The following is a 1,153,433-nucleotide window of genomic DNA, read 5'->3' on the forward strand; positions in this document are numbered from 1 at the left end:
GGGGTGGATTCTGTGGTGGATAGGTTGCAGCAGATCTGGAATCATGTGGTGGACAACTTGAAGTTGTCACAGGAGAAGGCTCAGCGCTTTGCCAACCGCCGCCGCGGTGTGGGTCCCCGACTACGCGTTGGGGATTTGGTGTGGCTTTCTTCCCGCTTTGTTCCTATGAAGGTCTCCTCTCCCAAATTTAAACCTCGTTTTATTGGGCCTTACAAGATATTGGAAATCCTTAATCCTGTATCTTTTCGTCTGGATCTTCCTGTGTCGTTTGCTATTCACAATGTATTTCATAGGTCCTTGTTGCGGCGGTACATTGTGCCTGTAGTTCCTTCTGCTGAGCCTCCTGCTCCGGTGTTGGTTGAGGGCGAGTTGGAGTACGTGGTGGAGAAGATCTTGGATTCTCGCCTCTCCAGGCGGAGGCTTCAGTACCTGGTCAAGTGGAAGGGCTATGGTCAGGAGGATAATTCCTGGGTGGTCGCCTCTGATGTTCATGCGGCCGATTTAGTTCGTGCCTTTCATGCCGCTCATCCTGATCGCCCTGGTGGTCGTGGTGAGGGTTCGGTGACCCCTCACTAAGGGGGGGGTACTGTTGTGAATTTGCTTTTTGCTCCCTCTAGTGGTTACTAGTTTTTTGACTCTGGTTTTTCTGTCATTCCTTTTATCCGCACCTGGGTCGTTAGTTAGGGGTGTTGCTATATAAGCTCCCTGGACCTTCAGTTCAATGCCTGGCAACGTAGTTATCAGAGCTAGTCTGCTGTGCTCTTGTCTACTGATCCTGGTTCCAGTTATATCAGCTAAGTCTGCCTTTTGCTTTTTGCTATTTGTTTTGGTTTTGTATTTTTGTCCAGCTTGTTGCTAATCTATATCCTGACCTTTGCTGGAAGCTCTAGGGGGCTGGTGTTCTCCCCCCGGACCGTTAGACGGTTCGGGGGTTCTTGAATTTCCAGTGTGGATTTTGATAGGGTTTTTGTTGACCATATAAGTTACCTTTCTTTATTCTGCTATCAGTAAGCGGGCCTCTCTGTGCTAAACCTGGTTCATTTCTGTGTTTGTCATTTTCTCTTACCTCACCGTCATTATTTGTGGGGGGCTTCTATCCAGCTTTGGGGTCCCCTTCTCTGGAGGCAAGAAAGGTCTTTGTTTTCCTCTACTAGGGGTAGCTAGATTCTCCGGCTGGCGCGTGTCATCTAGAATCAACGTAGGAATGATCCCCGGCTACTTCTAGTGTTGGCGTTAGGAGTAGATATATGGTCAACCTAGTTACCACTGCCCTATGAGCTGGATTTTTGTATTCTGCAGACTTCCACGTTCCTCTGAGACCCTCGCCATTGGGGTCATAACAAACCTGGGCTGATCGCTGCCCTACGCCTGACAAACGCAACTAGAGATAGCCAGGGAGCGTGCCTACGTTGGTTCTAGACGCCACGCACCAGCCTAAGAGCTAACTAGTACTGCAGAGAAAATAAAGACCTCACTTGCCTCCAGAGGAACGAACCCCAAAAGGTATAGTTGCCCCCCACATGTATTGACGGCGAAATGAGAGGAAGGCACACACATAGAGATGATATATATAGGTTTAGCAAATTGAGGCCCGCTGTAAACTAGAAAGCAGAAAGATACAAAAGGGGTCTGAGCGGTCAGCAAAAAACCCTAATCAAAAAACCATCCTGAGATTACAAGAACCCATGTGCCAACTCATGGCACATGGGGAGAACCTCAGTCCACTAGAGCTACCAGCTAGCATAGAGACATAATAAGCAAGCTGGACAAAAAACCAAACAACTGAAAATCAGCACTTAGCTTATCCTGAAAGATCTGGGAGCAGGTAGGCAGGAACAAAACAGAGCACATCTGAATACATTGATAGCCGGCAAGGAAATGACAGAAAGGCCAGGTAAAATAGGAAACACCCAGCCTCTGATGGACAGGTGGAAACCAAAGGCCGCAACCCACCAAAGTCACCCAGTACCAACAGTAACCACCAGAGGGAGCCCACAAACAGAATCCACAACACTGTCCTCAGGACCATAACCCTTCCAGTCCGCCAAATAAAATTTTTTGCCACGTACCACCTTGCACCCCAAAATAGCATTCACCTCATAATCGTCCGTAGACGAACCCGATGTCCCAGGAGATGACTCGGAAAACCGGGACATGTATACGGGCTTCAAGAGGGACACATGAAAGGTGTCGGTGATACCCAGACGTTGCGGAAGGGCCAGACGGTAGACCACTGGGCTAACCTGTTCGAGGACCTTGAAAGGACCCAGGTAGCGAGGAGCAAACTTAGTTGACTCAACTCGCAGCCTGATGTTACGGGCGGAGAGCCACACTAAGTCACCAGGAGCAAAGGTCGGAGCGGGGCGCCGATGTGCATCGGCTGAGGACCTCATTCTCTCCTTGGAGGCCCGAATGGTATCCTGCGCAGGCCCAAATGTCCCGTGCCTCCACAGCCTTGTCTGCCACCCTGGAGTCGGCGGAAGACACGGGCATAGGCACGGGTACCCGCGGATGCTGACCATAGTTTAGGAGGAATGGGGTCTGTCCGGTGGAGTCGGCTACAGCATTATTCAGCGCAAACTCCGCCCACGGTAGATGCCCAGTCATCCTGCCTGGCTGAGACAAAATGTCAAAGATATGTGACCAAGGTCTGGTTGGCCCTCTTTACCAACCCATTCATCTCGGGATGATAAGCTGAAGAGAGATTCAACTCAATGCTGAGTAGACGACAAAGCTCTCTGAAGAAACGAGACGCAAACTGGGGACCCCGGTCACTGACAATTTTGTCTGGCATACCATGTAGGCGAAATATGTGTTTGATAAACAACACTGCCAGAGCCCGTGCAGAAGGTAGCCGTGGAAGAGGCACCAAGTGCACCATTTTGGAAAAATGGTCGGTGATAACCCAAATAATGGTGCAGCTACGAGACTTAGGTAAGCCCACCACAAAATCCATCATGACCATCTCCCAGGGTCTGTCTGCCACCGGCAGGGGATGAAGCAACCCAGCTGGCCGTTGACGAGGAGACTTGTTCCTGGCGCAGGAGACACATGCCCGAACATAGTCTGTGACATCACGGGCCATATGCGGCCACCAATATGTCCTCGCCAGGAACTCAGATGTCCTTTTGGTCCCAAAATGTCCACCCACCCTAGACGAGTGAGCCCAAGAGAGAACCTCCAGACGCAAACTGAATGGTACAAAAGTCTTGCCCAGGGGCACAGACTCTAGCGAAACCGGGGCCACAGTTCTCAGGCTCTCGGAAGGGACAATAAGCCGAGGCTCCTCTTCCTCCTCCTCAGATGATACAACGGAGCGAGAGAGAGCATCGGCACGAATGTTCTTCTCCCCGGAAAGAAAATGGAGGGTGAAATGGAACCGAGAGAAGAACAAGGACCATCTGGCCTGGCGAGAATTTAGCCGCTGGGCGGTCTGTAAATAAACCAAATTCTTGTGGTCTGTGAATACTTGGAAGGGAAAACGAGCCCCCTCCAGGAGATGTCTCCACTGTGAGAAGGCTAACTTCATTGCTAGCAACTCCCTGTCCCCGATGGAATAATTCCTCTCCGCTGGTGTGAAGGTTTTGGAAAAGAAGAAGCAAGGATGCTTCCGGCCTTGAGCATCCTTTTGGAAGAGGACTGCTCCAGCACCAATGGAAGAGGCATCCACCTCCATTATAAACGGCTTATCTACATCGGGGTGATGTAGAATGGGAGCGCTAGAAAAATGAGATTTAATAGAAGTGAAAGCCTTGGAGACCTCCAGAGACCACAATTTGGGATTTGCTCCCTTCTTGGTGAGGGCTACCAAGGGAGCTACCAAGGTTGAGAAATGAGGAATGAACTGGCGATAATAGTTAATGAACCCCATGAAGCGCTGCACCGCTTTAAGGGAATGGGGTTCTTGCCAGTCCATCACAGCCTGTAATTTGGCAGGATCAAATAGCCAATCCTTGGGCGGAGATGATATAGCCCAGGAAAAGTAAGGACTCCTGCTCAAACACACATTTCTCCAACTTGGCGTAGAGGGAGTTAGTTCATAAGAGGTCGAAGACTCTGCAATCATCTCTCCGGTGGGAGTCAATATCTGGAGAGTAGATGAGAATATCATCCAGATAGACTATGACCGAGGTGAAGAGCATATCCCGGAAGATATCATTTACAAAGTCTTGGAAAACGGCTGGGGTATTACAGAGCCCAAAGGGCATCACTAGATATTCAAAGTGCCCATCCCTGGTGTTAAAAGCCGTCTTCCATTCGTCCCCCTCACAGATGCGAATCAGGTTATAAGCACCCCGCAGATCTAGTTAAGTAAACACCCTTGCTCCCCAAAGCCTATCAAAAAGCTCAGATATCAGGGGCAGAGGATATTTATTCTTAAAGGGAACCTATCACCCCGTTTTTTAAAAATTAGATAAAAATAGTGTGAAATAGGGGCAGAGCTGGGCTTTACATTACTGCCTTTTTGGTGCCTTTACACCCCCGTTAGGCTGCCGAAATACCTTTGTGAAGTGGCCATTTTGTCCTGTCACTCAAGTTGGTCAGGTCGGATGGGCGTGGTCACAGCGCTGTTTCTCCCCCAGATCAGGCTCATCATTACATTGGTGGCGTAGTGGTGTGCGCATGTCCAAAGAGAAGATCCACTGCCCAGGAGATTCAAAACAGCGCGGTCTTCGCTATTCGCCGTTTACCGGTGGGCGCGGCCATCTTTCCTGTGGCCGCGCGTGCGCAGATGGAGCGCTCTGCTGCCCGGGGCTTCAGGAAAATGGCCGCGGGATTCTGCGCGTGCGCAGATGGAGATCGCGGCGGCCATTTTCCTGAAGCCCCGGGCAGCAGAGCGCTCCATCTGCGCACGCGCGGCCACAGGAAAGATGGCCGCGCCCACCGGTAAACGGCGAATAGCGAAGACCGCGCTGTTTTGAATCTCCTGGGCAGTGGATCTTCTCTTTGGACATGCGCACACCACTACGCCACCAACGTAATGATGAGCCTGATCTGGGGGAGAAACAGCGCTGTGACCACGCCCATCCGACCTGACCAACTTGGGTGACAGCAGAAAACGGCCACTTCACAAAGGTATTTCGGCAGCCTAACGGGGGTGTAAAGGCACCAAAAAGGCAGTAATGTAAAGCCCAGCTCTGCCCCTATTTCACACTATTTTTATCTAATCTTTAAAAAACGGGGTGATAGGTTCCCTTTAACAGTGATGGCGTTAAGACCCCTGTAGTCTATGCATGGATGTAGTTCTCCACTCTTCTTCTGCACAAAGAAGAACCCAGCCCCTGCGGGTGACACTGACTTTCTAATGAATCCTCTTGCCAGATTTTCCTGGATGTACTGAGACATTGCCTCTGTTTCTGGGAGAGATAACGGATAAACTCGACCCCGGGGAGGCTCAGCACCAGGCAAGAGGTCAATAGGACAGTCATAGGGGTGGTGAGGCGGAAGGGTCTCCGCAGCCCTTTTGGAGAACACATCAGCATAGGACCAATACTGCTTGGGCAGAGAGGAAAGATCTGCGGGTACCTCTGTTGTAGCAACCTGAACGCTCTCCCTCTGACATCTACCCCAACAAGATTCACCCCACCCCAAAATTCTGCCTGTGGACCACTCGATATGAGGAGAGTGGTACCGTAGCCAAGGCATCCCTAACAGGACCTCATCAGTTCCTTCAGGAATGACGAGCAGAGAAATAATCTCCTGATGAGACGGCGGCAAGGACAGAGTGAAAGGGATGGTCTGGTGTGTAATCTGTGAGGGCAGTGTCGACCCATTTACCAGACGTACTGTTACTGGTTGAGCTAACATTACCAGGGGAATTGCATGATGTTGGGGGCAGGCAGAAGACATAAAATTGCCCTCCACCCCAGAATCCACGCAGAGCTCTACCGAGTGGGTAAATGAGCCTATAGTAAAAAGAAAAAAAAGGGAAAAAAGAGCATGAACCGCACATCCCAAAATCATACGTTGATCTAAAGCCGCTAGGCAAAAATTTAAATACTGAACATGAGGTTTTCAGTTTAACATTCTGATCAGACTGTATGAAGCCCACTGCCCCTTCACGGCAAACCTCGTAGTGGGTCCTAACGCCCTAACGGGGCGGAGCCGTGCGGCGACCACCGCCGCAGCGGCCATGCACCAGCAGGGCGGACGGCCTGTTGCCCCACAGCACCCATGCTGCGAGACTGAGTCCCCAAGACTCCAGACCGCGCCGCCCCACCAGCACAAAGCCACAGCAACAATGGCCGCCACACAGCACCAGCACCAAAATGAAGGGAGCATTTCAACTCACCTTCCTCCAGCTCTTCAGTGAGAGCCAAAATGGGCTAGACCCCTTACTTTGCAGTCTCCTGCTAATTAAAATCACCTGAGCCAAATGGGAGGAGTGCTGGTCCAAAAAAAGAGACACGTACATGCTATGTGCAAAAAGAAAAAAAAGAGCATGAACCGCACATCCCAAAATCATACGTTGATCTAAAGCCGCTAGGCAAAAATTTAAATACTGAACATGAGGTTTTCAGTTTAACATTCTGATCAGACTGTATGAAGCCCACTGCCCCTTCACGGCAAACCTCGTAGTGGGTCCTAACGCCCTAACGGGGCGGAGCCGTGCGGCGACCACCGCCGCAGCGGCCATGCACCAGCAGGGCGGACGGCCTGTTGCCCCACAGCACCCATGCTGCGAGACTGAGTCCCCAAGACTCCAGACCGCGCCGCCCCACCAGCACAAAGCCACAGCAACAATGGCCGCCACACAGCACCAGCACCAAAATGAAGGGAGCATTTCAACTCACCTTCCTCCAGCTCTTCAGTGAGAGCCAAAATGGGCTAGACCCCTTACTTTGCAGTCTCCTGCTAATTAAAATCACCTGAGCCAAATGGGAGGAGTGCTGGTCCAAAAAAAGAGACACGTACATGCTATGTGCAAAAAGAAAAAAAAGAGCATGAACCGCACATCCCAAAATCATACGTTGATCTAAAGCCGCTAGGCAAAAATTTAAATACTGAACATGAGGTTTTCAGTTTAACATTCTGATCAGACTGTATGAAGCCCACTGCCCCTTCACGGCAAACCTCGTAGTGGGTCCTAACGCCCTAACGGGGCGGAGCCGTGCGGCGACCACCGCCGCAGCGGCCATGCACCAGCAGGGCGGACGGCCTGTTGCCCCACAGCACCCATGCTGCGAGACTGAGTCCCCAAGACTCCAGACCGCGCCGCCCCACCAGCACAAAGCCACAGCAACAATGGCCGCCACACAGCACCAGCACCAAAATGAAGGGAGCATTTCAACTCACCTTCCTCCAGCTCTTCAGTGAGAGCCAAAATGGGCTAGACCCCTTACTTTGCAGTCTCCTGCTAATTAAAATCACCTGAGCCAAATGGGAGGAGTGCTGGTCCAAAAAAAGAGACACGTACATGCTATGTGCAAAAAGAAAAAAAAGAGCATGAACCGCACATCCCAAAATCATACGTTGATCTAAAGCCGCTAGGCAAAAATTTAAATACTGAACATGAGGTTTTCAGTTTAACATTCTGATCAGACTGTATGAAGCCCACTGCCCCTTCACGGCAAACCTCGTAGTGGGTCCTAACGCCCTAACGGGGCGGAGCCGTGCGGCGACCACCGCCGCAGCGGCCATGCACCAGCAGGGCGGACGGCCTGTTGCCCCACAGCACCCATGCTGCGAGACTGAGTCCCCAAGACTCCAGACCGCGCCGCCCCACCAGCACAAAGCCACAGCAACAATGGCCGCCACACAGCACCAGCACCAAAATGAAGGGAGCATTTCAACTCACCTTCCTCAGGTGATTTTAATTAGCAGGAGACTGCAAAGTAAGGGGTCTAGCCCATTTTGGCTCTCACTGAAGAGCTGGAGGAAGGTGAGTTTAAATGCTCCCTTCATTTTGGTGCTGGTGCTGTGTGGCGGCCATTGTTGCTGTGGCTTTGTGCTGGTGGGGCGGCGCGGTCTGGAGTCTTGGGGACTCAGTCTCGCAGCATGGGTGCTGTGGGGCAACAGGCCGTCCGCCTTGCTGGTGCATGGCCGCTGCGGCGGTGGTCGCCGCACGGCTCCGCTCCGTTAGGGCGTTAGGACCCACTACGAGGTTTGCCGTGAAGGGGCAGTGGGCTTCATACAGTCTGATCAGAATGTTAAACTGAAAACCTCATGTTCAGTATTTAAATTTTTGCCTAGCGGCTTTAGATCAACGTATGATTTTGGGATGTGCGGTTCATGCTCTTTTTTTTCTTTTTGCACATAGCATGTACTTGTCTCTTTTTTTGGACCAGCACTCCTCCCATTTGGCTCAGGTGATTTTAATTAGCAGGAGACTGCAAAGTAAGGGGTCTAGCCCATTTTGGCTCTCACTGAAGAGCTGGAGGAAGGTGAGTTTAAATGCTCCCTTCATTTTGGTGCTGGTGCTGTGTGGCGGCCATTGTTGCTGTGGCTTTGTGCTGGTGGGGCGGCGCGGTCTGGAGTCTTGGGGACTCAGTCTCGCAGCATGGGTGCTGTGGGGCAACAGGCCGTCCGCCCTGCTGGTGCATGGCCGCTGCGGCGGTGGTCGCCGCACGGCTCCGCTCCGTTAGGGCGTTAGGACCCACTACGAGGTTTGCCGTGAAGGGGCAGTGGGCTTCATACAGTCTGATCAGAATGTTAAACTGAAAACCTCATGTTCAGTATTTAAATTTTTGCCTAGCGGCTTTAGATCAACGTATGATTTTGGGATGTGCGGTTCATGCTCTTTTTTTCTTTTTGCACATAGCATGTACTTGTCTCTTTTTTTGGACCAGCACTCCTCCCATTTGGCTCAGGTGATTTTAATTAGCAGGAGACTGCAAAGTAAGGGGTCTAGCCCATTTTGGCTCTCACTGAAGAGCTGGAGGAAGGTGAGTTTAAATGCTCCCTTCATTTTGGTGCTGGTGCTGTGTGGCGGCCATTGTTGCTGTGGCTTTGTGCTGGTGGGGCGGCGCGGTCTGGAGTCTTGGGGACTCAGTCTCGCAGCATGGGTGCTGTGGGGCAACAGGCCGTCCGCCCTGCTGGTGCATGGCCGCTGCGGCGGTGGTCGCCGCACGGCTCTGCTCCGTTAGGGCGTTAGGACCCACTACGAGGTTTGCCGTGAAGGGGCAGTGGGCTTCATACAGTCTGATCAGAATGTTAAACTGAAAACCTCATGTTCAGTATTTAAATTTTTGCCTAGCGGCTTTAGATCAACGTATGATTTTGGGATGTGCGGTTCATGCTCTTTTTTTTCTTTTTGCACATAGCATGTACTTGTCTCTTTTTTTGGACCAGCACTCCTCCCATTTGGCTCAGGTGATTTTAATTAGCAGGAGACTGCAAAGTAAGGGGTCTAGCCCATTTTGGCTCTCACTGAAGAGCTGGAGGAAGGTGAGTTTAAATGCTCCCTTCATTTTGGTACTGGTGCTGTGTGGCGGCCATTGTTGCTGTGGCTTTGTGCTGGTGGGGCGGCGCGGTCTGGAGTCTTGGGGACTCAGTCTCGCAGCATGGGTGCTGTGGGGCAACAGGCCGTCCGCCCTGCTGGTGCATGGCCGCTGCGGCGGTGGTCGCCGCACGGCTCCGCTCCGTTAGGGCGTTAGGACCCACTACGAGGTTTGCCGTGAAGGGGCAGTGGGCTTCATACAGTCTGATCAGAATGTTAAACTGAAAACCTCATGTTCAGTATTTAAATTTTTGCCTAGCGGCTTTAGATCAACGTATGATTTTGGGATGTGCGGTTCATGCTCTTTTTTTTCTTTTTGCACATAGCATGTACTTGTCTCTTTTTTTGGACCAGCACTCCTCCCATTTGGCTCAGGTGATTTTAATTAGCAGGAGACTGCAAAGTAAGGGGTCTAGCCCATTTTGGCTCTCACTGAAGAGCTGGAGGAAGGTGAGTTTAAATGCTCCCTTCATTTTGGTGCTGGTGCTGTGTGGCGGCCATTGTTGCTGTGGCTTTGTGCTGGTGGGGCGGCGCGGTCTGGAGTCTTGGGGACTCAGTCTCGCAGCATGGGTGCTGTGGGGCAACAGGCCGTCCGCCCTGCTGGTGCATGGCCGCTGCGGCAGTGGTCGCCGCACGGCTCCGCTCCGTTAGGGCGTTAGGACCCACTACGAGGTTTGCCGTGAAGGGGCAGTGGGCTTCATACAGTCTGATCAGAATGTTAAACTGAAAACCTCATGTTCAGTATTTAAATTTTTGCCTAGCGGCTTTAGATCAACGTATGATTTTGGGATGTGCGGTTCATGCTCTTTTTTTTCTTTTTGCACAGAGCCTATAGTAATTGTCCCCTTAAAGGACAATTTGGAGGCAAACGTCGCCATGTCTAGTGTACCTCGACCTACTACCACTAGACGCTGACGTTCTCTCGACCGCTGAGGACATCTGGTGGCAAGATGTCTTGACTGCTGGCAAACATGACAAGCCTGGAATGCACGAGCAGTCCGGGACTTAGATCCTGCTCGTGACCCTACCATGGCCTCATGTGACTCAGGGACCAGGACCAGAGATTCCAGAGGTTTGGCAAAGGTGGGAGCCAGCCGAAACCTCTGCCTACACTGGGCTCGCTCTAACCTCCGCTCGTGACAACGGAGTTCAATACAAGTGGATACAGTTATTAACTCCTCAAGTGTGGCGGGAATCTCCCTAGTGGCCAGAGCGTCCTTCACGTGGTCAGCCAGCCCCCTCCAAAATATTGGAATAAGGACCTTATCCGCCCAGTCCAGCTCAGATGCTAGGGTGCGAAAGTGGATGGCAAAATGGCTGACCAAGGACGAGCCCTGAGTCTATGCCAACAGCTGGAGCGCAGTATCATGGGTGACACGAGGTCCTAAAAAGACCTGTTTCAGAGTGCTCAGGAACAACGGAGCACTCTGCACCACATGATCGCCACTCTCCCACAGCGGCGTAGCCCACTCCAACGCCCTGTCTGACAGGAGAGACACAATAAATCCCACCTTAGCCCGCTCTGTGGGGAAACATGCGGCCAGAAGCTCGAGATGTATAGAGCACTGGCTCACGAAACCCCTACAAGATTTACTATCACCAGAAAAATTTTCTGGCAGCGGGAGGCGAGAGAGTCGGAACAGGGGTGGCAGTGGACATGGTTGCTGTAGCCACGCTAGCAGCCTGTACAGCAACTGCGGTTACGTCCACAGCTGAGGTTATGCGCTCGAGAACCGCCAACCTACCCTCCAGCTGCTGGATGTACCGCATGGATTGCTGTGTGTCCGCCATAACTAGCCAGATCCTGGCGCTAGTGTACTGTTAGGGTAGGCGGAACGCACCGAATATATATATTTATTAGAAGAAGTTGGTGCGTTCGCAACCCGGGATCCACCGTGCAGGAAAGCACCTGCAGCTAGATATGGTGGTACAATTTAGTAATATAAACAGACTCTGTTACTTCACAGAGTCTGTTAGCAAGGATAACGCTGTGCCCTTTTTGGCTCACAGAGGAACACAGCTACTTAGTAGAGCAGATGGTGGTCATGCAGTCAAATGCAAACACGCAGCTCCTAACCAGAGGTGCCAGCATTCTAGGGGCTTATTTCAGCCGGGTCCCTGAATACACACACAAACATAACCACACTGGCGCTGAGCTCGTACATAAATTGACACTAGCGCATGGCCGTGCAGTCATGCGCACCTCTTATAGCTGCAGCAAGTACAGGACCTTCCTAGAAGGACCAATGAGAGACTGCCACAGACGTTGAACACCTTCAGGACCTTCCTAGAGGACCAATAGGATTTGCTGCAGTACCTGAGCATGTGACCCTTGATCTCCAATGAGAGATCTTACTCTGGGCATGCTCAGAAGAGGAAAAGTAGGACTTAGTCCCAAAGACGTCTGCTCGCTGCTGACCAGTACTGGCCACAATGGCACAAGCTGGAAGAACAGCAGTAACCCTTCGCACAGTGTCAGACTGAGCATGACGCTGGGACCGACGCCTCCGCTGAGCAGGCTCCACTGCGGCAGGAGAAGAATGGGAGACCGCCTCGGAGATGGCTCGAGATTCCCCCTGTGCAGAGGCAGGAACTCGACCCCTAACAGTATGTGTGTTAAATTTGGGGGCTCTAGCTGTTTAAATAAAGGGTTAAATCACAGAAAAAATTGGCAGGGGCTCCCGTGCAAATTTTCTCAGCCAGAGTGGGAAAGCCAGTGACTGAGGGCAGATATTTCTAGCCTAGAGAGGGACCATGGTTATTGCCCCCTCCAGTTAAAAACATCTGCCCCCAGCCACCCCAGAAAAGGCACATCTGGAAGATGCGCCTATTCTGGCACTTAGCCTCTCTCTTCCCACTCCGCTGTAGAGGTGGGATATTGGGTAATGAAGGGTTAATAACGGAGAGGCGTCAATTATGATACCTATCCATTATTAATGCAATAGTACGAAATGGTTAATAAAACACACACACATTAGGAAAAAGTGTTTTAATGAAATAGACACATGGTGTTTTAATATTTTATTATACTCTCAATCCATCTGAAGACCCTTGTCACCTGTAACAAAGTTAAAATAAAAAAACAACAATATCCCATACCTTCCGTCGTTCAGTCTTGTCCCACAATGTAAATCCATCTGAAGGGGTTAAATTAATTTACAAGCAGGAGCCTGCTAATGCAGCTATGCTCCTGCCTGTAAACGTTGGGGAATGAATGGAAGCAGGGGAACATAGTTACCTAGACTCGCGGTGATGCGCCCCTGCTGGCATAAACTCATATGAACTCGAGCGTGGGAAAATATTCAGAAAAGGTCCCACGCTCAAGTTCATATGAGGTTATACCAGCAGGGGGCGCAGAACCGCAAGTCTAGGTAGCTACGTTCCCCTGCTTCCATTCATTCCCCAGATTTTACAGTCAGGAGCACAGCTGCATTAGCAGAGCTCCTGGCTGTAAAATTATTTAACCCCATCAGATGGATTTACTGCGTGGGACAAGACTGACCGATGGAAGGTATGGGATATTGTTGCTTTTTTATTTTAATTTTTGTTTCAGGTGACAAGGGTCTTCAATTGGATTGAGAATATAATAAAATATTACAACACCATGTGTCTTTATTTTATTAAAATACTTTTTCCTAATGTGTGTGTGTTTTATTAACCATTTACTTATTGACACCTCTCCATTATTAACCTGGCTTAATGTCACCTTATAATAGCACGTATTGCAAAACAATGGGGAGACAAAGAGCGCAATAGGGTCTTATCCACGTTACACAGAGGAGAATATATACCAAATTTGCTCACCTGGTTAGGATGAGATTAGAGCATGTAGATAGTGGCTGCTGCAGATCCACAGGACTTCACCGTCTAGAGAAATTAATGTCTTCAAAGGGAGATTTGTAGTTAAAATTCTGCGCTGCCGCTAAGATGAATTTCAGGAGAGTATAGTTGATTCACAGTGGTTTTATTCAACGCGTTTCAGGGGTCTCATGCCCCCTTCATCAAGAAATACCACATTTTGTCATGTGCTCCCATCCTGCGCCCCCATCCTGTCATATGCTGCTCCATCCTACACCCCCATCCTGTCATGTGTGTGCCCCATTCTGTCATGTGCTGCTCCCATCCTGTGCCCCCATTCTGTCATGTGCTGCTCCCATCCTGTCATGTGCTCCCATCCTGCGCCCCATCCTGTCATGTGCTCCCATCCTGCACCCCCATCCTGTGGGGGTCAGGTGCCGGAGTCGCCACTAGCTCAGGCCCCCGGCATTTGCTATATTTACCTGTCCCCCGTTCCATCGATGCGCGCTGCTCCATCCTCCACATCCTCTGGCTGTGACTGTTCAGTCAGAGGGCGGCGCGCATTAAGCGCGTCATCGTGCCCTCTGAACTGAACTAAATATTGCATACTCACCCTCCTGGCTCGTCCCTTCGGACAGAGTGACGCTCCCAGCATTATATTATATATATATATATATATATATATATATATATATATATATATATATATATATATTTATATATATATATATATAGACTGTATATATGTTTTCATGAATATTTCAGCCCAATGGATCCATTGTATGTCCGTTTTGCAAGCCGGTGAGAAAATCTCGCCGTACGGATGCCATACGGATTACATACGGAGTTTTACATGCACAAAATACGCTGCCACACCCTGCCTACGGATGACATATGGATCACTATTTTGGGAACATTTCTGCGTATTACGGCCATAAAAAACAGACCTTATTTTCATACGCCTAGTGTGACGCCGGAATTATGCTATAAACATAAGGATGAATGACCTCGGGGAGATCAAAACATCCAACACCGCGGAGACACCATCACGGGGTATTTGCCCCTCATCAGTGTGGAGTAGGAAACGAGGGGCAAATACCCTGAAACAGCTGTCTGTGGATGGATACCATGTTTTGGCATAGGTGGTTTTCCTTTATTGGATGCTGCCCTTCCCGTGGTTGTTCCTTCCCGGTGAAAGACCTGGCTATTCATTGCTTGCGTTGAGAAACACGTGATGGTGTCTCCGCGGCTTTTCTACATGCATTTGCATATTTCCCATAAGGGATGGGGGCAGTGTTCTGGATCACTGCGTTGAGAAACACGTGATGGTGTTTCCGCGGTGTTGGATGTTTTGATCTCCCCGAGGTCATTCATCCTTATGTTTATAGCCTTTTCACTAGGCGCTGCTCCTAATAGCCAGTTTCCTACTCCACACTGATGAGGGGCAAATACCCCGAAACAGCTGTCTGTGGATGGATACCATGTTTTGGCATAGGTGGTTTTCCTTTATTGGATGCTGCCCTTCCCGTGGTTGTTCCTTCCCGGTGAAAGACCTGGCTATTCATTGCTTGCGTTAAGAAACACGTGATGGCGTCTCTGTGGCTTTTCTACATGCATTTGCATATTTCCCATAGGGGATGGGGGCAGTGTTCTGGATCACTGCGTTGAGAAACACGTGATGGTGTCTCCGCGGTGTTGGATGTTTTGATCTCCCCGAGGTCATTCATCATGGTATGTGCTGCTCCCATCTTGCTCTCCCATCCTGTCATGTGCTGCTCCATCCTGCGCCCCCATCCAGTCATGTGCTGCTCCATCCTGCGCCCCCATCCTATCATGTGCTGCTCCATCCTGCGTCCCCATCCTGTCATGTGCTCCCATCCTGCGCCCCCATCCTGTCATATGCTGCTCCATCCTACACCCCCATCCTGTAATGTGTGCGCCCCCATTCTGTCATGTGCTGCTCCCATCGTGCGCAATCATTCTGTCATGTGCTGCTCCCATCCCGCGCCCCCATTCTGTCATGTGCTGCTCCCATTCCGTGCCCCCATTCTATCATGTGCTGCTCCCATCCTGTGCCCCCATTCTGTTGTAATGTGCTGCACCCATTCTGCCTGTTCCTGTTTCCATTCTGCCATATGTTGCTCCTATCTTTCTCTCTCCGGCTCTACTGCCCGAGTACGGCTGTCCTGAGTGCGGGCGGCCGTGCTGAGTGCGGGCTTCTGTGCTGAGTGCGGGCAGCTGTGTTGAGTGCGGGCGGCTGTGCGTGGGTGTGCTGAGTGCAGGCAGCTGTGCTGAGTGTGGGCAGCTGTGCGGGCGGCTGTGCTGAGTGCGGGCGGCTGTGCGGGCGGCTGTGCTGAGTGCGGGCGGCTGTGCTGAGTGCGGGCGGCTGTGCTGAGTGCGGGCGGTTGTGCTGAGTGCGGGCGGTTGTGCTGAGTGCGGGCAGCTGTGCATGGCGGTGCTGAGTGCGGGCGGCTGTGCGTGGCGGTGCTGAGTGCGGGCGGCTGTGGGTGGCGGTGCTGAGTGCGGGCGGCTGTGGGTGGCAGTGCTCAGTGCGGGCGGCTGTGCGTGGCTGTGGTGAGTGCGGGCGGCTGTGCGTGGTGGTGCTGAGTGCGGGCGGCTGTGCGTGGCGGTCCTGAGTGCAGGCGGCTGTGGGTGGCGGTGCTGAGTGCGGGCGGCTGTGCGTGGCGGTGCTGAGTGCGGGCGGCTGTGCGTGGCTGTGCTGAGTGCGGGCGGCTGTGCGTGGCGGTGCTGAGTGCGGGCGGCTGTGCGTGGCGGTGCTGAGTGCGGGCGGCTGTGCGTGGCGGTGCTGAGTGCGTGCGGCTGTGCGTGGCAGTGCTGAGTGCGGGCGGCTGTGCGTGGTGGTGCTGAGTGGGGGCGGCTGTGTGTGGCTGTGCTGAGTGCGGGCGGCTGTGCGTGGCGGTGCTGAGTGCGGGTGGCTGTGCGTGGCGGTGATGAGTGCGGGCGGCTGTGCGTGGCTGTGGTGAGTGCGGGCAGCTGTGCGTGGCTGTGCTGAGTGCAGGCGGCTGTGCGTGGCTGTGCTGAGTGCGGGCGGCTGTGCGTGGCGGTGCTGAGTGCGGGCGGCTGTGCGTGGCTGTGCTGAGTGCGGGCAGCTGTGCATGGCTGTGCTGAGTGCAGGCGGCTGTGCGTGGCGGTGCTGAGTGCGGGCGGCTGTGCGTGGCTGTGCTGAGTGCGGGCGGCTGTGCGTGGCGGCGCTGAGTGCAGGCGGCTGTGCGTGGCTGTGCTGAGTGCGGGCAGCTGTGCGTGGCTGTGCTGAGTGCAGGCGGCTGTGCGTGGCGGTGCTGAGTGCGGGCGGCTGTGCGTGGCTGTGCTGAGTGCGGGCAGCTGTGCGTGGCTGTGCTGAGTGCAGGCGGCTGTGCGTGGCGGTGCTGAGTGCGGGCGGCTGTGCGTGGCTGTGCTGAGTGCGGGCGGCTGTGCGTGGCGGTGCTGAGTGCGGGCGGCTGTGCGTGGCGGTGCTGAATGCGGGCGGCTGTGCGTGGCTGTGCTGAGTGCGGGTGGCTGTGCGTGGCAGTGCTGTTGTGAATTCCGCTCTTGGGCTCCCTCCGGTGGTTGTAAGTGGCACTTTTGTGAGTTCTGCTCTTGGGCTCCCTCCGGTGGATTTAAGTGGAACTGCTGCTCCTTGGATTTAGCAGTCAGCAGCTGCTTTCACTGATCGTCTATTCTGGCTCGGCTATTTATCCTGGCTCTATCCTTCACCTAGTGCCAGTTGTCAATGGCTCCTGCTTGGATTCACATCTCTCTTGGATTTCCCTGATATTCTGACCAGTTCAGCAAAGATAAGTCCTTGCTTTGTTCTTTTGCTTTCCACTTGTTGTGGACTTAATCGTTCAGCACATTCTATGTTTTTTTTTCTAGTCCAGCTTGTCAGTATGGATTTATTCAGTTAAGATGGAAGCTCTGGGAAGCAGATTTACCCTCCGCACCTTTACTCAGGTGTGGAGATTTTTGTAAACTCTGTGGTGGATTTTACTAGTTTTTAATACTGACCGCACAGCATTCTGTCCTGTTCTATCTATCTAGCTAGATTGGCATCCTTTGCTACATCCTAGTTTCATTCTGTGTATGTCATTTCCCTCTCCACTCACAGTCAATATTTGTGGGGTGCTGTCTGTCCTTTGGGAATTTTCTCTGAGGCAAGATAGCTTTCCTGTTTCTATCTTTAGGGGTAGATAGTCCTCCGGCTGTGACGAGGTGTCTAGGGAGTGACAGGAATATCCCACGGCTACTTCTAGTGTTGTGTTAAGCTCAGGAACTGCGGTCAGTACAGGTACCACCTCCTCCAGATCACGTCCCATGTTGCTCCTAAACCACCAGTTCATAACAGTGGTGAGTGCGGGCAGCTGTGCATGGCTGTGCTGAGTGCCGGCGGCTGTGCGTGGCTGTGCTGAGTGCGGGCGGCTGTGCATGGCTGTGCTGAGTGCGGGCGGCTGTGCGTGGCTGTACTGAGTGTGGGCGGCTGTGCATGGCTGTGCTGAGTGCGGGCGGCTGTGCGTGGCTGTGCTGAGTGCGGGCGGCTGTGCGTGGCTGTGCTGAGTGCGGGCGGCTGTGCATGGCTGTGCTGAGTGCCGGCGGCTGTGCGTGGCTGTGGTGGGTGCGGACGGCTGTGCGTGGCTGTGCTGAGTGCGGGCGGCTGTGCGTGGCTGTACTGAGTGCGGGCGGCTGTGCTGAGTGTGGGCGGCTGTGCATGGCAGTACTGAGTGCGGGCGGCTGTGCGTGGCTGTGCTGAGTGCGGGCGGCTGTGCATGGCTGTGCTGAGTGCCGGCGGCTGTGCGTGGCTGTGGTGGGTGCAGACAGCTGTGCGTGGCTGTGCTGAGTGCGGGCGGCTGTGCGTGGCTGTGCTGAGTGCGGGCGGCTGTGCATGGCTGTGGTGAGTGCGGGCGGCTGTGCGTGGCTGTGCTGGGCGCCGAGTGCTGGGGGCCTGAGCAGGCGGGGACACCGGCGCGCTGTGGGGGTCAGGTGCCGGAGTCGCCGCTAGCTCAGGCCCCCGGCACTTGCTATATTTACCTGTCCCCCGTTCCATCGATGCACGCTGCTCCATCCTCCACATCCTCTGGCTGTGACTGTTCAGTCAGAGGGCGACGCGCATTAAGCGCGTCATCGTGCCCTCTGAACTGAACTAAATATTGCATACTCACCCTCCTGGCTCGTCCCTTTGGACAGAGTGACGCTCCCAGCGTTATATTATATATATATATATATATATATATATATACACTCAACGGCCACTTTATTAGGTACACCATGCTAGTAACGGGTTGGACCCCCTTTTGCCTTCCGAACTGCCTCAATTCTTCGTGGCATAGATTCAACAAGGTGCTGGAAGCATTCCTCAGAGATTTTGGTCCATATTGACATGATGGCATCACACAGTTGCCGCAGATTTGTCGGCTGCACATCCCAAAGATGCTCCATACAAGGCAGGATGGATCCATGCTTTCATGTTGTTTACGCCAAATTCTGACCCTACCATCCGAATGTCGCAGCAGAAATCGAGACTCATCAGACCAAGCAACGTTTTTCCAATCTTCTACTGTCCAATTTCGATGAGCTTGTACAAATTGTAGCCTCAGTTTCCTGTTCTTAGCTTAAAGGAGTGGTACCCGGTGTGGCCTTCTGCTGCTGTAGCCCATCTGCCTCAAAGTTCGACGCACTGTGCGTTCAGAGATGCTCTTAGGCCTACCTTGGTTGTAACGGGTGGCGATTTGAGTCACTGTTGCCTTTCTATCAGCTCGAACCAGTCTGCCCATTCTCCTCTGACCTCTGGCATCAGCAAGGCATTTCCGCCCACAGAACTGCCGCTCACTGGATTTTTTTTCTTTTTCGGACCATTCTCTGTAAACCCTAGAGATGGTTGTGCGTGAAAATCCCAGTAGATCAGCAGTTTCTGAAATACTCAGACCAGCCCTTCTGGCACCAACAACCATGCCACGTTCAAAGGCGCTCAAATCACCTTTCTTCCCCATACTGATGCTCGGTTTGAACTGCAGGAGATTGTCTTGACCATGTCTACATGCCTAAATGCACTGAGTTGCCGCCATGTGATTGGCTGATTAGAAATTAAGTGTTAACAAGAAGTTGGACAGGTGTACCTAATAAAGTGGCCGGTGAGTGTATATAGACTGAATATATGTTTTCATGAATATTTCAGCCCATGGATCCATTGTATGTCCGTTTTGCAAGCCGGTGAGAAAATCTCGCCGTACGGATGCCATACGGATTACATACGGAGGTTTACATGCACAAAATACGCTGCCACACCCTGCCTACGGATGACATACGGATCACTATTTTGGGAACATTTCTGCGTATTACGGCTGTAAAAAACAGACCTTATTTTCATACGCCTAGTGTGACGCCGGAATTATGCTATAAACATAAGAATGAATGACCTCGGGGAGATCAAAACATCCAACACCGCGGAGACACCATCACGGGGTATTTGCCCCTCATCAGTGTGGAGTAGGAAACGAGGGGCAAATACCCTGAAACAGCTGTCTGTGGATGGATACCATGTTTTGGCATAGGTGGTTTTCCTTTATTGGATGCTGCCCTTCCCATGGTTGTTCCTCATGGTGAAATACCTGGCTATTCATTGCTTGCGTTGAGAAACACGTGATGGTGTCTCCGCGGCTTTTCTACATGCCGGCCTTATGCTGTCAGTTCCGGCAGAGCCGCTGAGCTGATTTATTGGATGGGACTCAGTGCTAGACCTGGGATGGGTGAGTAAAGCTCAGTTTTGTTTTGTTTGTTTTTTAAACAAACTACAGTCTAGGGACAAGATTTTTCCAAAACCAGAAAATCCCTTTAATTTAGTTTTCTATTACTGAACCCGTAATAGGGAACAAGTAAATGGGGAATAAGATCATAGAGGGAGAACTGAGCAAGTTCTCCCTCTATCATCTTATTCCCTATTACGTGCTCTCACTGAAGTTTATTCCCTTTTCTTCTTTGTGGCATGTACAAATTCTATTCATTCACTGTAAACACATATGATTGTATCCCAATTCTATTGGAAACATATATCACAATTCTTTATAACATTTGCCATGTTTTCACATTATGAAAACTTTTTTACATTTCCTCATTATGAATGCTAAAAATGTCTGGGTTAGAAATCACAATATTTACTAGAAATGTACAAAGGGCCATTATGTCCCAAACTTACCATCTGGCTTTAATTATGGATGTATTTACTTAGTAGTGAATGCAGCCTGAAAAGGTTAAGAAAACACTCAAGACTGTAATCTGAAACCACATGTACAACTTTGTGTAGGCACATGAAACGCCCACCACTGCCGGGAAGAAAGTACAGTACAAAAATGAACAGGCATCATAAGATTATGAAATAGACAGAAATGTCGCCTCTTCTTACTTATTAGTCACAATCTATAGCAGCTAATTACTTTTTTCAAACAAAGGAAACCTGACGATGCACAAAACAGAAAGTTGTATCTCATTTAATAGTAAATATTGCAGAGAAACACTGTATAGACTAATATATGATGCATTCTATTTATATTAATTCAAAACCTAGGATGAAAGTGCAGCGCCCCAGAGTCCTGGTCGTTGCAGTACTGTGGCTCCGCCACTATGGGGAGCCATGGTGCGTCCGATGGCACTGAAGGAGTTCATCTGATCAGGTATCACAGACACCAATACATTTCACAGCCGGGCCTCCGGGGGGAGCTAAGGGTTCTATTCATTAGGCCACTCCCCACCATAGTGGGTAAACTGGGGGTCAGGCAGGAAGTTAGATCAGAAAGCTGACTGGATTGGACGAAGCAACACTCAGTGGCAGAGGGTGTTGTGGAGGAAGAGACAGTAGGGTCTCTGTCAGGGGTGGGATCCTGACAGAGGCTTGGCATTGGAAAGAACGTAACGGGTCCGCGCCAGCTCCGGGAAGCGGCGGGATTCAAGAAAGGACTAGAAGCGAGATAGATTGTGCTGAGTGAGAAACGAGATCAAGCGATAGGAGAATTCCAGCAGGGGTCGTGCTGTAAGACCGAAGCAACACCCTACTGAGGCGCACTACCGGTGGCTGGAACGCCGAGGGAGTATTATAACATTCAGCTTCAAGCAATACTCTAAACAGCGGCAGGACAGTCAGTTTAAGGCGGGCTGTCTAACACATATCACCTATGAAGTCTTGGGAGGCAATTGCGGGAGAGGGGCGTCTCTAGGGTCCCGGAAGAACTCCAGGCCTACCCGACAAACGGGTGCCGTTCTAACCGTAACATCAGGGAGGGACGGACGATTAGAAGAACATCATTTAATCGAGTTGTGAGGGAACTTAAGAAACAGACACAACAGTTGTGGGGTACTTTCCGTAAGCACAGCAGGGGAGGACTACAACACATAGCGCTAAGAAGGAAGGCACCGATTTCCACCTGTGAAGAGGACTCTGGAGGTGCCATTGGACCGGCCGGACTTGCGCAGCCTGGTGAGCCGTACTCTGGACTGAGGACTCAGAGATCTCCAGTAAAGAGGTAAAGAGACTGCAACCTGGTGTCCTCATTATTTACCGCGACCTGCACCCCACAACTGCACCGTTACAACACCACTTATTGCACCGGACGTCCCTCACTGACAGACAGGGCCACGGACCGGGTCTAGCCACCGTGACAACCCCAGAGCAGAGACCCAGAGGCCCGGCTCCGGGTACCCCTCGGCCCTGCGGCGGTGTGGGGGCGCTTCAAACTTGGCGTCACGAACAGGATCTACTTAAGCCTGAAGAATCAGGTCATGTGTGCCTTGGAACTGTGATTTACTGTGCTTGGACTGTACTTTATTGCAAAGACTGTGGATTGCCACTTGCCACCAAAAGTTCCCGCCAAAACCGCCGCCATTACAGCGCTAAGGAGAGCGCAGGAGAAGAAGAAGGGCGTGGAAGTGGGCGTGAACAAGCTGAAGAGCGCGAAAGACAATGGTCGCCCAGTCTAAACATTCCGGCCCCTTGAGGACGTGTCCGTCAGCAGCCGAGATCCGCCTCCTGATCCTCAATGGTGGGCAGAGACAGAGAAAACGAAACCGCCCACGAAGGAGAGAGCGGGAAAAGGACCAGGAAGAAGAATTCAGCGACATGGAGGACGCCATGGCCAGCCGCCCGGAGCCGGAGCGTGGGGTCGGAGCAGAGGACTCCCCCAGCCACCCGGAGGGGCACCGCCACCAGGCCTCCACCGCTGATGCTCAATTCCTGCAGGCCGGAGTGGACGAGCTCAGCGACCGACCCCGGCGGACGCAGCTGAGCACTGAGGCCGGGTGGAAGAAGGCCATCATCAGGAGCCTCACCAGACATCCGTCGGCAGCCTCATCTGGTCCGGAGCAGGGAAGAAGTTCCAGCGCTTTGAAGCCGGAAAGCGGGACACTGCAAGCAGAGATGACAACGCCGCAGCGCGAGGCCCTGCAGCCAGCGTTCCAGACCCCAGCGGAGGCAGAGCAGACCAGCACCGGAGGAACCGCATCTGAAGCAGGTATGAAGGAAGACCCTGCCCTGACAACTGACACCCCTCCCGCGACTGCTAGTGCCACAGCTGCTGACCCCGTTCCAGTGACTGATCTTGCAGCAGCCTCTACCTCTGCTGCAACAAATGCCCCTACTCAAGCTGCGCAGACCTCCATCGCTGCGCATGATTTAACCATACATGAAAGACGGATTAACGGCGTTTGTCCAGCACTGGGTGTAACCCTGGACCTCACTATTCCCAGGCCGAGAAGGGTTAAGTGCCAGGTGCAGCCCTGGAAGCCGTCCAACTAAGCCTCGGAAACCTGAAACTGTAAATAGTTAACTGTTTATTTCCTTGCTGTTTTGCTGCTAAAACCCGTCCTGGGTTAACTCTTAAAGGGATCCCTTTGTTTACCAGGGATCCCTATTGCTTTTTATTTTTGCTTTCACTTTCATTTTTGCTTTTTGTTCCACAATGTTATAAAAACTGCTGAATCATGAACAGTGCATGATACAAACTGCTTGTAAATAGTTTGCACCTTCTTAAAGGAGCTCCCTGCTGGTAATACTTAAAGAAGGACTCTTTGCGAAGATACCGCACTGGAACCTTTGCTGAGCATGGACTGGTAGTCTGAAAAGACGAACTACCTCAGAAAGACTTGGTCCTCTCTTAAAGGGGATGTTCATTTGTCACGCTTCGATAGTAATATTGCTTAAGATGAGTAGCAATAATGTCTTGACCAAAGGAAATGGTGATAATGTTTATATGAGAAAAGTTATATGTGTTTAATTGGTTAAATGTGAAGAAATATTGATAATGTGCTCTGAGAAGAAGGATGCAGTGGACCCGTAGAGATAGACGTGGTGTCCAGCATGCATAGTAGACAGAAAGATAATGAGAAGGCTAATGTTCGATAGAAAATGTTTTTGATAATGCTGATGGATAGTTAATGGGGATAGAAGGTAAACCCTGAGTTCTCATAGGAGTCAAGAAGAGATGGCTCAGTGCTCTAAAACTGAAAGTAATGTTATGTTCTATACCGTGTATAGTAGTTGAAAAGGCAGTAGGCCCTGGCTGAACGGGGCGGTCCTGTAACTGAAAGGAGAGGCAGTAGGTCTGGTGCCGATAGGACAGGCGGTCCTGCAGATTTAAAGAAGGAGAATGAAAAAAGTTGAAGTACCTTATAATGTGACTATAGGAAGGTCTTTAATGGACTAAGAGTGTATATCCTTAAAGGCAAAGTTAAATTATTGTTCAATAATGTTTGCACTTAGTAGAATACCCGGTTGGGTAACAGGAGTTATTTATAGCCTGTAATTTATAATGTTAACCATGTTTGTAACGTTCAAGTGTCCTTACCTCCCATAAAGGGAAGCCTGTTTAAATATGCTTATTGTTATTACACTCAACAAAAATTGTATGTCTTTTTGCTAACTTGTATTGTTGTTTTCTTCCCAGTCCCGGAGTACTGTGTTTAACCAGGGGGGAGTGCAGCGCCCCAGAGTCCTGGTCGTTGCAGTACTGTGGCTCCGCCACTATGGGGAGCCATGGTGCGTCCGATGGCACTGAAGGAGTTCATCTGATCAGGTATCACAGACACCAATACATTTCACAGCCGGGCCTCCGGGGGGAGCTAAGGGTTCTATTCATTAGGCCACTCCCCACCATAGTGGGTAAACTGGGGGTCAGGCAGGAAGTTAGATCAGAAAGCTGACTGGATTGGACGAAGCAACACTCAGTGGCAGAGGGTGTTGTGGAGAAAGAGACAGTAGGGTCTCTGTCAGGGGTGGGATCCTGACAGAGGCTTGGCATTGGAAAGAACGTAACGGGTCCGCGCCAGCTTCGGGAAGCGGCGGGATTCAAGAAAGGACTAGAAGCAAGATAGATTGTGCTGAGTGAGAAACGAGATCAAGCGATAGGAGAATTCCAGCAGGGGTCGTGCTGTAAGACCGAAGCAACACCCTACTGAGGCGCACTACCGGTGGCCGGAACGCCGAGGGAGTATTATAACATTCAGCTTCAAGCAATACTCTAAACAGCGGCAGGACAGTCAGTTTAAGGCGGGCTGTCTAACACATATCACCTATGAAGTCTTGGGAGGCAATTGCGGGAGAGGGGCGTCTCTAGGGTCCCGGAAGAACTCCAGGCCTACCCGACAAACGGGTGCCGTTCTAACCGTAACATCAGGGAGGGACGGACGATTAGAAGAACATCATTTAATCGAGTTGTGAGGGAACTTAAGAAACAGACACAACAGTTGTGGGGTACTTTCCGTAAGCACAGCAGGGGAGGACTACAACACATAGCGCTAAGAAGGAAGGCACCGATTTCCACCTGTGAAGAGGACTCTGGAGGTGCCATTGGACCGCCTGGACTTGCGCAGCCTGGTGAGTCGTACTCTGGACTGAGGACTCAGAGATCTCCAGTAAAGAGGTAAAGAGACTGCAACCTGGTGTCCTCATTATTTACCGCGACCTGCACCCCACAACTGCACCGTTACAACACCACTTATTGCACCGGACGTCCCCCACTGACAGACAGGGCCACGGACCGGGTCTAGCCACCGTGACAACCCCAGAGCAGAGACCCAGAGGCCCGGCTCCGGGTACCCCTCGGCCCTGTGGCGGTGTGGGGGCGCTTCAAAAGCAAAAAAAGCAAATCTCCTGTAAGGAAATAGACTGGTGTCTAAGGGGTAAGGTCTTTCCACACTGTAAGGAAATAGACTGGGGTCAAAGGAAAAAGGTCTCTCCGCACTGAAAGGAAATAGACTGGGGTCTAAGGGGTAAGGTCTCTCCACACTGTAAGGAAATAGACTGGGGCCTAAGGGGTAAGGTCCCTCCACACTGTAAGGAAATAGACTGGGGTCAAAGGAAAAAGGTCTCTCCACACTGTAAGGAAATAGACTGGGGTCTAAGGGGTAAGGTCCCTCCACACTGTAAGGAAATAGACTGGGGTCAAAGGAAAAAGGTCTCTCCACACTGTAAGGAAATAGACTGGGGTCTAAGGGGTAAGGTCTCTCCACACTGTAAGGAAATAGACTGGGGTCTAAGGGGTAAGGCCTCTCCACACTGTAAGGAAATAGACTGGGGTCAAAGGAAAAAGGTCTCTCCGCACTGAAAGGAAATAGACTGGGGTCTAAGGGGTAAGGTCTCTCCACACTGTAAGGAAATAGACTGATGTCTAAGGGGTAAGTTCTCTCCACACTGTAAGGAAATAGACTGGGGTCTAAGGGGTGAGGCCTCTCCACACTGTAAGGAAGTAGACTGGGGTCTAAGGGGTAAGGTCTCTCCACACTGTAAGGAAATAGACTGGTGTCTAAGGGGTGAGGCCTCTCCACACTGTAAGGAAGTAGACTGGGGTCTAAGGGGTAAGGTCTCTCCACACTGTAAGGAAATAGACTGGGGTCTAAGGGGTGAGGCCTCTCCACACTGTAAGGAAGTAGACTGGGGTCTAAGGGGTAAGGTCTCTCCACACTGTAAGGAAGTAGACTGGGGTCTAAGGGGTAAGGTCTCTCCACACTGTAAGGAAATAGACTGGGGTCTAAGGGGTGAGGCCTCTCCACACTGTAAGGAAATAGACTGGGGTCTAAGGAATAAGGTCTCTCCACACTGTAAGGAAGTAGACTGGGGCCTAAGGGGTAAGGTCTCTCCGCTGTAAGGAAATAGACTGGGGTCTAAGGGGTAAGGTCTCTACCCACTGTAAGGAAATAGACTGGGGTCTAAGGGGTAAGGTCTATCCACACTGTAAGGAAATAGACTGGGGTCTAAGGGATAAGGTCTCTCCACACTGTAAGGAAATAGACTGGTGTCTAAGGGGTAAGGTCTCTCCACACTGTAAGGAAATAGACTGGGGTCTAAGGGGTAAGGTCTCTCCCCACTGTAAGGAAATAGACTGGGGCCTAAGGGGTAAGGTCTCTCCGCTGTAAGGAAATAGACTGGGGTCTAAGGGGTAAGGTCTCTCCCCACTGTAAGGAAATAGACTGGGGTCTAAGGGGTAAGGTCTCTCCCCACTGTAAGGAAGTAGACTGGGGTCTAAGGGGTAAGGTCTCTCCCCACTGTAAGGAAGTAGACTGGGGCCTAAGGGGTAAGGTCTCTCCGCTGTAAGGAAATAGACTGGGGTCTAAGGGGTAAGGTCTCTCCCCACTGTAAGGAAATAGACTGGGGTCGATGGGGTAAGGTCTTTCCACACTGTAAGGAAATAGACTGGGGTCTAAAGGCCCCGTCTCACTAAGCGATTTACCAACGATCACGACCAGCGATATGACCTGGCCGTGATCGTTGGTAAGTCGCTGTGTGGTCGCTGGGGAGCTGTCACACAGACCGCTCTCTCCAGCGACCAACGATCAGGGGAACGACTTCGGCATCGTTGAAACTGTCTTCAACGATGCCGAAGTCCCCCTGCAGCACCCGGGTAACCAGGGTAAACATCGGGTTACTAAGCGCAGGGCCGCGCTTAGTAACCCGATGTTTACCCTGGTTACCAAAAAAAACAAACAGTACATACTCGCCTTTCGGTGTCCAGGTCCCTTGCCGTCTGCTTCCTGCTCTGACTGAGCCGCCGTACACTGAGAGCAGAGCGCAGCGGTGACGTCACTGCTGTGCTCTCACTTCTCACTGTACGGCCGGGAGTCAGAGCAGGAAGCAGACGGCAAGGGACCTGGACACCGAAAGGCGAGTATGTACTGTTTGTTTTTTTTGGTAACCAGGGTAAACATCGGGTTACTAAGCGCGGCCCTGCGCTTAGTAACCCGATGTTTACCCTGGTTACCAGTGAAGACATCGCTGGATCGGTGTCACACACACCGATTCAGCGATGTCAGCGGGGCCTCAACGACCAAAAAAAGGTCCAGGCCATTCTGACACGACCAGCGATCTCGCAGCAGGGGCCTGATCGCTGGTACGTGTCACACATAGCGACATCGCTATGGAGGTCGCTGTTGCGTCACAAAACTTGTGACTCAGCAGCGATCTCGCTAGCGATCTCGCTATGTGAGACGGGGCCTTTAGGGATAAGGTCTCTCCACACTGTAAGGAAATAGACTGGTGTCTAAGGGGTAAGGTCTCTCCACACTGTAAGGAAATAGACTGGGGTCTAAGGGGTAAGGTCTCTCCCCACTGTAAGGAAATAGACAGGGGTCTAAGGGGTAAGGTCTCTCCACACTGTAAGGAAATAGACTGGGTCTAAGGGGTAAGATCTCTCCACACTGTAAGGAAATAGACTGGGGTCTAAAGGTACCTTCACACGAAGCGACGCTGCAGCGATAGCGACAACGATGCCGATCGCTGCAGCGTCGCTGTTTGATCGCTGGAGAGCTGTCACACAGACAGCTCTCCAGCGACCAACGATGCCGAGGTCCCCAGGTAACCAGGGTAAACATCGGGTTGCTAAGCGCAGGGCCGCGCTTAGTAACCCGATGTTTACCCTGGTTACCAGCGTAAAAGTAAAAAAAACAAACATTACATGCTCACCTGCGCGTCCCCCAGCGTCCGCTTCCTGACACTGACTGAGCTCCGGCCCTAACAGCAGAGCGGTGACGTCACCGCTGTGCTTTCACTTTCACTTTAGGGCCGGAGCTCAGTCAGTGTCAGGAAGTAGAGGCTGGGGGACGCGCAGGTGAGCATGTACTGTTTGTTTTTTTTACTTTTACGCTGGTAACCAGGGTAAACATCGGGTTACTAAGCGCGGCCCTGCGCTTAGCAACCCGATGTTTACCCTGGTTACCAGTGTAAAATATCGCTGGTATCGTTGCGTTTGCTTTCAAACACAACGATACACGGCGATCGGACGACCAAATAAAGTTCTGGACTTTATTCAGCGACCAGCGACATCACAGCAGGATCCTGATCGCTGCTGCGTGTCAAACGAAACGATATCGCTAGCCAGGACGCTGCAACGTCACGGATCGCTAGTGATATCGTTTCGTGTGAAGGTACCTTAAGGGGTAAGGTCTCTCCACACTGTAAGGAAGTAGACTGGGGTCTAAGGAATAAGGTCTCTCCACACTGTAAGGAGATAGACTGGGGCCTAAGGGATAAGGTCTCTCCGCACTGTAAGGAAATAGACTGGGGTCTAAGGGGTAAGATCTCTCCACACTGTAAGGAAATAGACTGGGGCCTAAGGGGTAAGGTCTCTCCACACTGTAAGGAAATAGACTGGGGTCTAAGGGGTAAGGTCTCTCCACACTGTAAGGAAATAGACTGGGGCCTAAAGGATAACGTCTCTCCACACTTTAAGGAAGTAGACTGGGGCCAAGGGATAACATCTCTACACACTGTAAGGAAATAGACTGGGTCTAAGGTGTAAGATCTCTTTTTTGGACTTGACACTGTGCAGTACTGTGGGCCATGTTATTACCACCTCCACATTTCATAAACCCCTCTCTGGCAATAGCATTTTACATGCGTCCAGCAGCCATCCTGGACATACAATAAAGTCCATACCAGTGGGCGAGCTTACCAGAATAACCAGGAATTGTAATGATGCCAGTATTTTAAAGCAAGAGACCGATCTGTGTTGTAAAAAATTAGAAAAAAGAGGCTATTCTAAGTGGGCTCTTGATAGAGCTAAAAATATAGTACAACAAAAAAAACGCAGCGATATGCTGGTATCAAAAAATAAGGAGAAAAAAGTGTATCAAAATCAAAAAACCTTTTGCTCTATCAAATATAGTCCTCAATACAACGATATTAAATCTCTTATCTTGAAAAACATTCCTATTTTATATGAGGACGAGATTCTTTCTGAAATTCTATCTTCAGGCTGTCAGGTGATTGCAAAAAAGGCTACCACTTTGTCTGACATTCTCTCACCCAGCCTATTTAAATCTAGTAAAGTCTCCCATACATGGTTACACCATATAGGTTTTTATCACTGTGGTGCTTCTAAATGTCGCACATGTGCCCATTCTGTTGTCACGCATTCTTTTACTGATAGCAGTGATAAACAAGAACATAAAATCCAGCAATTTATTAACTGCAATAGTAAGAATGTGGTTTATATGATAACATGCATGAAATGCAAATTAAGTTACATAGGTTGTACCACTCGCATGTTAAAGACGCGTATCTCTGAACATATCACTGATATTGTTGTGTCCACTAATAATAATCGTTCTGTGTCTCATGCGTCTAAGCATTTTATCACCAGTCATCAAAGAAATACTGCATTCCTTCGGGTTGTCGGCATTGAGAGGCTTGGAGTGACAGCCAGAGGAGGAGACTTGAAGAGACGTCTTATGACGCGTGAAGCTTATTGGATGTTTTACCTTAACACTTGCCATCCCATGGGCTTAAATGCTCGCAAGGAAATCATGTTTCATTACTGAGAGATTCACATTGTCTAGTTGTACTATATATTTCACATATGTATATTATATATTTCTTTGTTTTTTTGTGATGTTTCTTGTGATATTTTTGCGTTTTTATTGTATATAATCACTGCTGCATCAGGTGGTGGAGTGATTTTCTGTGATTTTCACAGCTGCTATTTAAACCTCACTCTGGTGCATGGTGAGCAGCTTTGAAAAAGAACTTATTGTTCGAAACATGTAGCTTGCTGCTATTTCTTCTCCTGTGAACCATGTTTTTGGACTTTGGATTTTATCTTTAATAAATTTTGATATTTTTGGAAGCTGGATTTTCTCCTCTATTTGTTCTAAGATCTCTACACACTGTAAGGAAATAGACTGGGGCCTAAGGGTTAAGGTCTCTCCACACTGTAAGGAAATAGACTGGTGTCTAAGGGGTAAGGTCTCTCCACACTGTAAGAAAATAGACTGGGGTCTAAGGGGTAAGGTCTCTCCACACTGTAAGGAAGTAGACTGGGGTCTAAGGGGTGAGGCCTCTCCACACTGTAAGGAAATAGACTGAGGTCTAAGGAATAAGGTCTCTCCACACTGTAAGGAGATAGACTGGGGCCTAAGGGATAAGGTCTCTCCACACTATAAGGAAATAGACTGGGGCCTAAGGGGTAAGGTCTCTCCACACTGTAAGGAAATAGACTGGGGTCTAAGGGGTAAGGCCTCTCCACACTGTAAGGAAATAGACTGGGGTCTAAGGGATAAGGTCTCTCCACACTGTAAGGAAATAGACTGGGGCCTAAGGGGTAAGGTCTCTCCACACTGTAAGGAAATAGACTGGGGTCTAAGGGGCAAGATCTCTCCACACTGTAAGGAAATAAACTGGGGTCTAAGAGGTAAGATCTCTCCACACTGTAAGGAAATATACTGGTGTCTAAGGGGCAAGGTCTCTCCACACTGTAAGGAAATAGACTGGGGTCTAAGGGGTAAGGTCTCTCCACACTGTAAGGAAATAGACTGGGGCCTAAGGGATAAGGTCTCTCCACACTGTAAGGAAATAGACTGGGGTCTAAGGGGTCAGGTCTCTCCACACTGTAAGGAGATAGACTGGGGCCTAAGGGATAAGGTCTCTCCGCACTGTAAGGAAATAGACTGGGGTCTAAGGGGTAAGATCTCTCCACACTGTATGGAAGTAGACTGGGGCCTAAGGAATAAGGTCTCTCCACATTGTAAGGAAATAGACTGGGGTCTAAGGGAAAAGGTCTCTCCACACTGTAAGGAAATAGACTGGGGTCTAAGGGGTAAGATCTCTCCACACTGTAAGGAAATAGACTGGGGTCTAAGGGGTAAGATCTCTCCACACTGTAAGGAAATATACTGGTGTCTAAGGGGCAAGGTCTCTCCACACTGTAAGGAAATAGACTGGGGTCTAAGGGGTAAGGTCTCTCCACATTGTAAGGAAATAGACTGGGGTCTAAGGGATAAGGTCCCTCTACACTGTAAGGAAATAGACTGGGGCCTAAGGGGTAAGGTCTCTCGACACGGTAAGGATATAGACTGGGGTCTTAGGCGTAAGGTCTCTCCACACTGTTAGGAAATAGACTGGTGTCTAAGGGGTAAGGTCTCTCCACACTGTAAGGAGATAGACTGGGGCCTAAGGGATAAGGTCTCTCCGCACTGTAAGGAAATAGACTGGGGTCTAAGGGGTAAGATCTCTCCACACTGTAAGAAAGTAGACTTAGGCCTAAGGGATAAGGTCTCTCCACACTGTAAGGAATTAGTCTGGGGTCTAAGGGATAAGGTCTCTCCACACTGTAAGGAAATAGACTGGGGTCTAAGGGGTAGGGTCTCTCCACACTGTAAGGAAATAGACTGGGGTCTAAGGGATAAGGTCTCTCCACACTGTAAGGAAATACACTGGGGTCTAAGGGGTAAGGCCTCTCCACACTGTAAGGAAATAGACTGGGGTCTAAGGGATAAGGTCTCTCCACACTGTAAGGAAATAGACTGGGGTCTAAGGGGTAATGCCTCTCCACACTGTAAGGAAATAGACTGGGGTCTAAGGGATAAGGTCTCTCCACACTGTAAGGAAATAGACTGGGGCCTAAGGGGTAAGGTCTCTCCACACTGTAAGGAAATAGACTGGGGTCTAAGGGGTAGGGTCTCTCCACACTGTAAGGAAATAGACTGGGGTCTAAGGGGTAAGGTCTCTCCACACTGTAAGGAAATAGACTGGGGTCTATGGGATAAGGTCTCTCCACACTGTAAGGAAATAGACTGGGGTCTAAGGGATAAGGTCTCTTCACACTGTAAGGAAAAAAACTGGGGTCTAAGGGATAAGGTCTCTCCACACTGTAAGGAGATAGACTGGGGCCTAAGGGATAAGGTCTCTCTGCAATGTAAGGAAATGGACTGGGGTCTAAGGGGTAAGATCTCTCCACACTGTAAGGAAATAGACTGGGGTCTAAGGGATAATGTCTCTCCACACTGTAAGGAAACAGACTGGGGTCTAAGGGGTAAGATCTCTCCACACTGTAAGGAAATAGACTTGTGTCTAAGGGGCAAGGTCTCTCCACACTGTAAGGAAATAGACTGGGGTCTAAGGGGTAAGGTCTCTCCACACTGTAAGGAAATAGACTGGGGCCTAAGGGATAAGGTCTCTCCACACTGTAAGGAAATAGACTGGGGTCTAAGGGGTAAGATCTCTCCACACTGTAAGGAAATAGACTGGGGTCTAAGGGGTAAGGTCTCTCCACACTGTAAGGAAATAGACTGGGGCCTAAGGGATAAGGTCTCTCCACACTGTAAGGAAATAGACTGGGGTCTAAGGGATAAGGTCCCTCCACACTGTAAGGAAATAGACTGGGGCCTAAGGGGTAAGGTCTCTCCACACGGTAAGGATATAGACTGGGGTCTTAGGCGTAAGGTCTCTCCACACTGTTAGGAAATAGACTGGTGTCTAAGGGGTAAGGTCTCTCCACACTGTAAGGAGATAGACTGGGAACTAAGGGATAAGGTCTCTCCGCACTGTAAGGAAATAGACTGGGGTCTAAGGGGTAAGATCTCTCCACACTGTAAGGAAATAGACTGGGGTCTAAGGGGTAAGGTCTCTCCACACTGTAAGGAAATAGACTGGGGCCTAAGGGATAAGGTCTCTCCACACTGTAAGGAAATAGACTGGGGTCTAAGGGATAAGGTCCCTCCACACTGTAAGGAAATAGACTGGGGCCTAAGGGGTAAGGTCTCTCCACACGGTAAGGATATAGACTGGGGTCTTAGGCGTAAGGTCTCTCCACACTGTTAGGAAATAGACTGGTGTCTAAGGGGTAAGGTCTCTCCACACTGTAAGGAGATAGACTGGGAACTAAGGGATAAGGTCTCTCCGCACTGTACGGAAATAGACTGGGGTCTAAGGGGTAAGATCTCTCCACACTGTAAGGAAGTAGACTGGGGCCTAAGGGATAAGGTCTCTCCACACTGTAAGGAATTAGTCTGGGGTCTAAGGGATAAGGTCTCTCCACACTGTAAGGAAATAGACTGGGGTCTAAGGGGTAGGGTCTCTCCACACTGTAAGGAAATAGACTGGGGTCTAAGGGATAAGGTCTCTCCACACTGTAAGGAAATAAACTGAGGTCTAAGGGGTAAGTCTCTCCACACTGTAAGGAAATAGACTGGGGTCTAAGGGATAAGGTCTCTCCACACTGTAAGGAAATAGACTGGGGCCTAAGGGGTAAGGTCTCTCCACACTGTAAGGAAATAGACTGGGGTCTAAGGGGTAAGGTCTCTCCACACTGTAAGGAAATAGACTGGGGTCTAAGGGGTAAGATCTCTCCACACTGTAAGGAAGTAGACTGGGGCCTAAGGGATAAGGTCTCTCCACACTGTAAGGAATTAGTCTGGGGTCTAAGGGATAAGGTCTCTCCACACTGTAAGGAAATAGACTGGGGTCTAAGGGGTAGGGTCTCTCCACACTGTAAGGAAATAGACTGGGGTCTAAGGGATAAGGTCTCTCCACACTGTAAGGAAATAAACTGAGGTCTAAGGGGTAAGTCTCTCCACACTGTAAGGAAATAGACTGGGGTCTAAGGGATAAGGTCTCTCCACACTGTAAGGAAATAGACTGGGGCCTAAGGGGTAAGGTCTCTCCACACTGTAAGGAAATAGACTGGGGTCTAAGGGGTAAGGTCTCTCCACACTGTAATGAAATAGACTGGGGTCTATGGGATAAGGTCTCTCCACACTGTACGGAAATAGACTGGGGTCTAAGGGATAAGGTCTCTCCACACTGTAAGGAAATAGACTGGGGTCTAAGGGATAAGGTCTCTCCACACTGTAAGGAAATAAATTGGGGTCTAAGGGGTAAGCCCTCTCCACACTGTAAGGAAACAGACTGGGGTCTAAGGGATAAGGTCTCTCCGCACTGTAAGGAAATAGACTGGGGCCTAAGGGGTAAGGTCTCTCCACACTGTAAGGAAATAGACTGGGGTCTAAGGGGTAAGGTCTCTCCACACTGTAAGGAAATAGACTGGGGTCTATGGGATAAGGTCTCTCCACACTGTAAGGAAATAGACTGGGGCCTAAGGGATAAGGTCTCTCCACACTGTAAGGAAATAGACTGGGGTCTAACGGATAAGGTCTCTCCACACTTTAAGGAAGTAGACTGGGGCCTAAGGGGTAAGGTCTCTCCACACTGTAAGGAAATAGACTGGGGTCTAAGGGATAAGGTCTCTCCACACTGTAAGGAAATAGACTGGGGTCTAAGGGGTAAGGTCTCTCCACACTGTAAGGAAATAGACTGGGGCCTAAGGGGTAAGGTCTCTCCACACTGTAAGGAAATAGACTGGGGCCTAAGGGATAAGGTCTCTCCATACTGTAAGGAAATAGACTGGGGCCTAAGGGGGTAAGGTCTCTCCACACTTTAAGGAAATAGTAATTGAACATGTAAATAAAAGGATACTTAGCAGACACTATTTTGACCAAAGCAGCATAAAAGCCATCCCACCCCGACAAGGTGTACCCAATATGGATGGTCTCTAACTATTGTAGTTCACATTGTTACGTGCCAGCAGGCCTCAAAATAGACAGGGACAGAGCAGGACCCAGACCTAGCCTTTTCAGCACCTGCCTGTGGAAAGCTATAAGGACAAGATGGCCAACTTTGCAATTTGTGACATGTGCCGTTCTAGTCTGCTGATGTGTGGATCTCAAGAGCTGAGCCCGCTCCATGCCGCGTGGCTGCTGGCACCTGAATCTAACAGCTGCAGTAAAAGCTATCTCAGATAGCAGCATTTAAAAGGCTGGAAATGGGGGAAGCTGTCCTTTTCAGGGTGAATGTGTGTGCTGATAGCTTTGTTGTGGACTGTTGAAGGTCCCCGTATCTGCCATGTTTGTACACCCATGAAATTTAGGCTCTTGCTGGGCTGAGTAGGAGATATGTAATTATATAATACACTATAAGTTTGTTGTATTGTATGCCTGATCAAGTGACCACAGTTAGAAGTCCGCTAGGGAGACCTAAAAAGATATAAATATTTAAAAAATAAAAATCTCTTTCCATCATATCCATCTATTCATATCATATGATTTTTGGTCACTTTGCCTCCCAGAAAAATGGAACAAAGATAGCACAAAATGTTGTGATAAAAACTATAGCTTGTACCACAAAGAACAAGTCTTCTTACAAGTGTGTAAGAGGGTGGTGCTGTTATGGACAGTAAGGAACACGCTGTCTCTTTAAGAGGCTGCACCCCCTTGTCTGGCGTGATGGAATGTTCTGCTTCTCCCCTGCAAGAGTCGGTGTGATGAACTAGTCTGGCAGAGTGCAGGTGTGGAGCTGGAGCAGCGTGTGTGAGCTGTGGCTGCTGCAGAGAGGACTTTTTGTGCTGATAGCTAAAAAAGAGAAGAAATGTGTCCTGATATAGCTGCAAGAGAGCCACGAAGATACAGAGGAAGGGATTTACAGTTTCCAGGAGCATCCCTAGGATCCAGAAGCAAGGAGAAGACCACGCTTCACAGAGCTGACAGAAAGCCGTGTGTACCACCATATTAGACTGATGGGGGCCCCCTTGGAACTGGAGCTGATTCTCCAACATCACTGTGAGTTTGTTCCTGTTTGGTGCACCTGTTAGGGCCTAGTGTAGGCTTCAATAGTCAGTACACTGGAGCCGTGTGGCCTATTTAGTAAAGGCCAGGTAGGTTATACGTAGAGTAGCATCATCATCACCTGTTTATTGTTTATATTTGCTGGTTAGACATATTTTGAGTCTGTAATAGTTGGAGCACCGTGCTATTTTACGGAAAAGATAAAGTTTATAACTCTTGTAAATTATCTTTTGCCATTGTATACCCCTGTTTGCATCTTCCTCATTCACTTCATTCCTTGCCTCCCAATAAATCTACCCTTTGTTGTTTGCAACTCATCTTGTGTACAGTAGTCTTCCTGCACCGTGGTGGTCCCCCGGCCATCGCTTCAAGTGTACCAACTGATAAAAAAATTACAGCTCTTGGAAGGTGACGAGAAAAAGTAGAAAACAATAAGTGTTGCGCAAACGCCTATATGAACCTGCAGCCGGCCTTGTTTATATGTGCTGTCAGTGGCATACCGCTAATGGCGGCAGACCATGTGGCCGCTAAGTGGCCTGTGAGTTGGGGGTAGGTGCCAGCACTGGCATCGAGCCCCCCCATAACATCATACTTTACAATGTTTCGGCATACTCGATGCCAGTACAATTTAAAACAATAATGGAAGAGGGAGCCATCACTTGACACTCTGCATCTGAGCTCTGTGACATCTCAGCACAGAGGGTACAATGATGTCACAACAGCACTCCCTCTGTGCTTAGCAGTGCAAAGAGCCAGAAGATGCTGAGGAGACCGGAGCAGTGGGGAAATGGGGAGACGTGACTATTTTATTATTTATTTTTTCAGTATGGAGCATTATATGTAGTAATATATGGGGCCCATTATACTGTTTGGAGCATTATATGGTGCCCATTACACTGTATATGGACCCCTTTATACTGTATGGAGTAATATATGAGGCCCATTACACTGTATGTAGTAATATATTGGGCACATTATACTGTAAAGATCAATATATACTGTATGGAGTAACATAGGGGGCCCATTATACTGTATGAAGCACTATGTTGGGCCCCATTATACACAGTGCAATATATGGGAACCATGGTATTGTATGGAGTAATATAGGGGTCACATGACACTGTATGGAGCAATATAGGGGACCCCTTATACTGTATGGAGCAACATAGTGTGCCCATCTTACTATATGGAGCAATAGAGTGTGCCCATTATACTGTATGGAGAAATATAGGGGGCCCGTTATACTGTATGGAGCAATATAAGCGGCCCATCTTACTGTATGGAGCAATATAGTGGGTCCATTATACTGTATGGAGCAACATAGGGGGTCCATTATACTGTTTGGAGCAATATAGGAGCCCCATTATACTGTATGGAGAAATATAGGGGGCCCATTATACTGTATGGAACAATATAGGGGGTCATTATACTGTATGGAGCAATATAGGGGGTCATTATACTGTATGGAGCAATATAGGGGGCCCAGTACACAGTATGGAGTATTAAATGGGGCCCATTATGCTATATGTAGTAATGTGTGGGGCCCATTATACTGTTTGCCGCAATATAGGGTGCATATGATACTGTATGGAGCCATATAGGAGGCCAATTATACTGTATGAAGCAATATAAGGGGTCCATTATACTGTATGGAGCAATATAAGGGGCCCATCATATTGTATTGATAAATATAGGTGCCCATTATACTGTATGGAGAAAAATAGGGAGGCCTTACATTGTATGGAGAGTTCATTGGGGCCCATTACACTATATGTAATATATTTTGAGGCTAGTAAACTGTATGGAGTAACATAGGGGGCCGATTATACTGTATGGATCAATATATTGGACCCATTAGATTGTATATTGCAACATGTGAGGCCCACTATACTGTATGGAGCCATATATGGGGCCTATTATACTGTATGGAGAAATACAGGTGGCCAGTTAGACTGCATGGAGCAATATGTGGGGCCCATTATACTGTATGAAGCAATATACAGGCCCATTATACTGTATGGAACAATATAGTAGGCCCATCATACTATATGGAGCAATATAGGGAGCCCATTATGGTGTATAGAGCAAAAATGGGGGGCATCATACTGTATGGAGCATTATATGGGGCCCAATACACTGTATAAAGTAATATATGGGGCGCATTACACTGTATGGAGTAATATAAGGAGCCCCTTATACTGTATGGAGCATTATATGAGGCCCATTACTCTGTATGAAGCAATATATGGGGCCCATTACACTATATGAAGCATTATTTAGGGCCTATTCCACTGTATATGGACCCCATTATACTGTATAGATCAATATATGGAGTGTGGTATGCTGTGTCGAGTTATATAGGGGGGACAACTTTTCTATATGGAGCAGTATATATGGCAGTGTTCAGCATGCCAAGCAGATATAGCAGAGCTATGGACAAAATGGATTATCTTCTCATTGGAGAGTTGAGGAATACGGTTGTTTATTTTGTTTAACTCTTTTACAGAGGACATGGGCATCCTAGGATTATCTTCACATTGGGTCAGGTGCGGGATATAGTTGTTTATTATTGTAATTCTTTTCCAGGGGACACTGGCTTCAGTAGATTGGATGTAAAGGTGAGTATAAGTTTATTTTTTTTATTTTAAATAAACAAACAAACAATTGTCAGTGTCTTTATTTCAAACTAAGGACTTTATTCAGGATGTTTTTTGTTTACAATTTGACTATGGGGTTAGTAATAGAGACGTCTAATAAAGCTTGATGTTAGCTGCCAATACAAAACTGACATCAACCCCAATACTGCTACTCCACTTGCCAATGCACCAGGGCAAATGGGAAGAGCAAGACTAATTGCCAGAATTGGGGCATCTTATGGATGTGCCTTTTCTGGGGCTGCTGAGAGCTGATATTTTTAGTCGGGGAGGGGGCTAATATCCAGCTTTCTGTCTAACCTTTGCTGATTATTATTTTATAGGGGTCACTAAGCCAGTCTTTAGGGAGGGATCCCCCATTTTAATAACCAGTTAAAGCTTAGCAGACAGCTGTGAGCAGATATTAATAGCCTGGAAAGCTCCATGTGTTTAACCCCCTTCCCTGGCTATAAATATCAGCCCCAGCTGTCCGCTTTCCCTCTGCTGGTTAATAAAATTTAGGGGGAATGGCCCGATTTTTTTTCCATAAAATAATTTGTTTAGTAATATCATACGTGTACAGTAAGCACTGATTATACATTGTGTTCAAAAGTTTACATACCCCGGCAGAATTTTTGCTTTCTTTTCCTTTTTTCAGAGAATATAAATGAAAACACCAAAACTTTTTCTCCACTTATGGTTAGTAGTTGGGTAAAGCCATTTATTGTCAAACTACTGTGTTTTCTCTTTTTAAATCATAATGACAACCCAAAATATCCAAATGACCCTGATCAAAAGTTCACAAACCCCAGTTCTTAATGTTGTGTATTGCCCCCTCTAACATCAATGACAGCTTAAAGTCTTTGTGGTAGTTGTGGAAGAGGTTCTTTATATTCTCAGATGGTAAAGCTGCCTACTCTTCTTGGCAAAAAGCCTCAGTTCCTGTAAATTCCTGGTCTGTCTAGCATGAACTGCGAACTTGAGATCTCCCCAGAGGGACTCAATGATATTGAGGTTAGGAGACTGAGATGGTCACTCCAGAACCTTCTCTTTGTTCTGCTGTAGCCAATGACAGGTCGATTTGGCACTTCCGGGTTGATGAGTACAAATTTGCCTCCAGAATAACGTGCTGCATTTATCTTTCCTTCAATTTTGACCAAGATTCCTGTGCCTTTGTAGCTCACGCATCCCCAAAACATCAGCGATCCACCTCTGTGCTTTACTGTAGGAATGGTGTTCCTTTCATCATAGACCTTGTTGACCTCTCACAAAATGTAAGATTTATGTTTGTGGCCAAAAAATTATCTTGTTCCAGACGTTTTGAGTCTTGTCTCTGTGCTGTTTTACATATTGTAGGCAAGATACTTTATGGCATTTGTGCAGTAATGGCTTTCTTCTGGCAACTCAACCAAGCAGTCAATTTTTCTTCAAGTGCCTCCTTATCATGCATCTTGAAACAGCCACACCGCTAGTTTTCAGAGAGTCCTGTATTTCAGCTGATGCTATTTGTGGATTTTTTTTTGCATCCTGAACTATTTTCATGGCAGTTGTGGAAGACATTTTTGTTGGTCTACCTGACCGTGGTTTTGTTTGTACAGAGTCCCTGATTTTCCATTTGTTAATCACAGTTTGAACGCTGTTGACTGGCATGATCAATTCCTTGGATATTTTTTTGTATCTCTTTCCTGTTTTATACAGTTCAACTACATTTCCCATAGTTCTGTTGACAATTCTTTTGCTTTCCCCAGTGCTGACAATCCAGAAAAGTCAGTGGCTGGATGAAAGATGCAAGAGTCTGTCTGGATCCCAGGAACTCACTCAGCTTTTATCCACACACACTGATTACAAGCAAACAGGTCACAGGTGATGATGTTACCTTTTGTAGCCATTCAAACCCATTTATGTCAACTTTTGTGCTTGTTATCAGGCCCAATTCAACAGGGTATATGCACTTTTGATCAGGGTCATTTGGATGCTTTGGGTTGTCATTATGATTTAAAAAGAGAAAACAAGAGAAAATACATTAGTTTGACAATAAATGGCTTCACCCAACCACTAACCATGAGTGGAGAAAATGTTTTGGTGTTATTCATATTCTATGAAAAAAGGCCAAGAAAGCAAAAATTCTGCCGGGATATGTAAACTTTTTTTTTTGTATATCTATCTAAAAGTGCTTCTCACTAAATTAGAATATCATAAAAAAAGTTAATTTATTTCAGTTCTTCAATGCAAAAAGTGAAACTCATATATTATATAGAGTCGTCACAGAGTGATCTATTTCAAGTGTTTATTTCTGTTAATGTTGATGATTATGGCTTACAGCCAATGAAAATCCAAAACTCATTATCTCACTAAATTAGAACAACTAACAAAAAACACCTGCAAAGGTTTCCTAAGCATTTAAAAAGGTCCCATAGTCTCTTTCAGTAGGCTCCAAAATCATGGGGAAGACTGCTGACTTGACAGATGTCCAGAAGGCAGTCATTGACACACTTCATAAGGAGGGTAAGCCACAAAAGGTCACTGCTACAGAAGCAGGCTGGACACAGAGTTCTCTATCTAAGTATATTAATGGAAAGTTGAGTGGAAGGAATACGTGTGATAGAAAAGGGTGTAAAGGGAGGAAAATCTGAAAAACTTTTTTATAAAATGGTGGTGCTTCTTATAGTGTACTTTTACGGTACCTTACCACAGGGGCAGCTGTGGTGGAGGCAGGGTCACTGCTGCAGGAACCATGCAGCAGCGGGAGTGGGGAAATGCTGTGCACCCCGTGTGCGGAGGAGGGGGTGTTCGGCGGTGCTAGACTGTGGAGGACTTTGAGCTTTCAGAAAATGTCGAGAGTCCCTACACTTCCCATCCTTTTCACTACTGTGGACTTCGGGAAAATAGCCATTGGAGGCATCACTTGCACAGATTGAGATCTCGGGAACTGCCACACTTCTGCCATCGCCAGTTTCCTGCAGCAGTGACCCCTCTCCACTACAGCCGCCTCCCTCCCGGTAGGCTACATTCAGATTATAAGATGCACCCCAATTTTCCTCTCAAATTTAGGGAAAAAAAGTGTGTCTTACAATCCAAAAAAATACGGTATTTAGTATTGCCGTGTTCAGAAAAGTCCAATCTATCAAAATACAAAAACAATTAACCCAATCAGTAAACACAGCAAGCAAAAAAAAATTAAGAACGACAATGTTAAGTCATCTCGCCCGCAAAAAATAAGCCATCACACATCTCTATCGGCCAACAAATAAAAATGTTACGGGTCTTGGAAAATGGTGACACAAACACCCAAATTTTGGGGGATAAACTTCAGATTTTTTTTTCACTACTAAAATAGTTAAAAAAAACAAAATGTGTTTGGTATCACCGTAATTGCATTGATGAGGAGCATCATATTCCATGGTCATTTTTACCACAAAATATACACCGTATAAACAACTGCCAAAAAACAATGTCAGAATTGGGTTTTTTTTCTCAGTTTCACCGCACTTGGAATTTTTTTCCCATTTTCCAGTACACTATGTGGTAAAATGAATGGTGTCATTCAAAACTACAACTTGTCCCACATAAAACAAGCCCTTATATGACTATGTGGACAGAAAAATAAAAGAGTTATGGCTCTGGGATATAGGGGAGGAAAAAACGGAAATTGGCTACAGCTGTATTCACACATGGAAAATTGGGCACAGGCCGGTACAGCTGTGCTCACAATATGCACAGGTTCTGGAGCTTCATAATATATTACGGGTCTTGGAGGGTAGGGGGTGAGAAATGTTGTTACTTTGTCCATGTTGGCAATTTTCTGTGTGTGTAGTTTTCTGTGTGGGTAATTTTCTATGTGGGCAACCCTCCTTGTGGGCAATTCTCCTTTGGGCATTCATGGCTTTTTTCTATGGGCATTTTTCCTGTTGGTATTATTCTTTTGGGCATTTTTCTGGTCACCTGTATTCTGTAGAGGAAGCTTTCCATGGCGTATATGCAAAAGTGAAGGTTATTAACACATGACTGTACGAATAGCAACACTATTCTTGCTGTTAAAATAGCTGTAGAACTCACGGGAACACAGCAGCAGTGTGAACATGCCTTCGCTTCACATATAATACACAAGGGAGCAATAAAAAATTTTTTCTCTTTTCTTATTTAAAAAAAAAACAACTTTTCTATCAGTTTATGGCGCTCTGAAACATACCCTGAGGGTTAGTTGTTTGCAAAGCTTTGTTATGGTTTTCTCACATTAAAAATGCAGAACAAAGTTGGATAACTGTGAAAAATGCAGAACAAAGCAAAATGCTAAGTAAGTTCACACACATTCCCACATTCGGTTTGTGTTTCTCACTGCTGTCCATGCGAATGAATAGCACAGCACTGGTGGTGAAAGCTATCTGTATCCAGAATTTGTCAGCATACTCATCTTAACATTGGCCCCTTGTATACTAATGTAAATTTATGTTTTTGCAGTTTTGTTTTTTCCTATTTTGTCTTACAAGAGCCATGACTTTTTTATTTTTCCAAGAAAAAATATAGCTACACTCTGAAAAACTAAGAATAATACATTTAGAAAATTGGAACTGCATTACTGCCATAGAAAATAGGTAAACGCTACATTATGTACAAATGCAATATTGGAAAAATGGAAGTGCAAAATTGCTGTAGGAAAATTACAGGAAAAAGAAGGTACTTAGTGGATAGATTGCCCAATATATGTGAGCCCAACAGCCTTTGTCAATGTGTCAGGTTAGAGACCCATCAAAAAGGTACGCCTTGACGATGGCTGTATTTCCTATGCCAGTAATGCAGTTTCAATTTTCTGCATTTATTATTCTTAGTATTTCAGAATACAGGTACATTTTTTCTTAGAATTATTGTTCTAGCTGGCACTCATACACACTAGCTTGGATTTGTTGGTCAGTTTTGATGTTTTTTATTTTTCTGTCGATATAGCTGTTTGATGGCTTGTTTTTTGCTGTAGCTTTGAATGACACCATTCATTTTACCAATCAGTGTACTGGAAAAAACTAAAAATATTACAAGTGGGAAGAAATGATAAAAAAACACAATTCCACTGATGGTTTTTAGTTTTAGTTTGTATGGCATTAAAGAAGAATTGGAAGCATTTAAAGAGACCAGGGTGCATGAACACAGAATTTAATCACTTGTAAAAAAGGAAAAAAGAAATGTATATCAAATGGAAAGAGGAGGCATATATAAAGACAAATATAATGCTGTTTGCAGGGAATGTTGGGCAAGAGTTAAGGCCCCGTCTCACTTAGCGACGCTAAAGCGATCCCGACAACGATACGACCTGTCAGGGATCGTTGCTGCGTCGCTATGTGGTCGCTGGTGAGATGTCAAACAGTGAGATCTTCCCAACGATCGCTGCTGTGATCTCACTGTTTGACATCACACCAGCGACCTGTAGCGACCTGTACAACGATGTAACATGGGAGCTATTATGACGATTCAGTGTCTGAGTCGTCAACGAGGTCGTTGGTAAGGTGTCAAACACAGCGATGTGTGCTACCCAGCGGGACCTCAACGACCAAAAAAAGGTCCAGGCCATTCCGACACGACCAGCGATCTCACAGCAGGGGCCTGGTCGCTGCTACGTGTCACACATAGCGAGATCGCTACTGAGGTCGCTGTTGCGTCACAAAACTTGTGACTCAGCAGCGATCTCGCTAGCGATCTCGCTTAGTGAGACGGGGGCTTTAGCTAAAGCCAGTAATGAAGTAAGGCTTGCAAGGGAGACCAAAAGCAGCAAAAAAACGATTTTGGGGGTATGTTAAAAGCAAAAGAATCATCAAAGATAGGATTTTTACAGGATGAAAAGGGTGAAGTAGTCAAAAATGATGTTGAGAATGACGAACTTTTAGGGTATGTTTCCACGGTCAGGAATAGCTCAATATTTGCTCATGATTTGACGCAGGTAAAATCTGCACCAAATCTGCATCTGAGGTCACTGGCAGGTCACCTGCATTTTTGATGCGTTTTTTACATGCGTTTTTGATGCGTTTTTTTCATTCCATGCGTCTTTTTTGTCACTTGAAATAAAGGTAATTGAAAGTTGGCTTCTGGAAAGGAAAAAAAAGTGATTTCCTGTTTGCGGATATATTGGGATATGTTCCCACGGTTAGTAAACGCTGCAGATTGGTCGCTGTGTATATCTGCAACGTTCAACCTGCAGCATCCAGCTGTTACAGCATAGTGGATGGGAGTTCAAGAAGTCCCATGCCCACTATGCGTGCACGTATGTCCATGGCTCACCCTCAGAGACGAACATGCGGCGCTTCTTTCCAGACTGCAGCATGTTAATATATGTAGTGGAGACGCTCCGTCACTGCTGCGTAACTTACACATACACTTTCATTAGATGCAGTAAAACTGCATTATCTTCCTAGTCACATGCGTATTAAGTGCCGTGTACTAATTACATAACGGTGAATCTTGTGACACAGCTGGACATACATGAAACATAAAGTGGAGGAAAGCACAGGAAGAGGTCCCCTCCTTTTTAATAAATAAATAAATAATATTTTTTAAAAAATAGCATCGGGTCCCCCTATATATGTTAACCAGTCAGAGTAAATCAGACTACCGGTACTGGTATTTCAGGCTGGTAAGGATCCAATATCCTTTGAATCTTACTAGCTGGATAATACCAGGCTGCAGCAATCTGCTTAACTTGGATGGTTAGCAAAAATAGTGGGATCCCATTAAAAAAAAACCCGGCATGGGGTCCCCCTATTTTTGTTAACCAGCCAAGGAAAAAGTAGACAGCTGTGGCCTGGTATTTCAGGCTGGTGAGGCCCATGGATTTTGGCACTCACAAGCCTAAAAATAACAGCCCGCATCCAAAGATGCGCCAATTGTGGCACTCTACCCAGCTCTTCCCACTTGCCCTGTATCGGTGGCAAGTGGGGTAATATTTGTGGGGTTGATGTCACCTTTGTATTGTCTGGTGACATCAAGCCCACGGCTTAGTAATGGAGAGGCGTCTATAAGACACCTATCCATTACTAATCCTATAGTTCTATGGTCAATAAAGATACAGCCAGAATAAAGTCTTTTAATAATCTTAATTTACCATACTTACTGCATCTCGATCTCCGGCAACAAAAATAAAATAATAACCCAACACAAATACTCCCTGTCCACCGTAGTCCAATTACCAAGGGTCCCACAACGAGTCCAGCTCTGCTACATCTGGATGCTTTTGGCTGAACAGTGGCATTATGCCACCATCCAGCCTGACATACAGACACAGCAGAGTTTGCAGATGACCATCGGAGATAACGCGATCTCTGGCGGTCACCTGCACTGCAGTTCTCATGATCAGCTGATCAGCTAACCATGAGAACTTTGCTAGTGACCAGACAAAACCCCAGCCGTCTCATGCATGGCAGTTCTCGCGGTCAGCTGATCTCATCACGAGAACTGCATTGTACGTGAACTTCTGGCTGAAACAAGATAAGATATTATTTAAATTAGTTTACATGCGTAGTAAACTGCGTTTCTGCACTTACTACACATGTGACTATAATGATAATGCGGTTTTACAGCATCTAATGATAGTGTATGGGAAATTTATGCTGCGGAGACTGTACACAGTGTCAAACTCACAGCGTTTACTGACTGTGGAACCATACGCTGAAATTCCTATTTTGCATCTCTGTTCTCTAAGAAAGCAAATGTAACATCAACTGGTCTTCTTGGTGCCATTGAAGGAATAAATAAAATCCACTGTTTCCATAAGCAGATAGATACTACGGGAACACTTAGCTAATTTAAATTAATTTAAATCTCCTGGTCCAGATGAATTACATTCTAGGGTACTGAAAGTGTTAGCAGACAAAATTGCAGAACAACAAGCCAGGATCTTTGAAAAATCCTGGAAAACAGGAGAAGTCCTTGAATATTGGAGAAGGGCAAATGTTATCCCTATCGTCGAAACAGGGAAGAAGAAATTACAGATCAGTGAGCCTTACTTTTATACGAGGAAAGATATTTGAACAATGTATTAAACAGCATGTATGTAAGTACTTGGATAAGAATTCAGTAATTAACCAGAGCAAGCATGGGTTTGTAGCAAACAAGTCATGCCAGACTAATCAAATTTCTTTCTATGATGGATTCACTGACTGGTTGGATAAGGGAAATGCGGTTCATATAGTATATCTTGACTTCAGCAAAGCATTTGATAAAGCATCTTATACTATCCTTATTGAAAAAATATCAGGATTGACAATGCTACAGTTAGGTGGATTCAAAACTGGCTCAGTGATCATATTCAAAGAGTGGTAATAAATGGTTGCACATGCAATTGGAAAAGTGTTTCAAGTGGGGTACCACAAGGCTCTGTCCTGACCCCATTGCTGTTCAACATTTTTATAAATGATCTAGATAAGGGAACTGAAGGTAAACTAATCAAATTTGCAGATGATGGATAGCTAACACTAGGGAAGACAGAAAGGATTCAGAAGGATCTAGATAATCTTGAACATTGGGCAGCGACTAATAGCATGGTATTTAATAGGGAGACATGCAAGATTCTACATCTGGGCAAGGAAAAAGAAAATAAAAAAAATCTATGGAATTGGAGGGTTAGAACTAAGCAACAGCACGTGTGAAAAAGACTTGGGTATTCTAATAGATCACAGACCAGCCATGAGTCAACAGTGTGATGCAGCAGCAAAAAAGTTAAACACAGTTCTAGGATGCATTAAGCGAACCATAGAGTCTAGATTGCATGAAGTAAATTAGCTACCTCCACTCCTAATCGATCCAGCCTCATCTGGAACACTCTGTTCAGTTCTGGGCATCACATTTAAAAAAATACATTGAAAAACAGGAGCAAGTTCAGAAAAGAGCTATCAGGAATGCAAAGTATGTCCTATGACAGACCTCCGGCCTGCGGACTGAGACAGCCGTGGGGCTGAAAACCTGAGGTTCGCAGGCTGCACCATGCCCACATGCCCACTCACTGTGTCCCGCAGTCAGCATTGGTGGAGGAGGGGACACCGGCTACTTCCTCCACCAATCAGCGTGTGAAACAGCTGACGCGATAACGTCATGTCATCGTGTCAGCTGTGTACTGCCGGAGAGTCAGCACATCACAGACAGAAGCAGGGCGCCTCGGAACGGGACCGAGGTGAGTATGTGGTGTTTTTTTTTTTCATGTGTATGAACATGGGGATTCTATGGGGTGAACATGGGGATTCTATAGGTGTGAACATGGGGATTCTATGGGGTGAACATGGGGATTCTATGGGGTGAACATGGGGATTCTATGGGGTGAACATGGGGATTCTATAGGGGTGACATGCATCACATAGGGAGGCTATGGGTGTGACATGCTGCACAAGGGGAGGCTATGGGGGTGTCATGCTGCACACGGGGAGGCTATGGGGGTGTCATACTGCACATGGGGAGGCTATGGGGGTGTCATGCTGCACACCACACGGGTAGGCTATGGGGTGTCATGCTGCACATGAGGAGGCTATGGGGGTATCATGCTGTACATGGGGAGGCAGTGTGGGGCTCATGTTGTACATGGCCAGGCTGTGAAGGACTCATGCTGTACATGAAGAGGCTGTGTGGGGCTCATGCTATCCATGAGGAGGCTGTGTGGGGCTCATGCTGTACATGGGAGGCTGTGTGGGGCTCATGCTGTACATGAGGAGGCTGTGTGGGGCTCATGCTGTACATGGGAGGCTGTGTGGGGCTCATGCTGTACATGGGGAGACTGTGTGGGGCTCATGCTGTACATGGGGAGGCTATGTAGGGCTCATGCAATTCATGAGGAGACTATGTGGGGCTCATACTGTACATGGGAGACTGTGTGGGGTTCATGCTGTACATGGGGAGGCTGTTTGGGGCTCATGCTGTATATAGGGAGGCTGTGTGGGGCTCATGCTGTACATGGGGAGGCTGTGTGGGGCTCATGCTGTTCATGGGGAGGCTGTGTGGGGCTCATGCTGTACATGAGAGGCTGAGTGGGGCTTATGCTGTACATAGGGAGGCTGTGTGGGACTCATGCTGTATATAGGAGGCTGTGTGGGGCTCATGCTGTAATAGGAGGCTGTGTGGGGGTCATGCTGTATATAGGGAGGTTGCGTGGGGCTCATGCTGTACATGGGGAGGCTGTGTGGGGCTCATGCTGTACATAAGGAGGCTGTGTGGGGCTCATGCTGTACATTGGGAGGCTGTGTGGGGCTCATGCTGTACATGTGAGGCTGTGTGGGGCTCATGCTGTACATGGGGAGGCTGTGTGGGGCTCATGCTGTACATGGGGTGGCTGTGTGGGGCTCATGCTGTACATGGGGTGGCTGTGTGGGGCTCATGCTACACATGGGGAGGCTGTGTGGGGCTCATGCTACACATGAGGAGGCTGTGTGGGGCTTATGCTGTATATAGGGAGGCTGTGTGGGGCTCATGCTGTACATGGGGAGGCTGTGTGGGGCTCATGCTACACATAGGGAGGCTGTGTGGGGCGCATGCCGTATATAGGGAGGCTGTGTGGGGTTCATGCCGCATATGTAGTAGGCTGTGTGAGGCTCATGCTGTATATAAGGGACTGTGGGGGGGTTCAAAGATATATAGTGGGGTGTCAGCATACTTAATTATGCTAAATATTAAGGGATACAATTAATATTAATAAATTAATATTGAGTAGAATTAATTTCAAGCTATTAGTTCGGCCCTCCACAACAGTCATGGTCTCTCATGTGGCCCCTCGGGAAAATTAATTGCCCAACCCTGTCCTACAAGGAACAGTTAAAGGATCTGGGAAAGCTTAGCTTGCAAAAAAGAATGCTAAGAGGAGACTTAATAGCTGTCTACAAATATCTGAAAGGATGTCACAGTGTAGAGGGATCATCATTATTCTTATTTGCACATGGAAATATGAGAAGCAATGGAATTAAACTGAAACGGAGAAGATACAAAATTAGATATTAGTAAAAAAACTTTTTGAAAGTGAGGGTGAGTGGAACAAGAGGTGCTGAGTTCTCCTTCAACAGAAGTCTTCAAACAGAGGCTGGACAGACATCTGTCTGAGATGGTTTAGTGACTCCTGCACTGAGCAGGTGGTTGGACACGATGACCCTTGAGGTCCATTCCAACTCTAACATTCTATGATGCTGTGATTCTATATTTACACTATGTTCCAAATTATTATGCAAATTACATTTTTCTCGCATTTTCCTAAATGTTCAGTGCAAATGAGATATCGCTGTAATCGTACTGACCTGAAGAATAAAACTGCTTTATCAATTTTACCAAACGTGGAACGGTATAAATGCCTCCCCCAAAAGAAATTCATGAATAGCTGGTTTTTGGTCATTTTGCCTCACAAAAATCAGAATAAAAAGCGATCAAAAACTGTCACGTGTCCGAAAATGATACCAATAAAAACGTCAACTCGTCCCGCAAAAAACACGACCTCACATGACTCTGTGGACCAAAATATAGAAAAATTATAGGTCTCAAAATGTGGAGACGCAAAAACTTTTTTGCTATAAAAAGCATCTTTTAGTGTGTGACAGCTGCCAATCATAAAAATCCGCTATAAAAAATGCTATAAAAGTAAATCAAACCCCCCTTCATCACCCCCTTGGTTAGGGAAAAATAATAAAATTAAAAAAATGTATTTATTTCCATTTTCCTATTAGGGTTAGGGCTAGGGTTAGGGTTAGGGCTAGGGTTAGGGCTAGGGTTAGGGCTAGGGTTAGGGTTGGGGCTACGGTTGGAGCTAAAGTTAGGTTTAGGGTTGGGGCTAAAGTTAGGGTTAGGGTTGGGGCTAAAGTTAGGGTTAGGTTTGGGGCTAAAGTTAGGGTTAGGGTTTGGATTACATTTACGGTTGGGATTAGGGTTGGGATTAGAGTTAGGGGTGTGTCAGGGTTAGGGGTGTGGTTAGGGTTACTGCAGCGCCCCCACTGCCGCAGGGCCGAGGGGTACCCGGTACCGGGCCTGTGAGTCTCTGCTCTGGGGTTGTCACGGTGGCTAGGCCCGGTCCGTGACCCTGCTGAGGGGCGCCCAAATAATAGGGTGTGGATGATGGTGGTGGTGCGGTGCAGTAAATAACGAGGACACCAGGTTGCAGTCTCTTTACCTCTTTACTGAAGGTCTCTGGGTCCTCAGTCCGGAATACGGTTCACCAGGCTGCGCAAGTCCGGCCGGTCCGATGGCACCTCCAGAGTTCTCCTTGCAGGTGGAAATCTGTGCCTTCCTGCTAGCGCTATGTGTTGTGGTCCTCCCCTGCTGTGCTTACGGGATAGTCCCCACAACTGTTGTGTCTGTTTCTCGTGTTCCCTCACAACAACTCGATGAGATGATCTTCTGCTAATCCTCCGTCCCTCCCGGTGTTATGGTTGGGACGCAACCGTATGACGGGTAGGCTCGGAGCTCTTCCGGGACCCTAGAGTCGCCCCTCTCCACAGGTTGCCCCCCAAGTCTGCATAGGTGATTTAGGTGAGACAGCCCGCCTGTGACTGACTGTCCTGCCGTTGGTTTGAAGTATTGCTTGGAGCTAGATATATGAATACTTCCTCGGCGTTCCGGCCGCCGGTTGTGCGCCTCAGTAGGATGTTGCCTCGGTCTTACAGCACGACTCCTACTGGTATTCTCCTTCTTGCTTTGATCTTCTTTCTCACTCAGCACAATATATCTCGCTTCTGATCCTTTCTTAGGGCACCGCCGCTATGCTGAGCAGGCACGGTCCCGTGACATTCTCTCTCGTTGCCAGGCCTCTGTCAGGGTCCCAAACCTGACAGGGACCCTACCGAATCTTCCCTACAACACCCCCTGCCACAAGGTGTTGCTTGGTTCCAACCCGGTCAGCTTTCTGAACTAACTTCCTGCCTGACCCCCAGTTTACCCACACGGTGAGGAGTGACCTAATAAATAGCACCCTTAGCTCCCCTTGGAGGCCCGACTGTGAAATGTATTGGTGTATGTGATACCTGGTCAGATGAACTCCTTCAGTGCCATCAGACGTACCATAGCCCCCCTTAGCGGCGGAGCCACAGTACTGGAAAGACCAGGACTCTGGGGCGCTGCATTACCTTTGGGATAAGGGTTAGGGGTGTGTTTGGATTAGGGTTTCAGGTAGAATTGGGGAGTTTCCACTGGTCAGGCACATAATGGGGCTCTCCAAATGCGACATGGCGTCGGATCTCAATTCCAGCCAATTCTGCGTTGAAAAAGTACAACAGTGCTCCTTCCCTTCCGAGCTCTCCCGTGCACCCAAACAGGGGTTTACCCCAACATATGGGGTATCAGCATACTCGGAACAAATTGGACAACAACTTTTGGGGTCCAAGTTCTCTTGTTATCCTTGGGAAAATAAAAATTTGGGGGGCTAAAAATCATTTTTGTGGGAAAAAAAAGGATTTTTTATTTTCACGGCTCTGCGTTGTAAACTGTAGTGAAACACTTGGGGGTTTAAAGTTCTCACAACACATCTAGATAAGTTCCTTGGGAGGTCTAGTTTTCAATATGGGGTCACTTGTGGGGGGTTTCTACTGTTTGGGTACATCAGGGGCTCTGCAAATGCTACGTGACGCCTGCAGAGCAATCCATCTAAGTCTGCATTCCAAATGGCGCTCCTTCCCTTCCGAGCTCTGCCATGCGCCCAAACAGTGGTTCCCCCCCACATATGGGGTATCAGCGTACTCGGGACAAATTGGACAACAACTATTGGGGTCCAATTTATCCTGTTACCCTTGGTAAAATACAAAATTGGGGGCTAAAAAATCATTTTTGTGAAAAAAAAAATTATTTTCACGGCTCTGCGTTATAAACTATAGTGAAACACTTGGGGGTTCAAAGCTCTCAAAACACATCTAGATAAGTTCCTTAGGGGGTCTACTTTCCAACATGGTGTCACGTGGGGGGTTTTAATGTTTAGAAAGAACGGAATGCACTCACCAATCTTCCAAAAATAGCAGCTTTATTTAAATCTTCATGAGTAAAACTTCATAGGTAAAACTTCAGGGCCGGGGGTGAAGGAGTGGAGCTCGAGGGAGCAGGAGGAGACGACGGTCGTTTCGCACAGTGTTTGTGCTTCAACGGGTCTGCATGAGTGAGGGTTGGGTGGTGGATGGGATATGCCAACCAGTGGACACACCCCCCACGAAAAAAACACCCACACCCTCCGACTTGCCAGAAAATACAGCCATTAAAACTATATATAAAAACAACATTATCCACAAAATACGAAAAAGAAAGAAAAAGAAGAACAAACGAAGAGAAAAAAACAAAACAAATAAAAAGAACAATGCATCATGGAACCCCTTATTTATCTATGCAAATATAAGGAAATTGTTAGCATTAGTAATATTCATTAGTACAAACACCTAGCTACCCAACAATAACAAACAATAGAACAAAGGGACAAATATAAGAAAACACAAGAGAGCAATTATACGAAAACCAAATCTGAGAAAAACATTTACAAAAATATTGACATGTCCACTCTGTCATTAAAGCCGAGTGGACCCATAGCGCCAGTGCGCATAATCCATTTTGCCTCTTGCCTCCGGAGGAGATTGTCCCAATTACCTCCCCGTACGGGGGAATTAACCCTTTCAATACCTGCAAAAGTCAATACTGCAGGATTGCCCTCATGTATGTCCTTAATGTGTGCAATTAACCTAGGGACACCTTTGCCAGTAGCCACCGACTTGCAATGCTCACGAAATCTGACATATAGTGGGCGAATAGTTTTCCCTATATAGAAGTACCTGCAGGGACAAAAAATAACATATACAACATGGTCAGTTTTACACGTTATGAACTCATTAACATAATGGTCCGTATCTCCCATGTGTAGCCGCCGCTCCGTAATATGTTGATTGCAAAATGTGCAGTGTCCACATTTAAAATTTCCTTTAGGAATACTGGAACTTAGCCAATTGTTATTATTATGCTTCACTATCCGGTTCCTAACTAATTTGTCTCTCAAACGCATGCTACGTTTATTGGCTATCAAAAGACCTCTGGCTACGATATCAGCTAAGTCCCTATCGCGTTCTAATAAATGCCAATTTTTTCTAATCGATGAACGTATATGTTTATCCATAGCACTGAAACGAAAACAGAAAGCGAACCTTCTGTCTTTATTTCTGTTCATATTTTTATGTGGTGCACTTTTAACATTTATTAGGTCCTCGTCTTCACCTGTCACTACCCTGTACAGGGCTGATTGAACCAAATTTTCAGGGTACCCCCTCTGTTTAAATCTATTTTTCATCTCAGTCGACTGCCTAAGAAAACCCTCATTTGTATTATTTGCTCTCTTAACCCTGAGAAATTGACTATAGGGTAGCGCACTCTTTACATGTCTAGGGTGATAACTGTCAAAATGTAACAACGCATTGGTAGCCACTGGTTTCCGATACAAAGAGGTGCAAACAGTCCCCTCATTAATTTCTACTAATATATCCAAAAAAAACAAAGATTGTCCCCCAAAAACAGATGTAAAAGACATGTTCATATCATTGTTCTTATTCAAAAAAGCCACAAAATCATTAAACAATTCTGCTGTACCGTCCCAGACAATAACTATGTCGTCGACATACCTAAAAAACAATTTGATATGTTTCAGATAGACATTATTGTCAGAGTAAATATATCTTTCTTCAAAAAGTCCTAAATACAAATTAGCAAAAGTACATGCTACTGGCGTACCCATAGCAGTGCCCACTTCTTGTATGTACCACCTATCCAAAAAAGTGAAGGCATTATGGGTTAAAATAAAATTTAAACTACCGCATACAAAATCCATAAAGTTTGAACTATTGCCGGTGGATCCCAATATTTGTTTAATAGCATCAACACCCATTTCATGTGGAATATTAGTATAAAGACTTTCAACGTCTATTGACGCCAAAGAAAAACCCTGTTGCCACTCAAAATTACGTATAGTATTCAGAAAAGCATTAGTATCCTTTAAATAGGACGGTACATCTTTAAGTAAGGGGTACAGTAACGAATCCATATACTGGGATAAGGGCTCAGTTAATGAGCCCGTCCCAGAAACGATGGGTCGCCCTGGTGGATGATCTATAGATTTGTGGACCTTTGGAATACAGTACCAATGCGGTTTAATGGGGTAATCGGGTAGTAACTTTTCGGCTTTTTTCTGGGAAATTACACCACACTCTACCTGTCTCCTTAAAAAAGACCTTAGTTCAATTTTATGTTTATGTGTGGGGTCAACCGACAAAGCTTTATATGTCTTAACATCTGAAAGTTGTTTCAAAGCTTCAGTTATGTACATTGACCTAGGGAGCAAAACAATTTTGCCCCCTTTGTCGGCTGGTCTTATTATTGCATCGTCCCATGCTTTTATTTCTTGCATAGCTGTAATCTCTCTGGGTGCCAAGTTAGAAGGGGCCCCATCATATATCAAAGCTTCGACATCTCTAATTACCTGAGCTTCAAATAGATCGATCAAATTCCCAGGTGAAGTGGGGGGCATGTATTTGGATGTAACTCCCCCAATAAAAGGCTCTGTTAGTGGGGTATTGCTATTATCATGCCTACTTGAACTGTCTGATATACTCAATAGCAACTCTGCATCTTCTTTTACATCTGCCAATGCCCCCGTACCAGCCATAAAGCCCAATGAACCAATCCGACAAGGATTTTCACCTTCTGGGACCATAGTGGATTGGGGTTGGTGCATAAATGCTTTATGTAAATGAATTTTTCTAATAGATTTAAACAAGTCAATCTTAAATTCTGTGATCTCACAGAATTAAAAATTGACTTGTTTAAATCTATTAGAAAAATTCATTTACATAAAGCATTTATGCACCAACCCCAATCCACTATGGTCCCAGAAGGTGAAAATCCTTGTCGGATTGGTTCATTGGGCTTTATGGCTGGTACGGGGGCATTGGCAGATGTAAAAGAAGATGCAGAGTTGCTATTGAGTATATCAGACAGTTCAAGTAGGCATGATAATAGCAATACCCCACTAACAGAGCCTTTTATTGGGGGAGTTACATCCAAATACATGCCCCCCACTTCACCTGGGAATTTGATCGATCTATTTGAAGCTCAGGTAATTAGAGATGTCGAAGCTTTGATATATGATGGGGCCCCTTCTAACTTGGCACCCAGAGAGATTACAGCTATGCAAGAAATAAAAGCATGGGACGATGCAATAATAAGACCAGCCGACAAAGGGGGCAAAATTGTTTTGCTCCCTAGGTCAATGTACATAACTGAAGCTTTGAAACAACTTTCAGATGTTAAGACATATAAATCTTTGTCGGTTGACCCCACACATAAACATAAAATTGAACTAAGGTCTTTTTTAAGGAGACAGGTAGAGTGTGGTGTGATTTCCCTGAAAAAAGCCGAAAAGTTACTACCTGATTACCCCATTAAACCGCATTGGTACTGTATTCCAAAGGTCCACAAATCTATAGATCATCCACCAGGGCGACCCATCATTTCTGGGATGGGCTCATTAACTGAGCCCTTATCCCAGTATATGGATTGATTACTGTACCCCTTACTTAAAGATGTACCGTCCTATTTAAAGGATACTAATGCTTTTCTGAATAATATACGTAATTTTGAGTGGCAACAGGGTTTTTCTTTGGCGTCAATAGACGTTGAAAGTCTTTATACTAATATTCCACATGAAATGGGTGTTGATGCTATTAAACAAATATTGGGATCCACCGGCAATAGTTCAAACTTTATTGATTTTGTATGCGGTAGTTTAAATTTTATTTTAACCCATAATGCCTTCACTTTTTTGGATAGGTGGTACATACAAGAAGTGGGCACTGCTATGGGTACGCCAGTAGCATGTACTTTTGCTAATTTGTATTTAGGACTTTTTGAAGAAAGATATATTTACTCTGACAATAATGTCTATCTGAAACATATCAAATTGTTTTTTAGGTATGTCGACGACATAGTTATTGTCTGGGACGGTACAGGAGAATTGTTTAATGATTTTGTGGCTTTTTTGAATAAGAACAATGATATGAACATGTCTTTTACATCTGTTTTTGGGGGACAATCTTTGTTTTTTTTTTTATATATTAGTAGAAATTAATGAGGGGACTGTTTGCACCTCTTTGTATCGGAAACCAGTGGCTACCAATGCGTTGTTACATTTTGACAGTTATCACCCTAGACATGTAAAGAGTGCGCTACCCTGTAGTCAATTTCTCAGGGTTAAGAGAGCAAATAATACAAATGAGGGTTTTCTTAGGCAGTCGACTGAGATGAAAAATAGATTTAAACAGAGGGGGTACCCTGAAAATTTGGTTCAATCAGCCCTGGACAGGGTAGAGACAGGTGAAGACGAGGACCTATTAAATGTTAAAAGTGCACCACATAAAAATATGAACAGAAATAAAGACAGAAGGTTGGCTTTCTGTTTTCGTTTCAGTGCTATGGATAAACATATACGTTCATCGATTAGAAAAAATTGGCATTTATTAGAACGCGATAGGGACTTAGCTGATATCGTAGCCAGAGGTCTTTTGATAGCCAATAAACGTAGCATGCGTTTGAGAGACAAATTAGTTAGGAACCGGATAGTGAAGCATAATAATAACAATTGGCTAAGTTCCAGTATTCCTAAAGGAAATTTTAAATGTGGACACTGCACATTTTGCAATCAACATATTACGGAGCGGCGGCTACACATGGGAGATACGGACCATTATGTTAATGAGTTCATAACGTGTAAAACTGACCATGTTGTATATGTTATTTTTTTGTCCCTGCAGGTACTTCTATATAGGGAAAACTATTCGCCCACTATATGTCAGATTTCGTGAGCATTGCAAGTCGGTGGCTACTGGCAAAGGTGTCCCTAGGTTAATTGCACACATTAAGGACATACATGAGGGCAATCCTGCAGTATTGACTTTTGCAGGTATTGAACGGGTTAATTCCCCCGTACGGGGAGGTAATAGGGACAATCTCCTCCTGAGGCAAGAGGCAAAATGGATTATGCGCACTGGCGCTATGGGTCCACTCGGCTTTAATGACAGAGTGGACATGTCAATATTTTTGTAAATGTTTTTCTCAGATTTGGTTTTCGTATAATTGCTCTCTTGTGTTTTCTTATATTTGTCCCTTTGTTCTATTGTTTGTTATTGTTGGGTAGCTAGGTGTTTGTACTAATGAATATTACTAATGCTAACAATTTCCTTATATTTGCATAGATAAATAAATGGTTCCATGATGCATTGTTCTTTTTATTTGTTGTTTTTTTTTCTCTTCGTTTGTTCTTCTTTTTCTTTTTCGTATTTTGTGGATAATGTTGTTTTTATATATGGTTTTAATTGCTGTATTTTCTGGCAAGTGGGAGGGTGTGGGTGTTTATTTTGTGGGGGGGGGTGTCCACTGGTTGGCATATCCCGTCCACCACCCAACCCTCACTCATGCAGACCCGTTGAAGCACAAACACTGTGCGAAACAACCGTCGTCTCCTCCTGCTCGCTCGAGCTCCACTCCTTCACCCCCGGCCCTGAAGTTTTGCTTATGTAGTTTTACTCATGAAGATTTAAATAAAGCTGCTATTTTTGAAAGATTGGTGAGTGCATTCCGTTCTTTCTCCCATCCTCATGGAATACTACTGTTTTTTCATGGAGTTGCACCCGTAATCTCCGTTGATATGGCTGTTCTTGGACTTACAGGCATTATCTAGACCGGCTTTTCTTAATGATTAATTGTGTTGGGCAGTGCCGTTTATCTTTTTCCTCATATTTGTTGGTTTTAATGTTTAGGCACATCAGGGGCTCTCCAAACACGACATGGTGTCCCATCTCAATTCCAGTCAATTTTGTATTGAAAAGTCAAACAGCACTCCTTCCCTTCCGAGCTCTGCCATGCGCCCAAACAGTCGTTTACCCCCACATATGGGGTATCAGCGTACTCAGGACAAATTGCACAACAACTTTTGGGGTCCAATTTCTTCTCTTACTCTTGGGAAAATAAAAAATTGGGGGCGAAAAAACCATTTTTGTGAAAAAATATGATTTTTTATTTTTACGGCTCTGCATTATAAACTTCTGTGAAGCATTTGTTGGGTCAAAGTGCTCACCACACATCTAGATAAGTTCCTTGAGGGGTCTACTTTCCAAAATGGTGTCTCTTGTGGCGGGTTTCAATGTTTAGGCACATCAGGGGCTCTCTAAATGCAACATTTTTTGCATTGAAAAGTAAAATGGCGCTCCTTTTTTCCGAGCTCTGCCATGCGCCAAAACAGTGGTTTACCCCCACATATGGGGTATCAGCGTACTCAGGACAAATTGTACAAGAACTTTTGTGGTCCATTTTCTCCTGTTACCCTTGGTAAAATAAAACAAATTGGAGCTGAAATAAATTGTGTGTGAAAAAAAGTTAAATGTTAATTTTTATTTAAACATTCCAAAAATTCCTGTGAAACACCTGAAGGGTTAATAAACTTCTTGAATGTGGTTTTGAGCACTTTGAGGGGTGCCGTTTTTAGAATGGTTTCACACTTGGGTATTGTCTATCATATAGATGCCTCAAAATGACTTCAAATGAGATGTGGTCCCTAAAAAAATAATGGTGTTGTAAAAATGAGAAATTTCTGGTCAACTTTTAACCCTTATAACTCCCTAACAAAAAAAAATGTTGGTTCCAGAATTGTGCTGATGTAAAGTAGACATGTGGGAAATGTTACTTATTAAGTATTTTACGTGACATATCTCTGTGATTTAAGGGCATAAAAATTCAAAGTTGGAAAATTGTGAAATTTTCTAAATTTTCGCCAAATTTCCATTTTTTTCACAAATAAACGCAAGTTATATCGAAGAAATTTTACCACTATCATGAAGTACAATATGTCATGAGAAAATAATGTCAGAATCGCTAAGATCTGTTGAAGCGTTCCAGAGTTATAACCTCATGAAGGGACAGTGGTCAGAATTGTAAAAATTGGCCCGGTCATTAACGTGCAAACCACCCTCGGGGCTGGTTTAATGTTAATGTTATACACTGTTAAATGTGCTGTGTCTGCCATGTATGATTTTTATGCTGTGCTTGTTATGCACATGCTAGTGGCAGGGACAGAAGGGGTTAATTTAGGGGGCTGGACTTGCAGCCTCAAGGGAACGGGAAGCTTCTTCTTTCTGGTCAGAGCCTAAGCAGGACAGCGTGAGGCAGGGTGTATGTCCCCATCTGGGGCACAGGGGTGTCCCCATCTGGGACAGAAGGGACCCCCGGCTGGTGGGAATACTGGCTGTCAGGACTGTCAGGCACAAGGACTGTGTTGGTGCCCCACCAGAGACTTTGGCTCTGGAGAGCTTGCTGAGAGTCATGGACTTTGCTGCTGCAGCCATTGCTGTGTATAGGGACAGAATAGGAATCATTTCACTCTTGTTCATTTCTACACCTTTATTATTTAAATACAAGTCGCCACTGTTGGGCCCTATACAGTGTGAAGCGTGGTTCATCCGAAAGACATCATCTCATGGTGGAGAACAGCTGCAGGACTGAGGTAACCCATTGTGACCAAGGGCGGGGGGGCAGAACTGTCATTTTTTTTGCAAGGGCCTGGGGTGCTTCTAGACTGTGGCTTTGAGAGACTCGGTCATGACTACCACTCTGTGACACCTTGTTACATTTGGCATAGTCGACAGGATTGAACCCAGCAGCCCTGAAACCCTAAGACTCTCAGAGAAGGATCTGGGGTCTACGACTAAGGTGGGAGCAGCTGAGATGGCATTCCTGGCACCTTTCCCCATTGGAACCTATTAGTGACACGCCACTGGCTTGGGGCTCCTGGGGCAGCAGGGGCCCTAGGCAGCTGCTGGCACTGTATGCCAGCAGTTGTCAATGCCTGGGCCCACCAGAGAATCCTCTAATTCTCTGGTGGCCCAGTCTGACCCTGTCAGGGGCTCTGCAAACGCAACATGACGCCCACAGACCATTCCATCAAAGTCTGCATTCCAAATCAGCGCTCCTTCCCTCCCAAGCTCTGCCATGCACTCCACATATGGGTATCAGCGTACTCAGGACATATTGCACAACAACATTTGGGGTCCAATTTCTTTGGATACCCTTGTGAAAATAAAAAAAATGTGGGCTAAAAGATAATTTTTGTGGAATATAATGATTTTTTATTTTCACGGCTCTACATTATAAATTTTAGTGAAACAATGGGGGGTTCAAAGTGCTCACCACACATCTAGATATGTTCCTTGGATGGTCCGGTTTCCAACATGGGGTCACTTGTGGGGGGGTTTCCACTGTTTAGGCACATCAGGGGCTCTCCAAACGCGACATGGCGTCCGATCTCAATTCCAGCCAATTCTACATTGAAAAAGTCAAACAGCGCTCCTTCCCTTCCGAGCTCTGCCATGCACTCAAACAGTGGTTTACCCCTACATATAGGGTATTTGCGTATTCAGTACAAATTGCACACCAATTTTTGGGGTCTAATTTCTCCTGTTACCCTTGGGAAAATACAAATTTGGGGGCAAAAATACAATTTTTGTGGAAAAAATATGATTTATTATTTTCACGGCTATGCGTTATAAACTTCTGTGAAGCACTTGGTGGTTCAAAGTTCTCACCACACATCTAGATAAGTTCCTTGGGGGGTCTAGTTTCCAAAATAGTGTCACTTTTGGGGGTTTCCAGTGTTTAGGTACATAAGGGGCTCTCCAAACGCGACATGGCGTTCGATCTCATTTGCAGCCAATTCTGTATTGAAAAAGTCAAACGGCGCTCCTTCTTTTTCAAGCTCTGCCGTGCGCCCAAACAGTGGTTTACCCCCACATATGGGGTACTGACGTATTCAAGACAATTTGCACAACAACGTTGGGGGTCTAATTTCTCCTGTTACCCTTGAGAAAATAAAAATTTGGGGGCGAAAATATAATTTTTGTGGAAAAAAATATGATTTTTTATTTTCACGGCTTTACGTTATAAACTTCTGTGAGTCACTTGAGGGGTTCAAAGTGCTCTCCACACAATTAGATACATTTCTGGGGGGGTCTAGTTTCCAAAATGGTGTCACTTGTGGGAGGTTTCTACTGTTTAGGTACATCAGGGGCTCTCCAAACGCGACATGGTGTCCGATCTTAATTCCAGCCAATTCTGCATTGAAAAAGTCAAATGATGCTCCTTCCCTTCCGAGCTCTGCCGTGCACCCAAACAGTAGTTTACCCCCACATATGGGGTATGGGCATATTCAGGAGAAATTGCACAACAAATTTTGTGTTTCATTTTCTCTTTTTACATTTGTGAAATTTTTTAAAAAAAGGTTCTGATATAAAATGTTTTTGAAAAAAGTAAAATGTTCATTTTTTCCTTCTACATTGCTTTAGTACCTGTGAAGCACGTAAAGGGTTAATAAACTTCTTGAATGTGGTTTTGAGCACCTTGATGGGTGCAGTTTTTGGTGTCACTTTGGGGTATTTACTGTCATGTACACCCCTCAATGTGACTTCAAATGTGATGTGGTCTCTAAAAAAATGGTTTGTAAATTTTGTTGTAAAAATGAGAAATCGCTGGTCAACGTTTAACCCTTTTAACTTCCTAAAAAAAAAAAATGTTGTTTCAAAAATTGTGCTGATGTAAAGTAGACATGTACAAAATGTTATTTGTTAACTATTTTGTGTGATATATTTCTCTTTTTTAAGGGCATACAAATTAAAATTTTGAAAATTGTGAAATTGTAAAAAATTTTGCCATATTTCTGTTTTTTTCATAAATAAATGCAAGTCATATCAAATAAATTTTACCACTAACATGAAGTAAAATATGTCACCAAAAAGCATTCTCAGAATTAGCAGGATCCGCTGAAGCATTTGAGAGTTATAACTTCATAAAGTGACAGGGGTCAGAATTGTAAAAATTGGCCTGGTCATTAAGCTGCAAATTGGCTCCGTCACTAAGGGGTTAAAAACGGAAAAAAACACTTATTGAGAAAAAAAGATCAACAACGTGACTCAATATGGTCCTGGAATGAGTATGAACAGTGGTAATTGGCTCTGTCACTGTGCTGTCCCACAAAGAACTCCAGCTCAGCTACGTGCCAATTGCTTGTTGAGCACGTGGCATGTTGTGACTTCTCAGCAAGCCAGACTTTTTTTTCACGCAATAAAATAAAAATGAACATGCTGTATTTTTCAGACTATAAGAAGCAAATTTTTCCTCCAAAATTTTGGAGCAAAGTGGCGGGTGCATCTTATAGTCCAGATGTACCTGTGTCTTATAGTTCAGCTGTGGCTGTGGATAGGGGAAGGGGATGACGGCAGCGGCAGAGGAGTGGGTCACAGGAGGCAGGAGCTGACTGCTGCACCTAACACTTGTGCCTGCTGTTAAAGAAAATGAATTTTCACTGTTCTCCACATCCATAGTCCATCCCTTCTCTATGCACTGAAGCCAGCTCTGAGAGGAGGGAGGAACTATGGGAGTGGAGAGCAGTGAATGTTCATTTTCTTTCATAGGTGGCACATTGTTAGTCGCAGCCACCAGCTTACTGAAGCGGCTGGGCTATTAAATGTTCCCTCTATTAAAGAGAATGAATATTCACTGCTCCCCACGCCCTTGGGAGAGGAGAGCAGTGAATATTCATTCTCTTTAACAGCGGGCACATGTTATCGGCCAGCCGCTGCAGCAGCCGGTGGCTGCAGCTAACAACGTGATTGCTATTAAAGAAGATTAATATTCACTGCTCTTCACTCCCATAGTCCCAGGCCATGGAATACTGAATGTTCCAGCACCTGCCCTCGGAATGTGAGGGTGCATGGCAGTGACATGATGTTTTGCTTGCACGCTAAAATCAGCTGCTGGTATCAGAACAGGACGCCACGCTGTGAGGGAGTGGAGGAAAGGTAAGTAGAATAGTTTATTTTTATGCGTACAGCGTGATGGGGGCCATATATATGCCATGCTGGGGGTCCATGTATACAGGCATGGTGATAGGGGGGACATATATATCTGGATGGAGATGGAGGAGTCATGTATACCTGGATGGGGAAGGGGGGCCATGTATACCAGGATGATAATGGGGAACCATGTATACCAGGAAGGGAATAGGGGCCATGTATACCAGGATGGGAATGGGGGCCATGTATACCAGGATGGGGATGGGGATTGAGGGGCCATCTATACCAGGAAGGAGATAGGGGGCCATGTATACCTGGATGGGGAAGGGGGCCATGTATAAAAAGGACGGTGAAGGGGGGCCATGTATACCAGGAAGGGGATGGAGGCCATGTGTACCAGGATGGTGGTGGGGGCATGTATTACAGGATGGGGATGGGGCCATGTATACCAGGATGGGGATGGAGGCTATATATACCAGGATATGGATGGGGGCCATTTATACAAGGATTGGGATGGGGGCCATGTATACCAGGAAGGGGGCCATGTATGCCTGGATGGGGGCCCATGTATATATCTGGATTGGGAGCCATATATACCTGGATGGTGACTTATATATCAGGGTGAGGGGGCACATATACAAGGATGGGGCATATTAGTACAGAATTGGGAGACATTACCTCTATAACAGTGTCAGCAGCAGATCCCATCCTCCTCCATAACACTGCATCATGACCAAATTTTTTCCTGCAATTTTTTTCTATTTTCCTCCTCTAAAACTTAGGTATGTCTTATGGCTCAGTGCGTCTTATAGTCCGGAAAATATGGTATACATGTTGGTATCTGCTTATTCATGCTGACCTGGAGAATCATATTACCAGATCAGTTTTACCATACGAATTGCGCTATAAATACCTCATTTCAAGAATGCCAATGACAAATGGTCCCAATGTATAAGATGAGTATGGATATAGAGCTGGTGTACCTCAAATGTAGGCAACCGGCACTGAGGCCTTTGGCACTGAGCACTGTAATGGATATTGTGCAGTATTCACTGCTCTGGAAGATTTTTTCGTCCAGCTGCCACAAGTTACTACTGGATGAGGAGCACCCACTGAGGAGCCTCGATCCTTAATGCCCTACAAACAGACTGATATCACAAACTCACTAGTAGAAGGTAAAACTGATTAACATATTTCACGTAGTAGAGCTACGATAATCTAGGTATTTTTATTATAGGAAAACCTGGGGAATTTGTCTATTACCAAATAACTCACTGGTGGTCTCTAACTTATACTGCACGATATCCATTCCAGTGCTCAGTGCCAAGGGCCTCAGTGCCAGTTGCCTACCTTTGAGGTACACCAGCTCTATATCCTTACTCATCTTGTACATTGGGACCATTTGTCATTGGCATTCTTGAAAGGAGGTATTTATAGATCAAATCACTAGGTTTATTTGCATTTCTCATGTTCTATCAACTGTGTGGTGTTGTGGTATTTGCAGCTTATACCCTCCTTAACACACCAGCGCCCCCAGTATTGATTATTTTTACCATATAGTGAACATGGTAAATAAAATTTTAAATAAGCCATTGTGCAATTGCACTCTTTTTGCAATATCACTGCACAGAATTTTTTCCTGCTTTCCAGTGCATCACATGATAAAATAAATGGTGTCCTTCAAAAGTACAACTCATTCCATAAAAAATCAAGCCCTCGGAAGAAAATCCTTCAGATGCTGAGGGCAAATTGCCTAACAGATGTCTGGAGAGAACTAAATGGCCCCCAGAGAGGTTACTCATATTTCTCCCCTGCACAAAAATCCTACTCCAGAATAGACCTACAATTAACCTCGGCGGTCTCACTCCCCTCAGCCCTATATTCACGACATATAGTGTCATCCTGGTCGGATCACGACGCTGTTCTATCAGTATTCAAATTTTATACCACCTCCTCCAGACTATTTAAATGGCGATTAAATGAATCCCTTCTAACTGACCCCTCAAATTTATCTGTCATTGAGGATGACCTCAAACTATTTTTCCAAACCAATAGCACAGATTAAGTGGCACCTGGTATTGTGTGGATGGCACACAAAAAATTCATAACTGGCACTTTAATTAAAATCGCCTCAAAAAAAAAAAGACAAAGGACAGAGCTCCAGTCCCGCTTAGAAAAAAAGCTCTCTAAATTAGAACAGGCCAACCAAGCTACTTCAACACTCTACTTGATCAAACAGATTCGGGATGTTAAATTACAATTAAACACTATTCTAACAAATAGATCTGAAAGAGCGCTAACATGGACTAAATCAACTTTTTACAAACATGCTAACAAACCAGGTAGTATGCTTGCACGTAAACTTAGAAGAAGAGAGCTTCTAAACAATATCCCCTCTATCAGAGACTCTACAGAGCAAATTACTGCTAATCCAGATAATATTTATAGTACATTTCAAAAATACTATCAGGAATTATACTCCTCCCCCCAGCCTCCACCCCCCAGAATCTTAAAGCCTTCCTACAAGATTTAGTACTCCCTAGGGTCCCTGCCTCAGAAATTGATCAACTCCAGTTACCGGTTAGCATAGAAGAAATAAAAACAATCATAAAAAACCTAAAAACAAACAAAGCTCCCGACCTGATGGGATTACGGCGCTATATTACAAAAAATTTGAGAGCATACTTATACCTCACATCTTACACTATTGTAACGCCCTTCTAAACGGGACCCAAATGCCATCTGAATTCTACACCGCCCAAGTTACAGTAATCCCAAAACCACAGAGAGATCAACTCTATCCTAAGAATTACAGACCCATCTCCCTACTGAACGTAGACTTAAAAATTTTTACTTCCATCATTACGGCTAGACTGAACAAGATCCTACCTATACTGGTCCATCGTGATCAAGTAGGCTTTATACCTAAAAGACAAGGCCCTGACAATATTAGGAGGAACCTTAATCTAATACACTTAGCGAACTACCGCAAACAACCCCTTCTGCTGCTAGCACTTGACATAGAGAAGGCTTTTGACTCGGTCTCTTGGGCCTACTTGTTTGAAGTACTTTCCAAATTTGGCCTTCCTCATAATGTTATCTCTAGCCTTCAACTACTATACGACAGCCCTACAGCTTTTTTAAAACTTCCATCGAATCATCCCATCCCCATTAACATCCAGCGAGGCACAAGGCAGGGCTGCCCACTGTCGCCGGCTTTGTTCGCCCTAGCCATGGAGCCTTTAGCAGAAGCTATTAGAACCAACCCTGACATCAGTGGACTTACAAATAATGGGGAACATTTTAAGTCCAGCCTCTTTGCAGATGACCTACTACTCACTTTAACGAACCCTGTCATTACGCTCCCAAACTTATTTAAAGTCCTCCATGAGTTTGAGTCGATTTCGGGTCTGAAGATCAATGTTGACAAATCTGAGGCCTTATTTATTAACACCCCTAAAGAAACACAACACAACTTAGTCTCGCAATTCATAGTAACATAGTAACATAATTAGTAAGGCCAAAAAAAGACATTTGTCCATCCAGTTCAGCCTATATTCCATCATAATAAATCCCCAGATCTACGTCCTTCTACAGAACCTAATAATTGTATGATACAATATTGTTCTGCTCCAGGAAGACATCCAGGCCTCTCTTGAACCCCTCGACTGAGTTCGCCATCACCACCTCCTCAGGCAAGCAATTCCAGATTCTCACTGCCCTAACAGTAAAGAATCCTCTTCTATGTTGGTGGAAAAACCTTCTCTCCTCCAGACGCAAAGAATGCCCCCTTGTGCCCGTCACCTTCCTTGGTATAAACAGATCCTCAGCGAGATATTTGTATTCAAATTCACCAAAAAGGAACATTTTCTAACCTATCTCGGTGTTAACTTAACTTCTCATAGGTCGACATTATATAAATGGAACTACATCCTCCTTATACAAAATTTTAGGTCTGATCTCACAAAGTGGTCTGCCGTGAACCTATCCTGGCTGGGTAGACTGCACGCCATTAAAATGATCTCACTACCAAGATTCCTGTACATATTTCGCTCCTTACCCATCCCACTACCTTCCAAAGTACTGCAGGAGATCCACGGTATGATCTCAAAATTCCTATGGCAGGAGAAAAAACACAGAATTAGGCTAAAAACTTTATTTATCAATAGAAATATGGGAGGCTTATCACTGCCCAACTTTATGTTATATTACAGATCAGCCCACTTGGCTCAGCTAATTCAAGCTTGTGCAAATAAGAATAATGTGCCCAGATGGGTTTCACTTGAATCCTCTCTCTTGGCCTCATTCTCATTACCCGGTCTTATGTGGTCTCTACAAAAACCTCCTAAGGACCTACATGTCATAGCTCCGTTCACGGCCCACTCGCTCTTGCTCTGGAGGAAGGAGAGGTTCAAGCATGGGTTACAATCTAGGTCGTCCCTGCTGACCCGCATTTTTCACAACCCTTCATTCCCACCGGGGTTAGACCCTCGTCCTTTCTCCTGGTGGCTAACCAACGGTATAACCATCCTGAAACATCTTTGCACACCCCTCAATATACTATTCACCAAACAAGAATTTATACAAAAATATTCCCCTCCAACTAGGGAAGTTCTACGTTTAAACCAAATTTTTCATTTTGCTGAGTCTATCTTGCAGAATAGGACTTCATTACGTCCCACCAGTTACGAACAGAAATGCCTAGATGAGCCTTTGGGTAGGGGTTCCATCTCTCTCATATATTCGTCCTTAAATAGCATACAGGGAGAACAAAAATGTAAATTTATGACACAATGGGAAAAGGACCTAGGTATGACGATGTCCATTGAAAAATGGCGCAAATGTTGTTATTCATTGTCTAGGGGAAGCCATCAGGCCTCTATGGCAGAGACATCCATCAAACTCCTGCACAGGGCATATCTAGTTCCGAGCACGCTCCATGCAGCCTACCCAAACCTGTCAGATCAATGTTTTAGAGGTTGCGGAGCGGTAGGGGACATAAAACACATATGGTGGGAATGCCCAGTTGTCTCTGCTCTATGGCGAGGGGTTGGATCTATCATGGAGGAACTGTTTGCTACAAAGATCCAGCTCGATCCAACTGTGTTCCTCTTGGGGGCCAAATATCCTGGCCATACCAATAAATCCCATAACCTGTCTATGCAACTTTGTATGGCTACAAAATTACACATCGCCATGAGATGGAAAACGCCCACCCTCTCTATATCAATGGTCATCGAAAAGATGGACACCATTATGCTTTATGAACGAATTCAGGCAACGAGAAATGACTCTTGGGACGCTTTTTATCAGGTCTGGAGACCTTGGATTGAAAGAAACTCCAATATCAATCTTAACCAAGTTTTGACCATATCCATTTGAAATTTTAGCGAGCTTACAAATTATCAATCACCCTCAAGCTCGCCTCCAAACTCTGTTCATTATAATTGTAATGACAAACTGTTGGATCTCTCTGTTTCCCCCCCCTTCTCCCTTGTTCTTCTCACCGATTGTCTACGTCTTTGTATACTTGTGTATAAACTGTTACAGTTTTATTAGAATATTATTACCCATGTATAATCTCCCCTGCGTGGGAGTAAGTTATGAGAAAATGTTTTGAATTCTTTTGAGTTTCTGAAAATAAAAATTTATTGAAACTAAAAAATCAAGCCCTCATACAGCTTTATTGATGGAAAAATATGGCTCTTGGAAGAAGAGGAGCAGAAAATGAAAAAGGATATGTGCCCAGGTACAGATTTGCCTGCGGATTTTTCTGTACTGAATCTGCATGTCTTGGCAGAAAACGCAGGAGCGTTTTTGATGCGTTTTTTGCGCGTTTTTGTATGCGTTTTTGAAAGCTAAATAAAGATGTATTATTGAACAAAAAAAAAGATTTGTGATGTAATTTCTTGTCCAACCTCCTCTTTTACATTTGTCCAACCCACACTCCATTACACACATAGATAGACAGATATAGATAGATAGATAGATAGATAGATAGATAGATAGATAGATAGATAGATAGATGATAGATAATAGCTAGATAATAGTAGATGTAAATATAGATACAAAATAGATAGAAGGAATGAGATACTGTAGATAGACAGATAGATACTGAAGATGATAGATAGATAGATAGATAGATAGGTAGGTAGATAGATAGATAGATAGATAGATAGATAGATAGATAGATAGAAGGAATGAGATAGACAGACAGATAGATAGAAAGATAGATAGATAGATAGATAGATAGATAGATAATAAATAGATACAAATATAGATAGAAAATAGATAGAAGGAATGAGATAGATAGATAGATAGATAGATAGATAGATAGATAGATAGATAGATAATAGATAGATAGATAGAAGGAATGAGATAGATAGATAGATAGATAGATAGATGACAGATAGATCTATAGATAGATAGATCTGTACATAGATCGATAGATATTATCTACCTATAGATCTATCTGTCATCTATCTATCTCATTCCTTCTATCTATTCTATCTGTCATCTATCTATCTATCTATCTATCTATCTATCTCTCATTCCTTCTATCTATCTATTGTATCTCTTATCTATCTATCTCATTCCTTCTATAGATAGATAGATAGATAGATAGATAGATAGATAGATAGATAGAATGAATTAGATAGATAGATGATAGATAGATGACAGATAGATAGATAGATAGAATGAATTAGATAGATAGATGATAGATAGATGACAGATAGATCTATAGATGGATAGATCTATACATAGATCAATAGATATTATCTATCTATAGATCTGTCATCTATCCATCTAGCTCATTCCTTCTATCTATCTGTCTATTCTATCTATCTCATTCCTTCTATCTATCTATTCTATCTATCATCTATCTATCTCTCATTCATTCCTTCTATCCATCTATCTATCTCTCTCATTCCTTCTATCAATAGATAAATAGATAGATGGAAGGAATGGGATAGATAAATAGATAGATAGATGGAAGGAATGGGATAGATAGATATATCTATTCATATATCTATATATATAATTGTCTAAGGGGTACTTCCGTCTGTTTGTCTGTAACTTCCGTAACGGAAATCCCGGGTCGCTGATTGGTCGCGGCCAGCCTTCCGGTGTCTGCGGCACCCTTTTCCGCTCCTCGCGACGCTCTGGTCCCAATAATGCATTGTGGCAATGACTCGAGATCACATAGCGGTCTCGCGAGATGATGATGTAGCGGTCTCGTGAGACCGCTACATGATCACAGGTTATTGCCACAAAGCATTACCGGGAACGGAGCGTCACGAAGAGCATCGCTAAACGCCTGTGCTGGATCCCGGGGCCGCTGGAAGGTGAGTATATAACTATTTTTTATTTTAATTGTTTTTTTAACAGGGATATGGTGCCCACTCTGCTATATACTACGTGGGCTATGTTATATACTACGTGGCCTGTGTTATATACTGCGTGGGCTGTGTTATATACTGCATGGGCTGTGTTCAGGGCCGGACTGGCCATCAGGCAGTTCTGGCAAATGCCAGAAGAGCCGGTGGCAGTCGTGGGCCGCTCGCCAGCACCAACTCCCCCCCGACTCACCCGCCCCACTGCCGCCGCCGTCGACTCACCCCCCCCCCCCCGCCAGCGCCGCGTCTATGACGCCGGTACAGTTTAATGCAATGATGGAGGAGAGAGCATCTGCTGACGCTCCCTCTCCCATCATTCCCTGCTGTGCCTGGCGCTGACACTGCGGGTGCGCGATGACGTCATATCATCGCGCACCTGCTGTGTGACCGGGCAGACTGCATCTGCTGAGGCCGGAGCCAGGAGCAGCGCTGGGCACAAGGAGAGGTGAGTGTTTTTTGTTTTTTTTCATATATAACTGAGTGATAACTGGATTGTGGGGCTATTGGGGGGGCTTTATTACATTCTATGGGGGCTGTGCTGCATTACATTCTATGGGGGCTGAGCTGCATTACATTCTGTGGGGGCTGTGCTATATTACATTCTATGGGGCTGTGTTGTATTACATTCTATGGGGGCTGTGCTGTATTAAATTCTATGGGGGCTGTGCTGCATTACATTGTATGAGGGCTGTGCTGCATTACATTCTATGGGGGCTGTGCTGTATTAAATTCTATGGGGGCTGTGCTGCATTACATTGTATGAGGGCTGTGCTGCATTACATTCTATGGGGGCTGTGCTGTATTACATTCTATGGGGGCTGTGCTGTATTACATTCTATGGGGGCTGTGCTGCATTACATTCTATGGAGGCTGTGCTGTATTACATTCTATGGGGGCAGGCTGTATTGCATTCTATGGGGGCTGTGCTGCATTAGATTCTATGGGGGCTGGCTGCATTACATTCTATAGGGGCTGGCTGCATTACATTCTGTGGGTGGTTGGCTGCATTGCATTCTAAGGGGGCTGTGCTGTATTACATTCTATGGGGCTGTGCTGTATTACATTCTATGGGGCTGTGCTATATTACATTCTGTGGGGCTGTGCTGTTTTACATTCTATGGGGGCTGTGCTGCATTAGATTCTATGGGGGCTGTGCTGCATTACATTCTATGGGGGCTGTGCTGTATTACATTCTATAGGGGCTGGCTGCATTACATTCTGTGGGTGGCTGGCTGCATTACATTCTATGGGGGCTGTGCTGTATTACATTCTATGGGGCTGTGCTGTATTAGAATCTATGGGGGCTGTGCTGTATTACATTCTATGGGGCTGTGAGATATTACATTCTGTGGGGCTGTGCTGTATTACATTCTATGGGGGCTGTGCTGTATTACATTCTATGGGGGCTGTGCTGCATTACATTCTATGTGGGCTGTGCTGTATTACATTCTATGGAAGCTGGCTGTATTACATTCTATGGGGGCTGTGCTGCATTACATTCTATGGGGGCTGGCTGCATTACATTCTATGGGGGCTGTGCTGTATAACATTCTATGGGGGCTGGCTGTATTACATTCTATTGGGGGCTGGCTGCATTACATTCTATGGGGGGCTGGGCTGTATTACATTCTATGGGGGCTGTGCTGCATTACAATCTATGGGGGTTGTGCTGCATTACATTCTATGGGGGCAGTGCTGCATTACATTCTATGGGGGCTGTGCTGCATTACATTCTATGGGGGCTGTGCTGTATTACATTCTATGGGGGCTGTGCTGTATTACATTCTATGGGGCTGTGCTGTATTACATTCTATGGGGACTGTGCTGTATTACATTTTATAGGGGCTATGCTGCATTACATTTTATGGGGCTGTGCTGCATAAGATTCTATGGGGGCTGTGCTGCATTAGATTCTATGGGGGCTGGCTGCATTACATTCTATGGGGGCTGTGCTGTATTACATTCTATAGGGGCTGGCTACATTACATTCTGTGGGTGGCTGGCTGCATTACATTCTATGGGGGCTGTCCTGTATTACATTCTATGGGGCTGTGCTGTATTACATTCTATGGGGGCTGTGCTGTATTACATTCTATGGGGCTGTGCTATATTACATTCTGTGGGGCTGTGCTGTATTACATTCTATGGGGGCTGTGCTGTATTACATTCTATGGGGCTGTGCTGCATTACACTCTATGGGGGCTGTGCTGCATTACATTCTATGGGGGCTGGCTGTATTACATTCTATGGGGGCTGTGCTGCATTACATTCTATGGGGGATGGCTGCATTACATTCTATGGGGGCTGTTCTGCATTACATTCTATGGGGGCTGTGCTGCATTACATTCTATGGGGGCTGTGCTGCATTACACTCTATGGTGGCTGTGCTGTATTACATTCTATGGGGGCTGGCTGTATTACATTCTATGGGGGCTGTGCTGTATTACATTCTATGGGGGCTGTGCTGCATTACACTCTATGGGGGCTGTGCTGTATTACATTCTATGGGGGATGGCTGTATTACATTCTATGGGGGCTGTGCTGCATTACATTCTATGAGGGCTGGCTGCATTACATTCTATGGGGGCTGTGCTGTATTACACTCTATGGGGGCTGTGCTGTATTACATTCTATGGGGGCTGGCTGTATTACATTCTATGGGGGCTGTGCTGCATTACATTCTATGGGGGCTGGCTGCATTACATTCTATGGGGCTGTGCTGCATTACATTCTATGGGGGCTGTGCTGCATTACATTCTATGGGGGCTGTGTTGCATTACATTCTGTGGGGGCTATGCTGTATTACATTCTATGGGGGCTGTGCTGCATTGCATTCTATGGGGGCTGTGCTGTATTATATTCTATGGGGGCTGTGCTGCATTACATTCTATGGGGGCTGTGGTGCATTACATTCTATGGGGCTGTGCTGTATTACATTCTATGGGGGCTGGCTGCATTATATTCTATGGGGGCTGACTGCATTACAGTCTATAGGGGCTGGCTGCATTACATTATATGGGGGCTGGCTGCATTACATTCTATGGGGGCTGGCTGCATTACATTCTATGTGTGGCTGGCTGCATTACATTCTATGGGGGCTGTCTGCATTGCATTCTATGGGTGGCTGGCTGCATTACATTCTATGGGGACTGGCTGCATTACGTTCTATGGGAGAGGGCTGTATTACATTCTATGGGGTGCTGTATTATATTCTATGGAGGGGCTACATTATATTCTATGGGGGGCTGCATTATGCTCTATGAGGGGGCTACCATATATTATATATGCAGGGGCTGCATTATACTATATAACGGGGCTGCATTATATTCTCTTTGGGGTTACATTATACTCAGGGGGCTACAATATATTCTGTGGGGTGGCTGCATTATACTCTGGGGTGGCATCATTATACTATTTGTGGGCTGCATTATACTGTATCGAGGACTATGGGGAATACATTATACTATATGAAGAACTATGTGGTGCATTATACAATGGGAAGTGAATTGTACTACATGGATGACAATGGCGGGGCATTATATTATATTGAGCACTATGAGGAATGTATTATACTATTTGGAGGACTGAGGAATGTATTATACTATTTGGAAGACTGAGGAGTGTATTATACTATATGGAGGAATTGCAGTGTATTTTAATATATGGAGGTCTATGAGGAGTGTATTATACTATATGGAGGTATGGAGGACTATGTGGAGTGTATAATACTATATGGAGCACTGAGGAGTGTATTATACTATATGGAGGACTGATGAGTGTATTCTACTATATGGAGGACTGAGGAGTGTATTATACTATATGGAGGACTGAGGAGAGTATTATACTATATGGAGGACTGAGGTGCACATTATAATATATGGAGGACTATGGGATGCATTATACTAAACAAGCAAAATGCTGCCTATTCATCGAGTGATTGGATTGTTTATGTGGGAACAGAAATCCTTGTTCTCAGCAGCATATCGCCGGTGTAAACTGTAGATGTGCTGCTGATAACATGATACTGTATGGGGACAGATTGATCTAATTGTGATTGTTCTGTTCCCTTCCTTCTTTCTCAGTTGATGTAAAGAGGCCGGGAAACAAGCGAATGACTTCACTATTGTCGATCACACTCGTTTAGTGGCCTGAGATCAACGCATCTAAATACAGCAGAAATGCTTCGCAAGGAGACCAGGCAAGGATGATGACAGTTGTAGTTAGCACCCAGCACCTGGGAATAGCACTAACTGTAATGCTTTTCCCAGCCGCCAGAGCATTTAATTCTGGTATGTGTAATGATTTTTAGGATTGATGTCAGCTGCGTAATGTCAGCTGCTATCAATCCCTGGTGTAAGTAATGGAGAGGTGTCTATCAGACACCCCCAGTACTAGCCCAGACCCAGGGCCGGACTGGCCATCGGGTAGTTCTGGCAAATGCCAGAGGGGATGGTGCCAGTAGTGGGCCACTGCACTCCGACTCACCCTTCCCCCCCAGCGCCGCCGCTGCCGCATTCAACTATACCGGCGTCAATGACGCCGGTACAGTTGAATGCAATGATGGAGGAGAGAGCGTCACCTGACGCTCCCTCTCCCACCATTCCCTGCTCTGCCTCTGACACTGTGGGTGCATGCGCACTCACTGTGGCCCAGGTAGTGCAGTGGCAGCCGCCGAGACAGGAGCGGGGAGGACCGCAGACATGTGGGGAGGTGAGGAGTGTTTTTTTTTACTTGACTGTGGGGCCATTCTAGGGGGAGGAGAGACGTGGGCTCTGCTGTATACTACTATGTGGGCTGTGCTATATACTACTGTGTGGGCTCTGCTGCATACTACTGTGTGGGCTGTGCTGTATACTGCTATGTGGGCTGTGCTATACACCACTATGTGGGCTGTGCTGTATACTACTGTGTGGGCTCTGCTGTATACTACTGTGTGGGCTGTGCTGTATACTACTGTGTGGGCTCTGCTATATACCATTGTGTGGGCTGTGCTGTATTCTACTGTGTGGGCTGTGCTGTATACTACTATGTGGTCTCTGCTGTATACTATGTGGGCTGTGCTATACACTACTATGTGGGCTCTGCTGTATACTACTGTGCTGGCTGTGCTGTATACTACTGTGTGGGCTGTGCTGTATACTACTATGTGGGCAGTGCTGTATACTACTGTGTGGGCAGTGATGTATACTACTATGTGGGCAGTGCTGTATACTACTATGTGGGAAGTGTTGTATACTACTACCTGGGCTGTGCTATATACTACTATGTGGGCAGTGCTATACACTACTATGTGGGCTCTGCTGTTGTGTATCCGCTTTTTGGGCTCCCCTGGTGGTTGCTGGTGGTACTGGTGACTTGTTTGCACTTTGCTTCTTCTGTTCACCTGCTTCCATCAATGTTTGGGAGTTTCCTATTTAGCCTTGCTCTCCAGTCATTTCCTTGCCGGTCATCATTGTAACCAGAGCCTTCGGTTGCATGTTCCTACTACTAGTCTGCTGATCAGCTAAGTGGACTTTGTCCTTTTGTTTTGTACCTTTTGTCCAGTTTGCAGTTTTTGTGATTCTCTGTAGCCTTCCTCATCTGAGTTGGTCCCTCTGTTTTTTCAAAATGTGGTTCGCTTGCATGGTATTCCGGAAAACATCGTTTCTGACAGGGGTACCCAGTTCGTGTCTAGATTTTGGCGGGCAGTCTGTGCCAGGTTGGGCATTGATTTGTCCTTTTCGTCTGCATTCCATCCTCAGACCAATGGCCAGACGGAGCGAACTAATCAAACTTTGGAGACTTATTTGAGGTGTTTTGTGTCTGCGGATCAGGATGATTGGGTTGCCTTTCTGCCGTTGGCAGAGTTTGCTCTTAATAATCGGGCTAGTTCTGCCACTTTGGTTTCTCCTTTCTTTTGCAATTCAGGGTTTCATCCGCGTTTTTCATCTGGTCAGGTTGAATCTTCGGATTGTCCTGGAGTGGATGCGGTGGTGGATCGGTTGCATCGGATTTGGGGACAAGTGGTGGATAATTTGGAATTGTCCCAGGAGAGGACTCAGCAGTTTGCTAACCGTCGTCGTCGTGTTGGTCCCCACCTTCACGTTGGGGACTTGGTGTGGTTGTCTTCCCGTTTTGTCCCTATGAGGGTTTCTTCTCCCAAATTTAAGCCTCGGTTCATCGGTCCTTATAGGATTTTGGAGATTCTTAACCCTGTTTCCTTTCGTTTGGACCTCCCGGCATCTTTCGCTATCCATAATGTGTTCCATCGGTCGTTGTTGCGGAGATATGAGGTACCGGTGGTTCCTTCTACTGAACCTCCTGCTCCTGTGCTGGTGGAGGGTGAATTGGAGTACGTCGTGGAGAAGATCTTGGACTCCTGTATTTCCAGATGGAGACTTCAATATCTGGATAAATGGAAAGGCTATGGTCAGGAAGATAATTCTTGGGTAACTGCCTCTGATGTTCATGCCTCGGATTTGGTTCGTGCCTTTCATAGGGCTCATCCAGATCGCCCTGGCGGTTCTTGTGAGGGTTCGGTGCCCCCTCCTTAAGGGGAGGGTACTGTTGTGTATCCGCTTTTTGGGCTCCCCTGGTGGTTGCTGGTGGTACTGGTGACTTGTTTGCACTTTGCTTCTTCTGTTCACCTGCTTCCATCAGTGTTTGGGAGTTTCCTATTTAGCCTTGCTCTCCAGTCATTTCCTTGCCGGTCATCATTGTAACCAGAGCCTTCGGTTGCATGTTCCTGCTACTAGTCTGCTGATCAGCTAAGTGGACTTTGTCCTTTTGTTTTGTACCTTTTGTCCAGTTTGCAGTTTTTGTGATTCTCTGTAGCTGGAAGCTCTTGCGGGCTGAAATTGCCACTCCTGTGTCATGAGTTGACACAGGAGTCTTAAAGTAATTTCAGGATGGTTTTTTGAAAGGGTTTTCAGTTGACCGTGAAGTCCTCTTTTGTATCCTTCTGCTATCTAGAAAGTGGACCTCTCTTTGCTAAATCTACTTTCATACTGTGTATGTCTTTTCCTCTTAATTCACCGTTATTACATGTGGGGGGCTGCTATCATCTATTGGGGTATTTCCCTAGAGGTAAGCCAGGTCTGTTTCTTCCTCTACCAGGCGTAGTTAGTCCTCCGGCTGGCGCGTGGCATATAGGAAGCCGTAGGTATGCTCCCTGGCTACTGTTAGTTGTGTGGTAGATTTAGCTCACGGTCAACTCGAGTTTCCATCACCCGAGAGCTCGTTCGTTACTTATGTGTTTTTTATGTTCCCTTGCCATTGGGAACCATGACACTCTGCTGTATACTACTATGTGGGCTGTGCTATACACTACTATGTGGGCTCTGCTGTATACTACTATGTAGGCAGTGCTGTATACTACTATGTGGGCTGTGCTGTATTCTACTATATTGTTATGGACCTGGTGGTTAGGTGCACCAGGAATGACCTGATAGTTAAACACGGAATCGGGACGAGCTCTGGGGAAATGGGAACTCTGCTGACCGCAAACCCTACTCCTATCAACACAACTAGAGATAGCCGTGGAGTGTGCCTGACACTGCCTAGACGCCTCTTCACAGCCTAAGAGCTAACTACCCCTAAAGAAAGGAAACAAAGCCTCACTTGTCTCAGAGAAATTTCCCCAAAGGTAAAAGCAGCCCTCCACAAGTATTGACTGTGAGTTAAGAGGAAATCACAAACACAGGATGAAATAGGCTTTAGCAAAGAGAGGCCAGTCTAACTAAACAGATTGAGGATAGAAAAGGGATCTTTGCGGTCAACACAACAAACTACAAAAACCACGCAGAGTGTGCAAAAAATACCCCCGCACCGACTCACGGTGCGGTGGTGCCACTATGCACCCCCAGAGCTTCCAGCTAGCCAGGCAGTTTCATGATAGCAAGCTGGACTAGAACTTAGCAAGAAAAACCATAAGTAACAAATGAACAAGCCGGAACTTAGCTTTTGCTGGAGTAGACAGGTCCTCAGAAAGATCCAGGAGAGATCTGAACCAGTACTAGAACATTGACAGCTGGCATGGAGTAACGATCTGAGTGGAGTTAAATAGAGAATCCTAGCCTAGCCCTAAACGAGGGCAGCTGGGGAAAGAATCTCAGAACCAGCAGCTCCCCTCACAGCCACCAGAGGGAGTCCAAGGACAGAACTCACCGAAGTACCATTCATGACCACAGGAGGGAGTTCGAGAACGGAATTCACAACATATATGGGCTGTGCTATATACTACTGTGTGGCCTCTGCTGTATACTACTGTGTGGGTTGTGCTGTATATTACTATGTGGGCTGTGCTATATACTACTGTGTGGGCTCTGCTGTATACTACTATGTGGGCTGTGCTATACACTGCTATGTGGGCTCTGTTGTATACTACTATGAGGGCAGTGCTGTATTCTACTATGTGGGCAGTGCTGTATTCTACTATGTGGGCTGTGCTGTATACTACTATGTGCGCTGTGCTATATACTACTGTGTGGGCTCTTCTGTATACTACTATGTGGGCAGTGCTATATACTACTATGTGGGCAGTGCTGTTTACTACTGTGTGGGCTCTGCTGTATACTACTATGTGGGCTGTGCTATATACTTCTATGTGGGCTCTGCTGTATACTACTATGTAGGCTGTGCTATACACTACTATGTGGGCTCTGCTGTATACTACTATGTGGATAGTGCTGTATACTACTATGTGGGCTGTGCTGTATACTACTATGTGGGCTGTGCTATATACTACTGTGTGGCCTCTGCTGTATACTACTATGTGGGCTGTGCTATACACTACTATGTGGGCTCTGCTGTATACTACTATGTGGGCAGTGCTGTATACTACTATGTGGGCTGTGCTGTATACTACTATGTGGGCAGTGCTGTATACTACTGTGTGGGCTCTGCTGTATACTACTGTGTGGGCTGTGCTGTATACTACTGTGTGGGCAGTGCTGTATACTACTATGTGGGCAGTACTGTATACTGCTATGTGGGCAGTGCTATATACTACTACCTGGGCTTTGCTATATACTACTATGTGGGCTCTGCTGTATACTACTGTGAGGGCAGTGCTGTATACTACTATGTGGGCAGTGCTGTATTCTACTATGTGGGCTGTGCTGTATACTACTATGTGCGCTGTGCTATATACTACTGTGTGGGCTCTGCTGTATACTACTATGTGGGCTGTGCTATATACTACTATGTGGGCAGTGCTATTTACTACTCTGTGGGCTCTGCTGTATACTACTATGTGGGCTGTGCTATATACTACTATGTGGGCTCTGCTGTATACTAGTATGTGGGCTGTGCTATATACTACTATGTGGGCTCTGCTGTATACTACTATGTGGACAGTGCTGTATACTACTATGTGGGCTGTGCTGTATACTACTATGTGGGCTGTGCTATATACTACTGTGTGGCCTCTGCTGTATACTACTGTGTGGGCTGTGTGTTCTATATACTACTGTGTGGGCTCTGCTGTATACTACTATGTGGGCTGTGCTATACACTACTATGTGGGCTCTGCTGTATACTACTATGTGGGCAGTGCTGTATACTACTCTGTGGGCTGTGCTGTATACTACTATGTGGGCAGTGCTGTATACTACTATGTGGGCAGTACTGTATTGTTATGACCCCAATGGCAGAGGGTCTCAGGAATAAATACCAAGTCTGCAAACACAAAAAACCAGCTCATAGGGCAGTGGTAACTGGGCTGACCATATATCTAATCCTAGCACCACAAATAGAAGTAGCCGGGGAACGTGCCTACGTTGGTTCTAGACGTCTCGCGCCAGCCGGAGAACTAACTAACCCTAGAAGGGAAAAGAAAGACCTTTCTTGCCTCCAGAGAAAAGACCCCAAAAGTTGGATACAAGCCCCCAACAAATAGTAACGGTGAGGTAAGAGGAAAAGACAAACATAAGAATGAGCTAGGTATTTAGCAAAGAGAGGCCCACTAGCTAATAGCAGAATATAGTAAGATGACTTATATGGTCAGCAAAAACCCTATTAAAATATCCACGCTGGATATTCAAGAACCCCCGAACCGTCTAACGGCCGGGGGGAGAACACCAGCCCCCTAGAGCTTCCAGCAAGGTCAGAAATCACATTTAGTACAAGCTGGACAAAAATAGTAGCAAAGCAAGTAACTCAAAAAACAAAGAAGCAAGACTTAGCTTAATTTTGCAAGAGCCAGGACCAGCAGACAGGAGCAACAGAAGGATCTGATTACAACGATGCCAGGCACTGGACTAAGGATCCAGGAAGTTAATATAGCGACACCCCTGGACTAACGACCCAGGTGAGTGCCAAACAGAAAAAAGACAATCCCAGAGTCATACCACTAGTGACCACAAGAGGGAGCCAAAAAGTCTAATTCACAACAGTACCCCCCCCTTAAGCGCGTGTCCAGCCTCCCGGCTTGTGATTGGTTGACCGCGCCGCAACCAATCACAAGCCGGGACGTCACGGGAGGCTGGACACGCGCCCATTTTAAAATGCGCGCGTGTCCAGCCTCCCGGCTTGTGATTGGTTGACCGCGCCGCAACCAATCACAAGCCGGGACGTCACGGGAGGCTGGACACGCGCCCATTTTAAAATGCGCGCGTGTCCAGCCTCCCGTGACGTCACGGCTTGTGATTGGTTGCGGCGCCCATGTGACTGCGACGCAACCAATCACAAAGCCGGGACGTAATTTTAAAATCCTTAAGGACCTGAAATTACGTCACGGCTTGCTGTGATTGGTTGCGTCGCCCATGTGACTGCGACGCAACCAATCACAAAGCCGGAGCGTAATTTTAAAATACTGAATGACCTGAAATTACGTCACGGCTTGCTGTGATTGGTTGCATCGCCGCCACATGGGCGGCATGCGACCAATCACAAGCCGGGACTTCACGTAAGGAAAGAAGAGCGCGAATTTTAAACAAAGAACGCTGCCGCTTCCCTCGGTAAGGTGCAGGCTGCGTCGGAGAGGTGAGTATAGCAATATTTTTTATTTTAATTCTTTCTTTTACACATTAATATGGATCCCAGGGCCTGAAGGAGAGTTTCCTCTCCTTCAGACCCTGAGAACCATCAGGAATACCGTCCGATACTTGAGTCCCATTGACTTGTATTGGTATCGGGTATCGGTATCGGATTGGATCCGATACTTTGCCGGTATCGGCCGATACTTTCCGATACCCATCGGAATCGGACGGTATCGCTCAACACTACTCAATGCCCATCCTAGCACAAAAGGATCGCCAGAACCTGGAAACAAACTGGGATCCTCTGTCAGACACAATATTCTCAGGAATGCCGTGCAAACAAACCACATTCTGAAAGAACACAGGAACCAGATCGGAAGAGGAAGGCAGCTTAGGCAAAGGTACCAAATGGACCATCTTAGAAAAGCGATCACATACCACCCAGATGACAGACATGCCCTGAGACACCGGGAGATCTGAAATGAAATCCATGGAAATGTGTGTCCAAGGCCTCTTCGGGACAGGCAAGGGCAAGAGCAACCCGCTGGCACGCGAACAGCAAGGCTTAGCTCGAGCACAAGTCCCACAGGACTGCACAAACGACTGCACATCCCGTGACAAGGAAGGCCACCAAAAGGACCTAGCCACCAGATCTCTGGTGCCAAAAATTCCCGGATGCCCTGCCAACACCGAGGAATGAACCTCGGAAATGACTCTGCTGGTCCACTTATCAGGAACAAACAGTCTGTCAGGTGGACAAGAGTCAGGTCTACCAGCCTGAAATCTCTGCAACACACGTCGCAAATCCGGAGAAATGGCTGACAAGATAACTCCCTCTTTAAGAATACCAACTGGTTCTGCGACTCCCGGAGAGTCAGGCACAAAGCTCCTTGAAAGAGCATCAGCCTTCACATTCTTTGAACCTGGTAAATACGAGACCACAAAGTCAAAACGGGAGAAAAACAATGACCAGCGGGCCTGTCTAGGATTCAGGCGTTTAGCAGACTCGAGATACATCAAATTTTTGTGATCAGTCAAGACCACCACACGATGCTTAGCACATTCGAGCCAATGACGCCACTCCTCAAATGCCCACTTCATGGCCAACAACTCCCGATTGCCAACATCATAATTCCGCTCAGCAGGCGAAAACTTCCTCGAGAAAAAGGCACAAGGTCTCATCACAGAGCAACCAGGGCCTCTCTGCGACAAAACGGCCCCTGCCCCAATCTCAGAAGCATCCACTTCAACCTGAAAGGGAAGTGAGACATCAGGCTGGCACAAAACAGGCGCCGAAGTAAACCAGCGCTTCAACTCCTGGAAAGCCTCCACGGCTGCAGGAGCCCAGTTAGCAACATCAGAACCTTTCTTGGTCATATCCGTCAAAGGTTTAGCAATGCTAGAAAAATTAGCAATAAAACGACGGTAGAAGTTAGCAAAACCCAAGAACTTCTGAAGACTCTTAACTGACGTGGGTTGAGTCCAATCATGAATAGCACGGACCTTGACTGGGTCCATCTCCACCGCAGAAGGGGAAAAAATAAACCCCAAAAAGGGAACCTTCTGTACTCCAAAGAGACACTTTGAGCCCTTAACAAATAAAGCATTCTCACGCAAAACCTGAAACACCATCCTGACCTGCTCTACATGCGAGTCCCAGTCATCAGAAAAAAACAGAATATCATCCAGATAAACGATCATAAATTTATCCAGATACTTCCGGAAAATATCATGCATAAAGGACTGAAACACTGAAGGAGCATTAGAGAGCCCAAAAGGCATCACCAAGTAGTCAAAATGACCTTCGGGCGTATTAAACGCGGTTTTCCATTCATCTCCTCGCTTAATGCGCACAAGGTTGTACGCACCACGAAGATCTATCTTGGTGAACCACTTGGCACCTTTAATTCGGGCAAACAAGTCTGACAACAGAGGCAAAGGATACTGAAATTTAACAGTGATTTTATTCAAAAGCCGATAGTCAATACAAGGTCTCAAAGATCCGTCCTTCTTGGACACAAAAAAGAATCCCGCACCAAGAGGGGAAGAGGAAGGACGGATATGCCCCTTCTCCAGAGATTCCTTGATATACGAACGCATTGCGGTATGCTCAGGTACAGACAGATTAAATAGTCTTCCCTTAGGAAATTTGCTACCTGGAATCAAATCTATGGCACAGTCACAGTCCCTATGAGGAGGCAGAACACTGGACCTGGACTCGCGGAACACATCCTGATAATCAGACAAATACTCAGGAACTTCCGAAGGAGTAGAGGAAGCAATAGACACAGGCGGGGAATCACCATGAATACCCTGACAGCCCCAACTTGACACAGACATTGCCTTCCAATCCAAGACTGGATTATGAGTCTGTAACCATGGCAAACCCAAAACGACCAAATCATGCATTTTATGCAGAACAAGAAAATGAATAACCTCCCGATGTTCAGGAGTCATGCACATGGTTACCTGTGTCCAAAACTGCGGTTTATTTTCCGCCAATGGCGTAGCATCAATACCCCTCAGAGGGATAGGATTAACCAACGGCTCAAGAACAAAACCACAGCGCTTGGCAAATGACAGATCCATAAGACTCAGGGCAGCACCTGAATCCACAAACGCCATAACAGGGTAAGAGGACAATGAGCAAATTAAAGTCACAGACAAAATAAATTTAGGTTGCAAATTACCAATGGCGACAGGACTAACAACCCTTGTTAGGCGTTTAGAGCATGCTGATATAACATGTGTAGAATCACCACAGTAAAAACACAACCCATTCTGACGTCTATGATTTTTCCGCTCATTTCTGGTCTGAATTCTATCACATTGCATCAAATCAGGTGTTTGTTTAGACAACACCACCAGAGGATTAGCGGTTTTGCGCTCCCACAAACGCCGGTCAATTTGAATAGCCAGCGCCATGGAATCATTCAGACTTGTAGGAATGGAGAAACCCACCATCACATTCTTAATGGCTTCAGAAAGGCCATTTCTGAAGTTTGCGGCCAGAGCACACTCATTCCACTGAGTAAGCACGGACCATTTCCGAAATTTTTGGCAATACACTTCAGCTTCATCCTGGCCCTGAGAAATAGCCAGCAAGGCTTTTTCTGCCTGAACCTCAAGATTGGGTTCCTCGTAAAGCAATCCGAGCGCCAGAAAAAACGCATCAATATTTGCCAATGCCGGATCTCCTGGTGCTAGCGAGAAAGCCCAATCCTGAGGGTTGCCCCGTAAAAAAGAGATAACAATTTTAACTTGCTGAACTGAGTCTCCAGATGAACGGGGTCTCAGAGATAGAAACAATTTACAATTATCCCTGAAATTCCTAAACTTAAATCGGTCTCCAGAAAACAGTTCAGGAATAGGTATTTTAGGTTCAGACATAGGACTACTGGTAACAAAATCTTGTATGCTTTGCACACGAGCAGCAAGCTGGTCCACACTTGTAATCAAGGTCTGGACATTCATGTCTGCAGCAAGCTCAAGCCACTCAGAGGTAAAGGGGAGGAAGAGAGGGAAAAAAAACATTCAGAATTTCCTTTCTTATATCCCACTTCTGCAATGCATTAAACATTCAATGTTGGCCTGGCATACTGTTATGACCCCAATGGCAGAGGGTCTCAGGAATAAATACCAAGTCTGCAAACACAAAAAACCAGCTCATAGGGCAGTGGTAACTGGGCTGACCATATATCTAATCCTAGCACCACAAATAGAAGTAGCCGGGGAACGTGCCTACGTTGGTTCTAGACGTCTCGCGCCAGCCGGAGAACTAACTAACCCTAGAAGGGAAAAGAAAGACCTTTCTTGCCTCCAGAGAAAAGACCCCAAAAGTTGGATACAAGCCCCCAACAAATAATAACGGTGAGGTCAGAGAAGAAGACAAACATAAGAATGAGCTAGGTATTTAGCAAAGAGAGGCCCACTAGCTAATAGCAGAATATAGTAAGATGACTTATATGGTCAGCAAAAACCCTATTAAAATATCCACGCTGGATATTCAAGAACCCCCGAACCGTCTAACGGCCGGGGGGAGAACACCAGCCCCCTAGAGCTTCCAGCAAGGTCAGAAATCACATTTAGTACAAGCTGGACAAATATAGTAGCAAAGCAAGTAACTCAAAAAACAAAGAAGCAAGACTTAGCTTAATTTTGCAAGAGCCAGGACCAGCAGACAGGAGCAACAGAAGGATCTGATTACAACGATGCCAGGCACTGGACTAAGGATCCAGGAAGTTAATATAGCGACACCCCTGGACTAACGACCCAGGTGAGTGCCAAACAGAAAAAAGACAATCCCAGAGTCATACCACTAGTGACCACAAGAGGGAGCCAAAAAGTCTAATTCACAACACTGTATACTGCTATGTGGGCAGTGCTATATACTACTACCTGGGCTGTGCTATACACTGCTATGTGGGCTCTGATGTATACTACTATGTGGGCTGTGCTATACACTACTATGTGGGCTCTGCTGTATACTACTATGTGGGCAGTGCTGTATACTACTGTGTGGCCTCTGCTGTATACTACTGTGTGGACAGTGCTGTATACTACTATGTGGGCTGTGCTATATGCTACTATGTGGGCAGTGCTGTTTACTACTGTGTGGGCTCTGCTGTATACTACTATGTGGGCTGTGCTATATACTACTATGTGGGCTCTGCTGTATACTAGTATGTGGGCTGTGCTATACACTACTATGTGGGCTCTGCTGTATACTACTATGTGGACAGTTCTGTATACTACTATGTGGGCTTTGCTGTATACTACTATGTGGGCTGTGCTATATACTACTGTGTGGCCTCTGCTGTATACTACTATGTGGGCAGTGCTATATACTACTGTGTGGGCTCTGCTGCATACTACTATGTGGGCTGTGCTATACACTACTATGTGGGCTCTGCTGTATACTACTATGTGGGCAGTGCTGTATACTACTATGTGGGCAGTGCTGTATACTACTGTGTGGGCTGTACTGTATACTTCTCTGTGGGCTGTGCTGTATACTACTGTTTGGGCAGTGCTGTATACTACTATGTGGGCAGTACTGTATACTGCTATGTGGGCAGTGCTATATACTACTACCTGGGCTTTGCTCTACACTACTATGTGGGCTCTGCTGTATACTACTGTGAGGGCAGTGCTGTATACTACTATGTGGACAGTGCTGTATTCTACTATGTGGGCTGTGCTGTATACTACTATGTGGGCTGTGCTATACACTACTATGTGGGCTCCGCTGTATACTACTATGTGGACAGTGCTGTATACTACTATGTGGGTTTTGCTGTATACTACTATGTGGGCTGTGCTATATACTACTGTGTGGCCTCTGCTGTATACTACTGTGTGGGCTGTGTGTTCTATATACTACTGTGTGGGCTCTGCTGTATACTACTATGTGGGCTGTGCTATACACTACTATGTGGGCTCTGCTGTATACTACTATGTGGGCAGTGCTGTATACTACTATGTGGGCAGTACTGTATACTGCTATGTGGGCAGTGCTATATACTACTACCTGGGCTTTGCTCTACACTACTATGTGGGCTCTGCTGTATACTACTGTGAGGGCAGTGCTGTATACTACTATGTGGACAGTGCTGTATTCTACTATGTGGGCTGTGCTGTATTCTACTATGTGGGCTGTGCTGTATACTACTATGTGGGCTGTGCTATACACTACTATGTGGGCTCCGCTGTATACTACTATGTGGACAGTGCTGTATACTACTATGTGGGTTTTGCTGTATACTACTATGTGGGCTGTGCTATATACTACTGTGTGGCCTCTGCTGTATACTACTGTGTGGGCTGTGTGTTCTATATACTACTGTGTGGGCTCTGCTGTATACTACTATGTGGGCTGTGCTATACACTACTATGTGGGCTCTGCTGTATACTACTATGTGGGCAGTGCTGTATACTACTATGTTAGCAGTGCTGTATACTACTCTGTGGGCTGTGCTATATACTACTGTGTGGGCTGTGCTGTATACTACTATGTGGGCAGTGCTGTATACTACTATGTGGGCAGTACTGTATACTGCTATGTGGGCAGTGCTATATACTACTACCTGGGCTGTGCTATACACTGCTATGTGGGCTCTGCTGTATACTACTATGTGGGCTGTGCTATACACTACTATGTGGGCTCTGCTGTATACTACTATGTGGGCAGTGCTGTATACTACTTTGTGGGCTGTGCTGTATTCTACTATGTGGGCTGTGCTATATACTACTGTGTGGCCTCTGCTGTATACTACTGTGTGGACAGTGCTGTATATTACTATGTGGGCTGTGCTATATACTACTGTGTGGGCTCTGCTGTATACTACTATGTGGGCTGTGCTATATACTACTGTGTGGGCTCTGCTGTATACTACTACATGGGCTGTGCTGTATACTACTTTTAGTCCCAGTCCGGCCCTGCCCAGACCTGGCGAGACCCAACAACTCTGAAGAGCGGTGACGGTAGTAACAATACTGCTCTTCACAGTCGCCGAGCTCAGCACAAGACCCAGAATATCTGAAGAGCGGTGACGTTACTGAGATACTGATGTCACCGTTCTTCAGAGTCACCGGGTCTCGTGCTGTGCAGCGGAACCAAAAGTGGCTGTAGGCAAAGTTTATGGAGCATCAGAATGAGGTTCCATAGCCTTTGTTCGTCTCATACCTTCATTATCTACGAGATCCAGTTATGTAGGTAAAGTAGCCGCTTTTCTTGGTACTGCAACTAAAAGCAATAAATAGGACCGAGCTGTAATGCTGGATACAGCTGTGATTATATGTTATATAGTCGTGTTACACTCCCCTCACTTCTTGTAGCCTACAAGTGTACAAAGATATTATACAGTCACCATGTGACAAGTGGGCCTGTGTACCTTCAAATGCCAGGGCTGAATTTTAGTCCCAGTCCGGCCCTGGCTGTGTTATATACTACGTCACTGTGTTATATACTATGTGGGCTGTGTTATATACTGCGTGGCTGTGCAATATACTATGTGGGCTGTGTTATATACTGTGTGGGCTGTGTAATATACTGCGTGGGCTGTGTTATATGCTGCGTGGGCTGTGTTATATACTGCGTGGGCTGTGCTATTTACTACTTGGGGTGTGTTACATACTATGTGGCTGTGCAATATACTATGTGGCTGTTATATACTACGTGGGCTGTGTTATATACTGCGTTGAACAGTAAAAAAGTTATGTTTCAGCTCACCCCCATCAGCAAATCCATGAGAGTCCACAGGAACATCCGAGCAAGGAAAACGCCACCGCCCAACGTCCTCTGCTGAGTAAGTAAGAAAAAAAAATCCAGCTCCGGAGTAAAAGTCATCAATTTTATTTCCACATATTTAAAACTTGGAAAAAGCTGCTTGCAAGTAACTGCACAACTATTTCAGAAAAGAAGCCATAAGTTAGCTGAACGCGTTTCGAGCACACATGGTGCTCTTTGTCCACAGCATCATACATATTCTAAAATACCCGATGCGTTAGAATCGGGCCACCATCTAGTATATATGTATCTATGGATAGATGTAGATAGATACATCTATGTATCTATCCATATATCTTTCTAACTATCCATATATCTATCTAAATCTATTGTAAGATTGTAGTAGCATCGTACGTAGTGAAGAAGCAGTGACCCACAAATTCAAACACAAAAGTCACTTTTAATGTGTTTCTTCACAGCATTAAAGTCCAGTTCACATAAATGCATATAACTTCACCGTGTCTGCGAATTGAGATACTGATTTGGCTTTAATCCTAAGTCATATTGCACGACTCGTGAAATGGTGATTGTGACTTGTAGGATCGCTACTTCAAACAGGTGGCGCTATAGAGTTTAAGTCCTCTTTTTCTCAGAACAGGCAATTTGCATATGTAATTTCCCAGAGGAGCATTGCACGGCAAATAAGCCTCCTTACCTTGACAAGCCAGCTGGTATGTCACTCTCCATAAGGAGAAATGTTACCCCTTAGACCCCAGTCCAGAGCCTCTCACCTAGCCAAATCAGTTCTCATGCTTCGCACTGACGAGGGCCAACAGCCCGAAACACCGTGTCTGCGAATTGAGATACTGATTTGGCTTTAATCCTAAGTCATATTGCACGACTCGTTAAAGGGTTGATTGTGACTTGTAGGATCGCTACTTCCAACAGGTGGCGCTACAGAGTTTAAGTCCTCTTTTTCTCAGAAGAGGCAATTTACATATAACTTCAGTGGATATTATCAGTGACCAGTTTACACCAGTTCAAAGCAATGCACATCACATGGCTTTAGATTTGCGGTCCCTAAACAGGCCAGACTTCCCTTGTCCAGTTTCCCTGGGCGACCGCACGCCATCTCACAGTCTCTATACATCTCCATACACACAGCCTCATATGTTGCAGACACTACACACGCCAGCCCTCCTCTGACTAGTTCTCGTGGGTGTCCTGCATCGCTGTATCACAGTCTCTTTACAGACTCATTACTCACACAGTTGTACACAGTTCAGGTAATCCTCCGGATAGCAGCCGGGCACCATATCCACCTGTTTGCAATCGTTGCACATGCTAGTCCTCTTTCGGGCACAGGACATCCACCTCCAGGCACAGGACTGTCCACATCAGAGACCAGTACTATGGACGACTTGCATGTCTGTGTACGCTACATGTGCCAGGCTATTCAGCTGCCCTGGGTGCTGGCTCTGCTGGCCTGTGCCTCCATGCACTCTGCAGACCAGCACACACCAGACTGACACTGACGTGCACCTCGCACACCTGACACAACCCGACACACCCATACCCCTTACTGCAGGGTTTTTAAACACACACAAACGGCCTTCAGCCACATGGAAAACCTGGAGCAGAAATCCGTAACTCCCATGCACACCTATGGACTTCATCCGTCTGCATGCACATTCTGGGGAGAACAAACAGCGCCCCCTAGCTGTATCAGAGGCCACAGCCTCACACTATCCATAGATATATCTATAGATAGATTTATGAATAGATATATCTATATCATTCCTTCTATCTATCCCATATCTATCTATCCCATTCCTTCTATCTATCTATCTATCTATCTATAATTAGATAGATAGATCTACAAATAGATAGATCTATAGATACATAGATCTATCTATTCATATATATATATCTATAGATATATGTATGGATAGATATATCTATGGATAGATGTAGATAGATATATGGATAGTTAGATAGATATATGGATAGATATATCTATGTATCTATAGATATATCTATCTATAAATGTATCTATAGATAGATATATCCATAGTTATATCTATAGATATATCTATCGATATATCCATAGATATCCATCTATAGATATATAGATACATCTATAGATATATCCATAGATATCTCCATAGATATATAAGAGCAAGGCTGATGTTGATTAATGAACATGTTTAATTTAAAAAAAATAAAAAATAAATGGCGTGGGCTCCCACGCAATTTTCTGCTTCAGAGGGGGAAAGCTGATGGCCGAGTGCCAATATTTGTAGCCTGGGAAGGGGGTAATACCCATGGCCCCTTCCCAGGCTACAAATATCAGCCCGTAGCTGTCTGCGTAGCCTTTACTGGCTATTAAAATAGGGGGACCCCCGAAAAAAATGACATGGGGTCCCCCTATATTTTATAGCCAGAAAGGCTACACAGACAGCTGATATTCATAGCATAGAGAGGGGCCATGGATATTTGCCCCCCTGGCTACAAATACCAGCCTTCAGTTGCCCCAGAAATGGCAATTCCGGCACTTAGCCCCTCTCTTCCCACTCCCCTGTAGCGGTGGGATATGGGGTAATAAGGGGTTAATGTCACCTTGCTATTGTAAGGTGACATTAAGCCCGGTTAATAATGGAGAGGCGTCAATAAGACGCCTATCCATTACTAATCCAATAGTAGTGAACGAATAAAAAATAAAATAAATAAAGACACAGCCAGAAAAAAGTATTTTAATATTCTTAATTTCACCATACTTACCATACTCGATTGCCTGCAAAAAATAAAAAATAATAAACCAACCATATACTCACTTTCCGCCATAGTTCAATTAATAACGAGTTTCCCACGACGATCTCCCCTATAGAACAGTGAAATCGGGTGATGTCACTGCTCTATAGGCCTCCAGTGACACACTAACAGGAGACAATGGCTCCTGCAGTGCATCACTGAAGAGGTTACCTGAGTTCATTGGTCTCACTTTATGGCAAAGCTGAGTGGGAATTTTCCCACACAGCAGTGCCACAAGTGAGAGTAGGAACTAATTCTCACAGCGGCGGAGGGATGCAGGCTGAAGGATACCTTTCATCATTGTATCCTGGAGCCTCTGGAGAGTGGTCGCATCAGCTGTTGTAGCAGCTCTCCACGGGAGATAGTCGTGGGACACTCGTTTTAATTGGATATCTGCGGACACAGCAATGGCTTCGGGCATCAAGGTGATGGTGGGTATGTACTCTATGTTGTATGTACTGTATGTGTTGTGTATTTGCACTGTATGTCTATATGTATGTGTTGTATGTACCGTTGTATGTAGTATGTTGTATGTACTGTATGTTGTATGTTGTATGTACTGTATGTCATATGTTATATGTACTGTTGTATGTCATATGTACTGTATGTTGTATGTACTGTTGTATGTTGTATGTACTGTGTGTCATATGTTGTATGTACTGTTGTGTGTCATATGTACTGTATGTCATATGTTGTATGTACTGTTGTTTGTTGTATGTACAGTATGTCATACAGTACAGACCAAAAGTTTGGACACACCTTCTTATGTATTTTCATGACTATGAAAATTGTACATTCACACTGAAGGCATCAAAACTATGAATTAACACATGTGGAATTATATACTTAACAAAAAAGTGTGAAACAACTGAAATTATGTCTTATATTCAAGGTTCTTCAAAGTAGCCACCTTTTGCTTTGATGACTGCTTTGCATACTCTTGGCATTCTCTTGATGAGCTTCAAGAGGTAGTGACCGGGAATGGTCTTCCAACAGTCTTGAAGGAGTTCCCAGAGATGCTTAGCACTTGTTGGCTCGTTTGCCTTCACTCTGCGGTCCAGCTCACCCCAAACCATCTCGATTGGGTTCAGGTATGGTGACTGTGGAGGCCAGGTCATCTGGCGTAGCACCCCATCTCTCTCCTTCTTGGTCAAATAACCCTTACACAGCCTGGAGGTGTTTTTGGGGTCATTGTCCTTTTGAAAAATAAATGATAGTCCAACTAAACGCAAACCGGATGGAATAGCATGCCGCTGCAAGATGCTGTGGTAGCCATGCTGGTTCAGTATGCCTTCAATTTTGAATAAATCCCCAACAGTGTCACCAGCAAAGCACCCCCCACACCATCACACCTCCTCCTCCATGCTTCACGGTGGGAACCAGGCATGTAGAGTCCATCCGTTCACCTTTTCTGCGTCGCACAAAGACATGGTGGTTGGATCCAAAAATCTCAAATTTGGACTCATCAGACCAAAGCACAGTTTTCCACTGGTCTAATGTCCATTCCTTGTGTTCTTTAGCCCAAAAAAGTCTCTTCTGCTTGTTGCCTGTCCTTAGCAGTGGTTTCCTAGCAGCTATTTTACCATGAAGGCCTGCTGCACAAAGTCTCCTCTTAACAGATGTTGTAGAGATGTGTCTGCTGCTAGAACTCTGTGTGGCATTGACCTGGTCTCTAATCTGAGCTGCTGTTAACCTGCGATTTCTGAGTCTGGTGACTCGGATAAACTTTTCCTCAGAAGCAGAGGTGACTCTTGGTCTTCCTTTCCTGGGGCGGTCCTCATGTGAGCCAGTTTCTTTGTAGCGCTTGATGGTTTTTGCCACTGCACTTGGGGACACTTTCAAAGTTTTCCCAATTTTTCGGTCTGACTGACCTTCATTTCTTAAAGTAATGATGGCCACTCGTTTTTCTTTACTTAGCTGCTTTTTTTTGCCATAATACAAATTCTAACAGTCTATTCAGTATGACTATCAGCTGTGTATCCACCAGACTTCTGCACAACACAACTAATGGTCCCAACCCCATTTTTAAGGCAAGACATCCCACTTATTAAACCTGACAGGGCACACCAGTGAAGTGAAAACCATTCCCGGTGACTACCTCTTGAAGCTCATCAAGAGAATGCCAAGAGTGTGCAAAGCAGTCATCAAAGCAAAAGGTGGCTACTTTGAAGAACCTAGAATATAAGACATAATTTCAGTTGTTTCACACTTTTTTGTTTAGTATATAATTCCACATGTGTTAATTCATAGTTTTGATGCCTTCAGTGTGAATGTACAATTTTCATAGTCATTAAAATACAGAAAAATCTTTAAATGAGAAGGTGTGTCCAAACTTTTGGTCTGTACTGTATGTTGTATGCACTGTTGTATGTTGTATGTACTGTTGTATGCCATATGTTGTATGTACTGTATGTTATATTTTGTATGTACTGTTGTATGTCATGTTGTATGTACTGTATGTCATATGTTTGTATGTACTGTTGTATGTTGTATGTTATATGTTGTATGTACTGTATGTCATATGTTGTATGTACTGTTGTATGTTGTATGTACTGTTGTATGTCATATGTTGTATGTACTGTATGTTATATATTGTATGTACTGTTGTATGTTGCATGTACTGTTGTATGTCATATTGTAGGTATTGTATGTCATATGTTGTATGTTGTATGTACTGTTGTATGTCATATGTTGTATGTACTGTATGTTATATTTCGTATGTACTGTTTAATGTTGTATGTACTGTTGTTTGTCATGTTGTATGTACTGTATGTCATGTTGTATGTTGTATGTACTGTTGTATATTGTATGTTGTATGTACTGTTGTATGTCATATGTTGTATGTACTGTATGTCATATGTTGTATGTACTGTTGTATTTTGTATGTACCATTGTATGTCATATGTTGTATGTACTGTATGCCATATGTTGTATGTACTGTTGTATGTTGTATGTATTGTTGTTTGTCATATGTTGTCTGCTCTGTATGTCATATGTATGTTGTATATAATGTATATTGTATGTAGTATGTTCTGTATGTCATATGTTGCATGTACTGTTGTATGTAGTATGATCTGTATGTCATATGTTGTATGTTGTATGTACTGTATGTTGTATGTAGTATGTTCTGTATGTCATATGTTGTATGTACTGTATGTTGTATGTACTGTTGTATGTACTGTATGTTATATGTTGTATGTTCTGTTGTATGTTGTATGTACTGTATATTATATGTTGTATGTTCTGTATGTTGTATGTATGGTTTTTACATTCAACACATGAGCTGGATGATGGGACTACTACCGTCCAATGATTGGCTAATTTGCAATCACTATCACTGTAGCAGGCATAGCCCGATGGGACTTGTAGTCCCATCGGATGATACCTACACACACACACCCGGACAGCCCAGCACACACCCGGACAGCGCCGCACACACCCGGACAACCCACAGACCCCCTCGGACAGCCCACAGACACCGCGGCAGAGTCCCAAACAGCGCCGCACACCCCGGGACAGCCCACAGACCCCCCGGACAGCCCGCAGATGCCCCGGCAGACCCACGGACAGCCCACAGACCCCGCACACACATACACGCAGACAGTCATCGCCCACACTCCGCTCACACACTTCCTTCCTCCCGATCTGCAGCGTTTCCACCACAGCTAAACCGCAGATCTTTTCTACATCTGCGGTTTTGCTGCGGATGTGTCTGACTCAATGCAAGTCTTTGGGTGCAGTAACGCTGCAGATCCACACAAAGAATTGACATGCTGCGGAAAAAACAAGGCTGCGTTCCCACGCAGTTTTTTTCCGCAACATGTGCACAGCGGATTTGGTTTTCCATAGGTTAACATGCTACTGTTAAATGCATGGAAAACTGCTGCAGATCCGCGGGAAAATCCGCAACGTGTACACATAGCCAAACAGAAAATTGAAGAGGTTAAAGAAACCCAAATGAAAAAATTATGTTTTACCGAAAATACATGCATTTTTGTAAAAAAAAAAGTTTGCTATTCTGCTATTGTGTCCATATCCTTGATACACCATATGAGAAAATAATTATAATTTTTTTATTTGTCCCTAGTTAGAGTCACATGACATGTTTACCCTGTGTCAGGTGCATATAGAACATTTATAGACTCTATTAAGATAAAGCTTGCAGTTCATCATATGATTACCTCAAACACAGGAATAACAAGTATGATAATATCACACCCTACGACTGTACATATCCTTGTTCTTTATTTCAACTCTAACCACTCATGTCTTTTGATGTAATGAACATAATGTTAGAAAAACAGTTCATGCCTAGAGAACATACAGTATATAACCATTTTAATGAAACAAGTTACATACAGGTGCTTCTCACAAAAATAGAATATCATGAAAAAGTTAATTTATTTCAGTTCTTCAATACAAAAAGTGAAACATATATTATATAGAGTCATTGCAAACAGAGTGATCTATTTCATGTGTTTATTTTTGTTAATGTTGATGATTATGGCTTACAGTCAATGAAAACCCAAAAGTCATTATCTCAGTAAACTAGAATACTTTATAACACCAGCTTGAAAAATGATTTTACAATCCGAAATGTTGGCTTACTGAAATCTATCTTAAGTAAATGCACTCAATACTTGGTCGGAGCTCCTTTTGCATCAATTACTGCATCAATGCGGCGTGGCATGGAGGCGATCAGCCCATGGCAGTGCTGAGGCTTACGGAAGCCTACGTTGCTTTGAAAGCAGCCTTCAGCTTCAGCATTTTTGAGTCTGGTATCTCTCGTCTTCCTCTTGACAATACGCTATAGATTCTCTATGGGGTTAAGGTAAGTTCAGTTTGCTGGCCAATCAAGAACAGTGATACTGTTGTTTTTAAACCAGGTATTGGTACTTTTGGCAGTGTGGACAGGTGTCAAGTCCTGCTGGAGAATGAAATTTCCATCTCCAAAAAGCATGAAGTGCTCTAACATTTCCTTGTAGACTGCTGCGTTGACTTTAGTGTTGATAAAACACAGTAGACCTACACCAGCAGATGACATGGCTCCCCAAACCATCACTGATTGTGGAAACTTCACACTAGACCTCAAGCAGCTTGGATTGTGTGTCTCTCTACTCTTCTTCCAGACTCTAGGACCTTGATTTCCAAATAAAATGCAAAATTTACTTTTATCTGAAAACAACACCTTGGACCACTGAGCAAGTCCAGTTCTTTTTCTCCTTGGCCCAGGTAAGACACTTCTGGCTTTGTCTATTGGTCATGAGTGGCTTGACACAAGGAATGCAACACTTGTAGCCTGTGTCCTGGATATGTCTGTGTGTGGTGGCTCTTGAAGCAATAACTCCAGCAGCAGTCCACTTCTTGTTAATCTCCCCCAAATTTTTGAATGGCATTTTCTTAACAATCCTTTCAAGGCTGCATTTATCCCGCTTGCTTGTGCACCTTTTTCTACCACACTCTTTCTTTCCACTCAACTGTCCATTAATATGCTTGGATACAGCACTCTGAGAAGAGCCAGATTCTTTAGCATTGACCTTTCGTGGCTTACCCTTCTTGTGCAGTATGTCAATTATTGCCTTCTGGACATCTGTCAAGTCAGCAGTCTTCCCTATGATTGTGGAGCCTGCTGAAACAGACTAAGGGACCTTTTAATGCACTTAGGAAGCTTTTACAGTTGTTTTTTGTTAATAATTCTAATTTACTGAGATAAAGACTTTTGGGTTATTATTGGCTGTAAGTAGTGATGAGCGAGTATTCTCATTACTCGAGTTTCTCCGAGCATGCTCTGGTGGTCTCCGAGTATTTTGGCGTGCTCGGAGATTTAGTTGTTGTCAACGCAGCTGCATGATTTGCAGCTGCTAGAGAGCCTGAATACGTGCAGGGATTGCATGTTTGTTAGGAAATCCCCACATGTATTCAAGCTGTCTAGCAGCTGCAAATCATGGAGCTGTGTCGACAAAAAGTAAATCTAATAGCACGCCGAAATACTCGGAGACCACCTGAGCAACGAGTATACTCGCTCATCACTATCTGTTAGCTATAATCATCAACATTAACAGAAATAAACACTTGAAATAGATAATTCTGTTTGTAATGAATCTATATAATGGGTTTCACTTTTTGTATTGAAGAAGTGACATAAATTAACTTTTTGATGATATTCTAATTTTGTGAGAAGCATGTTCAGTGAGTCTAAATATTTACATAATAAATTCAAATGGTGTTCTGACCCAGTAGTAATTATCCAAATTGTGGTGCAGGTACAGTATTCTCAATCATTTATGCAGTGGTAAGATTATGTTTTTCTTTAAAATGATTGAAACAATAATTGGAAATTGATAAAATTAAGAAAGACAGACAAAGATTCCTGACTAACAAAAGTAAAAAAATAGAAAATATTTATTTTTATGAAATATAATCTCTGCTGCTGGGTTCCATATTCATGATGCTCTTGTAGATTCAATGGTGGGTGTGTGGCACCCCAGGAGTCCGGTTGCCACAGTGACATTGCCTCCCTAACAGGGGGTGATGTCATGCCTGGAAGCAAGAAGGGATTCCCTTAGCAGGTATGCTGGCATACAACACTTTTCCTGACTCCAGACAAGTAGGGGGATCTTTAAATCCGGTTTCAGGGTAGCTTCCCTATAAGTTCTGGCCTGGAGGCGGGGTTATTGAGTTCACTGTGAGACAGTGAAGGGAGGGGAAGCATGTGAGGAGAGCCTGGGAGTGGAGCTGCAACTGAGCTCACCCCAGGATTGAGCGCAACAGAGCGGACAACGGAGTCTGTGGTTGTGTGGGAACTACAGGCCCCGCAGCCAAATCCGGAGGACAGGAGATCACAGGTCTCCTGGCCACAACAGACACCTGAAGGCACAGTTGCATATCAGAGCCCGGAGTCACCACAAGGGAGTGACACCTGGAAAAGACTCAAGCTGCCTGCCATACGGGTAGCATTTCACTAAGTGGACAGACTGAGAGAGGGACTTGAGGAGAACTACAAGCACCAGGAACTCAGAGAGCAGCGCAGTAGGGAGGCTTCAAACCCCACCTGGCTAGGGGAATTCTAAACTGCTTCCAGGCTCCCTAGATCTCTAATACCACCAGTTACCTGTGCTCTGGACTGCACCTACAATTAAAGGTAAAAAAACTACAGTCCCTGTGGCCTCCAATTATTCTTGCACCCCAACATCCACAACAACTTATAGACTGTTCTGGTAGCCCTGGGTCCCCGCTCAACCTGTGGGGAGTCAAACCATCTCAGCTGCAACACCTCTGGCCCCAGCGATCCCCTTAAGCAGCGTCGGTCATCTCTAGCCAAACACCACAGGAAAGGTCTTTAAAGGGGTGTGTAAAATAATAAAAGTTTGTGATGCCACCTGTGGTGTTCGGTCAGGGGTGACCAACGCTGCTTAAAGGGGTCCACTGGGGTGATGTTATGGTAGTAGGGATGGTATGGCTTCCCACAGGTGAAGCTGGGTCCCCAGGGCTCCCGGTGTAGTAGGGACAGGTGGTAGGTGGTGTAGAAAGAAATGGAGGATGCAGGGTTGCAGTCTGCTGTCTGTTTACCTCTTTACTGTATGATTCAAGCAGCCACAGTCCAGGGTACCCGATCACAGGTACTGGAGGTGGTACAGCCAGCTTGGAAGCGTCTCAGGAATCCCCTGAACCAGGTGGGGTTGGAAGCCTTCCCTCTAGCGCTGTGTTGTAGTCCCTTGCTACCTTTGACCTCACACAAGGTCCTCACATTCTCTCTCTGTCCCCCTTTAGGTAGGACACTATCCCGTATGACAGGAAACTCGAGCCTTTTTACAGGATCTCTATCACGACCCAGGCTCTATCTGCTACTGTGTCTTCGGGTGTTAATGGTGGACAGGTAACTTGCAATCTGTTGTCCGCCGGCTTCTGCTGTGAGACATAAAGTACTGCAGAACCTCGGTCTTGCGGCTACCGTTATCCGTGCTCAGCGTGGAGGAAGCTCACTAGCAGCTTCTCTCTCTCCAGCTCTTCACTTTGCCTTTCCTCCTTCCTCCTTTCAGTCTCTTTATGAGTTGCTCTGCTCTCTTTTTCCTTCCCAGGAGCTTCAGAATCACTCGTCTGCACGGCCCCAGCTTTCCTTCCTCTCTCCTCGCTCTCCTCTCACCAACTGCCTAGCAACTGCCTAGCAGCTGACTCCTCCTCCTGACTAGAGAGAGCAGCTCCTCTGAAGTTGGTGTAGAGCTCCCCCTTCTGGCTTGGAGTCAGAACGGTGTTGTATGTGCTGAATACCTTTTAAAGGGATCCTTCCTCGCTTCCAAGCATGACTTCACTCTCCTCATGAGGAAAGCAATGCCACTGTAAAAACAGGTTACCTGGGGTGTTACACTTTCATGACACTATCAATGAACTATAGCTCCCCAACACAAGAAGGACTCATGCAGCTCCACATAAGGATACCACCACCACCATCTTTCACTGTAGGAACCATCACTCTTGTCACCTCTGGTGCCAACACTGCTCCAGTGGTGTCTTTCCCAGTACTCGTGTGACATTGTTAACTCATGCTATCCCTGAGGCTAATTACCCTCCTCTCCTATGGACATAGTTGACATCTGGGAGATGTGAGAGAGCAACAGCAGCTCTCACTTCCTTCAGATGTTTTGATTTGTCCAAATGAGATAAAAGTGAAGCTTGTGCTGATTGGCTGCATTTCTATATCATGCAGTTCCTGGGAGAGCCAGTGTCATCACTGCTAGAACGGCGCCGGCACCGAAGGTAAGTATAAGTGTTGTTATTTTAATGGGGGAAAACATAGAGATATTGAAGAGGATGTCCAAGTAGCGAAAAACCCCTTTAAAGATATCTCTGTATATACTCAGGCAAGACGTGTTGATCAATTAGTTTAGCAATGTGATTGTTCACATAATAATTTGAGAGCTGTGGACATGCCTGCTCAGGCACTTTACTCACAGTTTGCTGGAGAGTTATCCTTTGTTAACAGCAGTGAACTGAAACAAACTGTTTACTTGCATAGGATGTCCAGCATGGTGGTACAGCTGAGAAGATATCTTAAGGGTAAGTAATAGGAGACTACATCATCAACTGCCAAAAGGATGATGGAGTCTGATTCAGCCAAGAACCTGTCCTCAGCAGCTTTGCAAAGAAGGACAAATGAAAGTAAAAATGATGTCAAATCAATTATTATGCATGTACAATGCAGAATTAATTTAAAACTGCTTTTAAATGGATTTTTTTCACCAGGGTTTTACAATCTGAGAGCAGCATGATGTGGAGCCAAAGCAATATTCCAGCAATGTATCGCTAAAGATTAGTGTTGAGCATTCCGATACCGCAAGTATCGGGTATCGGCCGATACTTGCGGTATCGGAATTCCGATACCGGGATTCCGATACTTGCCGCGTATCGGATACCGGAATCAGAAGTTCCAAGATTCAAAATGCAGAAATTCAGCCAATGAGAATGATTCCTAGTGTGGGCACATCCTGTTTAGCATGGAGGGCATGAAACTACTGGCAAGGCTGTGATTGGCTGCTGAAATGATGTCATGATGCAGTTTAAAAGTCGCTGGCGCCATTTTGCGATCACTCTGCTGTGAATTCAGTTAGTGACAGGACGCTGTTTGCTGACTGAGGGACAGTTTAGAGATAGCGATTTGCTTCTTTGTGCTTTCCAAAGGCTAATTTAGCAACCGCTGTGTTCACCTATTATTCACCTTGCTTTTGCCTTGTAGCGCTGTTTTCACAGCGATCTGCAAGGTCTGTGTGTGTGTGTGTGTGTGAGTGCAGCCCACTCTCTAGTCTGAGTGCAGCCACATAGGCCATCCATAGCTGGTTGTATTCAGTTCAGGGAGGGTGGTTCATTGCCTCATACTGTTCTTTTTTTTTTTTTTTTCAAGTAGTGTAGTCTGCTGCTAATTTATTCAAAAAAATCCTATTAGTGTCTTTCCACCCGTCTCCAGCTAATTTGTGGAAAAACACTACATAGGATAACGTAGAGGAGGGTTTTTGGGCCTTGCAGCGCCGTTTACGGCTGTCTGCACGGTCTCCGTGTGATTGCAGCTCGCCCTGTAGTCTGTGAGCAGCCATAGCCTGGTTGTCTCCAGCTCAGGGTTCTTCACTGCGTCATACCGCCAAATCAATTTTCATTTTGTTTTAAGTAGTGCAGGCTGCTGCACATTTTTTCAAAAAATTCCTATTAGTGTCTTTCCACCCGTCTCCAGCTAATTTGTGGAAAAACACTACATAGGATAACGTAGAGGAGGGTTTTTGGGCCTTGCAGCGCCGTTTACGGCTGTCTGCACGGTCTCCGTGTGACTGCAGCTCGCCCTGTAGTCTGTGAGCAGCCATAGCCTGGTTGTCTCCAGCTCAGGGTTGTTCACTGCGTCATACCGCCAAATCAATTTTCATTTTGTTTTAAGTAGTGCAGGCTGCTGCACATTTTTTCAAAAAATTCCTATTAGTGTCTTTCCACCCGTCTCCAGCTAACTTGTGGAAAAACACTACATAGGATAACGTAGAGGAGGGTTTTTGGGCCTTGCAGCGCCGTTTACGTCTGTCTGCACGGTCTCTGTGTGACTGCAGCTCTATCTGTTGTCAGTTCAGCCCCCAAAAAAGAAATAAATAATAAAGTTGACCAAACACACCAGTTACACCACTTTACATTTGTGTAGGCCACATTAGCTCATATTAAAGTCTAGTCCACACTTTAGAAAATTAGTGTTTCTTATACCTGTTAGGAGGAGTTGCTCAGGAATAAGCACACAAAGCCGTTAGTACTTTTCTGCTTATCTTTATCAGTCAACCAAGATGAAGAAGGCAGTGAGTAAGGCACGTGGGCGTGGGCGTGGGCGCGGAGCAGGGAGGGGACGTGGGGATTCTGTGCCTGCTGCGGGCACCGGTGACTCATCAGCACCCACATTCACCAGGCAACAGTCGTTCATGCGTAGCTTTGTGTCAGAGCGCCGTACACCGCTGCTGCGTGAAGAACAAATTGAAGCCGTTGTCGGATGGATGGCAGCTAATGCATCAACTTCAATTAGTGCCACATCCTCTCAGACACAGAGCACTGGAGAGCAGCCATCTGTCTCTTCACCACCTGCCAAATTGCCCAGGCAGACAGAGAGCCCAGGACAGGAGCCGTCTCTACTTCTGTTCTCTGAATCTCTTGGCTTGGAAACAGGGGGCCAGCCAAGCAGCATTGGAGAAATGGAAGAAGAGGCAGGGTGCAGTGATGCCCAACAGCTTTTTCTCTCTTCCTCTGAAGAGGCGGGTGGGCCAGTGGCTCCGGTCACCACATCGCAGGCCGCATCAGCTGATGATGACACTCAGGTGCCACTTACTGGTGCGTGCTCTGCTGCTGAGACTACCCAGGAGGAGCAGTTGGGGGCAGAGGGTAGTGTAGATGATGAGGTCCTTGACCCATCTTGGCGTGAGGGACAGGAAGGTGGTGGGAGCAGCTCTGAGGAAGAGATTCCCCGTACGGCCCAAAGAGGGAGAGGGAGAGGGAAGACTGCGGATCCTGCAGCCTCCGCTTTGGCACCCGTTAGGAGCACGTCTCTTCCAAAAGCCAAAAAGGGCGCTCCCAAGACTTGCAGTGCCTGGTCCTTTTTTGACACAGTTGCAGATGACATTTGCTATGTCAGATGCAAGGTGTGTCATCAAAAAGTCAAAAGAGGTCGAAATGTCAGCAACCTCAATACCTCCAACATGTGGAAACATGTGCGCAACAGGCACCCGGCGGAGTTAGAAAAACACACTGAAGAGCTAGGCCAACCAACAGCGGCAGCTACCACCTCTTCAGCTCGTGTTGCCTCTTAATCTAGCTCACACGCAGCTGGTTCGGCTTCCTCCCAGGATCGCCGTGGAAGAACCTCTGGCCCTGTTGTCCAGAGACCCGCTGTAATTCCACCCGCAGCACCACTTTCCCAGTCATCCACACACTCCCAGCCCAGTCTACAGCCATCGGTAGTACAGGCATGGGAGAAAAGGCGGCCTTTCTCGTCAAACCACCCACGAGCACAGGCTCTGACTGCAGGCATTGCCAAACTTCTGTCACTGGAAATGCTGTCATTCAGGCTGGTGGAGACTGACAGCTTCCGTGACTTGATGTCATTGGCAGTCCCACAGTACAATGTGCCCAGCCGCTTTTACTTCAGCAGGCAAGTCGTCCCTGCCCTGCACAAGCATGTGGAGGGACACGTAAAACATGCGCTACTGAACGCCGTCAGTAGCAAGGTCCACCTCACCACCGATGCGTGGACCAGTCAACATGGACAGGGGCGATACCTTTCCCTCACTGCCCATTGGGTTCATGTCGTTGAGCCGGGTACAGACCGTGCGAGTGGCGCAGGACGTGTCCTGCCCACTCCAAGGATTGCAGGAATCCATTCTGTACGCATTGACTCCTCCTCTTACACCAGTTCCTCAGAATCATCGCTGCAGGAGCCGTCACAGTCCACCTCCACATGGACCCGTGATGAACGTGTACCTGTTACGACCGACATGAGCACAGCCGTGGCCAAACGTCAACAGGCCGTCTTGAAATTAATTTTTTTGTGGAATCGTAGCCACACAGCGCAGGAGCTCTGGAATGCCATCAAGCAGGAGAGCGATGTGTGGTTTGTGCCAGCGAATCTCCAGCCAGGCATGGTAGTGTGTGATAATGGACGAAATCTGGTGGCAGCTCTGGGCCTCGGCAACCTCACTCACATCCCATGTCTGGCACATGTGCTCAATTTGGTCGTGCAGAGCTTTTTGAGGGACTATCCGGATCTTGATGCACTGCTGGACAAGGTCCGCCTAGAATGTGCTCACTTGCGGCGTTCCAGCACGGCAAAAGCGCGCATTGCGGCTCTGCAGCGCCGACACCGCCTGCCGGAACATCGCATCATATGTGACCTACCTACCAGGTGGAATTCCACGTTACATATGTTGGAGCGGTTGTGTGAGCAGCAGCAAGCTGTAATGGAGTACCAGCTGCTTCAGGCGCAAAGAAGTCGCAGTCAGCGCCGTACAGACTTCACAACCACAGAGTGGGCCACTATGAATGACGTCTGCCAGGTTTTGCGTCCCTTTGATTATTCCACGCGGATGGCGAGTGCAGATGATGCACTAGTCAGCATGACTGTCCCCCTTATCTGCCTGCTTGAAAAATCACTGCAAGCGCTAAGGGATGATGTTATGGAAGAGGTGGAGGATGAGGATTCACCATTTCCATCATCTTCTGGACAGTCAGCGCCACGTGGTTCCTCACAAACGCGTAGGCAGGGGACGGTTTGTGAGGAGGATGAGGAGGAGTCAATGGAGGAGGAAGACATCCGTCCAGAGGAGGGAGTTACCGAATTGTCCAGTACTCAGTGTGTACAGCGAGGGTGGGGTGATGACGAGAGACCACGCCTCCAGCAGGGGACAGCGTTTCTTGGGCAGTTGGCAGTCTGCAGCACATGGTGGATTACATGCTGCAGTGCCTGAGAAACGACCGCTGCATCGCCCACATTCTCAACATGTCTGATTATTGGGTGTTCACCCTCCTCGATCCTCGCTACCGGGACAACGTAGAAAGCCTCATCACACCGTTGAACCGGGAGCGAAAAATGCGGGAGTACCAAGACACACTGGTCAATTCCATCATCTTCTCCATTCCAACTGAGAGAAGTGCTGCTAGTGCATTCCAAAGCAGCTCAGTGCGTCCAGGCAGTGGTGGAGGCTCTGCACAAAGAGGGAGCAGAAGCAGTGCCTCTGCCCAAGGCAAGACCAGTATGGCCCAACTGTGGCACAGTTTTCTGTGCCCCCCACAAAAGTCTACACCATCACAGACGGCTCCAGTCAGCAGGAGGCAACAGTTCCGTCAGATGGTGACAGACTACATGTCTTGCCCTCTTGCTGTACTCCCAGACGGCTCTTCCCCTTTCAAGTTTTGGGTCTCAAAGCTGGATACATGGCCAGAGCTAAGCCAGTATGCATTGGAGTTGCTGTCTTGCCCTGTGGCCAGTGTATTATCGGAACGTGTCTTTAGTGCTGCAGGTGGTGTACTAACTGACCGTCGCATGCGACTATCCTCCGATAACGTTGACCGGCTTACTTTCCTGAAAATGAACAAGGCCTGGATCTCGCAGGAATTTGCCACTCCTCCTCCTGATTAAATAATTAGGTCACTGTATACGTTATCCAGGTCTCCTGTTGTGTTCATCTTTCTACCACCTGAACTTAAATTCCTGGGCTCCAACACCGCCAGTTGAGGCTCAGAAGTGCCGTCTGCACAGTCAAAACATACGACCCAGTGTTATTGGGTTTCAGTAACGTCAGCTGATCCCCAGCTGTGTAGCCAGCAATGTGTCATGCGACCGCCACGCTGACACAACAACTGAAATGTAAGGGAATCTGTCCCCCCCCCCCCAAGGCGTTTGTTACTGAAAGAGCCACCTTGTGCAGCAGTAATGCTGCACAAGGAAAAGGTAGCTATTTTGGTTTAGCTCCTTGCACACGCAGAACTTAACACTTATAAAATGTGTCCACTGATACCGTAAAACCGTCCCGGTGGTGGGACTTTCCTTCGTAATATGACGCAGCACAGCCGTCATTCTTAACCCCCCGGCGCTGCGCCCCGGCTCCTCAGCGTTGTTTGATTCCGTCCCGGAGCCTGCGCTGTTATGTTATCCCGTGGCCAGGCACACTTAGCGCTGCCCGTCTTCTGGCATCATTTGGTGTCAGGATGGCTGCGCCTGTGCGGCCGCGCTGGCCGAGAGCACGCCTCGCAGTGTCTTCTGATTTAATCCCACTGGGGGCCTGGGATCCATGGACATGCGCATTGCATATCTGAACCTCCACCTCTCACTCATCTCCCTATGGCTTCTTCAGACTGTTCGGTGTCAGCTGGTCCCTAATAGCATGCCACGGTCGTGACACCGCACAGTCTTAAGAAGCCGTAGGGAGGGGAGTGAGAGGCGAGGATATGCACTGCGCATGGCCATGGATCCCAGGCCCCCAGTGGGATAAAATCAGAAGACACTGCGAGGCGGGATCTCGTCCAGCGCGGCCGCACAGGCGCAGCCAGCCTGACACCAAATGATGTCAGAAGATGGGCAGCGCTAACTGTGCCTGGCCAAGGGATAACTTAACAGCGCAGGGTCCGGGACGGAATCAAACAACGCTGAGGAGCCGGGGCGCGGCGCCGGGGGGGGTAGGAATGACGGCTGTGCTGCGTCATATTACGAAGGAAAGTCCCACCTCCGGGACGGTTTCACGGTTTCAGGGGACACATTTTATAAGTGTTTAGTTCTGTGTTTGCAAGGAGCGTGATGAAAAGAGCCACCTTTTCCTTTTGCATCTTTTGTGCTGCACAAGCTGGCTCTTTCAGCTACAAACGCCTTGGGGGGGGGTTAAAGGTTCCCTTTCGACTTTCTCAGGCTTTGGCCTACATTGTGTTCCTCTGCTTTTCCACCTGTCCCTGGGCTCCAACCCCAGCCAGTTGCCGTCCAGAAGTGCTGTCCGCACAGTCCCAACAGTCGCTCCTCTGTTATTGGGGTTCAGTAACGTCAGCTGTTCCCCAGCTGTGTGTGTGGCAATCCCTCCTACCTCCTCCACCTCCCCCTCCTGTCCCTGGGCTCCAACACCGCTAGTTGCCGTCCAGAAGTGCTGTACGCACAGTCAACAGTCCCTCCTCTGTTATTGGGGTTCAGTAACGTCAGCTGTTCCCCTGCTGTGTGTGTGGCAATCCCTCCTACCTCCTCCACCTCCCCCTCCTGTCCCTGGGCTCCAACACCGCCAGTTGCCGTCCAGAAGTGCTGTACGCACAGTCAACAGTCCCTCCTCTGTTATTGGGGTTCAGTAATGTCAGCTGTTCCCCTGCTGTGTGTGTGGCAATCCCTCCTACCTCCTCCTACCTCCTCCTCCTCCACCTGTCCCTGGGCTCCAACACCGCCAGTTGCCGTCCAGAAGTGCTGTACGCACAGTCAACAGTCCCTCCTCTGTTATTGGGGTTCAGTAACGTCAGCTGTTCCCCTGCTGTGTGTGTGGCAATCCCTCCTACCTCCTCCACCTCCCCCTCCTGTCCCTGGGCTCCAACACCGCCAGTTGCCGTCCAGAAGTGCTGTACGCACAGTCAACAGTCCCTCCTCTGTTATTGGGGTTCAGTAACGTCAGCTGTTCCCCTGTTGTGTGTGTGGCAATCCCTCCTACCTCCTCCTACCTCCTCCTCCTCCACCTGTCCCTGGGCTCCAACACCGCCAGTTGCCATCCAGAAGTGCTGTACGCACAGTCAACAGTCCCTCCTCTGTTATTGGGGTTCAGTAACGTCAGCTGTTCCCCTGCTGTGTGTGTGGCAATCCCAAATACCTCCTCCACCTCCTCCACCTGTCCCTGGGCTCCAACACCGCCAGTTGCCATCCAGAAGTGCTGTACGCACAGTCAACAGTCCCTCCTCTGTTATTGGGGTTCAGTAACGTCAGCTGTTCCCCTGCTGTGTGTGTGGCAATCCCTCCTACCTCCTCCTACCTCCTCCTCCTCCACCTGTCCCTGGGCTCCAACACCGCCAGTTGCCATCCAGAAGTGCTGTACGCACAGTCAACAGTCCCTCCTCTGTTATTGGGGTTCAGTAACGTCAGCTGTTCCCCTGCTGTGTGTGTGGCAATCCCTCCTACCTCCTCCTACCTCCTCCTCCTCCACCTGTCCCTGGGCTCCAACACCGCCAGTTGCCGTCCAGAAGTGCTGTACGCACAGTCAACAGTCCCTCCTCTGTTATTGGGGTTCAGTAACGTCAGCTGTTCCCCTGCTGTGTGTGTGGCAATCCCTCCTACCTCCTCCTACCTCCTCCTCCTCCACCTGTCCCTGGGCTCCAACACCGCCAGTTGCCGTCCAGAAGTGCTGTACGCACAGTCAACAGTCCCTCCTCTGTTATTGGGGTTCAGTAACGTCAGCTGTTCCCCTGCTGTGTGTGTGGCAATCCCTCCTACCTCCTCCTACCTCCTCCTCCTCCACCTGTCCCTGGGCTCCAACACCGCCAGTTGCCGTCCAGAAGTGCTGTACGCACAGTCAACAGTCCCTCCTCTGTTATTGGGGTTCAGTAACGTCAGCTGTTCCCCTGCTGTGTGTGTGGCAATCCCTCCTACCTCCTCCACCTCCCCCTCCTGTCCCTGGGCTCCAACACCGCCAGTTGCCGTCCAGAAGTGCTGTACGCACAGTCAACAGTCCCTCCTCTGTTATTGGGGTTCAGTAACGTCAGCTGTTCCCCTGCTGTGTGTGTGGCAATCCCTCCTACCTCCTCCTACCTCCTCCTCCTCCACCTGTCCCTGGGCTCCAACACCGCCAGTTGCCGTCCAGAAGTGCTGTACGCACAGTCAACAGTCCCTCCTCTGTTATTGGGGTTCAGTAACGTCAGCTGTTCCCCTGCTGTGTGTGTGGCAATCCCTCCTACCTCCTCCTACCTCCTCCTCCTCCACCTGTCCCTGGGCTCCAACAACGCTAGTTGCCGTCCAGAAGTGCTGTCCGCACAGAGCAAAACACCTCGCCAATGTGTTAGTGGGGTTCAGCACCGCCAGCTGTTCCCCTGCTGTGCAGCCGGCAACGTGTACTGCGACCGCCATGCAGGCACAACAAGTTAAATTTAAGGGAACCTGTCCCCCCCCCCCAGGCGTTTGTTACTGAAGGAGCCACCTTGTGCAGCAGTAATGATGCAAAGGGAAAAAGTGCCTCTTTTCGTGGTGCTCCTTGCACATGCTGATCCTAACACTTATGAAAAGTGTCCCCTCCTACCGTGATACCGTCCGGTTGGTGGAACTTTCCTTTGTGATGTGACGCAGCACAGCCGTCATTCTTACCCCCTTGGCGCCGTGCGCCGCCTCCTCAGCGTTGTTTGAATCAGTCCCGGAGCCTGCGCTGTTAGGTTAGCCCTTGGCCATGCACACATTTTGCGCTGCCCGTCTTCTGACATCATTTGGTGTCAGGCTGGCTGCGCCTGTGCGGCCGCGCTGGCAGAGAGCCCGCCTCGTACTGTCTTCTGATTTAATCCCACTGGGGGCCTGAGATCCATGGACATGCGCAGTGCATATCTGAACCTCCACCTCTCACTCATCTCCCTACGGCTTATTCAAACTGTGCGGTGTCAGCTGGTCCCTAATAGCATGCCACGGCCGTGACACCGCACAGTCAGAAGAAGCCGTAGGGAGATGAGTGAGAGGTGGAGGTTCAGATATGCACTGCGCATGTCCATGGATCTCAGGCCCCCAGTGGGATTAAATCAGAAGACAGTACGAGGCGGGCTCTCTGCCAGCGCGGCCGCACAGGCGCAGCCAGCCTGACACCAAATGATGTCAGAAGACGGGCAGCGCAAAATGTGTGCATGGCCAAGGGCTAACCTAACAGCGCAGGCTCCGGGACTGATTCAAACAACGCTGAGGAGGCGGCGCACGGCGCCAAGGGGGTAAGAATGACGGCTGTGCTGCGTCACATCACAAAGGAAAGTTCCACCTACCGGACGGTATCACGGTAGGAGGGGACACTTTTTATAAGTGTTAGGTTCAGCATGTGCAAGGACCATAATTAAAAGAGCTAAGTTTACCTTTTCCAGCATTAGTGCTGTACACGATGGCTCTTTCAGCTACAAACGCCTGGGGGGGGGTTAAAGTTTCCCTTTCAACTTGCTCCAGTGCAGGCTTCGGCCTACACTCTGCTCCCTCTCCTCCTCCTGCTGACCCTGGGCTCTAACACCGCCAGTTGGGGCCCAGATGTGCTAGCTGCACAGAGCCAAACACCAGCCAATGTGTCAGTGGGGTTCAGCACCGCCAGCTGTTCCCCTGCTGTGCAGCCGGCATCGTGTCCTGCAAAAGCCACGCAGACACAAGAACTGAAATTGAAGGGAACCTGTCCCCCCTCCCCCAGGCGTTTGTACGTTTTTAAGGCCACCTTGTACAGCGGTAATGCTGCATGTGTGCAAGGTGGCTCATAAACGTATTCTCCTCGCACATGTGGAACTGAAAACACGTCTGAAATGTGTCCTCTGTGTGACCATTTAACCGTCCCGGGGGTGTGACTTTCCTTTGTAATGACACGCTGCAACCCCCTTGGTAGCGCTGCCCGTCTTCTGGCATCATTGTTTGGCTGCCTGCGCCTCTGCGGCCGCCCTGACCCACACAACGCCCCTCGGTGTCTTATTTCTTGGGACTGCGAGGGTGTGATTGATGGGCATGAGCAGTGCATCAGTTCGCCTGTCCCTTATCTCCTTCCGCCTTCTTCAGACTGTGCGGCTTCATGGCCGTGGCATGCGATAAGGGATCAGCTGACGCCGCACAGTCTGCAGCGGGTGTAAGGACCCGAGTGCGAGAGGCGAACATATGTGCTGCGCCAGGCCATGAATCACAGCCCCGCAGTGTTTTAACAATGTTAAGACACCGCGGGGCTGGGATTCATGGTCATCGCGAACCGCAGCGGCCGACATTAAATGAGGTCAGAAGATGGGCAGCGCTAACAGCGCTAGGCCAGGGGATAACACGACAGCGCAGACTCCTGTACAGCAAATAACAACGCTCAGGAGGCTGCACCCAGCACCAAGATGGGATTCTTGACATCTGTGCTGCGTCTCATTACAAAGGGAACTCGCGCCTCCAACACAGTTTGACTGTATAAAGGGCTAAATGTTATACGTGTTTCATTCAGCGTGTGCAAGGAGCAAAATTAAAAGAGCAACCTTTGACTTGTGCAGCACTACTGCTGCATAAGCTGTGGCTCTTCTACTTTGTAACCCCTGAGGGGGGGTTAAAGGTTACCTTTGAAATTGGTTCAAGTAGGCTTCGGCCTACACTCTGCTCCCCCTGCAGAGCCCGGGCTCCAACACCGCCAGTTGGGGCCCGGTACTGCTAGCTGCACAGAGCCAAACACCAGCCAATGTGTCAGTGGGGTTCAGCACCGCCAGCTGTTCCCCTGCTGTGCAGCCGGCAACGTGTCCTGCAACAGCCACGCAGGCACAACAGACCCAAAGCTGCCGCCAGTGCAGGCTTCGGCCTACACTCTGCTCCATCTCCTCCTCCTGCTGACCCCGGGCTCTAACACCGCCAGTTGGGGCCTGGTACTGCTAGCTGCACAGAGAAAAACACCAGCCAATGTGTCAGTGGGGTTCAGCACCGCCACCTGTTCCCCTGCTGTGCAGCCGGCATCGTGTCCTGCAAAAGCCACGCAGACACAAGAACTGAAATTGAAGGGAACCTGTCCCCCCTCCCCCAGGCGTTTGTACGTTTTTAAGGCCACCTTGTACAGCGGTAATGCTGCATGTGTGCAAGGTGGCTCATAAACGTATTCTCCTCGCACATGTGGAACTGAAAACACGTCTGAAATGTGTCCTCTGTGTGACCATTTAACCATCCCGGGGGTGTGACTTTCCTTTGTAATGACACACTGCAACCCCCTTGGTAGCGCTGCCCGTCTTCTGGCATCATTGTTTGGCTGCCTGCGCCTCTGCGGCCGCCCTGACCCACACAACGCCCCTCGGTGTCTTATTTCTTGGGACTGCGAGGGTGTGATTGATGGGCATGAGCAGTGCATCAGTTCGCCTGTCCCTCATCTCCTTCCGCCTTCTTCAGAATGTGCGGCTTCATGGCCGTGGCATGCGATAAGGGATCAGCTGACGCCGCACAGTCTGCAGCGGGTGTAAGGACCCGAGTGCGAGAGGCGAACATATGTGCTGCGCCAGGCCATGAATCACAGCCCCGCAGTGTTTTAACAATGTTAAGACACCGCGGGGCTGGGATTCATGGTCATCGCGAACCGCAGCGGCCGACATTAAATGAGGTCAGAAGATGGGCAGCGCTAACAGCGCTAGGCCAGGGGATAACACGACAGCGCAGACTCCTGTACAGCAAATAACAACGCTCAGGAGGCTGCACCCAGCACCAAGGTGGGATTCTTGACATCTGTGCTGCGTCTCATTACAAAGGGAACTCGCGCCTCCAACACAGTTTGACTGTATAAAGGGCTAAATGTTATACGTGTTTCATTCAGCGTGTGCAAGGAGCAAAATTAAAAGAGCAACCTTTGACTTGTGCAGCACTACTGCTGCATAAGCTGTGGCTCTTCTACTTTGTAACCCCTGAGGGGGGGTTAAAGGTTACCTTTGAAATTGGTTCAAGTAGGCTTCAGACTACACTCTGCTCCCCCTGCAGAGCCCGGGCTCCAACACCGCCAGTTGGGGCCCGGTACTGCTAGCTGCACAGAGCCAAACACCAGCCAATGTGTCAGTGGGGTTCAGCACCGCCAGCTGTTCCCCTGCTGTGCAGCCGGCAACGTGTCCTGCAACAGCCACGCAGGCACAACAGACCCAAAGCTGCCGCCAGTGCAGGCTTCGGCCTACACTCTGCTCCATCTCCTCCTCCTGCTGACCCCGGGCTCTAACACCGCCAGTTGGGGCCCGATACTGCTAGCTGCACAGAGAAAAACACCAGCCAATGTGTCAGTGGAGTTCAGCACCGCCAGCTGTTCCCCTGCTGTGCAGCCGGCATCGTGTCCTGCAAAAGCCATGCAGACACTTGCTCTTGTACCTTCTACTCCCCATCCTGGTTCCAGTACCGTCAGCTGGTTCCAGGCAGAGCCTTTGGCTTAGGTGCCTCCCTCTAGGTATCCGAGTTCCACCAACGTCAGGTGGTCCTTGGTAGTGCTTTCAGGCACGGGTACCTCCTGCTTAGTAACCGGGTTCCAGTAACGTCAGCTGGTCTTCGGTAGTTCCATTGGCTCTTGGACCTTCTGCTACCCATCCGGGTTCCAGCACCGTCAGCTGGTTCTCGGCAGTGTCTTTTGCTCTTGTACCTTCTGCTCCCCATCCTGGTTCCAGTACCGTCAGCTGGTTCCGGGCAGAGCCTTTGGCTTAGGTGCCTCCCTCTGGGTATCCGAGTTCCACCAACGTCAGGTGGTCCTTGGTAGTGATTTCAGGCACGGGTACCTCCTGCTTAGTAACCGGGTTCCAGTAACGTCAGCTGGTCCTCGGTAGTTCCATTGGCTCTTGGACCTTCGGGTAGCCATCCGAGTTCCAGTTCCATCAGCTGGTTCTCGGCATTTTCTCAGCCTTCTTGTACCTTCTGCTACATTTCCAAGTTCAAGAGACTAATCACGATGACCCGGAAGACCACCCCTAAGATGACGACGACACCAGAGACGACAACCACCGTGATGACGACGACCCTGGAGACGATGACCCCGAAGACCACCCCGATGACGACGACCCCGGAGACGACGACCCTGAAGACCACCCCGATGACGACGACCCCGGAGACGATGACCCTGGAGACGACGACGACCTGGAAGACCGAGAAGCAGAAGAACAAGAGGCTGCAGAACAAAGAGCAGAAGAACAGTAAGCATAACACTAAATATCAGAGCAAAAAATATTATCTAAATTATAAGCAGAAGAAGACTAAGCAGTGTATGGGGGTGAGTCCGTTCCTCCTCGTGGTGCCCCTGGATAAAGACTGATGCTGCAGGCCAAACTGAACGCGGACAAATGTAACTCTTTTGTGACAGGCAGAACGGAAGATGTAATCTTCAAACTTTTATAGATAACAACTGCGGGAATGCCTGTCACAAATAAGAATATGATGAAGAAGTAGAATATGATGAAGATAATAGTAAAATAAAAAGAATATGAACAATGTAAGAAAAAAAATAATAGGTAGAAGATGAAGAAGAAGATGAATAAGGTGAAGAAGTTGATGTCAAAGAAGCTGATGATGAGGATAATGAAGAAGAAAGTGTGGGAGAAGTAAAAAAGAAGGTGAAGGGCGTGGAAGTAGTGAAACATCAATATCTGACAAAATAAAAAAAAATTAACATAGTCAAAATCTTTCTACCGCCGAACGTCATAAAAAAAAAAAAAAACTGCTATTCTATTACATTGGGCTAAACCTCTGTGCCTTTAATGTCTCCGCCAAGTCCCCCAATACATCCTACATTATTCTTAGTTGTTTTCCTTCATGTAGAATGAACCTACAAGTTTATAAAGGGTTTATTTTAATTCCGATATTTTCGTCCCATTGACTTGCATTGGGATCGGGTATCGGATTAGATCCGATATTTTGACGGTATCGGCCGATACTTTCCGATACCGATACTTTCCGATATCGGAAAGTATCGCTCAACACTACTAAAGATATGTTCACACTTGTGTACCAGGGCTTTGTGGACGGCTGCGTACTTCCTCCCTGAAGCTCCACCCACTTCCGCACTTCTTCCGTTTAAGTCCGCCTACTTCTGCATGCGTCCTGCGTACCTATCTTTAACATTGGGTATGCAGGACATGCAGAGGTGTCGTTTTGATGCGACCACACGTCCGCATAACCACACAGAGCTGCTTGCAATAGTGGTATTTGATACAATTACAGTTTAATCAGCAGAAGATTATCACTAGAGAACTAGCAAACCTGCTGCCAGGTAGGCAAGTGTAATGAGCTGGCCGGCTGTGACTGTTCTGTTATCATTGACATAGAATCTGTGACAGACACTGCCCCCGTGTGGCCAGAAGTTATACCTATGCCGAATGTGATTACAGAGAAACAAACTGTATTGGCTAGACTCCCCCCTGTTATGTCATGTGACCAGGAAGGAGGGAGAGAAGAAGAAGAGCCCGGGAAACCAGTCGGTGCAGAGAGAGGTCTGTGTGTACTGGTGTCCTCCTGCTGAGGCGATATAGAGGATTTCCTGGATAACCCCTCTCTCTTGGAAGCTGACATGCAGATTGTTCCCAGCTCCCACACTGCGGAGCACTCAGCGGTGACATCTTCACAGATCCTGGAGCCCATGAACTGTAAGCGGGTCCTCTGTTGAGAGGCCGAACACTCCACCTTTACCTGCTGAACCATAAGGATTACAGTCTGGACCTGAGAGACAGAGTTTTGTTTACTCCCTGTTGTTTTCTCCTCGGCTGGAGCGTCTCCCTGCAGCGTTGACAGACAGGCCTGCGACGTGGGAAGATAACCTCCTGGAGCAAAGGAACTGGTAACATGTGGATAGGGACAGTGAGGGAAAGTTTGTTAATACACGTTATTTCTGTGAATAAGCATATTTTGTACTGTCTATTATTGTGTTCCGCTGTGTTAATGAAAATGTATAACAGTAAAGATACGTTTGTTAAGATGGAATCTGAGTGTGGAGGTTTTGCTGGGCCAGATCATGGATATGCATGGGCGGCCTCGCCCTCGTCCACTTCATCTGGCGTAGTCGGCAGGATCTGTGCCCAGCAGGATTCCCACCCAGGCCCAGTATACAGTCAGAAACCGCCGCCGGTGTCCATTGTAAACCAGGTCAGGAAATTTGGCGGGCGAAATTACCCCGTACCAGAGTGGGCGGAACAAGTGCGGATACTGGGAGAAATGTATAATATTGACCCTAAGACCTTGGCAGAAATGGCGGTACTGACGCTAGAGGGGGAGGAATGGACGACAGTCAGACTGGAGACGGTCAGGGGACAGCGTGTGTTGGAGGATTTGGTGCGGGTGCTGGAAAAGACCTATGGACCTACTACGTACCAGGGAACACTGCGATACCTGTTCTTTAGACGGACACAGCTTGAATGGGAAGACATTCCCCAATATGCAAATGCCCTTCAGGTACTCCTTGAACAAGTCTGTGCAAAAGGGGAACAACTGGCTACTATGGCTCCTCGTGACCTGGTACTGAGAGACCAATTCGTTATAGGGCTGAGAGACCAGTATCTTAACCGTACGCTACAGGACTTGATTCGGATGACGCCGACTCTCACCTTCGCTGAAGTCAAGCAGGAAGCCATAGAACGTTCTAGGGGACCCGTCATGGATGTGGGGACTCAGAGCGCTGTGTGCAGATCCATATTAAACAGTAAACAGCCCAACAGTGACACCGAGGAGCTGAAACAGATGGTAGCAGATTTACAGCAACAGGTGTCACAGTTAACACTAGAACGACAGAGAGACCAGCGGATACGACCTAGCCGTCCCGTGGGACCGTGTTGGTCATGTGGTGACCCTCGCCACAGGGCAAATCGTTGTCCTCAACAAACAAACCATCAGTTACCACGACGAACAGAATATCGGCTACATCCACAAGCAGAGCCACCACGCCAGGTCTCACCACAATGGCCGCCGTTAAACTAGACACCCCTGCAGCTGAGGTTCGAGCAGCAGGGGGGGGACAGAGAACGGGGTGTAGAAAAACAGAACCAGCAACGGAGTACTCTTGCCTCGAGTAGTCCTATACTTTAAGTTATTCTGGAGGGAGTTGCGGTGCAAGGATTGATGGACACTGGGTCACAAGTGACCACGATCTCTGAACAGTTTTATGAAAAGTACCTCAAACCAAGAACTGCTTGTGATCCAGATACCACCATTAAGATAATTGCGGCTAATAACCTACCCATTCCAGTAACCGGAGTCGCCTGGATGGATATGAAGGCCTGTGGACAAGACCTAGGGAAACGAGGAATCGTCATTGTCAAGGAAGGCTTCGGCTCCGAGACCCCAGTAATAATCGGAATGAATATCTTGAAAGACCTAGATCTTATGCTGTTGACAAGAAAAGGGCCCAAGTACTGGCAGAAAGTTACCAAACATAAACCGACTCGTCTGGCGTTCCAGCGTGTAATCCGGACCGTTGGACTTCAACAAATGGCAAAGGAACAATTACCCCTAGCAGCCATTAAAGTGCCCCGCTGTACCCGGATTACTTTGCCCGCTGAAAAAGAGACAGTCATTACCCTGCCTCTTAACACCAACCGACAGCTTGAAGGAGTTGAAGTGTTAATCGAGCCGAGGGCTCCAAGTGGGAGTAAGCTAAACCCACTAGTCGCCCGGACCCTAGCCGTCGTGAGGAACGGAAGAGTCCCTGTCAGGCTAAACAACACCGCAGACGTAGGTGTAGCTCTTGAGGCTGGCATGCAACTTGCCAGAGTATATGCTCTACCCACAGAAGTGAACCCCATGGGACCCTTACAATTCACCCCGTCTACAGAAGATGGCTGGACGGTAACTGTCTCAGCCATAAATGCTCAAGCAGATGATGAAGACATTGGGCGAAAACTACTGGAAAAAGTGAAACTGGACCCGTCCCAGTACACAAAACAGGAAGTGTCTCAAATGGAGAAACTACTGCGAGAACACCAAGACTCCTTTGCAAAGCATGACACTGACTTCGGGTACACCACCAGTATCCAACACGAGATTCCCACGGGCGATGCTGCCCCTATTCGCGAGAGGTACCGACAAATACCACCTCAACAATACCAGGAGGTGAAAAGCCTCTTAGAATCTATGCTACACGCCGGAGTGGTGCGGGAAAGCCAGAGCCCATGGGCTGCACCCGTGGTGATAGTCAAAAAGAAAGATGGATCCCTGAGATTTTGCGTAGACTACCGTCGGCTGAACGCTTGCACGATCCGGGACTCCTATCCACTCCCCCGGATCGAAGAGTCACTGACCGCCCTGAAAAAGGCCAAATATTTTTCGTCTCCAGACTTGGCCAGTGGATATTGGCAGGTCCCCATGAGTGAGAAGGACAGAGAAAAGACCACCTTCATCCTTCCCATGGGTCTGTACGAGTTTGACCGGATGCCATTCGGCTTGAATAACGCACCAGGGACCTTTCAGAGACTGATGGAAAGCTGTCTGGGAGATTTCAACTTCGAATTCACGATGATATACCTTGATGACATCGTGGTATACTCCGCCACCTTTGAGGATCATCTTCACAAGCTTGGCAAAGTGTTCCAGCGCTTGAAGAGACACGGCTTGAAGTTGAAGCCCAGCAAGTGCCGTCTATTCCAGCAGGAGATCGATTACCTGGGACACTGGATCTCGGCCGAAGGTGTCCAACCCTCTCCAGAGAAGATAGCAGCTGTCCGAGAGTGGCCACAACCAACTACCATCAAAGAAGTCCAGGCTTTCCTGGGGCTAGCGGGCTATTACCGCCGATTTGTCAAGGACTTTGCCCGGCTTGCGGAACCACTGCATGAGACCCTCCGAGGGACCGCGAACAGTCCCAGAGGACGACGCATCAGCTGGGGGCCCGACCAAGAAAGATCCTTCCGGGCGCTTCAAGCTGCTCTGACATCACCCCCTATTCTGGCATTTGCAGACTACACCTTGCCGTTCCAGTTATACACCGACGCCAGCCTTCAAGGTCTCGGGGCGGTCCTCTCCCAAGTCCAAGATAACAAGGAACGCGTAATAGCCTATGCCAGTAGATCCCTCCGTGACACCGAAAAGAACCCCGTCAACTACAGCACTTTCCGCCTGGAACTCCTGGCCCTGACCTGGGCTATGACAGAGAAATTTGCTGGCTACCTGACAGGGGCGGAGGTGCTGGTCGTGACAGACAACAATCCTCTTGCCCACCTAGAAAATGCCAAGCTAGGGGCAATGGAACAGCGCTGGATGGCAAGGCTCTCTAGATTTCAATACAAAATTAAATACAGAGCGGGGATGGAGAATCAGAATGCTGACAGCCTTTCCAGAGTGATATCATCCCCGCCAGTGGGGGACCGGGATGAAGAGTTGGAGGAAGATGAATTGCCCGACTTTGCCCGGCTAGCTAAGCAAATAGAAGATAGCCGCCAGTATGCTGTAGGCGGGATCGAAGCCGTAGTGGGGTCCCCCCTGTCCCAACAAGAATGGGCCAAGCTTCAAGATCGAGACCCTGAACACGTCTTACTGAAACAGTACGTGAAGACACAAGAGAAACCACCCTCCGAAGTAAGAGCCCGACTATCAACCAGGGCCTCTGCCCTACTTGCCCAATGGGATCAGCTGATCGTGAAGGATGGAGTCTTGTATCGCAGGGCCCTTTTATCCCATATGCTGGAAGAATGTTTGCAGATTGTCGTCCCGGTGCAGCTAGCCCATGAGATGGTGGCTGAAGCCCACAGAAGGAACGGCCACTTCGGCATAGACAAGACCCTCCGGTGGACCCAGCAATTAATTTTTTGCCCAGGACTCCGTAAGCTGGTTGAAAATGTCTGCCTAAGCTGTCGTACATGTGAACTCCACAAGTCTACTGAGCAGCGTGCACCCGTCCAGACCATTAGCACATCCAGGCCCCTCGAGTTGTTGATGGTGGACTATCTGTTGATCGGAACGGCGAATAGTGGCTACCAGTACTGTCTGGTGATGGTGGACCACTTCACGAAATTCGCCGTCGCTGTTGCTACCAAAGATCAGACTGCCGAATCAGCTGCACAGGCCATCTGTCAACACTTCGTTCGGGTCTATGGGTGTCCGGAGCGGCTGCACTCTGATCAGGGGGCGTGTTTCGAAGGGCGAGTCATTGAAGAACTTCAGCAGATGTATGGAATCAAGAAGTCCAGGACCACCCCGTATCATCCACAAGGGAATGGTGCCTGTGAGCGTTTCAACCGGACCCTCTTACAACTGATCCGAACCTTAGCAGAAGACAAAAAGCCCGACTGGCCTCAATTCCTCCCAGAACTGCTGTGGGCCTATAACAATCAAGTCCATTCTGTCACCGGATACACGCCTTACACCCTCCTTTTTGGCCGCCCAGGCAAAAGCATCCATGAGCTACACCTGTCTAACCCTGATGAAGACACCTGTGGTACCTATCCTTCCTGGCTACAAGCACACCGTCAAAGGATGGAAACTGTCTACCGGCTGGTGGAACAGCAGATTCAGGACCAGGTCCACGCTGATCCACTTCCAATACAAGAAGACCTACTGAGTGTGGGTCAACTAGTCCTAGTTCGTATAAAGAAACCGCAAGGAAAACTCCGGCCCAAGTGGGAGACCGAAGTCTATCGAATAATTGGACACCCGTACCCTGGTGGCCCCGTCTACCAAGTACAAGGCGAAGACAGCGGCAGCCTCCACACCCTGCACCGTAACATGTTGCGCCCCTGTCGTTCTCAGCCTGACTCCCCTCCTATAATGCCTAGAGAGATGGATGTCACTAATACTGTGGGAGACACCGATACCGGGGATGTAGAAGTGGAAAACATCCCTACCCCTGCTCGCCTGACTGACACGTCTGCACCCCTTACCTCCTCGACTGACTTACCGACTGGGGCGGAGAGTGGAGTGACTGATCGGGGAGAGAGACTAGCACCCGTTAGGCGGACAGCGAGGACCACCGCAGGAGTGCCCCCGGGACAGTCCTACAGAGACCAATATGTGTGGCCCTTTTCACAGCCGGGTCCTACAACCTCCACAGCCATCGCCGCCCTGGAGACAGTCGTTGACAGGGACTGCCAACCTTCAAGTGGGAGGGCGTGTAATGAGCTGGCCGGCTGTGACTGTTCTGTTATCATTGACATAGAATCTGTGACAGACACTGCCCCCGTGTGGCCAGAAGTTATACCTATGCCGAATGTGATTACAGAGAAACAAACTGTATTGGCTAGACTCCCCCCTGTTATGTCATGTGACCAGGAAGGAGGGAGAGAAGAAGAAGAGCCTGGGAAACCAGTCGGTGCAGAGAGAGGTCTGTGTGTACTGGTGTCCTCCTGCTGAGGCGATATAGAGGATTTCCTGGATAACCCCTCTCTCTTGGAAGCTGACATCCAGATTGTTCCCAGCTCCCACACTGCGGAGCACTCAGCGGTGACATTTTCACAGATCCTGGAGCCCATGAACTGTAAGCGGGTCCTCTGTTGAGAGGCCGAACACCCCACCTTTACCTGCTGAACCACAAGGATTACAGTCTGGACCTGAGAGACAGAGTTTTGTTTACTCCCTGTTTTCTCCTCGGCTGGAGCGTCTCCCTGCAGCGTTGACAGACAGGCCTGCGACGTGGGAAGATAACCTCCTGGAGCAAAGGAACTGGTAACGTGTGGATAGGGACAGTGAGGGAAAGTTTGTTAATACACGTTATTTCTGTGAATAAGCATATTTTTGTACTGTCTATTATTGTGTTCCGCTGTGTTAATGAAAATGTATAACAGTAAAGATACGTTTGTTAAGATGGAATCTGAGTGTGGAGGTTTTGCTGGGCCAGATCATGGATATGCATGGGCGGCCTTGCCCTCGTCCACTTCACAAGCATATTCATTAGCTCTGCATAGCCCCACCAGTGACTGATAGTTTTCTGTCTATACACAGTGTACACAGAAAGCTGTTAATCAGTGGTGTGATGGGGTTATTCAGAGCTAAGCATTAAAAGAAGTGCTACAGTGGCATGTAAAAGTTAAGGCACCCCTGGTAAAAATTACTTCTATTGTGAACTGTTAATTTTGGTCTCTGTTCTGTTTTGCGTATTGTAGGCGAGATACTTTGTGGCATTTGCTCAGTAAAGGCTTTCTTTTGGCAACTCGTCTATGCAGTCCATTTTTCTTCAAGTGCCACCTTATTGTGCATCTTGAAACAGCAACACCGCTAGTTTTCAGAGAGTCCTGTATTTCAGCTGTTATTTCTGGGTTTTTCTTTGCATCCTGAACAATTTTCCAGGCAGTTGTGGATGACATTTTTGTTAGTCTACCTGACCGTGGTTGTGTTTTTACAGAGCCCCTGATTTTCCATGGCCATACAAGACGCATGAAATAAAGGACACAACTCATGGTATAGTGGAAGAAAAATGGCCTTGAGTTTTATTTTGGGTTACATAAATTAAATAAATAACCAATATTCAATAAATAATCCAATAAATATTAATTAAAACTGAACCAAACGACCAATCCGCCCAGGATATGGGCGATTTTCCCTCAAATAAAAACTCACGACAAAAAAAAAGAAAATCATTCAAAGTGGGAGGGCGGGGAAAAATTTCTTATCTTCACAGGAAAACCGTTAAATATGAAATTAATCCCACAGAGGAGCTTTATATAATGTAAAAAAGACCGCCAAAATACAACCACCAATCACAGCTGGTTAAAACGGCGTCAATAAAAACTAGTAATAACCGGTCCAAACTGCTGCAGAGGCTTCATGGAAAAAGGTTTTACCTTTCAGTGACCCTTCTGTGAGGGAAGAAAAACAAATCAAGTAGTGATGAATAAAATGGAGGTTAACATTACGGCCTGTATGGCCACGAGACCCCCCATTTATCTCATTTCATGTATGAGGGAGGGCTTCCATTTGTTAATCACAGGTTGAACGCTGCTGACTGGCATTATCAATTCCTTGGATATCTTTTTGTATCCCTTTCCTGTTTTATACAGTTCAATTACCTTTTCCCATTGATACGTTGACAATTTTTTTTGCTTTCCCCATGTTTCACAATCCAGAAACATTAGTGGCTGGATGAAAGATAAAAGAGTCTGTCTAGATCCCAGAATCTCACTCAGCTTTTATCCACACACACTGATTACAAGAAAACAGGTCACAGGTGAGGATGTTACCTTTAGTAGCCATTCAAACACATTTGTGTCAACTTCTGTGCATGTTATCAGGCCAAAATCACCATTGTATGTGAACTTTTGATGAGGGTCATTTGGATGCTTTGGGTTGTCATTATGATTTAAAAAGAGAAAACACAGTAGTTTGACAATAAATGGCTTCACCCAACCACTAACCATGAGTGGAGAAAAAGTATTGGTGTTATCATTCTTATTCTTTAAAAAAGGCCAAAGCAGCAAAAAGTTTGCCAGGGTATGTAAACTTTTGAGCACAACTGTATATATACTTAATGATTGGCAAGATATTCTTTTCCTGAAATTCTGTACCCTTTTATCTCCACACATACCTTAGATCATTGTGGCCAAAGAGTTCTATTTTAACCTCATCGGTACACAGGACTTGTTGCCAAAATGCATCAGGTATGTTTAGATGTTCTTCTTTTGCATATTTCTGACTCTGAATTTTATGGTGAAGACGCAGAATAGTTTTTTTTTCTGATATCTCTTCCTTGAATGCCATATTTGTGCAGGTGTTCCTGAACAGTAGAACAATGTATCGCATCTCCAGAGTCGAACAAATTTTTCTGAAAGTGTTATGCAGTTACCCCTGAAGATGAGGATGCCTGGGTCTCGTACCTCTCTGTGCTCCTACAAAATCCTAAGCTGCTCCCCAAAGGGAGGAAAGTAGTAGCAGTGGAAGGGTAAACATAGGCTGGACAGACAGGGGGAAACCAAGACACAGTCAAAGGCAGACACACAGGATTAAATATGGGGGGAAATGGGTGCCCAGTAAAGGGGCAGAAAAGCAACACAAAAAAGCACCAAAAGGGAGGATAGAAGGTATTCACAACAAAGTGCATGCAACAATTTTAAAATAATTAAGCATGACTCTCCAAGCCACTTTCTCCAATGAAGCCAGGAACAAAATGAAGATTCTATTGCTCGCATGGAGTGATGCTCGGCACAGGATTATATAATGGAAGGGTGTGGTTCCAATAAGCAGCACAGCCAATAGACAACGAGGAACTCTAAATCCTTTCCATGCCTCAAAAACCTGTTAACTCATGAAGATATAAAAAGGACTTGTGCTCAGCTAATAGCTATGATCTTCTAATCGCAGATGTACAACAGGTCCCAGCGAGATTGCCGCACATTCATTACAATACCCCCCTTCGTTGAGCGGTATCAGGACCCTCAGGACCAGGTTTATCCAGAGGTGCTATATGGAAGGCATGAATTAATCTACCGGCATTAAATTCAGACCCAGGCACCTATTTTTTCTCCTCCAGACCATAGCCTTTCCAGTGCACCAGGTACTGGAGGGAGTGACAGACATGACATTAGGGTATCTCTGAGTCAAAGTAGCTTAGGTGTTATTTAACCTTTTCCCCATCTATCCCCCATACCCAAATCCTTTTTCCGGATTCTTCCCCAGGTACCTGTTGCGGTGCCCCTTGACGAATAAAAACTTTACACTGAAAATTGGATTAAATGGCCACAGCAGCCTTTTATTAACATTTAACAAAACAATTTAACAATAAAGTCCAAAAGAGGGGGTGTGGTCCTCGAAGCCCCAAAAAACACCTAATCCTAAGTGTCCACAGCCCACCGTGGCCCAGGTCAAGTCTTACCCCCAGCCGCTATGCACCAGCTCGGGGGCAGATGATAACCAACCTGTCCGAACCACTAAGCAATTGACGGGTCCCTTAATTAACCCTTCCATAGGATTGCACAGACCCCGTCCAACCGAAATTCCTTAGGGGAGTCCAGGACCTCGTGAGATCCCACCCCTACCAATCCACCATTTCCATTTCCACCAACTTCGAGGACCTTCCCCCCCACACCACCAACATGAATGTTCTGACCACTCAAACATTCATGTCCCCCACAATTTCAAAGCTGTCTCTATGCCTTCCTGTATGGCCAAGCACCACAATTCCGTGCCCACTGCGTTTAAATGAACGCCGTCCGCTCTCCAATAACTTCCTTCACCGGATTCCAAATCCACATGCCTAACTACCACCGCTGTCATGTTCTCAATGGCAAGAGAACATAGCATCAGCATATATAGGAACTAGCTCTTGGAAGATGGGAACTGAGCTGACCATGAACTAAACCTAACGCACAACTAGCAGTGGCCGGGTAGCATGCCTACGTTGATTCTAGATGCCCAGCACCAGCCGGAGGACTAAATAATGCTAGCAGAGGAAAATATTAGTCCTAGCTCACCTCTAGAGAAATACCCCGAAAGGAGACAGAGGCCCCCCACATGTATTGGCGGTGAATTAAGATGAAATAACAAAACGTAGTATGAAAATAGGTTTAGCAAATTTGAGGTCCACTTACTACATAGCAGAAGACAGAAAGGACACTTTCATGGTCAGCTGAAAACCCTATCAAAACACCATCCAGAAATTACTTTAAAACTCTGGCATTAACTCATAACACCAGAGTGGCAATTCCTGTTCACAAGAGCTTTCCAGACACAGTAACGAAACTACAGCTGTGAACTGGAACAAAAATGCAAAAACAAACATGGACAAGAGTCCAACTTATCTAGTAGTTGTCTAGGAGCAGGAACAAGCACAGAGAGGCTTCTGATAACATTGTTGACCGGCAAGCAACTAACAGAGCAGCAAGGTTATATAGCGACTCCCACATCTTGATGGGAACAGGTGAACAGAGAAGATGAAGACACCAGTTCAATTCCACCAGTAGCCACCGGGGGAGCCCAGAATCCAAATTCACAACAGTACCCCCCCCTCAAGGAGGGGGCACCGAACCCTCACCAGAACCACCAGGGCGATCAGGATGGGCCCTATGAAAGGCACGAACCAGATCAGAGGCATGAACATCAGATGCATTCACCCAAGAATTATCCTCCTGGCCGTATCCCTTCCACTTGACCAGATACTGGAGTCTCCGTCTGGAAACACGAGAGTCTAAGATTTTCTCCACAACGTACTCCAACTCACCCTCAACCAACACCGGAGCAGGAGGCTCAACGGAAGGCACAACCGGTACCTCATACCTGCGCAATAATGACCGATGAAAAACGTTATGAATAGAAAAGGATGCAGGGAGGTCCAAACGGAAGGAAACAGGGTTAAGAATCTCCAATATCTTATACGGGCCGATGAACCGAGGCTTAAACTTAGGAGAAGAGACCCTCATAGGGACAAAACGAGAAGACAACCACACCAAATCCCCAACACAAAGCCGAGGACCAACACGACGGTGGCGGTTGGCAAAAAGCTGAGTCTTCTCCTGGGACAACCTCAAATTGTCCACCACCTGCCCCCAGATCTGATGCAATCTCTCCACCACAGCATCCACTCCAGGACAATCCGAAGATTCCACCTGACCAGAGGAAAATCGAGGATGAAACCCCGAATTACAGAAAAACGGGGACACCAAAGTGGCAGAGCTGGCCCGATTATTGAGAGCGAACTCCGCCAATGGCAAAAAAGCAACCCAATCATCCTGGTCAGCAGACACAAAACACCTCAGATATGTCTCCAGGGTCTGATTAATCCGCTCGGTCTGGCCATTCGTCTGAGGATGGAAAGCGGACGAAAAAGATAAATCTATGCCCATCCTAGCACAGAATGCCCGCCAAAATCTAGACACGAATTGAGTCCCTCTGTCAGAAACGATATTCTCAGGAATACCATGCAAACGAACAACATTTTGAAAAAACAGAGGAACCAACTCGGAAGAAGAAGGCAACTTGGGCAGAGGAACCAAATGGACCATCTTAGAGAAACGGTCACACACCACCCAGATGACAGACATCTTCTGAGAAACAGGCAGATCTGAAATAAAATCCATCGAGATGTGCGTCCAAGGCCTCTTAGGAATAGGCAAGGGCAACAATAATCCACTAGCCCGAGAACAACAAGGCTTGGCCCGAGCACAAACGTCACAAGACTGCACAAAGCCTCGCACATCTCGTGACAGGGAAGGCCACCAGAAGGACCTTGCCACCAAATCCCTGGTACCAAAAATGCCAGGATGACCTGCCAACGCAGAAGAATGAACCTCAGAGATTACTCTACTGGTCCAATCATCAGGAACAAACAGTTTATCAGGTGGGCAACGATCAGGTCTATCCGCCTGAAACTCCTGCAAGGCCCGCCGCAGGTCTGGAGAAACGGCTGACAATACCACTCCATCCTTAAGGATACCTGTGGGCTCAGAGTTACCAGGCGAGTCAGGCTCAAAACTCCTAGAAAGGGCATCCGCCTTAACATTCTTAGAACCTGGTAGGTATGACACCACAAAATTAAACCGAGAGAAAAATAATGACCAGCGCGCCTGTCTAGGATTCAGGCGCCTGGCGGTCTCAAGATAAATCAAATTTTTGTGGTCAGTCAATACCACCACCTGATGTCTGGCCCCCTCAAGCCAATGGCGCCACTCCTCAAAAGCCCACTTCATGGCCAAAAGCTCCCGATTCCCAACATCATAATTCCGCTCAGCGGGCGAAAATTTACGGGAAAAGAAGGCACAAGGCCTCATCACGGAGCAGTCAGAACTTTTCTGCGACAACACTGCCCCAGCTCCGATCTCAGAAGCGTCGACCTCAACCTGAAAAGGTAGAGCAACATCAGGCTGACGCAACACAGGGGCAGAGGAAAAACGGCGCTTAAGCTCCCGAAAGGCCTCCACAGCATCAGGGGACCAATCAGCAACATCAGCACCCTTCTTAGTCAAATCGGTCAATGGCTTAGCAATATCCGAAAAACCAGCAATAAATCGACGATAAAAGTTAGCAAAGCCCAAAAATTTCTGAAGACTCTTAAGAGAAGAGGGCTGCGTCCAATCACAAATAGCTTGAACCTTGACAGGATCCATTTCAATGGAAGAGGGGGAAAAAATATATCCCAAAAAGGAAATCCTCTGTACCCCAAAAACACACTTAGAACCCTTCACACACAAAGAATTAGACCGCAAAACCTGAAAAACCCTCCTGACTTGCTGGACATGAGAGTCCCAGTCATCCGAAAAAATCAGAATATCATCCAGATACACAATCATAAATTTATCCAAATAATCGCGAAAAATATCATGCATAAAGGACTGGAAAACTGACGGAGCATTTGAAAGACCAAAAGGCATCACTAAATACTCAAAGTGGCCCTCGGGCGTATTAAATGCGGTTTTCCACTCATCCCCCTGCCTGATTCGCACCAAATTATACGCCCCACGAAGGTCAATCTTAGAGAACCACTTGGCCCCCTTTATGCGAGCAAACAAATCAGTCAGCAACGGCAATGGGTATTGATATTTAACAGTGATTTTATTCAAAAGCCGATAATCAATACATGGTCTCAAAGAGCCGTCTTTTTTTGACACAAAGAAAAAACCGGCTCCTAAGGGAGATGACGATGGACGAATATGTCCCTTTTCCAAGGACTCCTTTATATATTCTCGCATAGCAGCATGTTCAGGCACAGACAGATTAAATAAACGACCCTTTGGGTATTTACTACCCGGGATTAAATCTATGGCACAATCGCACTCTCGGTGCGGAGGTAACGAACCAAGCTTGGATTCTTCAAAGACGTCACGATAGTCAGACAGGAACTCAGGAATTTCAGAGGGAATAGATGATGAAATGGAAACCACAGGTACATCCCCATGAGCCCCCCTACATCCCCAGCTCAACACAGACATAGCTCTCCAGTCGAGGACTGGGTTGTGAGATTGCAGCCAAGGCAATCCTAGCACCAAATCATCATGTAGATTATACAGCACCAGAAAGCGAATAATCTCCTGGTGATCCGGATTAATACGCATAGTTACTTGTGTCCAGTATTGTGGTTTATTATTAGCCAATGGGGTGGAGTCAATCCCCTTCAGAGGAATAGGAGTCTCCAAAGGCTCTAAATCATACCCACAGCGTTTGGCAAAGGACCAATCCATAAGACTCAAAGCGGCGCCAGAGTCGACATAGGCGTCCGTGGTAATAGATGACAAAGAGCAAATCAGGGTCACAGATAGAATAAACTTAGACGGTGAGGTGCAAATGGAAACAGATTTACCAAGCTTTTTAGTGCGTTTAGAGCATGCTGATATAACATGAGTAGAATCACCACAATAGAAACACAACCCATTTTTCCGTCTAAAATTCTGCCGCTCGCTTCGGGACAGAATTCTATCACACTGCATACTCTCTGGCGACTTCTCAGTGGACACCGCCAGATGGTGCACTGGTTTGCGCTCCCGCAAATGCCTATCGATCTGAATAGCCATTGTCATGGACTCATTCAGACCCGCAGGCACAGGGAACCCCACCATAACATCCTTAATGGCATCAGAGAGACCCTCTCTGAAAGTCGCCGCCAGGGCGCACTCATTCCACTGAGTAAGCACAGACCATTTACGGAATCTTTGGCAGTAAATTTCCGCTTCATCTTGCCCCTGAGATAGGGACATCAAAGTTTTTTCTGCCTGAAGCTCCAAATGAGGTTCGTCATAAAGCAACCCCAAGGCCAGAAAAAACGCATCCACATTGAGCAACGCAGGATCCCCTGGTGTCAATGAAAAAGCCCAGTCTTGAGGGTCGCCCCGGAGCAAGGAAATCACAATCCTGACCTGCTGTGCAGGGTCTCCGGCAGAGCGAGATTTCAGGGACAAAAATAATTTGCAATTATTTCGAAAATTCTGAAACCCAGATCTATTCCCCGAGAAAAATTCCGGCAAAGGAATTCTCGGCTCAGATACAGGTGCATGACAAACAAATGCGCCAATCCTGAACGAATTACCATTATACTCCACAGCTGGTAATCCCCCGTTTTCCAAACAACGTCTGAAAACCGCTATAAATTGGAACCTGGACAAAAAGGATCCGTCAGCGTGAACCAACAGCAGTTCACTTTATGACCCCCCGTGTTGCATAAAATTCCTCAAAAAACACACCGGACACAAAGGAGAACCACGAACTTCGAACAGTACCACTTTACAACCTCTCCTGTTCACGTCTGTTTTTGAAGAGCGAAGGAATACCACTACCCTATCGTCACAGACGTCCACGTCCTCCCTCAATAAGCCTCCCCTTTGAAACCTGGATGGACTAATGAGCTCCCCTAAACGGAAAGCGCCAAAAAACGCCAATGAAAACGCGGCCTTAAACAAATCAATTTCCCATGCAGAAGAGCAAATGACCGATAGGTTACCTCCAATCACCAGTAATACTTCATATGAAACAGGCCGCCTGCCGTCTACTGACTTCCTCCCTCTTTTCATACCTCTTACCACTTGCTGCACCAAAAATGATTTAGTTTCATCTGTCACTCCTCTAACTTTAAAGCCGAATGATAACCCCGCCAAAAACTTACTCAGTTTCGACATTGACCAACCCGACTCCCAACCATGACCCAACAACGACAACAATTTACTCTCATCCTCAATATCAGTGCTTATTGATGCCCTCCAGGCCTCCCAGATATTCCAAGCTTGGCTGTACTGCCTCCAAGACCTGTCTGTAAGTGACCTAGAAAAAAGATGCCTCACGGCCCGCAGGGCAGGTTCCATAATTCCGCTGGACACTCCGTGCCCAGGGAGTTCGACTCCAAATGCCGCTCCCACTGTGATCAAAAAAGAGAATCAGCAATCGAGTTAGAAAAGCCAAAACCCACTTCCGCTACAATCCATAAGTTAAATTTGAGACCCACGAACACCAAGTGCTGTAACACTCTCACGACTGCAGGTGATGCCGCCGAGAGAGTATTTATTGCCAACACTGCACCAGCATGTTCGCAAAGAAAACGGATTTTTCTGTTTTGGACCATTTTCACTTACCGCGCCAGCGCAACAACTCTGGGGAATAACTCAAGCAGAATGCGGTTCGACAACGAACCTGAATCACTCCATGACTGAGGCCACCTTGTCACCAACAAGTCGCTGTCAAAATACAAACCGAAGCCAAGGCTTTCATCAAGCTTAATGAACAAACCCAAAACGTCAGCATCCACGATTGGGCGGATCCAAATGGAACGGCCATTATAATTCTCCAAAAACCGCTCCCACACTTTCAAATCATCTCTCATCTCTTTCTGCAATCTGATGAAATGCAAAGGGGATTTAACCCCCGCTGTCGCCAATGATAATCGCCGACAAAAAACACGGCCCATCGGCAAAATCCTGCACGCAAAATTTAGCTTGCCTAACAATGACTGTACCTCCCTCAGAGTTAATTTACGTGCCCTCGCTGCTCTCCCTACCTCCGTCTTCAAAGCCGTCACTTTGTCTTCTGGCAATCTGCACTCCATAGCCATTGTGTCAATCTTGATCCCTAAAAAACTGAGTGAAACAACCGGCCCAACTGTCTTGTCGGCCGCTAACGGAATCCCGAATTTCTCAGACATTCTTTCCATGGTATGCAGTAAATTTGAACAATCAGCTGCCTGTGCTGGACCAATAAATAAAAAGTCGTCGAGATAATGGATACAGGAGTTCAAACAGGAAACATCTTTAACCACCCATTCTAAAAACGTACTAAAAGTTTCAAAATAGGCACAGGAAATCGAACACCCCATAGGAAGACAACTGTCCACAAAAAATCCCTTATCCCAAAAACAACCTAACAAATGCATGCTCTTTGGGTGAACTGGAAACAAACGAAATGCTGATTCAATATCTGTTTTAGCTAGTAGTGCACCTTTACCGCATATTCTAACCCAGTCTACAGCTGCATCGAATGACGTATATAAAACCGAACACAACTGAGGATCAATCCCGTCATTTACTGATGAGCCTTTTGGGAATGATAAATGATGAATAAGTCTAAATTTATTGGGCTCTTTTTTGGGAACCACCCCAAGTGGAGAAACCCTCAGGTTGCTGAAGGGGACCGATTCAAAAGGGCCTGCAATCCTGCCCAAGGTAACCTCCTTTTTTAACTTTTCCGAGACCACATCCGGAAATTGTAAAGCCGATTTTAAATTCTTTTTTGATAACTTAGCTTCTTGTTCAACAAATGGGATCCTAAAGCCTTCCTTAAAACCATCTCTCAACAACAACGCCGCCAGCACATCAGGGTACCTATTTAGATAAGCTTCCATCCTTTCCAGACGAACCGGGGTCACCCCTTTTTTCAATTGTGTCACTTCCCTTCTGCCTGCCTCCCCGGGAACATTTTGAGGCCCCATGCGGTCCCTCACAAGATGAGCATTCGTGCCTAAACTTACATTTTCCCCCGAATCTACAATTCCCCTCATTAAATGAGAAACACAGTCCTTTTTGCATAGCCACTGAGTGTCCTGACTGTCCTGAACCACCAGTGCCCCCTTGAAAAGGCTGACCTGACCTGGAAGGAATCATCACCTTCATCCACAATGCAATATCCTTGTGGTCCCATCTAATACTAGGTCACACCGCTTTACGCTGACGAAACTGTTCGTCGTATCTTAGCCAGCCTTGTCCGCCATACACCCTATACGCCTCACCTATTGCGTCCATATAACAAGACAGGCCTGAACAATTTTCTGGCGCCTTCTCCCCTATTACACTTGCCAAAATGGCAAACGCTTGCAACCAATTTGAGAAAGTTCTAGGGATTAACCGGTACCTCCTCCTTTCCTCATCTTCTTTTTTAGTATCCTCCCTCCTAACCCTATCCAAATTGAAACGCTCCAACGGCAAAAGAGAAAAAATCTCTATATAGTCTCCTTTCCATATTTTTTCTCTCACCTCGCTTTTTAAGTGAGACCCCAATGGGCCTTCAAAACATACGTACGCTTCACCTTTTGCCGCGTCATCCAAGCGTACCGTATCATCCTTCTCCTTTTCGACACCCTCCCTTGTAGTAAGACTAGTACTAGCCAAGTCATCCATAACTGGGCTGCCTCCAGATGCCCCGCTGTTGTGAACTCTATTTTTAGGCTCCCTCTAGTGGTCACAAGCGGTACTGTGTAGTGTTGTCTTCTGCAGGTTGGCTGCATCAGCTGGTTCGTTATCCTTGGTTCATTTTCTATTTAACTCACCTGGATACTCAGTTCCTTGCCTGCTATCAATGTATTCAGTGCTCTTCAGATTCCTTGTGATTACCTTGCTCCCAGCCTCTCCAAGACAAGCTAAGTTTTTGTCCGTTCATTTTTTGATTATCAGCATTCATCATGTTTCTTGTCCAGCTTGCTAAGATGTGATCTCCTCGCTTGCTGGTTGCTCTAGGGGACTGAGTTTCTCCCCCCACACCGTTAGTTGGTGCGGGGGTTCTTGAAATCTCAGTGTGGATATTTTGTTAGGGTTTTTTACTGACCGCAAAGACCCCTTACTATTTTCTGCTATCTAGTATTAGTGGGCCTCATTTGCTGAATCTGTTTTCACCCCTGTGTATGTGCCTTCCTCTTACCTCACCGTTATTATTTGTTGGGGGCTTCTATATTTTTGGGGATTATTTCTCTGGAGGCAAGAGAGGTCTTTCTTTCTCTCTAGGGGTAGTTAGTTCCTCAGGCTGGCTCGAGACGTCTAGGATTTTTTAGGCACGTTCACCGGCTACTTCTAGTGTGTTTGGATAGGTTCAGATTTGCGGTCAGTCCAGTTTGCCACCTCCCTAGAGCTTGTCCTATGTTTGTTACTTGCTGGAGTAATTCGTGATCCTCAACCACTAAGGATCATAACACCCCGCCCCCCCATCACCGACTGATTACTACTAGCATCAGCAACCTCAGTACCAGAAATTCCCCCATTGTCAGCGGAACTTCTAGCGCCTAACACAGAGTTTCCAATCCCTAACCACGCAGCTGCTGGAGATGTTCCTCTCACACCTCCCCCAGACCCCAATAAAAAAGCTAAATCCCTAAGTCCATGCAACAATACCCCCAAACCCCCGCTCACCCCCGCAGCCAACAACTCCCGCCCGTACCCTCAAAAACCGGTAAGCAGGGATTAAAAGGAAAAAGATGCTCATTCTCACCTGGCTGCCTGGGTGCTGTGACCCCACCAGCCGTAGGTCCTGTATCCGGTTGGGAACAACCTGGATCAATCGTGGAGAGATATTCTGCTCCTACTGTAGCTACTGGGTCGACCTGTAAGCCCGACTGCCGGAAACTGTCAGCTGGTGCTGTAGCTGCCGGGCCAGGGACCCATGAGGCTGATGCTGCACTGGTTGTGACTCCTGCCATGCTGTGACCTGCCACACTTGAGCTTAGCTGCGCTAGTGCAGTATGTCCGGAGTCGATGCCTGAGGCTGCCGAACGCTGCCCACCTTCAGGGGAGTTCAAGGGAACCGACCCCCACCTCGTCCTGCGTTGCTTATCTGCCTGCCACGTGGCGCCATCACTGACTGCGCGCTGCTGCCTGGGCCAGCCGACTGCCGCCCGCTCTGTCTCCCACGCTGAGGGGTTGCAAGGTAAGGCCCCCACCTCATATTCTCCCGCTCTCGTCCATGATGAGCAGGCCTCGCTGCCGCGCCAGCGCCCGCCGGCCTTGGTCCCGACTCCTGCTGAGACGCACTCACCGCCATGAGGGAAGCGGATGCTTCCCCCTGCTGCAGGTCCCGCCGACTGGTCGGATTCCTCCCGATTATCTGACGAGGCGCGGGCTGCCTGCGGCCAGCGTCAGATACCGGAGGGTACCTGGAGGGGCTCCTTACACGGCGCCGGACCCTGGGGGTGGCTTCTGGGCTAAGGCGCGCCAGAGGCCTGGATCTCCGTGGCCGTCTGCCCTCAGATGGAGCTTGCGAGCCTCCTGCCGTCGCCCCCTGCAATAAGCTGCTGATGGAAGTCTGCAGCCACGCCGTTCCCTGGGTGCCCGCAGCCTCTCTCAAGCTTTGCAACAGGGCTTCTACCTCCATATCTGCCATCAAACACCCGGAGCTTTCTCTAACTGGTGGGTACCCGACTGTTTGACCCACTAATATGGCTACCCCCTATTTAACATCCCGCCTTTTTTGAATCCCTCTAACCCCTCCCAATCAGTGACCTCATTGCCCCAGCATTCCCCATTAACCCTTTATTCACTTTTTAAACGGAACGCTCCATATTATCCCACATTTCCCTGTCATGCCGGCCTCTCCTTAAAGGGCCGTTGGCCCCAGTACGGCCTCACTAGACAAGAGTCGCCAATTCTAGAAACCTGAAATTCCAAATTGCCATTTACTATAACCAGATGCAGCGGTAAAGGTACTTGCTCAGATGACGCTATATATTTCTTGAAGGAACAGATGAATGACCTCGGGGAGACCAAAACATCCAACACTGCGGAGACACCATCACGTGTTTCTCAACGCAGTGATCCAGAACACTGCCCCCATCCCTTATGGGAAATATGCAAATGCATGTAAAGTAAGCTGCGGAGACACCATCACGTGTTTCTCAACGCAAGCAATGAATAGCCAGGCCTTTCTCCGGGAAGGAACAACCACGGGAAGGGCAGCATCCAATAAAGGAGAATATCCAATAAAGGAAGACCACCTATGCCAAGCATGGTATCCATCCACAAACAGCTGTTTCGGGGTTTTTGCCCCTCATCAGTGTGGAGTAGGAAACTGGCTATTAGGAGCAGTGCCTGGTGAATGGTGAATTCCCCATTAACCCTTTATTCACTTTTTAAACGGAACGCTCCATATTATCCCACGTTTCCCTGTCATGCCGGCCTCTCCTAAAAGGGCCGTTGGCCCCAGTACGGCCTCACTAGACAAGAGTCGACAATTCTAGAAACCTGAAATTCCAAATTGCCATTTACTATAACCAGAGGCAGCGGTAAAGGTACTTGCTCAGATGACGCTATATATTTCTTGAGCAATTACTTTTGCAAAAGATTGTGGATCTTAAGCGTTAGTGGCAACTCAAAACGAAAAGCCACCATATTAATGACAGCAATTATCTTATACGGATCAATGAACCTGGAACAAGGTTTCCAGGAAGGAACCTTTAACTTAATTTTTCTGGTGGAGAACCACACATAGTCAATCACAAAAAGGTGAGGACCTGGCATACATTTTTTTATCAGCCATGCTTTAGTATCTATCCTCCATCACCTTCAAGTTTTTCTGTACACCTTGCCACACGGAAGAGAGCAACAAAGAGAAACATTACTCCGCAGGAACTCCCAAAGCTTCATCTCTATTGAAAGTATGGAACTGCGGGTGAAACACATATGCATCAAGGAACGGTGAATTACCAGTAGACTCATGGTGACGATTGTTAAACACAAACTCAGCCAAGGGTAGGTATGATGACCAATCCTCCTGGTTCTCAGAAATGAAATACCTATAGTAATTCTGTAGGCTTTGGTTCATATGCCCACCATCGAAACCTTCAAAAAGAATCTGAAGACCCACCTCTTCCGACAAGCCTACAACCTGCAGTAACCACCGATCGACCAAACCGCTGCATGACCAGCTCTACCCTCACCTACTGTATTCTCACCCATCCCTTGTAGATTGTGAGCCTTCGCGGGCAGGGTCCTCTCTCCTACTGTACCAGTTATGACTTGTATTGTTCAAGATTATTGTACTTGTTATTATGTATACCCCTCCTCACTTGTAAAGCGCCATGGAATAAATGGCGCTATAACAATAAATAATAATAATAATAATAATAATAATATGTTCAGTCTGACTATTCGATTGAGGATGAAACATCATTGAAAAAGGTAGATGCATTCCTAGGGGAGAACAAAAAGTATCCAAAATTTAGACACAAACCGATCTGACATCACATCGGAGGGAACCCCGTGAAGCCTCAAAATCTCACTGCTAAATAACTGATACAACATATTAGCATTCGGTGGAGCCGGTAAAGGAACAAAATGTGTCATTTTGTTAAACCTATCAACCACCACTAGAATGACTGGTTTACCTGCGAATGGCAGAAGGCTGATAATGAAATCCATGGATAGATGAGCCCATGGTCTGTTAGGTATAGATAAAAGTAGTAGAGACCTGGACGGACGAGTTTGTGAGGTCTTTGAGAGCGCACAAGTATTGCAGGTCGACACAAAATCAACAACATCTTGACCCAGCCAAGCCACCAGAGATGAGAGACAAGATCCATAGTAGCCTTGCTACTGGGTGACCTGCGAGAACCAAATGATGATGTTCTACTAAAATTTTTAAATTTAAATGTAATGGCACAAATAATTTCCTTAAAGGACAGGAAGCAGGAGCGTGCCCCTGAGCATTCAATACCTCACCCTAAGATCTGAACATATGGCAGAAATAACCACTCCCTCCTGAAGGATAGGAACAGAGTCCTCAGTACTACCTCCCTCAGGGAAACTCCGGGACAAGGCATCAGCTTCCATATTTTTAACCTCAGGATGATAAGTGACATAGAAATTAAACTTGGTAAAAAATAAAGACCTCCTAGCTTGTCTCGGAGTGAGACATTTCGCAGATTCTAAATACAACAAATTTTTATGGTCAGTAATCACCACGGCATGGTGAATTTCCCCCTTCAGAAAATGATGCCACTCCCTAAAGGCCAACTTAATGGCCAAAAGTTCTCTATTGCCTATGTCGTAATTTCTTTTGACAGTTTCTTTGAGAAGGATATGCACTGGTGCCACTTCCCAGGAGATGATCCCTTTGATAAAATGGCCCAATCCCCGACCTCAGACACGTCCATCTCCACAATTAACTGCTTTGAAATATCAGGCCGAATGAGTACTTATGCTGAGGGAATCGTTCTTTTACAGAATAAAATGCTTGACGCGCAGGGTTAGACCAATCAGAGAAATCTATACCCTTTTTGGTCATGTCTGTGAGTGATTTGACAATGGAGGAGAAATGCAGGATAAACTTACAATAATAATTAAATAACCCTATTAGCTTTAAGATTTTCTGTAATGTCTCCCTTCCCAGGGTCCATTCGGAAACACAAAGCCAACATCAGGTAAGGCTAGTTTCACATTTGCGTTTAAAAAGGCAGCGTTTAAAACGCAAACGCAGGTGGTGAAAAAAACGCATGTAAACGCGTGCAAACGCTGCGTTTTTTTAGACGCATGCGTTTTCTCATGCGGTAAAAAAAACGAGGCGTTTTGACGCGTTTACATGCGTTTTTTCCTGCGTTTGCATTTTTGAAACGCATGCTGAGAAGTGTTGACAGCTGTCAATCATCAAAATCATCTAGAAAACCCACTATAAATAGAAATAGCTAGGGTTAGGGTTAGGGTTAGGGTTAGGGGTAGGGTTAGGGTTAGGGTTAGGGTTAGGGTTTGGATCCCTTTATCACCTGGATGGTGGGGGGTGGCTTATCAGTGTGTATTCTTGTTTTTTTCTATCGAAACGCATACGTTTAAAGTGCAACCAAACGCATGTGCTTTAAAACGCATGCGTTTACATAGCCAGCAATACGTTTTTTTGCCTCAAAAAAACGAATGCGTTTTTTTGCGGCAAAAAAAAGCCTCTAGAAATTACTACATGTTGCATTTCTGCAACCAAACGCAAGCATAGGAACGACGCATGTGCAGCGCCCCAGAGTCCTGGTCGTTGCAGTACTGTTGCTCCGCCGCTAAGGGGGGCTATGGTACGTCTGATGGCACTGTAGGAGTTCATCTGACCAGGTATCACATACACCAATACATTTCACAGTCGGGCCTCCAGGGGGAGCTAAGGGTACTATTCATTAGGCCACTCCTCACATACTGGTAAAACTGGGGGTCAGGCAGGAAGTTAGAGAGAACGCTGACTGGGTTGGAACCAGGCAACACCTTGTGGCAGAGGGTGTTGCAGGGGAAGATTCGGTAGGGTCCCTGTCAGGGGTGGGATCCTGACAGAGGCCTGGCAAACAGAGAGAAAGCTACGAGACCGCGCCTGCACTTCATAGCGGCGGTGCCCTAAGAAAGGACAAGAAGCGAGATTTATTGTGCTGAGTGAGAAACGAGATCAAAGCAAGAAGGAGAATACCAGTAGGAGTCGTGCTGTAAGATCGAGGCAACATCCTACTGAGGCGTAAACAACCGGCGGCCGGAACGCCGAGGAGGTACAGAGCTCTAAGCCATACTTCGAACCAACGGCAGGACAGTCAGTCACAGGCTGGCTGTCTCACCTACATCACCTACGCAGACATAGGGGGCAACCTGTGGAGAGGGGCGACTCTAGGGTCCCGGAAGAGCTCCGAGCCTACCCGTCATACGGGTGCGTCCCAACCATAACAACTGGGAGGGACGGAAGATTAGCAGAAGATCATCTAATCGAGTTGTGAGGGAACACGAGAAACAGACACAACAGTTGTGGGGACTATCCCGTAAGCTCAGCAGGGGAGGACCACAACACATAGCGCTAGAAGGAAGGCACAGATTTCCACCTGCAAAGGGAACTCTGGAGGTGCCATCGGACCGGCCGGACTTGCGCAGCCTGGTTAACCGTATTCCGGATTGAGGACTTTGAGACCTTCAGTAAAGAGGTAAAGAGACTGCAACCTGGTGTCCTCGTTATTGACTGCGACCGGCACTACACTACCCCCATCATCCACATCTATTACTGTACGCCCCTCAGCAGGGTCACGGACCGGGTCTAGCCACCGTGACAACCCCAGAGCAGAGACTCAGAGGCCCGGTACCGGGTACCCCTCGGCCCTGCGGCAGTGGGGGCGCTACAACTTGGCGTCACGAACAGGATCTACTTAAGCCTGAAGAATCGGGTCATGTGTGCCTTGGAATTGTACTTTATTATACTTGGACTGTGATTTATTGCAAAGAATGTGCCGCGCCATTTACCGCCAAAATTCGCCGCCATTACAGCGCTGAGGAGAGCGCAGGAGAAGAAGAGGGGCGTGGAGTAGGCGTAGACAAGCTGGAGAGCGCGAACGACGATGGCCGCCCAGTCTAAATATTTCTGTACCGTGAGGACGTGTCCGTCAGCCGCCGAGATCCGCCTCATGATTCTCAATGGAGGGCGGAGACAACAAAAACGAAACCGCCCACGAAGGAGAGAGCGGGAAAAGGATCAGGAAGTGACTCACGTGGAGGACGCCATGGCCAGCAGCTCAGAACCCGAATGTGGGGTGGAAGCAGAAGTCTCCCCCAACTACCCGGACGAGTACCGCAGCCAATTCTCCACGGACAACGCTGATCTTTTGCAGGCTGAGATGGGAGACTTGATCCACCAGCTCCTTCAGCTGAACGCGAGGGCCCAGGCTCCACACCAGGTAGCGCCGGAAGGAAGGCCTTTGACATCGGACCCTGTACCACTACCGGAGTTGCTGCTGAGGCCCTCGCCGACACCGCCAGTGGAACCCGCCACGGAGGAGGAACCTGCATTGGCTGGTGAGTCCGTCGACCCTGTCCCGCCGGCGGAGGACTTGTTAATAGGCCCCGTTGCAGCACCCCCTCTCCCTGGGACCCGTAGACTCCAACGCCTGTTACCATGGGAGGAGGCAACGGGCATGGAACACCGCCTGAAGGCCCCGATCGCGCCAACCACCCTGTTGTGTGAGACCCGTGCGGAGCGCACGGTATGCCGCTGGGTGAACCCCGGATCCGACCTCATGGGGTTCCCTGGGGTGAAGACATGGGAAGGGGAGATGGTGCAGGCTCTGAGCTGGGAGGAATACCAGGCCCAGCTGGAACAGCAGTGGAAGGAGAAGGAAAAGGAGTACCAGGCCGGGCTGGAGGCCTACCATCAGAAAGACCTGGCGGTCAAGGACCTGGCCCGCAAGGACCCCACCGCTCACCAGGCCCCGCGCAGGCAGGGCATCATCACCACCTTCAAGCTCCGCGGAGGCTGGGGCTTCATTAAAGAGCCGGGTCTGTATGCGGAGGTGTTTGTAAACTGAAGGGATGTTGAGTTGCATCTCAGAGAGGGCCACCCAGACCGGGATCTCTACCCGGGGAATGAAGTCTCGTACACCAGGCACTTTGGGGAAAAGGGGTGGTTTGCCCTGAATGTCTGCAAGAGGCAGACCCCTGTGAAACCCCCGATTAAGGTGCCAGTGAAGCTAACCCCTGTAGCCAAGGTGCCCCCTTGTGGTCAGCCCATGGTCATTACCAGGACCACCGAGGTCACCCCCACGTGCACTATGGTCAAGACCACGACATGCAGCATTGTCACCTCCACCACCCTCGTGGCCAAGGAGACACCTCTTCCGGTGGGTGGTGCCTGTGCTGCTCCAGAACTGAAGACAGTGGGTACGCAGACCCCCAGATGGGACAACACGTCCCCTTATGCAGGACCAGGTGGTGCGCAATACCCTAGGGGGCTGCCTCCGGCGGTGCTACCTCCTGAGTGGTTCAAGTAACTTATACACTGCAGAAATGCTTTAATGACTGTAAATAGTTCCTTGTTTTCCTTTGCTATTTTGCTGCTAAACCCGTCCAGGGTTACTCTTAAAGGGATCCCTTTGTTGACCCGATATCCCTATTGTTTTTGTTTGTGTTCTACATTTGCACAAGTTATCAAAGAACTGCTGAATCATGAACAATGCATGATACAAACTCCTTGTATATAGTTTGCACCTTCTTAAAGGTGCTCTCTACTGGTTTTACATAAAGACGGACTCTTTGCGAAGATACGGTTCTTGGAACCTGCACTGGAGTCCTTGCTGCATGCGGATTTGCAGCTTGAGAAGTTGCACTACCTCATAGAGACTTGGTCCCCTCTTAAAGGGGATGTTCGCATCCTGCACTTATGAACAGTGTTGCCTTAAGATGGTTGAATGGCAATAATGTCCTGAAAAGAAAGTATTGATGATGTTGATATGTGAAAGTTAAATGTAACCAATTAGTTGATTGTAAGAATTGTTTAATGATGTGTTAGGGAATGAGGACAGGAAGTGAACCCGTAGGGGTTAGTGGTGAGTCCTCTTAGGAGCCATATAGAGATGGCTCAGTGATCTCAAACTGAAAGAAAAACATGTTCTATACTGTGTATAGTAGTGGAAGGACAGTAGGCTCAGGCAGAAAGGAGCGGTCCTGTAACAGAAAGCAGAGGCAGTAGGTCTGGAGCAGTTAGGACAGGCGGTCCTGCAGACGTAAAGTAGGAGAATGTAGCACAGTTGCTTAAGCCTTATAATGTGTTATAAGAAGGTCTTTAGTGGATTCAGAGTGTACATCCTTAAAGGCAATGTTAAATTAATGTTTAAAAATTTTGCACTTAGTAGAATACCCGGTTGGGTAAGAAAAGTTATTTATAGTAGGTTATTTAAAAGTATTTAACCATGTTTGTAACGTTCAAGTGTCCTCACCTCCCATAAAGGGAAGCTCTGTTCAAATATGCTTATTGTAATTGCACTCACAAAAATTGTATGTCTTTTTGCTGACATGTATTGTTGTTTTCTTCCCAGTCCAGGAGTACTGGATTTAACCGGGGGGGAGTGCAGCGCCCCAGAGTCCTGGTCGTTGCAGTACTGTTGCTCCGCCGCTAAGGGGGGCTATGGTACGTCTGATGGCACTGAAGGAGTTCATCTGACCAGGTATCACATACACCAATACATTTCACAGTCGGGCCTCCAGGGGGAGCTAAGGGTACTATTCATTAGGCCACTCCTCACATACTGGTAAAACTGGGGGTCAGGCAGGAAGTTAGAGAGAACGCTGACTGGGTTGGAACCAGGCAACACCTTGTGGCAGAGGGTGTTGCAGGGGAAGATTCGGTAGGGTCCCTGTCAGGGGTGGAATCCTGACAGAGGCCTGGCAAACAGAGAGAAAGCTACGGGACCGCGCCTGCATTTCATAGCGGCGGTGCCCTAAGAAAGGACAAGAAGCGAGATTTATTGTGCTGAGTGAGAAACGAGATCAAAGCAAGAAGGAGAATACCAGTAGGAGTCGTGCTGTAAGATCGAGGCAACATCCTACTGAGGCGTAAACAACTGGCGGCCGGAACGCCGAGGAGGTACAGAGCTCTAAGCCATACTTCGAACCAACGGCAGGACAGTCAGTCACAGGCGGGCTGTCTCACTTAAATCACCTACGCAGACATAGGGGGCAACCTGTGGAGAGGGGCGACTCTAGGGTCCCGGAAGAGCTCCGAGCCTACCCGTCATACGGGTGCGTCCCAACCATAACACCTGGGAGGGACGGAAGATTAGCAGAAGATCATCTAATCGAGTTGTGAGGGAACACGAGAAACAGACACAACAGTTGTGGGGACTATCCTGTAAGCTCTAAAAAAAACAGGGAAATGTGAAATATGTGAAATATGAATAGCATACTGGCTTATGAACTTTATGAACAAACACATGAGATTTTTAGCACAAGATTTGCAAACGTTGTGAGCCCATTCACCAAAACGTCAAGGTAATCTCAGATCGAATGGGTAACTACACTGACTGTCTGGTGTGAACACTTACCTATGGTATCTGAGCTGAATGCCTAATGTGAACACTTGCTTATGGCTAATGACAGGGTAAAGCCTACTTATATAGGATGCTCAGAACCAATTGTGTTGAGATGTAATTAAAACATGGAGAAGGGCAGGGCGTTCAAGTCAGAAAATAATATATAGTAAATAGATCCACTGACCGAACAATATATACACTCACCGGCCACTTTATTAGGTACACCATGCTAGTAACGGGTTGGACCCCCTTTTGCCTTCAGAACTGCCTCAATTCTTCGTGGCATAGATTCAACAAGGTGCTGGAAGCATTCCTCAGAGATTTTGGTCCATATTGACATGATGGCATCACACAGTTGCCGCAGATTTGTCGGCTGCACATCCCAAAGATGCTCCATACAAGGCAGGATGGATCCATGCTTTCATGTTGTTTACGCCAAATTCTGACCCTACCATCCGAATGTCGCAGCAGAAATCGAGACTCATCAGACCAAGCAACGTTTTTCCAATCTTCTACTGTCCAATTTCGATGAGCTTGTACAAATTGTAGCCTCAGTTTCCTGTTCTTAGCTGAAAGGAGTGGTACCCGGTGTGGTCTTCTGCTGCTGTAGCCCATCTGCCTCAAAGTTCGACGCACTGTGCGTTCAGAGATGCTCTTAGGCCTACCTTGGTTGTAACGGGTGGCGATTTGAGTCACTGTTGCCTTTCTATCAGCTCGAACCAGTCTGCCCATTCTCCTCTGACCTCTGGCATCAACAAGGCATTTCCGCCCACAGAACTGCCGCTCACTGGATTTTTTTTCTTTTTCGGACCATTCTCTGTAAACCCTAGAGATGGTTGTGCGTGAAAATCCCAGTAGATCAGCAGTTTCTGAAATACTCAGACCAGCCCTTCTGGCACCAACAACCATGCCACATTCAAAGGCACTCAAATCACCTTTCTTCCCCATACTGATGCTCGGTTTGAACTGCAGGAGATTGTCTTGACCATGTCTACATGCCTAAATGCACTGAGTTGCCGCCATGTGATTGGCTGATTAGAAATTAAGTGTTAACAAGAAGTTGGACAGGTGTACCTAATAAAGTGGCCGGTGAGTGTATATATATATATAAATAGTTTGTAGCAAAAAAAAAGTCAAATATACAATAGATCAATGGCCAAACTTATATGTGCTAAAAAAACAGGGAAATGTGAAATATGAATAGCATACTGGCTTATGAACTTTATGAACAAACACATGAGATTTTTAGCACAAGATTTGCCAACGTTGTGAGCCCATTCACCAAAACGTCAAGGTAATCTCAGATCGAATGGGTAACTACACTGACTGTCTGGTGTGAACACTTACCTATGGTATCTGAGCTGAATGCCTAATGTGAACACTTGCTTATGGCTAATGACAGGGTAAAGCCTACTTATATAGGACGCTCAGAACCAATTGTGTTGAGATGTAATTAAAACATGGAGAAGGGCAGGGCGTTCAAGTCAGAAAATAATATATAGTAAATAGATCAACTGACCGAACAATATATATATATATATATATATATATATAAATAGTTTGTAGCCAAAAAAAAGTCAAATATACAATAGATCAATGGCCAAACTTATATGTGCTAAAAAAACAGGGAAATGTGAAATATGTGAAATATGAATAGCATACTGGCTTATGAACTTTATGAACAAACACATGAGATTTTTAGCACAAGATTTGCAAACGTTGTGAGCCCATTCACCAAAACGTCAAGGTAATCTCAGATCGAATGGGTAACTACACTGACTGTCTGGTGTGAACACTTACCTATGGTATCTGAGCTGAATGCCTAATGTGAACACTTGCTTATGGCTAATGACAGGGTAAAGCCTACTTATATAGGACGCTCGGAACCAATTGTGTTGAGATGTAATTAAAACATGGAGAAGGGCAGGGCGTTCAAGTCAGAAAATAATATATAGTAAGTGTTCACACCAGACAGTCAGTGTAGTTACCCATTCGATCTGAGATTACCTTGACGTTTTGGTGAATGGGCTCACAACGTTTGCAAATCTTGTGCTAAAAATCTCATGTGTTTGTTCATAAAGTTCATAAGCCAGTATGCTATTCATATTTCACATATTTCACATTTCCCTGTTTTTTTAGCACATATAAGTTTGGCCATTGATCTATTGTATATTTGACTTTTTTTTGGCTACAAACTATTTATATATATATATATATTGTTCGGTCAGTTGATCTATTTATCCTGTAAGCTCAGCAGGGGAGGACCACAACACATAGCGCTAGAAGGAAGGCACAGATTTCCACCTGCAAAGGGAACTCTGGAGGTGCCATCGGACCGGCCGGACTTGCGCAGCCTGGTTAACCGTATTCCGGATTGAGGACTTCGAGACCTTCAGTAAAGAGGTAAAGAGACTGCAACCTGGTGTCCTCGTTATTGACTGCGACCGGCACTACACTACCCCCATCATCCACATCTATAACTGTACGCCCCTCAGCAGGGTCACGGACCGGGTCTAGCCACCGTCACAACCCCAGAGCAGAGACTCAGAGGCCTGGTACCGGGTACCCCTCGGCCCTGCGGCAGTGGGGGCGCTACACATGTGTCATCAAACGCGGCAAAACGCATACAAAAAAAAACCGCATGCGTTTTTAATGTTAAACATAGGGAAAAAAACGCATGCGTTTTTTTGCGCTAAAACGCAGCGGCAAAAAACGCAAATGTGAAACCAGCCTAATCCAGGAATTGCACATCCTGAATGGCAAACACACATTTCTCAGGCTTAGCATAGTTTATTATCTTTCAATATTGGTAGTATCTGCCTGATGTGTCCTTGATGTGTCCCAAAATCAGGTGAGTAAACTAAAATGTCATCGAGGTATTGAGGTATATCACCACAAAATTGCCAACCAAATGACAGAAGATATCATTGATAAAATATTGAAAAACGGCAGGGGCATTAGTCAGACCAAATGACATGACAAGGTTGTTGAAATGCCCTTCAGGTTTTGTTAAACGCTGTTTTCCACTCATCACCTTTTCTGATTCCAATCAAATTACAGGCCTCCCTAAAGTCCAACTTCAAGATCCATTTTGCTCCAATAATCTGATTAAACAAATCCAGTATGAATAGAAGGAAATAAGGATCTTGAATGGCAATCCAGTTTAACTTCTGAAATTCCAGAGAAGGACGCAGGCCTCCAATTTTATTTTTTGATGAAAAAGAAATCTGCAGCAATGGAAGAGGAAGGTCTGATGTGTCCCTTGGCAAGACTTTCTGCAATATTCTTCATCACCTTTTGGGGTCCAAATCATTGTATATCCTGGTTCCCGTTCTTGTTGCAGAGAAGCAATACGAAAAAACTTCAAAAGGAGGAGGATAGAGGTATTTACAACAAACCCATGCAACAATCTCAAAATGACTAAGAGTGACTCTCCAGACCACTTTCTCCAATGAAGCCAGAAACAGAATGAAGATTCTATTGCTCGCATGGAGGGAAGCGAGATACAGGTTTATATAATCGAAGAGTGTGGTTCCAATAAGCAGCACAGCCAATAGACAACAAGGAACTCTAAACCCTTTTCATGTCAGAAGAAACCTGCGCTCATCTAATCGCTGTGAACTTCTAATCTCAGATGTACCAGAGACCCCAGCAGAGTGCGGAACAATCATGAAAGTGACATATTGCTGGAAACAATGTCTCTGCCCCTATATTATGTTGCTCTCAGATATGGTAATAAGAAGCTGATGAAAGATTCCCTTTAACAACATTTCAACACTTTTACTATGGAAACGATTAATGGGATAACCCCTTAAGTCATAATTTAAAGTGGATCTGAACTGATACCAGATTGTCCTATACAAACAACTGAATATACATTATTTAATAGATCTCATAGGCCTGGTAAGGCTGGTGTATTTATTATTAATTGTATAAATTTTATATTAAGATGGGAATTTTATGTGAGTCCAACTACAAAATATGACCAAATACATTTAATCTCTGTCCAACCATTCAGACAGACAGCTGCAGCTTCTATTGAGCAGTGTGAGATCTCAGCAGCAGGAGGACAATGGGGAGCTGTCAGTCAGTCTAGGTGCATGAAGAATGGGTTAAACTTTCACAAAGGATTATACAGCCATTCTGACATGGATACAGTATTGTCAGCAGACAACATCCTTATCAGACCTAAGGCCACGGTCACACTATCAGTATTTGGTCAGTATTTCACATCAGTATTTGTTAGCCAAAACCAGGAGTGCGTCACAAATGCAGACTTGGTAACGTGTTTCTATTATAGCTTTCCCTTCTGTTTGTTCCAGTCCTGGTTTTGGCTTACAAATACTGATGTAAAATACTGACCACATACTGATAGTGTGACGGTAGCCTGAGGGATTTCTATCGTAATTTGGTGAAATCTGGAGACACTTATGCGTTAAGTATAAGGTAAGATACATGGCGTTAAGCATTAGCTTAGCTAGACTGTTGAGCTCACAGGTATGAACAAGACAAAGGGGTCATTTTATGACTATAAACAAATGTCCTACTTTTTCTGGACTTGTTAGATGCTGATTTGTATGACGCTAACATGATAAGATTTCCAAGTATGAGGTGCAGAAACAGAACTTTTCGCGGCAGCGATAGGGCTCTCCAGTGCTCTTGCTCCCAGGATGGGTGTTCATCTATGTGTTGGAAACTCATGTTGACATCTGAAATGCCAAGTTGAGTCTCCTGGGTGAGGGAGCCAGCCAATCCCTGGGCAGAGGATTAGAGGGCTGGAGGGTGTGGAGCAGTAGGGGTGTGGGTTGACATCACTTTGTGAGCTTGCATTAGGAGAACACTTCTGCAGCCCTGGTGCTCAGAATGGAGAGGAGCATTTCACCACACGTTGGATTGCGCAGCCTTGTGTAAGCCCTGTATAGTGTTATTATTCTGGTGTTTCGTGGGGAAACATGAGAGGAGTCTATTTTTCCTGCTGCCGCAAGAAGAGTAACAAAAAGCAAACTGAGTGTGATCTGCCTCTACTGGAACCAATTCTGCAAAAGGTAATGCAAACCTCTTACTCTCTAGTAGTAAGGTGATGCCTGCACTGTATATAGGGGGCTGCACTGTATATAGGGGGCCCACTTGTGTCAGGTAATGTTACCGCCCTCACAGGACTAGTCCGAAAACCAAAAGGAATCTGATCTGAACTTTTCCACAACTTGGAATAATCAGATGCGAGCTTGCTCTGCCCTGTCTGTGTACCTGCTCATGCATTGTGGTACTTAGGGAATGCTCCCAGGACTGATTTCTCCTGTGTTTGCTGTAGAATATACAGTTGCCCTCCGATTCTGCGGATTCTTGCTTTGGGTCTGGGATTAGCCCCACAGTGTGGCTACCTGTTGCGGTTTCTGGGCATATCACTTACTGAGGCAGTTTTCAAATTTACTGAAAAATTATATATTCATCCATATGAACGGCCATACGGATTACCTATTGAGCACTATTGGAATTTGTTATTAAGCGGATTTCACATGAAGTTTATGTTGGAATTATAGTCCAAAAAACTCACCATGTGAACGTATAGCTAAAGAATAGCCTGCAGGGAAAGTAAGCTGGAGGCCAGCACTGTCTGCGCCACGGAAAAGTGTAATATTGGAAACACAGACTCGTGTTCTGTCTAAATTATTAGCGCAATGAGTTGACATTTCTAGTAGCTGCTTTGCGTAATTATCCACATTTATCGTTATAAATACGGTAATTCTATAATGTTTTGGAGTTTGATACAAATACTTTGTGCCTATAGGAGCCAGACTGCCCGGCCGCCTTTATGGACCATTTCCAATAGATGGATTTAGCGTATTGCCACACACTGTATTCTGCACCTGGAGGGGAATACATTGAAGGTGGATTTTCCTTTGGATATTAGCAGGAGTCCCCAGCTCTCAGCTTTGTTTCTTTGCTTAGTTCTTTCCTTGTAAATAGCAAGGTTTGATCCCCCCCCTCAATTTTCACTATATTTTCTCCAGGGGGACATTAGCAGAAAGTGATAACTGAGCATTATTGTCTGTGACTGCAGCGTTTCTGCACACTTCACTCCATACATTATTTGTGTCTGAAAACAAGGAGAAAAAAAAAATCGCGTTTTCCAAATCACCTTTTAAAGTAATGAAAACATAGAATCAGGTTGGCGTTGGCTTCTCATAAAAGGCACAATATTAATAAATTTATTATTACACATTTTTATAGCAGCATTTATTCAATGGCGCTTTACACGCCAATCACTAATCACTATAATCAGTGGACAAGTGCGATCCAGAGATTATTTAGGAGACACAATATCAGAGCTTCTTCACATCCATTGGATTCACACAGATTTGCCTGATTTTTTACATATTCTGTAAATATAGAGATGACTGATTACTTAGCACACACATTTAGGGATTTTTAGGGTATGTGCACACGTCCGGAATGCATGCAGAATTTTCCTGAGATAAACCTGAGGTTTTCCGCAGGAATTCTGCATGTGTATTTTTCGCGTTTTTTGCGTGTTTTTTGTGGATTTTATGTGGATTTGTTTTTTTCCGGACACTCCAAATGCCATAATATAATGGGAAATCCGCATAAAATCTGCAAAAATAATGAACGTGATGCTTCTTTTGCCGCAATGCGTTTTTTTGGCGGAAAAAAACGCATCATGTGCACAAAAAATGCGGAATGCATTCTGAATGATAGGATGCATATGTATGCGTTTTTTATGCATTTTTATAGCGTTTTTATAGCGAAAAAGCGCACAAAAAACGTGAAAATTCCTGAACGTGTGCACATACCCTAAGGGCTGTCCCACACGTCCAGATAATTCCGGTACCGGAATAAATCGGTACCGGAGTTATCCGTGTCCGTGTGCCTGGGAACTCACGGAGGCCATACCTGCGGCACACGTGTGCCGCCCGTATGGCGAGTGGGTACCACACGGAGCGTGTGGTACCCACTCTGCATGGTGCTGAAGCTGCGATTCATATCATCCCTGCAGCAACGTTTGCTGCAGGGAAAATATGAAGAATAGTGTTTAAAATAAAGATCCATGTGTCCGCCGCCCCCCCACCCCCTGTGCGCCCCCCCCGCTGGTCAGAAAATACTCACCCGGATCCCCCGTCGGCAGTCGCTCCTTCCTGGTCTGGCCGCGGCTTACTGTATGCGGTCACGTGGGGCCGCTCATTTACACTCATGAATAGGCGGCTCCGCCCCTATTGGAGGTGGAGCCACATATTCATGAGTGTAATCGGCCGCATACAGTAGGAGGCGCGGCCAGACCAGGAAGGAGCGACAGCCGACGGGGGACCCGGATAAGTATTTTCTGACCAGCGGGGGGGGCGCACAGGGGGTGGGGGGGCGGCGGACACATGGATCTTTAGTTTAAACACTATCATTCATATTTTCTCTGTAGCAAACGGTGCTACAGGGAACATATGAATGGCGGCTTCAGCACCATGTGGGGGGGACAGCGCTTACTGTAGCGCTGTCTCCGGCACGCCACACGGACCCCAGACGGAGAATGTCCGTGTGAGGTGCGTGTTTTACACGGACCCATTGACTCTATTGGGTCCGTGTAATCCGTGCGCTCCCACGAACACTGACATGTCTCCGTGTTTGGCACACGGAGACACGGTCCGCACACGGTCCGCACAAAATCAATGACATCTGAACAGATGCATTGATTTTTATGGGTCTACGTGTGTCAGTGTCTCCGGTACGGGAGGAAACTGTCACCTCACGTACCGGAGCCACTGACGTGTGAAACCGGCCTTACATAGAGTTTCACATTTCTGTAGCCCTACAGTAAAGAAAGGAAATCTAAGGCTATGTGCACACGTAGGAAAAAAGGTGCAGAATTTTCTGCACAAAATCCGCATCTCCTGGCAGAATCCACAGCCGTGGATTTGCCGCTGTTTTTATGTGGATTTTGTGCTGTTTTTATGCGGGATTGATGCGGATTTTGTGCGGATTTTCTGTGTTTTTTGCCACTGCTGATTTTTATCATGGAGGGGTGCAGAAACGCTGCAGATCCACATGCACTTCTTTGAAATCCGCAGCAATTCCGCATTGATTTTTCCGCACCATCTGCACAGGTTTTTTTTTATCCCATTGAATAATATTGTACTGTATATCACAGTGTGGATCTGCAGCGTTTCTGCCCGGAAAAATCCGCTGCGGATCCACAGCAAATCCGCATCGTGTGCACATAGCCTAAATAATTTTTTTGTCTTCCTTATACATGTTTTGGGTGCTGTGCAGTGTAAGGCTACGTTCACATTTGCGGTCCTCGCCGCAGCGTCGGGCGCCGCAGCGGCGCCGCATGCGTCATGCGCCCCTATATTTAACATGGGGGCGCATGGACATGCGGCGCACTTGCGTTTTGCGCCGCATGCGTCGCTGCGGCGCCCGCGTCCGGGCGCAGAGGACGCAGCAAGTTGCATTTTTGCTGCGTCCAAATTCAATGAAAAAAACGACGCATGCGGCGCAAAACGCAGCGTTGTGCATGCGTTTTGCTGCGTTTTTATTTGCGTTGTGCGTTGCGGCGCCGACGCTGCGGCGCACAACGCAAATGTGAACGTAGCCTAAGGCGGCATTCACATGTCTGTGTTTCACCTCAACAGCCTGAAAGGCACATAATATACTGTTTAGTGTGGGTTCGGGGGCCCATGGCCAGTAAAGACATCAGAGTCCACACATGGACCTAAAACACAGACATATGCTTGTGGCTGTATGTCGGAATGCCTTTTTACATCCACAGATGTACTGCCACGTTTTTAACCAAATGTGATAAAAATTGAGTTTTAAGAGGTTGGACAGACACTTTTCTATTGAAATACTTAGAATAGTACAATATAAAAAAAAGTAGAAATACTCATCTTATTGATCCCCTGGTAGCCCCATTCCCACATCCCCGGATTCCCCTGCTGGTCTCTGAACTCCCTGCTAAATCTGGAAAGAAAGATGCAGAAGAGCCGGGGGCCCCCAAATAAACTGACTTTCTGCACATCATGGTCACTTACAAGTATATCGCTCATTAGTTGTTACTTACTGGGTTTGACAACGATAGCCACCTAGGATTCGGAGTCAGAGATCCCGGACTGCGCACTAACCTCAAGAATACTGTGTATCACATGTACTGTTACTGCAGATTTCCACTGGAGAATATTCCAGAGCTCGCCTTACTAATAACAATTTTACTTCATAACATATGGAATTTTGCTTTAAAAATATCCAAAGCTAGATTTACACTTTTGTCAGAGTCTCCACATCAAGGTCTGTCACCATTACTGGAAAATGAGAGGAGCACACTGCATTATTGGATGCAATAGGAAAAAACAGTAAGCCAAGCGAAAACCAAAGGGGTCCCCGTCATAGTTAGGGTCCGCATGGCACTTATTGGTCACCTCACAGAAGCAAAATGTCATCCTAGCCTAAGAGAGTTCTTGCTGTTGTGTCCTTTGGGTGTTGTAAAATGAAAGGAAACTAAAACCAAGCATTACTTGTATGAATATGATACCCATGCTCTAATCACATCCACATATATGGCATCCGCAATATATTAAAGGGGAAGTGCCTGCAATTAGGGGAAATCTGTTGCCAAGTCTTTGCTACCCCATTTGAGAACTGCATGACATAGGGGCAGAGACACTAATTCCAGTGAAGTATCACTCAGTGGTCTGCTTAGTGTCATTTTGATAAAGTTCCTGATTTATCTGCTACAGATCTACCATTTCTCTGAATGCTGAACTCAGTATAACCTTGACTACGCCACTGATTGGCAGATTTCTGTAATAATATCCCAGTATATCAAAACTACAGCAAGCAGCCCAGCAAGTGATACATGGCTGGAATCAGAGTCTCTGTTTCTACATTATTCTCTAAAGTTAGATGGCAAAAAGCTGATTCACTTAAAAGGCTTTAAAAAAAAGCAGTTTACCCATATGTCTGACAGGGGTCTCTAGTTTCCATATGTCCTTACACACTTCAACACCCCAGTCTCCAAGATTTTGGGGTTTCAGTGGTTGAACGTCTACACTAATCAGTTCTTCACATCAGAAATTAGTTGTGAACCTCTGTACTCTAGATGTCTGCTGTTCTGAGGCTGCCATACTAGGGTGTCTAATTCTTCACCAGGTCTCGTGACCACTTGGAAAGGCTTAACCTGAAGTAACTAGGCCCCGATACAAAATCTGTAATAGGACCTCCACATGCCATGTGCCACTTCTAATACCTATCTAATATGGCAGAAATGCCTTGGGTCCACTCAGGCAGAAGGGTATATTACTGTGCCTGCTCTTGCACCCCTCTAGCTTTGCCCCTAACCAATAATAAATAATAATAATACACAAATGTACTTTGTGAGTAAATGCAATATATCACATATTACTATGGAAAGAGGACAAAATATCCTTAAATATCTCTATTTGTAGTTCAGATCCTTCAACCATGTAGTCCAAATCTGCACATTTTCCTGCCAATAAATGTGCCAGCTGAAGCTTGTATTAGGGTTTACATTGTGTTCATATATTGGCAGGAAAGTTTGAAATCTGTAAATGTTGCACCAGAAATCTTTGGACATAACTAAAAATATTCTAAATTGTTCATTGAGTATATCTGAGAGTTGTTTGGGTGTATTTGGAATAGGCAAAATCAGTCTTGACTTTCCAAATAGGAATGTTGGCCAACAAGCATCGAACAAGCCATGATCTTGGGGAACAATAGCCAGACACGTGAGACGACGACAGGGCTTGCAGAAGGGTCCGACTTGTATTTCAGATTGAATTAATCATATATGTTCCAGAATAAAATACAATCCAGATTATGCCTGCCTATTGTAAATGATCTCAAGTAACGCTTTATTTGCCATCTGAAATAATCCTCATTTTACTTTATTGCATTTATCTTTCCAAAAAATAGTCTAGTAATTAATATATAACCAAAGGTAGAAAATAATTGCCAAAAACTGACCTAAATTGTTTCGACAAACCATCCCATTCAGAAAGTAAATGAAATCCCAGCTGGCATCTCAGGGGGTTCTGCCAGCACTCGGTGTGCCGCCTGAGAGATAGAACAAAGCTGTACTGCAGCATCTCACATTCATGTCAGCTCTCCAGCCACATCAGGGAGCACAGAGCTGCATTCTGTCTGTTTGCGTCTGCTAAGGTTTCAGCAAGGATCATTTAGGACTTTCATTCAAAGCAAGTCTTTGGCAACTACTCTCCTGGGGGATTCTTACTGCGTGCCATAAAGGAGGACACAATGGCTGGATTCCTTTACAGAAGGCGCTGAGTAATCACAAATGTGTTACTTACTCAAGGTATAGGTTTTCAAGATAAACAGTGTAGGTGCTTAAAAGCAAATAACATAACTCAATACTTCATTAACGACTATCTTTCCTTAGGTGTATTTATCATAATATTATAATGCTCTATTATTTTTTTTTCTAATAATGGAGTTTTTGGAATTAAAAAATAAATAAATATGACTAATTCTGCCATACATACTTTATATTCTAACTTTCAGCCAATGCATTTATAAATCTGGGTTCACATCTGTGTTTTCAGGGTTTTTTATGCCTGAGCAGATCACATGTGACATTTTTCTGCACATTGTGCACTGATCCAGAATCCAGAGACATGTCCAGTGTGACAGCTGATGCCACAGTATGAGACTGTACAGAAAGTTATATTATCAGCACTTATTACTATGCTGGAAGGAATTAGAAGTATGAAACATATGAACATGGGGCTTAAATAGAACTGTTACATTTCTAGTTGCTGGGAGAAGCCATTTCTGTCCATTTGGGCCACTGATTGACTGCAGCAGTCACGTGCTAATCGCGGGTCAACAAAGCGAAGGAGCGCTGCTGAAGGGTCCGGCCTTGTTTCAGGGAATGAATAGAAGAATACTGTTTACATTGGACAGCACGGTGGCCCAGTGGTTGGCACTGTTGCTTTGCGTCCTGGGTCCAAATCCCACCAAGGAGTTTGTATGTTCTCCCATGATTTGTGTGAGTTTCATCCCACACTCCAAAGACACATTGTGAGCCCCAATGGGGACAGTGATGATGATGATGATGTTTGTTGCACAATATGGTGGTGCTATATAAGCAAAGTATAATTAATACATTATTTTAGTTCGCAGCTGTCTATACATAATACTGAAAGTGTAGCTCAGTCCAGCACCACTGTCTAATAGGAAACGTCTATATCAGATGATCTCATAAGTAGATATTTTACTCATAATGTAAAGATTTACTGTTTAGTCTGATGATAACTGAAAGAATGATTCCCAGTAATATAGCTAAATTACAAAACAAGTGCAGACTTGTAATAAACGCACAATACAGCGCACCACGGTTCTAGAGATGACACCTTATCATCCGCTGTATCACTAGCTGTAAGATATGTCATACTTCAGCAGGCTAAAAAGTGATAGACAAATAGATAAGGGAAGGATTTTAGGTGACGCTGCAGTCAAACACGTTTTATTACAACTGTCCCAGATATACTGTAAAGAATTCCGCTGACATATAACAACTGACTAAATCCCCCATAACTACTGAATAAACCCCCCGTAACTACTGACTTAACCCCCTGTAACTACTGACTAAACCCCCTCCATAACTGCTGACTAAACCCCCCCTTAATTACTGACTAAACCCCAGTCTCTTGATGTACAAAACTGATAGAGACATACCCCAAGCGACTTGGAGCTGTAATCGCAGCAAAAGGTGGCGCAACAAAGTATTAAGTTAAAGGGGCCGAATAATATTGCACGCCCCACTTCTCAGTTTTTGAATTTCCACAAAAATTAAAAATAACCAATAAATTTCGTTAAACTTCACAATTGTGTTCCACTTGTTGATTCTTCACTAATTATTTACATTTGGTATCTTTATGTTTGAAGCATGATATGTGGGAAAAGGTTGAAAAGTTCCAGGGGGCCGAATACTTTCACAAGGCACTGTAACAACTAACTAAACCCCCTTCATAAATACTGACTAAACCCCCCATAACTACTGACTAACCCTCCGTAACTACTGACTAACCTCCCATAACTACTGACTAACCCCCCCATAACTACTTGCTAAACCCCCATAACTACTGAATAACCCCCCCATAACTACTGACTAACCCCCCATAACTACTGACTAAACCCCCCAATAACTACTGACTAAACCCCATAACTACTCACTAACCCCCGTAACTACTGACTAAACCCCCAATAACTACTGACTAAACCCCCCAATAACTACTGACTAAACCCCATAACTACTCACTAACCCCCGTAACTACTGACTAAACCCCCAATAACTACTGACTAAACCCCCCAATAACTACTGACTAAATCCCTCATAACTACTTACTAAACCCCCCAATAACTACTGACTAACCCCCATAACTACTATCTAACCCCCCTGTAACTACTGACTAAACCACCCGTAACTACTGACTAAACCCACTCCATAACTACTGAGTAACCCCCCATAACTGCTGACTAAACCCCCCATAACTACTGACTAACCCCCCCGTAACTACTGACTAAACCACCGTAACTACTGACTAAACCCCCCAATAACTACTGACTAAACCCCCCCCATAGCTCCCAAGTGAAAACTGAAGTGAAAACTGTAGCTACATCACGTGTTGGCATATTACATTTTGCAGCGGCCATGATGACACAAAGTCACAGGTTTCAGGTTCAGTCATTTCCCATTGATGTAAAATTGAAACAAAATCTCCAGGATGATTTGAAGCTATAATTTGGGCTTCATGCGCACTGCAGCGTGGCACTTGGGAACCATGGACTGGTGCTGCTGGGTGATGGGCCATGCAATGCACCATTGTCTCTTTAATATGGAACTACAATGTCATCTTTATTCTTGTTATTATTCCGCATGTTATTCAATAGGGAAAAAAGAGACCACATCAGAGAGAAGTTCTTCACCTTTTTCCGATCTCTATAATTGTACACTGTGTATAGTTCTTTCACACTGCAAAGGATTATAAGAAGGGATGAAATGGAGGAACAAAGAACTATGCGGTGCATTCATCCGCTAGGCCTGAGACCTTTTGTAACAGGTGGTGGAGCTGTTAGGGCAGATCATTCTTTTGTGTGGATGTTGTTACTATCTATCCTGTTTCATTTTTCCCAGGGGCTGAGAAGATTTCCCTGTAATAGTCTTTACAAAGTGTGATGCTGCCCTTTACAAGATGAGACGATTCCCATAATGCGATGGGAAATGAGTCCATGGCCTGCTTATAACGTCACAAATACAAATATTAAGAAGCACTTTCACACAAAAATATAAATATACTTGTGTGTGGACTCAATATGTATTACTGTACCTACCGGACTCTTAGGCTATGTGTACACGTAGGAAGGGTCCTCTGCGGGTTCTCCCGCAGCGGATTTGATAAATCTGCAGGGCAAAACCGCTGCGGTTATCCCTGCAGATTTATCGCGGTTTGTCTTGCGTTTTCCGCTGCAGGTTTACTCCTGCACTTGTTTTACTATTGATGCTGCATATGCAGCATCAATAGTAATGTTAAAAATAATTTAAAAAATGGTTATACTCACCCTCCGATGTCCCGATCTCCTCGGCGCTGCACGCGGCGGTCCGGTTCCAAAGATGCTATGCGAGAAGGACCTTTGTGACGTCATCGAGGGTCATGACCGTGACGTCATCGCAGGTCCTGCTCGCATAGCAACCCTGCGACCGGACGGCGCGTGCAGCGCTGAGAGGTGAGTATATCATTATTTTTTATTTTAAGTCTTTTTTACACAAATATGGTTCCCAGGGCCTGGAGGAGAGTCTCCTCTCCTCCACCCCGGGTACCATCCGCACATGATCCGCTTACTTCCCGCATCGTGGGCATAGCCCCATGCGGGAAGTAAGCGGATCAATGCATTCCTATGTGTGCAGAATCGCCGCAATTCCGCACAAAGAAGTGACGTGCTGCGGATTGTAAACCGCTGCGTTCCCACGCGTTTTTTTCCGCAGCATGTGCACAGCGTTTTTGGTTTCCCATAGGTTTGCATTGTACTGTAAACTCATGGGAAACTGCTGCGGACCCGCAGTTGCAGAAACGCTGCGGATCCGCAGCAAAATCCGCGACGTGTGCACATACCCTTACACTAAGCTAGAACACAGGTCATGAACACTGATAATGTTAGAGGTAAGAAGTTGTGAAATGTCTCCAAATAAATAGAGAAAACTTTAAGGACGGGTGCACACAATTCGGAACTAGCAGAAATTTGGACACATCCTATGTTCACTGCACTAAAGGGCTGCCGTCTATTGAACGCAGGTAAATCCACAAGTGTTCACTGAATCGTGCAGATTTACAGCATCCAATGCATTCTAATGGTGAAATTTCTCTTGCGAAGACAAGTGCCTCTGCAAGACAACTTGACATGCTGCGGTCAGGAAAGAGGCGTCGCATGTCAGTCTCAGTGGGTGATCCGCAGGCGACTATGGATGCAGCATCAAACCCACAGCAATTACTGATCATGGGCACATACCTTAAAGGGCATATGGACATCACTAAGGGAGGGTCTCCACTCAGGCTAATTTGGAGAGCCATTAATAAAAGAATCAATTCCAATTTTAGAGCACTCAAGTCCTCATCATTGCACATACAGTTATGACCAAAAGTGATCCCACCATTGAAATTGTTCCAGAAAATGAAGTATTTCTCCAAGAAAATTATTGCAATTACACATGTTTTGTTATACACATATGTATGTCCTTTGCCGGTAATGGAACAGCACAAAAAAACTGAGAAAAAAGACAAATTTGACATAATTTCACACAAAACCCCCAAAAGGGCCAGACAAAATTATTGGCACCTTTCCAAAATCGTAGGTAAACAACTTTGTTTCAAGCTTGTGATGCTCCTTCAAAGTCACCTGTGGCAAGTAACAGGTGTGGGTAATATGAAAAACCTTCCTGAAACCAGGTATAAAAGGGAGAAGTCGACTCATTCTTTACATTTTGTGTGTGTGTGCTGCACTAAGCATGGAGAACTGAAAGCGTAAAAGAGAACTGTCTGAGGACTTGAGAACCAAAATTGTGGTAAAATATCAAAACATTCAAGGTTACAAGTCCATCTGAAGAGATCTTGATGTTTTTTGTCCACAGTGCGAAACATAATCAAGAAGTTTACAACTCATGGCACTGTAGCTAATCTCCCTGGACGTGGACAGAAGAGAAAAATTGCTGAAAGTTTGGAACGCAGGATGGTGGATAAGTAGCTCCAATCAGTTCCAAAGAAATTAAGTTGTGCTACAGGGCTCAAGGTGCATCAGTTTTAGCGCCCACTATCCATCGACATTTGAATTAAATGAAATACTATGGCAGGAGACCCAGGAGGACCCCACTGGTGAAACAGAGACATAAAAAAAAGCTATTCTGCAGTTTGCCAAAATGTGCGTGAGTAAGTCAAAATCCTTCTGGGGAAGGGTCTTGAGGATGGATGAAACCAAGATAGAGGACATCATTCTACTGCTTACCAAAAAGGAAATGAGGCCTACAAGGAAAAGAGCACAATACCTACAGTCAAAGCTGCTAGAGGTTCAATTATGTTTTGGGGTTGTTTTGCTGCATCTGGCACTTAGCGCCTGGACTGTGTGCAAGGTATCATGAAATCTTAAGATTAACAACGGATTTTAGGTTGCAATGTACTGCCCAGTGTCAAAAAGTTTAGCTTGGATCCTAAGTCTTCCAGCAGGACAATAACCTCAAACATACTTCAAGAAGCACCCAGAAATAGATGGAAACAAAGTTCTGGAGAGTTATGAAGTGGCCAAGAATGAGTCTGAATCTAAATCCTATTGATCACCTGTGGAGAGGTCTTAAAATTGCTGTTGGGGAAGGCACCAACAAATATGCGAGACCTGGAGCTGTTGCAAACGAAGAGTGGTCCAAAATTCCATTTGAGAGGTGTAAGAAGCTTGTTGATGGCTATAGGAAGCGACTGATTGCAGTTCTTTATTCCAAAGGGTATGCAACCAAATGTTAACACGAGGGTGCCAACAATTTTGTCTGGCCCATTTTTGTGTTTTTTTGTAAAACGATGTCCAATTTGAATTTTTTTCCTCTGTATTTTTGTGGTGTTCCAATAATCACAAAGCAAATAAACAAGAATAACAAAACATGTGTAATTGCAATAATTTTCTGGGAGAAATATTTCATTTTCTGAAACAATTTCAAGGGTGCCAAGTTCCAACACTTTTCGCCTTGACTGTAGGGAGGCTTTTCTAAATGGCCGCCATGTAACACAGCATGAATGGCCATCTACATCTTTCCACAGTAAAGTCCACTGCTGGGCTGGGAGCTAGGCCGGCAGCAATCAACTGATCACTGTAGCAGCAATGTAGACAATCTATGTAAAGAAACAGTTTGAGTTTGAAATAAAAAAAATCTTGTATCGCAGTCTCGCAGCAGCTATGTTACTTCATGCCAAATATTTTTTAAACATTTATTTTGTTTTGTTTTACTGTTTTACTTCCATGATACTGTGAATATTCTGCAGTAATGCACACTATGAATCTAGCCTGTCATTTGTAACATTTGTGTGCAGTAGTAGTGCGTTAACCACCCACACTACAATGTGATAATAAAAATGTACTAAACCTACACACCGAGTATTATTATTATTATTATTATTACATGTGAGGAGGAGTATACATAATAAAAATAGGTACAATAATCTTAAACAATACAAGTCACAACTGGTACAGGAGGAGAGAGGACCCTGCCCGCAAGGGCTCACAATCTACAAGAGTATAAGAATGTTGCTGGGTACAAGAAAGCAGAGAAAATGTGGAAATGATATACCACGGTGGCTCATTGATTAGCACGGTTGTCTTTGGGATTTTGGGTTTAAATCCAACCAGGAACACCATCTGCATGAAGAGATTTGCTTACTCTCTCCTTTTGTTCCTTGAATTATGGGTTTATTGACTTTTTATTCATTTTACCTTTGTGTATATCTGAGATAGATGATATAAAATTAAGAAATATTTTCCTATAATGTTTACAATGTTGGATGCATTCTTATTTATTTAACCAGGGAATATTAATATACTGTATGCTTCCAATATCAGATCTACTCAATTTGCTGGAAGATGGCAATTGTTCATCCATACAGCATGCAATAATAAGAATAACTGGCATAATGCGTCCATCAGAGGAAATGGAGAGGCAGCTGGTAATAAAGAAGGATTTTACTTTCATTGAAGATCATTTTTTCTGACAGAGCAAATTTAGCTTTTTCGCAGCACTTTAACCCACTGACATTCCTGTAGTGACGCCCCTTACCAAGAAGGATCAAGGGACAAATGTAATCATCTTATTGTTCAGCTCAAATCACGCAGAATGGACATAAAGTGCACTACACATGTATAAATGAAGGATGGCAGAGAACATGGAGAAATAATAGCATAACATGCAAAGCCAAAAATTCTGAGGAATTATTAACACACAAGATGACTGATCTTTATTCTGACCTCTTTGACATTCTTTGTAGCTGAAAGGATTTCATGCAGAACATGAGGAAAGGTCATCAATCTCTATGAGCAGCCAGAGGACTATAAACATGGACATCTGGGCCAGCCTAGAGATGATGCAGGTTGTACAATAAGCCTGATGGTGCAATAACCTGAGCCTTCTTCTAAGCCTCCAAACATCCACATTTGTAACTCAGTTTATGCTTTATAGCTTTGAAAGGAATGGGTCAACATGAAAGTGCAGTCCAATCTGTTATAGACCAGGGGGAGATCAGCAGAATGATGTATAATTTTGTGAGGAAAGATTCAATGTAAGGGTACAGTCAGATGGCCATATAACATGGACGACGATCGCATCGCAGTGCACGGACTGGACGGCTGCTCTCTTGACCAGAGCATGTAAATTTGGAGAGCCGCCAGCCTTTTTGAGCATTGCGATGCGATCATTTGTGTTATTCCGCTGTCTGATTGCGCCATAACCTGTGTTTTATTAAATTTAACTTCTGTTCTTTCTGGGATTTTCAGTTCAGTGGCCAGTATTATCAGTGACTGACAGATTTCTTTGTATATGTGTGCATAGAGAAATAGCTGTTAGTCATCAATAGGAACAAGTAGAAATTTTTGTCAGTTTCTTAAATATGTGCCATCAATGAATTTCAACACTAGCCGATGGCGACACATCTTCTTCTATACCAGACTTTAAGGCTATGTGCACACATTCAGGATTTTTCGCATTTTTTTTTTGCGGTTTTTCGGCCGTTTTCCATGGAAAAAACGCTTAAAAAACGCATACATAAGTATCCCATCATTTTTAATGCATTCCGCAATTTTTGTGCACATAATGCGTTTTTTTCCGCGAAAAAAACGCATTGCGGTAAAAAAAACACAGCATGTTCATTAATTTTGCAGATTTTTTTGCGTTTTTGCTGCTATTTAATGCATTGGGAAGCTCTGGAAAAAAAAGCACAAAAACGTGCAAAAAACGTGAGAAAAACGTGGAAAAAAAACGCAAAAAAAACTGCATGCGGATTTCTTGCAGAAATGTCCGGTTTCGTTCAGGAAATTTCTGCAAGAAATCCTGACATGTGCACATAGCTTAAATGACAGCCTGAAAACTTAATTTGGTTTAGCAAAAAAGTACATACAACACACAACATGGAAATGATAAAGTCATGACAAGTGAGAAAAAATTGTACTACTTTTCTGGATGAGAATGGGAGTGATTTTTTTATACACCCATTTTTATACACCCATAGGCTACTTTCACACTTCCGTCTTTTGTCCTCCATCGCAATCCGTCGTTATGGGCAAAAAACGGATCCTGCAAATGTGCTTGCAGGATGCGTTTTTTGCCCATAGACTTGTATTAGCAAAGGATCGCGACGGATCCGTCGTGTTTTCGCGGACGCGACGCACAAAAAAACGTTCAATGTAACTTTTTTTTGTGCGACCTCCGCCCCCTCCTCCCCGCGCATCATAATGGGCAGTGAATGCGTTGTAAAACTGCATCCGCTGCCCACGTTGTGCTAAATTTAGCACAACATCTGTCGGTACGTCGGGCCGACGGTTTGCGACTGCCCCGTACCGGCGGAAGTGTGAAAGTAGCCTTAGTTTGAAAACAGTGATCAAATCTGCTTTATGTTATAGTCCATGATATATAAAAAATATATAAAACATTGTCTTCTCTCCGCACAACACATCCCTTGCAAGTCAGAATCAGAAGGGAACTAGCGACACAATAGAGCGGATAGTCTGCTGCTCAGTTATCCCTGTGGGATAAATACAATTGTAGTTTGGTCCGTAAAGGATAAATAAATATGAATTATGTGTAGTTTTTATATATATATATTGATTCCAACGCATTGGGTATTCTAGAATATGTATAGCAGTATATAGCACAGCCCATGCAGTATATAACACAGCCCACACAGTATACAACACAGCCCACATATATAACACATCCCACGTAGTATATAAGATAGCCCAAGTAGTATATAACACAGCCACGTAGTATATAGCACAGCCACATAGTATATTTCCCAGCCACGTAGTATATTGCACAGCCCACGTAGTATAAAGCACAGAGACGTAATATACAACACAGCCCATGCAGTATATACACAGGCCATGTAGTATATAACACAGCCCATGCAGTATCTAACACAGGCCAAGCAGTATATAACACAGCCCATGCAGTATATAACACAGCCCATGCAGTATATAACACAGCCCATGTAGTATATAACACAGCCCAAGTAGTATATAACACAGCCACGTAGTATATAGCACAGCCACATAGTATATTTCCCAGCCACGTAGTATATTGCACAGCCCACGTAGTATAAAGCACAGAGACGTAGTATACAACACAGCCCATGCAGTATATACACAGGCCAGGTAGTATATAACAGCCCACGCAGTATCTAACACAGGCCAAGCAGTATATAACACAGCCCATGCAGTATATAACACAGCCCATGCAGTATATAACACAGCCCATGTAGTATATAACACAGCCCATGTAGTATATAACACAGCCCATGTAGTATATAACACAGCCCATGTAGTATATAACACAGGCCACGTAGTATATGGCACAGAGACGTAGTATATAGCACCGCCCATGTAGTATATAACACAGCCACGTAGTATATTGCACAGCCACGTGCAATGGGTGCGGGTGGCTGCGTGGCTGTGCTGGGTGCGGGCGGCTGTGCGTGGCGGTGCTGAGTGCGGGCGGCTGTGCGTGGCGGTACTGAGTGCGGGCAGCTGTGCGTGGCTGCAGGCGGCTGTGCTGGGTGCGGCGGCTCTGCGTGGCTGTGCTAGGTGCGGTGGCTTGCTGGGTGCGGCGGCTGTGCGTGGCTGTGCTGGGTGCGGTGGCTGTGCTGGGTGCGGTGGCTGTGCTGCTTCATCCTGCGCCCCCACCCTGTCATGTGCTGCTCCATCCTGCGCCCCCATCCTGTCATGTGCTGCTCCACCCTATCATGTGCTGCTCTATCCTGCGCCCCCATCAGTGCGGGCGGCTGTGCTGAGTGCGGGCGGATGTATGTGGCTGTGCTGTGCGTGGGCGGCTGTGCGTGGCGGTGCTGAATGCGGGCAGCTGTGTGTGGTGGTGCTGAGTGCAGGCGGCTGTGCGTGGCTGTGGGCGGCTGTGCTGGGTGTGGGCGGCTGTGCGTGGCTGTGCTGAGTGCAGGCGGCTGTGCGTGGCTGTGCTGGGTGTGGGCGGCTGTGCGTGGCTGTGCTGGGTGCAGCGGCTGTGCTGGGTGCGGCAGCTGTGCGTGGCGGTGCTGGGTGTGGGCGGCTGTGCTGAGTGCAGGCGGCTGTGCGTGGCTGTGGGTGGCTGTGCGTGGCTGTGCTGGGTGCGGTGGCTGTGCGTGGCTGTGCTGGGTGCGGCGGCTGTGCGTGGCTGTGCTGGGTGCGGTGGCTGTGCTGGGTGCGGCGGCTGTGCGTGGCTGTGCTGGGTGCGGTGGCTCGGGCTGTGCTGGGTGCGGGCGGCTGTGCTGGGTGCGGTGGCTGTGCTGGGTGCGGTGACTGTGCTGGTTGCGGTGGCTGTGCTGCTCCATCCTGCGCCCCCATCCTGTCATGTGCTGCTCCACCCTGTCATGTGCTGCTCCATCCTGCGCCCCCATCCTGTCATGTGCTGCTCCACCCTATCATGTGCTGCTCCATCCTGCGCCCCATCAGTGCGGGCGGCTGTGCTGAGTGCGGGCGGCTGTGCGTGGCGGTGCTGAGTGCGGGCAGCTGTGCGTGGCGGTGCTGAGTGCAGGCGGCTGTGCGTGGCGGTGCTGAGTGCAGGCGGCTGTGCATGGCTGTGGGCGGCTGTGCTGGGTGTGGGCGGCTGTGCGTGGCTGTGCTGAGTGCAGGCGGCTGTGCGTGGCTGTGCTGGGTGCGGCGGCTGTGCTGGGTGCGGCATCTGTGCGTGGCGGTGCTGGGTGTGCGGTGGCTGTGCGTGGCTATGCTGGGTGCAGCGGCTGTATATGGCTGTGCTGTGCGTGGGCGGCTGTATATGGCTGTGCTGTGCGTGGGCGGCTGTGCGTGGCGGTGCTGAGTGCGGGCGGCTGTGCGTGGCGGTGCTGAGTGCGGGTGGCTGTGCGTGGCTGTGGGCAGCTGTGCTGGGTGTGGGCGGCTGTGCTGAGTGCAGGCGGCTGTGCGTGGCTGTGGGTGGGTGTGCGTGGCTGTGCTGGGTGCAGTGGCTGTGCGTGGCTGTGCTGGGTCCGGCGGCTGTGCGTGGCTGTGCTGGGTGCGGTGGCTGTGCTGGGTGCGGCGGCTGTGCGTGGCTGTGCTGGGTGCGATGGCTCAGGCTGTGCTGGGTGCGGGCGGCTGTGCTGGGTGCGGTGGCTGTGCTGGGTGCGGTGGCTGTGCTGCTCCATCCTGCACCCCCATCCTGTCATGTGCTGCTCCACCCTGTCATGTGCTGCTCCATCCTGCGCCCCCATCCTGTCATGTGCTGCTCCTCCCTATCATGTGCTGCTCCATCCATGTATGTGGCTGTGCTGTGCGTGGGCGGCTGTGCGTGGCGGTGCTAAGTGCAGGCGGCTGTGCGTGGCTGTGGGCGGCTGTGCGTGGCTGTGCTGAGTGTAGGCGGCTGTGCTGGGTGCGGGCGGCTGTGCGTGGCTGTGCTGGGTGTGGGCGGCTGTGCGTGGCTGTGCTGGGTGCGGCGGCTGTGCGTGGCGGTGCTGGGTGCGGTGGCTGTGCGTGGCTATGCTGGGTGCTGCGGCTGTATGTGGCTGTGCTGTGCGTGGGCGGCTGTGCGTGGCGGTGCTGAGTGCGGGCGGCTGTGCGTGGCGGTGCTGAGTGCGGGCGGCTGTGCGTGGCGGTGCTGAGTGCAGGCGGCTGTGCGTGGCTGTGCTGGGTGCGGGCGGCTGTGCGTGGCTGTGCTGGGTGGGCGTGGCTGTGCTGGGTGGGCGTGGCTGTGCGTGGCTGTGCTGGGTGCGGTGGCTGTGCTGGGTGCGGCAGCTGTGCTTGGCTGTGCTGGGTGCGGTGGCTGTGCTGGGTGCGGCGGCTGTGCGTGGCTGTGCTGGGTGCGGTGGCTGTGTGTGGCTGTGCTGGGTGTGGGCGGCTGTGCTGGGTGCGGCGGCTGTGCGTGGCGGTGCTGGGTGCGGTGGCTGTGCGTGGCTATGCTGGGTGCGGCGGCTGTATGTGGCTGTGCTGTGCGTGGGCGGCTGTGCGTGGCGGTGCTGAGTGCGGGCGGCTGTGCGTGGCGGTGCTGAGTGCGGGCGGCTGTGCGTGGCTGTGCTGAGTGCAGGCGGCTGTGCGTGGCTGTGCTGGGTGCAGGCGGCTATGCGTGGGTGGGCGTGGCTGTGCGTGGCTGTGCTGGGTGCGGTGGCTGTGCTGGGTGCGGCAGCTGTGCGTGGCTGTGCTGGGTGCGGTGGCTCAGGCTGTGCTGGGTGCGGGCGGCGGCTGTGCTTGGTGCGGTGGCTGTGCTGGGTGCGGTGGCTGTGCTGGGTGCGGTGGCTGTGCTGGGTGCGGTGGCTGTGCTGCTCCATCCTGCGCCCCCATCCTGTCATGTGCTGCTCCACCCTATCATGTGCTGCTCCATCCTGCGCCCCCATCAGTGCGGGCGGCTGTGCTAAGTGCAGGCGGCTGTGCTGAGTGCGGGCGGCTGTATGTGGCTGTGCGTGGGTGGCTGTGCATGGGTGGCTGTGCGTGGCGGTGCTGAGTGCGGGCAGCTGTGCGTGGCGGTGCTGAGTGCAGGCGGCTGTGCGTGGCTGTGCTGGGTGTGGGCGGCTGTGCGTGGCTGTGCTGAGTGCAGGTGGCTGTGCGTGGCTGTGCTGGGTGCGGGTGGCTGTGCGTGGCTGTGCTGGGTGCGGCGGCTGTGCTGGGTGCGGCGGCTGTGGGCGGCTGTGCGTGGCGGTGCTGGGTGCGGTGGCTGTGCGTGGCTAACCTGGGTGCGGCGGCTGTATGTGGCTGTGCTGTGCGTGGGCGGCTGTGCGTGGCTGTGCTGAGTGCAGGCGGCTGTGCTGGGTGCGGGCGGCTTGCGTGGTTGTGCTAGGTGTGCGTGGCTGTGCTGGGTGCGGTGGCTGTGCGTGGCTGTGCTGGGTGCGGCGGCTGTGCGTGGCTGTGCTGGGTGTGGTGGCTGTGCTGGGTGCGGCGGCTGTGCGTGGCTGTGCTGGGTGCGGTGGCTCAGGCTGTGCTGGGTGCGGGTGGCTGTGCTGGGTGCGGTGGCTGTGCTTGGTGCGGTGGCTCATGCTGTGCTGGGTGCGGGTGGCTGTGCGTGGCTGTGCTGAGTGCAGGTGGCTGTGCGTGGCTGTGCTGGGTGCGGGTGGCTGTGCGTGGCTGTGCTTGGTGCGGTGGCTCAGGCTGTGCTGGGTGCGGCGGCTGTGCGTGGCTGTGGGCGGCTGTGCTGGGTGCGGTGGCTGTGGGCGGCTGTGCTGGGTGCGGTGGCTCAGGCTGTGCTGGGTGCGGTGGCTGTGGGCGGCTGTGCTGGGTGCGGTGGCTGTGGGCGGCTGTGCTGGGTGCGGTGGCTGTGGACGGCTGTGCTGGGTGCGGTGGCTCAGGCTGTGCTGGGTGCGGTGGCTCAGGCTGTGCTGGGTGCGGTGGCTGTGGGCGGCTGTGCTGGGTGCGGTGGCTGTGGGCAGCTGTGCTGGGTGCGGTGGCTCAGGCTGTGCTGGGTGCGGTGGCTCAGGCTGTGCTGGGTGCGGTGGCTCAGGCTGTGCTGGGTGCGGTGGCTGTGCGCGGCGGTGCTGGGGGCCTGAGCAGGCGGGGACACCGGCGCGCTGTGGGGGTCAGGTGCCGGAGTCGCCGCTAGCTCAGGCCCCCGGCACTTGCTATAGTTACCTGGGCCTGATCCAGCGCTGCGCGCTGGTCTGTCTTCCGGGTCCTCTGGCTGTGACTGTTCAGTCAGAGGGCGGCGCGCATTAAGCGCGTCATCGCGCCCTCTGAACTGTGAACGTCACAGGCAGAGGATGTGGACCGGAGGACGGAGGAGCAGCGCGCAACGGAGGAACGGGACAGGTAAATATATCATACTTACCCTCCTGGCGGTCCCTGCTTCTCCGTTGGAGATCGCGGTGTGCGTTCAGTGTTTACGCATACCGCGATCTCCTGGGAGCGTCGCTCTGTGGGGTCTAGACTGCGCCGGCGCGTGCGCTTGCGCAGTCTATAGAGGCTTCGGACAGAGTGACACTCCCAGCATTATATTATAGATATATATATAAATAAAGATCTTCGTAAATGAACAAAACATTTTTGAGCCACTTTTCCATAAACCACTTAGGTACAATGACGGTATTTAACAGTATAAAAAAGTATAAAACCAGCCCGGGGGTTGCACTTTATTTTATTTTTGCTATTATTTTGCTACAAAAATTCTGCAGCCAATGTTGTCTGCAGGGCAAGAGGAAAATAGAAACTGCACTTCAAGTGCTGTATTTTTTTCTTTTCCAGTATTTTTTCCCTATAGTGTTTTTTCCCTTTTTTGGGTGATTTTCTGGGTCCCTGGGAATGGGTTATTATTATTATTTATTATTATAGCGCCATTTATTCCATGGCGGTTTACATGTGAGGAGGGGTATACATAATAAAAACAAGTACAATAATCTTGAACAATACAGGTCACAATTGGTACAGGAGGAGAGAGGACCCTGCCTGAGAGGGCTCACAATCTACAAGGGATAGGTGAGGATACGGTAGGTGAGGATAGAGCTGGTCGTGCAGTGGTTTGGTCGATCGGTGGGTTTCGTTGCAGGTTTTCCAAATACTGCATGCTTTAGATTTTGTTTTTCTTTCATTGGCTTTTCTTCAGCATCTCTAAAAGAAAAAAATGTAGGATTTCTAAGGGTTTTAACTAGATGCAGCCTGCTCTGGGAGATTTTCAATTGTTTTTCACAAAGGCTTCTCTATGGAACATAAAATAAATTATGAATGTACTTACGATTAGAGAAAGACAAACAAAAATGCCAGTAAAAAATCGCTGAAAAATCAGGTTACAATTTAGAAAGCTGAAAAAACCTATGTGAAGGAGGGTTTACGAAAGTTCCATCATATACTCATGCCAACTAACTGTTCTATTGCATTACCTTGCCAATGAGAGGAAAATCCGAATGTTCATTCTTTGTAGGACTGTGTTATATAATCTCACAGCTAGAAGATTACTGAAGGGGCCCCACTGTTATAGAAGCTCCAGCAGGTTTCAATTAGGGAAATAGTCAAGAATGTAAATGTTAGTTTGAGGGCAGAAAATATACTTTTACAAACATATATTTTCCTTTTAATGCTTTGCATTATCAGTTTAAAAGAAAGTCTGTGGCATCTGCATGACAGGTAAATAAAACACTAAAAATAATAAATATTCATAAAGTTTATTGGAATGAAAAATGGAAAATATTTTGCTGCCTCCACTATTTTTCTTCTTTTATGTGCCAGTAAAGATTCTGTGGTTTTTATTCATAAAACGCTTGATCAATGAAAAGTGCACGAGGTAAGGACAAATAATCTATTTTTCAGCAGTTGTTATGCCAGGATTGTTTCATAACCATTAAGCAACTTGGCCAGTGAACCTTTGAATGATTTTTTGGAACGACTGCCAAATCTGGAAAAACAGACTTAAAAAGCTTTAGCTCCCTGGCTCTTCAGGCGTCTCCTTATATGGAGATCACAACCTGCGAGATGAGAAATAAAGGGATCTGCCTGACAGTCTTACTAATCAGCGACTGATCAGCAGTGCGCCAGACAGGACAGCCAGGAAACTATGCACTTACACTTCCAAAGCTAATTACGTCTACAAATAACATCAACATTCTAAATTGTGGGCGTGGATGATAGATATTCTACAGAAATAGCACAAACACAACATAATAGACTATAAAGTGCAGTATATTTTGCTGTAAGCTTTTCAAAAATGAATCATGATAAATCCTAGTCATTCTTAGGGGTTTACATAGTTCATCAGTTTGTATAAGTCTTCAAGTGCAATCATATTTTTTTTATTTTTAGAATTCTTCAATCAGCTGCAGAATATAAAGACATATTTCCAGATGGTGTACTTCTGTTCCCAAAGGCCTCTGAAACCATAAGGCCGGGATCACACCTAACATATAAAAATACGATGTGTTTTTTACCGTCGTAATACGCAGAAATGTTCCCTGAACGGTGATCCGTATGTCAAGGTGTGGCTGCGTATTTTGCGCATGTAATCCTTCGCATGTCATCCATATAGCATCCGTATTGCGTTTTTTTTATAGCAACCCTTCCAAAATGGACATTTAACGGTTTTGAGGCCTGAAAATAATCTAAATCATCATCAGCAACCCTATTTATTGCCTCTACAACATTTGGCAGCCTAAAATCTGGTCATTTTTTTGCTGTGCTTGTATTGGTGTATTGGTGCTTTGTTGGCAACTTGTCAGACAGACTTAGGTTCACCGCAACTGAGCGTGTTCTATACAACTGGTTTTTGTCACGCCTCTTTGGCAAGCCATACCCAGTGATAGTGGATCCGAGGAGGAGACGAATGTGGGTCCATCCGCTTTTGAGGCAACCTCACTAAAGGCCTTTTCCACCTGCTCTATGCATCTCTGTGGACACATCCCGACAAGTTTTATCAATATTGTCACATGAGCCTTGCCACCTTTGATCTTTTCTTGGAGACAGTGTGCCCTGGGATCACCTTTCAGGACACCAGGATGCGTAAATGTATATCTGCTGAGGAGTGTCTTCTCCTTACGTTACGGTATGTATTCCTCCTCTATGTTGATGATGTGTCTCTAATAAATGTCTTATCTAGTTCTGCTTACCAGCTTCTGTTATTTTATTCTTAATATATCTCAAATCTCTACTCTTAGTAATAAGAATGTTATTAATGTGAAAATCACATAGCCAGTGTCAATTTTTATAAGGTAGTGATAGCTTGGCTTGTTAGGTGCTCTATATGAATTGTTTAAAACCTTGAAACAGTTTTAATGTTTTTTTGTTTTTTTTCTTTTAGCTTCCTGACAACTGGTCTACCCTATGCAGCACTCCATCATGAATTTTTGATTGGGAGGTCTACAATCTCAGGCATAATTCGGTCTAACTGTTCAGTAATCTGGTCCCGACTTCATCAAGTGGTCATGCCTGAGCCCAAGATGGAAGACTGGTGTGGATTGCTTGTGGATTTGAGGAGCATTGCCAATTTCCCAATTGTATTGGAGCCCTTGATGGGAAGCACATCCGTGTGCGTAAGCCGCCAAACTCAGGGTACCAATTCTATAATTATAAACAATATTTTTTTGTAGTATTGTTGGCTCTGGTTGACAGTCACTACAGGTTTATAATTGTAGACATTGGGGCCTTTGGGAGAACTGGAGACTCTAGAGTCTTCAATTCTTCCATTATGGGTCGGCGGCTGCGCAATAACCAGTTGGACCTACCACCACCTCGTCAGCTTCCAGGCTCCAATCAAGATTTTGTGCCTTATGTCCTTGTTGCAGATGAGGCCTTTCAATTAACCAGGCATGTAATGAGGCAATATCCCCGTTGAAACCTAGACCACTGGCGTAGGATCTTTAACTTGCGCCTATCACGCACACGGCGTCTGGTGTGCGCCATTGGCATTCTTTGTGCCAAATGGCGGGTCCTCCAGTCAGCCATTCAGCTGAGTGAAGCCAACATAAATGAGGTCATCAAAGCATGTGTGGTCCTACATAACTTCACCCGACTTCATGAATGCTCATCATCTGATGGTGCTGAAGGTGTTTTGGGCAATGTGGGTAGGCCTAGACCAAACGTGATCCCTCAGCATCGTTCCCTTTCCAGACTGAAAGTACCTGATGTTTTCACTAATTATTTTGTGACACCTCAGGGTGCTACTCTCTAGCAAGAGCATGCTGTATCTATGTTGTAAGTTTAAAATGTTTGTGTATATAAACCTACTTTTTTCATTTAAGTTGTTGTGTGTGTTCATTTGATTTATGTACTAGATGTTTTTGTTTCTCATTTGGTATCTTGCATTAATTATTGTAAGAAGGGAAAAAAATTGGCATTTCAAATTTCAAGCCAAAACATAATTCTTTTAGCGAAACCATATTTAAGTCATATGGCTTTTGTGGCCATAGAACTTTGGCCATACCCTTTTTTCAAATGTTGTAAAACATAACAATAAAACTTACACATTAACTTGCAAGAGTAAAATCTCAAAACAAAATACATTATAGATTTTGGAACGTTGGTGGAGGTGATGGCGGGAGTCCAGCCTCTCATTCTTGCTGGCTTTGGTGTACAACTTGGCCTTCACCCTGTGTGGGTGCATAATCTTGGCCATGATGTACATTGTGGCCAGGGTCAGATTGGTGGCGGAAAAGTGACCATAGGGAAAATGAAGATGAGACTCCTGGGGATTCTGGAACCCACATGACTCATACCCCCCACTATGGCCATGTCGTCCAAAGCCAGGCTGTGACCAGCCTCCAACACTGGGTCTGTACATGTGGCCACATTGGGCAGGTTGGTTATAGGATGCCATTTGGGCCTGTTGTGGCCAAGGTTGGTTTTTGGGGGGAATGGGTCGAGATGTAGGCACCTGTGGAGGAGGTGCATCAGATCCATGTTGCCCATGCACTTCTGGGTTTGGGTTAACTCTGAGCAGGTTATGGGGTGACAGCTGCCACCTCTACAAGAACTAAAAGACCTCATATGGGGTATTGGGGGGTGTACATGCATCAGTGAGGATCTGTATTGATCCTCGCACATGTAGCCTCACCTCACAGGGTAGGGGATGTAGGTACTGGGTCAGACTGTGGGAATACACCTCCTCACCCTCATCCTGGGCAGCCTTGGACAGGTAATTGAGAACTCAGTGTCAACATGCCTCCTGCTATCAGAGGCAGGGATCTCTCGCCTTTGTCATCCAAGGTGGGATATGACAGCTGGCTGGGGGGAGGCCTCCAGAGGAACAGTAGGGCTGCTGCTGTTGCCTGGTTCTTCAATGCTGACGGGTGCTGGTGCAGCTGCTGGTCCAGGTTCTGTTGCAGCTGCTGGTGCTGGTTCAGGTGGAGCTTGGGTGATGCAGCTGGAAGGCTGAGAAGATGGGCCAGCCAACTCTTCACCTTTCCCGACAGAATAATGGCCTCAGAATCCGACCCCGTCTCCCTCTCAGTGAGGTTGGACTGAGTTCTGTTAGGAAATGTACAATACAATAAAAAATTTAGACATGTGACCCTAAAAAGCATATGTGTAATGTGGTGAAATGTATGTACTTATGGTCTGAGATCCATAATGGGAGCCAGAAATGCCAGGCAGTCAAAATATATTTCCGCTTGGTCGGTGCTGCATCCCCACTCCTGGCCCGCTGCTGACGTTCCCACCTGTATTGGTCACGGATATTGCGCCAGCGTCTCATAACATCTTCCACTGCAATGACAGACAATAATAATGTATTAGGACATTGCGCACATTGGATACACAAGTTTATTGAGATTGTAGATACTCATGTGGCCCGCTAAGCTGTAATTTCTAAACATAATCTATATTACTCATAATGGGATAAAAAAACACATAATAGGATTTAAGGGGATAGTGTGAAAACGTGTTATTTAGTGCAGTTAATATTATTTCTAAAACATGAGTGAACTTATTTGTTTCTATCCCTCACGTGGACAGTCTGCAAAATCTGCAAAAAGTAGCCCACAGATCCTCCTCCATGCTGCCTCTTTTCTGGCCCAGTCGGAGTAACGTGCATCCCTCTGGTTCTAAATCTCAGGCCTTTCTTGGACCAGAACGATTAGCATCTCTACATTTATGAATGCAGACATGCTGCAGGACTCCATGGAGGCGTTCTTCTGGGATGTCTGGAGCGGTTTTTTAGCTAATCAGCATGTCTAAGCTTCCTGATAATGGCTTGGCCCATTTCCTGTCACTTGGAAAAGTCTTGCGTATTTCTTGTAAGTCACACACATGGTCCGTGTGTAATCCTAATTTCTCTTGCCCCCATAGACTTGCATTGGCGTATTTTTGTAGGAATACGCTGACAATCGTAGCATGCTGCAATTTTCTCAGCCCGTAAAATACGGCCGAGAAATATACGACTGATGAAAACTGCCCCATAGAGAAACATTGGTCCAAGTGCAATGCGTTGTTTTTGCGCCTCTCACTCATCCGGATTTCTCTCTAGTGTGACCCCAGCCTAAGATTATAGAGGTGTACCAGTTAGCTCTGCTTCTCCTAAGTGTATGTGCACACAGAGGTTTTGTTAGAGGGGTTTTGAAGCAGAAACTTAGCGGAATCAAATGGAAAACTATCAAAATCCTCCACAAAAACGAAAAACTTCTTCAAAACTTGGAGGTTGTTCTCAGTTTCTTTTCTGAAAATGCTGAAAAAAACCTCTGTGTACACATGACCTGTTTTTAAAAGGCATGTTAGGCTACGTTCCCACAATGAACTTTGGTGAGATTTTGATTTTGCAGACTTTCTGCACCCATTAATAAAACAGGTTACTTTAATTTTTTTTTAAATGCAGCATAAAAAACTCACCAAAAGCTCATTGTGGGAACTTAGCCTTTAGACCAGGGTCACACTAGCTTAGAATACGGACGAGTGCTATGCAAGAAAACATCGCATAGCACTCGGACCAGTGTTAATTTATGGGGAAGATCACATCTGCGATTATTTTCTCATGCCAAATTGGCATGCTGCGATTGGCACCGAGATTCAGTCGAGTCTTGGCCCACTCGTACCCATATAAGTCTATGGGTGTGAGTGACACAGCACACATCACTCGGATATCATCCAAGTGCGGTGCGATATACGCCGATGCCAGCAGTCTAGGAGATAGAGAAATTAATTTCTCCGCCTCCTCCGCAGCTGTGTTCCAATTCTCTCCGTATGAGAGGCTCAGAGCACAGACGCATGACACTCCGCTCCAGCTTGCAGCAGAGCAGGAGCCGAGGGTCATTAGCATATCGCATCCTATGCTCTCGCATCACATGCCATACGCTAGTGTGACCCCGGCCTTAGATATAAAAACCTGAAACCTGAAAACCCCTAAAATGTGCACATGGAGTTTTTCGAGGAGTTTTTGGATCAGAAACTGAGAGGAAATTTTGCAAATTCACATCAAAATGTCAAAACTCCTCAAAAACTTTGAGTTTCTGCTCTGTGTGAATTTAACCAAATACAGGAAAATATATATTTGTACCATGTTAGCCAGTAGACATTTTGTGATATACTATGTCTGATGAAGAGACCTGAGTAGTTAACATCTTTTCAGTTAGCCATTGAAAGTAGCAATGACCGAACACAGATGCTCGGGTGCTTGGTGCCCGACTCGAGCAGGTTGGACACTTGGACGGGCTCAACTCGAGTATCTAGCATAATGGAAATCAATGGGAAACTAGGGCATTTTTCCAAAAGACGCTACCCCTGGGAGGCAGGAAAATCGCTAAGATGGATAAAAACAGCTCTCAGATGGAGTGGGAAGACATGGGGAAGACACCTGGATGCATCCCTGACTCCCATGTCGCTGCTGAAAACGGTGTTGTCAGATTACTAGCACACTTTTACGGACTGACAATAAAACATACAAAACAGAAGATAAAATGGATTTTACAGGAAAAAATGTTAGGAAACATTCTTTCATAACGACTTGTATATAAGGCAATATTAAAAAGAGAAAAAAACCCGCATCCTCCCACCCCTTAATAGCTGGTCCATTTCTCACCACATTTCCACTATGACTACAGTAGATGATATAGTGGAGGGGGAAATAAAACTACACCCACTGGTAATCTCCAGTAAATATAATTTTTACATTTTACTATCTTATCTGGGCATGTGGTATGTGTGACATGGTCAGACACATCCTGTTTAATTTATGAAGATGGGACTCTGAAATTCACAAAGCCTATGCAGACAAAGGTGTACCTAGGTTTTCTGGCACCTGGGGCAAGAATTCAGTTTGTGCCCCCACCCTCTCAAGCACATACTGTATGCAACTTGCACACTTATTCAGGTGCCGACGATGTGCTCTTCCTAATTCTCTCAATATTCAAAAACTGAGAAAAGCAGTCAGAGAAGTTAGTTGTCACGTGACCGTAAGTATGAAAATTGCATATGGGTGAAGTGTTCATTTGATGACTGCTGGAACCAGCATGCAGAGCTGAATCCTGACAGTTAGTATATTACACACTGTTAGGATTGGCATGCTACAGGGCTTAATTTTATAATTAAAGGGTGTGTTCAGGTTTGAGATTAAAGTCTGCAGTCACCATAGGTGGCTTCAGGCTTCAGAATTCTCACAATGCATGCACTGCACACTTTTAGGATTCTCCCTCGCACAAGTATGTGATTTGTATACTTTTGGCCACAATCCAACTAGACATGTCCGGCCTCGCTCAATTGATTTTTACTCAGTGAGGCCATGCATTTCCAGTCGGCATGTGACCACATGTATGCAAATTGCCGGCACCAGAGAATCTTGACAGTATGCAGTGTACACTGTGAGAATTCAGCAGTCTGCAGTCACATAGAATGACTGCAGACTCATCACATTCTTGGACAACCCTTTTAATTCTCCTAACATAAATAAAAATATGAGAATTAGTCAGTATAAAAAAAACATTTGCATTCAGGTACCTGATAGATGACATTGTCTCTGGAGTTGTTCTCTTTCTTTTCTCCTTCATGTTGTCCATAAGCCATGATAGCTTTTCTCATCCACAGCCTGTCTCTGCAGACTTCCATCTTCTGTCTTGTGTAGCACATCCCCGCGCAATGCCCTTAAACCCTTAATGACTGGCGATACACCTTTTAACAGTGGCAGTTAAGGGTACTTAAACCACAGCGCCGCTTTTTAATAGCGCTGAGGGATAAGGGTATAGCGCCCCCCCCCCCCCCCCAGAATCTGAATTTCTCTGGGGTCCCGGCTACCGGGGGTAGCCTAGACCCCAGAGAACATGATTGGGGTCGGTTTTTACCGACCCCGGTATTGCGATCGGCGTTATTAAAATGGAATAACAGTGACCACAAAAAAAGTCTGATTTTTTATTTAATTTCTCTCTCCTCTCCTCTCTCGGCTGAGATCTGCCAACCAGCACCTGGCAACAATAGGAAATTTTTCCTATTGGTTCATTTTGATCACGGTGATAGACCCTATCACAATGATCAAAATAAAAAAAATAGTAAATCAAACCCCCCTTTATCACCCCCTTGATTAGGGAAAAATACTAAAATAAAAAATTTATTTATTTCCATTTTTCCATTAGGGTTAGAGTTGGGCTGAAGTGAGTTGGGCTAAAGTTAGGGTTAAGGTTGGGCTAAAGTTAGGGTTGGGCTAGGGTTAGGGTTGGGCTAGGGTTAGGGTTGTGGTTATGGTTGGGATTACGGTTAGGGTCGGGATTAGGGGTGTGTCAGGGTTAGGTTTGTGGTTAGGGTTATGGTTAGGGCTGGGATTAGGGTTAGGAGTGTGTTTGGGTTAGGTTTGTGGTTAGGGTTATGGTTAGGGTTGGGATTAGCGTTAGGGGTGTGTTGGAGTTAGGGTTAGAATTGGGGATTTTCACTGTTTAGGGGTCTCCAAACGTGACATGGCACCACCATTCCAGACAATTTTGCATTCAAAAAGTCAAACATTGCTCCCTCCCTTCTGAGCCCTGCCATGCGCCCAAACAGTGGCTTTCCCCCACATACGGGGTGCAGTTTTTAGAATGGTGTCACTTTTGTGTATTTTCTTTTATATTGACCCCTCAAACTCACTTCAATTGTGAAGTGGTCCCTAAAAAATGGTTTTGTAAATTTTGTTGGAAAAATGAGAAATCGATGGTTAACTTTTAACCATTATAACTTCCTAAGAAAAAAATGTGTTTCCAAAATTGTGCTGATGTAAAGTAGACATATGGGAAATGTTATTTATTAAGTAGTTTTTGTGACATATCTCTCTGATTTAAGGGCATAAAAATTCAAAGTTTGAAAATTGCTAAATTTTCAAAATTTTCACCATATTTCCATTTTTTTTCATAAACGCAAGTCATATCGAAGAAATTTTACCACTAACATGAAGTACAATGTGTCAACAAAAACTTTCTCGCAATCAGTGGGATCCGTTAAAGTTTTCCAGAGTTATAACCACATAAAATGACAGTAGTCATAATTTAAAAAAATTGGCTTGGTCATTAAGTACCAAATTGGCTCTGTCACTAAGGAGTTAAAGATAGCAGTTTCATTGTAATGTTGATGTCATAAAGGTTGCCTTGGCCAATCAGTGACGGGCACAGTCTGCCGCGAATTCTGGAATCATCATTGTCCATATACTACGGGGACATGCATATTCTAGAATACCGCGTCTCTGATTGGTCGAGGCCACAAGGCCTCGACCAATCAGCGATGGGCACAGTATCGACGTAGATGTCATAATGGTTGCCATGGTGACGATGATGTCATAAAGGTTGCCTTGACCAATCAGCAACGGGCACAGTCTGCCGCGAATTCTGGAATCATCATTGTCCATATACTACGGGGACATGCATATTCTAGAATACCCGATGCGTTAGAATCGGGCCACAATCTAGTGTAGTATATAACAGCCCATGTAGTGTATAGCACAGCCACAGAGCATATAACACAGCCACGTAGTATATAACACAGCCCACGTAGTATATATCACAGCCACGTAGTATAAAACACAGCAGATGCAGTATATAGCACAGCCACGTAGTATATAGCACAGCCACGTAGTATATAGCACAGCCCACGTAGTATATAGCACAGCCCACATAGTATATAGCACAGCCACGTAGTATATAACACAGCCCACGTTGTATATAACATAGCCCACGTAGTATATAACAGCCCATGTAGTATATAGCACAGCCACATAGCATACAGGTCCTTCTCAAAAAATTAGCATATAGTGTTAAATTTCATTATTTACCATAATGTAATGATTACAATTAAACTTTCATATATTATAGATTAATTATCCACCAACTGAAATTTGTCAGGTCTTTTATTGTTTTAATACTGATGATTTTGGCATACAACTCCTGATAACCCAAAAAACCTGTCTCAATAAATTAGCATATTTCACCCGTCCAATCAAATAAAAGTGTTTTTTAATAACAAACAAAAAAACCATCAAATAATAATGTTCAGTTATGCACTCAATACTTGGTCGGGAATCCTTTGGCAGAAATGACTGCTTCAATGCGGCGTGGCATGGAGGCAATCAGCCTGTGACACTGCTGAGATGTTATGGAGGCCCAGGATGCTTCAATAGCGGCCTTAAGCTCATCCAGAGTGTTGGGTCTTGCGTCTCTCAACTTTCTCTTCACAATATCCCACAGATTCTCTATGGGGTTCAGGTCAGGAGAGTTGGCAGGCCAATTGGTCACAGTAATACCATGGTCAGTAAACCATTTACCAGTGGTTTTGGCACTGTGAGCAGGTGCCAGGAAGCATGAAGTGCTCCAAAATCTCCTGATAGCTAGCTGCATTGACCCTGCCCTTGATGAAACACAGTGGACCAACACCAGCAGCTGACATGGCACCCCACACCACTGACTGTGGGTACTTGACACTGGACTTCAGGCATTTTGGCATTTCCTTCTCCCCAGTCTTCCTCCAGACTCTGGTACCTTGATTTCCGAATGACATGCAAAATTTGCTTTCATCAGAAAAAAGTACTTGGGACCACTTAGCAACAGTCCAGTGCTGCTTCTCTGTAGCCCAGGTCAGGCGCTTCTGCCGCTGTTTATGGTTCAAAAGTGGCTTTACCTGGGGAATGCGGCACCTGTAGCCCATTTCCTGCACACGCCTGTGCACGGTGGCTCTGGATGTTTCCACACCAGACTCAGTCCACTGCTTCCTCAGGTTCCCCAAGGTCTGGAATCGGTCCTTCTCCACAATCTTCCTCAGGGTCCGGTCACCTCTTCTCGTTGTACAGCGTTTTCTGCCACATTGTTTCCTTCCAACAGACTTACCATTGAGGTGCCTTGATACAGCACTCTGGGAACAGCCTATTTGTTGAGAAATTTCTTTCTGGGTCTTACCCTCTTGCTTGAGGGTGTCAAAGATGGCCTTCTTGACATCTGTCAGGTCGCTAGTCTTACCCATGATGGGGGTTTTGAGTAATGAACCAGGCAGGGAGTTTTTAAAAGCCTCATGTATCTTTTGCATGTGTTTAGAGTTAATTAGTTGATTCAGAAGATTAGGGTAATAGGTCGTTTAGAGAACCTTTTCTTGATATGCTAATTTATTGAGACAGGGTTTTTGGGTTATCAGGAGTTGTAGGCCAAAATCATCAGTATTAAAACAATAAAAGACCTGACAAATTTCAGTTGGTGGATAATGAATCTATAATATATGAAAGTTTAATTGTAATCATTACATTATGGTAAATAATGAAATTTAACACTATATGCTAATTTTTTGAGAAGGACCTGTATAACACAGCCACATAGTATATAACATAGCCCACGTAGCATATAACACAGCTCACATAGTATATAGCACAGCCACGTAGTATATAGCACAGCCCACGTAGTATATAGCACAGCCACGTAGTTTATTTAATAAAAAAATACTTTATTCATAATATGTGTTTTTATTTAACCCTTTATTACTATTGGATTAATAATGAATAGGTGTCTTATTGACATCTCTCCATTATTAACCTGGCTTAATGTCACCTTACAGTAGCAAGGTGACATTAACCCCTTATTACCCCATATCCCACCGCTTCTCGGGAGTGGGAAGAGAGTGGCTAAATGCCAGAATAGGCACATCTTACAGATGTGCCTTTTCTGGGGTGGCTGGGGGCAGATCTTTTTAGCCAGGGGGGCAATAACCATGGTCCCTCTCTAGGCTATTAATATCTGCCCTCAGTCACTGGCTTTCTCACTCTGGTGGAGAAAATTGCGCGGGAGCCCACGATAGTTTTTTCCATGATTTAACCCTTTATTTTAACACCTAGAGCTCCCAAATTTTGCACACAGACACTACTAACATTATTAGTGAGGAATATGTAAAAATATAACGGATATGAAATGGTTTACTGTATGTAAACCATGTCTCATATCCTGTCGGGTTTAATAAGGAGATAGCTAAAGCCTGCAACTGAATGACAGGCTTTTAAGTTATCTAGCTCTGTATTAAATATAAATATATATATATACTAGATGGTGGCCTGATTCCGGTATTCTAGAATATGTATGTAGTATATAGCACAGTCCACGTAGTATATAACACAGCCCACGTAGTATATTGCATAGCCACGCAGTATATAACACAGCCACGTAGCATATAGCACAGCAATGTAGTATATGACACAGCCCACGCAGTATATAACACAGCCCACGTAGTATATAACACAGCCCACATAGTATATTGCACAGCCACGTAGTATATAACACACCCCACATAGTATATAGCACAGCAACGTAGTATATAACACAGCCCACGCAGTGTATAACACAGCCCACGCAGTATATAACACAGCCCACGCAATATATAACACAGCCCACATAGTATATAGCACTGCGACATAGTGTATAACACAGCCCACGTAGTATATAGCAGTGTGGGCACCGTATCCCTATTAAAAAAACAATTAAAAAATAGTTATATACTCACCTTCCGGCAGCCCCCGGATCCAGCCCAGGCCTTTAGCGATGCTCCTCACGACGCTCCGTTCCCAGTAATGCCTTTCGGCAATAACCCGTGATCATGTAGCAGTCTCTGGAGACCGCTATGTGATCTCGAGTCATTGCCATAATGCATTCATGGGACCGGAGCGTCACGAGGAGCGGGAAAGGGTGCCGCAGACGTCGGAAGGTGAGAATATAATGGTTTTTTGTATTATTATTTGTAACATTATCTGTTTTTACTATTGATGCTGCATAGGCAGCATCAATAGTAAAAAGTGAAGCGGTGTTTAACTCCCGCCCCAATATCGCTGATTGGTTGCGGCCTTTTATTTAAAACGCTCTGGATGAAGCCTTATCTTCCAGGCAACATCCTTCCCATAGCCTGGAAGAGGTCATTTACATATAAGAACAAATGTGGATTTCTCTGGAATAAAACATCAGATTTCAGATATCAAGATATCATTTTATTCAGCTTCCTATGACCTACATACCCATATACATGGATTAGGAGGATTAATCCTACTGACAGATTCCCTTTAAAGGCCTGTGATAGTTGGAGATTTTGCATTGGGGCCTACAAGCTTCAAGTTACACCACTTCCCAAAGTCTTCATACATATACAAATTATTTCATTCTGGAGCCTTGGAGCATATAACTGTACGGAGATTTTCAGTATACAGCTAGTAGTGAACACGATGAGTCCTGTATTAATCTGTATGCTGTGAGCTTCCCCTAGTAGCAGCTGCAGGTAACTATTATTACAGAGGACAAGCAAGGGAATATAGTTCAGTGATGTGCCTTCTCCCATCTTGGTCCCATAGCTATAACATGTCTTATATTGTATGTACACCAGTAATAAATAAGTGACTTGATTATTTATTGGTGCAGTGTGAACCATTCCATAAATGCTTTGCATTCCCTGCATTTATCTAGTAACATACACAGTAGGATGAATATTTAAAATCTCCTGTCCGCGCTCCTTTGAAATGTACCAGTTTGGGTGGCCTAGTCGAATTTTCGGAAGTGATGGCATACCCCATTTAGCTGTGAGCATATTTAGTCCCCTAATATGTCCTCATTAAGTTCTTAGATGTCTCTCAACACGCCAGATGCTGCATTAGGAGGTCTGTTGTGACTGTGAAAGTGAAATGCCTCCCTGCATGCTACTGTTTCACCAAGCACAAGTGATGGTGTACGACCAACGAGACGCCCCATGAAATAGGAATGTTTTTCAGCAAGAACAGACAATTTAATCAACCAGGAGTCTATTCATCAAAATCTCGTATGAAGGATTTCATCATTAATACCTTTACTTTGAGAACATAATTTGCCTGTTTGAATGAAAGCACATGGCTGGAAAGCTAAGAATGTCGTTCCGAACATAAACCAATTCATGGAGTTTGCGGCAGCCGTGGAGAATGTCTAATATACAGTAAACATTTCCATTATACAACGAACAACCTTTATTTACTGAAACTGGAATAACCCTGTAATCTGTAGCTAAACCAATTTGATCTAGTAATGTCAGGATCATCTCTTTGTAAAAGTATATAGAGAAAATGAATTTATCAATGGAAGTCACCCATTGTATTCTGTAAGACTGGGAAACTCAGTGAGTGGCCTGCACTGTACAGTCATCTGTGCTCAGTTTACAAGGGTTGCATGGCTGGAAAGTCAATCTCAGTGTTTATAGCCCATGAAGAGGATCTGTTACCTGCCAGAAATATATATTTTTTAACCTTTTGTAAATGCCGCTGTTCTGCTGAACTTTGTGTCTTTTGTGTTCCTGCCCTCTCCATTCCTGATATATGGACCCCTCTTTCCTGTATGTAAGTGTTGTCTTTTTAACCAAAGGGGAATGATATGCCCCTCTTCACCTCCTGCTTCCTGAAACTCAATGTAGACAAAACCAAACTCATCATCTTTCCCCAATCTCAAGTATCCCCCCTACCTGATCTATCTGTTATGGTAAATGGCATGACGCTCTCTCTCGCACCTGAACTCCGCTTCCTCGGGGTAACTCTCGACTCTGCCCTGTCCTTCAAACTGCACGTCCAAACTCTTGCCATCTCCTGTCGCCTCCAATTCAAAAATATTGCCAAAATCCGTCCCTTCCTAAGCCCACAATCTACTAAAACTCTTGTGTATGCCCTCATCATCTCCCACCTCGATTACTGCAACACCCTCCTCTGTGGCCTCCCCGCTAACTCTCTTGCACCGCTCCAGTCTGTCCTCAACTCTGCTGCCCGGGTAATCCACCTCTCTCCTCGTCACGCCCCTGTTTCTCCCCTTTGCAAATCCCCCCACTGGCTCCCAATTCCCCAACGAATCCATTCAAACTACCAGCACTGAGCTACAAAGCCATCCACAACCTGTCCCCTCCCTATATCTCTGAACTAATCTCCCAATATCTTCCCTCACGTAATCTTCAATCCTCCCAAAAACTCCTACTCTCCTCCACACTTATTCATTCCTCCCACAACCGCCTCCAAGATTTCTCCCGAATATCCCCTATCCTCTGGAATTCCATGCCTCAACACGTTGGATTATCCACCACCCTCAGATCCTTCAGATGGAACCTGAAAACCCATCTCTTCAGGAAAGCCTACAGCCTGCAATAATGGAGCGCCCCCAAGGGTAAGGGGAACTCGGTACCGGGCCCGTCAGTTCTCAGCGGGGATGTCACGGTGGCTGACCCGGTCCGTGGCCCTAGGGACGTCCGTTGAGAATGGGGGAAAGGTCTTTAAGGGGATAATGTTCATGATGCCACCTGTGGTATTCGGTCAGGGTGACCGACGCTGCTTAGGGGTCCGCTGGGGTGATGTAATGGCAGCTAGATGGTATACCTTCCCACAGGTGAAGTGTATCCCCAGGGCTTCCCAGAGTGTAGATGGTGGATGGTGTGAGGCGCAGTGAAGAACAAGGACACAAGGTTGCAGTCTCTTTATCTTTACTGAAGGCTTCAGCATCCACAGTCCAGGGTACAGACCACAGGGTAGGCAGAGTCCGGCCGGTCTGAAGGCAAATCCAGAGTCCCTATATCCAGGTGGAAATCAGTAGCCTTCCTCTAGCGCCTGGGTGTTGTAGTTCCTCCCTGCTGAGCTTCTCGGTAAGGTCCTCACAACTGATGTTGGTGTTTCTTTCTCTCTGTCCCCTTGATGGATAGGATAGGACAAACCCATATGACTGATGGCCTGAGGCTTTTTACAGGGACCCTTTCATGCCTCAGCCCCCACAAGTTGCCACCGTGCCTCCTGGGTATAAGGTCGGGCAGCTAACGTGGAATTAACTGTCCTGCCAGTCTCTGAAGTAAAGCGTAGAGATCCTTACTCCCTCGGTGTTCTGGCTACCAGATTCCTGCGTCTCAGAAAGGAGGCAGCCTGTTGCAGGGCAGAACTCCTTCTGGTTTTCTTTCCTTTTGCTATGACTTCGTTTCTCACTCGCTACAACACAATTCCCTTCTAATGTCTCTTCCTTAGGATGCTGCCGCACGTGGGGCAGGCGCAGCTCCGTGGCCTTCTGTCTAGGCCTCTGGCAGGATCCCACCCCTGTCAGGGACCCACTACCTGAGAGGAGCTCAGATAGCAGCTTACTAGGTGAAGCCCAGCTCGCTTCTGCCTCACTTCCTGTCCAGACTACCAGTTTTACCTAATTGTGAGGAGTGCCCTAATAGATAGGAGCATAGCTCCCCCTGGCAGCCTGGAGTGTGAAGTGTGTTGTGTGGATTGTGATACCTGGTAAAGAGATCTCCTTTATTGCCTTCAGACGTAATATCACTCCCCCTGGTGGAAGAATGACATTACTGCAACGACCAGGACTCTGGGGTGCTGCAATAACCATTCTGCCGCCTCAGCACCACCCGAGCTGCCGCCTCACAACCACCCGAGCTGCCACACACCCGACCTTCTGTCTCTTTCCCATTATCCCGTTTAATGGAAGTCCGCAGGGACAGGGTCCTCTCCCCTCTGTACCAGTCTGTCATTGTAAATTTGTTTACTGTAAACGATATCTATAACTCTGTATGTAACCCCTTTCTCATGTACATCACCGTGGAATTAATGGTGCTATATAAATGAATAATAATAATAATAATAATATGCAGAAAGACACCCCTAGAATAGACTTAAGGATCATGTTCCTTTGGCTAATAAGACTAGATTTACATACAGGGAAAATGTTACAATCATTTATATTTTTATGTCATAAATCAATAGTACACATGAAAATAGGTAACTTTGGGATATATCTTATCAGAAAAATCTGCTTCTTTCTCTGCCAAAATTGATCAGTCACTATCAAAATTCTCAATTCTGAGTTGAAATCTGTATTCATTGCAGACATTTCCCATTACTGAGACAGGAGATGGCGGCTACTTTGAAAACAATTCTGGTACTTCTCTCCCTCTGTTCTAACTGGTACATCTGAACTGTCTCCTAATCTGGAATAACCACTGCACCCCAGAATCCCATGTACTTCTCTCCCTCTGTTTTAACTGGTACGTCTGAACTGTCTCCTAATCTGGAATACCCACTGCACCCCAGAATCCCATGTACTTCTCTCCCTCTGTTCTAACTGGTACGTCTGAACTGTCTCCTAATCTGGAATACCCAGTGCACCCCAGAATCCCATGTACTTCTCTCCCTCTGTTCTAACTGGTACATCTGAACTGTCTCCTAATCTGGAATACCCACTGTACCCCAGAATCTCATGTACTGCTCTCCCTCTGTTCTAACTAGTATGTCTGAACTGTCTCCTAATCTGGAATACCCACTGCACCCCAGAATCCCATGTACTTCTCTCCCTCTGTTCTAACTGGTACGTCTGAACTGTCTCCTAATCTGGAATACCCAGTGCACCCCAGAATCCCATGTACTTCTCTCCCTCTGTTCTAACTGGTACATCTGAACTGTCTCCTAATCTGGAATACCCACTGTACCCCAGAATCTCATGTACTGCTCTCCCTCTGTTCTAACTAGTATGTCTGAACTGTCTCCTAATCTGGAATACCCACTGCACCCCAGAATCCCATGTACTTCTCTCCCTCTTTTCTAACTGGTAACCTCACCACCACCAGAGCTGACACCTCACCACAACCAGAGCTGCCACCTCACCACCACCAGACCTGCCGCTTCACCACCAACAGAGCTGCCGCCTCACCACCAACAGAGCTGCCGCCTCACCACCACCAGACCTGCCGCTTCACCACCAACAGAGCTGCCGCCTCACCACCACCAGACCTGCCGCTTCACCACCAACAGAGCTGCCGCCTCACCACCACCAGAGCTGCCACTTCACCACCACCAGAGCTGCCGCACCCCCGACCTTCTGTCTCTTCCCCATTATCCCGTAGAATGTAAGTCCGCAAGGACAGGGTCCTCTCCCGTCTGTACCAGTCTGTCATTGTAAATTTGCTTATGGAATTAATGGTGCTATATAAATAAATAATAATAATAATACAATTCTATGTATATGGATGGAGGGAGAAGCTAGAGACAGAGCTACTTCCTCCACCTCTCTTTCCTATCTGCTTAGAGTCTCATCAATATCACCTGTCATTTCTTACCTCTTTAAAGGGGTATTACCATTCCATAAAATGAAGACAAATTGCTAGAAAATGCCATTATTTTCTGATTGCTGTGGGGCCAACCTCGGGTGAGACTCCAATCAATGTTGTGAAAGAAGCTCTGACTCATCATTGCAGCCGCTCCACAGTTTTTCCCTCACATCGTGAGCCAACCACCCTCTGTGCAGACAAAGTTCTCCACAATTTAAAGGTACCGTCACATTAAGCGACGCTGCAGCGATATAGACAACGATGCCGATCGCTGCAGCGTTGCTGTTTCGTCGTTGTGTGGTCGCTGGAGAGCTGTCACACAGACAGCTCTCCAGCGACCAACGATGCCGAAATCCCCTGGTAACCAGGGTAAACATCGGGTTACTAAGCGCAGGGCCGCACGATGTTTACCCTGGTTACCAGTGTAAATGTAAAAAAAACCAAACACTACATACTTACATTCCGGTGTCTGTCGGGTCCCCCGGTGTCCGCTTCCCTGCACTGTGTAAGCGCCGGCCCTAAAGCAGAGCGGTGACGTCACCGCTGTGCTCTGCTTTACAGCGGCCGGCGCTGACACAGTGCAGGGAAGCGGACGCCGGGGGACCCGACAGACACCGGAATGTAAGTATGTAGTGTTTGGTTTTTTTTACATTTACAATGGTAACCAGGGTAAATATCGGGTTACTAAGCGCGGCCCTGCGCTTAGTAACCCGATGTTTACCCTGGTTACCAGTGAAGACATCGCTGAATCAGCGTCACACACGCCGACTCAGCGATGTCAGCGGGAGATCCAGCGACGAAATAAGGTGCTGGCCTTCTAGCTCCGACCAACGATATCACAGCGGGATCCAGATCGCTGCTGCGTGTCAAACACAACGATATCGCTATCCAGGACGCTGCAACGTCACGGATCGCTATCGTTATCGTTGTTAAGTTGTTCAGTGTGAAGGTACCTTAACTCTTGTGAAAAGGGTCAACTTCAGTTACCTGCACACCTGGAGTGCTGCTCTGCTGGGAAAGTCAGTAATGAGCAGCCGTGCCAAATCAGTGCTGTAGTTCCTTCATTCTGAGGATCATTGGAGGTCCCAGATTTAGCATCTCACCAATTATAATGTGATATTACTGTATATTCCAGTGACGTGAACACTTTATTACGTAGCTATAAATCTTTGAATAAAAAATATGAGCTCACCATGCAGGTTCTCTGCTAAAAAACACATGAAGGACTCCCAGTATATGAGAAATAAGATAATCTGGTCTGATGAGACGAAGATAGACCTTTTTGGTGATAATGCTAAGCAGTATGTGTGGAGAAAACCAGGCACTGTTCATCACCTGCCCAATACAATCCCAACAGTGAAACATGGTGGTGGCAGCATCATGCTACGGGGGTGTTTTTCAGCTGCAGGGACAGGACTGGTTGTCATTGAAGGAAAAATGAATGCTGTTAAGTACAGAGATATTCTGGGTGAAAACCTCTTCCAGAGTGCTCTGGACCTCAGACTTGTCCGAAGGTTCACCTTCCAACAAGACAATGACCCTAAGCACACAGCTAAAATAACAAAGTAATGGCTTCAGAACAACTCTGTGACCATTCTTGACTGGTCCAGCCAGAGCCCTGACCTAAGCCTAATTGAGCATATCTGGAGAGACCTGAAAAAGGTTGTCCACCAACGTTCACCATCCAACCTGATGGAACTAGAGAAGATCTGCAAGGAAGAATGGCAGAGGATCCCCAAAATCAGGTGTGAAAAACTTGTTACATCATTCCCAAAAAGATTCATGGCGGTACTGGCTCGAAGGGGTGCTTCTACTCAATACTGAGCAAAGGGTCTGAATACCTATGACCATGTGATATTTCAGTTTTTCTTTTTTAATAAATTTGCAAAAATAACATTTCTGGGTTTTTTTTCAGTCAAGATGGGGTGCAGAGTGTATATTAATGAGAAAAAAAATGAACTTTTTTGAATTTACCAAATGGCTGCAATGAAATAAAGAGTGAAAAATTTAAAGGGGTCCAAATACTTTCCGTACCCACTGCTGTTCGTTTTCATACTGTATACAGATTAAACATCACCAAAACTCATAAATGTATAATCAATGTCCTCAATACAAATGCAATATAAACACACACAGACCTGGACTGGAAATCTGCAAAGTCGGGCAAATGCCTGCAGGGCTGGAGGACTAAACTACAAAGTGGGCCAGTGACCTTTTTAAAATTTTCCTTGCCTCACACTGCGTGTGGGTCTGAATGCATACTCGCTCACACTCATAGCCTTACTGTGGCCGCACATTTCTCTTACCATGTTCGATGCTGGCCAGTACCAGAGTGGGAATGTCTTCTTGTGGGCAGTGTTTGAACTCTCCAGTCCCTGCTAACTAGTGAGGAAATGGATTTTGGTCCTCTGCGCACTCAGCATTGACACTGAAGCCCTTCTTCTTCCCCATGATCTTAAGTCTCTGGTTGAGTCGCAATATGGAACCTATTTTATGTATACAGCAGCTGCACTGTGTCCCAAGTAATTTATATGCAGCAGCTGTGTCGTGTCCATACCTCCCAACTTTTGATGAACAGAGAGAGGGACAGATGACGTGGAGTGGAGTGCCCGCCAGGGTCATGGGTTACTCGGTACCAGACCAGACACAGTTCTGAAAGGGGGAGGTCATGGCAGCGGTGACCCGGGCATCCAATTAAAGGGGGAATATAAAGTCTATGGAGAAATATTCGTGATCGTGACGCCACCTGTGGTACTCGGCCAGGGGTGGACCACTGGGGCTGATGGTGTTGCAACAGAGTTGGTATAGCTCCCCACAGGTAGAGCATAGTCCCCAGGGCTACCAGTGTGGTTGGATGGTAAGGGATGATAGCTGGTGGGGTGCAGGACTTAGAGTGCAAGAAATAATTGGAGGACACAGGGTTTGCAGTCTCTTTACCTTTTAATTGCCAGTGCAGTCCGAGGCACAGGTTACAGGTGATCTTTGAAATCCGGGCAGCCGGGAAGCGGTTCGGAATCCACCTAGCCAGGTGGGGTTGGAAACATTCCTATCTGTGCTGAATTCTAGGTTCTTGATGCATTAGCTTTCCTCAAGTCTCTCTCTCAATCTGTCCCTCAGAAGGAACATTCCCCACATGGCAGGCAGCTCGAGCCTTTTTACAGGTGTCCCTCTCTCGTGGTGACTCCAGGCTCAAATCTGCTGCTGTGACTTCGGGTGTAGTTGTGGCCCGGAGGTCTGCAATCTCATGCCCTCTTGTTTCAGTTGTGGGGCATACTGTTCCCACACAACATCAACCCCGGTGTTCGGTTTCTTGCACTCAATCCTGGAGGTGAGCTCAATCGCAGCTCCACTCCCAGTTTCTCTCTCCTCATGTGCTTCTTCTCCCTTCACTGTCTCACAAAGACTGACTTTTAACTCCTCCACAAAAGCCAGAACTTATAAGGAAGCTCCCCTGAAATTGGGTTTAGAGCTCCCCCTTCTGGCCTGGAGTCAGGAAAGTGTTGTATGCAAGTGTTACCTGCCAAGGGGATCCCTTCTCGCTGCCAAGCATGGCATCACCATCCCCGAGAGGCAGGCGATACCACTGTGACAACCGGACTACTGGGGTGCCACACAGCACACATAGCAAATTTTGATCCTGCCCACACCTCAATCCACTCCCATTTACCATTTCTTCCTACCCTGGTGGAAGGAGGTGTCTCAGGGGCGGTGGCAGTGAGGGAAATTCAGTTGACACCGAAAACTGCAGGGCGTAGACCCAAATCTGGGACCATCTGCTGTATGTGGGGCAGTTGAGACTAGAGATGAGCAGATAGATTCACGGGTCTCTGGTCCAGCATGTAAATCAGTGTTACCTGGCAGCTGGACAGGAGGCTGCGAATCTGTAACCTTCCAGCGTCCCCCAACGCAGCTTTTGATTAGCCAGGGCTGGCACAACGTCATCTGTGCATCCTGCTCATCTCTAGTTGGAACCTTTTGAATTTATTTTTTATTCATTCATTCACAATCAGTGCCACCAGAACTTTCTCATCTTTATGTAGTTCCACTTTTCTTTTTTCGTATTTTTGTTTTCTGCATGTGTCTGCGCCAATCAACACAATAACAATTTTCTCCCCCCTATTTGATGCATTTCTGTTGTAGATGTCAAGCTGAGTTTTTAAATGTGATTTTTATAGTACAGAAAAACTTTTATTCTTTACTTATAAAAGTAGCTGCAGTTTCTTATGTGTGTTTTTTTAGACTTCACATAGAAGACAAGAGAGAAAAAAAACATCCAAACCACAAAGTTCATCAGTGTGTTTAGACACACAGTGGACACAGTTTTCATTAAATCATATCCACTTTGCTTGGACAGTTAAACACAGCAAAAGTTCTGTACAAAAAAATGCAGCAGAAAATACACTACATGTGAACACGGTCTAAATTTCCAAGTAAAGTGGATGTGATTCCACAAAATCTCAGACCCCTGTTGTCTAAAGACGCTGCTGAACTCAGCAATTTTAATGCATTTTTTCTCTATAGGTTTCTTCTGAAAAAAAAAAACCTTAAAAAAATGCTGTTGCATTTTTAATTGCAGAATCAAAGCTTTCCTGTACTATTAAAAACGGTTACAAACTCTGCTTTATATTTTAATTGTATCAAATAATCTGGTAAACGCATAAAAGAAATGCCGTAATCAGAGAAGATTCTTATTGCGTCGTGTGGTGCAGACACCTGCAGAAAATATGCAGAAAGAAAGCGGCATTTATGCTATGTGTGAACACGGCCACAGCATTACAGTTTTATTACATTTTTTATGGGTTTAATAGAGAAAAAATATCAATCACACCATTTTTTTATGTCATTTACCGATCGGCGTAAATAATCTGATCGCTGTGCTGTGAGGGTCATTACGATTACAACGACACCAAATATGTCTGTGTTATGTGCTGATTTGTGATGTTTATTATTTTTTTTAAAAAGTGCATTAACCCCTTTACCCCCAAGGGTGGTTTGCACGTTAATGACCAGGCCAATTTTTACATTTCTGACCACTGTCTTTTTATGAGGTTATAACTCCGAAACGCTTCAACGGATCTTAGCGATTCTGAGAATGTTTTCTTGTAACATATTGTACTTCATGACAGTGGTAACATTTCTTCGATATAACTTGCGTTTATTTGTGAAAAAAACTGAAATTTGGCGAAAATTTTGAACATTTCGCAATTTTCCAAATTTGAATTTTTATTCTGTTAAACCAGAGAGTTAGGTGACACAAAATAGTTAATAAATAACATTTCCCATATGTCTAATTTACATCAGCACAAGTTTGGAAACAATTTTTTTTTTTTCTAGGAAGTTATAAGGGTTAAAATTTGACCAGCAATTTCTCATTTTTACAACAAAATTTACAAAACCATTTTTTTAGGGACCACCTCACATTTGAAGTCATTTTGAGGGGTCTATGTGGCAGAAAATACCCAAAAGTGACACCATTCTGAAAACTGCACCCCTCAAGGTGCTCAAAACCACATTCAAGAAGTTTATTAACCCTTCAGGTGCTTCACAGCAGCAGAAGCAACATGGAAGGAAAAAATTAACATTTTACTTTTTAGTCACAAAAATGATATTTCAGCAATAATTTTTTTAATTTCCCAAGGGTAAAAAGAGAAAATAGATGTCAAAAGTTGTTGTCCAATTTGTCCTGAGTACGCTGTTACCCCATATGTGGGGAGGAACCACTGTTTGGGCGCATGGCAGGGCTCAGAAGGAAAGGAGCGCCATTTGACATTTTCAAGCTAAAATTGGCTGGAATTGAGATCGGACGCCATGTCGCGTTTGGCGAGCCCCTGATGTGCCTAAACAGTAGAAACCCCCCACAAGTGACCCCATTTTGGAAACTAGACCCCCTAAGGAACTTATCTAGATGTGTCGTGAGCACTTTTGTCCCCCAAGTGCTTCACGAAAGTTTATAACGCCCGGGTGTGAAAATAAAAAATCCTATTTTTTCCACAAACATGATCGTTTAGTCCCCAATTTTTTATTTTCTCAAGGGTAAAAGGAGAAATTGGACCCCAAAAGTTGTTGCACAATTTGTCCTGAGTACGCTGATACCCCATATGTGGGGGGAAACCACTGTTTGGGCGCATGGAAGGGCTCAGAAGGAAAGGAGCGCCGTTTGACATTTTCAAGCTAAAATTGGCTGGAATTGAGATCGGACGCCATGTCGTGTTTGGCGAGCCCCTGATGTGCCTAAACAGTGGAAACCCCACACAAGTGACCCTACTTTGGAAACTAGACCCCCTAAGGAACTTATATAGATGTGTCATGAGCACTTTTATCCCCCAAGTGCTTCACAAAAGTTTATAACGCTCTGGTGTGAAAATAAAAAATCCTATTTTTTCCACAAACATGATCGCTTAGTCCCCAATTTTTTATTTTCTCAAGGGTAACAGGAGAAATTGGACCTCAAAAGTTGTTGTCCAATTTCTCCTGAGTATGCTGATACCCCATATGTGGGGGGGAACCACTGTTTGGGCGCATGGCAGGGCTCAGAAGGAAAGGAGTGCCGTTTGACATTTTCAAGCTAAAATTGGCTGGAATTGAGATCGGACGCCATGTCGCGTTTGGTGAGCTCCTGATGTGCCTAAACAGTGGAAACCCCCCACAAGTGAGCCCATTTTGGAAATTTGACCCCCTAAGGAACTTATCTAGGTGTGTGGTGAGAATTTTGAACCTCCAAGTGCTTCACTAAAGTCTATGATGCCCGGCGTGAAAATAAAAAATTCTATTTTTTTCCCTCAAAAATGATCTTTCAGTAATTTTTTATTTTCCCAAGGGTAACAGGAGAAATTGGACCCCAAAAGTTGCTGTCCAATTTGTTCTTAGTACGCTGGTATCCCATATGTGGGAGAAAACTACTGTTTGGGAACACTTCGGGGCTCGGAAGGGAAGTAGTGACTTTTGGGAATCCAGACTTTGATGGAATTGTCTGCGGGCATCATGTTCCATTTGGTGAGCCCCTGATGTGCCTAAACAGTGGAAACCCCCCACAAGTGACCCCATTTTGGAAACTTGACCCCCTAAGGAACTTATCTAGGTGTGTGGTGAGAATTTTGAACCTCCAAGTGCTTCACTAAAGTTTATGACGCCCGGCATGAAAATAAAAAATGCTATTTTTTCCCCACAAAAATGATCTTTCAGTCCCCAATTTTTTATTTTCCCAAGGGTATCAGGAGAAATTGGACCCCAAAAGTTGCTGTCCAATTTGTTCTGAGTACGCTGGTACCCCATTTGTGGGAAAAAACTGTTTGGGCACTTCAGGACTCAGAAGGGAAGCAGTGACGATTTGGAATGCAGACTTTGATGGACTGGTTCTGAGGGCGTCATGATCCGTTTGCAGAGCCCCTGATGTGCCTAACCAGTAAAAAAAACCCACAAGTGACATCATTTTGGAACCTAGACCCCCAAGGAACTTACTTAGATGTGCCCCCTCTTTGAAACTAATCTACTGGTTCCTGTTAAGTAAATTAGTAGTGCATGGAGGTGTGGTACAATTTGAAGCAGTCCTTCATACACAGACCAGGTTTGTCGGGGCAGGTGTAACATTGATAGATGGTGTCCTTGCGTACTCCTATTTTGTAGCACACTCGGCACCTTTTTTGCGGCTTACCTTTTCTATCAGTTGGCGGGACCACCCCCGGAAAATGCTGACCTGGTACAATACGAGCACCCTCAGTTCCGGAAGTACTGGGGCCCGCTCCTTCCCTCGTGCCAAACATCAGGGCCTTAACCACTACCTCCTGGAACTGAAGGTACGACGTATCAGTGTGTCGTGCACATCGTGACAGCAGGAAAGCGTTGAGCATTGCCATTTGTACGATGTACACCGACAGCTTTTTGTACCACACCTTGGCCTTCCTCAAAGCACTGTACGGTTGGAGGAGTTGATCGGAGAGATCAACGCCCCCCATGTTTTTGTTGTACCCCAGTACACAGTCCGGTTTGCAGACCTGTGTAGAGGTACCCCGTACACTGCTGAGGGCACTGCCATCACCGTGTATGGTGGTCAAGAGAAGGACATCCCTGTTGTCCTTGTACTTGACCACCAGCAGGTGGTCGCTACATTGGGCTTTGCTCTCACCTTTTCTGAGCATCTGCCCAAGTAGAGTCTTCGGGAGGCCTCTCTGATTTTTGCGGACAGTACCGCAGGCTGCGGTACCTCGCACAGAGAGGGATTTGTAGAGTGGGATGCTGGAATAAAAGTTATCGGTGTAGAGGTGATAACCTTTATCTAGCAGTGGGTGCACCAAATCCCACACAATTTTCCCACTCACTCCCAGGATAGAAGGACACTCAGGTGGTTCAATCCTGCTGTTCTTCCCTTCATACACTAGTGGTAGAGCATAGGGACCTTTCGTCAAACTCAATTTGACAGGTGGACACGCCCCTATCAAAGTGTATCAAAGTGTGTAACCCCTCCCTGTCAGCCAGCTGTCCTCCTTGTCTGGCCCTCCCTTTTTGATACAGTTTAATTTGTTAATACAGTGAATATTATCCCCGTAATTGTTTTATATTAGTTGTTTATATGATATATTAAGATTAGTCTTATTTGATAATCCACTGATAGGGAGAGTGAGGCTGTGTTTCTACAGTATTATTCTGCTGTGAGCTTGAATGATTCTAGTACTATAATTGCTAACAGCTGCTAAGAGTTTCTGTGATGGAGATACAAACATTCCACTTGCTAGCAGCTGTTAAAATGTATCTGTACTGACCACTAACTAGACAGCCAGACTTTCTGTGTTGGAGATACAAACATTCCACACAAGCACTCCTTAAACCACACAGAAATAATTTGATGTTGTGATTATTATCATAGTGTTGGTTTGTTTTATATTCTATTAGATTTTTTATATTAAATGCAACGGCTATGAGTTGAATGAGTCTGATACTACAATTGCTAGATTATCGAAATTGTTATCAAAGTGACAGCAAAAGAGTTTCTGTGATGGAGATACAAACATTCCACTTGCTAGCAGCTGTTAAAATGTATCTGTACTGACCACTAACTAGACAGCCAGGCTTTCTGTGTTGGAGATACAAACATGCTAGCAGCTGTTAAAATGTATCTGTACTGATCACTAACTAGACAGCCAGGCTTTCTGTGTTGGAGATACAAACATTCCACACAAGCAGTGTTAAATAGGCATCATACGGATACCATAGTGAGTATAAAATGTATTAAATTGATTACTGATACGATTCCAACAAATTGATAATAAATTGTTATCAAAGTGACAGCAAAGTATATTAAATAGATAACACACCAAAATCATAGTGTATCAAAGTGTATTATTTTATTTATAGTCCCAATAATATTTATTCTTTTTTATTGACATTTTCATAAACCTATAGTCCCAATAATATTTATTTGACCAGCAGATAATTAATTAAAATCGCATAAAGTGTGTTAAATAGCCATCATACGGATACCGTAGTGAGTATAAAATGTATTAAATTGATTACTGATACGATTCCAACAAATTGATAATAAATTGTTATCAAAGTGACAGCAAAGTATATTAAATAGATAACACACCAAAATCATAGTGTATCAAAGTGTATTATTTTATTTATAGTCCCAATAATATTTATTCTCTTTTATTGACATTTTCATAAACCTATAGTCCCAATAATATTTATTTGACCATCAGATAATTAATTAAAATCGCATAAAGTGTGTTAAATAGCCATCATACGGATACCGTAGTGAGTATAAAATGTATTAAATTGATTACTGATACGATTCCAACAAATTGATAATAAATTGTTATCAAAGTGACAGCAAAGTATATTAAATAGATAACACACCAAAATCATAGTGTATCAAAGTGTATTATTTTATTTATAGTCCCAATAATATTTATTCTCTTTTATTGACATTTTCATAAACCTATAGTCCCAATAATATTTATTTGACCAGCAGATAATTAATTAAAATCGCATAAAGTGTGTTAAATAGCCATCATACGGATACCGTAGTGAGATAAAATGTATTAAATTGATTACTGATACGATTCCAACAAATTGATAATAAATTGTTATCAAAGTGACAGCAATGTATATTAAATAGATAGCACACCAAAATCATAGTGTATCAAAGTGTATTATTTTATTTATAGTCCCAATAATATTTATTCTCTTTTATTGACATTTTCATAAACCTATAGTCCCAATAATATTTATTTGACCAGCAGATAATTAATTAAAATCGCATAAAGTGTGTTAAATAGGCATCATACGGATACCATAGTGAGTATAAAATGTATTAAATTGATTACTGATACGATTCCAACAAATTGATAATAAATTGATATCAAAGTGGCAGCAAAGCATATTAAATAGATAACACACCAAAATCATAGTGTATCAAAGTGTATTATTTTATTTACAGTCCCAATAATATTTATTCTCTTTTATTGATATTTTCATACACCTATAGTCCCAATAATAGGGCATATTATGTATATTCTGTGTTTATGCATCATTATTTCATACTGTGATTCTCATTTTATGAGCTTTATAACACAGCAGACTGATTTACGGACATATTATGTATAATTATTAGTTAATTGGCCAGTCATTTATCAGTTTTTCATACGTACCACAGAAAGATTTTAGTTCGATCTGATTTAAAATCATATACTTCAGCGATAATGTCAGGTGTTGGATAGGCATTTATCAGTTTTTCATACGTATCACAGAAAGATTTTAGCTTGAGCTGTGCGAGTTTGCGGGCAAATTATGTATATTCTGTGTTTATGCATCATTATTTCATACTGTGATTCTCATTTTATGAGTTTTATAACACATCAAACTGATTTACAGCCATATTATGTATAATTATTTTAGAATGAAGCAGGCCCAGAGACGCCCCAACCTGTACAGATAATGTTCAGTGTTAGTGTGATACAGCATTGTGCTATTATTCCAGGCTGTAACATTTCTATTCCCACAATTTCAATGATCTCTTGATTTTTATCAGAGTCAGTATTCACATATAATAACAATAATAATAATAATAACCATCGGTGATATTATGTATATCATGTGTTTTTGACAGGTATAAAACGGTTATTTTATACATGACTGGTATATGAATATAAAAAGGAAAAATCATCACATGTACAATTAATATACATCATTACACTTCTTACAAAATAGATAATATACAGTATATAGTTAAGTGATAATTGTTACAGTATTTTATTTTCCCGGTGTTACTTTTGTTCATGTATTACCGGATTCTTCTGCAGTTGTGATTCTCACCTTTCTATATAAATAGTGCAATAATTCACAGTCACGGCCAGTTTTCCGTTAAAAATATGAATATTATTGAATATAATGTTTTACTTATGTTACAGTTTTATTATTTTTTTTTTATTTTTTATTTTTTTTTATTTTCCTGATGCTACTTTTGTTCGTGTATTATCGGCGTCTTCTTCAGTTGTGATTCTTACCTTTTCTATATAAATATGGGCAAATGAATTGTCCAGTGCCAGCATAATTTTTCAGCGTGGCCAGGGGTTGTGTTTAACTATCCTTTTAGAGTGTCTAGTAGTTTTATATTCTTTGTCTGATATATTTCTACACAAAGCTTCAAAACTAATTTGTAATTTATAATGTATAACAGTAGTTTCATATGAAGTTACATCTTAGGCTCTGTTCAGACTATTGTAATATCTGTAGCTTAAAATAGAGCCAAATAGCTACTTTCAAATCCGGACATACACCATTGATTTTAATGGGGTCTAAGGGGATTCTATCAAGCTTTTCCACATAATAGTTATGGAAAGAATAATGCTACAGAATTGGCCGCTCCAGTTATAAAACAAAAATGATGAAAATTATCCTTGATGATAATGTGAAAAAGGCTTATGCAGTGGGTTTATGGATCTCTACAATAAACACCATGTGTAGAAATTTGGTTCTAGAACTTGCTGGATTAGTGAATATAATAACGTTTGGCATATTTTATAACATACAGCTAATGATTCATGCTTCTAACTTGTATGTAACTGGTTAATGTTACTAATACCCTCTAACATGGGGTCATGGTTCTGCATTTTCTGAAGAGTTGAGCTTCATATCCATCTTTCTTTAATTCTACATTATTTTATCACATATTAATTTCACAGTTGTCTGTGCGGGCTATTTGCACACAGCCTTCTTGAATTCAATGTTTGTAGATTTTTCTGTCATGGAAAAAAAAAAAAAAAACGTGTACAAAGTTAAAACATAATTAAAATAAAGAATAATGACCTAGCTGGTTGTTTGGGTGATATTGTAAAATCATTTACTGTTTCTACTACTTGGCAATTGTTACACTCAGTTATTTTTATTTATTTATTTATTTATTTTTATTTATTTTTTCTATTTTTTTATTTTTTTATTTTTTTTTCCCCTGGATTTTGTTAGTCATTACAATTATTTCTGCTCCCAAGATAGGGTTTTAGAGTCACCAAGTAACATAAATGTGCAGACTCCTGAATATTACAATTACAAAACATTCAAAGTTTGTTTCTCCACTTTTTGCAGATAATAAATCTTAATTTCTTTATAATTTGACTTTTAGTTATAGTTTGTTTCAGCTCTTTGTCGTTCTATGTATACCGTAAATTTTGCTTCCTTTCAGTGAATAATATAAGACAAATTATTTTTATTCAAAGAAGCCTAACTTATGTATACTTTTAAAGCTTTGTTACATTTCTATCCAGTCTACACCATGCTGTGTAACATAAATACATGCGGTCTTGTAGTATGGTTTTTGGTTTCTCTGAACTGCCGCAAACAAAACATATAAGGTAGTACGGCACAAGATGTGAGCGTACCCGCAGCTCACTGAGCACTACCGCTGCACTCATGGCCACTTCTCTTTGCAGCTTCTGAATGTACACTATTCTCACCCATGGAGAGTTTTCCTTTAAAAATATGAATATTATTGAATATAATGTTTTACATATGTTACAGTATTTTATTTTCCATGCAAAAATCCATCTTTGTGCTGATGGAGGCAGTCACACACAACACACAGAACACATGCACAACAAACACACATAACATACAGAACACACACAACACATACAACACACACAACAAACATACACACACAACATACAGAACACACACAACACATACAACACACACAACAAACATACACACACAACATACAGAACACACACACAACACATACAACACACACAACAAACATACACACACAACATACAGAACACACACAACACACACAACAAACATACACACACAACATACAGAACACACACCACACATACAACACACACAACAAACATACACACACAACATACAGAACACACACAACACACACAACAAACATACACACACAACATACATACACACACACAACATACAGAACACACAACACATGCAACACACACAACAAACATACACAACATACATAACACACACACAACACATACAACACACACAACAAACATACACACACAACATACAGAACACACACAACACATGCAACACACACAACAAACATACACACACAACAAACATACACACACAACATACAGAACACACACACAACACATACAACACACACAACAAACATACACACACAACAAACATACACACAACATACAGAACACACACACAACACATACAACACACACAACAAACATACACACACAACAAACATACACACACAACATACAGAACCATAAACTTATAATGGGTGAGAATAGTGTACATTCAGAAGCTGCAAAGAGAAGTGGCCATGAGTGCAGCGGTAGTGCTCAGTGAGCTGCGGGTACGCTCACATCTTGTGCCGTACTACCTTATATGTTTTGTTTGCGGCAGTTCAGAGAAACCAAAAACCATACTACAAGATCGCATGTATTTATGTTACACAGCATGGTGTAGACTGGATAGAAATGTAACAAAGCTTTAAAAGTATACATAAGTTAGGCTTCTTTGAATAAAAATAATTTGTCTTATATTATTCACTGAAAGGAAGCAAAATTTACGGTATACATAGAATGACAAAGAGCTGAAACAAACTATAACTAAAAGTCAAATTATAAAGAAATTAAGATTTATTATCTGCAAAAAGTGGAGAAACAAACTTTGAATGTTTTGTAATTGTAATATTCAGGAGTCTGCACATTTATGTTACTTGGTGACTCTAAAACCCTATCTTGGGAGCAGAAATAATTGTAATGACTAACAAAATCCAGGGGAAAAAAAACAAAACATAAATCAATAAATAAATAAAAATAACTGAGTGTAACAATTGCCAAGTAGTAGAAACAGTAAATGATTTTACAATATCACCCAAACAACCAGCTAGGTCATTATTCTTTATTTTAATTATGTTTTAACTTTGTACACGTTTTTTTTTTTTTTCCATGACAGAAAAATCTACAAACATTGAATTCAAGAAGGCTGTGTGCAAATAGCCCGCACAGACAACTGTGAAATTAATATGTGATAAAATAATGTAGAATTAAAGAAAGATGGATATGAAGCTCAACTCTTCAGAAAATGCAGAACCATGACCCCATGTTAGAGGGTATTAGTAACATTAACCAGTTACATACAAGTTAGAAGCATGAATCATTAGCTGTATGCTATAAAATATGCCAAACGTTATTATATTCACTAATCCAGCAAGTTCTAGAACCAAATTTCTACACATTGTGTTTATTGTAGAGATCCATAAACCCACTGCATAAGCCTTTTTCACATTATCATCAAGGATAATTTTCATCATTTTTGTTTTATAACTGGAGCGGCCAATTCTGTAGCATTATTCTTTCCATAACTATTATGTGGAAAAGCTTGATAGAATCCCCTTAGACCCCATTAAAATCAATGGTGTATGTCCGGATTTGAAAGTAGCTATTTGGCTCTATTTTAAGCTACAGATATTACAATAGTCTGAACAGAGCCTAAGATGTAACTTCATATGAAACTACTGTGATACATTATAAATTACAAATTAGTTTTGAAGCTTTGTGTAGAAATATATCAGACAAAGAATATAAAACTACTAGACACTCTAAAAGGATAGTTAAACACAACCCCTGGCCACGCTGAAAAATTATGCTGGCACTGGACAATTCATTTGCCCATATTTATATAGAAAAGGTAAGAATCACAACTGAAGGAGACGCCGATAATACACGAACAAAAGTAGCATCAGGAAAATAAAAAAAAATAAAAAATTAAAAAAAAAAAATAAAACTGTAACATAAGTAAAACATTATATTCAATAATATTCATATTTTTAACGGAAAACTGGCCGTGACTGTGAATTATTGCACTATTTATATAGAAAGGTGAGAATCACAACTGCAGAAGAATCCGGTAATACATGAACAAAAGTAACACCGGGAAAATAAAATACTGTAACAATTATCACTGAACTATATACTGTATATTATCTATTTTGTAAGAAGTGTAATGATGTATATTAATTGTACATGTGATGATTTTTCCTTTTTATATTCATATACCAGTCATGTATAAAATAACCGTTTTATACCTGTCAAAAACACATGATATACATAATATCACCGATGGTTATTATTATTATTATTGTTATTATATGTGAATACCGACTCTGATAAAAATCAAGAGATCGTTGAAATTGTGGGAATAGAAATGTTACAGCCTGGAATAATAACACAATGCTGTATCACACTAACACTGAACATTATCTGTACAGGTTGGGGCGTTTCTGGGCCTGCTTCATTCTAAAATAATTATACATAATATGGCTGTAAATCAGTTTGATGTGTTATAAAACTCATAAAATGAGAATCACAGTATGAAATAATGATGCATAAACACAGAATATACATAATTTGCCCGCAAGCTCGCACAGCTCAAGCTAAAATCTTTCTGTGATACGTATGAAAAACTGATAAATGCCTATCCAACACCTGACATTATCGCTGAAGTATATGATTTTAAATCAGATCGAACTAAAATCTTTCCGTGGTACGTATGAAAAACTGATAAATGACTGGCCAATTAACTAATAATTATACATAATATGTCCGTAAATCAGTCTGCTGTGTTATAAAGCTCATAAAATGAGAATCACAGTATGAAATAATGATGCATAAACACAGAATATACATAATATGCCCTATTATTGGGACTATAGGTGTATGAAAATGTCAATAAAAGAGAATAAATATTATTGGGACTGTAAATAAAATAATACACTTTGATACACTATGATTTTGGTGTGCTATCTATTTAATATACATTGCTGTCACTTTGATAACAATTTATTATCAATTTGTTGGAATCGTATCAGTAATCAATTTAATACATTTTATACTCACTACGGTATCCGTATGATGGCTATTTAACACACTTTATGCGATTTTAATTAATTATCTGCTGGTCAAATAAATATTATTGGGACTATAGGTTTATGAAAATGTCAATAAAAGAGAATAAATATTATTGGGACTATAAATAAAATAATACACTTTGATACACTATGATTTTGGTGTGTTATCTATTTAATATACTTTGCTGTCACTTTGATAACAATTTATTATCAATTTGTTGGAATCGTATCAGTAATCAATTTAATACATTTTATACTCACTACGGTATCCGTATGATGGCTATTTAACACACGTTATGCGATTTTAATTAATTATCTGCTGGTCAAATAAATATTATTGGGACTATAGGTTTATGAAAATGTCAATAAAAGAGAATAAATATTATTGGGACTATAAATAAAATAATACACTTTGATACACTATGATTTTGGTGTGTTATCTATTTAATATACTTTGCTGTCACTTTGATAACAATTTATTATCAATTTGTTGGAATCGTATCAGTAATCAATTTAATACATTTTATACTCACTACGGTATCCGTATGATGGCTATTTAACACACGTTATGCGATTTTAATTAATTATCTGCTGGTCAAATAAATATTATTGGGACTATAGGTTTATGAAAATGTCAATAAAAGAGAATAAATATTATTGGGACTATAAATAAAATAATACACTTTGATACACTATGATTTTGGTGTGTTATCTATTTAATATACTTTGCTGTCACTTTGATAACAATTTATTATCAATTTGTTGGAATCGTATCAGTAATCAATTTAATACATTTTATACTCACTACAGTATCCGTATGATGCCTATTTAACACTGCTTGTGTGGAATGTTTGTATCTCCAACACAGAAAGCCTGGCTGTCTAGTTAGTGGTCAGTACAGATACATTTTAACAGCTGCTAGCAAGTGGAATGTTTGTATCTCTATCACAGAAACTCTTTTGCTGTCACTTTGATAACAATTTCGATAATCTAGCAATTGTAGTATCAGACTCATTCAACTCATAGCCGTTGCATTTAATATAAAAAATCTAATAGAATATAAAACAAACCAACACTATGATAATAATCACAACATCAAATTATTTCTGTGTGGTTTAAGGAGTGCTTGTGTGGAATGTTTGTATCTCCAACACAGAAAGTCTGGCTGTCTAGTTAGTGGTCAGTACAGATACATTTTAACAGCTGCTAGCAAGTGGAATGTTTGTGTCTCCATCACAGAAACTCTTAGCAGCTGTTAGCAATTATAGTACTAGAATCATTCAAGCTCACAGCAGAATAATACTGTAGAAACACAGCCTCACTCTCCCTATCAGTGGATTATCAAATAAGACTAATCTTAATATATCATATAAACAACTAATATAAAACAATTACGGGGATAATATTCACTGTATTAACAAATTAAACTATATCAAAAAGGGAGGGCCAGACAAGGAGGACAGCTGGCTGACAGGGAGGGGTTACACACTTTGATACACTTTGATAGGGGCGTGTCCACCTGTCAATTTGAGTTTGACGAAAGGTCCCTATGCTCTACTACTTACACTCTAAAGCTGTAGGTGTACCCTGAGGTACTCTCACACAGCTTGTAGAGTTTGATTCGGTACCTGGCCCTCTTGTTGGGCAGGTATTGACGGAATCTGAGCCACCCCTTAAAATGAACCAAGGACTCATCCACGCAGATGTCCCTTTTGGGCACGTACACTTCAGCAAACTTTTTGCTGAAGTGTTCGATGACCGGACGAAGTTTGAACAGACGGTCAAAATTGAGGTCATCTCGTGCGGGACACCGTGCATTATCATTGTAATGCAGGAATTTATGGATGGCCTCAAAACGCATCCGAACCATGACCATTCGGAACACTGGAGTGTTATATAAAATATCTACACTCCAATATTGCCGAATTTATGGCTTCTTCACGATCCCCATGTGGAGGACCAGGCCCCAAAACTGCATCATTTCAACTGCGTCTACAGGAGACCAGTTAGAAAATGATGAACCGGGGTTTTACTCCAAAAATTTCCGAGCATACAAATTAGTTTGCTCCACCATGAGGTTAATAAAATCCTCAGAGAAAAAGACTTTAAAAAAGTCTATTTCTGTGAGGCCGGTTGTGTCAAACTTGATTCCTGATTCTGCCACAAAATCAGGAATCAGTGGCTCGTAATTTTCGGGGGGCGAGGTCCATATGGGGTCCAAAGAGGGGCGCGCTGGTTCATCTTCAGGAGTGGGCGCTGCCTCATCTTCTCTCCTGGGGCGTCTGCATGGCGGTTCCGCAGGACCCGAGGAGGAAGATGAGGAAGATGAGGAGGAGGAGGAGGAAGAGGATGAAGAATCTGAAGAGTAAAGGAATGTGGGATCCTCTCCCTCGCTATCCGTGTCGGAGGCAAGGAAAGAATATGCCTCCTCCGCTGAATTGCGCTGCTGGGACGAACGGGACATTTTTTTGTGAGTATGGTGCTTGGGTGTAATTTATTGGTAACTATGTGTACATGTGGGGGGGGATAGTGTTTGGCGCAAACTATTCTGAAAAGAAAAAGCTAAAGGAAAAAAAAGCAAATAGGGAAAAAAAAATACCTGTGAAAGGAAAAGTCTAAAACAGCAGGCCCTAGCTCTGATAAGTGAACTGCGTCACTTATTAAAGTTCGGCGGCTGCTGGGTGTGTGAACGGGGATGTGAAAAAAAAACGGCAGGCACGAGAGCTCTGATAAGTGAACCGCGTCACTTACAAAGTTCGGCGGCCGCGGCTGGGTGCGCGGACGGGGATGTGGAAAAAAAAACAAAAGAAACGAAAGGCACGGGTTTAGACGTAGCGGCTGGGTGCGCGGACGGGGATGTGAAAAAAAAACAAAAATGAAAGGCACGGGTTTAGACGCAGTGGCTGGGTGCGCGGACGGGGATGTGGAAAAAAAAAAAAGAAACGAAAGGCACGGGTTTAGACGCAGCGGCTAGGTGCGTGGACGGGGTTGTGAAAAAAAAGAAACGAAAGGCACGGGTTTAGACGCAGCGGCTGGGTGCGCGGACGGGGATGTGAAAAAAAACAAATAACGAAAGGCACGGGTTTAGACGCAGCGGCTGGGTGCGCGGACGGGGATGTGGAAAAAAACAGAAACGAAAGGCACGGGTTTAGATGCAGCGGCTGGGTGCGCGGACGGGGATGTGGAAAAAAAAAAAACGAAAGGCACGGGTTTAGACGCAGCGGCTGGGTGCGCGGACGGGGATGTGGAAAAAAAACAAAAAACGAAAGGCACGGGTTTAGACTCAGCGGCTGGGTGCACGGACGGGGATGTGGAAGGAAAAAAAAAAAGCGAAAGGCACGGGTTTAGACGCAGCGGCTGGGTGCGCGGATGGGGATGTGGAAAAAAAAAAGAAACGAAAGGCATGGGTTTAGACGCAGCGGCTGGGTGCGCGGACGGGGATGTGGAGAAAAAAAAAACAAAAGGCACTGGTTTAGACGCAGCGGCTGGGTGCGTGGACGGGGATATGGAAAAAAAAAAAAGAAATGAAAGGCACGGGTTGAGACGCAGCGGCTGGGTGCGCGGACGGGGATGTAGAAAAAAAGAAAAGAAAGGCATGGGTTTAGATGCGGCGGCTGGGTGCCCGGATGGGGATGTGGAAAAGAAAAGTGAGCACGAGTGTTGATCGGTGAACTGCATCACCAATCAACGCTCGGCGGCGCTAAGGGGGGTGAAAAAGAAAAGCGAGCACGAGTGTTGATCGTTGAACTGCGTCACCAATCAACGCTCGGCGGCTGCTAAATTTGGGCACGGACGGACGCGGCGCAAAGTGGGGGTGGAGGGGGAAGGGGGGATGGGGGGGATGGAGGGGGGAGGAAGAAAGATCGGGCCGGGATCGGGGATGAACACTTACGTTTGTAGTCTCTCTTCTTTCTTCCTTCTTCTCTCTTCTGTCTTTTCTTTTTTTAGCAAGAATTATGGTGTCACAGGGTACTGTGGCACCACAAGTCTCAGCACAGGAGGGGAATCTGTCAGCGTGACCGCTCTGCAGGAACCCTCAACAAGTGTGAGGATTCCTGCAGAGCAGTCAGACAGGTCAGTGGCAGGTGAGACAGGTCACAGAGCGGTCACACCGCTGCTGTGACCTGTGATTGGTGGGATCGATGATCACATCGATCCCACCAATCAGGGGAGGCCCTGGTGACGCTGGTGTTGCTAGGCACCAGCCTATGATCTGAGCTTACAGCTCCAATCATAGGCTGGTCACCGGCAGGTCATCAGCAAGTGACCGGCAGGGGACCGGCAGGTCACCATCAGGGCACAGCGCGGTCATACCGCTGCTGTGCCCTCTGATTGGCGCGATCGACGATGACATCGATCGCGCCAATCAGAGCTGCAGATTCCAGAGCAGGGCACAGACACAGGGCATGGGAGGCAGGCACCGGAGCAGGTAGTTACCAGCAGGGCACAGCGCGGTAACACCGCCGCTGTGCCCTGCGATTGGCGCGATCGATGTGATTGTTGATCGCGCCAATCCGGGGGGTTTTGGCCGGAGCCTGGAGCTGCCAGGCACCGGCCCCAGGATCGAGTACATCGGTACTCGATCCTAGCCTGGGACCTCACTGTTTCAGCCAATCTGATTGGCTGAAACAATGAGAAAGGCTGTGATTGGCTGTTCAGAATTGAACAGCCAATCACAGCGATCGGGAGGCCGGGGGGGCGGCGCCATACCCCAAGATGCCGAGGCTATCTTCCGTAAAATTTCCCCAATGACATCATCAGAGCTTGTTAATGTTAATGTAGTGGGTTCAAGACATGTGGAGACTCACAGGAAGAAAATAAATAACATTTTTGCAATTGCTTCTTATTTTACTACTTTTATAGTAGCAAAACAAATGTATCCAACTCTTGTCAGTCAGACCTGATACCGCGTCCAGGACTCTCTACTTCTTATCTTTGAAAGTACAGTTTTCACAGGGATAAGGATATCCCATGATGGTCTCCTATATCATATAGTACACTGACGAAGGTTGCGATAGACCGAAACATTTGTGACTACTGTATGTACTTTGGATTAAAAATTTTCTTCACTTCTACCACGATTGTGTGCCAAGTTATATTTACTATACTCCAGGGTTTGGGAACCTACTTGTGCACCTTTTCCAAACGGCTCTGCTGACGGTTGCTTTTTGATTCTGTAGTGTTATGCATCCCCATAGCCACCCTCTGTAGTGTAATGCACCCCCATAGCCACCATCTGTAGTGTAATGCACCCCCATAGCCACCCTCTGTAGTGTAATGCACCCCCATAGGCACCCTCTGTAGTGTAATGCACCCCCATAGCAACACTCTGTAGTATAATGCACCCCCATAGCCACTCTATGAAGTATAATGCACCCCCATAGCAACCCTCTGTAGTATAATGCACCCCCATAAAGTAATTACTCACCTCTCTTCTTCCTGGTTCCTGCGCTAGTCCCTGCTCCTACTCATCTCCGACTGCAGGTGCCGAGTACTGACGTCATCACGCCCGCTGTCAGTGTTGGCGTCGGAGATGTCAGACACTGACAGGGAGATGATGTTAGAGGGAGTGTAACGCTCCTTCTCTCATCAATGCAGTCAGCTGTACTGGCTTCCAGCCAATACAGCTGAACCTGCAATGATGGGCGGCCACTGCTGGCATCAGGCCCCCCGCCTGCTCAGGGGCCCCATAGCAGCCAGGCAGCAGAGCAGGGATATCAATTCTCCCGCTCTGCTGCAGAATGTAACTGTATCAGCGTGCTGTGCATATAATAATGTATATGCAGTAGCTGCATATATAATGTATATGCAGTAGCTGCAGCATGTGCCATATAATGTATATGCAGCAGCTGTACTTTGTCACATATAATGTATATGTAGCAGCTGCAGCGTGTCCCATATAAAGTATATGCAGCAGTTGTAGTTTGTCCCATATAATGTATATGTAGCAGCTGCAGCGTGTCCCATATAATGTATATGTGCGGCGCCCCAGGGTCCTGGTTGTCGCAGTGGTACTGCTTTCCTCTCGGGGAGAGTGATGCTACGTTTGGAGGCAAGGAAGGATAACTGCATCCAGGTATCACAAACATGCAATAAATTCACACTCCAGGCCACCAGGGGGAGCGTCTGCTCCTATTTATTAGGTCACTCCCCATATAGATATATAACTGGTAGTCTGTAGGGAAAGTTAGTTCAGTTCCAGACCAGAGTCTGAGGAGGGCAGAAGGTCAACGGAGCTGTGCATACCCTCAGAGCTGCAGCTCCCAGAAAGAGACATTGAAAGGCAGAATTGTATTGCAGCTAGCGTGAAGGAAAGCAAAGCAAAGGAGAGGATACCAGAAGGGGACCAGTCCCACTCAGGCTGCCTTCTGAGGCGCAAAATCCCGGTAGCCAGAACACCGAGGGAGTAAGGACCTCTACACCTTATTTCAGAGACCGGCAGGACAGCTAATTGCAGGTTACCTATCCGTACCTACACCTAGGAGGCACGGTGACACCTACAGAGCCGGGTTATCTAAGAGACCCTATAAACAGGCTCAAGTCACCAGTCATATGGGTTTTGTCCTATCCTATATGGGGGACAGAGAGAACGAAACACCACATCTGTGAGACCCTTATGTGAAGCCATACGCAGTAAGGGACTACACCACCGCAGCGCAAGGGAAGGCTACAGATTTCCACTTGGACAAGCGAACTCTGGACTTGCCTTCATACCGGCCAGACTCTGCCTGCCCTGTGATCTGGTGCTCTGGACAGTGGACGCTGAAGCCTACAGTAAAGGTAAAGAGACTGCAACCTTGTGTCATCATTCTTCTCTGCGCCTCTCACCATACCACCATCTACACACCAGGAAGCCCTGGGGACATACTCCACCTATGGGAAGGTATACCATCTAGCTGCCATAACATCACCCCAGCGGACCCCTTAAAGCAGCGTCGGTCACCCTGACCGAATACCACAGGTGGCGTCACGAATATAAACTTTATCCCTTTAAAGACCTTTCCCTTTTACATGGGCGCCCAGGGCCATGGTCCGGGTTACAACCACCGTGACATCCCCCTGTGAAACAGCAGGACCTGGTACCGAGTACCCCTTGCCCGCGGGGCGACTCATATGCAACAGCTGCAGCATGTGCCATATAATGTATATACAAATACAAAATTACATAGTGCAAAAAATTGCAAAAAAAATATATTAATTAAATGCGCAAAAGGCAAAAAATTGCAAAAATCAAGGTGCAATGTGCTAAATAAAGTGCTAAAATGTCCCAAATAGGCCTATATTGCACAAGCCCATAAAATAAAAATAATAATAATAAATGCACAACCGATTGCAATAGATCAAAGTGCAATGTGCTCATTACAGTGCCCAAAAAATATGTGCCCAAAAAAATCCAAACAGGCCTATATTGCACAACTAATTGCACATAAGCCCATAGAGATATAATGCCACTAGGGCTGTTATAAAAAATGCTGAGTGAAGCATTAAAGTGCAGGAAGTGCTGGACAACTAAAATCCATATAACATATAAACATACCAGGGAGGATATAATCAATAGATTCAATAAATAAGGTGGCTCATAACACCTACATGTGCGCGATACCCAATATAATATATATTATGCAGCTGCAGCATGTCCCATATAATGTATATGCAGCAGTTGTAGTGTGTCCCATATAATGTATATGCAGCAGCTGCAGCATGTCCCATATAATGTATATGCAGCAGTTGTAGCGTGTCCCATATAATGTATATGCAGCAGCTGCAGCGTGTCCCATATAATGTATATGCAGCAGCTGCAGCATGTCCCATGTAATGTATATGCAGCAGTTGTAGTGTGTCCCATATAATGTATATGCAGCAGTTGTAGTGTGTCCCATATAATGTATATGCAGCAGTTGTAGTGTGTCCCATATAATGTATATGCAGCAGCTGCAGCATGTCCCATATAATGTATATGCAGCAGTTGTAGCGTGTCCCATATAATGTATATGCAGCAGCTGCAGCGTGTCCCATATAATGTATATGCAGCAGCTGCAGCGTGTCCCATATAATGTATATGCAGCAGCTGCAGCATGTCCCATGTAATGTATATGCAGCAGTTGTAGTGTGTCCCATATAATGTATATGCAGCAGTTGTAGCGTGTCCCATATAATGTATATGCAGCAGCTGCAGCGTGTCCCATATAATGTATATGCAGCAGTTGTAGTGTGTCCCATATAATGTATATGCAGCAGTTGTAGTGTGTGCCATATAATGTATATGCAGCAGTTGTAGTGTGTCCCATATAATGTATATGCAGCAGTTGTAGTGTGTCCCATATAATGTATATGCAGCAGCTGTAGTTTGTCGCATATAATGTATATGCAGCAGCTGCAGCATGTCCCATATAATGTATATGCAGCAGCTGCAGCGTGTCCCATATAATGTATATGCAGCAGCTGCAGCGTGTCCCATATAATGTATATGCAGCAGTTGTAGTGTGTCCCATATAATGTATATGCTGCAGTTGTAGTGTGTCCCATATAATGTACAGTATATGCAGCAGCTGTAGTTTGTCGCATATAATGTATATGCAGCAGTTGTAGTGTGTCCCATATAATGTATATGCAGCAGCTGTAGTTTGTCCCATATAATGTATATGCAGCAGCTGTAGTGTGTCCCATATAATGTATATGCAGCAGTTGTAGTGTGTCCCATATAATGTATATGCAGCAGTTGTAGTGTGTCCCATATAATGTATATGCAGCAGTTGTAGTGTGTCCCATGTAATGTATATGCAGCAGTTGTAGTGTGTCCCATATAATGTATATGCAGCAGTTGTAGCGTGTCCCATATAATGTATATGCAGCAGCTGCAGCGTGTCCCATATAATGTATATGCAGCAGTTGTAGTGTGTCCCATATAATGTATATGCAGCAGTTGTAGTGTGTGCCATATAATGTATATGCAGCAGTTGTAGTGTGTCCCATATAATGTATATGCAGCAGTTGTAGTGTGTCCCATATAATGTATATGCAGCAGCTGTAGTTTGTCGCATATAATGTATATGCAGCAGCTGCAGCATGTCCCATATAATGTATATGCAGCAGCTGCAGCGTGTCCCATATAATGTATATGCAGCAGCTGCAGCGTGTCCCATATAATGTATATGCAGCAGTTGTAGTGTGTCCCATATAATGTATATGCTGCAGTTGTAGTGTGTCCCATATAATGTACAGTATATGCAGCAGCTGTAGTTTGTCGCATATAATGTATATGCAGCAGTTGTAGTGTGTCCCATATAATGTATATGCAGCAGCTGTAGTTTGTCCCATATAATGTATATGCAGCAGCTGTAGTGTGTCCCATATAATGTATATGCAGCAGTTGTAGTGTGTCCCATATAATGTATATGCAGCAGTTGTAGTGTGTCCCATATAATGTATATGCAGCAGTCACAGTCTCCTATAAAATGTACATGTGCATACTTCTCCTGTCCTTTTTACACAGTGATTCTCAATATCTGCTCTTATGTATAGATAAACAGATAGATATTAAGAAAAAAAGAAACAGCACCAGCAATTAGATAGGGTGCCAAGCCTCCTAGGTAAAGACCATACCTTCAATATATATCCGGCCTGCACGACAAGAAAAAGAGCTTTTATTATACTCACCTGCAAGGCCGGCCGGTCTGATGGCTGTCACTGTCTTGGTCCAGTGCCTCCTCTATTCTTGCGATGCCATCATCCTTCTGCGCACAAATTGTCATTACTTTCTCTCAATAACAACCAATGGTCATGGTGGTGCATTTAGAACTAGGATAGATGTGATTAATTTGGATTATTTGGCTCACAGACACTTAATTTTAATACTGAGTGTGAGGCCGGGGTCACACTTGCGAGTCTGATGTGAGAAACTCGCACGAGTCTATCGCATCAATACCAGGCACTGCCGCCGGCACTCGGGACCGGAGCGTTCAGCTGCATAGAGATACATTCAGCCGCATGCTCCGGTCCCGAGTGCCGGGTATTGATGCAAGAGACCCGTGCGAGTTTCTCACATCAGACTCACAAGTGAGACCCCAGCCTAAGTGTAATTTATAAATAGTGTAAGGACATAGCTGTTGTGTTGTTTTTTATATCTTATGTGATATCTTATGTGAATGGTTAAATCTCTCGTCACATTATTATCTCGACTGTATGCCTTAGAACAAAGGATTCTGGAATATTACAGACCCCGAATGATTTAATAATTTGTGACAAGTTGAAAAGTCTGCTTTCTTCTAGTGACAAATCGTGTTTCTGTCTCTCGGTATAGAGCGGCTTTATTCATTAGATGTTTCCATAAGTTCATTAAATATGACATTACAAGAATGTCAGAAGTTCATCCTAACAATTGCTATGCACACATGTTGCTTTTCCAGAATGTCAATATAATGGTGGGATGATGGATAACATAAAGCCTAAGGGGAAACTGTACCGTTTCCTTTAGACAGGCTGTAACATTTGGCAGTAAGCATGCATACAATAATTTTAAAACAAATATATACAATGCATTAAATAATCATTCTAAAGATATAATAATATTGTGTACCTTGTTTCTGAGAGTGTACACTGCAGCTGGGACCAGGTCCTGATCTGTGATGTATATTTTCCTCCCTATATTCTCACAAATGCTCTCAATTCTCCCTCAGGATTAGCAGCAGAGTTAGGGCAGCAATACACAGCCCTGCTCCAAATAGATGGGAGATAACAGCAATTACAGCAATTTACCCCATTGATGTAGTGGTCAATTGCTACGCAGCATCTAAGGTGTTGGGCAAAAGGAGGTGGGCCTTTCTGCTACCAAATCGGTCCCCCTGTAATGTGATCGGAGGGAGCCAGTAGGTTGCAGTGGCACCCGGGGCCAAGCAATGGTCACTAGGTCTGCCATCCCCAGAATATGCCTAAGGCCGGGGGTCACACTTGCGAGTGTGATGCGAGAAACTCGCACGAGTCTCTCACATTAATACCTGGTGCTGTCGCCAGCACTCGGGACTGGAGCATGCAGCCGCATGTATTTCTATGAAGCTGAACGCTCTGGTACTGATGAGACTCGTGCGAGATTCTCGCATTGCACTCCCATGAGTGACCCCCGGCATAAGACTGTAAATGATTACTCTAGCAATTTTTTTTGCATTTTTTATATTGTTCTCCATGTTAACAATCATGAGCGTGTGTGTAGAAAGTGTATTCAAGTACTGACTGATCACCATCGTCTGCTGCTCCAGCTTCTGTGTGAACTAGAAGTCACTTTCTGAAACTAAGTCCATGAAACTCAGAATGAGTCCCCTCTAGCCTTGTTCTTTGTCTCATAGATTTGCATTCAGAAAGTGACTTCTGGTCTACACAGAAATTGCTGAGTCAGAAGGCAGGTTACAAATGAGGTCACATAATGCCAAAGCGAATCGGAGCAGCATAGAAAATAGCAGAAGACAGCAACCAAATGCACGTTCTACACACATACTCATGATTGTTAACCACTTTACACCCACAAACCTGTCTTCACCTTCATGACCAGGACAAATTCTACAATTCTGACCAGTGTCACTTTGTGTGATTATAACTGGAAAGTTTCAAAGGATGCCACTGATTCTACAACTGTTATTACATGACATACTGTACTTCATGATAATGGCAAAATTTGTTCAATATAACTTGCGTTTATGTGTAAAAAAAAAAAAAAAAAATCTGAAGTTTGAACAAAATATTGAAAATTTAGCCCTTAAACTAGAGAATAACATTTACCACATGTCTAATTTACATCATTACAATTTTTGAAGAAAGAAGGATTAAAAGTTTACCATCGAATTCTATTTTTTTCCACTAAATTTACAAAACCATTTTTTTAGAGACCACATCACATTTGAAGTGACTCCAAGGGGCCCATATGACAGAAAATACTGAAAAGCGACACCATTCTAAAAACTGCAGACCTCAAGATGCTCAAAACCACATTCAAGAAGTTTATTAGCATTTTCTTTTCACAAGGGGAACAGGAGAAAATGAACCCCAAAAATTGTTGTGCAATTTCTCCTAAGTACATTGATACTCCATATGGGGGAAAACTACTGTTTCAATGCATGGCATGTCTCAGAAGGGAAGGAGTACCATTTGACTTTATTAAAATTGGCTGGAGTCGAGAGCGGACGCCATGTCGGGTTTGGAGAGCCCCTGATGTGCCTAAACAGTAGAAACCCCCCACAAGTTACCCCATTTAGAAAACTATACCTCTCAAGGAACTTATCTAGATGTGTGGTGAGCACCTTGAACCCGAAATTGCTTCATAGAAATGTATAATGTTGAGCCATGAAAACAATAAATCACATTTTTCCATAAAGATGTTCTTTTAGCCACAAATTTTCTATTTTCACAATGGTAACAGCAGAAAATGGAATGCAAAATGTGTTGTGCAATTTCCCCTGAGTACACTGATGCCCCATATGTGGAGGAAAACAACTGTTTGAGTGCACAGCAGGGCTCGGAAGGGAAGGATTGACATTTTGGAATGCAGACTTTGATGGAATGGTCTATGGGCGTCATGTCTTGGTTGGAGAGCCCCTGATGTGCCTAAACAGTGAAAACTCCTCACAAGTGACCCTATATATTTAAATATTCTAGTGTTTACTGGTATGTGAATTTTATAATGTAGGCATCCGCAAGTTATGTAGAGTGCATCTGGTTGGCATACGTGAGTAGTGTAGAGTGCATCAGGTTGGCATACGTCAGTTCTGTAGGGTGAAGAGTGGTATGCTGGTGTAAAAGTTATCTACGTAGAGGTAATTGCCTTGATCCAGCAGTGGATGCACCAAATCCTATGCAATTTTCCCACTCACTCCCAAGACAAGGGGACATTCAGGGGTTTAAACCTCTGCATCCTTCCTTTCAAAAACTAAACCTGTGGATGTACCATGAGGTACTCTTGCACAGCTTCTATAGTTTAATTCCCTACCTGGCCCTTTAACTGGGCAGGTATTGCTGGAATTTGACCCTACCCTTGAAATGTATTAGGGAATCATCCACATTCCCTTTGGGGAACGTACACCTCAGCCAACCTTTTGATGAAGTTATCAATGACCGGCCAAACTTTGAAACGTTGGTCAAAGTTGGGGTGATCTCGGGGAGATCAATGTGCGTTATCATTGTAATGCAAAACTTTGTGGATGGCCTCAGATTGCTTATGGGTCGTAGCCATGCAGAACAGTGGAGTGTTGTATAAAACATCAACACTCCAATACTGCATAAGTTCTGGCTTCTTCACTAACCCCATGTGAAGTACAAGCCCAAAAACATCATAATATCTACTGCGTCTACAGGGGTACAGATAGAAAAGGAAGAAGGGCGATTTTGGGCTAAAAATTGCTGGGTGTACAAATCTGAGCCACCATGAGGTTTACAAAATCCTCAGAGAAAAATACTTTGAAAAAGTCATTTTATGTAAGGCTAGGTTAACACTGCGTTAACAGCAGCCCGTTCAGCACATACGTTAACGGGCTGCTGTTAACACAAGTGCCGGTATGGCAGCCCGCTAGCGCAGATAGAGCATCTGCTAGCTCTATCTGCGCTAGCGGTGATGGACCCGGAAACGCTGCAGCCCGCGTCTCGGGGTCCGTCACTCAATGACGGCACATCCCTAGCGCACGCCCATTGTGGGCGTGCGCTAGCGATGCGTACGACATTGCATTCAATGGCGGCGTTAACGGACTGCGTTTCACCGCGTTATGCCGCGGTGTAATGTAGTCCTTCTAACGGACGCCAGGAACGCAATGTGAACCTAGCCTAAGGCTGGTAGCATCAAATTTGATTCCTGTTTGCACCACAAAATCAGAAATCTTTAGCTCATAATCTTTGGGGGGTGAGGTTCATACGAGGTCAGAAACTGTGGATGCCAATTCATTTTCTGTCCTATGGCGTCTGCCTGGCGGTTCGGTATCAATTGAGGAAGTGAACGAGAATGAAAAAGAAACCAAGATGGCATCCTCTCCCTCACTATCAGTGTCGGAGTCAATGACAATAAAAAAAATGCAGGAGTGGTTTTTAAAGGGACTCTGTCACCTGAACTTGGAGGGAACAATTTTCAGTCATATGGGCGGGGTTTTCGGGTGTTTGATTCACCCTTTCCTTACCCGCTGGCTGCATGCTGGCTGCAATATTGGATTGAAGTTCATTCTCTGTCCTCCATAGTACACGCCTGCGTAAGGCAAGATTGCGGTGATCGGGTGTGGGTGTCAGCTATATATGACAGCTGACACCCCGCAGCAATGCCCACGATCGGCGCTAGCGCCGATCGCGGGCATTTAACCCCTCTGATGCCGCTGTCAGTAGTGACAGCGGCATAGAGGGGGATCACGCTGGGACGGGGGCTCCCTGCGCTCTCCCACCGGAGCAACGCGATGAGATCGCTTTGCTCCGGTGATCCGGAAGGAGTCCCCGGATCCAAGATGGCCGCGGGACTTCTTCCGGGTCATGAAATGACCTGGCTAGCCGGCGCCCGCTGAGAGCAGGCGCCGGAACGCCTCCTGAAGTTGCCTGTCAGATCGCTGATCTGACAGAGTGCTATGCACACTGTCAGATCAACGATCTGATCTAATACAGTGATGTCCCACCCTGGGACAATGTTAGAAAGTAAAAAAAAAAAATAGAATGTATAAAAAAAAATAACAAAAAATCCCTAAATGAAGAAAAAAAAAAACATTTCCCAGTAAATCCATTTATTTATGTAAGTTAAAAAAAAACAAAAAAAGTACACATATTTGGTATCGCCGCGTCCGTAACGACCCGCTCTATAAAACTATCCCACTAGTTAACCCCTTCAGTGAACACCGCAAAAAAATAAAGAAAAAACAAGGCAAAAAACAACGCTTTATTATCATACAGGCGAACAAAAAGTGGAATAACAAGTGATCAAAAAGACGGATATAAATAACCATGGTACCGCTGAAAACGTCATCTTGTCCCGCAAAAAAAAAAAGCCACAATACAGAATCATGAGCAGAAAAATTAAAAAGTTATAGCTCTCAGAATAAAGCGATGCAAAAACAATTATTTTTTTATATAAAATAGTTTTTATTGTGTAAAAGCGCCACAACATAAAAAAATGATATAAATGAGGTATCGCTGTAATCATACTGACCTGAAGAATAAAGCTGCTTTATCAATTTTACCACACGTGGAATGGTATAAACGCCCCCCCTAAAAGAATTTCAGGAATTGCTGGTCTTTGTTCATTCCGCCTCCCAAAAATCGGAATAAAAAGCGATCAAAAAATGTCATGTGCCCGAAAATGGTACCAATAAAAACAACAACTCGTCCCGCAAAAAACAAGATCTCACATGACTCTGTGGGCCAAAATATGGATAAATTATAGCTCTCAAAATGTGGTGATGCAAAAACTACTTTTTACAATAAAAAGTATCTTTTAGTGTGTGATGGCTGCCAACCCTAAAAATCCGACAAAAAAACGCTATAAAAGTAAATCAAACCCCCCTTCATCACCCCCTTAGTTAGGGAAATATAATAAAATTTTAAAAAATGTATTTATTTCCATTTTGCCATTAGGGTTAGGGTTAGGGCTAGGGTTAGGACTAGGGTTAGGGCTAGGGTTAGGGTTGGGGTTGGGGTTAGGGCTAGGGTTAGGGCTGGGGTTAGGGTTTCAGTTAGAATTGGGGAGTTTCCACTGTTTAGGCACATCAGGGGCTCTCCAAACGCGATATGCGTCCGATCTCAATTCCAGCCAATTCTGCTTTGAAAAACTAAAACAGTGCTCCTTCCCTTCTGAGTTCTCCTGTGCGCCCAAACAGTGGTTCCCCCCAACATATGGGGTATCAGCATTCTCAGGACAAGTTGGACAACAACTTTTGGGGTCCAATTTTCCTGTTACCCTTGGAAAAAAAAAACTGGGGGCTAAAATATCATTTTCGTGGAAAAAAAAAATAATATTTATTTTCACGGCTCTGCGTTATAAACTGTAGTGAAACACTTGTTGGTTCAAAGTTCTCACAACACATCTAGGTAAGTTCTTTGGGGGGTCTAGTTTCCAATATGGGGTCACTTGTGGGGGGTTTCTACTGTTTAGGTACATCAGGGGCTCTGCAAATGCAACATGACACCTGCAGACCAATCCATCTAAGTCTGCATTTCAAACGACGCTCCTTCCCTTCCGAGCTCTGCCGTGTGCCCAAACAGTGGTTTCCCCCCATGTATGGGGTATCAGCGTACTCAGGACAAATTGGACAATAACTTTTGTGGTCCAATTTCTCCTGTTACCCTTGGGAAAAAAAATTGCGGGCTAAAACATCATTTTGTGGAAAGAAAAAAAGATTTTTTAATTTTCACAGCGCTTCATTCTAAACTTTAGTGAAACAACTAGGGGTTAAAAGTGCTCACCACACATCTAGATAAGTTCCTTAGGGGGTCTTCTTTCCAAAATGGGGTCACTTATGGGGGGTTTCCACTGTTTAGGCACGTCAGGGGCTCTCCAAACGCGACATGGGTTCCGATCTCAATTCCAGCCAATTTTGCATTGTCAAACGGCGCTCCTTCCCTTCCGAGCTCTGCCATGCGCTCAAACAGTGGTTTATCCCCATATATGAAGTATCAGCGTACTCAGGACAAATTGCACAACAACTTTTGGGGTCCAATTTATCCTGTTACCCTTGGGAAAATAAAAAATTTGGGGCAAAAAGATCATTTTTTGTGAAAATTAATATGAATTTTATTTTTACGGCTCTACATTATAAACTTCTGTGAAGCACTTGGAGGTTCAAAGTGCTCACCACACATCTAGATTAGTTCCTTAGAGGGTCTACTTTCCAAAATGGTGTCACTTGCGGGGGTTTCCACTGTTTAAGCACGTCAGGGGCTCTCCAATCGCGACATTGGTTCCGATCTCAATTCCAGCAAATCTTGCATTGAAAAGTCAAATGGCGCTCCTTCCCTTCCGAGCTCTGCCATGTGCCCAATCAATGGTTTGGTCACTCCTGCTCACCTCCTCTCTCCTGCACTCCCCAGAGCCGTGAAGACGCGGCTATGAATATGCTTCAATAAAAGAGTGGACCACACTTCCTGGTGAGTGCTGCCGCATTTTTTTTCTTGGTTTCAATCAATGGTTTTCCCCAACATGTGGGGTATCGGCGTACTCAGGACAAATTGTACAACGACTTTTGTGGTCCAATTTCTCCTGTTACCCTTGGTAAAATAAAACAAATTGGATCTGAATTAAAAATTTTGTGAAAAAAAAGTTAAATGTTCAATTTTTTTTAAACATTCCAAAAATTCCTGTGAAGCACCTGAAGGGTTAATAAACTTTTTGAATGTAGTTTTGAGTACCTTGAGGGGTGCAGTTTTTAGAATGGTGTCACTTTTGGGCATTTTCTGTCATATAGACCCCTCAAAATCACTTCAAGTGTGAGGTGGTCCGTAAAAAAATGGTTTTGCAAATTTTGTTGCAAAAATTAGAAATCGCTGGTCAACTTTTAACCCTTATAACTCCCTAACAAAAAAAAATTACGTTTCCAAAATTGTGCTGATGTAAAGCAGACATGTAGGAAATGTTGTTTATTAACTATATAATGTGATATAACTCTCTAATTTAAGGGCATAAAAACAAAAATTTTGAAAATTGCTAAATTTTCATAATTTTCGACAAATTTTTGTTTTTTTCACAAATAAATGCAAGTCATATCGAAGAAGTTTTACCACTATCATGAAGTACAATATGTCACAAGAAACAATGTCAGAATCACCAGGATCTGTTGAAGCGTTTCAGAGTTATGACCTCATAAAGTGACAGTGGTCAGAATTGTAAAAATTGGCCCTGTCACTTAGGTGAAAACAGGCTTCGGGGTGAAGGGATTAAGCATCCTATTTATTAATTAATAGAATGCAAGCTGCAATTTTTGTGCACATGTTGTGTTTTTTTCCTTGGAAAAAAAACGTATTGCGGTAAAAAACGCAGCATGTTCATTAATTTTGCGGATTTTTCGTGGATTTCCCGCTATTTAATGCATTGGGAAGCTCCGGGAAAAAATGCTAAAAATCCGCACAAAAAATGCAAGAAAAACGCGAAAAATATGCATTTGGATTTTCTGCTGAAAAAGTCCTGTTTTGCTCAGGAAATTTCTGCAAAGAATCCTGACGTGTGCACATAGCCTTAAAGTGAACCTGTCAGTAGCATTGTGACAGTAACCTACAGACAGTATCAGGTTGGTGCTGTTAAACTGATTAAAATTATACCTTAGTTGATGAAATCTGTCTTGTAGTTGGTGTGTAATCTTTATTTGCAGTTTTGTGTTAATGATATGCTCGAGCCACCAGTGGGCGGGGCTTTATGTGTGATCTGCTTACATATTCATCTGTATGGGCTTATGACAGGTCACTGATCCCTCAATGACCTGCCCCCTATTTTACATGCTGAATATAATATGGTTTGAAAAAAAATTAACATTCATCAGGCAGGCGTCGGAGCCTGCACTGTATCATGATAAGGTGGATGATATGCATGTTTTCGTTTTCTTTAGACATATAGTTTTGTTTAAGAAAACGTTTTGGTTTTTTTCAGACAAAATGGCGCCAGCAGCTGCACTTGCGCAGTAGCATTTATCGCGTTCTGAGAAGTGCTGCTATGCCTGCACATTAGCATTTATCGCTTTCTCAGAAATGCTACTGCACAGCCGCCGCCATTGACATTTTGGCAGGGAAAAAAGCATTAGGCGCCATCAAGATGGTGGCGGCGCCTGCGCAGTAGCATCTATCGGAATGCATCTTGATAAAGCCTAATTTTCTTTTTTCTTGGTCAAAATGGTACTGGCGGTGGCGCTTGCGCAGTAGCATCTATCACGCTCCGATAGATGCTACTGCATAGGCGCTGCTGGTGCCATCTTGATAAAGCCTAATTTTTTTTCTCTGCCAAAATGGCGCCTCCGCTATTTTTTTGAAAAAAAAATCTTAAACAAAACTACATGTCTAAAGAAAACACAAATATGCATATTATCCACCTTATCATGCTACAGCACAGGTGCCCCCAACGCCTGCCTGATAAATGTTAATTTTTTTCAAACCATATTATATTCAATATGTAAATTAGGGGGCAGGTCACTGAGGGATCATTAACTGAAAACTGCAATTAAAGATTACACAACAACCACAAGATGGATTTCATTAACCAAGGTATCATTTTAATCAGTAGAACAGTGCCAACCTGACACTGTCTGTAGTTTACGGAGCACAATCATGCTGACTGGTTCACTTCAAATGCGTCAACATGGGGGCACATCATTCCAAGTGCCCAACAGAGCGACCGTTATGTGATCGCGGGTTGCCAATTTGTTGCTATGACAACTGGGGGTCTATTGAAGACATCCGTGATTGTCATTGTGGAGTTCCCGTGAAAACTTGACTGTGGCTGGGCTTCAAAGGAGAGTGTGATTTCTACTATATAGCGATGCTTTGGTATTGCAGCATCAAGTCCCCTAAGGGGACTATTATAAATAGTGAAAAGTTTTCAAAAAAAGTGTTAAAAAATATGAAATACCTTCTGAAAAGTTCTAACCACTCCCATGTTCCACTATTAAAAATGTACTGTATAAAAATAAAAAAATACATATATGCAGCATCACTACATCCATAAAAGTCCAATCTATCAAAATGTAAAAATAATTAACCCGATCAGTGAAATGAAAAAAATTCAAGAACGTGAAAATTACTTTTTTGGGGTTTCTGCAACTCCACAAAATGCTGTAACAAGCGATTAAAATGTTATATCTAGCCCAAACTTTTATTAATAAAACATTGCCTTGCCCCCAAAAATTAAGCCATCAAACATCTCCATCATCTGAAAAGTGAAGACGTTACAGGTCTCAGAAAATGGCGACACAACTCAAAAAAAATATTTTTTGCAATCTTCTGATTGTTTTTCACCACTAAAATAATTTAAAAAAACCTGGACATGTTTGGTGTTGCCGAAACCATACTGATGAACAGAATCACATTTTTACCATAAAATGTACACCATAAAAACAATCATCAAAAAACAATGTCAGAATTGCGTTTTTTTCACAATTTCTCCCTACTGGGAATTACTTTCCTGTTTTCCAGTATACTTTGTGATAAAAAGAATGGTGACATTAAAAATACAACTCGTCCCGTTATAAACAAGAGTTATGTCTGTTAAAGAAGGGAAGGATAAAGCAGAAATTGGCCCTGTCGTGACCTGTCAGTGTTATGCGGAAAAAATAATTATAGGATTATAGAATTGATCTAAAGTTTGTCTGTTCATGCAGCCAAGTGAGCTAAACAAAGGTAAAAAAAATCTATGCAATACTAAAAAAAATGCATATAAAAAATACAATAAAACTTTTCACAAAAACAACATTCTTTCTTTGACTACTGTATACCTGTTCAGTTAGGCTGCACTCTGATGGCAATGTTCTGGCCGCAATATCTGGATGTTCCCCTGCACCCGACTTCTGTATCCATAGGGTTCTATTGTCTACGTCTGGTTCAGGAGCTCCATAAGAGCACTGGAATTGCAGACATAATGCAATAATCAGTGCTGTCTGATAGCGGTCATATGTGGAATTGAGTCGCCTGCCAGGGCCGTGGGATACTCGGTATCGGGTCCAGTACTTGAAGGAGATGTCACGGTGGCTGCGACCTGGTCAGTGGCCCTGGGCGCCACAACATTAACAACTGTTTCTTTAATGGTTCTTTTTAAAACTAGTAGGAAGCACCTAAATAGGTGCCAACTATATACAAGAGAGTTTGTGGACATTCACTGTCCATGGCCTCAGTGTCTTTTCAAACAAAGGAACTGTTAACGGAAACCTGGCAAGGTTAAATGAAACTTTTAAACTTGAACAACTTTAACGTTCAGCAGTCATTTTGTCTTGCGGATTCAATTTTTCTTTTTCCAGGGTAGCACCTGCACATTACAATCTCCTAACCGGGAGTTCAAGTGTATGCCAGGCAAAATGTATAGCTCATCAGTACCCATGATGGGAGTTTGTGTGTGCAGCGCCCCAGAGTCCTGATCGTTGCAGTACTGTTGCTCCGCCACTAAGGGGAATGATGGTATGTCCGATGGCACTTAAGGAGTTCACCTGACCAGGTATCACAGGCACCAATATACTTCACAGTCTGGCCTCCAGGGGGAGCAAAGGGTACTATGTATTAGGCCACTCCTCACAATCTGGTAAAATTGGGGGTTGGATAGGAAGTTAGACAGAAGCTGACTGGGTTGGAACCAGGCAACATCCTGTGGCAGAGGGTGTTGCGGGGAAAGATTCAGGGGGGTCCCTGTCAGGGGTGGGATCCTGACAGAGGCCTAGCGAACAAGGCAGGACGTTAAGGAACCGCGCCTGCACTACATTGCGGCGGTATCTCAAGAAAGGACAAGAAGCGAGGTTTATTGTGGAGAAGTGAGAAACGAGATCACAGCAAAAAGGAGATAACACCAGTAGGAGTCGTGCCGTAAGATCGAGGCAACATCCTACTGAGGCGCGTAGCCGGTGGCCGGAACACCGAGGAAGTATTGGGCTCCAAGCATTACTTGAAACAGTGGCAGGACAGTTAATTATAGGTTGGTTGTCTCACCTAAATCACCTAAGCAGACATAGGAGGCAATTGTGGGAGAGGGGCGACACTAGGGTCCCGGAAGAACTCCAGGCCTACCCATCATACGGGTGCGTCCTAGCCATATCATCTGGGGGACGGAGAGAACGAACATCAGAATAGAAACGAGAGTTGTGAGAAAGAACATCAGAAATAGACACAACAGTTGTGAGGACTATCCCGTGGTGCTCAGCAGGGAAGTACTACAACACACAGGCGCTAGAAGGTAGGCACTGATTTCCACCTGCTAAGGGAACTCTGGATGTGCCTTCGGACCGGCCGGTCTCAGCCAGCCCTGTTAGCAGTACTCTGGATTGAGGATCCTGAAGCCTTCAGTAAAGAGGTAAAGAGACTGCAACCCTGTGTCCTCGTTATTCCTCGTGACCTGCACCACGCACCATCATCTCATCTTTCATTGGACGCCCCTTAGCAGGGTCACGGACCGGGTCTAGCCACCGTGACAACCCCAAGACCGAGACAGAGAGGCCCGGTACCGAGTATCCCGCGGCCCTGCGTCGGGGGGCGCTCCAAACTTGGCATCACGAACAGAATCTACTCAAGCCTGAAGAATCAGGTCATGTGTGCCTTGGAACTGTGTCTGAATTTTGCCTGAACTGTGTTTTGTTGCAAAGACTGTGTATTGCTGATTCCCGCCAAAACCGCCACCATTACAGCGCCAGGAGGAGAAGAAGGGCGTGGAAGTGGGCGTACGCAGGCTGAAGAGCGCGAAAGACAATGGCCGCCCAGTCTAAGTATTGCTGTATCCTGAGGACGTGTCCGTCAGCAGCTGAGGTCCGCCTTCTCATCCTCTTTGGAGGGTGGAGACCATGGAGACGGGGCCGCCCATGAAAGAGAACACAGGAAGACCATCTAGAAGAAGGAACAGACATGGCGGCCTCCAAGCAGCCATGTGGGGACGACCCGACCCGGCGCCAGCCCGCATCGGTGGGAGCAAGCCAGGACCCATCGTTACAGCGGGCGCTGACCGCTGCAGAGTTGCTTGCGAGAGGAGGACCCGGTGGCTGCGGCCGAAGCCCGGCAGGAAAAGCGGTGCCGAGAAGCCCACGCCCAGGTGATCTCCTGGCTGGTCCACTCTGCAGAGAGATTTGCCTGTCCCCTGCGTTCCCTTCTTAACCTGACCCGACCGCGGAGGACTCACGGACCCCGTCACCGGGCCGTGAACCACGGGAGCGGGATCTGAAGCTGATGCCATGGATGGAGCACCGGCGGCGCCTGGTGGCCGCCTGGCGGAAGGAGAAGGAGAGAGAAGCCCAACCTGTGGCCGTGATCGACCTGAGAGCCAAAGTGCAGGATCCTCCGCCGAAGTGGGGTGTCGTGGTCACCTTTAACTCCCAGGAAGGACGAGGAGTTATTCAGGAGATCGGGGAGCCTCTGAAGTTACATGTCGCCCGGGGCGAGGTGGTACCCTGCCATGGAGAGATTGATGCGCACCATGACCTGCAGCCTGGAGATGCTGTAGTCTATACCCGGTGGCAGTGAGGGACTGGTTGGAGTGCTCATGATGTCCAGCGTGCGCAGCTCTTCCGGCCACCCCTGAGGCCCAGGAGACCGGACCCCTTGTTGAGGGGCCGACTACCGCCTGCGCCATGGATCATCCGGCGGTCTCAACCCCACGTGTGACTGTGAGTTCCACCCGTCCTCGGCTGAGGGGGATGGATTTGGGGCCAAGCCTCCCTAAACCCCAGAGGGCTACCTGTGAGGTAAAGCCCTGGTGGAAACCACCCCCTGATTTATAAGCCTAAGCTGCTGAAATTGTATATAGTTCGTTAACTGTTTGTCTTCCATGTCCTCTGCTGCTAATACCCAACCTGGGTTGTTCTTAAAGGGATCCCTTCGTTTACCCGGGATCCCTATTGCTTTTTATTTTTGCTTTTGTTTTCCCTTTGCTTCTTGTTCACCCATGCTAAAAAGACTGCCGAATCATGGACGGTGAATGGTTCACAAACTGTGATGTAAGTAGTTCGCACCTTCTTAAAGGTGCCCCCTACTGGTTTTACAAGAAAAGGAACTCTTTTCGAAGAAACTGTTCCTGGAAACAGCACAGGAGTTCCTGCTGTAAACGGACTTGCGAATTGAGAAGTTGCGCTACCTCAAAGAGACTTGGTTCCCTCTTAAAGGGGTTGTTCATTAGTTGCACTTAATGTATAATGTTGCCTTAAAAGAAAGTGAATAGTAATAATGTTTTACATAGCAAGTTATATGTAGCCAGCTAGTTGGTTATAGAAAATGTTTGATAATGTTGCTACAGATTGAGGACAGGGAGTAGACCCGTAGGGGTTAGTGAGAGAGTCCTCCTAGGAGCCATAGAGAGATGGCTCAGTGATCTTGTACTAAGAAAAGAGGCAGTAGGCCTGGGCAGATAGACAGGCGGTCCTGCATATGAACAATCAGAGAGTAAAAAGAAGAGTATTGCACTTAGAAGAGAAAAATAAAGAAAAAGGTTAATTTATATTTTAGAAGTTTTATAGTAAGCCTTTAGTGGGTTCAGCTTATACGCCCTTAGAGGAAAAGTTAAATTATTGTTCAGAATTTGCACTTAGTAGAATACCCGGCTGAGTAATAGAAGTTATTTATAGTATGTTATTTAAAATATTTAACTATGTTTTGTTTGTAACGTTCAAGAGTCCTCACCTCCCATAAAGAGAAGCACTGTTATTATTACTTATTACTTGTTCATTGCATTTCAAAATTTGTATGTCTTTTGCTGACATGTATTGTTGTTTTCTTCCCAGTCCGGGAGTACTGGATTTAACCGGGGGGAGTGCAGCGCCCCAGAGTCCTGGTCGTTGCAGTACTGTTGCTTCGCCACTAAGGGGAGTGATGGTATGTCCGATGGCACTTAAGGAGTTCACCTGACCAGGTATCACAGGCACCAATATACTTCACAGTCTGGCCTCCAGGGGGAGCAAAGGGTACTATGTATTAGGCCACTCCTCACAATCTGGTAAAACTGGGGGTTGGATAGGAAGTTAGACAGAAGCTGACTGGGTTGGAACCAGGCAACATCCTGTGGCAGAGGGTGTTGCGGGGAAAGATTCAGGGGGGTCCCTGTCAGGGGTGGGATCCTGACAGAGGCCTAGCGAACAAGGCAGAATGTTAAGGAACCGCGCCTGCACTACATTGCGGCGGTATTTCAAGAAAGGACAAGAAGCGAGGTTTATTGTGGAGAAGTGAGAAACGAGATCACAGCAAAAAGGAGATAACACCAGTAGGAGTCGTGCCGTAAGATCGAGGCAACATCCTACTGAGGCACGTAGCCGGTGGCCGGAACGCCGAGGAAGTATTGGGCTCCAAGCATTACTTCAAACAGCGGCAGGACAGTTAATTATAGGTTGGCTGTCTCACCTAAATCACCTAAGCAGACATATGAGGCAATTGTGGGAGAGGGGCGACACTAGGGTCCCGGAAGAACTCCAGGCCTACCCGTCATACGGGTGCGTCCTAGCCATATCATCTGGGGGACGGAGAGAACGAACATCAGAATAGAAACGAGAGTTGTGAGAAAGAACATCAGAAATAGACACAACAGTTGTGAGCACTATCCCGTGGTGCTCAGCAGGGAAGTACTACAACACACAGGCGCTAGAAGGTAGGCACTGATTTCCACCTGCTAAGGGAACTCTGGATGTGCCTTCGAACCGGCCGGTCTCAGCCAGCCCTGTTAGCAGTACTCTGGATTGAGGATCCTGAAGCCTTCAGTAAAGAGGTAAAGAGACAGGGTCACGGACCGGGTCTAGCCACCGTGACAACCCCAAGACCGAGAGGCCCGGTACCGAGTATCCCGCGGCCCTGCGTCTGGGGGCGCTCCATGTGCATTTTGAATTTTGTTCTACTGCAGTTTGGGTAGCTTTAGAACACATGACGATTTGTGCTTTGCTGGGGGCAGGTGCAGGGTTTACCTTGCCAGGTAAGGCTGCCATCACATCAGTATTTGGTCAGTATTTTACATCAGTGTTTGCAAGCCAAACCAGGCGTGGGTGATAAATACAGAAGTGGTGCTTATGTTTCTATTATACTTTTCCTCTAATTGTTCCACTCCTGGTTTTGGCTTACAAATACTGATGTAAATTACTGACCAAATACTGCTAGTGTGACGGCAGTCTAATAGTGCTGGTGATTTAGGCGAGGTTACTGGCTGTGGCACTGGGTCACTTGCAGGTGACCTGGGTCCTTTTAGGACACATTTGTGCACGTGCAGGGCATACCACCCCTTATCTCCCCAGTGCCAGTATAAGTAACGCGGTCTCCTGGGTAGAGGTCCCTGTCTGGGTGTCCCTGTAATAGGTGGGGTTCTACATCACGCCTGGTGACGAATACCTCTTGTTGTACGCCAAGTTCTTTAATGAATCCCCAGCTGGTTTTGGTGCGGAATGCCACTACTGTCCCATGTCTCCGTGGGCCCCTGTCCTCATGGCTTGCCCTCCTGGCCTGAAATTTAGCCTGCAGATCTTTTTCCTTTGTAGCCCTGCATTGGAGGTCCCGCTCCCTGTCCTCCTGCTCCTGTTTGAGCGCCTGCTGCCGACAGTACTCCTTCTGGATGATTACTTCCAGGTGTTCTCCCTCAGCCTGGGCCTCCCCAGGGAACCCCATCAGATTGGTGCCGGAGTGCTTCCACCGGAAGATCATACATTCTCCATGCACTTCCTGGGCCTCTTTCGTCAGCAGCAACAGGGCTTCGGAGGTATGTACTATCTCCCAGGGTCGCGCCCACTCCCACCCAATCAGTCTGCACACCCGGCCAGGTGGTAGGGGTGGTGGTGTATCTACAGGCCCTATCAGGGTGTCCTTGGCTACTGGGGCAGAGTCAGTGTTCTTACCTGCTGCTGTGGTGTCTCCGGTGCCGGACTCCTCCACTGCAGGCTGGGATCTCGGAAACTGGCTGCGCTGCTACTCCCATGCTTTTGCGGCTGCGTGGAACCAGGACTGCTGGAGCTGACAGCACAGCTCCTCCACTTCTGCGTTGAGAACCGGTATTTCACAATTCACAGTTTCTCAATAAATCACAGTTAGTCACGTCTCTTACGTGCACATGACCCGATTCTCAGGGTCGGTCCATCCTATTCGCGATGCCAAAATTGAGTTGCCCACCAGGGTCGTGGGGTACTTGGTGCCAGGTCCGGTACTTGAAGGGGATGTCACGTTGGCTGCGACCCGATAAATAGAGAAGATGGCTGACAGCACTCACTGTGTTGGGGCGCCCGTTCAAGGTCCAAAGAACCCTCCTGGATATTCCAAACAGTAAAGTAGCAAATGAACAGCGCTCCATCCAGGTGTAGAGATTAAAAAGTTTATTTTATTCTGCCATAGTGAAGCAATGTTTCGACCACCAATAGGTCTTTGTCAAGCAGGGTCCGTGGCCCTGAGCGCACAAATAAAGGGGAAAGGTCTTTAAAAGGTTTGATAAAGTTTGTATTCGCGACCCCACCTGTGGTATTCGGTCAGTGGGGATAGACGCTGCTTAAAGGGGTCCTCTGGGGTGATGTTATGGCAGCTAGGATAGTACAACTTTCCACAGGTGAAGTAGGTCCCCAGGGCTCCCGGTGTATAGATGATGATGGTGAGTGGTGCAGTAAAAAATGGAGGACACAGGTTTGCAGTCTCTTTACCTGGTTTACTGAAGGCTTCAGGTAACCGCAGTTCAGGGCACCAGATTACAGGTACAGGCAGGGTCCGGCCAGCTTGGAAGCGAATTCAGAGTCCTCTTTACCAGGTGGAGTTAGAAAACTTCCTATTAGCGCTGTGATGTTGTAGTCCCTTACTGCCTATGGCTTCTGGCAAGGTCCTCACAGTTCTCTCTGTCCTCCATGAAGGATAGGACACAAACCCATATGACAGGTGGCTCGAGCCTTTTTATAGGGTCTCTATCACAACCCGGGCTCTATGTGCCACTGTGCCTCCTGGGTATTAAGGCAGACAGGTGATGTGTAATCCAGCTGTCCTGCCGGTTTCTGCTGTGCCTCCTAGAGTCCAACACAACCTTGGTCTTCCGGCTACTGGAATCTGCGCTCGGCCAGGGAGGTAGCCCAACACTGCTATGCTCCCCTGGTGTCTCTCTCCTGTGCATCGTTCTCTGTCATACTCACTAAACACTGTTCTTCTTTCCTGCTCTCTCAATCCTGGAGCTGCGGCACCTCCGGCTGCACTGCCCCAAACACGTCTCTCTGCCTTAGACTGCTCCAGTCTGCTGTCTGGCACTAACTAACTGAAAACTCACTTTCCCTCCAGACCAGAATGTATTTATAGGGAAGTTCCCCCTAAACCAGGTTTAGATCTCCTCCTTCTGGCCTGGAGTGTGAACGTGTTGGGTGCTTTGTGGTTAACTGATAAAAGGAATCCTTCATCGCTTCCAAGCATGACATCACTCTCCCCATGAGGAAAGCAATGCCACTGTGACAACCAGGACCCTGGGGCGTCACAGAATATTTCGGAAGATCCAGTATTGTATGTAAATATTTGCTAATATCCAAGTTGGCTAATATTATTTACTAGATGGTGGCCCGATTCTAACTCATCGGGTATTCTAGAATATGAATGTACTGTATGTGCAGTATGTACGTCGCTCTGTGAGTGGGGGTAAAATTCCTAGCCAATATCGCTAATTGGTCGCGGCCAGCGGGCCGCAACCAATCAGCGAAGTGTGGTTGAAATCCCGCACCATTTCGCGGCCGGACTGTGTTTCGCTGATTTGTCACAGTTGGCCGGGTACAAATAATCACCAAAACGGTGTTAAAATCCCGCGGCAATATCGCTGATTGATCGCGGCCGGCCACGTAGTATAAAGCACAGCCACGTAGTATATAGCACAGCGATGTTGTATATAACTCAGCCCACGCAGTATACAGCACAGCCACGTAGTATATTGCACAGCCACGTAGTAGATAGCACAGGCACATAGTATATAGCAGTCACGTAGTATATAGCAGCCACGTAATATATAGCAGCCACGTAGTATATAGCACAGCCACGAAGTATATAGCACAGCGATGTAGTACAGTTGTGGACAAAAGTATTGACACCCCTGCAATTCTGTCAGATAATACTCGGTTTCTTCAGAAAATGATTGCAAACACAAATACTTTGTTATTATTATCTTCATTTAATTTGTCTTAAATGAAAAAACACAAAAAGAATTGTCCTAAAGCCAAATTGGATATAATTCCACACCAAACATAAAAAAGGGGGTGGACAAAAGTATTGGCACTGTTCGAAAAATCATGTGATGCTTCTCTAATTTGTGCAATTAACAGCACCTGTAACTTACCTGTGGCACCTAACAGGTGTTGGCAATAACTAAATCACACTTGCAGCCAGTTGACATGGATTAAAGTTGACTCAACCTCTGTCCTGTGTCCTTGTGTGTACCACATTGAGCATGGAGAAAAGAAAGAAGGCCAAAGAACTGTCTGAGGACTTGAGAAACCAAATTGTGAGGAAGCATGAGCAATCTCAAGGCTACAAGTCCATCTCCAAAGACCTGAATGTTCCTGTGTCTACCGTGCACAGTGTCATCAAGAAGTTTAAAGCCCATGGCACTGTGGCTAACCTCCCTAGATGTGGACGGAAAAGAAAAATTGACAAGAGATTTCAACGCAAGATTGTGCGGATGTTGGATAAAGAACCTCGACTAACATCCAAACAAGTTCAAGCTGCCCTGCAGTCCAAGGGTACAACAGTGTTAACCCGCACTATCCGTCGGCGTCTGAATGAAAAGAGACTGTATGGTAGGAGACCCAGGAAGACCCCACTTCTTACCCCGAGACATAAAAAAGCCAGGCTGGAGTTTGCCAAAACTTACCTGAAAAAGCCTAAAACGTTTTGGAAGAATGTTTTCTGGTCAGATGAGACAAAAGTAGAGCTTTTTGGGCAAATGCATCAGCATAGAGTTTACAGGAGAAAAAAGAGGCATTCAAAGAAAAGAACACGGTCCTTACAGTCAAAGATGGCGGAGGTTCCCTGATGTTTTGGGGTTGCTTTGCTGCCTCTGGCACTGGACTGCTTGACAATGTGCATGGCATTATGAAGTCTGAAGACTACCAACAAATTTTGCAGCATAATGTAGGGCCCAGTGTGAGAAAGCTGGGTCTCCCTCAGAGGTCATGGGTCTTCCAGCAGGACAATGACCCAAAACACACTTCAAAAAGCACTAGAAAATGGTTTGAGAGAAAGCACTGGAGACTTCTAAGGTGGCCGGCAATGAGTCCAGACCTGAATCCCATAGAACACCTGTGGAGAGATCTAAAAATGGCAGTTTGGAGAAGGCACCCTTCAAATATCAGGGACCTTGAGCAGTTTGCCAAAGAAGAATGGTCTAAAATTCCAGCAGAGCATTGTAAGAAACTCATTGATGGTTACCGGAAGCGGTTGGTTGCAGTTATTTTGGCTAAAGGTTGTGCAACCAAGTATTAGGCTGAGGGTGCTAATACTTTTGTCTTGCCCATTTTTGGAGTTTTGTGTAAAATGATCAATGTTTTTGCTTTTTGCTTCATTCTCGTTTGTGTTTTTTCATTTAAGACAAATTAAATGAAGATAATAATACCAAAGAATTTGTGATTGCAATCATTTTCAGGAAGAAACTGAGTATTATCTGACAGAATTGCAGGGGTGTCAATACTTTTGGCCACAACTGTATATAGCAGCCACATAGTATATAACACAGACAGCCACGTAGTATATAGCACAGCCACGTAGTATATAGCAGTCACGTAGTATATAGCAATATATAGCAGCCACGTAGTATATAGCACAGCCATGTAGTATACAGTATAGCACAGCAATGTAGTATACAGTATAGCAGCCACCTGGTATATAACACAGCCCACGTAGTACATAGCACAGCCACGTAGTATATAACACAGACAGCCACGTAGTATATAACACAGACAGCCACGTAGTATATAGCACAGCCCACATAGTATATAGCAGTCACGTAGTATATAGCAGCCACGTAATATATAGCAGCCACGTAGTATATAACACAGCCCACGTAGTATATAACACAGCCCATGTACTATATAACACAGGCCACGTATTATATAGCACAGCCCATGTAGTATATAACACAGCCCACATAGTATACAGCAGTGTGGGCACCATATTCCTATGAAAAAAAATAATTAAAATTAAAAAAAGTTATATACTCACCTTCTGTCGTCCACCGCATCTGTCCCGCTCCTTGCTATGCGGCCGGCAGCTTCCAATCCCAGTGATGCATTGCGAAATTACCCTGATGACGTAGTGGTCTCGCGAGACCGCTAAGTCATCTGAGTAATTTCGCAATGCATCTCTGGGAACAGAAGCTGCCGATAGCATCGGGAAGAGCAGGAAAGCTGATTTTTATTTTTAACATTTTATTTTTTTACTATTGATGCTGCATAGGCAGCATCATTAGTAAAAAGTTGGTCTGGGATGGAGCGACACACTGGCGCTGACTGGAGGGGTGTAGGGAGGGGACACTGACTGGAGGAGAGTAGGGAGGGGCCAATTCGCGGCCGGACTAAGCCTGTCGCCTGCCGGCCGTGACCAATCAGCGACGCGGGATTTCCATTACAGACAGACAAACAGACATACAGATGGAAGTACCCCTTAGACAATTCTATATAGATATATTGTAGGGAAGAAATACAGAAAAAAAACCTGAAACATGTCACAGCACGTTTTTCTACCTTGGACGGACCGGGAAAGGGAGCAGGGAAATGTCTTGCAGGCATGATTAATGTTTCCTGCTTTAATGAGACAGATGACCATAAGAGGGAAACAATTAGGTCTGGCAGCATTAATTAACAACTGCTTCGAGCAACCCAACCAGTGCAGATGTCTCTGTGACTTTAAATGTAACATGACTAAGACATTAAACTACACACACGTGCAAGGAGTCAGCGGGTATAAAATGCTGACAGTAGAGTCAATGGGGTATATGACATGGCGGAGGAGACTCTCACTGTTTAATAGCAGGTAAGTTAAAACTAAAACTGTTTTATGTCAAAATAAGCCCGAGGTCCCATCATTTCTAAGGCACATCAAATGTAAGAGCGATTATCCTTTGAACTGTCTACTCTCAGGGTCTATGTTTAACCCTTTCATGTTACCACGCTCTTACACTGTTACCAATACAGTAGTTATTATTATTATTATTATTATTATTATTATTATTTATAGCGCCATTTATTCCATGGCGCTTTAAATGTGAAAAAAGGGGCATACATAGACAAGTACAGTAAACATGAGCAATACAAAGGCACACAAGTACAGAAGGAGAGAGGACCCTGCCCGCGAGAACTCACAGTCTACAGGGGATGGGTGAGGATACACTAGGAGAGGGTAGAGCTGGTTGTGCGGCGGTTCAGTAGACTGAGGATCACTGTAGGTTGTAGGCTTGTCAGAAGAGGTGGGTTTTCAGGTTCCTTTTGAAGGTTTCTGTGGTAGGCGAAAATCTGATGTGGGGTCATTCCATATCAAGTGATCCAACTATGAATATTATTTTTACCTGACGTCTTTAGATTTTTTTTATTTTTTGTTTTTATGAAGTACAACTTTAGTTAATTACAAATTAAAAGTTTTGAATTTTTTTCTTCATCAGTTAACTTTTTACAGATTTCTAAAGTTTTGAAAAAGCGCGAATTTTGGCCTGGTATGGCTTTACATTTTTTATCATATCTCGGGCTAGAATTAAGATAAAGAGGTGGGAGAGGCATCATTTTTCTCAGAATGGTACAGGCTTTCATTTGATATGTCACAAGTCTGTTTCTTTATATTTTGTTTTGGAGAAATCAAATTAAAAATTTTGATGCGCAATTGTGAAAAAAAACATATGTTTTAAAATTGTGAAAAAATGCATGTGCGTTACTTGTGTTCTTGTTTATATTTGTACAGGGATTCAACTTGGGACCAATCACATTTGTATTTTTTTTTTAAGCCTTGAATCATCTGATTTTATGTTTGTGTGAGTTTCTTCCTTTTTTCTTTTCAAATTACAACTTATTGCATTCAACATTTATATGCAACAATAAAGAAACACAAAAAACAAATACCGAAGTGCCAGAATAAATACATCTTAAGCATCATAACTTGCTCATCATTTTCTTTTTAAATATTTTTATTAATTTTTGAATAAAAAGCAGGAATTGGGAATAGGGGAGGGAAAATATAACAGTGAAGAATAGGGAGAGGGAAAGGAAAGGGATACAATTAAAGAAAACAAAAAAAAAAAACTAGAGAACCAAATGTAATACAATAGTTCAACAGTAACAAAACGCATAAATACATTTAAATGAGTGCGAAATTTTGGAAGGACAAGTAAATTACAATTATTTCTTGTATTTGAAAATCTATTAGGAGGTTAAGGAGTATAGAATTTATCAATCCAAATCTTCCATTTTTTCAAGAAATTTTTAATACCACTATTATTTACAGCGAATCTCCACTCCAAAAAATTGTGTTGGTGAATTTGATCTATAATGTCTTCAAATTTAGGGAGATCTGGCTTATTCCATAAGCCATATATTTGACAACAAGAAATATATGAATGATAATGAATTTAACCTGAGGGTCAACTATTTCCATGTCCAGGGAAAAAAGAGCTCTTTGTGGTGTAAGCACAAAATTATCCGTGAGTGAATTAATATAATTAGAAACTTTTGACCATAGAAGTTTTACCTTCGGGCAACTCCATAAAAGATGATATAAATTACCTTGGTGGCCACATTTCCTCCAGCAAGTTGGTGAATAATCTGGAATTATGTGTGCTAATCTAATTGGGGTATAATACCACCTAGTAATTACCTTAAAGTAGGACTCATGTAAGGCTAACGAAATGGTGGATTTGTAAGTGGTCTTAATAGCATTGTCCCAGCTTTCAGCCTGAAAGGATTTATTGAGGTCAGATTCCCACCTCTTCAAGTAAACATTTTTGAAACCAACACCATCTTTATTGAAAATTCTATAGATGTTGTTTAGGCTCCATATATTTTTATTTTTAATATTGCACTGTAGTAAAACGAGAATATCTAGGTTAAGAGGTTTGCTACCTAGTAGTTTCTGAACACCTTCTTTTAAAATTATATAAGGGATTAATTCAGAAGAGGGAAGATAAAATTTTATTTTTAACTCACTAAAAGTGAGGAATTTAATTCCATCATATATATTACCAATCTTTTTAATTCCTGACTTACTCCAGGAATCGGATAATGAAAAATTATAAATCGTGGATAATAGTTGAATAGGAAACTTCAAGATTTGTTCGGTTCTGTTAAAGTTCTTCCTTGAAGGCTTGAGCAATAACCTCCAAGCCTGAATCAGGCTATAAATATAGGATGAGAGGATTCCCTCTGCTGTCTGTGAAATAAGAAGCTAAAAAAGATATGTTGAATAGACTGGGGGCTTTTCATTTCATTTTCAATTTGAAACCAGGCTGGATAAGATCTGCCTTCAAACCAATACCATGTTTGTTTAACTAATGAGGCTAAATAATAAGTATAGACATTTGGTAACCCAGCCCCACCATTGCGTTTATGTTTACATAGAATATCTAAGGAGAACCTAGCCTTTTTCCTGCCCCATAAAAATGAATGTACCAAGTTTTGGAATTTATAAATAGATTGATATGAAAAGGTAAGAGGGAGGGAACTTGCTCATCATTTTCAACCTGAATGCATTGAACAAGCCAAAAGAAAAAAGGTGATCACATCCTCAAGTGTGATTTTCAAAAATACAGTCTCATCCTAATTATATGTTAAAAATCAGATTAAAATAACCAATATATTTACCACCTATTTATACATGTAACAATTTTTTTCTATTATATTATTAAACATGTCATTTATGAAGTTTTTACGAAGAATAGTCCAGTAGTTAAATCCTTGTTCTATAAAATATGAACTAATCAAACAATTAATAGTAGGTTTTTGCACTGGCCTTTTATCATCAATGTATCCCTTCTAGTGGGTGAGATGTAATCTTGTCCATAAGCCCTTACTAGCTATGGCCGTTTCCTTTTGTGTCAGAGTGTGTGCGGCTGTCATGGCGTTCAGCTGCACCTGAGTTAATATCTGATTTTTGTAACTTTTACAATGTCTGGTTTTCTTGGATACACAAAGGACGGCGCTGGACCAGAAGGTGCAAAAAGGTCACTTCAACGTCTTCATTTTCACAATTTTTGGAGAGAACATTAGCCGCCACCAGTGCCAATCATATTCACAGGTCACATAACCTGTTATGTCATCCATTGCCAATCTTGTGCCGCCTTCTACCACTTCATGGACTTCACTGTCTTTGTTTTTATTTCTGTTTCCCTACATGGGATGAAAGTCCGGTATTGCTGAGTCCCTTTGATGGATTCTGCTTCCTGTAACCGATGTTTTAACAAACTCTTCTCCGCTTTGTAGTCCTGGTTCGTACAATACACGAACTGGATGTTAAGAATATTTTTCTCCCTCCATTTGAGGAGTTGCCTGGGTGTTAAGATTTGGTGTGAATACAGCCTCTGTAGGCGCGAGCTGCCGGCCGGTCATCTGCTCTGCATTCACTGTCTACCCCTGGTCATTCTCAGCCCTAACAAAGCTTTCTCCTCTGTCCTCTCCTGCTTCTAAGACTCTGTAACATAATAATATAATACAGTAATATCTAACAATCATGGATTATTTGGTAAATATAGACCCCACACTTTTAGACCACAGGCTGAACAGATCTGAATTTGAGATTTTTGAATTTACACTGTAATAGTTTTATTTTTTAAAATATGATCTCATCATGATCCCAACTTTTATTTTGGTACAGATGTGGCTAGGAGCATAGCAGGCACATGTGCAGTTTTTGAAATTTTGAAATTAAACGTTTTTCTCGGAAATGCGTTTTAAAATTTTGCATTTGCATGGATACAGTATTATCAAATATACTCTTGTGACCTATCTGGTGAAAGCCTGTACAGTTCTGAGTAGAATGGTGTTTATTTTGTTTCTCTATCTTTTTTCTAGCCTGAGTTATGAGGAGAAATGTAAAGGCAGGCAACACCGAAATTCACACTTTTTCCGAACTTTGAAAATCAATTAAAAAAAAAATATCTAGAATTTTTTTTCTTCACATTTTGCATTCTCTGACACACTATTACCAAATAACATAATCTCAAAAGAATTAAAAATATAGAGGTAAAAATCATTGGTTCACTTGACATGGAATGACCCTGTGTTGGGGTAGAGAGTTCCAGAGTATAGGAGAAGCACGGGAGAAGTCTTGTATGCGGTTGTGGGAAGAAGAGATAAGAGGGGAGTAGAGAAGGAGATCTTGAGAGGATCGAAGGTTGCATGTGGGTAAGTACTGGGAGACCATGTCACAGATGTATGGAGGAGACAGGTTGTCGATGGCTTTGTATGTCATAGTTAGGGTTTTAAACTGCAGCCTCTGGGCAATAGGAAGCCAGTGAAGGGCTTGGCAGTAAGGAGAGGCTGGGGAGAAAGGTGGATTATTTGAGCAGCAAAGTTTAGGATAGATTGGAGTGGTGCAAGAGTTTTAGAGGGGAGGCCACAGAGCAGGAGGTTGCAATAGTCAAGGCGGAAGATGATGAGGGTGTGCACAAGTGTTTTTGCAGTTTCTTGGTCAAGGAATGTACGGATCCGGGAAATGTTTTTGAGTTGGAGTTGGCAGGAGGAGGCAAGGGCATGGATTTGTGGCTTGAAAGAGAGGGTAGAGTCGAGTATCACCCTGAGGCACCAAGCATGCGGGACTGGCGAAAGTGAGCAGCCATTTACATTGATGGATAGGTCTGGTAGAGGAGTAGAGTGAGATGGGGGAAAGATGATGAATTCTGTTTTGTCCATGTTCAGTTTTAGAAAGAAGAAAAGAAAGATGAAATAGCAGACAGACATTGTGGGATTTGGGTCAGTAAGGAAGTGATGTCAGGTCCAGATAGGTAGATATGCGTGTCATCGGCGTAGATACTGCAAACCGTGGGATTCTATGAGCTGTCCCAGGCCGAAGGTGTAGATGGAGAAGAGTAGGGGTTCTAGGACTGAGCCTTGGGGAACATCGACATTCGGGGCGAGGTGAAGAGGTGGCGTAGGAGGACACTGAATGCCCGGTCTGTTAGATATGATGAGATACAGGATAAAGCCAAATCTGTGATGCCAAGAGATGAGAGAATTTGTAACAAGAGGGAATGGTCCACAGTGTCAAAGGCAGAAGACAGTTCCAGGAGAAGGAGGACAGAGCAATGTCGCTTGCTCCTGGCAGTTAGTAGGTCATTGGTGACTTTAGTTAGGGCAGTTTCAGTTAAGTGATGCGGTCGGAAGCCGGATTGTAACCAGTCAAAGAGGGAGCAGGAGGAGAGGTGGGAGGATAGTTCAAGATGTACATGGTTGGTTCTCAATCCTACATTACCCCTCACCTATCCATAGTTCAGCGCTCATTGTTTCCTTAAGACTAAGTTCACACAGCAGCATTTTGATCAGTATTTTCCTACATTATTTATTAGCCAAAACCAGGAATGGGTAAAAAATGTAATAGAAAGTTCAGTTCAAGTGTTTCCATTACACATTTTTCATTGTCCCATTTCTGGCATTGACTTCCAATCACTGATGGAAACTTCGGAAACAATACTGACAATGTAGCTGCACTGTGGATAGGGAATGTAATGGAGGATTGAGAACCCACTATTAGTTACATAAGAGCCATTTAATTCAGTGCTAGGGTGAATGCTCAACATTTGCTCTACTGAAATGCCCTATTCTCACCACAGTCATGTGGCATAGCGGAATGGGGATTAGAGCTCCATTCCTTGTGGTCAGTGACACCGCCAGCAATCAGACATGTATCACTTGTCTTTTGGATAGATGAAAAATGGCAATTGATAAAAAATCATCTAATTGAATTATTCTGCCTAATCTGAGATCACACGTGGAAAGGGACAGGGTATACGATAGGAAGCTTCGGTTCTGAGGCCTTCATACAATCACTTACAGTGTATTCATTTGCATGGATCCTTATTGTAATGAATAGGCTCTGTGCATGAGACAATACGGGCAATGTAAGGTTTTATTGGTAATTGCTCTGCCTGATGTGCATGCTCTTCTTCTCCATATGTGATGCCAGATCCAGCAGGAGAACTGATTTATAGGCTTGGCTATACCATAAGAATCTGAAGAGATACACAGATCTATGTGATCTATGGGGTTATCCGCTGATAATCCCTTCTCCATTAGAGGGGAGCATTGCTCATGTCTTTACAACCCCCCACACCTGATGAGAGGCGTGCATGATCGGTGCAGATCATACATATGCTCAACTAATGGACATGTACACAATACCTGCTGATTGGCTGGTGTGTGGATCATAATGTCATTGTAACAATTAGCTAAGAGGTCAGTTATCAGCAGTTGCAGAAATGTAAACTCAGCTCTCTATGTCACAAATATGCACGTTGACAAAAAATGAATAAATATAAACTGTATATATTTATATTTTCCATTGCACACTTCTTAGTTGTAATAGTCCAATATTACACTCATACATGCCACCGGACTGTAGCGTGTTGGAGAAGCTGGCTTTTATGACGTGAAACTACCTAGCTTTTCTTGTCCAATCACATTTGTAGTGCTGCGGAAAGGGTTATTTATTTATTTACTTCAAAGAAAGGACATCGTTTTATATTTCAATACCTGTTTTACTGTTTTGACTTTAGTAACTGTACACCCCATGACCATACAGAATGCTGTTGCCGCATGTTCCTTTCCAGGAGTGCACATATGTGTAGTTACTTTGCTATGTAGCATTTTAGGGTAGCAGAACAATTTTGGTCTAGAATGTGAGCATTTAAACAAAGGAGAATCTATATATTAAAAATACACAAAGAACTAAAGGTTTTGCAGCCGTTTTTCAAATCCAATTTAACAACCATAGGGACCAGAACAACTCTGCTGGCCATTGCTGCCACCTCCTTTCGGTGTGTTCACTTATGTAACAACATAGTTTTATAGAGAACTTATGTCAAGGGAGGGGAGTATATAAACCAAAAAAAAATATACATATATATATATATATATATCCATGTGCAAGAGAAAAAAGAGAGAAGGCACTCACCGATGTCATATGTATCCACTTTATTCCATCTTCAAAACATGTTTCATGGCCGGGGGAGTAGGAATGCTTGTGAGCAGGGGAGGACGACGGCCGTTTCGTGCTGTGCTTGCGCTTCCACGGGTGCTCCACAGACAGCTGCTGGCTGATATTAATATCCTAGGAAGAGGCCATGGATACAGTCCCCCCAGGCTAAAAACATCAGCTCTCAGCCGCCCCAGAAGAGGCACACCTCTAAGATGCGCCAATTCCGGCACATAACCTCACTCTTCTCACTTGCCCTGTAGCGGGGGCAAGTGTGGTGATAATTGGGAGATTGATGTCACCTTTGTATTGTCAGGTGACATCAAGCCAAGAGGTTTGTAATGGAGAGGCATCAATAACACACCCCATTACTAACCCCATAGGGATTGTTGTACTCTGAGAATGCCTTTTCCCCCTCCTTTGCACCTGCAGATTTCCATCCCTGATTATGTGTTTCTTTTACCATACATAGTAAGGAAAAATGGCAAAAAAAAATTCCAAGTGCAGTGAAATAGTAAAATAAAATTCCAACATTGTTATTTGGATCCATTTTAATATTGTTAATTGTGCTTTAACTTTGACCTAAACACATGATTCTCTTGGCCAGTATGAACATGGAGATAGCAAACATACATAGATATATTTTTTACTGAACTACATAAAAAAATAAATAAACTTGTGACCCATAACTATTTTTATGTTTCCATCATTTGAGCTGCTGTTTTTATTTACACCATATTTGGGGTACAGACTATGTTTTGATCCATTTGCACTTCAACAAAAAAGCAGCTCTGGTGTTATGATTTTTTTCCTATTTACAGCATTTACCAATTCATTGCAGGTTTTTGATTGATAAGACTTTTATGGACACTGATAATAAACAGATATAATTTGTGTTTCTTTTTTTTAATCTTTAACTAGGGAAAAGGGGGAGAGTGTAATTCTAAACTTTTTTCAAAATATATAACAAACTATTTTTTCTTCTTTTCACTTTCTTTGTAAAATGAATCATTTGATCGCTTGTACAATATTCAGCAATACTGTAATATTCACACCGTGGGAATGTAGTCCTATGGAGCTTGTTTTTCTTAGTCTGTGATGTAAAAGTTGTAACCTTATTTATATGCAGTTTTCAGCGTCCTACATACACCCACATTACAAGTTCTTCTGTTGGAGGCAATCCAGATTTTGTGAAGTCAGATTCTTGCATAAAGTTAAAAGCTTTAGCTAAACGATGCATAAAGTGAATTAAGAGTAGACGCTTCCAATGGCAGCTCCTATTGACAAACCACTTCACATATTGAGGTCAGTTTTTTTCATTCACTGAAAACTATATCCTATTTAAAACCCAGTGAACCAACTTAGGTGATCACTAGGGTTGAGCGAAACGGATCGGTCAATTTCATAAGTCGCCGACTTTCGGCAAAGTCAGGTTTCGTGAAACCCGAGCCGATCCCAGCGTGGGATCGGCCATGTGGTCGGGGATCTTGGCGCCAAAGTCGCGTTTCGTATGATGCTGTTACCGCCATTTTTTCAGCCAATGAAGGAGTGTGGGCAGTGTGATGACATAAACGCCATCTTACCGTTTTGGATGTAGCGATGTGTACTGATTTACACTCTGTCCGAAGAGAGAGAGAGAGAGAAAAAATATCCCCATTGACTTGCATTGGGTTTCGTGTTGGGTTTCGGGTTTCGGTCGGCCCCCCGACTTTTCACAATAATCGGCCAAATTCACACGATCCGACTTTCGAGCCAGTCGGGTTTCACGAAACCCGACTCGATCCTAAAAAAGCAAAAGTCGCTCAACCCTAGTGATCACTAGACTTTCAGACAAGTTGATCTCCCTTGTGTTAAAGAAGTCCTCCTCCCATCAAACTATACTGTATATGGTCTTAATATATTGCAATCATCATATTATATTGCACTGTGTACTTACAATTGCTCATTTTGCCTTTCTACCCAGTTAATTCTTCTGCTTTCTAATGGGTCTATAACATCACAGGATTAAAAACTGACTAGCTGAATCCTTCATGAATCCTCTATATAGAAACTGGACGTCTTTTTTCACTGCATGAGTGATCAGTAGAACTACAATTCTACATCACTGCAAAGTCTTTTGCAGGGGAAGAAACAGAACAACTGGTTCAGGAGTTGAAGAAGAGGATGACTTATGCAGGGAACATTGACCTCCTATTTCTTCATGGAACTTAGAAGGATTCAGCTAGCCTGTTTTTAATGAGGTGAAGTCATAGACCTAATGGAAAAGAGGCAAATTAGCTGGGTAGAAGAGAACAATGAGCAATTGTAAGTACAGTGTTATATAATTTGATGAGTACAAGAAGAGAGGGGACAAAATCTTTCATTTCCTCTCAGTTATGCCATGTCTACACGGTAGTTTTGTGGTCAGTTTCCTACATTAGTTTTTATAAGCTGAAACCAGGAGTGGGTGACAAATACAAAAGCAGTGCACGTGTTTCTATTATATTTTCCTCTGATTGTTGCACTTCTGATCCTGGCTTCCATATACTGCATATAGGCATAACAACCAGGCAGATTTTCAGCTTCAGACAGGCAAGCCCTTGAACAATGGCAGGTACAATACATGTTGGTAAGTGAAAGTTTCAGATCCTTTAGTACTTGCAGAATGCTGATGAAGAGAAATTAATATTTAGCGGATAGTAACTTTCAGTGCATGACAATTGGGACACTTCTGCTAAATATTAGACTGGAATATGTGACAAAAGCTCCCTCTGGTATTCTGCTTTGTTTTTTAATGAGGGTTGAGAGATTTTTTGTTTAATTTTTGGCAGATCTGTTCTATATGACTGTCCTTCTAAACATGAATTATAATATAATGCAGTTTTTATATTGTCCACTAGATGTCAGTAAAAGAAGTTATACTCCGTCTAAAGCCCTCAAAATAAAGCACTTCATTCTGCATTGAAATATTATCACCAGGGCCGGTTTTAGGCAAAGTGGGGCCCTAGGCAAAGTTTAAAATGGGGCCCCAAATGCTAACATATTGCACATCATACAGAAGCATTTTGGTTGTATTTACATGCGCTGATCTCAGGCCGCTAAACATGTGTGATCGACAATACTGAAGTTGTTGGTCGTTTGTTTCCTGGCCTCTTTCCACCATCTGAGAAAGAATGAAGGTGACAGAACGATCACTAATAGATCACTAACAGATCACCATACAGTATCATGTTATCAGCAGCACATCTACAGTTTACACTGGCGGCGTCCTGCTGAGAACAAGGATTTTTATTCCGGCATAAACAATCCAATCACCCAATGAATATGCAGCATTTTGCTTGTTTAGTATAATACACCCCATAGTCCTCCATATATTATAATGTGCACCACAGTCCCCCATATTGTAAAATGCACACCCCATAGTCTTCCATATAATATAATGTGCCCCATAGTCCTCCATATAGTATAATACACTCCTCATAGTCCTCCATATAGTATTATACACTTCCCATAGTCCTCCATATAGTATAATACACTCCTCATAGTCCTCCATATATTAAAATATACTCCTCAGTCCTCCATGTAGCATAATACACTCCTCACAGTGCTCCATATAGTATAATGCACCGCCATAGTCATCCATGTAGTACAATTCACTTCTCATAGTATAATGCACCCTATAGTTCTTCATATAGTATAATGTATTGCCCATAGTCCTCGATACAGAATAATTCAGCCCACATATAGTATAATGCAGCCACCACCCCACAGAGTATAATGCAGCCACCCCACAGAGTATAATGCAGCCACCCCAGAGTATAATGTAACCCCCCACAGAGTATAATGTAACCTCCCCATAGAATATAATGCAGCCCCCATATAGTATAATGTAGTCCCCTCATAGAGTATGATGCAATCACCCCTCATAGAATATAAATATAATACAGCCCCCATAGAATATAATGTAAGCCCCAAACAGGATATAATACTGCCCACCTCCCCATAGAATATAATGTAGCCCCATCAAAGGGTATGATGCAATCATCCCTCATAAAATCTAATAAAGACCCCCACAGAATATAATGCAGCCCCCTCCATAGAATATAATGTATAATGTACCCCCCAAATACATAACACAGCCACATAGTATATAACAGCCTCCCCCATAGAATATAATATACCCCCATAGTATATAGCACAGCCCACATAGTAGTATATAGCACAGCCACGTAGTATATAGCACAGCCCACACAGTAGTATATAGCACAGCACACACAGTAGTATATAGCACTGCCCACAGTAGTATACAGCACTGCCCACAGTAGTATACAGCACAGCCCACAGTAGTATACAGCACTGCACACAGTAGTATACAGCACTGCTGCCCATACAGTAGTATACAGCACAGCCCACAGTAGTATACAGCACAGCCCACAGTAGTATACAGCACTGCCCACAGTAGTATACAGCACTGCCCACAGTAGTATACAGCACAGCCCACAGTAGTATACAGCACAGCCCACAGTAGTATACAGCACAGCCCACAGTAGTATACAGCACTGCCCACAGTAGTATACATCACAGCCCACAGTAGTATACAGCACAGCCCACAGAAGTATACAGCACTGCCCACAGTAGTATACAGCACTGCCCACAGTAGTATACAGCACAGCCCACAGTAGTATACAGCACTGCCCACAGTAGTATACAGCACAGCCCACAGTAGTATACAGCACTGCACACAGTAGTATACAGCACTGCTGCCCACACAGTAGTATACAGCACAGCCCACATCCCCCCTTCCCTCCCCTCCCTGCCTCTCTCCTCCCGAGAATGGCCGCACAGTCCAGTAAAAAAAATAAACACAAGCTCCTCACCTCTTCCCGAGCCTGCGCTGCTCCCTGCTCCTGTGTCGGCGGCTGCCGCCGCACTGCCTGGCACACAGTGAGTGCGTGATTACGCACACCCGCTGTGTCAGAGGCAGAGTGGGGAATGATGGGAGAGGGAGCGTCAGGTGACGCTCTCTCCAACATTGCATTGAACTGTACCGGCAGACGCCGGTATAGTTCAATACGGCGGGGGAGTCGGCGCTGGCGGCAGGCGGGCCCCCCTGCCTCACAGGGGCCCCATAGCGGCTGCGTGACTTGCCGCTAGCTGGGGGCCCCTGGGGGAGCGGGGGCCCCAGGCAGCTGCCTGGTCTGCCTGCCCCTAACGCCGGCCCTGATTATCACCCCACCGGTATCACTAGTAAGTTAGGAGATAATGACAAAATGAAAGAGAAATAGCAAAAGATTACATGGTATTGGGAAAAGCAGCACATGTGCATGTGTCTATACAGAGAATGATTATGGTTCCTCTATAACAGTATGTAATAATTCCACATAGTAACAACATGATTAGATCCAAATATGGGATTTTATCCATTAACTAGAACATTCTCTAAATATGTTTTATGTTTTCCCCATATGGTAGACTATTAAAACATGGATGCAATCATTCAGAGAGCAATGACAGTCGAGGATATGACTAATGCACAGATGAGTATAGCTTTCTGGGTGACTTTTTACTGTTAAAAAATGGACATTCCTGTTAAAAAGGTACAAAAATCATAGGAAATTAAATAGTACACGGTCTGGGTGAAAATGTGTGTACATGGTTAAGTAACTGGCTTAGTGATAGAAAGCAGAGGGTGGTTATAAATGGTATATTCTCTAACTGGGTCACTGTGACCAGTGGGGTACCACAGGGGTCGGTGTTGCGACCTATTCTCTTCATCATATTTATTAATGATCTGGTAGAAGGTTTACCCAGTAAAATATCGATATTTGCAGATGATACAAAACTATGTAAAGCAGTCAATACAAGAGAAGATAGTATTCTGCTACAGATGGATCTAGATAAGTTGGAAACTTAGGCCGAGAGGTGGCAGATGCGGTTTAACAATGATAAATGTAAGGTTATACACATGGGAAGAAGGAATCAGTATCACCATTACACACTGAACGGGAAACCACTGGGTAAATCTCTGATTAGATCGCACCTGGAGTACTGTGTACAGATTTGGTGCTCAGGAAGGATATAATGGAACTAGAGTAAGTACAAAGGAGGGCAACAAAGTTAATAAAGGGGATGGGGGAACTACAATACCCAGAGAATTTAGCAAAATTAGGATTATTTAGTCTAGAAAAAGCACGACTGATCGGCGATCTAATAACCATGTGTAAGTATATAAGGGGACAATACAAATATCTCGCTGAGGATCTGTTTATACCAAGGAAGGTGATGGGCACCAGGGGGCATTCTCTGCATCTGGAGGAGAGAAGGTTTTTCCACCAACATAGAAGAGGATTCTTTACTGTTAGGGCAGTGAGAATCTGAAATTCCTTGCCTGAGGAGGTGGTGATGGCGAACTCAGTCCAGGGGTTCAAGAGAGGCCTGGATGTCTTCCTGGAGCAGAACAATATTGTATCTTACAGTTATTAGGTTCTTTAGAAGGACATAGATCTGGGGATTTATTCTAACGGAATATAGGCTAAACTGGATGGACAAATGTCTTTTTTCTGCCTTGCTAACTATGTTACTTTGTTACTATGTTACACCCTGTGCAAATTTAGTATTTACAATGTAAAATGAGGCAGGAAAGGAGTAAGTCAGGAAAATCCATTTACTCATTGAGGAATCAATATTTTTTCTATTAGGAATGCACCACTAATTTATTCCATAACTATTAGTGCGTAAAGGGGTGTTTTCCAATGTACAGGGTGGGCCATTCATATGGATACACCTAAATAAAATGGGAATGGTTGGTGATATCAACTTCCTGTTTCTGGCACATTAGTATATGGGAAGGGGGGAACTTTTCAAGATGAGTGGTGACCATGGTGGCCATTTTGAAGCTGGCCTTTTTAGATCCAACTTTATTTTGATGGTATGGTGTAGTATATGAGGTACAAAGATAGTGGGGCCATTCTTCATCAAGGGAAACCTCAATGCCACTGGATATCTGAAATTGCTACATGATGATGTGTTGCCCTCTTTATGCACTGAAGATGGCACATTCCCTGAGTTTTTCGAGCAAGATGGTGCACCACCACATTATGCGTGTCAGGTCCGAGCACTCCTACAAGGAATCTGACCCCCTTAGACTAACATTTCTTCTGTGGTGTTGCTATCAGTGTGTCAAGAGTGGGAGAAGAGGGTTGCATTGACAATCCAACACAATGGGCAGCACTTTGAACACATTTTATAAGTGGTCATAAACTTGTAAATAACTCATGAAAGAATAAAGTTACGTTAAAACCAAGCACACCGTTGTTTTTCTTGTGAAATTCTCACAATGTCACATGACCCTCTTCCCATTGGAAAAAATAAAGCTGGATCCAAAAATGGCCAACTTCAAAATGGCCTCCATGGTCAACTCCCATCTTGAAAATTTTCCCCCCTCCCATATACTAATGTGCCACAAACAGGAAGTTGATATCACCAACCATTCCCATTTTATTTAGGTGTATCCATATAAATGGCCCACCCTGTACATTTTAATCACTAGATCTTGGAATAATAATAATTTCCACAATTGGATGTTAAAAAGCAGTACCTGTGCTGAGATAATCTTAGAAATGTGGCACTGTTATTTGCAGACCATGTCCCTGTACGGCCAGACACGGCTATTACACAGCAGAGGCACATTTATAAGATTATCTCAGCACAGGAACATTTTATTTAAACACATCCAATTGTGGAAATTATTATTATTCCAAGATCTATTGACTAAAATGTACTTTATTCATGGGAAACCCCTTTAACCCCTGCACCACCTTTTTGCTCCCCTTCTTCCCACAGCCATAACTTTTTTATTTTTCTGTCAATATGGCCATGTGAGGGCTTGTTTTTTGCAGGACGAGTTTTACTTTTGAATGACACCATTGGTTTTGCCAATTTAGTGTACTGGAAAACGGGAAAAAATTCAAAGTGCGGGGAAATTGCTAGAAAAAAGTGCAATCTCACAGTTGTTTTTTTACCATGTTCACTACATGCTAAAATTGACCTGCCAATATGATTATCCAGGTCATATGAGTTCGTAGACACCAAACAAGTATAGATCCTTTTTAATTTAAGTGATGAAAAAAAAATACAAAGTTTCAAAAAAATAAAAAAAAAGTCGCCATATTCCAAGACCCGTTGTGCCTCCATTTTTTGTGGTCTGGGGCTGGATGAGAGTACATTTTTTTTGCGTACTGAGCTGACGTTTTTTTTTTTATGACATTTTGGTGTAGATACAGTCTTTGATCACCCATTATTGCATTTTATTGCAATGTAAGTGGCTACCAAAAATGTAATTTTGGCATTTTAATTTTTTTTCCTTGTTACGCCGTTTACCGTTCAATTAATTAATTTTATAGATTGATAGACCAGGTGATTCTGAACTTGGCAATACCAAATATGTTTTTTTTAGTGTTTAATTTTGATTGGGGGTGACTTAAACTTATATTTTTTTATTTTTTTTATTGTTTTAATATTTTTAAAAACATTTTTTTTACTTCAGCCCTGCTCTGTGTAGCAGAAATGCTCTCTTACAAATTGTCTCTTCAGAAAGGAGGACTAGAACTCTAGTGCCACCTATAGGAAGTAGCAATCCTAAAAGTTAATGTCAACCCGTGCGAACTCCGGTTCAGGGTGGCTTGGGGCAGGTTCCTCCAGGTTGGGGTCCTCCGGGTCTAGCTCCTCTGGGACAGGCTCCTCCAGGTCGAGCCTGAGGTCCTCTAACTTCCGGGCTCGCACCTTCCGGACTGAGCTCGGGCTTTTCTGGATCACCCTTGGTTTCCGGGTCTGGCATCCCGCTCCACGATAGTCTGCGGGAGCCAGTCAAGTCGACATTCATCCATGCTGTCGGTAATTCCCCACAGCTTTCCAGGCTGGGTCCTTTCCTCTGCCTGCTGCCACTTCCACTTAATACGGGCTACACCGCAGCAGCTTCAGGTGTACGAGTGAGCCATCACCGCCAGTGCCATTTCTCAAAATGCACAGCTCCACATGTAGTCTTCTTCTTCTGGGCCCCACACGGGCCATGGTGGAGCCATCTCCGGTCACTCCACCCATTCAGCATCGGACTCCTCCCGCTCTTCAGGGATCTGCTGCAATGGGACAGGTGTCTTCTTTTTTCACCGCTCTCACCATGGGTGGGCACCGTTCACCAAGGGATGTGGCCCAAGCTCAGGCCACTGTCTCTGCCAGATGGATTTTTGCACCATTTTCAGTCCAGGAAGCCGACAATGAACAGAGCTAATGCAAGCCTCCGCGCCATCATTCGCCATTTTAAAGTCTCTCATGGCCACCATCTTGCCATGCTGGGGGTTCCTCCATTATCTATATGCGAGGAATCTTGATCCTACTGACTATGCCAAGCTGTATCGGGGCCGCGGAGGTAGTCATGGCGAGGGGCTACTGTTCCGGGAAACACCCTGGTGCGCCGCTGCATTAACAAAGTGTTCCTTCTGGTGTGTGCTGTGTGTGCAATGCGTTTCACTCACTTGTGGGTTAGAGTCCTCCTCAGGTTGCAGGATCCTGGTCTTGTGCAGCAACACACAATAACCATCAAAGTCCAAGTTCAATTCAAACATAACAACTTTACTGAGCTCATCCAGTTTAGATACAGACACCGCACAGCCATCTTCATACAGGATGGACATTCTTTCCCCTGAACTGTCCCTAGTTCTTCTTGTCACCATTTGTTTCCGTACCGTATCCTTTGGTACCGCAGCTCCCTGAGTATCCAGACTATCTTGTTCCTGGTGTTCCCCGTCCATTTTCCCCATCCTTGGTGAAAGTAAAGGATTCCGCTGCCAATCCTAGTCAGACCGTAGGTCCTGGATGTCACAGAAGTGTCCCATAAGCCTAGCCGCTGTTTCTCTCATGCTGCCCAATTCTGCTTGTGCCCGTGTGACTGTCCACCCGTAGGGTCTGGATTCGTGAGCCTCTGTCATAACACAGCTCTGGTCAGTCACCTCACTGTTCTTCTTTCTCCTCCCTTACTAACTACCTCAGGAACAAATTCTCCTCACCCTTTCTCTAGCTCCTCCCACTAGCTAACATCCTATTGGTTTAACTATTTCTTATCTTAACTCAATCTAATCTCCTAATCTAGAGTGTCCCCCACTGCTCTTCCTATATTAATGCTTACTAACACTGAACCTTAGTATATCTCCCTATCTCTATCCCTAACCCATAATGATATATTATGTGCACCATACATGAACATTTTGCACAATAAAACAATATCACATTACATGACACTTTACAAGCAACATGTACCCAATTTTATTGAAAAACATAGACTAGCAGTCATAGACTCCCATAAAACATATGTAAACTTTATTAGATATAAATAAAGCAATATTAAAACACACAGGCACAGAAGCAAAAGGATGGAGAACAATGCGCACACTCAATAGACACACATATGAAAAGAAAGGGGGCTGAGCGGTACCACCACTACATTACCATAGTCACAGCCTATAATGAAACCCAGCGATCACAATTGTATCAAGGCCAATGCCTACATGATACACAGGCCATTGCCAAACATGCGATCCAAGTGAACATATCGCACTGCCCGCCTCCCATGCTAGGCACAGCGCACCCGCCATGTGCACCGGAAACACGTAGGGCCCCACGTGATCCGGCGCCGGGCAACAGGAAGAGAAACGCCGCGCCCAGCAGAAGGCGTCCACTGCGCATGCGCGGCGCACACACTATACGGCGGTCATACCAAAAGAATGGCCACTTGAATGCATATATATATCTCTCCTGCAAATCATTACCCAGACCGCATAATATATAATTAACACACCACAAGTAATTTTATCTAGACCAAACATACAGCCAAAAGTTAAATACTAAGCTATATAATGATAATTATACACTACAAAGCAAAAAAGTAATCAAGTGTGTAGCACAAATATATCTCATTAATACCCCATATACATAGATAATTATGCACACATATATACAGAATTATCATGATATAATAACATATCAACTTATATTGCAAAGTACGCAGAAAACCATATTAGACCCACTAGGTATACAGTCCCAAACAGAACAGTTACATTTACATATGAATACATTATGTGCTCATAAAGTATAAAGCATAAAACAATCACAAAATTAACTGGTCAACTAATATAGAATGATGAAAATAACAAGATTGAAGACTCTCTCCACACGAAGCTTTGGTATTCATGTACGTTCTTGATATCCAACCAATTCCGCAAGTACCGAAACTAAACATAAAAAAAACAATCAATATACAATTAAAAAATAAAAACATATGTGGAGCCCATGTGACGCACACTGGTGCCCAGCACATGGGGATCACAAGAAGGGGGCAAACAACATGTTCTCATTTAATCCTTTCGGGTGAATAGTCTGCAACATCCAGATCCACCTGGTCTCCAATTGGGTCAAGCATTTCGTTAGATTCCCTCCCCTAATATTAATATTCAACAGATCGATACCACACACCCTTAACAGCGCCCCATTGCATTGATGGAAATCCCTAAAATGTCGTGGTAGGGTATGGCCGCCGTATAGTGTGTGCGCCGCGCATGTGCAGTGGATGCCTTCTGCTGGGCGCGGCATTTCTCTTCTTGTTGCCCGGCGCCAGATCACGTGGGCCCCACGTGTTTCCGGTGCCGGCGCATGGCGGGTGCGCTGTGCCTAGCATGGGAGGCGGTCAGTGCGATATGCTAGGGATGTTCCTACTTCCTGTTAGTGCTATTTAAAAATGTGCTTTGGACACTCTTCTCCACGCCCTCTGAGGAAGGAGTTTGGTGCTTCGAAATGCGCGTTGGGGTGGGAGCTGGCGGTCATCCGCCACTGCATATACCAGGTAATATTCCTCTACTTCATATGGATCGCATGTTTGGCAATGGCCTGTGTGTCATGTAGGCATTGGCCTTGATACAATTGTGATAGCTGGGTTTCATTATAGGCTGTGACTATGGTAATGTAGTGGTGGTACCGCTCAGCCCCCTTTCTTTTCATATGTGTGGCTATTGAGTGTGCGCATTGTTCTCCACCCTTTTGCTACTGTACCTGTATGATTTAATATTGCTATATTTATATCTAATAAAGTTTACATATGTTTTATGGGATTCTATGACTTCTAGTCTATGTTTTTGGATATCTGTTGTGCAGTTGTCCTTAATATGGTCTTCTAGACACATATTTTGCATGTGACAATGGTCTTGATAAATTTACTTCCTTACATGTAAGATGTGTGCTACAACTGTATTATTTTATCCAATTTTATTAAGAAGATGCACACAGGGATGCAGTGCGTAAATTAGCCCCCAGCACACCCCCTACAGGTGGATCGTGATTCCACCTGCAGCTGTTAGAAGCACATCAGCTGATGAAATCAGCTGAGATGTGCCAGAAAAGTTGCGGCTCATTACCGGAGCCCGCAGCTAACAGGGGAAAGCCACCTTAGATGTAACTATATGCCTAAGGTTGGTAAGAGGTTAAAGAATAAAAATCATTTTATTCATTTTTAGTTCATAAATAAATAGCACTTTTGAAAATAAAAAACTTTGTAATATATATTATCAGATAAATCTGCTTCTTTCTTCTCCTAGACTGATCATTCACGGACAAAATCTATCTTGAGTTTATACAAATTTCTCCAATACGGAGATAGCAGATGACAGTGAACTTGTAGCAGAATGTCTCTGCCATAGCACCAAATTCTGTCTCCTATCTCATTAATGGGAGTCTGTCTTCGATGAATACAGGTTTTACCCATGCATTGAATGAATGTTCAATCAAGATGTGAAAGAAGCAGATTTCTCTGATAAGGTATTTTTCAAAGTTTCTTATTTTCAAGTGGACTATACAAATGATGGTTTACAGATGACCCATCATGACAGATTTCATTATGTAAGTAATGATACAATGATATATTGTGGATCGTTTATACAGTTGTGTGAAAAAGTGTTTGCCTCCTTCCTGATTTCCTAGTCTTTTGCCCTAGTCTTTTGCATGTTTGTCACACTTACATGTTTCAGATCACCAAACAAATTTAAATATTAGACAAAGATAACACAAATAAATACAAAATACAGTTATTAAATGAAGGTCTTTATTATTAAGGGAAAAATAAATCCAAACCTACAGGGCCCTGTGTGATTGCCCCCTAAACCTAGTAACTGGTTGGGCCACCCTTAGCAGCAACAACTGTAATCAAGCGTTTGCTATAACTGGCAATGAGTCTTTTTACAATGTTCTGGATGAATTTTGGCCTATTCATATTTGAAGAATTGTTGTAATTCAGCCACATTAGAGGGTTTCCGAGCATGAACTGGCTTTTTAAGGTCATGCCACAGCATCTCAATTTAATTAAGGTTAGGTCTTTTACTAGACCACTCCAAAGTCTTAATTTTGTTTTTCTTAAGCCAATCAGAGGTGGACATGCTGGTGTGCTTTGGATCATTGTCCTGCTGCACAACCCAAGGGCACTTCAGCTTGAGGTCACGAACAAATGGCCGGACATTCTCCTTCAGGATATTTTGGTAGACAGCAGAATTCATGGTTCCATTTACCACAGCAAGTCTTCCAGGTCCTGAAGCAGTAAACAGCCACAGACCTTCCCACTACCGCCACCATATTTTGCTGTTGATATGATGTTCGTTTTCTGAAATGCCATGTTACTTCTATGCCAGATGTAATGGGACATACATCTTCTAAAAAGTTCAACTTTTGTCCTGTCAGTTTACAGAGAATTCTCCAACAAAATGATTGGATATCAGCAAGATGTTTTCTAGTAAAACTGAGACAAGACTTTATGTTGTTATTGCTCAGCAGTTGTTTTTGACTTGAAACTCTGCCATGCAGGCCATTTTTGCCCAGTCTCTAAAGCGCTGCGGAATATGTTAGTGCTATATAAAAAATAAAGATTAAAAATAAAGATTATTATTATGGTGGAGTCAAGAACACTGACCTTAACTGAGGCAAGGGAGACCTGCATTTCTTTGGATGTTGTTGTGGGTTCTTTTGTGACCTCTTCAATGAGTTGTTGCTGCGCACTTGGGCTAATTTTGGTCAGCCGGCCACTCCTGGGAAGGTTCACCTCTGTTCCATATTTTCGCCATTTGTGAATAATGGCTCTCACTGTGGTTCACTGGCATCCCAAGGCTTGAGAAATTGATTTGTAAACTTTTCCAGACTGAGAGATCTCAATTACTTTGTTTCTTATTTGTTCCCGAATTTCTGTGTATTGCGGCATGATGTCTACCTTTTGAGAAGCTTTTGGTCTACTTCACTTTGTCAGACAGGTTCTATTTAAGAGATTTCTTGATTGAAAACAAGTGGCAGTATGGCAGTAATCAGGCCTGTGTGTGACTAGAGAATTTGAACTCTGCTTCTCAAAGATGTGATAAACCACAGTTAAAGTGCTTTAAGGGGGAAAGGACAATCACTCTTTCATACAGGGCCCAGTAGGTTTGGATTTATTTTTGCATCACTAATAAAGACCTTCATTTAAAATCTACAGGTTGTGTTTACTTGTGTCACTTTTGTCTAATATTTACATATGTTTGGTGATCTAAAACATTTAAGCGGATTTCATCACTTCCGCTTTTGGTATGGGACACGGCTGCGTGCATTCCACAGTGGAACGCAATGTTCTTCTCGATCATGTTTTGTGCCACACATATTAATTTTATTCTTCTACACACCACCCTTATATTTTTATACTCTATTGATAGACCTCTTGACATTGGGCCATTTATTTTAGTAATTAAATCTCTTGTTAATGAGCCACCTGTTTATTGGCTGGGAAGACATACACTCACCGGCCACTTTATTAGGTACACCTGTCCAACTTCTTGTTAACACTTAATTTCTAATCAGCCAATCACATGGCGGCAACTCAGTGCATTTAGGCATGTAGACATGGTCAAGACAATCTCCTGCAGTTCAAACCGAGCATCAGTATGGGGAAGAAAGGTGATTTGAGTGCCTTTGAACGTGGCATGGTGGTTGGTGCCAGAAGGGCTGGTCTGAGTATTTCAGAAACTGCTGATCTACTGGGATTTTCACGCACAACCATCTCTAGGGTTTACAGAGAATGGTCCGAAAAAGAAAAAAAATCCAGTGAGCGGCAGTTCTGTGGGCGGAAATGCCTTGTTGATGCCAGAGGTCAGAGGAGAATGGGCAGACTGGTTCGAGCTGATAGAAAGGCAACAGTGACTCATATCGCCACCCGTTACAACCAAGGTAGGCCTAGAAGCATCTCTGAACGCACAGTGCGTCGAACTTTGAGGCAGATGGGCTACAGCAGCAGAAGACCACACCGGGTACCACTCCTTTCAGCTAAGAACAGGAAACTGAGGCTACAATTTGTACAAGCTCATCGAAATTGGACAGTAGAAGATTGGAAAAACGTTGCTTGGTCTGATGAGTCTCGATTTCTGCTGCGACATTCGGATGGTAGGGTCAGAATTTGGCGTAAACAACATGAAAGCATGGATCCATCCTGCCTTGTATGGAGCATCTTTGGGATGTGCAGCCGACAAATCTGCGGCAACTGTGTGATGCCATCATGTCAATATGGACCAAAATCTCTGAGGAATGCTTCCAGCACCTTGTTGAATCTATGCCACGAAGAATTGAGGCAGTTCTGAAGGCAAAAGGGGGTCCAACCCGTTACTAGCATGGTGTACCTAATAAAGTGGCCGGTGAGTGTATATTATGCCCCTCTACCACTTCCCTTTCACACTTCTTGAAAAGCAACTAGATGAACCATACTTTGGAGTCCCTGTGTGATTGCAATTGGTAACTAAGCTTTCCCATATTATTCTATCCTGTATGATGTTTATGGCCTGCAAAGCTCACACTTATTGTGAATTACTATGTAAAGCTGGACATGCTCTCATGCACTTCATTATTATTTTCATTCTGGCCATAACACCACACCATGGAAATTTAAATGCTGTTTAATAATTATACCCACCATCTATATGTTTTGCAGTAATTTCCCTGTAAAGGACTTACTTATCCCCTCATGTGCTTTTATTGCTTCTTACTTGTTTTTTTTTCTTACGAATTTAATAAAAGTATATATTTTTTGTCTAATATACTTGTGTCTATTCGCCTTTTTGAGTAGGTAAAATGTTTAATAAGTGAATAACCTGTGTGTTAATTGATGATTTATTTCACTCTGTTGTTGTGTATACATTTAAGCCTGACAAACATGCAAAAGAATAGGAAATAAGGAAGGGGACAAACACTTTTTCACACAATTTTCACACTTTTTCAACTATATTTGTCCATGCGGAATTAGCTGTGTGACGGTAAGCCAGAAACTCAGGTCCTGTAGGATGGCATCATTGGACCTTCTCAGACGTTTTCTAATAATTTGATAAAATCATCTAATTCAGCCTGCCTATTTTTTTTTTTAGATAAAAAGGGCAACGTAACACAGGCGATAAGTATTCTTTAACTATGCAGAAATTTGTTTGGATATGCCGTCATCTTCTGATCACTGGATCTCCAACTACCAGAACCCCAAATGGTCCTGGTTACAGTGATGTACAGTGGTGGTCTGGTCATCCGCTGTGCACAGAGTGACAACTCAGCTACATTTAAGTGAATCAGGCATTGTGTTGTAATAAGTGTAAAGAAACCCTGTGTGAGGAGCTGGCCACAGACTTTTTCCAGCACAGAGCACTGGTACGTCGATCTCATTGTTGTGTTTATTAGAGATTTGCTTGATCATCAGTTTAAGGTGAACAAATCTCTCCTGGAAAGTGTTCAACCTCACGAATCAATGATTCCCTTCAGTGACAGTAAGCTAAGGTAGACTTGTTGCATAGGTCACATGTATACATAATGTATATATTAGCATTTCTGTCCTGCATCTGTTGGGGGCATGTGTGTCTTTGTTCCTCTCTGCAGGGGGCATCTCTTATAGGCCACCTTGCAGACAGGCTGTAGACTTGGCTTCTGGAGCATTCTTCATTCTCTGAGCTAAAAGCAAATGTTTAAGGGGGAGGGTGTGAATGTAGCGCCCCCACTGCCGCAGGGCCGAGGGGTACCCGGTACCGGGCCTCTGAGTCTCTGCTCTGGGGTTGTCACGGTGGCTAGGCCCGGTCCGTGACCCTGCTGAGGGGCGTACAGTGATATGATAGATATGATGAATGATGGTGATGGTGAGGCTGTGGTGGTGCGGTGCAATAAATAACGAGGACACCAGGTTGCAGTCTCTTTACCTCTTTACTGAAGATCTCTGAGTCCTCAGTCCGGAATCCGGATAACCAGGCTGCGCAAGTCCGGCCGGTCCAATGGCACCTCCAGAGTTCTCTTAACAGGTGGAAATCTGTGCCTTCCTTCTAGCGCTATGTGTTGCGGTCCTTCCCTGCTGTGCTTACGGAAAGTCCCCACAACTGTTGTGTCCGTTTCTTAAGTTCCCTCACAACTCGATTAGATGATGTTCTGCTAATCCTCCGTCCCTCCCTGATGTTACGGTTGGAACGGCACCCGTTTGACGGGTAGGCTCGGAGCTCTTCCGGGACCCTAGAGTCGCCCCTCTCCACAAGTTGCCCCCCAAGACTGCATAGGTGATTTTGATGAGACAGCCCGCCTCTGACTGACTGTCCTGCCGTTGGTTTAGAGTATTGCTTGAAGCTAGATATTGTAATACTCCCTCGGCGTTCCGGCCGCCGGTTGTGCGCCTCAGTAGGATGTTGCCTCGGTCTTACAGCACGACCCCTACTGGTATTCTCCTTGTTGCTTTGATCTCGTTTCTCACTCAGCACAATCTATCTCGCTTCCAATCCCTCCTTGAGCACCGCCGCTATACTGAGCAGGCACGGTCCCGTTACGTTCGCTCAAGTTGCCAAGCCTCTGTCAGGATCCCACCCCTGACAGAGACCCTACAGAATCTTCTCCCGCAACACCCTCTGCCACAAGGTGTTGCCTGGTTCCAACCCAGTCAGCTTTTTCCTCTAACTTCCTGCCTGACCCCCAGTTTACCCACAATGGTGGGGAGTGGCCTAGTGAATAGAACCCTTAGCTCCCCCTGGTGGCCCGGCGGTGAAATGTATTGGTGTCTGTGATACCTGATCAGATGAACTCCTTCAGTGCCATCAGACGTACCATAGCTCCCCTTAGTGGCGGAGCCACAGTACTGCAACGACCAGGACTCTGGGGCGCTGCATGAACACTTCAGCCCATCCAGGGGGCTGATCCCAGGAGAGGGAGAGCAATAAGCCACATGTTTAGTGAGGCAGTTGGTGCACTGGTGCTGAGAGGCGAGGACCTGTTGGTGAGATTCTGGTGCCCCTGTAAAGATGGCCTATGGAGATTGGAGATGGGTTGACAGCTGGAGATTGATACACATGCTCCCATCGTGATATCTATCATCTGGATGTGAGGAACTATCTTAAGGAATGTTGTTGCCAGCTGGAGTGGGAGATGTGCTACGGTCGTGGTATGGAGCATGGACTGTGACTACAGACTATAATGTAGGGAACTACAAAGGCTGTGGGCCAGCCAAAAGTCAGGAAGCAGTAGGTATCGCCTGCTATGGGGGCAGCAGAACTATCGGTCCCAGGATGGGATCTTGCAGACTGGGGACATTGCACTGTGACCAAATATCTGGAATTGCTGTAAGACCATGAATGTAAGGAATAAAAATAGTTGCAATGTTAAACTGCCTAGATTATTACAACCCACAACCTCAGATCTTCACACCCTACATACCCAATATCCCAGAGGTTACAGCATTTCTGTAAATACCACAGCATAACATAGCCCCTTAGGGCTTATTTCCACATGCAAGACATACGTCCGTGTCTCGCAGGTTAAAACCCTCTTCTGGCGCCGGCACTCCAGAGCGGAGCGTGCGGCCGCACAGCAACACATGGAGCTGCACGCTCCGCTCCCAAGTGCCGGCGCCAGAAGAGGGTTTTAACCTGCGAGACACGGATGTACAGTTATATGAAAAAGTTTGGGCACCCCTATTATTCTTAAGCTTAATGGTTTATAAAAATTGTTTTTTTTGCAACAGCTATTTCAGTTTCATATATCTAATAACTGTTGGACACAGTAATGTTTCTACCTTGAAATTACGTTTATTGTACTAACAGAAAACATGCAATCTGCATTCAAACAAAATTTGACAGGTGCATAAGTATGGGCACCTCACCAGAAAAGTTACATTAATATTTAGTAGATCCTCCTTTTGCAAAAATAACAGCCTCTAGTCTCTTCCTGTAGCTTTTAATGAGTTTCTGGATCCTGGATGAAGGTATTTTTGACAATTCCTCTTTACAAAACAATTCCAGTTCAGTTAAGTTTGATGGTCGCCGAGCATGGACAGCCCTCTTCAAATGATCCCACAGATGTTCAATGATATTCAGGTCTGGGGACTGGGATGGCCATTCCAGAACAGTGTAATTGTTCCTCTGCATGAATGCCTGAGTAGATTTGGCACTGTGTTTTGGATCATTGTCTTGCTGAAAGATCCATCCCCTGCGTAACTTCAACTTTGTCACTGATTCATGAACATTATTGTCAAGAATCTGCTGATACTGAGAGGAATCCATGCGTCCCTCAACTTTAACAAGATTCCCGGTGCCGGCATTGGCCACACAGCCCCAAAGCATGATGGAACCTCCACCAAATTTTACTGTGGGTAGCAAGTGTTTTTCTTGGAATGCTGTGTTTTTTGGCCGCCATGCATAACGCCTTTTTGTATGACCAAACAACTCAATCTTGGTTTCATCAGTCCACAGGACCTTCTTCCAAAAAGAAATTGGCTTCTCCAAATGTGCTTTTGTATACCTCAGCCGACTCTGTTTGTGGCGTGCTTGCAGAAACGGCTTCTTTCGCATCACTCTCACGTACAGCTTCTCCTTGTGCAAAATGCGTTGTATAGTTGACCGATGCACAGTGACACGATCTGCAGCAAGTTGATGCTGCAGCTCTCTGGAGGTAGTCTGAGGATTGTCCTTGACTGATTTCACCATTCTTCTTCTCTGCCTTTCTGATGTTTTTTCTTGGCCTGCCACTTCTGGCCTTAACAAGAACTGTACCTGTGTTCTTCCATTTCCTTACTATGTTCCTCACAGTGGAAATTGACAGGTTAAATCTCTGAGACAGCTTTTTCTATCCTTCCCCTGAACAACTATGTTGAATAATCTTTGTTTTCAGATCATTTCACAGTTGTTTTTAGGAGCCCATGATGCCATTCTTCAGAGGAGATTCAAACAGGTGAACAACTTGCAAGTGGCCACTTTAAGTAGCTTTTCTCATGATTGCATACACCTTGCTATGAAGTTCAAAGCTCAATGAGGTTACAAAACCAAAAAAAGTGCTTTAGTAAGTCAGTAAAAAGTAGGTAGGAGTACTTAAAACAAGAAAATGATAAGGGTGCCCATACTTATGCACCTGTCAAGTTTTGTTTGAATGCAGATTGCGCATTTTCTGTTAGTACAATAAACCTCATTTCAAGGCAGAAACATTACTATGACCAACAGTTATTAGATATATGAAACTGAAATAGCTGTTGCAAAAAAAACAATTTTTATAAACCATTAAGCTTAAGATTAATAGGGGTGCCCAAACTTTTTCATATAACTGTATGTCTCGCATGTGGTAATGAGCCCTTAGGCTGTGTACACACGGTGCGTTTTTGATGCATTTTCATTGCGCTTTTTCCGCACGGAAATGGGCCAAAAACACTATGGAATCCTTATGCAAGCTATTTCAATGACAATCCTGAAGTGTTGTCCACATGCTCAGGAAATTTTCTTTGAGTATGCGTTTTTTCTCCAGCATGTCAATCCTTTGTGTTTTTCTGCAGCATTTTTCACCAAATTACAGTACAGACCAAAATTTTGGACACACCTTCTCATTTAAAGATTTTTCTGTATTTTCATGACTATGAAAATTGTACATTCACACTGAATGCATCAAAACTATGAGTTAACACATGTGGAATTATATATTTAACAAAAAAGTGTGAAACAACTGAAATTATGTCTTATATTCTAAGTTCTTTCAAAGTTTTCCCAATTTTTCGGGCTGACTGACCTTCATTTCTTAAAGTAGTGATGGCCACTCGTTTTTCTTTACTTAAAATTTGTATTGTGGCAAGAAAAAATCAGCTAACAGTCTATTCAGTAGGACTATCAGCTGTGTATCCATCAGACTTCTGCACAACACAAATGATGGTCCCAACCCCATTTATAAGGCAAGAAATCCCACTTATTAAACCTGACAGGGCACACCTGTGAAATGAAAACCATTCCGGATGACTACCTCTTGAAGCTCATCAAGAGAATGCCATGAGTGTGCAAAGCAGTCATCAAAGCAAAAGGTGGCTACTTTGAAGAACCTAGAATATAAGATATTTTCAGTTGCTTCACACTTTTTTGTTAAGTATATACCGTATTTTTCCGACTATAAGACGCACTTTTTTTCCTCCAAATTTGGGAGGAAAGTGTGGGTGCGTCTTATAGTACGGATATAGCATTTGGGGAGGGGGGCAGCAGCGAGTGGGATCGCAATGATATCCCACTTCAGGATATCCCCGCTGCCTGAATCAGCTACTGGCGAAACCACATGGCCCCGCTGATTAAGTGCAGTGAATATTCATTAGCGGCTCCCCGCCCACTGATCAGCTGAGCAGTGAGCAGGGAGCAGCAAATGAATACTGCACTTAAAGGGCACCTGTCACCCCGTTTTTTCCGTATGAGATAAATATACTGTTAAATAGGGCCTGAGCTGTGCATTACAACAGTGTATTTTGTGGACCCCGATTCCCCACCTATGCTGCCAAAATACGTTACCAAAGTAGCCGTTTTCGCCTGTCAATCAGGCTGGTCTGGTCAAAAGGGCGTGGTGTCTTCCCCCAGATCTTGCTTAGTTTTCCGTTGGTGGCGTAGTGGTTTGCGCATGCCCAAGGTCCTGAATCCACTGCACAGGGGAGTTAAAAGAGCGCGATGTGCGCTATTTCCCTGGTGATCAGTGGGGGCAGCCATCTTCCTTTGGCCACGCGTGTGCAGATGGAGCGCTCTGCTGGCCGCGGCTTCAGGAAAATGGCCACGGGATGCCGCGCGTGCGCAGATGGAGATCGCGGCGGCCATTTTCCTGAAGCCGAGATGCAAACTCAGCTTCAGGAAAATGGCCGCCGCGATCTCCATCTGCGCACGCGCGGCATTCCGTGGCCATTTTCCTGAAGCCGCGGCCAGCAGAGCGCCGCTTCTGCACACGCGCGGCCAAGGGAAGATGGCCGCCCCCACCGATCACCAATGAAATAGCGCACATCGTGCTCTTTTAACTCCCCTGTGCAGTGGATTCGGGACCTTGGGCATGCGCAAACCACTACGCCACCAATGGAAAACTAAGCAAGATCTGGGGGAAGACACCACGCCCTTTTGACCAGACCAGCCTGATTGACAGGCGAAAACGGCTACTTTGGTAACGTATTTTGGCAGCATAGGTGGGGAATCGGGGTCCACAAAATACACTGTTGTAATGCACAGCTCAGGCCCTATTTAACAGTATTTTTATCTCATACTGAAAAAACGGGGTGACAGGTTCCCTTTAAGCAGCGACACACAGTTTCCCAGCGCTGATTCTGGGGAGAATCTGTGTGTCCGGGGGAGGAGGCAGCAGCAGCAGGGGCCAGGAGATCGCTGCATACCTGCCTGTGCTGGACGCTGAGCTGTCTGTGGTGCACAAGGAGGACCTGTGTGATGTCAGAAGTGGGCGGGCTGGAGCATCACATGGCAGCTCAGAGCCCTCCCTCTTCTTGACATCATCATAGGTCCTTCAGACTCCCACCTAGAATCTGCAGCTTCCTCTTATGTCCTGCGCGTGCGCTGTGGAAAGGCAACAAGAGAGAGGGCTCTGTGTGTGCAGCCATGGGATGCTCCAGCTTTTACCTCACCACAGGCTGGCTCCCACAATTAAGAGGTTAGTCTTTACAAAACACAATAAAGCACTCTGCCACTCCTTTGGTGAACTATAACTCCCAGCATGTCATAGGATCTGCAGGACATGCTGGGAGTTATAGTTCTCCCATGGGATTTTAAAGCAGCACTCCAGTGTTATTTTGCAGTGCTGGAGTGGTGCTTTCACTATAAGCCCTGTGCCCCCATTCTTATACTCACCCTCCAGTGTCTTCATATAGTACTTTACAGACACCACACTGGTCCCACAGCTTCCAACATAATAACATACTATTATATATAATAACACCACATATAATGGTATGTTATTTATGTTATTAAATATTTTACCACATTTTTTTTGCTTCAAATATTTTTTTCCCTATTTTCCACCTCTAAAACCTGGGTGCGCCTTATAGTCCGATGCGTCCTATAGTCCGAAAAATACGGTAATTCCACATGTGTTAATTATTATTATTATTATTTATTGTTATAGCGCCATTTATTCCATGGCACTTTACATGTGAGGAGGGGTATACATAATAAAAACAAGTACAATAATCTTAAATACAAGTCATAACTGGTACAGGAGGAGAGAGGACCCTGCCCGCGAAGGCTCACAATCTACAAGGGATGGGTGAGAATACAGTAGGCGAGGATAGAGCTGGTCATGCAGCGGTTTGGTCGATCGGTGGTTACTGCAGGCTGTAGGCTTGTCGGAAGAGGTGGGTCTTCAGGCTCTTTTTGAAGGTTTCAATGGTAGGCGAGAGTCTGATGTGTTGTGGTAGAGGGTTCCAGAGTAGAGGTGATACGCGAGAGAAATCTTGTATACGATTGAGGGAAGAGGAGATAAGAGGGGAGTAGAGAAGGAGATCTTGTGAGGATCGGAGGTTGCGTGTAGGTAAGTACCGGGAGACGAGGTCACAGATGTATGGAGGAGACAGGTTGTGGATGGCTTTGTATGTCATGGTTAGGGTTTTGTACTGGAGTCTCTGGGCAATGGGGAGCCAGTGAAGGGATTGACAGAGGGGAGAAGCTGGGGAGTAGCGGGAGGACAGGTGGATTAGTCGGGCAGCTGAGTTTAGAATAGATTGGAGGTGTGCGAGAGTGTTAGAGGGCAGGCCACAGAGCAGGAGGTTGCAGTAGTCAAGGGGAGAGATGAGGGCATGGACTAGGGTTTTTGCAGATTCTTGGTTGAGGAATGTACGGGTTCGTGAAATATTTTTGAGTTGAAGTCGGCAGGAAGTGGAAAGGGCTTGGATATGTGGTTTGAAGGAGAGATCAGCATCAAGGATTACCCCGAGGCAGCGAGCTTGTGGGACTGGGAAGAGTGGGCAGCCATTTACTGTAATGGATAGGTTCGTTGGGGGGGGGTCGCGTGAGATGGGGGAAAGATGATGAATTCTGTTTTGTCCATGTTAAGTTTCAGAAATCTAGCGGAGAAGGATGAAATAGTGGACAGGTATGAGGGATTCTGGTTAGTAGGGAGGTGATATCTGGTCCAGAGATGTAGATCTGTGTGTCATCAGCATAGAGGTGATACTGAAAGCCATGAGATTCTATGAGCTGTCAAAGGCCAAAGGTGTAAATGGAGAAGAGCAGGGGCCCTAGGACTGAACCTTGTGGGACTCCGACAGATAGGGGGCAAGGTGAGGAGGTGGTGTGTGAGTGGGAGACGCTGAATGTTCGGTCAGTTAGGTATGACGAGATCCAGGATAGGGCCAAGTCTGTGATGCCAAGGGATGAGAGGGTTTGTAATAATAGGGAATGGTCCACTGTGTCAAAGGCAGCCGACCAGTCGAGGAGGAGGAGGACAGTAGTGTCGCTTGCTCTTAACGGTTAAGAGGTCATTGGTGACCTTAGTTAGGGCAGTTTCAGTGGAATGGTGTGACCGGAAGCCAGATTGTAAGCGGTCAAAGAGGGAGCTAGAATAGAGATGTGAGGACAGTTCAAGGTAGACGTGTTGTTCAAGTAGTTTGGAGGCATAGGGGAGAAGTGATATAGGGCGATAGCTAGATACAGAGGATGGGTCAAGAGAGGGCTTTTTGAGGATAGGTGTGATGAAGGCATGTTTAAAGCTTGAGGGGAAAACACCAGTTAGTGATAGGTTGAAGAGATGGGTTAGGGTTGGGATGAGGACTGTGGTGAGGTTTGGGATGAAGTGGGATGGGAGCGGGTCAAGTGTGCAGGTGGTGAGATGCGATCTTGAGAGTAGAGTGGAGAGTTGATCTTCTGTAATGGTGGAGAAGTTGGTTTTGGAGGTGGAGGGCTGGGAAGTCGGGAGGAAGGGCTCTGGGGGTTGTTGACCAAAAGTGTCTCTGATGTTCTCAATCTTCTGCTTGAAAAATGAGGCAAAGTCTTCAGCTGAGATGAGTGGGGAGGGAGGAGGTGCTGGAGGACAAAGGAGAGAGTTGAAGGTGTTGAACAACTGTTTAGGGTTGTGAGTAGTGTTGAGCGATACCTTCCGATATTCAAAAGTATCGGTATCGGATTGGATCGGCCGATATCCAAAAAATATCGGATATCGCCGATACCCGATACCAATACAAGTCAATAGGACACAAATATCGGAAGCTATCCTGGATGGTTCCCAGGGTCTGAAGGAGAGGAAACTCTCCTTCAGGCCCTGGGATCCATATTCATGTAAAAAATTAAGAATAAAATAAAAAATATGGATATACTCACCCCTCCGACGGACCCTGGCTCTCACCGGTGCAAGCGTCTGCCTCCGTTCCTAAGAATGCAGTGAGTGAAGGACCTTCAATGATGTCGCAGTCACATGAGCGGTCACGCGACCAATCACAAGACCGCAACGTCATCGCAGGTCCTACACTCACTGAATTCTTAGGAACGGAGGCTGCCGGTTGCACCGCTGAGGTCCAGGGTCCGTCAGAGGGGTGAGTATATCCATATTTTTTATTTTTATTCTTTATTTTTTACATGAATATGGATCCCAGGGCCTGAAGGAGAGTCTCCTCTCCTCCAGACCCTGGGAACCATACGCACCGCACACGCCTGGGAACTTATAGGAACTTCCAATTCCGATTTCCGATATCACAAAAATATCGGAGCTCGGTATCGGAATTCCGATACAGCGAATATCGGCCGATACCCGATATTTGCAGTATCAGAATGCTCAACACTAGTTGTGAGACAGGGAGGATATTAGGGATGAGAAGTAGGTTTGTTTAGCTGTGGCGAGTGTGGTCTTGAAAGTAGTGAGGGACTGTTTGAATGCGATGAAGTGCTCGTTGGAGTGGGATCTTTTCCATCTTCGCTCAGCAGCCCTGGAAGCTTGCCTCAGTTCTTTTGTCAGGCTGGTGTGCCAGGGCTGTCTGTTGATTTTGCAAGCTTTGGTATGTGTAAGTGGGGCAGCAGATTCCAAAGCTACAGCTATTGTGGTGTTATATAGAGCGGCAGCGTCATCCACATTGTGTAAGGAACTTATATCTGTGAGAGGGAGGAGGGATTCAGAGAATGAATATAGGTCAAGATGTTTAAGATTTCTGCGAGGGTGTGAAAGTTTGTGGGGTGGGGATTGTAGACATGGAGTGGAGAGGGAAGAGAATGTGAGAAGGTTGTGGTCAGAGAGAGGAAGAGGTGAGTTAGAGAAGTTAGATAGGGAGCAGAGGCGGGTGAAGATGAGGTCCAGTGTGTGACCATCTTTGTGGGTGGCTGTAGAAGACCATTGAGTGAGGCCGAAGGAGGAAGTGAGAGATAGAAGTTTAGTGGCAGCTGAGAGGGAAGTGTCAATGGGGATGTTGAAGTCGCCCATGATGATAGTGGGGATGTCTGCGGAAAGGAAATGAAGTAGCCAGGTGGTGAAATGGTCAAAGAAGGTGGTGGCTGGCCCTGGGGGGCGGTAGATGACAGCCAGTTGGAGGTTGGCTGACAGGAGAAAACCAACTCCTCTGCCGTGTTTGCTGCTGGGGCGGGGTGTGTGAGAAAGGTGGAAGCCACCGTAAGAGAGTGCAGCAGGGGAGGCTGTGTCAGAAGGGGTGAGCCAGGTTTCAGTGATGGCGAGGAAGGAAAGTTTGGTAGTAACAAAAAGATCATGGATGTAGGAAAGCTTGTTACAGACAGCGCGAGCGTTCCACAGATCTCCTGTTAGTGGGTCTGGGGAACCGGGGGCTGGGTGAATGGGTATAAGGTTACAGAGGTTACGGAAGTTTGTGATAGAGCGTGGATGGGAGGTAGAAATGACTGTGGGAATGTGGTGAGGAGGACCAGGATTTGGAGAGATATCACCAGCAGTGAGAAGGAGCAGAGAAAGTGTTAGCAGGTGGGAGCAGGAGAGGGCATGAGGGGGCTGTTAGTGTTTGGAGGCAAAGGATTGTAGGTTAAGGAACAGTTCTGAGGAGGAGGTGAGATGGATGGGGAGGATTGAAGAAGAGATAAACAGTTCCTTACTTGGTTAGTTGCCACCGTGTCTCCTAGGTATTAAGGTCGGGCAGCCAACTTGGAATTGACTGTCCTGCCGGTCTCTGGAGCAAGGCTTGGAGACAGTTGCTCCCTCAGTGTTCCGGCCACCGGCTTCGCGCCTCAGAGGGAGGCAGCCTTTACAGGGCAGAACTCCCTCTGGTGTTTTCTCCTTGTGCTATAACTTCGTTTCTCACCCTCTACAACACAGTTCTCTTAGTGTCCTTTCTTAGGATGCTGCCGCACGTGGGGCAGGCACAGTTCAGTATCTTTCTGTCCAGCTAGGCCTCTGACAGGATCCCACCCCTGTCAGGGACCCTCTGTCTGCAGCTCAGATGTTCCTCCTTTCCCCCTGTCTGCCTGACAGGTGTTGCCTGGGCAAAGCCCAGCCAGCTTCTCTCTCACTTTCTATCTAGCCCACCAGTTTTACCCTTCTGTGAGGAGTGCCCTAGTAGATAGGAGCAAGTCTCCCCCTGGTGGTCTGGAGTGTGAAGTGTGGTGTATGGTTTGTGATACCTGGTAGGAAGATCTCCTTTATTGCCATCAGATGTAATATCACTCCCCCCGGTGGAAGAATGACATCACTGCAATGACCAGGATTCTGGAATGCTGCAACAGCATGTGACAGCATGGGAAACACTGGTGCAAAGGTTCTTATCAGCGGTAACATGACCGCCAGGAAGACCGTCGGTCAGAGCGCTGTGGGGTCATGATGTCAAATAGCAGCGTGACTCCATAGCTGTGGCTGTGATGCACAGCAGTGAACTGCGACAAAAAGCTTACCGCTGGTCAGCAGGCATGGGCTGATGAGACTACTGCTCCCATAGGGCTGCATCTGCCTGTCACTGATAACAGTGACAGCAGGTGAGGCTGATGGGAAACGTAGTATCATCTGCCGGTGCCTGTGTTCACAGTTAAAAAAAAAAGTTAAATAATTACATACATATTCAAATAAAAATAAAAGAAACATTATACTCACCTAACACCAAATCCCCGATGCCTTTGTCTTCTAGAAAAAATGTAAAATAATAAACCAACATATACTCACCTGTCCGCCATAGTCCACGTAATCCCGAGTGTCCCATGGCGATCTCACATCAACAGTCATCGAGATGTGACTGCTCTACCCGACTACTGGCAATACACTGACAGGAGGTACTCGCTCCAGCAGTGCATCACTGAGCTGTCGTGAGAGAGTTCACCAGAGTTCATGAGCTGATCAGCTCCAGTGCTCTCACTTACGGCACCGCTGCATGAGAACTTTCTCACAGCTGCTCAGTGCTATACACTGCGGGAGCGATTACCTCCTGTCAGTGTATTGCTGGCTATTTTATGAGAGCAGTCACATCAGCTCAGATCAGCCTTCAGCTTGTCTGCATTGTTGGGTCTGGTGTCTATCATCTTCCTCTTGACAATACCTCATAGATTCTCTATGGGGTTAAGGTCAGACGAGTTTGCTGGCCAATCAAGCACAGTGATATGGTTGTTTTAAACCAGGTATTGGTACTTTCGTCTGTATGGACAGGCGCCAGGTCCTGCTGGAGAAAGAAATTTCTATCTCCAAAAAGCAGAGGGAAGCATGAAGTGCTCTAATATTTCCTGGCTGATGGATGCACTCACTTTGGTCTTGATAAAACACAGTGGACCTACACCAGCAGCTGACATGGCTCCATAAAACCATCACTGATTGTGGAAACTTCACACTAGACCTCAAGCAGCTTGGATTGTGTGCCTCTTCAATCTTCCTCCAGACTCTGGGACCTTGATTTCCAAATGAAATGCAAAACTTACTTTCATCTGAAAACAACACCTTGGATCACTGAGCAACAGTCCAGTTCTTTTTCTCCTTGGCCAGGTAAGACGCTTCTGGCTTTGTCTATTGGTCATGAGTGGCTTCACACAAGGATTGCAACATTTGTAGCTCATGTCCTGGATACATCTGTGTGGGGTGGCTCTTAAAGCAATGACTCCAGTAGCAGTCCACTCCTTGTGAATCTCCCCCAAATTTTTAAAAGGCCTTTTCTTAACCTTTCAAGGCTGCGGTTATCCCGGTTGCTTGTGCACCTTTTTCTACCATACTTTTTCCTTCCACTCCACTTTTCATTAATATGCTTGGATACAGCCCTCTGTGAACAGCCAGGTTCCTTAGCCAGGGCCGGCTCCAGGTTTTAGAGGGCCCCGGGTGAAAGAGTCTCAGTGGGCCCCCCCTTTAACACATAGCACGATTCATGATGCACAGATACAGCAGAGAAATATAGCATAGCCACATAGCATATAACAGAGCCCACGTAGCATATAGCACAGCCACGTAGTGGATAACACAGCCCACGCAGTATATAACACAGCCCACGTAGCGTATAGCACAGCCATGTAGTATATAACACAGCCACGTAGTATATAACACAGCCACGTAATATATTGCACAGCCCACATAGCATATAGCACAGCCACGTAGTATATAACACAGCCATGTAGTATATTGCACAGCCCACGTAGCATATTGCCCAGCCACGTAGTATATTGACCAGCCACGTAGTATATTGGCCAGCCACGTAGTATATTGGCCAGCCACGTAGTATATTGCCCAGTCACGTAGTATATTGCCCAGCCACGTAGTATATTGCCCAGCCACGTAGTATATTGCCCAGCCACGTAGTATATTGCCCAGTGACGGAGTATACAGCACAGAGTCATGTAGTATACAGACTTAAAATAAAAAGTAAACATATACTCACCCTCCGATGAAGTCCTGGCCCTGTACCGCACGCAGCAGCTTCCGGTCCCAGGGCTGGTATGAGCGCAGGACCTGTGATGACGTTGCGGTCACATGACCGTGACGTCATGGCAGCTCCTTCTCGCATACCATCCTTGGCACCGGAAGCTGCCGCTTGCATGGAGCGGTCACTGGAGTGTTGCGAGGAGCGGGAAAGGCGACGGATGGTGAGTATAGCAGGTTTTTTGTTTTTTCATTATTTTTAACATGACATATTTTTACTATTGATGCTGCATAGGCAGCATCAATAGTAAATAGTTGGGGACACACAGGGTTAATAGCAGCAGTAACGGAGTGCATTACACCGTGGCCCGTTACCGCTGCCATTAACCCTGTGTGAGTGGTGACTGGAGGGGATTATGGAGCGGGCACTGGTTGTGGGGAGGAAGGAGTGGGCGCCGGGCACTGACTGCAGGGGAGGGACTAATCGGACTGTGCCCGTCGCTGATTGGTTGCGGCAGCCATGACAGGCAGCTGCCGAGACCAATCAGCGACGACAGAGGCCGCGACCAATGAATATCCGTGACAGAAAGAAAGACAGAAGGACAGACAGAAAGACGGACGTGTGACCCTTAGACAATTATATAGTATATATATATATATATATATATATATAATATATATATATATATGTGTAAACTTCTCACCTGTGTCTTGCCTCTCTGTTGTGTTTTCTGTCTCTCTTCTTACATCTTTTCTGTCTCCCGCTCTGATTTTTATATTTCCTTAATCCTTTCTGCCTTCTTCTCCCTGCTTGTCTGTGGCTCCACCCCCGACATTTAGTCCCGCCCCTCCATGGCTCTTCACAGTGTGAGAGCTGTGACGCTGCTGGAAGGGAGGGATCCGATGCTTCTGCTGCTGACTGCAGGTGCGGTGAGTAGTGTAACAGCGTGTGTGACTGTGTGCCCCTGCTACACTGCAGCCAGCAACTCTCTGCACGGCCGCGCGCACTGCCAGCGCTCTGCTCCAGTCCTCACTATGCAGAGAGGAAGGGGCAGAGAATGAGTGCGCGCAGATGCGCTGATACCCAGTGTTCCAGCACGCCGGCTGTACCAGGAGTGGAGAGCAGAAGTGAGGGGCCGCTCGGGCCCCTCTCTGCTCACCGGGCGGGCACCATACGCCAGTAAGGGTAGGGCTGTAATGCCCTGATGGCGGCCCTGCAGGGGGGGGATGAAGTCCGGCTTCGGGGCCCCCCCAGGAGCGCATGATGCGCATTAGTGTCGGCAGCAGTGTCTTACCGCTATGGGCCCCCTCCTTCTCGTCAGGGCCCCGGCACTTGCCCGGGTACGCCGGGTTCTGACGCCGGCCCTGTCCTTAGCAATGACCATTTGTGGCTTACCCTTCTTGTGGAGTGTGTCAATGACTGTCTTCTGGACATCTGTCAAGTCAGCAGTCTTCCCCATGATTGTGGAGCCTACTAAAATAGACTAAGGGACCTTTTTAAATGCTTAGGAATCCTTTGCAGGTGTTTTTTTGTCAATTATTCTAATTCTTTACTGAGATAATGACTTTTGGGTTTTCAATGGCTGTAAGCCATAATCATCAATATTAGCAGAAATAAACACTTGAAAAAGATCACTCGGTTTGTAATGACTCTATATAAGAAACTGCTCAAAAAAATAAAGGGAGTAAAGGGAACAATTAAACAACAGAATATAGCTCCAAGTAAATCAAACTTCTGTGAAATCAAGCTGTCCACTTAGGAAGCAACACTGTTTGACAATCAATTTCACATGCTGTTGTGCAAATGGAATAGTCAACAGATGGAAATTATTGGCAATTATCAAGACACACTAAATAAAGTAGTGGTTCTGCAGGTGGGGACCACAGATCACATCTCAGTACCAATGCTTTCTGGCTGATGTTTTGGTCACTTTTGAATGTTGGTTGTGCTTTCACACTCGTGGTCGCATGAGACGGACTCTACAACCCACATAAGTGGCTCAACTAGTGCAGCTCATCCAGGATGGCACATCAGTACGAGCTGTGGCAAGAAGGTTTGCTGTGTCTGTCAGCGTTGTGTCCAGATGCTGGAGGCGCTACCAGGAGACAGGCCAGTACACCAGGAGACGTGGAGGGGGCCTGTTGTGAAATTGGATTCTGGGCTCCCCCGGTGGCCACTTGTGGAATTGTACTTGTGTGCATCATCCCCTCTGTTCACCTGCTCCTATCAGGATGTGGGAGTCGCTATATAACCTTGCTCCTCTGTCAGTTTCATGCCGGTCAACAATGTAATCAGAAGCCTTTCTGTGCATGTTCCTGCTACCAGACAACTCCCAGCTAAGTGGACTTTTGTCCTTGTGTGTTTTTGCATTTTGTTCCAGTTCACAGCTGCTGTTTCGTTACTGTGTCTAGAAAGCTCTTGTGGTCGGAAATTGCCACTCTGGTGTTATGAGTTAATGCTAGAGTCTTAAAGTAATTTCTGGATGGTGTTTTGATAGGGTTTTCTGCTGACCATGAAAGTGCCCTTTCTGTCTTCCTGCTATCTAGTAAGCGGACCTCGATTTTGCTAAACCTATTTTCATACTACGTTTGTCATTTCATCTAAAATCACCGCCAATATATGTGGGGGCCTCTGTCTGCCTTTTTGGGGAAATTTCTCTAGAGGTGAGCCAGGACTGTATTTTCCTCTGCTAGGATTAGGTAGTCCTCCGGCTGGCGCTGGGCATCTAGGAATAAAAAACGTAGGCATGCTACCCGGCCACTTCTAGTTGTGCGGCAGGTTTAGTTCATGGTCAGTATAGTTTCCATCTTCCAAGAGCTAGTTCTCATATATGCTGGGCTATGTTCTCTCGCCATTGAGAATCATGACAGTTTGACCGGCCCAAAAAAGGGTTAAATTACTGGCTGAGAAAGGAGAGAAAAAAGAAGTCTGCGACAATTTATTTTTTTTTTTTTCCTCTAGCTCTGAGTGTGCTCTTAATTGAATCACTTGCTAGTCTGCCTATACTGCAGCCTTCCTCTCTTTCTCTCCTTCTAATCCTTGAATGGCTCTGTGTTCACCTGTTTCAAATGGATCTTCAGAGTGTAGCTACAGGTTTGAATAATCTCGCCACAAAGGTACAAAATTTGCAAGATTTTGTTGTTCATGCACCTATGTCTGAGCCTAGAATTCCTTTGCCTGAATTCTTCTCGGGGAATAGATCTCACTTTCAAAATTTTAAAAATAATTGCAAATTGTTTTTGTCCCTGAAGTCTCGCTCTGCCGGAGACCCTGCACAGCAGGTCAGGATTGTAATTTCCTTGCTCCGGGGCGACCCTCAAGACTGGGCTTTTGCATTGGCACCAGGGGATCCTGCGTTGCTCAATGTGGATGCGTTTTTTCTGGCCTTGGGGTTGCTTTATGAGGAACCTCATTTAGAGCTTCAGGCGGAAAAGGCCTTGATGTCCTTGTCTCAGGGGCAAGATGAAGCTGAAATATACTGCCAAAAATTCCGCAAATGGTCTGTGCTTACTCAGTGGAATGAGTGCGCCCTGGCGGCGATTTTCAGAGAAGGTCTCTCTGATGCCATTAAGGATGTTATGGTGGGGTTCCCTGTGCCTGCGGGTCTGAATGAGTCCATGATGATGGCTATTCAGATCGATAGGCGTCTGCGGGAGCGCAAACCTGTGCACCATTTGGCGGTGTCTACTGAGAAAACGCCAGAAAATATGCAATGTGATAGAATTCTGTCCAGAAGCGAGCGGTAGAATTTTAGACGAAAAAATGGGTTGTGCTTCTATTGTGGTGATTCAACTCATGTTATATCAGCATGCTTTAAGCGTACTAAGAAGCCTGACAAGTCTGTTTCAATTAGCACTTTACAGTCTAAGTTTATTCTATCTGTGACCCTGATTTGTTCTTTGTCATCTATTACCGCGAACGCCTATGTCGACTCTGGCGCTGCTTTGAGTCTTATGGATTGGTCCTTTGCCAAACGCTGTGGGTATGATTTGGAGCCATTGGAGGCTCCGATACCTCTGAAAGGGATTGACTCCACCCCATTGGCTAGTAATAAACCACAATACTGGACACAAGTGACTATGCGTGTTAATCCGGATCACCAGGAGGTTATTCGCTTTCTGGTGCTGTATAATCTACATGATGTTTTGGTGCTGGGATTGCCATGGCTGCAATCTCATAACCCAGTCCTCGACTGGAGAGCTATGTCTGTGTTAAGCTGGGGATGTAAAGGAACTCATGGGGACGTACCTTTGGTTTCCATTTCATCATCTATTCCCTCTGAGATTCCTGAATTCTTGTCTGACTTTCGTGACGTTTTTGAAGAACCCAAGGTTGGTTCACTACCTCCGCACCGGGAGTGCGATTGTGCCATAGACTTGATCCCGGGTAGTAAATACCCTAAGGGTCGTTTATTTAATCTGTCTGTGCCTGAACACGCTGCTATGCGAGAATATATAAAGGAGTCCTTGGAAAAGGGACATATTCGTCCTTCGTCATCTCCCTTAGGAGCCGGTTTTTTCTTTGTGTCTAAGAAAGACGGCTCTTTGAGGCCGTGTATTGATTATCGACTTTTGAATAAAATCACGGTTAAATATCAATATCCGTTACCACTGCTTACTGATTTGTTTGCTCGTATAAAGGGGGCCAAGTGGTTCTCTAAGATTGATCTCCGTGGGGCGTATAATTTGGTGCGAATCAAGCAGGGGGATGAGTGGAAAACCGCATTTAATACGCCCGAGGGCCATTTTGAGTATTTGGTGATGCCTTTTGGTCTTTCAAATGCCCCTTCAGTCTTCCAGTCCTTTATGCATGACATTTTCCGCGATTATTTGGATAAATTTATGATTGTGTATCTGGATGATATTCTGATTTTTTCGGATGACTGGGACTCTCATGTCCAGCAGGTCAGGAGGGTTTTTCAGGTTTTGCGGTCTAATTCCTTGTGTGTGAAGGGTTCTAAGTGTGTCTTTGGGGTTCAAAAGATTTCCTTCTTGGGATACATTTTTTCCCCCTCTTCCATCGAGATGGATCCTGTCAAGGTTCAGGCTATTTGTGATTTTAACTCTTAAGAGTCTTCAGTGTTGTGAAATTGGATTCTGGGCTCCCCCGGTGGCCACTTGTGGAATTGAACTTGTGTGCATCATCCCCTCTGTTCACCTGCTCCTTTCAGGATGTGGGAGTCGCTATATAACCTTGCTCCTCTGTCAGTTTCTTGCCGGTCAACAATGTAATCAGAAGCCTTTCTGTGCATGTTCCTGCTACTAGACAACTCCCAGCTAAGTTGGACTTTTGTCCTTGTGTGTTTTTGCATTTTGTTCCTGTTCACAGCTGCTGTTTCGTTACTGTGTCTGGAAAGCTCTAGTGATCGGAAATTGCCACTCTGGTGTTATGAGTTAATGCTAGAGTCTTAAAGTAATTTCTGGATGGTGTTTTGATAGGGTTTTCTGCTGACCATGAAAGTGCCCTTTCTGTCTTCCTGCTATCTAGTAAGCGGACCTCGATTTTGCTAAACCTATTTTCATACTACGTTTGTCATTTCATCTAAAATCACCGCCAATATATGTGGGGGCCTCTGTCTGCCTTTGGGGAAAATTTCTCTAGAGGTGAGCCAGGACTGTCTTTTCCTCTGCTAGGATTAGGTAGTTCTCCGGCTGGCGCTGGGCATCTAGGGATAAAAAAAAAACGTAGGCATGCTACCCGGCCACTTCTAGTTGTGCGGCAGGTTTAGTTCATGGTCAGTATAGTTTCCATCTTCCAAGAGCTAGTTCTCATATATGCTGGGCTATGTTCTCTCGCCATTGAGAATCATGACAGTTTGACCGGCCAGAAAAAGGGTTAAATTACTGGCTGAGAAAGGAGAGAAAAAAGAAGTCTGCTACAATTTTTTTTTTTTTTTTTCCCTCTAGTTCTGAGTGTGCTCTTAATTGAATCACTTGCTAGTCTGCCTATACTGCAGCCTTCCTCTCTTTCTCTCCTTCTAATCCTTGAATGGCTCTGTGTTCACCTGTTTCAAATGGATCTTCAGAGTGTAGCTAAAGGTTTGAATAATCTCGCCACAAAGGTACAAAATTTGCAAGATTTTGTTGTTCATGCACCTATGTCTGAGCCTAGAATTCCTTTGCCTGAGTTCTTCTCAGGGAATAGATCTCACTTTCAAAATTTTAAAAATAATTGCAAATTGTTTTTGTCCCTTAAGTCTCGCTCTGCCGGAGACCCTGCACAGCAGGTCAGGATTGTAATTTCCTTGCTCCGGGGCGACCCTCAAGACTGGGCTTTTGCATTGGCACCAGGGGATCCTGCGTTGCTCAATGTGGATGCGTTTTTTCTGGCCTTGGGGTTGCTTTATGAGGAACCTCATTTAGAGCTTCAGGCGGAAAAGGCCTTGATGTCCTTGTCTCAGGGGCAAGATGAAGCTGAAATATACTGCCAAAAATTCCGCAAATGGTCTGTGCTTACTCAGTGGAATGAGTGCGCCCTGGCGGCGATTTTCAGAGAAGGTCTCTCTGATGCCATTAAGGATGTTATGGTGGGGTTCCCTGTGCCTGCGAGTCTGAATGAGTCCATGACGATGGCTATTCAGATCGATAGGCGTCTGCGGGAGCGCAAACCTGTGCACCATTTGGCGGTGTCTACTGAGAAAACGCCAGAAAATATGCAATGTGATAGAATTCTGTCCAGAAGCGAGTGGCAGAATTTTAGACGAAAAAATGGGTTGTGCTTCTATTGTGGTGATTCAACTCATGTTATATCAGCATGCTTTAAGCGTACTAAGAAGCCTGACAAGTCTGTTTCAATTAGCACTTTACAGTCTAAGTTTATTCTATCTGTGACCCTGATTTGTTCTTTGTCATCTATTACCGCGGACGCCTATGTCGACTCTGGCGCTGCTTTGAGTCTTATGGATTGGTCCTTTGCCAAACGCTGTGGGTATGATTTGGAGCCATTGGAGGCTCCGATACCTCTGAAAGGGATTGACTCCACCCCATTGGCTAGTAATAAACCACAATACTGGACACAAGTGACTATGCATGTTAATCCGGATCACCAGGAGGTTATTCGCTTTCTGGTGCTGTATAATCTACATGATGTTTTGGTGCTGGGATTGCCATGGCTGCAATCTCATAACCCAGTCCTCGACTGGAGAGCTATGTCTGTGTTAAGCTGGGGATGTAAAGGAACTCATGGGGGCGTACCTTTGGTTTCCATTTCATCATCTATTCCCTCTGAGATTCCTGAATTCTTGTCTGACTTTCGTGACGTTTTTGAAGAACCCAAGGTTGGTTCACTACCTCCGCACCGGGAGTGCGATTGTGCCATAGACTTGATCCCGGGTAGTAAATACCCTAAGGGTCGTTTATTTAATCTGTCTGTGCCTGAACACGCTGCTATGCGAGAATATATAAAGGAGTCCTTGGAAAAGGGACATATTCGTCCTTCGTCATCTCCCTTAGGAGCCGGTTTTTTCTTTGTGTCTAAGAAAGACGGCTCTTTGAGGCCGTGTATTGATTATCGACTTTTGAATAAAATCACGGTTAAATATCAATATCCGTTACCACTGCTTACTGATTTGTTTGCTCGTATAAAGGGGGCCAAGTGGTTCTCTAAGATTGATCTCCGTGGGGCGTATAATTTGGTGCGAATCAAGCAGGGGGATGAGTGGAAAACCGCATTTAATACGCCCGAGGGCCATTTTGAGTATTTGGTGATGCCTTTTGGTCTTTCAAATGCCCCTTCAGTCTTCCAGTCCTTTATGCATGATATTTTCCGCGATTATTTGGATAAATTTATGATTGTGTATCTGGATGATATTCTGATTTTTTCGGATGACTGGGACTCTCATGTCCAGCAGGTCAGGAGGGTTTTTCAGGTTTTGCGGTCTAATTCCTTGTGTGTGAAGGGTTCTAAGTGTGTTTTTGGGGTTCAAAAGATTTCCTTCTTGGGATACATTTTTTCCCCCTCTTCCATCGAGATGGATCCTGTCAAGGTTCAGGCTATTGGTGATTGGACGCAACCCTCTTCTCTTAAGAGTCTTCAGAAATTTTTGGGCTTTGCTAACTTTTATCGTCGATTTATTGCTGGTTTTTCTGATGTTGTGAAACCATTGACTGATTTGACTAAGAAGGGTGCTGGTGTTGCTGATTGGTCCCCTGATGCTGTGGAGGTTTTTCGGGAGCTCAAGCTCCGCTTTTCTTCCGCCCCAGTGTTGCGTCAGCCTGATGTTGCTCTTCCTTTTCAGGTTGAGGTCGACGCTTCTGAAATCGGAGCTGGGGCGGTGTTGTCGCAGAGAAGTTCCGACTGCTCCGTGATGAGACCTTGTGCTTTTTTTTCCCGTAAATTTTCGCCCGCCGAGCGGAATTATGATATTGGGAATCGGGAGCTTTTGGCCATGAAGTGGGCTTTTGAGGAGTGGCGTCACTGGCTTGAGGGGGCCAGACATCAGGTGGTGGTATTGACTGACCACAAAAATTTAATTTACCTTGAGTCTGCCAGGCGCCTGAATCCTAGACAGGCGCGCTGGTCGTTGTTTTTCTCTCGGTTTAATTTTGTGGTGTCGTACCTACCGGGTTCTAAGAATGTTAAGGCGGATGCCCTTTCTAGGAGTTTTGAGCCTGACTCCCCTGGTAATTCTGAGCCCACAGGTATCCTTAAAGATGGAGTGATATTGTCTGCCGTTTCTCCAGACCTGCGGCGGGCCTTGCAGGAGTTTCAGGCGGATAGACCTGATCGTTGCCCACCTGGTAGACTGTTTGTTCCTGATGATTGGACCAGTAGAGTCATCTCTGAGGTTCATTCTTCTGCGTTGGCAGGTCATCCTGGAATCTTTGGTACCAGGGATTTGGTGGCAAGGTCCTTCTGGTGGCCTTCCCTGTCACGAGATGTGCGAGGCTTTGTGCAGTCTTGTGACGTTTGTGCTCGGGCCAAGCCTTGTTGTTCTCGGGCTAGTGGATTGTTGTTACCCTTGCCTATCCCGAAGAGGCCTTGGACGCACATCTCGATGGATTTTATTTCGGATCTGCCTGTTTCTCAGAAGATGTCTGTCATCTGGGTGGTGTGTGACCGTTTCTCTAAGATGGTCCATCTGGTTCCCTTGCCTAAGTTGCCTTCTTCTTCCGAGTTGGTTCCTCTGTTTTTTCAAAATGTTGTTCGTTTGCATGGTATTCCTGAGAATATCGTTTCTGACAGAGGGACCCAATTCGTGTCTAGATTTTGGCGGGCATTCTGTGCTAGGATGGGCATAGATTTGTCTTTTTCGTCTGCTTTCCATCCTCAGACTAATGGCCAGACCGAGCGGACTAATCAGACCTTGGAGACATATTTGAGGTGTTTTGTGTCTGCGGATCAGGATGATTGGGTTGCTTTTTTGCCTTTGGCGGAGTTCGCCCTCAATAATCGGGCCAGCTCTGCCACCTTGGTGTCCCCGTTTTTCTGTAATTCGGGGTTTCATCCTCGATTTTCCTCCGGTCAAGTGGAATCTTCGGATTGTCCTGGAGTGGATGCTGTGGTGGAGAGGTTGCATCAGATTTGGGGGCAGGTGGTGGACAATTTGAAGTTGTCCCAGGAGAAGACTCAGCTTTTTGCCAACCGCCGTCGTCGTGTTGGTCCTCGGCTTTGTGTTGGGGACTTGGTGTGGTTGTCTTCTCGTTTTGTCCCTATGAGGGTTTCTTCTCCTAAGTTTAAGCCTCGGTTCATCGGCCCGTACAAGATATTGGAGATTCTTAACCCTGTGTCCTTCCGTTTGGACCTCCCTGCATCCTTTTCGATTCATAATGTTTTTCATCGGTCATTGTTGCGCAGGTATGAGGTACCGGTTGTGCCTTCCGTTGAGCCTCCTGCTCCGGTGTTGGTTGAGGGTGAGTTGGAGTACGTTGTGGAAAAGATCTTAGACTCTCGTGTTTCCAGACGGAAACTCCAGTATCTGGTCAAATGGAAGGGATACGGTCAGGAGGATAATTCTTGGGTCACTGCCTCTGATGTTCATGCCTCCGATCTTGTCCGTGCCTTTCATAGGGCTCATCCTGATCGCCCTGGTGGTTCTGGTGAGGGTTCGGTGCCCCCTCCTTGAGGGGGGGGTACTGTTGTGAAATTGGATTCTGGGCTCCCCCGGTGGCCACTTGTGGAATTGAACTTGTGTGCATCATCCCCTCTGTTCACCTGCTCCTTTCAGGATGTGGGAGTCGCTATATAACCTTGCTCCTCTGTCAGTTTCTTGCCGGTCAACAATGTAATCAGAAGCCTTTCTGTGCATGTTCCTGCTACTAGACAACTCCCAGCTAAGTTGGACTTTTGTCCTTGTGTGTTTTTGCATTTTGTTCCTGTTCACAGCTGCTGTTTCGTTACTGTGTCTGGAAAGCTCTAGTGATCGGAAATTGCCACTCTGGTGTTATGAGTTAATGCTAGAGTCTTAAAGTAATTTCTGGATGGTGTTTTGATAGGGTTTTCTGCTGACCATGAAAGTGCCCTTTCTGTCTTCCTGCTATCTAGTAAGCGGACCTCGATTTTGCTAAACCTATTTTCATACTACGTTTGTCATTTCATCTAAAATCACCGCCAATATATGTGGGGGCCTCTGTCTGCCTTTGGGGAAAATTTCTCTAGAGGTGAGCCAGGACTGTATTTTCCTCTGCTAGGATTAGGTAGTCCTCCGGCTGGCGCTGGGCATCTAGGAATAAAAAACGTAGGCATGCTACCCGGCCACTTCTAGTTGTGCGGCAGGTTTAGTTCATGGTCAGTATAGTTTCCATCTTCCAAGAGCTAGTTCTCATATATGCTGGGCTATGTTCTCTCGCCATTGAGAATCATGACAGGGGCCGTAGGAGGGCAACATCCCAGCAGCAGGACTGCTACCTCAGCGTTTGTGCAAGGAAGAACAGGAGCACTGCCAGAGCCATGCAAAATGACCTCCAGCAGGCCACAAATATGCATGTGTCTGCACAAACAGTTAGAAACCGACTCCATGATGATGGTCTGAGTCCCCGACATCCACAGATAGGGGTTGTACTCACAGCCCAACACCGTGCAGGACAATTGGCATTTGCCACAGAACACCAGGATTGGAAAATTCGCCACTCGCGCCCTTTGCTCTTCACATTTGAAAGCAAAAAGTATGTTCACACTGAGCAGATGTGACAGAGTCTGGATAGGCCATGGAGAGCGATCTGCTGCCTGCAACATCCTTCAGCATGACCGGTTTGGCAGTGGGTCAGTAATGGTGTGGGGTGGCATTTCTTTGGGGGGCCGCACAGGCTCTCCAGGTGCTCACGAGAGGTAGCCTGACTGCCATTAGGTACTGAGATGAGATCCTCAGACCCCTTGTGAGACCATATGCTGGTGCGGTTGGCCCTGGGTTCCTCCTAATGCAGGACAATGCCAGACCTCATGTGCCTGGAGTGTGTCAGCAGTTCTTGCAAGATGAAGGCATTGAAACTATAGACTGGCCCACCCGTTCCCCAGACCTGAATCGGATTGAACACATCTGGGACATCATGTCTCGCACCATCCACTAATGTTACGTTGCAGCACAGACTGTCCAGGAGTTGGCGGATGCTTTAGTCCAGGTCTGGGAGGAGATCCCTCAGGAGACCATCCGCTGCCTCATCGGGAGCATGACCAAGCGTTGTAGGGAGGTCATACAATCACTTTGAGGCCACACGCACTACTGAGCATCATTTCCTTGTCTTGAGGCATTTCCACTGAAGTTGGATCAACCTGTTACTTCATTTTCCACTTTGATTTTGAGCATCATTATAACTCCAGACCTCCGTGGAATATTAGTTGTGATTTACGTTGATAATTTTTAGGCTTTATTGTTCTCAACACATTCCACTATGTAATGAATAAAGATTTACAACTGGAATATTTCATTCAGTGATATCTAGGATGTGGGATTTTAGTTTTCCTTTTATTTTTTTGAGCAGTGTATATGAGTTTCACTGTTTGTATTGAAGAACTGAAATAAATTATATTTTCGATGATATTTTAATTTTATGAGAAGCACTTGTATCATTATAACTACTTATTTAGAAGATATTTCTTCTTTGGCTGCTCGCACTGTGGCCGGGAGTGTAAGCTCTTGTGCTGAATGATTAATGTTTAGCACAGCTTGTAGATATGATCTAAACCTCCTGAGGTGCAAATAAAATGGGTGGGTGAAATGCGTTTAGGTAATTAAAATAGTATATTGATTTTGGTAATAAAAAACTCACTGTATTCCAACATGAATATTGGGGAAGCGCAAGAGGGGTGCCAAAAGTCCTGCCTGTAGCTTAACAGGGAATACACTTCAATAAATGAGATCTTACAGTAATTTGTCACATTTAGGCATGCTAAGTAAAAATTTATTAATATTGTGGCAAGAACAAGTGCTATCCTTATATAAAATCTCCTCTATAATATCATGAATCACACACTATTGCAGGACATACTGTGCTTTTAACCTCCTCGTACATTTCTAACATGAGGCCTGGAACAATGGTAGAACAGCTATCTTTTTCCAAATGAGAATGATCATTTGTATCTGTTTCCTTGTTATTGCAACCATACCATTCAGTGATCCAAAACCCTCCCACTGAAAGAGGAAAGCTACGTTTCCTCAGCTGCAGACACAGCGCCTACTTGTTATCCACACTCAGAGGGGGACAATGTGGTCTCCGTAGGATCAGATCAGAAAATATTCCTGGCCAGTGGCAAATTGTTAAGCACATGGTTTTCTTAAAATTTTTTGCAACTTTACCAAAGAGAAGAATTGATCTCTCAATAAGAAGAGATTCAGCAGTAAAAAGATTGTTCTTCAAGATTCCTGATACCTCTGTGCTGACCCATCATGGATTGCTATATTTCCCTCCAGAAAGAATATGAATTCAGGATTCAGGTCTGTAATTAGTAAAATTCATTTTTTAAACTTGTATGTTTGATAACTGATGCTGAGAATGGATAAGATTGCTTCATTCAGAACAGGATGAAATGTTCAGTCTTGTGTTAGATGCTGATACAATAGTTTTCGTAGTCAATTGGCAGAACATAGAACTTCTTCTGACCTGAAATATACTGATGAGAAGGACTGGGGGACCTCTTGTATGGTATGTGGAAAACTCCTTTAAAGGTGCATGTTTATGAGGCTGAGAATAACTCCTTCACAACCTTTGACGTATATTTACGTCAAAGGTTGTGCCCCTGAATTTGATGTGGTCTTGCACGCCGAGCCCAGATCTTTCCCCACACATGATGACTGATTTAATCACGGCACATGGCGTAAGTAACATAGCAAATCAGAAGAATTATACTACACTTCTAATTTGAGGTATTTGCTCATACTATTAATATTATTATACCTACCACACATTGAGATAGGATTTTGGAGATAGAAATATCCCTTTTAAGTTGCATTCACACTGCCGTGTCATGGTTTAACCACCCAAACTCATATATAAGGCTGTCAAAATCTAGTTAGGAGACCCACAATCAGTCCGTACTCAGCTTGCAACACATGGATGTGTGAATCTGGCATAAGAACTAAGGAGAAGCTTGCAAAATGCTGACAAAATTAACCAAAAAATGCATTGAAAAAACATGAATTTCTGCCATTTTAAATTTATAAAAGTAGAAAAAGAATATGTGTAAGAAAGAAATTGATTAGAGGTTAAGACAATAGACTACATAAAAGAACATGTTCCTGGATACTGATTTTGTTAAGTCTCAGTCTTAAGGTACCTTCACACGAAACGACATCGCTAGCGATCCGTGACGTTGCAGCGTCCTGGCTAGCGATATCGTTTCGTTTGACACGCAGCAGCGATCAGGATCCTGCTGTGATGTCGCTGGTCGCTGAATAAAGTCCAGAACTTTATTTGGTCGTCCGATCGCTGTGTATCGTTGTGTTTGAAAGCAAAAGCAACGATACCAGCGATGTTTTACACTGGTAACCAGGGTAAACATCGGGTTACCAAGCGCAGGGCCGCGCTTAGTAACCCGATGTTTACCCTGGTTACCAGCGTAAAAGTAAAAAAAACAAACAGTACATGCTCACCTGCTCGTCCTCCAGCGTCTGCTTCCTGACACTTACTGAGCGCCGGCCCTAAAGTGAAAGTGAAAGCACAGCGGTGACGTCACCGCTGTGCTGTTAGGGCCGGAGCTCAGTCAGTGTCAGGAAGCAGACGCTGGAGGACGAGCAGGTGAGCATGTACTGTTTGTTCTTTTTACTTTTACGCTGGTAACCAGGGTAAACATCGGGTTACTAAGCGCGGCCCTGCGCTTAGCAACCCGATGTTTACCCTGGTTACCCGGGGACCTCGGCATCCTTGGTCGCTGGAGAGCGGTCTGTGTGACAGCTCCCCAGCGATCAAACAGCGACGCTGCAGCGATCGGCATCGTTGTCGCTATCGCTGCAGCGTCGCTTCGTGTGAAGGTACCTTTACTATGCAGTCAGGGGCAGACAGACAGAGTGAGGAAGCCCCTGTGCAAGAATAATGTTTGGGCACTTTGCAGTCAAATAGCTTATCATAATGCACAATTCCACTTGTTTTGGAAGTGGAAATGAGACCCTTATTTCTTGAGCCCCTGTGCGGCAGCATAGGATGCAACAGTGGTATGTCTGCAACTTGTATGCAGTGTTCTTTATAATATTCTTTTTTTTGCAAGTTAATTGGATTTCCCTTTTTTACTAGCTATATATGTTACCTACTAGTCTACGGTGTGAATTGTTTTTGCATTATAAGTTATATGAAAACAACTTTTCATGTTGGATATAGGATTTGTCAAGGATAACGGGGGAAATCACGCAAATCCTACTGCTGCCACTAATATGTCAGGGAACGCAACTCTGCTGCCTCCAATTGTCAGGAGACTTATGCAATTGACCAACCAGTGATGGACGAGTCCGCAGCTGTTTCTACTACTAGGCCAGTTATTGGGGAACTCACAGTGAGCATATGGTATATACACGTCCGATTCCAGCGCATGGAATATATACACTACCATTCCAAATTTTGGGGTCACCAAGACAATTTTGTGTTTTCCATGAAAACTCATACTTTTATTAATCAAATGAGTTGCCAAATGAATTTAAAATCTAGTCCAGACATTGACAAGGTTCAAAAAAAGATTTTTATTTGAAATAATAATTTTCTCCTTCAAACTTTCCTTTTGTCAAAGAATGCTCCCTTTGCAGCAATTATAGCATTGCAGAGCAGACCATTCTAGCAGTTAATTTGCTGAGGTAAGCTGGAGAAATTTCACCCCATGCTTCCAGAAGTCCCTCGCACAAGTTGGTTTGGCTTGATAGGCACTTTTTGCATACCATACGGTCAAGCTGCTCCCACAACAGCTCAATGGGGTTGAGATCTGGTAACTGCGCTGGCCCCTCCACTACAGATAGAACACCAGCTGCCTGCTTCTCTCCTAAATATTTCTTGCATAATTTGGAGGTGTGCTTTGAGTCATTGTTCTGCTGTAGGATGAAATGAGCTAAAATCAAGCTCTGTCCACAGGGTATGGCATGGCATTGCAAATTGGAGTGTTAGCCTTCCTTATTCAAAATCCCTTTTACCTTGTACAATTCTCCCACTTTACCAGCACCAAAGCAATCCCCGACCATCACATTACTTCCACCATGCTTGACAGATAGTGTCAGGCACTCTTCCAGCATCTTTTCAGTTGATATGCATCTCACAAATGTTCTTCTGTGTCATCCAAACACCTCAAACTTAATAATAATAATAATAATCTTTATTTTTATATAGCGCTTACATATTCTGCAGCGCTTTACAGGTTGCACACATTATCATCGCTGTCCCCGTTGGGGCTCACAATCTAGGTTCCCTATCAGTATGTCTTTGGAATGTGGGAGGAAATCGGAGTACCTGGAGGAAACCTGCGCAAGCACGGAGAGAACATACAAACTCTTTGCAGATGTTGTCCTTGGTGGGGTTTGAACCCAGGACGCCAGCGCTGCAAGGCTGCTGTGCTAACCACTGCGCCACCGTGCTGCCCTAACTTGGATTTGTCTGTCCATAACACTTTTTTCCAATCTTCCTCTGTCCAATGTCTGTGTTATTTTGCCCATAATAATCTTTTCCTTTTATTAGCCAGTCTCAGATATGGCTTTTTCTTTGCCACTCTGCCCTGAAGGCCAGCATCCCGGAGTCGCCCCTTCACTGTAGACGTTGACACTGGCGTTTTATGTGTACTGTTTAATGAAGCTGCCAGTTGAGGACTTGTGAAGCATCGATTTCTCAAACTACATACTCTAATGTACTGGTCTTGTTGCTCAGTTGTGCAGCGCGGCCTTCCACCTCTTTCTACTCTGGTTAGAGCCTGTTTGTGCTCTCCTCTGAAGGGAGTAGTACATACCGTTGTAGGAAATCTTCAGTTTCTTGGCAATTTCTCATGTGGAATAGCCTTCATTTCTAAGAAAAAGAATAGACTGTCGAGTTTCACATGAAAGTTCTTTTTTTCTGGCCATTTTGAGATTTTAATGGAACCAACAATTGTAATGCTCCAGATTCTCAACTAGCTCAAAGGAAGGTCAGGTTTATAGGTTCTCTAATCAGCCTAACTGTTTTAATCTGTGCTAACCTACTCACACAAGGGTTTTCAAGGGTATTCTAACCATCCGTTAACCTTCTAACACAGTTAGCAAACACAAAGTACCATAAGAACACTGGAGTGATGGTTGTTTGCAGCTAGAACAGTCATTTACCTTATTAACAAATGTATAGAGTGTATTTCTGAATCATTTAATGTTAGCTTCATTGGAAAAAAACTGTCAAAAATAAGGAAATTTCTAAGTGACCTTAAACTTTTACACGGTAGTGTATACCTCGGTACAATCACTGACAGCCCATCAATAACAAAAGGAGCTACTGTCACCACCAATCGTTTATACAGGCCAATTGGACACCTGTTACATTTAGCATATGATTTCAGTGGTGCAGTCTATAGAGCAAGAGGAACACAGCTATTTTATTTGATATATTTTGTCCAGAAAGGTAGGCAATGTTTATAAAAACAATATACAAAAATGTTACAAAATGGTAACAAAACATTTTGGTATACACATTTCTATATCATAAAAAGGGATAATGAAAGAAAAATTCTAAATCTGATTTTGCAGGAATGGCTCTTATCTTTATGGAGGAAATCACTTTGATTAGGAACATGGAACTCTCTCACAGCAAACTGTATCTTCCAGAAAATTAACAATTACAGAAACCCAAACTCTTATTTGTATTACAGCAGATAAAGATTATGCCCACATACCTCCCCTTGGTGAGCTTGTATGGGGGGCTAGTTGTATGATGTGCTAGACCTTTAGAGAATTATGAGATCTCCAAATTTCAGGGGTTCCAGGCGTGAGATATTGTTGTCATGTTTCCTATCATGATTTTACCTTTCTATAGAGAGGAAACATGGCATGGATAGCATCATTCATTTGACCAATATTAAGTTGGAGGATTTTTTTGCCAGCCTTACGGTGATGTGAGTGAATGCATTATGGCCATCCCTTCACTATGACACCTAAAATATATCTACCATAAATGTAAGATTGATGCAAACCCCAATATTCATCACAGACCACTGGCTTCAGAAAGTCTGAGACCAGTCCTTTGAACAGTGGAAGCTCTAGCCTCGGAAGTGTACTTTTCCACCTCTGTATATCCAAATACTAGACTTGTCAGCTGGTTCTCAGAGCAGATCTATGCTGTAATCATCTGTTTGCAGCAGAAGGCCCTTCTTCAATGGAGGTTGAAGTGTCAGCTTTTTCTCACTTCCCCAGTCATAATTAAGCCCATATGTTCAATGTGAGGGTATATACATTTATACATGTCCCCTTTCCAGAGATGTCTTTATGTATTTACATTTTTCTCTTCCCCTGAGGAAGCCCACACGAAACGCGCATTGGGGCTGCATAGTCTGACCGGTGCACGGACATACTTTGGGTGAGATACCAACTGCTATATTTGATACATACGGTCTAAATGATCTGGGTAGTTTTTATAGGGTATTGGTGATGGTGATGATGTGGTTTTGATTAATTTAAAAAAGGCCCAGTATATTCTGATGGTATTGCAGTTTATATACTATGGTTATTGGAAACCCCGGTACTATTTTATATATGTGCAACTGTGTCAGCTTTTTGTCTGCATCCTTCACTATACTATTTGCTTGTCTATATAAAAAAGTTTTATTCTAATTATGTATATTACTTTTTTTCTTATTGAATTATTAATAAATATTGATATATTTTATATGGGTATCTGGTACTCCTTTCTCTTTTGTTTATACCTATTTACATAAGTAGGTGTCTTGCCGACAAGCAAAGATTTTTTAGAGAGCATAGAAGATGCAAGCAACAAAAAAATTTATAAATTATAAATCATATTTATTTATATATATTGTTTTTAGAATAATAAAAGCACAGAATATCAATGTATACGTGTGGTATATTAGGCAGCAAGTAAAAACGCAGGGCAAGCATGGTTCTGGGCAATGTTAGCATAGGCCAAACTGAAATGGCTAGATGATTGGGTCAGTACATCTATAAGATGGAAAATCTTGTTGGGCATTTCTAAAAGAAAATATAAACCTATGAACCAATGAAAAAGTTAATGGGCTCGCGGAGCCCAATAATGTGCATTACGAGCAAACCCATGTCTTCCTAGGTCTCATCCCCATAGAAAGGCTACTATAGCACAAAATGAATGCTGGCTATGACAGTAAAGTGTCAGAACATACAGTACATTGGAGCTTGCTGTATACAAAGCTGCATAGCCTCATAGTTGGCACAGTACCTAGCTGTCAACTACCAATAGCCCCTACAATTGACATGTGGACATCAGAACTGGGCCACGGAGCAATGATAGAAGGTGGTCTATTTTGGTGAAAGTGTTTCTTATCAAATGGATGACCAAGTGCTCAGGCATCAGGATGCACTATAAGTAGGTAAGACAGCAGATCAAGCGTGATGCTTTTAGAAATGTCCTGCTGGGAATCCTTGGATCCTGGCGAATATGTGAAGCGCCCCCACTGCCGCTGGGCCGAGGGGCACCCGGTACCGGGCCTCTGCGTCTCAGTCCTGGGGTTGTCACGGTGGCTAGGCCCGGTCCGTGACCCTGCTGAGGGGCGTCCAGTGAAAGTTGAGAATGTGATGATGTTGTGTTGCGGTGAATAACGAGGACACCAGGTTGCAGTCTCTTTACCTCTTTACTGAAGGCTTCAGGATCCTCAGTCCGGAATACGGTTAACCGGGCGACCTGAGTCCGGCCGGTCCGATGGCACCTCCAGAGTTCCCTTTGCAGGTGGAAATCTGTGCCTACCTTCTAGCGCTTGTGTGTTGTAGTCCTTCCCTGCTGTGCTTACGGGATAGTCCTCACAACTGTTGTGTCTGTTTCTGAAGTTCCCTCACAACTCGATTATGATGTTCTTCTTCGTCCCCCCAGATGATATGGCTAGGACGCACCCGTATGACGGGTAGGCTCGGAGCTCTTCCGGGACCCTAGAGTCGCCCCTCTCCAAATGTTGCCCCCTGTGTCTGCTTAGGTGATTTTGGGTGAGACAGCCCGCCTAGAACTGACTGTCCTGCCGTAGGTTTGAAGTAAGGCCTGGAGCTCAATACTTCCTCGGCGTTTCTGGCCACCGGCTACGCGCCTCAGTAGGATGTTGCCTCGTCTTACAGCACGACTCCTACTGGTGTTTCTCCTTGTTGCATTGATCTCGTTTCTCACTCAGCACAATAAACCTCGCTTCTTGTCCTTTCTTGGGGTACCGCCGCAATGAAGAGCAGGTGCGGTCCCGTAACGCTCTTTCTGTTCGCTAGGCCTCTGTCAGGATCCCACCCCTGACAGGGACCCCCCTGAATCTTCCCCTGCAACACCCTCTGCCACAGGATGTTGCCTGGTTCCAACCCAGTCAGCTTCTGACTAACTTCCTATCTAACCCCCAGTTTTACCAGATTGTGAGGAGTGGCCTAATACATAGCACCCTTAGCTCCCCCTGGAGGCCAGACTGTGAAGTGTATTGGTGTCTGTGATACCTGGTCAGGTGAACTCCTTCAGTGCCATCAGACGTACCATAGCCCCCCTTAGCAGCGGAGCATCAGTACTGCAACGACCAGGACTCTGGGGCGCTGCATATGCACATGTAACTTGAATATGTACAACTAATTATAGAATGAGAACACCCCTGTATGGCAACACATTCACTAATAATAGTGGTCCTTCTGAGACAGTTAATGGTTTCATTGTGTAAAATTGTTCATGAATATTTTGAATAAAAAAATGACAGTTACAGATGGTAACTTTGATTTTTTTCTTTGCTGGAAACACAAATCTCATAGGCTATGTTCACATTTGCGTTGTTGGGCGCAGCGTCGGCGATGCGACGCAACCAACAACGCATGTACACAACGCAGCGTTTTGCGACGCATGCGTTGTCATAAGATCCTACAGATCGGGACTTTCGGCGCAGGGAAAACGCTACAAGTCGCGTCCCCTGCGCCCTGTCTTGTGCGTCTATATGACGCATGCGTCGTAAAACGCAGTACGACGCATACCAGCGCATGTCCATGAGCCCCCCATGTTAAAGATAGGGGCGCATGACGCATGCGTCGGTATGCGTCGACGATGCTGCGCCCAACAACGCAAATGTGAACGTAGCCATAGATGTACGCTGCACCTCACAACTTTAGGGATCTAAAGTAAATGCTTCTAATGCATAGATGCTAGCAGGGGAGAACATAGAAATCATGGGACCCCATTGCAGAAGTTTTAATTAGTTCCCCTATCAGGAACCAAAAAATGTTCGGCTGAGTCATAGAATAGCATATCTCACAACTTTGCAGCCTCTACAAAGTAAGTTTCCTCTTAAAGTATGATGCCAACAAAAGTGCCCCACAAGTACAGAATGATACCTCCACAGTACCCTCCACACTCACAATATGATGACCCTACTGTACTCCACCTCATCTCCACTGGCAAAGTATGGTGACCCTAACACAGTGTGATCCCCCACTCTGCCCTGAATGCAGTATAATGGGCCTACATACAGTATAATGGCCTCACACTCCACCACACAGTATAATGGCCCTCACTAGCCCTTGTAAGATTGCTCTTACTGAGTGTATTGGGGGACACTCGCTTGGCACGGGATTCAAGCACACGGGCACGGTTTTTCCAAAACAAAACAGTCTATATGGTTTATTATGGCATCATAAACCACACAAAATATGAATAACCAGCAAACAGTCTTTACATTAATCCTCACATCATAGTATATGGCTTTAAACCGCGGTCACTAAACACACTGAACCTCTGTGTCCAATTATCGTGGGTGACCGCACGCCATACAGTTGATTAATGTCCATGGAGCACAACAGGCACCAACATACGACACTACGGTTGCAGCAACTAAACACGCTGGTCCTCCCTTGACCAGTTGCCGTGGGTTACCACACAGTTCATATCACAAGTACCAACAGTCTGTACAGGTACCTGCTGACTCCTTACATAACTAGCCCAGCCTAGCCTACCATTATAAATATGCCAAATACTATAACTGTAGGACTACAGGTCCCAGACCACCACATCACTTCAGGCTGGCAGCGCAGAGTCTCCTCCTCTGTGACACACATATCGGCCATTCATCACAGTGCCGGACTTTGTCTTATGACCACAGCCATGCATGCAACTGCCATGCAATATCATGGCCTCAACACACCTCTGTGTGCATACTGGGGAGATTATGCAGAACCCCCTACCTGTTACAGGGGTCACTGCATCACATACCCCCCTCCTCTGTTCAAACTTGTGGGGTTGAACATTTGTCTTATCCCAGGGGCCTCGAGACTGGGTACCAAAGTCACCTTGCCCTGCCAGTCGAGAGGGCCCTCTCAGTCGGGTTTTAGCATCATGGTCAATCTGGTGTCGCAATCCCCTTGCACCCATATGACCTGTCTGGACCGACTCTTTGTCAACACGTCCGCTACCGGGTCTCCCACGTAAGTCACTCAGCTCTGAGCTAACTGAAGAGTCACTGCCTTCCTTCAGGCTGGGTACTTCCACCCCTTTGTTTGTCCACATTTCGGGTCGAAAGTGGCCGCCATCTTCTTCGCCTTTCTGGCAGCTGTTTATTAACTTGCAGTCTTTCAACTCTCAGCTGTTCTACCTCCCTTAGGTATGCCATGTGATATTCCAGGAGCATGCGGATATTCCCAAGACTCTCTCTTGATCCAACAACAAGGAATGGAACCATCCCATCTTCACCCATGACCTGGACCTCGTCATCAGCCGGTATCCTCAGTCTCTTCACACCAGATTTATCCACCATCTCCTGCATCACTCTCCCAAATCTCCCAATGACTTTCGCCACCATAACTTTGGGTACTTGGACTGTGTCTTCCACTAAGCCCAGTCGACTTTGAGCTTTCCTTTCACGCTCCAAACGTCGAACAGCTTCATTATTCTTCATAATGATCCTCTGTTTTGTACAGAGGCAGTATAGGTGCATATCCTTCAGGACAGCCACCCACTTCACTGTGACTTCCTTAGTCGACAGTATGACCAACTGCTGAGTCTCAGGCGCCCAGTGCACACTACACGCCTCTATTGCCTTTCTAAAGGCCTCATGCACACCCTTCCTGGCGCACGCTTCTCGCATGTCTTTGGGTACTTCTATTATGCTCTTGAAAAGCGGGGTCTCATCTTCTTCACGGACATCTGCCACTACCAGGTGACTGTCTTGTTCCGCTTTTAGCACGAACTCTTCCTCAGCTTTACCCTCTTCCAGACCCCTGGTCAAGATTGGCATTAGCAGCTTCACCTCACTACCCCTCTGGTGTCGACACGGTAAGTCTGCAACCACCACCTCTTCCTCTTGTAGAGGGCCTTTTAGTGCTTCTCTGAGCACTTCCATGTCTTCTTTTAGGGCCTTGGTCATAATTTGCCACTTTGACAGGTGACCTCTGAGCTCTGCCACCTCTTTCTCCAAGGCACCCACACGGCACTCAGCAGCCTGTCTCCGAAGCTCCTCTTGCTTCAACCGGGTGTCAACCTCAGGCCCCCCTCCTTTGGTGGCCTCCTCTCCTTCACAAGGTGCAACTGGTACCACCTCTTTGCACCCTTTATGTCTCCGGCGACCAAAGAATTTGCCCTTCTTGTGGGGCTCTTCTTTACTGTACCCCTTTATTTCCTCAGAGTCACAGTCACCCTCGTATTCTGTGTCATACCCCACAGTATGGCGAACCCCCAAGTCACACTCTAACCAGGTGTCAGCTTCACAGGTTTTATTAACCATGTCACTTAAAGTCATCTTGGGGTACACACCAGGTGACATGTCTGTAAGTTGGGAAAAAGCTCCCTCCCCACTGGTCAACCCGACGTCTGACCCATCAGTCTTGGAAGGTGTTTCTGCCAACGTTGTGTCACTAAGTTGGGCCCATTCACCATTTTCCTTGGTCATGCCCACCTTAGGACTGTCAACTCTAGGGGGCACATTCTCAACATTACTACCTCCCATACACATAATTTCCACAAATACTTCACCCTTTTTCCACCAGTCCCACAGGGCTTCCAAATCTTGTCCTATTACCATAGGACACGGCAAGTTCGGGACTAGAGCCACCTCATGGTATGTGGAAACATCAGCTGCGACAATGTAGAGAGTGGCTACCTGAAGACGTTTAGTGTCCCCAGGTGACACAGAACTTCCTGGAAGGGTTCTCAGCAAAGACGCTTCTCTCCCCGGGTCTATCAACCCCCGCACACACTCTCCATCCAGCCAAAAAGGACACAGTCATGACTCCTCACTGTTTGCCGCCCCTTTTTTGGCTCCGCCCCCTTTTGGGCAAGTGCCATCCCCGTTTGGGGTCACCGCTCACTATTAGGGATACTCCTTTCCCTGGGATACACCCCATGGACTTCCCCACGGCACTCAGGCCCCAGTTCGCACAGTACACCCCTATGTCTCTGGGCTTGTACTGGCGCTTTAAGAGGCTGCACAGTCTGAGGAAGAGAAAAAAAAATATATATATTTTTTTTCTTTTTATATGTCACTTCACCAGCTCCTGCTGGTACCGCCACAGCTCCCGCTGCAGTCACATACAACCGGCACCTCCGGATGCCAACCACAAGCCACTGCCACTGCAGCTCAGCCTGCTGCGGAACCTCTTGCTGCAACTGCAGCTACGCTCCACAAGGCTCTGCATGGCTCCACCACAAAGTTCGTGGACCTTCCGATCCACAGTAAGCTGCTTGCCACCTTCGTGGACCCGCCGATCCACAGCAAGCCGCTTGTCACCTTCATGGACCCACCGATCCACAGCAAGACGCTTGTCAGCTTCGTGGCCCCGCCGAGCCACAGCATTTAACTCCACATGTGCGTCCTGGATTGTTGCCCGCATTCTCCACCATATGTAAGATTGCTCTTACTGAGTATATTGGGGGATACTCGCTTGGCACGGGATTCAAGCACACGGGCACGGTTTTTCCAAAACAAAACAGTCTATATGGTTTATTATGGCATCATAAACCACACAAAATATGAATAACCGGCAAACAGTCTTTACATTATTCCTCACATCATAGTATATGGCTTTAAACCGCGGTCACTAAACACACTGAACCTCTGTGTCCAGTTATCGTGGGTGACCGCACGCCATACAGTTGATTAATGTCCATGGAGCACAACAGGCACCAACATACGACACTACGGTTGCAGCAACTAAACACGCTGGTCCTCCCTTGACCAGTTGCCGTGGGTTACCACACAGTTCATATCACAAGTACCAACAGTCTGTACAGGTACCTGACGGGAGCTCCTGCTCCACCTGCTGACTCCTTGTCAGTCCGCTCTTCTGGGTAAGCTGCCTCACAGGGATCACCAACTTGCCTGGGCGGCATATCTTAGTCAGTCCAGACCCACCGGAAGACTTTAGCTTCCCCACACAGTAGCTGTCACTGGCTCTGCAGATCCCGGTCCTCACCTCGTGCTGTTCAGGGATCCGGTCCTACTCCCAGGACCTCCCAACACCCAGGTTACACAGGATCACACAGGTGGCCAGTCCGGGGACTATTCAGGACGTCCATCCCCAGCTGCGACCGTCCAATACCCAGGCCACCAGTAGCAAAGTCCCACCACGTGCTCTTCAGGGCTTAGCACACCCAACACCGAGGTATCTCTCAGGACCTTGCACCTGTACTATACAGGTCTGCACACTCAGACCACACAGGAACCATGTGACCCACACCCTGGTCACATTATATCCCTTTTAACCACTCCCCAGGTGGGAGTGTGGGTGTGTGTGGCTAGTTTGTCCCGACCATCTCACATAACTAGCCCAGCCTAGCCTACCATTATAAATATGCCAAATACTATAACTGTAGGACTACAGGTCCCAGACCACCACATCACTTCAGGCTGGCAGCGCAGAGTCTCCTCCTCTGTGACACAAATATCGGCCATTCATCACAATGACGGACTTTGTCTTATGACCACAGCCATGCATGCAACTGCCATGCACTATCATGGCCTCAACACAACTCTGTGTGCATACTGGGGAGATCATGCAGTGCCCCCTACCTGTTACAGGGGTCACTGCATCACACCCTCCAAACATCATGATGTACCTACACAAACCTTCACACTGTACTTGCATACAGTATAATGGCCCCCACATATCCCTCCAAAATATAAAGGCTCCCACATATTATAATGGACCTCACATAACCCCCCAACTATTATAATAGCCCCACATAGCCCTCCATATAGTATAAATGGCCCCATAGTCCTCCGCATTGTATACTGAACTCCATAATTCTTCATACAGTATAATGCACTCCCCATAGTCCTCCATATAATATAGTGCACCCCAATAGTTCTCCATATAGTATAATGCACCCCCATAGTCATCTATATAGTATAATGCACCGTCATAGTCCTCCTTATAGTAAAGTACACCCCCATATAGTATAATACACTCACTACAGTCGAACATTGTAATGTACTCCCCATAGTCCTCCATGCAGTATAATGCACTCCCTATAGTCCTCCATATCATATAATGAACTCCCCATGGTCATCTGTACTGCATAATGGGCTCCCAATAGTTCTCCATATAGTATAATGCACACCCATAGTCTTCCACATAGTATAATCTTTCCACATAGTCCTACATATAGTATAATGCACTCGCCAAAGTCCTCCATATAGTATAAAGCGCCCAAATAGTCCTCCATATAGTATAATTGACTCACAGTCCTCCAAATAGTATAATGCACTCACCATAGTCCTCCATATAGCATAATGTACTTTCTATAGTCTTACATACAGCATAATGTGCTCCCCATAGTCCTCTATAGAGCATAATGCACTACCCATAGTTTTTCATATAATTTAAAGTACTTTCCATAGTCCTTTATACAGATTAATTCACTCTCCATAGTCCTCCATACAGTTTAATGCACTCACCATTGTCCTCCATACAGTATAATGTACTCCCCATAGTCATTCATACAGTATAATGTACTGGCAATAGTCCTCCTTGCAGTATACTGTTCTTACCATAGTCATCCATATAGTATAATGCACACTTCATAGTCCTGTATACAGTATAATGCACCTTATAGTCCTCCATATAGTAAAATACACCCCATATAGTATAATGCACTCCCCATAGTTCTGTATATAGTATAATGCACCCTTATAGTCTTCCATATAGTAAAATACACTCCTATATAGTAGAATGCATTCCCCATAGTCCTCCATACATTGTAATGCATTCCCCATACTCCTCCATGCAGTATAATGCACTCTCCATAGTCTTCCCTATAGTATAATGCGCTCCTCTTAGTACTCTGTACAGGATAATGCACTTCCCATAGTCCTCCATGCAGTATACTGTACTTACTATAGTCATACATCTATAATATAACACTGGGAGCGTCACTCTGTCCGAAGCCTCTATAGACTGCGCAAGCGCACGCGCCGGCGCAGTCTAGACCCCACAGAGCGACGCTCCCAGGAGATCGCGGTATGCATAAACACTGAACGCACACCGCGATCTCCAACGGAGAAGCAGGGACCGCCAGGAGGGTAAGTATGATATATTTACCTGTCCCGTTCCTCCGTTGCGCGCTGCTCCTCCGTCCTCCGGTCCACATCCTCTGCCTGTGACATTCACAGTTCAGAGGGCGCGATGACGCGCTTAATGCGCGCCGCCCTCTGACTGAACAGTCACAGCCAGAGGACCCGGAAGACAGACCGGCGTGCAGCGCTGGATCAGGCCCAGGTAACTATAGCAAGTGCCGGGGGCCTGAGCTAGCGGCGACTCCGGCACCTGACCCCCACAGCGCGCCGGTGTCCCCGCCTGCTCAGGCCCCCAGCACCGCCGCGCACAGCCACCGCACCCAGCACAGCCTGAGCCACCGCACCCAGCACAGCCTGAGCCACCGCACCCAGCACAGCCTGAGCCACCGCACCCAGCACAGCCTGAGCCACCGCACCCAGCACAGCCGCCCACAGCCACCGCACCCAGCACAGCCTGAGCCACCGCACCCAGCACAGCTTGAGCCACCGCACCCAGCACAGCCGCCCACAGCAACCGCACCCAGCACAGCCGCCCACAGCCACCGCACCCAGCACAGCCTGAGCCACCGCACCCAGCACAGCCTGAGCCACCGCACCCAGCACAGCCGCCCACAGCCACCGCACCCAGCACAGCCGCCCACAGCCACCGCACCCAGCACAGCCTGAGCCACCGCACCCAGCACAGCCTGAGCCACCGCACCCAGCACAGCCGCCCACAGCCACGCACAGCCGCCGCACCCAGCACAGCCTGAGCCACCGCACCAAGCACAGCCACCGCACCCAGCACAGCCACCCGCACCCAGCACAGCCTGAGCCACCGCACCAAGCACAGCCACCGCACCCAGCACAGCCTGAGCCACCGCACCCAGCACAGCCACGCACAGCCGCCGCACCCAGCACAGCCACCACACCCAGCACAGCCATGCACAGCCGCCGCACCCAGCACAGCCACGCACAGCCACCGCACCCAGCACAGCCACGCACACCTAGCACAGCCACGCACAGACACCCGCACCCAGCACAGCCGCCTGCACTCAGCACAGCCACGCACAGCCGCCAGCACTCAGCACCGCCACGCACAGCCGCCCGCACTCAGCACCGCCACGCACAGCCGCCCACGCACAGCACAGCCACATACAGCCGCCGCACCCAGGTTAGCCACGCACAGCCACCGCACCCAGCACCGCCACGCACAGCCGCCCACAGCCGCCGCACCCAGCACAGCCGCCGCACCCAGCACAGCCACGCACAGCCGCCCGCACCCAGCACAGCCATGCACAGCCGCCTGCACTCAGCACAGCCACGCACAGCCGCCCACACCCAGCACAGCCACGCACAGCCGCCTGCACTCAGCACCGCCACGCACAGCTGCCCGCACTCAGCACCGCCATGCACAGCCACCCACGCACAGCCACATACAGCCGGCCGCACTCAGCACAGCCGCCTGCACTTAGCACAGCCGCCCGCACTGATTGGGGCGCAGGATGGAGCAGCACATGATAGGGTGGAGCAGCACATGACAGGATGGGGGCGCAGGATGGAGCAGCACAGCCACCGCACCCAGCACAGCCACCGCACCCAGCACAGCCACCGCACCCAGCACAGCCACCGCACCCAGCACAGCCACCGCACCCAGCACAGCCACCGCCCGCACCCAGCACAGCCTGAGCCACCGCACCCAGCACAGCCACCGCACCCAGCACAGCCACGCACAGCTGCCGCACCCAGCACAGCCACCGCACCCAGCACAGCCACGCACAGCCACGCCCACCCAGCACAGCCACGCACAGCCGCCCGCACCCAGCACAGCCACGCACAGCCGCCTGCACTCAGCACAGCCACGCACAGCCGCCCGCACTCAGCACCGCCACGCATAGCCGCCCGCACTCAGCACCGCCACGCACAGCCGCCCACGCACAGCACAGCCACATACAGCCGCCGCACCCAGCACAGCCACGCACAGCCACCGCACCCAGCACCGCCACGCACAGCCGCCGCACCCAGCACAGCCACGCACAGCCGCCCACACCCAGCACAGCCACGCACAGCCGCCCGCACACAGCACAGCCACCGCACCCAGCACAGCCGCCCGCACCCAGCACTGCCTGAGCCACCGCACCCAGCACAGCCACGCACAGCCGCCGCACCCAGCACAGCCACCGCACCCAGCACAGCCACGCACAGCTGCCGCACCCAGCACAGCCACCGCACCCAGCACAGCCACGCACAGCCACGCCCACCCAGCACAGCCACGCACAGCCGCCCGCACCCAGCACAGCCACGCACAGCCGCCTGCACTCAGCACAGCCACATACAGCCGCCGCACCCAGCATAGCCACGCACAGCCACCGCACCCAGCACCGCCACGCACAGCCGCCGCACCCAGCACATCCACGCACAGCCGCCCACACCCAGCACAGCCACGCACAGCCGCCCGCACCCAGCACAGCCGCCTGCACTCAGCACAACCACGCACAGCCGCCCACAGCCACGCACAGCCGCCTGCACTCAGCACCGCCACGCACAGCTGCCCGCACTCAGCACCGCCACGCACAGCCGCCCACGCACAGCACAGCCACATACAGCCGCCCGCACTCAGCACAGCCGCCCGCACTGATGGGGCGCAGGATGGAGCAGCACATGATAGGGTGGAGCAGCACATGACAGGATGGGGGCGCAGGATGGAGCAGCACATGACAGGGTGGAGCAGCACATGACAGGATGGGGGCGCAGGATGGAGCAGCACAGCCACCGCACCCAGCACAGCCACCGCACCCAGCACAGCCGCCCGCACCCAGCACAGCCTGAGCCACCGCACCCAGCACAGCCACGCACAGCCGCCGCACCCAGCACAGCCACCGCACCCAGCACAGCCACGCACAGCCGCCGCACCCAGCACAGCCACGCACAGCCACCGCACCCAGCACAGCCACGCACACCCACCACAGCCACGCACAGCCGCCTGCACTCAGCACAGCCGCCCACACCCAGCACAGCCGCCCACAGCCACGCACAGCTGCCCGCACTCAGCACCGCCACGCACAGCCGCCCGCACTCAGCACCGCCACGCACAGCCGCCCGCACTCAGCACCGCCACACACAGCCGCCCACGCACAGCACAGCCATGTACAGCCGCCGCACCCAGCATAGCCACGCACAGCCACCGCACACCCAGCACCGCCACGCACAGCTGCCGCACCCAGCACAGCCGCCGCACCCAGCACAGCCACGCACAGCCGCCCACACCAAGCACAGCCACACACAGCCGCCCGCACCCAGCACAGCCACGCACAGCTGCCTGCACTCAGCACAGCCACGCACAGCCGACCACACCCAGCACAGCCGCCCACAGCCACGCACAGCCGCCTGCACTCAGCACCGCCATGCACAGCTGCCCGCACTCAGCACCGCCACGCACAGCCGCCCACACACAGCACAGCCACATACAGCCGCCCGCACTCAGCACAGCCGCCCGCACTGATGGGGCGCAGGATGGAGCAGCACATGATAGGGTGGAGCAGCACATGACAGGATGGGGGCGCAGGATGGAGCAGCACATGACAGGGTGGAGCAGCACATGACAGGATGGGGGCGCAGGATGGAGCAGCACAGCCACCGCACCCAGCACAGCCACCGCACCCAGCACAGCCACCGCACCCAGCACAGCCGCCCGCACCCAGCACAGCCCGAGCCACCGCACCCAGCACAGCCACGCACAGCCGCCGCACCCAGCACAGCCACCGCACCCAGCACAGCCACGCACAGCCGCCGCACCCAGCACAGCCACCGCACCCAGCACAGCCACGCACACCCACCCACAGCCACGCACAGCCGCCTGCACTCAGCACAGCCGCCCACACCCAGCACAGCCGCCCACAGCCACGTACAGCCTCCCGCACTCAGCACCGCCACGCACAGCCGCCCACACTCAGCACCGCCACGCACAGCCGCCCGCACTCAGCACCGCCACGCACAGCCGCCCACGCACAGCACAGCCATATACAGCCGCCGCACCCAGCATAGCCACGCACAGCCACCACACACCCAGCACCGCCACGCACAGCTGCCGCACCCAGCACAGCCGCCGCACCCAGCACAGCCACGCACAGCCGCCCACACCCAGCACAGCCACGCACAGCCGCCCGCACCCAGCACAGCCACGCACAGCCGCCTGCACTCAGCACAGCCACGCACAGCCGCCCACACCCAGCACAGCCACCCACAGCCACGCACAGCCGCCTGCACTCAGCACCGCCACGCACAGCTGCCCGCACTCAGCACCGCCAAGCACAGCCGCCCACGCACAGCACAGCCACATACATCCGCCCGCACTCAGCACAGCCGCCCGCACTTAGCACAGCCACCCGCACTGATGGGGGCGCAGGATGGAGCAGCACATGATAGGGTGGAGCAGCACATGACAGGATGGGGGCGCAGGATGAAGAAGCACATGACAGGGTGGAGCTGCGGCGCGCCCCCACACCGCCGCAGGGCCGAGGGGTACCCGGAGCCGGGCCTCTGGGTCTCAGTCTCGGGGTTGTCACGGTGGCTAGACCCGGTCCGTGGCCCTGTCCGTCAGTGGGGGACGTCCGGTGTAATAGGTGGTAGTAATGATAGCGATGTAGCGGTGCAGTTGTGGGGTGCAAGTCGCGGTAAATAACGAGGACACCAGGTTGCAGTCTCTTTACCTCTTTACTGGAGATCTCTGAGTCCTCAGTCCAGAATACGGTTCACCAGGCTGCGCAAGTCCGGCCGGTCCAATGGCACCTCCAGAGTTCTCCTCTCAGGTGGAAATCTGTGCCTTCCCTCTAGCGCTATGTGTTGTAGTCCTTCCCTGCTGTGCTCACGGAAAGTAACCCCACAACGGTTGTGTCTGTTTCTTAAGTTCCCTCACAACTCGATTTGATGTTCCTCTGTAATCCACCCCTCCCTGTATTCAGGTTGGAATGGCACCCGTTTGTCAGGTAGGCCTGGAGTTCTTCCGGGACCCTAGAGTCGCCCCTCTCCCGCAATTGCCCCCCAAGACTTCATAGGTGATATGTGGTAGACAGCCCGCCTGAGACCGACTGTCCTGCCGCTGTTTGGAGTATTGCTTGAAGCTGTATTCTAATCCACTCCCTCGGCGTTCCGGCCACCGGTATTGCGCCTCAGCAAGGTGCTGCCTCTTTCAACAAAACCCCTGCTGGTATTCTCCTTCTGCTTGATCTCGTTTCTCACTCAGCACAATCTGTCTCGCTTCTAGTCCTTTCTTGGGCACCGCCGCTATGCTGAGCAGGCACGGTCCCGTTACGTTCTTTCAATGCCAAGCCTCTGCCAGGATCCCACCCCTGGCAGAGACCCTACAGTCTCTCCCTTCACAACACCCCCTGCCACAGGGTGTTGCTCCGTTCAATCCCGTCAGCGTTCTCCCTAACTTCCTGCCTGACCCCCAGTTTACCCACTATGGTGGGGAGTGGCCTAATGAATAGCACCCTTAGCTCCCCCCGGAGGCCCAGCTGTGAAACATATTGGTGTCTGTGATACCTGATTAGAGGAACTCCTTCGGTGCCATCGAACGTACCATGGCTCCCCTTAGTGGCGGAGCCACAGTACTGCAACGACCATGACTCTGGGGCGCTGCAGAGCAGCACATGACAGGATGGGGGCGCAGGATGGAGCAGCACAGCCACCGCACCCAGCACAGCCACCGCACCCAGCACAGCCACGCACTGCCGCCGCACCCAGCACAGCCGCCCGCAGCCACGCACAGCCGCCCGCACTCAGTACCGCCACGTACAGCTGCCCACACTCAGCACCACCACGCACAGCCGCCCGCACCCAGCACAGCCACGCAGCCACCCGCACCCAGCATAGCCACGCCCAGCCGCCCGAACCCAGCACAGCCACGCCCAGCCGCCCGAATCCAGCACAGCCACGCGCAGCCGCCCGCACCCAGCACAGCCACGCGCAGCCGCCCACGCACAGCACAGCCACATACAGCCGCCCGCACTCAGCACAGCCGCCCGCACTCAGCACAGCCGCCCGCACTGATGGGGGCGCAGGATGGAGCAGCACATGATAGGATGGGGGCGCAGGATGGGAGCACATAACAGGATGGGGATGCAGGATGGAGCAGCACATGACAGGTTGGAGCAGCACATGACAGGATGGGGGCGCAGGATGGAGCAGCACATGACAGGATGGGAGAGCAAGATGGGAGCAGCACATACCAGGATGGAGACCATATACCAATATAAATGCTCGCCACCCGGGCGTAGAACGGGTTCAATAGCTAGTATAGTATAATGCACTCTGCACAGCCACGCACAGCCGCCGCACCCAGCACAGCCACCGCACCCAGCACAGCCACGCACAGCTGCCGCACCCAGCACAGCCACCGCACCCAGCACAGCCACGCACAGCCGCCCGCACCCAGCACAGCCACGCACAGCCGCCCGCACTCAGCACCACCACGCACAGCCGCCCGCACTCAGCACCGCCACGCACAGCCGCCCACGCACAGCACAGCCATATACAGCCGCCGCACCCAGCATAGCCACGCACAGCCACCGCACACCCAGCACCGCCACGCACAGCTGCCGCACCCAGCACAGCCGCCGCACCCAGCACAGCCACGCACAGCCGCCCACACCAAGCACAGCCACGCACAGCTGCCCGCACCCAGCACAGCCACGCACAGCCGCCTGCACTCAGCACAGCCACGCACAGCCGACCACACCCAGCACAGCCGCCCACAGCCACGCACAGCCGCCTGCACTCAGCACCGCCACGCACAGCTGCCCGCACTCAGCACCGCCACGCACAGCCGCCCACACACAGCACAGCCACATACAGCCGCCCGCACTCAGCACAGCCGCCCGCACTGATGGGGCGCAGGATGGAGCAGCACATGATAGGGTGGAGCAGCACATGACAGGATGGGGGCGCAGGATGGAGAAGCACATGACAGGGTGGAGCAGCACATGACAGGATGGGGGCGCAGGATGGAGCAGCACAGCCACCGCACCCAGCACAGCCACCGCACCCAGCACAGCCACGCACTGCCGCCGCACCCAGCACAGCCGCCCGCAGCCACGCACATCCGCCCGCACTCAGTACCGCCACGTACAGCCGCCCGCACTCAGCACCGCCACGCACAGCCGCCCGCACCCAGCACAGCCACGCAGCCACCCGCACCCAGCACAGCCACGCCCAGCCGCCAGAACCCAGCACAGCCACGCCCAGCCGCCCGAACCCAGCACAGCCACGCCCAGCCGCCCGCACCCAGCACAGCCACGCGCAGCCGCCCACACACAGCACAGCCACATACAGCCGCCCGCACTCAGCACAGCCGCCTGCACTCAGCACAGCCGCCCGCACTGATGGGGGCGCAGGATGGAGCAGCACATGATAGGATGGGGGCACAGGATGGGAGCACATGACAGGATGGGGATGCAGGATGGAGCAGCACATGACAGGTTGGAGCAGCACATGACAAGATGGGGGCGCAGGATGGAGCAGCACATGACAGGATGGGAGAGCAAGATGGGAGCAGCACATACCAGGATGGAGACCATATACCAATATAAATGCTCGCCACCCGGGTGTAGAACGGGTTCAATAGCTAGTATAGTATAATGCACTCTGCATAGTTATGTATATTGTATAATGCACAGTCATAGTCCTCCATATAGTAAAATACACCCCCATATAGTATAATGCACTCCCCATAGTCCTCTGTACATTGTAATGCATTTTCTATACTCCTCCTTGCAGTATAATGCACTCCCCATAGTCCTCCATATAGTATAATACACTCCCCATAGTCCTCTATATTGTATATTATATGGAGGACTATATGAAGTGCATTTTACTTCTCCTGTCTTATAGGTACTGATTGGAGTGATAATGTAGAAACATGACCACCAGTCCATTAGAACTTGAGATACAGGATACAATTCTCTGAATTGTGAAAATATGGCCAATAGATTTAAAAATATGGTGCACATAATCTGTGACACTTTGCAGCCTTACTCCATATTTTTATATAGTTGTAAATAGTAAAAGGTGCAGATTATTTAAATTAATCCATAGTCATTATTATATTACAGTAAACCAACAAAATGCCTTTTTTTTTCTTATGCTAAAGTCTGTAGTATTCCCCATACTGGTAATAAGAGCTAACTTGTAGCAGCAGTGTGAAAATGTTAACATGGCCTCCAAATGGAACATGTAAGTTTTGAGCTTTCATGATATGTGATAAAAACAAGTTAATTATGTTACTTATTCTCTCTTATTGATATTCTGAATAGTACAGTATTCAAGAAACTGAAGTGACAAAATCATCATCGTGTAGCAGACTTCTTCATTTTGGTTCCCAATTTTCCATATCTAAGTTTATGATAAAATGGTTTTTGTGACTCTGAGCAAGATAACAAATGATTCATTGTTTTTCGCTAAGGAAATTATTCTTAAATTACCAACCATGGAAATAACAATACATGCTTGTTTAACTTGCCAAGAATATAAATTCTGTAAAATGTCCAGAGTGAGAGTGCTTTTAATACAGTGGGGTAGATTTACTAATCCTGTATATAGATAATTTTTGATTAAGTAAGGCTTAAATTTATAATTAAAGTTATAACAGTGGTTTATGTTAGATGATAAACTCAGCACATCTTAAGACTGTTTAGTAGTGATGGGCAGACCTTTGGATGTTCTGGTCCATCGGGTCGGGCTGAACTTTAATAAAAAGATTGGTTTGGGGTAATAGAGTGGTACCCAAACTTGACCCCATTCAAATGAACATCCGGCATTTCCCACGCTGTCATCTGCATGACAGTGCGAGAAACACCGGCTCTTATCACTGCGCTGCAGTTCCTATGCTGTCACACAAATGGGAGTAAGCCAGCAGAGTAGATCATTGGTGAAAAGATTACCACCAATCTCAGGCATTGGCTCATGAGGGTACTACTCTAATCATCGTATGCCTGGTCTCCCTGATAGCAGCAAGAGCAATGATGAGTGTATTCACCAGCTTGTACATTTACCTAATAAATATATAAAATGGTGTGGGGTCCCCCTCTATTTGATAACCAGCGCAGGTAATGGTGATAGCGGCGGATTGCAACCCTCAACTGTCAGCTTTATCTTGGCTGGTTATCAAAAAACTAGATGGTGGCCCGATACTAACGCATCAGGTATTCTAGAATATGCATGACCACGTAATATATTGCACAGCCCACGTAGTATATTGCCCAGCCACGTAGTATATTGCACAGCCCACGTAGTATATTGCCCAGCGACGTAGTATATTGCCCAGCGACGTAGTATATTGCCCAGTGACGTAGTATATTGCCCACCCACGTAGTATATTGCACAGCCCACGTAGTATATTGCCCAGCCACGTAGTATATTGCCCAGCCACGTAGTATATTGCCCAGCCACGTAGTATATTGCACAGCCCACGTAGTATATTGCCCAGCCACGTAGTATATTGCACAGCCCCCTGATGAAGGTGTGATCGCCGAAACGCGCGTTGGGGTGGAAGCGTGCCTCCAGTACTACAGTCCTCTGTGCGGTGGGTACCTTGCTCCAATAATATCTACTATGTTTGTTTGATAGGCTATGGGACTTCAATTAGGTTAGCACTATAGCGGTTCTTGTATTTACCTATCTTATATGTGAACTGTTGTTATTTGGCTTGGTATTCCTGACTGCAGTAGGATCAAATTATTATTTTTGTTTATTTAGTTTTTTACTATTTGTTTCCTATTTTTGCTTATTTTTTCTACTCTGATAATGTATAAGCCTGTAGGACTGTTATTCCTGGTGGCACCCTTCCTGTTAACTCTATAACAGAGGTTTTTGTGCTGTTACTACCTTCCCTCCTTTCACCTGGTTTTAATATTGTGGTATGCTATTAATAAAGTTTATAGTATTTCTATTTATTGTGTGTGACCATTTGTCATCTTTTTTCTTTCCGCGTTATGTGCTTATCGTGATGATAGGTCTTGTTGGTCCTTTTTCACCTATGGTACAGATTTTTGTCAAATTATGAGTTACCATGGTGTTTAGTCATATAAGTTGTTATTCATTGCACAGCCCACGTAGTATATTGCCCAGCCACGTAGTATATTGCCCACCCACGTAGTATATTGCACAGCCCACGTAGTATATTGCCCAGCGATGTAGTATATTGCCCGGCGGCGTAGTATATTGCCCAGCGACGTAGTATATTGCCCACCCACGTAGTATATTGCCCAGCCACGTAGTATATTGCCCAGTGACGTAGTATATTGCCTAGCGATGTAGTATATTGCCCAGCCACGTAGTATATTGCCCAGCCACGTAGTATATTGCCCAGCTACGTAGTATGTAGTATATTGGTCAGCCACGTAGTATATTGCCCAGCCATGTAGTATATTGCCCAGTGACGTAAAATAAAAAATAAACATATACTCACCTTCCGAAGTGCCATTGAAGTCCTGGCGCCTGTGTACGGTGCACGCGGCAGCTTCCGGTCCCAGGGTTGGTATGAGCGCAGGACCTGTGATGACGTCGCGGTCACATGACCGTGACGTCATGGCAGGTCCTACTCGTGCAGGACCTGTGATGACGTCGCGGTCATGACAGACAGACAGAAAGACAGACATACAGACAGACAGACGGAAGTGACCCTTAGACAATTATATAGTAGATAGAGGGGTCCCCAAGATTTTTTATTATTATTTAAATAAATAAATGCCAGCTGTGGGCTGGTATTCTGTGATTGAGAAGGGGCCATTGATATTGGCCCTCCCCACCCTAAAAATAGCAGCCTGCAGCCGCCCCAGAAAGGGTGCATCCATAAGATACACCAATTCTGGCACTTTGACAGGCTCTTCACACTTGCTCTGGTGCAGTGGTAAGTGTGGTAATAGTTTTGGGATTGATGTCAGCTTTATAATGTCAGCTAACATCAAGCATCAGACAGAGTAGAGTCCTTTAATTGAAATAAACACACAAAGTTATTTATTTAAAATTAAAACTCCCTGACCCTCTTTTACACAATTATTCAACAAATCAAAATAAAAAAGCAAAGTTATACTCACCTCCTTTCCGTCGATAATCCATTAATGCCTATGTCCTATGCCTGCGATTTTTATCACAATTACACAAGACCCCATGTTTTGGTGTTTTTTTACACGGTGTGCCAGCCAATCACAGCCATGCCAATACTTGACATGGCTGTGATTGAGCCAGAAGTGCCCACAAAAGGAAAGTTTGTTGACTAGCTGCACTGCAGCCTTTCAACAAGCTTTGTTTGGGTTTCTGAACCCGAACAGTAACACACACTTTTGGGAGACATTTGGAGTTTGTGCAAGGACACTAGGTGGAGGTGGCTTAAATAATAATTGACTCCCAGCTATTGGTTGGGGACAGTTTAGGATCATATGCGGCCCCTTTAAGAAGGAGCACGCGCCCTAAGCTCAGTGCCCGGGGTTCTGTGCACAGTGCGCAGACCCTGAGCAGCAGCAGGAGAAAGGAAAGGAAGAAATGTGGGATGGAGGCGGCAGCGTTATATCTATCAGTCTATGTGTGATAGGATTGGTACATTTATTTTTGTTGGTGGTCTTTTTCTACACCTTTGATGCCTTTTATGGATCCATTGCATTTCCCCCCCCCCCCCTCCAAAAAAAAAGTCTTAATACCAAAAACAGCACCCTAAAAAATCCTGCAGGAAATTAATGGTGTTTTTCAAAAGTAAAACTATTGCCACAAAAAATGCAGGAGGAGGATGTCTTAACATAACTACTGGGACAATAGTGATAAAACATTTCATACCTGGCGTTAACATAAAGGTGAATGTAAAACTCTAACACAGATTTCAAGCTTTAAAGTATGAGCAAGAAGTGACACATGATATTGGAGTATGCACATGGAATGGTGCTGGAAACTCCCATGTCTTCTTTGTTACCAAATTGTCGATAAAGGGGAAAGAACTAAATGCCAGAAATCGGACACAGGAAGTGACAAGTACAAAAGGCATTTCCTGCCATTCATGTATACATACTAGTCTCTAAACCTACAAAGTAAGTGATCATTATTTTAAGTCAAACGTCGCTCCAGTTTTTTGTACGGCAGGCACTGTATATTTACAATCATCATGTGAATTTTTTTAAGAAGACATTTAGTTACCACTATTCCAACACTTTTTTGCTTCATGCTTCAGTTTCTGACAACTATACAGAATACATGAATATAATTATGAAACGATATTGATTACAATTATCAAATTATAGCTGAAAAAAGCAACCGAAGCACCAATACCCACTTTATAGTCCTAGTGGTATCACTAGGATATGTCACCTTGTACGTACAGTACACAAGACAGACTAAAGTGTTTTCTGAACTATACAGAAACTTTCATGCATTTTACTATCTTATAAAATACACTAGATGGTGGCCCGATTCTAATGCATTGGGTATTCTAGAATATGTATGTACGTATGTACGTCGTGCTTAGCACAGCCACGTAGTATATAACACAGACAGCCACATAGTATGTAGCACAGTCACGTAGTATATAGCACAGCCATGTAGTATATAGCACAGCCATGTAGTATATAGCACAGCCACGTAGTATATAGCACAGCCCACGTAATATATAACACAGCCACATAGTATACAGCACAGCCACATATTATATAGCAGCCAAATAGTATATAGCACAGCCCATGTAACACAGACAGAAACGTAGTATATAGCACAGCCACGTATTATATAGCATAGTCACATAGTATATAGCACAGCCACATAGTATATATCACAGCCACGTAGTATATAGCACAGCCACATAGTATATAGCAGCCATGTAGTATATAACACAGCCCACGTAATATATAGCACAGCCCACGCAGTATATAACACAGTCCACGCAGTATATAAAACTGCCCACATAGTATATAGCAGCCAGGCAGTATATAACACAGCCCACATAGTATACAACACGCATCTGGTATTGCATTGGGTAATTGCATTGGTAATATGCATTGGGTATTCTAGAATATGTATGTATGTATGTACGTCGCGCTTAGCACAGCCACGTAGTATATAGCACAGCCGCGTAGTATATAACACAGCCACGTAGTATATAACACAGTCAGCCACATAGTATATACCACAGCCACGTAATATATAGCACAGCCCAGTCATCTGGGTAATTTCGCAAAGCATCACTGGGAACGGAAGCTGGCGGCAGCATCGCGCGCATCGGTGAACGGCAGAAGGTGAGAATAGCACAATTTTTATTTTTATTTTATTATTTTTAACATTATATCTTTTCACTATTGATGCTGCATAGGCAGCATCAATAGTAAAAAGTTGGTCCGGGATAGGGCGATACACTGGCACTGACTGGAATGGAGTAGGGAGGGGGCACTGACTGGAGGAGAGTAGAGAGGGGCCAATTCGCGGCTGGACTAAGCCTGTCGCTGATTGGTCGCGGCCGGCCGGCCTTGAGCAATCAGCGACATGGGATTTCCGTTACAGACAAACAGACAGACAGACAACGAGACGGAAGTACCCCTTAGATGATTATATAGATAGATTCTGCCAAAATATTCCATAGCACTTTACAGGCAGTATCATCACTGTACCCACTAGGGCTCTCAGTCCAAATAGAAACTTTCTCAACGGGAAATTGCAGACTGCAGTAAGGTAAGACCCCATTCACTGGTTAGCGTTTCCATAGCTGCCTGCTTAGCCATTGCTGGTTATTAAAAAAATGGGGTACTCCACATCATTTTTTTAGGATCTCCCCATTTTTAATAACTAGTAAAGGCTAAGCAGACAGCTGGGGCTGATATTAACCCCTTTCTGAAATTGGGGGTAATAATACGCCAATGTCGGACACCCTTCCTTTGATGTGGGCTCCGGCGCTGACAGTTCTCTGGCACATGTCAGCTGTTTTGAACAGACAGACTAAAGCAGACTAAAGCTGTCTGGCACATGTCAGCTGTTTTGAACAGCTGACGTGTGCCACTAACAGCAATCCTCCTAACAACAGATGGATGGGTGGAGGGCACCACAGAATGTATCAGAAAAAGGAAGGTTCACTATGGGCTTGTGACAAAACATGAAGAAAACAGCGAGAAAAAGATCATGCCCATATGTAAAGGAACACCTCCAGACAATAATGAATAATAAAAATGTATACTTTTAATTGGCAATGAACCTCAAAAACTGCATATATATGCATGCAAAGAACAATAACACACAACATTTAAAAACATTTAAAATTGCAAGAAATGCAAAAACAACAACATGCCTATGCTGGAATAATTGTCAAATCCTATGATAGGGAAAATGACGTCCCACAAGAGAAATGTGCTTCTCCCAATAAGATGATCAAAAAGATCTACCCACACAGTCAAGATGTAGGAATGAATAGCCACTCAATAGTGTGGTATCAATGTTGCAATACCATAGCCCCCAACATGAGGTGCATAATTCCTGTACAAAATAACTGCAACAATGTGCAAATCATGGTCATGGAATACAAACAAAAAGGCCCTGAAAAAGATGTGCCTGAGGATAGTGTCTGAAATATAACTCAAAAGATGACTGTTGTGAAATAGGCACATATGGCCTGCAAGGGGAAGGGAGAGGAAGGACTACAAAATGTGAAAGCCCAATAAAATAAAAACCTCAATCCCATGAAAAAACCCCATCATACCAATAGTCCAAAGCCATGACCATGAGTGGAAGTCTGTGTGGAGAGGGGAAGCAGCCTGTGGGTAGGCTCCCACGCGTATCGCCGCCCAGATGGCGGCTTCCTCAGGGAAAGATTATTATGTGGTGTGAACGTTCAATGCAGTAACTTATATACGCATCCCTAAAGGCATAAAACATATTCACCTGTGTACAGAGAGATTGCGCGCATGTGATGCCACCGCCATCTTGTCCATGTTGGAGTCCAAGTAGGAGCAATAAAGTTTGATCGAAAGTAATTAGAGCGCATGCGTGCACACATAGAAAAAGCTGTCACGCAAGCTAGACCTCAGGATGCCAAACTGCGCAGACGCCAAAATGGGCAGTCTGCGCATGCGCTACATTCATCCAAGGACTTCTCCAAGCATGGAGAAATGCAAAGCGCAGTCCCGGGTACTTGCTGCGCAAGGTCAGAAGAGGGTTTTTTGGCGCATGCGCACCACACACCTCAGTCCCCCTCATTATGATGAATACGCTTTGCATGATAACAGCAATCCTCCTGTGGCTGTTAACCCGATAAATGCCACTGTCAAACTCTGACAGCAGCATTTAACACGTGCTTCCAGCAAGCGCACCTGATATTCGCCCATTGGTGACCCCATCACATGATCGCGGGTCACCAATGGGTTGGCATGACAACCAGAGGTCTCCTGCAGACCTCTATAGTTGTCACTGACAGATTTCTATGAGCGCCACCCGGTGGTCGGCGCTCATACAAAGTGAGTAATTCTGCTACATCTCTGATCTGATCATCGCCTGTATGTAGCAGAGCCGATTGGGTTATGGCAGCTTCTAGTCTCCCATGAAGACTATTAAAGCATGCCAAAAATTAAAAAAAAGTTTTTAAAAATATAAAAAAATAAAAAATATATAAAAGTTCAAATCACCCTCCTTTCTCCCCATTCAAAATAAAACAATAAAATTAAAATCAAACATATACATATTTGGTATCGCCGCATTCAGAATCGCCCGATCTATCAATAAAAAAAGGATTAACCTGATTTCTAAATGGCGTAGCGATAAAAAAGTCAAAACGCCAGAATTACATGTTTTTGGTCACCACAACATTGCATTAAAATGCAATAACGGGCAATCAAAAGATTGTACCTGCACCAAAATGGTATAATTGAAAACAAGCTCTCACCCAACCTGAGATCACGAAAAATGGAGACTCTACAGGTATCGGAAAATGGCACAATTTTTATTTTTTTTTAACAAAGTATGGAATGTTTTTTCATCACTTAGATAAAAAATAATCTAGACATGTCTGGTGTCTATGAACTTGTAATGACCTTGTGACTCATAATGGCAGGTCAGTTTTAGCATTCAGTGAACATAATAAAAAAGCAAAATAAAAAACAACTGTGGGATTGCACTTTTTTTGCAATTTCACCACACTTGGATTTTTTTCCCATCTTCCAGTACGCCATATGTTAAAACCAATGGTGTCGTTCAAAAGTACAACTTGTCTTGCAAAAAACAAGCCCTCACATGGACATATTGACAGAAAAATAAAAAAAGTTATGGCTCTAGGAAGAAGGGAATCAAAAAACGAAAACGCAAAAATGTAAAATACCTCCTTTCATGAAGGAGTTAATAGCCTTGGAAGGTCCATGGTTATTCACCCCTTTCCAGTATACGGCCATCTCACAGCTGTCTGCTTTCCCTTAGCTGGATATTAAAAATAAGGGGAACCCCATGTCATATGTTTCATCAGTTTGTAATCAGTTCTTGCGATCTGTAATCAGTGCTGGTGCAATGCATTACATTTGCGATCATTGTGAAAAAAATTAAAGTCCCGTAGTGGCACTAAGTAAAAAAGTGAAAAATAAATAAAAAAGAGTGTAAATAAATATATATATATATATATATATATATATATATATATATATATATATATATATATATATATATATATATATATAAAATACAAAATAATATTAATAGTATTACAAAAATAAAAACACATTTTTATGTAGAAAAAAAAAAAAGTACACATATTTGGTATCACCATGTCCGGAACGATCCGATTTATTGATTTATAAAATTGTCACACTAGTTAACCCCTTCAGTAAACGTCGTAAAAGAAAAAATGGCAAATTATGATTTTTTTCATCATACCGCTGAAAAAAATGTGGAATTAAACGTGATCAAAAGACAAATGTAAGTAAATATGGTATCACTGAAAACGTCATCTTGTCCTACAAAAACCAAGCCACCAAAAAGCTTCATCAGCTGAAAAATTAAAAAGTTATAGCTCTCAGAATATAGTGATGCAAAAATAATTATTTTTTCTATAAAATAGTTGTTATTGTGCAACAGCAGCAAAACATGAAAAAATATAACCCGAAGAATAAAGTAGTCTAATGACTTATACAACGCGAGGAATGGCGTAAAAAATAAATAGAATACATTTTTCACCTACTGTTGATTTTTTCATTCTGCCTCCCAAAGATCGCAGTAAGGCTCGGCTCACATTTAGGCCGGCGTCACACTCGGCGTAAGACAATACGGTCCGTATTTTATGGCCGTAATACGGAGAAATGTTCCCAAAATAGTGATCCGTAGGCAGGGTGTGTCAGCATATTTTGCGCATGGCATCCTCCGTATGTAATCCGTATGGCATCCGTACTGCGATATTTTCTCGCAGGCTTGCAAAACCGACATCTAATGGATTTATGTGCTCAAATGTTCGGGAAAACATATATACAGTATATATATATATATATATATGTCATTGAGACACATATATATATATAGTCTGTATTTATATTTACTACAGCGCGATATCTGTGAAAAGCCGGTAATTCAATTGCCGGCTTTTCATTTCTCCTTCCCAAACCCGACAGAATATGAGACATGGTTTACTGTTGTGAATTTGGATTCTGGGCTCCCCCGGTGGCTACTGGTGGAATTGAACTTGTGACATCATCTTCCCTGTTCACCTGTTCTGATTAGATCTGGGTGTCGCTATATAACCTGGCTTCTCTGTTAGATGCTTGCCGGTCAACAATGTTATCAGAAGCCTCTCTGTGCTTGTTCCTGCTCCCAGACATCTACTAGATAAGTTGGACATTCGTCCATGTTTTGTTTTTGTATTTTGGTTCCAGTTCACAGCTGCAGTTTCGTTACTGTGTCTGGAAAGCTCTTGTTGATCAGGAATTGCCACTCTGGTATTATGAGTTAATGCCAGAGTCCTAAAGTAATTTCTGGATGTGTTTTGTTAGGGTTTTCTACTGACCATGAAAGTATGCTTTCTGTCTTCTGCTATCTAGAAAGCGGACCTCAAATTTGCTAAAACTATTTTCCTGCTGCGTTTGTTGTTTCATCTCATATCACCGCCAATATATGTGGGGGGCCTCTGTCTCCTTTTTGGGCATTTCTCTAGAGGTGAGTCAGGTCTTATATTTCCCTCTGCTAGCATTATTTAGTTCTCCGGCCGGCGCTGGGCATATAGGGATAAAAAGTAGGACATGCTACCTGGCTACTTCTAGATGATGCGGTAGGTTTAGTTCATGGTCAGTATAGTTACATCTTCCAAGAGCTTGTTCCTATAGAGGCTTATGCTAGTTCTCTGGCCATGGAGATCATGACAGTTTGACCGGCCCACTAAAGGGTTAAAATCCTTGGCTGAGAAAGGAGAGAAATAAGAAGTCTGCTGAGAGTTTTTTTTTTTTTTTTTTTTTCTCTGTGCTCTTAATTGGATCACTTGCCAGTCTGTCTATGCTGCAGTCTTTCTTTTTTTTCTCTCTCCTTATAATCTTTGAATGGCTTTGTGTTCACCTGTTAATAATGGATCTTCAGAGTGTAACTGCAGGTTTGAATAATCTCACCACGAAAGTACAAAATTTGCAAGATTTTATTATTCATGCTCCGGTATCTGAGCCGAGAATTCCTTTGCCGGAATTCTTCTCAGGGAATAGATCTAGCTTTCAGAATTTTAGAAATAATTGTAAGCTATTTTTGTCCCTGAAATCTCGTTCTGCTGGAGACCCTGCACAGCAGGTTGGGATTGTGATTTCCTTGCTCCGCGGCGACCCTCAAGACTGGGCTTTTGCATTGGCACCAGGGGATCCTGCGTTGCGCAATGTGGATGCGTTTTTTTTGGCCTTGGGCTTGCTGTATGAGGAACCTCATTTGGAACTTCAGGCAGAAAAAACTTTGATGTCCCTATCGCAGGGGCAAGATGAAGCTGAAATTTACTGCCAAAGATTCCGTAAATGGTCTGTGCTTACTCAGTGGAATGAGTGTGCCTTGGCGGCTACTTTCAGAGAGGGTCTCTCTGATGCCATTAAGGATGTTATGGTGGGGTTCCCTGTGCCTGCGGGTCTGAATGAGTCCATGACAATGGCCATTCAGATCGATAGGCGTCTGCGGGAGCGCAAACCAGTGCACCATCTGGCGGTGTCCACTGAGAAGACGCCAGAAAGCATGCAGTGTGATAGAATTCTGTCCAGAAGCGAGCGGCAGAATTTTAGACGGAAAAATGGGTTGTGTTTCTATTGTGGGGATTCTACTCATGTTATATCAGCATGCTCTAAGCGTACTAAAAAGCTTGATAAATCCGTTTCCATTGGCACTTTACAGTCTAAATTTATTTTGTCTGTGACCCTGATTTGCTCTTTGTCATCTATTACTACTGACGCCTATATCGACTCTGGCGCCGCTTTGAGTCTTATGGATTGGTCCTTTTGCCAATCGTTGTGGGTATGATTTAGAGCCTTTGGAAACTCTTATTCCTCTGAAGGGGATTGACTCCACCCCATTGGCTAATAATAAACCACAATACTGGACACAAGTGACTATGTGTATTAATCCGGATCACCAGGAGACTATTCGTTTTCTAGTGCTGTATAATCTACATGAGGATTTGGTGCTGGGATTGCCATGGCTGCAGTCTCACAACCCAGTCCTTGACTGGAGAGCTATGTCTGTGTTGAGCTGGGGATGTAAGGGGACTCATGGGGACGTACCTTTGGTGTCCATTTCATCATCTATCCCCTCTGAAATCCCTGAGTTCCTGTCTGACTATCGTGACGTCTTTGAAGAACCCAAGCTTGGTTCACTACCTCCGCACCGTGAGTGCGATTGTGCTATAGATTTAATTCCGGGTAGTAAATACCCAAAGGGTCGTTTATTTAATCTGTCTGTGCCTGAACATACTGCTATGCGAGAATATATAAAGGAGTCCTTGGAAAAGGGACATATTCGTCCATCGTCATCTCCCTTAGGAGCCGGTTTTTTCTTTGTGTCAAAAAAAGACGGCTCTTTGAGACCATGTATTGATTATCGGCTTTTGAATAAAATCACGGTTAAATATCAATACCCATTGCCGTTGCTGACTGATTTGTTTGCTCGCATAAAGGGGGCCAAGTGGTTCTCTAAGATTGATCTCCGTGGGGCGTATAATTTGGTGCGGATCAGGCAGGGGGATGAGTGGAAAACCGCATTTAATACGCCCGAGGGCCACTTTGAGTATTTGGTGATGCCTTTTGGTCTTTCTAATGCCCCTTCAGTCTTCCAGTCCTTTATGCATGATATTTTCCGCGATTTTTTGGATAAATTTATGATAGTGTATCTGGATGATATTCTGATTTTTTCGGATGACTGGGACTCTCATGTCCGGCAAGTTAAGAGGGTTTTTCAGGTTTTGCGGTCTAATTCTCTGTGTGTCAAGGGTTCTAAGTGCGTTTTTGGGGTTCAGAGAATTTCCTTTTTGGGATATATTTTTTCTCCCTCTTCCATTGAGATGGATCCTGTCAAGGTTCAAGCTATTTGTGATTGGACGCAGCCCTCTTCTCTTAAAAGTCTTCAGAAATTTTTGGGCTTTGCCAACTTTTATCGTCGATTTATTTCTGGTTTTTCGGATGTCGTTAAGCCATTGACCGATTTGACTAGACAGGGTGCTGATGTTGCTAATTGGTCCCCTGATGCTGTGGAGGCCTTTCAGGAGCTTAAGCGCTGTTTTTCTTCTGCCCCTGTGTTGCGTCAGCCTGATGTGACTCTTCCTTTTCAGGTTGAGGTCGACGCTTCTGAGATCGGAGCTGGGGCAGTGTTGTCGCAGAAAAGTTCTGACTGCGCCGTGATGAGGCCTTGTGCCTTCTTTTCCCGTAAATTTTCGCCCGCTGAGCGGAATTATGATGTTGGGAATCGGGAGCTTTTGGCCATGAAGTGGGCGTTTGAGGAGTGGCGCCATTGGCTCGAGGGGGCCAGACATCAGGTGGTGGTATTGACTGACCACAAAAATTTGATTTATCTTGAGACCGCCAGGCGCCTGAATCCTAGACAGGCGCGCTGGTCATTATTTTTTTCTCGGTTTAATTTTGTGGTATCGTACCTACCAGGTTCTAAGAATGTTAAGGCGGATGCCCTTTCTAGGAGTTTTGAGCCTGATTCACCTGGCAACTCTGACCCCACAGGTATTCTTAAGGAGGGAGTTATCTTGTCAGCCGTTTCTCCAGACCTGCGGCGGGCCTTGCAGGAGTTTCAGGCGGATAGACCGGATCGTTGTCCGCCTGATAGGCTGTTTGTTCCTGATGATTGGACCAGTAAAGTCATCTCTGAGGTGCATTCTTCTGCGTTGGCAGGTCATCCTGGAATTTTTGGTACCAGGGATTTGGTGGCAAGATCCTTCTGGTGGCCTTCCCTGTCACGAGATGTGCGAGGCTTTGTGCAGTCTTGTGACGTTTGTGCTCGGGCCAAGCCTTGTTGTTCTCGGGCTAGTGGATTATTGTTGCCCTTGCCTATTCCTAAGAGGCCTTGGACACACATCTCGATGGATTTTATTTCAGATCTGCCTGTTTCTCAGAAGATGTCTGTCATCTGGGTGGTGTGTGACCGTTTTTCTAAGATGGTTCATTTGGTTCCCCTGCCCAAATTGCCTTCTTCTTCCGAGTTGGTGCCCCTGTTTTTTCAAAATGTTGTTCGTTTGCATGGTATTCCTGAGAATATCGTTTCTGACAGAGGAACCCAATTTGTGTCTAGATTTTGGCGGGCATTTTGTGCTAGGATGGGCATAGATTTGTCTTTTTCGTCTGCTTTTCACCCTCAGACTAATGGCCAGACCGAGCGGACTAATCAGACCCTGGAGACATATCTGAGGTGTTTTGTGTCTGCTGACCAGGATGATTGGGTTGCTTTTTTGCCATTGGCGGAGTTCGCCCTCAATAATCGGGCCAGCTCTGCCACCTTGGTTTCCCCGTTTTTCTGTAATTCGGGGTTCCATCCTCGATTTTCCTCCGGTCAGATGGAATCCTCGGATTGTCCTGGAGTGGATGCGGTGGTGGAGAGATTGCATCATATCTGGGGGCAGGTGATGGACAATTTAAAGTTGTCCCAGGAGAAGACTCAGCTTTTTGCCAACCGTCACCGTCGTGTTGGTCCTCGGCTTTGTGTTGGAGATTTGGTGTGGTTATCTTCTCGTTTTGTCCCTATGAGGGTCTCATCTCCTAAGTTTAAGCCTCGGTTCATCGGTCCGTATAAAATATTGGAGATTCTTAACCCTGTTTCCTTCCGTTTGGACCTCCCTGCATCCTTTTCTATTCATAACGTTTTTCATCGGTCGTTATTGCGCAGGTATGAGGCACCGGTTGTGCCTTCCGTTGAGCCTCCTGCTCCGGTGTTGGTTGAGGGTGAGTTGGAGTACGTTGTGGAAAAAATCCTAGACTCCCGTGTTTCCAGACGGAGACTCCAGTATCTGGTCAAGTGGAAGGGATATGGCCAGGAGGATAATTCTTGGGTCACTGCATCTGATGTTCATGCCTCTGATCTGGTTCGTGCCTTTCATAGGGCCCATCCTGATCGCCCTGGTGGTTCTGGTGAGGGTTCGGTGCCCCCTCCTTGAGGGGGGGGTACTGTTGTGAATTTGGATTCTGGGCTCCCCCGGTGGCTACTGGTGGAATTGAACTTGTGACATCATCTTCCCTGTTCACCTGTTCTGATTAGATCTGGGTGTCGCTATATAACCTGGCTTCTCTGTTAGATGCTTGCCGGTCAACAATGTTATCAGAAGCCTCTCTGTGCTTGTTCCTGCTCCCAGACATCTACTAGATAAGTTGGACATTCGTCCATGTTTTGTTTTTGTATTTTGGTTCCAGTTCACAGCTGCAGTTTCGTTACTGTGTCTGGAAAGCTCTTGTTGATCAGGAATTGCCACTCTGGTATTATGAGTTAATGCCAGAGTCCTAAAGTAATTTCTGGATGTGTTTTGTTAGGGTTTTCTACTGACCATGAAAGTATGCTTTCTGTCTTCTGCTATCTAGAAAGCGGACCTCAAATTTGCTAAAACTATTTTCCTGCTGCGTTTGTTGTTTCATCTCATATCACCGCCAATATATGTGGGGGGCCTCTGTCTCCTTTTTGGGCATTTCTCTAGAGGTGAGTCAGGTCTTATATTTCCCTCTGCTAGCATTATTTAGTTCTCCGGCCGGCGCTGGGCATATAGGGATAAAAAGTAGGACATGCTACCTGGCTACTTCTAGATGATGCGGTAGGTTTAGTTCATGGTCAGTATAGTTACATCTTCCAAGAGCTTGTTCCTATAGAGGCTTATGCTAGTTCTCTGGCCATGGAGATCATGACAGTTTACATACAGTAAACCATCTCATATCCCCATTTTTTTTGCATATTCCACACTACTAATGTTAGTAGTGTGTGTATGCAAAATTTGGGCGCTGTAGCTGCTTAAATAAAGGGTTAAATGGCGGAAAAAATTGGTGTGTGCTCCCGCGCAATTCTCTCCGCCAGAGTGGTAAAGCCAGTGACTGACGGCAGATATTAATAGCCAGGAGAGGGTCCATGGTTATTGGCCCCCCCATGGCTAAAAACATCTGCCCCCAGCCACCCCAGAAAAGGCACATCTGGAAGATGCGCCTGTTCTGGCACTTGGCCACTCTCTTCCCATTCCCGTGTAGCGGTGGGATATGGGGTAATGAAGGGTTAATGCCACCTTGCTATTGTAAGGTGACATTAAGCCAGATTAATAATGGAGAGGCGTCAATTATGACACCTATCCATTATTCATCCAATTGTTTGAAACGGTTAAAAAACACACACACACATGATTTAAAAGTATTTTAATGAAATAAACACAGCGGTTGTTTTAATATTTTATTGCTCTCTCAATCCATTTGCAGACCCTCGCTTGGCAAAACAATAAACCCACAATATACATACCTTCTGCTGACCCATCACGTCCCACGAGGTAATCCATCTGAAGGGGTTAAAATAATTTACAAGCAGGAGCCCTGCAAATGCAGCTGTGCTCGTGCTTGTAATTCCCCGGCGAATGAAGGAAATGTAGGTCATTGACCTACATTTCCTTCAGTCGCGGTGATGCGCCCCCTGGTGGATGTCCTCATATGACCTGGAGCGTGGGAAAAAGTTCCCAGGCTGCAGTTCATGAGAACATCCAGCAGGGGCGCATCACCGCGACTGAAGGAAATGTAGGTCAATGAGCTACATTTCCTTCATTCACCGGGGAATTACAAGCACGAGCACAGCTGCATTTGCAGGGCTCCTGCTTGTAAATTATTTTAACCCCTTCAGATGGATTACCTCGTGGGACGTGACGGGTCAGCAGAAGGTATGTATATTGTGGGTTTATTGTTTTGCCAAGCGAGGGTCTGCAAATGGATTGAGAGAGCAATAAAATATTAAAACAACCGCTGTGCTTATTTCATTAAAATACTTTTAAATCATGTGTGTGTGTGTTTTTTAACCCTTTCAAACAACTGGATGAATAATGGATAGGTGTCATAATTGACGCCTCTCCAATTATTAATCTGGCTTAATGTCACCTTACAATAGCAAGGTGGCATTAACCCTTCATTACCCCATATCCCACCGCTACAGGGAGTGGGAAGAGAGTGGCCAAGTGCCAGAACAGGCGCATCTTCCAGATGTGCCTTTTCTGGGGTGGCTGGGGGCAGATGTTTTTAGCCACGGGGGGCCAATAACCATGGACCCTCTCCTGGCTATTAATATCTGCCGTCAGTCACTGGCTTTACCACTCTGGCGGAGAAAATTGCGCGGGAGCCCACGCCAATTTTTTCCGCCATTTAACCCTTTATTTAAGCAGCTACAGCGCTGAAATTTTGCACATACACACTACTAAAATTAGTAGTGTGGAATATGCCAAAAAAAGGGGATATGAGATGGTTTACTGTATGTAAACCATGTCTCATATCCTGTCGGGTTTAGGCAGGAGAAATGAAAAGCCGGCAATTGAATTACCGACTTTTCACTAACACCGCTGCGTATTTCTCGCAAGTCACACTGCTGGTCCGTGTGGAATCCGTATTTTTCTCGCCCCCATAGACTTTCATTGGCGATTTTTTTGCGCAATACGCTGACAAACGCAGTATGCTGCGATTTTGTACGGCCGTAGAAAGCCGTATAATACTGAACCGTAATATACGGCTGATAGGAGCAGCCCCATTGAGAATAATTGTGCCGTTTATTTTGCGAGTTTTACGGACGTATTTTCTGCGCTCTTACGTCCGTAAAACTCGCCATTGTGATGCCGGCCTTACCCTGCGTTTTACGCTGAGCATTTATGTAGGGGGATTGGCTATGTATGACGTACCTGCCGTCACAGTACCATTATGTTATGGTCATTTCCACTTGTGTACAAGATATTGTGTAAGCAATAGTTAACGTTGTTCTTTGATATGTCACTTAATAATGCTGGAGATTGGTACTGCTACACGAACATGTGTATTACCACTATTCCTCATTGGTACTGCTGCACAAATCAGTGTATTACCGTGTCTTGCTAACTGTATATATGGTGTAATTGATTTACTGTTGTACTCACTATAATAGGGTAAGTGTAGTTATTATTGTGGCCACTAGATGGGGGCACTATAGTGTTTGTAGTATAATTAGTAACATAGTGCAAGTAAATGGTTAACTGTTGGAGGGGCTGCTGTGTGGTAAGCTATGAACGTTTCCCTTAGGTAGTCAGAAGGACCTAGGTGCCCGAAATGTCCACACAGGCACTAAGCCCAGGACATCGCAGCAGCCACGTAACGTTTCAAGTGGAGAATACAGTAATTCAGAGTCCTATAGGGACAGAAGCACAGTATACAGCAGCAGATCTACTGCAGTTTGGAGTGGAAGAAAGGAAACAGTCTGGGAAAGTACAGGGTGCAGATTGTTCAAGATGTGGCAGATCATTGCATGGGCAGATACTCTCAAATCAAGGGTGAAACAGATGAGGTAAAACCCAAAGGTAGTGAGTCTGGACAAGGAGAATGCTGCGATACTGCCTAAGGCATTATTACCCCGTAATGTACTGAAGAACGTGGGACTGAGTACAGGGAATAATAATATAATAATAATTTTTATTTATATAGCGCCAACATATTCCGCAGCGCTTTACAAATTATAGAGGGGACTTGTACAGACAATAGACATTACAGCATAACGGAAATCACAGTTCAAAATAGATACCAGGAGGAATGAGGGCCCTGCTCGCAAGCTTACAAACTATGAGTAAAAGGGGAGACGCGAGAGGTGGATGGTAACAATTGCTTTAATTATTTGGACCAGCCATAGTGTAAGGCTCGGGTGTTCATGTAAAGCTGCATGAACCAGTTAACTGCCTAAGTGTGTAGCAGTACAGACACAGAGTGCCATTAACTGCATAAAGTGTATGAGAACATGATGCGAGGAACCTGATTATGTTTTTTTTTAATAGGCCACACAGGGATAGTTAGGTTAATGCGTTGAGGCGGTAGGCCAATCTGAACAAATGAGTTTTTAGGGCACGCTTAAAACTGTGGGGATTGGGGATTAATCGTATTAACCTGGGTAGTGCATTCCAAAGAGTCGGCGCAGCACGTGTAAAGTCTTGGAGATGGGAGTGGGAGGTTCTGATTATTGAGGATGCTAACCTGATGTCATTAGCGGAGCGGAGGGCACGGGTAGGGTGGTAGACTGAGACCAGAGAGGAGATGTAGGGTGGTGCTGAGCCATGGAGTGCTTTGTGGATGAGGGTAGTAGTTTTGTATTGGATTCTGGAGTGGATGGGTAGCCAGTGTAATGACTGGCACAAGGTAGAGGCATCGGTATAACGGTTGGTGAGGAATATGATCCTGGCTGCAGCATTCAGGACAGATTGAAGCGGGGAGAGTTTGGTAAGAGAGAGGCCGATTAGTAGAGAGTTACAATAGTCCAGACGAGAATGAATAAGTGAAACAGTAAGAGTTTTTGCAGAGTCGAAAGTAAGAAAAGGGCGAATTCTAGAAATGTTTTTGAGATGCAGATAAGAAGACCGAGCCAGTGATCGGATGTGGGGGGTGAATGAAAGCTCAGAATCAAGGATGACCCCAAGGCAGCGGGCATGTTGCTTTGGAGTAATGGTGGAACCGCACACGGAGATGGCAATGTCAGGCAAAGGTAGGTTAGTAGAGGGAGAGAACACGAGGAGTTCAGTTTTTGACAGCTTTAGTTTCAGATAGAAGGACATGATGTTAGAGACAGCGGTAAGACAATCACTGGTGTTTTCTAAAAAGGTCGGCGTGATAACAGGAGAAGAGGTGTATAATTGGGTGTCGTCAGCATAGAGATGGTACTGGAAACCAAATCTACTGATTGTTTATCCAATAGGGGCAGTATACAAAGAGAAGAGGAGGGGGCCTAGGACTGATTTCTTGAGGAACCCCAACAGTAAGGGGAAGGTGAGAGGAGGAGGAACCAGCAAAACATACAGTGAAGGATCGGTCAGAGAGATAGGAGAACCAGGAGAGAATGGTGTCCTTGAGGCCGATGGAGCGGAGCATAGTGAGGAGGAGCTGATGATCCACAGTATCGAATGCTGTGGAGAGATCCAAGAGAATTAGCATGGAGTAATGACCATTAGATTTAGCTGTTAGTAGGTCATTAGAGACTTTAGTGAGGGCATTTTCAGTAGAGTGTAAAGAGCGGAAGCCAGATTGAAGAGGGTCGAGAAGAGAGTTATCTGAGAGATAGCGGGTAAGACGGGAGTGGACCAGGCGTTCCAGGAATTTGGAGATGAAGGGAAGGTTAGAGACAGGTCTATAATTAGCGGCACAGTTTTGGTCGAGGGAGGGGTTTTTAAGTAATGGATGTATGATGGCATGCTTAAATGAGGAGGGAAAAATACTGGAAGTGAGAGAAAGGTTGAATATTTTTGTTAGGTGAGAGGTGACAGCCGGGGAAAGGGACTGGAGGAGGTGTGATGGAATGGGGTCACTGGTGCAAGTGGTCGGGCGAGAAGATGCAAGGAGCCTGATTACTTCTTCTTCTGTAACTGGTTCAAAGGCAGAGAGTGAACTAGATGCAGTGGGGGAGGGAGGACAGTGCATGGTATGAAGAGATTGGGAGATGATTTCCTGTCGAATGTGGTCATTTTTTTCTTTGAAGTAATTGGCCAGATCGTCAGCGCGGAGATCCATGGTTGGGGCCTGCTCTCTTGAGTTGAGTAGGGACTGGAAAGTGTCAAAGAGACGTTTAGGGTTATTTGACAGTGAGGTGATGAGGGTGTTGAAATAGGTTTGTTTGGAGAGGTGAAGGGCAGAGTTGTATGTTTTAAGAATGAACTTATAATGGATGAAATCTTCGGGTAGATTAGATTTTCTCCACAGACGTTCGGCGCACCTGGAGCCCCGCTGCAGGAAACGTGTTTGCAGCGTGCAGGGAAGGTGCAGGATGTGTACTGTATGGAGCCTGATGTTTATGCTGATTCTGACAAGAATGTGTTGCAAAGTGTATTGATTAAAGTTCTTCATTTTGTATTTGAACCGGACTGTGTCTCAATTCTTGTGAAGTCTATTACACAAAGCCCCCAGCACTGCAGAGGAGTCCCAGAGGGTATGGTGAGAGAAGACACAGGTATGCTGATGGATGAATGTTGTTTTTCTGTGAGGGGAGGCCAGGACTCAAAGGCCCCAGTATCCTCGATCATGACTACGGTCCTGACTGAACCTTACACTTACACTGGTGTTTCCGTGGAAATCTCTGAAATACATGCTTCAAGCAGAACCCCTGGAGGAAGATTCCCTGTAATAAGGCAGATGTAGAAACTGTAGACGCCATCTGGGCTATGATCCGGTTGTGTCTTTCTTTTTAGGCGGGGATAAAAGCATGGTCAATCACAGTTTTGTGCACTTCTGAAAAGGACACTGCTGGACAGAGGCCAGACAGAATCCAGACAAACTCTGCTGCCTTATTATAGTGAGGGATCTCAAGGATTTTCACTCTGAGATTTAGATGGAAACGCTGCTGTAAGTGCCCAGTGTAGAGTGCAGGATAAATGTGATCCCAAATGATATGTAAAATGTTCCCAGTAAAAGCTTCAACTCAATCCACAAAAAAAAAACAAGTCTCCACTCAGGTCCGTCATCTGTAATGAAATATAGGGGGCTTTCACATTACAGGTAGCAAAAAGGCTCTGGAAAATCACTATGCTCCAGTGCAAAATAAATCCAACGAATTCTGCACTCCCAAATCCAAATGCTCCCCTCCCTTCTGAGCCCCAGAGTGCCTAAACCACATTTAGAGTCTACATGTTTAACAGGGATATAATTTCCAAAATGGGGTAACTTGAGGGAGAGATTCTGCTCTTCTATTGCTTAGGGCTCTGTATATGGAGTCTGCAATCTATTCTAGTAAAATCTGCCCAACAGGAGGCAAATATCACTCTGTCCCTCCCGAGACTCGCTGTGTAGCTAAGCAATACTGTACAGCCACATATGGGGTATTGCCAGGTTCGGCAGAAATTGTGTGACAAATTTTGATGCCTTTTCCCTTTTGCCATTTTCCCTTGTGAAAATGTAAAATCTGAGGCTAAAACAAAATGTTTGTGGTAAAAATGTAATTATTTTTTCTTCACTGCCCAAAAGTGTAAAATTCTGTAACAGTAGAAGTTTCAACCACATATGGGGTATCTGTGTGCTCAGGAGAAATTGCATAAAAAATGGTATGTGCATTTTCTCCTGTTACCCTTTAGAAAATAAATTTCAGACTTAAAGAAAATTTTTTGGGGAAAAATTTGATTTTTTTTTATTTTCACGGCTCTACGATATAAACTTTTGTGAAGCATCTGGGAGTTCAAGGTGATCACTACGCATCTCACTTGAGAGGTATAGTTTCCATAACGTGGTCACTTCAGGGGGTTTCTGTAATGGACTGGGCCATGGCCCAAGGAAAGCCTGGAGGGGCATAACGAAGTGCCTTACCAAGTCATCAGGTGCTCTTCAAACGAGACATGACGTCCGCTCTCGATTCCAGAGAGTTTTGCTTTAAAAAAGTCCAACGATGTTCCTTCCCTTCCAAGCCCTGCCATTCACCCACCCACATATGGAGTATTGGCCTACTCAGGAGAAATTGCACAACAAATTTTAGAGTCAATTTTCTCCTGTTACCCTTGTGAAAATAAACATTTTTGGGCTAAAAGAACTATTTTGTGGGAAAGATGTTAATTTTTATTTTCACGGCTCTACGTTATAAACTTCTGCGAAGCACCTGGGGGTTCAAGGAGCTCACCATACATTTAGATACATTCCTTGAGGTGTATAATTTCCAAAATGGGGTCACTTGTGGGGGTTTCCACTATTTAGGCACATCAGGGATTCTTCAGCTTACAGGCATTTTTGCCTTAAAAAAAAGTCAAATGGTGCTCCTAAAGTAAATTTTTTGTGGAAAAATAGTAACAATTTTAATTTTTTTCCTTCCATGCTGCATTAATCCCTGTGAAGCACCTGAATAGTTAACAAACTTCTTGAATGTTTTGCACACCTTGAGGGGTTCAGGTTTTAGAATGGTGTCACTTTTGGGTATTTTCTGCCAAATATGCCCCCCAAAGACACTTCAGATGGGATGTGGTCCTTGAAAAAAATGGTTTTGTAAATTTTGTTGAAAAAATTAGAAATTGCTGATCAACTTTTAACCCTTCTAACTTCCTAACAAAAAATTTACAATTTAAAAATTGTGCTGATGTAAAGTAAATGTGGGAAATGTTATTTATTAACTATTTTGTGTGACATAACTCTATGGTTTAAGGGCATAAGTATTAAAATTTTAAAATTTGTGAAATTTTCACAATTTTGCCAAATTTCCGATATTTTGCAAATAAATGCAAGTCATATCGAACAAATTTTACCACCATCATGAAGCACAATTTGTTACAAAAAAATCTCAAAATCACTGGGATCAGTTCAAGTGTTCCAGAGTTATTACCTGGACAAAACGTGATATGGTCAGATTTAAAAAATGAGGCCTAGTGATTAACCTACAAAGGGGCTATGTCCTCAAGGGGTAAAGAGCATAAAAATTCAAAGTTTGAACTTTTTTTAGTCAAATTCTTGATATTTTCAAAAATAAACACAAATCATACCAACCTAAATTTACAAGGGCAAATGATACGACAGGCAGTAGGAGGGGCAAGTATAAAATGGAAGGATTCAGCAGCACGACGTGGATATAAGATTACAGAGAATCAGTAAAAATCAGTAATTTGTACTAAGTATCAGAGAAACATAACAAAGTTAATAGAAAACAAATACTGGACACAGCAGTAGATATATGACCAACCAAACAGATTAGTATATATATTTTCTGATAAAATAGGTGGTAAACATCTGCTGGGTGGATAAATGGTAGACCATTCGGGAATTATGTGAAAAGACGTAAAAAGAGAGAAGCCGAACATGTGATCCAAGATAATACGGGACAAGAAAGTATAGAGTTAAAATACCTTTATTGACAAAAAGTGGTAAAGAGTAGCACCACATACAAGAGGTGTCCGCCGCACCTTAAAAGCAAACAAACAATACATAGTATATCTACTAAAAATCAATTAAAAAGAAGCCACCTCCCAGGTAACAGTATGTATAATCTACTCAAATCATAGTTGTATATTTTATATTGAAATGTATCAAAAATACATAATATATCTCAGGTCAAAAAATATATATATCATGTAGTACAAATATTTAAATAAATAACAATATATGTATATAAATGTGTGTGTGTGTGTGTGTGTGTATATATATATATATATATATATATATATATATATATATATATATATATATATATATATATATATATATATATACTGTACAGTTACACAGCACAATACGTAGAGGGTATACAGTATATGACAATATATGCCATGTCCCATAGTAAATACAGAAGAAAAAAAACATTTAAAAAGGAATACAATTCCTCCAAAAGTGCCGACATGAAGGTTTAAGTAGAAGTGTCAACACAAGATAATTCAATTGATTAGTGCTAGGTAATATCTAATAGCACTAGGACTGAAATGAATGGTGATAGTCATCAATGTTGTAAAACATTCCCTGACTTAAGGTACCGTCACACTGAGCAACTTTCCAACGAGAACGACGACGATCCGTGACGCTGCAGCGTCCTGGATAGCGATCTCGTTGTGTTTGACACGCAGCAGCTATCAGGATCCCGCTGTGATATTGTTGGTCGGAGCTAGAAGTTTCGTCGCTGGATCACCCGCTGTCATCGCTGGATTGGTGTGTGTGACACCGATCCAGCGATGTGTTCGCTTGTAACCAGGGTAAACATCGGGTTACTAAGCGCAGGGCCGTGCTTAGTAACCCGATGTTTACCCTGGTTACTATTGTAAATGTAAAAAAAAAAAAACACTACATACTCACCTTCTGATGTCTGTCACGTCCCCCGCCGGCGGCTTCCCGCACTGACTGTGAGCGCCGGCCGTAAAGTAAAAGCAGAGCACAGCGGTGATGTCACCGCTGTGCTGTGCTTTACGGCCGGCCGGCGCTGACAGTCAGTGCGGGAAGCTGACGGCGAGGGACGTGACAGACACCGGAATGTAAGTATGTAGTGTTTTTTTTTTTTTACATTTACAATGGTAACCAGGGTAAACATCGGGTTACTAAGCGCGGTCCTGCGCTTAGTAACCCGATGTTTACCCTGGTTACCCAGGGACTTCGGCATCGTTGGTCGCAGGAGAGCTGTCTGTGTGACAGCTCCCCAGCGACCACACAACGACTTACCAACGGTCATGGCCAGGTCGTATCGCTGGTCGTGATAGTTGGTAAATCGTTTCGTGTAACGGTACCTTTAGGTTGCAGTCCGAAATGCTCGTCAGGGTGTGCGCTGCACTGGGGCTTCTCTAAAGGTAACATGCCCTTTTTGTACTAGTGCACTCTTGACTACATAGCAGCCATAGCTCCCATAGGAACCATACATACTCCTTTCCCATGTGTTCTTTTACTTTTTAACATTTTATTTTTTCTTTGTCTCACGACATTGACGACTATTGTCATTCACTTCAGTCCTGGTGGTGCTATTAGATATTACCTAGCACTAATCAATTGAATTATCTTGTGTTGACACTTCTACTTAAACCTTCACTACTGCACTTTTGGAGGAATTGTATTCCTTTCACATTTTTTTTTCTTCTGTATTTACTATGGGACATGGCATATATTGTCATATACTGTAGATCTGGATACACAGTAATGTATACCCTATACGTATAGTGCTGTGTGTATATATATATATATATATATACGGTATATATATATATATTTTATTTTTTTATTTTTCTAATTGATCTATTTTTTATTATTTATTTAAATATTTGTACTACATGATATATATATATTTTTTGATCTGAGATATATATGTATTTTTTATACATTTCAATATGAGATGTACAGTAAATGTATGATTTGAGTGCATTATACTTATTGTTACTTGGAAAATTGCTTCTTTTTCAATTGATTTTTATTAGATACACTATTGTTTGTGTGGTGCTACTCTTTACCACTTTTTGTCAATAAACATATTTTAACTCTAACTCTAGTGGATGAGGTTGCGGTTAAACAGTCTGCAGGCTGGGAATGTTCAATCCTCTGTAGGTGTCCTCAAGCTTGGTGGCAGTAGCAAGCGGCAGCTGGTTGGTGGGTGGACTGGAGCGCTGTCCTGGACGGTGACAAGCGCTCCTTGTGGCTCTCCTCCGTTGATGCGAGGGCGTCTAGGCACCGATATAGACTCGGTATCTGAGAGTGGACAGGACCTGCGTGGTGTAGGTAGTTACGTGAGATGCACGTGTCTCCACAAAGTAAGAGGCGCGGCAAGGACTATTTCCTACGCGACTCGGTATCTTCACATTTGTCTAATATTATCTTTTTCACAAAAAAAGTGGAAATACTGACATTTTGATTTTATAAAAGTGTGTTACTCTGTTTTACTATTATTAGTAATTAAAGGAGTTGTCCAGACAGAATACAATCTTGCCTCAACTTTGATTCTGTTAAAGTTCCAAAATGTGCAATTAAAAATGTTTTGAGAGGCTGTTCAATTCACCTGACCACTGCAGTCAATCACAGGCTGCGGTGTGCTTGTCACAAGTGATATCATCACTTCAGATGCTGGTGCAGACACCAGCAGCAGCTGATTTTACCACACTGAAGAGTTCATTTTAGTTCAGGCCGCCAGGGAGCGCAGCTTCGGTGATGTCACCGCTAGTCACCGAAGCTCCGCTCCCAGCATTTCATTCATTCACCAGTAGTTTATAGCTGGGAGCGGTGTGATGGAAGACAATATGAGGGTGTCCAGTTCACCCGGGATGTTACCAAGTGCTCAGAGAACCGTTCTGCCCCCTCAATTACCATGACTCTACTGTCTTCCTCTGTTAATTGATAACATTTCCGTGCCCAGAGTGAGCCCTGCCTGAACTGAAACCTCAGCCATGTGCCACTGCAGGATCTGAGCTTGCTGCACCCTCATTTGCATAATGATTAAACATGATTTTATGGCCAATAAGGGCAGAGAGAATTAGGCTACCAATATTGCTTTAAATGGGCTAAGTTCTCTAAATGACTATCTCCTGAAATTGAATTTTGGGAAAGACAGACTGCCTTTATAGATACAGACACAGACAAAATTGTTGGTACCCTTCTGTTAAAGTAAGCAAACCCCACAATAGTCACTGAAATAACTTGAAACTTATACCGCAAGAGGAAAGGCATAAAAAATAAATAAAACCAATTCTTCACCTGCTATTTGTTAAATTTTTTAATTTTAGTTCCATTTTTACCTATTTGTAAAAATGTAAACTCTGGGGCTAAGGCTACTTTCACACTAGCGTCGTGCACTGGACGTCGCTATGCGTCATTTTGCAGAAAAAACGCATCCTGCAAAAGTGCTTGCAGGATGCGTTTTTTCTCCATAGACTTTTATTAGCGACGCAGTGTGGCGCATTGCCACACGTCACTAGCGTCGTGCGACGGTTGCGTCATGTTGCGTCGGACCGTCGCCACCAAAAAACGTTGCATGTAAAGTTTTTTGGTGCGTCGTCTGCAGCATTTCCGACCGCGCATGCACGGCCGGAACTCTGCCCCCGCCTCCCCGCACCTCACAATGGGGCAGCGGATGCGTTGGAAAACTGCATCCGCTGCCCCCGTTGTGCAGCGCATTCACAGCTAGCGTTGGTGCACCGCAACGTCACATAGCGACGTGCAGTGCACAACGCTAGTGTGAAAGTCGCCTAAAACAAAGTTTTTGTGGTAAAAATGTAATCATTTTTTCTTCCCTGTCCAATGGTGTCAGGTTCAGTGATACATCCATGGTGTCAATTTGATCCCTGCACTATTAGATGAATTCATTGAAAGGTGTAGTTTTTAAAAAGGGGTCACTTATGGTGGGTTCTGCTATTCTGGCACTGCACTATAATATGGTGCTCCTACCCTTCCAAGCTTTGTTCTGTGTCCTAAAAGAAGTTCCGGATTACATATAGGGCAGAGGTGTATCTAGGGTTTCTGGCACCCGGGGCAAGAATTCATTTTGGTGCCCCCCCAGGACACACGCGATTTTCACACTTAGTCATGTACCTACAAGCTCCTCTCCCTAATGCTCTCAATGATCAGTGAAAAAGTGAGAGAAGCAGAAGAGAAGCTCGTTGTCACAGGACCACAAGTATGAAAGTCACATATGAGTAACGTATCCATGTGACGACTACTGGAACCTGCAGAGCTGAATCCTGACATCACAGACTTCTGAATTCTCACAACTAATGCACTGCAAACTTTTAGGATCCCCCTTGCCGGTGGACGGTCATGTCAGCACAAGCCTGTGATTTGTATACCTCTGACCACATTCTGACTAGACATGCCCAGCCTCACTCAGTTCATTTTCATTGAGTGAGGCCACACATGTCTAGTCAGCACGTGACCGCATTTTATTTAAATCGCCAGCACGAGAGATTCCTGACAGCGTGCAGGGCGCAGTGTGAGAATTCAGAAGTCTGCAGTCACAAAGAATGACTGCAGACTCATTACAAACCTGGACCTCCCCTTTAAAGCTCCTAACATAAATAAAAACCTGAGAGTTAGTTAGCATCACACATAACATTTACATCGAGGTACCTTATAGATGACGTCTTCTCTGGAGTCATTCTCCTTCTTTTCTTCATCTTGTCCAGACCCCATGATGAGTTTTCTCATCCACAGCTCGTCTCTGCAGACTTCCATCTTCTCCGCTCTTTTGCAGAAAATTTCCACATGATGCCCTTAAAGATAGAAGTGTCATTATAATGCTCCTTATTAAATAATTGGCCCTCACTATATTGTCTGCACAAAATGTGACCCCCACACTGTCCCTCTTATGGTACTTGCTCTTCACACTGACCTCTCCTTTCCATACCGGCCCCCTCTTCACACTGTCCTCTCATACTATGTACCCCTATAGGGCCCAGTATTTATACTGTACTCACACGCCCCTTCCTTGGTATACTGTCCCCTCCTGGCTGTGCCCTCACACTGTCCCTCCATGCTACACCCACTATTCAGTTTCTATTCTGTGCCCACTCACTTTTGTCCCCCCATACTGTCTCCTCACACTATTCCCCTCCCTCCTTATACTGTCTCCTCTCACATCGCCCTGTTCACCATACTGTCTCCTCATATATTTACCCCCTCACTTTCTATACTACCTGCTCTCCTAACTCCCCATACTGTGTCTGCACAGATCCCATCACCCTCACTCCCGTACTCTGTCCACATACATTTTTCACATCGCTCCTCATACTGTGCCCTCATTCTCCCATATTGTTTCCTCATACATGCCCCCATTCCCCCATACTGTTTCCTCATACATGCCCCCATTCCCCCATACTGTTTCCTCATACATGCCCCCAATTCCCCCATACTGTTTGCTCAAACATGCCCCCAATTCCTCCATACTGTCTGCTCAAACATGCCCCCAATTCCCCCATACTGTTTCCTCATGCATGTCCCCATACTGTTTCCTCATACATGCGCCCCATTCCCTCATATTGTTTTCTCATACATGCCCCCAATTCCCTCATATTGTTTTCTCATACATGCCCCCCATTCCCCCATACTGTTTACTCATACATGCCCCCCATTCCCCAATACTGTTTCCTCGTACATGCTCTCATTCCCCAATACTGTTTCCTAATACATGCCCCCAATTCCCCCATGTTGTTTCCTCATACATGCCCCCCATTCCCCTATACTGTTTCCTCATATATGCCCCCCATCTCCCCTTTTGCTCTTCATTTTGTGTCCTAAAATCTACCCCACACATTAAATCCCCCATCTCCATTCCAAATGTCCCCACACACATTAAATCCCCCATCCCCACTCCAAATCTCACCCCACACATAATAAATTCCCCATCCCCAAATTATCCCCACAAATAATAAATCCCCCTATCCCCACTCAAATTGTCCACACACATATTATTGTCCTCTACGCCACCCCATCATTGCTCTCTTCACCACCTCCATCATTGCCTTCTCCATCACGCCCATCATTGCCCATTTCACCACCTCCAGCATTTTTTCCCCCAATCCCATCATTGCCCTTTCCACCACATCCATCATCTCCTCCTCCCCCACATCCCCATCCTTGCCCATTCCACTATTTCCTTCATTTCCTCCTCCCCCACCATCCCAATCCTTGCCCATTCCACCACTTCCATAATTTCCTCCTCCACCAGCATCCCCATGACTCTCCCCGTCAGCCCCATCATTGCCCTCTCCTCCCCCACCATCCCCATCATTGCCCTCTCCCCGTCAGCCCCATCATTGCCATCTCCTCCCCCACATCCCCATCATTGCCCTCTCCCCGTCAGCTCCATCATTGCCCTCTCCTCCCCCACCATCCCCATCATTGCCCTCTCCCCGTCATCACCCATCATTGCCTTCTCCTCCCCCTACACACACACAAACCATTTATCTCTCTGCACATTCCCCTGCAGCGAGCCACACACACACACACACACACACACACACAACCCCTCTCACCTCTCCTCACGCTCTGCCGCAGCATCTCCATCGCCTTCTGCTGACACAGCTGGCCACTGAATGATGACGTCATCCAGCGGTGCGTCTGTGTGAGAGGAAGCGCGGGCAGGAAGCAGGAAGACAGATCGCTGCAGCTCCGCTGCTATTTTCTCTTGTAGGCAGCGGAGTTGCAGGGATTTCTCCCTGCCCGCCGCAGCCACCCTGCAGGGGCACCCCTCCACCTCCGCACATGTTGGGAGCCGGCGCTCTGCAGCTTCTCTGTGCCGGCTGTCAGCTTGACAGTCAGCACAGAGAACAGCTGACTCCCAGATCGGGGGCGGCAGAATGCAGCCGCTGGGTGAAACACTGTGGACCGCCACATTAGGCGGCCCGACTGTGCCCCATTGCCGGCTGCGCCCGGGGTACATGCCGCGGCTGCCCCCCTAGATACGCCACTGATATAGGGTATTGGCTCACTCAGGATAAATTGCAGAACAATCTGAGAGGTCAATTTTTTCCTATTAGCCCTTACAAAAATTTGGGGCTAAAACAACAGTTTAGGGGTAAAAAATGTAATTATTCTTTCTTCACTGCCCAATGGTATAAGTTTCTGTGAGGCACATGTGGGGTCAATATGCTCACTGCACCCCTGAATGAATTCATTGGGGAGTGTAATTTGTAAAATGACATTACTTATGGGGCTTTATGCTGTTCTGGCACCTCGGGTTTTCTCTCAATGTGACATGGCACCCTCAAACCATTCCAGCTAAATCTGATATCCAATATGGCACTTCTTCCCTTCTGAGCTTTGCACTGTGCCTCAAAAGTAATTTTTATCTACGTATGGAGTAAAGGTGTACTCAGGAGAAATTACTCAAAATTTGTAAGGTTCATCTTCCCCTATAGCCTTTGTGAAAATAAAAAAAATTGGGGCTAAAAGAACATTTTTGTGGGGAAAAATGTGATCTTGTATTTTCACAGCACTACGTTATAAAGGTTTGTGAAACCCCTGGAGATTCAAGGTGCTCACAACACATCTTCATATATTCTTTGAGGGGACTAGTTTCTGGTCACTTGTGGGGTTTTTTCACTGTTTAGGAATATCAGGGGCTCTCCAAACGTGCCATGGCGTCTGCTCTCAACTCAAGTACGGTAATTTTTGCCTTCAAATATTCAACTGGCGCTCCTTCCCTTCCCAGTCCTATGTACCCAGCCGTTTTTCCCCAAATATTGGATATCGGTGTACTCAGGAGAAATTTCACAACAAATTTTGCAGTCCATTCTCTCCTGTTACTATTGCAATTTGGTGCTAAAGTAGCATTTTTGTGAAAAAAAAAGTAAAATGTTCATTTCTTTTTTCCACTGTGCATTAATTCCTGTGAAAAAACTAAAGGGTTAATAAACTTGTTGAATATGGTTTTGAGGACTTTTAGGAGTTCTTAGAATGGTGTCATTTTTGGGTATTTTCTGTCATGTAGACCATCCAAAGTCGCATCAAATGTGATGTGGTTCCTGAAAAAATTGTTTTATGAATTTTGTTGGAAAAATGAGAAATTGCTGATCAACTTTTAACCCTTGTAACTTTCTAATAAAAAAAATTATGATCCAAAAATTGTTCTGATATAAAGTAGACATGTGGGAAATGTTATTAATTAACTATTTTGTGTGGCATGACTCTCTTGTTTAAGGGCATAAGAATTAAAAGTTGGAAAATTGCACATTTTCAAAAGTTTTGCAAAATTTCCAATATTTTCACAAATAAACTCACATCATATTGAATATGTTTTACCACTATCTTGAAGCACAAGATGGCTCAAAAAACTATGAAAATCAGTAGGATCTGTTGAAGTGTTGCAGAGTTATTACCGCAAAAAGTGACACTGGTCAGATTTAAAAAATGAGGCACGGTCAATAACCTGCAAAGTGGCTCAGTCATTAAGGGGTTAAGATGTGTCCTGTAATCATCATCACATGTGTCTACAAATTTGTTCTCAATCTGCCTATTTAACCCCTTAACGTCCACTGACAGGCACAGTTCTTCATGGCCGGGTGTCAGTTCCAGGACGGACTGTGTCTGTCATGCATTTAAACTGTCACCGCATGTAAACACGCAGTGACAGTTCAGGGCTGACAGCTGTCTGTGACAGCTGAGAGGCACGGGAAGGGGTGCAGGACCCATACTATCAGTCCCCTCACCCAGATCGCTGTGATCAGTCAGTCAATCTCACTAGCCGATCACCGATGCTCCCGCCTGAACAGTGCAGCAGATCAGCTCTGCCAGTGGCTGAGTGTCTGCACCAACAGCCAGGAGCGGTGTCTGCGCCGCACCTGGCTGATAACTCCCTAAATGCTGCGATTGAGCGCGATCGCAGCATTCAGGAAGGAGGCAGAGCAACGGGAGCTCCCTTTTCTTCAGATCAGCATCCCCGCAAAGTCATCGCAGGGGCCCGATCGCTGCCATGGTGACCCAGGGTCGTCATGATGACCCCCAGGTCACCAAGCTACAGAAAGCTTCTAAACCCATGCACACAGCATGGTGTCAGAAGCTTTCAGTATATGTATAATGCAGTGCAATGCTAGTGCATTGCAATGCATTATATCTTCAATCAAAGTAAAAAAAGTGAAAATCCCATAAAGGGACTAAGTAAAAGCGGAAACAAAAATTCTGGAAAAAAATATTACAAAATAATAATCACAAAAAAATCCACTAATACACATTTTTATGTAAAAAAAAAAAAAAGTACACGTTTGGTATTGCCGCATCCGGAACAATCCGATCTATAACTGTGTCATGCTAGTTAAACCCTTTAGTGAATACCGCAAAAAAAAACACACAAAAAAGTGGCAAACTATGCTTTATCATCATACCGCTTGGAAAACGTGGAATAAAACATGATTAAAAAGATGAATGTAAATAAAAATGGAATCACTGAAAATGCCATCTTGCCCCTCAAAAAAACAAGCCGCCATTCAGCTCCATCAGCTGAAATATATGTTATAGCTCTCAGAGTAAAGCAATGCAAAATCTTTTTTTCCTCTAAAACTTTTTATGGTGTAAAAGAGCCAAAGCATAAAAAAACTATATAAATGTGGCATCGCTGTAATCGTACTGACCTGAAGAATAAAATTGCCTTATCAATTTTACCACTTGGAAAAAAAAATAACAGTTCCTGAATTGCTGTTTTTTGTTCATTCTGCCTCCACAAAAATCGTACTAGAAAGCGATCAAAAAATGCTATGTGCCCGAAAATGGTACTAATAAAAAAAGTCAGCTTGTCCCGCAAAAACAAGCCCTCACATGTCCATTATTGCTTTCAACATATGGCGATGCAAAAACTTTTTCTGCAAAAAAAAAGGGTCTTACAGAATGTGAGAGCAGTCAAACATAATAAAAGGATATAAATCTGGTATCGCTGTAATCGTACCGACCAAAAAATAAAGTTGCCTAATCACTTTTACCACACAACAGAGTAAAAAATAAATAAAACCAATTTTTCACCTGCTGTGGATTTGTTCATACTGCCTCCCAAAGATTGCAGTAAGGCTCGGCGCACATTTATCCTGTGCTCTACACTGAATGCTTACACCGGGTTTTCCGTGTAAATCTCTGAAATACGTGATTCAGGCAGAACCGCTGGCGGAAGATTCCCTATAATGAGGCAGATGGAAGCACTGTGAACGCCATAGGACCTGTGATCTGGCAGGGTCTGTCTTTTTAAACGTGCATAAAAATGTGGTCCATCATAATTTTGTGCACCTCTGAAAGGAAGGACAACGCTGAATAGAGCCCAGACGGTGTCCAGAGTAACTCTGCTGCCTCACTATAGTGATTGGATAACTCGGGGGTTTCATTTTTCATGTCACTCGGAGATTTAGATCCCAAACCCCAAAGTATGTGGTCAGCGTAGAGCGCCGGATAAAAGTGATCCCAAACGTTATGAAAAATGTTCACAATAAAAGCTTCAACTCAATTCACAAAAAAAGCAAGTCCCCACTCAGGTCTGTCATCTGTTAATGGAAATATAGGGAGTTTCCACATTACTGGTAGTACAAAAGCTCTGGAAAAGCGAAATGGCTCCTCACCCACCAAAAGAAATTCAATAAATTCTCCGCTCCAAAATCCAAATACCCCCTCCCTTCTGAGCCCCAGTGTGCATAAAACACCTTTACCGTTCACATTTGGCAGGGGTATAACTTCCAAAATGGGGTTACTTGGAGGGTAGGATTCTGCTCTCTAGCACTTAGGGGGCTCTGTATAAGGAGTCCGTAAACTATTCTAGGAAAATCTGTGCTCAATGAGGCAAATAGCGCTCCATCCCTACCGAGACTCTCCGTATGGCTAAGCAGTACTGTACAGCCACATATCAAGTATTTCTATACTCAGTAGAAATTGTGGGACAAATTCTGGTGCAAATTTTACCCACTTCTTGTGTGAAAATGTTACATCTGGGGCTAAAACTAATTTTTTTGTGGTAAAAATGTAAATAATGTAAAAAAAATTTTTCTTCACTGCCCAATGGTATAAAATTCTGTGACCCAAGGATGGAGACAAAACAATCACTGCACCCCTAGATTAATTCATCAAGAAGTTTATTTTGTAAAATGGGGTCACTTATGAAAAGTCCTGCTGTTCTGGCACCTCAGGGGCTCTCCCAGTGGGTCATGGCCCCCTCAAACCATGAGTAAAATCTGCACTATAATAATGCGCTCCTTCCTTCTTGAGCTTTGCACTGTGCCTCAAAAGTAGTTTTCACCCACACATGCGGTATTGGCACACTCAGGAGAAAGTGCACAACAAATTTTGGGGTCCATTTTCTCCCGTTACCCTTGAGAAAATAAAAACTTTGGGGCTAAAATAAAAAAATAAAAATTTTGGGGAAAAATGTTATTTTTTTTAATTTTCTTAGCTCCGTTATAAACTTCTTTAAAGCACCTGGTGGTTCAAGATGCACAACAAACAACTAGATAAGTTCCTTGAGGTGTCTAGTTTCCAAAATTGTATCACTTGTGGGGGTTTCCACAGTTTAGGCACATCAGGAGCCCTTCAAAAGTGACATGGCATTCGCTCTCGATTCCAGCCAATTTTGTGTTCAAAATGTAAAACCTTGCTCCTTCCCTTTCGGGTCATGCCGTGCGCCCAAACAGTGGTCTTCCTCCACCCATGGGGTATCAGCGTACTCAGGAGAAATTACACAAATTTTGAGGTCCATTTTCTTCTGCTACCTTTGTTAAAATAAAAAAATTGGTGCTAAAAGATGATTTTTGTGTAAAAAATGTGATTTTTAATTTTCACGGGTCTACATCATAAACTTGTCTGAAGCACCTGGGGGTTCAAGGCACTCACTAAACATCTAGACAAGTCCCTTGAAGGATCTAGTTTCCAAAATGGGGCCACTTGTGGAGGGATTCCGCTGTTTAGGCACATCAGGGGCTCTGCAAATGCGACATGGTGTCCGCTCTCGATTCCACCCAATTTTATGTTCAAGTTTATGGTGCTCCTTCCCTTCTGAGCCCTGACGTGCGCCAAAAAAGTGGTCTTCCTCCACACATGGGGATCTCAGGAGAAATTGCACAACAAATATTGTGGTTCATTTTCTCCTGATACTCTTGAGAAAAAAAAAATAAAAATTGTGTCCGAAGTAAAATTTTTGTGAAAAAAAGTTAAATGTTCATTTTTTCCTTCCACATTGCTTCAGTTCTTGTGAATCACCTGAAGGGTTAAGAAACTTGTTGAATGTGGTTTTGAGCACCTTGAGGGTTGCAATTTTTAGACTAGTGTCTATGCCTGATGAAGGGACCTGAGTAGTCTCGAAATCTTGCAATTTGTTACCATCTTTTCAGTTAGGCATTAAAAGGTATCAACCACTGAGGACTCTCAATTCTAAATATTTTTCTATCCACTGGCTAACACGGTACAAAGATATAAATCTTTCCTGTATCAAAATTTTTGCCTAATTTACATTTTTTCACAAATAAAAACAATAAATTTTGAAGAAATTTTACCAATATCATAAAGTACAATATGTCATGAAAAACAGTCTCAGAATCAAAGGGATCCGTTGAAGCATTCCAGAGTTATAACCACATAAAGTGACAGTGGTCAGATTTCAAAATGAAGGCCTGGTCATTATCTACAAAGTGTCTTGATCCTTAAGGGTTTAAAGGGTGCCATAGACTGATAGCGGCATTAAACATGTTACAGCCGCTGGTGGATCAGCTCTCATGTGCCTGAAAACATGCAGGCTCAGCGCCGGAGCCCGCATCAAGAGAGGGAGGCGACCTATGACATATAAATTGTAGTGATGAGCGAATATACTCGAGATTTCTCGAGCACGCTCGGGGGTCCTCCAAGTATTTTTTAGTGCTCGGAGATTTAGTTCACTTTAGTTTAGTTTAGTTCCCTAGCAACCAGGCAACCCCCACATGTACTTATGCTGGCTAACAGATGTAAATCATTCAGCTGCGGCAAGAAAAACTAAATCTCCGAGCACTAAAAAATACTCGGAGGTCACCCGAGCATGCTCGAGAAATCTCGAGTAACGAGTAAATATTCGCTCATCACTAATAAATTGATCATAGATTGTGAAAGGATTAAGTTTAACCCCTTCATTACCTTGCAATATTCCGTAGTTGTGCTTTTGTTTTTTCCTTCCCTAATTCAAAGAGCCATAACTTTATTATTTTTTCAACCCCATAGTCACATGAGGGCTTGCTTTTTACTAAACGAGTTGTACTTTGAATAATACCATTCATTTTATCAAGTGATGAACTGGAAAGCGGAAAAAATATTCCACGTGTTGAAATTAGCATAAAAATTCCAAGTTCATTGATACTGCAAAAAAGGACAATTCCACAATTGTTTTTTATTTACCATGTTTATTATATGGTAAAACTCACCTGGCAGTATGATCCTCTGGGTCAGTATGAGTGCACATATACAATTATTTATGATTTATTTAAGGGAATCGGTCACCACATTTGACCTATCTAAACTATTAGTATGGGCGTAGAGGTTATAGAATGCTGATAAAAGTCCTCTCTGTGTGTCCGGGGAGGACATTGCCTCGAAGATTACTCTGCCTCCAGAGATTATTTTATATGTAAAATAATCTCTGGAGTCAGAGTTATCTTCCAGGCAGCGTCCTCCCCGAGCCTGGAAGACGTAATTTCTATAAAGTGATAAAAGTTGATTTTATATCAGATGTGTTGTTGTTGAGAGACATACAGGGAGGACTGTTTTCAGAAGTCTATAAACTGTGTGGCCATATTAATAGTTTAGATAGATCAAATGTGACAGATTCACTTTAATTGGTGAAAAAAAAATTCTGACATTTGTAAGAAAAAAAAATTTCACTTGTCACCTTTTTCCGAGACCCGTAGCATTTTCATTTTTCGAGATCAGAGGTGAGGGCTTATTTTTTGCGACCCGAGATGACGTTTTTATTGATACTATTTTGGGGTAGATATGTTTTGTGTTCAATTTGTTTTTATTAATCAATAGTGAAATCACAAAAAAACACAACATTCGACCAAATATATTATGATCAAATATGTCACGCAGGACTTAACAAGGTTTGTAAAGATAACAGTATTCATGCGGAAATATAAACAGGTCGCTCAAAATTGTAGGAGCATAAAAAAAAAATGACCAAAATTTTCATATCAGCAAATGAAGAATTCTGAAAATTCCAACATAGAGGTTAGAAAGAGAAAAGGGAGAAAAACATATGTGGGAATCCATATGAGTATGGAACTGTAAGTAGAAAGAAGGAAGGGGAAAACATTTTTTTGGGGGGGTCAGAAGGGATAAGAGGGATGAGAGGGGGAGGGTTAACAGGGAGAAGGGGTATGGAAAAGGGGAAGGAGGGGAAGATGAAGGAAATGAGGTGACAATCTTGAGCTAAACACACAGCACCAAAGCAGAAACACTTCATGTGAGAACAGTCCATATATAGAAATAATTTACAAAAATCCACTAAGTCCTGAAACAGGATCCAGTAGCTCCACATGTCCTAAATCTATCACTGTGTCCAGAGCTTTCGGCTGTGAGTTCTTCCATCCTACAAATATTAACCATCTCGGCAAACCATTCTGACATTAGGGGAGTATAGGATGTTTTCCGACATCTTGGAATCACTGACCGAGCTAAAACCGGAGACTATCTTTCATTTGGGAACCAATTGAAGAGGAAAAATAGAAAGAAGCGCAATCTTAGGGCTGAACTCCAAACTTCTACCGTAACCAAAGAGTAATTTGAAAGAACCTTTTCCCAGAATGGCTTAATTCTACTGCAATCCCACCTTATATGTATCATATTACCTCTACCTCTTCCACATCGCCAACATGTGTCAGGAACAGATGGAAAAATAGCATGAAATTTTGAGGGATAATGATACCATCTTGTAATTTTATAGCTTTATTCCTGGGCAAGACAAGCGATTGATAGCTTACGAGTAAATAGAAATCCTTTCTCCCACTCTGAGATAAAGATTCCCCAAGTTCCCATTTCCATGCCAACTGATAGCCCCCTCACATCCCTCTCTGATTAGGTAGTTGTATGTACCGTATATAAGTTGACCCGAGTATAAGCCGAGGCACCTAATTTTGCCACGAAAAACTGAGAAAACTTATTGACTCACGTATAAGCTGGGTATGCATGGCCCCCTCATCCCTATCTTGGTATGCATGGTCTCCTCATCCTCATGCTTGTATCCATGGCTTCCCATCCCTGTCCTTGTATGCATGGCTCCCCGTCCCCGTATGGATGGTTCTCTATCCCCATCCTTGACTGCATGGCTCCTTATCCCCTATCCTTGCATGCATGGCTCCTATTAAAAAAACCCAAAATATTAATTACCTTAATGAGTGGGCACCCGTGCTAGCCCGGCCACTGCTGGACGCTGGCGGCTGTAACTGTACGCACTGTAAGAGAAATTAATATTCAGTGCCAGTGCAGTGAATATTCATTTCCCTTTAGGAGTGGTCACAGGCTTTAGCTGCAGCCGCCGGCTCCTGCCTCTGTAACCCGCTGCTCCCTCTCTGTCTTTCTTGGACAATGACTCGTGTATAAGCCGAGGGTGACGTTTTCAGCACAAATAATGTGCTGAAAACCTTGGCTTATACACGAGAATATATGGTAACTGAAATCACATGCTTAGGTGGAGCTTCCTGTAAAAATAATTTTTCAAAAAGGGAATGTGTGAACTGGCATAAGCAGTCTAGACCCTTCCCATGAAGGGAAGTTGGATGGGGATTGAGCTTGCAGAGGACTGAATGTGGACAACTTACCATCAATAAGAACATGATACAAACTTTTAATCGCCTGTGACGGTATTTTATTCTAATGTTGTACTGGTCAAAAAACGTAATTCTGGTTGAATTGAATTAATTTATTAAATATTTTGATAGATCGAACATATCTGAACATAGCAATACCAAATATTTTCTTTTTTTGTTTTATTTTCAATAGGGCAAAAGGGGGGTGATTTGAACTTGTGGGGGCTTTTTTCATATTTTTAAAAATGTTTTTTTTTTCTCACTTAATAGTCCCTTTAGAAGAGTTGAAGCTGCAATTGTCGAATTGCCTGTGCTATAATACAGCGGGTGAAATAAGTAAACTTCTGAATGTCCTTTTTAAAATGTGGAGCCTCAAACTGGATCCCGTATTCTAGATTCCGCCTCACAAGCGAATTATAAAGGGGTAACAGTACGTTGGGATCTCAGTATTTTATCTCTCTTTTTATACACCCTAAAATCGTGTTTGCTTTTGTGGCTGCTTGGCATTGAGTACTACTGTTCAGCTTACTTGTAACGAGAATACCTTCATCTCTTGATCTGTTGTCCCGAGTATTCTCCCATTTAATGTATTTGCAGCAATATTATAGGATTACTCCGTTCTAGGTGCATTACTTTACATTTATCTACATTAAATCTCATTGCCAAGTGTTTTCCCATTCGGTCATCTTATCCAGATCATTTTGCAATATTGTAATGTCAAGATCAGATTTTAATATCCTAAATAGTTTGATGTAATCAGCAAAGTCTGACACTTTACTCTCGATCCCATCCATAAGGTCATTAATAAAAAGATGAAAAAGAATACAATAAAAACAGTGCAAATTTGTCTATATACTTCAGGTAATCAGTCCCCCGAAATGATTGAAGATTGAGATCATTCGGAGTCACTTCACTTGACCAGATAATACAGCCGATGATGTTACAATTCTGTAAAAAAAGAAAAACTTCAATATTGTGCATTTATTACCGAATATTTATTAGTATGATAGCATACTATCTTTTTACTGAATTGCTTTTTATATATGAAATAGATACAATGTAATTGTAAAAATGTCTAAAGGTCATATTTTGTAGCTTCTTGGACTGTAGTAAACACATAAAAACAACACCAAAGTGCACCTCCCAACAACACAGTTCCCCTAGATACAGTATTTGCCCAGTGTTTGTAGTGTGAGGATTGTCTCATGCTTTCTTACATAGTTGTGCAATGACAACTATATACACTTAACTACAGTCATGAAAGTGCAAGTTGTTCACCTCTGAACATGACTCACAACTACATGAAATGTTAGGCCTTAGGTCACATTTTTTACAACACTTAAAAGAAACATCTTTTTTTTAAACTGAAGCAGGAACAGAAGCTGTAGTTCAGGATCACTTACATACAGCATAAAGTGGAGCTTTTACTGATAGATATACATGGAAATATGTTAACTGAGCATTAACATGACATAAAAACATGCTTTTCCATATACATACAGTGGGAAAAATAAGTATTTGATACACTGTCGATTTTGCAAGTTTTCCCACCTACAAAGAATGGAGGGGTCTGTAATTTTTATCATAGGTACACTTCGACTGTGAGAGACAGAATCTAAAAATAAAAAACAAACAGAAAATGACATTGTATGATTTTTAAATAATTAAAATGCATTTTATTGCTCACACTCCAACCTCTGCACCAGGTCCAAGACCAAAGAGCTGTCTAAGGACACCAGGGACAAAATTGTAGACCTGCACAAGGGTGGGATGGGGTACAGGACAATAGGCTTCATGCAAGATCTTGCCTCATGGGGTAATAATGATTCTGAGATTGGTCAGGAATCAGCCAAGAACTACATGAGAGGACCTGGTCAATGACCTGAAGAAAGCTGGTACTACAGACTCAAACATTACCATTAGTAACACACTACGTCGTCATGGATTAAATTCCTGCAGGGCACACAAGGTCCCCCTGCTCACTCCAGAACATGTCCAAGCCCGTTTGAAGTTTGCAAGTGCCCATCTGGATGATCCAGAGGAGGCATGGAAGAAGGTCATGTGGTCAGAGACCAAAATAGAACTTTTTTATTATCAATTCCACTCTCCGTGTTTGGAGAAAGAAGGATGAGTACAACCCTAAAAACACCATCCCAACTGCGAAGCATGGTGGGGGCGAAACATCATACTTTGGGGGTGCTTTTCTGCAAAGAAGACAGGACAGCTACACCACATTGAAGGCAGGATGGATGGGGTCATGTATCGCGAGATTTTGGCCAACAATCTCCTTCCCCCTGTAAGAGTACTGAAGATGGATTGTGACTGGATCTTCCAGCATGACAATGACCTGAAACACACAGGCAGAGCAACTGAGGAGTGGCTCCATAAGAAGCATTTTAAGGTCCTGGAGTGGCCTAGCCATTATTCAGACCTGAACCCAATAGAAAATCTTTGGAGGGGGCTGATACTTAATGTTGCCCAGCGACAGCCACGAGACCTGAAAGATATAGAGATCTGTCTGGAGGAGTGGGCCTAAATCCTTGCTGTAGTGTGTGCAAACTTGGTCAAGTATTACGAGAAATGTCTGACCTCTATAAATGCAAAACAAAGGTTTCTGTACCAAATATTACGTTTTGTTTTTCTATTGTATCGAATACTTATTTCATGTAATTAAATGCCAATTAATTATGTAAAAATCATACAATGCGATTTTCAGGACTTTTTTTTTACATTCTGTCTCTCACAGTTGAAGTGTACCTAAGCTAAAATTACAGGCCTCTCCATTATTTGTAGGTGGGAAAACTTGTAAAATAGACAGTGTATCAAATACGTATTTTCCCAACTATGTATATATACAGTACAGACCAAAAGTTTGGACACACTTTCTCATTTAAAGATTTTTCTGTATTTTCATGACTATGAAAATTGTACATTCACACTGAAGGCATCAAAACTATGAATCAACACGTGGAATTATATACTTAACAAAAAAGTGTGAAACAACTGAAATTATGTCTTATATTCTAGGTTCTTCAAAGTAGCCACCTTTTGCTTTGATGACTGCTTTGCACACTCTTGGCATTCTCTTGATGAGCTTCAAGAGGTAGTCACCAGGAATGGTCTTCCAACAATCTTGAAGGAGTTCCCAGAGATGCTTAGCACTTGTTGGCCCTTTTGCCTTCACTCTGCGGTCCAGCTCACCCCAAACCATCTCGATTGGCTTCAGGTCTGGTGACTGTGGAGGTCAGGTCATCTGGCGTAGCACCCCATCACTCTCCCTCTTGGTCAAATAGCCCTTACACAGGCTGGAGGTGTGTTTGGGGTCATTGTCCTGTTGAAAAATAAATGATGGTCCAACTAAACGCAAACCGGATGCAATAGCATGCCGCTACAAGATGCTGTGGTAGCCATGCTGGTTCGGTATGCCTTCAATTTTGAATAAATCCCCAAGTGTCACCAGCAAAGCACCCCCACCCATCACACCTCCTCCTCCATGCTTAAGGGTGGAACCAGGCATGTCGAGTCCATCCGTTCACCTTTTCTGCGTCGCACAAAGATACGGTGGTTGGAACCAAAGATCTCAAATTTGGACTCATCAGACCAAAGCACAGATTTCCACTGGTCTAATGTCCATTCCTTGTGTTCTTTATCCCAAACAAGTCTCTTTTGCTTGTTGTCTGTCCTTAGCAGTGGTTTCCTAGCAGCTATTTTACCATGAAGGCCTGCTGTACAAAGTCTCCTCTTAACAGTTGTTGTAGAGATGTGTCTGCTGCTAGAACTCTGTGTGGCATTGACCTGGTCTCTAATCTGAGCTGCTGTTAACCTGCAATTTCGGAGGCTGGTGACTCGGATAAACTTATCCTCAGAAGCAGAGGTGACTCTTGGTCTTCCTTTCCTGGGGCGGTCCTCATGTGAGCCAGTTTCTTTGTAGCGCTTTATGGTTTTTGCCATTGCACTTGGGGACACTTTCAAAGTTTTCCCTTTTTTTTTCGAAGTGACTGACCTTCATTTCTTAAAGTAATGATGGCCACTCGTTTTTCTTTAGTTAGCTGCGTTTTTCTTGCCATAATACAAATTCTAACAGTCTATTTAGTAGGACTATCAGCTGTGTATCCACCAGACTTCTGCACAACACAACTGATGGTCCCAACACCATTTATAAGGCAAGAAATCCCACTTATTAAACCTGACAGAGCACACCTGTGAAGTGAAAACCATTCCTGGTGACTACCTCTTGAAGCTCATCAAGAGAATGCCAAGAGTGTGCAAAGCAGTCATCAAAGCAAAAGGTGGCTACTTTGAAGAACCCAGAATATAAGACATATTTTCAGTTGTTTCACACTTTTTTGTTCAGTATATAATTCCACATGTGTTAATTCATAGTTTTGATGCCTTCGGTGTGAATGTTCAATTTTCATAGTCATGAAAATACAGAAAAATCTTTAAATGAGATGTGTCCAAACTTTTGGTCTGTACTGTATATATATATGCAAAATGGGTTTCACACGTATGTGCTGCTGGGGCCATTGACTATAATGGTGCCGACAGAGCGAACGTGCACTCTGTTGTGCATCATGTTTGGGAGTGTGCTCCTACTGGAGGCGGACACTCAGCGTAGCCGCCCGAAAATGATGCACGTCAGATCGCACGTTCACTGTCAGCACCATAACAGTCAATGGCCCTGTCAGCGCATATTCCTGAATACCATATTGTGGGAAGTTCAGATACAAGCCCAACGTGACCGCTGAACGTGGGTAATAATGTATTTCATGAGTCAAAAACCACAGGCTGGTGCTTTTTTGAGTTCCGATTACCTTGGACTACATGTTTAAGTACATAGTTGGTGCTAGAAAAACAGTATGTCTTAAGTCAATTTATACAGCTATAGCCAGTGGGAGAACTGGAGCCCCAAATGTAGAGTTCCATGGCTAGCTAGAGAATAGGTAGACGACCAGGTGATCCACGGATGCAAATCTGTGTACAGGAACAGAGCTTTACAACCACGTCCATAAATGAGGAACTGCCCTATATGTAGGCAATCTATGGTCTGGGTCATGCAGTTTTATGAAGAGAGACGTTCAGTTCTTGGACGCCCAAGTGTCTGGGAGCTGCAGTTCTGTGGCATTATCCTACAATGTAGGGCATTACTGATGTGTAAACATGGCATTATGTGACATCTTGTTACCGATCGTGGTTATTACAGGTGTAAACATGGCATTATGTGACATCTTGTTACCGATCGTGGTTATTACAGGTGTAAACATGGCATTATGTGACATCTTGTTACCGATTGTGGTTATTACAGGTGTAAACATGGCATTATGTGACATCTTGTTACCGATCGTGGTTATTACAGGTGTAAACATGGCATTATGTGAGATCTTGTTACCGATCGTGGTTACTACAGGTGTAAACATGGCATTATGTGACATCTTGTTACCGATCGTGGTTATTACAGGTGTAAACATGGCATTATGAGACATCTTGTTACCGATCGTGGTTACTACAGGTGTAAACATGGCATTATGTGACATCTGGTTACCGATCGTGGTTATTACAGGTGTAAACATGGCATTATGAGACACCTTGTTACTGATCGTGGTTACTACAGGTGGAAACATGGCATTATGTAACATCTTGTTACCGATCGTGGTTACTACAGGTGTAAACATGGCATTATGTGACATCTTGTTACCGATCGTGGTTACTACAGGTGGAAACATGGCATTATGTAACATCTTGGTACCGATTGTGGTTACTACAGGTGTAAACATGGCATTATGTGACATCTTGTTACTGATCGTGGTTACTACAGGTGGAAACATGGCATTATGTGACATCTTGTTACCGATCGTGGTTACTACAGGTGGAAACATGGCATTATGTAACATCTTGTTACCGATCGTGGTTACTACAGGTGTAAACATGGCATTATGTGACATCTTGTTACTGATCGTGGTTACTACAGGTGTAAACATGGCATTATGAGACATCTTGTTACTGATCGTGGTTACTACAAATGTAAACATGGGATTATGTGACATCTTGTTACTGATCGTGGTTACTACAGGTGTAAACATGGCATTATGTGACATCTTGTTACTGATCGTGGTTACTACAGGTGTAAACATGGCATTATGTGACATCTTGTTACTGATCGTGGTTACTACAAATGTAAACATGGCATTATGTGACATCTTGTTACTGATCGTGGTTACTACAAATGTAAACATGGCATTATGTGACATCTTGTTACTGATCGTGGTTACTACAGGTGTAAACATGGCATTATGTGAGATCTTGTTACCGATCGTGGTTACTACAGGTGTAAACATGGCATTATGTGACATCTTGTTACTGATCGTGGTTACTACAGGTGTAAACATGGCATTATGTGACATCTGGTTACCGATCGTGGTTACTACAGGTGTAAACATGGCATTATGAGACATCTTGTTACTGATCGTGGTTACTACAAATGTAAACATGGGATTATGTGAGATCTTGTTACCGATCGTGGTTACTACAGGTGTAAACATGGCATTATGAGACATCTTGTTACCGATCGTGGTTTCTACAGGTGTAAACATGGCATTATGTGACATCTGGTTACCGATCGTGGTTACTACAAATGTAAACATGGGATTATGTGACATCTTGTTACCGATCGTGGTTACTACAGGTATAAACATGGCATTATGTGACATCTTGTTACCGATCGTGGTTATTACAGTTTTAGTTGCAATTTTTGCCCATACAAATCAAATCATGGCTCTCATTTACTAACCTGCACTGGTAAAATGGTAGCTGCTTTCTATATTCCATAATCACACTTTTCCAGCTCAATCTCGATGAATATGGCCTAATATTTTTTTTTTACAATTCTCAGTCTTGTAAAGTGCTGTGTCCTGGAGATTACAGAACAATCCCCCATCACCTCGCATAAGAATTTCCCTCTGGCAAATTCCAGGTAGAGTGCAGCAGAAGTCCCCATAATGTGTTACTGCCATGTCTCCTCTCACACCACTGTGAGGCAGAGTGTCTTACACAAAATTTCACATGTAGCAGATTTACTGCAGACATTTCTGGGAGCGAAAATCCATCCAATGCTTGGAATGGGGCATTTCTTCAGATAAATGGGACAATCACATTTTTTCCACATATCAGGCACATAATAATAATCTTTATTTTTATATAGCGCTAACATATTCCGCAGCGCTTTACAGTTTTCACACATTATCATCGCTGTCCCCGATGGGGCTCACATTCTAAATTCCCTATCAGTATGTCTTTGGAATGTGGGAGGAAACCGGAGAACCCGGAGGAAACCCACGCAAACACGGAGAGAACATACAAACTCTTTGCAGATGTTGTCCTTGGTGGTGTTGCCCTAACTTGGATTTGGCACATGGTAATTTCATGGGAAAAATGTCCATGGCAAAGCAAGTCCTATTGCAAAACAATGTAAATGGGGGGCCGTTTGCCTACTAGCTAAACATCAACATCAGTTAGATTTTATGAACCAATCCATAATTTTTTTTTTGCATTTCTTTGGTACCATACCCAATACGTATAAAACATAGAATGGATTAAAGGGAATTTGTCAACAGATTTTTGCTATGGAACCTGAGAGCAGCATGATGTAGAGGTAGGGACCCTGATTCCAGCAAAATGTCACTTACTGCGCTGCTTGGGTTCTAAAATCTTGCATTGCGCGAATCACCAGAGATGACGTCGCGGTCGCGTGACATCACAAAGGTCCTTTGCGCAAAGCATCCCTGGGAACGGAAGCCATCGCGTGCACCGCTGAGAGCCGGGAGGACTCCCGGGGCAATCAGAAGGTAAGTATATCCCTATTTTTTATGTTAATTCTTTTTTTTTACAGGAATATGGTACCCAGGGCCCGGCGGAGTCTCCTCTCCTCCAGACCCTGGGTACCTTCCGGGACCGCTCCCAACACCATACATATGCGGCGACCGCAGAGCTCCACACCCGCCAGTTTGTGTGGCTTTCTCCATGGACATAATTGGTAGAGAATTTCTGGCCTGATTTGTAATTTACATTTTGCTTAAGAGACTTTTCTTTCTTGTCTTGTGACGCTCTTTACAGTTTTAGGTGCCAGATCGTTAAACTGGGACATGTAGGGGTTTTTTAGGTTCTTTTAGTGACTTTTTACTGCACAAAGTAGCACATTTCATTGAATTTGTGACAAAATAACTGGCATAAATCACTGCAACAAAGGACTGGAGAGTATTTGGAACAATTCTGTGATTTTTTTTTTTAAAGTTGCAATTGGTAAGTCAGACAAAAACTTCTGGAAACCCCATATTCCAACCACAATGGCGAGTATAAGAGAAACTGATAAACACATAAAACAAAGTTTAAAAAGGAGCAAATTAAAAGAATAAGGTGCAAATGAAAAACTGCAAAATAAAATACCAAAAACTGGACAAAAACCTGCCAATATATAATAATGAATGGAGCTCTCAGGCCGGCGTCACACTAGCGAGTTTTACGGACGTATGAGAGGTGCAGAAAATACGGATTGCATACGGTACAATGATTCTCTATGGCCCAGCTCCTATCTGCCGTATTTTACTGATCCGTATTATACGGTCTTGTACGGCCGTAGAAAATCGCAGCATGATGCGTTTGTCACCGTATTGCGCAAAAAAATTGCCAATGAAAGTCTATGGGGGCGAGAAAATTATGGATTACACACGGACCATGCGTGTGACTTGCGAGAAATACGCACCGGTGTTCTCTAGAAAAGCCGGCAATTCAGTGCGGTGTACAGTAAAATCACACTGACAGAATCGAGTAGGTAGAATAAATGTGTACACATAGAATAGGTATATATCTAATATATAAAGCTGAATGTGTGTATGTGTGTGTGTATGTATGTCCGGGATTGGCATCTGAACCGTCGCAGCTACAGCCACAAAATTTTGCACAGTCACACGTCTGGACCCCGAGAGCGTCAAAGCTATGTTATGAGGTGAAATTTTAACCCCGCGCTTTCCAATTCACCAAACAATTTTGCCCCTATCTACATAATGGGGAAAAAATGAAAGGAAAAGTGTTGGAGGCAAACTAACAGCTGCCAGATGTGAACAAGGGGGACTTAAAGAATGAGAGCGATGGCGCCAAAGAGTATATACTGTACAGTTGCTAAGGTGGGGCCCCGACATGGGATAATCACCACACCACCACGGGGATATGAACACACGCACAAAATGCGCCACACACTACCACGTGCTCGAACACATATACCACCCTCAGCGCCCATTTCACCACACATACACCAACCTCGCCACATAAAAGTCGAAACACAAAAGTCGCCGCTCAAAACTCGCCACGCGCAAAACTCTCCACATGCAAAACTCGCCACACGTGCAAAACTCACCTCATGGAAAACTCGCCACACGCAAAACTTGCACACGCGGAAAAATTGCCACATGCACCAAAGTTGCAACACATGCAAAAGTTGCCTCACACAAAACTTGCACATACTCAAAAGGCACCACACATAAAACTCGCCACGCGCAAAACTAGCTGCACACAACTTGCTACACTAACCTGTCACATGCAACTCGACACACAAAAAGTTGCTACACGCATGTCGCCACACAAAACTCATCTCACAAAAGTCGCTACATGCATGTCGCCCCACGCAACTCAACACACACAACTTGACACATGAAACTCGCCCTAAAACACACACAAGTCTGGTATTATCCTTCAAAAATAAAAATCTGATTAATAAGCAGACAAACTACAAGAGCAACATATGTACCATATAGGAATCCGGCAGCTGTCAGTCACATGACCTGTCTATTATGTGTATGTGTGAGCTTGTGAGCTAATATATACTGCCAGAGGGTGGGCTTACTGTCGGCTGGGGATTTATCAGGCTGCCAATTTAGCTTACAAATACTGAGGTAAAAATACTGGCCAAATAACATGTGAACGAGGTCTAATACAGGAGGAGATGACATACAGATATATACTATATACAGGAGGAGATGACACAGATATATACTATATACAGGAGAGATGACACACAGGTACATACTACATACAGGAGGAGATGACATACAGGTATATACTATATACAGGAGATGACACACAGGTATATACTATATACAGGAGGAGATTACATACAGGTGTATACTATATATAAGGGAGATGACAAACATGTATATACTGAGGTGAAAATGAGAGGTGTGAGATGAAAATGAAAAGGTGTGAGTGCAAAATGAGAGGAGTGAGGGAAAATAGTGGAGTGATCGGAAAATGACAGATGTGAGGTCGAAATGACAAGTGTTAGGGGGGAATGAGAGGAGTGAGGGGGAAAATAAGAGGAGTGAGGGGGAAAATGAGAGGTGTGAGGGAGAAAATGAGAGGTGTGAGGGAGAAAATGAGAGATGTGAGGGGAAAATGAAAGATGTGATGGGGAAAATGAGAGGAGTGATGGGAAAATAAGAGAAGTGAGGTGCTATAACTAACCACAGATATTTACTATGACCAGGCAACGCCGGGCTCTTCAGCTAGTATATATATATATATATATATATATATATATATATATATATATATATATATATATATATATATATATAATTCAGCTCGGGATTGCAGAAAAGCCGGTAATTCAATTGCCGGCCTTTCATTTCTCCTTCACAAACCTGACAGGATGAGACATGGTTTACATACAGTAAACCATCTCATATACCTTTTTTTTTGCATATTCCACACTACTAATGTTAGTAGTGTGTATGTGCAAAATTTGGGCGCTCTAACTGGTAAAATCAAGGGTTAAATGGCAGAAAAAATTGGCGTAGGCTCCCGCGCAATTTTCTCCGCCAGAGTGGTAAAGCCGGTGACTGAGGGCAGATATTAATAGCCTAGAGAGGGACCATGGTTATTGTCCCCCACCGGCTAAAAACATCTGCCCGCAGCCACCCCAGAAAAGGCACATCTGGAAGATGCGCCTATTCTGGCACTTGGCCACTCTCTTCCCACTCCCGTGTAGCGGTGGGATACGGGGTAATGAAGGGTTAATGTCACCTTGCTATTGTAAGGTGACATTAAGCCAGATTAATAATGGAGAGGCGTCAATTATGACACCTATCCATTATTAATTCAATCGTACGAAATGGTTAATAAAACACACACATTATTTAAAAGTATTTTAATGAAATAAAGACACAGGGTGTTTTAATATTTTATTATACTCGTAATCCACCTGAAGACCCTCATTCTGTAAAAAAGGTAAAATAAAAAATCAACAATATCCCATACCTTCCGTCGTTCAGTCAGTCATGCAAATCCATCTGAAGGGGTTAAATCATTTTACACCCAGTAGCTCTGCTAATGCAGTTGTGCTCGTGGATGTAAAATCCCGGGGAATGAATGGATGATTTAACCCCTTCAGATGGATTTACATCGTGGAACGTGACAGAACGACGGAAGGTAAGGGATATTGGTGATTTTTTATTTTTCCTTTTTTACAGAACGAGGGTCTTCAGGTGGATTAAGAGTATAATAAAATATTACAACACCCTGTGTCTTTATTTCATTAAAATACTTTTTAATAATGTGTGTGTTTTATTAACCATTTCGTACTATTGGATTAATAATGGATAGGTGTCATAATTGACGCCTCTCCATTATTAACCTGGCTTAATGTCACCTTACAATAGCAAGGTGACATTAACCCCTTCATGACCGTGGGATTTTTCATTTTTCCGTGTTCGTTTTTCACTCCCCTCCTTCCCAGAGCCATAACTTTTTTATTTTTCCGTCAATTTGGCCATGTGAGGGCTTATTTTTTGCGGGACTAGTTGTACTTTTGAACAACATCATTGGTTTTACCATGTCGTGTACTAGAAAATGGGAAAAAAAATTCCAAGTGCGGTGAAATTGCAAAAAAAGTGCAATCCCACACTTGTTTTTTGCTTGGCTTTTTTGCTAGGTCACTAAATGCTAAAACTGACCTGCCATTATTATTCTCCAGGTCATTACGAGTTCATAGACACCTAACATGACTAGGTTATTTTTTATCTAAGTGGTGAAAAAAAATTCCAAACTTTGCTAAAAAAAAAAAATAAATTGCGCCATTTTCCGATACTCGTAGCGTCTCCATTTTTCATGATCTGGGGTCGGTTGAGGGCTTATTTTTTGCGTGCCGAGCTGGCATTTTTAATGATTCCAATTCGGTGCAGATACGTTCTTTTGATCGCCCGTTATTGCATTTTAATGCAATGTCGCGGCGACCAAAAAAACGTAATTCTGGCGTTTCGATTTTTTTTCTCGTTACGCCGTTTAGCGATCAGGTTAATGCTTTTTTTTATTGATAGATCGGGCGATTCTGAACGTGGCGATACCAAATATGTGTAGATTTGATTTTTTTATTGATTTATTTTGATTGGGGCGAAAGGGGGGTGATTTAAACTGTTATATTTTTTTTATTTTTTCACATTTTTTTTTTAACTTTTTTTTAACTTTTGCCATGCACAGCACTTTTGCAAGCACAGCACGATCGCCTCTGCTACATAGCAGCGATCCGCTGTTCGCTGCTATGTAGTAGAAAATCAGGTGTGCTGTGAACGCCGACCACAGGGTGGCGCTCACAGCTACCCGCGATCAGTAACCATAGAGGTCTCAAGGACCTCTATGGTTAAAATGGAGAAGCATCGCCGACCTCCGATCATGTGACGGGGGTTGGCGATGCCGTCATTTCCGGCCGCCCGGCCGGATGCGGTAGCTAAATGCCGCTGTCTGCGTTTGACAGCGGCATTTAACTAGTTAATAGTGGCGGGTGAATCGCGATTTCACCTGCCGCTATTGCGGGCACGTCAGCTGTTCAAAACAGCTGACATGTCCCGGCTTTGATGTGGTCTCACCGCGGAGCCCTGCATCAAAGCAGGGGAGCTGACATCGGACGTACTATCCCGTCCGATGTCAGTAAGGGGTTAACCCTTCATTACCCCATATCCCACCGCTACACTGGAGTGGGAAGAGAGTGGCCAAGTGCCAGAATAGGTGCATCTTCCAGATGTGCCTTTTCTGGGGTGGCTGGGGGCAGATGTTTGTATCCAGGGGGGGCCAATAGCCATGGACCCTCCCTAGGCTATTAATATCTGCCCTCAGTCACTGGCTTTACCACTCTGGCGGAGAAAATTGCGCGGGAGCCCACGCCAATTTTTTCCGCGATTTAACCCTTTATTTTAGATGTCGGTTTTTCAAGCCTGCGAGAAAATCTCGCCGTACGGATTACATACGGAGGATGCCATGCGCAAAATACGCTGCCACACCCTGCCTACGGATGACATACGGATCACTATTTTGGGAACATTTCTGCGTATTACGCCCGTAAAAAACGGACCGTATTTTCATACGCTGAGTGTGACGCAGGCCTCAGACTGAGTCCCGCAGGACACAATCAGTGAGGACGCTGTCTGGAAATCTATGCAAAGTATGTTGGTTTGGAAACAAAAAAAAAAACAGTGAGCAGCCGTCCTAAAAATCCAGGGACAGAAATGTCAGTTTACAACCAAATCAGCAGTAAAGCCCAGCTTTTCTAGATGCCTTTATCTGACCAGCTTACTTGCGTTTGATAGACCTTCCCTTGAGTTTTTCTCCGGCTGCAGATACACAATATATGTGTAATGACTAGTGATGAGTGAACGTGCTCGGGAGGTGTTATCTGAGCATGCTCGGGTGCTATCCGAGTGACTTCGGCGTGTTCTGATACTATGTCCGAGTCCCTGTGGCTGCATGTCTGGTGGCTGTCTACAGCAGCAACACATGCAAGGATTTCCTAACAAACAGGTCATTCCCATGTGTTGCGTCTGTAGAACAGCCACCAGACATGCAGCCACGGGGACTCGAACATAGTATTAGAGCATGAAGAAGTCGCTCAGTTAGCACCCGAGCATGCTCAGATAACACCTTCCAAGCACGTGCACTCATCATTGGTAGTGATTGGAAAGAATTATAGCTTACGCTTGATTAGAAGACATTATCCGGATGAGTAAACATAATAGATCCATTTCTACAACATTTCCATACACACATGATTTCCGTTCATTCTCTGATCCAGATTGTTCTTCCAGACATACAGCACATGGTCTGTGATTAATCTGGAAAGGTAGTTCTCTTTAATTTGCTAACTTTCATCTTTTAACATCATTTCACCATGAGAAATGAAAATATTCAGGCTCTTTATAGAGCAGGACAAGTGCGGTATCACAGCTTATACCTGGGAGCAGGGCTGTAATGGTGGAAAGTGGCATCTGCCCTCGGGGACATGCAGGCTCAGCTGACCTTTCTCCACAGATTACTCTTGCATTTTAAACCTATTTTAGGGGATTTGATGGGACAGAAAAGAAACTCCTCCAAGAAGCCCAAAGTGAAGAGAAACGGCACAAAGAAGCATTGGGCACATGCACTCCAGAGCGCAGGGTGGGATGTCAGCCAGCATCTAGAATAAAAAAGACAGCAGGTTGCAGGGTGTGAATTCACCTTTAGGGTTGGCTGATAGCGGATTTTCCATGTGAAAAATCCACTGCACATTACAGTGTGAGCGCTGTGGATGAGGTTTTATGAAAGCCCCCCACACCCACCCAGCTGGGCCGGTCAGATGATCACACGTCGCAGGAACCATATGATCAGTTTCTCCAAAAACAGGACGGCAAGTACCCAGATGTGTGTGCCACCCCCATCCGGCTCTGCTGAGTGCACATTATACACATCACAGTACACACAGTTCTGCTGGGTAACCCCCCCCCCCCACATGCAAACACAACACGCACACACCTGTGCCAGATGCACACACTACACACACACCTGTGCAAGATACACACACTACACACACACACCTGTGCCAGATGCACACACTACACACACACCTGTGCAAGATACATACACTACACACACACACCTGTGCAAGATACATACACTACACACACACACCTGTGCAAGATACATACACTACACACACACCTGTGCCAGATGCACACACTACACACACACACACACCTGTGCAAGATACATACACTACACACACACCTGTGCCAGATGCTCACACTACACACACACCTGTGCAAGATACATACACTACACACACACACCTGTGCAAGATACATACACTACACACACACCTGTGCAAGATACATACACTACACACACACCTGTGCAAGATACATACACTACACACACACACCTGTGCAAGATACATACACTACACACACACCTGTGCCAGATGCACACACTACACACACACACACACCTGTGCAAGATACATACACTACACACACACACACCTGTGCAAGATACATACACTACACACACACCTGTGCAAGATACATACACTACACACACACCTGTGCCAGATGCACACACTACACACACACCTGTGCAAGATACATACACTACACACACACCTGTGCCAGATGCACACTACACACACACACCTGTGCAAGATACATACACTACACACACACACCTGTGCAAGATACATACACTACACACACACACCTGTGCAAGATGGACACACACACACACACCTGTGCCAGATGCTCACACTACACACACACACCTGTGCAAGATACATACACTACACACACCTGTGCCAGATAGACACACTACACACACACCTGTGCAAGATACAAACACTACACACACCTGTGCAAGATACATACACTACACACACCTGTGCCAGATAGACACACTACACACACACCTGTGCCAGATACAAACACTACACACACACACACCTGTGCCAGATACACACTACACACACACACCTGTGCCAGATAGACACACTACACACACCTGTGCCAGATAGACACACTACACACACACGTGTGCCAGATACAAACACTACACACACACCTGTGCCAGATACAAACACTACACACACACCTGTGCCATATGGACACACTACACACACACCTGTGCAAGATACAAACACTACACACACACCTGTGCCAGATACAAACACTACACACACACCTGTGCCAGATGCACACACTACACACACACCTGTGCAAGATACATACACTACACACACCTGTGCCAGATGGACACACTACACACACACCTGTGCCAGATACAAACACTACACACACACCTGTGCCAGATACAAACACTACACACACACACCTGTGCCAGATGCACACACTACACAAACACCTGTGCCAGATACAAACACTACACACACACCTGTGCCATATGGACACACTACACACACCTGTGCAAGATACATACACTACACACACACCTGTGCCAGATGGACACACTACACACACACACCTGTGCCACATGCACACACTACACACACACCTGTGCCAGATGGACACACTACACACACATCTGTGCCAGATAGACACACTACACACACAACTGTGCCAGATACATACACTACACACACACCTGTGCCAGATACATACATTACACACACATCTGTGCCAGATACATACACTACACACACACCTGTGGCAGATACACACACACACCTGTGCCAGATAGACACACTACACACACACCTGTGCCAGATAGACACACTACACACACAACTGTGCCAGATGGACACACTACACACACACCTGTGCCAGATACATACATTACACACATCTGTGCCACTTGCACACACTAAACATACACCTGTGCCAGATACATACATTACACACACAACTGTACTAGATGCACACCTTACACACACACACCTGTGCTAGATGCATACACACATCTGTGCTAGGTGCATACACTACACACACCTGTACCAGGTGCACACAGCTCTGACACACATGTCATCACATGCTATTGTCACCGCTCTACCATCGGGCGAAGCAGCCCCGGGAGCGCAGCGCACACTTCTTTCCTGACTCCTCCCCTCCCACGTGACCGATCACATGGTGGTGACCTCAGCGCTCCCTCAGCCGCTGCCGCTCGCTGGGGTCCTGCTGCCCGCACTGTGCACGGTATGTGGGGAGTGTGAGTGCGGAGCTGGCGTACAGTGCCCAGGAGGATCCTGCTCCTTACTTACCGGGCTGTGGGACCTGAGGAGTGACTCCTGCTGCGCCCTCAGGGCTGCGGGACAAGGTACGGGCTGGCGGTGAACTTTGCTGTGCTGGTGAAGTGGCAGCAGTGGCAGCCGGCAGCGCTTGTCTGTGCCTGATAGTCCGGCCGGGGACAGGTCAGCCTCGGTGTTGTGTGCCAGCACGGTGCTCGCTTGTTGTTTGTCTGCCTGTTTACATTAGTTACATGTGTGTACAGAAAACCTATTTACATATGCAAATGAGCCGGGAGGAATGTCGGGAATGTGCTGATTAACTTCTCCACGCGCTGTGCCCACCCTGCAGGGGCTGCTCGCCCTGCTCCCCACACATTACTATTCACACGGTTACAATAATAATAATTTTTATTTATATAGCGCCAACATATTCCGCAGCACTTTACAATTAAGTGGGGACATGTACAAACAATAAATTTGGTACGAGTTAAGACAATTTAAACAGTGACATTAGGGGTGAGGTCCCTGCTCGCAAGCTTACAATCTACAAGGAAGTGGGGGGGACACAATAGGTGAAAAGTGCTTGTTATTTCAGGTCTGGCAAACTCCAAACCCTCCAACCTGTGTCATGTCAGTGGCCCAAGGTCATTTAACCCCTTAAAAACATCAGTTACTTATTCAAATCTGTGAAAATGGGCCGTTTGCCCACTTTGATGCCAGTTCTGATGCCCAGAACCCATTTGGGCTAGGCTGGAGATACCTGGTTTTGATGTGGGGCGCCCTGTTCTATATGTCTGCAGTGTGAGATCAGTGGCCCAAAAGCATTTAACCCTTTCTTCAACACTCTTTGGTGCCCACTTTGATGCCCATTTTTGTGCCAGTTTTATTGCTTTTGAAGCTGTTTTTAAGTGTATTCACATCAGGGCACCTCACTGCATTGTTTGTTATTATTGTGATGCTTAGTTTTTGTTGTTAAACCTATAAAAAACAGAAAAGAAAAAATTGCCGAATAAGAAACTGACGAATAAGAAACCAACTTCAGCCTCGTCCATTCATGGTTTTCTTGGGAAAAATTGTGAGTTCTTCCATTTCCTTGGATGACAAGCAACCCCACACAAAACTGGTCCTAGGATGCTTTACTGTTGACATGTAACAGCACTCATTGTATCTTGGTAAACTTTGTGAAAACTAAAATTTGTGTCACGCTTTACATTTATCTACATTAAAGGGAATGTAGACCATTTGACCAATAAAAGGTACGGCCATCACCTTTCAGGGCTGATATGCACGGTCTCTATAATGCTGTATATAAGCCCCCAACCCGACCTGTAAGAGAAGGAAAAAAAAAAATATTATTATACTCAGCTGCAGGAAGGTCCGGCACGAGGGGCCTTGCTCTTCTTGGTCCGGCGCCTCCCATCTTATGATGCAGTCCTCCTTGGTTCTTGTGGATGCCTGTGTGGACGCGTCCCTGCATCATCCACTCAGGCTCCTCGGCATCGCGCTCTTGCGCAGGCGTGCTTTTCTACCCTGTTGAGGGCAGAGCAAAGAACTGTAGTGCGCAGGTGCCAGGAAAGGTCAGAGAGGCCCAGCGCCTGCGCACTGCAGAACTTAGCTTGTATCCTGTGTTCTCACATTTTTGGAAGAACGGAATGTAGAGATCACTGTTAATGTTTCATCCTGGAAAAGAGTTAAGGGGTCTTCTCTGGATGGCACAGTTGCCCGTTCATTTTACAAGTCATGTTCCCATCTACTTCTGTCACTTGGCGCTGGATATTGCTCACATATCTTAGGTGGTTGATCTATTCTACTTTTCTAGAAAGACATTTTTGATCTATATAACTATAGAGACACAAACGCAACAATTTAGCTTCCAGTGACAATCCATCTTCTCGTGAAGAATCTCCTTGTGTGTCTGCTGCAACACTTCTTAAGGTACCGTCACACTAGGCGATATCGCCAGCGATCCGTGACGTTGCAGCGTCCTGCATAGCGATATCGCTATGTTTGGCACGCAGCAGTGATCTGGATCCTGCTGAGATATCGCTGGTTGCAGGGAGAGTGGACGAACTTTCTTTCGTCGCAACTCTCCCGCTGACACCGCTGGATCGCCGTGTGTGACGCCGATCCAGCGATGTCTTCACTGGTATCCATGGTAAACATCGGGTTACTAAGCGCAGGGCCGCGCTTAGTAACCCGATATTTACCCTGGATACCATGGTAAAAGTAAAAAAAAAACACTACATACTCACCGTCTGTTGTCCGTCACGTCCCCTGGAGCTTGCCGTACTGACTGTCTCAGCGCCGTCCGGCCGTAAAGCACAGCCCAGCGGTGAACCTGCAGTAACAGCGGTTCACCGCTGGGCACCGCTGTTACGGCCGGCCGGCGCTGAGACACAGTCAGTGCGGCAAGCGCCGAGGGACATGAAGGACGACAGAAGGTGCGTATGTAGTGTTTTTTTTTTTTTTTACATGGGGACTTCGGCATCGCTGAAGACAGTTTCAGCGATGCCGAAGTCGCTTGGTCGCTGGAGAGAGCTGTCTGTGTGACAGCTCCCCAGCGACCACACAGCAACTTACCAGCGATCACGTCGCTGGTCGCGATCGCTGGTAAGTTGCTTAGTGTAACGGTACCTTTAGCGCCTACTAGGCAACTTATCCAGAGAGTCTGTAAGCAAGCAATAATCCCCTCTGCTTTGGAACTCATTGCTGAGATCATTTAATATTTACAGTAAGTGGAAGAACTTATTGCCCAAACAATGGATAATTTATTTCTTACCTTCTGAACACAATGGGTAATGTTCAGCGGAAGCATGGCACTCGCTATCTGGTCTTCTTCCCATTAGTCCAAAGTGCATATAGTGCCTGACACAAAATTTGAACTCAATTTTTTTCCCCACTTATTTGCACCATATTTTTTTCACCTAGTTCTTCTGGTTCTGAATATTGTTTCTCATAACTAGCCTTCAGCAATATTTTGGTGTTTGGACAGGTTTATAACTTATGTATCTCTTTGTTGCCATTGTGTTTTGTTTGTTTTACTTGTGTTTCTTCTAACTTCAATAAGTCCACTGTTTTGTTTTTTTTTAGTTAAAAATGTATTGTCCTAACTTCTCGGTAGATCTGGACATCTATACTTCCTGTAATATGTTATACTTGTTCATCAATTTCATTTCCATGATGTCTTTTAAATTCTTCACTTCCTCCTTTTTTAGATTATTTTTATATATTCTAGTAGTTTTGACTTTGTTTAGGCTTTCAGAAGACCAGGTCCTCCCATGCAGTTCTGGGCTGATTCCTGACCTTTCTCAGAATTGTGTGTGAAAAATCAGACTGTACTCGCATAAAGAATGCATTACACTCACATGACACTTGCATAACACTCGTCCGACTCGGACCGATTTTAAAATCGCTAGTGTGTCTTCAGCCTAAGGCTGTGTGCACACATTCAGGATTTTTCGTGTTTTTTCGCTATAAAAACGCTTAAAAAAGCATACATGTGCATCCCATCATTTATAATGCTTTCCGCAATTTTTGTGCATATGTTGCGTTTTTTTCCACAAAAAAAAACGCATCGCGGTAAAAAACGCAGCATGTTCATTAATTTTGCAGATTTTTTTGTGGATTTCCCATTATATTATTGCACTTGGAACCTCCGGGGAATAAACACACAAAATCTGCAAAAAAACGCACAAAAAACACAAGAAAACCGTGAAAAAAACATGAAAAAAACCGCATGCGGATTTCTTGCAGAAAATGTCCGGTTTTGTTCAGGAAATTTCTGCAAGAAATCCTGACGTGTGCACATAGCCTAAAGGTTTATTAGGCACTAGCATTCCTATGAATGCTCCTTTCTGTGTAATTGGGCAATGTAAAAAGGCTTCCAGTCATCTGATAAACTGGCAAAATGCTTGTTCATCTTATAAAATAATTTTAAGAATCATCGTTTTCAGCAAGACCTCATTCTGTAGAAATCTATTGTGATCATACAATGGATGCACAGGCATTTGGCTGTTTAAGGGTATGTGCACACGTCAGGATTTCTTCAGGATTTTTTGCTTTATTTTTGCTGATTTCCCCGATAGAAACGCTATAATTCTGCACAAAAAACGCATACGTTATGCATCCTATCCTTTAGAATGCATTTCGCATTTTTTGTGCAAATGTTGCGTTTTTTTCCGCAAAAAAAACGCAATCCGGAAAAAGAAGCAACATGTTCATTATTTTTGCGGATTTCCCATGAAATTGGAGTGTCTGGAAAAAATTCCGCAAAAAATGCGTAAAAAAACGTGCAAAAAACGAAAAAAAAAACGCATGCGGATTTCTGGCAGAAATGTCCGGATTTTGTCAGGAAAATTTCTTGAAGAAATCCTGATGTGTGCACATACCCTAAATAGAATCTGTCAGCACGATTTTCTAAGATAAAGTAAAGGCATGGCTGTAATGGCTCTGAAATACTGATTATGGCTTTGATGAAGAAATCCACTTAAAGGCCCCGTCTCACATAGCGAGATCGCTAGCGAGATCGCTGCTGAGTCACAAGTTTTGTGACGCAACAGCGACCTCCATAGCGATCTCGCTATGTGTGACACGTACCAGCGACCAGGCCCCTGCTGCGAGATCGCTGGTCGTGTCGGAATGGCCTGGACCTTTTTTTGGTCATTGAGGCCCCGCTGACATCGCTGAATCGGTGTGTGACACCGATCCAGCGATGTCTTCACTGGTAACCAGGGTAAACATCGGGTTACTAAGCGCAGGGCCGCGCTTAGTAACACGATGTTTACCCTGGTTACCAGCGTAAATGTAAAAAAAAAAAAACACTACATACTCGCCTTCTGATGTCCGTCAGGTCCCTTGCCGTCCGCTTCCTGCTCTCACTGACTGCCGGCCGTACAGTGAGAAGTGAGAGCACAGCAGTGACGTCACCGCTGCGCTCTGCTCTCACTGTACGGCCGGATCTCAGTCAGAGCAGGAAGCAGACGGCAAGGGACCTGGACACCGAAAGGCGAGTATGTACTGTTTGTTTTTTTTGGTAACCAGGGTAAACATCGGGTTACTAAGCGCGGCCCTGCGCTTAGTAACCCGATGTTTACCCGGGTGCTGCAGGGGGACTTCGGCATCGTTGAAGACAGTTTCAACGATGCCGAAGTCGTTCCCCTGATCGTTGGTCGCTGGAGAGAGCTGTCTGTGTGACAGCTCCCCAGCGACCACACAGCGACTTACCAACGATCACGGCCAGGTCGTATCGCTGGTCGTGATCGTTGGTAAATCGCTTAGTGAGACGGGGCCTTAAGGATATGTTCGCACTTGGTGTTTTTTTGGCGTTTTTTTCAGCTTGTTTTGTTTTGTTTTTTGTGCTGCATTTTTGGCATGCTAGATTTGTCTCTTGGGCTTTTTGATAAAGTTTATTTTTGGAAAAAAAAGCCATATTCTAAAGAATCAGGTTTTGGCGCAAATAATTTAGCAAAATACCTGTGTTTTTGGTGTGTTTTTTTCACCCCCCATTCATTTCATTGGGTTAAAAATGCTGAAAAAAAGGTTGAAAGAAGAGACATGCTCCATTGTGTGAAAAAAACAAAACAAAACAAAAAACCCAAAAACCATGCAACGCACAAAATACTCATGACAAAAAAAACAAGCTTTGTGAATGAGATTACTGATATTTCATAGCCTATGCTGGTACTGTAAAACGCAGCTGAAACTTTGCTCTAAAAAACTAATCAAAAAACGGTGCAAAACACCTAGTATGAACTTAGCCTTATGATTCTTTTGCAATCACCATATGAAGTTTTCTGCTAATTGAGTCTGTCCCTCCCTGTCTGTGGTTCCCGGCCCCTCTGCCTGCCTCTGGTCTGTGAATAACAGCTCACTCCTGAGATTTCACATATAGGAGGCAGATCATTCACAGACTGGAGGCTAGTGATGGGCAGTCCGGCTCTCTTTGGTGATCCGGCTCTCATGGCTCCGCTCATCAAAAAGAGCCGGCTCTTTCGGCTCACAAAACGGCTCTTTTTGGATCCTAAATAGAGAATATCTGTTCGGGCGTCCGAAACTCCGCCCACTTCTTAGAACCAATTAAATTGAAGAGTGGGCGGGGTTTTGCTCAGGTGGGCGGAGTTACACATGCCGAAGCCCGGGATTTTACGCCCAGTGAGAGCCATTCAGGAATTTTAGTGGCTCTCACTGGTGTGTTGGCTCCCATCGTTCACAGCAGGGAGCCGGCTCTTTGTGTCGGCTCGTTCGCGAACGACACATCACTACTGGAGGCCAGTGGCGTAACTACAAAGTTATGGGCCCCGGTGCGAACTTCCAAATGGGGCCCCCCCCCCCCCACCTCCGTGACGCCCCCCCCCACCCCCTTCCCCTAGATACGCCTCGGACTGTTGCAGGAATCTCCTGCACTGCAACATGGTGTTGGGTGCCAGCACAGCCCGCACAGTGGTATATCCAGCACAGCCCGCACAGTGGTATATCCAGCACAGCCCGCACAGTGGTATATCCAGCACAGCCCGCACAGTGGTATATCCAGCACAGCCCGCACAGTGGTATATCCAGCACAGCCCGCACAGTGGTATATCCAGCACAGCCCGCACAGTGGTATATCCAGCACAGCCCGCACAGTGGTATATGCAGCACAGCCAGCACAGGGGTATATGGAGCACAGCCAGCACAGGGGTATATAGAGCACAGCCAGCACAGGGGTATATAGAGCACAGCCAGCACAGGGATATATACAGCACAGCCCGCACAGGGATATATACAGCAGAGCCCGCACAGGGGTATATACAGCACAGCCCGCACAGGGGTATATACAGCACAGCCCGCACAGGGGTATATACAGCACAGCCCGCACAGTGGTATATCCAGCACAGCCCGCACAGGGGTATATCCAGCACAGCCCGCACAGGGGTATATAGAGCACAGCCCGCACAGGGGTATATACAGCAGAGCCCGCACAGGGGTATATACAGCAGAGCCCGCACAGGGGTATATACAGCACAGCCAGCACAGGGGTATATACAGCACAGCCGGCACAGGGGTATATACAGCACAGCCCGCACAGTGGTATATACAGCAGAGCCAGCACAGGGGTATATAGAGCACAGCCCGCACAGGGGTATATACAGCACAGCCCGCACAGGGGTATATACAGCAGAGCCCGCACAGGGGTATATACAGCACAGCCCGCACAGGGGTATATAGAGCACAGCCCGCACAGGGGTATATAGAGCACAGCCCGCACAGGGGTATATACAGCAGAGCCCACACAGGGGTATATACAGCAGAGCCCGCACAGGGGTATATGCAGCACAGCCAGCACAGGGGTATATAGAGCACAGCCAGCACAGGGGTATATAGAGCACAGCCAGCACAGGGGTATATAGAGCACAGCCAGCACAGGGGTATATAGAGCACAGCCAGCACAGGGGTATATAGAGCACAGCCAGCACAGGGATATATACAGCACAGCCCGCACAGGGATATATACAGCACAGCCCGCACAGGGATATATACAGCAGAGCCCGCACAGGGGTATATGCAGCACAGCCAGCACAGGGGTATATAGAGCACAGCCAGCACAGGGGTATATAGAGCACAGCCCGCACAGGGGTATATACAGCAGAGCCCGCACAGGGGTATATACAGCAGAGCCCGCACAGGGGTATATACAGCACAGCCCGCACAGGGGTATATACAGCACAGCCCGCACAGGGGTATATACAGCACAGCCCGCACAGGGGTATATACAGCACAGCCCGCACAGGGGTATATACAGCACAGCCCGCACAGGGGTATATACAGCACAGCCCGCACAGGGGTATATAGAGCACAGCCCGCACAGGGGTATATAGAGCACAGCCCGCACAGGGGTATATAGAGCACAGCCCGCACAGGGGTATATAGAGCACAGCCCGCACAGGGGTATATACAGCACAGCCCGCACAGGGGTATATACAGCAGAGCCCACACAGGGGTATATGCAGCACAGCCAGCACAGGGGTATATGCAGCACAGCCAGCACAGGGGTATATAGAGCACAGCCAGCACAGGGGTATATAGAGCACAGCCAGCACAGGGATATATACAGCACAGCCCGCACAGGGATATATACAGCACAGCCCGCACAGGGATATATACAGCAGAGCCCGCACAGGGGTATATACAGCAGAGCCCGCACAGGGGTATATGCAGCACAGCCAGCACAGGGGTATATACAGCACAGCCCGCACAGGGGTATATACAGCAGAGCCCGCACAGGGGTATATACAGCAGAGCCCGCACAGGGGTATATGCAGCACAGCCAGCACAGGGGTATATAGAGCACAGCCAGCACAGGGGTATATAGAGCACAGCCAGCACAGGGATATATACAGCACAGCCCGCACAGGGATATATACAGCACAGCCCGCACAGGGATATATACAGCAGAGCCCGCACAGGGGTATATGCAGCACAGCCAGCACAGGGGTATATAGAGCACAGCCAGCACAGGGGTATATAGAGCACAGCCCGCATCTCATCTTCCCCCCCCCCCCCCCGATAATGGCCCCACAGTCCGGTGAAAAAGAAAAAAAAAAACTCTCCTCACCTTTCCTTTTGCCCGCGCTGCTCCTGGTGGCTGCAGTCTGCCCAGGACACTGCAGGTGCGCGATGATATGACGTCATCGCGCACCCGCAGTGTACTGTCAGAGGCAGAGCGGGGAATGATGGGAGAGGGAGCGTCAGGTGACGCTCTCCTCCATCATTGCATTGAACTATACCGGTGTCATAGACGCCGGTATAGTTAAATGCGGCGGCGGCGGCGAGGAACAGTGCAGCGGCCCACTACTGGCATCGGCTCTTTGGCATTTGCCAGAAGTGCCCGATGTCCAGCCCGGCCCTGCCCTGACCTGCCGGCCCGGGGCCCCTGACCTGCGGGGCCCGGTCGCAATGGCGACCGCTGCGACCGCGGTCGTTACGCCCCTGCTGGAGGCCCAAGGAGGGGAAGGGGATGGCAGATGGAAGGACACATTAGATTCTGGTGCACAGCCTGTACAATTAGCAGAAAACTTCAAGTGATGATTAAAGAAGAACAAAGCAGATTTCTTCACCAAAGGTATAAATGTAATCCGTATTACAGCCATCTCTCTACATTGCAAAATCATGCTGTCATGTTCCCTTTAAATAGCATATTGAGAACTCTGTGGGACCTGTAATAATTTCTGCGCATTTATTATGAGCAGGACTTATTTTTAGCTACTGGAAGTGAAATATTTGACACATTACAAATTAATGTACAAGATATTTTGTAAAACTATTATTTTTTATTATATCTTATGTGAGATAGTGACTGGTGTTACGCTGTAGGTTCCCCCAGGATGCGCACGGAGGCGTATTGAGGCCATGGGGAGTGCATTGCAGTCTCAGGCGTAGCTGTGGTTGCAATGCAGATTAAAGTGAGTATGTGTCTTGGACATGCTGGTTGTCCAAGGCAGATTTAAGGAAATCCTGCTCTGGGCTTTTGTGTTTTGAAACAGACTACAGGATGGTAGTCATCCAGTCCGTTTCATTCCGGGATGGGTTTTCCATGTGGCTGAAGGCCATAGGTTGCTAGTTAAAAATCGTGCAGTGAAGGGCTAAGGTGTGTGAGGGTCAGAGTCATTGTCATTCTGGTGTATGCTAGAGGGCAGAGCAGTCAGCTCTGCAGAGCTCCTGTATGAGGCAACATAGGCAAGCAGAGTCAAACAGCCAGGGGAGCTGAGATGCCTGGCACCCACAGTGTATACAGCGGTGCAGTCACCCACGGTAACTGGTCTCAGAGGTGGACTGTCTGCCGGCGGTGAACCGGAATTAGACTGTAATGTGCCCAAAGGAGGACCTGGCGTGTTTAGTGACTGTAAACTGGAGGATATGGTTACCGGCTGCGATCCGGAGGATATCGTGTACTATGTAATGCTGTGAGTAAAGAGACATTAATATGGCAGTGCAGTTGCCCACGGCAACCGGTGAAAGGTGGACTGGCATGTTTAGTGACTGTAATCTAGAGGAGTTGAACCTTAACACGGTGGTGCAGTCGCCCATGGTCATGGTCTGTCCCGCTATCAGGGCACCCACATCTCTGACCTCCGGTTCTCTGTATCTGTCTCTACCCCCTGAGGAACCGTTTAACGGGGAAACGCGTCGGGGCGTTCTACCTACAGCTAAGTGCTTCAAATGTTTGGGGAACATCTCCCATCTTTTTACTCTTGGCTGCTTTTTTCATTATTTGTATAGTCCTTTATATTGTGCATTAGGTGTAGTATATTGTTACTGCCACCTCTGCTCATGGGCACCCCTGCATGTTCTGTTTGACTGTAGATATTTATACACTAGTGTTTTTACTTTTCCTTTTTTCTCAGTCATCAGAACTAATATGTAATATTTGCTAGATGGTGTGGGTATGCACAGTTGATTATCTGGACTGAACCAGGTCATTTATATCTTATGTTTTTCCTCCAAGTGTTCTTATTATATAAAGATGTTTGTCTCTTTCCCACTAGTTATGCACATAGTGTGTATGCCTTATCTGTGGTTTTTGGAACTGCACTGAGGACAGCCATATTAATGTCTAAATAGCCTGATTGGCTATATTTCCCCAGTGTATCGCTTCTAGTGGGTGTTCGTAAACGGAGGTTGACATTGTTTATATCTAGTGTGCACCTTAGTTTTTCTACTCCTGCTTCCTTCATATCTTTAAACTGCTCATTGTTTTCTCACCTATAGCTGGCTAGTGACTTAACAGGGCCAGCAGGTTATAGTCGTCGCGGAGTGGGGGCGCCAAATATTCTATCAGGGTGCCAACCTCCACTGCTAGGCAGGGACAGCAGGATAGTGGAGGGTCATTTACTAGGTTAGGTGCACCTAGCAATATTTGTATTCCATTATTAAAAGTTTTTCGTTTTCACTGGGAAGTGGTATTTTTAAGATATTCTATTAAAGGTTTATATAAATTTTAAGGGGAATTTATGTCACATGTTTTTGATTTCCCTTTTTGTACTTATTAGTTTTTCATATGCTCTGCAGTCGCCCATGGCAACCGGTCAGAAGTGGACTTGCGTGTTTAGAGGATATGTGCCTGGCTGCGATCCGGAGGATATCATGTGCTGTGTTTATACGAGTTGAACATTAAAGAGATGTTTTGCTTTGAACTTTGCTGGGTCACTGCCTCATCACTGCATAAGTGTGCTACCGTTGCACTACACTTAGTAGACATTATAATAAATGTTAGCTCTACCGAGAACTATATGCAGTGGTATGTGTTTGTGCACCCCTGGTCAAAATTACTTTTATCTTAACAGTTGAGCAAGTTGATGATGAAATGATCTCTAGAAGGCCTAAAGTTAAAGATGACACATTTCCTCTGTATTTTAGGGGGAAAAAAAATCATCTTTTACATTTTAAAAATTACAAAAAAGGAAAATGGGCCTATGCAAAAGTTTGGGCACCCTGCATGGTTAATGCCTAGTTGCATCCTATTTTTGAAAGTGTTAGGCTAGTTTCACACTAGCGTTCGGCAGGGCTGCTGACTTCCTTCAGCTCCGCCTACGGCTGCATGATTCCTGGGTACCTTTAACATTGGGTACGCAGGCCATGCGGATGTATGCAGATGCCTCCGCATGCGTCGTTTTGAAACTTCGCCGACCGCAACAAAATCCTAACATGTTGCGCTTGACACAGGTCAGCGCAGTGTCAAGACGACGTATGCGAGGCATCCGCATACATCCGCATGGCCTGTGTACCCAATGTTAAAGATAGAGTGCACAGGATGCATGCAGCCCTAGGCGGAGCTGAAGGAAGAAGCGCGGCAGTGAGCGGGGCTTCACGGAGGAAGTCCGCAGCCCTGCCGAACGCTAGTGTGAAACTAGCCTTACAGCTTGTAAATGCTTTTTTGCAGCCAGACAAGGGTCTCTCAATTCTTGTTTGAGGGATTTTCATCCATTCTTCCTAGGAAAATTCTCCTGAGTTCTGTGAGATTCCTGGGTTGTTTTGCATTCACTGCTATTTTGAGGTCTAGCCACAGATTTTCAATGATGCTCAGATCAGGAGACTGTGAGGGCCATTGTAAAACCTTCAGCTTGCACCTTTTGAGATGGTATATTGTAGATTCTGACGTGTTTGGGATCATTATCCATTTGTAAAAGCCATCCTCTTTTCAACTTCAGCTTTTTACAGATGGTGTTATATTTGCATCAAGAATTTCTTGAAATTTCATTGAATCTATTCTCCCATCTACTCGTGAAATGCTCCCCATGCCATTGGCTGCAACACAACCCCAAAGTATGATTGATCCACCTCCATGCTTAGTGGTTGGCGAAATGTTCTTTTCCACAGGGTGCCCTGTAGCACACACGTGTTCCTCATCATAGAGACAAACTGTTTGTGTTTTGGGGTGGCCTGTGGGCAGGTCTTTCCTTTAGTTTCTCAGACTTAGGGTATGTGCACACGTCAGGATTTCTTGCAGAAATTTCCTGAAGAAAACCGGAAATTTTCTGCAAGAAATCCGCATTTTTTTTTTTTGCGTTTTTTTCCCGTTTTTTTCTCGTTTTTTTTAGCATTTTGCAAGCGTAATTAGCTTGCAGAATGCTAAAGTTTTCCAAGCGATCTGTAGCATCGCTTGGAAAACTGACTGACAGGTTGGTCACACTTGTCAAACATAGTGTTTGACAAGTGTGACCAACTTTTTACTATAGATGCTGCTTATGCAGCATCTATAGTAAAAGATAGAATGTTTAAACATAATAAAAAAAATAAAAAACTGGTTATACTCACCCTCTGCAGACAGCCGATATCCTCAGCGGCGTCCGTTCCTATAGATGGTGTGGTTCAGGACCTTCGATGACGTCGCGGTCACGTGAGCGGTCACATGACCGGTCTCGCGACCAATCACAAGACAGCGACGTCATCGCAGGTCCTTCACCACACCATCTATAGGAACCGAAGCAGCAGCATGCAGCGGTGAGAGGCGGGAACACTCCGGGGGCCATCGAAGGTGAGTATATGACTATTTTTTATTTTAATTCTTTTTTTTTTTGACCAATTATATGGTGCCCAGTCCGTGGAGGAGAGTCTCCTCTCCTCCACCCTGGGTACCAACCGCACATAATCTGCTTACTTCCCGCATGGTGTGCACAGCCCCGTGCGGGAAGTAAGCAGATCAATGCACTCCTAGGTGTGCGGAATCCCCGCAATTCCGCAAATTTAATGAACATGTTGCTTTTTTTTTCGCGATGCGATTTTTTTTCGCGGAAAAAAATGCAGCATGTGCACAAAATATGCGGAATACACTGAAAATAATGGAAGGCATTTGTTAAGCGTTTTTTTCGCATTTTTATCATGTTTTTATAGTGAAAAAAAGCGAAAAATACTGAATGTGTGCACATGGCCTTAGAGCAGGAAGATGAGACTCTACCTACAGTTCCGCCTCGGAGCACAGACATATCATTAGCTGAAAACTTCACACTGATTATACAAGAACCTAAAGATGGATTTCTTCACCCCAGGTATCATATTAGGCTAGTTTCACACTAGCGTTTTGAGAAGCTGCGGAGGGCTGCAGACTTCCTCCGTGAAGCCATGTCCTTTGCCGCACCTCCGCCGCTAGCTCCGCCTACTTCTGCATGCGGCTTGCATGCGGCCTGCGTACCTATCTTTAACATTAGGTACGCAGGTCGTGCGGCTGTATGCGGATGGTTCCGCATGTGTCGTTTTGACGATGGGGAGAAAAAAAGAAATTGCTACCAGCTGCGTCCTACGCTGGTCGCCGCATCGTCAAAACGACGCAGAATCATCCGCATACAGCCGCATGACCTGCGTACCTAATGTTAAAGATAGGTAAGCAGGCCGCATGCAGAAGTAGGCGGAGCTAGCGGCGGAGGTGCGGCCGAGAGGGGGTTTCACAGAGGAAGTCCGCAGCTCCTCAAAACGCTAATGTGAAACCGACCTTAATCAGTATAACAGCGGCAACCCGACAGTGTCTGTAGTTTACTGAGCACAATCCTGCTGACGGTTTGCTTTAAAGTATGAATAATTCTGTATTCAAACTCTGGGTTTCTCTGAGACTATGCCATTTCCAAATTCTAGGAATAGCAGCACACTTTGCACCTCTAGCTAGTTACACAAGAACAATCACCCATAAGTCACATGATTGTACTGTTTCGTAGGTAGATGTGTTGATGCAACCTTGCTCCTTGTGAACTATTGAGAGGATAAAGACACCCAGAGGGGACATAATGCTTAGATTTTGTTTCAACAGGAAGTCAGATGTGCTTGTTTATATAGTAAGGGGAAAGGTGTGTACTCGTTTATGGCCATCTGCTATGTATCGTCCATATGCTATAAAGTAATAGTCTCCAAAACATGTTCATAGCGCCATGGAATAAATGGCGCTATAACAATAAATAATAATGATAATAATATAGATAGACCTCCATTTTTTCCCTCTATGACCGCTCCACACTCCATCCCCCACGTCTCAAAAAATAAAAGGATTTGTGTAAAGATGATCTTACACTTAACTTAATTGTTGACCTACAATTGCCATTGCCTTATGACAATGGGAATAGCATTCAGACTTTATAGTAGTGTTTTCAGTTAAAAAAAAAAAAAAAAAAAGCTCAGTAGCACAATGTCAGGAAACGTAGCCGTGGGGGGGGGGAGTCATGCAGTTCCCACCGCTGTCACCAGTTTGCCAGGTGACTCTGCTGCCTCCAATCTTCAGGGCAATTACGCAATTGACTGACGAGGGATGGACTAGGCGCCTGCTTCCACTACTAGGGAATGTGTGTGTGAGCAGTGAAGGAGCCGCTTTGGGTTCTTTATTCTACTTTAAAGAGGTTGTCCAGTCCAAATTAATAAGTCTGCAGTCACTTGTCACTTAAAATATTACTTTGAGTTTGAAATTTTTTGTACTCCAATAAAATACTAATTGCAAAAATAAAAGGGTAACTGCTATATGGTTAAACATGATAATATATTTCTCTATTTGTCATGAAAAAGGTGCAAATATTGTACTAACTTATAAAATAAATTAATAGCTGTTTGACATTTACATGCAAAGAATTGAAAGTATTTTACTGGTCCTTGTGACAGAATGCTTTGTAGGGGAATGGGTTAAATAATAACTAAACTTTTATAACTTTTTAGTTTCATTTGAGTGTCCTTGTATTTGCAAGCAGATTGGTGGGTATCCATGTCCTGATACCCTACCTATCACACAAAAACTCCACCAGGCGACCACAGGTGCACACAAAGTGGGGTATGGATTCAGGAGAAGGCAGAGTCTACAAAGCCCTTCTATTAAATGTGTACTCTGCTCTGTGTGCATGGTCAGGCAGGCGCTGTGCACTTTTAGGGTATGTGCACACGTTGCGGATTCTCTGCGCTGCTTTTTTTGCGGTGCATAAACGCTGCAGATCCGCAATTGATTTACAGTACAATGTAAATCAATGAGAAAAAAAAAATGCTGTGCTCACGTTGCGGAAAATCCGATGTGAAAACACTTAAAAGAAGTAGCATGTCACTACTTTTTTGCAGATCTGCAGCGTTTTTGTACCCATTCCATTATAGGAATCTGCAGGGGTAAAAAACGCAGTAAATCCACCTAAAAAACGCAGCAAAACCGCACAGAAAACACTGCAGATCCGCACAAAAAACGTGACAAATCCGCAGCTGCGTTTTCTGCCAGGAGAGGCAAAATCCGCACCAGAAATTCCTAATCCGATAATCCCAACGCATTTCACTGTAAACCAGCCTGAAAGCATAGATTTTTTGCCTGGATTTTTGGCTGGAGGAGTTCTCTATTGGATCTATACAGTTCTGAGTCACATAGCGGGGGTGAGCTGGCTGTTTCTATATTTGCTGTGTACTGATACCTAGGCTGCAAACCTCTTTGCCTCTTTGGGTATGTGGACACGTTGCAGATTTCCTGCGGATCTGCAGCATTTTTTTCCGTGCAGAAACGCTGCAGATCCACAAGTGATTTACAGTACAATGTAAATCAGTGGCAAAACAAATGCTGTGCTAATGGTGCAGAAAAATCTGCACGGAAAATGCAGCAGATTCAAAAAAGGAGCATGTAAATTCTTTTTGTGGATCTGTTGCATTTCTGCACCCATTCCATAATAGAAATCCGCAGGGGTTAAAAAAGGAAGAAGTCCACACAAAATCTGCATCAAATCCGCACAAAACCTGGAAAAAAAGGCGCAGATTCCGACCTGCATTTTGCCCAGAAAATTCCACATACAAATCCGCAATGTGTGCATTTAGCCTTTGGAGTGGAGGGTGTTTGGGCAATTGGTGGTCTCCTAATCTGATCTACTTGCCATTAAAAGGGCACTCTAATGTAGAAAACAACATTAAAATGGTTTAGTTAATTTTTAAAGGAAATGATGTAAGGGAGTAGCAAAAAGTACAACTTATACTCATTACACAAATGAAACCTTAGGCAGTGGGTTAAATCTCAGTTCTTGCTTTATTTTATTGTTTGTATACAGTATAAAGTATAGCACAAAAAGCCCCGCAAAAACCAGCTACTGAGAAATCTGTGAACTTTACCTGGTAGGGAGAACGTGTTTACTTACATGTCTGCATTGTGCCAGTAGAGGAGCTGCTTTCCAGGTGTCGGCCTCCGCATTGCTTTTATCTGTTGATTCCTAATCTGTATAAAAATAGCGAGTAAATATTGACTGCGCGCTGGAGCACACCCATGTGGCACGCAATCGCTGCTGACTGATGTGCCTGCACTCCTGTCTGTAGCCACCTTCCTAGGACAATTGCGCCTTTGTACGTTTATAGCACTTTTATGAGCAGAGCAGATCTGTTTGGCTTTCAGTAAAAGGACATAGTAAGTCATGAACTTGTTCACACTTCTACATATTTACCTTCATTCTATAACCATTGTATTAAACTGACCAAAGACTTGGGGTTTGAAGTGTCCGACAGATAGAGCTGATACAGACACAGGGGCAGATGTGGGAGGAAAGGAAAGCTAAACACTTAAATGAACTGGACATTTGTATCAAGCCATGCTGCGACCAACTGTGGGGCAGGGAAAAATCTAAACAAATAAACATTTTGACTGATATTTATTCTTTTGCACAATTCATTACCGGAAATGGCTAGCTTCTTTTTTCAGCTCTCATCTCAACAAATTTGTCATGGCACTTCTCTTGTCAATGGTGTGTGTCTCTACAGTCTGATATAGTGAGCACTGATTCGTCGACTTGTGACAATTTTTAAAGGGGTATTCCAATTATAATAAGTTACCACTTTTCACTGCATAGATGATAACTTGTAATATGTTGTCTATATAACCCTACTGATCCCCAGAATGGGGCACTTTATCCCTTTTAGAGTGGAGGGGCCGTGCACATGCTCGAATGCTGCTCCTTTAATTCCCTAATTCTAGAGAACGCTAGATAAATCTCTTCAACACCCTCATAGGGAATGAATGGAGCATCTATCGAGCATTCACTGCCGCTTCATTCTAACTGGGATAAAAGTGCCGTACTTTGCCGATCAGTGCAGGTACTTGCACTATCTATTTTGACCAGACAACCCCTTTAAATCCTTGCCGACTTATCGTATCCCGGCTCTCTGACTTTGATATAAACTCACATGATGAACCCTCATCTTTACCAACAGATGACGACTGTGTTACTTAGCCATCATCTGCCCCTTACAGCTGCAGGTGGAGTGGGACTCTGCCCACAGCTGTTAACATGTTAAATGCCGCTGTCAGCCTGACAGAAGCATTTAGGCTATGTGCACACGTCAGGATTTCTAGCAGAAATTTTCCTGACAAAAACCCGACATTTCTGCCAGAAATCTGCATGCGTTTTTGACACGTTTTTTGTGCGGTTTTTCATGCGTTTTTTACAAATGCATAGAATTGCGGGAAAAACGCGAAAAATCCGCAAAATTAATGAACATGCTGCTTTTTTTTACTGCAATGCATTTTTTTCTCGGGTCACTTCCGTCTGTTTGTCTGTCACGGAAATCCTGCGTCGCTGATTGGTCGTTGCTGGCCAGCCGCGACCAATCAGCGACAGGCACAGTCCGGCCGCAAATTCGCCCTTACCTACTCCCCTCCATTTTTTTCTCGGGTCACTTCCGTCTGTTTGTCTGTCACGGAAATCCTGCGTCGCTGATTGGTCGTTGCTGGCCAGCCGCGACCAATCAGCGACAGGCACAGTCCGGCCGCAAATTCGCCCTTACCTACTCCCCTCCAGTCAGTGCCTACTGCCCTCCAGTCAGTGTCCCCATAGCGGTTTAGCAGTCCGTTAAACCGTGGCATAACGCGGTGTAACGCAGTCCGTTAACGCTGCTATTAACCATGTGTGACCAACTTTTTACTATTGATGCTGCCTATGCAGCATCAATAGTAAAACGATCTAATGTTAAAAATAATATAAAAAAATCATTATATTCTCACCTTCCGGTGCCTTTCCTGCACCTCGCGATGCTCCGGTCCAAAGAATGCATTGCGGCAATGACTGGAGATGACGTAGCGATCTCGCGGTCATCACGTGTTATTGCCGCAATGCATTCTTGGGACCGGAGCGTCGCGAGGAGCGTCGCTAAATGCCTGGGCTGGATCCGGGGGCCACTTGAAGGTGAGCATATAACTATTTTTTATTTTAATTATTTTTTTAGCAGGGATATAGTGTTCACATTGCTATATGCTATGTGGGCTGTGTTATATACTACGTGGCTGGGCAATATACTATGTGGCTGTGTTATATACTACGTGGCTTGTATTGTATACTGCGTGGGCTGTGTTATATACTATGTGGGCTGTGTTATATACTACGTTGGCTGGGCTATATACTACATGGGCTGTGATATAAACTGCGTGGGCTGTGTTATATACTGCGTGGGCTTTGTTATATACTGCGTGGGCTGTGCTATATACTACTATACATATTCTAGAATACCCGATGCGTTAGAATCGGGCCACCATCTAGTTTTATAATAATAATCTTTATTTTTATATATCACTATCATATTCCGTAGCACTTTACATACATTATCATCGCTGTTCCCTGATGGGGCTCACAATCTAAATTCCCTATCAGTATGTCTTTGGAGTGTGGAAGGAAACCGGAGTATCCAGAGGAAACCCACGCAAACACGGAGAGAATATGCAAACTCCTTGAAGATGTTGTCCTTGGTGGGATTTGAACCCAGGACTCAAGAGCTGCAAGGCTGCAGTGCTAACCACTGAGCCACCGTGCTGCCCTACAGTTGAAGGTGAATAAAAGGTTTTAAAAATATTTTTTAAAAAATAAAGAAAATATAAAAGTTGAAATTGATACCTTGTTCCCTCATTAAAAACAAATTAAAAAAAAAAATATATATATATTTTGTATCGCTCCGTTTATAAAAGTCCTATCAAGCAAAATAAATTAACCAGGTCGGTAAATGGCGTAACGAGACATAAAAATCGAAATGCCATAATTTTTTTTTTGGCTGCCGCAACACTGCAAAAAGAGGTGATCAAAACATTATATCTACCTCAAAATGGTATCAAATGAAAATGTCTGCTCAGGGCACAAAAAAACAAGCCCAAACGCGGTCCCATTGACGAAAAATTTAAAATGTTATGGGTCTAGGAAAATAGCGACACAGGTGAAGCTTATAAAAATTTTTTTTTTTTTTTTTGCAAAATTCCAATAAACTGCGACCACCGGCATCAGGGGCTTATCTACAACATTCTGTAATGCTGTAGATAAGCCCCTGATGTAACCTTAAAGATAAGAAAAACAAGTTAGATTATGCTCACCCAGGGGCGGTCCCGGTGCGGTCCGGTCCAGTGGGCATCGCAGTCAGGGTCCAGCACCTCCCATCTTCATGCGATGAGGTCCTCTTCTTTGCCTCCTGTCGCGGCTCCTGTACTGGCGTACTTTGCTCTTCCCTCAACAGGGCAGATAAAGTACTGCAATGCGCAGGCGCTGGGCGGGCCTCTGACCTTTCCCGGCGCCTGCGCACTGCAGTACTTTGCTGTGCCCTCAACAGGGCAGATAAAGTACACCTGCGCAGGAGCCTCGACAGGAAGCAAAGAAGAGGACGTCATCGCATGAAGATGGGAGTCGCTGGATCCGGACCGCAACGCCCATCGGACCAGGTGAATATAATCTAACTTGTTTTTCTTATCTTTCAGGTTGCATCGGGGGCTTATCTACAGCATTACAGAATGCTGTAGATAAGCCCCTGATGGCGGTGGCCGCAGCTTATAGGCCATAAATGGGGTGACAGATTCCCTTTAACTATGCATGTCTGGTATCTGTGTAATCATGCTGACCTGGAGAATCATGGGGATGCAAAAACAATTTTTTGCAATAAAAAGCGTGTCTTAGTGTGTGACAGCAGCCAAAAAAACCCCCGATATAAATCTGGTGTCTCTGTAATCGCACGAAGAAGAAGAGTAAAATTGTCTAATCACTTATACTGCACGAGGAACGGCGTAAAAAATAAATAAAACCAATTCTTCACCTGCTGTTGATTTGTTAATTTAATTTTGCCTCACAAAGATCACAGTAAGGTTCAGCTCACGTTTATCCTGCGCTCTACGCTGAGTACCTGCATCGGGGTTTCCATGTAAATCTCTGAAATACGTGATTCAAACGCAACCCCCTCTGGAAGACTCTCTTGAATGAGGCAGATGGAGGCACTGTGGACGCTGTCTGACCTGTGATTCAGCGGTGTCCATCTTTTTAGGTGGGCATAAAAGCGAGGACAACCAAACTTTTGTGCACTTCTGGAAAAAAAAAAAGACACCACTGAACAGAGGCAAGAGGGAGTCCAGATCAACTCTGCTGCCTCATTATAGTGAATGGATCCATCGGGGTTTCATCTGTCACATTACTCTGAGATTTAGATGGAAAGTAAGTGCTCAGTGTAGAGCGCTGGAGAAATGTGATCCAAAGTGTTATGTAAAATGTTCCCAATAAAAGCTTCAACTCAATCCACAAAGAAACTAAGTCCCCATTCAGGTCCGTCATCAATCAATGGAAATATAGGGGGCTTTCACGTTACTAGTACAAAGGCTTTGGAAAAGCAAAATGGCTCTCCCAAATGCCCTGCACAGTTTTGAACCCCGTGTGTCTAAACCACATTTAGCACCCACATGTTTGGCATTTCTGTAGTGATGAGAGCACACATAGTTTATGAGAGCTTATCTCCAGAAGCATGAGCTGGTCACTACAATGTACTGGTCACTACAATGGCAGTTTGCAATGTCAACTTCTGCTCGTTTCTGGAAAACACCCATGGAGTCAAAATCATCACTACACCTGTAGATAAATTTCCAAAGGGGTCTAATTTCCAAAATGGGGGGATTTCTGTTTTTCTAGCACTTGGGGGCTCTATATATTGAATCGGTAAACTATTCTAGGAAAATCTGTTCTCCAGGAGGCAAATAGCGCTCCATCCTTCCCGAGTCTAGCCGTGTGGCGAAGCAGTACTGTACAGCCATATAAAGAATATTTCTACATTCAGTAGAAATTGTGGGACAAATTTTGGTGCCATTTTTACCCATTTCCCAGTATGAAAATGTAAAATCCGGGGCTAACCCACTATCTTGGTGGAAAAAATGTACCGTAATTATTTTTTCATCACTGCCCAATGGTATTAAATTTTGTGATACCTGTGGTGTCAATATGATCACTGCACCCCTAGATGAATACATTGAGAGGTGTAGTTTGTAAAATGGGGTCACTTATCGGGGGTTCTGCCGGTCTTGGCACCTCAGGGGCTCCAGCAATATGAAATGGCACCGTCAAACCAGTCCTGCAAAATCTGAACTCCAATATACCGTAGTTCTTTTTCCCTTCTGAGCTTTGCACTGTGCCTTTAAAAAAAATTGCACAACAAATTTTGGAGTCCATTTTCTCCTGTTACCCTTATGAAAATGCAAATGCAAAAATGCAAAAACCATTTTTTGGGGGAAATATATATATTTTTTGTATTTTCACTGCTTAGTGTTATAAAATTCTGTGAGGCACCTGGGGGTTCAAGGTGCTCAATGCACATCTAGATAAGTTCCCTGAGAGGTCTAGTTTCCATAATTGTGTAACTTGCGGGGGGCTCCCACTGTTTAGGCACATCAGGGGCTCTCCAATTGTGAGATGGCGTCCGCTAATTATGCCAGCAAATGTTACATTCAAAAAGTTAAATGGCTCTCCTTCCCTTCCGAGCCCTGCTGTGTGCCCAAACAGTGGTTTTCCCCCACATATGGGATATAGGCATGCTCAGGAGTAATTGCACAACAAACTTTATTGTCCATTTTCACCTATTACCCTTGTAAAAGTAAAATAAAAAAAGAGAACATTTTTGTAAAAAAAAAAAAAAGTTAAATGTTTATTTTTTTTCCTTTCACATTCCATTAATTCCTGTGAAGCACCTGAATGGTTAATACACTTCTTGAATGTGGTTTTGAGTACTTTAAGGGGTGCAGTTTTAGAATGGTGTCACTTTTGGGTATTTTCTATCATATAGGCCCCTCAGTCACTTCAAATGTGATATGGTCCCTAAAAAAAAAAATGGTTTTGTAAATTTTATAGTAAAAATGAGAAATCGATGGTCAAATTTTAACCCTTCTAACTCCTAACAAAAAGAATTATGTTTCAAAAATTGTGCTGATGTAAAGTAGACATGTGGGAATTGTTGTTTATGATCTATTATGTGTGATAGGACTCTGATTTAAGGGCATAAAAATTAAAAGTTTAAATATTTTCAACATTTTCGCCAAATTTGTTATTTATTTCCCTAAATTTTACCACTATCATGAAGTACAATATGTCATGAAATACAATCTGAGAATCAGTGGGATCCATTGAAGCTTTCCAGAGTTATTTACGTATGAAGTGACAGTGGTCAGATTGAAAAAATTGGCCTGGTCAGGCAGGTGAAAACAGGCTTCTGGGTGAAAGGGTTACGCATTAATGATGTTAGTTGCAATATATGAAAAGGCATGTATTATGTACATTGATAAATGTACATAATATTTCTTTTGTTTGTTTGCTTGTTGTTTGGTCCCCAAGTTCACCTTCACGTTGTGAGCTAGGCCATTGCTCCTTGTGTCTTGGATCATCCTGTTGTATTGTGGTCTTCATGTTTGGGACATCTCTCTCCAGTAGTTTGCTATCTGGTAGGATCTTGATGAACAGACTTGACTATTCCGCTGGTTAGAACCCACCCTGTCTGTAAATGCTAATGGTTTGTCATTAGCCCAAAGGCTTGTTTTTCTACACTGTTCCAAAGTGATGGTTAAGCAGGATTATAAAACCCCCTTATAGGCTAGTATTATTCGTCATACCTACAATAATTAGGGCCTTTTCCTAGAGTTATGTTACATATTTACTAATCCATTCCTGTGCTACATAGATTGTGCATTTTTGTAGTTTTAAGCTACTATTAGCTATGATAAAAATGCTTGGAATGGCAGTTTCACTATTTTACTTTTTTTTTTTTTTTACTACATTTTAACCATTCTTAACCACATCTTTATTTTCTAATCAAGTCTTGTGTCTCCAGCGCTCTGCACTCATTTTATCTGCTCCAGCATTCATGTGCGTGCCCTAGTGATCACTATTATTATTATTATTATTATTATTATTATTATAGCGCCATTTATTCCATGGCACTTTACATGTGAGGAGGGGTATACATAATAAAAACAAGTACAATAATCTTGACCAATACAAGTCACAACTGGTACGGGAGGAGAGAGGACCCTGCCTGCGAGGGCTCACAATCTACAAGATGTAACCAGAATGCTGACACTCTGATATGCGGCTCACTCAGGCATGCTTGGCTTTACAATTCTCTGTGTTCCATTGAAGTCGACGGAGCCCATAGAACTGTACGGATGCAGCAAGCAGTCAATGGAGTAAGCAGACTACCCCATCTTTTGATAGAGGAAAATGCGCCTTTCTGAGCATGTGCAGAGCCCTGAAGAATTCTGCACATGTACTAGAAAAGGAGTCCTTGCTCCCACCATCGCACTCGACAAATTCAAAACTGCCTTATGCAGTGTAAACTACTTCTAAACTATATATTGGCTCCTTAATAACTAGAAATGATTTAATTATTAGGTGCACAGATAGGGTCCCAATCCAATGGAATATGTAAATAGCGATCTGGCATTCATATTGGGTGCAGTTTATTCAAATAAGTAAGCGATGTATAAAAAGGGCACATCCGTCCAGGCGAACGTCGCACTTACTCCATACTGCCAATCTCAGATTCGACTCATTCTTCCTATATTGTATATATCTGATAAAGGTCGGTGAGATTGAAATGTCAACTTTCTTTATACACAGCTCTCTTATTTAATGAGAAGATATCCCAAAAACACATGATCATCAATAGGTATGGGACTAGCGTCTAATGTCCCCCCCCCCATGAGATAGTATCAAGCTTTCTAGTACTCTGAGTAGCATGCACATGGCAAAGAAAAACCATAAACCACTAGTAGAATTAAAACAAGAATATTTATAGAAAAAATTCATTCAAAATGGTTAACTATGTAACAGTATGTCAAAATAAGCAAGAGATCCACCAAACCAATCCAGAGTATCAAGCAATGCATGGTATATACTAATCCTATACAACCATCCACCATATGTAGTAACAGGCGCCCAATGGGCTAGTTTACAGGTTGTAATGCTTGCCTCATGCTTCTAGTGGGGGGGTAAAGACTTGGGGGGAGGGGGCCTCTGCCAGCACTTCCCCAACTTGCGTTTCGGTTACAGCTTTCTCAAGGGGAGGACATACTGTTACACTGTTAACTATTTTTTAATGATTTTTTTTTCTAATAAATATTCTTGTTGTAGGGTATGTTAACACGTTGCGGATTCTCTGCGGATTCTCTGCGCATCCGCAGCGTTTTTTGCAGTGCAGAAACACTGCAGATCCACAATTGATTTACAGTACAATGTAAATCAATGAGAAAATAAAAATGCTGTGCACACGTTGCGGAAAATCCGCTGCGGAAACGCTGCGGTTTAAAAGAAGTAGCATGTCACTACTTTTTTGTGAATCTGCAGCGTTTTTGTACCCACTCCATTATAGAAAACCGCAGGGGTAAAAACCGCAGCAAATCCGCAAGAAAACCGCAGCAAAAACGCACAAAAAAACTCTGCAGAACCGCGCAAAAAACCGCAGGTGCGTTTTCTGCCAGGAGAGACAGAATCCGCACCAGAAATTCCTAAGCCTTATCCGCAACGTGTGCGCATAGCCTTATGGTTACTCCAATTTTTCTTTATGTACAGCTTAATTCTGTGAATAAACTGCATCGGATTTGAGTGCTGGATTCCCATTTATATGTGTGGCAAATGAAAGTGGTTTTCTTAGAATTTTTTTCATTAATGTATTTATTTCTTATTAATGCATTTCTTTGAAATTACAGCTTTGCATATAAAAGCACAGATTCCCAATCACAGTGTGTGAATTGATGCCCTCTGTTAAAAACGTTAGTCTTTTTCTGGATATATTCTCTTAATGGAGTGTTAGGGTACCGTCACACAGTGGCACTTTTGTCGCTACGACGGTACGATTCGTGATGTTCCAGCGATATCCATACGATATCGCTGTGTCTGACACGCAGCAGCGATCAGGGACCCTGCTGAGAATCGTACGTCGTAGCAGATCGTTTGGAACTTTCTTTCGTCGCTGGATCTCCCGCTGTCATCGCTGGATCGTTGTGTGTGACAGCGATCCAGCGATGCGTTCGCTTGTAACCAGGGTAAACATCGTGTTACTAAGCGCATGGCCGCGCTTAGTAACCCGATGTTTACCGTGGTTACCAGCGTAAAAGTAAAAAAAAAACAAACAGTACATACTTACATTCCGGTGTCTGTCCCCCGGCGTTCTGCGTCTCTGCACTGTGAGCGCCGGCCGGAAAGCGAGCACAGCGGTGACGTCACCGCTGTGCTTTCCGGCTGGCACAGACACAGTGGAGAGAAGCAGAACGCCGGGGGACAGACACCGGAATGTAAGTATGTACTGTTTTATTTTTTTTTTTTTACTTTTACGCTGGTAACCACGGTAAACATCGGGTTACTAAGCGCGGCCATGCGCTTAGTAACACGATGTTTACCCTGGTTACCCGGGGACCTCGGCATCGTTGGTCGCTGGAGAGCTGACTGTGTGACAGCTCCCCAGCGACCACACAACCACTTACCAACGATCACGGCCAGGTCGTATCGCTGGTCGTGATCGTTGGTAAATCGTTATGTGAGACGGTACCCTTAGTGTATGTGTCCACGTTCAGGATTGCATCAGGATTTGGTCAGGATTTTTCATCAGTATTTGTAAGCCAAAACCAGGAGTGGGTGATAAATGAAAAAGTGGAGCATATGTTTCTATTATACTTTTCCTCTAAGGCTATGTCTCCACGTTAAGGCTACGCGGCGGTATCGCCGCAGCGGCGAAGCCCCGCCCCCTTAATGGGACGCGATGGTGCCGGATGTGTACAGTACACATCCGGGATCATCTCACCCCTCGCCATAGGGCCCTGTGATATGCCTTGCGGGGACGCTGCGTCCCCGCAAGGTGTACGGACATGCTGCGTTCTGAAAAGACGCGCAGCATGTCCGGAGTCGCAGGGCCGCCGCGTGCGGGTTTCCACGCATAGTGGAGACGGGATTTCATAAAATCCCCTCCACTATGCTGGAACATCTGGACGCTGCTTGTTTGACGCTGCAGCGTCAAACAAGCAGCGTTTACTGACCGTGGAAACATACCCTAATTGTTCCACTCCTGGTTTTGGCTACAAATACTGATGAAAAATCCTGACCAAATCCTGATGCAATCCTGAACGTGGACACATACCCTTATTGTAGTATTTTTACTTTTGTGTTTGCGCACATTAATGTGGCTAATCTGGTAGACATTACTAAAAGGACGCATCTGCCTTGTGTGGAGACATCTTGAAACCACAACTTTTTTGTGTCTGTGGTTAGGTAAACATTCCCACTCAGAGTACAGAGGATGAAAGCGACCTCGCAGTCATGACCTAGGAGGAGCTGCAGACAAACAACCTTTTTTTTTGCATCTGACACTGCAATAAAATGATGTTTTAGAATTAATTGATGCAATGATTAATAATTGCAAGGATGGCACTAAAAATGATTTGTGAAGTCTAAATGTGTGTGTCATGCCACAAATGTTTTTGAAACCTTGCATGCAAACACGGAGGGCCCTTAGTGTTCATCACTTGGAGTGGAAAGTAAGTTTTAAGCTTGGAGCCATTGTTGAGAGGAATTTGCCCTGATTAAGCCATTGATATTGCTGTAAGTAGCATACCAAAAGTGCGCACTTCTGAACTGTGCTGAAAAAGTTGTTTTCTATTTTTAAGTGACTTTTTCACCTTGATGAAAAAAATCAGATTGAAGGCACATTTACATGCAGCCATTAATGACCACAGACCGGCTATATACAAGCCAACCTGCAGGCTTTTAAAGGGAATTTGTCACCAGATTTTTGTCAATCTGAGGGCAGCATGATGTAGACCCTGATTCCAGTGGTGTATCAGTTATTGGGCTGTTTGCTGTACCTTGAGAAAATGACCTAAATATCAGTAGGAAATTATCACCAGAGGACTATTAAACCTACTGCCATGTAGTCCAGCCACGCCCCCACCACTGACTGGGAGCTTTCTGCCTATGCACAGTGTACACAGAAATCTGTCAATCAATGATGTGGGCAGGGCTATACAGAGCTCAGGGTTCAGGGAGCTGGTAGATAAACTGTAATTTTATCAAAATTACAGCCAGCAGCCTAGTAAGTGATAAATTGCTGCATTCGGGGCCTCTTCCCTACATCATGCTGCTCTCATAAGGGGTAGCAAAAACCTGATGACAGATTTCCTTTTAACAGCATGCTTAGACAGGCTGACTAAACTTCTGTGTGCACAGAACAATTGTTGATGCGATCGTTCTGCGGTCATAGAACATCATGTTATCGGCAGCATATCTCCTCTTGTGCTGCAGACAATTATTCTTAACCATGTTAAAAATCCTTGCACCCTACGAACTAGCCTTTTGTTTGATTCCTGATTGGTCACTTGCCCGTTTAGATGGCCTAATCCTCCTTTCCCAATGTTGAGCTCATCTGAATGGGTCTAAATTTAATGTCACTCTTCGCATATACATAGGCCGCCTTGTCTAATGCAGTGTGCCAGGGGCACTTAGATTTTGTGCAGTGCAACGTCTTCTAGATTTGTCATAAAAATCTAATTTCAGAAACCAGTATGAAGATGCTTTGAATTTCTTACATAGTTCATCCTTTTGTGCATAAGTAGATATTTGAAATCCACAGCACTGGTCAATTTACGTTAAGTATTTTCTTATTCGCAACAGTGTGACAAAAATAATCAGTGGATTTTCTACCTGAAAACCTGCTGTATATAACGTACTACTGCTATGGGCAGCACGGTGGTGCAGTGGTTAGCACAGCAGCCTTGCAGCGCTGGAGTCCTGAGTTCTAATCCCACCAAGGACATCTGCAAAGAGTTTGTATGTTCTCTCCGTGTTTGCGTGGGTTTCCTCTGGGTTCTCCGGTTTCCTCCCACATTCCAAACACATACTGATAGGGAATTTAGATTGTGAGCCCCAACGGGGACAGCGATGATAATGTGTGCAAACTGTAAAGCGCTGCGTTATATAAAAATAAAGATTATTTATTTAATATTTAATACCTCTGGGAAAATACCCTTATGTTCTCTTCTTCTACCTTTTGTAGTACAAATGGTGGACTGTGTGGCAAATTTGCAGCCTTTCCGAAACAAACTGATTTTGCCCCGTGATTCCTTACCTTCCACACAAGTCCTTCCCGTATACCCCATGTGACAAACACTGTCCTGCGCAGTGGCCTCATATGGCACCAATGGAGCCAGTGATAGGCTGCAGCGGTCACTAGGGATATATGGCCAAGGTGGGGTATATGGGGAGTATCACACTGGAACAGTGAGGAGTAAATAGATTGTCATAAATGATTTCTTTATTTTAGTTATACAGTATTTGTGGCAATGGAGAAATGTTTCTGCAATGTACAAAATCCCATAGGAATCTTTTAGGACACATGGACATCATAGTGGCAGCTCCTCCTGCCCTATCAGACCACTGCATTATACTGGAATTCCTAACATATTTTTTCCACCTTTCACCCCTCGCCAATTTTTTTTTTCGTTCTTTTCGTTTTCATTTTTTGTTTGCATTCATCCAACAGCCATAATTTTGTAAACATTTTTCCATCCACATAACCGTATGAGCGCTTGTTTCTCGTTGTGTAAATTGTACTTTTGAATGACATAATGCATTTGATCATGTGATGCACTAGAAAGCAGGAAAAAAATCCTAGTGCATTTCCACAATTGTTTTTTTTTACCATGTTCAGTATACGGTAAAACTTACCTGGTAATATGATTCTCCAGATCAGTACGATTACACAGATACCAAACATGCCTTTATTTTTATTTGTGCTGAAAATGTTTTTTTTTTTTTGCTTGTGTGGCTTGTGTCGCTATTTTTCGAGACCCATAACGCTTGCTATTTTCGTGATGAGGGGGCTTATTTTTTGTGCCCTGAGCTGACATTTTTTCCGATTATCATTTGGGATATATACAAGGCTTTGATCACATCTTATTGCATTTTATTTCCATATTGCGGCAGCCCAACACAACATAATTCTGGCGTTTGGATTGCTTTTCTCATTACGCCATTTACCAATCTGATTTATTTAATATTTTGACGGATCTGACTTTTATGAACGCTGTGATACCAAATATGTTTTAGTTTTTATTTATTTTTTAATCGGGCAAAAACAGAGGTGATTTTAACTTTTATGTGGTTTTTTTCATATTTTTTATTTTAAGTGTTTTAGTGTATGTAACAGTCTCCTTAGGGGACTTGAAGTTGCGACTGTCTGATCACTTCTGCTATACTTAGCTGTGCATCAACACTGCTATGTATAACTAAAATCATGACCTGGCTTTCACAAGAGTATTGTAATGACAGGCACGGATGGGCTTCAGCAGACCCCTGGCTGTCATGGCAACTGATCGGCGACCTGCAAGCACATAATAAGCATACCAGTGGGCACGTGGAATGACATGCCCCTCTGCCATTGTGTGTTAAATGCTGCTGTCAGAGATTGACAGTATCATTTAAAAGCACATGATGGCTGATTAAAGGGAACCTGTCACCCCCAAAATGGCTGGTGAGGTAAGCTCACCGGCATCAGGGGCTTATCTACAGCATTCTGTAATGCTGTAGATAAGCCGCCGATGTTACCTGAAAGAGAAGAAAAAGAGGTTATAATATACTCACCTGGGCGGTCCCGCTGCTCGTCCGCGGTCAAATGGGTGTCTCCGGTCCGCTCCGGCGCCTCCTATCTTCATTCCAAGAGCAAAGTACTGCAGTGCGCAGGCGCCGGGGCTCTCTGACCTTACCGGCGCCTGCGCACTGCAGTACTTTGCTCTGCCCTCAACAGGGCAGACAAAGTACGCCTGCGCCGGAGCAGCGGCGCGAAGACCAGAAGAGGACGTCATGGAATGAAGATGGGAGGCGCTGTACCGGACCTGAGACACCCATCGGAGCGGGACCGCCCCTGGGTGAGTATAATTTAACGTCTTTTTCTTCTCTTTCAGGTAACATTGGCGGCTTATCTACAGCATTACAGAATGCTGTAGATAAGCCCCTGATGACGGTGAGCTTACCTCACCATCGATTTTGGGAGTGACAGGTTCGCTTTAAATCAGCCATCATCTGCTGGGAAAAATGAGGGCTTGGCGTGTGAACCTGCAGCAATGTCCAGTATCAATACCAGTATATCATATGTTGGTAAAGGGTTAAACACTCACCATCTCTCCAAAACCAAGGTAACCCAAAATTGCGCTAACCACCAAATTCCTTTTGTGGCCTAGGTGATGCACTAGCTCTAAAATCCTCAGTTGTTTTCTTTATGCTATAGTATGTTATAAAAGATTGGAAGAATTAATTTAAAGGCTGTGGACTTCTTTGGCGTCCCCCATGGCCTCCAACCCAGCAGCATTCACCTACGTGTGATGAAACACCCTCCCTAACCAGCTCTGTATAACATGATTCAGTTACATAGATGTTTTAAAAAAGCGTTTATAAAGGGCCCGTTTCCTATGCTAATGAGGGCTTTGACTAGTTGATGGGGCGTTAGTTCCCCAGACTACTCAGCCCTCTCTCCATGTTATCACACCCTTGTGGGCCTGATAACAATTCGCACAAGTGGCATCATTGCCAGCTATCCAAATCTAGTGCATGCACACCGCTCGTCCCGGCAGTGTCACTGCGTCTTCAGAGGCGCACTACGCATGATTGGAAGCCATCTTCTGAAATGAAAACTCAAGTTGTGACTTGACCACGCTTTCCCTGCATTTCCTGTGCTGTGGAGCTGTGCTTTAGACTTACCATTACTCTCCTCATGTTACTGTGGCAGCCATCTTTGAAATAAGAGGGAAGAAAGGCTAATTTGAGCACAGGAGGCAGAATGAGGGCACCATAACAAATGTCTAGTACTTTTCATGCCCTGGGTGGTAAGCTGCTGTAAATGATGATGAACAACCACATGCCTGTCTGATTCTTGGAAAGAAACCTTTGAATACTGCATATTATCTAAGGGCAATATATTTAATGTTCACTATACTACTAGCCAAATGGTGTCATATCTTGTGCGTTTGAGGCTAATAGCTCAACAGGCCTCACCCAATTATTCCGATCTTTTAAAGGGGTGTTCTGGTTTTGAGTCAGGACAAGCTGCCCTTTACTCATCATCCCTGGGTCCAGCACGGAGTTTCCGTCGCTGCTCCTCGGGTTTGTTATTGTGTCCCTGACTGACATCACATCGACAGCATGCAGCCAATAACTAAGCTCAGAAGCTCTGCCTGAGCTGGCCGCATGGGCTGCTGAGCTCACTGATTGGCTGCAGTGCTACTGGCATGACGTCAGTGCTGCATACAATAGCCTACAGTGGGAGCATCAGCAGAGGCCCTGCTCTGGACCCAGAGAGGGTGAGTAAGGCCATCTTTTTTCTAATAAGCAAACTGCAGCTGAGGGACAGGGGTTTTCCAAAACCAGGAAATCCCTTTTTAATAGAAGTATATTATGGTGACAGATTTCTGTTAACACAGGGTGTCGGGTGTAGGTACACTTGGATATGAATATATTTATTTTCCTTGTACATATGCTATTACATGACACCGCTATTGTGCAGTGTTTCTGTAGAGCTGTCAAGATATCGAAGGTGCAGTGAACTCTGTTTGTTGAAGGACTACATTGTTTTACTGTTGTATTGAAGATTAAGAATGAAACCATCTTTGTCCCTTTCTCATTTAATGAGAAAACCCACGTATAAAATAGAGGAGGGAAGCATTCCTTCAGGGGATTAATTTTTTGAAGTGACTCAGACACTTTGATCCTTTCCATCTGGAAGCCGGCTTGTTTTAGCTTGTTAAAATGAAGGCAGATTTACATCTACCTCTGTTTGTTTTCCTTTTTAGAAATGTGAAACCCTACCTGTGGCCCACACATAACTAAATGGTTGCAAAACGGTTATTCATTCATTCCTGTAAAGACTGAATTCTTTGAAGTCTTTTCTTTATAGAACGTTTCAAATATTTTAAAGAAACAACTCTTGACATCATACGCCTTTTCTGAAAGCAAAAAATAGCTTGTACGCAGGCTGTGCCCTGATTTCCTCTGCACTTGCTTGGCTTCATATTCTGTGGGCTACACTGAAATCCGTGGAGTGCATTAAAGTGTTATAGAATGTGGCCCACCGTGCGCCATAAGATGAGCACGTCTCGGCTACAGAGGGGCCATGCCTGAGCATGCACCAAGCGAGGGAAAGTGCTGCCCAGGAGAGATGACTAGAGAGATGAATGGGGCAGATGCTGCAATGTGAGGGCCACAGCCGCAGGTTGGAAATGTGATCAGACACTTCCTGAATTGCAGACATAGGCTTAAGGTAATTAAACAATTGGCAACATTAATTCCACAGCACTTTACAGACATCATCATCACTGCTGACAGACAAAGTACGCCTGCGCCGGAGCCGCGACAGGAAGCAAAGAAGAGGACGTCATCGTATGAAGATGGGAGGCGCTGGACGTGGACCGATGCCCATCGGACCGGACCGCATCGGGACCGCCCCAGGGTGAGTATAAACTAACTTGTTTGTCTTATCTTTCAGGTTACATCGGGGCTTATCTACAGCATTACAGAATGCTGTAGATAAGCCCCTGATGGCGGTGGCCTTAGCTTATAGGCCTAAAATGGGGTGACAGATTCCCTTTAAGGGTATGTGCCCATGATCCGGAGTTGCTGCGGGTTGGACGCTGTGTATTTATGCAGCCTCAAACCCGCAGCGGTCTGCTGTGACAACATGGTGGATGGGATTTCTAGAAATCACATGTCCACTATCCGTGCATAGTCACCTACAGATCACCCACGGAGACTGACATGCGCCGCGTCTTTCCAGATCGCAGAATGTCAAGTTGTCTTGTGGAGGCGCTAGTCTCCGCAACAGAAATTACATCAATCAAATGTATTGAATGTGGTAAATCCGCACGGCTCAGTGAACACATACAGCTTCAACTGCGTTCAGTAGAAGGCAGAGGTTTGGACACCGTAAACATACACTGCATCCAAAGCGCTGCTACTTCCAGATCGTTGGAACCCGGCCTTTCATATAAACCTGCCTTCTGGAGAGGTAGCCACACTTTGCTATTTCCATGGCTCACGGACACACATCAGTTGTATCCATCTCCTCTGTAGCAGGCGATGCAGATGGCTGCCAATTTATATCAGCCAAAGGAGGATCACCAACCCTGTTCTCCCAAAAACAAACATGCTGAATAGAGTCAATACAATAGAATCGGATTATGCAGATCACCATGATAGTAAATGCATTGTGTAGATTGAGCAAGTTCTCCCATAGAAGAATTGAATTCTGGTCATCTAGTGGACTTGGATCAGGCTACACTCTGCATGCTTGAAGATCTGAAAATGAATAACGGATAAAGATTGCAGGCTGAAACTTGATGCAATTTATTTTTATATATTGTCATGATTTATTCTTGTCAGTGACTTGGTTAAACAGTACTATCTTGGCATCTAGTCACCAACTTTAACAAACCTTTTTCCATTGAACATTCTGCTTATTTTCTATGACCGAGTTCTTATTTATTTTCCTCTTTTCTATTTTATGCTGTGTTTGTATATTGAATGTACTTTCCATGTGTGAAATAGAATTACCATTGACTGCCTAGTAATGTAGAAGTCTTGTTGGCAAAACCACTTGAGACATGAGCAAGGCATTTGATATCTAGTAGCAGAATCTTTGAAATCATGTAATTTGTAAGCTGGGGCTTCCATGGATTGGGCTTTTTTCCAGCACACCTGCAGTACTTGATCAGATTGAGATCTGGTGAATTGGGAGGGCAGGTCAACATCTTGATCTTTTTGTCATGTTTTTCAAACCATTATTAAACATGTTTTTTTCTGTGTGACGGGGTACATTATGCTGCAGCACCACTGCCTTCGGCCAAGGGGTCTGCAGCAATGTTTAGGTTGGTGTCAGGACTCTCAATTTTCTAGAAGAACGTTGCCCAGACCATCACATCTCTTTTGTTTGGCTGGCATTTCCTTTTCATTGGACTCATGTACATCCATCAGGCTAGGCCACCCCCTTCTATTGGTTATCATATTGGCTAACATATTCTGCAGCGCTTTACAGGTTGCACACATTATCATTGCTGTCCCCGTTGGGGCTCACAATCTAGGTTCCCTATCAGTATGTCTTTTTTGGAATGTGGGAGGAAACCGGAGTACCCGGAGGAAACACACGGAGAGAACATACAAACTCTTTGCAGGTGTTGTCCTTGGTGGGGTTTGAACCCAGGAATCCAGCGCTGCAAGACTGCTGTGCTAACCACTGCGCCACCGTGCTGCCCCATGGTTATGATCCAGTTCTGAACTTCACGTGTCCATTGTAAACACTTTTGTCAGTGGACTGAGATTAGCTTGGGCACACAGATAGGTCTGCTGACAGGTAACACCATACGTATCAAACTGTGATGCACTGTTGTGTTCTGACATCTTTCTATCGTATAGTATTTCTGTCAATTTGTGCTACAATAGCTCTTTTGTGGGATTAGACCAAGCATGCAAGCCTTCACTAGTTGCATGCATCCATGAGCCTTGGACATCTATGACATGGTTGTCAGTTCACCAGTTATGCTTCCTTGGACCATCTTTGTTAGGTACTTCCCACTGGATGCTAGTAGCCTCCCACATGACCTGTCGTCTGGAGATGCTGTGACTACTTGGACCCAAGTGCATAGTAAGCTGTATAGCTGATCAATTACCTTTTCAGTGAGCCTGAATCTTTACAATAAAGTATTGCAATAAGAAACCAAGCCTCAGAGGTGATTTACTTACTTTTTGTGGGAAAATGATATCACTCCGGTCTCCCTAATCTGTCTTTACTGTTAATGATAAGTGGTGGTCAGACCTACAGTTGTGGCCAAAAGTATTGACACCCCTGCAATTCTGTCAGATAATACTCAGTTTCTTCCTGAAAATGATTGCAATCACAAATTCTTTGGTATTATTATCTTCATTTAATTTGTCTTAAATGAAAAAACACAAAAAGAATTGTCCTAAAGCCAAATTGGATATAATTCCACACCAAACATAAAAAAGGAGGTGGACAAAAGTATTGGCACTGTTCGAAAAATCATGTGATGCTTCTCTAATTTGTGTAATTAACAGCACCTGTAACTTACCTGTGGCACCTAACAGGTGTTGGCAATAACTAAATCACACTTGCAGCCAGTTGACATGGATTAAAGTTGACTCAACCTCTGTCCTATGTCCTTGTGTGTACCACATTGAGCATGGAGAAAAGAAAGAAGACCAAAGAACTGTCTGAGGACTTGAGAAACCAAATTGTGAGGAAGCATGAGCAATCTCAAGGCTACAAGTCCATCTCCAAAGACCTGAATGTTCCTGTGTCTACCGTGTGCAATGTCATCAAGAAGTTTAAAGCCCATGGCACTGTGGCTAACCTCCCTAGATGTGGACGGAAAATAAAAATTGACAAGAGATTTCAACGCAAGATTGTGCGGATGTTGGATAAAGAACCTCGACTAACATCCAAACAAGTTCAAGCTGCCCTGCAGTCCGAGAGTACAACAGTGTCAACATGTACTATCCGTCGGCGTCTGAATGAAAAGAGACTGTATGGTAGGAGACCCAGGAAGACCCCACTTCTTACCCCGAGACATAAAAAAGCCAGGCTGGAGTTTGCCAAAACTTACCTGAAAAAGCCTAAAACGTTTTGGAAGAATGTTCTCTGGTCAGATGAGACAAAAGTAGAGCTTTTTGGGCAAAGGCATCAACATAGTTTACAGGAGAAAAAAGAGGCATTCAAAGAAAAGAACACGGTCCCTATAGTCAAACATGGCGGAGGTTCCCTGATGTTTTGGGGTTGCTTTGCTGCCTCTGGCACTGGACTGCTTGCCCATGTGCATGGCATTATGAAGTCTGAAGACTACCAACAAATTTTGAATTACCGTATTTTTCGGACTATAAGACGCACTTTTTTTCCTCCAAATTTGGGAGGAAAGTGTGGGTGCGTCTTATAGTACGGATATAGCATGTGGGGAGGGGGGCAGCAGCAAGTGGGATCGCACTGTTATCCCACTTCAGGATGTCCCCGCTGCCCGGAATCAGCTGCTGGGGAAAGCACATGGCCCCGCTGATTAAGTGCAGTGAATATTTATTAGCTGCTCCCCGCCCACCGATCAGCTGAGCAGTGAGCTGGGAGCAGCAAATTAATGCTGCACTTAAGCAGCGACACACAGTTTCCCCAGCACTGATTCCGGGGAGAATCTGTGTGTCCGGGGGAGGAGGAGGCAGCAGCAGGGGCCAGGAGATCGCTGTCTACCTGCCTGTGCTGGACGCTGAGCTGTCTGGTGCACAGGGAGGACCTGTGTGATGTCAGAAGTGGGCGGGCTGGAGCATCACATGGCAGCTCAGAGCCCTCCCTCTTCTGACATCATCACAGGTCCTTCAGACTCCCACCTAGAATCTGCAGCTTCCTCTTATGTCCTGCGCTGTGGAAAGGCAACAACAACAGGGAGGGCTCTGTGTGTGTGCAGCCATGGGATGCTCCAGCTTTTACCTCACAACAGTGTGGCTGGCTGCCACAATTAAGAGGTCAGTCTTTACAAAACACAATAAAGCACTCTGCCACTCCTTTGGTGAACTATAACTCCCAGCATGTCATAGGATCTGCAGGACATGCTGGGAGTTATAGTTCTCCCATGGGATTTTAAAGCAGCACTCCAGTGTTATTTTGCAGTGCTGGAGTGGTGCTTTCACTATAAGCCCTGTGCACCCATTCTTAGGGCTCATTTCCACATGCGAGGCACACGTCCGTATCTCGCATGTGGAAACCAAGCTGTGGAGCCGGCACTCCAGAGCGGAGCGTGCGGCCGCGTAGGAACACATGGAGCTGCACAGCTCCGCTCCAAAGTGCCGGCGCCAGAGCTTGGTTTCCACATGCGAGATACGGACGTGTGCCTCGCATGTGGAAATGAGCTCACCCTCCAGCGTCTTCATATCGTACTTCACAGACACCACACTGGTCCCGCAGCTTCCAACATAATAACATACTATTATATATAATAACACCACATATAATAGTATGTTATTTATGTTATTAAATATTTTACCACATTTTTTTTGCTTCAAATATTTTTTTCCCTATTTTCCACCTCTAAAATCTGGGTGCGCCTTATAGTCCGGTGCGTCTTATAGTCCGAAAAATACGGTATAATGTAGGGCCCAGTGTGAGAAAGCTGGGTCTCCCTCAGAGGTCATGGGTCTTCCAGCAGGACAATGACCCAAAACACACTTCAAAAAGCACTAGAAAATGGTTTGAGAGAAAGCACTGGAGACTTAAGGTGGCCAGCAATGAGTCCAGACCTGAATCCCATAGAACACCTGTGGAGAGAACTAAAAATGGCAGTTTGGAGAAGGCACCCTTCAAATATCAGGGACCTGGAGCATTGCCAAAGAAGAATGGTCTAAAATTCCAGCAGAGCCTTGTAAGAAACTCATTGATGGTTACCGGAAGCGGTTGGTCGCAGTTATTTTGGCTAAAGGTTGTGCAACCAAGTATTAGGCTGTGGGTGCCAATACTTTTGTCTGGCCCATTTTTGGAGTTTTGTGTGAAATGATCAATGTTTTGCTTTTTGCTTCATTCTCTTTTGTGTTTTTTCATTTAAGACAAATTAAATGAAGATAATAATACCAAAGAATTTGAATTGCAATCATTTTCAGGAAGAAACTGAGTATTATCTGACAGAATTGCAGGGGTGTCAATACTTTTGACCACAACTGTATGTGCCTCCTCCAATTTACCCCTAAAATAGACAGAATCCCCTGCAGCCTGTTCCCTGCACACTGGTATTCGCGGACGCCCCTGAGCAGAGAACTGAAATGCAGCTCTGAAGATTGGCATGGAGTTCTACGTTTGGATTCACAGTTCGCAACTAGCGCTATTTTTCGCCATTTTAAGGTTTGTGTGGGACTAGCAGGAATGATCTGACATTGCTTACTAAAATTCACTAAATAACTCTTTGCAGAATTAAGAAAACGCTCACATGTCATATACTGTAACTAGCCTGTATATCATTGTCTGACCCTTTAACCCCTACCTGATAGGTACCATTTTTGTTTTTACTCTTTAGTTTGTTCTTCTTTCTTTCAAGAGCCATTATTTTTATTTTCCATAGACATAGCTCTGTGAGGGCTTATTGTTTTGTGGAACAAGTTGTAATTTTGAATGACACCATTCATTTTACGATATGATGGCCTAAGGAGCAAGAATATATTCCAGGTGGGATGAAATGGTGAAAAATACTCTCTCCTGTCATTGTCTTTTGGGTTTCATTGATTGCTTGATGTTAGAAAATCATGGTTTGATAAACATTAATCAGATTCCTGACTGGACCCTTTTCCCAATGTGCCGTGATGCATCTGACATGGCTGCAAAGGTGGTATGTCTGCCCCTGGTCCTGCTATGAAAAAGAGAAATCACCTCTAGTGGGAGGTCCATCATCATTCAAGCTTTTCAGACATTTTGTGGGTCTTTCATGCTGAAAAAGTATAAGGGGCAATAAAGACACATAAAATTCTACACATTATCCGGGACATTGTTTAGGCCTCAGGCCCGCTGTAAAGTCTGTGTGGCGTTCAAAACTCAGCAACAATTCTGTGAAAATAATGGGAAAGATATTGTAAAAAGCATGTCTGAGCGAAGCTGTACCAGGTGAAGTTCAGTATATGAACTAGCGGCTGCTTGTCTAGTTTTTATATTTTTATAGGTTTATTGCGCAGCTTAGAATCTCTAACGTGATTGGACCTTCCGTAAAGACTTTCTACAAAATGAGAGCGGCCAAAGGGCCAGTCTAAGGCTACGTTCACACTAGCGTCGTGCACTGCACGTCGCTATGCGTCGTTTTGTAGAAAAAACGCATCCTGCAAAAGTGCTTGCAGGATGCGTTTTTTCTCCATTGACTTGCATTAGCGACGCAGTGCGACGCATTGCCACACGTCGCAACAGTTGTGCGATGGTTGCGTCGTGTTGCATCGGACCGTCGCCACCAAAAAACGTTGCTTGTAACGTTTTTTGGTGCGTCGTTCCCGTCTTTTCCGACCGCACATGCACGTCCGGAACTCCGCCCCCGCCTCCCCGCACCTCACAATGGGGCAGCGGATGCGTTGAAAAACAGCATCCGCTGCCCCCGTTGTGCGGCGCATTCACTGCTAGCGTCGGTACGACGCAATTCGTTGTGTGTCGTACGATGCTAGTGTGAAAGTAGCCTAATATGAAACAACACTGAGGAACCATGGCTGCTGACTTATGTCCTATACGAAAACTGGAACCAATTATAGATGAGAGAAGCAGAATTTTATAGTGGAATTGTGTATACACAGCTTGGAAAGTTTTCAATTTAGAATCAAATGAGAAAAACATTGTTAGGAAAATATTTCATATGAAGTATCAATTCACTAAAGCGATCTGAAAAATTTACCCATAAAACTAAAAATGTGAAATAACACGTTTTTTACAAGCTTTTGTAAAATTTTTATAGAGCTTCATGAACCTCTTCTGGACATCTGTGAAATAAATTGAAGTCCTCGGTTTTCTGCTCCTCTGGTGTCTATGCAGATTAAAAAGGGAAAAATGTATTTGATGGAATCTAACTTGTCCTTAATCAGTAGCCTATTCCTGGCGTCTGACCATTGCCAGCCCCCATAGTGCCTGAGGGACCCCATGTCAAATCTTCCCACAACATCTGCTCTTTCTCCATGCTGTATGACACCTCCTGGAAACCATTAATAGTGTGCTTTATATAAGTTTCTAGCTATCCAACAGGCACTGGCTACCACAAATGTTTGCTATTGCTGGCCTCCTCACAAAGGGTAAATAGGCTCCTGGTGACTGTGGTAATATTGCGATTTAGGTTCAGGCTGTTGCTGGCTTTAACTTGTCCAGTCCATCAGTGTAATACTGACCCTATACACAAGATCTTTCAGAGTTTGATGGAAATATAGTAGCATAGCACTTTACCGTTCTTCCACCTTTAGCAGGCAGCATATCTGAACTTACTCTCTGACTATTGCTTATTAACTAAAGATATGAAACATATTTCATAACCCTATGGTTCTTCCAGCCATATAATCAAACTGCTATGGAGGAAACAAATGGTAATTGACCCAAAATTTCAGCCAGCGAGTCATCAGTTCTTAAATGTAAGGCCCCAAATATCCATGAAGTGCTAAATAAGTGTGAAACCAAGTGTAGTTAGTTTTAAAGAAGTGATTAATTTTTTTATATTAACAATTTTAAGAAAAAAATGTCTACATTGTTTGTAATTTTTTGGGGAAAATTTCAAATGTTGTGCATTTAGTTGTATTCCTAAGTTTGACAGTGGTCACCTATCTATCGGATAGAGGATGACTTCTAATTCCTGGGGCCCCCATCAATCCCGAGAAATGGGGCTCTGAAGATCCCCATGTGATGGGAGCGGTGGTCGATGATGCGCATTGCCACTCCATTCACTCTTATGGGAAAATGAATGAAATGGCTGTGCGCATGATCGACCCACCACTCCTTTCACATGTTCTTGGAATTAGAGGGGGTCCTAGCAGTCAAACCCCCAGTGATCAGTAAGTTATCCCCTATCCAATGTATAAGGGTATGTGCCCACAGTCAGTAATTGGCACATGTTCGCTGCGTCCAAAGCGTTGCCGGCTTTTGAACACAGGTGAATCCACATATGTTCATTGAACTGTGCGGAATCACCACGTTCAATACATTGTACGGGTGATATCTTACGGAGACGGAGCGTCTCCACAAAATAAATTGACATGCTGTGGTCTGGAAAGACGTGCCGCATGTCCGATTCCACAGGGAAGTCGCAGGTGCCGGTGCACGCATAGTGGAGATGGGATTTCTTAAAATCCCCTCCACTATGCCGTAACATTTGGATGCTGCAGGTTGGATGCTGTACGCAGCGTCCAATCCACAGCGTTTACTGACCGTGGGAACGTACCCTTAGGGATAACTTTACATACTTGAGAATACAAGGGGTGAGGCTCTGTTTATACAAGATTAATTTTATATAACCCACCCACGACTATTCTATACCAGATATATTGTGATATGGTTGCATGTAAATAGGATTTGTTGAGGTTCTAGTATTTTTTTGAAGTGGAAAGGAAATGGCCCAGACTGTATTAGTGTTGCTTAATAAGAAAAAATAAATTTTTTTTAGTCAGCTCACCATCCTTGTCTCACTCCAGTAGTCCGTCTGTCAGTCAGGGTCACGGCTCTGCAGCCACAGCAACGAAATACAAAAAAATGTGTCTGACCTGGCGATGAAGATTCCGCTGCACTTTCAGAGGTCTTATATGTATAAAACTTCCATTTTATTGAAGAATAGTAGAACAATATAAAAACATTGGACAACGTGGAAAACATTGGACTGCGCTCGTGTGACATACGAGTGCAGTCTGATTTCCAAAGACTCATACAATGGAGCAGATGGAGAAATCTTGTTCTTCATCTTCTCCTAGCCTGTGCTAAAATTCTGTGAGAATCTGACCACACTAAACTGACACTCAGCAAAAAATTCTGATCACAGCTTGATCACAGTGTCGTTTACATACTCAATCCAATTCTCTTCCATGCGAGAATCTAAACTCATGTGACCCCGGCCTAATAAAGATTATCTCCGCACAGGAACATTTTTTAACATATCCAATTGTGGAACTTTGTTTTTATTCCAAGATCTACTGATTGTTCATGAGATAACCCATTTAAGGTTAGAATCTTATGTGCAGTTTTTATGGCAGTTTCTGATGCAGGTTTTTTAGCTAAATTCAGAAGTAGAATCAATGGTAATGGTGAGATGCAAATAAAAGGCTGCTTTTTCTTCCTGCTAGATGCACTTTTAGGTTTGCCTTGAAAAACTCCATTAACGGCATGTGTTTCCAGACTAAAGATACTTCATCTAGTTGTTGGCCAAACACTGTTCCTTCTGATGTCCTAAACACATGCACTCTAGGCAAGGCCGAGCCTACAGTCGCTCTAAATAGCTAGAAGTGTCTGGCAGCATCTTATCTTTCATGATTATAAAAGGATCAGGCATCTTACAGCGAATCGTTCCGCACGCGTTCATTCCCCAAACTATTTATATGTGCATGCAACTCGCTCAGGCAAGTTCAGCAATACCTTACACGGCCAGTCCCTTCCTCTATTACAGAGAAATCCGTGTTTGAATTGATATCCTAATGAAGCTGGAGCTCTGAAGCCTCTGTCACTCCAGCTCTATTCCCTGCCCAGCGCTGCCTTCTCCTGCTTGACTGACAGTCTCTATGCTATGTGACTTAAGGCACAAGGAGGCTGCGCTGGGCAGGGAATAGAGCTGGAGTGACAGAGGTTTCCGATCTACCATATCTATTGCAGATTAATTCCAACGCTAATTTCTCAGTAATGCAGGAACAGACTGGACATTTAACCCCTTCACCCCCGGAGCTTTTTCCGTTTTTCCGTTTTCGTTTTTCGCTCCCCTCCTTCCCAGAGCCATAACTTTTTTATTTTTCCGTCAATTTGGCCATGTGAGGGCTTATTTTTTGCGGGACGAGTTGTACTTTTGAATGACATCATTGGTTTTAGCATGTCGTGTACTAGAAAACGGGAAAAAAATTCCAAGTGCAGTGAAATTGCAAAAAAAGTGCAATCCCACACTTGTTTTTTGCTTGCCTATTTTGCTAGGTTCACTAAATGCTAAAACTGACCTGCCATTATGATTCTCCAGGTCACTACGAGTTCATAGACACCTAACATGACTAGGTTATTTTTCACCTAAGTGGTGAAAAAAAATTCCAAACTTTGCAAAAAACAAAACAAAACAAAATTGCGCCATTTTCCGATACTCGTAGCGTCTCCATTTTTCGTGATCTGGGGTCAGGTGAGGGCTTATTTTTTGCGTGCCGAGCTGGCGTTTTTAATGATAGCATTTTGGTGTAGATACGTTCTTTTGATCGCCCGTTATTGCATTTTAATGCAATGTCGTGGCGACCAAAAAAACGTAAATCTGGCGTTTCGAATTTTTTTCTCATTACGCCATTTAGCGATCAGGTTAATGCTTTTTTTTTATTGATAGATCGGGCGATTCTGAACGCGGCGATACCAAATATGTGTAGGTTGGGTTTTTTTTTAATTGATTTATTTTGATTGGGGCGAAAGGGGGGTGATTTAAACTTTTATATTTTATTTTTTTTTTTCACATTTTTAAAAACTTTTTTTTTTTACTTTTGCCATGCTTCTATAGCCTCCATGGGAGGCTAGAAGCAGGCACAGCCCGATCGGCTCTGCTACATAACAGCGATCATCAGATCGCTGTTATGTAGCTAAAATGCAGGTGTGCTGTGAGCGCCGACCACAGGGTGGCGCTCACAGCCACCGGCAATCAGTAACCATAGAGGTCTCAAGGACCTCTATGGTTACAATGGAGGAGCATCGCCGACCCCCTATCATGTGACGGGGGTCGGCGATGCGCTCATATCCGGCTGCACGGCCGGATGCGGTAGTTAAATGCCGCTGTCTGCGTTTGACAGCGGCATTTAACTAGTTAATAGCGGCGGGTGATCGCGATTTCACCCGCCGCTATTGCGCGCACATGTCAGCTGTAAAAAACAGCTGACATGTCGCGACTTTGATGTGCGCTCACCGCCGGAGCGCACATCAAAGCGGGGGTCCCGACATGTGACGTACTATTCCGTCACATGTCGGGAAGGGGTTAAAGATATTGCTAAACTTAAGGTACCTTCACACTAAACGACTTTGCAACGAGAACAACGATCCGTGACGTTGCAGCGTCCTGGATAGCGATATTGTTGTGTTTGACACGCAGCAGCGATCTGGATCCTGCTGTGATATCGCTGGTCGTTGCTGAAAGTCCAGAACTTTATTTGGTCGTCAGATCAGCGTGTATCGTCGTGTTTGACAGCAAAAGCAACGATGCCAGCAATGTTTTACAATGGTAACCAGGGTAAATATCGGGTTACTAAGTGCAGGGCCGCGCTTAGTAACCCGATATTTACCCTGGTTACCATTGTAAAAGTAAAAAAAAAACACTACATACTCACCCTCTGATGTCTGTCACGTCCCCCGGCGTCCGCGCTGCTGCTCAGAGCTTCCTGCACTGAATGTGTCAGTGCCGGCCGTAAAGCAAAGCACAGCGGTGACGTCACCGCTGTGCTTTAGGGCCGGCGCTTACACAGTGCAGGGAAGCTAAAGGCGAGGGACGCGACAGACACGGCAATGTAAGTATGTAGTGTTTGTTTTTTTTTACATTTACACTGGTAACCAGGGTAAACATCGGTTTACTAAGCGCGGCCCTGCGCTTAGTAACCCGATGTTTACCCTGGTTACTCGGGGACTTCGGCATCGTTGGTCGCTGGAGAGCGGTCTGTGTGACAGCTCTCCAGCGACCACACAGCGACGCTGCAGCGATCGGCATCGTTGTCGATATCGCTGCAGCATCGCTTAATGTGACGGTACCTTTATGTTCAGAAGAGCTACATGTGTACTTGTATATAAATAGATTTGTGTTTGTCATCACGTGAAATCATACTGACAGATTCCTTTTTAAACGGTGCTCCATCTTTTTTTGCTTTTATGCTACATATTAAAGAATAATGTCTAGGCTTTTGTTTGTTTGTCTTTGTTTACCTGTTTTAGCGACATATAGTATCATTTGTGGTTTTCTGCCTTCTTTATTTCATTTCCCCATCTTAGGCCGGTTTCACATTAGCGTTTGCAGCAGCTGCGGAGGGCTGCGGACTTCCTCCGTGAAGCCCCGCTAGCTCCGCCTATTTCTGCATGCGGCCGGCATGCGGCCTGTGTACCTATCTTTAACATTAGGTATGCAGGTCGTGCCGCTGTATGCGGATGCTTCCGCATGCGTCGTTTTGACAATGCGGAGACCAGCGTAGGACGCAGGTTGTAGCAATTTTTTTTTCCGCATCGTCAAAACGAAGCATGCGGAAGCATCCGCATACTGCGGCACGACCTGCGTACCTAATGTTAAAGATAGGAGATAGGTACACAGGCCGCATACCGGCCGCATGCAGAAATAGGCGGAGCTAGCGGCCGAGGGCGGGGCTTCACGGAGGAAGTCCGCAGCTGCTACTAACGCTAGTGTGAAAGTAGCCTTACATGGTTCTCTAAACTAAAATGCTACATTTTAAATCCAATAGTCCAATCACGGTTTCCTTCAACATCTGCCGTTAGTGGAAAGTTGAGACATCCCTCTGCACATTAAGGCTATGTGCACACGTTGTGGATTTGCCTCTGGAATTTTTTGTGCTGATTCTGCATCTCTTGGCAGAAAAAGCAGGTGCGTTTTTTTGCCCGTTTTTATGCTTGTTTTGCGCATTTTTGGTGTGTTTTTGTATGCGTTTTTGAAAGCTAAATAAAGATGTATTGAGCAAAAATAAATTTGTGATGTCATTTCTTGTCCAACCTCTTTTACATTTGTCCAACCAACACTCCATTACACACATAGATAGATAGACAGATAGATCTATCTATCTATATTTATAGCTATCTATGTATCTATAGATATATGTATGGATAGATATATCTATAGATAGATGTAAATAGATATATGGATAGTTTGGCTACTTTCACACCAGTTTTCTTCCGTCAGGCAGGATCCGGCGAATTTTTGAAAAAAACGGATCCATTGCAAATAGTGAAAAACTGATGCAACTGATCCATTTTTTTGAGAGAGCGAACAGAAAATGTGCATGATTTGAATGGAAAAGTGCATGAAAAACTGGATTCGGAGGCCGGATTCATCATTTCACATCTCAGTTTCATACGTTTTTCAACTGATCAGACGCTGGGCATTTTTTCGCCGGACAAAAAAAAAAGTTCCTCTGTAAGATTTCTCCGTCCTCCGGTAACAGCTTTTTTGATGGATCCGGCAAAAAACAGATGAAACATGTGGCCATTAGGCGCAATCCGGCGCTCTATGAGAAAAAAAACCGGATCCGGCGGAAAAAACCGAATCCGTTTTTTTTTTCAAAACTCGCCGGATTGTGTCTGACGTCAAAAACCTGATGTGTGAAAGTAGCCAGATAGATAGATATATCTATAGATATACGGTAACTATAAATATATTTATAGATAGATATAGCCATAGTTATATGTATAGATATATCCATAGATATCCATGTATAGATATATAGATTTATCCATAGATATATCCATAGATTTAGAATAGCAAGGCCAAATGTTGATTAATGAACATGTTTAATTTAAAAAAAAAAAAATGGGAAAAAAAATGGGTCCAAGGCAAATTTCTGCGCCAGAGGGGGAAAGCCGACGGTCGGGGGCCAATATTTGTAGCCTGGGAAGGGGGTAATACCCATGGCCCCTTCCTAGGCTATGAATATCAGCCTGCAGCTGTCTGCATAGCCTTTACTGGCTATTAAAATAGGGGACCCCCCAAAAAAATGACGTGGAGTCCCCCTATATTTTTTAGTCAGAAAGGCTACGCAGACAGCTGCATGCTGATATTCATAGCCTAGAGAGGGGCCATGAATATTTGCGCCCCCCCCCCCCCCCTGGCTACAAATACCAGCCCCCAGCTGCCCCAGAAATGGCGCATCTGTAAGATGCACCAATTCCGGCACTTAGCCCCTCTCTTCCGACTCCCCTGTAGCGGTGGGATATGGGGTAATAAGGGGTTAATGTCACCTTGCTAATGTAAGGTGACATTATTAAGCCTGGTTAGTAATGGAGAGGTGTCAATAAGACGCCTATCCATTACTAATCCTATAGTAGTGAAAGAATTAAAAAAAAAAAAATGACACAGCCAGAAAAAAAGTATTTTAATATTCTTAATTTCACAATACTTACCATACTCGATCGCCTGCAAAAAATTAAAAATAATAATTCCACCGTATACTCACTTTACGCCGTAGTCCAATTAATAACGAGTGTCCCACGACGATCTCCCCTATAGAACAGTGACTTTGGGTGATGTCACCGCTCTATAGGACCTCCCAGTGACACACTGACAGGAGACAATGGCTCCTGCAGTGCATCACTGAAGAGGTTACCTGAGTTAATTGGTCTCTCTTTATGGCAAAGCTGCGTGGGACTATTTCTCACAGAGGCGGAGGATACCTTACGTCATTGTATCGTCGGAGCCCCTGGAGAGCGTTCGCATCAGCTGATATGGCTGCTCTCCACGGGAGATTGTTGTGGGACACTCGTATTAATTGGATTTCTGCGGATCAGGGAGTATATTGTTTGTTTATTATTTTAATATTTTTTTGCAGGTGAGCAAGGGCTTCGGGGATCAAGGTGATGGTGAGTATGTACTCTATGTTGTATGTACTGTATGTGCTGTGTATAGGTGTTGTATGTACTGTATGTTGTATGTACGGTTTTATGTTGTATGGTTGTATGTACTGTATGTTGTATGTACTGTTGTATGTTGTATGTACAGTATGTCATATGTTGTATGTGCTGCATGTCTTAAGTTGCATGTACTTGTTATATGTTGTATGTACTGTATGTTTGTATGTGTTTTTTTTTTTTTTTACATTCAACACATTAGCTGGATGATGGGACTACTACTGTCCCATCATTGGCTAATGTGTCAATCACTGTCACTGTAGCAGGCATAGCCTGATGGGACTTGTAGTCCCATCAGGCGATGCCTACACACACACACACACACACACACACACACACACACACACACACACACACACACACACACACACACACACACACACACACACACACACACACACACACACACCCAAAGACCGCCCCGCACAGACCCCCGACAGCCCCACAGATGCATCGGCATCCCCACACAGACCCACTGACAGCCCGCAGACCCCGCACGCACACAGTCACCACCCACACTCAGCCCACACACTCCCTCCTCCTGATCTGCAGCGTTTCATCCGCAGCTAAACCGCAGATTTTTATTACATGCAGATCCGCACAAAGAATATATGTTATATATGCTGCGGAAAAAACAACGCTGCGTTTCTGCGCGTTTTTTTTCCGCAGCATGTGCACAGTGGATTGGGTTTTCCATAGGTTTACAGGGTACTGTAAACTGCATGGGAAACTGCTGCAGATCCGCAGCGTCAAAAACGCTGCGGATTCACGGTAAAATCTGCAACGTGTGAACATGGCCTAAATAGCAGGAAGTCTCATCATAGTCGGCAGATTCAGCCTGCAATACTTGATTATTAAATAAATAAAAATTTTCGTTATCCGATTTTAATTCAGGAGGTCAAAATCATTAAGAAATGGCTCATTTCATGAAGCTGACATCTTTTGAAAATATGTAGAACAGTGCAATCTGTGTGTGACCATCTCTGGTTTTTATGGCCACATTTTCGGGTCTGTACTACATCACTGAAACCGTGTAATCACATTGCATTGATGGCATGCGGCATGCTGTCATATATCTGTGAAATGCTTACATTTTGTGCCAACTTGAATCATTTTTTTAGTTAGTTTACAAAAAGAACATTTGTAACATACAGATTACTGAATAAGTAATCCTTTTGGTCACTAGTTCTCTTTATTTCTATTTTTATGTTGCTATTTTAAATATTGAAAAACTGAAGGGAATTGTGATTTATTACTTTTTCCTTGAAGCTGCGGAATATCTATCTATTGTAGTGACCCTTCTTGCCACGGCAGTATTGAAATTCATGTGTAGTCCAAACTCCCAGAGATTTTCTAACCAGGGGGCCTCGCTCATCATAAAGAACCCTTTCAGTTGTCACTTAATTGAAGTTTTCTTTTTGGGCTTCATATATAAGTAAGGGTCAGAGTAGGGCACTTCACTGTGTCTATGAAGAAAAAATAGAAAAGCAGGTCTGTGCTTCTGAAAATCCTAATTACAACGTTTTAGCCTCTCCCACCGGAATAGAAATACTGTGTCCAGGGCGAGGATGAGGTGTGCGCTGACTCCATGTCGGTTAGCTTTTCAGCGATCTTTTTTCCACATTGTAAGTTGTAACCTGGTCTTTCAGGCAGCTGCTTTCTGCTTGCAGGACTGTGTACCTTTGTGAAGCGTTGCCATTGTTAGTGACGTTTTGTAGCCTCACACAATTGTAAAACCTATGTTATTATTCTGGTTCTATGCAGTGGCATAACCAGATTGCATGCTTGACGTGTAAGGGGGAGGAATTCTGATTTAACTGAGTGATCACATTGTGTTTTTACTCTGGGTGGTTGTAATATACCAGGGCTAAAGTCCACACTGCGCTCTCACAATACAATCCCTTCATTCTGGTGATTGCACTGGGTAAGAGACCAGACTGAGGGTAAATTGAATTAAATGGTCTTTAGCCAGTATTTGCAGAGAAAGAAGGTCAATGAAAGTAAACTGATATGTATTGGAAATCTGCACATATGAAATGTTTATTTTGATTGTTTTCTTATTTGTTATAATGTTCAATACTATTTATATCTTCAGCCCTGTCGGGTCTTCTCGTCTGAATCCCCACCACCGCAAAACTGGATTCGGACGTATGCGCTAAAGGGGGGCCATAGACTATAATAGCTCCGACAAAGTGAACGTATGCTCTGCTGTGCATAATTTGTGAGCGTATACACCTACTGGAGACGGACACTGAGCGCAGTCTGCTACTGGCACTAACCCCGTGTTGCAGGGGGTTCTGACGTTGGCACTGACGTTGGCCCTGACAAATCCATTGAACGGGTGCTGAAGGATTTAAAAGTGACTTCATAAATGTATCTACCTAAGGCTAGGTTCACATTGCGTTAATGTGTGCACGCTAACGGACAGCGTTGCACGGCGAAAATGTCGCAATTAACGCCGTGCAACGGGTCCGTTAGCGCACCCATTGACAGCAATGCGAAGTTTCCCTGTAGCGCATCGCTAGCGCGTGCCCCTTTCGGCTCGCGCTAGCGATGTGCCGTTCTTCTGTGGTGCGCCTCGGACGCTGCTTGCATCGTCCGCGGCGCGCCCGAGGTCCGTTCCCCGCTCTCGCAGATCGGGGATCTGCGAGAGTGGGGACGTTAATGCGATCCCTAACACGGCCCCTAAATAAACATTGCGTTAGCGCAATCCGCTAGCGCTAAACGGATTGCCCTAACGCAATGTGAACCTACAAAAACCCTAAACATTTTGGGCTGTCCAGTTGGGCTAGAATGTGCTGCTCATTTTGCTATACATCTTTAAATTTTCCTCTGGGTAGCAGCTTCTTAGAATAACCGAAAAATACGTGCACCTCCAAAACTGTAAATCATTGCTCCATATTGTTTATTGCATGGGATGATTTATAAGTTGGGGCCTCTGGAAAGCCTAAGTCTCAATTAGTTAATTTTTGTACACTAATCGTTTTGTCAAAGTTCCTTACTGCAACGGATCTCTGCAAAATAGTCCAGCTTTGTAAGTTTTCTATTAAGATGATTATTTATTTTATGTTCAGAAGCTTGCATTAACTATTGTGTTGTGTTTGTGTCTTGTTTTGCAGCCAGAAGATATTGCTGCAAGCTCTCACACTTTTAAGGAGAAGTATTTTAGGAAGTCAAAGCCTTGTTCAGTCTGCAAGCAACCTGTGAGTGAGCAGGGAATATCATGCCGAGGTATTTATCACCATTTGTTTGTCCTGTAGATAAAGTTGTTCTCATTAGGCAGTAAAACCCTTTCTAGCGTGTGTGCATATGCCTGGCTACATGTGATCGACGGGATCAATTAATGAGAACAATGAAGAATTGTCATTTGACAATATGTGTAATGTGTGGGCAATATATAACTAAAGAATCTTAGCTGCATTCCACAATGGAGTCAATGATTTTTCAGTTATGTTTAACTACGATTGATTGCTTGATCCTGATTTAAATGTATCCTTTCTACGTAGTCATCTGTTAGCTGGAAAGTTTAGGAGTACAAATCTTTTTGTTGTACAGATTTTGCAATTAGACTGTCGGACCACGGCCTTTAGAAGACGGCCTATCGGCTTCTAAGTACTGTAGGACCCACCCAAATTTTATGTGCACAGAACAATTGCTGATGCGGTTGTTCTGTGCTCGTAGAATATCATGGTTATCGACAGGACATCTCATGTTTAGACAGGATGATGTGCTTGTGCGAATAATGATTTTATTATCAACATGAACTATTCAATCACCTGAAGAATGAGCATTTTGCTCATGTGTCAGATGATTGCCAGCTTGATTATACAAGCCCATTATCGGCAAACAAGCATTCTAACAAATACCCGTTCACAATTATTGACTTATCTAGTCTGTTACAGTGTATTTAATGGGTTTTCTGGGCTTAATACAATAGAAAAAATCAGACTGTGTGTATAATCATTCTCGAAACATGCATGTTACTTTTATTTTCAATATTTCAATATTTAACTCCCATTTAGCACCCTGCTGCCACACTTGTGGTCTGTTATTGTTTACATTCTGATCTTCCTGCTAACTCAAACATTCCCACTCTCAGTGCCTGCCCAATCCAACTACAAAGCACCCTCCTGAGACTCCTATGCAGTCTCAAGATAGGAAAAGCTATCCACAACATTTGTCCTAGTCTGCAGTGGTGCCGAACCAGGGAATAGGAGCTGCCATAGGCAATCTTGTGACCGAAAGGACACAACAGGATTTATACCAGATAATCTGGATCACATCATTATGTGGGCAGCTAGGAAAAGTAGAGGCACTAGTATCTGCTCTTGGGGAATGCTGCCATTATAAAAACCGGCAAGATACAGGTCTAGCCACATTTCCCTCGTGATCAAGCTAGGTGAAATGTGTGTTGGGGTGGTCCATCACACTGTATGGTAATTCTGGCTAGAATTTAGCATTTTTGATAATCAGGGTACTAGTACCAAAGCAATGTTCAGTGCTCGGTGACTGATATAGGGGGTTCAATACTTACCTTATAGATCCTTAGGCTGGTGATGTATTTTTATATTTTATCCCACTCGTTGTGCTAGTCACCTCTTTTAGTGATGCTGTATACACATAAAAAATATCCTGTGCAGTCTGGAGTATCTTGCTTTATAATCTCGTATATATGCATTATTAATATTACGCACCCCTTTAATTATTTTTTTTGCGTAATTCTCCTAATTTTGTGTATTATTATTATTATTATTGTCCTCCACTAATAAATAAAAGGTCAATTTGCATACATTTCAGTTGACTGAACTGTTTTTTTTTTTATGTATAGCTCAGGAACAGAGCAGATTTTTAATAAGTAAATTATGAAGTTTTCTAATTTCTGATAAGCTTTCCAATGCTTGAATAATACATGTGCTAGAAAACCCCCTTCAATATATGTGAAATGTATCATCCTAGTGTCCTGACACTTTAGATCACACAGGATTGTCTACACTAGATACATTTGTTGGGAACATTCAGCAGCACTAGCATCTAGAAAGATTTTAGTCTTTGGATGTTTGTAAGAATGCTCATTATTGACTTTTAGAATTGTTCCTTCCAATTAGTGGCACTGGAGTTCACTCTATTCCCTCTGAAGAGGCTATTTACATTGACCACAAAGAGTGAAAAAGTTATGATGTATTAGGCCCCTTTCACATTGCGTTCATCCCCACTCTCAGTGGTCCCGTTGGGGCTGAGTGTCCAGTAGGTGTATACATCCTAAAATGAGGCACGACAGAGTACACGTTGATGATGTCAGCAACATTATAGTCAATGGCCCCGTCGGTGCATATGCCCGAATCGCGTTTTGTAGAGGGAGGGGGGTTCAGACGTAAGCCCCAACGAGACTACTGAATGTGGGATAAAGAGCTGTAATTCACCCTTACACCACATTGTCTTTTAGAATATGCACAGTTTGTCATTATCAAATGATTAAAGGCGTCGCCCAGGATGGAATTTTTTTTATTATTATTATTTATGTACTTATTTTTAGAAAGGCTGGGAATGTGTGTTGTTGTTGTTGTTGTTGTTTTTTTTAAATCTATAATGCTGTAGTGCTCCCTGCCAGAGTGACATGAGATTCCTCTAGCTGATCATGTGCTGCCTATTCACATGACCACTGCAGCCAATCACTAGCCTCACAGCCTTGGGCCACTACTTGCACACAGCCACTTCTGAGGAAATGTTTGGTTGGGAAGGTTATGTGGCTAGCAGTAATGTGATTGGCTACTGGGAAATAAATGGAGGCTGGCTGTGACTACTATAGTGTTGGCTGCATTTACAAAACATGTCATGGACAGCCTCAAATATAATGGCGAAAGTGCATTAAGTTGAGAAATCTTCAAAAAATGATTTCTTCTATAAAATGACTGATGGCTAAGCAGTGTAAGACTGTAAAATGTAGTCTGTTCTTAATAACTAGCAATATTAAACTAATATATTTATTTTCTTCTAAGTGTGCAAGTATGTCTGTCACAAGAGATGTGAAGTAAAGGTAAGTGTGCACGCACTTATAGTTCATCTCTATGTATCCGTAGCTGACGTTAAATTACGGGCTTTGCAGAACGCTTAGCTGCAGCCACTTTACCACCAGACGCACAGACAATGCCTTCCTATTACCGTATATACTAGAGTATAAGCAGACCCGAGTATAAGCCGAGACCCCTAATTTTGCCACAAAAAACTGGGAAAACATAATGACTCGAGTAAAAGCCTAGGGTGGGAAATGCAGCAGCTACTGGTAAATGTCAAAAATTAAAAATAGATACCAATGAAAGTAAAATTAATTGAGACATCAGTAGGTTAAATGTTTTTGAATATCCATATTGAATCAGGAGCCCCATATAATGCTCCATAAAGTTCATGATGGGCCCCATAAGATGCTCCATACAAAATACGCCCCATATAATGCTCCATAAAGTTCATAATGGGCCCCAAAAGATGCTCCATAATAAAATATGCCCCATATAATGCTCCATAAAGTTTATGATGGGCCCCATAAGGTGCTGCATAGAAACATTTGCCCCATATAATGCTGCACAAAGGTTGATTATGGCCCCATAAGATGCTCAATAGAAATATTTGGCCCATATGCTGCTGCTGCAGTTAAAAAAAAAAAAAATAAAAATAAAAAAAAAATGACATACTCACCTCTTGTCCTGAGCAGTCCGGGACACCGGCACTTGCGATATTCACCTGTCCCCATTCCACCACCACGCTCCGCTCTGTCTTCTGTTGTTCTGCAGTGACTGTTAAGGCAGAGGGCGGCTCGCACAGTAAACACGTCATCGCGCCCTCTGACCTGAACGTCACAGCCAGAGGACACGGAAGATGGAGCGTCGTGCGGCGGTGGAACGGGGACAGGTGAATATTGCATGCCTCACCCTACCCCGTTATACTCAGCCTCCCAGCGTGGTCCCTGGCAGCTTCTCCGATGCGATGGTCTATGGCGCCGATAGCTTGTTCCTGTGTTCAGCGGTCACTGGTACCGTTCATTAAAGTAATGAATATGCGCTCTACCCCTATGGGAGTGGAGTCACATCCATATTCATTACTTTAAGGAGTGGTACCATGTGACCGCTGAACACAGGAAGAGCTGCGGGCGCCGGAGAAGCAGGGATATGCAGAGACACGCCGAGAGCAGGTGAGTATGATGTGACAGATACCGCTCCCCCTCCCCCGCCGACCCCTGGGACAATGACTCTAGTATAAGCCGAGAGGGGCACTTTCAGCCTAAAAAAATGGGCTGAAAATCTCGGCTTATACTCGAGTATATGCAGTCCTTATTTTATATATTGTATCTTATGATGGTTTTAAGTAAAAAAAAAGTACGATAAGGACCATATAACATTTGTCAAGCATGTAAGCTAGGATGGAAAAGTGAAAAGATGTATGTCAGGTTATGGTCAGGTTAGATAAGGTGGTCAATGGTCTTCTTCAGTCTTCATGCATGCACTCCCAATAATGTGTGCTGCTGTGAATAGTCATGTACATAGTGCACAGTTTAGTAGGGTTTTGTCAATTTATTCACAACAAGGGCGATATTTCCATGGACTCCAGGTGTTTCCCTTGTTATGGAGGTTTCCAATCGCCATACAAGATGTTTAGAAGATGCCAAATGGCATGTTTTCCTCCTGGCTGTCAGTTATAAACTGGACTAAGGACAGGAACTACACTGCTCAAAAAAATAAAGGTAACACTCAAATAACACATCCTAGATATCACTGAATGAAATATTCCAGTTGCAAGTCTTTATTCATTCCATAGTGGAATGCGTTGAGAACAATAAAACATAAAAATGATCAATGAAAATCAAAATTAATATCCCATGGAGGTCTGGATTTGAAATGATACTCAAAAACAAACTGTAACTCAGGCTGATCCAACTTCAGTGGAAATGCCTCAAGGCAATGGAATGATGCTCAGTAGTGTGTGTGGCCTCCATGTTCCTGCATGACCTCCCTACAATGCCTGGGCATAGTCCTGATGAGGCGGTGGATGGTCTCCTGTGGGATCTCCTCTCAGACCTGGACTAAAGCATCTACCAACTCCTGGACAGTCTGTGGTGCAACATGATGTTGGTGGATGGTGCTAGACATGATGTCCCAGATGTGTTCAATCGGATTCAGGTCTGGGGAATGGGAGGGCCTGTCCATAGCTTCAATGCCTTCATCTTGCAGGAACTACTGACACACTCCAGCCACATGAGGTCTGGCATTGTCCTGCATTAGGAGGAACCCAGGGCAAACCGCACCAGCATATGGTCTCACAAGGGGTCTGAGGGTCTCTTCTCGGTACCTAATGGCAGTCAGGCTACCTTTGGCGAGCACATGGAGGGCTGTGTGGCCCTCCAAAGAAATGCCATCCCACACCATTACTGACCCACTGCCAAACCGGTCATGCTGAAGGATGTTGCAGGCAGCAGATCGCTCTCCATGGCGTCTCCAGACTCTGTCACGTCTGTCACATATGCTCAGTGTGAACCTGCTTTCATCTATGAAGAGCACAGGGCGCCAGTGGTGAATTTGCCAATCCTGGTGTTCTGTGGCAAATGCCAAGCATCCTGCATGGTGTTGGGCTGTGAGCACAACCTCCATCTGTGGATGTCGGGCACTCAGACCATTCTCATGGAGTCAGTTTCTAACCATATGTGCAGACACATGCACATTTGTGGCCTGCTGGAGGTCATTTTGCGGGGCTCTGGCAGTGCTCCTCCTGTTCCTCCTTGCACAAAGGCTGAGGTAGCGGTCCTGTTGCTGGGTTGTTGCCCTCCTACGGCCCCCTCCACATTTCCTGGTGCACTGGCCTGTCTCCTGGTAGCGCCTCCTGCCTCTGGACGCTACGCTGACAGACACAGCAAACCTTCTTGCCACAGCTCACATTGATGCGCCATCCTGGATGAGCTGCACTACCTGAGCCACTTGTGTGGGTTGTAGAGTCCGTCTCATGCTACCACGAGTGTGAAAGCACAACCAACATTCAAAAGTGACCAAAACAGCAGCCAGAAAGCATTGGTACTGAGATGTGGTCTGTGGTCCCCATTTGCAGAACCACTCATTTATTGAGTGTGTCTTGATAATTGCCAATAATTCCCATCTGTTGTCGATTCCATTTGCACAACAGCGTGTGAAATTGATTGTCAAACCGTGTTGCTTCCTAAGTGGACGGTTTGATTTCACAGACGTTTGATTTACTTGGAGTTATTCTGTTGATTAAGTGCTCCCTTTATTTTTTTGAGCAGTGTTTTTTCAGTACTATGGCAGGTCATGAAAAACTGTTTTCCGTAGTGCTCGGTTCTATAGTACTGTCTAGTGTTTTTTCTTCACTATTTAAAAGGCAAGACCTAAGCTGTTGTTTAAAGGGAACCTGTCAGCAGGATTCTGCTTAGTAACCTGCACACAGTGTCACGTCAGCGCCGTTATACTGATTAAAATGATACCTGGGGTGATCAATCTTGTGGTTGTTGTTTAATCTTTTTCAGTTTTGTGTTAATGATATGCTCGTTCTTGAGAGCGGGCCTGGAGAGGGGGTCTTCATGTGAGGCTCTGATTAGGTATTCATAATGCAGACTGCTGACAGGTCACTGATCCCTCACTGACCTGCCCCCTAGAAAATTTTTCCTGCGCAGTAGTTATCCGATAGCAGTGCTATCTTTGTAGAGAAATAAAAAAATCCTCCTCCAAGATGGCGTCGACACATGTGCAGTAGCAGCTATCAGATCACCTCTATATACACTGATAGCTGTTACTGCACAGGCTCCATTTTCAAATTGATTTTTTTTTGATTATCAGGATGACCTTAACCATATTAATTATATACACATTACACATACGAATATGCTGCAGCGCAGGAGCCACGGCTGGTGTCTACCTGCGGAAGGTTTTTTCAGTATGTAATCATCAACATTAACAGAAATAAACACTTGAAATAGTTCACTCTGTAATGACTCTATATAATATGAGATTCACTTTTTGTATTGATGAACTGAAATTAACTTTTTGATCATCTAATTTTGTGAAAAGCACTTTATATTCACTATGTAAACTAGAGGGCAGGTCAGTCAGGGATCAGTGACCTGTCAGCAGTCTGCTCTATGAATACCTAATCAGAGCACCACATGAAGACCCCCCACAGTTCGCCCCGAAGCACAGGCATATCATTAACTCAGCACTGAAAATAAAGATTAAAGGCCCCGTCTCACACAGCGACGCTGCAGCGATACAGACAACGATGCTGATCGCTGCAGCGTCGCTGTGTGGTCGCTGGGGAGCTGTCACACAGACAGCTCTCTCCAGCGACCAACGATCAGGGGAACGACTTCGGCATCGTTGAAACTGTCTTCAACGATGCCGAAGTCCCCCTGCAGCACCCGGGTAACCAGGGTAAACATCGGGTTACTAAGCGCAGGGCCGCGCTTAGTAACCCGATGTTTACCCTGGTTACCAGCGTAAATGTAAAAAAAAAAAAACAGTACATACTCACCATCTGTTGCCCGTCAGGTCCCTTGGCGTCTGCTTCCTGCTCTGACTGAGCCTCCGTACAGTGAGAGCTGAGAGCAGAGCGCAGCGGTGACGTCACTGCTGTGATCTGCTCTCACTTTACGGCGGCTCAGTCAGAGCAGGAAGCAGACGGCAAGGGACCTGACGGACATCAGATGGTGAGCATGTACTGTTTGTTTTTTTTTACATTTACGCTGGTAACCAGAGTAAACATCGGGTTACTAAGCGCGGCCCTGCGCTTAGTAACCCGATGTTTACCCTGGTTACCAGTGAAGACATCGCTGGATCGGTGTCACACACACCGATTCAGCGATGTCAGCGGGACCTCAACGACCAAAAAAAGGTCCAGGCCATTCCGACACGACCAGCGATCTCGCAGCAGGGGCCTGATCGCTGGTACGTGTCACACATAGCGAGATCGCTACTGAGGTCGCTGTTGCGTCACAAAACTTGTGACTCAGCAGCGATCTCGCTAGCGATCTCGCTATGTGAGACGGGGCCTTAAGGCTAAGTTCACACGTTGCAGAATTGCCGCGGAAATTTCCGCAGCAATTCTGCGCCTCCTGCCGCGGGTATATCGCATGCAGAATTAGCATGCATATACCCGCAGAAAACTAGCGTTTTGCAAGCATAATTAGCTTGCAGAATGCTAGTTTTCCAAGCGATCTGTAGCATCGCTTGGAAAACTGACTGACAGGTTGGTCACACTTGTCAAACATAGTGTTTGACAAGTGTGACCAACTTTTTACTATAGATGCAGCCTGTGCAGCATCTATAGTAAAAGATCGAATGTTTAAAAATAATAAAAAAAATAAAAAACATGGTTATACTCACTTGCAGACCTCAGCGGCGTCCGTTCCTATAGCTGGAGTGCAGTGAAGGGCCTGCGATGACGTCACTGTCTTGTGATTGGTCGCGTGAGTCACATGAGCTGTCACTCGACCAATCACAAGACAGTGACGTCATCACAGGTCCTGAACCACATCATCTATAGGAACGGAAGAGGGATCATGCACCGGAGAGGCGGGAACACTTCAGGGGCCATCAGAGGGTGAGTATAGGACTATTTTTTATTTTAATTCTTTATTTTTTACCAATTATATGGTGCCCAGTCCGTGGAGGAGAGTCTCCTCGCCTCCACCCTGGGTACCAACCGCACATGATCTGCTTGCTTCCCGCATGGTGTGCACAGCCCCGTGCGGGAAGTAAGCAGATCAATGCACTCCTATGGGTGCAGAATTGCCGCGATTCCGCAATTTAAATGAACATGCTGCGTTTTTTTCTGGAATGCGATTCCGCTCAGGAAAAAAATGCAGCATGTGCACAAAAAATGCGGAATGCATTCTATTACATAGGATGCTTAATGTAAGCGTTTTTTTCGCGGTTTTATAGCGTTTTTATAGCGAAAAACCGTGAAAAAACCGCGAAAAATATGCTACGTGTGCACACAGCCTCAAGGGAACCTGTCACCCCGAAGATCGAAGATGAGCTAAGCCCACTGGCATAAGGGGCTTATCTAGAGCATTCTGGAATGCTGTAGATAAGCCCCCGATGTATCCTTCAAGATGAGAAAAAGAGGTTAGATTATACTCTCCCAGACAGGTTCCCTTTAAAGTTAACTTGCCATGTTCAAAAAGGCATCTTATGTGCAGGGAGGTTGTTTTAGAGCAGGAAGGTCTGATCAAATTGATAATTGATTTTTGTGGGAAAAGTTACAGTAAAACTTGTATTTTATTAATTGACATCCCTGGTGTTCATATTCATGTGTTCAGTGGGCAGTCCTACTCAGTGATTAGTTGTATGACTGTGCATGCAGAGATAGCCGTCTATCACGGAGTAGGACCGCCCACTGGACTCCTATGCATAGTCACCAGGGATTTCAATGAATAAAATGCATGGTTTACTGAATCTTTTTCAACAAACCTATATATCATTCTACACTGCTTGCACCATGGTGTCTACAGATCAGACTGCATGTACCATGTGAGTTTCCCTTTAAACAGGTTTTACCTGGAGCTAGTGAATTAAAATCCTGATTTAGTTTGACTAGGAGCAAAAGCAAGTCTGTATCTCCACTGCCATTCCTCACCGCACACAATTGTGGTCACTGCAGTGACATACACACCCCGCCTTATAGTTTTTTCTTACCCTAAAGCAGGCAGGCTAGACACAGACATCTGTTTCCATTCTGTGTTAGGTGCTGTGGATTGATTCCAGATCCTGGCTGTACCGGAGCCAGTGGTTTTGGTAAGCTGAGGCTGATTGTTCACAAGGCCAAATTATTTAGAATAAATAGCACTCAGTGTATCATGTTTCATGGCAGAAGTTTCTACTAGGAAGGAAAGTAGAAATCTGACCTGCTGAACGCCATTGCATCAGATTGATGGAGGTAGGCAAAGCAGCCTAATAAAAATAGTAGGATTTAATCGTTACAGTATTGAATGCAGCACGGCATTGTGTAAATGTAACTGTGCTCTATATAGAAGTGAAAAGAGCAGTATTAAGATAAGGAGTTCCTTTTTCTACAATAATTTTTATGCTTTTGTTTTTTGTTTTTTATTTAGGTAGTGACTCCATGTTCTCTTCCGTTAAATTACGAGTTGGTAAGTGCATATTTATAATAATAATAATAGTAATAATTTATTATTATTATTAAACAGAAAACCTTTGGGATATTTATTCACAGTTCTATTACCTATAGAGATTCATGAAGAAAGCAGTTTCAGTAAGAACAATTGTGCTACATACAACTGCACACATCTGTGCGGACATGCTACAACAGTAACATGTGATTAAGTTATAATATTGAGAAATTGTTGTTACGTAAATGTGATCTTAAAGAGAACCTTCCACAAATTATAGCATAATAAACTGTAGATTTCTTCACCTAATACTAGGAATGTAGATACAAATGTTTTTTTTTCTCCACTACACTTTTCCTATTCTTCAACTGGGCATTTAATTTATTTCAGCTCTGGGGACATGTACTCTAAACAATCATAAAAAGAGATGTAGGACTAGACTCCCACAGTTCTGACCAAAATGAAAAGCCCATAGAGTAGGCCACAAATGTACCAGTAGTTAGTCACAAGACTTCATCTGTCTCATGTGACCATGCTCTTGACACCTCCCTAACTGCACCAGCAGTAATTCTTACCTCTCATAGGTCTGCCATCCTCAGCCACTGCCCCGACACTCCTCACTCTGTACTTACCTCTCATAGGTCTTCCATCCTCAGCCACTCCCGCGACACTTCTCACTCTGTACTTACCTCTCATAGGTCTGCCATCCTCAGCCACTCCCGCGACACTCCTCACTCTGTACTTACCTCTCATAGGTCTGCCATCCTCAGCCACTCCCGCGACATTCCTCACTCTGTACTTACCTGTCATAGGTCTGCCATCCTCAGCCACTCCCGCGACACTCCTCACTCTGTACTTACCTCTCATAGGTCTGCCATCCTCAGCCACTCCCGCGACACTCCTCACTCTGTACTTACCTCTCATAGGTCTGCCATCCTCAGCCACTCCCGCGACACTCCTCACTCTGTACTTACCTCTCATAGGTCTGCCATCCTCAGCCACTCCCGCGACACTCCTCACTCTGTACTTACCTGTCATAGGTCTGTCATCCTCAGCCACTCCCGCAACACTCCTCACTCTGTACTTACCTGTCATAGGTCTGCCATCCTCAGTCACTCCCGCGACACTCCTCACTCTGTATTTACCTCTCATAGGTCTGCCATCCTCAGCTGATCCCGCTACACTCCTCAATCTGTACTTACCTGTCATATTGTTGGACAATATGGATTAGTAGTTTATTAGTTCAAATTTAATTACCCGAGGATTGTAATTGAATACCTGAGACCACTAAATAGTGATTATAATGGTGATAAAAGTAGCACTCTTGCTGCAGCTAAGAATAATGATGTGCCATGCACAAGTCTGTTTTTTTTCAGCTGGATTTATGATATTCCACATCTACTGATGCTGCTTATGTGACTGATAGATGATTATTACTCTTGCTGTGTACGCCACTAATCATTGCAAGGTTTGCAAACATGGGCTATCCAAACCTTCATGTGAGGCAAGCGAGAGTGGGGGAGGTCTGCCCGGACCCTGGTATTCGGCACTGTATGGTTTCCACATCTGGGAATGATAACTTCCAAACCTTTTATAGACTAATCTTTAGAATTTTCTGCAATGTTTATCTCAGCACTTACAGTATGTGATTGAGCTTGCATTATTTTTTCCAAATTGATGTTGGTATTTCTATGTTTATTTCTGACTTTTATTTGTGAATGTGACACTAATAGGTTGCCCATTAATCTAACTGTAAGCTGCCTATTATCGAGCTCTGTGTACCACTTCTCACTGTTTTCTCTATTGCCAGCTATGATGTTCAAATATCTGCAATTGGACTTAGTAGAATACAGTTAAATCCATATATATTTGGACAGAGACAACATTTTTCTAATTTTGGTTATAGACATTACCACAATGAATTTTAAACAAAACAATTCAGATGCAGTTGAAGTTCAGACTTTCAGCTTTCATTTGAGGGTATCCACATTAAAATTGGATGAAGGGTTTAGGAGTTTCAGCTCCTTAACATGTGCCACACTGTTTTTAAAGGGACCAAAAGTAATTGGACAGATTAAATAATTTTGAATAAAATGTTCATTTCTAGTGCTTGGTTGAAAACCCTTTGTTGGCAATGACTGCCTGTAGTCTTGAACTCATGGACATCACCAGACGCTGTGTTTCCTCCTTTTTGATGCTCTGCCAGGCCTTCACTGCGGTGGTTTTCAGTTGCTGTTTGTTTGTGGGCCTTTCTGTCTGAAGTTTAGTCTTTAACAAGTGAAATGCATGCTCAATTGGGTTGAGATCTGGTGACTGACTTGGCCATTCAGGAATATTCCACTTCTTTGCTTTAATAAACTCCTGGTTAGCTTTGGCTTTATGTTTTGGGTCATTGTCCAGCTGTAGTATGAAACGATGACCAATCAGTTTGGCTGTATGTCTCTGAATACCTCAGAATTCATTCGGCTGCTTCTGTCCTGTGTCACATCATCAATAAACACTAGTGACCCAGTGCCACTGGCAGCCATGCATGCCCAAGCCATCACACTGCCTCCGCCGTGTTTTACAGATGATGTGGTATGCTTTGGATCATGAGCTGTACCACACCTTCGCCATACTTTAATCTTTCCATCATTCTGGTAAAGGTTGATCTTGGTTTCATCTGTCCAAAGAATGTTCTTCCAGAACTGTGCTGGCTTTTTTAGATGTTTTTTAGCATTGATACGTCTACCTTCTGGAGAGTGTTGTTCACTTGGTTGGCTGTTGTGAAGGGGTTTCTCTTCACCATGGAGATTATTCTGCGATCATCCACCACTGTTGTCTTCCGTGGGCACCCAGGTATTTTTGCATTGATGAGTTCACCATTTCTTTCTTTCTTTCTCAGGATGTACCAAACTGTGGATTTTGCCACTCCTAATATTGTAGCAATTTCTCAGATGGTTTTTTTTCTGTTTTTACAGCTTAAGGATGGCTTGTTTAACCTGCATGGAGAGCTCCTTTGACCTCATGTTTACTTCACAGCAAAACCTTCCAAATGCAAGCACCACACCTCAAATCAACTCCAGGCCTTTTATCTGCTTAATTGAGAATGACATAACGAGGGGATTTCCAACACCTGTCCATGAAATAGCCTTGGAGTCAATTGTCCAATTACTTTTGGTCCCTTTAAAAACAGGGTGGCACATGTTAAGGAACTGAAACTCCTAAACCCTTCATCAAATTTTAATGTGGATACCCTCAAATGAAAGCTGAGAGTCTGAACTTCAACTGCATCTGAATTGTTTTGTTTAAAATTCATTGTAGTAATGTCTATAACCAAAATTAGAAAAATGTTGTCTCTGTCCAAATATATATGGACTTAACTGTATATTGTGCAGCTGACAAACCTGAAGGAAGTTAAAGATGTATTGTATTCTCACGGTCTTGTGACCCATATACAGGTCCTTCTCAAAAAATTAGCATATAGTGTTAAATTTCATTATTTACCATAATGTAATGATTACAATTAAACTTTCATATATTATAGATGCATTATCCACCAACTGAAATTTGTCAGGTCTTTTATTGTTTTAATACTGATGATTTTGGCATACAACTCCTGATAACCCAAAAAACCTGTCTCAATAAATTAGCATATCAAGAAAAGGTTCTCTAAACGACCTATTACCCTAATCTTCTGAATAAACTAATTAACTCTAAACACATGCAAAAGATACCTGAGGCTTTTAAAAACTCCCTGCCTGGTTCATTACTCAAAACCCCCATCATGGGTAAGACTAGCGACCTGACAGATGTCAAGAAGGCCATCATTGACACCCTCAAGCAAGAGGGTAAGACCCAGAAAGAAATTTCTCAACAAATAGGCTGTTCCCAGAGTGCTGTATCAAGGCACCTCAATGGTAAGTCTGTTGGAAGGAAAAAATGTGGCAGAAAACGCTGTACAACGAGAAGAGGTGACCGGACCCTGAGGAAGATTGTGGAGAAGGACCGATTCCAGACCTTGGGGAACCTGAGGAAGCAGTGGACTGAGTCTGGTTTGGAAACATCCAGAGCCACCGTGCACAGGCGTGTGCAGGAAATGGGCTACAGGTGCCGCATTCCCCAGGTAAAGCCACTTTTGAACCATAAACAGCGGCAGAAGCGCCTGACCTGGGCTACAGAGAAGCAGCACTGGACTGTTGCTAAGTGGTCCCAAGTACTTTTTTCTGATGAAAGCAAATTTTGCATGTCATTCGGAAATCAAGGTGCCAGAGTCTGGAGGAAGACTGGGGAGAAGGAAATGCCAAAATGCCTGAAGTCCAGTGTCAAGTACCCACAGTCAGTGATGGTGTGGGGTGCCATGTCAGCTGCTGGTGTTGGTCCACTGTGTTTCATCAAGGGCAGGGTCAATGCAGCTAGCTATCAGGAGATTTTGGAGCACTTCATGCTTCCATCGGCTGAAATGCTTTATGGAGATGAAGATTTCATTTTTCAGCACGACCTGGCACCTGCTCACAGTGCCAAAACCACTGGTAAATGGTTTACTGACCATGGTATTACTGTGCTCAATTGGCCTGCCAACTCTCCTGACTTGAACCCCATAGAGAATCTGTGGGATATTGTGAAGAGAAAGTTGAGAGACGCAAGACCCAACACTCTGGATGAGCTTAAGGCCGCTATTGAAGCATCCTGGGCCTCCATAACATCTCAGCAGTGTCACAGGCTGATTGCCTCCATGCCACGCCGCATTGAAGCAGTCATTTCTGCCAAAGGATTCCCGACCAAGTATTGAGTGCATAACTGAACATTATTATTTGATGGTTTTTTTGTTTGTTATTCAAAAACACTTTTATTTGATTGGACGGGTGAAATATGCTAATTTATTGAGACAGGTTTTTTGGGTTATCAGGAGTTGTATGCCAAAATCATCAGTATTAAAACAATAAAAGACCTGACAAATTTCAGTTGGTGGATAATGAATCTATAATATATGAAAGTTTAATTGTAATCATTACATTATGGTAAATAATGAAATTTAACACTATATGCTAATTTTTTGAGAAGGACCTGTATATATTAACTGTATTGGCATAAAAGCCATCGATTACTCCGCCACAGGCCAAATGACTAATGACCCCCCCCTCCTCTTACTCCACTGTTATAAGATGGTCCTCTTCCTCTTGTACCAAACTTATGTCCTTTTGTTACCCATTGTATATCACTGTGCTCCTTTTATTTTCCATTGCAGCCTAACAAGTTTGATGCCTGCACAAGTCATGTGACTGAATTGGTAGGTATTCACTTTACCCAAATCTAATTTTATTTTTTTTTCCCCAAGTTCAGAAATGTGTAAAATAGCAAAGTGCTTGTAAAAACAAAGAACTTTGCAATTTAACCTTTGTTGAAAATCCTCATAGGGGTATGTGTTTACAATATCTTTTTCAGGTGGATTCTGAAAAAAACTATCAGAGAATGCTTAAAAGAATGATGTGCATTTTTACATTAAAGCGACTTACTGCCATATGCTCAGGCTTTTAATTGTTTCTTAACCACTTCAGGTATCTAAAAACGCCAAAAAGTTAAGTGACATGTCCATTCCTCTAGTATCTTCCGCTCGGAATACGATCTGTGCTTTACAATAGAAGTCATTGGGAAAGCTCAAGATGCCAGACACTTTTTTTGGAGCATTTTGCCATCATTTTTTGATTAAAAAAAAAAAAATGCTGGCCGTTTCTTCATTATTCAATGGAGTGATGAAAAAGCGACTTTTACAAAAGCCATGACAAGACATCCAAAGAAACTACTGGTGGCTAAAGTCGTAAGAAAAGCGGTCAGAAAAAAAAAGTAGATTCTCCGGTGAAACATCCTGAGGTGAGTAAAACTTGTAGTTTATTTCACAAAAACATTAAACCCAGGAATAATAGCTCATAGCAGACCAGACTACAGAGAAATGGAGCCACGACCAACTAGTTTCGCCACACAGCCTTAACCATGGTCAACCAACTTTAATGTTTTTGTAAGGAGACAGCAAGCACGTAGGATGCAGTAATGGAACGTAGTCAGAGGAAGGGTTAACAGGGGATTTAATTCTACAGTGAATACTCCATGCAGGGAGAAGTAGAGGGAAATTTTCTGAATACAAATTACTGTAACTTGGAACACGGTAGTAAAACAAGTAACTAAGACAATGCGTTCAGAAGAAATAGACTTATCAATCCAACGCAGTCCTCAGTGTATTCCCTGGGTGCAAATGGTGGCGCCAAGGCAATGGCACGGTGGAAATTCGGTGTGGTCCTGGAGAAGATGGCGTTTTGGGTCCTGTTGTGGGCGATGTTTCCTTGTGGTCCTGATGCCGGCTTTGGGTCCGGAAGAAGAAGGAGTACACAAGGCAATGACTGTTTAGAAGCTTATCAGGATAAAGTTCACAACGGGTGATACAAATCTCTGGTTTGCGTGGGTGCGAGGCTATGTCCTGTGCGCGGGCCCTTTGTCTCAGTCAGCAGTGTCAGCTATATCGGTACAAGGCTCTGACGACAGTCTCCGTTTATCGTCCTCTGGCCTTCGAATCTTAGGCCTGCTCTCTCACGATACTCTGCGTTAGGAGCCTGTACTCTGACCTCTTGCGCGCTGCACGTACCCGCCGTAACTGTCAGATTACTCACACACTGCAGTTCCCTCAGCTTAACCACACCCCCTTTTCTCAACTGCCGGGAATGGTCCGGGGCCTTAAGTTTTCCCCCCTGCAACATAGATGACAGCCCCAACAGTTCCGGACCCGTTACAGAGGAAGCACGCCTAGCTGGGTTCTTCTCCTTACAATTTCATGAAATAAACTACAAGTTTTTCCTCACCTCGGGACGTTTTGTTGAAGAATCTACTTTTTTTTCTTTTGGTCTACTTGCTGCTGCCCTAGCCTGGGTAGCTACGTGCACTGTTCCTCCTCGTGGCACAGGTGTTTTCAGAGTTTCCTGAAGAGTCTTTTGCTTGATAAACTCATTGGGTTCGACTGAGTTTACAAGACTTGTGTGTACGTACCCTAATACTCAAGCATGGAGGGACTGCTAACTTTACAGGTTACTGGCCGCACTGCAGTCTCAAAGTGGCCGGTTACGTAGGTATAGAGTGAGAGCCTGCAAGCGGCACCATGCTATGCAATCTGCCTGTGCAACTCCAAAGCTGGCTATGTAGTTGCATCCAACCAGCGTCAGTCTTATACTTTACTTTTCCCATGTTGAAGAGGCCAAGCTGCCTCTTCAGGCCACCTGGGAGGAGGCACATTTCGGGCCAGCACCATGCCACCACTGGTCAGAACTGTCTTCAGGAGTACTCCTGAACATATATTGGAGAACTCCTCTTTGAAGGGTTTTCTTGGATAACCAAAGCTAGCCATGCAAATGCCATGAGTGTGCTTTATGGCACTTCTGTAGAAACATTTGCACTTGTGTACTATCTATGACCACCGAGAATGACGCAGTAAAAACAGAGCACCTTACATGTTCCCACAGACTATACACCAGGGGTGCACTACCGCGTGGTCCAAAGGCCATATTTTCAGATTGCATAATTTAAAGAAGTGACATAGTGTGGAAGGAGGAGACACGTAAATTGTAACAGTACTTCCTGACTTGTACCACGGCAATGGGGCTGGAAGTTAGATACGTGCGGTAGACAAAAATGATAAATCATTTACCATGGTATTGTGGATGTAAACTCTCACAAAGCCTGGGGAAGGGGGTCTCCAGAAACTGATGAATACACTGAAATTAGACAGATGTTCAAAAATGCCAAGAAGACAGACTAAAAAGACAGACCGATAGAATTTCAGCCATGTTTTCGGACAAAACCACCTTGTTTATACTAATTCTGATGTACAACCGCCCTCTGCTGGTGGGAAAGAATAACTATTGAGGTGCAGTGTATATTAGAATGCCTCCACAAGTCATCATAAAATGACCTACTGTTTCTGAAAGGTTTTTCTGTTAAACTTATTTTAAAAAAATGTTTTGATCATGCTACATTTGCTATATTTCCATACAGTGCTGCAACTGCAGCTGCAATTTCAGGGCCCCATACTGGCAAAGTTTACAGTGCCCCGTGAAATTCCGTCCCGCCTCCACCCCTCGAACTTTCCACAATCCCACCGCCCACTCTTGGGAAAAACTCCACTTCTGCGCCACCTCCTCACCAATCAGATATTAACAGTTCCCATTGAACACCATATCACACACATAGCCAGCAGCTTTTGTTTGGGCCAAAAGATTTTTAAGCCTCCACCATGACAAGGTAGACTCTTTTGGTCGGGCCCTACTCTCCTCTAACCTATTAAACATTTCTTAAAATATCCAATACTTTTTTTTAGGTATATTTTTATTTATTTTTCTTTAAGGGAATGTGTCATATACATTTTTTTTTAAATGACTAATAATACCACATAAAAGGAACAAATACCGTACAACTATGGCCGGACCACAAATTACCACCACATAGTGACTGAATAATACTACACACAAGGGACTAGTACCGTCAGACCATGACCAGATCACACATTACCACCACATAGTAGGCTAATACCATGTACGAGGAACAAATACTGCCACATCATGACCAGACCACACTCCAAAGACATACTGAGAGGGAATCTTTATTGTGAACCACAATGGGGATAATGGTGATGATGTCTGTAAAATACTGTGGTATTAATGGCGCTGTATAAATGAGTAAAATCTAATATATAAAGCTGAATGTGTGTATGTGTGTATGTCCGGGATTGGCATCTGAACCGTCGCAGCTACAGGCACAAAATTTTGCACAGTCACACGTCTGGACCCCGAGAGCGTCATAGGCTATGTTGTGAGGTGAAATTTTAACCCCGCGCTTTCCAATTCACCAAACAATTTTGACCCTATCTACATAATGGGGAAAAAGTGAAAGGAAAAGTGTTGGAGGCAAATTAACAGCTGCCAGATGTGAACAAGGGGGACTTAAAGAATGAGAGCGATGGCGCCAAAGAGTATATACTGTACAGTTGCTAAGGTGGGGCCCCGACATGGGATAATCACCACACCACCACGGGGATATGAACACACACACAAAATGCGCCATACACTACCACGTGCTCGAACACATATACCACCCTCAGCGCACATTTCACCACACATACACCAACCTCGCCACATAAAAGTCGAAACACAAAAGTCGCCGCGCAAAACTCGCCACGCGCAAAACTCTCCACATGCAAAACTCTCCACATGCAAAACTCGCCACACGTGCAAAACTCACCTCATGGAAGACTCGCCACACGCAAAACTTGCACACGCGGAAAAATTGCCACATGCACAAAAGTTGCAACACATGCAAAAGCTGCCTCACACAAAACTTGCACATACTCAAAAGGCACCACACATAAAACTCTCCACGCTTAAAACTCGCCATGCGCAAAACTTGCTGCACACAACTTGCTACACTAGCCTGTCACATGCAACTCGACACACAAAAAGTTGCTACACGCATGTCGCCACACAAAAATCATCTCACAAAAGTCGCTACATGCATGTCGCCACACGCAACTCAACACACAACTTGACACACGAAACTCGCCCTAAAACACACACAAGTCTGGTATTATCCTTCAAAAATAAAAATCTGATTAATAAGCAGACAAACTACAAGAGCAGCAAATGTACCATATAGGAATCCGGCAGCTGTCAGTCACATGACCTGTCTATTATGTGTATGTGTGAGCTAATATATACTGCCAGGGGGTGGGCTTACTGTTGGCTGGGGACTTATCAGGCTGCCAATTTAGCTTACAAATACTGAGGTAAAAATACTGACCAAATAAGGTGTGAACGAGGTCTAATACAGGAGGAGATGACATACAGATATATACTATTTACAGGGGAGATGACACACAGGTATATACTATATACAGGAGGAGATGACACACAGATATATACTATATACAGGAGAGATAACACACAGGTATATACTATATAGAGGAGGAGATGACATACAGGTACATACAGGAGGAGATGACATACAGGTATATACTATATACAGGAGGAGATGACACACAGGTATATACTATATACAGGAGCAGATTACCTACAGGTATATAGTATATACAGGAGGAGATGACATACAGGTATATGCTATGTATAGGAGGAGATGACACAGGTATATACTATATACAGGAGGAGATGACACACAGATATATACTATATATAGGTGAGCTGACACACAGGTATATACTATATACAGGAGGAGATTACATACAGGTATATACTATATATAGGAGGAGATGACATACAGGTATATACTATATACAGGGGGGATGACACACAGCAGGTATATACTATATACAAGGGAGATGACACACAGCAGGTATATACTATATACAGGAGATGACATACAGGTGTATACTATATATAAGGGAGATGACAAACATGTATATACTGAGGTGAAAATGAGAGGTATGAGGTGAAAATGAAAAGGTGTGAGTGCAAAATGAGAGGAGTGAGGGAAAATAGTGGAGTGATCGGAAAATGACAGATGTGAGGTCGAAATGACAAGTGTTAGGGGGAATGAGAGGAGTGAGGGGGAAAATGAGAGGTGTGAGGGGGAAAATGAAAGATGTGATGGGGAAAATGAGAGGCGTGATGGGAAAATAAGAGAAGTGAGGTGCTATAACTAACCACAGATACTTACTATGCCCGGGCAACGCCGTGCTCTTCAGCTAGTAAATAAATAAACAAATACCGCTACACCTTGACCTGACCACATATTACCACCACATAGTGACTGAATACTACAATACTGATCATCAATAAAAAAGCATTACACAATTATCACCATAAGTGCCATTATACACATGAGCTCTGTATATAGTGTAAGTGTACAGGTAATACACTGACTCTGTTCTGCCTTCATACACGTTGATATGGTGTGATCCAACATACAGCATAAACCACTTCTGTCTTCCAAATAAGCAGACTGTTCTCTGTAGTCTAACTTGTTTATTGGTAAACATGTATTGTAAACACGCGCGGTAAAACTATAAGAATACAAATGATATGGATAAGTATTGGGCCAAATAATAGCACAGCTGATACTTTACAACTAACAGAGAAAGTAATACAGTATGATGCAACTTGTGTATATAACTACATACAGTAAGTCTCTGATAATACATTTCCTATGTGCTGGCTGCTACACAGTAAATCACATTCTGTACAACACTATATTACAAGAACAGAAGTAACAATCTTACCGGATAAACTTAACCAGGATGGCAACTAAGTGAGAGAGTTCCAGCACAGCACATGAACACGTGTGTCCCAGGAGGTACACAGAAAGTAATGGAGTCTCTCTTTCCCAGCATACCTTGATACGATCCCATAATGCAACACCCTAATTGTTACTAAAGCACAGATTATAAATTTAACCACCACTAGATGGTGATATAACACAGCAAACCAAAACACTAATAGTACTAAACTTTAATGCATAATACGAGCCACACTGTCCTTATTAGAATGGACAGAACACTCCCCGCTTGGCATCAACCGATGCCACCTACAACTCTTTTGGATTTGAGGTGATTGTCTTTAGTTACCGTAGGTAGAACGGATACCTGAGGACGGATTTCCTCATCTGCCTCTGGATCCACCAGTTCAAAGGTGTTTGACCTGTCAATATATGGCGTCGAACAGTATAAGAATGTAGGGCCAGTAAACCAGGTTGTGTCCTTAAAGGGAACTTGTCACCTGACTTTGGCGGGACCAGTTTTGGGTCATATGGGCGGGGTTTTCGGGTGTTTGATTCACCCTTTCCTTACCCGCTGGCTGCATGCTGGCCGCAATATTGGATTGAAGTTCATTCTCTGTCCTCCGGAGTACACGCCAGCGCAAGGCAATATTGCCTTGCGCAGGCGTGTACTCCGGAGGACAGAGAATGAACTTCAATCCAATATTGCGGCCAGCATGCAGCCAGCGGGTAAGGAAAGGGTGTATCAAACACCCGAAAACCCCGCCCATATGACCCAAAACTGGTCCCGACAAATTCAGGTGACAGGTTCCCCTTTAAGGTGTCTTGCTTCAACGGATCTGGTTGCGTGGTCCGCAGGATTGTGGTGTGTGGACACATAGTGCCACTGTTTAGGGTAGGTGGACCTCCTGATCCTTAGCACCCGATTGCTGACATAGACATAAAAGGGACGAGTTTAATTGCCAATGTACCCCAGCACTACCTTGCTGTCTGTGTAGAACTCGACTTCTTTGACTTCCAGGTCGATTTCTGTCGAGATAAGTTCAGCTAACTCTACCGCTAGCAATTGCTTTGGTTGAGGCATCGCAGAAGATACAAAGCCTTTGCATCTTGACTTCTGAGGATGGCATGGAAGCATATGGTCGTGCCACATAGAGACTTGACAGGGCTTCTAAAGAAAAAACACCATAAGAGGAAAAACCTCCACTAACCTCTAGAAAACAAAACAAAACCGTACACAGGTAAAGGTGCTTACCTGTCGTGGTTTCCAAACAAATGCACTATCAAGGTGCAGCGGACCCAAATTAAAATGGCAACTACACAGGTGCAATAATACCGATGAGGCAGCCAGCCTACAATCAGGGATTGGCCGCTTGGCACACCAATGCAGAAAAATAAACTGTATGTGGCATGTTCACACAGAAATGCAGAGCATCTGACTCAAAGCCTATTAGTGACGCCATATGGCGGGCTTAATCCGTGCTGACTAATGCATCCTGTGTGAACAGCGGCCACAGTATAGAGAGCCAACTAGGGTCCAACTGCACCCATTTTTTCTAGAAATTAGTGAGGGCTTCTAAAGAGTTCTTCTATCTTGCCCACAAGTCTCTTTTCTCAATCGGACGTCTCTTGGGTGAAGTCTCTCAACATCATTTTACCTTGGATAGTTACAGGGGTTACAAATCCCAGAGGATCGTAAAAGCTGTTAACAACGGACAGGGCGCCTCTACGCGTGAAGGGTTTCTCTTCTTCGCTGATCTGGAAGGTAAATGCATCCCTTTTCAAATCCCAGAGTAAACCAAGGCTCCTCTGCATGTGAAGGGAGTCCATGCTTAAATCCAAGTCTTTTAAATCGGTTGAGTAATCTTGAGAGGGAAAGGCTGCCATTAGTTTTTGGCTGTTGGAAGCAATTTTGTGCAACCTCAAATTGGACGAAGTGAGCATTGCTTGTGCTCTTTTTAGGAGACTGACTGCTGACTCATCTGTGGGTGTGGATTTCAGGCAGTCATCTACGTAGAAATCCTTTTCCACAAGTGATCTTACATCCGATCCATACTTTGCTTCACCCTCTCTGGCTGAATGTGTAAGGCCATAGATAGCGACAGCAGGGGAGGTGCTGCTCCCGAAGATGTGTACCTTCATACGATATTCCGCGATGTCCTTGTAGGGGTCATTATCGCGGTACCAGAAGAACTTCAAGTAGTTTGTGTTCTTCTTTAACAAGGAAGCAGTGAAACATCTGTTGTATGTTGGCCATAAATGCTACTGCATCCTTGCGGAAACGAAGCAGTACTCCCAGAAGTCTGTTATTGAGGTCTGGACAAGACAGAAAGACGTCGTTTAAAGAAACCCCTTCGTATCTGGCACTCGAGTCAAATACTACTCTTATCTGACCTGGTTTCTTCGGATGATACACACCGAAAATAGGTAAGTACCAACATTCCTCGGAATCTTGAAGTGCAGGTGCAATTTCCGCGTGGCCACTATGGAATATTCTCTCCATGAAGGTAAAGAAGTGTTCTCTTGTTTCTGGTGTCTTCTGCAGTTTGCGTTTAAGGGAGACAAATCGACTGTAGACAAGTTCTCTGTTGGTGGGTAAGCGTTGCCTCTGTGGTTTGAATGGTAAGGGCTTGTTCACACTATCCTTTTTTTCCTGCGGATTTTTCAGGTCCTGATTTGGAAAAACCGCAGTGCAAAACCGCGGTGGTTTTCACTGCGGTTTTTTGTGCTGTTTCTACTGCGGATTCCACTGCGGGTTTCCAGCTGCACTTTCCTATTGGTGCAGGTGGAAACCCGCTGCGGAATCCGCAGAAAGAATTGACATGCTACTTCTTTTTTTCCGCAGAAAATCAGCGCGGATTTTCTAGCGGAAAAAAGCAAAGTGGGCACAGCGGATTTGGTTTTTCATAGGGTAACATTGTACTGTACCCTGCATGGAAAACGTCTGCGGATCCGCAGCTGCAAATCCGCTGCGGATCCGCAGCAAAAACCGCAGCGTGTGAACATAGCCTAAAGGTGCGACCCAACTCTTTGATTCATCTCTTACTATCTCTCGATCCATGATGTCCAAAAACAGTCTGTCCTCTATGGACGTTGCTACCTGATTGTCTTCTCTTGTCCTGTGGAAAACTGTGCACCCTATATGATCTTGCTCACCGTCGCATGCATGGTCTTCACAGGACGGATCAGCTAACGGACAAGGTGGAGGGGTGTTGTGTGGCAATTCTTTAATCAGGAAACTGCTCTCACATGGCTGGAAGAGACGGACGTCCATTTTCGAGAGTATTGGTATTGGTGAGCATGCTGTTGACTGATGTCGGCTTGTGTGCTCCACCCAAACAGATGTCTCCCACAATGACCCATCCTAGGTCAAGTCTCTGAGCATATGGGGCGTTTTGTGGGCCGTTAATCTGTCCTCTAGCCTTGTGGACCCGTAGTATGTCTCTTCCGAGGAGTAAGACGATTGGAGCTCCTTGGTCCAGTTCCGGTATCAGGTGAGCTATACGTTTCAAGTGGGTGTGATGAGCTGCTACCTCTGGTGTAGGTATCTCAGACCTGTTGTCATGGATCTGGTTGTACTCCAGTATTGATGGTAAGGATAAGCAGGTTTGACCGTCTATAGACTCTACTTTGAATCCGGTGGCTTTTCTCCCCGCCGTCTCGACAGTACCTGCACATGTCTTCAAGGAGTACGGAGAGCCGGGGCCAGCAATGTTGAAGGTGTCGAAGAGAAAGGACTTGGCTAGAGACCTGTTGCTCTGATCATCCAAGATTGCATATACCTTGATTGCCTTATCCCGTTGGCTCGCTGGAAAAACTCTTAAGACAGATCTTCGAGCAGGATCTTCCTGCTACAAGTTCCTTGCAGATCTCTGTACACGGAGAAGTGACCACTGGGGTGTCTGTGTCAGTGTCCATCTGTTTTTCGGCAGACTCTTCTACTCGGGACGATACCCCCGAGGGTGGTCCAGGGTGTAAAGCTGTGTTGTGCTACACACTACTACATTCTGTGCATTTCACACTGGTTTCACAGTTCTTGGCGAAGTGTGAGGTCGTCGCGCAGCATCTGAAACATATCTTGTTTTCCATTAGGAAACTCTTATGGTCTTCTAGAGACTTCTCCCTGAAGGCTCTACATTTTAGTAGAGGATGAGGTTTCTTGTGTAGGGGGCAGTTTTTGCTGAGATCCTGTGGTGTGTCTTCTTCTGGAGAGGACTTACTTGCCCTGTAAGGAAACCCTGTGGAGGTAACATTAGTTTTGTGGACTGCCACTGGTGTTTTACACCAGAGGCAGTGGTATATGACATAGTGAAATCGAAACTGGGGTCATTTCTAACTTTAGCCTGCTGAGCAACAAAGTCTACAGACACCCTGAAAGGAGGAAATCGTACCTTATGAGCCTGTTTGTAACGGGACCCATGACTGACCCACTTTTCTTGTAAGTTAGCTTTTGGACAATTGGGTTGACACCTCTGGCAGTGTCCAGGAATGCCAACCCTGGTAGGTCACCTTCTGCCTGAGCAGCATGTACCTCCATTAACAAGTCGTTCAGTTCCCTGAGCCCTTGATAACCCTTATTTGCTATCTTGGGAAAATCATCAATTCTTTTATACAAAGCGTTTTCTATAGCTTCTATTGACCCATAACATTCTAACTTATGTTAATGTTCCTGATTCTTTCGGCGTGTTCAGCTTACTCGTTCCCGAGCCACTTTACCAGTAGATCTAACTCTTCACTACTGGAAAGATCCAAGTCTCTGATGGCGTTCTGGAAGGAGGCTCGCCATGCTCTATAGCTCTCAGCTAGATCAGTGAACTTTACAAGTCCATTGGTCACCAGCAACCGGCAGGTAAAGAACCTTGCAAAGTTCATAGTGGCTGAGTCAGTGCCGACATGAGCTGGTGTGCTGTTGTCATGCGGTGTGTGTGGTGCGTCCTCACACCTGGTAGGAGCTTCTGGCTTAGGAAAGTCTGTATAAAACCATTCCAAAGCGAAGGGTGTCCCTGTCAGTCTGGGAGGAGGCCGTACCTTCTGTTCTGTAGGACAGTAGTGGTGGTCGACGTCGTTTCGCAGTGTGTCTTCCTGCTTCCAGTACGGCATTTGGAGGAAGGATCTCTGGTAATCTGTATAGGCTGGTTGGTGTAACGGATCAGAGTTATCGCCTATTCTGGGATGTTGGTGGACATATTCTGAGACGTGTTGGGCTGGGTCCTGTCGATCAAGGTCTGGTCCACATACGCCGCTGTCTCGCTCAGATTCAGGAAACTCCACGGCTTCTAAGAACTCAGCTTTGGCTATTGCGGCTGCTGCTTCTTTTTCAGCGGAAAGCCTTTCCAAAGTCGCCCGCAGGCATGCTGTATCTGCGTCTCTATCTGCCTGCAGGCGGGCTCTTTCTGCTTCTTGGTCTGCTTGCAGGTGAGCTCTTTCTGCCTCTTGGTCTGCTTGTCTTAACTTTAACTGCATCTCTTGTGCAGCGAAGGAGGATCTTACTTTCGCCGCTTCAGCTTCTGCACGGGCGAGAGCGACATACCTTTTCGATGAAGACTTGCTAAAGCAGCTTGTTTGGGACCTCGTCCCGAGTGAAGATGCTCGACTTGCAGACATTTCGTATCTGTTTGCAGACTGTAGGACGTCTCAGAGTGGGTAGAAATGAACTTCAGCATGGACTGAGACGTGTCGCGCTTGCCGGGGGCTGCACTCTCGGTACTTGTGACTGTATGGCGGCCGCTGCGGTATCCGCGGGCAGTGCGGTGAGGGTACAAGCGGCTCCATAAGTGGTATTTTCTATCGCTGGCATCTAGCCTCCGTTTTACTGTTCTGTCTTCATACACGTTGATACGATGTGTAATTCAACATACAGCATAAACCACTTCTGTCCTCCAAATAAGCAGACTGTTCTCTGTAGTCTAACTTGTTTATTGGTAAACAGGTATTGTAAACACGCACGGTAAAACTAAGAATACAAATGATATGGATAAGTATTGGGCCAAATAATAGCACAGCTGATACTTTACAACTAACAGAGAAAGTAATACAGTATGATGCAACTTGTGTATATAACTACATACAGTAAGTCTCTGATAATACATTTCCTATGTGCTGGCTGCTACACAGTAAATCACATTCTGTACAACACTATATTACAAGAACAGAAGTAACAATCTTACCGGATAAACTTAACCAGGATGGCAACTAAGTGAGAGAGTTCCAGCACAGCACATGAACACGTGTGTCCCAGGAGGTACACAGAAAGTAATGGAGTCTCTCTTTCCCAGCATACCTTGATACAATCCCATAATGCAACACTCTAATTGTTACTAAGGCACAGATTATAAATGTAACCACCACTAGATGGTGCTATAACACAGCAAACCAAAACACTAATAGTACTAAACGTTAATGCATAATACGAGCCACACTGTCCTTATTAGCATGGACAGAACAGACTCACTAGTGACTAGTGTTGAGCGATACCGTCCGATACTTGAAAGTATCGGTATCGGAAAGTATCGGCCGATACCGGCAAAGTATCGGATCCAATCCGATACCGATACCCGATACCAATACAAGTCAATGGGACTCATGTATCGGACGGTATCCCTGATGGTTCCCAGGGTCTGAAGGAGAGGAAACTCTCCTTCAGGCCCTGGGAACCATATAAATGTGTAAAAGAAAGAATTAAAATAAAAAATATCGCTATACTCACCTCTCCGACGCAGCCGGGACTTCAGCGAGGGAACCGGCAGCGTTGTTTGTTTAAAATTCGCGCTTTTACTTGGTTACGTGAAGTCCCGGCTTGTGATTGGTCAGGTCGGCCATGTTGCCGGGACGCTTTTTAAAAGCGCGCAAGTCCAGCCTCCCGTGACGTCACGGCTTGTGATTGGTTAATGGCGGCCATGTTGCCGGGACGCGGACCAATCACAGCAAGCCGTGACGTAATTTCGTCACGGCTTGCTGTGATTGGTCCGCGTCCCGGCAACATGGCGCCGTGACCAATCATAAGCCGGGACGTCACTGGAGGCTGGACACGCGCGCTTTTTAAAAGCGCGCAAGTCCAGCCTCCCGTGACGTCACGGCTTGTGATTGGTCAGGTCGGCCATGTTGCCGGGACGCGGACCAATCACAGCAAGCCGTGACGTAATTTCGTCACGGCTTGCTGTGATTGGTCCGCGTCCCGGCAACATGGCCGACCTGACCAATCACAAGCCGGGACTTCACGTAACCAAGTAAAAGCGCGAATTTTAAACAAACAACGCTGCCGGTTCCCTCGCTGAAGTCCCGGCTGCGTCGGAGAGGTGAGTATAGCGATATTTTTTATTTTAATTCTTTCTTTTACACATTTTTACACACATTTTTACATTAATGTTGTTTCGATACCGATACCCGATACCACAAAAATATCGGATCTCGGTATCGGAATTCCGATACAGCAAGTATCGGCCGATACCCGATACTTGCAGTATCGGAATGCTCAACACTACTAGTGACGCCTTTAGCTGAAGTCTTACATCTTCACATTTCTTCTTCATCCATCACAGATTGCCATCACTTCTTCCAGCCAGGACTTATCTCTGCATAAGATAACACAGTTACAGTGGAAAAAAAGTATTTAGTCAGCCACCAATTGTGCAAGTTCTCCAACTTAAAAAGATGAGAGACACCTGTAATTGACATCATAGGTAGACCACAACTATGAGAGTCAAAATGAGAAAACAAATCCAGAAAATCACCTTGTCTGATTTGGCAAGATTTATTTTGTAAATTATGGTGGAAAATAAGTATTTAGTCATTAACAAAAGTTCATCTCAATATTTTGTTATATATCCTTTGTTGGCAATGACAGAGGTCAAACACTTCTTGTAAGTCTTCACAAGGTTGGTACACACTCCATGCAGCTCTCCTCTAGAGCAGTGATGTTTTGGGCCTTTCGCTGGGAAACAGACTTTCAACTCCCTCAAAAGGTTTTCTATGGGGTTGAGATCTGGAGACTGGCCAGGACACTCCAGGACTTTCATATGCTTCTTACGATGCCACTCCTTTGTTGCCCTGGCTGTGTGCTTGGTGTCATTATCATGCTGAAAGACCCATCCGCTTTCCAGGAAACTGTTTATGTAGGAATGCTCAGACCTGACACCCAAGATGGTGCACCACCACATTATGGGTGTCAGGTCCGAGCATTCCTACATAAACAGTTTCCAGGATTGGTCGTCGTGGGCCAGTTGAATGGCCACCAAGGTCTCCCAATCTGACCCCCCCTAGACTTTTATCTTTGGGGTCATCTTAAGGCAATTGTCTATGCTGTATCTTTACAGCATAGACAATTGTGATGTGACAGCATCTGAAACAATGGATACTGAAAGCCTGTGCTTAGCATTTCATCTGCGATGTTGCTGTCAGTATGTCAAGAATGGGAGAAGAGGGTTGCATTGACAATCCAACACAATGGGCAGCACTTTGAACACATTTTATAAGTGGTCATAAACTTGTAAATAACTCATGAAAGAATAAAGTTACGTTAAAACCAAGCACACCATTGTTTTTCTTGTGAAATTCTCAATGAGATTGATGTGTCACATGACGCTATTCCCATTGAAAAAAATAAAGTTGGATCCAAAATTGTCGACGTCACCAACAATCTTCAAAAGTTTTCCCCCTCCCATATACTAATGTGCCAGAAACAGGAAGTTGATATCACCAACCATTCCCATTTTATTTAGGTGTATCCATATAAATGACCCACCCTGTACACTCCTCCTCCCATGTAAAGCACCATGGAATAAATGGCGCCATAATAGTAAATCACTGTAATAATAATTTCTGATGACACTTATTGAAACTTCTTTACAAGATCTGAAACCGTGTTGCAGCAACCATATTGTGTTACTGGCACTTGTAGTTCTTCTGACGTTGGACTCTGTTCACTTTGGAGTTCCTACAGTCATACGAGCGTTTTTGACTAGTGGTCTGCAATGCTATTCTAATCATCTCAAATACTGGGGCTTTCTCAAACCCATATTAAAGGGTATCTTCATTTGAAGACCGGATATGTCACATCGTCATGGGTTATGCAATAAATGGAGCCATGACGCCAGTGGGAATACTAAACTACCGTAAAATATGGACTCCAAGCATCCTGAGGTATATATGAAGTCCAGCAGGACCAGTTTAGAGAAGTTTGTGCCTCTTTGGTGGATTCATTATTTTGTACAGCAATGAGACTGAAACAATGGCCTTTACAGGCTTATTAACCACTAGATGGCGCTTTTTTTTGTTGCAGTGAAGCCATGTGCTGTACCCTGTGTTGGAATATTATTTTTTTACTAGTGTGTGATACCACATTTCATGAGTGAAGCTAAGCAGGTATAGACTGAATATTTTTTTTACTTACCATCTAGCATGACTAGCCGCTTTTGGCTGGCAAAAATGTTTGTTTTTACTGAATAGGCACTAATGCTGTGTTAGTCTATTTCTGTCATATCATACTATGTATATTTTACTTTGATAGGAAACCAACAGCTTTTCTAAAAGTTCCTCTTCGGACAAATTGTCTCAGTAAGTCCTTTAAACCAATTTTGTGTGGTGCTTGTGAGCTTTTGTGTGCTGCTTTGAACTTTGAGGTTCTTTATTTCTTAACTTCACTTGTTGAAATGAAATTGCAGCTTTCCTGTGTCGTCTGTTCTTCGTTTCATCTTTGAGTCATATTTACATAACGTCCATAGGGCAGAATATGGTATTGAACACTTGTACATTTTTTTTTATTGATTTTTCCATGCTTTAAAATCTCTCTCCCCTGTTTCTGACTTTTGTCTTCTCCTCTGTTCATACAGCTGCATTGTGTAAGCAGCGTGCAGGTATCTCTCCTCTGTGCTGTATACATACGGTTGATGAATATGGAGCAGCAGAAAACAAAGACAGGACATACTGCTGTTTTCTAGCTCATTTCTAAGTGAAAATGTAGCAGGAAATATTAATGAATATGTTCTCATTCAGCTTGGTTGACTATCCTTAAAGGGAACCTGTCACCCTGTTTTTCCGTATGAGATAAAAATACTGTTAAATAGGGCCTGAGCTGTGCATTACAATAGTGTATTTTGTGGACCCCGATTCCCCACCTATGCTGCCGAAATACGTTACCAAAGTAGCCGTTTTCACCTGTCAATCAGGCTGGTCTGGTCAGATGGGCGTGGTGTCTTCCCCCAGATCTTGCTTATTTTTCCGTTGGTGGCGTAGTGGTTTGCGTCCGCGTTCAGAGTTCGCATCTCTGCTTCAGGAAAATGGCCGCCGCGATCTCCATCTGCGCACGCGCGACATCCTGCGGCCATTTTCCTGAAGCCCCGGGCAGCAGACCGCTCCATCTGCACACGCGCGGCCACAGGAAGATGGCCGCCCCCATCGATCACCAGGGGAATAGCGCAGATCGCGCTCTTTTCCCTCCCCTGTGCAGTGGATTCTGGACTTGGGCATGTGCAAACCACTACGCCACCAACGGAAAAATAAGCAAGATCTGGGGGAAGACACCACGCCCATCTGACCAGACCAGCCTGATTGACAGGCGAAAACGGCTACTTTGGTAACGTATTTCGGCAGCATAGGTGGGGAATCGGGGTCCACAAAATACACTATTGTAATGCACAGCTCAGGCCCTATTTAACAGTATTTTTATCTCATGCGGAAAAAACGGGGTGACAGGTTCCCTTTAAAGGTTTGTTTTCAAGATCTTGTGCGCACCGCTTTCCTGCTTTTCAGCTTTCTGCTTGATGGGGGATAGTGCGCTCCTGAATGAGTGATTAACAGTGTGGAACCATGGCATTGTTTCACTGCTGGTTTGAACTGTCCACTCTCTCATGCTGCCAGCAAAGATAGCTTTGCCTTTACAGCACTGGAACAGCACAGGGGCACTGAAGATGGCATGATTGCAAGAGTGCACTTCTTTGCCTAGGAAACAATTCCCCTCTGACAAATTGCAGGGGTGGCCAGTAACCTAGGGAACGAGTTAGATGCCACTAGTTCTACAAAACATTAGTAGTTAGTATAAACCGTGGTAGGTTGCATGCAACCACCTTATTTTCTTAACCTACCTATAGACCATATAGATTGATGTCTCTAACTGTATGGTCTCTGTAAAGCATGTTTAAATCCCATAGTTTTCTTCCCAACACATTTTATGGATCCAGAGTTTCCTCAGGGGACCTTGAGATCCAGAAGTAGATAAAGATGATGTTTGGGCCTGGTTGTTGCACAGTGTGTCTACTATGAACACCAGATGTGGCTTTCCACCATTTGCTTGCTGACTCCTGGAGATGTGCAGTTCAGCCAGGAGTGCTGTTCAAAGTAGGTAGACAGTGTTACATCATCCTTCTTTTGACCCTTGAGGGCCCTAGAGGTCCCCAGGTGAACCCTTAGAGGGAAAACAAGTTGGGTAGATAAGTTTAAGAAATGTACCCATACTTTACAGGGACTGTAATGTTCGTGACATTGATCTCAAGATGTTGTCTAAACCCTGGTGAGGAAAACATGGTGGTTAATTATTATATTTTGGAACACACCACTATTATCTGCTTGTTGCCCTAGTGGTATCTACTGCTCACTCTGCAGACAGCCCAGGGCAGAGCAATGCCAGTAAGGATGAGCCAAGGACGAGCAGAGGTTAGCTTCTGTATCCCAACTACAGTGCCAATCTCTGCGGCTATGTAGGGCCCTTTATTTCTATAGAGGCAATTACAGGGACTTGGTAGGTTTAATCATTCACCCTTTTCCCCCCTTTTTGTATGTATTTATCTAACTATACCTTAATGCTTTGACCACTTGCAGGCCTCTTCTACCAACCTATTTTGGCTATTTACATAGTGTTACATAGATCCCTTAGGTGTGCTTTTTCACATTATGGTATTTATAAGTTTGTGTACCACATAGTACATTTTAACAGATATGTAGTGAACCATTTGTTTTTAGTATAAGACATTTAGGGCTTGTGCACGCGAGTGTAAAAATTGGACGCGTTCTCTCCCATAAATGCCCTTGTGTTCCTCTGTCTGTGAAAAAAATCACAGCATGTTGCGATTTCACATCAAAATTGGGTGAGACTCACACATTCAAGTCTCTGGGTGTGAGACAAAAATTGGATGGGCAATATTGCATCTGATTTTTATGGATGCATTACAATTCTGTAATGTAGGAAAGCATAAAAGTTCCAGTAAATGATTAGCAGCTCCTACTGTAGAAAATGGATTGCATGCGGATGAGAAGTGAGAAAATAAATCGTTCCACTTTTCTGGATGAAAACCGCACTGATTTTTTTATACTCTCGTGTGACCCTGGCCTTATTGATATGTATATGTGGAGATGAGGTCACTGTCATGACCAAAATAGCCAGTGTTGTGAGCCAAACTACACACAAACACACTAATGTATCTGCCCATTGTGTAATTGAGTGTTATGTATACATAGTTATGAGGTTTATTTTTTTTCTCCCCAGAAACTTGGATTTTGACCGAATCATGGAAGAAGGTTATGAGCTTGACCTCACCTTTATAACGGAGCGCATTATATCAGTATCGTTCCCAAGTGGCTGCTCAGATGAAACTTATCTTCATAATCTCCAGGATGTGACGCGAATGCTGAAATCAAAACATGGGAACAATTATTTGGTAAATGGCTAGAAAGTGGTATAACTGATGTATGGGAAAGCCACATTACTGTAATGTCTAGGGCAGCACGGTGGCTCAGTGGTTAGCACTGTTACTGTGCAGTGCTGGGTTCAAATCCCACCAAGGACAACATCAGCAAGAAGTTTGTGTGGGTTTCCTCCGGGTTCTCGGTCTCCTACCACATGCTAAAAACATACTGATAGGGAATTTAGATTGAGCCCCAATGGGGACAGTGATGATAATGACTGTAAAGCGCTGCGGAATATGATAGTGCTATATTAGCAAAGTGTAATAAATAAATAATTATAATATTGCCCAGTTTCTCTGAACTAGACAACCATTTATTGTAGCGGCTATGAGCATGTTCACACATGGAGTTTCTGCAGCTTGTTTTTTCTGCAGCCAAAAGCTTCATTTTTGGCTGTAAAACCGTAGCTTTTTTTGCTGCGGTTTTAAGGCAGATTACATATTAATAAAGTTTTGTCTGCATTACATGTTAATAAAATTGGTTTTAGTCACTAAAAACATTGCAGGACCACAGCTGTGTTTTTGCAGCGTTTTGCACTTTTTCATGGCTTTCTGTGGATGGGAAAAACACTGCTAAAACCCTGAATGATTTCACATGCTGCAAATTAAAAAAAATGCTTCAGTGATCAAATTCAGTCAGTAAAAAAAAAGCTGTGTGCGGCTGTGGTTTCTGAACTCTCTTTTGCTGATAATTGAAAATGCAGCTACTTTTCTACAGAAAAAGTACAGCAAAAAAATGCCACTTGTGCGCATAGCCTAAGGTTATGTGCACATATTTAATATTTTCAGCCGAAAAACCTGCAGCAAATACTAGACTATTGGCAGGAAAAACACTGCTTAATATACGCCATTAAAACAAATGCTGCAAAAACAGTGAAAGAATTGACTTGCTGCTTCAAATTTGCAAGGAAAAAAATAATGGTCATGTGCAGAAGATGTCAGATATCTCATTCACTTTGCTGGGACATTAAAATGCTGCATTTTTTTTGCAAGAAAAACACAAATTGAGAACATACCTGAACACTGTTTTCGATATGATGGCATTCACCAGCTTTAGGACATTGACAACATTACCAATCAGCGAGAAGACTAAGGGGCATTTACACTACAAGATTATCGTGAATGAGCATCTTTAAAGGGAACCTGTCACCCTTCCATTTTGGGGGTGACAGGTTCCCTTTAAGAATGCTTGGTTTACAATAATTTTTCTGTGCTACAACCCCTGGCAAAAATTATGTAATCATCGGCCTTGGAGGATGTTCATTCAGTTGTTTAATTTTGTAGAAAAAAATCAGATCACTGACATGGCACAAAACTCATTTCAAATGCCAACTTTCTGGCTTTAAGAAACACTAAAAGAAATCAAGAACAAAAAATGTGGTAGTTGGTAATGGTTAATTTTTTTTAACCAAGCATAGGGGAAAAGTTATGGAATAACCCTGTAAATTTTCATACCCAAAAATAACACCTGCATCAAATTAGATCTGATCATTAGTCTGCATCTAAAAGGATTGATCACACCTTGGAGAGCTGAGCTGTTGCACAGAGTGGACTGACATAAATCATGGCTCCAACACAAGAGATGTCAATTGAAACAAAGGAGAGGATTATCAAACTCTTAAAAGAGGGTAAATCATCACGCAATGTTGCAAAAGATGTTAGTTGTTCACAGTCAGCTGTGTCTAAAATCTGGACCAAATACAAACAACATGGGAAGATTGTTAAAGGCAAACATACTGGTGGACCAAGGAAGACATCAAAGCATCAAGACCGGAAACTTAAAGCAGTATGTCTCCAAAACAGAAAATGCACAACAAAACAAATGAGGGACGAATGGGTGGAAACTGGAGTCAACGTCTGCGACCGAACTGTAACAAAAACCACCTAAAGGAAATTGGATTTACATACAGAAAAGCTAAACGAAAGCCATCATTAACACCTAAACAGAAATAAACAAGGTTACAATGGGCTAAAGAAAAGCAATCGTGGACTGTGGATGACTGGATGAAAGTCATATTAAGTGATGAATCACGAATCTGCATTAGGCAAGGTGATGGTGCTGGAACTTTTTGTTTGGTGCCGCTTCAATGAGATTTATAAAGATGACTGCCTGAAGAGAACATGCAAATTTCCACAGTCATGATATGGGGCTGCGTGTCGGGTACAGGCACTGGGGAAATGGCTGTCATTACATCTTCAATAATTGCACAAGTTTATGTTGATATTTTGGACACTTTTCTTATCCCATCAATTGAAAAGATGTTTGGGGATGATGAAATCATTTTTCAAGATGATAATGCATCCTGCCATAGAGCAAAATCTGTGAAAACATTCCTTGAAAAAAGACACATAAGGTTAATGTCATGGCCTGCAAATAGTCCGGATCTCAATCCAATTGAAAATCTTTGGTGGAAGTTGAAGAAAATGGTCCATGACAAGGCTCCAACCTGCAAAGCTGATCTGGCAACAGCAATCCGAGAAAGTTGGAGCCAGATTGATGAAGAGTCCTGTTTGACACCCAAGTCCATGCATCAGAGACTGCAAGCTGTTATAAAAGCCAGAGGTGGTGCAACAAAATACTAGTGATATTTTGGAGTGTTTTTTTGTTTGTTTTTCATGATTCCATAATTTTTTTCCTCAGAATTGAGTGATTCCATAATTTTTTCCCTATGCTTGGTTAAAAAAGTAACTATTACTGACTACCACATTTTTTGTTCTTGATTTCTTTTTGTGTTTCTTAAAGCCAGAAAGTTGGCATTTGAAATGACTTTAGTTTTGTGCCATGTCTGTGATCTGCTTTTTTTTCTACCAGATTAAACAACTGAATGAACATCCTCCAAGGCCGGTGATTCCATAATTTTTGCCAGGGGTTATAGTAGCCTGTTGATCACCTGATGAACGGGCAACCACTTTTTCATCCGATGAAATAATAAACACTCTCAGTGGTGCATCGTCCTGTGTAAACTTGTGGCAGCATAGGCGCACTGAGCGATGCGTGACCGAGTTCAGAAGGCAGCGTTTACCGTGGTGTGCCGGTGTAAGAATGCGATGGAACATAGCCGGGTCAGAAAATACTTACTGATCGGTGCTTGCTTAGTGCAGCCGGTTGGACTGGTCTCTGAATAGGTTCCAGTGTTTCATAGAATCATAGAATATTACAGTTGGAAGGGACCTCCTGGGTCATCTGGTCCAACCCCCTGCTCAAAGCAGGATTCACTAAATCATCCCAGACAGATGTCTGTCCAGCCTCTGTTGAAGACTTCTGTTGAAGGAGAACTCAGCACCTGTCGTGGCAGCCTGTTCCACTCATTCATACATTGCTTTAATGATGGCCATCATCTATCTTTACAGTGATAAATGTGCATTAACATTTTTTTTTTTGTACAGGTTTTGAATCTTTCAGAAAAACGCTATGATCTTTCTAAACTTAACACTAAGGTATTTAATGTGATCTTTATATTCTGTCTGCATTGATTACCTATTTATTTATTGGGAGTGGTTAGAATATAATTGTCTTCGAAGATACTCCATCACTTTTTTAATTTATTTCTAAATGTTTTCTTAATGGGGATCTGTCATAGGATTAACCTCTATATATAAGCAGGGTGCGTAATCCAATAAGTAACTCAAAGTAGGTAATAGCAATTGGATATCTTAAAACTTGACTTTTAATAAATCATGTTAAAAATTCAAAAGAGATGCGACATGTAACACCAAAAAACAATACACATGGGGGAGGGAACCCTAGTGAGGAAAGTGCCCTATACCCTACACAGAAGGAAAGACTAACATAAATACATGTAATAAAATGACAGTACTGATTGTTCCCTAAACTGGTATTCTACCAGCCAAAGGGATGATGCAGGGATTCGCTTAATATGTGGTAGGAAAAAAGCATATTTTTCTTATGCCCCTTGGGAAAAGAAAAATACAGATTTCAATCAAAAGACATTGTATCTCAAAACAATCTTCCATACAGGACATTTAAGTAACATGGACTGATATCTTCCTATGATCATTAATGCAAACTGGTATCAAGCCTTGCAATACACTTGTGCACAATAATCAGAACCAATCATGGAGAGATTATTAGTTAATGTTAGATTCAAGCCCACAGTATTATATCAGGAGGCTTGTTAAGGGAATTTGAGGACCTGCATTTGCCACTATGCCGGTCTATCTACCTGTGGTGTTATCTCAGGAGGCTTTTTCCCTATTCATATGCTCTTATGCATCCCTTTTTACCATAAATCACAGTGACTGTCAATTTGTAGCAGCATAGCAGTGAGGGTTCAAAACTTACACAAACGTCCAAAAGAAACTGCAAACCAACACTTTTGTAAATATGGAACAGTATAGCCCTTTAAAAAAATATATTACTACTGGGGGACTCCAGATAGAGAGGAATCTCTCCAAATCTCCGGTGAGATCTACCCATAAGTTGGGTATTTTCTGTATACATGTTGGTTAGATGCTTGTCCAGCTAAAACAAGCTATAAACATATAAAAACCAGGTCTAGCATCTGTAAAACTATTGTAAGGGAACGCCTAGTAATATATATTTTTTAAAGGGCTATACTGTTCCATATTTGGATATTCTGATATGCTAACATTTTTCATCAAAATTATTTTATTAAAAAAACCCAAAATTTGCATTTTCTGAATATTTTGTTTTAGACCCAGATGCTTGATGCCAAAAAGTTGGCTAGTGGGCATTCAAATACTACTCACACCCATGACACCCATCAGTCACTATAGCTGTACTGATTTTACTTTAGTCAAAATACCATCAACCTAAAGGTGGGCTATAAAATGGGGTACATGGCAACATATTAGGTAACTGCATTTCCCTGTGGTCTGGTTTCTAGCAGCAAGCTAAAAGCTATGAAGGAGGATCCATTTTTTTACCATTGTCTTACATGGACTGGAAGGGTTGTATTTTTCATAAAGCGTCAAAATCCGTGAGTGTGTTTAGATGTTAGTAAAGTCCTCTGCTTACAAGAACACCACTCTGGGAGTAATAATGTGTTGAGGTCTATCTGGTTCGTCTGCCATTTTTATGTGCTGGTTAGTTCATCATACTGTGTGTAACTAATGGAGTACATGAATCTTTCTTTTCATTGTTGATGTAGGTAATGGACATGGGGTGGCCTGATCTACATGCTCCCCCATTAGATAAAATGTGTACTATTTGCAAGGCGATGGAATCATGGCTGAACAGTGACCCTCTACATGTCGTGGTTATTCATAGCAGAGTAAGTTAAGTTGCTTTTTAACTTGTGTAATTTTTCCTTAAAGTCTTGTATCTGTTCTCCCTGCACATAGGTTACTATATAGTAAAACATACACAGGTCTGTGCTTCATGCTCTGTATTTCAGATATAAAGCCAAACCCTTAGTGCTTCTGCAGCTGAACCAAAGGTAGATCCCGAAGTCCTGTAATGACATTCCTGTAGAACAGCGGCAGATCCTGGTGTTATTGCCGTGATTTTAGTTACTAAAACACCGCGGCATTGTGTCCTGTGGAGCCTGATCAGGTCTCGGGATCCCTACCTCTATATATTCAGTGCCCAAATCTGGCTTTGATCTTAAACTGGTGAACCCCTGTCTGTATACAGTGTTAGGACTCAATTAACTATTCACCTGTCAGTTGTAATACCTGAATGCCCCTGCACTTCTACTAAATTAAAATGTTTTCCTTAAAGGGAACCTGTCACCACTTTTCTGTCCTACCAGCTAAAAATATCATTTTATTCAGTGTCAGCTATGCATTCCCTGAATACTTCTGTAACCCCCTGACTTCCCATGTATCACCTATAAAAAGCTTTTATATTTCTCCCGCGATGTATGCTAATAGGGTCCGTCCGGTCCGAATGGCGTTGTTCACCAACCCCACCCCTCTCCTCGGCTGCTGCACACAGTCCTTGATGTGGATGACGCAGATCGCTGCGAGATATCACGCCCGCACAGTCAAATGGTTTCTCGCGCATGTGCACTTCTGCTTTTCGGCTATGCCTGCAGTTGGGCAAAGCATACTGCGCACCCGAGAGAAACCATTTGACTGCACAGGCGTGATATCTCGCAGCGATCTGCGTCATCCACGTCAAGGACTGCGTGCAGCAGCCGAGGAGAGGGGTTGAGTGAGTGAACCGAAGCCACGCCTATCTGACAGGACACACCCTATTAGCATACATCGCGGGAGAAATATAAAAGCTTTATATGGGTGATGCATAGGAACGCAGGGGGTTACAGAAGTATTTAGGGAATGAATAGCTGACACTGAATAAAAAGATATTTTTAGCTGGTAGGACAAAAAAAAGTGGTGACAGGTTCCCTTTAAGATGCTGTTGGTTTGGTTCAGTACAATCTTTGGGGATTTGGATATTATATCCAAAATTGAAACCGTTAGGTTGTGGCTAGATGGCGACTTTGATAACAACAAAAGTTACATGGTCAAAGATTGCTATGTGCCGCTGTTATATCATAGTGTAATGTGAGTGACTGGAGTCAGATCGTTACCCTTCCCCCCCCCCCCCCCCCCCCCCATGATAAATGTCTGCAATAAGCACATTTCACAAAGTCTGACTGGTTCTGACTTTTACAGTAAAATCTGTTTCTCGTAGTCTCCATTTGTGAGACACAGAACCAAAGGGGTAGTCTGCTGCCATCTGGAGGGTGACACTATTATTGCAATGAAATAATATTGGCTCCTCCTCAGCAGACTATACCTCCCCTTCTGGCTAAGCCAGGCTTCCTCAGTTTTGTGAGAAAGCAGTAGGTGGCGAAAAAAGAATTAACGCAAGAAGAAACATAACTGTACGCCCAACTGGGCAATCAAGGCAAAATCTATTTTTTTGCTAGTCTTATTGGCAGACACAGAAACATAAGACTTCCTAAAGCCGTCCCCAAGGTAAGATAGTAATGTATTTCATACCGATACCACCTGGTCTTCCAAGTGGAGTGCACCCTAATCCTAAATGGGGCCACTCTGGACTTTTGCTTTATAAGCCTGGGTAATATTAGATTTAATCCTGTCAGCAATGGTTGCTCTAGAAGAGGCTTGACCCGTACGAGGGCCATGTGGCATAACAAACAAGGAATCAGACAGCCTAAATGAGGCAGTAGCTGACAAATAATATTTTATGGTTCTAACAACATCCAAGCTGTGCAGAGCCTTCTCCCTAGGATGAGATGGTGCAGGACAAAAGGAAGGTAAAACAATATCTTCATTACGGTGAAAATTCATAAACCCCTTCAGGAGAAAAGATGGAACTGGCCTTAACAGAGCTGCAAGCTTAAGAACCCAAGACTCAAAAGGGGCCTGATAGGGTGGCTTAACTGAATTCTGAAACAGAATAGCCAGGGAGGAATCCAAACCCTTGAGGGAGTTAAGCGACAGCCCTGATTCCAATCCGGACTGCAAAAAGGAGAGCAGCTCTGGCAAGAAAAAAACTTGGTAAAGTACTATAAGACTCACACCATAAAAAATAAGTCCTCCAAGTGTGATGAGAGGCTCGCAATGAGGATGGCTTCCGAACTCTAATCATAGTCTGGATGACTGATTCAGACAGATCTGTTTTCAAAATCACGGCTTCTACAGCTGTACTGCCTATCTGAGTGCCTGTAAATTCGGTTGGAAGAATGATCACTCGGGCAAAATGCCCTCAGCGGTCCAGAAGAGCCAATGGGAGATCCACAAGGAGACTGATAACATTGTAATTCCCAGCCCTCCTAAGCCAATCTGGAGTAATGAGAATAATTGGAACATATTCTGTCCTGCTCTTTTTGATAAGTCTGGGTAGAAGTAGTAGAGGTGGAAAGAGATATAAGGCAGAGTGAACTGGGACAAAGAGATTACTAGGGCATCGACTGCAATTGCCTGTGGGCAGGGCCGGACTGGGACTAAGATTCAGCCCTGGCATTTGAAGTTACACAGGCCCACTTGTCACATGGTGACTGTATAATATCTTTGTACACTTGTAGGTTTCAAGAAGTGAGGGGAGTGTAACACGACTATATAACCTATAATTACAGCTGTATCCAGCATTACAGCTCAGTCCTATTTATTGCTTTTAGTTGCGGTACCAAGAAAAGCCTCTACTTTACCTACATAACTGGATCTCGTAGATAATGAAGGGATTGAGATGACCAAAGGCTATGGAACCTCATTCTGATGCTCCATATACTTTGCCTACAGCCACTTTTGGTTTCACTGCACAGCACGAGACCCGGTGACTCTGAAGAGCGGTGACATCAGTAACGTCACCGCTCTTCAGATATTCTGGGTCTTGTGCTGAGCTCGGCGATTGTGAAGAGCGGTACTGTTACTACCGTCACCGCTCTTCAGAGTCGCTGGATCTCGCCAGGTCTGGGCATGTAGTGGGTGTGTCTGATAGACACCTCTCCATTACTTATACCATGGATTGATAGCAGCTGACATCAACCCTAAAAATCATTACACATACCAGAATTAAATGCTCTGGCGGCTGGGAAAAGCAATAGAGTTAGCGCTATTCCCAGGTGCCGGGTGCTAACTACATCCTTGCCTTGCACTAAACGAGTGTGATCGACAATACTGAAGTTGTTCGCTTGTTTCCCGGCCTCTTTACACCAACTGAGAAAGAATGAAGGGAACAGAACAATCAAAATTAGATCAATCTGTCCCCATACAGTATCATGTTATCAGCAGCACAACTACAGTTTACACCGGCGATGTGCTGCTGAGAACAAGGATTTCTGTTCCTACATAAACAATCCAATCACTCGATGAATAGGCAGCATTTTGCTTTAGTATAATACACCCCATAGTCCTCCATATATTATAATGTCCCCCTCAGTCCTCCATACAGTATAATACTCTCCTCAGTCCTCCATATAGTATAATACACTCCCCATAGTCCTCCGTATAGTATAATACACTCCTCATAGTCCTCCATATATTAAAATACAGTGCAATTCCTCCATATAGTATAATACACTCCTCAGTCCTCCATATAGTATAATGTACTGCCACAGTCCTCCATATCGTATAATGCACTCCTCAGTCCTCCAAATAGTATAATACATTCCTCATAGTGCTCCATATAGTATAATGCCCCGCCATTGTCATCCATGTAGTACAATTCACTTCCCATAGTATAATGCACCCCATAGTTCTTCATATAGTATAATGTATTCCCCATAGTCCTCGATACAGTATAATGCAGCCCACATATAGTATAATGATGCCATTCCACAGTATAATGCAGCCACCCCACAGAATATATTGTAGCCCCCTGAGTATAATGTAACCCCCAGAGAATATAATGCAGCCCCCTCATATAGTATAATGCAGCCCCTGCATATATAATATATGGTAGCCCCTTCATAGAGCATAATGCAGCCCCCCCATAGAATAAATACAGCACCCCATAGAATGTAATGCAGCACAGCCCCCATAGAATGTAATAGAATGTAATGCAGCACAGCCCCCATAGAATGTAATGCAGCCAGCTCCCCATAGAATGTAATGCCCCCATAGAATGTAATAAATCCCCCCCCATAGAATGTAATACAGCACAGCCCTCATAGAATGTAATACAGCACAGCCCCCATAGAATGTAATGCAGCACAGCCCCCATAGAATGTAATGCAGCACAGCCCCCATAGAATGTAATACAGCACAGCCCCCATAGAATGTAATGCAGCACAGCCCCCATAGAATGTAATACAGCCAGCCCCATAGAATGTAACACAGCACAGCCCCCATAAAATGTAATGCAGCACAGCCCCCATAGAGTGTAATACAGCACAGCCCCCATAGAATGTAATGCAGCCAGCCCCCATAGAATGTAATGCAGCACAGCCCCATAGAATGTAATACAGCCTCCCCAATAGCCCCACAATCCAGTTATCTCTCATTGATATATTTAAAAAAAAAAAAAAAAAAGACTCACCTCTCCTCGTGCCTGCGCTGCTCCCGGCTCCAGTCTAAGCAACTGCAGTCTGCCCGCCCGCCCGCAGTGTGAGCGCGAGGCAGAGTGGGGAATGATGGGAGAGGGAGCGACAGCAGACGCTCTCTCCTAAATCATTGCATTCAACTATACCGGTGTCATATGCCCTTCTGGTGGCATTTGCCAGAAATGCCCGATGGCCAGTCCGCCCCTGCCTGTGGGTCTCTGGACCTTGTCACAGATCTCTGCACCTTGTGATTTAGTCTGGATACCAATAGACCTACATCTGGTGTATCCCAATACTGACAATTGCCTGAACACCACTGGGTGAAGAGACCACCTCTCCTGCAGGTATTTGCTGCTGACTTAAAAAGTCCACCTCCCAATTGTCTACCCCTGGTATATGAACTGCAGAGATTGGAGGAACCTTGCTCTCTGCCCACCTTAGAATCCCTGCAACTTCCGCCATGGGTGATGGGCTTCGAGTACCCCCTTGGATATTTGATATAGGCTACAGCTGTAGCATTGTATGATTGAACTCTGATTGGCAGTCAACCCCTGGAGTAGCTGCTGCCAATATAAAAAAGCCAGAGAAATAAATGGAAAATTGCTCCCTAGTCAGATAGGCTGGCATCCTTGGTGAGCGCCGGAAACTGAATAGAATGAAAAGGGCGACCTCGAGTTAACAAGGGTGACGTCAACCATCACCTAAGAGACCATAGAGGAGGAAAGGATGGAGGGAGGGAAATGGGCTTAAGGCAGGGATATACTTACCAGTCTTAAAGCTTCGGATCCTTTTATCTACTGCTCTATGTACATGGCTATGTGGGGCTGCAGCAAGAGCTAGTTGGCTTTCAGACCTCCTCCCTAGTACTTGCATCGGCTGTGTCAAGGTACGTTGGTTCGGCCACACCAAAGTGAGAGGATACAGACTGTGCAATTACAGCCTGTACTCTGTCGCTTTGTGGGTGAAACAGAGCACACAAATACACTGTTACACTGAGACCTCCATCTGAAAAACAAAAAACAAAGTGGTTAGCGCCTAACCTAAGACAGGTCTGAGACCAACCTTGCCTCCAACTGACATTACACTAAAACTAGCTCCTCCCCAGGAGACTATACCCTACCTGCTGGACCAGGAATCCTGCTCCAGCAGGCAGGGTATAGGACCAGGAAGCCTGCTCCAGCAGGCAGGGTATAGGACCAGGAAGCCTGCTCCAGCAGGCTGGGTATAGGACCAAGAAGCCTGCTCCAGCAGGCAGGGTATAGGACCAAGAAGCCTGCTCCAGCAGGCAGGGTATAGGACCAGGAAGCCTCCAGCAGGCAGGGTATAGGACCAAGAAGCCTGCTCCAGCAGGCAGGGTATAGGACCAAGAAGCCTGCTCCAGCAGGCAGGATATAGGACCAGTAAGCCTACTCCAGCAGGCAGGGTATAGGACCAGTAAGCCTGCTCCAGCAGGCAGGGTATAGTCTGCTGGGGTGGAGCTAACTTTATTTAGCTACAATAGTAGTGTCAGCCTCCAGGGGGCTTCAAACTATCCCATGGTTCTGTGTCCCCCAATAAGATGAGCGAGAAATGGATATTTCTGTAGCACAGTCAATTGTCAGTCCAAATTATAGAGCCAAGTATGATCTGAAGAATCTCTTTTGGACAATAAACCTTATACTGAAAACTGATGACTGATGAGCGAGCGTGCTGGGATAAGGTGTTATCCTAGCATGCTCCTATACTAATCGAAAAATACGCTCGAGTCCCCGCGGCTGCATGTCTCTTGTCTGTTCGACAGCTGCAATACATGCAGGAATTGCCTAACAAGCAGGGAATTCCTGCATGTGTTGCTGCTGTCTAAGAGCTGCAAGACATGCGTTGACTCGAACATATTTTTCGAGCACGCTACAATACTCGATTAGGACCCGAACCGCCTTCTCTGAGCACGCTCGCTCATCACTAGTAGTGACTCATTTGGTGTATTATTTCTACCTGGATGCAGTCTCCTTTTTTTCTGTACAGGGTGCTATATGCCTGTCAGAAAGAGGCCCAAGACATTAAGGCAATCATTCTGTGTAATGTAGCCTACAGACCTATTTTAGTATGAGGAATACTTCTGCTAAAATTCAAAACAAAGGTTCTCATTCCATTTTGATGTCATCTGTCCGGTTATACTTCTGGAAGACATAAGAATTCCAGCAGATGCCATATGTTTCCATAACTCATACCACTGGCTTGTGTAATGCACTTATAATAGTGGAATGGCCTTTGGTGTTCTGTATGCCCTAAGCTTCATGACTCATAAAAAGCAATATACTTCTTTAAAAAGAAGACATTGGATTGTTAACCATTTGCACTTTGTGTTAATACCCACAAATGTCGTTACCTATCCAAATCATTTGACTGTCTATGTTCCTTCTCCTCAGGGTGGAAAAGGAAGGATTGGAGTAGTGATATCATCATATATGCACTTTACTAATGTATCTGCAAGGTAAATATCCATAAATGCATGTATTTTCAGTGTTTATTATGCCTGCATTAGAAGGCTGTTCCTGTCTTCTTGGTTGCATAAAACATTTTTGTAAATGCAAGCAACTTTGCAATGTATTTATTAAAATGTAGCCTTGTTCTTCAATTACCTTTTACTTTATTTTATTATTAGAAGGAATCTGTCAGCAGGTTTTTGCCTCCTATTCTGAGAAGCATACTTTAGACACTGATATCCTGATTCCAGTCATGTATTGGTTAGTGAGCTGCTTGCAGTTGTTCTGATACAATCACAGTTTCATCTGTAGATTATAATTTGAGGTTAACCTGCTGCCATGTAGTCCTCCATATCCATGAGCTCTGTATAACCCTATCCCCACTTTTCTGCCTATGCAAAGTGTACACAGAAAGCTGCCTATCAGTGGTTAGTGTTATACAGCGCTCAGGATTTAGAGAACTGCTAGATCTGCAGCAGATAAAGCTGTCATTTTATCAAAACTGCAGCAAGCCGGCAGTAAGTGGCACATCACTGGAGGCATGGCTGAGCTTGTAAGTACTGCACTGAAGCTAGCTGAGATCGATGGGGTGCTGGGATAGCTCAGATCCTATCATTGATGCTTTCATTGATGCAGAGGAAAAGCTGCCTGATATAAAAGCATCAGAGCACGCACAGTGCAGGATGGCAGCACAATTATGCAGCTGGCTTGAACAGTCAATCAAACAGCAGTGCCCAGCTGTCAGGGAGTGGCGAGGCTGGGGAGCAGTGCCCTCCATGTTTGGTCCAATTATACATTTCTTCTGAGTGACTCTGTGGTAGGAACTGGCAGCACATAACAGACACCTGTGTTGCATCCATGTACTGTCCGTTACATGCTTGACATTGGATAGCCGTCATCTCATTCAGATAACCTATTTTCCTGAGCATCCCATAAGCTTGCACATGTGCACCGCTATTCCATTGGGTAAAGATGATATTTGAAGGGAAAAAGGGCGACACAAAGCGCAAATAGGGTCTTATCTCACAAAAGAATGGAGGAATCACCAAGAAAATCACTCACCTGGTGAAACTGAAAGCAAGCATGTACAGATGTTGTATGTGGTAATTCCTGAAGAAGGGGCCATAAGAGCCCTGAAACGCGTTGAATAAACCACGGTTTTAAGTCTACTACCAACTGAAACCTCATCATTATTACAGCAGCGCGGATTTAATCCACACTTCCTATAGTATACTGCTTCATTGGGTAAAGATGGACACATAGCGCTGGCACTTCTTACTTTCTTGTACATAAAAGGGTTAGACGTGTTAAACTCTGACATACCGTACTTGTTACTTGTTTTGCTGGATATTAGATTCTGTGGGACAGTCCTAGAGTCCAAATGAGATTGAAGAAATAGCTGGTACCCGTTATCCCTGCACAACTGTGAATTCCTAATCTGCCAGAATGCTTCTTGGCACGGTTTTTAATGATTTGTGATGGCTTTACCAAGCGGCACAATACAATGCCGTGAGTTGTACATTTCCCTGCATTTGTTATAATGAATTCATTCAAATGTCTCCATTTTAATTAATATACAGTGGGTACGGAAAGTATTCAGACCCCTTTAAATTTTTCACTCTTTGTTTCATTGCAGCCATTTGGTAAATTCAAAAAAGTTAATTTTTTTCTCATTAATGTACACTCTGCACCCCATCTTGACTGAAAAAAACCCAGAAATGTGGAAATGTTTGCAAATTTAATAAAAAAGAAAAACTGAAATATCACATGGTCATAAGTATTTAGACCCTTTGCTCAGACACTCCTATTTAAGTCACATGCTGTCCATTTCCTTGTGATCCTCCTTCATTGGAGTCCAGCTGTGTTTAATTAAACTGATAGGACTTGATTTGGAAAGGCACACACCAGTCTATATAACACCTCACAGTGCATGTCAGACCAGTGAGAATCATGAGGTCAAAGGAACTATAGATCTGACCAATGTTACAAAAGAATTTCTGCAGTACTCAAGGTTCCTACGAGCACAGTGGCCTCCATAATCCTTAAAAGGAAGAAGTTTAAGACCACCAGTAGTTTTCCTAGACCTGGCCATTCAGCCAAACTGAGCAATCGTGGGAGAAGAGCCTTGGTGAGAGAGATATAGAAGAACCCCAAGACCTCTGTGTCTGAGCTCCAGAGATGCAGTAGGGAGATGGGAGAAAGTTCCACAAAGTCAACTATCACTGCAGCCCTCCACCAGTCGGGCCTTTATGGCAGAGTGGCCTGACGGAAGCCTCTCCTCAGTGCAATACAAAATAAACTAGGCACTCAACTTAAGGATGATTTTTTTTTTTTTTACTTTTAACCCCTTCCTGACATCCGACGTACTATCCCGTCGAGGTGGGGTGGGCCCCCATGACCGCCGACGGGATAGTACGTCATAGCCGATCGGCCGCGCTCACGGGGGGAGCGCGGCCGATCGCGGCCGGGTGTCGGCTGCATATCGCAGCTGACATCCGGCACTATGTGCCAGGAGCGGTCACGGACCGCTCCCGGCACATTAACCCCCGGCACACCGCGATCAAACATGATCGCGATGTGCCGGCGGTGCAGGGAAGCATCGCGCAGGGAGGGGGCTCCCTGCGGGCTTCCCTGAGCCCCCCGCAGCAACGCGATGTGATCGCGTTGCTGCGAGGGTCTTACCTCCCTCCCTGCCTGCTCCAGACCCGGATCCAAGATGGCCGCGGATCCGGGTCCTGCAGGGAGGGAGGTGGCTTCACAGACGCCTGCTCAGAGCAGGCACTGTGAAGCAGCCTGCACCTCTCGCAGATCGGTGATCTGTCAGAGTGCTATGCAAACTGACAGATCACCGATCTGTATTGTCCCCCCCTGGGGCAAAGTAAAAAAGTAAAAAAAAAAATTTCCAAATGTGTAAAAAAAAATAAAAAAAAATATTCCAAAATAATGAAAAAAAAAAAAAAATATTATTCCCATAAATACATTTCTTTATCTAAATAAAAAAAAAAAACAATAAAAGTACACATGTTTAGTATCGCCGCGTCCGTAACGACCCCACCTATAAAACTGCCCCACTAGTTAACCCCTTCAGTAAACACCGTAAGAAAAAAAAAAAAAAAACGAGGCAAAAAACAACGCTTTATTACCATACCGCCGAACAAAAAGTGGAATAACACGCGATCAAAAAGACATATATAAATAACCATGGTACCACTGAAAACGTCATCTTGTCCTGCAAAAAACAAGCCGCCACACAGCATCATCAGCAAAAAAATAAAAAAGTTATAGTCCTGAGAATAAAGCGATACCAAAATAATTATTTTTTCTATAAAATAGTTTTTATCGTATAAAAGCGCCAAAACATAAAAAAATGATATAAATGAGATATCGCTGTAATCGTACTGACCCGAAGAATAAAACTGCTTTATCAATTTTACCAAACGCGGAACGGTATAAACGCCTCTCCCAAAAGAAATTCAGGAATTGCTGGTTTTTGGTCATTCTGCCTCACAAAAATCGGAATAAAAAGCGATCAAAAACGGTCACGTGTCCGAAAATGTTACCAATAAAAACGTCAACTCGTCCCGCAAAAAACAAGACCTCACATGACTCTGTGGAGCAAAATGTGGAAAAATTATAGCTCTCAAAATGTGGAGACGCAAAAACTTTTTTGCTATAAAAAGCGTCGCTGGTTTCACACTTGCGTTTTTGTCTGCAGCGTTTTTTGCACAAAAAAACGCATGCGTTTTTTCCCTATATTTAACATTGAAAACGCATGCGTTTTTTTTGTACACGTTTGGTCGCGTTTTCAAACGCATGCGGTTTTTTTCTGCATGCGTTAATTTTCAGAAATACAACCTGCAGTATTTTCTTGCGTTTTTAAGCACATGCGTTTGTTTGCGTTAAAAACGCATGCATTTTTATCGAAAAAAAAACAGAAAACACACTGAAAAGCCACCCACCACCATCATTGTGATAAAGGGATCCAAACCCTAACCCTAACTCTACCCCTAACCTCACCCCTAACCGTTTAATGAACATTTTCTGACAGTCATAGTGCCACGTATTTCAGTGCCACGTATTTCAGTGCCACGTATTTCAGTGCCACGTATTTCAGTGCCACGTATTTCAGTGCCACGTATTTCAGTGCCATGTATTTCAGTGCCATGTATTTCAGGGCAACGTATCACATATTTCAGTGCCACGTGTTTCAGTGCCACGTATTTCAGTGCCACGTATCACGTATTTCAGTGCCACATATTTTAGTACCACGTATTTCAGTTGCACGTGTTTCAGTGCCACGTATTTCAGTGCCACGTATTTCAGTGCCATGTATCACGTATTTCAGTGCCACGTGTTTCAGTGCCACGTATTTAAGTGCCACGTATCACATATTTCAGTGCCACGTATTTCAGTGCCACGTATTTCAGTGCCACGTATTTCAGTGCCACGTATTTCAGTGCCACGTATTTAAGTGCCACGTATCACATATTTCAGTGCCACGTATTTCAGTGCCACGTATTTCAGTGCCACGTATTTCAGTGCCACGTATCACGTATTTCAGTGCCACGTGTTTCAGTGCCACGTGTTTCAGTGCCACGTATTTAAGTGCCACGTATCACATATTTCAGTGCCACGTATTTCAGTGCCACGTATTTCAGTGCCACGTATTTCAGTGCCACGTATTTCAGTGCCACGTATTTAAGTGCCACGTATCACATATTTCAGTGCCACGTATTTCAGTGCCACGTATTTCAGTGCCACGTATTTCAGTGCCACGTATCACGTATTTCAGTGCCACGTGTTTCAGTGCCACGTATTTAAGTGCCACGTATCACATATTTCAGTGCCACGTATTTAAGTGCCACGTATTTAAGTGCCACGTATTTAAGTGCCACGTATTTAAGTGCCACGTATTTCAGTGCCACGAATTTAAGTGCCACGTATTTAAGTGCCACGTATTTCAGTGCCACGTATTTCAGTGCCACGTATTTCAGTCACGTTTAGGGTTAGGGGTAGGGGTAGGGTTAGGGCTAGGGTTGGAGGTAAAGTTAGGGTTGGGGCTAAAGTTAGGGTTGGGGCTAAAGTTAAGGTTGGGGCTAAAGTTAGGGTTAGGGTTTAGATTACATTTACGTTTGGATTAGGGTTGGGATTAGAATTATGGGTGTGTCAGGGCTAGGGGTGTGGTTAGGGTTACCGTTGGGATTAGGGTTAGGGGTGTGTTTGGGTTAGGGTTTCAGGTAGAATTGGGGAGTTTCCACTGTCCAGGCACATCAGGGGCTCTCCAAGCGCGACATGGCGTCCAATCTCAATTCCAGCCAATTCTGCGTTGAAAAAGTAAAACAGTGCTCCTTCCCTTCCGAGCTCTCCCGTGCGCCCAAAAAGGGGTTTACCCCAACATATGTGTTATCAGCGTACTCGGGACAAATTGAACAACAACTTCTGGGGTCCAAGCTCTCTTGTTATCCTTAGGAAAATAAAAATTTGGGGGGCTAAAAATCATTTTTGTGGGAAAAAAAAGATGTTTTATTTTCACGGCTCTGCGTTATAAACTGTAGTGAAACACTTGGGGGTTCAAAGTTCTCACACCACATCTAGATAAGTTCCTTGGGAGGTCTAGTTTCCAATATGGGGTCACTTGTGGGGGGTTTGTACTGTTTGGGTACATCAGGGGCTCTGCAAATGCAACGTGACGCCTGCAGACCAATCCATTTAAGGCTGCATTCCAAATGGTGCTCCTTCCCTTCCGAGCTCTGTCATGCACCCAAACAGTGGTTCCCCCCCACATATGGGGTATCAGCGTACTCAGGACAAATTGGACAACAACTTTTGGGGTCCAATTTATCCTGTTACCCTTGTGAAAATACAAAACTGGGGGCTAAAAAATCATTTTTGTGAAAAAAAAAAAGAATTTTTATTTTCACGGATTTGCGCTATAAACTTTAGTGAAACACTTGGGGGTTCAAAGTTCTCAAAACACATCTAGATAAGTTCCTTGGGAGGTCTAGTTTCCAATATGGGGTCACTTGTGGGGGGTTTGTACTGTTTGGGTACATCAGGGGCTCTGCAAATGCAACGTGACGGCTGCTGACCAATCCATTTAAGTCTGCATTCCAAATGGCGCTCCTTCCCTTCCGAGCTCTGTCATGCGCCCAAACAGTGGTTCCCCCCCACATATGGGGTATCAGCGTACTCAGGACAAATTGGAAAACAAATTTTGGGGTCCAATTTATTCTGTTACCCTTGTAAAAATACAAAGCTGGGGGCTAAAAAATCATTTTTGAGAAAAAAAAAAAAAAATTATTTTCACGGCTCTGCGTTATAATCTGTAGTGAAACACTTGGGGGTTCAAAGCTCTCAAAACACATCTAGATAAGTTCCTTAGGGGGTCTACTTTCCAAAATGGTGTCACTTGTAGGGAGTTTCAATGTTTAGGCACATCAGGGGCTCTCCAAACGCAACATGGCGTCCCATCTCAATTCCAGTCAATTTTGCATTGAAAAGTCAAATGGCGCTCCTTCCCTTCCAAGCTCTGCCATGCGCCAAAACAATGGTTTACACCCACATATGGGGTATCAGCGTACTCAGGACAAATTGCACAACATTTTTTGCGGTCCAATTTCTTCTCTTACCCTTGGGAAAATAAAAAATTGGGGGCGAAAAGATCATTTTTGTGAAAAAATATGATTTTTTATTTTTACGGCTCTGCATTATAAACTTCTGTGAAGCACTTGGTGGGTCAAAGTGCTCACCACACATCTAGATAAGTTCCTTAGGGGGTCTACTTTCCAAAATGGTGTCACTTGTAGGGAGTTTCAATGTTTAGGCACATCAGGGGCTCTCCAAACGCAACATGGCGTCCCATCTCAATTCCAGTCAATTTTGCATTGAAAAGTCAAATGGCGCTCCTTCCCTTCCAAGCTCTGCCATGCGCCAAAACAATGGTTTACACCCACATATGGGGTATCAGCGTACTCAGGACAAATTGCACAACATTTTTTGCGGTCCAATTTCTTCTCTTACCCTTGGGAAAATAAAAAATTGGGGGCGAAAAGATCATTTTTGTGAAAAAATATGATTTTTTATTTTTACGGCTCTGCATTATAAACTTCTGTGAAGCACTTGGTGGGTCAAAGTGCTCACCACACATCTAGATAAGTTCCTTAGGGGGTCTACTTTCCAAAATGGTGTCACTTGTAGGGAGTTTCAATGTTTAGGCACATCAGGGGCTCTCCAAACGCAACATGGCGTCCCATCTCAATTCCAGTCAATTTTGCATTGAAAAGTCAAATGGCGCTCCTTCCCTTCCAAGCTCTGCCATGCGCCCAAACAATGGTTTACACCCACATATGGGGTATCAGCGTACTCAGGACAAATTGCACAACATTTTTTGGGGTCCAATTTCTTCTCTTACCCTTGGGAAAATAAAAAATTGGGGGCGAAAAGATCATTTTTGTGAAAAAATATGATTTTTTATTTTTACGGCTCTGCATTATAAACTTCTGTGAAGCACTTGGTGGGTCAAAGTGCTCACCACACATCTAGATAAGTTCCTTAGGGGGTCTACTTTCCAAAATGGTGTCACTTGTAGGGAGTTTCAATGTTTAGGCACATCAGGGGCTCTCCAAACGCAACATGGCGTCCCATCTCAATTCCAGTCAATTTTGCATTGAAAAGTCAAATGGCGCTCCTTCCCTTCCAAGCTCTGCCATGCGCCCAAACAATGGTTTACCCCCACATATGGGGTATCAGCGTACTCAGGACAAATTATACAACAACTTTGGGGGTCCATTTTCTCCTGTTACCCTTGGTAAAATAAAACAAATTGGAGCTGAAATAAATTTTGTGTGAAAAAAAGTTAAATGTTCATTTTTATTTAAACATTCCAAAAATTCCTGTGAAACACCTGAAGGGTTAATAAACTTCTTGAATGTGGTTTTGAGCACCTTGAGGGGTGCAGTTTTTAGAATGGTGTCACACTTGAGTATTTTCTATCATATAGACCCCTCAAAATGACTTCAAATGAGATGTGGTCCCTAAAAAAAAATGGTGTTGTAAAAATGAGAAATTGCTGGTCAACTTTTAACCCTTATAACTCCGTCACAAAAAAAAATTTTGGTTCCAAAATTGTACTGATGTAAAGTAGACATGTGGGAAATGTTACTTATTAAGTATTTTGCGTGACATATGTCTGTGATTTAAGGGCATAAAAATTCAAAGTTGGAAAATTGCAAAATTTTCATAATTTTCGCCAAATTTCCATTTTTTTCACAAATAAACGCAAGTTATATCGAATAAATTTTACCACTAACATGAAGTACAATATGTCACGAGAAAACAATGTCAGAATCGCCAAGATCCGTCAAAGCGTTCCAGAGTTATAGCCTCATAAAGGGACAGTGGTCAGAATTGTAAAAATTGGCCCGGTCATTAACGTGCAAATCACCCTTGGGGGTGAAGGGGTTAATGTACTCAAGTTAAAACGTTTCGGCTGCATTTGGCCTTTATCAATTACAAACATATACAAGAGTGTCAGGGACTCGTGGGAATCCTATGGATTTAAGTGAGGCACGTCTCGGTGTGTCAGCGGACGCTGCGTCTTTCTCCAGGCACGTGCACACATTCAGGTCCCCTGGCTTGTTTACCATTGGGGTTTTTCCTCTTTAAGCGCCCCATACTCTTGTGAAAGTGACCATACCAAGACGTGCCTCACTAAAATCCACAGGATTCCCACGAATCCCTGACACTCCTGTATAGTTTGTAATTGATAAAGGCCAAATGCAGACGAAACGTTTTGCCTTGACTACGTTAAAAGTAAAAAAAAATTCATCCTTAAGTTGAGTGCCTAGTTTATTCTGTATTAGTTCATGGTGTGGGATCCTACTACGGCACCTTCCTTAGTAGTGCACACGGTTCTCTATTAGTACTATCTCCTCAGTGCAAGACATATGAAAGCCCGCATAGAGCTTGCTAAAAAATACATGATGGACTCCCAGACTATGAGAAATAAGATTGTCTGGTCTGATGAGACGAAAATAGACCTTTTTGGTCATAATTCTAAGTGGTATGTGTGGAGAAAACCAGGCACTGCTCATCAGCTGCCCAATACAATCCCAACAGTGAAACATGGTGGTGGCAGCATCATGCTATGGGGGTGTTTTTCAGCTGCATGGACAGGACGACTGGATGTCATTGAAGGAAACATGAATGCGGCTAAGTACAGAGATATCCTGGATGAAAACCTCTTCCTGAGTGCTCTGGACCTCAGACTTGACCGAGGGTTCACCTTCCAACAAGACAATGACCCTAAGCACACAGCTAAAATAACAAAGGAGTGTCTTCAGAATAACTCTGTGACAATTCTTGACTGGCCCAGCCAGAGACCTGACCTAAACCCAATTGAGCATCTCTGGAGAGACTTGAAAATGGCTGTCCACCAATGTTCACCATCCAACCTCACGGAACTGGAGAGGATCTGCAAGGAAGAATGGCAGAGCATCCCCAAATCCAGGTGTGAAAAACTGGTTCCCAAGAACATTCCCAAGAAGACTCAAGGCTGTACTAGCTCAAAAGGGTCTTCTACTCAATACTGAGCAAAGGTTCTGAATACTTATGACATTTCAAGTTTTTTTTTTTTAAATTTGAAAATATTTCTACATTTCTGTTTTTTTCCAGTCAAAATGGGGTGCATATTGTACATTAAAGAGAAAAAAAATGAACTTTTTTGAATTTACCAAATGGCTGCAATGAAACAGAGTGAAAAATTTAAAGGGGTCTGAATACTTTCCCTACCCACTATAACTTTTAGTTTCTTTATAAATGTCTGAATTTTCTGGGATTAATTACGGTACTTAATTTGTTTTCTTATAAAAATGTGCAGTAACTTATTCCTTAGTAAATGTTCATGTCTCTTTTCAGCGCTGACCAAGCTCTAGATCGTTTTGCCATGAAGAAGTTTTTTGATGATAAACTATCATTACTTATGCAGCCATCTCAAATAAGGTGGGTGTTTTTGTGATGTAGCAGATGTGATCAGCGTCGGACTGGAGCACCTTGGGCCCACTAGAGAAAATCATTCTTGGGGCCCACTATGCAGCTACCTAGAAATACAAGACCACCAATTGTGTGGTAAAACACGCTAATACCAGGGCATAATATAAGGTAGTACACGTCTTAATTATGTAGCAGGTGTTGGGGTAGAATCATAGAGAAATAGCCCCCTCATAGAATATAATGTCACCCCCTGAGTGAATAATGCAGCCCCACCACAGAATATAATGCAACCCCCCCATAGCGTACACTGTAGACTGTAGACCCCTCATATAGTAATATGGAGCCCCCCCAGAATATAATGTAGTCCCCTGAGAGAATAATGCAGCCCCACCACAGAATATATTGCAGCCCCCATAAAGTATACTGTAGCCCCCTCATATAGTATGATGTAGGCCCCCAGAATATAATGTAGTCCCCTGAGAATAATGCAGTCCCCCCACAGAATATAATGTAGCCCCCCTCACAAAGTATAATGCAGCCCCTTTCCACCCCCATCATTGTCCTCATCACCACCTCCATCATTGCCTTCTTCTCCCCCACCACCCCATCACTGCCCATTCCACCATCTCCATCATTGCCTCCCCCCACCACCATCATTGCCCATCACCTCCATCATTGCCCATCACCTCCATCATTGCCTGCCCCCACCGCCATCATTGCCCATCACCTCCATCATTGCCTCCCCACCATCATTGCTTATCACCACCATCATTGCCTCCCCCACCATCATTGTCTCCCCCACCTCCATCATTGCCCATCATCTCCATCATTGCCCATCACCTCCATCATTGCCTAATCACCTCCATCATTGCCCATCACCTCCATCATTGTCTCCCCCACCACCATCATTGCCCATCATCTCCATCATTGTCTCCCCCACCACCATCATTGCCCATCATCTCCATTATTGTCTCCCCCACCACCATCATTGCCCATTATCTCCATCATTGCCTCCCCCATCACCACCATCATTGCCCAATCGCCTCCATCATTGCCTCCTCTCACCTTCATTGCCCATCACCTCCAACATTGCCCATCACTTCCATCGTTGCTTCCTCTCACCATCATTGCCCCCCCCACCATCATTGCTTATCGCCACCATCATTGCCTCCCCCACCACCATCATTGCCCATCACCTCCATCATTGCCCATCACCTCCATCGTTGCCTGCCCCACTGCCATCATTGCCCATCACCTCCATCATTGCCTCCCCACCATCATTGCTTATCACCACCATCATTGCCTCCCCCTACCATCATTGTCTCCCCCACCTCCATCATTGCCCATCATCTCCATCATTGCCCATCACCTCCATCATTGCCTAATCACCTCCATCATTGCCAATCACCTCCATCATTGCCTAATCACCTCCATCATTGCCCATCACCTCCATCATTGTCTCCCCCACCACCATCATTGCCCATCATCTCCATCATTGTCTCCCCCACCACCATCATTGCCCATCACCTCCATCATTGTCTCCCCCCACCGCCATCATTGCCCATCACCTCCATCACTGTCTCCCCCCACCGCCATCATTGCCCATCGCCAGGCACTATTGCGTCCCCCACCAATATCATTGTGCTTCCCCACCAACACACACACGCAGGCACACTCACGCATGCACACACACGCAAGCACACTCACACACAGACACGCAGGCACACTCACACACAGACACGCAGGCACACTCACACACAGACACGCAGGCACACTCACACACAGACACGCAGGCACACTCACACACAGACACGCAGGCACACTCACACACAGACACGCAGGCACACTCACACACAGACACGCAGGCGCACAGACACACAGACACGCAGGCACACTCACACACAGACACGCAGGCACACTCACACACAGACACGCAGGCACACTCACACACAGACACGCAGGCACACTCACACACAGACACGCAGGCACACTCACACACAGACACGCAGGCACACTCACACACAGACACGCAGGCACACTCACACACAGACACGCAGGCACACTCACACACAGACACGCAGGCACACTCACACAGCACAGCTCACCTCCCTGCAGCCTCTTCTTTGCCGGCAGCTTTCTGTCTGAGACAGCGTGCTGGATGATGACGTCGTCCAGCTGGGCTGTCTCAGACAGGAAGCAGGACGCCGGGATGTGCTGCTGCTGCCAGGAGGTGAACTGTGCTGTGTGTCTGACTCTGTGTGTCTGACTCTGTGTGTCTGACTCTGTGTGTCTGACTCTGTGTGTCTGACTCTGTGTGTCTGACTCTGTGTGTCTGACTCTGTGTGCCTGACTCTGTGTGCCTGTGTATGTGGTGCGGACGGTGCGTGTGTGTGGTGCGGTGGTGGGGCTTTACATGCGGGCAGCGTTAGCCTCACCCTGCGGCTAACGCTGCCCGCTATTAAAAAAAAATGGTATTCACGCTTCTCCACGCCCATAGGGGCGTGGAGAAGCGTGAATATTCATTTTGCTTTAGCAGCGGGGACAGGATCCTGTCTCCAGCTGCTGCTAGCCTGGCACTGGGCGGGCCCCCTTGACTCAGGGGCCCCATAGCCACTGGCTTTTGGCCCTTGGAGCAGTGGGGGCCCTAGGCAGCTGCTGGCAAGTATGCCAGCAGGTGTCAGTGCCTGGGCCCACCGGAGAATCCTCCGGTTCTCCGGTTGGCCAGTCCGAGCCTGGATGTGATCATGTAACCTCAAAGTGCGCATCAATGCAATATATTAATATGTATTCTAAAAAGACTTCACATCTTTGTATGCTTAGATTTTAAATGCTTTATCCTTATCTAGACAACCAATTTTGATTTCCCACTGTTTGACTAAGGCAGGGTTCACATTAGCTTCTAGCATCCAATGGGATATGGAAATGACACGCTGTTAAAACTCTGCTGCAACAGTGAGCCAAGAGTCATTCTACTGTGCTCCGATCAGCTTGCATGTGCGAATCACAGCACAAGTGAGGAAAAGTCTCCATCCCCTCCATTGCCTATCCCTACATGTATCGGACTGCACTCAGATGACATCCGAGAGCAGTCCAATGTTTTGCACACACCCATTGACTTGTATGTGTGCGTGCCATGCAGTATCGGCTGCCACTTGCAGCATGCAGCAATTATTTTTCTCATGGCGTATCGGCATGAGAAAAAATTCACAGATCTGCTCTGCCTCATTCAACAACACAGGGCAGGGTGCAGTGATAGATTTTCTTGCATTGCACTCATTTGTATTATACGCCAGTGTGAGCGAGCCTTAAAGGGCCACTGTCACCCCCTCCAGCCGTTATAAACTAAAAGAGCCACCTTGTGCAGCAGTAATGCTGCATTCTAACAAGGTGGCTCTTTTAGTTTTTGGTTCAAGAATTCCCAAAATAAAGCATTTTTTAACTTCTCCAAAATACCTGTCTTTCTCCAGGGAGGCATGTCCTCACCCCCCTGCTTGGAACGCCACACTGCCGTCACTCAAATCTTCAGGGGCGCCGCCCCCTCCGCGCTTTTTTCGCATGAAATCCGGCGCCTGCGCTGTTTAGTACTGTCTGGTGCAGGCGCAGTGAGCTCTGGCCGTCTTGACGTCACAGCCAGGCTTGCAGACTGCGCCTGCCCCAGCCAGTACTAAACAGCGCAGGCGCCGGATTTCATGCGAAAACAGCGCGGAGGGGGCGGCACCCGGCAACCCTTAAGATTTGTGTGACGGCAGTGTGGCGTTTCAAGCAGGGGGGTGAGGACATGCCTCCCTGGCGAAAGACAGGTATTTTGGAGAAGTTATAAAACGCTTTATTTTGGGAATACTTGCACCAAAAACAAGAAGAGCCACCTTGTTAGAATGCAGCATTACTGCTGCACAAGGTGGCTCTTTTAGTTTATAACGGCTGGAGGGGGTGACAGTGGCCCTTTAATAATGGAACTCTGATGGAACTGTGAAGGCTTCAGCCCTTCAGCTGATGCTGATAGACTTCAGTGATCACGTGACTTAACCAGTGTCACAAGATTGCTCATGGACACTACTCGGAGTGGAGGAGTAGCAGTGACGGTCCAGGAGGGAAGTATCTTTATTTTATTTTGTTTGTATTCATTCAAAACGTTGGACCATTCAAAAGGGTTTGTTTACAAGTGGTCATCTCCTTTAGGCTCCTTTTCTAAAACGGACATCTGTAAAATATCACGTTTGTAAGTACACAGTGGAAAGCAAGAATAATTTTGGTATTAATCTCTTTCAAATATTTATTTGCCAATTTTTTTTTGAGACTTATGAGTATCTGTTATAATTGGAAGAGTCAAGTTTTACCAAATACACCAAATGAAAAAAGTATGGATCCAAATGTGTGATATACATTGCTAAATCTGTAGGCTAAATATGCATGACTCGTGTTAATAATATGCCATTTTCCTTTGTTAGATATGTCAATTTTCTGAATGGACTGCTATCAGGGATGGAAAAGATGAATGCAACCCCTCTGTTTTTGCATTACGTCATTCTCCATGGTATTCCTAATTTTGATGCAGGTGGATGTGAGTACCTAAATCGTCACTACTGTTTCAACAAACTTTTAATAAATCAACTACAAAATAATAAAACAAACTTTATAATCCATTTTATCAGACAAATCTGCTCCTATCTCCTGTTATAAGCTACTTCTAGCCCACTCCTGGACGTCCTGAATTTGTCATATACTCTGAAGTGCTGCTCCAATCCGACTTGGTCAAAGAATACCGCAGTCTATGGGAGGGGAGGGAAGAGTGAGGGACACTCCGAATATGGAGAGACCGGGTAGACACCGGCAAATCGAGTATCAACTTTCAGCGAATGCATTTCAGTTCAATGCTGGATTTACAGCCACACTGCTCACTACTGTTGTATAATGTCTTCCTTGATACTATTCCCCTACTAGGCTAGAGACTACTACGAAATTATAGATGGAGCCTGCAGAGGTGAAATAGGCTGGATGCAAGTCACACAATGACCAGAAATGGTGTTATTCCGCCTGTTCACATGGCAGCATATTCTGAAATGTTATACAACCCCCAGGTTCTGTATAAGGTTATAAGCAGTCATTTGTGGATGAGAAAATATCTGAAAGTTTAGTACAAGTAAAGTTAGAACATACAGTTTACAAATTTCCTAAAGATTGCTTTAAACACTACTCCAGCGTTAACCCCATCACGACATATGACGTAAACTTACATCATTTGTCGCGTCCTTTCTTTTTCCTGGCACATGACTGCTGATTTAATCCAATAAATCAGTAATCTAGTAAAAAGGGGAAAGAAAAGTTTAAAATAAATATGAAAAAAAATAAAAGAAAAAACACAAGCTCGTATCGCCCCCCTTTTGCCCCATTAAAAAGAAAACAAAAAATACACATTTGGTATCTTTAATTATACAGAAAGGTCCAAGACTGTTATTTTAGGCTCTTCAACAGATACACATATTACACTTCAAACCAAATAATGGGTCAAATACTGAAGAGATCCCTAATAAAAATGTGACTTTATTTATAATTCATTAAAACATGATAATAAAATAAGCAGAGATGTCACAAAAAGGGACGCTTAGAGGTGTCACTTAGAATACTTAAAATATAATATATATATATATATATATATGCTTGTAGCTATTTGCACTATCAAAAAAATGCCATAGGGAGCAATAGACTTATGGGATATATCAGGTAATGTACACTGACATAATCACTGCACTATTGGATCATAATTGAATCACTATTGTTACCGTATGTTATTCCTTACTGTAAACAGTAAAAACCATGGGACTCTCAACTCTACTGGTGCTATGTTATACAGTAGGTGTGTAAACTCTGTGCTGCCCTCTTAAATTAATATTTACAACAGTGTGAGTGAATCAACAGAGACAGCAGCCCTTAATGCTAAATTACCTACTGCATCTTGGTGAGACCGATGGAAATAAAGTGCTTAGTGACTTAATTCATTTACCTGGTAGGGGTTAAGATAAGAAGGCTCCGTTATCTGAGGTCACCTCCACGTCCCCTCACCCCAATGCGCGTTTTGCTGCCAGCTTCTTCCGGAGGCAACTTGTACGTGTAATGTAAAGGCCCCGTCTCACATAGCGAGATCGCTAGCGAGATCGCTGCTGAGTCACAAGTTTTGTGACGCAACAGCGACCTCAGTAGCGATCTCGCTATGTGTGACACGTACCAGCGATCAGGCCCCTGCTGCGAGATCGCTGGTCGTGTCAGAATGGCCTGGACCTTTTTTTGGTCGTTGAGGTCCCGCTGACATCGCTGAATCGGTGTGTGTGACACCGATCCAGCGATGTCTTCACTGGTAACCAGGGTAAACATCGGGTTACTAAGCGCAGGGCCGCGCTTAGTAACCCGATGTTTACCCTGGTTACCAGCGTAAATGTAAAAAAAAACAAACAGTACATACTCACCATCTGTTGCCCGTCAGGTCCCTTGCCGTCTGCTTCCTGCTCTGACTGCCGCCGCAAAGTGAGAGCACAGCAGTGACGTCACCGCTGCGCTCTGCTCTCACTGTACGGCGGCTCAGTCAGAGCAGGAAGCAGACGCCAAGGGACCTGACGGGCAACAGATGGTGAGTATGTACTGTTTTTTTTTTTTTACATTTACGCTGGTAACCAGGGTAAACATCGGGTTACTAAGCGCGGCCCTGCGCTTAGTAACCCGATGTTTACCCTGGTTACCCGGGTGCTGCAGGGGGACTTCGGCATCGTTGAAGACAGTTTCAACGATGCCGAAGTCGTTCCCCTGATCGTTGGTCGCTGGAGAGAGCTGTCTGTGTGACAGCTCCCCAGCGACCACACAGCGACCACACAGCGACCACACAACGACGCTGCAGCGATCAGCATCGTTGTCTGTATCGCTGCAGCGTCGCTGTGTGAGACGGGGCCTTAAGGCTGAGGACACCAATTCTCCACATCACGCCATTTTGAATGTTTTCGGACAGCAGTGTACTACAATATAAAAACACCTGTAAAGTCGAAGCCAACTTTCTATATCCATAATCTACGATACTTGTCTCACCACCAGACAGAGCAGAACCACAGAATACTCTCTATAAATTAATTTGGGCAGGTTTTTTTAAATTTGTGATTTGCGATGTCTGTATTTAATATGTAGCAAGCAAGCGCCATCTTGACCGGCGCTGTGGCGTTAGTGTAACATGCCGTACAGCTCTTCTGATCGCTCATCGTACACTTGCAGCATCTGTGTGCCTGAGTGTTGGTAGTGTATACATCTGTTTGGTAATCTAGAGGGGGGAGTAGACCTTTTTGTATCCCCTGACAAATCCTGTGACATACAACATGGGTTCAGTCACGCTGAGAGTTGCCCAGTTGCAGTTATGTGTTTCTGTTCAGCCCCACGCCATACGCTGAGCCATCAGCTGTCACTGTGTCGGCAATGTTACAGTTGGCAGTCTGTCACTAAGGAGCAGACAGTAAACTGTTCATTATCTCTGGAAGTATCGGAGAGTCTGCTGCTTTTTGTTACAGTTCAAACAGAATATCTTTTGTTATTTCAACGAACTTTGCGTAAGTCAGTAATACAAGTGAAGATAACAAACTGTTATTTCCTATAACTGAAAATTTCCACTTTCTCAAATCGTCAATCACTGAATGTGCACTTACTCTAACTGATTATCGTAAATGAGAGTTTCTAGGTTGAAAAGAAGTATATTGTCTTGTGAAATGCTTTTTAAGCTTACATAAAAATCATTCTCAGCAGCATATTCTCCTGTGTAAACAGGACATGTGCTGCCGAGGACCATGACAATCTACGTGCACACAACAATCTATTGCTGATGGGAAGTGCTCTCGGCTTGTCCAAGCTGGCTGGTATGACTACCTATCGACAAACACAGCCAATTGGCGGTCAAAGTGTAAACCCACCTTTATTCTCCTCCGCCATTCCCCCCATGCTATGTGCACTAATTATTACTTTCAGTTCACCAATGAACTGTCTTGAGGGAGCAGAAATCAGAGAGGTTCACTGAGGATCAGGTTTGGGCTCGTGTCCATTGAAGAGCTGTTGAACTATGTAGAGGCGAGGGGGAGGAAGCGGCTCCATTTTGTAAGCTTACACTGCCTCCTTATATTGTCTCTGTACACGGCAGGATGTGTGTGTGCTTTATGGTAGCTGCGATGATACTAATATGTCATTATCTGGTGATACATTCCCGTTCAGCATGAATGTGCCATTATACCGCAACATACACCCTTACACTCTTTACATTAATGTTACATTTTTGTTGTTGCAGTATGTCGACCTTTCATAAAAATCTACCAGGCAATGCAACCTGTGTATACATCAGGAATATAGTAAGTAATTTCTGTCTGAAATACTCCAGAATAACAAGGTTAGTGTAGATGGTATTTGAGGTCTGTGGAATTTTTTTTATATTGTTTGTGACTTTTACCATTTGCCATTTAATTTTTTTTAAAAAAAGAGAGAAATCTTCAAATGCCATGTACTGAAGTACTTGCTCATTTAGTTATAATAGACGCTTCTTTGTGTCCAGACTCCCAGCGTGGGTTTGTTTTTCCTCTTAACTCTTAGAATTTTCAGCTCCACATTTTCCAAATTTTAAATATACCGTAGATTGTATAAATGTATAATTTATAGATTTCCCTATGTATTTCTATAGGTAAATGACTATCATTATACATAGTTTGGAGGCAGGGGTGGGAATTACCTTTGCTCTATCAGTCATAATATATTTATATTTTATTATCTGAAAAATGATACAAACATTGTAGGCATTTTAACCATCTTCACAGTTGTGAAATGTTAATAGCGGAAGCGTTACCACCCCAAAGTTGTGATGTCTCATCAGCTAAGGCTTTGCAGTTCTTATAAACCCCAGCTTTGGTCAGTTGGAGAAGCTGCAGCAGACTGTACATTTTCCTTAAGGTTCCGTCACATTAAGCGACGCTGCAGCGATATAGACAACGATGCCGATCGCTGCAGCGTCGCTGTTTCGCCGTTGTGTGGTCGCTGGAGAGCTGTCACACAGACATCTCTCCAGCGACCAACGATGCCTAAGTCCCCGGGTAACCAGGGTAAACATCGGGTTACTAAGCGCAGGGCCGCGCTTAGTAACCCGATGTTTACCCTGGTTACCATTGTAAATGTTAAAAAAAAAAAACACATACTCACATTCCGGTGCCTGTCACGTCCCCCGGCGTCCGCTTCCCTGCACTCCTCCTGCATCCTGTGTAAGCGCCGCCGGAAAGCAGAGCGGTGACGTCACCGCTGTGCTCTGCTTTACGGCCGGCCGGCGCTGACACAGTGCAGGGAAGCGGACGCCGGGGGACGCGACAGACACCGGAATGTAAGTATGTAGTGTTTGGTTTTTTTTACATTTACAATGGTAACCAGGGTAAATATCGGGTTACTAAGCGCGGCCCTGCGCTTAGTAACCCGATGTTTACCCTGGTTACCAGTGAAGACATCGCTGAATCGGCGTCACACACGCCGACTCAGCGATGTCAGCGGGTGATCCAGCGACGAAATAAGGTGCTGGCCTTCTAGCTCCGACGAGCGATGTCACAGCAGGATCCTGATCGCTGCTGCGTGTCAAACACAACGATATCGCTAGCCAGGACGCTGCAACGTCACGGATCGCTATCGTTATCGTTGTTAAGTTGTTCAGTGTGAAGGTACCTTTACAGAGGCCCCTCTGTCACTTACTGGACAACTCTCTTATCAATGTCCCCATGATTCTACATGAATCCCAAAATAAAAAGGTATATTAACCTACGGGAGGGGCAAAGCTTGTGCACCCTCTGTACCCTTCTGATCTCCTGACATAAACAATGTCCTGTTAGCTTTGCAGTCAGGCAGTCAGCAGCATGATCGTAACATTGTTTGTCAGGAGGCCACAGTGTACCCAGGGCTCAGGGCATCCATCTGGAAGGTAACTATGTTTTTTGAAACTATGCAGCATCTTGGGGATTTTAATAAAGGGTTGTCTAGTAGTGGATAACCCTTGTAAGGAGAGGAGCACTATATGATGTACCATAGAAGGACAAAGAAAAAGGGTTGCACCAATTAAGGCTGTATTTTAACATGCAAATTTTAAATAAAGCTAGACGTTGGTCATAACAAAAAGAAATATATTAAAGGGCTAATCCTGTTAACCCCTTCATAACCACTTTTTGTGTTAGCCACAATCTTGGTCATTTAGCGGTCAAAAGCGACAATGGCATGTAGATGGTTGACAGAGGGAGGACGCTCCATCTTTCACCCAATCAGCACCCCTGCTGTATTCTGATTCTGACAAAACCTCCAATGGAGCAATAAACTGTAATGTTAATGGTTCCATTTGAATTCCATGTGGCCTTTTTTGCTGCGGTTTCCCATCTTTTTAGGCATGCACAAAAGTGTGGTTCACCATTGTTTTGTGAATGCCTAAAAAAGATTGGAGATTGCTGGAAGGGAGACTATATGGAATCCAAAGTGACTCACATGCTTCCTACATCTAATAGCCCTCTGTGTCTGCACTGTTACATACTTAGGCTGAAAACTGGTTTATGCAGCTTTATATGAACACCCGATTCTTACACTATGGCTGGTCCGAACAACAAAAGCAATTGTTACCATCCACCTTTCGTGTCTCCCCTTTTCCTCGTAGACTGTAAGCTTGTGAGCAGGGCCCTCATTCTTCTTGGTATCTGTTTGATCTATGTGTTTATTGTTATGCTGTAATGTCTATTGTCTGTACAAGTCCCCTCTAAAATGTAAAGTGCTGCAGAATATGTTGGTGCTATAGAAATAAAATGATTATTATCTGCCCCATTATATGGAATGGTTCCAGTAGGAGTTCTGTCTGAATCGTGTTGTGTTGGGATGATTTATTCAGAAGCCCTATTGTAAATGCTCAGCATAAATAACAGGGTAAATGTGAACCCAACCTTAAAACTGATTTAAAATTTGTTACGCTGCTCAAATTAGCACTATAACTACAAAACAGATGATACTCAGATCTATCTTAGTATAATAGTATAAATGTTATTATTAAAACACAGAAAACAAGGGTAAGGGGGAATAGTCACATAAAATTTGTCACTTAGGTAAAGTGCAAAAACGTGGCCACGCTAGGACCTAAACCAGTGTCTAGGAGGTATCAATATTAATCCAACCGTAAATCACAATAATATGTCATAACAAGTATATTCAATCGTCTATCACCTCCATCATATCCCTCAAGAACACCGGGCCATAATAATTCATTAGTCTAAACCATGTCCAAAAATCAACAGGCAGGCTAAGTGCACACAGTATAATAAATAACAATAGTTACCGGCAGTTCAGGAGATATAGCATGGATCGGTCCCAGCGCGTCCGCCCCGACGAACGTTTCGGACCTTCCTTGCTCAGGGGGCCTGCATCTTACTAATGTGGATCTTATTTATACTCTTACCGCCACTATTGCGGCTTGGATCAGCGTCCCACAAGACCGGACGTGATGTTCCCGTCCTTGGATGATGCGCACATCTCCATACCAACCTCGAAGCCGGGCACAGGTCCTGTAGGACACCACCATCTACGATGAGACGCCGAAAGCCACCCGGGACAACGGGTAAGATGCAGGCCCCCCGAAGAAGGAAGGTCCAAAACGCGTCAATGGGCCACGTCCTTTCATGGACGAGGTACATTGATGACATTTTGCTGATCTGGCAGGAACCTAAGAAACAACTACAAGAATTCATGTCCTCTCTGAATGTGAATGATCGTAACATCTTTGTGACCTATAAGTGTGATGGGGAGATGATAGATTTCTTAGATGTTAGACTTAAGCGGGACAGCCAATATGAGATACAAATAGATATATTCCGTAAGTCTACCTCCACCAACATGCTTCTGCACGCCACTTCCTCCCATCCTGGTCATATGATCCAATCTATCCCCACTGGACAATTTCTGCGTCTTCGCAGACTCTGTTAGATGGATAATGATTTTATGATACAAGCCAAAGATTTGAGACATCGATTGATTGAACGGGGTTATAGCAACCGTAAAATAAAGAAGGCCTTTAATAGGGCAAGACACTTGTCTAGACACGCTCTATTATACGGGGCAAATGATAACAAAGATCAGGATATTGTTCGCTTAGTGACCAGTTTCCACTCTCATTTTCCACACATGAGAAGGGCATTAGAGAGGTCCTGGCATATTCTAAGGGCCAACCCCATAGATAGGTGTGGATGCGTCCCCTGTGGTCGATGTGTGACTTGCCCCAATGTTGATCGCTGCGATATCTTTACAAACTCAAGTGGCTCTCGACAGTTTGAGATTAGGAAGAGAATCTCGTGCGCGGACAAAAATGTGATTTACTATGTGGTATGTCCGTGCAATAAAATATATGTGGGCTTGACCACATGGCAGCTGATGGTGCGTATTACGGAGCATGTTTGTGGTATTGCGGCTGCAGCGACCCAGGTGGACGCATTCACGCTGAAGACCCTTCCACGCCATTTTAAAGAGTATCACAATTGTGACGGGAGTCTCCTTAGGGTTCGTGCGATTGATAAATTGGAGGTTGGTATCTGGGGTGGTGGAACCTCAAAAAGACTGGCACAGATGGAGTCCAAGTGGATTTGGACTCCTCATACAGTCCATCCATCTGGACTCAATGAAAATATGAGCTTTGCCCCATTTCTATGAATTGTGTCCCATCTCTCCGTATACCTGTGACCATGGTTCTTGTTGCACATTGAAATGTCACTTGGTATGTGTATATGTTTTTAATTAATTCTTTTATTATTTTTTTAACAGTTGTAGTTATTACTTTATAAGCGTATTACAGTATGCCACCCTATCTCTATGTGGTTTGATCATCAGTGCCATTTGCCATCCTACTTCATACTCAAGATATGTCCAGCCACTGAAAGTATGATATAATGGAGAATGAATTTAATATACGCTTTAATGGACTACTGGACCCAATGGCTTGAAGAATAGAAACTATGCCTCTACTAAATATCAGATGTTAATGTCACTGGTGTTTTTGTTTATATTGCTATAAGTATTGTGTTATTGTTATTAGGTGATTCGGTTCTAATATGTAGCAGGTGACGTTTGTATGATTCCCAGCACTGAGACATGTTGTTCCTGACCTGTACGCACGCATCTGCCTTCCTCCGCTGCCCTGGGTGGCTTTCGGTATCTCATCGTAGATGGTGGTGTCCTACAGGATCTGCCGTCACGTGACGCCGCGCTGCGTCGCGGTTGGTATGGAGATGTGCGCGTCATCCAAGGACGGGAACGTCCCTTCCGGTCATGAGGGATGCTGATCCAAGCCGCAATAGTTGGCGGTAAGAGTATAAATAAGATCCACATTAGTAAGATGCAGGCCCCCTGAGGAAGGAAGGTCCGAAATGTTCGTCGGGGCGGACGCGCTGGGACCGATCCATGCTATATCTCCTGAACTGCCGGTAACTATTGTTATTTATTATACTGTGTGCACTTAGCCTGCCTGTTGATTTTTGGACATGGTTTAGACTAATGAATTATTATGGCCCGGTGTTCTTGAGGGATATGATGGAGGTGATAGACGATTGAATATACTTGTTATGACATATTATTGTGATTTACGGTTGGATTAACATTGATACCTCCTAGACACTGGTTTAGGTCCTAGCGTGGCCACGTTTTTGCACTTTACCTAAGTGACAAATTTTGTGTGACTATTCCCCCTTACCCTTGTTTTCTATGTTTTAATAATAAAATTTATACTTTTATACTAAGATAGACCTGAGTATCATCTGTTTTGTAGTTATGGATATGTGTTTGTGATGATGGGTCACAATAGTCCGATATATTTATATACATGATTGTGTGGACCTAATTGGGGTTACCTATTGTAACATGTGTTGCTGTTTATATAAGGCTGTATTATAAAATTAGCACTAATAGAAGCTTCAATTTATTCTGCAAAAAAAACAAACATCCATTTTTAATCTGACAAAGGAAAAATAGGGAATATGTATGTTACTAGTAACCCAAAGATACTGGAAAAGCAACAGGGCTAAAAGAAAAGTCCTTCAAGACCATCATTCCCAAATCCATGTAAAAATGAACTCATTGAATAACATTGCACAGGCTCATTGAATATCCGTGGCCAGTACGCTGTCCGAGTCTTAGGCTACTTTCTCACTAGCGTTAACTGCATTCCGTCACAATGCGTCGTTTTGCCGAAAAAACGCATCCTGCAAAAGTGTTTGCAGGATGCGTTTTTTCACCATTGATTAACATTAAGCGACGCATTGTGACGGATTGCCACACGTCGCACCCGTCGTGCGACGGATGCGTCGTGCAGTGGCGGACCGTCGGGAGCAAAAAACGTTGCTTGCAACGTTTTTTTGCTCCGTCGTAAACGTCTTTTCCGACCGCGCATGCGCGGCCGGTACTCCGCCCCCACCTCCCCGCACCTCACAATGGGGCAGCGGATGCGCTGGAAAAATGCATCCGCTGCCCCCGTTGTGCGGCGGAGACAACGCTAGGGTCGGGAACATCGGCCCGACGCACAGCGACGGGCCGAGCCCGACGCTAGTGTGAAAGTAGCCTTACTCAGACAGCACACATCCATACAATACGCTTGTCTGGGCGAGCCTGAAGACACATTACACATGCTTCATTGCTCATTAGGACCAGCGAGAACAGCCCAAAGCAGGAGTCCTTCCTCATGATGTATCTGAATGGTTAATAGAACTTTTGAACCAAAAATCCATGTATGATGCAAATCTTAAAAGTATATGCAATTGGTATTGCCATAGTCATAACTGTTTGATTAACATAATAAAAGTTATGGTTGTTTACCGTTAAACCCACCCCACTCCCTTACAAAAAAGACATCAAAAACAATAAATAAAGATCAATAAAGTTACAATACCAACAAATCCCTCCAAATAGACTTGAACATTTACTTTATAAACACCTATCTATGTAGATTACTTATACATTGTGCCTTGGAGATTTCACTTATAAAACCTCCAATAAAGATTCTAATAGAAGTGTCCATGGTCCTCACATCCACATACATGTAGTAATGTCATTTGTATATTTGCTTTTATACAAAGTTCTGTACCACATGTGTTATAAAGTGATACTCCTCAGTCTTCCACTGTATCTGCTATTTATTCCAGAGAATATTCACAGGCTTCTCCTTTGTTTCGCCATGTCTACAGTGCCGGCTTAGGAAAGCACGTCTCCTTCCAGAAGTGCATACAGTCCATCATGCAAACCCATTACTGTTGCCGCACTCAGTCAGTACTGTGGTTGTGTGAAGTTCTTCGGGAAAGGGAAGCGTTTTCTTCTGAGCTGGCACATGCATCTTGCAGGAAGAGAGCGAGCATGTATGTCTACATGCACACCTTACCAAGGGAGCAGCCTGGGACTATTCTCTGGTGGGAACATCCTGAAAGGGTGATGGCTATCATTTCACCTCTTTGAATTACTTTTTATTGTACCTTACACAAAAACTAGACATTTCTATATTTGTGGATCGCAGATACTTCTATTAAAAAGTGTTAGTTTTAGAAATTATTTGTAGCTCCATGTCATACTATGTAGATAATTTTGTAGATAATTGATGCTTTAGCCAATAATTTGGTTAATCGCTATCTCAGCTGACTCTCCCATACACAGGAGCGCTTGCTCTGCCAACAGTCAGCCTGCGCGTCTATGCACATTAGACAGTTGGCCAAACCTGTCGATAATTGTGAGTTCAGCCAACATTAGTCTGTGTATGGGGGTCTTAAAGAGAATCTGTCACCGCATTTGACCTATCTAAACTATTAATATGGGCACAGATTATAGACTTCTGAGGAGAGTGATGCCTGTGTATCTCATATCAGGTGCCTTGTTGTGGATGAATCATCTTTAATCACTTTATATAAATGACCTCTTCTAGGCTCAGGGGAGGACACTGCCTGGATTATAACTCTGCCCCCAGAGCTTATTTTACATGAAGGAGGAGTTACCAGTGTGATGTGTGATGGCCGCCCTCTCCTCTCCTGATCTCACTGCATAGCTGTGTGTGATTATACCGGACACAACTGCAGGTTCCTCACAGCTTCAGCTTCCAGCTCACAGGCAGATGGGGCTGTAACATTGTTACCATACAGCAGAGCTCAGATAGAAGTGGAAAATGTGTTTGCAAGAAGACAAGGTTAATTTCTCCAGTTCTGTGTTACTTGTCTCACTGATAACTCCCCCTTCATTTATAATCTCTGGAGGAAGAGTTATATTCCAGGCAGCGTCCTCCCCAGTGCCTGGAAGAGGTAATTTATATAAAGAGATTAAAGATGATTTCTCAACAACAAGGCATCAGATATGAGACATACAAGGAGGACTGTTTTCAGCACTATAAAACCTGTATGCCCATATTAATAGTTTAGATAGGTCAAATTTGGTGACATATTTCTTAAAGAACAATTATTGGAAGGTTGAAGCATTTAGGAACTCCAGCAGCCCAGTCGTGAAGTGGAAGTAATATTTTAGCAGGGTTGTTGAGTACTCGGGCACATAGTGCATGAAATTCACCAATGCCTTCCTTGCTTACTCAATGACTGCAGAGCTCCAAAACGCCTCTAACATTAACATCAGCATAAAAACTCTGCCTTGGAACTTCATGGCATTGGTTTCTGTGGCCATGCAGTTTTATGCAAACCTAACATCACCAAGCACAATGTAAAGTTTTGGATGAAGTGTCTTAAAGCATGCCACCCCTGGACTCTTTATCAGAGGAAATGTATTCTTTGGAGTGGTAAATCGCTGTTCTAGCAGTTTGATGAATGTGTCTGGCTTTTGGAAAATGCCAGGAGAATATTACCTTCCTAATTGCATTTTGCTAACTCTTAAAAAGTTTTTGGAGAAGAGATATTTCAGGGCGTGGTGTAGGCCCCTTAATCTCAATGAAGGGTAATCTGCTTAGTTCCATTGAAGAAAAGCTGTTTCCGCATACCACCACATTTTGGACAATTATATGCTTCCACCTTTGTGGGAACAGTTTGGCAAAGGTTTTTTATTTTCTGCAATGATTATGTACTAGTTCAAAAAGTAAGGTCCATAAGGGCATGTTTGTGTGAGTTTAGTGTGTAAAATCTTGACTGATCTGCACAGAGCCATGTGTCAACTCCGGGAAACTCATTATGGGATGGACTAGACTGGAGATTGAGACACAGGCCACCAAAATGCTCTTCTGGATTAATGGGCAAAATTTCACATAGACATTCTCCAAAATCTAGTGGAAAGAATTCCCAGTATGCCGGAGCTGTTTTAGCTGCAAAGATAGGACCAACTCCTTATTAATGCCTATGGATTTAGAATGGCATGTCCTAAAATCTCTTGTAGGTGCCCCAATATTTTTATCATGCTAAAACAAGACCTCTTTTATCTGTTTTGGGTCTATTGAAAAATAAAGTTATGGCTTTCCAAATTTGGTAATGGCTAGAAAACTTGCAGGAGTTAAATGGAATGGTTCACTTATGTTTTTACATAAATTTTTAAATAAAACTAGATATTGGTACTTTTTTCTAGTTTTTGTAATCTGTTCTTATATTCATGACTATTGGTACAGCTATCTTCTCCAATTCACAGCTTAAAGGGCCACTGTCACCCCCTCCAGCCGTTATAAAATAAAAGAGCCACCTTGTGCAGCAGTAATGCTGCATTCTAACAAGGTGGCTCTTTTAGTTTTTGGTGCATGTATTCCCAAAATAAAGCGTTTTATAACTTCTCCAAAATACCTGTCTTTCTCCACGGAGGCAGGTCCTCACCCCCCTGCTTGAAACGCCACAATGCCGTCACTCAAATCTTCAGGGGCTCCGGGCGCCGCCCCCTCAGCGCTGTGTTCGCATGAAATCCGGTGCCTGCGCTGTATAGTACTGTCTGGTGCAGGCGCAGTGAGCTCTGGCCGTCTGACGTCACAGCCAGGCTTGCAGACTGCGCCTGTGTGGCCACCCTGCTTGTGAATCCCAGCCCCGCACTCTGCATAATGCATAACACACTGCGGGGCTGGGATTCACAAGGTGGGTGGCCGCACAGCCTCCTTCTGCAAGCCTGGCTGTGACGTCAGACGGCCAGAGCTCACTGCGCCTGCACCAGACAGTACTACACAGCGCAGGCGCCGGATTTCATGCGAACACAGCGTGGAGGGAGCGGCGCCCCTGAAGATTTGAGTGACGGCAGTGTGGTGTTTCAAGCAGGGGGGTGAGGACCTGCCTCCCTGGCGAAAGACAGGTATTTTGGAGAAGTTATAAAACGCTTTATTTTGGGAATACATGCACCAAAAACTGAAAGAGCCACCTTGTTAGAATGCAGCATTACTGCTGCACAAGGTGGCTCTTTTAGTTTATAACGGCTGGACGGGGTGACAGTGGCCCTTTAAAACAACCCAGGCAGAAAACAACCCATTGATATTTGCGTTGCTCTTTTAATCATTGATTACTGCTTTTTACAATTCGTTGGGAGAATTTGAGTGGAAATGAGAAATATCTCTGAAATGATTTTTTTTTCTTACCATTTCTTTCAGTAATGTGGGACCGGAAAATCAAAACCGATTAAGTATTGCTGTTGAGCCTGCTCAAATCATCAAGGGGGACATTATGGTGAGTGTATGTAAATGTCAATTTTCTGTGAAGATTTCAATTTAAGGCTTAAAGGGAATTGTCCAAAGACACGAACACACTGCCGAGTCATCAATATAAAATTGTGACATGTAAGTCACTTTAGTCATTGTTTGACTCTGAAGCCAAAAAAGATCTTGAGATAGCATATGATGAAAGATTGGAATTGAGTTTGGCCGTAGTTATATTTGTGTCGGAAGAATAGTTGCTAATTCCTTCACATATCAAAATAAGGCCAAATTCAAATGGCCGTATGAAAAATCGGGCAAACCACAGACCTGAAAGGCTCAAAGTGCTTGTCCACATCACTGAGGAGTGCATGAACTGCCATCTATTGCATGCACTATATTTGTCCAAAATGGTGCATGCTGTGATTTTTGAAGCTCTGCATGAAAAAATATTCACGTCATGCACAAGGACAAAAAGAAACAATAGTCTGGATGAGCCCTAAGAGAGAAATGGAGGCACAAAGAGACAGGGTAGGGGAAATGCTGCTGTCTAATAAGTATAAATCTGACTTCAATGCTGAAGTCACATCTGCACTGCCCAGTACTACCATATCATGTCCTCCATATTGCAGCTTCTTCTAAGGATGTGTTGCAGAGAGTTGGAATGTTTCATGTCTTTGTGTACTGTTTGTGGGTACATCACAGCAGCTAACCTTCACCTACTAGCTCAGAGACAACTGAAAAGTGTTGATTGAACCTGTTGAGAGGAAAGCTGGTAGAAATTGCAGCAAACGTGTCATGTATGTGTGTAATTACAAGTATTACCAGAAACCGTGCTTTCCCTCCATAAAAACACAAGACAATTATTCTGAGATGTCATAGAAGCTTTTAGGAGAGATACCAGCGTAGGGTGGATTTTGATCTGTGCTGCCGATTTACAATGCAATCCAACAGTTAGGATCTCAGGATAAAGTCGTCTATTATCAACAACAATAAATCACTTCATCCTCAGATCCTAATTGTTGGATTGCATTGTAAATCGGCAGCGCAGGTCAAAATCCACCCTACCCTGATAAATCTCCAAAAAACACTTGTGAATACTGCAGCAGCTGACATCTTCGCTTCATTAGTGGTTGGGTCATACACAACCCCATCAGGTGAGCAAAAGTCTGTTACACCCGCACTATTTTACTTGGGTAAGACCCTATTGTGCTTTGCATTATTTTTTTTATCATGAAGGCTTTTAGAGCTTTTCCATCTTATGGTAAGTTTTTTTTTCACCAGTTTGTATTGTGTTTTATATAAGCTTACTTAAATATCATCGTTCTCCGCAGCACATCGTCTTGTGTAAACAGAACATGTGCTGCTGAGAACAAAAATATTTTATGTGCACAGACTAATCTATCATTCTGTGTGCATTGTATGTCTGGTTGGCCTGTCTAATTAGGCTATTAAATGACTGCCGATCGGTTGTTAAAAGCCGCAAATGGAAATGGGTTATACAGGTTATGATGGCAAAATATGTGAGGCTTGTCCAAAATACTTCATAAAGGACAAGGCAAGTTGTGAAACATCAAATACATTCCATCAAACATAGAATTCTGTTATCAGGAGAAGGAAGAGGACAAATATCTTAAAAGCTTTATCACAGCACACATTCAGGTTTTATCTAAATAATTTCAAAGCTGTCCTCTGAAAGTATGGTAAATGTGATAAAGAGCGTCACTACAATCAAGAGCCCTAAAGCCGAATACATAGGAAACTGCTCATCATACCCAATACAGCAATAAATGATATCTCTCCATAGAGGTTTCCAAGTGGAGTTGTTTATTGCCAAAAAATGGTCTTTTCAGTTTGGAAAAAGTAATTGTATTTTCTTTTCTTATGACTCATACTGTTGAATACTTTAATTGAAATTGTCTTGCAGACACTCCTAAAATCCAGAGAAAACTAGTAGGTTCTCATTAATCATAAATCTGTTTTAATATATGCAATATATAAGAAAGAGGAATCATGGAATAAATTAAATTTTGCAGTTTGTTCCTTTTACTTTTTCTATGACAGGTCAAATGTTACCACAAGAAATATCGTTCTGTAACCCGCGATGTCATTTTCAGGCTGCAGTTCCATTCAGGGGCTGTTCATAGTCAACGACTAATTTTTGGAAAAGAAGAGTTAGATCACGCAAATAAAGGTGAGGTAATTTCCTTGATTTAATATTAGATTTTTTCAAATATCCATTCAAGCCTGTTACAGCTTTAGTTTTTGTCAGGAAGAGTAATTGTGACTGAATGGTCATCTGACAGCTATTACAGGGGTATTCTACTACTCTGATAATGATGACCAATCCGCTTGGTGAGAATCATACATATGGTACCCCTACCGATCATCTGTTACCAGCTCCAACAGTAAGCATCACCACTCCATCACAATAATTAGTGGACACTGCTGAGTTCGGTAGATTAGCTCCTATGTAATAGACTAGCTGTTTCCTGCCAGCTAACGCTCGGCACGCTCATTGCTATCTAATTAACGCTGCTGGGTAATGTGTGGGGACGGAGCCTCGTGTGGTAATGTGGGGGGCGGGATTATGTGTGGTGATGTGGGGGGGCGGGATTATGTGGTGATGTGGGGGGGGTGGGATTATGTGTGGTGATGTGCTGGGGGGCGGGATTATGTGTGGTGGGGAGCGGGATTATGTGTGGTGATGTGGTGGGGGCGGGATTATGTGTGGTGATGTGGGGGGCGGGATTATGTGTGGTGATGTGTTGGGGGGTGGGATTGTGTGTGGTGATGTGGGGGGGCGGGATTATGTGTGGTGATGTGTTGGGGGCAGGATTTTGTGTGGTAATGGGGTGGGGGGTGGTATTATGTGTGGTAATGGGGTGGGGGGGCGATATTATGTGTGGTAATGGGGTGGGGGGGTGGTATTATATGTGGTGATGTGTTGGGGGGCGGGATTATGTGTGGCAATGTGGGGGGCGGGATTATGTGTGGCGATGTGGAGGTGCGGGATTATGTGTGGCGATGTGTTTGGGGGCGGGATTATGTGTGGTCATGTGGGGGGCGGGATTATGTGTGGTAATGGGGGGGGTAGGATTATGTGTGGTGATGTGCTGGGGGGCGGGATAATGTGGTGATGTGGGGGGCGGGATTATGTGTGGTGATGTGTTGGGGGCACGGGATTATGTGTGGTGATGTGGGGGGCGGGATTATGTGTGGTAATGTGGTGGGGGGCGGGATAATGTGGTGATGTGGTGGGGGGCGGGATTGTGTGGTGATGTGGTGGGGGGCAGGATTATGTGTGGTGATGTGGTGGGGGGGCGGGATTATGTGTGGTGATGTGCTGGGGGGCGGGATTGTGTGGTGATGTGGTGGGGGGGCGGGATTATGTGTGGTGATGTGTTGGGGGCTCGGGATTATGTGTGGTGATGTGGGGGGGCAGGATTATGTGTGGTAATGTGGTGGGGGGGCGGGATAATGTGGTGATGTGGTGGGGGGTGGGATTATGTGTGGTGATGTGGGGGGCGGGATTATGTGTGGTGATGTGGTTAGGGGGCGGGATTGTGTGTGGTAATGGGGGGGGGATTGTGTGTGGTAATGGGGTGGGGGCGGGATTATGTGGTGGTGGGCGGAGCTACTGTGCAGGGGGCGGGATTAGCGAGTAATCACGATACCTCTTATATATATATATAGATGTTCTGGTCAGTACACCGTTCACATCTGGCAGCTAGCCATGGCTCATACCAGCTGCGTGATTTGGGTATGGGTTGTCGGACCCCTACCAAAGTAGAAAACCCCTTTAGGAGTGTATGGCCTTTGAGGGTGTGTTTTCATTTTGTACTCTGCTAATTCTTGGTCTATCTAATCAAATTGTTGGGGCTAGGCATTTAGACCTGCTACCTTGTATTCCAGACAACGCACTTTCCTATTGACCTCTGAACTGAGCATGTATGCAAGTGATGGTTTTTATTGGGAGACAGAGGGCTGAGGCATTAATGATGAAATTCAAAAGGGTGCGCCATACTTCTATGTGAAGACCCATGTATTGTTGAGAAGTTCATAATGCGTTAAAATCTAAATCGGAGTGCAAAAAAAATAAGGAAAAAAGGCATTTTCTTTTTAATAATGTTCTTTAATTTGATAGTGCAAACATGATTCATCCATCTCCTAATAAAACCACTTTAAGGACTTATGTTTTATGTTTGATAATGTGAATGACATTTTCAGGATGCATTTATTTGGATGCGTTATTTTATAAAATGTATTTCTTTTTATCTCTCATATATAATAGATGACCGATTTCCCGAATTTGGAAAAATTGAACTAGTGTTTTCAGGATCTCCAGAAAAAATTGTTGGTAGGTATTGTTCATCCCACTTATATCGGAATTTATTCTGCTTTTTTTCTGCAATCTTTTTGGCCTTCGGCCAGATACTCTGAAGGTCTTGAAGCATTTACATGATTTGTTGCAGTTTCCATCGCAAGCGAGACAAAAATAGCCAGGGTAACAAAATGAAAAATCTTGTATTCATTATACTTATTGCATCACTTGAAATTGAGGAACACCGTACATTGTATGTACTGATACACTTTATAATAAACAAATCCAACAATAACCTGAATGTGCCAAGAAAGATGTCAGGAGTCTATAATTGTTACATATTATTTCCTGTCCTATTGTGTTGGTGGTGGTGTTTGGTAAGTGTACAGTTTGTTTTTGTTTCTGGCACTGATCTCCTTTTCACTAAAAAAGTAAGATGTTTCCAGGTCCATAAGAGGTGCTACAGAGCTCAGCATAAATGAGTACACCCAATTTGAAAAGTAAAATTTTAATTAATATCTTGCTGAACACAAGAACAGTTTCCAAAATTTTGACAAGACTGCGTTTCATAGAACATTTCTGGTAATGTATAACTTGAAAGTAAGGTTTATAATATGACTTGAATTTCAAAATATTACGTTTTACTACAATTAGTTAATGCAAAACTGTATACACCCCACATCAAAAACTACTGCAGCTAGTATTTTGTATGACCTCTGTGATTGTTAAGGACAGCACCAAGTTTTCTATACATGGAATAAGCCTGTTGGCAGCATATTACACAATCTGTCTGTTTCCATTCTTCAAGAATTAACTCTTTTAGAACTTGGATGCTGGATTGAGAGTGATGTTCAACTTGTGTCCTCAGAATTTCCCATAGGTGTTCGCTTGGGTTCAGACAGGAGACAAACTTGGTCACTGAATCACTTTCACCTTGTTCTTCAGAAATAGAACAAGTGTGTTTTGAATCATTTTCTTGTTGGAAAAGTTCTTGTCTACCATGGGTACTGAGTTGTGGTGGCATCTGTCAGTGTATTAAGGTGGGCAACCATTCATCTGAATGGCCACCATGCAGTTCTGAATTTCCTTTGCATTGTACTTTACTTCTCACACATAACGTAAAGACATATTGACCGACACATGAAAACCTTTTCTCCAGGCTCTGACAACTTTCAGAACAATCAAGGAATAACCATTGACTACAATACTTGCGATCCTTTGATACGCTGGGATTCCTATGAAAATACAAGTCTGAATGGAGAAGGTTAGTAAGAAAACCTGGATTTCTGAATAATACAGAAACCTGAAATTGTTCTTTAACTTTGCTAATCATGACATTCATTACTGTTATATACAGACTTGTAAAGATGTGTTTTGTTGGTCATCTTATTAGTTGTCTACTCTTTCTTTAATGAAGTGAGCAGCATGAATGTAGGTGAAAACATGGACATTCCTTGCCCCTATGGTTTAATGTGTTGCGATACCAATGGGAGATATGGGTTTCATAATTTGTTTTTCTTGTGCATAGTAGTGGTACCATATCTGAAGTCTTAACCACTTAACGACCGCCGATACGCCTTTTAACGGCGGCCGCTAAGGGTACTTAAACCACAGCACCGTTAATTAATGGCGCTGTGGAAAAAGTGAATAGCGCCCCCCAGAGTCGGATTTTCTCTGGGGTCTCAGTTGCCGGGGGTAGCCGAGACCCCAGAGAACATGATTCGGGGGTTTTTTACCGACCCCCGAGTTGCGATCGCCGGTAATTAACCGTTTACCGGCGGTCGCAAAAAAACAAAACGCGATTTGCCATTTAATTTCTCTGTCCTCCGATGTGATCACACATCGGAGGACAGAGAAATGTGGTCCCCGATAGCCCCAATATACTCACCTACCTCCCCCGGTGCTCCTCGTGGCTCCCGATGGGCGCCGCCATCTTTTTCCGGGGAAATAATGGCGGGCGCATGCGCAGTGACCCCAAAGAACATGATCGGGGTCGGTTTTTACCGACCCCTGTTTTGCGATCGCCGGTAATTAACTGTTTACCGGCGACCGCAAAAAAAAAAAAAAAAAGCGATGTCATTCTCTGTCCTCTGATGTGATCGCACATCAGAGGACCGAGAAATAGGGGGATTCGGGGACCCTGTTATACTTACCGGTGTCCCTGGGTCCTCCTGCTTCTTCTGCTGGCCGCCGGCTTCTTGCTCCGCAAGTGCGCCCGCCATGCACAATAAATTTTGGGGTCCAATTTCTCCTGTTACCCTTGTGAAAGTAAAAATTTGGGTGTGAAAAGATCATTTTTGTGGAAAAAATATGATTTTTTTTATTTTCATGGCTCTACATTATAAACTTCTGTGAAGCAGTTGGGGGTTCCTAGTGCTCACCACACATCTAGATAAGCTCTTTGGGGGGGTCTAGTTTCCAAAATGGAGTCACTTGTGGGGGGTTTCTACTGTTTAGGTACATCAGGATCTCTGCAAATGCAACATGACACCTGCAGACCATCCCATCAAAGTCTGCATTCCAAGCGGCGCTCCTTCCCTTCCGAGCCCTGATGGGTGCCCAAACAGTGTCCTCCCCCCACATATGGGGTATCAGCGTATTCAGGACAAACTGGTCAACAGATTTTGTGGTCCAATGTCTCCTGTTACCCTTGATAAAATAAAAAATTGCAGGCTAAAAAATCATTTTTGAGTGAAAAAAAAGGATTTTTTATTTTCACGGCTCTACGTTATAAACTTCCGTGAAGCACCTGGGGGTTTAAAGTGCTCACCACACATCTAGATAAGTTCCTTAAGGGGTCTAGTTTCCAAAATGGTGTCATTTGTGGGGGGTTTCCACTGTTTAGGCACATCAGGGGCTCTCCAAACGCGACATGGCATCCGATCTCAATTCCAGCCAATTCTACATTGAAAAAGTAAAACGGCACTCCTTCTCTTCCAAGCTCTGCAGTGCGCCCAAACAGTGGTTTACCCCCACATATGGGGTATCAACGTACTCAGGAGAAATTGCACAACAACTTTTGTGGTCTAATTTCTCCTGTTAACCTTGGGAAAATAAAAATTTTGGGGCAAAAAGATCATTTTTGTAGAAAAAATGTGATTTTTTATTTTCACGGCTCTACGTTATAAACTTCTGTGAAGCACTTGGGGGCTCAAAGTGCTCACCACACATCTAGTTAAGTTCCTTAAGGGGTCTAGTTTCCAAAATGGTGTCACTTGTGGAGCGTTTCCACTGTTTAGGCACATCAGGGGCTCTCCAAAAGCGACATGGCGTCCGATCTCAATTCCAGCCAATTCTGCATTGAAAAAGTCAAACGGCGCTCCTTCTCTTCCAAGCTCTGCGGTGCGCCCAAACAGTGGTTTACCCCCACATATGGGGTATCAGCGTATTCAGGAGAAATTGCACAACAAAATGTATGGTTAAATTTCTGTTTTTACACTTGTGAAAATAAAAAAATATGGTTCTGAATTAAAGTGTTTGCAAGAAAAGTTAAATGTTCATTTTTTCCTTCCACATTGTTTGAGTTCCTGTGAAGCACGTAAAGGGTTAATAAACTTCTTGAATGTGGTTTGAAGTACCTTGAGGGGTGCAGTTTTTAGAATGGTGTCACACTTGGTTATTTTCTATCATATAGACCCCTCAAAATGACTTCAAATGTGATGTGGTCCCTAAAAAAAAATGGTGTTGTAAAAATGAGAAATTGCTGGTCAAATTTTAACCCTTATAACTCCCTAACAAAAAAAAATTTTGTTTCCAAAATTGTGCTGATGTAAAGTAGACATGTGGGAAATGTTATTTATTAACTATTTTGTGTGACATATCTCTCTGATTTAAGGGCATAAAAATACCAAATTTGAAAATTGCTAAATTTTAAAAATTTTCACCATATTTCCATTTTTTTCATAAATAATCGCAAGTAATATTGAAGAAATGTTACCACTAGCATGAAGTACAACATGTCACGAAAAAACAATCTCAGAATCAGCAGGATCCGTTAAAGCGTTCGAGTTATAACCTCATAAAATGACAGTGGTCAGAATTGTAAAAATTGGCTCGGTCATTAAGTACCAAATTGGCTCTGTCACTAAGGGGTTAAAGCTGATTTTTCCAGAAGATGCATTTAGCAGCTCATTGCCCTGCAGCGGCCATTGTAGGTGCAATTAAGTATTTTGTGTTTTTTTTTTTTTTTTTTTATATATCAAAAGCAGTTTATGAGAAAGTTAGTATGTGCTTTCCACATTAATTCATAGAAGGGGTCTCAAGTATGCCTTTAAGGCATGTTCACATATTACATTTTTCTGGACATTTTTTGCTGTGTAAAACGCAACATGTTACTGTCCAAGCAAAAGTGAGTGAGATTTCTAAAATCTTAAGCACATGTTACCAGTACTTTTTTTTTCTTGCAGAATTGAAGAAATTTCATATCTGCAGCATGTCAATACTTTCAGTGTTTTTCATCCATTCTAATGAATCATAAAAAAAAGAAAAGAAAAAAAAACGTATCAAAAGAGCAAGCAAAAATGTGTTTTTTTTATACAGATGCAGAAATGTCTGCAGCAAATACTTAACATGTGCAGTGCACGTACCCTTAGAGAAACAGTGACTTTTATGAAAAGGAATGTGTCAGGACAATTTTATTACTGGAACTAATGGTATGGATACATAGGTCCTCGTACAATACAACACAATGAACGAAGGATACCTGTATTAACCCAGTGTACCAGTGCGTCAGCCTGAAAGTGCACTGTGAGTACATCAGCACACCCTGCATGCACTTACTGACTAATTTGCATGTGCCTTCAATGCTTTATTTTCTCAGTGATAGGACGTTGGAACAGGTATAATTTTTATTGGTGCACTAAGACTTAGAACACCATATTGTATCATTCTAGAAGATTACCTTTAACCCCTTCCCGACATTCACTATACATGTGTGCTTCAAGTCGGTAATGGATGTATGGAGTAGACTCAGAAGCTAAGCAGCAAATGGAATCGAACTCTGCTCACTACTGTTAGTTCTATAATCTCTGACTGCGTCATTTAAAGGGAGCATGTCATGTAAAAAAACCTTCTGCAGTTATGGGGTTAATCTACAGGATAATAGAATTCTGAAGTAAATTATCTTTCTTTCTACTGGCAGCTTCCGACTCAGTCATACGGGTAGGCTGGTGCAGCTTGACCACTCAGGACATAGAGAGCAGTAGCAGTAACCACGCCCCCAGCACCGATTGACAGGCGGCTGTAGTGCCCCGTGCCTGAAAGCTTGAGTCTGCCGAGAGGAGTAAAGTTAATTTCCTCCTGGCAGCATGGCTCTCTGTGCAGGTGCCAGGCAGGTTCAGAACTCTATTAACCTGAAGATTAACTCCATATTAGATTAATGTTTTTTTTTTCACTTGGCAGGTTCCCTTTAAAGTGTTTGAACTGATACAATTGTGAGATGCCAATGTGTTGCCTTGGCTGTCAGGGGTTTTCTAAATATCGCCATGTCTGCAATGATTGTGCTCCGTCAAAACCCAGTATCTAATATATAAAGCTGAATGTGTGTGTGTGTGTATGTATGTATGTATGTATGTATGTCCGGGATTGGCATCTGAACCGTAGCAGCTACAGCCACAAAATTTTGCACAGTCACACGTCTGGACCCCGAGAGCGTCATAGGCTATGTTGTGAGGTGAAATTTTAACCCCGCGCTTTCCAATTCACCAAACAATTTTGCCCCTATCTACATAATGGGGAAAAAGTGAAAGGAAAAGTGTTGGAGGCGTCGCAGCTACAGGCACAAAATTTTGCACAGTCACACGTCTGGACCCTGAGAGCGTCAAAGCTATATTGTGAGGTGAAATTTTAACCCCGCGCTTTCCAAGTCACCAAACAATTTTGCCCCTATCTACATAATGGGGAAAAAATGAAAGGAAAAGTGTTGGAGGCAAATTAACAGCTGCCAGATGTGAACAAGGGGGACTTAAAGAATGACAGCGATGGCACCAAAGAGTATATACTGTACAGTTGCTAAGGTGGGGCCCCAACATGGGATAATCACACCACCACGGGGATATGAACACACACACAAAATGCGCCACACACTACCACGTGCTCGAACACATATACCACCCTCAGTGCACATTTCACCACACATACACCAACCTCGCCACATAAAAGTAGAAACACAAAAGTCGCCGCTCAAAACTCGCCACGCGCAAAACTCTCCACATGCAAAACTCGCCACACGTGCAAAACTCGCCACACGCAAAACTTGCACACGCAGAAAAATTGCCACACGCAGAAAAATTGCCACATGCACAAAAGTTGCAACACATGCAAAAGTTGCCTCACACAAAACTTGCACATACTCAAAAGGCACCACACATAAAACTCGCCACGCGCAAAACTCGCCATGCGCAAAACTTGCTGCACACAACTTGCTACACTAACCTGTCACATGCAACTCGACACACAAAAAGTTGCTACACGCATGTCGCCACACAAAACTCATCTCACAAAAGTCCCTACATGCATATCGCCACACGCAACTCAACACACACAACTTGACACACGAAACTCGCCCTAAAACACACACAAGTCTGGTATCCTTCAAAAATAAAAATCTGATTAATAAGCAGACAAACTACAAGAGCAACAAATGTACCATATAGGAATCCGGCAGCTGTCAGTCACATGACCAGTCTATTATGTGTATGTGTGAGCTAATATATACTGCCAGGGGGTGGGCTTACTGTTGGCTGGGGATTTATCAGGCTGCCATTTTAGCTTACAAATACTGAGGTAAAAATACTGACCAAATAACGTGTGAACGAGGGCTAATACAGGAGGAGATGGCATACAGCTATATACTATATACAGGAGATGACACACAGGTATATACTATTTACAGGGGAGATGACACACAGGTATATACTATATACAGGAGGAGATGACACACAGATATATACTATATACAGGAGAGATGACACACAGGTATATACTATATAGAGGAGGAGATGACATACAGGTACATACTACATACAGGAGGAGATGACATACAGGTATATACTATATACAGGAGGAGATGACACACAGGTATATACTATATACAGGAGCAGATTACCTACAGGTATATAGTATATACAGGAGGAGATGACACAGGTATATGCTATGTATAGGAGGAGATGACATACAGGTATATACTATATACAGGAGATGACACACAGATATATACTATATATAGGTGAGATGACACACAGGTATATACTATATACAGGAGATTACATACAGGTATATCTAATATATAAAGCTGAATGTGTGTATGTATGTATGTGTGTATGTCCGGGATTGGCATCTGTACCGTCGCAGCTACAGCCACAAAATTTTGCACAGTCACACGTCTGGACCCCGAGAGCGTCATAGGCTATGTTGTGAGGTGAAATTTTAACCCCGCGCGTTCCAATTCACCAAACAATTTTGCTCCTATCTACATAATGGGGAAAAAGTGAAGGGAAAAGTGTTGGAGGAAAATTGACAGCTGCCAGATGTGAACAATGAGGACTTAAAGAATGAGAGCGATGGCGACAAAGAGTATATACCGTACAGTTGCTAAGGTGGGGCCCCGACATGGGATACTCACCACACACGGGGATATGAACACAAACACAAAATGCGCCACACACTACCACGTGCTTGAACACATATACCACCCTCAGCACACATTTCACCACACACACACACCAACCTCGCCACATAAAAGTCGAAACACAAAAGTCACCACTCAAAACTCGCTACATGCAAAACTCGCCATATGCAAAACTAGGCTCACGCAAAACTCGCCACACGTGCAAAACTCACCTCATGGAAAACTCACCTCATGCAAAACTTGCACACACAGAAAAATTGCCACATGTACAAAAGTTGCACCACATGCAAAAGTTGCCTCACACAAAACTTGCACATACTCAAAATGCACCACACATAAAACTCGCCACGCGCAAAACTCGCCATGCACAAATCTTGCTGCACACAACTTGCTACACTAACCTGTCACATGCAACTCAACACACAAAATGTTGCTACACGCATGTCGCCACACAAAACTCATCTCACAAAAGTCGCTACATGCATGTCGCCACACGCAACTCAACACACACAACTTGACACATAAAACTCGCCCTAAAACACACACAAGTCTGGTATTGTCCTTCAAAAATAAAAATCTGATTAATAAGCAAACTACAAGAGCAACAAATGTACCATATAGGAAATACGGCAGCTGTCAGTCACATGACCTGTCTATTATGTGTATGTGTGAGCTAATATATACTGCCAGGGGGGAGGGCTTCCTGTTGGCTGGGGATTTATCAGGCTGCCAATAGCAACCAATCACAGCTCAGCTTCTATTTTGCTACAGTTAATTAACCTGAGCTCTGATTGGTTAATATAGGCAACAAAGACATTCTCAGTATAACAAAGCTAATATATGTTGTGAAATGCTTCTATTTGCTTAGTTTTTGCCTTTTAATAATTACATTTCTATCTATTTGTTTTGTGGTTTTTGTGTGCAGAATAAATTTTTGTTAACACATTCTATTTTGCTAACAGCAGTCATTAACCCGGGCGAAGCCGGGTAGTACAGCTAGTATATATATATATATATATATATATATATATATATATATATATATATATATATATATATATATATATATATATATATATATATATATATATGTATGTATCTATATATCTATATGTATCTATCTATCTATCTATCTATCTTAGCTGAAGAGCCCGGCGTTGCCCAGGCATAGTAACAAACTGTGGTTAGTTATAACAAGTTATAGAGATTCTATTGCACATAAAAACATTTCACATCATATATTCAACACTGCAGATTTGCAACACAAATTAACTAAATGATTACCCAACTATTGATAGTATTTTATTTTCAACTCATTCAAGAGCCTTTTGGTAAACAACACTTTTGCTTTTTCCTTCCCCTGCAAAGATGAACAGATTTCACACATCATCCTGTCAGCCAGAGCCACCTGACTACTACCCCTAATATCCCAATTATCCCATCAGAGCCACTGGATTACTACCCCTAATATCCCACATCATCCCGTCAGCCAAAGCCACCGGACTACTACCCCTAATATCCCAATCATCCCATCAGCCAGAGCCAACGGACTACTACCCCTAATTTCCCACATCAACCCGTCAGAGCCACCAGGTTACTACCCCTAATATCCCAATCATCCCATCGGCCAGAGCAACCGGACTATTACCCCTAATATCCCAATCATTCCATCAGCTAGAGCCACTGGACTACTACCCCTAATATCCCAATCATCCGATCAGCCAGAGCCACCGGACTACTACCCCTAATAGCCCACATCATCCCGTCAGAGCCACCAGATTACTACCCCTAATATTCCACATAATCCCATCAGCCAGAGCCACGGACTACTACCCCTAATATCCCACATCATCCCGTTAGAGCCAACATTGTCTGGTTGGCTCTGTTACACCGAGAAATCCATCTTGTGTTTCTTTTTTTAATCTGTGTTTGAAGTTTTAAGCTAATGAGATGCTTCATGCCAAAGAGGAGTTCCTGATTCTGGGCTCCCTCTTCAGTTTGTGTCAGATGGTGGTCTGTGTCGGCACGGTAATAAATAGTGTTATTTCCAGCTTTACAGAAGGACCATAACACCATAGAAATGATAAGAATAATAGGCCTCAGTTGCCACAACTGTCTGCAAGGAAAACTGTTGCTCATAGCAACCAATCACAGCTCAGCTTCTTTTAAACAGCTCTGGTGAACTGGAAGATGCTTGGTGATTGGTTGGGGCTATGTGGAGTGGGCGTGGCTGACACACACACACACACACACACACACACACACACACACACACACACACACACACACACACACATTTATTTATATATACAGTACAGACCAAAAGTTTGGACACACCTTCTCATTTAAAGATTTTTCTGTATTTTCATGACTATGAAAATTGTACATTCTCAATGAAGGCATCAAAACTATGAATTAACACATGTGGAATTATATACTTAACAAAAAGTGTGAAACAACTGAAATTATGTCTTATATTTTAGGTTCTTCAAAGTAGCCACCTTTTGCTTTGATGACTACTTTGCACACTCTTGACATTCTCTTGATGAGCTTCAAGAGGTAGTCACCGGAAATGGATTTCACTTCACAGGTGTGCCCTGTCAGGTTTAATAAGTGGGATTTCTTGCCTTATAAATGGGGTTGGGACCATCAGTTGTGTTGTGCAGAATTCTAGTGGATACACAGCCGATAGTCCTACTGAATAGACTGTTAGAATTTGTATTATGGCAAGTAAAAAGCAGCTAACTAAAGAAAAGCGAGTGTCCATCATTACTTTAAGAAATGAAGGTCAGTCAGTCTGAAAAATTGGACAAACTTTGAAAGTGTTCCCAAGTGCAGTGGCAAAAACCATCAAGTGCTACAAAGAAACTGGGTCACATGAGGACCGCCCCAGGAAAGGAAGACCAAGAGTCACCTCTGTTTCTGAGGATAAGTTTATCCGAGTCACCATCCTCAGAAATCGCAGGTTAACAGCAGCTCAGATTAGAGACCAGGTCAATGCCACACAGAGTTCTAGCAGCAGACACATCTCTACAACAACTGTTAGGGGACTTTTCCATTTGCGAGAAACACGTCCGTGTCTCGCATTTGAAAACCAAGCTCTGGCGCCGGCACTTTGGAGCGAAGCGTGCAGCCGCATAGCAACACATGGAGCGCACGCTCCACTCCAAAGTGCCAGCGCCAGAGCTTGGTTTTCACATGCGAGACACAGATTTGTTTCTCGCAAATGGAAAAGAGCCCTTAAGAGGAGACTTTGTGCAGCAGGCCTTCATGGTAAAATAGCTGCTAGGAAATCACTGCTAAGGACAGGCAACAAGCAGAAGAGACTTGTTTGGGTTAAAGAACACAAGGAATGGACATTAGACCAGTGGAAATCTGTTCTTTGGTCTGATGAGTCCAAATTTGAGATCTTTGGTTCTAACCACCGTGTCTTTGTGCGACGCGGATAAGGTGAACGGATGGACTCTACATGCCTGGTTCCCACCGTGAAGCATGGAGGAGGAGGTGTGATGGTGTGGGGGTGCTTTGCTGGTGAAACTGTTGGGGATTTATTCAAAATTGAAGGCATACTGAACCAGCATGGCTATCACAGCATCTTGCAGCGGCATGCTATTCCATCCGGTTTGCGTTTAGTTGGACCCTCATTTATTTTTCAACAGGACAATGACCCCAAACACACCTCCAGGCTGTGTAAGGGCTATTTGACCAAGAAGGAGAGTGATGGGGTGCTACGCCAGATGACCTGGCCTCCACAGTCACCAGACCTGAACCCAATCGAGATTTTTTTGGGGTGAACTGGACCGCAGAGTGAAGGAAAAAGGGCCCAAGCATTTCTGGGAACTCCTTCAAGATTGTTGGAAGAGAAAGACCATTTCCGATGACTACCTCTTGAAGCTCATCAAGAGAATGCCAAGAGTGTGCAAAGCAGTCATCAAAGCAAAAGGTGGCTACTTTGAAGAACCTAGAATATAAGACATATTTTCAGTTGTTTCACACTTTTTTGTTAAGTATATAATTCCACATGCGTTAATTCATAGTGCTGATGCCTTCAGTGTGAATGTATAATTTTCACAGTCATGAAAATACAAAAAAAATCTTTAAATGAGGTGTGTCCAAACTTTTGGTTTGTACTGTATAAGTGTGTGTGTGTGTGTATGTATGTATGTATGTATGTATATGTGTATATATATATATATATATATATATATATATATATATATATATATATATATATATATATATATATATATATATATATATATATATATATATATATATACTGCCCAAGAAAATAAAGGGAACACTTAATCAACAGAATAGAACTCCAGGTAAATCAAACTTCTGTGAAATCAAACTGTCCACTTAGGAATCAGCACTGTTTGACAATCAATTTCACATGCTGTTGTGCAAATGGAATAGGCAACAGATGGAAATTATTGGCAGTTATCAAGACACACTCAATAAGGGAGTGGTTCTGCAGGTGGGGACCACAGACCACATCTCAGTACCAATGTTTTCTGGCTGATGTTTTGGTCACTTTTGAATGTTTGTTGTGCTTTTACACTTGTGGTAACATGAGAATGACTCTACAACCCACACAAGTGGCTCAGGTAGTGCAGTTCATCCAGGATGGCACATCATTTCGAGCTCTGGCAAGAAAGTTTGCTGTGTCTGTCAGCGTAGTGTCTAGAGGCTGGAGGCGCTACCAGGAGACAGGCCAGTACACCAAGAGACGTAGAGGGGGCCGTAGGAGGGCAAAAACCCAGCAGCAGTACCGCTACCTCAGCCTTTGTGCAAGGAGGAACAGGAGGAGCACTTCCAGAGCCCTGCAAAATGACCTCCAGCAGGCTACAAATGTGAATGTGTCTGCACAAACTGTTAGAAACCGATTCTGTCACGGAGTTACCGCGACAGAGCAGTACCAGAAGACCGCAGCATCTGATGGCTCCTGCTCCACCGCTGAGAAGAAGCACTTCTCCAGTATATTAAATGTGTTTGTTTGCTTTCAGCAGGACAGGGGTTAATCGGCCATGTGGTAATTCCTGGTAATTCTGGAGAGCTGGAGGAGTTTATTGTGCGACAGTTGTTTGGTTTGTACGCTTGAAAACTCTTCATCCGTACCTGCTTTATTTTCTTCCCCCGTCCTTCAAACCCTGGTGTATACCTCTGATATTTGTGAGAGTATATTTGTGTGAGTGGAATTTTCTTTTACCCTTGTCTTTGTTTCCCTGTCTGTCGGGTTGGTGTACTTCGGTACACGGTAGTGCCTCTCTTCCACAGGTGGGGGAAGGGGACAGATGCAGGGCTGCTTTTAGGAGACAGGGCAAGGGCGGAGGTCCTGACATCCTCGCCATCTGAGGTATCCCAGGGAACAGGGCGAGTTAGAGCGCTCCCTAGAGCTAGGGCCAGGAAAGGTGCCCGTAGTCCCAGTTTACTTGCCAGTCCAATCGTGACAGATTCCATGAGGATGGTCTGAGTGCCCGACATCCACAGATGGGGGTTGTGCTCACATCCCAACACCGTGCAGGATGATTGGCATTTGCCAAAGAACACCAGGATTGGCAAATTCACCACTGGCGCCCTGTGCTCTTCACAGATGAAAGCAGGTTCACATTGAGCACATGTGACAGATGTGACAGTCTGGAGACGCCGTGGAGAGCTATCTGCTGCCTGCAACATCCTTCAGCATGACCGATTTGGCAGTGGGTCAGTGATGGTGTGGGGTGGCATTTCTTTGGAGGGCCACACAGCCCTCCATGTGCTCGCCAGAGGTAGCCTGACTGCCATTAGGTACCGAGATAAGATCCTCAGAACCCTTGTGACACCATATGCTGGTGAGGATGGCCCTGGGTTCCTCTTAATGCAGGACAATGCCAGACCTTATGTGGCTGAAGTTTGTCAGCAGTTCCTGCAAGATGAAGGCATTGAAGCTATGGACTGGCCCGCCCGTTCCCCAGACCTGAATCCGATTGAACACATCTGGGACATCATGTCTCGCACCATCCACCATCGTCACATTGCAGCACAGACTGTCCAGGAGTTGGCGGATGCTTTAGTCCAGGTTTGAGAGGAGATCCCTCAGGAGACCATCTGCCGCCTCAACAGGAGCATGCCCAGGCGTTGTAGGGGGGTCATACAGGCACATGGAGGCAACACATACTACTGAGCATCTTTTCCTTGTCTTGAGGCATTTCCACTGAAGTTGGATCAGCCTGTAATTTGATTTTCCACTTTGATTTCGAGTATCAGTCCAAATTCAGACCTCCATGGGATTTTCATTTTGATTTACGTTGATCATTTTTATGTTTTATTGTTCCCAACACATTCCACTATGTAAAGAATAAAGATTTGCAACTGAAATATTTCATTCAGTGATATCTAGGATGTGGTATTTTAGTGTTGCCTTTATTTTTTTGAGCAATATACAGTCATGGACAAAAATTTTGAGAATGAGACAAATATTAATTTTTCCAAAGTCTACTGCTTCATTTTTTATAATGGCAATTTGCATATACTCCTGAATGTCAGAGTGATCAGCTTAACAGCAATTACTGTACTTGCAAAGTCAATATTTGCCCAGAAAATGAACTTTAACCCCCAAAACACATTTCAACATCATTGCAGTCCTGCCTTAAAAGGAGCAGCCAACATCGTTTTAGTGATTGATCCATTAACACAGGTGTGGGTGTTGATAAGGACAGGGCTAGCGATCAATCAGTCATGATTAAGTAAGAATGACATCACTGGACACTTTAAAATGAGGCTGGTGCTTGGTATTATTGTTTCTCTTCAGTTAACCATGGTTATCTGTAAAGAAACACGTGCAGCCATCATTGCACTGCACAAAAATGGCCTAACAGGGAAGAGTATCGCAGCTACAAAGATTGCACCTCAGTCAACAATCTATCGCATCATCAAGAACTTCAAGGAGAGAGCTTCCATTGTTGTCAAAAAGGCTCCAGGGCGCCCAAGAAAGACCAGCAAGCGCCAGGACCATATCTTAAAACTGTTTCAGCTGCGGGATTGGACTCCCAGCAGTGCCGAGCTTGCTCAGGAATGGCAGCAGGCTGGTGTGAGTGCTTCTGCACGCACTGTGAGGCGGAGACACTTTGAGCAAGGCCTGGTTTCAAGGAGGACAGCAAAGAAGCCACTTCTCTCCAGAAAAAACATCAGGGACCGACTGATATTCTGCAAAAGGTACAGGGAGTGGACTGCTGAAGACTGGGGCAAAGTCATTTTCTCTGATGAATCCCCTTTTCGATTGTTTGGGACATCTGGAAAACAGCTTATTCGGAGAAGAAGAGGTGTGCGCTACCACCAGTCTTGTCTCATGCCAACTGTAAAGCATCCTGAAACCATTCATATGTGGGGTTGCTTCTCAGCCAAGGGAATCGGCTCACTCACAGTCTTGCCTAAAAACACAGCCATGAATAAAGAATGGTACCAGAATGTCCTCCAAGAGCAACTTCTCCCAACCGTCCAAGAGCAGTTTGGCGCCCAACAATGCCTTTTCCAGCATGATGGAGCACCTTGCCATAAAGCAAAGGTGATAACTAAATGGCTCATGGAACAAAACATAGAGATTTTGGGTCCATGGCCTGGAAACTCCCCAGATCTTAACCCCATTGAGAACTTGTGGTCAATCATCAAGAGACTGGTGGACAAACAAAAACCACAAATTCTGGCAAAATGCAAGCATTGATTATGCAAGAATGGACTGCTATCAGTCAGGATTTGGTCCAGAAGTTGATTGAGAGCATGCCAGGGAGAATTGCAGAGGTCTTGAAGAAGAAGGGTCAACACTGCAAATATTGACTTGCTGCATTAACTCATTCTAACTGTCAATATAACCTATTGGTACTCATAATATGATTGCAATTATATTTCTGTATGTGATATAAACATCAGACAAACACTAATAAAAACCAGAGGGCAGCAGATCATGTGAAAATATAATTTTGGCGTCATTCTCAAAACTTTTGGCCATGACTGTATATGGGAATGGTTGGCGATATCAGCTTCCTGTTTGTGGCACATTAGTATATGGGAGGGGGGAAAACTTTTCAAGATGGGTGGTGACCCTTTTTAAGTCGACCATTTTGGATCCAACGTTATTTTTTCCAATGGGAAGAGGGTCATGTGACACATCAAACGTATTGAGAATTTCACAAGAAAAACAACGGTGTGCTTGGTTTTAACGAAACTTTCTTTCATGAGTTATTTACAAGTTTCTCTTTGGTTACAGCCATTGACATGTCGCACAGGTGTCATGTCGGACGCTATTCATACTAGGGCGTTCGACGGACAGCGGTAATCCCGCTTTTGTCCACTATGCGCTCAGTGGCGTCGGCTAGTTTTTATCTAGCTGGTCCGGGGTTAATTTAGCTGGTGCTCGGATTGGAAGCTGGGTCACGCCCACTGCCTTTAAATAGTTCTTCTGAACATTGGGCGTCGCCGATTATAGCTTCTGTCTTGTGCTAGGTTATCTCGGTCTGGAGTGGTGAGCTAGGAGTTGGAGTATCGAATCTGGTGGTGTATTTCCCTTTGTCTTATTTTCTCCTTCCTATATTTGTATTTGTTTTGCCCTGTGCACTTATAGTGTATTCCTGAGTGACTGCGGCGTGGTGCATATTTTTCCGTTATCCTTGTCTATGCTTACTGTGGGTATTGGTGTATGGTCTCTTCACTGGGTGGTGGGTTGTGGTTTCAGCCTAGGGTTGAAACAGGAGACAGGGTGAGGATGGAGGCCCAGACATGCACACCATCAGTGTAAACTCTGGGAGAGGGTCAGTCAGGGTTTCCCTAGTCTGAGGGAAATCGCAGGGGCCCAGGTTATTAGCTCTTGCCTACCTAGGTCTCCCGTGATAACAGGTTAACACGTGAGTAGCGGATAGAAATTGTATTGATGTCTGGTGAATGCAGTACCCAGGTCATTGCAGCAGATTTCATTGCAAGACACCCTACGCAAGATAATTGTCACCATTCCCATGTTGTTTAGGTGTAACCATATAAATAAGCCCACCCAAAAAAGTTTGCTTCATCACTGAACATAATGTTCTGCACAAACTGAGGGTCTTGTTACAGTTTTTGTTTTACCCATTCTGAAAAATCAGCCCGCAGATCTGGGTCATCCCCGTTGAGATGCTGCAGCAGCTGGATTTTGTAAGGGTGCCATTTGTGAGTAGCTAATATCCGCCAAAGGGATGTTCGACTGATGCCAGATCAGCGAGCTGAATTTGCAGAATGGGTAAAACAAAATTTAGTCCAGGTCTGGGAGGAGATCCCTCAGGAGACCATCCGCCGCCTTATCGAGAGCATGCCCAGGCATTGTAGGGAGGTCCTACAGGCACATGGAGGTAACACACACACAACTGAACATCATATCCTTATCTTGAGGCATTTCCACTGAAGTTGGATCAGCCTGTAATTTGATTTTCCACGTTGATTTTGAGCATCATTCTAAATACACGTGTCTGCGAATTGCGATACTGATTTGGCGCTTATCCCAAGTCATATTGCAAGACTTGTAAGGGTTGATTGTGACTTGTTGGATCGCTACTTCCAACAGGTGGCGCTATAAAGTTCAAGCCTTCTTTTTGTCTGCAGAAGCAATTTGCATATTAAATTTCCCAGAGGAGCATTGCACGGCGAATTAGTCTCCTTACCTTGACAAGACAGAGCTGGTATGTCATTCTCCACAAGGAGAAACCTTACTCCATAGACGTCTTTCATTCTATAAACTACTGACAACATGTCTCCGAAGTTCCAAGCAATAGATTTTGTATTTATTTTCTGAAAATAAATGGTCAAAATAACAAAAAAATGCAATGCTTGCAGACCTCAAATAATGCAAAAAAAAAAACAAGTTCATAATAATTTAGAAACAACAATAATAATGTTTTAACTCAGGAAGAGTTCAGAAATCAATATTTTGTGGATTAACCATGATTTTTAATCACAGCTTTCATGCGTCTTTGCATGCTTTCCACCAGTCTTTCACACTGCCTTTGATTGACCTTATGCCACTCCTTGTACACAAATGTAAGCAGTTGTTCTTTGTTTGATGGCTTGTGACTATCCATCTTCCTCTTGATTACATTCCAGAGGTTTTCAATGGGGTTCAGGTCTGGAGATTGGGCTGGCCATGACAGGGATTTGATGTGGTGGTTCTTCATCCACACCTTGATTGACCTAGCTGTGTGGCATGGTGCATTGTCCTGCTGGAAAAAACAGTCCTCAGAGTTGGGGAACATTGCCTGAGCAGAAGGTATTAACTGTTTTTCTAGGATAACCTTGCATGCGACTTGATTCATACGTCCTTTGCAAAGATTAACGTGCCCAAAATTGTAATCATCCCCTATTCCGCCAGAATTGCGTTTTTTTTTTCTCACTTCATCTCCTCAAAAAAAAAAAATGCAATTAGAAGTGATCAAAATATTTTTTACCCACTAAAATAATATTAAAACTGGACAGGTTTGTTGTTTCTTGTAGTTGTATTGACGTAGGGAATAAAAAATACCAAATTATTTTTACCATATCTAGAACACTATTAAAATAAGATGTAAACTACATCGAAAACGTCAGTTACGGTTTCTTTTTTTTTTTTTTTGCAATTTCACCGCACTTGGATTTTTCTACTGATTTTCTACATTTTGTGGCATTGTGTGTTTCTCATTGTACATTGTGTTGTATGGTGTCAATCAAAACTGCAAAATGTCCCACAAAAAAACAAGACCTCAAATGGCTGTCAGGAAAAAAATAAAAAAAAGTTAGGGCTTTTAGAAAATGAGTAAAAAATTATATCATAAAAAAATCATCCACTCTTTTAAAGGGGTTGTCCACTGCTCAGATAACCCTTTCTGAATTCCTATGTTTCCTCCCAGTATGATAGTTACACACAGGCCACATTCACACGCTCAGTATTTGGTCAGTATTTTACAGTGTTTGTAAGGCAAAATCAGGAGTGGATGAGAATTGGTACATGTACTTTTCTTCTGATTGTTCTACTACTGATTTTGTCTTATAAATACTGAAGGAGGGAAAGTGACCTTATATTCTTCTCATATGACGTTCCACCTGTGTTGGCACTGGCCCTCTCAGGGATTGTGTGACATTGTCATGCCATCCCTGTGGCCAATCCGCACTGGCTTCACGCTCTTCTCCTTCAGACAAATCAGGACATCCACAGGAAGTGAGAAAGCAACAACAAAGAATTACATCCTTATCAGAGGATAATGAAGCCAGTGCTGATTGGTGCAGGGATCTCATGACATTGTTATTCCTGGGAGAGCCAGTGCTGACATGGAATGGCACCGGAGGTGAGTATAAGTGTTATTATTTTACTGGAGTGAAAGATAGAAATTCAGAACGAGTTGTCGGAGTAGTGGAACCTCTTCCCCTCTTCTTATTACCATGAACCCAAGAGTAAAGTCATCCGTGGACCCCATGGCAGTGTTACGAACTGTCTTTATGCTAAAACCCTTACACACCCTTTGGCTATGTACAGCAGTATTCTTTTCCTCCTTTGCTCTTGTATTGTGTCTCACTTTGCCAAGTAGTTTCTTGTTACCTATGCACTACCTCTATAATTTATCCCATGTTTGTTTATATGCTTCATGTAAGAATGATCAGAATGTGATGTATGGTTGACTCTATCTTAATTGCATGTATAAACATGAGACCAAGGAGATTACAACTTTGAATAACGAGATTCCAATCCACATTTGGCACCAGTCTTTAGGAGCTGCCAAAGCAGCGGCTGAATAAAGAAAAGTATAGGGATAAATCTTGTCTAAATTGTATGGTGAAAGAGCTTATTGAATACATTGACATTTTAGACAGGTTTTTTTGACAGCTGTGTAGAGCAAAAAGATTTGCCAAGTATACAAGATAAGATTAACTAATAGATAAGAGGAAAGGATGGTGAGGGTTGTGAATATAATAAACTAGCTATTGAACCTTTTCTACGCCTGGGTGGCTAGCATTTATCTAGCATTATTGGTACTTTTACACAGTGTCTTCATTAAAATGGTGCTGGAGATGGCTGTCTGGGCATGGGTATCGCAGGATGTGCATGCATTGACTCCGGCGCCATTTTATTTAAGAATTGTATTACAATGACAACATGATAGTGTGAACGTGCCGGCCATAGGGATAATGGCGACGGCCGGCCCGTGCGCACTTCTATGTTGTTGTAGTATAGTTCTTAAATATAATGGTGCCAGAGTCAACGCATGCACATCATGCAATATCCAGCTGCATTTTGTTGAAGACACACTGCAAATTCGTATACACAGTGGCTTCAATAAAAATGGTGCCGTAGTGCGATATGTGCACTCCACTCCACGGCCCACTGCTCAGGTGCCGCCCAACCCAGCTACAAACAAGGATGCATCCATTGTTGAATATAAGATGGCTACTTGTAATTAAAGCAGGATGTCTCAACTGGACCACCCCTTTTATTAAACACAATCACCTTGGCTTTCACCTAAAGGTCCAGCTGTCCCCACCCCCATCCCCCCATGCAATATTATTTTTCACTACTGAAGTTGCTTTTGATGTGAGAGAGCAAACTCTCTTTGGTCAGGCTAATAGAAAGTAGTATAGTAATAAACTCTGAAATCTATACTACTTTGCTAGAATGATACGTGATTGGGTTGTTGAGACCCCTTTGGTTTATGGCATTAGTGTTGGAGTCCGTTAAAAGAATCTACTCTTGATTACTGGATTCACAGGAACCTGGTCCATCGTTCATGTCCATGATGTGTTGCTACTGAATGGGAGCCATGAGAACCGCCACTTGCTTGACTGCACCCACAGCTCTTCTTTTGATGAGACAATCTGGCGTAACATCATTGTTGCAGTGTGATGGCATACCAGGCTAGCTATTCCAAATAATAGCTGCAGATGTCTGATGTGTGTATTGTACCACCTCTACCAATGATCTTTGTAATTGAGAAGAAGGGTAGTTACAGTTGTTTAAAGGGACACAGTCCGCACAGAATGACTGCTCAAACCAAGTAGAGGCACTTGGTGCACCTTGGTGTGGCCAAACAGTTAAATAGTGCACCTTCCAACCGGTTTGTTTTCCCTCTATCCGCGCCCCTCCTCTATTTTAATTGACAGCTTTGGCTTTAAAGAGCCAGACGTGCAAAATAGATGGATGATAAGTAGGTGGGAAGGTTCACTAAACTGCTTGGCCGTGCCAAGGTGCATCGAGCACTTGGTGTGGACAGTTATTCTGTGTTGACTGGTTCCCTTTAAAGGATGACATTGAACATTGAATGGCAAATGCCGTACCCCTCAACCTCTCCCATTAGTGTGACCACGACCACTTTTATAACAATGGTCATACACCAGACTCTACCAATGTGATGGTATAAGGCTTCTGTATAATACTAAATGCTGAAGTAGCTAGAAAAGACGGGTCCAGGTTGCCTTTGGTTTTATAGGATCCCTGACCGATCTATAATGAGACTCCCTGTTATATTTGTGTCCTTTTATTTATCAGCCTTTATCACACACTAGCAACATTTTCCATTAATTACTGAATGAAATTTGCATGTTTTGTTTCCAAGTCTGATTAAATATATGGAATAAGACCAGTCATGGAGGAGTTCGGTCACAACATATGGTGCAACTACAAGTGTGAGTGCAATTATACTGATCATGGAAAGTACCCCTCTCATCAGTTTTAAACCTCATTTTGGATAGAGAAAATGTATTCTTATTCCATATTTTATAGATAGTAAATAGATCTATAGATCTACAGTATGTATATACCATATATGATTAGAAGTCTGCAGTATCTGAGGTGTGAATTATTACGTTCTGCAGCATCTAAGAGCAGTGAGTGGTGATATTTACATTATACAAATATTTATAGATGTTCGATAATGCAATAAAAAATATTGTATGAACTACATGGCAAGCCGAAGTGTTGTGTGTGATGGCACCCAACATATGCCGTATTTCGATAGTGGAGGTCTGTATGCAAACAGGCTTGTGTGCTTATGTGACAGTGGGTGTGTTGCTTCACAGAAGAAAAGATACTGGCACACAGAAAATTAATTCATGTAGAAGTCTTGATAAAAGGCCACGGATACCTAATAGCTAATCAGGAGAACTATACTGCATTTCTAATTGGAGGTATTTGCTAATGATATTATTATTACACCTACTACGTATTGGTATAGGATTTGGAAGATGGGAATACCCGTTAAAGGGAACCTGTCACCCTCCCCCCCCAGGCGTTTTTAACTAAAAAAGCCACCTTGTGCAGCAGTAATGCTGCATTCTGACAAGGTGGCTCTTTTAGTTCTGGGTGCTTGTAACTTGAGAAATAATCAGTTTTATAATTTGTCTGAAGTACCTGGTCCTCAGTCAAGTGGGCCGGCGTTTCCCCCCTGCTTCAGACAGCACACCGCTGTCACTCACATCTTCTTGACGCCGCCTCCTCCTCCTCACCGCTGTTTTCAAAAGTAGCCGGCGCCTGCGCTCTTTTCCCCTGCCTGGTGCAGGCGCAGTGAGCGCTGGCCGTCTGTCCTCATATGCAGTCCAGCTGACTGCGCGGCCGCCCTGCCTGTGAATCCCAGCCCCGCAGTGACTTATGATTTATTCACATTGCGGGGCTGGGAATCACAGGGGGGAAACGCCGGCCCACTTGACTGAGGACCAGGTACTTCAGACAAATTATAAAACTGATTATTTCTCAAGTTACAGCACCCAGAACTAAAAGAGCCACCTTGTCAGAATGCAGCATTACTGCTGCACAAGGTGGCTCTTTTAGTTTGAAACGACTGGGGGGGTGACAGGTTCCCTTTAACTCCTTCACTACTGATGACATTTATCGTCCCTGTCCCTGCATTTGATGCGGACTGACACGTTGAGCCCGCACTTGATGACTGATTTAATCAGCTATCAAGTGCCTTGTAATAAAAACACCAGAATTAAGTTTTTTTTGCCTCTGTAACATTGCAGTAAAATGCAATAAAGAGAGATAAATCCAAGTATCGTACACAGAGTGGTATCAATAAAAATGTTAACTCAGTGCCAGGGCCGTATTTGCCACTAGGCACTCGAGGGCACGTGCCTAGGGCGGGGACGATGCGGGGGGCGGCACCTGAGCAAGCGAGCAAGGTGTTTTTTTTTCCCCACCTCCCGACCGCCCCCCCCCAGCCCCCCCCGGGACCAGCCTCCCACCCACCCTCCGACCGCCGCCCCCCCCCCCCCCGCCTCCCCCCGCCCTCCTTGAAGACGATACTCACCTTGCTCCAGCGATGCCTGGTCTCAGCTTCTGTAGCGCGTCCTGAGTGAGCGGTCACGTGGTACCGCTCATTAAGGCTCATGAATATGCGCATATTCATGAGCCTTAATGAGAGCGGTATCACTTGACCGCTCACGCAGGAAGAAGGAGCTGCGAGCCTGCGCCTGTGCGCCGGGAGTCGGGACAGAGAGCCGGAGGGATGTCGCCGTCGGCGCGCCCGCTTGGTGTGAGACAGCTGACAGGTGAGTATGAGGGACAGAGGACAGGGGGATTGAAGGAAGACGGTAAGCCGCCCGTGCCATGGGAGAAGGAGCGGGGAGCGGAGGGGGGTGGTGGAGTGATGAGCCATGCATGGGGGGGGGAGGGGGGAGTGATGAGCCATGCATCGGGGGGGGGAGGGGGGAGTGATGAGCCATGCATGGGGGGGGAGTGATGAGCCATGCATATGGGGGGGGGGGGTTTGGGGGGGAGAGATGAGGGGAGGAGGGGGGAGGGGGGAGTGATGAGCCATGCATGGGGGGGAGGGGGGAGTGATGAGCCATGCATGGGGGGGAGGGGGGAGTGATGAGCCATGCATGGGGGGGAGGGGGGAGTGATGAGCCATGCATGGGGGGGGGGAGGGGGGAGTGATGAGCCATGCATGGGGGGGAGGGGGGAGTGATGAGCCATGCATGAGGGGGGAGTGATGAGCCATGCATATGGGGGGGGGGGGTTTGGGGGGGAGAGATGAGCCATGCATAGGGGGAATATGAGTCATGCATACAAGAGGTGGGGGGGGTTATGAGCCATGCATACAGCCAGGGGGGCTGATATGAGCCATGCATACAGGGGGGGGGGAATTATGAGCCATGCATACAGGAGGTGGGGGGGAATTATGAGCCATGCATGGGGGGGAATTATGAGCCATGCATAGGGGGATATGAGCCATGCATACAGGGGCGCGGATATGAGCCATGCATAGGGGGGAATATGAGTCATGCATACAGGGGGGGGGGGAATTATGGGCCATGCATACAGGAGGTGGGGGGGAATTATGAGCCATGCATACAGGGGGGGGAATTATGAGCCATGCATAGGGGGATATGAGGCAAGCAAGCATGGGAGGGGGGCATTATACACTATTGAGCATCATGTGGGGTCATTATACAGTATGGAGCATCATGTGGGGTCATTATACAGTATGGAGCATCATGTGGGGTCATTATACAGTATGGGGCATCATTTGTGGCCAATATACAGTATGGAGCATCATGTGCGGCCAATATACAGTATGGAGCATCATGTGCGGTCATTATACAGTATGGAGCATCATGTGCGGTCATTATACAGTATGGAACATCATGTGCGGTCATTATACAGTATGGAGCATCATGTGCGGTCATTATACAGTATGGAGCATCATGTGTGGTCATTATACAGTATTAAACATCATTTGTGGCCATTATACACTATGGAGCATCATGTGCGGTCATTATACAGTATGGAGCATCATGTGCGGTCATTATACAGTATGGAGCATCATGTGCGGTCATTATACAGTATGGAGCATCATGTGCGGTCATTATACAGTATGGAGCATCATGTGCGGTCATTATACAGTATGGAGCATCATGTGCGGTCATTATACAGTATGGAGCATCATGTGCGGCCATTATACAGTATGGCGCATCATGTGCGGCCATTATACAGTATAGAGCATCATGTGTGGCCATTATACAGTATGGAGCATCATGTGCGGTCATTATACAGTATGGAGCATCATGTGCGGTCATTATACAGTATGGAGCATCATGTGTGGCCATATTTTTTTGGTTATAATTATTGTATATGAAACAGTTGTGATCAGCAGTGCTAAATGGGTGTGGTTGGGACTTGGATATGGGTGTGACTAATTGTGAAATGGGTGTGGTCAGAGGCGTGGCACAAAATTTGCCGCGGCGCACTACGTGCGCCGCAACTTTTATGCCTCTTTCCCTTCAAGAGTTGGGTGGTATGGTATCGCATTTGCCAGATCGCAGCAAGTGCCACAAATCCCATAGGGAATGAATGAAGCCAAACGCAGTGTTGCTGTAAGTGATCCGTTACGCGGCAGATGCGAAAAAACTGCCCAATCTGCTGCAAAAGGCTATTTTCACAACAGAGATTCTTGCCAAAGTCACTGCCAATAATGTCATACTCACCAATGGGGGAGGCAAAGCACTAAAAGTGCCTAGGGCAGCAGAAACTCTAAATACGGCCCTGCTCAGTGCGCAAAAAATAAGCTCACCCAGTCCCACATCATGAAAAATGAGAACAATAAGGCTCTAATAAAATGCTGACAAAAGCGGAAAAAAAATTTTTGACGAATTTCTAAATGTTTTCATTTAAAAAATAGATGTTTGGTATCTGCGTACTTATACTCACCTGGGGAATCTTACTACTTGGTCATCTTTACCATGTAGTGAATATGGTATGTAAAAAAATCCAAAAAAACTGTTGTGGAATTGCACTTTTCTTGTAATTTCTCCACACTTGGATTTTTTTTTCTCCTATTTTCCCAGTACACACTGCAGCAGAATGAATGGAAAAATAAAAAAAGTTAAACTTTTTGGAAGAGGGAGAGAAAAAAACCAAAAGCAAAATACAGAAAATTGCCTGGAGGTGAAGGGAGTCAACTCATATAAATGTGATGGGTGAAGTGCGGTCACCACTTTAATTATTTTTTTAATGATAACAATGAAAACTCTTATTTTTCTGAGATAGCGTAAAGCAGCGCGTAGCCAAATGCCAACAGTAGAGCTCCACGAGGCAAGTCTGCAGCCAAACCTTTTCCTTGCTTCCTTTTCTTTTTCTCAGATTTGCTGCTGGGAATTGACATTCTACAAGGAAATAACAATATAATAACATAAAAGCAAAAGGGGAGGGCGGGATTAGCACCTTCGGCACCCAGACAGGGGTAAGAGATGTACCCGAGCTCCGATCCGCCTTATAACAGTAGAGGAAGGAGAAGGATCACAAAGAGGGATACAATTGGCCCACTGTACAGGATTGGACCAGCAACAAAAGCAGAAAAAAAGGAAAGGTAGTACAGAGGCAAAAAGGGGCAAAGAATAGAAGGGGCGCTGTAATCAGTGGTACTATCCTTAATTAGAGCAGTGCCATCCACTAAGGCATACTTTTGGTCTAGGAAACAAGGATGGGTTAGCTCAGGATTTCATTGTCGTATCATATTGTATCATCTGCAGTGCCACTGTATCTTCTAAAATATATTTTACAAGTTTATGATTTATGACTGGCTCCTTTCAGTGTATGTCATAGAAAATCAAACAGACCATGGATAAAGGGAATGTATTTAAGAAATTACAGTTCCTTTTAGCGTGACTGATATGTTATGTGGAATGCTGATTCGTCTGCTTCCAAATTTACCATGCATTCCACCTCCTGATGGAAGGAAGTTATGATTCTCCTGCTAATTAGGAAAGGCAAGATAATAGACGCCTTTTCCTTCCGTGCTTGAACTGTCAGAGAAATATGGATTTCTGAGATGAGGTGCTTATACACATTGCTGCAGTCACATTTATTTTCACCTCTTAATTTGGCTGCAATTACTGTAAATAATTGCACAGATTTATTATTCTGTTTTCTTTAGAAATAAACAACTAAAATATACATATAAAATATTCATAAAGCCAAGCTAGAAGAATTTCTCAATTGGGTTGGGGCTACATGGCGACTTTTTATAAGTTTGCAGGTCTCACAGCTAAAAATTGCTATATGTATAAATCGCAGCACATCACAAAGTAATGGAGTGACACCTAGGTTACCATGACAAACAAGTTAACACATCGCGATCTGTTGCCACACGATCTGTGTCATGACAAAAGTCGCTGTGAATAACAAGAAGCAAATAGAGCTCCAATGCATAGCTATTGTTGATTTGAAATTATCGTGCTTGTAGTGTTCTTTTGATTCTCCCCCCAAAAATAAATCATCCATGTAAGAGGTGCACAACATTTTTTGGTCCAAGGGGAACATTGTCATACTGAACCCATTCAAACGGCTGCCATCTGCTTGCGATGCCGTCCTCCTGCTTGCTTCATGTGGATGATGTGTCCAAGCGTCATCCACACTGGCTCCCTGGCATCGCGTTCCTGTGCTCCAGGCATACTTATCTGCCCTGTTGAGGGCCGAGCAAAGTACTGCGCAGGCATGGGGAAAGGTCAGAGAAGCCCAGCACCTGTGCACTGCAGGAATTTGCTCTGCACTCAACAGGGCAGATAAGTATGGCTGCACAGGAGCACGATGCCGGGAAGCCCGTGAATCAAGCTGGAGGGCGACATCACAAGAAGATGGGAGGCACCAGACCAAGACCTGCAACACCCATCAGACCAGACTGCCCCCAGGTAAGTATAATAAAAGTTATTTTTCTTCTCTTGCATGTCGGATTGGAGGCTTATCTACAGTATTATAGAATGCTTGTAGATAAGCACTGAAAGGCAGTGACCGTAACTCGTATCGGCCAAACCTGGTGACCGGTTCCCTTTAATACATCACCAGAACCATCATCAGTACATTAATACATCAGAACTAAGTGTTCAGCATTTGAGAAATATTTAAAGAGTTTCTGCTTCCAAAAAATCAATGTGAATACACCCAAATTTACACTGAGTTTTTTTTTTTTTAACAAAACGCAACCAAATCTAACTCATAATCTCATAACTAAGTTTTGAGGATTTTTCAGTTTTAGCATGAAGCACATTATGAACTGCTACATGATCAGAACCACAGTTAGTAAATGAATGCAGTGTCAGAACCACTATCAGTACATAAATGCAGCAACAGAACCACCGTCGATACATGAATACATCACTAAGCTTAGTACAGTGATTACCGTAATTGCAGTTTCAAGTCAACCATAAATTATTTTGTGTCATGTGAACTTGCAACTCCCAGTTAGTCCTTAATAATGGTAAGGAAATACTGGGAGTTTTTGTTACTAGTCATTAGACTGTGGATCATACAGAAACCACAGCACTGATGAGACGTAGTCCGTATCAAAAATAAACATTTATATCCATGTACCTTTTTATAGGTGACATCTTTTCTGATTGAATTCAATTCCATTTCTTTTGTCGCCATCCCTTTTGTCATAGTACAGACGCCATGATGAAATTCCACGCCCAGAGCTCGTCTATCTAGACTTCCCTCTTCTCCGGCCTTCAGCATGAATTCATGACCTGGTGTCCTTAAAAATAAAAGTATCCTTATACTGCTCCATAAATAAAATAACTCCCAGTCTGTACCCCTGAATAAAACAATTTCCCCCCCACTCTACCCCACTTCATAATGTCTACCACACACGCTGACCCTCTCTGTAATATCCCCCTCCAACAGCCTCTCTACATAATAATCCCCCACAGCAGTCCGTCAAAACCAAAATGTTAATTAAACCTGTGTAGAGGTATGTAGGGAACATAGATTTTACTAGTTTGGTTGCCAGAAAAAAATATTTTGATTGAAAATGTACCTTTTGTGTGGAAAAGTGCTATGTTCACTGGTACGCCTTCTCAATTTGCATACTGTGCACTTTCTCATATCTTGATTGACCATATTCAAGGCCAAAATCAATAAGTTGGTCTTTACCTCCGCAATGACGCTGCAGTCGCATTGATCGTCAGCTCTTGTCTGCAATACAGTTCCGAATATGTAAGCCAGCGATGAGAGCCTGTAATGACACTGTGTGAGCTTGGTTGTAGTATCCTTGCAGACCTGATTAAGTACAGGCAGCATATGCTTGAGCACTGTTAATTAAGATTTATTAGTTCTCTGTATGCAAATTGAGAAGTGTACTGAGCCCTTGGCCATGTCAAGTGTGCATTGAAACCCCCCATTTGCATACAAGATAAGTATTTTTTTCTGGCAACTAAACCACTAAAATCTGTGCTACTACACTTTATCCTACAGGTATGATTTTTATATTGGCTAATTGCCCTCCATAACTGTATAAGTAGTTTAATTAGCATATAAGGATGGGGGTTTGACTTATGACAACTTCCTGCTATAACTGGGACCAGTCAGATTGTTTGCATATTATTTGCATGTTCCTTTGCAAGTCCACTCTGTTGTTTTGTGTATCTCCCACATCTTCCATCTTTTGGCTTGTTGATTGTAAGATAATTTGTATGAGTGATTCTATGTATGATCACCTGCATTTCAGCAAATTCTTATCTAATATATGTTGCCAGATTAGAGGAGTTGTCCACCTCTAACCTTTTTTATTCATAAACCTTTCAGCATGATCAGTGGAAGTATAGAAAGTGGATGGGCACCAGGTCAGCTCTGGAAAAGGATTGTTATGGGATCTGTTAAGTTAGTATACATTTTTTGAGCATTCCAAATTTATTTCTTTTGTTAAATTAAAGGTGGACAAACCCTTTAACCCCTTTCTGACATTAGACGTACTATCCCGTCGAGGTGGGGTGGGCCCGTATGACCACCGATAGTACGTCATATGAGCGCGGCCGGGTGTCAGCTGACTATCGCAGCTGACATCTGGCACATTAACCCCCGGCACACTGCGATCAAACATGATCGCAGTGTTCCGGCGGTATAGGAAAGCATCGTACAGGGAGGGGGCTCCCTGCCTGCTTCCCTGAGACCCCCGGAGCAACGCGATGTGATCGCATTGCTCTGAGGGTCTCTTACCTCCTCCTCGCTGCAGCAGGCCCAGATCCAAAATGGCCACAGCATCCGGGTCCTGCAGGGAGGTGGATTCACAGCGCCTGCTCAGAGCAGGCGCCGGGAAGCCTCTAGGAGCTGTGCACGTCAGATCGCCGATCTGACACAGTGCACAGCAAAGTGTCAGATCAGCGATCTTACACTATAACATGATCCCCCCCCCCCCCCCCCCCCCCCCCGGGGCAATGTTATAGTGTAAAAAAAAAATATTCACGTGTAAAAAAAAAAATAAAAAATAAAAATCCCCCCCCCCAAAAAAAAAAAAATAAAAAAATAAAAATATATATATATTGTTCCTATAAATACATTTCTTTATCTAAATAAAAAAAACAATAAAAGTACACATATTTAGTATCGCCGCGTCCGTAACGACCCGACCTATAAAACTGTCCCACTAGTTAACCCCTTCAGTAAACACCGTAAAAAAAAAAAAAAAAAAAAAAAAGAGGCAAACAACAACGCTTTTATTATCATACCGCCAAACAAAAAGTGGAATAACACGCGATCAAAAAGACGGATATAAATAACCATGGTACAGCTGAAAATGTCATCTTGTCCCGCAAAAAACGAGCCGCCATACAGCGTCATCAAAGAAAAAATAAAAAAGTTATAGTCCTCAGAATAAAGCGATGTAAAAATAATTATTTTTTCTATAAAATAGTTTTTATCGTATAAAAGCTCCAAAACCTAAAAAAATGATATAAATGAGGTATCGCTGTAATCGTACTGACTCGAAGAATAAAACTGCTTTATCCATTTTACCAAACGCGGAACGGTATTTTGGTCATTCTGCTCACAAAAATCAGAATAAAAAGCGATCAAAAAATGTCACGTGCCTGAAAATGTTACCAATAAAAACGTCAACTCGTCCCGCAAAAAACAAGACCTCACATGACTCTGGACCAAAATATGGAAAAATTATAGCTCTCAAAATGTGGTAACGCAAAAATGTTTTTTGCAATAAAAATCGTCTTTCAGTGTGTGATGGCTGCCAATCGTAAAAATCCGCTGAAAAACCCGCTATAAAAGTAAATCAAACCCCCCTTCATCACCCCCTTAGTTAGCGAAAAATTAAAAAATTATAAAAATGTATTTATTTCCATTTTCCCATTAGGGTTAGGGCTAGGGTTAGGGCAAGGGTTAGAGTAAGGGTTAGGGTTATGGCAAGGGTTAGGGTTAGGGCAAGGGTTGGGGCTAGGGTTAAGGCTACAGTTAGGGTTGGGGCTAAAGTTAGGGTTAGGGCTAAAGTTAGGGTTTGGATTACATTTACGGTTGGGAATAGGGTTGGGATTAGGGATAAGGGTGTGGTTAGGGTTAGGGATATATTTGGATTAGGGTTTCAGTTATAATTGGGGGGTTTCCACTGTTTAGGCACATCAGGGGCTCTCCAAACGCGACATGGCGTCCGATCTCAATTCCAGCCAATTCTGCGTTGAAAAAGTAAAACAGTGCTCCTTCCCTTCCGAGCTCTCCCGTGCGCCCAAACAGGGGATTACCCCAACATATGGGTATCAGCGTACTCAGGACAAATTGGACAACAACTTTTGGGGTCTAATTTCAACTGTTACCCTTGGAAAAATACAAAACTGGGGGCTAAAAAATAATTTTTTTATTTTCACGGCTCTGCGTTATAAACTGTAGTGAAAAACTTGGGGGTTCAAAGCTCTCACAACACATCTAGATGAGTTCCTTAGGGGGTCTACTTTCCAAAATGGTGTCACTTGTGGGGGGTTTCAATGTTTAGGCACATCAGTGGCTCTCCAAACGCAACATGGCGTCCCATCTCAATTCCTGTCAATTTTGCATTGAAAAGTCAAACGGCGCTCCTTCCCTTCCGAGCTCTCCCATGCGCCCAAACAGTGGTTTACCCCCACATATGGGGTATCTGCGTACTCAGGACAAATTGTACAACAAGTTTTGAGGTCCAATTTCTTCTCTTACCTTTGGGAAAATAAAAAATTGGGGGCAAAAAGATCATTTTTGTGAAAAAATATGATTTTTTATTTTTACGGCTCTGCATTATAAACTTCTGTGAATCACTTAATGGGTCAAAGTGCTCACCACACATCTAGATAAGTTCCTTAGGGGGTGTACTTTCCAAAATGGTGTCACTTGTGTGGGGTTTCAATGTTTAGGCACATCAGTGGCTCTCCAAACGCAACATGGCGTGCCATCTCAATTCCTGTCAATTTTGCATTGAAAAGTCAAATGGCGCTCCTTCGCTTCCGAGCTCTGCCATGCGCCCAAACAGTGGTTTACCCCCACATATGGGGTATCGGCGTGCACTCAGGACAAATTGTACAACAACTTTTGGGGTCCATTTTCTCCTGTTACCCTTTGTAAAATAAAACAAATTGGAGCTGAAGTAAATTTTTTGTGAAAAAAAGTTAAATGTTCATTTTTATTTAAACTTAAAAACTTTAAAATTCCAAAAATTCCTGTGAAACACCTGAAGGGTTAATAAACTTTTTGAATGTGGTTTTGAGCACCTTGAGGGGTGCAGTTTTTAGAATGGTGTCACACTTCGTTATTTTCTATCATATAGACCCCTCAAAATGACTTCAAATGAGATGTGGTCCCTAAAAAAAAAATGGTGTTGTAAAAAATGAGAAATTGCTGGTCAACTTTTAACCTTTAAAAAAAAATTTTGGTTCCAAAATTGTGCTGATGTAAAGTAGACATGTGAGAAATGTTACTTATTAAGTATTTTGTGTGACATATCTCTGATTTAATTGCATAAAAATTCAAAGTTGGAAAATTGCAAAATTTTCGCCAAATATCCGTTTTGTTCACAAATAAACGCAGGTAATATCAAAGAATTTTTACCACTATCATGAAGTACAATATGTCACGAGAAAACAATGTCAGAATCACCGGGATCCGTTGAAGCGTTCCAGAGTTATAACCTCATAAAGGGACAGTGGTCAGAATTATAAAAATTGGCCAGTCATTAAGGTGCAAACAACACTTGGGGTAAAGGGGTTAAGATTCGGCAACTCCATAGGCAAAGTAAATACTGATAAAGCAAGTTACTACTTGAAATAAAGCCTGTTTCTTTCTAGTCTAAACTTTTAATAAGTTTGTTCAATAGCTCCGTACCTCCCCTTGTACCTCTGATTCTGATTCATTTATGCCAGTGGTGGGGAACCCTGGGGACTGGCAGTGTTCAGGCTGGCGGCCATGCTTTGCTGGTCGACAGCTCTTTATTTGCACGTCGCAATGCGTCGTTTTGGAAAAAAACGCATCCTGCAAAATTGCTTGCAGGATGCGTTTTTTCTCCATAGACTTGCATTGCGACGGATTACCACACGTCGCAACCATCGTGCGACGGTTGCGTCGTGTTGCGTCGGACCGTCGGCACAAAAAAAGGTTACATGTAACGTTTTTTGGTGCATCGTGTCCGCCATTTCCGACCGCGCATGCGCGGCCGGAAGTCCGCCCCCGCCTCCCCGGGCATCACAATGGGGCAGCGGATGCGTTGTAAAACCGCATCCGCTGCCCCCGTTGTGTTTTTAACTCGGTTTGCATCGGTACGTCGCAACGTCGCATTGCTAGTGTGAAAGTAGCCTTACACTGCAAGCATATGCACACAGCATTCAGTACTGAACGCTGCAGGTCAATCAGTTAAGGTGGAGCATTAAATACACACAGGTTTAAAAAAACAAAACAAAAAAAAAACAAACGCCAAGCAGTCAGATGTCAGTCAGATGACACATGTCAAAGTTAGCAGACAAAATGCTATTATTTGCATAAAAGTTCATAGTAATAGATAGAAGCTGTTCTTATGTTAACATGTCTATTTTCAACAGAAGGAGAAAAAATATAGGGAAAATTTAAAAGCACATATATACTGAGCAAGAAAAGCACATCTCTGACACGAACTCCAAAAGATATGCCTCCCCTTCCTCAAGATCCGCCGCCCGACAATTAGACCACTCGGCTATACTAACAAGTTCCTGCAGGCATATCCAATGTGAAAGAGACACATATTGAAGTAAATTAAATTGTGTGGATCTAAATTTTAATCAAGTAAAAATAATTATTTTATTAATTAAAAAAATAAATAAATATATATATTTTCTTTTTTCTTCCCCTTCTTTTCTTCCTTTATTATTTTTAATATCTTTTAGTCCAGCTTTGTATTCCTATTTAATGATGAATTAGAATAAAAGGAAAGGAAGGATATCGCTCATCTGCCAAAGCTCAGTAAAATACATGAAAATGCTTCCCTTATGAAACATGAAAAAGATCTTTTGTAGCAGTTAAATAATCAACCCATCAAGTGTCCCTGGTGGAATTTTTTAAAAAACTTCCATAGATAAAATATATTTGTCAAAAGGAGGAGAACAAAGAGCATACCATAAAGGATATGTAAAAGATATATAAACAAATCTTTATTGATGTACAAAGTTTAAAACTACAATCAGTAATATGTCATAGTACATAAGTTCCAAAATACAGAACAGAGGGGAGACTGTTTATATATCTTTTACATATCTTTTATGGTATGCTCTTTGTTCTCCTTTTGACATGTATTATGTGGAGCGGAACCTATTGTCTGGGGGTGCACTGATTTAGTGCCCCTTAATACAGACTGCCAATATGGTTTTGGGATTCTGTATAAGATAAAATATATTAAAGGGAACCTGTCACCCCAAAATCGAAGGTGAGCTAAGCCCACTGGCATCAGGGGCTTATCTACAGCATCCTGTAATGCTGTAGATAAGCCCCAATGTATCCTGAAAGATGAGAAAAAGAGGTTAGATTATACTCACCCAAGGGCGGTCCCGCTGCGGTCCGGGTCCGATGAGTGTCGCGGTCCGTTCCGGGGCCTCCCATCTTCTTACGATGATGTCCTCTTCTTGCATTCCCTTTAAAGACACCCATAATTATTAAAATACTAATAAATACATATGAAAAAATACGATATATCCAGCAGGAAATTCCATGAAAAATTCTTGTCTATTTCTTCATATTAAAATATAGATAATGGTAAACCACTCAAAAAGTATTACACAGCAACACGCATAAAAAGTTCATGGAGTGGCAGCGTTATTTCGATGCGTTTCGACTTGATGTCTTAATCATGGCCATGATTAAGACATCAAGTCGAAATGCGTTGGAATAACGCTGCCACTCCATGAACTTTTTATGCATGTTGCTGTGTAATAATTTTTGAGTGGTTTACCATTATCTATATTTTAATATGAAGAAATAAACAAGACTTTTTACTTGAATTTCCTGCTAGATATATCGTATTTTTTGCTGTGGACTGTGTGCTCCTACCTCCGCACAGGAACAGATGAGAGGTGGCTGATTTCCAGGTGAGCTGACTACTTTTGTGTTTTAATAAATACATATATCCAACTCTATTACTAAATTAAATAAAAACCTCTGACCTCTGTGATCTCATTAAGACCTTTTGGTTTGAGGCTTCTTAATTTGTAGATCCAATATGCCTCTTTCCTGTTTAATTTTGTAATCCTATTTGGAATGTGAGCAGGGATATGATCAATAGGAATAATTTTTAACTTATTAAAATCTTTGTTATGAACTAAGGTATAATGTCTCGAAAGACCGTGGGTAAGAAGACCTTTTTTTTATGTTGTCTGTGGGAATTCAGACGTAGATGAAGTTGTTGTATAGTTCTTCCTACATATTGCTTTCCGCAGGGGCATTCAATCATATAAATAACAAATTCAGAATTACAGTTTAGGAAGTAGGTATATTGAATTTTTCTTTAGTGGAAAAGGAGATAATATCCATCGTCTTATGCCCAATATTCTGGCAACATTAACCGTTGCTTAGTTCCACATTTAAAAGCCCCTTTAATAGTGTTTGAAATATGTCCATCATGGCTGTTGATTACTGGCTTGAGGCGACTAGGTGCTATGATGCTCCTGATAGTTGGTGCTCTCCGGTACGTTATCCCAGGATTTCTTGGGAGGATTTTACTGAGGACAGGGTCATCAAGTAGGATGTACCAATTTTTCTGGAAAACCTTGCGGATTTCCTTATGTTGATTGCTATATTGAGTTATAAAATTCATGCAAAATTTATTATCTGTACTATTTTTAACATTTTTCTCTAAGAACGCTGTTTGTTCCAATTTCATAGAATTTTTATAGGCATATTTTACCAAATGTGAGGGATATTTCTGGGTTAAAATGTTTTTTCTGAGAATAGTAGACTGGTGTTTAAAATCAGTATCAGTGGTACAGTTCCTTCTGATACTGCAAAATTGATTGTTCGGGATATTTTTCAGCCATTTAGGATAGTGCCCACTACTGAAGTGGATATAGCTATTAGAGTCTACTTTCTTAAAAAAGGTTTTGCTACATTATTTTCTATGAAAAGAGTGACATCTAAAAAGTTGATACTAAAAGCATCATAAAAGTGAGTAAAACAGATACCCCAGTTATTATTGTTCATTTAATGGATACAATCATTAATATTGTTTTCTGTATTGTCCCAAATAAAAATTAGGTCATCAATAAATCTCTTATAAAATACAATATATTTTTTGCCAGATTTCATTAAAAACAAATCTCTTCAAAAACCCCCATGAAAAGCTTTGCAAACGTAGGCGAAACTTTCGAGGCCATTGCAGTCCCATTTGTTTGATGGTAAAACTCATTTTCAAACGTAAAATAATTATTCTTTAATATAAATGCTAGTCCTTTAGCTAAACAGTTTTTTTGTAAAATAGAGCGTCTCTCATAAAAATTAAGAAAGTGATAAAAACACAGTAGTCCCACATCATGTGGGATATTGGAATATAGTGATGCAACGTCCATTGTTAAAAAAACACAACTGGTTTTCCAAGAGATATTTTGTAGGAGCGCCAGTAGATGAGAGGAGTCTCAAAAATGACTCTTGAGGTTAAAACCATGTATTAGCAAGGTTCTATCAATGTATTGTGCCAAATTTGGAGTTAATGAGTTGATTACGGCATTATGCTGCCATCCAGCCTGACATCCAGAAAGAGCGGAGCTTGTAGATGACCACCGGAGATAACTTGGTCTCCAGCTGTCATCTGCACTGCAGCACACACGATCAGCTGACCGTGAGAACTTCTCAAGTGACCAGAGATAACCCCCGGCGGTCACGTGCATGACAGTTCTCGCGGTCAGCTCAGCTCATCGCGAGAACTGCCGTGGACGTGAAGTTCCGGCTGTGTCACAAGGCAAGACATTATTTAAATTAGTTCACATGCATAGCAAGCTGCATTTGCGCACTTATTACGCATATGACTATAAAGATAATGCAGTTTTACCATATCTAATGATAGACTATGGGTAATTTACGCTGCAGAGACTGAGCGTCTCCACATCGTAAACAAACATGCTGCGGTCTGGAAAGACGCACCGCATGTCCGTTTACGCAGGGATAACGCGGTTTCTGAACGCATAGCGGAGATGGGATTTCATGAAATCCCATCCACTATGCTGTAACATCTGGCCGCTGCGGCTTGGACCCTGCAGATGTACACAGCTTTTACTTAAATAGAACCTGCCTGACAAATTGAAGTAGAATCAAAGGTCTTTTAAAGCAAGACATTCATGCCGCGATCCAAAGAAATCTGGACCAATGAGAAACAAAGTAATTGAGATCTATCTGTCTGGAAAAGGTTTTAAAACCATTTCTAAAGCTTTGGGACTTCAGCAAACCACAATGAGAGCCATTATGTACAAAAGACGAAAACGTGGAACAGTGGTGAACCTTTCCAGGAGTGGACGGCCGACCAAAATTACCCCAAGAGTTCAGCATTGACTTATCCAAGAGGTCACAAAAGATCCCACAACAACATCCAAAGAGCTGCAGGCCTCACTGGCCTCAATTAAAGTCAGTGATCATAACTCCAACATAAGAAAGAGATTGGGCAAAAATGGCGTGCATGGCAGTGTTTCAAGACGTAAACCACTGCTAAGCAATAAGAACATAAAGACTTGTCTCCATTTTGCCAGAAAAGCATCCTGATTATCCTCAAGACTTTTGGTAGGATACTCTGTGGATTGATGAGACAAAAGTTGAAGTTTTTGGAAGGTGTATGTTCCATTGCATCTGGCATAGAAGTAACACGGTATGTCAGAAAAGGAGCATCATACCAACTGTAAGATATGGTGGTAGGGTGATGTCTGTGTCTGTTTTGCTGCTTCAAAACCTGGAAGACTTGCTGTGGTAAATAGAACCATGAATTCTGCTGTCTTCCACAAAATCCTGAAGGGGAATGTCTGGTCATCTGTTTGTGACCTCGATCTGAAGCACACTTGGATTATACAGCAGGACAATGATCCAAAACACACCAGCAAGTCCACCTCTGAATGGCTTAAGAAAAACAAAATTAAGACTTTGAAGTGGACTTGTCAAAGTCCTAATCTTAATCCGGTTGAGATGCTGTGGCATGACTGTAAAAAGGTGTTTCATGCTCGGAAACCCTCCAATGTGGTTGAACTACAACAATTCTGCAAAGATGAGTAGTCCAGAATTCCTCCAGAGCATTGTAAAAGACTCATTGACAGTTATCGCAAGCGCTTGATTGCGGTTGTTGCAGCTAAGAGTGGCCCAATCAGTTAAGTTTAGGGTCAATCACTTTTTCACACAGGGCGCTGTAGGTTTGGATTTCTTTTCCCCTTAATAATAAGGACCTTCATTTACATACTGCATTTTGTGTTTACTTATGCTTTCTTTGTCTAATATTTACATTTGTTTGGTGATCTGGAACATTTAAGCATGACAAACATACAAAAGAATAGGAAATTTGGAAGGGGCAAATACTTTTTCACACAAATATATGTCCCTGAATGTATTCCGTGCATACATTCTCCGTCCCACTGCCCCAATTCTTCTCTTATATGGACAGCTGAGTAATTACTGCTAGGAGTTTGTTTCTTCTCTCAGCTTCTAATGCATTGCCCCCATGCACACGAAAAAAAAGATGAGGAATTACCTGATTCTACTGACATAAAACACATTGGTGCAAGGTCTGCTTTTTTCATCATCTTTCAATGCTGTGTGACAGAAATAAAAAATATTCTATATTGGGTGCAGTGATTGATTTGAAACTAGGTTATGTATTTTTTTTTAGTGTGTAGTTTCACACTCCTCATCTTTTCGCCATTAAAGCCAACACCAAGAAAAGAAAGTCTTTGAATTATGGAAATTGTAGGATCGATAGACATGTTAAGAATATGCAAATTATGAAAAAAATATAAACAAAATTTTCAAAACCTCTTGATTTACTCAGTATAGTGTACGAGTGCCACATGCAGAAATACACACACTTGCACACCTCTTGACATGCTATCAATGCGATCATTAATGGTTGTCTGAGGATTGTTCTGCCATGTTGACTGCATTTGCACAGACAAATCATCAAGATCTACTCCTGGCAGCTCCCTTTGCAATTCCCAACAGTAGACAAGTCTGGAGACTGGGCAGGTCATGGTAACATGTTTAGGCATTTCAGGCTGCTCATAGGCGTGCAAGCAACATGCGGCCTGGTGCTGTCTAGAAAAACTGGTACTGAGAAAAAAAGAAAAAAAATATTTCACATCTATATTGCTTTAAAAGTTTTTGGCACTTAATCCAGGAGCATAATAATGTAAAGACAGAAAACCCAATTTCCAGTGTTGTGTCACTGGGCTGTTTGAGGTCGTTTTGATTTTTATGAGCAGAAATATCACTAGAAGACTAGTAAACCTCCTGTCATCTACTCCTCCATGTTCATGAGCTCTGTTTAACCCCTACCACCACCCCTAATTGGCAGCTTTCAGCCTACAAATAGTGCACACAGAAAGCTGCCAGTCATTGTGGGGATGCTTTAGGCAAGGGTTATATACTGAGTTCAGCGTTGAGAGCACTGGTAGATCTGCATTAGGTAAAACTGTGATTTTATGAAAACTACCGTACATCAAGTAGCCCAGTAAGTGATAAAGCACCAGAATCAGGGTCTCTGTCCTTACCTCATGCTGCTCTCAGATGTGGTAGCCAAAACCTGATGACTGCTTCATTTTAAACGGTTAGGAAACTTTCTAAATACTATTTTGAGTGCTTTCATGGAGTGCAGATTTTAAAATGGGGTAATTTGGGAAAGGGTTTATAATTTGTAGAAAAACCCTTAAGAACTAAATTGGTGTTTAAAATTGTTTCTATAAGAAATAATTAATAATGTAATACCCGCGCTGGATGCAAAGCCTCCCCTTAGGGTATGTGCACACGTCAGGATTTTGTCAGGATTTTCTCAGGATTTTGTCAGGCTTTTTCCTCAGGTTTTGTAGCCAAAACCAGGAGTGGGTGATAAATGCAGAAGTGGTGCATATGTTTCTATTATACTTTTCCTCTAATTGTTCCACTCCTGGTTTTGGCTACAAAACCTGAGGAAAAATCCTGAGAAAATCCTGACGTGTGCACATACTCTGAAGCTCTGCATATATCAGAACTTTGTCTGTAAAAAAGGAAAACTGTAGAGCTGAAATCAACAGGACCAGTGTATAGCAATTGAGGATAATGCAGACTTTATCTCAATAGTCCGCAACAGTGATATAGAATCTTCCGAGCAGCTTTTATAGAAGATGCATCTTTTCCGCCAGGTGTACGATGGAGGATGGTCCTGTTGATTTCAGCTCTACAGTTTTCCTTTTTTAAAGACAACGTTCTGATATATGCAGAGCTTAAGGGGGGAGGCTTTGCATCCAGCGCGGGTATTACATTATTTATTATTTCTTATAGACTACGATACAAAAAGGGTGGTTTTGTATTATTACCTGCAGCTACTGTTAGTTAGAAGCGCTACTGGTCTCTTAAGAGTTTTTTAATTCTAAAATTATTTCTGACCATTTCTTGAAAATTAGAAAAATCGATGCTAAATTTACCTGTTCATTGAAAAAATGATGCCAAAATCTAGAGTACTTATTGCAAATGTTCGCGAATAGGTGTTTTGTTTGGTAAAACCATCTGCTTAAGAAGAAATTTTAAAAGTGAGAAAACTGCACATTTTTCAGTCTCATATTTTTCCTATTTGATAAACTCAACACACATCGACTTAAAGGGAACCTGTCACCCCCCCAGGCGTTTGTACTGTAACTAAAAGAGCCACCTTGTGCAGCAATAATGCTGCATTCTGACAAGCTGGCTCTTTTAGTTCTTGTTCCTGCCACTGCTGAAAGAATCATTTTTGAAATTTGTCCCTCATACCTTGAAATCGTCCCGGGGGCAGGTCTTTCCCACCCTAACACAGATGCCTCACATCCGTCACTCTAGGCCTCTGCGTGCCAGGCGCCGCCTTCCCTTCCTTCATTAGCGTCCCTGGTTCCTGCGCTGTAAGTTCGAAGGGCAGCGCAACTGCGCATGCCCGAAAAAAAAATAATAGGGCAGGCGCCGGAGACGCTAATGAAGGAAGAGGAGGCGGCGCGCAGAGGCCATGAGTGACGGCTGTGGTGCCTCTGTGTTAGGGGGGAAAGACCAGCATAAGTAAATGTGAGGATTCCCTAGCCACCAGGCAACCCCCACATGTACTTATGCTGGCTAACAGATGTAAATCGTTCAGCTGCGGCAAGAAAAACTAAATCTCCGAGCACTAAAAAATACTCAGAGGACACCCGAGCATGCTCGAGAAATCTAGAGTAATGAGTATATTCACTCATCACTACATATAATGCAAAAATGTATATAAATAACAGGGCAGATAATCCCGAAAATACATGCAAACTCGCCTACCCATGTCCCAACGTGTGGTTTACTGATGCTTCGTGAGGGGTATAATGACCCCTGATGAAACTTAAATGAAACGCACGTTGAGTTGTTGGGTGAGTATGTATTTTCTTCATTCTGTCCTGTTATTTATATTTAGATATGTTATTTATATTAAATGTAAAGAACATGCCTACAACTGTGAACATTTTGTTTTATTTTTATTGTGAAGTAACAACAAATAGGACAAAATAACTGAAAACTTAAGTGTGCATTACAGCTGCAGGTATCTTTGGATAAGTCTTGCCGCTGGGATTTTTGCCCATTACTCAAGACAAAACTGATGCAGCTCTTTCAAATTAGATGGTTTCCTCTGGTGAACATCAATCTTCATGTGTGACCACAGATTCTCAATTGGATTAAGGTCTGGGCTTTGACTAGGCCACTCCAAAAACATTTACATGTTTCACCTTAAACCACTCAAGCGTTGCTTTAGCAGTATGCTTTGGGTCATTATCTTGGAAGGTGAACCTCAGTCCAAGTCTCAAATCAATGACAGACTGAAACAGGTTTTGCTCAAGATTGTCCCTGTGTTCGCACCATTCATCTTCCCCTCTTCTATTTTCCCTGCCCCTGCTGCTCAAAAACATCATGACAGCATGATTCTTCCACTATGTTTAACTGTGGGGATGGTGTTCTTGGGGTAATGAGCTGGGTTGGTTTGGCACCAGACATAGCGTTTACCTTTTGTGGCCAAAAAGTTCAATTTTGGTCTCATCTGACCACAACACCTTCCTAGATACATTTGAGGAGTCTCCCACAAGTCTTTTGTCAACCTCAAAACAAGACTTTCAATTTTTGTGTAAGTAAAGGTGTTTTTTTTCTCCCACTGTTCCTTAAAGGCCACCTCTATGGAGTGTATGGCTTATTGTGATCATATGGACAAATACTCCAGTCTCTATTTGGGAACTCTGCAGCTCCTTCAGGTATATCTTTGGTCTCAGTGCTGTCTGTCTGATTAGTGACCTCCTTGCCCAGGTTCATATATTGTTCCCCTCTGAATAGGCTATTTGCATATTTAAATTTCCAGGATAGCATTGCATGAAAGCTTCCTTCTCCAAGGAGAAATGTTACCCATTTGACCACTTTTCAGATGCTTCTCACGCATACAAGCCAGTTTTGCTTTTCACTGATGAGGAGTAAACCCCCCAAAATACGTATCTGCAAATGAAGTTTCTATTTGGGCAAAGCTCTAGGGTCGATATTGATTATTAGGATTGGTACATCCAGATGGTGTCACTAGAGCTTCTGTCCTCTTCGTCTCTGAAGAGGCCATTTGCATTTTTTTTTTTTTTACCGGAATACTTTACTTCATCCTTAGAAATTTATATGATAGGCTGGAAGCATTTCATGGTGACATTTTACAGTCTCCTGGATGATCACCTACTCTGAAGAAGCAGGTACACAATCTGAAATGAGTAAAAAATAGAAATGTCTCGTCATCCATTTATGATTCTTCTTCATCAGATATGGCCGGAGCAGAGCCGCCCCCTCCCCCACGGCATAGGCGGAGGACAGCATGACAATGGGTTGGTGGATGGGGTGAAGGTAATGATGGGGGTGGCTTTGTTGGTATAGTACTTGGGGTCAGGGTTAGGGGTGGGGCCTCTTCAGTTCCCGCTCCCTGGGTACAATAACTGTGTCTCTTACCATGTCTGCAGTTGACAGGATCCTGGAGAGCTTGAGGGCTGAGGCAGCATCGCACCCTCAAGGCTGGCTGGAGGAGCAGGTGGCTGGCATCATCGGTGGCAGCGCGGGGTCAGCAGCTCCATCTTCATCCCCGGTATGGCGGTCCCAGCGGACTAGGCCCCCTAACGTTTATCCCCTGATTTGGCTCCCCGGGCCCCCCGCAGGCGCAGGAGCCCCTCCAGGGACCCTCCAGGCCGGGCGCCGGTATGTTCCAGGGCCATAAGGCCCTGGCCTGGGAGGAATCCTACTGCCAAGCGGTGTCCGTCGGCGGCTGCTAGGCCTTCGCCTCGTAGCGATGTGGGGGCAGAGTCAGCATGTGCCAGGCAGCGTCTGAGGCCTGATGTGTCCGAAGGCCATGGCGGCGACGTTCCTGTCGCTACGGCCTGCCTCATCACCGTCCAATACCATGGGAGGATATGAGGTCGGTCCTGGGGCGAGCGGCCTGGGGCTTCATGAAGTCGGGCCGGCTCCTTCTACTGCAGCAGGGTGTTCTCCTGCTCCAAGGGATCCTGGCAGAGTGGCAACTTCTTCTCTCGGGGGTGCTGCTGATGAGGGCCTGTGCGCTGCAGGGGCATCTTCGCATGCACAGCCGCATATTGAAAGTCCGCATCCTGTCCCAGTTTTCTCTACGCTGGAGGCATTCCAAGGAGTACAGTCTTCGGCTACATTTCAAGGATCATGCCAGCGATCAATGGATGGGTCAGGTCAAGATTTCTCCGTACAGAGGCATAGGGATCCCGGTATTCCGGCTGGAGGGCTCACAGCTCCCTCGCAGCCTGGTGAGTTTGCGTCCATGTCTGGTCTGTCTCCACAAATTTTATCTTCACCTGCTTTTAGTGGTAGTCACGGGGAGTTAGGTAGTTTAAATATGGCAGGCGTCTCAGGTAGGGTTGAGCGAAACAGATCGGACAAATTCAAAAATCGACGACTTTCGGCAAAGTCGTGTTTCATGAAACCCGACCCGATCCTAGTGTGGGATCGGCCATGAGGTCGCCGATCTGCGCGCACAAGTCGCGTTTCATATGACGCTTTCAGCGCCATTTTTCAGCCAATGAAGGAGGACGCAGAGTGTGGGCAGCGTGATGACATAGGTCTCGGTCCCCACCATCTTAGAGAAGGGCATGACAGTGGTTGGCTTGCTTTCTGCGGCGTCACAGGGACTATAAAGGGGCGTGCACGCCGACCGCCATCTTACTTCTGCCGATCTTGGCATAGGGAGAGGTTGCTGCAGCTTCATCAGAAGAAGGGATATAGTTAGGGAGGGAAGATTAACCCCCAAACTGCTTGTGCTGCAGCGATTTCCACTGTCCAACACCACCTTTTTTTGCAGGGACAGTGGAGGCTATATTTTTGAGCATCAGCTCTGTAGCTTATTAGGCTGCCTTATAAGGCTCCCTGATAGCTGCATTGCTGTTTGCATGCTGCTTTACAAACCAACTGCTTTTTTAAAAGCAAAAATCCTGTTGCTCCTTTCTGCATATTTATCTTGTTTATTTGTCCACACTTGTGTGCAGCAGTCCTTTTTATTGCTGCCATACTTGTCCTGAGATCATTGTAGGGACATTGAAATTGTACTACAGTCCTTGTATTTTTTCATATATCTTCCAGCCACTTTCTGCCACTTACATTGTGTTGTTTTATACACTGGGCCTGAGTTTTGGTTCAGTCTCCAAAAAAAAAAAAGTGAGATTCAAATTCTCACAAAGTGGATATACTTCAGTCCTGTTAGTTTGTCGTATGTCAGCCAGCCACTTTCTGCCACTTAGATTGCGTTGTTATATACACTGGGCCTGAGTTTTGGTTCAGTCTCCCCCCAAAAAAGGGAGATTTAAATTCTCAACAAATTTATATACACCTTCTACCTTGTTTTACAGTACCATATAACGGTTGTTATTTTGGTTAGATTTTCCAAAAAATGAGGAAGTCTGGTGGAAGAGCCCGTGGGCGGTGGTTGCCAGCTGGTACTGATGGTGGTGGTGCATCTGCTGGTAGTGGCAAAAGCCATTTTTATACCTCCCTAAATGGGCTGACTCCCCCCACAGGGCCGTGGTCACCACCTGGCACAAGCACCCGTGCGAGTGCCGTTTGCCTGGAGAGGTGGGTGGGCTCACTCTTAGGCGATGGCACTGGCACAGGGTCCCTCATAGTATAATGAAGTGTCTCTGACGGTGGTGGTGCACAACCAACGTCAGACACACCGTCGTAATATGAGGGGCCCTGTGCCAGTACCGCCGCCCACGAGAGAGTGTTCCCCCCAGCTCGAACAGTGCTCTACCACTTGCAATACTTACCTCTCCCTGCTCCACCACTGTGTAGTCTGTGCTGTTAAATCCTTCAATGGCACTGCCTATACAAATTTGTTGAAATGATAGATGATAGTTAAAATATACAGTGCCCTGGGGGCGTGGCCAGCGGTTGGTGAAGAAGGACGCATGGTTGTGAGCTCCTCCAACAAAGAGGAGATAAAGGTCTTCCCCCGGACCCCAATTAAGTACAGACCACCAAATAATCTCTGGTAATATACCAGAGACGAAGAGGACCCGCGACCAGCGGCTCCCTCTTGCCTGAGAGCCGGCACACCAGACCTCTAGAAGCGGAGCGGCCTCACAGCGCGGTCACGCCGGAGTCAGGCCGGCAGAGCCGAATCTCCACAGACACAGCAGTCGGCCCGAGGAGGTCCGGCGGGCGGCAAGCCACAAGGTGCGCGGCGGAGGTCGGAAGTTTGCCGATCCCCCGTCTTACTGGGGGAGTTGAGAAAGGGTCCCTCTCACACTTGAGCCTCACGTGGCGCCGGCGGTGAGGACGCTGCAGGTACACTTACCGGAACACCTGCAGGAGAGTCCCTGACGAGTACGCCGGTCTCACTACACAGGACTAGAAGGTGAGCGTGATAGCGCTGGCTCTGGCTGGACAGGAGGCTCCTTGGGATTCCCACCGTGGTGCCCCTGGCGTTGGTCGTTTTCCCGCCAGTGGAGGGGTGGACGCCATCTTGGGATCAGATCCCCTCTCAATGAAGCACCATTTAGGGGCGGGCTTATTGAAGATATCTGGCTCCCCTGCATATTGACTTACACATAGCCCTTACTATTGAAAAGAAGCAGCCACCTTACCATCACTATTTCCTGGGCTGTCTTTGTGCTTTATCTTCAGGAATACAGTGAAGCAAACATCAGCTTGCCACCTAATAAGCCTATACCTCACATTTTTAGTCCTCTGGCGACACCTAGTGTTGAGACTGTGTATGATATCTAGAGGCCCCTATCTCCTGGTCCAGGATACAATATATGTTTCACCAACCTTAAGACTATAATCTAATGCACTCTGGAGGGTGCTTGCTGATGGGGGACCGCGCCTAATACAGTGACCGCTGCACCCCCATGCCCCTCTGAACACTATAGCAGGCAATCAGCAGCAGCAGACATACAGGTCCTTCTCAAAAAATTAGCATATAGTGTTAAATTTCATTATTTACCATAATGTAATGATTACAATTAAACTTTCATATATTATAGATTCATTATCCACCAACTGAAATTTGTCAGGTCTTTTATTGTTTTAATACTGATGATTTTGGCATACAACTCCTGATAACCCAAAAAACCTGTCTAAATAAATTGGCATATTTCACCCGACCAATCAAATAAAAGTGTTTTTTAATACCAAACAAAAAAACCATCAAATAATAATGTTCAGTTATGCACTCAATACTTGGTCGGGAATCCTTTGGCAGAAATGACTGCTTCAATGCGGCGTGGCATGGAGGCAATCAGCCTGTGACACTGCTGAGATGTTATGGAGGCCCAGGATGCTTCAATAGCGGCCTTAAGCTCATCCAGAGTGTTGGGTCTTGCGTCTCTCAACTTTCTCTTCACAATATCCCACAGATTCTCTATGGGGTTCAGGTCAGGGGAGTTGGCAGGCCAATTGAGCACAGTAATACCATGGTCAGTAAACCATTTACCAGTGGTTTTGGCACTGTGAGCAGGTGCCAGGTCGTGCTGAAAAATGAAATCTTCATCTCCATAAAGCATTTCAGCCGATGGAAGCATGAAGTGCTCCAAAATCTCCTGATAGCTAGCTGCATTGACCCTGCCCTTGATGAAACACAGTGGACCAACACCAGCAGCTGACATGGCACCCCACACCATCACTGACTGTGGGTACTTGACACTGGACTTCAGGCATTTTGGCATTTCCTTCTCCCCAGTCTTCCTCCAGACTCTGGCACCTTGATTTCCGAATGACATGCAAAATTTGCTTTCATCAGAAAAAAGTACTTGGGACCACTTAGCAACAGTCCAGTGCTGCTTCTCTGTAGCCCAGGTCAGGCGCTTCTGCCGCTGTTTATGGTTCAAAAGTGGCTTTACCTGGGGAATGCGGCACCTGTAGCCCATTTCCTGCACACGCCTGTGCACGGTGGCTCTGGATGTTTCCACACCAGACTCAGTCCACTGCTCAGTCACCTCTTCTCGTTGTACAGCGTTTTCTGCCACATTGTTTCCTTCCAACAGACTTACCATTGAGGTGCCTTGATACAGCACTCTGGGAACAGCCTATTTGTTGAGAAATTTCTTTCTGGGTCTTACCCTCTTGCTTGAGGGTGTCAATGATGGCCTTCTTGACATCTGTCAGGTCGCTAGTCTTACCCATGATGGGGGTTTTGAGTAATGAACCAGGCAGGGAGTTTTTAAAAGCCTCAGGTATCTTTTGCATGTGTTTAGAGTTAATTAGTTGATTCAGAAGATTAGGGTAATAGGTCATTTAGAGAACCTTTTCTTGATATGCTAATTTATTGAGACAGGTTTTTTGGGTTATCAGGAGTTGTATGCCAAAATCATCAGTATTAAAACAATAAAAGACCTGACAAATTTCAGTTGGTGGATAATGAATCTATAATATATGAAAGTTTAATTGTAATCATTACATTATGGTAAATAATGAAATTTAACACTATATGCTAATTTTTTGAGAAGGACCTGTATATGGGTAAAAGTAAGAAGATTTCTGGGCAACCCTCAAGCTTACACAAGGAGCCTTCTATTGAGGACATGGAACGGTTCTTAAATCAACCACTCCAAACAAGAAACACCAGATCAGCTATGTCGCAAACCCCGCATAAAAATAGTTCCTCTTCAAAAGACCCACAGACCTCTCATAACTCTCCTAAGAAAATATCAGATAATGGTGGTGGAGACAGAGAAATGCCTGAGGACATGAATATAGCTGAATTGAGTCAATATATTAAAGCTCTTCCTACTAAATCAGACCTGGAAAGTTTTGCATGCAGGCTTGAGAACTCGTACAAAAAGGAGATATATAACCTGCAGATGGAATTTACATCACGTATAGAGGACGTGGAAGGGACACAAGAAGATATCTCACAAGAACTTCAGACACACAGAGAAATTTTAATGGACCACACCATGAAACTGGAGGAAATGTCGTCCGGTCTTGAGGACCTGGAAAACCGCAACAGGTGTAATAATATCCGCATACGTGGTCTCCCAGAATCGGTTGGTCCTCAGGATCTAGACCGCACAGCTCAGAAAATATTCTTGGACATTCTCGGCGACGGTGAGGACAACACCATTGAGTTTGACAGAATTCATAGATCTCTTGGTCCTAAACCTACGTCTGAATCACGCCCCAGAGACGTCATCTGCAGGGTGCATTACTTCAGAATTAAGGAGGCCATCATGACGGCCTCTAGGAAAAAAGGATCACTCCAATTTGAAGGTCAACCAATCCTACTCCTATCAGACTTATCAAGACGTACCCTATTACGTAAAGCCCTAAAGCCTCTGTTGACGGTTCTCAAAGAAAGGGACATCCCTTACAGATGGGGGTTCCCTTTTCAACTAATAGCTTTCAAAGGAGGTAAAAGCGCATATTTCCGCCGGATCGGAGATCTGGCCAACTTCCTGGGCACATTTGAACTCCCACTAATAGAACTCCCGGATTGGCCTCTAGTCCCGACTCTCCCGGATGCTCCTCCTAGATGGCTCAAGATCCCCCGTTCCAAGAACCGGCGCACCAATGAAGGCTCTCCTGATCCTCCATGAAGTTCTTCTTCTTTGTTCTCATGTTTTCTTTTTATTTTATATAGTTTCTGCTCGTTGCTGCAATATACTTGGACACTCTGCTGTGGTTGAGTGGTTTCAAGGATTCCTGTTGTTGACTGATCGACCTTGCTAGTGGGACGGTTTGTCCCATTGTAGGCTCGCCTTGGAGGTTTGATTCTAACCTTTAATCATTTGGGCACGCGGTGTTCCGTGTGACATCGGTGTGGCATGTATACATATGTGCTTACGCATTATTAATATTATTTTTACTCGTGCGGTCTTCCGGTGGCATGCGGAGAATTTGTCCTACATAAGAGTTATTACTATGTTTAACCTTACTTTACGTGTTTACATGTTTACATGTTTTTACCTGAGGGCCTTACCAGGTTCGTGGGGGGGATGGGGGAAGCTGGTGTTCCTCTCGGCTTCCTTTATCCACTAGGGGTGCACGGGTAGGAGAGGAGGAGGAAACTTTTCCTTCTCCATTCTCTCGCCCTAATTTCACAGATGCAAAGTTTGGCTTGGTGCGTAAACCCTAACGCACCTTCTGTTTTGTTTTCCATGTTCTATTATCTCTTCTTTAGCCTGTCTCTTTTCCTCCCCTCCTACTCTTTTTTCCTTTCTACCAGTGGCTGTCGTGTGCTTTGGCGGGTGGGGCGCACGTTATTGCGAGCTGACGTAAAGGTTTTCGATAATGGATGAAATCAAATTTTGCTCCTTCAACGTAAAGGGGCTAAATATACCAGAGAAGAGACGTCAGGTCCTATTTGATAGCCACAAGAAACGGATCTCTGTGCTACTGCTCCAAGAGACACACTTTAAAACTGGTGCGGTGCCACAGTGTATCACAAAAAATTATCCTAAATGGTATCACAGCCCAAATCCATTCTCGAAATCTAAGGGTGTCTCAATAGCCTTTCACAGATCTTTTGTACCTGAGATCATGGACTCACTAATTGATAAGAATGGCAGATTTCTCTTCTTACTTATTACATGGGCAAACCACAAACTTGTAATAGCTAACGTATATTTCCCAAACCAAGGGCAGCAGAAGTTTGGCGCCGATTGCAAAAGACGCCTCGAGGAGTTCGCCGGTTCCTCTCCTGTGATACTTGGGGGCGACTTTAATATCCCAATGAATCCTGCGGTGGATGTCTCCTCGGGTAAGTCTTCATATCCTGCTTCTTCCATTAACAAGATAAGATCTCAACTGCACAGCTTGAGACTGATAGATCTCTGGAGGGTCCTTAACCCGTCAACTGGGGACTATAGTTTCCTCTCAAAAATACACAATACTTACAGCTGAATAGACTATTTTTTCATTTCACATAAGCTGCTTGATATGCAGGTGAGGGCTGACGTGGGGTCGATTCTCTGGTCGGATCACGCTCCTATTTACCTAACAATCTCGCTTCATTCTGCCTCGAGACCATGTTTCTCCTGGCGTTTGAATGAAAACTTGCTCCAGGATCACATATGTAAAACCAGGATCGAACAAACAATCACAGAATTCATGGCTGACCACGAGAGGGACACCACGTCCCCCACTGTGAAATGGGAGGCTTTAAAAAGTGTAATAAGAGGCGTCCTCATCTCTCATGGTGCACGCTTGAAAAGGGAAAGAGCGGCAGAAATAGTCAGCTTAACCCCTTCCCGACATGCGCCGTACTAGTACTGCGCTGCCGGCACTGCATTACTGACAGCCGCAGTACTAGTACGGCGCCCCGATCACCGCGGTCTCACGCTGAGCGCCGCGGTGATCGGGTGCGGGTGTCAGCTGTATATGACAGCTGACACCCCGCAGCAATGCCCACGATCGGCGCTGTCGCCGATCGCGGGCATTTAACCCCTCTGATGCCGCTGTCAATAGTGACAGCGGCATAGAGGGGGATCGCGCAGGGACGGGGGCTCCCTGAGCTCTCCCACCGGAGCAGCGCGATGAGATCGCGCTGCTCCGGTGACCTGGAAGGAGTCCCCGGATCCAAGATGGCCGCGGGACTCCTTCCGGGTCATAAGATGACCCTGCTTGCCGGCGTCTGCTGAGAATCCTAATAGCAGGCGCCGGCAAGCCTGTGGAACGTGCCTGTCACATCGGTGATCAGACCGAGTGCTATGCACACGGTCTGATCACCGATCTGTGATGTCCCCTCCTGGGACAAAGTAAAAAAGTAAAAAAAAAATTTTTCCACATGTGTAAAAAAAAAAAAAAAAAAAAAAAATTCCTAAATAAAGAAAAAAAAAATAAATATATTCCCATAAATACATTTCTTTATCTAAATAAAAAAACACCACACAATAAAAGTACACATATTTGGTATCGCCGCGTCCGTAACAACCCCACCTATAAAACTATATCACTAGTTAACCCCTTCAGTGAACACCGTAAAAAAAAAAAAAAAAAAACGAGGCAAAAAACAACGCTTTATTCTCATACCGCCAAACAAAAAGTGGAATAACACGCGATCAAAAAGACGGATATAAATAACCATGGTACCGCTGAAAACGTCATCTTGTCCCGCAAAAAAAAAGCCGCCATACAGCATCATCAGCAGAAAAATAAAAAAGTTATAGCTCTCAGAATAAAGCGATGCAAAAACAATTATTTTTTATATAAAATAGTTTTTATTGTGTAAAAGCGCCAAAACATAAAAAAATTATATAAATGAGTTATCGCTGTAATCGTACTGACCCGAAGAATAAAACTGCTTTATCCTTTTTACCAAACGCGGAACGGTATAAACGCACCCCCTAAAAGAATTTCAGGAATTGCTGGTTTTTGTTCATTCCGCCTCCCAAAAATCGGAATAAAAAGCGATCAAAAAATGTCATGTACCCAAAAATGGTACCAGCAAAAACGTCAACTCGTCCCGCAAAAAACAAGATCTCACATGACTCTGTGGACCAAAATATGGAAAAATTATAGCTCTCAAAATGTGGTGATGCAAAAACTATTGTTTGCAATAAAAAGCGTCTTTTAGTGTGTGACGGCTGCCAACCATAAAAATCCGCCCAAAAAACGCTATATAAGTAAATCAAATCCCCCTTCATCACCCCCTTAGTTAGGAAAAATAATGAAATTTTAAAAAATATATTTATTTCCATTTTCCCGTTAGGCTACTTTCACACTAGCGTCGGTACGGGGCCGTCGCGCTGCGTCGGCCCGACATACCGACGCATACTGTGCAAGCGCCGCACAACGGGGGCAGCGGATGCTGTTTTTCCACACATCCGCTGCCCCATTGTGAGGTGCGGGGAGGTGGGGGCGGAGTTCCAGCCGCGCATGCGCGGTCGGAAATGGTGGACCGTCAGCACAAAAAAAGTTACATGTAACGTTTTTTGCTGCCGGCGGTCCGCCACAACACGACGCAACCGTCGCACGACGCTTGCGACGTGTGTCAATACGTCGCTAATGTTAGTCTATGGGGAAAAAACGCATCCTGCAGATGACTTTGCAGGATGCGTTTTTTCGCCAAAACGACGCATTGCGACGTATGCAAAAAAACGCTAGTGTGAAAGTAGCGCTAGGGTTAGGACTAGGGTTAGGGTTGGGGTTAGGGTTTCAGTTAGAATTGGGGAGTTTTCACTGTTTAGGCACATCAGGGGCTCTCCAAACGCGACATGGCGTCCGATCTCAACGCGTTTGTTTGCGTTAAAAACGCATGCGTTTTTATAGAAAAAAAACAGAACACACACTGAAAAGTCACCCACCACCATCAAGGTGATAAAGGGATCCAAACCCTAACCTTAACCCTACCCCTAAACTCATCTCTAACCGTTTAGGCCATGTTCACACAGTGCGTTTTTTACCGCGGAACCGCGGCGGTTTTGCCGCTGCGGTTCCGCAGCTGTTTTCCATGCAGGGTACAGTACACTGTACCCTATGGAAAACAGGACACACTGTGCACATGGTCCGGAAATTTTAAAAAAAAGCCGTGCTGAATAGCTCCCGGAAAAAAGAAGGAGCATGTCAATTCTTCTTCCTGAACCGCAGCGGTTCTGCACCCATAGACCTCCATTGTGAGGTCAAAATCGCAGTAAAACACGCAGATCAAAAATATATCTGCGTGTTTTACTGCGGTTTGATGTGCAGAACCGCTGCAGCCGGAAGTGCGGGGAAGCCGGCGGAAGTGCGGGGCCGGAAGTGCGTGGGCGGAGAGACATGGAGGCATAGCGTCGCATGGGGATCGTGTCGGCCGTTTGATTGATTTGGTGTGTGTGTGTGTGTGTGTGTGCGTGTGCGTGTGTGTGTGTCCCCATGCGACGATAGTGCCTCCATTGTGCTAAGTCGCCGTATGGGACTACTACTCCCATCCGGTATTAGGATGGGAGAGTTGTCCCTGTGTCCGGCGACTTAGCACAATAGTAAAGTTTACACCAAACACCTACACACAATACACATACATGACACACAGTACAGTACATACAACACATAACACAGAGTATATACTCACCAACAGCACACTGGTAGGCGAAGCCCTCGATCCTCCAGGAAAAAATCCAAAAATAATAAACCAAATTCATACTCCCTGTCCGCAGAATCCATAAAACGAGTGTCCCACGCCGATCCCCTGCTCTCCGGCGATACACTGCCAGGAGCGAAGCTCCTAGCAGTGTATCGCGTACTGTTCCGGAGTTCAATGGCTCCGGCGTCTCGGTTAACAGCAGTACAGCTGCGTTGAACTTTCCCACGCAGCACTGCCGTTAAGCGAGAGTGCCGGGGTCAATGACCGCCGGTAAACTCGCTCGCGCATGCGCAGTGACACACCGACAGGAACTATGGCTCCTGTCAGTGTGTTGCTGCATCCGTGGAGAGCAGACATATCTCTGGATGTGTCTGTTCTCCATGGAAAATCTTCGTGGGATACGTGGCACTGGGATACGTGGCACTGAAATACGTGGCACGTGGCACTTAAATACGTGGCACGTGGCACTGAAATACGTGGCACGTGGCACTTAAATACGTGATACGTGGCACTGAAATACGTGGCACTTAAATACGTGGCACTGAAATACGTGGCACTTAAATACGTGGCACGTGGCACTGAAATACGTGGCACTTAAATACGTGATACGTGGCACTGAAATACGTGGCACGTGGCACTTAAATACGTGGCACGTGGCACTGAAATACGTGGCACTGAAATACGTGGCACGTGGCACTGAAATACGTGGCACGTGGCACTTAAATACGTGATACGTGGCACTGAAATACGTGGCACGTGGCACTTAAATACGTGGCACGTGGCACTGAAATACGTGGCACTTAAATACGTGGCACGTGGCACTGAAATACGTGGCACGTGGCACTTAAATACGTGGCACGTGGCACTTAAATACGTGGCACGTGGCACTTAAATACGTGGCACGTGGCACTTAAATACGTGGCACGTGGCACTGAAATACGTGGCACTTAAATACGTGGCACGTGGCACTGAAATACGTGGCACGTGGCACTTAAATACGTGATACGTGGCACTGAAATACGTGGCACGTGGCACTTAAATACGTGGCACGTGGCACTGAAATACGTGGCACTTAAATACGTGGCACGTGGCACTGAAATACGTGGCACGTGGCACTTAAATACGTGATACGTGGCACTGAAATACGTGGCACGTGGCACTTAAATACGTGGCACGTGGCACTGAAATACGTGGCACTTAAATACGTGGCACGTGGCACTTAAATACGTGATACGTGGCACTGAAATACGTGGCACGTGGCACTTAAATACGTGGCACGTGGCACTGAAATACGTGGCACGTGGCACTGAAATACGTGGCACTTAGGCTATGTGCACATTTGCGTTGTGCGCCGCAGCGTCGGCGCCGCAACACACAACGCAAAGTAAAACGCAGCAAAACGCATGCACAACGCTGTGTTTTGCGCCGCATGCGTCCTTTTTTTGATTGATTTTGGACGCAGCAAAAATGCAACTTGCTGCGTCCTCTGCACCCGGATGCGTGCGCTGCAGTGACGCATGCGGCGCAAAACGCGGAGCGCTGTCATTCAAAACACGTCCACTCATTTTGGTGTTTAGTCCCAAAATGGAGGATGGAAGAAGAAAAGGGTTGGACAAGGAAATGACATCATTTTTTTTTTTTTCCCCCCCACTGCAGTAAACTTTATTTCTGTCAAACACAGACAATCTGCAGACAAAACTGCATCAAAAAACGCACTAAAAAACGCACTAAAAAACGCACTAAAAACGCACCAAAAACGCACCAAAAACGCACCAAAAAACGCACCTGCGTTTTCTGCAGAGACCTGCAGTTTCAGTCAGGAAAAAAAAAGGATGGAAATCCTGAACGTGTGAACATAGCCTTAATGAACATTTTCTGACAGTCATAGTGCCACGTATTTCAGTGCCACGTATTTCAGTGCCACGTATTTCAGTGCCACGTATTTCAGTGCCACGTATTTCAGTGCCACGATATTTCAGTGCCACGATATTTCAGTGCCACGTATTTAAGTGCCACGGTATTTCAGTGAAATACGTGGCACTGAAATATCGTGGCATTTACGTGAAATACGTGGCACTTAAATACGTGGCACTTAAATACGTGGCACTTAAATACGTGGCACTTATATACGTGGCACTTAAATATCGTGGCATGTACATGAAATACGTGGCACTTATATACGTGGCACTTATATACGTGGCACTTATATACGTGGCACTTATATACGTGGCCACTGAAATATCATGGCACTTATATACGTATATAAACGTATTTCAGTGCCACGTATTTCAGTGCCACGTATTTCAGGGTAGGGTTAGGGGTAGGGTTAGGGTTTTTTGGGTTTTTCTTGTTTTCTTGTGTTTTTCTATAAAAACGCATGCGTCTAAAAAAACGCATGCGTTTTACCGCGATTACATGCGTTTTTTCACACATGCGTTTTTAAAAAAAACGCAAGTGTGAAACCAGCCTTACCCTTGGGAAAATAAAAACATGGGGGCTAAAATATAATTTTCGTGGAAAAAAATATATTTTTTATTTTCGCGGCTCTGCGTTATAAACTGTAGTGAAGCACTTGGGGGTTCAAAGTTCTCACAACACATCTAGATAAGTTCCGTGGGGGGTCTAGTTTCCAATATGGGGTCACTTGTGGGGGGTTTCTACTGTTTAGGTACATCAGGGGCTCTGCAAATGCAACATGACACCTGCAGACCAATCCATCTAAGTCTGCATTTCAAACGGCGCTCCTTCCCTTCCGAGCTCTGCCGTGCGCCCAAACAGTGGTTTATCCCCATATATGAAGTATCAGCGTACTCAGGACAAATTGGACAACAACTTTTGTTGTCCAATTTCTCCTGTTACCCTTGGGAAAATAAAAATGTGGGGGCTAAAATATAATTTTCGTGGGAAAAAAAAATATTTTTTATTTTCATGGCTCTGCGTGATAAACTGTAGTGAAACACTTGTTGGTTCAAAGTTCTCACAACACATCTAGATAAGTTCCGTGGGGGGTCTAGTTTCCAATATGGGGTCACTTGTGGGGGGTTTCTACTGTTTAGGTACATCAGGGGCTCTGCAAATGCAACATGACACCTGCAGACCAATCCATCTAAGTCTGCATTTCAAACGGCGCTCCTTCCCTTCCGAGCTCTGCCGTGCGCCCAAACAGTGGTTCCCCCCCATATATGGGGTATCAGCGTACTCAGGACAAATTGCACAACAACTTTTGTTGTCCAATTTCTCCTGTTACCCTTGGGAAAATAAAAATGTGGGGGCTAAAATATAATTTTTGTGGAAAAAAAATATTTTTTATTTTCACGGCTCTGCGTGATAAACTGTAGTGAAACACTTGTTGGTTCAAAGTTCTCACAACACATCTAGATAAGTTCCGTGGGGGGTCTAGTTTCCAATATGGGGTCACTTGTGGGGGGTTTCTACTGTTTAGGTACATCAGGGGCTCTGCAAATGCAACATGACACCTGCAGACCAATCCATCTAAGTCTGCATTTCAAACGGCGCTCCTTCCCTTCCGAGCTCTGCCGTGCGCCCAAACAGTGGTTCCCCCCAATGTATGGGGTATCAGCGTACTCAGGACAAATTGGACAATAACTTTTGTGGTCCAATTTCTCCTGTTACCCTTGGGGGAAAAAAAATTGCGGGCTAAAACATCATTTTGTGGAAAGAAAAAATGATTTTTTGATTTTCACAGCGCTACATTCTAAACTTTAGTGAAACAACTGAGGGTTAAAAGTGCTCACCACACATCTAAATAAGTTCCTTAGGGTGTCTTCTTTCCAAAATGGTGTCACTTGTGGGGGTTTCCACTGTTTAGGCACATCAGGGGCTCTCCAAACACGACATGGGTTCCGATCTCAATTCCAGCCAATTTTGCATTGAAAAGTCAAATGGCGCTCCTTCCCTTCCGAGCTCTGCCATGCGCCCAAACAGTGGTTTATCCCCATATATGAAGTATCAGCGTACTCAGGACAAATTGCACAACAACTTTTGGGGTCCAATTTATCCTGCTACCCTTGGGAAAATAAAAAATTTGGGGCAAAAAGATCATTTTTTGTGAAAATTAATATTAATTTTTTTTACGGCTCCACATTATAAACTTCTGTGAAGCACTTGGAGGTTCAAAGTGCTCACCACACATCTAGATTAGTTCCTTAGAGGGTCTACTTTCCAAAATGGTGTCACTTGTGGGGGTTTCCACTGTTTAGGCACGTCAGGGGCTCTCCAAACACGACATGGGTTCCGATCTCAATTCCAGCCAATTTTGCATTGAAAAGTCAAATGGCGCTCCTTCCCTTCCGAGCTCTGCCATGCGCCCAAACAGTGGTTTATCCCCATATATGAAGTATCAGCGTACTCAGGACAAATTGCACAACAACTTTTGGGGTCCAATTTATCCTGCTACCCTTGGGAAAATAAAAAATTGGGGGCAAAAAGATCATTTTTTGTGAAAATTAATATTAATTTTTTTTACGGCTCCACATTATAAACTTCTGTGAAGCACTTGGAGGTTCAAAGTGCTCACCACACATCTAGATTAGTTCCTTAGAGGGTCTACTTTCCAAAATGGTGTCACTTGTGGGGGTTTCCACTGTTTAGGCACGTCAGGGGCTCTCCAAACACGACATGGGTTCCGATCTCAATTCCAGCCAATTTTGCATTGAAAAGTCAAATGGCGCTCCTTCCCTTCCGAGCTCTGCCATGTGCCCAATCAATGGTTTACCCCAACATGTGGGGTATCGGCGTACTCAGGACAAATTGTACAACAACTTTTTTGGTCCAATTTCTCCTGTTACCCTTGGTAAAATAAAACAAATTGGATCTGAAGTAAAAATTTTGTGAAAAAAAAGTTAAATGTTCAATTTTTTTTAAACATTCCAAAAATTCCTGTGAAGCACCTGAAGGGTTAATAAACTTTTTGAATGTGGTTTAGAGTACCTTGAGGGGTGCAGTTTTTAGAATGGTGTCACTTTTGGACATTTTCTGTCATATAGACCCCTCAAAATCACTTCAAGTGTGAGGTGGTCCGTAAAAAAAATGGTTTTGCAAATTTTGTTGCAAAAATGAGAAATCGCTGGTCAACTTTTAACCCTTATAACTCCCTAACAAAAAAAAAATTGTTTCCAAAATTGTGCTGATGTAAAGCAGACATGTGGGAAATGTTGTTTATTAACTATATTATGTGATATAACTCTCTAATTTAAGGGCATAAAAACGAAAAATTTGAAAATTGCTAAATTTTCATAATTTTCGACAAATTTCTGTTTTTTTCACAAATAAATGCAAGTCATATCGAAGAAGTTTTACCACTATCATAAAGTACAATATGTCACGAGAAAACAATCTCAGAATCACCAGGATCCGTTGAAGCGTTTCAGAGTTATGACCTCATAAAGTGACAGTGGTCAGAATTGTAAAAATTGGCCGTGTCACTTAGGTGAAAACAGGCTTTGGGGTGAAGGGGTTAACAGAGCAAATTCACCAATTGGAAAACAAACATAAACGAAACCTTGAGGCTAACACATTTGCTCAGCTCTCTTCAGCCAGACAAAAGCTGCTAACCATCATAGACCAAAAATCCAGGTGTCTCAGAGAGAGACTCAAGAATCGATTCTACCAGCTCGGCAATAAAAGTGGTAGGCTCTTGGCCAGAGCCCTCAATAGACGTAATCCCAATAACATACATCCCTTTTATTAGGAATAGACAGGGGACAAAAGTGTTTCATACTAGAGATATTCTGTCTAACTTTAGTGAATACTATAAATCTCTATATAATATAGCAGGACATTATAAAGACGCTCCACTACATTCGTTACGTAGCAAAATTAAATCGTACCTACAGGAACACAAATTACACATATTGCCTGAAGGTGATTTGCTTGATCTTGAAAGGGAATTCTCAGTGGTGGAAGTTTCTGAAACCATTAGAGATTTGAAACAGGGAAAGAGTCCGGGCCCTGACGGGTTTTCAGCAGGCTTCTACAAGTCGTTTAACACATTACTCAGTCCAATATTTCTGAAGGCTTGTAACTCTGTCTCTCTTGGAGAGCCCTTTCCTTCTCAGGCACTCACCGCTCACATAACATTTCTACCCAAGCCCGGTAAAGATCCCTCTACATGTGATAATTATCGCCCGATCTCTCTGATAAATTTAGATATTAAAATATATGCGAAGATGTTAGCCAATAGGTTACGCCCCTTGTTGCCAAAATTAATAAACCAGGAACAGGTGGGCTTTGTGCCAGGACGAGAAGCAAGAGACAACACAATTCGTACTATATCCCTACTTGATAAGGCGGGTGGGGATCCCTATGTATCATGTCAATCGATGCTGAAAAAGCCTTTGACCGGGTGCATTGGGAGTTCATCTTTCAGACCCTAGAGGAAATTGGCTTAAAAGAAAATATGTTGCGCAGGATATCCGCCTTGTATTCCTCCCCTAGTGCACAGGTCAAGGTAAACGGTGTATTATTGGATCTACTTCCGATCAGAAATGGTACGAGGCAGGGGTGCCCACTTTCCCCCCTTTTATATGTCCTAACAATGGAGCATCTGGCTGTGGCCTTGAGAAATAACCCTTCAATTAAGGGTATAAAACTACGGTCTGAAGAACATAAACTAGCACTTTTTGCAGATGACATCCTCCTATATATCACATCCCCCTCTACGAGCTTACCAAACATTATCTCGGAACTAAATAAATTCGGCCTTTTAAGTAATTTTAAAATGAACTCCCTTAAATCCGAAATCCTGAATATTTCACTTCCACTCCCCTTGGTTGATAAATTAAAAACGACCTTCCCATTTAAATGGCGTTTTGACTTTCTCACCTACCTGGCTATCAAAATTACAAGTAGAACGTCTAAATTGTTTGAGACCAACTTTGCGCCAACCCTTCAAAAAGCAATATCGGATTTAGAGAACTGGCACAGGCTCCAACTATCTTGGTTAGGCAGGATTAACGCAGTTAAAATGGATCTTCTGCCTCGCCTCTTATATTTTTTTCAAACAATTCCTCTATTCTTACCAGCCTCCTTCTTTTCTCGCCTCAAACAAATAATCACTCGCTTCGTCTGGTCCCATAACCGGGCACGTATCTCCTACTCATTATTAAGTAGATCTAAACTGATGGGTGGTTTGGGCCTCCCGGATTTTGCGATTTATAGTTATGCATCAATAGGATCATGCATCCTGGATCTTTATCACAGTAAAACCAGTAAAAAGTGGGTAAACTTGGAAAGCGATCTTAATGGTTGTGATTCTCAAGTTGTTCTCTGGTCTGGGGGCAGGGGGTCGGGGCTAGATGCTTATATACCCTTTCTCACAAGAAACATATTGCTCCTTATTAAAAACAGAAACAAAGACCTCCAGATTGCAGCTGTCCCGGGCCCCTTGACTCCGATTTATGATAACCCCACTTTCCCGGCAGGGCTACATAAAGAGATGTATTTAAACAAAAATAAAGATTCCAAACCCATCGTCCATGATTATTTGAAGGATAATCGGATGAAGTCTCTTCCGGAATTATTCCCAGAGGAAGAAGCGCAATCTGTGGACTGTTTTTTTTATGAGCAGCTGAAAAGTTATATCCACAAGACTATTAAACAAACTAATATCAGTAGGCCGCTAACTCCCTTTGAGATGCTCTGCATATCAACAAACCCCCCAGATCACACTGTCTCACTGTTATATAAAATCTTTAAAGAGGGGGGAGCCTCGCCGCAGGGTTGGCCAATGTTTTTCTCAAGATGGGAGGGTGATCTGGGAAGACCCTTATCTTCCGAGGACAGGGAAAAAATCCTTCTCTTCTCGTCTAGATCGTCATTGTGCGCGGTATCACAGGAGAGGAGCTACAAGATCCTAGCAAGATGGTATAGATGCCCATCCATGGTACATGCGGTGTTCCCCACGACTCCTGACACCTGTTGGAGATGCTTAAAGGAAATAGGCTCTTACATGCATATTTGGTGGGACTGCCCCCCATAAAGGATCTGTGGTTGGCTATTTTTGAACTTCATAACAAGCTGTCTATCACACAGATCCAACCTTCAGCGAGTCTAGCATTGCTGTCCTTATGTGACTTGTCGATATCCCGATTCAAAAGAGGCATTCTTAGACATTTTCTTACTGCAGTTAGGAATTTAATTCCACGTTTTTGGAAACAAGAAAAATTTCCTTCTCGTGCGGAATTTGTGGCCGAACTCAATAACATCTATAGAATGGAGCAACCGATAAATCAGTCATCTGATAATTTTGAAAAAACTACAATACTTGGGCCCCCTGGATTGCCTTTAGGGAATCCCCTGAGCTAGATCTTTGGATTTCTAAAACTTGATGTATCATATAGCTCACTCATGTGGGCTCCCAGATCGTTTCGTGGCCTGCGCCTTGGCTGCTGGACGTGACGACAGCCACTTTCCCCCCCCTCCCACCTTTTCTCACATTCCCATACCTTCATCAACCCCTCTCTTCTTCTTTCTATCTCACTTTCTTTTCTTCTCTAATTGTTTGTCTTCCCCATAACTGGACTGAATATATATTATATCCTTAATTGTTTACAAAATAACTTAGCGATAATTATTAAATATCTCTACTGTTAGTATTTCACAATCCCGAGATGAATAACAACATTATCAGTCAGACAACTATATTGATAGACTCAAGTATTGTAACGTTGTTTTATCTGATTAATATGTAACTATTGTCTAATAATGCACAGATTTGTTAATTTGTATTTTCAAATATTTTCTTTATTGTTCTGACCAATAAAACTGATTTATACAAAATATACAGTGCCCTGGCCTCCATTTAGACCAGTTAATACTTTGCGCCTACTACCACTGTCTGCTACTCAGCAGAGGAGCCCACTCCTGTACCTAGCTATGCCACCTGTTTATTTATGAACAATTTTTTGGCAGACATTTAGCCCACTTTATTATTTGGGCCTACTAACTGTGTCTGCCACTCATTACAGTTTTCCTCCACTGAACAAAGCAATGCTGCCTGTTTAGTTCTGTTACCAGTTTTGAACTGCATTTAGCCTACTTTATTATTTGGGCCTATATCTGTGTTTCCTCCTCATCCTGCCCATTGCCCAGCCAGTGCTAGATGAGTCTGCTGGTACATTGACCCAGACCACTACATTCCCCTTGCACTCTACACAGACAGAATCTGACCCTGCTGAAAGTCAGGTTCCCCTTCCCACATACTATACCACCTTACATGGGGACAAAGAGGAACGTGCAGATGAAAGTGCAGGTTCCTTCATCAGGTGGAGGGGGGCATACTCGTTGGCGACGTCACTGGCACAGGGCCCCTCATAGTACGCAAAAGTGTCTCTGCCAGTGGGAGGCACCACCCACCGTCAAACACACTGCCGTACTATGAGGGGCCCTGAGCCAGTGCCAACGAGTGGGCCCCCCCTGCTTGATCAGGATCACAGCACTTGCAAAGTTGAAATACTTACCTCTCCCTGCTCCACCGCCGTGACGTATTCTGCATTTCCTGGGCCCACGAAAATCTTGAGCCAGCCCTACCCCCCCCAAACTTTAGCCAAATGACCCCCAGTTTTCAATGCCTAACTATTATTATAAATTAAATTAAGATTGACAAGCTTAAGTAATAAGAATTTATGTTTTTGGCATTAAAATGGGCACTGTAGGTGTGTTCCTGTCCTCCACTCACTGCCGACTTTGATTCCCCATTGACTTGCTTTGGGTTTCGTGTTTCAGTCGGCCCCCGACTTTTTGCAATAATCGACCGATTTCACCCGACCCGACTTTTGACAAAGTAGGGTTTCGCGGAACCCGACTCGATCCGAAAAAAGTAAGTCACTCAACTCTAGTCGCAGGTGATATTGAGAGAGTAGGGGTTCGTGAGGTTTTAGTTAATGTATGGGATTTGTTGGCAAGATTGGATCGTGGTATAGTTGAGCAGAGATATTTGGCAGCGTGGGTATGTCCACAAGTGGGGGCTGTTGGTTGAGAAGAGGTGATGGTGTTGCCGGCGGAACCCGTCTCCGTATCGGTACAGACGGACAACGAAAAGGAATGTAGGATCCATTTAGACGATAGGGCTCATGGTGCGGTCTATGTGTGTTTTGAAGGTCCGTTGGGGGAGCATCTTAAAAAGGTGGTCAGGGAAAAGATTTTAGAAGATGAGTACGTCTAAATTTATCTGCTGCCTTTGGAAAAATTTAATTTGGATAAGGGGAAAATGAGGATAGTAAAAAAGAAGAGGAAGAAAAGCAGAGGTGGTATTTGATTCCCCAGACTTTTATCAATTGGCTTCAGGCCGTTGCAATTTTGGCTAGTGTTATTGGGGAAAAAGCGCCAGAGAATTGCTCTGGGTTATTTTGTTATATGGATGCCATCGGTGAGGCTCATAGGGTATATGGAGGGCAGGCGTGACTCAGGTACGATGAGCAATTTAGACAGAGGAAAGCCATTCGTCCAGCTCTTAGATGGGATTAAAAGGACATCGGTTTATGGTTACTGGTTATGGCGCAGTATAAGGCTGGGGTCACACTTGGCGTAAGACAATACGCCACGTATTATACGTCCGTACTACGGCCGTAATACGGAGAAATGTTCCCAAAATATTGATCCACAGGCAGGGTGTGTCAGCGTATTTTGCGCATGGCATCCTCCGTATGTAATCCGTATGGCATCCGTACTGCGAGATTTTCGCGCAGGCTTGCAAAACCGACATCTAATGGATTTATGTGCTCAAATGTTAGGGAAAACATATATACAGTATATATATATGTGGATATATATATATATATAGTCTGTATTTATATTTCATTCAGCGCGATATCTGTGAAAAGTCGGTAATTCAATTGCCGGCTTTTCATTTCTCCTGCACAAACCCGACATATGAGACATGGTTTACATAGAGTAAACCATCTCATATCCCCTTTTTTTTGCATATTCCACACTCCTAATGTTAGTAGTGTGTATGTGCAAAATTTCTGCGCTGTAGCTGCTAAAATAAAGGGTTAAATGGCGGAAAAAATTGGCGTGGGCTCCCGCGCAATTTTCTCCGCCAGAATGGTAAAGCCGGTGACTGAGGGCAGATATTAATAGCCAGGAGAGGGTCCATGGTTATTGACCCCCCGTGGCTACAAACATCTGCCCCCAGCCACCCCAGAAAAGGCACATCTGGAAGATGCGCCTATTCTGGCACTTGGCCACTCTCTTCCCACTCCCTGTAGCGGTGGGATATGGGGTAATGAAGGGTTAATGCCACCTTGCTATTGTAAGGTGACATTAAGCCAGATTAATAATGGAGAGGCGTCAATTGTGACACCTATCCATTATTAATCCAATTGTCTGAAAGGGTTAAAAAACACACACACACATGATTAAAAAGTATTTTAATGAAATAAACACAGCGGTTGTTTTAATAATTTATTGTTCTCTCAATCCATTTCCAGGCCCTCGCTTGGCAAAATAATAAACGCACAAGATACATACCCTCAGCTGAAACGTCACGTCCCACGAAGTAATCCATCTGAAGGGGTTAACTAATATTACACGCACGAGCTGCGATAAACCACTCGCTCGTGCCTGTAATCCCCCGGGTGCTGAAAGGAAAGCTGGATCTGTACTTACATTGAGTCGCGGTGATGCGCCCCTGCTGGATGTTCTCATGAACTGCAGCCTGGGAACTTTTTCCCACGCTCCAGGTCATATGAGGACATCCACCAGGGGGCGCATCACCGCGACTGAAGGAAATGTAGGTCAATGACCTACATTTCATTCATTCGCCGGGGAATTACAAGCAGGAGCACACCGCTGCATTAGCAGGGCTCCTGCCTGTAATATTAGTTAACCCCTTCAGATGGATTACCTCGTGGGACGAGACGGTTCACCAGAAGGTATGTATCTTGTGCGTTTATTATTTTGCCAAGCGAGGGCCTGGAAATGGATTGAGAGAGCAATAAATTATTACAACAACCGCTGTGTTTATTTCATTAAAATACTTTTAAATCATGTGTGTGTGTGTTTTTTTAACCCTTTCAAACAATTGGATTAATAATGGATAGGTGTCATAATTGACGCCTCTCCATTATTAATCTGGCTTAATGTCACCTTACAATAGCAAGATGGCATTAACCCTTCATTACCCCATATCCCACCGCTACAGGGAGTGGGAAGAGAGTGGCCAAGTGCCAGAATAGGCGCATCTTCCAGATGTGCCTTTTCTGGGGTGGCTGGGGGCAGATGTTTTTAGCCACGGGGGGGGGGGGGGGGCAATAACCATGGACCCTCTCCTGGCTATTAATATCTGCCCTCAGTCACTGGCTTTACCATTCTGGCGGAGAAAATTGCGCGGGAGCCCACGCCAATTTTTTCCGCCATTTAACCCTTTATTTTAGCAGCTACAGCGCTGAAATTTTGCACATACACACTACTAGCATTAGTAGTGTGGAATATGCAAAAAAACCCTGTCGGGTTTGTGCAGGAGAAATGAAAAGCCGGCAATTGAATTACCGACTTTTCACTAACACCGCTGCGTATTTCTCGCAAGTCACACTGCTGGTCCGTGTGGAATCCGTATTTTTCTCGCCCCCATAGACTTTCATTGGCGATTTTTTTGCGCAATACGTTGACAAACGCAGCATGCTGCGATTTTGTACGGCCGTAGAAAGCCGTATAATACTGAACCGTAATATACGGCTAATCGGAGCAGCCCCATTGAGAATCATTGTGCCGTATGTAATGCGAGTTTTACGGACGTAGTTTCTGAGCTCTTATGTCCGTAAAACACGCATGTGTGACCCCGGCCTAAGTCTCACCATTCCTTTCAAGGGGGGGCCGGAGGTTCCGGCCAAGCTAATCAGTCCAGTGGGGCGGGGTCAGCAGGTCAATCAGGGGCACAAATTGGGCTTATGCTGGCAGTTCAATGATGGCCAGTGCAAGTTCGGGGCCAACTGCAAATTCAATCATCTTTGCTCCCACTGCAGTGGCTCCTCCCATGGGGCAGCAAAATGCTTCAAAAAAGCCAAGTCGAAATTGGGGGCCATTAATACCCATGGGGGAGACTCCGTTGAAGCTGGAAAGGATGGCCCCTCATCTAAGTAGATATCCTGATAGAGAAAAGGGGGAGTCGTTGTTATGGGGTTTTAATGAAGGTTTCGTTATTCTGGCCACTCCTTTTGTTGTTCCCCGTGTTTTTAAAAATTTGCGGTCGGCAGTGTTGTACGGGGGGGGGGGGGGGGGGGGTGGTCTCTGAAAAATTGGGTAAGGAGGTGGCATTGGGTCGCATGGCTGGCCCACTTGCCTTGCCGCCATTTGAAGATTTAGTTGTTTCCCCGCTGGATGTAGTTCCTAAGAAGGAAGCCGTAAAATTTAGTTTGATTCACCATGTGTCTTATCCTCGGGGGTTGTCTGTCAATGACGGTATTGCCCCTGAGCTCTGCTCTGTGGTTTACGCGTCCTTCGATGTAGCCATTTTTTGGGTTTGTAAGTTTGGCAAATAGGCCCTCTTGGCTAAGACGGATATTGAGGCAGCGTTTCGGTTGTTGCCGGTTCATCCAAACAGTGTTAAACTTTTGGGTTGCTTTTGGAACGAGGGTTTTTTTGTGGATAGGTGTTTGCCGATGGGTTGTTCTCTATCGTGCGCCCTGTTTGAGGCTTTTAGTTCCTTTTTAAAATGGGTGGTTAGGGAGGTCTCGGGTTGCGACTCCGTAATTCACTATTCGGACCACTTTTTGTGGTTTGGCCCTACTGGGTCTGATCGTTGTCATAGGATATTGCGAGCAATCGAGTGGGTGGAGGATTGTTTTGTTGTTCCTTTGGCTCCCGGTAAAACCGAGGGCTCGAGCACGTGTTTAAGTTTCTTGGGCATTGTCATCGATATGGTACAGTGGGAGTTGAAATTGCCTGAAGAGAAGGTGGTTGGGTTACGGGAAGAAGTGGCCTGGGCTCGTCGTTTGAGGAAATTGTCATTGCGCGATCTTCAGTCGTTGCTGGGAAAGCTTAATTTCTCTTGTCGTGTCATGCTGATGCGGAGAGTCTTTTCAAGGAAGTTGGCCTGTGCCTTGGCTGGAGTTCGGGCTCCTCATCATTTTATCCGGTTGTCGGCAGAGTTGAAGGAGGATTTGACTGTTTGGAGTACCTTTTTGGAGAATCATAATGGTCGTTCTTTGTTATGGAGGATGTGGTTGACACTGATTCGTTGGAATTGTTTGCAGACGCGGCGGGAGGGAGCGGCTTTAGAGCATATATTAGGGGCCAATGGTGTGTGGCAAAATGGCCGGTAGCGTGGGTTTCGTCTGGACTGGTTCGAAATATTGTGCTGTTGGAGATCTTTCTTATTTTAGTGGCGGTACAGTTGTGGAAACAGGAATTTCGTGACAGGCGTGTTCGTTTTAACTGTGAGAACATGGGGGTAGTATGCGCAATCAATGGGCTGACCGCATCATCACCGCCTGTAGTGCGTGTGCTGAGACAGTTGGTTTTGTCATGTTTCGGCGTCTCATGTGCCGGGTGTAAGTAATTCCATTGCGGATTCTCTTTCTCGTTTTCAGTTCGATCATTTTCGGTCATTGGCTCTAGAAGCAGAGGTCATCGGCTTGGAATGCCCGCCGGAACTTTGGCTTGTGATATCCGGGACGCCGAGGAGTTGATATGGTTGCTCCTAAAACTTGGGAGGCTTATCAGGCAATTTGGTTGTCTTGGGAGGGTGTGTTGGCAGCGGGCCCCTGTGGGTCTGCTGCGGATGAGCAGGTTGGTGCATTGCTGTCTTGGTTGAGTCGGGGGGGCCTCTGAAGGTTGGTCGTGGGCGAAGGTGTCACGTGTTTTTGCTGCCCTGGCTTTTGGTTTTAAGTTGAGAGGTCAGCAGGATTTGTCCAAGGTCTTTTTGGTGAGACAGGCAGTAAAAGGTTTTTGTAGGAAGGGTTGTCAAGTAGATTCGAGGCGGCCTGTGTCATTTAATTTGTTGGAGAGGTTGGGAGAGGCGTTAGCTTCTTTTTGTGCGTTGTATTTTGAATTTTGCTTGTTCAGGTTGGCTTTTGCTTTCTTCAGGGTCACTGACAATTGGGGAACTGGTGTTGCCTAGTAAAAAAATGATGGGGGGAATTTTAGTTCGGGATGTACTGTTGTCTGCAGGGTGAGTTGAGTTTTGATTGCGTCGTTCGAAGACTGATCAGGAAGGGAGAGGTAGACGGATCGTGTTAGGCTCGGTATCTTGTTCGGCTATGTGTCGGGTTAATGGTTTGGCGAGATTTTGGGAAATCTGGCCTAATCGGGAGGGATCCTTATTGTGTCACGATGACGGTTCATTCGTATCTAGGTATCAGTTTACGGTGGTTTTTAGGAAGCCTGTTAATTTTTTGGGAATGGATGAATCTCGTTTTGCTCCTCACTCTTTTCGGGTTGGGGCTGCAACAGATGCTTCTGTGGGGGGACTGGGGGCTGATGCGATCAGGCATATTGGAAGATGGCATTCGAATCGGTATCGCAGTTACTTTAGGCCATAAGGAGTGGTCGCGGAGTTTTACTTTTGTTATGTCAATTGTATTTTTTCATATCTAGCCTTGTTAGCGTGTATTTTTTAGTGCTTTGTGTTTGTATTTTTTCAGGTCCCTTGCCGCTATTGGTGTGGATTTTCGGCCATTCATATGTCCATTGGGGAGCCTTGTGTGCGGACGTGCGAAAGGAGGGTAGGCAGCTTGGCTTCGATCAAAAGATGGCGGTGGTCCTGTGGCTCGGCTTTAGGGGGATGGCCTGGAATAGGGTCTTATGGGAAATTCATGATTTTGGACAGGGCCCCGGACATCTTAGTTCTGCATGTGGGGGTAACGATTTTGGGGTGCGACCTTTTAGAGAATTGATTAAGGACGTGAAACAGGACTTGTTACGCTTGTGGCTTTTGTATCCCGGATTGTCCATTGTCTGGTCTAAAATTGTACCGTGTAAACGATGGAGAAATATGCGGTTCTTGGAAAAAAATAGCAAGGCTAGGATAAAAGTTAATAGGGCGGTGTCATCTTTTGTGGCCAGAAAATGGGGGGGGTTGCCGTGAGGCATTTTGAGTTGGAAAAAGGGGAAAGTGCCTTTTGGTTGGCTGACGGGGTTCATTTAAATGCGGTGGGTAGTGCTGTTTGGGCGCTTGGTTTACAAGGAGGTGTTGAAAGGGCCATAGTGTTTCATTTTGGTGGGGTCTCAGGCCTTTGGGGGGTTCAAAGGTCCTCTTTGTGGTGGCTGGGGGGGGGGGGGGGAGTCCTTGGAGGTGGTGGAAATTGGGATGGGGGATCCATTGGCATATGGCTCCTCTGTTTTTGGAGTTCAACATGTTTTGGATCTAGTGAATTGTGGAGGGGAGTTCTGTCAGGGGTGGTCGGATCCTGTGAACAGTGAACCTTCTGGGTTTTTGGTGCTCCCGAGCCAGTGTGGTAACGGCTGGGAGTAATTTGGTTTTATGTTATGTTCGCGTTATGCTTTGTTAATCACCAGATTCCTGGGAGCGTCAAGGACTACTCATAGTAAGAAAAGTTAATGTAGTGTACTTTCAATGTGTTATGGTTTATGTTAAATAAAGGCTGCTGTGGCCTATAATATTCCAAAGAAATTGTTGTCCATGTTTTTATTTGGGATAATTGTAAGTATCACTGGGTTATGGGTTGTAGGGGTTGGGTATGGTTATCCCTCCTTACCCCATTTCCTCGACAATACCAAGGTCATGGGAGCACGACCATGTTGGCTGTTTTTCTTTTAGTAATAAGGGTATGTTCACACTGGGCATTTTTGCTGTTTTTTTTTCTGCAGAAAAACCTGATTCCTTGGCAGGAATGAAGCTGCGGCAAAAGCGCCGGTTTAGGTGCGTTTTGGGGGCTAACTTGTGTCTCTTTGTGCATGCTAATAAAGTTGAGTTGCTGTGCAAAAAGGCTGCAAATAATGATACCTGTGTTTTTGCTGCGTTTTTGCAGCGTTTTTTTCAACACCCATTCAAGCCAATGGGTGAAAAACGCTGCAAAAACGCTGAAAGTGACATACTCTATGTCCAAAAAACCAGCAACTCACAAAATCCTGATGACAAAAAACAATGTGTGTGCATGAGATTTCTGAAATCTCATAGGCTTTGCTGGTTCTGTAAAAAGCAGCTGAAAATTAGCATAAAAAAACGCAGCAAAAACGCTCAGTGTGAACTCACCCTAATTATGAGACTTTACAGCCTCCTGTGCATACATGATGCCTTATAGAAATTTGCCTTTTGTTAGTAGATAGCTTAAGGACAACGTTTTTGAGCCCTGCGTTGTTGCATTGCATACTTCTTTCCCAGTGTCAAGAGACAAAGCTGTTTTCTGTTTACTTCTACAGTCCACTCAATTTAGAAGAAGAAACACATGTAATTGTGTCTTATTATACAGTGGGATAGGTCTCCTCTTGGGATGTTATGCTGAATTACTTCTAATTTTGGCTTTAGTAATAAACTGCAGCTGCTCGGATGACTCCACCTCTGAGTTTTCCAGATTTTCATTTTAGTTTTAGAAATGGACTGTGAAAAAATAAATATATTTGTAAGTTTAATTTTTATAAACCTACCGTATATACTGTCCCTTTTTTAACACCTTTGATTGGACACACTGACGATAGTACTGTATATAGTGACCAGACATTTGATAGAAATGCAAGCTATGCAAAAATGACATACAGTAAGATGGAAAAAAGTCAACTTCTTTGATTGCAGTATATCACATTATTTTGTTGATAGAGGGATAAGTAAGTCAATCCCCATTATTTGTGCCATCAGTTGTAATGATATGGAGCTTGGTCTATCACAGTACTTTACCCCTGCAGAACACAGGTGGAGGTCGCCTGGACCTGGCAATGCTACAGTGCTGAACTTCATTTTGTTTAGACAAATAATAGTTTACTTTAGCCCTGAGCATTTACCTAACATTGTAAATACAGACATAATTCATATATTAGATTATTATTCAATTCCTTATACTTAATTTAAGAGTGACACAACCTTTACATATACGGTACATTTTTTTTTTTATTTAAATATTTTGAAAAATGTTTAAAAGGAATCTGTCACCAGTTTGTTGCCACCTTATCTGAAATTTGCAAAATATAGACTGTGACCCTGATTCCAGCGCTGTCACTTCTGAGTTGCTTGCTGAAATTTTGATAAAATCGCAGTTTACCAGCAAGAGATTTTCACTATTAAATCTGCTGCTATCCAGTACTCCATATTCATGAGCTATGTAAACCCAACCACTGATTAAAGTAGCTGCAAAGAAGAAAGTAGTCTGCACCTCCTGCACACGTTGAACCACAGACACACACAATATAACAGCTGATAAAATGTTGCTACTAGCCCCAACGGAATCCGGGTGTTCATTCAAGAAAAAAAGATATGTCCAAGCAAAAAAGGAAAAGAAGGGCCCTCACCATCCGTAAAAAATTCAGTCTTTTATTGTGACATACAAGTCAACAGCAGGGTGACACGGGAGAACGTGAACTGCAAACGGACGACGGCCGTTTCGTGCTACCGCGCTTCAACGGGTCAAAAGCAGAGCAAAGTACTTCAGTGCGCCGGAGCCGGGAAAGGTCAGAGAGGCCCGGAACCTGCGCTCTGCAGTACTTTGCTCGGCCCTCAACAGGGCAGACAAAGTATGCCTGCGCCGGAGCTGCAGCGTGAAGACAAGAAGAGGAGTTCATCGTAAGAATATGGGAGGCCCCGAACCGGACCGCCCGCCCGGGTGAGTATAATCTAACCTCTTTTTCTCATCTTTCAGGTTACATCGGGGGCTTATCTACAGCATTCCAGAATGCTGTAGATAAGCCCCTGATGCTGGTGGGCTTAGCTCACCTTCGATTTTGGGGGTGACAGGTTCCCTTTAAGTGGAAAAATATTATTCCATTTAGCCAGTACAAGCGCATTTACAAGAATGACACGTTTGCTTCTGATTTTAAATTGCAGATCTGAATCCTCAATGACCAGTTCAAAAAGAGAGAGGGGGTATCCCACACATATTGAAATGGCAGCATACAAAAGAGCCCTTCCCTCAGCCAAAATGACTGTTTAATACTTAGAACAAGTCTGGATGGTGGGTTTGAACAGTACCAGACTCAGAATGTTAAAGCACCACTCGATAATTATTTTTTTTTAATCTTACCTTTGGAATGGTGTCACTAATCTATTTTCTCTGACTCTAGTAATATACTTACCAGCCACCATCTTTATCTTTTATTGGTGCCGCTGTGGTCGGTCTCCAGCAGGTTGTTTCCTGCCAGATCGCTCCAGTGTTTGCTGGGTAAGATGGAAGTTACTACTCAAGGTAAGTCTATGAGAGCCAGAAAGATGATCGCATAGACTCACATTGAGAACTTGTGACCTTGGTACCTCTGGCTTCCGTTCTGTCAGAAGCTGTGGTTATAAGATGACGGCACAGGTCCAGAGCTGCGCTGATAACAGATAAAGATTGCGGCTGGTAAGTATATTATTAAGGTCCGGGAACTTAGATTAGTGGCACCACTCCAGTGCTGAAATTAAAAACGGCAGGACTGCAGCTTTAACTCCATAACCACTTATACCACTGCACATAACAGTACCTCTGCAAACATTAATATATTTTACTGCCTGATCCTTACCTGAAGGCTTTTATTCCCACTTAAAAACCGTAAAGAAAATTAAAATTTTGGCCCCTAGTCATCTACTATTTAAACCAGGGGTTTAAATAGGCTGCATGCGGCCCCTGAGACTACTGCTTGCGTCTCACAGGCACTGTAGACTCCTTGACGATCGTGCCCCGGTCCAGGGGCTTCCAACGTTAGCGCTTTATTTCAGGTGACTGTACATCCTTGGGCACACATTCAAATTAAATATATTGCCGCACAGAAACAAGCTCTCTGCACAGTAATACCTATGCCAGCCATTCAGAGGCCAGCAGCTGACATCTGCGTGCCGGCTTATGACAACACTTTCATTTGCCGGCAAGCCATGTCAGCTGCTGGCATTGGTATTGCTGTGCAGAGAAATGCCCCTTTTTGCAGGGCCTACAGGCCGCATGTGCAGACAGGACCCTGAGGGAACAAAGAACAGGTGAGAAGAATCTTCTTTTTTTTTTCCTTTTATGTGTATGTGAAGAACAGCACAATAGGGAACATTACTAAAATATGGGGACCAGGGTGGGACATTACTATAAGAAGGGGACCCGGATGGGGCATTACTATAAGAAGGGAACCAAAATGGGGCATTACTATAAGAACAGGACCAGGATGGGGCATTAATATAAGATGGGAACCAGAATGGGGCATTACTATAAGAAGGGGACCAGGATGGGGCATTAATATAAAAAGGGGACCAGGATGGGGCATTACTATATGAAGGGGACCAGGATGGGGCATTACTATAAGAAGGGAAACAGAATGGGGCATTACTATAAGAAGGGGACCAGGATGGGGCATTACTATAAGAGGAGCAGAATGGGGCATTACTATAAGAAGGGGACCAGGATGGTGCATTAATATATGAAAGGAACCAGAATGGGGCATTACTATAAGAAGGGGACCAGGATGGGGCATTACTATAAGAAGGGGACCAGCATGGGGCATTACTATAAGAAGGGGACCAGGATGGGGCATTACTATAAGGGGACCAGGATGGGGCATTACTATATGAAGAGGACCAGGATGGGGCATTACTATAAGAAGGGAGCCAGAATGGGGCATTACTATAAGAAGGGGACCAGGATGGGGCATTACTATAAGGGGAGCAGAATGGGGCATTACTATAAGAAGGGGACCAGGATGGTGCATTAATATATGAAAGGAACCAGAATGGGGCATTACTATAAGAAGGGGACCAGGATGGGGCATTAATATAAAAAGGGGACCAGGATGGGGCATTACTATATGAAGGGGACCAGGATGGGGCATTACTATAAGAAGGGAAACAGAATGGGGCATTACTATAAGAAGGGGACCAGGATGGGGCATTACTATAAGAAGGGAGCCAGAATGGGGCATTACTATAAGAAGGGGACCAGGATGGGGCATTACTATAAGAGGAGCAGAATGGGGCATTACTATAAGAAGGGGACCAGGATGGTGCATTAATATATGAAAGGAACCAGAATGGGGCATTACTATAAGAAGGGGACCAGGATGGGGCATTACTATAAGAAGGGGACCAGCATGGGGCATTACTATAAGAAGGGGACCAGGATGGGGCATTACTATAAGGGGACCAGGATGGGGCATTACTATATGAAGAGGACCAGGATGGGGCATTACTATAAGAAGGGAGCCAGAATGGGGCATTACTATAAGAAGGGGCCCAGGATGGGGCATTACTATAAGGGGAGCAGAATGGGGCATTACTATAAGAAGGGGACCAGGATGGGGCATTAATATATGAAGGGAACCAGAATGGGGCATTACTATAAGAAGGGGACCAGGATGGGGCATTACTATAAGAAGGGGACCAGCATGGGGCATTACTATAAGAAGGGGACCAGGATGGGGCATTACTATAAGGGGACCAGAATGGGGCATTACTATAAGAAGGGGACCAGGATGGGGCATTAATATAAGAAAAGAACCAGAATGGGGCATTACTATAAGAAGGGGACCAGGATGGGGCATTACTATAAGAAGGGGACCAGGATGGGGCATTACTATAAGAAGGGAGCCAGAATGGGGCATTACTATAAGAAGGGGACCAGAATGGGGCATTACTATAAGGAGACCAGAATGGGGCATTACTATAAGAAGGGGACCAGGATGGGGCATTACTATAAGAAGGGGACCAGGATGGGGCATTACTATAAGAAGGGGACCAGGATGGGGCATTACTATAAGAAGGGGACCAGGATGGGGCATTACTATAAGAAGGGGACCAGGATGGGGCATTACTATAAGAAGGGGACCAGGATGGGGCATTAATATAAGAAGGAACCAGAATGGTGTATTACTATAAGATGAGGACCAGGATGGGGCATTAATATATTAAGGGAACCAGAATGTGGCATTACTATAAGAAGGAGACCAGGATTGGGCATTACTCTAAACAGAACCAAGATGGGGCATTACTATAAGAAGGGTACCAGGATGGGAGACATTACCATAAGATAAGGATCAGGATGGGGACATTACTACAATATGGTGACCTCAATTGAGGCGTTAATACAAGAAAGGGACCAGGAAGGGGCATTACTTCAAGAAGGCAACCAGGATGGGGGACATTACTACAAGATGGGGACCATAATGGGGTGATACTACAAGAAAAGGACCAGGATGGGGGGCATTACTACAGCATATGGACCAAGATGAGACATTATTACAAGAAGGGGACCAGGATGGGGCATTTTACTACAAGATGTTTGCATAAATTACTGTAAGGTGCTAATTTTAAGACAATATTTCTGTGTGTGGCCAGTTAACCCCTTCCCGACCTTTGACGCCACGTAGGCGTCATGAAAGTCGGTGCCAATCCGACCCATGACGCCTATGTGGCGTCATGGAATGATCGCGTCCCTGCAGAGCGGGTGAAAGGGTTAACTCCTATTTCACGCGATCTGCAGAGACGGGGGAGTGGTACTTCAGCCCAGGGGGGGTGGCTTCACTCCCCGTGGCTACGATCACTCTGATTGGCAGTTTCACTTTCAACAGCCAATCAGAGCGATTTGTAATATTTCACCTAAAAAATGGCTTGAAATACTGAAGTGACCCCCCCCCCCCACCGATCGCCCCCCCAAGCCACCGATCTGTCCCGTAGTCCCCTCCGTCCTGTGCTCCGCTCCCCTGTCCTCCTGTCCGCTCCCCCCCGTGCTCCGATGCGCCCCCCCCCCCCCCGTGCCCCGATCCCCCCCCCCCCCCCCCCCTTATACTTACCGAGGCTCCCGGTGTCGTTCCGTCTTCTCCATGGGCGCCGCCATCTTCCAGCCGGCAGATTCATTACAAGTACATTTTGATCGCTGTGGTAGGTTCTATCACAGCGATCAAAATAAAAAAAATAATAAATAAACCCCCCCCTTTATCACCCCCATAGGTAGGGACAATAATAAAATAAAGAAAATATTTTTTTTTCTTTTTCCACTAGGGTTAGGGTTAGAACTAGGGGTAGGGTTAGGGTTACGGGTAGGGGTAGGGGTAGGGTTATGGCATGTGCACACAGTGTGGATTTGGCTGCGGATCCGCAGCGGATTGGCCGCGGATCCGCAGTGGATTGGCCGCGGATCCGCAGCGGAATGGCCGCTGCGAATTCGTAGCAGTTTTCCATCAGGTTTACAGTACCATGTACACCTATGGAAAACCAAATCCGCTGTGCCCATGGTGCGGAAAATTCCGTGCAGAAACGCTGCGTTGTATTTTCCGCAGCATGTCAATTCTTTGTGCGGATTCCGCAGCGTTTTACACCTGTTCCTCAATAGGAATCCGCAGGTGAAATCCGCACAAAAAAACACTGGAAATCCGCTGTAAATCCGCAGGTAAAATGCAGTGCCTTTTACCTGTAGATTTTTCAAAAATCGTGCGGAAAAATCTCACACGAATCCGCAACGTGGGCACATAGCCTTAAGGTTAGGGTTGGAATTAGAGTTAGGGTTGGAATTAGGGCTAGGGTTGGAAATAGGGTTAAGATTAGGCTTGTGGTTAGGGTTACGGATAGGGTTAGGGGTGTGTTGGGGTTACAGTTGTGGATAGGGTTGGGATTAGGGTTAGGGTTGGGATTAGGATTAGTGTTGGAATTAGGGTTACGGGTGTGTTGGGGTTAGGGTTGTGGTTAGGGGTGTGTTGGGGTTAGGGTTATGATTAGGGTTATGGCTACAGTTGGGATTAGGATTAGGGGTGTGTTGGGGTTAGTGTTGAAGTTAGAATTGAGGGGTTTCCACTGTTTAGGCACATCAGGGGTCTCCAAACGCAACATGGCGCCACCATTGATTCCAGCCAATCTTGCGTTCAAAAAGTCAAATGGTGCTCCCTCCCTTCCAAGCCCCGACGTGCGCCCAAACAGTGGTTTACCCCCACATTTGGGGTACCAGCGTACTCTGGACAAACTGGGCAACAACTGTTGGGGTCCAATTTCTCCTGTTACCCTTGCAAAAATAAAAAATTACTTGCTAAAACATAATTTTTGAGGAAAGAACAATTATTTTTTATTTTCACGGCTCTGCGTTATAAACTTCTGTGAAGCACTTGGGGGTTCAAAGTGCTCACCACACATCTAGATAAGTTCCCTTGGGGGTCTAGTTTCCAAAATGGAGTCACTTGTGGGGAGTTCCTACTGTTTAGGCACATCAGGGGCTCTGCAAACGCAACCTGACGCCTGCAGAGCATTCCATCAAAGTCTGCATTCCAAAACGTCACTACTTCCCTTCCGAACTCCGACGTGTGCCAAAACAGTGGTTTACCTCCACATATGGGGTATCAGCGTACTCAGGAAAAACTGGACAACAACATTTGGGGTCCAATTTCTCCTATTACCCTTGGGAAAATAAAAAATTCTGGGCTAAAAATCATTTTTGAGGAAAGAAAAAATATTTTTTATTTTCACGGCTCTGCGTTATAAACTTCTGTGAAGCACCTGGGGGTTATAAGTGCTCACTATGCATCTATGCATCAAATGGCACGCCTCCCCTTCCGAGCCTTGCCGTGCACCCAAACAGTGGTTTACCCCCACATATGAGGTATCGGCGTACTCAGGAGAAATTGCCCAACAAATTTTAGGATCCATTTTATCCTGTTGCCCATGTGAAAATGAAAAAATTGAGGCTAAAAGAAATTTTGTGTGAAAAAAAAGTACTTTTTCATTTTTACGGATCAGTTTGTGAAGCACCTGGAGGTTTAAAGTGCTCACTATGCTTCTAGATAAGTTCCTTGGGGGGTCTAGTTTCCAAAATGGGGTCACTTGTGGGGGAGCTCCAATGTTTAGGCACACGGGGGCTCTCCAAACGCGACATGGTGTCCGCTAAAGATTGGAGCCAATTTTTCATTGAAAAAGTCAAATGGCACTCCTTCCCTTCTGAGCCCTGCCGTGCGCCCAAACAGTGGTTTACCCCCACATATGAGGTATCGGCGTACTCTGGACAAATTGGACAACAACGTTCCTGGTCCAGTTTCTCCTTTTACCCTTGGGAAAATAAAAAAAATTTCGCTAAAAGATCATTTTTGTGACTAAAAAGTTAAATGTTCATTTTTTACTTCCATGTTGCTTCTGCTGCTGTGAAACACCTGAAGGGTTAATAAACTTCTTGAATGTGATTTTGAGCACCTTGAGGGGTGCAGTTTTTAGAATGGTGTCACTTTGGGGTATTTTCAGCCATATAGAACCCTCAAACTGACTTCAAATGTGAGGTGGTCCCTAAAAAAAATGGTTTTGTAAATTTTGTTGTAAAAATGAGAAATCACTGGTCAAATTTTAATCCTTATAACTTCCTAGCCAAAAAAAAAATTGTTTCCAAAATTGTGCTGGTGTAAAGTAGACATGTGGGAAATGTTATTTATTAACTATTTTGTGTCACATAACTCTCTGGTTTAACAGAATAAAAATTCAAAATGTGAAAATTGCGAAATTTTCAACATTTTTGCCAAATTTCAGTTTTTTTCACAAATAAACTCAGAAATTATCGACCTAAATTTACCACTAACATGAAGCCCAATATGTCACGAAAAAACAATCTCAGAATCGCTAGGATCCGTTGAAGCGTTCCTGAGTTATTACCTCATAAAGGGACACTGGTCAGAATTGCAAAAAAACGGCAAGGTCATTAAGGCCAAAATAGGCTGGGTCATGAAGGGGTTATGGTAAATTAATTTGTAAAAAAAAAATCTAAATAAAGCATGAAAATAATTTGCCGCTAAAAGTGGTGTTTTATATATAAACTAAAGTAAACAAAAAAGTCCATGTTTATTATCATCACATCCATAACAACCCAAGCAATAAAACTGGAACTTAACCCATACGATGAATGCTATTTAACCCCTTCCCGACCCATGACGCCTATGCGGCGTCATGGAATGATCGCATCCCTGCAGATCGGGTGAAAGGGTTAATTCCTATTTTACCCGATCTGCAGGGAGAGGGGGAGTTGTACTTCAGCCTAGGGGGGGTGGCTTTGCCCCCACGTGGCTACGATCGCTCTGATTGGCTGTTGAAAGTGCAACAGCCAATCAGAGCAATTTGCAATATTTCACCTATGAAAATGGTGAAATATTGCAATCCAGCCATGGCCGATGCTGCAATAGCATCTGCCATGGCTGGAAATCATGTACTGGCCCCCCCCCACCGCCCCCGATCTCCTCCCCAGTCGTCCGTTATGTGGCCCGGTCCTCTCCGTCCCCCTGTTCGCTCCCCCGTGCTCCTGTCCGCTCCCCCGTGCTCCTGTCCGCTCCCCCCGTCCTCCGATCCCCCCCCCTGTGCTCCGATCCACCCCCCCACCACCCCCTCATACTTACCGATCCTCCCGGTGTCCGGCCGTCTCCTCGCTGGGCGCCGCCATCTTGGAAAATGGCGGGCGCATGCTCAGTACGCCCGCCGAATCTGCAGGCTGGCAGATTCGTTACAGGTACATTTTGATCGCTGTGGTAGGTTCTACCACAGCGATCAAAATAAAAAAATAATAAATAAACCCCCCCCTTTATCACCCCCATAGGTAGGGACAATAATAAAATAAAGAAAATATTTTTTTTTCTTTTACCACTAGGGTTAGGGTTAGAACTAGGGGTAGGGTTAGGGGTAGGGTTAGGGTTACGGGTAGGGTTAGGGTTAGGGGTAGGGTTATGGCATGTGCACACAGAGCGGATCGGCCGCGGATCCGCAGCGGATCGGCCGCGGATCGGCCGCGGATCCGCAGCAGATCGGTCGTGGATCGCAGCGGATCCGCAGCGGATCGGCCGCGGATCGCAGCGGATCCGCCGCGGATCGGCCGCGGATCCGCAGCGGATCGGCCGCGGATCCGCAGCGGATCGGCCGCGGATCCGCAGCGGATTGGCAGCGGATCTGCAGCGGATCGGCAGCGGATTGGCCGCGGATCCGCAGCGGATCGGCCGCGGATCCGCAGCGGATCGGCAGCGGATCCGCAGCGGATTGGCCGCGGATCCGCAGCGGATTGGCCGCGGATCCGCAGCGGATTGGCCGCGGATCTGCAGCGGATCCGCAGCGGATTGGCCGCGGATCCGCAGCGGATTGGCAGCGGATTGGCCGCGGATCCGCAGCGGATTGGCAGCGGATTGGCCGCGGATCCGCAGCGGATTGGCCGCTGCGAATTCGAAGCAGTTTTCCATCAGGTTTACAGTACCATGTACACCTAAGGAAAACCAAATCTGCTGTGCCCATGGTGCGGAAAATTCCGTGCAGAAACGCTGCATTGTATTTTCCGCAGCATGTCAATTCTTTGTGCGGATTCCGCAGCGGTTTACACCTGTTCCTCAATAGGAATCCGCAGGTGAAATCCGCACAAAAAAACACTGGAAATCTGCTGTAAATCCGCAGGCAAAACGCAGTGCCTTTTACCTGCAGATTTTTCAAAAATCGTGCGGAAAAATCTCACACGAATCCGCAACGTGGGCACATACCCTTAGGGTTAGGGTTGGAATTAGGGCTAGGGTTGGAAATAGGGTTAAGAATAGGCTTGTGGTTAGGGTTACGGATAGGGTTAGGGGTGTGTTGGGGTTACAGTTGTGGTTAGGGTTGGGATTAGGGTTACGGTTGGGATTAGGGTTAGGATTAGGGTTGGAATTAGGGTTACGGTTGTGTTGCGGTTAGGGTTGTGGTTAGGGGTGTGTTGGGGTTAGGGTTGTGATTAGGGTTATGGCTACAGTTGGGATTAGGATTAGGGGTGTGTTGGGGTAAGTGTTGAAGTTAGAATTGAGGGGTTTCCACTGTTTTAGGCACATCAGGGGTCTCCAAACGCAACATGGCGCCACCATTGATTCCAGCCAATCTTGCGTTCAAAAAGTCAAATGGTGCTCCCGCCCTTCCAAGCCCCGACGTGCGCCCAAACAGTGGTTTACCCCCACATTTGGGGTACCAGCGTACTCAGGACAAACTGGGCAACAACTGTTGGGGTCCAATTTCTCCTGTTACCCTTGCAAAAATAAAAAATTACTTGCTAAAACATAATTTTTGAGGAAAGAACAATTATTTTTTATTTTCACGGCTCTGCGTTATAAACTTCTGTGAAGCACTTGGGGGTTGAAAGTGCTCACCACACATCTAGATAAGTTCCTTCGGGGGTCTAGTTTCCAAAATTGGGTCACTTGTGGGGTGTTTCTACTGTTTAGGCACATCAGGGGCTCTGCAAATGCAATGTGACGCCCGCAGACCATTCCATCAAAGTCTGCATTTCAAATGTCACTACTTCCCTTCCGAGCCCTGACGTGTGCCCAAACAGTGGTTTACCCCCACATATGGGGTATCAGCGTACTCACAACAAACTGGGCAACAAATATTGGGGTCCAAATTCTCCTGTTACCCTTGTGAACATAAAAAATTGCTTGCTAAAACATCTTTTTTGAGGAAAGAAAAATGATTTTTTATTTTCACGGCTCTGCGTTGTAAACTTCTGTGAAGCACTTGGGGGTTGAACGTGCTCACCACACATCTAGATAAGTTCCTTGGGGGGTCTAGTTTCCAAAATGGGGTCACTTGTGGGGGGTTTCTACTGTTTAGGCATATCAGGGGCTCTGCAAACGTAACATGATGCCCGCAGACCATTCCATCAAAGTCTGCATTCCAAAACGTCACTACTTCCCTTCCGAGCCCCGGCGTGTGCCCAAACAGTGGTTTACCCCCACATATGGGGTATCAGCGTACTCAGGAGAAACTGGACAACAACTTTTGGGGTCCAATTTCTCCTGTTACTCTTGCAAAAATAAAAAATTCTGGGCTAAAAAAATATTTTTGAGGAAAGGAAACACATTTATTATTTTCACGGCTCTGCGTTATAAACTTCTGTGAAGCACTTGGGGGTTCAAAGTGCTCAACACACATCTAGATAAGTTCCCTTGGGGGTCTAGTTTCCAAAATGGAGTCACTTGTGGGGAGTTCCTACTGTTTAGGCACATCAGGGGCTCTGCAAATGCAACCAGATGCCCGCAGAGCATTCCATCAAAGTCTGCATTTCAAAACGTCACTACTTCCCTTCCGAACCCCGACGTGTGCCAAAACAGTGGTTTACCCCCACATATGGGGTATCAGCGTACTCAGGAGAAACTGGACAACAACTTTTGGGGTCCAATTTCTCCTGTTACTCTTGCAAAAATAAAAAAATTCTGGGCTAAAAAAATATTTTTGAGGAAAGGAAACACATTTTTTATTTTCACGGCTCTGCGTTATAAACTTCTGTGAAGCACTTGGGGGTTCAAAGTGCTCACTACACATCTAGATAAGTTCCCTTGGGGGTCTAGTTTCCAAAATGGAGTCAATTGTGGGGAGTTCCTACTGTTTAGGCACATCAGGGGCTCTGCAAACGCAACCTGACGCCCGCAGAGCATTCCATCAAAGTCTGCATTTCAAAACGTCACTACTTCCCTTCCGAACCCCGACGTGTGCCAAAACAGTGGTTTACCCCCACATATGGGGTATCATCGTACTCAGGAGAAACTGGAAAACAACTTTTGGGGTCCAATTTCTCCTATTACCCTTGGGAAAATAAAAAATTGTGGGCTAAAAAATCATTTTTGAGAAAAGAAAAATTATTTTTTATTTTCATGGCTCTGCGTTATAAACTTCTGTGAAGCACTTGGGGGTTCAAAGTGCTCACCACACATCTAGATTAGTTCCTTGGGAGGTCTAGTTTCCAAAATGGGGCCACTTGTGCGGGAGCTCCAATGTTTAGGCACACAGGGGCTCTCCAAACGCGACATGGTGTCCGCTAATGATTGGAGCTAATTTTCCATTCAAAAAGCCAAATGGCGTGCCTTCCCTTCCGAGCCCTGCCGTGCGCCCAAACAGTGGTTTACCCCCACATATGGGGTATCATCGTACTCAGGACAAACTGGACAACAACATTTGGGGTCCAATTTCTCCTATTACCCTTGGGAAAATAAAAAATTCTGGGCTAAAAATCATTTTTGAGGAAAGAAAAATTATTTTTTTATTTTCACGGCTCTGCGTTATAAACTTCTGTGAAGCACCTGGGGGTTATAAGTGTTTACTATGCATCTAGATAAGTTCCTTGGGGGGTCTAGTTTCCAAAATGGGGTCACTTGTAGGGGAGCTCCAATGTTTAGGCACACAGGGGCTCTCCAAACGCGACATGGTGTCCGCTAACGATTGGAGCTAATTTTCCATTCAAAAAGTCAAATGGCACGCCTCCCCTTCCGAGCCTTGCCGTGCACCCAAACAGTGGTTTACCCCCACATATGAGGTATCGGCATACTCAGGAGAAATTGCCCAACAAATTTTAGGATCCATTTTATCCTGTTGCCCATGTGAAAATGAAAGAATTGAGGCTAAAAGAAATTTTGTGTGAAAAAAAAGTACTTTTTCATTTTTGCGGATCAATTTGTGAAGCACCTGGGGGTTTAAAGTGCTCACTATGCCTCTAGATGAGTTCCTTGGGGGGTCTACTTTCCAAAATGGGGTCACTTGTGGAGGAGCTCCAATGTTTAGGCACACAGGGGCTTTCCAAACGCGACATGGTGTCCGCTAACGATGGAGATAATTTTTCATTCAAAAAGTCAAATGGCGCTCCTTCCCTTCCGAGCCTTACCATGTGCCCAAACAGTGGTTTACCCCCACATGTGAGGTATTGGTGTACTCAGGAGAAATTGCCCAACAAAATTTAGGATCCATTTTATCCTGTTGCCCATGTGAAAATGAAAAAATTGAGGCTAAAATAATTTTTTCGTGAAAAAAAAGTACTTTTTCATTTTTACGGATCAATTTGTGAAGCACCTGGGGGTTTAAAGTGCTCACTATGCTTCTAGATAAGTTCCTTGGGGGGTCTAGTTTCCAAAATGGGGTCACTTGTGGGGGAGCTCCAATGTTTAGGCACACGGGGGCTCTCCAAACGCGACATGGTGTCCGCTAAAGATTGGAGCCAATTTTTCATTGAAAAAGTCAAATGGCGCTCCTTCCCTTCCGAGCCCTGCCGTGCGCCCAAACAGTGGTTTACCCCCACATATGAGGTATCAGCGTACTCAGGACAAATTGGACAACAACGTCCGTGGTCCAGTTTCTCCTTTTACCCTTGGGAAAATAAAAAATTTTTTGCTAAAATATCATTTTTGTGACTAAAAAGTTAAATGTTCATTTTTTACTTCCATGTTGCTTCTGCTGCTGTGAAACACCTGAAGGGTTAATAAACTTCTTGAATGTGGTTTTGAGCACCTTGAGGGGTGCAGTTTTTAGAATGGTGTCACTTTTGGGTATTTTCAGCCATATAGAACCCTCAAACTGACTTCAAATGTGAGGTGATCCCTAAAAAAAATGGTTTTGTAAATTTTGTTGTAAAAATGAGAAATCACTGGTCAAATTTTAACCCTTATAACTTCCTAGCAAAAAAAAAATTTGTTTCCAAAATTGTGCTGATGTAAAGTAGACATGTGGGAAATGTTATTTATTAACTATTTTGTGTCACATAACTCTCTGGTTTAACAGAATAAAAATTCAAAATGTGAAAATTGCGAAATTTTCAAAATTTTTGCCAAATTTCCGTTTTTTTCACAAATAAACTCAGAAATTATCGACCTAAATTTACCACTAACATGAAGCCCAATATGTCACGAAAAAACAATCTCAGAATCGCTAGGATCCGTTGAAGCGTTCCTGAGTTATTACCTCATAAAGGGACACTGGTCAGAATTGCAAAAAACGGCAAGGTCATGAAGGGGTTAAGCCCGTCCAGGCTTCCGTAGATGTCATGAACCTTTTAGGCTTTCGTGGCAGCGGAGATACTGCCCTCAAAATACATATTTTTCTAAATTTCTCTGCATCACAGCATACAGAAAACCAGACATTCCCACACAATATGTTTTGGCAATAACCTCCGCACTGCTCTAACACTAGTGACTCACAACAAACACCATTTTTTGTATCGGGTTTATTTATTGAAGATCATTGTACCAATTCTTTTAACTGTTTTAACGGTCATGATGTGTTGTATCAAGCATTGTTGCTCTTTCCATTACTATGGATCTCAGTGATTTTTCTCTTTAACCCTTTGCTCTCGAGAATGTGTGTATATATATATATATATATATATATATATATATATATATATATATATATATATATATGTGTATATATATATGTATATATATATATGTGTATATATATATATATATATATATATATATATATATATATATATATATATATATATATATATATATATATATATATATATATACACAGTGGGGCAAAAGAGTATTTAGTCATTCAGCAATAGTGCAAGTTCCACCACTTAAAAAGATGAGAGGCGTCTGTAATTTACATCATAGGTAGACCTCAACTATGGGAGACAAACTGAGAAAAAAAATTCCAGAAAATCACATTGTCTGTTTTTTTTATCATTTTATTTGCATATTATGGTGGAAAATAAGTATTTGGTCAGAAACAAAATTTCATCTCAATACTTTGTAAAATATCCTTTGTTGGCAATGACAGAGGTCAAACGTTTTCTGTAAGTCTTCACAAGGTTGCAACACACTGTTGTTGGTATGTTGGCCCATTCCTCCATGCAGATCTCCTCTAGAGCAGTGATGTTTTTGGCTTTTCGCTTGGCAACACGGACTTCCAACTCCCTCCCAAGGTTTTCTATAGGGTTGAGATCTGGAGACTGGCTAGGCCACTCCAGGACCTTGAAATGCTTCTTACGAAGCCACTCCTTCGTTGCCCTGGCGGTGTGCTTTGGATCATTGTCATGTTGAAAGACCCAGCCACGTTTCATCTTCAATGCCCTTGCTGATGGAAGGAGGTTTGCACTCAAAATCTCACGATACATGGCCCCATTCATTCTTTCATGTACCCGGATCAGTCGTCCTGGCCCCTTTGCAGAGAAACAGCCCCAAAGCATGATGTTTCCACCACCATGCTTTACAGTAGGTATGGTGTTTGATGGATGCAACTCAGTATTCTTTTTCCTCCAAACACGACAAGTTGTGTTTCTACCAAACAGTTCCAGTTTGGTTTCATCAGACCATAGGACATTCTCCCAAAACTCCTCTGGATCATCCAAATGCTCTCTAGCAAACTTCAGACGGGCCCGGACATGTACTGGCTTAAGCAGTGGGACACGTCTGGCACTGCAGGATCTGAGTCCATGGTGGTGTAGTGTGTTACTTATGGTAGGCCTTGTTACATTGGTCCCAGCTCTCTGCAGTTCATTCACTAGGTCCTCCCGCGTGGTTCTGGGATTTTTGCTCACCGTTCTTGTGATCATTCTGACCCCACGGGGTGGGATTTTGCCTGGAGCCCCAGATCGAGGGAGATTATCAGTGGTCTTGAATGTCTTCCATTTTCTAATTATTGCTCCCACTGTTGATTTCTTCATCCCAAGCTGGTTGGCTATTGCAGATTCAGTCTTCCCAGCCTGGTGCAGGGCTACAATTTTGTTTCTGGTGTCCTTTGACAGCTCTTTGGTCTTCACCATAGTGGAGTTTGGAGTCAGACTGTTTGAGGGTGTGCACAGGTGTCTTTTTATACTGATAACAAGTTTAAACAGGTGCCATTACTACAGGTAATGAGTGGAGGAAAGAGGAGACTCTTAAAGAAGAAGTTACAGGTCTGTGAGAGCCAGAAATCTTGATTGTTTGTTTCTGACCAAATACATATTTTCCACCATAATATGCAAATAAAATGATTAAAAAAACAGACAATGTGATTTTCTGGATTTTTTTTTTCTCAGTTTGTCTCCCAGAGTTGAGGTCTACCTATGATGTAAATTACAGACGCCTCTCATCTTTTTAAGTGGTGGAACTTGCACTATTGCTGAATGACTAAATACTTTTGTGCCCCACTGTATGTGTATATATATATATATATATATATATATATATATATATATATATATATATATATATATATATATATATATATATATATATATATACGCTCGCGAACACACACTTGTGCTCAAAAGTTTACATACCCTGGGAGAATTTTTGCTTTCTTGGCCTTTTTTCAGAGAATATGAATGATAACACCAAAACTTTTTTTTCACTCCTGGTTAGTGGCTGAGTGAAGATATTTATTGTCAAACTACTGTGTTTTCTCTTTTTAAATCATAATGACAACTCAAAACATTCCAAATGACCCTGATCAAAGTTTACATACCCCATTTCTTAATACCGTGTATTGCCCCCTGTAACATCAATGACCGCTTGAAGTCTTTTGTGGTAGTTGTGGACGAGGTTCTTTATTTTCTCGGATGGTAAAGCTGCCCACTCTTCTTGGCAGTGTCAGCTCCAGAACCTTCACTTTGTTTTGCGGTAGCCAATTACAGGTTGACTTGGCCTTGTGTTTTGGATTGTTGTCATCTTGGAACATCCAAGTACATCCCATGCGCATCATATGGGTTGATGAGTACAAATTTGCCTCCAGTATTTGCTGATAATGTGCTGCATTCATCTTTCCTTCAACTTTGACCAAGTTTCCTGTGCCATTGTAGCTCACACATCCCCAAAACATCAGCGATCCACCTCCGTGCTTTACAGTAGGAACGGTGTTCCTTTCATCATAGGCCTTGTTGACCTCTCTCCAAATGTAACGTTTATGGTTGTGGCCAAAAAGTCCAAATTACCGTGTTCCAAAAGTTTTGAGGCTTGTCTCTGTGCTGATTTGCGCATTGTAGGCTAGATACTTTGTGGCATTTGCGCAGTAATGGCTTTCTTCTGGCGACTAAACCATGCACCCATTTTTCTTCAAGTTCCTCATTATTGTGCATCTTTAAACAGCCACACCACTAGTTTTCGGAGAGTCCTGTATTTCAGCTGGTGTTATTTGTGGGTTTTTCTTTGCATCCTGAACAATTTTCCTGGCAGTTGTGGATGACCTTTTTGTTGGTCTACCTGACCATGGTTTTGTTTTTTCAGAGCCCTTGATCTTTCATTTGTTAATCACAGTTTGAACGCTGCTGACTGGCATTATAAATTCCTTGGATATCTTTTTGTATCCCTTTCCTGTTGTATACAGTTCAACTACTTTTTACCGTAGATACGTTGATAATTCTTTTGTTTTCCCCATGACTCCCAATCCAGAAACGTCAGTGGCTGGATGAAAGGTGCAAGAGTCTGTCTGGCTGGAAATCCCGCGTCGCTGATTGGTCGCGGCCAGCTAATCAGCGACGGGCAGAATCCGGCCACGAAATGGCCGCTCCCTACTCCCCTTCAGTCAGTGCCCCCTCCATACTCCCCCCCCCCCCCCCAAGCAGCACCCACATAGCGTTAAAAGGACTGCCCTACAACGCGGCATAACACTGTGTAAGGCAGTCCGTTAACGCTGCCATTAACCCTCTGTGTGACCGACTTTCTATTATTGATGCTGCCTATGCAGCATCAATAGTAAAAACATATAATGTTAAAAATAATAAAAAAAATTAAAAAAATCATTATATACTCACCCCCCGACGGCCCCCGGATCCATCCCAGGCCTTTCCTGCTCCTCGTGCGCCGCTCCGGTCGCAACAATGCATTGCGGCAATGACCGGAGATGACGTAGCTGTCTCGCGAGACCGCTACATCATCACGTGTTATTGCCGCTTGGGACCAGAGCGGCGCGTGAGGAGCGGGAAAGGCCTGGGATGGATCCAGGGGCCGTCGGAGGGTGAGCATATAACTATTATTTATTTTAATTCTTTTTTTTAACAGTGATATGGTGCCCACATTGCTGCATACTGCATGGGCTGTGTTATATACTACATGGGCAGTGTTATATACTGTGTTGGCTGTGATATATAGTACGTCGGCTGTGCAATATAATACGTGGCTGTGCTATATACTATGTGGCTGTGTAATATACTACGTGGCTGTGTACAGGGCTGTGGAGTCGGAGTCGTGGAGTCGGAGTTAGTTTTGGTTGGATTTGGAGTCGGTAGAAATGTACAGACTCCGACTCCAGCTTTAAAAAAAATGTATTAATATTTCATAATTGAACTTTCGTATGAATTTTATAAATGTTACTCAAATATATATGTTCTATCAAACTATGAACAACAGTGGTAAGCAGTTCTGCTGGAGATAGAGACATTTCTTACTTCTTGTGTGTCACTGTTCTCCACTGCCCTTATCTAATCTTATACTTGGTTAACCTCATGGTGCCCCAACCCCCCTACTTACAATGTATGAAACTGAAAGTGAAAATGTGTTGCAAATTCTTAGTAGTAAAGCTCCTTCTGTAGACTAGATGTTTACTAGGTGTGCGTCTTCCAAGCATCTCACAGCTGCTACTCAGAAGAGGAAGACTGTAAGAAGTATTATCCTTTCAACAAACTTAGCATCAGTTAACTGTGAGTACATGAGGAATAACAGTATTACTGACCACTATATCAGTTGTACGACCTGGCAATAATTTTGTACAATTGTTTTTAGGAAAAACAATTGTCATTTGGATTGTGAATGCAGAATTAAAAACCTGAGAATGTCAAAGAAGCGTCACATTAAATCAGCTGTATTTGAACATTTCACCATCACTCAAGATAGAAAACATCATGTCTGTCAGTGTATGACAAATGATCCAGACGATAACAAATGCTGTGAAGCCAAGATCAGTGCATATTCAGGCAAAGTTAAAAGTGCTCCTACCAGAGCTTCTAATCTAAAGAGACATTTAGGGTATGTGCACACGTCAGGATTTATTGCAGAAATTTCCTGAAGAAAACCGGAAATTTTCTGCAAGAAATCCGCACTTTTGTTTTGCGTTTTTTTTTCCCTTTTTTTTTTTTAGCATTTTGCAAGCGAAATTAGCTTGCAGAATGCTAAAGTTTTCCAAGCGATCGCTTGGAAAACTGACTGACAGGTTGGTCACACTTGTCAAACATAGTGTTTGACAAGTGTGACCAATTTTTTACTATAGATGCTGCCTATGCAAAAAATAAAAATGGTTATACTCACCTGCAGACAGCCGATCTCCTCAGCGGCGTCCATTCCTATAGATGGTGTGTGTGTGCAGGACCTTCGATGACGTCGCTGTCACGTGAGCGGTCACATGAGCGGTCACGCGACCAATCACAAGACAGCGACGTCATCGCAGGTCCTTCACACACACCATCTATAGGAACGAAAGCGGCAGCATGCACCGCTGAGAGGCGGGAAGACTCCGGGGCCATCGAAGGTGAGTATATCACTATTTTTTATTTTAATTCTTTTTTTTTTTACCAATTATATGGTGCCCAGTCCGTGGAGGAGAGTCTCCTCTCCTCCACCCTGGGTACCAACCGCACATAATCTGCTTACTTCCCGCATGGTGGGCACAGCCACATGCGGAAAGTAAGTAGATCAATGCATTCCTAGGTGTGCGGAATCCCCGCAATTCCGCAAATTTAATGAAAATGTTGCTTTTTTATCCGTGATGCAATTTTTTTTGCGGAAAAAAATGCAACATTTGCACAAGAAATGCGGAATACACTGTAAATAATAGGAGGCATATGTAAGCGTTTTTTTTGCGTTTTTATCACGTTTTTATAGCGAAAAAACGCGAAAAAAACGCGAAAAATACTGAACGTGTGCACATGGCCTTACAGCGCTTTCCATCCAGAAGTACTGAAAGCAGTGGATGAGAAAGACTGCATCCAAACCAATGAACCAGTGCCCAGCTCTTCCAGCCAAACAAAGGAGCAGAGAACTTTGCAGCCATCAGTTGCAAGATATTTTGTCAGTGACAAAGTTACTGTGACAATGACAGTAGATACATTTAAAAAAAAAGCAAGTTCTTTCTGTCGTAACTGACAATGCTTCAAATATGATAAGTACTATTAAGCTAATGAATGAGAGTAATGATGGTGACCTGCAGCTAGAAGAACATTCTGGGTCCACAGACACAGAAATATTTGAAATAGAGGAACACAGTATTGTAACTGAGGAGCAAACTGAAGTTGCTTCAGATGAAGAGCAACATGATAGTTTAGATGATCTTGTTGAAACTGTGTCAATACGTTCTTTCATTCATCACATGCACTGTGTTGTGCATACGCTACAGCTGGCTATAAGAGACAGTCTGCAAGAAGGACATGCTGCTGCACTGATTGGCAAGGTGAGAAAATTGGCTAATGTTGCCAGAACCCCTAAAGTTGACTCAATTTTGAAGAGACGTGCTGGAAAAGGGGCAATTATTGATCAAGCCACACGATGGGGAAGTACTTACTTAATGATTCAGCACTTGGTTGAACTGAAAACCTTTCTTGTAGACATGGCTAACCCTCAACTGACGCTAAATGAAAGTCAGTGGAATCAGGTGACTGAGCTGGAAAAATTGCTAGAGCACCCATTTACAGTGACTAAAAAATTACAAGCAGAGGACTTAACTCCAGGTATTTTCTTAAAGGAGTGGAAGAACCTGATGTTTCGCCTGTCCTAAAGAGGAGGATTTATTGCAAGTGACATTGCTACATCAATGAAACGGAGAGAGGAGCTACTATTACAAAATAACATTCTTTTGGCAGCTGTTAATGTAGACCCAATGCATCGGATTCTTCTAGATGATCAACAGCTAACTAAAGGAAAAGAAGCTCTGTTTGAAATAGCAGTAAGGATGAAAGGGTTGCAGAACAGTCAGGAGGAACAAGAATTATTTGGTCGGGCCACATCTTCACCCTCATCAACTGATGAAGAATTTATTTTCGAAAAATATTTGGATCACAAGGACCGTGCAAAGCGTTCCCGCATAGAAGAAGAGTCATCCCCATCAAAGAACACAGCCAGTACATTTCAGCAGAATTTTTCATGTGCACTAAAAGAAATTGAGAAATTTGACCGTTCATCAAATATAACAGTGCAACAAGCGATTCCTCTGTATCCTGACATTGTCAGAGATGTTGCCCGAGTGGTTACTGCTTTGCCACCAACCCAAGTTAGTGTAGAGAGGTTGTTCTCTGCTCTCAAAATAATTAGATCAGATTTGAGGGCATCCATGAAGGAGGATCTGACAGAGGCAATACTTTTTCTGAGGACAAATTTATAGATTTCTTCTTATTAACTGCACAGTGTTTATTGCATATTTACTTACATGAGTTTAGAAAAGTTTATAAAAGTTATTTGCTATATTCTAATTGTATTCTAATAACGTTTTTGCTCTAAGTGGTCTGATTAATTATATGATGGTGAGAAACTGAATAAGCACGATGTTAATATTTTACAACAGTAAATTTATTGTTACGAATTGGCCATTTATGAAGGAGTCGGAGCCAGAGTCAGAGTCGGAACCTGATAAAATCCAGGAGTCGGAGTCACAACTGTGGCTTACCGACTCCACAGCCTTGGCTGTGTAATATACTGCATGGCCTGTGTTTTATACTGCATCGGCTCTGCAATATACTGTGTCGTCTGTGCAATATACTACGTGGCTGTGCTATATACTATGTGGGCTGTGCTATATACTACATGGACTGCACTATACTACGTGTCTGTGCAATATACTACGTGGGCTGTGTAATAAATTCCATGACTGTAACATACTGCGTGGGTTGTGTTATATACTGCGTCGGCTGTGCAATATACTACGTGGCTGTGCTATATACTACGTGGCTGTGTTATATACTACGTGGGCTGTGCTATATACTACATGGACTGTGCAGTATACTACGTGGGCTGTGCTATATACTACGAGGACTGTGCAATATACTGCATGGGCTGTGCAATATTCTACGTGGGCTGTGCAATATACTACGTGGCTGTGCAATATACTACGTGGCTGTGCAATATACTATGTGGGCTGTGCTATATACTACATGGACTGCACTATACTACGTGTCTGTGCAATATACTACGTGGGCTGTGTAATAAATTCCATGACTGTAATATACTGCGTGGGTTGTGTTATATACTGCGTCGGCTGTGCAATATACTACGTGGCTGTGCTATATACTACGTGGCTGTGTTATATACTACGTGGGCTGTGCTATATACTACATGGACTGTGCAGTATACTACGTGGGCTGTGCTATATACTACGAGGACTGTGCAATATACTGCATGGGCTGTGCAATATTCTACGTGGGCTGTGCAATATACTACGTGGGCTGTGCAATATACTACGTGGCTGTGCAATATACTACGTGGCCTGTGCAATATACTACGTGGCTGTGCAATATACTACGTGGCTGTGCAATATACTACGTGGCTGTGCAATATACTACGTGGCTGTGCAATATACTACGTGGCTGTGCAATATACTACGTGGCTGTGCAATATACTACGTGGCTGTGCAATATACTACGTGGGATGTGCAATATACTACGTGGGATGTGCTACATACTATGTGGCTGTGCAATACACTACGTGGGCTGTGTTATACACTACCTGGGCTGTGTTATATACTGCGTGGGCTGTGCAATATACTACGTGGCTGTGCTATATACTACGTGGGCTGTGCAATATACTATGTGGCTGTGCAATATACTAAGTGGCTGTGCTATATACTACGTGGGCTGTGCAATATACTACGTGGGATGTGCAATATACTATGTGGGCTGTGCAATATACTACTTGGGCAGTGTTATACACTACGTGGGCTGTGTTATATACTGCGTGGGCTGTTATATACTACGTGGCTGTGTTATATGCTATGTGGGCTGCTATATACTACGTGGCTGTGCTATATACTACGTGGCCTGTCGTGAACAATCAGCAACAGGCGCACTCCAGCTGCGAATTGGCACGGGATTTGAACCACGCTTCGCTAATTGGACGCGCCTGACCAGCCGAATTCTGTGTATTCATTGTATTATTCTAAAATCTTCATAAATAAACTACACATATATTCTAGAATACCCGATGTGTTAGAATCGGGCCACCATCTAATATATATATATATATATATATATATATATATATATATATATATATATATATATATATATATATATATATATATATATACTCGAGTATTAGCCGACCCGAGTATAAGCAGACCCCCCTAATTTTGCCACAAAAAACTGGGAAAACTTAATGACTCGAGTATAAGCCTAGGGTGGAAAATGCGGCTGCCACCGGTAAATTTCAAAAATAAAAATAGATACCAATAAAAGTAAAATTAATTGAGACATCAGTAGGTTAAGTGTTTTTGAATATCCATATTAAATCAGGAGCTCCATAAGATGCTCCATATTAAAATATGCCCCATATAATGCTGCACAAATGTGGATTATGGCCCCATAAGATGCTCCATACAGATATTTGCCCCATGTACCCATGTAATGCTGCACATGGCTCCATACAGATGCCCCATACAGATATTTGCCCCATATCATGCTGCACATGGCCCCATATAATGCTGCACATGGCCCCATATAGATGCCCTATACAGATATTTGCCCCATATCATGCTGCACATGGCCACATAAGATGCCCCATACAGACATATGCCCCATACAGATATATGCCCCCATATCATGCTGCACATGGCCACCCCATACAGATATTTGCCCCATATCATGCTGCACATGGCCACCCCATACAGATATTTGCCCCCATATCATGCTGCACATGGCCACATAAGATGCCCCATACAGATATTTGCCCCCATATCATGCTGCACATAGCCACCCCATACAGATATTTGCCCCCATATCATGCTGCACATTGCCACATAAGATGCTCCATACAGATATTCGCCCCATATGCTGTTGCTGCGATAAAAAAAAATAAAAACATTACATGCTCACCTCTCCGGCCCCCGGCACTTGCTATAGTCACCTGTTCCCCGTTCCAACACTGACCGCCACTGTGTCTTCCCATCCTCTGCACCGACGTTCAGGAAGAGGGCGGCGCGCACTAATCGCGTCACCGCGCCCTCTGACCTGAGCGTCACTGCGGAAGACACAGTGGTGCCGATGATGGAACGAGGAGCCGGTGAATATCAAGCAGATACTTACCTGCTCCTGGCGCTGTTGCTGCACGTCTGTTCTCCGGCGCCCCATTTTCTTCCTGTAGTTACCGCTCATTACAGTAATGAATATGCGGCACCACCCCTATGGGAGGTGGAGCCGCATATTCATTACTGTAATGAGCGGTACCATGTGACCGCTCACTACATGAAGAAACTGCAGCTCCGGGAAGCAGGGACCGTGCCATGAGTAGGTGAGTATTATTAGACAGCTCCCCCTCCCCTGCCGACTCCTGGGTATGACTCGAGTATAAGCCGAGAGGGGGACTTTCAGCCCAAAAAAGTGGGCTGAAAATCTCGGTGTGTGTATGTATATATATATATATATATATATATATATATATATATATATATATATATATATATATATATATATATATATATATATATATATATATACTAGATGTTTCCAGCCACCTAACTCTCGGCACGCTCATTGCTATCTAATTAATGCTGCTGGTGATTAAACTAAAGTAAATATGTGGGGTGATGGGGTGGGGGGCGGGATTATGTGGTAATGTGGTGGGGGCGGGATTATCTGTGGTGATGTGGTGGGGGGGCGGGATTATGTGTGGTGGGGGGCGGGATTATGTGTGGTGATGTGTGGGAGCGGGATTATGTGTGGTGATGTGTTGAAGGGGCGGGGTGATGTGGGGGGTGGGATTATGTGGTGATGTGGGGGGGATTGTGTGGTGATGTAGTGCGGATTGTGTGTAATAATGGGGTGGGGGCGGGATTATGTGTGCTGGGGGCGGAGCTACTGTGCAGGGGGCGGGATTAGCGAGTAATCACGATGCCTCTTATATATATATATATATATATATATATATATATATATATATACATATTGTATATACTCGAGTATAAGCCCCGACCCGAGTATAGGCCGACTGGGAAAACTTATTGACTCGAGTATAAGCCTAGGGTGGAAAATGCAGCAGCTACCGGTGAATTTCAAAAATAAAAATAGATGCTCCATACCGTTCATTATGGCCCCATAGCTGTGCCATATAGTGCTCTGCACCGTTCATTATTCCCCCATAGCTGTACCATAGAAAGCTGTGCCATATAGTTCTCTGCACCGTTCATTATTGCCCCATAGCTGTGCCATATAGTGCTCTGCACTGTTCATTTTTGCCCCATAGCTGTACCATAGAAAACTATGCCATATAGTGCTCTTCACCGTTCATTATTGCCCCATAGCTGTACCATAGAAAGCTGTGCCATATAGTGCTCTGCACCGTTCATTATTGCCCCATAGCTGTGCCATATAGTGCTCTGCACCGTTCTTTATTGCCCCATAGCTGTGCCATATAGTGCTCTGCACCGTTCATTATTGCCCCATAGCTGTGCCATATAGTGCTCTGCACCGTTCATTATTGCCCCATAGCTGTGCCATATAGTGCTCTACACCGTTCATTATTGCCCCATAGCTATGCCATATAGTGCTCTGCACCATTCATTATTGCCCCATAGCTGTACCATAGAAAGCTGTGCCATATAGTGCTCTGCACCGTTCATTATTGCCCCATAGCTGTGCCATATAGTGCTCTGCACCGTTCATTATTGCCCCATAGCTGTGCCATATAGTGCTCTACACCGTTCATTATTGCCCCATAGCTATGCCATATAGTGCTCTGCACCGTTCATTATTGCCCCATAGCTGTGCCATATAGTGCTCTGCACCGTTCATTATTGCCCCATAGCTGTGCCATATAGTGCTCTACACCGTTCATTATTGCCCCATAGCTATGCCATATAGTGCTCTGCACCGTTCATTATTGCCCCATAGCTGTGCCATATAGTGCTCTGCACCGTTCATTATTGCCCCATAGCTGTACCATATAGTGCTCTGCACCGTTCATTATTGCCCCATAGCTGTGCCATATAGTGCTCTGCACCATTCATTATTGCCCCATAGATGTACCATAGAAAGCTGTGCCATATAGTGCTCTGCAGCGTTCATTATTGCCCCATAGCTGTGCCATATAGTGCTCTGCACCGTTCATTATTGCCCCATAGCTGTGCCATATAGTGCTCTGCACCGTTCATTATTGCCCCATAGCTGTGCCATATAGTGCTCTGCACCGTTCATTATTGCCCCTTAGCTGTGCCATATAGTGCTCTGCACCATTCATTATTGCCCCATAGATGTACCATAGAAAGCTGTGCCATATAGTGCTCTGCACCGTTCATTATTGCCCCATAGCTGTACCATAGAAAGCTGTGCCATATAGTGCTCTGCACCATTCATTATTGCCCCATAGCTGTACCATATAGTGCTCTGCACCGTTCATTATTGCCCCATAGCTGTGCCATATAGTGCTCTGCACTGTTCATTATTGCCCCATAGCTGTACCATAGAAAGCTATGCCATATAGTGCTCTTCACCGTTCATTATTGCCCCATAGCTGTACCATAGAAAGCTGTGCCATATAGTGCTCTGCACCGTTCATTATTGCCTCATAGCTGTGCCATATAGTGCTCTGCACCGTTCTTTATTGCCCCATAGCTGTGCCATATAGTGCTCTGCACCGTTCATTATTGCCCCATAGCTGTGCCATATAGTGCTCTGCACCGTTCATTATTGCCCCATAGCTGTGCCATATAGTGCTCTACACCGTTCATTATTGCCCCATAGCTATGCCATATAGTGCTCTGCACCATTCATTATTGCCCCATAGCTGTACCATAGAAAGCTGTGCCATATAGTGCTCTGCACCGTTCATTATTGCCCCATAGCTGTGCCATATAGTGCTCTGCACCGTTCATTATTGCCCCATAGCTGTGCCATATAGTGCTCTACACCGTTCATTATTGCCCCATAGCTATGCCATATAGTGCTCTGCACCGTTCATTATTGCCCCATAGCTGTGCCATATAGTGCTCTGCACCGTTCATTATTGCCCCATAGCTGTGCCATATAGTGCTCTACACCGTTCATTATTGCCCCATAGCTATGCCATATAGTGCTCTGCACCATTCATTATTGCCCCATAGCTGTGCCATATAGTGCTCTGCACCGTTCATTATTGCCCCATAGCTGTGCCATATAGTGCTCTGCACCATTCATTATTGCCCCATAGCTGTACCATAGAAAGCTGTGCCATATAGTGCTCTGCACCGTTCATTATTGCCCCATAGCTGTGCCATATAGTGCTCTGCACCGTTCATTATTGCCCCATAGCTGTGCCATATAGTGCTCTGCACCGTTCATTATTGCCCCTTAGCTGTGCCATATAGTGCTCTGCACCATTCATTATTGCCCCATAGATGTACCATAGAAAGCTGTGCCATATAGTGCTCTGCACCGTTCATTATTGCCCCATAGCTGTACCATAGAAAGCTGTGCCATATAGTGCTCTGCACCATTCATTATTGCCCCATAGCTGTACCATATAGTGCTCTGCACCGTTCATTATTGCCCCATAGCTGTGCCATATAGTGCTCTGCACCGTTCTTTATTGCCCCATAGCTGTGCCATATAGTGCTCTGCACCGTTCATTATTGCCCCATAGCTGTGCCATATAGAATGCTCTGCACCGTTCATTATTGCCCCATAGCTATGCCATATAGTGCTCTGCACCATTCATTATTGCCCCATAGGGCAATACTCGCCTCTCTTGCTTGCAGCTCCTCAGCGTCCCGGCGTCTCTCCGCACTGACTGATCAGGCAGAGGGCGGCGCGCACACTATATGCGTCATCGCGCCCTCTGACCTACAGTCAGTGCGGAGAGACGCCGGGAAGATGGAGCGGCGCCCGGCGTGTCGAACGCGGACAGGTGAATATGTAATACTTACCTGCTCCCAGCGTCCCGCTCCTTCCCCCGGCCAGCTGGTCTCCGGGTGCTGCAGCCTCTTCCTCTATCAGCGGTCGCCGTTACCGCTCATTAGAGAAATGAACATGTGGCTCCACCCCTATGGGAGTGGAGTCCATATTCATTTCTCTAATGAGCGGTCCCACGTGACCTCTGAATAGGGGAAGAGCTGCGGCACCCGGAGACCGTGGGACTGCAGAGACAGCGCCCCGGAAGCAGGTAAGTATGCCTCAGCGCCCTCTCCCCCTCACCCGCCGACCCTGCCGCCGACCGTGACTCGAGTATAAGCCGAGAGGGGCACTTTCAGCCCAAAAATTTGGGCTGAAAATCTCAGCTTATACTAGAGTATATACGGTATATATATATTTCATTATATACAGTACAGACCAAAAGTTTGGACACACCTTCTCATTTAAAGATTTTTTTGTATTTTCATGACTATGAAAATTGTACATTCACACTGAAGGCATCAAAACTATGAATTAACACATGTGGAATTATATACTTAACAAAAAAGTGTGAAACCACTGAAATTATGTCTTATATTCTAGGTTCTTCAAAGTAGCCACCTTATGCTTTGATGACTGCTTTGCACACTCTTGGCATTCTCTTGATGAGCTTCAAGAGGTAGTCACCGGGAATGGTTTTCACTTCACGGGTATGCCCTCTAAGGTTTAATAAGTGGCATTTTTTGCCTTATAAATGGGGTTGGGACCATCAGTTGTGTTGTGCAGAAGTCTGATGGATACACAGCTGATAGTCCTACTGAATAGACTGTTAGAATTTGTATTATGGCAAGAAAAAAGCAGCTTAGTAAAGAAAAATGAGTGGCCATCATTACTTTAAGAAATGAAGATCAGTCAGTCCTAAAAGTTGGGAAAACTTTGAAAGTGTCCCCAAGTGCAGTGGCAAAAACCATCAAGCACTACAAAGAAACTGGCTCACATGAGGAAAGCCCCAGGAAAGGAAGACCAAGAATCACCTCTGCTTCTGAGGATAAGTTTATCCGAGTCACCAGCCTCAGAAGTCTCAGGTTAACAGCTGCTCAGATTAGAGACCAGGTCAATGCCACACAGAGTTCTAGCAGCAGACACATCTCTACAACAACTCTTAAGAGGAGACTTTTTGCAGCAGGCCTTCATGGTAAAATAACTGCTAGGAAACCACTGCTAAGGACAGGCAACAAGCAGAAGAGACTTGTTTGCGCTAAAGAGCACAAGGAATGGACATTAGACCAGTGGAAATTTGTGCTTTGGTCTGATGAGTCCAAATTTGAGAGCTTTGGTTCCAACCACCGTGTCTTTGGGCGACGCAGAAAAGGTGAACGGATGGACTCTACATGCCTGGTTCCTACCGTGAAGCATGGAGGAGGAGGTGTGATGGTGTGGGGGTGCTTTGCTTGTGACACTGTTGGGGATTTATTCCAAATTTAAGGCATACTGAACAAGCATTGCTACCACAGCATCTTGCAGCGGCATGCTATTCCATCTGGTTTGCATTTAGTTGGACCATCATTTATTTTTCAACAGGACAATGAACCCAAACACACCTCCAGGCTGTGTAAGGGCTATTTGACCAAGAAGAAGAGTGATGGGGTGCTACGCCAGATGACCTGACCTCCACAGTCACCAGACCTGAACCCAATCGAGATGGTTTGGGGTGAGCTGGACTGCAGCGTGAAGACAAAAGGGCCAACAAGTGCTAAGCATCTCTGGGAACTCCTTCAAGATTGTTGGAAGACCGTTCCCGGTGACTACCTCTTGAAGCTCATCAAGAGAATGCCAAGAGTGTGCAAAGCAGTCATCAAAGCAAACCGTGGCTACTTTGAAGAACCTAGAATATAAGACATACTTTCAGTTATTTCACACTTTTTTGGTAAGTATATAATTCCACATGTGTCAGTTCATAGTTTTGATGCTTTCAGTGTGAATGTACAAGTTTCATAGTCATGAAAATACAGAAAAGTCGTTAGATGAGAAGGTGTGTCCAAACTTTTGGTCTGTACTGTGTGTGTGTGTGTATATATATATATATATATATATATATATATATATATATATATATATATATATATATATATATATATATATATATATATATATATATATATATATATATATATATATATATAATACTGAGATCCTAAATACATATTGATAGACCGGGGTATTAACATGCATGTCATGTACCCCCAGACTGCCTATATCCGCTCCATGAAATTCATGTGGAAAAAGGAGGACAAGCAGCATCCACAGGGAATATAACTGTAAAAAGGTAACTTTATTAATCCAAATACAAAAGTTAAAAGAATCTTTCAGTAACATGTCACATAACACAATATTTCCAATCCAATGCAGAAAAAGCAATCCACCCTTATCACCCTATGAAGTAAGCGATGAAAAAAAATATATACCGTAATATGCACCAGGTGAGCCTATGTAAAAACGATAATGCAGTAGCATGGCACCAGATTCCTATGTAGGAATAAATGTATCAATCATCCCAGGTGCCACAACATGTTGTTGAAAATAGGCTTACCGGTGAATGGGTGGAAAGGGGGGAAGCCGGATAGGTGCCACGCTACTGTATTATCCTTTTTACATAGACTCACCTGGTGCATATTATATATATTTTTTCATTGGTTGCTTCATGGGGTAATAAGGGTGGAATGCTTTTTCTGCATTGGATTGGAAATATTGTGTTATGTGACGTTACTGAAAGAATTTTTAACTTTTGTATTTGGATTAATAAAGTTACCTTTTCACATTTATATTCTCTGTGGATGCTCCTTGTCCCCCTTTTTCCATATATAGATGTATATAGAATGTATATTTTTATATATAGTATGTATTATGTATGTGCTATTGACACTATATGTATATATTACTTGAGGAAGGAGCCAGTAAATCTCAAAAACGCAGTGTTTTACATGTATTTTAGTTTCTTTTAAGGAAACTTGTTGTAAGCACTAGTAATACGTTTTACATTTTTTCTACACCTTGGCCACACATTTTTCCTGCAAGAGCTCTTGTCCACCTATTGCAATCAGGCACATTAAAGGGGATATCCAGGACTTTTAAAAAAATATGCCTAAGCACTAATAGACAGATAGTTGCTACCTACTTGCCTCTGTTGTGCCTGATGCCATTTTCTGTTGAGACTTCCTCTGGTGTCACATCTACAGAACAGCTGTTTCTTTTCCTGTTGAAAGGACGAGACTACTGTTGTCATGCTGATTGACAGCTGGCTCTCCGCTGTCTAATTGGGGGAACTGTCTGTCCATCAGCATGACGTCAGTAGTCCTACCCTGTCTACAGGAAGAAACCCACTGCTCTGTTGATAGGAAGCAGTTGAATCTCTGTCAGGAGCGGTCAGTGATCGGCGCTGGGTACATCAGTCAGGTAATTGTCTCTGTTAGCAACTGCATGCCTGTTAGTGCTTAGGCACGTGGTTTTTTTTTCAGTCCTGGATATCTCCTTTTAAGCTTCAGTGCCTTTTTAGCTGATTTTTTTTATCCCTTCTTTATTGGATCACCTAGTCAATCTAATGGGTGAGTTACATATTCTTCTCAACAGTGAAATGTAGTGAGTGTGGGTTTATCAACGAAAACTCCCATCTATTTCCAAATCACAGTAATGGAGCACAAAGTGATAAAAGTGGTACACACATTACTAAAGCAGCTGTAAACATGCCAATACATATGATGGACAGGGGTGCTTGGTTTTACTTTCATCATATACAGTTGTATTTTTACTACGCTTTCATTCGTGTTCTTCTGTTACTCCTTTTCCTAACTGATTTCCCAGATAAACATGTTAGACTTTCTGTATGTTGCCATTGGGCAGTGTACTTGCAGGTCCCCTGGCATCTCTCCATATTCCCTGTCTGTCACCTGTGTCTTATTGACAGGCACTCTCCCCTCACCCATCAGTCAATTACAGGAGGTAGGCAGCCAGCAGGATTAGGGAGAGTGGGCAGAAGAGCTACAAGTGCAATGTGCCACCCAGAAGCACATGCAGCTCATTTGCATTCAAATTTAATGTTGGATTCTTCAGAAATAGATTTCTACAATCAATGTATGGAGACAATCCGAATGAAACCCCCTGTACATACATATAGGCCATTAGTTTGAGGTATAAAATTCTCATACCAAGTTTGCTTTAAGATGCACATGACATATGTACGCCTCGTTTGAGCATTTTGAAGCAGTGATTGTGATATGACAAAATGGAAATGTTTGTGGGCTCTTTGTGGTAAGAGACAGCTGTTTGTAAGACAAATTATATATTTCTGTGTAAATGTCTGTTCCTTTGTGCTGTGTCTAAAGTTGGGATGTTTGCATTCTTCCTATAAAATACATACAACATGCGTGCGAGGACATGATACGCGGGACAAAGGATGCTGGATTCTCTAAATGAATGTTTGAGGCTTACTTCTTTTCAAGTGCATACTCAATCAAGAAGAGGGCTACATCTTTGGATCTGAAAAGAGACAGAGAGGCTAGCTTGTTGAGGTCAAAGTTCGCATCTTGAGTGACCACAGTAGCCCATTAGAGGAGGCCACTAATGAAGACTTATGAGAACTGTTACAACTGGAACCAGCATAACATTCCTCCATGCATTCTTTAGTAGAATGACACTTAAAAGGAAGTCTGCAGATCCTCGGAGCACACCACAGATTACAAGCTGTGTTTTATGTAATTATATGCTTTGTCTACTAAATTCTTTAGATATTAGCCTAGTATTTGATATTTGTTTCTTAGCAGACTTTTCTGTAGTTACAGTACACCATCAAACCACTCGGCATCTGAATGAGGGGAAGATGAGGTCATTTCCTATTCCTATTTGTTACATGATGCTGGACAGACATGTATACACAAAGGAGCAGGGATGGAATCTGCAGTGGAGCAAGCAGTGAAGTCCGGTCTGCAGTCTGTCAGCACATAGCACAGGAGATCGGAACCACTGTCCTTCCGGCCACTTATCTCTGCATTCATTGTACTGTATGGACAACCACCAGAGCTAGAAGTAAGGGGAGAGTTCACGTTCCTTTTTTACTTTTTTTTTTTTCTTTGAATTTTGTGCAAAAACTCTTCCATATAGAGTAGAGAACCACAAACACTGCAACCTGCACACAAATAACGTATCAAAATATTGTGATGTGACTTTAAGCCAAGCATTTTTATTTGGCCTAGTTTTACTTTTTACCAGAATCCACGTTTTCAGCTAAATTTACAGAAGAATGTAAATTCCTTGTCATGGTTTTACAAATTGATCCAGTTTTCCCAGCAAGCCTGTACACTGCCCCAGGAGAGGAGACTCAGACGGGCTTTGCCTGCTGCAGGCCAGCAGCGGGGACTCGAATTCCCTTCTCCAGCATTGTATGTTTGCTGCTGTTTGGGAGGAATTCTGATCATTCTTGAGTCTAGAGGAATTGCAGTTCCACAAAGCAGTGTGTGTTAGTATTTCTATAATCCTGGCTAACAAATAGGTGGGATACAGGTGATGGGGAGAGCAGTGGTGAGAGAACACCTCCTGAATGCTGCAAGGGGTTGGCTATTAGGTCTGACAGTACCTCTCTACAGCTTTCTTTAAATTCCAGAGGCAGCTTTCCTGCTTCGGCTGCCCCCTATCCGGCCCCTACACTACATTTTGAGCATAACGTTTTTAGTATGTTTCCTTTTTTTCCCTTTTACGCTGAACTGTGTAAAAAAAAAAAAAACAAAAAAAAAACAAACCTACTTAAGCATCTATAAAATAAATATAAATGCTAGTGGGAGCAAAAAATGGAATTTAATAAAAATACGAAATTGCATAATTAAAAGTTACCAAATCAGTGCAGCAACCACCAGCATAGGACCATGTGAAACAAATCAGACAATCGGGAATTACCAGGAGGACAAAAAGAAAGGAAAACAACCGACCAAAAGTCCAAAAATTGAAATTTAATACTTTATTAAATAATGCGAACAAGATTAAAAACAATAATGGGAGCCAAAAAGGACAATGTATGTAATAACAATTTCAATTGTGAGGCCGCACATCCGTTACAACAATAAAAAAGAAAAAAAAAACACAACAGTAAAAGGGTTTACCAAATTGTATGTTACATAAGTAGTGCAGAGAAAAAAAATTTTGTGCACCACAAAAACATCATGCTTCAATGTGTGAAAAAACAAGAGTAAATCTGAAAAGGGCAAAATAATGTTGCTGGGCAAAAGTGATGGAGTGAAGTGCCAATACAAAAGAAAAGCAAATCTATATAATGGAATGGTATATAAAATAATGATCAAAATGATCTACAAAGTGCTTACAGGAGTAGTGCAGCCCCTCTCCCACCAGGATGGCGTGCCAACCCATCAGCATCTATAGCAGACAGAGCCGTTATTTCGGACTTTCGTTGTAGTATATATGTGGGGTTTTTGGTAAAAATCACATGTTTAATTTCAGGTCCCTCTTTTGGCATTCGTATAGCCAGTAGAAAAGGGTTTGTACATTTCTATTCCAGTATACATGTAGATACTTTGTTTTCCTAACTACAGACATGAATGAGCAAAATAAATAATACAAACATGCCTGTAAGGTGTGAAAGGCTACATCCTTCTGCTTGTACCCAGAACATCTAGATTGAGATGATTAAATTCAGAAAACAATATTAAGGCTACGTTCACATTTGCGGCCAGCGCCGCAGCGTCGGGCGCCGCAGCGGCGCCGCATGCGTCATGCGCCCCTATATTTAACATGGGGGCGCATGGACATGCGGCGCACTTGCGTTTTGCGCCGCATGCGTCGCTGCGGCGCCCGCGTCGGTGCGCAGAGGACGCAGCAAGTTGCATTTTTGCTGCGTCCAAATTCAATGAAAAAAACGACGCATGCGGCGCAAAACGCAGCGTTGTGCATGCGTTTTGCTGCGTTTTTGTTTGCGTTGTGCGCTGCGGCGCCGACGCTGCGGCGCACAACGCAAATGTGAACGTAGCTTAACTGATTAATCCAAGCAAATAGCCGTCAGTTTGGCTACGGGAAACATGGCTGACTAGTGTATAGGTTGTATATAGTTTTCTGTCTGGGGGGAGGGTAACATTTTACCTCATGTTTAAAAAAAAAAAAAAAGTATGTTTTGGGATAAGCTGTAACTTCATAGACCAGGCAGCTGGGCATTTATATGGTTAAATGACATATCTGGCAGAGGTGGAGTCTGCCTGAATGAAATGCTTACAGGCTCACTTTCACATTTCTCCTGGGCTCCCTCACCTCCCCCTTTCTCCTTTTTTTTGTTCGGAGTTCCTATTTCAGTGAATGTGATTAGGTTTTTCTTCTCTCCTCCTTCATGTTTACTTCTTCATTCGATCAGAGCCCTTTCTGTGCATCGTCTGTTATGTACAGTTATTAAAAGCAGCAGTGTGCGCTGTACTTTTCCACATTCCTTCAGTCATCTTGGAAGGTAAGAAGCTTTTCTGCTCTTCAGGGTTGAAAGCATTTTGTAGGATTCATTGGGGAGCGGTGTGGAGAACAGAGCGAAGAAAAGGGTTACATGCAGGAAAGGGGGAAATATGTGCTGCAGGAAGGGCTGCGTACACTAAATACTGTGTACAATTCAGCCTTGGACGTGTTTGCCTAGCTGGCTTGTGTCTGACTGTTTTCACAAGTGGTGAATGGCTGGAAAGGGGATAGCTGTGGTACGTCAACGAAATTCTGAGTGAAAGAAAGGAATGGATTTTACTCCAAGCTGTGCTTCAGGTATCTGGGTTTCAAGACAGGAAACGTCAGGAACCAATTGAAGGTTTTAACTGGGCGCGTAAGTTTGTTTTTATTTATGACTTTTTGCTCTTTTAGAACAGTTTGTGTGTTGCACACCAAAACGTTTCTTTTTGTTGTTTCACATGGCCTGGTATCATATCTTACAAACTAAGCGTTCTAGGACAGTCTTCCGCGAACTGCTTGCATTGGTACACAGTGGGTCTTCCAGAAGTTACTTTGTTTTGCGGGTTTTATTCGGAACCGAAATGCTTTGGTTTTTGCATATATTTTAGTTAATTGATCTTTTATAGCTTAAATTGGAAGAGCAAGAAACATGGCTTCAAAGTGTCTAGGAAGGTTTGTCTCCAACAATTGTTGCAGGGAATAGCCTAATATACAAAGTATAACATAACCTTTCAAGAAGTTTTATTACTATTTTAGTTTGGATGTGTTACTGTTTTGGTGGTTGCCATAAGCATTTAAGGTAGAAAAAGCTTTGCTTCTAATGTGCAGCTTTCCACTGCTGATAACTGCTATTGTAAATCATTGACAGAGTTTTAAGTTTGATGTTTTAATGACTTACAACATTCCTGGAGGTCATAACTCCCTTCCTGCTTACATGTCGCCATTGGAATTTAAGTAAAGAGGGGAACATGGCCACCTTGTCCTAAGTGGTGCAGGCTGCTCTGCCCAAGAGTCATCATCAGAAGCACAGCATCTCCTACTTTTCAGATGCTTTCATGAACACATATGTGATCACTGTTGCATTATACATTACTTACCATTTCTGTGTGAAGTCCAAGTACTGCACACTCTAGAAACTTCAAAATATTGTTTACTACAAAAAAGAAAACCACTAGTAACCAGTTATAATTCAGGCAAGCTTTATGGAATGCCCCCTTTCATGGAGACCACATTTAAATTCCTGATGTCTCTACCGTATCTCTCCATCTCCCTCCTGTTCTTTCTCCTTTTCTATTCTCCTCAGTTATTGAATATACAGTAAATTATATAGACATATAAGTCATTGGGCCTGAGGGAATTTCCATTTACCCTTGGGTACATTTTATACCATCAATTCTGAGAAAACCTTTTCAAAGATCAGTTTCTTTATACATCCGTTGTGAAGTGTAGTGATGGACATTGTGATGACCATTTTAGAATAAAGTAGCTAATTGCCACCCCAATAGTGAGTAATGTATGCATGGATTTTTACAAAATGTCATTGTACTTGCATATATTTCTTTATCAGTCTATTTACTATAGATATCATGTAAGTATACAGATAAAATGGCAGGAATGTGCAGTTGTGGTCCTTCAGATGTGGCAGCTCAGTTGCTTTGTAGGCATACTTGATTGTGACCATTTTGATAAGCAACTACAGTCACACCTATATTAGACTGTTTACATGAAATATATCTGTAATTTTATTTCTGCAGGCTATACAGATTAATGCCATCCACACCCACGGATTAGCTAATATGTACTGGGACCACTCAACTAACCCCAAACAATACCGTATATATTCTCGCGTATTAGCCAACCCGAGTATCAGCTGAGGCACGTAATTTTTGCCACAAAAAACTGGGAAACCTCGAGAATAAGCCAGGCTTGCATTGTCCCCTCATCCCCATCCTGGTATGCATGGTCTTCTCATCCCCATTCTTGTCTGCATGGCTCCTTATTCCCATCCTTGTATGTATGGCTCCTTATTCCCATCCTTGTATGTATGGCTCCTTATTCCCATCCTTGTATGTATGGCTCCTTATTCCTATCCTTGTATGTATGGCTCCTTATTCCCATCCTTGTATGTATGGCTCCTTATTCCCATCCTTTTATGCATGGCTCCTTATTCCCATCCTTGTATGTATGGCTCCTTATTCCCATCCTTTTATGCATGGTTCCTTATTCCCATTCTTGTATGTATGGCTCCTTATTCCCATCCTTGTATGTATGGCTCCTTATTCCCATCCTTTTATGCATGGCTCCTTATTCCCATCCTTGTATGTATGGCTCCTTATTCCCATCCTTTTATGCATGCCTCCTTATTCCCATCCTTGTATGTATGGCTCCTTATTCCCATCCTTTTATGCATGGCTCCTTATTCCCATCCTTGTTTGTATGGCTCTTTATTCCCATCCTTGTATACATGGCTCCTTATTTCCATCGTTGTTTGTATGGCTCCTTATCCCCATCCTTGTATACATGGTTCTTCATTCCTATCCTTGCATGTGAGACCCCCATGAGAAAAGCATTAAAATACCAAAAACATCCTACTTATCTTCCCTTCGCGCTCTCACAGCTTCTCGTTCCTGTGCCAGCAGCTCCTGTGGCCAGCGATCATGTACCCCGCTCATTAAGGGAATGAATATTCACCTCTCTCCACGCCTATGGCAGTGGAGAGAGGTGAATATTCATTCCCTTAATGACCAAGCATCCGTGATGGCTCAGCAGCTGCTGGACGCTGGCAGCTGTAACTGTGCACGCTGTAGGAGAAATTAATATTCACTGCCAGCGCAGTGAATATTTATTTCTCTTCAGTAGTCGGCACAGGCTTTAACCGCAGGAGCCAGCTTGTGCCTCCTGTCACCCGCTGCACCACCGCTCCCCCTCCCCCGCCGTCTTCTGGGACAATGACTCGTGTATAAGGTGTTTTTGGCACAAATAAATGTGCCAAAAGACTCTGCTTATACACAAGTATATACGGTATATTGAGGAAAAGTAGGGCTGCTGGATTTCCCCACTCGGGACATAACCCATTATTTGTGACGTTTTCGTTAAGTCTTTTCTTTTTTTTGTCTTGCAGGATTCATTGCCATTTTTAGCACCAAAGTCACACCGTTTCATAAATTTTGCAGACTGTCAAAAAATGTTCTTTATTTATTGTCCTTTTACCTTTTTCCCATTAACATGTAGCAAAATGTGCAAAATAAGTATCCGGCACATATAAAATAATTCCAGGGAAGAATGGAGTACATTTGCTTTAGGAACTTTTTTAATAAGTCGTAGTTGATGTATCAGCAGCAAAGATACATAGAGTAGGTTCCAACAAAGGCTCAAAGTAAAGGAGGATTTTAGGGCAATTCAAAAGCGGCCTTAAAAAAAAAAAAAATAAAGAAATAAAAGACTAGACAAAATGAAGGCAAAAATAAATCAGACCAGGATAAATTGCCACCAGAGTGGTTGGGCAACTGCCAACTCCCATCACCCCTTCAGGACTCACTGACGCTCAGCTTAAGCTTCATTAAAATAAATAAGAAACAAAAAGCATTAGCTTGGGCAAAAAAACAAACCATTTCTTAACCTCTGGATGGATTAAGGAACCTGCCACACAACATCATATGGTGAAAATACACTACAACTGCTGCATAAAAGAATGGTGTACTTAATCTGTTTGGCACTTGCACTTTTTGCATTGCGCAGTTGCTCTATATGCAAAGGAGTCACCGCTCTACACTAATCTTGTTGGTGCCCAGCTGCAGAGAGTAGAGCAGTGCTGGCTTGTCACTTTGCTGTATGTGTAGGTACATTCAATCCATGTGTTAGAAATATTATTCACAAAAGAATCACTATATACAGCAAAATTAAAGTGCTAAATACCTGTGTGACACAGGCAAATGCAAAATAAATGCAATGTCAAACAAGAAAAATAGTATATATCAAAGGAAATGATATATAGAAGTGATATGTAGCTAAGGCTGGTTTTTCACTTGCCGTGTTTTTTTGGTCCATTTTTGTGGCCCCAATGCAAAAATGGGCCGCAAAAATTTGGGCAGCACGGTGGCGCAGTGGATAGCACTGCAGCCTTGCAGCGCTGGAGTCCTGGGTTCAAACCCCACCAAGGACAACATCTGCAAAGAGTTTGTATGTTCTCTCAGTGTTTGCGTGGGTTTCCTCCGGGTTCTCTGGTTTCCTCCCACATTCCAAAGACATACTGATAGGGAATTTAGATTGTGAGCCCCATCGGGGACAGCGATGATAATGTGTGCAAACTGTAAAGCGCTGCGGAATATGTTAGCGCTATATAAAAATAAAGATTATTATTATTATTTGTAGGTACGCCGTAAGCCGTGAGGGCCGTATTTACGGCCGTGAAAAAATATCGAGCTTGCTCAATATATTTCACGGCTTACAGACACGGGCCCCATTGAAAATCAATGGGGGCCGCAAAAACAACGGAAGGAAGGTTGTTTTTGCGGTGCACCGTCACTTCCGGTTTTGCGGACCGCCATTTTTTTCCCAATACTTTTGCTATAGTATTGGGAATCTGGAAAACAGCGATCCGCAAGTTTTTTGCAGTTCGTTATTGCGGCACACCTTGAAAATTGCGTCAATACGGCCCATAAAAAAGACCCGCAATAACGGGCCGCAAAAAACTCTGTATGTAAAAGAAGCCTTAGTGTGCTTTTTATGCATTGATTCCCTATTGATCTATGTAGGTGAGAGAGCCCACAGTCATCACTCTTACCACAATGTATTAGTTGCTTTTTAAGAATATATTGCACTTGAATTTTGTCATATATTTTGTAATTTACTTACACATGGATTGTGTGTTCCTATAACTTGATATTGTACTTTATGTGTGTAGTGGCTTTCTTGTCCAAACCTGAGGCAAGATGTGTATTATGCACCTGCTGTTACCTTTTACATTTATTTTTAAGTACATTGTTAAAGCACCACTCTAGCAGTTTGTTTTTTTTATTATTATTATTTCAGCACTGGAGTGGTGCTAGTACTCTAACTTCCCTGTTTCAAGTCTTATGTTTACCAGTCGCAGCAGCATCTGACTGAGCAGAAGTCTGAGATAACGATCACAAGCTCTCAATGCATTGTCTGTGGGAGCCTCGTTCTGCCTCTTTTAGACTTACATTGAGCTGTGACCTCCAGATCACTCCAGCAAACAAGGCTGAAATCTTTCATTGGTGCCATTCTCATGGCGGGTTCGCTGCTTTGCACAGAGAACCTTTCTTCTATCATTTCTTCACAATTTTCAGAGTCTCTCAGCAATCCAAGGTCAGAATCTTGACTGAATAGTTAGTTTGATGTGGATTGCACTTACCAATACAAATTTGAGTTTGCATCTTTGAGTGCCAAGTTGTTAACATAATTCTGCATTAGAGGTAGCACTTTCTTTTCAGGATTGCCTTCTTGTAGTCAATATTGCCATTTTGTTTTACCTGTCTACTACAACGTCACCTTTGTTGCAGAGTTTTTTATGTCTGTTTCTTACTTAGTTTTAAGCCTCTTGAACAGCTGTTTCTGATTTAGTAAAGGACTGTTTCTACCTACATACACCATGTTCCAAATTATTATGCAAATTATATTTTTCTCGGATTTTCCTAAATGGTCGGTGCAAATGACAGTAAGTCTAATAAAAGTCATCACCCGTTAGAGTATATATCGAATTTTATTGAAGAAACCTCGCAATGATAACAGTATTATCTCCAAAATGAATAAAAACTCAAAATGCACTGTTCCAAATTATTAGGCACAGTAGAATTTCTAAACATTTTATATTTTTTAAAGAACTGAAATTGCTCATTTGTGGAATTTGCAGCATTAGGAGGTCACATTCACTGAACAAAAAAGCTATTTAACTCTAAAACATCCTAACAGGCCAAGTTACATGTTAACATAGGACACTTCTCTGATATCACCTTCACAATTCTTGCATCCATTGAACTTGTGAGTTTTGGGAGAGATTCTGCTTGTATTTCTTTGATTAAAGTCAGAAATAAACTCCCAGAGCTGCTGTTTTGATGTAGACTGCCTCCCACCCTCATAGACCTTTAGCTTGATGATACTCCAAAGGTTCATACCATGAGTTTATCTGCTTTTATGCCCATAGCAGCCAATGACTCAGAGGTATTCTTTGCAGCATGAGATGGTGCATTGTCATGCATGAAGATGATTTTACTCCTGAAGGCACGTTTCTGCTTTTTATACCATGAAAGAAAGTTGTCAGTCAGAATCTCTATATACTTTGCAGAGGTCATTTTCACACCTTCAGGAACCTTAAAGGGCCCTACCAGCTGTTTCCCATGATTCCGGTTGCCCAAAACATGACTCCTCCACATCCTTGCTGATGTCCCAGCCTTGTTGGGACATGGTGGCCATCCACCAACCATCCACTACTCAATCCATCTGGACCATCCAGGGTTGCTCGACTCTCATCAGTAAACAAGACTGTTTAAAAATTAGTCTTCGTGTATATCTGGGCTCACTGCAACCATTTCTGCTTGTGAACACTGTTTAGGGGTGGCCGAATAGTAGGTTTATGCACCACAGCAAGCCTTTGAAGGATCCTACACCTTGAGTTTCAAAGGACTCCAGAGGCACCAGCAGCTTTAAATATCTGTTTGCTGCTTTGTAATGGTACTTTAGCAGCTGCTCTCTTAATCCAGTGAATTTGTCTGGCAGAAACCTTCCTCGTTATGCCTTTATCTGCACGAACTCTGTGCTCTGTTTGTCACAAATCTCTTCACAGTATGATGATCACTCTTAAGTTTTCGTGAAATATCTAATGTTTTCATCCCTTGACCTAGGCATTGCACTATTTGATGCTATTCGGCAGCAGAGAGATTCTTTTTCTTTCCCATGTTACTTGAAAACTGTGGCCTGCTTAATTATGTGGAACATCATTTTTAAGTAGTTTTCCTTTAATTAGAATCACCTGGAAAACTAATTATCACATGTGTTTAAGATTGATTTCAGTGATCCATTGAGCCCTGAGACACAAAACCATCCATGAGTTTATTTGAAAAACAAAACAATTAAATCTTTGACACTTAAATCCAATTTGCATAATAATTTGTAACACGGTGTGTGAAAATGATGGTCCTTATCACCTGTTGGTATATATGGTTACTTGTAGATTGTGAGCCCTCACGGGCAGGGTCCTCTCTCCTCCTGTACCAGTCGTGACTTGTATCGTTTAAAATTACTGTACTTGTTTTTGTACTAGAAATAGGCCCGATGCTATCACATTAGGAGTGCGGTGAAATTAACATCTGTGTATGCTTAGTGATGCTGACAGGAGCAGCGGACATGTCTCACACTGTTTGCGCTTTCCAACATATCTGTTCTATATCATTCCTCTGCATTTTTGCGCTGGTGCAAGTGACAATGCCCCGGTGCTTTATGGGATTCGGGGACAGCGGCCGGAAGTCCCAGCTGGCGATTATTGTATAGGATACCCCTCCTCACATGTAAAGCTCCATGGAATAAATGGTATAATATTAATAATTATACATCTGATTTTAATCCTACAAAATCCCTAATTTTGTGCTAGTATGCCCAGAAAAATTGATGTTGTTCTGATAGCAAAAAGTGGTTCTACAAATATTGACTTCTCCTTTTTTCATTCACTGTACATTTTGTTAATTGAGAAAAAATGTACTATTAACACTTCTATTTTTGAAAATTTTACGGCCATTTTTCCACAGCTGTTTAACTTTTGGACAGTACTGTACGTCATTTGTAATGTTAACAATTTATTATAGTTTTTCAATGTGTCCATAAAAATATTGGCTGTCCGTGATTAAGTTGTCTAGAAAAGAAATTAAAAACAGCCTCAAGATGGCAATCGGAGTGTGTACCCCGTAATATTTATTTGTGGTTACTGTGTAAATTTAGTGCAGAGTTTTGTCTCTGACTGGATGATTATGCTCTCCCAAGAATGATTGCCGTATAGATTGCACTGTGCTAAATATCATTTCACCCGATGAGCGAGCGTTTTGCTTGTCCATTGGATGAACTGAAGCCTGTTTACACTGAAAGATTACACATCATTCAGAGATCCAGTGAATGCTAACAGAACCCCATCTGTGTGTAAAGTTCTACTATCCCAGAGTACCTTCTCAAGCAATATTAGCACTTCTCTTAATTCTTCCACCCCACGCTGACCTTGTCTAAAGGTACCTTCACACTAAGCGACTTTACAACGATAACGATAGCGATCCGTGACGTTGCAGCGTCCTGGATAGCGATATTGTTGTGTTTGACACGCAGCAGCGATCAGGATCCCGCTGTGAGATCGCTGGTCGTTGCTGAAAGTCCAGAACTTTATTTCGTCGCTGGATCTCCCGCTGACATCGCTGAATCGGTGTGTGTGACACCGATCCAGCGATGTCTTCACTGGTAACCAGGGTAAACATCGGGTTACTAAGCGCAGGGCCGCGCTTAGTAACCCGATGTTTACCCTGGTTACCATTGTAAAAGTAAAAAAAAAAACAAAAAAAAACACATACTCACATTCCGGTGCCCGGCGTCCGCTTCTGTTGTGAATTAGACTTTTTTGGCTCCCTCTTGTGGTCACTAGTGATATGACTCTGGGATTGTCTTTCCTCAGTTTGGCACCCACCTGGGTCGTTAGTCCAGGGGTGTTGTTATATAAACTTCCTGGATTCTCAGTCCAGTGCCTGGCATCGTTGTAATCAGTTCCTTTCTGTTTGCTCCTGTCTGCTGGTCCTGGATCTTGCAAAATTAAGCTAAGTCTTGCTTCCTTGTTTTTTGGTTATTTGCATTGCTATTATTTTTTGTCCAGCTTGTACTAAATGTGATTCCTGATTCTGCTGGAAGCTCTAGGGGGCTGGTGTTCTCCCCCCGGGCCGTTAGACGGTTCGGGGGTTCTTGAATATCCAGCGTGGAAATTTTGATAGGGTTTTTGCTGACCGTATAAGTCATCTTACTATATTCTGCTATTAGTCAGTGGGCCTCTCTTTGCTAAATATCTAGTTCATTCTTACGTTTGTCTTTTCTCCTTACCTCACCGTTATTATTTGTTGGGGGCTTGTATCCAACTTTTGGGGTCTTTTCTCTGGAGGCAAGAAAGGTCTATCTTTTCCCTTCTAGGGTTAGTTAGTTCTCCGGCTGGCGCGAGACGTCTAGAACCAACGTAGGCACGTTCCCCGGCTGCTGCTATTTGTGGTGCTAGGATTAGATATATGGTCAGCCCAGTTACCACTGCCCTATGAGCTGTTTTTTTGTGTTTGCAGACTTGGTATGTATTTTTGAGACCCTCTGCCATTGGGGTCATAACACGCTTCCCTGCACTCCTCCTGCATCCTGTGTAAGTGCCGGCCGCAAAGCAGAGCGGTGACGTCACCGCTCTGCTCTGTGGGAGATGCCGGAGATGTTCGGCGCTGACACAGGATGCAGGAGGAGTGCAGGGAAGCTGATGCCGGGCACCGGAATGTGAGTATGTGTTTTGTTTTTTTTTACTTTTACAATGGTAACCAGGGTAAACATCGGGTTACTAAGCGCGGCCCTGCGCTTAGTAACCCGATGTTTACCCTGGTTACCAGGTGACTTCGGCATCGTTGGCCGCTGGAGAGCTGTCTGTGTGACAGCTCTCCAGCGACCACACAACGACTAAACAGCGACGCTGCAGCGATCGGCATCGTTGTCTGTATCGCTGCAGCGTCGCTTAGTGTGAAGGTACCTTTAGTCTACACAGCAAAGCTCACAATGGGTAGCAAAAATACAAGTGTAGAAAGCTTTTTGTGTGTGGTGTGTGCTCAAGTGGCCAGTATAAAAACGTAAATATTTTAAAATGGTGGAAATAGTTTGTTTTTTTTAATTATCAGAAGTGGCCACATTTTTAGGAAAGGAGTGTGTGCTTAGAAGCCCTTTTTTACTGCGCTCACAAGCACTGCTCTGTAGGTGGCTGGATCTGGCCAGCTTCAATGCCCATGAGCTCCTCTGCTGCAGAGGTAAAACTGCTTCTGCCTTCAGCACGGCACAGTGCGTCATTTGAGCCAGTGACATAACCATGCCGCTGGTCTGAACAATCGGCCATCATGACTTTGCCTGCTCCTGGCAAGCAGGAGGCAGAGCACCGGAGCGCTCCTGAGGGGAGAGATTGCATTTAACTGTTTAAAAGAAATGTAATTTGTCATCTTCTGATACATTAAAGGGTTTGTCCAGTTAAGACAATGTTATGTAAAGTTGTACTACTTAGAAAGTGATAAAACATTGCAATATAATATTATTACAATATAATCTTTCCAGTCCTCCCAGTTAATTGCTTGGGTTGGGTTTTTGTTTCGTATGGTTACGACCTATATACTTGCTAGTGGAGCATGCACAGTTGGCCTGGCACATACAGTGGGGCAAAAAAGTATTTAGTCATTCAGCAATAGTGCAAGTTCCACCACTTAAAAAGATGAGAGGCGTCTGTAATTTACATCATAGGTAGACCTCAACTATGGGAGACAAACTGATTAAAAAACAGACAATGTGATTTTCTGGATTTTTTTTATCATTTTATTTGCATATTATGGTGGAAAATAAGTATTTGGTCAGAAACAAAATTTCTTCTCAATACTTTGTTATATATCCTTTGTTGGCAATGACAGAGGTCAAACATTTTCTGTAAGTCTTCACAAGGTTGCCACACACTGTTGTTGGTATGTTGGCCCATTCCTCCATGCAGATCTCCTCTAGAGCAGTGATGTTTTTGGCTTTTCGCTTGGCAACACGGACTTTCAACTCCCTCCAAAGGTTTTCTATAGGGTTGAGATCTGGAGACTGGCTAGGCCACTCCAGGACCTTGAAATGCTTCTTACGAAGCCACTCCTTCGTTGCCCTGGCGGTGTGCTTTGGATCATTGTCATGTTGAAAGACCCAGCCACGTTTCATCTTCAATGCCCTTGCTGATGGAAGGAGGTTTGCACTCAAAATCTCACGATACATGGCCCCATTCATTCTTTCATGTACCCGGATCAGTCGTCCTGGCCCCTTTGCAGAGAAACAGCCCCAAAGCATGATGTTTCCACCACCACGCTTTACAGTAGGTATGGTGTTTGATGGATGCAACTCAGTATTCTTTTTCCTCCAAACACGACAAGTTGTGTTTCTACCAAACAGTTCCAGTTTGGTTTCATCAGACCATAGGACATTCTCCCAAAACATCTCTGGATCATCCAAATGCTCTCTAGCAAACTTCAGATGGGCCCGGACATGTACTGGCTTAAGCAGTGGGACACGTCTGGCACTGCAGGATCTGAGTCCATGGTGGCGTAGTGTGTTACTTATGGTAGGCCTTGTTACATTGGTCCCAGCTCTCTGCAGTTCATTCACTAGGTCCCCCCGCGTGGTTCTGGGATTTTTGCTCACCGTTCTTGTGATCATTCTGACCCCACGGGGTGGGATTTTGCGTGGAGCCCCAGATCGAGGGAGATTATCAGTGGTCTTGAATGTCTTCCATTTTCTAATTATTGCTCCCACTGTTGATTTCTTCACTCCAAGCTGGTTGGCTATTGCAGATTCAGTCTTCCCAGCCTGGTGCAGGGCTACAATTTTGTTTCTGGTGTCCTTTGACAGCTCTTTGGTCTTCACCATAGTGGAGTTTGGAGTCAGACTGTTTGAGGGTGTGCACAGGTGTCTTTTTATACTGATAACAAGTTTAAACAGGTGCCATTACTACAGGTAATGAGTGGAGGAAAGAGGAGACTCTTAAAGAAGAAGTTACAGGTCTGTGAGAGCCAGAAATCTTGATTGTTTGTTTCTGACCAAATACTTATTTTCCACCATAATATGCAAATAAAATGATAAAAAAACAGACAATGTGATTTTCTGGATTTTTTTTTATCAGTTTGTCTCCCATAGTTGAGGGCTACCTATGATGTAAATTACAGACGCCTCTCATCTTTTTAAGTGGTGGAACTTGCACTATTGCTGAATGACAAAATACTTTTTTGCCCCACTGTACCTTTGTAAAAGCCTTATGAACATGTTTCTGCTGCTGAGCATATTGCGATGGTTGCCTCTGAACCATTTGGGGAGTGGAAATTCACTTGAACAATCACAGATAGTGCTGGAGAACAGGGAACTGTGAAGTTGTAGTTCGCAGAAAGAGAGCAGCGGAGAGCTGCCATGGTGAACCAGCACAACTACGGTAAATAAATGCAGGGCATGAAAATAAGAGCGATATTGCAAAGGCTGCATGAAGGTGTGAATTACCCTGCAGGATACAGCGCAGATTGACATACACAGCAAGATCCGATCCCATCAGGGAAGAAATAAAAAGCGTTTGGTAACCGGAAATACCCCTATCAGTTTTGGCAATCAGTGACTTGTAGATGACACGCACCGTGAAGACGTGATGGGTGACTAATAGTGCTGCCAAAGCAGACAGCCATGTACACACACCACAGTTTACCTTTACATTATGTAGCTTGATTTGACTTAATTTCATTAGTTTTTAAACAACTTAATAACAACACCATGTCTGGAGTTCAACACACTTTCATAGTCCTTCACCCCATGGTCAGAAGGAATGCATTATTCACCAGACATGTCAACTCTTAGAATTGTGAACAGAAATTTCTCTTTGCTGAGAAGTCAGATAGCACATGGTTGCCTGATTGATGCCATGCTTTAATAATGAATAGACCATGTGTACTCTAAATTGAAGTTGACAGTTGCAGGTTCACTAATTTGTAGAGAACCAGTACGTAGTAGTTGTGTTTTCAACCAGTCAATCAAAGTAAACAAGAATTATTAGTGAACAAGCATTCATTTGTGATTTTACTGTATTAGTCTTGGCTTTCCCTTGTCTTGTGAATTCTATAAATGTTATAAATAGTTTTACAGATAATGCTGTGTGCCTTCATTATTAAAAGCATGTTAAAAATACAATATGTAGCCTTGTCTTTACGTGGAAACAGTAACCAGATGGATGTAAGATGCAATGGTTTGAACTTCCAGTTGAAGCAATTATTGAAATTGAGTCCAAAGCTGTTTATGAAGATCTGTTTCTTTGTACATACAGTTTAGTAGTGGTTAGCTTGTTTAAGCTGTTAGCAACATTTATTTCTAAAATAAAAAGGTTGCAGGAAGCAGTCTGTTTTTCTTCTTTGAAAGCTGTGATCAGTATGTTTATAGCTTTCTAGTTGTGCATTAAGTAATTGTTTGCATATGTTATAATAGAATTGAGAAATTGGGTATCGGCAAAGTTGAGATTGACCCAACAGGACTAAGGCCGGGATTATACTACCCGACTGCCACAGATAAACTACCACGGATCGGTGGTCATTTAATAGCCTCTTTATACAGGCAAACCTCATTAAATATATGCACAGATAGTTAATAGATTGTCCAGTGCACATACAATATCATTGTTCTCAGCATTCATTGCAGGTCCTGTTTACACAGGATGATGTGCTGCCGGGAACGATGATCTTTTAAGCCGGCCAAAAGATCATTTTGCTTATTCTTCAGGTGATCGACAGCCTGTTTATACTACTCAGTTATCAGGAACCAAGCGTTCTTGAAGAAGACCTATCAGTTCTGAGAAAAATGCAAGAAGTGGCAGTAGATGAAATTTTAAGACGTTTCTCAAGTGCATGTCATCAAAAAACAAGTTGATTTCTCTTAGTATTACAAGGACTCAGGTTTTAGTTTAACTTTTGAGTTTGGGATGTACCAACTATGAGAGGAAATAGAGGGATGATTCTATACAGCATCGGAATGATAAATTAAGTCTTGAGCTTAGGTCTATAATATTTAGGGTGGTCTCATCAATTCACCTGTTTTGTCTTGTCTATCTTGTCCATTTAATTCAATTGGAGAATTGATTTTATTTTTCTTGTTACTTTCCTAGACAGATTCACAAACATGGTGAATCATTTCATAAATACATGCCAGCGAGCAGAGATTCTGAGACCCGAATCATATGAAAACGTTCCTCCCTTCAACCAAGAGTCTGAACTTTACTTGAAAATGACTATTGCTATTTATCATAGAATAATAAGATTAATTGTGTATTCTGCAGACAAAATAAGATGAATTGTGTATTCTGCAGACAAGCTGAAGGAAGAGGACATAGCTGTTTATAAAAGGTTAATCTACTAAAAGAAAGACATAGCTACGTCTAAAGGGTTAACTGGAGGCTCTTGCAGTAGATAAACCACCAATAACAGGCTGTAGGATTGACCTGTACTGCTGTTTCCTCCTCCTGCACCTTCTCCATAATACACAGGGAAGAATCTGATTATACCACACATATAACTACATTCAACATGAAGTAAAGACACTCTCTTCTATTGTTTATATGCTGCAGTCTCCCAGGCTCACCAATCACAATGACATCTACTAGCTCAGAACCAGGAACCATCGCGCAGCTGTCAAATAGCGAGACTCCCGATTAGAGCCGACTTCAGTCCACTTCTCACAGGGCCATTTTTCAGCGAGGTTTAGATTTAAGGCCCCGTCACACTTAGCGACGCTGCAGCGATACAGACAACGATGCCGATCGCTGCAGCGTCGCTGTTTAGTCGTTGTGTGGTCGCTGGGGAGCTGTCACACAGACAGCTCTCCAGCGACCAACGATGCCGAGGTCCCCGGGTAACCAGGGTAAACATCGGGTTGCTAAGCGCAGGGCCGCGCTTAGTAACCCGATGTTTACCCTGGTTACCAGTGTAAAATGTAAAAAAACAAACAGTACATACTCACCTTCGCGTCCCCCCGGCGTCCGCTTCCTGCACTGACTGAGCGCCGGCCCTAACAGCAGAGCGGTGACGTCACCGCTGTGCTGTGCTTTCACTTTAGTCAGTCAGTCAGTGCGGGAAGCAGACGGCAAGGGACCTGACGGACACCGGAATGTGAGTATGTACTGTTTGTTTTTTTTTACATTTACGATGGTAACCAGGGAAAACATCAGGTTACTAAGCGCGGCCCTGTGCTTAGTAACCCGATGTTTACCCTGGTTACCAGTGAAGACATCGCTGAATCCGTGTCACACACACCGATTCAGCGATGTCAGCGGGACCTCAACGATCAAAAAAAGGTCCAGGCCATTCCGACACGACCAGCGATCTCACAGCAGGGGCCTGGTCGCTGCTAAGTGTCAAACATAGCGAGATCGCTACTGAGGTCGCTGTTGCGTCACAAAACTTGTGACTCAGCAGCGATCTCGCTAGCGACCTCGCTTAGTGTGACGGGGGCTTTAGTCTTTTCCTTAATGAGGTTTCCTAGGAGGTGATAATTTCTCTTTAAGAATGCTTGTTCATGATAATCATGTAGAGTAAATGCACCCCAAATTGTTTCAATTGTAGTTATCAATGAACTGGTTAGTGTTCGTTTATTCAAAGCAAGGATTGTTGTAAAGTGTATTTTCAAAGATATGCCATGGATAGATCAGAGAGAGAGAACTACAAGCCTACAAGTTGTAGGCCAGGAAAAACTTTATATTCCTGGTGAAGTAAACAATGACTCTTCTTATTTAGAATTAAAATGCTCACTTTTACTAATGACATTCATTTTTTTTACTTTTTACAGTGCCTCACACCCAAGGGCCTCTTGATGGAAGTTTGTATGCTAAAGTAAGAAAGAAAAGTCTTTCAGATGGATCGGTTACAGTTATTGACCCTGAAGTTCCCATGACAAGCAGTCCCGATCATAGTGATCACACTTTATCTGTAAGTAGTGATTCTGGACACTCTACTGCTTCTGTTAGAACGGAAAGAACAGAAGAGAAGCTTGGATCGAGAACCAAACGAGGGTTGAGTTCAAAAGAAAAGGCAGAACTGGACCAACTTCTAAGTGGGTTTGGGGTAAATAACCCAACAAGCTCACAGAAGGATATGACCGATGTTCAAAACAAGCTTAGTGGGACACGCCATATAGTACCTGCCCAAATTCACGTAAATGGAAACTTAAAACTCAAAGAAAGGGAAACTGATATTTTAGATGACGAAATGCCAAATCATGATTTACACAGTGTGGACAGCATAGGTACTTTATCATCTTCAGAAGGCCAACACTCTAACAATCTTGGCATTTTTAGCTGCCATAAGAGCAGTCAAAATTCTTTGCTGTCTGATGGCTTTTGCAGTAACACTGGAGATGAACATGGCCATAATTTAGTGCCTGACTTGGGTATTAGCATTGACCATTTGTATGAAAGATCTTACACTATCCATGAGCCAAAGCAAGTTCAACAGCCAACAGCACAACCTCCTCCTTATGTACAGAGCAATTACTCTACTCAAACTTGGGTACGTCAGCAACAAATGGTCAGTTCGCAGCAATACAGCTTTAGTACTGATAATGAAGGGCGTTTCATTATGCATACATTACCGGACGCCTCCTCAACTAACTTACCTGAGATATCAAAAGGGTCTTCTGTATCTAACACAGGGTTTAATCACAGAGATGAAGTGCAAAGAAGCACGACTAGCTCCTCTCAGGACATCGCTCCTGAAGTTAACAGGCAGCCATTATCGACACCGCTAACACCAAATGGAATTGAAGTAAGGAGTGAAGACACACCATCTTCTCCAACATTGGATATTGACCAGTCAATTGAGCAGCTCAATAAATTAATATTAGAGTTAGATCCAACATTTGAACCAATTCCAACCCGGATGAATTCTAGTACAGCAAATGCAAGCTTACTGGCTCCTGACGTGGACAACAGTGGCCTCCACACTCCTTTAGAGGCAGAAAAACGACGAAAGCTATTTCAAGGAGGTAAGAAAGTAGCTGTGCTTTAAAAGGGTTATTGCTCAATCATTGGGTACAAAAATATGCTGTCATTGCCCAAAGTGTTAGCACCCTTGAAACTGTTCCAGGAATTGAAGCATTTCTTCTAGAAAATTATTGCAATTACACATTTTTTATACACATTCTTATTTCCTTTGTGTGTATTGGAACAACACAAAGAAAAAAACTGAGAAAGAAAGGCAAATAGGACATCATTTCACACAAAGTTCTAAAAATGATCTGGACAAAATTGTTGGTACCCTCAACTTATTATTTAGTTGCACACTCTTTCGAATAAATAACTATAACTGCAATCAATCACTTCCTATAACAATCAACAAGCTTCTTACGCCTCTCAGCTAGAATTATGAACCACTCTTCTTTTGTAAACTGCTCCAGGTCTCTCATATTTGAAGGGTACCTTCTCCCAACAGCAATTTTAAGATCTCTCTACAGGTGTTCAATGGGATTTAGATCCGGACTCATTGCTGGCTATTTCAGAACTCTCCAGCACTTTGTTTCCATTCATTTCTGAGTGAATCTTGAAGAATGGGGCCATTGTCCTGCTGATAGACCTATGACCTAGGATGCAAAACCAGCTTTCTGACAGTGGACACTTCATTGTGACCCAAAATCCTTTGTGAATCTTCACATTTCATGATGCCTTACACACAGTCAAAGCATCCAGTGCTAGAAGCAGCAAAACAACCCAAAAACATCTTTGAACCTCCACCATGTTTGACTGTGACTGTAGATACTGTGTTCTTTTCTTTGTAGGTCTCATTCTGTTTTTGGAAAACAGTAGAATGAGGTGCTTTACCAAAAAGCTCTATCTTGGTCTCATCTGTCCAGAAAACACTTTCCCAGAAGGATTTTGGATTGCTCATGTACATTGTGGAAAACTGGAGTTTAGTCTGTGTCAGCCATGGGATCCTATTGGGTCTCCGGTCATAGCGTTTATTTTCATTGAAATGTTGATTCACAGGACAGCTAAAGCCTACAGAGGCATACTGAAGCCTACAGGACAGCTTGAATTTCTTTGGAACTTGATTGGGGCTGCTTATGCACCATCCAGAATACCCTATGTTGCAACCTTTTATCAGTGTTTCTCTGCTCTCCACGTTCAGGGAGAATTGGCTACAGTATCATGGGTTGTAAACATCTTGGTTATGTTGCTCACCATGGACAAAGTAACATTAAGATCTCTGGAAATGGACCTGTAACCTTGAGATTGTTGATATTTTTCAACAATTTTGGTTCTCAAGTCCTCAGACAGTTCTCTTCTCCGCTTTCTGTTCTCTTTGCTTAGTGTGGCACACAGACACACAATGCAGATATTGTCAACTTCTCCTTTTTTGTCCGATTTCAGGCATGATTTTTCATATTGCCCAGAACGAGCATCACCTGCTTGAAACAGTGTGTTAGGTTTTTTGGCCTGCAAATTTTTTTCCTTTTTTTTGTGTTCCATTATACACAAAGGAAATAAACATGTATATAACAAAATACGTCTAATTGCAATAATTTTCTAAGAAAAATACTTTGTTTTCTGGAACAATTTCAAGGATGCCAACCCTTTCGGTCATGACTGTAATGTTACCATATATTTTGTACAGCAGCTCCTCACTACTTTAAAGAACCCTGCCTCCTGTCATTATACTAAAATTTTCATGGTTCCAAAGACCTAAAGTCCGATCTTAGTCACATGGTGATCAGGACTGTGATTTGTTACCTGACTTGCTGTTGTAGTTATTAGGTTTTCTCCTTGGGCCCTGCACCTACCATCTCATGACCAGGCCCTATATATATATATATATATTTTTTTTTAAACCTTGATGGAAATTGTGAAGGTTCTCATTCAATGACAGAACGTGGAAAGCTTTAAATTGGTGAGAAATTAATGCACAAAGTAATATAATTTATTATATTAAGAGCAAGAATTTCTTAACTGGAATATGAAGTCTAGCTAAGGCTACGTTTACATTAGCATTGCGTCGGGCGCAGGTTCGGCGACGCATAGCGGCGCATGCGTCATGCGCCCCTATATTTAACATGGGGGCGCATGGACATGTGTTGTCTTGCGTTTTGTGACGCATGCGTCATTTTTGGCGCAAGCGTCAGGGCGCACAGGACGCTGCATGTTGCTTTTTTTTTGCGTCCAAAATCAAGCCAAAAATGGACGCATGCGTCACAAAACAATGCGTTTCAGCATGCGCTTTGCATGCATTGTGCGTTGCGTCGCCGACGCAACGCCCAACAATGCAAATGTGAACGTAGCCTAACTGCAGGATTCCAATTATTTGTCTTTTAATAACATTTTTAGGTAAAGGATGTTAAAGGGAAAGTTGGATCTCCGCCTTTCACGACTGAAATGAGAATAACTCTGTCATGAAGTAGATAAACAGCTATACTACATAATTTCTGTGACTCATTTCCATGGGAGTTATAGCAACAATATTTTCATAGCTCCAGCTGTAGTAGTCAAATCTAGAAGAAGTTTAATTTCAGCCTTGAAAGATTGAGTTGAGAATAGCCCCCTTCATTTCTACAAATTTATTCTTGGTTTGCTCTACATGTTCAACATTCTTGGGGAAAGGTTATAAAAATTAGGATGCTTTGAAAAATTATGCATCCTCGCCTTGCATATTGATATGTTGGACATGTGTGACAGTATTCGATTTTATATACATTATTATTTTCTAGTTAAAAGAAACCTGCCACCCCCAAAACACAATTTTCCCACAGATATAGCAGTAATCTGCAGGTAAATGGCAATTAAATCATGTCTGGCAGTATTATTAGTGCATCGGCTATAGGGAGAAATTGAAGTTGTGTTCTCCCTGCAGCCGCTCGCTTCCATTCCTAAAGGCAGTGCAGGGAGCTATAACAGTCACCACTCACTTTACATTGAGAGCTCTATAATTCCTCCACTGCAAGATAGTCAGTTCTGCACACTAAAGAGCAGGCTGTAAATCAGTGTGCCTAGGCAAGTACAGCACAGTGATTAACTGTTAATAAAATTATTATTATATTTCAATAGCGCCAACATATTCTGCAGCACTTTCCATTGTAGAGGGGACTCGTACAGACAATAGACATTAGAGCATAACAATAAACACATAGATCAAAACAGATACCTAGAGGAAATGAGGGCCCTGCTCGCAAGCTTACAATCTGAGGAAAAAGGGGAGACATGAAAGGTGGATGGTAACAATTGCTATCATTGTTCCGACCAGCCATAGTTTTAAGAATTGGGTGTTCATGTTATGCTGCATGAACCGGTTATCAGCCGAAGTATGTAACAGTACAGACACAGAGGGCTATTAAATGCATAAAGCATGTGAGCACATGATACGAGGAACCTGGTTATAGTAAAATTTGGAATGGACAACACAGGGATAGTTAAATTAATGCGTTGAGGCAGTAAGTCAGTCTGAAGAAATGTGTTTTTAGGGCACACTTAAAACTGTGGGTACTGGGGATTAATCGAATTAGGTAGTGCATTCCAAAAAATTTGCGCAGTACGTGAAAAGTCTTGGAAACCGGAGTGGGAGGTTCTGATTATTGAGGATGTTAACCTCAGGTCATTAGCAAAACGGAGTGTACGGGTAGGGTGGTAGACTGAGACTAGAGAGGAGATGTAGGGTGGTGCTGAGCCATGGAGTGCTTTGCGGGTGAGGGTAAAAACTTTATACTGGATTCTGGAGTGGATGGGTAACCAGTGTAATGACTGGCACAAGGTAGAAGCATCGGTGTAGCGATTGGTAAGGAATATGATCCTGGCTGCAGCATTCAAGACAGACTGGAGAGGGGAGAGTTTTTAAGAGGGAGACCGATTAGTAGAGCGTTACAATAGTCCGGACGAGAATGAGTAAGAGAAACAGTAATAGTCAAAAGTAAGAAACGGTCGAATTCTAGAAATGTTTTTGAGGTTCAGATAACAAGAGCAAGCCAGTGATTGGATATGGGGGAGAATTAAAGCTCAGAATAAAGTATGACCCAAAGACAGCAGGCATGTTGCTGTGGACTAATGGTGGAACCACACACGGAAATGGCAATGTCGGGCATAGGTAGGTTAGTAGAGGGAGGAAACACAATGAGTTCATGTTTGACAGGTTCAGTTTCAGATAGAGGGAGGACATGATGTTAGAGACAGCTGTAAGATAATCACTGGTGTTTTCTAAAAAGGCAGGCATGATGTCAGGAGAAGTGTATAATTGGGTGTCTTCAGCATAGAGGTGGTACTGGAAACCAAATCTACTGATTGTTTGTCCAATAGAGGCAGTATACAAAGAGAAGAGGAGGGGGCCTAGGACTGGTCCTTGAGGAACCCCAACAGTAAGGGGAAGATGAGAGGAGGAGCCAGCAAAAGATACAGTGAAGGAGTGGTCAGAGAGATAGGAGGAGAACCAGGAGAGAATGGTGTTCTTGAGGCCGATGGAGTGGAGCATAGTGAGGAGGAGCTGATGATCCACCGTGTCGAAAGCTGCAGAGAGATCCAGGAGAATTAGCAAGGATTAGTGACCATTAGATTTAGCTGTTAGTAAATTATTAGAGACTTTAGTGAGGGCAGTTTCTGTAGAGTGTAAAGAGCAGAAACAGTATTGAAAAGAGTCGAGAAGAGAATTTTCTGAGAGATAGTGGATAAGATAGAAGTGGACCAGGCGTTCGAGGAGTTTAGATATGAAGGGAAGATTAGAGGCAGGTATGTGGTTAGCGGCACAGTTTTGGTCAAGGGAAGGCTTTTTTAAGTAATGGATGTATGATGGCATGTTAAATGAGGAGGGAAAGATACCGGGATAGAGAGAGGTTGAATATTTTTGTTAAGTGAGTGATGACAGCAGGGGAAAGGGACTGGAGGAGATGTGACGGAATAGTGTCACTGGTGCAAGTAGTAGGGCGAGAAGATGCATGGAGCCTGATTACTTCTTCTGTGACTGGTTCAAAATCAGATAGTGAGCTAGATGCAGTGAGGGAGGACAGTGCATGGCTGCGAAATATGTTGGCGCTATATAAATAAAATTATTATTATTATGGTATGAGGGGATTGGGAGAAAATTTCCTGTCGGATATGGTCAATTTTTTTCTTTTAAATAATTGGCCAGATCGTCGGCATGGAGATCCGTGGTTGGGGCCTGCACTCTTGGGTTGAGTAGGGAATGAAAAATGTCAAAGAGACATTTAGGGTTATTGGATAGTGAGATGATGAAAGTGGTTTGTTTGGAGAGGTGAAGGGCAGTGTTGTATGTTTTAAGCATAAACTTATAATGGCTGAAATCTTCGGGTAGATTGGATTTTCTCCACAGACGTTCGGCACACCTGGAGCACCGCTGTAGGAAACGTGTTTTCAGCATGTGCCAGGGTTGTCGCTGCTTGTGCCGAGTTGTTCTATTAATAGAAGGTGCAATTTCATCCAGGGCACTTTGCAGTGTTTCATTGTAATGCTGTCACGCAGAATCAGAACATGAGCGGGAGGAGATAGGGGCCAGTGATGACTTCAAGTTCTTCATAAGTTTCTGGGTGTTAATGGCCTGTATATAAGTATCGAAAGTGGGGGTGACCTGAGCGGGATGGCAGTTCTTGATAGAGAATGAAAGAAGGTTGTGGTCAGAGAGCGGGAGAGATGAGTTGGTAAAATCATACATTGAGCAAAGTCGGGAGAAGACCAATTTGAGGGAGTTTCCGTCTTCATGCGTAGGAGAGTTAGTGAGCTGCGAAAGGCTGAAAGAGGAGGTTAGAGATAAAATGTGAGTAGCAGATGGGGAGAGGGGAAAAGCAATGGGGATGTTGAAGTCATCCATGTTGAGGGTAGGGATGTCACAGGAGAGAAAATGTGGGAGCTAGGTGGCAAAGTGATCCAGGAACTGATGGGAGGGGCCTGGGGGACGATACACCACCGCCACTCACATGGAGAAGAGGATGTAGAGCCTGACAGCATGGACCTCAAAAATAGGGAAGGGAAGACATGCAGGGAATATTAATGAGATTTGAGGGGTTTCTGAGTATAGCAGTTGAGGGGTTTGTCTTACTATAACATGAGAGGCTGGGGTTAGGAGAGATATCTCTTGCGATTAGTAGAAGGAGGATAGAAAGAGTGAGCAGATGGTTAAGTAATTTGTGAGAGCGTCTCTTGTGTTTGATGGTGGGTCTGAATGGATCTGAGCAGTTTAGCAATGTGAAAAGAGCGTGAGTGCTATACATCGGAGAGGAGAGGACTGAAGGGCTGATATGGATGGAATGTAAAGAGTTAATGCACGGACGGTGGATGTGAGTGAATGCAGCAACCAGGATATAAATTATACAAATGCATATGGTGAAAACTTGATGCAATCCAAATGTTCTGGGAATAGGTTTGTTTGAATGTCTTACCTGTCTCCTGCCCTGTCTAACTGCCATGTTTAACTGCAAGGTACTTTGATAAATGTACCGTACTTAATTTCCTGCATCGCCTCAATAACTGGAAGTGAGCAGCTGCAGGGAGAAAATAGCTTCATTTTCCCTGTTCCAGTAAACCTGCCACACATGATTTAATTGCTATTTACCTGCAGGTTACCACTGTTATCTCTAGGTATATAGTGTTTTTTGGAGGTGACAGGTTCCTTTTGATTTTCTCATGGTAGACACTTTTGTAGTAAGCCTGTCAGGCATGATTTAAATGATCTTTACCAGAAGATTATCACTATATCCACTATATACGGTTAAAGAGCATTTTTGGAGGTGACAGGTTCCCTTTATCATATCATATCCACTTATTTCTAACTGATTAGGCAGCAGACCTTATATACATCCACTAATCTTATGTAGTGTAATGTGAATACGGTATTAAAGTGAACCTGTCAGCAGGATTTTGCTAAGTAAACTACAGGCATTGTCAGGTTCCCAGTGTTAAACTGATTAAAATGATACCTGGGGTGAAGAAATCAGTCTTGTGGTTCTTGTGTTCAGTGAAGTTTTCAGCTAATGATATGCCTGTTCTCCGGGGCAGGACTGTAGGCAGAGTCTTATCTTTCTGCTCTAAGCCAGAGAAACCAAGGAAAGACCTGCTCAGACCTGAGCCAGAATTATTGCTGGTTGGTAGGTGACTTATTTCATGGAATAAAATGCAATTTAATTATTTAAAAATCATACAATGTGATTTTCTGTTTTTATTTTTGGTTTCTGTCTCACAGTTGAAGTGTACCTATGATAAAAAATTGCAGACTTCTCCATTCTTTGAGGGTAGGAAATCTTGCAAATTCGGCAATGTATCAAATACTTATTTTCCCCACTGCATGTGGCTTTCAGATGTTGCACAATGCCTCAATGTTATTTGTGTTGTTATGGCAGACATGCAATGAGTTGCATTAAATATTCTTTCAATAGTGTTGCCTTCAGAAACTGAGATTATACAAATCTCAAGAAATATGCCAGATAGCATCTTTTAAATACATTAGAGCTAAAGTTTGCCTTTTTGCATTTCATCGTTTAACAGGAATTTGTTACAAAGTTTGTAATATCCCATGTGAGAGCGGCATGATGTAGGGGCAGAATTCCAATTCTAGCCATGTAATTTACTAGTCTTCTTGCTGCAATATTGGTAAAATCACAGTTTTCTCTGCTGCAGATCTAGCAGTTGTCTGAATGATGAACTCTGTATAACTGTGCATAGGCAGAAAGCTGCCATTCAGTGGTGGGGTCATACAGAGCTAATAAATATTGAGGACTACGTGGCATCAGTTTTACGAGTCCTATAGTGATAAAATCACTGTTTTATCAGAAGATTATCAAAACTACAGCAAGCAGCCAAGTAAGTGATACACAGCTGGAATCTGGGTCTCTGTCTCTGTTCTTAGATTAGGTGTCTTGTGACTGCATCCCTTTAAAGACTGATGTCAATCTAAATTGCTATGTACAAAAATACAAAGTCAAAACCTCAACAGAAACAGCACATGCGTACGCAGACAATACAGGCTCTTAAAGTGAACAGGTCATATAAAAAAGCGCTACTAGCCTTCCCAGCAGTGCCTGTTTTAGGCAAAGTGGGGCCCTGGGCAAAAGTTTAAAATGGGACCCCATATGCGAATATATTTCTCTATCACAAAGAAACATTTTGGTTGTATTTACATGCGCTGAGTTCAGGCCGTTAAACGAGTGTGATCAACAATATTGAATTTGTTTGACGCTTGTTTCCCAACCTCCTTACCACAGCTGAGGATGAATGACTTGCGTCATCAGCAGCACATCTGCAGCCTACACCGGTCGATGTGCTGCTGAGTGCAATGATTTTTGTTCCGGCATAAACAATCAATCACTCGATGAATAGGCAGCATTTTGTTTGGTTTAGTGTAATACACCCCACAGTACTCCACCTAGTATAATGCACCCCATAGTCCGCCACATAGTATATTGCACCCCACCGTCCTACATATAGTGTAATACACACCGCATAGTGCTCCATATAGAATTGCAAAAGTTTATTGAAGGTAAAGATAAAAACAAAGAAAAATTATGACAAGGTATAACAGGGATGTGACACGGTAAACCAATAGTAGATGGCACCACAGGCAAGAACAGAAAACAATCAGGTATGTATTAAAAATACAAAGTGCATACTCAAAAGTAATATACCAGTGACTGTGCAAAAAAGCATAAACAGCAGATAAGGTACAGAGGGGCTGTATACCACCCATGCAAATTGAGCAAACAAAGCAGTAAAGTGACTGAGTGCTGGAAGTAATATACCTGATAGTACTCTGGAGCTCTGAGGTGCCACCGTCCCCAACGCACGTTTCGGCGCTTAAGCCTTCTTCCCCTGAGGAAGCGAGGCTTTTTGTGAGCACGCGAAATGCGCGTTGGGGTGATCAAGGTCCTCACAGGAACTGGAATTTGGAAACGGGTAATTATTACCTTTATTTCGTGACATATAAATAGGCTGTTGTTTCATTATCACTGTTATAGAGCGACGGGTGGTCTTCTGAAAAGGAACTGAATTTTGAGGGATAATATTCAACACCAGGTCGCTGACTAATTATTTATATGCAACACATGCCTATCCTCCCCGGTTTTCTAGTGTGGACCTTTGGTCAGTTTATCACACCTGGGCACAGTTCACTTTAATCATGTACTTGACCTATGATATCCATTTTTACTATGTGAATCTTTTGATGTAATAAAGTTTGTATATTTAGCAAACTCTATGTCCTCCTTATGTACTTGAAGTACGAGTGGTTCTAAATTGATGGGTATTTTTATCCTACTGGTACTTTTCTAATGATATATCGGCATCTATGATGGGAGGACTGGAGTGCATTTGCATCAATTTTTGCTACTTTAAAAAAAATCGCAAATGATGAATCAGTCAGAAGCATCTGGAAAGCCTCCACTTCAATGATATACATAGAAAAGAAGAAAACAACAGGCGAGAGCATATAAAATAGAATTCAAAAATGGCACAAACACAATGATGAATATGGCGCAAACAACTAAGGGTGAAAACACTAAAAACTCTAGAAGAAGATGGAAATGCAATAATGAATTGGCCCCTTTGTTTTATTAACCAAGATGTTTCCACATGTTCATAGATGCTTAATACATGATTAATTGTGTATATGCCGATCTACGCAGACAGATGTGAAATGACTCGTTGTAAGATTTACTGTTCTATTGATTTTCATTATGTACATGTATATTTAAGATCAATTCACGTAGTGAGCTTGAAGGAATGTTCTTGAGAAACTCTTTTCTTGTCTGCTAAAAGCATTGCCTTTCTAATTGAAAAGCACTGTTCATTCTTCTTAATGGAACATTTTTGTTGTCTCAAGAGTATCCTTATAGATCTGCAGCCCAGGTTTCAAAGTGAGTGGGAGCAGGGAACACTCAGTTTAAATCTGAGGTCTAGAAGTAGCTGGGTTCACATCCAGAAGTTCATCTTTGTTCCTACACCGAAAAAAGTCTGTTAGCCAAATCACTTACCTCAATGAACAGAAAACCTTTTCTAGGACATTGTTCTCCGCTTTAGTGTTTGATTTCAGCAGTCATCTTTTACGATCAGCATATATCAGGTAATAGAGGTTTAGCTTTTGCCTTCAAAGGATTTAGTTTATGGATGGTATAATACTGTGTGAAAAACACATATACAACAACAAATTCTAGTGTTTGTTCTTTCAGGGTCACAGAACAGCTCTTTATCCAGAGCAAGAAAACTGAGTTTTGGGCAGTATGACAATGATGCCTCAGATCCACAGTGTACCCGGTATGAATGGAAGAGGTCTCCAGAGCAAGACTCTACACACAGGTCATTTGCTGCCGTGGGGCAGTCCCAGTCTAAACAGGTATTGTCTTCAAAAGAAAGGATGCAAACTGAAAAGTTTTTAGTAACATGGGTAAGGTGTCTGGCCACAATGTTGGGGCAAAATTCACATGACCGTGATATAACCATGTCGTCGCCATGACTCGCGTATCTATGAGAAGCTTGTGTTAGAAAATATGGCAGCCATTACAACTGTTGAGCACCCCTAATTGGTGAATTGCATGCATTTTTTAATTTTTTTCCATGTTTGCATGACTATCTTACCAAATTCCAAACACGCAATAGTAATAGGTAAATTACTTCCTTAGTGTACAACCAGTGGTCATCTGGGACTGGGGACTAAACAGCCTACTTCTCTTAACTAGATCAGGTCCCAGTGGACCAACGCTATTGATTGGACTTGTATTACATATTGATTAACAAAGCTTCTTTAAAAGTATTGCTATCCTACTGCACCATGTATGAGCTGCCTGACCAATTTCCCTTACTTTTAATACAGTATCTTTGGCTGCAGATATTATCTGTTGTGATCGTATAGTTTTTTTTTACCACGTTGTGACAGTTTACTGACTCTTCACATTCCACTTTCCATTAGGACATTGAGGCAGTGGTTTTTCACCTTGGGATCCTGATCTCCAGTAATGCTGTCTAGAGTTCAATTTCCCCTGCTAGCCGAGATATAGCAGAGGGAATGTCGAGATATAGCAGAGGGAATGCCGACATATAGCAGAGGGAATGCCGACATATAGCAGAGGGAATGCCGACATATAGCAGAGGGAATGCCGACATATAGCAGAGGGAATGTCGAGATATAGCAGAGGGAATTTCAAGATATAGCAGAGGGAATGCCGACATATAGCAGAGGGAATGCAGACAAATAGCAGAGGGAATGCCGACACATAGCAGAGGGAATGCCGACATATAGCAGAGGGAATGCAGACAAATAGCAGAGGGAATGCCGACACATAGCAGAGGGAATGCCGACACATAGCAGAGGGAATGCCGACACATAGCAGAGGGAATGCCGACACATAGCAGAGGGAATGCCGACATATAGCAGAGGGAATGCCGAGATATAGCAGAGGGAATGTCGACACATAGCAGAGGGAATGTCGACACATAGCAGAGGGAATGTCGAGACATAGCAGAGGGAATGTCGACATATAGCAGAGGGAATGTCGACATATAGCAGAGGGAATGCCGAGACATAGCAGAGGGAATGCCGAGACATATAGCAGAGGGAATGTCGAGACATAGCAGAGGGAATGTCGAGACATAGCAGAGGGAATGTCGAGACATAGCAGAGGGAATGCCGAGATATAGCAGAGGGAATGCCGAGATATAGCAGAGGGAATGCCGAGATATAGCAGAGGGAATGCCGAGATATAGCAGAGGGAATGCCGAGATATAGCAGAGGGAATGCCGAGACATAGCAGAGGGAATGTCGAGACATAGCAGAGGGAATGCCGAGACATAGCAGAGGGAATGCCGAGATATAGCAGAGGGAATGCCGAGATATAGCAGAGGGAATGCCGAGATATAGCAGAGGGAATGCCGAGATATAGCAGAGGGAATGCCGACATATAGCAGAGGGAATGCCGACATATAGCAGAGGGAATGCCGAGACATAGCAGAGGGAATGCCGAGACATAGCAGAGGGAATGCCGAGACATAGCAGAGGGAATGCCGAGACATAGCAGAGGGAATGCCGAGACATAGCAGAAGGAATGCCGAGACATAGCAGAGGGAATGCCGAGACATAGCAGAGGGAATGTCGAGACATAGCAGAGGGAATGCTGAGATATAGCAGAGGGAATGCCGAGATATAGCAGAGGGAATGCCGAGATATAGCAGAGGGAATGCCGACATATAGCAGAGGGAATGTCGAGACATAGCAGAGGGAATGCCGAGACATAGCAGAAGGAATGCCGAGACATAGCAGAGGGAATGCCGAGACATAGCAGAGGGAATGTCGAGACATAGCAGAGGGAATGCTGAGATATAGCAGAGGGAATGCCGAGATATAGCAGAGGGAATGCCGAGATATAGCAGAGGGAATGCCGACATATAGCAGAGGGAATGTCGAGACATAGCAGAGGGAATGTCGGAGTGCTGTCAGTGCTTGCAATGCGCAGTTAACTCTTTACATGCTTTACATGATCCAAGTGATCTTTGTATGTAAAGAGTGCCAGAGAGAGATCGCTTCCTTTATCACTCCATCAGCAACCCACAGCATTATTGTGGGAAGCTGAGCGTTGCTATGACAACTGAGAGGCCTCACTATGGCGTCCAGGTCTGCCATATATCAAAGCTTAATAGATAGTCTGCTAGGTTAAAGGCGAATATAACTGATAAAAAGGTATGCCACTTAAAGTGTGATACAAAATAAAAATACGGTACTTTTTTTGTCTTTTCAAAGTGATTTTTTTATTCAACAGTTGTAAAACATAAATATTGTTTAAAATTGGATAACTCTCTAATTGCACTGACCTGTGCTATAAAATCATATTTTTATTTGTACAGAGAACACAAAAAAGAAGAATTGAAAGCCAGAGTTGCATTTTTTTTGGTTATCCCCCTACAAAAGTATAACTAAAAAGTGATCAAAAAGTCATATGCATCCAGAAATGGAATAAGTAAGAACTGAAGCTTGTCCTGAAACAAATAAGCCCTCACAATTATGTCCCAGCCACAGAAGTGTTTACTACTTTTTCTAAAAAGAAAAAAAAACTCTAAATAAATTTGCTAGTCTTATTATTGTATCTACCTGCGAAGGAAAGTGACATGTTAATTTTACTGATTGTCTTATTATGCAGAATTACTGATGTTTGTTAATTCCACCACCCAAAAAGTGTGAGAAAGTGATCAAAATGTCCCCAAAATAGTTCCAAAAGTACATCTGTTTATTAAAAATTAAGACCTCATTCAGCTCCATTGCTGGAAAAATGTTAAACTTATGACTCTCAGAATTTTTCAGAGTATTTTATTAAAGCAGTAAACCATGAATAAAACTATATCAATTTGGTGTCACCATAATTGTGTTGATCCTTTATTTGTGCAGCACATGAAAAGTAAAAAACTTTAAATATCAAAAAATTGATTTTTTTTTTTTTTCTATTTCTTCCCATAAAGGATTACTAAAAGTTAGGTATTTTATTTTCTGTACCCCAAAATGCTGCCATTGACAAATGCAAGTCTTCCCTCAGAAAAGGAAACAAAAAGCCTTCCTAAAGCTATGTCTACTGAGAAAAGAAAGTTCTGGCTCCTGGAATGTGACCATGAAAAAAGTGTACATTAATGCCAAATGAGGCTTTAGGGATGCTAATGTTAACATTTTACATTTTTTTTCTATAAGGAGACATTTTCCAGCTACCAGGTTGATGTTGATGAATTAGATGGCATTTTTAATAGTTCAAAAAATGGTAGTGAAGTTGTGCCACCTACACCAGCTTTCCCTATTTCACCAGAAACCCCTTATGGTGAGCATAACGTTTCATTGATTCATTAATACACACTGAAATTACTTCTAAGGAGACTATAGCTGTGAAAATGAATGTACTCTCTGTTTTTGTTTCAGTGCGCACTCCCCCAAATTATTCTCAGACGATTCAGGAGGCAGGGCTCCAGTTCTACAGTCCTTCGGATATGTACACAGCAGGGCATGGTAAGAAAGCCCATACCTTGGAATAGTATAAAGGTGACAAAGTGCGGAATGCTAGAGATGAGCAGATCTGGCAAGGTTCCAAGTCGCCAGATCGCACTCTCCCGTCCGCCGTCCAGTCCTCATCTTTTTTTCTTCCTCTATTCTTGTCTAGCGGATTTCTTCAGCCTCTACAATCCAGGGCGCAGCTTGTGGCTCTACCAGGCCTTGATGTGATGTAAATCTGAGACCTGGGGTGTAGAAGGCTGAAATGGATACGTGCAATAGGGGATGGGAAAAAGCTGTAGCACTGAAGCTGATTGGAGAGGTGAGAAGTGAGCCGTGGGGTGGGTGGCATGTTTATTTTTTACTTTAAACTTCTTTAAACAGTTTGCCTGGCCCTCTGCAATTCAGCAATGAGGTGGCCTCCGCTGCCTGCCAGTTTGCTGAATACATGCACAGTGAGTGGTAAAAAATCTGTATTTTTGAGAATCCCACATTTTTTTTTTTTATACAATTCCTGTAACATTCAATTTCACTTGGATAAATTCCTTTCTAGTCTGTCTGTAATACTGCTAAGGAACACCCGTACCTGTAATGATGAACAGCTCCCTGAACTACAAAGTGTGCCATGGAGGGGCTTCCTCTGACTTAATTTTTTTTTGTGTTAAGGGAATGAAATTTGTTCTGGTGACACATGGACTAAAAAGTTTAATATTTCTTTAAATGTCTTGACGAAAGGTAATTTGTTTAAACCCTCTCGAAAAATCTATTGGCGGCGCTCCACTAAGTGCAGTATACAGCATATTCAGAGTTTTGTCTATGCAAAAATTGTAAGTGCAGTGGGGCAAATTTATTACACCAGTCTAAAAAAAAATAAATAAAAAAGAGAATTGGATTAGGTGACTACAAGTGTATTAACAACACATGCCACTTATAGGAGTTATAAAGGACTTTTTTTTTATCCTTTAGAGCTAAGAATTTCCCTGCAGGTAGTTGCTAAACACCTGGCTGTTCTGCCCTGTGATGATTTCTTGCATTGGCAGCGATTCTTCTCCCGCTTCCTCTGACCTCTCTTTCTTTTTCAGTGTGCGCTGTTGATGGGGCGTTAAAGCCGACATCATGTTGATTGGCAGACTACTTCTACAGTTTGACAACTGACACCTTGCTGCCTATCAGCATGATGTAGAGTGACGCTCCATCAACAGAGTGAAGTGCAAAAAAGGAGCTGCTCTGTCAACAAGAATGTCGCAGAAAGCAGGAGAATCGCCAGCGGGGGCGGTCCACAACTGCTCTGTGCTGGATGAGATCATTGCAGGGCAGAACAAGTAGGTAGTTAGCAACTATCTGCTGGTAACTTAGCCCTACAATAAAAAAAAGCCGCAAAGCCCTGAATAACCCCTTTCATACTTTTGATGCACTTTTAGACTGTCTTAAGGTCATGAAATGAAATCAACACTTTTTTTTTTTTTTTAAAAGCAGGTGCAATTATGTTCCAAAAATCTGCATAAAGGTTGTTTACCACACACTTTGTTAAACTTTCCAAATAGATGCATACTTGTTAACTTTTTGGGACCTGGTTTACACTCAAAACTAGGGGAAACTATGGGCTAATATGGGTATGTGTTTAATTGTGAGCCTGGCAGCTGTGCATTGCCATTTCATGTGTGTATGGGACCTCGGTCTTCAGTAGCTTCACATACATTAAAATCACATCAAATACTTTACAAGAAATAACATCTTAGGAATAAAAAGCTCAGTATCCTGAGTGTAATAATAAAATACAAGAAGCAGTTCACATGTAAGCTGTTTGCATAAATAGTTGAAACCAGAAGTTTGCATACACTATATAAAAAGACGCACATGCATGTTTTTCTCAATATCTGACATTAATTCAGAATAAACCTTTCCTGTTTTAGGATTACCATAATTATTAATATTTGCCAAGTGCCAGAATAATGAGAGAGAGTGAATGTTTTAAGGCATTTTTATTACTTACTGCAAAGTCAAAAGTTTACATACATTTCATTAGTATTTGGTACCATTGCCCTTAAACTGAATGACTTGGGTCAAACGTTTGGGATATCCTTCCACAAGCTTCTCACAATAGTTGGTCGGAATTTGGGCCCATTCCTCCTGACAAAACTGGTGTAACTGATCCAGATTTGTAGGTTAAAGGAAAAAAAAAGGTCAGTGTGTACTATGTGCTGGATATCAGTTGTATGGCTTTTTAACATTTTGAATTAAAAGTTAATTTTTACCCTTCACGATCCACTGGACATTCTCTACATTTTAGATTTGTAGGTTGCCTTGCTCGCACCTGCCTTTGCAGCTTTGCACATAAATTTTCAATAGGATTGAGATCAGGGCTTTGTGATGGCCACCACAAAACATTGACATTGCTATCCTTAAGCCACTGTGTTACCATTTTGGCAGTATGCTTCAGATCACTGTCCATTTGGCACAGTATTGCCTCATAATCTTCTTTTGTGATGATGCCATCTATTTTGTGAAGTGCCCCAGTCCCTCCTGCAGCAAAACAACCGCTTAGCATGATGCTGCCACCCCCGTGTTTCACATTTGGGGATAGTGTTCTTCGGCTTCCAAGCATTCCCTTTTTCCTCCAAACGTAACAATGGTCATTATGCCCCAAAGTTCAATTTTAGTTTCATCAGACCACGGGACATGTGTCCAACAATTTAAGGTTTTTGTTCCCGTTTGCATTTGTAAACATTAATCTGGCTTTTTTATGTTTCTTTTGAAGTAATGGCTTCTTCCTGGCAGAGTGGCATTTCAGCCCATGTTGATACAGTACTCGTTTCACTATGGATATTGACGCAATCTTAGCAGCTTCTGCCATCATCTTCACAAGGTCTTTTGCTTTTGTCTTTGGGCTGATATGCAAATTTTGGACCAAAGCACATTCATCTCTGGGACACAGAACCCATCTCCTTCCTGAGCGGTATGATGGCTGGACATTCCCATCTTGTTTGTAATTGCGTATAATTGTTTGTCACAGATGAACGAGGCACCTTCAGCTAGACTTGTGCAAGTCCACAATTCCCTTCCTGATATCTTGCCTTATTTTTTGAGACTTTCCCATGATGTTACACAAAGAAGCAGTGTGTTTCAGGTGTACATTAAAATACATCCACAGGTATGTCTCTAATTAACTCAGATGTTTTCAAAAGTTTCCAAACACATGACGTCATATCATTCAGAATTGTTTAAAGGCATAGTAATCTTAGTGTGTAAACTTTTGACTTTGCAGTAAGTAATAAAAATGCCTTAAAACACACACTCTCTCTCTCTCTCTCTCTCTCTCTGTGTCTTTCTCTCTCGTGAAAGGTTTATTCTGATTTCATGTCAGATATTGATAAAAACATGCATGTGTGTCTTTTTATATAGTGTATTTAAACTTCTTTTTTCAACTCTATATGCACACATTCCCCCAGCACACAGTATGTTCACACAGCGCAGATTGGCCTATGTGTATTAATAAGCGGTTCCATGGCCCAGTGGTATGATGTCACTGCTGCACATCTTGGGAAGTTGTGTCTGGGAGATGTAGTGTGTGGATCATTACTCAATCAGTACATACAAGAAGTAATCTTGCCTTCCAATTTATTTTCTCCTGTCAGTGTCCGCTCATTTTGTTACCAGTGGCTTCCGATTTCCCCTATAAGTTACTGCATGACTCCATTATCTATTGGGTTTTCCTTCCTTAATGCATTTAGTGATTGCAATGGGCCACCCTCTTTATTGCTACTTCTGTACATAAGGCCATGTGCACACGTTAAGTATTTTTCGCGTTTTTTTCGCTATAAAAACGTGATAAAAACGCGAAAAAAACGCTTACATATGCCTCCTATTATTTTAAGTGTATTCCGCATTTTTTGTGCAAATGTAGCCTTTTTTTCCGCGAAAAAATCGCATCGCGGAAAAAAAAGCAACATGTTCATTAAAATGCGGAATTGCAGGGGATTCCGCACACCTAGGGGTCCATTGATCTGCTTACTTCCCGCACGGGGCTGTGCCCACGATGCGGGAAGTAAGCAGATTATGTGCGGTTGGTACCCAGGGTGGAGGAGAGGAGACTCTCCTCCACGCACTGGGCACCATATAAGTGGTCAAAAAATAAGAATTAAAATAAAAAATAGTCCTATACTCACCCTCGATGTCTTCCCGCCTCCACTGCACGCTGTCGCTTCGGTTCCTGTAGCTGATGTACGCTGAAGGACCTTGCCGATGACGTCACTGTCCTGTGATTGGTCGTGGTCATGTGACCGCTCACGTGACCGTGACGTCACGGAAGGTCCTGTGCGCACAGACCAGCTATAGGAAGAGGAACGGACGCCGGTGAGGAGATGTCTGGGTGAGTATAAGCATTTTTTTTTTTTTTTTATTATTTTTAAACATTCTATCTTTTACTATAGATGCGGCATAAGCTGCATCTATAGTAAAAAGTTGGTCACACTTGTCAAACAGTATGTTTGACAAGTGTGACCAACTTGTCAGTCAGTTTTCCAAGCGATGCTACAGATCGCTTGGAAAACTTTAGCATTCTGCAAGCTAATTACGCTTGCAGAATGCTAAAAAAACGGAAAAAAAACGCAAAAAAAAAAAATGCGGATTTCTTGCAGAAAATTTCCGGTTTTCTTCAGGAAATTTCTGCAAGAAATCCGCAACGTGTGCACATACCCTAAGGGTAGATGTACTTATTACCCTGACCCTTTCAATCCAGGCTCTGTGCTTGTACTGGTGCTTGGTTTCTTTTCCCTTGTTCTATACACTTAACGGACCTTATAAATATATTTGTGCCTTACAAACTGAAGTCTCTCCATTTCCCCCGCACATCCTTTTTGCTACTTTGCTTCCCTAAAGTTGACAAAAGAACAATCCATGGAGGAAATGTATTGTCAGACACCACCAAGTGTTTTCCTGGACGTTAACCACTTAAATAATGGCCCCTGACTCGTTTCTGGTTTTATTTTGACTAAAGCATCTATAGTTGTAAATTTCACAAGATACGTGGCATTAGCTTGGTAAAGCATCCTAATGTTCAGCTTAGTAACATGACCATACTATTGGATTGATATGTTATAGAGCGGCCAGCTTTATAACAGGGTTACTTATGGCTGAACCTTATATTTTCATAGTGTGTTACAATTGCAACAAATGTAGTATGTATTTATAGTGGTGGGCAACTAGAGGCCATATGTGGCCCTAAGACCCTTACCCTATGGCCTTTAACTCCCACAATGTAGTAAGTTGACCACTACTTGTTTATGATGGGAGTTATCCTTTGTAACAAGCTGCATACATTCTTTTTTTAACTAACGGGGTTATCTAGGTGTAAAGACCATGGCTCCCTTCAGGTTCCCCTTCATTGACATGAATGGGGCATAGTTGCAATGCTACACATAACCTGTGGACAGCTGTGGCACGGGTTTTCTATTCTTTTGCTGCTTTCCCCCTCCGTCCTAATAAAAGTAATTGCCTTAGTAAGAAACCTTATATAACCTGCTCACCATATGGATATAGGGCTGTGATTGTATTAGTTGTAATGGGAACATTGTATCTGTATACAAATTTTCATTATACGCCATAAAGCGCCTTGTGTTTTAAATATCTGACTGTATTTATTTTTTTTATCTGACAGTATAACAATATGTCAGGATGAAATGTAAGCAATATTTGATAAGCTTTGGCATAATGTCATATTATAAGGACAGTGTCACCTCTATGTTAATGCCCCACTGTGCTCAGCAGAACAGACCAGACCATGTGTATATATATATATATATATATATATATATATATATATATATATATATATATATATATATATATATATATATATTGCCATCGTGTTATGAATTCAGATGAAGGATGTGGCCTTTGCCCCGCAGCTCAGTCAGCGCATTGGTAAATGTGGAATGGGAGCATGAGAAACAATGTGCTGTGTGTATCTGAGCTGGTTGGGGAGCAAGACTGAGATGAGAAAAAGGGATTGAGGCGGAGTTCTGGTAAAGTGCGAGTAGGGAGATCTCCGGCTGGCCATGACCGCATACAGCAGCTCTACACAATTGCTGAATTCTTTTCCGGCTGGCTGGTGTATCTGCTGGGCTTAACTCTGACTTTATTACAGAGAAGCTTGTACTACCCTCGCCCTTTTAATAGCTGATTAGATGAATATCCTTTGCTAGAATGTTTGTTTCTGAACGGTCAGTGGGAGGAGGAAATCCAAGAAACTGGACTATGAAGTGGAACAGATCATCAGCAGGAGCCTTCTCTGCCTGCACAGCCGCTTATTGAGCTTTAGGACTCCTGTGACTTGTATTCTTGAGGGAAAGTAACGGATTTGCTAAATTCTTTCCTGGAAGTCTGTTTTGGTTTTGTCCCCATTTGCTGATCTGCACATGAAATGTCTGCATCCTTTGGTAGGTTTACGTCCTTGCACTTCCTACACGCTGTCTTGGGGATTGATGGCATTCCTGCAGAATGTGAAATGTCTATGATGGATGTGTGTGTCTGTGGACTGTTTCAATGAAGCAGGCTCTGATGGATATGAAATGTCTCTGCTGATTGTGAAGTATTAAGCGTACTCCGAAAGTGACATGTAGACTCCAGGTATTGCTTTGATCCTCACAGTATCTCATCTGTCTAAGCTCTTACATTTGATCAATCTCTCCATTGTTGGATATAAAGGTACCGTCACACTAGGCGATATCGCCAGCAATCCGTGACGTTGCAGCGACCTGGATGGCGATATCGCTGTATTTGACACGCAGCAGCGATCTGGATCCCGCTGTGAAATTGCTGGTCGCTGCTAGAAGGTCTGCACATTATTTGGTCGCTAGGTCGCCGTGTATCGCCGTGTTTGACAGCAAAAGCGACGATACCAGCGATATTTTACACTGGTAACCAGGGTAAACATCGGGTTACTAAGCGCAGGGCCGCGCTTAGTAACCCGATGTTTACCCTGGTTACCAGCGTAAAAGTTAAAAAAACAAACAGTACATACTCACCTGCGCGTCCCCCAGCCTCTGCTTCCTGACACTAAAGCGCCGGCCCTAAACTGAAAGTGAAAGCACAGCGGTGACGTCACCGCTGTGCTGTTAGGGCCGGAGCTCAGTCAGCGTCAGGATGCAGAGGCTGGGGGACGCGCAGGTGAGCATGTACTGTTTGTTTTTTTAACTTTTACGCTGGTAACCAGGGTAAACATCGGGTTACTAAGCGCGGCCCTGCGCTTAGCAACCCGATGTTTACCCTGGTTACCCGCGGACCTCGGCATCGCTGGTCGCTGGAGAGCGGTCTGTGTGACAGCTCTCCAGCGACCACACAGCGACGCTGCAGCGATCGGCATTGCTGTCGCTATCGCTGCAGCGTCGCTTAATGTGACGGTACCCTAAGACTACGTTGCAGAATTGCTGGTGACAGAATTGGTTTATTTTGCTGGTGGATGTTAAAAATTTTAACCTTACAAAGTTCTAGTATCTGTGTATTTTATAATCTAGCACATTGCTGTCTTGAATTGTGTTTTTATCTGGGGAATACTCTTGAACTTGACTTTTTATTTTCTAGCAAAACCGTATCCATATGTAATAGTGTATTGTAACAAAAAGCCACATAGCTGAAGGACACTGCTTAACAGCTGCTACAAAGAAACTTTATTTGTGGTGGGGAGGGCCAGAAGTCCAGACGTCCTTTCACCCAGGCAACTGTAGGAGATGCCCTAACAGCTGACCGCATTCCAGAAAGGAGTAGTCCCCACTAAAGTCAGCAGGCTTTATAGATGACCTCTGTCCAAGGAATTACTGGCTAGAGACTAAAACTGTATTTGTGAAATGAGATAACAATATTCAGATCTCCATACACTATATTGCATACAAATGTAACCACAAATAGTGCTGGTAACATTTTATTGTAAATATAAAAAGGTGTCTGTGGCCACCATTGGGTTGGGTTAAAGGAGTTGTCCATTTTTGGGTTCATATTCTTACACATTTTTGCATGTATTTTGGGCTAAAAAAATCATTTTTGTAGTTGATTCTGAAGCATTGTTTTGCTTTTCAGGCACTTTGCTGCCCTGGACATTCAACTGTGATGTGGTCATAAATCAGCTGATGGGAGCTCAGAAAAAAGAGACAAGACTTAGTAGCTCTCCTGTCAGACCATCACAACCATCTCATTGACTCAGTTTACTCATTGTGCAGCCAAGTAATAGACAGTGCAACAAAGCAGCTATAGAGGGCAAATGGTGCAATATTTATAATTAAACCCAATTGCTAAAATGATTTTTAGCCCTAAATACATGCATTTAAGTAAAAATGTGCCCAAAAGTGGGCAACCCATGTTTCTGGACTGTCATTGGCCCTGACTGTTCAGCAAACAATAACTTCCCCATCATTGTGAGTATCAATTGGCAGAATACATCAGGAAACTATAACCATATACCATGTGTGAATGTATGTATATAGATAGAGAGATATATCTATAGCTAGAGATAGAGAGGTGTATATAGATGTATGTATGTGTGAATATATATAATATTACATTAGTATAGGGCTCAAAGAGCAATGTATTTTCTATATTTTTCTACAGTCGATATAGTAGGTGTCATGTCGGACGCTGTTCACACTAGGGCGTCCGACAGACAGCGGTAATTCCACATACGTCCACTACATGCTCAGTGGCGTCGGCTAGACTTTATCCAGCTTGCTCGGGGTTAATCTAGCTGGTAATTTGGTTGGAGGCTGCGTCACGCCCACGGCCTTTAAATAGTCGTACTGGACTATGGGCGTCGCCGATTATAGCTTGTGCTTTGTGCCTAGTTATTCCGGTCTGGAGTGGTGGTCTTGTTGTAGGAATATCGTATCTGGTGGTGTATTATCCTTTGTCATATTCCTCCTTCCTATTTTGTATTTGTTTTGCCCTGTGCACATTATAGTGTATTCCTGTGTGTCTGCGGCGTGGTGCGTTTTTTAGTTTTCCCTGTCTGTGCTTTCTGTGGGGATTGGTGTGTGGTCTCTTCACTGGGTGGCGGGTGGTGGTTTCAGCTTAGGGCTGAAACAGGAGACAGGGTCAGGCCTGGCGGCCCAGACATGCACACCTTTAGTGTAACTTCTGGGAAAGGGACAGACAGAGTTTCCCTAGCCTGAGGGATATCGCAGGGGCCCGGGTAACCAGCCTTAGTCTACCCAGTACTCCCGTGACATTATAATCGGCCCAAAAAGAAAAAAAGAAAAAAGTGGGGTTTTTTTAATGTCATGGATCCCATGACTTCCATAACCCGCCAGTTGGAGGCGCTGTCCTTACAGGTCACTGAATTGAAGGGGGCAGTTCAGCAACAGGGTCTTGTGGTGTCTAATGTGCAAGTGGAAACTGCAGGTAGAGTTGCAGAGCCAAAAATCCCTTTACCTGAGAGGTTTGCTGGGGAACGCAGTAAATTTGTTGTTTTCCGTGAAGTTTGCAAATTATATTTTCATATGCGCCCGCTTTCCTCAGGTAATGAGGCTCAGCGTGTGGACTTGGTTTTGTCATTACTGATGGAGACCCCCAAGCATGGGCGTTTTCATTACCTTCTGATTCAGCTGCATTTAACTCAGTGGACAGTTTTTTTCTGCTCTTGGACTCACATATGATGATCCTGACAGATTGGCTCTAGCAGAATCTAAAATACGTGCTCTCCGCCAGGGGGAGCGAATGGCGGAGGATTACTGTTCTGAATTTCGCCGTTGGGCGGTGGACACACAATGGAATGATCCGGCGCTGCGGAGTCAGTTTGTATATGGGGTTTCGAGAAGGGTTAAACAAGCCCTTCTGATGTATGAGACTCCTGCTTCTCTAGAGTCTGCCATGAGTCTTGTTGTCCGCATTGATCGCCGTTTGCGTCAGGGGGCGCTCGTAGGTGCACGTGAGGTTGCTGCAGGTGAGCCCACGGAGCCTATGCAAATCGCAGGGGTGTCATGTCAGCAAGCCCCCTCGCTCAGGAAGCAGGGAGCCTGTTATTGCTGTGGTAAAAAGGGGCATTATGTAAATGCTTGTCCTCTGTTTTCTAAGAAAAGCGCAACGGCAGAAAACTACTAAGCTCAGAGGGTGTGGAGGAGGCCAATCTGAGCTTATGCATATCCTCCATGGTGGTCTCTCAATGTATGCTCCCTGCCAGAGTTATGGTCGCTGGCAGAGAGCTGCCAATCACTGTTTTTGTGGATAGTGGTTCGACCACTAATCTCATTGATGAGGAATTTGCACGCACGGCCGGGTCCATGGTCGAAAAATTGCCTCATCCTATCCGGGTGGTCACCGTCAATGCTACCCCTCTCCCACAGGGGGAGATTACTGAGTTTGTGGCTGAAGTGAAACTCCACATTGGGGTCCTACATTCTGAGCAGGTTACATGTAGGGTGCTCAGTAATCTTCTTGCACAAATGGTTCTGGGTTTTCCATGGTTATCTATGCACAACTGGAAAAACTGGATTATTATTATTGACTGGAAAACTCAGGACATAATTCAGTGGAGCGGATTTTGCCAGGAGAATTGCCTGGCCACATGTGTGTCCGCTGTGACTCCAAGCATTCCTGAGTCACTGCTGGATTTTGCGGATGTGTTCTCAGAGAAGGGTTGCTCAGAATTGCCACCACATCGGCCCTATGACTGTACTATTAGGTTTAAACCAGGGGCCAAATTGCCGAAAGCTAGGATGTTCAATATCTCTGGTCCTGAGAGGCCAGCGTTAAGACTACATTGCTGAGAGTCTGAGCAAAGGGCACATCAGGCCTTCGTCTTCGACGGTGGCAGCGGGGTTCTTCTTCATTAAAAAGAAAGATGGCGGACTACGCCCGTGTCTGGATTTCAGGGAGTTAAACCAGATTACGGTTCGTGATCCATACCCTATGCCACTGATACCTGATTTGTTCAACCAGGTGGCTGGTGCTAAGTGGTTTTCCAAGCTTGACCTCAGGGGGGCGTACAAGCTCATAAGAGTCCGACAAGGTGATGAGTGGAAGACGGCTTTTAATACTCCTGAGGGTTATTTTGAAAATTTGGTGATGCCATTTGGGTTGACAAACGCGCCTGCAGTTTTTCAACATTTCATAAATGATTTATTCTTGCATGTTCTGGGGAAATTCGTTATTGTGTACCTAGATGACATTCTCATTTATTCATGCGACCGTGATACTCATTTAGGGCATGTGAGGCAGGTGTTACAGCTACTCAGGGAAAATAAGCTCTATGCTAAACTTGAGAAATGTGTATTTTCGGTTCAGGAGTTGCCTTTCTTGGGTTATATTGTGTCTGCTTCAGGGTTTAAAATGGACGCCGCTAAGGTGCAAGCGGTGCTGCATTGGGAACGGCCTGATAACCTAAAAACACTCCAGCGGTTCCTTGGGTTTTCCAACTATTATAGAAAGTTTATCAAGGATTTTTCTACCATTGCTAAACCGCTTACTGACATGACGAAAAAGGGTACCAATTTCTCCGCCTGGCCTCAGGCTGCTGTGCGCGCATTTGAATTTCTGAAGAACAGTTTTGCATCTGCCCCCATTCTGGTGCAACCGGACGTATCAAAACCATTTACCGTGGAAGTTGATGCGTCTGAGGTTGGAGTGGGGCGGTGCTGTCACAAGGCTCATCCTTGGGCGAGTTGCGTCCTTGCGCCTTCTTTTCCAAGAAGCTGTCATCTGCCGAACGTAATTACGTTATCGGCAACAGGGAGTTGTTGGCTATCAAGTTGGCTTTTGAGGAATGGCGACACTTTTTGGAGGGGTCGGTACATCAGGTTACAGTTATCACAGACCATAAAAATCTGCTGTATTTGGAGTCAGCCAAGCGTCTGTCCCCCAGGCAGGCTCTCTGGGCATTGTTTTTCACACGGTTCAACTTTTTTGTTACGTACCGACCTGGGTCTAAGAACACTAAGGCGGATGCTTTGTCCAGGTGTTTTCCGGGGGGAGAACCTCTGGAAGATCCGGTACCCATCCTCCAAAAGGGTGTAGTGGTCTCGGCTCTCTCGACCGAAGTTGAGGCTGAGATTGGTACCACCAGGTACCACCAGGGCTTCCCATTAATAAATCGTTTGTACCGCTCCATCTTCGCCTAAAGGTGTTGGGTGAGCATCATGATGCTGTCCTGGCTGGCCATCCAGGGGTTAGGGGTACCTTGGAGTTGGTGTCGCGTCGGTTTTGGTGGCCCAAGATCCGACAGGACGTGGTCTCGTACGTATCAGCATGTACCACGTGCGCTAGGGCTAAGACGTCCCGCTCTCTTCCTGCTGGCACACTACATCCTCTCGGGGTACCCAGTAGGCCATGGACGGAGATTTCCATGGATTTTATCACAGATTTGCCCTCCTCTGCTGGGAACACGGTCATCTTGGTGGTTGTTGATCGGTTCTCGAAGATGTCGCATTTTGTGTCTTTGCCTTTGTTGCCTAACGCTAAGACTCTGGCTCAGGTATTTGTGCAGGAGGTGGTCAGACTTCACGGGGTCCCGTCTGACATTGTGTCTGATAGGGGTACTCAGTTTGTGGCAAAATTTTGGAAAGCTTTTTGCTCACGGCTGGGGATCAAGTTGTCGCATTCTTCTGCGTTTCATCCTCAGTCAAATGGTCAGACCAAGTGTATGAACCAGAATTTGGAGCAGTACTTACGCTGTTTTGTTTCTGACAATCAGGAGGAGTTGTCGACGTTCCTTCATTTGGCTGAGTTTGCTATAAAAAATTACTGTCAGGAATCGTCTGGGGAGTCCCCGTTCTTTTGTGTTTACGGGCTCCATCCTCAGTATTGTACTCTGCGTCAGGGCGGTTCTACTGGCGTCCCGGAGGAGGACCAGTTAGGAGCACAACTGGCATCCGTGTGGAGGAGAGTGAAACAGCGCTTGCTAAGCGTAGGTGCTAGGTACAAACGAGTGGCTGACAGTAAACTTGTGACAGGTCCGGACCTGAGTGTGGGTGACTGGGTGTGGTTGTCCACAAAAAACATAAAACTCAAGATTCCATCCTTGAAATTGGGTCCGAGATTTATTGGTCCATTTAGGGTTGCCGCCATCATTAACCCGGTAGCCTATCGTTTGGCGCTCCCTACGGTATATAAAATACACAACGTGTTCCACAGATCTTTATTAAAAAAGGTGGTGGGTTCTGTGGACACAGCGCCTATGCCACCTCCAGTCTTGGTGGATGGCAATTTGGAGTTTGTCTCCAAGGTGGTTGACTCTCGAGTAGTGCGCCGCACATTTCAGTACCTGGTACATTGGCGTGGTTATAAGCCGGAAGAGAGGTCCTGGGTACCAGCCTCGGACATACGTGCGGACCGGCTGGTCAGTATGTTTCACTGCCGCCATCCGGACAAGCTGGGTCCTATAAGTCGTGAGGGCCCTGGGGTCCCTCGTAGAAGGCGGGGTACTGTCATGTCCGACGCTGTTCACACTAGGGCGTCCGACAGACAGCGGTAATTCCACATACGTCCACTACACGCTCAGTGGCGTCGGCTAGACTATCCAGCTTGCTCGGGGTTAATCTAGCTGGTAATTTGGTTGGAGGCTGGGTCACGCCCACGGCCTTTAGTCGTACTGGACTATGGGTGTCGCCGAATATAGCTTGTGCTTTGTGCCTAGTGATTCCGGTCTGGAGTACTGGTCTTGTTGTAGGAATATCGTATCTGGTGGTGTATTATCCCTTGTCATATTCCTCCTTCCTATTTTTGTATTTGTTTTGCCCTGTGCACATTATAGTGTATTCCTGTGTGTCTGCGGCGTGGTGCGTTTTTCAGTTTTCCCTGTCTGTGCTTTCTGTGGGGATTGGTGTGTGGTCTCTTCACTGGGTGGCGGGTGGTAGTTTCAGCTTAGGGCTGAAACAGGAGACAGGGTCAGGCCTGGCGGCCCAGGCATGCACACCTTTAGTGTAACTTCTGGGAAAGGGACAGACAGAGTTTCACTAGCCTGAGGGATATCGCAGGGGCCCGGGTAACCAGCCTTAGTCTACCCAGTACTCCCGTGACAGTAGGATCTCGCAGGTTTGCGTTTTTAACTTGACTTCTTCAAGACGTCCTTAGTTTTGTTTTCACTTAGAATAAGATCACCTACAAACAACAGTTGAACAAAAAGTAACTAGAGACATGACTTTTCTTGTGCTGAATAATAACATTTGTGTGTTACTTAAAGAGGTTGCCCACTACTTTTATATTGATGACCTATCCTTAGGATAGGTCACCAGTGTCTGATCGGTCGGGCTCCGACACCAGCTGTTACCAGTGTCGACAGCGGCGACCGGCAGGAAGTACTCATTTGCAGAGCTGCTCCATCTACTGGTAGTGTCTGGGGATTGGTACTGCACATCTGCCTCCTCTTCAAATCAATAGAAGGTGGATCTATAATACCCTGAGGCGGCCACTACAAATAGATGGAGCAGCTCGGCTCGACTTCCTGCCTTTAGTATACACCGATAACAGCCGATAGGCTGTGGTGCCAAGTGTCGGACCCCCACTGATCAGACATTGATGACCTATTCTATGGATAGGTTATCAATGTAAAACAGTAGTTGACAGCCTCTTTAATCACTGTCATTCATGTGACCTATATAGCAATAATATACAGCCATAGATACAGAGAAACTTACCAGTGCAGCTGATTTTCTGTTTGTGTAAGCATTAAGTCTTATGTGCAGATCTAGGCAACAATTCATCAAAGCAATTGCTTTGAAAAATCGCAAAATCTTGGTGTAATTCTCATCTTGACTCTCGTCTCATTAATGAAGAGCTGTGCCGTTCTCTACTCCAGAAATCTCACTCCAGTCAGAGACAGAGACTGAAGTAAAATTTTTGGCGAGTCGTTTGGAGACATGCACCTCTTCATAAATCAGGAGCATCTGACCTCTTCATGAATCAGGAGTGTCTGACTCCACCACAGCCCCATATGAAGACCGGCATGATAAATTCTCTGGTCTTAAGGTACCTTCACACTAAGCGACGCTGCAGCGATACAGACAACGATGCCGATCGCTGCAGCGTCGCTGTTTAGTCGCTGTGTGGTCGCTGGAGAGCTGTCACACAGACAGCTCTCCAGCGACCAACGATGTCGAAGTCCCCTGGTAACCAGGGTAAACATCGGGTTACTAAGCGCAGGGCCGCGCTTAGTAACCCGATGTTTACCCTGGTTACCAGCGTAAATGTAAAAAAAAAAAAAACATACTCCCATTCCGGTGCCCGGCGTCCGCTTCCCTGCACTCCTCCTGCATCCTGTGTCAGCGCCGAACATCTCCGGCATCTCCCACAGAGCACAGCGGTGACGTCACCGCTCTGCTTTACAGCCGGCACTTACACAGGATGCAGGAGGAGTGCAGGGAAGCGGACGCCGGGCACCGGAATGTGAGTATGTGTTGGTTTTTTTTACGTTTACGCTGGTAACCAGGGTAAACATCGGGTTACTAAGCGCGGCCCTGCGCTTAGTAACCCGATGTTTACCCTGGTTACCAGTGAATACATCGCTGGATCGGTGTCACACACACCGATCCAGCGATGTCTACGGGAGATCCAGCGACGAAATAAAGTTCTGGACTTTCTTCTCCGACCAACGATGTCACAGGAGGATCCTGATCGATGCTGCCTGTCAAACACAACGATATCGCTATCCAGGACGCTGCAACGTCACGGATCGCTAACGATATCGTTTAGTGTGAAGGTACCTTTAGTGAATAGGGGCCTTAATCTTTTAGATTTCTATAACCAGAAAACAGCAATCAGGACTATAAAGGAAAGTTACCTTTGGTAGGTTTGAGTGTTTGCACTTCTGTCACATAGATGTAAAAAAAAGTCTAGAAAAAGAAGCATAATAATGTTGCAGCAACCCTGCGTAGCCGGACATGCGGTTCGTCTTTCCAAACCGTAGCATGTCAATTTATCTTGCAGAGGTGCTCAGTCTCCACAAGATTAATATCACAGTCCAATGTATAGCATGCGGTGATTTTGCATTATTCAGTGAACACATGCGGAATCACCGCGCGTACAAAAGCCGGCAGCACTTTGGATGGAGCGGACATGTGCAGCGTTCAAAGCGCTGCCATATCCTGAACGTGGAAAGATACCCTTAAAGTATGGATTTAATTAGCATTAAGCTCCTGTACCATTAGTTTGAGGTTTAAATGAATATATATATATATATATATATATATATATATATATATATATAATATATATATCATATATAAAGCTGAATGTGTGTATGTATGTATGTATGTGTGTGTGTATGTCCGGGATTGGCATCTGAACTGTCACAGCTACAGCCACAAAATTTTGCACAGTCACACGTCTGGACTCCGAGAGCGTCAAAGCTATGTTGTGAGGTGAAATTTTAACCCCGCGCTTTCCAATTCACCAAACAATTTTGCCCCTATCTACATAATGGGGAAAAAATGAAAGGAAAAGTGTTGGAGGCAAATTAACAGCTGCCAGATGTGAACAAGGGGGACTTAAAGAATGAGAGCGATGGCGCCAAAGAGTATATACTGTACAGTTGCTAAGGTGGGGCCCCAACATGGGATAATCACCACACCACCACGGGGATATGAACACACACACAAAATGCGCCACACGCTACCACGTGCTCGAACACATATACCACCGTCAGCGCACATTTCCCCACACATACACCAACCTCGCCACATCAAAGTCGAAACACAAAAGTCGCCGCTCAAAACTCGCCACGCGCAAAACTCTCCACATGCAAAACTCGCCACACGTGCAAAACTCGCCACATGGAAAACTCGAGTGTGAACGAGGTCTAATACAGGAGGAGATGACATACAGATATATACTATATACAGGAGGAGATGACATACAGGTATATACTATATACAGGAGGAGATGACACACAGGTATATACTATATACAGGAGGAGATGACACACAGATATATACTATATACAGGAGAGATGACACACAGGTATATACTATATACAGGGGAGATGACACACAGGCATATACTATATACAGGAGAGATGACACACAGGTATAAAGTATATACAGGAGGAGATGACACACAGGTATATACTATTTACAGGGGAGATGACACACAGGTATATACCATATACAGGAGGAGATGACACACAGATATATACTATATACAGGAGAGATGACACACAGGTATATACTATATAGAGGAGGAGATGACATACAGGTACATACTACATACAGGAGGAGATGACGTACAGGTATATACTATATACAGGAGGAGATGACACACAGGTATATACTATATACAGAAACAGATTACCTACAGGTATATAGTATATACAGGAGGAGATGACATACAGGTATATGCTATGTATAGGAGGAGATGACACAGATATATACTATATATAGGTGAGATGACACACAGGTATATACTATATACAGGAGATTACATACAGGTATATCTAATATATAAAGCTAAATGTGTGTATGTATGTATGTGTGTATGTCCGGGATTGGCATCTGCACCGTCGCAGCTACAGCCACAAAATTTTGCACAGTCGCACGTCTGGACCCCGAGAGCGTCATAGGCTATGTTGTGAGGTGAAATTTTAACCCCGCGCGTTCCAATTTACCAAACAATTTTGCCCCTATCTACATAATGGGGAAAAAGTGAAGGGAAAAGTGTTGGAGGAAAATTGACAGCTGCCAGATGTGAACAAGGGGGACTTAAAGAATGAGAGCGATGGCGCCAAAGAGTATATACCGTACAGTTGCTAAGGTGGGGCCCCGACATGGGATACTCACCACACACGCGGATATGAACACACACACAAAATGCGCCACACACTACCACGTGCTTGAACACATATACCACCCTCAGCACACATTTCACCACACACACACCAACCTCGCCACATAAAAGTCGAAACACAAAAGTCACCACTCAAAACTCGCCACGCGCAAAACTAGGCTCACGCAAAACTCGCCACATGTGCAAAACTCACCTCATGGAAAACTCACCTCATGCAAAACTTGCACACACAGAAAAATTGCCACATGTACAAAAGTTGCAACACATGCAAAAGTTGCCTCACACAAAACTTGCACATACTCAAAACGCACCACACATAAAACTCGCCACGCACAAATCTTGCTGCACACAACTTGCTACACTAACCTGTCACATGCAACTCGACACACAAAAAGTTGCTACACGCATGTCGCCACACAAAACTCATCTCACAAAAGTCGCTACACGCATGTCGCCACACGCAACTCAACACACACAACTTGACACATGAAACTCGCCCTAAAACACACAGAAGTCTGGTATTATCCTTCAAAAATAAAAATCTGATTAATAAGCAGACAAACTACAAGAGCAACAATTGTACCATATAGGAAATACGGCAGCTGTCAGTCACATGACCAGTCTATTATGTGTATGTGTGAGCTAATATATACTGCCAGGGGGTGGGCTTCCTGTTGGCTGGGGATTTATCAGGCTGCCAATAGCTACCAATCACAGCTCAGCTTCTATTTTGCTACAGTTAATTAATCTGAGCTCTGATTGGTTAATATAGGCAACAAAGACATTCTCAGTATAACAAAGCTAATATATGTTGTGAAATGCTTCTATTAGCTTAGTTTTTGCCTTTTAATAATTATATGTGTATATATATATATATATATATATATATATATATATATATATATATATATATACTAGATGGCAGCCCGATTCTAAAGAATCGGGAGTCTAGAATCCATATATACTTTATTTATTCAAATGTAAGAATAATACAATTAATAAATAATAGTAAGAAAGAACAAAAAATGGCTGCACTCACCAGCTCTTGGCAATTCTTGTTATTTAAGGTACAGTTACACAGGATCCATGAACATGCTTATGAGGGGAGTGATGAAAGACATCAGACAACAACTTTGCGTGTTGTGGCAAATGCCACAACAACGGTTCTTTGCTTAAGAACAATAATGTAAATAATAAATAATATGTGTCAATAACTATGTATATTGGTATGTTCTTTCTTGGCACAAATTGCAGGAAGTAGTATTCTAGGCAATTATATATTAGATGGGCATTTCCTGAAGGAAATATATGGTGCTTGAACAGCGCTACCAGCTTTACAGCAGCACTTTTCACACACGGGACTGGGGGGCGCGCTTACTTTTGCACCCGGGGCCGGGGGCGCGCTTACTTTTGCACCCGGGGGCGCACTTACTTTTGCACCCGGGGGCGCACTTACTTTTGCACCCGGGGGCGCACTTACTTTTGCACCCGGGGGCGCACTTACTTTTGCACCCGGGGGCGCACTTACTTTTGCACCCGGGGGCGCACTTACTTTTGCACCCGGGGGCGCACTTACTTTTGCACCCGGGGGCGCACTTACTTTTGCACCCGGGGGCGCACTTACTTTTACACCCGGGGGCGCACTTACTTTTGCACCCGGTGGCGCACTTACTTTTGCACCCGGGGGCGCACTTACTTTTGCACCCGGGGGCGCACTTACTTTTGCACCCGGGGGCGCACTTACTTTTGCACCCGGGGGCGCACTTACTTTTGCACCCGGGGGCGCACTTACTTTTGCACCCGGGGGCGCACTTACTTTTGCACCCGGGGGCGCACTTACTTTTGCACCCGGGGGCGCACTTACTTTTGGGGCCGCACTTACTTTTGGTGGGCGGAGCTCCTCGGCCTCCGATTTGGTTGGTGGGGCCCCTCGTCCTCCGATTTGGTGGGTGGGGACCCTCGGCCTCCGATTTGGTGGGCGGGGACCGGCCTCCGATTTGGTGGGCGGGGACCCCCGGCCTCCGATTTGGTGGGCGGAGACCCTCGACCTCCGATTTGGTGGGCGGGGACCCTCGGCCTCCGCTTTGGTGGGCGGGGCCCCTCGGCCTCTGATTTGGTGGGCGGGGTCCCTCTGCCTCCGATTTGGTGGGCGGGGCTCCTCGTCCTCCGATTTGGTGGGCGGAGACCCTCGGCCTCCGATTTGGTTGGCGGGGCCCCTCGGCCTCCGATTTGGTGGGCGGGGACCCTCGGCCTCCGATTTGGTGGGCGGGGACCCTCGGCCTCCGATTTGGTGGGCGGGGACCCTCGGCCTCCGATTTGGTGGGCGGGGACCCTCGGCCTCCGATTTGGTGGGCGGGGACCCTCGGCCTCCGATTTGGTGGGCGGGGACCCTCGGCCTCCGATTTGGTGGGCGGGGACCCTCGGCCTCCGCTTTGGTGGGTGGGGCCCGTCGGCCTCCGATTTGGTGGGCGGGGCCCCTCGGCCTCCGATTTGGATGGTGTGGACCCTCGGCCTCCGATTTGGTGGGCGGGGACCCTCGGCCTCCGATTTGGTGGGCGGGGACCCTCGGCCTCCGATGTGGTGGGCGGGGACCCTCGGCCTCCGATGTGGTGGGCGGGGCCCCTCGGCCTCCGATTTAGAGGGCGGGGACCCCCGGCCTCCGATTTGGTGGGCGGGGACCCTCGGCCCCCGATTTGGTGGGCGGGGACACTCGGCCTCCGATTTGGTGGGCGGGGACCCTCGGCCTCCGATTTGGTGGGCGGGGCCCCTCGGCCTCCGATTTGGTGGGCGGGGCCCCTCGGCCTCCGATTTGGTGGGCGGGGACCCTCGGCCTCCGATGTGGTGGGCGGGGCCCCTCGGCCTCCGCTTTTGGTGGGCGGGGCCGGGCCCCTCGGCCTCCGCTTTGGTGGGCGGGGTCGCTCGGCCTTCGATTTGGTGGGCGGGGCTCCTCGGCCTCCGATTTGGTTGGCGGGGCCCCTCGGCCTCCGATTTGGTTGGCGGGGCCCCTCGGCCTCCGATTTGGTGTGTGCTCTGCCTGGGGCCACTGTGCTCTGCCTGGGGCCCCATATGCTGCCTGGGGCCCCTGTGCTCTGCCTGGGGCCCCATATGCTGCCTGGGGCCCCTGTGCTCTGCCTGGGGCCCCTGTGCTCTGCCTGGGGCCCCTGTGCTCTGCCTGGGGCCACTGTGCTCTGCCTGGGGCCCCATGTTCTGCCTGGGGCCACTGTGCTCTGCCTGGGGCCCCATAAGCTGCCTGGGGCCCCTGTGCTCTGCCTGGGACCACTGTGCTCTGCCTGGGGCCCCATATGCTGCCTGGGGCCCCTGTGCTCTGCCTGGGGCCACTGTGCTCTGCCTGGGCCCCATATGCTGCCTGGGGCCACTGTGCTCTGCCTGGGGCCCCATATGCTGCCTGGGGCCCCTGTGCTCTGCCTGGGGCCCCATATGCTGCCTGGGGCCCCTGTGCTCTGCCTGGGGCCCCATGTTCTGCCTGGGGCCCCATGTTCTGCCTGGGGCCCCTGTGCTCTGCCTGGGGCCCCTGTGCTCTGCCTGGGGCCCCATATGCTGCCTGGGGCCCCTGTGCTCTGCCTGGGGCCCCTGTGCTCTGCCTGGGGCCCCATATGCTGCCTGGGGCCCCTGTGCTCTGCCTGGGGCCCCATATGCTGCCTGGGGCCCCTGTGCTCTGCCTGGGGCCCCATATGCTGCCTGGGGCCCCTGTGCTCTGCCTGGGGCCACTGTGCTCTGCCTGGGGCCCCATAGGCTGCCTGGGGCCCCTGTGCTCTGCCTGGGACCACTGTGCTCTGCCTGGGGCCCCATATGCTGCCTGGGGCCCCTGTGCTCTGCCTGGGGCCACTGTGCTCTGCCTAGGGCCCCATATGCTGCCTGGGGCCCCTGTGCTCTGCCTGGGTGTAGGACACTGGTGACGTCACTTAGCTCCGGACAATAGCTCTGGACAATAGCTCCGGACAAAGCCACGGAAGTTGGCACAAATTGCAGGAAGTAGTATTCTAGGCAATTATATATTAGATATATAGAGTCAAATGTTTGGACACACCTGTTCGTGCAATGGTTCTCCTTGTTCTTATTGGGAGGTCATGTTTTAGATTCATACTGAGAACATGAAAACTATGGAAAAACACATATTGAAGCAAAACAAACTATATGTCAAACCTTAGATTCCTCAAAGTACCCCCTTGTACACTGGTGTCAGCTTTACACCTTCTCAAGCATGTTCTCTAGCATCTTCATTTGGTAGTCACCTGGAATTGCTTTCCAACAGTCTTGCAGGAGTTCCAAGATGTGCTGACCATTTGTTTGTTATGTCGCATTCACTGTGGTCAAATCCATCCCAAATTATCTCAATTGGGTTTAGGTTGGGTAGTTGTGGAGGCCCTGCCATCGTAAGCAGCACTTAATCCTTCTCCTTGGTAATATAGCACTTGCATGACATATGGGATTGCATATCTCTGCAGAATGCTGCTGTAGCCATGCTAGGTAAATTTGCCTTGAAATTGGACTGAATCAACAACCATGTCTAGCAAACCATAATAACAAGTCCCTCTTCATGCTTCACAGGGGCACCACGAATGTAGAGACTTTGCACTCACCATTTTTGCTGTTAGCTAAGACATGGCAGTTGGTACTAAAAATCTCACATTTTGACTGATCAGACCACAATACAGATTTCCACTGATCTGATGTCCAGTCCTTGTGTTGCTAGGCCAAAAAAGGTTTCTTCTTGTTTTGGTCCTCAAGGAGTGACTTCTTTGCAGCAATTCATCCACTAAGGCCTGCTTCTTTCAGTCTCGTTTGGAGATTTGGTGTTGACAGGTGTCTGATACTTAATGTCAAGCAACAAATACATCATGTAAATTACTAAAATCACTTTATTGAATGTAAACCATGCTAACAGTGATTTGTTATATTTAGAACTATAACTTTCAATGAGCTGACAATTTGTTGTTACTGTATAAAGGAAAGAGGTGCCTGGTAATTGAAGAAAGTGGTATTTTTCCTTAAGGTATATTACAAAGTGTCTTATCTTTGCTTGTACTACGTACTATTAATTACTATTGTTTGATTTATAAAATTAAAAAGCCTAGTATAGAGTATCATGTATGTCACTCTGATTAAACTGACACCAAAGAGAGAAGATCTGTATGACACCACTCCTCATACTCTGTTCTAAGCATAATACAGTAAATTAATTTTGCGTAGAGTGTTCCTTAAAAAGTAAAAAATATTTGACAGAATTTTCCAGCTTGGTTAGAGATTTAGTAATAACGTTTTTCACTCTTTATCCATTTAATAAGGATTTAATATTTAGAAATAAGTTTCATTTGGTTAACAAAGGTTCTAAATTATAATCGGTAGTTTAGATTATAGTATTTTTAGCAGGGTACATGTTTTCACACTTGTGAGAGCTGACATGGAAAGTTTCATATCTGCTTTACATGCAGGTTGATAACATGTTGGATTTAAATGGAACATCAGGATGGTCTTCTTCTACTTTGGCCCCTCTGCCTGCCTCCTGTGTTTCTACAGGTCACTAATTATTCACTGACCTGCCACCATTTTGAAATTTTGCACCACCGCTGCCGCCTTTGGTTGGGAGGCGTGTGCGCAGTATAAGATTCCACTTCTGGTCTTCAATAAAATGGAGCTGACGCTTGTGCAGATCGAGATCTGAAAAACATAACATAAAGCGGACCTTTCACCAAGTTAAAAATTAAATCTGACACTGTCAATGATAGCGGCGCAAAATGTTAAAACGGAGACCGGTCATTGAGTAATCAGTGACCTGTAAAAGCACAGGAGGCAGGCAGAGGGGCCAGAAGAAGACCCAACCCCCCCAGGCATGCCCTGACGCACAGAAGGCATCGGAAGAAGAAAACTTAAAACCATGATTGCAAAAAACCTTCTTATTGCATTCCTTCAACAAAGATGTCATTTTAATCAGTGTAATAGCACAATTATGGCCATACCTTTACTTTAGAGATTATCTTTAATAATAAATATGAATCTCCATTGTTGACGGAAAAAGCATGTTGATTGCCACTAGTCTAAGATTTCGGAAGTTATGTTGTTTGTCATCTAAATGTTACGTTTGTGTTTTTGTGAAAAATGTCCATGTTGAAAGATTGTCCTTTTCCTTCATGTGGCTATACGACCTGGAACAACATGCAAGGAAGGGAACATATATTCCTGTAATATGATAGATTAGAATACAGAACCCTGCAGATGTAAAGGGATTCATGGGGGTTACTCATTAATGTGCAAAAATATTTGGCGCATGATTCAGTGAATAGGATTTCTAAATGTAATCATTTTTCTATGCATGAACGCAGCAGCTCCAATTCAATGTTTATGGGAGTAAGGGAGACAGCTGAGAAAGTCTAGTAGTATAGATTATCGCATATTGCTTTAAGATCTTTCTTTATGATCACAAATTAATATGATGGTAGTGCCCCATTATGTCAGGTAAGGAGTGTTAAGTTCCTAAGCAGCAGAGCACCTGGAATCTGTGGAATGTGACTGTATAACGGAGAATGTTCTTGCTTTGAGTGGCCTCTAAGTATGTGCATGTACATCGGGTGATGGGGGAGAAAAGTGATTGGAATGATGCTAATTGCACATGCTTATTTGTATTTAGTGTGCCAAGATATCCAATTCTGGTCTATGTATATTTACAGTCCAGTGTTCTCATTAGCATGGTATAGCAGTGCCTGTCTCACAAATGTCTCCACTTATGTGGATCATGCATGTCAGATCGGTCTCCGTTGAATACTCATTTGACAGAAAGCGGTCTCATCCGACATCTCAAAACAAATGCATACTCGATTTGCTGCAGCGAACTTGTTTTCTGCATAGAATGAGGGCAAAGCCGCTTCCGGGCATCTTTTGCTGTCCGCTTATCTCCAGAGAAAACAAAGGAACTGGACTCTGAAATTCAATGAGCCCAATCATTTCCTCCCTCGACATCATCTGTTGGGAAAGAGCCTTGTAGCCTCCATACACTCATTAAATTGTCGTCTAGATTGTCGTATTTTATGCCAATGTTTGTTGGGAGCCTTAAAGGGGTTGTTCAGGATTATTGATGGCCTACAGTATGAGGCTATTAATGGCCATTATTATTACATAGGTGGAGGCTGACTATAGGGGGCCCCTTCTGGTCAGCTGTCAGAACAGGCGTCAGCGCTTGTGCAAGCAGTAGCCTCTTGTTTTACATTTTGCTGTCCATTTATTTGCAGCAGTGCAGAGTATTGCACTGTTCTCATTGAGATGAATGAAACTGTAAGAGGACCTTTCACCAAGTTAAAATTGTGCAGATTTTGGCCTTATTATATTCCTGCTCTTCCCTTGACTAACCCATTTTTGTTGTAAATTCGCCATATGGTTGCAGAGATATGGGCCTTGATATTTAGTTCTAATTCCCATGCTCTGTGCAAGGGGGCAAGTCTCACAGGATTCTCTGGAGTATGTCTGTAGGCTGCTCTGTAAAAAAAAAAAAAAAAAAAAACCCAGACAACCCTGTGATCAACACCCCTTGAAAAGACCATCAAAATCACCACCAAATAAAAAGGCCCATAATTCTGGAATCATAGTGTGGATTTAGAAAAATAAGAAATAGAAATACTCTGGAACACTCTGGAAGTGAGCGTAAAAGCTGGCCACTTTGGACTTGCTGACAGGACCTCTTTACATATAGTACTGTGATAATTCTCCAAAAGTCAGCCGCCCCTTTTCTACATTTTTTTGTGCTGGACTTTCAATTCATTTTCTGTATTGGCTAAGTTTTATTGATCCATTTTTTTGTGAAGACCACCCTTCCCGAAGACCATTTTTACTTCAATTTTAGGTGACTGCCTCAGAAAAAGTCCCAGTGTATTTTGTGTACCGTAAATGTGTATATTTCTTGTACGTGGCTTCTGCATCTCTTAGGAGCTTTGTGCTTGCTTTAGGCATGAATTACAGTGAAGGCCTCAAGCAGAGAATCCTCCCTTCTGAGAATCCCATTGATGCAAACTCTGTGTTCTTCATGACTGAATTAGAAAGATCTTCAGTACAAAGGACCGCATCTCCTGCCGCCAGAGAAGAAAGGTGTGTTTTATTATACATCATGTGCTACAAATAATATAAGCTATACAAAATGGAGGTCTGATTTTTTTTCTCTTTTGCTAATTATTTTGATTTTGGTAGGGTCCATCTCAGCAATGTCTATGGTGTGGAGCAATTCATGGACATGCTAATTGCAGAAACCACCCTATCACATAATTACACAATTCCTTAATTTCAGAAGATTGACTTTTGGATAGCAGGGTTGTCCTATATACTGGCTACATGTATGGAAGTTGTACATTAGCAACATTGTTTTATCATTTGTTTTAGAATATTCAGTCTTTTTTTTTTTCTTTTAGTGGCATTTCTGGAGTTGACAGTCAATGGATGGAAAATGCATCAAAGTCAGTACTCTCTTACCAGTCTTCATTGAAGAACAGAAATAGGTCACTAGTAAGTGACTTGCAATCATCAGAGTTCCTGAGCTCAGAGAGATCAATACTGACCCCGGACTCTTCCCCTGGGCATCAGGTTCTTACATTAAGTGCTTCAGGACACACTGATCCCCAAGAGCACTCTGCCACCAGAAGTGCCCAAGCTTTTTTGAACTTCGACAGTCATACTATTGTCAGCAATAATCCTCAATTGGATGAAAAACAGGTATCATTTCTCTCAAGTACAAACGGTTCTCCAAAAACCACAAGAACAGAGCTCTCATTGGACAGCCATAACTCCCAAAACCTAGGAAGTCCAGTCTTACAACATGTAGTAAAAAATCTCCATTCACAGCCACCTCTTCCTGAGAAAAAAAGAATTTCTGAAGGAGAGCGTTCGTTTGGCTCAGTCTCTCCGTCTTCCAGTGGATTTTCAAGTCCGCACAGTGGCAGTACAATCAGCATTCCATTTCCCAATGTGCTCCCTGATTTTTCTAAGGTTTTAAGTGATTCTCCTATCCAAGGTAAGGTCTTTTTGGGGTAGTATTTAAAAAAAAAAAAAAAATAAATGTCCTTACTCTTTTACCGAACTGCAATATATGATTACATAAACATATACACATTGTATGTTTCTACAAGCAAATGCTGTACTATTCTTAAAGGGAATCCAACACCAGGTTTTTGCTATGTAATCTTGGTGTCACGGGGTTACTGCAATCGAGAGGAGCCAGAAGACCGCGGCGTCTGATTGCTCCTACTCCTGCGCTGAAAAGAGTCACTTCACCTTCTTTTTAAATGGTGTTTATTTCTTTTGGCAGAACAGGGGTTAATCGGCCGTGTTGGATGCTCTGGGAGTCTGAGCTCTCAGCTGCGCTCGGTTAGCCACTCCTATCCCCTATATCATCTGGATCCTGACTGAAACACATAGTCAGAGCTAGCTTATGCTGCATGGCTGGGAGGAGTGGTGTTTTGATGTTTATATGAGAAGGCGTATGGTGGGTTTATCCGTGACTGTTTGGGTTAGTAAGTGTGATAATTCCCTTTCCTTCTCCTACCCATCCTCCACTCCCCTGTGCATTCCTCTGTTATATATATGTGTAAATATTTGTATGCCTGGCATTTTCATTTACCCTCGTTCATGTTGCCTCGTTTGTCAGGTTGGTGTACTGCGGTGCACTGTAACTCCCTTCTTCCCTGGGTGGGGGAAGGAAACAGACGGAGGGCCGATCCAGAAGATTAGGCAAGGGTGAGGCCTTGGCATCTTAACCTTCGGAAGTATCCCGGGCAATAGGGCAAGATAGGGGTGCCCCCTAGTGTTAGAGACAGTGAAGGAGTTCCTGGTCCCTGGTCACCCGACAGCGGACACTTAGTGATGTCACTTGCTGGGCTGCATGCTGTCATTTTGATACAATCACAGTTTTCTCTGCTGCAGATCTAGCAGTGCTCAGAATGCTGATCCCTGTATAACACAGCCTCCACCACTTATTGGAAACTTTCTGTGTACATTGACAGACAGCTGCTAATCAGTTTTGGCCCAGGGTTATAGCTGATTAGGATGAGTCCTCTAGTGATAATCTCCTGCTGATAAAACACTGATTTTATGGAAATGGCAACATATGGTCCAGTAAGTTACCTATCACTTAAATCAGGGTGTCTTCTGTCCCTACATTGTGCTGCTCTTAGATCACTCAACAAAAACCTGCTGACAAGTTTCCTTTTAATATTGTTTTGCATTCTATCAAGTTCTAAGAAAGGAGGACGGACATATCGTATTCCCTTGGCCTGCCACTCTGGTAGATCTCCAAACGCCATAAACTCCAGCAAATTATTATTATACCATAACGGAGAAAAACTGGTCAGACATGTAACCCCACAAATTTGTTTCAATCTACCCCAGAGCTTATGTATCTGAAATATAGTTGGATAAATTTTCCCAAGCGCACCCAAGGATCCATTCTCTAAGCACTTCTTTTCGTTACCTCCTCCATCAGATGCTGTACCGCACTGGAGGACGCCTCATGCGCCCAGCCCTTTAAATGTTGGCACTGGGCCGCAAGAAAATATATTTCAGGGTTGGGCAAAGCCAATCCTCCATCTTCCTTGGGTCGCTGAAGTGTCTCCAATCTGATACGAGGATGCTGTTTCCCCCATACTAAACTCCTGAATAAGGAGTTAATCTGGTGAAATTTCCCACGTGGTATCCAAATAGGCACGTTGTGAAGAACATATAATATCTTACTGAAAAAGAGAGCTGTGCGCACCACTATTTGAGGTACCAGGGTAGGTTCCCACACTGTTAGTAATAATAATAAGAAACCCGGCACTAAACTTGAAGTGATCAATCTGGTAATTTAATATGATTCACTGTAGTAGTCAAAAAACGTTTGTCTTGCATCAGTCCTTCTTCAGTTACAAGTCGCAGTGTTTCTATTGGTTCGATAGTGCCAATAGGTGCAGTAGCAGATCACTGGATCCAGGGGACTATGTATCCTGAATAAGAGATAAGGTAATGGAGCCTGTTCGCTAGTATTTGAAGCACGTGACGTGCCACGGTGGCTTGGAGAGGTGGACACCACGGCACTTCACATGCTTCAAATACTAGCGAACTATCGAACCAATAGAAACACTGCAACTTGATCACTTCAAGTTGAGTGCCGGGTTTCTTATTATAATATAATATCTTAGGCATTAGAACCATTTTAATGAGATTGACTCGGCCCACTACTGACAAATGTAATTTAATCCAAGCACGCACCTTCGCCTTAAGAGCCCAGGAGTCAGATTCTTATGCAGATAGTCTGTAACCGGCATAGAGATCCATATCCCCAAATATTTAAATTGATCTACTACCTTAAGTTGCCCACTATCTACGGACTCACTCACCTCATCCCCTACATCGTCAACTTTAAACAAAATTGACTTAGGGTACCGTCACACAGTGCAATTTTGATCGCTACGACGATACGATTCGTGACGTTCTAGCGATATCGTTACGATATCGCAGTGTCTGACACGCAGCAGCGATCAGGGATCCTGGTGAGAATCGTACGTCGTAGCAGATCGTTTGGAACTTTCTTTCGTCGCTTGATCTCCCGCTGACATCGCTGGATCGTTGTGTGTGACAGCGATCCAGCGATGTGTTCGCTTGTAACCAGGGTAAACATCGGGTAACTAAGCGCAGGGCCGCGCTTAGTAACCTGATGTTTACCCTGGTTACCAGCGTAAACGTAAAAAAAACAAACAGTACATACTCACATTCCGGTGTCTGTCCTCCGGCGTCTCAGCTTCTCTGCACTGTGAGCGCCGGCCAGCCAGAAAGCGAGCACAGCGGTGACGTCTGACGTCACCGCTGTGCTTTCTGGCCGCTGTGCTTACACAGTGCAGAGAAGCTGAGACGCCGGGGGACAGACACCGGAATGTGAGTATGTACTGTTTGTTTTTTTTACGTTTACGCTGGTAACCAGGGTAAACATCGGGTTACTAAGCGCGGCCCTGCGCTTAGTAACCCGATGTTTACCCTGGTTACCCGGGGACTTCGGCATTGCTCCAGCGCCGTGATTGCAACGTGTGACCGCAGTCTACGACGCTGGAGCGATAATCATACGATCGCTGCGACGTCACGGATCGTGCCGTCGTAGCGATGAAAATGGCACTGTGTGACGGTACCCTTACTCCAATTTATCGTCAACCCTGATAAAGAGCCAATTCTCTCAATAAGCCCAATGGCATTTCCCAAGGAAGCAATTAGATCACCCAAAAACAGTAGTATATCGTCCTCGTATAGCTCTATCTTTTCTTCTATTGACCCATACTTGCACCCAGAGACCTCAGCAGACTGTCGAATTTTGGCGGCCAATGATTCAACAGCCAAAGCAAACAAGAGGGGAGAGTGGACACCCCTGTCTCGTCCCTCTATGTAGCTTTATAGTGTGAGATAGCTCTCCGGTCACCCTAATTCTAGCCTCTGGTTGCGCATACAGCAGGTGAATCCAGGACACAAACTGTGAGCCAAAGCCCAAACCGTGTAAGACCTGCCACAAATATCCTCATTCTACACTATCAAATGCCTTGTGGGCATCTAAGGATGCGATAGCTCTCTGACCATGGTTGTCGGCCCTCAGCTGCACATTCATAAAAAGCCTTCTCAGATTAACTGCCGTAGATCTGTCAGGCATAAAACCAGATTGATCTGAATGTACCAGCTTGGAGATAACACTCGTTAGTCGGGTCGCCAACACCCTAGCCAGATGCTTGACATCCATTGTGAGCAAAAAAATTGGACGGTATGACTCAGGTTGCCGTAAATCTTTATCCTCCTTTGGAATTACCACTATTGTGGCTTCTCTCATGGAAGCTGGCAAAATCCTTCTACTCTTAGCATCCTCCAAAACCATCCTTAATCTAGGCACTAACACTTCCCCCATACTTTTGTAAACTTCAGCAGGCCACCCGTCCACTCCTGGCGCCTTTCTGTTTGCCATAGACTGTAATGCACGACACAGCTCCTCATCTGTAATGGGTGCCTCTAAACTTTCCCTATCATCATCCAACCTAGGCAAATCAAGTCCCTCTAAAATTGCCACTATGTCTCCCACCGATGCATCCACACAAGAGGAGTATAGTTCTGCGTAAAATTCAGTGAAGACCTTGGCCCATCTACCACTGCTTTCTCTGCCTGCTTCGCCCGCCGCTTACATCTACTGATATCTCTTAACAGCAACCCTCTCAAATACGCTTTCATAGCTTCCCATATAGTGAGAATATCCGCACTCCCATCATTAAACACAAAAAAATCATCCACCTCCCGCTTTATGTTGTCCAGATCCATACTATGCAACCAATTAGGGTGAATCTTCCACTCTCTCCTGCTTATGGCTTGTGTCACCATCGATCGAAACTCCACCTCAATTGGACTATGATCTCAGAGAGCCCTTGATAGATACCTCACGTCTCCTACCATTGTGTCTAACAGTCAATTTGCCAAGAGCCATATCTATTCTAGTGAGCCGATGAATAACAAGTATACCTCCTCTCCCCAACATGTCTTACTCTCCATAAATCAATCATACCAATTTCCCGAACATAGGTACCAAATGCAGTAATGTGACCTTCAGACCTATTCTGAATATTTTTATTTCTGTCCCAAAAATCATCACATATATTATTGAGGTCTCCAATAATTAAAAGCGGTATCGAACCCCCACGTCCAACCAGCTCCAACACTTCTCTAGTTTTCTTGCTTGAATAGGGAGGTGGAATGTACACCGCCGCTACACACAGCAGCACTCCATACATTTTATATTTCACCACCACATATTGACCGTCCGCGTCCACATACACTTCCACTCCCTCATAACGCACACCCACGGGAACCAATACTGACACTCCCCTTGAATACGTAGAGAAAGTAGAATAATATGCTTTCTGTATCCAGCGCCTACATAGCACATCAACCCTCTCATTCACCAGGTGTGTCTCAAGCAGACATATCATAGAGACCCTTTGATCTCGAGCATACTGTAAGCTCGCCGTCCGTCTGGTCTTATCCGCTAGGCCTCTCACATTCCAACTCAACATTTTGATACGGTCCCCCATCATGCCACTCATCATTCTTCAAAATATCTTAATTCCCGAGTACAAGCTGTCTAAGCCCCCCTCCCGCCCTTTCAACTCCCATCTCCCAACCCTAACCCTCCCACAACTAAAGATTCTTCCCCTCATCAAGAGCGGGGCTTCTCTGTCCAATGCAAACACTCTTCTTTGGTTTACCCTCGCCTCCCGCCACCATAAAGAACCAGAACTCATTACAATTATCAAAAACATTCCAGCGCATATAACAATGGAAAGAAATTGCAAAAGATCATTGCAGTACACCGTTTAAGCCCTTCTCCTCCCTCTATATTAACTATTACTGCACCATCTGGCCAATCAATCAAAATGGCCAAGCTCAACACCTCAAAAGTTGAAAATAGCCCAATTATTGAGCAGGTACCGAATATACTCGAGTATAAGCCGAGATTTTCAGCCCACTTTTTTGGGCTGAAAGTAACCCTCTCGGCTTATACTCGAGTTACACGCAGGGGTCGGCAGGGGAGGGGGAGCAGAGCTATGTAATAATACTCATCTGCTCCTGATGCGGTCCCTGCACGTCTTTTCCCCTGCGCCGGCAGCTTGTTCCTGTAGTGATCGGTCACATGGTACCGCTCATTACAGTAATGAACATGGACCTGAATCCCATAGGGGTGGAGCCGCATATTCATTACTGTAATGAGCGGTACCATGTGACCGCTCACTACAGGAAGAAGCTGCCAGTGTCGGGGAATAGACGTGCAAGGACTGCGCCAGGAGCAGGTGAGTATAACGCAGTGCGCTATATTCACCTGCTCCCCATTCCACCGTCGGCGCCACTGCGTCTTCCACGTCCTCTGCAGTGACGCTCAGGTCAGAGGGCGCGATGACGCGATTAGTGTGCGCGCAGCCCTCTGCCTGAGCGTCAGTGCACAGGACGGAGAAGACACAGTGGCGGTCGGCGGTGGAGCGCGGAGCAGGTGAATATAGCAAGTGCCGGGGGCCTGAGAGGTGAGTATGTGATTTTTTTATTCATTTTTTTTAATCGCAGCAACAGCATATGGGGCAAATGTCTGTATTGAGCATCTTATGGGGCCATGTGCAGCGTTATATGGGGGCAAATATCTCTATGGAGCATCTTATGGGGCCATGTGCAGCGTTATATGGGGCAATTATATATGGGGGCAAATATCTCTATGGAGCATCTTATGGGGCCATGTGCAGCATTATATGGGGCAATTATCTGTATGGAGCATCTTATGGGGCCATGTGCAGTGTTATATGGGGCAATTATCTGTATGGAGCACCTTATGGGGCCATGTGCAGCTTTATATGGGGCAATTATCTGTATGGAGCATCTTATGGGGCTATGTGCAGCATTATATGGGGCAAATATCTGTATGGGGCCATGTGCAGCATTATATGGGGCAAATATCTGTTTGTGGCCATGTTCAGCATTATATGGGGCAAATATCTGTATGGAGCATCTTATGGGGCTATTTGCAGCATTATATGGGGCAAATATCTTTTTGGAGCATCTTATGGGGCCATAATCCACATTTGTGGAGCATTATACGGGGCAAATGTGTCTATGGAGCATCTTATGGGGTCATAATCAACATTTGTGCAGCATTATATGGGGCATATTTTAATATGGAGCATCTTATGGAGCCCATCATAAACTGTATGGAGCATTATATGGGGCGTATTTTGTATGGAGCATCTTATGGGGCCAACATGAACTGTATGGAGCATTATATGGGGCTCCTGATTCAATATGGATATTCAAAAACACAACCTACTGATGTCTCAATTAATTTTACTTTTATTGGTATCTATTTTTATTTTTGAAATTTACCAGTAGCTGCTGTATTTTCCACCCTAGGCTTATACTCGAGTCATTAAGTTTTCCCAGTTTTTTGTGGCAAAATTAGGGGGGTCGGCTTATACTCGAGTATACATGGTATATTATATAAACAGTTCTCCTCCTCCACAAACAAAGAAATAAATAACACGTATCTGGGTCTCCACGGATTGTCAGTCTCCTTTAGATTTTAATTTCTTAGCATTAATGTCAATCCACTGGGTAGCGTCCTCTGGTGTCAGCCGTCACTCCGGGCCTGTGCGTGCCGGGCGCCGCCGCCTCTTGCAGCATTATCGTCCCCGGCGTAAGTTTTTTTTTTTTCAGGCATGCACAGTTGCGCTGCCCTTCGTACTTACAGCGCAGGCGCCGGGGACGATAATGCAGCAAGAGGAGGCGGCGCGCACAGGCCCGGAGTGACGGCTGTGCTGCGTCTGATTAGGAAGGAAAGTCCCTCCTCCAAGATGGTTTCACGGTATGAGGGGGCACATTTTATAAACGTTTATTTCAGCGTGTGCAGGGGGCATAACTAAAAGAGCCACCTTGTCAGAATGCAGCATTTGTGCTGCACAAGGTGGCTCTTTTAGTTACAAACGCCTGAGGGGGGGGTGACAGGTTCCCTTTAAAGATTGCTTACATGAGGAGACTAATGCAAAAACATCCCTCAGGGTCGGCTCTCCTTCCGGCATCACTTCTTCTGGAGCCCCTGCTACCACCGCCATATTGCTTTCCCCTGCCCCCTTCTGTACCTCATTCTCCCCTGCAGAGATTGCTTCCTCCTCCTCCTTATCAGATCCATCTCCGGTAAGTGTCTCTGCCTCCTCCGCTTCTTCCACCCCGGCAAACTGTTTAAGCTTTGCAGCGACCTCCATGCGCCGCTGACATGCGGCGTTAGCTTTATCGGCGTCTTCTCTGGCCGCGGCGCCATCTTGGATAGCTCCTGCATCCCCAGCACCCGCGTCTCTCTACCTCCGTCGGGTCATCTCCTCCTCCTCCTTTACCCGGCCTCCAAATCGGCACCGCTCCGCTCCCAGGACCCTCGGCCAGCAGGTATGGCACAATTTAGACCCCACAGCGGTGTCTGCACAGGATTTTAGTGGTAATAGCAGCGGGAGGGCTCTTCTATGTGTCCGCTCACATGGCCAGCTAGGACATGCACTTAAGCACAATTTTTACTAAAACTGCATAATAAATGTAATCACTGGTGTTATAACGAGGGTATGCTCTTTACACCTCCACAACACCGAAGGATGAGCAGATGAGGGTTGCTAAAATTAACTTTTTTTAAAGGCTCAAATCAATAAAGATCAAATTGAGGCCACGTTTAAACGTTCAGTATTTGGTCAGTGTTTCACATCAGTATTTTTAAACCAAAACCAGGAATGAATGAAAAATGCAGTGTGTGGTTCTTGTGTTTTCTTCTTCCTGTTTTGCCTTTCAAATACTGATGTAAAATACTGACCAAATACTAACCATGTGAACGTGGTCTCTACCTGAGAATCTACGCAAAATTTGTTTCTAAATTTATCACCATTTGCACTTGGTGGGAAAGCAAAATTAAGGGGAGAAGTCTGGATACATGATTGTAAATTCCAGATTGATTAATCTGTCAGATTAAAAATGGGGAAGATTTGTTTAAAACTGTCTGAAAGAAAAATTGTCTTTTTGCCCGTAGTAGCCAATCATGGAGTTGTTTCATTTTACCAGAGCAGCTTAAAGGGAACCTGTCTCCCCCCAGGCGTTTGTGACTAAAAGAGCCATCTTGTGCAGCAAATGATGGCTGTGGTGCGTCTGTGTTAGAGGGGGAAAGACCTGCCCCCGGGCGATTTCAAGGTATGAGGGACAAATTTGATAAACGATTCTTTCAGCAGTGGCAGGAACAAGAACTAAAAGAGCCAGCTTGTCAGAATGCACCATTAGTGCTGCACAAGGTTGCTCTTTTAGTTACAAACGACTGGGTGGGGGTGACGGGTTCCCTTTAACTCTCCGTCAGGGGCAATATGTTTCATAACGAGTTTAGGGGCACAGGCTAGAAAATTGGCTATATTTTCCTTTTTTAAAAATTTCAATGCTCTAAAAGTGATCAGTTACCTTAATACCATATATGCCCTGAAGAAGAGAGCAAGATAGCTCTTGAAACGCGTAGGCTTCAATAAACCACCCTAAATCTACCTCGTGTGCGCGGTCTTCAATTCGCCTAAGACAGTTACCTTAATAGGAATGTAATAAATGAGAATACACATAATCAGGTGGAAAAAAATGTTTAATAACCAGAAAAGTAATATGTTTCTTTGTCTTGAGCATCTTCCTCACTCTCTCCATCTTGATCTGTATCAGACACATCTGGACATTCTCCCACATCCTCTTCTGAAGCAATGTCACTTTCTTCCCCTAAATCTTCTAGCTGTAAGGGGTCTATCTCATCATAAAGCAGTATATTTTGCACTTGCTCAACATGAAGGGCATTGGACAAGTCAAATATTCTCCTCACCGTTTCAGAAGAAAAGCTGAAGCAAGAGAGAGAATATGTGTCAGGGCGCAATGTGCCTGAGAAGCACACTCTTATTTCTAACAAAACCTTCTATGACAAATCCACAAATTTAGCACTAGCTATTCATAAAACAAGCTAAAAAAACAATTGGGATGAATAAAAACAGCAAATTCTAACCGTCAAAGGTGTGACGCATTCAGGGGCAATGAGCCGGAGAAGCCAAAACACTGATATCTGATCTCCAGCAGCTCTGCAGCACAAGAGGCTTCTCAGGTTTCACACAGCCTTTAAAGTTAGGAAGGTACTGGGAGGAGGGTGTTTCCCAGACAAACCACTGAAAATAGAGAAATGAAACTAAGTGAGCTGCGCCTGTCAGATCAGTTGCCCCTGACGGAGGGTTAAAGGGGCTTTACTCATTCAACCTTTTTTTTTTAATTATTTTTAATGGCTATGTTAAAAATACTGTATTTTTCCGACCATAAGACGCACTTTTTTTCCTCCAAATTTGGGAGGAAAGTGTGGGTGCGTCTTATGGTACGGATGTAGCATGTGGGGAGGGGGGCAGCAGCGAGTGGGATCGCACTGTTATCCCACTTCAGGATGTCCCCGCTGTCCGGACTCAGCACTGGGGAAACCATGTGGTCCCAATGATTAAGTGCAGTGAATATTCATTAGCTGCTTCCGCCCACCGATCAGCTGAGCGGTGAGCCGGGAGCAGCAAATGAATACTGCACTTAAGCAGCGACACACAGTTTCCCCAGCACTGATTCCTGCAGCAGCTGGGGCGATCTGTGTGTCCGGGGGAGGAGGAGGCAGCAGCAGCAGGGGCCAGGAGATCGCTGCATATCTGCCTGCTGGGGCTGTGCTGGACGCTGAGCTGTGGTGCACAAGGAGGACCTGTGTGATGTCAGAAGTGGGCGGGCTGGAGCATCACATGGCAGCACAGAGCACTCCCTCTTCTTGACATCATCACAGGTCCTTCAGACTTCCCACTAGAACCTGCAGGCTTCCTCTTATAACCTGCGCTGTGGAAAGGCAACAAGAGGGAGGGTTCTGTGTGCAGTCATGGGATGCTTTTACCTCACCAGTGTGTGGCTGGCTGCCACAATTAAGAGGTTAGTCTTTACAAAACACAATAAAGCACTCTGCCACTCCTTTGGTGAACTATAACTCCCAGCATGTCATAGGATCTGCAGGACATGCTGGGAATTATAGTTCTCCCATGGGATTTTAAAGCAGCACTCTAGTGTTACTTTGCAGTGCTGGAGTGGTGCTTTCAATATAAGCCCTGTGCCCCCATTCTTATACTCGCCCTCCAGCGTCTTCATATAGTACTTTACAGACACCACACTGGTCCCGCAGCTTCCAACAGAATAACATACTATTATATGTGGTGTTATTATATATAATAGTATGTTATTTATGTTATTAAATATTTTACCACATTTTTTTGCTTGAAATATTTTTTTCCCTATTTTCCACCTCTAAAACCTAGGTGCGCCTTATAGTCCGGTGCGTCTTATAGTCCGAAAAATACGGTAATACATTCATCTGTCACTAACCCTCCGGAGGTTCAGAGCTGCGTTTCAGTCTGCTGCTGCTACTCTGGTAATTGTGTACAGGTTGCAGTGACGACTACACCGTTACAGCCAAATACTAGGCTCAGTGGCTATGCCAATGTAGGCAGCACAAGCCACTGATTCTAGTGATTGGCTGCAGCGCTATTGACGCAATGTTACCCCTGCAGCCTGTACATAATCAATCGAGTATTTGCAGAGACACAGCAGTGGAACAGGGTAGGGTAAGTAACGGATAATTTTATTATTTTAAACGCGCCCATGAAAAATAGGTAAAAAAAGAAAAAAGTGGAAAGGGGAAAACCCTGGTTGATGCTCCGGGCAGTAAAGAAAGCTTTCATAAATGAGGCCTGAACTTTTCCACACAGTGTGAAGAATCTGAGATTGTTTTTAATACGGTAGTTCTGCTGACTTCATCCATTCTGACATCCCTAGCATTCCCGTTTTGATGTCTGCACAGGGTTTGCTTTGCTGGTTAAAATTCTGGAATATGTGGCTTTTACACCAGTCAATTAACAGTAAACTGGTGTGAGAAAAACAACCCTCCCACTACTTTATAACTGTCAGCTAAGGCTACGTTCACATTAGCGTCTTTAAGCGCAGCGTCGTCGACTGATACAGACGCATGCGTCATGCGCCCCTATCTTTAACATGGGGGGCGCATGGACATGCGCCGGTATGCGTTGTCAAGCGTTGTACGACGCATGCGTCATTTGGGCGCACCGGACAGGGCGCGGCCGACGCTACATGTTGCATTTTTCCTGCGCCAAATTTCCGGTAAACAACGCATGTAACGCACTTGCGTCGTAAATGCGCCACAAAACCACATTACTGTATATGTACAACGCATAGGGCACAGGTGCCTGCTTTGACCCGCGTTGTTCGACGCATGCGCCTTTTGAGTAAAAAACAAGTGATGAAGTGTCTAGACAGTGACAAGACCACCCCATAGATATAAAAAAAGGGTGATTGCATTGTATTTCACTTGCCTGCACGTCTGGAAACAGAGAGTACACGAGACACAGCTCTGCCTTCAAGAGATGTATAAATAATTTCTCTGCCCATTTTTTTTATTCTTTGCAATGTTTGTTGTTTGTTTTTTTTTTTTTATGTGTGTGACATTTTTTTTTTTCTTGCAATTTATGGTGGTTTATTTAATTTTTATTGGGTTCTTCTGCGTTGACCGAATGCGTCAAAAAACGCTGCGTTGTGTATTGCGTTTTGGGTTGCGTCGACGACGCTGCGCCCAAAGACGCTAATGTGAACGTAGCCTCAGCTGGCACAGATGTATGTTTTGCAAAGTTACTCGAGATATTACCGTATATCACATAGAATATATGGAAATTGGGAATGGTGGGTATATGTTTTACTTCCTTCTGTCCTGCTCCACATATACAGTCATGACCGAAAGTGTTGGCACCCTTGAAATTTTCCCATCAAATGAATTTTTTTCTCAAACAAATTTATTGCAAGTACACATGTTTTGTTATACACACGTTTATTTCCTTTGTGTGTATTGAAACAACACAAAAATGAGGTAATTAAGTCTAATTGGACATTTCTTTCACACAAAATCCGAAAACTGGCCTGGACAAAATTGTTGGCACCTTTCCACGATTATGGATAAACAACTCTGTTTCAAGCAGTGATGCATGTTCAAACTTATTTGTGGCAAGTAACAGGTGTGGGCAATATGAAAATCACACCTGAATCCAGATAAAAAGAGAGAACCAAAATTGATGAACAATATCAACAATCTCAACGTTACAAGTCTATCTCCAGAGATTTTGATGTTCCTTTGTCCACAGTGTGCAACATAATCAAGACGTTTACAACCCATGTCCCTGGATGTAAGATTGTTGATGGTTATAAGAAGCTATTGATTGCAGTTATTTATTCCAAAGGGTATGCAACCAAATATTAGGTTGAGGGTCCCAACAATTTTGTCCAGCCCAGTCCAATTTGCCTGTTTTCCTCTGATTTTTTTTTCCCCAATAAACACAACAGAAATAAATTTGTGTATAACAAATTGTTTGTATTTGAAATAATTTTCTGGGACAAATACGTCATTTTCTGGAGTAATTTCAAGGGTGCCAACACTTTCGGCCATGACTGTATAAAGCACAAACAGGAGGTCAATAATAACACAAATCTGTATAAATGTAGAGTGCTTGAGTGGGGTCTGCTTATTAGCTGGGCCCGTGCTATCAGCAGTGAGTGGCAGCTGTAACATTACCTTAAACTCTGCAGAGGCAGCAGTTGTTAGCAGCTACAGTTGTGGCCAAAAGCATTGACACCCCTGCAATTCTGTCAGATAATACTCAGTTTGAAAATGATTGCAGACACAAATTCTTTGGTATTATTATCTTCATTTAATTTGTCATAAATGAAAAAACACAAAAAGAATTGTCCTAAAGCCAAATTGGATATAATTCCACACCAAACATAAAAAAGGGGGTGGACAAAAGTATCGGCACTGTTCGAAAAATCATGTGATGCTTCTCTAGTTTGTGTAATTAACAGCACCTGTAACTTACCTGTGGCACCTAACAGGTGTTGGCAATAACTAAATCACACTTGCAGCCAGTTGACATGGATTAAAGGGACTCTGTCACCTGAATTTGGAGGGAACAATTTTCAGTCATATGGGCGGGGTTTTCGGGTGTTTGATTCACCCTTTCCTTACCCGCTGGCTGCAATACTGGATGGAAGTTCATTCTCTGTCCTCCGTAGTACATGCCTGCATAAGGCAATCTTGCCTTACACAGGCGTGTACTATGGAGGACAGAGAATGAACTTCAATCCAATATTGCAGCCAGCATGCAGCCAGCAGGTAAGGAAAGGGTGAATCAAACACCCGAAAACCCCGCCCATATGACTGAAAATTGTTCCCTCCAAATTCAGGTGACAGAGTCCCTTTAAAGTTGACTCAACCTCTGTCCTGTGTCTTTGTGTGTACCACATTGAGCATGGAGAAAAGAAAGAAGACTAAAGAACTGTCTGAGGACTAGAGAAACCAAATTGTGAGGAAGCATGAGCAATCTCAAGGCTACAAGTCCATCTCCAAAGACCTGAATGTTCCTGTGTCTACCGTGCGCAGTGTCATCAAGAAGTTTAAAGCCCATGGCACTGTGGCTAACCTCTCTAGATGTGGACGGAAAAGAAAAATTGACAAGAGATTTCAATGCAAGATTGTGCGGATGTTGGATAAAGATTTATAACCAAAGGTCCACCATATAAACACAAAGGCACTTCAACCTATTGAATATAAACTACTATTTCGATCCAAATAGGAGCCGACTAAAGAAGAGGTCCTTTAAAAGGGTAACATTTTATTAAGCAGATTAAAAAAGACATTAAAAGCAGAACAATACACAGACAGGGAGCTGCTGGAAACCAGACCCAAAAAAAACCATCACAAAGACATCAAAATCAACTCAATACAGTAACAAGTGTCTACATAAAAAATGGACATCACTAATATAGAGAATAGAATTATTGATTGATAAGTATAATCTAATGATGCTCTATAGTAATTTGTGCTCTATGTCCATATTATGATGTAGGTACCGAGTATAAAAGGTGTGGTAACAATACGTTATTTCAATCACAGGACTTGGCAGGGAAAGATCTGGGTCCAGATGGCAGCGTCCCCTCACCCCGACGCGCGTTTCGCCGCCAGCCTCTTCCGGGGACGCTGCCATCTGGACCCAGATCTTTCCCTGCCAAGTCCTGTGATGTAGGTATATTTTATCTCCTTTTTCGCTCCTCCAATGTTTTCTCCATGATATTGTGTTCACCTCTTGCGGGCATTTTCACTGTATTCTTTGCCCTATCTAGGTTCCACTAGTTATATCGCTATGTTGGAGATTATCTATTAACTTTTGCCTATGTTTGCTGGTAGCCTAGATGGGATATTAGGAGCCAGCTTATGGACAATGGTTATTTATTTAATTATTTATTTATATCTTTGGAGACTTGTGTGATATTGAAATAACGTATTGTTACCACACCTTTTATACTCGGTACCTACATCATAATATGGACATAGAGCACAAATTACTATAGAGCATCATTAGATTATACTTATCAATCAATAATTCTATTCTCTATATTAGTGATGTCCATTTTTTATGTAGACACTTGTTACTGTATTGAGTTGATTTTGATGTCTTTGTGATGGTTTTTTTTGGGTCTGGTTTCCAGCAGCTCCCTGTCTGTGTATTGTTCTGCTTTTTATGTCTTTTTTAATCTGCTTAATAAAATGTTACCCTTTTAAAGGACCTCTTCTTTAGTCGGCTCCTATTTGGATCGAAATAGTAGTTTATATTCATGTTGGATAAAGAACCTCGAGTAACATCCAAACAAGTTCAAGCTGCCCTGCAGTCCGAGGGTACAACAGTGTCAACCCGTACTATCCGACGGCGTCTGAATAAAAAGAGACTGTATAGTACGACACCCAGGAAGACCCCACTTCTTAGCCCGAGACATAAAAAAGCCAGGCTGGAGTTTGCCAATACTTACCTGAAAAAGCCTAAAACGTTTTGGAAGAATGTTCTCTGGTCAGATGAGACAAAAGTAGAGCTTTTTGGGGAAAGGCATCAACACAGAGTTTAAAGGAGAAAAAAAGAGTCATTCAAAGAAAAGAACACGGTCCCTACAGTCAAACATGGCGGAGATTCCCTGATGTTTTGGGGTTGCTTTGCTGCCTCTGGCACTGGACTGCTTGACCGTGTGCATAGCGTTATGAAGTCTGAAGACTACCAACAAATTTTGCAGCATAATGTAGGGCCCAGTGTGAGAAAGCTGGGTCTCCCTCAGAGGTCATAGGTCTTCCAGCAGGACAATGACCCAAAACACACTTCAAAAAGCACTAGAAAAGTGTTTGAGAGAAAGCAGTGGAGACTTCTAAGGTGGCCAGCAATGAGTCCAGACCTGAATCCCATAGAACACCTGTGGAGAGATCTAAAAATGGCAGTTTGGAGAAGGCACCCTTCAAATATCAGGGACCTGGAGCAGTTTGCCAAAGAAGAATGGTCTAAAATTCCAGCAGAGCATTGTAAGAAACTCATTGATGGTTACCGGAAGCGGTTGGTCGCAGTTATTTTGGCTAAAGGTTGTGCAACCAAGTATTAGGCTGAGGGTGCCAATACTTTTGTCTGGCCCATTTTTGGAGTTTTGTGTGAAATGATCAATGTTTTGCTTTTTGCTTCATTCTCTTTTGTGTTTTTTCATTTATGACAAATTAAATGAAGATAATAATACCAAAGAATTTGTGATTGCAATCATTTTCAGGAAGAAACTGAGTATTATCTGACAGAATTGCAGGGGTGTCAATACTTTTGGCCACAACTGTATGGCATGCTAGGAGTCTGACAGATGGAGGCAACTATCAATGGGACCACTAGGTGTCCGCTGACCTCCATGGAATCCATATGCCTAACAAAGCCCTCCATGTTGGCTATGGACTAAAGCCACTTAATGCTGCCTATCCACAGCAAGCATCTTACAATGGACTGCTTTAGCATGAAAGGATTGCATGTTTATATTCACTGCTAAATATAAAAAAAAGTGTTTTGATGAATCAAAAAATGGTTTAATAATTATGTGGTTATTTAGCTTGTATGGTAAACAAAAACAATTCAAGAAATGCTGTTTTTTTGGCACACCAGAATATAAAAAAAGTCTAAAAAAGTTGTATATAAGGAGATCAATAAAAGCTACAGGTCACAATCCATCAAAAGGAAAAAAGTTATGAGTTTATAAAATTGAGACACACTAAAACTTTTTCAATGTTTTTATTGTGCAAAAAATAAACATTTTGTACTGACCCACACAGAACAGTGAACATGTTATTTAATGAAAGCTAAACAAAACTGCCAAAATGTCAGAATTGCTGGGGGGTTTTTTAACTCCCACTCCCTAAACCCTCCCAAATAAAAACTAAAAAAATCTTGCAATTTACATAATACATTATGTATATTTAAACATGATGGTATTACAAAATGCAACTTATCCTTAAAAAAGGAAAAAAAAAATCTGTGTAAAAATAAGTGTTATAGCTCTTGTAAAAAAAAAAAAAAAAATTGACCAGTGCTTAAAATCACCTTGATTTGATGGTCACTGCAATGAGTAGCAAAACTGCATAGTACTTTATGTACGAAAAGTTATTTTTTTTTATGCCTTTACATTTGCCCCTTAAGTGTCTCCTAAGTGTCTTCCTCTTTATAAGTTACTGTGCAGGGAAGTTCTTTGTCCCTGCCCTTGGACAGATTGCACGCAGGCATAACGCAGAAGGGGTTATAGTTCAGGTAGGCAGGCCTGTGGACAATAGCAGGTCCAATGCATGCTAGGAAGAGAGGGAAAGAATGTCCCACACCAATTGTGCTGGTATATTGCAAAAGTGAACCACACAATGTAAAAAAAAAACAAAAACCAAATGATAGAATGTGAGAATCGGTGTGTGTGTGCGTATATATATATATATATATATATATATATATATATATATATATATATATATATATATATAAACGAAGATGTTCAAACACAGAGCTGTTTATACAGCACAAAAGAAAAGAATATAATACAAGCTCACCCTCCTTGTAGAGGTAGCATGGGACATCTGGTGGTCCTGTCAAATGGTGGCAAATATCTGTCCAGAGGATTCTTTCGTTGAAGTTACTCCAATGAGGAGAAGTCCAGTAAAGAAAGAAGCTTATGGCTGCCCCGGCCGGTAGCAGCCACTATTCACCTACTGGCAGGAGAAAGCGGGGTCCAGCTATGCCGGCGCCGCGTGTGATCCGAGCGGTGCGTTCAGCTAAGCCGCAGGACCTATGTAACGTGACGCTCACGTGACCGCCGCTACTGCCCGGTGATATGTACGGAGTGCGGTAAGGACCTCTATCCTACGCGTTTCGGAGACGCCTGTCTCCTTCAGGGATGGTCCCTACCCCACTAGCGATCTTATTTATACCGCCTCCCACAATCAGTTTCATTACTGGAACCCAAACAATTCGGCTCCAATATTGAGGCCTCTTGGTACGATGGTGTCCAGTAGAAATATCCACTTCGTCTCAGCTCTGGACATAGCTTTAATAAAGTTGCCACCTCTCCAATGTTTTTGTACCACCGCAATACCTGTAACTTCCATGTCTTTTATTAGTCCTCCATGATGGTCTATAAAGTGTTTCGAGAGTGGATGGCCCATGAATTTAGTTTTAATATTTCGGATATGTTCGTTTATTCTGGTTTTCATTGAGCGTTTTGTTCTTCCTACATACCTTTTACCACAGGGGCGCCTAATGGTGTATATGACCCCTGTGGTAAAGCATGTAATAAAGTCTTTAATTGTGAATTTTTGATTACCCTTTTCAATGTCAATTTGTTTATGCATTTTAATTTGTTTGCACATGTTGCATCTATTACACGGATAAAACCCTTTCAATATCCTGTGGAAAAAGGTAGACGGTTTGTAAACAGGTTTATCCTGAACAGTGGGTGCTATACTGTTTCCCAAGTTACAGGATTTTTTATAAACAAAGCGTGGATGACTGGCTATTTTATCCCCCAAAATTTTATCATTCTTGAGTGTATGCCAGTGTCTATTCACTATTTTACGAAGAATGTTGGTACTGGCATTGTATTGTATTATAATGGGGATAGAATCTTCTGTATCTTTTATTTTAAAATTGTTATTGATAAGTTCTTCTCTGGACTTTTTGAGAACAGTTGTTTTAGAACACTCCAACATTTTTTCGTCATATCCTTTCTCCAAGAATTTTTTAGTTAATAGTTGGGCCTCAGTATTAAAATCCTGGGGTCTCGAACAGTTGCGGTGGATCCTCATGTACTGGCTTTTAGGAATGTTCAGCAGCCAGCTGGGGAGATGGCAGCTATCAAGCGGGATAAAGCTATTAATATCAGTGGGTTTCCCAAATGTACACGTTTGAATTTCGGAATTATTGATAAAAATATTTAGATCTAAAAAGTTGACGTTGGTGGAACTGGTGGTTGAAGTAAAATTAAAAAAATATTCATTTTTATTAATATCCGTTAAAAATTGGTTAAGAGTATCCAAACCACCAGACCAGATAAAAATGACATCGTCAATAAAACGTTGCCAGAGGACCAGGTCCGCGCGCAGACGACCCCCAGGGTAGATGGTAGATACAGGTTTTGTCCATACTAATCTAAGGAAAAAATCACATTTTCACCCCATGAATGAATATTCGGAACATATGGAAACGTTCCAGAATAATGTCATAGATGAAATACGCAAAATTAATGACAGAAAATGTAGAAAATTTAAATACAATCTAACTAATGGAGAAAGAAAAGCTATTTTGTCTCTACAAGAGAATAGAAAACTGGTTATTCGACCAGCCGATAAAGGAGGGGGGGTTGTGTTATTAGACCAGGAGGCCTATCATAAGGAATCCATGCGCTTACTTAGTGATTCACGTACATATCAGAGACTTAATAAAGATCCCACTGATGAATATTTAAAAGAAATGAAAAATCTGACTAAATTGGGTCTTGATAAGGGATTTATTAACAAGCAGGAATTTGAATTCATCAATGATGGACCTCCCAGATTGGCAGTATTTTACTATCTGCCAAAAATACATAAAGATTTGAACAATCCACCAGGGAGACCGATCGTGTCGAGCATTCAGTGCCTGACAGCCAACATGTCAAAATATGTGGATTCCCATTTACAGAAAATTGTACCCCTATTACCATCCCACCTAAAGGATAGTTCACACGTTCTGCGCCTTTTACAAAATGTTGAATGGCAAGACCACTATCTATTAGGCACCCTAGACATTACCTCTCTCTATACGGTCATTGACCATAAGAAGGGGTGTGACGCGGCCAAATATTTTTTGAATAAGTTATCTGTGGTTCCGCGTGAACAGATTGATTTTTTTTGTGATTTTATGTTATTTATTTTAACACACAATTACTTTCAGTACCAGAGGGACTACTACTCCCAGCAATGGGGTACCGCTATGGGGACCAGGTTCGCGCCCAGTTACGCCAACCTCTATGTGGGTAGATGGGAAGAGTCTACCATCTACCCTGGGGGTCGTCTGCGCGCGGACCTGGTCCTCTGGCAACGTTTTATTGACTGTCATTTTTATCTGGTCTGGTGGTTTGGATACTCTTAACCAATTTTTAACGGATATTAATAAAAATGAATATTTTTTTAATTTTACTTCAACCACCAGTTCCACCAACGTCAACTTTTTAGATCTAAATATTTTTATCAATAATTCCGAAATTCAAACGTGTACATTTGGGAAACCCACTGATATTAATAGCTTTATCCCTCTTGATAGCTGCCATCTCCCCAGCTGGCTGCTGAACATTCCTAAAAGCCAGTACATGAGGATCCACCGCAACTGTTCGAGACCCCAGGATTTTAATACTGAGGCCCAACTATTAACTAAAAAATTCTTGGAGAAAGGATATGACGAAAAAATGTTGGAGTGTTCTAAAACAACTGTTCTCAAAAAGTCCAGAGAAGAACTTATCAATAACAATTTTAAAATAAAAGATACAGAAGATTATATCCCCATTATAATACAATACAATGCCAGTACCAACATTCTTCGTAAAATAGTGAATAGACACTGGCATACACTCAAGAATGATAAAATTTTGGGGGATAAAATAGCCAGTCATCCACGCTTTGTTTATAAAAAATCCTGTAACTTGGGAAACAGTATAGCACCCACTGTTCAGGATAAACCTGTTTACAAACCGTCTACCTTTTTCCACAGGATATTGAAAGGGTTTTATCCGTGTAATAGATGCAACATGTGCAAACAAATTAAAATGCATAAACAAATTGACATTAAAAAGGGTAATCAAAAATTCACAATTAAAGACTTTATTACATGCTCTACCACAGGGGTCATATACACCATTAGGTGCCCCTGTGGTAAAAGGTATGTAGGAAGAACAAAACGCTCAATGAAAACCAGAATAAACGAACATATCCGAAATATTAAAACTAAATTCATGGGCCATCCACTCTCGAAACACTTTATAGACCATCATGGAGGACTAATAAAAGACATGGAAGTTACAGGTATTGCGGTGGTACAAAAACATTGGAGAGGTGGCAACTTTATTAAAGCTATGTCCAGAGCTGAGACGAAGTGGATATTTCTACTGGACACCATCGTACCAAGAGGCCTCAATATTGGAGCCGAATTGTTTGGGTTCCAGTAATGGAACTGATTGTGGGAGGCGGTATAAATAAGATCGCTAGTGGGGTAGGGACCATCCCTGAAGAAGGAGACAGGCGTCTCCGAAACGCGTAGGATAGAGGTCCTTACCGCATTCTGTACATATCACCGGGCAGTAGCGGCGGTCACGTGAGCGTCACGTTACATAGGTCCTGCAGCTTAGCTGAACGCACCGCTCGGATCACACGCGGCGCCGGCATAGCTGGACCCCGCTTTCTCCTGCCAGTAGGTGAATAGTGGCTGCTACCAGCCGGGGCAGCCATAAGCTTCTTTCTTTACTGGACTTCTCCTCATTGGAGTAACTTCAACAAAAGAATCCTCTGGACGGATATTTGCCACCATTTGACAGGACTACCAGATGTCCCACGCTACCTCTACAAGGAGGGTGAGCTTGTATTATTTTATTTTCTTTTGTGCTGTATAAACAGCTCTGTGTTTGAACATCTTCGTCCTATATCCCAACCAATATAAGTCGGGGTCTGCACATTTCTGTGGATACTTTTTGGTTTATGCCGACTTTTCCAGCGCGAACCTTTACACGCTTTTGCGTGTATATACATTTATATCTGCATCTATATTTTACAATTCTATTTTGTGGGGAATTGTTGGTTTCGCTGCAGGATATCTACTATTAAAAAGTGATACTTTGCGCCACTATATATATATATATATATATATATATATATATATATATATATATATATATATAATATATATTCAGAAAAAGCAGGCAGCACTCCGGTTTTCAAGAAAATATGCAGGACTTTAATGAACCCACATGTCTCAGCAACGTTTCGGTTCAACCGAGCCTTTCTCAAGCCTTGAGAAAGGCTCAGTTGAGCCGAAACGTTGCTGAGACATGTGGGTTCATTAAAGTCCTGCATATTTTCTTGAAAACCGGAGTGCTGCCTGCTTTTTCTGAATATTGATTGGAGACGACCGGTGGACGGGTGGTCTATGGGCATTGCACCTGAAGCTAAGTATAGGAGTTGTGCTGTTCCAATTTTTGGGTATTATATATATATATATATATATATATATATATATATATATATATATATATATATATATATATATATATATATATAATCACATTGTATAAATAATATAAATTTATTTGCATTTTGCATTGAGAAATAAGTATTTGATACCCTACCAACCATTAAGAGTTCTGGCTCGTACAGACCAGTTAGACGCTCCTAATCAACTCGTTGCTTGCATTAAAGACATAGTAACCTTTATAAAAGACTCCTGTTCACAGTCTCAATTAATCAGTCAGACTCTAACCTCTACGACATGAGCAAGACCAAAGAGCTTTATAAGGATGTCAGGGGCAAGATTACAGACCTGCACAAAGCTGGAAAGGGCTACAAAACCATAAGTAAGGACTGGGTGAGAAGGAGACAAGTGTTGGTGCAATAATAAGAAAATGGAAGAAATACAAAATGACTGTCGATCAACATCGATCTGGGGCACCAGGAAAAATCTCACCTCGTGGGGCATCCTTGATCATGAGGAAGGTGAGAGATCAGCTTAAAACTACACAGGGGGAACTTGATAATGATCTCAAGGCAGCTGGGACCACAGTCACAAAGAAAACCATTGGTAACACATTACGCCGTAAAGGTTTAAAATCCTGTAGTGCCCACAAGGTCCCCCTGCTCCATAGGGCACACAAGCGGGCCCGTCTGAAGTTTGCCAATGAACACCTGGATGATTCTGTGAGTGATTGGAGAAGGTGCTGTGGTCAGATGAGGCAAAAATTGAGGTTTTTGGCATTAGCTCAACTCTTCGCGTTTGGAGGAAGAGAAATGCTGCCTATGACCTAAAGAACACCGTCCCCAATGTGGAAACATTATGTTTTTGTTTGTTTTTTTTCTCTGCTAAGAGCACAGGACTACTTCACCGAATCAATGGGAGAATGGATAGAGCCATGTACCGTAAAATGCTGAGTGACAAACTACCTTCCCTCCACCAGGACATTAAAAATGGGTTGTGGCTGGGTCTTCCAGTAATACAATGACTCAAAACATACAGCCAAGGCAGCAAAGGAGTGGCACAAAAAGAAGCACATTAAGGTCATGGAGTGGCCTAGCCAGTCTCCAGACCTTAATCCGATAGAAAACTTATACAGGGAGTTGAAGCTCCGATTTGCCAAGCGCTAACCTGATAATCAACTACAAAAATGTCTGACTGTTGTGCTTGCCAAAAAGGGTTTTGCTACCAAGTATTAAGTCTTGTTTGCCAGAGGGATCAAATACTTATTTCTCACTGCAAAATGCAAATAAGTGTATATATTTTATACAATGTGATTTTCTGGATTTTATTTTTGATATTCTATCTCTCAATGTTAAAATTAACATATGCTTATAATTATAGACTGTTCATGTCTTTGTCAGTGGGAAAACTTACAAAATCGGCAAGGGATCAAATACTTATTTCCCCCACTGTGTATAGATCAAAATAAGTTTTTATCTGATGTGGGGATGAGGACCGCAATACCAGCTCAGGTTAAATGATAGGTGTAGTACAATGCCAAAACTGACTTTGACGTTATACTATTAATTTCTCTTTCCCATAAGACGTCTGGTTGTATAGTTTGGATGCCCCCTTTCACTAAGGTTCAAAATTGTTTATCTTGTATTTAAGTTTTGTAAAAAATAACACAAAATATAATTTTCAAATTTGGGTGTAGAATAAGACCCAAGATTGCAAGTAAGGGTATGTGCACACATTTAGTATTTTTAAGCAGATTTTCCTCCTTTAACAACCAGAGTGTTGCCATGAAGAGCACTGCATCAAATATGCATGTTTTTCCATGCATTTTGTATGTTTTTTTTCTTTTATTCTGTATTTTTTCCCTCTACCACCCTCTCATACATTTGAGTTAGTTAATGCTGCAAAAACAATGAAAGAATTGACTTGTCGCAGATTTGGAAAAAATGCTTTGATGGTTCAAATCTGGAAGGAAAAACTGAATGGCGGCATGTAGATGAGATTCCATAAATCTCATTCACTTTGCCATTACTGTAAAATGCAGGGGTTTTCTACTGTAAAAAAAAAAAAAAAAGTGTGGGGAAAAAATTGCAAAATCGCAGCATGTCACCTGTTACGTATTTGCAGTTTTTTCCTGAGTAAGCCCTAACAATCGTCATACTATGAGCTTTGTTCTTTTATTCTCAACATCCTTAGCCTGAGTTCTGATTACCATACATCTCTTCTAAATCTAATATATAAAGCTGAATGTGTGTATGTATGTGTGTATGTATGTCCGGGATTGGCATCTGAACCGTCGCAGCTACAGCCACAAAATTTTGCACAGTCACACATCTGGACCCCGAGAGCGTCATAGGCTATGTTGTGAGGTGAAATTTTAACCCCTCGCTTTCAAATTCATCAAACAATTTTGCCCCTATCTACATAATGGGGAAAAAGTGAAAGGAAAAGTGTTGGAGGCGTCGCAGCTACAGGCACAAAATTTTGCACAGTCACACGTCTGGACCCTGAGAGCGTCAAAGCTATGTTGTGAGGTGAAATTTTAACCCCGCGCTTTCCAATTCACCAAACAATTTTGCCCCTATCTACATAATGGGGAAAAAATGAAAGGAAAAGTGTTGGAGGCAAATTAACAGCTGCCAGATGTGAACAAGGGGGACTTAAAGAATGAGAGCGATGGCGCCAAAGAGTATATACTGTACAGTTGCTAAGGTGGGGCCCCGACATGGGATAATCACCACACCACCACGGGGATATGAACACACCCACAAAATGCGCCACACACTACCACGTGCTCGAACACAGATACCACCCTCAGCGCACATTTCACCACACATACACCAACCTCGCCACATAAAAGTCGAAACACAATAGTCGCCGCTCAAAACTCGCCACACGTGCAAAACTCACCTCATGGAAAACTCGCCACACACAAAACTTGCACACGCGGAAAAATTGCCACATGCACAAAAGCTGCAACACATGCAAAAGTTGCCTCACACAAAAATTGCACATACTCAAAAGGCACCACACATAAAACTCGCCACGCGCAAAACTCGCCATGCGCAAAACTTGCTGCACACAACTTGCTACACTAACCTGTCACATGCAACTCGACACACAAAAAGTTGCTACACGCATGTCGCCACACAAAACTCATCTCACAAAAGTCGCTACATGCATGTCGCCACACGCAACTCAACACACACAACTTGACACACGAAACTCGCCCTAAAACACACACAAGTCTGGTATTATCCTTCAAAAATAAAAATCTGATTAATAAGCTGACAAACTACAAGAGCAACAAATGTACCATATAGGAATCCGGCAGCTGTCAGTCACATGATCTGTCTATTATGTGTATGTGTGAGCTAATATATACTGCCAGGGGGTGGGCTTACTGTTGGCTGGGGATTTATCAGGCTGCCAATTTAGCTTACAAATACTGAGGTAAAAATACTGACCAAATAACGTGTGAACGAGGTCTAATACAGGAGGAGATGACATACAGATATATACTATATACAGGAGGAAATGACACACAGGTATATACTATTTACAGGGGAGATGACACACAGGTATATACTATATGCAGGAGGAGATGACACAGATATATACTATATACAGGAGAGATGACACACAGGTATATACTATATACAGGAGAGATGACACACAGGTATATACTATATACAGAAGGAGATGACACACAGGTATATACTATATACAGAAGGAGATGACACACAGGTATATACTATATACAGGAGCAGATTACCTACAGGTATATAGTATATACAGGAGGAGATGACATACAGGTACATAATACATACAGCAGGAGATGACATACAGGTATATACTATATACAGAAGGAGATGACACACAGGTATATACTATATACAGGAGCAGATTACCTACAGGTATATAGTATATACAGGAGGAGATGACATACAGGTACATACTACATACAGCAGGAGATGACATACAGGTATATACTATATACAGAAGGAGATGACACACAGGTATATACTATATACAGGAGCAGATTACCTACAGGTATATAGTATATACAGGAGGAGATGACATACAGGTACATACTACATACAGCAGGAGATGACATACAGGTATATACTATATACAGAAGGAGATGACACACAGGTATATACTATATACAGGAGCAGATTACCTACAGGTATATAGTATATACAGGAGGAGATGACATACAGGTATATGCTATGTATAGGAGGAGATGACATACAGGTATATACTATATACAGGAGGAGATGACACACAGATATATACTATATATAGGTGAGATGACACACAGGTATATACTATATACAGGAGGAGATTACATACAGCTATATACTATATATAGGAGGAGATGACATACAGGTATATACTATATACAGGGGAGATGACACACAGGTATATACTATATACAGGAGATGACATACAGGTGTATACTATATATAAGGGAGATGACAAACATGTATATACTGAGGTGAAAATGAGAGGTGTGAGGTGAAAATGAAAAGCTGTGAGTGCAAAATGAGAGGAGTGAGGGAAAATAGTGGAGTGATCGGAAAATGACAGATGTGAGGTCGAAATGGCAAGTGTTAGGGGGGAATGAGAGGAGTGAGGGGGAAAATAAGGAGTGAGGGGGAAAATGAGAGGTGTGAGGGAGAAAATGAGAGATGTGAGGGGGAAAATGAAAGATGTGATGGGGAAAATGAGAGGCGTGATGGGAAAATAAGAGAAGTGAGGTGCTATAACTAACCACAGATATTTACTATGCCCAGGCAACGCCGGGCTCTTCAGCTAGCTTAGATTTACAATCTCCATGCTTTTCTCATGGTCAACTTTATGTGGCCTGTTCAAGAGTTGGAACAGCCAAAAATCTGTTTGTCTTTGCACCTGAAGGAAAAACTAAGAATGTCGTTTATCAAAAGGCTCTCGAATAAGTAGTAGAAGATTACTTCACATTACTTGGCCAATTTAGTTAAATCTGTGTGGAATATCTCTGGTGTTGAAATATATGTTGTAAAATGCTTCTATTAGCTTAGTTTTTGCCTTTTAATAATTACATTTCTATCTATTTGTTTTGTGGTTTTTTTGTGCAGAATAAATTTTTGTTAACACATTCTATTTTGCTAACAGCAGTTATTCCCCAGGTACAGCTAGTAGTAACATAAAAATGGAAATGATGGCACCAGATGGATCTTATTGTCCCGCAATACAGATATGAACCTAGCAAGTCCAAGTATAAATATTACATTTTGTTTTTTATGTACATGAACTCTTTGTTAGGCTATTTGTTTTTTGTTTGCAAAGATATTTTTGTTTGGACAAGAGCTGCATTTATCCAAAATTGAGTTCTCCCAATTCCCTTCTCATGGTCGGTGTTCTCCCTGCTGCCTGCAGCCGTGACTGCTGTGTGTACTGTCTGCATGCTCCTGTGTCCCCGCTATAGCGATGTAAAATGAAGGGAGATTTGGTGGTCTCTTACAGGAAACCAGAGCTCCAAAATATATGGAAACCGTGAAATAGGATAAATCCCTATCTTTCCATTTGTCATCCCTAAAATACACGATCATCAATGGAAAAAGGTTCAAATGTTTAGTGTCTTGCATACTGTCATGCAAAAAGTACTGTCTACATAATCCATACCGAATGAACGTGGTACACACACATTATCATACAGTTGCATTTTCATGTTAGAAATCCAATGCTGACCCCATATGTCTTCTGCCAACTTGTAGTGTGAGCTGCTGCGGATCTGCTCGAGAATTAACCTTGTCAATAATACTTGGCTTTTCTATGTGAAATCTGCAGTTTTCTGTCACATAAATGAGATTTGTACGATCGTCGTATTTGTCATCGATTCTGGTACCAATCCATGTGAACATAGCCAAAGAATATGAACAATCCTAGTTTCTAACTTTACTATTTGCTAAAAGTCATTAGAACATTTATTGTTGAATTACTGATAGAACTCAAGTGGAGACGCAAGGCTACTTTCACACTAGCGTCGGGCTCGGTCCGTCGCAGTGCGTCGGGCCGACGTTCCCGACGCTAGCGTTGTCTCCGCGGCACAACGGGGGCAGCGGATGCATTTTTCCAGCGCATCCGCTGCCCCATTGTGAAGTGCGGGGAGGTGGGGGCGGAGTTCCGGCCGCGCATGCGCGGTCGGAAAAAGCGGACCGTCGTGAGCAAAAAACGTTACATGTAGCGTTTTTGCTCCCGACAGTCCGCCACTGCACGATGCATCCGTCGCACGGGTGCGACGTGTGGCAATCCGTCACAATGCGTCGCCTCATGTTAATCAATGGTGAAAAAACGCATCCTGCAAACACTTTTGCAGGATGCGTTTTTTCGGCAAAACGACGCATTGTGACGGAATGCAGTTAACGCTAGTGTGAAAGTAGCCTAAGGCCATGTTCACACGATCCTTTTTTTGATCCTTTTTTTTTTCAGGTCCTGATTTGGAAAACCCGCAGTGCAAAACTGCACTGCTGATTTTCCTGCAGTTTCTTCTGCAGATTCCTCTGCGGGTTTTCAACAGCACTTTCCTATTGGTGCCTGTTGAAAACAGGAGCTGAATCCGCAGAAAGAAGTGACATGGTACTTCTTTTTTTCTGCAGGCAAATCCTCGCGGATTTGCCTGAGAAAAAAAGGATAGTGGGCACAGCGGTTTTTGTTTTCCATAGAGTAACATTGGACTGTACCCTGCATGGAAAAGGGATCGTGTGAACATAGCCTAACAGTCTGGGTAAACCCTTTTTCTGTTCCTGAGATTTATGTGCCCTCCCGTTGCATCATCTATGAAGCATTATAATATTATGTCACTTTATGTCCTGCAGAACATTCGGCAGACAAACACATGACTGTAAAGTTTGTGCAGGACACGTCCAAGTTCTGGTACAAACCTGATATTTCAAGAGAACAAGGTATGTTTATTTCTCTGTTAAGGTTTCCATCAGCTATGGTTGTGGCCAGGAGTCTCCAGACATTTAGGAATTGCACATATAAAAACTGTTCAGCCACGCTCTAATTGTACATCTAGTGCGCTTCATAAAGAGTAAAGCTGGTGACGATCAGTCAGACATTGTATCCTTTGTGTATATTAACAATTCAATAATCATCGTGTCAGGCTTGAAGGAATCATCAGGGACCTCGGCAAAGGATATAGACCCCTCTAAAATGGAAAACAATGATTTTTACATATGTCCGTAATTAACTTTATATAAAAAATTCTCTATTGGGTTATGTTCATACAGCGCCTTTCAGACACCGAAGCAGCCATTAAGTTTTCCAAGGCAAAGCTGCTTCAGGAAAAATGGCGGCAGTTGTTTTCCTGAAGTGTCTTCACTGCTGTATTGCCTCTATTATTTCTGTGCCAGTGTCTTTTCCTGTATGTTGTGACGTATAGAGAGCACGTGGCTTGCAGGTGCATCTATCAGCAAGATCAACCCCCAAATATACGCATATAATGGAAATGTACATTGACACTTTTAGATTTTCTATGTGTTGCTTCATTCCCGAGAAATTAACCCTTTATTTGCATATGAATTAAAATGCCAATGACTTAAGAGGCCACTTAACGAGTCTCTGCCACAGCCTCTTTGGTTGGATTGAGAGCTCACGGTCTGATTTCCTTGCTGAGGTCACACAGACATTCAAGCTAAAGAGGTGGTGATGGAGTAACAGAAGGTATAAAGGTGTCGATAGATTTACATTTTAGACCTCCATACGGTTGGAAGGGGGAATTTGATATTACTAACAGATATATGTGACAGTCTGCAATCATTAATTTCCATATCTACTGATGTGCAGTTTTCCCCTCCTAGTAATATATGCTAGATGGGAGGTCTGTGTGTACCCAGGATACTGCTGTCTTCATTGGCTTAATGTGCTTTTTGGTTAGTTGTTTTCTCTGACGTCCCAAACAGTGTAGGTGCTCTGTTCCCTGTACACTGGTGATATTTGTAAACCCCCCTCACTGCTGCTATCCCTAAGGCCACGGTCACACATTCAGTATTTGGTCAGTATTTTCCATCAGTATTTGTAAGCCAAAACCAGGAGTGGGTGATAATACAAAAGTGGTGACGTGTTTCTATTATACTTTTCCTGTGATTGTTCCTCTTGGTTTTGGCTTACAAATACTGATGTAAAATACTGACCAAATACTGCTAGTGTGAACGTGGCCAAACACTGAGAGAAGGGAGGAGCGCAGAGAGAGCCTCAAAACAGAGCAAAGGCTCGGAACATCTTGTAACGCTTTTGCAAAGGACTTCCAAATGCAGTGCAGCAGCAGTTAGGACTATTTACAATTTGTTTTACTTTGCATTTAGGAAGCAAAAATGAACAATAAAAACAAATCTGTGCAAAGGTGTGAAAAGATTAAGCAGTTGCCCAAAGTTGCAAATGATCTTAGCTTACTGATTACACAGTTATTCATAGTATAGTATCACACATTGTCAGACAGATATATGATCATTTGTGTCTAATTTTTGAATGATGATTTATTAAATAATAAAAAACTTTATCTTCTGAAAAGTGCAGTCATTTGGAGAAATAACTATGGCTGCAGTACATGGACAATTATATATACCGTACACCTATTCAGGGTCTGAAGATATTTCAGATCTGTCTTTATGGGAAGTAATGACTTTATTGTATATACGCTTCCTGTTGTTTTGCACAAATATCTATATGATGTTCAATATAAAATAGCCAGTTCAGCCAAATTCTTTTAACATTGAAAATTATAGGAGTACCAGAAACAATCTGCTTGCAAACAAAAAATCATTGTGTACAAGTGTACTTCAGGAATGGGCAAAAATGAAATCCTGGTGAAAAAAAAGGAAGGTCCCGCTTTTCCCTCTACCATGTACAATGCCATCTGTAGTCTATGCACTGTGCGTGGCATGGCACAATCTATGCGTGGCATGGCACAGATAACAGTCAGGTCATTCCATACAATTCCTTTCATACAATTACAAAACCCATCATTTATGTGGCCATGCTACTGTGGCTGGTACGGTAATTTTTCTACATTAGTCTGGTAGATAACGTAACCGTGCATACGTGGAGCCATTTCTAGAAGCATGGACATGTGAGATGAATAAGTGCTGAATCTGCTGGATAGATGCTTTCTGAGATTCGGGAACTTGCTGTTTTGCTTGGCTCTGCTACAATCAATCTGAAACGTCTTTCCTCAGAGCTGCTTACTTTGCTTGCGAGTAATATTTATTATTTTTTCTACTTTTCATTGTTGATTGGCCTCACAGAGAGCGGCTGTACATTGAGCTGCGGAGCACGTTCTTCTGTACAGTGTGCAGCGATGGTCATGGAAACATTACCACACTTGTCCACACTGGCACGGCATTTTTGTAGAGCATACCATTCTCTCTTCAATGAGTTTGTTTGCAGAAATCTCAGCATGTTTGCACACGTCCGGTCAGATACACGCAATCTTTGTGCCAGGAACATCTCAAAAGAGACATTGGTGTTTTTCTTTCTGTATTTTCTCCTCTTTATATCATCACTGATTTATTGTAGCAGAAATATTTTAGATTTTGAGATGTTATCCTAATTCCATTTTAAAGCCACAGTTTGCTCTAAATTCACCACTCAATAGAAGTAAATGTATTTATTTATTTTCATATGTATTCACTGATGCTTACTATATAAAATTTTGCTGACAAAATGTTACATCAATATTAATTCCTTGCAAAGAGCCCTCTGAATTTAGCTTTTCTTGTAATCTTCTCCATTGTTTGCAGCTATTGCTGTTCTAAAGGACAAGGAACCTGGTTCATTTATTGTTAGGGATAGTCATTCCTTCAGAGGAGCGTATGGCTTGGCTATGAAAGTTGCTACACCACCTCCATCAGTTATGCAGCTGAACAAGAAAGGTATGGGAATGTCAGGTTAATGTCATTTCTTCTGAACACTCTTATCTTTGAAGATGATAGTATCTCTTTGATAACACTTCTTACAAGAGCTAGATCTGCAGTAAAAAGAAAATAGGCCTTAAGGCCCCGTCTCACTTAGCGAGATCGCTAGCGAGATCGCTGCTGAGTCACAAGTTTTGTGACGCAACAGCGACCTCAGTAGCGATCTCGCTATGTGTGACACGTACCAGCGATCAGGCCCCTGCTGTGAGATCGCTGGTCGTGTCGGAATGGCCTGGGCCGTTTTTTGATCGTTGAGGTCCCGATGACATCGCTGAATCGGTGTGTGTGACACCGATCCAGCGATGTCTTCACTGGTAACCAGGGTAAACATCGGGTTACTAAGCGCAGGGCCGCGCTTAGTAACCCGATGTTTACCCTGGTTACCAGCGTAAATGTAAAAAAACCCAAACAGTACATACTCACCATCTGATGTCCGTCAGGTCCCTTGCCGTCTGCTTCCCACACTGACTGAGCGCCGCAAAGTGAAAGTGAAAGTACAGCACAGCGGTGACGTCACCGCTGCGCTCTGCTCTCACTGTACAGCGGCACTCAGAGCAGGAAGCAGACGGCAAGGGACCTGACGGACATCAGATGGTGAGTATGTACTGTTTGTGTTTTTTTGTAACCAGGGTAAACATCGGGTTACTAAGCGCAGCCCTGCGCTTAGTAACCCGATGTTTACCCTGGTTACCCGGGTGCTGCAGGGGGACTTTGGCATCGTTGAAGACAGTTTCAACGATGCCGAAGTCGTTCCCCTGATCGTTGGTCGCTGGAGAGAGCTGTCTGTGTGACAGCTCCCCAGCGACCACACAGCGACTTACCAACGATCACGGCCAGGTCGTATCGCTGGTCGTGATCGTTGGTAAATCGCTATGTGTGACGGGGCCTTTAGTTGATGTATAGTTCATCTTAGTTGACATTCACAGACATTTTGCACATTATGTTCCCCTTGAACAATAAATGGACAACATCTCCTTAATCACTTAAAGGGAACCTGTCACATGAAAAAAATGGTATTAACCTGCAGATATGGGATTCATCTTCAGGTTAATAGCATTCTGAACCTGGCCGGCACCTGCACTTATAGCCCCACTGGCAGGAGGAAATTAACTTTATTCCTTCCGGCAGCATTCAGGTTTCCGCAACGGGAGCGGCGCTTGCACCTTTTTCATCACCTGTCTGTGTGTAAACAGCGGAAGCGGCAACCTCGATCTCGGCACTGACTGACATCCAGGAGCTCAGTTACAGCCGCCACTCTCTATACACAGAGCGTATACAGTCATGGACAAAAATTTTGAGAATGAGACAAATATAAATTTTTCCAAAGTCTACTGCTTCATTTTTTCTAATGGCAGTTTGCATATACTCCTGAATGTCAGAGTGATCAGCTTAACAGCAATTACTGTACTTTGCAAAGTCAATATTTGCCCAGAAAATGAACTTTAACCCCCAAAACACATTTCAACATCATTGCAGTCCTGCCTTAAAAGGAGCAGCTAACATCGTTTTAGTGATTGATCCATTAACACAGGTGTGGGTGTTGATGAGGACAGGGCTGGCGATCAATCAGTCATGATTAAGTAAGAATGACATCACTGGACACTTTAAAAGGAGGCTGGTGCTTGGTATCATTGTTTCTCTTCAGTTAACCATGGTTATCTCTAAAGAAACACGTGCAGCCATCATTGCACTGCACAAAAATGGCCTAACAGGGAAGAGTATCGCAGCTATAAAGATTGCACCTCAGTCAACAATCTATCAAGAACTTCAAGGAGAGAGCTTCCATTGTTGTCAAAAAGGCTCCAGGGGGCCCAAGAAAGACCAGCAAGCGCCAGGACCGTATCTTAAAACTGTTTCAGCTGCGGGATCGGACTACCAGCAGTACCGAGCTTGCTCAGGAATGGCAGCAGGCTGGTGTGAGTGCTTCTTCACGCACTGTGAGGCGGAGACTCTTTGAGCAAGGCCTGGTTTCAAGGAGGGGAAGCAAAGAAGCCACTTCTCTCCAGAAAAAACATCAGGGACCGACTGATATTCTGCAAAAGGTACAGGGAGTGGACTGCTGAGGACTGGGGCAAAGTCATTTTCTCTGATGAATCCCCTTTTCGATTGTTTGGGACATCTGGAAAACAGCTTATTCGGAGAAGAAGAGGTGAGCGCTACCACCAGTCTTGTCTCATGCCAACTGTAAAGCATCCTGAAACCATTCATGTGTGGGGTTGCTTCTCAGCCAAGGGAATCGGCTCACTCACAGTCTTGCCTAAAAACACAGCCATGAATAAAGAATGGTACCAGAATGTCCTCCAAGAGCAACTTCTCCCAACCGTCCAAGAGCAGTTTGGCGCCCAACAATGCCTTTTCCAGCATGATGGAGCACCTTGCCATAAAGCAAAGGTGATAACTAAATGGCTCATGGAACAAAACATAGAGATTTTGGGTCCATGGCCTGGAAACTCCCCAGATCTTAATCCCATTGAGAACTTGTGGTCAATCATCAAGAGACGGGTGGACAAACAAAAACCAACAAATTCAGGCAAAATGCAAGCATTGGTTATGCAAGAATGGACTGCTATCAGTCAGGATTTGGTCCAGAAGTTGATTGAGAGCATGCCAGGGAGAATTGCAGAGGTCTTGAAGAAGAAGGGTCAACACTGCAAATATTGACTTGCTGCATTAACTCATTCTAACTGTCAATATAACCTATTGGTACTCATAATATGATTGCAATTATATTTCTGTATGTGATATAAACATCAGACAAACACTAATAAAAACCAGAGGGCAGCAGATCATGTGAAAATATAATTTTGGCGTCATTCTCAAAAATTTTGGCCATGACTGTATACACATCCCTGTGACTGAAACCCGAATGCTGCCATCAGGAATAAAGTTAATTTCCTTCTGGCAATGGAGGCTCTCTAAGTTCATTTCCCGAAGTCCCTGACAAATGCAGATACATTTTTGTGTCCCTGAGACCAATGATTGGCTGTATAGGTCACATGTATAGATGGACATGTAAATGCAGCAGTGCATAAAGTGGCAGGGAATTTGACATGAGTTCCTTTTTTTGTTTGATTTTTTTATTTAATGGCATTTCCTCTCTTTAGCAAATTTTTACCAGAGCTCAGAATTTTTCTGTTTAGAGGTTGTCTCCTGAAGATAACTCCTATTCATATGCCCTATTAAGTTATATGGACCTCATGGATGATGACTCCCTGCACTGGACTGTGAGAGTGGCTCACATTATAGCTTACATTAACACTCTTTATTACAAGGATGGCTATTCATTTTTTCTGGTTGCATTTTGTACTGGGTTGTCCAGCATTAGAAAACATCACTGCTTTCTTCCAAATTCATCTTGCGGCCATCCCCATTGAGTTCAGTGAAACTGAGCTGCATTAAGGGATTCCACCTATCCTATGTGTGGTGCGGTTACTGTAAGAAATCAGTCATGGTTTTTATACCAGCAATAGACTCTTTAAGGCTAGTTTCACATTTGCATTAGAATCCGCAGCATTTAATCAGCATATAAACGCAGCGTTTTTTAGACAAATGCGGGAACGCATGCAATTAAAAAAAATGCCGCGTTTGCACGCTTTTTCATGCGGTTTTTTCTGCGTTTGCGTTTTTGGTGCGCATGGTGACAAATTTTACAGGAGAAAAATCTATATAAACAGACACCGCCAATGTGACTACAGAGGGCGTGTATTATGGGATCTCTATATATAGACCATAGGACTGCTGAAATCTTAACAGTTTGCTACTGTATCCTGTGTCATGATGGATCTTCGCATGGAGAGCTTTTATTTCAACCTGGATTTAAGCATCAAGCTGTTTCTTGCCTGTGCATTTACTTGGGAGCAAGACAGAAATCGTGAAAGATGGAGAAGGAGACGGCGTAGGCGTTTTTGGAGACACCCCATTATTGAACTACGTGAGAGCCGTGGAGCCTATCACACGCTGTATGGCGAGCTTAGTGCCAACCTGGACAAATTCCCAGAATACACAAGGATGTCGCAAGACTCGTTCCGGGATTTGCTTGCTCGTGTCCAAGGAGCCATACGGAGACAGGACACCCAGCTCCGTAGAGCGATTCCACCCGAGGATCGTCTGCTGGTCACATTAAGGTACGTAAGAAATGTAAACCAATGCCAGTGCTAATTTTGGGTGTACTAACATGTTTTTTTTTTCGTTTGGTATTTTCCTTTCTGTCTTTAGCATAACCACACCTTAAATAGAACTGATTGTAATTTTTCTTAATTAATTATTTTCTTCCAGATTTCTGGCAACCGGAGAGAGTTTATCATCCCTCCATTTCCAATACCGGCTTGGAATATCCACCCTGTCGGGAATAGTTGCGGACACCTGCCGGGCTTTGTGGAATGTACTCCGGGATACGTTTATACCCTTACCCACCTTGGACATGTGGATTGAAACTGCGGAAAAATTCTGGAGTGTGTATGATTTCCCCAACTGTTTGGGAGCGGTGGATGGAAAGCACATCCGCATTATCAAACCAGCCAGAACAGGATCGGAGTACTTCAACTATAAAAAATATTTTTCTGTTGTGCTCATGGCAATAGCCGATGTGGACTGTCACTTCATCGCCGTGGACATTGGAGCTTTTGGCCGTGGCAACGATTCACAGACTTTCAAGAACTCGGATATGGGCCGCCGTGTGTATTGCAAAAATTTTAATTTTCCACGGCCACAACCTCTCCCCAACACTCAAGGTCCACCGATGCCATTTTTAATGGTTGGGGATGAGGCCTTTCAGATGTGCGAAAACCTACTGAAGCCATATTCCAGTCGTGACTTGAACCACACTAAAAGGATCTTTAACTACAGACTGACCAGGGCACGAAGAACTGTAGAGTGTACCTTTGGGATTCTAGTCTCAAAATGGCGCATTCTTGCATCAGCTATAAATCTAAAAATGGAGACAGTTGACGAGGTGGTCAAAGCCTGTGTGGTTCTGCACAATTACATTATAGCTAAGGAGCGGCCCAACATTGAACTGGATGAACCAGTTGCACACCCACTGCCCGATTACCAGCATCACCCGCTGTGGTCAACAGCTGAAGTTGGCCACATGCGGAACCAATTTGCTGCCTTTTTTGATTCGGATATTGGACGTGTGTCATGGCAGGACAATGTTGTGTAAATGTCCTGTTGTTATTTTATCTGTACCAGTTATTTTCTTACATGTTACTAATGTTTCTCGTTAATAAACTTTTTTTGGTTGTCTTGACCGTATCGCATATGTATTTCCTTTATAAACCGAGGTTGTCCTCACACTAGCAGTATTTGGTCTGTATTTATTATCAGTATTTGTAATCCAAAACCAGGAGTGGGTGATGAAGGCTGAAGTGCTAGATATGCTAATATTATAATTTTCCTCTAATAGTTCCACTCCTTGTGTTGGCTTACAAATACCAATATAAAATAGTGACCACATACTGCTAGTGTGACGGCAGCCATGTGGTTTTAATGATAAGGTTGTTGACGTAATTGCGTCCTGATTCTGTTCTGCTATGCAGTATCCATTGGACACAGACTGAAGAGACAATGGCTGTCATACAAAACAGATCTATACTCATCAAGTCAGGTGTCAGAAATAATGAATTCATGATGCACATAGAACAGCCTCATGAATTCACTATTTCTGACACATGTGCAGGTGAGCATAGATATGCCGTGTATGACCGCCATCGTCCCTTGAGTTTGTGTGAAATAGATTATGTACACAGAAGAGAAAAAGGAGGCTATACAATGCACTTCTCTACTCACCAGGTCAGGCGTCCCAACTAATGAGTTTTTGGACACCTGACCTGTAGAGTATAGTTTTGCATGGTATTGCCACCATTTTCTCTTCAGTCTGCAACAGTAGTCACAGACTAAGCAGAATGAAGAGATTAAGGGGAAAATACAAGTATAAATGTTTTGGTCCACCTCATAGCTCTATACTAAAGACACACAAAGTCTTGTACTTGCTAACTACTGGAGCTATGATGTGGCCAAAAAATAAAGTGTGTGGCAAAGTTTTTTATTTGGCGCACGGTGTGTGTTGCCGGTGGCGAAAGACAAACTAAACCAAACATAATTGGGGCAAAAAAACTTGTATTTATTTTTTAACAACCAAAATATTTATTTAAACTGCGCCTGCTTGGGGTAGAGTGATGTAAACAGGGGGTGTGAAGCTGTGAGGTCTGGCTAACTGTTGACGACGCAGAGATGGCAGGAGAAGGGGCAATGAAACTTGTGGGGTCTGGTAGTTCGGGGATAGGGCTTGACACATGAGAGGCTTGAGATGCACTGGAAGGGTGTGACAAACCTGATATTACAGACACAGTGGGAGGTGAAGGGGAGGAATACTAAGAGTCCGCTGTTTTTTGTCTTTTTTTCCTTTCTGGGTTTGCCGGGTTCTGGGAAGCCTCATACGTCGTGGCATGGTCCTGGTGGGTGACCTGTCAGGGTCAGGCTGCACTGTGTGACAGTCCATAGTGCTCGTAGAGCGTGCAGCCATGCCAGAGTCCATAGTGCTCATAGAGCATGCAGCTATGCCAGAGTCCATAGCGCTTGTAGAGCAGAAGGCCATGCCAGGGTCCTGCTGCATCGTGGTGGTGGCGGTACGGAAGGCCATGCCAGGGTCCTGCTGCATCGTGGTGGTGGCGGTACGGAAGGTCATGCCAGGGTCCTGCTGCATCGTTGTGGTGGCGGTACAGAAGGCCATGCCTGGGTCCGGCTGCATCGTGGTGGGGGCGGTACGGAAGGCCATGCCTGGGTCCTGCTGCATCGTCGTGTCAGTGGAGGAGGTCCAAGCAGGAGCAGCGGTTGTCATGGTAGTGGCGGTGGGCTGTCCAACAGCACTCGGCATCGTGGTGGTGCTGTACTGGTGTCCGGCAGTGCTAGGAATAGAGGTGGCCGTGCAGTGGTATGCAGCAGAGGTCGGCATTGAGGTTATGACAGTGACAGTGAAGGCACAGGTGGATATGCCGCCACTGTCTGCTGAAAATACCGACTCTGCTGCATAGCCTGCACGTAAGCAGCATTGCAGGCCTGCATGACACTGAGCTGGAGATCAGGCGTTAAGTGTTTCGACATGCCCTGCTCAATTTGGTTAAAAAATGATGTGCTGGCCTCTGGAGGTCGGCTTTTACTTGGTCAAGGCTTTTTGTGACCTCCTGGATACGTGTATTCATGTGGCTAAGTGAAATATCCATTCGGTCACCCAAAGCCTTGAGTCCTTCGTGAAAAACCGAGCTCAAGTGCAAAAACTCAGGCATGAGGGACCTGTCCGATGCCCTTTGCCCCTGCCGGGAGGAGCCCCCAAAAAAGGGGCAGTGGCAGAGGACTGGGAAAGGGGAACACCTGATGGACCAGCTTCCTGGTCTCCAGTTAGTGTGGCAGGCCCACTTGCTGCAGCGCTGCTGGATGGCTGTGACGGGTCCGTGGCTGTCTGATGAAGGACCGCTCCAGAACCTGGGCCAACAGTGCTGCTCCATGTGCTGTGAAAAAAGGAAAAAGAAAATTAATACCAAAAATTAACCAGACGCAGGTTCCTGTGGAATAGAAACATACAGATTATGGCAATACAACACAACCTAATGCACGGGAGAAATACTTACGTTCTCTGGACAAGGACCGGTCTTAAAAATTCCAGAACGCGATGGTATTTGTATTTTCTGATCCTTGCTCCTGAACCACTGGGAACACTGCTCTCTTGACGCAGGTCCTTGTTGAAGCGGTCCTTCATCGAACGCCAATGTGTTTTGACTCTGGCCACTGTTGAAAAAGCAAAACATAATGGTTAGACAATGGACTTTTGGCCGTGCTCACACAACTGTGTGTGATGAGAGAAACTCCTGAGAGATTATCTCATCACACACAGTTGTGTGAGCACGGCCAAGGTCTCTGCTGCTTCACACTGCATTGCAATACTTACCAAAATCATTTCGGACCCGAGTCAGGGCCTGGTCCCAGCCATCCCACATCTATTTGGCCACCTCATTCCATAGGCGCCGGATCATCACGTTGTCCGAGTGCTGTGGAACCCGGGTGTCCCACAACGGGACTCGCTCCTGGACCAGGGAGATGAGGAGGTCATTTTCTATGAGGTCTTCATCCCGTTCTGGAACTTAAAAATTAAATAAAGACATTAATGTTGGATCCATTAACATAAGGAAAAGAAAGAAAACAGAGGCTGAGAAATGGCATGAATAAAGAAAGTTAAGATACAAAAGGATTCCAGAAGAAAAATGTAAAGAAATAGTAATGTAAAGAAAGGAAGATTCAATAATACTAAAGTGAGGATACAGTAAACTGTTAGCCTTGTATACGTACACGCTGCTGCCTTGCCACCCGACCGTGACTCCGCTGCTCCTGCCCAGTCTCTGCCGCAGTAGTAGAAGTGCTCTAAAAAAATGAAAAACAAAAAATTGTCATACGTGTAGATGTGACAGTGAATACTTACCAATCTGTGGAGGTGAGTACTCGCTTCACTGACATGTTCTACTTCAGAAGGCCCAGGACGTTGCTCCTCATCAGAAGAAGAAGACATTCTGATGCATGCAGAAAGAAAGAAATGGCAGAAATTAGGACATGTAGAGACAGAAAATAGAAAATGAAGGCATTGGCTAGGATATACTCACATTGTTCAGAGGCTTGTTTGCTCCAAGGTGCTGTGGTCTGTCTGCTCTGCTTGGCTGTCTGCGGAGTAGTGACCTGCAAATGTCCACTCCCTCCCTTTATCACATTGTATGTGGGGGGTGGCTTATCAGTGTCTAGACATGTTTTTCTCTGGTGCAACGCATGCTTTCACGAACGCAAGCAAACGCATGTGCTTGTGAACGCATGCATTCATATAGACAGCAATGCGTTTTTTGGCGCATTCCTTATGCAATCGACCGCATACGTTTCCAGGCGGCAAATTGACGCCTCTAAAAATGACTACATGTTGCATTTCCGCGACAAACCGCAGACGACGAAACGACGCATGCGTCATCAAACGCGGCAAAACGCGAACGATCGCAGACGCATGCGTCCCTAATGTTAAAAATAGGAATACACAACGCATGCGGATATTTGCGGAAGAAACGCTGCGGACACAACCGCAAATGTGAAACCGGCCTAAGCGGTTTGCTTACAGTGATCTCCTTAAGACAATCCCTTCTTTATTCCCCAGCAGTATGCCGTCACCATGGGAAATTTTGGCCAGCATTACTACAGCATCCATAAAATGTGGGCTTAAAAGCTGGCTAATCAGATGAATGGCGGTCCATGAACCGATTTTCTAGAATATGAGCTGCTCTTACAGACACAGAAAACTTGTCCTGAGCAAAGAACTCTCATCTTCGGATTCATATGCCCCAATAGGATAGAGGCTTTCATAGTAAGACGACCCTTTCTATCCATTGTAACACACATGACAACATTGAGAATACTGGCATCCTCAAACTTACATTGGTTTCCTGTAGCAGAGACTTTTTGTCTCAGTAACAATCATTATAAACAGGAAATATAATCTATAGGACAGGGAAAGAAGACCTAATGCACCTATGTGTAGTAGATAGATTGCATGATGGACACCCACAACCAACCACATGCATTTACTATAGTGGGATCCATTGGTTTCCATCAAGATCTAAGACATTTTAGCACAAAATAGTAGCATGTTTTTTCTGACATTAATGATGGAATCTGCAGCAGAGCCACAGAGGCAGATGTGCATTTAACCTGACATGTATTACACCTTACCAATTTGCCGATAGGCAGAATAGCCACCTAATTTTCTGCTCTACCAATGCAGCTGTAATGTATACTGTATGCTGCACACTAGTAATTTAAAACTAATTGAAAGTTTATTATCCAGAAAAAATGAAATAATCTCACCATTTAGTGGGTGCCACCCATTACAGAGATGTAATACTACTCTAGCATTATGACCTAGGCTTTGTATTTACTCTGCAACAAAGCACTGGATAGCTAAAAGCCTTTTTAATGGCTGTAGTTGTTGGCAAATTTTAGGAGTAAAATAATGAATAATTTTCCAGTTTAAGAATGTAATACAACAATGAAACCTTATTTCTATTCTTATTTAATAGGTGGAGATTTGACCAATGAACTTGTCCGACACTTCTTAATTGAATGTGTTCAAAAAGGTGTGCGCTTGAAGGGATGCCCCAATGAACCTTACTTTGGTAAATCTCCTGAATATATCTTAAATTTTTCTACAATTACAAGCATCTTAATCATGCAACGTTAAGCAATACTCGTTACATTTAGTATAATGTCTAAAAAAACGCATCTTTCCCCTTCATATTACTGGCATTATCTTTTATTTATTGGGGTTAGGAAATGTGTACAGGTAACTTATTTTGTATATTGAATCATAGTTAGCAATCAACTTATAGGCATTCTAAAGAATACCTATTTTATAGTCTGTTATTGAAAATGTCCGGGTAAGGGTTTGCACATAGCATTTTTGATTCATGTGAAAAAAAATGCAGCATTTTACAGTGACAGAAAATGAATGCCTATAATCTCATTCACATTATGTGTTTTTTTGATCTGTTGTGTGTTTTTCTTTTTTTTTAATGCAGCATGTCAATTCTTTCAGCTTTTTTTTTCTGTTGAGATCAAAATTGTTTAGCACCAAAAGAATGCATTGAAAACACATTAAAAATGCATTAAAAAATGAAATTTTGGCTGCAGTTTTCTGGCCACTGCCATTGTCCTAGGCATATATTAGGTCTATAGAGAAGATGTAGCCTATACTGGTGCTGAAGAAGCTTTTGACTTGTATCTCACTTTATGTAGTACTTGAAGATTTCCGTTTAACCTGTTATTTGTTTCTAACTCTAGGGAGTCTGACAGCTTTGGTTTATCAACATTCCATTACGCCACTGGCACTGCCATGTAAATTACTTATCCCTGACAAAGGTATGCATTACTACAGGACCCCTCTTTTTCTTTACTTAACAGCACATACTTTTTATTAAAAGTGAAAAACTTCTTTGAATGAAGTTGACTATATGTTAATGTATGTAACAAACACCACAGTAAAAACTTAAAGCATTAAAATATTGCAAAAGATTCAACTTTGAAACCCAATGTATGAGACAGTGAGCTTGGTATCCCAGGTAGTTGTGGGGAAATGTGAGCGTAGTAAGACATTTCACATGTGTCATGTATAATGGGCTGGGGCCATCGGATTGGGAGACAGAGAGGAGTCTGAGCGGCCAGAAGAGCAGGTAGTTCTGCGTGCTCTGTCTTTAACAACGAGAGTAAGAAGTAACTGTAAATTGGCGGACAGATTGTTTATAAAGAGGTTCTGCTGTGAATTCCTTCATGCAGGGGAGGCACTTTGTGAGTAATGTGAGTGGATGCACAGTAAACACAGTGGTGTGGCACAGTTTATGGACAGCTGTGGCATAGATGCACTTCCACAGGTGGTTGCTTAGCTATTGAGAGTGTTACATTAAAAACATGGGAGTGAGCACATTCCTGTGAGAACAGGAGGAAAGCCATGAGCAATAAATATTACTCATATGTTAAGTTTTGAAAATGTATATTTATTGAAGCACGGTGATTTATCCAACAAAAAGTCAAGTGTGAATAGCAATTGGATATATTAAAACTTAACCTTTATTAGGTCTGAATAAAACAAACTTACAAAAACGAAAAAAAATAATAAAGGGGAGAAGGGGAACCCCTGTGCAATAGTGTACCATAATACCATCACAGAATAGGGAGGACAGAAATAACAAAGACAAAAATACAATAAAAACGGACAGTGCTAAATGGTCCCTAAACCTATGACCTCACAATCAAATGAAGCTAGTATAAAGCTCGGCTTGTCTAAAAAAGGCCAAGCCTGGACTGTGCCAAATATCAAAAAAGGGGGCCTCAAGTGGAGTGATCCTCAAATGTATTTTGTGGTTATAGTTCTACACAGGGAGTTATTCTATGATTTACAGGACCCTGTTTTATATTATGAACACCGCCAATGAGTGTACGGTATTGCATGGGTGCTTGAACAATCCCTTTGTCAAGCACGTGCCTTATCGGTCTGTATATCTTTGACCCTTAATACTATACTGAGGGACTCCGTCATCCGGCACCCATTCTCAATTTGTTTACTTTAAAGTCCATATAAACAGTTATCACAGATTGTTTCCTAATCGCATACAGATACAGCTGTAAAGCGGCAGATGCAGGTTACCACACTCCCCTGATGATTCTGTTAGGATGAAACGCGTCGGGAGACGCCATCTTTAGTAGACGCCATCTTTAGTAGACGCCATCTTTAGTAGAGGCTGTAACTTTATCTCACCTTCCCTGAGGGATCGTATATTGAGCAGAGTCTCTCCAGCTTGCGGTGAGATCCACCCACATCAGTGGGCTTATTAATATCATGCTGCTCTATATATGTCAGCGTTTTAAGAAATGGTTTATTGTAAAATTGATATAGTGACCGTATAGTAATAACCGTAAGGGATGTTCACAACTATTTTATGAGGTAGCATGGTCCCATATGTATATGGATTTATATCTGCGGTTTTAGCTATGGTTTACAGGCCTCTTTGATATGCTGCTATATTTACTGACAGTAGCTAAACATATCTGTATGCGATTAGGAAACAATCTGTGATAACTGTTTATATGGACTTTGAAGTAAACAAATTGAGAATGGGTGCCGGATGTCGGAGTCCCTCAGTATAGTATTAAGGGTCAAAGATATACAGACTGATAAGGCACGTGCTTGACAAAGGGATTGTTCAAGCACCCATGCAATACCGTACACTCATTGGCGGTGTTCATAATGTAAGGCTATGTGCACACGTTGCGGAATGGGATGCAAAATTTTCTGCACAAAATCCGCATGTCCTGGCAGAAACCACAGGTGCGGATTTGCTGCTGATTTTGTGCGGTTTTGATGCGTAATTAATGAGGATTTTGTGTGGATTTTGTGCTGTTTTTACCACTGCGGATTTCTATAATGGAAGGGTGCAGAAACGCTGCAGTTCCGCACAAAAGAAGTGACATGGACTTCTTTTCAATCAATCCGCAGCTGATTCAGTGCGGATTTTTCCGCACCATTAGCACAGCTTTTTTTTTCCCTATTGATTTACATTGTACTGTAAATCACTGTGCGGAACTGCAGCGTTTCTATGCAGAAAAATCTGCTGCAGATCCGCACAAATTCCGCATCGTTTGCATACAGCCTTAAACAGGGTCCTGTAAATCATAGAATTACTCCCTGTGCAGAACTATAACCATAAAATACATTTGAGGATCACTCCACTTGAGGCCCCCTTTTTTGATATTTGGCACAGTCCAGGTTTGGCCTTTTTTAGACAAGCCGAGCTTTATACTAGCTTCATTTGATTGTGAGGTCATAGGTTTAGGGACCATTTAGCACTGTCCGTTTTTATTGTATTTTTGTCTTTGTTATTTCTGTCCTCCCTATTCTGTGTTGGTATTAGGGTACACTATTGCACAGGGGTTCCCTTCTCCCCTTTATTATTATTTTTGTTTTTGTAAGTTTGTTTTATTCACACCTAATAAAGGTTAAGTTTTAATATATCCAATTGCTATTCACACAAGTTTTGAAAATTTCCTTTCAAGCTCCTCTTTCTGCTCCCGATGGCCTATGAGGGCTTAGGAGATCTGATCATCTGTAGTGATGGGTGCTCGATCGAGCACTGCCTCTTTCTTTCTTTCTTTCTTTCTTTCTTTCTTTCTTTCTTTCTTTCTTTCTTTCTTTCTTTCTTTCTTTCTTTTTTTTCTCTCTTTCTCTTTTTTTCTTTCTCTTTCTCTTTCTTTTCTTTCTTTCAATCTTTCTTTCTCTTTTTCTCTTTCTTTCTTTCTTTCTTTCTCTTTCTTTCTCTTTCTTTTTCTTTCTTTCCCTTTCTCTTTCTTTCTCTGTCTTTCTTTTTCTTTCTTTCTCTCTTTTTTTTTCTTTCTTTCTTTCTTTCTTTCTTTCTTTCTTTCTTTCTTTCTTTCTTTCTTTCTTTCTTTCTTTCTTTCTCTCTTTTCTCTTTCTTTCTCTTTCTCACTCTGTCTCTTTGTCTCTTTCTTTCTCTAGCAGAAAAAGAAGAGATAAGCATCAGTTATAGATATCAAAATTGGGCTGTTTACGCACATACGGTGCTATAATGGTTTGACAACACTTATCTTTTCATATCAGATTGGAATCGAACAGAAAAATCCTTTGTTTAAAAAAATTAGAGCCAAATGGAGTGACATTAGGATCACATAGAAATATTATGATTGTGTGCTTGAGGTTTTAGTATTTATACATGATTAAAAACATTGTATTCTGTAGTTTTTGACCAATATGCAAATCTCTAGAGTGACCATAGTGTTCACAGACAAGCGTGATGCTGGTTGTGCTGGGCATTGTGTGTAACACATTAAAACAGCCTTCCACTAGGTGTACACTTATATTGCTCATCAGCATTTCCATCAGAATCCCAAAAAACCTGTTTTTGGACTGTACCTGTAACAGAGCCCCGACCGAGATATTCATTTGAATGAAGCTAATGGAGTAACTGTAGACACTGTTTGGCTTCCATCTTGGCAGTATTCGTTTTTAGACGTGTGCAAACCATGGTTTACCATGAATGTCTGAAAAAGTGAAATACTTGCCAGACTGGGTCCACGTTTACTTATGAGCTTCATTCCAGTGAATGGCTTCAGTGGGGCTCTCAGGGTTTTCGTCGGAGTATAGTTTTTTTGGGCATTGCAATGGAGATGTAGTTGCTAAACAAAGAGCACTGCATAAGTGTATGCCTAGCCTTAAAAAAGGCTTTTGTATTTTCCATGCAATAATTTGCTGCATGAATAGATTACACTAAGCATATGTGTCATGCTCGCTAGTAGGAAATGTAAACAACACAAATTTGGGGAATTTCTAGTCATCCTGATTATATTTCATTTTAGATCCTTTGGAGGAAATTGCAGAAACTTCTCCCCAGACTGCCGCAAACTCTGCTGCAGAGCTGCTGAAACAAGGAGCAGGTAAGTCATATAAGTGCTCACAGGAGAACCTTGGTTAGTTACTCTCCTCCAGATATGGATATGCTCCTTTAGGGTGCCTGTCAATGTTAAGTTTCCTGCAGCCAAGAACTATAGGGCAAAAATTGGCATGTGGGTTTAATGCAAATTGCTGCAGTTTTACAATTCAGTTATCACACACAGCTTGTACAGATGGAGATCATTGAAACTATTTGCTTCACCTTTAGAAGCCGAGGTTCTTGGCCAATGCTGCATAAACACAACACAGGTATACAGGCAGCTGTTTGTTGACTAGTCTTCAGAATCATTTAATTGGAATAATATACAGTGCCATGTAAAAATTTGGGCACCCCTGGTCAAAATTACTATTATTGTGAAGAGTTAAGCAAGTTGAAGATGTAATAATCTCTAAAAGGTCTAAAGTTAAAGACGACACATTTCCTTTGTATTTTAGGCAAAAAATATATAAATTGAAATTTTTCTCATATTAAAAATTATAAAAAGAGAAATGAGGCTGATGGAAAAGGTTGGGCATCCTGGAGAGTTGTGTGCTCAGATAACTTTAACCAAGGTTTCAGACCTCAATTAGCCTGTTAGGGTTATGGCTTGTTGAGTATCATCGTTAGGAAAGGCCAGATGATGCAATTTCCCAGCTTTATAAAAACCCAGACTCCTCTAACCTTGTGCCAAAAAACAGGTGCAATGGGTTCTTCTAAGTAGCTGCCTAGCACTCTGAAAATGAAAATGGTGGAGGCCCACAAAGCAGGAGAAGGTTATAAGAAGATAGCAAACTGTTTTCAAATTGCCGTTTCTTCGGTATAAAATGTATTTAAGAAATGTCAGTTCACAGGAAGAGTGGAGGTCAAGATAAGGTCTGAAAGACCAAGCAAAATTTCAGTGAGCGCTGATCATAGGATTGCTAGAGAGGCAAATCAGAACTCCCTCTTGACTGCAAAAGACCGTCGGATTTAGCAGACTCTGGAGTTGTGGCACAATGTTCCTATTGCATTTTGGAAAAAAATCCTTTGGACTGATGCCGTTAAAATAGAACTCTTTGGCTACAATGATCAAAGATATGTGTGGAGAAAAAAGGGCACATAATTTCAGGAAAAGAACATCTCGCCAACAGCATGCGCGCTGGTCCATGGTTGCTAGGCCCCGCTAACAGTGTCTACATCGGCTCTTCGTTAACGTGTGACTGCTCTTCTGCCTATCTGACCCTGTAGGCGGACTTGATGCACCACTGGTCACATGCATCTGATCACTCTCTCGATGACGCCAGCTCCTTTGGCATCGGCTGCTCATGCACCAACCATGTCCGGTCTTTTTGGCGTGCTGCAGAGACGCCACTTATAATTGGCTGGTCCTGTCTATATAACCTCGTTTTGGTTTAGCAAGGCCACTCCCCCGGAAGAAGGCACTTAGCCGAAACGCGTGTAGGGGTCGTGGCACCGAAGGTCCGAGGTAATCATTTCCTTCTCTATGCTCCTTGCCCTGTAATCCTTCCTATTCCTATATTTGGCCTTATTACTTTTACTAATTAAATTACTTGACGTACATGTGAACCTTCACTCGTTATTACGGGCATATTTGTGAACCTCTACCTATTATCACTGGCACTTCGGGCTCATCTTATGTGCCTCTGACCTTTCTCACACTTAATCTTCCCCTAGTTGGCATGGGTGTCTATACCATCTGACACTGTGTTTTGTTACCCATATATATGGTTTAAGCTTGGGGGTGGATCAATCATTCTTTGTTGTGTTGCAGCCAATGGCATGGGGAACATTTCACGGGTGGAGGGAAGAGTGGATTCAATGAAATTTCAACAAATTCTTGATGCAAACATAAAACCATCTGTAAAAATAAAAGCTGAAGTTGAAAAGAGGATGGCTTCTACAAATGGACAATGATCCTAAATACACATCAAAATAGACTACCTCAAAAGGCGCAAGCTGAATGTTTTACAATGGCCCTAACAGTCTACTAATCTAAACATCATTGAAATTCTTTGGCTAGACCTCAAAATAACAGTGCATGCAAGACGGCCCAGGAATCTCACAGAACTGGAAGAATTTTCCTATGAAGAATGGATGAAAATCCCTCAAACAAGAATTGAGAGCGTCTTGGCTGGCTACTTCAAGCATTTACAAGTTGTGATACTTTCAAAAGGAGATGCTACTAGGTACTAACCATGCAGGGTGCCCAAACATTTGCATCGGCCCATTTTTCCTTTTTGTAATTTTTAAAATGTAAAAGAATTAAAAAAAAATGTTTTGCCTAAAATATAAAGGAAATGTGTCATCTTTAACTTTAGGACATTTAGAGACCATTTCATCATCAACTTGCTTAACTATTAACTATATCAATAATTTTAACCAGGGGTGCCCAAATGTTTACATGCCACTGTATTGGTAAAACATTGGTTGGTCTGTTAGTTGGGACAATGTAGCAGATTAAAGTCTACAAAATTCCCTAATTATGAACTAACTTTATAATGACAGAGTTCTAAGTGGACCTTCTCTTCAGACACCAAAACAATTTAGCACTAGTGATGAGCGAGTGTACTTGTTGCTCGGGTGGTCTCCAAGTATTTGTAACTGCTCGGAGATTTAGTTTTCGTTGCCTCAGCTGCATGATTTACAGCTGATAGACAGCTTGAATACATGTGGGGATTCCCTAGCAACCAGGCAACCCCCACATGTACTCAGGCTGGCTAGCAGCCGTAAATCATGCAGCTGCGTCAACAAAAACGAAATCTCCGAGCAGTTACAAATACTCAGAGACCACCCGAGCGTGCACGGGAAAACCCGAGCAACGAGTACACTCGCTCATCACTATTTAGCACTTGTGCACATTGTAACAATATTATGCTCAGACATTAGTGTATTTGGTATAACCATTTCAAGTTGCTTTGTTTCTTCAGATCTGACATCTATATGACAAAATAACATTCAGAATGGCACTATATAAGCTTGCAATGTACGTTACGCTGGATGTGTTTAATGATTTTATTTTATTTTTTTAAGTGTCAGAATCTGCTAATTTGACGAGATCTGCCAAAAATAGTCATATAGTGCTGCCATGTTAGATCACATTATTTTACTCATACATAAGCAGCCACATAAGTTTATGGCAGCAACTCATTTTCCCACACATTAAACACATTTCTGACAATTTTGGCAGAACTGTCTTATTTTAAGTCCAGTTTTATAGCTCTGTATAGACGCTCTTACAGAAAATGACAGGTGAAAGAGCACTTTAATATTGTTACAAGATTTATCTATTTTATTTTCTACGTTTTTTGCAGCTTTATGTATTATTCAGTTCATTCTGCACTTTTCAGTTTCTCCATTAGTGCTTTCTTGTTTGAGTTATGTTTAATTTTGAAATTTTTGCTCAGTTTATGTTTAAATTACATGATTATTTACAGTTCACATCCTGAAATTGTGCAGAACTTTTTTGTTATCTAAACAATTTGGTTATTTTATAGAGTTCAGTCCAAGTGTCATGCTACATGCCAGTGCTAAATATTTTGTTGAAATGCAATACAGTTGGGTTCTGAACTCTTTGGGCAGTGACAGATCAGTCATAAATTAGCCTGTGTACTACAGTACAGTGAATGTGCTCCACAGCCCACACAGTGTGATTGAAGTGTACACCTTCAGCTGTAATTCAAATGGTTTCCCAAACTTATTGCATTTACCGTTACGGAATTATACCTTTTTTTTTACATTATCTGTTAATTTCCATGAGATCAATAATAATTGGTCAGTTGACTTATAAGCTGTTCCATGCCTATTACCACATTTTTTAATGATAAAATAAGTTCATAATTAAGGGTCTGACGTTAATTCCATGCTACAGCATACTAAATGTCACTATCATATCCTGACTGACAACAGCATTGAAGGGATGCACTATGCACATTAGCCATAAATGTACAGCAAATGTCACCAAGGGGTTAAGATAAAGGAACGAACTGTTCTTCAATGGCAGAGTGAGTCCCCAAACTAAATCCTGAGAATGCTGTTCACTTTCTGCCTTCAGATTGGTCTTCAGTAAGTGCCACAAACACTCCCAAGGGAGTGAAACCCCTTATTTCATGAAGTCTACAAGTTCCACACTTCAGGCTGACATTGGCTAAAAGCGATTGCCAACTAAAGACCCCCCCCCCAGAAGTGTTCAAGGACGCTGCAGGCCATCTTAGCACTTTTAGGCCAGACACACTGCTCAGAGTAGCATGAGCAACGTAAGGCTTGACATTGTCGTGTTCAATAACGGGCTTCAGGGACACTTTGGAGAAATAGCTACTATTCCATTGGTTCCACGGCCAAATCAATATAACGCAGGTCTTGGTGTAACTGGAATGAAATGATGCTCAAACTTGATAATAAATGGAGATGATTTGAAAATACTGTTTTCACTTTTTTATCACCTGGGTATACACTTAAAATGACTATCAATCCTTAAAATTCCATCATTCCAAAACTTTCCCATCTTGGTGTTGCAATTTCACTATTGAGGAATATGTACGCCTATGAGACTGTTACTGTGGGTTTCCTGACCTGAACTTAAGTCTGTAATCAGACTTCTAAATTCAGATATGTGAAACTGTCCTAAAGAAACAAAATGAGTACTGCGATTGCAGCTATGAATGTTTTTCACACTTCTTCATAGGCTGAGGTAGCAGGATTTACCTAGCAATTGTATTTGGTTGTTAAGCTAAGGTTTGTAGAATTAGTCTAAAACTGCGCTTTATTGTGAAAATACAAGGTATAAGGCAATGTTGAAAAAACAGTGCAATCATTATAACAGATGTAACACATGCAGTTCTCTGAATAGATGCAAATCCTTCACAATTTACTAGTACTAACAAAAACATTTATTCTGCCTATTTGTTTTTTTTATAAGCCTGGTACTTGAGCAACAGGGATAGCCAGAAGCCCAGTTCCTAGTTGTTTTTGTAACTATTTCAGTAAACGTATTCAATACTTTTTCCCGGTGTCATTTTTCATTATTCACATAATTTATGGACATCTATGATTTGATTTCTTTGACTGTATGGATTGGATGGGTTGTTACCGAAATCTGATCAGTATTTCATGTTCGTAGCAGCTTTAGAAACAGATTTATTTAGGAAATTGGTGACATGTTCACCCGCCGTAAGTGTTTTTCATCTAGGGTTATTTTGCAGAGGTGGTGTGTTGTAGACTCGGTACTTTTATTTTATTATATTTTATATTTATCACTTTCTAGCTTGCAATGTTTGGTATCTAAATTCAGTGGACATGGAGTCACTTACAGGATATCAGGCTGTGCAGAAAGCATTGAGTATAACGCAAATTCAAGAACCCCCTCCTATTTCCACTGTGGTGCACTTCAAGGTGTCTTCCCAAGGAATCACTCTAACAGACAATCAACGGAAGTAAGAAATAATTTCTTTTTTTTTGTTCAATATTATTATTATTATTATCCTTAAAGGAACTTGTACTATTGTATATTGTGATGTAGGTCAGTTTGTTCTGAATTTTCTATTGTGAATAATGAATAATATACTGCCATGACATGATGCAGTCTACTTTTTATAAAGGGCAGCAGTTTTCTTAGTAGCTTATTTATTTGCTGCCCTCTTGAGGCCACTATATGGACTAATTGCAAATCATATTTGGATCAAATGACAAAAGAAAAAAAGGAGCAGAGTTATATACTGGATGCAAATCTGTTGATTATTGTTAAAAAAAGAATTACCTGTTTTTTAAGTGTAAAGCTATTAATCTGTTAAAAAGTGTCGGAGAATGTAAAACTTGGTGTAGGTCAGTGTGAGGTGTACTTTATTTGTAACATCTTGTTTTTTACCTCACTTCTCTGACAGACTATTTTTCCGAAGACACTATCCAGTAAATACTGTCATATTTTGTGCTCTGGATTCACAAGACCGAAAGTAAGAATAAGAATGATTTTTTATCATATAATGTGACTTGCTTGTACTCGAAGACTTGAATTTAATTTTTGTGTTTTTACTCACTAAGGTGGACGAGAGATGGACTTTCAGCAAAGTGAGTAAAATTTGCAATGAGATGTACATGTATGGTTAAGTTTTTGGTGTGTTAAACAAAAGGAGCACATTTCACTAAGAGCATCTCTGACTGCTACATTGTGTAAGATAGATTTATGTTTGTTTATGTATCGCTGGAGACCTGGAATCGACTTGTCACCTTTACATCTTTCTCAGGGCTAAAAAGTCCACCAGGTTCATGGTACAAAAGAGATTATAGTCTGCATCTTGTTTTCAGACTGCCATCCTGTGATATTATTCATAATCGTCAACTTTGTCATGTGTTTTTCCTGGAACGTTGCACAATCATTGTGAAAAGCACAATAGAATGAGCATGTGAATGCAGAGGGTTCTGGTACATAGATTAAAATCAGTACTATGCCCTCCAGCATAGAGGTCACTACACATCCACAGATATGGATTATGGCGTGGGACACAGCAACGAACAGGTATGGTACATTGTTGCTTTTTTATTTTATGTTTATTACAAGAGATCGAGGGCATCGCAGGAATTAGGTGTATAATAAAATGGGAAAACTGTTTAGTGTTTTATTTCACTAAAAGACTTGTTTCTGGCTGTGTGTTTATTTAACATGTAACAACTATAGGATTAGTAATGGAGAGGTGTCTTATTGACACCTCTCTATTGCTAAGCCATGGGCTTGATGTCGCCTTACAATACAAAGGTGACAGCAACCCCACAACTATTACTCCACTTGCCACCGCTACAGGGCAAGTGGGAAGAGCGAGGCTAAGTGCCAGAATTGGCGCATCTTAGAGATGCACCTTTTCTGGGGTGGCTGAGTGGCTGATGTTTTTAGCCAGGGGGCCAATATCCATGGCCCCTTTCTAGGCTATTAATATCAGCCTGCAGCTGTCTGCATAGCCTTTGCTGGTTATTAATTATGGGGGGACCCCACGTCATTTTTTTTGGGGGGTCCCACATTTTAACAGCCAGTAAAGGCTAAGTATACAACTGTGAGCTGATATTAATAGCCTGGGAAGCTCCATTGGTACCCCTTCTCAGGCTATAAACATCTGCCCCCAGTCGCTGGCTTTCTCTCTGCTGGTTTTGAAAATTGCATTTCCGTAAAATAATCTTTTATTAAATGCTATTTATGTGTGTGTGTATATATATATATATATATATATATATATATATATATATATATATATATATATATATATATATATATATATATATATATATATATATATATATAGTTAGTTAGGTCCATATATATATATATATATATAGTTAGTTAGGTCCATATATATTTGGACAGAGACAACCTTTTTCTAATTTTGGTTATAGACATTACCACAATGAATTTTAAACAAAACAATTCAGATGCAGTTGAAGTTCAGACTTTCAGCTTTCATTTGAGGGTATCCACATTAAAATTGGATGAAGGGTTTAGGAGCTTCCGCTCCTTAACATGTGCCACCCTGTTTTTAAAGGGACCAAAAGTAATTGGACAATTGACTCCAAGGCTATTTCATGGACAGTTGTGGGCAATCCCTTCATTATGTCATTCTGAATTAAGCAGATAAAAGGCCTGGAGTTGATTTGAGGTGTGGTGCTTGCATTTGGAAAGTTTTGCTGTGAAGTAAACATGCGGTCAAAGGAGCTCTCCATGCAGGTGAAACAAGCCATCCTTAAGCTGCGAAAACAGAAAAAAACCCATCTGAAAAATTGCTACAATATTAGGAGTGGCAAAATCTACAGTTTGGTACATCCTGAGAAAGAAAGAAAGCACTGGTGAACTAATCAATGCAAAAAGACCTGGGTGCCCACGGAAGACAACAGCGGTGGATGATCGCAGAATAATCTCCATGGTGAAGAGAAACCTCTTCACAACAGCCAACCAAGTGAACAGCACTCTCCAGGAGGTCGGCGTATCAATATCCAAATCTACCATAAAGAGAAGACTGCATGAAAGTAAATACAGAGGGTTCACTGCACGGTGCAAGCCACTCATAAGCATCAAGAATAAAAAGGCTAGACTGGACTTTGCTAAAAAAACATCTAAAAAAGCCAGCACAGTTCTGGAAAACATTCTTTGGACAGATGAAACCAAGATCAACCTCTACCAGAATGATGGAAAGAGAAAAGTATGGCGAAGGCGTGGCGCAGCTCATGATCCAAAGCATACCACATCATCTGTAAAACACTGCAGAGGCAATGTGATGGCTTGGGCATGCATGGCTGCCAGTGGCACTGGGTCACTAGTGTTTATTGATGATGTGACACAGGACAGAAGCAGCCGAATTAATTCTGAGGTATTCAGAGCCATACTGTGTGCTCAGATCCAGCCAAATGCAGCCAAACTGGTTGGTTGTCGTTTCATACTACAGATGGACAATGACCCAAAACATAAAGCCAAAGCAACTCAGGAGTTTATTAAAGCAAAGAAGTGGAATATTCTTGAATGGCCAAGTCAGTCACCTGATCTGAACCCAATTGAGCATGCATTTCACTTGTTATAGACTAAACTTCAGACAGAAAGGCCCATAAACAAACAGCAACTGAAAACCACTGCAGTGAAGGCCTGGCAGAGCATCAAAAAGGAGGAAACACAGCGTCTGGTGATGTCCATGAGTTCAAGACTTCAGGCAGTCATTGCCAACAAAGGATTTTCAACCAAGTACTAGAAATGAACATTTTATTTACAATTATTTAATCTGTCCAATTACTTTTGGTCCCTTTAAAAACAGGGTGGCACATATTAAGGAGCTGAAACTCCTAAACCCTTCATCCAATTTTAATGTGGATACCCTCAAATGAAAGCTGAAAGTCTGAACTTCAACTGCATCTGAATCGTTTTGTTTAAAATTTATTGTGGTAATGTCTAGAACCAAAATTAGAATAATGTTGTCTCTGTCCAAATATATATGGACCTAACTGTATATATGTATATATCTATATATATGTATATATACACGCACACACACTACCGTTCAAAAGTTTATGGTCACCCAAACAATTTTGTGTTTTCCATGAAAACTTATACTTTTATTAATCAAATGAGTTGCCAAGTCAATTGAAAATCTAGTCCAGACATTGACAAGGTTAAAAAAAAAAGATTTTTATTTAAAATAATAATTTTCTCCTTCAAACTTTCATTTTGTCAAAGAATGCTCCCTTTGCAGCAGTTACAGCAATGCAGACATTTGGCATTCTAGCAGTTAATTTGCTGAGGTAATCTGGAGAAATTTCACCCCATGCTTCCAGAAGCCGCTCCCACAAGTTGGTTTGGCTTGATGGGCACTTTTTGCTTAACATATGGTCAAGCTGCTCCCACAACAGCTCAATGGGGTTGAGATCTGGTGACTGCGCTGGTTGCTCCATTACAGATAGAATACCAGCTGCCTGCTTCTTCCCTAAATAGCTGTCCACAGGGTATGGCATGGCATTGCAAAATGGAGTGATGGCCTTCCTTATTCAAAATCCCTTTTACCTTGTACAAATCTCCCACTTTACCAGCACCAAAGGATCCCCAGACCATCACAATACCTCCACCATGCTTGTCAGATGGTGGCAGGCACTCTTCCAGCATCTTTTCAGTTGTCCTGCAAATGTTCTTATGTGTGATCCAAACACCTCAAACTTGGATTTTTCTGTCCATAACACTTTTTTCCAATCTTCTTCTCTCCAATGTCTGTGTTCTTTTGCCCATATTAATCTTTTCCTTTGATTAGCCAGTCTGAGATATGGCTTTTTCTTTGCCACTCTGCCCTGAAGGCTAGCATCCCAGAGTCGCCTCTTCACTGTAGACGTTAGTCATTTTGCGTTTACTATTTAATGATGCTGCCAGTTGAGGTCCTGTGAGGTGTCAATTTCTCAAACTACAATGTACTTGTCTTGTTGCTCAGTTGTACAGCAGGGCCTCCCACTTCTCTTTCTACTCTGGTTAGAGCCTGTTTATGCTGTCCTCTGAAGGGAGTAGTACACACCGTTGTAGGAAATCTTCAGTTTCTTGGCAATTTCTCTCATGGAATAGCCTTCATTTCTAAGAACAAAAATAGACTGTCGAGTTTCACATGAAAGTTCTTTTTTTCTGGCCATTTTGAGAGTTTAATAGAACCAAAAAATGTAATGCTCCAGATTCTCAACTAGCTCAAAGGAAGGTCAGGTTTATAGGTTCTCTAATCAGCCAATCTGTTTTCAGTTGTGCTAACCTACTCACACAAGCTTTTTCAAGTGTATTCTAACCATCCATTAACCTTCTTACACAGTTAGCAAACACAAAGTACCATAAGAACACTGCAGTGATGGTTGTTGGAAACTGGCCTCTATTTACCTATGAAGATATTGCATTACAAACCAGAAGTTTGCAGCTAGAATAGTCAATTACCACATTAACAATGTATAGAGTGTATTTCTGAATCAATTAATATTAGCTTCTGTCATTCATAAGTGACCCTAAACTTTTGAACTGTAGTGTGTGTGTGTGTGTGTGTGTGTGTGTGTGTGTGTGTGTGTGTGTGTGTGTGTGTGTGTGTGTGTGTGTGTGTGTAAATATAAATATATACACACACACACAGTAGAGACCAAAAGTTTGGACACACCTTCTCATTGAAAGATTTCTCTGTATTTTCATGACTATGAAAATTGTACATTCACACTGAAGGCATCAAAACTATGAATTGACACATGTGGAATTATATACTTAACAAAAAAGTGTGAAACAACTGAAAATATGTCTTATATTCTAGGTTCTTCAAAGTAGCCACGTTTTGCTTTGATGACTGCTTTGCACACTCTTGGCATTCTCTTGATGAGCATCAAGAGGTAGTCACCGGGAATGGTTTTCACTTCACAGGTGTGCCCTGTCAGGTTTAATAAGTGGGATTTCTTGCCTTATAAATGGGGTTGGGACCATCAGTTGTGTTGAGCAGAAGTCTGGTGGATACACAGCTGATAGTCCTACTGAATAGACTGTTAGACTGTTAGCTGCTTTTTTCTTGCCATAATACAAATTCTAAGTAAAGAAAAACGAGTGGCCATCATTACTTTAAGAAATGAAGGTCGGTCAGTCAGTCTGAAAAATTGGGAAAACTTTGAAAGTGTCCCCAAGTGCAGCTGCAAAAACAAAAAGAAACTGGCTTGCATGAGGACCGCCCCAGGATAGGAAAGCCAAGAGTCACCTCTGCTTCTGAGGATTATCCGAGTCACCAGCCTCAGAAATCGCAGGTTAACAGCAGTTCAGATTAGAGACCAGGTCAATACCACACAGGGTTCTTGCAGCAGACACATCTCTGCAACAACTGTTAAGAGGAGACTTTTTGGAGCAGGCCTGCATGGTAAAATAGCTGCTAGGAAACCACTGCTAAGGACAGGCAACAAGGAGATGAGACTTGTTTGGGCTAAAGAACACAAGGAATGGACATTAGACCAATGGAAATCTGTGCTTTGGTCTGATGAGTCCAAATTTGAGATCTTTGGTTCCAACCACTGTGTCATTGTGCGACGCAAAAAAGGTGAACGGATGGACTCTACATGCTTGGTTCTCACCGTGAAGCATGGAGGAGGAGGTGTGATGGTGTGGGGGTGCTTTGCTGGTGACACTGTTGGGGAATTATTCAAAATTGAAGGCATACTGAACCAGCATGGCTACCACAGCATCTTGCAGCGGCATGCTATTCCATCCGGTTTGCGTTTAGTTGGACCATCATTTATTTTTCAACAGGACAATGACCCCAAATACACCTCCAGGCTGTGTAAGGGCTATTTGACCAAGAAGGAGAGTGATGGGGTGCTACGCCAGATGACCTTGCCTCCACAGTCACGAGACCTGAACCCAATCGAGATGGTTTGGGGTGAGATGAATCGCAGAGTGAAGGCAAAAGGGCCAACAAGTGCTAAGCATCTCTGGGAACTCCTTCAAGACTACTGGAACACCATTTCCGGTGACTACCTGTTGAAGCTCATTAAGAGAATGCCAAGAGTGTGCAAAGCAGTCATCAAAGCAAAAAGTGGCTACTTTGAAGAACCTAGAATTTAAGACATATTTTCAGTTGTTTCACACTTTTTTGTTAACCCCTTAACGACCTTTGACGCATACGCTGCGTCATGAAAGTCGGTGCCAAAACGACCTATGACGCAGCGTATGCGTCATGGAATGATCGCGCTCCTGCAGATCGGGTGAAAGGGTTAACTCCATTTTCACCCGATCTGCAGAGACCGGGGGAGTGGTGCTTCAGCCCAGAGGGGGTGGCTTCACCCCCCCGTGGCTACGATCGCTCTGATTGGCTGTTGAAAGTGAAACTGCCAATCAGAGCGATTTGTAATATTTCACCTAAAAAACAGGTGAAATATTACAATCCAGCCATGGCCGATGCTGCAATATCATCGGCCATGGCTGGAAAACCTGAAGTGACCACCCCCCACCCCACCGATCGCCCCCCCAGTGCTCCGGTGCTTGGTCCGGTCCCCTCCGTCCTGTGCTCCGCTGCCCCGTGCTCCTGTCCGCTCCCCCCCGCTCCCCCGTCCTGCTGTCTGCTCCCCCCGTCCTCCGATCACCCCCCCCTGTGCTCAGATCCACCCCCCCACCACCCCTTCATACTTACCGATCCTCCCGGTGTCCGGCCGTCTCCTCGCTGGGCGCCGCCATCTTCCAAAATGGCGGGCGCATGCTCAGTACGCCCGCCGGCCGGCAGATTCCTTACAGGTACATTTTGATCGCTGTGGTAGGTTCTACCACAGCGATCAAAATAAAAAAAATAATAAATAAACCCCCCCCTTTATCACCCCCATAGGTAGGGACAATAATAAAATAAAGAAAATATATATATTTTTTTTTCCACTAGGGTTAGGGTTAGAACTAGGGTTAGGGTTAGAACTAGGGTTAGGGTTACGGGTAGGGTTAGGGTTATGGCATGTGCGGATTTGGCAGCGGATCCGCAGCGGATCGGCCGCGGATCCGCAGCGGATCGGCCGCAGATCCGCAGCGGATCGGCCGCGGATCCGCAGCGGATCGGCCGCTGCGAATTCGTAGCAGTTTTCCATCAGGTTTACAGTACCGTGTACACCTATGGAAAACCAAATCCGCTGTGCCCATAATGCGGAAAATTCCGTGCAGAAACGCTGCGTTGTATTTTCCACAGCATGTCAATTCTTTGTGCGGATTCCGCAGCGTTTTACACCTGTTCCTCAATAGGAATCCGCAGGTGAAATCCGCACAAAAAAACACTGGAAATCTGCTGTAAATCCGCAGGTAAAACGCAGTGCCTTTTACTTGCAGATTTTTCAAAAGTCGTGCGGAAAAATCTCACACGAATCCGCTACGTGGGCACATACCCTTAGGGTTAGGGTTGGAATTAGGGCTAGGGTTGGAATTAGGGTTACGGGTGTGTTGGGGTTAGGGTTGTGGTTAGGGGTGTGTTGGGGTTAGGGTTGGGATTAGGGTTATGGCTACAGTTGGGATTAGGGTTAGGGGTGTGTTGGGGTTAGTGTTGAAGTTAGAAATGAGGGGTTTCCACTGTTTAGGCACATCAGGGGTCTCCAAACGCAACATGGCGCCACCATTGATTCTAGCCAATCTTGCATTCAAAAAGTCAAATGGTGCTCCCTCCCTTCCAAGCCCCGACGTGTGCCCAAACAGTGGTTTACCCCCACATTTGGGGTACCAGCGTACTCAGGACAAACTGGGCAACAACTGTTGGGGTCCAATTTCTCCTGTTACCCTTGCAAAAATAAAAAATTACTTGCTAAGACATAATTTTTGAGGAAAGAAGAATGATTTTTTATTTTCACGGCTCTGCGTTGTAAACTTCTGTGAAGCACTTGGGGGTTGAACGTGCTCATCACACATCTAGATAAGTTCCTTGGGGGGTCTAGTTTCCAAAATGGGGTCACTTGTGGGGTGTTTCTACTGTTTAGGCACATCAGGGGCTCTGCAAATGCAACGTGACGCCCGCAGACCATTCCATCAAAGTCTGCATTTCAAATGCCACTACTTCCCTTCCGAGCCCTGACGTGCGCCCAAACAGTGGTTTACCCCCACATATGGGGTATCACTGTACTCACAACAAACTGGGCAACAAACATTGGGGCCCAATTTCTCCTGTTACCCTTGTGAAAATAAAAAATTGCTTGCTAAAACATCTTTTTTGAGGAAAGAAAAATGATTTTTTATTTTCACGGCTCTGCGTTGTAAACTTCTGTGAAGCACTTGGGGGTTGAATGTGCTCATCACACATCTAGATAAGTTCCTTGGGGGGTCTAGTTTCCAAAATGGGGTCACTTGTGGGGTGTTTCTACTGTTTAGGCACATCAGGGGCTCTGCAAATGCAACGTGACGCCAGCAGACCATTCCATCAAAGTCTGCATTCCAAAACGTCACTACTTCCCTTCCGAACCCCGACGTGTGCCAAAACAGTGGTTTACCCCCACATATCGGGTATCAGCGTACTCAGGAGAAACTGGACAACAACTTTTGGGGTCCAATTTCTCCTGTTACCCTTGCAAAAATAAAAAATTCTGGGCTAAAAAAATATTTTTGAGGAAAGGAAACACATTTATTATTTTCACGGCTCTGCGTTATAAACTTCTGTGAAGCACTTGGGGGTTCAAAGTGCTCACCACACATCTAGATAAGTTCCTTGGGGGGTCTAGTTTCCAAAATGGAGTCACTTGTGGGGAGTTCCTACTGTTTAGGCACATCAGGGGCTCTGCAAATGCAACGTGACGCCCGCAGAGCATTCCATCAAAGTCTGCATTCCAAAACGTCACTACTTCCCTTCCGAGCCCCGGCATGTGCCCAAACAGTGGTTTACCCCCACATATGGGGTATCAGCGTACTCAGGAGAAACTGGACAACAACTTTTGGGGTCCAATTTCTCCTGTTACCCTTGCAAAAATAAAAAATTCTGGGCTAAAAAAATATTTTTGAGGAAAGGAAACACATTTATTATTTTCACGGCTCTGCGTTATAAACTTCTGCGAAGCACTTGGGGGTTCAAAGTGCTCACCACACATCTAGATTAGTTCCTTGGGAGGTCTAGTTTCCAAAATGGGGTCACTTGTTAGGGAGCTCCAATGTTTAGGCACACAGGGGCTCTCCAAACGTGACATGGTGTCCGCTAATGATTGGAGCTAATTTTCCATTCAAAAAGCCAAATGGCGTGCCTTCCCTTCCGAGCCCTGCCGTGTGCCCAAACAGTGGTTTACCCCCACATATGGGGTATCATCGTACTCAGGACAAACTGGACAACAACATTTGGGGTCCAATTTCTCCTATTACCCTTGGAAAATTAAAAAATCCTGGGCTAAAAATCATTTTTGAGGAAAGAAAAATTATTTTTTATTTTCACGGCTCTGCGTTATAAACTTCTGTGAAGCATCTGGGGGTTATAAGTGCTCACTATGCATCTAGATAAGTTCCTTGGGGGGTCTAGTTTCCAAAATGGGGTCACGTGTAGGGGAGCTCCAATGTTTAGGCACACAGGGGCTCTCCAAACGCGACATGGTGTTCGCTAACGATTGGAGCTAATTTTCCATTCAAAAAGTCAAATGGCACGCCTCCCCTTCCGAGCCTTGCCGTGCACCCAAACAGTGGTTTACCCCCACATATGAGGTATCAACATACTCAGCAGAAATTGCCCAACAAATTTTAGGATCCATTTTATCCTGTTGCCCATGTGAAAATGAAAAAATTGAGGCTAAAAGAAATTTTGTGTGAAAAAAAAGTACTTTTTCATTTTTACGGATCAATTTGTGAAGCACCTGAGAGTTTAAAGTGCTCACTATGCTTCTAGATAAGTTCCTTGGGGGGTCTACTTTCCAAAATGGGGTCACTTGTGGGAGCGCTCCAATGTTTAGGCACACGGGGGCTCTCCAAACGTGACATGGTCTCTGCTAGCGATGGAGATCATTTTTCATTCAAAAAGTCAAATGGCGCTCCTTCCCTTCCGAGCCTTACCATGTGCCCAAACAGTGGTTTACCCCCACATGTGAGGTATCAGTGTACTCAGGAGAAATTGTCCAACAAATTTTAGGATCCATTTTATCCTGTTGCCCATGTGAAAATGAAAAAATTGAGGCTAAAATAATTTTTTTGTGAAAAAAAAGTACTGTTTCATTTTTACGGATCAATTTGTGAAGCACCTGGGGGTTTAAAGTGCTCACTATGCTTCTAGATAAGTTCCTTGGGGGGTCTAGTTTCCAAAATGGGGTCACTTGTGGGGGAGCTCCAATGTTTAGGCACACGGGGGCTCTCCAAACGCGACATGGTGTCCGCTAAAGATTGGAGCCAATTTTTCATTCAAAAAGTCAAATGGCGCTCCTTTCCTTCCAAGCCCTGCCGTATGCCCAAACAGTGGTTTACCCCCACATATGAGGTATCAGCGTACTCCGGACAAATTGGACAACATCGTTCGTGGTCCAGTTTTTCCTTTTACCCTTGGGAAAATAAAAAAATTGTTGCTAAAATATCATTTTTGTGACTAAAAAGTTAAATGTTCATTTTTTCCTTCCATGTTGCTTCTGCTGCTGTGAAACACCTGAAGGGTTAATAAACTTCTTGAATGTGGTTTTGAGCACCTTGAGGGGTGCAGTTTTTAGAATGGCGTCACTTTGGGGTATTTTCAGCCATATAGAACCCTCAAACTGACTTCAAATGTGAGGTGGTCCCTAAAAAAAATGGTTTTGTAAATTTTGTTGTAAAAATGAGAAATCACTGGTCAAATTTTAACCCTTATAACTTCCTAGCAAAAAAAAAATTTGTTTCCAAAATTGTGCTGATGTAAAGTAGACATGTGAGAAATGTTATTTATTAACTGTTTTGTGTCACATACCTCTCTGGTTTAACAGAATAAAAATTAAAAATGTGAAAATTGCGAAATTTTCAAAATTTTCGCCAAATTTCCGTTTTTTTCACAAATAAACTCAGAAATTATCGACCTAAATTTACCACTATCATGAAGCCCAATATGTCACGAAAAAACATTCTCAGAATCGCTAGGATCCGTTGAAGCGTTCCTGAGTTATTACCTCATAAAGGGACACTGGTCAGAATTGCAAAAAACGGCAAGGTCATTAAGGCCAAAATAGGCTGGGTCATGAAGGGGTTAAGTATATAATTCCACATGTGTTAATTCATCGTTTTGATGCCTTCAGTGTGAATTTACAATTTTCATAGTCATGAAAATACAGGAAAATCTTTAAATGAGAAGGTGTGTCCAAACCTTTGGTCTGTTCTGTAGATAGATATATATATATATATATATATATATATATATATATTTTATATATATACGCCTATTCTAGGCGTATATATCTATTCTATTTATTCTATTCCAACCTGTCCGTGTCATTTTACTGAACGCGCACAGGAATTGCCAGTTTTTCTATCTATCAATTATATATAGACAAAAAAGGACACAGCAGCACATGTACATGAATCTATGCCATGTGAAAACACAGACAAATATTCAATATGAATTATACTTCTCAAAAATATTTTTTTCACAAATTTTTTCAAAAAATTTTTTCTTCATAAAACTTACAGTAATAGATGAAATGAAGATTCTTAGTGCATAAATTGGCCAATTCAAGTGTGCCTATCAACCACGGCAAGGTGATCTCCCTCTGATGGGTCCTACTCTACCGTACATGCCACTTTTGGGCCACCAGCCTACAACTATGGACAAAACATGTCACTCTGGGCTAAACCTACAATTTATGGGCAGGTAGAGTTGATTACCGCCACCTGCAACGTCAATGGGAGGAGTGGAAGATCAGTCTGGATGCAGCCACATCCATTAACTAAATAGAGGAAAAATAGCCAACCAGCACTCCTAATGTGAGCACGTGCAAAGCTGCAAACTGCATCATATAGATAAAAAAGAACACAGCAGCACATGTACATGAATCTAGGCCATGTGAAAACACAGACAAATATTCAATATGAATTATACTTCTCAAAAATATTTTTTTCACAAATTTTTTTATATATATTTTTTTCATAAAACTTACAGTAATAGATGAAATGAAGATTCTTAGCGCATAAATTGGCCAATTCATGTGTGCCCATCAACCACGGCAAGGTTGATATATATGGAGCGGCCCCCAAACGCAGGGCTGCGGGGTACTCGGTACCGGGTCCCTCGGTCTCGGTTCTACGGGTGTCACGGTGGCCCAACCCGGTCCGTGGCCCTGCTAAGGGGCGCCCAAATAAAGGTGTAGGTGAGAGTTTTGTCAAGTGTTCGTGACGCCACCTGTGGTATTCGGTCAGGGTGACCGACGCTGCTAGGGGTCCGGTGGGGTGATGGAATGGCAGCTAGATGGTGTAACTTCCCACAGGTGAAGTATGTCCCCAGGGAGTAGCTGGTAATGGTGTAGGTCGCAGTAAATGACGAGGACACAGGGTTGCAGTCTATTTACCTTTTTACTGAAGGCTTCGGCATCCACAATCCAGAGCACTGCTAACAGGGCTGGCTGAGACCAGCCGGTCCGAAGGCACATCCAGAGTTCCCTTTGCAGGTGGAAATCAGTAGCCTTCCTACTAGCTCCTGTGTGTTGTAGTACCTCCCTGCTGAGCACCACGGGATAGTCCTCACAACTGTCGTGTATGTTTCTGTTCTTTCTCTCCGTCCCCCAGATGGTTTGGATAGGACGCACCCGTATGACGGGGTAGGCCTGGAGTTATTTTATAGGGACCCTAGAGACGCCCCTCTCCCACAATTGCCTCCGTTGTCTTCATTAGGTGTAAAGGTGAGACAGCCACCCTAGAGTTAACTGCCCTGCCGTAGTTCAAAGTAATGCGTAGAGCCTATTACTGCCTCGGCGTTCCGGCCGCCGGCTACGCGCCTCAGAAGGATGTTGCCGATCTTGGGGCACGACTCCTCCTGGTTCTATCTCCTTTGTGCTGTGATCTCGTTTCTCACTTCTCCACAATATACTTCGCTTCGTGTCCTTTCTTAGGATGCCGCTGCAATGAAGTGCAGGCACGGCTCCGTAACGATCTGTATTGTGCTAGCCAATGTCAGGATCCCACCCCTGACAGGGACCTCCCTGAGTCTTCCCAAGCATCTCACTAGATGTTACCTGGGCAAAACCCAGTCAGCTTCTCTCTAACTTCCTATCCGACTCCCAGTTTTACCAGAGTGTGAGGAGTGGCCTAATACATAGAACCTTTTGCTCCCCCTGGTGGCCGGAGTGTGAAGTGTAGTGTGTGACTGTGATACCTGGTCAGGTGAACTCCTTTAGTGCCATCAGACGTACCATCACTCCCCCTCTGGGGTGCTGTGTATGTATGTATATATATATATATATATATATATATATATATATATATATATATATATATATATATATATATATATATATATATATATATATATACGTGTTTTGATGAATTTCTCCTTTGAAAATGATGTGTAAATAACATAGAGAACTGCTGTATGTAAAAGCTCATGTTAAAATCTGATAGCAATCGCAATGCACTCGGATGTAAATTGGATGCTAGATTTGAAAATTGCATTGTATTTTTTACGTCGTTCCTCATGCGATATAAATGATTAGACAGCTTTATTCTTGGGATCGGTGCGATTACAGCTATACCAGATTTATATTTGGTTTGTGTGTTTAGCTACTGTCACACACTAAAAGACACTTTTGTTTTTAGTTTTCAACGAGTTTTTGCATCCCCATATTTTGAGAGCTATAATTTTTCCATATGTCGGCCGACAGAGTCATGTGATGGCTAGTTTTCTACGGGACTAGTTGACGATTTTATTGGCTCCGTTCTCGGGCTCATGACTTTTTTTTATTGCTTTCTATTCCGATTTTTGGGAGGCAGAATAAACAAAAAAACAACAATGCAGGAATCTTTGGGGGGCTTTTTCTTTAATTCTGTTTCGCGTGTTGTAAAATTTGTGAGGCAGCTTTATTCTTCAGGTCTGGATGATTACAGCAATACCCCATATATATTTTTTGTTATGCTTTGGTGCTTTTACACAGTAAAAACTATTTTATAAAAATAAAATATTTTTACAATGTTTTATTCTGAGAGCTATAACGTGTATTTTTTAGCTGATGGAGCTGTATGGCAGCTTGATTTTTGCGGGAGAAGATTACTTTTTAACCCCTTTCTACCATTGGATGTACTATTCCGTCCATGTGGGGTGGGCCCTACTTCCCATGGACGGAATAGTACATCCAGCGCGATCAGCCGTGCTGACTATCGCAGCTGACATCTGGAACTATGTGCCAGGAGTGGTCACGGACCGCTCCTGCCACATTAACCCCCGGAATGCTGCGATAAAAGATGATCACAGCGTTTCGGCGTCATAGGGAAGCATCGCGCAGGGAGGGGGCTCCCTGCGTGCTTCCCTGAGACCTCGGAGCAACGCGATCACATCTCCTACCTACTTCTCCCTGCAGGCCCCGGATCCAAAATGGCCGCGGGGCTGCTTTCGGGTCCTGCAGGGATGTGGCTTACAAGCGCCTGTTCAGAGCAGGCGCTGGTAAGCCAGGAGCACTGCCTGTCATATCGCTGATCTGACACAGTGCTGTGCAAAGTGTCAGATCAGCGATCTGACACTATAGTGTGATGTCCCCCCCCTGGGGCAATGTAAAAAAGTTAAAAAAAAAAAATATTTACATGTGTAAAAAAAAAAAAAAAATCCTAAATAAAGAAAAAAAAATATTGTTCCAATAAATACATTTCTTAATCTAAATAAAAAAACAAAACAAAACGAGGCAAAAACAACGCTTTATTATTATACCTCCGAACAAAAAGTAACATAGTAACATAGTTTTTAAGGTTGAAGGAAGACTTTAAGTCCATCTAGGTCAACCCATAGCCTAACCTAACATATGCCCTAACATGTTGATCCATAGTGGAATAACACGAGATCAAAAAATAGGATATAAATATCCATGGTACCGCTGAAAACGTCATCTCCTGCAAAAAAAGAGCCGCCATACAGCGTCATCAGCGAAAATATAAAAAAGTTATAGTCCTCAGAATAAAGCGATGCAAAAATAATTATTTTATATATACAATAGTTTTTATCGTATAAAAGCGCCAAAACACAAAAAAATGATATAATTGAGGTATTGCTGTAATCGTACTGACCCAAAGAATAAAACTGCTTTATCAATTTTACCAAACGCGGAACGGTATAACCCCCCCCAAAAAAAAAAAAAAAAAAAAAAAAGAAATTCATGAATAGCTGGTTTTTGGTCATTCTACCTCACAAAAATCGGAATAAAAAGCGATCAAAAAATGTCACATGCCCGAAAATGGTTCCAATAAAAACGTCAACTCATCCCGCAAAAAACAAGACCTCACTTAACTCAGTGGACCGAAATATGGAAAAATTATAGCTCTCAAAATGTGGAGACGCAAAAACTATTTTTTGTAATAAAAAGCGTCTTTTAGTGTGTGACGGCTGCCAATCATAAAAATCTGCTAAAGAGCCCGCTATAAAAGTAAATCAAACCCCCCTTCATGAACCCCTTAGTTAGGGAAAAATAATAGAATTTAAAAAATGTATTTATTTCCATTTTCCCATTAGGGTTAGGGTTAGGGTTGGGGCTAAAGTTAGGGTTGGGGCTAGGGTTAGGGATACAAATAGGGTTGGGGCTAAAGTTAGGGTTAGGTTTGGGGCTAAAGTTAGGGTTAGCGTTTGGATTACATTTACGGTTCGGATTAGGGTTAGGAGTGTGTCAGGGTTAGGGGTGTGATTAGGGTTACCGTTGGGATTAGGGTTAGGGGTGTGATTGGATTAGGGTTTCAGTTAGAATTGGGGGATTCCACTGTTTAGGCACATCAGGGGCTCTCCAAACGCGACATGGCGTCCGATCTCAATTCCAGCCAATTCTGCGTTGAAAAAGTAAAACAGTGCTCCTTCCCTTCCGAGCTCTCCCGTGCGCCCAAACAGGGTTTTACCCCAACAAATGGGATATCAGCGTACTCTGGACACATTGGACAACTTTTGGGGTCCAGTTTCTCCTGTTAACCTTGGGAAAATACAAAACTGGGGGCTAAAATATAATTTTTGTGGAAAAAAAAATTATTTTCACGGCTCTGTGTTACTAACTGTAGTGAAACAACACACACACAACACATCTAGATAAGTTCCTTGGGGGGTCTAGTTTCCAACATGGGGTCGCTTATGGGGGGTTTCTACTGTTTAGGTACATCAGGGGCTCTGCAAATGCAACGTGACACCTGCAGACCAATCCATCTAAGTCTGCATTCCAAACGGCGCTCCTTCCCTTCCGAGCTCTGCCATGCGCCCAAGCGGTGGTTCCCCCCACATATGGGGTATCAGTGTACTCAGGACAAATTGGACAACAACTTTTTGGGTCCAATTTCTCCTGTTACACTTGGGAAAATACAAAACTGGGGGCTAAAAAATATCTCTTACCCTTGGGAAAATAAAAAATTGGGGGCGAAAATATCATTTTTGTGAAATATGATTTTTTATTTTTATGGCTCTGCATTATAAACTTCTGTGAAGCACTTGGTGGGTCAAAGTGCTCACCACACATCTAGATAAGTTTGTTAGGGTGTCTACTTTCCAAAATATGGTCACTTGTGAGGGGTTTCAATGTTTAGGTACATGAAGGGCTCTCCAAACGCAACATGGCGTCCTATCTCAATTCCAGTCAATTTTGCATTGAAAAGTCAAATGGCGCTCCTTCCCTTCCGAGCTCTGCTGTGCGCCCAAACAGTGGTTTACCCCCACATATGGGGTATCAGCGTACTCAGGACAAATTACACAACAACTTTTGGGGTCCAATTTCTCCTGTTACCCTTGGTAAAATAAAACAAATTGGAGCTGAAGTAATTTTTTTGTGAAAAAAAAATTAATTGTTCATTTTTTTTTAAACATTCAAAAAATTCCTGGGTAACACCTGAAGGGTTAATAGTCTTCTTGAATGTGGTTTTGAGCACCTTGAGATGTGCAGTTTTTAGAATGGTGTCACACTTGTGTATTTTCTATCATATAGACCCCTCAAAGTGACTTCAAATGTGATGTGGTCCCTAAAAACAAATGGTGTTGTAAAAATGAGAAATTTTTGGTCAACTTTTAACCCTTATAACTCCCTAACCAAAAACAAATTTTGGTTCCAAATTTGTGCTGATCTAAAGTCTGATGTAAAGTAGACATGTAGGAAATGTTACTTATTAAGTATTTTGTGTGATATATCTCTGTGATTTAAGGGCATAAAAATTCAAAGTTGGAAAATTGCGAAATTTTTAACATTTTCGCCACATTTCCATTTTTTGGCACAAATAAACGCAGGTAATATCAAATAAATTTTACAACTATCATGAAGTACAATATGTCATGCGAAAACCATGTCAGAACCATCAGGATCCGTTGAAGCGTTTCAGAGTTATAACCTCATAAAGGGACAGTGGTCAGAATTGTAATAATTGGCCTGGTCATTAACGTTCAAACCACCCTTGGGGGTAAAGGGGTTAAGCTATACCATTTTTATTTACATTCATCTTTTTGATTGCGTTTTATTTCATTTTTTGTTCAGCGGTATGATGATAAAGCATCATATTTTGCCTCTTTTTTTTTCTACTATGTTCACAGGGTTAACTAGTGGGACAGTTTTAGAGGTTGGGTCGTTCTGCACGTGGCGGTACCAAATATGTGTACTTATTATATTGTTTTGTGGTTTTTTTTCATAATTTTTTTTATGCATACAATGTAAATATATATATATATTTTTTTTTTTACAAATTTTTTTTTTTTACTTTTTTTTGTACTCTTTTCTTTGTCCCACTATGCAACTTTCACTTTCTGCAGTCTGATCCCAGTTGTAAGGTAAAGCAATACAGTACCATTGCTATAACTTATAACCTGTCAGCCCTACAGAAACAAGTTAGTTAGATCATGCACTGCACATGATCTAGCTAACTTTCTAGTTCCTGGTGACCCAGATATCGTGATGACAATGTCTGGTCACCATGCCAATGATTGGGACCTCGCGATGACAGGCTTTTTTCACTCTGGCTGCACTCTGAATGCTGCGATCACATCTATCACAGCATTTAGTGGGTTAAAGTGCCTAGAGCGTTTCGGGCACCGCTCCTGACACTGAGAGTTTGGTGTCAGCTGTCAGAATCAGCTGACACTCAGCGGCTATCTCATGCACACAGCCCCTTGTGGGCAGGTGATCACCATGACTTACTTGTACTGCATTGGGAAGTCCTTCTCGATCATGATGTTATAAAAATTAAAAGTTTGAAAATTGCGAAATTTTCATTTTATTAAAAAATTTTTTTTAGATATTTTCAAAATATACACAAATCATATTGACCAAAATTTACCACAACCATGAAGTACAATATATTATGAAAAAAAACAAACATTCTTAAATTCACTGGGATCTGTTGAAGCGTTTCAGAGTTATTACCATAAAAAGTGACACTGGTCAGATTAAAAAATTTGGCCTGGTCTTTAAGGTCAAAATTGGCTCTGTCACTAAGGAAAGAGTGATATATCAAAGTGTGAGTTTCACAACATGTTTGTTGAAGTGTCTTACCCCACAAACAAAGAAGATTTATGAAGACTTCAAAGAATAGTTGTTGAAGCTCATCTGGAATAAGTTGTCTACGTCTAATCTTTTTGACTAATTTGTTTGATTTTGTTCCTTTTGGACTTGTGTGAAAATCTGATGTACTTTTAGGTGAAATTTATGTAGAAGTATGGAAAATTCTGAAGGGTTTACCAACATTCAAGCAACACTGTAAATTAAAGAAATCATTATTAATGTAATTCTTTTTTCCAAACAGGGTGTTCGGTTTTGTGGCCAGAAAGGGAAATGGCAATGACAATATCTGTCATCTTTTTGCTGAACACGATCCAGAACAACCTGCTAGTGCCATTGTGAACTTTGTGTCAAAGGTCATGATTGGGTCTCAGAAAAAAATGTAAAACGACTTTCTAAAAGACTTTTTTGAAGGACAATAATCCAATTGTGCGCTAGTTTTTTATCCACATATAAGCAATTGCATAAATACAAATAATTACAAGACTGAGAAGACAAGTAGAAAAGGAAAATCTTCAACACGGTATCAAGAATTTCATGACACATTCCCCTCTTATTATAAAAAGTTTTGTTTCATTGAGACTTTCAGTATTATGGTTCCAGAGATTATATTATATATACAGTTTTATGGTATTTTCTCTTTCTGCAAATATTGCATAGGAAACATATTGCTAACATATTTTTATTCCATACAATAAAAATAAAACCTAACCTTTTAATATTTTAAACCTCTAAAGAGCTTACACAGCCTAGCTGAAATCACTGCTGCCTTTTATATTTCTTCATCTAAAAATAGGAAAAATTCCGTGCAGGTATCCTTCTCAGTCCTGGAGCACAATCTATTTTAACAAAATAAAAAAAAATGCACACAAAAAAAGAAAAATCATAGACCATGGATATGCTGTGTAAATGAGGCACCCTTTTAGCTTCTTTAATGTCTGTCTTTAAAGCAACAGTTTTTTTTATGTTAAACCCAAATAACTAAGTCAGAAAAGAGGAAAGAAGAAACAACTTTGGAAATTAAGCAATTGTTAAAGTATGTTTGATTTTGAAAATGGTGAGTGCAAGTGGTTTAGAGAATAAGCTGAGAATTATCATTCTATTGTGAGGAGCTAAGCGCACTAAAGGTTTACTGTAAGTGGAACGCTGAAGGAAATTAAGTAGGTGACTATCAAAGGTTAGTGAAAAGAAGAGAAGTTGTTTGGGAAGGATTTTGTCACCCATTTAAGATTTAAATAAAGTAAGATTTTCACAAAGTGAAGATTTTTCCAGCATAAAATGCTAAGCATAATTTAAGGTAATAAGAGAAATTATGATTACTTTACCTAATATCCCAATGTGTGTGTAGATAGTCGTGAAAAACTATAGTGCAGTAAAGGCAATATTCAAGTTAACAGGTATCGGACATGTTGAACACTCTGGTTGTCATGTTCTAGAGTCTGCAAATGGAGAGAAGAACTGCCCTCTGGAATTATAATCCCACACACAGCAGGAATTTACTGCATTTTCATTAATATATTCCCACAAAACTATATAGCATCACAGATCAGGGAGCAGGTTTGACATTCAATAACACATAGGAATCTTACTAATTAGAGTGAAAAATAAAGATATCATTTTAATAGACAAATCTATTTACAGTTGAATCCAATCACTTTTATATGATCATGGAACCTCCAACGGCACTGTAATTCCGATATATGCAGAAGATAGTTCTTAGTACGGTTGGATATTCCTAATAATGTCTACATGTGCGTAAATATCGATTATTAATATAGAGGGGATATATAGGTACTTCAGCCACTTTGTCAACAATGGAAACTAGATACTATTTTTATTTTCTCAATGTTTATCTTTACCTGATGTTCACTCGTTGCGTTTTTTTACTGTTTCTTTTTTTTATTGAAATTAAAAGCTGCTTTTTGCAGTACCAGCAAAAGCTATGAGATGTCAGAAACCTCTTGCACACATTGTTTGTTTTTCTTGATTGAATTAGAAAACTGCTGCGATTTTGCACACTGCAGCATGTCACTTCCTTCAGCGTTTTTGCAGCATTTTTTCACAGAAAAGCAATGAGTAAGTGCAAAAATGCAGAAAAACACAGGTATTAGGTTTTGAGGTGTTTTGGTGCAAAAACCTAAGGAAATTGCATCATGTTTTTTTTGCGGCACTAAACTTTATCAGCATGCACAAGAGACAATAAAAACACAGCAAAAAAAATAAGCAAAGCCTACCTTTTGTAGCTGCTTCTTTACTGCCAAGAGAGCAGGTTTTGCCTGCAAAAAAAAAACCACAGCAAAAATGCAATGTATGAATATAGCCTTAGAGTGTGACTAGAAATTATCATTTTAAAGTGAACATTTCATGTGGAAAAATGCTATTGACCTGCAGCTATGGGGTAATCTGCAGCCTAATAGCCCTTGGACCCTGCTGCCAGGAGGAAATTAAATGCAATAAGGGCGGTGCCTGGCGCGAGTTCAGTCACTGCACTCTGTATAGAGCAGAGCTGCTGTCAGTCAGTGCCGGAAGCGTGGTTACGGCCGCCACTCTGTATACAAAGAGCAATGGATGAACCCATGCCGGCGCCGCCCCCGTGACTGAAAGCAGAATGCTGCCAGGAGGAATAAAGTTAATTTTTCCCAACAGTGGGGGTCTAAGTGCAGGCGCCGGGTAGGTTCATAATGCTATTATCCTGCAGATAAGCCCCATATCTGCAGGTTAATTGTGTTTTTTCATGTGACCGGTTCACTTAGAACGATCAGATTAGTTTAATCACATGTTCCAGCTGTTGTCCTTGTATGAAATGATGTCCTAATGAGGAATATTGGAAACATTGGATAGAATACCTAAAAGGAAGTGGTACACGAACATTGCTAAAACCAGTTCAGTTAGTTATGTAACTGTAGATGTTTTTTATTGTTGCATCGTGTTGCTTTCCTTCTTCAGTACTGATGTGAACTCTTTTTATGCAGTATGTCTTTCTACTTTGAATTTACGGTCTTGAAATTATTTTTATTTGATTGTTTTTTATTTTGTGATCAAGTTTCCTATCCTGAAGTTATTGGTCTTGCCAATCCTGGGCTTCTTCAAAGCCAGAAATCCATGTATGGACCAACCTGCAGGCAATGTACTTTTTAAAATGTTGACACGCTATTGTAGTGAATGCCTTATTTTAATGGTATATTACCATGTAATTTTTTTTATATAAAATATTTTAATGCTGCACATAATTAACAGTAGATGATAAATGTGAATATGGATTCACTTGCATTTTTTGGTTGAAAACAATTTACTATTCAGCACTTCACTTTGTAGTCTTCATTAGATTTTACACAGGTACTTTGATCTTTTTTACACAGAGTATGAATCACATATATGCCAGTAATCCTGCTTTTTAAGTATACTGTTATTTCACAGTGTTAATACATACAAATGCAAATTTGGTAAAAGCCATGTTTAAATAATATAATGCCAGTGTATTTATCGTCCTTCTGTCATATATACCTTACTCTGCTAGTTCTTTTTCTTCTGTACAAATGTATCCACTATGTAAAATAATTGCTTTACACATTCTTTGTATAGTCATCTACCTTTCCATTAAATATCTACTTTATTTAGATTATAATAAAATGTGAAATTTAAGAGTGTGTCTCAGTTCTTTTACATTAAAAGGGTTAGCCTCCTTTAGGGACATTTTTTCTTACTTAAAGGGGACCTGTCAGCAGGATTGTGCTCGTTAACCTACAGACACTGTCAGGTAGGCGCCGTTATACTGATTGCAATGATACCTGGGTGATGAAATTCGTCTTGTGGTTGATGTTTAATCTTTATTTTCAGTTTCATGTTAATGATATGCTTGTGCTCTGGGACAGCCTGTGGTGGGGTGATCTTCATGTGGTGCTCTGATTAGGTATTCATAACGAAGACTACTGACAGGTCACTAAATGAATATTATATATACACACTGAAAAAAAAATCTTTTGCAGGTAGACACCAGCCGTGGCTTCTGCGCTGCAGCATAATCACATGTGTAATCTACTATATAATTGTCTAAGGGTCACTTCGGTCTGTCTGTCTGTCCTTCTGTCTGTCTTTCTGTCTGTCACAGATATTCATTGGTCGCGGCCTCTGTCTGTCATGGAATCCAAGTCCCTGATTGGTCTCGCCAGCTGCCTGTCATGGCTGCCGCGACCAATCAGCGACGGCCACAGTCCGATTAGTCCCTCCCTACTCCCCTGCAGTCAGTGCCCGGCGCCCGCTCCATACTCCCCGCAGTCACCGCTCACACAGGGTTAATGCCAGCGGTAACGGACCGCGTTATGCCGCGGGTAACTCACTCAGTTACCGCTGCTATTAACCCTGTGTGACCAAGTTTTTACTGTTGATGCTGCCTATGCAGCGTCAATAGTAAAAACATCTAATGTTAAAAATAATTTAAAAAAAATAAAAAATCATTATATACTCACCTTTCGCCGCCTTTCCCGCTCCTCGCGACGCTCCGGTAACCGGTCCATGCAAGCGGCAGGTTCCGTTGGCAAGGATGGTCTGCGAGAAGGACCTGCCATGACGTCACGGTCATGTGACCGCGACGTAGTCACAGGTCCTGCGTGCCTGCGCGAGAAGGACCTGCCGTGACGTCACGGTCATGTGACTGCGACACGGTCATGTGACCGCGACGTCATCACAGGGCCTGCACGAGAAGGAGGCGACAACTACAAGGGTACCCTCGGAAGGTTAGTATATATTTATTTTTGTATTTTTTATCCTGTGACATACGTGGCTGGGCAGTATACTACATAGCTGGGCAATATACTACGTGACTGGCCAATATACTACGTGACTGGCCAATATGCTACGTGGCTGGGCAATATACTACGTGGCTCTGTGCTGTATACTACGTAACTGGGCAATATACTACCTCACTGGGCAATATACTACGTGGCTGGGCAATATACTACGTCACTGGGCAATATACTACGTAACTGGGCAATATACTCCGTGGCTGGGCAATATACTACGTAACTGGGCAATATACTACGTGGCTCTGTGCTGTATACTACGTAACTGGGCAATATACTACCTCACTGGGCAATATACTACGTGGCTGGGCAATATACTACGTCGCTGGGCAATATACTACGTAACTGGGCAATATACTCCGTGGCTGGGCAATATACTACGTGGCTCTGTGCTGTATACTACGTGTCACTGGGCAATATACTACGTCACTGGGCAATATACTACGTAACTGGGCAATACACTACGTGGCTGGGCAATATACTACGTGGACATGCATATTCTAGAATACCCGATGCGTTAGAATCGGGCCACCATCTAGTGTGTATATAATTATTATGGTTGAGGTTATCCTGATATTTAAAAAAAAAAATAATCCATTTGAAAATGGCACCTGCGCAGTAGCAGCTATCGGTGTATATAGAGGTGATCCGATAGCTTCTACTGCGCATGCGCCGGCAGCACCTTATTGCTAAAAAATTCCTCCTCCAAGATGGCGCCGACGAGCCTGCGTAGTAGTAGCTATTGGATCACCTCTATATACATATCAATAGCAGCTACTGGGCAGGTGCAGCTGGCATTATTTTCAAATGGATTTTTTTATTTTTTAAAAGGCTGCCCGAAGCACAAGCATATCTTCAACTCAAAACTGAAAATAAAAATTAAACAACCACAGGACGGATTTCATCAAACCAAGTATCATTTTAATCAATATATCAGCGCCGACCTGACACTGTATGTAGGTTACTCAGCACAATCTTGCTGATAGGTTCTCTTTAAATAAGCGCTCCCATCAAAGTTTATATCCCCTTTTTTATTATTTTTATTATACATTTTTATAGCACCATTTATTCCATGGCGCTTTACATATGAAAGGGGCAAATATAGACAAGTACAATAAACATGAGCAAAACAAGGCACACACAAGTACAGAAGGAAAGAGGGCACTTCCTGCGAGGGCTCACAGTCTACAGGGGATGGGTGAGGATTCACTAGGAGAGGGTAGAGCTGGTCGTGCGGCGGTTCAGCAAACTAAGGATCACGTTAATATATTGCAGTCAGCATATTATATTGCACTGTGTATTTACAATTTCTCATTTTGCCTTTCTACCCAGCTAATTGTTCTGTTTTCTCTGCTCTATGTAGAAACAAACAGGAAGTTTCTTGTCTCTGCATGACTTATTCCCCTCTTCAACTCCTGACCCAGCTTCCTCCTCCCCCTGCCAGGAACTTTTGGGGTATGTTCCCACAGTAAGTAAACGCTGCGGGTTAAACGCTGCATACATTCGCAGTGTCCAACCCGCAACGTTCAGATGTTACAGCATAGTGCATGGGATTTCAAGAAATCCCATGTCCACTATGCGTGCACTGACGCTCGCAGCTTACCTGCGGAGATAAATGTGGCGTGTCTTTCAAGACAGCAGCATGTCAATTTATCTTGCGGAGACACGAATCTCCGCAAGATAAATTTCACCTGTCCAATGTATTGGGATGCGGTGATTCCGCATGGTTCAGTGATCACATGCAGAATCACCTGCGTTCAATAGCTGGCATCACTTTGGACGCAGCGGAGATGTGCTGTGTCCAAAGCGCTGCCGATTACTGACCGTGGGGACGTAGCCTTGCCGTGACTTATGGGTCATACAGGGAAAATTGCCATTCTACATAAAGCTTAGAATGATTCAGCTAGTCAGTTTTTAATCACATCCTGTCATAGACATAATGGAAATCAGAAGAATTAGCTGTAATTGTAAGTACACAGTGCTATATAATATGATGACTGCAATATATTAAGAGAATAAAAACATTTTTGGGAATGCTTCTTTAACCCCTTTCTAATGTGGTCGGTAATAATACGTCCCTGCGCCCTGGTACTTATGGATGTGGAATGGATTATTACGTTATTTTTTTTAATGCAACTCTGCGATTGAAGTGGCGGTGATCTTACCTCGGGGTAGATGCCGTCGTTATCCTGGAGGTGTTGCCGCTCGCCTGCAACTACGATTGCTGTGATTGGCTGTTCACTTCTGAACAGCCAGTTGCAGCATTTCTCAGTGCTTCAGGCAATCGGAATGCCTGAAACACTGATGTCCCAGCCTATGATCAGTGCTCTAAAAGCACCGATCATAAGCTGGTGGCTAGTGACGCCAGTCATCGCCTAAACCCCTCTGATTGATGCGATCGATGATTACATCGATCACACCAATCGCAGGGCACGGACACTGTGTGATTGTCCTGTGACCTGCCTAGGATCGGACTGTAAGAGCACTGTGAACCTAGGCTGGTGCCTGGCAACACCAGCATCACTTCAGCCAGCTCTGATTAGTGTTATCGACGATGACATTGATCTCACCAATCACCACACAGAGACACGGTACACCACTCTTTGACCTGTCTATGACTGCTCTGCATGCACTCATAGCAATTGAGGATTTGTATAGGGTGGTCACGCTGTCCGATCTGCTCTGTGCTGCGTCTTTTGGTGCTACAGGAGCCTGTGACGCCACAATCGCTCGCTGCTCCTGCTGGAGAAGACAGAAGACATCTGTTAAGGTACCGTCACACTCAGCGATGCTGCAGCGATATAGACAACGAGCCAATCGCTGCAGCATCGCTGTTTAGGTCGCTGTAGAGATAGATGTCAAACACAGCAGCTCCAGAACGATGCAGGAGCGATCCTGTGACGTAACGGTGACTTATTTATCGTTCTGACAGGTCGTTAGCTCCATGTAAAACATTGCTGACATCGTTGCTTTTGCTGTCAAACACAATGATACACGCCGACCTGACGACCAAATAAAGTTCTGGACTTCTAGCTCCGACCAGTGATATCACAGCGGGATCCAGATCGCTGCTGCGTGTCAAACACAACGAGATCGCTAACCAGGACGCTGCAACGTCACGGATCGTTGTCGTTCTCGTTGTAAAGTTGCTGAGTGTGAAGGTACCTAAAGAAGATCCCTGCGTAATCTTTCCTCATCACCTGAATCCCACTCCTCTGTCCTTTTACCTCCCCTCCCTAGCCCCCTTTCTGATGTCACGCTTTCCAGTTGTGGGCAGTGCAGGGCGTTGTGGTGCCGCTGTGACACCACAATCGCTGCTCCTGAAAAACACATAAGGAAGAGATAAGACAATTGTAAGTTTTTTGATCCCTGATCTCTCCTCATCCACCCCAATCCCTCTCCCCCTTCCCCTCTCTTTTTACCCCCTCCATCTCCCCTTTTGCACTACCTCCATGTGCACATCCATCAGAGGCGGAGCATTGATTAGTGATGCAGTTAACTGATCAGCAATCATGCTTGATGTTTTACACTTCTTTTCATTGGCTATTTTTTCTCTCCCCTTTGCACCACCTCTCTGCGCACATCCAGAAATTGAGAAGCTTTGCTTAGTGGCACAGTTTAATGATCAGCACTCGTGCTCACTGTTTTACACTTTGTTTTTTTACGGACATTTTTTTCTTTACGGTTGCTTTTTTTTTTTTTTTTTTTTTTAAGTTTACACCAAGCATTCTCACACACACAACTGAATAAAGCACTGACACAGACACCACATCCATGAAAAAAAAAGTTGTCCTGCTCATCCCAAAAATGCTATTCAGTGGAGGAGGCATACGCTTTCCTTGCCTCCAACACTGACAGTGAGGGAAAGTATCCCACCTTTCTTTATTTTTCAGACTCTGACTACTCATCCTCTTCCTCAAGTGCTACTGATCCGCCAAGAAGACGCCCCAGGACAGAAGGTGAACCAGTGCCCCCCATTACTGCCCCGTATGGACCTCGCCCCCCGAAAATTTTGAGCCACTGAGTCCTGATTTTGTGGCACAATCAGGAATCAAGTTTGACACCACCGGCCTCACAGAAATAGACTTTATCAAAGTCTTTTTTCTCTGAGAGATTTGTTAACCTCATGATGGGCTAAACTAATTTGTACGCTCTTCAATTTTTGGCACAAAACCCTGATTCATCATTTTTTAACTGGACTCCTGTAGACACAGTTGAAATGAAGTTTTGGGGCCTGGTCCTTCACATGTGGATCCTGGAGAAGCCAGAACTTTGGCAATATTGGAGTGTTGGTGATGATTTATACAACATTCCAGTGTTCCGAATGGTCATAACCCGGGCACGTTTTGAGGCCATCCACAAATTCCTGCATTATAATGATAATGCACTGTATCCTCCCCAAGATGACCCCAGCTTTGACAGTCTATTCAAAGTTTCGCCAGTCATCGAACACTTCAACAAAAAGTTTGCTTAAGTGTACGTGCCTCAAAGGGACATCTGCGTGGGTAAGGCCCTAATCCATTTCAAGGAGAGGCTCAAATTCTGGCACTAGCTGCCCAGTAAGAGGGCCAGGTACAGAATTAAACTTTATAAGCTGTGTGAGAGTACATCAAGGTACACCCTAAGCGTTTAAGCTATGTGCACACATTGCAGATTTTTTAAATTCGTTTATTAAACAACAAAAAAGTAAGACAAACATATTTTGCATATAACCAGATCAGCACATATGCACTCATCATAATAGCTATGAAAAAGAGTAAATGTATACAATGAGTTTTCATTAATGCAAATCTCAATACATAGACTTGGTCATATAACACTTGAAATATTACAGTATGTCTAAAGTGCCTACATTAGAACCCTAAAACCATCTTGCTGCCAAAACAATCTCCATCTCGTTAATAATTTAATGCTGAAGCGTAGTTTGAACCAATGCATATTTTACCTCTAACTCTATCATATTGGATAGGCCATTAACCACATGATGACAAAATGAGGTACGACGAGTTCCATACATCCCAAATTTTATAAAATTTCACTAAGCAATCCCTATTCTGGTATAATGTTTGTTCACAAGGTATAATTGAGTTTACCAGCTCAATCCAGGCCCTGAGAGATGGATGTGTATTGCCCATCCAACGTAAAGCTATTATTTTCCTTGCTAAGAAAAGTGTCTCTCTCAAAAAGATTTGAACATGGTATCCCCACAACTCTTCCTCCAGTACCCCAAATAAGCACGCTAATGGATTCAAAGGGATGGGAGGGAATATGTACAAGAGAGGTCAACAACGAAGTTACCTCGTTCCAAAAAGATAGGATAACTGGACATCCCCATACCATATGTATAAAATCTGCATCCACTGTATGGCATCTTAGGCATTCTGAAGAGTGAGACCACCCTATTTTGAATAGTCGTAACGGGGTTAAATATGATTGATGTATTATATACATTTGGATCATTTTACTATTAGCCGAAGGGGATACCTTCATTGGGGACTCAAGAATCGTCTCCCAGTCCTCATCTTGGAGATCAGGAACCAGGAGCTTCCATTTTTCTCTGTCAATAAAGCAGAATCTGCACCCACAGATAACCTACGTATGAGTGCCTTCTTGCTGCACTATCTGCAGCATGATCCCTGTATAGTTATGATTAGGAATACTGCTGACTACTGGGTTGTCACTCTGTTAGATCCACATTATAAAATCAAATTTTGCCAGATGCTTCCCACCCTGGAAAAGGACACACGAATGCTCGAGTATCAAAACACGCTTTTACACATCCTTAAGAGAGCTTTTCCCCCAAGACAGCAGTGAAGCACACAGTTCACATCACAGCTCTAGACTTCCAACTTCCGGCACTTTGTCAGCGCAAAACATTAGCAGCAGCAGTGGTGTAAGTGGAAGAAGCAATTTCTGTGAGTTCTTTGACACTTTTTTTTTAGAATAGCTTGTATGCCAGCACAACAGAGTCCAAGTCTTACACGTGGTGAACAAATGGAGAAGATGGTGCAGGAGTATCTAGAACTGAATATGAATACCATCAGGGAGGGTTTGAACCCTTTCACATTTTGGTCTTCCAAACTGGATGAATGGCCAGAGCTCGCCTCACACACCTTGGAGGTTTTATCATGCTCAGCAGCCAGCGTTCTCTCAGAGCGTGTCCTCAGCTCTACTGGTGATGTCCTGACGGAAAAGCCCAGCTGGCTGTCCCCTGAAAGTGTAGACCACCTAACTTTCATCAAGATGAACAAGTCATGGATCTCCAAGGAATTCTGCACCCCAATCGCAGACTGTACAGACTAGGTGATTTTGCATTTTTTAGTGTGATGCATTAATGCCACGTAACTGCACTCTTTGATATCTTTAGTGAGGCTTCTGTGCCTGCTGCTGCTGATGTTAACACAAATTTGTGGAAATGTGAACAGTCATGGCTTGTCTACATCTGCTGAGTTAGCTGTAGTGGAAGACATTTCGGTCCCAATTATACTATTTCTATTATTGTGACATTTCTTCCACTTTGGTGGTCTCAGGCCCTCATTTTTTAAAATGTGAAAACTCCATGTTGGTTGTCCATTTGCTGGATTGGGTATTTAAGAAGACCTATTGGTCCCTATTATACTATCTATACTGTGGTCAAATTGATGCCACTTTGGTGGTGTCTGCCAATAATTTTTGGAAATGTGAACACTCCTGGTTAGATGTCCATCTGCTTGATTAGGCGTAGTGGAAGACCTATCGGTCCTTTTTATGCTATTTCTACTGTGGTTAAATTAATGCCACTTTGGTATTGTCTGCCAATAATTTTTGGAAATGTGAACACTCCTGGTTGGGTGTCCATCTGCTGGATTGGGTGTAGTGGAAGACCCGTCAGTTCCTATTATAAAAGTCACAACAGAAGGACCTGGTTTGCTAAAACGTTAAAGGAGGTATTCCGTATATTAATTATTAATGTCAGGCTTGACTATCAGTAATCAATATCTGGCTAATACCTCATGCCTTAATGTTCTCTGGTTCCTTTGCTATATAATATAAGAACGGTGACTGTTACAAAACCATGTATCAATAAAGGATATTTATTACACATGTCTACAGTTATACTACTAAATTACCACACTAACACCGCATACAAATATAGCACGTAATACTAACATACAATTAAACCCACAATTATCGAATTCTATTTCCCACCCAAGTTACCTAAAAACCCCACACGATAATAACAGCCCACCCACCTATCACTCTCTAACCTTACAGAGATTAGGCGAGTAGTAGCAGAGATACTTTGCCGAGTATGACCAAGAAGGTGCTGGATCCTGGTGTGATGATGACGATGGCTATTTGATTGTGGGAAGAGGATTCTGGGTAGTTTGTCATCAGGGGAAAAGAGGGAGCCTGCTGGAGAGCTTTTAGAGGGGGTACTGATTGTGGTTTAGATGCTGAAGGAGTAAGAGATGAGCAGGAGGGGACAGTGAAAGCTTGGATGATGGGCGATGGATATGGCTGAGGCAAGTCAGGTGGGAGCAGCAGAGTGTGAAGAGAGGAGACAGGAGTAGAAGGAGGCCATGGCAGGGGCTGTGTTGGGAGCAGAGGACGCTGCGAGAGGACAGAGAAGAGCATGGACAGAGGAGGCTGCAGGCTGAGGACATGGAGGGCAGAGAGGTAGGGGACACGGTATGACGGTGGGCTAAGCTGAGGGAAGGAAGCAGGGAAAAGAAGCGCATAAGTGCTGCCACCGTCGGATATTTAAATCCGGTAGGGGCAGGCTCCTATTTGGCTTTAGGGGGTATGGTAAAATGTTTTTATTTCATTGACCTTTTTCCCTCGTCCCCGTGCCGTATGTTTTCAGTGTATATGTATAGGTAACATATTATGGTATTTATACATGGTTTAGTGTATTAACACCCCTTATATAATGGTACAGCTACAAGAACAGGTGTATTACCATGTCTTCTTCTGCTAAATGTATATACTGTATATATTGCTATTTAGTGTGCCTGTTATATAGCGACAATGTAGTACTGAAGTTTGACCAATAGATGGGGGCATTTTGGTACACCTAGGTTAGCATGGTTGTGGATCAGTGTACATATTACTAGATAATGTAGGAGGGGTCAGCTGCAGCTAAGGGAAGGAGTGTTTCCTGTATCTAGTTAGAAGGGCCCGAGCGCCCAGACAGTCCACACGAGCCCAGCCATCCACATCATCAGGCCAGAAAGGCAGAGACCAGTACAGCAGTAAGAAAGAAAACAATACGCAGGCACAGGTAGCCCTAGAATGTGGCAGCTTACAGCTTGGGCAGATGTCATCAGTACCGGGGCGAAATGGTGGCAGGGGCAGGACCCAGAAGCTGGGAGCAGGACAGCGCTGGGACATCGCAGAACATAATACTGAAGGGCAGGTCACTCACCAAATGGCAACTAGCTTCGGAGGTGGAAACTCTTTTGTCTGGGGCGAAGCAGACTAAGGAAGGCCTAACTCTGGCAGAGCTGAATTGGGAGGACACTGAGGACCTGTGCGGCACGGTCCGACCCTGGTATGCGTTATGTGAAAGGAAGGTGCAGGGAGAGAAGAGGAGATGTGTAATGTCGATTCTGTTGTAATTGCTGTGAAGAGTCTAGATGTGCTGCGTAAAGCTTACAGTAAAGATGTTGATTTGAAAGTCGAAAAGGACTGTGTCTCAATCTTTATTACACCGACTGATGGGAACCCACAGCAAAACAGAGGTGACCCTGACTGTGCAGAGAATGGAGCCATAGGTGCACAAAGTGATGGGAAATGTTTTCATGTAGTGGAGGGCCAGGGCACAGATACACCAGAGTGTTCGGGCATGACTTGCCCTGGTCCAGCCTCCTACATGGCCATGCCCCCATCCTCCTCCTGCATATGTGCATGCAGGGCGCGAGTGTTGATGTCCGGACTCCTGTAGGCAGCGGCTCACTTTGATTCTTTTTTCTAGCAGTCTGTGGCGATCTTCTGACATGGTAATTAGCCATGTCAGTATATAGCCACAGACAACAGGTGGATAATTGTCTATCTTCTTTTGATATACCTGGACTGGTATTCTGTGCATATCTTATTAGGGGATGAGGGTACATTATTATATACATATTGGGTGAATATAGGCATATGTATATATTGAGGAACATATAAGTGTGTAGGGTCACAATTTATAATTTATGTGGGTGGCATATATGTGTGAGGGCACATAGGGCATCAGAGAGGATATTATATATATATATATATATATATATATATATATATATATATATATATATATACACTAGATGGTGGCCCGATTCTAACGCATCAGGTATTCTAGAATATGTATAGTAGTATATAGCACAGCCCACGTAGTATATAGCACAGCCCATGCAGTATATAACACAGCCCACGTAGAATATAACAAAGCCCACGTAGTATATAACACAGCCACGTAGTATATTGCCCAGTCACGCAGTATATTGCACAGCCACGTAGTATATAGCACAGAGAGGTAGTAAATAACAAAGGCCACGCAGTGTATAACACAGCCCATGTAGTATATAACAGCCCATGTAGTATATAGCAGTGTGGGCACCATATCCCTGTTAAAAAAGAATTAAAATAAAATATAGTTATATACTCACCTTCTGGCGGCCCCTGGATCCAGGCCAGGCATTTAGCGATGCTCCTCGCAACGCTCCAGTCCCAAGAATGCATTGCGGCAATAACACGTGATGATGTAGTGGTCTCGCGAGACCGCTACGTCATCTCCGGTCATTGCCGAAATGCATTCTTGGGACCGGAGCGTCGCGAGGAGCGGGAAAGGTGCCGGAAGGTGAGAATATGATTTTTTATTTTTTTCATTATTTTTAACATTTGTTTTTACTATTGATGCTGCATAGGCAGCATCAATAGTAAAAAAAATTGGTCACACAGGGTTAATAGCAGCGTTAACAGACTGCGTTACACCGCTTTATGCCACGGTCTAATGCAGTCCGTTTAACGAATTGCTAAAACCCTATGTGGCCGCTGGCTGGAGGGGAGTATGGAGGGGGCACTGACTGGAGGGGAGTAGGGAGGGGCCAATTCACGGCTGGACTGTGCCTGTCACAGCGACCAATCAGCGACCCGGGATTTCCGAGACAGACAGACGGAAGGCAGAAACAGATGGAAGTACCCCTTAGACATATATATATATATATATATATATATATATATATATATATATATGTATATCCATGTGAAAAAGAAGAAAAGTCGGACCGCACCAACAGTCAACAGAAAGTATGGTGGGAAACCGCTCACCTGCACTTAGCTAGCCATAGTCGCCAATCCTGGGTGCCAAGCTCCACAGAAGAAATCCAGTGATGATTATCAATGAAGGTAGAAGAAGGAACGCACTCACAGGAGGTCCGATGCAGGTAACTTTTATTGTGGCATATAACACATCTTCACGGCCGGGGGTGCTGGAAGGGGAGTGTGGCTGTGCGGGACAACAGCTGTTTCGCGCTTGGCTGGCGCTTCAACAGGTCCGTGAGAGTGTCTGCAGGAACGCTGAGTGAAATAGGGTCAGGTGCGGCGAGGGCCCGTCCCTCCCGCCCACTTCCCCCCATGCAATTCTGCCTCCACCTCACCATGTGACAAGATAAAACATACTTTAAAAACAATACACTAAGTTTTACAATAAATGTCAAACAATAAGGAGACATAGCGTGCTATAGACGAAATCCTCTGACAAGACAAGACTTTTTCTATTATAATACAGAGCTCCGCACTGACAATAAATAACAGGCTATTGTAGGAATCATAACTAATTATTGAAATGGGCTAATAAATCAACTGTAGAAACTATAAGAAGATGGACATGTCCACCCTATCATTAAAACCTAAAGGGCCCATCGCCTGTGACTGTATAATCCATCTAGCTTCTTTTTGTAGAAGCATATTATGTAGATCGCCCCCTCTTTTAGGTAGGGTAACTTTATCAATGCCTGCAAAAGACAGGACATTAGGATCTCCCCCATGTCTATCCCGAACGTGTTCAATCAGGCGGGGTACACCTTTGCCCGTTAAAATGGTGTTGCAGTGTTCTCGGAAACGCATGTATAGGCACCTAATTGTCTTGCCTATGTAAAAACGTCCGCACGGACAATACATTACATAGACAACGTATTTAGTTTTGCATGTTATAAAAGAATTAACTGTGTGTTTAATAGGTCCGATATTAAAGTGCCGTCCTGTTAGATGATTTTTGCAATATGCACAATGGCCGCAACGAAAGTTCCCTTTCGGTGTGCCTGATTTCAGCCAATTATTGCACTCGCCCGGTAAACGGTTGCGCACTAAAACGTCCCTCAAATTTGTGCTACGTTTGTTTGATATCAAGGGACCCCTTTTCACAATATCAACAAGGTCTCTGTCTTTTTCAAGAATATGCCAATTCTTGCGTATAGCACTAGGTATAAAGCCATCAACTGGGCTAAATTGAAAACTGAAATTAAAACGTTTTCCCGCAGACGTGCATCTGTTGCTGTTTATATTGTTACTAACGGATTTTTCTCTTGCTTCATGTAGCAGTTTAGCAGGATACCCTCTACCCTCTAGCCTGTGTATTAATTCATTAGACTGTGCCATGGCCCCTTCTTGTGTACTATTAGTTCTATTTACACGTAGAAGTTGACTATATGGGAGGGATCTTTGACATGTGTAGGATGATAACTGTTATAATGAAGTAAAGAGTTGGTTGCCACTGGTTTCCTATACAATGTTGTGCTTAGAGTGCCACTTGTTGCCTCAACGGTGACATCCAGAAAATTGAGCCTGAAGCCACCAAATTCAGAAGTGAAGGACATGTTCATTTGGTTGTCATTTAAATAGGAGACAAAGGAGGTGAATGTCTGTTCAGAGCCATCCCACACAAAAATCATGTCATCTACATATCTTCTGTAATATTTTATGTGCTTAGAATACACATTTTGTGCTGCATAGATGTACTTTTCCTCGAAGAGGCTTAAAACGGTGAAGCGAAGGTGCATGCTGCCGGAGTCCCCATCGCGGTCCCGGTGACCTGCTTATACCACACATCTCGAAAGGTAAACGCATTGGGCACCAATATGAATTGCAGGCCCCCGCACACAAAGTCAATAAATGTCTGAGACCGATCAGTGGACTCCAAGATGACTCTGATAGAGTCCACGCCCAACTTCTGGGGGATCTTGGTGTATAAATTAGATACGTCCACTGACGCTAAGGCAAACCCTGTTTGCCATTGAAATTGTTTGATGGATTTTAAAAACGCATCGGTATCTTTTAGATACGATGGGACACTGATCAATATGGGCCGAAGTAACCAATCAATATATTTTGACAGGGGTTCTGTTAAAGATCCCACCCCGGAGACTATAGGACGTCCGGGTGGGTTGGTCTCAGACTTGTGAATTTTGGGGACGTAATACCAATGGGGCTTGATGGTGAACTCCGGCAGCAGCTCCTCAGCTTTGTTTTGTGTGATAATGCCTACTTCTACAGAATTTTTCAAGAAAGTTTGTAGTGACCCTTTGAATTTTTGTGTGGGATCTTGTGGTAATCTGATGTATGTGCTCTCATCAGCCAATTGCCTATAGGCCTCCTTTAAATATGAATTCTTAGGGATCAGCACAATTTTTCCTCCCTTATCTGCTTGTCTTATTACTGTATCGGACCACTTCGAAATTTCTCTCAATGCCTCACGTTCCCTATTGGACAAATTAGAGGGTGCATTTGCATATAGCAACGCCTCGACATCTTTTGTAACCAATGTTTCGAAGAGGTCGATCACATTCCCTGGGGAAGTTGGTGGCATGTATCTGGATGGGACGCCTCCTGTAAGGGGGCTATATGCAAAATAGGGATGTCAGTGGTAGTGGCGAATTCATCCGTCAAACTCAGCAATAGTGCCCCATCATTCCTAAAATCTGCTAAAGATTGTAAACCCATTCCGACCAGAAAACCTGATGGGCCAATCATTACTGGCTTCTCACCCTCCTTCAGGCTTGTTGCAGACTCAGCCTTGTTAGAAGGAAGAAAAGCCTTGTACAGGTGCATTTTGCGAGTAGCCTTGAATAAATCAATTTTAAAATCAGTCAAATTAAATTCCTCTGGAACGCAATATGACAATCCTTTGCTTAATAAAGACAAGTGATCAGACCGTAAAACATGCTCAGTTAAATTTAATACGTGTTGTTCAGTAACTAACGCTGGTGTCTCCCCCTCCATGACACTTTCTTTCTCTTGCGGCGCAGATCGTAATTTCCTCCTCCTTCTTCCTCCTCGTCTTGTCCTCCTCCTAAAGGGGATATATATATATATATATATATATATATATATATATATATATATATATATATATATATTATTATTATTATTATTATTTATTGTTATAGCGCCATTTATTCCATGGCGCTTTACAAGTGAGGAGGGGTATACATAATAAAAACAAGTACAATAATCTTGAACAATACAAGTCATAACTGGTACAGGAGGAGTGAGGACCCTGCCCGCGAGGGCTCACAATCTACAAGGGATGGGTGAGAATACAGTAGGTGAGTATAGAGCTGATCGTGCAGCGGTTGGTTGATCGGTGGTTACTGCAGGTTGTAGGCTTGTCGGAAGAGGTGGGTCTTCAGATTCTTTTTGAAGGTTTCGATGGTGGGCGAGAGTCTGATGTGTTGTGGTAGAGGGTTCCAGAGTAGGGGTGATACGCGAGAGAAATCTTGTATACGATTGTGGGAAGAGGAGATAAGAGGGGAGTAGAGAAGGAGATCTTGTGAGGATCGGAGGTTGCGTGTAGGAAAGTACCGGGAGATGAGGTCACAGATGTAAGGAGGAGACAGGTTGTGGATGGCTTTGTACGTCATGGTTAGGGTTTTGTACTGGAGTCTCTGGGCAATGGGGAGCCAGTGAAGGGATTGACAGAGGGGAGAGGCCGGAGAATAGCGGGGGGACAGGTGGATTAGTCGGGCAGCAGAGTTTAGAATAGATTGGAGGGGTGCGAGAGTGTTTGAGGGGAGGCCACAGAGCAGGAGGTTGCAGTAGTCAAGACGAGAGATGATGAGGGCATGGACTAGGGTTTTTGCAGATTCTTGGTTGAGGAATGAACGGATTCGTGCAATATTTTTGAGTTGAAGTCGGCAGGAAGTGGAAAGGGCTTGGATGTGTGGTTTGAAGGAGAGATCAGCGTCAAGGATAACCCCGAGGCAGCGAGCTTGTGGGACTGGGGAGAGTGGGCAGCCATTTACTGTAATGGATAGGTTCGTTGGGGGGGTCACGTGAGATGGGGGAAAGATGATGAATTCTGTTTTGTCCATGTTAAGTTTCAGAAATTTAGCGGAGAAGAAGGATGAAATAGTGGACAGACATTGAGGGATTCTGGTTAGTAGGGAGGTGATATCTGGTCCAGAGATGTAGATCTGTGTGTCATCAGCATAGAGGTGATACTGAAAGCCATGAGATTCTATGAGCTGTCCCAGGCCAAAGGTGTAAATGGAGAAGAGCAGGGGCCCAAGGACTGAACCTTGTGGGACTCCGACAGATAGGGGGCGAGGTGAGGAGGTGGTGTGTGAGTGGGAGACGCTGAATGTCCGGTCTGTTAGGTATGATGAGATCCAGGATAGGGCCAAGTCTGTGATGCCAAGGGATGAGAGGGTCTGTAATAATAGGGAATGGTCCACTGTGTCAAAGGCAGCCGACAGGTCGAGGAGGAGGAGAACAGAGTAGTGTCGCTTGCTCTTGGCGGTTAAAAGGTCAGTGGTGACCTTAGTTAGGGCAGTTTCAGTGGAATGGTGTGGCCGGAAGCCAGATTGTAAGCGGTCAAAGAGGGAGCAAGAAGAGAGATGGGAGGACAGTTCAAGGTAGACGTGTTGTTCCAGTAGTTTTGAGGCATAGGGGAGAAGTGATATAGGGCGATAGCTAGATACAGAGGATGGGTCAAGAGAGGGCTTTTTGAGGATAGGTGTGATGGAGGCATGTTTAAAGCTTGAGGGGAAAACACCATTTGTTAGTGATAGGTTGAAGAGATGGGTTAGGGTTGGGATGAAGATTGTGGTGAGGTTTGGGATGAGGTGGGTTGGGAGCGGGTCAAGTGCACAGGTGGTGAGATGCGATCTTGAGAGTAGAGTGGCGAGTTGATCTTCTGTAATGGTGGAGTAGTTGGTTTTGGAGGTGGAGGGTAGGGAAGTTGGGAGGAAGGGCTCTGGGGCTTGTTGACCAAAACTGTCTCTGATGTTATCAATCTTCTGCTTGAAGAATGAGGCAAAGTCTTCAGCAGAGATAAGTGAGGAGGGAGGAGGTGCTGGGGGACGGAGGAGAGAATTGAAGGTGTTGAATAACTGTTTAGGGTTGTGAGATAGGGAGGATATGAGAGATGAGAAGTAAGTTTGTTTAGCTGTGGCGAGTGCGGTCTTGAAAGTAGTGAGGGACTGTTTGAATGCGATTAAGTGGTCGTTGGAGTGGGATCTTTTCCATCTGCGCTCAGCAGCCCTGGAAGCTCGCCTCAGTTCTTTGGTCAGGCTGGTGTGCCAGGGCTGTCTGTTGATTTTGCGAGCTTTGGTATGTGTAAGTGGGGCAGCAGATTCCAAAGCTACAGCTATTGTGGTGTTATATAGAGCGGCAGCGTCATCCGCATTGTGTATGGAAATTATGTCTGTGAGAGGGAGGAGGGATTCAGAGAATGAATGTAGGTCAAGATGTTTAAGATTTCTGCGAGGGTGTGAAAGTTTGTGGGGTGGGGACTCTAGACATGGAGTGGAGAGAGATGAGAATGTGAGAAGGTTGTGGTCAGAGAGAGGAAGAGGCGAGTTAGAGAGGTTAGATAGGGAGCAGAGGCGGGTGAAGATGAGGTCCAGTGTGTGACCATCTTTGTGAGTGGCTGCAGAAGACCATTGAGTGAGGCCGAAGGAGGAAGAGAGAGATAGAAGTTTAGTGGCAGCTGAGAGGGAAGTGTCAATGGGTATGTTGAAATCGCCCATGATGATAGTGGGGATGTCCGCAGAAAGGAAATGAAGTAGCCAGGTGGTGAAGTGGTCAAAGAAGGTGGTGGCTGGCCCTGGGGGGCGGTAAATGACAGCCAGTTGGAGGTTGGAGGGGGAGTAGATGCGCACAGAGTGCACCTCAAAGGAAGGGAGGGTAACAGAGGGTGGCAGTGGGATTGTGGTGAAGGAGCAGTTATCTGACAGGAGAAAACCAACTCCTCCACCATGCTTGCTGCTGGGGCGGGGTGTGTGAGAAAGGTGGAAGCCACCGTAAGAGAGTGCAGCAGGGGAGGCCGTATCAGAAGGGGTGAGCCAGGTTTCGGTGATGGCGAGGAAGGAAAGTTTGGTAGTAACAAAAAGATCATGGATGTAGGAAAGCTTGTTACAGACAGAGCGAGCGTTCCACAGAGCTCCTGTTAGTGGGACTGGGGAAGCGGGGGCTGGGCGAATGGGTATAAGGTTAGAGAGGTTACGGAAGTTTGTGATGGAGCGTGGATGGGAGGTAGAAATGACTGTGGGAATGTGGTGAGGAGGACCAGGATTTGGAGAGATATCACCAGCAGTGAGAAGGAGCAGAGATAGTGTTAGCAGGTGGGAGCAGGAGAGAGCGTGAGGGGGCTGCCTGTGCTTTGAGACAGAGGATTGTATGTTAAGGAACAGTTCTGAGGAGGAGGTGAGATGGATGGGGAGGATTGAAGAGGAGATGAACAGTTCCTTACTTGGTGTGGGGATTGGGGGAGGTTGCAGAAAGTGAAAGATTATAGGGGTAAAAGTGACAACAAACAGAAACATTGTTTGCAGTGATTGGCCAGTTACCTTCAGTTCCCTTCAGGTTCAATTCAGGTTTTAATTCTAATGTAATCCACACTTTTAGAACACACTTCTAGAAATCACACGGCAGACTAAAGTCCTGCGGACTTGTGCTATGCAATATATGGAAAACTAAGTGCGGTCAGGTGTGGAGCAGAGAGGAGTGGTCTCTGCTCATCTTGGTCAGAGAATTAAGGGTCGACCAGATGCATACAATCAAGACTAAGTAAACAAGGTCATAAATATCACACAGTAAGTTGGGGGTTAGCTGAAAGGCATACCATCACAATGCTAGGAGCAGGGGAAAGTCTATGCGCAAAGCTGGGTGATGTATTATGTGCGCTTCATGTAGGAGAGCTGGATGAACATACCTGTTGGAAGAATAGAGATGCTTGTTAGAGTGCGATGGTGGCAGGTAGCAGGGCACAGTCTGTATACATCTTTCAGGTTTTAATTCTAATGTAATCCACACTTTTAGAACACACTTCTAGAAATCACACGGCAGACATATATATGTATGTATGTATATATGTATATATATGTGTATATATATATATACCCTGTTTCCCCGAAAATATGACAGTCTTATATTAATTTGTGCTCCGAAAGTTGCACCATGTCTTATTTTCAGGGGGTGTCTTATTTTCTCAAGAAAAAGAATTGACAAATGTTTTTTTGAACAAAAAATTAACATTTATTAACATACCAGCGTATGCTGAACAGTAGTCATCACAAAACAGTAGAATCAAATAAACTGTGAATCGTATCAAGAATTTCTTGTTACTACCGTATAATTACGGTATTTCCATGTACAACATGTAAAACAAACAATGGTTCATTTACTGATCTCAATATTTAATAACACAAAACAAAACCATGTCATCTTCTGGAACATCATCATAACAATCCAAACTCTGAAGTTCCTGTGGAATTTCTTGTGACTCCATTTCTTTCAGAATCATTGACCCATATCTCTCATGTCTAGCAATAGCACTGTCCTTAAATGAGCACTTCTTGTCAAGGTAGCCTGCTCGTAGTGTATTTGCAATGCAAGTGTCAGTGATTTTCTCCCATGAATTCTTCACCCAAGTCACAATCTCTGGCAGTTTAGGTTTCACAAAGTTTCCACGTTGATTTCTTTCCATTCTATTTTCAATGTAGTCATTGATTTCCATACGCAAATTGTCCTTGAATGGCTTGTTAATGGCGATATCAAGAGACTGGAGATAAGCCATCATTCCTGCAGGAATCATTATTTGATCTATTTTTCTCTCATGAAGGAAGTTCTTCATGTCTTTGGTGCGGTGTGTGCTGGCTGCATCTCAGATCAGCATTCCTCTTTGGCTCCCTCGCATAACAAGCGGCAGCATTAAATCGACCCACTTCCTTATAACTGCTTGTGTGGCCCAGGCTTTTTCAGTTTCAAGAATATAAATGCCTGAAACACGTTCAATCTTGTCTTTCTTGCCCTTTGAAATGAGTAAAGGTGGGACTTTAGAGCCATCCAGACGCATCGCCAAAATACAGGTAACACGTGCACTTTCATAAGCAGTGCAGGGAACGTACACTGAGGAGGCACCTCATTGTTCAATTGTTGTTTGAGATGGTTGGCTCATAAACACTGAAGTTTCATCCATGGCAATCATGTTGAAAAGATTGTATTTGGAGACGTCAGCGTCATCAACAAAGGTCTTGAATGCAAATGCACGTTTAATAATTTCAGCATCTTCCAGCCTAAAGAGTGTTGTGGATCTTCTCAAAGACGGTTCACTTCGTTGAAGGAAGTTATCCAGCCAGTGTTGTGATGCCTTGAATTCTTCAAGGACAATTTCAAACTGTGGTGCCTTGAATCTGAGCCCTAGTCACAACCAATGTCTTTGCTCTCCTGTCAGCAACCTACTCACAGATCAGGTCTTCCAGCTCGGAATATAATGGTTGCCGACCAGATCCAACCTTGCGCTTTTTAGTATTTCCGCTGTCCACTTGTTGACTGAGGTTACCGTAATCTCACCATTTTTGGACCAATCGGACACTCAACATTTTCTCTTTGCCGAATTCAGTAAGATTTTTGCCCCAAGATTCTTCCACGATTCCTTTTTTGTACTCAACGGAATAGCTCATTCTTTTAGCGCTCATGTCTAGGGGTAAAAATATACCGTATCACCATTGTTTACGGTATTTCATTTACAGTACGGTACTTTCCGGTAGACCGTTCAGCAGAAAAGCAGACAACAAATCAAAGTAACACTACGTTACGGTACTGTAATTGCCTGACTCCCACACAGGGCCACAAAACATAAGGGCTCTAAAATGGCTCCCACACACTTTCTGGACACTGTACCGCTACCGTAACAATCACCCACTGCAGTTCCTTTACCATAGCAGCCCCATCATCATTTTGCAGCCCCAAATATTCCCATCATCCCATTGCTGCCCTCATCATCCTTTTACAGTCCCCAATACAGCACTCCCATCATTCCATTACAGCCCCCATCATTCTACAGTACAGTATTGCAGCCTCCCATCATCCCACTGCAGCCTCCCATCATCCCGGTATCCCACCGCAGCCTCCCATTATCACAGTATCCCACTGCAGCCTCCCATGTGTGTACCGTACACACACACACACACACACACACACTTTCTTACTGGTTTCCTCCGCAGTGCTGCTTTTAGTGCTTTGGTGGTGCAGGAGCCCTGGGCCAGTCACAGCCCAGGAACAATCAGAGGCTATGGATGAATCAGCTGGCCCATGGTTCCTGCGCTGTGATTGGCGGCGGCCTCATGGGCAGATGTGATTAACTCCTGCGAACAGCGTGGCTGCAGTGGTGGGCATCGGAGAGCACCGGACAGCAGGAGTGAGACACAACTGCATGCCCCATGCACAGAACAAGGTATGCCTTCATTTCGGGGGGGGTGCCTTATATTAGCAGGCACAGTGCTCCCCCTAGCATGCCTTACTTCTTTCGGGGGGCACCCTATTTTCGGGGAAACGGTATATATATATATATATATATATAATGTGACAAAACACTCCGGGATCGCCTTTGCTGGGGTCAAAGGTCACATGGTTTGCGCATTGAATCTGAGGCGTACAGCTGGTTACGAAGTATGCTGACCTCTGGTCAGGTTTATTTAAGGTGAAAGCAACATAAAGAAAACAAAGCATAAAAGAAAATCCTTGCCTGTCCGGCACTTACTAGACAAATACGTTCCTATCTAACAACTGGGGGGCTACTCCCACCCAGCAAACATAACACAGGTCATGAGCACAGCTCCTTACTCACATTTGTCCCACACAGACAAGCATTCTGTGTGCCCCAGGCTGACGCCTGATTCCTCCAGCTGGTCATCTTTTGAACCTGCACTAATTAACCCATGAGTATGCTGAAGACACAGAGCAGCCTAACACACATAGGACAGGTATCTAGGCGAGATATACCTGCCCCCAACTACCAGACCGACCTGACTCTTACATATCCCCCCCTCCTGCTCAGACCACTCCGGTCGAGCAAGGACACTCCCGAAACAGTGCACTCGGGATAGGGCATCGGCGTTTCCCATCTGCGCCCCTGGGCGATGCTCTACTGTGAAAGAGTAGGCCTGCAGGGCAAGGAACCAGCGAGTTACCCTACTATTACGGTCCTTGTGGAGGTGCATCCACTTGAGAGGGGCATGGTCTGTGACCAGCTTAAACTTCCTACCTGCCAGGTAATACTTGAGGGAGTCGAGAGCCCATTTGATGGCTAGGCACTCTTTTTCAACCACGGCATACCTCCGCTCATGTACATTTAATTTCCGGCTGAGGTAGAGGACCGGGTGTTCCACTCCGTCCTTCACCTGGGAAAGGACAGCTCCTATACCAGTATCAGAGGCATCAGTTTGCACCACAAACTCGCTGCTGAAATCGGGAGTCACTAGTACGGGCTGAGAGCACAAAGCCCGTTTCAGGCTGTGGAAGGCCTCTTTGGCCGCTGAAGTCCACTTTACCATGACGGAATCCTTCCCTTTGGTAAGATCCGTCAAGGGGGTGGCAATGGCTGCAAAGTTGGGTATGAACCGGCGATAATAGCCGGCAATCCCCAGGAACGCTTGAACTTGTTTTTTGTTCACTGGTTGCGGCCAGCGCTGAATTGCCTGTATTTTGTCGAACTGGGGTTTAACCACCCCTCTGCCAATCACGTAACCCAAGTATCGGGCTTCTTCAAGGCCGATGTGACATTTCTTGGGATTCGCCGTTAAGCCTGCGTCTCTCAGGTCATCAATCACCGCTTGTACTTTCTGGAGGTGAGTCCCCCAGTCCATGCTGTAAATTACAATGTCATCGAGGTAGGCAGAAGCGTACTGCCTGTGGGGCCTCAAGACTCGATCCATTAGTCTCTGGAACGTTGCTGGGGCTCCGTGAAGTCCAAACGGCATGTAGATATACTGGAACAGCCCTTACGGTGTAGCAAATGCCGTCTTCTCTCTGGCCGCTTCGGCCAGAGGGATCTGCCAGTACCCCTTTGTTAGATCCAGGGTCGTAATATATCGGGCTTTACCCAGCCGATCGATCAACTCATCGACCCGGGGCATAGGGTAGGCATCAAATTTAGAAACCGCATTCAGTTTCCTAAAATCATTGCAAAACCGTATAGAGCCATCCGGCTTAGGTATCAACACGATTGGACTGGACCAGGCGCTGTGCGATTCTTCAATGACTCCTAAGTCCAACATTGCCTTCACCTCCCGGGAGACGGCTTCACGGCGTGCTTCCGGAATCCGGTATGGCTTCACATGAACTGTGACACCAGGCTCTGTGACAATCTCATGTTTCACTAGCCTAGTCTGGCCAGGTTTTTCCGAGAAAAACTGTTGGTTCTGCAATAAAAACTGCTTAACCTCAGATTTTTGTTGTTCAGAGAGAGTCACGGCAATCTGCACCTCTGGTATGGTAGGTGAACAAACCGGACGGGGCAGATCCGCTGTTAGGGCAGCGCGGTCTTTCCAGGGTTTTATCAGATTTACATGATAAATCTGTTCTGGTTTTCTCTTACCAGGCTGGTGCACTTTATAGTTCACCTCTCCAACTCGTTCCATGACCTCAAAGGGGCCCTGCCATTTTGCCAGAAATTTACTATCCACCGTAGGGATTAGGATCAACACCCTATCCCCGGGTGCAAACGTACGGACCTTGGCGCCTCTATCATAACTTTGCCTCTGGGCTCCCTGGGCCTGTAACATATGTTCCCTCACAAGGGGCATGACAGCAGCAATACGGTCCTGCATTTGTGTTACATGATCTATCACCGTTTTAAAGGGAGTGACTTGACCTTCCCAGGTTTCTTTTGTGACGTCCAACAGTCCATGGGGACGACGGGCATATAATAGCTCGAAAGGCGAGAATCCTGTGGAAGACTGGGGAACTTCCCTAATGGCAAACAGCAAATAGGGTAACAAGTAATCCCAGTTCTTCCCATCTTTGTCTATCGCCTTCCGGAGCATTTGTTTTAAGGTTGAACCGCTCCACCAGACCGTCTGTTTGAGGGTGATAGACAGACATACGCACCTGGTCTATTTGTAAGAGCCTGCAGAGCTCCTTCATCACCCTTGACATAAAGGGAGTCCCCTGGTCGGTGAGTATCTGTTTTGGAATTCCCACCCGACTAAACACTTGTACCAACTCTTTGGCGATCGTTTTGGTAGCAGTGTTACGCAAAGGGATGGCTTCGGGGTAACGAGTGGCATAGTCCATGATGACGAGGATATGTTGATGCCCACGTGCGGACCGGGGAAGGGGCCCAACCAAATCCATCCCAATTCTCTCAAATGGGACCCCAATAATAGGGAGGGGTACCAAAGGGCTACAGAACCGAGGTTTAGGCGCAGAGATTTGGCACTCTGGACAGGACTCACAATAGTTACGCACATCATTGTGTATTCCAGGCCACACAAAACAATGCAATATCCTTTCTGTGGTTTTTTGTACCCCCAGATGCCCCCCCATTATATGTCCGTGGGCCAGGTCCAGTACCTTCCGCCGATAAGGTTTGGGTACCACTAACTGTTGCACAGTGTCTTCCCCCTTTTTCTCTACCTGGTAGAGTAAATCATTCTCAAGAACCATGTACGGGTACGCTAGCCTAGTGACAGGTTCTACGGGTACCCCATCTATCATTTTTACATTTTTCCTAGCCTGAGTCAGGGTAGGATCTTTCATTTGTTCGCTGTGGAAGTCATCCAACTGGACTCCCAAATCGGGTAGGCAGGGTGCTGGATGGCTGTCTGCCTCCGCCTCTCGCTGGGTTTCCTCAGTTTCCTCAGTTTCCCCCGCCATAACTGAGAAGGGGAAATGAAGGTTAGATTCAATAACCTCCCCAGCAACATCTTCTTGTGGGGTCTCGTCTAGGAACTCAGGACCTCCAGATGGCATGGGGGAAGGTTCACAGCTACCGTGAAGGAGCAACTGATTCTCCCATAACTGCCAGAAATGGGGAAAATCCCTACCCAGGATTATATCGTGTAACAACGCGGGAATGAGTCCCACTTTGTGTTGCACAGACCCATATGGAGTGGAAATACATATGACCGCTGTAGGATACGAGCAGGTGTCACCATGCACACATGTTACAGAAAACTTGTCAAACGGGCCAGACGGGAGTGCCACCAGACTGGCATTCACTAGAGTCACCACACTTCCAGAGTCTAGCAATGCCACAACATTTTTCCCATCAACAGATAATTCACACAGATGTTTCGCTGCATCATTTTGACCTGCATTCACACTCAGTAGCCGTGTAACCAAAGACATGCGTTTTTTAGAGTCTGTAACATCGCATTGCATGGGTTCAGCGGTAACAGGACCCTTCTCATGGCAGCGGAAACACCTAACAGGCCCCCTATTGAGACCATAGTCCGACACTCTCGGTCTTGGAGCGCGAGCAGTCCCGGGTACCTCCCCCACAGTTTTAGGTAATTTTCCTTCACCCGCAGTCCCTGGAACAGTCTTACCGGTTCCACGAGGAGGAGGCACAGACCGGGTGGTGGAGGTATCGTCAGGAAGTCCTTCCGCCACGGAATAACGCTCCACCAATTCCACAAGTTGATTCGCTGTCGCGGGATTTCCTTGGCTCACCCACTTTTTCAGCGCCGGTGGTAATACTCTCAGGTACTTGTCCAGAACGATCCGCTGGATTATCTCTGGAGTTGTCAGTACCTCGGGTTGCAGCCATTTCTTTATCAAGTAGATCAGGTCAAACATCTGCGATCGCGGCGGTTTATCAGGCTGATAGGTCCACTGATGTACCCTCTGTGCACGGACAGCCGTCGTCACACCCAGCCGGGCCAGGACCTCAGCTTTCAGCCTCTCAAAGTCCTGAGCGACTTCCGGGTCCAAGTCATGGTAAGCTTTTTGGGCCTCACCGGAGAGAAACGGAGCAATTAGATCGGCCCATCGTTCCTTCGGCCACTTCTCTCTCAACGCTGTCCGCTCAAACGTTGTCAGGTACGCCTCGACGTCATCTTCTGCGGTCAGCTTTTGCCAGTACCGACTCACATGGATTCTCCTGGACTCTGCTTCCGGGTTAGCCTCAGGCATGCTCACCAAGCGCTGCGCCACCTGTTGGAGAAGCTGGCGGTCTGCAGTCGTCACGTCCACCAACTCCTTCAGCTGTGCGGCCATCAAGCGGTTAGCTTCCTGCTGTGCGGCAGTGGCCTGCTGCTGTATGGCAGTGGACTGCACTAGTGCTTTCACCACGTCTTCCATACTGTCGCCTGTGCCACGGAGTGCCCGCGTTCTCCACCACAATGTGACAAAACACTCCGGGATCGCCTTTGCTGGGGTCAAAGGTCACGTGGTTTGCGCATTGAATCTGAGGCGTACAGCTGGTTACGAAGTATGCTGACCTCTGGTCAGGTTTATTTAAGGTGAAAGCAACATAAAGAAAACAAAGCATAAAAGAAAATCCTTGCCTGTCCGGCACTTACTAGACAAATACGTTCCTATCTAACAACTGGGGGGCTACTCCCACCCAGCAAACATAACACAGATCATGAGCACAGCTCCTTACTCACATTTGTCCCACACAGACAAGCATTCTGTGTGCCCCAGGCTGACGCCTGATTCCTCCAGCTGGTCATCTTTTGAACCTGCACTAATTAACCCATGAGTATGCTGAAGACACAGAGCAGCCTAACACACATAGGACAGGTATCTAGGCGAGATATACCTGCCCCCAACTACCAGACCGACCTGACTCTTACAATATATATATATATATATATATATATATATATATATATATATATATATATATATATATATATATATATATATATATATATATATATATATATATATATATATATATATATACTAGATGGCAGCCCGATTCTAAAGAATCGGGAGTCTAGAATCCATATGTACTTTATTTATTCAAATGTAAGAATAATACAATTAATAAATAATAGTAAGAAAGAACAAAAAATGGCTGCACTCACCAGCTCTTGACAATTCTTGACAGTACGGCACATTTCTGATTGGTCGCTCGCGGCAGGCGGCAACCAATCAGAAAAGTGCAGCGCACCACGAAGGCATATATCTTTGTCCACCCTGAGCGGGTGTAGGACGCTGGTGACGTCACTTATCTCCGGACATTATCTCCGGACAAAGCCACGGAAGTTGGCACAAATTGCCGGAAGTAGTATTCTAGGCAATTATATATTAGATTTTAATGTTATCAGTGTTTACCTTTGAACGTTTATATTGTATTGTCCTGTCACCAGCCATGTGTACGATTATCGGCCGAAAGCCTCTCTGGAACCAATAATCACCCCATGTAAAGGTATCTGTATAAGTTAAAGATTCAGAATACTATGACTTTTATCATATCCTGAACAGTCAAGTTTTTTATGAACCGTTAAGGTTTTCTGGTTGAAGTAAAAAAAACTCTGAGTGTTTACAGTTTGAAACCATAAAATGTTGAAAAATTATGTCATTCTTGAGTATATCACTCAATGGTGCTCATAAACGTGTCAAATTTGATCTATAATATACTTTAATATACGTTACTTTAATCTTTAATATACTTAAGAACAGGGCCCCAGACATCACACAGGGGGTCTGAAACACCGCACAGTGGTCCAAAATATCGCTGTGCTCTGCCTGGGGCCCCATATGCTGTCTGGGGCCCCTGTGCTCTGCCTGGGGCCCCATATGCTGCCTGGGGCCCCTGTGCTCTGCCTGGGGCCCCATGTTCTGCCTGGGGCCCCTGTGCTCTGCCTGGGGCCACTGTGCTCTGCCTGGGGCCCCTGTGCTCTGCCTGGGGCCACTGTGCTCTGCCTGGGGCCCCATGTTCTGCCTGGGGCCACTGTGCTCTGCCTGGGGCCCCATAGGCTGCCTGGGGCCCCTGTGCTCTGCCTGGGACCACTGTGCTCTGCCTGGGGCCCCATATGCTGCCTGGGGCCCCTGTGCTCTGCCTGGGGCCACTGTGCTCTGCCTGGGGCACCATATGTTGCCTGGGGCCCCTGTGCTCTGCCTGGGGCCCCATATGCTGCCTGGCGCCCCTGTGCTCTGCCTGGGGCCCCTGTGCTCTGCCTGGGGCCACTGTGCTCTGCCTGGGGCCCCATGTTCTGCCTGGGGCCACTGTGCTCTGCCTGGGGCCCCATAAGCTGCCTGGGGCCCCAGTGCTCTGCCTGGGACCACTGTGCTCTGCCTGGGGCCCCATATGCTGCCTGGGGCCCCTGTGCTCTGCCTGGGGCCCCATATGCTGCCTGGGGCCACTGTGCTCTGCCTGGGGCCCCATATGCTGCCTGGGGCCCCTGTGCTCTGCCTGGGGCCCCATATGCTGCCTGGGGCCCCTGTGCTCTGCCTGGGGCCCCATGTTCTGCCTGGGGCCCCTGTGCTCTGCCTGGGGCCCCATATGCTGCCTGGGGCCCCTGTGCTCTGCCTGGGGCCCCATATGCTGCCTGGGGCCCCTGTGCTCTGCCTGGGGCCCCTGTGCTCTGCCTGGGGCCCCTGTGCTCTGCCTGGGCCCCTGTGCTCTGCCTGGCGCACCATATGCTGCCTGGGGCCCCTGTGCTCTGCCTGGGGCCCCTGTGCTCTGCCTGGGGCCCCATGTTCTGCCTGGGGCCCCTGTGCTCTGCCTGGGGCCACTGTGCTCTGCCTGGGGCCCCATATGCTGCCTGGGGCCCCTGTGCTCTGCGGCCCCTGTGCTCTGCCTGGGGCCCCTGTGCTCTGCCTGGGGCCCCTGTGCTCTGCCTGGGGCCCCTGTGCTCTGCCTGGGGCCCCATAGGCTGCCTGGGGCCCCTGTGCTCTGCCTGGGACCACTGTGCTCTGCCTGGGGCCCCATATGCTGCCTGGGGCCCCTGTGCTCTGCCTTGGGCCACTGTGCTCTGCCTGGGGCCCCATATGCTGCCTGGGGCCCCTGTGCTCTGCCTGGGTGTAGGACACTGGTGACGTCACTTATCTCCGGACATTAGCTCCGGACATTATCTCCGGACATTATCTCCGGACATTAGCTCCGGACATTATCTCCGGACATTAGCTCCGGACAAAGCCACGGAAGTTGGCACAAATTGCAGGAAGTAGTATTCTAGGCAATTATATATTAGATGGGCATTTCCTGAAGGAAATACATGGTGCTTGAACAGCGCTACCAGCTTTACAGCAGCACTTTTCACACACGGGACTGGGGGGCACGCTTACTTTTGCACCCGGGGCCGGGGGCGCGCTTACTTTTGCACCCGGGGGCGCACTTACTTTTGCACCCGGGGGCGCACTTACTTTTGCACCCGGGGGCGCACTTACTTTTGCACCCGGGGGCGCACTTACTTTTGCACCCGGGGGCGCACTTACTTTTGGGGCCGCACTTACTTTTGGTGGGCGGGGCTCCTCGGCCTCCGATTTGGTTGGTGGGGCCCCTCGTCCTCCGATTGGGTGGGTGGGGACCCTCGGCCTCCGATTTGGTGGGCGGGGACCGGCCTCCGATTTGGTGGGTGGGGACCCTCGGCCTCCGATTTGGTGGGCGGGGCCCCTCGGCCTCCGATTTGGTGGGCAGGGTCCCTCTGCCTCCGATTTGGTGGGCGGGGACCCTCGGCCTCCGCTTTGGTTGGCGGGGCCCCACGGCCTCCGATTTGGTGGGCGGGGTCCCTCTGCCTCCGCTTTGGTGGGCGGGGCCGCTCGGCCTTCGATTTGGTGGGCGGGGCTCCTCGGCCTCCGATTTGGTTGGTGGGGCCCCTCGGCCTCCGATTTGGTGGGCGGGGCCCCTTATCCTCCGATTTGGTGGGCGGGGACCCTCGGCCTCCGATTTGGTGGGCGAGGCCCCTCGGCCTCTGATTTGGTGGGCGGGGCCCCTCGGCCTCCGATTTGGTTGGCGGGGCCCCTCGGCCTCCGATTTGGTGGGCGGGGCCCCTTATCCTCCGATTTGGTGGGAGGGGACCCTCGGCCTCCGATTTGGTGGGCGGGGTCCCTCTGCCTCCGATTTGGTGTGCGGGGACCCTCGGCCTCTGCTTTCGTGGGCGGGGCCCCTCGACCTTCGATTTGGTGGGCGGGGCTCCTCGGCCTCCGATTTGGTGGGCGGGGCCCCTCGGCCTCCGATTTGGTGGGCGGGGCCCCTCGGCCTCCGATTTGGTGGGCGGGGACCCTCGGCCTCCGATTTGGTGGGTGGGGACCCTCGGCCTCCGATTTGGTGGGCGGGGACCCTCGGCCTCCGATTTGGTGGGCGGGGACCCTCGGCCTCCGATTTGGTGGGCGGGGACCCTCGGCCTCCGCTTTGGTGGGCGGGGCCCCTCGGCCTCTGATTTGGTGGGCGGGGTCCCTCTGCCTCCGATTTGTGTCATGAATCCCCAATGGCGAGGGATAGCACAGGACAAGCGAAGTATAACAAATATCGGACGAGCTCTAGGGTGATGGAACCTGGGCTGACCGCTGCCCTACGCCTAACAAACGCAACTAGAGATAGCCAGGGAGCGTGCCTACGTTGGTTCTAGACGCCACGCACCAGCCTAAGAGCTAACTAGTACTGCAGAGAAAACAAAGACCTCACTTGCCTCCAGAGGAATTAACCCCAAAGGTATAGTTGCCCCCCACATGTATTGACGGTGAAATGAGAGGAAGGCACACACATAGAGATGATGTATATAGCTTTAGCAAATAGAGGCCCGCTGAAAACTAGAAAGCAGAATGATACAAAAGGGGACTGAGCGGTCAGCAAAAAACCCTAATCAAAAATACCATCCTGAGATTACAAGAACCCATGTGCCAACTCATGGCACATGGGGAGAACCTCAGTCCACTAGAGCAACCAGCTAGCATAGAGACATTCTAAGCAAGCTGGACCAAAAACCAAACAACTGAAAATCAGCACTTAGCTTATCCTGAAAGATCTGGGAGCAGGTAGGCAGGAAGCAAACAGAGCACATCTGAACACATTGATAGCCGGCAAGGGAAATGACAGAAAGGCCAGGTAAAATAGGAAACACCCAGCCTCTGATGGACAGGTGGAAACCAAAGGCCGCAACCCACCAAAGTCACCCAGTACCAGCAGTAACCACCAGAGGGAGCCCACAAACAGAATCCACAACAGTACCCCCCCCTTGAGGAGGGGTCACCGAACCCTCACGAGAACCCCCAGGGCGATCAGGGTGAGCTCTATGGAAGGCGCGGACCAAATCAGTCGCATGAACATCGGAGGCGACCACCCAGGAATTATCCTCCTGACCATAACCCTTCCACTTAACCAAATACTGGAGTTTGCGTCTGGAAACACGAGAATCCAAGATCTTTTCAACAACATACTCCAATTTTCCCTCCACCAGCACCGGAGCAGGAGGCTCAACCGAAGGAACAACGGGCACCTCATACCTCCGCAACAACGACCGATGGAACACATTATGAATAGCAAACGATGCTGGGAGATCCAAACGAAAAGATACGGGGTTAAGAATCTCCGAGATCCTATAAGGACCGATGAACCGAGGCTTGAACTTAGGAGAAGAGACCTTCATAGGGACAAAACGAGAAGACAACCACACCAAGTCCCCAACAAGAGGTCGGGGACCCACACGGCGACGGCGATTAGCAAACTGCTGAGTCTTCTCCTGAGATAACTTCAAATTGTCCACCACCTGATTCCAAATCTGATGTAGCCTGTCCACCACCACGTCCACTCCAGGACAATCCGAAGATTCCCCCTGACCAGAGGAAAAACGAGGATGAAACCCCGAATTACAAAAAAAAGGAGAGACCAACTTGGCAGAACTAGCCCGATTATTAAGAGCAAATTCGGCCAGTGGCAAAAAAGCAACCCAGTCATCCTGATCAGCCGAAACAAAACACCTCAAATAAGTTTCCAAGGTCTGATTAGTTCGCTCCGTCTGGCCATTCGTCTGAGGATGGAATGCAGACGAGAAAGACAAATCAATGCCCATCTTGGCACAAAACGTCCGCCAAAATCTAGACACAAACTGGGATCCCCTGTCAGAAACGATATTCTCCGGAATCCCATGCAAACGAACCACGTTCTGAAAAAACAAAGGAACCAACTCAGAGGAGGAGGGCAACTTAGGCAAGGGCACCAAATGAACCATCTTAGAAAAACGGTCACACACAACCCAGATAACGGACATTTTCTGTGAAACAGGGAGATCAGAAATAAAATCCATGGAAATGTGCGTCCAAGGCCTCTTCGGGATGGGCAATGATAACAACAACCCACTAGCCCGTGAACAGCAAGGCTTAGCTCGAGCACACACTTCACAAGACTGCACAAAGGTACGCACATCCCTAGACAAGGAAGGCCACCAAAAAGACCTGGCCACCAAGTCTCTTGTACCAAATATTCCAGGATGACCAGCCAACACAGAAGAATGGACCTCGGAGATGACTCTACTGGTCCAATCATCCGGAACAAACAGTCTTTCTGGTGGACAACGATCCGGTTTATCCACCTGAAACTCCTGCAATGCGCGTCGCAAGTCTGGGGATACGGCGGACAATATTACCCCATCCCTAAGGATACCAGCAGGCCCAGTGTCTCCAGGAGAGTCAGGCACAAAACTCCTGGAAAGAGCATCCGCCTTCACATTCTTTGAACCTGGCAGGTATGAAACCACAAAATTGAAACGAGAAAAAAATAACGACCAACGAGCCTGTCTAGGATTCAAACGCCTGGCAGACTCAAGGTAAATGAGATTCTTGTGATCAGTCAAGACCACCACGCGATGTTTAGCACCCTCAAGCCAATGACGCCACTCCTCAAATGCCCACTTCATGGCCAAAAGCTCCCGATTACCCACATCATAATTGCGCTCGGCGGGCGAGAATTTTCTAGAGAAGAAAGCACATGGCTTCATCACCGAGCCATTAGAACTTCTCTGTGACAAAACCGCCCCCGCTCCAATCTCGGAAGCATCAACCTCCACCTGAAAAGGAAGTGAAACATCAGGTTGACACAACACAGGAGCAGAAGAAAACCGGCGCTTAAGTTCCCGAAAGGCCTCCACGGCCGCAGGAGACCAATCAGCAACATCAGCACCCTTTTTCGTCAAATCAGTCAAAGGTTTAACAATACTGGAAAAATTAGCAATGAACCGACGATAAAAATTAGCAAACCCCAAGAACTTCTGAAGGCTCTTAACAGATGTAGGCTGTGTCCAGTCACAAATAGCCTGAACTTTAATGGGATCCATCTCAATAGTAGAAGGAGAAAAAATGTACCCCAGAAAAGAAATTTTCTGGACTCCGAAGAGACACTTTGAGCCCTTCACAAACAGAGAATTGGCCCGCAAAACCTGAAACACCTTCCTCCAGGACAGGATTATGAGTTTGTAACCATGGCAAACCAAGCACTAGTACATCATGTAAATTATACAGTACAAGGAAGCGAATCACCTCCTGATGAACGGGAGTCATGCGCATGGTCACTTGTGTCCAATACTGCGGTTTATTCCTAGCCAATGGTGTAGAATCAATTCCCTTCAGAGGAATAGGAACTTCCAGAGGCTCTAGACTAAAACCACAGCGTTTAGCAAATGACCAATCCATAAGACTCAGGGCAGCGCCTGAATCCACATAGGCATCGACGGAAATGGAAGACAGTGAAAAAATCAGAGTCACAGACAAAATGAACTTAGACTGCAGAGTATCAATGGCAAAAGATTTATCAACCCTTTTTGTGCGTTTAGAGCATGCTGATATAACATGAGCTGAATCACCACAATAAAAACACAAACCATTTTTCCGCCTATAATTTTGCCGTTCACTTCTGGACTGAATTCTATCACATTGCATAGTCTCAGGTGCCTGTTCAGAAGACACCGCCAACTGGTGCACGGGTTTGCGCTCCCGTAAACGCCGATCAATCTGAATGGCCATAGCCATAGACTCATTCAGACCTGTAGCAGGGAACCCCACCATAATATCCTTAATGGCCTCAGAAAGACCATTTCTGAAGTTTGCAGCCAGGGCGCACTCATTCCACTGAGTAAGCACCGACCATTTCCAAAATTTCTGACAATATATTTCCGCTTCATCATGCCCCTGAGAGAGGGCTAATAAAGCCTTTTCAGCCTGAATCTCTAGGTTAGGTTCCTCATAGAGCAATCCCAATGCCAGAAAAAACGCATCCACACTGAGCAATGCAGGATCCCCTGGTGCCAATGCAAATGCCCAATTCTGAGGGTCGCCCCGTAGGAACGATATAACAATCTTGACCTGTTGAGCAGGGTCTCCAGAGGAGCGAGATTTCAAAGAGAGAAACAATTTACAATTGTTCCTGAAATTCAGGAAGGTAGATCTATCTCCAGAAAAAAACTCTGGAATAGGAATTCTAGGTTCAGACATGGGAGTGTGAACCACGAAATCCTGTATGTTTTGAACCTTTGCTGCAAGATTACTCAGGCTGGAAGCCAAACTCTGGACATCCATGATAAACAGCTAAGATCAGAGCCATTCAAGGGTTAAGAGGAGGTAAGAAGCAGCTAGACAGCAATTAAGGGCTAGGCAGCAAAACTCTGAAGGGAAAAAAAAAAAAAATTTCCCTGAACACTTCTTTTTCTCCTGCTTCAGCCCAAACAATTAACACTTTGTGGGCCGGCTATACTGTCATGAATCCCCAATGGCGAGGGATAGCACAGGACAAGCGAAGTATAACAAATATCGGACGAGCTCTAGGGTGATGGAACCTGGGCTGACCGCTGCCCTACGCCTAACAAACGCAACTAGAGATAGCCAGGGAGCGTGCCTACGTTGGTTCTAGACGCCACGCACCAGCCTAAGAGCTAACTAGTACTGCAGAGAAAACAAAGACCTCACTTGCCTCCAGAAGAATTAACCCCAAAGGTATAGTTGCCCCCCACATGTATTGACGGTGAAATGAGAGGAAGGCACACACATAGAGATGATGTATATAGCTTTAGCAAATAGAGGCCCGCTGAAAACTAGAAAGCAGAATGATACAAAAGGGGACTGAGCGGTCAGCAAAAAACCCTAATCAAAAATACCATCCTGAGATTACAAGAACCCATGTGCCAACTCATGGCACATGGGGAGAACCTCAGTCCACTAGAGCAACCAGCTAGCATAGAGACATTCTAAGCAAGCTGGACCAAAAACCAAACAACTGAAAATCAGCACTTAGCTTATCCTGAAAGATCTGGGAGCAGGTAGGCAGGAACCAAACAGAGCACATCTGAACACATTGATAGCCGGCAAGGGAAATGACAGAAAGGCCAGGTAAAATAGGAAACACCCAGCCTCTGATGGACAGGTGGAAACAAAAGGCCGCAACCCACCAAAGTCACCCAGTACCAGCAGTAACCACCAGAGGGAGCCCACAAACAGAATCCACAACAGATTTGGTGTGCGGGGACCCTCGGCCTCCGCTTTGGTGGGCGGGGCCCCTCGGCCTTCGATTTGGTGGGCGGGGCCCCTCGGCCTCCGATTTGGTTGATGTGGACTCTCGGCCTCCGATTTGGTGGGCGGGGACCCTCGGCCTCCGATTTGGTGGGCGGGGACCCTCGGCCTCCGATTTGGTGGGCGGGGACCCTCGGCCTCCGATTTGGTGGGCGGGGCCCCTTATCCTCCGATTTGGTGGGCGGGGCCCATCGGCCTCCGATGTGGTGGGCGGGGCCCCTCGGCCTCCGATTTGGTGGGCGGGGACCCCTGGCCTCCGATTTGGTGGGCGGGGCCCCTCGGCCTCCGATGTGGTGGGCGGGGCCCCTCGGCCTCCGCTGTGGTGGGCGGGGCCCCTCGGCCTCCGCTTTGGTGGGCGGGGCCGGGCCCCTCGGCCTCCGCTTTGGTGGGCGGGGCCGCTCGGCCTTCGATTTGGTGGGCGGGGCTCCTCGGCCTCCGATTTGGTTGGTGGGGCCCCTCGGCCTCCGATTTGGTTGGCGGGGCCCCTCGGCCTCCGATTTTGTGGGCGGGGACTCTCGGCCTCCGATTTGGTGGGCGGGGACCCTCGGCCTCCGATTTGGTGGGCGGGGACCCTCTGCCTCCGATTTGGTGGGCAGGGACCCTCGGCCTCCGATTTGGTAGTCGGGGACCCTCGGCCTCCGCTTTGGTGGGCGGGGCCCCTCGGCCTCCGATTTGGTGGGCGGGGTCCCTCTGCCTCCGATTTGGTGTACGGGGACCCTCGGCCTCCGCTTTGGTGGGCGGGGCCCCTCGGCCTTCGATTTGGTGGGCGGGGCCCCTCGGCCTCTGATTTGGTTGGTGTGGACCCTCGGCCTCCGATTTGGTGGGCGGGGACCCTCGGCCTCCGATTTGGTGGGCGGGGCCCATCGGCCTCCGCTTTGGTGGTCGGGGACCCTCGGCCTCCGCTTTGGTGGTCGGGGACCCTCGGCCTCCGCTTTGGTGGGCGGGGCCCCTCGGCCTTCGATTTGGTGGGCGGGGCCCCTCGGCCTCCGATTTGGTTGATGTGGACTCTCGGCCTCCGATTTGGTGGGCGGGGACCCTCGGCCTCCGATTTGGTGGGCGGGGACCCTCGGCCTCCGATTTGGTGGGCGGGGACCCTCGGCCTCCGATTTGGTGGGCGGGGCCCCTTATCCTCCGATGTGGTAGTCGGGGCCCCTCGGCCTCCGCTTTGGTGGGCGGGGCCGGGCCCCTCGGCCTCTGCTTTGGTGGGCGGGGCCGCTCGGCCTTCGATTTGTTGGGCGGGGCTCCTCGGCCTCCGATTTGGTTGGCGGGGCCCCTCGGCCTCCGATTTGGTTGGCGGGGCCCCTTATCCTCCGATTTGGTGGGTGGGGACTCTCGGCCTCCGATTTGGTGAGCGGGGACCCTCGGCCTCCGATTTGGTGGGCGGGGCCCCTCGGCCTCCGATTTGGTTGGCGGGGCCCCTCGGCCTCCGATTTGGTGGGCGGGGACCCTCGGCCTCCGATTTGGTGGGCGGGGCCCCTCGGCCTCCGATTTGGTTGGCGGGGCCCCTCGGCCTCCGATTTGGTGGGCGGGGACCCTCGGCCTCCGATTTGGTGGGCGGGGACCCTCGGCCTCCGATTTGGTGGGCGGGGACCCTCGGCCTCCGATTTGGTGGGCGGGGACCCTCGGCCTCCGATTTGGTGGGCGGGGACCCTCGGCCTCCGATTTGGTGGGCGGGGACCCTCGGCCTCCGATTTGGTGGGCGGGGACCCTCGGCCTCCGATTTGGTGGGCGGGGACCCTCGGCCTCCGCTGTGGTGGGCGGGGCCCCTCGGCCTCCGCTTTGGTGGGCGGGGCCAGGCCCCTCGGCCTCCGCTTGGTGGGCAGGGCGGCTCGGCCTTCGATTTGGTGGGCGGGGCTCCTCGTCCTCCGATTTGGTTGGCGAAGCCCCTCGGCCTCCGATTTGGTTGGCGGGGCCCCTCGGCCTCCGATTTGGTGGGCGGGGACTCTCGGCCTCCGATTTGGTGGGCGGGGACCCTCGGCCTCCGATTTGGTGGGCGGGGATCCTCGGCCTCCGATTTGGTGGGCAGGGACCCTCGACCTCCGATTTGGTGGTCGGGGACCCTCGGCCTCCGCTTTGGTGGTCGGGGCCCCTCGGCCTCCGATTTGGTGTGCGGGGACCCTCGGCCTCCGCTTTCGTGGGCGGGGCCCCTCGACCTTCGATTTGGTGGGCGGGGCTCCTCGGCCTCCGATTTGGTTGGTGGGGCCCCTCGGCCTCCGATTTGGTGGGCGGGGCCCCTCGGCCTCCGATTTGGTGGGCGGGGACCCTCGGCCTCCGATTTGGTGGGCGGGGACCCTCGGCCTCCGCTTTGGTGGGTGGGGCCCGTCGGCCTCCGATTTGGTGGACGGGGCCCCTCGGCCTCCGAATTGGATGGTGTGGACCCTCGGCCTCCGATTTGGTGGGCGGGGACCCTCGGCCTCCGATTTGGTGGGCGGGGACCTCGGCCTCCGATTTGGTGGGCGGGGCCCCTCGGCCTCCGATTTGGTGGGCGGGGCCCCTCGGCCTCCGATTTGGTGGGCGGGGACCCTCGGCCTCCGATTTGGTGGGCGGGGACCCTCGGCCTCCGATTTGGTGGGCGGGGACCCTCGGCCTCCGATTTGGTGGGCGGGGACCCTCGGCCTCCGATTTGGTGGGCGGGGACCCTCGGCCTCCGATGTGGTGGGCGGGGCCCCTCGGCCTCCGATGTGGTGGTCGGGGCCCCTCGGCCTCCGCTGTGGTGGGCGGGGCCGGGCCCCTCGGCCTCCGCTTTGGTGGGCGAGGCCGCTCGGCCTTCGATTTGGTGGGCGGGGCTCCTCGGCCTCCGATTTGGTGTGTGCTCTGCCTGGGGCCACTGTGCTCTGCCTGGCTCCCCATATGCTGCCTGGGGCTCCTGTGCTCTGCCTGGGGCCCCATATGCTGCCTGGGGCCCCTGTGCTCTGCCTGGGGCCCCTGGTCTCTGCCTGGGGCCCCATGTTCTGCCTGGGGCCCCTGTGCTCTGCCTGGGGCCACTGTGCTCTGCCTGGGTGTAGGACACTGGTGACGTCACTTATCTCCGGACATTAGCTACGGACATTAGCTCCGGACAATAGCTCCGGACAAAGCCACGGAAGTTGGCACAAATTGCAGGAAGTAGTATTCTAGGCAATTATATATTAGATATAGGGTGAGTATGATGCATCCAAACAAGTTCCAATGTAGTAAGATGCCCCTACAGCCCCTATACATAGTATGATCCTTCCACATACCCTCATACACAATATCCTACTTCCACATACAATATAATGGCAACACAAAACCCCCCACACAATATGATGCTTTTACAGAGACCCACACACAATAAGATGTCCCAACAACCCCTCACACACTATAATGTTCCCTCAGACCCTGACAAATATGTCTCAATAAATATAATGTGATGCCCTTACAGCTCCCTAAACATATTATGCTCCCATAACAGAGTATAACGCCACTTCAGTTCGCTACACACATAATCATTTTCGCACTACTCCACCACACAATATGATGTCCCCCTCAAATTTTGTTATGCCCCCACAGCCCCCAACTTAAAATGCCTTCCCTCACACAGTATGATGTCCACAAAGCCCCCACAGTATTATTCATCCACAGTACATTACCTACACACACAGTGTGTTGCCTTCTACAGAACCCAACACACAGTATGATGTTCGAGTGTACATACAGCTGTTCTACATCACACACATACACAATTGTGCTACATTAATAAATACACATATACACAGCTATTTTTCATCAAGACAAACACAGCTTTGACACACAAACATTCACACACACACACCGCTTGCCAATGCGCCCTGCTTATCATCTTTGTTACCTGGTCACATTGCCTAAGAATATCACATGACATAAAGGTCCTAGCTGCCCCCACAGCTTCGTTAACACAATAATATGAACCACAGCCCCCATGCATAGTATGATGAAACTTTAGTTTCTTACACACATACTCATGCGTCCACTGCCCAACCACAGAGTATAAATCTACCTGTCCCCACTAAACATTATGATGCTCTCACAGCTCCCCCCACACCACAGTATGATGCCCCTACACATTTTGATATCTCCTACAGAACCTCCCTCAAATTATAATCCCCCCAGTGTACATACAGCTATGCTGCATCATGACAGCTGTTTCATCACACCCACATACACAGTTGTACTACATACAGATGTATACAGCTCTGTTACATCAAAAAATACGCACAAACAGTTTTACTACATCACCACACACAGCTCCTCTGACACACAAGTTGCCTATGTGTCCTGCTCATCTTCTTTGCTACCTAGTCACATGACCTAAGAGTGTCACATAGCCTAAAGATCCTGTCAAAGCCTTCCGTATCTACTATGCATAGACTGAAAAAGAGTAGAGTAGGGATCTGATGGTTCCTTTCTCCGCTGTTATGTTATTATGCAACTGTATCTGTATCCAGAGGACTCAGATACTGCTGTACTTGGAACAGCTCCCCAAATTTGGGACAGTGCTACTGGATATGGGATGTTTGAGAGGTATCATATGTTTACATCACCACATTTAAAAACATGTCTCTGCTTTCATGTATATCCAATGCGTTCCCACACTGCTAACAAGCATCACACGGCTCCCTATATACCGTACCTCCAGTGGAACCCAACACCCACAGGTACGCACTGTACATTTGCCGTCTTTTTCAGATGGGTACGCTCAATAAAAAGAATGTAATAATATGCACTGTAATGTAAAAATGACTTGTTATGTATATGTTCAGTCTTTTCATGGTCTTTTAACTGCCTCATGTTTGTAAAGATGTGAAGCAGTTAAAAGAAGTTACCTGACCATTCTTCAGACTCCTTCTGGCTTAAAGCTGCTCAATATTTTATACAGTGCCTTGCGAAAGTATTCGGCCCCCTGGAACTTTTCAACCTTTTCCCACATACCATGCTTCAAACATAAAGATACCAAATGTAAATGTTTGGTGAAGAATCAACAGCAAGTGGAACACAATTCTGAAGTTGAATAAAATTTATTGGTTATTTTAATTTTTGGGGGGAAATTCAAAAACTGAAAAGTGGGGTGTGCAATATTATTCGGCCCCTTTCAGTGCAGCAAACTCAGTCCAGAAGTTCATTGTGGATCTCTGAATGATCCAATGTTGTCCTAAATGCCTAATGATGATAAATATAATCCACCTGTTTGTAATCAAGTCTCCGTATAAATGCACCTGCTGTGTGATAGTCTCAGGGTTCTGTTTGAAGCACAGAGAGCATCATGAAGACCAAGGAACACAACAGGCAGGTCAGGCAGATGCTGTTGTGGAGAAGTTTAAAGCCGGATTTGGATACAAAATGATTTCCAAAAATTTTAAACATCCCAAGGAGCACTGTGCAAGCGATCATATTGAAATGGAAGGAGTATCATACCACTACCAAGACCCGGCCGTCCCTCTAAACTTTCATCTCAAACAAGGAGAAGACTGATCAGAGATGCAGCCAACAGACCCATGATCACTCTGGATGAACTGCAGAGATCTACAGCTGAGGTGGGACAGTCTGTCCAAAGGACAACTGTCATGGTTCTCAATGGCAAGAGACCGTAGTAAAGCATACAAAAGGACTAGCTCTTGGAAGATGGGACCTCAAGCTGACTGTGAGCTAAACCTACCGCACAACTAACAGTGGCCGGGTAGCGTGCCTACGTTTTATCCCTAGACGCCCAGCGCCAGCCGGAGAACTGACTGACCCTAGCAGAGGAAAATACAGACCTGGCTTACCTCTAGAGAAATTTTCCCCAAAAGGCAGACAGTAGCCCCCACATATAATGTCGGTGATTTTAGAGGAAATTGACATACGAAGTATGAAGATAGGTTTAGCAAATTGAGGTCCGCTTACTAGATAGTAGGAAGACAGAAAAGGGAACTACACAGTCAGCTGAAAACCCTTTCAAAACACCATCCTGAAATTACTTTAAGACTCTAATATCAACTCATGACACCAGAGTGGCAATTTCAGCTCACAAGAGCTTCCAGCCTCAGAAATATTCAAACACAGAGAACTGGAACAAAAATGCAAAACAAACTTAGGACTACAAGTCCAACTTAGCTGATAGTAGTCTAGGAGCAGGAACATGCAACAGAAAGGCTTCTGGTAACATTGTTGGCCGGCATAGAAATGACTGAGGAGCAAGGCTAAATAGACAACTCCCACATCCTGATGAAAACAGGTGAACAGAGGCGAAGAAGCACACAAGTTCAGTACCACCAGTGACCACCGGGGGAGCCCAGAAACCAAATTCACAACAGACAACAATCAGTCATACACTACACAAATCTGGCCTTTATGGAAAAGTGGAAAGAAAGCCATTTCTCAAAGACATCCATAACAAGTGAAATTTAAAGTTTGTAACAAGCCACCCGGGAGACACACCAAACATGGAGGAAGGCGCTCTGGTAAGATGAAACCAAAATCGAACTTTTTGGCAACAATGCCAAACGATATGTTTGGCGTAAAGGCAACATAGCTCATCACCCTGAACACGCCATCCCCACTGTCAAACATGGTGGTGGCAGTGTCATGGTTTGGGCCTGCTTTTCTTCAGCAGGGACAGGGAAGATGGTTAAAATTGATGGGAAGATGGATGGAGCCAAACACATGACCATTCTTGAAGAAAACATGTTGGAGTCTGCAAAAGACCTGAGACTGGGACGGAGATTTGTCTTCCAACAAGACAATGATCCCAAGCATAAAGCAAAATCTACAAAGGAATGGTTCACAAATAAACATATCCAGGTGTTAGAATGGCCAAGTCAAAGTCCAGACCTCAATCCAATCTAGAATCTGTGGAAAGGGCTGAAAACTGCTGTTCACAAACGATCTTCATCAACCCTCACTGAGCTCGAGCTGTTTGACACGGAAGAATGGGCAAGAATTTCAGTCTCTCAATGTACAAAACTGATAGAGACATACCTCAATCGACTTGCAGCTGTAATCGCAGCAAAAAGTGGCACAACAAAGTATTAAGTTAAAGGGACCAAATAATATTGCACGGCCCACTTTTCATTTTTTGGATTTCCACAAAAATTTAAAGTAACCACTAAATTTCGTTCAACTTCACAATTTTGTTCCACTTGTTGATTCTTCACCAAAAATTTACATTTGGTAACTTTATGTTTGAAGCATGATATGTGGGAAAAGGTTGAAAAGTTCCAGGGGGCCGAATACTATCGCAAGGCACTGTATGTTGGGGGCCAAGATAGATTTATGGGGAAGGGGGGCAGGACAAGGGACCAGAATGCATATATATGGGGGGGGCAGGTTGCATATATATGGAGCCAGGATGGATAAATGGGAGGGGCAGGACAAGAGACCAGGAAGCATATATATGGGGCGGCCAATACAAGGGTCCAGGAGAGATATATGGTGGGGCAGGACAAGGGATATATGAGGATGTATAGCTGGGGAAGTGGGATGGATATCTGGGGGCCAGGCTGGGGCACATTATAAAATAAAGGGGGACAGGCTGGGTCATATTATAAAATATAGGGGGCCAGGCTGGGGGAGATTATTAAATAAAGGGGGCCAGAATGAGGGACTTAATTACTGTTTGAGGGCCAGAATGACGAACATGCTATATTAGTTCATGGTGACGAGTGGGGAACATAATTTCTTTAGGGTCCAATTAGGGACATTATTACTACTGTAATATAATTCACCTTTTAGGAAACTGTTTTCCATGGAGGGAACAAAAGGGAGGTACTTATACTGTTCAGGGCAGCACTACGTAGCTTTTCTTCTTCATCTGACATAGTGTAGAAGTCAGGGAAAAAGTGTGGAAAGTGCTCTGGAAGCGATGAGCTATTGATGACTGTGTTATTTTTTGCACAGACGAGTCCTGTCTGGAAGAAGTGATGGTGTTCTGTGCTGGTTGAAGAAGAAAAGTGAAAATAAAGGACTTCACCTACAGACATTACTGGTGAGTCAGTGTATTTCATGTACACGCACACTTTATACTATATACTGTGTACAGAGCTCCTGTGTATCATGTCACTGATGATTACTGTATTAAATGTACACTGACACTATACACAGAGCACTTGTGTATAATGTCACTGGGGATCACTGTATTACCTGTTCACTGACAATATATACAGAGCTCCTGTGTATAATATCACTGGTGATCACTGTATTACCTGTACACTGACAATATATACAGATCTCCTGTGTATATTGTCACTGGTGATCCCTGTATTACCTGTACACTGACAATATATACAGAGCTCCTGTGTATAATGTCACTGGTGATCACTGTATTACCTGTACACTGACAATATATACAGAGCTCCTGTGTATAATGCCGTCGGTGATCACTGTATTACCTGTACTCTGACGCTATATACAGAGCTCTTGTGTATAATGTCCTTGGTGATCACTGTATTACCTGTACACTGACACTATACACAGAGTTCCTGTATATAATGTCATCGGTGATCACTGTAGTACCTGTACACTGACATTATATACAGAGCTCCTGTGTATAATGTCACTATTGATCACTGTATTACCTGTACACTGACACTATATACAGAGGTACTGTATATAATGTCACTGGTAGTAATACCAGTGTTATTAGTATTGTGATTTGTATTCATGATCATTAGTGTAGTATTCGGTCACTATGTGGCGGTAATTTGTGGTCTGGTCATGGTGTGTCGGTATTTGTCCCTTGTATGTGGTATTATTTGTCCCTATATGCTGGTAATATGTCATTATTTAGTCACTATGTGATGGTAATATGTGGTCTGGTCATTGTGTGGTAGTATTTGTCCTTTATATGTAGTATTATTCGGTCACTATGTGGTCTGGTCATGGTGTGGTGTTATTTCTTCCTGTATGTGGTGGTATTGGTCTTGGTATAGGGGATTGTGTTGTGTATGGCAGTCATTTGTTCTCTCTGATATTAATTAGGAGAAGATTCTCTATTTCCATTACAAATTAAATACTTGGAACACAGCAGCGGAGATGCACTTACAGGGGATTTCCTGTGGAAAAAAGTAATCACCTTTCCACAGGATAAGTAATAACGTGTTGATTGGTGGGGTCTGACTACTTGAACCAATTCACTTTTTATCCCCATTAGACTGGAGTGGCATGTCCGACTTGACCACTGATACATTCATTCCCCCAGTGCATTGCACTCTAGAAGCCCCAAAGAGAATGAATGGAGCTGTGGTCAGATATCCCACCTGCCACTCCATTTTAAAATGGGGATATGTCCTATCAACGATAAAACTTCCTCATTCTTCCGATCAGTGCAGTTTCTAATGGTCAGACCTAAGCGATCATCTATCCTGTTGAGCCCATGGATAGGTGACATCTTGTTTTAACCAAAGAACCCCATTAATGTAAACTACCGTAATTTTACATCCCAGGTATGGGTGCGCACCGTAGATGTGCAGCAGCCGCCTGTGTTTTACTGCCGATGCTCCACTATAATGATAGGGATAACGACTGACAGATATTTGCATATAGCTGTAGGGTGGGCCCCTAGAGTCCATTCCCCTGGTGGGTCCCAGACATTCCAGTCTGACTCTGGCTACCAAGCATCTCTACAGCCTCCCATTTACCTCTTGTACACTTGTGCATCACTAAAAAGAATCCCACAACTCCCATTGTTGCTGCAGTGCTACCCTAAACTACTAGCAAGCATCCCACAGCTAGCCCTGAACCTATAGTGGCGTGAGTTGCACTAACATTATCTCAAGGCTCCTCTTGTACCTGATGTGCAACAGTACACCAAAAACAGTATCCCCTAGCCTTCCAGGGTATTCTAAACTTTCTCATGCACCTAAAAAGTAATCCAATAATAAGCATCTCTCAGCTCCCCAGGTACCTCCAATGCAACTCCACACCACTTACAACAAGCATCCTACACTTCCCCTGTACCTCCAGAACAACCCCACAATACTAAAAAGCATCACACATCTCACCATGTACCTTCAGTGCAACCCCACACCACCAACAAGCATCCCAAGCTACCCAGGGTTCCTCTAGTGTGAACCCACACTACTACCAAACATCACACAGCTCCCAGCCACCTCCAGTACATCTTTAAACTACTAAAAAGCATCCACAGCCTTTCCTGTATTTACAATACAAAACTAACAAACATCCCACATCTCACCATGTACTTCCAGTGCAATCCCACACCACCAAGCATCCCACATCTGACCATGTACCTCCAGTGCAACCATTAGCATCATACAGTTCCCTAGGTACTTTCATAGCAACCTCACACCACTAATAGAAAGTCAGTAATCACTGCACTCTTGACAAGGAAGAATTTGCTTCAAGTGAACAAGTTTATTTATAGGTGATGAGCGACAAGCAATTGAGACGTTTCGGCCACAACGTGGCCTTGATCAGTGTCGCATAAAAATAGTGTATCAACAATCGTATGCTGTATGTTCCCATCCGGGAGCAGCGATATTTTGAAAAATACGTCCTGATAGAGCCTTGTAAGAAAATATACAAAAGTTGATTTGATTTAGGTGCACCGCATGGGATGTGGACTGTACTGAAGTAATAGAATACTCTGTATTTACTTCAAGAAATTGACAAGTGTAAAAAAGAGGTACTCATCAGATGTACAGGAAAGGAATGCCTCAACGCGTTTCAACGTTTGGGATTATCAGTAGGCCAGGAGACAGCATCTGTTTATCTGGGCCTCCTGATGATCCCAAACGGTGAAACACGTTAAGGCGTTCCTTTCCTGTACATCTGATATGATGAGTACCTCTTTTTTACACTTGTCATTTTCTTGAAGTAAAATGGGACACCGGTTTTTTATCTGTACTGTGTCTACATACTTTAGTTGAAATCAGCCAGCTTCTCACCAAGGTTCTAGCCACTGGCTGGGCCTAACATATGATATTTTTTGGGCCTACAAGTTGGATTTCAGGGACCTTTTAGGGTGAGTCATTGTTGAGGGGGGCGCCATATCCGCTGAACAGTAGGGTGCCAACCCCCGCAGTTAGGCGGGCTTTTCATATCAGCAGGGAACAGCTGTAGTGAGGTATTCTGTTTGTTATGCACTTATGCACTTTCTTTATTATTTTGTCATTCACTTCTTTGCACACTGTCTAAAGACTGCCATGTATTAATCAGCAATTACTGTCCATTTTTCATTTTTCCTGTCATGATCGAATGGTGTTTCACCTGTTGCTCACTGTTTATAGGAGACACACAGGAGCTTTAGGGACAGTCGCCGAGGAGCGGGGGCGCCAATCTCGTGATAATTGTACGGTGTCAACCTCCGCTGACAGGCAGTGCTAATCAGAGTCCATAGTGTGAGGGAAATAATAGCTTAACATGGTTGTCTGTATGTTGATTGTTTTTAAAGTGACTTAAATAATAAGTTTTATTCTCATGATCAATAAGATACAAGGTATTTTCTGGTTTTTCTTGATTTTTGGACCTTGAATTGCATTTTGTTATTGTTTTTTTTTCTGAAACCTATTTAAATTCTGCCTACAAAAGATATTTATTTATTAATAATGGGCAATATTTTTTTTATCAAGTATGATATAGTGGATCTTGGTGACTATTGACAGGGGAATGTTGATTTTCTTTCTGTAACCCTATTTGGATTTAAAAGCAAAAAAAGGGGAGAAGCCAGCACTGCTTATGGTCAGAATGCAATACATAAGGTGCACATGCACATACTAATATCTAACTGTATTTCAAAATGAGACATTTAGCAAACAATTGATCAATTCTTTGAGCCACCCCGCCACTTCACGGCATTCTCATAATGGGGCAGTCCTACTCTACGTTTTTTATATTCGCTGTTTCATTACGGCCTCTAAAAATCAAGACCACATTAAATGCAAGCTGTACCTGAAGCATTTCTGAATCACTCCCATGGTGCCAGAGAGGGCAAGCGCAGATAAAGGTTGACCAGGTCCAGACAGACATTTCAGGTTTAACCCCGACACTGCCCAACCTGTTGTGAATTCCGTTCTTGAACTCCCTCCTGTGGTCATGAATGATACTTCGGCGAGTTCTGTCCATGGACTCCCTCTGGTGGCTGTGAGTGGAACTGCTGGTTCTGAAGTTGCTTCCTCAGCTGCCCTCGTTTGCGGCTGGGTTGGCTTCTCTATTTAACTCCACTCAGATCATTACTCCATGCCAGCCCAATGTATTAGCACTGGTTCAGATCTCTCTCGGATCTTTCTGATGACCTGTCTACTCCAGCAGAAGCTAAGTCCCTGCTAGTTCATTTGTTGTTCATTGTGTACTGAATATATTTCTTAGTACTTGCTAAGTTCTAGTCCAGCTTGCTAACATGATATTGCCTTGCTAGCTGGAAGCTCTGGGTTGCAGAGTGGCACCTCCGCACCATGAGTCGGTGCGGGGGTCTTTTTGCACACTCTGCGTGGCTTTTTGTAGTTTTTTGTGCTGACCGCATAGATCCCTTTCCTATCCCTCAGTCTATCTAGTAAGTCTGGCCTCCTTTGCTGAAACCTGTTTCATCCCTGTGTTTGTGACTTTCCTCTTAACTCACAGTTAATATATGTGGGGGGCTGCCTTTACCTTTGGGGAATTTTCTCTGAGGCAAGGTAAGGCTTATTTTCCTATCTTTAGGGGTAGTTAGCTCTTAGGCTGTGAAGAGGCGTCTAGGGAGAGTTAGGTACGCTCCACAGCTATTTCTAGTGTGTGTTATAGGATTAGGATTTGCGGTCAGCAGAGTTCCCACTTCCCAGAGCTCGTCCTGTCTTCTAGTTTAACCATCAGGTAATTCCAGGTGCACCTAACCACCAGGTCCATAACAGTACAGCTGGCCCACAAAGTGTTAATGCATCTCAATAGAGGGATAAGAGAAGTTCTGAGACCATTTTTTTTTTCCTCTGCAGTGTGTTTTGTCTTTCTTTTCCCCTTAACCTCTGGGTGGTTCAGGACTCAGGTGTAGATATGGACATTCAAGGTCTGTCCTCTTGTGTTGATCACCTCACTGCGAGGGTACAAAGCATTCAAGATTATGTAGTTCAGAATCCTATGTTAGAGCCTAGAATTCCAATTCCTGATTTGTTTTTTGGAGATAGATCTACATTTCTGAATTTCAAAAATAATTGTAGACTGTTTCTTGCTTTGAAACCCCGCTCCTCTGGTGACCCCATTCAGCAAGTAAAAATCATTATTTCTTTGTTACATGGCGACCCACAAGACTGGGCATTCTCCCTTGCGCCAGGAGATCCTGCATTGCTTAATGTAGATGCGTTTTTTCTGGCGCTTGGATTGCTTTATGACGAACCTAACTCTGTGGATCAGGCAGAGAAAATCTTGCTAGCTTTGTGTCAAGGTCAGGATGAAGCGGAGGTATATTGCCAGAAGTTTAGAAAGTGGTCTGTGCTTACTCAATGGAATGAGTGCGCCCTTGCAGCAATTTTCAGAAAAGGTCTTTCTGAAGCCCTTAAGGATGTTATGGTGGGGTTTCCCACACCTGCTGGTCTGAATGAATCAATGTCCTTGGCCATTCAGATTGATCGGCGCTTGCGTGAACGCAAGGTTGTGCGCCATTTGGCGGTGTCCTCTGAGCAGAGGCCTGAGCCTATGCAATGTGATAGGACTTTGACCAGAGCTGAACGGCAAGAACACAGACGTCAGAATGGGCTGTGTTTTTACTGTGGTGACCCCACTCATGCTATCTCTGATTGTCCTAAGCGCACTAAGCGGTTCGCTAGGTCCGTCACCATTGGTACTGTACAGCCTAAATTTCTTTTGTCCGTTACTCTGATTTGCTCTTTGTCATCCTACTCTGTTATGGCATTTGTGCACTCAGGCGCTGCCCTGAATTTGATGGACTTGGAGTTTGCCAGGCGCTGTGGTTTTTTCTTGGAGCCCTTGCAGTATCCAATTCCATTAAGGGGAATTGATGCTACGCCTTTGGCCAAGAATAAGCCTCAGTACTGGACTCAGTTGACCATGTGCATGGCTCCTGCACATCAGGAAGATGTTCGCTTTTTGGTGTTGCATAATTTGCATGATGTGGTCGTGTTGGGTTTGCCATGGCTACAGGTCCATAATCCAGTATTGGATTGGAAATCAATGTCTGTGTCCAGTTGGGGTTGTCAAGGGGTACATGGTGACGTTCCGTTGTTGTCAATTTCTCCTTCTACTCCTTCTGAAGTCCCTGAGTTTTTGTCGGATTACCGAGATGTATTTGATGAGCCCAAATCCAGTGCCCTACCTCCTCATAGGGATTGTGATTGTGCTATTAATTTGATTCCTGGTAGTAAATTTCCTAAGGGACTACTTTTCAATTTATCTGTGCCGGAACACGCCGCTATGCGGAGTTATATAAAGGAGTCCTTGGAGAAAGGGCATATTCGCCCGTAGTCGTCACCGTTGGGAGCAGGGTTCTTTTTTGTGGCCAAGAAGGATGGTTCTCTGAGACCTTGTATAGATTACCGCCTTCTCAATAAAATCACGGTCAAATTTCAGTACCCTTTGCCTCTACTGTCTGATTTGTTTGCTCGGATTAAGGGGGCTAGTTGGTTCACCAAGATAGATCTTCGAGGGGCGTATAATCTGATGCGTATTAAACAGGGCGATGAATGTAAAACAGCATTTAATACGCCCGAGGGCCATTTTGAGTACCTGGTGATGCCATTCGGGCTTTCTAATGCTCCATCTGTGTTTCAGTCCTTTATGCATGACATCTTCCGAAAGTATTTGGATAGATTCATTATTGTATATTTTGATGATATTTTGGTCTTTTCGCATGATTGGGAGTCTCATGTGAAGCAGGTCAGAATGGTGTTCCAGGTTCTTTGTGCTAATTCTTTGTGAAGGGGTCTAAATGTCTCTTCAGAGTTCAGAAGGTTTCCTTTTTGGGTTTCATTTTTTCCCCTTCTACTATCGAGATGGATCCTGTTAAAGTTCAGGCCATTTATGATTGGACTCAGCCTACATCTGTGAAGAGCCTTCAGAAATTCTTGGGATTTGCTAATTTTTACCGTCGCTTCATCGCTAATTTTTCTAGTGTTGTTAAACCGTTGACTGATTTGACCAAGAAAGGTGCTGATGTGGTGAATTGGTCCTCTGCGGCCGTTGAGGCTTTTCGGGAGTTGAAACGTCGTTTCTCTTCGGCCCCTGTGTTGTGTCAGCCAGATGTTTCGCTCCCTTTTCAGGTCGAGGTTGATGCTTCTGAGATTGGAGCAGGGGCTGTTTTGTCTCAAAGATCTTCTGATGGCTCTGTGATGAAGCCATGTGCTTTCTTTTCTAGAAAGTTTTCGCCTGCTGAGCGTAATTATGATGTTGGCAATCGGGAGTTGTTGGCTATGAAGTGGGCGTTCGAGGAGTGTCGACATTGGCTTGAGGGAGCCAAGCATCGCGTAGTGGTCTTAACAGATCACAAAAATCTGACTTATCTCGAGTCTGCTAAGCGGTTGAATCCTAGACAGGCTCGATGGTCGCTGTTTTTCTCCCGTTTCAATTTTGTGGTTTCATACCTTCCGGGTAAGAATGTGAAGGCCGATGCCCTTTCAAGGAGTTTTGTGCCTGATTCCCTGGGAGTTCCTGAGCCGGCTGGTATTCTCCAAGAGGGGGTAGTTCTGTCTGCCATCTCACCTGATTTGCGGCGGGCGCTGCAGGAGTTTCAGGCTGAAAGACCTGACCGTTGTCCAGCAGAAAAACTGTTTGTCCCTGATAGATGGACTAGTAGAGTTATCTCTGAGGTTCATTGTTCGGTGTTGGCTGGTCATCCTGGGATTTTTGGTACCAGAGATTTGGTGGCTAGGTCCTTTTGGTGGCCTTCCTTGTCACGGGATGTGCGTTCTTTTGTGCAGTCTTGTGGGACTTGTGCTCGGGCCAAGCCCTGCTGTTCTCGTGCCAGTGGGTTACTTTTGCCCTTGCCAGTCCCGAAAAGGCCTTGGACGCATGCTTCCATGGATTTTATTTCAGATTTCCCTGTCTCTCAAAGGATGTCGGTCATCTGGGTGGTTTGTGATCGCTTCTCTAAGATGGTCCATTTGGTACCCTTGCCTAAATTACCTTCCTCCTCTGATTTGGTTCCACTATTTTTCCAGCATGTGGTTCGTTTGCATGGCATTCCGGAGAACATCGTGTCGGACAGAGGTTCCCAGTTTGTTTCAAGGTTTTGGCGGTCCTTTTGTGCTAAGATGGGCATTGATTTGTCTTTCTCTTCGGCTTTCCATCCTCAGACAAATGGCCAAACCAAACGAACTAATCAGACTTTGGAGACCTATCTGAGATGCTTTGTTTCTGCTGATCAGGATGATTGGGTGACCTTCTTGCCATTGGCTGAGTTCGCCCTTAATAATCGGGCCGTTTCGGCTACCTTGGTTTCGCCTTTTTTTTGTAATTCTGGTTTTCATCCTCGTTTTTCTTCAGGGCAGGTTGAGCCTTCGGACTGTCCTGGTGTGGATTCTGTGGTGGACAGGTTGCAGCAAATTTGGACTCATGTAGTGGACAAATTGACATTGTCCCAGGAGAAGGCTCAACATTTCGCCAACCGCCGTCGCTGTGTTGGTCCCCGACTTCCTGTTGGGGATTTGGTTTGGTTGTCGTCTCGTCATGTCCCTATGAAGGTTTCTTCTCCTAAGTTTAAGCCTCGTTTCATTGGTCCTTATAAGATTTCTGAAATTCTCAATCCTGTGTCATTTCGTTTGGCCCTTCCAGCTTCTTTTGCCATCCATAATGTGTTCCATAGGTCGTTGTTGCGGAGATATGTGGCGCCTATGGTTCCCTCCGTTGACCCTCCTGCTCCGGTGTTGGTCGAGGGGGAGTTGGAGTATGTGGTGGAGAAGATTTTGGATTCTCGTATTTCGAGACGGAAACTTCAGTACCTGGTCAAATGGAAGGGCTATGGTCAGGAGGATAATTCCTGGGTTTTTGCCTCCGATGTCCATGCGGCCGAGTTGGTTCGTGCCTTTCATTTGGCTCGTCCTGATCGGCCTGGGGGCTCTGGTGAGGGTTCGGTGACCCCTCCTCAAGGGGGGGGTACTGTTGTGAATTCCGTTCTTGAACTCCCTCCTGTGGTCATAAATGATACTTCGGTGAGTTCTGTCCATGGACTCCCTCTGGTGGCTGTGAGTGGAACTGCTGGTTCTGAAGTTGCTTCCTCAGCTGCCCTCGTTTGCGGCTGGGTTGGCTTCTCTATTTAACTCCACTCAGATCGTTACTCCATGCCAGCCCAATGTATTAGCACTGGTTCAGATCTCTCTCTCGGATCTTTCTGATGACCTGTCTACTCCAGCAGAAGCTAAGTCCCTGCTAGTTCATTTGTTGTTCATTGTGTACTGAATATATTTCTTAGTACTTGCTAAGTTCTAGTCCAGCTTGCTAACATGATATTGCCTTGCTAGCTGGAAGCTCTGGGTTGCAGAGTGGCACCTCCGCACCGTGAGTCAGTGCGGGGGTCTTTTTGCACACTCTGCGTGGCTTTTTGTAGTTTTTTGTGCTGACCGCATAGATCCCTTTCCTATCCCTCAGTCTATCTAGTAAGTCTGGCCTCCTTTGCTGAAACCTGTTTCATCCCTGTGTTTGTGACTTTCCTCTTAACTCACAGTTAATATATGTGGGGGGCTGCCTTTACCTTTGGGGAATTTTCTCTGAGGCAAGGTAAGGCTTATTTTCCTATCTTTAGGGGTAGTTAGCTCTTAGGCTGTGAAGAGGCGTCTAGGGAGAGTTAGGTATTTCTAGTGTGTGTGTTATAGGATTAGGATTTGCGGTCAGCAGAGTTCCCACTTCCCAGAGCTCGTCCTGTCTTCTAGTTTAACCATCAGGTCATTCCAGGTGCACCTAACCACCAGGTCCATAACACCAACCAGCACCACGGATAAAGGGTGAGACAGGCTGAGACACAGGTGCACAATTAAACAGAGCCTAGGGCAGGGCTGCGCTTGCCCTCTCTGGCACCATGGGAGTGATTCAGAAATGCTTTAGGTACAGCTTGCATTTAATGTGGTCTTGCTTTTTAGGAGGCCTTTATGGCACAACGAATATAAAAAACTTAGAGTAGGACTGCCCCATTATGAGAATGCTGTGACGTGGCGGGGTAGCTCAAAGAATTGATCAATTGTTTGCTAAATGTCTCATTTTGAAATACAGTTAGACAATAGTATATGCATGTGCACCTTATGTATTGTGTTCTGACCATAAGCAGTGCTGGCTTCTCCCCTCTTTTCCTATTTGGATTTGGTTGATTATTCATCTAATAGTACTGTGATTTGTGAAAATCTTGCTATTCATTGTACCCAGCATTTATTTGGGATTTTTGCACCATCTTATAATCAAGGTTATTAACATACATTTTTACTTTATTTGTCACAGCCTCCTTTCATTTTTATTACACCTTCTTCAACATTGCACTATTCATTCATATTCATTTTCACTTCAACACATCTCACATTTTCTCATTTTTCTTCAATCACACTTAGGCTACGTTCACATTTGCGGTCAGCGCCGCAGCGTCGGGCGCCGCAGCGTCGCCGCATGCGTCATGCGCCCCTATATTTAACATGGGGGCGCATGGACATGCGTTGTGCTGCGTTTTGCGCCGCATGGCCGCAAGCGTTGGACGCAAGAAACGCTTCAAGTTGCATTTTTTTTGCGTCCAACTTTCGGCCAAAAAGGACGCATGCGGCGCAAAACGCAGCGTTTTAGCGTGCGTTTTGCCGCGTTTTTGTTTGCGTTGTGCGCTGCGGCGCCGACGCTGCGGCGCACAACGCAAATGTGAACGTAGCCTTAGTGCCTTTATTAGGCATTTACATTTAGTATGATCTATTTGAGCTTCTTCTTCACATTTTTTGACATTTTTTAATTATTACGTTTAGTACCCTTATTAGACATTTTGCTTCTTATCTCACACATTTGACAAAGATCTAGTCTATATTTTATTGATATATAGGTTTCAGATTTTATACAACAGTATGCACTTCGAACTTTGGACTGCTTCATTCTTTTTTTCTACTTACCCAGTCCTATTTACTGATCCCTGCAACTTTCCGTACTGAGGAGATGAAATGTTTCTAGCCCTGGTGCGCACGTGGAACTTGCGTCTCACTGACGGCGAGTGGCCCAACTGCACGTCTGTGCAACCCAGTCTCCATGATGGCTTTGGTCTGCTTGCATTCCACGGGGCCCAAACCGGAGTGTCATTAATATGACACGTTTATTACGCAAATGCAGTGCAATGGGTACGGAGCCATCCTTTTCTGGATCAACCACTTGATCATTACATTTCCGATCACATGACCCACACACACTCCTCTCACTGAATATTTCTATATGCTGGCTAGTCCTATATAATCATGTCCACCTCCTCCCCAACACACGCCTCCTGAAGAAGTCCTAACCAAACATGCAGGGGTGGCAGGGATACCATAACCAACACTGATATATACATGTAAGTTTTTTTAAATTTTGTTTTCTATGTGCCCTTTTCTTGCTTACATTGAGAAAAGTTTACCTGTGTATTAATGCATTGTATAGGGGCTCTAACAATTTACACACTTATTGTTACATGCATTTTACTACTATCTAATTTATCCTCAAGGTTCCCTGCAGCAGTGTCTAGCAGCATATGGTGCCATATATATTTTTTCTATATTTTCTGCCATTTTTAAATTGTTCTAATAAAAAATACTGTTGTATAGGCATATATACTCTCAGGGTTTTTCGTACCCTTTTGCTTTAATATTGACTAGTTTGAGTTTTGACGGTTTATGCACTTTATACTATGGGTGGCTTGTATAGAGATTTAGCCAGTACCAGCATAGTGAGCACAGTCTGCCCCGCCGGTAGTGTCACTGTGGCTGTGGGGGTATCATATTGCTGAGGCAAAGGGTAACTTCTGAATTTGGCTAACTCGCACGAGCTGCAGGAATTTCTTCTTGCTGGCTTGGTTTCTGTCTGGGCTATCATCCAGGAACTGCCTATGTCATTCAACATGTTCATCCCCAGGGTTACGATCGGTCGTCTCCTCTGGAGACCTTTACCATAGCTATCCCTCTTCAGCCCAGCTCTTTTCCGCAAACCTGTACAGACATCCATACTACTCCAGCCAATAAAATAGGCAGCTGGTTGGCCGCCACTAGTCAAATGATTTTTTTTTCATGGAGCGGAAAACTTCGGTTAAGTGAATCTAAAAGTATTTTTCAGGCATTGTGGTCACCTGGGTCCATGTGTCTATCAAGTCACTGATACGATGCCCATTAAATTCAGCTCAGGTAATTGGTGTCTCAGAGACAACATCTTCCGAGTCTTCATCTCTTCCTTCTGGGGCTCATACCCAATGGTGTGCTCCTCAACTGTGTGGTGTGTTAGTTTAACAGGCTCCCCTTTCTCAGTCTCTTCCGGTTTGGACAGTCTCGTGATATATGTTACCTTCCACCGCAGGTCAAGCATTCTGGAACATGTTCCACTGATGGGTTTGCTTATGCGGCAGGTCAGGGCCGTGGGAAGTGACTTTCCCGCTCCGACGTTCCTTCACATTGGGCAGTGGGGACAGGTGTGGCAACGCTAGTGGCAGTCCCCTTGATACTATACAACTTGTTTTGGATATCATGTATTTCCTGGCATAGCACCTCGGCCCAGCCAGGCTCTGTTTTTTTGGCCCGTGGGTAGCTATTTTTGGCTCCACACTGTACCCGTTAAAATAGGGGCTTCATGTTCTAGGACCCGGGCCTCAGCCCCTACCACTAGCAAGCTCAGATCCAGGTTCAGATATATGGTGCTCCTTTAAGGCCTGTCTCAGGTAAGGGTTCCTCAGTCCAGCAACCAGTTGATCCCGCAGTACTTCATCTAATGGTGCCAGTCCTCAGGACCCATCTTGGGTCTTCTTCCTGCAGCGCATTTACATACTGGGCTACAGTCTCACTCTCCCGTTGGACCCATAGAAACAAACGCATTCGGAGGTGCCCTAAGTCTGTAATGTCACTGTGCATGTCCTCTAAAATTTTAATCACTTTGTTCACAGTGTCACGGTCTCTCAGTTGGCGGTTCATAAGTATCTGTAAGGCTTCTCCGTCGAGGGTCAAAAGGGATAACCTTGCTTGTACGTCGAAGGTCAGGGGGGGTACACGCGCAGCATGGTCCTCTGTCTCTCTACCTAATCCCACCCATCCTAAACATGGAGATAGTCATCAAAACCGCAGATAAGGGTGGTGGTATAGTGGTGCAGGACCGAGGTGACTATATCAAAGAAGCCTATAACATTTTGTCTGACCATGAGTTCTATTCCAAAATAATCAATGAACCTTTTTCTGAAATGCAAAAAGTTTACAATTCCATGATTAAGGATGCCTTTGACAGTGGGGTCTTAAATGAGAATGAGTACAAGTATCTTACTATAATAAATCCAAGTGTACCATTTATGTATCATATTCCCAAAATTCACAAGAGTCTTAAAAATCCCCCTGGTCGCCCCATTATCTCGGGTATTGGTTGCCTAACTTCAAATCTATCCAGTTATATAGATAGCATCAAGCAGTTACATGTTATCCAATTGAGGAGCTACATTAAGGATTCTGCACATGCAATTAAACTCATTAGAAATATAAAATGGAAAGATAGTTATATATTTGTTACAGTTGATGTGTGCTCCCTATATACAAATATCAAACATGAAATTGGACTTGCAAGTATGAAATCATTTATGGATACAGATCCCAGATTATTGGATAAACAAAAACAGTTTTTAATGTCAGGAATGGAGTTCATTTTAAAAAATAATTATTTTACTTTTTTGGGTGAACTGTACCACCAGACACGTGGTGCAGCGATGGGATCTCGGGTAGCGCCTACATATGCTAATTTATTTATGGGTCACTTTGAGAATTCTTTTATCTATAATAGTGGTTTTATTGATTGCATTGTTTTTTATGGACGTTATATTGATGATCTTGTTTTTATTTGGGACACAACTTTTAAACCTCCAGAATATTTAATGTCAGAGCTCAATAACAACCCCTGGGGTCTTGAGTTTACTTCTGTTTTTAACAAAACTGCCATTGACTATCTAGATGTGACATTTTTCATTGTGGATGGAAAGATTCATACAAAAAACTTTTTTTAAAAAGTAGATAGTAACAGCTATGTCCATTACAATAGCTACCATCTTGACAAATGGCTCTGTAACATTCCAAAAAGCCAGTTTGTGCGTATTAGGAAAAATTGTTCTTCTGATAGTGATTTTAAGGACCAATCTGAGATTTTAAAAAATAAGTTTTTAGCACAAAAATACTCCAGAGAGTTGGTGAATAGAGCACTTGAGCATGTTTATAAAAATTTCAATCAAGATTTGTTACTAAAAAAAGAAAAAGCTGACCCTGCAGCCAGCCCAGAAGAATACACCTGCAGTTTTGTAACCACATTCAGCACAGACCACAAATTCATTAAAAAAATCCATCAATGAGTTGTGGCACATAGTAAGAGAGGATAAGATACTAGGTAAGCTGGTGCCACAACATCCTAAAATTATTTTTAGGAGAGCACCCAGCTTGAAAAATAAACTGGCACCTAGCAGACTCCCTGATATTTTAAAAAAATCACCTTCTTTACTAAAACCAGGTATATTCAAATGCTCTCACAAGAAATGTTTGTGCTGTGGTATCATAGCACATACCAGTACAGCATTTAAACACTCCTCTTTTCCTCACCCTTTTCCAATCAGTCACCATTTCACCTGCACCACCTCCTATGTTATTTATATTATTACTTGTCCGTGCAACAAGATATATGTTGGCAGGACCACACAACCACTTCACCTCCGTATGAATTCTCATCGACACAATATTAAAATAGGTTATCTCAAACATGGTCTTTCCAAACACTTCAGCATCTCACATAATAGTAATCCTTCACTATTTCATGTTCACCCCATTGATCACGTTCCTGCACATGTCCCTAATCGCACACAGTCACTTAATAAGAAAGAGGTTTTTTGGATATATACCTTGAATTCTCTGGAGCCTGATGGGCTAAATGTAATATCAGACCTATTGTGACTGAATAAATTCTCTAATTGAAGTGTGGTTCCTATCATTAAGCCTCACTCCAAATAACAACTTTTCTTTGTGTCCCATGGGATGGTTCTAGTACCACTCATGTTGTAACAATTTTAATATTTTTATAACTATATATAATTTATAATAAATATAACACCATGTAATTTTTTAAGTAATTTATAACGGCATATATTGTTCTTTTTGCAATATTTTGCTTTTTTGCCCATAAGAACATTTTAGATTTTTTCATCTCCACAAGAGAAATTGATAAGGAACTTACCAGTATTCTGTGGCGCAAGGACTAGAATAGCTTAAACAATATAATTCTATACAGAGTTCCCCGGTTCGAACAACCCAGTAGGTTACTTATTTTTTTCAGGGCCTATTTACATTTTTAAATTTTATATTTTAAATTTATTTTTTATTTATATCAATTAATGCTCCTAGGTTATAAATAATAAAGAATAATGTTTTTATATGTTATTAAATATGTGTTTTATTAGGTGTTTATGTATCATTGTACAAGGGCCTTGGGGCCCCTCCCCTTCCTTTTTGTATAAATATACCCCATATTTGTGTTTTGTACTATATGCCCTGAAGAAGAGAGCAAGATAGCTCTTGAAACGCGTAGGCTTCAATAAACCACCTTAAATCTACCTCGTGTGCGCGGTCTTCAGTTCGCCTAAGACTATTACCTCCAGCATCCCTTTGGATTCTTGTGGAGACCTGCTGCTACGATTATGCCTTCTTGGGAGTTGTGACCCAGGTTCACAACACCAATAGGTGAGCACATTCCCTACAAAGGACTGTATGTGTGTTTTTTAAACAGTGTGACACATTGGGGGCGCCTTGTCTTTTCTCTTTTCACCTAATCCCACAGTGATACACTGCTTTCTGTTAACTTTTCAATGTTGCTGAATATAGCCCCCCAGGAGTATATATTTCTCCTGGTGTGCTTGGTCACTGACTGATTTGCTATCTCTGCACTTGAGTGTTGCATCCTGCCAACTACACCAAATGTAAGCAGGTGACTGGATGCAATGCACAGATGAGAACAAGGCAGGAAAAGACAACAAACTATTACTTCCGGTATGGCGAAAATTTGTGGAACTGGGGAAATGGTTTAACAATAGAAAAGCAACACAAACACAAGTGGGTTATACAATGCAGAACATACAATAAGTCTTAAAGTACAATTAGAATAATCAGAGAAGTCTCTTAAAGGATTATACTGGTGTCTCACTGACAGAGTTGGTACACCCATTCCTGGGAGAGCTGCTACTCTAGCTCCTCTTGACACAATGGCCCTAACGGGAGTCATCAGGTATTCCCGCCAGGTCACAAGACCTCCTAATGAAGTCTATCAAGGAACACTGAGCCTCTATTCACCCAGATGACCTCCATCCCATGTGTTGTCCTAGCCCAGGCCAATCCCCGTACCATATATTAGTACATTAAGTGATGGCCCGTCTCACTCGTTTTCCCCTAGCACTGCAGGAATCTTCCTCCCCGGTCAAAGTCTCCTGTTGAATCTATGGTGCTTGAGCAACGGTGTGTTTTTCCTAGGCCTGTGGGAATGAGGGCTGGGCTCCAGCTCACAACTGGCATTGTCTGGCCTCTGAATCTTGACTGGCATAGATGGGGGAGTCAGACGTTGAATGGCGCAGTCTGAGCTCTGGGTCTTGACCGGAGTAGATCTGATTCTTATAACTTGTCCAGCATAATCTGGTCTTTGGATTTCACTGGGCATTGTTTGGGCTCCATCTGACAGTGGACTGTACCCTGCTGGTGCATGCTTTCCACTCAGGCCTCTCACTCTGGCTTCATCGTTATCCCTGTGCTCTCTGGAATCACTGGTTCACTGGTGACTGGTAGAAGCGCCACTGCAGCGAGAAACGGCTGTCGTCCATTCCACTCCTGCTCCCATCCTCCCGACGCCGATGTTTTAAAATATTGGAATAAAGAAGTTTTTTAACCGGTGAGTGCCATCCATTCCTTTCAATTTTTGTATCCATTGTGGCTATTTTCTTTGGAGTGGCACCCCAGCTCACGGAGCACTTACTGCTGTATACATGCTTGCAGCATCAGTTCATGCAATTACCTGTGCACTGAGTGTGCTTCCCTGCTGTGCGGATTAACACTTTGTTGGAGCTAAATAAAAATGATTATTATTATCCCTGGTCACATCCGCAACTCTCATTCCCTTGGCGCCAAATCATGCTGCGGTTTGAGAACAAAGCTCGAGGATATAAACTTCCTGAGCTCCAAAGGCATCTGATCTGGTGCCGCACTTGCATTCATCCTACCTGCAACTCTTAAGGTGCTTGTTAGTCCCGCATGGTGGCAGCCTTCCAGCACAAACGACACATCATGCAGGGGCTATTCATAAGTACTATTGCCTCCTCTTACAGATACTCACTCGGCTAATTCATGATGGGCTTTTGCATGCTTTAAAGGGAACCGGTCACCCCGTTTTTTCCGTATGAGATAAAAATACTGTTAAATAGGGCCTGAGCTGTGCATTACAATAGTGTATTTTGTGGACCCCGATTCCCCACCTATGCTGCCAAAATACGTTACCAAAGTAGCCGTTTTCGCCTGTCAATCAGGCTGGTCTGGTCAGATGGGCGTGGTGTCTTCCCCCAGATCTTGCTTAGCTTTCCGTTGGTGGCGTAGTGGTTTGCGCATGCCCAAGGTCCCGAATCCACTGCACAGGGGAGTGAAAAGAGCGCAATGTACGCTATTTCCCTGGTGATCTGTGGGGGCGGCCATCTTCCTTTGGCCACGCGTGCGCAGATGGAGCGCTCTGCCACCCGCGGCTTCAGGAAAATGGCCGCGGGATGCCGCGTGTGCGCAGATGGAGATCGCGGCGGCCATTTTCCTGAAGCAGAGTTCGCATCTCTTGTAATGCACAGCTCAGGCCCTATTTAACAGTATTTTTATCTCATACGGAAAAAACGGGGTGACAGGTTCCCTTTAAACCACACTCACACAAGTACTTGACTGAAGTAAGACTTGTGGTGAGGCACACAGAGGTACTTTAAACTAGGTATGCACCAAGTTTAGTTATCAATGATGGTTTCATCCTGATGAAGATGTTTGGAAACCTTGAAAAGCGTTGACAAACTGCATTCGTGCTTCACCTCCGTGTGTGTGTAGGGAGATAGACCGAGACCGCGGGTACCTGCATGCTGGTTCGAGAACTGAAAGGGCTGCATCCTCTGTTCAGCCTGAGGGAGGCGGACCTTCCCCTGCTGCAGGAGGGAAGAAGGAGAGAGACAGAGCTTGCTGCTCACTCAAGAGAGACGAGAAAGCGCGCACAGCAGCTGACAGATAAAAGGGAAAAGCGCACCAAAAGAATCAGTCTGGTGCCGGCACAGAGCAGTGCAGAGGGCAGCGCAGGAAGCAGCGTGCAGAGCAGTGAGCGGCACGCTCTGCATCCCCCATCTGAGAGGACTGCCTTGGAGACGGGTCATATAGAAGCAGCCCCCGTTGCCAGCAGAGCAGAGCCTTGCGGAGCCAAGCCATGCAGAACAGAGCATTGCGGAGCCAAGCTGTGCAGAGCAGAGTCTTGCAGAGCCAAGCCTTGTGGAGCAGAGCCGGGGGTTGCAGCAGTCACAGAGAGTTGTGCTCTGGCCGAGAGCACCAGTGCTAAACAGACCAGCGTCACCTGCCGCCAACAGCTGGGACCAGGGAGAGTGGGATGAGCGGTGTATCCAGTGACAGCCAAAGAATATCAGGTGCCGTACATGACGTGACCATGAGTACCGCACCCGTGCTCCCAAGTGAGACCACATAGAAGTCTGAAACCTGCACCCTGATGTGGATACACTATAATTGTTCTGACCCTTGTGACCTTACTACATCAGCTAAGAGAGTTTTCCAGAGCCACATTGGGGTCGTAGAGGTCTGTGGCCCTTGCCTTTAGTAGCCACATCTGTATATGGACAAGGGGCAGTGGAAGGTACAGGAAGCTGACCACTGTCGCCAGAAGATGGACCATCGGTCCACAGTGTTTTCCTGGAAAGGATACTGCACCAGCCGTTGCTGGCGTTATTGAGTTTGCAGCAGGGGAAGCAGTTTAAGGACTTCCTGACACAAGTGTTAACGAACTGCCTTTATTTTGAACTGTTGTTCTTCACCTCAAGAATATCCTCTGACTTAATGTACTGTTTGTCTCACGTCATCCATTTCCCTTTCAGCTGTCTAACCCTTTACCTCCCTGCATGGAGTATTCCCCTGTAAATAAACTTGTCAACCCTTGCTCTGCCTGCATTCCTTCACTGCATCCCGCGTCCCTGCTTGATGTCTTACATGTGACATACCTTCCAACTTTTGAAGAAGGGAAAGGGGGACAAAGTTTGTGGTGCTCTGCAGAAAATTTGAGGCCATGCCTCTGACCACACCCATTTCACAACTAGTCACACCCATATCCATGCCACAACCATTTAGCACTGCTGATCACATTGTTTCATAAACAATAATTAGAAACAAAAAAAATATGGCTACACAGTGCTCCATACTGTATAATGGCCACACATGATGCTTCATACTGCATAATGGCCACACAGTGCTCCATCTAATATATAAAGCTGAATGTGTGTATGTGTGTATGTCCGGGATTGGCATCTGAACCGTCGCAGCTACAGGCACAAAATTTTGCACAGTCACATGTCTGGACCCCGAGAGCGTCATAGGCTATGTTGTGAGGTGAAATTTTAACCCCGCGCTTTCCAATTCACCAAACAATTTTGCCCCTATCTACATAATGGGGAAAAAGTGAAAGGAAAAGTGTTGGAGGCGTCGCAGCTACAGGCACAAAATTTTGCACAGTCACACGTCTGGACCCCGAGAGCGTCAAAGCTATGTTGTGAGGTGAAATTTTAACCACGCGCTTTCCAATTCACCAAACAATTTTGCCCCTATCTACATAATGGGGAAAAAATGAAAGGAAAAGTGTTGGAGGCAAATTAACAGCTGCCAGATGTGAACAACGGGGACTTAAAGAATGAGAGCGATGGCGCCAAAGAGTATATACTGTACAGTTGCTAAGGTGGGGCCCCGACATGGGATAATCACCACACCACCACGGGGATATGAACACACACACAAAATGCGCCACACACTACCACGTGCTCGAACACATATACCACCCTCAGCGCACATTTCACCACACATACACCAACCTCGCCACATAAAAGTCAAAACACAAAAGTCGCCGCTTCAAAACTCGCCACGCGCAAAACTCCACATGCAAAACTCGCCACACGTGCAAAACTCACCTCATGGAAAACTCGCCACACGCAAAACTTGCACACGCGGAAAAATTGCCACATGCACAAAAGTTGCAACACATGCAAAAGTTGCCTCACACAAAACTTGCACATACTCAAAAGGCACCACACATAAAACTCGCCACGCGCAAAACTCGCCATGCGCAAAACTTGCTGCACAAAACTTGCTACACTAACCTGTCACATGCAACTCGACACACAAAAAGTTGCTACACGCATGTCGCCACACAAAACTCATCTCACAAAAGTCGCTACATGCATGTCACCACACGCAACTCAACACACACAACTTGACACACGAAACTCGCCCTAAAACACACACAAGTCTGGTATTATCCTTCAAAAATAAAAATCTGATTAATAAGCAGACAAACTACAAGAGCAACAAATGTACCATATAGGAATCCGTCAGCTGTCAGTCACATGACCAGTCTATTATGTGTATGTGTGAGCTAATATATACTGCCAGGGGGTGGGCTTACTGTTGGCTGGGGATTTATCAGGCTGCCAATTTAGCTTACAAATACTGAGGTAAAAATACTGACCAAATAACGTGTGAACGAGGTCTAATACAGGAGGAGATGACATACAGATATATACTATATACAGGAGGAGATGACACACAGGTATATACTATTTACAGGGGAGATGACACACAGGTATATACTATATACAGGAGGAGATGACACACAGATATATACTATATACAGGAGAGATGACACACAGGTATATACTATATAGAAGAGGAGATGACATACAGGTACATACTACATACAGGAGGAGATGACATACAGGTATATACTATATACAGGAGGAGATGACACACAGGTATATACTATATACAGGAGCAGATTACCTACAGGTATATAGTATATACAGGAGGAGATTACATACAGGTATATGCTTTGTATAGGAGGAGATGACATACAGGTATATACTATATACAGGAGGAGATGACACACATATATACTATATATAGGTGAGATGACATACAGGTATATACTATATACAGGAGGAGATGACATACAGGTATATACTATATATAGGAGGAGATGACATACAGGTATATACTATATACAGGTGAGATGACATACAGGTATATACTATATACAGGAGATGACATACAGGTGTATACTATATATAAGGGAGATGACAAACATGTATATACTGAGGTGAAAATGAGAGGTGTGAGGTGAAAATGAAAAGGTGTGAGTGCAAAATGAGAGAAGTGAGGGAAAATAGTGGAGTGATCGGAAAATGACAGATGTGAGGTCGAAATGACAAGTGTTAGGGGGGAATGAGAGGAGTGAGGGGGGAAATGAGAGATGTGAGGGGGAAAATGAAAAATGTGATGGGGAAAATGAGAGGCGTGATGGGAAAATAAGAGAAGTGAGGTGCTATAACTAACCACAGATATTTACTATGCCCAGGCAACGCCGGGCTCTTCAGCTAGTACTGTATAAAGGCCACACATGATGCTCAATACTCTATAATAGCCACACAGTGCTCCAGTGCTCCATACTGCATCATGGCCCCACATGATGCTCAATACTGTATAATGGCTCCACGTGAGACTCCATACTGTATAATGGCCACATATGATGCTTAATACTGTAAAATGGCCACACAGTGCTCCATACTGTATAATGGCCACACATGATACTCAATACTGTATAATGGCCCCACGTGATACTCCATACTGTATAATGGCCACACATGATGCTCAATACTGTAAAATGTCCATACTGTATAATGGCCACACATGATGCTCAATACTGTATAATTGCCCCACATGATACTCCATACTGTATAATGGCCACACATGATGCTCAATACTGTAAAATGTCCACAGTGCTCAATACTGTATAATGGCCACACATGATGCTCAATACCGTATAATGGCCACACATGATGCTCTATACTGTATAATGGCCCCACGTGATACTCCATACTGTATAATGGCCACACATGATACTCAGTACTGTAAAATGACCACACAGTGCTCCATACTGTATAATGGCCACACATGATGCTCAATACTGTATAATGCCCCACGTGATACTCCATACTGTATAATGGCCACACATGATGCTCAATACTGTAAAATGGCCACACAGTGCTCCATACTGTATAATGGGCACACAGTGCTCCATACTGTATAATGGCCACACATGATGCTCAATACCGTATAATGGCCACACAGTGCTCCATACTGTATAATGGCCACACATGATGCTCAATACTGTATAATGGCCACACAGTGCTCCATACTGTAAGATGGTCACACATGATGCTCAATACTGTATAATGGCCACACAGTGCTCAAAACTATAAAGGCCACATGCGATGCTCAATACTGTATAATGGCCACACAGTGGTCCATACTGTATCATGGCCCCCACATGATGCTCAACACTGTATAATTGCCACACAGTGCTCCATACTGTATGATGGCCACACATAATGCTCCATAATGTACAATGGTTACACATATGCCATTTTGTATAATGGCCACACATGATGCTCAATACTGTATAATGGCCACACAGTGCTCCATATTGTATAATGGCCTCCCATGATGCTCAATATTGTAAAATGGCCACACAGTGCTCTATACTGTATAATGGCCACACAGTGCTCCATACTGTATAATGGCCACACATGATGCTCAATATCGTATAATGGCCACACAGTGCTTAATACTGTATAATGGCCACACATGATGATCAATAATGTATAATGGCCCCACATGATGCTCCATACTGTATAATGCCCCACGTGATACTCCATACTGTATAATGGCCACACATGATGCTCAATACTGTAAAATGGCCACACAGTGCTCCATACTGTATAATGGGCACACAGTGCTCCATACTGTATAATGGCCACACATGATGCTCAATACCGTATAATGGCCACACAGTGCTCCATACTGTATAATGGCCACACAGTGTTCCATACTGTATAACGGCCACACATGATACTCAATACTGTATAATGGCCACACAGTGCTCCATACTGTAAGATGGTCACACATGATGCTCCATACTGTATAATGGCCACAGTGCTCAAAACTATAAAGGCCACATATGATGCTCAATACTGTATAATGGCCACACAGTGCTCCATACTGTATCATGGCCCCCACATGATGCTCAATACTGTAAAATGGCCCCACGTGATGCTCCATACTGCATAATGGCCACACATGATGCTCAATACTGTATAATGGCCACACAGTGCTCCATACTGTATAATGGCCTCACATGATGCTCAATACTGTAAAATGGCCACACAGTGCTCCATACTGTATAATGGCCACACAGTGCTCCATACTGTATAATGGCCACACATGATGCTCAATACCGTATAATGACCACACAGCGCTCCATACTGTATAATGGCCACACAGTGCTACATACTGTATAATGGCCACACATGATGCTCAATACTGTATAATGGTCACACATAGTGCTCTGTACTGTATAATGGCAACACAGTGCTCCATACTGTATAATGGCCACACAGTGCTTCATACTGTATAATGGTCACACATGATGCTCAACACTGTATAATGGCCACACAGTGCTCCATATTGTATAATGGCCACACTGTACTCCATACTGTGTAATGGCCACACATAATGCACAGTACTGTATAATGGCCACACAGTGCTCCATACTGTATAATGGCCACACAGTGCTCCATATTGTGTTATGGCCACACAAGATGCTCAATACCGTATAATGGTCACACACAGTGCTCCATACTGTATAATGGCCACACAGTGCTCCATACTGTATAATGGCCACACATGATGCTCAATACCGTATAATGACCACATAGCGCTCCATACTGTATAATGGCCACACAGTGCTACATACTGTATAATGGCCACACATGATGCTCAATACTGTATAATGGTCACACATAGTGCTCTGTACTGTATAATGGCAACACAGTGCTCCATACTGTATAATGGCCACACAGTGCTTCATAATGTATTGGCCACACATGATGCTCAATACTGTATAATGGTCACACATAGTGCTCCATACTGTATAATGGCAACATAGTGCTCCACACTGTATAATGGCCACACATGATGCTCAACACTGTATAATGGCCCCACAGTACTCCATATTGTATAATGGCCACACTGTACTCCATACTGTGTAATGGCCACACATGATGCTCAATACTTTATAATGGCCACACAGTGCTCCATACTGTATCATGGCCCCCACATGATGCTCAATACTGTAAAATGGCCCCACGTGATGCTCCATACTGCATAATGGCCACACATGATGCTCAATACTGTATAATGGCCACACAGTGCTCCATACTGTATAATGGCCTCACATGATGCTCAATACTGTAAAATGGCCACACAGTGCTCCATACTGTATAATGGCCACACAGTGCTCCATACTGTATAATGGCCACACATGATGCTCAATACCGTATAATGACCACACAGTGCTCCATACTGTATAATGGCCACACAGTGCTACATACTGTATAATGGCCACACATGATGCTCAATACTGTATAATGGTCACACATAGTGCTCTGTACTGTATAATGGCAACACAGTGCTCCATACTGTATAATGGCCACACAGTGCTTCATACTGTATAATGGTCACACATGATGCTCAACACTGTATAATGGCCACACAGTGCTCCATACTGTATAATGGCCACACAGTGCTCCATATTGTGTTATGGCCACACAAGATGCTCAATACCGTATAATGGTCACACACAGTGCTCCATACTGTATAATGGCCACACAGTGCTCCATACTGTATAATGGCCACACATGATGCTCAATACCGTATAATGACCACACAGCGCTCCATACTGTATAATGGCCACACAGTGCTACATACTGTATAATGGCCACACATGATGCTCAATACTGTATAATGGTCACACATAGTGCTCTGTACTGTATAATGGCAACACAGTGCTCCATACTGTATATTGGCCACACATGATGCTCAATACTGTATAATGGTCACACATAGTGCTCCATACTGTATAATGGCAACATAGTGCTCCATACTGTATAATGGCCACACATGATGCTCAACACTGTATAATGGCCCCACAGTACTCCATATTGTATAATGGCCACACTGTACTCCATACTGTGTAATGGCCACACATGATGCTCAATACTTTATAATGGCCACACAGTGCTCCATACTGTATCATGTCCCCCACGATGCGCAATACTGTAAAATGGCCCCACGTTATGCTCCATACTGTATAATGGCAACACATTATGCTCAATACTGTATAATAACCACAGTGCTCCATACTGTATAATGACCCTACATGATGTCCCATACTGTATAATGGCCACACAGTGCTCCATACTGTATAATGGCCTCACATGATGCTCAATACTGTATAATGGCCACATATCATGCTCAATGCTGTATAATGGCCACACAGTGCTCAATATTGTATAACGGCCACACATGCTCAATACCGTACAATGGCCACACAGTGCTCCTTACTTTATCTATGGCCACACATGATGCTCCATACTGTATAATGGCCAAACAGTGCTCCATACTGTAAGATGGTCACACATGATGCTCCATACTGTATAATGGCCACACATGATGCTCAATACTGTATAATGGCCACACAATGCTCCATACTGTATCATGTCCCCCACGATGCGCAATACTGTAAAATGGCCCCACGTTATGCTCCATACTGTATAATGGCCACACATTATGCTCAATACTGTATAATAACCACAGTGCTCCATACTGTATAATGGCCCTACATGATGTCCCATACTGTATAATGGCCACACAGTGCTCCATACTGTATAATGGCCTCACATGATGCTCAATACTGTATAATGGCCACATATCATGCTCAATGCTGTATAATGGCCACACAGTGCTCAATATTGTATAATGGCCACACATGCTCAATACCGTACAATGGCCACACAGTGCTCCTTACTTTATCTATGGCCACACATGATGCTCCATACTGTATAATGGCCATACTGCTCCATACTGTATAATGGTCACACATAATGCACAGTACTGTATAATGGCCACACAGTGCTCCATACTGTATAATGGCCACACAGTGCTCCATATTGTGTAATGGCCACACAAGATGCTCAATACTGTATAATGGCCACACAGTGCTCCATACTGTATAATGGCCACACATGATGCTCAATACTGTATAATAGTCACACATAGTGCTCCGCACTGTATAATGGCAACACAGTGCTCCATACTGTATAAAGGCCACACTGTGCTCGTTACTGTATAATGGCCACACATGATGCTCAACACTGTATAATGGCCACACAGTGCTCCATATTGTATAATGGCCACACTGTACTCCATACTGTGTAATGACCGCACATGATGCTCAATACTGTATAATGGCCACACAGTGCTCCATACTGTATAATGGCCACACAGTGCTCCATACTGTATAATGGCCACACATGATGCTCAATACTGTACAATGGCCACACTTGATGCTCAATACTGTACAACGGCCACACATTGCTCAATACTGTATAATGACCACACATGATCAAAAATGTATAATGGCCCCAAATGCTGCTTCATACTGTATAATGGCCACACATGATGCTTCATACTGTATAATGGCTATGCATGATGCTCCATACATTATAATGGCCACACGTTACTCAATACTGTATGATGCCCACACTGTTTTCCATACGGTATATTGGCCACACAGTGCTCCATACTGTATAATGGCCACACATTATGCTCAATACTGTATAACGGCCACACAGTGCTCCTTACTGTATAATGGCCACACAGTGCTCCATACCGTATAATAGCCACACATGATGCTCAATACTGTATAATGGCCACACAGTGCTCCATACTGTATAATAGCCACACATGATGCTCCATACGGTATAATGGCCACACAGTGCTCCACACTGTATAATAGCCACACATTATGCTCAATACTGTATAATGGCCACACATGATGTTCAATACTATATAATGGCCACACATTATGCTGCATACTGAATAATGGCCACACATGATGCTCCAAACTATAATTGCCACACAGTGCTCCATACTGTATAATGGCCATACATGACGCTCAATACTGTAAAAAGGCCCCACATGATGCTCATTACTGTATAATGGCCACACAGTGCTCCATACTGTATAATGGACACACATTTTGCTCAATATTGTATAGTGGCCCCACATGATGCTCCATACTGTATAATGGCCACACAGTGCTCCATACTGTATAATGGCCACATATGATGCTCAATACTGTATAATGGCCACACAATGCTCCAAACTGTATAATGGCCACACATGATGCTCCATACTGTACAATGGCCACACATGATGCTCCATACTGTACAATGGCCACACATGATGCTCCATACTGTATAATGGCCACACAGTGCTCCATACTGTATAATGGCCATACATGATGCTCAATACTATATATATAATGGCCCCACATGATGCTTATTACTGTATAATGGCCACATAGTGCTCCATACTGTATAATAGCCACACATGATGCTCAATACTGTATAATGGCCTCAAAGTGCTTATACTCTATAATGGAAACACATTATGCGCAATACTGTACAATGTGTTGTGAATTAGACTTTTTTGGCTCCCTCTTGTGGTCACTAGTGATATGACTCTGGGATTGTCTTTCCTCAGTTTGGCACCCACCTGGGTCGTTAGTCCAGGGGTGTTGCTATATAAACTTCCTGGTTTCTCAGTCCTGTGCCTGGCATCGTTGTAATCAGTTCCTTTCTGTTTGCTCCTGTCTGCTGGTCTTGGATCTTGCAAAATTAAGCCAAGTCCTGCTTCCTTGTTTTTTTGGTTATTTGCTTTGCTCTTATTTTTTGTCCAGCTTGTACTAAATGTGATTCCTGATTTTGCTGGAAGCTCTAGGGGGCTGGTGTTCTCCCCCCGGGCCGTTAGACGGTTCGGGGGTTCTTGAATATCCAGCGTGGCAAATATTGATGCGTTTTTTCTGGCGCTCGGATTGCTTTACGAGGAACCCAATCTTGAAATTCAGGCAGAAAAAGCCTTGCTGGCTATTTCTCAGGGTCAGGATGAAGCTGAAGTGTATTGCCAAAAATTTCGGAAATGGTCCGTGCTTACTCAGTGGAATGAGTGTGCTCTGGCCGCAAATTTCAGAAATGGCCTTTCTGAAGCCATTAAGAATGTGATGGTGGGTTTCTCCATTCCTACAGGTCTGAATGATTCCATGGCGCTGGCTATTCAAATTGACCAGCGTTTACGGGAGCGCAAAGCCGCGAATCCTCTGGTGGTGTTGTCTGAACAAACACCTGATTTAATGCAATGTGGTAGAATTCAGACTAGAAATGAACGGAAAAATCATAGACGTCAGAATGGGTTGTGTTTTTACTGTGGTGATGCTACGCCATTGGCGGAAAATAAACCGCAGTTTTGGACACAGGTAACCATGTGCATGACTCCTGAACATCAGGAGGTGATTCGTTTTCTTGTTCTGCATAAAATGCATGATTTGGTCGTTTTGGGTCTGCCATGGTTACAGACCCATAATCCAGTCTTGGATTGGAAGGCAATGTCTGTGTCAAGTTGGGGCTGTCAGGGAATTCATGGTGATTCCCCGCCGGTGTCTATTGCTTCCTCTACTCCTTCGGAAGTTCCTGAGTATTTGTCTGATTACCAGGATGTATTCAGCGAGTCCAGGTCCAGTGCTCTTCCTCCTCATAGGGACTGTGACTGCGCTATAGATTTGATTCCAGGTAGTAAATTTCCTAAGGGAAGATTATTTAATCTGTCTGTACCTGAGCATACCGCAATGCGTTCGTATATCAAGGAATCTCTGGAGAAGGGGCATATCCGTCCATCCTCTTCCTCTCTTGGTGCGGGATTCTTTTTTGTGGCCAAGAAGGACGGATCTTTGAGACCTTGTATTGACTATCGGCTTCTGAATAAAATCACTGTTAAATTTCAGTATCCTTTGCCCCTGTTGTCGGACTTGTTTGCCCGGATTAAAGGTGCCAAGTGGTTCACCAAGATAGATCTTCGTGGTGCGTACAACCTTGTGCGCATTAAGCAAGGAGATGAATGGAAAACTGCATTTAATACGCCCGAAGGTCATTTTGAGTACTTGGTGATGCCTTTCGGGCTCTCTAATGCTCCTTCAGTGTTTCAGTCCTTTATGCATGATATTTTCCGGAAGTATCTGGATAAATTTATGATTGTTTATCTGGATGATATTCTGGTTTTTTCTGATGATTGGGACTCGCATGTAGAGCAGGTCAGGATGGTGTTTCAGGTTTTGCGTGAGAATGCTTTGTTTGTTAAGGGCTCAAAGTGTCTCTTTAGAGTACAGAAGGTTCCCTTTTTGGGTTTTATTTTTTCCCCTTCTGCGGTGGAGATGGACCCAGTCAAGGTCCGAGCTATTCATGATTGGACTCAACCCACGTCAGTTAAGAGTCTTCAGAAGTTCTTGGGTTTTGCTAACTTCTACCGTCGTTTTATCGCTAATTTTTCTAGCGTTGTTAAACCTTTGACGGATATGACCAAGAAAGGTTCTGATGTTGCTAACTGGGCTCCTGCAGCCGTGGAAGCCTTTCAAGAGTTGAAGCGCCGGTTTACTTCGGCGCCTGTTTTGTGCCAGCCTGATGTCTCACTTCCCTTTCAGGTTGAAGTGGATGCTTCTGAGATTGGGGCAGGGGCCGTTTTGTCGCAGAGAGGCCCTGGTTGCTCTGTAATGAGACCATGTGCTTTTTTCTCTAGGAAGTTTTCGTCTGCTGAGCGGAATTATGATGTTGGCAATCGGGAGTTGTTGGCCATGAAGTGGGCATTTGAGGAGTGGCATCATTGGCTCGAGGGTGCTAAGCATCGTGTGGTGGTCTTGACTGATCACAAAAATCTGATGTATCTCGAGTCTGCTAAACGCCTGAATCCTAGACAGGCCCGCTGGTCATTGTTTTTCTCCCGTTTTGACTTTGTGGTCTCGTATTTACCAGGTTCAAAGAATGTGAAGGCTGATGCTCTTTCAAGGAGCTTTGTGCCTGACTCTCCTGGAGTCGCAGAACCAGTTGGTATTCTCAAAGAGGGAGTTATCCTGTCAGCCATTTCTCCGGATTTGCGACGTGTGTTGCAGAGATTTCAGGCTGGTAGACCTGACTCTTGTCCACCTGACAGACTGTTTGTTCCTGATAAGTGGACCAGCAGAGTCATTTCCGAGGTTCATTCCTCGGTGTTGGCAGGGCATCCAGGAATTTTTGGCACCAGAGATCTGGTGGCTAGGTCCTTTTGGTGGCCTTCCTTGTCACGGGATGTGCGGTCATTTGTGCAGTCCTGTGGGACTTGTGCTCGAGCTAAGCCTTGCTGTTCTCATGCCAGCGGGTTGCTCTTGCCCTTGCCTGTCCCGAAGAGGCCTTGGACACACATTTCCATGGATTTCATTTCAGATCTTCCGGTGTCTCAGGGCATGTCTGTCATCTGGGTTGTATGTGATCGCTTTTCCAAGATGGTCCATTTGGTATCTTTGCCTAAGCTGCCTTCCTCTTCCGATCTGGTTCCTTTGTTCTTTCAGAATGTGGTTCGTTTACACGGCATTCCTGAGAATATTGTGTCTGACAGAGGATCCCAGTTTGTTTCCAGGTTCTGGCGATCCTTTTGTGCTAAGATGGGCATTGATTTGTCGTTTTCGTCTGCCTTTCATCCTCAGACTATTGGACAAAAGGAGCGAACTAATCAGACTCTGGAGGCTTATTTGAGGTGTTTTGTTTCTGCAGATCAGGATGATTGGGTGACCTTCTTGCCGTTGGCTGAGTTTGCCCTTAATAATCGGGCTAGTTCCGCTACTTTGGTTTCGCCATTTTTTTGCAACTCTGGTCTCCATCCTCGTTTTTCCTCGGGACATGTGGAGCCTTCTGACTGTCCTGGGGTAGATTCCGTGGTGGATAGGTTGCAGCGGATCTGGAATCATGTGGTGGACAACTTGAAGTTGTCACAGGAGAAGGCTCAGCGTTTTGCCAACCGCCGCCGTGGTGTGGGTCCCCGACTTCGTGTTGGGGATTTGGTATGGCTGTCTTCTCGATTTGTTCCTATGAAGGTCTCCTCTCCTAAATTTAAGCCTCGCTTCATCGGTCCTTACAAGATATTGGAAATCCTTAATCCTGTGTCCTTTCGCTTGGATCTTCCGGTGTCGTTTGCCATTCACAACGTGTTCCATAGGTCTTTGTTGCGGCGGTACGTTGTACCTGTGGTTCCTTCTGTTGAGCCTCCTGCTCCGGTGTTGGTTGACTGCGAGTTGGAGTACGTGGTGGAGAAGATCTTGGATTCTCGTCTCTCCAGGCGGAGGCTTCAGTATCTGGTCAAGTGGAAGGGCTATGGTCAGGAGGATAATTCCTGGGTGGTTGCTTCTGATGTGCATGCGGCCGATTTAGTTTGTGCCTTTCACGCTGCTCATCCTGATCGCCCTGGTGGTCTTGGTGAGGGTTCGGTGACCCCTCCTTAAAGGGGGGGTACTGTTGTGAATTAAACTTTTTTGGCTCCCTCTTGTGGTCACTAGTGATATGACTCTGGGATTGTCTTTCCTCAGTTTGGCACCCACCTGGGTCGTTAGTCCAGGGGTGTTGCTATATAAACTTCCTGGTTTCTCAGTCCTGTGCCTGGCATCGTTGTAATCAGTTCCTTTCTGTTTGCTCCTGTCTGCTGGTCTTGGATCTTGCAAAATTAAGCTAAGTCCTGCTTCCTTGTTTTTTTGGTTATTTGCTTTGCTCTTATTTTTTGTCCAGCTTGTACTAAATGTGATTCCTGATTTTGCTGGAAGCTCTAGGGGGCTGGTGTTCTCCCCCCGGGCCGTTAGACGGTTCAGGGGTTCTTGAATATCCAGCGTGGAAATTTTGATAGGGTTTTTGCTGACCATATAAGTCATCTTACTATATTCTGCTATTAGTCAGTGGGCCTCTCTTTGCTAAATATCTAGTTCATTCTTACGTTTGTCTTTTCTCCTTACCTCACCATTATTATTTGTTGGGGGCTTGTATCCAACTTTTGGGGTCTTTTCTCTGGAGGCAAGAAAGGTCTATCTTTTCCCTTCTAGGGTTAGTTAGTTCTCCGGCTGGCGCGAGACGTCTAGAACCAACGTAGGCACGTTCCCCGGCTGCTGCTATTTGTGGTGCTAGGATTAGATATATGGTCAGCCCAGTTACCACTGCCCTATGAGCTGGTTTTTTGTGTTTGCAGACTTGGTATGTACTTTTGAGACCCTCTGCCATTGGGGTCATAACAACAATGGTCCCACATGGTGCTCCATAATGTATAATGGTGACACTGCTCCATACTGTATAATGGCCACATATGGTGATCAATACTGTATAATGACTACACAGTGCTCCTTCCTGTATAATGGCCACACATGATGCTCCATACTGTATAATGGCCACACAGTGCTCCATATTGTATAATACCCACACATGATGCTCCTTACTGTATAATGGCCACACAATGCTCCTTACTGTATAATGGCCACACATGATGCTCAATACTGTATAATGGCCACACAGTGCTCCATACTGTATAATAGCCACAGATGATGCTCCATACGGTATAATGGCTACACATGATGCTCCATATAGTATAATGGCCACACAAGTGCTCCATACTGTATAATGACCTCACATGATGCTCCATACTGTACAGTATAATGGCCCCACAGTGCTCCATACAGTATAATGGCCACACATGATGCTCACTACTGTATAATGGCCACATAGTGCTCCATACTGTATAATGGCCATGCATAATGCTCAATATGGTATAATGGCCACTTAGTTCTCCATACTGTATAATGGCCACACATAATAGTATAATGGGCCCACATGATGCTGCATACTGTAAAATGGCCTCACATGAAGCTTTGTACAGTATAATGCCACACATGATGCTGCGTACTGTATAATGGCCCCACATGATGTTGCTTACAGTATAATGGCCTCACATGATGTTCCATACAGTCTATTGTCTCTACATGATGCTGGGTACAGTATAGTGGCCCCACATGATGCTCCATACTGTATAATGGCCCCACATGTGCTGGGTACAGTATAATGATCCCACATGATACTGCGTACAGTATAATGGCCACACATAGTTACCCCACCTCCATCATTGCCCTCACATCCCCATCGCCTTCTCCCCAACCCCCATCATTGCCTCCTCTATCAATACACACACACCTACACACACCTCTCACCGTGCTCTCGGCAGCTTCCTCTCCCGTGGCGCTGAATGATGTCATCCAGCCACGCTGCTCCACTGACTGCTCACATCGCTGCAGCTCCAGTACACCACTGATAAAGACCTCTCCGTGTCTCCTGTGCCCGTCAGAGCGGGGAGCTCCATACTGTATAATGGCCACACATGATGCTCAGTACTGTATAATGGCCACACATGATGTTCAATACTGTGTAATGGTGACACATGATGCTCCATACTGTATAATGGCCACACATGATGCTCAATACTGTATAATGGCCACACGTGATGCTCCATACTGTATAATGGCCACACAGTGCTCCATACTGTTTAATGCCCACACATGATGCTCCATACAGTATAATGGCCACACATGATGCTCAGTACTGTGTAATGGCCCCACTGTTCCATACTTCAATACTGTATAATGGCCATACATGATGCTCCATACTGTATAATGGCCACACATGATGCTCCACACTGTATAATGGCCACACAGTGCTCCATACTGTATAATGGCCACACAGTGCTCCACACTGTATAATGGCCACACATGATGCTCAATACTGTATAATGGCCACACAGTGCTCCATACTGTATAATGGCCACACATTATGCTCCATACTGTATAATAGCCACACATGATGCTCAATACTGTATAATGGCCACACAGTGCTCCATACTGTATAATGGCCACACATGATAGTATAGTGTAATGGGCCCACAAAATGCTGCATACTGTATAATGGCCTCACATAATGCTTTGTACAGTATAATGGCCACACCTGATGCTGCATACTGTATAATGTCTCCACATGATGCTCTGTACAGCATAATGGCCTCACATGATGTCCCATACAGTATAATGTCTCCACATGATGCTGGGTACAGTATAATGGCTCCATATGATGCTGGGTACAGTATAATGGCCCCACATGATGCTCCATACTGTATTTTGGCCCCACATGTGCTGGTACAGTATAATGGCCCCACATGGTTACCCCACCCCCATCATTGCCCTCACACCCCCATCATTGCCTTTTCCCCAACCTCCATCATTGCTTTTTCCATAACTACACACACCTCTAACCACGCTCCCTCGCAGCAGCCAGCAGCTTCTTCCCGCGGCGCTGAATGATGTCATCTAGCCATGCCACTGACTTCTCATGCCGCTGCAGCTCTGGTACACCACTGATAAAGACCTCTCCGTGTCTCCTGTGCCAGTCAGTGTCAGAGGGAGGAGCGATATCTGCTCTGATCTGACACAGCTATCAATCGTGCTAACAGTTTAAAGCGGCAGTACATTTGGTCTGAGGCCATGCGGGAAAGGAGGATCCCAGCCGGGACAGCGGGGCAGTCTCAAAATCGTGGCTGTCCTGCTGGATCCGGGATGGTTGGGAGTTATGCACATTCTACACCGCTCCGTACACACATACGGCTCTCTCTGTACACCTCGTACACACACGACTCCGCTCCATACACCTTGTACAAACACGACTTTGCTCCGTCCACCTTACACACACAGCTGCACTCCGTACACCTCGTACATGTGTGGCTCCACTCCGTATACCTCGTACACACATGGCTCTACTCCGTACAAACGCGGCTGCGCTCTGTACACCTCGTACACACACGGCTGCGCTCCATACACCTCATACACATGTGGCTGCTCTCCGCACACCTCGCACACATGTGGCTCCGCTTCTCACACCTCGTACACAAGCGGTTCCACTCAGCACACCTTGAACACAAGTGGCTCCGCTCCATACACCTTCATACACACGCGGCTGTGCTCCGAACAACTCGTACACAGACGGCTCCGCTCCACACACCTCGTACACATGCGGCTCTGCTCCATACACCTCGTACACTTGCAGCTGCGCTCTGCACATCTTGTACACACACAGCTCCGCTCTGTACACCTCGTACACACGCGACTCCGCTCCGTGCACCTCGCACACATGCGGCTCCGCTTTGTACACACGCGGCTCTGCGCCGTACACCTCATACACACCCTTCTCTGCTCCGTACACCTTGTACACACGCGGCTCTGCTCCATACACCTCGTACACATGCGGCTCTGCTCCATACACCTTGTACACACTCGACTCCACTACGGACAACCCCATACATACATGGCTCTGCTACATCCACACTGTAAACCCCTCCTGACCCCACACATAAACTTACCCTCATCCAGCACCATGACAACCAGCATAGAGTCCTGCATACACTGAGGCCCCGATCATGTGACCCTTGACTCATCCCCTCCTATGACTTCATCACAGGTCCTGTGCGCACAGAGCAGCAATATATGTGGTTATGTGGTGTGCGGCTCTGTGAGTGGAGGGATGAGGCTGAGGCTCACATTGCGGTGCGGAAAAAGTAAGGTCCCAGTCATGACAGCGGGGCAGACTCTCAAAATCGGGACTGCCTCTCTGGATCCTGGACGGTTGGGAGGTATGCATGTGATATCATTTTTGGAACCTTGGGCAGTGCGGACTTTGAACCACTTTTAAGGCGCACTTGATTCACTAAAGGTGTTGTCCCATAAATAAAGTACATTTTAACTAATAGATCTTGGAACAATAATAATTTCCACAATTGGATGTGATAGAAAAATATTCCTGTGCTGAGATAATCTTATAAATGTGCCCCTGCTATGTCCTGTATAATGGCTGTGTCTGACCGTGCAGAGTTGCTCCAGTTCATGGTCGGCACATACCACAGTTTTTGGCAAGTGGGGATTATAGGTCTCTCATTCTAAGAGTGTATACAGATGAAACAGCAGGGTCTTGCAGATGCTGCTTTCTGAGGTAACACATTTCCCCAGTCCCTTTATCACAGAAGTAATTGCTTCTGCAGTGTCACCAGTAATATGAGCTCATCATAAATCAAGTTGGTTGCTGAGTAACATATAAGCTTACTGGCCATTGAAGCTACATTGTCACTGACTTGATTTTTGATGAACTTAGGGGTGGAGATGAAGCAGAATCATTCTGTCCTGTTGCTTAGAGTTCAAAGAATACCAGGGTATATATAATAACAAATGTATTATAGAAGAAAAATCGTTCATTAAATATAACTTTCACTGACACTCTGTTAAATATGTGCACAAATAATCATAAAGTGACAAACACCAAAGAAGAATATAAGGAAGAAACACTTTTTCCGTAAATATCGGTCAGTAAAGTCCAATATAATGGACTACATTCGCTATTCAAAACAGAATAAATACAAAGAGCACAAGGGGATTTTAAACATTGAATGAGAAAAAAACAAAGATTTTATCTCCCTAACAAATTCTCTTCTCTACAATGCTGTGGAGGTTGTCACTTAAAATGTGATATGGCGCCTCCACTCAATGATGGCTGTCCCTTACAAAAGTCTAAATATTGCCCTAAAAAGACATGAAAAATTAATCAGTTATGCATAATAATGAGGAAGGTACTTATCTTATGGTTCAGTGTAACCCTTTTCTTCTTTACTGATGTTATTACTAATATCCATTGATAAAGTCTCAGTCTCTCCATTACTGAAGCCCCAGTCCTATTTCGAAGCGTTTCCCCCAAAAACAAGTATCAAGGGTTCATCAGAAGATATACTGTAGATCTTCAATCAGGCACAATGGCCCGTGGCATAACAAAAAAGAGAACGTATCCCGACATTCATAGTCTCCTACCAGGAGGTTTAAGTCCTCATAAGAGAATGCACGTCCGATTTTGTTTTCCATGTCAGGCTACACTGATACAATGTCCACTATATTCTGCCATAATAAACTCTTTTGTGTTGTTTGTGTGTAGGGACTATGTCCTAAGTGTCGGAGATCTTACACATTCACATTAATAGTAGTATATATTGTTGCCACTAGATGGCAGTGTTTTATTGATAATGAATGATGATACTGAACTGCTTTGTCTAGATTTCTTCCATTAGAAGGGTTTAATACTAGAGATGAGCAAATTCGTTCGGCTCCCTCCTTATTCGGCAGCCTGTTTGTTGGGCTATCTATGCATGTGTTGTGATAGTGAAACAGCAACGACACATGCAGCTGCAATGCTGGACAAGCTGATCAGCAGGAGCGATCCAGGTATTCGGGTTCCCTCTACAGCTTAATTCGGTAAGCGTTATAGCTAGCTGAATAAGGAAGGAGGTGAACAAATTCGCTCATCTCTATTTACTACCACTTTGATTTTGTTGGCCTATGCTTAGAATAGGTCACCAGTAGTGGTGAGCGAATAGTGAAATATTCAGATTCAGGAAAAACAGCACAAACAATTTCTAATATCCGAATATTTGTGCTGAATAACGAATCTAATGCAAGTCGATGGAAAAGCTGAATATTTTTCTGTTGGACCCAGCAAACAGGTCTGGGGGCCTGAGAAAAAAGCTGAAATGGATGGGAGAGAGCTAAAACTAAATGGGAACAGCATGGAGAAGATGCCTGCATGCCTTTCTGACTCACATATGGTAGCTGCAAATATTGTTGTCAGACTATTGCAAGGGTTTTATGGATTTTTAGAGACCTACCAAACCAAACATTTTCTTTAAAGGGAAAATGCTAAGAAATATTTTTAACTTGATAAATACATGTATATAGCGCAAAATATATATATATATATATACAGTGGGGCAAAAAAGTATTTAGTCAGTCAGCAATAGTGCAAGTTCCACCACTTAAAAAGATGAGAGGCGTCTGTAATTTACATCATAGGTAGACCTATACTATGGGAGACAAACTGAGAAAAAAAATTGCAGAAAATCACATTGTCTGTTTTTTTATTATTTTATTTGCATATTCTGGTGGAAAATAAGTATTTGGTCAGAAACAAACAATCAAGATTTCTGGCTCTCACAGACCTGTAACTTCTTCTTTAAGAGTCTCCTCTTTCCTCCACTCATTACCTGTAGTAATGGCACCTGTTTAAACTTGTTATCAGTATAAAAAGACACCTGTGCACACCCTCAAACAGTCTGACTCCAAACTCCACTATGGTGAAGACCAAAGAGCTGTCAAAGGACACCAGAAACAAAATTGTAGCCCTGCACCAGGCTGGGAAGACTGAATCTGCAATAGCCAACCAGCTTGGAGTGAAGAAATCAACAGTGGGAGCAATAATTAGAAAATGGAAGACATTCAAGACCACTGATAATCTCCCTCGATCTGGGGCTCCACGCAAAATCCCACCCCGTGGGGTCAGAATGATCACAAGAACGGTGAGCAAAAATCCCAGAACCACGCGGGGGGACCTAGTGAATGAACTGCAGAGAGCTGGGACCAATGTAACAAGGCCTACCATAAGTAACACACTACGCCACCATGGACTCAGATCCTGCAGTGCCAGACGTGTCCCACTGCTTAAGCCAGTACATGTCCGGGCCCATCTGAAGTTTGCTAGAGAGCATTTGGATGATCCAGAGGAGTTTTGGGAGAATGTCCTATGGTCTGATGAAACCAAATTGGAACTGTTTGGTAGAAACACAACTTGTCGTGTTTGGAGGAAAAAGAATACTGAGTTGCATCCATCAAACACCATACCTACTGTAAAGCATGGTGGTGGAAACATCATGCTTTGGGGCTGTTTCTCTGCAAAGGGGTCAGGACGACTCATCCGGGTACATGAAAGAATGAATGGGGCCATGTATCGTGAGATTTTGAGTGCAAACCTCCTTCCATCAGCAAGGGCATTGAAGATGAAACGTGGCTGGGTCTTTCAACATGACAATGATCCAAAGCACACCGCCAGGGCAACGAAGGAGTGGCTTCATAAGAAGCATTTCAAGGTCCTGGAGTGGCCTAGCCAGTCTCCAGATCTCAACCCTATAGAAAACCTTTGGAGGGAGTTGAAAGTCCGTGTTGCCAAGCGAAAAGCCAAAAACATCACTGCTCTAGAGGAGATCTGCATGGAGGAATGGGCCAACATACCAACAACAGTGTGCTGCAACCTTGTGAAGACTTACAGAAAACGTTTGACCTCTGTCATTGCCAACAAAGGATATATTACAAAGTATTGAGATGAAATTTTGTTTCTGACCAAATACTTATTTTCCACCAGAATATGCAAATAAAATGATAAAAAAACAGACAATGTGATTTTCTGCAATTTTTTTTCTCAGTTTGTCTCCCATAGTTGAGGTCTACCTATGATGTAAATTACAGACGCCTCTCATCTTTTTAAGTGGTGGAACTTGCACTATTGCTGACTGACTAAATACTTTTTTGCCCCACTGTATATATATATATATATATATATATATATATATATATATATATATATCCCCTTTAGCATATGTCCACACGGAGCGTTTTGGCTCTAGTTTTTCCTTTAACATTTGTGAGGGCTCTCACTCCTACACTTGGGAGGTCCCTCCCTCATGCCAAATAGTTAACAAGATAGTGGAATAGATATTCCCCATACCTTTAAAATGCCTTATCAAACATGCCCATTTGAATCATGGGGATTGCCTGCCACCACCACCATGTCCACCGCAGTGTGATTATGCGGACCTCGCTTACAATTTGCAGAGTGCCAGCAGGTACTGTGAAACCTGAGTTTGGTAAGGGCCCTAAGGTGGCCCTGTATCATACATTTGGGATAGCTTTCACTCCTACTTTCAGGAGGTAAGTCCCTCATGCCAAATAGTTAGCAAGATAGTGGAATACATATTCTCCATCCCTTTACAATGCCATCTAAAACATGCCCATTTGAAATTTGACCATTGCACAATGTACAAAGGTTTCCAAAAATTACCCCAAGGGGTATGTATCATACACGCTGAAAGAGGCTCTGATGAGGACCTCACAATACACTTTGTAGTTATTACAAGAGGTAAAGATAGGGAGCACAAGTTTCACATTTACAAAATGTGCAAAGGTTTAAAAAAATTACCCAAGGGGTTTGTATCAGATTAGCTGATAGACCCCGTGATGGGGACATCATAATACACTTTGCAGTTATTACAAGAGGTACAGATAGGGAGTACAAGTTTCACCATTGCACAATGTTCAAAGTTTTCAAAAAGTACAAAACATTACCCATGTGGGGTATATAGAAGAACACTAAGTACTTTTTGCCAAAGAAGGAGGAGGAAGAGGTGATTTCCGGAACAAAATGGGTTTAGATGGTAAGGGATGGATGTTAAGACAACTTCCCCAAAAAAGCATTTCGGCTGCATTTACATTACGTCGCTGTCATTCATAGGGCTTACAAAATTGGAGGAAATCCAGCCCTTGTTGAATTTTAGAAGAGTCATCCTGTCTGCATTTTCCATTGACAGCCATGTGCGCCTATCAGTTATGACTAAACCCGCGGAACTAAAAACCTGCTCAGATAACAAACTTGCGGCACGGCATGGCAGCACCTCCAAGGTGTACAAGGAGAGGTTGGGCCAAGTGTGCAGCTTTGACAACCAATAGTTAAAGGGCACTGAAGAATCAGGAAGGATGCTAGTATGGTCACTTAAGTAGTCTTTCACCATTTTGGGAAGCTTCTCCGTCCTCTTTATAATTACACCCACAGATAGTCCTTGCTGATGTGATGGTCTCATAAAAATGGCCTAGTTGGTGGACATTTTCCCAACCCCTGAGTTGCATCTTGTGTTCGTGGCCCTTCCCTATAATCCTTGTGGATGAAGAGAGCCGATACCTCTGGCAGCAGCGTTGTCTGAGGGTAATCTTTTTAGCAAGGCTTCCACAATGGCCCTCTGGCATGCAAGCACTGAAAATGGCACGTCTGCCTCAGACATGAGAGAAGCAAATTTCTCTTTGTACCGTGGGTCAAGAAATGTGAACAGCCAGTATTTCATGTTGGACAAAATGTGTTTCGTGTGAATGTGCGCTGACACGGCGTACCTTGGCAAGTAGGTCCAGCAAGTCAGGGTATGTTTTTAAAAAATGCTGTACAACCAAGTTCAGCATGTGGGCCATGCATGGAACGTGTACCAGCTTGCAAAGCTTTAAAGCTGCCACCAAGTTACACCCATTATCGCACACGACCAGACCTGGTTGGAGGTTCAGTGGGGAAAACTACTGATCAGTCTGTTCTTTTATCCCTTTCAACAGCTCTGCTGCATTGTGAGCTTTGTAATCTAAACAGATGAGCTTCAGCAGAGCATGCTGCCACTTCATCAAGACAGTACTGCAGACTTCCCAGCTGGGGAGGGATGGGGAGGCTAGTTTTGCTGAGGAGGAGGAGGAGAGACAGGAACTGGAATATGAGGAGACTGAAACCATGATGGAAGTTGGGCCTGCTGTTCTTGGTGTGGCTAAGAGGTGTGATGTCCCAGCCTCTTACTATGTCCCAGACTCCACCAGATTAACCCAGTGTGCCATCAGAGAAATGTATAGTTCCTGTCCACAAGAACTTGTCCACATTTCTATGGTTAGGTGGACCTTCCCTGTGACTGCATTGCCACAGCATGGCTGATATTGTGTAACACATGTTTCTCTAGTTGCCTTCCACGACAGCCTCAGGAGGTTGTCTCCATACCCTAATGGGGGACAGGAAGCACAAGAGGTTAAAAGCCCCTCCCACCTCCCATTAACCAGTGTCTTTCCTGTTCCCCATGGGGCATGGAGAGGTTCCTGGTATGCTGCGCGGCCGGCTCTGGCAGTGGTACCTGTAAACTTTTACCGGGCAGTGGTGGTTGGGCCCTGGGCTTTCTCCTCCGCTTTCTGCTCCTGTCTCCTTGGATTCTGGGACCGCTGTCCTGGTCCTGCGTCCCCTTGCGGGGGTAAAGCGGACCAGCGATTCCCTCCTGGAGGCCTCCCTGAGCTCTCCGGCGTCTCCCCCTCCTGAGCACGCTGTTCGGTGACCCGGAAGTCACATGGTGCTTCGGCGCTTCACTTCCGGGTCGGGCTCTCCTGTACAGGAGCGCTGGTACTTCTGGAATTCCGGACCTCTGAACGGCGTGTGAGGCATGCTGCATCCTCGCACGCCTGCCTGGGACTGCGGAGGGGGAGGGGATGGCTAATTACCAGGCGCTGTGGCAGCTTTTATTTTCTATATAAAGCTGCAGAAGACATCTCTCAGGTAAGCCTGCTCAGATGGACACGTCTTGCCCTGCAGCTGCAGAGCCCAGTGCTCCCCAGGCCCCAGTAAGTGTGGCAGGGATGGGTCCCATTTAAGGGTGGTTTTTAGTATACATTTCTTATACTGCTCCCTCTCTCATTTCAGGGAGACAAGCCTAAATCCACCACTAAATCCACCTCTAAGCGCAAATGCGCTACATGTAATGAAAAATTACCCTTAAAATTGGAGAAAACATTGTGCCAACCCTGTATGGACAAAATAATCCGGGCTGAACATCCTTCACTAATTGAAGAGATACATTCCTTGGTTAGGCAGGAGGTTCAAACCTCTATGGCCACATTTGCCCCTCCCCCGCCGCAGCCACCTCCACCCCCTCACCTGGTCCATCGCTTCCCAAGAAAAGAAAAATCCAGGAATACTCTGACTCAGATTCTGATGGCTCATATAAGTCATCCTCAGTTAAATGGGAAGACGTCCTACCTCAGAGAACTCCTGAAATCAGAAAGTACCTTTTCTCTTCTGAACATATTGAGGAGTTGGTGTCTGCGGTGAGAAATACTATGGGGCTTAAAGAGGAACCCGTTCCTCAAACTATACAGGACAAATTATTTGGCATTCACACTGATAAACAGACTGGCTTTCCCGTACATAAGAGTATTATTGACATGATCAATAATGAGTGGGAACTTCCAGAGAAACGGCTAACCACCCCGTCAGACTTTTAAGCACAGGTTTTATCTGGATGAGGATTCAATTAAATGGAACATCCCAAAAATAGATGTTCAGGTGGCTAAGGTGGCTAAAAAGACTGCCCTGCCATTCGAAGACTCCTCTCAGTTAAAAGATCCTCTAGATAGGAAGATTGAAAGCCTACTTAAGAAATCCTGGGAAACCTCCACTTCGGCTCTTAGGTTTAATATTGCATCTACCTGTGTGGCCAGGTCTCTCTTCCGCTGGATGGAAGAATTAGAAAACCACATCTCTCAGGGAACTCCGAGAGATGATTTATTGGACTCCTTGCCTATTTTACATAGAGCAACGGGTTTTCTTGCAGACACCTCCATGGAATCTATTCGTGTAGCTGCCAGATCCTTAGTCCAGACAAATTCAGCCAAAAGAGCGCTCTGGCTCAAGATGTGGAGTGCAGATGCGACTTCAAAAATATAATTATGCTCCATTCCCTTTAAAGGAGAATATGTTTTCGGGCCTTCATTAGATGATATCCTGGAAAAAGCCACGGACAGGAAAAAGACTCTTCCTGAGCAGAGACCCCCCAGAAAGCGTTTTTTTTGGCCCTCCCAGTCTCAGCCCTCCCAGGCTAAGGGCAAAGGGAAAACTGGTAGATGGAGCTATGCTAAGGGGAAACCCAAAAATATCCTTATCCCCCAGCAGTCACAACAAGAGAAACAATGACTCCGATCCAGTAGGGGGGAGGCTCTTGAACTTCATTCACAGTTGGCGGAATATCTCTAACAGCCCCTGGGTCTTAAGTGTTATCCAGCAGGGTCTTTTTATAGAATTCGAAGCCCCCCCTCCCAGGATCTTAAGAGTCACCTCCCCGTAATCTCGGGAGACTCAAAAATTGATGTCAGGATTACAAGACCTGATGGCTTCGAGAGCAATTTCTATGGTCCCAGTAAACGAGCAGGGAAGGGGGCATTATTCCCGTATATTCATGGTAAAGAAGCCCTCCGGACAAGCCCGGATCATAATAAACCTAAAAGCTCTCAATCAATACATCACTTACCGAAAATTCAAAATGGAGTCAGTAAAATCAGCCATCCCTCTGATAGCTCCACATTCACATATGGCAACAATAGATCTCAAGGATGCCTATTTTCATATCCCGATACATCCTTCTCACAGGAAGTATCTGAGATTTGCGGTTCAGTTGAATCACAAGATTCTATATTTTCAATACAATGTTCTTCCCTTCGGGATCTCCTCAGCCCCCAGGGTTTTCTCCAGAGTCATGGCAGAAGCTGTATCTCACATCAGATGCCAAAGTGTCGCCATAGTACCCTACTTGGACGACCTTCTAATCATTGGTCCTTCTGCCGAAATTCTCAATCAGAGAGTTGCCAGAACTCTGAACATCCTACAACTCTTGGGTTGGATACCCAATCTAAAGAAATCTCATCTTTTGCCTTCAAAGATGATAAAATTTTTGGGGGTCCTGTTGGACTCGGGGAACCAAAAGTCTTTCTTACCAGAAGATCACCAGAAGAAATTGGTATCCAAAGTCCTAGATTTCAAAAATCAAAGGTCCCCTACTCTGCAGACAGCGATGTCTCTTCTAGGGTCGATGACGGCCTGCATGCAGTCAGTCCAGTGGGCTCAGGCCCATTCCAGAGTTCTGCAGGCACACATTCTTGAAAACTGGAATGGAAATCCAAGCTTCCTAAACAGAAGAGTATACACTCCAGGGAAGGTAAAAGCCTCCTTAGCCTGGTGGGTGATCCAAACAAACCTTCTCAAGGGCGTGGACTGGGTGGACTCCACTGGTGACAGTAACAACAGATGCCAGTCGAAGGGGCTGGGGTGACGTTGTGTCGCAAGTCCCATTCTAGGGTCACTGGAATCACAAAGAAAGCTCCAGTTCTTCCAACCTCAGAGAATTGATGGCAGTGGAAAGGGCCCTTCTAGCCGCCAACAGTCTAATTGTAGGTCAACATGTCAGAGTGTACTCGGACAATATAACAACTGTAGCGCATCTCAAACACCAAGGGAGTCCAAAATTCAATTACCTGAAAGTCGTGTCAAGCAGAATTTTTTGCTGGGCAGAAAAGCATCTCCTCATTATCAGCAATACACCTCAAAGGGTCGGTGAATGTTCAAGCAGATCTCCTAAGTCGTCACGACTTATAACCAGGAGAATGGAGCCTGAAGACAGATGGGTCATTCCACATCAAGTGGACCAGTTTTAAAAATCGTCCCCACTCGACCTCCGATTTTGCTGAAAATTTATAAGGATGTACATGTATGTTTGAAAAGAGGTTCTGTAAATTTTTAGGGCCAGATCTCAAATACATTGGGCACTGTTGACCTTTCACTGGAGGTTCCACCAAGCCTGTGGCTTCAGCTAAGAGGATTTTGCAAACTTTGGCACATAGCCATTAGAGTTCTATACTGGCTATGATGCTGAAATTTGGCATACTAGCTCAACTTTTGCTGCTAAACACGATAAAATTATTACCGGCTATGACAAAACAATATTTCGGCCGCAATTTTGTGTCAAAGTAGCTTGAAAAACGCGTCGCATAAAATTTATGCCAAACTTTGCCCATATATAACTCAAGACCAAAAACCAATAGTAACTGGTGCTTTGCCCTGTACACCAAACATCTACATGACTTTGCATTGCTGCAATATCACGGCCAAAGCATATGTATTTGTGGAAATATTCACACCCACATAAGATGAAAAACTTAAAAAAAAACGAATTTTACCTATTTTTAGGTCAAATTTCTCAAAAAGGGTACCCCTAAAATATATTAATTCTGATATCATTAGAAAGAGCACATTTTTCTCTACAAGGATCATTGGGTTTTTTTTGGAGTCTCTCAGTTTAAGACACGAAAAATGCCACTGAACATGGTGTTATTTATTAATACGCAATGAATGGTAACTGCACTATTCAAACCCTTGCGTTGGTCCATGGTGGTTATACCACAACCAATTCCCTAAGAATTGGTATTATAATCCTATTAAGAGTTGTAATAATGCTGCCTTTCGAGAATTGGCAGCCCCATCGCCTAGGAGCCATGGCCGATAGCCGTGCAAGGCGAGCCTCGGGTGGTCTCTTTATCGCAGGTTCCGAAGCCTGAGGGTGGGTGTCTTTGCCTAGGATCCCAAGCTTAATATTGGGTATCTTTTGTTGGTTCCCAAGCCATAATGTTCAGTCTAAGTGGTCTGGAATTGTTGCTGAATTTGCAACATAATCGGTTCAGAGAAGCTGTATTGTCGGCCCATTGCTGTCCAAAAAGGTCCAAATCTTGACATTGGCACCTAAAAGTTGGTCCATTAAGGCTATATCAGATGAATTCGGTGTCTCTGAACGAATGGTCAAACAAGCTCGAAAGCTTAGTTGTGAACATGGGATCTTAGCCTTACCTAGAATCAAGTGTGGCAAGAAAGTTTCCGAGGAAGTGAAGAAAAAGGTGCAGGCATTTTTTGAGGATGATGAATTCAGTCGAATGTGCCCTGGTAAAAAAGACTATGTATCAGTGCGAATAGCAGGAGAAAAAAAGCAGATGCAAAAGCGACTATTACTGAGCAATATGAGGGAAATGTTTGTTGCCTATCGGGATCGGAATGGCCCTGAAATTGGATTTTCCAAGTTGTGTGAGCTTCGGCCAAAGTGGTGCGTAACCGTTGGATCTGCTGGAACACATTCCGTTTGCGTGTACCATTCACCAAAATGTCAAACTAATGCTTGCAGCATGCCCAATCAATAATGACTACAAAGAGCTCATATGCAAAATGGTCTGTGGAATTGAATCCAAGGACTGTATGCTTGGCCGTTGTGATAAATGCCCGGGTCCTGAAGTTTTAAAAGAATTTCTAGTCAATGTGTTTGTCAACAGTGACCCTGAAGATATTATTGAGTTCAAACAATGGATTCACACTGATCGAGACACGCTTGATACGAAACAACTGACTATAGAAGATTTCATTGAAGAATTGGTTTTGAAAATTTCTAAACTTTGTAGCCATCACTACATCGCCAAGCATCAAAGTTGATATCTGAAATCGTTGAAGGAAAATCTGAGACCTGGAGAGCTTGTGATCCTTATGGACTTTGCTGAAAATTACTCATTTATTGTTCAAGATGCCATTCAAGGTTTCCACTGGGAAAATAGTCAAGCTACAGTACACCCATTTGTAATTTACTTCAAGGAGTTAAATGGTGAAGCTGCGCAGAACATCAGCTTGTGCATAATCAGTGATTGCTCACGACATGACACAGTTGCAGTCCACACTTTCTTAACAGTAATTGTGGAGTATCTCAAGACTCTCATCTATGGGACTCGTCATATCCACTACTTCACCGATGGATCTGCAGCCCAGTACAAAAATTTCAAAAATTTTCTCTACTTGTGCCACCACAATGCTGATTTCAATATCAGCGCTGAATGGAATTTTTTTGGTACCAGTCATGGAAAGTCGCCCTGTGATGGGATTGGAGGGACAGCAAAGAGGTTGGCAGCTCGTGCCAGTCTTCAACGCCCAACTGAAAACCAAATACTGACCCCGGTGGATTTATTCAACTTTTGCAACGAGCAACTGCATGGAATCAAGTTTTTTTTTGTCCCAAAAGAAAAAATTGCCGAAATACGGGTAGTTAAAGAGGAAAGGTTCAAAGATGGACATACGATTGCTGGAACAAGAGAAAATCACCAGTTTGTGCCAATTGATGACAAAAAGATTCGCATTTCAAGAGTGTCAAATGACCCATCATCTTTCATTGCCCATGTAGATAGATCTGTCAGATCAGAAATGCCTTTTGTGCCAATTGCTAACCTCCAGCCAGGGCAATACATTGCCTGCATTTACGATAGGAACTGGTGGATTGGAAATATTTCTGAAATTTCAGTCGACAAGCATGATGCATTAATAAATTTTATGCATCCTCATGGACCAGCTAACTTCTTTCACTGGCCTGTGAGAAATGATACATGCTGGATTCCCGAGCAGTCAATCATTGCAATAATTTCAGCACAGCTGCAACACCAATGGGCCGACAATACAGCTTCTCTGAACCGATTATGTTGCAAATTCAGCAACAATTCCAGACCACTTAGACTGAACATTATGGCTTGGGAACTAACAAAAGATACCCAATATTAAGCTTGGGATCCTAGGCAAAGACACCCACCCTCAGGCTTCGGAACCTGCGATAAAGAGACCACCCGAGGCTCGCCTTGCACGGCTATCGGCCATGGCTCCTAGGCGATGGGGCTGCCAATTCTCGATAGACAGCATTATTACAATTCTTAATAGGATTATAATACCAATTCTTAGGGAATTGGTTGTGGTATAACCACCATGGACCAACGCAAGGGTTTGAATAGTGCAGTTACCATTCATTGCGTATTAATAAATAACACCATGTTCAGTGGCATTTTTCATTTCTTAAACTGAGAGACTCAAAAAAAAACCCCAATGATCCTTGTAGAGAAAAATGTGCTCTTTCTTATGATATCAGAATTAATATATTTTAGGGGTACCCTTTTTGAGAAATTTGACCTAAAAATAGGTAAAATTCGTTTTTTTAAGTTTTTCATCATATGTGGGTGTGAATATTTTCACAAATACATATGCTTTGACCGTGATATTGCAGCAATGCAAAGTCATGTAGATGTTTGGTGTACAGGGCAAAGAACCAGTTACTATTGGTTTTTGGTCTTGAGTTATATATGGGCAAAGTTTGGCATAAATTTTATGCGACGCGTTTTTCAAGCTACTTTGACACACAATTGCGGCCGAAATATTGTTTTGTCATAGCCGGTAACAATTTTATCGCGTTTAGCAGCAAAAGTTGAGCTAGTATGCCAAATTTCAGCATCATAGCCAGTATAGAACTCTAATGGCTATGTGCCAAAGTTTGCAAAATCCTCTTAGCTGAAGCCGCAGGCTTGGTGGAACCTCCAGTGAAAGGTCAACAGTGCCCAATGTATTTAAGATCTGGCCCTAAAAATTTACAGAACCTCTTTTCAAACATACATGTACATCCTTATAAATTTTCAGCAAAATCGGAGAAGGTTGAGTGGGGACCACTGGTCCTCTTGACATGGAATGACCCAGATGTTTTCAGGATGTTGACGAACAGATGGGGCCTTCCCGACATAGATCTGTTTGCTTCAAGTCAGAATGCACAGGTCGAGATTTATTTCTCTCTAAATCCCAGAGACAAATCTCAGGGAGTAGACGCTTTTGCCCATACATGGAGGTTCCCGTTAGCGTACGTATTTCCTCCAATACCGTTGCTTGCAAAGACCCTTCGGAAGATCTGAGACGATCAGGTCCAGACTATCCTGGTAGCTCCAGCATGACTGAAGAGGAGCTGGTACCACCTCATCAGGGAATTACAAGTGGATGGTCCAGTCTTTCTACAAACGTCAGGCGATCTTCTCCTGCAGGGTCCCTTTCATCATCCGAACCCCCAAAAATTCAAACTGGCAGCCTGGCTATTGAAGCCCAGGTGCTAAGAGCTAAAGGGCTCTCAGAATCGGTGATCTCCACTTTACAAAAATCCAGGAAACCTGTCACTAACGCTATATATAGCAAAATTTGGAAAAGGTTCTCCTCGTGGTGTCACCCTTGTAATCCTGACCCCTTCCACCCTAATATCTGACACATATTAGACTTTTTACAAAAAGGGCTGGAATTGGGGTTAAAACAGAGTACATTAAAAGTTCAAGTATCAGCCTTGAGTTCTGTCTTTGATCAAGACCTGGCAGGTCATCGTTGGATAAAAAGGTTTTTTGTCTCAGCATCAAGACATCATCCAAAGCAACAAATCTTTGTGCCATCATGGGACTTAAACATAGTCCTACAGGGCCTTACGGCTCCTCCATTTGAGCCACTATCCTCTTGTTCCTCGAAGCTGCTGTCCTGCAAGACCGCCTTCTTACTTGCCATATCCACTGCAAGACGAGTGGGGGAAATACAAGCCCTTTCAATCAGAGAACCTTATCTCAGCATAAGGGACGATTCCATTGTGTTCCGACCTGATCCATGTTTTCTTCCAAAGGTGGTGTCAGAGTTTCAGCGATCACAGGATATAGTCCTTCCATCGTTCTGTCACAATCCCACAAATCCGGAAGAACATAGATTCCATACTTTGTATGTACGTCGTATAGTTTTACACTATTTGGAACAAACTAAAGCTTTCAGAATTGACCAAAATCTCTTCGTTCATTTATCTTGCCAAAACAAAGGCAAAAAAGTAGCGAAGAGTATTATTGCCAACTGGATAAAAAAAGCCATAACTGAAGCATATTTAGCTCAGAATGTCGCGGTACCTGCAGGCCTAAAGGCTCATTCCACCAGATCTACCTCCGTCTCCTGGGCTGAAAGGGCTGGTGCATCCACGGAGCAGATTTGCAGGGCTGCAACATGGTCTTCTCTACACACATTCACTAAACATTATAGATTGGACTTCTGGTCCAACCGGGATCTAGTCTTTGGCCGGAAAGTTCTCCAGGCTGTGGTCCCTCCCTAAATACAGAATTGTTTGGCATTCCGGCATTCCTCCTGAGGCTGTCGTGGAAGGCAACTAGAGAAAATAGAATTATTCTTACCATTAATTCGGTTTCTAGGAGCCTTCCACGACAGCGTTAATTCCCTCCCGATGTTCTTGGATATTTTTTCTGAGAACCTAAAAGGTAACCGGTGCTATGGGTTCAGTTGTAAGTCACTGGTTAATGGAAGGTAGGAGGGGCTATTACCTCTTGTGCTTCCTGTCCCCCATTAGGGTATGGAGACAACCTCCTGAGGCTGTCGTGGAAGGCTCCTAGAAACCGAATTAACGGTAAGAATAATTCTATTTTATGTAACGCGGGGATGGTATATGGGAAAAAATAGAGGCGGCTGGGAATCAAGTACCGTGGGGCTGCCACCGCCAAGAGGTTGTGGAAAGACTAAGTTCCCACAAGTCAAAATGGCAACGTTTCCAGGGCTAGCAATCTGTCAATGTGGGTGTTTATCATTTGGGCCTGTGGGTGGGTTTATATTTCTGCATTCTGGTAAACTTCTGGGACAGGGACAACTAAACGCTGCACTGGGACAATGAGCTGGACATGGTTGCTGTCTGTTGTATGTGTGTGTGTAACTGCAGGTTGTGCGGAGGAGGCATCAGCACCTGCTTCATGGTCAGCAGATTGGGAAGGCCATAACAAAGGGGAAGGGGCAGTGGTTTCATCCTCAGACCCAGATTTTGTATTCAGGCATACTGCCCACCTACTGGGGTGCTTGACTACCATGTGCTTTTGCATGCTAGTGTTGCTCAGGTTGACAGTATTCATGCTTCTTCTTAGCTTGGTTTGGCAGATGCCGCAAATTACAGTTGTTTTTTCTGAAGGAAATTCAGAAAAAAAACTGCCATACAGGGGAACAACATACCCTTGGCCTGTTATCTTGCCGAGTCGGGGGCTCTGTGAAACAGTTTACCGAGTTCTCCCTCTGGTCACGCCACTACCTCTTCTTGCCTGTTTTCATGCTTTGGATCCATCCCTCTTTGCACTGCAGTGCTCGCTAGGCCATTCCAGGTTGGATCACTGGCCTCATCATTGACCATGTCGTCTTCCAATTCCTCATTTTGAGTTGCGATTTGAGGCTGACCTGATGGCAACTGTGCGTCATGAATATCCTGAACCTCTTCATACATGAATTGACCTTCCCCAATGTGGCTTTCTTCTGGCCGTGGGTGATCAAATGTTTGAGCATCACTGTGCTCCACCTCCTTATGACTCTCTTTAATGATGCACGTTGAGAGGCCTGATAGATTAGAAGGGAACGTAAACAGTTCCTCAGAGTGGCCAGCATTGGGGTCATATGTCTCTTGGGACTCTTAATGGTGGGAGGAAGAAGGACTAGATTGAGAATTCAGAGGCCCAGCCTCTTGGCTACGGAAACTGGACCGTGTGGAGGACTTTGTGTTGCTACTTGTCAACACGCTGGAGTCTTTGTCATCCAACCCACAACATCCTCACACTTGTCTCGGTTCGCTAGTGGTGTAGCGTGCTGACCAAATATTGACAGGAAGCTAGAACGAGATACAGTCACCTTCATATCTGTCACGTGACCTTGGCGAGCACCACCACGTACATGTCACTTAACGTCACCCTTTCTCATCTTGAATGCATTATGATTATTTTTTCAGATCTCAGCTTTATTATACACGGCAACAGCAGACTGATGTAAATTGCAGGTAAATAGTCACATTTGCATATCTCTGCAGGCTTTGCGCATGTTGCACAACTTCTAGATAAAGAAACGCTATTTATTAAACCAATAGAAAATTATGATTTTTATTTATTGCCTTGCTAACATACTGCAACAGTGGATTAATGAAAATTATTGCCACTGGTAAATTGTGACGTTTGCTTATCTTCACCCGGATTGAGCCAGTCGCACAACTGATAGATAAAAATACACTATTTTTTCAACAAACATAATTTTGGGGGGATTTTTTTTACATTGCCTTTATGAGACATGCCAACACAAACTCTGGGAAATTACTGGTAAATAGTGACGTTTTCGTAGCTCAACAGGTTTTGCACCAATCGCAAAACTGCTAGAGAAATTTAAGGCAAGGCTGTGTTTAAACTGATAGGACTTGATTTAGAAAGGCACACACCTGTCTATATAAGACATCACAGCTCATAGAGAATGTCAGGCCAAATGAGAATCATTAGGTCAAAAGAACTGGCCAAGGAGCTCAGAGACAGAATTGTGGGAAGGCACAGATCTGGTCAAGGTTACAACAGAATTTATGTAGTACTCAAGGTTCCTAAGAGCACAGTGGCCTCCATAATCCTTAAATTTAAATTAAGTTTGGAACCACCAGAAGTCTTCCTAGACCTGGCTGTCCAGCCAAACTGAGCAATCGTGGGAGAAGAGCCTTGATGAGAGAGGTAAAGAGGAACCACAAGATCACTGTGGCTGAGCTCCAGAGATGTAAAATGGAGATGGGAGAAAGTTACACAAAGTCAACTATCACTGCAGCCCTCCACCAGTCGGGCCTTAATAGTAGAGTGGCCTGACGGAAGCCTCTCCTCAGTGCACGCAAGCGAAAGCCTGCATAGAGTTTGCTAAAAAACACATGAAGGACTCCCAGGCTATGAGAAATAAGATTCTCTGGTCTGATGAGGCGAAGATAGACCTTTTTGGTGATAATTCTAAGTGGTATGTGTGGAGAAAACAGCCAATGCTCATCACCTGCCCATTACAATCCCAACAGTGAAACAAGGTGGGGGCAGCATCATGCTATGGGCGTGTTTTTCAGCTGCAGGGACAGGATGACTAGTTGTCATTGAAGGAAACAATAATGTAGCCAAGTACATAGATATCCTGGATGAAAACCTCTTTCAGAGTGCTCTGGACCTCAGACTTGGCCAAAGGTTCACCTTCCAACAAGACAATAACCCTAAGCACACGTCTAAAATAACAAAGGAGTGGCTTCAGAACAACTTTGTAACCATTCTTGACCCTGACCTAAACCCAATTGAGCATCTCTCGAGAGACCTGAAAATGGCTGTCCACCAATGTTCACCATCCAACCTGATGGAACTGGAGAGGATCTGTAAAGAAAAATGGCAGAGGATCCCCAAATCAGAGTGGGAAAAACTGGTTGCATCATTCCCAAAAAAAGTCATGGCTGTACTAGTTCAAAATGGTGCTTCTACTCAATACTGAGCAAAGGGTCTGAATGCTAATGACCATGTGATATATCCATTTTTCTTTTTTAACCCCTTCCCAACCTGTGACGCCACATAAGCGTCATGAAAGTCGGTGCTAATCCGACCTGTGATGCCTATGTGGTGTCATGGCGGGATCGCGTTCCTGCAGGTCGGGTGACATTTGAGTTAACCTGTTCACAGGGGTACTTGTACTTGAGCCCAGGGGGGTGGCTTTGCCCCCCCGTGGCTACGATCACTTCTGGTAACCTCTTTTTCACCACCCCCAGATCTGATTGGAGCTAGCATCCATGTGACGCTATCTCTCCATTCAGATGTGGAGGGGCGGAGTTAGTAATTGCTGCCTCACTGTCCAACTTCATGCCGTCTGTGGAAGCTGAACAGTGAGGTGCCTGCTTCCCACCCTGCCACCTACTCACCGCGATTGCCGTCACCATTGCTGTCATCGCTGCCAGGTTCTCCCCTCTACTGTCCTCCGCTCCCCCCGCTGTCCGTTCCCTTCCCCCTGCCCAGGTGATCACCACCTGATCGCCCCCCTGCTGCTGCCGGCTCCATCTGCTGCTGCATCTCCTCAGCTCCCTCGCCTGACAGCCCCCTCCTGCCCCCAGTGATCACCCCCTGCCCCAATGATCACTCCGATCACACCCTACCCCCCTGATCGCCCCCTGCCCTGCTGATCTTCCCCTTGCCCTGCTGCTCCCCCTGCCCCGCGGATCCCCATACCCCACTGATATACCCCTGCCCTGCTGATCTTCCCCCTGCCCTGCTGATCTCCCCCCTGCCCTGCTTATCTGCCCACTGAACTGCTGATCGCCCTCTGCCCCGGTGATCACCCCCCTGCCCCAGTGATCATCCCCTCCCACCCCAATTTTCCCATTAGGGTTAGAGTTGGGCTAAAGTTAGGGTGAGGGTTGGGGCTAAAGTTAGGGTTAGGGTTGGGGCTAAAGTTAGGGTTGGGATTAGGGGTAGGGATAGTGTTGGGATTAGGGTTAGGTGTGTGTTAGGGTTAGGTTTATGGTTAGGGTTGGGATTAGGGTTGTGTTGGGGTTAGGGTTGGAGTTAGAATTGGGGGGTTTCCACTGTTTAGGCACATCAGGGGCTCTGCAAAAGTAACATGACACCCGCAGACCATTCCATCAAAGTCTGCATTTCAAAACGTCACTACTTCCCTTCCAAGCCCCGACTTGTGCCTAAACAGTGGTCCCCCCACATATGGGGTACCAGCATACTCAGGACAAACTTAAGAACAACTATTGGATTCCAGTTTCTCCTGTTATCCTTGTGAAAATAAAAAAATTGCAGGCTAAAAAATCATTTTTGAGGGAAAAAAAGATTTTTTATTTTCACGGCTCTGTGTTATAAACTTCTGTGAAGCACTTGGGGGTAAAAAGTGCTCACTACACATATAGATAAGTTCCTTGGGGGTCTAATTTCCAAAATGGGGTCATTTTTTGGGGGGTTTCTACTGTTTTGGCACATCAGAGGCTCTGCAAACGTAACATGACGCCCGCTGGCCATTCCATCAAAGTCTGCATTTCAAAATGTCATTACTTTCCTTCCGAGACCCAAAGTGTGCCCAAATAGCGGTTCCCCCCACATATGGGGTACCAGCATACTCAGGACAAACTGGACAACAACTGTTGGGGTTCAATTTCTCCTGTTACCCTTATGAAAATAAAAAATTGTGGGCTACAAAATCATTTTTGAGGAAGAAAATGATTTTTTATTTTCACGGCTCTGCGTTTTAAACTTCTGTTAAGCACTTGGGGGTTCAAACTGCTCACCACACATCTAGATAAGTTCCTTGGGAGGTCTAGTTTCTAAAATGGAGTCACTTGTGGGAGAGCTCCAATGTTTAGGCACACTGGGGCTCTCCAAACGCGACATGGTGCCCGCTAACGATTGGAGCTAATTTTCCATTGAAAAAGTCAAATGACACTCCTTCCCTTCCGAGTCCTGCCGTACACCCAAACAGTGGTTTACCCTCACATATGAGGTATTGGTGTACTCAGAAGAAATTGCCCAACAAATTTTAGGATCCATTTTATCCTGTTGCCCATGTGAAAATGAAAAAAATTAAGGCTAAACGAAAATTTTTGTGAAAAAAAGTACTTTTTCATTTTTACAGATCAATTTGTGAAGCCACCTGGTGGTTCAAAGTGCTCATTATGCATTTAGATAAGTTTCTTCCGGGGTCTAGTTTCCAAAATGGGGTCACTTGTGGGGGAGCTCCAATGTTTAGGCACACAAGGACTCTCCAAACGCGACATGGTGTCCACTAACGATTGGAGCTAATTTTTCTTTCAAAAAGGCACATGGCGCTCCTTCCCTTCTGAGCCCTGTCGTGCGCCCAAACAGTGGTTTATGACCACATATAAGGTATTGGTGTACTCAGGAGAAATTGCTCAACAAATTTTAAGATCCATTTTATCCTGTTGCCCATGTCAAAATGAAAAAAATTGAGGCTAAAATAAATTTCTTGTGAAAAAAAAGTACTTTTTCATTTTTACAGATCAATTTGTGAAGCACCTGGGGGTTCAAAGTGCTCACTGTGCATCTAGATAAGTTCCTTTGGGAGTCTAGTTTCCAAAATAGGGTCAATTGTGGGAGAGCTCCAATGTTTAGGCACACAGGGACTCTCCAAATGTGACATGGTGTCTGCTAACGATTGGAGCTAATTTTTCATTCAAAAAGACAAATGGCGCTCCTTCCCTTCCCAGCCCTGCCGTGCGCCCAAACCGTGGTTCCCCACTTCTGCATCACAATGCTGTATCCCACTGTAGCTCTATCTTGCTGTTTCCTGGCCTGTTGCTGTCCTGGCCTGTGGCTATGGACGGCTGGGCTTCTGTCTTAAAACGTTACAGAGCTAACTGCCCTGTCGGGGCGCTCCCGCCCAACTGATTTAAATTCTAGATGTTTCTCAGGTTAACGGCCATTAGCTCCTCCCAATAAGCATATTTCATGACTTTAGCAACCCCCTTACAGTAGGGTGCAGAGTGTACATTAATGAGAAAAAAAACTGTTCTGAATTTACCAAATGGCTGCAATGAAACAAAGAGTGAAAAATTTAAAGGGGTATGAATACTTTCCATATCCACTGTATACACTCACAAACATTATACTGATTAATTAAAAAAAAAAAAAATTCATCAGTAAAGGTAATATGTTTGTTTTATAGAGTTTGATGTACTGATTCCAAAAATATGCTTAGCTTTGCTCTATCACTCTATCACAAAGTTTCTGAGATAGAAGTGTTTTTGCTATTACGTTATTTCTGCATTTTCAATGTGTGTGGTTTTTCCTATGTTATTCCCATTTCTTTGCTTGTCTTACTTAATTGTGAATTTTCTTACAGGGACAACATCAGTAAAGGTTTTAGTGAGTTTTATGGGAAGGAGTATTGACAGTTCAGTCAACCAATGACTGCTACTCGGAAAGTCACATGTTATTGGGAGGAGCCAATTGTTTTGAGGCGGTAAGATTTGAATCAGTCAGAAAAGGATGGTGATGGCCACGGAGATAGAAGGGAAGGCAGCGGACAGCCGCCACCGTGAGAGGATTTTCTCTGCATTTCTGGGAGGGCAAGTCGCCTTAGGGGGAAGAAAACAGCTCATCCACTAATGTGTAATTGACTGACCGTTTCCACAGAGAGAGAACCTCAAAGCAGCTAATATCACACTGAGAAACTACCTGTCTGCAAATGTTCATCTGTAAGGAATAAGCTGACCCATTTACCTCACAACTGTATATAGCTATCTACCAGATTATCTCCAGTAAAATCAATTCTAAATACAAGCTGCCTCTGTCATCTCTGGGGAAATCTAATATATAAAGCTGAATGTGTGTATGTGTGTATGTCCGGGATTGGCATTTGCACCGTCGCAGCTACAGCCACAAAATTTTGCACAGTCACACGTCTGGACCCCGAGAGCGTCATAGGCTATGTTGTGAGGTGAAATTTTAACCCCGCGCTTTCCAATTCACCAAACAATTTTGCCCCTATCTACATAATGGGGAAAATGAAATGAAAAGAAAAATGAAAAGAAAATGAAATGAAAAATGAAAGGAAAAGTGTTGGAGGCAAATTAACAGCTGCCAGATGTGAACAAGGGGGACTTAAAGAATGAGAGCGATGGCGCCAAAGAGTATATACTGTACAGTTGCTAAGGTGGGGCTCCGACTTGGGATAATCACCACACCACCACGGGGATATGAACACACACACAAAATGCGCCACACACTACCACGTGCTCGAACACATATACCACCCTCAGCGCACATTTCACCACACATACACCAACCTCGCCACATAAAAGTCGAAACACAAAAGTCGCCGCTCAAAACTTGCCACGCGCAAAACTTTCCACATGCAAAACTCGCCACACGTGCAAAACTCACCTCATGGAAAACTCGCCACACGCAAAACTTGCACACGCGGAAAAATTGCCACATGCACAAAAGTTGCAACACATGCAAAAGTTGCCTCACAGAAAACTTGCACATACTCAAAAGGCACCACACGTAAAACTCGCCACGCGCAAAACTCGCCATGCGCAAAACTTGCTGCACACAACTTGCTACACTAACCTGTCACATGCAACTTGACACACAAAAAGTTGCTACACGCATGTCGCCACACAAAACTCATCTCACAAAAGTCGCTACATGCATGTCGCCACACGCAACTCAACACACACAACTTGACACACGAAACTCACCCTAAAACACACACAAGTCTGGTATTATCCTTCAAAAATAAAAATCTGATTAATAAGCAGACAAACTACAAGAGCAACAAATGTAACATATAGGAATCCGGCAGCTGTCAGTCACATGACCAGTCTATTATGTGTATGTGTGAGCTAATATATACTGCCAGGGGGTGGGCTTACTGTTGGCTGGGGATTTATCAGGCTGCCAATTTAGCTTACAAATACTGAGGTAAAAATACTGACCAAATAACGTGTGAACGAGGTCTAATACAGGAGGAGATGACATACAGATATATACTATATACAGGAGGAGATGACACACAGGTATATACTATTTACAGGGGAGATGACACACAGGTATATACTATATACAGGAGAGATGACACACAGGTATATACTATATAGAGGAGGAGATGACATACAGGTACATACTACATACAGGAGGAGATGACATACAGGTATATACTATATACAGGAGGAGATGACACACAGGTATATACTATATACAGGAGCAGATTACCTACAGGTATATAGTATATACAGGAGGAGATGACATACAGGTATATGCTATGTATAGGAGGAGATGACATACAGGTATCTATATATATAATTGTCTAAGGGTTTTTCCGTCTGTCTGTCTGTCTGTCTGTCTGTCTGTCTGTCTGTCTGTCTGTCTGTCCTGGAAATCCCGCGTCTCTGATTGGTCGAGGCCGCCAGGCCTCGACCAATCAGAGACGGGCACAGCATGGCGACCATGATGTCATAAAGGTTGCCTCGACCAATCAGCGACGGGCACAGTCTGCCGCGAATTCTGGAATCATCATTGTCCATATACTACGGGGACATGCATATTCTAGAATACCCGATGCGTTAGAATCGGGCCACAGTCTTGTATACTATATACAGGAGGAGATGACACACAGATATATACTATGTATAGGTGAGATGACACACAGGTATATACTATATACAGGAGGAGATTACATACAGGTATATACTATATATAGGAGGAGATGACATACAGGTATATACTATATACAGGGGAGATGACACACAGCAGGTATATACTATATACAGGGGAGATGACATACAGGTATATACTATATACAGGAGATGACATACAGGTGTATACTATATATAAGGGAGATGACAAACATGTATATACTGAGGTGAAAATGAGAGGTGTGAGTGCAACATGAGAGGAGTGAGGGAAAATAGTGGAGTAATCGGAAAATGACAGATGTGAGGTCGAAATGACAAGTGTTAGGGGGGAATGAGAGGAGTGAGGGGGAAAATAATAGGAGTGAGGGGGAAAATGAGGTGTGAGGGAGGAAATGAGAGATGTGAGTAGGAAAATGAAAGATGTGATGGGGAAAATGAGAGGCGTGATGGGAAAATAAGAGAAGTGAGGTGCTATAACTAACCACAGATATTTACTATGCCCAGGTAACGTCGGGCTCTTCAGCTAGTATCTACATATAGTCGGTCGGCTTTTTTTTTAGTTTGTCACCACCATTGAACTGAACTTACTCTACTGTTTGGTCTGATTTAAAGGAGAATTAAATGATCTCATCAGAGACCTTTCATTGTCAAAAGATAAAGCTGAACTTCTTGCATCTAGGTTGAAACAGAAGAATCTTCTTCATGATGATACCAAAGTGTGTTATTACCGAAACAGAAATAACACTTTAACACAATTTTTCACAGTTGATTTACCAATGGTGTACTGTAACAATGTGAATGGCCTCTTTGAAGAACTGAATCAAGAGTATTTTGTTGCAGAGTGGCGATAGTTTTTTTACTCATCCCAGAGACGTTTGAAAGCAGTGTTGCTTCATAATGGAAATATGAAACCATTAATCCCTATTGCTCACTCATGTCATCTAAAGGAAAGTTATGAAAATCTGTCAGTTGTTTTGGATGCTATACAATATATGCATCATCAGTGGAAAGTCATTGGTCTGCTAATGGGAATGCAAGGAGATTTCACAAAATATTGTTGCTGCTTGTGTTGATGGGGACAGTAGAAATACAGTAGAGAATTATGTTCACCGTGATTGGGGACAGAGAAACATCTATGCTCCAGGCAGAGACAATGTTCAGCATAATCCTTTAGTTGCTCCAACAAAAATCTTTCTTCCTCCACTACATATAAACTTGGGATTGATTAAAAACTTTGTGAAAGCCATGGCAAAGACAAATTCACAAGGGTTCCAGTACATTTCACAGAAATTCGCCAGCATTTCACCAGCAAAACTGAAGGAAGGGGTATTTGTTGGTCCTCAGATCAGAGCGCTTATGAGAGATGATGTGTTTGAAGGAACTCTAAATTATATATATATATATATATATATATATATATATATATATTGCAAATATATACAGTACAGACCAAAAGTTTGGACACACCTTCTCATTTAAAGATTTTTCTGTATTTTCATGACTATTAAAATTGTACATTCACACTGAAGGCATCAAAACTATGAATTAACACATGTGGAATTATATGCTTAACAAAAAAGTGTGAAACAACTGAAATTGTGTCTTATATTCTAGGTTCTTCAAAGTAGCCACCTTTTGCTTTGATGACTGCTTTGCACACTCTTGGCATTCTCTTGATGAGCTTCAAGAGGTAGTCACCAGGAATGGTCTTCCATCAATCTCGAAGGAGTTCCCAGAGATGCTTAGCACTTGTTGGCCCTTTTGCCTTCACTCTGCGGTCCAGCTCACCCCAAACCATCTCGATTGGGCTCAGATCTGTTGACTGTAGAGGCCAGGTCATCTGGCGTAGCACCCCATCATTCTCCTCCTTGGCCTGTAAGTGTGTTTGGGGTCATTGTCCTGTTGAAAAATAAATGATGGTCCAACTAAACGCAAACCGGATGGAATAGCATGCCGCTGCAAGATGCTGTGGTAGCCATGCTGGTTCAGTATGCCTTCAATTTTGAATAAAACCCCAACAGTATCACCAGCAAAGCAACCCCACACCATCACACCTCCTCCATGCTTCACGGTGGGAACCAGGCATGTAAAGTCCATCCGTTCACCTTTTCTGTGTCGCACAAAGACACGGTGGTTGGGACCAAAGATCTCAAATTGGGACTCATCAGACCAAAGCATAGATTTCTACTGGTCTAATGTCCATTCCTTGTGTTCTTTAGCCCAAACAAGTCTCTTCTGCTTGTTTCCTGTCCTTAGCAGTGGTTTCCTAACAGCTATTTTACCATGAAGGCCATCTGCACAAAGTCTCCTCTTAACGCGGACATCCCCACTATCATCATGGGCGACTTCAACATCCCCATTGACACTTCCCTCTCAGCTGCCACTAAACTTCTATCTCTCACTTCCTCCTTCAGCCTCACTCAATGGTCTTCTGCAGCCACTCACAGAGATGTTCACACACTGGACCTCATCTTCACCCGCCTCTGCTCCCTATCTAACTTCTCTAACTCACCTCTTCCTCTCTCTGACCACAACCTTCTCACATTCTCTTCCCTCTACTCCATGTCTACAATCCCCACCCCACAAACTTTTACACCCTCGCAGAAATCTTAAACATCTTGACCTACATTCATTCTCTGAATCCCTCCTCCATCTCATAGACATAAGTTCTTTACACAATGCGGATGACGCTGCCGCTTTATATAACACCACAATAGCTGTAGCTCTGGAATCTGCTGCCCCACTTACACATACCAAAGCTTGCAAAATCAACAGACAGCCCTGGCACACCAGCCTGACCAAAGAACTGAGGCAAGCTTCCAGGGCTGCTGAGCGCAGATGGAAAAGATCCCACTCCAACGAGCACTTCATCGCATTCAAACAGTCCCTCACTACTTTCAAGACCACACTCGCCACAGCTAAACAAACCTTCTTCTCATCTCTCATATCCTCCCTGTCTCACAACCCTAAACAGTTATTCAACACTTTCAATTCTCTCCTCCGTCCCCCAGCACCTCCTCCCTCCCCACTTATCTCAGCTGAAGACTTTGCCTCATTTTTCAAGCAGAAGATTGATAACATCAGAGACAGTTTTGTCAACAACCCCCAGAGCCCTTCCTCCCGACTTCTCAGCCCTCCACCTCCAAAACCAAAACCAACTTCTCCACCATTACATAAGATTAACTCTCCACTCTACTCTCAAGATCGCATCTCACCACCTGTGCACTTGACCCGCTCCCATCCCACTTCATCCCAAACCTCACCAAAGTCTTCATTCAAACCCTAACACATCTCTTCAACCTATCACTAACAACTGGTGTTTTCCCCTCAAGCTTTAAACATGCCTCAATCACACCTATCCTCAAAAAGCCTTCTCTTGACCCATCCTCTGTATCTAGCTATCGCCCTATATCACTTCTCCCTTATGCCTCCAAACTACTGGAACAACACGTCTACCTTGAACTGTCCTCCCATCTCTCTTCTTGCTCCCTCTTTGACCGCTTACAATCTGGCTTCCGGTCACACCACTCCACTGAAACTGCCCTAACTAAGGTCACCGATGACCTCTTAACTGCCAAGAGCAAGCGACACTACTCTGTCCTCCTCCTTCTCGACCTGTTGGCTGCCTTTGACACAGTGGACCATTCCCTATTATTACAGACCCTCTTGATGCCTCTCCCTTGGCATCACAGACTTGGCCCTATCCTGGATCTCATCATACCTAACAGACCGGACATTCAGCGTCTCCCACTCACACACCACCTCCTCACCTCGCTCCCTATCTGTCGGAGTCCCACAATGTTCAGTCCTTGGGCCCCTGCTCTTCTCCATTTACACCTTTGGCCTGGGACAGCTCATAGAATCTCATGGCTTCCAGTATCACCTCTATGCTGATGACACACAGATCTACATCTCTGGACCAGATATCGCCACCCTACTAACCAGAATCCCTCAATGTCTGTCCACTATTTCATCCTTCTTCTCCGCTAGATTTCTGAAACTCAACATGGACAAAACAGAATTCATCATCTTTCCCCCATCTCACGCGACCCCCCCAACGAACCTATCCATTACAGTGCATGGCTGCCCACCTTCCCCAGTCCCATAAGCTCGCTGGCTCGGGGTAATCCTTGACGCTGATCTCTCCTTCAAACCACATATCCAAGCCCTTTCCACTTCCTGCCAACTTCAACTCAAAAATATTTCACGAATCCGTACATTCCTCAACCAAGAATCTGCAAAAACCCTAGTCCATGCCCTCATCATCTCTCGCCTTGACTACTGCAACCTCCTGCTCTGTGTCCTCCCCTCTAACACTCTCGCACCCCTCCAATCTATTCTAAACTCTGCTGCCTGACTAATCCACCTGTCTCCCCGCTATTCCCCGGCCTCTCCCCTCTGTCAATCCCTTCACTGGCTCCCCATTACCCACAGACTCCAGTACAAAACCCTAACCATGACTTACAAAGCCATCCACAACCTGTCTCCTCCATACATCTGTGACCTCGTCTCCCGGTACTTACCCACACGCAACTTCCAATCCTCACAAGATCTCCTTCTCTACTCCCCTCTTATCTCCTCTTCCCACAATCATATACAAGATTTCTCTTGCGTATCACCCCTACTCTGGAACCCTCTACCACAACACATCAGACTCTCGCCTACCATCGAAACCTTCAAAAAGAGCCTGAAGACCCACCTCTTCCGACAAGCCTACAATCTGCAGTAACCACCGATCAACCAAACCGCTGCATGACCAGCTCTATCCTCACCTACTGTATTCTCACCCATCCCTTGTAGATTGTGAGCCCTTGCGGGCAGAGTCCTCTCTCCTCCTGTACCAGTTATGACTTGTATTATTTAAGAATATTGTACTTGTTTTTATTATGCATACCCTTCCCCACATGTAAAGCGCCATGGAATAAATGGCGCTATAACAATAAATAATAATAATAATAATAACAGTTGTTGTAGAGATATGTCTGCTGCTAGAACTCTGTGTGGCATTGACCTGGTCTCTAATCTGAGCTGCTGTTAACCTGCGATTTCTTAGGCTGGTGACTCAGATAAAGTTAAACTTATCCTCAGAAGCAGATGTGACTCTTGGTCTTCCTTTCCTGGGGCGGTCCTCATGTGAGCCAGTTTCTTTGTAGCGCTTGATGGTTTTTGCCACTGCACTTGGGGACACTTTTAAAGTTTTCCCAATTTTTTGGACAGACTGACCTTCATTTCTTAAAGTAATGATGGCCACTCGTTTTTCTTTACATAGCTGCTTTTTTCCTGCCATAATACAAATTCTAACAGTCTATTCAGTAGGACTATCAACTGTGTATCCACCAGACTTCTGCACAACACAACTGATGGTCCCAACCCCATTTTATAATGCAAGAAATCCCACCAGTGAAAACTATTCCTGGTGACTACCTCTTGAAGCTCATCAAGAGAATGCCAAGAGTGTGCAAAGCAGTAATCAAAGCAAAAGGTGGCTACTTTGAAGAACCTAGTATATAAGACATATTTTCAGTTGTTTCACATTTTTTTGTTAAGTATATAATTCCACATGTGTTAATTCATAGTTTTGATGCCTTCAGTGTGAATGTACAATTTTCATAGTCATGAAAATACAGAAAAATCTTTAAATGAGAAGGTGTGTCCAAACTTTTGGTCTGTACTGTATATACTGCATTTATACAGTGTGTACAGAAAGTATTCAGACTTCTTTAAATTTTTCACTAATTGTTTCATTGCAGCCATTTGGTAAATTCAAAAAAGTTCATTTTTTTCTCATTAATGTACACTCTGCACCCAATCTTAACTGAAAAAAAACAGAAATGTAAAAATGTTTGCAAAATTATTAAAAAAGAAAAACTGAAATATCACATGGTATTCAGACCCTTTGCTCAGTATTGAGTAGTAGCACTCTTTTGAACTAGTACAGCCTTGAGTCTTCTTGTGATTGATGCAGCAAGTTTTTCACACCTTGATTTGGGGATCCTCTGCCATTCTTCCTTGCAGATACTTTCCAGTTCCGTCAGTTTGAATGGTGAATGTTGGCGGACAGCCATTTTCAGGTCTCTTCAGAGATGCTCAATCGGGTTTAGGTCAGGGCTCTGGTTGGGCCAGTCAAAAATGGTTACAGAGATGTTCTGAAGCCACTCCTTTGTAATTTAGCAGTGTGCTTAGGGTCATTGGCTTGTTGGAAGGTGAACCTTCAGCCGAGTCTGAGGTCCAGAGCACTCTGGAAGAGGTTTTCATCCAGGATATCTCTGTATGTGGCTGCATTCATCTTTCCTTCAATGGCAACTAGTCTTCCTGTCCCTGCAGCTGAAAAGCATCCCCATAGCATGATGCTGCCACCACCAATGTTTCACTGTTGGATTGTATTGGGCAGGTGATGAATAGTGCCTGGTTTTCTCCACACATACCATTTAGAATTATCACCAAAAAGGTCTATCTTCATCTCATTAGACCAGAGAATCTTATTTCTCATAGTCTGGGAGTCCTTCGTGTGTTTTTAAGCCAACTCTATGCAGGTTTTCATATGTCCTGCACTGAGGAGAGGCTTCCATCAGGCCAGTTTACCATAAAGGCCCGACTGGTGGAACTAGTTGACTTTGTGGAACTTTCTTCCATCTCCCTACTGCATTTCTGCTCAGCCACAGTGATCTTGGGGTTCTTCTTTACCTCTCTCGCCAAGGCTCTTCTCCCACGGTTGCTCAGTTTGGCTGGACTGCCAGGTCTATTAAGACTTCTGGTGGTCCCAAACTTCTTACATTTAAGGATTATGGAGGCCACTGTGCTCTTTGGAACCTTGATTACTGCATAAATTCTTTTGCAACCTTGGCCAGATCTGTGCCTTCCTACAATTCTGTCTCTGAGCTCATTGGCTAGTTCCTTTGACCTCATGATTCTCATTTGGTCTGGCGTGCACTGTGAGCTGTGAGGTCTTATGTCAGACAGAGTGAAAAATCTAAAGGTCTGAATACTTTCCGTACCCACTGTATGTGTCTGTGTTTATATACAGTACAGTATACAGCCATGGCCAAAAGTATTGTCCTGCTTGAGGACCCATGACCTAGGACACAAACCCAGCTTTCTGACACTGGACATTACATTGCGACTCAAAATTGGTTGGTATTCTTCAGATTTCATGATACCTTGTGTTATGATCCGGTGACCTTGGAGCCGCATGAGACTTTCTCAGGAGTAGGTGGAACCTGTACTGACCGCAAACCCTAAACTGTCACCGCAACTAGAAGTAGCCGTGGGATGTACCTAACACATCCTAGACACCTCGACACAGCCGGAGGACTAAATACCCCTATAGATGGAAATGGGAATTCTATCTTGCCTCAGAGCAGAACCCCAAAGGATAGGCAGCCCCCCACAAATATTGACTGTGAGTATTAGAGGAAAGACACACGCAGGCAGAAATCAGGATTTAGCAAAAGAGGCCACGCTAGCTAAATAGGAAAGGATAGGACAGAATACTAAGCGGTTAGTATTAAAACCCTAAAAATATGCACAGCAGATAATACAAAAATTCCACCATCTAACTAAAGACATGGAATGTATATCTGCATCTCCTGAGAATCCAACTTGACTGAAATATCCAAACACAGTCTAAGCTGGACAAGAAAAAACATTGAATAGTACTGAATTGTAAAGCACACAGCATGTGTGCTACAAAAACAAAACCAAACACTTATCTTTGCTGATTTGACAGCAGGGCAGGAGGAACCAGACAGAGATGCAAAACCTCCAAGAACAATGGACAACTGGCAAGGGCTAATGAATCCTGCACACCTAAATATCCCAGTCAGAGCTGCAATCAGCAGGGACACCTGCCCAGGATTGCAACCCAGGGACAACTGCATTACTACCAACAACCACCGGAGGGAACCCAAGAGCAGAATTCACAACAGTACCCCCCCTTGAGGAGGGGTCACCGAACCCTCACCAGAGCCCCCAGGCCGATCAGGACGAGCCAGATGAAAGGCACGGACCAAATCAGCAGCATGGACATCAGAGGCAAAAACCCAAGAATTATCCTCCTGGCCATAACCCTTCCATTTGACAAGGTACTGAAGCCTCTGCCTCGAAAAGCGAGAATCCAAAATCTTCTCAACCACATACTCCAACTCCCCATCAACCAACACAGGGGCTGGAGGATCAACAGAGGGAACAACGGGCACCACATATTTCCGCAATAAAGATCTATGGAAGACATTATGGCTAGCAAAAGAAGCCGGAAGGGCCAATCGAAAAGACACTGGATTAATAATCTCAGAAATCCTATAAGGACCAATAAAGCAAGGCTTAAACTTAGGGGAAGAAACCTTCATAGGAACATGACGGGAAGACAACCAGACCAGATCCCCAACCCGAAGCCGGGAACCGACACAACGACGACGGTTAGCAAAACGTTGAGCCTCCTCCTGAGACAATACTAAATTGTCCACCACATGAGCCCAAATCTGCTGCAACCTGTCAACCACAGAATCCACACCAGGACAGTCAGAATGCTCAACCTGCCCTGAAGAAAAACGAGGATGAAAACCAAAATTACAAAAGAAGGGTGAAACCAAGGTAGCCGAACTAGCCCGATTATTAAGGGCAAACTCGGCCAATGGCAAGAAAGCCACTCAATCATCCTGATCAGCAGACACAAAGCATCTCAGATAAGTTTCTAAAGTCTGATTAGTTCACTCGGTCTGGCCATTTGTGTGAGGATGAAATGCGGAAGAAAAAGACAAATCAATGCCCAGCTTAGCACAAAAGGCCCGCCAAAATCGAGAAACAAACTGAGAACCTCTGTCGGACACAATATTCTCTGGAATACCATGCAAACGAACCACATGCTGAAAAAACAACGGAACCAAATCAGAAGAGGAAGGCAATTTAGGCAAAGGCACCAAATGGACCGTCTTAGAGAACCGGTCACAAACAACCCACATGACAGACATCTTCTGGGAAACCGGAAGATCAGAAATAAAATCCATAGAAATATGCGTCCAGGGCCTCTCTGGGACCGGCAAAGGCAAAAGCAACCCACTAGCACGGGAACAACAAGGCTTGGCCCGCGCACAAGTCCCACAGGACTGCACAAAAGAACGCACATCACGTGACAAAGAAGGCCACCAAAAGGACCTACCAACCAAATCTCTGGTACCAAAAATACCAGGATGGCCAGCCAATACAGAACAATGAACCTCAGAAATCACTCTACTAGTCCATCTATCAGGAACAAACAGTTTCCCCACTGGACAGCGTTCAGGTTTGTCAGCCTGAAATTCCTGAAGAACCTGTCGTAAATCAGGGGAAATGGCAGAAAGGACCACCCCTTCTTTCAGAATGCCGACCGGTTCAAGGACCTCAGGAGAATCAGGCAAAAAACTGCTAGAGAGGGCATCAGCCTTAATATTCTTAGAACCCGGAAGATACGAGACCACGAAATCAAAACGGGAAAAAAACAAAGACCATCGAGCCTGTCTAGGATTCAGCCGCCTGGCAGACTCGAGGTAAATCAGATTTTTATGATCGGTCAAGACCACAATACGGTGCTTAGCTCCCTCGAGCCAATGTCGCCACTCCTCAAACGCCCACTTCATAGCCAACAACTCCCGATTGCCGACATCATAATTGCGTTCAGCGGGCGAAAACTTACGGGAAAAGAAGGCACACGGTTTCATCAAGTAACCAACAGGATCCCTCTGAGACAAAATGGCCCCTGCCCCAATCTCAGAAGCGTCAACCTCAACCTGAAATGGAAGAGAAACATCCGGTTGACGCAACACCGGGGCAGAAGTAAATCGGCGTTTAAGCTCCTGAAAGGCAGAGACAGCCACAGAGGACCAATTCGTCACATCAGTGCCTTTCTTCGTCAAATCGGTCAAGGGTTTAACCACACTGGAGAAGTTAGCAATGAAACGGCGATAAAAATTAGCAAAGCCCAAAAATTTCTGAAGGCTCTTCACAGATGTGGGTTGAATCCAATCATGAATGGCCTGAACCTTAACCGGATCCATCTCTATAGATGTGGGAGAAAAAATGAAGCCCAAAAAAGAAACCTTCTGCACTCCAAAGAGACACTTAGACCCCTTCACAAACAAAGCATTATCACGAAGGATCTGAAATACCATCCTGACCTGTTTCACATGAGACTCCCAATCATCGGAAAAAATTAAAATGTCATCCAAATATACAATCATGAATTTATCAAGATAAGTCCGGAAGATATCGTGCATGAAGGACTGAAAAACAGATGGAGCATTAGAGAGCCCGAATGGCATCACAAGGTATTCAAAATGGCCTTTGGGTGTATTAAACGCAGTTTTCCATTCATCACCCTGCTTAATACGAACAAGATTATATGCCCCCCGAAGGTCAATCTTCGTAAACCAAGATAATCTTAATCCTAGCAAACAAATCGGAAAGCAGAGGTAAAGGGTATTGAAACTTGACCGTGATCTTATTCAAGAGGCGATAATCAATACAGGGTCTCAAGGAGCCATCCTTCTTAGCAACAAAAAAAAAATCCCGCTCCCAACGGTTAAGAAGATGGCCGAATATGTCCTTTCTCCAAAGACTCCTTAACATAACTCCGCATGGCGGTATGTTCAGGCACAGACAGGTTGAAAAGTCGGCCCTTAGGAAACTTACAGCCTGGAATCAAGTCAATCGCACAATCACAGTCCCTATGCGGTGGAAGGGAACTGGACTTGGGCTCATCGAATACATCCTGAAAATCAGACAAAAACTCTGGAATTTCAGAAGTGGAAGAAGAGGAGATTGACATCAAAGGAACGTCATTATGAACCCCCTGATATCCCCAACTAGTCACAGACATAGACTTCCAATCCAACACAGGATTATGTGCCTGCAACCACGGAAAACCCAGCATGATAGCATCATGTAAATTATGCAACACCAGAAATCGACAATCTTCCTGATGGGCTGGCACCATGCACATGGTCACCTGTGTCCAGAACTGGGGCTTATTTTTAGCCAAAGGTGTAGCATCAATGCCCCTTAACGGAATAGGGTTCTGCAAAGACTGCAAGGGAAAACCACAACGCCTGGCAAACTCAAAGTCCATTAAGTTCAAGGCGGCGCCTGAATCCACAAACGCCATGACAGAAAATGATGACAATGAGTAGATCAAGGACACAAATAATTAAAATTTAGGTTGTACAGTACTGATGGTAAATGAACTAGCGATCCTCTTTGTACGCTTAGGGCAAACTGAAATGACATGAGAAGCATCGCCACAATAAAAACACAACCTATTCTGACGTCTGAATCCCTGTTGTTCCGTTCTAGACAGAATGCTATCACACTGCATTGACTCAGGCATCTGCTCTGAGGACAACGCCACAGCGCGCACAATTCTGCGCTCCCGCAAGCGCCGATCAATCTGAATGGCCAAAGACATAGAATCACTCAGACCGAAAGGCGTGGGAAACCCCACCATAACATCTTTAACGGATTCATAAAGACCCTTTCTGAAAATTGCCGCCAAAGCATCATCATTCCATTTAGTCAACACAGACCATTTTCTAAATTTCTGACAATACAATTCTGCTGCTTCTTGACCCTGAGACAGGACCAACAAGGTCTTCTCCGCTTGATCCACAGAATTTGGTTCATCATATAATAATCCTAAAGCCTGAAAAAAGGCATCTACATTAAGCAAGGCCGGATTCCCAGATTCCAGGGAAAATGCCCAATCCTGAGGATCGCCACACAGCAGGGAGATGACAATTTTAACCTGCTGAATGGAATCACCAGAGGATCGAGGTCTCAGAGCAAAAAACAGTTTACAGTTGTTTTTAAAACTCAAAAATTTGGACATGTCCCCAAAAAACAAATCAGGAGTAGGAATCTTAGGCTCTAATACTGGAATCTGAACAATATAATCAGAAATATCCTGTACCCTAGCAGCAAGCTGGTCTACACGGGAAGCTAATCCCTGAACATCCATGCTAGCACAAGGCTCCTCAGCCACCCAGAGGAAAAGAGGGAAGAAAAGACAATGCAGGCTACAGAAAAAAAAGGCTCTTTCTTCCCTTCTTCTGAGATGCATTTAACTCATTGTTGGCCAGTTGTACTGTTATGATCCGGTGACCTTGGAGCCGTATGAGACTTTCTCAGGAGTAGGTGGAACCTGTACTGACCGCAAACCCTAAACTGTCTCCGCAACTAGAAGTAGCCGTGGGGTGTACCTAACACATCCTAGACACCTCGACACAGCCGGAGGACTAAATACCCCTATAGATGGAAATGGGAATTCTATCTTGCCTCAGAGCAGAACCCCAAAGGATAGGCAGCAAAAGAGGCCACGCTAGCTAAATAGGAAAGGATAGGACAGAATACTAAGCGGTTAGTATTAAAACCCTAAAAATATCCACAGCAGATAATACAAAAATTCCACCATCTAACTAAAGACATGGAATGTATATCTGCATCTCCTGAGAATCCAACTTGACTGAAATATCCAAACACAGTCTAAGCTGGACAAGAAAAAACATTGAATAGTACTGAATTGTAAAGCACACAGCATGTGTGCTACAAAAACAAAACCAGACACTTATCTTTGCTGATTTGACAGCAGGGCAGGAGGAACCAGCCAGAGATGCAAAACCTCCAAGAACAATGGACAACTGGCAAGGGCTAATGAATCCTGCACACCTAAATATCCCAGTCAGAGCTGCAATCAGCAGGGACACCTGCCCAGGATTGCAACCCAGGGACAACTGCATTACTACCAACAACCACCGGAGGGAACCCAAGAGCAGAATTCACAACAACCTTGCACCCAGTCAAGGCACACAGTGCTGCCAGAGGCACCAAAACAACCCCAAAACATCTTTGAACCTCCACCATATTTGACTATAGGTACAGTGTTCATTTCATTGTAGGCCTCATTCCATTTTCAGAAAACATAAAAATTATGTGCCTCACCAAAAAGCTCTATCTTTGTCTCATCTGTCCACAAGATGCATTTCCTGAAGGATTTTGGCTTACTCACTTACATTTTGGCAAACTGCAGTCTAGCTTTTATGTCTCAGTGTCAGCAGTGGAGTCCTCATGGGTCTCCTGCCATTGTGTTTCATTACATTCAAATGTCGACAGTTTGCACTCACAATGATGCACCATGAGCCTGCAAGCAGCTTGAATTTCTTTGGAACTTGATTGGGGCTTCTTAGGCTACTTTCACACTAGTGTCGGGCTCGGCCCGTCGCTGTGCGTCAGGCTGACGTTCCCGACGCTAGCGTTGTCTCCGCCGGACAACGGGGGCAGCGGATGCATTTTTCCAGCGCATCCGCTGCCCCATTGTGAGGTGCGGGGAGGTGGGGGCGGAGTTCCGGCCGCGCATGCGCGGTCGGAAAAGACGTTTACGACGGAGCAAAAAACGTTGCAAGCAACGTTTTTTGCTCCCGACGGTCCGCCACTGCACGACGCATCCGTCGCACGACGGGTGCGACGTGTGGCAATCCGTCACAATGCGTCGCTTAATGTTAATGGTGAAAAAACGCATCCTGCAAACACTTTTGCAGGATGCGTTTTTTCGGCAAAACGACGCATTGTGACGGAATGCAGTTAACGCTAGTGTGAAAGTAGCCTTATACACCAACTGGACCACCCTGCATTGCAACCTTTCATCAATTTTCTCTGCCATCAAAGTATAGAGAGATTAAGCTACAGTGCCATTGGTTGCAAACTTCTTGATTATGCTGTGCACAGTGGACAAAGGAACATTAATGTCTCTGGAGATTTACTTGTTACCTTGAGAGTGTTGATTTTTTTTTCAACAATTTTGGATCTCAAGTCCTCAGACAGTTCTCTTCTCTTTGTATTCTCCATGCTTAGTGTGGCATGCACAGATACACAAGGCAAAGATTGAGCCAAATTCTACCCCTTTTATCTGGTTTCAGGTGTGATTTTCAAATTGCCCACACCTGTTACTTGTCATAGGTGAGATTGAATGAGCATCACATGCTTGAACCAATGTTTTCTTGCACATTTTTAGTAACGTGCCAACAATTTTCTCCAGTCCATTTTTGTAGTTTTGTGTGAATTTATATCCAATTTGCCTTTTTTCTCTCTTTTTTGTATTGTTTCAATACACACAAAGGAAATAAGCATGTGTATAGCAAAACATGTAGAATTGGAATAATTTTCTAGGAGATATACTTCATTTTCTGGAACAATTTAAAGGGTGCCAACACGTTTGGCCATCACTGTATATGTATGTATATATTCAATATATTCAGTATATAGTGTGTTTATATACAAGTGCTTCCCACTAAATTAGAATATCATCAACAAGTTCATTTATTTCAGTTCTTCGATACAAAAAGTAAAACTCATATTATATAGAGTCATTACAAACAGAGTGATCTATTTCAAGTGTTTATTTCTGTTTATGTTGATGATTATGGCTTACAGCCAATGAAAACCCAAAAGTCACTATCTTGTTAAATTAGAATAATTAACAAAAAACACCAGCAAGGGCTTCCTAAGCATTTAAACAGGTCCCTTGCTCTGTTTCAGTATGCTACACAATCATGGGGGAAGACTGCTGACTTGACAGATGTCCAGAAGACAGTCATTGACACACTCCACAAGTAGGGTAAGTCACAAAAGGTCATTGCCAAAGAAGCTGGCTGCTCATAGAGTGCTGTATCCAAGCATATTAATGGAAAGTTGAGTGGAAGGAAAAAGTGTGGTAGAAGAATGTGCACAAGCAACTGGGATAACCGCAGCCTTGAAAAAGTATTGTTAAGAAAAGGCCATTCAAAAATTTGGGGGAGACTGGCAAGGAGGGGACTGCTGCTGCAGTCATTGCTTCAGGAGCCACCACACACAGACTTATCCAGGACATGGGCTACATATGTCGCATTCAATGTGTCAAGCCACTCATGACCAATAGACAACGCCAGAAGCGTCTTACCTGGCCAAGCAGAAAAAGAACTGGACTGTTGCTCAGTGGTCCAAGGTGTTGTTTTCAGACGAAAGTAAATTTTGCATTTCATTTGGAAATCAAGGTCCCAGAGTCTGGAGGATGAGTGGAGAGGCACACTGATGCTAATGTGATGCTAGTCACTCCTCACGGCCAAGCTGTGAGTCAGAGTGGTCAAGGAGTCCAAGGTCAGAAGCCTGAATGGTATCTCATAAACAGAAAGAAGCTAAAGAAGCTGGCACTCAACTTAATGCTTGTGAAAGATTTATTTGTAGTACCAACAAAGGTTTCGGTCCTAAATTCGAGACCTTCGTCAGTTACGTACTAATGGACGTTTTGGGAAGAAAGAACCAATGGTAATAAACTGCGTCAGTTAGAGGTTAGGGCCATAAGATGAATATGCTTTTGCAGCGTGTGTTCCTGGCCCAGACGAGGCATCCAGAGCTGAAGGGTTTAAACAGGCGGATGGTGAGAATGAAGTCCAAGGTCAGGCAACAGATTAAGCATACAGAACTCGAGGCACAGGAAAGCACAAACCTCACAGGCTGAATGTACGTCTGGCAGAGGTCTGGGAGAAAGAGCTCAGGCCTTTAACTGGAATAATGAACACATGGAGACAACCAAAGCCTCACAGTCTCAGATTGGGCAGTTGAGCTGTCAGTCAAAACATTGACAGCGCAGCACTCCCCTGTACCACATTGAATGTCCAAGTTGTCAATCAAAGTACCACCAGCTTCAGCACACCCCTATACCAGATTGGATGGCCGAGCTGTCAGTAGCTGCAACCCAGACACACTGAGGGGTGGAACCATGACACACAGTCCACTCTGCTTGAGGTCTTGTGTGAGGTCTCCACAATCAGTTATGGTTTGGCGAGCCATGTCATCTGCTGGTGTAGGTCCACTGTGTTTTATCAAGACCAAAGTGAGTGCAGCCATCTACCAGGAAATTTTAGAGCACTTCATGTTTCCCACTGCTGACAAGCTTTTTGGAGATGGAAATTTAATTCTACAGCATGACTTGGCAGCTGTCCACACTGCCAATAATACAAATACCTGGTTTAAAAACAACAGTATCACTGTGCTTGATTGGCCAGCAAACTCGACTGATCTTAACCCCATAGAGAATCTATGGGGTGTTATCAAGAGGAAGCTGAAAGACACCAGACCCAAACAATGCAGACAAGCTGAAGGCTGCTATCAAAGCAACCAAGGCTTCCATAACACCTCAGCAGTGCCACAAGCTGATCGCCTCAATGCCACTCCACATTGATGCAGTAATTGATGGAAAAGGAGCCCCAACCAAGTATTGAGTGCATTTACTGAATATACATTTCAGTCGGCCAACATTTTGTATTTTAAAAATATTTTTCAAGCTGGTGTTATAAAGTAAAATATAAATAAGCAACTAAGGGCACAGCACACAGTCTCGAGTCTCTGCAGCAAATAAAGGGACAATACCACCCTATTTGTCCAGTATAAAACTATTTGTAAGAGAGAAATTTATATTTGCACTAAGAAACTGAGAACACAAAAAAAAAAAATCCAACCTAATATTGGAATAAAACTATGCAATATAAAAGGAAGAGAAAACCTTGATACTCAGATAAAACCAAAAAAGAAAATATCAAATTACCTCTCTGAAAAAGGATAGCGGCGTACGAATGATGGTCCCAACTGAGAGCAGTTCTTATGGTGTGTAGGTCCTGTTGTTTGAAAGTGGTTCAATTTCCACCATGGTATGACATCATAACCAGAGTCCAGAGCAAGGGAAAAAAAGAAAAATGATACCCAAGAAGTTGGGGTGCCGTTCCGGCCGGTAACAGATGCCCCGCTGGGAAATATCAAGCTGCCATGTGCAGTAGATGCTTGCACGGGATCTATAGTAAAGCTGGCAAGGTGCAGATGAGCTGCAGGACCTTGTGTGACCTCACGGTCACGTGATGAATCACGTGACTGGCTATGGAGCGCACAATGGACCAAAATCCAACTAGTTTCGGAATATACTGATTCCTTCATTAGGGATGTCCAGTTAGCAGAATGTGCACTTATAACCATACCATATATTTTTTTGCACATCCCTTCAAATAAATTTCATAAGGGGAAAAAAATAAAAAATTGAAGTGACAACACAAAATGAATTATCATAAATACAATTTTTTATTAATTCATACAACAAACAGTTATATATTACTAGATGGCAGCCCGATTCTAAAGAATCGGGAGTCTAGAATCCATATATACTTTATTTATTCAAATGTAAGAATAATACAATTAATAAATAATAGTAAGAAAGAACAAAAAATGGCTGCACTCACCAGCTCTTGACAATTCTTGTTATTTAAGGTACAGTTACACAGGATCCATGAACATGCTTATGAGGGGAGTGATGAAAGACATCAGACAACAACTTTGCGTGTTGTGGCAAATGCCACAACAACGGTTCTTTGCTTAAGAACAATAATGTAAATAATAAATAATATGTATCAATAACTATGTATATTGGTATGTTCTATGACATTTTAAAATATTTCATTATTATGTGAAAAAGCTCTTAGTACCCATACTGGCGCATACTTGTGTGCCCATCAGGTATTTTCACAGTAATTTTACATCTGATGGGTTGGTATGAAACATTTTTAATCATCCCTTGGGCTTAGCTAAGCCTTCATTTTAAATAATTCTAATAAGTACAACAGAAATAAAAGCCTTTTTGTGTATCCAAATTTTTTGTGTTTATTTTTACAGAAGTGTAAAATTTAAGAAATCAACGTTCATAGTACACCGATGGGCTAATATAAGCATGCCCATCAACCACGTCACGGTAGCCTTTGAACTGATGGGTCCTAACTAACTGATTCCTATTTCTTAATACTCAAACCTCTTTCACATCTGCATGTTTCTGATATTTGCAGAAGTAATGTTAAAAACAATACAACTTCCACACTTGGCACCAAAGAACTGACCTACAACACACTTTCAGCAAGTGCCATGCAATGTAGATGAAGCTTGGAGTTAACTTGCAGTAAATGCGGCAAACGCGGCTTCGACAATTGCATTAAATGCAGCCACAACAAAAACACTGGTAAGTGGAGATTTTGTGGCGAAAACTGCAGAAACCACATGTGCCGCACCTGCCACAAGTGAAGTACAAATTCTGTATACATTGCATGCAACTTACAGCAAGAGTGGCGTGGGTCAGCCCTTAGGCAGGAAGTGCAGAAATAGCCTTTTTTCCACCATAAATTCTCCAAATAGCAGAAAAATGTTGATGTGAAAGCAAAATCTCTATTCTTTCCCTATCTATCTAAATATGTACCTATCTATATATCTATTTCTATGTACAGAACACACCTGGAGATAGAGATGTGTGTGAACAGCCATCCCACCCGTCTCTTACCTGTTCACAAAAACCTCACCCTTTTTAAAAACAAAATGAAATCTCTCAGCAGCTATACTGCTGGAGCTTCAAATACAGGTTCCTATCACCAAATACAGGCATTTGGATGATACACATCTTACATCTTGTACTTAATGTGTGTTCTACTTACCTATAAAAATATGTATTGATATATCATATTTCTAAATTTATGTAGATATGATATAGAGTTATTAACCCTATATGCTAATGAGTACGTATGTTATATACGTATCTTTATATACAATTGTCTAAGGGTTTTTCCGTCTGTCTGTCTGTCCTGGAAATCCCGCGTCTCTGATTGGTCGAGGCCACCAGGCCTTGACCAATCAGAGACGGGCACAGCATGGCGACGATGATGTCATAAAGGTTGCCTCGACCAATCAGTGACGGGCACAGTCTGCCGTGAATTCGCCTCGACCAATCAGCGACGGGCACAGTATCGACGTAGATGTCATAATGGTTGCCATGGCGACGATGATGTCATAAAGGTTGCCTCGACCAATCAGCGACGGGCACAGTCTGCCGTGAATTCTGGAATCATCATTGTCCATATACTACGGGGACATGCATATTCTAGAATACCCAATGCATTAGAATCAGGCCACAGTCTAGTTTCCTACATAAGTACTTAAAATCTATATGTCTATGGCTACACTAATTTTTTTTTTTGTTTGTTTTTTTTCCTTATCTCTATACATAGAATTTTCCTATTGCTGTCTATGTTATTAGAAAAACTGAATAATGAAAAAAAAGAAAGGTAACTTTAAACTAAAATATTTTTGTAGATAATATTACGTGTGAAGACTTTAGTACTATCAGCCAATAATTGTCCTTGAAGTGGTGTATTAACCACTTTAACCCTCACATTGCAACATTGCTTCACCCTGGAGAAAGCAACATACAATTGACCATGGGCAAAAGCAGGTTCTGGTAGATAAATGCCAACTCGATGGAGGGTCTGGCCTTGAGATTTATTTATGGTCATTGCAAATGCGGGCTTGATGGGAAATTGTCTCCGTCTTAATTTAAAAGGTAATCCAGTCTCTGATGGACACAAATCAATTCGTGGAATGAATACCACATTTCCTGCTGCTGACCCACTAATTACTTTAGCCAGTATGATATTGGCATGTAAGGCAGTGACAATGAGCCGCGTACCATTGCAGAGACCTTTGTTCGTGTTCAGATTACGTAATAACATGACAATGGTGCCAATTTTAAGTTTCAGCCGATGTGAAGGCATTCCAGTTGGTGTTAGTGAATTCAAAAACTCAAGTGGGTATTGATCGAGGTCATCAGCTTCATCAGGATCGATGGAATCATCACTGATATATTCAGTATAGTCACCTATCAATAAATCCATGACTTGGGAATTGACTTTCTCAACGTCCTCATTTTTTGGACATAAAATTGCATGAGATGCAGCTGTATTTATGCTTTCGGTGTCATTCACATCAATACAAAGATTATCTCCAAAAATTTCAATTATTAAAGAGCCAGTGCATACCATGTCTGGAGGAATTTCAATTACATCATCTCCAAGGTTATGTTCATTAGATAGTTCACCATTTCCCAGTTGAAGCAACCAACTGCTGTAGTGAGGATCAATGGAGCGCATGTTGTTAATAAGTGGCAGGCGAGTAAAATGTTGCCAGTGTTGTGAATATTTTATACAGCTCTCTACAACATCAGTTCTTGTCCCATGAGGGATGACAGGAAGACATTGTCTAAAGTCGCCTCCAAAAACAATCACTTTACCTCCAAACGGTGTTTTTTCTTTGTGAGCTACATTTGTTGTCATGACATCACGTAAAACTCTATCAATGACATGCAATGCATATTTGGATAGCATTGTGCACTCATCAATAATAAAAAGTTTAGTGCTGTGCAAATCTTTTGCTGCATCGGTATCATTCTTAATCCTGGAAACAGATGTTTCATTCACAGGAATTGGAATCCCATAAAGAGAATGAATGGTTCGTCCACCTTGTAGCAAGTTGGCGGCAATTCCAGTAGTGGCAGCAGGTGACACAATGTCTCCTTGTCCTCTTAGCTGATGTAGGAGTAGATGATATAGGTACGTTTTTCCGCTGCCACCAGGACCATCAAGGAAAAAACACTTTGCTGTAGAATTAGTGTCTTCTAAAGCTTGAGTGATAGCATCAAAAGCAAAAAGTTGGTCCTCATTTAGAGTAGCTTTCATTTCAGCAGCTGCTGATAACTCATAATCTTTATCATACTGTGGGAGGAGGTGTTGTTTCTTGACTGGACGTGGCAAATTAAAATCAGTATAAGTTTTGCCATGAGCTTTAAGAACATGTTGGACATCTGTCATAGCATAGCCTTCACAATTGACACACTCCAGAGTGTCGGAGTGGTATGCATAGCAGTAGTCTTCTACAAAGTGTTCCTTAAATTCATCCCATAAGTCCCGAGGTTTAGCTGGAGGACCAAAAATACAAATGTAGGCAAACATGTCACGTAGCTGTGCTGGCATGTTGAGAATACTGGCATCAAGTAATGTATTTCTCCAGACTATCATCAAATAGTAAGCCAAGAGCTAATGCCGCATCTTTGAAGGTTTCATGTGTGACTCCGTGTACAGTTTTTATGCTGTCAAAACTGGTTGCACCTTTGACATGTAACAATAACAATCTTAAATAGTAGCGTTCTTGGTCTTTCACACTGACAGTATACATTCGTCCAATCACAGAACCACCTGCTCGCTTTCTAACTTCCCAAGAACCTTCTTTCCAAACATAGTTTTCGGGAATTTCACGGTATAAATAAATATGAGCATGATGGTCATTCTGATTAAGCTTGAAGTAGGCCATAAGTGTAGAATTTTGATGGAGCTTTTGTTTGATGTTTCCAATAGAGTCATCCTCATGAAAATAGAGTGGCTGAGAATGCGGTAGATGTACAGCAAGGCGAATGATGCTATGAGATTGTTTATGCATTGGATATGAGAATATTCGCCAAGCTGCCTCTGGTGCACTGACATATCTTGAATCCATGAATTGGTGTGTTTCATCATGTTGGATGTTAGTCTGGCAGATTTCAAGATTGGCTTTATCATGTCCTTTGTAGACGTATTTAAATAAATATTTCACAGCCTGAATGGAACCACAAACTTCGACATTTATATGGCACTTGTATTTTAATAGCAGGAATGGATTATATGGAACCACCCACGAATTGTCAATCATGTTAGAATGGTGTTGAAAAGATGGGCCAAAGTGTCTGCGATAAGTAGGATAGGCGTCCTTAGCTATGATGGTTCTTGGTTGCAAATCTTTAGGGAAACCTTTTGTACACTTCCCCAGATCCATACAGGGAGAATTTGGGTTGTGTTCTCCACACGGACCATGAATCATATGTTGGAGAACAATTTTATGGAGCTGAGGGTAGTGGGTAGGATTGGGAATTTCAGCCCACACTGTATTGTCTATGTCCTCCTCAGTCCTTAATTTGGAGTTGCTGTCCAGAATAATCAAAATGTGAGCGTGTGGAAGGCCACGTTTTTGAAATTCAATTACATGAACCATAGCGCAAACTTTCCCAAATAATCCGTTGTTAATGTCTTTTAAGAGTGCTTCCAGTTTTATTTTGAAAACACGTGCCACCAAATCAGGTCTATGTTCCACACGCTGCCAAGGTTCCAAATTCTCAGTAATCTCATTCCATTTCGGATTACAGGTCATGGTGATGAATAGATCAGGACGACCATATTTAGTCACAATAGCCATGGCATCCTGGTACCACTGCTGCATATTCCTGGGACTGCCTTCAAACGAAGATGGTAAAATGACCGTTTTTCCAATGGGGATGCCGTTCTCAATGGATTTTTTCTGGAGATGTTCCTGGAGTACACAATAATCCTCTACTTTCAAATCCTTTTGGTGTTGACGGATATAATTTAGGCGATTTGCCTCGATTTTCACAAAAGCATCCACTAAGTACTGCTGAGTGAGTTTACCACCATTCAGGAGTGGATTAAACTGATTACGGACAGACAGCACATAGCAGTAATATTGCAGTTGTGTAACTCTGCGTGGACTTTGCCCTTGTTGCTTGAGGCCATCATGCCAGCCCTGGTCTCCGTAAGGGAAAAATAAAGGATAGAGTAAAGCATCTAAATTACTGTGTAGAATGCTGACCTGTTGTGTTCTTGGCGCCAAAGGATTTTTGGGGTCCGGTTGTAAATGTATTAAAATATCACGATTAAATGGTGGCTCTCCATTGTCATTTTCAAATACGACAGCAACTTCATTGACAGTTGGATTATTATATCGGCGAGGGTCTTGATTCCGATCTTGTTTAAGGGCCATGATGATATTTGGCATGAGAGTGCCATTAGCTTCAGCTTTAAGATGTTCTTCATGTTCCACATCTCGTAACATTTTGTAGGCAGCAACAAAGGGATTCACATTGTCTAACTGAAGAGCAATTATACTCATCAAAGTGGGATGACATTTTTGATTTTGTTCACAGTTTAAACGTTGTTCATTCGCGGTAGCGGTATCCAAAATATACAGTTGGGCATAAGCTGGAACTTGATCATCACTGGGATGTAGGGTTCCAGTACGATGATATATTTGTCCATGTATACGGAAACAGTAAGGGCCATGTCCAGGTGGAGGGGATATATTGGCACCCATGGAGGCGAAAGCAAATGAGCTGTTAATACTACGAATATTTTCCATGAGATTCTTACTGAACTCACTCTCCCCTGTCAGCAATCGTTTAAAGACCTCGGGATATTGGGGTATAGGTATATGCACTTTACTCTTGTGACAACACAGAGTAAAATTTTTATCTGCTGGTATCTCAGCATTAAAATGTAATGCTTGACAATGTTCACATAAATAGTTCATAGGACCACAGGAGTGTTCTTCTATGGTACTGTCATCATTAGTAAAACCTGTAGGATGTTGAGGTACAGGTTGTGGTAACGGAGCATTGGAATGTTTCTTTAAGCCAACATATATAAAGAGTGGACCTGGTAGAGGATCTTCACTGTCCACAGATTCAATCACTGAGGAGTTGGAAGGTGTATCGTGGTCAGGGTTTATTAATATGGAGGTGCAAGCGTTTTTTTTGCGCCGTTCACGGCGTGCACCAGCTGCATTTGGTAATGGTTTGTTTGTTGCTTTAGAAGAGTCAGGTGTGAAGCATGTCTTATAAGCAAACTTAACGGTGTACAGGCGACGGCGTTTATCATTTGGAGTGTAAGTAGGACAGTGTTTGCGCTTACGTGCAGATTTACCAACGGTTAAAGGAGCTTCAGGCTGCACACATTCTATGAATGGAGACAAAGAAGCTGTATTGTGGGCAGAATCTATGACTGAGGACGTGGAAATATTATGTTTGCAACGTTGAGAGCGTGCAGCAGCAGCTTTATTACTTAATCGATTAGTTTTGTCCTCAAAAGACTCATTAGTAATGCGTTTATTGCAAGCAGCATTAACAGTGTCCAGGCGCTTCTGTCTGTCCTCTGTAGTCTCGTTAGCACGCTGTTTGCGCTTACGTGCGGCATCGGCGGCTTTTCGCTCTGCGTCATTGGTATACTTATTATCAGACCTGATGTTACGTGCGCCATCAGCAGCTTTGGGCTCTGTGTCATTAGTATACTTAACAGTGTTCAGGCGCTTTCATCTATCCTCTGTACTCTTGTTAGCACGCTGTTTGCGCTTACGTGCAGCATCGGTGTCTTTTCGCTGTGCGTCATTGGTATACTTATTATCAGACCTGATGTTACGTGCGCCATCAGCAGCTTTGGGCTCTGTGTCATTAGTATACTTAACAGTGTCCAGGCGCTTGCATCTATCCTCTGTACTCTTGTTAGCACGCTGTTTACGCTTACGTGCAGCATCGGCGGCTTTTCGCTCTGCGTCATTGGTATACTTATTATCAGACCTGATGTTACATGCGCCATCAGCAGCTTTGGGCTCTGTGTCATTAGTATACTTAACAGTGTCCAGGCGCTTGCATCTCTCCTCTGTACTCTTGTTAGCACGCTGTTTGCGCTTACGTGCAGCATCGGCGGCTTTTCGCTCTGCATCATTACCATACTTTATATCACACCTGATCTTACGTGCGCCATCAGCAGCTTTGGACTCTGTGTCATTAGTATACTTAACAGTATCCAGGCGCTTGCATCTATCCTCTGTACTCTTGTTAACACGCTGTTTGCGCTTACGTGTGGCATCGGCGGCTTTTCGCTCTGCATCATTACCATACTTTATATCAGACCTGATCTTACGTGCGCCACCAGCAGCTTTACACTCTGTGTCATTAGTATACTTAACAGTGTCCAGGCGCTTCCATCTATCCTCTGTACTCTTGTTAGCACGCTGTTTACGCTTACGTGCGGCATCGGCGTCTTTTTGCTCTGCATTATTAGTATACTTTATATCAGACCTAATCTTACGTGCGCCATCAGCAGCTTTGGGCTCTGTGTCATTAGTATCCTTACTATTAGAGCTCATGTTGGCTAAGCTAAACAGCTTTAAGCGTGGTGGTGGCAAACAACAGGTTAATAAGAGGCAGTGTCAGGTAGTAGGAAAATAGCCAGGTAATAATAGGCAATAGTTCTTTGCAGGAATACAGATATTAATAAATAGGCAGTTTATATTGCAGAGAAATTGCTGGGCAATAATGGACAATGTCCTTATGTGGCAAATAATAGAGCAATATACCCAGTGTGGCAAAGAAGAGGTTAATAAACGGCAGTCTCTCAGTATAACAGTCAGTGAATAATAGGCAGTATATGGAGAAAACACCAAACAAAAGTTCAAAATTGGTGTGAAAATGTCACTGAACCACTTCACAACTAAATATATATAGTTTTGGTAAATGGTATTATCATTTTTTTTACGAAATTCGGCAGGAGCTTGAAGAGCGATGTCACTGGGACCGCCTCCACGCAGTAGAAACTTGCTGTGAGGTAAAAATTCAAAAATCACACCAAAATGGCGGGCGGAGTGTGTCACAGTACGGCACATTTCTGATTGGTCGCTCGCGGCAGGCGGCAACCAATCAGAAAAGTGCCGCGCACCACGAAGGCATATATTTTTGTCCACCCTGAGCGGGTGTAGGACGCTGGTGACGTCACTTATCTCCGGACATTATCTCCGGACAAAGCCACGGAAGTTGGCACAAATTGCCGGAAGTAGTATTCTAGGCAATTATATATTAGATTTGAATGTTATCAGTGTTTACCTTTGAACGTTTATATTGTATTGTCCTGTCACCAGCCATGTGTACGATTATCGGCCGAAAGCCTCTCTGGAACCAATAATCACCCCATGTAAAGGTATCTTTATAAGTTAAAGATTCAGAATACTATGACTTTTATCATATCCTGAACAGTCAAGTTTTTTATGAACTGTTAAGGTTTTCTGGTTGAAGTAAAAAAAACTCTTGAGTGTTTACAGTTTGAAACCATAAAATGTTGAAAAATTATGTCATTCTTGAGTATATCACTCAATGGTGCTCATAAACGTGTCAAATTTGATCTATAATATACTTTAATATACGTTACTTTAATCTTTAATATACTTAAGAACAGGGCCCCAGACATCACACAGGGGGTCTGAAACACCGCACAGTGGTCCAAAATATCGCTGTGCTCTGCCTGGGGCCCCATATGCTGCCTGGGGCCCCTGTGCTCTGCCTGGGGCCCCATATGCTGCCTGGGGCCCCTGTGCTCTGCCTGGGGCCCCTGTGCTCTGCCTGGGGCCCCATGTTCTGCCTGGGGCCCCTGTGCTCTGCCTGGGGCCACTGTGCTCTGCCTGGGGCCCCATATGCTGCCTGGGGCCCCTGTGCTCTGCCTGGGGCCCCATGTTCTGCCTGGGGCCCCTGTGCTCTGCCTGGGGCCCCTGTGCTCTGCCTGGGGCCCCATATGCTGCCTGGGGCCCCTGTGCTCTGCCTGGGGCCCCATATGCTGCCTGGGGCCCCTGTGCTCTGCCTGGGGCCCCATGTTCTGCCTGGGGCCCCTGTGCTCTGCCTGGGGCCACTGTGCTCTGCCTGAGGCCCCATGTTCTGCCTGGGGCCCCTGTGCTCTGCCTGGGGCCACTGTGCTCTGCCTGGGGCCCCATATGCTGCCTGGGGCCCCTGTGCTCTGCCTGGGGCCCCATATGCTTCCTGGGGCCCCTGTGCTCTGCCTGGGGCCCCTGTGCTCTACCTGGGACCACTGTGCTCTGCCTGGGGCCCCATATGCTGCCTGGGGCCCCTGTGCTCTGCCTGGGGCCCCTGTGCTCTGCCTGGGGCCCTATGTTCTGCCTGGGGCCACTGTGCTCTGCCTGGGGCCCCATAGGCTGCCTGGGGCCCCTGTGCTCTGCCTGGGACCACTGTGCTCTGCCTGGGGCCCCATATGCTGCCTGGGGCCCCTGTGCTCTGCCTGGGGCCACTGTGCTCTGCCTGGGGCCCCATATGCTGCCTGGGGCCCCTGTGCTCTGCCTGGGGCCCCATATGCTGCCTGTGGCCCCTGTGCTCTGCCTGGGGGCCCTGTGCTCTGCCTGGGGCCCCATGTTCTGCCTGGGGCCCCTGTGCTCTGCCTGGGGCCACTGTGCTCTGCCTGGGGCCCCATATGCTGCCTGGGGCGCCTGTGCTCTGCCTGGGGCCCCATATGCTGCCTGGGGCCCCTGTGCTCGGCCTGGGGCCCCTGTGCTCTGCCTGGGGCCCCATGTTCTGCCTGGGGCCACTGTGCTCTGCCTGGGGCCCCATAAGCTGCCTGGGGCCCCTGTGCTCTGACTGGGACCACTGTGCTCTGCCTGGGGCCCCATATGCTGCCTGGGGCCCCTGTGCTCTGCCTGGGGCCACTGTGCTCTGCCTGGGGCCCCATATGCTGCCTGGGGCCCCTGTGCTCTGCCTGGAGCCCCATATGCTGCCTGGGGCCCCTGTGCTCTGCCTGGGGCCCCTGTGCTCTGCCTGGGGCCCCATGTTCTGCCTGGTGCCCCTGTGCTCTGCCTGGGGCCACTGTGCTCTGCCTGGGGCCCCATATGCTGCCTGGGGCCCCTGTGCTCTGCCTGGGGCCCCATATGCTGCATGGGGCCACTGTGCTCTGCCTGGGGCCACTGTGCTCTGCCTGGGGCCCCATGTTCTGCCTGGGGCCACTGTGCTCTGCCTGGGGCCCCATAGGCTGCCTGGGGCTCCTGTGCTCTGCCTGGGACCACTGTGCTCTGCCTGGGGCCCCATATGCTGCCTGGGGCCCCTGTGCTCTGCCTGGGGCCACTGTGCTCTGCCTGGGGCCCCATATGCTGCCTGGGGCCCCTGTGCTCTGCCTGGGGCCCCATATGCTGCCTGGGGCCCCTGTGCTCTGCCTGGGACCACTGTGCTCTGCCTGGGGCCCCATATGCTGCCTGGGGCCCTTGTACTCTGCCTGGGGCCACTGTGCTCTGCCTGGGGCCCCATATGCTGCCTGGGGCCCCTGTGCTCTGCCTGGGGCCACTGTGCTCTGCCTGGGGCCCCATATGCTGCCTGGGGCCCCTGTGCTCTGCCTGGGGCCCCATATGCTGCCTGGGGCCCCTGTGCTCTGCCTGGGGCCCCTGTGCTCTGCCTGGGGCCCCATGTTCTGCCTGGGGCCCCTGTGCTCTGCCTGGGGCCACTGTGCTCTGCCTGGGGCCCCATATGCTGCCTGGGGCCCCTGTGCTCTGCCTGGGGCCCCATATGCTGCCTGGGGCCCCTTTGCTCTGCCTGGGGCCCCTGTGCTCTGCCTGGGGCCACTGTGCTCTGCCTGGGGCCCCATAGGCTGCCTGGGGCCCCTGTGCTCTGCCTGGGACCACTGTGCTCTGCCTGGGGCCCCATATGCTGCCTGGGGCCCCTGTGCTCTGCCTGGGGCCACTGTGCTCTGCCTGGGGCCTCATATGCTGCCTGGGGCCCCTGTGCTCTGCCTGGGGCCCCATATGCTGCCTGGGGCCCCTGTGCTCTGCCTGGGGCCCCTGTGCTCTGCCTGGGGCCCCATGTTCTGCCTGGGGCCCCTGTGCTCTGCCTGGGGCCACTGTGCTCTGCCTGGGGCCCCATATGCTGCCTGGGGCCCCTGTGCTCTGTCTGGGGCCCCATATGCTGCCTGGGGCCCCTGTGCTCTGCCTGTGCTCTGCCTGGGGCCCCATGTTCTGCCTGGGGCCCCTGTGCTCTGCCTGGGGCCACTGTGCTCTGCCTGGGGCCCCATTTGCTGCCTGGGGCCCCTGTGCTCTGCCTGGGGCCCCATGTGCTGCCTGGGGCCCCTGTGCTCTGCCTGGGGCCCCTGTGCTCTGCCTGGGGCCCCATGTTCTGCCTGGGGCCACTGTGCTCTGCCTGGGGCCCCATATGCTGCCTGGGGCCCCTGTGCTCTGCCTGGGACCACTGTGCTCTGCCTGGGGCCCCATATGCTGCCTGGGGCCCCTGTGCTCTGCCTGGGGTCACTGTGCTCTGCCTGGGGCCCCATATGCTGCCTGGGGCCCCTGTGCTCTGCCTGGGGCCCCATATGCTGCCTGGGGCCCCTGTGCTCTGCCTGGGGCCCCATAGGCTGCCTGGGGCCCCTGTGCTCTACCTGGGACCACTGTGCTCTGCCTGGGGCCCCATATGCTGCCTGGGGCCCCTGTGCTCTGCCTGGGGCCACTGTGCTCTGCCTGGGGCCCCATATGCTGCCTGGGGCCCCTGTGCTCTGCCTGGGTGTAGGACACTGGTGACGTCACTTATCTCCGGACATTAGCTCCGGACATTAGCTCCGGACATTATCTCCGGACATTATCTCCGGACATTAGCTCCGGACAAAGCCACGGAAGTTGGCACAAATTGCAGGAAGTAGTATTCTAGGCAATTAATCTCCGGATATTAGCTCCGGACATTAGCTCCGGACATTAGCTCCGGACATTATCTCCGAACATTAGCTCCGGACAAAGCCACGGAAGTTGGCACAAATTGCAGGAAGTAGTATTCTAGGCAATTATATATTAGAAAATTCAGAGGCAAGGTACTGGAAAACAGAGGATACTCTATATTCTGACCATCCCATTATATAGATAGTAATTACATACAAAGTATTTTAATATATATAATATATGTTCAACTGTCCATCTGATATACATACAAAAATAAAGTAATAAAGTGTCTAGTGCTATAATTTGTAGGTATAAGAATACCTTAACAATGTATGAGCGCTAGATGGCGCTATTGTATTTTTTCAAATTGCTATATAAACATTTTATTACAATGAAACCTTATGGAAATGCTCATAGTTATTGTTAGGTGTTACTTGTGTTGACTTATATAGGTATACTTTGTATTAAAACCATCGCAAACAAATATATCATAAGTCCACCATTAATGTAAACATCTCATCAAGAGAGTATATTCTAAATATGGATTCCGTAAAGATCATAAGGGTGAACACACATACAAGTATCAAAAATCAATAGAAAGTATGCTTTACCGTATATATCACTGTAACCTAGGTGGGATATAGAGAACCTCGCGCCCCGACGCGCGTTTCGCCCAGCTTCTTCTGGGCGCCCTCCGGAATAATAACAATAACTATGAGCATTTCCGTAAGGTTTCATTGTAATAAAATGTTTATATAGCAATTTGAAAAAATACAATATAGAGTAATCTCTGTTTTTCCAGTTTCTTGCCTCTGAATTTTAATATAGCACTGTTGTATGAATTAATAAAAAAATGTATTTATGATAATTCATTTTGTGTTGTCACTTCAATTTTTAATTTTTTTGCCCCTTATGAAATTTATTTGAAGGGATGTGCAAAAAAATATATGGTATGGTTTCATGTATCTGAAGTATTGCCCGTATTGATGGGCCAATAATTTAGTTGTAAGGACTTTTTGTCTTGATAGAATGGGCACTTATATATCATGCAGCTAGTAGAAGTCCTGTATTATGTATTAAAAGCGAACAATTCTATTTCGCTATTCAAGCCTTTGGATATAAGAGTGTTAATTTCAAAAATCCACCTGCTCTCTTCTCGTGACATTTGGTGAATAAAATTGCCCTGTCAACAACTCTTTTTAACTATTTTGATTCCAGTGACTATGATATCTTTAATTGAGCCCCCATGATACTTTTCAAAGTGTTGTAATAAAGGATGGCCCATGAATTTATTACTAATATTGCGCAAATGCTCTGCAATTTTTACACTCATTGGGCGTATAGTTCACCCTATGTATAATTTCCCACAGGGGCATTTCATACCATAAATTACCCCCTGGGTGGTGCATGTAATAAAGTCCTTGATGCCGACTTCCGTGGACTGGTTGGCAATGGTAAATTGTTTTTTGGTGCCTAGTTTTTTACATGATAGTCATCTTTTACATGGAAAAAACAAAAGGAAGATGTTGCGGGTCAAGAGCTCGTAAATTGGGGGGTTTGGAAATCATTGGTGCACTTATATTGCCCAAATTGTTAGCCCTCCTATATATAAATCTGGAACGTTCTGGTAATGATTCCCCAATGACCTTATCCTCCTTTAGGATACTCTAATGTTTATATACAATTCTTTTCGAGATTTTACTGTTGGAATTGTGCTGAGTTATAATAGGGACTTCCTCATTTGTCAAATAATTCCTGGTTTTCTTCTTATGTTGGAGTAATTTTTCACATGGTAATTTTTCCACCAGCTCTCTCGTTCGTGTCAACAAGTTCTTATCATATTCTTTATGATGGAACCTTTCAATTAAAGTATCAGCCTCTATGTCAAAGTCATGTGCCTTTGAACAGTTCCTATGAGCTCTTATGAATTGGCTTTTAGGGACATTCATAAGCCAACTCAGAAGATGGCAACTCTCCAAAGAAATGTAGTTGTTGGAATCTGTGGGTTTCTGGTAGGTTTGAGTTTGAATTGTATTTTCCCTCTATAAAAATTTTCAAATCTAAAAAATTAATTTCTTTGGTGCAGGTGGTAGCTGTAAAATTTTAAAAAATATTGATTTATATTTAATTCATTAATAAAATCGGACAATAAATTGGGACCACCAGACCAAATAAAAACAATGTCATCAATAAAACGCTGCCATAGGACCAGGTTCGTCCCCATTGAGCCACCCTGGTAGATGGTTTCCTGCTCCCACCTGCCCACATACAGGTTGGCGTAACTGGGGGCGAACCTGGTCCCCATGGCAGTCCCCCACTGCTGGGAGTAATAGTGCATCCCATACCGAAAGTAGTTGTGGGTTAGTATAAACTCTATACAATCCATAACAAAAGCAATCTGCTCCTCAGGTGTAGTACCATTTTTGGATATAAAATGTTGGACCGCTTCACAGCCCTTTTCGTGTTGAATGATAGTGTATAAGGAGGTGATATCAAGAGTTCCCATAGTATAATGCTCTTCCCATTGAACAGTTTGTAAAATTTGTAAAATATGGGAGCTATCTTTCAAATAAGACGGGAGTTTAGGGCATAATTTTTGTAGATGACAATCTACAAATTTAGATAGGTTGGCTGTGAGACCTCCTATTGCTGAAATTATAGGTCTCCTGGGTGGATGGACTGGATCTTTATGTACTTTAGGTAGATAATAAAAATATGGAACTCTGGGATGAGTAGTGTTAATAAAATCAAATTCAAATGCTTGTTTAAAAAACCTTTTTGAAGTCCTCCTTTAATTAAATAGTGCATCTCTTTAAGATAATTGTCTGATGGGTCCACCGATGGTACTTGGTAAGTGTGTGTGTCCCCCAGTAGACGTAAAGACTCTTTATTATAGTCAGCAATGTTTAAAATAACTACACCCCCTCCTTTATCTGCTGGTCTAATAGTAATCTCTTTATTATCTTGTAATTTTCGAATCGCCTTTCGCTCCTCATTGGACAGATTATATTTTAATTTTGCGCATTTTTTATTAGATACTAGATGGCAGCCCGATTCTAATGCATCGGGTATTCTAGAATATGTATGTAGTTTATTTATGAAGATTTTAGAATAATGCATCGAATACACAGGATTTGGCCAATTCGCGGCCGGACTGCGTCTGTCGCTGATTGTTCGCGGCCGGCCATGTAGTATATAACAGCCCACGTAGTAAATAGCACAGCCACGTAGTATATTGCACAGCCACGTAGTATATAGCACAGCCACGTAGTATATAGCACAGCCCACGGAGTATATGGCACAGCCCACGGAGTATATAACACAGCCCACAGAGTATATAGCACAGCCCACGGAGTATATAGCACAGCCCACGGAGTATATAACACAGCCCACAGAGTATATAGCACAGCCACGTAGTATATAGCACAGCCACGTAGTATATAGCACAGCCCACGGAGTGTATAACAGCCCACATAGCATATAACACAGCTCATGTAGTATATAACAGCCCACGCACGCAGTATATAACACAGCCCACGTAGTGTATAGCACAGGCCACGTAGTGTATAGCACAGGCCACATAGTGTATAACACAGGCCACGTATTGTATAACACAGCCCAAATAGTGTATAACACAGGCCACGTAGTGTATAACACAGGCCACGTAGTGTATAACACAGCCCACGTAGTATATTGCACAGCCCACGTAGTATATTGCACAGCCCACGTAGTATATTGCACAGCCCACGTAGTATATAGCACAGCCCATGCAGTATATTGCACAGCCCACGTAGTATATAGCACAGCCCACGTAGCATATTGCACAGCCCACGTAGTATATTGCATAGCCCACATAGTATATTGCACAGCCCAAGTAGTATATTGCACAGCCCACGCAGTACATTGCACAGTCCACGTAGTACATTGCACAGTCCACGTAGTACATTGCACAGCCCACGTAGTATATTGCACAGCCCACATATTATATTGCACAGCCCACACAGTATATAGCAATGTTGGCATCATATCCCTGTTAAAAAAGAGAATTAAAATATAAAATAGTTATATACTCACCTTCCGTTGGCCCCGGATCCAGGCGAAGCGGTTACCGACGCTCCTCGCATGCTCCGGTCCCAAGAGTGCATTGCGGTCTTGTGAGATGATGACGTAGCGGTCTCATGAGACCGCTACGTTATCATCTCGCGAGACCGCAATGCATGGAGCGGTCACCGGAGCGTTGCGAGGAGCGGGAAAGGCCGGTTCTGAATCCGAGGTGCCGACGGACGGTGAGTATATAACGATTTTTTATTTTTAACATTAGATCTTTTTACTATTGATGCTGCATAGGCAGCATCAATAGTAAACAGTTGATCACACAGGGATAATAGCAGTGGTAACGGAGTGCGTTACTCGCGGCATAATGCCGTCCGTTACCGCTGCCATTAACCCTGTGTGAGCGCTGACTGGAGGGGATTATGGAGCGGGCACTGACTGCGGGGAGGAAGGAGCGTCCATTTTGCCGCCGGACTGTGCCCGTCGCTGATTGGTCGTGGCCGTTTTGCCGCGACCAATCAGCGACTTGGATTTCCATGACAGACAGGGGCCGTGACCAATGAATATCCGTGACAGACAGACAGACAGAAAGACAGACAAAAGGACAGACGGAAGTGACCCTTAGACAATTATATAGTAGATATTTCTAATGTCATAAATAACATTTTTCTGAAAAGCCTCAAAGGCTTCTGAGTATTCTTGAATGGTATGGAAGTTTGATTTCTTTTTTAGTGAAGTATGTTCATAGGGGGTCATAAACTTCCATGGAGCCTTTGGGGACATTTATAATCAGTTTCTTTTTCATATAATGTTTTTTAATAGCCAGCCTCCTCATGAATAGCTTGATACCTGCAAAGGCCTGAAATTTGTCAAACTTGGTGCTAGGTGCATATTTTAGGCCTTTACTTTATATTTTTTGTTGTTGTTCTAGAGGAACTATTTTATTTTTCTGTTGTTGGAGTTGTTTACTCTTTTTTTTTGTAGATTGCCCGTCCCTACAGCCTCTTTTCCGTATTAGTTTTGGCCTACCTGAAAAAAAGGAAGATGGCTTTGTTTAGTTTTCTGTTGTGACTTTCTCTGTTCTACGGGGTGGGTTGGGAGGTTTCTTACTATTGATGATTGGAGGCTACAATTTCTTCCAGGGATAGATGGGGAGTTTTCAATATTTTCAAGTGTCGAAAATCTGTTCTGGATGGCCACAGAAGGTAGTGGGGTAGAGATGTCTGGTGTGACACCCTGAGGAAGTTGATTATCACTTATTTCTGTGCCAGGTATGTTGTTAGTCCCTTCATCAATATTAAGGTTTTCCATATCAGAAGTGAGGTGAATTGAGAACCTTTCTCTTGATGTTAAGAGTGAACTCTCACCCCCTTGTATTTCATCCATCGTTATTAATTGACTATCACTCCTTGGAGAAGGATAATCCTCATTACTAGTTCCCCCATGGTTGTGATTATTATAATTATTCTGAGTTGAGTGAAACTGTCTGTTCTCACTATCTAATATTAGGTCCCTTCCAAATTTCTTCTGTTTCTTTTCTATTATTTGTTTTTCTTTCAGCCTTATCCTTCTACGTAAACTCGTGGAAAGGTGAATAATTTCTGGGTGCTTTTCAAATGGTTTAATATCTTCAAATAAACCAGAAATTTCAATTTGTATTTTAATCAACTTGGTTCTTCTTTTCTCAGTAATGAAGGATACTGTCCGTTTAGAGAAGTCATTAAATATGGCGTCCCATTGCGCCATAGTTTCTGAATTCCCAATATTTCCCAGCGGGGCGTCTGTTACAGGCCAGAACGGCGCCCCAACTTCTTGGGTATCATTTTTCTTTTTTTCCCTTGCTCTGGACTCTGGTTATGATGTCATACCATGGTGGAAATTGAACCACTTTCAAACAAGAGGACCTACACACCATAAGAACTGCTCTCAGTTCGGACCATCATTCGTACGCCGCTATCCTTTTTCAGAGAGGTAATTTGATATTTTCTTTTTTGGCTTTATCTGAGTATCAAGGTTTTCTCTTCCTTTTATATTGCATAGCTTTATTCCAATATTAGGTTGGATTTTTTTTTTTTAAGTGTTCTCAGTTTCTTAGCGCAAATATAAATTTCTCTTTTACAAATGGTGTTATAAAGTATTCTAATTTACTGAGATAATGACTTTTGGATTTTCATTGGCTGTAAGCCATAATCATCAACATAAACAGAAATAAACACTTGAAATAGATCACTCTGTTTGTAATGACTCTATATAATATATACTCCCTGACAGAAGTTATGTTGCTTATCCTTGGTATGTAAATAAAAGCTTATAACCTAACCTTATATTCATCCATTGGTTGTATAAATTATTCTTTTGAAAGCTGAAACCCTCCGAAATGTGGTTTAGGTTAATAAAATAAATTGGCATCAATGCAGAAATATTGATCAGTTAATGGACACAGAATGGTCAGATTTTTGCAAGACAAAAGTTTTGTCGCCTGGTCATATAATGCATCCAATTCTAGTTTACATCGTCACCTGTGCTCAGTAAATGATCGGTTAATTAGTGTGTGTGTATAAAAAGAAACTCAGCACCCCAGACCTTCACTTGAACAGCAACTTGAGCTCTGACAACATCCCAAAAAACCACCCTGCGACCAAAGCCTGGATTATCAAGAGGCTTAAGACTAGATCCACTGCAGAGGTGGCTGACTCCTATAATGTGTCTCAGCGTCAAGTACAAAGAATTAGAAAAAAGATTTGAAGAGACTGGAGATGTGTTTGACAAGCCCAGGTCCAGCAGACCCCGCAAGACAACTGCTCAGGAGGAACGTTTGTTGGTAAGAAAATCCAAAGCAAGCTCCTCTTCCACTGCAGCAGAGCTTCAACAGGCCTGGTCACTTCAAGTCCCTGTTTCAACTAAAACAATTTGTAGGATTCTGTCTGTCAGGACTCTGAACATTTTTTACCTTTTGTGCATTACTGCCCTTTTTCAAGATGGCGTCTTTGGTCTCATGTGCACTGTGTCTCCTGCTATAAAACTCCACCCGAGCCTTCAGTCTGTGCTAGAGTATTCTGCCTTGCATCCAGCTCCTGACCTCTGATTACTCCCTGGCTATACACCTGCTCCTGTGAACCTGTGTGGTGATCCTGCTACTCTGCTCTGAGTTCCTGCTGCATACACAAGTTTCCAGTAATCCTCCTTCATCTGCTGTTCGTGTTTACCTCCGTCTGCATTTGCTGGTCATGTAAGCTGTTGCTGCTTTGCAATAACCTGAGACTATTAACCAGGCTTCCCTGGTTGAGCTAAGATATGATTTGAACTGCCTAATAAGCATATCTATCTGTGCCTGGACTAAGACAAGGATTTATTCGTGTCAAGTATCCTCAAGAATAATTGTGCTTCATAGACTTTCTGCTTCATTGCATTTTCCTCTGAAGTTAACTATAGACTGCTAAGCTGCGTTTATTATTTGCACCAAGTGTTGTAGACTTGAGTTTCTCTCTGCACCTGTTTGAATCACCGTGTGATAATATAGACTTTACCACTTATAAAACTGTCTCCTGTAGTTGTCTTGTTCCACGCAAAGAGTCTCCTGAGTTATCCCCTATAATTATTACACTGTCTCGAAATGGCCTCCATGGTCGAATCAGTGCCCAGAAGCCAGCACTAAACAAAAGGCAAATAAAAAACCGTGTGGCATTTGCAAAGTCCCACAGCCTGCTAAACAGATGGACGCTGGAAAAGTGGCAGAAGGCGAATTTCTCTGATGAATCTTCAGTAGAGTTACACCACAGCCACCGCAAATACTGCAGGAGACCTACTGGAGCCCGTATGGATACAAAATACACCCAGAAAACAATTAAATTTGGTGGTGGAAAGATCATGGTCTGGGGTTACATTCAGTATGGGAGTGTGCGAAAAATTTGCAAGGTGGAAGACAATATCAATAGCCTAAAATATCAAAAAGTATTAGCATCCTCTAATATTCCAAATTATAAAAGGGGTCAAATTCTGCAGCAGGATGGTGCTCCATCTCATACATCCATCTCTACAACAAAGTTCCTCCAGGCAAAAAAGATCAAGGTGCTCAAGGACTGGCCAGCCCAGTCACCAGACATGATCATCATTCAGCATGTTTAGGGTAGGATGAAAGAGGAAGCTTGGAAGACAAAACCAAAGAATCTAGATGAACTACGGGAGGCGTGTAAGACTGCATTTTTTGCTATTCCTGATGACTTCATTAATAAATTGTATGAATCATTGTTGAACCGCATGGATGACACACAAAATATTAAATATGACTCTAAAAGCACCACAAGCACCAATGTTATGCAAAATATATTTGTATTTTAAGTTAATTATTTGTTTGAATATCACATTACTTTCTGTGGGCGACAAAACTTTTGTCTTGCCAAAATCTGACCATTCTGTGTCCATTAACTGATCAATATTTCTGTATTGATGCCAATTTATTTTCTTAACCTAAACCACATTTCGGAGGATTTCAGCTTTCAAAAGAATAATTTATACAACCAATGGATGAATTTAACGTCAGGTTATAAGCTTTTATTTACATAACGGATAAGCGACATAACTTCTGTCAGAGAGTGTATGAGTTTCACTTTTTGTATTGAAAAACTGAAATACATTAACTTTTTGATGATATTCTAATTTAGTGAGAAACACTTGTATATGTATATAAGTATATATAAAATGTGTGTGCATGTATTTTGTATATATCTGTTATGTGCTGCATATATAATACTGTAAGTGTAATGTCATCATTAGAACCCAACTGTAAGCAAAGTTTATATCTAATATATGCGCTTTACATTAGGGTTTGTTCACATGGTGATTCTGCAGTGAGTCCAATGGATTCTATCTGAATTCCTGAGGGAGCCATAGACAAGAATAATAGAAACGAAGTTCAGATTAACTTCTTTTATTGCTTTTTTTATAAAGTGTCTCCTTGTTTGAACAGGCACAGATATATATATATACATATATATATACTAGATGGCAGCCCGATTCTAAAGAATCGGGAGTCTAGAATCCATATATACTTTATTTATTCAAATGTAAGAATAATTTGGTGGGCGGGGACCCTCGGCTTCCGATTTGGTTGGCGGGGCCCCACGGCCTCCGATTTGGTGGGCGGGGTCCCTCTGCCTCCGCTTTGGTGGGCGGGGCCGCTCGGCCTTCGATTTGGTGGACGGGGCTCCTCGGCCTCCGATTTGGTTGGTGGGGCCCCTCAGCCTCCGATTTGGTGGGCGGGGCCCCTTATCCTCCGATTTGGTGGGCGGGGACCCTCAGCCTCCGATTTGGTGGGCGGGGACCCTCAGCCTCCGATTTGGTGGGCGGGGACCCTCGGCCTCCGATTTGGTGGGCGGGGACCCTCGGCCTCCGATTTGGTGGGCGGGGACCCTCGGCCTCCGATTTGGTGGGCGGGGACCCTCGGCCTCCGATTTGGTGGGCGGGGACCCTCGGCCTCCGATTTGGTGGGCGGGGACCCTCGGCCTCCGATTTGGTGGGCGGGGACCCTCGGCCTCCGATTTGGTGGGCGGGGACCCTCGGCCTCCGATTTGGTGGGCGGGGCCCATCGGCCTCCGATGTGGTGGGCGGGGCCCCTCGGCCTCCGATTTGGTGGGCGGGGACCCTCGGCCTCCGATTTGGTGGGCGGGGACCCCCGGCCTCCGATTTGGTGGGCGGGGCCCCTCGGCCTCCGATTTGGTGGGCGGGGCCCCTCGGCCTCCGATTTGGTGGGCGGGGCCCCTCGGCCTCCGATTTGGTAGGCGGGGCCCCTCGGCCTCCGATTTGGTGGGCGGGGACCCTCGGCCTCAGATTTGGTGGGCGGGGACCCTCGGCCTCCGATTTGGTGGGCGGGGACCCTCGGCCTCCGATTTGGTGGGCGGGGACCCTCGGCCTCCGATTTGGTGGGCGGGGCCCCTCGGCCTCCGATGTGGTGGTCGGGGCCCCTCGGCCTCCGCTTTGGTGGGCGGGGCCGGGCCCCTCGGCCTCCGCTTTGGTGGGCGGGGCCGCTCGGCCTTCGATTTGTTGGGCGGGGCTCCTCGGCCTCCGATTTGGTTGGCGGGGCCCCTCGGCCTCCGATTTGGTTGGCGGGGCCCCTTATCCTCTGATTTGGTGGGCGGGGACTCTCGGCCTCAGATTTGGTGGGCGGGGACCCTCGGCCTCCGATTTGGTGGGCGGGGCCCCTCGGCCTCCGATTTGGTTGGTGGGGCCCCTCGGCCTCCGATTTGGTGGGCGGGGACCCTCGGCCTCCGATTTGGTGGGCGGGGACCCTCGGCCTCCGATTTGGTGGGCGGGGACCCTCGGCCTCCGATTTGGTGGGCGGGGACCCTCGGCCTCCGATTTGGTGGGCGGGGACCCTCGGCCTCCGATTTGGTGGGCGGGGACCCTCGGCCTCCGATTTGGTGGGCGGGGACCCTCGGCCTCCGATTTGGTGGGCGGGGCCCATCGGCCTCCGATGTGGTGGGCGGGGCCCCTCGGCCTCCGATTTGGTGGGCGGGGCCCCTCGGCCTCCGATTTGGTGGGCGGGGACCCCCGGCCTCCGATTTGGTGGGCGGGGCCCCTCGGCCTCCGATTTGGTGGGCGGGGCCCCTCGGCCTCCGATTTGGTGGGCGGGGCCCCTCAGCCTCTGATTTGGTAGGCGGGGCCCCTCGGCCTCCGATTTGGTGGGCGGGGACCCTCGGCCTCCAATTTGGTGGGCGGGGACCCTCGGCCTCCGATTTGGTGGGCGGGGACCCTCGGCCTCCGATTTGGTGGGCGGGGCCCCTCAGCCTCCGATTTGGTGGGCGGGGCCCCTCGGCCTCCGATGTGGTGGTCGGGGCCCCTCGGCCTCCGCTTTGGTGGGCGGGGCCGGGCCCCTCGGCCTCCGCTTTGGTGGGCGGGGCCGCTCGGCCTTCGATTTGTTGGGCGGGGCTCCTCGGCCTCCGATTTGGTTGGCGGGGCCCCTCGGCCTCCGATTTGGTTGGCGGGGCCCCTTATCCTCCGATTTGGTGGGCGGGGACTCTCGGCCTCAGATTTGGTGGGCGGGGACCCTCGGCCTCCGATTTGGTGGGCGGGGCCCCTCGGCCTCCGATTTGGTTGGTGGGGCCCCTCGGCCTCCGATTTGGTGGGCGGGGACCCTCGGCCTCCGATTTGGTGGGCGGGGACCCTCGGCCTCCGATTTGGTGGGCGGGGACCCTCGGCCTCCGATTTGGTGGGCGGGGACCCTCGGCCTCCGATTTGGTGGGCGGGGACCCTCGGCCTCCGATTTGGTGGGCGGGGACCCTCGGCCTCCAATTTGGTGGGCGGGGACCCTCGGCCTCCAATTTGGTGGGCGGGGACCCTCGGCCTCCGATTTGGTGGGCGGGGCCCCTCGGCCTCCGATTTGGTGGGCGGGGCCCCTCGGCCTCCGCTTTGGTGGGCGGGGCCAGGCCCCTCGGCCTCCGCTTTGGTGGGCGGGGCCGCTCGGCCTTCGATTTGGTGGGCGGGGCTCCTCGGCCTCCGATTTGGTTGGCGAAGCCCCTCGGCCTCCGATTTGGTTGGCGAAGCCCCTCGGCCTCCGATTTGGTTGGCGGGGCCCCTCGGCCTCCGATTTGGTGGGCGGGGACTCTCGGCCCCCGATTTGGTGGGCGGGGACCCTCGGCCCCCGATTTAGTGGGCAGGGACCCTCGGCCTCCGATTTGGTGGGCAGGGACCCTCGGCCTCCGATTTGGTGGTCGGGGACCCTCGGCCTCCGATTTAGTGGGCGGGGACCCTCGGCCTCCGATTTGGTAGGCGGGGCCCCTCGGCCTCCGATTTGGTGGGCGGGGTCCCTCTGCCTCCGATGTGGTGGTCGGGGCCCCTCGGCCTCCGCTTTGGTGGCCGGGGCCGGGCCCCTCGGCCTCCGCTTTGGTGGGCGGGGCCGCTCGGCCTTCGATTTGGTGGGCGGGGCTCCTCGGCCTCCGATTTGGTTGGCGGGGCCCCTCGGCCTCCGATTTGGTTGGCGGGGCCCCTCGGCCTCCGATTTGGTGTGTGCTCTGCCTGGGGCCACTGTGCTCTGCCTGGGGCCCCATGTTCTGCCTGGTGCCACTGTGCTCTGCCTGGGGCCCCATAAGCTGCCTGGGGCCCCTGTGCTCTGCCTGGGACCACTGTGCTCTGCCTGGGGCCCCATATGCTGCCTGGGGCCCCTGTGCTCTGCCTGGGGCCACTGTGCTCTGCCTGGGGCCCCATATGCTGCCTGGGGCCCCTGTGCTGTGCCTGGGGCCCCATATGCTGCCTGGGGCCCCTGTTCTCTGCCTGGGGCCCCTGTGTTCTGCCTGGGGCCCCTGTGCTCTGCCTGGGGCCACTGTGCTCTGCCTGGGGCCACTGTGCTCTGCCTGGGGCCCTGTGCTCTGCCTGGGGCCCCATATGCTGCCTGGGGCCCCTGTGCTCTGCCTGGGGCCCCTGTGCTCTGCCTGGGGCCCCATATGCTGCCTGGGGCCCCTGTGCTCTGCCTGGGGCCCCTGTGCTCTGCCTGGGGCCCCATGTTCTGCCTGGGGCCCCTGTGCTCTGCCTGGGGCCACTGTGCTCTGCCTGGGGCCCCATATGCTGCCTGGGGCCCCTGTGCTCTGCCTGGGGCCCCATATGCTGCCTGGGGCCCCTGTGCTCTGCCTGGGGCCCCTGTGCTCTGCCTGGGGCCCCATGTTCTGCCTGGGGCCCCTGTGCTCTGCCTGGGGCCACTGTGCTCTTCCTGGGGCCCCATGTTCTGCCTGGGGCCACTGTGCTCTGCCTGGGGCCCCATAAGCTGCCTGGGGCCCCTGTGCTCTGCCTGGGACCACTGTGCTCTGCCTGGGGCCCCATATGCTGCCTGGGGCCCCTGTGCTCTGCCTGGGGCCCCATATGCTGCCTGGGGCCACTGTGCTCTGCCTGGGGCCCCATATGCTGCCTGGGGCCCCTGTGCTCTGCCTGGGGCCCCATATGCTGCCTGGGGCCCCTGTGCTCTGCCTGGGGCCCCTGTGCTCTGCCTGGGGCCCCATGTTCTGCCTGGGGCCCCTGTGCTCTGCCTGGGGCCCTTGTGCTCTGCCTGGGGCCACTGTGCTCTGCCTGGGGCCCCATATGCTGCCTGGGGCCCCTGTGCTCTGCCTGGGGCCCCATATGCTGCCTGGGGCCCCTGTGCTCTGTCTGGGGCCCCTGTGCTCTGCCTGGGGCCCCATATGCTGCCTGGGGCCCCTGTGCTCTGCCTGGGGCCCCATGTTCTGCCTGGGGCCCCTGTGCTCTGCCTGGGGCCCCATATGCTGCCTGGGGCCCCTGTGCTCTGCCTGGGGCCCCATATGCTGCCTGGGGCCCCTGTGCTCTGCCTGGGGCCACTGTGCTCTGCCTGGGGCCCCATAGGCTGCCTGGGGCCCCTGTGCTCTGCCTGGGACCACTGTGCTCTGCCTGGGACCACTGTGCTCTGCCTGGGGCCCCTGTGCTCTGCCTGGGGCCACTGTGCTCTGCCTGGGGCCCCATATGCTGCCTGGGGCCCCTGTGCTCTGCCTGGGTGTAGGACACTGGTGACGTCACTTATCTCCGGACATTAGCTCCGGACAAAGCCACGGAAGTTGGCACAAATTGCAGGAAGTAGTATTCTAGGCAATTATATATTAGAGATATATATATATATATATATATATATATATATATATATATATATATATATATATATTTATATATATTGTGGGGACTGGCTCGGGTGAGCAGAGGTAGGGCCGTGGTAACGAGGCAACACTCAGGCTTACAGTCCAAACTTCAGTGGTTTATTGGCACTTTAAACAGTCCATGACAGAAAGTAAGAGAAAAAAACAAACATACTCCAGCTTGGAGAACCACTGGTCTCAGACTCACCCTTTATATGGGACGGGCTTAACTAAGCGGCTGCCAAGTCAGCGGCTTCCGCCAGGTGCCATTCCCAGGGTTGCTAACAGTCATGTCACTGTCCTTTGCGGCATATGTGGCAGAGAAAAACAGTTCAGGCTCATTCCAGCCCAGCTCCAAAAACAGAATAACATGTGCCAAACAAAAGAAACTCCATTACATAGTCTATAGCCACACCCACAGGTGAGGTACCCATCACATGGGCTGATCACGTGATCGTGACATCACTGCAGGTCCTCAACCTTAGGAAAATAACAGGCCAAAACTTATCCTGCTGGGAGAAATATATCTTCCGTCCAGCACTACACTTTTACTGCACCACAATATATATACAGTACAGACCAAAAGTTTGGTCACACCTTCTCATTTAAAGATTTTTCTGTATTTTCATGACTATGAAAATTGTACATTCACACTGGAGGCATCAAAACTATGAATTATCACTAGTGATGAGCGAATATACTTGTTACTCGAGATTTCTCGAGCATGCTCGGGGGTCCTCCGTGTATTTTTTAGTACTCGGAGATTTAGTTTTTCTTGCTGCAGCTGAATGATTTATATCTGTTAGCCAGCATAAGTACATGTGGGGATTCCCTGACAACCAGGCAATCCCCACGTGTACTTATGCTGGCTAACAGATGTAAATCATTCAGCTGCTGCAAGAAAAACTTAATCTCCGAGCACTAAAAAATACTCGGAGCACCCCCAAACATACTCAAGAAATCTCGAGTAATTAGTATATTCGCTCATCACTAATTAACACATGTGGAATTATATACTTAACAAAAAAGTGTGAAACAACTGAAATTATGTCTCATATAGTGATGAGCGAACACTAAAATGTTCGGGTGCTCGTTGTTCGAGTCGAACATCTCCCGATGTTCGAGTGTTCGTTTCGAATAACGAACCCCATTGTAGTCAATGGGAGACTCGAACATTTTTCAGCGGGACCAAAGCTCTGCACAGGGAAGGTCGCCTAAAAACCTGGGAAGCTCAGAAAATGATGGAAACAACACTGGAATGGACAGGAAACAGCAGGGGCAGCATGCATAGTTGCCTCTGAGGCTGCCCAAATGCACCATTACGCCAAATTATGGCCAACAGCTTTGTGGTGACAGAGTGACCCACTTTGATGAGGTAGCAGGTGAAACACACCGAAATTGAGCCTGACACAGCATGGCAGCTATGGGCACGGCATGCGGAGGCAGCATCAGGCCGGAGAGCGGCACAGTGACGGACCCTTGAGGAGGCGGCAGCAGCATCATTCCTTACACATTGAGGCCACAGAGTGGCACAATTACATAGTTTGGAGGTAGCGAAGACCCAGCATGTGGAGGCGTCAGCACGGAGAGTGGCACGGTGACGGACCCTTGAGGAGGCGGCAGCAGCATCATTCCTTACACATTGAGGCCACAGAGTGGCACAATTACATAGTTTGGAGGTAGCGAAGACCCAGCATGTGGAGGCGTCAGCACGGAGAGTGGCACGGTGACGGACCCTTGAGGAGGCGGCAGCAGCATCATTCCTTTCACATTGAGGCCACAGAGTGGCACATTTACATAGTTTGGAGGTAGCGAAGACCCAGCATGTGGAGGCGTCAGCACGGAGAGTGGCACGGTGACGGACCCTTGAGGAGGCGGCAGCAGCATCATTCCTTACACATTGAGGCCACAGAGTGGCACAATTACATAGTTTGGAGGTAGCGAAGACCCAGCATGTGGAGGCGTCAGCAGCGTCAGCACGGAGAGTGGCACGGTGACATGACAGACTTCAGTTTGAGCTGCTTTAACACGGTGGCGAGTGGAAATCTGTAGAAATCCATGCTTTATTCATCTTGATAAGCGTCAGCCTGTCAGCGCTGTCAGTTGACAGGCGTGTACGCTTATCGGTGATGATGCCACCAGCTGCACTGAAGACCCGCTCTGACAACACGCTAGCGGCAGGGCAAGCCAGCACCTCCAAGGCGTACAGTGCCAGTTCTGGCCACGTGTCCAGCTTTGAAACCCAGTAGTTGTATGGAGCAGAGTGATCATGCAGGACGTTGGTATGGTCACCTAGGTAGTCCTTCACCATCTTTCTGTAAATCTCGCCTCTACTCTGTCTAGACTGTGGATTGGTGGCATACTCTTGCATGGGTGACATAAAACTGGCAAAGGCCTTGGAGATTGATCCTCTGCCAGCGCTTGACAAGCTGCCTGCTCCCCTCCTCTCCCTCGCTTGTTGGCCCTCAGAACCACGTCCTCTGCCGCTAGCGGTGTCAGATGGGAAGGCTATTTTCAGCTTGTGCACCAGGGCCAGTTGGTATTGATGCAGTCTCATACTCCTTTCCTCTATAGGAATTAGAGTGGAAAAGTTGTGCTTGTACCGGGGGTCCAAGAGGGTGAACACCCAGTAATCGCTGGTGGAAAATATTTTTCTCACGCGAGGGTCACGGGAAAGGCAGCCTAACATGAAGTCAGCCATGTGCGCCAGAGTCCCAACACGTAAGAATTCCCCCTCCGCAACAGGCCGACTCTCCATTTCCTCCTCCTCCTCCTCCTCCAACTCCTCCTCCTCAGCCCAAACACGCTGAACTGAGAAGAGGGAATGGGTACCGTCTTCAGTCTCGCCCACAGTCTCCTCCTCTTCATCCTCATCTTCCTCCTCCCCCTCCTCAGTTACACTCTGAGAAACAGACTGGCTGGTGTTCTGGCTCTCAGTCAACTCTTCTTCCCCCATCTCCTGTGACAATCGATGCGCCTCAGACTTCATGCTGAGCAATGATTTTTTCAGCAGACAAAGCAGCGGGATGGTGACGCTGATTATGGCGTCATCCCCGCTGACCATCAGTGTTGACTCGTCAAAGTGGCTTAACACCTTACATATATCAGACATCCACGTCCACTCCTCATTGTAGATTTGAGGAAGCTGACTAACTTGACTACCGGTTCTGGTGGAAGTGGTCATCTGACAGTCTACAATGGCTCTGCGCTGCTGGTAAACCCTGTTTAACATGTGTAGGGTGGAATTCCATCTCGTTGGCACGTCGCACAACAGTCGGTGAGCTGGCAGTTGTAAGCGCCGTTGCACTGCCCTCAGGGTGGCAGCATCAGTGGTGGATTTGCGGAAATGGGCACAGATGCGTCTCACCTTGGTGAGCAAATCTGACAGATTGGGGTAGGTCTTGAGGAACCGCTGAACCACCAGATTGAACACGTGGGCAAGGCATGGAACGTGTGTGAGTCTGCCCAGTTGCAGAGCCGCCACCAGATTACGCCCGTTGTCACACACGACCATGCCTGCTTTCAGGTTCAGCGGCGCCAGCCAAAGATCCGTCTGAGCCGTCATGCCCTGTAACAGCTCCTGGGCAGTGTGCCTCTTGTCACCTAAGCTCAGCAGTTTTAGCACCGCCTGCTGGCGCTTGCCCACTGCGGTCCTGCTGCGACTGCAGCTGCCGACTGAAGGTGGCGTGTCCACGGATGGAAATTTACAAGTGGTGTTTGTGGAGGAGGAGGAGGAGGAGGAGGAGGAGGGGGGAGAAGTATAGTAATCCTGGGAAACAGTCACCGAGGTAGGCCCCGCAATCCTGGGTGTGGGCAACACATGAGCTGACCCCGGTTCAGACTCTGTCCCAGCCTCAACCAAATTAATCCAATGTGCCGTCAGGGAGATATCGTGTCCCTGCCCCCCAGCACTGGTCCACGTGTCCGTGGTTAAGTGGACCTTTTCTGTAACCGCGTTGGTCAGGGCACGGTTGATGTTCTGAGACACGTGCTGGTGTAGTGCTGGGACGGCACATCGAGAAAAATAGTGGCGGCTTGGGACGGAGTAGCGAGGGGCAGCCACCGCCATCAGGTTGCGGAATGCCTCCGTCTCCACCAGCCTGTAGGGCAGCATCTCCAAACTCAGGAGTTTGGAGACGTGGACATTTAAGGCCTGTGCATGTGGGTGGGTGGAGGCATATTTGCGCTTGCGCTCAAATGTTTCATGCAAAGACAGCTGAACACTGCGCTGGGACACATTGGTGGATTGTGGGGGGGATGGTGAAGGTGCAGGGGTGGTTGCATGGCGGGAGTCGCTGGTGCCGGGCTCCTGGGCTGGGGAGTTACTGGCAGAGCCAGCATGTGACACAGGGGAAGGAGCAGCGGTGCGACCAGAAGGAGGTGAACGGCCTTGATTCCAATGAGTTGGGTGTTTAGCACTCATATGCCTGCGCATGCTGGTAGTGCTTAGGTTGCTAGTGGTGGCTCCCCTACTGAGCTTGGTGTGGCACAGGTTGCACAACACAGTCCGTCGGTCCTCCTCACTTTCTTTAAAGAAGCTCCAGACTTTAGAACACCGAGGCCTCGACCAAACTGGTTCACTTGTTGAACCTCTGTCTGATGAAATTACTCTGGCCCTGCCTCTCCCTCTGGTCGCACGTCTACCTCTTGCAACGTTTTCTGATGTTACACTTGCCTCCCCCTCCGAAGCACTCTCTTGACTAGGCCTAACAACCCAGCTGGGGTCAGTCACCTCATCATCCACCGGCTCCTCCTCCTCCCATTCATCAGCCTGCTCCCCCCTGGGAATTACTGCACTGACAAGCACCTCACTGTCTGACACCCGTGTCTCATCCTCAGACACCTCTCCACAGACTATTTGTAAATCCCCACTTTCATCACCCACAGACTGGGAAAGCTCTCTATTTTGGGCATCGGGACAGACCCACTGGTCAGGTTGCTGCTCAGCAGTGCTTTGTGAATCTAGGAAGGGTTGGGAAAACAGTTCCTGGGAGTATGCAGGATTTGAATCACTAATTTCCAAGGAGGGGCCAGGCTGGGCGGGAGGAGGTTGAGCTGAAAGATCCTGAGGTCCACTCCCTTGGCTAGCGTTGGTGGACTGCGTGGAAGACTGGGCGGTGGATAAACTACTGGATGCATTATCCGCTATCCAGTTGATCACCTGTTCGCACTGCTGGGGATCCAATAGGGGTGTGCCACGTGACACTGTAAATTGGGACAGGAAGCTAGAAAAGGGTACTCTGCGGCGTTCCAGTGCTCCATCAGAAGCAGGTACTGTGTCACCCTGCCCAGGACTACGGCCTCTGCCTGCAACCTCACTTTGACGCCCACGACCACGTCCTCGTCCTCGTCCCTTACCCCTGGGGTTCACCATTGTAAAGGTTATGCTAGAAAAGCTAGTTATGAAGGTGAAATACACTCTATTTGTCCAAACAGAGGATATATTGCGTGTTGCAAAAAGGACTATTCGGTAAAGAGCGTATTTTATGCAACCAAACCTTGGTTTACAGCAAACTGATGTGTATCAGTAACAGATATAAAACTGTGTTTTATATTTGTGGTATTTCTTCAGATCAAATACCCCTTCTTTATGTAACTATTAGATATGGCGTGCACAAAACTGGCCACAGGCCTAGTCACTAAATACAGAGCTTATTTTTGGACCACAAAACTTGGGTACCAGTAACAGATATAAAACTGTGTTTATATTTGTGGTATTTCTTCACATCAAATACCCTTTATTTCTTTAACTATTAGATATGGCGTGCACAAATCTGGCAACAGGCCTAGTCACTAAATACAGAGCGTATTTTTGAACCACAAAACTTGGGTACCAGTAACAGATATAAAACTGTGTTTATATTTGTGGTATTTCTTCACATCAAATACCCTTTATTTCTTTAACTATTAGATATGGCGTGCACAAATCTGGCAACAGGCCTAGTCACTAAATACAGAGCGTATTTTTGAACCACAAAACTTGGGTACCAGTAACAGATATAAAACTGTGTTTATATTTGTGGTATTTCTTCACATCAAATACCCTTTATTTCTTTAACTATTAGATATGGCGTGCTATAAAAATGCAATTTTTATCTAATGCGGTTTTTTGGACACACAAAACCTTGGATTAGAATGTAGGGTATTCTATACTATATATATATACTATATATGTGGCAGAATTGCGTATTCTGTACACTGCGCTTATGTGTACGCTAAACAAATATTTTTGGGCCAGGTGTGGTATATCTGTATCACTCAAAAATGCATTTTTATATCTTATGCGGTTTTATTTTTAGGCCGCAAATATTTCCTTTTTTAATTTATTAATTATTGTTATTAATATTATTATTATTAAATGAGGTGACAGCGTGTGCTGTACCACTCTACGGAGTCTGAGGCACTACAAGTCCCAGACAGCAGCACAAATGAGGTTACAGCGTGTGCTGGAGTCTGAGGCACTACAAGTCCCAGACAGCAGCACAAATGAGGTTACAGCGTGTGCTGGAGTCTGAGGCACTACAAGTCCCAGACAGCAGCACAAATGAGGTTACAGCGTGTGCTGGAGTCTGAGGCACTACAAGTCCCAGACAGCAGCACAAATGAGGTTACAGCGTGTGCTGGAGTCTGAGGCACTACAAGTCCCAGACAGCAGCACAAATGAGGTTACAGACAGCGTGTGCTGGAGGCTAAATGGAGTCTGAGGAACATCCAGCAGCCGATATTCTAATAGTGCGGCGTTCGCCCAAAATGGCGGACGCCGCACTATAAAGCCCAGCCTAATGCACACACGATCCCTGCCTAATGCCTATTGCCTATAAAGATTGACTTGGAGACTGAGATTGAGACTTGGCACTGAGACAGTGAGTGCGCAGCTAAGATGGCGGCCGCTGCACTCCTGGTCCCAGCTGCCACACAGCTAGCCAGCAAATACAAGAGAGGACTAGTAGTAGTAAACGTAGATTAGCCCTGACAAGGGCTGTTGATTTCTGCACCCTGCCTGCCTGATTAATTCTGGTCTTTGTCCCTGCTCTAGTCCCTATCAATTCCCAGTCCCCCCAGCACGTCTGTCCCTATGCTCTTTCACACTGCAAATGGCTGAAAGCGCCGAACATAATGAAAGCAGTCTATTGGCTGGTCAGGTCACCTGATCTGGCCAGCCACTCACTGCTCTCGTCTTGTACATGTCCCTACGTCATGCTAGTAGCTTAGAAGGCTCACCTAACATGATTGGCTCCTTGAAAAACCGCCAAAAATGAGAAAAACAAAAACGAGATTTCACTCGAGTACCGCGAGATGTTCGGCCGAATACCGAACACCTTCGAACGCCCTAATGTCCGATCGAACACCAGGTTCGAGTGAACACGTTCGCTCATCACTAGTCTCATATTCTAGGTTCTTCAAAGTACCTTTTTCTTTGATGACTGCTTTGCACACTCTTGGCATTCTTTTGATGAGCTTCAAGAGGTAGTCACCGGGAATGGTCTTCCAACAATCTTGAAGGAGTTCCCAGAGATGCTTAGCACTTGTTGGCCCTTTTGCCTTCACTCGGTGGTCCATCTCACCCCAAATCATCTCGATTGGGTTCAGGTCTGGTGTACTGTGGAGGCCAGGTCATCTGGCATAGCACCTCATCACTCTCCTTCTTGGTCAAATAGCCCTTACACAGCCTGGATGTGTGTTTGGGGTTTATGTCCTGTTGAAAAATAAATAATGGTCCAACTAAGCGCAAACCGGACGGAATAGCATGCCGCTGCAAGATGCTTTGGTAGCCATGCTGGTTCAGTATGCCTTCAATTTTGAATAAATCCCCAACAGTGTCACAAGCAAAGCACCCCCACACCATCACACCTCCTCCTCCATGCTTCACGTTGGGAACCAGGCATGTAGAGTCCATCCATTCACCTTTTCTGTGTCGCACAAAGACACGGTGGTTGGAACCAAAGATCTCAAATTTGGACTCATCAGACCAAAGCACAGATTTCCACTGGTCTAATGTCCATTCCTTGCGTTTTTTAGCCCAAACAAGGAAATAAATATAGAAAAAGCATCACTGCATGATATGCACACCATCCAGATAATAATAATACAAGAAAAAAAAAATATATATATATAAATACTTTATTAGTACACTTAAAACACACCAAACAATAAATAAAACATACTTAAAATGCAACACAAACCACAGCAGGTTGAATCATGTATAAGAATAAGGTAACCCCCACTTTCTAACCTAACTGGCTCATAAGATAATATCCCGTGCGGCCATGGCAAAGTAAAGACCGCTAATAGGATCAAGCAGGGAAATAAATGAACAAATTCCCACAAATACGTAACTTAAGCCAGATACGAGACCAAGGTCCTGGAATACACAGGACAAGGGAGGGGCAGTGAACCCTATAACTAGCACTAATGGTAGCTCATAATGAGATTGCCACGTGCATACAACCTGGTGTGAAGAGATATCCCACGCGTATCGCCCGGCGAACCGGGCTTCCTCAGGGAATGTGTAAGAGGCACAAGTACAGAACTTATATACACATAGCATGGAGGTAAAACGACATACCGGTGTGTGTAGCACTGCCAACCGGAAGGAGCAGGAGAGTAGCACAGACATGTGACGTAGCAGGGACCAATAAGACAAGAAGCAGCACCTCTCGTAGAGCACCGCCTCCCATCAGGAGAAAAGAAGCAAAGGCGCTTGCGTAAACACTTAATAGACGGCCGCACAGCCAGTAAGACTGGTGCTGTAAAAATCAGCGGTGCCGCAGGCTCCACCTACCATACGGAGCACAGGAAAAGAAGCGCCTGCGCAGTCATAATATGACCGGTCGCACAGATGCTAAAATCGGCACCATGGCAACCAGCGGCGTCCAAAACTATACCTCCCATAGGGAGAGTGTGGACAGGCGCCTGCGTGGAGAATAATAGCCAGCCACACAGATGCTCATGCCGGCACCATAGAAACCGCAAAGCTGTAAGAAAGGGGCCAGTTGTAAATGTATAGGAGGCTGATGTGTAAGAATGAGATAGTCCCCAATCGAAATTCGAGGACAACAGAGACCCATATATAGAGGGAACGCGCAAAAACCCAAAGAAACCCCAGAATGAGGGGAAATAGGGATATTTTATTATGTTATTATTTTTTATATATATATAAGTGTGTCATATGTGTTCAACCATACACCAAACACTCTCCGGAGAGTTCAACACAAGCAGCCACATCTGTACAACAAACGAAGTGAATACATTGAGCATAAGTCCAGAGTGATTGAAGCCAACTTTATTATCTCATAGTATAAAAAACATACATATTAGTATAAAAAAGAATGTTGTTATAATATCCATAAATAAGTACAAGTATGTGCGATGAGGCATAATAGCCCATAGGAAAAAAGAAGAAGTAAGAACGGGCTCAGGGCCTATACAAATATATATATATAGCCCAGCATGGAATAGAAATCTATCCATCTGCCTAATGAGCCAGTACTAAAGGCTAACAATGTTCCAGAACCCAATTGTTTTATCCAACTACCTAATGAGCCAGTCCTAGGATCTATATGATAATAAGACCTAAGAATCCAAAGATCTATAGTATCCTATATAAAAAGCCATAATAGGCTTGCACATAGCCATATGGAGAATCTCAACTAAACCAAAAACAGTTCAACAAAACAAAAGTCCACTAAAACAATATGACAAGAAATACGAGTCGCTCGAGGAACCATCTCCTAAGATCGTATATCAGATGTACACAGGTCACTGGAGGAACCTTCTAGTCGGGCACTTCAAAATCCTTAGGAGCTTAGGAGTATAAATCCAGACGTTAAGTCCACATAGGACAGTCCATACATATTCTCCAAGGAACAAATCCAAATATTGAGACAATACATGGCAGACATCCTCCATATCTAATCACGTCCGATGGTATATTAGCCCAGAAATCCGGTAAAAAGCAGTTCTTCGTTTAATCCTGCGGGAGCAATAGAGCCCAAGTTAAAAATCCAACGAGCCTCTTTTTGTAAGAGGGACCGTTTATAGGCTCCCCCCCTATTTGATAATTTAAGCCTTTCCAGACCTATAACCTTGGTATTCAATACCCGGCCATCATGATGAGCTAGATAATGTGCAGCAACTGGAGTTAACATTTTCCCTTTGGCGGAATCTATAGCCGCCAGATTTATAGTGGAAAAATGTTTTTGAGTCCTACGGCGTAGCTCTTGAGAGGTCTGGCCCACATAAATATGTTGACAAGGGCAAATCAAAGCATAGATGACATAAGATGTTTTGCAATTAATATAAGAATGTAGTTTATGCTTACTACCATCCTTGGGGCTAATGAAAAAATCCTTAGTTGGAGTCATATGAGGGCAGACGTTGCAATCACCGCAGGCAAAAGAACCATGCAGTACTACACCCCGATGTAATCTAGTCGTCTGTCTTTGATAGTGACTATTTGTCAACAAGTCTCGAAAATTTGGGGCCCTCCTGGCTGTAAGCAGGGGTCGATCTCCCACCACTGGAGACGTATGTAAATCGGTGGCTAGAATATCCCAATGTTTTTGAAGAATACCTCGAATCTGTGACCAGTTGTCATTGTAGTTGGTAATGAACCTAGACTTACCATCACGTATCTTGTTCCGAGGCTCTAGTAGAGATTCTTGTGTATTCAGAGCCGCACGTTGAAAGGCCTTAGAGATACTCTTCTTCGGATAATGTCGTTGCCTGAATCGGTCTGTCAATCCTCGGGCCTCTGTTCGGAAGTCTTCATCAGAGGTGCAATTCCTTCGAATTCTTAGGAATTGTCCCATGGGAACGCCATCTTTAGTATGCTTAGGATGAAAACTTCTGTAGTCTAACAGGCTATTAGTCGCAGTAGACTTGCGAAACAACTTTGTCGATAATTCATTGCCACTGACCAGAACCTGTAGATCCAAAAAGGAAACTGTCGTAGGGGAGAAAGAATATGTTAAAATAATGTTATGCACATTATTATTTAGGGCATCAATAAATTTGCTGCACCCCCGTTCGTCCCCTTTCCAAATAAAGAACACGTCGTCGATATAACGACTCCAACAACACACGTGTTCCTTAAAATCCTCAAGGGGGTAGACCATGGTAGCCTCCCACCAGCCTAAAAAGAGGTTGGCAATGGCCGGGGCACATCTAGCGCCCATGGCCACCCCCGAGGTTTGAAGATAGTAGGTACGGTCAAACAAGAAGTAGTTGTGCTTCATAATAAATTCCATGAGATCTATTATCCAGGAATCGTGCATACGGTCAGAATGTTCAAGTTGATCAAAAAAGTATAAGGCAGCTGTGACACCGTCTGCATGCCCAATGTTCGAATACAAAGACTCGACGTCGCATGTAACCAACAAACACTGAGAGGGTAATGAAATCTCACGGCAAATGTGAATAAAGTGCGACGAGTCCTGAACAAATGACGGTAGGTTCTTGACCATTGGTTGGAGAAAATGGTCAACATAGACACCAGCTTTTTCACACAAACTACCTATACTTGCCACAATAGGACGCCCAGGTGGTTTATGTAGGCACTTGTGGATTTTCGGCAACATATAAAATGTTGCCGTGATCGGAACTTCCACCCAACGAAACTTAAACTCCTGATGACCAATGATGTTAAGGTCCCTTGCTCTCTCAAGTAGACGCCTAAACTTAACAGAAAAAACCCCTGTGGGATCCGAAGGGAGCCTCCTGTAGAAACAGCTGTTACCCAGTTGACGTTGGGCCTCTTCAAGATAGAGTATATGTATGGACTCAGATCCAATACTGCTTTCCTTATTAAGGAGGCGGACAAGGGTGGTAATGTTGTGTTGTGGCCCCATATACTCTATCTTGAAGAGGCCCAACGTCAACTGGGTAACAGCTGTTTCTACAGGAGGCTCCCTTCGGATCCCACAGGGGTTTTTCTGTTAAGTTTAGGCGTCTACTTGAGAGAGCAAGGGACCTTAACATCATTGGTCATCAGGAGTTTAAGTTTCTTTGGGTGGAAGTTCCGATCACGGCAACATTTTATATGTTGCCGAAAATCCACAAGTGCCTACATAAACCACCTGGGCGTCCTATTGTGGCAAGTATAGGTAGTTTGTGTGAAAAAGCTGGTGTCTATGTTGACCATTTTCTCCAACCAATGGTCAAGAACCTACCGTCATTTGTTCAGGACTCGTCGCACTTTATTCACATTTGCCGTGAGATTTCATTACCCTCTCAGTGTTTGTTGGTTACATGCGACGTCGAGTCTTTGTATTCGAACATTGGGCATGCAGACGGTGTCACAGCTGCCTTATACTTTTTTGATCAACTTGAACATTCTGACCGTATGCACGATTCCTGGATAATAGATCTCATGGAATTTATTATGAAGCACAACTACTTCTTGTTTGACCGTACCTACTATCTTCAAACCTCGGGGGTGGCCATGGGCGCTAGATGTGCCCCGGCCATTGCCAACCTCTTTTTAGGCTGGTGGGAGGCTACCATGGTCTACCCCCTTGAGGATTTTAAGGAACACGTGTGTTGTTGGAGTCGTTATATCGACGACGTGTTCTTTATTTGGAAAGGGGACGAACGGGGGTGCAGCAAATTTATTGATGCCCTAAATAATAATGTGCATAACATTATTTTAACATATTCTTTCTCCCCTACGACAGTTTCCTTTTTGGATCTACAGGTTCTGGTCAGTGGCAATGAATTATCGACAAAGTTGTTTCGCAAGTCTACTGCGACTAATAGCCTGTTAGACTACAGAAGTTTTCATCCTAAGCATACTAAAGATGGCGTTCCCATGGGACAATTCCTAAGAATTCGAAGGAATTGCACCTCTGATGAAGACTTCCGAACAGAGGCCCGAGGATTGACAGACCGATTCAGGCAACGACATTATCCGAAGAAGAGTATCTCTAAGGCCTTTCAACGTGCGGCTCTGAATACACAAGAATCTCTACTAGAGCCTCGGAACAAGATACGTGATGGTAAGTCTAGGTTCATTACCAACTACAATGACAACTGGTCACAGATTCGAGGTATTCTTCAAAAACATTGGGATATTCTAGCCACCGATTTACATACGTCTCCAGTGGTGGGAGATCGACCCCTGCTTACAGCCAGGAGGGCCCCAAATTTTCGAGACTTGTTGACAAATAGTCACTATCAAAGACAGACGACTAGATTACATCGGGGTGTAGTACTGCATGGTTCTTTTGCCTGCGGTGATTGCAACGTCTGCCCTCATATGACTCCAACTAAGGATTTTTTCATTAGCCCCAAGGATGGTAGTAAGCATAAACTACATTCTTATATTAATTGCAAAACATCTTATGTCATCTATGCTTTGATTTGCCCTTGTCAACATATTTATGTGGGCCAGACCTCTCAAGAGCTACGCCGTAGGACTCAAAAACATTTTTCCACTATAAATCTGGCGGCTATAGATTCCGCCAAAGGGAAAATGTTAACTCCAGTTGCTGCACATTATCTAGCTCATCATGATGGCCGGGTGTTGAATACCAAGGTTATAGGTCTGGAAAGGCTTAAATTATCAAATAGGGGGGGAGCCTATAAACGGTCCCTCTTACAAAAAGAGGCTCGTTGGATTTTTAACTTGGGCTCTATTGCTCCCGCAGGATTAAACGAAGAACTGCTTTTTACCGGATTTCTGGGCTAATATACCATCGGACGTGATTAGATATGGAGGATGTCTGCCATGTATTGTCTCAATATTTGGATTTGTTCCTTGGAGAATATGTATGGACTGTCCTATGTGGACTTAACGTCTGGATTTATACTCCTAAGCTCCTAAGGATTTTGAAGTGCCCGACTAGAAGGTTCCTCCAGTGACCTGTGTACATCTGATATACGATCTTAGGAGATGGTTCCTCGAGCGACTCGTATTTCTTGTCATATTGTTTTAGTGGACTTTTGTTTTGTTGAACTGTTTTTGGTTTAGTTGAGATTCTCCATATGGCTATGTGCAAGCCTATTATGGCTTTTTATATAGGATACTATAGATCTTTGGATTCTTAGGTCTTATTATCATATAGATCCTAGGACTGGCTCATTAGGTAGTTGGATAAAACAATTGGGTTCTGGAACATTGTTAGCCTTTAGTACTGGCTCATTAGGCAGATGGATAGATTTCTATTCCATGCTGGGCTATATATATATATTTGTATAGGCCCTGAGCCCGTTCTTACTTCTTCTTTTTTCCTATGGGCTATTATGCCTCATCGCACATACTTGTACTTATTTATGGATATTATAACAACATTCTTTTTTATACTAATATGTATGTTTTTTATACTATGAGATAATAAAGTTGGCTTCAATCACTCTGGACTTATGCTCAATGTATTCACTTCGTTTGTTGTACAGATGTGGCTGCTTGTGTTGAACTCTCCGGAGAGTGTTTGGTGTATGGTTGAACACATATGACACACTTATATATATATAAAAAATAATAACATAATAAAATATCCCTATTTCCCCTCATTCTGGGGTTTCTTTGGGTTTTTGCGCGTTCCCTCTATATATGGGTCTCTGTTGTCCTCGAATTTCGATTGGGGACTATCTCATTCTTACACATCAGCCTCCTATACATTTACAACTGGCCCCTTTCTTACAGCTTTGCGGTTTCTATGGTGCCGGCATGAGCGTCTGTGTGGCTGGCTATTATTCTCCACGCAGGCGCCTGTCCACACTCTCCCTATGGGAGGTATAGTTTTGGACGCCGCTGGTTGCCATGGTGCCGATTTTAGCATCTGTGCGACCGGTCATATTATGACTGCGCAGGCGCTTCTTTTCCTGTGCTCCGTATGGTAGGTGGAGCCTGCGGCACCGCTGATTTTTACAGCACCAGTCTTACTGGCTGTGCGGCCGTCTATTAAGTGTTTACGCAAGCGCCTTTGCTTCTTTTCTCCTGATGGGAGGCGGTGCTCTACGAGAGGTGCTGCCTCTTGTCTTATTGGTCCCTGCTACGTCACATGTCTGTGCTACTCTCCTGCTCCTTCCGGTTGGCAGTGCTACACACACCGGTATGTCGTTTTACCTCCATGCTATGTGTATATAAGTTCTGTACTTGTGCCTCTTACACATTCCCTGAGGAAGCCCGGTTCGCCGGGCGATACGCGTGGGATATCTCTTCACACCAGGTTGTATGCACGTGGCAATCTCATTATGAGCTACCATTAGTGCTAGTTATAGGGTTCACTGCCCCTCCCTTGTCCTGTGTATTCCAGGACCTTGGTCTCGTATCTGGCTTAAGTTACGTATTTGTGGGAATTTGTTCATTTATTTCCCTGCTTGATCCTATTAGCGGTCTTTACTTTGCCATGGCCGCACGGGATATTATCTTATGAGCCAGTTAGGTTAGAAAGTGGGGGTAACCATTCTTATTCTTATACATGATTCAACCTGCTGTGGTTTGTGTTGCATTTTAAGTATGTTTTATTTATTGTTTGGTGTGTTTTAAGTGTACTAATAAAGTATTTATATATATATATATTTTTTTTTCTTGTATTATTATTATCTGGATGGTGTGCATATCATGCAGTGATGCTTTTTCTATATTTATTTCCTTGGCTCTGTTTATCACTGCCGTTTGCACCCTCCTTACTTATGTTATACATATATAGCTGTGCGCCTTGTTTCTAGTCCAGTTTTAGCCCAAACAAGTCTCTTCTGCTTGTTGCTTGTCCTTAGAAGTGGTTTCCTAGCAGCTATTTTACCATGAAGGCCTGCTGCACAAAGTCTCCTCTTAACAGTTGTTGTAGAGATGACCTGGTCTCTAATCTGAGCTGCTGTTAACCTGCGATTTCTGAGGCTGGTGACTTGGATAAACTTATCCTCAGAAGCAGAGGTGACTCTTGGTCTTCCTTTCCTGGAGCAGTCCTCATGTGAGCCAGTTTCTTTGTAGCGCTTGATGGTTTTTGCCACTGCACTTGGGGACATTTTCAAAGTTTTCCCAATTTTTCAGACTGACTGACCTTCATTTCTTAAAGTAATGATGGCCACTCGTTTTTCTTTACTTAGCTGCTTTTTTCTTGCCATAATTCAAATTCTAACAGTCTATTCAGTAGGACTATCAGCTGTGTATCCACCAGACTTCTGCACAACACAACTGATGGTCCCAACACCATTTATAAGGCAAGAAATCCCACTTTTTTAACCTGACAGGGCACACCTGTGAAGTGAAAACCATTCCCGGTGACTACCTCTTTAAGGTAATCGAGAGAATGCCAAGAGTGTGCAAAGCAGTCATCAAAGCAAAAGGTGGCTACTTTGAAGAACCTACAATATAAGCCATAATTTCAGTTGTTTCACACTTTTTTGTTAAGTATATAATTCCACATGTGTTAATTCATAGTTTTGATGCCTTCAGTGTGAATGTACAATTTTCATAGTCATGAAAATACAGAAAAATCTTTAAATGAGAAGATGTGTCCACATTTTGGTCTGTACTGTACATCCCACAAATGAAATTCATTTGAACTCTGTTCATGATGTACAATAACAAATTATATTGTGGTGCTGTGTTAGACAGAAAAATTGATGTGAATACTTTTCTGCCCAATGATGATAAAAGTATTCTCAGAGCAGAGTGATACCTTTATTGGCTAACCAGAAATTGATGTTTGCAAGCTCTCAGAGCATGTCATTGCAGTCTATGGCCCTGTTAGTGGTTTGTTCGAATCATATTTTAGGGGGAGTCAGGCAGACCCCTCGGACTGCAGAAACAAAGTGAACAGAACCATATGCACCATTGTAAAGAATACTATTCCAAACTATACCAGTATACAGTACCTGCAAGACACAGACCAGAAGACACTCTTGTGCCTCCTCTTGATTGAAACATCCTAAGGAGAAAGTCTGTATATTGGCATGTTTCCTGGTGTACACACAAAGTGTTTTTATACATTATGTATATAGGTTTCATATAGTTGTAGGAAGGGTCTGTAGTCATGGCCGAAAGCAATCCCTTTATAACTCTCTGGCCTTCCCCCTCCATACAAACATGTATATCTTTCTGAGTACCTCGATGCTATTCCTCATCGCCATCTGAACTTGCCTGGTACGGGGATGTATTCCTCACAGACGGTTCCACAAAATAAGAGTCACAGTCCGGTTCCAACTTTTCATCATCAACTCTTTTACTCAACACACTTCATCCAAGGAATATTCAATACACACACAGGGATTCTCATCAGGCAATGCTTCCACTTTCCTTTGCATTCTCGCACGTATACTAAGCTTGTCCCCGGGACGGACCGCATCCTTCGGTCCCTTAACGTAATCACTGTCCTGTATTCTTGCCTCCTGTGGGGGGTTCTCCATCGTTTTGCCCCGAATCTGAAAACTGCTGCGCAGGCAAAAATCTGCCACTTTTTGTGTGACCTGGTCTCGTGCTGCTTAGCTTTTCCTTCTGATGACAACTGCAGACCCACTAATTCTGCACCTTCAATGCTGCTGCTGTGTGTGCTGTAACTCTCCGGCCCCTGGATCCCGTCAGCTGGGCTCACACTTCTGGGAAACATTACAGGGCACGATGTTAACCCCGAGCTGAACAGCCCTGTAGAGCTACTCGGGCACCCTGGCCCCAACTCAGCTAAAACAGGGAGCCCTCAGTATCTTATTATCACCATGCCCCTCCTATGCTAACTATTTTCTATGATGTCCCCATCTAGTGGCCAACTTGGGATACTACTCACCTAACACTATACTGGCCCGGAGCACTTGCTTTCCCTGACAAACAGTGTGCCAATACATGGCAAAACATATTATGCATTAGACAGAGCAATACACATAAAGGTGTAGGAGTACTCAAATACTCTTTATGTGCTTTATGTGCTTTATGCGTAGCAGTACCACCATGTATGAAACATATGCAAAACATGAAAAACATCAGTTACATATATACAGAGGTTAAGGGGAACCAGACATTACCCTGTCACATCCCTTAAATAGATTGTAAATATATATACACTAGATAGAAGCCCAATGCTATTGCATCAGGGGAGCGGTAATGTCATGATGGGGCAGGCTTTGCAGCATTGAGAATTGTTCTTCAAGAGTCTCATTTGTGGTCTTTGATGTTGTGCCTTTGCTGCTTTCCTTTCATTGTCATTGGCATACTTTTATGCAGGAGCCATGTTAGTGTTGATATTTTCTTTTTAAAGGGGTTTTCCCATGAACAAAAGATCATTTAAAAAATTGTCTGTGTCTGACCTTGTACAGAACATACCACAGCTCCTGGACAGGGAAGGAAGCAAAAGACAATACTGACTTTACAGCAGGAGATCGCAGAGGATACATTTTGTGAGGTAAAATATTGTTTAAAAACAGTCAGTGAAATATTTTACCTGACATAATGAATCCTCTGTGATCCCAAGCTGTAATGTCAGTATTATCTTTTGCTTCCTCCCCTGCCAAGGAGATGTGGTATGCTCCGAACACTGTCAGACACAGACAATTTATAAAATGAGAATTCACGCAGACGCTGTAAATCAGACCGCCGCCATCTTTGTGCAGACAGATAGCAGCCCTCATATTAAAACTGAACATGCGCTCCTCCTGTACAAAGATGGCGGCAGTCAGTGAATTATTCGGCTGATCCCGGCAGTGGCGTGTTCGTGATGGTGTTCCACTGGTGGTATCACGCAAGAGGCTGCATACGGCATATGCAGTGTGCGTGTGTGTGTGGTGCGTATGGCGTATACAGTGTGTGTGTGTGTGTGGTGCGTATGGCATGTACAGTGTGTGTGTCTGTGGTGCATACGGCGTATACAGTGTCTGTGTGTGTGGTGCGTATGGCATATTCAGTGTGTGTTTGTGTGTGTGGTGCGTACGGTGTATACAGTGTGTGTGGTGCGACGGTGTTTCGCTGGTTGTACCACGCAAGAGGTTGGTGCCTCCAGCAGTTTCCATATTGAGATACCCATCACTTTTCTGTCCCAATATGGCGGTCGGCGAACTTCCGCCGCTTGGAATTCTGGGATCCGGAGACATCTGGACGGAAAAGGATGTGAAGACATTACAAGGTAAGTATATATTAAGATAATGTTATTTATTGCTAAATGTTGTATTGGGTATTATGTACATTGTACAATTTCATGACCCATAAAATGAAGCCTTACAGCAAGATTTACTACTAGAAAATATTTTGATTATTCTATACGGCACCAGACATTTAATGCAGACCCATGTAGGTATAATAACTCATGAATTTATCATTTATCAGGAGAACAATGAGTAATTAATATACCAAAAACCATAACTTAGATTTCATAAATATTTTTTATTATTTAATACCATGAATTTATTTTTACAATCAATACATAGGTCTTTTTAGTACAAAAACTTAAGTGAATCAAACTAAAGTGTTAAATAAGACACAGGGTGGAGTGTACCGGACTAAGAGTACTGATGGAGTGATAAGGGATCATTATAGTGCCCATATACCAATATGATCAAATGTGCATGTGCACATCACTATTTATAGGTACATCCCTTCCACTCGTATATATGTACTCACACTATATGCTGCGGATAGCAAGAGGTGATTCCTCCATTGAGATTATAATCCCTCCCATATATAACAAAGTATCCACACCATAAACTGCAATTAGCTATTCCCTCGTTAGTACACAGGAAAAGATAGCTTTATTTAGTTACCCATGATAAGGTGAACCGTCCGACTCCAACCTGCGTCTTGAATCCCCAACGCACGTTTCGCGTACAAATTGTGTTGCTTCCTCAGGGGGCGTGGTTTCAAGTGGTAGCTAGTTCAGATTAAATAGTGCGCCGTTCCGGTCACATGACCGGGCGGCCGCCTATCAATAATTACCCGTTGTGCGCACGCGCGCAGCGTCCCGTCACCATAACAACTGAAGCCCCGAGCGGACGCCCCTCAGTGATCACGTGGGCGGACCGGCGCCAGGCCTCGCACCTCGCTCACACTGAATGGACAGCCGCACAGAGGCCAGGAGAATGATTACCAGGGACACAGAACGCGTTACTTTGCAGAAGATGTATCGCAAGTAAATACCATACAGATGTGTACAAATTAAAGTGCCCAGTGCATAATAATTATAAATAATGGGCATCTACAGCCATTGTTATAACAAAGTGCAATGTGCTAAAGGTTATAATTACCCGTGCATATGTGACATTAAACTCCTAAATAAATTTAGAAATATTAAAAAGATTAATTAGGCAAAAAGACCTTACGCATCGCATATGTACATGATATATCAAAAACACCTATATAAATATAACAATACAAGGATAAGGGGAAAAGGAAGAAAGGAAAGGGGAAAGGAGAAAGCAGCAGTCGCAGCCTACCCAAAAGGGGCTAAATACGATCATATGGGGGCATGATTAAATATCATACATGTATCATCATTTAAGTAGTCCACGGATTTCACATATAATAGGCTCCAAGTTCTGGTTATGTTATAATTAGAGGTGATCCATCCTTCAGTTTTCAAACTATATTCTTCTTTTTATTTTTTGTGTATTCATTTTCACCTCCAGAAGCTTGAACCCAGCTCAAGATATTCCTCCCAGACTGCAGGAAACAGCGACCAACTGCTTACTCATTTCCCATCACCACATCACGACACAGGTAATTTCACTATAATAGAACAATACAATAAAAGTCATTTTTAAAAAAACACACATATGAAAACCACACTTAAAATCTGGTAGGTGTATGACAAGGCTAGTGGACCGGATCTAGATACAATTTGATCCAAACCTAAAAAAAGGAGACTCAGAAAAGACGAAAACCCTTGGCTTTCATTCAGACCTGCAGGGGTCATAGTACCAAGGAGAGTTATCCATCGGCATTCTTTTTGTGCCAGGAGACGTTGGATGTTGCCTCCCCTAATGCCACATTGTACATGTTCAATGCCTCTAACCAGTAGAGACTTGGGGTTGCATTTGTGGTATTGTTTGAAATGGCGTGGAATAGTTTTTAGTTGGGATGAATCCTCCTCCATTTCTGCCGCCATAATATCACGGACATTTTCCCTTGTACGTGTTCCCAAGCGTCTAGAAGTAAGACCTATATACACTTTGGGGCAGCGGCATCTCGCATAATATATGACTTGTGTTGTATTGCACGTAATGTGCTGTCATATCCGAAATTCTTATTTTCCATCCGTGGATTGAAAATCCACTGCCCGACATATATTTTTGCAAGAGATGCAGCCGCCACATGGGAAACATCCTAAGGGGCAACCACTTGAACCAAACACATTTTTACTGATCAGAGGCATATAGTGGCTAGACACCAGAATATCTTTCAGAATTTTGCTTCTTCTTGATGTCATCATGGGATATTTTGACAAGATTTTAAATAGCGTGGGGTCCGTTTTTAAGACATCCCAATGTCTACTGAGGCAATCTCTCATAGATGCCCACTCCCCATTAAAAGTTGATATAAACCGAACAGTCTCGTCTTTATTGTCCTTATTCCTCTGTCTAGGATACAACAGTGCATCACGGGGTTGAGATTTTGCTCTGGTGTAACCCTTTTTGATGCATTTGTTGCTGTAGCCTCGTTCTCTGAACCTCTCATGGAGATCCAAGGCTTGTTTTTCAAATTTAGATTCAGAGGAACAGATCCGCCTCATCCTGAGGTGCTGTCCAACCGGGATGGCCCTGATAGTGCTATATGGATGGCTAGAGCTAGCATGAAGCAAAGAATTGACAGAGGTGGACTTCCTATACACATCTGTCTGCAAATATCCATTTGTGTCCACTTCCACTTTAATGTCCAGGAAGTCAACCTCCGTCTTACTCATGCTATATGTCAATCTAATATTGAATCTGTTGTCATTTAACTGCTGCATAAATTCATGCAGGTCTTTTTCGGACCCCTGCCAAATTATAAATAAATCATCTATATAGCGCAGCCAGCACTGCACATGGTCCGCGGCCCGGACACCCCTCCCGCCAAACATCTCCCTCTCCCAGTATCCGAGGAAGAGATTAGCAAAGGAGGGCGCACAGGCCGCGCCCATGGCAGTGCCGCGCTGCTGCAAATAAAAAATATCCTTAAACACAAAAAATTTTTTTGTAAGGATAAACGACAACAGATCCATAACTAATCCGCACATAGGGCCATCCAGGTTGCCGGACCCCAGGAAGAAGCGGACCGCCTCCAATCCGTCATCATGACGTATACAGGTATACAGTGATTCTATGTCTGCAGTGACAAGAATCATATCCTCATCCAGTTGAATCCCATTGATCCTGCTCAGGACGTCCGATGTGTCACGTGCATATGAGGGAAGTGACTCTACCAATGGTTTTAAATAGAAATCCACAAATTTACATACCGGGTCATTGAGTCCCCCCATGCCGGACACAATCGGACGCCCGGGGGGATCAGTGGGATTCTTGTGTATTTTAGGAATAAAATACAAAGTTGGTATTTTGGGGGATTTAGTGAGTAGACCCTCGTAAATTTTCTTCGGGATAGTCCCTTGTTCAAAGGCATCTTCTAGGATGGCTTATAACTCAAGGGTGAACTTCATGCTAGCTCTAGCCATCCATATAGCACTATCAGGGCCATCCCGGTTGGACAGCACCTCAGGATGAGGCGGATCTGTTCCTCTGAATCTAAATTTGAAAAACAAGCCTTGGATCTCCGTGAGAGGTTCAGAGAACGAGGCTACAGCAACAAATGCATCAAAAAGGGTTACACCAGAGCAAAATCTCAACCCCGTGATGCACTGTTGTATCCTAGACAGAGGAATAAGGACAATAAAGACGAGACTGTTCGGTTTATATCAACTTTTAATGGGGAGTGGGCATCTATGAGAGATTGCCTCAGTAGACATTGGGATGTCTTAAAAACGGACCCCACACTATTTAAAATCTTGTCAAAATATCCCATGATGACATCAAGAAGAAGCAAAAATCTGAAAGATATTCTGGTGTCTAGCCACTATATGCCTCTGATCAGTAAAAATGTGTTTGGTTCAAGTGGTTGCCCCTTAGGATGTTTCCCATGTGGCGGCTGCATCTCTTGCAAAAATATATGTCGGGCAGTGGATTTTCAATCCACGGATGGAAAAAAAGAATTTCGGATACGACAGCACATTACGTGCAATACAACACAAGTCATATATTATGCGAGATGCAGCTGCCCCAAAGTGTATATAGGTCTTACTTCTAGACGCTTGGGAACACGTACAAGGGAACATGTCCGTGATATTATGGCGGCAGAAATGGAGGAGGATTCATCCCAACTAAAAACTATTCCACGCCATTTCAAACAATACCACAAATGCAACCCCAAGTCTCTACTGGTTAGAGGCATTGAACATGTACAATGTGGCATTAGGGGAGGCAACATCCAACGTCTCCTGGCACAAAAAGAATGCCGATGGATAACTCTCCTTGGTACTATGACCCCTGCAGGTCTGAATGAAAGCCAAGGGTTTTCGTCTTTTCTCTGAGTCTCCTTTTTTTAGGCTTGGATCAAATTGTATCTAGATCCGGTCCACTAGCCTTGTCATACACCTACCAGATTTTAAGTGTGGTTTTCATATGTGTGTTTTTAAAAAAATGACTTTTATTGTATTGTTCTATTATAGTGAAATTACCTGTGTCGTGATGTGGTGATGGGAAATGAGTAAGCAGTTGGTCGCTGTTTCCTGCAGTCTGGGAGGAACATCTTGAGCTGGGTTCAAGCTTCTGGAGGTGAAAATGAATACACAAAAAATAAAAAGAAGAATATAGTTTGAAAACTGAAGGATGGATCACCTCTAATTATAACATAACCAGAACTTGGAGCCTATTATATGTGAAATCCGTGGACTACTTAAATGATGATACATGTATGATATTTAATCATGCCCCCATATGATCGTATTTAGCCCCTTTTGGGTAGGCTGCGACTGCTGCTTTCTCCTTTCCCCTTTCCTTTCTTCCTTTTCCCCTTATCATTGTATTGTTATATTTATATAGGTGTTTTTGATATATCATGTACATATGCGATGCGTAAGGTCTTTTTACCTAATTAATCTTTTTAATATTTCTAAATTTATTTAGGAGTTTAATGTCACATATGCACGGGTAATTATAACCTTTAGCACATTGCACTTTGTTATAACAATGGCTGTAGATGCCCATTATTTATAATTATTATGCACTGGGCACTTTAATTTGTACACGTCTGTATGGTATTTACTTGCGATACATCTTCTACGAAGTAACGCGTTCTGTGTCCCTGGTAATCATTCTCCTGGCCTCTGTGCGGCTGTCCATTCAGTGTGAGCGAGGTGCGAGGCCTGGCGCCGGTCCGCCCACGTGATCACTGAGGGGCGTCCGCTCAGGGCTTCAGTTGTTATGGTGACGGGACGCTGCGCGCGTGCGCACAACGGGTAATTATTGATAGGCGGCCGCCCGGTCATGTGACCGGAACGGCGCACTATTTAATCTGAACTAGCTACCACTTGAAACCACGCCCCCTGAGGAAGCAACACAATTTGTACGCGAAACGTGCGTTGGGGATTCAAGACGCAGGTTGGAGTCGGACGGTTCACCTTATCATGGGTAACTAAATAAAGCTATCTTTTCCTGTGTACTAACGAGGGAATAGCTAATTGCAGTTTATGGTGTGGATACTTTGTTATATATGGGAGGGATTATAATCTCAATGGAGGAATCACCTCTTGCTATCCGCAGCATATAGTGTGAGTACATATATACGAGTGGAAGGGATGTACCTATAAATAGTGATGTGCACATGCACATTTGATCATATTGGTATATGGGCACTATAATGATCCCTTATCACTCCATCAGTACTCTTAGTCCGGTACACTCCACCCTGTATCTTATTTAACACTTTAGTTTGATTCACTTAAGTTTTTGTACTAAAAAGACCTATGTATTGATTGTAAAAATAAATTCATGGTATTAAATAATAAAAAATATTTATGAAATCTAAGTTATGGTTTTTGGTATATTAATTACTCATTGTTCTCCTGATAAATAATAGAAAATATTTTGCATGCTTTAGCAGACGGTAGTTTAATTTTAATGTCGATATTTGTGTATCTGGATTAGGCTGGGACCGATCATTCCAGCACATTATTATACAGGAAAGATAAATATCTTGGTATCTTGTTAGCCAGTAGATAGAAAAATATTTAGAATTGAGAGTCCTCAGTGGTTGATACCTTTTAATGGCTAACTGAAAAGATGGTAACAAATTGCAAGCTTTGGAGACTACTCAGGTCTCTTCATCAGGCACAGACTAAAGCAAATTCTGAAGAATCACATATTTATACACAACACAGCACAGAACTGTCATTATGGGAGAGTGATAAGTGATAAACAGTTGTGTCCATAAATATTGGAAAGTTCCTAGATTAGGAGTGAATTTGTTGTCCTCTGATTGGGGTCTGGTTCTGTTATGATGACCCCACATGGTCTGAAGTGCAAATTCCTTCATTGATGTAAAAAGACATGAAACCATGCGACACTTTCATTCCTGCACTAAGTGTGCCTAAGGTCGTCATAAGTTTATACTCCCAGATTCTCCTGTCTCTTTGAGATTTGAAGCTACCTTTTAATCCAAGTAATTTCAGGTCCATGGTGCTATGATCAGGCATACAAAAATGTTTGGCCACAGGTAGATCCATTCTTTTTTCTTTTATTCTATGGCGGTGAAAATGTATCCTTGTTCTCAGTTTTTGCCCTGTCTCCCCAACATACAGACCCCCAGTTGGACATTTAGTACAAATAATTACATGTGCAGATGTGATGCAGCTGAAGGTACCTGGGATCTTTTAGTCCTGATGTGAATTGGGGATCTTTATCTTGTCCATAGTCATTATAAATGGACAGGTTTTACATTTTTTTCTGGTTGCAAGGAAAAGTTCCTGCACCTATTGGAGAGGACAGGGAGCTTCTGACAATGATGCTTCTTAGATTTGGGGGCTGCCTAAAATACAGTAGTGGGGGGTCTGGAAAAATGGATTGTAAGCTGGCATCTTTTTGTAGTAAAGGTTGTAATTTCTGTGCAGCTCCCCTTAGCACCTCCAGATTTGGATTGTAGGTGACTACTAGAGGTACCCGGTTATTTTCTTATTTAGCTTTGTAATGTAGCAGTTGACTCCTTGATATTCTGGTGGCTCTTGTAATTTGGTTTTCAATTGTTCTTGGATGGTAGCCCTGATTCAAAAAGGTCTTTCTGAGGTGACGAAGGTGTTCATCTCTATCCATGGGGTTGGAACATATACGACTGTATCTGATGGCTTGGCTGTAGACAATAGAGTTTTTTATGTGTTTTGGATGGAAACTGTCCCATTTAAGGTATGTTGGACGGTCGATTGGCTTCTGATACAGAGATGTCTCTATTTTATTGTTCTGCAGCTTAATGATGGTGTCCAAAAAGTTAATTTCAGTACAGGAGTAGTTTAGTGTCAAGTTGATGGTGGGATGAAATTGATTTAACTGTTCATGGAACGTCTTTAGCTGTGGCTCAGACTCCGTCCAGATGATTAAAATGTCATCAATGTAGCCAGTGGCTTGATGGGATATGAGACCCACACTAGTGAGAGACCTCTCTTTATTCTCTCTGCTCTCATTGCACACATTAGGATGCCAATCACGCTGCTGTGTACATGGTACCAGTGCGGCATTATATTTTTTCGGAAAAATACCATGGCAGCAGTTTGTGATAATAAAAGCTGATAATGCGCTCCTGATACCACCAGGGCTAAATCATGGTGCAGGTTTCCTTTATGGCTATATCCACACGAGACAGATACACAACAGGTTTTCTGTCCTGACAATCCTCAATATATTACAGTACCAGCGTTGTGGATGAGATTGTTACAATCTCGTCACTCTGGAGAATATTAGTAGCAGAAATTGACAAGCACTGCAGTTTTGGCATTTACGGCTTGTCTACTTAGGGCTCATACCCATATGTGAGAGAAAAAGGTCCGATTTCTGGACCGAAAAAATGAATGAGTGACATGCGAGTACAATGCGATTTTCACACCAAGCATCCGATTTACATCTGAGTGCATTGCGATTGCTATATGATTGCAATGCGAGTTTAACATGAGCTTTAACATACATCAGTTCTCATGTTAAAATCGCATTATACAACTGTACACATCCTTTGAAAACCAAATATTCATCAAAACATGAACTGCTGTGACCACATCCCTGGCATTTTCCCATGGCACTGAAGTCATAGCAGTTTAGGCCAGGACCGTATTTATAGTTTCTGCTGCCCTAGGCACTTTTAGTGCTGCCTCCCCCATTGGTGAGTATGACACTATCGGCAGTGACTTTGGCAAAAATCCCTGATGTGAAAGTCGCCTTTTGCAGCAGATCCGGCAGTTTTTCCGCATCTGCCACGTAACGGATCACGGCAACACTGCGTTCAGCCTCATTCATTCCCTATAGGACTTGCAGACATGCACGCGATCCGGCAAATGCGGTACTTGCAGCAATGGAAAAAAACACTGCTAGCAGTGTTTTTTGTATCACCGCAAGTGCAAAAAAAAGTGAAGTGACCATCTGACGACTACTGGAACCTGCAGAGCTGAATCCTGACATCGCAGCTTCTGAATTCTCACAACTCATGCACTGCACACTTTTAGGATTCTCCCTTGCCGGTGGACGGTCATGTCAGCACAAGCATGCGATTTGTATACTTCTGACCATAGTCCGACTAGACGTGCCCGGCCTCACTCAGTTCATTTTCATTGACGGAGGCCACACATGTCTAGTCAGCATGTGACTGCATGTATGTAAATCGCCAGCATGAGAGAATTCTGACAGCGTGCAGTGCGCACTGTGAGAACTCAGAAGTCTGCAGTCACAAAGAATGACTGCAGACTCATTACAAACCTGGACATTTCCTGTAATGTTCCTAACATAAATAAAAACATGAGAATTAGTATCACAAATAACATTTACATCCAGGTACCTTATAGATGACGTCGCCTCTGGAGCCATTCTCCTTCTTTTCTTCATCTTGTCCAGACCCCATGATGAGTTTTCTCATCCACAGCCGTCTCTGCAGACTTCCATCTTCTCCGCTCTTTTGCAGAAAGTCTCCACATGATGCCCTTAATGATACAAGTGTTATTATAATGCTCTTGAATAAAAAATTGCCCCTCACTATATTGTCTGCACAAAATATGACCCCCACACTGTCCCTCTTATGGTACATACTCTTCACACTGACCTCTCCTTTCTATACCGGCCCCCCTCTTCACACTGTCCTGTCATACTGTGTCCCCCTATAGGGCCTAGTATTTATACTCCACCATATTTATACTCCATCCTCCCACCCTGTGTGCATGGCTCCCCCATCCACCCACTCTGTGTGCATGGCTCCCCCATCTTCCCACCCTGCGTGCATGGCTCCTCTATCCTCTCACCCTGTGTGCAGGGAGGAGGGGGGGCGGGCACTTGACCCCGGATTTTTATGAAAAAAAAAAAAAGAAGAAGCAGCCTAGCTCAAGTGCGCCTCCCCGCATCCCGCCGCCCTAGGCACGTGCCCTCAAGTGCCTAGTGGCAAATACGGCCCTGGTTTAGGCTGGCTGCGAGAACAGCTTCAGTGAATAGAGGTGATGCTGCGCTCCCTAACAGCCTGACCCGCACTGAACTCTTGAGCATGGGAAAATCAGCTGGCATCTTCCCATGCTCAATAGTTCATCTGAGTTCAGGCTGTGAGGGAGTACAGACTCAGTGACAACAGCGCTGATGTACAAAAATACTGCCAATGTTTTCTATTTTTTCATTCTTACAGTGTTGTTGATGGAATATTTCAGGATTGGGGGCCACACCTTGAATTTCACCCAGAAACAGGGTTGGACTGGCCTGGCGGGGTCCCGGGGAAATCCCCGGTGGGCAATTGGCTGTGGGAAGGAGAGGAGGAGAAGAAAAAAATAGTCTGCGGCTTTTAGGGGCACGGGCCCTTTAAAAGTGCAGGCCGCGTATGTGAAGGGGCACGCACACGCAGCTTTCATTACCTGATCTGCTGTGACGCACATCCCGATCGATAGTGTGAAGGGTTCGCCCGCCATCACCGGCGTATGACGTCAGTGTAATGCACCTCATGAGACTGGTGCACACATTCACCGCCAGCCTCTGCTGTGTCGGCGGCCATTTTACTATGAGCACACCGGACCTGCAGAGGAGGATGGCGCTGGGAGCGCAGGAAGGTAAGAGGATTTTTTTTCTTCTCTCTCTCTCTCATACGGGGGGAGGGGCCAGGATAGATACCCAAATGGGGGACAAGATAGATACACATATGGGGGGCCAGGGGCAGGACAAGAGGCCCGGATGTATACACATGCAGGACCAGGGGCAGGACAAGAGGCCCGGATGGATACACATGGGTGGCAGGATGGATACACATGGAGGCCAGGATTGATGCACATGGGGTCCAGGATGGATACACATGGGGGGCCAGGATGGAGATATGGGGGGCAGGACAAGGAGCTGGATGGATACATATGGGGGGCCAGGATGGATATATATGGGGGACAGGACAAGGGGCCAGATGGATACATATGGGGTGCCAGGATAGAGATATGGGGGGCAGAACAAGGGACCAGGATGGATACACGTGGGGAGCCAGGATGGATTTATAGGGGTGGCAGGACAAGGGGCCAGGATGAAGATATGGGGGGGCAGGACAAGGGGCCAGATGGATACATATGGGGGCCAGGATGGAGATATGGGGAGCAGGACAAGGGGCTGGATGGATACATATGGAGGTTCAGGATGGATACATATGGAGGTTCAGGATGGATACATATGGGGCACAGGGCAAGGAGCCAGATGGATACATATGGGGTGCCAGGATGAATATATGGGGCAGGACAAGGGACCAGGATGGATACATATGGGAGGCCAGGATGGATATATAGGGGTGGCAGGACAAGGGGCCAGGATGGTATATGGGAGTGGCAGGACAAGGGACCAGGATGGATATATGGGGTGCCAAGATAGATATATGGAGGAGCCAGGATGCATATATATAAGGGGCTAGGATGGATTTATGGGGGCAGGACAAGGGACCAGGATGCATATACGACCAGGATACATACAGTACAGAGCAAAAGTTTGGACACACCTTCTCATTTAAAGATTTTTCTGTATTTTCATGACTACGAAAATTGTACATTCACACTGAAGGTGTTAGGTGTCGAGTTCCCACCTCTGCACAGGGGGAATCTCGAACCATCTCCGCTGCGGTCTCCCATTCTTCTCCAGCAGCAGTGGAGTCTGCTCAGCGGAGACGTCGGTCCCTACGTCTTGCTCAGTCTGACTCTGTGCAATAGGTTACTGCTGCCTTTCCAGCTTCTGCCATTGTAGCCAGTACTGGGCAGCGGCGAGCAGACGTTTTTGGGACTAAGTCCTGCTTTTCCCCTTCTGAGCATGCCCAGGGCAAGATCTCTCATTGGAGATCAAGGGTCACATGCTTAGATACTGCAGCAAATCCCATTGGTCCTCTAGGAAGGTCCTGAAGGTGCTCAACTTCTGTGGCAGCCTCCCATTGGTCCTTCTGGGAAGGTCCTGTACTTGCTGCAGCTATAAAAGGTTTGCATGGCCGCACGGCCATGCGCTAGTGTACACTTGTAAACGTGTCTGTGTTGATGTGTGAAAGTCGTTCACTAATTATCCCCTCCCTTGTGTATGACTGCTCGCGTAAGGTGGATGATTGCTATCTAGCGCCCGACTTAGCCTTCAGCACGTGACACACAATACAGCGTCAGATTGCTGTGACCGCCAGTGCGGCGCCGTGCGCTTTCACAGCGCTTTCCTTACCCAAGCCTGGGTGGTTAGTGGCGTCCGCCAGAGTGGCACCGCACGCACTCCCGTGCATCTAAATTATTATTTTGGTTACGGTGACACCCCAGTTGCAGTGTCGAGCGCAAGAGGTCTAGTTGTACTCTAATCTCATGTCTAGGGGTAGAGTTCTGTGACTCCTTGCTTGCGCTCTTTCTGCGGTACCGCGGCCCTGTGACGCAACAGGGTTCGCTTTCTTCATACTGGGTGAAGTTAACCCGTGTGTGAATCCATATTGTACCGCCCTATAGTCCGTCATTACTTAGCAGCAGGTTCCATCTCTGCACGGTGGACCCCGGGCTGCGAACGCACCTTACTCTATCTTTCTAATTATTTGGTGCATTCCGCTAGCCCTAACAGAAGGCATCAAAACTATAAATTAACACATGTGGAATTATATACTTAACAAGAAAGTGTGAAACAACTGAAATTGTGTCTTATATTTTAGGTTCTTCAAAGTAGCCACCTTTGCTTTGATGACTGCTTTGCACACTCTTGGCATTCTCTTGATGAGCTTCAAGAGGTAGTCACCGGGAATGGTCTTCCAACAATCTTGAAGGAGTTCCCAGAGATGCTTAGTACCTGTTGGCCCTTTTGCCTTCACTCTGCGGTCCAGATCACCCCAGACCATCTCGATTGGGTTCAGGTCTGGTGACTGTGGAGGCCAGATCATCTGGCGTAGCACCCCATCACTCTCCTTCTTGGTCAAATAGCCCTTACACAGCCTGGAGGTGTGTTTGGGGTCATTGTCCTGTTGAAAAATAAATGATGGTCCAACTAAACGCAAACCGGATGGAATAGAATGCCGCTGCAAGATGCTGTGGTAGCCATGCTGGTTCAGTATGCCTTCAATTTTGAATAAAACCCCAACAGTGTCACCAGCAAAGCACCCCCACACCATCACACCTCCTCCTCCATGCTTCACGGTGGGAGCCAGGCATGTAGAGTTCATCCGTTCACCGTTTCTGCATCACACAAAGACACGGTGGTTGGAACCAAACATCTCAAATTTGGACTCATCAGACCAAAGCAAAGATTTCCACTGGTCTAATGTCCATTCCTTGTGTTCTTTAGCCCAAACAAGTCTCTTCTACTTGTTGCCTGCCCTTAGCAGTGATTTCCTAGCAGCTATTTTACCATAAAGGCCTACTGCACAAAGTCTCCTCTTAACAGTTGTTGTAGATTTGTGTCTGCTGCTAAAATTCTGTGTGGCATTGACCTGGTCTCTAATCTGAGCTGCTGTTAACCTGCGATTTCTGAGGCTGGATAAACTTATCCTCAGAAGCAGAGGTGACTCTAGGTCTTCCTTTCCTGGGGCAGTCCTCGTGTGAGCCAGTTTCTTTGTAGTGCTTGATGGTTTTTGCCACTGCACTTGGGGACACTTTCAAAGTTTTCGAAATTTTTCGGACTGACTGACCTTCATTTCTTAAAATAATGATGGCCACTCGTTTTTCTTTACTTAGCTGCTTTTTTCTTGCCATAATACAAATTCTAACAGTCTATTCAGTAGGACTATCAGCTGTGTATCCACCAGACTTCTGCACAACACAACTGATGGTCCCAACCCCATTTATAAGGCAAGAAATCCCACTTATTAAACCTGACAGGGCACACCTGTGAAGTGAAAATCATTCCCGGTGACTACCTCTTGAAGCTCATCAACAGAATGCCAAGAGTGTGCAAAGCAGTCATCAATGCAAAAGGTGGCTACTTTGAAGAACCTAGAATATAAGACATAATTTCAATTGTTTCACACTTTTTTGTTAAGTATATAATTCCACATGTATTAATTCATAGTTTTGATGCCTTCAGTGTGAATGTACAATTTTCATAGTCATGAAAATACAGAAAAATCTTTAAATGAGGTGTGTCCAAACTTTTGGTCTGTACTGTATATATTGGGCATCTAGGATGGATATATGTGGGGGACAGGATGGATATATGGGGGGTAGGATGGATATATTGAGTGGCGGCAGGATGGATATATATACGGGGGCCAGAATGAATATATAGGGGGCCAGGATAGATATATGGGGAGGGGCAGGACAAGGGACCAGGATGAATATATGGGGAGCCAGGATGCATATACAACTCCTGGCAAACATTACGAAATCACCGGCCTTGGAGGATGTTCATTCAGTTGTTTAATTTTGTAGAAAAAAAGATCACAGACATGGCACAAAACTAAAGTCATTTCAAACAGCAACATTCTGGCTTTAAGAAACATTAAAAGAAATCAAGAATAAAAAATGTGGTAGTCGTCAGTAATGGTTACTTTTTTTAACCAAGCATAGGGAAAAAATATGGAATCACTCAATTATGGAATCATGAAAAACAAACAAAAAACACTCCAAAACATCACTAGTATTTTGTTGCACCACCTCTGGCTTTTATAACAGCTTGCAGTCTCTGAGGGATGGACTTAATGAGTGTCAAACCATACTCTTCATCAAACTGGCTCCAACTTTCTCTGATTGCTGTTGCTAGATCAGCTTTGCAGGTTGGAGCCTTGTCATGGACCATTTTCTTCAACTTCCACCAAAGATTTTCAATTGGATTGAGACTTGGACTATTTGCAGGCCATGACATTGACCTCATGTGTCTTTTTTCAAGGAATGTTTTCAGTTTTTTCTCTATGGCAGGATGCATTATCATCTTGAAAAATTATTTAATCATCCACAAACATCCTTTCAATTGATGGGATAAGAAAAGTGTCCAAAATATCAACAGAAACTTGTGCATTTATTGAAGATGTAATGACCGCAAACTTCCCAGTGCCTTTACCTGACATGCAGCCCCATAGCATGACTGTGGAAATTTGCATGTTCTCTTCAGGCAGTCATCTTTATAAATCTCATTGGAACGGCACCAAACAAAAGTTCCAGCATCATCACCTTGTCTAATGCAGATTCGCGATTCATCACTGAATATGACTTTCATCCAGTCATCCACAGTCCACGATTGCTTTTCCTTAGCCCATTGTAACCTTGATTTTTTCTGTTTAGGTGTTAATGATGTCTTTCAGTTAGCTTTTCTGTATGTAAATCCCATTTCCTTTAGGCATTTTCTTACGGTACGGTGACAGACGTTGACTCCAGTTTCCACCCATTCGTTCCTCATTTGTTTTGCTGTGCATTTCCTGTTTTGGAGACATACTGCTTTAAGTTTCCGGTCTTGATGCTTTGATGTCTTCCTTGGTCCACCAGTATGTTTGTCTTTAACAATCTTCCCATGTTGTTTGTATTTGGTCCAGATTTTAGACACAGTTGACTGTGAACAACCAACATCTTTTGCAACATTGCGTGATGATTTACCCTCTTTTAAGAGTTTGATATTCCTCTCCTTTGTTTCAATTGACATCTCTCATGTTGGAGCCATGATTCATGTCAGTCCACTCTGTGCAACAGCTCAACTCTCCAAGCTGTGATTAATCCTTTTAAATGCAGACTAATGATCAGATCTAATTTGATGCAGGTGTTAGTTTTGGAATGAAAATTTACAGGGTGATTCCATAATTTTCCCCTATGCTTGGTTAAAAAAATTAACCATTACTGGCTACCACATTTTTTGTTCATGATTTCTTGCCATTTGAAATGACTTTAGTTTTGTGCCATTTCTGTGATCTGCTTTTTTTCTACAAAATTAAACAACTGAATGAACATCCTCCAAGGCCGGTGATTCCATAATTTTTGCCAGGGGTTGTATATGGTACAGCCAGGATGCATATATATGGGGGCCAAGATGGATTTATGGGGGAGGGGGGCTGGACAAGGGACCAGGATGCATATATATGGGGGGCAGGATGGATATATGGAGAGGGGCCAGGATGGATATTTATGGAGGGACCAGGTTGCATATAAGTGCTGCCAGGATGGATATACATATGGGGGGAGGACAAGAGACTAGGAGGCGTATATATAGGGGGGGGGGCGGGCTGATCAAGGGACATGGGGGCCAGGCTGGGGCATATTAGTTTATGGTGACAAGTGGGGAACAAAATTTCTTTAGGGTCCAATTAGGGACATTATTACTACTGTACTATAATTTACCTTTTAGGAAATGGTTTTCCATGGAGGGAACAAAAGGAGGTCCTGTTATTGTGCAGAGAGGCACTACGTCGCTTTTCTTCTTCATCTGATGTTGTGTTGAAGTCAGGGGAATGTGGGGAATGTGCTCTGGAAGTGATCAGCTATTGATGACTGTGTGTTATTTTTGCAGAGGCGAGTTCTGGCTGGAAGAAGTGACAGCGGTCTGTGCTGGTTGAAGACACTACATACAGAGCTCCTGTGTATAATGTCACTGGTGGTCACTGTATTACCTGTACACTGACACTATATGCAGAGCTCCTGTGTATAATGTCACCAGTGATCCCTGTATTACCTGTACATGGACACTATCTACATAGGTACTGTGTATAATGTCACTGTGGTAATAACAGTATTGTTAGAATTACTCTCATGACAGAAGTGCGGCCATTGGGGGTAATAGGCGGCCTGTGAGAGATACAGAAGCCATGTGACCCCCTTCCTCAGCACTGTGTGACCCCCCCTCTTCAGCACTGTGTGCCCCCCTTCAGCACTGTGTGACCCCCCTCTTCAGCACTGTGTGATCCCCCTCCTCAGCACTGTGTGGCCCCCTCCTCAGCACTGTGTGCCCCCCTTCCTCAGCACTGTGTGACCCCCCTCCTCAGCACTGTTTGATGCAAGAAAATGTCATTATAACAAAGTTATGCTAATTTAATTGGTCCCTATATAGTGTCACTCCCTGATGAAGCAACGTGTGGTAACGCGTGTTGGAGTGTGGGGCAGCAGTGTCATCATGCATAACATGAATCCTGGTTAGTATATATAGCCTTTTTGTCTATTTTCGTGGAGATTTCTTGCGGCCAGTATTATAACGATTAGCACCTTACTATATACAAATAACACTATATATTTGTTAAAATGAAATTTTCTTATGTTTATGATTATAATTCTTTTTAATACTTACTTGCACTGCACTTTACTTGGCACATATATTTATTTGATATATTTTTTTTAACGCTAGTTTTGCAACTTTGACATACTTAGGGTATGTCTCCACGTTCAGGATTGCATTAGGATTTGGTCAGGATTTTCCATCAGTATTTGTAAGCCAAAACCAGGAGTGGAACAATCAGAGGAAAAGTATAATAGAAGCATATGCACCACTTCTGCATTTATCACCCACTCCTGGTTTTGGCTTACAAATACTGATGGAAAATCCTGACGAAATCCTGATGCAATCCTGAACGTGGAGACATACCCTAAGGCTGGTTTCACACTTGCGTTTTGATCTGCATGCATTTTTGAAAAAACGCATGTGGTGAAAAAACGCATGTAATCGCGGCAAAACGCCACGTTTTTTAGACGCATGCGTTTTTTTTTTTCCATGAAAAAATCAGCTAAAAAATCCACTAATAGTAGAATTAGCTAGGGTTAGGGTTAGGGGTAGCTTTTTATTAGAAGAATGTCCTGGTCACCCTAACCCTAACCCTACCCCTAACCCCTAAACGTAACTGAAATACGTGGCACTGAAATACGTGGCACTGAAATATGTGGCACTGAAATACGTGATACGTGGCACTGACATACGTGGCACTGAAATACGTGGTACGTGGCACTTAATACGTGGTACGTGGCACTGAAATACGTGGCACTGAATACGTGGTACGTGGCACTGAAATATGTGGCACTGAAATACGTGGTACGTGGCACTGAATACGTGGTACGTGGCACTGAAATACGTGGCACTGAAATACGTGGCACTGAAATACGTGATACATGGCACTGAAATACGTGGCACTGAAATACGTGGTACGTGGCACTGAATACGTGGAACGTGGCACTTAAATATGTGGCACAGAAATACGTGGCACAGAAATATGTGGCACTGAAATACGTGGCACTGAAATACGTGGCACTGAAATACGTGGTACGTGGCACTGAATACGTGGTACGTGGCACTGAAATACCTGGCACTGAAATACCTGGCACTGAAATACCTGGCACTTAAATACGTGGCACTGAAATACGTGGCACTGAAATACGTGGCACTGAATACGTGGCACTGAAATACGTGGCACTGAAATACGTGGCACTGAAATACGTGATACGTGGCACTGAAATACGTGGCACTGAAATACGTGGTACGTGGCACTGAAATACGTGGTACGTGGCACTGAATACGTGGTACGTGGCACTGAAATACGTGGCACTGAAATACTTGGCACTGAAATACGTGGTACGTGGCACTGAAATACGTGGTACGTGGCACTGAAATACGTGATACGTGGCACTGAAATACGTGGCATTGAAATACGTGATACGTGGCACTGAAATACGTGGCATTGAAATACGTGGCACTGAAATAAGTGATACGTGGCACTTAAATACGTGGCACTATGACTGTCACAAAATGTTCATTAAACGGTTAGGGGTGAGGTTAGGGGTAGAGTTAGGGTTAGGGTTTGGATCCCTTTATCACCTTGATGGTGGTGGGTGGCTTTTCAGTCTGTTTTCTGTTTTTTTTTCTATAAAAACGCATGCGTTTTTAACGCAAACAAACGCATGTGCTTAAAAACGCATGCGTTTACATAGACAGCAATGCATTTTCTTGCCGCGAAAAAACGCATGCGTTTTTTCGCGGCAAAAAAACGCGCAAAAAAATACTACAGGTTGCATTTTTGAAAAAGAATGCATGCAGAAAAAAACGCATGCGTTTGAAAACGCGACCAAACGCGTACAAAAAAACGCATGCGTTTTCAATGTTAAATATAGGGGAAAAAAACGCATGCGTTTTTTGTGCAAAAAACGCTGCAGACAAAAACGCAAGTGTGAAACCAGCCTTACCACATATACCTTTTTGATATACTCCCTGATCATGTTATAAACAGATGTGTGTGATGGTCTGCTTCAACTGTTTTAAATCATGTTTTTAGATTGTTTCTTATCATATTTTGTCTTCTTTGATTTTAGTGTGATATGCTTAATGTCTCTAATAAAAAATTGGTAAAATTAATTTTCACTATCTATATATACTTGTCTTCATTTACTTCACTGTTGTGAATTCTGCTCTTGGGCTACCTCCGGTGGTTGTAAGTGGTAGCGCTGCTGTCTCTGAATCGCAGCATTTATCAGGTGTGTTCACTTTCTGCAAATCTGACTGGGCTATTTAGTCTTGCTTCACCCTTTAGTCAGTGCCAGTTGTCCATTGATCCTGGAGGATTCACATCTCTGCCTGGTCTCTCCTGCTTTTCAGTTCTTTTCAACAAAGATAAGTTCTGGCCTTGATTTTTTGCTGTCCACATGCTGTGGCCTTATTGTTCAGTTCTTTTCCATGTTTTTTGTCTTGTCCAGCTTGGTCTGTATAAGGATTTGTTTAGCCAAGCTGGTATCTCTGGAGATGCAGATATACCCTCCATATCTTTAGTTAGCTGTGGAGTTTTTGTATTTTCTGTGGTGGATATTTTCTAGTGTTTTAATACTGACCGCATAGTACTCTGTCCTATCCTTTCTATTTAGCTAGAAGTGGCCTCCTTTGCTAAATTCTGATTTCAGTCTGTGTATGTTTTTTCCCTCTCCTCTCACAGTCAATATTTGTGGGGGGCTGCCTATCCTTTGGGAATTTTCTCTGAGGCAAGATAGTTTTCCCTTTTCTATCTTTAGGGGTAATTAGTTCTCCGGCTGTGTCGAGATGTCCAGGGAGTGCTAGGTACATTCCACGGCTACTTCTAGTTGCGGTGTTAAGTTCAGGGTCTGCGGTCAGTACAGGTACCACCTTCTCCAGAGAACGTCTCATGCTGCTCTTAGGCCACCAGGTCATAATAGTACAACTGGCCCACAATGAGTTAACCGCATCTCAGAAGAAGGGAAGGAAAGTGCTGAGCCATTTTTTCTTCTGTAGTCTGTTGTGTTTTTTCTTCTTCCCTCTTTACCTCTGGGTGGCTCAGGAGTTCGGCGCTGGTATGGATGTTCAGGGATTGGCTTCTCGTGTGGATCAACTTGCTGCTAGAGTACAGGGTATTTCTGATTATATCGTTCAGACTCCGGTTTTAGAGCCTAGAATTCCAACTCCTGATTTGTTTTTTGGGGATAGGTTCAAATTTCTGAGCTTTTTTTTTCACTAAAACCCCGTTCCTCTGGTGATCCCATCCAGCAGGTTAAAATTGTTATATCTCTGCTGCGTGGTGACCCCCAGGATTGGGCATTTTGTTATGGACCTGGTGGTTAGGAGCACCTGGAATGACCTGATGGTTAAACTAGACGACAGGACAAGCTCTGGGAAGTGGGATCTCTGCTGACCGCAAATTCTAATCCTATCACACACACTAGAAATAGCCGTGGAGCGTACCTAACTCTCCCTAGACGCCTCTTCACAGCCTAAGAGCTAACTACCCCTAAAGATAGGAAATTAAGCCTTACCTTGCCTCAGAGGTACCCAAAGGTAAAGGCAGCCCCCCACAAATATTGACTGTGAGTTAATATTGACTGTCACAAACACAGGAATGAAACAGGTTTCAGCAAAGGAGGCCAGTCTTCACTAAATAGACAGAGGATAGGAAAGGGATCTATGCGGTCAGCACAAAAAACTACAAAAAGCCACGCAGAGTGTGCAAAAAGACCCCCGCACCGACTCACGGTGCGGAGGTGCCACTCTGCACCCCAGAGCTTCCAGCTAGCAAGGCAATATCATGTTAGCAAGCTGGACTAGAACTTAGCAAGTACTAAGAAATATATTCAGTACACAATGAACAACAAATGAACTAGCAGGGACTTAGCTTCTGCTGGAGTAGACAGGTCATCAGAAAGATCCGAGAGAGATCTGAACCAGTACTGATACATTGACAGCTGGCATGAAGTAACGATCTGAGTGGAGTTAAATAGAGAAGCCAGCCTAGCCGCAAACGAGGGCAGCTGAGGAAGAAACCTCAAGAACCAGCAGTTCCACTCACAGCCACCAGAGGGAGTCCACGGACAGAACTCGCCGAAGTACCATTCATGACCACAGGAGGAAGTTCGAGAACGGAATTCACAACAGTACCCCCCCTTGAGGAGGGGTCACCGAACCCTCACCAGAGCCCCCAGTCCGATCAGGACGAGCCAAATGAAAGGCACGAACCAAATCGGCAGCATGGACATCGGAGGCAACAACCCAGGAATTATCCTCCTGACCATAGCCCTTCCATTTGACCAGGTACTGAAGTTTCCGTCTCGAAATACGAGAATCTAAAATCTTCTCACCCACATACTCCAACTCCCCCTCGACCAACACTGGAGCAGGAGGGTCAACGGAGGGAACCATAGGCGCCACATATCTCCGCAACAACGACCTATGGAACACATTATGGATGGCAAAAGAAGCTGGAAGGGCCAAACGAAACGACACAGGATTGAGAATTTCAGAAATCTTATAAGGACCAATGAAAAGAGGTTTAAACTTAGGAGAAGAAACCTTCATAGGGACATAACGAGACGACAACTAAACCAAATCCCCAACACGAAGTCGGGGACCAACACAACGACGGCGGTTGGCGAAACGTTGAGCCTTCTCCTGGGACAATGTCAAATTGTCCACTACATGAGTCCAAATTTGCTGCAACCTGTCCACCACAGAATCTACACCAGGACAGTCCGAAGGCTCAACCTGCCCTGAAGAAAAACGAGGATGAAAACCAGAATTACAAAAAAAAGGCGAAACCAAAGTAGCCGAACTAGCCCGATTATTAAGGGCGAACTCAGCCAATGGCAAGAAGGTCACCCAATCATCCTGATCAGCAGAAACAAAGCATCTCAGATAGGTCTCCAAAGTCTGATTAGTTTGTTCGGTTTGGCCATTTGTCTGAGGATGGAAAGCCGAAGAAAAAGACAAATCAATGCCCATCTTAGCACAAAAGGACCGCCAAAACCTTGAAACAAACTGGGAACCTCTGTCCGACACGATGTTCTCCGGAATGCCATGCAAACGAACCTCATGCTGGAAAAATAATGGAACCAAATCAGAGGAGGAAGGTAATTTAGGCAAGGGTACCAAATTGACCATCTTAGAGAAGCGATCACAAACCACCCAGATGACCGACATCCTTTGAGAGACAGGGAGATCTGAAATAAAATCCATGGAAACATGCGTCCAAGGCCTTTTCGGGACTGGCAAGGGCAAAAGTAACCCACTGGCACGAGAACAGCAGAGCTTGGCCCGAGCACAAGTCCCACAGGACTGCACAAAAGAACGCACATCCCGTGACAAGGAAGGCCACCAAAAGGACCTAGCCACGAAATCTCTGGTACCAAAAATCCCAGGATGACCAGCCAATACCGAACAATGAACCTCAGAGATAACTCTACTAGTCCATCTATCAGGGACAAACAGTTTCTCCACTGGACAACGGTCAGGTCTATCAGCCTGAAACTCCTGCAGCGCCCGCCGCAAATCAGGTGAGATGGCAGACAGAATTACCCCCTCTTTGAGAATACCAGCCGGCTCAGGAACTCCCGGAGAATCAGGCACAAAACTCCTTGAAAGGGCATCGGCCTTCACATTCTTAGAACCCGGAAGGTATGAAACCAGAAAATCGAAACGGGAGAAAAACAGCGACCATCGAGCCTGTCTAGGATTCAACCGCTTGGCAGACTCGAGATAAGTCAGATTCTTGTGATCCGTTAAGACCACCACGCGGTGCTTGGCTCCCTCAAGCCAATGTCGCCACTCCTCGAATGCCCACTTCATAGCCAACAACTCCCGATTGCCAACATCATAATTGCGCTCAGCAGGCGAAAACTTTCTAGAAAAGAAAGCACATGGCTTCATCACAGAGCCATCAGAACTTCTTTGAGACAAAACAGCCCCTGCTCCAATCTCAGAAGCATCAACCTCGACCTGAAAAGGGAGCAAAACATCTGGCTGACACAACACAGGGGCCGAAGAGAAACGACGTTTCAACTCCCGAAAAGCCTCAATGGCCGCAGAGGACCAATTAACCACATCAGCACCTTTCTTGGTCAAATCAGTCAACGGTTTAACAACACTAGAAAAATTAGCGATGAAGCGACGGTAAAAATTAGCAAAGCCCAGGAATTTCTGAAGGCTCTTCACAGATGTAGGCTGAGTCCAATCATAAATGGCCTGAACTTTAACAGGATCCATCTCGATAGTAGAAGGGGAAAAAATTAAGCCCAAAAAGGAAACCTTCTGAACTCCGAAGAGACATTTAGACCCCTTCACAAACAAAGAATTAGCACGAAGGACCTGGAACACCATTCTGACCTGCTTCACATGAGACTCCCAATCATCCGAAAAGACCAAAATATCATCCAAATATACAATCATGAATCTATCCAAATACTTTCGGAAGATGTCATGCATAAAGGACTGAAACACAGATGGAGCATTAGAAAGCCCAAATGGCATCACCAGGTACTCAAAATGGCCCTCGGGCGTATTAAATGCTGTTTTCCATTCATCGCCCTGTTTAATACGCACAAGATTATACGCCCCTCGAAGATCTATCTTGGTGAACCAACTAGCCCCCTTAATCCGAGCAAACAAATCAGACAGTAGAGGCAAAGGGTACTGAAATTTGACCGTGATTTTATTGAGAAGGCGGTAATCTATACAAGGTCTCAGAGAACCATCCTTCTTGGCCACAAAAAAGAACCCCGCTCCCAACGGTGACGATGACGGGCGAATATGCCCTTTCTCCAAGGACTCCTTTATATAACTCCGCATAGCGGCGTGTTCCGGCACAGATAAATTGAAAAGTTGTCCCTTAGGAAATTTACTACCAGGAATCAAATTAATAGCACAATCACAATCCCTATGAGGAGGTAGGGCACTGGATTTGGGCTCATCAAATACATCTTGGTAATCCGACAAAAACTCAGGGACTTCAGAAGGAGTAGAAGAAGAAATTGACAAAACAACGGAACATCACCATGTACCCCTTGACAACCCCAACTGGACACAGACATTGATTTCCAATCCAATACTGGATTATGGACCTGTAGCCATGGCAAACCCAACACGACCACATCATGCAAATTATGCAACACCAAAAAGCGAATATCTTCCTGATGTGCAGGAGCCATGCACATGGTCAACTGAGTCCAGTACTGAGGTTTATTCTTGGCCAAAGGCGTAGCATCAATTCCCCTTAATGGAATAGGACACTGCAAGGGCTCCAAGAAAAAACCACAGCGCCTGGCAAACTCCAAGTCCATCAAATTCAGGGCAGCTCCTGAATCCACAAATGCCATAACAGAGTAGGATGACAAAGAGCAAATCAGAGTAACGGACAAAAGAAATTTAGGCTGTACCGTACCAATGGTGACAGACCTAGCGAACCGCTTAGTGCGCTTAGGACAATCAGAGATAGCATGAGTGGAGTCACCACAGTAAAAACACAGCCCATTCTGACGTCTGTGTTCTTGCCGTTCAGCTCTGGTCAAAGTCCTATCACATTGCATAGGCTCAGGCCTCTGCTCAGAGGATACCGCCAAATAGGGCACAACCTTGCGCTCACGCAAGCGCCGATCGATCTGAATGGCCAAGGACATTGATTCATTCAGACCAGCAGGCGTGGGGAACCCCACCATAACATCCTTAAGGGCTTCAGAAAGACCCTTTCTGAAAATTGCTGCAAGGGCACACTCATTCCATTGAGTAAGGACAGACCACTTTCTAAACTTCTGGCAATATACCTCCGCCTCATCCTGACCCTGACACAAAGCCAGCAAGATTTTCTCTGCCTGATCCACAGAGTTAGGTTCGTCATAAAGCAATCCAAGCGCCAGAAAAAACGCATCTACATTAAGCAATGCAGGATCTCCTGGCGCAAGGGAGAATGCCTAGTCTTGAGGGTCGCCACGTAACAAAGAAATAATGATTTTTACTTGCTGAATGGGGTCACCAGAGGAGCGGGGTTTCAAAGCAAGAAACAGTCTACAATTATTTTTGAAATTCAGAAATTTAGATCTATCCCCAGAAAACAAATCAGGAATTTGAATTCTAGGCTCTAACATCGGATTCTGAACTACATAATCTTGAATGCTTTGTACCCTTGCAGTGAGTTGATCAACACAAGAGGACAGACCTTGAATGTCCATATCTACACCTGAGTCCTGAACCACCCAGAGGTTAAGGAGAAAAGAAAGACAAAACACACTGCAGAGAAAAAAAAATGGTCTCAGAACTTCTCTTATCCCTCTATTGAGATGCATTAACACTTTGATGGGCCAGCTGTACTGTTATGGACCTGGTGGTTAGGAGCACCTGGAATGACCTGATGGTTAAACTAGACGACAGGACAAGCTCTGGGAAGTGGGATCTCTGCTGACCGCAAATTCTAATCCTATCACACACACTAGAAATAGCCGTGGAGCGTATCTAACTCTCCCTAGACGCCTCTTCACAGCCTAAGAGCTAACTACCCCTAAAGATAGGAAATTAAGCCTTACCTTGCCTCAGAGAAATTCCCCAAAGGTAAAGGCAGCCCCCACAAATATTGACTGTGAGTTAATATTGACTGTCACAAACACAGGAATGAAACAGGTTTCAGCAAAGGAGGCCAGTCTTCACTAAATAGACAGAGGATAGGAAAGGGATCTATGCGGTCAGCACAAAAAACTACAAAAAGCCACGCAGAGTGTGCAAAAAGACCCTCGCACCGACTCACGGTGCGGAGGTGCCACTCTGCACCCCAGAGCTTCCAGCTAGCAAGGCAATATCTGTTATGGTTCTCAATGGCAAGAGAACATAGCCCAGCAAACATAAGAACTAGCTCTTGGAAGGATGGAAACTAAACTGACCATGAACTAAACCTGCCGCACAACTAACAGTAGCCGGGTAGCGTTTGCCTACGTTTTATCCCTAGACGCCCAGCGCCGGCCGGAGGACTAACTAATCCTGGCAGAGGAAAATACAGTCCTGGCTCACCTCTAGAGAAATTTCCCCGAAAGGCAGACAGAGGCCCCCACATATATTGGCGGTGATTTTAGATGAAATGACAAACGTAGTATGAAAATAGGTTTAGCAAAATTGAGGTCCGCTTACTAGATAGCAGGAAGACAGAAAGGGCACTTTCATGGTCAGCTGAAAACCCTATCAAAATACCATCCTGAAATTACTTTAAGACTCTAGTATTAACTCATAACATCAGAGTGGCAATTTCAGATCACAAGAGCTTTCCAGACACAGAAACGAAACTACAGCTGTGAACTGGAACAAAATGCAAAAACAAACGAGGACTAAAGTCCAACTTAGCTGGAAGTTGTCTAGCAGCAGGAACATGCACAGAAAGGCTTCTGATTACAATGTTGACCGGCATGGAAGTGACAGAGGAGCAAGGCTAAATAGCGACTCCCACATCCTGATGGGAACAGGTAAACAGAGGGGATGATGCACACCAGTTCAATTCCACCAGTGGCCACCGGGGGAGCCCAAAATCCAATTTCACAACAGTACCCCCCCCTCAAGGAGGGGGCACCGAACCCTCACCAGAACCACCAGGGCGATCAGGATGAGCCCTATGAAAGGCACGGACCAGATCGGAGGCATGAACATCAGAGGCAGTCACCCAAGAATTATCCTCCTGACCGTATCCCTTCCATTTGACCAGATACTGGAGTTTCCGTCTGGAAACACTGGAGTCCAAGATTTTTTCCACAACGTACTCCAACTCACCCTCAACCAACACCGGAGCAGGAGGCTCAACGGAAGGCACAACCGGTACCTCATACCTGCGCAATAATGACCGATGAAAAACATTATGAATAGAAAAAGATGCAGGGAGGTCCAAACGGAAGGACACAGGGTTAAGAATCTCCAATATCCTGTACGGGCCAATGAACCGAGGCTTAAACTTGGGAGAAGAAACCCTCATAGGGACAAAACGAGAAGACAACCACACCAAGTCCCCAACACAAAGCCGAGGACCAACCCGACGCCGGCGGTTGGCAAAAAGCTGAGTCTTCTCCTGGGACAACTTCAAATTGTCCACTACCTGCCCCCAAATCTGATGCAACCTCTCCACCACAGCATCCACTCCAGGACAATCCGAAGATTCCACCTGACCAGAAGAAAATCGAGGATGAAACCCCGAATTACAGAAAAAGGGAGACACCAAGGTGGCAGAGCTGGCCCGATTATTGAGGGCAAACTCCGCTAAAGGCAAAAAAGCAACCCAATCATCCTGATCTGCAGACACAAAACACCTCAAATATGTCTCCAAGGTCTGATTCGTCCGCTCGGTCTGGCCATTAGTCTGAGGATGGAAAGCAGACGAGAAAGACAAATCTATGCCCATCCTAGCACAGAATGCTCGCCAAAATCTAGACACGAATTGGGTACCTCTGTCAGAAACGATATTCTCCGGAATACCATGCAAACGGACCACATTTTGAAAAAACAGAGGAACCAACTCGGAAGAAGAAGGTAACTTAGGCAGGGGAACCAAATGGACCATCTTAGAGAAACGATCACACACCACCCAAATGACAGACATCTTCTGAGAAACAGGAAGATCCGAAATAAAATCCATCGAGATGTGCGTCCAGGGCCTCTTCGGAATAGGCAAGGGCAACAACAATCCACTAGCCCGAGAACAACAAGGCTTGGCCCGAGCACAAACGTCACAAGACTGCACGAAGCCTCGCACATCCCGAGACAGGGAAGGCCACCAGAAGGACCTTGCCACCAAATCCCTGGTACCAAAGATTCCAGGATGACCTGCCAACGCAGAAGAATGAACCTCAGAAATGACTCTACTGGTCCAATCATCAGGAACAAACAGTCTACCAGGTGGGCAACGATCAGGTCTATCCGCCTGAAACTCCTGCAAGGCCCGCCGCAGGTCTGGAGAAACGGCAGACAATATCACTCCATCCTTAAGGATACCAGTAGGTTCAGAATTACCAGGGGAGTCAGGCTCAAAACTCCTAGAAAGGGCATCCGCCTTAACATTCTTAGAACCCGGCAGGTAGGACACCACAAAATTAAACCGAGAGAAAAACAACGACCAGCGCGCCTGTCTAGGATTCAGGCGTCTGGCGGACTCAAGATAAATTAAATTTTTGTGGTCAGTCAATACCACCACCTGATGTCTAGCCCCCTCAAGCCAATGACGCCACTCCTCAAAAGCCCACTTCATGGCCAAAAGCTCCCGATTCCCAACATCATAATTCCGCTCGGCGGGCGAAAATTTACGCGAGAAAAAAGCACAAGGTCTCATCACGGAGCAATCGGAACTTCTCTGCGACAAAACCGCCCCAGCTCCGATTTCAGAAGCGTCGACCTCAACCTGAAAAGGAAGAGCAACATCAGGCTGACGCAACACAGGGGCGGAAGAAAAGCGGCGCTTAAGCTCCCGAAAGGCCTCCACAGCAGCAGGGGACCAATCAGCAACATCAGCACCCTTCTTAGTCAAATCAGTCAATGGTTTAACAACATCAGAAAAACCAGCAATAAATCGACGATAAAAGTTAGCAAAGCCCAAAAATTTCTGAAGACTCTTAAGAGAAGAGGGTTGCATCCAATCACAAATAGCCTGAACCTTGACAGGATCCATCTCGATGGAAGAGGGGGAAAAAATATATCCCAAAAAGGAAATCTTTTGAACCCCAAAAACGCACTTAGAACCCTTCACACACAAGGAATTGGACCGCAAAACCTGAAAAACCCTCCTGACCTGCTGGACATGAGAGTCCCAGTCATCCGAAAAAATCAAAATATCATCCAGATACACAATCATAAATTTATCCAAATAATCACGGAAAATGTCATGCATAAAGGACTGAAAGACTGAAGGGGCATTTGAAAGACCAAAAGGCATCACCAAATACTCAAAGTGGCCCTCGGGCGTATTAAATGCGGTTTTCCACTCATCCCCCTGCTTAATTCGCACCAAATTATACGCCCCACGGAGATCTATCTTAGAGAACCACTTGGCCCCCTTTATGCGAGCAAACAAATCAGTCAGCAGTGGCAACGGATATTGATATTTAACCGTGATTTTATTCAAAAGCCGATAATCAATACACGGCCTCAAAGAGCCATCTTTCTTAGCCACAAAGAAAAAACCGGCTCCTAAGGGAGATGATGAAGGACGAATATGTCCCTTTTCCAAGGACTCCTTTATATATTCTCGCATAGCAGCATGTTCAGGCACAGACAGATTAAATAAACGACCCTTAGGGTATTTACTACCCGGAATCAAATCTATGGCACAATCGCACTCCCGGTGCGGAGGTAATGAACCAAGCTTAGGTTCTTCAAAAACGTCACGATATTCAGTCAAGAATTCAGGAATCTCAGAGGGAATAGATGATGAAATGGAAACCACAGGTACGTCCCCATGCGTCCCCTTACATCCCCAGCTTAACACAGACATAGCTTTCCAGTCAAGGACTGGGTTATGAGATTGCAGCCATGGCAATCCAAGCACCAACACATCATGTAGGTTATACAGCACAAGAAAGCGAATAATCTCCTGGTGATCCGGATTAATCCGCATAGTTACTTGTGTCCAGTATTGTGGTTTATTGCTAGCCAATGGGGTGGAGTCAATCCCCTTCAGGGGTATAGGAGTTTCAAGAGGCTCCAAATCATACCCACAGCGTTTGGCAAAGGACCAATCCATAAGACTCAAAGCGGCGCCAGAGTCGACATAGGCATCCGCGGTAATAGATGATAAAGAACAAATCAGGGTCACAGATAGAATAAACTTAGACTGTAAAGTGCCAATTGAAACAGACTTATCAAGCTTCTTAGTACGCTTAGAGCATGCTGATATAACGTGAGTTGAATCACCGCAATAGAAGCACAACCCATTTTTTCGTCTAAAATTCTGCCGTTCACTTCTGGACAGAATTCTATCACATTGCATATTCTCTGGCGTCTTTTCAGTAGACACCGCCAAATGGTGCACAGGTTTGCGCTCCCGCAGACACCTATCGATCTGGATAGCCATTGTCATGGACTCATTCAGACCCGCAGGCACAGGGAACCCCACCATAACATCCTTAATGGCATCAGAGAGACCCTCTCTGAAATTCGCCGCCAGGGTGCACTCATTCCACTGAGTAAGCACAGCCCATTTACGAAATTTCTGGCAGTATATTTCAGCTTCGTCTTGCCCTTGAGATAGGGACATCAAGGCCTTTTCCGCCTGAAGTTCTGACTGGGGTTCCTCATAAAGCAACCCCAAGGCCAGAAAAAACGCATCCACATTGAGCAACGCAGGATCCCCTGGAGCCAATGCAAAAGCCCAATCCTGAGGGTCGCCCCGGAGCAAGGAAATCACAATCCTGACCTGCTGAGCAGGATCTCCAGCAGAGCGAGATTTCAGGGACAAAAACAACTTGCAATTATTTTTGAAATTTTGAAAGCAAGATCTATTCCCTGAGAAAAATTCAGGCAAAGGAATTCTAGGTTCAGATATAGGAACATGAACAACAAAATCTTGTAAATTTTGAACTTTCGTGGTGAGATTATTCAAACCTGCAGCTAAACTCTGAATATCCATTTTAAACAGGTGAACACAGAGCCATTCCAGGATTAGAAGGAGAGAGAGAGAGAAAGGCTGCAATATAGGCAGACTTGCAAGAGATTCAATTACAAGCACACTCAGAACTGAAGGGAGAAAAAAAAAAAAAAAAAAAATCTTCAGCAGACTTCTCTTTTCTCTCCTTTCTCTGTCAATTAATTTAACCCTTTTGTGGCCGGTCAAACTGTTATGGTTCTCAATGGCAAGAGAACATAGCCCAGCAAACATAAGAACTAGCTCTTGGAAGGATGGAAACTAAACTGACCATGAACTAAACCTGCCGCACAACTAACAGTAGCCGGGTAGCGTTTGCCTACGTTTTATCCCTAGATGCCCAGCGCCGGCCGGAGGACTAACTAATCCTGGCAGAGGAAAATACAGTCCTGGCTCACCTCTGGAGAAATTTCCCCGAAAGGCAGACAGAGGCCCCCACATATATTGGCGGTGATTTTAGATGAAATGACAAACGTAGTATGAAAATAGGTTTAGCAAAATTGAGGTCCGCTTACTAGATAGCAGGAAGACAGAAAGGGCACTTTCATGGTCAGCTGAAAACCCTATCAAAATACCATCCTGAAATTACTTTAAGACTCTAGTATTAACTCATAACATCAGAGTGGCAATTTCAGATCACAAGAGCTTTCCAGACACAGAAACGAAACTACAGCTGTGAACTGGAACAAAATGCAAAAACAAACGAGGACTAAAGTCCAACTTAGCTGGAAGTTGTCTAGCAGCAGGAACATGCACAGAAAGGCTTCTGATTACAATGTTGACCGGCATGGAAGTGACAGAGGAGCAAGGCTAAATAGCAACTCCCACATCCTGATGGGAACAGGTGAACAGAGGGGATGATGCACACCAGTTCAATTCCACCAGTGGCCACCGGGGGAGCCCAAAATCCAATTTCACAACAAATATCATGTTAGCAAGCTGGACTAGAACTTAGCAAGTACTAAGAAATATATTCAGTACACAATGAACAACAAATGAACTAGCAGGGACTTAGCTTCTGCTGGAGTAGACAGGTCATCAGAAAGATCCGAGAGAGATCTGAACAAGTACTGATACATTGACAGCTGGCATGAAGTAACGATCTGAGTGGAGTTAAATAGAGAAGCCAGCCTAGCCGCAAACGAGGGCAGCTGAGGAAGAAACCTCAAGAACCAGCAGTTCCACTCACAGCCACCAGAGGGAGTCCACGGACAGAACTCGCCGAAGTACCATTCATGACCACAGGAGGGAGTTCGAGAACGGAATTCACAACAGCATTTGCCCTGGAACCTGGGAATCCGGCGTTGCTTAATGTAGACACCTTTTTTCAGGCGCTTGGGTTATTGTATGACGAACCTAATTCAGTGGATCATGCTGAGAAGACTTTGTTGGCCCTGTCTCAGGGTCAAGAAGCGGCAGAATCATATTGCCAGAAGTTTAGAAAATGGTCTGTACTGACTAAATGGAATGAGGATGCCTTGGCGGCAATCTTCAGAAAGGGTCTTTTTGAATCCGTTACAGATGTTATGGTGGGGTTCCCCACGCCTGCTGGTCTGAGTGATTCTATGTCTCTGGCCATTCAGATTGATCGGCGCTTGCGCGAGCGCATAGTTGTGCACACTATGGCATTGTCTTCCGAGCGGAGTCCTGAGCCTATGCAGTGTGATAGGATTGTGTCTAGAGCTGAACGACAAGGATTCAGACGTCAGAATAGGTTGTGTTTTTACTGCGGCGATTCTGCTCATGTTATTTCTGATTGCCCTAAGCGTACCAAGAGAATCGCTAGTTCTGTTACCATCAGTACTGTACAACCTAAATTTCTGTTATCTGTGACCCTGATCTGCTCATTATCGTCATTTTCTGTCATGGCATTTGTGGATTCAGGCGCTGCTCTAAACTTAATGGACTTAGAATTTGCCAGACGTTGTGGTTTCCCCTTGCAGCCTTTGCAGAGTCCTATTCCTTTGAGGGGCATTGATGCTACACCGTTGGCTAAAAATAAACCTCGGTTTTGGACACAGCTGACCAAGTGCATGGCGCCAGCCCATCAGGAAGATTGTCGTTTTCTCGTGTTGCATAATTTGCATGATGCTATTGTGCTGGGTTTCCCATGGTTACAGGTGCATAATCCGGTATTAGATTGGAAATCTATGTCTGTGACTAGTTGGGGTTGTCAGGGGGTTCATGGTGACGTTCCTTTGATGTCAATTGCCTCCTCCCCCTCTTCTGAAATTCCTGAGTTTTTGTCAGATTTCCAGGATGTATTCAATGAGCCCAAGTCCAGTTCCCTTCCACCGCATAGGGACTGATTGTGCTATTGACTTGATTCCAGGCTGTAAGTTCCCTAAGGGCCGACTTTTCAACCTGTCTGTGCCAGAACATACCGCCATGCGGAGCTATGTTAAGGAGTCCTTGGAGAAGGGGCATATTCGGCCATCTTCTTCACCATTGGGAGCAGGTTTTTTTTTTGTTGCCAAAAAAGATGGCTCCTTGAGACCCTGTATTGATTATCGCCTCTTGAATAAGATCACGGTCAAATTCCAATACCCTTTGCCTTTGCTTTCTGATCTGTTGGCTAGGATTAAGGGGGCTAGTTGGTTTACCAAGATTGACCTTCGAGGGGCATATAATCTTGTTTGTATTAAGCAGGGTGACGAATGGAAAACTGTGTTTAATACGCCCGAAGGCCATTTTGAATACCTTGTGATGCCATTCGGACTCTCTAATGCTCCATCTGTGTTTCAGTCCTTTATGCATGATATATTTCGGAATTAATCTTGATAAATTCATGATTGTATATTTGGATGATATTTTGATTTTTTCAGATGATTGGGAGTCTCATGTGAAACAAGTCAGGATGGTATTTCAGATCCTTTGTGATAATGCCTTGTTTGTGAAGGGGTCTAAGTGCCTCTTTGGAGTACAGAAGATTTCTTTTTTGGGCTTCATTTTTTCTCCCTCATCTATAGAAATGGATCTGGTTAAGGTTCAGGCCATTCATGATTGGATCCAGCCCACATCCGTAAAGAGCCTTCAGAAATTTTTGGGCTTTGCTAATTTTTATCGCCGTTTCATTGCCAACTTCTCCAGTGTGGTTAAACCCCTGACCGATTTGACGAAGAAAGGCGCTGATGTGACGAATTGGTCCTCTGCAGCTGTTTCTGTCTTTCAGGAGCTTAAACATCGATTTACTTCTGCCCTTGTGTTGCGTCAGCCGGATGTTTCTCTTCCTTTTCAGGTTGAGGTTGACGCTTCTGAGATTGGGGCAGGGGCCGTTTTGTCTCAGAGGAGTTCTGATGGTTCCTTGATGAAACCGTGTGCCTTCTTTTCTCGAAAGTTTTCGCCTGCGGAACGCAATTATGATGTCGGCAATCGTGAGTTGTTGGCTATGAAGTGGGCATTTGAGGAGTGGTGACATTGGCTTGAGGGGGCCAAGCACCGTATTGTGGTCTTGACCGATCATAAGAATCTGATTTATCTCGAGTCTGCCAAACGGCTGAATCCTAGACAGGCCCGATGGTCCCTGTTTTTCTCCCGTTTTGATTTTGTGGTCTCGTATCTTCCGGGTTCTAAGAATGTTAAGGCTGATGCCCTCTCTAGGAGCTTTTTGCCTGATTCTCCTGGGGTCCTTGAGCCGGTCGGTATTCTGAAGGAAGGGGTGATTCTTTCTGCCATCTCCCCTGATTTACGACGGGTTCTTCAGGAATTTCAGGCTGATAAACCTGACCGCTGTCCAGTGGGGAAATTGTTTGTTCCTGACAGATGGACTAGTAAAGTGATTTCGGAGGTTCATTGTTCTGTGTTAGCTGGTCATCCGGGGATTTTTGGTACCAGAGATTTGGTTGGTAGGTTCTTTTGGTGGCCTTCTTTGTCATGGGATGTGTGTTCTTTTGTGCAGTCCTGTGGGACTTGTGCGCGGGCCAAGCCTTGCTGTTCCCGCGCTAGTGGGTTGCTTTTGCCTTTGCTGGTCCCTGAGAGGTCTTGGACGCATATTTCTATGGATTTTATTTCGGATCTTCCGGTTTCCCAGAGGATGTCAGTTATCTGGGTGGTTTGTGACTGGTTTTCTAAGATAGTTCATTTGGTTCCTTTGCCTAAGTTGCCTTCCTCTTCTGATTTGGTTCCGTTGTTTTTTCAGCATGTGGTTCCTTTGCATGGCATTCCGGAGAATATTGTGTCCGATAGAGGTTCCCAGTTTGTTTCTAGGTTTTGGCGGTCCTTTTGTGCTAGGCTGGGCATTGATTTGTCTTTTTCTTCCGCATTTCATCCTCAGACAAATGGCCAAACCGAGCGAACTAATCAGACTTTGGAAACTTATTTGAGATGCATTGTGTCTGCTGATCAGGATGATTGGGTGGCTTTCTTGCCATTGGCCGAGTTTGCCCTTAATAATCGGGCTAGTTCTGTTACCTTGGTTTCACCCTTCTTTTGTAACTCTGGTTTTCATCCTCGTTTTTCTTCGGGGCAGGTTGAGCATTCTGATTGTCCTGGGGTGGACTCTGTGGTTGACAGGTTGCAGCAAATTTGGGCTCATGTTGTTGACAATTTGGTGTTGTCTCAGGAGGGGGCTCAGCGTTTTGCTAACCGTCGTCGGTGTGTTGGTTCCCGGCTTCGGGTTGGGGATTTGGTCTGGTTGTCTTCCCGTCATGTCCCTATGAAGGTTTCTTCCCCTAAGTTTAAGCCTCGGTTTATTGGCCCTTATAGGATTTCTAAGATTATCAATCCAGTGTCTTTTCGTTTGGCCCTTCCAGCCTCTTTTTCCATCCATAATGTTTTTCATAGATCTTTGTTGCGGAAATATGTGGTGCCCGTTGTTCCCTCTGTTGATCCTCCTGCCCCGGTGTTGATTGATGGGGAGTTGGAGTATGTGGTTGAGAAGATTTTGGATTCTCGTTTTTCGAGGCGGAAGCTTCAGTATCTTGTCAAATGGAAGGGTTATGGCCAGGAGGATAATTCTTGGGTTGTTGCCTCCGATGTTCATGCTGATGATTTGGTTCATGCCTTTCATTTGGCTCGTCCGGATCGGCCTGGGGGCTCTGGTGAGGGTTCGGTGACCCCTCCTCAAGGGGGGGGTACTGTTGTGAATTCTGCTCTTGGGCTCCCTCCGGTGGTTGTAAGTGGTAGCGCTGCTGTCTCTGAATTGCAGCATTTATCAGGTGTGTTCACTTTCTGCAAATCTGACTGGGCTATTTAGTCTTGCTTCACCCTTTAGTCAGTGCCAGTTGTCCATTGATCCTGGAGGATTCACATCTCTGCCTGGTCTCTCCTGCTTTTCAGTTCTTTTCAACAAAGATAAGTTCTGGCCTTGATTTTTTGCTGTCCACATGCTGTGGCCTTATTGTTCAGTTCTTTTCCATGTTTTTTGTCTTGTCCAGCTTGGTCTGTATAAGGATTTGTTTAGCCAAGCTGATATCTCTGGAGATGCAGATATACCCTCCATATCTTTAGTTAGCTGTGGAGTTTTTGTATTTTCTGTGGTGGATATTTTCTAGTGTTTTAATACTGACCGCATAGTACTCTGTCCTATCCTTTCTATTTAGCTAGAAGTGGCCTCCTTTGCTAAATTCTGATTTCAGTCTGTGTATGTTTTTTCCCTCTCCTCTCACAGTCAATATTTGTGGGGGGCTGCCTATCCTTTGTTGTTGCGGTTAGGATCAGGTTTGCGGTCAGTCCAGTTACCACATCCCCAGAGCTCATCCTATTATCTTCTACTTAGCTGGTTAGATTTGTGATCCTAAGCCACTGAGGATCATAACAGTACAACAGGCCAAAAAGTGTTTAATGCATCGCAGAAGTGGGATAAGAGAAGTCCTGAGTACAATTTTTTTTTTTCCCCTCTCCCTCTGCTGCAATCTGTCCAGCTTCTCTCATCCCCTTAATCTCTGGGTGGCTTTGAGTTCAGCTGCAGACATGGATATTCAGAGTCTGACTTCTAGTGTGGATCAGCTTGCTGAAAGGGTGCAAAGCATTCAGGATTTTGTTGTTCGCAGTCCTATGTCTGAGCCAAAAGTACCTATTCCTGAGTTGTTTTCTGGAGATAGATCTAGGTTTCTGAATTTTAAGAATAATTGTAAATTATTTCTATCTTTGAGACCTCGTTCCTCTGGTGATTCCGCTCAGCACATTAGAATTGTTATCTCCCTGTTACGTGGCGACCCTCAAGATTGGGCTTTCTCCCTGGCGCCAGGAGATCCTGCATTGCTGAATGTGGATGCGTTTTTTCTGGCGCTTGGATTGCTTTATGAGGAACCTAATCTTGAGAACCAGGCAGAAAAGGCCTTGCTGGCTCTCTCTCAGGGTCAGGAGGAAGCTGAGGTGTATTGTCAAAAATTTCGGAAATGGTCGGTGCTTACTCAATGGAATGAGTGTGCCCTGGCTGCAAATTTCAGAGAAGGTCTTTCTGAAGCCATTAAGAATGTTATGGTGGGGTTCCCCACGCCTGCGAGTCTGAATGAGTCAATGGCTTTGGCCATTCAGATTGATCAGCGTTTGCGGGAGCGCAAACCTGCGCACCATCTGGCGGTGTTTTCTGTTGTGAACTCTGTTTTTGGGCTCCCTCTTGTGGTCACAAGTGGTACTGTGTGAGTGTTGTCTTTGGGCTCCCTCTGGTGGCTCTTTTGTCATTCTGCAGGTCTGAGGTTGGATCAGCTGTCTCGTTATCTGTTAGCTGGTTCCTATTTAGTTCACTTGGACTCTCAGTGGTTGCCTGCTGTCGTTGTATTCAGTGCTATTCTGATTGCTCCTGTCTACATCCGTTATCAGTCTCTCCAAGAGAAGCTAAGTTTTGTTTGCTTATTTTTGCTCATCTGTGTTCAAGATGTGTCCTAGTATATGATGCGTTTGGTCCAGCTTGCTAATATGTGATTTCCCTGCTTGCTGGTGCTCTGGGGTGCTGAGTTGCTCCCCCCACATCGTTAGTTGGTGTGGAGGTTCTCGCATTCTCTGCGTGGATATTTTTGCATAGGGTTTTTTACTGACCGCACAGATCCCTTGCTATTTTCTGCTATCTAGCGTTAGCGGGCCTCATTTGCTTAACCTGTTTCATCTCTGCGTTTGTCTTTTCCTCTTAACTCACCGTTATTATTTGTGGGGGGCTTCTATATCTTTGGGGTATTTCTCTGAGGCAAGTGAGGTCTTTACCTTCTCTTTAGGGGTAGTCAGTTTCTCAGGCCGTGAAGAGACGTCTAGGATTTCAGGAAACGTTCCACGGCTACCTTTAGTGTGTTTGGTTAGAATCAGGTTTGCGGTCAGTCCAGTTACCACATCCCCAGAGCTTGTCCTATTATCTCTGACTTAGCTGGTTAGATTTGTGATCCTAAGCCACTGGGATCATAACAGTTTTCTGAACAGAAACCTGAGTCTATGCAATGTGATAGGACTCTGACCAGAATTGAACGGCAAAATCATAGACGTCAGAATGGGTTGTGCTTTTACTGTGGTGATTCAGCTCATGTTATCTCAGCATGCTCTAAGCGTACAAAAAACTTCGCTAAATCTGTCACCATTGGTACTGTACAGCCTAAATTCATTTTGTCTGTTACTTTGATTTGCTCTCTGTCATCCTACTCAGTTATGGCTTTTGTAGATTCAGGTGACGCACTGAATCTGATGGATTTGTCATTTGCCAAGCGCTGTGGTTTTATTCTTGAGCCATTACAGTTCCCTATTCCATTGAAGGGAATTGATGCTACACCATTGGCCAAGAATAAACCTCAATACTGGACTCAGGTGACCATGTGTATGACTCCTGCACATCAGGAGGTGATTCGCTTTCTTGTGTTATATAATTTGCATGACGTTGTCGTGTTGGGTCTGCCATGGTTGCAGGCTCATAATCCAGTCCTGGATTGGAAAGCAATGTCTGTGTTGAGTTGGGGTTGCCAGGGAATTCATGGCGATGCTCCATTGGTATCAATTGCTTCCTCTACTCCTTCTGAAGTCCCTGAGTTTTTGTCGGACTACCAGGATGTATTTGATGAGCCCAAATCCAGTGCCCTACCTCCTCATAGGGATTGTGATTGTGCTATAAATTTGATTCCTGGTAGTAAGTTCCCTAAGGGACGACTGTTTAATTTGTCTGTACCAGAACATGCGGAGCTATGTAAAAGAGTCTTTGGAGAAGGGACATATTCGCCCCTCCTCATCCCCTCTTGGTGCGGGATTCTTTTTTGTGGCCAAGAAGGATGGTTCGTTGAGACTCTGTATAGATTATCGCCTTCTAAATAAAATCACGGTCAAATTCCAGTATCCCTTACCATTGTTGTCTGATCTGTTTGCTCGGATTAGGGGGTCTAGTTGGTTCACCAAGATAGATCTTCGCGGTGCGTATAATCTTGTGCGTATAAAACAGGGCGATGAATGGAAAACAGCATTTAATATGCCCGAAGGCCATTTTGAGTACTTGGTGATGCCTATTGGACTTTCTAATGCCCCTTCTGTGTTTCAGTCCTTCATGCACGATATCTTCCGAGAATATCTGGATAAATTTATGATTGTGTATCTGGATGATATTTTGGTCTTTTCAGATGATTGGGAATCCCATGTGAAGCAGGTCAGGATGGTATTTCAGGTCCTGCGTGCCAATGCCTTATTTGTGAAGGGTTCCAAATGTCTCTTCGGAGTCCAGAAAGTTTCCTTTTAGGGCTTTATTTTTTCTCCTTCTTCTATTGAGATGGACCCAGTCAAGGTCCAGGCTATTCATGATTGGACTCAACCTACATCGGTTAAGAGTCTTCAGAAGTTCTTGGGTTTTGCTAATTTTTACCATCGCTTCAATGCTAATTTTTCTGGTGTGGTTAAACCTTTGACGGATTTGACCAAGAAGGGTTCTGATGTGACTAACTGGTCTCCTGCGGCCGTTGAGGCCTTTCAGGAGCTGAAGCGCCGGTTTTCTTCGGCTCCAGTTTTATGTCAGCCAGATGTCTCTCTTCCCTTCCAGGTCGAGGTTGATGCTTCTGAAATTGGAGCAGGGGCTGTTTTGTCACAGAGAAGCTCTGATTGCTCTGTGATGAAGCCATGTGCCTTCTTTTCAAGAAAATTTTTGCCGGCTGAGCGAAATTATGATATTGGTAATCGGGAGTTGTTGGCAATGAAGTGGGCATTTGAGGAGTGGCGACACTGGCTAGAGGGAGCTAAGCATCGTGTGGTGGTCTTGACTGATCATAAAAAATTGATTTATCTTGAGTTGGCCAAGCGGTTGAATCCTAGACAGGCTCGTTGGTCGTTGTTTTTCTCACGTTTCGATTTCGTGGTCTCATACCTTCCTGGTTCGAAGAACGTGAAGGCTGATGCTCTTTCTAGGAGTTTTGTGCCTGACTCCCCTGGAGTTTCTGAGCCGGCTGGTATCCTCAAAGAGGGGGTAATTTTGTCTGCCATTTCGCCAGATTTGCGATGGGTGTTACAGGAATATCAGGCGGATAGACCTGACCGTTGTCCATCAGAGAGACTGTTTGTCCCAGATAGATGGACCAGCAGAGTTATTTCCGAGGTCCATTCTTCAGTGTTGGCGGGTCATCCTGGGATTTTTGGTACCAGAGATTTGGTGGCTAGATCCTTCTGGTGGCCTTCCTTGTCACGGGATGTGCGTTCCTTTGTGCAGTCCTGTGGGATTTGTGCTCGGGCTAAGCCTTGCTGTTCTCGTGCCAGTGGTTTGCTTTTGCCTTTGCCGGTTCCTAAGAGGCCTTGGACGCATATTTTCATGGATTTTATTTCGGATCTTCCGGTCTCTCAGAGAATGTCTGTCATCTGGGTGGTTTGTGATCGTTTTTCTAAAATGGTCCATTTGGTGCCCTTGCCTAAGTTGCCTTCTTCCTCCGATTTGGTTCCGTTATTTTTTCAGAATGTGGTTCGTCTGCACGGCATCCCTGAAAACATTGTGTCTGACAGAGGATCCCAGTTTGTGTCCAGATTTTGGCGGTCCTTTTGTGCTAAGATGGGCATTGATTTGTCTTTTTCGTCGGCCTTCCATCCTCAGACGAATGGCCAAACCGAGCTAACTAACCAGACCTTGGAAACTTATTTGAGATGTTTTGTTTCTGCTGACCAGGATGATTGGGTGACTTTTTTGCCATTGGCCGAGTTTGCCCTTAATAAACGGGCTAGTTCGGCTACTTTGGTTTCGCCTTTTTTTTGTAATTCTGGTTTTCATCCTCGTTTTTCCTCGGGTCAGGTTGAGTCTTCTGACTGTCCTGGGGTGGATTCTGTGGTGGATAGGTTGCAGCAGATTTGGAACCATGTGGTGGACAATTTGACGTTGTCACAAGAGAAGGCTCAGCGCTTTGCTAACCGTCGTCGCTGTGTGGGTCCCCGACTTTGTGTTGGGGATTTGGTGTGGTTGTCTTCTTGTTATGTTCCTATGAAGGCTTCTTCTCCTAAGTTTAAACCTCGTTTTATCGGTCCTTATAAAATTTTGGAAATCCTCAACCCTGTGTCATTTCGTTTGGACCTCCCGGCAGGGCCGGACTGGCCATAGGGCAGTTCTGGCAAATTCCAGAAGGGCCGATGGCAGTAGTGGGCCGCTCGAATGTGCCGCTGTCGGCACACTCCCCACGCTGTCGCGGCACACTCCCGGCCCCGCATTCAACTATACCGGCGTCATAGACGCCGGTACAGTTGAATGCAATGATGGAGGAGAGAGCGTCTGCTAACGCCCCCTCTCCCATCATTCCCCGCTCTGCCTGCCACTGACACTGCGGGTGCGCGATGACGTCATATCATCGCGCACCTGCTGTGTGACCGGGCGGGCAGACTGCGACTGCTGAGGCCGGAGCCAGGAGCAGCGCGGGACACGAGGAGAGAGGTGAGTAGTGTGTTTTTTTTGTTTTTTTTTATCAATGAGTGATGACTGGATTGTGGAGCTATTGGGGGGGGCTGCCTGCCTGCATTACTTTCTATGGGGGCTCACAAAGTAAAAAACAAAAAGCCAGCTCACCAGGCAGCCTCAGCAGGTGCACGGAACTTCCACGTTGATGTGCGTGGTGTTGAACAGTCAGAAGAAAAAAGGATTCGTTCCAGCTCCCAAGAATAAAATTCCAATTCTTTATTAATCCATATTAAAAATACAGGCTGAATTACTCTCCATTGCACGGTAGGAAACGAGCTACGCGTTTCGATCTTAACAGATCTTTGTCAGAGCTACAAATGAATGAACATTTGACTTCATATAGCCACCATCAGCCAATAATCAACTGACCCAAAATCACATGACAGAGACAGGTCCTGCTAATATAAAAAGTGTGCACACATAAAAACAAGAATCAAAACATCATTACATCTAAACAATTATACAAATATGAACATATTTAAAATAAGCTATATCCTCATGACACAAAAAAATCCTAATAATGGTACATCAACTCATTACGTTTATTGAGCCCTGCAGGGAAGCGAGTGTTCAGGTGATAAATCCAGAACGCCTCCCGCATAAGAAGACAGCGTCTGGAATCACCTCCTCGCAAGGGTTTGTTAACTCTTTCAATACCATATGCACAGAAACCATCTGTGCTGCCTGCATGTTGAACACTGAAATGTCTAGACACTGCCGACATAGAGCGACCTAAATCACCCGACCTCCCTATATCCCGTAAATGCTCCGTAATTCGTACTCTTAGTTTACGAGAAGTACAGCCTACGTAAGACAGATTGCATATGTTGCAATCTATCTTATAGACTACAAAGGCTGTATTGCAATTGATGTATTGTTTTATGTTAAAACACTGAGAGGCCGTGGAATTTTTGTATGTCTTGGTAACTAATGCATGGGCACATGTTATACACCTGTTACCACCACATTTGTAGAAACCTGTATAATTTAACCAGGTTCTATTCATGTTTGTATGGGTACGAAACATACTTGGTGAAACCCTATTGCCTATAGTCAAAGCTTTCCTAGATATTACATTAATTCCTGTGCTTAAAATTGTAGCCAAACTGGCATCTTCATAGAGAATTGGTAGAAATTTGTTAACTATATTTTTTACCCTATTAAACTGTGAGCTGAACTGAAAACAAACATATGGTTTGCTATTTCTATCAACAAGCATGGGTGCTGAAGAGGTCAAACTTTTAGGTGCGATTAAATTCTCACATTTTTTTGAAGCTATAATTTTCTGAGCTCTGTCAAGCATCCAAGGTGGATAATTACGACGTTTCAATTTACCCGAAGCTACATCAATTTCATTTTTCAAGATATTCGTATTACTGCAATTACGTTTAATTCTGGTGAATTCCCCAACGGGGACAGATTGAATGGTGTGTACCGGATGGTTACTTTCTGCATGTAATATGGTATTACCACTAAGAGATTTATGGTAAGTTCTTGTCTCAATGATTTGGCCATCATTACCCATTAGACTCAAATCTAAAAAATCAATTTGTTTTTGTTCACATCTGTACGTAAACCGTAAATTATATTCGTTTGAATTAAGATAACTGATGAAATCAGGTATGACAGATACATCGGCAGCCCAAATGATGAGTAAATCGTCGATGTATCTGCCATACCAATTGATTTGGGAAAGAAAAGGATTGAAGGCTGAAAAGATATAATTGTGCTCCCAAAAAGCCATAACCAGGTTAGCCAAAGAAGGTGAAAATTTCGCACCCATGGCTACACCTCACCGCTGTACATAATAACGAGAATCAAACATGAAAAAATTATGTGTCATAAGAAAAAAAGTAACCTGTAAAATATACTGTATTAAGTCTGCAGAATAATTACTATAATTTTCAAGATGAAATTGAAGGGCCCGCATGGCCAAGGTGTGGGGAATACTCGTATATAACGAGACCACATCACAACTCAGCCATGAGAACTCAATAGACCACTTCTTCTCCGCAAACACCCCCAGGATTTCTTTGGAATCTTTGATGTAGCCTGGAATCCTACCCACAAGGGGCTGTAATAATGAATCAACCCATTCTCCGAGATGTTCATTTGCTGAGCCAATCCCGGAGACTATCGGTCTTAACGGAGTAGGATTGGGTAGGATTCCAGGCTACATCAAAGATTCCAAAGAAATCCTGGGGGTGTTTGCGGAGAAGAAGTGGTCTATTGAGTTCTCATGGCTGAGTTGTGATGTGGTCTCGTTATATACGAGTATTCCCCACACCTTGGCCATGCGGGCCCTTCAATTTCATCTTGAAAATTATAGTGATTATTCTGCAGACTTAATACAGTATATTTTACAGGTTACTTTTTTTCTTATGACACATAATTTTTTCATGTTTGATTCTCGTTATTATGTACAGCGGTCAGGTGTAGCCATGGGTGCGAAATTTTCACCTTCTTTGGCTAACCTGGTTATGGCTTTTTGGGAGCACAATTATATCTTTTCAGCCTTCAATCCTTTTCTTTCCCAAATCAATTGGTATGGCAGATACATCGACGATTTACTCATCATTTGGGCTGCCGATGTATCTGTCATACCTGATTTCATCAGTTATCTTAATTCAAACGAATATAATTTACAGTTTACGTACAGATGTGAACAAAAACAAATTGATTTTTTAGATTTGAGTCTAATGGGTAATGATGGCCAAATCATTGAGACAAGAACTTACCATAAATCTCTTAGTGGTAATACCATATTACATGCAGAAAGTAACCATCCGGTACACACCATTCAATCTGTCCCCGTTGGGGAATTCACCAGAATTAAACGTAATTGCAGTAATACGAATATCTTGAAAAATGAAATTGATGTAGCTTCGGGTAAATTGAAACGTCGTAATTATCCACCTTGGATGCTTGACAGAGCTCAGAAAATTATAGCTTCAAAAAAACGTGAGAATTTAATCGCACCTAAAAGTTTGACCTCTTCAGCACCCATGCTTGTTGATAGAAATAGCAAACCATATGTTTGTTTTCAGTTCAGCTCACAGTTTAATAGGGTAAAAAATATAGTTAACAAATTTCTACCAATTCTCTATGAAGATGCCAGTTTGGCTACAATTTTAAGCACAGGAATTAATGTAATATCTAGGAAAGCTTTGACTATAGGCAATAGGGTTTCACCAAGTATGTTTCGTACCCATACAAACATGAATAGAACCTGGTTAAATTATACAGGTTTCTACAAATGTGGTGGTAACAGGTGTATAATAATGTGCCCATGCATTAGTTACCAAGACATACAAAAATTCCACGGCCTCTCAGTGTTTTAACATAAAACAATACATCAATTGCAATACAGCCTTTGTAGTCTATAAGATAGATTGCAACATATGCAATCTGTCTTACGTAGGCTGTACTTCTCGTAAACTAAGAGTATGAATTACGGAGCATTTACGGGATATAGGGAGGTCGGGTGATTTAGGTCGCTCTATGTCGGCAGTGTCTAGACATTTCAGTGTTCAACATGCAGGCAGCACAGATGGTTTCTGTGCATATGGTATTGAAAGAGTTAACAAACCCTTGCGAGGAGGTGATTCCAGACGCTGTCTTCTTATGCGGGAGGCGTTCTGGATTTATCACCTGAACACTCGCTTCCCTGCAGGGCTCAATAAACGTAATGAGTTGATGTACCATTATTAGGATTTTTTTGTGTCATGAGGATATAGCTTATTTTAAATATGTTCATATTTGTATAATTGTTTAGATGTAATGATGTTTTGATTCTTGTTTTTATGTGTGCACACTTTTTATATTAGCAGGACCTGTCTCTGTCATGTGATTTTGGGTCAGTTGATTATTGGCTGATGGTGGCTATATGAAGTCAAATGTTCATTCATTTGTAGCTCTGACAAAGATCTGTTAAGATCGAAACGCGTAGCTCGTTTCCTACCGTGCAATGGAGAGTAATTCAGCCTGTATTTTTAATATGGATTAATAAAGAATTGGAATTTTATTCTTGGGAGCTGGAACGAATCCTTTTTTCTTCTATGGGGGCTGCCTGCCTGCATTACTTTCTATGGGGGCTGCCTGCCTGCATTACTTTCTATGGGGGCTGCCTGCCTGCATTACATTCTATGGGGGCTGCCTGCCTGCATTACATTCTATGGGGGCTGCCTGCCTGCATTACATTCTATGGGGGCTGCCTGCCTGCATTACATTCTATGGGGGCTGCCTGCCTGCATTACATTCTATGGGGGCTGCCTGCCTGCATTACATTCTATGGGGGGCTGCCTGCCTGCATTACATTCTATGGGGGCTTCCTGCCTGCATTACATTCTATGGGGGCTGCCTGCCTGCATTACATTCTATGGGGGCTGCCTGCCTGCATTACATTCTATGGGGGCTGCCTGCCTGCATTACATTCTATGGGGGCTGCCTGCCTGCATTACATTCTATGGGGGCTGCCTGCCTGCATTACATTCTATGGGGGCTGCCTGCCTGCATTACATTCTATGGGGGCTGCCTGCCTGCATTACATTCTATGGGGGGCTGCCTGCCTGCATTACATTTTATGGGGGCTGCCTGCCTGCATTACATTCTATGGGGGCTGCCTGCCTGCATTACATTCTATGGGGGCTGCCTGCCTGCATTACATTCTATGGGGGCTGCCTGCCTGCATTACATTCTATGGGGGCTGTGCTGCATTATATTGTATGGTGGCTGCCTGCATTACATTCTATGGGGGCTGTGCTGCATTACATTCTATGGGGCTGGCTGCATTACATTCTATGGGGGCTGTGCTGCATTACATTCTATGGGGACTGTGCTGCATTAAATTCTATGGGGCTGTTCTGTATTACATTCTATGGGGGCTGTGCTGTATTACATTCTATGGGGGCTGTGCTGTATTACATTCTATGGGGGCTGTGCTGTATTATAGTCTATGGGGGCTGTGCTGTATTATAGTCTATGGGGGCTGTGCTGTATTATAGTCTATGGGGGCTGTGCTGTATTACATTCTATAGGGACTGAGCTGTAATGCTGGATACAGCTGTAATTATATGTTATATAGTCGTGTTACACTCCCCTCACTTCTTGTAGCCTACAAGTGTATAAAGATGATATACAGTCACCATGCGACAAGTGGGCCTGTGTGACTTCAAATGCCAGGGCTGAATTTTAGTCCCAGTCTGGCCCTGCCTCCCGGCATCGTTTACCATCCATAATGTGTTCCATAGGTCTTTGTTGCGGAGGTATGTGGTGCCTGTAGTTCCTTCTGTTGAGCCTCCTGCTCCGGTGCTGGTTGAGGGAGAATTGGAATAATTGGTGGAGAAGATCTTGGATTCTCATATTTCAAGACGGAGGCTTCAGTATTTGGTTAAGTGGAAGGGCTATGGTCAGGAGGATAATTCCTGGGTTGTCGCCTCTGATGTTCATGCGGCCGATTTGGTTCGTGCCTTCCATGTGGCTCACCCTGATCGCTCTGGAGGTTCTGGTGAGGGTTCGGTGACCCCTCCTCAAGGGGGGGGGTACTGTTGTGAACTCTGTTTCCGAGCTCCCTCCTGTGGTCGTGAGTGGTACTGTGTGAGTTCTCTCTTTGAGCTCCCCCTGGTGGCACTTTTTGTTATTTTGCAGGTTTCTGGCTGGGATCAGCTGTCTCGTCATCTGCTAGTCAGGTTTCCTATTTAATCCACCTGGTCCTTCATTCCTTGCCTGTTGTCGTTGTATTCAGTGCTATTCTGATTGCTCCTGTCTACATCCGTTATCAGTCTCTCAAGAGAAGCTAAGTTTTGTTTGCTTATTTTTGCTCATCTGTGTTCAAGATGTTTCCTAGTATATGATGAGTTTTGTCCAGCTTGCTAATATGTGATTTCCTTGCTTGCTGGTGCTCTGGGGTGCTGAGTTGCTCCCCTCACATCGTTAGTTGGTGTGGGGGTTCTCGCATTCTCTGCGTGGATATTTTTGCATAGGGTTTTTTACTGACCGCACAGATCCCTTGCTATTTTCTGCTATCTAGCGTTAGCGGGCCTCATTTGCTCAACCTGTTTCATCTCTGCGTTTGTCTTTTCCTCTTAACTCACCGTTATTATTTGTGGGGGGCTTCTACATCTCTGGGGTTATTTCTCTGAGGCAAGTGAGGTCTTTACTTTCTCTTTAGGGGTAGTCAGTTTCTCAGGCCGTGAAGAGACGTCTAGGATTTCAGGAAACATTCCACGGCTGCCTATAGTGTTTGCGGTTAGGATCAGGTTTGCGGTCAGTCCAGTTACCACATCCCCAGAGCTCGTCCTATTATCTTCTACTTAGCTGGTTAGATTTGTGATCCTAAGCCACTGAGAATCATAACACTACGCTTTCCTTTCCTTGCTGAGAATAAACATCTCCATCTGAATGGGTACCTGTGAAACCTCTCCTTAGACTAACATTCTATTTCTCTGTGGAGGGGTAATGGACCTGTTGCGATTAATACACCTGTGGCTAAGAGGTGGAGTGCTCGGTCAGAAGGCTAAAGAAGACATTTAAAAAAACTGACCGTCACATCCAAACATAGACTAAGTGTGAACAGGTGCTGAACCTAGAGTCACCAACTAATATACATTCAAGTAAATAAGGCAGCACATTGCAGCACTGAAACATGCAAACATGAGACATGAAAACTGTACTGCATTACTGCACTAGAAATAGGAAAAATGAGAGTGTTTAGCGCATAAAAATTGCCTATTTTATGTGTACCTGGTAGCCACTTTAGGGCATCTCTCGTATATACCAGGTCCTACGTTTTCCTTTCCTCGCTGAGAATAAACGTCTCCATCTGAATGGGTACCTGTGAAACCTCTTCTTAGACTAACATTCTATCTCTCTGTGGAGGGGTAATGGAACTGTTGCGATTAAAACACCTGTGGCTAAGAGGCGGAGTGCTCGGTCAGAAGGCTAAAGAGTACATTTCAAAAAACTGACCGTCACATCCAAACATAGACTAAGTGTGAACAGGTGCTGAACCTAGAGTCACCAATTAATATACAGTCAAGTAAATAAGGCAGCACACTGCAGCGCTGAAACAAGCAAACATGAGACATGAAAACTGAACTGCATTACTGCACTAGAAATATGAAAAATGAGAGCGTTTAGCACATAAAAATTGCCAAATTTATGTGTACCTGGTAGCCACTTTAGGGCATCTCTCGTATACCAGGTCCTACGCTTTCCTTTCCTCGCTGAGAATAAACGTCTCTATCTGAATGGGCACCTGTGAAACTTCTTCTTAGACTAACATTCTCTCTCTCTGTGGAGGGGTAATGGACCTGTTGCAATTAAAACACCTGTGGCTAAGAGGCGGAGTGCTCGGTCAGAAGTCTAAAGAATACATTTTAAAAAACTGACCGTCACATCCAAACATAGACTAAGTGTGAACAGGTGCTGAACCTAGAGTTACCAACCAATATACAGTCAAGTAAATAAGGCAGCACACTGCAGCGCTGAAACATTCAAACATGAGACATGAAAACTGAACTGAATTACAGCACTAGAAATATGAAAAATTAGAGCATTTAGCGCATAAAAATGTCCAATTTTATATGTACCTGGTAGCCACTTTTGGGCATCTCTCATATACCAGGTTCTACTCTTTCCTTTCCTCGCTGAGAATAAACATCTCATCTGAATGGGCACCTGTGAAACCTCTTCTTAGACTAACATTCTCTCTCTCTGTGGAGGGGTAATGGACCTGTTGCGATTAAAACACCTGTGGCTAAGAGGCGGAGTGCTCGTTCAGAAGGCTAAAGAATACATTTAAAAAAACTGACCGTCACATCCAAACATAGACTAAGTGTGAACAGTTACTGAACCTAGAGTCACAAACTCATATACAGTCAAGTAAATAAGGCAGCACACTGCAGCGCTGAAACATGCAAACATGAAACATGAAAACTGAACTGCATTACTGCACTAGAAATATGAAAAATGAGAGCGGTTAGCACATAAAAATGGCCAATTTTATGTGTACCTGGTAACCACTTTAGGGCATCTCTCGTATACCAGGTCCTACGCTTTCCTTTCCTCACTGAGAATAAACGTCTCCATCTGAATGGGTACCTGTGAAACCTCTTCTTAGACTAACATTATCTCTCTCTGTGGAGCGGTAATGGCCTGTTGCAACTAAAACACCTGTGGCTAAGAGGCGGAGTAACCGGTCAGAAGGCTAAAGAATATATTTAAAAAAACTGACCGTCACATCCAAACATAGACTAAGTGTGAACAGGTGCTGAACCTAGAGTCACCAACTCATATACAGTCAAGTAAATAAGGCAGCACACTGCAGCGCTGAAACATGCAAACATGAAAAAGTAAAACTGAACTGCATTACTGCACTAGAAATATGAAAAATGAGAGCGTTTAGCGCATAAAAACGGCCAATTTTATGTGTACCTGGTAGCCACTTTAGGGCATCTCTCGTGTACCAGGTCCTACGCTTTCCTTTCCTTGCTGAGAATAAACTTCTCCATCTGAATGGGTACCTGTGAAACCTCTTCTTAGACTAGCATTATCTCTCTCTGTGGAGAGGTAATGGACCTGTTGCGATTAAAACACCTGTGGCTAAGAGGCGGAGTGCTCGGTCAGAAGGGTAAAGAATACATTTCAATAAACTGACTGTCACATCCAAACATAGACTAAGTGTGAACAGGTGCTGAACCCAGAGTCACAAACTCATATACAGTCAATTAAATAAGGCAGCACACTGCAGCGCTGAAACATGCACACATGAAACATGAAAACTGAACTGCATTACTGCACTAGAAATATGAAAAATGAGAGCGTTTAGCATATAAAAATGGCCAATTTTATGTGTACCTGGTAGCCACTTTAGGGCATCTCTCATATACCAGGTCTTACGCTTTCATTTCCTCGCTGAGAATAAAGGTCTCCAACTGAATGGGTACCTGTGAAACCTCTTCTTAGACTAACATTCTCTCTCTCTGTGGAGGGGTAATGGACCTGTTGCGATTAAAACACCTGTGGCTTAGAGGCGGAGTGCTCGGTCAGAAGGCTAAAGAATATATTTCAAAAAACTGACCGTCACATCCAAACATAGACTAAGTGTGAACAGGTGCTGAACCTAGAGTCACAAACTCATATACAGTCAAGTAAATAAGGCAGCACAATGCAGCGCTGAAACATGCAAACATGAAACATGAAAACTGAACTGCATTACTGCACTAGAAATATGAAAAATGAGAGCGTTTAGCACATAAAAATGGCCAATTTTATGTGTACCTGGTAGCCACTTTAGGGCATCTCTCGTAAACCAGGTCCTACGCTTTCCTTTCCTCGCTGAGAATAAACGTCTCCATCTGAATGAACACCTGTGAAACTTCTTCTTAGACTAACATTCTCTCTCTCTGTGGAGGGGTAATGGACCTCTTGCAATTAAAACACCTGTGGCTAAGAGGCGGAGTGCTCGGTCAGAAGGCTAAAGAATACATTTTAAAAAACTGACCGTCACATCCAAACATAGACTAAGTGTGAACAGGTGATGAACCTTGAGTCACCAACTCATATACAGTCAAGTAAATAAGGCAGCACACTACAGCGCTGAAATATGTAAACATGAAACATGAAAGCTGAACTGCATTACTGCACTAGAAATATGAAAAATGAGAGCGCTTAGCACATAAAAATGGCCAATTTTATGTGTACCTGGTAGCCACTTTAGGGCATCTCTCGTATACCAGGTCCTACGCTTTCCTTTCCTCGCTGAGAATAAACGTCTCCATCTGAACAGGTACCTGTGAAAACTCTTCTTAGACTAACATTCTCTCTCTCTGTGGAGGGGTAATGGTCCTGTTGCGATTAAAACACCTGTGGGTAAGAGGTGGAGTGCTCGGTCAGGAGGCTAAAGAATACATTTAAAAAACTGACCATCACATCCAAACATAGAATAAGTGTGAACAGGTGCTGAACCTAGAGTCACCAACTCATATACAGTCAAGTAAATAAGGCAGCACACTGCAGCGCTGAAACATGCAAACATGAAACATGAAAACTGAACTGCATTACTGCACTAGAAATATGAAAAACGAGAGCGTTTAGCACATAAAAATTGCCAATTTTATGTGTACCTGGTAGCCACTTTAGGGCATCTCTCGTGTACCAGGTCCTATGCTTTCCTTTCCTCGCTGAGAATAAACGTCTCCATCTGAATGGGTACCTAAGAAACCTCTTCTTAGACTAACATTATCTCTCTCTGTGGAGAGGTAATGGACCTGTTGCGATTAAAACACCTGTGGCTAAGAGGTGGAGTGCTCGGTCAGAAGGGTAAAGAATACATTTCAATAAACTGACTGTCACATCCAAATATAGACTAAGTGTGAACAGGTGCTGAACCTAGAGCCACAAACTCATATACAGTCAAGTAAATAAGGCAGCACACTGCAGCGCTGAAACATGCAAACATGAAACATGAAAACTGAACTGCATTACTGCACTAGAAATATGAAAAATGAGAGCGTTTAGCACATAAAAATGGCCAATTTTATGTGTACCTGGTAGCCACTTTAGGGCATCTCTCATATACCAGGTCCTACGCTTTCCTTTCCTCGCTGAGAAAAAAACATCTCCATCTTAACAGGTACCTGTGAAAACTCTTCTTACACTAACATTCTCTCTCTCGGTGGAGGGGTAATGGACCTGTTGCGATTAAAACACCTGTAGCTAAGAGGCGGAGTGCTCGGTCAGAAGGCTAAAGAATACATTTCAAAAAACTGACCGCTACATCCAAACATGGATTAAGTGTGAACAGGTGATGAACCTAGAGTCACCAACTCATATCCAGTCAAGTAAATAAGGCAGCACACTGCAGCGCTGAAACATGCAGACATGAAACATGAAAACTGAACTGCATTACTGCACTAGAAATATGAAAAACGAGAGCGTTTAGCGCATAAAAATGGCCAATTTTATGTGTGCCTGATAGCCACTTTAGGGCATCTCTAGTATATACCAGGTCCTACGCTTTCCTTTCCTCGCTGAGAATAAACGTCTCCATCTGAATGGGTACCTGTGAAACCTCTTCTTAGACTAACATTCTATCTCTCTGTGGAGGGGTAATGGAACTGTTGCGATTAAAACACCTGTGGCTAAGTGGCGGAGTGCTCGGTCAGAAGGATAAAGAATACATTTCAAAAAACTGACCGTCAAATCCAAACATAGACTAAGTGTGAACAGGTACTGAACCTAGAGTCACCAACTCATATACAGTCAAGTAAATAAGGCAGCACACTACAGCGCTGAAACATGCAAACATGAAACATGAAAACTGAACTGCATTACTGCACTAGAAATATGAAAAATGAGAGCGTTTAGCGCATAAAAATGGCCAATTTTATGTGTACCTGGTAGCCACTTTAGGGCATCTCTCGTATAACAGGTCATACGCTTTCCTTTCCTCGCAGAGAATAAATGTCTCCATCTGAATGGGTATCTGTGAAACCTCTTCTTAGACTAACATTCTCTCTCTCTATGGAGGGGTAACGGACCTGTTGCGATTAAAACACCTGTGGCTAAGAGGCGGAGTGCGCGGTCAGAAGGCTAAAGAATACATTTCAAAAAACTGACCGTCACATCCAAACATAGACTAAGTGTGAACAGGTGCTGAACCTAGAGTTACCAACTCATATACAGTCAAGTAAATAAGGCAGCACACTGCAGGGCTGAAACATGCAAACATGAAAACTGAACTGCATTACTGCAGTAGAAATATGAAAAATGAGAATGTTTAGCACATAAATATGGCCAATTTTACGTGCATCTGGTAGCCACTTTAGGGCATCTCTCATATACCAGGTCCTACACTTTCCTTTCCTCGCTGACAATAAACGTCTCCATCTGAATGGGTACCTGTGAAACCTCTTCTTAGACTAACATTCTCTCTAAGTGGAGGGGTAATGGTCCTGTTGCGATTAAAACACCTGTGGCGAAGAGTCGGAGTGCTCGGTCAGAAGGCTAAAGAATACATTTAAAAAAACTGACCGTCACATCCAAACATAGACTAAGTGTGAACAGGTGCTGAACCTAGAGTCACCAACTCATATACAGTCAAGTAAATAAGGCAGCATACTGCAGCGCTGAAAGATGCAAACATGAAACATGAAAACTGAACTGCATTACTGCACTAGAAATATGAAAAATGAGAGCGTTTAGTGCATAAAAATGGCCAATTTTATGTGTACCTGGTAGCCACTTTAGGGCATCTCTCGTTTACCAGGTCCTACGCTTTCCTTTCCTCGCTGAGAATAAACGTCTCCATCTGAATGGGTACCTGTGAAACCTCTTCTTAGACTAACATTATTTCTCTCTGTGGAAAGGTAATGGACCTGTTGCGATTAAAACACCTGTGGCGAAGAGTCGGAGTGCTCGGTCAGAAGGCTAAAGAATACATTTTAAAAAACTGACCGTCACATCCAAACATAGACTAAGTGTGAACAGGTGCTGAACCTAGAGTCACCAACTCATATACAGTCAAGTAAATAAAGCAGCATACTGCAGCGCTGAAACATGCAAACATGAAACATGAAAACTGAACTGCATTACTGCACTAGCAATATGAAAAATGAGAGCGTTTAGCGCATAAAAACGGCCAATTTTATGTGTACCTGGTAGCCACTTTAGGGCATCTCTCGTTTACCAGGTCCTACGCTTTCCTTTCCTTGCTGAGATTAAACTTCTCCATCTGAATGGGTACCTGTGAAACCTCTTCTTAGACTAACATTCTCTCTCTCTGTGGAGGGGTAATGGACCTGTTGCAATTAAAACACCTGTGGCTAAGAGGCGGAGTGCTTGGTCAGAAGTCTAAAGAATACATTTCAAAAAACTGACCGTCACATCCAAACATAGACTAAGTGTGAACAGGTGCTGAACCTAGAGTCACCAACTCATAAACAGTCAAGTAAATAAGGCAGCCCACTGCAGCGCTGAAACATGCAAACATGAAAACTGAACTACATTACTGCACTAGAAATATGAAAAATGAGAGTGTTTAGCACATAAATATGGTCAATTTTACGTGCATCTGGTAGCCACTTTAGGGCATCTCTCATATACCAGGTCCTACGCTTTCCTTTCCTCGCTGACAATAAACGTCTCCATCTGAATGGGTACCTGTGAAACCTCTTCTTAGACTAACATTCTCTCTAAGTGGAGGGGTAATGGTCCTGTTGCGATTAAAACACCTGTGGCTAAGAGGTGGAGTGCTCAGTCAGAAGGCTAAAGAATACATTTTAAAAACTGACCGTCACATCCAAACATAGACTAAGTGTGAACAGGTGCTGAACCTAGAGTCACCAACTCATATACAGTCAAGTAAATAAGGCAGCACACTGCAGCGCTGAAACATGCAAACATGAAACATGAAAACTGAACTGCATTACTGCACTAGCAATATGAAAAATGAGAGCATTTAACGCATAAAAATGGCCAATTTTATGTGTACCTGGTAGCCACTTTAGGGCATCTCTCATATACCAGGTCCTACGCTTTAATTTCCTCGCTGAGAATAAAGGTCTCCATCTGTATTGGAACCTGTGAAACCTCTTCTTAGACTAACATTTAGTGTTGAGCGATACCGTCCGATACTTGAAAGTATCGGTATCGGATAGTATCGGCCGATACCCGAAAAATATCGGATATCGCCGATACCGATACCCGATACCAATGCATTTCAGTGGGACGCAAAGTATCGGAATGGTTCCCAGGGTCTGAAGGAGAGAAAACGCTCCTTCAGGCCCTGGGATCCATATTCATGTGTAAAATAAAGAATTAAAATAAAAAATATGGATATACTCACCTCTCCGGTGGCCCCTGGATCTTACCACTGTAACCGGGAGCCTTTGTTCCTAAGAATGAGCGTGTGAAGGGCCTTCGATGACGTCGCGGCTTCTGATTGGTCGCGTGACCGCCCATGTGACCGCTCACGCAACCAATCAGAAGCTGCGACGTCAGCCGCGACATAATCGAAGGTTCTTCACGTGCTCATTCTTAGGAACGGAGGCTCCCGGTTACAGCGGTAAGATCCAGGTGCCACCGGAGAGGTGAGTATATCCATATATATCCATATACTCACCTCTCCGGCGGCCCCTGGACCTTACCGCTGTAACCGGGAGACTCCGTTCCTAAGAATGAGCCCGTGAAGGACCTTCGATGACGTCGCGGCTGACGTCGCGGCTTCTGATTGGTCGCATGAGTGGTCACATGAGCGGTCACGCGACCAATCAGAAGCCGCGACGTCATCTAAGGCCCTTCACGCGCTCATTCTTAGGAACGGAGGCTCCCGGTTACAGCGGTAAGATCCAGGGGCCACAGGAGAGGTGAGTATATCCATATTTTTTTATTTTAATTCTTTATTTTACACATGAATATGGTTCCGATACCGATTCCCGATACCACAAAAGTATCGGAACTCGGTATTGGAATTCCGATACCGCAAGTATCGGCCGATACCCGATACTTGCGGTATCGGAATGCTCAACACTACTAACATTCTCTCTCTCTGTGGAGGGGTAATGGACCTGTTGCGATTAAAACACCTGTGGCTAAGAGGTGGAGTGCTCGGTCAGAAGGCTAAAGAATACATTTCAAAAAACTGACCATCACATCCAAACATAGACTAAGTGTGAACAGGTGCTGAACCTTGAGACACCAACTCATATACAGTCAAGTAAATAAGGCAGCACACTACAGCGCTGAAACATGCAAACATGAAACATGAAAACTGAACAGCATTACTGCACTAGAAATATGAAAAATGAGAGCGTTTAGCGCATAAAAATGGACAACTTTATGTGTACCTGGTAGCCACTTTAGGGCATCTCTCATTTACCAGGTCCTACGCTTTCCTTTCCTTGCTGAGAATAAACGTCTCCATCTGAATGGGTACCTGTGAAACCTCTTCTTAGACTAACATTTTCTCTCTCTGTGGAGGGGTAATGGTCCTGTTGCGATTAAAACACCAGTGGCTAAGAGGCGGAGTGCTCGGTCAGAAGGCTAAAGAATACATTTTAAAAAACTGACCGTCACATCCAAACATAGACTAAGTGTGAACAGGTGCTGAACCTAGAGTTACCAACCAATATACAGTCAAGTAAATAAGGCAGCACACTGCAGCGCTGAAACATTCAAACATGAGACATGAAAACTGAACTGAATTACAGCACTAGAAATATGAAAAATTAGAGCATTTAGCGCATAAAAATGTCCAATTTTATATGTACCTGGTAGCCACTTTTGGGCATCTCTCATATACCAGGTTCTACTCTTTCCTTTCCTCGCTGAGAATAAACATCTCATCTGAATGGGCACCTGTGAAACCTCTTCTTAGACTAACATTCTCTCTCTCTGTGGAGGGGTAATGGACCTGTTGCGATTAAAACACCTGTGGCTAAGAGGCGGAGTGCTCGTTCAGAAGGCTAAAGAATACATTTAAAAAAACTGACCGTCACATCCAAACATAGACTAAGTGTGAACAGTTACTGAACCTAGAGTCACAAACTCATATACAGTCAAGTAAATAAGGCAGCACACTGCAGCGCTGAAACATGCAAACATGAAAAAGTAAAACTGAACTGCATTACTGCACTAGAAATATGAAAAATGAGAGCGTTTAGCGCATAAAAACGGCCAATTTTATGTGTACCTGGTAGCCACTTTAGGGCATCTCTCGTGTACCAGGTCCTACGCTTTCCTTTCCTTGCTGAGAATAAACTTCTCCATCTGAATGGGTACCTGTGAAACCTCTTCTTAGACTAGCATTATCTCTCTCTGTGGAGAGGTAATGGACCTGTTGCGATTAAAACACCTGTGGCTAAGAGGCGGAGTGCTCGGTCAGAAGGCTAAAGAATATATTTCAAAAAACTGACCGTCACATCCAAACATAGACTAAGTGTGAACAGGTGCTGAACCTAGAGTCACAAACTCATATACAGTCAAGTAAATAAGGCAGCACAATGCAGCGCTGAAACATGCAAACAGGAAACATGAAAACTGAACTGCATTACTGCACTAGAAATATGAAAAATGAGAGCGTTTAGCACATAAAAATGGCCAATTTTATGTGTACCTGGTAGCCACTTTAGGGCATCTCTCGTAAACCAGGTCCTACGCTTTCCTTTCCTCGCTGAGAATAAACGTCTCCATCTGAATGAACACCTGTGAAACTTCTTCTTAGACTAACATTCTCTCTCTCTGTGGAGGGGTAATGGACCTCTTGCAATTAAAACACCTGTGGCTAAGAGGCGGAGTGCTCGGTCAGAAGGCTAAAGAATACATTTTAAAAAACTGACCGTCACATCCAAACATAGACTAAGTGTGAACAGGTGATGAACCTTGAGTCACCAACTCATATACAGTCAAGTAAATAAGGCAGCACACTACAGCGCTGAAATATGTAAACATGAAACATGAAAGCTGAACTGCATTACTGCACTAGAAATATGAAAAATGAGAGCGCTTAGCACATAAAAATGGCCAATTTTATGTGTACCTGGTAGCCACTTTAGGGCATCTCTCGTATACCAGGTCCTACGCTTTCCTTTCCTCGCTGAGAATAAACGTCTCCATCTGAACAGGTACCTGTGAAAACTCTTCTTAGACTAACATTCTCTCTCTCTGTGGAGGGGTAATGGTCCTGTTGCGATTAAAACACCTGTGGGTAAGAGGTGGAGTGCTCGGTCAGGAGGCTAAAGAATACATTTAAAAAACTGACCATCACATCCAAACATAGAATAAGTGTGAACAGGTGCTGAACCTAGAGTCACCAACTCATATACAGTCAAGTAAATAAGGCAGCACACTGCAGCGCTGAAACATGCAAACATGAAACATGAAAACTGAACTGCATTACTGCACTAGAAATATGAAAAACGAGAGCGTTTAGCACATAAAAATTGCCAATTTTATGTGTACCTGGTAGCCACTTTAGGGCATCTCTCGTGTACCAGGTCCTATGCTTTCCTTTCCTCGCTGAGAATAAACGTCTCCATCTGAATGGGTACCTAAGAAACCTCTTCTTAGACTAACATTATCTCTCTCTGTGGAGAGGTAATGGACCTGTTGCGATTAAAACACCTGTGGCTAAGAGGTGGAGTGCTCGGTCAGAAGGGTAAAGAATACATTTCAATAAACTGACTGTCACATCCAAATATAGACTAAGTGTGAACAGGTGCTGAACCTAGAGCCACAAACTCATATACAGTCAAGTAAATAAGGCAGCACACTGCAGCGCTGAAACATGCAAACATGAAACATGAAAACTGAACTGCATTACTGCACTAGAAATATGAAAAATGAGAGCGTTTAGCACATAAAAATGGCCAATTTTATGTGTACCTGGTAGCCACTTTAGGGCATCTCTCATATACCAGGTCCTACGCTTTCCTTTCCTCGCTGAGAAAAAAACATCTCCATCTTAACAGGTACCTGTGAAAACTCTTCTTACACTAACATTCTCTCTCTCGGTGGAGGGGTAATGGACCTGTTGCGATTAAAACACCTGTAGCTAAGAGGCGGAGTGCTCGGTCAGAAGGCTAAAGAATACATTTCAAAAAACTGACCGCTACATCCAAACATGGATTAAGTGTGAACAGGTGATGAACCTAGAGTCACCAACTCATATCCAGTCAAGTAAATAAGGCAGCACACTGCAGCGCTGAAACATGCAGACATGAAACATGAAAACTGAACTGCATTACTGCACTAGAAATATGAAAAACGAGAGCGTTTAGCGCATAAAAATGGCCAATTTTATGTGTGCCTGATAGCCACTTTAGGGCATCTCTAGTATATACCAGGTCCTACGCTTTCCTTTCCTCGCTGAGAATAAACGTCTCCATCTGAATGGGTACCTGTGAAACCTCTTCTTAGACTAACATTCTATCTCTCTGTGGAGGGGTAATGGAACTGTTGCGATTAAAACACCTGTGGCTAAGTGGCGGAGTGCTCGGTCAGAAGGATAAAGAATACATTTCAAAAAACTGACCGTCAAATCCAAACATAGACTAAGTGTGAACAGGTACTGAACCTAGAGTCACCAACTCATATACAGTCAAGTAAATAAGGCAGCACACTACAGCGCTGAAACATGCAAACATGAAACATGAAAACTGAACTGCATTACTGCACTAGAAATATGAAAAATGAGAGCGTTTAGCGCATAAAAATGGCCAATTTTATGTGTACCTGGTAGCCACTTTAGGGCATCTCTCGTATAACAGGTCATACGCTTTCCTTTCCTCGCAGAGAATAAATGTCTCCATCTGAATGGGTATCTGTGAAACCTCTTCTTAGACTAACATTCTCTCTCTCTATGGAGGGGTAACGGACCTGTTGCGATTAAAACACCTGTGGCTAAGAGGCGGAGTGCGCGGTCAGAAGGCTAAAGAATACATTTCAAAAAACTGACCGTCACATCCAAACATAGACTAAGTGTGAACAGGTGCTGAACCTAGAGTTACCAACTCATATACAGTCAAGTAAATAAGGCAGCACACTGCAGGGCTGAAACATGCAAACATGAAAACTGAACTGCATTACTGCAGTAGAAATATGAAAAATGAGAATGTTTAGCACATAAATATGGCCAATTTTACGTGCATCTGGTAGCCACTTTAGGGCATCTCTCATATACCAGGTCCTACACTTTCCTTTCCTCGCTGACAATAAACGTCTCCATCTGAATGGGTACCTGTGAAACCTCTTCTTAGACTAACATTCTCTCTAAGTGGAGGGGTAATGGTCCTGTTGCGATTAAAACACCTGTGGCGAAGAGTCGGAGTGCTCGGTCAGAAGGCTAAAGAATACATTTAAAAAAACTGACCGTCACATCCAAACATAGACTAAGTGTGAACAGGTGCTGAACCTAGAGTCACCAACTCATATACAGTCAAGTAAATAAGGCAGCATACTGCAGCGCTGAAAGATGCAAACATGAAACATGAAAACTGAACTGCATTACTGCACTAGAAATATGAAAAATGAGAGCGTTTAGTGCATAAAAATGGCCAATTTTATGTGTACCTGGTAGCCACTTTAGGGCATCTCTCGTTTACCAGGTCCTACGCTTTCCTTTCCTCGCTGAGAATAAACGTCTCCATCTGAATGGGTACCTGTGAAACCTCTTCTTAGACTAACATTATTTCTCTCTGTGGAAAGGTAATGGACCTGTTGCGATTAAAACACCTGTGGCGAAGAGTCGGAGTGCTCGGTCAGAAGGCTAAAGAATACATTTTAAAAAACTGACCGTCACATCCAAACATAGACTAAGTGTGAACAGGTGCTGAACCTAGAGTCACCAACTCATATACAGTCAAGTAAATAAAGCAGCATACTGCAGCGCTGAAACATGCAAACATGAAACATGAAAACTGAACTGCATTACTGCACTAGCAATATGAAAAATGAGAGCGTTTAGCGCATAAAAACGGCCAATTTTATGTGTACCTGGTAGCCACTTTAGGGCATCTCTCGTTTACCAGGTCCTACGCTTTCCTTTCCTTGCTGAGATTAAACTTCTCCATCTGAATGGGTACCTGTGAAACCTCTTCTTAGACTAACATTCTCTCTCTCTGTGGAGGGGTAATGGACCTGTTGCAATTAAAACACCTGTGGCTAAGAGGCGGAGTGCTTGGTCAGAAGTCTAAAGAATACATTTCAAAAAACTGACCGTCACATCCAAACATAGACTAAGTGTGAACAGGTGCTGAACCTAGAGTCACCAACTCATAAACAGTCAAGTAAATAAGGCAGCCCACTGCAGCGCTGAAACATGCAAACATGAAAACTGAACTACATTACTGCACTAGAAATATGAAAAATGAGAGTGTTTAGCACATAAATATGGCCAATTTTACGTGCATCTGGTAGCCACTTTAGGGCATCTCTCATATACCAGGTCCTACGCTTTCCTTTCCTCGCTGACAATAAACGTCTCCATCTGAATGGGTACCTGTGAAACCTCTTCTTAGACTAACATTCTCTCTAAGTGGAGGGGTAATGGTCCTGTTGCGATTAAAACACCTGTGGCTAAGAGGTGGAGTGCTCAGTCAGAAGGCTAAAGAATACATTTTAAAAACTGACCGTCACATCCAAACATAGACTAAGTGTGAACAGGTGCTGAACCTAGAGTCACCAACTCATATACAGTCAAGTAAATAAGGCAGCACACTGCAGCGCTGAAACATGCAAACATGAAACATGAAAACTGAACTGCATTACTGCACTAGCAATATGAAAAATGAGAGCATTTAACGCATAAAAATGGCCAATTTTATGTGTACCTGGTAGCCACTTTAGGGCATCTCTCATATACCAGGTCCTACGCTTTAATTTCCTCGCTGAGAATAAAGGTCTCCATCTGTATTGGAACCTGTGAAACCTCTTCTTAGACTAACATTTAGTGTTGAGCGATACCGTCCGATACTTGAAAGTATCGGTATCGGATAGTATCGGCCGATACCCGAAAAATATCGGATATCGCCGATACCGATACCCGATACCAATGCATTTCAGTGGGACGCAAAGTATCGGAATGGTTCCCAGGGTCTGAAGGAGAGAAAACGCTCCTTCAGGCCCTGGGATCCATATTCATGTGTAAAATAAAGAATTAAAATAAAAAATATGGATATACTCACCTCTCCGGTGGCCCCTGGATCTTACCACTGTAACCGGGAGCCTTTGTTCCTAAGAATGAGCGTGTGAAGGGCCTTCGATGACGTCGCGGCTTCTGATTGGTCGCGTGACCGCCCATGTGACCGCTCACGCAACCAATCAGAAGCTGCGACGTCAGCCGCGACATAATCGAAGGTTCTTCACGTGCTCATTCTTAGGAACGGAGGCTCCCGGTTACAGCGGTAAGATCCAGGTGCCACCGGAGAGGTGAGTATATCCATATATATCCATATACTCACCTCTCCGGCGGCCCCTGGACCTTACCGCTGTAACCGGGAGACTCCGTTCCTAAGAATGAGCCCGTGAAGGACCTTCGATGACGTCGCGGCTGACGTCGCGGCTTCTGATTGGTCGCATGAGTGGTCACATGAGCGGTCACGCGACCAATCAGAAGCCGCGACGTCATCTAAGGCCCTTCACGCGCTCATTCTTAGGAACGGAGGCTCCCGGTTACAGCGGTAAGATCCAGGGGCCACAGGAGAGGTGAGTATATCCATATTTTTTTATTTTAATTCTTTATTTTACACATGAATATGGTTCCGATACCGATTCCCGATACCACAAAAGTATCGGAACTCGGTATTGGAATTCCGATACCGCAAGTATCGGCCGATACCCGATACTTGCGGTATCGGAATGCTCAACACTACTAACATTCTCTCTCTCTGTGGAGGGGTAATGGACCTGTTGCGATTAAAACACCTGTGGCTAAGAGGTGGAGTGCTCGGTCAGAAGGCTAAAGAATACATTTCAAAAAACTGACCATCACATCCAAACATAGACTAAGTGTGAACAGGTGCTGAACCTTGAGACACCAACTCATATACAGTCAAGTAAATAAGGCAGCACACTACAGCGCTGAAACATGCAAACATGAAACATGAAAACTGAACAGCATTACTGCACTAGAAATATGAAAAATGAGAGCGTTTAGCGCATAAAAATGGACAACTTTATGTGTACCTGGTAGCCACTTTAGGGCATCTCTCATTTACCAGGTCCTACGCTTTCCTTTCCTTGCTGAGAATAAACGTCTCCATCTGAATGGGTACCTGTGAAACCTCTTCTTAGACTAACATTTTCTCTCTCTGTGGAGGGGTAATGGTCCTGTTGCGATTAAAACACCAGTGGCTAAGAGGCGGAGTGCTCGGTCAGAAGGCTAAAGAATACATTTTAAAAAACTGACCGTCACATCCAAACATAGACTAAGTGTGAACAGGTGCTGAACCTAGAGTTACCAACCAATATACAGTCAAGTAAATAAGGCAGCACACTGCAGCGCTGAAACATTCAAACATGAGACATGAAAACTGAACTGAATTACAGCACTAGAAATATGAAAAATTAGAGCATTTAGCGCATAAAAATGTCCAATTTTATATGTACCTGGTAGCCACTTTTGGGCATCTCTCATATACCAGGTTCTACTCTTTCCTTTCCTCGCTGAGAATAAACATCTCATCTGAATGGGCACCTGTGAAACCTCTTCTTAGACTAACATTCTCTCTCTCTGTGGAGGGGTAATGGACCTGTTGCGATTAAAACACCTGTGGCTAAGAGGCGGAGTGCTCGTTCAGAAGGCTAAAGAATACATTTAAAAAAACTGACCGTCACATCCAAACATAGACTAAGTGTGAACAGTTACTGAACCTAGAGTCACAAACTCATATACAGTCAAGTAAATAAGGCAGCACACTGCAGCGCTGAAACATGCAAACATGAAACATGAAAACTGAACTGCATTACTGCACTAGAAATATGAAAAATGAGAGCGGTTAGCACATAAAAATGGCCAATTTTATGTGTACCTGGTAACCACTTTAGGGCATCTCTCGTATACCAGGTCCTACGCTTTCCTTTCCTCACTGAGAATAAACGTCTCCATCTGAATGGGTACCTGTGAAACCTCTTCTTAGACTAACATTATCTCTCTCTGTGGAGCGGTATTGGCCTGTTGCAATTAAAACACCTGTGGCTAAGAGGCGGAGTAACCGGTCAGAAGGCTAAAGAATATATTTAAAAAAACTGACCGTCACATCCAAACATAGACTAAGTGTGAACAGGTGCTGAACCTAGAGTCACCAACTCATATACAGTCAAGTAAATAAGGCAGCACACTGCAGCGCTGAAACATGCAAACATGAAAAAGTAAAACTGAACTGCATTACTGCACTAGAAATATGAAAAATGAGAGCGTTTAGCGCATAAAAACGGCCAATTTTATGTGTACCTGGTAGCCACTTTAGGGCATCTCTCGTGTACCAGGTCCTACGCTTTCCTTTCCTTGCTGAGAATAAACTTCTCCATCTGAATGGGTACCTGTGAAACCTCTTCTTAGACTAGCATTATCTCTCTCTGTGGAGAGGTAATGGACCTGTTGCGATTAAAACACCTGTGGCTAAGAGGCGGAGTGCTCGGTCAGAAGGGTAAAGAATACATTTCAATAAACTGACTGTCACATCCAAACATAGACTAAGTGTGAACAGGTGCTGAACCCAGAGTCACAAACTCATATACAGTCAATTAAATAAGGCAGCACACTGCAGCGCTGAAACATGCACACATGAAACATGAAAACTGAACTGCATTACTGCACTAGAAATATGAAAAATGAGAGCGTTTAGCATATAAAAATGGCTAATTTTATGTGTACCTGGTAGCCACTTTAGGGCATCTCTCATATACCAGGTCTTACGCTTTCATTTCCTCGCTGAGAATAAAGGTCTCCAACTGAATGGGTACCTGTGAAACCTCTTCTTAGACTAACATTCTCTCTCTCTCTGGAGGGGTAATGGACCTGTTGCGATTAAAACACCTGTGGCTTAGAGGCGGAGTGCTCGGTCAGAAGGCTAAAGAATATATTTCAAAAAACTGACCGTCACATCCAAACATAGACTAAGTGTGAACAGGTGCTGAACCTAGAGTCACAAACTCATATACAGTCAAGTAAATAAGGCAGCACAATGCAGCGCTGAAACATGCAAACATGAAACATGAAAACTGAACTGCATTACTGCACTAGAAATATGAAAAATGAGAGCGTTTAGCACATAAAAATGGCCAATTTTAGGTGTACCTGGTAGCCACTTTAGGGCATCTCTCGTAAACCAGGTCCTACGCTTTCCTTTCCTCGCTGAGAATAAACGTCTCCATCTGAATGAACACATGTGAAAACTCTTCTTAGACTAACATTCTCTCTCTCTGTGGAGGGGTAATGGTCCTGTTGCGATTAAAACACCTGTGGGTAAGAGGTGGAGTGCTCGGTCAGGAGGCTAAAGAATACATTTAAAAAACTGACCATCACATCCAAACATAGAATAAGTGTGAACAGGTGCTGAACCTAGAGTCACCAACTCATATACAGTCAAGTAAATAAGGCAGCACACTGCAGCGCTGAAACATGCAAACATGAAACATGAAAACTGAACTGCATTACTGCACTAGAAATATGAAAAACAAGAGCGTTTAGCACATAAAAATTGCCAATTTTATGTGTACCTGGTAGCCACTTTAGGGCATCTCTCGTGTACCAGGTCCTATGCTTTCCTTTCCTCGCTGAGAATAAACGTCTCCATCTGAATGGGTACCTAAGAAACCTCTTCTTAGACTAACATTATCTCTCTCTGTGGAGAGGTAATGGACCTGTTGCGATTAAAACACCTGTGGCTAAGAGGCGGAGTGCTCGGTCAGAAGGGTAAAGAATACATTTCAATAAACTGACTGTCACATCCAAATATAGACTAAGTGTGAACAGGTGCTGAACCTAGAGCCACAAACTCATATACAGTCAAGTAAATAAGGCAGCACACTGCAGCGCTGAAACATGCAAACATGAAACATGAAAACTGAACTGCATTACTGCACTAGAAATATGAAAAATGAGAGCGTTTAGCACATAAAAATGGCCAATTTTATGTGTACCTGGTAGCCACTTTAGGGCATCTCTCATATACCAGGTCCTACGCTTTCCTTTCCTCGCTGAGAATAAACATCTCCATCTTAACAGGTACCTGTGAAAACTCTTCTTACACTAACATTCTCTCTCTCGGTGGAGGGGTAATGGACCTGTTGCGATTAAAACACCTGTAGGTAAGAGGCGGAGTGCTCGGTCAGAAGGCTAAAGAATACATTTCAAAAAACTGACCGCTACATCCAAACATGGATTAAGTGTGAACAGGTGATGAACCTAGAGTCACCAACTCATATCCAGTCAAGTAAATAAGGCAGCACACTGCAGCGCTGAAACATGCAGACATGAAACATGAAAACTGAACTGCATTACTGCACTAGAAATATGAAAAACGAGAGCGTTTAGCGCATAAAAATGGCCAATTTTATGTGTGCCTGATAGCCACTTTAGGGCATCTCTAGTATATACCAGGTCCTACGCTTTCCTTTCCTCGCTGAGAATAAACGTCTCCATCTGAATGGGTACCTGTGAAACCTCTTCTTAGACTAACATTCTATCTCTCTGTGGAGGGGTAATGGAACTGTTGCGATTAAAACACCTGTGGCTAAGTGGCGGAGTGCTCGGTCAGAAGGATAAAGAATACATTTCAAAAAACTGACCGTCAAATCCAAACATAGACTAAGTGTGAACAGGTACTGAACCTAGAGTCACCAACTCATATACAGTCAAGTAAATAAGGCAGCACACTACAGCGCTGAAACATGCAAACATGAAACATGAAAACTGAACTGCATTACTGCACTAGAAATATGAAAAATGAGAGCGTTTAGCGCATAAAAATGGCCAATTTTATGTGTACCTGGTAGCCACTTTAGGGCATCTCTCGTATAACAGGTCATACGCTTTCCTTTCCTCGCAGAGAATAAATGTCTCCATCTGAATGGGTATCTGTGAAACCTCTTCTTAGACTAACATTCTCTCTCTCTATGGAGGGGTAACGGACCTGTTGCGATTAAAACACCTGTGGCTAAGAGGCGGAGTGCGCGGTCAGAAGGCTAAAGAATACATTTCAAAAAACTGACTGTCACATCCAAACATAGACTAAGTGTGAACAGGTGCTGAACCTAGAGTTACCAACTCATATACAGTCAAGTAAATAAGGCAGCACACTGCAGCGCTGAAACATGCAAACATGAAAACTGAACTGCATTACTGCAGTAGAAATATGAAAAATGAGAATGTTTAGCACATAAATATGGCCAATTTTACGTGCATCTGGTAGCCACTTTAGGGCATCTCTCATATACCAGGTCCTACACTTTCCTTTCCTCGCTGACAATAAACGTCTCCATCTGAATGGGTACCTGTGAAACCTCTTCTTAGACTAACATTCTCTCTAAGTGGAGGGGTAATGGTCCTGTTGCGATTAAAACACCTGTGGCGAAGAGTCGGAGTGCTCGGTCAGAAGGCTAAAGAATACATTTAAAAAAACTGACCGTCACATCCAAACATAGACTAAGTGTGAACAGGTGCTGAACCTAGAGTCACCAACTCATATACAGTCAAGTAAATAAGGCAGCATACTGCAGCGCTGAAACATGCAAACATGAAACATGAAAACTGAACTGCATTACTGCACTAGCAATATGAAAAATGAGAGCGTTTAGCGCATAAAAATGGCCAATTTTATGTGTACCTGGTAGCCACTTTAGGGCATCTCTCATATACCAGGTCCTATGCTTTAATTTCCTCGCTGAGAATAAAGGTCTCCATCTGTATTGGAACCTGTGAAACCTCTTCTTAGACCAACATTTAGTGTTGAGCGATACGTCCGATACTTGAAAGTATCGGTATCGGATAGTATCGGCCGATACCCGAAAAATATCGGATATCGCCGATACCGATACCCGATACCAATTCATTTCAGTGGGACGCAAAGTATCGGAATGGTTCCCAGGGTCTGAAGGAGAGAAAACGCTCCTTCAGGCCCTGGGATCCATATTCATGTGTAAAATAAAGAATTAAAATAAAAAATATGGATATACTCACCTCTCCGGTGGCCCCTGGATCTTACCACTGTAACCGGGAGCCTTTGTTCCTAAGAATGAGCGCGTGAAGGGCCTTCGATGACGTCGCGGCTTCTGATTGGTCGTGTGACCGCCCATGTGACCGCTCACGCGACCAATCAGAAGCTGCGACGTCAGCCGCGACATCATCAAAGGTTCTTCACGTGCTCATTCTTAGGAACGGAGGCTCCCGGTTACAGCGGTAAGATCCAGGTGCCACCGGAGAGGTGAGTATATCCATATATATCCATATACTCACCTCTCCGGCGGCCCCTGGACCTTACCGCTGTAACCGGGATACTCCGTTCCTAAGAATGAGCCCGTGAAGGACCTTCGATGACGTCGCGGCTGACGTCGCGGCTTCTGATTGGTCGCATGAGTGGTCACATGAGCGGTCACGCGACCAATCAGAAGCCGCAACGTCATCTAAGGCCCTTCACGCGCTCATTCTTAGGAACGGAGGCTCCCGTTTACAGCGGTAAGATCCAGGGGCCACAGGAGAGGTGAGTATATCCATATTTTTTTATTTTAATTCTTTATTTTACACATGAATATGGTTCCGATACCGATTCCCGATACCACAAAAGTATCGGAACTCAGTATTGGAATTCCGATACCGCAAGTGTCGGCCGATACCCGATACTTGCGGTATCGGAATGCTCAACACTACTAACATTCTCTCTCTCTGTGGAGGGGTAATGGACCTGTTGCGATTAAAACACCTGTGGCTAAGAGGTGGAGTGCTCGGTCAGAAGGCTAAAGAATACATTTAAAAAAACTGACCATCACATCCAAACATAGACTAAGTGTGAACAGGTGCTGAACCTTGAGACACCAACTCATATACAGTCAAGTAAATAAGGCAGCACACTACAGCGCTGAAACATGCAAACATGAAACATGAAAACTGAACAGCATTACTGCACTAGAAATATGAAAAATGAGAGCGTTTAGCGCATAAAAATGGACAACTTTATGTGTACCTGGTAGCCACTTTAGGGCATCTCTCATTTACCAGGTCCTGCGCTTTCCTTTCCTTGCTGAGAATAAACGTCTCCATCTGAATGGGTACCTGTGAAACCTCTTCTTAGACTAACATTTTCTCTCTCTGTGGAGGGGTAATGGTCCTGTTGCGATTAAAACACCAGTGGCTAAGAGGCGGAGTGCTCGGTCAGAAGGCTAAAGAATACATTTTAAAAAACTGACCGTCACATCCAAACATAGACTAAGTGTGAACAGGTGCTGAACCTAGAGTCACCAACTCATATACAGTCAAGTAAATAAGGCAGCACACTGCAGCGCTGAAACATTCAAACATGAGACATGAAAACTGAACTGAATTACTGCACTAGAAATATGAAAAATTAGAGCATTTAGCGCATAAAAATGTCCAATTTTATGTGTACCTGGTAACCACTTTAGGGCATCTCTCATATACCAGGTTCTACTCTTTCCTTTCCTCGCTGAGAAAAAACATCTCATCTGAATGGGCACCTGTGAAACCTCTTCTTAGACTAACATTCTCTCTCTCTGTGGAGGGGTAATGGACCTGTTGCGATTAAAACACCTGTGGCTAAGAGGCGGAGTGCTCGGTCAGAAGGCTAAAAAATACATTTCAAAAAACTGACCGTCACATCCAAACATAGACTAAGTGTGAACAGTTACTGAACCTAGAGTCACAAACTCATATACAGTCAAGTAAATAAGGCAGCACACTGCAGCGCTGAAACATGCAAACATGAAACATGAAAACTAAACTGCATTACTGCACTAGAAATATGAAAAATGAGAGCGGTTAGCACATAAAAATGGCCAATTTTATGTGTACCTAGTAACCACTTTAGGGCACCTCTCGTAAACCAGGTCCTACGCTTTCCTTGCCTCGCTGAGAATAAACGTCTCCATCTGAATGGGTACCTGTGAAACCTCTTCTTAGACTAACATTATCTTTCTCTGTGGAGCGGTAATGGACCTGTTGCAATTAAAACACCTGTGGCTAAGAGGCGGAGTGCTCGGTCAGAAGGCTAAAGAATACATTTAAAAAAACTGACCGTCACATTCAAACATAGACTAAGTGTGAACAGGTGCTGAACCTAGAGTCACCAACTCATATACAGTCAAGTAAATAAGGCAGCATACTGCAGCGCTGAAACATGCAAACATGAAACATGAAAACTGAACTGCATTACTGCACTAGCAATATGAAAAATGAGAGCGTTTAGCGCATAAAAACGGCCAATTTTATGTGTACCTGGTAGCCACTTTAGGGCATCTCTCGTTTACCAGGTCCTACGCTTTCCTTTCCTTGCTGAGAATAAACTTCTCCATCTGAATGGGTACCTGTGAAACCTCTTCTTAGACTAACATTCTCTCTCTCTGTGGAGGGGTAATGGACCTGTTGCATTTAAAACACCTGTGGCTAAGAGGCGGAGTGCTCGGTCAGAAGTCTAAAGAATACATTTAAAAAAACTGACCGTCACATCCAAACATAGACTAAGTGTGAACAGGTGCTGAACCTAGAGTCACCAACTCATATACAGTCAAGTAAATAAGGCAGCACACTGCAGCGCTGAAACATTCAAACATGAGACATGAAAACTGAACTGAATTACTGCACTAGAAATATGAAAAATTAGAGCATTTAGCGCATAAAAATGTCCAATTTTATGTGTACCTGGTAACCACTTTAGGGCATCTCTCATATACCAGGTTCTACTCTTTCCTTTCCTCGCTGAGAATAAACATCTCATCTGAATGGGCACCTGTGAAACCTCTTCTTAGACTAACATTCTCTCTCTCTGTGGAGGGGTAATGGACCTGTTGCCATTAAAACACCTGTGGCTAAGAGGCGGAGTGCTCGGTCAGAAGGCTAAAAAATACATTTCAAAATACTGACCGTCACATCCAAACATAGACTAAGTGTGAACAGTTACTGAACCTAGAGTCACAAACTCATATACAGTCAAGTAAATAAGGCAGCACACTGCAGCGCTGAAACATGCAAACATGAAACATGAAAACTAAACTGCATTACTGCACTAGAAATATGAAAAATGAGAGCGGTTAGCACATAAAAATGGCCAATTTTATGTGTACCTGGTAACCACTTTAGGGCATCTCTCGTATACCAGGTCCTACGCTTTCCTTTCCTCGCTGAGAATAAACGTCTCCATCTGAATGGGTACCTGTGAAACCTCTTCTTAGACTAACATTATCTTTCTCTGTGGAGCGGTAATGGACCTGTTGCAATTAAAACACCTGTGGCTAAGAGGCGGAGTGCTCGGTCAGAAGGCTAAAGAATACATTTAAAAAAACTGACCGTCACATTCAAACATAGACTAAGTGTGAACAGGTGCTGAACCTAGAGTCACCAACTCATATACAGTCAAGTAAATAAGGCAGCATACTGCAGCGCTGAAACATGCAAACATGAAACATGAAAACTGAACTGCATTACTGCACTAGCAATATGAAAAATGAAAGCGTTTAGCGCATAAAAACGGCCAATTTTATGTGTACCTGGTAGCCACTTTAGGGCATCTCTCGTTTACCAGGTCCTACGCTTTCCTTTCCTCGCTGAGAATAAACTTCTCCATCTGAATGGGTACCTGTGAAACCTCTTCTTAGACTAACATTCTCTCTCTCTGTGGAGGGGTAATGGACTTGTTGCATTTAAAACACCTGTGGCTAAGAGGCGGAGTGCTCGGTCAGAAGTCTAAAGAATACATTTAAAAAAACTGACCGTCACATCCAAACATAGACTAAGTGTGAACAGGTGCTGAACCTAGAGTCACCAACTCATATACAGTCAAGTAAATAAGGCAGCACACTGCAGCGCTGAAACATTCAAACATGAGACATGAAAACTGAACTGAATTACTGCACTAGAAATATGAAAAATTAGAGCATTTAGCGCATAAAAATGTCCAATTTTATGTGTACCTGGTAACCACTTTAGGGCATCTCTCATATACCAGGTTCTACTCTTTCCTTTCCTCGCTGAGAATAAACATCTCATCTGAATGGGCACCTGTGAAACCTCTTCTTAGACTAACATTCTCTCTCTCTGTGGAGGGGTAATGGACCTGTTGCGATTAAAACACCTGTGGCTAAGAGGCGGAGTGCTCGGTCAGAAGGCTAAAAAATACATTTAAAAAAACTGACCGTCACATCCAAACATAGACTAAGTGTGAACAGTTACTGAACCTAGAGTCACAAACTCATATACAGTCAAGTAAATAAGGCAGCACACTGCAGCGCTGAAACATGCAAACATGAAACATGAAAACTAAACTGCATTACTGCACTAGAAATATGAAAAATGAGAGCGGTTAGCACATAAAAATGGCCAATTTTATGTGTACCTGGTAACCACTTTAGGGCATCTCTCGTATACCAGGTCCTACGCTTTCCTTTCCTCGCTGAGAATAAACGTCTCCATCTGAATGGGTAACTGTGAAACCTCTTCTTAGACTAACATTATCTTTCTCTGTGGAGCGGTAATGGACCTGTTGCAATAAAAACACCTGTGGCTAAGAGGCGGAGTGCTCGGTCAGAAGGCTAAAGAATACATTTAAAAAAACTGACCGTCACATTCAAACATAGACTAAGTGTGAACAGGTGCTGAACCTAGAGTCACCAACTCATATACAGTCAAGTAAATAAGGCAGCATACTGCAGCGCTGAAACATGCAAACATGAAACATGAAAACTGAACTGCATTACTGCACTAGCAATATGAAAAATGAGAGCGTTTAGCGCATAAAAACGGCCAATTTTATGTGTACCTGGTAGCCACTTTAGGGCATCTCTCGTTTACCAGGTCCTACGCTTTCCTTTCCATGCTGAGAATAAACTTCTCCATCTGAATGGGTACCTGTGAAACCTCTTCTTAGACTAACATTCTCTCTCTCTGTGGAGGGGTAATGGACCTGTTGCATTTAAAACACCTGTGGCTAAGAGGCGGAGTGCTCGGTCAGAAGTCTAAAGAATACATTTCAAAAAACTGACCGTCACATCCAAACATAGACTAAGTGTGAACAGGTGCTGAACCTAGCGTCACCAACTCATAAACAGTCAAGTAAATAAGGCAGCCCACTGCAGCGCTGAAACATGCAAACATGAAACATGAAAACTGAACTGCATTACTGCACTAGAAATATGAAAAATGAGAGTGTTTAGCACATAAATATGGCCAATTTTACGTGCATCTGGTAGCCACTTTAGGGCATCTCTCATATACCAGGTCCTACACTTTCCTTTCCTCACTGACAATAAACGTCTCCATCTGAATGGGTACCTGTGAAACCTCTTCTTAGACTAACATTCTCTCTAAGTGGAGGAGTAATGGTCCTGTTGCGATTAAAATACCTGTGGCGAAGAGTCGGAGTGCTCGGTCAGAAGGCTAAAGAATACATTTAAAAAAACTGACCATCACATCCAAACATAGACTAAGTGTGAACAGGTGCTGAACCTAGAGTCACCAACTCATATACAGTCAAGTAAATAAGGCAGCATACTGCAGCGCTGAAACATGCAAACATGAAACATGAAAACTGAACTGCATTACTGCACTAGCAATATGAAAAATGAGAGCGTTTAGCGCATAAAAATGGCCAATTTTATGTGTACCTGGTAGCCACTTTAGGGCATCTCTCATATACCAGGTCCTATGCTTTAATTTCCTCGCTGAGAATAAAGGTCTCCATCTGAATGGGTACCTGTGAAACCTCTTCTTAGACTAACATTATCTCTCTCTGTGGAGGGGTAATGGACCTGTTGCAATTAAAACACCTGTGGCTAAGAGGCGGAGTGCTCGGTCAGAAGGCTAAAAAATACATTTAAAAAAACTGACCGTCACATCCAAACATAGACTAAGTGTGAACAGTTACTGAACCTAGAGTCACAAACTCATATACAGTCAAGTAAATAAGGCAGCACACTGCAGCGCTGAAACATGCAAACATGAAACATGAAAACTAAACTGCATTACTGCACTAGAAATATGAAAAATGAGAGCGGTTAGCACATAAAAATGGCCAATTTTATGTGTACCTGGTAACCACTTTAGGGCATCTCTCGTATACCAGGTCCTACGCTTTCCTTTCCTCGCTGAGAATAAACGTCTCCATCTGAATGGGTACCTGTGAAACCTCTTCTTAGACTAACATTATCTTTCTCTGTGGAGCGGTAATGGACCTGTTGCAATTAAAACACCTGTGGCTAAGAGGCGGAGTGCTCGGTCAGAAGGCTAAAGAATACATTTAAAAAAACTGACCGTCACATTCAAACATAGACTAAGTGTGAACAGGTGCTGAACCTAGAGTCACCAACTCATATACAGTCAAGTAAATAAGGCAGCATACTGCAGCGCTGAAACATGCAAACATGAAACATGAAAACTGAACTGCATTACTGCACTAGCAATATGAAAAATGAAAGCGTTTAGCGCATAAAAACGGCCAATTTTATGTGTACCTGGTAGCCACTTTAGGGCATCTCTCGTTTACCAGGTCCTACGCTTTCCTTTCCTTGCTGAGAATAAACTTCTCCATCTGAATGGGTACCTGTGAAACCTCTTCTTAGACTAACATTCTCTCTCTCTGTGAAGGGGTAATGGACTTGTTGCATTTAAAACACCTGTGGCTAAGAGGCGGAGTGCTCGGTCAGAAGTCTAAAGAATACATTTAAAAAAACTGACCGTCACATCCAAACATAGACTAAGTGTGAACAGGTGCTGAACCTAGAGTCACCAACTCATATACAGTCAAGTAAATAAGGCAGCACACTGCAGCGCTGAAACATTCAAACATGAGACATGAAAACTGAACTGAATTACTGCACTAGAAATATGAAAAATTAGAGCATTTAGCGCATAAAAATGTCCAATTTTATGTGTACCTGGTAACCACTTTAGGGCATCTCTCATATACCAGGTTCTACTCTTTCCTTTCCTCGCTGAGAATAAACATCTCATCTGAATGGGCACCTGTGAAACCTCTTCTTAGACTAACATTCTCTCTCTCTGTGGAGGGGTAATGGACCTGTTGCGATTAAAACACCTGTGGCTAAGAGGCGGAGTGCTCGGTCAGAAGGCTAAAAAATACATTTAAAAAAACTGACCGTCACATCCAAACATAGACTAAGTGTGAACAGTTACTGAACCTAGAGTCACAAACTCATATACAGTCAAGTAAATAAGGCAGCACACTGCAGCGCTGAAACATGCAAACATGAAACATGAAAACTAAACTGCATTACTGCACTAGAAATATGAAAAATGAGAGCGGTTAGCACATAAAAATGGCCAATTTTATGTGTACCTGGTAACCACTTTAGGGCATCTCTCGTATACCAGGTCCTACGCTTTCCTTTCCTCGCTGAGAATAAACGTCTCCATCTGAATGGGTACCTGTGAAACCTCTTCTTAGACTAACATTATCTTTCTCTGTGGAGCGGTAATGGACCTGTTGCAATAAAAACACCTGTGGCTAAGAGGCGGAGTGCTCGGTCAGAAGTCTAAAGAATACATTTCAAAAAACTGACCGTCACATCCAAACATAGACTAAGTGTGAACAGGTGCTGAACCTAGAGTCACCAACTCATAAACAGTCAAGTAAATATGGCAGCCCACTGCAGCGCTGAAACATGCAAACATGAAACATGAAAACTGAACTGCATTACTGCACTAGAAATATGAAAAATGAGAGTGTTTAGCACATAAATATGGCCAATTTTACGTGCATCTGGTAGCCACTTTAGGGCATCTCTCATATACCAGGTCCTACACTTTCCTTTCCTCACTGACAATAAACGTCTCCATCTGAATGGGTACCTGTGAAACCTCTTCTTAGACTAACATTCTCTCTAAGTGGAGGGGTAATGGTCCTGTTGCGATTAAAATACCTGTGGCGAAGAGTCGGAGTGCTCGGTCAGAAGGCTAAAGAATACATTTAAAAAAACTGACCGTCACATCCAAACATAGACTAAGTGTGAACAGGTGCTGAACCTAGAGTCACCAACTCATATACAGTCAAGTAAATAAGGCAGCATACTGCAGCGCTGAAACATGCAAACATGAAACATGAAAACTGAACTGCATTACTGCACTAGCAATATGAAAAATGAGAGCGTTTAGCGCATAAAAATGGCCAATTTTATGTGTACCTGGTAGCCACTTTAGGGCATCTCTCATATACCAGGTCCTATGCTTTAATTTCCTCGCTGAGAATAAAGGTCTCCATCTGTATTGGAACCTGTGAAACCTCTTCTTAGACTAACATTTAGTGTTGAGCGATACCGTCCGATACTTGAAAGTATCGGTATCGGATAGTATCGGCCGATACCCGAAAAATATCGGATATCGCCGATACCGATACCCGATACCAATGCATTTCAGTGGGACGCAAAGTATCGGAATGGTTCCCAGGGTCTGAAGGAGAGAAAACGCTCCTTCAGGCCCTGGGATCCATATTCATGTGTAAAATAAAGAATTAAAATAAAAAATATGGATATACTCACCTCTCCGGTGGCCCCTGGATCTTACCACTGTAACCGGGAGCCTTTGTTCCTAAGAATGAGCGCGTGAAGGGCCTTCGATGACGTCGCGGCTTCTGATTGGTCGTGTGACCGCCCATGTGACCGCTCACGCGACCAATCAGAAGCTGCGACGTCAGCCGCGACATCATCAAAGGTTCTTCACGTGCTCATTCTTAGGAACGGAGGCTCCCGGTTACAGCGGTAAGATCCAGGTGCCACCGTAGAGGTGAGTATATCCATATATATCCATATACTCACCTCTCCGGCGGCCCCTGGACCTTACCGCTGTAACCGGGAGACTCCGTTCCTAAGAATGAGCCCGTGAAGGACCTTCGATGACGTCGCGGCTGACGTCGCGGCTTCTGATTGGTCGCATGAGTGGTGACATGAGCGGTCACGCGACCAATCAGAAGCCGCAACGTCATCTAAGGCCCTTCACGCGCTCATTCTTAGGAACGGAGGCTCCCGTTTACAGCGGTAAGATCCAGGGGCCACAGGAGAGGTGAGTATATCCATATTTTTTTATTTTAATTCTTTATTTTACACATGAATATGGTTCCGATACCGATTCCCGATACCACAAAAGTATCGGAACTTGGTATCGGAATTCCGATACCGCAAGTATCGGCCGATACCCGATACTTGCGGTATCGGAATGCTCAACACTACTAACATTCTCTCTCTCTGTGGAGGGGTAATGGACCTGTTGCGATTAAAACACCTGTGGCTAAGAGGTGGAGTGCTCGGTCAGAAGGCTAAAGAATACATTTAAAAAAACTGACCATCACATCCAAACATAGACTAAGTGTGAACAGGTGCTGAACCTTGAGACACCAACTCATATACAGTCAAGTAAATAAGGCAGCACACTACAGCGCTGAAACATGCAAACATGAAACATGAAAACTGAACAGCATTACTGCACTAGAAATATGAAAAATGAGAGCGTTTAGCGCATAAAAATGGACAACTTTATGTGTACCTGGTAGCCACTTTAGGGCATCTCTCATTTACCAGGTCCTACGCTTTCCTTTCCTTGCTGAGAATAAACGTCTCCATCTGAATGGGTACCTGTGAAACCTCTTCTTAGACTAACATTTTCTCTCTCTGTGGAGGGGTAATGGTCCTGTTGCGATTAAAACACCAGTGGCTAAGAGGCGGAGTGCTCGGTCAGAAGGCTAAAGAATACATTTTAAAAAACTGACCGTCACATCCAAACATAGACTAAGTGTGAACAGGTGCTGAACCTAGAGTCACCAACTCATATACAGTCAAGTAAATAAGGCAGCACACTGCAGCGCTGAAACATTCAAACATGAGACATGAAAACTGAACTGAATTACTGCACTAGAAATATGAAAAATTAGAGCATTTAGCGCATAAAAATGTCCAATTTTATGTGTACCTGGTAACCACTTTAGGGCATCTCTCATATACCAGGTTCTACTCTTTCCTTTCCTCGCTGAGAATAAACATCTCATCTGAATGGGCACCTGTGAAACCTCTTCTTAGACTAACATTCTCTCTCTCTGTGGAGGGGTAATGGACCTGTTGCGATTAAAACACCTGTGGCTAAGAGGCGGAGTGCTCGGTCAGAAGGCTAAAAAATACATTTCAAAAAACTGACCGTCACATCCAAACATAGACTAAGTGTGAACAGTTACTGAACCTAGAGTCACAAACTCATATACAGTCAAGTAAATAAGGCAGCACACTGCAGCGCTGAAACATGCAAACATGAAACATGAAAACTAAACTGCATTACTGCACTAGAAATATGAAAAATGAGAGCGGTTAGCACATAAAAATGGCCAATTTTATGTGTACCTGGTAACCACTTTAGGGCATCTCTCGTATACCAGGTCCTACGCTTTCCTTTCCTCGCTGAGAATAAATGTCTCCATCTGAATGGGTACCTGTGAAACCTCTTCTTAGACTAACAATATCTTTCTCTGTGGAGCGGTAATGGACCTGTTGCAATTAAAACACCTGTGGCTAAGAGGCGGAGTGCTCGGTCAGAAGGCTAAAGAATACATTTAAAAAAACTGACCGTCACATTCAAACATAGACTAAGTGTGAACAGGTGCTGAACCTAGAGTCACCAACTCATATACAGTCAAGTAAATAAGGCAGCATACTGCAGCGCTGAAACATGCAAACATGAAACATGAAAACTGAACTGCATTACTGCACTAGCAATATGAAAAATGAGAGCGTTTAGCGCATAAAAACGGCCAATTTTATGTGTACCTGGTAGCCACTTTAGGGCATCTCTCGTTTACCAGGTCCTACGCTTTCCTTTCCTTGCTGAGAATAAACTTCTCCATCTGAATGGGTACCTGTGAAACCTCTTCTTAGACTAACATTCTCTCTCTCTGTGGAGGGGTAATGGACCTGTTGCGATTAAAACACCTGTGGCTAAGAGGCGGAGTGCTCGGTCAGAAGGCTAAAAAATACATTTCAAAAAACTGACCGTCACATCCAAACATAGACTAAGTGTGAACAGTTACTGAACCTAGAGTCACAAACTCATATACAGTCAAGTAAATAAGGCAGCACACTGCAGCGCTGAAACATGCAAACATGAAACATGAAAACTAAACTGCATTACTGCACTAGAAATATGAAAAATGAGAGCGGTTAGCACATAAAAATGGCCAATTTTATGTGTACCTGGTAACCACTTTAGGGCATCTCTCGTATACCAGGTCCTACGCTTTCCTTTCCTCGCTGAGAATAAACGTCTCCATCTGAATGGGTACCTGTGAAACCTCTTCTTAGACTAACATTATCTTTCTCTGTGGAGCGGTAATGGACCTGTTGCAATTAAAACACCTGTGGCTAAGAGGCGGAGTGCTCGGTCAGAAGGCTAAAGAATACATTTAAAAAAACTGACCGTCACATTCAAACATAGACTAAGTGTGAACAGGTGCTGAACCTAGAGTCACCAACTCATATACAGTCAAGTAAATAAGGCAGCATACTGCAGCGCTGAAACATGCAAACATGAAACATGAAAACTGAACTGCATTACTGCACTAGCAATATGAAAAATGAAAGCGTTTAGCGCATAAAAACGGCCAATTTTATGTGTACCTGGTAGCCACTTTAGGGCATCTCTCGTTTACCAGGTCCTACGCTTTCCTTTCCTTGCTGAGAATAAACTTCTCCATCTGAATGGGTACCTGTGAAACCTCTTCTTAGACTAACATTCTCTCTCTCTGTGGAGGGGTAATGGACCTGTTGCATTTAAAACACATGTGGCTAAGAGGCGGAGTGCTCGGTCAGAAGTCTAAAGAATACATTTAAAAAAACTGACCGTCACATCCAAACATAGACTAAGTGTGAACAGGTGCTGAACCTAGAGTCACCAACTCATATACAGTCAAGTAAATAAGGCAGCACACTGCAGCGCTGAAACATTCAAACATGAGACATGAAAACTGAACTGAATTACTGCACTAGAAATATGAAAAATTAGAGCATTTAGCGCATAAAAATGTCCAATTTTATGTGTACCTGGTAACCACTTTAGGGCATCTCTCATATACCAGGTTCTACTCTTTCCTTTCCTCGCTGAGAATAAACATCTCATCTGAAGGGGCACCTGTGAAACCTCTTCTTAGACTAACATTCTCTCTCTCTGTGGAGGGGTAATGGACCTGTTGCGATTAAAACACCTGTGGCTAAGAGGCGGAGTGCTCGGTCAGAAGGCTAAAAAATACATTTCAAAAAACTGACCGTCACATTCAAACATAGACTAAGTGTGAACAGGTGCTGAACCTAGAGTCACCAACTCATATACAGTCAAGTAAATAAGGCAGCATACTGCAGCGCTGAAACATGCAAACATGAAACATGAAAACTGAACTGCATTACTGCACTAGCAATATGAAAAATGAGAGCGTTTAGCGCATAAAAACGGCCAATTTTATGTGTACCTGGTAGCCACTTTAGGGCATCTCTCGTTTACCAGGTCCTACGCTTTCCTTTCCTTGCTGAGAATAAACTTCTCCATCTGAATGGGTACCTGTGAAACCTCTTCTTAGACTAACATTCTCTCTCTCTGTGGAGGGGTAATGGACCTGTTGCGATTAAAACACCTGTGGCTAAGAGGCGGAGTGCTCGGTCAGAAGGCTAAAAAATACATTTCAAAAAACTGACCGTCACATCCAAACATAGACTAAGTGTGAACAGTTACTGAACCTAGAGTCACAAACTCATATACAGTCAAGTAAATAAGGCAGCACACTGCAGCGCTGAAACATGCAAACATGAAACATGAAAACTAAACTGCATTACTGCACTAGAAATATGAAAAATGAGAGCGGTTAGCACATAAAAATGGCCAATTTTATGTGTACCTGGTAACCACTTTAGGGCATCTCTCGTATACCAGGTCCTACGCTTTCCTTTCCTCGCTGAGAATAAACGTCTCCATCTGAATGGGTACCTGTGAAACCTCTTCTTAGACTAACATTATCTTTCTCTGTGGAGCGGTAATGGACCTGTTGCAATTAAAACACCTGTGGCTAAGAGGCGGAGTGCTCGGTCAGAAGGCTAAAGAATACATTTAAAAAAACTGACCGTCACATTCAAACATAGACTAAGTGTGAACAGGTGCTGAACCTAGAGTCACCAACTCATATACAGTCAAGTAAATAAGGCAGCATACTGCAGCGCTGAAACATGCAAACATGAAACATGAAAACTGAACTGCATTACTGCACTAGCAATATGAAAAATGAAAGCGTTTAGCGCATAAAAACGGCCAATTTTATGTGTACCTGGTAGCCACTTTAGGGCATCTCTCGTTTACCAGGTCCTACGCTTTCCTTTCCTTGCTGAGAATAAACTTCTCCATCTGAATGGGTACCTGTGAAACCTCTTCTTAGACTAACATTCTCTCTCTCTGTGGAGGGGTAATGGACCTGTTGCATTTAAAACACATGTGGCTAAGAGGCGGAGTGCTCGGTCAGAAGTCTAAAGAATACATTTAAAAAAACTGACCGTCACATCCAAACATAGACTAAGTGTGAACAGGTGCTGAACCTAGAGTCACCAACTCATATACAGTCAAGTAAATAAGGCAGCACACTGCAGCGCTGAAACATTCAAACATGAGACATGAAAACTGAACTGAATTACTGCACTAGAAATATGAAAAATTAGAGCATTTAGCGCATAAAAATGTCCAATTTTATGTGTACCTGGTAACCACTTTAGGGCATCTCTCATATACCAGGTTCTACTCTTTCCTTTCCTCGCTGAGAATAAACATCTCATCTGAATGGGCACCTGTGAAACCTCTTCTTAGACTAACATTCTCTCTCTCTGTGGAGGGGTAATGGACCTGTTGCGATTAAAACACCTGTGGCTAAGAGGCGGAGTGCTCGGTCAGAAGGCTAAAAAATACATTTCAAAAAACTGACCGTCACATCCAAACATAGACTAAGTGTGAACAGTTACTGAACCTAGAGTCACAAACTCATATACAGTCAAGTAAATAAGGCAGCACACTGCAGCGCTGAAACATGCAAACATGAAACATGAAAACTAAACTGCATTACTGCACTAGAAATATGAAAAATGAGAGCGGTTAGCACACAAAAATGGCCAATTTTATGTGTACCTGGTCACCACTTTAGGGCATCTCTCGTATACCAGGTCCTACGCTTTCCTTTCCTCGCTGAGAATAAATGTCTCCATCTGAATGGGTACCTGTGAAACCTCTTCTTAGACTAACAATATCTTTCTCTGTGGAGCGGTAATGGACCTGTTGCAATTAAAACACCTGTGGCTAAGAGGCGGAGTGCTCGGTCAGAAGGCTAAAGAATACATTTAAAAAAACTGACCGTCACATTCAAACATAGACTAAGTGTGAACAGGTGCTGAACCTAGAGTCACCAACTCATATACAGTCAAGTAAATAAGGCAGCATACTGCAGCGCTGAAACATGCAAACATGAAACATGAAAACTGAACTGCATTACTGCACTAGCAATATGAAAAATGAGAGCGTTTAGCGCATAAAAACGGCCAATTTTATGTGTACCTGGTAGCCACTTTAGGGCATCTCTCGTTTACCAGGTCCTACGCTTTCCTTTCCTTGCTGAGAATAAACTTCTCCATCTGAATGGGTACCTGTGAAACCTCTTCTTAGACTAACATTCTCTCTCTCTGTGGAGGGGTAATGGACCTGTTGCGATTAAAACACCTGTGGCTAAGATGCGGAGTGCTCGGTCAGAAGGCTAAAAAATACATTTCAAAAAACTGACCGTCACATCCAAACATAGACTAAGTGTGAACAGTTACTGAACCTAGAGTCACAAACTCATATACAGTCAAGTAAATAAGGCAGCATACTGCAGCGCTGAAACATGCAAACATGAAACATGAAAACTGAACTGCATTACTGCACTAGCAATATGAAAAATGAAAGCGTTTAGCGCATAAAAACGGCCAATTTTATGTGTACCTGGTAGCCACTTTAGGGCATCTCTCGTTTACCAGGTCCTACGCTTTCCTTTCCTTGCTGAGAATAAACTTCTCCATCTGAATGGGTACCTGTGAAACCTCTTCTTAGACTAACATTCTCTCTCTCTGTGGAGGGGTAATGGACCTGTTGCATTTAAAACACATGTGGCTAAGAGGCGGAGTGCTCGGTCAGAAGTCTAAAGAATACATTTAAAAAAACTGACCGTCACATCCAAACATAGACTAAGTGTGAACAGGTGCTGAACCTAGAGTCACCAACTCATATACAGTCAAGTAAATAAGGCAGCACACTGCAGCGCTGAAACATTCAAACATGAGACATGAAAACTGAACTGAATTACTGCACTAGAAATATGAAAAATTAGAGCATTTAGCGCATAAAAATGTCCAATTTTATGTGTACCTGGTAACCACTTTAGGGCATCTCTCATATACCAGGTTCTACTCTTTCCTTTCCTCGCTGAGAATAAACATCTCATCTGAATGGGCACCTGTGAAACCTCTTCTTAGACTAACATTCTCTCTCTCTGTGGAGGGGTAATGGACCTGTTGCGATTAAAACACCTGTGGCTAAGAGGCTTTGTGCTCGGTCAGAAGGCTGAAGAATACATTTCAAAAAACTGACTGTCACATCCAAACACAGACTAAGTGTGAACAGGTGCTGAACCTAGAGTCACCAACTCATATACAGTCAAGTAAATAAGACAGCACACTGCAGCGCTGAAACATGCAAACATGAAACATGAAAACTGAACTGCATTACTACACTAGAAATTTGAAAAATGAGAGCGTTTAACACATAAAAATGGCCAATTTTCTGTGTACCTGGTAACCACTTTAGGGCAACTCTCATATACCAGGTCCTACGCTTTCATTTCCTCGCTGAGAATAAAGGTCTCCATCTGAATGGGTACCTGTGAAACCTCTTCTTAGACTAACATTCTCTCTCTCTGTGGAGGGGTAATGGACCTGTTGCGATTAAAACACCTGTGGCTAAGAGGCGGAGTGCTCGGTCAGAAGGCTAAAGAATACATTTCAAAAAACTGACCGTCACATCCAAACATAGACTAAGTGTGAACAGGTGCTGAACCTTGAGCGACCAACTCATATACAGGCAAGTAAATAAGGCAGCAAACTACAGCGCTGAAACATGCAAACATGAAACATGAAAACTGAACTGAATTACTGCACTAGAAATATGAAAAATGAGAGCGTTTAGCGCATAAAAATGGCCAATTTTATGTGTACCTGGTAGCCACTTTAGGGCATCTCTCGTAAAACAGGTCATACGCTTTCCTTTCCTCACAGAGAATAAATGTCTCCATCTGAATGGATATCTGTGAAACCTCTTCTTAGACTAACATTCTCTCTCTCTATGGAGGGGTAATGGACCTGTTGCGATTAAAACACCTGTGGCTAAGAGGCGGAGTGCTCGGTCAGAAGGCTAAAGAATACATTTAAAAAAACTGACCGTCACATCCAAACATAGACTAAGTGTGAACAGGTGCTGAACCTAGAGTCACCAACTCATATACAGTCAAGTAAATAAGGCAGCATACTGCAGCGCTGAAAGATGCAAACATGAAACATGAAAACTGAACTGCATTACTGCACTAGCAATATGAAAAATGAGAGCGTTTAGCGCATAAAAACGGCCAATTTTATGTGTACCTGGTAGCCACTTTAGGGCATCTCTCGTTTACCAGGTCCTAAGCTTTCTTTCCTTGCTGAGAATAAACTTCTCCGTCTGAATGGGTACCTGTGAAACCTCTTCTTAGACTAACATTCTCTCTCTCTGTGGAGGGGTAATGGACCTGTTGCAATTAAAACACCTGTGGCTAAGAGGCGGAGTGCTCGGTCAGAAGTCTAAAGAATACATTTAAAAAAACTGACTGTCACATCCAAACATAAACTAAGTGTGAACAGGTGCTGAACCTAGAGTCACCAACTCATATACAGTCAAGTAAATAAGGCAGCCCACTGCAGCGCTGAAACATGCAAACATGAAACATGAAAACTGAACTGCATTACTGCACTTGAAATAGGAAAAATTAGAGCGTTTAGCACATAAATATGGCTAATTTTACGTGCATCTGGTAGCCACTTTAGGGCATCTTTCATATACCAGGTTCTACTCTTTCCTTTCCTCGCTGAGAATAAACATCTCATCTGAATGGGCACCTGTGAAACCTTTTCTTAGACTAACATTCTCTCTCTCTGTGGAGGGGTAATGAACCTGTTGCGATTAAAACACCTGTGGCTAAGAGGCAGAGTGCTCAGTCAGAAGGCTAAAGAATACATTTAAAAAAACTGACCGTCACATCCAAACATAGACTAAGTGTGAACAGTTGCTGAACCTAGAGTCACAAACTCATATACAGTCAAGTAAATAAGGCCGCACACTGCAGCGCTGAAACATGCAAACATGAAACATGAAAACTGAACTGCATTACTGCACTAGAAATATGAAAAATGAGAGCGGTTAGCACATAAAAATGGCCAATTTTATGTGTACCTGGTAACCACTTTAGGGCATCTCTCGTATACCAGGTCCTACGCTTTCCTTTCCTCGCTGAGAATAAACGTCTCCATCTGAATGGGTACCTGTGAAACCTCTTCTTAGACTAACATTATCTCTCTCTGTGGAGCGGTAATGGACCTGTTGCAATTAAAACACCTGTGGCTAAGAGGCGGAGTGCTCGGTCAGAAGGCTAAAGAATACATTTCAAAAAACTGACCGTCACATCCAAACATAGATTAAGTGTGAACAGGTGCTGAACCTAGAGTCACCAACTCATATACAGTCAAGTAAATAAGGCAGCCCACTGCAGCGCTGAAACATGCAAACATGAAACATGAAAACTGAACTGCATTACTGCACTAGAAATATGAAAAATGAGAGCGTTTAGCACATAAAAATGGCCAATTTTATGTGTACCTGGTAGCCACATTAGGGCATCTCTCATATACCAGGTCCTACGCTTTCATTTCCTCGCTGAGAATAAAAGTCTCCATCTGAATGGGTACCTGTGAAACTTCTTCTTAGACTAACATTCTCTCTCTCTGTGGAGGGGTAATGGACCTGTTGCGATTAAAACACCTGTGGCTAAGAGGCGGAGTGCTCGGTCAGAAGGCTAAAGAATACATTTCAAAAAACTGACCGTCACATTCAAACATAGACTAAGTGTGAACAGGTGCAGAACCTAGAGTCACCAACTCATATACAGTCAAGTAAATAAGACAGCACACTGCAGCGCTGAAACATGCAAACATGAAACATGAAAACTGAACTGCATTACTGCGCTAGAAATATGAAAAATTAGAGCGTTTAGCACATAAAAATGGCCAATTTTATGTGTACCTGGTAGCCACTTTAGGGCATCTCTCGTATACCAGGTCCTACGCTTTCCTTTCCTCGCTGAGAATAAACGTCTCCATCTGAATGGGCACCTGTGAAACTTCTTCTTAGACTAACATTCTCTCTCTTTGTGGAGGGGTAATGGACCTCTTGCAATTAAAACACCTGTGGCTAAGAGGCTTTGTGCTCGGTCAGAAGGCTGAAGAATACATTTCAAAAAACTGACTGTCACATCCAAACACAGACTAAGTGTGAACAGGTGCTGAACCTAGAGTCACCAACTCATATACAGTCAAGTAAATAAGACAGCACACTGCAGCGCTGAAACATGCAAACATGAAACATGAAAACTGAACTGCATTACTACACTAGAAATTTGAAAAATGAGAGCGTTTAACATATAAAAATGGCCAATTTTATGTGTACCTGGTAACCACTTTAGGGCAACTCTCATATACCAGGTCCTACGCTTTCATTTCCTCGCTGAGAATAAAGGTCTCCATCTGAATGGGTACCTGTGAAACCTCTTCTTAGACTAACATTCTCTCTCTCTGTGGAGGGGTAATGGACCTGTTGCGATTAAAACACCTGTGGCTAAGAGGCGGAGTGCTCGGTCAGAAGGCTAAAGAATACATTTCAAAAAACTGACCGTCACATCCAAACATAGACTAAGTGTGAACAGGTGCTGAACCTTGAGTGACCAACTCATATACAGGCAAGTAAATAAGGCAGCAAACTACAGCGCTGAAACATGCAAACATGAAACATGAAAACTGAACTGCATTACTGCACTAGAAATATGAAAAATGAGAGCGTTTAGCGCATAAAAATGGCCAATTTTATGTGTACCTGGTAGCCACTTTAGGGCATCTCTCGTAAAACAGGTCATACGCTTTCCTTTCCTCACAGAGAATAAATGTCTCCATCTGAATGGATATCTGTGAAACCTCTTCTTAGACTAACATTCTCTCTCTCTATGGAGGGGTAACGGACCTGTTGCGATTAAAACACCTGTGGCTAAGAGGCGGAGTGCTCGGTCAGAAGGCTAAAGAATACATTTAAAAAAACTGACCGTCACATCCAAACATAGACTAAGTGTGAACAGGTGCTGAACCTAGAGTCACCAACTCATATACAGTCAAGTAAATAAGGCAGCATACTGCAGCGCTGAAAGATGCAAACATGAAACATGACAACTGAACTGCATTACTGCACTAGCAATATGAAAAATGAGAGCGTTTAGCGCATAAAAACGGCCAATTTTATGTGTACCTGGTAGCCACTTTAGGGCATCTCTCGTTTACCAGGTCCTACGCTTTCCTTTCCTTGCTGAGAATAAACTTCTCCGTCTGAATGGGTACCTGTGAAACCTCTTCTTAGACTAACATTCTCTCTCTCTGTGGAGGGGTAATGGACCTGTTGCAATTAAAACACCTGTGGCTAAAAGGCGGAGTGCTCGGTCAGAAGTCTAAAGAATACATTTAAAAAAACTGACTGTCACATCCAAACATAAACTAAGTGTGAACAGGTGCTGAACCTAGAGTCACCAACTCATATACAGTCAAGTAAATAAGGCAGCCAAATGCAGCGCTGAAACATGCAAACATGAAACATGAAAACTGAACTGCATTACTGCACTAGAAATATGAAAAATTAGAGCGTTTAGCACATAAATATGGCGAATTTTACGTGCATCTGGTAGCCACTTTAGGGCATCTTTCATATACCAGGTTCTACTCTTTCCTTTCCTCGCTGAGAATAAACATCTCATCTGAATGGGCACCTGTGAAACCTCTTCTTAGACTAACATTCTCTCTCTCTGTGGAGGGGTAATGGACCTGTTGCAATTAAAACACCTGTGGCTAAGAGGCGGAGTGCTCGGTCAGAAGGCTAAAGAATATATTTCCAAAAACTGACCGTCACATCCAAACATAGACTAAATGTGAACAGGTGCTGAACCTAGAGTCACCAACTCATATACAGTCAAGTACATAAGGCCGCACACTGCAGCGCTGAAAAATGCAAACATGAAATATGAAAAACGAACTGCATTACTGCACTAGAAATATGAAAAATGAGAGCATTTAGCACATAAAAATGGCCAATTTTATGTGTACCTGGTAGCCACTTTAGGGCGTCTCTCGTATACCAGGTCCTATGCTTTCCTTTCCTCGCTGAGAATAAACGTCTCCATCTGAATGGGTACCTGTGAAACCTCTTCTTAGACTAACATTCTCTCTCTCTGTGGAGGGGTAATGGACCTGTTGCGATTAAAACACCTGTGGCTAAGAGGCAGAGTGCTCGGTCAGAAGGCTAAAGAATACATTTCAAAAAACTGACCGTCACATCCAAACATAGATTAAGTGTGAACAGGTGCTGAACCTAGAGTCACCAACTCATATACAGTCAAGTAAATAAGGCAGCACACTGCAGCGCTGAAACATGCAAACATGAAACATGAAAACTGAACTGCATTACTGCACTAGAAATATGAAAAATGAGAGCGTTTAGCACATAAAAATGGCCAATTTTATGTGTACCTGGTAGCCACATTAGGGCATCTCTCATATACCAGGTCCTACGCTTTCATTTCCTCGCTGAGAATATAGGTCTCCATCTGATTGGGTATCTGTGAAACCTCTTCTTAGACTAACATTCTCTCTCTCTATGGAGGGGTAATGGACCTGTTGCGATTAAAACACCTGTGGCTAAGAGGCAGAGTGCTCGGTCAGAAGGCTAAAAAATACATTTCAAAAAACTGACCGTCACATCCAAACATAGACTAAGTGTGAACAGTTACTGAACCTAGAGTCACAAACTCATATACAGTCAAGTAAATAAGGCAGCACACTGCAGCGCTGAAACATGCAAACATGAAACATGAAAACTAAACTGCATTACTGCACTAGAAATATGAAAAATGAGAGCGGTTAGCACATAAAAATGGCCAATTTTATGTGTACCTGGTAACCACTTTAGGGCATCTCTCGTATACCAGGTCCTACGCTTTCCTTTCCTCGCTGAGAATAAACGTCTCCATCTGAATGGGTACCTGTGAAACCTCTTCTTAGACTAACATTATCTTTCTCTGTGGAGCGGTAATGGACCTGTTGCAATTAAAACACCTGTGGCTAAGAGGCGGAGTGCTCGGTCAGAAGGCTAAAGAATACATTTAAAAAAACTGACCGTCACATTCAAACATAGACTAAGTGTGAACAGGTGCTGAACCTAGAGTCACCAACTCATATACAGTCAAGTAAATAAGGCAGCATACTGCAGCGCTGAAACATGCAAACATGAAACATGAAAACTGAACTGCATTACTGCACTAGCAATATGAAAAATGAAAGCGTTTAGCGCATAAAAACGGCCAATTTTATGTGTACCTGGTAGCCACTTTAGGGCATCTCTCGTTTACCAGGTCCTACGCTTTCCTTTCCTTGCTGAGAATAAACTTCTCCATCTGAATGGGTACCTGTGAAACCTCTTCTTAGACTAACATTCTCTCTCTCTGTGGAGGGGTAATGGACCTGTTGCATTTAAAACACATGTGGCTAAGAGGCGGAGTGCTCGGTCAGAAGTCTAAAGAATACATTTAAAAAAACTGACCGTCACATCCAAACATAGACTAAGTGTGAACAGGTGCTGAACCTAGAGTCACCAACTCATATACAGTCAAGTAAATAAGGCAGCACACTGCAGCGCTGAAACATTCAAACATGAGACATGAAAACTGAACTGAATTACTGCACTAGAAATATGAAAAATTAGAGCATTTAGCGCATAAAAATGTCCAATTTTATGTGTACCTGGTAACCACTTTAGGGCATCTCTCATATACCAGGTTCTACTCTTTCCTTTCCTCGCTGAGAATAAACATCTCATCTGAATGGGCACCTGTGAAACCTCTTCTTAGACTAACATTCTCTCTCTCTGTGGAGGGGTAATGGACCTGTTGCGATTAAAACACCTGTGGCTAAGAGGCGGAGTGCTCGGTCAGAAGGCTAAAAAATACATTTCAAAAAACTGACCGTCACATCCAAACATAGACTAAGTGTGAACAGTTACTGAACCTAGAGTCACAAACTCATATACAGTCAAGTAAATAAGGCAGCACACTGCAGCGCTGAAACATGCAAACATGAAACATGAAAACTAAACTGCATTACTGCACTAGAAATATGAAAAATGAGAGCGGTTAGCACACAAAAATGGCCAATTTTATGTGTACCTGGTCACCACTTTAGGGCATCTCTCGTATACCAGGTCCTACGCTTTCCTTTCCTCGCTGAGAATAAATGTCTCCATCTGAATGGGTACCTGTGAAACCTCTTCTTAGACTAACAATATCTTTCTCTGTGGAGCGGTAATGGACCTGTTGCAATTAAAACACCTGTGGCTAAGAGGCGGAGTGCTCGGTCAGAAGGCTAAAGAATACATTTAAAAAAACTGACCGTCACATTCAAACATAGACTAAGTGTGAACAGGTGCTGAACCTAGAGTCACCAACTCATATACAGTCAAGTAAATAAGGCAGCATACTGCAGCGCTGAAACATGCAAACATGAAACATGAAAACTGAACTGCATTACTGCACTAGCAATATGAAAAATGAGAGCGTTTAGCGCATAAAAACGGCCAATTTTATGTGTACCTGGTAGCCACTTTAGGGCATCTCTCGTTTACCAGGTCCTACGCTTTCCTTTCCTTGCTGAGAATAAACTTCTCCATCTGAATGGGTACCTGTGAAACCTCTTCTTAGACTAACATTCTCTCTCTCTGTGGAGGGGTAATGGACCTGTTGCGATTAAAACACCTGTGGCTAAGATGCGGAGTGCTCGGTCAGAAGGCTAAAAAATACATTTCAAAAAACTGACCGTCACATCCAAACATAGACTAAGTGTGAACAGTTACTGAACCTAGAGTCACAAACTCATATACAGTCAAGTAAATAAGGCAGCATACTGCAGCGCTGAAACATGCAAACATGAAACATGAAAACTGAACTGCATTACTGCACTAGCAATATGAAAAATGAAAGCGTTTAGCGCATAAAAACGGCCAATTTTATGTGTACCTGGTAGCCACTTTAGGGCATCTCTCGTTTACCAGGTCCTACGCTTTCCTTTCCTTGCTGAGAATAAACTTCTCCATCTGAATGGGTACCTGTGAAACCTCTTCTTAGACTAACATTCTCTCTCTCTGTGGAGGGGTAATGGACCTGTTGCATTTAAAACACATGTGGCTAAGAGGCGGAGTGCTCGGTCAGAAGTCTAAAGAATACATTTAAAAAAACTGACCGTCACATCCAAACATAGACTAAGTGTGAACAGGTGCTGAACCTAGAGTCACCAACTCATATACAGTCAAGTAAATAAGGCAGCACACTGCAGCGCTGAAACATTCAAACATGAGACATGAAAACTGAACTGAATTACTGCACTAGAAATATGAAAAATTAGAGCATTTAGCGCATAAAAATGTCCAATTTTATGTGTACCTGGTAACCACTTTAGGGCATCTCTCATATACCAGGTTCTACTCTTTCCTTTCCTCGCTGAGAATAAACATCTCATCTGAATGGGCACCTGTGAAACCTCTTCTTAGACTAACATTCTCTCTCTCTGTGGAGGGGTAATGGACCTGTTGCGATTAAAACACCTGTGGCTAAGAGGCTTTGTGCTCGGTCAGAAGGCTGAAGAATACATTTCAAAAAACTGACTGTCACATCCAAACACAGACTAAGTGTGAACAGGTGCTGAACCTAGAGTCACCAACTCATATACAGTCAAGTAAATAAGGCAGCATACTGCAGCGCTGAAACATGCAAACATGAAACATGAAAACTGAACTGCATTACTGCACTAGCAATATGAAAAATGAAAGCGTTTAGCGCATAAAAACGGCCAATTTTATGTGTACCTGGTAGCCACTTTAGGGCATCTCTCGTTTACCAGGTCCTACGCTTTCCTTTCCTTGCTGAGAATAAACTTCTCCATCTGAATGGGTACCTGTGAAACCTCTTCTTAGACTAACATTCTCTCTCTCTGTGGAGGGGTAATGGACCTGTTGCATTTAAAACACATGTGGCTAAGAGGCGGAGTGCTCGGTCAGAAGTCTAAAGAATACATTTAAAAAAACTGACCGTCACATCCAAACATAGACTAAGTGTGAACAGGTGCTGAACCTAGAGTCACCAACTCATATACAGTCAAGTAAATAAGGCAGCACACTGCAGCGCTGAAACATTCAAACATGAGACATGAAAACTGAACTGAATTACTGCACTAGAAATATGAAAAATTAGAGCATTTAGCGCATAAAAATGTCCAATTTTATGTGTACCTGGTAACCACTTTAGGGCATCTCTCATATACCAGGTTCTACTCTTTCCTTTCCTCGCTGAGAATAAACATCTCATCTGAATGGGCACCTGTGAAACCTCTTCTTAGACTAACATTCTCTCTCTCTGTGGAGGGGTAATGGACCTGTTGCGATTAAAACACCTGTGGCTAAGAGGCTTTGTGCTCGGTCAGAAGGCTGAAGAATACATTTCAAAAAACTGACTGTCACATCCAAACACAGACTAAGTGTGAACAGGTGCTGAACCTAGAGTCACCAACTCATATACAGTCAAGTAAATAAGACAGCACACTGCAGCGCTGAAACATGCAAACATGAAACATGAAAACTGAACTGCATTACTACACTAGAAATTTGAAAAATGAGAGCGTTTAACACATAAAAATGGCCAATTTTCTGTGTACCTGGTAACCACTTTAGGGCAACTCTCATATACCAGGTCCTACGCTTTCATTTCCTCGCTGAGAATAAAGGTCTCCATCTGAATGGGTACCTGTGAAACCTCTTCTTAGACTAACATTCTCTCTCTCTGTGGAGGGGTAATGGACCTGTTGCGATTAAAACACCTGTGGCTAAGAGGCGGAGTGCTCGGTCAGAAGGCTAAAGAATACATTTCAAAAAACTGACCGTCACATCCAAACATAGACTAAGTGTGAACAGGTGCTGAACCTTGAGCGACCAACTCATATACAGGCAAGTAAATAAGGCAGCAAACTACAGCGCTGAAACATGCAAACATGAAACATGAAAACTGAACTGAATTACTGCACTAGAAATATGAAAAATGAGAGCGTTTAGCGCATAAAAATGGCCAATTTTATGTGTACCTGGTAGCCACTTTAGGGCATCTCTCGTAAAACAGGTCATACGCTTTCCTTTCCTCACAGAGAATAAATGTCTCCATCTGAATGGATATCTGTGAAACCTCTTCTTAGACTAACATTCTCTCTCTCTATGGAGGGGTAATGGACCTGTTGCGATTAAAACACCTGTGGCTAAGAGGCGGAGTGCTCGGTCAGAAGGCTAAAGAATACATTTAAAAAAACTGACCGTCACATCCAAACATAGACTAAGTGTGAACAGGTGCTGAACCTAGAGTCACCAACTCATATACAGTCAAGTAAATAAGGCAGCATACTGCAGCGCTGAAAGATGCAAACATGAAACATGAAAACTGAACTGCATTACTGCACTAGCAATATGAAAAATGAGAGCGTTTAGCGCATAAAAACGGCCAATTTTATGTGTACCTGGTAGCCACTTTAGGGCATCTCTCGTTTACCAGGTCCTAAGCTTTCTTTCCTTGCTGAGAATAAACTTCTCCGTCTGAATGGGTACCTGTGAAACCTCTTCTTAGACTAACATTCTCTCTCTCTGTGGAGGGGTAATGGACCTGTTGCAATTAAAACACCTGTGGCTAAGAGGCGGAGTGCTCGGTCAGAAGTCTAAAGAATACATTTAAAAAAACTGACTGTCACATCCAAACATAAACTAAGTGTGAACAGGTGCTGAACCTAGAGTCACCAACTCATATACAGTCAAGTAAATAAGGCAGCCCACTGCAGCGCTGAAACATGCAAACATGAAACATGAAAACTGAACTGCATTACTGCACTTGAAATAGGAAAAATTAGAGCGTTTAGCACATAAATATGGCTAATTTTACGTGCATCTGGTAGCCACTTTAGGGCATCTTTCATATACCAGGTTCTACTCTTTCCTTTCCTCGCTGAGAATAAACATCTCATCTGAATGGGCACCTGTGAAACCTTTTCTTAGACTAACATTCTCTCTCTCTGTGGAGGGGTAATGAACCTGTTGCGATTAAAACACCTGTGGCTAAGAGGCAGAGTGCTCGGTCAGAAGGCTAAAGAATACATTTAAAAAAACTGACCGTCACATCCAAACATAGACTAAGTGTGAACAGTTGCTGAACCTAGAGTCACAAACTCATATACAGTCAAGTAAATAAGGCCGCACACTGCAGCGCTGAAACATGCAAACATGAAACATGAAAACTGAACTGCATTACTGCACTAGAAATATGAAAAATGAGAGCGGTTAGCACATAAAAATGGCCAATTTTATGTGTACCTGGTAACCACTTTAGGGCATCTCTCGTATACCAGGTCCTACGCTTTCCTTTCCTCGCTGAGAATAAACGTCTCCATCTGAATGGGTACCTGTGAAACCTCTTCTTAGACTAACATTATCTCTCTCTGTGGAGCGGTAATGGACCTGTTGCAATTAAAACACCTGTGGCTAAGAGGCGGAGTGCTCGGTCAGAAGGCTAAAGAATACATTTCAAAAAACTGACCGTCACATCCAAACATAGATTAAGTGTGAACAGGTGCTGAACCTAGAGTCACCAACTCATATACAGTCAAGTAAATAAGGCAGCCCACTGCAGCGCTGAAACATGCAAACATGAAACATGAAAACTGAACTGCATTACTGCACTAGAAATATGAAAAATGAGAGCGTTTAGCACATAAAAATGGCCAATTTTATGTGTACCTGGTAGCCACATTAGGGCATCTCTCATATACCAGGTCCTACGCTTTCATTTCCTCGCTGAGAATAAAAGTCTCCATCTGAATGGGTACCTGTGAAACTTCTTCTTAGACTAACATTCTCTCTCTCTGTGGAGGGGTAATGGACCTGTTGCGATTAAAACACCTGTGGCTAAGAGGCGGAGTGCTCGGTCAGAAGGCTAAAGAATACATTTCAAAAAACTGACCGTCACATTCAAACATAGACTAAGTGTGAACAGGTGCAGAACCTAGAGTCACCAACTCATATACAGTCAAGTAAATAAGACAGCACACTGCAGCGCTGAAACATGCAAACATGAAACATGAAAACTGAACTGCATTACTGCGCTAGAAATATGAAAAATTAGAGCGTTTAGCACATAAAAATGGCCAATTTTATGTGTACCTGGTAGCCACTTTAGGGCATCTCTCGTATACCAGGTCCTACGCTTTCCTTTCCTCGCTGAGAATAAACGTCTCCATCTGAATGGGCACCTGTGAAACTTCTTCTTAGACTAACATTCTCTCTCTTTGTGGAGGGGTAATGGACCTCTTGCAATTAAAACACCTGTGGCTAAGAGGCTTTGTGCTCGGTCAGAAGGCTGAAGAATACATTTCAAAAAACTGACTGTCACATCCAAACACAGACTAAGTGTGAACAGGTGCTGAACCTAGAGTCACCAACTCATATACAGTCAAGTAAATAAGACAGCACACTGCAGCGCTGAAACATGCAAACATGAAACATGAAAACTGAACTGCATTACTACACTAGAAATTTGAAAAATGAGAGCGTTTAACATATAAAAATGGCCAATTTTATGTGTACCTGGTAACCACTTTAGGGCAACTCTCATATACCAGGTCCTACGCTTTCATTTCCTCGCTGAGAATAAAGGTCTCCATCTGAATGGGTACCTGTGAAACCTCTTCTTAGACTAACATTCTCTCTCTCTGTGGAGGGGTAATGGACCTGTTGCGATTAAAACACCTGTGGCTAAGAGGCGGAGTGCTCGGTCAGAAGGCTAAAGAATACATTTCAAAAAACTGACCGTCACATCCAAACATAGACTAAGTGTGAACAGGTGCTGAACCTTGAGTGACCAACTCATATACAGGCAAGTAAATAAGGCAGCAAACTACAGCGCTGAAACATGCAAACATGAAACATGAAAACTGAACTGCATTACTGCACTAGAAATATGAAAAATGAGAGCGTTTAGTGCATAAAAATGGCCAATTTTATGTGTACCTGGTAGCCACTTTAGGGCATCTCTCGTAAAACAGGTCATACGCTTTCCTTTCCTCACAGAGAATAAATGTCTCCATCTGAATGGATATCTGTGAAACCTCTTCTTAGACTAACATTCTCTCTCTCTATGGAGGGGTAACGGACCTGTTGCGATTAAAACACCTGTGGCTAAGAGGCGGAGTGCTCGGTCAGAAGGCTAAAGAATACATTTAAAAAAACTGACCGTCACATCCAAACATAGACTAAGTGTGAACAGGTGCTGAACCTAGAGTCACCAACTCATATACAGTCAAGTAAATAAGGCAGCATACTGCAGCGCTGAAAGATGCAAACATGAAACATGACAACTGAACTGCATTACTGCACTAGCAATATGAAAAATGAGAGCGTTTAGCGCATAAAAACGGCCAATTTTATGTGTACCTGGTAGCCACTTTAGGGCATCTCTCGTTTACCAGGTCCTACGCTTTCCTTTCCTTGCTGAGAATAAACTTCTCCGTCTGAATGGGTACCTGTGAAACCTCTTCTTAGACTAACATTCTCTCTCTCTGTGGAGGGGTAATGGACCTGTTGCAATTAAAACACCTGTGGCTAAAAGGCGGAGTGCTCGGTCAGAAGTCTAAAGAATACATTTAAAAAAACTGACTGTCACATCCAAACATAAACTAAGTGTGAACAGGTGCTGAACCTAGAGTCACCAACTCATATACAGTCAAGTAAATAAGGCAGCCAAATGCAGCGCTGAAACATGCAAACATGAAACATGAAAACTGAACTGCATTACTGCACTAGAAATATGAAAAATTAGAGCGTTTAGCACATAAATATGGCCAATTTTACGTGCATCTGGTAGCCACTTTAGGGCATCTTTCATATACCAGGTTCTACTCTTTCCTTTCCTCGCTGAGAATAAACATCTCATCTGAATGGGCACCTGTGAAACCTCTTCTTAGACTAACATTCTCTCTCTCTGTGGAGGGGTAATGGACCTGTTGCAATTAAAACACCTGTGGCTAAGAGGCGGAGTGCTCGGTCAGAAGGCTAAAGAATATATTTCCAAAAACTGACCGTCACATCCAAACATAGACTAAATGTGAACAGGTGCTGAACCTAGAGTCACCAACTCATATACAGTCAAGTACATAAGGCCGCACACTGCAGCGCTGAAAAATGCAAACATGAAATATGAAAAACGAACTGCATTACTGCACTAGAAATATGAAAAATGAGAGCATTTAGCACATAAAAATGGCCAATTTTATGTGTACCTGGTAGCCACTTTAGGGCGTCTCTCGTATACCAGGTCCTATGCTTTCCTTTCCTCGCTGAGAATAAACGTCTCCATCTGAATGGGTACCTGTGAAACCTCTTCTTAGACTAACATTCTCTCTCTCTGTGGAGGGGTAATGGACCTGTTGCGATTAAAACACCTGTGGCTAAGAGGCAGAGTGCTCGGTCAGAAGGCTAAAGAATACATTTCAAAAAACTGACCGTCACATCCAAACATAGATTAAGTGTGAACAGGTGCTGAACCTAGAGTCACCAACTCATATACAGTCAAGTAAATAAGGCAGCACACTGCAGCGCTGAAACATGCAAACATGAAACATGAAAACTGAACTGCATTACTGCACTAGAAATATGAAAAATGAGAGCGTTTAGCACATAAAAATGGCCAATTTTATGTGTACCTGGTAGCCACATTAGGGCATCTCTCATATACCAGGTCCTACGCTTTCATTTCCTCGCTGAGAATATAGGTCTCCATCTGATTGGGTATCTGTGAAACCTCTTCTTAGACTAACATTCTCTCTCTCTATGGAGGGGTAACGGACCTGTTGCGATTAAAACACCTGTGGCTAAGAGGCGGAGTGCTCGGTCAGAAGGCTAAAGAATACATTTAAAAAAACTGACCGTCACATCCAAACATAGACTAAGTGTGAACAGGTGCTGAACCTAGAGTCACCAACTCATATACAGTCAAGTAAATAAGGCAGCATACTGCAGCGCTGAAAGATGCAAACATGAAACATGAAAACTGAACTGCATTACTGCACTAGCAATATGAAAAATGAGAGCGTTTAGCGCATAAAAACGGCCAATTTTATGTGTACCTGGTAGCCACTTTAGGGCATCTCTCATTTACCAGGTCCTACGCTTTCCTTTCCTCGCTGAGAATAAACGTCTCCATCTGAATGGGTACCTGTGAAACCTCTTCTTAGACTAACATTATCTCTCTCTGTGGAGCGGTAATGGACCTGTTGCAATTAAAACACCTGTGGCTAAGAGGCGGAGTGCTCGGTCAGAAGGCTAAAGAATATATTTCCAAAAACTGACCGTCACATCCAAACATAGACTAAGTGTGAACAGGTGCTGAACCTAGAGTCACCAACTCATATACAGTCAAGTACATAAGGCAGCACACTGCAGCGCTGAAAAATGCAAACATGAAATATGAAAAATGAACTGCATTACTGCACTAGAAATATGAAAAATGAGAGCGTTTAGCACATAAAAATGGCCAATTTTATGTGTACCTGGTAGCCACTTTAGGGCGTCTCTCGTATACCAGGTCCTATGCTTTCCTTTCCTCGCTGAGAATAAACGTCTCCATCTGAATGGGTACCTGTGAAACCTCTTCTTAGACTAACATTCTCTCTCTCTGTGGAGGGGTAATGGACCTGTTGCGATTAAAACACCTGTGGCTAAGAGGCGGAGTGCTCGGTCAGAAGGCTAAAGAATACATTTCAAAAAACTGACCGTCACATCCAAACATAGATTAAGTGTGAACAGGTGCTGAACCTAGAGTCACCAACTCATATACAGTCAAGTAAAGAAGGCAGCACACTGCAGCGCTGAACCATGCAAACATGAAAAATTAAAACTGAACTGCATTACTACACTAGAAATATGAAAAATGAGAGCGTTTAGCGCATAAAAATGGCCAATTTTATGTGTACCTGGTAGCCACTTTAGGGCATCTCTCGTATAACAGGTCATACGCTTTCCTTTCCTCACAGAGAATAAATGTCTCCATCTGAATGGGTATCTGTGAAACCTCTTCTTAGACTAACATTCTCTCTCTCTATGGAGGGGTAACGGACCTGTTGCGATTAAAACACCTGCGGCTAAGAGGCGGAGTGCTCGGTCAGAAGGCTAAAGAATACATTTCAAAAAACTGACCGTCACATCCAAACAGACTAAGTGAGAACAGGTGCTGAACCTAGAGTCACCAACTCATATACAGTCAAGTAAATAAGGCAGCATACTGCAGCGCTGAAAGATGCAAACATGAAACATGAAAACTGAACTGCATTACTGCACTAGCAATATGAAAAATGAGAGCGTTTAGCGCATAAAAACGGCCAATTTTATGTGTACCTGGTAGCCACTTTATGGCATCTCTCGTTTACCAGGTCCTACGCTTTCCTTTCCTTGCTGAGAATAAACTTCTCCGTCTGAATGGGTACCTGTGAAACCTCTTCTTAGACTAACATTCTCTCTCTCTGTGGAGGGGTAATGGACCTGTTGCAATTAAAACACCTGTGGCTAAGAGGCGGAGTGCTCGGTCAGAAGTCTAAAGAATACATTTCAAAAAACTGACTGTCACATCCAAACATAGACTAAGTGTGAACAGGTGCTGAACCTAGAGTCACCAACTCATATACAGTCAAGTAAATAAGGCAGCCCACTGCGGCGCTGAAACATGCAAACGTGAAACATGAAAACTGAACTGCATTACTGCACTAGAAATATGAAAAATGAAAGCGTTTAGCACATAAATATGGCCAATTTTACGTGCATCTGGTAGCCACTTTAGGGCATCTTTCATATACCAGGTTCTACTCTTTCCTTTCCTCGCTGAGAATAAACATCTCATCTGAATGGGCACCTGTGAAACCTCTTCTTAGACTAACATTATCTCTCTCTGTGGAGCGGTACTGGACCTGTTGCAATTAAAACACCTGTGGCTAAGAGGCGGAGTGCTCGGTCAGAAGGCTAAAGAATATATTTAAAAAAACTGACCGTCACATCCAAACATAGACTAAGTGTGAACACGTGCTGAACCTAGAGTCACCAACTCATATACAGTCAAGTACATAAGGCAGCACACTACAGCGCTGAAAAATGCAAACATGAAATATGAAAAATGAACTGCATTACTGCGCTAGAAATATGAAAAATGAGAGCGTTTAGCACATAAAAATGGCCAATTTTATGTGTACCTGGTAGCCACATTAGGGCATCTCTCATATACCAGGTCCTACGCTTTCATTTCCTCGCTGAGAATAAAAGTCTCCATCTGAATGGGTACCTGTGAAACTTCTTCTTAGACTAACATTCTCTCTCTCTGTGGAGGGGTAATGGACCTGTTGCGATTAAAACACCTGTGGCTAAGAGGCGGAGTGCTCGGTCAGAAGGCTAAAGAATACATTTCAAAAAACTGACCGTCACATTCAAACATAGACTAAGTGTGAACAGGTGCAGAACCTAGAGTCACCAACTCATATACAGTCAAGTAAATAAGACAGCACACTGCAGCGCTGAAACATGCAAACATGAAACATGAAAACTGAACTGCATTACTGCACTAGAAATATGAAAAATGAGAGCGTTTAGCACATAAAAATGGCCAATTTTATGTGTACCTGGTAGCCACTTTAGGGCATCTCTCGTATACCAGGTCCTACGCTTTCCTTTCCTCGCTGAGAATAAACGTCTCCATCTGAATGGGCACCTGTGAAACTTCTTCTTAGGGCTCATTTCCACTGGCGAGAGACAAATCGGTCCGTAATCTGGACCGAAAAAAGGGATGTAGCGTATGCGATTGTCATGCGAGTGCAATGCGATTTTTAATCGCACCATCCGTTTTACATCCGTATGACATCCGTATGCAATCCGTTTTATTTCTCTGCAACTATTTTTCTACAGTCATTTACAGGACCATGGACAGTGTTCTAGGCCACAGAATGGTGATGTATCCGTAAAAAACGGACGGAATACGGATGGTCCGTATTCCGTCCGTTTTTTTTCTCGCACCCATTGACTTGCATTGGCGAGTCTCGTCCGAGACTCGCAGCAAATCGCAGCATGCTGCGATTATTTTCTCAGTCCGATTTCGGCTGAGAAAAAAATCGCAAATGAAAAGACACCTATTGAATAACATTGGTCCGAGTGCAATCCGATTTTTTATCGGATTGCACTCGTCCGTTTTCCTCACCAGTGGAAATGAGCCCTTAGACTAACATTCTCTCTCTTTGTGGAGGGGTAATGGACCTCTTGCAATTAAAACACCTGTGGCTAAGAGGCGTTGTGCTCGGTCAGAAGGCTAAAGAATACATTTCAAAAAACTGACTGTCACATCCAAACACAGACTAAGTGTGAACAGGTGCTGAACCTAGAGTCACCAACTCATATACAGTCAAGTAAATAAGACAGCACACTGCAGCGCTGAAACATGCAAACATGAAACATGAAAACTGAACTGCATTACTACACTAGAAATTTGAAAAATGAGAGCGTTTAACACATAAAAATGGCCAATTTTATGTGTACCTGGTAACCACTTTAGGGCAACTCTCATATACCAGGTCCTACGCTTTCATTTCCTCGCTGAGAATAAAGGTCTCCATCTGAATGGGCACCTGTGAAACCTCTTCTTAGACTAACATTCTCTCTCTCTGTGGAGGGGTAATGGACCTGTTGCGATTAAAACACCTGTGGCTAAGAGGCGGAGTGCTCGGTCAGAAGGCTAAAGAATACATTTCAAAAAACTGACCGTCACATCCAAACATAGACTAAGTGTGAACAGGTGCTGAACCTTGAGTGACCAACTCATACACAGGCAAGTAAATAAGGCAGCAAACTACAGCGCTGAAACATGCAAACATGAAACGTGAAAACTGAACTGCATTACTGCACTAGAAATATGAAAAATTAGAGCGTTTAGCGCATAATAATGGCCAATTTTATGTGTACCTGGTAGCCACTTTAGGGCATCTCTCGTATAACAGGTCATACGCTTTCCTTTCCTCACAGAGAATAAATGTCTCCATCTGAATGGATATCTGTGAAACCTCTTCTTAGACTAACATTCTCTCTCTCTATGGAGGGGTAACGGACCTGTTGCGATTAAAACACCTGTGGCTAAGAGGCGGAGTGCTCGGTCAGAAGGCTAAAGAATACATTTAAAAAAACTGACCGTCACATCCAAACATAGACTAAGTGTGAACAGGTGCTGAACCTAGAGTCACCAACTCATATACAGTCAAGTAAATAAGGCAGCATACTGCAGCGCTGAAAGATGCAAACATGAAACTTGAAAACTGAACTGCATTACTGCACTAGCAATATGAAAAATGAGAGCGTTTAGCGCATAAAAACGGCCAATTTTATGTGTACCTGGTAGCCACTTTAGGGCATCTCTCGTTTACCAGGTCCTACGCTTTCCTTTCCTTGCTGAGAATAAAATTCTCCGTCTGAATGGGTACCTGTGAAACCTCTTCTTAGACTAACATTCTCTCTCTCTGTGGAGGAGTAATGGACCTGTTGCGATTAAAACACCTGTGGCTAAGAGGCGGAGTGCTCGGTCAGAAGTCTAAAGAATACATTTCAAAAAACTGACCGTCACATCCAAACATAGACTAAGTGTGAACAGTTGCTGAACCTAGAGTCACAAACTGATATACAGTCAAGTAAATAAGGCAGCACACTGCAGCGCTGAAACATGCAAACATGAAACATGAAAACTGAACTGCATTACTGCACTAGAAATATGAAAAATGAGAGCGGTTAGCACATAAAAATGGCCAATTTTATGTGTACCTGGTAACCACTTTAGGGCATCTCTCGTATACCAGGTCCTACACTTTCCTTTCCTCGCTGAGAATAAACGTCTCCATCTGAATGGGTATCTGTGAAACCTCTTCTTAGACTAACATTCTCTCTCTCTATGGAGGGGTAACGGACCTGTTGCGATTAAAACACCTGTGGCTAAGAGGCGGAGTGCTCGGTCAGAAGGCTAAAGAATACATTTAAAAAAACTGACCGTCACATCCAAACATAGACTAAGTGTGAACAGGTGCTGAACCTGAAGTCACCAACTCATATACAGTCAAGTAAATAAGGCAGCATACTGCAGCGCTGAAAGATGCAAACATGAAACATGAAAACTGAACTGCATTACTGCACTAGAAATATGAAAAATGAGAGCGTTTAGCGCATAAAAACGGCCAAATTTATGTGAACTTGGTAGCCACTTTAGGGCATCTCTCGTATACCAGGTCCTACGCTTTCCTTTCCTCGCTGAGAAAAAACGTGTCCATCTGAATGGGTACCTGTGAAACCTCTTCTTAGACTAACATTCTCTCTCTCTGTGGAGGGGTAATGGACCTGTTGCGATTAAAACACCTGAGGCTCAGAGGCGGAGTGCTCGGTCAGAAGGCTAAAGAATACATTTCAAAATACTGACCGTCATATCCAAACATAGACTAAGTGTGAACAGGTGCTGAACCTAGAGTCACCAACTCACATACTGTACAGTCAAGTAAATAAGGCAGCACACTGCAGCGCTGAAACATGCACACATGAAACATGAAAACTGAACTACATTACTGCACTAGAAATATGAAAAATGAGAGCGTTTAGCGCATAGAAATGGCCAATTTTATGTGTAGCTGGTAGCCACATTAGTGCATCTCTCACATACCACGTTCTACACTTTCATTTCCTCTCTAAGAATAAATGAGTCCATCTGAATAGGTACCTGTGAAACCTCTTCTTAGACTATCATTCTCTCTCTCTGTGGAGGGGTAATGGACCTGTTGCGATTAAAACACCAGTGGCTTAGAAGCGGAGTGCTTGGTCAGAAGGCTAAAGAATACATTTCAAAAAAATGACCGTCACATCCAAACATAGACTAAGTGTGAACAGGTGCTGAACCTAGAATCACCAACTCATATACAGTCAAGTAAATAAGGCAGCACACTGCAGCGCTGAAACATACAAACATGAAGCATGAAAACTGAACTGCATTACTGCACTAGAAATATGAAAAATGAGAGCGTTTAGTGCATAAAAATGGCCAATTTTATGTGTACCTTGTAGCCACTTTAGGGCATCTCTCGTATATACCAGGTCCTACGCTTTCCTTTCCTAGCTAAGAATAAACGTCTCCATCTAAATGGGTACCTGTGAAACCTCTTCTTAGACTAACATTCTCTCTCTCTGTGGAGGGGTAATGGACCTGTTGCGATTAAAACACCTGTCGCTCAGAGGCGGAGTGCTCGGTCAGAAGTCTAAAGATTACATTTAAAAAAACTGACCGTCACATCCATACATAGACTAAGAGTGAACAAGTGCTGAACATAGAGTCACCAACTCATACAGTGGAGTAAATAAGGCAGCACACTTCAGCGCTGAAACATACAAACATGAAGCATGAAAACTGAACTGCATTACTGCACTAGAAATATGAAAAATGAGAGCGTTTAGCGCAGAAAAATGGCCAATTTTATGTGTACCTGGTAGCCACTTTAGTGCATCTCTCGTATACCAGGTCGTATGCTTTCTTTTCCTCGCTGAGAAAAAACGTCTCCATCTGAATGGGCACCTGTGAAACCTCTTCTTAGACTAACATTCTCTCTCTCTGTGGAGGGGTAACGGACCTGTTGCGATTCAAACACCTGTGGCTAAGAGGCGGAGTGCTCGGTCAGAAGGCTAAAGAATACATTTAAAAAAACTGACCGTCACATCCAAACATCGACTAAGTGTGAACAGGTGCTGAACCTAGAGTCACCAACTCATATACAGTCAAATAAATAAGGCAGCACACTGCAGCGCTGAAACATGCAAACATGAAAAACTAAAACTGAACTGCATTACTACACTAGAAATATGAAAAATGAGAGCGTTTAACACATAAAAATGGCCAATTTTATGTGTACCTGGTAGCCACTTTAGGGCAACTCTCATATACCAGGTCCTACGCTTTCATTTCCTCGCTGAGAATAAAGGTCTCCATCTGAATGGGTACCTGTGAAACCTCTTCTTAGACTAACATTCTCTCTCTCTGTGGAGGGGTAACGGACCTGTTGCGATTCAAACACCTGTGGCTAAGAGGCGGAGTGCTCGGTCAGAAGGCTAAAGAATACATTTCAAAAAACTGACCGTCACATCCAAACATAGACTAAGTGTGAACAGGTGCTGAACCTAGAGTCACCAACTCATATACAGTCAAGTAAATAAGGCAGCATACTGCAGCGCTGAAAGATGCAAACATGAAACATGAAAACTGAACTGCATTACTGCACTAGAAAAATGAAAAATGAAAGCGTTTAGCACATAAATACATTTTACGTGCATCTGGTAGCCACTTTAGGGCATCTCTCATATACCAGGTCCTACGCTTTCCTTTCCTTGCTGAGAATAAACGTCTCCATCTGAATGGGTACCAGTGAAACCTCTTCTTAGACTAACATTCTCTCTCTCTGTGGAGGGGTAATGGTCCTGTTGCGATTAAAACACCTGTGGCTAAGAGGCGGAGTGCTCGGTCAGAAGGCTAAAGAATACATTTTAAAAACTGACCGTCACATCCAAACATAGACTAAGTGTGAACAGGTGCTGAACCTAGAGTCACCAACTCATATACAGTCAAGTAAATAAGGCAGCATACTGCAGCGCTGAAAGATGCAAACATGAATCATGAAAACTGAACTGCATTACCGCACTAGCAATATGAAAAATGAGAGCGTTTAGCGCATAAAAACGGCCAATTTTATGTGTACCTGGTAGCCACTTTAGGGCATCTCTCATTTACCAGGTCCTACGCTTTCCTTTCCTTGCTGAGAATAAACTTCTCCATCTGAATGGGTACCTGTGAAACCTCTTCTTAGACTAACATTCTCTCTCTCTGTGGAGGGGTAATGGACCTGTTGCAATTAAAACACCTGTGGCTAAGAGACGGAGTGCTCAGTCAGAAGTCTAAAGAATACATTTCAAAAAACTGACCGTCACATCCAAACATAGACTAAGTGTGAACAGGTGCTGAACCTAGAGTCACCAACTCATATACAGTCAAGTAAATAAGGCAGCCCACTGCAGCGCTGAAACATGCAAACATGAAACATGAAAACTGAACTGCATTACTGCACTAGAAAAATGAAAAATGAGAGCGTTTAGCACATAAATATGGCCAATTTTACGTGCATCTGGTAGCCACTTTAGGGCATCTCTCATATACCAGGTCCTACGCTTTCCTTTCCTCGCTGAGAATAAACGTCTCCATCTGAATGGGTACCAGTGAAACCTCTTCTTAGACTAACATTCTCTCTCTGTGGAGGGGTAATGGTCCTGTTGCGATTAAAACACCTGTGGCTAAGAGGCGGAGTGCTCGGTCAGAAGGCTAAAGAATACATTTTAAAAACTGACCGTCACATCCAAACATAGACTAAGTGTGAACAGGTGCTGAACCTAGAGTCACCAACTCATATACAGTCAAGTAAATAAGGCAGCATACTGCAGCGCTGAAACATGCAAACGTGAAACATGAAAACTGAACTGCATTACTACACTAGAAATATGAAAAATGAGAGCGTTTAGCGCATAAAAATGGCCAATTTTATGTGTACCTGGTAGCCACTTTAGGGCATCTCTCATATACCAGGTCCTACACTTTAATTTCCTTGCTGAGAATAAAGGTCTCCATCTGTATTGGTACCTGTGAAACCTCTTCTTAGACTAACAGTTAGTGTTGAGCGATACCGTCCGATACTTGAAAGTATCGGTATCGGATAGTATCGGCCGATACCCGAAAAATATCGGATATCGCCGATACCGATACCCGATACCAATGCATTTCAGTCGGACGCAAATTATCGGAATGGTTCCCAGGGTCTGAAGGAGAGAAAACTCTCCTTCAGGCCCTGGGATCCATATTCATGTGTAAAATAAAGAATTAAAATAAAAAATATGGATATACTCACCTCTCCGGTGGCCCCTGGATCTTACCACTGTAACCGGGAGCCTTTGTTCCTAAGAATGAGCGCGTGAAGGGCCTTCAATGACGTCGCGGCTTCTGATTGGTCGCGTGACCGCTCATGTGACCGCTCACGCGACCAATCAGAAGCCGTGACGTCAGCAGCGACGTCATCAAAGGTCCTTCACGTGCTCATTCTTAGGAACAGAGGCTCCCGGTTACAGCGGTAAGATCCAGGGGCCACCGGAGAGGTGAGTAAATCCATATATATCCATATACTCACCTCTCCGGCGGCCCCTGGACCTTACCGCTGTAACCGGGAGCCTCCGTTCCTAAGAATGAGCCCGTGAAGGACCTTCGATGACGTCTCGGCTGACGTCGCGGCTTCTGATTGGTCGCGTGAGCGGTCACATGAGCGGTCACGCGACCAATCAGAAGCCGCAACGTCATCTAAGGCCCTTCACGCGCTCATTCTTAGGAACGGAGGCTCCCGTTTACAGCGGTAAGATCCAGGGGCCACAGGAGAGGTGAGTATATCCATATTTTTTTATTTTAATTCTTTATTTTACACATGAATATGGTTCCGATACCGATTCCCGATACCACAAAAGTATCGGAACTCAGTATTGGAATTCCGATACCGCAAGTGTCGGCCGATACCCGATACTTGCGGTATCGGAATGCTCAACACTACTAACATTCTCTCTCTCTGTGGAGGGGTAATGGACCTGTTGCGATTAAAACACCTGTGGCTAAGAGGTGGAGTGCTCGGTCAGAAGGCTAAAGAATACATTTAAAAAAACTGACCATCACATCCAAACATAGACTAAGTGTGAACAGGTGCTGAACCTTGAGACACCAACTCATATACAGTCAAGTAAATAAGGCAGCACACTACAGCGCTGAAACATGCAAACATGAAACATGAAAACTGAACAGCATTACTGCACTAGAAATATGAAAAATGAGAGCGTTTAGCGCATAAAAATGGACAACTTTATGTGTACCTGGTAGCCACTTTAGGGCATCTCTCATTTACCAGGTCCTGCGCTTTCCTTTCCTTGCTGAGAATAAACGTCTCCATCTGAATGGGTACCTGTGAAACCTCTTCTTAGACTAACATTTTCTCTCTCTGTGGAGGGGTAATGGTCCTGTTGCGATTAAAACACCAGTGGCTAAGAGGCGGAGTGCTCGGTCAGAAGGCTAAAGAATACATTTTAAAAAACTGACCGTCACATCCAAACATAGACTAAGTGTGAACAGGTGCTGAACCTAGAGTCACCAACTCATATACAGTCAAGTAAATAAGGCAGCACACTGCAGCGCTGAAACATTCAAACATGAGACATGAAAACTGAACTGAATTACTGCACTAGAAATATGAAAAATTAGAGCATTTAGCGCATAAAAATGTCCAATTTTATGTGTACCTGGTAACCACTTTAGGGCATCTCTCATATACCAGGTTCTACTCTTTCCTTTCCTCGCTGAGAAAAAACATCTCATCTGAATGGGCACCTGTGAAACCTCTTCTTAGACTAACATTCTCTCTCTCTGTGGAGGGGTAATGGACCTGTTGCGATTAAAACACCTGTGGCTAAGAGGCGGAGTGCTCGGTCAGAAGGCTAAAAAATACATTTCAAAAAACTGACCGTCACATCCAAACATAGACTAAGTGTGAACAGTTACTGAACCTAGAGTCACAAACTCATATACAGTCAAGTAAATAAGGCAGCACACTGCAGCGCTGAAACATGCAAACATGAAACATGAAAACTAAACTGCATTACTGCACTAGAAATATGAAAAATGAGAGCGGTTAGCACATAAAAATGGCCAATTTTATGTGTACCTAGTAACCACTTTAGGGCACCTCTCGTAAACCAGGTCCTACGCTTTCCTTGCCTCGCTGAGAATAAACGTCTCCATCTGAATGGGTACCTGTGAAACCTCTTCTTAGACTAACATTATCTTTCTCTGTGGAGCGGTAATGGACCTGTTGCAATTAAAACACCTGTGGCTAAGAGGCGGAGTGCTCGGTCAGAAGGCTAAAGAATACATTTAAAAAAACTGACCGTCACATTCAAACATAGACTAAGTGTGAACAGGTGCTGAACCTAGAGTCACCAACTCATATACAGTCAAGTAAATAAGGCAGCATACTGCAGCGCTGAAACATGCAAACATGAAACATGAAAACTGAACTGCATTTCTGCACTAGCAATATGAAAAATGAGAGCGTTTAGCGCATAAAAACGGCCAATTTTATGTGTACCTGGTAGCCACTTTAGGGCATCTCTCGTTTACCAGGTCCTACGCTTTCCTTTCCTTGCTGAGAATAAACTTCTCCATCTGAATGGGTACCTGTGAAACCTCTTCTTAGACTAACATTCTCTCTCTCTGTGGAGGGGTAATGGACCTGTTGCATTTAAAACACCTGTGGCTAAGAGGCGGAGTGCTCGGTCAGAAGTCTAAAGAATACATTTAAAAAAACTGACCGTCACATCCAAACATAGACTAAGTGTGAACAGGTGCTGAACCTAGAGTCACCAACTCATATACAGTCAAGTAAATAAGGCAGCACACTGCAGCGCTGAAACATTCAAACATGAGACATGAAAACTGAACTGAATTACTGCACTAGAAATATGAAAAATTAGAGCATTTAGCGCATAAAAATGTCCAATTTTATGTGTACCTGGTAACCACTTTAGGGCATCTCTCATATACCAGGTTCTACTCTTTCCTTTCCTCGCTGAGAATAAACATCTCATCTGAATGGGCACCTGTGAAACCTCTTCTTAGACTAACATTCTCTCTCTCTGTGGAGGGGTAATGGACCTGTTGCCATTAAAACACCTGTGGCTAAGAGGCGGAGTGCTCGGTCAGAAGGCTAAAAAATACATTTCAAAATACTGACCGTCACATCCAAACATAGACTAAGTGTGAACAGTTACTGAACCTAGAGTCACAAACTCATATACAGTCAAGTAAATAAGGCAGCACACTGCAGCGCTGAAACATGCAAACATGAAACATGAAAACTAAACTGCATTACTGCACTAGAAATATGAAAAATGAGAGCGGTTAGCACATAAAAATGGCCAATTTTATGTGTACCTGGTAACCACTTTAGGGCATCTCTCGTATACCAGGTCCTACGCTTTCCTTTCCTCGCTGAGAATAAACGTCTCCATCTGAATGGGTACCTGTGAAACCTCTTCTTAGACTAACATTATCTTTCTCTGTGGAGCGGTAATGGACCTGTTGCAATTAAAACACCTGTGGCTAAGAGGCGGAGTGCTCGGTCAGAAGGCTAAAGAATACATTTAAAAAAACTGACCGTCACATTCAAACATAGACTAAGTGTGAACAGGTGCTGAACCTAGAGTCACCAACTCATATACAGTCAAGTAAATAAGGCAGCATACTGCAGCGCTGAAACATGCAAACATGAAACATGAAAACTGAACTGCATTACTGCACTAGCAATATGAAAAATGAAAGCGTTTAGCGCATAAAAACGGCCAATTTTATGTGTACCTGGTAGCCACTTTAGGGCATCTCTCGTTTACCAGGTCCTACGCTTTCCTTTCCTCGCTGAGAATAAACTTCTCCATCTGAATGGGTACCTGTGAAACCTCTTCTTAGACTAACATTCTCTCTCTCTGTGGAGGGGTAATGGACTTGTTGCATTTAAAACACCTGTGGCTAAGAGGCGGAGTGCTCGGTCAGAAGTCTAAAGAATACATTTAAAAAAACTGACCGTCACATCCAAACATAGACTAAGTGTGAACAGGTGCTGAACCTAGAGTCACCAACTCATATACAGTCAAGTAAATAAGGCAGCACACTGCAGCGCTGAAACATTCAAACATGAGACATGAAAACTGAACTGAATTACTGCACTAGAAATATGAAAAATTAGAGCATTTAGCGCATAAAAATGTCCAATTTTATGTGTACCTGGTAACCACTTTAGGGCATCTCTCATATACCAGGTTCTACTCTTTCCTTTCCTCGCTGAGAATAAACATCTCATCTGAATGGGCACCTGTGAAACCTCTTCTTAGACTAACATTCTCTCTCTCTGTGGAGGGGTAATGGACCTGTTGCGATTAAAACACCTGTGGCTAAGAGGCGGAGTGCTCGGTCAGAAGGCTAAAAAATACATTTAAAAAAACTGACCGTCACATCCAAACATAGACTAAGTGTGAACAGTTACTGAACCTAGAGTCACAAACTCATATACAGTCAAGTAAATAAGGCAGCACACTGCAGCGCTGAAACATGCAAACATGAAACATGAAAACTAAACTGCATTACTGCACTAGAAATATGAAAAATGAGAGCGGTTAGCACATAAAAATGGCCAATTTTATGTGTACCTGGTAACCACTTTAGGGCATCTCTCGTATACCAGGTCCTACGCTTTCCTTTCCTCGCTGAGAATAAACGTCTCCATCTGAATGGGTAACTGTGAAACCTCTTCTTAGACTAACATTATCTTTCTCTGTGGAGCGGTAATGGACCTGTTGCAATAAAAACACCTGTGGCTAAGAGGCGGAGTGCTCGGTCAGAAGGCTAAAGAATACATTTAAAAAAACTGACCGTCACATTCAAACATAGACTAAGTGTGAACAGGTGCTGAACCTAGAGTCACCAACTCATATACAGTCAAGTAAATAAGGCAGCATACTGCAGCGCTGAAACATGCAAACATGAAACATGAAAACTGAACTGCATTACTGCACTAGCAATATGAAAAATGAGAGCGTTTAGCGCATAAAAACGGCCAATTTTATGTGTACCTGGTAGCCACTTTAGGGCATCTCTCGTTTACCAGGTCCTACGCTTTCCTTTCCATGCTGAGAATAAACTTCTCCATCTGAATGGGTACCTGTGAAACCTCTTCTTAGACTAACATTCTCTCTCTCTGTGGAGGGGTAATGGACCTGTTGCATTTAAAACACCTGTGGCTAAGAGGCGGAGTGCTCGGTCAGAAGTCTAAAGAATACATTTCAAAAAACTGACCGTCACATCCAAACATAGACTAAGTGTGAACAGGTGCTGAACCTAGCGTCACCAACTCATAAACAGTCAAGTAAATAAGGCAGCCCACTGCAGCGCTGAAACATGCAAACATGAAACATGAAAACTGAACTGCATTACTGCACTAGAAATATGAAAAATGAGAGTGTTTAGCACATAAATATGGCCAATTTTACGTGCATCTGGTAGCCACTTTAGGGCATCTCTCATATACCAGGTCCTACACTTTCCTTTCCTCACTGACAATAAACGTCTCCATCTGAATGGGTACCTGTGAAACCTCTTCTTAGACTAACATTCTCTCTAAGTGGAGGAGTAATGGTCCTGTTGCGATTAAAATACCTGTGGCGAAGAGTCGGAGTGCTCGGTCAGAAGGCTAAAGAATACATTTAAAAAAACTGACCATCACATCCAAACATAGACTAAGTGTGAACAGGTGCTGAACCTAGAGTCACCAACTCATATACAGTCAAGTAAATAAGGCAGCATACTGCAGCGCTGAAACATGCAAACATGAAACATGAAAACTGAACTGCATTACTGCACTAGCAATATGAAAAATGAGAGCGTTTAGCGCATAAAAATGGCCAATTTTATGTGTACCTGGTAGCCACTTTAGGGCATCTCTCATATACCAGGTCCTATGCTTTAATTTCCTCGCTGAGAATAAAGGTCTCCATCTGAATGGGTACCTGTGAAACCTCTTCTTAGACTAACATTATCTCTCTCTGTGGAGGGGTAATGGACCTGTTGCAATTAAAACACCTGTGGCTAAGAGGCGGAGTGCTCGGTCAGAAGGCTAAAAAATACATTTAAAAAAACTGACCGTCACATCCAAACATAGACTAAGTGTGAACAGTTACTGAACCTAGAGTCACAAACTCATATACAGTCAAGTAAATAAGGCAGCACACTGCAGCGCTGAAACATGCAAACATGAAACATGAAAACTAAACTGCATTACTGCACTAGAAATATGAAAAATGAGAGCGGTTAGCACATAAAAATGGCCAATTTTATGTGTACCTGGTAACCACTTTAGGGCATCTCTCGTATACCAGGTCCTACGCTTTCCTTTCCTCGCTGAGAATAAACGTCTCCATCTGAATGGGTACCTGTGAAACCTCTTCTTAGACTAACATTATCTTTCTCTGTGGAGCGGTAATGGACCTGTTGCAATTAAAACACCTGTGGCTAAGAGGCGGAGTGCTCGGTCAGAAGGCTAAAGAATACATTTAAAAAAACTGACCGTCACATTCAAACATAGACTAAGTGTGAACAGGTGCTGAACCTAGAGTCACCAACTCATATACAGTCAAGTAAATAAGGCAGCATACTGCAGCGCTGAAACATGCAAACATGAAACATGAAAACTGAACTGCATTACTGCACTAGCAATATGAAAAATGAAAGCGTTTAGCGCATAAAAACGGCCAATTTTATGTGTACCTGGTAGCCACTTTAGGGCATCTCTCGTTTACCAGGTCCTACGCTTTCCTTTCCTTGCTGAGAATAAACTTCTCCATCTGAATGGGTACCTGTGAAACCTCTTCTTAGACTAACATTCTCTCTCTCTGTGAAGGGGTAATGGACTTGTTGCATTTAAAACACCTGTGGCTAAGAGGCGGAGTGCTCGGTCAGAAGTCTAAAGAATACATTTAAAAAAACTGACCGTCACATCCAAACATAGACTAAGTGTGAACAGGTGCTGAACCTAGAGTCACCAACTCATATACAGTCAAGTAAATAAGGCAGCACACTGCAGCGCTGAAACATTCAAACATGAGACATGAAAACTGAACTGAATTACTGCACTAGAAATATGAAAAATTAGAGCATTTAGCGCATAAAAATGTCCAATTTTATGTGTACCTGGTAACCACTTTAGGGCATCTCTCATATACCAGGTTCTACTCTTTCCTTTCCTCGCTGAGAATAAACATCTCATCTGAATGGGCACCTGTGAAACCTCTTCTTAGACTAACATTCTCTCTCTCTGTGGAGGGGTAATGGACCTGTTGCGATTAAAACACCTGTGGCTAAGAGGCGGAGTGCTCGGTCAGAAGGCTAAAAAATACATTTAAAAAAACTGACCGTCACATCCAAACATAGACTAAGTGTGAACAGTTACTGAACCTAGAGTCACAAACTCATATACAGTCAAGTAAATAAGGCAGCACACTGCAGCGCTGAAACATGCAAACATGAAACATGAAAACTAAACTGCATTACTGCACTAGAAATATGAAAAATGAGAGCGGTTAGCACATAAAAATGGCCAATTTTATGTGTACCTGGTAACCACTTTAGGGCATCTCTCGTATACCAGGTCCTACGCTTTCCTTTCCTCGCTGAGAATAAACGTCTCCATCTGAATGGGTACCTGTGAAACCTCTTCTTAGACTAACATTATCTTTCTCTGTGGAGCGGTAATGGACCTGTTGCAATAAAAACACCTGTGGCTAAGAGGCGGAGTGCTCGGTCAGAAGTCTAAAGAATACATTTCAAAAAACTGACCGTCACATCCAAACATAGACTAAGTGTGAACAGGTGCTGAACCTAGAGTCACCAACTCATAAACAGTCAAGTAAATATGGCAGCCCACTGCAGCGCTGAAACATGCAAACATGAAACATGAAAACTGAACTGCATTACTGCACTAGAAATATGAAAAATGAGAGTGTTTAGCACATAAATATGGCCAATTTTACGTGCATCTGGTAGCCACTTTAGGGCATCTCTCATATACCAGGTCCTACACTTTCCTTTCCTCACTGACAATAAACGTCTCCATCTGAATGGGTACCTGTGAAACCTCTTCTTAGACTAACATTCTCTCTAAGTGGAGGGGTAATGGTCCTGTTGCGATTAAAATACCTGTGGCGAAGAGTCGGAGTGCTCGGTCAGAAGGCTAAAGAATACATTTAAAAAAACTGACCGTCACATCCAAACATAGACTAAGTGTGAACAGGTGCTGAACCTAGAGTCACCAACTCATATACAGTCAAGTAAATAAGGCAGCATACTGCAGCGCTGAAACATGCAAACATGAAACATGAAAACTGAACTGCATTACTGCACTAGCAATATGAAAAATGAGAGCGTTTAGCGCATAAAAATGGCCAATTTTATGTGTACCTGGTAGCCACTTTAGGGCATCTCTCATATACCAGGTCCTATGCTTTAATTTCCTCGCTGAGAATAAAGGTCTCCATCTGTATTGGAACCTGTGAAACCTCTTCTTAGACTAACATTTAGTGTTGAGCGATACCGTCCGATACTTGAAAGTATCGGTATCGGATAGTATCGGCCGATACCCGAAAAATATCGGATATCGCCGATACCGATACCCGATACCAATGCATTTCAGTGGGACGCAAAGTATCGGAATGGTTCCCAGGGTCTGAAGGAGAGAAAACGCTCCTTCAGGCCCTGGGATCCATATTCATGTGTAAAATAAAGAATTAAAATAAAAAATATGGATATACTCACCTCTCCGGTGGCCCCTGGATCTTACCACTGTAACCGGGAGCCTTTGTTCCTAAGAATGAGCGCGTGAAGGGCCTTCGATGACGTCGCGGCTTCTGATTGGTCGTGTGACCGCCCATGTGACCGCTCACGCGACCAATCAGAAGCTGCGACGTCAGCCGCGACATCATCAAAGGTTCTTCACGTGCTCATTCTTAGGAACGGAGGCTCCCGGTTACAGCGGTAAGATCCAGGTGCCACCGTAGAGGTGAGTATATCCATATATATCCATATACTCACCTCTCCGGCGGCCCCTGGACCTTACCGCTGTAACCGGGAGACTCCGTTCCTAAGAATGAGCCCGTGAAGGACCTTCGATGACGTCGCGGCTGACGTCGCGGCTTCTGATTGGTCGCATGAGTGGTGACATGAGCGGTCACGCGACCAATCAGAAGCCGCAACGTCATCTAAGGCCCTTCACGCGCTCATTCTTAGGAACGGAGGCTCCCGTTTACAGCGGTAAGATCCAGGGGCCACAGGAGAGGTGAGTATATCCATATTTTTTTATTTTAATTCTTTATTTTACACATGAATATGGTTCCGATACCGATTCCCGATACCACAAAAGTATCGGAACTTGGTATCGGAATTCCGATACCGCAAGTATCGGCCGATACCCGATACTTGCGGTATCGGAATGCTCAACACTACTAACATTCTCTCTCTCTGTGGAGGGGTAATGGACCTGTTGCGATTAAAACACCTGTGGCTAAGAGGTGGAGTGCTCGGTCAGAAGGCTAAAGAATACATTTAAAAAAACTGACCATCACATCCAAACATAGACTAAGTGTGAACAGGTGCTGAACCTTGAGACACCAACTCATATACAGTCAAGTAAATAAGGCAGCACACTACAGCGCTGAAACATGCAAACATGAAACATGAAAACTGAACAGCATTACTGCACTAGAAATATGAAAAATGAGAGCGTTTAGCGCATAAAAATGGACAACTTTATGTGTACCTGGTAGCCACTTTAGGGCATCTCTCATTTACCAGGTCCTACGCTTTCCTTTCCTTGCTGAGAATAAACGTCTCCATCTGAATGGGTACCTGTGAAACCTCTTCTTAGACTAACATTTTCTCTCTCTGTGGAGGGGTAATGGTCCTGTTGCGATTAAAACACCAGTGGCTAAGAGGCGGAGTGCTCGGTCAGAAGGCTAAAGAATACATTTTAAAAAACTGACCGTCACATCCAAACATAGACTAAGTGTGAACAGGTGCTGAACCTAGAGTCACCAACTCATATACAGTCAAGTAAATAAGGCAGCACACTGCAGCGCTGAAACATTCAAACATGAGACATGAAAACTGAACTGAATTACTGCACTAGAAATATGAAAAATTAGAGCATTTAGCGCATAAAAATGTCCAATTTTATGTGTACCTGGTAACCACTTTAGGGCATCTCTCATATACCAGGTTCTACTCTTTCCTTTCCTCGCTGAGAATAAACATCTCATCTGAATGGGCACCTGTGAAACCTCTTCTTAGACTAACATTCTCTCTCTCTGTGGAGGGGTAATGGACCTGTTGCGATTAAAACACCTGTGGCTAAGAGGCGGAGTGCTCGGTCAGAAGGCTAAAAAATACATTTCAAAAAACTGACCGTCACATCCAAACATAGACTAAGTGTGAACAGTTACTGAACCTAGAGTCACAAACTCATATACAGTCAAGTAAATAAGGCAGCACACTGCAGCGCTGAAACATGCAAACATGAAACATGAAAACTAAACTGCATTACTGCACTAGAAATATGAAAAATGAGAGCGGTTAGCACATAAAAATGGCCAATTTTATGTGTACCTGGTAACCACTTTAGGGCATCTCTCGTATACCAGGTCCTACGCTTTCCTTTCCTCGCTGAGAATAAATGTCTCCATCTGAATGGGTACCTGTGAAACCTCTTCTTAGACTAACAATATCTTTCTCTGTGGAGCGGTAATGGACCTGTTGCAATTAAAACACCTGTGGCTAAGAGGCGGAGTGCTCGGTCAGAAGGCTAAAGAATACATTTAAAAAAACTGACCGTCACATTCAAACATAGACTAAGTGTGAACAGGTGCTGAACCTAGAGTCACCAACTCATATACAGTCAAGTAAATAAGGCAGCATACTGCAGCGCTGAAACATGCAAACATGAAACATGAAAACTGAACTGCATTACTGCACTAGCAATATGAAAAATGAGAGCGTTTAGCGCATAAAAACGGCCAATTTTATGTGTACCTGGTAGCCACTTTAGGGCATCTCTCGTTTACCAGGTCCTACGCTTTCCTTTCCTTGCTGAGAATAAACTTCTCCATCTGAATGGGTACCTGTGAAACCTCTTCTTAGACTAACATTCTCTCTCTCTGTGGAGGGGTAATGGACCTGTTGCGATTAAAACACCTGTGGCTAAGAGGCGGAGTGCTCGGTCAGAAGGCTAAAAAATACATTTCAAAAAACTGACCGTCACATCCAAACATAGACTAAGTGTGAACAGTTACTGAACCTAGAGTCACAAACTCATATACAGTCAAGTAAATAAGGCAGCACACTGCAGCGCTGAAACATGCAAACATGAAACATGAAAACTAAACTGCATTACTGCACTAGAAATATGAAAAATGAGAGCGGTTAGCACATAAAAATGGCCAATTTTATGTGTACCTGGTAACCACTTTAGGGCATCTCTCGTATACCAGGTCCTACGCTTTCCTTTCCTCGCTGAGAATAAACGTCTCCATCTGAATGGGTACCTGTGAAACCTCTTCTTAGACTAACATTATCTTTCTCTGTGGAGCGGTAATGGACCTGTTGCAATTAAAACACCTGTGGCTAAGAGGCGGAGTGCTCGGTCAGAAGGCTAAAGAATACATTTAAAAAAACTGACCGTCACATTCAAACATAGACTAAGTGTGAACAGGTGCTGAACCTAGAGTCACCAACTCATATACAGTCAAGTAAATAAGGCAGCATACTGCAGCGCTGAAACATGCAAACATGAAACATGAAAACTGAACTGCATTACTGCACTAGCAATATGAAAAATGAAAGCGTTTAGCGCATAAAAACGGCCAATTTTATGTGTACCTGGTAGCCACTTTAGGGCATCTCTCGTTTACCAGGTCCTACGCTTTCCTTTCCTTGCTGAGAATAAACTTCTCCATCTGAATGGGTACCTGTGAAACCTCTTCTTAGACTAACATTCTCTCTCTCTGTGGAGGGGTAATGGACCTGTTGCATTTAAAACACATGTGGCTAAGAGGCGGAGTGCTCGGTCAGAAGTCTAAAGAATACATTTAAAAAAACTGACCGTCACATCCAAACATAGACTAAGTGTGAACAGGTGCTGAACCTAGAGTCACCAACTCATATACAGTCAAGTAAATAAGGCAGCACACTGCAGCGCTGAAACATTCAAACATGAGACATGAAAACTGAACTGAATTACTGCACTAGAAATATGAAAAATTAGAGCATTTAGCGCATAAAAATGTCCAATTTTATGTGTACCTGGTAACCACTTTAGGGCATCTCTCATATACCAGGTTCTACTCTTTCCTTTCCTCGCTGAGAATAAACATCTCATCTGAAGGGGCACCTGTGAAACCTCTTCTTAGACTAACATTCTCTCTCTCTGTGGAGGGGTAATGGACCTGTTGCGATTAAAACACCTGTGGCTAAGAGGCGGAGTGCTCGGTCAGAAGGCTAAAAAATACATTTCAAAAAACTGACCGTCACATTCAAACATAGACTAAGTGTGAACAGGTGCTGAACCTAGAGTCACCAACTCATATACAGTCAAGTAAATAAGGCAGCATACTGCAGCGCTGAAACATGCAAACATGAAACATGAAAACTGAACTGCATTACTGCACTAGCAATATGAAAAATGAGAGCGTTTAGCGCATAAAAACGGCCAATTTTATGTGTACCTGGTAGCCACTTTAGGGCATCTCTCGTTTACCAGGTCCTACGCTTTCCTTTCCTTGCTGAGAATAAACTTCTCCATCTGAATGGGTACCTGTGAAACCTCTTCTTAGACTAACATTCTCTCTCTCTGTGGAGGGGTAATGGACCTGTTGCGATTAAAACACCTGTGGCTAAGAGGCGGAGTGCTCGGTCAGAAGGCTAAAAAATACATTTCAAAAAACTGACCGTCACATCCAAACATAGACTAAGTGTGAACAGTTACTGAACCTAGAGTCACAAACTCATATACAGTCAAGTAAATAAGGCAGCACACTGCAGCGCTGAAACATGCAAACATGAAACATGAAAACTAAACTGCATTACTGCACTAGAAATATGAAAAATGAGAGCGGTTAGCACATAAAAATGGCCAATTTTATGTGTACCTGGTAACCACTTTAGGGCATCTCTCGTATACCAGGTCCTACGCTTTCCTTTCCTCGCTGAGAATAAACGTCTCCATCTGAATGGGTACCTGTGAAACCTCTTCTTAGACTAACATTATCTTTCTCTGTGGAGCGGTAATGGACCTGTTGCAATTAAAACACCTGTGGCTAAGAGGCGGAGTGCTCGGTCAGAAGGCTAAAGAATACATTTAAAAAAACTGACCGTCACATTCAAACATAGACTAAGTGTGAACAGGTGCTGAACCTAGAGTCACCAACTCATATACAGTCAAGTAAATAAGGCAGCATACTGCAGCGCTGAAACATGCAAACATGAAACATGAAAACTGAACTGCATTACTGCACTAGCAATATGAAAAATGAAAGCGTTTAGCGCATAAAAACGGCCAATTTTATGTGTACCTGGTAGCCACTTTAGGGCATCTCTCGTTTACCAGGTCCTACGCTTTCCTTTCCTTGCTGAGAATAAACTTCTCCATCTGAATGGGTACCTGTGAAACCTCTTCTTAGACTAACATTCTCTCTCTCTGTGGAGGGGTAATGGACCTGTTGCATTTAAAACACATGTGGCTAAGAGGCGGAGTGCTCGGTCAGAAGTCTAAAGAATACATTTAAAAAAACTGACCGTCACATCCAAACATAGACTAAGTGTGAACAGGTGCTGAACCTAGAGTCACCAACTCATATACAGTCAAGTAAATAAGGCAGCACACTGCAGCGCTGAAACATTCAAACATGAGACATGAAAACTGAACTGAATTACTGCACTAGAAATATGAAAAATTAGAGCATTTAGCGCATAAAAATGTCCAATTTTATGTGTACCTGGTAACCACTTTAGGGCATCTCTCATATACCAGGTTCTACTCTTTCCTTTCCTCGCTGAGAATAAACATCTCATCTGAATGGGCACCTGTGAAACCTCTTCTTAGACTAACATTCTCTCTCTCTGTGGAGGGGTAATGGACCTGTTGCGATTAAAACACCTGTGGCTAAGAGGCGGAGTGCTCGGTCAGAAGGCTAAAAAATACATTTCAAAAAACTGACCGTCACATCCAAACATAGACTAAGTGTGAACAGTTACTGAACCTAGAGTCACAAACTCATATACAGTCAAGTAAATAAGGCAGCACACTGCAGCGCTGAAACATGCAAACATGAAACATGAAAACTAAACTGCATTACTGCACTAGAAATATGAAAAATGAGAGCGGTTAGCACACAAAAATGGCCAATTTTATGTGTACCTGGTCACCACTTTAGGGCATCTCTCGTATACCAGGTCCTACGCTTTCCTTTCCTCGCTGAGAATAAATGTCTCCATCTGAATGGGTACCTGTGAAACCTCTTCTTAGACTAACAATATCTTTCTCTGTGGAGCGGTAATGGACCTGTTGCAATTAAAACACCTGTGGCTAAGAGGCGGAGTGCTCGGTCAGAAGGCTAAAGAATACATTTAAAAAAACTGACCGTCACATTCAAACATAGACTAAGTGTGAACAGGTGCTGAACCTAGAGTCACCAACTCATATACAGTCAAGTAAATAAGGCAGCATACTGCAGCGCTGAAACATGCAAACATGAAACATGAAAACTGAACTGCATTACTGCACTAGCAATATGAAAAATGAGAGCGTTTAGCGCATAAAAACGGCCAATTTTATGTGTACCTGGTAGCCACTTTAGGGCATCTCTCGTTTACCAGGTCCTACGCTTTCCTTTCCTTGCTGAGAATAAACTTCTCCATCTGAATGGGTACCTGTGAAACCTCTTCTTAGACTAACATTCTCTCTCTCTGTGGAGGGGTAATGGACCTGTTGCGATTAAAACACCTGTGGCTAAGATGCGGAGTGCTCGGTCAGAAGGCTAAAAAATACATTTCAAAAAACTGACCGTCACATCCAAACATAGACTAAGTGTGAACAGTTACTGAACCTAGAGTCACAAACTCATATACAGTCAAGTAAATAAGGCAGCATACTGCAGCGCTGAAACATGCAAACATGAAACATGAAAACTGAACTGCATTACTGCACTAGCAATATGAAAAATGAAAGCGTTTAGCGCATAAAAACGGCCAATTTTATGTGTACCTGGTAGCCACTTTAGGGCATCTCTCGTTTACCAGGTCCTACGCTTTCCTTTCCTTGCTGAGAATAAACTTCTCCATCTGAATGGGTACCTGTGAAACCTCTTCTTAGACTAACATTCTCTCTCTCTGTGGAGGGGTAATGGACCTGTTGCATTTAAAACACATGTGGCTAAGAGGCGGAGTGCTCGGTCAGAAGTCTAAAGAATACATTTAAAAAAACTGACCGTCACATCCAAACATAGACTAAGTGTGAACAGGTGCTGAACCTAGAGTCACCAACTCATATACAGTCAAGTAAATAAGGCAGCACACTGCAGCGCTGAAACATTCAAACATGAGACATGAAAACTGAACTGAATTACTGCACTAGAAATATGAAAAATTAGAGCATTTAGCGCATAAAAATGTCCAATTTTATGTGTACCTGGTAACCACTTTAGGGCATCTCTCATATACCAGGTTCTACTCTTTCCTTTCCTCGCTGAGAATAAACATCTCATCTGAATGGGCACCTGTGAAACCTCTTCTTAGACTAACATTCTCTCTCTCTGTGGAGGGGTAATGGACCTGTTGCGATTAAAACACCTGTGGCTAAGAGGCTTTGTGCTCGGTCAGAAGGCTGAAGAATACATTTCAAAAAACTGACTGTCACATCCAAACACAGACTAAGTGTGAACAGGTGCTGAACCTAGAGTCACCAACTCATATACAGTCAAGTAAATAAGACAGCACACTGCAGCGCTGAAACATGCAAACATGAAACATGAAAACTGAACTGCATTACTACACTAGAAATTTGAAAAATGAGAGCGTTTAACACATAAAAATGGCCAATTTTCTGTGTACCTGGTAACCACTTTAGGGCAACTCTCATATACCAGGTCCTACGCTTTCATTTCCTCGCTGAGAATAAAGGTCTCCATCTGAATGGGTACCTGTGAAACCTCTTCTTAGACTAACATTCTCTCTCTCTGTGGAGGGGTAATGGACCTGTTGCGATTAAAACACCTGTGGCTAAGAGGCGGAGTGCTCGGTCAGAAGGCTAAAGAATACATTTCAAAAAACTGACCGTCACATCCAAACATAGACTAAGTGTGAACAGGTGCTGAACCTTGAGCGACCAACTCATATACAGGCAAGTAAATAAGGCAGCAAACTACAGCGCTGAAACATGCAAACATGAAACATGAAAACTGAACTGAATTACTGCACTAGAAATATGAAAAATGAGAGCGTTTAGCGCATAAAAATGGCCAATTTTATGTGTACCTGGTAGCCACTTTAGGGCATCTCTCGTAAAACAGGTCATACGCTTTCCTTTCCTCACAGAGAATAAATGTCTCCATCTGAATGGATATCTGTGAAACCTCTTCTTAGACTAACATTCTCTCTCTCTATGGAGGGGTAATGGACCTGTTGCGATTAAAACACCTGTGGCTAAGAGGCGGAGTGCTCGGTCAGAAGGCTAAAGAATACATTTAAAAAAACTGACCGTCACATCCAAACATAGACTAAGTGTGAACAGGTGCTGAACCTAGAGTCACCAACTCATATACAGTCAAGTAAATAAGGCAGCATACTGCAGCGCTGAAAGATGCAAACATGAAACATGAAAACTGAACTGCATTACTGCACTAGCAATATGAAAAATGAGAGCGTTTAGCGCATAAAAACGGCCAATTTTATGTGTACCTGGTAGCCACTTTAGGGCATCTCTCGTTTACCAGGTCCTAAGCTTTCTTTCCTTGCTGAGAATAAACTTCTCCGTCTGAATGGGTACCTGTGAAACCTCTTCTTAGACTAACATTCTCTCTCTCTGTGGAGGGGTAATGGACCTGTTGCAATTAAAACACCTGTGGCTAAGAGGCGGAGTGCTCGGTCAGAAGTCTAAAGAATACATTTAAAAAAACTGACTGTCACATCCAAACATAAACTAAGTGTGAACAGGTGCTGAACCTAGAGTCACCAACTCATATACAGTCAAGTAAATAAGGCAGCCCACTGCAGCGCTGAAACATGCAAACATGAAACATGAAAACTGAACTGCATTACTGCACTTGAAATAGGAAAAATTAGAGCGTTTAGCACATAAATATGGCTAATTTTACGTGCATCTGGTAGCCACTTTAGGGCATCTTTCATATACCAGGTTCTACTCTTTCCTTTCCTCGCTGAGAATAAACATCTCATCTGAATGGGCACCTGTGAAACCTTTTCTTAGACTAACATTCTCTCTCTCTGTGGAGGGGTAATGAACCTGTTGCGATTAAAACACCTGTGGCTAAGAGGCAGAGTGCTCAGTCAGAAGGCTAAAGAATACATTTAAAAAAACTGACCGTCACATCCAAACATAGACTAAGTGTGAACAGTTGCTGAACCTAGAGTCACAAACTCATATACAGTCAAGTAAATAAGGCCGCACACTGCAGCGCTGAAACATGCAAACATGAAACATGAAAACTGAACTGCATTACTGCACTAGAAATATGAAAAATGAGAGCGGTTAGCACATAAAAATGGCCAATTTTATGTGTACCTGGTAACCACTTTAGGGCATCTCTCGTATACCAGGTCCTACGCTTTCCTTTCCTCGCTGAGAATAAACGTCTCCATCTGAATGGGTACCTGTGAAACCTCTTCTTAGACTAACATTATCTCTCTCTGTGGAGCGGTAATGGACCTGTTGCAATTAAAACACCTGTGGCTAAGAGGCGGAGTGCTCGGTCAGAAGGCTAAAGAATACATTTCAAAAAACTGACCGTCACATCCAAACATAGATTAAGTGTGAACAGGTGCTGAACCTAGAGTCACCAACTCATATACAGTCAAGTAAATAAGGCAGCCCACTGCAGCGCTGAAACATGCAAACATGAAACATGAAAACTGAACTGCATTACTGCACTAGAAATATGAAAAATGAGAGCGTTTAGCACATAAAAATGGCCAATTTTATGTGTACCTGGTAGCCACATTAGGGCATCTCTCATATACCAGGTCCTACGCTTTCATTTCCTCGCTGAGAATAAAAGTCTCCATCTGAATGGGTACCTGTGAAACTTCTTCTTAGACTAACATTCTCTCTCTCTGTGGAGGGGTAATGGACCTGTTGCGATTAAAACACCTGTGGCTAAGAGGCGGAGTGCTCGGTCAGAAGGCTAAAGAATACATTTCAAAAAACTGACCGTCACATTCAAACATAGACTAAGTGTGAACAGGTGCAGAACCTAGAGTCACCAACTCATATACAGTCAAGTAAATAAGACAGCACACTGCAGCGCTGAAACATGCAAACATGAAACATGAAAACTGAACTGCATTACTGCGCTAGAAATATGAAAAATTAGAGCGTTTAGCACATAAAAATGGCCAATTTTATGTGTACCTGGTAGCCACTTTAGGGCATCTCTCGTATACCAGGTCCTACGCTTTCCTTTCCTCGCTGAGAATAAACGTCTCCATCTGAATGGGCACCTGTGAAACTTCTTCTTAGACTAACATTCTCTCTCTTTGTGGAGGGGTAATGGACCTCTTGCAATTAAAACACCTGTGGCTAAGAGGCTTTGTGCTCGGTCAGAAGGCTGAAGAATACATTTCAAAAAACTGACTGTCACATCCAAACACAGACTAAGTGTGAACAGGTGCTGAACCTAGAGTCACCAACTCATATACAGTCAAGTAAATAAGACAGCACACTGCAGCGCTGAAACATGCAAACATGAAACATGAAAACTGAACTGCATTACTACACTAGAAATTTGAAAAATGAGAGCGTTTAACATATAAAAATGGCCAATTTTATGTGTACCTGGTAACCACTTTAGGGCAACTCTCATATACCAGGTCCTACGCTTTCATTTCCTCGCTGAGAATAAAGGTCTCCATCTGAATGGGTACCTGTGAAACCTCTTCTTAGACTAACATTCTCTCTCTCTGTGGAGGGGTAATGGACCTGTTGCGATTAAAACACCTGTGGCTAAGAGGCGGAGTGCTCGGTCAGAAGGCTAAAGAATACATTTCAAAAAACTGACCGTCACATCCAAACATAGACTAAGTGTGAACAGGTGCTGAACCTTGAGTGACCAACTCATATACAGGCAAGTAAATAAGGCAGCAAACTACAGCGCTGAAACATGCAAACATGAAACATGAAAACTGAACTGCATTACTGCACTAGAAATATGAAAAATGAGAGCGTTTAGCGCATAAAAATGGCCAATTTTATGTGTACCTGGTAGCCACTTTAGGGCATCTCTCGTAAAACAGGTCATACGCTTTCCTTTCCTCACAGAGAATAAATGTCTCCATCTGAATGGATATCTGTGAAACCTCTTCTTAGACTAACATTCTCTCTCTCTATGGAGGGGTAACGGACCTGTTGCGATTAAAACACCTGTGGCTAAGAGGCGGAGTGCTCGGTCAGAAGGCTAAAGAATACATTTAAAAAAACTGACCGTCACATCCAAACATAGACTAAGTGTGAACAGGTGCTGAACCTAGAGTCACCAACTCATATACAGTCAAGTAAATAAGGCAGCATACTGCAGCGCTGAAAGATGCAAACATGAAACATGACAACTGAACTGCATTACTGCACTAGCAATATGAAAAATGAGAGCGTTTAGCGCATAAAAACGGCCAATTTTATGTGTACCTGGTAGCCACTTTAGGGCATCTCTCGTTTACCAGGTCCTACGCTTTCCTTTCCTTGCTGAGAATAAACTTCTCCGTCTGAATGGGTACCTGTGAAACCTCTTCTTAGACTAACATTCTCTCTCTCTGTGGAGGGGTAATGGACCTGTTGCAATTAAAACACCTGTGGCTAAAAGGCGGAGTGCTCGGTCAGAAGTCTAAAGAATACATTTAAAAAAACTGACTGTCACATCCAAACATAAACTAAGTGTGAACAGGTGCTGAACCTAGAGTCACCAACTCATATACAGTCAAGTAAATAAGGCAGCCAAATGCAGCGCTGAAACATGCAAACATGAAACATGAAAACTGAACTGCATTACTGCACTAGAAATATGAAAAATTAGAGCGTTTAGCACATAAATATGGCCAATTTTACGTGCATCTGGTAGCCACTTTAGGGCATCTTTCATATACCAGGTTCTACTCTTTCCTTTCCTCGCTGAGAATAAACATCTCATCTGAATGGGCACCTGTGAAACCTCTTCTTAGACTAACATTCTCTCTCTCTGTGGAGGGGTAATGGACCTGTTGCAATTAAAACACCTGTGGCTAAGAGGCGGAGTGCTCGGTCAGAAGGCTAAAGAATATATTTCCAAAAACTGACCGTCACATCCAAACATAGACTAAATGTGAACAGGTGCTGAACCTAGAGTCACCAACTCATATACAGTCAAGTACATAAGGCCGCACACTGCAGCGCTGAAAAATGCAAACATGAAATATGAAAAACGAACTGCATTACTGCACTAGAAATATGAAAAATGAGAGCATTTAGCACATAAAAATGGCCAATTTTATGTGTACCTGGTAGCCACTTTAGGGCGTCTCTCGTATACCAGGTCCTATGCTTTCCTTTCCTCGCTGAGAATAAACGTCTCCATCTGAATGGGTACCTGTGAAACCTCTTCTTAGACTAACATTCTCTCTCTCTGTGGAGGGGTAATGGACCTGTTGCGATTAAAACACCTGTGGCTAAGAGGCAGAGTGCTCGGTCAGAAGGCTAAAGAATACATTTCAAAAAACTGACCGTCACATCCAAACATAGATTAAGTGTGAACAGGTGCTGAACCTAGAGTCACCAACTCATATACAGTCAAGTAAATAAGGCAGCACACTGCAGCGCTGAAACATGCAAACATGAAACATGAAAACTGAACTGCATTACTGCACTAGAAATATGAAAAATGAGAGCGTTTAGCACATAAAAATGGCCAATTTTATGTGTACCTGGTAGCCACATTAGGGCATCTCTCATATACCAGGTCCTACGCTTTCATTTCCTCGCTGAGAATATAGGTCTCCATCTGATTGGGTATCTGTGAAACCTCTTCTTAGACTAACATTCTCTCTCTCTATGGAGGGGTAATGGACCTGTTGCGATTAAAACACCTGTGGCTAAGAGGCAGAGTGCTCGGTCAGAAGGCTAAAAAATACATTTCAAAAAACTGACCGTCACATCCAAACATAGACTAAGTGTGAACAGTTACTGAACCTAGAGTCACAAACTCATATACAGTCAAGTAAATAAGGCAGCACACTGCAGCGCTGAAACATGCAAACATGAAACATGAAAACTAAACTGCATTACTGCACTAGAAATATGAAAAATGAGAGCGGTTAGCACATAAAAATGGCCAATTTTATGTGTACCTGGTAACCACTTTAGGGCATCTCTCGTATACCAGGTCCTACGCTTTCCTTTCCTCGCTGAGAATAAACGTCTCCATCTGAATGGGTACCTGTGAAACCTCTTCTTAGACTAACATTATCTTTCTCTGTGGAGCGGTAATGGACCTGTTGCAATTAAAACACCTGTGGCTAAGAGGCGGAGTGCTCGGTCAGAAGGCTAAAGAATACATTTAAAAAAACTGACCGTCACATTCAAACATAGACTAAGTGTGAACAGGTGCTGAACCTAGAGTCACCAACTCATATACAGTCAAGTAAATAAGGCAGCATACTGCAGCGCTGAAACATGCAAACATGAAACATGAAAACTGAACTGCATTACTGCACTAGCAATATGAAAAATGAAAGCGTTTAGCGCATAAAAACGGCCAATTTTATGTGTACCTGGTAGCCACTTTAGGGCATCTCTCGTTTACCAGGTCCTACGCTTTCCTTTCCTTGCTGAGAATAAACTTCTCCATCTGAATGGGTACCTGTGAAACCTCTTCTTAGACTAACATTCTCTCTCTCTGTGGAGGGGTAATGGACCTGTTGCATTTAAAACACATGTGGCTAAGAGGCGGAGTGCTCGGTCAGAAGTCTAAAGAATACATTTAAAAAAACTGACCGTCACATCCAAACATAGACTAAGTGTGAACAGGTGCTGAACCTAGAGTCACCAACTCATATACAGTCAAGTAAATAAGGCAGCACACTGCAGCGCTGAAACATTCAAACATGAGACATGAAAACTGAACTGAATTACTGCACTAGAAATATGAAAAATTAGAGCATTTAGCGCATAAAAATGTCCAATTTTATGTGTACCTGGTAACCACTTTAGGGCATCTCTCATATACCAGGTTCTACTCTTTCCTTTCCTCGCTGAGAATAAACATCTCATCTGAATGGGCACCTGTGAAACCTCTTCTTAGACTAACATTCTCTCTCTCTGTGGAGGGGTAATGGACCTGTTGCGATTAAAACACCTGTGGCTAAGAGGCGGAGTGCTCGGTCAGAAGGCTAAAAAATACATTTCAAAAAACTGACCGTCACATCCAAACATAGACTAAGTGTGAACAGTTACTGAACCTAGAGTCACAAACTCATATACAGTCAAGTAAATAAGGCAGCACACTGCAGCGCTGAAACATGCAAACATGAAACATGAAAACTAAACTGCATTACTGCACTAGAAATATGAAAAATGAGAGCGGTTAGCACACAAAAATGGCCAATTTTATGTGTACCTGGTCACCACTTTAGGGCATCTCTCGTATACCAGGTCCTACGCTTTCCTTTCCTCGCTGAGAATAAATGTCTCCATCTGAATGGGTACCTGTGAAACCTCTTCTTAGACTAACAATATCTTTCTCTGTGGAGCGGTAATGGACCTGTTGCAATTAAAACACCTGTGGCTAAGAGGCGGAGTGCTCGGTCAGAAGGCTAAAGAATACATTTAAAAAAACTGACCGTCACATTCAAACATAGACTAAGTGTGAACAGGTGCTGAACCTAGAGTCACCAACTCATATACAGTCAAGTAAATAAGGCAGCATACTGCAGCGCTGAAACATGCAAACATGAAACATGAAAACTGAACTGCATTACTGCACTAGCAATATGAAAAATGAGAGCGTTTAGCGCATAAAAACGGCCAATTTTATGTGTACCTGGTAGCCACTTTAGGGCATCTCTCGTTTACCAGGTCCTACGCTTTCCTTTCCTTGCTGAGAATAAACTTCTCCATCTGAATGGGTACCTGTGAAACCTCTTCTTAGACTAACATTCTCTCTCTCTGTGGAGGGGTAATGGACCTGTTGCGATTAAAACACCTGTGGCTAAGATGCGGAGTGCTCGGTCAGAAGGCTAAAAAATACATTTCAAAAAACTGACCGTCACATCCAAACATAGACTAAGTGTGAACAGTTACTGAACCTAGAGTCACAAACTCATATACAGTCAAGTAAATAAGGCAGCATACTGCAGCGCTGAAACATGCAAACATGAAACATGAAAACTGAACTGCATTACTGCACTAGCAATATGAAAAATGAAAGCGTTTAGCGCATAAAAACGGCCAATTTTATGTGTACCTGGTAGCCACTTTAGGGCATCTCTCGTTTACCAGGTCCTACGCTTTCCTTTCCTTGCTGAGAATAAACTTCTCCATCTGAATGGGTACCTGTGAAACCTCTTCTTAGACTAACATTCTCTCTCTCTGTGGAGGGGTAATGGACCTGTTGCATTTAAAACACATGTGGCTAAGAGGCGGAGTGCTCGGTCAGAAGTCTAAAGAATACATTTAAAAAAACTGACCGTCACATCCAAACATAGACTAAGTGTGAACAGGTGCTGAACCTAGAGTCACCAACTCATATACAGTCAAGTAAATAAGGCAGCACACTGCAGCGCTGAAACATTCAAACATGAGACATGAAAACTGAACTGAATTACTGCACTAGAAATATGAAAAATTAGAGCATTTAGCGCATAAAAATGTCCAATTTTATGTGTACCTGGTAACCACTTTAGGGCATCTCTCATATACCAGGTTCTACTCTTTCCTTTCCTCGCTGAGAATAAACATCTCATCTGAATGGGCACCTGTGAAACCTCTTCTTAGACTAACATTCTCTCTCTCTGTGGAGGGGTAATGGACCTGTTGCGATTAAAACACCTGTGGCTAAGAGGCTTTGTGCTCGGTCAGAAGGCTGAAGAATACATTTCAAAAAACTGACTGTCACATCCAAACACAGACTAAGTGTGAACAGGTGCTGAACCTAGAGTCACCAACTCATATACAGTCAAGTAAATAAGACAGCACACTGCAGCGCTGAAACATGCAAACATGAAACATGAAAACTGAACTGCATTACTACACTAGAAATTTGAAAAATGAGAGCGTTTAACACATAAAAATGGCCAATTTTCTGTGTACCTGGTAACCACTTTAGGGCAACTCTCATATACCAGGTCCTACGCTTTCATTTCCTCGCTGAGAATAAAGGTCTCCATCTGAATGGGTACCTGTGAAACCTCTTCTTAGACTAACATTCTCTCTCTCTGTGGAGGGGTAATGGACCTGTTGCGATTAAAACACCTGTGGCTAAGAGGCGGAGTGCTCGGTCAGAAGGCTAAAGAATACATTTCAAAAAACTGACCGTCACATCCAAACATAGACTAAGTGTGAACAGGTGCTGAACCTTGAGCGACCAACTCATATACAGGCAAGTAAATAAGGCAGCAAACTACAGCGCTGAAACATGCAAACATGAAACATGAAAACTGAACTGAATTACTGCACTAGAAATATGAAAAATGAGAGCGTTTAGCGCATAAAAATGGCCAATTTTATGTGTACCTGGTAGCCACTTTAGGGCATCTCTCGTAAAACAGGTCATACGCTTTCCTTTCCTCACAGAGAATAAATGTCTCCATCTGAATGGATATCTGTGAAACCTCTTCTTAGACTAACATTCTCTCTCTCTATGGAGGGGTAATGGACCTGTTGCGATTAAAACACCTGTGGCTAAGAGGCGGAGTGCTCGGTCAGAAGGCTAAAGAATACATTTAAAAAAACTGACCGTCACATCCAAACATAGACTAAGTGTGAACAGGTGCTGAACCTAGAGTCACCAACTCATATACAGTCAAGTAAATAAGGCAGCATACTGCAGCGCTGAAAGATGCAAACATGAAACATGAAAACTGAACTGCATTACTGCACTAGCAATATGAAAAATGAGAGCGTTTAGCGCATAAAAACGGCCAATTTTATGTGTACCTGGTAGCCACTTTAGGGCATCTCTCGTTTACCAGGTCCTAAGCTTTCTTTCCTTGCTGAGAATAAACTTCTCCGTCTGAATGGGTACCTGTGAAACCTCTTCTTAGACTAACATTCTCTCTCTCTGTGGAGGGGTAATGGACCTGTTGCAATTAAAACACCTGTGGCTAAGAGGCGGAGTGCTCGGTCAGAAGTCTAAAGAATACATTTAAAAAAACTGACTGTCACATCCAAACATAAACTAAGTGTGAACAGGTGCTGAACCTAGAGTCACCAACTCATATACAGTCAAGTAAATAAGGCAGCCCACTGCAGCGCTGAAACATGCAAACATGAAACATGAAAACTGAACTGCATTACTGCACTTGAAATAGGAAAAATTAGAGCGTTTAGCACATAAATATGGCTAATTTTACGTGCATCTGGTAGCCACTTTAGGGCATCTTTCATATACCAGGTTCTACTCTTTCCTTTCCTCGCTGAGAATAAACATCTCATCTGAATGGGCACCTGTGAAACCTTTTCTTAGACTAACATTCTCTCTCTCTGTGGAGGGGTAATGAACCTGTTGCGATTAAAACACCTGTGGCTAAGAGGCAGAGTGCTCGGTCAGAAGGCTAAAGAATACATTTAAAAAAACTGACCGTCACATCCAAACATAGACTAAGTGTGAACAGTTGCTGAACCTAGAGTCACAAACTCATATACAGTCAAGTAAATAAGGCCGCACACTGCAGCGCTGAAACATGCAAACATGAAACATGAAAACTGAACTGCATTACTGCACTAGAAATATGAAAAATGAGAGCGGTTAGCACATAAAAATGGCCAATTTTATGTGTACCTGGTAACCACTTTAGGGCATCTCTCGTATACCAGGTCCTACGCTTTCCTTTCCTCGCTGAGAATAAACGTCTCCATCTGAATGGGTACCTGTGAAACCTCTTCTTAGACTAACATTATCTCTCTCTGTGGAGCGGTAATGGACCTGTTGCAATTAAAACACCTGTGGCTAAGAGGCGGAGTGCTCGGTCAGAAGGCTAAAGAATACATTTCAAAAAACTGACCGTCACATCCAAACATAGATTAAGTGTGAACAGGTGCTGAACCTAGAGTCACCAACTCATATACAGTCAAGTAAATAAGGCAGCCCACTGCAGCGCTGAAACATGCAAACATGAAACATGAAAACTGAACTGCATTACTGCACTAGAAATATGAAAAATGAGAGCGTTTAGCACATAAAAATGGCCAATTTTATGTGTACCTGGTAGCCACATTAGGGCATCTCTCATATACCAGGTCCTACGCTTTCATTTCCTCGCTGAGAATAAAAGTCTCCATCTGAATGGGTACCTGTGAAACTTCTTCTTAGACTAACATTCTCTCTCTCTGTGGAGGGGTAATGGACCTGTTGCGATTAAAACACCTGTGGCTAAGAGGCGGAGTGCTCGGTCAGAAGGCTAAAGAATACATTTCAAAAAACTGACCGTCACATTCAAACATAGACTAAGTGTGAACAGGTGCAGAACCTAGAGTCACCAACTCATATACAGTCAAGTAAATAAGACAGCACACTGCAGCGCTGAAACATGCAAACATGAAACATGAAAACTGAACTGCATTACTGCGCTAGAAATATGAAAAATTAGAGCGTTTAGCACATAAAAATGGCCAATTTTATGTGTACCTGGTAGCCACTTTAGGGCATCTCTCGTATACCAGGTCCTACGCTTTCCTTTCCTCGCTGAGAATAAACGTCTCCATCTGAATGGGCACCTGTGAAACTTCTTCTTAGACTAACATTCTCTCTCTTTGTGGAGGGGTAATGGACCTCTTGCAATTAAAACACCTGTGGCTAAGAGGCTTTGTGCTCGGTCAGAAGGCTGAAGAATACATTTCAAAAAACTGACTGTCACATCCAAACACAGACTAAGTGTGAACAGGTGCTGAACCTAGAGTCACCAACTCATATACAGTCAAGTAAATAAGACAGCACACTGCAGCGCTGAAACATGCAAACATGAAACATGAAAACTGAACTGCATTACTACACTAGAAATTTGAAAAATGAGAGCGTTTAACATATAAAAATGGCCAATTTTATGTGTACCTGGTAACCACTTTAGGGCAACTCTCATATACCAGGTCCTACGCTTTCATTTCCTCGCTGAGAATAAAGGTCTCCATCTGAATGGGTACCTGTGAAACCTCTTCTTAGACTAACATTCTCTCTCTCTGTGGAGGGGTAATGGACCTGTTGCGATTAAAACACCTGTGGCTAAGAGGCGGAGTGCTCGGTCAGAAGGCTAAAGAATACATTTCAAAAAACTGACCGTCACATCCAAACATAGACTAAGTGTGAACAGGTGCTGAACCTTGAGTGACCAACTCATATACAGGCAAGTAAATAAGGCAGCAAACTACAGCGCTGAAACATGCAAACATGAAACATGAAAACTGAACTGCATTACTGCACTAGAAATATGAAAAATGAGAGCGTTTAGTGCATAAAAATGGCCAATTTTATGTGTACCTGGTAGCCACTTTAGGGCATCTCTCGTAAAACAGGTCATACGCTTTCCTTTCCTCACAGAGAATAAATGTCTCCATCTGAATGGATATCTGTGAAACCTCTTCTTAGACTAACATTCTCTCTCTCTATGGAGGGGTAACGGACCTGTTGCGATTAAAACACCTGTGGCTAAGAGGCGGAGTGCTCGGTCAGAAGGCTAAAGAATACATTTAAAAAAACTGACCGTCACATCCAAACATAGACTAAGTGTGAACAGGTGCTGAACCTAGAGTCACCAACTCATATACAGTCAAGTAAATAAGGCAGCATACTGCAGCGCTGAAAGATGCAAACATGAAACATGACAACTGAACTGCATTACTGCACTAGCAATATGAAAAATGAGAGCGTTTAGCGCATAAAAACGGCCAATTTTATGTGTACCTGGTAGCCACTTTAGGGCATCTCTCGTTTACCAGGTCCTACGCTTTCCTTTCCTTGCTGAGAATAAACTTCTCCGTCTGAATGGGTACCTGTGAAACCTCTTCTTAGACTAACATTCTCTCTCTCTGTGGAGGGGTAATGGACCTGTTGCAATTAAAACACCTGTGGCTAAAAGGCGGAGTGCTCGGTCAGAAGTCTAAAGAATACATTTAAAAAAACTGACTGTCACATCCAAACATAAACTAAGTGTGAACAGGTGCTGAACCTAGAGTCACCAACTCATATACAGTCAAGTAAATAAGGCAGCCAAATGCAGCGCTGAAACATGCAAACATGAAACATGAAAACTGAACTGCATTACTGCACTAGAAATATGAAAAATTAGAGCGTTTAGCACATAAATATGGCCAATTTTACGTGCATCTGGTAGCCACTTTAGGGCATCTTTCATATACCAGGTTCTACTCTTTCCTTTCCTCGCTGAGAATAAACATCTCATCTGAATGGGCACCTGTGAAACCTCTTCTTAGACTAACATTCTCTCTCTCTGTGGAGGGGTAATGGACCTGTTGCAATTAAAACACCTGTGGCTAAGAGGCGGAGTGCTCGGTCAGAAGGCTAAAGAATATATTTCCAAAAACTGACCGTCACATCCAAACATAGACTAAATGTGAACAGGTGCTGAACCTAGAGTCACCAACTCATATACAGTCAAGTACATAAGGCCGCACACTGCAGCGCTGAAAAATGCAAACATGAAATATGAAAAACGAACTGCATTACTGCACTAGAAATATGAAAAATGAGAGCATTTAGCACATAAAAATGGCCAATTTTATGTGTACCTGGTAGCCACTTTAGGGCGTCTCTCGTATACCAGGTCCTATGCTTTCCTTTCCTCGCTGAGAATAAACGTCTCCATCTGAATGGGTACCTGTGAAACCTCTTCTTAGACTAACATTCTCTCTCTCTGTGGAGGGGTAATGGACCTGTTGCGATTAAAACACCTGTGGCTAAGAGGCAGAGTGCTCGGTCAGAAGGCTAAAGAATACATTTCAAAAAACTGACCGTCACATCCAAACATAGATTAAGTGTGAACAGGTGCTGAACCTAGAGTCACCAACTCATATACAGTCAAGTAAATAAGGCAGCACACTGCAGCGCTGAAACATGCAAACATGGAACATGAAAACTGAACTGCATTACTGCACTAGAAATATGAAAAATGAGAGCGTTTAGCACATAAAAATGGCCAATTTTATGTGTACCTGGTAGCCACATTAGGGCATCTCTCATATACCAGGTCCTACGCTTTCATTTCCTCGCTGAGAATATAGGTCTCCATCTGATTGGGTATCTGTGAAACCTCTTCTTAGACTAACATTCTCTCTCTCTATGGAGGGGTAACGGACCTGTTGCGATTAAAACACCTGTGGCTAAGAGGCGGAGTGCTCGGTCAGAAGGCTAAAGAATACATTTAAAAAAACTGACCGTCACATCCAAACATAGACTAAGTGTGAACAGGTGCTGAACCTAGAGTCACCAACTCATATACAGTCAAGTAAATAAGGCAGCATACTGCAGCGCTGAAAGATGCAAACATGAAACATGAAAACTGAACTGCATTACTGCACTAGCAATATGAAAAATGAGAGCGTTTAGCGCATAAAAACGGCCAATTTTATGTGTACCTGGTAGCCACTTTAGGGCATCTCTCATTTACCAGGTCCTACGCTTTCCTTTCCTCGCTGAGAATAAACGTCTCCATCTGAATGGGTACCTGTGAAACCTCTTCTTAGACTAACATTATCTCTCTCTGTGGAGCGGTAATGGACCTGTTGCAATTAAAACACCTGTGGCTAAGAGGCGGAGTGCTCGGTCAGAAGGCTAAAGAATATATTTCCAAAAACTGACCGTCACATCCAAACATAGACTAAGTGTGAACAGGTGCTGAACCTAGAGTCACCAACTCATATACAGTCAAGTACATAAGGCAGCACACTGCAGCGCTGAAAAATGCAAACATGAAATATGAAAAATGAACTGCATTACTGCACTAGAAATATGAAAAATGAGAGCGTTTAGCACATAAAAATGGCCAATTTTATGTGTACCTGGTAGCCACTTTAGGGCGTCTCTCGTATACCAGGTCCTATGCTTTCCTTTCCTCGCTGAGAATAAACGTCTCCATCTGAATGGGTACCTGTGAAACCTCTTCTTAGACTAACATTCTCTCTCTCTGTGGAGGGGTAATGGACCTGTTGCGATTAAAACACCTGTGGCTAAGAGGCGGAGTGCTCGGTCAGAAGGCTAAAGAATACATTTCAAAAAACTGACCGTCACATCCAAACATAGATTAAGTGTGAACAGGTGCTGAACCTAGAGTCACCAACTCATATACAGTCAAGTAAAGAAGGCAGCACACTGCAGCGCTGAACCATGCAAACATGAAAAATTAAAACTGAACTGCATTACTACACTAGAAATATGAAAAATGAGAGCGTTTAGCGCATAAAAATGGCCAATTTTATGTGTACCTGGTAGCCACTTTAGGGCATCTCTCGTATAACAGGTCATACGCTTTCCTTTCCTCACAGAGAATAAATGTCTCCATCTGAATGGGTATCTGTGAAACCTCTTCTTAGACTAACATTCTCTCTCTCTATGGAGGGGTAACGGACCTGTTGCGATTAAAACACCTGCGGCTAAGAGGCGGAGTGCTCGGTCAGAAGGCTAAAGAATACATTTCAAAAAACTGACCGTCACATCCAAACAGACTAAGTGAGAACAGGTGCTGAACCTAGAGTCACCAACTCATATACAGTCAAGTAAATAAGGCAGCATACTGCAGCGCTGAAAGATGCAAACATGAAACATGAAAACTGAACTGCATTACTGCACTAGCAATATGAAAAATGAGAGCGTTTAGCGCATAAAAACGGCCAATTTTATGTGTACCTGGTAGCCACTTTATGGCATCTCTCGTTTACCAGGTCCTACGCTTTCCTTTCCTTGCTGAGAATAAACTTCTCCGTCTGAATGGGTACCTGTGAAACCTCTTCTTAGACTAACATTCTCTCTCTCTGTGGAGGGGTAATGGACCTGTTGCAATTAAAACACCTGTGGCTAAGAGGCGGAGTGCTCGGTCAGAAGTCTAAAGAATACATTTCAAAAAACTGACTGTCACATCCAAACATAGACTAAGTGTGAACAGGTGCTGAACCTAGAGTCACCAACTCATATACAGTCAAGTAAATAAGGCAGCCCACTGCGGCGCTGAAACATGCAAACGTGAAACATGAAAACTGAACTGCATTACTGCACTAGAAATATGAAAAATGAAAGCGTTTAGCACATAAATATGGCCAATTTTACGTGCATCTGGTAGCCACTTTAGGGCATCTTTCATATACCAGGTTCTACTCTTTCCTTTCCTCGCTGAGAATAAACATCTCATCTGAATGGGCACCTGTGAAACCTCTTCTTAGACTAACATTATCTCTCTCTGTGGAGCGGTACTGGACCTGTTGCAATTAAAACACCTGTGGCTAAGAGGCGGAGTGCTCGGTCAGAAGGCTAAAGAATATATTTAAAAAAACTGACCGTCACATCCAAACATAGACTAAGTGTGAACACGTGCTGAACCTAGAGTCACCAACTCATATACAGTCAAGTACATAAGGCAGCACACTACAGCGCTGAAAAATGCAAACATGAAATATGAAAAATGAACTGCATTACTGCGCTAGAAATATGAAAAATGAGAGCGTTTAGCACATAAAAATGGCCAATTTTATGTGTACCTGGTAGCCACATTAGGGCATCTCTCATATACCAGGTCCTACGCTTTCATTTCCTCGCTGAGAATAAAAGTCTCCATCTGAATGGGTACCTGTGAAACTTCTTCTTAGACTAACATTCTCTCTCTCTGTGGAGGGGTAATGGACCTGTTGCGATTAAAACACCTGTGGCTAAGAGGCGGAGTGCTCGGTCAGAAGGCTAAAGAATACATTTCAAAAAACTGACCGTCACATTCAAACATAGACTAAGTGTGAACAGGTGCAGAACCTAGAGTCACCAACTCATATACAGTCAAGTAAATAAGACAGCACACTGCAGCGCTGAAACATGCAAACATGAAACATGAAAACTGAACTGCATTACTGCACTAGAAATATGAAAAATGAGAGCGTTTAGCACATAAAAATGGCCAATTTTATGTGTACCTGGTAGCCACTTTAGGGCATCTCTCGTATACCAGGTCCTACGCTTTCCTTTCCTCGCTGAGAATAAACGTCTCCATCTGAATGGGCACCTGTGAAACTTCTTCTTAGGGCTCATTTCCACTGGCGAGAGACAAATCGGTCCGTAATCTGGACCGAAAAAAGGGATGTAGCGTATGCGATTGTCATGCGAGTGCAATGCGATTTTTAATCGCACCATCCGTTTTACATCCGTATGACATCCGTATGCAATCCGTTTTATTTCTCTGCAACTATTTTTCTACAGTCATTTACAGGACCATGGACAGTGTTCTAGGCCACAGAATGGTGATGTATCCGTAAAAAACGGACGGAATACGGATGGTCCGTATTCCGTCCGTTTTTTTTCTCGCACCCATTGACTTGCATTGGCGAGTCTCGTCCGAGACTCGCAGCAAATCGCAGCATGCTGCGATTATTTTCTCAGTCCGATTTCGGCTGAGAAAAAAATCGCAAATGAAAAGACACCTATTGAATAACATTGGTCCGAGTGCAATCCGATTTTTTATCGGATTGCACTCGTCCGTTTTCCTCACCAGTGGAAATGAGCCCTTAGACTAACATTCTCTCTCTTTGTGGAGGGGTAATGGACCTCTTGCAATTAAAACACCTGTGGCTAAGAGGCGTTGTGCTCGGTCAGAAGGCTAAAGAATACATTTCAAAAAACTGACTGTCACATCCAAACACAGACTAAGTGTGAACAGGTGCTGAACCTAGAGTCACCAACTCATATACAGTCAAGTAAATAAGACAGCACACTGCAGCGCTGAAACATGCAAACATGAAACATGAAAACTGAACTGCATTACTACACTAGAAATTTGAAAAATGAGAGCGTTTAACACATAAAAATGGCCAATTTTATGTGTACCTGGTAACCACTTTAGGGCAACTCTCATATACCAGGTCCTACGCTTTCATTTCCTCGCTGAGAATAAAGGTCTCCATCTGAATGGGCACCTGTGAAACCTCTTCTTAGACTAACATTCTCTCTCTCTGTGGAGGGGTAATGGACCTGTTGCGATTAAAACACCTGTGGCTAAGAGGCGGAGTGCTCGGTCAGAAGGCTAAAGAATACATTTCAAAAAACTGACCGTCACATCCAAACATAGACTAAGTGTGAACAGGTGCTGAACCTTGAGTGACCAACTCATACACAGGCAAGTAAATAAGGCAGCAAACTACAGCGCTGAAACATGCAAACATGAAACGTGAAAACTGAACTGCATTACTGCACTAGAAATATGAAAAATTAGAGCGTTTAGCGCATAATAATGGCCAATTTTATGTGTACCTGGTAGCCACTTTAGGGCATCTCTCGTATAACAGGTCATACGCTTTCCTTTCCTCACAGAGAATAAATGTCTCCATCTGAATGGATATCTGTGAAACCTCTTCTTAGACTAACATTCTCTCTCTCTATGGAGGGGTAACGGACCTGTTGCGATTAAAACACCTGTGGCTAAGAGGCGGAGTGCTCGGTCAGAAGGCTAAAGAATACATTTAAAAAAACTGACCGTCACATCCAAACATAGACTAAGTGTGAACAGGTGCTGAACCTAGAGTCACCAACTCATATACAGTCAAGTAAATAAGGCAGCATACTGCAGCGCTGAAAGATGCAAACATGAAACTTGAAAACTGAACTGCATTACTGCACTAGCAATATGAAAAATGAGAGCGTTTAGCGCATAAAAACGGCCAATTTTATGTGTACCTGGTAGCCACTTTAGGGCATCTCTCGTTTACCAGGTCCTACGCTTTCCTTTCCTTGCTGAGAATAAAATTCTCCGTCTGAATGGGTACCTGTGAAACCTCTTCTTAGACTAACATTCTCTCTCTCTGTGGAGGAGTAATGGACCTGTTGCGATTAAAACACCTGTGGCTAAGAGGCGGAGTGCTCGGTCAGAAGTCTAAAGAATACATTTCAAAAAACTGACCGTCACATCCAAACATAGACTAAGTGTGAACAGTTGCTGAACCTAGAGTCACAAACTGATATACAGTCAAGTAAATAAGGCAGCACACTGCAGCGCTGAAACATGCAAACATGAAACATGAAAACTGAACTGCATTACTGCACTAGAAATATGAAAAATGAGAGCGGTTAGCACATAAAAATGGCCAATTTTATGTGTACCTGGTAACCACTTTAGGGCATCTCTCGTATACCAGGTCCTACACTTTCCTTTCCTCGCTGAGAATAAACGTCTCCATCTGAATGGGTATCTGTGAAACCTCTTCTTAGACTAACATTCTCTCTCTCTATGGAGGGGTAACGGACCTGTTGCGATTAAAACACCTGTGGCTAAGAGGCGGAGTGCTCGGTCAGAAGGCTAAAGAATACATTTAAAAAAACTGACCGTCACATCCAAACATAGACTAAGTGTGAACAGGTGCTGAACCTGAAGTCACCAACTCATATACAGTCAAGTAAATAAGGCAGCATACTGCAGCGCTGAAAGATGCAAACATGAAACATGAAAACTGAACTGCATTACTGCACTAGAAATATGAAAAATGAGAGCGTTTAGCGCATAAAAACGGCCAAATTTATGTGAACTTGGTAGCCACTTTAGGGCATCTCTCGTATACCAGGTCCTACGCTTTCCTTTCCTCGCTGAGAAAAAACGTGTCCATCTGAATGGGTACCTGTGAAACCTCTTCTTAGACTAACATTCTCTCTCTCTGTGGAGGGGTAATGGACCTGTTGCGATTAAAACACCTGAGGCTCAGAGGCGGAGTGCTCGGTCAGAAGGCTAAAGAATACATTTCAAAATACTGACCGTCATATCCAAACATAGACTAAGTGTGAACAGGTGCTGAACCTAGAGTCACCAACTCACATACTGTACAGTCAAGTAAATAAGGCAGCACACTGCAGCGCTGAAACATGCACACATGAAACATGAAAACTGAACTACATTACTGCACTAGAAATATGAAAAATGAGAGCGTTTAGCGCATAGAAATGGCCAATTTTATGTGTAGCTGGTAGCCACATTAGTGCATCTCTCACATACCACGTTCTACACTTTCATTTCCTCTCTAAGAATAAATGAGTCCATCTGAATAGGTACCTGTGAAACCTCTTCTTAGACTATCATTCTCTCTCTCTGTGGAGGGGTAATGGACCTGTTGCGATTAAAACACCAGTGGCTTAGAAGCGGAGTGCTTGGTCAGAAGGCTAAAGAATACATTTCAAAAAAATGACCGTCACATCCAAACATAGACTAAGTGTGAACAGGTGCTGAACCTAGAATCACCAACTCATATACAGTCAAGTAAATAAGGCAGCACACTGCAGCGCTGAAACATACAAACATGAAGCATGAAAACTGAACTGCATTACTGCACTAGAAATATGAAAAATGAGAGCGTTTAGTGCATAAAAATGGCCAATTTTATGTGTACCTTGTAGCCACTTTAGGGCATCTCTCGTATATACCAGGTCCTACGCTTTCCTTTCCTAGCTAAGAATAAACGTCTCCATCTAAATGGGTACCTGTGAAACCTCTTCTTAGACTAACATTCTCTCTCTCTGTGGAGGGGTAATGGACCTGTTGCGATTAAAACACCTGTCGCTCAGAGGCGGAGTGCTCGGTCAGAAGTCTAAAGATTACATTTAAAAAAACTGACCGTCACATCCATACATAGACTAAGAGTGAACAAGTGCTGAACATAGAGTCACCAACTCATACAGTGGAGTAAATAAGGCAGCACACTTCAGCGCTGAAACATACAAACATGAAGCATGAAAACTGAACTGCATTACTGCACTAGAAATATGAAAAATGAGAGCGTTTAGCGCAGAAAAATGGCCAATTTTATGTGTACCTGGTAGCCACTTTAGTGCATCTCTCGTATACCAGGTCGTATGCTTTCTTTTCCTCGCTGAGAAAAAACGTCTCCATCTGAATGGGCACCTGTGAAACCTCTTCTTAGACTAACATTCTCTCTCTCTGTGGAGGGGTAACGGACCTGTTGCGATTCAAACACCTGTGGCTAAGAGGCGGAGTGCTCGGTCAGAAGGCTAAAGAATACATTTAAAAAAACTGACCGTCACATCCAAACATCGACTAAGTGTGAACAGGTGCTGAACCTAGAGTCACCAACTCATATACAGTCAAATAAATAAGGCAGCACACTGCAGCGCTGAAACATGCAAACATGAAAAACTAAAACTGAACTGCATTACTACACTAGAAATATGAAAAATGAGAGCGTTTAACACATAAAAATGGCCAATTTTATGTGTACCTGGTAGCCACTTTAGGGCAACTCTCATATACCAGGTCCTACGCTTTCATTTCCTCGCTGAGAATAAAGGTCTCCATCTGAATGGGTACCTGTGAAACCTCTTCTTAGACTAACATTCTCTCTCTCTGTGGAGGGGTAACGGACCTGTTGCGATTCAAACACCTGTGGCTAAGAGGCGGAGTGCTCGGTCAGAAGGCTAAAGAATACATTTCAAAAAACTGACCGTCACATCCAAACATAGACTAAGTGTGAACAGGTGCTGAACCTAGAGTCACCAACTCATATACAGTCAAGTAAATAAGGCAGCATACTGCAGCGCTGAAAGATGCAAACATGAAACATGAAAACTGAACTGCATTACTGCACTAGAAAAATGAAAAATGAAAGCGTTTAGCACATAAATACATTTTACGTGCATCTGGTAGCCACTTTAGGGCATCTCTCATATACCAGGTCCTACGCTTTCCTTTCCTTGCTGAGAATAAACGTCTCCATCTGAATGGGTACCAGTGAAACCTCTTCTTAGACTAACATTCTCTCTCTCTGTGGAGGGGTAATGGTCCTGTTGCGATTAAAACACCTGTGGCTAAGAGGCGGAGTGCTCGGTCAGAAGGCTAAAGAATACATTTTAAAAACTGACCGTCACATCCAAACATAGACTAAGTGTGAACAGGTGCTGAACCTAGAGTCACCAACTCATATACAGTCAAGTAAATAAGGCAGCATACTGCAGCGCTGAAAGATGCAAACATGAATCATGAAAACTGAACTGCATTACCGCACTAGCAATATGAAAAATGAGAGCGTTTAGCGCATAAAAACGGCCAATTTTATGTGTACCTGGTAGCCACTTTAGGGCATCTCTCATTTACCAGGTCCTACGCTTTCCTTTCCTTGCTGAGAATAAACTTCTCCATCTGAATGGGTACCTGTGAAACCTCTTCTTAGACTAACATTCTCTCTCTCTGTGGAGGGGTAATGGACCTGTTGCAATTAAAACACCTGTGGCTAAGAGACGGAGTGCTCAGTCAGAAGTCTAAAGAATACATTTCAAAAAACTGACCGTCACATCCAAACATAGACTAAGTGTGAACAGGTGCTGAACCTAGAGTCACCAACTCATATACAGTCAAGTAAATAAGGCAGCCCACTGCAGCGCTGAAACATGCAAACATGAAACATGAAAACTGAACTGCATTACTGCACTAGAAAAATGAAAAATGAGAGCGTTTAGCACATAAATATGGCCAATTTTACGTGCATCTGGTAGCCACTTTAGGGCATCTCTCATATACCAGGTCCTACGCTTTCCTTTCCTCGCTGAGAATAAACGTCTCCATCTGAATGGGTACCAGTGAAACCTCTTCTTAGACTAACATTCTCTCTCTGTGGAGGGGTAATGGTCCTGTTGCGATTAAAACACCTGTGGCTAAGAGGCGGAGTGCTCGGTCAGAAGGCTAAAGAATACATTTTAAAAACTGACCGTCACATCCAAACATAGACTAAGTGTGAACAGGTGCTGAACCTAGAGTCACCAACTCATATACAGTCAAGTAAATAAGGCAGCATACTGCAGCGCTGAAACATGCAAACGTGAAACATGAAAACTGAACTGCATTACTACACTAGAAATATAAAAATGAGAGCGTTTAGCGCATAAAAATGGCCAATTTTATGTGTACCTGGTAGCCACTTTAGGGCATCTCTCATATACCAGGTCCTACACTTTAATTTCCTTGCTGAGAATAAAGGTCTCCATCTGTATTGGTACCTGTGAAACCTCTTCTTAGACTAACAGTTAGTGTTGAGCGATACCGTCCGATACTTGAAAGTATCGGTATCGGATAGTATCGGCCGATACCCGAAAAATATCGGATATCGCCGATACCGATACCCGATACCAATGCATTTCAGTCGGACGCAAATTATCGGAATGGTTCCCAGGGTCTGAAGGAGAGAAAACTCTCCTTCAGGCCCTGGGATCCATATTCATGTGTAAAATAAAGAATTAAAATAAAAAATATGGATATACTCACCTCTCCGGTGGCCCCTGGATCTTACCACTGTAACCGGGAGCCTTTGTTCCTAAGAATGAGCGCGTGAAGGGCCTTCAATGACGTCGCGGCTTCTGATTGGTCGCGTGACCGCTCATGTGACCGCTCACGCGACCAATCAGAAGCCGTGACGTCAGCAGCGACGTCATCAAAGGTCCTTCACGTGCTCATTCTTAGGAACAGAGGCTCCCGGTTACAGCGGTAAGATCCAGGGGCCACCGGAGAGGTGAGTAAATCCATATATATCCATATACTCACCTCTCCGGCGGCCCCTGGACCTTACCGCTGTAACCGGGAGCCTCCGTTCCTAAGAATGAGCCCGTGAAGGACCTTCGATGACGTCTCGGCTGACGTCGCGGCTTCTGATTGGTCGCGTGAGCGGTCACATGAGCGGTCACGCGACCAATCAGAAGCCGCGATGTCATCTAAGGCCCTTCACGCGCTCATTCTTAGGAACGGAGGCTCCCGGTTACAGCGGTAAGATCCAGGGGCCACAGGAGAGGTGAGTATATCCATATTTTTTATTTTAATTCTTTATTTTACACATGAATATGGTTCCGATACCGATTCCCGATACCACAAAAGTATCGGAACTCGGTATCGGAATTCCGATACCGCAAGTATCGGCCGATACCCAATACTTGCGGTATCGGAATGCTCAACACTACTAACATTCTCTCTCTCTGTGGAGGGGTAATGGATCTGTTGAGGATTAAAACACCTGTGGCTAAGAGGCGGAGTGCTCGGTCAGAAGGCTAAAGAATAAATTTCAAAAAACTGACCATCACATCCAAACATAGACTAAGTATGAACAGGTGCTGAACCTTGAGACACCAACTCATATACAGTCAAGTAAATCAGGCAGCACACTACAGCACTGAAACATGCAAACATGAAAACTGAACAGCATTACTGCACTAGAAATATGAAAAATGAGAGCGTTTAGCGCATAAAAATGGACAATTTTATGGGTACCTGGTAGCCACTTTAGGGCATTTCTCGTTTACCAGGTCCTACGCTTTCCTTTCCTTGCTGAGAATAAACATCTCCATCTGAATGGGTACCTGTGAAACCTCTTCTTAGACTAACATTCTCTCTCTCTGTGGAGGGGTAATGGTCCTGTTGCGATTAAAACACCAGTGGCTAAGAGGTGGAGTGCTCGGTCAGAAGGCTAAAGAATACATTTTAAAAAACTGACCGTCACATCCAAACATAGACTAAGTGTGAACAGGTGCTGAACCTAGAGTCACCAACTAATATACAGTCAAGTAAATAAGGCAGCACACTGCAGTGCTGAAACATTCAAACATGAGACATGAAAACTGAACTGAATTAATGCACTAGAAATATGAAAAATTAGAGCATTTAGCACATAAAAATGTCCAATTTTATGTGTACCTGGTAGCCACTTTTGGGCATCTCTCATATACCAGGTTCTACGCTTTCCTTTCCTCGCTGAGAATAAACATCTCATCTAAATGGGCACCTGTGAAACCTCTTCTTAGACTAACATTCTCTCTCTCTGTGGAGGGGTAATGGACCTGTTGCGATTAAAACACCTGTGGCTAAGAGGCGGAGTGCTCGGTCAGAAGGCTAAAGAATACATTTCAAAAAACTGACCGTCACATCCAAACATAGACTAAGTGTGAACAGTTGCTGAACCTAGAGTCACCAACTCATATACAGTCAAGTAAATAAGGCAGCACACTGCAGCGCTGAAACATGCAAACATGAAACATGAAAACTGAACTGCATTACTGCACTAAAAATATGAAAAATTAGAGCGTTTAGCGCATAAAAATGGCCAATTTTATGTGTAGCTGGTAGCCACATTAGGGCAACTCTCGTATACCAGGTTCTACACTTTCATTTTCTCGCTAAGAATAAATGAGTCCATCTGAATGGGTACCTGTGAAACCTCTTCTTAGACTAACATTCTCTCTCTCTGTGGAGGGGTAATGGACCTGTTGCGATTAAAACACCAGTGGCTTAGAAGCGGAGTGCTTGGTCAGAAGGCTAAAGAATACATTTCAAAAAAATGACCGTCACATCCAAACATAGACTAAGTGTGAACAGGTGCTGAACCTAGAGTCACCAACTCATATACAGTCAAGTAAATAAGGCAGCACACTGCAGCGCTGAAACATACAAACATGAAGCATGAAAACTGAACTGCATTACTGCACTAGAAATATGAAAAATGAGAGCGTTTAGTGCATAAAAATGGCCAATTTTATGTGTACCTTGTAGCCACTTTAGGGCATCTCTCGTATATACCAGGTCCTACGCTTTCCTTTCCTAGCTGAGAATAAACGTGTCCATCTGAATGGGTACCTGTGAAACCTTTTCTTAGACTAACATTCTCTCTCTCTCTCTTTGTGGAGGGCTAATGGACCTGTTGCGATTAAAACACCTGTGGCTAAGAGGCAGAGTGCTCGGTCAGAAGGCTAAAGAATACATTTTAAAAAACTGACCGTCACATCCAAACATAGACTAAATGTGAACAGGTGCTGAACCTAGAGTCACCAACTCATATACAGTCAAGTAAATAAGGCAGCACACTGCAGCGCTGAAACATGCAAACATGAAACATGAAAACTGAACTGCATTACTACACTAGAAATATGAAAAATAAGAGCGTTTAGCGCATAAAAATGGCCAATTTTATGTGTACCAGGTAGCCACTTTAGGGCATCTTTCATATACCAGGTCCTACGCTTTCATTTCCTCGCTGAGAATAAAGGTCTCCATCTGAATGGGTACCTGTGAAACCTCTTCTTAGACTAACATTCTCTCTCTGTGGAGGGGTAATGGACCTGTTGTGATTAAAACACCTGTGGCTAAGAGGCGGAGTGCTCGGTCAGAAGGCTAAAGAATATATTTCAAAAAACTGACCATCACATCCAAACATAGACTAAGTGTGAACAGGTGCTGAACCTAGAGTCATCAACTCATTTACAGTCAAGTAAATAAGGCAGCATACTGCAGCGCTGAAAGATGCAAACATGAAACATGAAAACTGAACTGTATTACTGCACTAGAAATATGAATGGCCAATTTTATGTGTACCTGGTAGCCACTTTAGGGCGTCTCTCGTTTACCAGGTCCTACACATTCCTTTCCTCGCTGAGAATAAATGTGTTCATGTGAATGGGTACTGTTATGACCCCAATGGCGAGGGTCTCAGAGATATCAGCAAGTCTGCGAAGTACAAAAATCCAGCTCATAGGGCAGTGGTAACTGGGTTGACCATATATCTACTCCTAACGCCAACACTAGAAGTAGCCGGGGAACATGCCTACGTTGGTCGCTAGATGTCTCGCACCAGCCGGAGGACTAACTACCCCTAGAAGAGGAAAACAAAGACCTCTCTTGCCTCCAGAGAATAGACCCCAAAAGTAGGATACAAGCCCCCCACAAATAATAACGGTGAGGTAAGAGGAAATGACAAACACAGAGATGAACTAGGTTTAGCAAAGAGAGGCCCACTTACTAATAGCAGAATGTAGTAAGATAACTTATATGGTCAACAAAAACCCTAACAAAAATCCACACTGGAGATTCAAGAACCCCCGAACCGTCTAACGGCCCGGGGGGAGAACTCAGCCTCCCTAGAGCTTCCAGCAAGGATAGGATACAGATTATGTACAAGCTGGACAAAAATGCAAACAAAAACAAATAGCAAAAAGCAAGAAAGCAGACTTAGCTTAATCAAGCAGGAACCAGGATCAGTAGAAAAGAGCACTACAGATTAGCTCTGATATCAACGTTGCCAGGCATTGAACTGAAGGTCCAGGGAGCTTATATAGCAACACCCCTGACCTAACGACCCAGGTGAGCATACAAGGGATGATAGACATACCCAGAGTAAAATCACTAGTAGCCACTAGAGGGAGCCAAAAGGTAAATTCACAACAGTACCCCCCCCTTAGTGAGGGGTCACCGAACCCTCACCAAGACCACCAGGGCGATCAGGATGAGCGGCGTGAAAGGCACGAACTAAATCGGCCGCATGCACATCAGAGGCGACCACCCAGGAATTATCCTCCTGACCATAGCCCTTCCACTTGACCAGGTACTGAAGCCTCCGCCTGGAGAGACGAGAATCTAAGATCTTCTCCACCACGTACTCCAACTTGCCCTCAACCAACACTGGAGCAGGAGGCTCAGCAGAAGGAACCACAGGCACAACGTACCGCCGCAACAAGGACCTATGAAATACGTTGTGAATGGCAAACGACACCGGAAGATCCAGGCGAAAGGATACAGGATTAAGGATCTCCAATATCTTGTAAGGACCAATGAATCGAGGCTTAAATTTGGGAGAGGAGACCTTCATAGGAACAAATCGAGAAGACAGCCATACCAAATCCCCAACACGAAGTCGGGGACCCACACCGCGGCGGCGGTTGGCAAAACGCTGAGCCTTCTCCTGTGACAACTTCAAGTTGTCCACCACATGATTCCAGATCCGCTGCAACCTATCCACCACAGAATCCACTCCAGGACAGTCAGAAGGCTCCACATGTCCCGAGGAAAAACGAGGATGGAAACCGGAGTTGCAGAAAAATGGCGAAACCAAGGTGGCAGAACTAGCCCGATTATTAAGGGCAAATTCAGCCAACGGCAAGAAGGTCACCCAATCATCCTGATCAGAAGAGACAAAACACCTCAAATACGCCTCCAGAGTCTGATTAGTTCATTCCGTTTGTCCGTTAGTCTGTGGATGAAAAGCGGACGAAAACGACAAATCAATGCCCATCCTACCACAAAAGGATCGCCAGAACCTGGAAACAAACTGGGATCCTCTGTCCGACACAATATTCTCAGGAATGCCGTGCAAACGAACCACGTTCTGGAAGAACACAGGAACCAGATCAGAAGAGGAAGGCAGCTTAGGCAAAGGAACCAGATGGACCATCTTGGAGAAACGATCACATATCACCCAGATGACAGACATGCCCTTAGACACCGGAAGATCCGAAATGAAATCCATAGAGATGTGTGTCCAAGGTCTCTTCGGGACAGGCAAGGGCAAGAGCAACCCGCTGGCACGAGAACAGCAAGGCTTAGCTCGAGCACAAGTACCACAGGACTGCACAAATGACCGCACATCCCTTGACAAGGAAGGCCACCAAAAGGACCTGGCCACCAGATCTCTGGTGCCAAAAATTCCCGGGTGCCCTGCCAACACTGAGGAATGAACCTCGGAAATGACTCTGCTGGTCCATTTAGCAGGCACAAACAATCTGTCAGGTGGACAAGAGTCAGGCCTACCAGCCTGAAATCTCTGCAACACACGTCGCAGATCTGGAGAAATAGCTGACAAGATAACTCCTTCCTTAAGAATACCCTCAGGTTCAGCGACTCCAGGAGCATCAGGCACAAAGCTCCTAGACAGAGCATCGGCCTTCACATTCTTAGAACCTGGTAAATACGAGACCACAAAGTCAAAACGGGAGAAAAACAATGACCAGCGGGCCTGTCTAGGATTCAGGCGTTTAGCAGACTCGAGATACATCAAATTTTTGTGATCAGTCAAGACCACCACACGATGCTTAGCACCCTCGAGCCAATGACGCCACTCCTCAAATGCCCACTTCATGGCCAACAACTCCCGATTGCCCACATCATAATTTCGCTCTGCCGGCGAAAACTTCCTAGAGAAAAAGGCACAAGGTCTCATAGTAGAGCAACCAGGGCCTCTCTGCGACAAAACGGCCCCTGCCCCAATCTCCGAAGCATCCACCTCAACCTGAAAGGGAAGTGAGACGTCAGGCTGGCACAAAACAGGCGCCGAAGTAAACCGGCGTTTCAACTCCTGGAAAGCCTCCACGGCAGCAGGAGCCCAGTTAGCTACATCAGAGCCTTTCTTGGTCATATCCGTCAGCGGTTTAACAACGCTAGAGAAATTTGCGATAAAACGACGGTAGAAGTTAGCAAAACCCAAGAACTTCTGAAGACTCTTAACTGACGAGGGTTGAGTCCAATCATGAATAGCTCGGACCTTGACTGGATCCATCTCCACAGCAGAAGGGGAAAAAATGAACCCCAAAAAGGGAACCTTCTGTACACCAAAGAGACACTTTGAGCCTTTTACAAACAAAGAATTTTCACGCAGAATCTCAAAAACCATCCTGACCTGCTCCACATGCGAGTCCCAATCATCAGAAAAAACCAGAATATCATCCAGATAAACAATCAAAAATTTATCCAGATACTTCCGGAAAATGTCATGCATGAAGGACTGAAAAACTGAAGGTGCATTAGAGAGCCCAAATGGCATCACCAAGTACTCAAAATGACCTTCGGGCGTATTGAATGCGGTTTTCCATTCATCGCCCTGCCTAATGCGCACAAGGTTGTACGCACCACGAAGGTCTATCTTGGTGAACCACTTGGCACCTTTAATCCGGGCAAACAAATCTGACAACAGTGGCAAAGGATACTGAAATTTGACAGTGATCTTATTTAAAAGCCGATAGTCAATACAAGGCCTCAAAGATCCGTCCTTTTTGGCCACAAAAAAGAATCCCGCACCAAGAGGGGAAGAAGAAGGACGGATATGCCCCTTCTCAAGAGACTCCTTGATATATGAACGCATCGCGGTATGTTCAGGTACCGACAGATTAAACAGTCTCCCCTTAGGAAACTTACTGCCAGGAATCAAATCTATTGCACAGTCACATTCCCTATGAGGAGGCAGTGCACTGGACTTAGACTCGCTGAAGACATCCTGAAAATCAGACAAATACGCCGGAACTTCCGAAGGCGTAGAAGAAGCAATAGACAAGGGCAGGGAATCTCCATGAATTCCATGGCAGCCCCAACTTGACACTGACATAGCCTTCCAGTCCAAGACTGGATTATGGGTCTGTAACCATGGCAAACCCAAAACAACCAAATCATGCATTTTATGCAGAACAAGAAAACGTATTACCTCCCGATGTTCGGGAGTCATGCACATGGTAACCTGTGTCCAAAACTGCGGTTTATTTTTTGCCAATGGCGTAGAATCAATACCCCTAAGAGGGATAGGATTTTCCAATGGCTCAAGAACAAATCCGCAGCGCTTGGCAAATGACAGATCCATAAGGCTCAGGGCCGCACCTGAGTCCACAAACGCCATGACAGGATACGATGACAGTGAGCAAATCAAAGTTACAGATAGAATAAATTTAGGTTGCAAATTACCAATGGCGACTGGACTAACAACCTTAGTAAGACGTTTAGAGCATGCTGAGATAACATGTGTAGAATCACCACAGTAGTAACACAAGCCATTCTGGCGTCTATGAATTTTCCGCTCATTTCTAGTCAGGATTCTATCACATTGCATTAAATCAGGTGCCTGTTCAGACAACACCATGAGGGAATTTGCGGTTTTGCGCTCCCGCAACCGCCGGTCGATTTGAATAGCCAGGGCCATAGAATCATTCAGACCTGTGGGAATGGGAAAACCCACCATCACATTCTTAATGGCTTCAGAAAGGCCATTTCTAAAATTTGCAGCCAATGCACACTCGTTCCACTGGGTCAGCACGGACCATTTCCGAAATTTTTGGCAATACACTTCAGCCTCGTCCTGGCCCTGAGACATCGCCAGCAAGGCTTTTTCTGCCTGAATCTCAAGATTGGGTTCCTCATAAAGCAAACCGAGCGCCAGAAAAAACGCATCAATGTCAGCCAATGCCGGATCTCCTGGCGCCAGCGAGAAGGCCCAATCCTGAGGGTCGCCCCGTAAAAAAGAAATAACAATTTTTACTTGCTGAGCGGAGTCTCCAGATGAACAGGGTCTCAGGGACAAAAACAATTTACAATTATTCCTGAAATTTCTAAATTTAAATCGGTCTCCGGAAAACGGTTCAGGAATCGGTATCTTAGGTTCTGACATAGGATTTCTGATAACATAATCTTGTATGCCCTGCACACGAGCAGCAAGCTGGTCCACACTTGTAATCAAGGTCTGGACATTCATGTCTGCAGCAAACACAAGCCACTCAGAGGTAAAGGGGAAAAGGAAAAAAAAAATGAGAGAGAGAAAAAAAAACTCAGAACTTTCTTTCTTATAATCCCGCTTCTGCAATGCATTTAACATTTAATACTGGCCTGGCAAACTGTTATGACCCCAATGGCGAGGGTCTCAGAGATATCAGCAAGTCTGCGAAGTACAAAAATCCAGCTCATAGGGCAGTGGTAACTGGGTTGACCATATATCTACTCCTAACGCCAACACTAGAAGTAGCCGGGGAACATGCCTACGTTGGTCGCTAGATGTCTCGCGCCAGCCGGAGGACTAACTACCCCTAGAAGAGGAAAACAAAGACCTCTCTTGCCTCCAGAGAATAGACCCCAAAAGTAGGATACAAGCCCCCCACAAATAATAACGGTGAGGTAAGAGGAAATGACAAACACAGAGATGAACTAGGTTTAGCAAAAAGAGGCCCACTTACTAATAGCAGAATGTAGTAAGATAACTTATATGGTCAACAAAAACCCTAACAAAAATCCACACTGGAGATTCAAGAACCCCCGAACCGTCTAACGGCCCGGGGGGAGAACTCAGCCTCCCTAGAGCTTCCAGCAAGGATAGGATACAGATTATGTACAAGCTGGACAAAAATGCAAACAAAAACAAATAGCAAAAAGCAAGAAAGCAGACTTAGCTTAATCAAGCAGGAACCAGGATCAGTAGACAAGAGCACTACAGATTAGCTCTGATATCAACGTTGCCAGGCATTGAACTGAAGGTCCAGGGAGCTTATATAGCAACACCCCTGACCTAACGACCCAGGTGAGCATACAAGGGATGATAGACATACCCAGAGTAAAATCACTAGTAGCCACTAGAGGGAGCCAAAAGGTAAATTCACAACAGGGTACCTATGAAACCTCTTCTTAGACTAACATTCTCTCTCTCTGTGGAGGGGTAATGGACCTGTTGCGATTAAAACACCTGTGGCTAAGAGGCTGAGTGCTCGGTCAGAAGGCTAAAGAATACATTTCAAAAAACTGATCGTCACATCCAAACATAGACTAAGTGTGAAATGGTGCTGAACCTAGAGTCGCCAACTCATATACAGTCAAGTAAGTAAGGCAGCACACTGCAGCGCTGAAACATACAAACATGAAGCATGAAAACTGAACTGCATTACTGCACTAGAAATATGAAAAATGAGAGCGTTTAGCGCATAAAAATGGCCAATTTTATGTGTACCTGGTAGCCACATTAGGGCATCTCTCGTATACCAGGTCCTACGCTTTCCTTTCCTCGCTGAGAATAAATGTGTCCATCTGAATGGGTACCTGTGAAACCTCTTCTTAGACTAACATTCTCTCTCTCTGTGGAGGGGTAATGGACCTGTTGCGATTAAAACACCAGTGGCTAAGAAGCGGAGTGCTTGGTCAGAAGGCTAAAGAATACATTTCAAAAAAATGACCGTCACATCCAAACATAGACTAAGTGTGAACAGGTGCTGAACCTAGAGTCACCAACTCATATACAGTCAAGTAAATAAGGCAGCACACTGCAGCGCTGAAACATACAAACATGAAGCATGAAAACTGAACTGCATTACTGCACTAGAAATATGAAAAATGAGAGCGTTTAGCGCATAAAAATGGCCAATTTTATGTGTAGTTGGTAGCCACTTTAGGGCATCTCTCATATACCAGGTCCATGCTTTCCTTTCCTCGCTGAGAATAAATGTCTCCATCTGAATGGGTACCTGTGAAACCTCTTCTTAGACTAACATTCTCTCTCTCTCTGTAGAGGGGTAATGGACCTGTTGCGATTAAAACACCTGTGACTAAGAGGCGGAGTGCTCGGTTAGAAATATGAAAAATGAGTGCGTTTAGAGTGTTAAAAATGGACAATTTTATGTGTACCTGTTATCCACTTTAGGGCATCTCTCGTATACCAGGTCCTACGCTTTCCTTTCCTCGCTGAGAATAAACATCTCCATCTTAATGGGTACCTGTGAAACCTCTACTTAGACTAACATTCTCTCTTTCTGTGGAGGGGTAATGGACCTGTTGCGATTAAAACACCTGTGGCTAAGAGGCTGTAATAATTATAGGGGATAACTCAGGAGACTCTTTGCGTGGAACAAGACAACTACAGGACACAGTTTTATAAGTGGTAAATAGTGTTGAGCGATACCTTCCGATACTCGAAAGTATCGGTATCGGATTGGATCGGTCGATATCGGCAAAATATCGGATCTCGCCGATACCGATACCCGATACCAATGCAAGTCAATGGGAGCAAAATATCGGAAGTAAAATAAACCCTTTATTTCCTTGTAGGTTCATTCTACATGAAGGAAAACAACTAAGAATAATGTAGGATATATTGAGGGAGGTGGCGGAGACATTAAAGGCATATAGGTTTAGCCCAATCAAATAGAATAGCAGGAATTTTAATTATTTTTTTAAGACGTTCGGAGTTACAAAGATATTGACTATGTTAAGATTTTTTATATTTTGTCAGATATTGATGTTTCACTTCTTCAATGCCCTTCACCTTCTTTTTTACTTCTCCCACACTTTCTTCTTCATCATCCTCAGCAGCAGCATCTTTGACATCAACTTCTTCACCTTATTCATCTTCTTCTTCATCTTCTACCTATTATTTTTTTTGTTACATTCTTCATATTCTTTTGATTAAACTATTATTCTTCTTCATATTCTACTTCTTCATCATATTCTTATTTGTGACAGGCATTCCTGTAGTTGTTATCTATAAAAGTTTGAAGATTACACCTTCCGTTCTGCCTGTCACAAAAGAGTTACAACAGGATTTGTCCGCCGTCAGTTTGGCCTGCAGCAGCAGGTTTTATCCAGGGGCACCACGAGGAGGAACGGACTCACCCCAATACACTGCTTAGTCTTCTTCTGCTTATAATTTAGATAATATCTTTTGCTCAGATTTTTAGTTTCATGCTTAATGTTCTTCTGCTCTTTGTTCTGCAGCTTCTTGTTCTTCTGCTTCTCGGTCTTCCGGGTCGTCGTCTCCAGGGTCTTCTCCAGGGTCGTCGTCGTCATCAGGGTGGTCTTCAGAGTTGTCGTCTCCAGGGTCGTCGTCTCAGGGGTTGTCGTCTCTGGTGTCGTCGTCATCTTAGGGGTGGTCTTCAGGGTCGTCGTCTTTAGGGTCTTGAACTTGGAAATGTAGCAGAAGGTACAAGAGCAAAAGACACTGCCGAGAACCAGCTGACAGAACTGGAACCCGGATGGGTAGCCGAAGGTACAAGAGCCAATGGAACTACCGAGGACCAGCTGACGTTACTGGAACCCGGTTACTAAGCAGGAGGTACCCGTGCCAGAAAGCACTACCAAGGACCACCTGACGTTGGTGGAACTCGGATACCCAGAAGGAGGCACCTAAGCCAAAGGCTCTGCCCGGAACCAGCTGCCGGTACTGGAACCAGGATGGGGACCTATTCAATATTGTCATCCTAGAGCCCCAACTAGCGGTGTTGGAGCAAAGGGTCAGCAGGGGGAGCAGAGTGTAGGCCGAAGCCTGCACGGGAGGCAGCTTAGTGTCTGTTGTGTCTGCGTGGCATTTGCAGGACACGTTGCTGGCTACACAGCAGCGGAACAGCTGGCGTTACTGAACCCCACTGACACATTGACGGATGTTTTTCTCTGTGCAGCTAGCACTTCCGGGCACCAACTGGCGGTGTTGAAGCCCAGGGACAGCAGGAGGCGCAGAGGAGCAGAGTGTAGGCCGAAGCCTGCACTGGAGGCAGCTTTGTGTCTGCGTGGCGTTTGCAGGACACGTTGCCGGCTACACAGCAGGAGAACAGCTGGCATTACTGAACCCCACTGACACATTGACGGGTGTTTTTCTCTGTACAGCCAGCACTTCCGGGCACCAACTGGCGGTGTTGAACCCCAGGGACAGCAGGAGGTGCAGAGGAGCAGCGTGTAGGCCATAGCCTGCACTGGAGCAAGTTGAAAGGGAACCTTTAACCCCCCCCCAGGCGTTTGTTGCTGAAAGAGCCATCTTGTACGGCACTAATGCTGCAAAAGGAAAAGGTGGCTCTTTTAATTATGCTCCATGCGAACGCTGAACTAGACACTTATGAAATGTGTCCCCTCACACCGTAAAACCGTCCTGGAGGTGGGACTTTCCTTTGTAATGTGACGCAGCACAGCCGTCATTCCTACCCCCTTGGCACCGTGCGCCACCTCCTCAGCGTTGTTTGATTCTGTTACGGAGCCTGCGCTGTTTTGTTATCCCTTGGCCAGGCGCACTTAGCGCTGCCCGTCTTCTGACATCATTTGGTGTCAGGCTGGCTGCGCCTGTGCGGCCACCCTGCCCGAGATCACGCCTCGCAGTGTTGTCTAATGTAATCCCACTGCGGGCCTGGGATCCATGGGCATGCGCAATGCATATCCTCGCCTCTCACTCCCCTCCCTCCGGCTTCTTCAGACTGTGCGGCGTCACGGCCGTGGCATGCTATTAGGGATCACCTGACGCCGCAGAGTGTGAAGAAGCCGGAGGGAGGGGAGTGAGAGGCGAGGATATGCACTGTGCATGCCCATGGATCCCAGGCCCGCAGTGGGATTACATTAGACGACACTGCGAGGCGTGATCTAGGGCAGCGCGGCCGCACAGGCGCAGCCAGCCTGACACCAAATGATTTCAGAAGACCGGCAGCGCTAAGTGCGCCTGGCCAAGGGATAACATAACAGCGCAGGCTCCATGACAGAATCAAACAACGCTGAGGAGGCGGAGCATGGTGCCAAGGGGGTAGGAATGACGGCTGTGCTGCGTCACATTACAAAGGAAAGTACCACCTAGGGGACGGTTTAACGGTGTGAGGGGACACATTTCATAAGTGTTAGGTTCAGCGTGTGCAAGGAGCACAATGAAAAGAGGCACCTTTTCCTTGTGCAGCATTACTGCTGCACATGGTGGCTCTTTCAGTAACAAACGCCTGGGGGGGGGACAGGTTCCCTTAAATTTCAGTAGTTGTGCCAGCGTGGCGGTCGCATGACACATTGCCGGATACACAGCAGGGGAGCATGTCATGATCTCAATGGCAAGAGATCATAGCATAAGCATATATAGGAACTAGCTCTTGGAAGATGGGAACTGAGCTGACCATGAACTAAACCTAACACACAACTAGCAGTGGCCGGGTAGCATGCCTACGTTGATTCTAGATGCCCATCACCAGCCGGAGGACTAAATAATGCTAGCAGAGGAAAATATTAGTCCTAGCTCACCTCTAGAGAAATACCCCAAAAGGAGACAGAGGCCCCCCACATGTATTGGCGGTGAATTAAGATGAAATAACAAACGTAGGATGAAAATAGGTTTAGCAAATTTGAGGTCCACTTACTACATAGCAGAAGACAGAAAGGACACTTTCATGGTCAGCTGAAAACCCTAATCAAAAACACCATCCAGAAATTACTTTAAAACTCTGTCATTAACTCATAACACCAGAGTGGCAATTCCTGTTCACAAGAGCTTTCCAGACACAGTAACGAAACTACAGCTGTGAACTGGAACCAAAATGCAAAGACAAACATGGACAAAAGTCCAACTTATCTAGTAGTTGTCTAGGAGCAGGAACAAGCACAGAGAGGCTTCTGATAACATTGTTGACCGGCAAGCAACTAACAGAGCAGCAAGGTTATATAGCGACTCCCACATCTTGATGGGAACAGGTGAACAGAGAAGATGAAGACACCAGTTCAATTCCACCAGTAGCCACCGGGGGAGCCCAGAATCCAAATTCACAACAGGAGCAGCAGGCATTACTGAACCCCACTAACACATTGGCGCGGTGTTTGGCTCTGTGCAAACAGCACTTCCGGGGAGCAACCAGTGGTGTTGGAGCCCAGGGACAGCAGGAGGAGCAGAGTGTAGGCCGAAGCCTGCACTGGAGGCATTTGAATGTCTGTTAGTGTGCCAGCGTGGCAGTCGCATGACACGTTGCCGGATACACAGCAGGGGAGCAGCAGGCGTTACTGAACCCGACTAACACATTGGCGAGGTGTTTGGCTCTGTGCAAACAGCACTTCCGGGCAGCAACCAGCGGTGTTGGAGCCCAGGGACAGCAGGAGGAGCAGATTTGAGGTATTGCCGCACACACAGCTGGGGAACAGCTGACGTTACAGAACCCCAATAACAGAGGAGCGACTGTTGACTGTGCGGACAGCACTTCCAGGCACCAACTGACAGTGTTAGAGCCCAGGGACAGCAGGAGCAGCAGATAGGTTTTGCCAGATACACAGCTGGGAATCAGCTGACAATACTGAAACCCAATAACATGGCAGCAAGTGTTAACTGTGCAGCCAGCACTTCCAGGCACCAACTAGCAGTGTTAGAGCCCAGGGACAGCAGGAGGAGCAGATTTGAGGTATTGCCGCACACATAGCTGGGGAACAGCTGACGTTACTGAACCCCAATAACAGAGGAGCGACTGTTGACTGTGCGGACAGCACTTACAGGCACCAACTGACGGTGTTAGAGCCCAGGGACAGCAGGAGGAGTAGATAGGTTTTGCCAGATACACAGCTGGGAATCAGCTGACGTTACTGAAACCCAATAACATGGCAGCAAGTGTTAACTGTGCAGCCAGCACTTCCAGGCACCAACTAGCGGTGTTAGAGCCCAGGGACAGCAGAAGGAGCAGAGTGTAGGCCGAGGCCTAATTGGATCAAGTTGAAAGTAAACCTTTAACACCCTCATGCGTTAGCAACTGAAAGAGCAAACTTGTGCAGCACTAATGGTGCACAAGGACAAGGTGGTTCTTTTAATTATGCTCCTTGCACACGGTGAACTAAACACTTACAAAATGTGTCCCCTGATACCGTGATACCGTCCCACAGGTGTTACTTTCCATCGTGATGAGACGCAGCAAAGCCGGCATTCACACCCCCATGACGCCGGGCGCCGCCTCATCAGCGTTGCTTGAATCTGTCACGGAGCATGCGCTGTTATGTTAAACCTTGGCCATGCGCAGTTAGCGCTGCCCATCTTCTAACATCATTTGGTGTCATAGTAACTGTGCCTGTGCCGCCGCACTGCCTGAGAAACCGCCTCGCAGTGTCTTCTGATTTAGTCCCACTGCAGGGCTGGGATTCCTGGGCATGCGCAGTGCATATCTTCGCCTCTCATTACTCTCCACCCGCTCTCTTCAGAGTGGCCGTGGCATGTCAATTGGGATCAGCTGACGCCATACTGTAGAAGGCGGAAGGAGAAGAGGGAGAGGCGAAGACATGCAATGTGCATGCCCAGGAATCCCAGCTCCACAGTGTGACAAAATCAGAAGACACTGTGGGGTGTGACCTCTGGCAGCGCGCCTGGACAGGCACAGTCATCATGACATCAAATGATGTCAGAAGATGGGCTGCGCTAACTGTGCATGCCCAAGGTTAAACATAACAGCGCAGGCTTCGGGACAGATGCAAACAACGCTGAGGAGTCGGCGCTCGGCACCATGGGGGTATGAATGCCGGCTGTGCTACTCTCATAGCAAAGGAAAGTCCCACCTACGGGACGGTTTCACGGTATGAGGGGACACATATTTTATAAGTGTTAAGTGCAGCGTGTGCAAGAAGCAGAACTAAAGGAGCCACCTGTTCCTTGTGCAGCATTTGTGCTACACAAGGTGGCTCTTTCAGTTACAGACGCCTGGGGGGGGGACAGGTTCCCTTTAATTGCTGTTGTAGTGCCAGCGTGGCGGTCGCTGGACACGTTAAGGGATACACAGCAGGAGATCAGCGGATGTTCCTGAAACCCAATAACACTGGGTCATGTGTTGTCTGTGCAGCCGGCACTTCTGGGCAGCAACTGGCGGGGTTGGAGCCCAGGGATTAAAGTTCAGGTGGTTGAAACATGAACACAGCTGGAGATCTGGATACTGTTGGCAACCAATTATTTAATCGGTAAGAGGAGCGGCAAATTCCTGTGAGATCCAGGCCTTGTTCATTTTCAAAAAAGAAAGCCGGTCAACGTTATCGGATGATAGTCGCATGCGATGGTCTGTTAGTACACCACCTGCAGCACTAAAGACGCGTACCGATAATACACTGGCAGCAGGGCAAGCCAGCACTTCCAATGCATACTGGCTAAGCTCTGGCCATGTATCCAGCTTAGAGACCCAAAACTTGAAGAGGGAAGAGCCATCTGGGAGTACGCTGAGAGTACAAGACATGTAGTCTGTCACCATCTGATGGAAACATGGCCTCCTGCTTACTGGATCCGTCACCGTCAGTGATGGTGTAGACATTTGTGGCGGGCACACAAAACTTTGCCACTGTTGGATCAGACTGGTCTAGGCTTGTGCTGGGCCACTGCTTCTGCTACCTCTTTGTGCAGAGATTCCTCCACTGCCTCTACGCACAGAGCTGCTTTGTAAAGCACTAGCAGTAGCAGGCGCAGCACTTCTCTCGATTGGACTGGAGAAGATGATGGACTGCACCAGTGTCTTGGTACAGCCGCATTTTACGCTCCCGCTGCAACGGTGGTATGAGGGTTTGCAAATTGTCCCTGTAGCGCGGGTCGAGGAGGGTGTACACCCAATAATCAGCCGTGATAAGAATGTGGGCGATGCGGCGGTCGTTTCTCAGGCACTGCAGCATGAACTTAACCATGTGCTGCAGACTGCCAACTGGCCAAGAAACGCTGCCCCCTGCTTGAGGCGTGATGTCTGCCTGCTCTGCATCACCCCACCCTCGCTCTACATACTGACTACTGGAGATTTGTGTAACTCCCTCCTCTGGAAAGATGTCTTCCTCCTCCATTGACTCCTCCTCATCCTCCTCACAAAAGGTCCCCTGCCTATTCCTTTGTGAGGAACCATGTCGCGCAGACTGTCCAGAAGCCGATGGCATTTCTGACTCCTCATCCTCAACCTCTTCCACCACCTCATCCCTTAGCGCTTGCAGGGTTCTTTCAAGCAGGCAGATAAGGGGGACAGTCATGCTGACTAGTGCATCATCTGCACTTGCCATCCGCGTGGATTCATCAAAGGCCCGCAAAACCTGGCAGATGTCCTTCACAGTGGCCCACTCAGTGGTTGTGAAGTCTGAATGGCGCGCACTGCGACTTTTTTGCGCCTGATGCAGCTGGTACTCCATTACTGCTGGCTGCTGCTCACACAACCGCTCCAACATATGTAACATGGAATTCCACCTGGTGGGGAGGTCACATATGATGCGATGTTCCGGAAGACGGAATCGGCGCTGCAGACTTGCAATGCGCGATCTGGCCATGCTGGAACGCCGCAAGTGAGCACACTCAAGGCGGACCTTGTGCAGCAGTGCATCAAGATACGGATAGTCCCTCAGAAAACTCTGCACAACCAAATTGAGCACATGTGCCAGTCATGGGATATGAGTGAGGTTGCCAAGGGCCAGAGCTGCCACCAGATTTCGGCCATTGTCACACACTACCATGCCTATCTGGAGATTCGCTGGCACAAACCACTTTTCGCTCTCAGAATTGATGGCGTTCCAGAGCTCCTGCGCTGTGTGGCTTCAATTCCCCAAAGAAATTAATTTAAGTACGGCCTGTTGACGTTTGGCCACAGCTGTGCTCATATCGGTTGTAACAGATAAGCGTTCACGGGTCAAGGTGGAGGTAGACCGTGACGGCTCCTGCAGCGATGATTCTGAGGAACTGGAGTATGAGGCGGAGTCAATGTACACAGACTGGATTCCTGCAATCCTTGGTGTTGGCAGTACACCTACAGCGCCACTCGCCACGTCTGTACCCGGCTCCACAACATTGACCCAATGGGCAGTGAGGGAAAAGTATAGTCCCTGTTCATGGTGACTGGTCCACGCATCGGTGGTGAGGTGGACCTTGCTACTAACGGCGTTTAGTAGCGCATGTTTGATGTTTGCCTCCACATGCTTTTGCAGGGCAGGGACGGCTTGCCTGCTGAAATAAAAGTGGCTGGGCACATTGTATTGTGGGACTGCCAATGCCATCAAGTTACGGAAGCTGTCAGTCTCCACCAGCCTGAATGAGAGCATTTCCAGTGACAGAAGTTTGGCAATGCCTGCATTCAGAGCCTGTGCTCATGGGTGGTTTGCCGAGAATGCCAACCTTTTCTCCCATACCTGTGCTACTGATGGCTGTAGACTGGGCAGGGAGTGTGAGGATGACTGGGAACGTGGTGCTGTGGGTGGAATTACACTGGGTCTCTGGACAACAGTGCCAGAGGTTCTTCCATGGCGATCCTGTGAGGAAGCCGAACCAGCAGTGTGTGAGCTGGAGGAAGAGGCAACAACATGAGCTGAAGAGGTGGTAGGTGCCGCTGTAGGTTGGCCTAGGTCTTCAGTGTGTTTTTGTAACTCCACCGCGTGCTTGGTCCACACATGTTTAAACATGTTTGAGGTATTGAGGTTGCTAAAATTTCTACCTCATTTGATTTTCTGACTACACAGCTTGCATTTGACAAAGCAAATGTCATCTGCAACTGTGTCAAAAAAGGACCAGGCACTGCAACTCTTGGGAAAGCCTGCTTTGGCTTTTGGAAGAGGCATGCTCCTAACAGGTGCCAAAGTGGAGGCTCCAGGCGCCGCAGTCTTGCCCCTCCCTCTCCCAGCCGTTCGGGGAATCTCTTCCTCCGAGCTGCTCCCACCACCTTTCTGTTCCTCACGCCATGATGGGTCGAGGACCTCATCATCTACGCTACCCTCTGCCACCAACTGCTTCTCCTGGGTAGTCTCGGCAGTACAGTACGCACCAGAAACTGGCACCTGAGTCTCATCATCTGATGCGTACTGAGAAGTTGTAACCGGAGGCACTGGCCCACCCGCCTCTTCTGATTCAGAGACAAAGCTGTTGGGCATCACTGCATACAGCCTCTTCTTCTGATTCTCTAATGCTGCTTGGCTGGCCCCCTGTTTCCAAGCCAAGAGATTCAGAGAACAGAAGTAGAGATGGCTCCTGTCCTGGGCTCTCTGACTGCCTGGGCAATTTGGCAGGTGGAGAAGAGACAGATGGTTGCTCTTCAGTGCTCTGTGCCTGAGAGGATGTGGCACTAATTGAAGTCGATGCGTTAGCTGCCATCCATCCGACAACGGCTTCAATTTGTTCGTCACCCAGCAGCGGGGTACGGGGAGCTCCGATAAAGGTGCGCATGAAGGTCGCAACAGGTATAAGAAACACTGATTTTATGGAGTGTGGACTAGACTTTATTATGAGCTTATGTGGCCTACACAACAGTAAAGTGGAGTGTTTGGTGAACTTTGGGATTGTTTCGCAGAACAGACACTACAAAGTGAGTGCAGTACTCCCACACAGACCGTGCAGACAGCTGTGAATGGCGCTGCAAGGCCAAGAAAAGCGCCTCTATGTAATCCTATATAGTGTTTTTCTACAATCTAGTGGGATACGTATGGAAAGACACTAATAGGATATTCTTGAAAAAAGGTGCAGCTGGCTGCACTAATTGCAAAAAAAAAAAAGGATATAGCAGTATGAGGCAGTGACGCACTCTGAGGTGAACACAACCGGCTGTGGCTGCGGACAGACTGCAGAGTGAGCTGCACTCACACAGACCATGCAGACAGCCGCGAATGGCGCTGCAAGGCCAAACAAAGCTCCTCTATCTAATCCTATATAGTGTTTTTCTACAATCTAGCGGGATACGTATGGAAAGACACTAACAGGATATTATTGAAAAAAGGTGCAGCTGGCTGCACTAATTGCAAAAAAAAAAAAAAAAGGATTTAGCAGTATGAGGCAGTGACGCACTCTGAGCTGAACACAACCGGCTGTGGCTGCGGACAGACTGCAGAGTGAGCTGCACTCACACAGACTGTGCAGACAGCCGTGAACGGTGCTGCAAGGCCAAACAAAGCTACTCTATCTAATCATATATAGTGATTTTCCACAATCTAGCAGGATACAGATGGAAAGCCACTAATATAGGATATATTTGAAAAAATGTGCAGCTGGCTGCACTAATTGCAAAAAAAAAAAAAGGATTTAGCAGTATGAGGCAGTGAAGCACCCTGAGCTGACCAAAACGGCTGTGGCTATGGACAGACAGCAGAGTGAGCTGCACTCACACACAGACCTTGCAGACAGCTGTGAACAGCGCTGCAAGGCAAAAGCAAGGTGAACACACAGCGGTTGCTGATTTAGCTTGGATTAAGCACAATGAAGCAAATCGCAATCTCTAAACTGGCCCTCAGTCAGAACACAGCGTCCTGTCCCTGACTGAATTCACAGCAGAGAGCACAAAATGGCGGCGGCGACCTTTAAAAGGCGTCGTGACATCATTTCAGCAGCCAATCACAGACATGCCAGTAGTTACGTGCCCACCATGCAGAACGGGATGTGCCCACACTTCAAATCATTCCTCATTGGCTGATTCATAAAAAACCAGGAGTTTGCATGATGGGAATTTCCGATTCCGGTTTCCGATACATTGAAAGTATCAGAACTCAGTATCGGAATTACAATACCGCGAATATCGGCCGATACCCGATACTTGCGGTATCGGAATGCTCAACACTAGTGGTAAAGTCTATATTATCACACGGTGATTCAAACAGGTGCAGAGAGAAACTCAAGTCCACATCACTTGGTGTAAATATTAAACGCAGCTCAGCAGTCTATAGGAAACTTCAGAGGAAAATGCAATCAAGCAGAAAGTCTATGAAGCACAGTTATTCTTGAGGAAACTTGAAACAAATAAATCCTTGTCTTAGTCCAAACACAGATAGATATGCTTATAAGGCATTTCAAATAATATCTTAGCTCAACAAGGGAGGCCTGGTTAATAGTCTCAGGTTTTTGCAGAGCAGCAAACGCTTACATGTCCAGCAAATGCAGATGAAAGTAAACATAAGCAGCAGATGAAGGAGGATTACTGGAACTGGTGTATGTAGCAGGAACTCAGAGCAGAGTAGCATGAACATATTTATTAATGACCTTGTAGGGGGCATTCAGAGTAAAATTTCAATATTTGCAGATGACACTAAACTCTGCAGGGTAATCAATACAGGGGAGGACAATTTTATATTACAGGATGATTTATGTAAACTAGAAGCTTGGGCTGATAAATGGCAAATGAGCTTTAATGGGGATAAATGTAAGGTCATGCACTTGGGTAGAAGTAATAAGATGTATAACTATGTGCTTAATTCTAAAACTCTGGGCAAAACCGTCAATGAAAAAGACCTGGGTGTATGGGTGGATGACAAACTCATATTCAGTGGCCAGTGTCAGGCAGCTGCTACAAAGGCAAATAAAATAATGGATACAAAAACCACACCAGCGCTAACCTGGAAAGAAGAAGGAAACCTCCTCAGCAGCTGGAATCGAGACAGGAGGTGCCGGAACACTGTCGTAGGGATGATACAAGCTGAAAAGATGATTCGAAAACGCGCTTGAGGAGGTGAAAGAGCCTGTAAAGGTAAGTATGGGATAGGACATACAAAACGGAGCATGCACAAACTGCCCTGTAGGTGTGTGACAGTGGGCACGAAGCACAAAATGATAGGAGGAGAAATCAGCGTCTACGTGGTGCCCCAACCTTTACACGTCAAGAGCTGGTCACCTATGGAACGCTGCACTGAACCCCAGATGGTGCTGCAGATGAGCTGTGAATATACCTGACAGGTATATCGGTGTAGGACAAAAAGCATACCAACGCGTTGCAGAGGGACAACGTCCTCCTTCATCAGGGTGAAGGAGGACGTTGTCCCTCTGAAACGCGTTGGTATGCTTTTTGGCCCCAGCATCGCTCCGTAGCTAATTTTGTGACGTCACACGCCAGTCAGCCCTGTCGGCCCTTTTTTCCCGTTTCTTCTTGCACGCATCCAGAGGCGCCACCGGCCGGGGTCTCTCTGGCTCTGCGTAGCACCTCATCACCTGCTCTCCGCCGACGCCCATCTTTCTCCTGCCGCTGCGGACTCTCCAGCTCTCGGCCACGATCGCTTCACCCAACCGGTGAGTCCTACACCGATACACCTGTCAGGTATATTCACAGCTCATCTGCAGCACCATCTGGGGTTCAGTGCAGCGTTCCGTAGGTGACCAGCTCTTGACGTGTAAAGGTTGGGGCACCACGTAGACGCTGATTTCTCCTCCTATCATTTTGTGCTTCGTGCCCACTGTCACACACCTACAGGGCAGTTTGTGCATGCTCCGTTTTGTATGTCCTATCCCATACTTACCTTTACAGGCTCTTTCACCTCCTCAAGTGCGTTTTCGAATCATCTTTTCAAATAAAATAATGGGATGTATTAAAAGAGGCATAGATGCTCATGAGGAGAACATAATTTTACCTCTATACAAGTCACTAGTTCGACCACACTTAGAATACTGTGCACAGTTCTGGTCTCCGGTGTATAAGAAAGACATAGCTGAACTGGAGCAGGTGCAGAGAAGAGCGACCAAGGTTATTAGAGGACTGAGGGGTCTGCAATACCAAGATAGGTTATTACACTTGGGGCTATTTAGTTTGGAAAAACGAAGACTAAGGGGTGATCTTATGTTAATGTATAAATATATGAGGGGACAGTACATAGACCTTTCTGATGATATTTTTAATCATAGACCTGAGACAGGGACAAGGGGGCATCCTCTACGTCTGGAGGAAAGAAGGTTTAAGCATAATAACAGACGCGGATTCTTTACTGTAAGAGCAGTGAGACTATGGAACTCTCTGCCGTATGATGTTGTAATGAGTGATTCATTAATTAAATTTAAGAGGGAACTGGATACCTTTCTGGAAAAGTATAATGTTACAGGGTATATACACTAGATTCCTTGATAAGGCGTTGATCCAGGGAACTAGTCTGATTGCCGTATGTGGAGTCGGGAAGGAATTTTTTTACCCATGGTGGAGTTACTCTTTGCCACATGGGTTTTTTTTGCCTTCCCCTGGATCAACATGTTAGGGCATGTTAGGTTAGGCTATGGGTTGAACTAGATGGACTTACAGTCTTCCTTCAACCTTAATAACTATGTAACTATGTAACTATGTAAGGATCACCACACAGGTTCACAGGAGCAGGTATATAGCCAGGGAGAAATCAGAGGTCAGGAGCTGGATGCAAGGCAGAATACTCTAGCACAGACTGAAGACTGGGGTGGAGTTTTATAGCAGGAAGACACAATGCACATGAGACCAAATACGCCATCTTGGAAAAGGGCAGTAATGCACAAAAGGTAAAAAATGTTCAGAGTCATGACAGAGGCGGAGTGCTCGGTCAGAAGGCTAAAGAATACATTTCAAAAAACTGACCGTCACATCCAAACATAGACTAAGTGTGAACAGGTGCTGAACCTTGAGTCACCAACTCATATACAGTCAAATAAATAAGGCAGCACACTGCAGCGCTGAAACATGCAAACATGAAACATGAAAACTGAACTGCATTACTGCACTAGAAATATGAAAAATGAGAGCGTTTAGCACATAAAAATGGCCAATTTTATGTGTACCTGGTAGCTACTTTAGGGCATCTCTCATATACCAGGTCCTACGCTTTCCTTTCCTCGCTGAGAATAAATGTCTCCATCTGAATGGGCACCTGTGAAACCTCTTCTTAGACTAACATTTTCTCTCTCTGTGGAGGGGTAATGGACCTGTTGCGATTAAAACACCTGTGGCTAAAAGGCGGAGTGCTCGGTCAGAAGGCTAAAGAATACATTTCAAAAAACTGACCGCCACATCCAAACATAGACTAAGTGTGAACAGGTGCTGAACCTAGAGTCACCAACTCATATACAGTCAAGTAAATAAGGCAGCATACTGCAGCGCTGAAAAATGCAAACATGAAAACTGAACTGCATTACTGCACTAGAAATATGAAAAAAGAAGAGAGAGTTTAGCGCATAAAAATGGCCAATTTTATGTGTAGTTGGTAGCCACTTTAGGGCATCTCTCATATACCAGGTCCTATGCTTTCCTTTCCTCGCTGAGAATAAATGTCTCCATCTGAATGGGTACCTGTGAAACCTCTTCTTAGACTAACATTCTCTCTCTCTCTGTGGAGGGGTAATGGACCTGTTGCGATTAAAACACCTGTGACTAAGAGGCGGAGTGCTCGGTTAGAAATATGAAAAATGAGAGCGTTTAGAGTGTTAAAAATGGACAATTTTATGTGTACCTGTTAGCCACTTTAGGGCATCTCTCGTATACCAGGTCCTACGCTTTCCTTTCCTCGCTGAGAATAAATGTCTCCATCTGAATGGGTACCTGTGAAACCTCTACTTAGACTAACATTCTCTCTCTCTGTGTAGGGGTAATGGACCTGTTGCGATTAAAACACCTGTGGCTAAGAGGCTGTAATAATTATAGGGGATAACTCAGGAGACTCTTTGCGTGGAACAAGACAACTACAGGACACAGTTTTATAAGTGGTAAATAGTGTTGAGCGATACCTTCCGATACTCGAAAGTATCGGTATCGGATTGGATCGGCCGATATCGGCAAAATATCGGATCTCGCCGATACCGATACCCGATACCAATGCAAGTCAAAGGGAGGAAAATATCGGAAGTAAAATAAACCCTTTATTTCCTTGTAGGTTCATTCTACATGAAGGGAAACAACTAAGAATAATGTAGGATGTATTGGGGGAGGTGGCGGAGACATTAAAGGCATATAGGTTTAGCCCAATCAAATAGAATAGCAGGAATTTTAATTATTTTTTTAAGACGTTCGGAGTTACAAAGATATTGACTATGTTAAGATTTTTTATATTTTGTCAGATATTGATGTTTCACTTCTTCAATTCCCTTCTCCTTCTTTTTTACTTCTCCCACACTTTCTTCTTCATCATCCTCAGCAGCAGCATCTTTGACATCAACTTCTTCTTCACCTTATTCATCTTCTTCTTCATCTTCTACCTATTATTTTTTTTGTTACATTCTTCATATTCTTTTGATTAAACTATTATTCTTCTTCATATTCTACTTCTTCATCATATTCTTATTTGTGACAGGCATTCCTGTAGTTGTTATCTATAAAAGTTTGAAGATTACACCTTCCGTTCTGCCTGTCACAAAAGAGTTACAACAGGATTTGTCCGCGTTCAGTTTGGCCTGCAGCAGCAGGTTTATCCAGGGGCACCACGAGGAGGAACGGACTCACCCCAATACACTGCTTAGTCTTCTTCTGCTTATAATTTAGATAATATCTTTTGCTCAGATTTTTTGTTTCATGCTTAATGTTCTTCTGCTCTTTGTTCTGCAGCTTCTTGTTCTTCTGCTTCTCGGTCTTCCGGGTCGTCGTCTCCAGGGTCTTCTCCAGGGTCGTCGTCATCATCGGGGTGGTCTTCAGGGTTGTCGTCTCCAGGGTCGTCATCTCAGGGGTTGTCGTCTCTGGTGTCGTCGTCATCTTAGGGGTGGTCTTCAGGGTCGTCGTCTTTAGGGTCTTGAACTTGGAAATGTAGCAGAAGGTACAAGAGCAAAAGACACTGCCGAGAACCAGCTGACAGAACTGTAACCCGGATGGGTAGCCGAAGGTACAAGAGCCAATGGAACTACCGAGGACCAGCTGATGTTACTGGAACCCGGTTACTAAGCAGGAGGTACCCGTGCCAGAAAGCAACACCAAGGACCACCTGATGTTGGTGGAACTCGGATACCCAGTAGGAGGCACCTAAGCCAAAGGCTCTGCCCGGAACCAGCTGCCGGTACTGGAACCAGGATGGGGACCTATTCAATATTGTCATCCTAGAGCCCCAACTAGCGGTGTTGGAGCAAAGGGTCAGCAGGGGGAGCAGAGTGTAGGCCGAAGCCTGCACGAAAGGCAGCTTAGTGTCTGTTGTGTCTGCGTGGCGTTTGCAGGACACTTTGCTGGCTACACAGCAGGGGAACTGCTGGCGTTACTGAACCCCACTGACACATTGACGGGTGTTTTTCTCTGTGCAGCTAGCACTTCCGGGCATCAACTGGCTGTGTTGAAGCCCAGGGACAGCAGGAGGAGCAGAGGAGCAGAGTGTAGGCCGAAGCCTGCACTGGAGGCAGCTTTGTGTCTGCGTGGCATTTGCAGGACACATTGCCGGCTACACAGCAGGGGAACAGCTGGCATTACTGAACCCCACTGACACATTGACGGGTGTTTTTCTCTGTGCAGCCAGCACTTCCGGGCACCAACTGGTGGTGTTAGAGCCCAGGGTCAGCAGGAGGAGCAGAGTGTAGGCCGAAGCCTGTACTGGAGCAAGTTGAAAGGGAACCCTTGAACCCCCCCAGGCGTTAGTAACTGGAAGAGCCATCTTTTGCAGCAGTAATTCTGCACAAGGAAAAGGTGGCTCTTTTAATTCTGTTCCTTGCACACGCTGAATGAAACACTTATAAAAGTTTTCCCCTCATACCGTGAAAGCGTCTCGGAGGCGGGACTTTCCTTCTTAATGAGATGAAGCACAGCTGTCAAACACACCCCCTTGGTGCTGGGCGATGCCTCCTGAGTTGCTTTTTTGTGTTCCGGAGTCTGCGCTGTTGTGTTATCCCTTGGCCATGTGCTGTTACTGCGCAAGGTCATGAATCCCAGCCCCGCAGTGTCTTCTGATTTATTTACACTGCGGGGCTGGGATTCATGGCCTTGCGCAGTAAATATCGGCGCCTGTCACTCATGTCCTTACTCCTGCTTCAGACTGTGCGGCGTCAGCTGATCCCTTATTGCATGCCACGGCCGTGAAGCCACACAGTCTGAAGAAGGCGGAAGGAAATGAGTGAGAGGCGAAGATATGCACAGCGCATTCCCATGAATCCCAGCCCCGCAGTGAGAATAAAGAAGACATTGAGGCGTGTGACCTTGGGCAGCGCGTCCGCACAGGCGCAGCCAGCCTGACTACAAATGATGTCAGAAGACGGGCAGCGCTAACTGCGGATGGCCAAGGGATAACATTACAGCGCAGGCTCCGCGACAGATTCAAACAAAGCTAAGGAGGTGGCGCACGGCGGCAAGGGGGTTGCTGTGTGTCATTACGAAGGAAAGTCACATCTCCGGGATGGTTGAACGGTATCAGGGGAAACATTTTATAAGTGTTTAGTTCAGCGTGTGCAAGGAGTAAAACTAAAAGCCACCTTGTCCAAATGCAGCATTAGTGCTGTACAAGATGGCTCTTTTAGTTACAAACACCTGGGGGGGGCAGGTTCCCTTTAATTTTTGGTGTAGTGTCTGCGTAGCGTTTGCAGGACACGTTGCCTGCTACACAGCAGGGGCACAGCTGGCATTACTGAACCCCACTGACACATTGACGGGTGTTTTTCTCTGTGCAGCCAGCACTCCCGGGCAACAACTGGCGGTGTTGAAGCCCAGGGACAGCAGGAGGCGCAGAGGAGCAGAGTGTAGGCCGAAGCCTGCACTGGAGGCAGCTTTGTGTCTGCGTGGTGTTTGCAGGACACGTTGCCGGCTACACAGCAGGGGAACAGCTGGCATTACTGAACCCCACTGACACATTGACGGGTGTTTTTCCCTGTGCAGCCAGCCCTTCCGGGCACCAACTGGTGGTGTTGAAGCCCAGGGACAGCAGGAGGAGCAGAGTGTAGGCTGAAGCCTGCACTGGAGCAAGTTGAAAGGGAACCTTTAACCCCCCCCCCCAGGCATTTGTTGCTGAAAGAGCCATCTTGTACAGCACTAATGCTGCAAAAGGAAAAGGTGGCTCTTTTAATTATGCTCCATGCGAACGCTGAACTAGACACTTATGAAATGTGTCCCCTCACACCGTAAAACCGTCCTGGAGGTGGGACTTTCCTTTGTAATGTGACGCAGCACAGCCGTCATTCCTACCCCCTTGGTGCCGTGCGCTGCCTCCTCAGCGTTGTTTGATTCTGTTACGGAGCCTGCTCTGTTTTGTTATCCCTTGGCCAGGCACACTTAGCGCTGCCCGTCTTCTGACATCATTTGGTGTCAGGCTGGCTGCGCCTGTGCGGCCGCGCTGCCCGAGATCACGCCTTGCAGTGTTGTCTAATGTAATCCCACTGCGGGCCTGGGATCCATGGGCATGCGCAATGCATATCCTCGCCTCTCACTCCCCTCCCTCCGGCTTCTTCAGACTGTGCGGCGTCACGGCCGTGGCATGCTATTAGGGATCACCTGACGCCGCAGAGTGTGAAGAAGCCAGAGGGAGGGGAGTGAGAGGCGAGGATATGCACTGCGCATGCCCATGGATCCCAGGCCCACAGTGGGATTACATTAGACGACACTGCGAGGCGTGATCTAGGGCAGCGCGGCCGCACAGGCGCAGCCAGCCTGACACCAAATGATGTCAGAAGACGGGCAGCGCTAAGTGCGCCTGGCCAAGGGATAACATAACAGCGCAGGCTCCATGACAGAATCAAACAACGCTGAGGAGGCGGCACATGGTGCCAAGGGGGTAGGAATGACGGCTGTGCTGCGTCACATTACAAAGGAAAGTACCACCTAGGGGACGGTTTAACGGTGTGAGGGGACACATTTCATAAGTGTTAGGTTCAGTGTGTGCAAGGAGCACAACGAAAAGAGGCACCTTTTCCTTGTGCAGCATTACTGCTGCACAAGGTGGCTCTTTCAGTAACAAACGCCTGGGGGGGACAGGTTCCCTTAAATTTCAGTAGTTGTGCCAGCGTGGCGGTCGCATGACACATTGCCGGATACACAACAGGGGAGCAGCAGGCGTTACTGAACCCCACTAACACATTGGCGAGGTGTTTGGCTCTGTACAAACAGCACTTCCGGGCAGCAACCAGCGGTGTTGGAGCCCAGGGACAGCAGGAGGAGAAAAGTGTAGGCCGAAGCCTGAACTGGAGGAATTTGAATGTCTGTTAGTGTGCCAGCGTGGCAGTCGCATGACACGTTGCCGGATACACAGCAGGGGAACAGCAGGCGTTACTGAACCCCACTAACACATTGGCGAGGTGTTTGGCTCTGTGCAAACAGCACTTCCGGGCAGCAACCAGCGGTGTCGGAGCCCAGGGACAGCAGGAGGAGCAGATTTGAGGTATTGCCGCACACACAGCTGGGGAACAGCTGACGTTACAGAACCCCAATAACAGAGGAGCGACTGTTGACTGTGCGGACAGCACTTCCAGGCACCAACTGACGGTGTTAGAGCCCAGGGACAGCAGGAGGAGCAGATAGGTTTTGCCAGATACACAGCTGGGAATCAGCTGATGTTACTGAAACCCAATAACATGGCAGCAAGTGTTAACTGTGCAGCCAGCACTTCCAGGCACCAACTAGCGGTGTTAGAGCCCAGGGACAGCAGAAGGAGCAGAGTGTAGGCCGAGGCCTAATTGGATCAAGTTGAAAGTAAACCTTTAACCCCCTCATGCGTTAGCAACTGAAAGAGCAAACTTGTGCAGCACTAATGGTGCACAAGGACAAGGTGGTTCTTTTAATTATGCTCCTTGCACACGGTGAACTAAACACTTACAAAATGTGTCCCCTGATACCGTGATACCGTCCCACAGGTGTTACTTTCCATCGTGATGAGACGCAGCAAAGCCGGCATTCACACCCCCATGACGCCGGGCACCGCCTCATCAGCATTGCTTGAATCTGTCACAGAGCACGCTCTGTTATGTTAAACCTTGGCCATGCGCAGTTAGCGCTGCCCGTCTTCTAACATCATTTGGTGTCATAGTAACTGTGCCTGTGTCTTCTGATTTAGCTCCACTGCAGGGCTGGGATTCCTGGGCATGCGCAGTGCATATCTTCGCCTCTCACTACTCTCCATCCGCCTTCTTCAGAGTGGCCGTGGCATGTCAATTGGGATCAGCTGACGCCACACTGTAGAAGGCGGAAGGAGAAGAGGGAGAGGCGAAGACATGCACTGTGCATGCCCAGGAATCCCAGCTCCACAGTGTGACAAAATCAGAAGACACTGTGGGGTGTGACCTCTGGCAGCGCGCCTGCACAGGCACAGTCAGCATGACATCAAATGATGTCAGAAGATGGGCTGCGCTAACTGTGCATGCCCAAGGTTATACATAACAGCGCAGGCTCCGGGACAGATGCAAACAACGCTGAGGAGGCGGCGCTCGGCACCATGGGGGTATGAATGCCGGCTGTGCTACGTCTCATAGCAAAGGAAAGTCCCACCTACGGGACGGTTTCACGGTATGAGGGGACACATATTTTATAAGTGTTAAGTGCAGCGTGTGCAAGAAGCAGAACTAAAGGAGCCACCTGTTCCTTGTGCAGAATTTGTGCTACACAAGGTGGCTTTTTCAGTTACAGACGCCTGGGGGGACAGGTTCCCTTTAATTGCTGTTGTAGTGCCAGCGTGGCAGTCACTGGACACGTTAAGGGATACACAGCAGGGGATCAGCGGACGTTACTGAAACCCAATAACACTGGGTCATGTGTTGTCTGTGCAGCCGGCATTTCTGAGCAGCAACTGGCGGGGTTAGAGCCCAGGGATTAAAGTTCAGGTGGTTGAAACATGAACACAGCTGGAGACCTGGATACTGTTGGCAACCAATTATTTAATCGGTAAGAGGAGCGGCAAATTCCTGTGAGATCCAGGCCTTGTTCATTTTCAAAAAAGAAAGCCAGTCAACGTTATCGGATGATAGTCGCATGCGATGGTCTGTTAGTACATTACCTGCAGCACTAAAGACACGTACCGATAATACACTGGCAGCAGGGCAAGCCAGCACCTCCAATGCATACTGGCTAAGCTCTGGCCATGTATCCAGCTTAGAGACCCAAAACTTGAAGGGGGAAGAGCAATCTGGGAGTCTGGGAGTACGCTGAGAGTACAAGACATGTAGTCTGTCACCATCTGATGGAAGCGTGGCCTCCTGCTGACTGGATCCGTCACCGTCAGTGATGGTGTAGACATTTGTGGCGGGCACACAAAACTTTGCCACTGTTGGATCAGACTGGTCTTGGCTTGAGCTGGGCCACTGCTTCTGCTACCTCTTTGTGCAGAGATTCCTCCACTGCCTCTACGCACAGAGCTGCTTTGTAAAGCACTAGCAGTAGAAGGCGCAGCACTTCTCTCGATTGGACTGGAGAAGATGATGGACTGCACCAGTGTCTTGGTACAGCCGCATTTTACGCTCCCGCTGCAACGGTGGTATGAGGGTTTGCAAATTGTCCCTGTAGCATGGGTCGAGGAGGGTGTACACCCAATAATCAGCCGTGGTAAGAATGTGGGCGATGCGGCGGTCGTTTCTCAGGCACTGCAGCATGAACTCAACCATGTGCTGCAGACTGCCAACTGGCCAAGAAACGCTGCCCCCTGCTTGAGGCGTGATGTCTTCCTGCTCTGCATCACCCCACCCTCGCTCTACATACTGACTACTGGAGATTTGTGTAACTCCCTCCTCTGGAAAGATGTCTTCCTCCTCCATTGAGTCCTCCTCATCCTCCTCACAAAAGGTCCCCTGCCTATTCCTTTGTGAGGAACCATGGCGCGCAGACTGTCCAGAAGCCGATGGCATTTCTGACTCCTCATCCTCAACCTCTTCCACCACCTCATCCCTTAGCGCTTGCAGGGTTCTTTCAAGCAGGCAGATAAGGGGGACAGTCATGCTGACTAGTGCATCATCTGCACTTGCCATCCGCGTGGATTCATCAAAGGCCCGCAAAACCTGGCAGATGTCCTTCACAGTGGCCCAATCAGTGGTTGTGAAGTCTGAATGGCGCGCACTGCGACTTTTTTGCGCCTGATGCAGCTGGTACTCCATTACTGCTGGCTGCTGCTCACACAACCGCTCCAACATATGTAACATGGAATTCCACCTGGTGGGGAGGTCACATATGATGCGATGTTCCGGAAGACGGAATCGGCGCTGCAGACTTGCAATGCGCGATCTGGCCATGCTGGAACGCCGCAAGTGAGCACACTCAAGGCGGACCTTGTGCAGCAGTGCATCAAGATCCGGATAGTCCCTCAGAAAACTCTGCACAACCAAATTGAGCACATGTGCCAGTCATGGGATATGAGTGAGGTTGCCAAGGGCCAGAGCTGCCACCAGATTTCGGCCATTGTCACACACTACCATGCCTATCTGGAGATTCGCTAGCACAAACCACTTTTCGCTCTCAGAATTGATGGCGTTCCAGAGCTCCTGCGCTGTGTGGCTTTGATTCCCCAAAGAAATTAATTTAAGTATGGCCTGTTGACGTTTGGCCACAGCTGTGCTCATATCGGTTGTAACAGATAAGCGTTCACGGGTCAAGGTGGAGGTAGACCGTGACGGCTCCTGCAGCGATGATTCTGAGGAACAGGAGTATGAGGCGGAGTCAATGTGCACAGACTGGATTCCTGCAATCCTTGGTGTTGGCAGTACACGTACAGCGCCACTCGCCACGTCTGTACCCGGCTCCACAACATTGACCCAATGGGCAGTGAGGGAAAAGTATAGTCCCTGTTCATGGTGACTGGTCCACGCATCGGTGGTGAGGTGGACCTTGCTACTAACGGCGTTTAGTAGCGCATGTTTGATGTTTGCCTCCACATGCTTTTGCAGGGCAGGGACGGCTTTCCTGCTGAAATAAAAGTGGCTGGGCACATTGTATTGTGGGACTGCCAATGCCATCAAGTTACGGAAGCTGTCAGTCTCCACCAGCCTGAATGAGAGGATTTCCAGTGACAGAAGTTTGGCAATGCCTGCATTCAGAGCTTGTGCTCGTGGGTGGTTTGCCGAGAATGCCCACCTTTTCTCCCATACCTGTGCTACTGATGGCTGTAGACTGGGCAGGGAGTGTGAGGATTACTGGGAACGTGGTGCTGTGGGTGGAATTACACTGCGTCTCTGGACAAAAGTGCCAGAGGTTCTTCCATGGCGATCCTGTGAGGAAGCCGAACCAGCAGTGTGTGAGCTGGAGGAAGAGGCAACAACATGAGCTGAAGAGGTGGTAGGTGCCGCTGTAGGTTGGCCTAGGTCTTCAGTGTGTTTTTGTAACTCCACCGCGTGCTTGGTCCACACATGTTTAAACATGTTTGAGGTATTGAGGTTGCTAAAATTTCTACCTCATTTGATTTTCTGACTACACAGCTTGCATTTGACAAAGCAAATGTCATCTGCAACTGTGTCAAAAAAGGACCAGGCACTGCAACTCTTGGGAGCGCCTGCTTTGGCTTTTGGAAGAGGCATGCTCCTAACGGGTGCCAAAGTGGAGGCTCCAGGCACCGCAGTCTTCCCCCTCCCTCTCCCAGCCGTTCGGGGAATCTCTTCCTCCGAGCTGCTCCCACCACCTTTCTGTTCCTCACACCATGATGGGTCGAGGACCTCATCATCTACGCTACTCTCTGCCACCAACTGCTTCTCCTGGGTAGTCTCGGCAGTACAGTACGCACCAGAAACTGGCACCTGAGTCTCATCATCATATGCGTACTGAGAAGTTGTAACCGGAGGCACTGGCCCACCCGCCTCTTCTGATTCAGAGACAAAGCTGTTGGGCATCACTGCATACAGCCTCTTCTTCTGATTCTCTAATGCTGCTTGGCTTGCCCCCTGTTTCCAAGCCAAGAGATTCAGAGAACAGAAGTAGAGATGGCTCCTGTCCTGGCCTCTCTGACTGCCTGGGCAATTTGGCAGGTGGAGAAGAGACAGATGGTTGCTCTTCAGAGCTCTGTGCCTGAGAGGATGTGGCACTAATTGAAGTCGATGCGTTAGCTGCCATCCATCCGACAACGGCTTCAATTTGTTCGTCCCGCAGCAGCGGGGTATGGGGAGCTCCGATAAAGGTGCGCATGAAGGTCTGCTCCCTGCTGAAACTGGGGGATGATGAGTCACCGGTGCCCGCAGCTGGCGCAGAATCCCTACGTCCTCTCCCTGCTCCACGCCAACGCCCACGTGCCTTACTCCCTGCCTTCTTCATCGTGATAGACTGAGTTATAAAGATAGGCAGAAAAGTATTAACGGCTCAGTGTGCTTATTCCTGAACAGCTGCTAACAGGTATAAGAAACACTGATTTTATGGAGTGTGGACTAGACTTTATTATGAGCTTATGTGGCCTACAGAACAGTAAAGTGGAGTGTTTGGTGAACTTTGGGATTGTTTCGCAGAACAGACACTACAAAGTGAGTGCAGTACTCACACACAGACCGTGCAGACAGCTGTGAATGGCGCTGCAAGGCCAAGAAAAGCTCCTCTATGTAATCCTATATAGTGTTTTTCTACAATCTAGCGGGATACGTATGGAAAGACACTAATAGGATATTTTTGAAAAAAGGTGCAGCTGGCTGCACTAATTGCAAAAAAAAAAAAAAGGATTTAGCAGTATGAGGCAGTGACGCACTCTGAGATGAACACAACCGGCTGTGGCTGCGGACAGACTGCAGAGTGAGCTGCACTCACACAGACCGTGCAGACAGCTGCAAATGGCGCTGCAAGGCCAAACAAAGTTCCTCTATCTAATCCTATATAGTGTTTTTCCACAATCTAGCGGGATACGTATGGAAAGACACTAATCGGATATTCTTGAAAAAAGGTGCAGCTGGCTGCACTAATTGCAAAAAAAAAAAAAAAAAGGATTTAGCAGTATGAGGCAGTGACGCTCTCTGAGCTGAACACAACTGGCTGTGGCTGCGGACAGACTGCAGAGTGAGCTGCACTCACACAGACCATGCAGACAGCCGCGAATGGCGCTGCAAGGCCAAACAAAGCTCCTCTATCTAATCCTATATAGTGTTTTTCTACAATCTAGCGGGATACGTATGGAAAGACACTAATAGGATATTATTGAAAAAAGGTGCAGCTGGCTGCACTAATTGCAAAAAAAAAAAAAAAAGGATTTAGCAGTATAAGGCAGTGATGCACTCTGAGCTGAACACAACCGGCTGTGGCTGCGGACAGACTGCAGAGTGAGCTGCACTCACACAGACTGTGCAGACAGCCGTGAACGGTGCTGCAAGGCCAAACAAACCTACTCTATCTAATCCTATATAGTGATTTTCCACAATCTAGCAGGATACAGATGGAAAGCCACTAATATAGGATATATTTGAAAAAATGTGCAGCTGGCTGCACTAATTGCAAAAAAAAAAAGGATTTAGCAGTATGAGGCAGTGAAGCACCCTGAGCTGACCAAAACCCGCTGTGGCTATGGACAGACAGCAGAGTGAGCTGCACTCACACACAGACCTTGCAGACAGCTGTGAACAGCGCTGCAAGGCAAAAGCAAGGTGAACACACAGCGGTTGCTGATTTAGCTTGGATTAAGCACAATGAAGCAAATCGCAATCTCTAAACTGGCCCTCAGTCAGAACACAGCGTCCTGTCCCTGACTGAATTCACAGCAGAGTGAGCACAAAATGGCGGCGGTCACCTTTAAAAGGCATCGTGACATCATTTCAGCAGCCAATCACAGACATGCCAGTAGTTACGTGCCCACCATGCAGAACGGGATGTGCCCACACTTCAAATCATTCCTCATTGGCTGATTCATAAAAAACCGGGAGTTTGCATGATGGGAATTTCCGATTCCGGTTTCCGATACATTGAAAGTATCAGAACTCAGTATCGGAATTACAATACCGCGAATATCGGCCGATACCCGATACTTGCGGTATCGGAATGCTCAACACTAGTGGTAAAGTCTATATTATCACACGGTGATTCAAACAGGTGCAGAGAGAAACTCAAGTCCACATCACTTGGTGTAAATATTAAACGCAGCTCAGCAGTCTATAGGAAACTTCAGAGGAAAATGCAATCAAGCAGAAAGTCTATGAAGCACAGTTATTCTTGAGGAAACTTGAAACAAATAAATCCTTGTCTTAGTCCAAACACAGATAGATATGCTTATAAGGCATTTCAAATAATATCTTAGCTCAACAAGGGAGGCCTGGTTAATAGTCTCAGGTTTTTGCAGAGCAGCAAACGCTTACATGTCCAGCAAATGCAGATGAAAGTAAACATAAGCAGCAGATGAAGGAGGATTACTGGAACTGGTGTATGTAGCAGGAACTCAGAGCAGAGTAGCAGGATCACCACACAGGTTCACAGGAGCAGGTATATAGCCAGGGAGAAATCAGAGGTCAGGAGCTGGATGCAAGGCAGAATACTCTAGCACAGACTGAAGACTGGGGTGGAGTTTTATAGCAGGAAGACACAATGCACATGAGACCAAATATGCCATCTTGGAAAAGGAAAAGGTAAAAAATGTTCAGAGTCCTGACAGAGGCGGAGTGCTCGGTCAGAAGGCTAAAGAATACATTTCAAAAAACTGACCGTCACATCCAAACATAGACTAAGTGTGAACAGGTGCTGAACCTTGAGTCACCAACTCATATACAGTCAAATAAATAAGGCAGCACACTGCAGCGCTGAAACATGCAAACATGAAACATGAAAACTGAACTGCATTACTGCACTAGAAATATGAAAAATGAGAGCGTTTAGCACATAAAAATGGCCAATTTTATGTGTACCTGGTAGCTACTTTAGGGCATCTCTCATATACCAGGTCCTACGCTTTCCTTTCCTCGCTGAGAATAAATGTCTCCATCTGAATGGGCACCTGTGAAACCTCTTCTTAGACTAACATTTTCTCTCTCTGTGGAGGGGTAATGGACCTGTTGCGATTAAAACACCTGTGGCTAAAAGGCGGAGTGCTCGGTCAGAAGGCTAAAGAATACATTTCAAAAAACTGACCGTCACATCCAAACATAGACTAAGTGTGAACAGGTGCTGAACCTAGAGTCACCAACTCATATACAGTCAAGTAAATAAGGCAGCATACTGCAGCGCTGAAAAATGCAAACATGAAAACTGAACTGCATTACTGCACTAGAAATATGAAAAAAGAAGAGAGAGTTTAGCGCATAAAAATGGCCAATTTTATGTGTAGTTGGTAGCCACTTTAGGGCATCTCTCATATACCAGGTCCTATGCTTTCCTTTCCTCGCTGAGAATAAATGTCTCCATCTGAATGGGTACCTGTGAAACCTCTTCTTAGACTAACATTCTCTCTCTCTCTCAGTGGAGGGGTAATGGACCTGTTGCGATTAAAACACCTGTGACTAAGAGGCGGAGTGCTCGGTTAGAAATATGAAAAATGAGAGCGTTTAGAGTGTTAAAAATGGACAATTTTATGTGTACCTGTTAGCCACTTTAGGGCATCTCTCGTATACCAGGTCCTACGCTTTCCTTTCCTCGCTGAGAATAAACGTCTCCATCTGAATGGGTACCTGTGAAACCTCTACTTAGACTAACATTCTCTCTCTCTGTGGAGGGGTAATGGACCTGTTGCGATTAAAACACCTGTGGCTAAGAGGCTGTAATAATTATAGGGGATAACTCAGGAGACTCTTTGCGTGGAACAAGACAACTACAGGACACAGTTTTATAAGTGGTAAATAGTGTTGAGCGATACCTTCCGATACTCGAAAGTATCGGTATTGGATTGGATCGGCCGATATCGGCAAAATATCGGATCTCGCCGATACCGATACCCGATACCAATGCAAGTCAAAGGGAGCAAAATATCGGAAGTAAAATAAACCCTTTATTTCCTTGTAGGTTCATTCTACATGAAGGAAAACAACTAAGAATAATGTAGGATGTATTGGGGGAGGTGGCGGAGACATTAAAGGCATATAGGTTTAGCCCAATCAAATAGAATAGCAGGAATTTTAATTATTTTTTTAAGACGTTCCGAGTTACAAAGATATTGACTATGTTAAGATTTTTTATATTTTGTCAGATATTGATGTTTCACTTCTTCAATGCCCTTCACCTTCTTTTTTACTTCTCCCACACTTTCTTCTTCATCATCCTCAGCAGCAGCATCTTTGACATCAACTTCTTCTTCACCTTATTCATCTTCTTCTTCATCTTCTACCTATTATTTTTTTTGTTACATTCTTCATATTCTTTTGATTAAACTATTATTCTTCTTCATATTCTACTTCTTCATCATATTCTTATTTGTGACAGGCATTCCTGTAGTTGTTATCTATAAAAGTTTGAAGATTACACCTTCCGTTCTGCCTGTCACAAAAGAGTTACAACAGGATTTGTCCGCGTTCAGATAGGCCTGCAGCAGGTTTTATCCAGGGGCACCACGAGGAGGAACGGACTCACCCCAATACAGTGCTTAGTCTTCTTCTGCTTATAATTTAGATAATATCTTTTGCTCAGATTTTTAGTTTCATGCTTAATGTTCTTCTGCTCTTTGTTCTGCAGCTTCTTGTTCTTCTGCTTCTCGGTCTTCCGGGTCGTCGTCTCCAGGGTCGTCGTCGTCATCGGGGTGGTCTTCAGGGTTGTCGTCTCCAGGGTCGTCATCTCAGGGGTTGTCGTCTCTGGTGTCGTCGTCATCTTAGGGGTGGTCTTCAGGGTCGTCGTCTTTAGGGTCTTGAACTTGGAAATGTAGCAGAAGGTACAAGAGCAAAAGACACTGCCGAGAACCAGCTGACAGAACTGTAACCCGGATGGGTAGCCGAAGGTACAAGAGCCAATGGAACTACCGAGGACCAGCTGACGTTACTGGAACCCGGTTACTAACCAGGAGGTACCCGTGCCAGAAAGCAATATCAAGGACCACCTGATGTTGGTGGAACTCGGATACCCAGTAGGAGGCACCTAAGCCAAAGGCTCTGCCCGGAACCAGCTGCCGGTACTGGAACCAGGATGGGGACCTATTCAATATTGTCATCCTAGAGCCCCAACTAGCGATGTTGGAGCAAAGGGTCAGCAGGGGGAGCAGAGTGTAGGCCGAAGCCTGCACGAAAGGCAGCTTAGTGTCTGTTGTGTCTGCGTGGCGTTTGCAGGACACGTTGCTGGCTACACAGCAGGGGAACTGCTGGCGTTACTGAACCCCACTGACACATTGACGGGTGTTTTTCTCTGTGCAGCTAGCACTTCCGGGCATCAACTGGCGGTGTTGAAGCCCAGGGACAGCAGGAGGAGCAGAGGAGCAGAGTGTAGGCCGAAGCCTGCACTGGAGGCAGCTTTGTGTCTGCGTGGCGTTTGCAGGACACATTGCCGGCTACACAGCAGGGGAACAGCTGGCATTACTGAACCCCACTGACACATTGACGGGTGTTTTTCTCTGTGCAGCCAGCACTTCCGGGCACCAACTGGTGGTGTTAGAGCCCAGGGTCAGCAGGAGGAGCAGAGTGTAGGCCGAAGCCTGCACTGGAGCAAGTTGAAAGGGAACCCTTGAACCCCCCCTGGCGTTAGTAACTGGAAGAGCCATCTTTTGCAGCAGTAATTCTGCACAAGGAAAAGGTGGCTCTTTTAATTCTGTTCCTTGCACACGCTGAATGAAACACTTATAAAAGTTTTCCCCTCATACCGTGAAAGCGTCTCGGAGGCGGGACTTTCCTTCTTAATGAGACAAAGCACAGCTGTCAAACACACCCCCTTGGTGCTGGGCGATGCCTCCTGAGTTGCTTTTTTGTGTTCCGGAGTCTGCGCTGTTGTGTTATCCCTTGGCCATGTGCTGTTACTGCGCAAGGTCATGAATCCCAGCCCCGCAGTGTCTTCTGATTTATTTACACTGCGGGGCTGGGATTCATGGCCTTGCGCAGTAAATATCGGCACCTGTCACTCATGTCCTTACTCCTGCTTCAGACTGTGCGGCGTCAGCTGATCCCTTATTGCATGCCACGGCCGTGAAGCCGCACAGTCTGAAGAAGGCGGAGGGAGGGGAGTGAGAGGCGAGGATATGCATTGCGCATGCCCATGGATCCCAGGCCCGCAGTGAGAATAAAGAAGACATTGAGGCGTGTGACCTTGGGCAGCGCGTCCGCACAGGCGCAGCCAGCCTGACTACAAATGATGTCAGAAGACGGGCAGCGCTAACTGCGGATGGCCAAGGGATAACATTACAGCGCAGGCTCCGGGACAGATTCAAACAACGCTAAGGAGGTGGTGCACGGCGGCAAGGGGGTTGCTGTGTGTCATTATGAAGGAAAGTCACATCTCCGGGACGGTTGAACGGTATCAGGGGAAACATTTTATAAGTGTTTAGTTCAGCGTGTGCAAGGAATAAAACTAAAAGCCACCTTGTCCAAATGCAGCATTAGTGCTGTACAAGATGGCTCTTTTAGTTACAAACACCTGGGGGGGGGCAGGTTCCCTTTAATTTTTGGTTTCTGGCTACACAGCAGGGGCACAGCTGGCGTTACTGAACCCCACTGACACATTGACGGGTGTTTTTCTCTGTGCAGCCAGCACTCCCGGGCAACAACTGGCGGTGTTGAAGCCCAGGGACAGCAGGAGGCGCAGAGGAGCAGAGTGTAGGCCGAAGCCTGCACTGGAGGCAGCTTTGTGTCTGCGTGGTGTTTGCAGGACACGTTGCCGGCTACACAGCAGGGGAACAGCTGGCATTACTGAACCCCACTGACACATTGACGGGTGTTTTTCCCTGTGCAGCCAGCCCTTCCGGGCACCAACTGGTGGTGTTGAAGCCCAGGGACAGCAGGAGGAGCAGAGTGTAGGCTGAAGCCTGCACTGGAGCAAGTTGAAAGGGAACCTTTAACCCCCCCCCAGGCATTTGTTGCTGAAAGAGCCATCTTGTACAGCACTAATGCTGCAAAAGGAAAAGGTGGCTCTTTTAATTATGCTCCATGCGAACGCTGAACTAGACACTTATGAAATGTGTCCCCTCACACCATAAAACCGTCCTGGAGGTGGGACTTTCCTTTGTAATGTGACGCAGCACAGCCGTCATTCCTACCCCCTTGGTGCCGTGCGCTGCCTCCTCAGCGTTGTTTGATTCTGTTACGGAGCCTGCGCTGTTTTGTTATCCCTTGGCCAGGCGCACTTAGCGCTGCCCGTCTTCTGACATCATTTGGTGTCAGGCTGGCTGCGCCTGTGCGGCCGCGCTGCCCGAGATCACGCCTTGCAGTGTTGTCTAATGTAATCCCACTGCGGGCCTGGGATCCATGGGCATGCGCAATGCATATCCTCGCCTCTCACTCCCCTCCCTCCGGCTTCTTCAGACTGTGCGGCGTCACGGCCGTGGCATGCTATTAGGGATCACCTGACGCCGCAGAGTGTGAAGAAGCCGGAGGGAGGGGAGTGAGAGGCGAGGATATGCACTGCGCATGCCCATGGATCCCAGGCCCACAGTGGGATTATATTAGACGACACTGCGAGGCGTGATCTAGGGCAGCGCGGCCGCACAGGCGCAGCCAGCCTGACACCAAATGATGTCAGAAGACGGGCAGCGCTAAGTGCGCCTGGCCAAGGGATAACATAACAGCGCAGGCTCCATGACAGAATCAAACAACGCTGAGGAGGCGGCGCATGGTGCCAAGGGAGTAGGAATGACGGCTGTGCTGCGTCACATTACAAAGGAAAGTACCACCTAGGGGACGGTTTAACGGTGTGAGGGGACACATTTCATAAGTGTTAGGTTCAGCGTGTGCAAGGAGCACAACGAAAAGAGGCACCTTTTCCTTGTGCAGCATTACTGCTGCACAAAGTGGCTCTTTCAGTAACAAACGCCTGGGGGGGGACAGGTTCCCTTAAATTTCAGTAGTTGTGCCAGCGTGGCGGTCGCATGACACATTGCCGGATACACAGCAGGGGAGCAGCAGGCGTTACTGAACCCCACTAACACATTGGCGAGGTGTTTGGCTCTGTGCAAACAGCACTTCCGGGCAGCAACCAGCGGTGTTGGAGCCCAGGGACAGCAGTAGGAGAAAAGTGTAGGCCGAAGCCTGCACTGGAGGCATTTGAATGTCTGTTAGTGTGCCAGCGTGGCAGTCGCATGACACGTTGCCGGATACACAGCAGGGGAGCAGCAGGCGTTACTGAACCCCACTAACACATTGGCGAGGTGTTTGGCTCTGTGCAAACAGCACTTCCGGGCAGCAACCAGCGGTGTTGGAGCCCAGGGACAGCAGGAGGAGCAGATTTGAGGTATTGCCGCACACACAGCTTGGGAACAGCTGACGTTACAGAACCCCAATAACAGAGGAGCGACTGTTGACTGTGCGGACAGCACTTCCAGGCACCAACTGACGGTGTGAGAGCCCAGGGACAGCAGGAGGAGCAGATAGGTTTTGCCAGATACACAGCTGGGAATCAGCTGACAATACTGAAACCCAATAACACGGCAGCAAGTGTTAACTGTGCAGCCAGCACTTCCAGGCACCAACTAGCGGTGTTAGAGCCCAGGGACAGCAGGAGGAGCAGATTTGAGGTATTGCCGCACACACAGCTGGGGAACAGCTGACGTTACAGAACCCCAATAACAGAGGAACGACTGTTGACTGTGCGGACAGCACTTCCAGGCACCAACTGATGGTGTTAGAGCCCAGGGACAGCAGGAGGAGCAGATAGGTTTTGCCAGATACACAGCTGGGAATCAGCTGACGTTACTGAAACCCAATAACATGGCAGCAAGTGTTAACTGTGCAGCCAGCACTTCCAGGCACCAACTAGCGGTGTTAGAGCCCAGGGACAGCAGGAGGAGCAGATTTGAGGTATTGCCGCACACACAGCTGGGGAACAGCTGACGTTACTGAACCCCAATAACAGAGGAGCGACTGTTGACTATGCGGACAGCACTTCTAGGCACCAACTGACGGTGTTAGAGCCCAGGGACAGCAGGAGTAGCAGATAGGTTTTGCCAGATACACAGCTGGGAATCAGCTGACGTTACTGAAACCCAATAACATGGCAGCAAGTGTTAACTGTGCAGCCAGCACTTCCAGGCACCAACTAACGGTGTTAGAGCCCAGGGACAGCAGAAGGAGCAGAGTGTAGGCCGAGGCCTAATTGGATCAAGTTGAAAGTAAACCTTTAACCCCCTCATGCGTTAGCAACTGAAAGAGCAAACTTGTGCAGCACTAATGGTGCACAAGGACAAGGTGGTTCTTTTAATTATGCTCCTTGCACACGGTGAACTAAACACTTACAAAATGTGTCCCCTGATACCGTGATACCGTCCCACAGGTGTTACTTTCCGTCGTGATGAGACGCAGCAAAGCCGGCATTCACACCCCCATGACGCCGGGCGCCGCCTCATCAGCATTGCTTGAATCTGTCACAGAGCACGCTCTGTTATGTTAAACCTTGGCCATGCGCAGTTAGCGCTGCCCGTCTTCTAACATCATTTGGTGTCATAGTAACTGTGCCTGTGCCGCCGCACTGCCTGAGAAACCGCCTCGCAGTGTCTTCTGATTTAGTTCCACTGCAGGGCTGGGATTCCTGGGCATGCGCAGTGCATATCTTCGCCTCTCACTACTCTCCATCCGCCTTCTTCAGAGTGGCCGTGGCATGTCAATTGGGATCAGCTGACGCCACACTGTAGAAGGCGGAAGGAGAAGAGGGAGAGGCGAAGACATGCACTGTGCATGCCCAGGAATCCCAGCTCCACAGTGTGACAAAATCAGAAGACACTGTGGGGTGTGACATCTGGCAGCGCGCCTGCATAGGCACAGTCAGCATGACATCAAATGATGTCAGAAGATGGGCTGCGCTAACTGTGCATGCCCAAGGTTAAACATAACAGCGCAGGCTCCGGGACAGATGCAAACAACGCTGAGGAGGCGGCGCTCGGCACCATGGGGGTATGAATGCCGGCTGTGCTACGTCTCATAGCAAAGGAAAGTCCCACCTACGGGACGGTTTCACGGTATGAGGGGACACATATTTTATAAGTGTTAAGTGCAGCGTGTGCAAGAAGCAGAACTAAAGGAGCCACCTGTTCCTTGTGCAGAATTTGTGCTACACAAGGTGGCTTTTTCAGTTACAGACGCCTGGGGGGGACAGGTTCCCTTTAATTGCTGTTGTAGTGCCAGCGTGGAGGTCGCTGGACACGTTAAGGGATACACAGCAGGGGATCAGCGGACGTTACTGAAACCCAATAACACTGGGTCATGTGTTGTCTGTGCAGCCGGCATTTCTGGGCAGCAACTGGCGGGGTTAGAGCCCAGGGATTAAAGTTCAGGTGGTTGAAACATGAACACAGCTGGAGACCTGGATACTGTTGGCAACAAATTATTTAATCGGTAAGAGGAGCGGCAAATTCCTGTGAGATCCAGGCCTTGTTCATTTTCAAAAAAGAAAGCCAGTCAACGTTATCGGATGATAGTCGCATGCGATGGTCTGTTAGTACACCACCTGCAGCACTAAAGACACGTACCGATAATACACTGGCAACAGGGCAAGCCAGCACCTCCAATGCATACTGGCTAAGCTCTGGCCATGTATCCAGCTTAGAGACCCAAAACTTGAAGGGGGAAGAGCAATCTGAGAGTACGCTGAGAGTACAAGACATGTAGTCTGTCACCATCTGATGGAAGCGTGGCCTCCTGCTGACTGGATCCGTCACCGTCAGTGATGGTGTAGACATTTGTGGCGGGCACACAAAACTTTGCCACTGTTGGATCAGACTGGTCTTGGCTTGAGCTGGGCCACTGCTTCTGCTACCTCTTTGTGCAGAGATTCCTCCACTGCCTCTACGCACAGAGCTGCTTTGTAAAGCACTAGCAGTAGAAGGCGCAGCACTTCTCTCGATTGGACTGGAGAAGATGATGGACTGCACCAGTGTCTTGGTACAGCCGCATTTTACGCTCCCGCTGCAACGGTGGTATGAGGGTTTGCAAATTGTCCCTGTAGCACGGGTCGAGGAGGGTGTACACCCAATAATCAGCCGTGGTAGGAATGTGGGCGATGCGGCGGTCGTTTCTCAGGCACTGCAGCATGAACTCAACCATGTGCTGCAGACTGCCAACTGGCCAAGAAACGCTGCCCCCTGCTTGAGGCGTGATGTCTGCCTGCTCTGCATCACCCCACCCTCGCTCTACATACTGACTACTGGAGATTTGTGTAACTCCCTCCTCTGGAAAGATGTCTTCCTCCTCCATTGAGTCCTCCTCATCCTCCTCACAAAAGGTCCCCTGCCTATTCCTTTGTGAGGAACCATGTCGCGCAGACTGTCCAGAAGCCGATGGCATTTCTGACTCCTTATCCTCAACCTCTTCCACCACCTCATCCCTTAGCGCTTGCAGGGTTCTTTCAAGCAGGCAGATAAGGGGGACAGTCATGCTGACTAGTGCATCATCTGCACTTGCCATCCGCGTGGATTCATCAAAGGCCCGCAAAACCTGGCAGATGTCCTTCATAGTGGCCCACTCAGTGGTTGTGAAGTCTGAATGGCACGCACTGCGACTTTTTTGCGCCTGATGCAGCTGGTACTCCATTACTGCTGGCTGCTGCTCACACAACCGCTCCAACATATGTAACATGGAATTCCACCTGGTGGGGAGGTCACATATGATGCGATGTTCCGGAAGACGGAATCGGCGATGCAGACTTGCAATGCGCGATCTGGCCATGCTGGAACGCCGCAAGTGAGCACACTCAAGGCGGACCTTGTGCAGCAGTGCATCAAGATCCGGATAGTCCCTCAGAAAACTCTGCACAACCAAATTGAGCACATGTGCCAGTCATGTGATGTGAGTGAGGTTGCCAAGGGCCAGAGCTGCCACCAGATTTCGGCCATTGTCACACACTACCATGCCTATCTGGAGATTCGCTGGCACAAACCACTTTTCGCTCTCAGAATTGATCGTGTTCCAGAGCTCCTGCGCTGTGTGGCTTCGATTCCCCAAAGAAATTAATTTAAGTACGGCCTGTTGACGTTTGGCCACAGCTGTGCTCATATCGGTTGTAACAGGTAAGCGTTCAAGGGTCAAGGTGGAGGTAGACCGTGACGGCTCCTGCAGCGATGATTCTGAGGAACTGGAGTATGAGGCGGAGTCAAAGTGCACAGACTGGATTCCTGCAATCCTTGGTGTTGGCAGTACACGTACAGTGCCACTCGCCATGTCTGTACCCGGCTCCACAACATTGACCCAATGGGCAGTGAGGGAAAGGTATCGTCCCTGTTCATGGTGACTGGTCCACGCATCGGTGGTGAGGTGGACCTTTCTACTAACGGCGTTTAGTAGCGCATGTTTGATGTTTGCCTCCACATGCTTTTGCAGGGCAGGGACGGCTTGCCTGCTAAAATAAAAGTGGCTGGGCACATTGTATTGTGGGACTGCCAATGCCATCAAGTTACGGAAGCTGTCAGTCTCCACCAGCCTGAATGAGAGCATTTCCAGTGACAGAAGTTTGGCAATGCCTGCATTCAGAGCCTGTGCTCATGGGTGGTTTGCCGAGAATGCCCACCTTTCCTCCCATACCTGTGCTACTGATGGCTGTAGACTGAGCAGGGAGTGTGAGGATGACTGGGAACGTGGTGCTGTGGGTGGAATTACACTGGGTCTCTGGACAACAGTGCCAGAGGTTCTTCCATGGCGATCCTGTGAGGAAGCCGAACCAGCAGTGTGTGAGCTGGAGGAAGAGGCAACAACATGAGCTGAAGAGGTGGTAGGTGCCGCTGTAGGTTGGCCTAGGTCTTCAGTGTGTTTTTGTAACTCCACCGCGTGCTTGGTCCACACATGTTTAAACATGTTTGAGGTATTGAGGTTGCTAAAATTTCTACCTCATTTGATTTTCTGACTACACAGCTTGCATTTGACAAAGCAAATGTCATCTGCAACTGTGTCAAAAAAGGACCAGGCACTGCAACTCTTGGGAAAGCCTGCTTTGGCTTTTGGAAGAGACATACTCCTAACGGGTGCCAAAGTGGAGGCTCCAGGCACCGAAGTCTTCCCCCTACCTCTCCCAGCCGTTTGGGGAATCTCTTCCTCCGAGCTGCTCCCACCACCTTCCTGTTCCTCACGCCATGATGGGTCGAGGACCTCATCATCTACGCTACCCTCTGCCACCAACTGCTTCTCCTGGGTAGTCTCGGCAGCACAGTACGCACCAGAAACTGGCACCTGAGTCTCATTATCTGATGCTGATACTGAGAAGTTGTAACCGGAGGCACTGGCCCACCCGCCTCTTCTGATTCAGAGACAAAGCTGTTGGGCATCACTGCATACAGACTCTTCTTCTGATTCTCTAATGCTGCTTGGCTGGTCCCCTGTTTCCAAGCCAAGAGATTCAGAGAACAGAAGTAGAGATGGCTCCTGTCCTGGGCTCTCTGACTGCCTGGGCAATTTGGCAGGTGGAGAAGAGACAGATGGTTGCTCTTCAGTGCTCTGTGCCTGAGAGGATGTGGCACTAATTGAAGTCGATGCGTTAGCTGCCATCCATCCGACAACGGCTTCAATTTGTTCGTCACCCAGCAGCGGGGTACGGGGAGCTCCGATAAAGGTGCGCATGAAGGTCTGCTCCCTGCTGAAACTGGGGGATGATGAGTCACCGGTACCCGCAGCTGGCGCAGAATCCCTACGTCCTCTCCCTGCTCCACGCCCACGCCCACGTGCCTTACTCCCTGCCTTCTTCATCGTGATAGACTGAGTGATAAAGATAGGCAGAAAAGTATTAACGGCTTAGTGTGCTTATTCCTGAACAGCTGCTAACAGGTATAAGAAACACTGATTTTATGGAGTGTGGACTAGACTTTATTATGAGCTTATGTGGCCTACACAACAGTAAAGTGGAGTGTTTGGTGAACTTTGGGTTTGTTTCGCAGAACAGACACTACAAAGTGAGTGCAGTACTCACACACAGACCGTGCAGACAGTAGTGTTGAGCATTCCGATACCGCAAGTATCGGCCGATATTTGCGGTATCGGAATTCCGATACCGAGATCCGATACTTTTGTTGTATCGGGAATCGGTATCGGGATCGATATAATGTGTAAAATAAAGAATTAAAATAAAAAATATTGATATACTCACCTCTCCGACGCAGCCTGCACCTTACCGAGGGAACCGGCAGCCTTCTTTGCTTAAAATGCGCGCATTTACTGCCTTCCGTGACGTCACGGCTTCTGATTGGTCGCGTGCTGCCCATGTGACCGCGATGCGACCAATCACAAGCCGTGACGTAATTTTCAGGTCCTGAATGCCTAATTCTAGGCATTCAGGACCTGAAAATTACGTCACGGCTTGTGATTGGTCGCTTGCCGCCCATGTGACCACGACGCGACCAATCACAACAAGCCGTGACGTAATTTTCAGGTCCTGAATGCCTAGAATTAGGCATTCAGGACCTGAAAATTACGTCACGGGTTGTGATTGGTCGCGTCGCGGTCACATCGGTGGCAAGCGACCAATCAGAAGCCGTGACGTCACGGAAGGCAGTAAACGCGCGCATTTTAAGCAAAGAAGGCTGCCGGTTCCTTCGGTAAGGTGCAGGCTGCGTCGGAGAGGTGAGTATATCAATATTTTTTATTTTAATTCTTTATTTTACACATTAATATGGATCCCAGGGCCTGAAGGAGAGTTTCCTCTCCTTCAGACCCTGGGAACCATCAGGGATACCGTCCGATACTTGAGTCCCATTGACTTGTATTGATATCGGGTATCGGTATCGGATTAGATCCGATACTTTGCCGGTAACAGCCGATACTTTCCGATACCGATACTTTCAAGTATCGGACGGTATCGCTCAACACTAGCAGACAGCTGTGAACGGCGCTGCAAGGCCAAGAAAAGCTCCTCTATCTAATCCTATATAGTGTTTTTCTACAATCTAGCGGGATACGTATGGAAAGACACTAATAGGATATTCTTGAAAAAAGGTGCAGCTGGCTGTACTAATTGCAAAAAAAAAAAGGATTTAGCAGTATGAGGCAGTGACGCACTCTGAGCTGGACACAACTGGCTGTGGCTGTGGACAGACTGCAGAGTGAGCTGCACTCACACAGACCATGCAGACAGCCGCGAATGGCGCTGCAAGGCCAAACAAAGCTCCTCTATCTAATCCTATATAGTGTTTTTCTACAATCTAGCGGGATACTTATGGAAAGACACTAATAGGATATTATTGAAAAAAGCTGCAGCTGGCTGCACTTATTGCAAAAAAAAAAAAAAAAAGGATTTAGCAGTATGAGGCAGTGATGCACTCTGTGCTGAACACAACCGGCTGTGGCTGCGGACAGACTGCAGAGTGAGCTGCACTCACACAGACTGTGCAGACAGCCGTGAACGGCGCTGCAAGGCCAAACAAAGCTACTCTATCTAATCCTATATAGTGATTTCCACAATCTAGCAGGATACAGATGGAAAGCCACTAATATAGGATATATTTGAAAAAATGTGCAGCTGGCTGCACTAGTTGCAAAAAGAAAAAAAAGGATTTAGCAGTATGAGGCAGTGAAGCACCCTGAGCTGACCAAAACCAGCTGTGGCTATGGACAGACAGCAGAGTGAGCTGCTCTCACACACAGACCTTGCAGACAGCTGTGAACAGCGCTGCAAGGCAAAAGCAAGGTGAACACACAGCGGTTGCTGATTTAGCCTATATTAAGCACAATGAAGCAAATCGCAATCTCTAAACTGGCCCTCAGTCAGAACACAGCGTCCTGTCCTTGACTGAATTCACAGCAGAGTGAGCACAAAATGGCGGCGGCGACCTTTAAAAGGCGTCGTGACATCATTTCAGCAGCCAATCACAGACATGCCAGTAGTTACGTGCCCACCATGCAGAACGGGATGTGCCCACACTTCAAATCATTCCTCATTGGCTGATTCATAAAAAACCGGGAGTTTGCAAGATGGGAATTTCCGATTCCGGTTTCCGATACATTGAAAGTATGAGAACTCAGTATCGGAATTCCAATACCTCGAATATCGGCCGATACCCGATACTTGCGGTATCGGAATGCTCAACACTAGTGGTAAAGTCTATATTATCACACGGTGATTCAAACAGCACTAGAAATATGAAAAATGAGAGTGTTTAGCACATAAAAATGGCCAATTTTATATGTACCTGGTAGACACTTTAGGGCATCTCTCGTATACCAGGTCCTACGCTTTCCTTTCCTCGCTGAGGATAAACGTCTCCATCTGAATGGGTACCTGTGAAACCTCTTCTTAGACTAACATTCTCTCTCTTTCTGTGGAGGGGTAATGGACCTGTTGCAATTAAAACACCTGTGACTAAGAGGCGGAGTGCTCGGTTAGAAATATGAAAAATGAGAGCGTTTAGAGTGTTAAAAATGGACAATTTTATGTGTACCTGTTAGCCACTTTAGGGCATCTCTCGTATACCAGGTCCTACGCTTTCCTTTCCTCGCTGAGAATAAACGTCTCCATCTGAATGGGTACCTGTGAAACCTCTACTTAGACTAACATTCTGTCTCTCTGTGGAGGGGTAATGGACCTGTTGCGATTAAAACACCTGTGGCTAAGAGGCTGTAATAATTATAGGGGATAACTCAGGAGACTCTTTGCGTGGAACAAGACAACTACAGGACACAGTTTTATAAGTGGTAAATAGTGTTGAGCAATACCTTCCGATACTCGAAAGTATCGGTATCGGATTGGATCGGCCGATATCGGCAAAATATCGGATCTCGCCGATACCGATACCCGATACCAATGCAAGTCAATGGGAGCAAAATATCGGAAGTAAAATAAACCCTTTATTTCCTTGTAGGTTCATTCTACATGAAGGAAAACAACTAAGAATAATGTAGGATGTATTGGGGGAGGTGGCGGAGACATTAAAGGCATATAGGTTTAGCCCAATCAAATAGAATAGCAGGAATTTTAATTATTTTTTTAAGACGTTCGGAGTTACAAAGATATTGACTATGTTAAGATTTTTTATATTTTGTCAGATATTGATGTTTCACTTCTTCAATGCCCTTCACCTTCTTTTTTACTTCTCCCACACTTTCTTCTTCATCATCCTCAGCAGCAGCATCTTTGACATCAACTTCTTCTTCACCTTATTCATCTTCTTCTTCATCTTCTACCTATTATTTTTTTTGTTACATTCTTCATATTCTTTTGATTAAACTATTATTCTTCTTAATATTCTACTTCTTCATCATATTCTTATTTGTGACAGGCATTCCTGTAGTTGTTATCTATAAAAGTTTGAAGATTACACCTTCCGTTCTGCCTGTCACAAAAGAGTTACAACAGGATTTGTCCGCGTTCAGATAGGCCTGCAGCAGGTTTTATCCAGGGGCACCACGAGGAGGAACGGACTCACCCCAATACACTGCTTAGTCTTCTTCTGCTTATAATTTAGACAATATCTTTTGCTCAGATTTTTAGTTTCATGCTTAATGTTCTTCTGCTCTTTGTTCTGCAGCTTCTTGTTCTTCTGCTTCTCGGTCTTCCGGGTCGTCGTCTCCAGGGTCTTCTCCAGGGTCGTCGTCGTTATCGGGGTGGTCTTCAGGGTTGTCGTCTCCAGGGTCGTCATCTCAGGGGTTGTCGTCTCTGGTGTCGTCGTCATCTTAGGCGTGGTCTTCAGGGTCGTCGTCTTTAGGGTCTTGAACTTGGAAATGTAGCAGAAGGTACAAGAGCAAAAGACACTGCCGAGAACCAGCTGACAGAACTGGAACCCGGATGGGTAGCCGAAGGTACAAGAGCCAATGGAACTACCGAGGACCAGCTGACGTTACTGGAACCCGGTTACTAAGCAGAAGGTACACGTGCCAGAAAGCACTACCAAGGACCACATGACGTTGGTGGAACTCGGATACCCAGAAGGAGGCACCTAAGCCAAAGGCTCTGCCCGGAACCAGCTGCTGGTACTGGAACCAGGATGGGGACCTATTTAATATTATCATCCTAGAGCCCCAACTAGCGGTGTTGGAGCAAAGGGTCAGCAGGGGGAGCAGAGTGTAGGCCGAAGCCTGCACAGGAGGCAGCTTAGTGTCTGTTGTGTCTGCGTGGCATTTGCAGGACACGTTGCTGGCTACACAGCAGGGGAACAGCTGGCGTTACTGAACCCCACTGACACATTGACGGGTGTTTTTCTCTGTGCAGCTAGCACTTCCGGGCACCAACTGGCGGTGTTGAAGCCCAGGGACAGCAGGAGGCGCAGAGGAGCAGAGTGTAGGCCGAAGCCTGCACTGGAGGCAGCTTTGTGTCTGCGTGGCGTTTGCAGGACACGTTGCCGGCTACACAGCAGGAGAACAGCTGGCATTACTGAACCCGACTGACACATTGACGGGTGTTTTTCTCTGTGCAGCCAGCACTTCCGGGCACCAACTGGCGGTGTTAGAGCCCAGGGTCAGCAGGAGGAGCAGAGTGTAGGCCGAAGCCTGCACTGGAGCAAGTTGAAAGGGAACCCTTGAACCCCCCCAGGCGTTAGTAACTGGAAGAGCCATCTTGTGCAGCAGTAATTCTGCACAAGGAAAAGGTGGCTCTTTTAATTCTGTTCCTTGCACACGCTGAATGAAACACTTATAAAATTTTTCCCCTCATACCGTGAAAGCGTCTCGGAGGCGGGACTTTCCTTCTTAATGAGACGAAGCACAGCTGTCAAGCATACCCCCTTGGTGCTGGGCGATGCCTCCTGAGTTGCTTTTTTGTGTTCCGGAGTCTGCGCTGTTGTGTTATCCCTTGGCCATGTGCTGTTACTGCGCAAGGTCATGAATCCCAGCCCCGCAGTGTCTTCTGATTTATTTACACTGCAGGGCTGGGATTCATGGCCTTGCGCAGTAAATATCGGCGCCTGTCACTCATGTCCTTACTCCTGCTTCAGACTGTGCGGCGTCAGCTGATCCCTTATTGCATGCCACGGCCGTGAAGCCGCACAGTCTGAAGAAGGCGGAAGGAAATGAGTGAGAGGCAAAGATATGCACAGCACATTCCCATGAATCCCAGCCCCGCAGTGAGAATAAAGAAGACATTGAGGCGTGTGACCTTGGGCAGCGCGTCCGCACAGGCGCAGCCAGCCTGACTACAAATGATGTCAGAAGACGGGCAGCGCTAACTGCGGATGGCCAAGGGATAACATTACAGCGCAGGCTCCGGGACAGATTCAAACAACGCTAAGGAGGTGGCGCACGGAGGCAAGGGGGTTGCTGTGTGTCATTACGAAGGAAAGTCACATCTCCGGGACGGTTGAACGGTATCAGGGGAAGCATTTTATAAGTGTTTAGTTCAGCGTGTGCAAGGAGTAAAACTAAAAGCCACCTTGTCCAAATGCAGCATTAGTGCTGTACAAGATGGCTCTTTTAGTTACAAACACCTGGGGGGGGCAGGTTCCCTTTAATTTTTGGTGTAGTGTCTGCGTAGCGTTTGCAGGACACGTTGCCGGCTACACAGCAGGCGCACAGCTGGCGTTACTGAACCCCACTGACACATTGACGAGTGTTTTTCTCTGTGCAGCCAGCACTCCCGGGCAACAACTGGCGGTGTTGAAGCCCAGGGACAGCAGGAGGCGCAGAGGAGCAGAGTGTAGGCCGAAGCCTGCACTGGAGGCAGCTTTGTGTCTGCGTGGCGTTTGCAGGACACGTTGCCGGCTACACAGCAGGGGAACAGCTGGCATTACTGAACCCCACTGACACATTGACAGGTGTTTTTCCCTGTGCAGCCAGCACTTCCGGGCACCAACTGACAGTGTTGAAGCCCAGGGACAGCAGGAGGAGCAGAGTGTAGGCCGAAACCTGCACTGGAGCAAGTTGAAAGGGAACCTTTAACCCCCCCAGGCGTTTGTTGCTGAAAGAGCCATCTTGTACAGCACTAATGCTGCAAAAGGAAAAGGTGGCTCTTTTAATTATGCTCCATGCGAATGCTGAACTAGACACTTATGAAATGTGTCCCCTCACACCGTAAAACCGTCCTGGAGGTGGGACTTACCTTTGTAATGTGACGCAGCACAGCCGTCATTCCTACCCCCTTGGCACCATGCGCCGCCTCCTCAGCATTGTTTGATTCTGGTACGGAGCCTGCGCTGTTTTGTTATCCCATGGCCAGGCGCACTTAGCGCTGCCCGTCTTCTGACATCTTTTGGTGTCAGGCTGGCTGCACCTGTGCGGCTGCGCTGCCCGAGATCACGCCTCGCAGTGTTGTCTAATGTAATCCCACTGCGGGCCTGGGATCCATGGGTATGCGCAATGCATATCCTCGCCTCTCACTCCCCTCTCTCCGGCTTCTTCAGACTGTGCGGCGTCACGGCCGTGGCATGCTATTAGGGATCACCTGACGCCACAGAGTGTGAAGAAGCCAGAGGGAGGGGAGTGAGAGGCGAGGATATGCACTGCGCATGCCCATGGATCCCAGGCCCACAGTGGGATTACATTAGACGACACTGCAAGGCGTGATCTAGGGCAGCGCGGCCGCACAGGCGCAGCCAGCCTGACATCAAATGATGTCAGAAGACAGGCAGCGCTAAGTGCGCCTGGCCAAGGGATAACATAACAGCGCAGGCTCCATGACAGAATCAAACAACGCTGAGGAGGCAGCGCATGGTGCCAAGGGGGTAGGAATGACGGCTGTGCTGCGTCACATTACAAAGGAAAGTACCACCTAGGGGACGGTTTAACGGTGTGAGGGGACACATTTCATAAGTGTTAGGTTCAGCGTGTGCAAGGAGCACAATGAAAAGAGGCACCTTTTCCTTGTGCAGCATTACTGCTGCACAAGGTGGCTCTTTCAGTAACAAACGCCTGGGGGGGACAGGTTCCCTTAAATTTCAGTAGTTGTGCCAGCGTGGCGGTCGCATGACACATTGCCGGATACACAGCAGGGGAGCAGCAGGCGTTACTGAACCCCACTAACACATTGGCGAGGTGTTTGGCTCTGTGCAAACAGCACTTCCAGGCAGCAACCAGCGGTGTTGGAGCCCAGGGACAGCAGGAGGAGCAGAGTGTAGGCCGAAGCCTGCACTGGAGGCATTTGAATGTCTGTTAGTGTGCCAGCATGGCAGTCGCATGACACGTTGCCGGATACACAGCAGGGGAGCAGCAGGCGTTACTGAACCCCACTAACACATTGGCGAGGTGTTTGGCTCTGTGCAAACAGCACTTCCGGGCAGCAACCAGCGGTGTTGGAGCCCAGGGACAGCAGGAGGAGCAGATTTGAGGTATTGCCGCACACACAGCTGGGGAACAGCTGACGTTACAGAACCCCAATAACAGAGGAGCGACTGTTGACTGTGCGGACAGCACTTCCAGGCACCAACTGATGGTGTTAGAGCCCAGGGACAGCAGGAGGAGCAGATAGGTTTTGCCAGATACACAGCTGGGAATCAGCTGACAATACTGAAACCCAATAACACGGCAGCAAGTGTTAACTGTGCAGCCAGCACTTCCAGGCACCAACTAGCGGTGTTAGAGCCCAGGGACAGCAGGAGGAGCAGATTTGAGGTATTGCCGCACACACAGCTGGCGAACAGCTGACGTTACAGAACTCCAATAACAGAGGAGCGACTGTTGACTGTGCGGACAGCACTTCCAGGCACCAACTGATGGTGTTAGAGCCCAGGGACAGCAGGAGGAGCAGATAGGTTTTGCCAGATACACAGCTGGGAATCAGCTGACGTTACTGAAACCCAATAACATGGCAGCAAGTGTTAACTGTGAAGCCAGCACTTCCAGGCACCAACTAGCGGTGTTAGAGCCCAGGGACAGCAGGAGGAGCAGATCTGAGGTATTGTCGCACACATAGCTGGGGAACAGCTGATATTACTGAACCCCAATAACAGAGGAGCGACTGTTGACTGTGCGGACAGCACTTACAGGCACCAACTGACGGTGTTAGAGCCCAGGGACAGCAGGAGGAGCAGATAGGTTTTGCCAGATACACAGCTGGGAATCAGCTGACGTTACTGAAACCCAATAACATGGCAGCAAGTTTTAACTGTGCAGCCAGCACTTCCAGGCACCAACTAGCGGTGTTAGAGCCCAGGGACAGCAGAAGGAGCAGAGTGTAGGCCGAGGCCTAATTGGATCAAGTTGAAAGTAAACCTTTAACCCCCTCATGCGTTAGCAACTGAAAGAGCAAACTTGTGCAGCACTAATGGTGCACAAGGACAAGGTGGTTCTTTTAATTATGCTCCTTGCACACGGTGAACTAAACACTTACAAAATGTGTCCCCTGATACCGTGATACCGTCCCACAGGTGTTACTTTCCGTCGTGATGAGACGCAGCAAAGCCGGCATTTACACCCCCATGACGCCGGGCGCCGCCTCATCAGCGTTGCTTGAATCTGTCACGGAGCACGCGCTGTTATTTTTAAACCTTGGCCATGCGCAGTTAGCGCTGCCCGTCTTCTAACATCATTTGGTGTCATAGTAACTGTGCCTGTACCGCCGCACTGCCTGAGAAACCGCCTCGCAGTGTCTTCTGATTTAGTCCCACTGCAGGGCTGGGATTCCTGGGCATGCGCAGTGCATATCTTCGCCTCTCACTACTCTCCATCCGCCTTCTTCAGAGTGCCCGTGGCATGTCAATTGGGATCAGCTGATGCCACACTGTAGAAGGCGGAAGGAGGAGAGGGAGAGGCGAAGACATGCACTGTGCATGCCCAGGAATCCCAGCTCCACAGTGTGACAAAATCAGAAGACACTGTGGGGTGTGACCTCTGGCAGCGCGCCTGCACAGGCACAGTCAGCATGACATCAAATGATGTCAGAAGATGGGCTGCGCTAACTGTGCATGCCCAAGGTTAAACATAACAGCGCAGGCTCCGGGACAGATGCAAACAACGCTGAGGAGGCGGCGCTCGGCACCATGGGGGTATGAATGCCGGCTGTGCTACGTCTCATAGCAAAGGAAAGTCCCACCTACGGGACGGTTTCACGGTATGAGGGGACACATATTTTATAAGTGTTAAGTGCAGCGTGTGCAAGAAGCAGAACTAAAGGAGCCACCTGTTCCTTGTGCAGAATTTGTGCTACACAAGGTGGCTTTTTCAGTTACAGACGCCTGGGGGGGGACAGGTTCCCTTTAATTGCTGTTGTAGTGCCAGCGTGGCGGTCGCTGGACACGTTAAGGGATACACAGCAGGGGATCAGCGGACGTTACTGAAACCCAATAACACTGGGTCATGTGTTGTCTGTGCAGCCAGCACTTCTGGGCAGCAACTGGCGGGGTTGGAGCCCAGGGATTAAAGTTCAGGTGGTTGAAACATGAACACAGCTGGAGACCTGGATACTGTTGGCAACCAATTATTTAATCGGTAAGAGGAGCGTCAAATTCCTGTGAGATCCAGGCCTTGTTCATTTTCAAAAAAGAAAGCCGGTCAACGTTATCGGATGATAGTCGCATGCGATGGTATGTTAGTACACCACCTGCAGCACTAAAGACATGTACCGATAATACACTGGCAGCAGGGCAAGCCAGCACCTCCAATGCATACTGGCTAAGCTCTGGCCATGTATCCAGCTTAGAGACCCAAAACTTGAAGGGGGAAGAGCCATCTGGGAGTACGCTGAGAGTACAAGACATGTAGTCTGTTACCATCTGATGGAAACGTGGCCTCCTGCTGACTGGATCCATCACCGTCAGTGATGGTGTAGACATTTGTGGCGGGCACACAAAACTTTGCCACTTTTGGATCAGACTGGTCTTGGCTTGTGCTGGGCCACTGCTTCTGCTACCTCTTTGTGCAGAGATTCCTCCACTGCTTCTACGCACAGAGCTGCTTTGTAAAGCACTAGCAGTAGCAGGCGCAGCACTTCTCTCGATTGGACTGGAGAAGATGATGGACTGCACCAGTGTCTTGGTACAGCCGCATTTTACGCTCCCGCTGCAACGGTGGTATGAGGGTTTGCAAATTGTCCCTGTAGCGCGGGTCGAGGAGGGTGTACACCCAATAATCAGCCGTGGTAAGAATGTGGGCGATGCGTCGGTCGTTTCTCAGGCACTGCAGCATGAACTCAACCATGTGCTGCAGACTGCCAACTGGCCAAGAAACGCTGCCCCCTGCTTGAGGCGTGATGTCTGCCTGCTCTGCATCACCCCACCCTCGCTCTACATACTGACTACTGGAGATTTGTGTAACTCCCTCCTCTGGAAAGATGTCTTCCTCCTCCATTGACTCCTCCTCATCCTCCTCACAAAAGGTCCCCTGCCTATTCCTTTGTGAGGAACCATGTCGCGCAGACTGTCCAGAAGCCGATGGCATTTCTGACTCCTCATCCTCAACCTCTTCCACCACCTCATCCCTTAGCGCTTGCAGGGTTCTTTCAAGCAGGCAGATAAGGGGGACAGTCATGCTGACTAGTGCATCATCTGCATTTGCCATCCGCGTGGATTCATCAAAGGCCCGCAAAACCTGGCAGATGTCCTTCATAGTGGCCCACTCAGTGGTTGTGAAGTCTGAATGGCGCGCACTGCGACTTTTTTGCGCCTGATGCAGCTGGTACTCCATTACTGCTGGCTGCTGCTCACACAACCGCTCCAACATATGTAACATGGAATTCCACCTGGTGGGGAGGTCACATATGATGCGATGTTCCGGAAGACGGAATCGGTGCTGCAGACTTGCAATGCGCGATCTGGCCATGCTGGAACGCCGCAAGTGAGCACACTCAAGGCGGACCTTGTGCAGCAGTGCATCAAGATACGGATAGTCCCTCAGAAAACTCTGCACAACCAAATTGAGCACATGTGCCAGTCATGGGATGTGAGTGAGGTTGCCAAGGGCCAGAGCTGCCACCAGATTTCGGCCATTGTCACACACTACCATGCCTAGCTGGAGATTCGCTGACACAAACCACTTTTTGCTCTCAGAATTGATGGCGTTCCAGAGCTCCTGCGCTGTGTGGCTTCGATTCCCCAAAGAAATTAATTTAAGTACGGCCTGTTGACGTTTGGCCACAGCTGTGCTCATATCGGTTGTAACAGATAAGCGTTCACGGGTCAAGGTGGAGGTAGACCGTGACGGCTCCTGCAGCGATGATTCTGAGGAACTGGAGTTTGATGCGGAGTCAATGTGCACAGACTGGATTCCTGCAATCCTTGGTGTTGGCAGTACACGTACAGCGCCACTCGCCATGTCTGTACCCGGCTCCACAACATTGACACAATGGGCAGTGAGGGAAAGGTATCGTCCCTGTTCATGGTGACTGGTCCACGCATCGGTGGTGAGGTGGACCTTTCTACTAACGGCGTTTAGTAGCGCATGTTTGATGTTTGCCTCCACATGCTTTTGCAGGGCAGGGACGGCTTGCCTGCTGAAATAAAAGTGGCTGGGCACATTGTATTGTGGGACTGCCAATGCCATCAAGTTACGGCAGCTGTCAGTCTCCACCAGCCTGAATGAGAGCATTTCCAGTGACAGAAGTTTGGCAATGCCTGCATTCAGAGCCTGTGCTCGTGGGTGGTTTGCCGAGAATGCCCACCTTTTCTCCCATACCTGTGCTACTGATGGCTGTAGACTGGGCAGGGAGTGTGAGGATGACTGGGAACATGGTGCTGTGGGTGGAATTACACTGGGTCTCTGGACAACAGTGCCAGTGGTTCTTCCATGGCGATCCTGTGAGGAAGCCGAACCAGCAGTGTGTGAGCTGGAGGAAGAGGCAACAACATGAGCTGAAGAGGTGGTAGGTGCCGCTGTAGGTTGGCCTAGGTCTTCAGTGTGTTTTTGTAACTCCACCGCGTGCTTGGTCCACACATGTTTCCACATGTTTGAGGTATTGAGGTTGCTAAAATTTCTACCTCATTTGATTTTCTGACTACACAGCTTGCATTTGACAAAGCAAATGTCATCTGCAACTGTGTCAAAAAAGGACCAGGCACTGCAACTCTTGGGAGCGCCTGCTTTGGCTTTTGGAAGAGGCATGCTCCTAACGGGTGCCAAAGTGGAGGCTCCAGGCGCCGCAGTCTTCCCCCTCCCTCTCCCAGCCGTTCGGGGAATCTCTTCCTCCGAGCTGCTCCCACAACCTTCCTGTTCTTCACGCCATGATGGGTCGAGGACCTCATCATCTATGCTACCCTCTGCCACCAACTGCTTCTCCTGGGTAGTCTCGGCAGCACAGTACGCACCAGAAACTGGCACCTGAGTCTCATCATCTGATGCGTACTGAGAAGTTGTAACCGGAGGCACTGGCCCACCCGCCTCTTCTGATTCAGAGACAAAGCTGTTGGGCATCACTGCATACAGCCTCTTCTTCTGATTCTCTAATGCTGCTTGGCTGGCCCCCTGTTTCCAAGCCAAGAGATTCAGAGAACAGAAGTAGAGATGGCTCCTGTCCTGGGCTCTCTGACTGCCTGGGCAATTTGGCAGGTGGAGAAGAGACAGATGGTTGCTCTTCAGTGCTCTGTGCCTGAGAGGATGTGGCACTAATTGAAGTTGATGCGTTAGCTGCCATCCATCCGACAACTGCTTCAATTTGTTCGTCCCGCAGCAGCGGGGTACGGGCAGCTCCGATAAAGGTGCGCATGAAGGTCTGCTCCCTGCTGAAACTGGGGGATGATGAGTCACCGGTGCCCGCAGCTGGCGCAGAATCCCTACGTCCTCTCCCTGCTCCACGCCCACGCCCACGTGCCTTACTCCCTGCCTTCTTCATCGTGATAGACTGAGTGATAAAGATAGGCAGAAAAGTATTAACGGCTTAGTGTGCATATTCCTGAACAGCGGCTAACAGGTATAAGAAACACTGATTTTATGGAGTGTGGACTAGACTTTATTATGAGCTTATGTGGCCTACACAACAGTAAAGTGGAGTGTTTGGTGAACTTTGGGTTTGTTTCGCAGAACAGACACTACAAAGTGAGTGCAGTACTCACACACAGACCGTGCAGACAGCTGTGAACGGCGCTGCAAGGCCAAGAAAAGCTCCTCTATCTAATCCTATATAGTGTTTTTCTACAATCTAGCGGGATACGTATGGAAAGACACTAATAGGATATTCTTGAAAAAAGGTGCAGCTGGCTGCACTACTTGCAAAAAAAAAGAAGGATTTAGCAGTATGAGGCAGTGACGCACTCTGAGCTGAACACAACCGGCTGTGGCTGCGGACAGACTGCAGAGTGAGCTGCACTCACACAGACCGTGCAGACAGCCGTGAACGGCACTGCAAAGCCAAACAAAGCTCCTCTATCTAATCCTATATAGTGTTTTTCCACAATCTAGCGGGATACGTATGGAAAGACACTAATAGGATAGTCTTGAAAAAAGGTGCAGCTGGCTGCACTAATTGCAAAAAAAAAAAAAAAGGATTTAGCAGTATGAGGCAGTGACGCACTCTGAGCTGAACACAACTGGCTGTGGCTGCGGACAGACTGCAGAGTGAGCTGCACTCACACAGACCATGCAGACAGCCGCGAATGGCGCTGCAAGGCCAAACAAAGCTCCTCTATCTAATCCTATATAGTGTTTTTCTACAATCTAGCGGGATACGTATGGAAAGACACTAATAGGATATTATTGAAAAAATGTGCAGCTGGCTGCACTAATTGCAAAAAAAAAAAAAGGATTTAGCAGTATGAGGCAGTGAAGCACCCTGAGCTGACCAAAACCGGCTGTGGCTATGGACAGACAGCAGAGTGAGCTGCACTCACACATAGACCTTGCAGACAGCTGTGAACAGCGCTGCAAGGCAAAAGCAAGGTGAACACACAGCGGTTGCTGATTTAGCCTGGATTAAGCACAATGAAGCAAATCGCAATCTCTAAACTGGCCCTCAGTCAGAACACAGCGTCCTGTCCCTGACTGAATTCACAGCAGAGTGAGCACAAAATGGTGGCGGTGACCTTTAAAAGGCGTTGTGACATCATTTCAGCAGCCAATCACAGACATGCCAGTAGTTACGTGCCCACCATGCAGAACGGGATGTGCCCACACTTCAAATCATTTCTCATTGGCTGATTCATAAAAAACCGGGAGTTTGCATGATGGGAATTTCCGATTCCGGTTTCCGATACATTGAAAGTATCAGAACTCAGTATCGGAATTCCGATACCGCGAATATCGGCCGATACCCGATACTTGCGGTATTGGAATACTCAACACTAGTGGTAAAGTCTATATTATCACACGGTGATTCAAACAGGTGCAGAGAGAAACTCAAGTCCACAACACTTGGTGTAAATATTAAACGCAGCTCAGCAGTCTATAGGAAACTTCAGAGGAAAATGCAATCAAGCAGAAAGTCTATGAAGCACAGTTATTCTTGAGGAAACTTGACACAAATAAATCCTTGTCTTAGTCCAAACACAGATAGATATGCTTATAAGGCAGTTCAAATAATATATTAGCTCAACCAGGGAGGCCTGGTTAATAGTCTCAGGTTTTTGCAGAGCAGCAAACGCTTACATGTCCAGCAAATGCAGATGAAAGTAAACATGAGCAGCAGATGAAGGAGGATTACTGGAACTGGTGTATGCAGCAGTAACTCAGAGCAGAGTAGCAGGATCACCACACAGGTTCACAGGAGCAGGTATATAGCCAGGGAGTAATCAGAGGTCAGGAGCTGGATGCAAGGCAGAATACTCTAGCACAGACTGAAGGCTGGGGTGGAGTTTTATAGCAGGAAGACACAGTGCACATGAGCCCAAATACGCCATCTTGGAAAAGGGCAGTAATGCACAAAAGGTAAAAAATGTTCAGAGTCCTGACAGAGGCGGAGTGCTCGGTCAGAAGGCTAAAGAATACCTTTCAAAAAACTGACCGTCACATCCAAACATAGACTAAGTGTGAACAGGTGCTGAACCTACAGTCACCAACTCATATACAGTCAAGTAAATAAGGCAGCACACTGCAGCGCTGAAACATGCAAACATGAAACATGAAAACTGAACTGTTTCAGTGGAGGTCCTGGAGGGAATCTTTGTGCCTTATTTTCTGATGCTTCTGCTGAAGCTTTTGCAGTGGTAGACTATTTGAAGGTTATAGAATCTAACAATGAAACACATGTTGGATTTCTATTTGGGAAGGCTAATTTGGCTCCTAAACCCGAGCAAACCATACCCAGACTTGAATTCTGAGAGGCTGTAATAGCCGTAGAGCTTGCAGACTTCATGCAGAGCTAACTATTATTCATGTGGATGACATAAAATTCTATATAGACAGCAAGGATGTTCTGGGTTACAAATACACACGTGGTCAAAATTGTTGGTACCCCTCGTACCCCTGACAGAAAAATCCACAATGGTAAAAGAAATATCTTGAATCTAACAAAAGTAATAATAAAAAAATCTATGAAAATAAACAAATGAAAGTCAGACATTGCTTTTCAACCATGCATCCACAGATTTTTAAAAAAAAATTAAACTCATGAAATAGGCCTGGACAGAAATGATGGAACTAGTGTTGAGCATTCCGATACTGCAAATATCGGGTATCAGCCAATATTCGCGGTATCGGAATTCCGATACTGAGTTCCGATACTTTCTCAATATCGGATACCGGAATCGGAAGTTCCCATAATTCAATGAGCCAGTGTGATTTAATTCAGCCAATGAGTAACCCTAAGAAGTGTGGGCACATCCTGTTATGCATGTTAGGCATGTAAGTAAGGGCATGGCTGTGATTGGCTGCTGAAATGATGTCATGATGCACTATAAAAGAGGCTGCCGCCATTTTGGGTTCACTTTGCTGTGAATTCAGGTAGGGCCTGGGCCTGCGCAGTTGAGGACTTGTTCTACCTCAAGCATTTATCACCTAGGCTCTGCGCATGCGCCTATTGGCGTTCAATGTTACGGTATGTACCCGGGCGCATTTCGCCCACCTGCCGCCAGTTTCTGATTTATTGCCTGACCACTATTTAAGACTCCCTGACCTCTCCCCAGTTACTTCCCCTGACGAAGCTGCTTTTAGCAGCGATACGCGTGGGGATCTCCCCTCACCTCTAAGGTCCCGGGACTATTTTCTCCATCTGTCGACCTCCTGACGGCTGACGGCTGATGGCTGACGCCACTCACTGGACGACCTAACTGGGTGATTTATCTCTAGCTCTTTAGCTTATCCTTGTGTCATGGGCTTCTACCTCACTGGCACGCATGGGTGTATACACCCTTAAGGGTATCCATATTGCTCAATAGGCTCTAACAATATTCATATTTGCATATCTCTTTTTTTGCTCTGGTAGCGCTCCTTTCTATTAGTAGGCGCCCCTCTCTTTGATATATGCTCTCTTTGGGAGAATTATACTCATCCCTTACTACTTTGGTATAGGCTTATTGGGGCCCCACAGTTAGTATCAGCCTCCTTATTCATATAGGGGCACTCTTTCTCTTACTTGGTTCTCTGGGGACGCCCGGAGCTCACTTGTATGTTTATATATTGGTATGCTATGGTTTGTCTATATATGAATTGAGCTATGTCTTACCCTTTTGTGTGCAGTATCTGTGAAGGTTGACTTTTTGCACCCTAATTCGTCTGTATATACTGTTTTCTACAGCTTCAACAACATATGAGTGGTATTAGTATGCCCTCCGTCATACACTATTGTACCTTGTGTCGTTCTTACATCTCTATTTATTATGGGACCAGTGGTGTGTTAGTTGCATTTTAATATGGTTTTATTTGTATCCTCAGTCTTCATTCCAATAAAATTTTTTGTAATTTTGTAAACTTAATTGTATTTTGGGTGTGCGCTCATTTGCATAGCTCCTTTTTCTTACCTTTTTCATATGTTTCTTTGCAATGCATTAAGTGGCACCCCTGTCTATATTTGTTGTGCTTGAATACGCCTTTTTGCCCGGCTGTAGTGCTCCCTGACCTAAACCCTCCCTGCACATTCAGTTAGGGACAGGACGCTGCTGTTCTGAATGAGGGATAGTTTGAGATAGCGATTTGCTTCATTGTGCTTTACCCAGGCTAATTTAGCAACCCCTGTGTGAGAACCTTGTTTTTGCCTTGCAGCGCTGTTCACGGCTGTCTGCAAGGTCTGTGTGTGAGTGCAGCTCACTCTGTAGTCTGTTCTGCAGCCACTGCTGGTTGTAGTCAGCTCAGAGTGCGTCACTGCCTCATACTGTTCCATTGTCCTTTTTTCAATTAGTGCAGCCTGCTGCACATTTTTCCTGATTTATCCTATTAGTGGGTTTCCATCCGTATCCTGCTAGATTGTGGAAAAACACTATATAGGAGTACATAGAGGAGCTTTTTTTGGCCTTGCAGCACTGTTCACGGCTGTCTGCAAGGTCTCTGTGTGAGTGCAGCTCACGCTGTAGCCTGTTCTGCTGCCACAGCTGGTTGTAGTCAGCTCAGCGTGCGTCACTGCCTCATACCGTTCCATTATCCTTTTTTGAATTAATGATGCCTGTTGCACATTTTTTCAGATTTATCCTATTAGTGGGTTTCCATCCGTATCCTGCTAGATTGTGGAAAAGCACTATATAGGACTACATATAGGAGCTTTTTTTGGCCTTGCAGCGCTGTTTATGGCTGTCTGCAAGGTCTCTGTGTGAGTGCAGCTCATGCTGTAGCCTGTTCTGCTGCCACAGCTGGTCGTAGTCAGCTCAGCGTGCGACACTGCCTCATACCGCTCCATTGTCCTTTTTTGAATTAATGATGCCTGTTGCACATTTTTTCAGATTTATCCTATTAGTGGGTTTCCATCCGTATCCTGCTAGATTGTAGAAAAACACTATATAGGATTACATAGAGGAGCTTTTTTGGCCTTGCAGCGCTGTTCACGGCTGTCTGCAAGGTCTCTGTGTGAGTGCAGCTCACGCTGTAGCCTGTTCTGTGAAAAAAACAAAAAGATAATAAAGTTTACCAAACACTCCACTTTACAGTTGTGTAGGGCACATTAGTTCATATTAAAGTCTAGTCCACACTTTATAAAATTAGTGTTTCTTATACCTGTTAGCAGCTGTTCAGGAATAAGCACACTAAGCCCTTAGTACTTTTCTGCCTATCTTTATCAGTCTACCAAGATGAAGAAGGCAGGGAGTAAGGCACGTGGGCGTGGAGTTTCTGCAGGGAGAGTACGTGGGGATTCTGTGCCTGCTGCGGGCACCGGTGACTCGTCATCATCCCCCAGTTTTAGCAGGGAACAGTCCTTCATGCGCAGCTTTGTAGCAGCTCGCCGTACCCTACTGCTGCGGGACGAACAAATTGAAGCCGTTGTCGGATGGATGGCAGCTAACGCATCGACTTCAATTAGTGCCACATCCTCTCAGGCACAGAGCACTGAAGAGCACCCATCTGCACCCATACTTATGCTCCTTGCACACGCTGAACTAAACACTTATAAAATGTGTCCCCCTCATACCGTGAAAGTCCCGGAGGCGGGACTTTCCTTCCTAATCAGACATGACACAGCTGTCATTCATACCCCCTTGGCGTCGTGCACCGCCTCCTGAGCGTTGTTTGAATCTGTCCCGGAGCCTGCGCTGTTATGTTATCCCTTGGCCATGCGCAGTTAGCGCTGCCCGTCTTCTGACATCATTTGATGTCAGGCTGACTGTGCCTGTGTGGCCGCCCTGCCCAAGATCCTGCCCCGCAGTGTCTTCTGATTTATTCACACTGCGGGGCTGGGATTCATGGCCATGCGCAGTGCATATCTTCGCCTCTCACACATCTCCCTCCACCTTCTTCAGACTGTGTGGCGTCAGCTGATCGCCGTGACATGTGCTTAGGGATCAGCTGATGCCGCACAGTCTGAAGAAGGCGGAAGGAGATGAGTGAGAGGAGAATATATGCATAGCGTATGCCCATGAATCCCTGAAGAAAACTGCAGCAACAACAGATGTCTGGTTTGCCTGCTGATTGGACAAGCAGATAGTCACTATTTACCTATGTTAGCTTGGATGTTTTTAGCCCATGGGCAGTCAATGCATGGAGAACCAGAGGGGGATATTCAGAGAGTAAATGATGGGCAGAGTTGTTCACATGCATGAGTGTAAGAGCAATACACATATAATTGATAGCATCCATTGATTCGTCCAGTTTTATCAACGTTTTAAATTGATTACTTGCCATCAGAGAATCAATAAATCAATTGAGATCTGAGCGTGGAACAAACTTCTTAGGTGTCCGTCGATAACTACAATTAAATTCAACACCAGTCTAGGACTTCTTGCAAATAACGGTTGTTCCTGGATCTTCAACCCTCGTCGTCTTCCCATATGGGCGGATCATGGGAAAGAATGATAGTCATCACTCTTAGAATGCTGGAGTCTATGTTAGGCTACTTTCACACTAGCGTCGGGAACAACCCGTCGCTGTGCGTCGGGCCGCCGTTCCCGACGCTAGCGTGGTCTCCGCCGCACAACGGGGGCAGCGGATGCATTTTTCCCACGCATCTGCTGCCCCATTGTGATGTGCGGGGAAGTGCGGGGAGGTGGGTGCGGAGTTCCGGCCGCGCATGCGCGGTCGGAAAAAGCGGACCGTCGGGAGCAAAAAACGTTACATGTAACGTTTTTTTCTCCCGACGGTCCGCTACCACACGCCCAAGCGTCGCAAAACGGACGCGACGTTTTGCAATGCGTCGCAAATGCGTCGCTAATGTTAGTCTATGACGAAAAAACGTATCCAGCAAGAACTTTTGCTGGATGCGTATTTTCGGCAAAACGACGCATTTGCGACGTATTGCAGTTAACGCTAGTGTGAAACTAGCCTTAATGGACTAAAACATTTCAAGAATCACTTACGAGACATTAACCAGTTTCTTAGCTGAAGTGCCAGCTACTGTGAACTCAAGACCTCTTGTTCCATTATCTATGGTTCCAGAATCTCCTGCTATTCTTACTCCAGCAACTGTCTTCACTAAGGAACTTGGAACTCTTCCTAGCCCACCTTAAGACTCTGCATCCAGTAATAAATATCAGAGATGGTGGAAACATGTACAAAATCTGGCTGTTTTCTGTAGTAGATGAAAGAGACAGTAACTTACTCTCTTCCAAGGATGAAGAAAAGAGCAACAAGTTAAACCGGGCTTACGAGGAAATCTTGTCCTCATGAAAGACAAGAAAGTGGAAAGAAACATATGGAAAATAGGAAAGGTATCAAAAACCTTTCTAAGTGAAGATGGCAAGGTATGCAAAGTGGAAGTGACTGTCACGAAGCACGGTGTTAGGTATCACGATTCTCCCGCTGCACGGGAAATATCCCAAGCCTTACCTGACTCTGGGGTCTCCCATTCAGCTTTGGCCGCTGCAGGTGCTGCTGAGCATAGACATCAGTCCCAGTGTCTTGCTCAGACTCGTGCTGTTCGTTTGATAACTGCTGGCTCTCCAGCCAAGCTCTGAGTAACCAGTAATATTCAGGTGCAGTCCAGCACTCTGGAGCCTAAGTCCAGAAATCACCTTACTGAGCATGTCCGTGATGTGGCAGCTCCGGATTGGCCTGCTGTCGATGTCATGGCCAACTGGGGTGATTGTTTGGGGTGGAGCCTAATGTTTAACCGCTTCATGACTGCCCACTGTACATAAAAGTCGGCGCTAGCAGGGCTTTGTGCAGCGCTGAAGTTTAAGAACGGTGGGTGGTCTAGCAGCGATCAGGACCCTCAGGGTTCAGCAAGCGCTGCAATTCCTGCGCAGAGCCATTGCTCTGTCAGGTGACATCATCGGGACCTGATAAGATCAGGTCCCAATTATGTTAACCCTTTGCTATCTTCTAGATGCCGTGATTGCAGCATTTAGAAGATAGTAGAGGGAGACCCGTGCTATACTCACCTCTCCCACGCCCCCGTGATGAGATCTGATCACATCACGGGGGATCCCGCGTTGCCATGGCAGCTGGAAGTCACGTGATGACTTCCAGCTATGGTGGCTTTTTAGGCTCAGCCTGCAGCTGAGTCTAACAAGGGATTTCACAGTGTTAGGGTATGTTTCCACGGTCAGTAAACGCTGCTTGTTTGACGCTGCAGCGTCAAACAAGCAGCGTCCAGATGTTCCAGCATAGTGGAGGGGATTTTATGAAATCCCGTCTCCACTATGCGTGGAAACCCGCACGCGGCGGCCCTGCGACTCCGGACATGCTGCGCGTCTTTTCAGAACGCAGCATGTCCGTACACCTTGCGGGGACGCAGCGTCCCCGCAAGGCATATCACAGGGCCCTATGGCGAGGGGTGCGATGATCCCGGATGTGTACTGTACACATCCGGCACCATCGCGTCCCAGAAAGGGGGCGGGGCTTAGCGCCGAGCGGCTTCGCCGCTGCGGCGAACCCGCCGGCAAGCCGTACCGTGGAGCCATACCCTAACAGTAACAGGTCTCTTGCAATGCAATGCAGTATTGCAGTATTGCAGTATTGCATTGTAAGACGCCTGCGACCAGACAAATAAAAATTGATGTCCCAAACAGGGACAAAAAAAAGAAAAATATTAAACCAATAAATATAAATATATATATATATATATATATATATATATATATATATATATATATATATACAAACAAAAAAAGTACACATATTTGGTATCGCTGCATCCGGAACGAGCCAACCTATAAAACGGTCACACTTGTTCACTCTTTCAGTGCGCACTGTTAAAAAAAGGAGCAAAAACCTTTGCTTTTATTTCATGCCGCCCAAAAAAAGTTGAATAAAACAAGATCAAAAAGTCATATCAAAATAAAAATGGTACAGCTGAAAATGTCATATTGTCCCGCAAAAAACAACTTGCTACACAGCTCCAACAGCAGAAAAATAAAAAGTTATAGCTTTCAGAATAAAGCGATGCAAAAACAATAATTTTTTCTATAAAATAGTTTTTATTGTGAAAAAGCGGTAAAATGTGGCAAAAAATATAATGTGGTATCGCTGTGATCGTACTGACCTGCAGAATAAAGCTGCCTTATTAATTTTACTACACACGAAACGTCAATTAAAAAAAAAAATAAACAATTCCTGAATTCCTGATGTTTGATCGTTCTGTCTCCCAAAAATTAGAATTGAAAGCGATCAAAAAATTTTATGTGCCCGAAAATTGTACCAATAAAAACGTCAGCTTGTCCTACAAAAAACAAGCCATCATATGACTCTATCGACCAATATATGGGAAAATTATAGCTCTCAAAATATGGTGATGCAAAATCTTGTTTTTGCAATAAAAAGCGTCTTTTAGTGTGTGACAGCAGCCAATCATAAAAACCTAACATAAATCTGGTATCGCTGTAATCATACCAACCTGAAGAATAAAGTCACCTAATCACTTATACCGCATGACAAATGGCGTAAAAACCTAAATAAAACCAATTCTTCACATGCTGTTGATATTTTCATTCTGTCTCCCAAAGATCGCACCGGGGTTTCCATGTAAATCTCTGAAATACGTGATGCAGAGCGAACCTCTGGCGGAAGATTCCCTATAATGAGGCAGATGGAGATACTGTGGATGCCATAAGACCTGTGATCCGGCGGTGTCCGTCTTTTTAGTCATACTGTACATAAAAGCGCAGCCAGTTTTGTGCACCTCTGAAAAGGAGGACACCGCTGAACAGAGGCCAGATGGAGTCCAGAATATCTCTGCTGCCACATTATAGTGAATTGATCGGGGGTTTCATCTGTCACATCACTCAGAGATTTAGATAGAAACCCCAAAGTTCTCAGTTTAGAGCGCTGGATAACTGTGATCCCAAACATTATGTAAAATGTTCCCAATAAAAGCTTCCACTCAATCCACAAAAAAACAAGTCCCCACTCAAATCTGTCATCTGATAACAAAAATATAGGGGGCTTCCACGTTACTGCTAGTACAAAGGCTCTGGAAAAGTGTTATGGCTACTCACCCCTCTAAAAGAAATTCTGCGCTCCCAAATTCAAATGCCCCCTCCCTTCTGAGCCTCAAGCCGGGGTCACACTAGCTAGTTTTACGGATGTAAGAGAGGCGCAAAAACTTTACGGACGTATGAGAGGCGCAAAAACTACGCGTTGCACATGGACCAATGATTTTCTATGGGGCAGCTCCTATCTGCCGTATATTTCGCAGCCGTACTTTACGGCCATAGAAAATCGCAGCATGCTGCGTTTGTCAGTGTATTGCGCAAAAAATCCACCAATAAAAGTCTATGGGGCGAGAAAAATATGGATTACACACGGACCAGCAGTGTGACTTGCGAGAAATACGCCAGATATCTCCAGGTGCAAGGAAATGTGCCAAGCCCTCAATCAGGAAGCTCAGACATGCTAATTAGCTGAAAAAGCCAGACAGACATCCCGGAAGTCTGGCGCTCGCCTCCACGGAGTTGCAAGCAGCATGGCAAACATCTTAAATGTCGATATGCTCCTGGTCCTGGTCCAGGAAAGGCTCGAAATTTGGAACCAATGGGATGCCAATTATGCCAACCGGGCTAGGAAAGAGGCTGCTTGGAGGAGCATTTGTGGGATCCTTTTCCCAGAATATGAGCAGCGGCCACGTGAGGTCTAGAGTCAAATGAGTAAGTACACTCATGTTTATCTATTCATTAATATTGGAAACTGCATTACCTACATGATTTGCTGACTATTGTAATTTACATTAAGATTATTATAATTTATTTATTTAGCACCATTAATTACATGGTGATGGATATGAGAAAGGGGTTTCGATCAGAGTTTTATAGATGTTGTTTACATTAACAAAATTTACAATGACATACTGTTACAGAGGGAAGAGGACCCTGCCCTATTTGCCTGAAATTCTTGGTATTTTGCATTAGATCATATTGTGCTGTTTGTGTCGACAATATTTATATTGATGATCTTTTTTAAGAAATGCAGGTTACTGGGTCACATTAAAATCTGTAAAATCACTGTCGCCTTGTGTTACCACTGTGCACAATGACCTTATCCATTATTTTTTGCTCTTTCATTGCAGTGGAAGATGTTATGAGATGATGGCGCAGCATACGCGACCAGTATAGGAGAGAAAGGCAGCAGCGGGCCAGAAGTGGGTCCGCAGTGCCTGCCAAAATGCGCAAATATATTTATTATGACCGACTCTCCTTTTTGGATCCCAGTATGGATCTGAGACCGTAAGTAAAAACATCAAAACACAGTGTATGAGCAAACAATGGAGGGCACCATCAATGCAAAATTGCAAAGAGGGGGTTCAACCCAAGCTTGACCAAAAGGAGTACATATGTGCAAAAAGAGAAAGCGTCAAGCTATATGGAGGGGACCACCACAAAATATACTGGTATAAATTTTATTAATGAGCTAGAAAAACACAAACACCACACTATTAAAAACAATTATAACCAAAACCCAATGAATCATGGGTTCCACATGAGGAACCTCCCCCCCTGGACATGTGTGATGGTACAAAATAGATAAACAAATAGACAAATATATGAGCAAGTCTATACTAATACATGTAAGAGGCAGTGTAATGAGTCGATGCGTGTGGCTAAAATGGCATTACTATGAGATAATAACATGCAAATACAGACATAGCATAGCTATCAGTATAGGTAGCAAAAGTAAATGTTTGCAAACAACACATATCTCAATCAACACTGTTATTAAGTAATGTAGGCACAGTGCAACAGACACAAACGTCTATGAATAAGACATTCTGAAATACGGATCACCAAAGGGGAAAGAGTGATATACTTAGAGGATATAACACTGAATAAATATATCTCCCAATAAAGTATACCCCTCAAGTGGTTAGTGATATAAACTGCCCACTATAAGTGACCAAATAGAATGCCTCGCCACACTATATCTGACTCCTATAGCACAAAGGAGTATACCTTAGAATAATCATGTACCATGGTCACGTATAGAAAATGCATAAAGTAGGTGAGCCTATAACTACCTACAAGGCCAGTGCCATATGATATTATGTGATGCAAAAGAAGGGGCCCACACTCTCGATTGCAAGAAAAATAGCCTTGCTAGGCGAACATGACCAAAATAAACGTGACGCAAAGACCATCACCCAAAGTTTCCAACGCGTGTCGCCACCAAAGTGGCTTCGTCAGGAGCAGGTCCGTTGGGCTACATGCCCCCTGGACACTTTGGGTGATGGTCTTTGTGTCATGTTTATTTTGGTCATGTTCACCTAGCAAGGCTATTTTTCTTGCAATCGAGAGTGTGGGCCCCTTCTTTTGCATCACATAATATCATATGGCACTGGCCTTGTAGGTAGTTATAGGCTTACCTACTTTATGCATTTTCTATACGTGACCATGGTACATGATTATTCTAAGGTATACTCCTTTGTGCTATAGGAGTCAGATATAGTGTGGCGAGTAGTGTTGAGCGATACCGTCCGATACTTGAAAGTATCGGTATCGGAAAGTATCAGCCGATACCGGCAAAGTATCGAATCCAATCCGATACCGATACCCGATACCAATACAAGTCAATGGGACTCAAGTATCGGACGGTATCCCTGATGGTTCCCAGGGTCTGAAGGAGAGGAAACTCTCCTTCAGGCCCTGGGATCCATATTAATGTGTAAAAGAAAGAATTAAAATAAAAAATATTGCTATACTCACCTCTCCGACGCAGCCTGGACCTCACCGAGGGAACCGGCAGCGTTGTTTGCTTAAAATTCGCGCGTTTACTTCCTTACGTGAAGTCCCGGCTTGTGATTGGTCGCGTGCCGCCCATGTGGCCGCGACGCGACCAATCACAGCAAGCCGTGACGTAATTTTAGGTCCTTCAGGATTTTAAAATTACGTTCTGGCTTGTGATTGGTCGCGTCGCGGTCACATGGGCGACGCGACCAATCACAAGCCGTGACGTCACGGGAGGCTGGACACGCGCGCATTTTAAAATGCGCGCGTGTCCAGCCTCCCGTGACGTCACGGCTTGTGATTGGTCGCGTCGCGACCAATCATAAGCCAGAACGTAATTTTAAAATCCTGAAGGACCTAAAATTACGTCACGGCTTGCTGTGATTGGTCGCGTCGCGGCCACATGGGCGGCACGCAACCAATCACAAGCCGCAACGTAATTTTAAAAATGCGCGCGTTTCCTGCCTCCCGTGACGTCACGGCTTGTGATTGGTCGCGTCGCCCATGTGACCGCGACGCGACCAATCACAAAGCCGGAACGTAATTTTAAAATACTGAATGCCTAGAAGGACCTGAAAATTACGTCACGGCTTGCTGTGATTGGTCGCGTCACGGCCACATGGGCGGCAAGCGACCAATCAGAAGCCGTGACGTCACGGAAGGAAGGAAAAGCGCGCATTTTAAGCAAAGAACGCTGCCGGTTCCCTCGGTGAGGTCCAGGCTGCGTCGGAGAGGTGAGTATAGCAATATTTTTTATTTTAATTCTTTATTTTACACATTAATGTTGTATTTTACACATTAATGTTGTTTCGATACCGATACCCGATACCACAAAAGTATCGGATCTCGGTATCGGAATTCCGATACAGCAAATATCGGCCGATACCCGATACTTGCGGTATCGGAATGCTCAACACTAGTGGCGAGGCATTCTATTTGGTCACTTATAGTGGGCAGTTTATATCACTAACCACTTGAGGGGTATACTTTATTGGGAGATATATTTATTCAGTGTTATATCCTCTAAGTATATCACTCTTTCCCCTTTGGTGATCCGTATTTCAGAATGTCTTATTCATAGACGTTTTTGTCTGTTGCACTGTGCCTACAATACTTAATAACAGTGTTTATTGAGATATGTGTTGTTTGCAAACATTTACTTTTGCTACCTACCGTATTTTCCGGCGTATAAGACGACTGGGCGTATAAGACGACCCCCCAACTTTACCAGTTAAAATATAAAATCTTCTTAAAAGTCGGGGGTCTTCTTATACACCCTATGTCGTCTTATAGGGCCGGTGAATATGTGCCTTTTGGGGGGGGGGGGGAGTGATCCTGATGCCGAGGGGGCGTCTCACAGGAAAGTGAGTATCCCCCATTACCTTATCGTAGCGGTGCAGCGTGGGGGTCTCAGTGCTGGGAGTGGCGGCCGCGGCTGCTGTGCTCTGGTGCGGCGGCTGCTGTGCTCTGGTGCGGCGGCTCCTCTTCTGTGTGGGGCCTCTGTGCTGTGAGGTGGCGGTGGCGGCGGCATATCTTTATCCAGTTGGGGCTCCTCCGGCATCTCCTTAGCCCTGGAGGCCCCGCCGCAACTCCATCGGTGCAATGCAGCGGCCATTTTCCCGGAGGCAGCTCAATAGGTGCGATGCGGTGGCCTCCGGGAAAATGGCCGCTGCTCAGATTCAGATCTCGTCCCGAAATCTCGGGACACGAGATCTGAATCTGAGCAGCGGCCATTTTCCCGGAGGCCACCACATTGCACCGATGGAGTTGCGGCGGGGCCTCCAGGGCTAAGGAGATGCCGGAGGAGCCCCAACTGGATAAAGATACGCTGCTGCCGCCGCCACCTCACAGCACAGAGGCCCCACACAGAAGAGGAGCCGCCGCACCAGAACACAGCAGCCGCCGCCGCTCCCAGCACTGACACCCCCACGCTGCACCGCTAGGATAAGGTAATGGGGATTACTCACTTTCCTGTGAGACGCCCCCTCGTCATCAGGATCACTCCCCCTCCCCACCCACCATATACACCGGCGTACACGACGATTCCCGGCGTATAAGACGACCCCCGACTTTTAAGAAGATTTTCGGGGGTTAAAAAGTCGTCTTATACGCCGGAAAATACGTAGCTATGCTATGTCTGTATTTGCATGTTATTATCTCATAGTAATGCCATTTTAGCCACACACATCGACTCATTAGACTGTCTCTTACATGTATTAGTATAGACTTGCTCATATATTTGTCTATTTGTTTATCTATTTTGTACCATCACACATGTCCAGGGGGGGAGGTTCCTCATGTGGAACCCATGATTCATTGGGTTTTGGTTTTAATTGTTTTTAATAGTGTGGTGTTTGTGTTTTTCTAGCTCATTAATAAAATTTATACCAGTATATTTTGTGGTGGTCCCCTCCATATAGCTTGATGCTTTCTCTTTTTGCACATATAAAAACATCAAAACACATTACACATATATTTTTTTACGGTCAAAGATAAAATTTAAATTACTTATTCTCATACTTTACTAACAGAACACAGTCCAACCTCACTGAGAGGGAGACCGGCTCAGACTCGGAGGCCATCATCGATCTGGTTGGGGAAGGAGAAGAGGTGGCTGACCCATCTTCACATCCTTCCAGCGACATCCCTCCTGCAACATCTTCAGTTGCACCTCAAGATACGGCAACAACTGGACAAGAAGCTGCACCACCACCCACAGCAACACCACATCCAGTAAGCCAGGAGGAAGCAGGAAACAGTAGCAGCCCTACTGTTCCTCTGGAGACATCCCCACAGCCTGCTGTAATTTCCCGCCTTGGCCGCAGGAGGAGAGAGCTGCAAGAAAGTCGCAGGAATGTGGACACTGGGGTCCTAAATTAATTGACCAGGGCTGCACAGGATGATGGTGAGGAGGCCTTTGCGAGGAGCCTGGCCCGATACCTCCGTCCAATACCCCGTGAGGCAAGGCTACGTGTGAGAGGGTGTATTCAAATACTTATTGATTCATGCACCCCCCCAAATGATCCATATGAATTGTTTGAGATCATTGAGAGGTGGCAGCTCTCATCACGTAACCTCCTGCGCATTCCATCATCTCATCAGGCACATGATCAACAAGTATTTGAAGCACCCCCTCCATGTGTGCCTACACCTCTACCCCTTCCCAAAACCAACCAAAGCCATCACATTACCATAATCAGACATTCCATCAACCTTCCCAATATGGCCACTTGTCCAGACCCAGTGCTGGAGGCTGGTCCCAACCTGGTTTTGGACAACATGGCCATATTGGGTGGGGTTATGAGCCAAGGCCTTTTTTCCACCTCATGAGGGCCATACTCAAAACACTTATTATTCTAGCCAATACCCAACTGGCTAATATGATCAAGGGCATCATTTTGAGCATGGTCAAACATTCAACACACAGGATGATGTACAATTGGCCCAACAAAGGTCACCTGACCAGGACCCTGAGCTTCCACCATCTCCTCCACCAACTTACAGAAATAAAAAACAACACAAGCTTTTATAACTTCATTAACATTTGCCTCACTCAGGTGAATGGCAGACTGGAGAACACGCCATTTTGATGCCATAATGCCAAAAGCACACTCCACCAGTCACCTTGCCCGTGAAAGTCTGACATTAAACACACGCCGCCGGTTGTCCAGGTTGCTCCGGGGATAAGGCCTCATGACATGCCTGGTCAATTGGAAGGCCTCATCTGCCACAAGTACATATGGCACTGGTTCAGTATTGGAGCCTGGGAGTTGTGGTGGTGGTGGGAGGTCCAACAGGTTTTCACGTAGCCGCCGACCCATAATGGACGCATTGAAGACTCTAGAGTTTCCAGTTCGCCCATAGGCCCCAATATCTACAATTATAAACCTGTAGTTACTGTCAACTACAGCTAACAGAACTACAGAGAAAAACTGCTTACAATTATAGAATTGGGTGCCCGAGTTCGGAGGCTTACGCACCCTGATATGTTTCCCATCCAGGACTCCAATACAGTGCAGAAATTGACAATAGTGTGAAAAACCATGGGCTATTTTGAGCCAATCCTCCATTTTGGGCTCCGGCATCACAAGTTCATGCAGTTTGTCCCAGATTTGAACACATGTGTTACGTACAATGCTTGAAATTGTTGACCGCCCTATGAGAAATTCAAGATGTAATCCTGCATAAGATAATCCAGTTGACAGGAATCTGAAAGCACAAAAGCAAAAAATATATATATACGTTACAATAGACAAAACCATAGTAAACCAAAGTAATATGTGGAAAGAAAAAGGCAGGAGAACAGTGTACCTTCATAAATTTACACTGGATAACAACATTTAACATTTACTACATATTTGTATAGGACTGATAAAACATTTAGTAATCTAATTAAAATAATATGCTAGGTTGTTAAAATTAAAAAAATATATATCAACATACAGTATGTGAGGATGGTGATTACATACCGTAAGGTAAGGAGAAGACGCTCCTCTGCGGATATTCATTTCCGCATCCTGGTATCCTGATACGTGATTCCTGGATGTACGATCTCCAACAACATATCAAAGGGGGATATTGCCATCCGACAGTAGTTGAAGAATTTTGCCAGATGTGTCTGCGGAGCTGAATAAAGCCTGTGAAAATGCCCTTTAGTGGAGCGTTGCTGCAAAAGTGGATGCACCCACATTCTTCTTCTCCTCCTTCGCAGATCAACTATCACAGGGTATGTTACTCCTACAAACAAAACGGAAGTAAATGCCAAAATAGAGAAATAAAACGTATTTGTATTAAACATATACGTACAATACAAAAATAGATAAAAAAGGGATACAAACAAAATAGCTGCACACACACAGAGTAATGCACTCCAAACACTAAATAATTGCCAGTTCAATGATTGTATGTGTTCATAAGAACTATTCAGCCCTATCCAAGAATACAACCCAATGTATGGCTCCAAGGCTGGTTGCAAAAAAAATAAATAATTTTAAATTCAATAATCACTCAAGCCTGGAGACAAAACACAAGGATGCCCTAAATACATAGAAGGCAGATAAAATTGCATGATGTTAAATAATAATCAAATTAATGACATACTGCCACATAAAAAGTGCTCAAAGAGACCATAATACTCAGTATAGAGTCCAGACCAAGGATTAATAGTACAGTACCCAGTGAATAGTGCCTAAGCTACACAATGCAGAAATCAGCAATTCATAGGGATAATTTAAAGTGCCAAGTGGCAAGAATATGGCTAGCAGCCAGTACCCGCAATTAATGCAAATCAAGACCAAAAAATTGGTAGCATGGTGTCCTATAAAAAGTGCCTAAACTACATGATACAGAGATAAACAGTTCATGAGATTCAAAATAAAGTGCCAAGTGACAAGGATGTGGCTAATAGCCAATATCAGCAATTAATGCACAGTACTCAAGGTATAGAAATAGGTATTATGAGTATTACTAGATGGTGGCCCGATTCTAACGCATCGGCTAGTCTAGAATATGCATGTCCACGTAGTATATTGCCCATTTACGTAGTATATTGCCCATTTACGTAGTATATTGCCCAGCGACGTAGTATATTGCCCAGCGACATAGTATATTCCCCAGCTACATAGTATACAGCACAGCGACATAGGATATTGCGCAGCTACGTAGTATATTGCACAGAGCCACATAGTATATTGCACAACTTTGTAGTATATTGCCCAGCCTTGTAGTATATTGTCCAGCCACGTAGTCTTGTAGTATACAGCAGAGCCACGTAGTATATTGCCCAGTCACATAGTATATTACCCAGCCTTGTAGTATATTGCCCTGCCACGTAGTGTATTGCCCAGCTACATAGTATACAGCTCAGCGACGTAGTATATTGCACAGAGCCACATAGTATATTGCCCAGCCTTGTAGTATATTGTCCAGCCACGTAGTATATTGCCCAGCCTTGTAGTATACAGCAGAAGCTACGTAGTATATTGCACAGAGCCACATAGTATATTGCACAGTTTTGTAGTACATTGCACAGCCTTGTAGTATATTGTCCAGCCACGTAGTATATTGCCCAGTCACGTAGTGTATTGCCCAGCTACATAGTATACAGCACAGCGACGTAGGATATTGCGCAGCTACGTAGTATATTGCACAGAGCCACATAGTATATTGCACAGCTTTGTAGTATATTGCCCAGCCACGTAGTATATTGCCCAGCCACGTAGTATATTGCCCAGCCTTGTAGTATACAGCAGAGCCACGTAGGATATTGCCCAGTGACGTAGTATATTACCGAGGCACGTATGTCACAGGGCCAAAAAATAAAAAATAAACATACTCACCTAACGATCCGAGCGCCCCTTGTAGTGTATCATACTCACCATTCTTGTCACTGCTCCTCTGCGTCCCGTGTCTCCTCTTCCTGGGATCCTGTGCAGATGGTAGTGCTCGGCTTCAGGAAAATGGCCACTGGATGCCGCGCGTGCGCAGATCGAGATCGCGGCGGCCATTTTCCTGAAGCCGAGTTCCATTGCAAGTGCCAGGGCTGGTGGGAGCAGGACCTATGAAGACGTCGCGGTCACATGACCGTGACATCACGGCAGGTCCTTGCCGCACACCAGCCCTGGGACGGGACCTCACCGCAAGCTGACGCTTGTAATGGAGCGGTCCGGGGAGCGTGGCGAGGAGCGAGAAAGGCGGCGGAGGGTAAGTATAGCAGGTTTTTTTTTTTTATTTATTATTTTTAACATTACATTTTGTACTATTGATGCCGCATAGGCAGCGTCAATAGTACAAAGTTGGGGACACACAGGGTTAATAGCAGCGGTAACGGAGTCGTTACCCGCGGCATAACGCGGTCCGTTACCGCCGGCATTAACCTTGTGTGAGCGGTGTATGCGGGCGCCGGCAGTGAGTGCGGGGAGTAAGCGGTCATTTTTTTCTGGACTGTGCGCGTCGCTGATTGGTCGCGGCAGCCATGACAGGCAGCTGCCGAGACCAATCAGCGAACGAATAACCGTTACAGAAGGACAGACGGAAGTGACCCTTAGGCAATTATATAGTAGATGGTCTCTTTGAGCACTCTTTATGGGGCAGTATGTCATTAATTTGATTATTATTTAACATCATGCAATTTTATCTGCCTTCTATGTATTTAGGGCATCCTTGTGTTTTGTCTCCAGGCTTGAGTGATTATTGAATTTAAAATTATTTATTATTTTTGCAATCAGCCTTGGAGCCATACATTGGGTTGTATTCTTGGATAGGGCTGAATAGTTCTTATGAACACATACAATCATTGAACTGGCAATTATTTAGTGTTTGGAGTGCATTACTCTGTGTGTGCAGCTATTTTGTTTGTATCCCTTTTTTATCTATTTTTGTATTGTACGTATATGTTTAATACAAATACGTTTTATTTCTCTATTATGGCATTTACTCCCGTTTTGTTTGTAGGAGTATTATAATTGGAAGTGCCTTCTATTAGGCCTAAATATTTTTTGGTTGAATCTATCACAGGGTATGGCTGGCCAAAGCTGCGTGACAAGACCCAATTAAATAACACCCCCTGAGTTGGTGTGAATTGCAGGAGGCCAGACAGTAACACCACAACACCTACCCAAGCACAGCAACAAAATGGCCATATGGGAGGGTTTCATCTGTTGTTGAGGCCTTAAATAGGATTAGGCTGATGATTTAAATTATTTTCAGGCCTCAAAACCGTTAACATGTCCAATTTGTGAGTTTGCTTTTAAAAAACGCATTACGGATGGCATACGGATTACATACAGAGGTAAACATGCGTAAAATACGCTGCCTCACCCTGCCTACGGATGACATACGGATCACTGTTTTGGGATAATTTCTGCGTATTACGCCTGTAAAACACGGACCGTATTTCACTACACTGAGTGTGACTCCGGCCTCACAGTATACCTAAATCACATATATCATCCACATTTTTGGCATTTCTGTAGTGATGAGAGCCCGCCTAATTTATCGGTGCATGTATTTAGAAGCACAAGCTGGGTGTAATGTACTGGTGACTAGGGTTGAGCAAAACGGATCGTTCATTTTCAAAAGTCGCCGACTTTTGGCAAAGTCGGCGTCTCATGAAACCGAGCCGATCCCAGCGTTACATCGGCCATGCGGTACGCGACTTTCGCGCCAAAGTCGCGTTTCAATGACGCGAAAAGCGCCATTTCTCAGCCAATGAAGGTGAACGCAGAGTGTGGGCAGCGTGATGACATAGATCTCAGTCCCCACCATCTTAGAGAAGGGCATTGCAGTGATTGGCTTGCTGTCAAATCCTATTGTTCCTTCCTTTCTGCACAGCTATCTTTTTTGTTTGTCCACACTTTTTATTTAATTTGTGCATCAGTCCACTCCTTATTGCTGCCTGCCATACCTGGCTGAGATTACTGCAGGGAGATAGTAATTGTAGGACAGTCCCTGTTTTTTTTTTATTTTTTTGTGGGAGATTAAGATTGGCATTTCTGCTAGAGTGCCATCCCTGTGTGTGCCATCTCTCACTCAGTGGGCCATAGAAAGCCTATTTATTTTTTTGCTTGATTTGGGTTCTAAAATCTACCTGAAAAAAAATCAGTACATCAATCAGTGGGAGAAAAATATTGGCCTCAGGGCTTGTGTGCCACTCCTGACTCCTGTGTGTGCCATCTCTCACTCAGTGGGCCATAGAAAGCCTATTTATTTTTTTGCTTGATTTGGGTTCTAAAATCTACCTGAAAAAAAATCACTACATCAATCAGTGGGATAAAAATATTGGCCTCAGGGCTTGTGTGCCACTCCTGACTCCTGTGTGTGCCATCTCTCACTCAGTGGGCCATAGAAAGCCTATTTATTTTTTTGCTTGATTTGGGTTCTAAAATCTACCTGAAAAAAAATCACTACATCAATCAGTGGGAGAAAAATATTGGCCTCAGGGCTTGTGTGCCACTCCTGACTCCTGTGTGTGCCATCTCTCACTCAGTGGGCCATAGAAAGCCTATTTATTTTTTTGCTTGATTTGGGTTCTAAAATCTACCTGAAAAAAAATCACTACATCAATCAGTGGGAGAAAAATATTGGCCTCAGGGCTTGTGTGCCACTCCTGACTCCTGTGTGTGCCATCTCTCACTCAGTGGGCCATAGAAAGCCTATTTATTTTTTTGCTTGATTTGGGTTCTAAAATCTACCTGAAAAAAAATCACTACATCAATCAGTGGGAGAAAAATATTGGCCTCAGGGCTTGTGTGCCACTCCTGACTCCTGTGTGTGCCATCTCTCACTCAGTGGGCCATAGAAAGCCTATTTATTTTTTTGCTTGATTTGGGTTCTAAAATCTACCTGAAAAAAAATCACTACATCAATCAGTGGGAGAAAAATATTGGCCTCAGGGCTTGTGTGCCACTCCTGACTCCTGTGTGTGCCATCTCTCACTCAGTGGGCCATAGAAAGCCTATTTATTTTTTTGCTTGATTTGGGTTCTAAAATCTACCTTAAAAAAATCACTACATCAATCAGTGGGAGAAAAATATTGGCCTCAGGGCTTGTGTGCCACTCCTGACTCCTGTGTGTGCCATCTCTCACTCAGTGGGCCATAGAAAGCCTTTTTTTTTATTATTTGGTTTCTAAAGTCTCCCTGAAAAAAAAAAAAAAAATTCAAACAGTGGGAGATTAATATTGCCCTTTCTGCTTGTGTGCCACTCCTGACTCCTGTGTGTGCCATCTCTCACTCAGTGGGCCATAGAAAGCCTATTTATTTTTTTGCTTGATTTGGGTTCTAAAATCTACCTGAAAAAAAATCACTACATCAATCAGTGGGAGAAAAATATTGGCCTCAGGGCTTGTGTGCCACTCCTGACTCCTGTGTGTGCCATCTCTCACTCAGTGGGCCATAGAAAGCCTATTTATTTTTTTGCTTGATTTGGGTTCTAAAATCTACCTGAAAAAAAATCACTACATCAATCAGTGGGAGAAAAATATTGGCCTCAGGGCTTGTGTGCCACTCCTGACTCCTGTGTGTGCCATCTCTCACTCAGTGGGCCATAGAAAGCCTTTTTTTTATTATTTGGTTTCTAAAGTCTCCCTGAAAAAAAAAAAAATTCAAACAGTGGGAGATTAATATTGCTCTTTCTGCTTGTGTGCCACTCCTGACTCCTGTGTGTGCCATCTCTCACTCAGTGGGCCATAGAAAGCCTATTTATTTTTTTGCTTGATTTGGGTTCTAAAATCTACCTGAAAAAAAAAAAAAAAATTCAAACAGTGGGAGCTTAATATTGCCCTTTCTGCTAGTGTGCCACTCCTGACTCCTGTGTGTGCCATCTCTCACTCAGTGGGCCATAGAAAGCCTATTTATTTTTTATTATTTGGTTTCTAAAGTCTCCCTGAAAAAATAAATAAATAAAACAGTGGGAGATTAATATTGCCCTTTCTGCTTGTGTGCCACTCCTGACTCCTGTGTGTGCCATCTCTCACTCAGTGGGCCATAGAAAGCCTATTTATTTTTTTGCTTGATTTGGGTTCTAAAATCTACCTGAAAAAAAATCACTACATCAATCAGTGGGAGAAAAATATTGGCCTCAGGGCTTGTGTGCCACTCCTGACTCCTGTGTGTGCCATCTCTCACTCAGTGGGCCATAGAAAGCCTATTTATTTTTTTGCTTGATTTGGGTTCTAAAATCTACCTTAAAAAAAATCACTACATCAATCAGTGGGAGAAAAATATTGGCCTCAGGGCTTGTGTGCCACTCCTGACTCCTGTGTGTGCCATCTCTCACTCAGTGGGCCATAGAAAGCCTTTTTTTTATTATTTGGTTTCTAAAGTCTCCCTGAAAAAAAAAAAAAATTCAAACAGTGGGAGATTAATATTGCCCTTTCTGCTTGTGTGCCACTCCTGACTCCTGTGTGTGCCATCTCTCACTCAGTGGGCCATAGAAAGCCTATTTATTTATTGCTTGATTTGGGTTCTAAAATCTACCTGAAAAAAAAAAAAAAATTCAAACAGTGGGAGCTTAATATTGCCCTTTCTGCTTGTGTGCCACTCCTGACTCCTGTGTGTGCCATCTCTCACTCAGTGGGCCATAGAAAGCCTTTTTTTTATTATTTGGTTTCTAAAGTCTCCCTGAAAAAAAAAAAAAATTCAAACAGTGGGAGATTAATATTGCCCTTTCTGCTTGTGTGCCACTCCTGACTCCTGTGTGTGCCATCTCTCACTCAGTGGGCCATAGAAAGCCTATTTATTTTTTTGCTTGATTTGGGTTCTAAAATCTACCTGAAAAAAAAAAAAATTCAAACAGTGGGAGCTTAATATTGCCCTTTCTGCTTGTGTGCCACTCCTGACTCCTGTGTGTGCCATCTCTCACTCAGTGGGCCATAGAAAGCCTATTTATTTTTTATTATTTGGTTTCTAAAGTCTCCCTGAAAAAAATAAATAAAATAAAACAGTGGGAGATTAATATTGCCCTTTCTGCTTGTGTGCCACTCCTGACTCCTGTGTGTGCCATCTCTCACTCAGTGGGCCATAGAAAGCCTATTTATTTTTTTGCTTGATTTGGGTTCTAAAATCTACCTGAAAAAAAATCACTACATCAATCAGTGGGAGAAAAATATTGGCCTCAGGGCTTGTGTGCCACTCCTGACTCCTGTGTGTGCCATCTCTCACTCAGTGGGCCATAGAAAGCCTATTTATTTTTTTGCTTGATTTGGGTTCTAAAATCTACCTTAAAAAAAATCACTACATCAATCAGTGGGAGAAAAATATTGGCCTCAGGGCTTGTGTGCCACTCCTGACTCCTGTGTGTGCCATCTCTCACTCAGTGGGCCATAGAAAGCCTTTTTTTTATTATTTGGTTTCTAAAGTCTCCCTGAAAAAAAAAAAAAAATTCAAACAGTGGGAGATTAATATTGCCCTTTCTGCTTGTGTGCCACTCCTGACTCCTGTGTGTGCCATCTCTCACTCAGTGGGCCATAGAAAGCCTATTTATTTTTTTGCTTGATTTGGGTTCTAAAATCTACCTTGAAAAAAAAAATAAAATAAAACAGTGGGAGCTTTAATATTGACATTTGTGCTTGAGTGACAGTCCTGCGTGTGTGGCATCTCTGTGATTTGGTGCCACAGAAAACAGAGTGTGTAACATTGTGCCTGATTTTCCTTGTGGTCTCACCAACCTGTTAAGGGATATTGAAATCATACTGAAGTTATAGCTCACCGTGTAAGTTGTTTGACAGCAACAAATAAAGTTACTTAGGTTAAGTTTTTAAAACAATGAGGAAGTCTGGTGCAAGAGGTCGTCGTGGCCGTGGGCGTTCATTGTCAGCTGGTAATGATGGTAGTGGTAGTGGAGCATCAGGTGGTCATGGGGATAAAAATATTCCACCTAAGTCTGGAGCTGTGGAGCCAGTTTCGTCGTCTGGCTACACAAGGCCTCGAACGCTCTCTTTTCTGGGAGTAGGAAAACCGCTTTTAAAGGCGGAGCAGCAACAGCAAGTTTTGGCTTACATTGCAGACTCAGCCTCTAGCTCTTTTGCCTCCTCTTCTGAAACTGGTAAATGTAAAAGCAGCGTGTCGCTTGTGGATGTTCACGGTCAGGGACAAGTCGCTTCCTTGTCCTCTTCAGCAAAAACTACAACAAGAGAGAAGGATGCAGCAGGCGACACAACGGGTAACTCCATGGAGCTCTTTACACATACCGTCCCTGGCTTAGAAAGTGAAACACTTAACAGGCCATGCCCATTACAAGTAGATTCTAACATGGAGTGCACTGATGCACAGCCACAGCCAGAGTACTATGCTGCTCCTTTGACTCAGACCACCACATTGCCCTCTCAGGGTACTGATCCACAATCAGACCCTGATGAGACTATGTTGCCCCGCCACGAACGCTATACCGCCGACCGACACAGTGACACAGACGAAGTTGCACATGAGCTCGAAGAGGAGGTAATAGATGACCCAGTTGTTGACCCCGATTGGCAGCCATTGGGGGAACAGGGTGCAGGCGGCAGTAGTTCAGAAGCGGAGGTGGAGGAGGGGCCGCAGCAGGCATCAACATCGCAACAGGTTCCATCTGCCGGGCCCGTATCTGGCCCAAAACGCGTGTCAAAGCCAAAACCTGTTGGAGGACAGCGTGGCCATCCGGTTAAAGCTCAGTCTGCAATCCCTGAAAAGGGATCCGATGCTAGGAAGAGTGCAGTCTGGCATTTTTTTAAACAACATCCCATTGATCAGCGCAAAGTCATCTGTCAAAAATGTTCAACTAGCTTAAGCAGAGGTCAGAATCTGAAAAGTCTAAATACTAGTTGCATGCATAGACACTTAACCACCATGCATTTTCAAGCCTGGACTAACTACCAAACGTCCCTTAAGGTTGTAGCACCCTCGTCCAATGAAGCTAGTTAGCAACGCAACATCCCTTCCGTCACTGTAAGGCCACCATTTTCCGCACCACCAGCAGTATCTGTGCAGGTTTCTTTGCCAGCCAAAAGCAGTCAGGGTCAGGGAATCACCAGTTTTGTAGGAGGAAATATTGCATCTAGGGCACCGGCGGAAACAATACCGTCTCCAACCGTCTCTCAGTCTGCCATGTACACCGGCACACCAGAAAGTTCCACGATCTCCAGCTCTCCAGTCCAGCTCACCCTACATGAGACTCTGGTTAGAAAAAGGAAGTACTTATCCTCACATCCGCGTACACAGGGTTTTAACGCCCACATAGCTAGACTAATCTCGTTAGAGATGATGCCCTACCGGTTAGTTGAAAGCGAAGCTTTCAAAGCCCTGATGGAGTACGCTGAACCACGATACGAGCTACCCAGTCGACACTTTTTTTCCAGAAAAGCCATCCTAGCCCTGCACCAGCATGTTAAACAGCGCATCGTCCATGCACTCAGGCAATCTGTGAGTACAAAGGTGCACCTGACTACAGATGCATGGACCAGTAGGCATGGCCAGGGACGTTATGTGTCCATCACGGCACACTGGGTGAATGTGGTGGATGCAGGGTCCACAGGGGACATCAATTTCGGGACAGTTGTGCCTAGCCCACGGTCTAGGAAACAGTTGGCTGTAGGCGTTCGCACCCCCTCCTCCTCCTCGTCCTCCTGCAGAAGCTACAGCTCTTCCACAGACCGCAGTCGGCCAACCACTCCATCGGCAGATGACACTGTTGCACACCAGTTGTCCCATTATGGGCCAGCTACTGGCAAGCGTCAGCAGGCTGTATTGGCTATGAAGTGTTTGGGCGACAACAGACACACCGCGGAAGTTCTGTCCGAGTTCTTGCAACAAGAAACGCAGTCGTGGCTGGGCACAGTAGATCTTGAGGCAGGCAAGGTAGTGAGTGATAACGGAAGGAATTTCATGGCTGCCATCTCCCTTTCCCAACTGAAACACATTCCTTGCCTGGCTCACACCTTAAACCTGGTGGTGCAGTGCTTATTGAAAACTTATCCTGGGTTCTCCGACCTGCTCCTCAAAGTGCGTGGACTTTGCTCACATATCCGACGTTCGCCTGTACACTCCAGCCGTATGCAGACCTATCAGCGGTCTTTGAACCTTCCCCAGCATCGCCTAATCATAGACGTTGCAACAAGGTGGAACTCAACACTGCACATGCTTCAGAGACTGTGCCAACAGAGGCGGGCTGTTATGTTTTTGTGGGAGGATACACATACACGGGCAGGCAGTAGGATGGCAGACATGGAGTTGTCAGGTGTGCAGTGGTCGAAGATACAAGACATGTGTCAAGTCCTTCAGTGTTTTGAGGAATGCACACGGCTGGTTAGTGCAGACAACGCCATAATAAGCATGAGCATCCCCCTAATGCGTCTGCTGATGCAAAGTTTGACGCACATAAAGGATCAGGCGTCTGCACCAGAGGAAGAGGAAAGCCTTGATGACAGTCAGCCATTGTCTGGTCAGGGCAGTGTACAGGACGAGGTAGCGGGCGAAGAGGAGGTGGAGGACGAGGAGGATGATGGGGATGAGTATATTTTGAATGCGGAAGCTTTCCCGGGGGCACTGGAAATTGGTTGCGTGGCAAGGCCGGGTTCTGGTTTTTTGAGGGGCACAAGTGACGTAGATTTGCCTGAAACTGCCCCTCAACCAATCACAACCGGAGATTTGACAACTGGAACTTTGGCCCACATGGCGGATTATGCCTTACGTATCCTAAAAAGGGACACACGCATTACGAAAATGATGAACGATGACGATTACTGGTTGGCCTGCCTCCTTGATCCACGCTATAAAGGCAAATTGCGAAATATTATGCCACATGAGAACTTGGAACTAATATTAGCAACCAAACAATCAACTCTTGTTGACCGTTTGTTTCAGGCATTCCCAGCACACAGCGCACGTGATCGTTCTCACACGAGCTCCAGGGGGCAGCAGACTAGGAGTGTTAGGGGTGCACACATCAGAAGTGGCGTTGGACAGAGGGGTTTTCTGACCAGGTTGTGGAGTGATTTTGCTATGACCGCAGACAGGACAGGTACTGCTGCATCAATTGAAAGTGACAGGCGACAACATTTCTCCAGTATGGTTACTAACTATTTTTCATCCCTTATCGATGTTATCCCTCAACCGTCATTCCCATTTGATTACTGGGCATCAAAATTAGACACCTGGCCTGAATTGGCAGAATATGCATTGCAGGAGCTTGCTTGCCCGGCAGCAAGTGTCCTATCAGAAAGAGTATTCAGTTCTGCAGGTTCAATATTAACCGAAAAAAGGACTCGTCTGGCTACCCAAAATGTTGACGATCTAACATTCATTAAAATGAACCACAACTGGATTTCGAAATCTTTTGCCCCACCTTGCCCGGCCGACACCTAGCTTTCCTATGAAAAGCTCTTGCCTGTGGACTACTGTGAATTACTTTTCTAATGTCTAATTTTCTGCAGCTGATTGTCCAGCATACGACATGTTTACACCTCCCTAAATGGCCAAACTCCCCACAGGGGGCCGTGGTATCGCGACTTGGCGCAAGCACCCGTGAGACTGCTGTTTGTCTGAAGAGGTGGGTGTGCTCGCTTTTGGTCGACGGCATTGCTACTGGGTCCCTCATAGTACAATAAAGTGTCTCTGGCGGTGGTGGTGCGCACCCAACGTCAGACACACTGTTGTAACATGAGGGGCCCTGGGCCTGTACCGCCGGCCACAAGAGAGTTCACCCACCCCCAGGTCAAACATTGCTCTACCACTTCCACAGTTATCTCTCACACTTCCACCAATGTTTAGTCTATGCGCTGACATCCTTCCATACCTGCCACTGACAATACCATTGTGTTGACATGTATGATGGTACTTAACATAGTCAGGGGCAGTGTCCTCTATTTACCACAGTAAATATTTTGCGCTAAATTAGTAGGTCTGAAACAACGCAGAGGATCCCACCCCTGAACCTAATGATTGCACCCTTTAGTGTTTTTGTTGCGTTTTAATGCGAGACATTCACATTTAATTGTTGTTTTTGACTACTAACTGGCAGACACTCATTACAATCGGCCTCCGATGACCAGACCACTGCTGCCCGTGTACCCCTGGAACCAATTATAAAGTGCCTACAGCCAGCCCATTTTATTGTGTTAGGCCTTCGAAGCCTGTCTGCGGTCCCTCCTTCCACTAGGCCTCCACTGACCAGACCACTGCTGCCCGTGTACCCCTGGAACCAATTATAAAGTGCCTACAGCCAGCCCATTTTATTGTGTTAGGCCTTCGAAGCCTGTCTGCGGTCCCTCCTTCCACTAGGCCTCCACTGACCTGACCACTGCTGCCCGTGTACCCCTGGAACCTATTTTACAGTGCCTACAGCCCGCCCATTTTAGTATGTTAGGCCTTGGAAGCCTGTCTGCGGTCCCTCCTTCCACTAGGCCTCCACTGACCAGTCCACTGCTGCCCGTGTACCCCTGGAACCAATTATAAAGTGCCTACAGCCAGCCCATTTTATTGTGTTAGGCCTTCGAAGCCTGTCTGCGGTCCCTCCTTCCACTAGGCCTCCACTGACCTGACCACTGCTGCCCGTGTACCCCTGGAACCTATTTTACAGTGCCTACAGCCAGCCCATTTTAGTATGTTAGGCCTTGGAAGCCTGTCTGCGGTCCCTCCTTCCACTAGGCCTCCACTGACCAGACCACTGCTGCCCATGTACTCCTGGAACCAATTATAAAGTGCCTACAGCCAGCCCATTTTATTGTGTTAGGCCTTCGAAGCCTGTCTGCGGTCCCTCCTTCCACTAGGCCTCCACTGACCAGACCACTGCTGCCCGTGTACCCCTGGAACCAATTATAACGTGCCTACAGCCAGCCCATTTTATTGTGTTAGGCCTTGGAAGCCTGTCTGCGGTCCCTCCTTCCACTAGGCCTCCACTGACCAGACCACTGCTGCCCGTGTACCCCTGGAACCTATTTTACAGTGCCTACAGCCCGCCCATTTTAGTATGTTAGGCCTTGGAAGCCTGTCTGCGGTCCCTCCTTCCACTAGGCCTCCACTGACCAGACCACTGCTGCCCGTGTACCCCTGGAACCAATTATAAAGTGCCTACAGCCAGCCCATTTTATTGTGTTAGGCCTTCGAAGCCTGTCTGCGGTCCCTCCTTCCACTAGGCCTCCACTGACCAGACCACTGCTGCCCGTGTACCCCTGGAACCAATTATAAAGTGCCTACAGCCAGCCCATTTTATTGTGTTAGGCCTTCGAAGCCTGTCTGCGGTCCCTCCTTCCACTAGGCCTCCACTGACCAGACCACTGCTGCCCGTGTACCCCTGGAACCAATTATAAAGTGCCTACAGCCAGCCCATTTTATTGTGTTAGGCCTTCGAAGCCTGTCTGCGGTCCCTCCTTCCACTAGGCCTCCACTGACCAGACCTCTGCTGCCCGTGTACCCCTGGAACCAATTATAAAGTGCCTACAGCCAGCCCATTTTATTGTGTTAGGCCTTCGAAGCCTGTCTGCGGTCCCTCCTTCCACTAGGCCTCCACTGACCAGACCACTGCTGCCCGTGTACCCCTGGAACCAATTACAAAGTGCCTACAGCCAACCCATTTTATTGTGTTAGGCCTTCGAAGCCTGTCTGCGGTCCCTCCTTCCACTAGGCCTCCACTGACCTGACCACTGCTGCCCGTATACCCCTGGAACCTATTTTACAGTGCCTACAGCCCGCCCATTTTAGTATGTTAGGCCTTGGAAGCCTGTCTGTGGTCCCTCCTTCCACTAGGCCTCCACTGACCAGACCACTGCTGCCCGTGTACCCCTGGAACCAATTATAAAGTGCCTACAGCCAGCCCATTTTATTGTGTTAGGCCTTCGAAGCCTGTCTGCGGTCCCTCCTTCCACTAGGCCTCCACTGACCAGACCACTGCTGCCCGTGTACCCCTGGAACCAATTATAAAGTGCCTACAGCCAGCCCATTTTATTGTGTTAGGCCTTCGAAGCCTGTCTGCGGTCCCTCCTTCCACTAGGCCTCCACTGACCTGACCACTGCTGCCCGTGTACCCCTGGAACCTATTTTACAGTGCCTACAGCCCACCCATTTTAGTATGTTAGGCCTTGGAAGCCTGTCTGCGGTCCCTCCTTCCACTAGGCCTCCACTGACCAGACCACTGCTGCCCGTGTACCCCTGGAACCAATTATAAAGTGCCTACAGCCAGCCCATTTTATTGTGTTAGGCCTTCGAAGCCTGTCTGCGGTCCCTCCTTCCACTAGGCCTCCACTGACCAGACCACTGCTGCCCGTGTACCCCTGGAACCAATTATAAAGTGCCTACAGCCAGCCCATTTTATTGTGTTAGGCCTTCGAAGCCTGTCTGCGGTCCCTCCTTCCACTAGGCCTCCACTGACCTGACCACTGCTGCCCGTGTACCCCTGGAACCTATTTTACAGTGCCTACAGCCCGCCCATTTTAGTATGTTAGGCCTTGGAAGCCTGTCTGCGGTCCCTCCTTCCACTAGGCCTCCACTGACCAGACCACTGCTGCCCGTGTACCCCTGGAACCAATTATAAAGTGCCTACAGCCAGCCCATTTTATTGTGTTAGGCCTTCGAAGCCTGTCTGCGGTCCCTCCTTCCACTAGGCCTCCACTGACCTGACCACTGCTGCCCGTGTACCCCTGGAACCTATTTTACAGTGCCTACAGCCCGCCCATTTTAGTATGTTAGGCCTTGGAAGCCTGTCTGCGGTCCCTCCTTCCACTAGGCCTCCACTGACCAGTCCACTGCTGCCCGTGTACCCGTGGAACCAATTATAAAGTGCCTACAGCCAGCCCATTTTATTGTGTTAGGCCTTCGAAGCCTGTCTGCGGTCCCTCCTTCCACTAGGCCTCCACTGACCTGACCACTGCTGCCCGTGTACCCCTGGAACCTATTTTACAGTGCCTACAGCCCGCCCATTTTAGTATGTTAGGCCTTGGAAGCCTGTCTGCGGTCCATCCTTCCACTAGGCCTCCACTGACCAGACCACTGCTGCCCGTGTACCCCTGGAACCAATTATAAAGTGCCTACAGCCAGCCCATTTTATTGTGTTAGGCCTTCGAAGCCTGTCTGCGGTCCCTCCTTCCACTAGGCCTCCACTGACCAGACCACTGCTGCCCGTGTACCCCTGGAACCAATTATAAAGTGCCTACAGCCAGCCCATTTTATTGTGTTAGGCCTTCGAAGCCAGTCTGCGGTCCCTCCTTCCACTAGGCCTCCACTGACCTGACTACTGCTGCCCGTGTACCCCTGGAACCTATTTTACAGTGCCTACAGCCCGCCCATTTTAGTATGTTAGGCCTTGGAAGCCTGTCTGCGGTCCCTCCTTCCACTAGGCCTCCACTGACCAGACCACTGCTGCCCGTGTACCCCTGGAACCAATTATAAAGTGCCTACAGCCAGCCCATTTTATTGTGTTAGGCCTTCGAAGCCTGTCTGCGGTCCCTCCTTCCACTAGGCCTCCACTGACCAGACCACTGCTGCCCGTGTACCCCTGGAACCAATTATAAAGTGCCTACAGCCAGCCCATTTTATTGTGTTAGGCCTTCGAAGCCTGTCTGCGGTCCCTCCTTCCACTAGGCCTCCACTGACCAGACCACTGCTGCCCTGTACCCCTGGAACCAATTATAAAGTGCCTACAGCCAGCCCATTTTATTGTGTTAGGCCTTCGAAGCCTGTCTGCGGACCCTCCTTCCACTAGGCCTCCACTGACCAGACCTCTGCTGCCCGTGTACCCCTGGAACCAATTATAAAGTGCCTACAGCCAGCCCATTTTATTGTGTTAGGCCTTCGAAGCCTGTCTGCGGTCCCTCCTTCCACTAGGCCTCCACTGACCAGACCACTGCTGCCCGTGTACCCCTGGAACCAATTACAAAGTGCCTACAGCCAACCCATTTTATTGTGTTAGGCCTTCGAAGCCTGTCTGCGGTCCCTCCTTCCACTAGGCCTCTACTGACCTGACCACTGCTGCCCGTGTACCCCTGGAACCTATTTTACAGTGCCTACAGCCCGCCCATTTTAGTATGTTAGGCCTTGGAAGCCTGTCTGCGGTCCCTCCTTCTACTAGGCCTCCACTGACCAGACCACTGCTGCCCGTGTACCCCTGGAACCAATTATAAAGTGCCTACAGCCAGCCCATTTTATTGTGTTAGGCCTTCGAAGCCTGTCTGCGGTCCCTCCTTCCACTAGGCCTCCACTGACCAGACCACTGCTGCCCGTGTACCCCTGGAACCAATTATAAAGTGCCTACAGCCAGCCCATTTTATTGTGTTAGGCCTTCGAAGCCTGTCTGCGGTCCCTCCTTCCACTAGGCCTCCACTGACCAGACCACTGCTGCCCGTGTACCCCTGGAACCTATTTTACAGTGCCTACAGCCCGCCCATTTTAGTATGTTAGGCCTTGGAAGCCTGTCTGCGGTCCCTCCTTCCACTAGGCCTCCACTGACCAGACCACTGCTGCCCGTGTACCCCTGGAACCAATTATAAAGTGCCTACAGCCAGCCCATTTTATTGTGTTAGGCCTTCGAAGCCTGTCTGCGGTCCCTCCTTCCACTAGGCCTCCACTGACCAGACCACTGCTGCCCGTGTACCCCTGGAACCAATTATAAGTGCCTACAGCCAGCCCATTTTATTGTGTTAGGCCTTCGAAGCCTGTCTGCGGTCCCTCCTTCCACTAGGCCTCCACTGACCAGACCACTGCTGCCCGTGTACCCCTGGAACCAATTATAAAGTGCCTACAGCCAGCCCATTTTATTGTGTTAGGCCTTCGAAGCCTGTCTGCGGTCCCTCCTTCCACTAGGCCTCCACTGACCAGACCACTGCTGCCCGTGTACCCCTGGAACCAATTATAAAGTGCCTACAGCCAGCCCATTTTATTGTGTTAGGCCTTCGAAGCCTGTCTGCGGTCCCTCCTTCCACTAGGCCTCCACTGACCAGACCACTGCTGCCCGTGTACCCCTGGAACCAATTATAAAGTGCCTACAGCCAGCCCATTTTATTGTGTTAGGCCTTTGAAGCCTGTCTGCGGTCCCTCCTTCCACTAGGCCTCCACTGACCAGACCACTGCTGCCCGTGTACCCCTGGAACCAATTATAAAGTGCCTACAGCCAGCCCATTTTATTGTGTTAGGCCTTCGAAGCCTGTCTGCGGTCCCTCCTTCCACTAGGCCTCCACTGACCTGACCACTGCTGCCCGTGTACCCCTGGAACCTATTTTACAGTGCCTACAGCCCGCCCATTTTAGTATGTTAGGCCTTGGAAGCCTGTCTGCGGTCCCTCCTTCCACTACGCCTCCACTGACCAGACCACTGCTGCCCGTGTACCCCTGGAACCAATTATAAAGTGCCTACAGCCAGCCCGTTTTATTGTGTTAGGCCTTCGAAGCCTGTCTGCGGTCCCTCCTTCCACTAGGCCTCCACTGACCTGACCACTGCTGCCCGTGTACCCCTGGAACCTATTTTACAGTGCCTACAGCCCGCCCATTTTAGTATGTTAGGCCTTGGAAGCCTGTCTGCGGTCCCTCCTTCCACTAGGCCTCCACTCACCTGACCACTGCTGCCCGTGTACCCCTGGAACCTATTTTACAGTGCATAGAGCCTATTGTTTTATTTTATTTAATATTAATAAAGCCATGATGGACTACGCTGTACCACGCTATGAGCTACCCAGTTGACAATTCTTTTGCGAGAAAAGCCATCCCACCCCTCCACCAGCATGTTAAAGACCACATTGTCCTTTCATTCTGTCAATCTGTGAGTCCAAAGGTACACCTGACAACAGACACATGGAGCGGAAGGCATGGCCACGGAAGGTTACGTGTCCTTTGTGGCGCAATGGGTTAATGTATTGCATGCATGGTCCACACAGGGGACAGCCTGGTAAGTCTGTCTGCAGTCCCTAATTCAAGTTGTCCTCAAATGAATAAATCTGAGCTTCTACCTTCTGGCTCAGATTAACTGCTGTTTTTTAAAAAATTGGTGGTTCTGGCCTACTAACGGTGTCTGCCCCTGCCTGGTGTTGTCCTCAACTGAATAAAGCTGAGCTTCTACCTTCTGGCTCTGATTAAGCTTTTTTTTTTTTTTTTAATTGCTGGATGGGGCCTAATACCTCTGTTTGCTGCTCCCTGGTGTTTGTCCTCAACTGAATAAAGCTGAGCTTCTACCTTCTGGCTCTGATTAAGTGCTGTTTTTTTAAAAAATGGTGTTTCCGGCCTACTAACGGTGTCTGCCCCTGCCTGGTGTTGTCCTCAACTGAATAAAGCTGAGCTTCTACCTTCTGGTTCTGATTAAGTGCTGTTTTTTTAAAAAATGGTGGTTCCGGCCTACTAACGGTGTCTGCCCCTGCCTGGTGTTGTCCTCAACTGAATAAAGCTGAGCTTCTACCTTCTGGCTCTGATTAAGTGCTGTTTTTTAAAAAAATGGTGTTTCCGGCCTACTAACGGTGTCTGCCCCTGCCTGGTGTTGTCCTCAACTGAATAAAGCTGAGCTTCTACCTTCTGGCTCTGATTAAGTGCTGTTTTTTTAAAAAGTGGTGGTTCCGGCCTACTAACGGTGTCTGCCCCTGCCTGGTGTTGCCCTCAACTGAATACAGCTGAGCTTCTACCTTCTGGCTTTCGGCCTATAGTATCAGATATTAAACTGCATTTGGCCTACTAGTGTGGTTGGGCCCTTAAAACAGTGTCTGCTGCTCTTGGGTTTGCTACTCCACTGAACAAAGCAGTGCCGCCTGTTTAGTCCTGTTACCAATTTTGAACTGCATTTAGCCTACTTTATTCTTTGGCCCTATATCTGTTTCCTCCTCATCCTGCCCATTGCCCAGCCACTGCTAGATGAGTCTGCTGGTACATTGACCCAGACCACTACATTCCCCTTGCACTTTACACAGCCAGAATCTGACCCTGCTGAAAGTAAGGTTCCCCTTCCCGCATGTTATACCACCTTACACAGGGACAAAGAGGAAGGTGCAGATGAAAGTGCAGGTTCCTTCATCAGGTGGGGGGGCATACTCGTTGGCGACGTCACTGGCACAGGGCCCCTCAGAGTACGCAAAAGTGTCGCTGCCGGTGGGAGGCGCCCCCGCCGTGCAAACACACCGCTGTACTTTGAGGGGCCCTGTGCCAGTGCCAATGCCAACGAGTGGGCCCCCCTGCTTGCTTAGGATCACAGCACTTGCAAACTTGACATACTTACCTCTCACTGCTCCACCGCCGTGACGTAGTCCACGTTTCCTGTGCCCACTAAAACCTTGAACCAGCCCTACCCCCCACAACTTTTGCCAAATGACCCCAATTTCCAATGCCCAACTATTATTATAAAGTTAATTAAGATTGACAAGCTTCAGAAACAAGAATGGATGTTTTTGGCATTAAAATGGGCACTGTAGGTGTTTTCCTGGCCTCCACTCACTGCCGACTATGCTTCCCCATTGACTTGCATTGGGTTTCGTGTTTCGGTCGATCCCCGACTTTTAGCGATAATCGGCCGACTGCACTCGACTCGACTCTGGACAAAGTCGGGTTTCACAAAACCCGACTCGACTGTAAAAAAAGTCGCTCAACCCTACTGGTGACTGCAAGTACTGGTCACTACAGCCTACTGGTCACTACAATGGCAGTTTGCATTTTTCACTCAGCAACATCCACTGCTGCCTGTTTCTGGAAAAAAACATGGAATCAAAATCATCATCACTACACTTGAAGATAAATTCCTAAAGGGGTACGTGATGGGGGAGGGGGAATTCTGCTTTTCTGGCATTTAGGGGCTCTTTATATAGAGTCTGGAAACTATTCTATAATAATTTGCTCTCCAAAAGTCAAATAGCGCTCCGTCCCTCCAGAGTCTTGCTGTGTGGCTAAGCAGTACTGTACAGTCACATATGGGGTATTGCCAAGGTCAGAAGAAATTGTGTAACACATTTTGGCACCATTTTTACCCATTTCCCAGTGTTACAATGTAAAATCTAGGGTTAAAACATTTTTTGGGGTAAAAATTTAATTATTTTTTCTTCACTGCCAAATGGTATCAAATTCTGTGACACACTTGTGGTGTCAATATGATCACTGCACCCCTAGGTGAACTCATTCAGAGCTATAGTTTGTAAAATGGGGTCACTTATGGGGGGTTCTGCTGTTCTGGCACCTCAGGGTCTCTGCCAATGTGACATGGCTCCCTCAAAACAATGCAGCAACACCTGCACTGTAATATGGCGCTCCTTCCCTTTCATGCCCTGCCGTGCTCCCAGACAGTAGTTTTCTGCCACATACTGAGTATTGGCATACTCAGGAGAAATTGCACAACACACTTTTTGGTCCATTTTTTCTTGCTAACCTTGAGAACATAAAAAAGTGGGGGCTAAAATAGCATTTTTGTGGTAAAAATGTTTTTTTTTTTTATTATTATTATTATTTTGACGGCTCAATATTCCAAAATTCAGTGAAACCCCTGGAGGTTCAAGGTGCTCACCAGACATCTAGATAAGTTCTCTGAGGGGTCTAGTTTCCAAAATGGTGTCACTTGTTGGGGTTTTTCACTGTTTCGGCACACCAGGGGCTCTCCAAATGCGACATGGCAACCGCTAATTATCCCAACATATTTTACATTCAAAAAGTCAAATGGCACTCCCTCCCTTCCGAGCCCTGCCGTGTGCCCAAACAGTAGATTTCACCCACATATGGGGTATCGGCATGCTTAGGAGTAACTGCAAAACAAAATGTATAGCCATTTTTACCTGTTACCCTTGCGAAAGTAAAAAACGTTAGGTCTAAAGGAAAATTTTTGTGAAAGAAAAGTAAATGTTTATTTTTCCTTCCACATTCCATTCATTCCTGTGAAGCACCTGAAGGGTTAATAAACTTCTTGAATGTGAACCTTGAGGGGTGCAGTTTTTAGAATGGTGTCAGTTTTGGGTATTTTCTTTCATATAGACCCCTCAAAGTGACTTCAAATATGGTCCCTAAAAAAAATGGTTTTGTAAAATTTGTTGAAAAAATGAAAAATCGCTGGTCAACTTTTAACCCTTATAATGTCCTATCAAAAAAAAAAATTTGATTCCAAAATTGTGCTGTAAAGTAGCCATGTGTGAAATGTTATTTACTAACTATTTTGTGTGATTTGACTCGGCGCTAGTATCATTTTATGTATGGCTATGTGAGAGTCTATCACTCTGTCTGCAAGTGTCGGGAGTCTGTCTAAGGCCGGGGACACACACAACGTATAAAAATACGGTCCGTTTTACACGGACGAGAAGCGCCCAAATGTTTCCAAAACAGTGATCCATGTGCAGTGCGAAGATGCGATTTCCTCGCATCAAATTATCCGGGTGACATCCGTGCAGGGCCGTATTTGCCACTAGGCACTCGAGGGCACGTGCCTAGGGCGGCGACATTGCGGGGGGGCGGCACCTGAGTAAGGTTTTTTTTTTTTTTTTTAAGTCCCAGGTCACAAACACGACCGACCGCCCCGCCCTCCCGCCTCTGAGTCCATGAACTCATATGAACTCGAGCGTGGGAACTTTTCCAAGGCTTCAGTTCATGAGAACATCCACCAGAGGGCGCCTCACCGCAACTCAATGTAAGTACAGATCACCCTGATTTCCTTTCAGCACCCGGGGTTTTTACAACCACGAGCGAATGCTTTAGCGCAGCGCCTGGCTGTAAAATGATTTAACCCCTTCAGATGGATTTACTTCGTGGGACCTGACAGTTCATCCGAAGGTATGTATATTGTGGGTTTATTATTTTGCCAAGCGAGGGTGTTCCGGATGGATTGAGAGAGCAATAAAATATTAAAACAACCTGTTTGTTTATTTCATTAAAATACTTTTTAATAATGTGTGTGTGTGTTTTTTAACCCTTTCAGACAATTGGATTAATAATGGATAGGTGACATAATTGACGCCTCTCCATTATTAATCTGGCTTAATGTCACCTTACAATAGCAAGGTGACATTAACCCTTCATTACCCCATATCCCACCGCTACACGGGAGTGGGAAGAGAGTGGCCAAGTGCCAGAATAGGCGCATCTTCCAGATGTGCCTTTTCTGGGGTGGCTGGGGGCAGATGTTTTTAGCCACGGGGGGCCAATAACCATGGACCCTCTCCTGGCTATTAATATCTGCCGTCAGTCACTGGCTTTACCACTCTGGCGGAGAAAATTGCGCGGGAGCCCACGCCAATTTTTTCCGCCATTTAACCCTTTATTTTAGCAGCTACAGCACCCAAATTTTGCACATACACACTACTAACATTAGTAGTGTGGAATATGCAAAAAAAAAGGGGATATGAGATGGTTTACTGTATGTAAACCATGTCTCATATCCTGTCGGGTTTGTGAAGGAGAAATGAAAAGCCGGCAATTGAATTACCGGCTTGTCACTAACACCGCTGCGTATTTCTCGCAAGTCACACTGCTGGTCCATGTGTAATCCGTATTTTTCTCGCCACCATAGACTTTCATTGGCGTATTATTTGCGCAATACGCTGACAAACGCAGCATGCTGAGATTTTGTATGGCCGTAGAAAGCCGTATAATACGTCGCCGTAATATACGGCTGATAGGACCAGACCCATTGAGAATAATTGTGCCGTTTGTTTGGCGAGTTTTACGGACGTATTTTCTGCGCTCATACGTCCGTAAAACTCGCTAGTGTGACTCCAGCCTAATACTCACCTCTCCTGGTTCCTGCAGCAGCTGCAGCGTCTTCACCACTCTCTGACTCTGCGACGTCTCAGGGCAGAGGGTGCGATGACGTCATCACTGCACGCTCAGCCTCTCTGTCCTGAGCGTTGCAGAGCCGGAGAGACGCTGAGTGCACCGGACCTGCGCTGGGAACGGGAGAGGTGAGAATTTTACTTTTTTTTTTTCTTTATGTCTGACAGACCCCGGGGCAATGCTGCACACTGGGGGCAATGCTGGACACTGGGGCAATGCTGGACACTGGGGCAGATTGCTGGACACACTGGGGCAATGCTGCACACTGGGGCAGATTGCTGGACACAGTGGGGGCAATGCTGCACACTGGGGCAGATTGCTGAACACACTGGGGGCAATGCTGGACACACTGAGGCAGATTGCTGGACACACTGGGGGCAATATGCTTGACACACTGGGGCAGAATGCTGGACACACTGGGGGCAATATGCTGGACACACTGGGGAAGATTGCTGGACACACTGGGGCAGATTGCTGGACACACTGGGGGCAATGCTGCACACTGGGGCAGATTGCTGGACACACTGGGGGCAATGCTGCACACTGGGGCAGATTGCTGGACACACTGGGGGCAATATGCTGGACACACGGGGGCAATATGCTGGACACACTGGGGGCAATATGCTGGACACCCTGGGGCAGATTGCTGGACACACTGGGGCAGATTGCTGGACACACTGGGGGCAATGGTGCACACTGGGGCAGATTGCTGGACACACTGGGGGCAATGCTGCACACTGGGGCAGATTGCTGGACACACTGGGGGCAATATGCTGGACACACGGGGGCAATACGCTGGACACACTGGGGCAGAATGCTGGACACACTGGGGGCAATATGCTGGACACACTAGGGCAGATTGCTGGACACACTGGGGCAGATTGCTGGACACACTGGGGGCAATGCTGCACACTGGGGCAGATTGCTGGACACATTGGGGCAGATTGCTGGACACACTGGGGGCAATGCTGGACACTGGGGCAGAATTCCGGACACACTGGGGCAGATTGCCGGACACACTGGGGCAGATTGCTGGACACACTGTCCGGGGGCAATACTGGAAACACTGGGGCAATATGCTGGACACACTGGGGGCAATGCTGCACACTGGGGCAGATTGCTGGACACACTGGGGGCAATATGCTGGACACACTGGGACAGAATGCTGGACACACTGGGGGCAATATGCTGGACACACTGGGGCAGATTGCTGGACACACTGGGGGCAATGCTGCACACTGGGGCAGATTGCTGGACACACTGGGGCAGATTGCTGGACACACTGTGGGCAATGCTGGACACTGGGGCAGATTGCCGGACACACTGGGGCAGATTGCCGGACACACTGGGGCAGATTGCTGGACACACTGTCCGGGGGCAATACTGGACACACTGGGGAAGATTGCTGGACACACTGGGGCAGATTGCTGGACACACTGGGGGCAGGACTGGAGGCATGGACAGAATGTAGATACGGGGCATGATTGGAGACACGGGGCAGAATGAAAGACATGGGGCAGTATGATATGATAGAGACAGATGGGGCAGGATGGGGAGATCATATGGGGTAGAATGGATACTTATGAGGGCAGGATGCGAGAACATATGGCTGGAGCCAGGAATGAGATAAACGGGGCCAGGATGGGGAATATTATTACCATAGGGGCTAATTAAAGGATATTATTACTGCAGTGATGTATTTATTTTATTTTTTGAGTATACTGTTTTAAATGGGGGGGGGCGGTCCTGTTACTGTGTAGAGTGACACTATGTCGCCTTTTTTTCTTCATGTGGTGTAATGTAGAAGTTGTGAAAAATTAAGTAATGTGTTCTGCAAGCAGAGCTTGAGATAACTGTGTTATTTCCTGCAGAAATGTGTCCTGGCTGGAAGAAATGATGGCGCTCTGTGCTGGATGAAAGATGAAGGACTTCACCTAGAGACGTCACTGGTGAGTATGGAGTATCATGTGTGGCCAATGGCCATTATACAGTATTGAGCATCATGTGTGGCCCTTATACAGTATGGAGCATCATGTGTGGCCATTATACAGTATGGAGCATCATGTGTGGCCATTATACAGTATGGAGCACTGTATGGCCATTATACAGTATGGAGCATCATGTAGGGCCATTATACAGTATGTGGAGCCCTGCGTAGCCATTATACAGTATGGAGCACTGCGTAGCCATATTTTTTGGGGATTTTAATTATTGTATATGCTAAATGGCTGTGGTTGGGACTTGGATATGGGTGTGATTAGTTGTGTAATGGGTGTGGTCAGAGGCGTGGCCTAAAATTTGCCGCGGCGCACTACGTGCGCCGCAACCTTTAAACCTTTTTCCCTTCTTCAAAAGTTGGGAGGTATGGTACCGCATTTCCCAGATCACAGCAAGTGCTGCAAATCCCATAGGGAATGAACAAAACCAAACGCAGTCTTGCCGTAAGTGATCCATTACACAGCAGATACAGAAAAACTGCCCGATCTGCTGCAAAAGGCGACTTTCACAACAGCGATTCTTGCCAAAAGTCTATGCAGATAGTGTCATACTCACCAATGGGGGAGGCAGCACTAAAAGTGCCTAGGGCAGCAGAAACTCTAAATACGGCCCTGCATCCGTGTGACATCCGTATGGCATCCGTATGGCGAGATTTTCTCGCAGGCTTGCAAAACCGACATCTAATGGATTTATGTGCTCAAATGTTCGTTAAAACATATATACAGTATCTATCTATATATATATATATATATATATATATGTCAGTGAGACACATATATATCTATATATTTATTTTCAATTCAGCGCTAGATATCAGAGAAACCAGTAATTCAAGTGCCGGCTTTTTCTTTCTCCTTCGCAAACCCAACATGATATGAGACATGGTTTACATACAGTAAACCATCTCATATCCCTTTTTTTTTTGTATATTCCACACTACTGTTATTAGTGTGTATGTGCAAAATTTGGGCGCTGTAGCTTGTAAAATAAAGGGTTAAATCACGGAAAAAATTGGCGTGGGCTGCCGCGCAATTTTCTCCGCGAGAGTGGTAAAGCCAGTGACTAAGGGCAGATATTAATAGCCTAGAGAGGGTCCATGGTTATTGGCCCCCCTGGCTAAAAACATCTGCCCCCAGCCACCCCAGAAAAGGCACATCTGGAAGATGCTCCTATTCTGGCACTTGGCCACTCTCTTCCCACTCCCGTGTAGCGGTGGGATATGGGGTAATGAAGGGTTAATGTCACCTTGCTATTGTAAGGTGACATTAAGCCAGATTAATAATGGAGAGGCGTCAATTATGACACCTATCCATTATTAATCCAAAAGTACGAAATGGTTAATACACACACATTATTTTAAAGTATTTTTATGAAATAAAGACACAGGGTGTTGTAATATTTTATTATACTGGTACCCTCGTCCTGTAAAAAAGGTAACATAAAAAATCAACAATATCCCATAACTTCCGTCGTTTCTGTCAGTCCCACGATGTAAATCCATCTAAAGGGGTTAAATCATTTTACAGCCAGGAGCTGCGCTAATGCAGTCACTCCTGTCAGTAAAACCCCGGGGAATAAATGGAGTGCAGGAGAATGTCCTGTAGTTACCTTGAGTCGCGGTAATGCGCCCCCTGCTGGATGTCCTCATATGAACTCGAGCCTGGGAAAAATTCCCACGCTCGAGTTCATATGAGGACATCCAGCAGAGGGCGCATCGCCGCGAATCAAGGTAACTACAGGACATTCCCCTGCACTCCATTCATTCACAACATTTTACAGACAGGAGCGGGTGCATTAGCACAGCTCCTGGCTGTAAAATGATTTAACCCCTTCAGATGGACATATTCCATCTGCAGAATCCGTGGGGAAAAATCTCTCATCTCATCTGATTGCAACCAGAAACATGAATTATTAGATTACATTGGGGTTGTAGACAGTTTGGCCTAGTGCGGCTTTTCCAATCCAAAGATGGGCTATCCATTGGATTATTCCAGGAACTTGTTATAGATGTTCGTCTATCTCATTCATTTGTTAATGTTATTGATGTATTGCATGCATTCTTTTGTCTTTCAGGTTGAGGTATCCTTCAGCGAACATCAGGAAAACACCTCCACTTCAAGACTGTTAATTTAGTGAAATCCAAGGATTTCAGATGGGGGATGTACTGTTCAGCTAATAGTCTGCAAAGGTGTTCAGCTATTACAGGAACATTTGCCTAATGTTATGTCTTAATTCATTATCTGTTATATATAGATATTATGGTTATAGTGTTTATTGTACTTTTCTGCTATTGTTATTATATGTTGTCAAGTTCTGAAGATGTAATTGCCACAACGCCTCTCTCTTTGCAGCTCCTCCTATCTTGTTTCCTCACGTCCTTTATTTTGGTCAGTGCCATCTTGCCAACATGTGCATCAGGACTGAAGAGAGGATTCTCCTGTTACCTCTACCTCCTGATTACTGACCTTTCACAGAATCATCCTTACCCCGCAAGTAGTGTTGAGCGATACCTTCCGATATTCAAAAGTATCGGTATCGGATTGGATCGGACGATATCTTAAAAATATCGGATATCTCCGAAACTGATACCCGATACCAATGCAAGTCAATGGGACACAGATATCAGAACGTAAATAAGCCCTTTCTGTCCTTCTATATGCTTTGCCTGAGGGGGGAAGAGTGTGGGCGGTGCGTGGGCAGACAGGGTCTGTTCAGGCCTGCCAGGGATCTGTACGTGCCTTCCAGGGCTGTATGCGGCGTGCAGGGGATCTATGTGGCGTGCCGGGGCTGCCCGGGCTCTATGCGGCATGGGGGGGTCTCTGTGCGGCGTGGGGGGTCTCTGTGCGGCGTGGGTGGGTCGCTGTGCGGCGTGGGGGGGTCTCTGTGCGGCATGTGGGGTCTCTGTGCGGCGTGCAGGGTGTCTCTGCGGCGTGCGGGGTGTCTCAGTGTGGGCATCGTCCGATGGGACTACAAGTCCCATCGGACGATGCCTGCTACACTGACAGTGATTGACACATTAGCCAATGATGGGACAGTAGTAGTCCCATCATCCGGCTAATGTGTTGAATGATAAAAAAAAAATACTCCATACATACATACATGCTACATACATGCTACATACATGCTACATACATGCTACATACTACATACATACTGCATACATACATACTACATACATACTTACTACATACATACTTACTACATACATACTACATGCATACATACATACATACTACATACATGCTACATACATTCATACTGCATACATACTACATACATGCTACATACATGCTACATACATGCTACATACATACATACTACATACATTCATACTGCATACATACTACATACATACTACATATATGCTACATACATGCTACATACATACATACTACATACATGCTACATACATGCTACATACATACTACATACATACATACTGCGTACATACATACATACTGCATACATACTACATACATACTGCATACATACATACATACATACTACATACAGTACATTCATACATTACATACATGACATACATATAGACATACAGTACATTAAACATAGATTACATACTCACCATTACTTGTCATTTTGATCCCCGAAGCCAGTGTCATCTGTAAAAAATATGAAAAAAACAAACAACCAATATACTCCCTGTCCACAGAAATCTACGAGTGTCCCACGAAAAAAGAAACGGAAAAAAACGGCGTGGGCTCCCCCGCAATTTACTGCGCCAAAGGGGGAAAGCCGACAGCCGGGGGCCAATATTTGTAGCCTGCAATATCAGCCCGCAGCTGCCTGCGTAGCCTTTACTGGCTATTAAAATAGGGGGACCCCCCAAAAAATGACGTATGGTCCCCCTATATTTTATAGCCAGAAAGGCTAGGCAGACAGCTGCGGGCTGATATTCATAGCCTAGAGAGGGGCCGTGGATATAGCCCCCCCCGGCTACAAATACCAGTCCGCAGCCGCCCCGGAAATGGCGCATCTGTAAGATGCGCCAATTCCAGCACTTAGCGTCAATAAGACGCCTCTCCGTTATTAATCCAATAGTAAGAAAGGGTTAATAAAACACACACACATCAGAAAAAAGTATTTTAATATTCTTCATTTCACCATACTTACCATACTTCAGCGCCTGCAAAAAACGTAAAATAATAAACCGCATACTACCTGTCCGCCGTAGTCCAATTAATAACGAGTGTCGCACGACGATCTCCCCTATAGAACAGTGAGATCGGGTGATGTCACTGCTCTATAGGACCCTCAGTGACACACTGACAGGAGACAATGGCTCCTGCAATGTATCACTGAGGTTACCTGTTCAAAGTCTCACTTTATGGCAATTGCTGCCTGGGAAAATTTCTCATACAGCAACGCCATAAAGTGAGACTAGGGACTTTTTTTCTTACAGCGGCGGAGGAATACCTTCCTCCCATCATTGTGTATCCGGGTCCCCTGGAGAGCGGTTGCAACAGCTGTTGCTGCCGTTCTCCACGGGAGATCGTCGTGGGACACTCGTGGATTTCTGCGGACAGGGAGTATATTGGTTGTTTGTTTTTTCATATTTTTTACACATGACACTGGCTTCGGGGATCAAAATGACAAGTAATGGTGAGTATGTAATCTATGTTTAATGCACTGTATGTCTATATGTATGTCATGTATGTAATGTATGAATGTACTGTATGTAGTATGTATGTATGTATGCAGTATGTATGTAGTATGTATGTACGTACGTACGCAGTATATATGTATGTAGTATGTATGTAGTATGTATGTATGTAGAATGTATGTAGCATGTAAGTAGCATGTATGCAGTATGAATGTATGTAGTATGTATGTAGCATGTTTGTAGCATGTATGTAGTATGTATGTATGTATGTATGTATACATGCAGTATGTATGTATGTAGTATGTATGTATGTAGCATGTATGTAGCATGTATGTATGTAGCATGTGTGTATGTAGCATGTATGTATGTAGCATGTATGTGAAGCGCCCCCACAGTCGCAGGGCCGAGGGGTACCCGGTACCGGGCCTCTCTGTCTCGGTTCCGGGATTGTCACGGTGGCTAGACCCGGTCCGTGACCCTGCTGAGGGGCGTCCAGTAAAAGCTGAGAGTGGTAATGTGTGGTTCAGGGTGCGATGAATAACGAGGACACAAGGTTGCAGTCTCTTTACCTCTTTACTGAAGGCTTCAGGATCCTCAATCCAGAGTACGATTAACAGGGCTGTCTGAGACCGGCTGGTCCGATGACACCTCCAGAGTTCCCTTTACAGGTGGAAATCTGTGCCTTCCTTCTAGCGCTTGTGTGTTGTAGTCCTTCCCTGCTGAGCACCACGGGATAGTCCTCACAACTGTTGTGTCTGTTTCTGAAGTTCCCTCACAACTGATTCTGATGTTCTTCTCCGTCCCCCAGATGATATGGCTAGGACGCACCCGTATGACGGGTAGGCCTGGAGTTCTTCCGGGACCCTAGAGTCGCCCCTCTCCAACTGTTGCCCCCTATGTCTGCTTAGGTGATTTAGGTGAGACAGCCCGCCTATAACTGACTGTCCTGCCTTTGGTTTGAAGTAAGGCTTAGAGCTCAATACTTCCTCGGCGTTTCCGGCCACCGGCTACGCGCCTCAGTAGGATGTTGCCTCGGTCTTACAGCACGACTCCTACTGGTGTTATCTCCTTGTTGCGTTGATCTCGTTTCTCACTCTTCACAATAAACCTCGCTTCTTGTCCTTTCTTGGGGTACCGCCGCAATGAAGTGCAGGCGCGGTCCCGTAACGTTCTTTCTGTTCGCTAGGCCTCTGTCAGGATCCCA

At 44.8% G+C, this 1,153,433-nt stretch overlaps 1 protein-coding gene and 3 long non-coding RNA genes across 7 annotated transcripts; 3 read left to right on the top strand and 1 right to left on the bottom strand.

The window, feature by feature from the left end:
- Positions 1 to 96,647: 96,647 nt before the first annotated feature.
- On the top strand, positions 96,648 to 146,572 carry LOC143781059 (uncharacterized). The gene is made up of 4 exons (XR_013216523.1): positions 96,648 to 96,800; positions 97,099 to 97,201; positions 123,603 to 123,670; positions 146,536 to 146,572. It is a non-coding gene; the product is annotated as an uncharacterized LOC143781059 (long non-coding RNA).
- A 1,710-nt stretch (positions 146,573 to 148,282) lies between these two features.
- On the top strand, positions 148,283 to 734,903 carry TNS3 (tensin 3). Of its 4 annotated transcripts, none has more exons than XM_077269387.1 (32): positions 148,283 to 148,520; positions 415,885 to 415,996; positions 418,762 to 418,799; positions 425,868 to 425,906; positions 431,113 to 431,154; positions 446,635 to 446,681; positions 449,605 to 449,776; positions 453,191 to 453,241; positions 454,936 to 455,058; positions 462,150 to 462,214; positions 472,122 to 472,205; positions 476,645 to 476,757; positions 480,502 to 480,562; positions 490,780 to 490,855; positions 492,886 to 493,015; positions 495,116 to 495,181; positions 496,305 to 496,409; positions 617,569 to 618,762; positions 628,918 to 629,081; positions 632,415 to 632,538; positions 632,637 to 632,723; positions 658,418 to 658,556; positions 658,874 to 659,472; positions 688,561 to 688,647; positions 691,486 to 691,617; positions 701,760 to 701,855; positions 702,520 to 702,597; positions 706,603 to 706,680; positions 711,937 to 712,105; positions 712,553 to 712,621; positions 712,710 to 712,736; positions 731,506 to 734,903. In XM_077269387.1, the coding sequence occupies exons 1-32, from the start codon at positions 148,428 to 148,430 to the stop codon at positions 731,645 to 731,647; spliced, it is 4,602 nt and encodes a 1,533-aa protein (XP_077125502.1). In that variant the 5' UTR covers positions 148,283 to 148,427; the 3' UTR covers positions 731,648 to 734,903. The 4 variants fall into 4 exon arrangements, with proteins under 4 accessions (XP_077125502.1, XP_077125505.1, XP_077125503.1 ...); XM_077269388.1 differs by lacking the exon at positions 148,283 to 148,520 and adding an exon at positions 364,545 to 364,785; XM_077269389.1 differs by lacking the exon at positions 148,283 to 148,520 and adding an exon at positions 383,817 to 383,965.
- On the bottom strand, positions 345,318 to 364,867 carry LOC143782196 (uncharacterized). The gene is made up of 3 exons (XR_013216888.1): positions 364,730 to 364,867; positions 361,943 to 362,164; positions 345,318 to 348,624 (listed from the first exon to the last, which is right to left on the bottom strand). It is a non-coding gene; the product is annotated as an uncharacterized LOC143782196 (long non-coding RNA).
- A 42,714-nt stretch (positions 734,904 to 777,617) lies between the features above and the next one.
- On the top strand, positions 777,618 to 872,453 carry LOC143781060 (uncharacterized). Its single transcript, XR_013216524.1, has 3 exons — positions 777,618 to 777,710; positions 872,266 to 872,295; positions 872,394 to 872,453. It is a non-coding gene; the product is annotated as an uncharacterized LOC143781060 (long non-coding RNA).
- Positions 872,454 to 1,153,433: the final 280,980 nt, after the last annotated feature.

Source organism: Ranitomeya variabilis, chromosome 6 (genome assembly GCF_051348905.1).
Source record: "Ranitomeya variabilis isolate aRanVar5 chromosome 6, aRanVar5.hap1, whole genome shotgun sequence".
NCBI lineage: Eukaryota > Metazoa > Chordata > Amphibia > Anura > Dendrobatidae > Ranitomeya > Ranitomeya variabilis.

Coding starts and splice junctions, on each gene's coding strand:
- TNS3 (XM_077269387.1), top strand. CDS start 148,428: ATGAGAGGAGTCTATTTTTCCTGCTGCCGCAAGAAGAGTAACAAAAAG. Junction 495,182..496,304: donor ATCTCCAGAAAAAATTGTTG/GTAGGTATTGTT, acceptor CCTTTTCTCCAG/GCTCTGACAACTTTCAGAAC. Junction 712,737..731,505: donor AGAGATGGACTTTCAGCAAA/GTGAGTAAAATT, acceptor TTTTCCAAACAG/GGTGTTCGGTTTTGTGGCCA.